General features: G+C 47.1%; 1 protein-coding gene across 2 annotated transcripts; it reads right to left on the bottom strand.

The window, feature by feature from the left end:
- Nucleotides 1-266,895: 266,895 nt before the first annotated feature.
- KEL (Kell metallo-endopeptidase (Kell blood group)) lies at nt 266,896-821,313 on the bottom strand. 2 transcript variants are annotated; one of them, XM_086929702.1, is made up of 18 exons: nt 820,776-821,313; nt 643,277-643,424; nt 571,428-571,637; nt 554,427-554,551; nt 463,668-463,814; nt 448,702-448,767; nt 446,633-446,815; nt 444,435-444,577; nt 437,699-437,825; nt 384,694-384,804; nt 373,956-374,054; nt 336,500-336,577; nt 332,021-332,121; nt 330,841-330,951; nt 319,245-319,312; nt 312,217-312,380; nt 300,616-300,711; nt 266,896-267,448 (listed from the first exon to the last, which is right to left on the bottom strand). In XM_086929702.1, the coding sequence occupies exons 1-18, from the start codon at nt 820,797-820,799 to the stop codon at nt 267,272-267,274; spliced, it is 2,178 nt and encodes a 725-aa protein (XP_086785828.1). In that variant the 5' UTR covers nt 820,800-821,313; the 3' UTR covers nt 266,896-267,271. The 2 variants fall into 2 exon arrangements, with proteins under 2 accessions (XP_086785828.1, XP_086785829.1); XM_086929703.1 differs by having other exon boundaries at nt 821,154-821,275.
- Nucleotides 821,314-1,122,336: the final 301,023 nt, after the last annotated feature.

The following is a 1,122,336-nucleotide window of genomic DNA, read 5'->3' as shown; positions in this document are numbered from 1 at the left end:
AACAGAGCCTAAGCGGCGGTCAATTAAAGTCTGTGTGCTTAAGGAGGGGGTGGCGGCGGAGGTGAGCACAATGACACGAGCTGGGGAGCCCAATCTCAACCACCCCCTGTGAGGGGCGACCTCTGGGGAGGGGGTGTGAATGTGATGGTCCATTCAGGAGGGTCCTGTTCATTTAATTATTCACAGAGACCCCGCAATTCAAATCTTAATGGCAAACTGCGCTGATAACATGATTAATTAAGATCGCCTATTGTTTATGTAGGGTTAATTTGAATCCGAGCTTTTTGCTTGAAGTGTACTGAGCCGTCTTGTTTCATATCAATTCTGTGCCTTGCATAGCGCCCAACCGCCCCAGATCATGCGATTGACTTTGAGGCTCTCCTGTGTTTTAAGGCAACAACGCTAAGCTTTCTGGGACATGTAGTTTTACTTTTGCCACCGCAAGCACTGGCCAGAAGTCCCACCATGGTTGGTGTTGAAGGCTGATAGCCAGGGCTGCTCCACAGGCGCCATGTTGAGAAGGGCCTGTCATGCTGTGCTGCTGAAATCTCGACACAGATCCAGGTATGTGGTTAGGTAACTGGCCCAGGGCAGGTGCACCCGGCCCCTTTTATTACCAGGGTAACCTGACCGCTGAAGCCTGTGATGGGTGGGTGTAAAGTGTGTAACATCCATCTCCTGAACACTAGAACGTGTCCCACCAGACACTACACCCCTCCCAAACATTAAAAGAAACAAAACCAAACAAAATATAACATATGGGAAAAACAAACAACAATACACAGTGCAATTGAATCTCTTTCAGTCCATCTCCAGGCAGTGCTGGAGCTCTGGATCACATGGCAAGGTCTTAGTTCAGACAGACCTGGTCTCGCGGTGTTGGAGTCCATTTACACAGTTCAATAGCGGTGCATCTGGAGGGGGGTGGAGTCCATTTACACAGTTCAATAGCGGTGCATCTGGAGGGGGGTGGAGTCCATTTACACAGTTCAATAGCGGTGCATCTGGAGGGGGGTGGGGTCCATTTACACAGTTCAATAGCGGTGCATCTGGAGGGGGGTGGAGTCCATTTACACAGTTCAATAGCGGCGCATCTGGAGGGGGGTGGAGTCCATTTACACAGTTCAATAGCGGTGCATCTGGAGGGGGGTGGAGTCCATTTACACAGTTCAATAGCGGTGCATCTGGAGGGGGGTGGAGTCCATTTACACAGTTCAATAGCGGTGCATCTGGAGGGGCGTGGAGTCCATTTACACAGTTCAATAGCGGTGCATCTGGAGGGGGGTGGAGTCCAATTACACAGTTCAATAGCGGCGCATCTGGAGGGGGGTGGAGTCCATTTACACAGTTCAATAGCGGTGCATCTGGAGGGGGGTGGAGTCCATTTACACAGTTCAATAGCGGTGCATCTGGAGGGGGGTGGGGTCCATTTACACAGTTCAATAGCGGTGCATCTGGAGGGGGGTGGAGTCCAATTACACAGTTCAATAGCGGCGCATCTGGAGGGGGGTGGAGTCCATTTACACAGTTCAATAGCGGTGCATCTGGAGGGGGGTGGAGTCCATTTACACAGTTCAATAGCGGTGCATCTGGAGGGGGGTGGGGTCCATTTACACAGTTCAATAGCGGTGCATCTGGAGGGGGGTGGAGTCCATTTACACAGTTCAATAGCGGTGCATCTGGAGGGGGGTGGGGTCCATTTACACAGTTCAATAGCGGTGCATCTGGAGGGGGGTGGAGTCCATTTACACAGTTCAATAGCGGTGCATCTGGAGGGGGGTGGGGTCCATTTACACAGTTCAATAGCGGTGCATCTGGAGGGGGGTGGGGTCCATTTACACAGTTCAATAGCGGTGCATCTGGAGGGGGGTGGGGTCCATTTACACAGTTCAATAGCGGTGCATCTGGAGGGGGGTGGAGTCCATTTACACAGTTCAATAGCGGTGCATCTGGAGGGGGGTGGAGTCCATTTACACAGTTCAATAGCGGTGCATCTGGAGGGGGGGAGGAGGGGCGGGTGGAGTCCACTTTAGAGATGATCTTTAAGGCGCTCAGGGTCCGGTGGATGGCAAACCTGCTGTTAGACGGGACCTGGAGGGTCGGTCGAGGACAAGGGGAGAGGTCTCCGGGGAGAGCCGTCTCCAGCGATCGTACAGAGCAGTAACTTCCCCCCCCCCCACAGATGGACACCACACAAAGGATAAAGTTTAACGTTCTTTATAAGCAATCTTAAAGTACGGTAGAATGGTACAAGGAGGTCAGGACTCCGGGGTCCCCTCGATCTAGTCTCTTGGATAGGAAAAGGGTAGCGGGACAGTCTTGTCACCAATCTGGTAGTTACGATGGTATGATGGGTAGCTCACAATCCTCGAGCTCGGTGTTCTAGGCGGACAGGCCGCGGCAGCGCCAGCAGGTCCCGGGAAGATCGTAGGTGGCAACGGTCCGCGGCAGCTCCAGCAGGTCCCGACGAAGATGGTAGTTACAACGGGCCGCGGCAGCGCCAGCCGGTCCCGACGAGGATGGTAGTTACAACGGGCCGCGGCAGCGCCAGCAGGTCCCGACGAGGATGAAGGTTGCAGAGGGCCGCGGCAGCGCCAGCGGGCAGGACGACAGTTCACAAGGCAGGGCTGCGGCAGCGCCAGCAGTCCGTCAAGGATGAGTTCTTCACGGTGTCTCTCGACTCCAGGATACAACTGCCCTCCTGCTCTGGAGCTACCCCAGTTATAGGGCTGGCGCCCTTTGATGTCCGGACCCTCGCACTTGGAGGTCGGGAGGTCCGGGATGAGGGAGTCCAGACACCCAGCAGGGGGGTGGAGCCAGCGCCCGGGAAGGCTGGGGGCAATCGGCACCTGGAGGGGGAGAGCCATCAAAACTCCTCTCTCCCATTGACCTGCCAAGTGGTCCGCTCACCTCCCGGGTGGATGGTGGTGCCGGGCTGTCGGAGGCCTGGCCATGCCCCGGGTTAGGGTCGAGTTGAGGCCATGCTGCCTCGTGGCACAGTGTCCAAGATGGCGGCTGGGCCCGGGCGATGGTGCCGGTGGAGACCCAGGCCGGTGTTACGGAGATGTTCGGGGGCAGGCGTCCCGTGAGGGATGAGTTACGGGTTATTTCTGGGGGTGGCTTCTGGAGAGTCGATGTCCTGGCTCTGTCATACGGGGAGGGAGCGAGCCCCCTTCTGGGGCCTGTCCAACACCTGCAAATACTGGGGATGACCTTGGTGGATGAGGGCCTTCCTTGGGGGCGATGATGCTGGTAGAGCAGCTTCAGACGTGCCTCTGCTGCCTGGACTCCCCTCTCACAGGAGTCTCCTGGAAGGCCTTCCTTGGGGGCGATGATGCTGGTAGAGCAGCTTCAGACTTGCCTCAGCTGCCCGGACTCCCCTCTCACAGGGGTCTCCTGGAGGGCCTTCCTTGGGGGCGATGATGCTGGTAGAGCAGCTTCAGACGTGCCTCTGCTGCCTGGACTCCCCTCTCACAGGAGTCTCCTGGAGGGCCTTCCTTGGAGGCGATGATGCTTGTAGAGTAGCTTCAGATGTGCCTCTGCTGCCTGGAGTCCCCTCTCACAGGGGTCTCCTGGAGGGCCTTCCTTGGGGCGATGATGCTGGTAGAGCAGCTTCAGACTTGCCTCTGCTGCCTGGACTCCCCTCTCACAGGGGTCTCCTGGAGGGCCTTCCTTGAGGTGATGATGCTGGTAGAGCAGCTTCAGGCTTGTCTCTGCTGCCTGGACTCCCCTCTCACGGAGTCTCCTGGAGGGCCTTCCTTGGAGGCGATGATGCTGGTAGAGTAGCTTCAGACGTGCCTCTGCTGCTTGGAGTCCCCTCTCACAGGGGTCTCCTGGAGGGCCTTCCTTGGAGGCGATGATGCTGGTAGAGCAGCTTCAGACGTGCCTCTGCTGCCTGGAGTCCCCTCTCACAGGGGTCTCCTGGAGGGCCTTCCTTGGAGGCGATGATGCTGGTAGAGCAGCTTCAGACGTGCCTCTGCTGTTGGACTCCCCTATCACAGGGGTCTCCTGGAGGGCCTTCCTTGGAGGCGATGATGCTGGTAGAGCAGCTTCAGACTTGCCTCTGCTGCCTGGACTCCCCTCTCACAGAAGTCTCCTGGAGGGCCTTCCTTGGGGCAATGATGCTGGTAGAGCAGCTTCAGACTTGCCTCTGCTGCCTGGACTCCCCTCTCACAGGGGTCTCCTGGAGGGCCTTCCTGCTGGGCTACAAACTAGAACTACCTCTTGTCAGACCTATCTTATTTGATTATTGGTCTTAGCTCTATTTTTAGTTTATCTGTATACAGCACAGAAACATGGGAAAGGAACCCAAAATAGCTTTTATATAAATTGTCTTTTATTTATCAAAAAGCATTATTTCTCTTCTTTTTTGGGACCATGTGGACAATGCAGGCCTCTGGATCCATGCCTTCCTCAGATGGTCTTTGGGTGACCAGTCTCCATCCGTGACCTCTGTGCTTCCTGGTGCCTGTTGAGGAGCTGCAGCAGACGCATCTCTTTTGTTGGGATCCCCCTCTCACCCAAATTCCCTTGAGTGCATGGGCTTTGCGGGGCCTCTCGTAAGCTACGTTGAGGGGTTGCTGTGGAACCCCCAACTGGGCCACGGCCAAGCCTCGTGCAACCCCAATGGTGGATAGTCCAATGGTTGAGTATGCTCTTCTTCGGCAGGTTTCAGGTTTACGGGGGCACACTGAAGGCTATTGGATGGCTAGCTTCCCACGGTGAAAAACAGAAAGTTGGGGAGGGTCAAGGGGACTATATTTATAGACCATCCAAACTCAATACCCCAAATCAGACTACAATGAACAAAAAGAGTTGGAGGGTCTGTTGGCTAGGGTCGCTAAGTCTAATAGGTCCTTATTCAAGTAACCCTTTTGGATTGCACTAAATCAGACCAAGTGGTCACATGACACGGGTATATAGTAGATATCCTATCAGCCCACCCATTTGGCGGAGCCTCGTCATGTAGGACGTCTGACCAGGGTGGTGAGTCTAGGCCCAGGTGAATCGGCCAGATAACACACACTACTGGTTTATATTTTTACAGTGTCCATGCCACAGAGTGGTGCTGAGAAATTGCAGTGCAAAACAGGGAGTGAGAAAGAGTGAAGCTAAAATGACGGTCGAGGCAAAGAAAAATAATTTTATTGAAGATATTCACCAGGACGTCAGGTTAAAAAGAAGTGTAAAACAGTGTTGAAAAAATCACTGTGATGCTTTGCTGTACTGTGGATTAGGCCAACATGTTTCTGCCTAAGGTGAAACTACACCGGCATTCTTCAGGGCCAGATACAAAAAGATCTTGCTACCTTAGGTGTCAGCCGAGAGGTACCGACGGAGAGAGCGGGGCCTCAATCTCCGAGCCGTTGCCGGGTGAGGTGAGGCTCGACTCCCACATATTGCTGGGATTACTTCCTCCAACAACTACTGATCAGGAGGATATGGTAGGATGGTCTACGAGACCTCTCCAGTAATCTGGACAACTCTTCAATTAATTTGGTTTGTCCGTTTCATGTTTTCACATTGCACAATAAGTTTGAGTGTATCTTTGCAGTAGCAAGATCTTTTTGTATCTGGCCCTGAAGAATGCCGGTGTAGTTTCACCTTAGGCAGAAACATGTTGGCCTAATCCACAGTACAGCAAAGCATCACAGTGATTTTTTTAACACTGTTTTACACTTCTTTTTAACCTGACGTCCTGGTGAATATCTTCAATAAAATTATTTTTCTTTGCCTCGACCGTCATTTTAGCTTCACTCTTTCTCACTCCCTGTTTTGCACTGCAATTTCTCAGCACCACTCTGTGGCATGGACACTGTAAAAATATAAACCAGTAGTGTGTGTTATCTGGCCGATTCACCTGGGCCTAGACTCACCACCCTGGTCAGACGTCCTACATGACGAGGCTCCGCCAAATGGGTGGGCTGATAGGATATCTACTATATACCCGTGTCATGTAGCGAGGTGTGGCTCACTGGTTAGAGGCGGCAGACCTGGAGGCTGAGAACGGCCCGGGACCAGGGTTCGATTCCCGACGCGGCAGGGTCGAGGGCCAGGGTCAGCGGACTGATAATTCTCGCCTCGGTGCCCACTTTGGGCAGTGATCACACTCGGTAACTCTGGGCATTAAGCTTGCCTCATCGCTACAACGGCCCCCCACAGACGCCGGGGATGCCTGGCTTCACCTTGGAGATACCCAACATGGGACCATCTCACAGGGAAAGCCAGGACGGGTTCCCCAGCGGTCATTCGCGCCTGGATACTCCGGTAGTAATTGAGCGCGCTACAAAACACCTTACATTTACATTTACATTTACATGTGACCACTTGGTCTGATTTAGTGCAATCCAAAAGGGTTACTTGAATAAGGACCTATTAGACTTAGCGACCCTAGCCAACAGACCCTCCAACTCTTTTTGTTCATTGTAGCTTCCCACGGTGCCAGGAATGTCTTGTTGGTCTCTGGATATCTCAGGCGTTTGAATCCACTCTGGTAGTGTGATGCTCCATAGGTGTTTCTGGTGATGCACCAGGGTAATGAGGACGATTACCTTCTTGCGTTTGAACGACAGGTGGTGATATCATTCCTGAGGTGATATTTTGGAGTGCGGAGGACCCGAGGGACTTCGTTGTCACTTGCGGTTGTTTTTTGGTAGGTGCACTTGCTAGTTGTAATACCATCAATGCCAAGCAGCTAGTGTCAGGTGAGTGGATGGTCGCACTGTCAAGCGTGGGGCCTGGACACTGATCGCTCTTGCTAGCGGTTTACGGTTGGTCCTCCTGCGGAGCTGTCTCCAGTGACGTCTCTGTACCCGGTGGCTGGCTTGTGTTGATGAACACCTTCTCCGGTGCTGGCACGAGTCCTCTTTCCAATCACTCTTCTCCCTTTTCTCTTGTGCACCTGTGGTGGTTGTTCAACCTGTGGCATTGTGCCACTCTCTACTCCTACTTCTGACCATGTTCCTAATTCTGATGTGGCATCATGCCGCATGTCTCATGTTCGCGCCATATATGGCCATCTCGCTGGTCATGTCCTGTTTTCAGGACTGTGCCATTTCTTTGCTGCAGACCTGTTGCAGGTCTGTCTTGTCAGTAGGACTTGCTTCTCCTGCTCGTGGACCTCTGGCAGGCCCCACCCCCTCATTTCCCCGGTGGACCGCCAAGGTTGAGGGCTGTTTTTGGCCCCTGGGGTCCGATTGTTACAGGGCCGTTTTTGCAGCATAGCTGCAATATCGGCTGCTGTAGTAAAATCGGCCGTAACCGGTTGTGGCAATCAGCTCAGTGGCACCCCCAACTTCCCAGAGTGCCAGCGGAGCACTTTGCCAGGGCCTGTTTTGGTTCCCAGTCTGGCCCTGCACCTGTCGTGGCTCAGGCGCCTCTCCACATTGGGCATTTCTTACCATGGGCCCGGTCATACCTGGAGGGTTCACTGCACATTCTCCCTCAGCACCTTTCAGATAATGCTGCCTGCCACACACCATCAGCAAGGTGTTAGAGATGGCACGTCTCCATCCTCTCCTCCAGCAGGCAAGGTCAAGGTAAGGTGGGGGGACGTGCCCACTTCACAGGCAGGCTGCTGCGACAGTACTCATGGGTCCATATCACCCATTTCTTCACAGCAGATAAGGCGCAAGGTGTTTGCATGTGGGGTCAGACTCACTCTTCGCCAATGTCGTGTTATGGGCCCTAGAGTGGACAAGGATTTTGTCAAGGCGCCAGCAAGTCGGAGGAGCCACGCCTATGTTCGTTGTGCCGTACACCAGTCTGTGGGGTTGGGGATAGGGGTCGGCAGCGGGTGATGCTGCCACCACCAGCCAGTATTGAAATCTGATTTGACCCAGGTACACGGTGAGCTGGAAGCGTTTAAGCTGTCCCAGGTCACAGTCACATTCATTCTGGACCCAGCTTATTAAAGGCTCTGTGGAGTAGTAAAGTGGTCTCTTTCCACTCAGCGCTCCACCGACAGGACACTGCGTGCCCCCTGCGGTCGGGGGACAATAACTGCATTTCTTTGTCCTTCCCACCATCCCCATAGTCAGCAGATGCTTGTGTGGCTTAATTTTTCCAGTTATGTTTTCATTAATTTTTCTCTTTCATCTAACTGTTATTTTAAGTTGAAGTTTTGTTACAGGGGTTTCACAGGCTCCCCCCTAGGGGGTGCTTGCAGCAAGTCAGCTACAGGGTGTGGGTAGTGTGGGAGTGCTCACTGCCAACAGGCCCTTTCGGCCAATCCCTGCACGGGGGCCACATGAGTGCCAATCTACCACAGGCCGTTGGAGGGATAATGTGGATGTAGGGGGTGCCTGAGGTAGGTAACCTGACGGGCAGATTGGCCCCCTGCACAAGCTTACTCCAGGGAGGGATGAAAAGGGGGTAGGCCCCTCGTTTAGGGGAGGGGCCCCTCACATGTGGACCATCTCACTCATAGGCTCGATACGCAGGGACAACGCTAGATATGCTTAGGAATTTCTATGTATTGGAGTCTATGTTTAGGTTAGCCATCAATCAAAAATTGAAAATAATATTGTGTTGATTTATGGTGTTTCTGCGTATACATTTTGTAAAGTAATATTAAGTAAATGTTAATGTGAGAGGTTTTGTTATCCTAATAAGGGTTTACAGCCCCTAACCCAAAAGTTTCAAAGTTTGGTGTGCGCTGTCCTTAGCAATGGGGGACGAAGGAGGCACAGGTGGGAGGATCCGTTGTCAATTCATGGAAAAGGCAGTGTCTCGGCAATACCTGGCCATATTGGAGAGTCAAGAAATGCAGGTGCATCTTGATTCAGAATTGGCTAAAAGATATCCTTATTTTAATATATTTTGTATTGTCTGTCAATGATGGGGAGAGTACAGACCATGTGACCCAGTGCTTAATTTGTAAAAAATGAAGTGCAGGTGCTCAAACATTTCTAGGAGGCCACCCCCACTTCCCTTGGCTCCACCCACTTCGACTAATAGTTCCACCGACTTACTCTAGTTGCTCCACTGCCAGTGCTTAATTTGTAGAAAAAATAAGTGCCCGGGCCCTTTCGGGAGATCACAACAGTTGCACCACACATTGCTCATGCTAGTGCTGCCAATGACAGTTCCAGCACAACTACATACCATTTCACTCATAAAAGTTATACAATTCAGACTATTTTCATGTATTCTGCCGTATTAAACACAGTTGTGGTGCTCTTGTGGGCAATTTTTTACAGGCATGGTTGGGATTTTAATTTTGAGGTTAATAAAAATAGAAAGGAAATCATCCAAAACCGTTGTTTTCCCTTTTGTAACATAGACTTAAAAAGAATATATATATATATATATATATATATATACAGGAATAATACAATTCAAATCTGTTTTAGACCTGTCTCATCTATCCATAAATGATTAGTAACGCAATAAATACAAAACAGACTTATTAAAAAGGTGAGACAGGGAGAGGACTGTAAACAAGTTCATATTTAACCTTCCAGAATTAGAAATTCAGATCAAGTAAAGGAATATTTATTTCACTGAGTAAGGGGCATTGCTGGCCTCAGAAATAGCAAGAGAGGGTCAGAATAGGGAGAAATAATGGGGGAGAGATGATTGGAAAAAGGACTATAAAGAATAGAGCACCTGCAAGAGCGAGAAATATGAACAGAAGTGGAGCGAGGTGCAGATAGAGGAGTAAGGGAAATTAAGCAACCTTGCCATTGGGCTGCGCCGACAGGTTCCAGAAATCCTTGAGACCCCTGTACTTAATAGTTTACAAGACAAGCATTGAGCACAATGCACTTCAATCATGTCCAGCAGCAAAACATTGCACCGACACCCAGCTCCTCTGCTAATGCACCTCAACAGTAAACTTGCTTTACTCTGGTAACAAAAGCATAGAACCCCCATAGTTAATGCAGGGCAGAATAGAATGGTAAAGAAACACAACTACGACGTCAAAACCAGCACCAACATCACCCACCCAGTATGGCAGCATTACACTTTATTAATCTAATGAAAAACATCCTGTTCCATCCCAAATTCAGTCTGCACCCGTACATGCAAGGGCATGGGGGGAGCAGTTGAGATAAGGCAACTCTACGCAAGCCTCCCATGAAATCGAAGACCAATGAATATTTGTGAGATAGGAAGAGGAGTGTAGCCAGTGTGTTGTGGGCCCTAGTGCAAAGAAGGAAATGGGCCTCTGTCTTCTCTTCGAATTTTAGAATACATCAATTCATTAAAGTGAGGTGTCCCCTCGTGCCTCTGGGCCCGCTGCACCAACGGAAGCTACGCCCCTAATATGGGAGTCTCAGGGCCCCTTTGTCACATTCTGTGAGTGAGCCAGGCTACACAACCCATCGCAATTGGCTTGCCCCTCCAATGGGGACTCTTTTTTTCATGCTGCCCTCCTAGGAGATGTTCATCAAGGTAACTATGCTTTAAACGTACTCCGCTGTGAAGCAACAGACAACAAGGTGACACCATATATGTGGGGTTAAGAACAATTTAAACCCAAGCAAATATTTATATATGTCAGCCAATCTGCTTTGAAGTGACTTCCCCTATGTGAATAGATGTCACTTTGAATTCATGTCGCCTTTGGAATTCAAAGTCTCTCAAAGTCCCAGTTTTTCACACTCTCCTGCCTCACACACACAATAACCACGGAGAAGGACTGCCTAGAACTATTAACGCGTAAACCGATTGAATTCAATCACAAACTTACAGGCTCTCAGGGCCACATTTTCAATTACTGCTCCTGCACCTGTCTTCGAGAACATTCCCTATGACCACGACTAGACCGCATTCCCATACTGCACTTCAGAAACACAACAGGCCTCTAGTCCAAACACACCACTCACGTTTTGTTGAAAGTGAAAGAAACCATGAAGGCCAGTCTCAAAGACAGACAGACCCCTGGAGCCAAAGAGAGACAGTGCTAGTTTCTCTGACTATACCAGGGTTTCTGAGTCCAAAAGCGTGTCTGCGTTTTAGAAATAAGTGGCAGAGAAGTTTTGGGAGGAGCAGGTCGAGAGCCACTGTATTATTAATTTCCAAATGTTATTACGGTATATACTGCTCCAGACCATCTAGAAAAGAAAATATCCTTTTGCCACTATTAGAGTGATGTCAGGGGCAGGAAGAGGAGAGGCGGGTGGAAGTCAAAGAGCCTCTTCTCGATTTTTTTAGTACAATAAATGATGGTCTAATGTCTGCACAAACTCCAGCCACTTCTTTTCCACATAAACAAGTGACCTTTTCGACCCCTGGGCACGATAGAGGGCAGCACAGGTCAAATAAAGCACGGTCACTATCAGCGCTTACAAACATTTTTTAAAGGAACATATGAGCTTTGGAAATGTATGCACTGTCAAAGCTCTCAATTGCGTGGTCTGTCGTTTCAAATTAAACAAACTGTAGTGCAGATTGCAGTGATCTCTTCCTCATCCCTCCAGCTAAGCCCGTCAGGGCACCGACCCCAGCGCAGCCTCGCCTGAGCAGTCAGCAGCGTTGGAGCAGGATCAGAGTCAGTCAGCGCTGCAGTGACATAATAATGCATTAAAATAATTAACTATTTCAGAATAAATTAAAATACCTGAAACTGAAGCAGAGAGCGATCCATGCTACGGGCCAGCCTCATGAGTCTCTGCAGGCACCAAGCTCTCGTCAGCAGCTGGGCCTGGTCCGGACTCGAGCGGCATTACTTTTGCACAACAGATAGAGGTGCGAGTAGCAGCGGCGGGCTCAATGAGCCACAGCACCACATGGGGCCACGTTTGCACAGCTGTGCATCATTGCCTGCAGTCTCCCCGCAGCGCCCGATGCCCCGCGATGATGCCGCGTGCCGGTCATCGATGCTGTGCCATCCCGCCGGTCCAATGCCAGTACGGTAGCATTAAGTAGGCAGCAGTGCACTCAGTCTCTCAGACTATGCTGAGAAGGATGCCACGTGGATCGAGGACAAATCCAGTCAAGTCCTCGGCACCGCGCTGCTTCTACCTCACTTCCTTCCTGTTCCACTGTCGACGTGAGGTCACATCCGATCGGATCATCCCCCTCACGGCGCCACGGCCTGAACGCAACGACTGCAGGGCAGATTGTAACATTTGTAGCAGCAGCAGCACTGAGTCTGAAAGAAGATCTTTAACTGTTAACTAACTGTCCTGCTGCTGGGCACTGCTCTGTGTGTGCGGACTGCTCTCTCCAGAGATGCGGAGTGTGCTCATAAGTCATAAGGCATGCGGCATCCAATTTCAAATATTTTACGACATTCACCAGAAAGACCCATGTGGAGGGTAGACCCGGCCCTGAGAAATAAGTGCCGGTGCTAAGCACCGGAAAGCACCGGCACAAATTAAGCACTGATGTGACCTCTGGAAAATAAATATTTGCCTCACTTTAACTACATTCTTGTGCTTTCTACTCTGTGAGCTGCTCCTTGCATTGTGGTATGTTTTTGTTGTCTACCAGCTCCAGGGTTGGCCTTGGTGTCGCCCTTCAACCATGGTGGCATCATCCGCAGTCTATTCAGAGTAGATGGGTCAATCAGCAGCTCTCGTAGAGCGCTGCTCATCACCCATGAGGGTTTCCAGGCGCTGGGTTGCAGGGCTTGGTCAAAGAGCCAGGTCGTGAGTCTCTTCCTGAAATCCGTCAGCGAGGGTGAAATTCAGCGCTGGCGGGGGAGGGTGTTCTAGGAGTCCTCTTTAGCCTCCAATAGGAGTAGGTCTGGGTGTGGGACCAACCAACTGGAGTGGGGCGTGACAACAGGATGTGATGGGAGAACACACATCAAGTAGCAAAATAAGTGTGCCAGAATAGTTGCCATTCTGGCCTCTACCAATTGCAGGCTGGAGGGGGATCACACTCCAAAGCTAGGCTGTGCTATATTTCAAAAGACTTGCTGATGTTGAAAGAATTAATGCCAAACTTTGTATTTCAATTTCTAGAAGAGATGAAAATTGAAAAAAAACGGATGGAGAGCAGTGGAACATCATAACAATTACTCACCTACAGAAAGCGTAACTTCTGATGTCCCTATGCCATCACGTGAACTGGGAATGTTGCTTTATTTTCGATCCAAATGTGTGATCTCCTTGAGAAAGGTGTATCTGCAACAAATGATGGACGGAATGCTGAATGATTCAGACATTCTCCCCCAGTCAAGAGATCTGGGTTAAATCCATTGTTCTTTAGCTCACTTCGCCACCCCAGTTTGTACCCAGCCATATGCAAATCAGTTTTGAACTTGTACCTCATTGGAACAGTCCAGCCTGAACTGCCAAGCCAGGTCATCCCTGGACCGAAAACAAGCATCCTAGGCCCGTTTCAGGGTATGTCACCCTTCATCAGCCAGGCTACCTTGAATCCAGTGGCACAGCGAGCAAGGGACCCACGTCTGGGCATACCCATCCCACTTAGGGCGACAAGTGTGATGTACAACAAATGATGGACGGAATGCTGAATGATTCAGACATTCTCCCCCATTCAAGAGATCTGGGTTAAATCCATTGTTCTTTTGCCCACTACGCCACCCCAGAGAAGGGACAGAACTAACCAGAGACAGGACCAAGATGACACAGAAAGTTGTGACCAAGAAGTAACAATTCAAGAGCAAACACACACACAGAAAACAAATAATAACACCAGTCTCACATCTGAGCTATGCATGATTGTGTGCTAGGCAGTGCCTAATTTGAGACAGTGGTTTCCGGTGCTCGGCACCCGCACTTAATTATCAACACCTGCACTTATGAGAGCTGCAAAATGGTGTCCCTGTTTGTGTAATTCAGAGATAGCCAGACCAACAGTTGTTTATTAATGAAATATACGTAGAAAATAATTACTACCTGCTCCCATCCATTCTTATAGTTTTGGGGCCTCGAACAGCCTGAACTGTCACACCTCTAGCAGTGTGATAGTTAGCAGTTGTGTATGTATTGTAATTCGCTACGCTACCGGGGACACTGGGCGGTGCAAGCTGGGGTAGCCTTTAGCCAACAGCCCTGGCACCTTTTTTATTTTTACAAATTAAGCACTGCTGGGACTTTTGCAATACATCTTTATTACACCTCAAAGGGGAATAGGTACATTTATCATTAACCATGCAAATCAGGCAACATTTCATGCACAATAAGACTGAAGCATTTTATGTTGTGCCACTGCAGGAGGGTGATGCTGGCCCTTCCCAGGAGTGCCTTTGGGCACCCATGGCTGTCTGTGACTAGAGGGATGTGCAGCTGGGAGACGGGCTGCATTCCCAGGGGATGGGACATATTATGCTCTCTAACAAGCTACGAAGTTAAGTTTTAAAAGTATTTCACATTAGCAGCATGAAGCACGTGCCGAGAGACTCATTTCTGATGTGTCTCATCACTGTAAATTAGTTTGGGTGTTCGGGGGTGTGAGTATGAGAGAAAGAAAACAGGAGAGAGCAGGAAAACACATCCACTTAGGTAGAGTGCTGGAACAAGTAGTTCCCTAAAAGTGGGCAGTGGAAGGATGCAAGTCAGGCAATCAAAAGGATGGTAGAGAGGGTATGCTCCAGTGGGGGGACAAACACACAAAGAGAAGGCAAGCCATCCTATAAGAAGCCTGAAAATGAGAAAGACAATGACGCTAACCAACAGTAAACAGTGGGCGGGCAGAAAGATCACTGTCAGGTCACAATAGGTCTTTGCAAGATGACAGCTTATGCTGTATGTCAGACCCGACCTAACATCACTTGCACCAGCTATCTCCCTACTAGCAGCAATCCCATTCATTTGCGCCGCCAACGGAGAAGATTACCCTATTTACTGTCACTTTAGTGAGAAACAAATATTTGTTTTACACCAATAGGAACTGTTGGGTCAGGTCCACAGGTCCTGCAAGAACTTGGACTTGGGGCCTGGTTCAGAGCGCTGCACCCCTCTGTTCACTAGCTAACCTGGAGTTTAGTGACGGACTAAAGTACCCCATGGAACCAAGAATTCAGAACCGGAGCTTCTCATTTCTCACCTCATGGTCTGCTGAGACAAGTAGTACGGCACTGTAGACCCAGCCCTCTCGGGGGCTGCAGAGGAACACCACAGCCCCCAGCCCTCTCAGGCGCTGTAGAGGAAACCATGAGACCCAGCCCTCTCAGGGGCTGCAGAGGAAACCATGAGACCCAGCCTTCTCAGGCGCTGTAGAGGAAACCATGAGACCCAGCCCTCTCAGGGGCTGCAGAGGAACACCACAGCCCCCAGCCCTCTCAGGCGCTGTAGAGGAAACCATGAGACCCAGCCCTCCTAGGCGCTTTATAGGAACACCACAGCCCCCAGCCCTCTCAGGCGCTGTAGAGGAAACCATGAGACCCAGCCCTCTCAGGCGCTTTATAGGAACACCACAGCCTCCAGCCCTCTCAGGGGCTGCAGAGGAAACCATGAGACCCAGCCCTCTCAGGCGCTTTATAGGAACACCACAGCCTCCAGCCCTCTCGGCGGCTGCAGAGGACACCAAGACACCCAGCCCTCTCAGGCGCTGTAGAGGAAACCATGAGACCCAGCCCTCTCAGGCGCTTTATAGGAACACCACGGCACCCAGCCCTCTCGGGCGCTGTAGAGGAAACCATGAGACCCAGCCCTCTCAGGCGCTTTATAGGAACACCACGGCACCCAGCCCTCCCAGGCGCTGTAGAGGAAACCATGAGACCCAGCCCTCTCAGGCGCTTTATAGGAACACCACGGCACCCAGCCCTCTCAGGCGCTGTAGAGGAAACCATGAGACCCAGCCCTCTCAGGCGCTTTATAGGAACACCACGGCACCCAGCCCTCTCAGGCGCTGTAAAGGAAACCATGAGACCCAGCCCTCTCAGGCGCTTTACAGGAACACCACGGCACCCAGCCCTCTCAGGCGCTGTAGAGGAAACCATGAGACCCAGCCCTCTCAGGAGCTTTATAGGAACACCACGGCACCCAGCCCTCTCAGGCGCTGTAGAGGAAACCATGAGACTCAGCCCTCTCAGGCGCGTTATAGGAACACCACGGCACCCAGCCCTCTCAGGCGCTGTAGAGGAAACCATGAGACCCAGCCCTCTCAGGAGCTTTATAGGAACACCACCGCACCCAGCCCTCTCAGGCGCTGTAGAGGAAACCATGAGACCCAGCCCTCTCGGCGGCTGCAGAGGAACACCACAGTCCCCAGCCCTCTCAGGCACTGTAGAGGAAACCATGAGACCCAGCCCTCTCAGGCGCTTTATAGGAACACCACGGCACCCAGCCCTCTCAGGCGCTGTAGAGGAAACCATGAGACCCAGCCCTCTCAGGCGCTTTATAGGAACACCACGGCACCCAGCCCTCTCAGGCGCTGTAGAGGAAACCATGAGACCCAGCCCTCTCAGGAGCTTTATAGGAACACCACGGCACCCAGCCCTCTCAGGCGCTGTAGAGGAAACCATGAGACCCAGCCCTCTCAGGCGCTTTATAGGAACACCACGGCACCCAGCCCTCTCAGGCGCTGTAGAGGAAACCATGAGACCCAGCCCTCTCAGGCGCTTTATAGGAACACCACAGCCCCCAGCCCTCTCAGGCGCTGTAGAGGAAACCATGAGACCCAGTCCTCTCAGGCGCTTTATAGGAACACCACGGCACCCAGCCCTCTCAGGCGCTGTAGAGGAAACCATGAGACCCAGCCCTCTCAGGCGCTTTATAGGAACACCACGGCACACAGCCCTCTCAGGCGCTGTAGAGGAAACCATGAGACCCAGCCCTCTCAGGCGCTTTATAGGAACACCACAGCCCCCAGCCCTCTCAGGCGCTGCAGAGGAAACCATGAGACCCAGCCCACTCAGGTGCTTTATAGGAACACCACGGCACCCAGCCCTCTCAGGCGCTGTAGAGGAAACCATGAGACCCAGCCCTCTCAGGCACTTTATAGGAACACCACGGCACCCAGCCCTCTCAGGCGCTGTAGAGCAAACCATGAGACCCAGTACTCTCAGGCGCTTTATAGGAACACCACGGCACCCAGCCCTCCCAGGCGCTGTAGAGGAAACCATGAGACCCAGCCCTCTCAGGCGCATTATAGGAACACCACGGCACCCTGCCCTCTAAGGCGCTGTAGAGGAAACCATGAGACCCAGCCCTCTCAGGCGCTTTATAGGAACACCACGGCACCCAGCCCTCTCAGGCGCTGTAGAGGAAACCATGAGACCCAGCCCTCTCAGGCGCTTTATAGGAACACCACAGCCCCCAGCCCTCTCAGGCGCTGTAGAGGAAACCATGAGACCCAGCCCTCTCAGGCGCTTTATAGGAACACCACGGCACCCAGCCCTCCCAGGCGCTGTAGAGCAAACCATGAGACCCAGTCCTCTCAGGCGCTTTATAGGAACACCACGGCACCCAGCCCTCTCAGGCGCTGTAGAGGAAACCATGAGACCCAGCCCTCTCAGGCGCTTTATAGGAACACCACGGCACCCATCCCTCTCAGGCGCTGTAGAGGAAACCATGAGACCCAGCCCTCTCAGGCGCTGTAGAGGAAACCATGAGTCCCAGCACTCTCAGGCGCTTTATAGGAACACCACAGCCCCCAGCCCTCTCAGGCGCTGTAAAGGAAACCATGAGACCCAGCCCTCTCCGCGGCTGCAGAGGACACCAAGACACCCAGCCCTCTCAGGCGCTGTAGAGGAAACCATGAGACCCAGCCCTCTCGGGCGCTTTTTAGGAACACCACGGCACCCAGCCCTCTCAGGCGCTGTAGAGGAAACCATGAGACCCAGCCCTCTCAGGCGCTTTATAGGAACACCACAGCCCCCAGCCCTCTCAGGCGCTGTAGAGGAAACCATGAGACCCAGCCCTCTCAGGTGCTTTATAGGAACACCACAGCCCCCAGCCCTCTCAGGCGCTGTAGAGGAAACCATGAGACCCAGCCCTCTCAGGGGCTGCAGAGGAACACCACGGCACCCAGCCCTCTCAGGCGCTGTAGAGCAAACCATGAGACCCAGCCCTCTCGGCGGCTGCAGAGGAACACCACAGTCCCCAGCCCTCTCAGGCGCTGTAGAGCAAACCATGAGACCCAGCCCTCTCAGGCACTTTATAGGAACACCACAGCCCCCAGCCCTCTCAGGCGCTGTAGAGGAAACCATGAGACCCAGCCCTCTCAGGCGCTTTATAGGAACACCACAGCCCCCAGCCCTCTCAGGCGCTGTAGAGGAAACCATGAGACCCAGCCCTCTCAGGCGCTATATAGGAACACCACAGCCCCCAGCCCTCTCAGGCGCTGTAGAGGAAACCATGAGACCCAGCCCTCTCAGGCGCTTTATAGGAACACCATGGCACCCAGCCCTCTCAGGCGCTGTAGAGAAAACCATGAGACCCAGCCCTCTCCGGCGCTTTATAGGAACACCACGGCACCCAGCCCTCTCAGGCGCTGTAGAGGAAACCATGAGACTCAGCCCTCTCCGGCGCTTTATAGGAACACCACAGCCCCCAGCCCTCTCAGGCGCTGTAGAGGAAACCATGAGACCCAGCCCTCTCAGGCGCTTTATAGGAACACCAAGACACCCAGCCCTCTCAGGCGCTGTAGAGGAAACCATGAGACCCAGCCCTCTCAGGCGCTTTATAGGAACACCACAGCCCCGAGCCCTCTCAGGCACTGTAGAGGAAACCATGAGACCTAGCCCTCTCGGCGGCTGCAGAGGACACCAAGACACCCAGCCCTCTCAGGCGCTGTAGAGGAAACCATGAGACCCAGCCCTCTCAGGCGCTTTATAGGAACACCACGGCACCCAGCCCTCTCAGGCGCTGTAGAGGAAACCATGAGACCCAGCCCTCTCAGGCGCTTTATAGGAACACCACAGCCCCCAGCCCTCTCAGGCGCTGTAGAGGAAACCATGAGACCCAGCCCTCTCAGGCGCTTTATAGGAACACCACAGCCCCCAGCACTCTCAGGCGCTGTAGAGGAAACCATGAGACCCAGCCCTCTCAGGGGCTGCAGAGGAACACCATGGCACCCAGCCCTCTCAGGCGCTGTAGAGCAAACCATGAGGCCCAGCCCTCTCGGCGGCTGCAGAGGAACACCACAGTCCCCAGCCCTCTCAGGCGCTGTAGAGCAAACCATGAGACCCAGCCCTCTCAGGCGCTTTATAGGAACACCACAGCCCCCAGCCCTCTCAGGCGCTGTAGAGGAAACCATGAGACCCAGCCCTCTCAGGCGCTTTATAGGAACACCACAGCCCCCAGCCCTCTCAGGCGCTGTAGAGGAAACCATGAGACCCAGCCCTCTCAGGCGCTTTATAGGAACACCACGGCCCCCAGCCCTCTCAGGCGCTGTAGAGGAAACCATGAGACCCAGCCCTCTCAGGCGCTTTATAGGAACACCACGGCCCCCAGCCCTCTCAGGCGCTGTAGAGGAAACCATGAGACCCAGCCCTCTCAGGCGCTTTATAGGAACACCACGGCCCCCAGCCCTCTCAGGCGCTGTAGAGGAAACCATGAGACCCAGCCCTCTCAGGCGCTTTATAGGAACACCACGGCACCCAGCCCTCTCAGGCGCTGTAGAGCAAACCATGAGACCCAGCCCTCTCAGGCGCTTTATAGGAACACCACGGCACCCAGCCCTCTCAGGCGCTGTAGAGGAAACCATGAGACCCAGCCCTCTCAGGCGCTTTATAGGAACACCACGGCACCCAGCCCTCTCAGGCGCTGTAGAGGAAACCATGAGACCCAGCCCTCTCAGGCGCTTTATAGGAACACCACAGCCCCCAGCCCTCTCAGGCGCTGTAGAGGAAACCATGAGACCCAGCCCTCTCAGGCGCTTTATAGGAACATCACAGCCCCCAGCCCTCTCAGGCGCTGTAGAGGAAACCATGAGACCCAGCCCTCTCAGGCGCTTTATAGGAACACCACAGCCCCCAGCCCTCTCAGTCGCTGTAGAGGAAACCATGAGACCCAGCCCTCTCAGGCGCTTTATAGGAACACCACAGCCCCCAGCCCTCTCAGGCGCTGTAGAGGAAACCATGAGACCCAGCCCTCTCAGGCGCTTTATAGGAACACCACAGCCCCCAGCCCTCTCAGGCGCTGTAGAGGAAACCATGAGACCCAGCCCTCTCAGGCACTTTATAGGAACACCACAGACCCCAGCCCTCTCAGGCGCTGTAGAGGAAACCATGAGACCCAGCCCTCTCAGGCACTTTATAGGAACACCACAGACCCCAGCCCTCTCAGGCGCTGTAGAGGAAACCATGAGACCCAGCCCTCTCAGGCGCTTTATAGGAACACCACAACACCCAGCCCTCTCAGGCAGTTCAGAGTAACACCACAACACCCACCCCTAGCAGGCACTGTAGAGGATCACTGTGACACCCAGCCATCGTGGGAGCTGTGGCTGGAGTTGGGCGGTCGCCTTTTGGAGTTGCATACACAGGAAGACTGTACTCTCTCTGAGCATCATGGTCATGTTCTAGACACTGTATCACTCCCTCTCTAGTGCTGTGTCAAGAAATAGTGACCAGGTGTAAAAAGGAGTTTTTCTAACACAAACTCTTCAATTGTAAGCCTGTGGTGTCAAAGATTTTTTGCCACAGTGCTAATGTAGTGCTCAGAAAGATCATCAAGGTTGGTCATGTCAGGGGGAGGCTGAAGTCTATTCATAGTGATGAAAGTAAGATCATTAATGTTGATGTCTCTCATGTTGCGAGACAATTGTTTACCTTTAAGAGGCTGTCCCTTTCTGGGAGGGGTCTTTTCCAGTATGTGGAAGGCAATTTGATGATGATCCGACCAGTCACAAGGTAAGATGTCATCCAGTTGGATGATATTGTCGCTAGCAAAATGAGGTTGAGGGTTGCGCCTTTGTTGTGGGTAGGTCCCTTACAAACCTGAGATAAGTTGAGATCCGAGAGGAAAGACTTAAAGGAGTTGACTAAAAGATCATTGGTGTCATTCCGATGGAGGTTGAAGTCTCTGAGGAAGATATGGTATGGTTGATCCGAACAAGAGCTGTTAACCTCCATGATTCGCTCCATGAAGAGCAAATTGTCTCCCAGTGGATGGTGAATCATGTGAACCACACAGACAACCTTGCCCTTATTCCAAATGTCTGCTACTAGTAGTTCACAGGAAGATAGCAGAACATTCTGAGATTGTTTTTTACAGTTAAGCTGGAGCGATGAATGAAAGCAATGCCCCCCGATTTTCCTCAGATGAGGCCTCGTTGAGTCAGGTTTCAGTGAGAATCCGTAAGTCCAAGTCTTGCACTAATATGAGTGCAGAGATGTCTGCAGCATGTTTCACAGCTGATCTGCAGTTGATCAGCATCAAATTGATATAGGGGGATGTCTTAATCTCTTCCTGATGAGTGGTAGTAATTTGGAGTAGGTTTTCCTTATTAACAGGTCTGGAATTGACCCTGGTTTCCCTGTCGGGGTCTGGGGAAATAGCGGGGATGTTAAAAGCGGAGTTAGAGGAGGTGCCTGGCCCTGTGCCATTGTAGGAAAGTACAAGAGCGAAGGTGTCCTCATCCGAGAGCTGAGGCTGAAACCTACGAGTTCTGGATTGATGGTTAGGAAGAGGCCTAGAATTCCAGCCGGAACTAGGTGGGAATCGTGTAAAGGATTGTTCGTCCCCATCCCCGAAGACTCCAGGAGGATTGCGTTGCACATTCCCCAGTGGCGGGAGTATATTTCATACCTTCTCCATCTTCATGGAGATATTGTAGTAGGGATTACATGATCTCTTTGACAGCCGGGAGATCTTGCTTGAGGTCAGCGAACTTCTCCTCAAGGTAAAGCCCGTTAGAGCACTGCTCAGCTACCCTAGTAACAGACGAGGCATAGGATTCCGACGTGTGGAAGGAATTGGAAGGGACAGTAGGTCCCTTACCACTGCTGCAAGAGGAGATGGAGTTTCGCTTGAGCATGGTTTTGTCGTCAAGCAAGGGTAGATTATCCACATGAGTTGGAGTCAGATGCGATGCAGGAGGGAGCCGCGCCGCACCAAAGGTGGGCTTGGTAGCAGGCAAATTGTTTTCAAAACCGGCAAAAGGAGAAGCCCAGGAGGCAGAGGAAGGTGAGAAAGGGTTACGTGGAGAAGGACTGGGGTCAGTAGCAGGGTCCAGCGCCGTTGAGGACAGAGTGCCTGCCCCTGGGGGTAGATTAACAGGGTAGTCAAGGTTAGTAGTGTGGGGGATGTGATGCACAATTCTTGTATTGTTGGAGCGGACATATCGGCCAGTGGGTAAGGCAGGTGATGGACAATTAGACGTCAAGAGGGGGAGAGGAGGAGAATTTCTGGGTACAGCCCCTGGGTGGGAGGTTATCAGTTCAGTACTACCAGGTCCAAAGGGAGGAATAACCGGTATGTCCCTCTTGTTGTCGGAGAGAGCAGAGCAGTAAGCAGGTAAATGAACAGGCTCAGAAGTGGGGGAGGAAGAGGTATAGGGTATCGAAGGTGCCACTGTAGTGGGTAGGCCCAGAGGTAGGTCTTGGGATACAGAATTGAAGGAAGTAGAGTTGTAAGGTGCAGGGTGGGAAGATATAGAAGAGGAACTGTTGTGATGGATATAAGGCAATGTCAGGTTATTAAGTGTGTTTTTGATCCCCACAAAGATATTGTCAAAGCGGTTGAGATTCCTGTCAGAGGCATGAATAAGGATGTTCCAATTATTATATAGAGAGATGGTCAAATCTGCCTTGAGGGCAGGGCAGGGTATCGTGGTCAAGCGGAAACCGTGTGGAGTTTTGGTCAATAGCTTGGTTCACAGCATAGAGGTAAGAGTTTTTCTCCACTGGGCTCTTCTGTTAGTGTAGAATAAGAGGTCATACACCACAGAGCCCTTAGAGGATATAAATGTGTCCGAGATAAGTTATGTTATGTTATGTTATTTTTATACTTCTATAGCGCACGGCCACTCCACGGAGTATCCCGGCGCTTTATCGAAGGAAACCCAACCGAAGAAGGGAGAACATAACACTGAGAGGACGTGCAGACACAGGAAGCAGCATCAAATTAAGGGAAAAGCCATGTCTTAAGGGCCTTTCGGAAGGACAGAAGGCTAGAGGTCTGTCTCAGAGAGATTGGGAGGTCATTCCAAGCATGAGGAGCTAAGTAGCGAAAAGACCGTCCTCCTGCTCTAGCACGCTTGATAATGGGAACACTCATTTTTGATAGGGACGAAGATCTGAGAGATCTGGGGGGGTTATACCAGGACAATCGTTTGGAAATATATTTGGGGCCTATGCCATGTAAGGCCTTGAAAGTCGTGGTCAAAGTTTTAAACAGAATCCTTTTAGCAATTGGAAGCCAGTGTAGTGTTGAGAGAAGATCAGTGGCTCTGGCTTTTCTTGGAAGACCAAAGATGGCTCGGGCTGCAGAATTCTGGGCGATTTGCAGACGCCTGACCAGATATTTGGGAAGTCCCAGAAACAAAACATTAGCATAATCCAGCCTAGAGCCAATCAGAGCCTGGACAATGATTTTTCTGTGCTGGATAGAAACTAGAGGGAGGAATTTACGAAGCATCCGAAGGATGCCGAAACATTTCCCAGTAAGAGATGAGATATGCGGTCCGAAAGATAGCTCGTTGTCAATCATAACTCCCAAATTTTTGGCTTTCAAAGACGAACTAGTGGGAGGAAACATATCTTGCGGCCACCAGGGTTTCCAATCAGGCTCAGAGGTACAGCCATAAGTGTTTCCGGCCATCGTTTGAGAAGATTGTGTTTGAAGGTCTTTTTTGCTTTCAACGATAGATTGGTGGGGTAGATGATCTTACAAGCATTCAACCTAGCTGAGCAAGCAGGTCAGCAGCGCTAGAGGTGCGTTGCGACATGATGGTGGTAGGGCACAGATAAGATAAACAAGAAAGTTCAAGTAGGTAGAGTTCAGGTAGAGAGGGGTTGAAGTTGTCTGAAGGTGAGCGTTTATTGGTAGAGTTTAATACTAAATGCAGAAGAGCGCACTCTGGTGTGTGTAGAGGGGCGGACTCGAGGTTCTCGAAGAATTGTCTGTGTGATAACAGTTGATTTAGACATTAGTATTTGCCCCGTAGCGTAATAATCAAAACCATGGAGGCATTACTGAAACAACCCAGGTTTTAATGATGGGTTTGAACAACTTAGGTCAGTTCTTAAAAATCTTTACTGGTATCAAAATTAGTGTTCCGTTTGGGACCAATATTTTGCAACCACATATTCCTTCATCTGGCCCTTGATGCCCACTGTGTCTTCTAACATATGATGAGCTTCTCTTGGACTAAGTATCTCAGAAAGCGATGGTGAAAGACCACACGCATGTACTAGGAACACTACTGTGCCAGCCCATGTTAACCACTGCTGTGCGGGCCGTGCTGTTTCAGACATACATAGCCTCATTCTCATGCTTGCCAGTTCAAAGCAAGGATTCACAAAGTCAGCACAGCGCCTAGAAGTTTACACTTCTTATAGGTTTTCTGAAGGTCATTGGTACCTTCTTCATGCATATGCTGCACACTTGCAGTGATCCAGTTGTTTAGATTTCTGCCCTGTGTTTTGTTGATGCCAATATGAAAACATCCATAAGGCTCAGCATTAGATGCTTACTGTAGTCAAGGGGGACCTTTAGCCAATTTATCACGTGATATCATAATATTCATATTTTTGCTTAATAAACATACTCAGACCTCAAGTAAACTTCTGAGGAGATTCTTCATTAAATTGGGTGACGTAGTAAGGAACTGCTTTTAGGGCCACATTTACATAGGTTTCATTTTGCGATTTCCTAATAGCGGATTTTTTGCAATTTGCTATTAGGAAATTGCAAACACCCATGCACTAATGTGTGTTTGACACATTTAGCGATTTCTAAAGGGGTCTCAATTGACCTAGCTCATTTATATTCATGAGGTAGGTCACAATTTGCGACCCATTGGGTATCACTAAAACACAGGGATGGTGGCCTGCCGGGGACAGCAGTCTACCATTCCCATGTTTTCTTTTAAATAAAGCAACTTTTTTTTAAATGCAGCTCATTTGCCTTAAAGGAAAATGGATGCATTTCAAGAAGTAAAAATTAAACGTTTCAGTTTCATTTTTTGAGAGCAGGCAGTGGTCCCATCTTGTAAAAAACGTTTTTGCAACCATTCCCAAAGTGGAAGGGGTCCGCATGGAACCCATTTCCGTTTGCAAATGGGTTACCACCTACTTGAAGTAGGCATTAAAATGCAAATGTTTTGCAACCACTTTTTTGTCGCAAAACATTTACACATATTACTACCAGTGGGTATTAGGAAGGGACGCCCTTTACACACCCCTTCCTAATACTTAATTACTAACCCTTTTTGTGATTCAGTAATAGTTTAGCCAATTGCAAAATGGGTTTGCTACTGATCCAGCGTCACTATAGAAATTCTGTCTCATATACGTCACCATTCACTACCTAATACTCACCAAACTAATCAATACCAAGGCCCATTCATCCAAGACAGAAAATCATGAAGCTGAATCATGTGGCCTAATTAATTACACTTTCAAACTCATATGTACATATTTACAACTGCAGTATAACATTTATATTCATACATAATCAAGAAACATTTAATTAGACCACTGAGGCCAATGAATTAAGCTAATGGTAACGACTAAATAATCAAGACCAGCTTGACGTTTTAAGTCTTTTATTTTTAAAGTTTCAAAAATCTTTATTAGCTCATTTATTAATTTCAAGCATTTTATTAAATCAGTTTTAATCATTTAATTATTGGCTCAAAAGGTCTGGCACTTCAACATTGCACAGAATAAACAAATTAAAGAAAACATCAACCCTAGACCCTATGTTCGCTTTCTGACCTGAAAAGGAAATAACATTTATTAAACAAACATGCCTTACGTGTCCAAAGGAAAACGGACAGCACTTCGCCCTCAGGAAACAGTCAGCCCCGCTCCCCTCAAGAGGCCAGGTTTTTATACCTTTCTTACTCACTAATCTAACTAAAAACGATATTTTTACGAAAAGCAGCAACCTAATTGGTTGACATCCATCAGACCACCGAGAGGCCAACGCATCAGTCTTGGTGACATCATTATGTCATTGTCCATTGACACGAAGCAACACTGACTTCCCAGAGTTGTAACATTAAACTAAATGTTCTATTTTATTTCCTCCAGGATTTTAGCCAAGCTGCCTCTACACGCTTCCTTGGCCTTGACGCTTTTGCTTTCGGAGCTTGATATACAGATCGTCCATTGTTTGAGCTTCTGTTCGTTTCCGTGGAAGTTTTTCAATGAAAACACCGTCACTGCCGTGCTCAGCTCCTTTTTGTCAGGCCAACCAACTTTCATTAAAACTAGGCCTCAAACCTTTCACTCGAGCTAGTATTTAAACAAACACAAAAAGGTGATTAATTCAAGTAAAATAAACCCTTCTGTTACCCACCCTTCATTGCTAATAATTAACCAATTAATATATGTAACCTAGAAGAAGCAAACAAATACAGCAGCACATTTAATATCTACCATTCTTCTTAAGGTCCAGCTGAAGTCTTTATATATCTGAAAGAGTAAAAAGATTGACGAACAAAACATAGATAAACAGTCACAACAAAAGACAAACACATAAGCACACATAATGAAAGCACATGCCATAAAATGATCAGCCGCATTAATAGTGACAAGGACAATAGGACGAACAAGACAATATTAATCATGTGTTACAAGACAAACTCGCAAATGCAACAAGAGCACATAATGTTAATCCCGCGTGTTTGTAAATGCAATTTTACTCTAAGTTGATTTAATAAAACAAATCATGCAACAATTCATTAATAAATTAGTTCATGTTACAGAGAATTAACTTAGCGAGTCAGAATAAAATAAATTCTGAAACTCGCGCCATCACTACATAGGAAAATGCATTTTTCCGGTTGCAAATGGCTTGATTCTGCAAATCAGGCCATATGTGACCCTAAAAATCCTACGTACATGTGTCCCCTAGTCAGCCAAGATGGGGAGAGAGATGAATAGGATTTCAGGCAACAAACCCAGACACATTGTTCGTAAAGAGATTTCCCAGTGAGATAGGCCCTGTGATCAATCTACTGATCAGGTCAGGCAGTATTAGCAGGGTTAGAATTATGAAATGTGGAGTTTGATCATATTTGTTCTCTTTTTGCATTTTTGAAGAAGCTTAGGGTCTTGTCTGGGGACGAGGGGTCAAAGCAGAATGGGGAGGTAAGGAGGAGTCCATTGAGTTAGGATTGAGAATGTAAATCATGGTATGGAGCAAGAGGGTCAAATACAATGAAAACCAACCAGGAAGCTGCAATTCGAAGCTTACGTGTCGATGGCGTGCAGGTGGGGCGTTCTGTGGAAAAGGAGTGCTGTGTGGTAAAGCTTTACTAGAACCACATGGGTAGAATCAATGGCACCAGCTACACCAAGGCATACCATTCTCTTGGCATCCTTTGTCTTTCCAGCAATGACTGTGGCAGGGTGATAAAGCGGTGCACTCTTCTGTTGATGCATCTCAGTACCTGATGCACGCGTCAAGACTGGCATGCCTGTGACATGCCTATGTTGGGAGGCGAGGCCCTCTATAAAGATCCAGTGGCCCTGAAATGCGGGGCAGCCAGGACTTTGACAGGGGGATGGATACCCTTGGAACAGGCAGCGCATGAATCAAGTTCCTGTCCCCATTCGGAAACCATGCCAAGGATCACATTGTTTGAGAAGCGGTCTTTGTCAATGACTTCTTCCCTTGACATCCCAAAGATGTTCATCCTTTGCCATTGCATGAACTTGAGCGTTAACACTCAAATAAGATTAAGGCCATGGAATCTGCTTAAATTGATGCCATAAAAAATGTGAAGAGGACTAAGTACAGAATAAAAAATGATTATGATCCAGTTGACAAGCAATTTGTCTTTATTTACATTTTTTTGTTATCCTGCTACTCCTTCATTTCAAATATTCCGAATGCCATAAGCCTCTAGTAACTGTTTAATGTCATCGAGCAATAATTAATCTCCTTTACCTGCTGTTGCAGAAATAGGGGGAAAATCACTGGTGCAATGTTTTAAAAACTCAGAAATCCTTGCCTCCACCAACCCTGTGCATATGCTGGCGACCCCATCCCAAGAAATCTAATGAAAGCGGGCGCTCAACATTTACACCCACTTATTCTGAGCATCATTCATTCCTCCCATGAGAAGGGCATGTTTCACATCACTCCCAAATCAGGTCAATTCCCACTCCACTGCCACTGACTTTCAGAACCTAAGATCAGTTTCCAGCTTCCCTCATTGAAAAATCTGTTTCTCCACAACTCCTCCATCACATTAGAAGCCACTGGTGTACGTGCGCTGTATAAATGTCTTTTTCATTCATTCATTCATTCATTACAGACACCAGACTTTCAATCCCCTTCCAATCTGGTTTATGCCCCCATCCAGCACCTGAAATGCAGTCCTACAGTTTTATGATACCCTGAATGTTCTGGAACATAGTGATATTCACCTCCTAGTGTTACTGGAACTTTCAGCAGCATTTGACACCACTGCCAATCAGACCCGTACGGGGGTCAGACTGGGAACCCAAAGCAGCCCTGGCAAATTCGACGGACCAGTCTCCCTGCTGCTTTTGTTACTGGGGCCAATATAGCATGTTATGTTATGTTATGGCCCCCATTAACAAAAACCGCCCCCATTGTTTCAAAATCAGCCCCAACCCTTCCAGCCTCCCAGGAGAATGCCCGATGCCCGCTACAACAAGTGGGCCATATTCTCCGTTCCAGAATAGGGATCGAGGGTGGTGTACTGATGCGATTCTCTTTTTTCCGTGCATCTAGGGCCAAATGTACTTAGGGAAAGGTTTGCGATTACCAAATAGCACATTTTTGCGATTCGCTATTTGGTAAAACACCAATGTACAAATGTGTCCTTGACACAGTTTGTGATTCCCAGTGGGTAAATATAGACATACCTAATTATTATTCATGAGGTAGTCGCAGTTTGAGACCCATTGGGAATCGCAAAAATGACAGTGGTAGTGTCCTGCTGGGGTCAGCAGACCACCATGTCTGTGAATGCTTTTCAATAAACAAATGTTTGTTTTTGAAATGCAGCCCGTTTCCCATAAAGGAGAATGGAATGCGTTGATTAAAAATTAAAGAAATTAAACATTTTCTTTTCATCTTTTAAGAGCAGGAAGTGGTCCGTGGGACCCCTGTCTGCTCTTAAAAAGGCTTTTACAAACATTCACAAGGTTGAAAGAGTCCCTTGGGGACCCCTTCCTATTTGCAAATGGGGTACCACCTACTTGAAGTTGGTGGTAAAACGCAGATGTTTTGCGGTCGCAAAACATTCACACATACCACTGCGATTCGGTATTAGGAAGACACACCCTAAACATGCCCCTTCCTAATACTGAAATATAAATCCAGTTTGAGATTCAGTGATAGCTTAACCAATGGCGAATAGGGCTTTATACATTACAACATGATTTTGCAGTCGCAGACAGACTAATTCTGCCAATAGGGCCATTTCTGACCTCAAAGAAGCTGTTTTCATCTGGCCCATAGATCTCAATTTGTAAAACTGGACTCCTTCACGTCTTCCTCTTTATCAACCACTGTTTATGCACAGCAAGTTGTAATCTTTTGCTCGCCTAACTCACCCTTTATCTGGATGCATTAGGATCAATGATAAAAAATAAAAAGTTTGTCCTACATGAAGACACACACATTACACAATTATGCACAGTTGTACCTAGACATCACAAACCCCTCAGATATCGAAAGTGTAAATACCCTTTTCAATAAACTCATGCACTGGGGCCAGAAGTACTAAGATTGGATTAACAAAAAGCATTTGAGAATCGTGCACTGACTTTCTATGAATCCAAGTAATTTTGTGTATTGAATTAAGTACAAACAGGCCCGTTTGCAAACCAGGGACTCACAGGAAGTTGTAGAATTACCTATCTAATCAATTTACATTAGGCAGGTCCCAATGTGTGACCCTCTGCAATTAATAACAATCACGGGAATGTTGGCCTGCAAGAGACAGCTAACCACCGGCCCTGTGTGTATTTCAAAATGGAAAACCTGTTTCTTTGCTTCAGCTCAATTATCTCGAAGGAAATCTTCGGAGAAAGTTGGACTGCACCATGAGACCTGGGAGTGGCAAAGTTCTTGGGAAGCAAACATGTACTTGCTGTGCTCCACCTTTTATGATGACAGACTTCGATGCCAAGCGTTACTAGAGAAAATAACATAATATTGAGGAGGTGTCTTGCTATATTGGTAGAAATTATTTATATATTGATTTGTTTGTATTATTCTATTTAAAAAATGTTTTCCATTTTGAAAAAAATCTTCAGTGAGAGTTGGAAAACATGCAAAGGTGGAAAGGAAATGCTCACAAGGTGGTGCAAGCAGCAGGTGAAGAGGACAACACTGGCAGGTAGGGCTAAGGAAGAAGGGACGGGAAAAGAATGCACAATGAATATTTGGGCAGGGAAATCTCTCCAGCCTTGGGGTTATACTCACAATATACTCTTGTTACTTCTATGGTATGAGCTGTGTTCTGGTACTCAGACTGATGGCAGCCAATGTGTGTGTCATCCATGTTACACATACTGCCCTACGTGTTTGTTTACATGTATGCACGTTGACAGGGCTGTAAGAATTCTCCTGACATTCTTTATAAGGTCAGTCAGCATCACAAGGACACCTTCTCATGGACCTCTTGTAGAAATTATGCCGATAGGCAGTGCTTAATTTATAAAAATGGGAGTGCCAGGGCCCTCTTCAGGAGGCCACTTTTGCTTGCACACATAACTACTAACCACCACACACCTACAAGTGTGACAATTCTGACTATTCCAGACCCCCAACACTACAAGAATGGCTTTGGTGGCAGGTATTAGTCATTTTTAAAGTGCATTGAAGTACTAACCAACTGTTGTTATGCTTGTCTCTGAATGAGACAAAGAGCACCACCATGTGGCAGATGTCATAAGTGCCAGTGTTGACAATTAAGTGCCGGTGCCGAGCACCGGAAACCACTTGCTCAAATTAAGCACTGCTGTTAGAATGCTGTAAATGGCCTGAGATAGATTCTACATGAGAGCTACAGGTACTAGGACAATCCGGACAATTAACAGCCAGCCCTGCCAGAGGCGCCACTGAGTGAGCTGTGAGTGACTTGTCTTTAGCAAACAGGATTTTAATTGCTGTATTCCATGTCTCATGATAGTAGACAAATTAGATGCAAAGTATTAGTAGAAGTGACTCGCTACAAAAGGAAATTGCACAATATACCAATATTGTGGATCTATGCCAATACATTGGTCAAAACTACATAAAGAGTCAGCATTACATTCAGCAGATTGGAATGTACTGCATATGAAGTACCATTCTATCACTTAGATACTCAAAAGCAGAAAAGGTTTTTAAAAATAATTTATACATATTCAATCATTTATGTCTTGATTTATTTGTATTATTATTAGTGGGTTTAACTTCCCATCTAAACCACCATAATAATTTACTTACAGTTTTTTCTAAAGTAATAGAATTTACACCCTTACAAATGTCATTAAACTCTACAACCTTTTTGTTGATAATTGGACTACTAGCTGAAGATTTTGAAACACTACTCCAGCTGACACCACAATTCCTGCCAAGGTGAAGTCACAACCAAGTCCAAACTAACCTGTGCTTAACCCTCTGGTAGCTTTGCACAAAGTAGTCAGGCCTAACTTAGAAGCAATGTGTAAAGTATTTATGCAACACTTCAAATAGTAATAAAGTAAAAACAGAACACAAGATAAATCCCACACCACTTTAGAAAAATAGTCATATTTAGTAAATTATTTAATTCAAAAACAACAAAAATCCAATCAGCAGAACTGAAGATCTGCAATTTCGAACTGTTTAAGCAAAAAAAGAGCCTAGAAGCAAAAAGTGCCAACGGTGGTTATCTGGTCGTAGTGGACCAGCAAAAAGTCAAAAGTTCAGGCTGATCCCAATGGAGTGCGGACCATATACAGGGTTCAAGTTAGGCCTGCTGAACAAAGTATTTTAAATACTGGTTTGCAGAGAGTTGTGAGATCCCGTGTTGAAGATGTTGTGCAGAGGTGGTTATGCTTCACGGAACGACAGCTGGACTGGCAGAGCACCTTTGGGCCCACTCCCTAGACACGAGGACTAGGATGGCAACATTTGGATAGGAAGGCTCACAGCAGAGTTCAGATGCTGGGTTCATGATGGTTGGAGCCTTTTCCTTCCCTGAGGCTCTGATCAGGAGTAGAAGGTTCAGAAGGTTTGCACCCCAAGAAATGTTTGGTGTTTCCTGCCTCCCTGCCCAGGCCCCAACTTGTCTGGGGATAAAAAAAAACTAGTGTCAAACCATTTGTGATTGTGCTCAGGCAGAACCTTTGTGATGTGCAAGTATGGTAGGTAACAGCTCTTTCCCGTCATCACATCAGAGATGGTGCATCCTGCCAACACCTACTCCCTTTGTCTCACTGTCTGGGAGTAATGCACAAAGGCCAACTGCTAGATACATCAAGTCATGTGGCCCAATTTACAGCAGCGTTCTTAAAGTGACATTTTCAGAACTGAGTTTTAAAATATGACTTTACCATTAAAGAGGGTTTTAAATTACAATTCCCTAGACACCAAACTCAATACTCCTACCTGCTCACAATTGAATGTTATCACATTAAGGGCCCGATGTAGGTGGCCAATACCGGTCGGAAACGGCCGAATTCGGCCGTTTCCGACCGGTATTTGGCCTTTTGAGATGTAGGGGACCTTTTTTTGTCCGATTCGGTATTTTACCAATTCGGTAAAATTACCGAATTTGAAAAATACCGAATCGGTAAGTTTACCGAGTTTTAAAATTCGGGATGTAGGTGGGACTACTTTCAGTCCCACAGGCCCTTCAGATTCGGTATTTTAACACCCAATCCAATTGGGTGTTAAAATACCGAATCCAGGTGTGCATGCACATGTGTGCATGCACACCTATGCCATGTGACAGACAGACATGCCCTTAGGGCATGTCTGTGTGCCACATGGCACACAAGCCAGTATTGGGGGTGCTAGAGGGTGTCAAAGTGACACCCCCTGCACCCTTGCAGAAATCGGTAATTACCGAATCGGTAAATACCGATTCGGTAATGCACATTGATTCCTATGGGCTTCAAGGCCCATAGGAATCAATGGGGGATACCGATTCGGTATTTACAGAATCGGTAAATACCGAATCTTACAGATTCGGTATTTACCGATTCTGAAATACCCACATCTCCCCCCCCTCCAATTTACCACTTCTTAAATACCGAATCGGTATGATTCGGTATTTAAGAAGTGGTAAATTGGAGTTTACCTACATCGGGCCCTAAATGTAATAAGTTAAATCAATGCTATTCTATGGAAGAGACAGGCCTTGGATCAGTGAAAAAACTAATTTTAGAGTTTTTCAGTACCAGGACATGTAAAAGTTTAAATGCACTTGTCTAATGTTTTAAATACACTGCATCCTTCCCTAATGGCAGTTTAGGGCTTACCCTATGAGTATGTATTAAAAAGGAAGGCTGAGGCTTGGCATAAGGGTTACATTGTAGGTTGAAAGAGCAGTTTAAAAATGCCCACACAGGCTTCAATGACAACCCTGAGACATGTTTAAAGGGTTACTTAAGTGAGCGGCACAATAAATGCTGCAATCCTACTAGTAGCTTTTAACTTAGAGGCCCTGGGTATTTGTAGTACCCCTTTACTAGGGACTTATAAGTACATTACATATGCCAATTGGTTATAAGTCAATTTTACCGTGTTTAGAGGGGAGAGCAGACATACTTTAGCATTGGATAGCAGTGGTAATGTGTGCAGAGTCCTAAGGCCAACAAAGACTAGATCTGCAAAAATGGAGGATTAAGGCAAAATATTTGAGGTGAAGACTACCCTAAGGCTGTCAGCAATAACATTTGACCCCCTCCACCCCCCCGGCAGAAATTGGGGAGATCAGCCCAATCTTCTGGGAGATCTCATCACCAAGGCGGAAGTACAGAGAGAGATTATTGGTGTGGTCTGACCCAGGACATTGGGCCACTGTAAAGTCTATTCCCTGTAGAGAAATGGACCACCTGAACACCTAGGGATTCTCGCCCCTCATTTTAATGAGCCATCTGAGGGGTCTGTAGTCTGTCTGAACCCAGAAGTGGGTTCCAAACAGGTATGGTCTCAGTTTCTTCAGTGCTCGGACCACAGTAAAAGACTCCCTCTCAAAGGCGCTCCACCTCGTGTTCCCAGGGAAGTATCCTCCTGCTAATGATGGCTACAAGCTGGTCTAGGTCCTCAATATGTAACCATGCTAAGAACTACGCCATTCTTTGAATCATCCGTCTGCACAATGAACTCCTTGGGGACGTCAGGAGCCTTGAGCACAGGCGCTGGACACATGGCTTCCTTGAGGAAGTCAAAGGCTTCCTGACAGGCCTCTGTCACCTTCTTGGGCTACTTTTTCAAAGTGAGCTTAGTTAGGAGGTCAGCAATGGTGCCATATCCCTTACCAAACCTCCTTTAGTATCAGGAGAGGTCAAAGAAGGCCTTCGCCTCAGTCTGTGTTTTGGGGGGTAGCCAGGCTAGGATAGTTTCAATTTTGGCCTCCAGGAGGCTCGGCTAACCTAGGGACCTGGGAGCTAAATTATCGTCTGTCACTAAACCAAGAGCCTCCTATGAATAATATTTTCTACAACTAAGATAAATAAATTTTCTTTTAACTGCACCTAGTCTACCAGACATTTATTATTACATTCTGGAAATGATTTTGGGAAAGGATTACAGAAACTACGCATTAGCACAGATTTGAAATACCATTATTATTATTATTGCCGACTTATAAAGCGCATAGCTGCCCTAGGGCTTCACAGCGCTAAGAGATAGGGTGCAGGTTGATTTAGGACAGGGATTCATGGTATTGCTTGAAACGCCGTGTTTTGATTGCTTTCCGAAACGCCAATTCTGTGTCCAGGGTCCGACATTCCCGTAGTAGAGAGTTCCAGAGTTTAGGGGCCAGGTGGGAGAAGGTTCTGCCATTCAAGACACTGGTCAGAAGAAACTTTTAAAGGAACATTTCAGGAGCCTGAAAAAAGCAACAAAAACTCGTGGCAACCCCACCAATATCCTCTACATCCGACGCCCCAGCCAGGGTTTGCATCAGTTTGTTATGTTATGGGTTTCAGGTTGTTGACACCTGCAATGCGCTGAACATTTCCAGCAACATGATTTTTTAAAAGTTTCTGTTAGCAATTGGACCGAGGAAACTGGCAGCTTTTGTTTCCTGGAACCTGACGGCGCTGACAAGTTGGACTATGCTCATGTGCACATCTGTAGGGGTGCAGTCTACATTACATGTATGTTAGGAATTGGGGGTTTAGGGATGGCATTCGAAGAATGTCCACCCCCGGGCAGCTTCCGGCATGGAATTGCCCAGAGCGAACGCGCGCACGCAGGCGAGGCGCCTGCTTTAGAGCGTGGCGGTTTCAAACGCTGCGTTCTCATTAGTGCCAGTTGGGGGTCCTAGGGCAAGGGAGGAGGCAGCGCGGCTGTTTTTGTGCCATTTTGTGGTTTTATTTACTCCGTGCTGGGCTTTATTGTAATTTAAATGAGGGCTGATGTCTCCACTAATGTTAAGGGATGCCCCGAGTGTCATTTGCTGGCTCCTGGGGTGCTGGGTCAAAAAAGGGCTTATTTGGGTGGGTTTTTTCTGCCCTAATGGGCTGGATTAATATATAGCTCCCATGAAAAACAAGCATTTACAATGCAACAGTTTCACCTTTACAAAAGTTTGAGCTTTTGGCATTGCAAATGACAAAATTTGTATTCATGTTTTGGTTTTCAAAACAGATAAATAAATGGCATTGTCATTTACAATGCCAATAGCTTAATCTCTCGCAAATCTCACGTATTTACGCAAGTTTGAGCTATTGACATTGTAATTATCGCGTTTTATTTATGTTTCAAAAACACACACACAGCCACACACACACAGAGCCACACACTCACACACACACACAGAGCCAGCCACACACACAGAGCCACACACACGCAGGTGTGCGCCAGCGCCCGCCCTGTGAGGTGTTGGACTGATTTGGTGAGAAGGGGCTTTGCCAAAAGTATTGTGAGGAGCTTGGTGGAAATTCTCGACCATGTGCAGGCCCTTCAGGTAATCTGTCCTTCATGCAGGTCAGTCAGAGGTGCATCATACGTAGCTAAGCTTGTGGTAACCAGTTCGATGCCCCTCCACTTGAAGTTCCCATAGTCCTTAGTGAGCTTCGCCTTGTGAGTTATGGACTTTTTGCTTCTGCTGGAACTTGCCAAGTCATGCGAGGGCCGTGGGCTTCGTGATGGTACAGGTGAGCTTTAGAGCCTCTTTGCGTGTTCTCACCTGGTTTTGCAAGAACAGAGACCTTAGATATAGTCGCCTTTGACCCAGCAACACAGGGCAGCAGCAAATAATGTGCCCTGCTGATTCTGTACAGTACTGACACAGGCGACATCCCTTGTTCCCAGACACACTGTGTTTCCAAAGGGTCCTGAAGTCCAGAATTGGCAGTGCGTGGAGCCTGGTTTTCAATATCTTCCGGAGGGCTGTCCTCCATAGCCCTGCTTTCAAGTAAGGTTGACTTACTGTAATTTTATGTGACTGGACGAGGCCCCTAGCGTCAGGGATATAGGCATGCCACTTTTGACCTCGATGGCATGACCTGACAGCAGACATATATGCACGCTGGACCTGCACATCAAAGCGCGGACTCCAGCAGCAGGCCCATGTTTAGAACATGCCTACATGGACTGCGGACATGCGCTCCTGACTCTAGGCACTCTGCGCATCGGTGGCATGCCCTCCATCCACAGACACCACAGCTTTACCCCTGTTGCTTCCACCCTCCCCCCAGCTGTCCTTCTACTTGGTGGTAGAACCACGTCCGAGGCTCGGTGACAGGCTACAGAGGGAATGAAAAGGATGAAACCTGCAGCATGCCACGTGCTTCCTTTGTGTGGGGTGCACGTGTGCAGCCACGGATGCAAGGGCACATACACACGAGAGCAATGCGAACCAGCCTCTCAAGGCACAAGAGCACATGAGCACAAGACTCGAGCCCCACTTACCGGGACTCAGCAGCAGGACTCCGGTCTCTTCTCCGTCACCCGGGCCCCCCTCCTGGGGCCCAGGGCTTCACCGCCATGCTGGGGGAGGCAGGGTAGGCTCCCGTCCTCCCCGCTTACCTGCAATGCTTTCTCTCCTGTCTGGTGCCATCGCGGGGCTCTCCTCTATGCATAGGAGCCCTGCAGCACAGCTCACGCCGCAGACTCTGCAGCCGGCGAGGTTCTAGGCTGCCTCCATTCCCGGGGCGCCCTCCAGCACATGGGAGCCCCGACAACCACCCGCCATGCTCCTCTTCTTTTTCCGGGACTCCCTCAGCACACGGGAGCCCCGCAACAGGCCACACTTCCTCTTCCTCTGGCCGGCGGTGGTGGGCGGGACTTCCTGCCGGATTGCAGGCCCCGCCCCCGTCCCGGCAGATGATGCCTGACTTCCGGTTTCGTGGAGGGCCAGAAGGATAGTTACAAGTATAAAGAATAAAGAACAGACAGTAATAAAAAGCATTGGCAAATAACGTGTTGCCCCCCAGCCCAGAGAATGAAGTAACTTCTGAGTAGGCCGATGTGCACATGTGGTCGGACAAACTGCAGTCAGCGCAAGAGAGCCTTCGTGGCTGAAGTGTGCTGACCCGCCGCCCCCAGGATGCAAAGGGTTAATTATCGCAGTAGAACAGACCAAAGGTGACCCCCAAAGTCCCCAATGTCTGCACATGTATGTGTTTGTAGAAGAAGAGAAAATCGTGGAGAGGGATGCAGGGGTAATGAGCAAGAGCGAAACGAGCATCTTGTATATAACCCACCCGCCCCAGCTGCATGAAAAAATGGCGGCGCAAACATAGCGACAAAAAAATAAAAATAAGACAACACCCACAATGGCCCAATGCCGCATGACGTAAACAAAGGGGCGGAGCAAGAAAAAATCCCCAGAACGCCCACGAATCTGCTTCGAGAATTACTGACAGATCTCTCTTCCAATGGCTAGCCTCCATTTATGGAGCTAGCCAATGGAAGAGAGTGGCGGGTGAAAGCCCCTTACTGAAAAACATAAAATTTCGCTTGAGCGACACTGCTTGCGCAGTAAACGCCATACGAAACCTAAAAATTCTGTTAAGATGGGGCAAAGGCATTGGTAAGGTTTTGAAGGGAGATGCTTCTCTCACATCTGGTCAGCAGCCTGCTTCCTCAAGTTTGGGTAGGGGGAAGGGCTGGGCTCAAACACGCGCAGTCAGAGGCAGAGGTATCAAGGAAGCAGACGCTCTTAAAGGGGATTGTGTTGGCACAGATGTTGGTCTTTTGGTAAAAGTGAGGTGTTGGCGCCACCTAGTGGCGACTAATTTAGGGCTATTTTGATGTTTCCCAGGGCTCTGCTGCTTAGTTCAACTTCTGAACATTATATTCATATTTGGAACAAGTTTCTTTAAAAAAAAAAACACAGTGCTTTTTTTGTTTGGTGAGAGGTCTATTTTGCCGGCGATTTCTTATGTAAGCTGTGTAGTTTTAGTCCACTGGGGACGCGTTCAGTGTTGCTGTCGATATTTAGTCTGGTTTGTAATCTGCTAGGGGCAGCCAGGTGTTGCAGTCTAAGCATAGTACAGTTTTTTGCTCCTTTCAGGTATTGTGGTTGGTAGTGTCAATAATTTTCCAGTCAGGGATATATAGTGAGCCTATATGGCAGGAACAATAGGTTTGGGTTAGCTTTGAATGTAAGGGAAATACTTCTTCATCTGAGCTAATCTTGAGTCCACCATGTATGCGAGTTCTAGCGTCTTACAGGCCAATGATAACTCAAGTCTGCAAAAGGACATCAGGTGCAGTAATACATCTTTTAACAGGTATCAAGTGTCCTATTTTCGTTTCCTCATCAGCAAAAGGAAAATCACGGAGCGGGTTTTCCTAATGCCTTCATCTATCCATAAATTCACACAGTTCAAAAAAAGTGTGAACTTGAGTCCCTTTGATGGTGGTGGGGGTGATGAGGCGCAACCATCCTGCAGCGGGGTTTGTCAGGGGTTTCATGCTAATGGTGATAGTCAATTATCTGTTTTGGAAGACGGTGAGCTTGCTAGCGGTGATGGTTTGTCTAACAGCCTTTTTTCTCTCTAAACAGGGGGGGATTATTAACAAGATTTCCTGAGCTAATATTTTGCAGATAAAAGAATCTGAAAGAAGTTGCAAGGATTTGGAGCGATATTCCATGGCATCTGAAGGCGCTAGCTAGAAAAAGCTTATACCACTGGGCAAGCCCTGTCAAGCAGGGGAGCCGCTGTTTGAATTTTCCTTATAAGAGAGTTTCTAGGAAACGTAAAGCAGATGGAGTTGTCGGCAAGGCCGCAGAGGCTAAGGTTTGTTGACGTTGGTGAGTCACCTCCAATGCTACAAAATGTAGTTTTGCATAAGTTTGATATAGTTCAAGACAAATTGGTGGTGTCTGACACAAATTCACTAGGGGAGAATGATTGTAAGGACAAAGTCATAGGTCTTAATAGGTTTCCCTATATGGGGCTGTCGATGCCCTTGGGTTCACGTCTTAACAAGCATACCTGTGGAATTTTAGTCTGAACATCGTCTGCGCCAGCCTGTCACCCACGTACAACATGCACGACAGCCATTTTAGGCATCATGGTCTCCCTGTCCTCGATCGATCGCCAGCGTGCTCCCCTGACCCTGCAAGCATCCTCCGCGCACCCTGGTCCCCTATTGCATGGAGTCATTCCTCTTCAAAGGACCCACTATTGATCAAGGCCTCCCCACCCCCTGGGATACGATCAGGCGCACACATCCTAAGAATCGGTGGAACACTTAGCTGCGTGATAGCCCCCTCCTCTTATCAGCAGGTTGAGGACCTCTATTGTGGATGTATGTGGGGGTGGGATTGACACGAGGATTACGGGGATGTCTTTCTCCTTACTTCACAATGTCTTGATTGTAATAAAGAGTGGTCACATGTCATAAACCAGGGTATAAGAGGCCAGGCCTCAGAGAGGCTGTTAGAGCACCTCGAGATGATACCTTGTTGTCTGATCTGATGTGTTCTGCTCCGTCGGAATAAAAACTCCTGTTTCCTGCCTTCCAGTCTCCAGCGCCTGTCTCTTTGTTTGGTAACCAGAGTGGTATAGAGGCGGTTAACGCCGGGCAATCTTGAAACAGGCCGTCAGCCCTACCATTTTTCTACAATTGGCGTCCCAAAGCGTGGGGCCCATCAGCGACACGTGGATCCAGTGGGAGAGGTCCCGACGACAGAGTGAACGACTGCAACGATCGGGAGAGCTCCTGTCCGATAGACCCTCGTCTGACAGCCGATCATCCGAACTTCACTAGTTCTGAACAGACCTCTCTCGAGTGATCTACGGTCCTGACTGGGAACCATCAGGAGTGCCGCGAACATCATGAAGAATAGAGGACGATCGGGCGCTGGATTCGGAAGACAGGAAACTGTCCATGCGGTCCGGGTAAGGTCGTGTAAACGCGACAAAATTACGAAATGATTGTTTGATTTGGATAATACTAGTATTACGCTTTGTTGATTCTTCTGGAGATTCACCGTCTGCAAACGGAGAAACAACAGGCTCTCTCTTTGCAAGCAGTGAAGGATAGGTAACGCAGACTTTTGTCCCCGTTGTAACCCGTCGTGCCTATCTTCCTCCCCCACTGTTTTCCCGAACTATTGTTCGCGGATTGTTGTCTGGAGATTCCCTGTCTGCAAACAGGGAAGAACAAGGTCTCTCTTTGCAGGTAGAGAAAAAGTAGGTAACGCAAACCTTTAACCCGTCGTACCTACTTATTCTCCCCACTGATTGTTTGATTGACCGTACATTAAGTGTTCGGTATTGGTTCTTTTTGAGGTATTCACCGCCTGCAAACAACGGAGAATAGAAATATTCTGTCTAGTCTTTGCACGCCGTGATAAGATAGGTAGTGCAGACCTTTGTCCCCGTTGTAACCCGTCATGCCTATCTTCTTCCCACTGATTGGTAGCCTGTTTAGCCCGGACCGCTTATTAGAGATGAACCATCCAGCTCCGCTGGAGGGCACCCCTAATAAGGACATGTTCACTAAGCATGGATTAGTCGCTATAGCTTATACTAAGTTATGGCATAAATATACAAAGAAGAACCCTGAAAGTCAATGGCCACTGATAGGTTCCTTTGATGATCATAAACTAAAAACATTAGAAATAGCGCTCCAGAAAAATAAGACTACGCCCACTATGCTCGATAGTATCGGCATGTGGCAAAAAGAAACGGAACAACGAAGAAAAAGAGAAGAAGCAAAAATAGGGAAAGAATTACGAAAGGCAGCCCACCTAGCCGCTAAGCAACTAGAAGAAGAAATAAAAGAAAGAAAGGAAGCTACGCAAAAACAAGAATCAGGGTCGACAGGTCAATGTCCTGTAAGGACCCCCTCTGCGCTCTACCCTGAATTGCCCTCCAAACAACGGGCGAACGATGAGTTACTACTAGGTCCCCCAATCATCTACATGCCCCCTCCATACGCCCCCTGCCAACAGCACCTACAAGCCCTGGGTGCGAACGAGAGTGACCTTAGCGCTAGTGCACCAGCCCTCGCGGCCTCCGCACCAGGCGCATTAGCAACAACACCAGGTGACCCCGAGGCTAGCGAGCAACCACCGGTCAGATCAAACAGACTGAGTAAAGATGAACGGGATGGGATTGACAAAATAGCAAAGACACTAGTCGAGCGGAAGGAGAGCGAAGAATACACAATGAACATGTATAATTCACATGCCGACAGCCACAGACGGCATTTCATTTTACGATTCAGCTACCACACCCTGAACGCATATGAGGATAGGTATCAGAGTAAGGGCCCCGCTAAACTGACAACACTATATAGAAAGATTGATGTTGGAGATGGGACTGAACGTGAGGCGACGGACCTCTTCATGCAAATGCTTGAGGTCTTCCGCCACCTCACGGAACAGAAACCAGAAGTCAAGGTTACAGTCCCTGAAACAACCGAGTCCTCAGTAGAAGTAGCCAACTCTATGATGCCCATCAGAGAGGCGGCCCCTTACTGGGTTCCGCCACGTGGTCAGGGAACAAACAATGATATTAACCACGAAGATGCAAAAGGGAGGGTTGTGTACAATTAGGTTTACCAACCATGGGACCGACAGGATATCTTAACCTTTAGACAAACTCTGCCCGATTTAAGAAATAACCCGACAGCATTCTATACCGAGTTAGGCACAGCCTTGGGTTCGACGATAATGACTTTAGCGGACATTGACTTGTTTTTCGGGTTATGCCTGCCAGCTGACGTGTGGAAGCAAATCCGGAAGGCTGACCACGCGGATCTGTTCGGACATACCTGGAAACAACTCAGTGACCTAGATAGACAACGAGAGCCCGGAACGAAACCAGTAAAGGACATATTAGAACTCCCAGACAAGTTAGTTCAGAAGTTAAAGACACTGATCCCAGAGAAAAAGGTAGATTGGTCGATCGTCACGGCCTGTCGTCAGAAACCCCAGGAAGATGTATCGGAATACTTCTCCCGATTCGAGACAGTGTTCTCCGACTACAGTGGCCAAGACATGACCACCGCAACCGGACAACACCTGTTTGTACAAAATTATGTAAAGGGCCTATCACAAGAGGTCTCCCAAAAGCTGCAGATGAGTGAGAGTAGTTGGGGGGCCTCCAAGCCCGCAGCTATCCTTCAGATGGCTCAGTATTACGAACACCAGAAGAATGAGAGTGATAGGGCATCCGAGAAAAAGAAGAAAGATTTGAAAGAAAGGGTGATGATAGCTCAGATACAAGGTATAGTGGTCAGACGGGAACCCCACAGGGGGAACTACCAATCGACTACCCCTAGAAATCCACCTCCCAAAGACCACACCCCAACACCCCACATTGGACGTAGAGACATTAGCGAGGACCAATGCGCCTTCTGCAAAGGATTCGGCCATTGGAAATCCCAGTGTCCGGTTCTATTAGAGATGAACAGAAATAGGGACCCCAAGGACGTAGCGGGTGGGCCGAGAAATAGGGGACAAGGACGAGGGTACACAAACGACACCACCAATGACAGACCAGGGAGATCGAACACATTTGACCGTCCCCGACAGAACCAGTATCAACTATCAGACGGTGAGAATGCCCCCGATTTTGCATAGGACTGCCAGGGGCAAGGGAGGGATCCAGTCGAGCTCTGTGTTGACCAGCAAGGTCCTTACGTCACTGCTAAGGTCCTAGGTACAGAGTCTCCATTTTTGGTAGACACTGGGGCGACACGTAGTGTGTTATCGAAACGACTGATTCCAAGGGCACCCTTGTCTGGCTCACACATTACATCGATAGGTTTCGATGGGACGCCCTCCACTAACCCCTGGTCCGTGCCTATCACCTTTGACCTAGAAAGCATTACCACTGACACAACATTTCTGCTCTCCTCCAACTCCCCTGACGCCATTATGGGCATTGACTTACTGAAGCATTTCCGAGCTACCATTAGGTGTTCCCCAGATGGAGTCCGAGTCATCCTGTACGACAACCCAGGCATGCCCAAATCCTGCCCTGCACGACACATGTGCTCCATAACTGACGCTGATCTGTCCTTGCTCGACACCCTGCCCCCGTACCTATGGGCCAAGAATGACTCTGATGTGGGACGAATGATGATTGACCCCATTCATATAACTGTAAGACAGGACGCTATGCTCCCGAAACTCCCACAGTATCGGATATCACCAGAGGGCGAGAAGGCACTGGTAGCAATCATTCAGTCTCTGGTAGATGCAGGAGTGGTCGAAGAAGTGGTTAGCAATGTCTGCAACAGCCCTATCCTACCCATTGTTAAAAAGCAAGGCGAGGGAGATGAGAAAGCGTACCGCTTCATCATCGACCTGCGAGAGATTAACAAAGTGGTTGTACCCCAATACCCCGTAGTCTCAGACATCACCACCATTCTGACGCTCATTCCGTCCACTGCCACCACCTTCACTGTTATTGACCTCAAGAATGCGTTTTTCTCTATCCCTATCCCCCACCGACAGCCGTTATCTCTTCGGCTTCACCCTAAAATCCCGCTCGTACCGATTTTGTAGAACTCCCCAGGGGTACACTGAAAGTCCCAGTATTTACAGCCAGGCCCTCAAAAAGACAGCTGGATGCCGTCCAGCTACCAGATGGAGTGGTATTGGTCCAATATGTCTATGATATCCTTTTGGCGGCTGATACCACCCCACTTGCAATCACAGCCTCTATCCAACTCCTACACTTTCTCACAGAAAATGGCCACAAAGTCTCCAAAAAGAAACTACAGTTCTGCCAGCCCCAAGTGACATACCTAGGCCATCTCCTGTCCAAAGAAGGGAGGAAACTTACGCCCGATCGAATCCAGACCATCCTAGATACCCCCATCCCAAAAACACAAAAGCAAGTCCGCTCTTTAGTTGGCCTTACCTCTTTTTGCAGACAATGGTTACCAAATTTCAGCCTCATTGTAAAACCCCTACTTGCCTTGCTGGCCAAAGATGCCCCCTTCCCGCTTCCTTGGACCCCTGAGTGTCAAGCATCCTTTAAGGAGCTACGGGATGCCCTTTGCTCGGCCCCTGTCCTGGGAACACCGGATTACTCCAAGCCCTTTTCCCTTTTCACCCACGAAAGGGAGGGATGTGCAATGTCCGTTCTAACACAGTCTATCGGTCCTAAGCAGCGCCCTTGTGCCTACTTCTCTGCCACTCTTGACCCTGTAGCCAGAGCTCTGCCTGCCTGCCTTCGAGCAGTAGCTGCCGCTGCTGTCTCTATCCGTCAGAGCGAGGGAATCGTACTTACAAACTCCCTCACTGTGTTAGTACCCCATGCGGTCGACACCCTTTTGAACCAAACCAAGACTCAACACCTGACTAGCGCACGACTGACAGGGTACGAATTGACGCTACTTGCACCCCACATCACACTAAAGAGATGCACGACTTTGAATCCTGCCACCCTGTTGCCCCTGCCTGAAAATGACCCCGACGTGCCTCCCATACACGACTGTGTAACCCTCACGGACGAACAAACTAGGAGTAGAGTTGACCTCCGAGACACTGCTTTTGCAGACCCTGATGGAGAGCTATGGGTAGACGGCTCATGCATCAAACTCCCAGATGGCACCACTTCAGCTGCCTATGCAGTAACGACAGCCCGAACAGTAGTTGAGACAGCCCGCATCACACAACGATCTGCACAGGCTGCAGAACTGATAGCCCTCACACGAGCATGCATCATAGCCACAGGAACCACCGCAAACGTATATACGGACAGCCAGTATGCCTTCGGGGTGGTTCACCATTTTGGGCTCCTATGGAGGGAAAGGGGATTCCTGACATCACACGGCACACCCATCCTTCACGGAGATCTGGTTTCTGCTTTAATTGAAGCAGTTCTCCTCCCCAAACGATTAGCAGTGATCAAATGCCAGGCACACAAGAAGGTGACAGACTTAGTCGGACAAGGGAACGCACTGGCCGACATCATTGCACGAACCACAGCTGAGAACAAGACGGTGACACGCATATATGTGACCAGGTCACAAGCAGAGAAATGGACTGACGCTAGGGAAATGATTAGAGACATCCAGTCGGCCAGCACCCCTCATGAACTGACCGAGTGGGCACGGGTGGGTTTGAAGGACGATGAGGGCTGCTGGCGGACAAAAGAAGCAAACAGATGGCTGCTGCCTGACTCATACCTGATCCCGGTACTGACTATGGCACATTCCCCCGCACACATAGGATCTGCACCCATGATCGAACTCATTTCCAAAGTCTGGTACAACGACAAAATCCCCGACTCAGCCAAACGCCTGGTCCAGCAGTGCCTTATCTGTTTGCAGCACAACCCCGGGAAGGGAACTGTGGTGCCCCGGGGAGGGTTTGGGATCCCCGATCACCCCTTTGAGGTCCTCCAGATGGATTACATCCAGCTAGAGAGATGTCAAGGCTTGAAGTATGTACTAGTCATTGTATGTGCCTTCAGCAAATGGGTAGAGGCCTATCCAACCCGTGACAACACTGCCATGACTACTGCCAAAGTACTACTGAAAGAGTTTTTCCCTCGCTATGGCCTTTGTCGAATTTTATGGAGCGACAATGGCCCCCACTTCATAGCTGAGGTTATCCAATTAATCTTAAAAGGGTTGGGGGTGAAGCAAAGGTTTCATGCGGTCTTCCACCCCCAATCCGCCGGTCTGGTGGAGCGACATAACGCCACATTGAAGTTGAAATTGTCAAAAATAGTGGCCACCACCGGACTTAAGTGGCCAGATGCCCTCCCACTGGCTTTGCTGTCGATGCGCTCCACTCCCACCAAACACCATTTGACCCCCTACGAGGTTGTATTTGGGCGACCGATGAACCTCTGGACTGCCCCCAAACCGACCTCCATTCATGACGTCCCGGAAGTCCTACTGTCTGATTATTTGTGCAAGTTGACTAAAACGTTGTCTGTAATTCATCAACAGGTGCAGCAGGCCATCCCCGATGCTTCCAGGGGCCCAGGCCACGACATCCAACCGGGGGACTTTGTGCTAGTCCGAAACTTTCAACGGGCCAAGAGTCTGGAACCCCGGTGGACGGGCCCCTGGCAAGTGTTGATCACCACCCGGACGGCGCTTCGAGTGGAGGCGAAGCGGCACTGGCTGCACGCACACCACTGCAGGAAGGTCTCCCCGACCCTGGCCACGACAGAAAACGTCAACACCCAAGAAGAGCTTCTGAACAAAGACCGGCCAGCATTGAACTGTTATCCCGACACCGAGGCACTTGAACTTGCAAAATTCCCTGATCCCACTGTGCCATCCAGAGAAGGGTATTTCCTGCGACGAAAGGAGGGAGCTTCGGCTAAGCAGGCCACGGACTAAGTTAAATCTCAGAACGGTGACCTAAACACAACCAAGGGTTACCGGGAGAGAAGCTAAACAAAGTCTGTGGTTCTGCCCGCTACCGAGCACCTTGAAGATGATGGAAGCGCCAGATAAGAAGATGATGGAAGCGCCAGATAAGAAGATGATGGAAGCAACAGGAAATACCCGCTACAGGAACCCAAAGACTGACAATCTGCACAAATCAAAGACAATCGCCTTATTTGTTGTCTTTCTCTTTTGCCTCCTCCTCATGCCCTCCTTCTGGATCCTGGAGGAAAACACACCCGCTCGTCAGGTATTGCTACCCACTGCTCAGCCAACCCCTACGAGAGAGCATCACCTAATCTCCCTGTCACCTCAGCTCCGAGAAAGGCGCAGGGAGTTCTGGAACAATTCCTTCGTGCAACTGTTGCACCAACACAACCTTGCTGCAAATGCCACGAACTGCTGGATCTGCGGGTTGCTCCCGCACGCCACTGGACACTCAATCCCTTTCATCCCTTCTCCTTTCTCAGTTCACGGCTCTTGCCTCGCCTGGCTGATCCTCATGCAAGAGAGCCACAAGGACAACGCCACTTCCGGCCAAACAGTATCACACTTCTACTCTGGGTTCTGGCTGAACAAAACCGGAAGGACCTCTGCTCCCCTGTGTCCTGTACCCTCGAGTGCCACCTTCCTTAAGAACATCCCAGCCAAAGAACGTGTTGAAGTTAAGCATGAGCGAATTTTGCGGATCTCGCGTTCGCGAATTTTGCGGATTTGCGGATTCGCAATCCGCAAAATCCGCGAATTCCCGCGAATTTGCGGATTTTTTTTTTTTTTGTGTTCGCCCGTGTTTCTGCCAGTTCGCGAGGGTTTTGTACACTTTCGCAAATTGCGAACTTACCTGTCGGGTCGCAAGTTTCGCGAACTTGTTGTTTCTACGTGTCCAGCCTGTTTGGGACACTCTTCTTCATCACTGCCACTCTCTGTCACCACTGCCACTCTCTGACTACTCATGCCACCCTCTGGCCCACCCATGCCACCCTCTGTTTCATCACCACACCCTCTGGTTGTCCAGTGTACATTATTTTCGGCAAAGCACACCTTCCCTGCCTCAAGTGACCTGAATTAATTTGGGGCTGATTCATGTGTCACAGAATATTTTTTTAGCTGGCACCTGCTTCCTTAGTGCGCCCTGATTAGTGATCTTTTGCACTTGCTAAGTGCTTTCATTGTTGCAAAATTAGTTACAACACCTGCCCTGCCCCAACTGACAATAATGAATTAGGGGCTGATTAATGGATTTTAACTTCCAGCCTGGCTCCTGCTTGTCTCCCTTAGCTGTAATTCAGGACCTTTGTGGCATATGTGTAACTATTCTGAGGTTCAGAGCAGGGTCACATACTAGTTTCAACTGGCAACTGAACTCTGGAGGGGCCCCTCAGGAAGCACTCCAGGAAATGGCTACTAATGATGAGCCTGAACTTTTGAACCTGGTAAGTAGTTACTTTCAGTTTTGCTAAAATCGTATTTCTGCAATTTTGCACTTATTCGCGGGGCGCGAACTCACGCGAACAGTGCGAGCAGTGCGAGCAAAATCCGCTGCTCGTGGATTTGCGGATTTTGCGGGAAATTCGCAAATCTCGCGGATTGCGGATTTCCCGAAAATCCGCAAAATCCGCGAGCGGAACGGATTTTCCGCCCACGCCTAGTTGAAGTGCAAGTGCTCCACAATCCGGCTAGACCCACCTTCTCTCACCTGCAAAGACAAACTGCCGCCACCCTGACTGTGGCTCTGTCTGTCGTCAATATCACAGGACTTGTGTGTCTCGAAGGCCAGGGAACGCAGCTGGTGGGTCACAGTTCTTGCCGCATCACCAGAACATTGGGCTCAGTTGATCCTCCTTCCTTTGTTGCTTCGCCAAATATGTACTTTGTTTGTGGCACCAAAGCTTACACCTGGCTCCCGAAAGGTTGGAAGGGTACCTGCTACATCGCCTTCGTTCTCCCTCCCACATATGTAGCCCCTGCTAACCATCACCGGCAGAGGCGCGCAAATGACATTGAACAAGCCGACTCCACTGGAGCCCAGTTCCTGGATGCCGCAAAGGGACTTGTTCCTCTGTGGGGCCCAATGGCGAACAGTCGCGCTATCCGACACCTGACCCAGGCAGTGGAAACAACGATCAACATCACGGCTGGCATCCTCGCTAACAACACGGCGGAGCTTCAGGCGGTCCGCCTTGTGGCCCTTCAAAACCGCCTTGTTCTAGATGTGGTTCTAGCCGATCGAGGGGGAGCATGCTGCATCATCGGATCTAGCTGTTGCACCTACGTACCAGATAACTCACCCTCAGTCTACAAAGCAATTGAACACCTCCACAGACTTTCCTCGGAGGTTCACCAAGAACAAGAAGAATGGTCGCTTGGGAGCTGGTTCTGGGGCACTTTGAAGGACTGGGGTTGGAGGTTGTTTACCTTTTTATTGATACCGATTGCGATACTATGTGTGTGTTGCTTAAGTATCCAATGCCTGCCATCCTTGTGTGCACTCGTTACTAACTGTATGTGCCCAAAGACTTTGGACTTCAGAAGCGAGCGCATGAGTCCCCTCTATGAAGTAGAAATACGTGGCCTTATGGGGATAAATCCGAACTGACAAGTTGGCGAGACGTGTTAAAAGGGAGGACTGTGGAATTTTAGTCTGAACATCGTCTGCGCCAGCCTGTCACCCACGTACAACATGCACGACAGCCATTTTAGGCATCATGGTCTCCCTGTCCGCGATCGATCGCCAGCGTGCTCCCCTGACCCTGCGAGCATCCTCCGCGCACCCTGGTCCCCCCCCCTCCCTCACATGGGCAAGTCATAAACCTTCTTCTTCTGCAAGACTCTGTCCTTGGGAGTCACGCTCGCGCCTGACCAAACACCTCCTTTCCTTTCATGAATACCCCTCTGTTGGTAAACTCTCCCTATGCGCCTGATTGTCCACGCGGCATGAATACCTCTCCCTTGATGACCCCTTCCACCGAGTCCGATTGTCCACGCAGGTCTGAGGCCACCGCCTAAGCCGGGAGATACAGTTTACTGCCCCCTATTGCATGGAGTCATTCCTCTTCAAAGGACCCACTATTGATCCAGGCCTCCCCACCCCCTGGGATACGATCAGGCGCACACATCCTAAGAATCGGCGGAACACTCAGCTGCGTGATAGCCCCCTCCTCTTATCAGCAGGTTGAGGACCTCTATTGTGGATGTATGTGGGGGTGGGATTGACACGAGGATTACGGGGATGTCTTTCTCCTTACTTCACAATGTCTTGATTGTAATAAAGAGTGGTCACATGTCATAAACCAGGGTATAAGAGGCCAGGCCTCAGAGAGGCTGTTAGAGCACCTCGAGATGATACCTTGTTGTCTGATCTGATGTGTTCTGCTCCGTCGGAATAAAAACTCCTGTTTCCTGCCTTCCAGTCTCCAGCGCCTGTCTCTTTGTTTGGTAACCAGAGTGGTATAGAGGCGGTTAACGCCGGGCAATCTTGAAACAGGCCGTCAGCCCTACCGTTTTTCTACATACCAAGGACAAAAAATGTCGGTAGGAGAGTATGTGGATGTGTTCAAGTTACTGCAGGGAGATTCTATCCAAAGAAGGCTCTAGGGAGGAGGCTTGGGAGCTAGCTAAAAGACCCAGGGCTCCCACTAATATTGACTCTTGGGCCTCAGCCTTTCTGATTTTTGCAAGTGTTTACTGTTTAAGATTTCCAGACTGTTCAGTCCCAATTTTCAAATATTTGGATTCAATTAGAAAGGCTCAATCAGAATTTCTGAAGTTTTTGCCTGACAACATTATGACGAAGAGTTTAAGCCCATCTAGTCCTCGTTCCAGAGAAGCTTTGTGGTGAGGTGGATAACCCCGAGAGACCTCCCCCTACAATGCATACTACTAGTGGGCTTGCTATTGCCCCTCTGCCCTTTAATAACAGATACACCCCGGGAGGGGTGGGCACTTGGGCACAATCTCAAACGTTCACTACAGGAGCCTGCTGGGCTTTTAACAGAGGTTTCTGCCAGGAGAATACATGCAAATATAGGCATGAATGTTCCAAATGTGGTGGCCAACAGACCATTTTTGCAATGTTTAGCTAAAAAGAATCCAGTTTCCCTACCAGTCAAGGCAGAGGGAGGGGAGCCCCTTTCCAGCCTTACTTCAAAAGCAGTTCCACCAATTGATATCCCAAGCTCTGTTTGTGGCTTCATTTTTTATCCTCATGGGGAAAAAAGCTTTGAAGTTGTAGTGGGGGTCTTTATGAAGGTTTTAAGCTCGGTTATCAGGGTCCTAGTAACTACAGGTTTGCCCATAACCTGAAATCTGCAAAACAATTCCCACAGTTCATTACTCATATATTACACTCTGAAATTGCTGAGGGTAGGCTGGCCGTCCCCTTCCTTTTTTGGCCTCTTCCCAATCTTATCATTTCTCCTTTGGGAGTGGTTCCAAAAAAGACTCGGGGAAAAATTTGCATGATACAACATTTATCCTGGTACCAGGGTTTGTCGGTGAAGGGTTTTATCGCCAAGGAAGTCACTATGCTGCAGTTTGGTTTAGTGGATGTTGGTCTTGATCTGGTGAAAAAGGCCGGCTCAGGAGCGGAGGTAGCCAAATGTGATGTTAAACCCCCTTTTAGGTACTTCCAGTCAGCTGTCGAAGACTTTAGCTCTTTTTTGCAATGGATTTACTCATTCAGATCAGGTCATTCCTAGTGTCCCATTATCTGGATGATTTTTTTTTATTGAATCAAAAGGATCACAACAGTGCGACAAGGCACTCCATTTCTTTCAATCTTTAGTGCAAGAGTTAGGCGTGCCCCTGGCGATAGGAAAGACAGGGGGGTCTGCTACATGCCTCACATTTCTGGGTATTGAGATTGTCACAGTGAAAATAGAGACCAGGTTGCCAGTTACTAAAGTGCAGGAAATTATGAATTTGTTGAAACAGGCTTAGATGTCGCCAACACTCACTCTATTTGAAATGCAGCGGTTACTAGGGCACCTAAACTTTGCTTTCAGGGTAGTAAAGATGGGGAGATCCTTCTGTCGGAGGTTGGGGTTTGTTATGGCTGTTTTTTTCCTTACCTCATCACAGGGTTAAAGTGTCTCTGTCCATGAGATTCGATTTCGAGGTTTGGATTATGTTCCTTAAAAGTTTTCAATGGTGATCCTATCAGGCCTTCGAATGAACGCTTTGTATGATCAGTAAATAAAATAAACAAATTTTGATGTGTCAGGAGTCAAGGGTACGCAGAACTATGGCCTCATAAGTGCATTAATCGGAATCGCAGTATTGAATTATTTGAATTTTTTCTCCTGATTGTAGATTTGACAATTTTGAGCAAGTTTTTGGCAACCAAATCCGTGCTCTTCATGTCGACAACAAAAATGTAGTGGATCTGGTGAATGGTCAATAGGCAAAAGAGAGAAGTCTGCCTAAATGTTTCAGAGATTTATGCTGGGTTGATACAGGTCAGTAGTAGTGCTTTAACAGACGATTGATTGATTGATAATATAACATTTAGAGTTAAGCGTATACGTGGTCCATCAAGGACTTAAAAACCATGCACAGCGCTTTGAATTGTGCACATTGTTTTACTGGAAGCCCGTGCAGGTGTCGGAGTCCATTTCTAACTGAGACGAACCTTGGTGTGCCCGTTAGCAGCCTGGCTGCCGCATTTTGTACTAACTGGAGTCTGTTCAGATGTTTCTTTTGAATGTTCAAGTACAGACTGTTGCAATAATTCAGCCATGACAAAATGAGGGCTGAGACTGCTGTCCAAAAGCTGTCCTCTGGTGGGATTTTTTTTTAATTTCCTCAAGATTCTGAGGAGGAAAAATCTCGTTGAAACAGCCCCACTGACCTGATCGCCAAAGGTAAGTTTATTCTCCATAATCACCCCCAGGTTCTTGGCTTTCACAGTGGCGGCTGGGGGCTTACCCATTTCAACAGGCCACAGGTCTGGTGTCCGGAGGTTGGGGTTATTCCCAAATATAATGACCTCTGTTTTGCCTACATTGTTTCAAGCAATTCACAGACATCCAACCAGTTATGGCTTTCAAGCATTCATGGCCTCTTCTTGCCATTTCGGCTTCTTTGCCTCGCTGTAGGGAAACCACAATTTGTGTGTCGTCCATGTAGGATGTTAATTGGAGCCCAAAAGATCTTATCAGGGCTACCAGCGGGCTGACATATATGTTAAAGAGCGTGGGGCTAAGGTAGGACCCTTGTGGCACCCAGTGGCGGCTGGTGACATTTGAAAGTGGCGTGGTGGCAAATTATTGCCGGCCCGCATGGCGGCAAGCGAGCGTAGCAAGTGAGCCCATACAACCTCCGGGGCCTCGGGGGAGAACATATTGAAACAAGCATTGGAAATGCAATAGGTCTCGCATTAGGAAAGTTTGAGCTATTGGTATTGTAAATGACACTTTTTTTATTTATGTGTTGGTTTTGAAAGTAGCAAAATTAATAATTTTGTCAGTTACAATGTCAATAGTTTTAACTTTTGCAAATGTGACACCTATAGCATTTGTAATGCAATGTGTGTTGTATTTACGTGACTTAGATGTATTGATATTACAAACAATGGCTTTTAATTTTGTAAATAATTAATACTTAAATAAAAGTTATTGTAATTCATAATGGCAATAGCTTAAACGTTTGTAAATAACTTTTGTGAAGATTATGTTCAGTGTATTTTATTGTGACGAAAATCCAAGAACATTGCATTTGCACCTAAACACACACAGAGCCACACACATATAGATGTGGTGGTGGTGGATCTGGGGGATATGGTGGTGGTGGATGTGGTGGTGGATGTGGTGGTGGTGGTGATGGTGGATGTGGTGGTGGAGGTGGTGGTGATGTTGGTGGATGTGGTGGTGGATGTGGTGAAAGTGGTGGTGGATGTGGTGGTGGTTGTGGATGTGGTGAAAGTGGTGGTGGATGTGGTGGTGGAAGTGATGGTGGTGGGTATGGTGGATGTGGTAGTGGTGGATGCGGTGGTGGATGAGGTGGTGTGGATGAGGTGGTGGATGTGGTGGTGGATGTGGTGGTGGTGGTGGATGCGGTGGAAGTGGTGGATGCGGTGGAAGTGGTGGTGGTGGATGCGGCGGAAGTGGTGGATGCGGTGGAAGTGGTGGATGCGGTGGAAGTGGTGGATGTGGATGCGGTGGTGGATGTGGTGGTGGATGCGGTGGATGTGGTGGTGGTGGATGCGGTGGATGTGGTGGTGGATGCGGTGGTGGTTGTGGTGGATGTGGTGGTGGATGTAGTGGTGGTGGTGGTGGTGGATGCGGTGGTGGTGGATGTGGCGGTGGATGTCATGGTGGATGTGGAGGTGATGGTGGATGTGGTGGTGATGGTGGATGTGGTGGTGGATGCAGTGGATGTGGTGGTGGATGCGGTGGATGGGGTGGTGGATGGGGTGGTGGTGGATGTGATGGTGGATGTGGTGGTGGTGGATGTGATGGTGATGGTGGATGTGGTGTTGTATGCGGTGGTGGTGGATGCTGTGGTGGAGGATGCAGTGGATGCGGTGGCGGATGCGGTGGTGGATGCGGTGGTGGTGGTGGATGCGGTGGTGGATGCGGTGGATGTGGTGGTGGATGTAGTGGTGGTGGTGGTGGAGGATGCGGTGGTGGGGGTGGTGGGGGATGGGGTGATGGATGTAGTGGTGGTGGTGGATGTGGCGGTGGTGGATGCGGTGGTGGTGGATGCGGTGGTGGTGGAAGTGGTGGTGGATGTGGTGGTGGTGGAAGTGGTGGTGGACGTGGTGGTGCTGGTGGATGTGGTGGTGCTGGTGGATGTGGCGGTGGTGGATGTGATGGTGGTGGATGTGGCAGTGGATGTCATGGTGGATGTGGAGGTGGATGTGGTGGTGGTGGTGGATGTGGTGGTGATGGTGGATGTGGTGGTGATGGTGGATGTGGTGGTGGATGCGGTGGATGTGGTGGTGGATGTGGTGGTGGATGCAGTGGCTGTGGTGGATGCGGTGGTGGTGGTAGTGGTGGATGGGGTGGTGGTTGTAGTGGATCAAGCCACTTGCAATCCCTCCAGGTAGCATTCCAATCCATCGTTTTTTGCCCACTATGCACCCGTGTCATATGCAAATCAGCCCTGGTCCTGCTCCGATTGGAGCCACCTGGGTCTCAATCAGATGCCTTAGGCCCTGGACCTGGTCTAACCTGACAGTGGCCCCCACTGACAGCGAGCTCTCACTTGTTTCCTCGCTGGGCCCGAGAGGGACAGCAGAAGCCAGGGAGCAGCGGTGTTTTAATAAATTGCATTAATATCGAAATATTCGATCATAACTACGCAGCACATCTGCTTGTCTTAAGGGTGCGAGGCGCTGCATTGATACCACGCAGCCCTAAATATGACGATCACCACCCATACAAGCACCCCCCCACGCACCCAACAAAAAATAATAATAATCCGCCCCTTACTGACCCCCACCAGAGAAAAACAGACGTAAGTCACTCCCCGTCGTAAAGGCGCCAATAGTCACGGTGCATCAGCAAGGCGCGGGGGTAGGTGAGGAGACAGGAAACGGCGGGCGGAGGGTAGGAGGGGAGGACGAGGTGCCCAATGAAGGGTGAGGGTGAAGTGGAATGATCTGTGGAGGAAGGGGGTGGCAGGAAATATTCACAGAGTGCGCGAAAGGAGGAAGAAGGCGCTGCGAGGGGATAAAGAGAAAAAGAGGGGAAGGGAAACAAGAAAAAGTCAAAAGGGATAGTTAAGAGGGGAGAGGGTGGGAGGAGACACACGAGTAGAAAGAGGGAATATGGAGATACACGTGAATGAGAGAATTAAAGAAGTGGGGACTGGTTGAAAGAGAGAAAGTCGTGGCAGACACGTCGAATGAGGGGTGCGGAGAGGCAGGTGAGTGCGTGTCGGGGGGAGAGAAAATGAAGAGCGGTTTATGGAAAGAGGGAAAGGGCAGAGCGCGAGGTGCTGTGAGAATGAGGGACAGAAGAAAATAAAAGGCTGCAAGAGAGATAAAAAAAAAGGGAGACACAAGAATGGGAGCGCAAAGAACGCAGTGGCAAGTATCAGGAATGGGTTTTAAGAAAGGTAGAGACGGGCCAACGTGATAAAATGGACGACATATTGTAGAAAGGATGTGGTAGAGGGAGAAAGATGGTCCTGGGAGAGAGAAAGGAAGGAGGAGAGGGAGAGATGACCAGGAGCCGGTCAGATGAGAGAAATAAAACGGACAGTGGGAATATTTAGACTAATAAAGGATCGAATGGATGGGTGGAAGAGACGACAGCGACTTCAAGAGGAGGAAAAAGTGGAAAAAGAAAGAGAGGGCTGAGGCAGGAAGAGGCGAGCAGAGGGCTAGCTTTCAGTGCACAGCTGATGCAGTGACACTCGGATTAAAGCTATTATTACTACGTCACTTGGGGCTGGGGGGCAAATAACCCACGACTACATTATGACCCATAGCACTCTGGATACGAAACAGCAGGGAAAGTGGCGATAGGTGTGGTGGGGGGGGGGGGGGAGACATGGGAACCAAGAAGGGTGGGCGAATGGGATAAGAAATGGCGTGAAGGAGAGAACGAAAAAAGCGTGCACCAGGTGGAAAGTGAGAGAGAGATAGAGAATTTAAGATGAGGGAAGCGGAGACACTGTGGGGGGAAAGAAACGAGGCCGTAAGAAGGGGCTACTGGGTCAAATGCTAGAATAAAAGAGGAAATGTACCGGGCTAAGGGGTGCGAAGGAGAGACTAGCAAAGACAGAGAAGGGGGTAGGCAGAGGCAGGAAGGGAGAGCGAGATACCCTGACATTTATAGGACTAGAAGCTCGGGCATAGAGGGGTCCAGCGGGCATAGAGGGGCCCAGCGAGGCTACCAAAGAGCAGAGGCATGCCGACAAGAATGGCATACACAGGCCGGCAGAGAGTGACTGATGAGAGCACAAGCAGTGGCCCGGAAAGTGAAGGGTGCGGGGCGTCGGAGAACCTCGAGGAGGGAAGGCAGATAAGGGGAGGGGGGAGGAGAAATGCGACACGGCGGGCAGGGGAGGGGGCGAGGGGGGAGGAGAAATGCGACGTGCGGATGAGGGAACTGGAAGGGGGGTAGGCAGAGGCAGGAAGGGAGAGCGAGAGACCCTGACATTTATAGGACTAGAAGCTCGGGCATAGAGGGGTCCAGCGGGCATAGAGGGGCCCAGCGAGGCTACCAAAGAGCAGAGGCATGCCGACAAGAATGGCATACACAGGCCGGCAGAGAGTGACTGACGAGAGCACAAGCAGTGGCCCGGAAAGTGAAGGGTGCGGGGCGTCGGAGAACCTCGAGGAGGGAAGGCAGATAAGGGGAGGGGGGAGGAGAAATGCGACACGGCGGGCAGGGGAGGGGGCGAGGGGGGAGGAGAAATGCGACGTGCAGATGAGGGAACTGATGTGCACGCGCTTTTAAGCTCAATGCGCATGCGCATTGAGCTTAAAAGTCACGGGCACTGCAAGGAATCGCCACGATTCCTTGCAAGTTAGTTAAAGAGTGGTTAAGCCCCCATAGTCTCGCAAGCTCGATGCGCATGCGCATCGACAGGCGAGACCTAAAAAGAGTGGACAAATGGTGCATTTTTATGCAAATTTGAGAAAGCAGGAAGATTAATAAAGCAATACAATTGAATTATGTCATTTAAGAAATTGCCAATTTTTATGAGCTCTAGAGGACAATCTTTGCCAGAAGCGCCAAGGAATGCCCTACACTTCTACTGTTGCCCGTGTCCAGCCTTACGTAAAAACTCCATAGGTATGAGTGAACCTACAGAAACATGATTTTACTGAAACAGACATATAACTTAGAAAACCAACAGTAATAGCTCACTGTGACCCCACAGCACAAAAATATACCATGTCAGTGTGCAAGCGCTGCAAACGTGTACAGAAACTACCAGCAGTAAAATCATGGGAGAACAGCATAAACAACGCACCGTGAATTCAAGTCACAGATTCAAATTAACACTGTGAAATAACAGCACAGCCTACCCGTAAAGACCCATCTCTCTGCACCATCTGAGAAAAGCAAACACGTGGACAGCATAAATGCACAAAAGTATATACTGTTAGCAGAGGAAATCACAAATATGTAGAACTCTTCCGTTTTTTTTGGTGCATGAAAACATGTACTTAATCATTTCATTTTTCCATCAGCCCGAATGGAATAGACCTAGACATTTCGATGAGTTTGTTAAAAAGCAAAACAGAGAGGCACACACATTTGACGGAGCAACGACGAAAAAACAACTTGTTACTTCAGAAAAACAGAGAACACAAACAAAACCGGACTTGCTGTAATACATTAGCAAAAAAAAACACATGGACATCATTATTTTCGGTCTGTAGAACACCGTTTGACACCCCGTCCATGGCAGGCATAATCTATGGAGTCCGCAGCTCAGATCAAGGAAGGCCTGTGTTTGAGGCGCCCCGTGTCAAAGTAGCAACCAGCAGTGCCACTTTATGGTACTAACAAACCCCAGCAGGCTGCAGCTCCCTGATCGCGCGCTGCCGTTCATTATGTTAACCTTATCTCACAGATTAATGCATGTCACATTTTAGAATCTCTGTAGGTATTAAATGTGGTTCGATTCGTTCACTGGTAATGATGGTTATTATCAATCAGTCCTCCTGACCCTTCATTTAACAAGTCATTTGCATTCAGTGACTTTATGTGCTTTCATGGAGCCATTTGGACCAACAGATGACACGTATGATTTATAGAACTCTCGAGACTCCTAAATTCATGCATGGGTAGGCAATCCTGTCCAAGTTGTTTTTTTGTATTTTTACACTGTAGTTCTGATGGATTATCTGGCCAACAAATTCCATAGCGCAAAATAAATATTTAAAAAACAAACACAATGGCCGACTCATCACTGACAGGTGGCCCAAGGAATGGTGAGACAGTTGATATATCTGGCCATGAGATTAGATCATAATCCTTCCGGTCAGGACACAAACGGTGTGTATTGTATATGGAATATTGTAAGCTTATGCCTCAACATTTGCCCCTCGTTGCCATCAGCCATAAAAAACATTGGGAGGCACACGCACAGAAGCATGCACACACTCGCTGTTTGCTTAGACCACTCATCACTCTGTCTGCTACTCAAATGATGTCACCCAAACTTATCTTATTATAAACATGGAAACGTACTTAGTCATTTATAAAATTATGCACGAGCGCGGAGACAGACGAAGAACATATCAGTTGCTAAATTTAAAAAAAGATCATTCGTCATTTGAAATGAAAAACATTTGCTTTTATATCACGTTAGATAGTCTATAATTCATGCTAAAACAATATCTCTTAAAAACGTTTGGCACGGGAAGCTGACAGGGTGCTGGCAGGCGGCGGACGGAATTCAAGGAGTCTTACCCTGAGTTGCCAATGCCTTTGCACTTGCTTCTAAGAATACCCGATTGTGTCCAGGAATGAGGGCCAGCAGTGCTGCAGGCGGCCGGGTGCCAACAGCTGCTTCAGGTTACACGGAACCGGGCAGCATGAGGCGTGTTGTGGTTGGGCTTACACACCGCTCACTCTGACTCGTTTAAAAGTCCTGGTTTGCCATTTAACCAGTGAGATTTATTTTCAAAGTTTAAGTCACCCAGTGATGGATTGCTTGGGGCTGCCTCTCGTAAAAAGTAACATGATCAAAGCGCTGGGATTTCACGAATTTTAGAAAATGTATGCCCGGTTTCACATAGGTTCATCGAAGGGATTCCCGTTTAAACAAGACCACGGTGATTAATCTGGGGCAAGAATTCGCTAGGTCCTGTGCATGCTGGCACACGCGGACCTCCCACCTGAACTAGTTCACGCATCATCAGTGCATCTGCGTTACCTCCAGAGTCCCGTTCCTTTTTCTCATGATAGTCAACTGGTGGGGGTGGGGGTAGGGGGCCGGCCGGGGAATTAAAATAAAGGAAGAAAACTTACCTGACCGCCGGTCAGCGCCGCATCTTCTGGGACCTTGGCGCCTTGCTTCACTGGAGCGGAAATCCCGCCCTCCGTCCTCAGCCAATCCTGGCGCTGGAGCAGCGCCAGGATTGACATAGGGCATGGTTGCTTTCTGCCCGCCTGCCCATTAGGAGAGCGAGGTTTCTCTCTTCTAATGGGCATGCGCTAACAGATAAGGCACAAGTGCGCATGAGTGGGCAAGCCTGAAAAATGTGCCCTCCGTCCCCACTCATGCGCACCTGTGCTGCTGCCTGCCCCTGACGATGCCTGTCAGTCAACATGACACAGGACCGCCCACCCACTTCAGACTTTGAAGAGGGTGGGCGGTCCTGCTGCATCATGCTGACTGACAGGCATTGTCCTGCAGCGTCTTTGAACTTGTTTACTTCAGTTCAGACTCAGAGACGTCACGCCGAGGGGAGCTACAGGTGCGGGCAGGGGGGCAACGCCCCAACGCCCCCAATGGACGCACCACCACTGGTGGCACCCAGCAAGGAAGGGAAAAAGGCTTAGACCTGTCCTTTCTCAGGTCCACCGTTTGCGTTCTATCGGTCAAAAAAGATTCGAAGAAGTTCCAGGCCTTGCCCTGAACCCCCGCCATCGATAATCGGTCCATCAGAACTTTGTAATGGACTGTGTCGAAGGCTTCTGACAGATCCAATATTATCAGGATCGCTGCTCCTCCCTGGCCCACGGCCTCTCGTACTTCCTCTGTGGCTTTGATCAGAGCAAGTTCCGTGCTGTGTCCTGCGTGGAAACCGTATTTCGCAGGATCAAGCACATTGTTGATCTGAAAGTACGTGCTGAGTTGCACATTAATCGCCTTCTCTATCATTTTTGCCAGCAATGGAAGTCATGAGATGTGTCTATAGTTATTCGGATCACTTGGATCCAGGTTTGATTTTTTTATCAGCAGGAGTATTGAGGCTGATTTCCTGGTTTTAGGGTACTGGCCTGACTCAATGATGATGTTAAACAGTGGTGTAAGGATGGAGGCAATGACATCTGGGGTTCTTTTAATCACCGACACTGGACAGGGGTCCAGGGGAGACCCAGATCGAGTCGCCATCAGATGGTTCGTTACATCTTGAGCCTCGAGTGGTGTGAAACCCTCTAATATAGGTGAAGTCAAGTCAAGTCAAGTCAGAGAATTTATATAGCGCACTACATACCCAGAGGGTCTCAAGGCGCTTAGAAAGGGGAGGAGGATTACTTGTCAAATATCCACGTTTTAAGTTGCTTTCTGAATGCTAGGTGGTTCTGGGTAAGGCGAAGGTAAGCGGGGAGTGAGTTCCATGTTTTAGCAGCCAGGTATGAGAAGGATCTGCCTCCCATGGTGGTCTTGTTGATGCGAGGTACAGTGGCGAGGGCTTGGCTGGAAGAACGTAGTTGGCGGGAGGGGGTGTAGAAGGACAGTCGTGAGTTGAGGCAATCCGGTCCGATGTCGTAGAGTGATTTGTGTGCGTGGGTTAGCAGTCGGAAAGTGATCCTCTTATTGACGGGTAGCCAGTGGAGGTCTTTAAGGTGACCAGAGATGTGTTCGTTGCGTGGGATGTCTAATATGATCCTGGCTGAGGCGTTTTGGATTCGTTGGAGTTTCTTCAGGAGTTTAGCGGTAGTGCCTGCGTAGAGGGTGTTTCCGTAGTCCAGTCGGCTCGTGACTAGAGCATGGGTGACTGTTTTCCTTGTTTCGGTGGGGATCCAGCGAAATGTTTTTCTGAGCATGCGAAGAATGTTGAAGCAGGAAGAGGATACGGCGCTGACTTGTCTGTTCATTGAGAGTGAAGAATCAAGGATGACGCCTAGATTCCGTGCGTGGTCTGTCGGGATGGGTGCTTTTCCGAGGGCTTCCGGCCACCAGGAGTCGTCCCATGCAGAGGGGGATGTACCTAAGATGAGGACTTCTGTTTTGTCTGAGTTTAGTTTCAGACGGCTTTGTTTCATCCATTCGGCAACTTCTTTCATTCCTTCGTGTAGGTTGGTTTTGGCGGTGCTGGGGTCATTGGTGAGGGAGAGGATTAGTTGAGTGTCATCCGCGTAGGAGATGATGTTGAGGTTGTGTTGGCGGGCGATGGCCGTGAGGGGGCTCATGTATACGTTGAAGAGGGTGGGGCTGAGTGAGGATCCTTGTGGTACGCCACAGATGACTTCAGAGGCCTCGGACTTGAATGGTGGGAGGCGGACTCTCTGGGTTCTTCCGGTGAGGAACGAGGTGATCCATTCAAGTGCTTTTCCTTGGATTCCGATGTTATTGAGGCGTTGTAGAAGGGTGCTGTGGCAGACTGTGTCGAATGCTGCAGAGAGGTCGAGGAGGATGAGGGCGACTGTGTCTCCATTGTCCAGTAGAGTTCGAATGTCGTCTGTTGCTGCGATGAGGGCGGTCTCAGTGCTGTGTTTTGCTCGGAAGCCAGATTGTGAGGAGTCGAGGGATTTGTTGGCTTCGAGGAAGGCGGCGAGCTGGTTGTTGACAGCTTTCTCGATGACTTTGGCCGGGAATGGAAGGAGCGAGATGGGGCGGTAATTTTTGAGTTCGGTGGGGTCTGCTGTGGGTTTTTTCAGAAGGGCGGTGAGTTCAGCGTGTTTCCAGTCTTCCGGGAAGGTGGCGGAATTGAAGGAGCAGTTGATGACGTTTCGGAGGTGCTGTGCTATGACGGAGTCTGCTTTGTTGAAGATGTGGTGAGGACATGGGTCTGTGGGGGATCCTGAGTGGATGGAATTCATCAGGCGGATAGTGTCCTCAGTGGAGATTGGGTTCCAGTCGTTAAGGGTGTTCACGGGGGGAGAAAGTTCAGCAAATGGTAGGGTGGGTTGGTTTCCGGGTTGGTTGTCGAAGCTGTTGTGGATGTCTGCAATCTTGTTGTGGAAGAATGAGGCTAGGGAGTCGCAGAGGGCTTGAGAGGGGGTGATGTCGTTGGAGTTGGCCGAGGGATTGGAAAATTCCTTGATGATGTTGAAAAGTTCCTTGCTGTTGTGGGCGTTGTTGTCAAGTCGATCCTTGAATGCTGTTTTCTTGGCCTTTCGGATTAGTTGGTGGTGAGTGCGGGTGGCGTTTTTGAAGGCGTCCTTGGTGCTAGTGGTAGGGTCTTTTTTCCAGGCCTTTTCAAGGGAGCGGCAGAGTTTCTTGGACTTCTTAAGATCATCGTTGAACCATGAGGCCTTTTTGCTGCCAGGTTTGCTTTGACGTTTCTTCAGTGGTGCTAAGGTGTCGGCGGTGTTGGATAACCATAGGGTCAGGTTGGCGGCGGCTTCGTTTGCGTTAGAAGAGTGGGCTGGGGTGTTTAGGAGGAGCGATGCGGAGATCTGGTCCGTGGTGATTTTGTTCCAGTTTCTTTGCAGAGTTGGTTGGAGGTGGTTGGTGGGTTTTGGTTTGTTGTAGGTGAAGTGAACGCAGCTGTGGTCAGTCCAGAGGAGATCCGTAGTGTGGCTGAAGGAGACATGATTGCTGGAGGTGAAGATGGGGTCGAGTGTGTGACCTGCGATGTGGGTGGGGGAGGTGACCAGTTGTTTAAGTCCGAGGTTGGCGAGATTTTGGCCTGGCTGCCACCTCACCCCTGCCTCCTTGCTGGTTGATAAAGGAGGAAAAGATAACTTCCACCTTATTCCAAAAGAAGGAGGCTAACGGTTCACAGAGTGCTGGGCTGCTGTGTGCGTTGGGTCTGGCGGGATTCGTAAGGTTAGTTATACTTGTTATGTTATGTTATGTTATGTTATGTTATGTTATGTTATGTTATGTTATTGGTTTTTATTGTGCGCACAGCTGCTCCAGCAAAGGAGCGTCCTGGCGCCACTAACAAGGTAGAACATAACACAGCAGATGGTCAAGACAGCCAAAAGGAGAGACTAAAACAAGAATGTTTTAATGGCTTTCCGAAAAAGCATGAGATCTTCCAGCAGACGAATTTCCACCGGGAGGGAGTTCCAGATGGTTGCTGCTTTAACACCGAAAGAGCGTCCACCGGCATGACAAAGCCTGAATCGAGGGACCACGGCGAGGGCCTGGCCCAAGGAACGCAGAGCACGTGTTGGAACATAGAAAGAAAGGAGTTTAGACAAAATCTGGGGGCCTATACCCTTCAAAATTTTAAAAGTCAAACAAAGAACCTTAAAATGGATTCTCTTCCTCACTGGTAACCAATGCAAGGAGCGCAGAACATTGGACACAGGACAGTATCTGGGCAGGCCGACTATCGCTCTGGCAGCGGCATTTTGTACCCGCTGTAGGCGGGTGATTTCTGCCTGATTGTAGGCATGAGCGGATTTTGCGGATTGGCAATCTGCGAATTTGCGGATTTGCGAATTTGCGGATTGCCAAAATCCGCAAAATCCGCGGATTTTTTTTTTTTATGTTCGCCCGGGTTTCTGCAAGTTCGCGAGCGTTTTGTACAATTTCGTAAATTGCGAAATTGTACAAAACGCATGCGAACTTGCAGCAACCCGTGCGAACACAATTATATGAAGAGAAAGAAGCTCCTGGTCACAGGAACAGCACGGGGATTGCGCTCATGAAAGTCAAGGATGCAAAGGCCTCTACCCAGCATCACAGCTGATTTTCCACAGTAGATTTGGGAAGAGGCACACCTGTCCAGCCTCGAAGACGCTCATGATTGTTTTTGGGCTAATGAATGAGTCACAGATTTTGAGCATCAACTAGTTCGAGCGACCATGCAAAGGCCGCCCTCTACCCAGCATCACAGCTGATTTTCCACGGTAGATTTGGGAAGAGGCACACCTGTCCAGCCTCGAAGACGCTCATGATTGTTTTTGGGCTAATGAATGAGTCACTGAATTTGAGCATCAACTAGTTCGAGTGACCATGTGTGTGTTACTATGCAATCGCCCTGAAGGGCGCAGGGGTCCCTTGAGTGACCTGTGTAAGGCTGTAACTATTTTACAATGAGGCCAGCAAGCTGCCAGCGCAGTTGTAAAATAGTTACAAAGTTAGCTTGCACAGGAAGCACCTGCTTCGTTTTATCTAGTGGTTCCTGTGCAAGCTAACTTTGTAACTATTTTACAACGGCGCTGGCAGCTTGCTGGCGCCATTGTAAAATAGTTGCATGAGTGGGGGTTCAACTTTTGAACCCGTTACGCTCGCGGATTTTTTTTTGCGGATTTTGCGGGAAATCCGCAAAATTCGCGGATTGCAGATTTCCCAAAAATCCGCAAAATCCGCGAGCGTAACGGATTTACCGCTCATGCTTACCTGATTGGCACCCACCAGGGGGGAGCTGTCGTAATCCAGGCGAGACATGACTGTGGCCTGAATCACCAGCTGCCTAGTTGGGGCATCCAAAAATTTAAGAACGGGTCTTAAACCCCGAAGAACGCCAAAACAGCAAGCTGCTGTTTTATTGGTATGGCCAACAAAGGTGAGACCAGTATCAAGCCAGACTCCTAGGTTTCTTAGTTCCGAGACCGGAGTCGGAGTCGGTCCCAGTTCTGAGGGCCACCATCTGTCACCCCAGAGCTCCACTCTCTCGCCGACAATCATAATCTCTGTCTTGGTGGCATTAAGCTGGAGACAGTTCGCCGTCAACCAGCTGGCCACCGCCTTCAGTCCATTCTGAAACCTTGGGGCTCCTTGTTCCGCATTCCCGCTGAGAGTAACCGCCAGCCAGTGCTTAATTTGTAAAAAATGAAGTGCAGGTGCTCAAACATTTCTAGGAGGCCACCCCCACTTCCCTTGGCTCCACCCACTTCGACTAATAGTTCCACCGACTTACTCTAGTTGCTCCACTGCCAGTGCTTAATTTGTAGAAAAAATAAGTGCCCGGGCCCTTTCGGGAGATCACAACAGTTGCACCACACATTGCTCATGCTAGTGCTGCCAATGACAGTTCCAGCACAACTACATACCATTTCACTCATAAAAGTTATACAATTCAGACTATTTTCATGTATTCTGCCGTATTAAACACAGTTGTGGTGCTCTTGTGGGCAATTTTTTACAGGCATGGTTGGGATTTTAATTTTGAGGTTAATAAAAATAGAAAGGAAATCATCCAAAACCGTTGTTTTCCCTTTTGTAACATAGACTTAAAAAGAATATATATATATATATATATATATATATACAGGAATAATACAATTCAAATCTGTTTTAGACCTGTCTCATCTATCCATAAATGATTAGTAACGCAATAAATACAAAACAGACTTATTAAAAAGGTGAGACAGGGAGAGGACTGTAAACAAGTTCATATTTAACCTTCCAGAATTAGAAATTCAGATCAAGTAAAGGAATATTTATTTCACTGAGTAAGGGGCATTGCTGGCCTCAGAAATAGCAAGAGAGGGTCAGAATAGGGAGAAATAATGGGGGAGAGATGATTGGAAAAAGGACTATAAAGAATAGAGCACCTGCAAGAGCGAGAAATATGAACAGAAGTGGAGCGAGGTGCAGATAGAGGAGTAAGGGAAATTAAGCAACCTTGCCATTGGGCTGCGCCGACAGGTTCCAGAAATCCTTGAGACCCCTGTACTTAATAGTTTACAAGACAAGCATTGAGCACAATGCACTTCAATCATGTCCAGCAGCAAAACATTGCACCGACACCCAGCTCCTCTGCTAATGCACCTCAACAGTAAACTTGCTTTACTCTGGTAACAAAAGCATAGAACCCCCATAGTTAATGCAGGGCAGAATAGAATGGTAAAGAAACACAACTACGACGTCAAAACCAGCACCAACATCACCCACCCAGTATGGCAGCATTACACTTTATTAATCTAATGAAAAACATCCTGTTCCATCCCAAATTCAGTCTGCACCCGTACATGCAAGGGCATGGGGGGAGCAGTTGAGATAAGGCAACTCTACGCAAGCCTCCCATGAAATCGAAGACCAATGAATATTTGTGAGATAGGAAGAGGAGTGTAGCCAGTGTGTTGTGGGCCCTAGTGCAAAGAAGGAAATGGGCCTCTGTCTTCTCTTCGAATTTTAGAATACATCAATTCATTAAAGTGAGGTGTCCCCTCGTGCCTCTGGGCCCGCTGCACCAACGGAAGCTACGCCCCTAATATGGGAGTCTCAGGGCCCCTTTGTCACATTCTGTGAGTGAGCCAGGCTACACAACCCATCGCAATTGGCTTGCCCCTCCAATGGGGACTCTTTTTTTCATGCTGCCCTCCTAGGAGATGTTCATCAAGGTAACTATGCTTTAAACGTACTCCGCTGTGAAGCAACAGACAACAAGGTGACACCATATATGTGGGGTTAAGAACAATTTAAACCCAAGCAAATATTTATATATGTCAGCCAATCTGCTTTGAAGTGACTTCCCCTATGTGAATAGATGTCACTTTGAATTCATGTCGCCTTTGGAATTCAAAGTCTCTCAAAGTCCCAGTTTTTCACACTCTCCTGCCTCACACACACAATAACCACGGAGAAGGACTGCCTAGAACTATTAACGCGTAAACCGATTGAATTCAATCACAAACTTACAGGCTCTCAGGGCCACATTTTCAATTACTGCTCCTGCACCTGTCTTCGAGAACATTCCCTATGACCACGACTAGACCGCATTCCCATACTGCACTTCAGAAACACAACAGGCCTCTAGTCCAAACACACCACTCACGTTTTGTTGAAAGTGAAAGAAACCATGAAGGCCAGTCTCAAAGACAGACAGACCCCTGGAGCCAAAGAGAGACAGTGCTAGTTTCTCTGACTATACCAGGGTTTCTGAGTCCAAAAGCGTGTCTGCGTTTTAGAAATAAGTGGCAGAGAAGTTTTGGGAGGAGCAGGTCGAGAGCCACTGTATTATTAATTTCCAAATGTTATTACGGTATATACTGCTCCAGACCATCTAGAAAAGAAAATATCCTTTTGCCACTATTAGAGTGATGTCAGGGGCAGGAAGAGGAGAGGCGGGTGGAAGTCAAAGAGCCTCTTCTCGATTTTTTTAGTACAATAAATGATGGTCTAATGTCTGCACAAACTCCAGCCACTTCTTTTCCACATAAACAAGTGACCTTTTCGACCCCTGGGCACGATAGAGGGCAGCACAGGTCAAATAAAGCACGGTCACTATCAGCGCTTACAAACATTTTTTAAAGGAACATATGAGCTTTGGAAATGTATGCACTGTCAAAGCTCTCAATTGCGTGGTCTGTCGTTTCAAATTAAACAAACTGTAGTGCAGATTGCAGTGATCTCTTCCTCATCCCTCCAGCTAAGCCCGTCAGGGCACCGACCCCAGCGCAGCCTCGCCTGAGCAGTCAGCAGCGTTGGAGCAGGATCAGAGTCAGTCAGCGCTGCAGTGACATAATAATGCATTAAAATAATTAACTATTTCAGAATAAATTAAAATACCTGAAACTGAAGCAGAGAGCGATCCATGCTACGGGCCAGCCTCATGAGTCTCTGCAGGCACCAAGCTCTCGTCAGCAGCTGGGCCTGGTCCGGACTCGAGCGGCATTACTTTTGCACAACAGATAGAGGTGCGAGTAGCAGCGGCGGGCTCAATGAGCCACAGCACCACATGGGGCCACGTTTGCACAGCTGTGCATCATTGCCTGCAGTCTCCCCGCAGCGCCCGATGCCCCGCGATGATGCCGCGTGCCGGTCATCGATGCTGTGCCATCCCGCCGGTCCAATGCCAGTACGGTAGCATTAAGTAGGCAGCAGTGCACTCAGTCTCTCAGACTATGCTGAGAAGGATGCCACGTGGATCGAGGACAAATCCAGTCAAGTCCTCGGCACCGCGCTGCTTCTACCTCACTTCCTTCCTGTTCCACTGTCGACGTGAGGTCACATCCGATCGGATCATCCCCCTCACGGCGCCACGGCCTGAACGCAACGACTGCAGGGCAGATTGTAACATTTGTAGCAGCAGCAGCACTGAGTCTGAAAGAAGATCTTTAACTGTTAACTAACTGTCCTGCTGCTGGGCACTGCTCTGTGTGTGCGGACTGCTCTCTCCAGAGATGCGGAGTGTGCTCATAAGTCATAAGGCATGCGGCATCCAATTTCAAATATTTTACGACATTCACCAGAAAGACCCATGTGGAGGGTAGACCCGGCCCTGAGAAATAAGTGCCGGTGCTAAGCACCGGAAAGCACCGGCACAAATTAAGCACTGCCGCCAGCTGAGTGTCATCGGCATATGAGACCAAAGTTAGGCCCCACTGCCTAGCGACCTCAGCCAGCGGTCTCACGTACAGATTGAATAACGTGGGGCTCAGCGAGGATCCCTGCGGAACCCCCATGGCCAGAGGCTGGAATTTGGACTTGAAGGGAGGGATAGCCACACAGAAAGAACAATTGTCGAGGAAGGAGCGGAACCATTGCAAGGCCTGTCCCCCTACGCCGATCTCCTCTAGCCGGTGCAACAGAATGCTGTGGGAAACAGTGTAAAAGGCGGCGCTGAGGTCTAATAATACCAGCGCCGCCGTCTGACCAGCATCCAACACTGCACGTAGATGCTCTACCATGGCAAGAAGGGCTGTTTCCGTGCTGTGCCCAGCACGAAAGCCGTTCTGCGTAGGGTCCAAGGCATTGGTCCGGGCAAGATGTTCTGACAAGGCCAGGTTGACATGAGCCTCAACAATTTTTGCCGGCCAGGGTAACAATGAAATGGGGCGGTAGCTTTCGGGTTTCGAGGGGTCCAGCGAAGGCTTCTTGATGATTGGAGAGACCACGGCCTGCTTCCATTTAGTTGGAACCACTCCTGAGTCCAGTGAAAGATTGACTAAGGAACACACTGCCGAGCGCCCCGGAAAGGACTGTTCTCTGAAAAGAGCGGGTCTAACTGGATCCGACGGAGAGCCAGATTTGATCTGCGATGCAAGTTTATTAAACCCCTCCAAAAGTAATGGGGGAAAAGAGTGCAGGTTAGCATCGCCTTGAACCCCATCTAGGACTCCCAAGACAGTCCCCGTACTCGGGAAGGCTCGGTAAATAGCCTGGACCTTCTCCAAGAAAAAAGAGGCCAAGGACTCACAGTGGGAAATGGACCCCACAGCCACAGAGGAGGTCCTTTTCGCCAAAAGATCTTTAACGGCCTTGAATATTGTTTTGGACGGGTTAGAGCTGTTGCGGAATTCCGAGGCATAGAATGCCGCACGAGCTCTACAAATAGCCCGATGGTAAGTCTTGACGGAAGCAACATATGCGGCTTTTAAATCAGCTCCATAAGACTTCCGCCACGCTCTTCCCGCCCTTCTACAAATACCTTTCAAGGCACGTAACGCACTATCATACCAGGGACTCGACTCTCTAGCTCTTACTTTACTTGAGACAATGGGAATCAGAGAGTCCAATGCCTTAGAAATCCAAGTGCAGAACTGGTCATAGCCCGTTTCCACACTATTCAGTGGGCCTAGCGGCTCTTCCGCTAGGCGGCGGTGCAGGTCGTCCAGCCTAAGTTTATTCCAATGCCGCCTAGCGACCCTTCTAACCGATGGAGTGGGAGGGGTCTCAGGCAAAGGGTAACGTATAGTCACCAAGAAATGATCTGTCCATTCTAGAGGAGAGATGGATGCAACCTTAGCCTCGTCCAGGTTGGTAAAGAAGGGATCAAAAATGGGTCCCCCTATATGGGTGGGCTGAGATACCTGTTGGGAGAGCTGAAGAGCCTCTAACTCAGCAAGAATACTGCTCACCGTTGGGTTGGTCTGAATATCAAAATGCAGGTTCAGATCACCCAAGATGGAAAAGTTTGCACATCCCATGGCTAGTGTACAAACAGCATCAGGAAAGGTGTTTCTGAACACTACATCGCTACCAGGAGGACGGTAGACAACCATCCCAGAGAGTGTAAACTGAGGGCTGACTAAGATCTTAAAAGAGGCGCTTTCGCAGTCAGCGATGTTAAGGCCACTCCACTTACAGGAAAAACAGGACCCAACTATGAGGGCTATGCCAACACCTCTCGTAGGTCGATTCAGAGTATACATAGAGTACTCAGGAGGACAGGCTAAGTTGATGATGGCCGCGTCCGCATCCTGAAGCCAAGTTTCTGTAATAGCGAAAACGTCGGGGGACTCGTCCTCAATTAGGTCAAAGATGGCTTGATGATGTTTAGCCACTGATCTGGCATTTAAATTTAGCACCCGCAAGATGGGCGCGGAGCCATCAGGCCGAAGGGCGGATGGAGGGCCCTGCTGCTGGATAGACCCCGGGGATCAAGCGTCCACCTATTGCAGGGGCAATGATAAGGACCGCAGAGAGGATAGACAGATGGTAACGCACATCTATGAATGGCCTGACCAATAGACTCTAGACTCTCTCTAGAGTAAGTGAGCATTGCGGATCACGTAGACAAGTCTTGCCTGATACGGACCTCCTGCCCGCAGTGACCCGCACGGCCTTAGCGCGGATGGGCGCAGACGGGCAGGACTCTGGCACAACTCAGGCTAAGCGAAGGCGCCACCGCTGCGCGTTACCGCTGCGCTAGGCGGGGAGCTTTAAATAGGTGTCCCTCAGTAGCTCCTGCGCACTAGAGCGCTCGCCAGTAGTAGCCCCTGAACACACCACCACCACACCACTCCAAGATGGCGGCCAAAACGAACCCCACCCAAGAACCGGACCCGCTCAAGTGGCGGTGAAAGACCTAATATAGTGCAGGTAAAGGGGCGAATTAAAAGCAAGGGATAAGAACCCAAAATATAAACCAAATAGCAAACAGGATTTTTTAAAATAGCATTCAGCAATAAGAGCGCGAAGCGCTTAGCAGCGTAGCGCTACCTTGTCAGGGCAAGCTCCAGGGCGACTCGCCTTAAATAGGTGTCCCTCAGTAGCTCCTGCGCACTAGAGCGCTCGCCAGTAGTAGCCCCTGAACACACCACCACCACACCACTCCAAGATGGCGGCCAAAACCAAAACGAACCCCACCCAAGAACCGGACCTGCTCAAGCGGCGGTGAAAGACCTATTATAGTGCAGGTAAAGGGGCGAATTAAAAGCAAGGGATAAGAACCCAAAATATAAAGCAAATAGCAAATAGGATTTTTTAAAATAGCATTCAGCAATAAGAGCGCGAAGCGCTTAGCAGCGTAGCGCTACCTTGTCAGGGCAAGCTCCAGGGCGACTCGCTTTAAATAGGTGTCCCTCAGTAGCTCCTGCGCACTAGAGCGCTCGCCAGTAGTAGCCCCTGAACACACCACCACCACACCACTCCAAGATGGCGGCCAAAACCAAAACGAACCCCACCCAAGAACCGGACCCGCTCAAGCGGCGGTGAAAGACCTATTATAGTGCAGGTAAAGGGGCGAATTAAAAGCAAGGAATAAGAACCCAAAATATAAAGCAAATAGCAAACAGGATTTTTTAAAATAGCATTCAGCAATAAGAGCGCGAAGCGCTTAGCAGCGTAGCGCTACCTTGTCAGGGCAAGCTCCAGGGCGACTCGCCTTAAATAGGTGTCCCTCAGTAGCTCCTGCGCACTAGAGCGCTCGCCAGTAGTAGCCCCTGAACACACCACCACCACACCACTCCAAGATGGCGGCCAAAACCAAAACGAACCCCACCCAAGAACCGGACCCGCTCAAGCGGCGGTGAAAGACCTATTATAGTGCAGGTAAAGGGGCGAATTAAAAGCAAGGAATAAGAACCCAAAATATAAAGCAAATAGCAAACAGGATTTTTTAAAATAGCATTCAGCAATAAGAGCGCGAAGCGCTTAGCAGCGTAGCGCTACCTTGTAAACAGTTCTCTAGAGGAGGATTTGGCCTCATTAATTTGCTCCGCAAAATATGCTTTTTTGGTTTCTGGGAGTAGTTTTTTGTAATTAGTGAGGCTATCTTTATAAGCTTCTTTATTTCTGATGTTATACCCTTTTCTCCACACCCGCTCCGGCCCCTTACAGTTCGTTTTGTGCTTTTGCAGGTTATCGGAGAACCAAGGGGCTGAGGGAAGGGCTCGCTTTGGGGTATACAGTTTAACTGGGGCTAATGTGTTGCATGGGGCCTCAATCCATCCAGAGGAAGCCACCGTCATGCATAACTAGAGGTGGGCAAGCCACTGAAAGCTCAAACCTGAATCCTGGCACTGGCTCAGCTTGATGCCCTGTTAGAACCCCGACCCCGTAATGAGCCAAGCTTTAATGTGGATTTCACCTTCCTCCCCCTCCGACCAGGATGTGGTGTTGCAGCCAGTGCTGACTATTTTGAACTGGGGAAGTAGATTCAAGTCTCGGCGTCAGCTCAACATCCTGTGATTCTGGCAAATCGCTTAAACTACCCCTGCCTACAAGCAATGAACGTGATTGTCGTGTCGCACTATTGGGCGCTGGACAAACACCGAACTCTGCACACAGGTTAGTTGTTCAAGGATTCTTTATTTCTGTTATCTCTGCTGCAGGTCACATACACGTCCATCCCCTCTGTCCGTCCTGGTCGATCTAATGTCCTTCCTGTCCCCTAACCGGATGTGGTGTCCGGTGACCTGGTCACCTCCCTCATGACCCACAGGGTCCGAGTGTCCTCCAGTCCTTATCTGTCAGGTCACGACATCGATCTTGTGTAATATAACTCATAGTCATCTAAAGTGCTCCTATTTGTTCTTTGGGTGGAGGTCACAAAGAGGTTAAAACAAAGCCTTCGCATAAGGAAAAACAAAGAGATACCCATTTCCTGGTTGATTTGTACAAAGTGGAACCAGAAAACCTGGATAAATAGCAGCTTCACCGCCTACATTGTGTGATCTCAAGCAGATATTTTATTTCACCTAAAATTCTTTCTCCTACATATCTTTTAATACATTTTTCTCAGTGTGGCACTGTAATGTGATGTATTCATTTCAAAGCTTCGCTTGTTAAAAACAACTTTATCATATTTTTCCGTCATTTTTTCTTGTGTGATTTGCGGTGCAAACATTTTCAGGGCTCAGCTCTTGCAAGATCTGCTCCAGGCCCTTGGCTCGGCTCTCCCTGCAAACTTACTGGCACCTCTAGTGACAACACATGGCAAGAGCACAATTGTGAACAACATGCACAATATATACAGAACCTTTATAGGTCGCATGACAAACACACTTCATCCATAGCACTCTCACAGAGCAGCAGGCTTCAGCTTCTCATAAGGAGTATTAAGCATTATAGAAAAAAACATTAAAAATGCAGTGAAATATACCTGAATCCCACAGAACTACTGAGCTATAATAATAGCAACACAGACAAGAATAATTCTCTGATTCCAGCGGTAGCGCTTATCTGCAGCGCTCGTATTTCGGCAGTATTGCGTTTTTAAAATCTCCTGCTTTTTGGTCCCATTTGTGTTGTTTAAATTGTGTCACTTAGCCCCTGATTTTACTACTAGCTTGGCCCGCATACCCCCACGCTGTCATCCTACCTGCACTGTAATTCTGGTATCTCACTGCCTTTGGCGGGTCCCTTGGCCCCTTGCACGTGGCAGCCATACTGGGTGAGTGTAGGGTATCCCGCTAGTCCTCTTTCTACTCGCTTTGCGAGGATATAACCAGGCAAATTGTAGCAGCGCTTCCATTCCAGCGGTAGCGCTTATCTGCAGCGCTCGTATTTCGGCAGTATTGCGTTTTTAAAATCTCCTGCTTTTTGGTCCCATTTGTGTTGTTTAAATTGTGTCACTTAGCCCCTGATTTTACTACTAGCTTGGCCCGCATACCCCCACGCTGTCATCCTACCTGCACTGTAATTCTGGTATCTCACTGCCTTTGGCGGGTCCCTTGGCCCCTTGCACGTGGCGGCCATACTGGGTGAGTGTAGGGTATCCCGCTAGTCCTCTTTCTACTCGCTTTGCGAGGATATAACCAGCCATGTCAACGCGCAGCGGCAACGCGCAGCGGGAACGCCGTATTGACGCCGGAGTTACGCCAGAGTTCTGTCCGCATGCCCATTTCACCCGCCCCATATCGCACCTGTATTAGGTGCGGGAGGGAGGAACTCTTGGCTTGGTGGAGGTTGCATTCCACTACTTGTACATTCTCTCATGAGGGTGCGCCCCCGTTCTTCCCCTGTAGGGCTTGTATTGCGGCCAGGGACTCGATGCCGGTGAAACCAGGGCTTTCAATGGCACTGCTGAATTGTCGGTCCCTAGCTAGTCATGCGACTGAAATTAACTCCCTTATTATGGACTACGATCTGGATATGTTATTCCTCACCGAAACCTGGATTTCTGCCAGCTCGGGCCCCGACATGGTAAGAGCACTCCCTCCTGGCTTTCTAATCTTTCATCTTGATAGACCTGTGGGGAGGGGAGGAGGAATTGCCATCCTTTATAGGGACTCGCTTGTTTGCAAGGCTCAGGATGGGGGGGTGAGCGACTGTGAGAGCTGTCAGTTTTCTGTCCGCATATCCCCTACTTCATCTCTGAAGGGACTGTTGATTTACCGTCCACCCGGCACGATGGGTAACTTTTCTAACTCCCTTTTGGAAACTATCGCACTTCTCGCTTCCTCCACAAGCAACTTTGTTGCGCTTGGCGATTTTAATATCCACCTTGAGGATCCCTCTAACATCCTGGGAACTGATCTGCTAGGCGATCTCAAAGCCTATGGGATCAATCTGGCTAACTCGGGTGCTACTCATGTGAAGGGCCACCTGTTAGACCCTATATTCTCCAACTCGGACAACTTGAAGTCGGGTCCTGCGCTGGCCCTGCCCTGGACAGACCATTTCATGGTGTCTGCACGGTGGCAGTTTGACATCTCAGCTGCGCCGGCAGTGGTGGTACCCCCTGGTTGGAAAGGAGCGGTAGTCAAGGCTCTTTTAAAGAAGCCTAATCTGGACCCAGCAGATCTCTCCAACTTTAGGCCTATATCCCTGCTCCCCGGCATCAGCAAGGTGGCGGAGAAACTGGTGAATAACCGCCTATCGGGCTTCTTGGAGGCCAATTCCCTGTTGGGCGACTCCCAGACAGGCTTTCGTCCTGGTCAGGGGACCGATACCGCCCTACTGGCAGTCGTGGAGAACGCGAGAAGCATTTTGGATTCAGGGGGATCGGTGGCAGTGATCCTCCTGGACCTTAGTGCTGCATTTGATACTGTAGACCATCAAGTGCTTCTCCAACGGCTGTCAGGGGTGGGGGTCTCTGGGCTGGCCCTTAAGTGGTTTGCTTCCTTCTTGGAAGGCCGGTCGTTTGAGGTGTGGGAAGGCCACGAGAAATCATCTTCGTTACCTCTCCAGTGTGGTGTGCCACAGGGCTCATCGTTGAGCCCTACCCTTTTCAACGTTTATATGGCCCCCCTGGAGAGTGTTGTACTGCCTTTGGGTATCAAGATAATCAGCTATGCTGATGATACCCAGTTGGTGGTAGGCCTTTCCCAGTCGGCCTTCTATCCCGACCGGCTGCACACGTGCCTGGATAAGATCTTCAAGTGGATGTGCAGCTCAGCCCTCAAGCTGAACGGCTCCAAAACGGAACTGATGCTGCTGGGGAACTCTTTGTCATCTCTTTCTCCCAGCAGCTGGCCCTTTTGTTTGGGTCCAGCACCTATCCCCAAGCAGGAGATCAAGAGCCTGGGGGTTTGGCTCGAGCAGGACCTTTCTTTTAAAACACATGCCAAGAAGACTGCTGGCGTGTGCTTTGGCCTGCTTCGATCTGCCCGGAAGATCCTACCCCTTCTTCCAGAGGTTTCCAGGAGGTTGCTCATTCAGGGGCTTATCATCTCGCGGTTGGACTTCAGCAACGCGTTGTTCTTGGGTGCTCCAGAATCTACCTTGAACAAACTGCAACAGGTGCAGAACGCGGCCGCCAGGCTCCTGATGGGCCTTCCTAAGCGTCAATCGGCTCGCCCTGCATTGAAGGCCCTACACTGGCTCCCTGTCAGAGACAGGGTGAAATTTAAGTCACTCTGTGTGGCCCACAAAATCCTGCAGGGGAAAGGTCCACCCATTTTGGGGGACATGGTTCAGCCGTATAAGGCCTCTCGTTCCCTTCGCTCAGACCATCAATGTCTGCTGCAGGTTGCGAGGGTGAAGAAGGCAAGAGCTGGGGGTAGAAGATTCTCTGTGAATGTGGCCATGCTATGGAATTCTTTGCCTTTGTACTTACGCTCGGAAACGAGTCTTCTTCACTTCCGTAAGCTTTTAAAAACCCATTTATTTACTGCCTAGTTCTTGTGTTTCAGTGGCAGTGTCTTCCTTTGGATCAGCGCGGGGATGCCCAAGGGTAACCGGGCGCTATATAAAATTCATTAATAATAATAATAATAATAATAATAATAATAACATAGCAATACTAAACACTACTTCTGTTTTGTTGGTGTGTAGCTTGAGATAGTCGACGTCATCCAGTTGTGTAGAAAGTATTTCTGTTTCTCTCGGAGTAACATCAGCTTGGTGGCTTACTGCATGGATGTAGCTCAATCATGCATTGCACATGAAAACATATCAATGTGGGGTACTAAAAACAGTATGTTATGTGTCAGGTAGTGCAGATTCATGGCAGGGCAAATAACATGTTAGAATATTGGCCACTGAGCGGTGTTCAGTCATTATCACTAGAAATAAACAAAGATTCAGGAATGAAACCTGTTACTTGCCAGTTAACCCCCTATGCTCAGTTTTGTGAGAGCTGTGCATGAGTGCAGCCTCTAACAAGCACATGTTGCAACATCCTGTTAATCAGGCAGTAAACATACCTTTGGCCAACAATCAGACAAGAGCGCCTTTCCAGACATGAAATAATAAATACTTAATGGAGCATGATATCCTGCCAGGAACTAATTGCCGGAGAATTTGTGATAATGGACAACATTTTGAAATAACTTTACAAAAACGTGATTAATGTTTCTTTGTACTGAAATCTGTTCTGCTTGTTACTACACTTCTCTCAAACTCCTCCTTCAAATGTCTTTGTAAGTAGGCTATAAACATTGTCAAATCCACCAAATTATGTTTGCTCTCTGATAGTTTTGGAATTTTCCAATATGTTTAAAATACACTGTTTCTCTCTATTTTGTTGTATTGGCTCTGAGGATAGGCCCACTCTTAATTATTTGAAGTATTAGCTCCGCGTCAATTGCTTAGTTTGTCAGACCCTCCCTCCCCCCCAAAGTTCCAGTCTAGTTGCGCCCCTGCTTCTGGGTATCGTGTGGCATGATCTATCAAGACCTGACTGAAGTTGTCGCCTAAGGTTGTCTTGGGGTCCTAGAGACGAACAATGTTGATGACCATTTTCTTAAAGAGAGTGCCAATGACAGGTGAGGGATTCAAGGGAACTTAAAGCATTATCACTGCTATCCGGCTGGCCTGGCAGGTGAGGCAAGACCTACAGAATGTATCTGAGTCTGTCTTCATTCAGTTCCAAAAGAAATGTGTGACCAGCCTTTCATATGTCTTGTCCTCCCCCAGATGTCCTGTCATGAGCCAACCCCAAGAAGAAGGCCCTTTAACACTGGGGGACCCCCAGCTCATGGGCTGCTCCATGTCCAGGAACCTTAGGCTCATTGTATAGGAGGAAATTATCTGAATATACATGGTAATCTCCAGAGATATCAACTACTGCGTAGGCCTCAGCTTGTCGCCTTAATTCCCTTTAGAGTTGGGAACTCTTTTCACACCTTGCACAATTCCTCCCTGGTGGGCCCACCCTCAGAATGTCAAGCTCAGGCAGATATCCTAGGGTGGTCCAAAAGGGGGTGGTGATGGACGTCCTTCCATCACCACCCCCTTTTGTACCGGATACTCCGTCCATCACCATCCCCTTTTGTACCGCTTTTGGCTGCCATAAGTGTGGCAGGGTATGCTCAGACGTGAGTCCCTTGCTCACTTTGCCACTGGATTCAAGCAAGCCGGGCTGAAGACGGCTGGAATGCCAGAAACCGGTCCTCGGAAGCTTGTTTCTGGTCCAGGGAAGACATGGCTTGGCAGTTTGGGCTGGACTGTTCCCATGAGGCACAGGGTCAGACTGATTTGCATATAGCCATGTCTAAACTGGGGTGGCAGATTGGGCTAAAGAACGGTGATTGATTAAACCCAGATCTTTTGACTGGGTGTGAGTGTTCGATTGATTCAGATACTCCGTCCATCACCACCCCCTTTTGTACCGAGATCTCCTAGGGTGGCATTGTCCTCTCCGGTAGGCTTAAGGGCAGCTTCCTCAGATGCCCCATCAACCTGGGCTACGGGCACTTCAGGGGCTGGTTTCCCATGGCCTTTTCTCTTCCTCTTCCTGGCAGCTGCTTTGGCCATTTTTCTGGGCTCCAGGTCTCATTGAATCCCTTCGTGGGCAGCCATGGACAGTATGGTCATATAGACCTCTTCAGGCATGCCTAACATCTCCAGGTGTAACCTGGGTGTGACCTGAGCTCCACCGTTTTTCAGACAGTGTGCTCTAGTTGCTGAACAGATAATCGACAGGCATGAGAGGGCTCACAGCTACTGCAATAGAACCAGTAGCCACCCGCTCCACTCAAAGGGAACCACAGCCATTGGGTAGTGACTCTTATGGTTATCTGCAACCATTACTGGTGGAATTTATTAGGGATGACCTGCTCTGAGGACAATAGTCATACTGGCTTCTGTGTCTCTCAGAACCTTAACCCTATGCACATTGACAGTGATTAACTGCCTATACTTAGTACTATTGGAAGGCATATGGGTTCTTGGCACCATCTCTCCATCCCCTAGGGAATACTAAGGTAACCCCTGTCCTCATCCCCAAGCTAACGTTACCATTCCCTCCCGAAGTGCTACAGATGCCAACCCAGACCTCTGCCCACTGGTGGGGCTGTGCCCGCAGTACATGGGGGAACAAACCTTCCTTTCTGTTTGTCATAAAGCCCCTTTCTTTTAGGCTCAGACTGGGACTGGTTACAACTGTTCTCTTGTTAATTATTTTGGGAGCCTTTAAAGTACTCATTTGAAAAACGTTTTTCTCCCTCCTCTTTCTTCTGGTGGAACCACAGACTACCCTGTACCCCCAGGGGACACTGGTGATGACACAGATGTCTGCCTCCTTAGAAGTTTCTCTGTTGTCAGTTAGCTTACTATCAACTAGGTGCTGGTGCAGCTCTGGTAAACAGATATTGCACATGTGCTTTTTTAGTATTAAATTAAACAACCAAGTAAAATTACCAACTTTGCTCCCACACATCCACCATTCTGTGCCTTTCTAGCGTAATCAAGAAAATCCACTTAAGACTGGTTCTGCATCTTTTGGCCATCCCTGAACCTGATGTAGTAATTCTCTGGGGTGAGTCCAAGCTTCATGATGAGGATAGTTTTCAATGGGGTGTACTTTGTGTGGTACCCTACATCCAGTGTAAGGAAGGTCTCCTTCCCCACTGTAGGCATGTGTTTCCAGAGTGCTGCCTCCCAACGCCCTGCTGGTACCCTGTACATCTTAAGGGACACTTCATAAGCAGAAAATACCACTTGTCTATGTCAACCCTTACCACATAGCTGGGCACCCTATCTTAGCTCATGGGGCAAATCTTCTCTTCTCCATGGCTAGTCTCTATTCCTCTAAGGTACTGTCAGCCCCAGCCTTTTTGTTTACCAAGGCTCTCTCAGCCTCAGCTTTCTTCTCCTCCCACTTGAGCTTTGCGATCTGCAACCTAACTTCGCCTTCTGCCTTGCTGTCTCCCAGCTCATATGGGGACAGGTCATGTGAATTTACACTGATCACCACTCTGGCAGGGAGTTACAACCAAGGAGACACATTATAACCCTCCCTTGATTGCTTCATCTCAAGGCTTTCACCCAGGCCCTGCTTCTGATCATCCGTATCACCCTCCTTATTCCCATCCTTTGCTGCTGTCATCAGCTGATCGACCTCCGTCCAGGCCCTCTGCTCATTCTGAAGCTCCAACTTCTTGGTGCCTTTCTTGGTTTGCTGTCCCCTTTCCTAACAGAACTTTTTGAGCTCAACCGCAGTGTAGCTTTTCATGTTGGTCAGTCCAAATTGCATTGCTGCAGGTATGGTTAAAGCCCTATGCGCTGTTTAGGGCCTACCCTAGAGATGGCTTATACGTATTAAAAAATAATTTATAGGCCTGTCCAAAAGTGTATTCGGACAAGACTGAAACGGAAGTAGAAAACTGCCCATACAGGCTGCAATGGAAGACCAGAGGCATGTTTAAAAGGCTACTTAAGTGGGTGGCACAATAAGTGCTTTAGACCCACTAGTAGCACTTAACTTACGGACCCTGGGTACATGTTGTATCTGTTTACTATGTTTAGAGGGGAGAGCCCACACACTTTAGCACTGGTTAGCAGTGACAAGGTGCATGGAGTCCAAAGGCCAACAAAAACGATACGAGCAAAAAATGGAGGAGTGAAAGCAAAAAATCGGGGATGACCCTCAAGAAAGGGGCAAGTCCAACATACCCCCTCCAGATAAAAAGTCAGGGTAAAGTAATCAATACCTTGATGGGTTTTCCTGCTAAGGCGATAGAACATGGACGAAGGCTGTGTTATGTAAGGACTCTTGTCAGGTCTATGCCTCCCTGAACTCAGATGGATTCCTCCGTCTATACTCTCCTGAGCCACTGAACAGACCCTTCTGATCATCTGTGTACACCATTTATGAAGAACCTAAGATTAACTTACTCACATGTGTGCATCTCAGTAGACAGACAATACCACCTTGGCCAACAGAGTGATGTGACCCATTTCACCCATTGGATCAGACTTCGGTCCCCACCCCGAGGAAAGCTTTGCCCATAAGGGCAGGAACCAACCCAGGCACTGACAGCTGTCTGTTTGTGTTAAGAGCCATGATCCAGGTCATCCAGGGTTCTCTGACCTCTGATGTTTCTCAGTATTATGGGTTGTATCCCTTGGTATTAGGACCCTTCTTCCACTCCCCTTCCCACCAGTTCTGGGGTGGTATCCTGAGACTGGCCACTCAGGCTGTACCCTGAGACTCAACAGGGGTGATTCCTCCCTCACTTTGCCACTCCATCTGGGCTCCCGTACCCTTTGCTTGGTTGTGTTACCCCCAGGCAACTGACCTGCCAGAGTACCTTGGGTAGCTGACCCTTTCAATTCTCCAGGAACGTCATTACCCAGAATGCAGTCTATGGGCATCTAGGGACTAACTATGACCCTCCTTTTGGCCACATCCCCACCCCACTCAAGGGATACCAGGGCCGCAGGGCAAAAAAAGTCCTGCACATGGGCCTGAGTCACCCTACACACCTGGCTGGTGTATTGCTCTAGGGAAACTAGCTTTTCCACTATTATTGTCTGGCTAGCCCTGGTGTACCTCAGAGCAGTGACTGGGATCCTTTTCAATTTCACCCTCAGGGATAACATTCTCACCTTCCAAGTTTATCTCCTAACTAGGGGAGATCACGGCATGGTCTATGACCTGCCCCTGGGGACTACTTACACCAAAAGTCCATATTGCCCCCCCGTAGAGGTTCCACTAGTGGGTGGTTTCCTAGGAGAGACCCGCTGCTTTTTTCTAAACTGATAATAATCAAAGCAGTGGGGTTGGAAATGGGGCAGCCGGGGCCATCATCCATCAGAACCTCCATCCCTGTTTCTCTGAAGCGGGGACCTTTCTGTGTCTCTCTTGACCTCCCCCTCACTCTGCTGGGGGCACCTGAACCACCCTTCTTGGGGTCACTCCTAGGTACTGTCTTGTGGACCCTGGTGCTTACCCACAGGTCCACCTGCTTATCAAGCTCCCTGGGGTCAGTGAGATTACTATCAATCAGGTGTTGGCTCAGATCTGGAAAAGAAAGACTTACCATATGCTCCCTTGCAACCAAATTGTACAGCCCTAGATAATCTTTGACTTCACTGCCCTTCACGCAACCATCCAGTACCTTGCAAAAGTAATCTACACAATCCATCCCGGTTGACTGAGCCAGTTTCCGACTGTCCCTAATCTTCTGCCTTTACTTTTCTGGGAGTAAGGCCATACATCCTGACAAAGGCTTCCTTCCTGAAGGAAAGCTCCTTATAAGGCAGTTCATGATCCAACTGGATTTTGCTTTCCTCCATGGCCAGTTTACTTTCCTCCATTCTCAACTGAGCCATCTGAAGCTTAAACTCTCTCCTCCCTCCTTTCAACCAGCTCTTCTGGGGACCGGCTTCGGGTAAAGATACTACTTCTTACCCTGGTAGGGGGCTTTACTCCAAGGGTCATGTCACCCCCTTCAACTGCAGGTGGTACCATAGAAAGGTTGTCACCAGGCCTCTCCATCTCCCTATCCTTCCCTGTGGCTTCAACCAGTGGCTGATGGACTTCCCACCAGTCCCTCAGTACCGTTTGGAGCCCCACCTTTCTGGTGGTGCTTTTAGTCAAAGGTCTCCTCTCCTTGCAGAATTCCTTGAGCTGGGACACAGTGTAGGTATCCATGTTGGCTATTTCAAACTCCATTCTTGCAGGTGCGGTCTCAAGCACAACAGTCAGGGAGAGGATTTATAAAATGCGAAAAGGTCAAATCAATGAGAATTTAAGATTCAAATTAGTCTCAGATATGGGATGGTAGTGTACACAAAATCACTGTATGGCACTTCACAACCACAAGTCCTAATCCTCACCTCTGATCACCAATGTGAGACATTGGGTTGTTAATTGACTGGGGTGTCAGCCCTGGTCAAGCAGCAACCACAATCCTTATGAGGGTAAGAAAAAAGCCAACTCTAAATTAACCTGCTCTCAACCCTTTGGTAGCTTGGCATAGAGCAGTCAAGCTTAACTTAGAGGCAATGTTATAGTATTTGTGCAACACTTCAAACAGTAATAAAGTGAAAAAACACCTCTCAAAAAGGATTCAACACCAGGTTAGAAAAGTAGAACTTCCTTTAATACATAAAAGAAAAACAAAATGAAAACATTCTATTTAATAGAACTGGAGGTATTCAATTTTAAAAGTTTGTTGTGAAAATAGCTCCAGAAAGCACAAAGTTCTAACTGAGGATATCTTGTTAAGCCGGAACAGGACAAAGTCACAAGTTGAGGCTAGGTATGGGCGGAAAATCTGTTTCGCTCGCGGATTTTGCGGATTTTCGGGAAATTCGCAATCCGCGAGATTCGCGAATCTCCCGCAAAATCCGCAAATCCGCGAGCAGCGGATTTTGCTCGCACTGCTCGCACTGTTCGCGTGAGTTTGCGGCTTCCCAGTACAACTTCGCGCCCCGCGAATAAGTGCTAAATTGCAGAAATACGATCTTAGCAAAACTGAAACTACTTACCAGGTTCAAAAGTTCAGGCTCATCATTAGTAGCCATTTCCTGTAGTGCTTCCTGAGGGGCCCCTCCAGAGTTCAGTTGGCAGTTGCAACTATTATGTGACCCTGCTCTGAACCTCAGAATAGTTACACATATGCCACAAAGGTCCTGAATTACAACTAAGGGAGACAAGCAGGAGCCAGGCTGGAAGTTAAAATCCATTAATCAGCCCCTAATTCATTATTGTCAGTTGGGGCAGGGCAGGTGTTGTAACTAATTTTGCAACAATGAAAGCACTTAGCAAGTGCAAAAGATCACTAATCAGGGCGCACTAAGGAAGTAGGTGCCAGCTAAAAAAATATTCTGTGACACATTAATCAGCCCCAAATTAATTCAGGTCACTTGAGGCAGGGAAGGTGTGCTTTGCTTTGCCGAAAATAATGTACACTGGACAACCAGAGGGTGTGGTGATGAAACAGAGGGTGGCATGGGTGGGCCAGAGGGTGGCATGAGTAGTCAGAGAGTGACAGTGGTGACAGAGAGTGGCAGTGATGAAGAAGAGTGTCCCAAACAGGCTGGACACGTAGAAACAACAAGTTCGCAAAACTTGCGACCCGACAGGTAAGTTCGCAAATTGCGAAATTGTAAAAACCCTCGCGAACTGGCAGAAACACGGGCGAACACAAAAAAAAAAAATCCGCAAATTCGCGGGAATTCGCGGATTTTGCGGATTGCGAGTTCGCAAATCCGCAAAATTCGCGAACGCGAGATTCGCAAAATTCGCCCATGCTTAGTTGAGGCCAACCGCGATGAAGTGTGAGCCTGATAGGCTTTGCACCTCTTACATAGTTATTTAGTGTACTCTGGGGTCAAGTAGGAGAGCACTCATGTCCAATGAGGTGCAAGGTAACACCTCAGATCATGACCACTTCCTCCAAAGTGTGGCACATTCTTCTCTGAGAAAGCATTATTCCTCCAAAATTCAAAATGGCTGAAATCTCAGTAGAGCATGAAGAGCAAAATAGACCAACTCTCAGTATGACTTATTTTCATAGCTCTCCACCTCCTAACATTTGCAGATTCCTTCCTTAAGCTTCCCATCTGGCTGGGTCAGAGGGGACGGGTGGGTAGATGGACCTGGCATTCCCTGCCGGGCCTATTCCTCCTTTGAGGCTTCATGCTTTATGACCCCTCCCCCTACTCTAGCTTTCCTGTATAGCAGAGCTCTCTCCAACAGATAGCCTCTCCTTGAGTGAGCCACTTATCACTTCATCAAAGCAGCCTGGCTAATCCTGTTAACTTTGACCAATCAGGGAAGACTGCAGGAACGGTGAATTTTGGCTTAAAGACAAGAAATTATTATAACCTATTTTCTGTATATTTTAGGATAAATTCAACAGTAGCTTGTTTTTGAATTTATCAAAACCATTCTCCTACGTCTTTGAATGATAATCTATTTAATTCCTAGCAATATTTATGCATTCATAAACTATTGCAATGTTATCCTATGTGGCTGGTGGTTTACAATGGGGAAAATGAAATGTGAACGTTCTCCAAAACCATGGCATATAAAACATTTATTATAAGGACCCTGCTTATAGTTACATGATCCCCACCCCTGAGACACCTAGGAGAGAACTTGGGAGTTTGGAATACGCAAAAATATTATAGATCATTACTTTTTAAGTGCCCCTACCGCCAAAGTCGAGCTTGCAATGAATTTACTATTAAAAGCAGTGATGAAACACAGGGCTACTTTTAAAATGATCTCCGGCTCTAAGCAGTGCACATATGCAAGTGCAGAAACGGCTGCTGGCCTCTAAACTGCCATGCCCTATTATATACTAGTACTTATAGATAGATTTATTACCCCAGCATGTGGGTATTTTCACTTGTGTTTTCTACATAGCAGTGGCCCTAGGCCTAGTTAGACGGTGCCCAGGGTAAGTCAGAGTCAGTTACCACCATTGTCAGTCATCAGAAAGTGGGGGTGCACAGGGTACACCCTGCAACAGTTCATTTGATAGCTTTGAGAAGCGAGGAAAGCACGCATTGGGGTTGATGAGTTCGTTCACTTTTGTGCCAAGTTGACGTTTTATATTTAAGGTTACTACCAAGTAATTATGATGAAATCTCTATAATGGCTCCTGATGATTTGCCAAACATTTGGATCGCGCCCAAAGTCTCATTCGAAAATCTGAAGCAAGTAGACATAGAGTGGAGAGAGTGAGAGAGAGGAAAAAGGGGAGAAGGAATAGTTAGAGTCTTACAACAGAAGAATTTGAAAAGCTACAGGGTGAGTCAGCAGAGAGAGAATAGACTTGGAATAAACAGAAGAACAAAAAGTGGGCAGGGAGGTGAAGATGTGAAAGAGAAGGGTAGTGGCAGATAGTTTGTGCTAAGCCACCTTTCAGTAATATCCAGTTCACATCAGTTTGAAAAATTTATATCCAAAAACCCAAATGCAAATGAAATGCAACATGAAAAACAGAAAAATCATGCAAAGGAATTTTACTAGTGGAAATGTCCATGCTACCGTTAGAAACATATTTTGGATTAAAAAATAAGAAAACAAACTCAAGACTCAAAATATACTTACAAAAACACTCGTGCACTGGAAATTTAACATGAGAACACAAAGCAAAGTAAAGTTCAAACTGCTAAAAATACAGCCTTTACTTTCCACGTACCTTTGAAAGTGAAAGTTATAAAGTACAAACCCTTGGGTCATCTTTAAATAATGAATCTTAACTGCAACAAGAAGTTCCCTATTGCACCACTTCGGCAACGGAAACGGAAATAGAAAAAGTATGAGCCGCTTATTACAGAAGGAAAAACAGCACGGTGATTAAAATTAAAAAAATACTTTTATTTTTCTAACTTATTTATTGTTTAAAAAGTTATTTTTGTCATACAAAATATATTAATTATTTCTAAATGTTTTTGAAACTTGAGAAATGTTTATTCAATGTACAGACACTGACGAACTTATACGTATATTTAAACTGTTCAACAAAACATTTAGGGCCTCATTTATGAGGCTGAAAATTGCAAAAAACACAGTTGATGGACAGAATGTAGAACAGTGTCATACATTCACCCCAGTACCAGGATCTGGGCCTAAATCCATCGCTGTTTTTCACTCCACACCACCCTGGGTTAGACACTGGCTATATGCAAATCAGCTCTGACCCTGTGCCTCATGGGAACAGTCCAGTCCGAACTACCAAGCCATGTCTTTCCCAGACCGGAATCAAGCATCCATGGACCAGTTTCTGGCTATCAGCCTTCATCAGCCTGGATAGCTTGACTCCAGTGGTGTGGAGAGCCTGGGACTCACGTCTGAGTATACCCAGCACACTCGGGGTGAAAATTGAAAAAAACACAGTTGATGGACAGAATGTAGAACAATGTCATACATTCACCCCAGTACAAGGATCTGGGCCTAAATCCATCACTGTTTTTCACTCCACACCACCCTGGGTTAGACTCTGGCTATATGCAAATCAGCTCTGACCCTGTGCCTCATGGGAACAGTCCAGTCCGAACTACCAAGCCATGTCTTTCCCAGACCGGAATCAGGCATCTGCGGGGAATGAGATTTTGATATCAATTTATGATTATGATAAATTTAATAAAGAATCCCATTCATCTGTTTTGGACCGCTCGTATCTGTCATTGAGGAAAGGACCACCCCCGCATTGGTTAGATAAACCCCATTAACTGACGCCACTCTGAAGAACCACTTACAACTGATAAAGTTTTAAGAGTTTTATATAAAGTTATTTTGAATGCGTTACAATCCACTCAGGATAAAATCTCAAAGAATACAAAATACAAAATCGGTTACAATATCAGCTGCTTAAGCTTCGATGTGAAGTGGTTCCTTCTGCGTCATCTGCAGTAAGATAAAAATCATCAAGTTAATCTGTCCCTACTCTATGCTATGTGACAATCCTACTTCGCAAGTTTCTTCCCTAAAAAGGTGTCAGCAGTTTGACTTCCAAAGAAGTTCAAACTCTCTTTAGCCTCTAAAGGAAATCTTAAGTTTCAGAAGCAGTACCCTATCTGCCTACCCATCCGCTCTCTAAGGGTCCTCGGCCTACTGCTCCCTTGTGCTCTGATGTCTCAGCACATCTGCTCAAGGCATCTACCCTTGTCTTCGCTCTCGCCTTAGCCTAATGCTAATTGCTCTGCCCTCCTCCCCGGGGTGCTGTCCCTAAAATACACAATCACCGTGTGGGTGGAACGCCCCTTGACGCCCACCACGGTCTTTCCCCGATGATGTCAACTTCCTGCTTCTTCCATTGGTCCACTCCTTGCGTCGTTCGTTAAGTTGACCTTTTTCTTAGATGTCATCTTCATCATCTCATCGTCGACTTTTATTGATTCTTTCAGATCAAGTATCATACGAATTTAGACAAGGCTTTAACTCTATGTCTCTTAGCTTGACCCTGCTAGGTCCTGTGAATAGTCTTGTCAAAACATAGTCCACATTCGAAGTGTCTCTCCTCACGTTCAAGCAATAAGCTCCGTCCGGCATTGTCACCTTAAATCTAACAAGTGCTAGACTTCTCGGCTCTCACGTCCACATCAAGCTATTTACGACTTTTACAAGTCCTCTAAATTACATACATTTGACTATGCTCCTGCGAACTCTTGACCAGTTAGGTTACAAACACAAATGACCTAAACTCTTCCAACATTCCTACAGAAACCCTCTACACAGTACAACCTTTGGCATACATTTATATATCCGTATTTTAGCAAAAGCCTTAGTTATACTTAAATACATTCTACATCAAATATAAGTAATACATAGAATACGACTGCATAGAATATAACTTATGCATTTTCCTTGGTTACATCTTTATGTGAGTTCTCTTATACATTTATCCACGTTTCTCCGTTTAAAGTTACACATGTTTAAAGTTACACACGTACACGAATTCTACTGTGCACGTTCGATATTTCCTAAGCATTTCTACATTACCCATCATGTATACGGGCCTTCTAAATCTAATGCATTTTAACATGTAAATACATTTACATTTCCTATACCATGTTATCACATTCGTTGGCTTTTATGCTATAATCGCCAACTTAACATTACAATGTGCGTTTCATTCCTACGTTTATGACATATACGTCTAGATATGGCTATGATATACTTTGCATTCAAATTGCGCTCTCTCAGTTCCCCCCTTTGATGACTTTTAGGAGTCATCACTAAAAGCAATTTGAATACATCTCTTATACCGAACTAGTTACATCAGTTCCTCTTTTTATCGATTCAAGTGTTCTCAGACTTTTATACTGTTGATCTTGTAGAACAGCTAGTCTCCTTTCTTGGTCTCTCATCGATCTTTGTAACTGGTTCGACCTATACCATTTATACAATTTTACTAATCCCAATAATGTAATTATACAAGTTAATACTATTAATACAGGCTTTAAAATATACCAAACTATACCTTTGCCTAGATTAGCAAACCAACTTCCAACCTTTCCCACTCCATTTCCTACTTTTTCCCAAACATTTACTTTTGATAAATCTTCAATTTCTTGATGAATCTGTGTAATGTTCTGTATGACTTTCTCAAGTGGTTTTGAATTATCAGGAATATATGTACAACATTCCTGAACCTTCAAAGCTTTACAAACTCCGCCTTCCTTTGCTAATATCACATCTAAAGCAAGCCTGTTCTGTAAAACCATCGCTCTAATCGACTGCATCTCACCTTCTACTAACATCAATGATCTTGCAGTACTGGCAGACAACCTATCCACGACTGTTGCTAACCTTCTAATCTTAACATCGTTAAGAATCAAACCTAACAATGGAAACATCGCTCCAAATACATCTCCTACTACTTCTGCATCTCCTACTTCCCTTTTCGTTCTCCTCGAAGCCTTTCCTTCTATGATCGCTAAATCCTTTGCATGATATATTTTGGGGAAGACAATTGCCAAGTAACACGAACCATACCAATTGTCAGGAAGTTTTACATAGGCATTTCTCCCACAAACAAAATACACATTCGGAATAGCTTGCATCCCTTTCATAAAATCTTTCGTGTAGTACTCTAGTTTAAAAGAGTGCTCGCAACTAACTTCACCTACAAATTCACTCTCATAATACGTTTTGCTTCGAGCTAAACATAACTTTCCTTTCTGCGTTCTATCCAATGCTATTGGACCATTGCTACCTTTCTTTTTATGTGCCTTCTCTTCTTCTGTCCAATCTGTTTTCCATTGTCCTGACATTTTTAGAATCTTCTGCCGTCTGCATCGGTCATCTACTTGTGCTATAAACCTCTTCTCTACCTCTGACACTTTGCAAGTCAGATTATTTCTACGTGCATATGATGTATCTAATGTATCCCAAGGAAGAAAGAATTTAGCCAGTCTATCTTCCTTTTTGTAGTAGTCCCACTTATTAATTTGCTTATAATTCGGAACTTCGGGCAGTACCGAATCATAATTTGAAAAGTAGTACTCAAATCCTTCTCTCCCATAAAATATACTAAGCAGTAAACTACAGGTTATCCCATAAGTCAATGGGAGATGGTGATATCTAATGCCTTCGTCTACAGAAGCCGGCAATTGCATACAAACGTAGCAATCTTTGGCCTCCATGGCATCGATATATTCGTACAATAATTTAGCATATGCATTTGACCTAAAGTTTCCCTGTGACTCGTCTATGTGTAATCTACGAGCTTCATCTGTAAGTAAAGCCTTTTCACGTATAACATTGCTCTCCTCCTTCTTTCCCACGAGAGCAGGTTTCAAAGTCGTTACAATTTTTACATTTGCTATTCTTTTATCATTCTCATGTCCTGCCATGTAAGATATCGTTACTACTATGATTATGAGAAATATCACTATTGCTATAAGTGTACCTACTATACATCTAGCTTTTCTGTTTGGGTTGCCGTTCTCCATGTTATCAAAACAGCGTACCTCGTTCTCTAGCGAAAATTCTCTTTCCAGTCTTTGGTTGCTTGTTTGCTTTCACAGTCTTTAAAGTGCTTTTTGTCAACAGGTATCTTTTTCACCACAATGTCTTTTTCTCTTCTTAGCAGCAGACAATCCTAGCCCTTCTCCGTCCTCTAAATGTAATCCCTAAGTTTATTCTTCTTTCCACTCGGCGCTAGGTTATCTTCTCCTTTATAACATACGTACAAAGTCTTTTATGCATCAACAATTATTTTCGGACCTGCAGCTTTCACAACAATTATTAACAGTTCAAAGCGAATAACTTTTTCTTCTTCCTCTGACATTTGCTGACCAACGGTTGGAAATTGTAATCTTTTTAGCACTAAATCTTGGATTTTACTCAGACGTGGGGGTATAGGAAGTGTGAAAGTCAGTAACCCCTCAGTCTCGAGTCCAGGCGCCAACATCCATATCTCCACTGCCACAAATGGATCGAGATCGATTACTTTCACGCTCTTCACTCTCCCAGATTTCTGTCCCCAATACATCTGCTAGATAAGTCCACTCTGGGGTGGCGTACCTTCTGCAGGGCACACGTACCCTTCTCGATCTTCGTGGACTCTCAGTTCCTGAATCTGTCGTCTCTTCCTCCTGATCCGATTCTTCAGCGATCGGGGCAAGAGTTCTTTCTTTTTTCCTTTCCGAACTTGGCCTTTTCCTTCTCTCCGGCCAACTGGCTTCGTTGCTTTCCGTCTTTCCGCTCCTTGTTCCAGGACCCGTCTCTTGGTCACTCCCAGTTTGCTCGATATCTGTGTCGGACTCCCAATTACTTTCTTCTCCTGAGGCGACTCCGGTCCCACTAGTGTCCTGACCTCCGTCGTCCTGTTCCAACACAGTTTCAGCTTCTTCGATCACCTCCACAGCTTGGCTTTCCCCCTCTATGGCTTCTCCGCTTCCCGCCGGATTCTCATCCGAGAGAGGAGCTGTTTCTTCTGGAGGTGTTGGCACTCTTCGGGTGTGTGAGGCATGTATCCAGTTTGGCAGACCTCCACACTTCACTGCGGTATTCGTTACAAGTATGACTTGAAACGGTCCTCGCCAACGCACGTCTAAGCAGTTCTTCCTGACATGCTTCTTCACCAGGACCCAGTCTCCTGGACTCAGGTCATGGCACAAGTCTTGTACTGATGGAACCTCTGCAGTCTGGACCTGGAGGGACACAGAATTAACGGCATCAGATAGTCCCTTGCAGTAGTCCAAGATCAAATCGTCTGTGATGTTCACTAGCGCTGCAGTCGGAACCGATGGCAATCTCATAGCTCTCCCCATTAGCACTTCATGTGGAGAGAGGCCTGTTCTTCTATCAGGTGTGCTACGTATGCTCATAAGAACTACTGGAAGTGCGTCTGGCCAACTCAGGGATGTCGATGAACAAACTTTAGCCAGTCTGGACTTGATAGTACTGTTAATTTGCTCTACGATCCCTGAAGCTTCTGGTCGATAGCTGCAGTGTAACTTCTGATCAATATTCAAAGCTGAACACAGCATCTTCACCACTTCGCTATTGAAATGAGTTCCTCTGTCCGATTCCAAAGAGGATGGCACCCCAAACCTCGGTATCAACTCTCTAAGTAACAATTTCGCTACTGTAAGTGTATCGCACCTACGTGTAGGGTAAGCCTCAACCCATCTAGAAAATATGCAGACAATCACTAACACGTATCTGAGTCTGTTGCATGGAGGCATTTCTATGAAGTCAATCTGCATCCTATTGAAAGGCCCCCCAGACCTTCCTATGTGACTCAAGGTAACTGGTGTTCTCTTTCCCACATTTAGTTGCTGACAGATCGTACATCGCTGACACACTGCTTCTGCCGCTACTCTGAACTTAGGATTGAACCACGTTTGTCTGAATACTCTCACCATAGCATCTCTCCCTATGTGTGCTGATCCATGCAATTTCCTTGCCATTGGACTAACAAGCTCATTTGGTAATACTGCCCTCCCGTCGGCAGAAACCCAGAAATTCATCTCACTTTTTTCACACCCTGCTGTTTCCCAGCTCTTTTTCTCATCATTTGGTGCATTTTCCTGTACAGCTCTCAATTCATCCCACGCATCCACCGTGTCTAACAACATGGTCAATTCAGTTCTCTCCTGGACTCCCCCCACTTTGGCATCAGTGTGAGAATATCCCTGCTCTGCGCAGTAACGCACTACTTCATCTGCGTATTTGTTTCCTAGTGATACAAAGTCCATATTTTTTGTATGTGCTACACATTTGACCACAGCTATGGCCATAGGTTTTTGCAAAGCCTCTAACAGTAGTTTCACGAATTCTCCATTCCTAATAGGAGAACCCGAGGAGGTCATGTAACCTCTTTGAGACCATAACTGCCCGTAATCATGAACTACGCCGAAACCATACTGGCTATCGGTGTATATAGTGACTCGAAGTCTGTCGCCTGCTAGACAAGCACGAGTCAAAGCCACAATTTCAGCTACCTGTGCGGAGTGTACTCCTTCCAGGCAAGCGGCTTCTATAACTCTGGTAATCGTGCATACTGCATAAGCTGCTCTCAGCTGACCGACATCGTTTCTTACGCATGAACCATCAACGAAGAAAATTTCGTCTGGGTCTGTCAATGGCTCATCTACGATATCAGGTCTCGGTTTGGTACATAGTTCAGTCACATCGAGGCAGTCATGCTCTGTACAATTTTCGTCGTCCACTTCATTCGGAAGTGGCATCAAGGTTGCAGGATTCAAGACAGAGCATCTCTTTAGGGTCACATTCTCGGCAGCCAGTATGACCTGCTCGTAGCGTGTGAGCCTGCTATTCGTCAGATGCTGAGTCTTAGTCCTGGTCATTAACAGTTCTACAGAATGTGGTACATACACTTCTAACTGATGTCCCATAACTACGCTTTCAGATCGTTCAATGCTGACACCCGTTGCAGCTACGGATTTGAGACATCCGGGCAACGCTGCGGCTACTGGATCTAATGTAGCCGAAAAGTACGCCACTGGCCTGCGCGCATCTCCATGGACCTGTGCTAATACCGCTAAAGCGCATCCCTCTCTCTCGCAGCAGTAAAGCAAAAAAGGTTTAGTGTAATCTGGCATTCCTAAAGCCGGGGCACGACATAAGTCCTCCCTCAGCTGCAAGAACGCCATCAAACAATCTTTGTCCCATGGTACCGGATCACTTACTCCCTTGTGCGTCAGTTGTAATAGCGGTTTTGCCTTCAGTGAGAAGTTGGCTATCCACTGTCGACAGTAACCGACCATGCCTAGAAACATCCTGACTTCTCTTTGTGTCGTAGGCGCGTTCATTTTCATAATCGCCTCTATTCTGTCTGGAGACACCTTCCGCTTTCCCTTTTCAATCCTGTGGCCCAAGTATTGCACCTCAGTCTTACAATATTGCAATTTACTTGGAGACACCTTGTGTCCGTTCTCGGCCAAGTGATTTAACAAGGTGATGGTGTCTTCTCTGCAAGCTTCCTCAGTTTCTGACGCAACTAGGAGGTCGTCTATGTACTGGACCAGAACTGACTTCTTGGGCAGTACTAGACTCTCAAGATTTCGTTTCAATAACTGGTTAAAGATCGACGGGCTTTCTGTGTACCCCTGAGGGATACGACACCATGTTAAAACGCGATCTTCCAGCTTGAAAGCGAAAAGATACTGGCTCTCTTCGTCTAACGGTATCGAAAAGAAAGCCTGGCACAAATCTATCACGGTAAACCATTCAGCTTGGAACGGTATCTGAAACAATATGACTGATGGATTCGGTACCACTGGACAACATGAGACAACAATGTTATTAATCTTTCGAAGATCCTGCACTATTCTGTATTTTCCACTAGGTTTCTGCAAACCCATGATCGGGGAGTTACATGGACTACCCACGATCTCCTTCAGTATTCCCTGCTTAATCATGGATTCGATCACAGGCTTGATCCCTGCAATCGTCTCTGGCGTTAGCTTATACTGTGGTGTTCTTGGATACTCAGCATGGGGTCTTACCAAGATTTTTACCGGTTCCACTCCTTTGATCAATCCTATTTCTTCCCCAGTAAAATCCCATACCTCAGCTGAGACTCTCTCTCTCAAATCTTGTGGAAGCTCCTCCACTGTTAAGGTAGGATAAAGTTCCACACACTCCTTTGAGTTTACAACTTTAAAATCAGCGTCCTCATCATTGGTCTGCACTTCTACTCCCTCAGGTGTGCAATGTATCGTGCAATTCAGTTTGCACAGCAAATCTCTCCCTAATAAGCACACAGGACTAGAATCGCAGATCACAAACTGATGTTCGTCACTGTAATTCCCTATCCTTACTGACACTGGTTCGGTCAAGGGATTTGTCATCCTTTTGTTCGCGACTCCTACCACCTGAACCGTTTCTCCTGATATTGGCAGACCCGGGACTGCCACAGATCTTAACGTGGATCGAGTGGCCCCTGTATCCACCAAAAAGGTCGTAGGACATCCCGCTATTTCCGCCTCTACGTATGGTCCTCTCTGATCTACTTCCAAAGCGGCTCCTAGAGTACAGTCTTCCTCCCTATTCGCCCGCTGCCCTGTAAGAGGATCAACGTAGTAGCATTCCTCTCCTCCTACAAACAATGGCATCTGTCTGTAGGTTTTCCCTCCGTTTGAGATGCGAGGTGGTTGAGGAAACGGGGCTCGAGGAGTCTGAGTCCCCCCTTTGACAAACTTGCCCTTCGGGACTGTGGCTCCCTTAACCACGTTGTTCTGAACCTCTTCCTCCTCCTGCTCTAATTCCCCTGACTCAACATTGTAAGGACACTCGCGTCGCCAGTGTCCCACCTCATTACACTGATGGCATCTCGTCGTCTTTTTCAGTGTCGCGATATCCATTCTCGGTCTCGGTCTTTCTTCCTCGTCTCTGCTCTGATTATTCTGTTTCTTTGCCTGCGTTCCTGTTCCCTGCTGCCGCGGTTTATCCTTTCCAGCAGCTTGCATTTGCACTAGCATTAACTTTTCTTTAAGCTTCTTTGCCTTAGAGTCTATCTCGTCACTACAGTACCTTGCATACCTCAGAATTTCATCCAAAGGCTTGTTCTGCCAACAGATCAGATGCTGCTGGATCATTAGACATATTTCTGGTCTTAATCCGAGGACAAACTTCGAAACAAACTGTCCTATGTCCTTGGGATCCATCACATCTAACCCGCTGTATTGCTTGAACGCTTTCAGTAATCTCTCATAGAACTCATGAACTGTCTCTTTCGGCTCCTGAGTAGTTCGATCTATCTTTACCCAGTCTATGTCTTGCACCGGCACTTTCTCTTTTAGCCATGTTATTACTCTCTCGTATTTTTCCATGACTCTGACTGATGGACCATTCGTCCGGGTATCTCTCGGAGGCTCGCAAGTAGGCCATTCAACACTAAGCTTGCACGCCGTCCACAAATCTCCGGGTACTACGATATCGAACAGTGTGTTCAAATCGATCCACAGTACCTTCGAGATCTTCACGAATCTTTCTACCTGCTTATACCACTCGACGGGATTATCCCTAAGCTTTGGGAAGGAATTGGTGAATGCCGCCAAATCCCCCCTACTCCAGGGCACATGAACGTAGCTTCCATTCGCGATTTCTCGCAAAGGGAAGGCTTCCATTCGCATCAAGCCTGCGTCCTGGGACTCCTCAAGCACACTCCGTCTGACAGAGCCCTTTCTGGACCATCTTTCCTCCCATCTATCTAGATCTCTCCATATTCTGATACTTACGATCAATTCCCTTATGTGTACTTTCAGCGCGATCGTTCTGCGATCATCCAAATCCTGATCCGTGCAAGTTAGCCTATGGTTACTCTGTAAAGCCTTAGTTCGTGACAGGTCTACCATGTACCTGTTTGCTAAATTAGATAAGTTCTCATGAGCTGACCTCGCCCTCCGAGTAATATCTTTGGATAGAAACAGTATCTCATCTGGTGTATACGAGGCTAATCTCTCTAATGGCACTGTACCATCAATCAATTCATCCAGATCTGCCTTCAAACTCATCACGTCAAGCCGTTTTGCTTTTATTTCAGCTTTCAGCATTTCAGTTCTATGTTCTTCTCTCATATCCCTCTCACCTCCACTATGCGCCCTACGCCTGAGCACAGGTGAGTTATGAGGAGTCTTCCTTCCATCTCTTCGTTCCCACCCTTCTAGATCCCAAGCCTTTCCATCTCCACGTGGGGTATGGTGGAATAAGGCTCCGTCCCCCAACCCTACGTTCCGATTTTTAGGCTCGGTTTCTCCAGATGTGAGATAGGATCCACCGTTCGGTTCTAACCCATTATAACTTGCTTGTTGTCTGGTGTCGCTTAATAAAATGAAAGGCCCTCGCCGGTCTTCCGTGTTCCCGTGATCTCTTTCGTGATCACCGGATGGATGGCGAGACGTTTCGCGACTTCCTATGTTCTCCTGACTCCGTCCACTATCACCGGATGCATGTCGAGACGCTTCGCGACTCTCCATGTTTCCGTGACTCCAATGTCTCACATTCTCACCTGGGGCATGGTGTGTGCACCTAAAGGTATTCTGGTACTCCTGTGTCCTACGTTCCCCTTCACTGAAGGTGACGCGAGGCACTTCGCCACACCCTGCACTTCTGTCTTCGCACATTAGCCTATTGCTGTTATCGGTGGGATAAGTATCTCTTCTGCTCTCTTGGCTTCCTCTCTCCCACTCGGGGCTGCTTTCGCCAGCTCCACAATGAGAGAGAATCCTGTTATCCTGCTCTCTCCACTCGGATCCCGTTTCTAAACTTTTATTCCGAGCCTCTTCGGCAGCGTCCCATTCTCTCAGGTATTCCCTTAATTCCTTATGGGTTTTCGGTTTAGGACCCCTCAAATCCATTGGTCCTCTTCGACCTCCCTGTTCTACCCTGGGACCCGTTGCGGAATCTAATGGGGTACTCCGACTTATTGGTGCTCGTATTTGCCTGTGGGGATTCATTGTGGCATTCCTATTCTCCTCTTCTGCTCTTTCATTGTCCCATCGTGCCTGTTCCTCCTGCTGGACCCCTTCTGGGTTATAGATTGACACAATAGGGCCTATGGTGACCGGGACCTGCAAAGCGTCCGGCATTTGGTATGACCTAGCGCATTGCGTCTCCGGCACCTTCTGGACCACAAATCTTCCCACTACTCTCTGTTCAGAACTGGTTTGGGGTATTTCCTCAGTCTTATTAGCGTCCCACTCTGTTACCGGGATCGACTTATACTCCCCCCACCTAGCTCCGTCCGTTTGCGGTAATATGGGACTCGCAAGTTCCCCGCTGTATGGAGGTGGTCTGTCTGTCAATAGCCTCTCTATCAGATCCTCCTCCGACTCGCTTTCCTCATCATCTTGTTCTAGAGGTTTCCTTTCTCCCGTAGCCTCTATCATGGTGAACAGTTTGTCCGCTTCTATCTTTTGTACCCTCCATTTCTTAGCTTCCTCGTCCCATTTAGCATCCTGCACTGCCTTTACCGATCTTCTCACTCTTTCTTGGCGCCTCTTTACGCCCCTTTCGTGTGCTGTTCTAAACCACACACCAAGAGCTTCAAATTGTGTTGGCCTCGGTAGAGGTCTCATTGAAAGCATCGTCGCCTTCAGTTGGTTCAACACTTCTAATTTAAACGTTCCAAATCTTGGAAACGCCAGTTCCTTTTGCCCTTTAGTTAGCCTGTGCCACTCGGAAATCCATAATATCGAGTGTAAGCCTACATTTACTGCCATATGATATGCTGGTGTGCCTTCTGGTGGAGCTTCTTCTCCGGCATATAAATTTCTCCTTTTCTTTTTAAAGATTTTTCCTAAACCCTTAAAACACTTCATTTCGATCACGTATGATATTTCTTGCTTATTTGCGTCTTGATAACAACCACCAATCCCTGTACGACTCTCGCTAATCAGCCTATCCCAGCACAGTTCTACACCAACCGACCAATCTCAGCGCGGCTCTACGCTGACGTCACTTCTCCCTTCTTCAGCAACTTCCCTCGTTTCTCAACTTGTCTCACGATTTCACATGCGTTTTCATTCATACATTGAAAAATGACTACTTCCGTTCAAGCGATCACTTTTCTCTGACTGTACGGCCACAGTCTAACTGTAATTGCTACCTCAACTGGCACAGCGTCTTTCCTCTTACGGTCGGACACTTGCCTCAACTGATAGGTTACTTACACACAGTAAACGTACGACCAGCGTCCGCTACTCATTCACTCACACATACGCTCCCCCTATCATCGGTCTGTCGGGAAATCAATGGTACCTCATGACCCCCTTTCAATGGTAGACAAATTACTCTGGGTGTTCGATACACCTGAACCACTTAAGTCCTCTGGACATAAGATTTCATCCGGTTGCGCGCGCTCACAACCTTCCCCCAATCACACTACAGGCATTCAACTCCGCTTGACATTACAACACAGGAACAACATAAAACACCGCAATCTTACAACGCATGACCCTTATACTCACTCTCGACCGACTCTGCTGCTTTTCTCTCGACGCACCATCAGCACCGTCTTCGACTGCAATTCTTCTTCTGGTCGACGATGACTAGGGACCTTGGGGTAAACTAACCTGGCCTAGGTCGTCTTCCTCAAGAAGATAACCATCATTACTCTGCTACCAACTGCGGGGAATGAGATTTTGATATCAATTTATGATTATGATAAATTTAATAAAGAATCCCATTCATCTGTTTTGGACCGCTCGTATCTGTCATTGAGGAAAGGACCACCCCCGCATTGGTTAGATAAACCCCATTAACTGACGCCACTCTGAAGAACCACTTACAACTGATAAAGTTTTAAGAGTTTTATATAAAGTTATTTTGAATGCGTTACAATCCACTCAGGATAAAATCTCAAAGAATACAAAATACAAAATCGGTTACAATATCAGCTGCTTAAGCTTCGATGTGAAGTGGTTCCTTCTGCGTCATCTGCAGTAAGATAAAAATCATCAAGTTAATCTGTCCCTACTCTATGCTATGTGACAATCCTACTTCGCAAGTTTCTTCCCTAAAAAGGTGTCAGCAGTTTGACTTCCAAAGAAGTTCAAACTCTCTTTAGCCTCTAAAGGAAATCTTAAGTTTCAGAAGCAGTACCCTATCTGCCTACCCATCCGCTCTCTAAGGGTCCTCGGCCTACTGCTCCCTTGTGCTCTGATGTCTCAGCACATCTGCTCAAGGCATCTACCCTTGTCTTCGCTCTCGCCTTAGCCTAATGCTAATTGCTCTGCCCTCCTCCCCGGGGTGCTGTCCCTAAAATACACAATCACCGTGTGGGTGGAACGCCCCTTGACGCCCACCACGGTCTTTCCCCGATGATGTCAACTTCCTGCTTCTTCCATTGGTCCACTCCTTGCGTCGTTCGTTAAGTTGACCTTTTTCTTAGATGTCATCTTCATCATCTCATCGTCGACTTTTATTGATTCTTTCAGATCAAGTATCATACGAATTTAGACAAGGCTTTAACTCTATGTCTCTTAGCTTGACCCTGCTAGGTCCTGTGAATAGTCTTGTCAAAACATAGTCCACATTCGAAGTGTCTCTCCTCACGTTCAAGCAATAAGCTCCGTCCGGCATTGTCACCTTAAATCTAACAAGTGCTAGACTTCTCGGCTCTCACGTCCACATCAAGCTATTTACGACTTTTACAAGTCCTCTAAATTACATACATTTGACTATGCTCCTGCGAACTCTTGACCAGTTAGGTTACAAACACAAATGACCTAAACTCTTCCAACATTCCTACAGAAACCCTCTACACAGTACAACCTTTGGCATACATTTATATATCCGTATTTTAGCAAAAGCCTTAGTTATACTTAAATACATTCTACATCAAATATAAGTAATACATAGAATACGACTGCATAGAATATAACTTATGCATTTTCCTTGGTTACATCTTTATGTGAGTTCTCTTATACATTTATCCACGTTTCTCCGTTTAAAGTTACACATGTTTAAAGTTACACACGTACACGAATTCTACTGTGCATGTTCGATATTTCCTAAGCATTTCTACATTACCCATCATGTATACGGGCCTTCTAAATCTAATGCATTTTAACATGTAAATACATTTACATTTCCTATACCATGTTATCACATTCGTTGGCTTTTATGCTATAATCGCCAACTTAACATTACAATGTGCGTTTCATTCCTACGTTTATGACATATACGTCTAGATATGGCTATGATATACTTTGCATTCAAATTGCGCTCTCTCACATCCATGGACCAGTTTCTGGCTATCAGCCTTCATCAGCCTGGATAGCTTGACTCCAGTGGTGTGGAGAGCCTGGGACTCACGTCTGAGTATACCCAGCACACTCGGGGTGAAAATTGCAAAAAACACAGTTGATGGACAGAATGTAGAACAATGTCATACATTCACCCCAGTACAAGGATCTGGGCCTAAATCCATCGTTTTTTTGCACTCCACACCACCCTGGGTTAGACACTGGCTATATGCAAATCAGCTCTGACCCTGTGCCTCATGGGAACAGTCCAGTCCGAACCACCAAGCCATGTCTTTCCCAGACGGAAATCAAGCATCCTAGGGCCGGTTTCTGGCTATCAGCCTTCATCAGCCTGGATAGCTTGACTCCAGTGGTGTGGAGAGCCTGGGACTTTTACGCCGCCGGTGGGTCACTTTTTGTGACGCACCAGTGTCGTAAAAAATGCGCCATGTTGCGCTATATTTACAAAGTGATGCATCTAGGTAGATGCATCACTTTGTAATCCCCTGCACCACATTATACCTGCGCCAGGTACGTATTGATGGAAGAAAGGGTCATGGAAGTGACGCAGTGAAATCTATGAGATTTCACTGCGTCACTTCTAGGACTCTAATGCGTCAAAATATTATGCCTCACAGCAGGCGTAAGACTGACGCAGGCCCTTTCACATGGGGCTTGCCCCATGTGAAAGGACGCACTGCTGGAGTTGTGTCACTTTTGTGACACTCTCCAGCAATGCATCACTTTTGTGCCTACAGATACGTCAGAAATACTGATGTATCTGTAACTCCCTGCGACATGATGCGTCATACTGTAAATATGGCGCATCATTGGTGTCGCAAGGAGGGCGAAATGAAAAGTGACGCATCGCTGTTTTCACGCAGCAATGCGTCACTTTTCCTAAATGAGGCCCGTAGTTCTTATGTAAGTATTTAAATAATAATATTTTAAATGTATTTAAAGGTCCCACCCACTATGGAGTTGGATGTTGTAGGCATAGCTTGACGTTTGCAGAGGATTCTGGATAAGACATCTTGATGGGGTCCACGCCACTCTGTTACCCTCTATGTCCATAGTTCTCCCAGATGTCTGTGGTTTTCCATGGCTGCTGGACAACCATAGTGCTTAGTACACCAGCCATGTACAAATTTCCACCATCGCAAAGCATTTATTTACCATGTTCCTGATTATAATTGTAGTTTTATGCAACAGGCTCAACCCACCCCATCCCCCTATACGGTTTCCCATTAAATAAAGAGAAGTGTGCAAATGCAGGATGGTAGGACGCTTGACATTTTTAGATTTGACTGTATTTTGGGATTCCTACTGCAAAACATTTTCCACAAAATACACTTTTTGAAAATGGATAATCCATAATTCAACATGGCGATTTAACACTATCCCTACACGCAGATATTTGTGTATTTTAAAAAGATGCATCACTTTGGTCCATACCCAATTTGTATTCATTTGATATTATCATTATTAAAGTTTTTGTTTTTTTACGCAAGTGCAAAATTGGATGACAAATTGTGCACGTTGGTGATTTTAATTATGCATATGGTCGTAACAGGTGAATTAATGCAAACGCACTTGAAACTATTTCATTTGGCTGGTTAGAAGAGGCTTTAATAAAGAAACCAGTTATGCCACATGCAACTTTCAACCATGCATCTAATGTTTCAATTTGAAGGATTTCCGCTGGAAGTTCTGATTTAGGTGTGCAGAAGAACATCATTCTATCAGCTATTGTTTGAGAAATGTTTCACATTATGTAGTACATCTCTGTAGTACAATTGCTGAGGAATCAAACAGAAGTTTTTCTTTTACCTTAAGAAATGGGTTAGTGCTAAGTTTGCTTTTGATTTGCCTGTGTGATCTAACTATGATAAAACCAAACTCAACCTGCAGTTTTTGCTAATTATTAAAATGTGTATAAAACCTAGGGGTGGGTGCAAAATTCTGCAGAGTTACGTAAAAACTCCATGAGATTCCACAGAGTTCCGCGAGCAGGTGGGATCGGCATGTTGTGAGGAATTTTAGCTCCGGGAGCCTATTCTGTGCTGCAGAATCAGGCCCAATGGCACCACGCAGTGTGCCAGAGGGCACAGCTTTTGAGCTGCTACCTTATTACATTTTCTTCTCGAGTGGCAGCTTTCTCACCATGAGCGGCAACTTTCTCACTGCAAACGGCTATGACTACCAGCGACCGCGCGCGTTGAGAAAATCTCACTGGTTGCTGTCCTAGCCCCAAAAAATCTTGCTAGGGGACTTCAGTTCTTGCACTCACTCACCAAATTAACATTGGTAAGGGGCGCATGAGAAAAAACTCTGCCACTCTGCAGTTGACAGAAATTCTGTGTTATAAGCTAAATGCGGAGTGGGCAAAAACTCTCTGAACTCCAGCGGCAGAGCGGAATTTATTGCCCACCCCTAATAAAAAAAACTTATTTTATAGGATCGGGGGTGACATCTTATTTTCTTCTCAAGACTGTACAATTTATTTGATATTTTTTTCCCTTTTAGAATTCTGTCAGTACTCAGCATTTGACACATAGAATCTGGAGAGATTCAACTACCTACATGGGGATTTTACTATGATTTGTGATTCTGGGTTCCATAATTGAGGCTTCTGGCAAAATATGCATTTTTCTGTGTCGTTTATATTAACAATTCTGGAATAAACCTTTTAAAACGTAATTCTGGTATAGAATTTAGTTGTGGAGAGGTCTGAATTTAACTCTGCTAATTATTGGGCTTAATGTTGGGGAGGGCAGTCTCTTGCCGATCAACGACAAATCATGGAGTAAAATTAACCGAGGTAAAAACTGGGATACTTTAAATATTGGGGTTCAGTAAATTACTGTGGTTTGGCTCCCACATTATTATCAAGTGGTGCATTATCAGTACCGCATTATATGTCATTGGAAGCCACGCCTCAGTTGTTGTCTCTGGGATTTACAGGATTTATGACAAACTACACGCAAGAAATACCTCTGCGACTGAGAAATCCTCACATACATAATACATTTATTTTGTAAATTAGCAAAAATGTGCAGATGAACACGTCGTTGCCATTCTCCCCGCTAGCGTCCACTGTTATTTAATTGGAGGGATTAGTGTATTTGGCAAAGTCCTGAACAATTGGCACAAATCCTCCTTTGCGTAACTCAGGATTAGTTTTATTAAATATCTTGGGGCATATTTACAAGGGCGTTGCACCTCCAGAACGTCACTTTTAACAACATTCCTGTGGCGTAATGCCCAGCTCCATATTTTGAAAGTGACGTTAAGCCATTTGTTTTGGCTTAATGCCACTTTGTAAATATGGTACTTTTCAAGCAGGTATCTGCGTGAAAGGAGCGTGCAATGGGTGTTGCTGTGGGCGTTCCACCGCATCACTCATTGCTTTTGACCCTGCCCCTGATTTACAAGGATGTGTAAATCTGGAGCAGGGCCAAAAACTAGCATCATGCGAGAGTCGGCACTAGAATGGTGCAATGTGGTGAAATACATTTTTGCTCCTCGTTTTTGCTTTTTCTATGTGTGCTGCATTCTGCAGCACACATAGGAAGAGCAAAACACAATTAACCCCTTCACTGCGGCGGCTATTCCGCCGCAGTGCTAAGGGGGCGGGGCGGAAATGCGGCGGGCGCATGCTGGTGACGGAACCGCTCCGTCATCAGCCTCGGTGAACTGTGCTTATGACGGAGCGGTTCCGTCATGACCCCGCCCGCTCAATAGAACGCCCAGCACAGGCGCGGAATCCGCGCCGCGCAGGCGCGTCGGGCAGGCCATGACGGAACCGCTCCGTCATCGGCACAGCGCCACCGCAGCTGATGACTGAGCGGTTCCGTCATCAGCAGGGGAGGGGTTAATGAATGTTTATGTGCAGGAAGGTGCACCTTCCTGCACATGAACAATCATTAAATAATCAGGATTTGTTACTTCTATGTGTGTTGCAGATCGAAGCACATATAGAAGTAACACATCGCCATTATGGATTGTTTACGTGCAGCAAGGGACCACTTCCTGCACATAAACAATCATTCCCTGCAACACATGCACTCTTGCAGTATGGTGCAAGCATGCCTGCACTGGTGCTAGGTGGCTAATTTTAGCGCCAGAGCTAGGGAAAACACCGGAGTGCGCCGAATAGTTGTAAATACAGCACATCTCGGGTTTTTGGAAATGTAAGAGCGTGGCACTCCTAAATTTGGCACAGCTCTTTACTCCGACATTTCCTTGTATATATGCCACCTAGTATTTAGGCGTGCTGATCTTTCTGGTACACCCATGGGTTTTACACTTGTTTCCCTCACAAATTGTTTGGAGGTAGAAAGCACAAAATAGGAATAATTGCCCACCACTAAGAAAAGAGATAAAACGGTGTCGTCTCTAACAAAACACCTCTTTGTAGAGGACTGTTTGCCATTTCTCAAAGAAAAACATAAACTTGCTTGTTTTTGCCTACCTTTCCATGTCACTCTAGGGCAGAGGTCTTCAATCTGTGGGGCGCGACCCCCAGGGGGGTCGTGGAGTCCTTGGAAGGGGGTCGCAGATTCTGTCAGAGTGCAGTTCATGGCTTGGGCTGATCGAGGGTGCTCAAGGTGGAGGCCTAATTCACACCGAGGTGTGAACAACATCAAACCCTCATTAACAAGTAAAAGGCATTTTAAAGACCTGTCAAATACTCGGTGTGGCTGTGTGTGTGTGTGTGTCCCTGAAGCCGTTTCGAGCTGGGGGAGGAGGGGAAGTCGGGGACGGGGGGGTGGGGAGGGGGGGGCGGAGGGGGGCTGGGGGAGCCGGTTGTAGTGCAGCCCTTTGAGGTCAATGGATATTGCGCGCCTGGAGCTGTGGGTCCCGTGACAGTCCCCCGCCCCCATCAGGGAGGCACAGAGATGCCCTCTCATGATCGGGAAAGAAGGAAGAAGACGCAGAGAGATACTGCCCCCCCCGCCTCCCATGAGAGAGGCACAGAAAAGGTGGGTGGATGATTGATGGGTGGATGGATGGATGTAAGGATGAAGGATGGATGGATGTGTGAAAAGGTGGGTGGATAAATGATGAATGGATGGATGAAAGGGTGGATGGATGGATGAAAGGGTGGATGGATGGAAGGATGAAAGGGTGGATGGATGAAGGATGGATGTATGGATGGATAAAAGGTTGCATGGATGAATGATGCATGGATGGATGTGTGAAAAGGTGGGGGGATGAATGATGGTTGGATGGATGGATGAAAGGGTGGATGGATGAAGGATGGATGTATGGATGGATAAAAGGTTGCATGGATGAATGATGCATGGATGGATGTGTGAAAAGGTGGGGGGATGAATGATGGGTGGGTGGATGGATGAAAGGGTGGGTGGATGGATGAAAGGGTGGATGGATGATGGATAGATGTGAGGAAATAGAAATTTTACCTGGCCGATGTGTCCCCTGTATGTACCCTATGTATGTTCATGTTGTCTCTAACAAAACACCTCTTTGTAGAGGACTGTTTGCCATTTCTCAAAGAAAAACATAAACTTGCTTGTTTTTGCCTACCTTTCCATGTCACTCTAGGGCAGAGGTCTTCAATCTGTGGGGCGTGACCCCCAGGGGTGTCGTGGAGTCCTTGGAAGGGGGTCGCAGATTCTGTCAGAGTGCAGTTCATGGCTTGGGCTGATCGAGGGTGCTCAAGGTGGAGGCCTAATTCACACCGAGGTGTGAACAACATCAAACCCTCATTAACAAGTAAAAGGTATTTTAAAGACCTGTCAAATACTCGGTGTGGCTGTGTGTGTGTGTCCCTGAAGCCGTTTCGAGCTGGGGGAGGAGGGGAAGTCGGGGACGGGGGGGTGGGGGGGGGGGGGGCGGAGGGGGGCTGGGGGAGCCGGTTGTAGTGCAGCCCTTTGAGGTCAATGGATATTGCGCACCTGGAGCTGTGGGTCCCGTGACAGTCCCCCGCCCCCATCAGGGAGGCACAGAGATGCCCTCCCATGATCGGGAAAGAAGGAAGAAGACGCAGAGAGATACTGCCCCCCCCCTCCCATGAGAGAGGCACAGAAAACGTGGGTGGATGATTGATGGGTGGATGGATGGATGTAAGGATGAAGGATGGATGGATGTGTGAAAAGGTGGGTGGATAAATGATGAATGGATGGATGAAAGGGTGGATGGATGGATGAAAGGGTGGATGGATGGAAGGATGAAAGGGTGGATGGATGAAGGATGGATGTATGGATGGATAAAAGGTTGCATGGATGAATGATGCATGGATGGATGTGTGAAAAGGTGGGGGGATAAATGATGGTTGGATGGATGGATAAAGGGTGGATGGATGAAGGATGGATGTATGGATGGATAAAAGGTTGCATGGATGAATGATGCATGGATGGATGTGTGAAAAGGTGGGGGGATGAACGATGGGTGGGTGGATGGATGAAAGGGTGGGTGGATGGATGAAAGGGTGGATGGATGATGGATAGATGTGAGGAAATAGAAATTTTACCTGGCCGATGTGTCCCCTGTATGTACCCTATGTATGTTCATGTTATCATGTACTTCCCCTCCTAGGCCTATAATAACAATGCATCTGCATTTCCGTCCAACATTAGTATGTCAGTTACCCAGCCTGCCACGTTAATTCTGCATTGAGGCCCATGTTGCCCATGATGCCAATGTATTTGCATGGTGCACGTTTAAAAGTCGAGATGAACCCGTTTTGTGGCTCAGCTGAGCCAGGACCGGAATTCAGGCTCCGTGCCTCCAGACACTCCGAAAGCTGCAGTTCAGCTATGTATCCCTGACCTCTCACATACTTCCTGCTCAGCCGAGAGGAGCCCAGTCCGGCCAGCCAAGACAGTATTTTGCTTACAAGTTATCTGCTCGGCTCTACAGAACCACATTCCTGCTTAGTGAAGAAGGTAAACAGAATCCCGTCCACAGAGATAGAGACCAGCCTTTCTGTCTCCATTCAAATGATTTACAGAACTCGCATCCATAGAAAGCCTATGGCCCCCACGCAATGCACTAAGGAATATATGCATACACTGGCTCTTAGTGATGAGCAGCCTTTACTCGAGCGACCTTTACTTCAGATAATACATCCCCGGAATAAGATATCAGATAGTACCAGGCGTGCAGGTCGCTCTGACACTCAAGGTTTCTCTACTAGCACGAAAGTCAGCTCCCCCCAGCTTCTCCCAGTTACACGTCAATTCCACGTCATGACCAAGTTACGCACACAAGTAGGGTAAAGGTTCCAGCTGATCACGCAGACCCCCTCCATGTATCCACCCACCTATGACTCTTCAAGTAAACTCCCACGTGTACGCCTTTTTCCACGCCTTTTGTGCTCTTATCTCTCTTTCTCTTGCTCCGCCTGGAGCGCTCCGCCTTCTCTATGCAAGTTAATGTATGTTTTACGTATAAATAATGTACTCTGTGAATAAAGTTCAGATGACGATCCTTCCTGAACCTTAGTGGTGATGGAACCCGATTCTCCCTTAACTCGAGTTACTGAAATAAAGCCCTTTTGAATCGGACACCACGGACTCTGCCTCTCATTATATGCATGACCCTTTGTTTAAGTATAGAAATTCCGACAGGGTAATAATTTATTTACCACATTAATCTGGCGCCCGAATAGGGACCAGTCCCCTTCCCCACGCACCGGTGATGTAGGACCAGCCGTTGCCCCCTTCTGCAGCCATGACGGACTTCAAGTGTACACGACAGCGGGACTTCCTGCCTACTCCCTCAGGCCCACGGAGGAGACGGAGACTGCGACCAGGCATCCACACCAGGCGGTGAGGATTGCGGACCATCCCAACCAGAGCCCAAGCCGTGAGAGAGCAAGGTCCGAGGTATCCAGAGCCCACCTGTTCCGAGGCGCATGCGCAGCAGTAGCAGTACCGCAGTCACGCAGTATCGAGTTTCCGAGGCCTTCAAGTTCTGCTTCCCGGTGAGTACCGCTATTGGGAACGCATAAAGACGCGCTCATTTATTTGAGCACGGTAAAGACGTGTCTGGGTACACAGGCACGGTAAAGACGGGTCCATTTCGGTGGACACGGTAAAGACGTGTCTCTTTATGAGACCGGTATGGCTGTACTGTATTTCATGTTTTTCTCCATGTATCAGTCAAACTGTATCTGTTCTCAACCTTTTAGTATGGTAGTATGAATGGTTGTTTCGTTGTTTAGGTCAGTCTATTTTTAGTGTATTGTGTTTTCATTACGTTCGTTCAAACATGCCTCTGTTTTCGAAATTACGTCAGATAGGGACCAGGAAAGGCATACTAGAAGAGGCAGTTCCCATCCCGCCTAGAGACACACCAGGTCATTTTATGTATCAGAAACACGGGCTAGATGCCATACTGTTTTTAGACTTATGGGTGGATTACACGAAGGATTTAGAAGAGAAGTATAGATGGCCTGCCACAGGAACATGGGATGCTGACTGCATTATGAGAGTAGAGGAAGCGCTATGGAAAAAGAAAGTAAGACCGTCCCAGAAAGATGCCATTGAGTTATGGCGCAAAGAGTCACATAGGAGAACAGAGAAAGAATTCCACCAAGCAGAGAGAAGTAAACAAGCAGCGGAAAAAGCCAGAGAAAAAGAACTGCGGGAGGAGGGGGAACGGGTCAAAGCAGAACAGGCCGATAGAGAAAGAAATGCCGTTATTGCAGGTATTTATCCTGTCCTCTCAGAAGAACTAGCCAAGGTAAAACCCTCTGAAAAATCCCATAGGTCGCATACGCCACCACCAGTACCCTTTAGAGTACGTAGACAGAAGCCGACAGCTTCTGAAGCTTTTATTTCCTCCTATCTAGAAGAGCCCGCACCGGACTATGTAAACGCGGATTTCCCTCCGCCCCCATCACAGGATCAGCTTCTACAGCTTCAGCTTCCGCAGGCGGCCGTGAAAAACGACGTAGGACAAGGGGCAATGGGAGGGGGTCCACCGCCAACGCCACAGACACCGCCAACGACGCGCACATTGCCAGGGCTACCACGAACGCCACAAATGACAGCAACACCATATAAGTATACTGTAACAATTCCACGTTGTATATACGATCCAGTACCAGGAGAAGGTGCAATGCTAGTGTTTTCACTAAGACTAAGACAGGCCACTGACTATTTGATCACATTACCAGGCATGAAAGAACACCTAGATAAAATATACGAGTTCATTAGAACTGGTAAGGGACCCGAGAGTATAGAAGAGGCCATGGAACACAGAAAGATGGATGTTAAGAACATAATTTTACGTTTTTTGATTAAATGTCTGATCAGGGAACGAGACCAACCAAACAGGGAGGTAAAGAAAGGTTTGACGGATTGGAGTGACAACATAGCTGCCGGTAGGCATGATAAACAGAAACAGACAGACAGTATGTATAAGAAAATACGAAAAGAAATAATAGAAATACATAGAGAAGAGCCTGACGAGAAGAGTGAGTCATCATCGGAAGATGTTGACCCAGAAACAGAAGAAAAGGACAAAATGAATTACGTAGGCAAAGCACGACAGTTTGACAGGCCCAAGTGTCTCGATTACCGTAAACAGGGACATTCTATAAAAGAAAGATATTCCCTTGAGAATCTGTTCCAAGCTACTGAAAAGGCACTGAAACGACGAATAGAGAGCGAGAGACCCCACACCCCACACGAACTAGAATTAGTCCGGTCAGCCGTCCAATGGGTGTCCAATTCTAACATATATAGCAATGATGTAGTGGCTCAGACTTTTTTGAGCCTTCCGCCGAACGAACAGCGTTTGGCTGGTATTTACATGGTTCAACATTTGATCACGTTGTATGAGAGTCAATATTCTGATCCAGGCCCATTGTATAAATTACTGGACGATATAATTCTAGAAAGATGGACAGGCCTAGGTACTGACTTAATTAATGTCATTCTGGATCAACGACATAAGTACTTGACTTCTCTGACCACATGCATGCTTCCTGCCCCACACCACAACAGAAATAATATGTACCTAGACAGACAGAACCCCCTACGAGAGGTTCATCCCGTCAAAAATGCAGCGGGTGAACTTCAACGAGTGTATGTTTACACACCCTTAACGAAACTGGAAATACTGGAAATGAAAAAGATGTTGCCCTGCCATGATAAAGATCCGGGGGGTTTCACTGTGAATTAAAAGACATCCTCCGCATAGGGGATTACACGTACTCTAACATTATAAAATTATTGAAAGTACTATTGCCTGCTGGTATTTACGAAAAGCTTAAGGAAAAAGACTGGGAGGTGGGAGAGAAAAAGATAAGTTGGACAGAATTGGAAACAGAGGAAAAAGGCCGGCACCCTGGTGTTGGTCTTGGGGACAAAGCTAAAGCACTACCTGAACTCCTGATCCAAGTATTGCTGAGACTATTGATTACTAAAAAGGAAGATTGGGATGCTATTACAGCCTGTAAACAGAAACAAGACGAGGACACAAGTGATTTCTATTCTAGATTCGAGAAATGTTTTTCTATTAATAGTGGCCTTAAGCCAAGTAGTGAATCATATCCACATCTTTTCGTGAGCAAATTAGTAGAGAATTCCTTACCCCTGATCAAGAATAGAGTATTGAAGGTTGAGAGTACCTGGCAAGCAAATAGCCCTTCCCAGATGTTGCAAATGTTACAATATCATCAGAACAGAATTAGAGAGGAACAGGATCATGAAAAGAGACGCATGAAAGATACAAAAATGAAAGTGCTGGTTGCCCAATCGGTACCAGCTAATTCGAGCAAAAAGGGCACGGCACCTGTTAAAGGAAACTGTAATTATTGTAAGCAACCAGGTCACTATGTAAATGAATGTGCTGTCCTGAAACACAATATAGCTACAGGCAAGACAAAAGAACGACCGCATCCCCCTAGACAGAATAGTACCCCACAGAACACACAACAGACAGTAGCGACTTTTCCACCCCCACCGCCACCTGCCACACAGCAAATGTACCAGTACACACAGTCGGATTATCCAGAATACCAACAGTATTCATGAAACAGCCTAGAGAGGGAAGTTGGCTTGCTCCTTATTGAGGTTCCTGTAGATCAAGAGGGTCCCTATGTACATAGTCGTGTATTGGGAAAAGACAGAAAATTGCTGATTGACACAGGGGCGAGCAGAACTACCATCAGCCATGACGAGAATCCAGGGGCACCCCTTTCAGGCTCACAGAATGTTTCCCTGGGATTTTCAGGAAAGCCTATTGTTAATGAAGTGTCAAAACCAGTTTCCCTAGGTGTCGGTCCACTGTCACGTACCACAGACTTGTTACTTACGAAGTCATGTCCAGAAAACTTGCTTGGTATAAAGACATTAAAAGAACTAGGAGCGGTTATATGTTGTTCTCCGGAAGGAGTGCGACTATTCTTACGTGATTTTAAAGGACATTATGTGTTGAAAGATTTTGACCACAGACTCCAGAATGTACAACAGCATTTATGGGCACAAGGTCCGACTGACGTAGGTTACATGCACATTACACCACACCGTGTCACTCTCAAAACAGGAGTAGTACTGCCACGTATCCGACAATACAAGTTACCACCTGATGCCGTAGTAGCCTTACTGAAAATTGTTGACGAACTCATTGCACATGGAGTGGTAGTTGAAACTGACTCGAATGTATGTAATTCGCCTGTCACCCCTATTCTTAAACGAACAGACCCTAATGCACCACCAGTCTACAGACTAGTGGTTGACCTTCAAGAACTGAACAAGTGTATAGTCCCTCAATACCCAGTGGTCCCAGACATTTCTTCATTACTGACTGCAATTGATTCTGAGGCAATGTTCTTTACTGTAATTGATCTGAAGAACGCTTTCTTCAGTGTCCCAATTCATCCAGAGAGCCAATATCTCTTCGGATTCAGTTTAAATGGACGCAGCTTTAAATTTACGAGAGCTCCTCAAGGATTCACAGAAAGTCCTAGTATTTACAGTCAAGCATTAAAGAGACAACTGGACAGTATTCACATGCCTGCCAACACTGCACTGCTCCAATATGTAGATGATATCCTGATCACAGCACGAACAGAACCAGACTGCGAAAATGCATCACTAACAGTTTTACACTTTCTGGCAGACAAGGGGCACAAAGTGTCCCCTTCGAAGTTACAATTCTGTGCCCAGCAAGTGGTGTACCTAGGACACTTGCTGTCCAAGAGGGGTAGACAGCTTACACAAGAACGTATTCAGTTAATTGCTAACCTTTCACAGCCAAAGACACAAAAGGAAGTACAGGCCTTCATTGGCCTCACTTCATACTGCAGACAGTGGATTCCCCAGTATGCCTATCTAGCCAAACCACTCATACAGTTGACAACACAGGAAGCAGCGTCTTCGACTGTCCTCCCTTGGACACAAGAACATACCTTGTCATTTGAAGAGTTAAAAAGAGCCTTATGTCAAGCACCAGTTTTAGCGACTCCTTGTTACAGCAAATCTTTTACGCTTTTCGTCACTGAACGAGATGGAACAGCATTATCTGTCCTTACACAAGATCAAGCAGGAAAACCCAAGCCCTGTGCTTATTTTTCCAGTACACTGGATCCAGTGGCCCAGGCTCTGCCTGCGTGCCTGAAATCAGTCGCAGCACCAGCACTAGCTATAAGACAGAGTGACTCCATAGTGTTAGGTCACCCCCTGACAGTACAAGTACCACATGCAGTAGAAGTCCTCTTAAACAGGACACAGACACAGCACTTGACCGTAGCAAGACTAACAGGATATGAACTGACGTTATTCCAGCCACACATAGAGATCAGACGATGCGATATTCTCAACCCTGCTACACTCTTGCCCTAAAGCACAGTAGACACTGCACCACATGACTGTGTGGAAGTAGTCAATACAGTGACGAAACCAAGACAAGACTTGACAGACATTGCATTGCCAGACCCTGACCTGACACTTTATGTGGATGGTTCATGCATGAGAACAAGCAAAGGAGAGTTAGTGGCCGCATATGCCGTGACCACTGCTACAGAAGTCATAGAGACACAAAGAATAGATACACTGTCAGCACAAGCAGCAGAGCTCATCGCTCTGACACAAGCCTGCATACGAGCCAAGAACTTGAAAGTAAACATATATACGGATTCACAGTATGCCTTCGGGGTTGTTCATGACTTCGGAGTATTATGGAAGGAGAGAGGTTTCCTGACCTCCCATGGGGCCAAAATTCAGCATGGTCCCCTTATTCAGGCTCTGTTAGAAGCAATACATTTGCCTACAGCCATAGCCATCTTGAAATGCAAAGCACACACGAATGTTACAGACACCATTTCCCAGTGTAATGACCTGGCAGACCGAACAGCTAAACTTACAGCCCAGACACCGAAAGACACGACAAAGACAGAGGTACCATTACTGACAAAAAGTATGACAGTCAGGGATCCCTCACAAGATGTACTCGACATACAGACACATGCCACTCCAGATGAAATAAAGAAATGGACTGAACAAGGAGGGGTCCAGACTGACCAAGGTTGGATGACAAAAGGCAAAGCTACATGGTTTCTCCCAGACTCTATGGTACAAGTCATCATAAACACAGCACATAGTCCAGCACACTTGGGAGAAAAGGCCATGCTAGACAGTCTAAAGAATATCTGGTTTAACAAGCACCTGCGTGCAGCAGCGAAACAGAAAGTACGCACCTGTATGATCTGTTGCCAGTTCAATCCAGGCAAAGGCATTCCGGTGGAACAAGGTGGATTTCATCCTCCTGACCACCCTTTTGAAGTCCTCCAGATGGATTATATCCAGATGGACAGATGTAGAGGTTACAAATATGTCCTAGTAGTTGTATGTGCACTATCTAGATGAACAGAAGCGTACCCAGTCCCAGATTACACTGCTGTGACCACCGCCAGGCAATTGGTGCGTGAGTTTTTCCCACGGTACGGATTGCCCCGTGTCGTGTACTCAGATAACGGTCAGCCATTCTCCTCTGAATTAATGAAACAAGTATCCCTTCTGTTAGGTTACCAATGGAAATTCCATTGTGTACGACACCCAGAGGCAGCTGGACTTGTAGAGCGTCATAACCAGACACTTAAGACGAAATTAGCAAAAGTCTGTGCAGAAAAAGGCGTGGATTGGATGGTAGCATTGCCGGTTGCCCTCTTTTACATGCGTATGTTAGCTCATTCCAGAACAGGCCTGTCCCCTTACGAAGTGGTTTTTGGTTTACCACCGAATATGTGGGGTACGCCTATGCCAAAGAAAATTACTGATGTTGACAGTAATATGCTGACAGATTACCTGGCTTCCTTGATGTCTGCACGCCTCTCTTGTCGTTCACAGGTTGCCGCCGCCTTCCCCGACAACACCCAAGTTAAAGAACATACCATTGTTCCGGGGGATGTGGTGTTGGTCCGGAATTTTGATCGTTCAAGCCCTCTCGAGCCCCGCTGGCGAACACCGAAGTTAGTGCTGGTTACCACGAGGACTGCCGTCAAGGTCGAAGGAAGAAAAGGTTGGATCCACGCCCAGCATATCAAGAAATTCCATGGACATTCCGGAACTTTGATCAAAACTAAAGACTGCCCCGAAATTAATGACTCAAAGCCCCCTTTGCTAGAAAAGACTCCGCAACAGGAGTATAGGTCTAAATTACGGTCTAGTAAGTCAGACAGCTATTAATTTGTGGTAAAATTAAATTACCTATGCTTAATTTATGCGGTAAAGTTCAAGAAGAATAACTCAGAAAAAATAAGAGGCAGAATCCGTGGCATCTGAGGTTTTAAAAGGGGTTTTATTCCATAAAATGGAATGGTATGGTTCTAACCATGGTCTACAAATTCCGTCACCTCGAAGGTTCAGGAAGGGATAGCACACATTTTATTGACAATGTACATTATTTATAGTAAAAGCAGATGAATGGTGATGAATGCAGAAGGCGTAACAGCTGAGAGAAACGAGATAAGAATACATGTACGTAACAGAAAGGCGTGCACGAGGGCGTACACGGAGGTGTGCGCTGGAAACGTCATATGAGAGTGTCACAAGTGGGTGGAAACATAGCAGAATCTTGCAATGTCAGCAGAAATCTGAAACAAGGATGCGCGCGCAGCAGCATGACGTGTGACTGACGTGAGGCTGGAGGGTGCAGGGGTCTTGACATTTAAACTAGAGGCAAGAGACAGAAGTCTGGCATGTCAGAGCGACTCGTTCCTAAATCATATCTGATATCTCGTGTTTTGGGGAACTATACTATCTAGAAGGAAAGGTCTCTTGGGCAGAGGCTACTCTATACTGACTGTTTAATGAGTGCATATGTGACTACGTGTCTACGTGTAATGCGAGGGGCCATGGGCCTACCATGGTAACAAGAGCAATGAATTACTTGCATGGAGACAGAGAGGCCGGGCCCTTTGCTCTGCAGCTGGGAAGGATGTTTACCTAAACTACTAGACAGGAATGTATTTTCGAGGAGCGGATCAGATAACATGAAGGCTGAATACAGTCTTGGCAGGCAAGCAGGCCGGGCCTGGCCCCGCTTGCCGCGCAGGGAGTAAGACAAAGGTCAGGGATACAGATGCAGGTCCGGGCTGTAGCATCCAGAGACAGGAGGCAGGAAAGACTCGATGACAGAAATCAGGGCCTAACTCGCCTGAACCAGGGGAAACGTGAAAAGTGCACCATGTAAAGACGTTGGCAAGGCACACTTAGGAACGGAATATTCGATCCATTCATGGTGGATCTGAAAGAGGACATGTTAACGTTTGACGCAAATGTGTTTGCGTTTTCATAGCAGGTCGAGGAGGGAAGTTACATGCACTTTAAGCTCGTACATGGAGACGGTGGGGTTCACGTTAGGGGACACAATTGACCATAAAAATTCATATTTCCTCATTCCCTCCTTGTCCCCTACGGACCCTTCATGATATATCAATCCTCATTAATCTATCAATCTGTTCATGTAACATCATTTGCTCTTCTTTCTTCTTACGGTGTTTTGAACGTGGACTTGAATGAGGAATACATGATGTGGCGCACAAGCCGCAAATCGCTGGCCCACATTGTATACATAAGCAACAACTGAATACTATGAGAAGGGCAATACCTAGGAAGGATAGGACTTTCCATCCCCAGGCTGATAACACGCTCCAGAACCAACCGGACCAAGTCCAGGTTCCTGGATTCTGGTGTATCTGACTTGCAATCTTATGAAGACGGGTTATGGCTCTATATACTGATGGCGCGTTTTCTGGAATGAAAACACAGCAGCTCGATCCGATGACTCTACAGGCTCCGCCCCTATCGGCCAGGATGACTTCAAGAACAAGACGATTTTGAAGGACAACAAGTCTCATAGCAGACTGTTCCTCCGTTAAGTTGCCTAGGGCGGAAGTAGTTTCATTTACCACTGCTTCAAGGGTTCTGGTCAGGTGTTGTATTGATTTACTATTGAAGACAGTTCCTAAGTAGGGGAAGAAACCTTTATTGAAATCTGTATATCGTTCCCATGCCGTTTCAGTATAGTCGACAATCGGGAGTTCTCTCTTGGGTCTATTAGGTACTAGTCGGGAGTTCTTGTGATAGTCAGCTGGAGCTAGAAAAACAGGTGGCAGAAGGAATGCAATGTAACATGTCCCATCCCAATCTAGTGGCAAACGTATATAGGCTGTGTGACCACAGATGAAATAGGAATGTCGGGTAGCTTTGAATGTTGACTTGCCATTATCTTTGAATTCGATCACAGTAGTACATTGACTATGACCTAAGGGCACTGAACCATTCTTTCTGACACATAGTTCACCTTTGACTGGTAACACGGACATAGAAGGTAAGTCTGGACCTGTATCGGATTCCACATTCAGAATCATGAGGTTAAGTGTATAATTACCTAATCCATATACTTCATTTTCTAGATCAGTTCCTGTCCTTTGTGGAAGACCCTCCTTGTCAGGATAACATACTCTATGCAAAACGGTGTTCAGATTTCCCCATACCCAGTTGCCTTTGTAGATTACTGAATTAGAGTCTAAGGAATTAATCAAACTAAACCATGCACCACAGGAACCATTGTGTGTGAATGGGTACGGGAAGAGGGGCAAAACTCCCTGATATTTCTGAAAGGGAGGTAGTCGGCCACATATCCAACAATTGGTAGCATTGCTAGACTGGTGGGAATGATGTAACATACTAATAAAAGTGTTGTTGCGCAGCGCAAGCCGATAGGACAACTCGTGCGGGGGTAGTTCACTGAAAGTATGCTCGACAGTGCCATTTGGAAAAAGATGTGCATGTATGGAGAGAGGGAAATACATATGCAATAGAACACTGACAGCAATAATCGTGAGACTCAGAAAAAACATAATTAATAATGTCACAATACAGTGACTACGAAGTGATTTACAATATTCTCGTTTCTTGAGATTGTTCTGTCTATCTCTCTCTCTATTGGGGTCTAGGGGATACATGTCAGAAACACGTCTAACCGATTCACCTAGGGGAGGACTTAAACAATTAAACTGTCTGACTTGCTAGACCTCAACTTTGATTTATACTCCTCGGACGGAGTTTTCTCGACCAGAGGAAGTTTAGAGTCAATGTCTGGAGGAGGGCCGGGCTGGGAGTCTAAACCTGGAAGCAGTCCATAACATTTTTTGATATGACTCGAGTGGAGCCAGCCCTTGCGGCCCTCTACTTTCACAGCTGTCCTTGTAGTAAGTAAAACAATTTTCGGCTCCTGCCAACGAGGCTCCAGCGGACTCCTCCTGTCGAAATTCCTCACGTATACGAAGTCGCCAGGAACGATCTGATGTGGCTTCACCTCGGAGTGGTCGGGAAAGGCTGCAGCAACCTGTGAACGACATGATTGTAGTGCAGACATCAAGGAGGCAAGGTAATCTGTCAGCATATTACTGTCAACATCGGTAATTTTTCGAGGAAGAGGCGTCCCCCACATATTTGGTGGCCTACCGAAGACCACCTCGTACGGGGATAGCCCTGTTCTGGAGTGTGCGATCATTCTCATATAAAAGAGCGCAACTGGTAGAGCTACTATCCAGTCAACGCCTGTCTCTCTACAGATTTTGGCCAGACGAATTTTCAGAGTCTGATTGTGGCGTTCCACGAGACCTGCTGCCTCGGGATGTCGGACACAATGGAACTTCCACTGATAGCCGAGCAGGAGTGTAACCTGTTTCATAAGCTCGGACGAGAATGGCTGACCATTATCTGAGTATACGATACGAGGCAAGCCATACCTAGGGAAGAATTCACGTACCAGCTGCTTGGCAGTGGTCGGAGCAGTGTAATCTGGGACTGGATATGCTTCTGTCCAACGGGAAAGTGCACATACAACTACGAGGACATATTTGAATCCTCGACAACGTTCCATCTGGATATAATCCATCTGGAGGACTTCAAAAGGGTGATCGGGAGGATGAAATCCACCTTGCTCGACTGGAATGCTTTTACCTGGGTTGAACTGACAACAAATCATGCAAGTACGCACTTTCTGTTTGGCTGCAGCTCGTAAATGTTTATTGAACCAGATGTTTTGAATACTGTCTAACATGGCTTTTTCTCCTAGATGTGCAGGACTATGTATTGTGTTAATGATAACTTGAACCATAGAGTCGGGGAGAAACCATGTAGATTTTCCCTTCGTCATCCATCCCTGATCTGTTTGGATCCCTCCTAGTTCAGTCCATTTCTTGATTTCATCTGGTGTAGCATGTGTCTGTATGTCGATTACATCAAGGGCGGGATCCCTAACTGTCATGCAGTGTGTCAGTGTCGAGACTATTGTCTTTGTCAAGTCAGTTGCGTAAGTCTGATTCTGAGCTGTCTGCTTGGCTGTTCGGTCTGCTAGGTCGTTACCCTGTGAAATGATATCAGTGACTTTCGTATGTGCCTTGCACTTCATGATGGATATGGCTGTAGGTAGATGTATTGCATCTAACAGTGCTTGAATGAGAGGACCGTGTTGGATTTTGGCACCGTGAGAAGTCAAAAAACCTCTCTCTCGCCAGAGGACACCGAAGTCGTGTACGACTCCGAATGCATAACGTGAATCTGTATATATGTTAACTCTCTTATTTCTGGCTTGAATACAGGCTTGTGTCAGAGCGATGAGCTCTGCTGCTTGAGCTGACAGGGTGTCAATGCAATTCGTTTCTATGACTCCAGTTTCTGTCGTGACTGCGTAGGCGGCCACTAACTCTCCTGTACTTGTTCTCATGCATGAACCATCCACATAAAGTGTCAGGTCTGGATCTGGTAATGGAGTGTCTGTCAAGTCTTGTCTGGGTTTCGTTGTGATAGTAATGATTTCAATACAATCATGTGCCAATGGGTCTGTTTCACTTAATGGCAGAAGTGTGGCAGGATTCAATGTATTACAGCGTCTGATTTCTATGTGTGGCTGAAACAATGTCAATTCATAACCTGTCAGTCGTGCTATAGTCAAGTGCTGAGTCTGTGTTCGGTTTAAAAGAACTTCCACGGAATGTGGAACTTGCACTGTCATTTGGTGTCCTAACACTATGGAATCACTTTGTCTGATTGCTAAAGCTGTCGCTGCTACTGATTTCAAGCACGCAGGCAGAGCCTGGGCTACTGGATCTAATGTACTAGAAAAGTAAGCACACGGTTTGTTTGAACCTGCTTGTTCCTGAGTGAGTACTGACAATGCAGTACCTTCACGTTCTGTAACAAAAAGTGTAAAAGGCCTGCTGTAACATGGTGTTGCTAAAACAGGTGCTTGGCATAAAGCTTTCTTTAAGTCTTCAAAAGCTTGTGTATGTTCCTGAGTCCAAGGGAGGACAGTCGAAGACGCTGCCTCCTGAGTTGTTAACTGTATGAGTGGCTTTGCTAGAAATGCGTACTGGGGAATCCATTGTCTGCAGTAAGAAGTGAGGCCTATGAAAGCCCGCACCTCCTTTTGTGTCTTCGGTGGTGACATGTTTACAATTAACTGGATGCGGTCAGGTGTGAGCTGTCTCCCCCCTTTGGACAGCAAGTGCCCAAGGTACACAACTTGCTGAACACAGAATTGTAGCTTTGAAGGGGACACCTTGTGCCCCTTGTCGGCCAGAAAATGTAAAACCGTCAGTGATGCTCGTTCACATTCAGGTTCGCTTCGGGCAGTGATCAGTAGATCATCAACATACTGAAGCAGAGCAGTGTTTTCAGGCATGTGAATACTGTCAAGTTGTCTTTTCAGCGCTTGGCTATAGATGCTGGGGCTTTCTGTGAATCCTTGAGGTGCGCGTGCAAATTTGAAGCTTCGTCCATTTAAACAGAATCCGAAGAGATATTGGCTTTACGGATCAATTGGGATACTAAAGAAGGCGTTCTTGAGGTCAATTACAGTAAAGAACGTTGCTTCTGAATCAATGGCAGTCAATAAAGAAGAGATATCTGGGACCACGGGATATTGTGGTACAATACATTTATTCAATTCGCGCAGATCAATAACTAATCGATAAACTGGTGGTGCATTTGGATCAGTACGTTTAAGAATCGGAATGATGGGGGAATTACAGAGATTGGAGTCGGTTTCCACAACCACTCCTTGTGCAATGAGCTCGTCAATAATTTTCAGTAAAGCCACTACAGCATCTGGGGGTAACTTGTATTGTCGCATTCGTGGTAATACTACTCCTGGCTTGAGTGTGACTCGATATGGTGTAATGTGCATACAACCAACATCAGTGGGGCCTTGTGCCCATAAATGTGCCGGAACATTCTGTAATCTGGGATCAATATCTCTCAACACATAGTGACCCTTAAAGTCACGTAGGAACAATCTTACTCCTTCCGGAGAACAGCAAATCACAGCTCCTAGAGCTTTCAGTGTCTTTATACCTAACAAGTTTTCTGGACATGATTTTGTAAGTAGTAAATCCGTAGTACGTGTTAACGGACCAACTGCAAGGGGAAGAGGTTGCGATACTTCATTAATAATAGGCTTTCCTGAAAAACCAAGGGAAACATTCTGTGAGCCTGAGAGGGGTGCCCCTGGAACCTCGTCGTGACTTATAGTTGTCCTGCTTGCCCTTGTGTCAATTAAAAACTTTCTGTCTTTCCCTAATACTTGACTATGTACATAAGGACCCTCTTGATCTACAGGAACCTCAATAAGAGGCAAGCCAACCTCCCTCTCTAGGCTGTTTCATGTGTATCGCTGATAATCGGGATAATCATTTTGTGCATACTGGTACATCTGTTGTGTCGTGTTTTGTGTTGCGGTAATGGGCTGTGACTGTGGTACTGCTACGGTCTGTACTGTCTGTTGTGCAGCATGCATAGGTTGTACATTCTGGGGTACTTGTTGTTGGGCCTGATCTTGTCTAGGTGGACGCGGTCTCTCTTTAGTTTTACCCGTAGAGATATTATGTTTCAAAACTGCACAATCGTTTATATAATGACCTGGCTGTTTACAGTAGTTACATGTCCCTTTAACAGGACCTGCTGAATTATTGGACTGTGTCGTACCCTTTTTCTGACCGTCAGCTGGAACTGACTGAGCAACTAGCATTTTCATTTTCGTGTCTTTCATACGTCTTTGTTCGTGTTCCTGTTCTTTTTTAATTCTATTCTGGTGGTACTGTAACATTTGTAACATTTGTGAAGGGGTATTAGCTTGCCAGGTGCTCTCGACTTTCAGTACTCTGTTCTTAACCTGTGGCAGGGACTAATTTGGATACAAAAAGATGTGGATATGACTCACTACTTGCTTTCAGGCCACTATTAATACCAAAAAATTTCTCAAATCGGGAATAAAAATCACTAGTGTCTTCATCGTGCTTCTGTTTGCAGGCTGAGATTGCATCCCAGTCCTCCTTTTTCGTTGCTAATAAACGTGGCAATACTTGTACTAACAATCCTGGTAATGCTTTTGTTTTGTCCCCAAGCCCTAGGCCTGGAGTTCGAGTGTTTTCTTCGTTTTCTAATGCAGCCCAATCGATCTTTTGCTCTCCCACCTCCCATTCTTTTTCTTTGAGTTTCTCGTAAATACCGGCAGGCAATAATACTTTCAATATTTTCATGATGTCGGGATAGGTATAATCACCCATGAGTAACATGTCTTTTATTTCACGGTGAAAACCTGCGGGATCTTTGTCATGGCTGGGGACTAATTTCTTCATTTCCAATAGTTCTATTTTAGTTATGGGCGTGTATACAAACATGCGTCTAAAAGTATTATCATCATTCTTGACTGGGTGCACTTCTCGTAAGGGATTCTGTCTGTCTATGTAATACGCTTTTCTTTCTAAGGGTGGAGCTGGATCAAACTGTGGACACAGGAAGGCACTATATTTGTGCCGATGTTCTAGAATTACTTTGATTAAATCGGTACCTAGGCCTCTCCATTTATTCATGAGTAGTTCTATTAATATATCAGGTAGGGGACCAGGATCAGAGTGTTGGCTTTTATACAAAATAAGTAGGTGTTGTATCATGTACATACCAGCTAGACGCTGTTCATCTGGGGAAAGATTCAAAAACGTTTGCGCTAACGCATCATCACTATATTTATCGGAACTGTCAGCCCATTGTACTGCTGACCTGGCTAATTCTTGTTTGTCCATAGAATCGAGTACATGGTACCCCATTCGCTCTTGAAGTATTTTATCGGTAGCCTGAAATAGGTGTTCAGGAGTCTTCGGATTTGACATGGCTGCTTGAAAAAGTCTCTTACTTTCTGGACGTACCGGGCGCATTGAATTATTAAAGGGTCTTCCCTTACCTACATATGCTATCATTTCTTTAGCTGGTAACTGCAATGTTCCTACTGTGGTCTCTGGTTGTTCTTCCTCCTCCGAGGATTCATTCTTGTCTGACTCTATTGCACTTTCAGGCTGTTTCCTTTCGTGTATTTGTACTACTGCTTTTCGGATCCTTCGATACATATTGTCTATACAACTCTGTTTATCATGTTTTCCGTCTGCTATATTCTGACCCCATTTGTTAAGTGCTTTCATTTCTTCCTGGTCTGCACCAGGTCTATCTTGGTTTCTTATCAAGCAGTTAATGAAGAAACGTAATATCATTCTTTGAGTGTCAACTTTCTGATGTGCCATGGCCTCGCCAATACTTTCCAGGCCTTGCCCCGTTTGGACAAAAAGGTATATTCTGTCTAGATGTTCAATCATTCCTGGTAATAACATTAAATAGTTGGCAACTCGTCGTAGATGTAGTGATGATAGCATCATTCTGTCGTCTATACCAGGTACTGGATCATATCTACAGTCTGTAATAGGCTCTTTAAATATGTCGTAACCCACTGTTCGAGGTGTACGTTGTTGTGCTAAATCCCTATAAGTCAATCGATGTGTTTGTGGTGGTGTCTGGAAACCTCCTGCCGCACCTCCTGAGGTGCCAGGTGTAAATGGATTTAGTGGATTCATGCCAGGAAGAAAAGGTGCAGGAAGGACTGGGGCTGGAGGAACGGGCGCAGGAGGAGTTCGTGGTTGCGGAAGTGGGTGCTGATCATCTTGGGGTGGGGGGCCGTCAGCAGGTGGTATATGTGGCGGCGGAATATTAACATATTCGGGGGCTACATCGTCTAAATAGGAAGAAAGGAATACGTCCTTTGCGGTCTTGTGATGTAATTTAGTCGGGAGTAATGGAGGTGGCAGATCAGTTGGTGCTTTCTGGGTGGCCTTAGGTAAACCCTCGGTCAGAAGAGGATACATACCATTCATAAGAGTGTTTCGTTGTCTGTCTACTTGTTCTGCTTTAACTCGTATACCTTCCTCTACTAATACGTTTTCTCGGGTTTTGTCTGAATCCTCTCTACTTTTCTCTGCTTTTCTGAGTGCTTTCTCTGTGCGTCTATGCGATTCTTTACGCCATAATTCAATGGCATCCTTCTGTGACTGTCTGGCTTTCTTTTTCCATAACGCTTCTTCTACTCTCATGATGCAGTCGGCATCCCATGTCCCCGTAGCGGGCCATTTCTGATTCTCTTCTAAATCTTTGGTATAGTCCACCCATAAATCGAGAAATAACACGGCATCTAGGCCGTGCTTGTGATACATAAAATATCCGGGAGTGTCCCTGGGTGGGATGGGAACAGCTTCCTCGAGTATCCCTTTTCTAGTTTTTATTTGTCTTAGTTTAGAAAATAAAGGCATCTTGAGCCCTGCTACTTGATACTTAACCGAACTTGAACACAGTAAATACAATAAACACAGTAATGAAGATCGAACAATCACTCATACCACGACAATTAAAACACACTGAAACATTTTAAAAATGAACAATAATGATTAGAATGAAACTAGCTAACTACATACTAGATATACTGCTAAACAGTACAGATACACCGCTAAATCAGTGCATACCGGGTCTGTGTACCCAAACCCGTCTTGACCGGCACAAATTAATGCGCTCGTCTAGATGCGTCCCCAGCAACGGTACTCACCGGGAAGCACAGAACGGAAGGCCTCGGAAACTGGACACTGGACTGGACCGGACTGGACTCGACTCGTGACGTAGGTACTTCGGAACTTCGGAACCTGGTGGGCCTCTGGATACCTCGGATCTTGCTCTCTCAGCTAGGCTCTGTTCGGGATCCTCCGCACTCCTCACCGCCTCGTCTGGGTGTCGATCGCAGCCTCAGTCACCTCCGTTGGCCTGAGGGAGATACAGGAAATCCTGCGGATACACGTAGTTGTCCGTCCGGCTGTGGCAGGGGACCGGGCCTGCAACGCACCGCCGGCGCGTAAGGTGGGGGAGGGGTCCCTATTCGGGCGCCAATTATGTGGTAAAATTAAATTACCTATGCTTAATTTATGCGGTAAAGTTCAAGAAGAATAACTCAGAAAAAATAAGAGGCAGAATCCGTGGCATCTGAGGTTTTAAAAGGGGTTTTATTCCATAAAATGGAATGGTATGGTTCGAACCATGGTCTACAAATTCCGTCACCTCGAAGGTTCAGGAAGGGATAGCACACATTTTATTGACAATGTACATTATTTATAGTAAAAGCAGATGAATGGTGATGAATGCAGAAGGCGTAACAGCTGAGAGAAACGAGATAAGAATACATGTACGTAACAGAAAGGCGTGCACGAGGGCGTACACGGAGGTGTGCGCTGGAAACGTCATATGAGAGTGTCACAAGTGGGTGGAAACATAGCAGAATCTTGCAATGTCAGCAGAAATCTGAAACAAGGATGCGCGCGCAGCAGCATGACGTGTGACTGACGTGAGGCTGGAGGGTGCAGGGGTCTTGACATTTAAACTAGAGGCAAGAGACAGAAGTCTGGCATGTCAGAGCGACTCGTTCCTAAATCATATCTGATATCTCGTGTTTTGGGGAACTATACTATCTAGAAGGAAAGGTCTCTTGGACAGAGGCTACTCTATACTGACTGTTTAATGAGTGCATATGTGACTACGTGTCTACGTGTAATGCGAGGGGCCATGGGCCTACCATGGTAACAAGAGCAATGAATTACTTGCATGGAGACAGAGAGACCGGGCCCTTTGCTCTGCAGCTGGGAAGGATGTTTACCTAAACTACTAGACAGGAATGTATTTTCGAGGAGCGGATCAGATAACATGAAGGCTGAATACAGTCTTGGCAGGCAAGCAGGCCGGGCCTGGCCCCGCTAGCCGCGCAGGGAGTAAGACAAAGGTCAGGGATACAGATGCAGGTCCGGGCTGTAGCATCCAGAGACAGGAGGCAGGAAAGACTCGATTACAGAAATCAGGGCCTAACTCGCCTGAACCAGGGGAAACGTGAAAAGTGCACCATGTAAAGACGTTGGCAAGGCACACTTAGGAACGGAATATTCGACCCATTCATGGTGGATCTGAAAGAGGACATGTTAACGTTTGACGCAAATGTGTTTGCGTTTTCATAGCAGGTCGAGGAGGGAAGTTACATGCACTTTAAGCTCGTACATGGAGACGGTGGGGTTCACGTTAGGGGACACAATTGACCATAAAAATTCATATTTCTTCAAATTGTTTAAGTCCACCCTGTGGTGAATCGGTTAGACAGGTTCCTGACATGTATAAGATCGTAGACCAGAATAGCAAAAAGAGAAAGATGAGAGAGAAATACTGCAAGATTTTACGCAGTAGATGTATAGTAACTCTGATTATTATGTTTCTTCTAAGTATAACGATTATATGTATCAGCTTGACACTACATGTTTTCTTTCCTCCTATTGTTTCACATATACAATCTTCCTCTAGTGGCACTGTAGAGCACACATTTAGTGATCTGCCATCCCATGAACTGTCATATCGACTAGCACTGCGCAACAATACTTTTATTCGAATGTTGCACCGTTCTCATCAGACCAGCAATACAACAGATTGCTGGGTATGTGGCCGACTCCCACCTTATCAGAAAACAAAGGGAGTTCTGCCCCTCTTTCCTTTTCCGTTCTCGCACAATGGTTCGTGCGGAGCATGGTTTGCCTTAATGACATCACTAGACAGAAAGTCCAAAGTTTCCCAGGGCGATTGGATATGGGGAAATTTGAATAAAGAAATGAATGAGGCATGTTTTCCAGACGAAGATGGTCTTCCCCAAAGGAAGGGGACCGATGTAGAAAATGAAGTGTACGAGCAAGGAAATGCTTCCCTTAACTTTATGATTCTGAATGTCCAGTCCGAGAAAAATACAGGTCCACCGTTTATATCAGTCCTACCAGTAAAAGGTGAATTATGCGTTAGAAAGAAAGGATCAGTACATTTAGGACACAGTCATTGTAATACTGTAGTTGAGTTCAATAATAAAGGAAAGTCTACTTTCAAAGCTTCCCGCCATTCCTATTTCATTTGCGGTCAGACAGCCTATGTACGTCTGCCCTTAGACTGGGGTGGAACATGCTATATATCGTTCCTGCTGCCCCCCGTATTTCTAGCCCCATCCAATTATCATCGAGATTCACGACTAGAGCATGTTAGACACAAGAGGGAGACCGATTCCCCAGTGATTGATCAGACTGAGACAGCTTGGGAGCAATATACAGATTTCAATAAGGGATTCTTTTTCTTCATAGGTCCCGTCCAAAACAGTAAACTAATACGTAGGTTAACAAGAACTCTAGAAGCAGTAGTGAATGAGACTGCATCTGCCCTGTCAAACTTGACCGGGGAGCAGTCTGCTATGAGACTTGTTGTTCTTCACAATCGTCTTGTTCTTGACGTCATCCTGGCAGATAGGGGCGGGGCTTGTAGAGTGATCGGCTCCAGTTGTTGCGTGTTTATTCCTAATAACGCGCCATCCGTGTATGCAGCAATAACACGGCTTCACAAGATAGCTCACGAAATACATCAAGACCCAGGCACATGGACTTGGTCCGGTTGGCTCTGGAGTGTAATATCAGCATGGGGATGGAAAGTATTGTCGTTCCTAGGAATGATACTGCTTATGATATTCAGTTGCTGTCTCTGTCTGCAATGTGGCCCGGCGATTTGCGGCTTGTGTGCCACTGCCTGTATTCCCCATCCACGTATACAAAAGAAGAAAGACAAACAAATGATACTGTATGATCAAATATACGGTCTCATGAATATAGATGTGTCCTGAAGGGCACAGTAGGGGACAAGGAGGGAATGAGGAAATAGAAATTTTACCTGGCCGATGTGTCCCCTGTATGTACCCTATGTATGTTCATGTTATCATGTACTTCCCCTCCTAGGCCTATAATAACAATGCATCTGCATTTCCGTCCAACATTAGTATGTCAGTTACCCAGCCTGCCACGTTAATTCTGCATTGAGGCCTATGTTGCCCATGATGCCAATGTATTTGCATGGGGCACGTTTAAAAGTTGAGATGAACCCGTTTTGTGGCTCAGCTGAGCCAGGACCCGAATTCAGGCTCGGTGCCTCCAGACACTCCGAAAGCTGCAGTTCAGCTATGTATCCCTGACCTCTCACATACTTCCTGCTCAGCCGAGAGGAGCCCAGTCCGGCCTGCCAAGACAGTATTTTGCTTACAAGTTATCTGCTCGGCTCTACAGAACCACATTCCTGCTTAGTGAAGAAGGTAAACAGAATCCCGTCCACAGAGATAGAGACCAGCCTTTCTGTCTCCATTCAAATGATTTACAGAACTCGCATCCATAGAAAGCCCATGGCCCCCACGCAATGCACTAAGGAATATATGCATACACTGGCTCTTAGTGATGAGCAGCCTTTACTCGAGCGACCTTTACTTCAGATAATACATCCCCGGAATAAGATATCAGATAGTACCAGGCGTGCAGGTCGCTCTGACACTCAAGGTTTCTCTACTAGCATGAAAGTCAGCTCTGGTATTTTAAAGACCTGTCAAATACTCGGGTGTGGCTGTGTGTGTGTGTCCCTGAAGCCGTTTCGAGCTGGGGGAGGAGGGGAAGTCAGGGGTCGGGGGGCGGAGGGGGGCTGGGGGAGCCGGTTGTAGTGTAGCCCTTTGAGGTCAATGAATATTGCGCGCCTGGAGCTGTGGGTCCCGTGACAGTCCCCCGCCCCCATCAGGGAGGAACAGAGATGCCCTCCCATGATCGGGAAAGAAGGAAGAAGACGCAGAGAGATACTGCCCCCCCCCCTCCCATGAGAGAGGCACAGAAAAGGTGGGTGGATGATTGATGGGTGGATGGATGGATGAAGGATGGATGGATGTGTGAAAAGGTGGGTGGATAAATGATGAATGGATGGATGAGAGGGTGGATGGATGGATGAAAGGGTGGATGGATGGAAGGATGAACGGGTGGATGGATGAAGGATGGATGTATGGATGTATAAAAGGTTGCATGGATGAATGATGCATGGATGGATGTGTGAAAAGGTGGGGGGATGAATGATGGTTGGATGGATGGATGAAAGGGTGGATGGATGAAGGATGGATGTATGGATGGATAAAAGGTTGCATGGATGAATGTGTGAAAAGGTGGGGGGATGAATGATGGGTCGGTGGATGGATGAAAGAGTGGGTGGATGGATGAAAGGGTGGATGGATGATGGATAGATGTATGGATGGGAGGATGAAAGGGTGGATGGATGTATGGATAGATAAAAGGTTGCATGGATGAATGATGGATGGATGTGTGAAAAGATGGGTGGATGAATGGATGGAAGGATGAAAGGGTGGATGGATGAAGGATGGATGTATGTATGTAAGGATGAAAGGGTGGATGGGTGAAGGATAGATGGATGAAGGATAGATGTAAGGATGAAAAGGTGGACGGATGGAGGATGGATGTATGGATGAAAGGGTGGATGGATGGAAGGATGAAAGGGTGGACGGATGAAGGATGGATGGATGTATGGATGGATAAAAGGTTGCATGGATGAATTATGCATGGAAGGATGTGTGAAAAGGTGGGGGGATGAATGATGGATGGATGGATGAAAGGGTGGGTGGATGGATGTATGGATGAAAGGGTGGATGGATGAAGGATTGATGTATGGATGGAGGATGGGAGGATGAAAGGGTGGATGGATGTATGGATGGATAAAAGGTTGCATAGATGAATGATGGATGGATGTGTGAAAAGGTGGGTGGATGAATGATGGGTGGATGGATGGAAGGGTGGATGGGTAAAGGATGGATTTATGGATGGAAAGATGAAAGGGTGGATGTATGAAGGATGGATGGGTGGATGGAAGGATGAAAGGATGGATGGATGTGTGAAAGTGTGGGTGGATGAAGGATGGATGGATGTGATGTCTAACAGGCGCATTTATGGTTGTCAAAAGTTGATGATGAGGAGTACCAGTTTCTAGAAACTTTTGTCGGAAGGGGGTCCTTAGCCCTAAAAAGGTTTTACAAGGGGGTCTCGGCATCAAAAAGTTTGAAGACCTCTGCTCTAGGGTAAATCCCAAAGACTGGCTACCTTTACAAATCCTTACATGTAGTAAAAAAGGATGCAAACGTTGCTGTGTATAGTGTGTGGCAAACAGCTATGAATGCATATGTGCAAACTGTTCCAGAGTTTTTTACTTTTATTTTCTTGTTTGCTTTGGAGTGATCATATTTGCATAGCGCTTTTGCCATTTCTTTGACCTTGTGGCGCGGGAGAACCAGAAAATGGGAAATAGGTTATGAGGTAGTGGAAGTGGAAAATAAATGACAGTAATGGAAAAAGGAATAAAAAAAATTAGGAAGGGACAGGGATAATGCATGACAGGAGAGAGCGTGATACCAGAGTAGGATATGTGGGTGAGAGAGCGAAAGAGGGTTTAGAGAGAAGTGTACAGAATGGGACATAGCTATCTTCTAGACTCAACATTACGAGTACAGACAAGCACCTGGATTGACTATGACTTGTGTTGAAAGGGGAAATTTGACAAAGTAACAGTGATTCTGGTGATGGCTCTGTCCTTCCGTTAAAATTGTTCTTTAAATGCTTTAGGGAATCATTAGAACTTTGATGGTTCAACTGTTCAACTGGTGTGGTGATCGAGGCCTCCACATTATGGCTTCCAGACTTAAATGGCAGCCATTGAGGTTAACATTTTTCTTCCAGAAATTGCCTTCAAACACATAGGGGGAGCAACTTGAAACAGAAAAAAAAACTCTAGCAGCAAATATGCTATGTTGCAACCATTATGTAAATTTAATACCAAAGCACAACCCAATCAGACCACGAGGACCTGGGTGTATCAATAATAATATCTCAATTGACCGGCGGCACCTGAATTAAACAGTTTATTTTTGATTGTTATGAATAAACCTGGGTGTAGTTTGTGTAGTAGCTCTACGTGTAGCTACGCGTAGCTACACGAAGTGCACTTTGCACTACGCAGGCTACGCGTAGCTATGCAAACTGCGTAGTGCGGTAGAGAAATTCTGTTCGCACTGATTGCACAGTGCCGGATGCTTGTCCGCACTTTGTAATCATTGCAAACGGCATCTTTCACAGTGCAAGCAGACGTTTTCTGTCGCTCAGGTAGATTTGTACTCGAGCGGCAGCTTTCTCAACGCCGACTGCTAGTTTCTCATTGTATGCGGTCGCAAGCATACGTGACCACTCGCAATGAGAAACCTGACCTCCCCGCTTTGAGAATCTCGCCGGGAGGTTTATTTTCCACACTTGTGATCGGTAACTTGATGTTGGAAAAAGTCTTGCCAGGATGTTGATTTTGCTCGCTCGCTATTGCCAACTTGTCTCTGAGGACCGCGAGCAAACAAAAAATGCCTGCTACGTTTTTTTTGCACTGTGCTACGTGCAAGTCGCGTAGTAGCGCAAACTACGCATGCTCCACGAGCGTAGCATAGTGCTACGCCCAGGGATAGTAATGAATACAATGTATGGGCCTTAATTATGGAACACAAATCATTTATATACATTTCAAACCTGAAGTAGGTACAGAGCCTACAATTGTCATGTAAAGTCAAAGAGTGTAGATGACGCAGTTAAAGAGAGGTGCTTAAACTGATAATGAACAAGTTTAAAAAAAGAAAGCTTAACATGATAATCTCCGCCCTCTCTATAAAAAGAAGAAACATTCAGTTCAAAATCACAGCTCTTTTTTTCAACAATCTGATGTCTCGACCAGGAGATCTTAATGTTCATATTTCCACCATGGACCTATTTGCAGGGTCGTCTCATCAGGGCAGGTCCCCTAGAAGGCATATTCCCTACAAGACCCATTCAGAAACAGAGTGCGTCTGTGCCTAGCGTGGTGCTGAATAAAATTAATATGGAATTAACTCACAGCGTCAAGATAATTGTAAAGACTCACAGTATTATTCCAGAGTACAACCATATGAAAAGAATAACATTTAGTCCATTACCGATATTATTTGGTCAAAACAATAGTAAATATCCCAGTGTGTATAAAGTGTGGCCAACTGGATCACCCCAAAAAACACAGCCTGCTGTGGAAGCATTGATGATTCATCTACTTTTTTGTACCCCAAAACACCCTTAGTTCACTGACAGGAGTCAAGCTCCGCTTGGAGTTGTCGCCACCTCGCAATGGCCAGAGTGAGGAGGAAAGAAAATCCACGAATAGGCGGACAAACACTTCCAGTACATTGTGTGCAAATGTTTCCATAAAAGAGGAAATAAAACATGAATCACAGGTGCACACATTCATAGCGGTCTGCAGGTGTGAGTGGTGGTGAAGTGGGGAACGTGCAGTTGAGGACACCAGAAGTCCCGGCCATACAGTGGTAGCAAAACCTAACTGCTGCAGGTTAAGAAATCACAACTTGTGAACTGTCCTGTGCTGTGCAAGCCCGCCATAAACGGTACTGCTCCATCCACAGTTACTTCCACACACTGACACATATGATCTGAGCTTGATTTAGAACTTCGAGCAATCTTGCATTACAAACCGAGTTTTCCTTTCTCATCTCCCAGTTGTAAGGGTTTTGTCTGGATAAACACAAAGATATTGTGAAATGGTTGTGTCTGATCAGAACACTAGCTGCTTTAAGAAGCTAGGACTTCATCTCAGCCAGAGTTCTTCAAAACAATCCAAAACAAAGGGTTCAACTGACACCTTTCTGGGTAAGATTACCATGCAAACAACCTATACCTGCAGCCTTGCTTAAGAAAGAGAGAGGGTAGAGAAAAAACTATCAGAGTGGATAGATGGAAGGAAAGAGCGAGATGGAGCGCTTCTGCAGGACTGGTTTTGGGTCCTAGCCCGTCTCTCGAGTAGTAATCATTCTGGGGAAAGGGCTCGGGTAGTTTTAGAGTTTCCAAAAAAGGAGGTTCACAGGCAAATATATGGCATGGTCTCCAACTAACTCATTTGATTATATAGTTTTAATCGAAATGGAATACAGATATAGTGATTTAAAGGAAAGTCCTTATTTTTCGAGATAAGCCGTAGTTAGTATACTAAGAAATAAACGACTTGAGTGCTCAGATACAATCAATTCAGAGACCGAAGTCTGGTAAGTGCCTGGGATGCAATAGGCAGTGTGGGGGTGATGAGGGTTTGGATTGAGTCTGGGTCGGTTTTAGGGGGGCTCGGAAATAGATGAACAGCTCTGTGTACAGTCAAGGAAATGACGTTATAGTTCAGTGACACGCTGGGGCAGAACGGGCCGAGCCGGGATGGAAGGGTCCTCTTCTTCCAGGACCCTCTCATCGTTAGACAATCGCTTCCTTCCTTCCATGGTCGATTGGGCTGCGCATTATGAAGGTGCATGAGTGGGGCTATATCATAAATGATAACTGACAACAAAAAGGTTTTACCAGTAACATAGCTGCCTTCTCACATCTCGTGCTTTTTCTGGGAACGCCCCCACGATCTGGAACTCCTTCACAACAAATATTGGGGAACCTAACCTCACTGATGTCTGACTCTCTACACTCCTAGCTCCCTGATTCTCGCCTCCTCCTCAACCCCACTCCCCGCCTCTCATTCTGCCTCTCCCCTTTTCCTCATTCCCTTCTCCCTCTGAACTTCGACACCCCCACCCCCTATTGATCTCCATTGCTCCTAAACACCCAGCACGTTCTATTACCTTATTTTATGTAACTCATGTTTTTAATGCACATTGTTTTACTTTATTGTAATTGTTTACCTATCTTGTAAAGCGCTCTGATACCCCCCGGGTCCAGTAGCGCTATATAAAACCTTGGAAATAAATACATAAATAAATGATATGTGTTTTAATTAGGGCTCCAAAGTGGGCCATGCTGAAACATGAAGCCCGGTGTGGTGTCCCTGAAGTGGGTGCAGTGCTGATCAAGAGAAAGTGCTGTTTCTGATATAAAAAAAAAATACTTCCAGGGCAGTAGCTAAAATCCTACATGAGTAAGAGCATATGTACAAGGGGCAGTCCTCATACGAGTATCCAAAGGAGAGACTACTGAGCCTATTCACCAATCAAAGCCACCATTCACAAAGGACATTAAGAGGAGCCAATTGAAAAGGTGAGCAGTGAGAACACCATGTCTCGAAGCGGCAGCGCATGCGCTGCCTAGGCGAGACATACAAAGGGGAAAGCCCTTAGCAGTCTTAGGGTTCATTCAAGACTTAAATCCTTTCTTGCAGTACACATCCTTTCATTGTCTCCTACACACTCTGTGATACACAACAATGATTTGTTCCTTAACCAGCTTCGAGCAATGCAAACTCCCAGTAGATGCTCACACGCGGATTGACGATTTGTAAATCTTACTCATCGATCACCATTCTTTCACTTTTTAGACCACAATTTGACAACCTGGGTTTTGAGGAAGATCCTCCAGCATTCTTTTTCTCATCAGTGGAACATGGCATCAAATTTTTATCCTAGGTTGGTCTGCAGAATGTGCTGAGAACAAATGCCCATCATCCCTTTTAGGTAATGTTCAGGCACTAAAGCAATCCTGCTGGCTTCTAACCCTAACATTATTGAAATAGTTTCCACAATCCAAGTCCTTTCGCCAGATCACACCTTTACACCCACTGCCATAACTATAAAACATATTTCACCCAATCCTAAACCAACAACTCAGTCGTCTCTTAAAAGGGCATTTAGGAAGTTTCAGGATATTGCTACTTTACTTGGATTTCTAAATAGTAACTCACTCCCTTATGTTGCATCTAAGGTACTGGTTCTCAACAACTTGTAAACTAAGGGAGTGGAAGAGAACACAAACCGTAAAAACCTTCACTCTGTATTTGCAATCTACATAAATGGCCCTATTCACTTGGAGAGCTCATTCTTACAAGTAGCTAGGCTGTTAGCCACTAGTCAGTGGAGGCAAGTCTTTTTACTTAGCAAACACAAGGAGATGATGGATGGAGCACTGAAACTTTTCAGACACTCACCCCCAGTCACCGATCTGGGTTGAATCCGTCATCATTCTTTAGCTCACTTCGCCACCTCAGTTCAGAACCAGCTATATGCAAATCAGTCTTGACCCTGTGCCTCATGAGAACAGGCCAGCCCAAACTGCCAAGCCAGGTCTTCCCTGAATCGGAGCCAAGCATCCTGGGACCGGTTTCTGGGTAACACCCTTCATCAGCCAGGCTGCTTGAATCCAGTGGCAAAGTGAGCATGGGCCCACGTCTGGGCATACCCTGACAAACTTTTACTTGCCTGGCAGGGGAGCTCTTTCTATTTTAACTTTCTAGATTAAAGCCTTAAATGTTCAAGGAGTCACAGTTTGTGCTATATAATGAGGAGGCACCTCACAGGACGAGTCAGTGGGCACTCATATTTGTCTTTTGATGTGCCCTGTGCTGCCTTTCATTGGTGCATTCCCTCTTTTCGAGGTGGGCCCTACCTAAATGTTGGTCATAAAGTGTGTATTCTGATTCTGGAGCGAGAGCGAGAGGTCCGTGCGGAGCCCCAACGGTCAGAGGACTCCAACCGGCAACTGCAATTGCAAAACTTTGCCGCAACTTTAAACGGTGCCGCGCCGGCAAGGATCAATCGGCCCGCTCACGGCACCACGGCACCACGGCACTACGGCCATCCAGGGCCGCCGACAGGTAGGAGATCGGCGGAGGGGAACCTATGGGAAACGACCGCACCACCCCTACTTTCGGCTGCTGGCTGCTGCTCCTCGGCCGCCTGTTTGAACTCGGACTCAGCCTCGGGCTCAGGACTTAGGGTCCAGGTTGGGGAGAGAGCGGGCGCAGCTGGGTGCGGCGTGGTGCGAGTGAGGACCTGGCTTCCCAGCCTCTAAGTCTGCCCCTAAGCCTGCCCAGCCTGCTCAGTTGGGGGGTGCGGCTGCACAATTAATTAATTAATTAATTATGTGCTTATATAGCGCAGGACTCACTCCCGAAGGGGTACCTCCGCGCTTCGACCGCTGCAAAACCCTTCCTGGCTTCCCTGAGAGATGGTCCCTTAATGGGTATCTCCAGGGTGAGACCAGGCATCCCCGGCGGTCTGGTGGGGCCGTTAGTGAAGATGAGGCAAGCTAGTGCCCAGAGTTGCCGAGTGCGATCGCTGATCAGAGTGGGCACCGAGGCGAGAGAATTATCGAGTCCGCTGACCCTGGTCTGGAAAACCTGCCGCGTCGGGAATCGAACCCTGGTCCCGGGCCGTCCTCTGCTCTCGGGTCTGCCGCCTCGGGTCTGCCGCCTCTAACCAGTGAGCCACACTACTTCACCGTGTGGCATAATTCAGCGACACCCTGTGCAGTGGTCAGGCAGGGGTCAGTAACTTGGGGGTGAGGGCCCAGGGGCAGTGCGCGCCCCAATTGCGCCCCAATTGCTGCCAAGAGGACAAGCAGATAAGTGGCCCCTCAACTGTCCAGCAGAGCATCAACAGCGGCCCATAATCGCAGGACACTTAACATCAACAACAAGCTCAACTGTGATTCCTGCAATCATCTACCTACGCACCTAGTTAACCACCGAACCATCATAGGCAACCTATCCATCTTATCTATCCTTGACCCGGAGTGTGACCCAAAGAGTGAGTGGGCCAGTGGGCCAGCGGCAAGCGACCGCAAGAAGTGTAAGAAGTGTGAGTGCTGAACGCCCACGGATGCGAAAGGATAGCGCTGTGACAACACTTCCACCTACTCCCTTACATACATTCTAACTGCTGTTTCATCAGTCGCTGTGGCTCCAGGCTGCAGGTAGTGTGAGCGCTGGTTCCAACAGGAAGCGCTGTGATAACAACACTCCTGCATGCGATCTGAACGCCGCCCCTGCTACCAAAGTCATCACCACTCTCAGTGGGGAGAGAGTACGAAAACACGAACAACAGCCCTAACCCATAAGAACAACAAAGTTATCCACCCGGGTCCACCCGTGGGGTAAAATGAGATCAGGGAGGCTGAGAGTAAATTCTCCCAGGAAAATTAGGAAGAAGACCAAGGCCAAGACAAATTTGCCTGCGCAGATCCAGCCATCCGACCAACCTCCTAGTCTAATACCTCCCATCTATTCGATCTTTGGAGCAGCGAAACCCTTGGGGAAGTTCACTTTTATGAAAGATCTGATGTCAGTAATTTACTCAACGCCGGTGAGCCTATCCGGCCTACAGAAGCCGATGACTCCGAATAACTGTAGCACAACGACGGAGACAAAGGAATAATCAGGAGATCGATTAACCCAATCACTCACATCTACAACGTCAAACGGAATTGAGATGAATTACAACTATACAGAAGAAGCTCACAATCCAACAAAACACACCATGCAATGTCAAGCCCAAGTTCATAGGGACAGCAATACGCATAAACTCCCAGTTCGAGCTGATGTAGAGGAACATCCATCAGCAACACGAGCTCTAAGCCCAGTCCCAGACATTACGCCTGAAGGCCTAACAAACAACGTACTACCAAACGCTAGCGAACCGAACTCAATTACGCCTTCAAACCAGCGATCAGGCTGTAAAAGTGACAGTCCCATTAATAACAACCAACGTGACCCATTGGACAAATCTCACCTAAATAATCACTCAACTCCTGGACCGGTTTCACGTTCAAATAAAAGCCTAGATTTGAAAACGGCCAAATCAAAAGACTCACACCTGGTTCGGAAAATGGAAACTGTCACAACAATTACCAAAAACAAGCCCATAAGATATAGGGATCGCCTATCCATTAACACAACTCAAAGTACTACGGATCAACCTAATACAAGTGACAAATTATTGCTTGCAGCGCTGGAGGACCTAGTCATAACAATCCATGACTCACAGCCTGATATCCTTCCCATTTCGCCAATCATAGGCCCATTGACCAACAGTTTGGCGAAGATCCTTGGCACAACAAAACCTGGACAAGGGAACGAACCCTTCACTCATTCAAGTAACTGTGGCAAGGTTAAGGGGAATGCAAAGGAAATGTCCATATTAGAGATCTCAAGCTCCCTGACACCTGATAAAGTAACCACCGAAAGAAATTCCAACATCAAACAAAAATCATTTCAAGAACAGATTGACAGCATATTATCCAGCGATCAGATCACACTGAAGCCGGCAACCGCTCCTAACAACAACATTGAACAAAGTACGCAACTAGACGTCGAGCCGGACATCAAAATCAACTTAGAATCAATAATCACATTACACAAAGCACTGGGAGGCATACTGGAAACATCGATAAAAACTTTAAACATGCAGTCGGACAAGCTTGACGTACAAATATACTTAATGGGATCAATGGCCGAACATATAGCCGGCATAAATAAAAAACTTGACACAATGGCTGGCTTCTTTAACATCTTAACGGAACAAATTGGCTTAAGTCTGCCGGTACACTCCTGCACCTGCCATCCAATACTGGAAAAACTCTAGGATTTGCCACTCATCTTGAAAGACATTCTGCAGGAATGTAAGCAGACCAATTCAACTGCCACTAGAATTCAACTGAACGACGATTTGATTTCCTTTGACGACAACGCAATTCAGATAAGCAACACCTGCAAATCTATGATTCTAGAGGCAGTAAACATAACCGTTCCCCACCAACAGCCGGCAGAAGGTAACGATATACACACCAACCTGAGCATTATTTTAAAATCTGATATCGCCTTGACCACTCAACAGAACAGTGCTAAACCTGTTACCACGCTCCAACCACCAGGAGCAGAGAATGGAACAAAATTAACCAAACGCCAGAAAAAAAGGGCCAGAAAAAACAGAAATCAACGCCCAAGTAGTGAACTTGAGCACAAGCAGACGTCATCACTCTTCCCTATTTTCACACAAGTCAAAGCTAAAAACAAGAGTGTCACAACGACCGACTCAACCCAGATGGCGACACCCAAAGACAGAAAAACCAAGGACCCGACGACACTCGCAAAAACAAAGGCTCGAACAGTGAGAACAGATCCATCCAATAAGCAACAGCGTAAAATCTCGTCAAATAAATCACTCCACCTACAGGAGGTCACTCCTGCAAAAGCCCTGTGCAAAGGGCCCCCGGTGGGTGCAGAACTCCGCAACCAAACGGAACCAAACATTTCCATTGATCAAGATGACTTTATTGACGGCTATTCAAACAAGCCGATAGTAATCAGTCAACCTACATTGAGAAAATTCGATCTTTCCCCTAAACAGATATTAAGCATACAGAATCAGAGCAAGCATCCCACAACAACTGGGAAAGAACTAATAAACGAAAACCATGGAAAAAAAGGACTCAACAGCCAGGTCGTGGAAATGACAATCATTAACGACACAGCACCCCCATCCTCAATCTGGCCACTGACCCCGATAGACGCTCGGCAACAGTCGCGACTAGGGAAAACCTTGACCTCATTAGAATAACCTTCCAAACTGACTATAAGGGCCCCAACCCGGAAACCAGCAGGAAAGCAGGGGGTAGTCGCCGCCCGGAGAACTCGTACGATGCAAAAGAGTCCCCGCCAGTAATGAAGCAAACAAGTAAATTACGAAAAGAGAATCTACCAATCGTACCACACAAGGGTCCCTTGCATAGCGTGCAATCTCCCCCTGGAAATCGCAACTCTAGCAACATGAAAGTTTTAGGGTCTTGGAACCAAACGCACCTTCGCCAAATCGTCAAATTTGGTGACAATTTTCCAATGGCAAAGGAGGGTGCCCCCAACACAGGGAAACTTCTTTTTGTCCCCGAATTTGAGCAACAAGGTCCGCAAGATCACCTAAACCGTGGGAACATACTCCGTCTAACCTCAGCCATCCCTAGTCTTGGTTACCTCACCTCAGCAGACCTCCTGTCGGTTGAGTTCACAACATCGGAGGATTATCCAAAAAAAGAATGTACAGTTACGACATGGAGGGAGGCTGGAATGGTAACCCACATCCTCTCTGAAATGACTAAATTTAACGAATGGGGAATCCTCTTGAAGGAAATAGTCAAGGCAGCGTACCCATCCCCTCTCCGGAAAAGGCAGACCAAGAGCGTAAACTTACCATCAAGGAGTGCACCAACGCACTCGGTCCTACAAGGAGCAAGGGGAGCTGGAGCAGCAGATCACGAGCACCCTCAGACGCAATTGCTACTTCCAAATTGAAAGCCCAGCAAGACAACTAATACTGCAAGCCACGTCATAAACATTTTGTCTTGGAATATTGCTGGTGCTAAAGACATCATGAACAAAAATGACAAAGCTGCCAACTGGGATTCCTACGCAATTATAGCCTTACAGGAAACGTGGCAAACCGACCCAATTGACATACCTGGCCGCCTGGGCTATCATGTAAGCGCGACACGCCTCCAGCGCTTTGGGCGTGCCAGTGGGGGCCTCTCTGTCTACATATCAACATCTTTAAATGTCAGAGCAACCCAATCCCCAGACTCAACTGCGGACATGCAAATCGTAAAAATAGAGAGTATAACAACGGCCATAACCAGAACCCTAATTCTAATGAACATATATGCAAACCCAAAAAAATCTTCCAAAAAATTACTATTCCAACGTATTACCCTGGTAATCACCAACATGCGTTCAGAACACCCAGACTGGGAGATAATCCTCACGGGCGACTTCAACGCAAACCTCCTACAAGCACCGGAGGACGAAGTCAACATCAATGCCGCAAATGAAGTCTGGAATGTCCTGCCGCAAGCAATTCCTCAAGTAGTGAAAAAGGACAAGGAGGGTAAACAACTCATGTGGGACCTCGAAAACCTCGGTCTCCGAGCACTAAATGGAAGAACCAATCAAGATAACCCGCCTTCAATGACCTACATCGGCCACAAATCCTGTTCGGTACTGGATTATACATTCGTTACCTTACCCCTGCTCAGCCAAATGCAAAGCTTCCACATCATCTGTTCTCTGGATAGCGATCACTCCAAACAACATCTTGAGATCGCAACGGAAATACCCGAACTCGAACTAGCTCCTGCGTTAAAAGGCAACCTTATGACGACTAACTTGAAGCGACTCAAGTGGACAAGTGAATCCCTCCCAGAAGTAGCTAATGACGCTAAAAAACTATTAGAAGACCTTCTGACTGAGAATGTCCTGAGCCCGATCATCTGGAATAACTACTTGATGCAGCTCCCCAGGGCCAACTTAAGCAACGTAACAAGATCCACTGCTAAGTTTAGGAACCAATTTAACAGATCAGCACTACCTTTAAAGAGACACCTGAAAAAACTCATACGTCAGGCACGCGAACACACAAAAAACGCTAGCGTTTGGACAGCCGTACGCAAGGTCAGGACCCAATACAAGAAACTAATATGGACCGAAAAACAAACCCTCCAAAATGAGTTCTGGTCTAAGTTATTGTATAACATCAAGAAAGCTGACTCGTGGGCCTTCTGGCTGCAAGTTAACTCTGTAAACCGGACAGCCCAACTAATAGGCATGGCCTGCATAACCGAATCCCAATGGTCCCAACATCTAACTGACACATTCTCAATTAACAACAAGAGCGCAGTTACCTTCTTGCCCCCCGAAGCAACAAACAATACAGTGCTAGTCCTTTCTCCATTTTATTGGACAGCAAGTTAGTAGTAAAATAAAAAACAATACACCATGGACTACCCAAACCAACATGGCCGCGGTAGTCCTGGTAACATAACAACCAATCAGAGTCCAACAGTTCGTATATATTGAGTCCCAGCTGTTAGTCCTTCCTCTTTCTTGGGAGCTGCCGCAGGAAAGAAGTCATCCAACCACTAGTCCGTTTTTTGATCGGAGCCTAGGGAAGAGAAACAATAATAATAATATCTTGTCCAGAACAACGTCTAAGAATTCAAGAACATTGCAATGGAGTAAACAGAACGAATTGCAAAGAGAACTTAATCAGCATTGCACAGCTTATCAATGAGAACATTAAAACACAGAAAAGAGATACTTCCCTTAGACAAAGTAAAATCATCATAATCCAGTCACGGGAGGGGAGGCTCGATAAAGCCTGGGTGGGAAAATCCTCGCCTCCGCCTCCTTAATAGAATTGAAACTTTCCTTTGTGGTAACTAGGAAATTTCTCATTCTATGTCAGGAAGCGGAGGCGAGGATTTTGCTTGTTCAAAGCCTACTCACCACCAACGAAGCAGCCTCATGGATTGGCTTAAAGTAGAACTTTTTGAAAGTCGAATCTGAGGACCAATCCGCTGCATTCATGATATCCTCCAGGCGTCACCTCTTCAGTCCATCAAGGGACCAGTATAAAGGCAAATGGTCCAATAGCTTCACGGCCTAGGCATGATGGCGAACAAAGTATCTTAAAAATATTTGGGAAAAGCAGGCAAGACAGCGCCCCAGGCCCAAATGGAGTTCCGCAAGCCATCTACAAAACTGACCCGCAGTATTGGGCTAGCAAATTCAGCTCACTGTTTCGAACAGTAATCAATACAGGCAGTATTCCTGAGAGCTGGAGGGGAGCTATTATATCCCCAATCTATAAAGGCGGTGAGCGCAAGGACCCAAATAACTATCGCCTGATTGCTCTCCTCGACGCAGAATCAAAATATTACGCGTCACGGATACCTGAGGACCTGACTGAATGGTCAGAAACGAATAGCAAAATACCATTGAACCAAACCGGCATGGGTACAACGACGAATGCTATGGCCCTATGCCTTATTGCTGAGAAAAGCCTACAGAACTCCCACGATCTCCATACCTGTTTTGTAGACTTTAAAGCGGCATTTGACCGTGTCAACAGGCAAATGCTTTGGGCGAAATTAAAGCACCAGGGCCTACCAGACTCAATTGTTTCGCCTATTGTTAACCTTTACACTGAAACCTGGATGCAGGTAAAAGTCGACAATGGACGACGTCTGACTAGGAAGATCTACACCAATGACGGACTAAAGCAAGGATGCATCTTGGCCCCACACCTATTTAATTTATTTATGAGCGATTTGGCAGAAAGTCTAGATAAGGTTGATGCACATCCTCCCAAGTTAGGCACTCTTCGCCTAACGCACTTATCGTATGCGGACGATGTGGTACTCCTGAGTCAGACAAGAATCGGCCTCCAACGTCTGTTAGACGACTTGTCTGCCTATACAAAAAGGAACCTGCTAACCATAAACATTAAGAAAACAAAGACTATGCTCATATCACGCCGACGCAAAAACCCACCAATCTTTCAAATAAACAACGACCAGCTGGAATCCGTCAACGACTATAGATACCTGGGGGTGCACCTAGACAAGCATTTAAATTTCATGGTGCACTTCAAAGCTATGGAAAGAAAGGGGGCAGCATTATTGCACGCCTTCACCATCTTGGCAGCTGAGCTAAAGGGCCCTCTTGTCTCCCCCCTGCTAATTGTAATGAAAGCCAAACTACTGCCTACAATAGCGTACGGGAGCATTTTGCACCATGGGAAAAGTGCCACCCTCTTGGAGAAAATACAAACTAAAGTTTATAAGCGGGTCTTCTTCTTACCGAACAACTCTTCCCCAGCACAAGTCAGACTTGAATTTGGTCTACAATCTCAAGTCTTACTGAAAAAGTATGAGGTCATCAAATTCTGGTACCACGTCTGGAGGAACAAGAAGAATAAAATGAATGATGCACTTTGGGGAGCGATCCAGACAAGCCCGAACTCTGAGTACTCAAAATATTTAAAGCTCTCACTAGAGGAAACTGAGCTCGGCGCATTGTGGGAAACAAAACTCCCAGCCCCTTCATTTAACCAGGTAGTCAAAAGGACTGCCAAGAAGCATTCTTTCCTCAACGACAAAATAATTTTCAGTTCCCGGTCCCACGCCTGGATGATTATTAAATCGTATACAAAGCCAGCGCCAGCCCCTTATCTAGACACTGCATTCTCGTTGAACCTTAAACGCAAATTCCTCCATTTAAGGCTGGGCATTTTACCTACACGACTAGACCAACCTAGATGGAGACCACAAGCAACAACTGTATGCGATCTCTGCGGTGCAGTTAACCAAGACTTTACACATATAGTCTGCATCTGCCCAGCTATGCACTACGGACGGCGGCACTGGCTCAAGGACAAATTCAACGAGCTAGGAGTCCGTACCTGCCGGTCCGCGATAGTCAAGGCTTTAGGCTCAGCGGACGCTCAATTGATCTGCAGACTGGTAAAATTCCTGGACAGCTTCACTGAGAAAACAAGGCACGCTGCCGCTTGCCGGACCCCCATCGAGGCTTAAGATCACTGTTGATAGATAAATCTGTCTTTTAGCAAATCCTGCTATGACTGGTCGGACTCTTTTGTATCGCAAACCTTTTACAATGTAAACCCTCCTTTTACCTCCTTCCTTTTCCTTTTCTTATTTATTTCCTTGCTAATATTTTAAGAATTCTGTTTTAAATGCTGTAGCATGTCACAAATTGTAAGGGTTTTAATTAACCGAACAATAAAGAAATTTACTTACTTACTTATTCTGATTCCCACATTGTCTATCACATTAGCTATGGATTGATAAAATGGTGCCTGTAGCCATCTCCCTAGTGCGGAATTTGTAGCAACTGAACTAACTTAAGAATGATAGTTTAGTAGTTTTGTTAACTTTGAGGGTCCTCAAAACAGCAGAGAATATGTAAGGAAACACTTTTTGACTTTATTGTTAGCATTTATTCGCATATGGTAAAAACAAAATAGATGTTTGAACCTGGGCTCAAAGTAGGATCGCCATGTTTCTCTGCTAACATTAGAGGCAGATTCTTCAGGACCTATAGATCCTAAACAGAATGCAAGGTGTCTCTTTGAGAACCATCGAATATGCAAATATTATCTGTCCCTTTAATTAAAAAAACAAAGATAACATCTGCTAAATTCTGCTTTAAATCAACAATCAATCACAGCCCATTCAGCTCTGTATATTGCTCTGACAGCTTTTAGTTAAATCCCTTTGAAATTGATGTGTGGTCTACCAGGATAGCGTGTGATGTACTACCCCAACGGGGCAAGACTGAGGTGATTCTGACCTCTAGGTTTTTCATAGTTCAGATGATGTCCCATTAAAAATGGAAATACTAAGGAATAATTAAGGAATTATTAAAATTCGTTGTGGTCTCCAGACTATAACATTTACAATATTGCCGCATAGGGCTTTCAGTATGCGCAAGCTGGTTAGGGACTGGTTCTGGTATGCATTGAAAAAGTAGGCACCCAGCACATCCTACTGCTCAGTCTTGCTCACAGCCAGTTCCGTGCGAGTTCATGGCTCTCTGGAGTAGTTATTAAAGTGGCTCCAGATGCCAAGGACTGTGGTGAGGTTGTGTGTGCCACCCTACAGTGGCATTTGGAGGTCTAAATGAGCACCTCAACCAATGGGCATCTATGACTGTGGTGTGGTTGTGTGCGTGCCACCCTATAATGATATCTGAAGGTCCTAATGAGAACCTCAATCAATAGGAAACTAGGACTGTGCATTATTGTGTTCAGAAGTAAAATGTTAAAAACTCTAACGTTGGGTGTGTCTTCTTGAAAGAGGAAATCATTTGTTACCGATGTAATAAAGTGGAGCATACAAAAAGGTGATGGGTGGAATAGTTGAATAAATCTCAGCCACTGGTAATTACTTGGGGCCGCATGCCAGTCCATCATTATTTTGAGCACCATGCCGCCTCAGTTTGGACCCAGTTATATGCAAATCAGTCTTGACCCTGCAGTGTCTGAGATTAATTCAAGCATTCCATCCATCACCTTGTTGTTTTTGCATTTGACGCTCTAAGGGCAACAAGAATGCCAAAACGTGGGTCCTGGGCTCACTGTGCCACTGGAACCAAGCTATACTTGTCTGAAGAGCCAATAACAAGGGCAAAAACAGTCCTTGGTTGCTTGTGTTCTGGTCCAGGCAGGTCAGTCTGAACTGTTACTATGAGGAGCCGGGTCAAGACTGATTTGCATATGGCTTGCTCCAACTGAGGTAGCATAGAGTCTGAAAAATGATGGATTGGATACTGTCTGAGCGATTGCTAGTGACTGAGATTCATTCAAGCATTTCATCTATCATCTTGTTGTTCTTGCTGATGGTGGGCAGTGCCTGCATGTTAAATGCGTATGCTGGATGTAAGTGGGCCTGTGAGTGTACCGTACATGGAGGATGCAGTACTGTGCAATGTGTGTATGTTGTATTCATGCACTCTGTGTTTATTGTGCCTGTGGGTGGTACAATATATGGAGGGCCAAGGGTCTATTTTGGGGGAGACCCAGGCCTGCCTTGTGAAACATGGAGTGGAGGGAGAGAGATCCCCCTAGACAGAATTATGGACTGCTGCATTCCTGTAGCTGGGTGGGACACACACTGGGGAGGAGAGGACCAGACCTCCCCTCTACACTCCAGAGGGTGCTCTTTGATTCAGTGAGAGCTCACAAGGAAGGGGCATCGGCACATCTCAGGAAGTAGATGGGTTGATACGAGAATCGTAAAAATTATGGCTGGGAGCGTAGGGCTAACCATTTAATGCACATATCGCTGTGGTTGACATTCAGGTGTGAACTCTAGTCACACCTATGGCCTGTGTTGTGGGACTATCCGCGCTTCGCAGACACTCTTGCTGTGACAGACTGCTTTTCAAGAGGAAGAAAGAACAGAGAAGTAGATATGTAAAAAGGAGCAGAAATCAAACATAAAACTTCAAATACTCAGACCCCAAATCACAGTTATGTCTGGAAATGTACTATAAGCAGTAGAGGCTGAGACAACAAAAACGGCAACCGGCAAAGCAGCCAGACGGGCTGTTTGAGGAGGGGAAACTCTGCATGACTTCTGCCTGTGACCAGGACTGGAGCTTAGGCCTGCTAGTCTCCCTGCTCGGTGAAGGAACATCAGCCAGGGAATCCAGGACCACCTTTCCTAAAGCCTGGCACACCAGAGCCTGCCTACTTGCCAAGGCCAGTCTGTCCTGTGAGGAAGACGACAGCATTTGAGGGAGCAAGGTACAAGGGGAGTGCTGAGTGGACTCCTGTGTGAGGTGTGAGAAATAGCTGCTGCCCCAATCAGGTTGTTGCCCACGTGCAGGACTAAAACAGTTACCCCGGGTGAGGCCAGGGATGGCTGCTGTGAAGATAGCTGGGGGAAAGACTTCCATGTGGTAAGGGCTTTAGCCTTGCAAGATAATGTTGCCACAACCTTGTATGCCAGAAGGGGCTGCCGTATTCAAGGCTACTGTGCTGTAAGGGCCGAAGCCTTTGTGGGAACGTTGTGGTGACCCTGTATGCTAGGAGGGGGTTGTTGTGGTAAAGACTGGTAAGGGCCTACACCTCCAAAGCCTGTGTGGCAGCTGAGCAGCAATCCAACATGCCATGAGGAGCTGCCAGGAATAATTGTGCCATGTTGATCTGGCCAGAGCCAGTAGACTGCGAGCAATGTTGACCAGTAGATCAACAGAAGTAACAAAGACTCCGACCGGTCATACCCCATTCACCTAAGTTTAGGATCTAGGACTGGAGCGTCAGATTCAACCACCCTGGCAGCAGCATAGAGACACTTACCCCACAGGAGGAGTCCAGGAAACCTCTGATCGCTGCCAGGATGTGACCGTGAGGGAGAGAGAGCCTGCCAAGTGCAACTGCCCCTTCGGAGCAGCCATCACACCTGATTGGGACCTGACCCACTGTGAGAGCCGCAGGCGGGGCACACTCTTGGACTCTGCATGCTTCACTTCCACCAGAGTGGAAAAGAAATGTTTCTGGGCTATTGGCCCCAGGGCACCTTGCTGCTGAGAACGCTGCAGCATTAGGGCCCTTTCAACTTGAATTTAGGAGCTAGAGTGGACTCCAGAGACATGTGCTGCTAGTAGAGCATTCCCTGAGTGTTGCCAACAATGAATTGGGAATAACCATGATCGCTAATGCGAGGAGTTATTGGGGAAGGCAATTGGCATTGAAACACTAGAGCCCTGACCTCAAGGGGAATTATTTTATTGTTTGTGAATGTTGTATTATTCCTTTGTGTTGGTTAATGGTAGAAGTAAACTACTTCTCTTCTTCATAGGAGTGGGTGTTGGGGTGGACATTGGCTTGTTGCTGCTACTGCTGCGCCCATTTTGAGCTGAGGGAGCCTTGGACTGCCTAACCACATTTACAACTGAGAGTCAACTGCAGAAGGGGTACTTTGGCTTGGCCTGGCTTCTCAGAAACCATTGTAGGCCAGGCCCTGGGACATTAGGATAAAAAAGAAACAACCACCACGTTGGGCCTAGCAGCCTCTACATTCTCCTTGGCCTTCTGAAACAGGTTCTGACAGTACCCTACATTCTATGTCAACTGAGTGATGCGGCTGTTCCATCAGTACTCCTTGGACTTTGGTGATTATCTGCTGTAGCCTTCTGTTTCCAAACCATCATACTGTTCGTATTTACTGTACCGAGTGTTTACTGCCTCGGTACTGTCTAAGATACTTGATGACTATTGGGGTTCAAGCTTAGGATACCACCCACTATATCTGGTAAGACGCAGCCTTATCAAAGGTTTCCCATTTTATAGCTGACCGACAGTTGCCAACAAGGAATCTTCCTCTTGTTATTCACTATTTGCACTCAAAACATAACAGGATGCACTGAAGCCATCGAAGCAGTCACTGGGTATTAAGCAATGTTGGGTGTCCTTATCCACGCAAGATTGATGACAATATGGAAAGGATCAACATTTATAATGAAATATTTAATGGAGCTATTTCTTTTCCCACTGCTATAAGGTAGATCCGAGAGTCGTACTTGTCCTGATAACCCTAGTAGTATATGCTTCGACCAGTTCCATCAGTATAATCCCCACTCTATTGCCTCTCTTATAGTTACTGTGTCTTCTTTCTGCATATCTCACAGTGTGAAACTGGAGCTGAAGTGTCCCATACAAGTATTACCTATTTCATGTTGAAATGTCTCAATTCTACCAACAAGCCATCTCCAAGGGACTGCACTTCCTTCCTTATTCTTATCAGAGTTCTAAGCATTCAACGGGATGAGATTTAATCCTACCCTCCGTTGAATTCAGACGTGCAGTCGTTAGTTTTTCCATCTATGGTCAGTAGATGTACTTATGTGCTGAAGCTCTATTTTCTACCCAGATTTTTAGACCTTCTGATGGTCACCCGAGGGACTTTTGCAGCATTTGCCAGCTTCTTGCGGAAGTCAAGAAGAAAGGAGGCTCTGATGTGTTGTGGGGGGTCGTTCCAGGCTTTAGGAGCCAGATATGAGAAGGTTCTGCTTTTGTGTATGCATGGAGTGTGTGTTAGGGAGAGTCCAATGGAGCACAGGTATCTTGGAGGCTGATGCGAATTAATGCGGCTATTCAGGTAGATTTGGCTAAGGTTGCGGACTGCTTTGTAGGTAGTTTTTCTGTTGATAATAGGAGAAAGATCAGTGGGTCCAATCCCCCAGATTCATCCATGAAAGTCAAGTGTGGAGGGCAGGTTACTGACAATGCGACCTCCTTCCATGGACATCGGTCAGCCATGCCTAGGCCTAGGAGAGTGCCACATGTGCAACCATGGTGGGCTACACTAGATACCGGGTCACCTGCTTCTTCCCCATGCTGGTAGAAATGAATACAGAGTTGTCTGCTGAAGCCAGGAAGGGCAACAATAGCTTTATATTCATTAAAATGTTATGTCATAGTTTTTAACCTGCCCTATGCTAAGAGGGAGAGGTTCAGTCTTGTAAGCCATGGCCATCTAAAGTGATTTTGTCGCCCTTGGTGAGAATGCTTTTCCCCCCTCCCGCTCTCCCCCAGTTGGTGTTCACATAGCGGCACCCTATTTGTGTGTCTTTCGCAGTGTGCCCCGGCATGAGGCACACAGCTGACCATCCACACGGCCCAAGCACAGAAGGTGCACTAAAGCCTGCTGGAACTTGTAGTTTCATTTTTCAGCTCATTCATTTTTCTTGACCTGAACTTCACCCTCAGGACAGCAGTGGACACTGGAAGTTACATTTACTAGCCTATCTCCTGTCCTAGAATATGTGGGCATAGTGACACACTTCCCAAAATTTTCCAGGAGGTGTATTTACTACTCCAACTCCAGTTCTGGAATATTTTGGGGAAAGTTATAAATTCTCCCAAGTATTTTTAGGATACGTGGCTCGAGCAGCCCCATATGTATTTAAGATAAAGTTGTGAATGTACACAGAAGCCAGATTTAGCAACAGGGATTTTCTACATCAGAGGTTGCTTCTGTGAGCTGTTTAAACTGTGTTTTACAAGGGCCTGTGCACTTCGTTTTTTGGCCAGCAGGGGGGGGTAAAGTTTTATTCAAACAGTATTGTTAGATTTCCAAGTTAGTGAGGCCCTTACCTGCTGACGTCCAAAGTGTGGATTGAGCCTGTCTATCTCCTAGGAGATTCTGAAAAGGAGAAGCAGCTTCCAACTCCCTGGTCAGCAAACCTTGTCTGAGGTCGCTGGGACCTTGTATGGTCTGCTAGTGGTTGGTACATGTCTACACTGATTGGTGGTTGTATCCGGTGTTTCTATTGTATTAGGGTTATTGTCCTCATTGGTTGGGAATTTGAGGGTTCTGATTGGTTTCTGGCTCTGTGATTCAATCATTGTAGGGTTGGGACTAGGGCTAGGGTTAGGATTTCTATTGGAAGTAGGGACTAGGGCTTCCTATGTTATTGGTTGTTGGGAGTAGGGTGAGACTAGGGCTAGGGTTAGACCTTTTAATTGGAAGTAGCGATTAGGGCTACCTGCGCAATTGGTTGCATGGACTTGTTTTGTGACTACTGGTAGGGCTAGGGCCTTTATTGGACGTAGAGATCAGGGTTTTTGAACTGATTGGATGCTTGGACTAGGGATAAGATTGGCTGTAAGGTCTTGGTCTCCTATTGGCTGTAGATTTTAGGGCTAGTGTTGCGATTGGATAGTGTTGGGGCTAGGGTTCCCATTGGCTGAAAAGGTCACCTGATTACTAGGGCTATAAAAAAGGCCAGGCTTAGGGTGTTTCAGCCCGGGCGTCGAGGCTAAGGGAAGAGAGGACAACGGCAGTTTCCTGTTTGAGCCTGGTAAGGGTAGAGAGGACATGAGCTGTTTCCTGTTTGAGCCTGTTCGAGACTGGTCGGGACTAGGGCCAGAAATACTGCCCCTTTTCTCATTTAGCAATACCCAGCCCACACCATCCACATCCACAAACAGAGCAGCACACTCACACCAAATGTACACCACACACAACACTATGCACAAATTAATGTACCAGCCTGCACTACAAACGCAACCAAACCACATCTACACACCCTACTATCCCAACTACCACACATATCCACCATCACCTACAAACAGTAAACAACTCTATCCTATACCACTAACCAATACACTCCTCACTAACACAATGCCAATCAACACCGTACATAACTACATCCCATTCAGGCACACTCTCCCTGCTGTAATCACACCTAACAAACCACCTTTTATCTCCTACTCTACCCCTCCTTGCATCATCTGACATCTCTTTTACTATACTGATCCCCTAAAACAAACCTTTCTAAACACTTTCCTCTGAGTCCTCCCCTCCAAAACTCATTTTTACTCATCCAAAAGCCTCCTCCTATTGCTAAGACCTAAAAAAAATAATAATAAAAAAAATCTTTCACTTTCTTATACCTCCACTATCCTTTTCAATCGAAATTAACGAACTAACATGTTCACTTCTCAAATTCCATATTAAACTATACTAATATACTACCCAAATAACTGAATAACATATCCACTACTCAAATTATTTCATATGTTTTTTTACTATACTAATTTTCAACAGGAATCCTTTATCGGTTTCGGAGTGGCGTGCTACTCGCCAGAAAAGCGGTTCAACACCCATCAGGGGTAACAAGTGCTATATGAATGCAAATCTTTCTTCCTTTTTTATACCTTAGAGATCCTTCTCACTCCAAGTAACAGACTAATATCCACCACTGAAATTACTTCATATTTCACCATATTAATTCACCAGTAATCCTTTGTAGGCTTCCTGAATATCGTGCGTCTAGAAGCGCTATATAAATACAAACCTTTGTCCTTCTCTGTCCTTCTGCTATCATTCCAAATCCAAATAACTGACTAACCTATCCACCACTTAAAATGTACTTGCATGTTTCACTGTACTAATTCAACACTAATCCTCTATGGGTCCCGGAGTAGCGTGCTACTCGCTGAAAAAGCGCTTCAACTCCTCGTCAGGGGTAGTAAGCGCTATATAAATGCAATTACAATACAATACAACGCTTAAACCCAAGTACCGGGGGTAAGTTCAAGTGTTCATACTGTTCCTATGAACATTAAAATGGGATTGCATAGAGGTCTCAGGGTTTACTTTTGCACTTGTGGCCTTGCAAGAGATGCAGAAAGCACTAAGGGGCTTATTTACAAGGCCTTTGCGCCACTTTTGCGTAATTTGTAACATGAGAAAAGTGACCCAAAAGTGGGGCAAGGGGTTTGTAAATATGCCCCTAAATATATAATAAACCCGATCCACTCCCATACAGCTGACTACAAAAGTAAGACTGGCTGAAAGTCACCCTTGAGACAAGGGGCAGTGGGCAGGGTGCAGTATGTGATTGTTTGACTTGTCTGAGAGTTGTTTCATAGCTGGCAAGTTTCCCAGGTCCATGTGTGAGATGCTAGTCCAGTCCAGGTTTTGCTTTGGATTCTGGGACTTGTAGTCTTGTTTATTCCATTATAAAACAGGACTAGAAGTCTCATAATTCAATGAAAAACCCTGGACTGGCGCGAGACATCACACATGGACCTTGGCCATGTGGCAGGGCTGCTGTCAGAACCACAAACAGTGGCAGTTGAGTGAACCAACACCTGGCATCTTTAAGAAACCGCCGGGTCACTTCCCGTCAGGGAAGGCATTTGGACACTTCTGAAAGGGCGTCTTGATAAGATCTGCGCGGATCTGTACGACCCAGGCCGTTTAGGAAGCAATGTTTCCTCGCTGCAGCTGCACGTCACGCTCCGTGCGTTGCACGTGGAGTTGGTTTTACCAGCCCTGGCATGGTTCCTGCATCGTGGTCCCACGCTGGGGGCGCAGCCCTCCCCAGGCCTCTTCCGGCCTCACATCCTTATCACAGGGGGCTTAGAACGGATCACGGCCTGCTGAGCAGCAGCTGGGCACATCCGGGCAGGAGCCCGCAGCAAGAAGGCGCCATTTCCTCTCTCCGTGGTTTCTCGAGCGCCTGCGGGCCTCCCTCCGAGGACCCACGCGTGGTTATCAGATCTCCATAAACCCGGCCTCTGATCTCTGGGGTGATAGTGAGACCACATCATGGCCGCGTGCTGCTTGACTGGGTCTCAGCAGTGTGCTGCTGCACACCAGGCCCGACCTGCGCCTTCATCTGATTCCCTGACACCCTTCCCCCCTTACCCCCCCCCCCCTGCTTCTAATGTAAACACACTGAGTCCGAGCACGTGAACATGTATTTTCTCAGGTGCAATTTTGCACCAGTCGTGAGCGGACATGTGCACTGACTGACTGCTACAGGACGGTTGGTTGTGCACTCGTTGGGGGCCGATGGTGCAAATGTCACTGCAAAATTGTGTGTTGGTGCAAAATTGCCCAGAAGCAGTGCAACCCTCCTGGCCTCGGTTACGTGCTATGATTTTGGAGTTACCAGAGCTCTTCTTACAGGTGAGCGGCGAGTCACAACTGACTGGTGAGACATTTCATGCCAAGGTCAGAGAAGCAAGACCACATTTCCTAAGTCTGTTGTAGTGTTGAGTAGCCGGAATTCCTATGACTGAAGCAGAGTGTGAGACACCAGTGATGTCCCCACAGAGGCCTTCATGAGGTGGGATCCTGGTCTGAGCCTACAGACTGGGCCAACATCTTGACCTCAACCTGGGTTAATATACCTCCTGCCTCAGGAATGGGTGCCTTTCCCTTCGCCGCGTCTGTGTGTCCACATCCCCTGCTCAAAGAGGTATCTAGTATCTCCTGGGAAAGGCCAGATGTTCTGCAAAGTTGTGCACTCCCGAAGAAGCCCCTACATAAGCGAAGCTTATGACTCATAAGCCAGGCCGAACCCCGGGTAGCCATCTCGATGACCACCCTCCACACGTCGTATGTTGTCTGCGAACTGTGTGGATGTAGGACAGGTGGCTAGTGTGTAGGGGTGCAGATGTTGCCACAGGCTTCCTGCAGCTGTGACTTCTCATAGGAATGTATGTCAAACACAGAAAAGTGCAGTTCACCCCTATGGAATGTATTTCGTTATCCCGCAATCTTTTTCCCTGCAGGGAATCACAACGCGGTCGTTACAACGACCGCGTTGTGATTCCGCATACCATTACTCCGCAAGTCGGAACAACGACTTGCAGAGGGGGGGCGCTGGATGTTTGAATAGTATAATTTACTATACCAACTCCAGTCTGTGCGGACACAAGGGAAGGTGTTGGATTTTAAATCGACCCCTCCACAAGTCGTTATTTCGACCTGCGGAGTAATGGTATGCGGAATCACAACGCCGTCGTTGGAAAAAGTTTTGTGGTAAACGTTGTTTACCCCTCTATGATCTCAGCCGGGAGAAGGTAATTAATCAGTTATTATAACACAGGAGGAAACAAAATATCAATACATCTTTATTTAAGAGGTGAGATAAATACCGAACGTTAAGATGTCCAGGAGAGATTAGCATCTTCACAGTAGACACCGGCTGGCCCGTAGAGCAAGCAGGAATACAGTACGAGTGGGACCCAACCAATGTGCTTCCACCGGGAACTGCGATCTCTTCTAGCTTCTGCCTGAAGAATATGCATGGATTTCTTCTGGTTATGGCTTCCTGATCACTCAGAGTCATCAGGAATGGCATGTTCCAGTCCAGTGTCCAATTTTGGAAATACTTAGCTTGTGTCCTGTGATGGGGTATATAGGATGATGGCCATTGTCCTGTGCCCATGGGTGTCAGGTACCACACGGCACGCACACCTTACAGCAGCAGCCGAGAGGAATATATAAGAGGCGGACCATCATGCATGGGGGATGGGTAAAGGTATGTAAAGTGCCTAATGGATCCTGTGATGATGGTTGAATCCATCATTGTAGGTTCTTCAACCAATTAGTCTTAGCTCCTCAATTAGAATCTTCTTACCTGCGAGCTGCAGTGCGTTGATATGTGTCTGTGTTCTCGTTCTCTGGATTACCTCCACTTAAGGATGAGGATGGGATAAGGTAAAAAAATTATGAGAACAAGAAAAAAGGAAACTGTGCTTAAAAATTCAAGAAGACATTTCTCGTACATCAATCTCAAATGATTCTGTTCTTCTCTCCAAGAGAAGATAATCAAGCTGTTCAAGCCACAGCCAACTTGGGTAAGCAGTTGTCTTTCAGACCTTGTAAACAAGCCACTCCTTCTGTGGATGCAGCCACCTTAAACCTATGAATGCCCAAGCTTCTTCCTGCTTGCACTGAACAAGTAACACGTCTTGCAAGGTTCTCGCTAGCTAGGCCCCAAGACACTTGTAAACTAGGAATTTTCCAAACCCTTTTCTCGCATTCCCCAAAAACTCTCCAGGGTATTTTATTGTATTTTTGTTAACTACCTTATCCCCAAAATGTGCCTTTCCAAGAAACAATCAAAAGCTCTCAGAATCCTCTGTTAAAGAATAAAAAAAGGTTCAAGTAGTTCTAACTTGGCCATAACTCCAAGGGGCATATTAGCAAGGGGCATATCGCTGCTTTAGCGGCACTTTTGCCGCTAAAGCGGCAATATTTTTATCACTCTATTAGCAAGCTGTCGCTAACAGCAGTTAGCGACAGCTTTTAGGCGATAGCGACCGGTTTGGGGCCCGCTTTGCATGTCAGCGATATTTATCGCTAATGACATGCAAAGTGGGCGTACCCAAACTGTTAGCGACTGAAAGCAGTCGCTAACACAGCTATCGCCTATTAGCACGGCAGGCATAGCGATTAAAACAATTGCGCTAAGCACGATTATCTCTATAATCTAACGCCTGCTAAAAACATGACTTACCTGTTTATCCAGTGGGAGGTGGATTTTCAGGTTACGTCCCCATTGGCTTTAATGCGTGAATATCGCTGGATTTCCTGCGATATTCACGCATTTCGCCACTAATGCTGGATATTTTAGCACAATGGAGAAAAAAGTTGCTAATAGCAGGTTTTCTCCGCTAACATATCCAGCGATAGGCAGCGATAAAAAAGAAATGCGCTTAGCGCATTTAGCGATAAATATCGCTATTTCTTGCTAATATGCCCCCAAGTTCCTTGCTGACCGGAGGATCCAGAACTGGTCCGCAGTGCAGCCTCCAACTCCCCGTTATCCTGAAAAATAACTGCCACATTGTTCTTCTAGAAAGGAGCGCGTCCGTTCTTTGCTGCTGCCTTTCCACTGGAAGCTGCGTGAATGAGTGGTTTAGTCTGGGCCAAACCCCAGGAAGATATGTCAAAGGTGGTAGGGTTGCCCCTGGGAACTATTTCCATATTGACCAGAGAGTTTCCCCCGCCCACAGGCAAGTGCCAGGCGTGAAAGTGGCCCTCCTGGTTAGCTTCTTCAGAACATCTTTGGACCTGTGGAAGACATAAGAAGGGCTGCACCTGCTGTGGAAACCGTGGAGAGAAACCCCAAGGGCTGGGCCTGCTCTCCACTTGGACCCAGGACTGTGGACTGGACTCCAGGGGCTCGGTGGTTAGCCTCAAAGGAACACAAAAGCAGCAAGAAGCCCAAGACTGCTGAGCTCAGCTGACCTGTTCTAACTGGATTTTCCCTAGACCCTGCTGGTGGATTCTGGGAGATTGAGTCCTAACACCCTAAATGTGCCAAAGAGGTCCTGGACCCTTAGTGGTGTTAGCGTATATTCTTTACCCCTCAGAAACTGCAAGACTTGTCAAGTAGAATCTGTTTCCAAATTTTCTACAGAAAGAACTAGATGTTACCTCTGAACCACTGCAGAGCCGCATCCTCTGACGCCAAACGGCTCATTCACTCATTTTGCTTGTGTGACGCGCAGAAAGGATCTCGACTTCCAGAAAAGTTTCCAAGTGCAAACGTAGAGGATTTCACCGGGATCAACGCCCAGCAGCACTCCTCCATTGTTGACACCTTCCTGAGCCCAAACTTCAAACTTAGATCAGTGTGAGTTTTCCAAGCATTGATGCCAAGAGCCTTGAACTGGCTAAATCCAGCTGGCACCGTAACCTGCCGACAACTCGAAAAAGACTATGCCAGAAGGTAAGCATCCACCAAGGCCGAGCCAAACCTGGTAATGGTATCCAACCAGCGCTCTATCGTGGTCCGTCTCAACTTTTGACTTTGGCCTGGTCTAGAATGACTGGGCACCTACTTTGTGCTTTTTGGTGCTATAAACACCAAAAGCCTTGAAAGATCAAATCTCCGGTTTCCTACATCAGATTTTGGATGTTTTGGTGTCTGTGTGCTTATTAATTATTATTATTGTTCTGTATTTTTATAAAGCGGAGTGGGAGTTGTGTTTTACTTATTCCTGTTTGGTAGTGATACATGCTTGACCCATTTCTCCTAATTTAATCCTTCTTGCTCTCTGATACACCTAGCAAGGGTGGAGCTCAGGTTTGATTATTTGGACCTGATTGGACCTAGTAAATAATCCTGCCAATATTACTTGAAGAGAACTTCAATCAATAATCCACTTTTTCACAGGTATGTTTGCAATAAGTCCAAGATCAGAATTAGTTTCATAACTGTTCTGAATCATGTGAAAATAATTTGTCTAGAAGCAGCGCTGTGACCTCAGCAAATACAGCGTAGTGGCGTAACACAGAATGACGCCCCCTGCTGGATGTGGTCAGAGACATCTGAGACTCCCATATGTTACAGATATTCATAGGTTTTAGGCTGAATAGGGACCCTTGAAGTGTGGGGGTGCACCATGGGGGCTGCAGGAGCCCTTATACAGGTGTCTGTGTCTCCGTGCTACGCCAATGCTTGTCTACAGTGTTTCCTCTCTCTCCCACCTCATTTCATGACTAGAAATGAACAAGTTATATGTCTCCCCAGACATCCTAGGATTACAATTGAATTGACACCCCCCAAATACAGCAGAGCTATATCTTTTTAATGTGTATATAAGACCGAGGCAGCTCTCGAAGGAAGCGCCAGTTATCCACTGGTTAGAAGAAGTTCTTGAATCTATCAAACCGAATGGAGCTGTACTTGTGGGGGGGGGGGGTACTTTAATTGCTGTTACAGACCATTGTAAGGGATTGAATCTATTTTTGAGGACGAAAAATTGGCCAGGGGGATTCCCTCTTAGCCACACATGCCAGGGTGCTGTGCTCCATTGTAACTAGTCCATTTCACCATAGATAGAGGTCTAGGAGCTTGCAATGGCCGATTCCCCATAGGTATCGAATGCACTAACACCTTTGCTAGGGGAAATTCCAAATCCAGAATACATTACCTGATGATAACCATAGCACACTGGGGTCACATACAGGACTTCAAGGAAGATAGTTGAGGAGAAAGTAACCACTTCCCAGTATGTCTATCCTTGTCCTGGAGGTGGATCATAAACCCACTTAATCCACCCAATCTACCCGGAAAACAAGTACCCGCAATTGTCAGTAAATAACAACCGGTGATCCGTTAAATGGTCAGCTATTGTCGCCCCCTTAGGGATATCCATAATGCCTTCTGCAAAGAGAATATAAACACCTCCTCGACTAAACCACAGATAGGAGACCGCAATTTAAGACCCAAGACCGATCTTCTAATCCCAAGTCTAATAGAGAATGCTCCTCAGCCAAACAACGGCTTTTATTGGCCTGTAAGGCCAAAAACATACTCCAGAGTGGGTACCAGAGAGCGGAATACAAAAAATTGCAGAAGGCAGCACTAAGGAATTAGGACAACGCCAACTGGGAAGACCTTATTACCTCTGCCAGGCTTAAGGACCAATCTGTATTCTGGAGAATAATAGCCTACTGCACTAAAATGGGCTAGACCGACACAGAGAACTTCTTGGACCATGTATTTGGCATAGACATTTTTCTGATTCATAAGCCACGTCCATTGAGCCTGGTCCTGCCACTATTGCTCTTACTGAGGGGCCTCTATGCTTTACACAAAATCCACCACTTCAGTTTAGGATTGAAGAACCTGCACCAGCCAGAGCCGCCAATAAGCTAGCAAAGGCGCCTGGTCCAGATAAAATACCAGGTAATCTTTTGAAACATGCCTCAGACGTCTGGGTGTCATGTGTGAACCTTTTAAGCAATGCAGTAGCTAGAGGGGTACAGATAGTTCCCATTTATAACAAAAGGGCAGATGGAAGGATCCAGCTAACTACAGGCCTATAAGCCTGATAGATATCCTTCAAATAGTCCACGCAAAGCAAATTGAATGACTGGATACTGGAGAACGATGTACTTACACCCTGCCAGGCTGGCTTCAGGCCAACAATTTGTACAATGAACCAAGTTTTTAGACTCTTATGTTTAGCTTGGATGTATACCAGGCTGAAACTTGGACACCTATATGTTGCTTTCATCAACTTGAAAGCAGCATTTGAACTAATTCCAAGAGATCTCTTCTGGGGAAGTTTACGCAAGCAGGGAGTACCAGAGAAAATATTTAAATCAGACAGAAAGGCTCCATGAAGATAACTTTACCAAAGTACGCTGGGGCATGGGGGGGTTACAGAGAAGATTCCTGTCAGGAGGGATGTGAGTCAGGGCTGTGCCTTGGCACAAACCCTGTTTGTACTATATGTGAGCAACCTGGACCAGCACTTGCAAAAAGCCTCCCATGATTCGCCCAAGTTTGGAGGGACCCATATTTGTGCCCTAACGTTTGCTGATGACACAATCTTACTATACCAGACCCCTAATGGGTTAAAACATTTACTTGACTACTTCAATTAATACTTCAGACTGAAGGGCTTAGAAATAAATCCCACCAAGACTAAATATAGGGTTATCAGACCTCACAAAAGTTTAAAAAATAAAATAGTCTTAAGTCAAGTGCCATTGGAGTGTGTTGCCAACTTTATTTGTCTGAGTGTCACACTTGATTCAAAATTGTCGTGGAAGCCACGATTAAATAAGGCCAGGAATATTTTACTGCAAAACCCCGTCCCTATAGAATAGAAGCAACAATCTACTGTGTCAAAGGCTATCACTCCGGCTCTGGATGTCTACAATCCCAGGGCTCAAACTGCCGCCCTCTATGGATCAGAGTTATGGGGTGGCGCAAACCTAAATTCTCTAACAATAGGGGAAAACAAAATCATGCAGATATTTAAGTCACTCCCCCTAAACACCCCACTGATTCCGTTAACATATGACGCAAAACGCTAGGGACTCCGCGCAGAACTTTAAGAACTGCATGTTAGCAGTCTCGTCGTGGAGGGTGCAAAATTATCTCATATTGAACGGCGAGAAGACGAAAGTCCTGATTTTTGGAGACAGGCCTAACATCTGGTCTAGGGAATGATGGCCTGACACCCTAGGTGCCTGTCCAACCCCGGTCTCCCATGGGAAGAATCTAGAAGTGGTGGTGGTTGTCTCCTAATCCATGAACCTGCAGGTTTCTTGGACAGTGGCCACTTGCTTCGGGCTTATCCGGATCATAAGGAAAATCTCCTTTCACTTGAAGCACGCAAAAAAGTGGTGGTTGCATTAATATTGTCCAGATTGGACTACTGCAACGCCCTTTATTTAGGCATCAACAAAGGCCAGCTGCGACGTCTGCAACTGGTGCAATATGCCGCTGCCAGGATGGTGATGGGCATTCCCAAACATCATTTGGTCTCGTCCTCCCTTAGGTCGTTGCACTGGCTCCCGGTGGACTGTAGAATTGTGTTTAAAACCCTCTGCCTCACTCATAACGCATACTATGGCCTGGGCCCTTTGGGCATAAGGACCATTTTTCAACAGTATGCGCCCTCAAGAAACCTGAGGTCAGCAAAAAATTATCTCCTTGCTGTTCCTAGGGTCAAAAAGATGAGATGGGGTGGAAGGGCCTTTTCATTTGCAGCCGCAAATGTTTGGAACTCTCTCCCGGACTCTCTTTCGGGGTAACAAGTACATTCAATCTTTCGTAAAGCCCTGAAGACACGGTTGTTCCCTGAAAGTCGGGTTTGAGTAGTAATCGGTTCTGCCTGTATGTTATCGGTGCTAGCGCCCTGATGCCCTTGAGTTAAGTCCGCGCTCTGAAAGTCTCACATTCATTCATCCATTCATACTGGCATTAAAAGATTGGAGCACCTAGCTATATGGAGGTCCCTGTCCTATTGGGTCAAAATCTGGATCACTGAAGAATTAAAAACATATAGGCACACATTGTGTGAAATATTGAAACTTGATGTCCATCTCACATTCCCCTGACTCGCCCATGTGCAAAAATGGCACCTGGAGTAGGGCTTTAGTAGGTTTTGGGTAACCTCTGACCTGTTGACGCCAAATTCAAAGAGCAAGATTAAACACATTTTTTGAATTTTATTCTGCACAGAGTCACTTTAGACTTCACATCAGGAAGACTCACCACACAATGTCTGTCTATCAAAATGGTCCCGAGTTTTGAACAATTTCTGGACGAAATCGAAACCCCAATTAGCAAAAACACTTTATCTAAAATTTCGATACGAGACGCTGCAGATAAACCCTTTCACAGCCAAGTGGGTTACGTCACAGACTGCGGTAAGGGATCCCAAATACACCCGGGGACTCATTTATGAGGCTGTGCACCACTTTTTACGCCGCCGGTGCGTCACGTTTTGCAGGGCCGGACTGGCTACCGGGCAGTTGTGTGTGCTGCCGAGCTGGGGGCTGTTTTCGTTGACAGGGACCTGCGTGTGAAAAACCAAATTCGTTTTGCTTTTTTTATTTCAATTCGCACGCAGGTCCCCATCAACGAAATAAGCCCCCACCACAGAGAAATTAGCCCCCAGGTCGGCAGCACACACAACTGCCCGGTAGCCAGTCCGGCCCTGATGTTTTGTGATGCACCAGTGGCGTAAAAAATGCGCCTTGTTGCGCCATATTTACAAAGTGATGCATCTAGGTAGATGCGTCACTTTGTAAACCCCTGCGCCACATTATACCTGCGCCAGGTATAATGTATGCAGGGGGGCGTATTGACGCAAGGAAGGGTCGTAGAAGTGACCCAGTGAAATCTATGAGATTTCACTGCGTCACTTTTAGGACGCCGTTGCGTCAAAATCTTGCACCTGCCTCAAAGCAGGCGTAAGACTGAAGCAGGCCCTTTCCCCATGTGAAAGGACGCATTGCTGGAGTTGCGCCACTTTTGTGTCACACTCCAGCAATGCGTCACTTTTGCGCTTACAGATACGTCAGAAATTACGTATCTGTAACTCCTTGCGACATGATGCGTCATACTTGAAATATGACGCATCAGGTATGTCGCAAGGAGTGCGCACTGAGAAGTGACGCATCGCTGCTTTCACGCAGCAATGCGTCATTTCTCATAAATGAGGTCCCCTATGTTTATCAGGCATGAATGAAGATATCACAGACATTTTATTCTTTTGTCCAGCATATGTAGGTCCCACAAGAAATTGAATCAAGCCTCTGTGCCACAACTTGAAGACAGGAAACACCTAGAGGCGCTGAGAATACTAAAATAAGATAGCTCACAACACATTGTATTTGGTGTTAGTAGAGACCTGGTGGCTTCTAGCTAAGGAAAAAGAGAGGGTTAGCATTTTAATGTAACCATATTATAATTACGCGTTTCCCATTGGTTCTTAACAAAGATCACGCCCCAATAAATATGCTATTCTCCCGTTTGGCACAATCTGGAACAATCTAAATGGATTTAAATTATCCAGAAGGAAATACATCAGAACTCAATAAATGAATTACTATGTATGTTATCTTTTTTAGCACAATTTTAACCAATTGTCTTGTCAGACTGTGTTAATTTAGTATGCATTTGAGCTTTTTATTTACCTCAAACCAAGATGCCTACTGCAACTACGGGCCTTTCATAAACTGAAAACTTTATTTTGTGAACTTTCTATGCATCTCATCTTCTAGCGAAATCATCTTTGTTTAGCAAAGAAAATTGCTATATGTAATTGCTATGCTTGCTTGGTATTTTCAAGGACATGTTCTTTTATGATTCTTTGAATTGAAATAAAGACTGATTGATTGATTGAAGTTTGCAAGGAGCCCCACATCTCCTAAGACATAGAAATGTTTTCTAGGAGGATCTGTGTTCAGATCAGGAGCAGGGGATGGAGGGTGGCCAGAGGGAGAACCACTTCATCAGGGTCAGGGGCCGAGGAGAATTGGGAGATTTACTCATCCTAAGAGGAAAGATGGAAGAAGACCTGAGGTGGGAATTATGAGATGAAGCCATAAGGGGAGTAGGAAGTACTCAATGTATCAACATCACAAGCATTAGGGACAGAGCCAGTCATGCTGGAGTTTGAAGGTATAAGTTGCAGATAAGCCCGGCTGGTCAGAAGTGAAGTAGAATGACTTAGGGGAAGTAAAGCAGGGAAGAGAGCTGACAGCAACAGGAAGATGTCAAAGGAAAGGCGGTGGGGAAGTAAAGGATGTATGAGGGTAGAGGGTAGAAGAAAGGTACAGAGGAAGAGATGAGAGGAAGGGAAGCAAGGAGGAGATCAGGCAGCAACAGGAAGAATTCAAAGGAAAAGCAGCAGGAGGTGAAGATGGTAGGAGGGTAGAAGGGTGGAGAATGATGGAGAGGAATGGCTAGGAGGAAGTGAGGGAGAGAGCAGAGGTGAGTGGAGAAGTGTCAAATGAAAAGGAATGAGTGACAAAAGACATATCAGGGGGAGGGGGAGGTGGTAAGCAAGCGCTGTGTTTTGGAGGAAGGGCTGACGGGAAGATGAGAGAGGGGGAAGTAAAAGTACAACGAGGGGACATGGGCAAAGGCCCTGTTTGTGAAGAAGAGAAAATATATGAATAAGCACCAGTGAAAATGCTCAGCATACAGTGAGTGTCACATTTTCCACATCCCTTGGTACAGAATGGCCGTCCAACAGAGCGCCTCGAGGCATCTGAATAATAAGGCGCCTGATCTTTGTATGGCCGGCGTCTGAAGGAACGAATATATGATATACATGAGTCTTACCATTAACATCATTTTTACAACAAACTGCCAGCTTGGATATGTAATTACGATTTGTTATATGGTCAGATTCACGTTTATTTATTATATTGAGACTACTGAAGCTACTTTATTAATCCTATATGCAGTTGGGGCCTTATTGGTTACATTATTTGGTTTTACTGCTCCTTTTTCTGAGGGATACTTCTAACCGCAGATTCCTCACTTTAGAATATTTCCCAGGCACCAGACTAGATCCAGAAATGTTCACAGCAGTGTTCCCAGGCACCACAAGGTGGCATTGTAAGTTCCACCTTGACCTCGTTCCGTGTTCCGCCTCGAACTTGTTCCAAACTAGTAGTGACAGAGTGGAGTAACATATGGGTGCCACCGTTGTGCACCAATGTTATGTTATGTTATTATAATTTAATAAAGTGCCTTATCACCCCGAGGTATCTAAGCGCTAACAGTGGACACACAACATCGGCAGGAACACCACGCCACCCACTACCATGGCCCCCATGCTTCCAGGAAGAGCACTGTCTTCAGATTCTTCCTGAAGATAAGATTAGTTTCTTTCCTCAGTTTAACTGGAAGAGAGTTCCATGCTCGGGGGACCATGCTTGAAAAAGCTCTGCCGCCCTTGGACACCAGGTTGAACCTAGGGCACATCAAGTTGCACGCCTCAGTAGACCGAAGGGTCCTGTTTGGTGTATATTTAGTCAGCCGATCCTTGATATTGTTATTGTTATTTTGGATTTATAGCGCGCCCAATCACCTGCAGGTCTCTAAGCGCTTGGAAATCGATGTTATTACAATAACTTGGCTCAACACCTCAGAGAGACACAGCTACCAGACTACATTGCGCTCAGGGCTCTACCAAACAGCAGTGTTTTCAGTGATTTCCTGAACCGTAAAAGATTCACCTCCCTGCGTAGCCCCTCAGGCAGCTTGTTCCATAACTGGGGGGCCAGAACGGAGAAGGCTCTCCCTCCCTTAGTCACTAATTTGTAGCGGGGGCAGACCAGAAGCTGGGAATCCGATGATCTAAGTGTTCTCTTTGGGTTGTATACTTCCAGACGAACTTTAATGTAGGCCGGAGCATGGCCGTAGATCGCCTTGTGAGCTATACAAAGGCTCTTAAATTCAACCCTCTCCTTAACAGGGAGCCAATGAAGATTTTGTAGTAGAGGGGAGGCCTTCGTTCTTCTGGGTAATCCAAAGGTCAGTCGTGCGGCGTCATTCATTACGACCTGGAGTCTGTTTGTCAGCATTTTTGGAAGGCCAAGGTACAGGGCATTCCCGTAATCAATCCGTGAGATGACGGTTGCTGCTACAATTGAGCGCATCATAGATTGAGAGAGGAAGGGGGCTAGCTTTCTCAGTTGTCTGATGATGTTCGTGCAGCTTCCAACAATGGAGGATATTTGGCTGCACATTGACAAATCACAGTCTAGTTTAATCCCCAAGCTCTTTACGTTGGCACTTGGCTTTGGGGCTAATCCAAGCTCTGCAGGCCAGTACAGATCACTCCATGGTGAGGTGGTAGATGGAATTACCAATACCTCGGTCTTATCCGGGTTGATCTTTAATAGGTTTTCCGTCATCCACCCTACGGTATACCTCAAGATGTTTTGAGCTTTGATTTGTTCTGTCCCTGTGTTATTGATACTCAGCACAAGCTGAGTATCGTCAGCATAATTAAAGACTCTACAGCCCATCTCGGCCAAGGATGCAATCAGAGGTTGTAGGTAAAGATTAAACAGAAGTGGGGACAGTGCGGAGCCCTGTGGTACCCCGCACTCTAAGGGCCCCACCTCGGATATCAAATCCCCCAGTTGTATCCTCTGTGTCCTTCCCAAAAGGAAGGATTGCAGCCACTTAAAGGCCAAGCCTCTGATCCCAAAGGCCTCCAGTCTTCCCAGGAGCAGGTCATGGCTGACAGTATCGAACGCCGCTGACAGATCTAATAAAATCAGGGCGCTCGGTTTTTTGCTGTCAGCCATGCCTCTTAATTCATCTAACACCGAGAGCATCACTAACTCGGTGCTATGGTGTGCTCGAAACCCCGCCTGTCGCTCATGTAATAAACCATGGGATTCGAGGTACAGACACAAGGACTTCAGCACGTGTTGCTGTAGGACCTTTGCAAGGAAAGGCAACTGGGAAATCGGCCTGTAGTTCTTCAGGACAGCCGGGTCTGCGCCCGGTTTCTTTAGCAGGGGCCTAACTTGCGCCTCCTTGAGATCACCCGGTAGATGCCCTGTTTCTAGGGACCTATTGAGGAGAGAGATGATCCGAGCTTCCAATAGCGGCCGTGCCACACGGAAAACACTCGGGTGACACGGGTCCGCTGGGGAACCAGATTTGGTTTTACCCATCAGCTGCTCTAGGCTCAGCTCATCCAACTCAGGGAACTGTACTATAGAGCAGTGAGCAGGATTATGGGCCTCAGAATGTATAATACCACTATTCACCATACTACTCTTTATTTCCAGGATGATGGTCTTTACTTTTTCTAAGAAATACCCCTGGAAGGTTTTACAGTTTATGGGAGACTCAAAATTCTCCTGTTTTTTACTCAGCTCCGACAGAATTTGGAAAGTCTCCTTCTGGGTATCCCTAGCCTTCTGTAGGCGAGACTCATAGTGCTCTGCCTTAGCTTGTGGGATAAGTTTTTTATACAGATGGAGAGAGTCTTTATAGTGGTTCCTTGCTGTATCCTGCTTAGTTTTCCTCCAAGTTCTCTCCCGAGCTCGGAGTTTTCTTTTTTGTTCCCTTAATAATGGGGTGAACCATGGAGCCTCTTTACCAGGTCCTTTTATTAACTGAGTTCTTTCTGGCGCTATCTGATCAATAGCTTCGCTCAGGCTCTGGGTTAGGTCCGCATATTCTAAATCCAGGCTTTTATCTGTATTTGACAGACAAGCTACTTTCGGGAGCACCAAGGTCAGGGTTTTTAAGTCAACCTCGATCCATTTGCGGGTCCTTCTAGTACCTCGGGGTAGGTGCTTTAAGTGGTCATTAACATTTACCTCACAAGTCACCAAATAATGGTCAGTCCAGACACAGGGAACCACATCCCTAAGATTGACATTTGGGTCTGTGGTCCATACTAAGTCAAGCGTATGACCCTTGATGTGTGTGGGTACTTCCACGAGTTGACTAAAACTCAAAGCGGACATGGTAGTGTCCAATTGGCGTGTTGGCAAGTCCCTTTGGGGGCTATCCCAATGCAAATTAAAATCTCCTAGTATCACGATTTTCTTGTATCTTGTACAGAGGTCTGATATGATGGGAGCAAATAAGTCATTAAAAAATGGGGATGAGTTGGGCGGGCGGTAAATCAACAGAATCACCCAGCAGGAGTTATTCAGGGAAACCTTTACTCCTACTAGATCAGTTGATCCACTGTTCCTGATAGTAGTTTCTCCACAGATAAAGTTTTTTTGAATAGAATCGCTACTCCACCCCCCCTGTGCCGACCCAGCGCGGTTCTGCCATATTGCGTCATAGCCATTAGGAAGGGCAGCAATAATGACCGGCATGGAGTTTTCACCCATCCAGGTTTCTGAGAGTGTCAGGACGTCAAGGTCCCTATCCTGAAGTAGTGTGTAGATCTCCACATGATGGCTGTGAAGGGACCTAGTGTTCAGACTGGCTATCTTTAATACAGGGTATTGGGCTCTTGAAATTCTGTTATAGGCTCGCAGTATGGCATGCTTTTTTAGCCTAGCAACAACACCTTGATCGAGTAACGACTGACCGTTATCTAAGCAACGAAGCTCCTCCGACGTATAAGTATACCGGTGGTCAGGAGTCCGAGCCCCCGAGCCTGCCCCGGCGATCCTGCTGCGCGTGAATGCTGCGCGTGAGCATGGTCGGCTTAAGTACCGGTCTAGCGTCCTTGTGACGACTAGACCGTGCAGAGCCTCAGCCCCCACCCAAGATGTCCGCCGCTATGGCAGTAGATCGGGTAAATCGAGTGAAGTGAAGCTGCTAGCTTCTCAAGTGGCAGGAGGAGCCGCCCCAACGCGGTGTTTATTAATTTTCAGTGTGCAAGTAAGTGGCATTAAAATCAGGGTAAAAAAAACAATTCATTCACATAACACAAATACAAAAAACGGGAATCTTAAAATTCAGGCTGTAAAGGCTCCTAGTGAGCGCACTGCGCTCTATGCTGTCTCTGACTTCTAAGTTGCCAAATGCGTGTTTCCAAGTGGCAGGCCGCCTAATTTGCTCGGCTTAAGTACCGGTCTAGCGTCCTTGTGACGACTAGACCTTGCAGAGCCTCAGCCCCCACCCAAGATGTCCGCCGCTATGGTAGTAGATCGGGTAAATCGAGTGAAGTGAAGCTGCTAGCTTCTCAAGTGGCAGGAGGAGCCGCCCCAACGCGGTGTTTATTCATTTTTAGTGTGCAAGTAAGTGGCATTAAAATCAGGGTAAAAAAAACAATTCATTCACATAACACAAATACAAAAAACGGGAATCTTAAAATTCAGGCTGTAAAGGCTCCTAGTGAGCGCACTGCGCTCTATGCTGTCTCTGACTTCTAAGTTGCCAAATGCGTGTTTCCAATATAGGTAGGGGCTGAGCCAATGACAGCATTATGTGCAATACAAAGGCTCTTGAATTTAGCTCTTTGAGCAATTGGCAGCCAGTGTAGGTCCTGAAGTAAAGGCGTTGCCCTAGTACGCCTAGGTTTATTAAAAATAAGCCTGGCCGCATCATTCATTACTACCTGGAGTCTGGCTAGAAGGTTATTTGGTAGACCCAAATATAAGGAGTTACCATAGTCCAGCCGCGCCAGAATCAGAGCGGAGACAGCCAGCCTAAGGATGGAGGTGGACAGCAGTAGGGAAAGTTTCCGGAGCTGGCGTAGTAGACTGACACAGGTGCCTACCACCGCCGACACCTGCTGTGTCATGGATAACAGGGCATCAATTTTGATTCCTAGGCTTTTTACAGCTACCGCTGGTTCTGGACATGGCCCTAATTCAGCTGGCCAGAACAGATCATTCCATGGGTTGGCTGCTGAGGTAACTGCCAGGACTTCTGTTTTGTCCGGGTTGATTTTCAAAAAATTGTCCGACATCCAGTTAATCGTAAATTTGAGAATGTCTTGCATTCTCAAATAGGCCGCAGGTGATTGTTCGATCTGGATCAAAATTTGCGTGTCGTCGGCATAATTATAGACCCTGCAGTCCAACTTGTTCAGGGCTGTAATCAATGACTGAAGATATATATTAAAAAGCAAGGGCGAAAGGGCTGAACCCTGGGGCACTCCACATGTCAACTTAGCTGGATTTGACATGAGGTCAGACAGTTGGACTCGCTGTGAGCGATCCTTCAGAAAGCAGGTCAACCAGGCCAGGGCTGTACCCCAAATCCCTAAGTTCTCAACCCGCGACAGAAGTTGACAGTGATTCACAGTATCAAATGCCGCGGATAAGTCCAGAAGGGTCAGGGCACATGGATTTCTTTTGTCAGCCTTCAGTCTCAGGTCATCCAGCACGGAGAGCATCATCAATTCCGTGCTGTGATGAGCTCTGAAACCTGCCTGATTAGACTCAAGAAGATGGTTGCTTTCTACGAAGTGTGTAAGAGAGTGCAAAACATGTTGCTCCAGGATTTTAACGAGAAAGGGTAGCTGGAGATTGGCCTAAAGTTCTTTACGTTTTTAGGGTCGGCACCAGGTTTCTTTAGGAGGGGGACCACCCGTGCTTCCTTGAAGATGGAGGGGACAAGTCCCTCTTCTAAGGAGCGATTCAACAGGGTGAGAACTTTGTCCTCCATACCAGACCAACCCAGCTTGAAGATCTTGGGCGGACAGGGGTCTGCTGGGAATCCTGATTTCATCCGGTTCATTATAGTGAATAGCGACTCCTTTGTGAGGGCTGGCAGCCCCGTCAGGGAGCCCGATGTTGGTCTCTGGGAGATAAGGGGTGGCTCAATAGAGCAAAGGAAGTGCGGGGTCTGCCTGATCTCTACCATCAGGTCCTTTATTTTATTTTAAAAAAAACAACCTTCTTGCTTGACTTTCTGTGTCCTCAGAAGCAGCAGGGGCGTAATGGAGGCCCCCATAGCCTCCGCAATGTGGGGGGCAGGGTTCCTTGTTTTGGATGGGCACCCTCACCTCCCATAGCAATACTGTTGCAGGCCTTGCAGAGTGTGTGCAATTGCATGAATTAATAAATAAGTAAATACTCAGGAGCTCTGCCTACCAGAGTGAGCCAACTGCAGCATAGGGGGCCCAACCCTTCAGTGGGACCCCTTGAGCCCAAGACCAATTAATATCTGTTCAATCTGGGAGATAACAGGGTCCCTCATCACATTCTGCAGGGGGGGGGGGCATAACTTTGTGTTGCACCACTGAGAAGCAAAGCACAAAACAATTGGATGCACCAGTGTGCAGAACTCTACAGAATGGGGCGGTGTGAGGGTAGTGAGGAATCTGTGGTTACCAAAGCAGTACATCCCAAGGTGGAGGGCCTTTGGAGTGGGCACAGAACCTAAAATCCTGCAGGACCGACCAGGCGAAGTGCCCTTCCCACGAGACCTGGCTGAGAAGTCTTTGTTACCTTGTACACTGATGTCCAAGTTGCAGCATGGCAGATGTCAGACTTGGCTTTGGTGGAATGGCCCGCAGTCCTTCCATAGGCTGCTTCTTGTCCGGTGTACAGCAGATCTTAATGCAGAGGACGTTGCACCTCAACAGAGTCCTTCTCTCCACCGCCTTCCTTTCTTGGTCGAAGAGAGCGCCACAAAAAGCTGATCATTCTCCCGATAGTCTTTGGGTCCACTCCATGGAGTGTCTCAGTCTCCTCCTCTTTTGAGGGATGGGGAAGGGCAAAGAATGTTGGGAGGGTGATGTATTGCGCAACGTGAAAAGGTGTCAATGCTTTCGACTAAAAGTCTGCCCTGGTCCTCAACACCAGTTTGTCTGGGAAAGAGGTGGGGTCTGGCATCTTTACAGAGAAAGCCTGGAACTCACTCACATGACCTATGTACATTAGGAAGCGCGTGGCCTTTTACAGGACTGGCCGCTCGCTCCGCTCCTCCTCTCTTCGCCTACTAGCGGCCAATCGTGGTCAGTAAAGGGGGCCATTCTATGGAACAGCCTTCCCGGCCTTTTGCGATATACCCAGGACCTCCGTATTTTTAAGAAACTTCTCAAAACTCATCTTTTCAAACCCTCTATTTAAGTTTATTTTTGCTCTCTCGGCTTCAGTCCATCCACACCAGGATACTCCTGAGTAGTTGTGCGCGCTACAAATCATATATAACATAACATAACATGACATAACATGACGAGCTGAAGTGATTGCAATGTAAGGATGGTTTTGAGGGTCAGCGGATGCAACGAGCAGCATAGGCTCAAATCAGGTCCACAGAAGGGACAAATTAATATCTCTTCACTGCCTCACAAACTGTTTGGGAGAGAACATGTGTGTCAAACCTATAATAAGCTGCATGACAAGTGATTTACACAAGGATGGAAAGAGGGAACAAATTATCTTTAATGGTGGGCCAACGATAAAACAAGCAACAAACATCCAGCGGTTTCTTTTGTGGCAGGTCTGTGCGGCCGGCTCCACACCAGGCCACAATGAGTGTTAAGAAAGTATGTAAGTTTGTCGTCACCTCTCATGACGTTGCTTCCTGTAATGCAATTAAATGTAAAGGTTATGTTGCATCCAGTGGTTAATTTGTAAAAAATATAAGTGCCAGTGCCCTTGTCAGAAGGCCACGGCAGCTTGCACTACCAATTGCCCCCACTAGTGCTGTCGATGACAGTTCACACTTAAATATACACAACAAATGACTAACACATGCCACCAAAGCTATTCCTATGGCTTTGGGTGGCAGGTATTAGTGGTTTTAATGTATAATTAATTATTAAATAACTGTTGTTGTGCTCCCCACAAAACCAGATGAACAGCGCCACCATGTGTCAGGTGTTGACAATAAAGCGCCATTGCTGAGTACTGGAAACCACTGGCTTAAATTAAGCACTGGTTGCATCACTTCCTGTAGCATCGTGTGGTCAAGGGTAACTGCTATTATGTCCCATGATATCACGAATAATGATAACTTGTTTTTCCTGCCAGTGACTGGGACACTGTGGGGTGTTACCACCTATGCAAGGCTTGGGGCACCTTGGAGCCTCTCGCCAGGCTGGAGATTATGGGGCAGATTTATGTCGGACTTGCTGCACTTTTGGCCACCTTTGCGTCGCTTCTGTGACGCAGCGGCGGCGTAAACCCTGCGCCATGTTGCAACATACTGACATCGTGACGCATCTATGGAGATGCATCACGGTTTAAGGCCCTGCGTCACATGAAACCTGCGTTAGGTTTCATGTGGGCATTTCAACGCAGGGGGGGGGGGGGCCTTCCGTCGCAGAAACGCCCCTGAAAAGTGACTCAGTGAAATCTACAAGATTTCACTGAGTCACTTTCCCAACACTGATGCGTCAAAACCCTGCGCCTGCTTGAAGCAGGCGTAAGGTTTGACGCACCACGTTAGAGATAGGGCAAGTTGGAATAGTGCTGGAGTTGCGTGCCGCACGCAACACAACTTCAGCACTGCGCCAACTTTACGCCCCAGATGCGACACGCATCTGTTAATTCCTGCGCCATGGTGCGCCGCATTGTAAATGCGGCGCATCATGGGTGGCGCAAGGATAAACTTGCGTGCCGTATCTTTCCTAGCGCATCTCTGCCGATTTGCAGAGATGCGTCAGGCAATATAAATCTGCCACCAAGTAGGTAAAATCCCGAGAGAAGTGTGGGGGGCGGACGCATGCCCTGCCCTGGCATACCACTGGCAATGGGCAGTGGGCTTCAACTTTACCATTAAAGTATTGCAAGAAGTCGCTCAAATTAACATCTGCATTTTCACACCCATTCCTGCTCCCCCCAGGGGTAACAGGGCGGCCCTGCAGACTTCTTGTGGCCACTGTCCCGCTGTCTCACTGCACAAACACTTTGAATAATGAACAAACACATAAATAGCTTTGGTGACTACGAGGTGCCATTTTATTTCTAAAAATGTGTTATTATTCTCTTTGATTTGACATTGCTGCTCAAGTCCTCTTTCACTTGACTGACTGCGCCCCCGCCCCTTTTGCCTTTTCCTGCTAACTCGTGTTTTATCACGCTCGCCCTGTTACCGTTCATCAGAACTTTAATACTGACAAATGGTTCCTTGGAAGGTGCTGCAGGGAGCCAGCTGGCAGCGCCTTCCAGACTTGTGGTCTCTGGCACTGGGCCTGCTGGGCACCGGGAAGGAGGGGGGCGGGGGGGGGGGGGGGATGCTGGGCACCTGGGCCAACTCTCCAGGAAGGCAAAGGAGGGCCCATTCTACGGGAACTGCCCTTGCCCCATAGCCAATCCTGAGAGGAAAAACACATGGTTCATGCACTCGCTCACCTGACGTGAAACAGGTTACTGGGGTCTGGAGAAAAAGTAGGGGATTTTGGAAGATGAGGATAAATAAATCTGGCATTTCCCATACTGGCGTGAACCATAGGTCCTTGAAGCGTTAACCAAGCACTTATGTGCCATCTGGTTCTTGCATAGGCTGAACAGATTTATTTTTTGAGCCAAATGCCGGGACATTTCACAAAAATAGAAGTAGGACTTACAGAGCAGGAGCAGTGGCAGCAGGAAAGTGATGACGGACATTAAGCTGCCACAGCCGCTTCCAGAAAGCCAGGGCCATGTGGGCGATTACGGACGAAAGGATGAGGCAATCGGACGGTGGCGGCAGACATTGAAGCCCTCACACCTGCAGTGCACGCGTTGCAGCTACAGCCCGCCAGTCACACCGCGGATTTCCGTGATCATGCTCCTTCCGAGGTTCAAGTTGGTGAGGCGCGTACCTAGTCCCCTCACCTCCTCGGCATGATGTTGGAGTAGCCCCAAGGCTTGGTTCAGGCTGGTAGATGGCCATCATTGGCGCATTGGACGGGCCGGTCGGGGACGGCATGATGATCGCTGAGAGACACACTGCAGGCAGCACATGTGAAGTCGCCTCCATGTCCCTGCCCGCCGCTTCTGACTCGAGTCTCACTTACTGCTTCCTGTGTGTAACTGGACTTGACATGGGCTCCAGGCCGCGCCGCTACACAAACCAGGCAAGAAAAATGCACGACCACTTGAGGGCAGGCCGGCCGCCCCGCCGCTGGGTCTTATTGGGCAGGTGGTGAGTCAGTTGAGTAGGATAACGTCGTCAGTGCGTCGCGGGCACCAGGAAATCATTCAGCCAGCAGCCTGCTGCCTGCCCGGCACCCGCAGCCCATTAATTTTGCAACATTGTAAGTTTGTAGCAGCACAGTCAGAGATAATGGCTGAGAGCAGCAACATTGTCAATTACGGAGCTGAGCAGCTGCCGCAATGCCTCAGTGGTCAGAGGCACCACTAGGCAGCACGCGTCGCGCACTACCTACACCCTGGGCATTATGTTTTTTTGCGTTTCTGCCCTGTCAGTAGAGTTTTCAAAAACGCGTGACAATGCATTTCAGTGAGGTGATGCGGATCACGAAACTGAAATGCGTGAGCGTACAGCTGTTGCGTGATACTTGGCAGGACTGCAGTTTCGCATCGCAGAGGGGGGCATAATCACTTAAAAGAACGCTCACAAACTAGCAAACATAGACTCCTAGGGGGCAGATTTACAAGCCCCTTGCACCGCCTGTGCATTGCGCTGCGTGACGTGCCAGTGGCACAGCCTGCTAAGTGATATTTACAAGAACAGTTAAAGTCACCCTGCGTGACTTAACCTGTGCTTGTAAATACCGCCCCTGTTCATGCAACACTTTTCGTGTTAGCGGCGTGACATGGGTGTTGCTGTGGGTGTTCCCACGCAACACTCATGTCTACTGATGCATTTCCAAAGTTACGAGAAATCGTAAATCTGGAAATGCGACAGAATGCTACGCTACCCAAGGGGTGGCATAGCGAAGTGCAACGAGTTATAATTTCTCCTCGTCTTTTTCCTCTTTGAATGCGTGCTGCATACTACAGCACACATTAGAAGAGGAAATCACTGCATGATTGTTTTTGAGCAGGAAAGTGCCCCTTCCTGCACAAAAACAATCTCCCCATGATCCAGGCATCCTTGCACCATGGTGCAAGGGTGCCTGTGACGACGCGTGGCTGCAGTTTATGCGCCAGTACAGCGGGAAGCACAGATATGCAACATATTCTTGTAAATATGTTGCATTCCTGTGCTTCGAAATAAACGCAGCAAAGCAAAATGACTTGCCGCACCGCACTGCGTTAGTTTCTTGTAGATCTGCCCCCAAGACATTAAGGGGCATATATTAAATACAGCTATAACACTGATTATAATAAATTAAGCTAATTAAATTGGTTTCTGAAAAGACTGGTACCTATTTCTGCACTGGAAATCATAAAAACTTGTTCAGTAGAGCGTCTCTAAATACCTGAGATAAGTCCAAAATTTACTGAAGAAAACAATTTCAGAGATACTCAACGACACATATGGCTTATCTCTATAAAAAAGATATTTATTTGTAATAATTCCTCGTCATATACAACTAATTGATAAATAAAATGCACCAACGCAAGCGTCCAATGCGTCCATTGTTGGTTAAGAGTTATACCCAAGGAACTTCCATGGTCCCACTGAACCATTGAATAGTGGATATCTATGTATTTGATTGATTCTCGTTGGGAGAACCATTTTGATAATAATTCACATGTTATTTGTCTTTCAAATTTTTTAATATATTGTTTGTCTCTCTGGTATCAAATTGTGTTAACACGCTTGTGATGCTGCATTTTATTTATCAATGAGTTGTATATGACGAGGAATTATTACAAATAAATATAATTTTTAAAGAGAGAAGCCATATGTGTTGTTGAGTATCTCTGCAATCGTTTTTTTAGCTCATACATGTGTGTGATCATTGTGAAGGATTGATATGTCTGTATGAATTAATTTTGAGTAAAATGTTCTTTTACAACTTGTTCCAAGAGAAATTTCGCTAAGCATTACTTTTGGTACCCAGTCTCTTGGATAGTGGGGTCACCCCCTTTTGTTTTTTACTTAATATAATAGGTACATCTGTGAAATGGATACTGCTATATAGAAGTTGTGTGACACAAATGGCTGCTTTATTCACTGTTCTACACCCCAGAGCCAAAATGGCGGGTGCCAGCCGCCCGACTTTAAAATAGAAGGTATTGTGTCCTGCATCTAAGGAAGAGGGTGAAAAGAAAAGGTGGAAATCCAAGAACCTCCCCGAATCGAGATAGGACAGGAAAGGAAAAACATGCAAGATTTCGCGAGAAGGGACTACAGGTAAATCACAGGCCTGTAGGGATTACACAAACAGGGCAAAAGGTATCTTTTAGAAAAATAATGAAAATGCATACTGAAACAATATCAAATAAGGCATGGAAAGGACGTAATAAGATCATGGCTGACAACATCTTTCGTTAAATATCAGATTGAAAAAAAGTTCCAGAAAGAAAACAGGCATTTGCACAGCCAACAGGTCAGACTTTAAAATAAATATATATAAAAGAGCCCCTTCAATTACTGGCAAGTTCCAGGGTGTGCACATGTATGAAGAGGTGAAGATACTCTGGGACATAAAACGTAGGAACTCAAGATTAAATATTAAATATTACCACCCATAATAAAGTATACTACATATTAAAAAGCAGAGACGTGAATGGTATGAAGAAATCATCAAAATGAAGGTTTTGTTATATGAGGCATCTTAGAGTTGGGGATAGCTTTGGGTAAGGACTCCCCTTTCACAAGTTCCCCCTTTCTGACTCATGCAACCTAGCTTGGTTTCTTTGTACAGTACTAGTAAAGAGAGAATGGTAGGCCAAGGGACCTCTCCTGCTCTCCACTATCCAGTGTGACATCACGTCTATGTCATAATTCCAATTAGTGACATCACTGGACTCTGTGCAGAGAAAGCTGCTGAGTCCAGCAGACACATCTTCCTCTCGGAGACAGCCATAGAGGGGGGCTCTAAGTTGGAAGGGTGGCCGGTCTCGGGGGGATCTTGGGGAGGGGGGCTGCAATCTGAGTCAACTATCAGGGTGATCTGAGAGAAGGCCATGGGCTCTCAAGCACCTCTGAAATTGTTCCTCTTTCTCTCCCTGATCCTGGCATTCTCCTCTGCTGTTTTACCTGGGAAAGGAAAGTCCACTGAGTTGTTCGGTGCTCGGAACAAGAGGGCCGCAGAGGAGGCGCACGTTGCCGACACTGAGGAGAAAGAAGGTGAGTCTCTGCGGGACATATTTACAAACCCCTTGTGCTGTCAGACCCTCACTTTTTCAGCCGCTCTGGCAGAGCAAACTACAAAATCATATTTGTGAGGTCAGGAATAGCCACTTTGCATGGCTGTGAATGGCCTTAAAGATAAGGTGTAAGGCAACGCAGCCCAAATTGCTGCGTTTCCTCACTCCGCACTAGGGAGGCATTCCATGGGCATTGCAGTGGGTGTTTCCACACAATGCCCAATTCACAAGCCACAATTTTAGAGCAGAGCATTGCTCCCCTGGACCATTGAGCCAGCGAGCCGCCGCTCTTTTGTATTTTTAATAAGGTGGATGACCACTCCATTAAAATTCTCTTTTGGAGTATCCAACCTTTTTTAGAATCACTCGCTCGCATCTACACTTACCCCTAGGGCCCTCACACCCATGGCACCATATGGCAGGAACAGAAGATCTCCGCTAAAGAGCCCCTTTATAGATGCCTGTCAGGTATAGCACCGGCGACTCGACGAGGAGCGAGTCCATATGATGAAGCATGACACCAGGCTTGCTGGGTGTGTGAGGACTCTAGCTCAGTTCAGGAGGATTCCCCACCTTTGGCCTCCACTCTCGTTGTTCCATCCCTCTTGGGGAACCGCGTACCCTTCTTTGTTTTCTGTTTCCACACAACACCCATGGATTTTGACCCTTCACAGATTTACAAAACCGTGTAAACCTGTGGATGCGCGAAAACCTTACGCCTCCCATGGGGAGGCACAGCAAGGATAAATATCTTTATTCCTCGTTTTTGTCTTTCTATGTGTGCTGCATAGCCTCCCAGAATTGTTTTTGTGCAGGAAGGCGCTGACAACACAGGCACCCATGCACCAATGTGCAAAGGTGCCTGCGTTGGCGCTAGGCTGTCAAAAGGACGCCAGCGCAGGGAAAGGGACAGGAATGTGCTGTATTGGATGAATACGGTGCATTCCTGCCCTTTCACTTTGACATAGTGCAGCACGGTGACTTGCGCTGCCCTACACCAAAGCTTTATACATGAGGCCCTAGGTGGCTACTCTGACTGCTAGCGAGGCCCGTCTGATTGCAGGGTTGACTCCCATGGATAACAAAGAGGGCTGCTGGCCAGAATAATTGAATGCAAGATTTGCAACTTGAGAGGAAGTATGCTCATATTTAAGGGAGTGTGGAACTGACTACTCCATGTGGCTAAGTCCAGACAGTCCATATTTCTACTTGTTTACCTGTGTTGTATGACTTGTTTTTTTTTTGTAAACAAACTTTATTCAGTTTTTCTTTTACCATGTACATGACATTCTTCATTTCTTGCGCATATTGCTTTCAAGTATACAGCATCGTGCCATTTTAAGGATATAGTATGTCATATTCACCTTCCGGGCTAGGCCGTCCATATCTTCATCTCCGGTTTCATCAGCATTACTGTCCACTAAGTACATTAATCGTATCTGTTCCAACCGTTGACTCTATCCCATAGGGCAGTATCACGCTGCCCTAGGGTTGTGGATACTCGAACTCCGCCCCTCCCCTTGTAAGGCCAATTAAAAACAACAACAACTCCCCCATTCCTTGGTCCCCCCTTCTGTCCCTTCTTCCCCCCTCCCCTCAGACATGTCGCTCTCCCTTATGTCTCTCTTGTGGCCCAGTATACATTCCTACCACCCTATTGAAATCCTTGTGTCAAAAATCAGGGTCCCATCCAGGGGGATGCTCTCACATCAATCGCCCCACCCACCATCCATCCCACCCATGCACCAGAGGCAATGTTCAAGTACTGGAGGGTGAGTCCCCCATCCGCAGAGGATCAGTCATTGTCATCAGCCGGGCTCTTAAGGAATCCACCATCGCCACCCAGGCCCTCGCCGTTTCCAGTAATCTATCATCGTCAGTTCTCCGGGCCATCTGTAGTCGGAAACTCCCGAAACAATCCCCCACTTTATAAATTCCCGCAACTATTGCACTGAATTAGGGGCAGTTACCGCTTTCCAATGACTAGTAATCTCCCTTTTAGCTAGGACTAATCCTAAATCTAGGAATTTACTGGTGATCTTGTTACGGGCAGTGTGGGGAAACCAGTGTAACAGGCAAACACCTGGAGTCAGCTGCAGCTCCCTGTCTGTCACCTCCTTTAGTCTGGTCAGGACCTCCCCCCAAAACCTATGTAGCAGTGGACAGTCCCAGAGCATGTACACAAACGCAGCATTTTCCATCTTGCACCGCGGGCAGGCTGTGTGGGATCCGAAAAACGAGTTGATTTTGAGAGGAGTGAGGCACGCCCGATGGAACACGTAAAATTGTATTCGCTGTAATCTCGCATTCTGGGAGCATTTCCATGCCCGCTCCATCAACATCTCCCACGGCTTTTCCTCTATAGGTGTCCCCAGATCCGCCTCCCACTTAATGCGCACCCCTCTAAGGGAGTCCTAGACCCCTGTGTGACTCTCTTATACAGGAAGGTAACTGCCTTAATCTTCCCCACTGAGGTGACCACATACTGACAAGGGAGGAAGGTCTGTGGCTCCTCCATTACTTTCTTCCAGTGTTTACGCATGACTGCCGTGAATGCTGCATGCAAAAGAAAGTCCTGGGCGGGAAGTTCACATCTTTCCGTGAGGTCTTCAAATGGTATGAGGACACCATCTTCATAGAAATCCCCAATAGTGGAGATCCCCAGTTCCTCCCAGTCCTGCAACCTCTGCCAATCTCCTCCGTGCGGTAACGCCTCACAGAGCCATACTGGAATCTCAGGCGCGTACGTGGGACCCATCTTACCTCTTCTAATGGCTCTATTGCATCATTGTCGCACTACCCACAAATCCCTCGGCACCTCTCTTTCGCATACCGGCAGCTGGAGTAGAATCCGAGCGAGTTGGCGAAGTCCCAGGTCCATACCTTTCTGGTCCATCTATAACCTCATCCTCTCCGCCATCCACTGCGTGAACCATTGAAATTGAGCCGCGTGGTAATATGCCTCAAAATCAGGTGCTGCAAACCCTCCCTCCTGTTTAGGGCGCATCATAGTATTCAGCGCCGCTCTGCACCACCCTGAGGCCCACAGAAAACTCGTAACCATAGAGTTTAGTTGGACAAAATATTTTCCAGGCACCCAAAGTGGTAGCACCCCAAAATAGTAAAGTAGACGGGGCAGGGTTATCATTTTTAGCAATGCCACTCTCCCCGCTACCGATAAAGGCAGAGTCCCCCAGAAATCAAAATTTCTCCTGGTAGTTCTCAATGCACGCCCTATATTGCCCTCAAATAAGTCAGCAGGCTCATGATAAATTCTGACTCCTAAATAAGGCATTGCAAAGAACACAGTTGATGGACAGAAAGCAGAACAATGTCTTACATTCACCACAGTACAAAGATCTGGGCCTAAATCCATCGTTTTTTTGCACTCCACACCACCCTAGGTCAGACAATGGCTATATGCAAATCAGCCTTGACCCTGTGCCTCATGGGAACAGTCCAGCCGGAACTACCAAGCCATGTCTTTCCTAGACCGGAATCAAGCATCCAAGGACCGGTTTCTGGCTATCAGCCTTCTTCAGCCTGGATAGCTTGACTCTAAGCATGGGCGAATTTTGCGAATCTGGCGTTCGCAAATTTGCGTATTTGCGAACTCGCAATCCGCAAAATCCACGAATTCTCGCGAATTTGCGGATTTTTTTGTGTTCGCAAGGGTTTCTGCCAGTTCGCGAGGGTTTTGTACCAGTTCGCAATTGCAAACTTACTTGTCGGCTCGCAACAGTCGCGACTTTGTTGTTTCTACGTCTGGTTCATCATCACAGGTTCACAGCACCCTCTGTTTCACCACTGCCACCCTCTGGTTGACCCATGCCACCCTCTGGTACATCACTGCCACCCTCTGATTCATCACTGTAGATTATGGGGGGGGAAAGCAAGCACACCTGCCCTGCTTCAACTGACATGAATTAATTTCTGGTTCATCACTGTAGATTATGGGGGGGGGAAGCAAGCACACATGCCCTGCTTCAACTGACATGAAATAATTTGGGGTTGATTAATGTGTCACTGAAGTTAAACTTCCAGTCTGGCACCTGCTTCCTTATCTGTAATTTGCTTTCTGTTGCAGTGCAATTTTTTTTCCCAGGACCTTTGTGGCCTACTTGTAGCTATTCTATGAGCCTGCTGTGAGGGTCAGAGCAGGGTCATAGAATAGTTGCAAGTAGGCAACTGAACTCTGGAGGGGCCCCTCAGGAAGCACTACAGGGAATGGTTACTAATGATGAGTTTGAACTTTTGCACCTGCTGAGTGGTTTCAGTTTTGCAAGACTCGTTTTTCTGCAGAACAGTAACTGTAATGCCCCAAACAAACATAGGCAACTGAACTCTAGAGGGACCCCTCAGGAAACACTACAGGGAATGGTTACTAATGATGAGTGAACTTTTGCACCTGCTGAGTGCTTTCAGTTTTGCAAAACTCGTTTTTCTGCAGAACAGCAACTGTAATGCCCCAAACAAACTTACTTGTGAAAGTTGATTTCTAATCCAAAAGTGATCCAAAGAAAGTCAAAAAGGCCTCAAATCCAAAAAAGTGCAGGCAAATGTCAACCTGAGGAGTTTTTCTGATAAAAATCATCATTTTCAGAAGGTCTATGCTGCTTGCTAGTGGATTTCTTGTGCAGAATTGCAAATTTTGTAATTTCGCGAGTGCGAGATTGTTGCTGCCCGCCGCATCTACATGTTCGCAATTGCGAACTCTCGCGATGCGTCGCAAAACTCCCGCGGGATCCCGCAGCAAGATCCAAAATGGCGCAGCACTCGCAAAATATCGAGAAAAACAACTCGGCAAACGCTGAATGACGGTAAGTGAACGCCGCACGCCGCAATATTTTATCACCAAGCAAAAAAATCCGCTGCGTGCGAATTTGCGGATTTTCGGTAAATTTGCGAGAGTTCGCGGATTGCGAATTTACCGAAAATCCACAAAATCCGCGAGCGGAACGGATTTTCCGCCCATGCTTACTTGACTCCAGTGATGTGGAAAGCCTGGGACTCACGTCTGAGCAAACCCAGCCCACTCGGGGTGAAAATTGCAAAGAACACAGTTGATGGACAGAATGCAGAACAATGTCTTACATTCACCCCAGTACAAAGATCTGGGCCTAAATCAATCGTTTTTTTGCACTCCACACCATCCTAGGTCAGACAATGGCTATATGCAAATCAGCCTTGACCCTGTGCCTCATGGGAACATTCCAGCCCGAACTACCAAGCCATGTCTTTCCTAGACCGGAATCAAGCATCCAAGGACCGGTTTCTGGCTATCAGCCTTCTTCAGCCCGGATAGCTTGCTTCCAGTGATGTGGAAAGCCTGGGACTCACGTCTGAGCAAACCCAGCCCACTCGGGGTGAAAATTGCAAAGAACACAGTTGATTGACAGAATGCAGAACAATGTCTTACATTCACCACAGTACAAAGATCTGGGCCTAAATCCATCGTTTTTTTTGCACTCCACACCACCCTAGGTCAGACAATGGCTATATGCAAATCAGCCTTGACCCTGTTCCTCATGGGAACAGTCCAGCCCGAACTACCAAGCCATGTCTTTCCTAGACCGGAATCAAGCATCCAAGGACCGGTTTCTGGCTATCAGCCTTCTTCAGCCTGGATAGCTTGACTCCAGTGATGTGGAAAGCCTGGGACTCACGTCTGAGCAAACCCAGCCCACTCGGGGTGAAAATTGCAAAGAACACAGTTGATGGACAGAATGCAGAACAATGTCTTACATTCACCCCAGTACAAAGATCTGGGCCTAAATCCATCGTTTTTTTGCACTCCACATCACCCTAGGTCAGACAATGGCTATATGCAAATCAGCCTTGACCCTGTGCCTCATGGGAACAGTCCAGCCCGAACTACCAAGCCATGTCTTTCCTAGACCGAAATCAAGCATCCAAGGACCGGTTTCTGGCTATCAGCCTTCTTCAGCCTGGATAGCTTGACTCCAGTGATGAGGAAAGCCTGGGACTCACGTCTGAGCAAAACCAGCCCACTCGGGGTGAAAATTGCAAAGAACACAGTTGATGGACAGAATGCAGAACAATGTCTTACATTCACCCCAGTACAAAGATCTGGGCCTAAATCCATCGTTTTTTTGCACTCCACACCACCCTAGATCAGACAATGGCTATATGCAAATCAGCCTTGACCCTGTGCCTCATGGGAACAGTCCAGCCCGAACTCCCAAGCCATGTCTTTCCTAGACCGGAATCAAGCATCCAAGGACCGCTTTCTGGCTATCAGCCTTCTTCAGCCTGGATAGCTTGACTCTAAGCATGGGCGAATTTTGCGAATCTGGCGTTCATGAATTTGCGTATTTGTGAACTCGCAATCCGGAAAATCCGCGAATTCTCGCGAATTTGCGGGTTTTTTTTGTGTTCGCAAGGGTTTCTGCCAGTTCGCGGGGGTTTTGTACCAGTTCGCAATTGCGAACTTACTTGTCGGCTCGCAACAGTCGCGACTTTGTTGTTTCTACGTCTGGTTCATCATCACAGGTTCACAGCACCCTCTGTTTCACCACTGCCACCCTCTGGTTGACCCATGCCACCCTCTGGTACATCACTGCCACCCTCTGATTCATCACTGTAGATTATGGGGGGGAAAAGCAAGCACACCTGCCCTGCTTCAACTGACATGAATTAATTTCTGGTTCATCACTGTAGATTATGGGGGGGAAAGCAAGCACACATGCCCTGCTTCAACTGACATGAATTAATTTGGGGTTGATTAATGTGTCACTGAATTTAAACTTCCTGTCTGGCACCTGCTTCCTTATCTGTAATTTACTTTCTGTTGCAGTGCAATTTTTGTTTCCCAGGACCTTTGTGGCCTACTTGTAGCTATTCTATGAGCCTGCTGTGAGGGTCAGAGCAGGGTCATAGAATAGTTGCAAGTAGGCAACTGAACTCTGGAGGGGCCCCTCAGGATGCACTACAGGGAATGGTTACTAATGATGAGTTTGAACTTTTGCACCTGCTGAGTGCTTTCAGTTTTGCAAAACTTGTTTTTCTGCAGAACAGCAACTGTAATGCCCCAAACAAACATAGGCAACTGAACTCTAGAGGGACCCCTCAGGAAGCACTACAGGGAATGGTTATTAATGATGAGTGAACTTTTGCACCTGCTGAGTGCTTTCAGTTTTGCAAAACTCGTTTTTCTGCAGAACAGCAACTGTAATGCCCCAAACAAACTTACTTGTGAAAGTTGATTTCTAATCCAAAAGTGATCCAAATAAAGTCAAAAAGGCCTCAAATCCAAAAAAGTGCAGGCAAATGTCAACCTGAGGAGTTATTCTGATAAAAATCATCATTTTCAGAAGGTTTATGCTGCTTGCTAGTGGATTTCTTGTGCAGAATTGCAAATTTTGTAATTTCGCGAGTGCGAGATTGTTGCTGCCCGCCGCATCTACATGTTCGCAATTCCGAACTCTCGCGATGCGTCGCCAAACTCCTGCGGGATCCTGCAGCAAGATCCAAAATGGCGCAGCACTCGCAAAATATCGAGAAAAACAACTCGGCAAACGCTGAATGACGGTAAGTGCACGCCGCAATATTGTATCACCAAGCAAAAAAATCCGCTGCGTGCGAATTTGCGGATTTTCTGTAAATTCGCGAGAGTTCGCGGATTGCGAATTTACCGAAAATCCGCGAGCGGAACAGATTTTCCGCCCATGCTTACTTGACTCCAGTGATGTGGAAAGCCTGGGACTCACGTCTGAGCAAACCCAGCCCACTCGGGGTGAAAATTGCAAAGAACACAGTTGATGGACAGAATGCAGAACAATGTCTTACATTCACCCCAGTACAAAGATCTGGGCCTAAATCAATCGTTTTTTTGCACTCCACACCATCCTAGGTCAGACAATGGCTATATGCAAATCAGCCTTGACCCTGTGCCTCATGGGAACATTCCAGCCCGAACTACCAAGCCATGTCTTTCCTAGACCGGAATCAAGCATCCAAGGACCGGTTTCTGGCTATCAGCCTTCTTCAGCCCGGATAGCTTGCTTCCAGTGATGTGGAAAGCCTGGGACTCACGTCTGAGCAAACCCAGCCCACTCGGGGTGAAAATTGCAAAGAACACAGTTGATTGACAGAATGCAGAACAATGTCTTACATTCACCACAGTACAAAGATCTGGGCCTAAATCCATCGTTTTTTTTGCACTCCACACCACCCTAGGTCAGACAATGGCTATATGCAAATCAGCCTTGACCCTGTTCCTCATGGGAACAGTCCAGCCCGAACTACCAAGCCATGTCTTTCCTAGACCGGAATCAAGCATCCAAGGACCGGTTTCTGGCTATCAGCCTTCTTCAGCCTGGATAGCTTGACTCCAGTGATGTGGAAAGCCTGGGACTCACGTCTGAGCAAACCCAGCCCACTCGGGGTGAAAATTGCAAAGAACACAGTTGATGGACAGAATGCAGAACAATGTCTTACATTCACCCCAGTACAAAGATCTGGGCCTAAATCCATCGTTTTTTTGCACTCCACATCACCCTAGGTCAGACAATGGCTATATGCAAATCAGCCTTGACCCTGTGCCTCATGGGAACAGTCCAGCCCGAACTACCAAGCCATGTCTTTCCTAGACCGAAATCAAGCATCCAAGGACCGGTTTCTGGCTATCAGCCTTCTTCAGCCTGGATAGCTTGACTCCAGTGATGAGGAAAGCCTGGGACTCACGTCTGAGCAAACCCAGCCCACTCGGGGTGAAAATTGCAAAGAACACAGTTGATGGACAGAATGCAGAACAATGTCTTACATTCACCCCAGTACAAAGATCTGGGCCTAAATCCATCGTTTTTTTGCACTCCACACCACCCTAGATCAGACAATGGCTATATGCAAATCAGCCTTGACCCTGTGCCTCATGGGAACAGTCCAGCCCGAACTCCCAAGCCATGTCTTTCCTAGACCGGAATCAAGCATCCAAGGACCGCTTTCTGGCTATCAGCCTTCTTCAGCCTGGATAGCTTGACTCTAAGCATGGGCGAATTTTGCGAATCTGGCGTTCATGAATTTGCGTATTTGTGAACTCGCAATCCGGAAAATCCGCGAATTCTCGCGAATTTGCGGGTTTTTTTTGTGTTCGCAAGGGTTTCTGCCAGTTCGCGGGGGTTTTGTACCAGTTCGCAATTGCGAACTTACTTGTCGGCTCGCAACAGTCGCGACTTTGTTGTTTCTACGTCTGGTTCATCATCACAGGTTCACAGCACCCTCTGTTTCACCACTGCCACCCTCTGGTTGACCCATGCCACCCTCTGGTACATCACTGCCACCCTCTGATTCATCACTGTAGATTATGGGGGGGAAAAGCAAGCACACCTGCCCTGCTTCAACTGACATGAATTAATTTCTGGTTCATCACTGTAGATTATGGGGGGGAAAGCAAGCACACATGCCCTGCTTCAACTGACATGAATTAATTTGGGGTTGATTAATGTGTCACTGAATTTAAACTTCCTGTCTGGCACCTGCTTCCTTATCTGTAATTTACTTTCTGTTGCAGTGCAATTTTTGTTTCCCAGGACCTTTGTGGCCTACTTGTAGCTATTCTATGAGCCTGCTGTGAGGGTCAGAGCAGGGTCATAGAATAGTTGCAAGTAGGCAACTGAACTCTGGAGGGGCCCCTCAGGATGCACTACAGGGAATGGTTACTAATGATGAGTTTGAACTTTTGCACCTGCTGAGTGCTTTCAGTTTTGCAAAACTTGTTTTTCTGCAGAACAGCAACTGTAATGCCCCAAACAAACATAGGCAACTGAACTCTAGAGGGACCCCTCAGGAAGCACTACAGGGAATGGTTATTAATGATGAGTGAACTTTTGCACCTGCTGAGTGCTTTCAGTTTTGCAAAACTCGTTTTTCTGCAGAACAGCAACTGTAATGCCCCAAACAAACTTACTTGTGAAAGTTGATTTCTAATCCAAAAGTGATCCAAATAAAGTCAAAAAGGCCTCAAATCCAAAAAAGTGCAGGCAAATGTCAACCTGAGGAGTTATTCTGATAAAAATCATCATTTTCAGAAGGTTTATGCTGCTTGCTAGTGGATTTCTTGTGCAGAATTGCAAATTTTGTAATTTCGCGAGTGCGAGATTGTTGCTGCCCGCCGCATCTACATGTTCGCAATTCCGAACTCTCGCGATGCGTCGCCAAACTCCTGCGGGATCCTGCAGCAAGATCCAAAATGGCGCAGCACTCGCAAAATATCGAGAAAAACAACTCGGCAAACGCTGAATGACGGTAAGTGCACGCCGCAATATTGTATCACCAAGCAAAAAAATCCGCTGCGTGCGAATTTGCGGATTTTCTGTAAATTCGCGAGAGTTCGCGGATTGCGAATTTACCGAAAATCCGCGAGCGGAACAGATTTTCCGCCCATGCTTACTTGACTCCAGTGATGTGGAAAGCCTGGGACTCACGTCTGAGCAAACCCAGCCCACTCGGGGTGAAAATTGCAAAGAACACAGTTGATGGACAGAATGCAGAACAATGTCTTACATTCACCCCAGTACAAAGATCTGGGCCTAAATCCATCGTTTTTTTTGCACTCCACACCCACCCTAGGTCAGACAATGGCTATATGCAAATCAGCCTTGACCCTGTGCCTCATGGGAACAGTCCAGCCCGAACTACCAAGCCATGTCTTTCTTAGACCGGAATCAAGCACCCAAGGACCGGTTTCTGGCTATCAGCCTTCTTCAGCCTGGATAGCTTGACTCCAGTGATGTGGAAAGCCTGGGACTCACGTCTGAGCAAACCCAGCCCACTCGGGGTGAAAATTGCAAAGAACACAGTTTATGGACAGAATGAAGAACAATGTCTTACATTCACCCCAGTACAAGGATCTGGGCCTAAATCCATCGTTTTTTTGCAATCCACACCACCCTAGGTCAGACAATGGCTATATGCAAATCAGCCTTGACCCTGTGCCTCATGGGAACAGTCCAGCCCGAACTACCAAGCCATGTCTTTCCTAGACCGGAATCAAGCATCCAAGGACCGGTTTCTGGCTATCAGCCTTCTTCAGCCTGGATAGCTTGACTCCAGTGATGAGGAAAGCCTGGGACTCACGTCTGAGCAAACCCAGCCCACTCGGGGTGAAAATTGCAAAGAACACAGTTGATGGACAGAATGCAGAACAATGTCTTACATTCACCCCAGTACAAAGATCTGGGCCTAAATCCATCGTTTTTTTGCACTCCACACCACCCCACGTCAGACAATGGCTATATGCAAATCAGCCTTGACCCTGTGCCTCATGAGAACAGTCCAGCCCGAACTACCAAGCCATGTCTTTCCTAGACCGGAATCAAGTATCCAAGGACCGGTTTCTGGCTATCAGCCTTCTTCAGCCTGGATAGCTTGACTCCAGTGATGTGGAAAGCCTGGGACTCAAGTCTGAGCAAACCCAGCCCACTCGGGGTGAAAATTGCAAAGAACACAGTTGATGGACAGAATGCAGAACAATGTCTTACATTCACCCCAGTACAAAGATCTGGGCCTAAATCCATCGTTTTTTTGCACTCCACACCACCCTAGGTCAGACAATGGCTATATGCAAATCAGCCTTGACCCTGTGCCTCATGGGAACAGTCCAGCCCGAACTACCAAGCCATGTCTTTCCTAGACCGGAATCAAGCATCCAAGGACCGGTTTCTGGCTATTAGCCTTCTTCAGCCTGGATAGCGTGACTCCAGTGATGTGGAGAGCAAAGAAACGATGGATGTAGGCCCAGATCCTTGTACTGGGGTGAATGTAAGGCATTGTTCTGCATTCTGTCCATCAACTATGTTTTTTGCAATTTCCTAAATAAGGCAAGCAGCTGCTTTCCCAACGCACATCTAGCCCCTCAGGTGGTTCTGCTCTACCCCCTCGTACCGGAAATAGACACATCTTATTCCAGTTGACTTTGAGCCCCGCCACTTGCCCCAGCCTCACCAGCAAGTCTCGAGCACCCTGCAGCTCCTTAGCAGCATTGACGAGGAACATTAACAAATCGTCTGCATATAGAGCAATGTAGTGCACCTGACCCATCCCAACTAAGCCCCTGTAGTGCCTCCCCGACCGTGCATGGACCGCTAAAGGTTCTATTGCCAGGGCGAATAGGAGGGGAGACAATGGGCAGCCCTGCCTCGTCCCCCTACCCACACTGCAGGCTTCGGAAATCGCTCCCCCGTTCTAGCCCTGGCCATCAAGCGATTATACAGAATCTTCATCCAGGCCACAAATCCCTCGCTCAGGCCGAACGCCCTCAAGACCCTGAACAGATATGGCTACTCTAAACTATCTAAGGCCTTTTCAATGTCAATCGATACCACGCATGCCTCCCCCCCTCGTCCCCGTCCCATGTTTCAATTGGCACAGCCTCCATATGTTCATGGCCGTATTCCGGGAAGGAATAAAACCAGCCTGGTCCCTATGCACCAGAGTTGTCATATGTACCATTAGTTGGCTGGCCAAAACACTGCTCAAGATCTTATAGTCAAGATTAAGCATCGCAAGAGGGCGATAGGCTGTGCGGTCCCACGCTGGTTTGACTGGCTTACGGAGGGGTATAAATACTGCTTCCCTTGTTGAGCTAGGTAGATAGCCATCTTGCTTCAATCGATTAGATAGGGTTACCAGTTGGGGGGCCAGCAGGTCACATACGTGGCATAAAACTCAGATGGTAGCCCATCAGTGCCCGGTGTTTTGTTCTTAGCCATACGTTTTATGGCTCCCCTGATCTCACCCAGCTCCACTGGCCGACCTAAGCTCTCTGCGTCCTCTGCCTCAATCTACGGCAGGTCTATGTCCAGAAAATCCCCCTCCTCCAGAACCCTGGGGCCTAGCCGACTGTCGTATAGAGTAGTGTAGTATTCTAGAAATTGCCTGTTAATAACCTGCTGTCCATAGTTTACTGCCCCCCCTCATCGCGTAGTTCTAAGATCGGTATGTAGGTTAGTGGATGTGTTGGTGTTGTGTTGAAAGTATTCCTCAATAGCATTACCTATGGTGGTTCAGAAGACCTGGTCTTCCAGTGTTTCCATTCGGAGACCCCAACTAGGGATCGCCGTTCTAAGGCGAACCCAATTTAAGGACACCAGTAGCGGGTTGTGATGAGAGGTCGTCCTAGCTAAGTACTCACTCAATGTGACAATTATATGCACATCAGGGGAGCAAAGTATAGCGTCCAACCGGACGTGCAGCTCATGTATAGCTGAGAAATAAGAGTAGTCCCGTTCCCCAGGGTGATGAGCCCGCCAAGTGTCTGTCAGTCCCCCGTGCTGTTGCCAGTCCCATCTGGCTTCTGCAATCCTACAAGAGGGGGCGACAGGAAGAGGAGGATGGGAGCGGTCCAGGTCTATGTCAGTAATGCAATTGAAATCTCCCCCCAGAAGTATAGGGCCCGTCAACTCCCTCGCCAGTTTCTGTGATAGCTGTGAAAAAAAGGCAGGTTGCTCAACATTAGAGGCAAATATGCTTTGTAACGTAATGTCCCGACTATCAAGCCGCCCTGTTACTACCGTGAATCGGCCTTCTGTATCAACCATCTGCCTAACACATTGGAATGGTACTCCTGCTCGCACCCATATTAAGGTTCCTCTAGCATAGGCCGAATATGTGGTATGAAATACCTGCCCTCTCCAACGACGCTGCAGCGCCGCCCCTTTTGACTTCGTCAAGTGAGTTTCTTGCAGCAGTGCAATTTGCACCCCTCTCCGCACTAGGTAGGCGTGTATTTTGTGTTGCCGACCCATAGTATGCATCCCCTTACATTCCAAGACATAACTTTGATTCCTACGGAGGTACCCATGGCTCCGGTTCTAGTTCCTGCCCCCTTAGAAACCTCCTAGCGACATGTCTGACCCTCCCCCATCCCTCCCCAACTTCAAACTTTACCCAACTCCCACACCCCTGGAAGGGTACACAAGAACAGGCCCCCATCCAAACCAAGGTATTCATACAAAGAACCATGAAAAAGAAGGTGGCGTTTGACTCACACTTGATGCCCCCGGAACCCATCCCGCCCGCCCAATGAGAACTAATACATCCATCCGGGCCCCTGGAATTCTTGTAGAGTCTCATCTCAGCCCGCCACCATGTAGCAGATGGGTCTCTAGGCTCAGTGGTCACAGCAGTCATCTTACCATCTTTTCTGCATACCTTCTGCAGCCCCATCACCTAAACTTCCCATCTGCTGTCTGCGGAGTAATGACCGGACGTTCAGTATCTGAAAGCCCCTGGGCACTACTCGATCTCCGGCTCTCCGCTCCACTTTTCTCGTTATCCGTGTTGTTGCTAGCCAGACTACCTGCGCCCTGGCTAATGGCTGCCACCGCTAAGACTGCTCTGTCTCGTTCCTGGTGCCGATCCATTGGCGAGATGGGCCTCTGTACTGACAAAGTGGTGGACAACCATCCTCGGGGTGAAGTTGCCTGCGGTGTGCGTGCACCAGTGCTGCATCGGGTTTCCAACCAGTCCCAAGCGGCCTGCGGCTTGAGAAAGAAGTTTGTTTCCACGTCTGCAGTCACCCTCAAGCGGGCTGGGCACAGCATAGCGTAGTGGAGACGAAGCTGGCGCAGCTTTCGTTTAACAGCTAGGAAGGAGGTTCTTTGGCGCTGTACCTCCCTAGTATAGTCTGGAAATATCATCACCTTGCTGTTCCCAATCTGTAAATTCTGTTGCTCCCGGGCTCTCTGCAGTATAAAGTCGCAGTCTCAGTAATGTAGCAGTCTCACCACCATTGGACGGGGTGGAGCCCCAGGTTTAGGTGGGCAAGCTGGGACCCTGAGTGCGCGTTCCAGTGCATAAAATGGGGATAGGCCCTCTGGCACCACCTCCGTTTTCAGCCATGTTTCCAAGAACTGGACCGCATCTGCCCCCTCTTCATTCTCCGGAACTCCTACTATGCGGAGGTTGTTGCGCCTCAAGCACCCCTCACTGTCCTCCGATCAGCCGATCCCCCCTCGCAGGGTCTCTGAGTAGTCCCTTCCAATTTCCCAAGTCTGCTCAAATCTGACCCTCCAAATGTCACCACCCGACCAGAAGCGCGGGCCAGCAGCCTCCCCCTGTTGGTGCAATTCGCTCCATACAGTTCCCCTGCTCAGGTGACACCTTATTTGGACGTTGTCATAGGGGGATGTGCCTCGTGTGCCCCTTAGCAATTCTCAGTGATCCAGAGTGCGCGCCAATCTTGTATTCAGCCGCACCTCACTCCAAGTTGGTCTGCACCGGCAGCTCTCACTTCACTCTCTCACGTAGTTCTGCGGTGAGGCGCGGGTCTGGGAAGGGCTGCACAATGCCCACCAATATCCCCTGTTGTGGGTTCACTTCCGTAGTCCGCCTAGTGCTGGGCAGCTGAGCACCCCTGGGCGTCTCTGGCTATCTGCCTCTCCCACCTCTACGTAATTGCACCACCTCTATGTGCCTGCAACTATAGTTTCTCCTTGTGATGTCACGCTATCCCTGCAAGTCCAAGCTAGCCTCACTGCTCTCTCAGTCTGCAGCGCTCTCCTCACTCCGCTGGCACCACAGCTCCCCCTAGTGCAGCCAGTCTCTCGTAGCTCTAGGCACCAGGACCATTCACCTCCCCACAGTGTAAAGTCCTCGGGTGCCTTCAAACTGACCCAGGCACTCTGGCAGAGCTCTGCTTCCCCCCAGTTTGTGATCCGCGTGGAAGGCGCAGCCAGAAGCTACACAGCCTCACCACAACGTGGGTGAATGTCCTTGGTCCACCATCTTGGGGTCAGGCAGCAGCACTCGTGCCACCCGGGGTGTCTTAAATGCTCATACCCCTCCTTATCTTCTTGAACAGTGGGGCCACCTGTACCTCGCAGCCGCCGCCCCAACAACTACGGCCCTTCCATCAAGCACGCCAGGGGTCTCACCATCCGCATCGGCAGTCTTCATCGCCACCGGTCAGGGCCGCCATTTTAGGACTCGTTCTGGTGGGCTGCGACGGGGGAGGAAAAACCCAAATTCCTCCGTTTCTCAGCAGCGTTGAGCCCTGAGATATCTTCTCAGTGGGCTCCGGGTGTTTTCCGCAGCCGTATACTATGTCATGGGCCCTTATAGTATAGCAGGATCACTGAAAACAGAGGGCGGCCGCGGAGGAGCTCCGAGACCCGCTGGCGCTCAAGCCACCGTGTTGTATGACTTGTTGTACTAAATTGCAGTCATATACCTGACAAAAGTCACCAGCTGCCGTTGGGCTGGATATTGGTTTTAGGATGAAGCCTGTACGGGGTGGAACCTGACGCTAAATTCTGCGCTTGCGGCACAAGCAGCAAACGCATGTAAGAGTGGGGGGGTTGGGGGGTGGAGTCGCCCCCAAAACTCATGCCACCAGGGGCAGACCACCCCCCCCTTCCCTTGCTATGCTTCTGCCCCCAAATCAGTGACACTACAGTAATGTGTGCTAAAGTGTCACAGCTCAACCAGAGACAGACTGCATGACTGCACAGTTCCTAGAGCCCAGGGGCACGGAAGGCAGCTCAGAATGAAGCCAATTTTATCATTTATAGTCAATTTTATAGCAGCTGAGTACAACTAGATACCAGGCAGGTATGGGATGTGAGAAAGCCAACCGTTCGGAAATAAGCATAAAGGCGTGCAGTGAGAAAACAGCTAGTGCTGCAACTCCTGCTAATGCTCCTTCTGAGGGCGCTATGGGAAGATGACCAGTCACATGATGGTAATTCAGTAAAATTAAAATCCCCAGTGGCAATGTGTGTTATTGTACTCGACTTTCCAGGCACGGGAAGTATGGAGACCATCTGTGCTGAAGTGCACGAAGATAGCAAACACAAGATGATGTACGCAGTGCTGAAACTTTTCAACCACTCACCCCATTCAGAGATGTGGGTTTAATTAATTCTTCTTTCGCTCACTGCGCCACCCCAGTTTGGACCCATCCAATGTATAGTGAATTGGGGCGAATGTATGATTTATTCAGCATTCCGTCTATCATTTGTTTGTGTAGCACTTTACACCCTAAGAGGGATGGTTATGCCCAGACGTGAAACCCTTGCTCACTGTGCCACCGGATTCAATCTAGCCTGGCTAATGAAGGTTAATGCCCAAATACTGGTCCCAGGATGCTTGTTTCCTGTCCAGGGAGGACCTGGCTTGACAAATCGGGCTGGACTGTTCCCATGAGGTGCAGGGTCAAGACTGATGTGTATATGTCTATGTCTAAACTGGGGTGGCATAGTAAGCAAAAGAATGATGTCTTGACTGGGGGTGAATGTATGATTTATTCATCATTCCATCCATCTTTTATTTGTGTAGCACTTTTTGCCCCAAGTGAGATGAGTATGCCCAGACGTGGGTCTCTTGCTCACTGTGGCACTGGATTCCAGCTAACCTGGCTGATGAGGGGTGAAACCCTGACACCGGTCCCAGGATGCTTGTTTCCAGTCCTGGGAGGACCTGGCCTGGCAGTTTGGGCTGGCCTGTTCCCATGAGGAGCAAGGTAAATATAGATTTGCATATGGCTGGGTCTAAACTGGGGTGACATGGTAAGTAAGTAAGTAAAACATTTCTAAAAAGCACAACGTATGCTGAGGCAACTTGGCGCTGAACAGCAATTCTTCATCTGGGCTTGGAGAAATATAACTTAGGCTTGGCGGAGAAGAGCCAGGTTTTGAGCAGCTTCCTAAAAGAGCATCTGTTAGGTTGAGATCTAAAGGGGGGGGCAGTGCATTCAAAAGGTTAGCCTCCCAGTATGATAGGCTCCTACAATCCCACATAGCCTTTCTGATGCATGAGCAGGGCCCCTTTGCAGCCTTTGGAATCTATTATCCAGAGTTGTTCTGTGATGCAGCCAAACCATATACTCTTGAGTGCATTATAACCTCGCTGTAAATGCTAACTTTGGAGTGGCTGCAAGGAAACATGTTGTGTTTGGTGTCAAACAGCTTGGAATCATACCTCCCCACCTTGGAATCATACCTCCCCACCAGTCCTGGCGGGGGAGGTAATATTCCACCCTCTTAGAGGGAGAACTATGACTACACCGGTACTCCCGGTACCCGCTTAACAGAACCCTGGCATCACAAAATGGATGCTGCAGCCACAGACATGAGTCTGGCCTCCTTCTGCTGGACGAAACTCTGGCAGGGGAGACTGGACAATTGGTTTCCTGTCACAGGGAGGTGTAACCACCTCCCAGGCAGGCTTTAGTGTAATGGGACAGGGTGGGTGCACTCCAAGAGTGCGTTGATGTCTGCACTGAGGCACATTTGGTGTTCCTGTGCATAGTCCAGCTCAAACCGGTTGCAGGGGCTATCAGCCCCTGCTCTGGTGTGAAACTGGACAAAGGATATGGGTGTAACCACCCCTCTATCCTGACCCTCCTGTAGGTGGGTCCCAAGAGTTTGGCCCACCCTTTTCCTTGGGTATGAAGTAGGAACCCCTGACTACAGGACTTTAGATTGACCTGGACGAAACTCTGCTACAGAATCCCAGAACTTCAACTATCTACACTTGATTACATTACCGAAGAATCTCCTTTGGAGTAAAGGAGTTGCTCCCCTGCAAGGCAGGCACCGAAAAAGTATCTGTTCGGTTTGCAATTACGCAGCTCTGAAGGACTCCGAAGACTTTGCAACACAAGAGGTGGGCTTCCAAGTTTCCCCAAGGCCGATCCATGCTCTCAGCAAACCTGAGATCCAAAGCCCTCGTGGGGACCATGCAACCCGAACCCCTGGACACTGTGACCATTTGCAGCTGCATATGCTTCTTAGCAATCCCTGAGGCTGTGCATTGGGCTACTTGTGGTCCAGATCCTAAGCAGTGATTCCACTGAAGATTACTGGTCTACACTCCACGAATGACCCGTGGGCTGGTACTTAGTGATTCCTCTTGAGGTCCCTTTTCCATCAACTTGTGGGTCCCTGAGAAGGGTACTGTAACTCTAAATGGACTTACCTGGTCACTTGCTCAGGGCAAATGGGGAAGTAGATTAGGAGAGAGGTTGCACTCCCAGTGGCACTCGGGTGGCTGGGTGCAGGGTGCTTTTGAGCCTTCGGGCGCCCAATGTTATTCAATGGGAAAGCTGGAATTTGAACTAAGGCTGCAGGCTTGGGGATGGAGATTCTTCAGGTGCGGCCACCACTTCTAGAGGTAAGTTGGGATCTTGGAGGATAGGTAGACAACCAGGAGTTGGGCACAAGGGGCCATGGGGAACCGGGTGCAGGGGTGTCTTTTGATGTTGGGAAATCTTACCTTCAGCTGGTTGCTGTTGGAGGGGCCCCTTGTTGTGAGGCTGCAGGCGTAGTCAGGAGCACCGAGGAGGGTCCTTGGGCACTGGATTCGGAGTCACAATCACCGGAGTGATGTCCTCGTGGTCTTTGTCCACTCAGGCACAGGACGGGCTCGGCGGGTGCAGGGTGTGCTGCATTCGCGGTTCCTGGCTGGCACAAGGGGTGTTGCTTGTTTGAGCAGAACCACTGCTCGAGAGGTCCCAGTCTTGGTAGAGTCACAAGGCAGTCAGGTCCCCCGGGGTTTTTGAGGTTTCTGACCACTAAAGGCGCCGGGGTTCATCACCACCCCCTTTTCTGAATCGTTTTTGGCCACTATAGGTGTGGCAGGGTATACTCAGACATGAGTCCCTTGCTCACTGCACCATCAGGATTCAAGCAAGCCGGGCCGACGACGGCTGAAATGCCAGAAACCGGTCCCCGGAAGCTTGTCTCCTTTCTGGTGAAGAATTGGCTTGGTAGTTTAGTCAGCCCTGTTCCCATGATACACTGGGCCAGGGACAGACTGATTTGCATATAGCCAGGTTCTGAGCTGGGATGGTGTAGTGAGCTAAATAACGGTGATGGATCAAGCCCTGATCTTTGGACTGGGCAAGAGTGGTCTGCTTAATTCAGACACTCTGTTCATCACCACCCCCTATTCTGAATCGTTTTTGGCCACTATAGGTGTGGCAGGGTATACTCAGACATGAGTCCCTTGCTCACTGCACCATCAGGATTCAAGCAAGCCGGGCCGACGACAGCTGAAATGCCAGAAACCGGTCCCCGGAAGCTTGTCTCCTTTCTGGTGAAGAATTGGCTTGGTAGTTTAGTCTGCCCTGTTCCCATGATACACTGGGCCAGGGACAGACTGATTTGCATATAGCCAGGTTCTGAGCTGGGATGGTGTAGTGAGCTAAATAACAGTGATGGATCAAGCCCTGATCTTTGGACTGGGTAAGAGTGGTCTGCTTAATTCAGACACTCTGTTCATCACCACCCCCTTTTCTGAATCGTTTTTGGCCACTATAGGTGTGGCAGGGTATACTCAGACATGAGTCCCTTGCTCACTGCACCATCAGGATTCAAGCAAGCCGGGCCGACGACGGCTGAAATGCCAGAAACCGGTCCCCGGAAGCTTGTCTCCTTTCTGGAGAAGAATTGGCTTGGTAGTTTAGTCTGCCCTGTTCCCATGATGCACTGGGCCAGGGACAGACTGATTTGCATATAGCCAGGTTCTGAGCTGGGATGGTGTAGTGAGCTAAATAACGGTGATGGATCAAGCCCTGATCTTTGGACTGGGTAAGAGTGGTCTGCTTAATTCAGACACTCTGTTCATCACCACCCCCTTTTCTGAGGGGTTTAGCAGGAGCAGGTTTGAGGGTCGACAGACCTGTAGGGCTGGGGCCAAGTCAGTTGGTGTCATCCTCTTCTTAGCAGCTGCACAGCAGATGTTCTTGTTTCTTGATCTTCTTGCTTGTTTCGGTATCGGTATCTGAGGAAGGAAGGTTCTGGGTTCCCCTAAATACTAAATTTAGGGGCGTTAGAGGTAGGGTAAGGGCAGGGACCAATGGGTCCTTGTCCTGGGGTGAATACACCCCCTATCCTGCTCCTCTCTTGTGGGAGGGGGGCAGTAGCCTATCTCTGATTGGGCAGGGTTCCCCATCCTCAAGATGGCAGGAGCACAGAGTTGTGCTTCGCCTTGCCTCTCCTACCTGAGGGGTGGGGTTGGCAGAGACTGGCACACCCCCTTTCCTCACTAACGGTTTCCCGTCTGTTTTCCCGCCAGAGTGGAGGTCAGAACCGGTGGGGACCAGTTGCTGAGTACAGAAATTGGCCTGGGGAAGCTCACAAAAGGTGGCATGCCTTTAAAGCTTCCCCTGCCCATCCTGGGGCAGGAGGCTTGGCACCTCGTCCCAGGATGTGCATTGTTTCAGGCCCCGAGAGCGGCAAGCTCTCGACCCAGGGGTCCAGAAACATGTCTGGTGGTGGCAGCCTCTGTAGCCACACTGTCAGGACACTGGGAGTTGGTTAGGTTTCAGGGGGCATCTGTAAGATGCCCTCTGTAGTGCATTTTACATTAAATCCCACACTGGCATCAGTGTGGGTTTAATGTGCTGAGAAGTTTGATACCAAACTTCTCAGTCTTCAGTGTAGCCATTATGGTGCTGTGGAGTTCGTAATGACAACCTCCTAGCACCCTATACTCTTAATCGCATCACTGCACTTACAGTGCCCAGGAATGGCCCTGGGTACTGCAGGGGCACAGGGCTCATGCACCTGTGCCCACACCATTGGCATAGTGCACCCAGCTTGGATGGGTGACTGAGGTATGCCAGGGCAGTGTGTTTTGTGGGCATGGCACAGATGTGTGCCATGTCGACTCTCTGTTTAGTTCTGCACCAAGACACTCAGCCTGCATAGGCAGTGTGTGGGTGTACAGGACCCCTAAGGGTGGCACAATACTTGCTGTAGCCCTTAGGGGTCTTCTCTGGTCACAGTGTCCTGGGTACCTAGAATACCATTTACCAGGGGCTGACCTGATGGCCAGAGATGCTATTTGGGTTTAGGTTTCAATACAGTTTTAGGGAAGGAACAGAAGCCCTGGGTACCTGATTGGCAGGAGCCCAGGGCACACTCAGTCAAAGTACATCAGCAATTCAGCAAAAGTGGGGGCATACCATGCAAGAATGATGGCACTTTCTCACATGGGCTTTTTGAAAGGTTCAACCGGACCCTCAAGGGCATGACTTGGGGTTTGGAAGCACCCATGAGGCGTAAGTGGGACATCCTCTAACCATGCCTTCTCTTTGCGTACCGTGAGGTGCCACAGAAGTCTCTAGGGTTCAGCCCCTTTGAGCTTCTCTATGGTCACCCAGTGAGAGGACCTCTGAGTTTGGTCAAGGAAGGCTGGGAACAATCTCCCAGGAAACCACCCCAGGATGTATATAGCTACTTGGAGGCTTTCAGGTACTAGACTAGGCGATTCAGACAACTCACTGAGATGAATCTGGAAGCCAGCCAGGAGGAGATGAAGCGGTGGAACGACCAGAATGCCACTTTGGTTGAGCTTCTGCCTGGTCAGAAAGTGTGCGTCATGGCCCCAGTGGAGTCTTGCGCGCTCCAGGATAAGTAGACCTGACCCTTTGAGGTGGGAGAGCCCAAAAGTCCTGTTACCTACTTGGTGGACTTGCAGTCTCCAAGGAACCCCTTACAGGTCCTGCATATCAACCGCCTGAAGCCCCACTTGGAGAGGTCCAAAGTGGGCATGCTCTTAGCAACAGATGCTGGAATGGAGGAGGAGACTGAGCCTCTTCCTGACATCCTGTCTGCTACAGAGCGAGATGGGTCAGTGGATGGTGTTATCATGATTCGCTCCCTGTTCTCTCATACCCACCACCAGGGGGCCACATAGTAGAACTTTCCAGTCTTCTAATAGGCTTCCAGACCCTCCCCTGCATGCATTTCATGACTTCCAGCCATTTGGACACTTATTGGAAACTGACATCCTTTCCCAATCCCGGGTTTTGTGAAAGCCAGCCTGCTTATACTTGAAGCCAGCCTACTCATGTCTGAAACTCCATTACCCAGAATTCCTTGCTCAATGCTTTGTCTCTACCCCTGCGGGACAAGGATGAGTGGAGGAATTCAGCTCACCTGTGGCTGGATGCTGCTAGCCTGCTCACACCTGCTGCTTGTGATTACTGTGAGCACTGATAAGCCCCAGCCCCCTTCTGGCCAAGGTTGGTCATTGTAGGTGTTTACCGGTGAGACCGATCCTTGTTTCCAGTGCTCCCTGAGCTTTAGTTATGCCTTGTTCCTGAGCTGCTGCTGTTTACCTTGTTCCTGAATCAGCACTGCAGGCAGTGCTACCTTGACCCCTGAGCCTTAGTATTCCTTGTTCCTGAACTGCAGCAGTTTCCCTTCTACTCAATTGCTACCTTGTTTCCTGAGTTGCTGAGCTATAGCTATTCCTGTACCTGAATTAGGACTACCTGCAGTGCTCTTGTTTCTCGAGCTCCTGAGCTATAGTTATTCTTTGTTCCTGTTCCTGGGCTTCAGCTATTTCTTCTTCCTGATTTTCATTGCTTGCAGTGCTCTCTTGACTCCTTGTTTCCTGAGCTGTAGCTAAATCCCTGTTCCTGAACTAGCACTGCCTGTGGTGCTCCCTTGATTCCTGAGCTGTAATAATTTCCTGTTCCTGTACTAGCACTCGCTGCAGTGTTGACTCCTAAAGCTTTAGTAATTCTCTATTCCTGTACGAGTACTACCTGCAGTGCTACCTAGACTCATGAGCCTCAGCTTAATTCTTGTTCCTGACCCAGCACTGCCTTCTATGCTACTTTGTTTTCTTGATTCCTTACCCTGCAGTATTCTTGTATACCCTTGCAGCCTCCCCTTCTGTATATCTTTTTCCAGTCCCTGCCTTTCTTCCAATTTCCTTGGTTGCAGTTCTAGTTTGCTGTCTTTCTATTCTGCTGTCTTGCTTCTGTTACCTTGTACGTTTGTTACCTGCTTTCTGCCAAGTGCGCCCTGTGATTTCCTTCCTTTCCTGTTAAGCACTCCTCCTTGCTAGAATCTTGTCTATTGTGCTTGTGTTTAGTTCTACCCTCTTGCTGTTACTGCCTTGCCTGTTCCTTTTTGATCACCAGGATCCGTGGGCTCAGCTGACTACCTAGGTGGTGTTTCTTGTTCACTGTGAGTATTGTCTTTGAGTTACATTTATAGCATCACTATAGGTATAAGCGCCACAGACCCTGCCTTTGTATGTATATCCAACATGTGGGTATTTGCAGTCAGTATCTGTAACAGCAATTGTGGGTGAGGAACTTGCTGAGCTCCAGTCTTACTGTGTGGAGATCCTGAGTGCTTTACCCCACACTACCATTTATTGTTAATGTTGTATTATATGTATGTCTTGCACCTCTGTCCTGGGTGTAGTTAGTCTGAATGCTAAATTGCCTCGTGAGTGCCCTTCCTTTCTGAGTCTTACCCATCTTGTTCACTTCAACAGGTTTCCCCCTTGGATCCCTTTTCCCCCCTGCTCCCTGTATGATCCTGGGCAGCGTTGTACTCCTCTTTCTGTGTACATTTTTTCTACCCAGTTCCCAGTCTTTGCCCAAGTTCCCGACTGTGTTCCCCACATAGTCCCGTACAGTCCCTGACAGAATGACCAACCCACATTTCCAGGGTCACTTGTTAGGTTTCTTTGCATTCAGTTAGCTACCATTTTTCTGTTACATTTGTGTGTGAAAATATTGAAGGTGTCATAATGAGGGGTTTAAGAAAGAAACACACCAGTGCATCATTTAAGTTTATGCAGGGCAGTTCACCAGTGCCTAACAATGAGAGGCATTTAGTGTCCACTTTACAATTTTAGGATGTAACCCAAGTCCTGAAACTGAATCCTCTTATGAGAAATGGACATTTACGTTCTGAATATTTTACTCATTGGCTCTCAAACACATATTTGCCAGATCCTGATCTAGTCTTCTGTTCTGATCCAGATTCAATGTCTGTGTCAGCATTGCAAAATAAAAATAATACCATACTAAGTTTGCTGAACAAGACTTCTGATTCTCCCATGTCTGCTGTAAGTGGTTGTAAAATACAATGTTCAACCACACAACAGACAAAGAAAGAGCAGATGCATTATATAACCTCTGTTTTCCATACAAACTATAAACCTCAGTCTTGTGACCCAGTGAAGATCACAGTCCCTGATACTAAAGAGACAATGGGGCATATTATCAACAACTAGCGATATTTATCGCTAAAGGAGCTTAGCGTATTTTTTTTATCGCTGCGCACCGCCGGATTTTATCGCAGAGATAACGTGCTATTAGCAACGTTTATCTCCAATGCGATAAAATGTCAGGCGATAACGGCGAAATGCATGAATATCGCAGGGAGTCCAGCGATATTCAGGCATTAATGCCAATAGGGTCTTAACCTGAATATCCAGCTCCCATTGGATATACAGGTTAAGAAGTGGTCTGAGCAGGCGTTAGTTTTCAGCGATATTTGCGCTTAGTGCCAATTTTTTAATCGCTACGCCTGCGTTGATAATAGGCGATAGCGATGTTAGCGACTGCTTTCAGCCGCTAACAGGTTGGGTACGCCCACTTTGCATGTCATAAGTGATAAATATCGCTGACATGCAAAGCGGGCCCCAAACCGCTCGCTATGACCTAAAAGCTGTCGCTAACTGATGTTAGCAACAGCTTGCTAATAGGCGATGAAATTATCGCCGATTTGCAGCCGAAAACGGCCGCAAAAGCGCGGATAATTTTATTTCGCCTGCCTTGGTAATATGCCCCACTGTTTTATGCTACATTCAAAGTAAACAATCAGTTTAACAAAAGAGAGAACAGACCTACTAGAACACAGGCAGCTAATAGACAGTTTGAACAAAATCCAAGGTGTATCTCTGCTACCTGTTGTGAAATTGCCAAGTCTACAATGGTCCTTGAAGAGAAAGATTTGCAGTCTTCACTGGTATAACTACATCTAAGATTCTTGAACTACAGCGAGAGAATAACATGTTTCAGACTCTGTTAAAAAAATTATAACCCAGAGTTCAAGTGGGAATCTAAAACCCCTGTACAAGACAACTTTTCCACCTCTATGATAGCCTCCTTAGAAATGGAGAATGAAGCCTTGCACTCTCTTTTGCGTTCCCCTAAGAGCTGGTCCAGCAATTGTGTGAATAGTTCTGTGGCTGATCACTCAGATACCATTCAGAAAAACCATAGTACTTTGTCTCACAGTCCAGTTAATAAATGTATTTGTTTGAATTCTGAAATTTCTACATCCTCTGATGCGTTGTCTTCTAGTGCTAAACTGTGTATAACACTACATATGAGATGTGTCCCTCCACTTCTACGGAACCTCAGATGCCAGGAAAGACACTAAAAACTTGTTTGCTTTCTCTTACTGGTAGTGAAGTTAGTTCCACCCCGGGGGTATCACGTACACTGACCATTGACATACAGACAAAACCTGAACCAGTGCCCAACATAATCCCTCATGTGACAACACCCTCTGATTCAGTCTATGCTCTTGGTCTAACTTCTGTGACTGAAGCCAACCTCCTCACTGAGAAGGAACAACATCCTGACCCCTTGTTTGCTCTCTTGCCTTCAAATATACCACATATTGAGAAGTCAGGAAATATTACTCTGTGCTCTGATGCATGTGTAACACCTTGTGATATAGAGGAAATTGGAAACATTTCCAAAGACCAAGTAATGTCCGACCTGTTTCCTTGGACTAAGACATGTGGACTGCCAAATGGTAAATGGAGTCTGGTCATCAGAGGCTCTAAGATAAGCAGTATTCTTAGCCATCCCAAAGAAAGTGTTTCAGTGTGTTTTAATGAGCCAAGGAACTGTGAAGATTTCAATATTGACAACAGGGAATCTACTGTTCACGGGCTATCTCCGTTTCCAGAATGTAAAGTTTGTCATCCATGTGCCTCTCTGCCATCAGCTTGTCTTCTTGCAGAGTCTCCAGAGTTCTCAGCCAGCCTGCTGCCACCTGGGTGCGAGCCTGCAGCCTGCCTGCCATTAGTAACAGAGCCTCCAGACTGCCTGCATTCAGAGCCCAAGCCCTACGCTCACCTGCCGTGTAAGTCCGAGCTTTTAGCCTGTGTGCCTCCAGAACCAGAGTTTCCTGCCTGTCTGCCTCCAGAACCAGAGCTTCCTGCCTGTGTGCCTCCAGAACCAGAGCTTCCTGCCTGTCTGCCTCCGGAACCAGAGCTTCCTACCTGTCTGCCTCCGGAACCAGAGCTTCCTGCCTATCTGCCTCCAGAACCAGAGCTTCCTGCCTGTCTGCCTCCAGAACCAGAGCTTCCTGCCTGTCTGCCTCCAGAACCAGACATTCCTGCCTGTCTGCCTCCAGAACCAGACCTTCCTGCCTGTATGCCTCCAGAACCAGACCTTCCTGCCTGTCTGCTTCCAGAACCAGACCTTCCTGCCTGTCTGCCTCCAGAACCAGAGCTTCCTGCTTGTCTATCTCCAGAACCTGCAGGCTGCCTGCCTTTAGCACCAGAACCTGCAGGCTGCCTGCCTTCAGCACCAGAACCTGCAGGCTGCCTGCCTTTAGCACCAGAACCTGCAGGCTGCCTGCCTTCAGCACCAGAGTTTCAATGCTCCCTGCCTTCTGGCCTTGAGCCTCTATCTTGCCAACTTTTTGACCCTATGCTTCCAGTTTGCCAGACTTTAGAGATCTCAGTGCCTATACCTTCAGAGACTGAATCTCCAGCATCAGAGACAAAACTCTCAACATGTAAGCCTCCAGGGCCTGGGTCTCCTGCATACCTGCTTCCAAATACTCCTGCATGTAAGTCTTTTGAATGTTTTACTCCAGGGCCAGAACCTCAGGTCTGCTTCCTGTCACCTCCTTCTTTTTCAATCAGTTTGCCTTTGACCTCTAAGCCTCCTGGCAATCCATGATCTGCTTTTGACCCTACAGCCAATCTGTCTTTGTTTTCAGTTTGCTACTCAAGCCTGCCATCATCAGGACTTCAAACACTTTTAATTCAGGCTTCTAAGCCCCTGTAACTAGTTTTGGACTCTTCAAGTTGTACCTTCAACACTGCTGTTAATTTACAGAGTATTATCCAACCCTCCAGAACATTCCAATTTACCTTCAGTCCACTGATAGCGTGCACTGCATCTATCATGGAAATTGACTTAATTCTTAGAAACAAAGGCTTTGGATCCAGTTCCAGACTCCGGGAGACGGTCTTTGGAGGGGGAGTACTGTCATGATTCACTCCCTGTTCTCTCATACCCACCACCAGGGGGCCACATAGTGGGACTTACCAGTCTTCTAAAAAGCTTCCAGACCCTCCGCTGCATGCATTTCCTGACTTCCAGCCATTTGGACACTTATTGGAAACTGACATCCATTCCCAATCCATGCCGGGGTTTGTGAAAGCCAGCCTGCTTACTCTTTATTTATTTATTTATTTATTTATTTATTTAATTTATATGGCGCGTTATAACCACACGGGTCTCTAAGCGCTCTTGAAGCCAGCCTACTCATGCCTCAAACTCCATTACCCAGAATTCCCTGCTCAATGCTTTGGCTCTGCCCCTGCAGGCCAAGGATGGGTGGAAGAATTCAGCTTGACTGTGGCTGGATGCTGCTAGCCTGCTCACACCTGCTGCATGTGATTACTGTGAGCACTTATAAGCCCCAGCTCCCTTCAGGCCAAGGTTGGTCATTGTAGCTGTTTACCGGTGAGACCGATCCTTTTTTCCAGTGCTATCTTGACCCCTGAGCCTAAGTATTCCTTGTTCCTGAACTGCAGCAGTTTCCCTTCTCCTGAATTAGCACTGCTTGCAATGCTACCTTGTTTCTTTAGTTCCTGAGCTATATCTATTCCTTGTACCTTAATTAGCACTGCCTGCAATGCTCTTGTTTCCCGAGTTCCTGAGCTTCCTGTTCCTGGGCTTCAGCTATTTCTTGTTCCTAATTTGCATTGCTTGCAGTGCTCTCTTGACTCCTTGTTTCCTGAGCTGGAGCTAATTCCCTGATCCTGAACTAGCACTCCCTGCAGTGCTACCCTGACTCCTAAAGCTTTAGTGATTCCCTATTCCTGTACTAGAACTGCCTGCAGTGCTACCTAGACTCCTGAGCCTTAGCTTAATTCTTGTTCCTGCCCCAGCACTGCCTTCTCAGCTACTTTGTTTTCTTGATTCCTTAACCTGCAGTATTCTTGTATACCCTTGTAGCCTCCCCTTCTGTATATCCTTTTCCAGCCCCTGCCTTTCTTCCCATTTCCTTGGTTCCAGTTCTAGTTTGCTGTCTTTCTATTCTGCTGTCTTGCTTCTGTTACCTTCTATGTTTGTTACCTGCTTTCTGCCAAGTGCACCCTGTGATTCTCATCCTTTCCTGTTAAGCACTCCTCCCTGCTAGCTCCTTGTCTATTGTGCTTGTGTTTAGTTCTACCCCCTCTTGCTATTACTGCCTTGCGTGTTCCTGTTTGATCACCAGGATCCATGGGGACAGCTGACTACCTAGGTGGTGTTTCTTGTTCACTGTGAGTATTGTCTTTGAGTTGCATTTATAACATCACCATAGGTATAAGCTCCACAGACCCTGCCTTTGCATGCAAATCCTACATGTGGATATTTGCAGCCAGTATCTGTAACAGCAATTGTGCGTGAGAAACTTACTGAGCTTCAGACTTACCGTGTGGAGTACTTTACCCCACATTCCTCTTTAATCTTAATGTTGTATTACATATATGTCTTGCACCTCTGTCCTGGGATTATTAGTCTGAATGCTAAATTGCCTCGTGAATGCCCTCTTACCCATCTTGTTCACTTCTACAGGTTTCCCCTTTAGATCCCTTTTTCTCCTCTGGCTCCCTGTATGATCCTGGGCAGCACTGTAATCCTCTTTCTGTGTATGTTTTCGACCCAGTTCCCAGCCCTTGCCCAAGTCCCTGACTGTGTTCCCCACATAGTCCCATACAGTCCCTGACAGGTGTGAACCTCTCTTCCACCCTGACCCCTGAGCAACAGAATGACTGCTGTGAGTTCCTGGGACGGTTTTCTGGTGTGTTTTCCCTGATTCCCAGTGTCACAGATTGTTACATCCATGATGTAGACACTTGAGATTGACAGCCCGCCTGTGAAGCACAAAACTTGCAGCGTGACTGACAGGGTGAGAGCTTGCATCAAGGAGTAGGTCTCCAAGAAGCTTGCGTTAGGGGTGATTGAGTCCTCTAACAGTCCTTGGGCAAGCCCAGTGGTCTTGGTCCCAAAGGCTGCCGCACCGGGTGCCACACTAAAACTCTGGTTCTGTGAGGACCAGTGGCGGTTGGTGACATTTGAAAGTGGTGTGGTGTAAAAGTTCTAGAGTAGTGCCCGGTGGCGAGCGTAGCGAGCGAGCCAGACCCTCATGGGGGGAGGGGGGAACTGGGCACCTCGAAGTTCACGGGCCACTCATAATAAGAACTTTGTTATTTGAGGAAAGAGAAAGAATTCACAACTTTTCCTACCCAATGTTTGCAAACATATGGATGCTAGTATTGCTCTGGAAATTAAGATAACAATTAAATTAGGATAACCACCGTAATCTGATGGACTGCAGGGCAAGTTTCCACATAAACTGAAGTCCCTCATCAGCAGAACAGCTTGAGTAGTTTGAGGCCCAATGAAAAGCACATGTTTTATTTCATAATAAGAGAAGAGTAAGGAAGGGCAGTAGCCAAGCAGTCAAAATACAGAAGCATTGTTCCCAAGACATTTCTCAGAGAGTGCGCTGCATCCTCTCACATTCTTTGCAGCATTGAGGTGTGGATTTTGCAGATTGCATGCGCATCACGCTGGAGAGTAGTTACATACATCTATAGTGACAAGACACCCAAAAGTATGTTTAATTTCCACTCCTGACAGCACAAAAAAAGCAACATGAAAAGCTAAACTTTCCAACCCCATACCTCTCTTTACTGAACCAGCAAAACTGTGAAAAAAAAGTTTTTGGTTTTAGAATACAGCCCAGGTGCAAAGTAAAAGTAGCCTAATTAATAATACCAGTGATTCTTTCCAAAAGAAAAATAATGCCATTTGGACACATGCAATAAAGCACCGGAATCAAGAACAAGTCTACTCCATGGGTACAGCTGATGCGCAGGTTAGTTTGTTACTTTGGAGAGGTGGAGAAAATCCCTGTGATTGGGACCCTTGTGCACTCGACTTCATTTCATTTTTAAACCGAATGGGGGCTATTTTCATATGTATTTTTCTGTATGACGCCTGCATTTGCAGTCGAGTGGGTGCAACTTCTATCCTCGAGTTATTGCTGATAAAAGTGTTGTGAAAATACTGGTTTACTGGTATTCCACTGTGATTTTAGCTGTAACAATGGTGTGCCCAGCGTGGCCATTGTGCACCTACCACGTCTTGTAATCTTCAGAGGCTGCACCTTAGGGGGTCTGTGAGGCTGGTCTTCTCCGTCCCCCTGGGTGTCTCCTCTCCTCGGCTGCCGAACACTAGCAGAGGACGATGAAGCAAAGGGCATCACCATTTGTCGGTGCTAAAGTGCCTTGGGCTTGGTCTCTACCTTTTCATGTCCCACTCATCTACACCCTCTCCATTCGCACCATTCTCTGGCTGCTAACTTTACTGATCTACCTCCTTTATGTAAGAATAGATATTTTTACACGCCACATGTGCACTGCGGCTCTATGACGTCCTTTCACCAGTAGTATTTTCCTCCTATCTAGTCAACCATGTCCATCTGATACTAGGGGGCCCGATTGAGAGAACTAACTCAGAGACAAAATCCTAAACTTACTACCATTTTGGTATTCACAGAAGGCACTACTCATTTGGGTATTCACAAAAGGCACTTACTCATTTCGGTATTCACAGAAGTTAGGAGTCCTAACTGTAGGGCTCCTAAATGCCTTCTGTGAATACAGAAAGTCTTAAAGTTAGGATGTTTCTCAGTTTAGGAGTAGTAAAGTTAGGACTCCTAACTTTAGGACTCCTGAATGCCTTCTGTGAATACCGAAGGTTTGAAAGTTAGTATTTTTCTCAGTTTAGGAGAAAAAGTTACAAAGTTTTAGTTTGCCTTTAGCTTTGTGTTACTTAGACTTCTTCTTGTTTCATTCAAGTCCTGTAAAACAGTCAAACGATCTTTGATATCAAAGCGTTTTGTTTCACCACTGAAGTCTGACTATTGAGATCTTCGATTATCATTCTTGTACCAAACAAAAGTTCATACGGAGTGATTCCACCCAGAGAATTTCTTGGCAGATTATTAAGACTACGTTGTGATATGTCATACGGAGTGGTTCCACCCAGAGAATTTCTTGGCAGATTATTAAGACTACGTTGGACACTTATTAGATGTTTGACCCACCCATCACCCGAACCTAATACCCTTGCTGTTATAGATTGCTTTATGTCACGGTTTTTTCTCTCCACTACCGCATTTCCCTCAGGATGGAATGGACTAGAGTACCGCAATGCAATGCCCATGCTGGCCATGGCCTCCTTGTAAGCTTGAGAGCTAAACGCAGGACCCTGGTCAGAATGTAGCATGCCAATTACGTATGTGCCGATAAAGACTAGCAAATCTTTTATAACAGTTCTGGCGTCAGCCGAGCGCTGGGGCCACATCCAAATGAATCTCGTGCAGGAATCCACTGCGACCATGATATATTTATAGTTTCCATCCCTTTGTAAGGGACCACAGTGGACCAGGTAAACACATGCTAATGGTTTGTCTGAGATTAGAAGGGGCGTCTGTTTTTTCATGCTTGGCCACCAGTATCTCTGTTTTAATAAGGATACTGTGGCGGAAACACCTGTATGTGCAGAGGCGAGCCCTTCGTGTGCCGCTAAGATTAGTCCTAACCTATGTTCCATGTTTGGAATTGCCCTATCCCCCAGTCCAGGTATTACAGCAAAAGAAACGTTGTTTGCATCAGTTTTGTATGAGTATTTTACTGGAAAGCCTTTCGGGAGTGTCTTACCACTGTCTTTTACTGAAGCACTGACAGCTAGCAGTATATCGCTGTCTAATTTTGTTTTTGACCGGGTGATTGCAGCTATGGAAGTCGTTTGCACAGCTGCCTTCGCGGCCTCATCAGCCAATGAATTCCCTGCAACATGAACGCCATCACGCTGATGACTCAGTGTATGTATCACATGAGTCTTTTGTAGTTCTTTCTGCAAAAGAACTACGTGTTCCCAAAGCATTTTATGTTTGATTGTGCCACCTTTTGCATCTTTGAAACCATTTCGAACTCAGTTCTGCAAGTATTCATTGTAGGACTGGACGCAGTAATATGAATCGCACACAATTAGTGTGGGGAATTCGCGATCAGCATTTTCAAGCGCAATTTTAAAAGCCTGTAGTTCAGCTCGCTGAGATGTACAATCTCCTAGTGATTGAGTTTTAGTGACCAATGGTCTAAATTTTCCTTCGTGCCATCGACCTTTAACAATAGCGCACGCAGCACTATATGCTTGTTTACCCCCACCTGCGGGCTGTGCTGAACCGTCTGTATATATTATACAGCCGTAATGTTCCAGAGGCAGAATCTCGATTGGCAGAGGCCATTCGTATTCATATTGGAGAAATTCTTGCGTTTTTAAGTTAGGATCAAATTCGTAAACCACGTCTGGTGCAGCAAGAGAATTAACCCATTGTATCCTTCTCGGATGTAACGCTTTAGCATTTGGAATGCTTGCTCTTGTTACCGCTTTTAAAGCAGGTACAGCTGTAACGATTATTATACGTTTACCTTGTGCGAGGGCTCTTTCGTTTGCTACAGCAGTTTGTACCGCAGTTAGAATTTTTTCAGTAGAACTGAATTTTGTTTCAGCTTGTGTGTACAAGTGTGATTTGTAAGCTATTGGTACCGTTTCTCCCTCATTAGAGGTCAGGTATGTAAATCCGCATCTTCCTGGGATGACTCGGATTACAAGGTTGCGTTCGTTTGCACGTGTTTGCAGTTTTGTTTTAGTTAACATGTCTGTTTGCAATGATCGTAACATTTCTGTGTGTTTCTGAGTCCAATTAGTTTGTTTGAAATCAGGTTTTATTAATTTGTAGAGTGGTTTAACCCTCTCTGCATAATTTAGAATGTAAGTTCTTCCAAAGTTCAGGAAACCTAGAATTGATTGTAAGTTTTTCAGCGTTTTTGGAGCTTGGAGTACTGCACACTTTTCTAAGAAGTTGTCAGCTAGGCTTTTGCCTTCACTTGATGATTCATATCTTAAAAATAGGATAGTCTGATGGGCAATTCGTGACTTTTTAAAGTTAAATTTGTACCCTTCAGATGTGAACCCAAGTATGATGGTGTTCACTCTTTTCAAGTGTGTCTCCAGGTCATTGTCTGTAAGATAGATGTCATCGACATAGGATAATGCCTTATCATCATATATTTTTAGTAACTCTGTTACCCTGGCTGAAAAGAATCCTGGGCTATTCTTGCATCACTGTGGGTGATGACAAAATTGCTTTTGGGCCCCCATGCTGGAGAAAGCGGTCAAATACCTGCTTTCTGGTGCACTGTTTTGACAGAAGAAACCATTTGAAATATCTATGTTGTTTTATATTTTTTGCGCACAATATTATTCATTAGGGCTGCACTATGTGAGTTTTGTACTGCAAATGTTTTGCAACAAGTGTTTTAGTGTCTGTAGTCCAATACCAGACGATATTAATTGTCCGGTTTGGAGACAGAAAACAAAGGATTGTTCATTTGTGAGGTGCATGTTTCAATCACCCCCTGGTACTCTAATCTAAGATCTCCCTGACTTGTTTTTTAGCTACTTGATTAACAGGATACTGCCTCTGTGCAGTAGGTTGATTTTTTAACTGGATTTTATGGTGAGGAGAATCCTCATCCCATCCTACATGATTTTTATATAATGCAGGAGCTTGGGCCACTGCCCATTTTCTAGCATATGTGTATTTTTTATGAATTGGAATTTGATTTGAGAAGGCACGCATCATCATTTCTTCGCCATGTGGGCACGCCCTAACAAACTCTGGTGGCCAGTTTTTCTCTGCTAGCAGGATATCATAGCCTTTTGATAGCTTCTCCCAGAAGAGACCTCTTATTTTCCTAGTTTTGTCCCCCTCTATACGTAATGTTATTTCATATAGTTTATGAGGCATGCTAACTCTGGAATCTGCAGTTTCCACCTGAATGTATTCATTCGTGTCCACTGTATCCAGAAGATTCATCAGGATCTTGCGAGCTATTGTCACTTCTGCTGCGCTGTCTAGCATTGTTTGGGCCCACTCTCTGTTCTTGAGTTGTGTCCTCAGGATCCTCGGCATGTTTTAATTTAATACTGGCTACCTTCTTTTTGGGAAATTGTAATTTTTTACTTTGATGAGCAGGTTCTTTGCCTTTGAACTTGACGCACTCTTCTTTATGTTCTGACCGTCCTCTTCTTTCCTCTTTCTGTGAGGAAGTCTGAAAAGATCGAGAGGGACGAGTATCAATATCTTGATATCTGTCAGGTTTTCTCAGATTAACTCAATCTCTAAGGTTATATCTTTTTTCAGAGGCCTCCGGTTGTGGAGACTTGCCCCCCCCCCCCCCCCCCCCACCCTTCTGGAGATCTATCTCTCCGTTGGGGCGACTTTCCTCTGTACTGGAAATGTTTTTCCATGGGAGTGGTTTGCTTATTACCCTCCCACTTCTTTTTTGGAGTAATTAAATTATTTTTAATGAAAGTCTTTTCAGGATTTTCAGTTAGTTGTGGTTTTAGTGGTTTCCCACCCAAACTATCTCTACTTAATTCTTCATAGGATTTTTCTATTATTCTGGCCAGTTCAAAAGGTTGGTCTGTTATATCTGTTTCTTTCAATTTTTGGCGGATTGCCACAGATGCTGCTTCTCCTTTTATGTTGGCTAGTAGTATAGCCGAGACTTGCTTAAAATCTTTCAGTAGTTTCATACCTAGATTTAAAGCAGGCTCTGGACCGTATTCATTTTGAATCTGTCTTAGTACATCTGGTATAATCGCCATAGATGGAACACCGTGTGTTTTTGTGTAGATTGAAGCAAAGACTGTTCCCCAAGTGTCACAGTCTTCAACATGTGGTGCAATCCCCATTGGTAGGCAGATGGTCAGAATTCTGTGTTTTTTGTGAGGGGTAGTATCAGGAAATACTGCCTCTATTTGAGTAATTTTTTGAGCTAACCAGAACAGAATTTGTTCCCTTTTTGCATGTACTTTACCAATGACTGATTGTATGGTCTGTGGTGTAATTTTATTAGTGTTTCCCTGGTGAGGGGTGTGTTGTGGAATTTTTACAGCAGGTTGGACTGTTAAAGTCCGCATGACATATTGTACCAATTGTCTATGTATTTTAATTAATTGTTTTAGTTGAACTAAAATTTCTCTGTCTGACATTTCTTCAATGTCAGGATGTGATGTATAGCTGGCTAGAACGGGCCATGTGGCTCCTGGTCTACCTAGTGGACCGAGCCTGGTAATGTGATTTTGATGTTTTAGGGCGCCATTGAACCAGAGCTCATGCTCTTGGTAAGTTAGTGGAATTTCAACTGCCTCGAAAGGAGTGTATTCTGCTGGAGGTTCCCCTACTTTGTAGTAGTGGAACTCATGTGTTACAGCATTTGCTGCTGGAAAGGTTGTCCATGAATAGAATACCTCTGTCTGCCGATATTCATGTGCCTCGACAACAAATATGACTGTACCACCTCTTGATGATACTCTATTTTCTATAAGTTTTATAGTTAAGATATTCCTTACATTTACCGAGAAAAGTATTGCATCCGGTTGATCTTGTTGGAGACTTGTGTCGTCCACTAAAAGTTGAGCTGCTAGTCTAGGTCTCTCCCTTTCGTCGTCACATTCTGACATTTTGCTGACAGAAAGTTTGCAGATCAAGTTTCAAGGAAACAAAGATTAGGTGCACAATATTTTGGAACACTGTATCCTTCAACGTTGAATAAACCAAAAACTAATACATAGGAATCTATTCCTACTAAGTTTTTGCGGATATTAGCCTTTTACTCACTCCAGACGTCTATTGGAGTTTTTACGGATAAAGGGGCCTGTGTGAAAAGCACGACTGAGTTACTCTAGCATCTAGCGTTAAATTATCGCCTTACCAAATGTTGGGCGCCATGTAATGTAGTTCCTATATTCCCAATAGGCTCTGCGCATTGGAATAACATAAACGATAGCTTAGACATAGGACTGAGGTCAACTAGGTCTCTATTGAATATGTTAGACTTAATTGTGTGTGCCAGCTAGCTCAGAGGTCACTAGAAACTTTCTCGAGTAAACAAGAAGGTGTTTAGCTTTCCTGAATAGACAAGAAGGGATTAGCTTCTGACAACCATATCACATGACAACTTTGTTCCCCCTGCAATAAGGAATATATCTCTAGAGTCGCGGAAACAATAGAAAGCTATTTTGCTCAGTCAATCACGCATGCTTCATTTCACCAGAAATGCAGAGAAATAGAGAGACGGGCATTTTCAATAAAAGGGTTATTTTTTTGAGCAGTCTTCTTTCTCATGCAAGAGAAATGAATTCCCACAATTGCAATACTTGTCATAAAGTAAAGTGCGTACAGTAAAAGGAGTATTATGAAATAATACTGTAAAAGCATTTATATGGTTTCTAAGCCATAAGATACTTAAAATGGATAAAATACATACAATGATAAAATAATGACTAAACGTACTCGACTGGTGTTTCAAAGATACGCCTACCCCGGTGTACCTAACCTAAGCCTAGTACAGGGAAGGAGTAGATGAGTTACAGCTTTGCCAAGAATCTGAATCAATAATTCTCTATGGGTCTAATCAGCTCCGTACCTTAGGTATAGAATGAAGGAGGTCTTGTATCTCTCTCTCAGGACTCGATCTCCCAGAAACCCGCAAGGGTGACCGGAAAACACTGGAGCTGGAGTTCTCGGCAGGAGAAAAGACAGCGTCTCTCTCAGTGCGTCAGCAGGGAGGGTCGGCTTCCTTCGGCACTCGTATCAGCAGGGCGTCGGGCAAGTAGATAGCCGATCTGCTCCAAACCAGTGTGTGTTGCTTAAGGCAGATGCTGGTATATTTATACCTGGAAGGTGCTGAGTTTGACGTAAGGTTGGACATAAGACGTCACTTAGAACTGGCAGTTCTTTCAGGACTCTCAAGAGTTCTATGACAAATCAAAACACAAGCAGGGGGAATTCCCAGGCTGCTGGAGGCTTGGTTTGTTTAAGAACGCATTGTGCTTTCTAGGCATCTATGGGAGTAGCCTTGCCGTATCTGGACTGCATTGGCTATGACTTAATATGGATATGATTCTTATGCCTTTATAAGGATATGGTTTGTTATAACCACATAAGGGCATAAATCGGGAATGTCTTAATTAGGGTCCTCGATACATTCACAACAGTGCATGGCATTGGCTGTCCACATCAGGGGGAGAATGCAACTGTGCCCAGCCCGGTGCTCGCCACCACAGAGGGCAGCGGAGGTGAAAGTGATAGAGCGCGCAGGTCACCCGACTAACTAATGCACACTTGGGCCCATGAAAAACACTTCCGATTATTTATTTATACTTATTTAATCGGGTAACCTTACACTCCACTACCAGTAATTCAGTTTCACTCCTGTTTGTTTCCGTGTACCTGACTTACCAATCCTCGGAACAGGTACCTATGATCACAATGGATCAGGGAGCTAGCTGTAAAAAATAAGTAGACAATACATATACCATATACAATTGAATATCGTTGTACTCTTTATAATAACCACAGACTCAGGAAGTTTTCAAGACCTTTATCTAATCATCGTCATCATCTAGTGTCATGAGCCAAAGGTTTACACAGATCAAACTATCTATCACAAGAATCAAGAATATTGTATAACTATGTATGAGAGTAAGAACCATTTAGGAATCGACACTTTAAAGGGAGGGGAAAAATAAGGGACAAACTATTTTAGATCAACAGATTTTCATTACGTTACTAAAGGCGGGTAAATAAAGGGAACATACTAATCAAAGTAGACTTTCGAAATTCACTAACGGTTCAGGGAAATGAAACTTAGGCAATCTGATTTGTTCAGATGTACTTATCATCTATAGGATGGGTAAGAATGGAACAAACTATATATGCAAAACGATTTAGCATTTGACTAAAGGTAGGTAGAAAAGTGGAACATGCTAATAGACAAAAAATCTCATTTAGGGAGAGAAAGAGAAAAATGATATTTAAATATATGCTTTATTCAAGACGATAGGAAAGAGTTTAGAATGACGGACACCCACATAGAGTATATTTACCTAGGACAGATTGAAGAACTAACCCTGGCCACGGGTCAGTTGGGAAAGGCGGGAAAGGACCCTCAAGGACTTAGGTTGCCAGTAGGCGAGCAGGTACAGCTCTTGGACAGTCAGGACAGGATAACCCCAGGATTTGGATCCGGACCGGGTTCGTCAAGGGTACGACCAACACCTGCAGCTTCGGTTGCAACACCTGCACTACTCCCTCTCTGCAAGGAATCTGCCAATAACCCGATTGGGTTTTCGAATCTCCCAGCAAAGTGCTTCGCCAGCACTTAAGGTTTCCCAAACCCTGACTGAGTCTGTGGTAATTACGGACAGAGTGCTCCGCAGCTCTCTGTATCAATCACCTATAGAGTTCATTGGGTCAGTGACAGGTCAGCTATTCGGACAAGTCGGACAAATTCTTTAGCTAAACCTAGGCTAGTTATACTGTTTTTCGGGTCAGTGTACCACCCACAAATGTTGCAAGTGAAAGGTTTCCTAAATTCTAATTGGTCAAAGGAGGAAGTTAGGTCATCACATCACCTAAATTTTAGACTTTCTCAGGCTTAATATTCAGCTCTCGTACCCACGCCTTAAGTTCTAGCTTCCCATGACACCAGGTTTACAGCGAACAATAGAGTATACATAGGTAAATACAATTGTATCAAAATTAGGTACAAGTCAGCTTCGTCTTGCTGGGTTGAAGGTCGGTTCTCATGAACATCTTGACTTTGGCTGCCAGCTGGCTGAGTTCCACTGAAGCATGGGGTTCTTTCCCTCATCACGTGACGAGTACCAGAGGGGCTTTTCAAGATGGGGTAGCAAGCGCCTCCCCAGGCCCAAAGGATTCGATACATGAAAAGTAAGTGAAAACAATTTAGAAATACAGAAAAAATGATTACACTGTACACCATGAATGGCTGTACTACACCCCTTACTTTATAATAACTATACTTGTAAAGAGTATGAGGTCCGAGCGCACTGCCGTTCCTTTAGTGGTTTATATTTTCGATATGCCACATTCATCAGTTTCAGAGCGTGCTAAACAGAGTGGCGCCTCTTATCGTAGGCGTCTTAACTGAAAATAACAATGTAGTGCTTCCCATCAAGGCGTGAGAGCATCCCCTGGTGCACAGCTCGTAGATACTTCTGGCTATCCCAGAGTTCCTCCAAAATTCACTCCAAAAACAATGTTAGACTTATTTTGAATTTATTTCATTCATGAGTTTTTTCAAAAGTTCATATTTCATTTTCAATTGTTTTCTTAAGGATTGTAATCACTTTAAATCCATTAGTCCAATGCATTTCGGTCATTGTCGACCTTCATCAGGGACAATCAGCTGAAACAAGGTATAGTAATACACGTATCAATCGTCAATCAAATCTCAATAAACATAATCATTATATAGTTTTTAAAAACCTTATAAGCCTACATTGTGTTCAAACTCGTGTTCATGTGTGATTCCCCCAGTGCATAGGTGTTACGTAACGTGAATATCACAAAAATAATAATGCCAACTAGGCACTCACATGTGCTCATGTTCAAAAGTTCTTCAATAATGCACCACTGTAAAATAAGATGAGAGCAAACGGCGCACTTTACATGAAACTCTTTTTTCAGTATTAGTTATAGAATGTAAGAAAACGATATGCTCACAGTAATATTGACTTACATATCAGACGAAAAAGCGCCTTTCGCAATCTTCATTTCCCCATTCCAAATGTTGCCGGCATTAGCAAAAGCGTCTACCCGATAGCATTGCTTTTCTTAACATCAGTGTCAACTCGAATAAGATGATAGACTCTGATTGGCTCATTTCCCGGTCACATGATCGGAAAACTGGCCAATGAGAGGGCAGCTATACTCACTCTGATCAATGAAACACATGTTCTGTGTACAATAAAGTTTTCTGCGTTTCAAGTTATAGAATAGAGATTATCACGCTGGCTTATAGATTAATTATACGAAAAGATAAATGAAAATAAACAAACAAAACGATCTGAACGATAAATTGCATATTGAACCAGAAAGATGTCCAAACATCCATTCATGTAGGCAAGGCTGATGCACCTGGGTGCTTTATCATGTTCCAAAAAGAATGTCTGTACAGTTCAGCAATTGACATGTGTCTTTACAGATAGCATGTAAATTCAGTGCGATCATTAAGCCTGAATGGCTTATGGGAGTTCAGTAGGTACATCCAATTATTTTCCCTTTGGAGGAGAAAACAATTATCACGTCCTTCTATCTTATCAATTATTTCCAGAATCAAAAATTGCAGTTGCGACACATTGTGTTTCTCTTCTTTAAAGTGCATAGCCACTGTCGATTTAACATTACCGGTCCTAATGTTAGACTTGTGTTCATTGAGTCTTATTTTTATCTTACGTGTGGTCTTCCCCACATATACTTTCCCGCAAGGACATTTTAGCATATATATGGCATTCGCTGTGTCACAGGTGGCATTTACGTGCAATTTAATCGTGTGTCCTTTCATCGGATGCGTCACTCTATTACCCCTCATTATGTTATTGCAGTGTCCACATTGTAGGCAAGGTCTAGTTCCTCGAAAGCACGTCTCTTTTGACCTCTTTTGCTTCAAAAGTTACCCTAAATTTGTTCAAAGTCAGGTTCCGCTCGTAGAATATTCCAATGATTTCGAATGATCTTTTTGAATTTGTAACTTGTCGTGGAGTACTTGGACACAATTGTCATCCTTTCTTCTTTCTTTTTAGGTCGTGTTTTCAATAGGTCTCTTCTAGGAATGCGACTCACTTTTTCTATAGATTGTTTTATTAAATTATCAGGATATCCTCTGTTTCGGAATCTTTCACCTATGGTTTTCAATGTACTTTCTACCTTGTCCTTGTTTGAAGTGATTCTTTTGGCTCTCATCATTTGAGATGTGGGTAGATGTAATTTTAATGGCTCCTGATGAAAACTACGAAAATGCAGGGTATTGTTCCTGTCTGTCTCTTTGCGATACATTTCTGTTTCTAAATTGTCTGTCCATGTGGGGTTACTTAGTATTAGTTGTTCTTCATTTGAAGATGATAGTACGCTACATCGATGATATTTTCATCCTTTGCAAAAACACCGAAGAAACTCTACAGAAAGCAATGTTGGAATTAAATACAAAAAATGAGAGAATACAACTTACTTGGGAGATATCAAAAACTTCCATCACGTTCTTGGATGTCCGAGTCAACTGGCATCAAGGGAAAATAGAAACAGAAATGTATCGCAAAGAGACAGACAGGAACAAAAGAAAACATCATTCGAAATCATTGGAATATTCTACAAGCGGAACCTGACTTTGAACATGCTTTTGAACAACAACCTATTTTTGCCTTTACCAGGGGCAAAAAATTAGGGGAACTTTTGAAGCAAAAGAGGTAAAAAGAGACGTGCTTTCGAGGAACTAGACCTTGCCTACAATGTGGACACTGCTATAACATAATGAGGGGCTAATACAGTGACGCATCCGATGAAAGGACACACGATTAAATTGCACGTAAATGCCACCTGTGACACAGCGAATGCTATATATATGCTAAAATGTCCTTGCGGGAAAGTAAATGTGGGGAAGACCACACGTAAGATAAAAATAAGACTCAATGAACACAAGTCTAACATTAGGACCGGTAATGTTAAATCGACAGTGGCTATGCACTTTAAAGAAGAGAAACACAACGTGTCGCAACTGCAATTTTTGATTCTGGAAATAATTGATAAGATAGAAGGACGTGATAATAATCGTTTTCTCCTCCAAAGGGAAAAAAATTGGATGTACCTACTGAACTCCCATAAGCCATTTGGGCTTAATGATCGCACTGAATTTACATGCTATCTTTAAAGACACATGTCAATTGCTGAACTGTACAGACATTCTTTTTGGAACATGATAAAGCACCCAGGTGCTTCAGCCTTGCCTACATGAACGGATGTTTGGGCATCTTTCTGGTTCAATATGCAATTTATCGTTCAGATCGTTTTGTTTGTTTATTTTCATTTATCTTTTCATATAATTAATCTATAAGCCAGCATGATAATCTCTATTCTATGATTTGAAACACAGAAAACTTTATTGTACACAGAACAAGTGTTTCATTGATCAGCGTGAGTATAGCTGCCCCCTCATTGGCCAGTTTTCCGATCATGTGACCGGGAAACGAGCCAATCAGAGTCTATCATCTTATTCGAGTTGACACTGATGTTAAGAAAAGCAATGCTATTGGGTAGACGCTTTTGCTAATGCCGGCAACATTTGGAATGGGGAAATGAAGATTGCGAAAGGCGTTTTTTTGTCTGATATGTAAGTCATATTACTGTGAGCATATCGTTTTCTTACAATCTATAACTAATACTGAAAAAAGAGTTTCATGTAAAGTGCGCCGTTTGCTCTCATCTTATTTTACAGTGGTGCATTATTGAAGAACTTTTGAACATGAGCACATGTGAGTGCCTAGTTGGCATTATTATTTTTGTGATATTCACGTTACGTAACACCTATGCACTGGGGGAATCACACATGAACACGAGTTTGAACACAATGTAGGCTTATAAGGTTTTTAAAAACTATATAATGATTATGTTTATTGAGATTTGATTGACGATTGATACGTGTATTACTATACATTGTTTCAGCTGATTGTCCCTGATGAAGGTCGACAATGACCGAAATGCATTGGACTAATGGATTTAAAGTGATTACAATCCTAAAGAAAACAATTGCAAATGAAATATGAACTTTGGAAAAAACTCATGAATGAAATAAATTCGAAATAAGTCTAACATTGTTTTTGGAGTGAAATTTGGAGGAACTCTGGGATAGCCAGAAGTATCTACGAGCTGTGCACCAGGGGATGCTCTCACGCCCTGATGGGAAGCACTACATTGTTATTTATAATAACTATAGCATTAGGATAAGTGCAGAACAAAACAGCTTTGCAAAAGCGGCATTGCAAGCAAGGAGCATATATGAGAAAACAAAGCGGCCATTTTAGCTGAATTGCGCATGAGCAACAGGTTCCCACCAGAACTGCGAGTGCGTCACATCACATGGGTATGACCGATGCATGCGCAGACTAAATTCCCGCAAAGCAGCGGGCATTTTAGAGGCAAGCGTATTACTGTTAGTAAACACATAAGAAAGCTTCACTGGGACACCCCGTGTAGTGTAAAAATTTGCAATATTAGTAAGACAGATTGATTGATTATGAAGTTAAAGTTATTCGAGGTTCTTGATACAAGCAAGTCGCGTATCGTGCGAATACTTGCTCCATCAAAAGCACCCAAGCCCTGGACTGGTACAGAAACCCACACAAAGCTGCCACACATGCGGCAAACTCCTGACTGCCGGGAGCTTCACTGAGGTTGGTGGCCTAACCTTCGAATGGTTGAAGGAACTGTGTGATGTCATGGAATTGGCTGGAGAAGCTTCACATAGTTGCTTAACACTAGACTGCCAACTGTGGCAGCCATTTTGTATGTACACAGACTACCCAGATCTATGGATGCTAGATATGATATGGCGAGCATGCCAGTAAAATACCCTCTGCCTGCTGTAGACAGAGTTTTTTCCAAACTCCATGCTCCATTTGGAGTGCGGAGTGACAAACCCTGTGAAATCTGCCAGCGGAGCAGAGTTTGCCGTCCACCCCATGTAAATTCTTATATAAAAACACACGCACATTCATACACATACAAAATATATATTTTGAATTAGTACTAGAATGAAGTTTGTTTTAGCCATTTCCTATGAGAAGCATCACCTTGATAAAACATGGAATTTCCCTTTTAGGTGGCTTCTCTGGCTTTCGTTGAGGTGCCTCAAGCACTACCCTTGTTAACCCTTGTCTCAAAAGGTAAATATGGCAGTTCAGCAGTCAGCATTGCCTGTTATCCAGCTAGTGCCTTGGCTGGGCAGGAGGCTGTCAAGTCGCTACGTTTGGAACAAGCAATCATCCTTTGGATGTTTAAAGGGGTAAAAGAGTGTGTGATATAACCTACATTTCCATTGGCATTTTGGTGAATGATTTTCCATGGGAAATGGAAATAAAGAACTAGGTTCTAGTCTCAGCGTCGGCTCAACATCCTGTGATTATGGGAAAATCAGTTCATCTAACTGTGTAATGAGCTTGTGTAATGTAACTAGTGCTCATGTAAAGTGCTCCAATACCTTCGGGCCAAGTTTGCATGATAAAAAGACTGCAATAAATAAATAAAAAATAGAATGTTATGTTCTGTTATGTTATTTTAATCTTATAAGATGCAAAGCTACCCAAGGGTTTTTCCGACTCCGCCTGTCAGGAACTGAAGAATACAAGAAAGAATTCTACATATTAAACAACCAGGTTTTTAAACACGAAAATACTCATTTATAGTTTTGGTGAGAATGAGGGCAGGTGGATACAATGGCCATAAAAATGTATATTCGAAAAAAAAGACCATGGACACAGAGAATGAAAGACAAAATGACAACACCTGATTGCTCTGATCTTTGTATTTTTCTTAGGTGTGAAGAAGATGGTGGAAGTCTTCCAAGCAGACTCCTCCGGAATGGACACTGTGGCTGTTGACATGGCGAAGAAGGAGAAAGGGACATACACCAACACCGCGTCCAAGGAACACCTCTTTGACATGGCCCTCTGCATCAACCTCAGCAGCCTCCTGTTTTTTTTATGCGAGACCTTTTCTTGGACATGATTGGCTGGTTCCTGGAGGAGGAGCTTGATGGCTACCTGCCCTTCCTCATCGCCTACTAGGAAGCTGCCATCTTTGAGGGCCCGAGATCCTTTCCTCTTGGTCCCTAATCTTGCAGAACTAACATCAGGAATAAACTACCCGACTAAGCTAATGACTTAAGATAGAGTATTTGCTTTTTTTATATGCTTCAATTATTTTTCAAATAAAAATCTTGGGTTAAAATCTAACGTGATCCATCAAGTTCACCTTAGTGCCAGGAAATGTGCCTAGATGCTCAGGGCGAGTGGAGAGAGAGGATGGTTATGTTGCCTTTAGAGATCGGGATCCAATATTTACTCCTGAATATAGAGAGTACATTGAGTTTAGAGTGCGAGTTATGGTAGAGTATAAACACAGCAGACAGAGACACTCAGGGGCATATTATCTAGGAAGTGGCGGTGAGAGCCTCCTGGGCTTAACGCTTCTCATCTCCACTTCGGAAACGCCAGGCCTGCACCATATTATCAAGGATATGGGGCAGCCTGGCGTTTTCCCCTGCGATGGCGCTAAGTCCCCATCTCCTGGTCTGCCTGCCTCAGTCAGGGCCATAAGAATTCTCCTGATGGGGTCTAGAATTTTAAATGATGTCCTTGGGAGGCTGAAAAAGCCAGTTCTATCCTGTGGTTTCCTAGACATGAATCCTGGTCATGAATCGCACGGATGTTTTATTAAATGAATCACATGGAGTCATTGTTGGATGAATGGCATGAATGTGTTGTTGAATAAATCCCAGGGATTTGTTATTGATGCATCGCATGGATGTGTTCTTGATGGATCACATGGATGTGTCCTTGAATGATTCCCATGGATGTGTTATTGATGCATTGCGCGGATGTGTTGTTAAATGAATCCCATGGATGTGTTCTTGAATGATTTGCATGGATGTGTTGTTGAATGAATCCGGTGGATGAGTTATTGCTGCATCGCATGGATGTGTTGTTGAATGATTTGCATGGGTGTGTTCTTGAACGAATCCCATGAATGTGTTATTGATGCATCATGTGGATGTGTTGTTGAATGAATCCCATGGATGTGTTATTGATGCATCATGCGGTTGTGTTGTTGAATGAATCCCATGGATGTGTTATTGATGCATCATGTGGATGTGTTGTTGAATGAATACCGTGGATGTGTTATTGATGCATCATGTGGATGTGTTGTTGAATGAATCCCGTGGATGTGTTATTGATGCATCTCATGGATGTGTTGTTGAATGAATCCCAAGGATGTGCTATTGATGCATCATGTGGATGTGTTGTTGAATGAATACCGTGGATGTGTTATTGATGCATCATGTGGATGTGTTGTTGAATAAATTCCGTGGATGAGTTATTGCTGCATCGCATGGATGTGTTGTTGAATGATTTGCATGGGTGTGTTCTTGAACGAATCCCATGAATGTGTTATTGATGCATCTCATGGATGTGTTGTTGAATGAATCCCAAGGATGTGTTATTGATGCATCGCATGGATGTGTTGTTGAATGAATCCCGTGGATGTGTTATTGATGCATCATGTGGAGGTGTTGTTGAATAAATTCCGTGGATGTGTTATTGATGCATCGCATGGATGTGTTGTTGAATGATTTGCATGGGTGTTTTATTGAATGAATCCCATGGATGTGTTATTGATGCAACACTTTAGCTCTGATTACCGCTACCTGTTTGTGGCTTGCTATGCGCTTTGTTTCTTTTAAAATGTGTTCTTGCTGAAATGAAATGCCACTTTTTAAAATTATTTCTGGACAGCAAATTGTCAGTGACCTGTATGTTTTTGGGTGATTACGACTCAATCCATACCTTAGCTGCCTACAAAACCAGCTCCCTCGCGCTCTCCTAACATACCCCTAGGCTGCATCCAATCTCACCGCACGGGGGAGGAGGCTCAGGTGGGGAACGGCTAGAAAAGCCAAAGGCAGCGCGGGAGCGGGCACTTTAGCTCTGATTACTGATACCTGTTTACTGCTTGCTATGCGCTTTGTTTCTTTTAAAATGTGTTCTTGCTAAAATGAAATGCCACTTTTTAAAAATTATTTCGGGACAGCAAATTGTCAGTGACCTGTATGTTTTTGAGTGATTATAACTCAAACCATACCTTACCTGCCTACGAAACCGGCTCCCTCGCGCTCTCCTAACACACCCCTAGGCTGCATCCAATCACGCCGCACGGGGGAGGAGGCTCAGGCGGGGAACGGCTAGAAATGCAATAGGCAGCGTGGGATTGCAGCTGATGCGCGCAGCGGGTGCGCCGGTAGGCAAGCGCGTCTGCGCCCATCCGCGCCAGTACGGGCCCAGGGCCCAGACCCCCTGTACAAATTTCCACCTATTCCTCTGTGGAATTAAGAGCCCTTCATCAGGCGAACCTTACGATCTGCCTAGCCACCCATGCACGTCTTAAACATACAGGTATCCTTCAAATACGAAACACTCCTCATGAACTCCCGCACATTATCTGCCGCGAAGGATAGGCATCGCTCCCCATTGCCGCCAAAAATACTGTACTTCGGATACTCTATCTTAACACCCGCTCCCTCGTCAAGCACCAGTTAGACATTTTCCTACTCTTGCTGTCGGACAAACCAGACATTCTCTTTATCACGGAGACCTGGTTAAATACTGATTCTACACCCGATATATTGGCAGCCCTTCGACAACACTACTAAATCCTACATGTCAATCGGCCAGTAGGGAATGTGGGTGGTGGAGTAGCGGCTTTTATTATCCACAAGGACCACACATTTACCTCTATGTCACCTCTAAATCTACCTGCAGCAGATAACATGATTGTCAAGCTTGACTCCAGCGGAGGGCCATTGATTTGCGTCCTGATATACAGACCCCCACAACACATGTCATCATTCCCTCTCTCACTGAGCGGGCAGTTGGCCATGTTGGCCACAGAATATGCAAAAATACTATTAATAGGTGATCTTAACTACTGGCATAATGATGCACTTTAGGGACCTCAGTCCACTGAGCTGACAGAATTACTTTCCAATCTCAATTACACCCACCATATTTCTTCAGCTACTCATATCAAAGGTCATACCTTGGACCAGGTATGGACAACTAATCTTCAGGTTTTTACACCCATAATACCACCATGTATCTGGTCCGACCACCATTTAATAAAATTCGTAGTCTCACTTCCCATGAGCACTAAGGGCCAGATGTAGGAGCCCTAATACCGGTCGGAAACGGCTGATTTCGGCCGTTTCCGACCGGTATTAGGGTTTTCAGATGTAGGGGGCTGAAAAATACAGAATCGGTATATTTACCGATTTGGTAAAATTACTGATTCGGTAAATTACCGAATCGGTAAATATACCGATTCTGTAATTGCAAATGTAGGTGGCACAGTTTACAGTGCCACAGGCCCTTAAGAGTCAGTATTTTACCACACAATCCTATTGTGTGGTAAAATATCGAATTCAGGTGTGCATGCACATCTGTGTATGCACACCTGTGCAATGTGACACACAGACATGCCCTTAGGGCATGTACGTGTGCCACATTGCACACAAGCCTGTACTTGGGGAGCTAGAGGGTGTCAAAGTGACACCCCCTGCACCCTTGCAGGATTCGGTATTTACCGATTCTGTAAATACAGAATCGGTATTTCCCATTGATTCCTATGGGCTTCAAAGCCCATAGGAATCAATGGGAAATACCGATTCTGTATTTACAGAATCGGTAATTAACGGATTTTACAAATTCGGTAATTCAGATTTTAAAATTACCTAAATCTGCCCCCTTCCCATTTACAGACTCTTAAATACCGAATCGGTAAAATTCAGTATTTAAGAGTCTGTAAATGGGAATTACCTACATCTAGCCCTTAGACCCCAGCAGCCACGGGGGGCCTGATCAGGAAATGGAGCACCATTAATACACAAGATTTCCTGGACAGCCTTATGAGCTCTATACCCCCGCACTTAACCCTGATGTGGATCTTGCTGAAACTAACATCTCAGAATGGCTGTTAGCAGCCAGCAACAAACATGCCCCCCTCAAAAAACGTAACTCGCCCGTCGATCTGAAGCCCAGAAATGGTTTTCCCCCGACCTTAGAGCTCAAAAAAGAGATCTACATCAAAAAGAGAGGAAATGGAGACTCACATATTCTCCGGAAGGGAAATTTAGCTACCTAGCCGCCCGCAAAGACTACGAAAAAGCCATTATTTCAGCCAAATCCTCCAATTTCTCAGCTAGAATCACTAACTCCAATAATAAATCGAAGGATATCTTCACAATAGTGAATGAGTTATCCAATGCAGAAAGAATTCTACCTAAGCCCGTTGCGACTCAAGACCTATGTAACTTCCTGAATAACTATTTCCTGGATAAAATTGCATGGATTTGTTGTTGAATAAATTCAGTGGATGTGTTATTGATGCATTGCGTGGATGTGTTCTTGAATGAATCCCATGGATGTGTTATTGATGAATCGCCTGGATGTATTGTTGAATGATTTGCATGGGTGTTTTATTGAATGAATCCCATGGATGTGTTATTGATGAATCGCATGGATGTGTTGTTGAATGATTTGCATAGGTGTTTTATTGAATGAATCCTATGGATGTGTTATTGATGCATCGCGTGGATGTGTTTGTTAAATAAATCCTGTAGATGTGTTATTGATGCATCGCATGGATGTGTTGTTGAATGAATCCTGTGGATCAGTTATTGATGCATCACATGGATGTGTTATTATTATTATTATTATATCTGATTTTGTAGAGCGCACAGCTACCCGTGGGTTTCCCGGCGGTAGGAAAACAGAAGTAATAGAAGGCAGACGGAAATGTAGAGAACAGGTTATCGGGTAAACAGCCAGGTTTTCACTCCTTTGCGGAACTTAAGATAACATGTTTCAGACCGCAAAGGGATGGGAAGCGAGTTCCAAAGTGTGGGTGCCAGGTAAGAAAAAGAGCGCCCTCCAACTCTAGCACGCTTGAAACGGGGGACAGAGAATCTGCAGTGAGTGGAGGATCTAAGGGTGCGCGAGGGACAATATTGTTGAACTAAAGTGGATAAACTAATGTGTTGTTGAATGAATCCCGTTGATGTGTTATTGATGCATCGCATGGATGTGTTGTTGAATGAGTCCCATGGATGTGTTATTGATGCATCGCATGGATGTGTTGTTGAATGAATACCATGGATAAGTTATTGATACATCACATGGATGTGTTCTTGAATGATTTGCAAAGATGTGTTGTTAAATGCATCAAGTGGATTTGTTGTTCGATTAATCGCATTAATATGTTGTTGAATGAATCCCATGGATGGGTTGTTGGATGAATCACATCGCTGTTGGATGCTACACATGGATGCATTCTTTTTTTCTCATATCAATATCAGCAATATCAGGTTATTGCACAAATACACAGAGGTTGTGACATTTCTATTTCCGTTTCCCACCTTTGACAGACTACACACATCAGAAACTCTCTACCCCATCTTCTTCTCCATCTGCACTTCCACCCAATGCAAGCATTGCAGGCTCAGTACAGAGCCTGTGTTAGACCTGTCAGCCCTACGGTGGTCTTTCCCTGTGATTTTTTGCCCTTACCTCATTTTTCCCACCTCCTTTTTGTTGGCCCATAGGTCTTCGGGCACCCTTTTCATGGCTAAACTGTGTTAGGGTGCAGGTGCTCTCTACTCCAAACATGGCTGCCACTGGCCCCTGCTACTGCTGCGTGGTCTTTTTAGTGTAGCACCCTAGTTGCCAGGAGCAGGCTGGATCCCCATACAATGTTGCAATGCCAGCCACTCATCCCCTGTCCATAGGTAGAGTGGGAAAGCTCCTGGAACCTTCCAGAAGGAAGGCGGACCTGTTTTTTGCCGCCTTAGAGAGTGGTCACCTGACCTGGGCATATATAAGCGAGGAAGGGAACTTTTTCTAGTCAGTTGGGGCATCACTGACCTGGGGAACCCACGCAGGAGTTTTAGGCGGGAGGGCCTAGTTAGGAACCTATGCTACTTGGAGTGACAGGATTTAGGTGCTGTCTCTTAAGCTGGGTGAGGTGTCCTAGACTAGCCCCCTGATCTGGCCCAGTGTAGGGAACCCCAGGGTCCATCTGCAGTGACTGAGGAAAATTCATCAGGCCTCTAACTCACCCCCCGCCCTTCAACTTCAAGAAACCAGCAACCAAGGGCGCAAAACCATCCAAGCGCCAAGAAGTTTACTTTCCTTTGACCAGAGACTGCTGGGGGATCGACCAGGTACTGGACTGTGCTGCCCTGCGCACCCCCCTGCCTGCAGTGGGCCCCTCTTGCCCCACTTGTCTTCTCTCCTGACTGAACTGCTCTGCTGTCCCTGCTGAATTGTGGGAGAAACGCTATATTCTGCTCCCCCCTGACCAGCGCTGAACATCATCCTGCCTGCCCCGAGCTAACTGGGCTCCCCTGGTTCAAGCGCTGTGATCCTGAGGCGCTTTTCTCCTCAGAACTTATCCTGTCTGCAGTTGGCCCCAAGCGCTCTCCTGAGCTGATCGATTCAACCCCCCATGTGGCACTGCGGCGCCTGGTTATCACCTCCACGAGGTGCTAGTGACATCCCCTCCACTCACCGCCGCATAGCCGGAGCTGGGTGACACCCCCTGAGGCACCTGAGGAGGCCTGGTGGGCATCGCAGCGTTCGCGCCGCCCACGCGACACCCCCTGAGGCGCGGCTGTCCTGCTGTCGTGTGGCGACCTGCGCCAGCTCCAATTGCCCCTCGGCGGCCCCTGTATATGAGGAGAGGGCCGCCGCGTCTCGCACATCAGGCCGCGGTAGGCCCGAAGCCAAGCTGTCCCTGACCACGTGACCGGGGAGCTCCTCCGCCCCGCCCCCGGGTGCCGCGCTGCCATTGGTCCCGGCAGGCGCGCCCTCGAGGCGGGTGACGCGGTTTGCTGGAGCCGTCCCGGGCCCCGATCTGGACCGGCCCCGACCGGAGCTCTGCCTGTGGGCCTTGAGGCGCCCGCAACCATCGCGGAGGGGGCCGTGGAGCCTCAGTGCCCCCTCCTTTCAGCCCTGCACGTCGGCCTTGCCCCGGCCCTGGCGCTGGTGCCTAGAAGTTGCCCCTGCACCGCGCCGGGCCAAGTGAGGCCCCGGAAGGGTCGCGGACCCCTTCCCGGCACAGAGTCTTCGCAAGGGCCCCGGAGGGCCGAAGAGCATAAGGTAACCCCCGGCGAGGAGGGCGGTAGGCCGTGTGAGGCCCGAGGTTGCCCCTCCCCCGGGGTGAACGGAGACTGGGCCCCGTTGCCCCCCCCCCCCCCTTTAATGTGCCTCAATAATTTGGAGGCTTGAAGACAGACAATACAACACGGCATTGAACTGCCATGTTGCCAGATTCCGGCCTGTAGTGCTTATGTTTATGCCCTATTTACAAGCCTGCTAATGGAATGGTGATCTTTTTCACGGTACTGAATTTCTTGCAGTGGCGGGCATCTACAGTTCCTGATGGGGCTTGGTTGTGTTACTTATTGATTCATCCTGATATTACTCTGATGATCTGATTTTGGTCGTAAGACTGTTGATATTTACAAGGGGAAATGCTTATGAATTCTTCCTACAGGTCAACCTATGGTTTATGAGACTACCTTCTAGCCTGCTGAATGGTCTAACGTGACCAACTGTGTTATTTGGAGTTTTCCGCTTGACTGAAAGTGTTTAATGAAATGATTTGCCATTCTTACCTGAAATGTATTTGGAAAGGCGTTCATGAAACGTTTTAAGGAGAGTCTTTAATGAAATACTAATGATTTGCTAATGCATTATCTGCCTTGATCTAAAGCCTACATAAAAGCACTTGATTTTCAAACACAACTACTGGAGTGGTCTCCTTCATTGCACCCACTTGTGTCTCAGTGGATGAGTGTGTTGAGTAGCTGCTTTACACGCAAGCCCCTGGCTGCCTTCCTGCTCGAGCCATGCTACCCCCCGGAGAACTGGTGGTCCCAGTTCTTACAGCCTGCATCCATATTCATTCCAATTTGTCCGTATCTTTCTCCACTTCCGTGGACAACCATGGCCTCCATAAATAACTTTTTCCGCAATCATGCATCAGTTTCCAATCTTTAAGTTGTGGGGATCTCTGGGCTCCCCACATTCTCACAATATTCCTCTTAGCCACCATCAACCCCAGTGTGAACCATAAATGCTCCGTTTCTGCTAGATCTGAGGATTCCCACACATTCAGAAAACATCTTCACTCTGTGAGGGGTACACTTCCTCTCACCACATTATTTATACAGGCTAGCATTAAAGTCCAATCATTCTGTATCACAGGACACTCCCAGATTATATGGTGGAAGGTACCATCTCATCCACATCTCCTAAGGCAAGCAGAGTTGGGCCTCCTACCCATCTTTGCTAGTGTGTTACACAAATTATAAGCCCCATGTAAGATTTTGAGCTGAATTAGTCAAAACCGTACCCTGATCACCTGTTCCCTAGGTAAGGATAATGCTTCTCTCCAGTCTTCCTCCTCTATGTCCCCTATATCTGCCTCCCAAAGCTGACGGAGCCTGTGTAATGTGTCCGACGTATTATAAGTCAGTTTCTTATATGTCAATGAGATCGCTTTGTGCGTCATATAGTTGTCAAGTAGCCTAGCTTCCAACGGGGACGCCTCTGGGAGGACCTCTCTCTCTTTGGGATTACTGTCATTATGGCATGTCAAATTTGGAAATATATAGATGTCTCTGTTGCAGCCAGACCATATTCACCTGCTGGTCGGGAAATGGTATGACTTTACGTAAATCTTCCACCCTGGAGATGCCGATCATGTCCCACTTATTGAACCCAGGCTTGAGTCCCAAAGAGCCCAATTTATGGGAATCCCACAGGGGGGTACATTGCATGATTCTTCCTTCCCATCCTAGTGTTTTTAGAGTCCTATTCCATATTTGGACTGTGAGTGATTTTGTTCCCATAAGGGTTCCACTTTTGAGGTGGGTGTAAAGCGCTCAATTGTAACTATGTGGTTGCAGCAGTTGAAAATCCTTGGCATATCCTGGATCTTCCGGGGAACAGTGCATCCATTGGTTAACAGGGGCAAGCTGTGCCGCTAGTTAATAGTTATGGATATCTGGCAATGCTCTTCCTCCATCATGCCAATCACGGGTCAGCTTTGGAAGCTCTATGTGAGGAGCCTCCCCATCCCACAACAGGGTTCTCAATTCCGATTGAATAGCCCGAAAATATACCTCCGGGACTGGGAATGGCGTGTTTTACAACACATATAGAAATCTGGGGAATGCCATCATCTTAAATAATGCCGCTTTACCCAGTAGGGAAAGAGGCAGTTTCCTCCAGTGACAGACATCTTCTTTAAGCCACGTCAGGGGGCCCTGGAGATTATGGTCGACAAAGGCCTCTAAGTTTTCTGTAACATAAATCCCTAGATACCGGAATCCGTCCCTAGTCACCTGTACTTCAGTACACTGGGGGGCATATTCAGAAGGAGTTAACTCCGCTTTATCTCCACCTTAACGCAGCAAAAGTGGAGATCGATTTAACACCTCATTCACAAGCTGGTGCAAACTGCAGACAACACCGTATTCCCGTGCTAACTGCAACCAGATGTATCTCCACGGTGGACACCACCAACTAACACTAATGAGATGAAGAGTAGGCGTTCCCGTGCAAAAACACACGAAAAAACCACAACACCACATTCACAACGAACTGACAAATCTGCGAAGCGAAGCAAAAATGGGGGATAACCCGCGGTAGCACCAGTGATTTTACACCTGCCTTTTGCTGGTGCTAAGCAGGACGACTACCCACAGCATGAAAGGGAGCCCAGCCCAGAGCCACACCTGAAGACCCACAGATGCCATGGAGGCAATGATCATACAGTTCCGATACCCATGACGGTGACAACACCCACCACCACCACCCCCAGCACCCCCCCCCACCATATTTGCCTTCTGTTGTCAACCAAATTCACAACGCCAGCCAGGACAGACCCAGAAGGAGTAAACAAACCATGCCGTGCTCGTTGCTGTCTAACTAGGCCATGTTTCAGAAACAGCTGCTTTAGGTGTTTGTTGCCGAAAAGTGAAATATTAATCTTTTTCTAATAACCTGCCAACCCCTCAGCATTCACCAGTGAATGCATTTTTATCCATCACTTGTAGGTGCTGGCTGGCAGGGTCTTTCAATAGAGCGGGGGTACAGAGGTCGGGGAAAGGGCCTCTGTTGATACAGCAATGCAATAACGCCTGGGTTGAGATGGGAGTTTTCCAGCGCTGATGTGCTGATCCACAGGTATCGCCTGCTAATGCAGGAATGACTATCGCCATTGTGATGTTGTTGTCGCCTGTTTTCTCCGCGGTTCACAGTTATTATCATCATGTAGCGCAGGCTTGAGAATACCCCGCTATCACGGCAATAATAATCGGGGTTAGACAGTGCTAACTTATCTGCCGATAAATTACTTTGGCGATAGTTATCGCCCGTTATTGTGATAATGACCCTGGGTTTGCTGCGGGGCCTCTCCCCTGAGGTCAAACAACATTCATTTAGACCAATTAATGGTTTACTCCAAGTGTCTCACAAATGAAGTGAATATATCCCATTTTCTACTCAGAGAAGCGCACGGAGATGCCACGTCCAGTATGATTTTGTCCGCATAAAGGCATATTCTGTCCTCCCACTCCTCTGCTCAGCCTAAGCCTCGTATAAAGGGGTCTGCCCGGACCCAAATCTCCAGTAGTTCCGGGACTAGGGTAAACAAAAAGGGTGAGAGGGTGCAGCCCTGCATTATCCCCGGTTCCAATGAAAATTCTCTAGAAATCTTTCCGTTGACTACACATCTTGCCAATGGTGACGTGTATAGTGGGCATACGAAGGACAAAAAGTTAGGGCTGAAGTCCATGCGATCAAGCACTGCAAAAAGTGGCCATTCAACTGTGCCAAATGCCATGCGGGTGTCCAGTGACAGGATCACCGTATCTTCTCGAACGAACTGAGCTACTCCCATTACCCCCTGGAGATGCAGCAAATTTAAAAGCTGTACTCCTGCCAGGCATTCACCCGGATTTATCCAGATGGACCAATTTGTTAATAATTTGAGTCAGCCGCAGGGCTAGAAGTTTCACCAGTATTTTAACTTCGGTATTGAGTAGGGAAATAGGCCTGTAGAAGGAACAGTTCTCAGGCTGTCTCCCTTTGTGTATGACAACAATAGATGCCAGTCTTTGATCTCTGGGCCGGTCTCCCCTTTCACAGCTCTATATGTACATGGTTAGTAAGCGGGGTGTTACGAATGGCATGTTGTATTTTTATAGCTTTATTGGGTGTCCTGCCGGCCCCATTGCTTTACCTGATGAGGTCTTTTGGTTCGCCTGAGCTATTTCTTCTATGGTTGGGTCAGCTTCCATAATGTCACTATCTTCCGTTGTGAAAGTGGGGAGATGCAGATCTTGAAGGAGATCTAATGTATTGTCCACAGTCCCCGTGCCCGTTGGGGTATTCAATTTTTTGTAGTAATCTGCAAAAGTGTCTGCTATATCTTATGGGTCTGTAAGGGATCCCCCCCTCCTCCTTTGCGATTTCAGTGACCCACCTGCTTGCCTTTTCTCTCTTATCAAGCCATAGTATCAGTTTCCCAGCTTTATCTCCAGACTCATATATATGGTGTTGGGTTGCACGGTAGCCAAGTCTTGCTGCTTCAGTGGTCAGGTCCCTATATGCCTGTTTCTTAAGCGCCAGTTTGTGCTTAACATCAGTGGTGGGGTCCATGACTCGCTTGCCTCTAATGCTAGGATTTCTTGTTCAATGTTTCAGACCTCTGGCCTGGATTGCTTTGTATGTCCAACTGTCAATGACAATGCTTCACCTTTAATTACTCTTTTGTAGGCTTCCCAGAGGATTCGGGCAGATCCCACAAAGCCTTTGTTTTCTTTAAAGAAGCACCTTGAGACCTAATGGTGATATGTTGCGCTATACAAGACTTTTTGACTTTGACTTTGACACACCTCACTAAATCTCGGTAGTCGGTAACGCAGGGTCAATAGCAGGTCAGTCCTGGAAAGTCTCCTGTGTGCTCCCGAATGGAATGTGATTTGCTGAGTTGCTGGGCTTTGGACGTGCCATATGTCTATTAATCTCATTGCCATTGAGAAATCTGTCAAGTGTGTGGTAGAAGGTGTAGTTGTTCATTCGGGGGAAAGGTCAAGCGAATTGCATATTGTCATGTTGAAATCTCCTCCCATGAGGAGTTCACCGGGTGGGAGTTCCAACAAGAGCCTACCAAGGTCTGGCAGTGGGGTCTTATGAAAAGTCGGGGGAACGTAGAGCGACAGTATATTTATCATCTCCCCTTCCCATGTCCCTGAGAGGGGAACATATCGGCCAAGAGGGTCGATCCAGGATTGGTGAATTGTCAACAGTAATTGTCCCTTTAGTAGTATGCCTACGCGTCTGAGCTAGTCATAAAGCCTGTGTGTGCCGCCATTTTTTACCCCCATCTTTCAGGGGCCTAACAAGTGTTGCCCATTTGATGTGTATTTTGGAGAAGTACCGCTGTGGGCAAATGTCGTTAAATAAATTGTAGCCCAACTCCTCGATTTATCTTGTCGTCCAACCCATTTACGTTCCAGGAAAAAAGAATAATTTCTTGTTTTGTCTGTATTCCCATTTTCTCTTTGTATTGTTTCCACTAAGCACGTGGTAACAAACTTGCCTATGCCCACACTGAGATACGTGCAATGTGTACCTCAAGTTTGTGCATTTCTCAGCCACCATACTGCATAACAAAACATTCAACTCCCCCCTCCCCCACTCCTCGATACATCCCCCACTAAACTGAACCACCCCCTACCCTGCCACCCTGCACGGCGAGCTCAAAACTGCTCACCCCCCAAACTACGTAGAGTGCCATTGGCCCCCCCCCCACATGGATGCATTGTTAAATGCATTGCCTGGATGTGTTGTTGAATGAATTGCATTAGATGTGTTGTTGAATGCATCACATGGATTCGTTGTTGGATGAACTGAATGGTTGTGTTATTGATGCATTGCATGATTTGTTGTTATATGAAATGCATGGATGTGTTGTAGAACGAATCTCATGGATGTGTTATTGATTCATCGCATCGATGTGTCTTTGAATGAATCCCATTGATGTGTTATTGTTGCATCAAATAGATATGTTGTTGAATGAATTGCATGGAACAGTTGTTGGATTAACCCAATGGATGTTTTGTTGACTGGATCACATGGATGTGTTGTTGGATGAATCCAATGGATGTGCTGTTAAATGAATCCAATGGTTGAGCTGTTATATTAATCGCATGGATATGTTGGTTGGATTGCATGGATGTGTTGTTGACTGGATTGCATGGATGTGTTGTTGGATGAATCCCATGGGTGTTTTGTTGGATGGATCGCATAGATGTGTTGGTGGAATTCATTTCCCAGCACTGCTATGAGAACCAAAAGATGTTTGCCCTCCATCTATTTGTAATAAGACTGATTTGCACAGAAATTCACTCAATCCTGATGAAAATGTCTTTTGGCGAGATATTTTCTTCTCAAACCAGTCAGCCATGTTAAAAAATAATACAAAATCAGCCGTGGCCAGCCATATGTGTGAATGGGCAAGCCCCCTCTCCTTTTTCTGGAGAAGAAGAGTGTCTGTCAGGCTGCGCAAAGGCCAGCCTGCCAGACACACTACTTGTTCAGGTCAGGCAGCGAGGAGCTAGACATGCGCTAAATGCACCTGGCTACCTGAGCTGAACTTTGCCAGGTTGAGAAATTCACAGCCCTGTGGGCGTGACCTGCTCACCTAGCAAAAGTGCCTTGAGACCTTCCCCCTAGTAAAGAGGGGGAGCGTCACTAATTGACTCAGACCTGGGAGCCTCAATTTCAAGCCCTGAATTGCCCAGGGCCGATTGTCAATCATAGACATCTCTTCCTCAGAGTGGGGTGAGGTCAGAAGTCTCACTGATACCTTTCCACCCTGTAAGGAGGTTCGGACTGCTGCCTTCCCTCATGGGATGACCGAGGATTTCCTACCATGGAGTTGCAGGGTAAGTTAGATTTATGTTTTTGAATGTTTGATGCTTGTGTGTATCTCTAAATGTATGAATGTGTTGTGCGTGAGTGCTATGAATGGGTGTGTGTGTGAGCATGTGTATGAATGCAAGGGTCCGAGTGAGTGAGTATGTATCTGTGTGTCTGTGTTTGCACATGTATGAATGCATGGTTGTAAGTGAGTGTACATTGGTCTGTGTGTGTGTGCACGTGTATGAATGCATGGGTGTGAGTGAGTGTATATCTGTGTGTGTGAGTGCACCTGTATGAATGCATTGGTGTGAGTGAGTGAGTGTATATCTGTGTGTGTGTTTGTGTGTGTGCATGTGCATGAATGCATGGGTGTGAGTGAGTGCATATCTGTCTGTATGTGTGTGCACATGTGTGCGAGCATGGGTGTCAATGTCAATGTCAATGTCAAAAACTCTTGTATAGCGCACTTATAACCGAAACGGTCTCAAGGCGCTTTGCAGGAGAAAGGCATTGACCCCCCGGAGCAAGATAAGTATAGGGGGACTTTATTTAGGAAAAAGCCACGTTTTTAAAACCCTTCGAAACTCCAGATGGTTAACAAGGGATAGGATATGGGTGGGTAGTTTATTCCAAAGTTGGGGGGCCACATATGAAAAAGAGCGGCACCCATTCCTAGCTGAACGAGCTCGAGGCTGGGTAAACATGAACCTAGAGCTAGAGCGAAGGGCTCTAGATGGGGTATACCAGGCCAATTTCTTTATTAAATAGGACGGGCCAATCCCATGTAAAAGTTTATGAGTTAAACTTAGGATTTTGAAATTACATCTTTGGCGCACGGGGAGCCAGTGCAACTGTTTAAGGGAGGATTTAGAACCAGACCTGGGAGGCAGGCCCTGCACCAGCCTTGCCGCCGCATTCTGTATAGTTTGCAATTTGGTCAGCAAGCTCGCATTAATGGAAGCAAACAAGGCATTTCCGTAATCGAGCCTACTGACAATCAGTCCCTGAACCAGAGGCTTTCTGGCTTCAACTGGGAGCCATTTACATTTTTTTTGCAGTAATCGGAGAATGCCAAAACAAATTCCAGCCACATGATTAACGTGAGTCTTCATGGAGAGATCCCCGTCAAGCATAATCCCTAAATCTCTTACAGCTTCTTTAGGCTCAGGGCAAGGCCCTAAATCCGAGGGCTACCAGTCCTGAGACCAGAAGGTCTTGGCCTTGCCAAATAATAAAATTCCGGTCTTACTGCAGTTGAGTTGGAGGTTGTTTTCACTCATCCAGTTTTTATTGTGAGTCATACATTGTTTAAAACTGGAGCAGGTCTCCTGAAGGTTAGATTTACAGGTAATAAGTACCTCCGTATCGTCTGCGTAAGACACAGTAGAGAAGCCATAAGATTTTATAATAAGGGCCAAAAGGCGAAGATAGAGATTAAATAATAAAGGGCTGAGGATAGATCCCTGTGGGACCCCAATCGAGAGTGGAGTGGTATCGTCTGAGAAAGAATTCATCCTGATGTAGGAATGACGGTCCTTGAGATAGTCCGCGAACCAGGCCAAGGCACTGCCTCCGACACCAACCTCCCACAGCCGATGTTTCAGGATGCTGTGGGAGATGGTTAAAAGGCAGCGGAAAGATCCAATAGTACCAAAAAAGCTGATTCGCCCCTATCCAAGGAGAGTCGGATGTTATCCACTATTTCTAGGATTGCAGTTTCCGTGCCGTGTGCGGCACGGAAGCCAGATTGTGACGGGTCCAGAAGTGAATGAATTTCAACATAAGAAGATAAACGTTTATTAACCAGGTATTCCAGGACCTTGCCAAAATAAGGTAACAAGGAAATCGGTCTGTAGTTGGAAAAAATAGAGGGGTCACTGTTAGGCTTTTTAAGGATTGGTCTGACTTGCGCCAATTTCCAGCTACTCGGAAAAGAGGCACTCTCAAAAGAGGTGTTAAAAATACTAGTCAACCCATCAGCCAGCAATGGAAATAGTTCACTGCATTTACGAGGGAGCAAGGAATCATTGGGAGATCCTGACTTAACTTCCTTAAGAGCCAATAACACTTCAGCTGGAGAAGTAGGCTCCAATTCTGTCAGGGAAGGGAGATCTATGATTCCGGGGAAATGCTCAAAGTTAGAATGAGCCACCTCACTTGCGACCACCCTTTGAGGTGAAAGAGGAAATGAGGAATATATTAGCTGGATCTTACCTAATAGAAGGAGGCTATTTTATTTATTTTGCAACTTATACCGCGCAAACTAAAACCCGAAGGTGTCAAGGCTAGTGAGCTCACCCATTCTTGCGAGGGGGCAAAATCAGATTGCTCAACCTGCGGGGTGGTAAACTCCTTAACTATCTTATATAGTTCTTTGCTAGATTGGGAAGCCTTGTTTATTCGTTGCGTAATGTAGAGACTTGGCTGCCTTTATATGTTTCATATATGCATGATGGATTAATTTATACTTCAAATGGTCTTCCGGCGTTTTGGACTTGCGCCATAGTCTCTCTTCCGACCTACAGACAGTTTTTTCTTCTTTCAAGGTATCGGTGAACCAAGGCAAAGCAATTCTTTTTAAGTTTACCTCCCGTTCCAGGATAATTTTATCAAGCGAATTTCTGATAGACATTTCCAGTGACATGGCCATTGAACCTACATCATTGAGATAATTGTCCGGATACTTAAAGAACCTCATAAACGCCTCAGGTGTCATTTTATGCCAAGGTGGAATAAGCCTAGATTCTTTGTGAATGGCGGTCTGGGTCTGAGAAGGTATGGGAATTTTAAAATTTATTAAGAAATGATCCGTCCAGATCATCTGCAATGGGGGGTCATAGTACAGATCAGTCATATTAGAAAATACCAGGTCCAATGAGTGACCAGCTAAATGTGTAGGGCCCTGAACCTGTTGGATTAGTCCTATAGTTTCTAAGGTAGAAATTAGGTTACAGGAATCCACATCGTGTGATAGCTCGGTGTGAGTGAGTATATCTGTATGTGTGTGTGTGCACGTGTATGAATGCATGGGTGTGAGTGAGTGAATGAGTGTATATCAGTGTGTGTTTGTGTGTTGAAGTGTATGAATGCAAGGGTCTGAGTGAGTAAGTGTATATCTGTGTTTGTGTGGGCATGTGTATGAATGCAAGGGTCTGAGTGAGTAAGTGTATATCTGTGTGTGTGTGTGCACATGCATGAATGCATGGGTGTGAGTGAGTGTATAACTGTGGGTGTGTGCACATGTATGAATGCATGGGTGTGAGTGAGTGTATATCTGTGCGTGTGTAATGTAATAATATGTAATATGCTGTTTTGTAACGCGCTCAATTACTACCGGAGTATCCTGGCGCGGAAGACCGCTGGGGAACCCGTCCTGGCTTTCCCTGTGAGATGGTCCCTTGCTGGGTATCTCCAAGGTGAAACCAGGCATCCCCGGCGTCTGTGGGGGGGCCGTTGTAGAGATGAGGCAAGCTTAATGCCCAGAGTTACCGAGTGTGATCCCTGCCTAGAGAAGGCACCGAGGCGAGAATTATCGGTCCGCTGACCCTGGTCCACGACCCTGCCGCGTCGGGAATTGAACCCTGGTCCCGGGCCGTTCTCTGCCTCCGGGTCTGCCGCCCCTAACCAGTGAGCCACACCTCTCTACAGAGAGTGTGTGTGTGCGCATATATATGAATGCCTGGGTCTGAGTGAGTGAGTGTACATCTGTGTGTGTATGTGTGTTTGGGCATGTGTATGAATTCATGTGTGTGAGTGTATATCTGTGTGTGTGTGCGCACGTGTATGACTGCATGTGTGTGTGTGAGTGAGTGAATGAGTTTATATCTGTGTGTGTGTGTGTGTGTGTGTGTGTGTGTGTGTGTGTGTGCACACGTGTATGGGTGCATGGGTGTGAGTGAGTGTATAACTGTGTGTGGGTGTGTGTGTGCACATGTATGTGTGCATGGGTGTGAGTGAGTGTAAATCTGTGCGTGTGTGTGTGCGCAGATGTATGAATGCATGGGTCTGAGTGAGTGAGTGTATATCTGTGTGTGCATGTGTATGAATGCATGGGTGTGAGTGAGAGTATAGTTGTGTGTGGGTGGCCCGCTCCCCTCCCTATCAAAATTACCAGTTGCCACTGTCCAAAATATTGTTTTATGCAAATGGCGAAAACATTGCACATTTTGAAAACAGTAAAATTCAGGAATTATCTGAGGTTATGTGAAAGTCACAATTATTTTGCACAAACTTAATCACAAATACACAAACAATTACTTGTGTTATGTTGTGAATTTGCTGTGTGGTCTTAATGCATTTTAGGCTAAACTTCCAACTGACCATAAATCAGATATATTATTTTTTATCAGTTATGATTTTAGAGTTTACAAAAAAAACCATTAATCAATTATTTGTCTAAAGTCCTTCAGTGTTTTACATGCAGTGATTTTTCATCTCTTTACACCTACTGACAAGTATGTCTTTCTGCTTTTAATGGACAACAGTCCTGTTATGTCTAATGACATTCTGATGTGCTAAATAATCTCTAATCCTCATGAAGGCTCTAGAAATTTTTACAAATAATTGAAACACAAGTAGACCCATATAGAGTTGACTGCACTTGTGAAGAAGATATTGCAAAACTCAACTAGATGCTGTATTTTGGCCTGGGTACATTTTAAATAATTTTACAACTGCATTTACTTCATTCTCCTTGTTGGATTTTTCTATTACATTGGGTTGCAACATTCCTTTTTATTTCTCCTTTTATTTCTCTCTTGGTGAATACCAATCTTTTTGTGTTTTATCTAAAATATATATTGTTTTTATGACCAATACACTCTTTTAGTGGTATACTTATAATATTTCATTTGCTTCTCTAGCCATTTGGAGTGTTGTCATGTTATGCTGTAACGTTCCCTTTCACCTTGTCCTTAGCTGCTCAGCCAGTGTGAGTGTTCCGTGTAGAATGTTGGCGTGATTGACATGTGTGGAATGCTTGTGTGCCTGGTGTGAGTGTTGTCAGTTGGAAGATGGGCTGAGCAGCTAGCAGGCTTCTCCTGGTGTGGCTCGCTGTAAATACTTCTTAAGGACTTAATAAACTACATGAAATACATCTTGGCTACGTCCGCTATGTCTTCTCAGCAAGTGGGTCAAGCCCACTACACCATTATTATACAATGGGTTTGGACACATCATATTTTTTTTTTAATTATTTCAAACTAGCTTACCCGTCGCGCGTTGCTGCGATCTCAGAAAAAAGGAAATCCAAGGAAACTCGTTATGATAACATTAAATTTACATTGTGTCATTGTTATTGAAACGTATTCATTTTATTTTTGGAAACATTTCTAAGTGTGGCTTGAGCAGTGCGTCCCCGATTGGCTTCCAATCTTGATTCTGGTTGCTTGTTCGTTTGAGAAGAACGGGCTTGAGCAGTGCGTACTCGATCGGCTTCCAATCTTGATTCTCGTTGCTCGTTCGTTTGAGAATTACGGACTTGAGCAGTTTGTATTCAAACAGATTCTAATCTTGTTTCCCGTGATTCGTCTGTTTCTAAAGGTCGTAATGCCTTTTTCTTTCGTGCTTCTGATGTAGATTGACCAATCGATTTCCGTTTGGGGGTCATAACTGTCGACGATGCTCGCATATTCGCTGTCTATTTCAGTATTCAAAAGATTATGAGGGCCCTGGGGGGGCGATTTTTTAAATATTTTTTTTTTAACAAAACCTTTGTGGGAGTGTACTCAACAACTTCCCAAAGTTTCATGGCGATCAGATGAATCCAAAGACCATTCTCCTGAGGCAGAAAGCCAGGAGCACGTTCATTTATTGATTTTAAAACTGAGTGTGTTTTTAAAAAAACCTACCTGATCTCCTCCCTGTACCTCGTTCGGGGCCCTCCCACGGTCCTGTCTTGCACCGTGCAGCGGATTTAGCGCTGCCACTGGATTACTATTAAAAACAAACACCCCGCCGTCATCACCTGCGAACCCGCAGGCCACGCCCCTCTTCGAGGCCACGCCCCCGCCCATACTATTTAGACGACGCTGACTACTAGCGCCGTCAAAGTCCATTCTCCTGAGGCGGAAAGCCGGGAACACGTTCATTTATTGATTTTAAAACTGAGTGTGTTGTTTTTTAAAAAAAAACTACCTGATCTCCTCCCTGTACCTCGTTCGGGGCCCTCCCACGCTCCTGTCTTGCACCGTGCAGCAGATTTAGCGCTGCCACAGGATTACTATTGGAAGCAAACACCCCGCCGCCATCACCGGCGAACCCGCAGGCCACGCCCCTCTTCGAGGCCACTTCCCCCCGCCCATACTATTTAGACGATGCTGACTACTAGCGCCGTCAAAGACCATTCTCCTGAGGCGGAAAGCCGGGAGCATGTTCGTTTATTGATTTTAAAACTGAGTGTGTTGTTTTTAAAAAAAACCTACCTGATCTCCTCCCTGTACCTCGTTCGGGGCCCTACCACGCTCCTGTCTTGCACCATGCAGCGGATTTAGCGCTGCCACGGGATTACTATTGAAAGCAAACACCCCGCTGCCATCACCAGCGAACCCGCAGGCCACGCCCCTCTTCGAGGCCACGCCCCCCCTGCCGCCCTCCCTCACATATAAAAATGTGTATCTTCAGGACGCGCAGCGGACAAGCGCAGCGGGAACTACGTTTGCGCGCCGATGGCGCGCCTAAGGCAAGCCCGTCTGCGCCCGTCCGCAACGGGCCGGGACCAGGGGCCATGCCCCCTGATATTTCATATCTTTATTCCTCTATTACATACTCTAGAGATGTTCTCCTTAGCCTCAGACCAGCACACTGTTTACACAGTTTGCCCCTGAATTGTCATCTGGCCCCCATCACCTGCTATAAATGCAACCTTTCCCTTTCCTCCCTCCCCTCTTTAACATATATAGCGACCTGTAATTTCCCTCCCTCCCAACTTCGGCCTACACACACAAAGCCCCCACAAGTGTTTTCGTTTATTAGCCTAAACTGTAGGTCTCTAGTAAAACACAAGAGAGACATCTTTGATCTTCTCATCTCTCTGCAACCAGCGGCTTTATTTCTTACTGAAACATGGCTTAAAGATTACTCTGGCCCAGACATTGCATCAGCCCTCCCCGATAACTACACGTATACAGGAAAAAACAGAGTGGGGAAAGAAGGTGGCGGCATCGCCATAATCTTCAACAGACTATATTCCTGTAAATGGGAGGACTTTGACATACCGAACAGTGAAGCAGGATACTTTAAACATCTGCTATCCCCAAATTTTACCTTTTCTGGAATGCTCATCTATAGCTCGTGGGCCACTGCCCTTCCTGAGCTTATTGCCCCTCTACTTCAGGACTCCACGTATTTCACGATCATTAGTGACCTAAATTTGGATTTTAGTGACCCATCCTGCTCGATTCCCTCCAATCTTCTTCAGGACCTAGCAGCTCTTAATATTATTTTACACAATTCTTACCCCACCCATAAAGCTGGGAACCTCCTTGATCCCATCCTCTCCAACCTTGAATCCATTGTGTGCAGCCCATCTCTACCCATTCTATGGTCAGACCACTATTTGGTGACCTTTTCTGTCACTATTAGCTGTCTGTCCAACTTTCCCTCGACCCCCACTGAACTTAGACCTTTCAGAAAATGGAATAATCTGGACCCTATAAAACTTAACTCTTATCTCGAGAATACCATGCCCCTCACTGAAGTCACCAACATTAAAGCGGAGGCTTCAGTTAACAGCTGGCTAACTGAAGCTGTTAACGTATGTCTACCCCAGCAAAAGAAAAAGCATAACCAGCATCACCCCCGCGCCCTGGTTCACAGACGTATTGAAAAAAGAAAAAACCTTATGCAAAAACCTTGAGCGCAAGTGGCGCATACACTACGACACAGGCTCTAAGCAAATATACAAGCCCGCCTTAAATAACTACCATATACTCTGCAAAACTGCCAAAAGAGAATATGTCAATACTACCATACTCGAGGCACAAAATCGCCCCAAGGCACTCTTTAAGGTTGTACAAGAATTATCGGGAGCAGCATGTCAGCCCAAAGCGCCCTGTCTAGACGCCTCTCAATGCAACTCCCTGGCTGAATTTTTTATCTCCAAAAGTGACGCCATCTATGCTGATCTTGATAAGCCTTCTTTCCCCTCCTCTTCCCCAAAACTACCTGATCCGGCTACCCTATGTGTCCATGAGGCCCCTGCGGACAAGCTCTCTACATTTCTGCAACAGAATAGCCCTCCTAACATTCTGTGATCTCTCCTGAACCCAAAAACTCAGAGGAAATCCATACTTCACCCACTCAGCAAATTAGTACCTGGGACTCTCTCAACAGCTCTACACTCATCAACATCATCAATAACATCAAATCTGGCTCTCCACTGGATCCACTACCCCCTCAAATGTTAAAAATTCTGGACACCCCCTCTCTTAATCTTATTCTGGATCTACTTAATTCCTCCCTCAGAGAAGCCAAGGTTCCCTCTGCTTGGAAACACGCCATGATCAAGCCATTATTAAAAAAAGGCTAATGCTGACCCCAATAACCCATCCAATTTCCGCCCCATTTCTCTCCTCCCTATCTTCTCAAAAATACTAGAAAAACATGTTATCACACAACTTACCCGGCATGTTGAATCTAATAAGATCCTCCATCCATCTCAGTCTGGCTTCAGATCCGGTTTCTCAACAGAATCCACCCTGTTTGGGGTCTCAGAAACAATTTGTTGCCGAGTGGATGAGGGGGAGACCGTGGCCCTCAGTTTACTCGACTTGAGTGCCGCTTTTGACACGGTCTCCCACCCCATCCTCATCAATGCCCTAAGATCATCAGGCATCACCGGCCCAGCCCTCAACTGGCTCATTAGTTTTCTTTCAGACCGTACTTTCCAAGTCTTCTTCCCGTCCTCTGTTTCTCAAACCTATAAATCGGCGCATGGTGTTCCACAGGGCTGTATCCTAAGCCCCTTACTTTTCAATCTGTATGTCAGCTCTCTGGCCAACATTGCGGAACAAGCGGGGCTAACCATCTACTCAAACGCCGATGATACACAGATCATTTACTCTCTCTCAACCGGTTCCCATTCCACCCCTTCTTCCCTCTGTGTTGGCCTCAGTAACATCGCCACGTGGATGCACGAAAACAAACTTAAGCTGAACGGGGGAAAAACAGAGCTCCTCTTATTTGGTAAGAACACTACTCAGTGGGGGCCCCATCATTGGCCCACACAAATGGGTGCGCCCCCCGTTCCATCTAAAACATCTCGTAATCTGGGCATTACTTTTAATGATCAACTTTCCATGAAACATCATGTGGTAAAAATCTCCTCCACCTGCATTACCATCATCAAGTGGCTCCGTAAGATCATTTGGATGCTCCCTCAGGAGACCCAGAAAACCGTAGTCCAGGCCTTAATCACTTCTAGACTGGACTACGGCAATATTCTTCTCCTGGGGGCATGCAAAGAGGTAACCCGTAAACTACAGACAGTCCAAAACATGGCGGCTCGGCTGCTCTGTAAACTACCCAACATATCCCCCACTTCCAACTCACTTCGTAAATTGCACTGGTTACGCATCGAAAGCCGCACGAAATTTAAGGCCCTCTGCTACATGCACAGGATAAACACAGGCCAGGCCCCATCCTATCTTAGGACTTTAGTGCATCGATACAACCCTGTCCGCACCCTTCGATCTTCTAATCAGCACAGGTTTCAAGTTCCTAGAGTTAGGAGAGCCAGAATGGGTGGTCGCTCTTTCTCCATCCTGGCCCCCTCCTTCTGGAACTCTCTTCCTTTATCTCTCCACACGGAACCCTGTTATCTTAAATTTTGTAAAGAAGTCAAGACTTGGTTATTTAACCAATAACGCCGCTTCAGCTTTCAATCTGCTCTCCCCCTCACTTCTGGTTCTTAGCGCCGGAAAACCTCCGGGTAGCTGTGCGCTTTATAAGCTTAAATATAATAATAATGAATGGTGTAGTCATGCATAAAGGACAAACAGACAGACAGACATACATTTGTTTTTATATATATAGATGAGGAATCTGTGGGGCTCCCTCTCTTGATTTCTTTTTAGGTTTTGCTACTGTGACTTGTAAGGAAAGAGGACACCAGCACACACCCATTTATATTGTCCTCTGTGCATGTTTGAATGTGACAAGGAACTCCTCTCTGAGTTATCAAACTTGGCAAAAGTTCAGGGAATAGCAACCATTGGTCTAGTTACCATTATAAACTAAACAGTTGTAAAATGCTTCATTCTGATTGGCTTCTAGCCAGTCAATATCCACTCAGGAGAGTCACAGCCAGAAACTTAGACAAGCCGCATTTCAGTCACAGGCAACATATCACTACACGTTTTATAACAGAAGCCTACGCACATCATGAATGTCTTATAAAGAACTAGGGGAAATATTTCACTTTTTATGACATTCCTGTGGCGTCTTTAATCCATTTAATGTGGCTTAATGATGCCTTGTAATTAAGGCCCCCTTTCACGATATACTTAGTGTGAAAGGGAAGGGCAAGGGGTGTTGTGATGGGCGTTCCGCCGCAACACCCATTGTTTTTGATGCTGGCCCATATTTACAAGGGTGGCGTAAAAACCTGGTCTTTACATTACAAAACGAGGAGAAATGCTTTATTTCTACTTGTTTTTGCTGTTTCTGTGTGTGCTGCGTTGTGAAGCACATAGAAACAGCAAAGCGCCATGCATGATTGTTTATGTGCAGGATAGTGTTCCTTTTGGCACATAAGCAATAATTTAAAAAAAATGATGAGTTGCAACTTCTATTTGTGCTGCTTAAAGCAACACACATAAATGTTCGAAATCGGCATTTAAGATTGTTTATGTGCAGGAAGGGACACCTTCCTTCACATAAACAATCTTCCCCCCAATGCAGGCACCCCTGCACTATGTTGCAAGGGTGCTTACGGTGGAGCTAGGCCGCTGTAATTAGCGCCAGCGCAAAGGAAAATGCAGGGCTGCACCGTATTGTTGTAAATATGGTGCAGCCCTGTGTTTCCAAAGTGGCGAACGTGGCTTTAAGGCAAGAAGGCTAATGCCACGCTCCGTCACTTCTTTGTAAATATACCCCAAGATGTCCTAGCTCACATGTACCGGCACACTGAGGCCTGTTCCTGGACAAGACAATATTAGATCCTTTTCCCTTCCTCAGCAGCAGGCTTCACTTTTAGAGGCTGGGTCCTCGTCTCTGCTGTTTCTGGTCGTAACAAAATAATTATCATCTTCTATTTTTTCATCGATTTTTCTCATACATTTTAAAAATGTGCAGTCTATTAAAATTGGTTTAAACTGTGCATTTCAATCCATAATGATTGCTGCTATGTTTTAAAATAGCTGCGTTATTGTTCATCTCAACACATATCGAAAGAAGGAATTAATTTAATTATTTAGCACTATTTCCCTTGGCTTGTCTAAATTGTTCTAAAAATTGTGGAAGTGTTTATACCGGAAACAACATTAATATTTAACAACAAGAGAACGCACAATATGTATTGTTTATGTGGATGCACATGGACTCAGAGGCAACTTTCTAAAAGAAGGCAGAAAATCTGGTTATTTTCTGAATTAAAGAATTTTCTGAGCTGTTAACCCCTTCCATGCGGCCGCGATTCCCCTGGTGTGCTGTAAACAACACGAACAGGGGCGGGCCGTGACGAACCCCAGCCGTCATCAGCACACGAGCACCGTAGTGCATGACGGCTGGGGTTCGTCATCAGCATGGAAGGGGTTAATGTCATCTTATCAGTTCTTCTCCACGGCTAGTGACATGAAACCTTCTTATATGTACTACACAGAAGAAATAATTTGTCTCTCTATTGCTCTCTCTTACACATGCACCTACTCATGAAATGATGAAAGAATGGAAAGGGTGGAACCTCTCACCACCATACTCAAACAAGCAAACGTCCCATACCACCGTTATGCACACGATACGCAGCCCTATCTAGATGTATCCTCTCTGGAGGACTTGCGTCGGTTAAACTCGTCTCTCATTAAAGTCCAAAACTGTCTCTCCCTCAACCACCTAAAACTCAACCAAGACAAGACGGAAATCTTTCTCCTGTCCAACAAGAGACAACCCACCCAGGTCCGAGAGTGCCTAAATACCGTTGATGCTTTTAACGGCAAACTGACTCTTTCTGCATCCGTCAAATCTTTGGTAATCAGCCTGGACGCAAGTCTCAGCATGAACCAACTCCTAAAAAATAGAGCGAAGAGTGCTTTCCACTACCTAAAACTCCTACACAAACGCTAGCCCCTTCTCCCTCTGAATGATCTAAAAACTGCCACACAAGCAATGGTGCTGTCTAGACGGGACTACGGGAACGCCACCCTCATGGGCGCCGCAAATTTGCACTGAGACCCATAAGAGCCAAACTAAATGCAGCAGCAAGGATGGTCACAGGAGTTAAAGGAAACAATCATACCTCCCCGTTACTAAAAAATCCAGGGGCATATTACCAAGGGCCTTTTCGCCGGTTTAGCGAGACTTTTTCCCGCTAAAGCGGCGAAAAATGTCATCGCCCAATTACCAAGCTCTCGCTAACACCAGTTAGCGACAGCTTGTAGGCGAAAGCGAGCAGTTTGGGGCCCGCTTTGCATGTCAGCGATAATTATCGCTAATGACATGCATAGTGGGCGCGCTAAAATGTTAGCGACTGAAAACAGTCGCTAACATCGCTATCGCCTATTACCTACAAAGGCGAAGCGATGGAAATATTCGCGCTAAGCGCGCATATCTCCAAAAGCTAACCCCTGCTAATACCAGTTCTTAGCCATGTTATCCAATGGGAGGTGGATAACATGGCTAAGAGCTGTTTCACGCTAATGCGTGAATATCGCTGTATTGTCAGCGATATTCATGCATTTCGCCTGATTTTTATCGCTTTTGAGATAAATCTTGCTAATAGCAAGTTATCTAAGCGATAAAAATCGGTGAAGCGCGGCGAGAATAATTTTTCCGCTAACCCTACTTAGCGATAAATATCGCTGTTTGTAGGTAATATGCCCCCTAAAGTTGCTCCAGATCGAACCCGTTGTCGGTTCAAAACTTCCTGTCTCACTCACAAAGCCCTTCACACTGGGAGACCAGCCTACCTTCCATCCTAACTCACCATATCAGGCCAGATGAGAAATTTAAGAAGCATCAGCACTCTTCTTCTCATCCTACCCCAAAAAAAGAAACAAAAAGCCCTTGCACGCGTCTTCTCGGGTAATGCCCCCCAAATCTGAAACTCCCTCCCAGTGCACATCAAGATGAATCGTTCCTTATTGAGCTTCAAAAGACAATTGATCTTCTCCTGAATCAGTACCTCAAAGCTTCGGATTCTAAACCTGGCACACAACTGGAATCTTCTCCTCAAACTGTTTTGTTTCATCCCTAAGAATTGCTCCTATTCGACTATCAATGAGTTTTTCACTTTACAATCAATATCTTCTTGCATTGCCTTGACTATATTGGTAAAGCGGTCTGATACGCTCGGGTCTTGCCAGCGCTATATAAAACACTTTAAATAAATAACAAATAAATGAAGAACCTTGTATCCCTTATTTTGTATAAAATCAATCATTTTTTATGAAATGTTACCATCACAAATCAAAATGTAATTGATTTCTTGGGTGACAATATGGCCCTGTTCTTTTATTTTCTTAATTCAGATCAAAATACACAGATGTTGGTCGATTTACTTCAAACAATAATGAATGCAACAAGTTCTATTACTTGAGGAATGCAGTTTTTTCATACAAAATACACCTGTAACTGCCAGAGAGACAGGTCTGATGAAGTAAGTCTTTCTGTGGAAACAGAATTATCCCACATAACTTCACAGTTCAAAAAGTGCTGCATATACTTTTGAAAGGCATCGATATATCAAAAGATATGTTTCCTCCAAGTGCGATGCTTGGAATGCTAATTGAAATTCCTCTCTATTCTGATTCGCCTTTTTTCGTCCCAGTCTATCCATCTTTTACAAGAACTTGCATCTAGAGATGGGCAGAATTACAGTAGAATTTCACAATATTCCACAGAATTCCGTGAAGGGGCGGAATGGGCACTGCAATGTATACACTCCAGAACATGCCACTCAGCACCTTTACATACTTGTGTAAGGGCACCGAGGGGTATACGCTCCAGAACATACCACTCAGCACCTTTACATACTTGTGTAAGGGCACCGAGGGGTATACGCTGCAGTGCACACCCCTAAGTGCCCTTACACCGACGGGTATACACTCCAGAACATGCCACTCAGCACCTTTACATACATGTGTAAGGGCACCGAGGGGTATACGCTCCAGAACATACCACTCAGCACCTTTACATACTTGTGTAAGGGCACCGAGGGGTATACACTGCAGTGCACACCCCTAAGTGCCCTTACACCGAAGGGTATACACTCCAGAACATACCACTCAGCACCTTTACATACTTGTGTAAGGGCACCAAGGGGTATACACTCCAGAACATGCCACTCAGCACCTTTACATACATGTGTAAGGGCACCGAGGGGTATACGCTCCAGAACATACCACTCAGCACCTTTACATACTTGTGTAAGGGCACCGAGGGGTATACACTGCAGTGCACACCCCTAAGTGCCCTTACACCGAAGGGTATACACTCCAGAACATACCACTCAGCACCTTTACATACTTGTGTAAGGCACCGAGGGGTATGCGCTCCAGAACATACCACTCAGCACCTTTACATACTTGTGTAAGGCACCGAGGGGTATACGCTCCAGAACATACCACTCAGCACCTTTACATACTTGTGTAAGGACACCGAGGGGTATACGCTGCAGTGCACACCCCTAAGTGCCCTTACACCGACGGGTATACACTCCAGAACATACCACTCAGCACCTTTACATACTTGTGTAAGGGCACCGAGGGGTATACACTCCAGAACATGCCACTCAGCACCTTTACATACATGTGTAAGGGCACCGAGGGGTATACGCTCCAGAACATACCACTCAGCACCTTTACATACTTGTGTAAGGGCACCGAGGGGTATACACTGCAGTGCACACCCCTAAGTGCCCTTACACCGAAGGGTATACACTCCAGAACAAACCACTCAGCACCTTTACATACTTGTGTAAGGCACCGAGGGGTATACGCTCCAGAACATACCACTCAGCACCTTTACATACTTGTGTAAGGCACCGAGGGGTATACGCTCCAGAACATACCACTCAGCACCTTTACATACTTGTGTAAGGGCACCGAGGGGTATACGCTGCAGTGCACACCCCTAAGTGCCCTTACACCGACGGGTATACACTCCAGAACATACCACTCAGCACCTTTACATACTTGTGTAAGGGCACCAAGGGGTATACACTCCAGAACATGCCACTCACCGCCTTTACATACATGTGTAAGGGCACCGAGGGGTATACGCTCCAGAACATACCACTCAGCACCTTTACATACATGTGTAAGGGCACCGAGGGGTATACGCTCCAGAACATACCACTCAGCACCTTTACATACTTGTGTAAGGCACCGAGGGGTATACGCTCCAGAACATACCACTCAGCACCTTTACATACTTGTGTAAGGGCACCGAGGGGTATACGCTGCAGTGCACACCCCTAAGTGCCCTTACACCGACGGGTATACACTCCAGAACATACCACTCAGCACCTTTACATACATGTGTAAGGGCACCGAGGGGTATACACTCCAGGACATGCCACTCAGCACCTTTACATACTTGTGTAAGGGCACCGAGGGGTATACACTCCAGAACATACCACTCAGCACCTTTACATACTTGTGTAAGGGCACCGAGGGGTATACACTCCAGAACATACCACTCAGCACCTTTACATACTTGTGTAAGGGCACCGAGGGGTATACACTGCAGTGCACACCCCTAAGTGCCCTTACACCGAAGGGTATACACTCCAGAACATACCACTCAGCACCTTTACATACTTGTGTAAGGGCACCGAGGGGTATACGCTCCAGAACATACCACTCAGCACCTTTACATACTTGTGTAAGGGCACCGAGGGGTATGCACTGCAGTGCACACCCCTAAGTGCCCATACACCGACGGGTATACACTCCAGAACATACCACTCAGCACCTTCACATACTTGTGTAAGGCACCGAGGGGTATACGCTCCAGAACATACCACTCAGCACCTTTACATACTTGTGTAAGGCACCGAGGGGTATACGCTGCAGTGCATATCTCTCAGCACCTTTACATACTTGTGTAAGGGCACCGAGGGGTATACGCTGCAGGGCATATCCCTCGGTGCCCTTAAATTCTTATATAAGGGCACGGAGGAGTGTGCACTACTGTGTATACCACTCAGCATCCTTAGGTAATTATGTAGGAATGTATGCAGTGCAGTGCATACCCCTCTGTGCCTTTACATACTTATGTAAGGATACAGAAGGGTATGCATTGGAGTGTGTACAGTGCAGTCATACCCCTCAGTGCCCTTACAGAAGTATGTAAGGGCACCCAGGATTATTCACTCCAGTGCGCTGCAATGCATACCCCTTGGTGCCCATAGATAAGTATGTAAGGGAGCTGAGGGGTATGCCCTGCTGTGCAGTGGTTTCAACAGGGCTGAAAGAAGGAGTAGTCCCTCTTTGTTTACAAAACACTGCTGATTAAACTTTACCTGCAGTGTTTTTTAAACACAGAGGGACGGCTCCCTCTTGCATCCTTGTTAAATTAAAAACCACTGCAGATTAATTCCGCTGGTGGAGTGGCAGACTTTTATCAGCAATTCCGCAGAACAAGCGTAACACAGACTTTCCAAATACCTCCAATTCCGCCCACCCCTACTTGCATCCCAAAATGGATGCTCCATTGATGAATCCGAGAACTCGCCACTGTTAGAACAGAGTGGGTTGGCCCGCTAGTGGAGTTGGTAAGTCATGGGAAAAGCAACTAGTACTTAAGAAACCAACAATGCCACCACTAGCCATACATGACTCACGTCACCCAGGTTGAGTACTCTTAATATACCGTTACTAAGTAACTCTGACAAGACTGATGATCTGGTTGTGGGGGGCTCCCCACCTTCCTGGTCTCAGGACTGGTGGCCTAGTTTCAATGGACCCTGTCCAACTGCTATGTCAACGGTGCAGTCTGCAGTTTATCTTTGATGACAATCGAGGCTGTTCAGTGAAATGCAAAGCTCATTCTTCCAGTTTTTATGATCTGAGGCTTCTCAATACATTGCCATTCCTGCCTTCCTTTTCCCTCCTTGTGGTCATCCGTGCAATAGTCTGCTCACAGCTGGATTATTGTAACAGATTGGTCAGCAGGCTCTCCCCAAGTCTTAGCTTCAGAAACTCCGATTTACCCAAACATTGGCTACCAGGCTTGGCACTTTGCTACCAGGCTTGGCACTTTGCTACCAGGCTTGGCACTTTGCTACCAAGCTTGGCACTTTGCTACCAGGCTTGGTACTTTGCTACCAGGCTTGGCACTTTGTTACCAGGCTTGGCTCTTTGCTACCAGGCTTGGCTCTTTGCTACCAGGCTTGGCACTTTGCTACCAGGCTTGGCACTTTGCTACCAGGCTTGGCTCTTTGCTACCAGGCTTGGAACTTTGCTACCAGGCTTGGCACTTTGCTACCAGGCTTGGCACTTTGCTACCAGGCTTGGTACTTTGCTACCAGGCTTGGCACTTTGCTACCAGGCTTGGCACTTTGCTACCAGGCTTGGTACTTTGCTACCAGGCTTGGCACTTTGTTACCAGGCTTGGCTCTTTGCTACCAGGCTTGGCACTTTGCTACCAGGCTTGGCACTTTGCTACCAGGCTTGGCTCTTTGCTACCGGGCTTAGCACTTTGCTACCAGGCTTGGCACTTTGCTACCAGGCTTGGCACTTTGCTACCAGGCTTGGCTCTTTGCTACCAAGCTTGGCACTTTGCTACCAGGCTTGGTACTTTGCTACCAGGCTTGGCACTTTGTTACCAGGCTTGGCTCTTTGCTACCAGGCTTGGCTCTTTGCTACCAGGCTTGGCACTTTGCTACCAGGCTTGGCACTTTGCTACCAGGCTTCATGTATGTAAATGTATGTATTGGCATTTATATAGCGCACTACTTACCCGTAGGGTCCCAAGGCGCTTCGACCGCTGCGAAACCCTTCCTGGCTTCCCTGAGAGATGGTCCCTTAATGGGTATCTCCAGGGTGAGACCAGGCATCCCCAGCGGTCTGGTGGGGCCGTTAGTGAAGATGAGGCAAGCTAATGCCCAGAGTTGCCGAGTGTGATCGCTGATCAGAGTGGGCACCGAGGCGAGAGAATTATCGAGTCCGCTGACCCTGGTCCAGAAACCTGCCGCGCCGGGAATCGAACCCTGGTCCCGGGCCGTCCTCTGCTCTCGGGTCTGCCGCCTCTAACCAGTGAGCCACACTACTTCATCAGGGCTTCCACATTGTGCATCTATTTCACAACATCTAAATCTCCGCCACTTCCTTCTAATAACCCAGAGGCCTACATTTAAGACCTCATGCAAGAGTCCTGCCTTTGTGCAAACCCTTTTTATCCTCCCCAGTTTATACTCTGCTCTTCTTCTGTTTGTTTTCTTGTTTTGCTGAAAGTTAGCAGGCTTGCGGCTGGAAGCTGAAAAGCCCAGAATTCTTGGCATTTTTTTTCTCAACTGCAATCATCATGCCTTTAGAAAACCACTAAATATTTTGCTCCTCACAGACGGACTGCTATCTCTCTTTTTTTATGGTATTCCTTGACAGCACGCAGTCGGCTGACAGTTATGTGAGCGTCATTACAGAAGGACTTTGGTTCCGCTCACGTGTTGAGAGCCAGGAGTACATGCTTTGATTGGGTAGAAGTTATGTGCTTTCTCAAAAAAGGTGCTTGCCTTCACACAGTTGTGATCATTTTGTTAATTTATCCAGCTGCCTAAGCTTGAACTTTCAGGGCCACACACATGACATTGGAATGGTATCAAACTGTCTTAGTTAACTAGGTCATTTGTGTTGTTTTGGGTTTTTTTTTCTACCAGCAGCACAAATGGGAGGAGGGCAGTCATTAACCTACATGGATTTGTAGGCCTGGCTTGTCAGTACAACTGTCACCTGACCTTTTATTCTGCACCAATATTATTCAACAGTTCTTTGCTTTGACACAAAGACATAATTCCCATGCTATTTACTTGTAATGCTTCACATTACTTTACAACATTCCTATAAAGCCAGACCTATTGGCATTGCCAATGCTTGTATTACCATTTAGCGCTGACCTAGTGCCATGATGAGCAAAATAATAATTGTAAACTCTATCAAACATAACATAAACCAGCACAACAAAACATAACACAAACATAACCTAACATAAAATGACATATACTAACATAACACAACATAACCTTATATAACACAACAAAACTTAACATAACACAGCATTATGTAACATAACACAAATTTTCCTAACAAAACCTGACATACCCTAACACAACAAAATCTAAGACAACACGGCATAACCTAACACAATACAGTATAACAAAATTGTCATAACATAATATGACATAACATGACATGACAAAAGCAACCTAACATAACAATACCTAACCTAACATAACATTACCTGACCTAACAAATGCCTCTTCTCAGCAGGCCTGTAATAAGTGCAATAGACAAACTATCAACATTCAGCCTAGCCTCTATAACTAATTGGGACAGCACCAGCACTTTTCAGTGGAGAACTTATCCTCTTACTCTGACACCATTTTAACTGGTCACTGGAGAAGTGTCCTTCTAGTGGGTCAGCACTTGCACACAGTAGGAATGTTATTCTTCTAGTAGGGCAGCACTTTGCAATGCTCATCATGGAAGTTATCCTCTTAAGTGGGCAGCATTTGCAGTGCTCACTGGGGATGCTATCCTTCTACTGGAGCAGCATTTGCAGTGCTCACTGGGGAATGTATCCTCTAGTGAGGCAGCACTTGCACTGTTCAGTAGGGATATTATCCTTCTAGTGGGAGAGCACTTTGCAGGTTCATTGGGGAAGTTATTCTTCTACTGGGGCAGCACTTGCAATGCTCACTGGGAAAGTACTCTTCTACTGGAGCAGCACTTTGCAGATCTAATTGGAAAGTTATGGTTCTAGTGGGGCAGCACTTGCAGCGCTCACAGGGGAAGTACCATTTTACCGGAGCAGCACTTTACAGTATTCACTGGAGAAGTTATGGTTCTAGTGGGGCAGCAATTGTACTGTTTGGTAGGGAAAGTATCCTTCTAGTACAGCAGCAGTTTGTAGCGCTCACTGGGTAAGTTATCCTTCTAGAGGGGTAGCACTTGCAGTGCTCACTGGGGAAGTATCCTTCTAACGGAGCAACACTTGCAGTGCTCACTGGGGATGTATTCTTCTAACGGAGCAGCACTTGCAGTGCTCCCTGGGGAAGTATCCTTCTAACGGAGCAGCACTTTGCAGTGCTCACTGGGGTAGTTTGTTATCCTTCACTGGAGTAGTACTTGCAGTGCTCACTGGGGAAGTTATCCTTCTGCTGGATCAGCACTTGCAGTGCTCATTGGAGAAGCTATCCTTCTAGTGGAGCAGCACTTGCAGGGCTCACTGGGGAATCAATCCTTCTAGTGGGGCAGAACTTGCAGTGCTCACTGGGGATGCTATCCTTCTAGTGGGGCAGCACTTGTAGTGCTCACTGGGAAAGTTACCTTTCTAGTGGGGCAGCACTTTCAGTGCTCTCTGGGGATGCTATCCTTTTAGTAGGGCAGCACTTTCATTGCTCACTGGGGAAGCTATCCTTCTAGTGGAGCAGCACTTGCAGTGCTCACTGGGGTTGCTATCCTTCTATTGGGGAAGCACTTGCACTGCTCACTGGGGAAGCTATCCTTCTAGTGGAGCAGCACTTGCAGTGCTCACTGGGGATGCTATCCTTCTAGTGGGGCAGCACTTTCATTGCTCACTGGGGATGCTATCCTTCTAGTGGAGCAGCACTTGCAGTGCTCACTGGGGTTGCTATCCTTCTATTGGGGAAGCACTTGCACTGCTCACTGGGGAAGCTATCCTTCTAGTGGAGCAGCACTTGCAGTGCTCACTGGGGATGCTATCCTTCTAGTGGGGAAGCACTTCCAGTGCTCACTGGGGATGCTATCCTTCTATTGGGGCAGCACTTGCAGTGCTCACTGGGGATGCTATCCTTCTATTGGGGAAGCACTTGCACTGCTCACTGGGGAAGCTATCCTTCTAGTGGAGCAGCACTTGCAGTGCTCACTGGGGATGCTATCCTTCTAGTGGGGCAGCACTTCCTGTGCTCACTGGGGAAGCTGTCCTTCTAGTGGATCAGCACTTACAGGGCTCACTGGAGATGCTATCCTTCTAGTGGGCTAGCACTTGCAGTGCTCACTGGGGATGCTATGCTATCCTTCTAGTGGGGCAGCACTTGCAGTGCTCACTGGGGAAGCTATCCTTCTAGTGGGGCAGCACTTGCAGGGCTCACTGGGCAAGCTATCCTTCTAGTGGGGCAGCACTATCATTGCTCACTGGGGATGCTATCTTTCTAGTGGGGCATCACTATCATTGCTCACTGGGGATGCTATCCTTCCAGTGGGGCAGCACTTGCAGGGCTCACTGGGGAAGCTATCCTTCTAGTGGGGCAGCACTTCCAGTGCTCACTGGGGAAGCTATCCTTCTAGTGGGGCAGCACTTGCAATGCTCACTGGGGAGGCTATCCTTCTAGTGGGGCAGCACTTGCAGTGCTCACTGGGGAAGCTATCCTTCTAGTGGGGCAGCACGTGCAGTGCTCATTGGGGAAGCTATCCTTCTAGTGGAGCAGCACTTGCAGTGCTCACTGGGGATGCTATCCTTCTAGTGGGGCAGCACTTGCAGTGCTCACTGGGGAAGCTATCCTTCTATTGGGGAAGCACTTGCACTGCTCACTGGAGAAGCTATCCTTCTAGTGGAGCAGCACTTGCAGTGCTCACTGGGGATGCTATCCTTCTACTGGAGCAGCACTTACAGTGCTCACTGGGGAAGCTAGCCTTCTAGTGGGGCAGCACTTGCAATGCTCACTGGGGAAGCTATCCTTCTAGTGGGGCAGCACTTGCAGTGCTCACTGGGGAAGCTATCCTTCTAGTGGGGTGCACTTGCAGGGCTCACTGGAGATGCTATCATTCTAGTGGGGTAGCACTTGCTGTGCTCACTGGGGATGCTATCCTTCTAGTGGGGTAGCACTTTCTGTGCTCACTGGGGATGCTATGCTATCCTTCTAGTGGGGCAGCACTTGCAGTGCTCACTGGGGAAGCTATCCTTCTAGTGGGGCAGCAGTTGCAATGCTCACTGGGGAAGCAATCCTTCTAGTGGGGCAGCGCTATCATTGCTCACTGGGGATGCTATCCTTCTAGTGGGGCAGCACTATCATTGCTCACTGGGGATGCTATCCTTCTAGTGGGGCAGCACTTGCAGGGCTCAGTGGGGAAGCTATCCTTCTAGCGGGGCAGCACTTGCAATGCTCACTGGGGGAGCTATCCTTCTAGTGGGGCAGCACTTGCAATGCTCACTGGGGAGGCTATCCTTCTAGTGGGGCAGCACTTGCAATGCTCACTGGGGAGGCTATCCTTCTAGTGGGGCAGCACTTGCAGTGCTCACTGGGGATGCTATCCTTCTATTGGGAAGGCACTTGCACTGCTCACTGGGGAGGCTATCCTTCTAGTGGGGCAGCACTTGCAGTGCTCACTGGGGTTGCTATCCTTCTACTGGAGCAGCACTGTCAGTGCTCACTGGGGAAGCTATCCTTCTAGTGGGGCAGTACTTGCAGTGCTCACTGGGGATGCTATCCTTCTATTGGGGAAGCACTTGCAGTGCTCACTGTGGATGCTATCCTTCTACTGGAGCAGCACTTTCAGTGCTCACTGGGGAAGCTAGCCTTCTAGGGGGGCAGCACTTGCAATGCTCACTGGGGAAGCTATCCTTCTAGTGGGGCAGCACTTGCAGTGCTCACAGGGGATGCTATCCTCTAGTGGAGCAGCGCTTGCAGTGCTCACTGGGGATGCTATCCTTCTAGTGGGGCAGCACTTGCAGTGCTCACTGGGGATGCTATCCTCTAGTGGAGCAGCACTTGCAGTGCTCCCTGTGGATGCTATCCTTCTAGTGGGGCAGCACTTTTAGTGCTCACTGGGGAAGCTATCCTTCTAGTGGGGCAGCACTTGCAATGCTCACTGGGGATGCTATCCTTCTAGTGGGGCAGCACTTGCAGTGCTCACTGGGGAAGATATCCTTTTAGTGGGGCAGCACTTGCAATGCTCACTGGGGATGCTATCCTTCTAGTGGGGCAGCACTTGCAGTGCTCACTGGGGAAGCTATCCTTCTAGTGGGGCAGCACTTGCAGTGCTCACTGGGGATGCTATCCTTTTAGTGGGGCAGCAGCACTTGCAGTCCTTACTGGGGAAGCTATCCTTCTAGTGGGGCAGCACTTGTAGTGCTCACTGGGGAAGCTATCCTTTTAGTGGGGCAGCTGCACTTGCAGTCCTTACTGGGGAAGCTATCCTTCTAGTGGGGCAGCACTTGTAGTGCTCACTGGGCAAGCTATCCTTCTAGTGGGGCAGCACTTGCAGTGCTCGCTGGGGATGCTACCCTTCTAGCGGGGCAGCACTTGCAGTGCTCACTGGGGAAGCTATCCTTCTAGTGGGGCAGCGCTTGCAGTGCTCACGGGGGAAGCTCCTTCTAGTGGGGCAGCACTTGCAGTGCTCACTGGGGAAGCTATCCTTCTAGTGGAGCAGCACTTGCAGTGCTCACTGGGGCAGCACTTGCAGTGCTCACTGGGGAAGCTATACTTCTAGTGGAGCAGCACTTGCAATGCTCACCGGGGGAGCTATCCTTCTAGTGGGGCAGCACTTGCAATGCTCACTGGGGAGGCTATCCTTCTAGTGGGGCAGCACTTGCACTGCTCACTGGAGAAGCTATCCTTCTAGTGGAGCAGCACTTGCAGTGCTCACTGGGGTTGCTATCCTTCTACTGGAGCAGCACTGTCAGTGCTCACTGGGGAAGCTATCCTTCTAGTGGGGCAGTACTTGCAGTGCTCACTGGGGATGCTATCCTTCTATTGGGGAAGCACTTGCACTGCTCACCGGGGGAGCTATCCTTCTAGTGGGGCAGCACTTGCAGTGCTCACTGGGGAAGCTATCCTTCTAGTGGGGCAGCACTTGCAGTGCTCGCTGGGGAAGCTATCCTTCTAGTGGGGCAGCACTTGCAGTGCTCACTGGGGATGCTATCCTTCTAGTGGTTCAGAAAAGGGGGTGGTGATGGACAGAGTATCTGAATTAAGCAGAATACTACTACCCAGTCAGCAGATCAGGGCTTAATCCATCACCGTTTTTTAGCTCACTGCACCCTCCCAGTTCAGAACCTGGCTACATGCAAATTAGTCTGTCCCTGGCCAAGTGCATCATGGGGACAGGGCAGACCAAACTTCCAAGCCAATTCTTTAACTGGAAAGGAAACAAGCTTCCGGGGACCGGTTTCTGGCATTACAGCGGTCTTCGGCCCGGCTTGCTTGAATCCTGATGGTGCAGTGAGCAAGGGACTCACATCTGAGCATACCCTTCCACGCTTATGGTGAACAAAACGATTCAGAAAAGGGGGTGGTGATGGACAGAGTATCTGATTTAAGCAGAATACTACTACCCAGTCAGCAGATCAGGGCTTAATCCATCACTGTTTTTTAGCTCACTGCACCATCCCAGTTCAGAACCTGGCTACATTCAAATTAGTCTGTCCCTGGCCCAGTGCATCATGGGGACAGGGCAGACCAAACTACCAAGCCAATTCTTTAACTGGAAAGGAAACAAGCTTCCGGGGACCGGTTTCTGGCATTACAGCCGTCTTCGGCCCGGCTTGCTTGAATCCTGATGGTGCAGTGAGCAAGGGACTCACATCTGAGCATACCCTTCCACGCTTATGGTGGACAAAATGATTCAGAAAAGGGGGTGGTGATGGACAGAGTATCTGAATTAAGCAGAATACTACTACCCAGTCAGCAGATCAGGGCTTAATCCATCACCGTTTTTTAGCTCACTGCACCATCCAAGCTCAGAACCTGGCTACATGCAAATTAGTCTGTCCCTGGCCCAGTGCATCATGGGGACAGGGCAGACCAAACTACCAAGCCAATTCTTTAACTTGAAAGGAAACAAGCTTCCGGGGACCGGTTTCTGGCATTACAGCCGTCTTCGGCCCAGCTTGCTTGAGTTCTGATGGTGCAGTGAGCAAGGGACTCACATCTGAGCATACCCTTCCACGCTTATGGTGGACAAAACGATTCAGAAAAGGGGGTGGTGATGGACAGAGTATCTGAATTAAGCAGAATACTACTACCCAGTCAGCAGATCAGGGCTTAATCCATCACCGTTTTTTAGCTCACTGCACCATCCAAGCTCAGAACCTGGATACATGCAAATTAGTCTGTCCCTGGCCCAGTGCATCATGGGGACAGGGCAGACCAAACTACCAAGCCAATTCTTTAACTGGAAAGGAAACAAGCTTCCGGGGACCGGTTTCTGGCATTACAGCTGTCTTCGGCCCGGCTTGCTTGAATCCTGATGGTGCAGTGAGCAAGGGACTCACATCTGAGCATACCCTTCCACGCTTATGGTGGACAAAACGATTCAGAAAAGGGGGTGGTGATGGACAGAGTATCTGAATTAAGCAGAATACTACTACCCAGTCAGCAGATCAGGGCTTAATCCATCACCGTTTTTTAGCTCACTGCACCATCCCAGCTCAGAACCTGGCTACATGCAAATTAGTCTGTCCCTGGCCCAGTGCATCATGGGGACAGGGCAGACCAAACTACCAAGCCAATTCTTTAACTGGAAAGGAAACAAGCTTCCGGGGACCGGTTTCTGGCATTACAGCCGTCTTCGGCCCAGCTTGCTTGAATCCTGATGGTGCAGTGAGCAAGGGACTCACATCTGAGCATACCCTTCCACGCTTATGGTGGACAAAACGATTCAGAAAAGGGGGTGGTGATGGACAGAGTATCTGAATTAAGCAGAATACTACTACCCAGTCAGCAGATCAGGGCTTAATCCATCACCGTTTTTTAGCTCACTGCACCATCCAAGCTCAGAACCTGGATACATGCAAATTAGTCTGTCCCTGGCCCAGTGCATCATGGGGACAGGGCAGACCAAACTACCAAGCCAATTCTTTAACTGGAAAGGAAACAAGCTTCCGGGGACCGGTTTCTGGCATTACAGCTGTCTTCGGCCCAGCTTGCTTGAATCCTGATGGTGCAGTGAGCAAGGGACTCACATCTGAGCATACCCTTCCACACTTATGGTGGACAAAACGATTCAGAAAAGGGGGTGGTGATGGACAGAGTATCTGAATTAAGCAGAATACTACTACCCAGTCAGCAGATCAGGGCTTAATCCATCACCGTTTTTTAGCTCACTGCACCATCCCAGCTCAGAACCTGGCTACATGCAAATTAGTCTGTCCCTGGCCCAGTGCATCATGGGGACAGGGCAGACCAAACTACCAAGCCAATTATTTAACTGGAAAGGAAACAAGCTTCTGGGGACTGGTTTCTGGTGGGGCAGCACTTGCAGTGCTCACTGGGGTTGCTATCCTTCTCCTGGAGCAGCACTTTCAGTGCTCACTGGGGAAGCTATCCTTCTAGTGGGGCAGTACTTGCAGTGCTCACTGGGGATGCTATCCTTCTAGTGGGGCAGCACTTGCAGTGCTCACTGGGGAAGCTATCCTTCTAGTGGGGCAGCACTTGCAGTGCTCACTGGAGAAGTTATGGTTCTAGTGAGGCAGCACTATGCAGTGCTCACAGGGGAAGCTATCCTTCTAGTGGGGCAGCACTTGCAGGGATCACTGGGGAAGCTATCCTTCTAGTGGGGAAGCACTTGCAAAGCTCACTGGGGATGCTATCCTTCTAGTGGGGCAGCACTTGCAGGGATCACTGGGGAAGCTATCCTTCTAGTGGGGCAGCACTTGCAGGGCTCACTGGGGATGCTATCCTTCTAGTGGGGCAGCACGTGCAGTGCTCACTGGGGAAGCTATCCTTCTAGCGGGGCAGCACTTGCAGTGCTCACTGGGGAAGCTATCCTTCCCCTATCCTTCTAGTGGAGCAGCACTTGCAATGCTCACTGGGGAAGCTATCCTTCTAGCGGGGCAGCACTTGCATTGCTCACTGGGGAAGCTATCCTTCTAGTGGGGCAGCACTTGCAGGGCTCACTGGGGAGGCTTTCCTTCTAGTGGGGCTGCGCGTGCAGTGCTCACTGGGGAAGCTATCCTTCTAGTGGAGCAGCACTTGCAGTGCTCACTGGGGAAGCTATCCTTATAGTGGGGCAGCACTTGCAGTGCTCACTGGGGAAGCTAGCCTTCTAGTGGGGCAGCACTTGCAGGGCTCACTGGGGATGCTTTCCTTCTAGTGGGGCTGCGCGTGCAGTGCTCACTGGGGAAGCTATCCTTCTAGTGGAGCAGCACTTGCAGTGCTCACTGGGGAAGCTATCCTTATAGTGGGGCAGCACTTGCAGTGCTCACTGGGGAAGCTATCCTTATAGTGGGGCAGCAAGTGCAGTGCTCACTGGGGAAGCTATCCTTCTAGTGGGGCAGCACTTGCAGTGCTCACTGGGGATGCTATCCTTCTAGTGGGGCAGCACTTGCAATGCTCACTGGGGAAGCTAGCCTTCTAGTGGGGCAGCACTTGCAATGCTCACTGGGGAAGCTAGCCTTCTAGTGGGGCAGCACTTGCAGTGCTCACTGGGGAAGCTATCCTTCTAGTGGAGCAGCAATGATTCTTCTTAACAGCCAGCCACACAAGTAAGCAGCTTTACTAGTAGTGTAAAGTACCGGGTTGTCTATAGTGGCAGCCCTGCCCCTGTAGGACTGACGTTCTTGAAATGGACAGTGGCAGCCGTTCTCGCCAGGAAGCAGGCCATGAGTTACTAATCGGAATAGTCCCAATGCTGGCACTTTAAGCGATGTAACATTTGCAAATATTTCAATCCTTGTAAATCAAATGGATACATTCAAAGCAGGAGAGAAGAATGCAAGTTTTGTAAAGAGAGTCCTCATTTGATATTTCTACCATAAGCATGAACCCTGAGCACAGCCCCTCCCTTTATCACACACTCCAGATACCTGGAATTGACTACTTTAAAAAGAACAGTCCGTTAATGCCAATGTGTTCCAAGGCCTGCCTGTGTACCAGGGCGGTTCACCTTCAGAGCCCTTCGAGTGAGGGACACAATGACACATATTTGTGGCAACAACCTGGCAACAACTGAGGCAACTGGGCCTTCTGCAGGACAAAGGCTGTGGTGTTGAGAAGTCCCAGGAGTTCCCAGTGCATGAAAACAGAGCAGTATAAATGAAGCTGTGTCCACAGGGGCACCGTTGCAGATGGCACAGAGCTGGCAGTCTGCGTTCCTCCAGCCTCCCCTCCTGACAGGGCTCTAATGAAGCCATATCGCGACATTGTCAGGACTCTCAAGGGAGCTCTGAACTTCTTCAAGGACTTACGACTGCAGGGGCGTTCCTTGGTCAGTAAGATTGGGGGGTGTGAGCGTCAGTTTTTCTAAACATCACGCTGGCACATAATGTTAAAACACATTATACACCAAGCAGAGTGCACAAGAGGGCCTTAAGAGGCAGTGGAAAGGGAGAGGAGTGCGGGTACAAAGTGAGAGAAAACACAATAGCTTGTAAAATAGCCAACATTCTTTAGGACTTTCAAAACAGAGAAAGGGAGATTGGGTGTGATCTTTTTTTGCCTGTTTGAAAAAAATCCTGACGAATCTGACAGACAGCGCACCACACCCGACTGAAAGCACCTGCACCCAACTAATTATCAAAAATTGTATTTATTGGGGTGGGGGGGAGGGGGGCATCGCCTAACACCCCCTGAAGCTAAGCCCTGGACGATTATTTCCAGTTCCACGCTTCCGCCAGGCTACTGCTACCACCATATACATACACTTCCAAGAATTGTTCCCATCTTTACGCACTGCTGAGAACCAGGGCCTTTGTGAAGAGTTTTGGCCCTGTGAGCCACACAGCTTCCCAGGAGCTGGGCCTGCAATCTGGGAGGTTGGTGACTGGATGGCTTTGCACGTGTCGTTGTAAGCGAAACGTCTGTGCATGTGTGTGCTTCGAAAGAGCAGCCCTATCCGGCTAGGACCGCCTAGGCTGCTCATCTGCCTTGATCCAGTTCTGCTGACATCACCACATCTGGCACTTCTGCTCTGGGTTCATGGGCGAGCCCTGGGGGCACTGGAAGGAGATGTGGAAGTTGTCACTGTTGCTGATGGCTCCGCGCACGCGCAGTGGGCTTGGGCTGTGCCGGTCCCTGCTCAGAAAGCTGCGAAGTTTCTCCCGGCTCTGCTTGCCACACATGGACTGAAAAGAAACAGAAAAGCACAGCTCGGTCAGCAGTTCCAAAACTGGCCACACGATGTCCTCGTTGGACCATGTAATCGACATAAGCTAAACACGGAAATGTGCCCCTGCAGAACGTCAAACACATGAAAATGATGGTGACTTGCAAAGTTTGAGCACGCGCACGGTCAGTCAAGATACTCAAATCTCATTTTCATCAGTTGGTGCACATTCTATTTAGTTATTTCTAACTGAAAATATGTTAAAAAAATAAATAACATCTGTTTCCATTTAACTGTATTCCCAGCTGGGACCTGTTTCATTAAATGTGAACAGATGACACATTGTCGCACGCACATCTGTCCTGATCACAAAAGGACTGGTGGTCAGGCGCACGAATCACAGAAATGAGGGTGCACCTGTGCAGCAGAAGTGCACAGACAGTGGGGCATATTAACTAGGAAAGTGGTGAGGCGTGTCATTAATCCAAGAAGTCTAACAACACGCTCTCACTTTAGAAACACAGGGCTGCACCATATTTACAAGAATAGAGTGCAGCCTTGCGTTTCCCCCTGCGCTGCCGCTAAATTTAGCCACCTAGTGTCAACGCTGGCACACTTGTACCATAGTGCAAGGGTTCCTTTGTTGCAGGAGAAGATTGTTTATGTGCAGGAAGGTGCCCCTTCCTGCACATAAACAATCTTTAAATGGTGTTTTGTAGCTTCTTTGTGTAATGCTCAATGCGGCACTCACAGAAGTTGCAAAACATAATTTTTTTTAAATGATTGTTTAAGTGCAGGAAGGGTCACCTTCCTGCACATGAACAATCAATGGCATTGCTGTTTCTGTGTGTGCTGCACATCGCAGCACACGTGGAAACAGCAGAAACGAGGAGAAATTAATCATTTCTCTTTGTTGCATCCTGTTAAGACAAGGTTTTCCCTGGTCCTAATTTTGGTGCAGTTTCCTATTTACGTTACCCTTGTAAATATGGGGCAGCGTCAAAATCAATGGGTGTTGTGGTGGAACACCCAGAGCAACACCCATTGCCCTCCCCTTTCACGTAAACTATAGTGTGAACGGGGGCTTTATTTACAAGGCAGCGTTAAGCCTAAGTGGCTTAAAGCTGCCTTGTAAATAAAAGAAGGTCCCTATCGCCACTACACCGTTCTGAGAAATGGCGTTGTGGTGGCGACAGGGGCTTGTAAATATGCCCCAATGTTTGCACAGACATACATTATTTATGGAATGACATATTTACACTATCATTTTTAAATTGCAAAAAACATAACTGATAACACATTTGCATGAGATTATTTGAATACTCATTGCTGAGTATGGACCCAAATCACCAACTGTGCATCAAAGTATAAATTAGGTGCACCAAAAATGCTATTAATATTTCTTAGTTTCACAATTTCATTCCCAGAATCAGGATTATTGGACCTTTTTTTTTTTTTTTTTTGTATCCTCATCTGCCTGACACTTGTTCCATAGATGCAAAGAAAACACACCAACCACCTCTCTGCCTTCGGGAGCAAGGCCCTGATGATTGAGCCGCTTCGCAAACTAGGCAGAACTTATTACGGATTGGCGGGAGATATGGTGCACCTTGTTGACACTCCTCTAGGCAACTACATGCCTGTTAGGCCAGTAAATAAATATCGGAGTCGGGGCAAACCACTAGACTGAGCCATGGAGTAGATGGGCATAATCATCCGACCTTTAGGGGGAATACCCCCCCCCCCCCCAAAAAAAAAACCCAACGAGCCGAAAAAAAGGTTCACTTCCAATCTATCAAGAGTTTCCAAAAGGTGAGGCATTGGGTACTACAGGATCTAGCCAAATCTATCTTGGATGTTTCATAGAGAGACGTTAGCCAGGCGGAGTGTGCGGGAGGGATGGTATCTACCCAGTGTATACAAATCAGCCGTCTTGCCAGAAGGATAGCAAAGAATAAGAAAGACCGCAAAACCCCGATGATGTTCTGATCAAAGCCAAAAATGACTAATGATAGCGTAAGAGGAATGTTGGTCTTGAGAATTGAATCCAGGGTGACTTTAACCTCTTTCCAAAAAGCAATTATGTGGGGGCATTCCCAAAACATGTGGGTACCTGAGGCTGCTGGAAGTTGACATTTGTTACAGCATTTCCCTTCCTGATATTTAGATAGACGTAAGGGGGAGAGGTATGCCCGATGTAAAGTGAACAAGTGGTTTCGTCTCAGCCAAGCGGGTTTGACAAGTCTATACAAAAGAGAAAAGGATTTTATCCACAGATCCTCGTCCAATAACAGGATTTCACTTCCCCATAGCTCCATTGGGAGGTTGAAGTCTCCATCTATCTCCTCCAGGATGGACCAATACCAAAAAGCAACCTCCTTACCTCCTGTCTGTTTTTCAACTAAGTGCTGTTCAAGGGGGCTGGGTCTCCCAATATTAGAGTTTTTCCTAGTTAGTTCTCTGGCCCAACTGCTGATTTGGATGTACTTAAATCTTGACAAGGTTGGCCCTACTTTCTCCTTAAGCTCCTCCCACTCTATCAAGACACCTCCAAATACCAGCTCACCCCATATTGAAAGCCCCGCTTTAATTAGGGGGGCTGCCAGGCAGTCTTGCAAACAGTCCCATATCTGAGCATAGTTGGAGAAATATGCCAGCCCCACTCTAAATTTAATTTGCACCCAGGACTTCAATATTGTTAAAAGAGTCCTAAGCCTCACCTTTTTAAAAAACTTTCGGTCCCCGAACTTAAATAGAAAGCCATCTAAAGGAAGGTTTGCCCCCACCAGCATTGCCTTAAACAATCTCCCATTTGAAGAATAATCTGGTGACTCCAAGAGCATTCTTGTGTGGGAAAGCTGGAATGCCCACGCATAATACTGCAAGTCTGGCAGAGCAAGCCCTCCTTTTTCCCTCCTCCTCCTTAATTTTTTCCAGGCCAACCTTGTAGACTTATTGCCCCAAATAAAGGAATTAATTTCCTGCTGACATTTATGAAGTTGCTTAGAATCAAAAGCCAAAGGGATGGAATTAAAAATAAAAGTCAGTTTCGGGAGGATAGACATTTTCACTATATTGAGTTTCCCAAAAATTGACAGTCGAAGACCCGTCCAGGATTTCAATAAGGCCCTACATTCTTGGAAGACCAGATCTAGGTTAGCCTTAGCCAAGGTGTCTATATCTTGCGTGACTTTAACTCCGAGGTAACGAATTGAGGGTGTCACCACAACGCTTAGATTAGTAATGTTCCATGTCATGAGCTCAGTCTTCTCAGCGTTAATATCGTAGCCCGATATATGTCCAAAATCTTTGGCCATTTCGACTACTATGGGAAAGGCAGTTGTTGGATCACTAGTGTAAATTACTATGTCGTCGGCGTAGAGCCCTACCTTTTTTCCCACCCTCCATATTCAAATGAGGAGATTCTTGGATCGTCCCTCAGAGATTGTGCAAAAGGTTCAATATAGATATTAAAAAGTAGGGGGATAGGGGGCAACCCTGTCTCGTTCCCCTACTAATCTGAAAGGGCTGAGTACATGTACCGTTCACCAAAATACTCGCACTGGGATTAGCATACAAAAGACCTATAGCCCTACGGAAATTAGGTCCAATTGCAAATTTCCTCATGACATCAACTAAATATGACCAGTTTACTCTATCGAACGCTTTTGTTGCGTCGAGGGTCATAATGGCCAAAGGAAGGGAGAAAGTTGAGGCGATGTCCACTGCCCCGATTAAATCATAAGTGAGGTCTGAGAGCTATCTACCTCGAATGAAGCCCTTCTGGTCAGTGTGGATAATTGAGCTAACTTCGCGTCCCAGCCGAGTCGCCAACACCGCTGCAAAGAGCTTATAATCACTATTCAGAAGTGAAATTGGCCTATAAGAGCCACATTTGGCCGGATTTTTCCCGGGTTTGGGGATCAGAACGATTGTTGCCTCCCCCCATGATTTAGGTGGGGTGGCTCCCTTTACTAAGATATCATTAAAGAGTCTAGTAAGTACTGAAACAATTTCGGGTGCCAAAACCCGAAGTAGCTCACCGGGGAGACCGTCGGGGCCAGCCGCCTTACCCCGCTTCACCTTTTTGATAGCCTCGCTCACCTCTATCTCCGAGATTGGTCTGTCAAGCCGGTCACTTTGTTCTGGGGTGAGAGTGGGGAGAACTATCTTCTCTAACCATCTGAGCCTAGTCAGCGGGTCGTCCGAGATCTCCTCTTTATATATTTGTTGAAAAAAGTCAAGAAAAGCTTCCCCGATGTCTATGGTGGAAGTTCTTTCATTAGTCTCCCCCTCTACACTAATAAGTTTGATGTGTTTTTTGGCCTGGTCAGATTTGATTTTCCAGGCTAGGACCTTGCCCGAGGATTCTCCGTATTCAAAGTTTGAAAGTTTGCTTGCTGCCCATCTCTTTGCGACCCTCTCTTGGAGGATACTTTCTAGCTTTCCCTTTAATTCCTTCCGTTGTTTCTGATCTTCATTAGTACCAGTTCCGGAACCGATACGTTGGTCAAAAAGAGCAATTTCCTGTTCTATGTTGGCGATCTTTGCCCTGTACACTTTCCCTCGATGAGAGGCCCTGTTGGTGATGTGACCTCGTAAATTTGCTTTATAAGCCTCCCACACAATGTCCAACTGAGCTGAGTTTATGTTAGTGTCCATAAAAAACTTGGTTTCTTGAATAAGGAGGTCAGTTTCCTCTTCCTCTAAAAGAATAGTACGGTCAAATGACCAAGACGTGTGAGGGATTTGCTGACCTGATTTAAAGGAAAAAAAGATGGCCGAATGATCTGATAGATGCGAGGGCAAGTAAACTAGTTCCTCCAGGGGATCTCTTAATGAGTAGCTAAATAGGGCATAATCGATTCTACACTTATGGTTATATTTGAAGTTATGATAAGATATACCAAGTGCGTTACCCGCTCTCTCCCTCCACGGGTCTGCTAATCCAAGCGTTGACATGATCCCCCTAAGCGTTTGCCTGGATTTCTCATGAGTTAATGCCGTAGAGTTGGGGGATTTGTCCAATTTAGGATTTAGTACTAAATTAAAATCTCCCATCCAAATTATTGGATCATGAGTTGTTAAAAGGTGGCTCTGGATTTTATGCAGGTATGAGGCGTCGTCCTGATTAGGGCCATAATAACCCACCAAGTTGTACGGTCTGCCCTCTAAACTTACTTTAGCATATAGCCACCTACCGCTAAGATCTTCTTCATGATCTATAATCTGCGCTCTGACTTGCCTTTTAAAGATGATAAGGATGCCCCGAATATTAGCATTGTGGTTAGTACAGATAAAACTATCAACCCATCTAACATTCCTCAACATATCCTTCACTTCTTGCTGAAGAAGATGTGTTTCCTGGATGACAATGACCTGCGCTGGGGAGTCCCTCAAATACTGTAATATTCTATGCCTCCTCCCCCTTACACGCAGGCCATTGACATTCCAGGACAAAAATTTTATCCCCAGCATCTAATGTCGTTCCCCCTCAACCAACTCATCAGATCAATAAAGAGTACACTACTCCCAAGGCAGATTAAACGAGACTGAATTGCATTTAGTGAAAATAGTAAATTTAGAACGATGTCTGACAAATGAAGATTTTTTGCGATTTTACCCCTGCTCCCCCCCCCCGCCCCCCCCTCCCTCGAAAACCCTCCCTTACTTAACCTGGCCGGTGATGCCAGATTTGTCTCTCTGAGGAGCCCCCGCCACCCGGCCCTGTTACGTGTAATTAATATGAAAGGTGTAATCCGACAGAGCCAAGGTTAATACATTTGGAGGAATCTCAGAGGAAAAATATCCTGTATGAAGAAGTGCAGAAAGTGGTGAAAGTAGAAGTAAAAATAGAAGTAAATAAACCTCTGAGAATTCTTCCCATTTTTAAAGCTTCACCTATAAGTCCCCCCCCCCCAATTCCCGACCCGTGTCATTGCTTTTTTTTAACTTTATTTCTTTTTTTTTTTTAAACACCCTCCCGTGATTTTTTTTTTTTAATTTTACTTTTTTACTTTTTTTTTGGTTATGCTCCTATTATACAATGTCAAATGGAGTTATCAAATGGAGTTATCAAAATTGAGTTCACTAATCCAATACGATGATACTGTCATCGACACGAACAAGCAGCAACTATAAAGTACTAAGGGGAAGGATGTTATAGGGAACTTAATCTCTTGATCTCTTAGTCTCTTAGTCTCTTAGTCACTGTCGGGCTCCCTGCTCATGATCGCTAATAGAGGCTAGGGGTTCATCCGCCTCCAGAGGGCAACGGATGTTATGCATTTTATTATTATACATGACCCTCAGGAAGGCGGGAAACCTCATCTGAACAGTGGCCCCCAGACCCCTGAATTTCTCCATTCTCTGGCCTAGCTCCCACTGTCTGTCGAGGGTTGTTTTAGACAGATCGGACCTAACAACAAAGGAGAAATCTGGGGCTTTTAAAGATGTAGCTTTAAGCGCCAAGTTTAATATTTTCTCCTTGGTGGAGTAGGTTAGAAAGTTCACAAGGATCTTTCTGGGTTTTGATCTCCCCGGGTTTAAGCGAAATGGGTCTCTGTGGGCTCGCTAAATATCCCTCTCCAACTCTTCAACAGATTCCTCCAAATTCAGGGTCTCTTTGAGCAAAGAGGCAATGATTTTTTTCATTTCTCCCCCCTCCTTTCCTTCCGGGACCTTCAGGAGTCTAATATTGTTTCTCTGTGAGTAATTTTCCAAAGACTCCACCCTTTCCTTTGTTACGTTTCCATCGCGTCTTAGAGATTGTATCTTTTCCACAGCGAATTCCAATTTAGCTTTTAATTCGCCAACGGTACTTTCTAGAGTATCTGTCCTCTCGGCAAGCAGTTCTACTCTCTTGTCAAGTGCGTCGAACGCCGCTTTGATCTCGTGCTGGTTGCGTTTAGATTCAGCAAATCCACTCTTGATTTCATGTAGGAGTATCTCCAGAGATATCCCTTCCCGAGTTTCACAATCTGAGGGTACTGGCTCGTCGCTATTCCCTCTAGCAAGTAAATTTAGAGACCCTAGCTCCTCTGAAATATTATCAGCAGATTCCGAGACCACCAGGATTGGGGACGCGGTCCCTTGGGTATTATCTAGGCCACTCATGCCTTTATCTTGAGGGCTATTCTCCCCCGCTCTACACTTGACTTCTAGGACCTGTGGCAATACCTTAAAGAATGTCCTAAGCGAGGGGGTAAGTCGCACAGCGCTACTGTAAGTATTTCTGAGGTTTTTTTTGGCCCCAAGCTTAGGGTCAGAAGCCCGGGGAGTAATGGCAGTGTGTTTGCCGGTAAAGACAAAAATGGAAGACCCTGGAGTACCCTCCTTAGTAATACCTTCTACTTCATTCACTGCGCTGGAACCCGGCACTTGATCAATAAGAGTCTATAACGGTGTCTGCAGTGTCTATAACCCTTGTTTCGCCGAGCCCGCCCTTAATAGTACCTTTGGCACCCCCACGCACGGTCACCTTAATTGAAAGTTGGTCACGATCGTGATCACAGCTGATGTCCACTGCACGTTCTGCTCCTTCCTCCGTTGCAGACCTTACCTCAGGTTTAAGTTTAAGGCGACGTGCCCGTGACTTTGGTTTGTCTGTGCGAGGGGGCTCAATCCCCGGTCGCGTTACCTTTAGTGGATCAAGGCAGCCTCCCTTCAACACAACCGAGCCCTTCTGGGCTAAATGAAAGCTGCCGCTGCCTCCGAGGATTCCACGAGCTGCCGCCCTGCGGCTCCGTCGCAGCTCCACGGCTGCCTCGGCCCACCGCGGAAGAGAAGTGGGAGGTAGGACCCCGAAGCCGCACATCCGCCGGGCAGGTGTTCCGAGCCCAAGGCTGAGTTCGAGGTGGGTGCCGCTGTGAATGCCGCCGCGAATGCCACCGCACAACACTGTGAGCTACGTCCGAAAGGGACGAAAGGACGCCCAAAAGAATCCAAAAAAATCCAAGCGGCATAAGCAGCAAGACAGTCCTGGGCGGGCGCCACCACACAACACCGTGTGCCGCATTCGATAGCCGGAGAGGCTCAAGCAAAGCAAGGGTGCTCGGACGGAAGAGGAGAAAGACCGAAAGGACACCTAAGAAGGTCAAAGCGGTAAGAGATTCAAGTTCTGCCGAATTTCCGCTACGTTTTCCACCGGGGTACGGGAGCTCCGCTGGAGAGACGCGACCTGCCCTAGCCGGCGGCCGCCATGTTTTCCCTCAAAAATAAAGATCAGGATTATTGGAACTTTGTAAATAAAAAGTGCATTTACGATAAAAAAAATCTGGCAGATTCAATTTAGGGTCGGGCGGTAATGGGGCATTAGGTGGGCGGAGTAATGCAAAATGCAGTGATAACCTACAGGCTCATTAGTACTGACTGACATTTTACATCCAGTTTTACATCCTTTAAACGCACAATTCTCCTGTGATAGGCAGGTCTCAGTGTTTTTCAAGCACACAAAGGGAAAAAGCCACACCTCCTCATTTCATGGAAAAAGGGCCCTCCAGAAGAAGAAATATTTCACAGGGATAAAACAAAACATTTAGGGTGAAACTAAAATATCTGCACAATTTATGCATGCAGATTTTCCACTTAGTGCAACATCCACACAATTAGATATGTTGGACATGAGGGGCTGTATTATACATTGTGCCCTGGGGTTGCAACACTTGTGTGTGCCTATTTTGTGCACCCCTGGGGCACACTGGTAATACAGAAGGAGCCGCAGATGCTTCTGCGTCCCCTTCTATAATACTCATAGCAGCGGTGCACATGTAGCGACAGCGGTATCATGTGAGGGTGTGGCCCCATGCAAATGAGAGAATTACTTAGCCTCTGTGCCAACGCCATATTAATGATGTGAGGGTGCCAGAGGCATTAAAGGCCCCCCTCCCATAGCCATTAATTGCCCCGGAGACCCATCACCCAGGGCCGACTAAGTAGCTATGCTCTTGGGATCCCACCCCCGGGACATAGCGGCAATGCTTAATTAAAGCCTGTGGTTTCCGGTTCTCGATACTGGCCTTTAATTGTCAATATCAGTGCTTGTGTCATTCTGCCACAAGGGGGCGCTGTCTGGCTTATTTAGAGATGACCACAACAACAGTCAATTCTGAATTCAATATACATTAAAATGACTTACCTGACGCCCAAGCCATTCTTATAGCTTTGGGGGAGTGGAATAGTCTAAATCGCCACACTTGGAGGAGTGTTATATTTAGTAGCTGGTGTTGTAACTATCATTGGCAGCATGGCAGGGGCAATGTATGATGAAAGGTGCAGTGATCTCCTGACGAGAGCCCTAGCACTTATTTTTTTACCAAATAAGAACTGCATAGCTCTTTCTCTGCCCGCAGCAGCGCAGGCGGGGAACCTGTGTTTGCTCTCACTTGGCAGGAGCATTTTTTAATTTCCTACCAACCGGGGGCAAACACCAAGTACTTTCCCAGTGGACGGGAGCTTTGAAAACGCTTCCATGCACTGGTAGTGGACTTTTGGTCTGTGTTCTTGCCTGCACTGATGCAGGCAGGGAAACAGATCAAAACAGATCTAAATATTGTTCCTGCCTGGAGGGAGCAGCGTTAGTAGTTACTCAATGCCCGCTCCAGCTGCATGTGGGGAGCTGGGTGGTGCCACGGAGGCCTTGGGGCTTCCCCAGGAGTCCTCAATGAGAATATGGTGAATACCCTTGTTGGGTGGGTACCAGGACACCCACCGTTTAAAAAACTGTGGACCCCAGGCATAGAAGCTTGGGCAGGAGGCCAGGTAACCCCCTTCACTTTGTAAGTAATCTAGCCCCAGGGAAGCGCTCCCTAGAGCCATTAGAGGCTTAGGGAGGGGGGCTGTGCGGCCCCCTTCACATTTTTTTAAATTTTGGTCCCAGGGGTGGAATCCCCAGGACCTATCGAGGCTTGGGGAGTGGGGTGCATGAGGGCCCCTCCCCACATAATGTAAATCATGAGGGTCCCAGAGGATGGTGTCACAGGGCTGATAATGGCTCGGGGAGGGAGCCCAAGCCCCTCAGTACCAGTCTACTCTCCAACAGCCTTTCTCCGGGTGCCAGACAATGTGGCTCTACAATGCACAATTGCAGTTTTATACACTGTTGGATGGGGGGAGGTCTATGGGGGAGAGAGGTAACTACTCCTGACGACCCCGGGACCCCTCTCCTCCAGGAACGTTACCGAGCACTAGAGTCAAGCACTTGTGTTCATGTACACGGAGTCACCACCACACTACCACGGGGACACCACACCAATGGATTATAGGTAAAACAAGTTCTTTATATCTGCTTGCTCAACAGATCAGGGATTAGATACACTTGGGTGAGGGTTCAGGTTCGCTTCTTGAATGGCCGTGACATCTGTAGGGGATAGGGGGGGAGACTTTGGGGGCAATCTCTAGGTACTCACAGTCTCTAGTCCTGTCGGCTCGGGAGGGCTGTGGGGTTCAGCTCTCCTGGCACGGGTATTGGGGGCCACGTATCCGGCGTACGGCTTTCAATCCTTGAGCCGCGGGATACAGAGGGCCGCAGTGTAGAGGTATCAGGCTTACAACTCACAATCCTCGAGTCGCGTGATACCGGTGGGGTTCAGAGCGGCAAGTTTGGGTGCAAGCCGCACCTTCGAGCGCTGTGGGGTCGTGGCGTACCCTGGGTCCGCGGATGCACGGCGCGGTTCGTACTTCTGAGCGCGACTAGTCCTCCAGCCCTCCCCAGTACGGGGCGTACTGCTCCTGGTGCGCGGCGTACCTGTGAGCGCGGCTGATTCACAAGCGCTCCACAGTACTGGGTGTACTCCTCTTGGTGTGTGGCATACCTGTGAACGCGGATGGTTCCCAAGCGCTCCACAGTACGGGGGGTACTCCTCTTGGTGTGCGGCATACCTGTGAGCGCGGCTGGTTCCCAAGCGCTCCACAGTACGGGGCGTACTCCTCTTGGTGCACGGCGTACCTGTGAGCGCGGCTGGTTCCCAAGCGCTCCACAGTACGGGGCGTACTCCTCTTGGAGCACGGCGTACCTGTGAGCGCGGCTGGTTCCCAAGCGCTCCACAGTACGGGCGTACTCCTCTTTGTGCACGGCGTACCTGTGAGTGTGGCTGGTTCCCAAGCGCTCCACAGTACGGGGCAGTGAGACTCGAGCCGCGACCACGTCAGCTGGGCTCCAGGAGTCCGAGTCGGACAGTAGGTTTCCTTCACTCCCGGGATGAGCCGCAACCAGGTCTGCAGGGCTCCGGGAGACCGGGGGGAATGTGGATTTCGTCTGCTCCACAGAATGAGCTGCGACCAGGTCTGCAGGGCTCCAAAAGACAGGGACGGGAAACCAATGTCGTTCTTTCCACAGGATGAGCCGCGACCAGGTCTGCAGGGCTCTCGTCGTCCAGTATTCAACTAACTCCACTCCTCTGGCGGGTGCCGTTATATCTTCCTTCTCCCTTTCAAGTTTTAGCCCTCCCAGATGGTGCCTTGGGGCCAGGGGCAGATTGTCGGCGCGTCCAGACATCTGGCACTCGTCCTCTTTGAAGTCTAGAGGTGGGGCCTTTCCGCTGCCCGGCAGGGAGCGGGGCCGTTCCTGGCAGGAGGTGCGAGTGAAACTTCTCTGCCCCATTCTGCTGGGGGGAAGGATCGCTACCCACAGCTGGACAGGGGGCGGTGGGGATTCAGGTTTCTCGGAGGTTGGGGCCCTGTGGGGAGGGTGCTGGTGGACCTCTGTTTCTATTGTGGGGCCTCAGTGCTAGGCTTCCTGCTACTGGGGGGGAATTGGGGGTGCCCTACTGATATGGCTACTATTCTTCTGAGATCAGGGGGGTTGTAGGGAGGACGGAGGATGGGGTTACACGGGTGGTGGCCTCGCCCAGGTGACGGTTTGGGGTTCTGGAATTAAGGAGGCCCACGCCAAGGTGGACGGGTTTAACACACGTCCCCCCCAGCTGAAAGGCAGGGAGAACTACTCATCCCCTTGGGAATTCTCCTCACTGAGGCGTAAAAACCTGGATAGACCATCCGCATTGGCGTGGTCAGTACCCGGGCGGTGTTCGACGGTGAAGTCAATCCCCTGGAGGGAAATGGACCACCGCAACAGCTTGGGATTCTCTCCCCTCATCTGCATTAGCCACCTGAGGGGCCGGTGGTCGTTTTGGACCCGGAAGTGAGTTCCCAACAGGTAGGGCCTCAGTTTCTTCAGGGCCCAAACGACCGCAAAGGCCTCCCGCTTGATGGTCCTCCATCTTTGCTCCCTGGGTAGTAATCTTCTACTGAGGTAGGCGGCTGGTTGGTCTTGGCCCTCCCTATTTAGCTGGGATAGAACTGCCCCTATGCCATGTTCGGAGGCGTCGGTCTGGACAACAAACTCCCGAGAGTAGTCGGGGGCCTGGAGTACTGGCGCGGTGCACATGGCTGTCTTCAAGGTGTCAAACGCCTTCTGACAGGTGGGGGTCCAGTGTACCTTCTTAGGCTGTTTCTTAGAGGTCAAATCTGTCAGGGGCCCCACTATTCTGCCATACCCCTTGATGAATCTCCGGTAGTAGTCGGTGAGGCCGAGGAAGGCCCTCACCCCGGTCTGGGTCGTAGGGGGTTCCCAAGCCAGGATGGTATCGATTTACGGTTGGAGGGGCGCCACCTGGCCGCTCCCTACCTGGTGCGAGAGGTAGACCACTGACCCTTGCCCAATCTGGCACTTACTGGCCTTGATGGTGAGTCTGGCCCGGCGTAGGGCCAGTAACACCTCCCAGGGGTGTCGCAAGTGTTCTCCCCAGTCGGTGCTGAACACTGCAATATCTTCCAGGTATGCAGCGCTGAATTCTTCCAGCCCTGCCAGTACCCGGTTGACCAGTCTCTGGAAAGTGGCCGGGGCGTTCTTCATCCCGAAGGGCATCACCCGAAATTGGTAGTGCCCATCGGGGTGGAGAAGGCGGATCTCTCTTTTGCTTCTTCGGTAAGGGCAATTTGCCAGTATCCTGAGGTCAGGTCGAAAGTACTGAGGTAATGGGCCGCCCCTAGTGGTCAATGAGTTTGTCTGCCCGGGGAATTGGGTGGGCATCCGTTCGCGTGACGGCATTGAGTCCACGGTAATCCACGCAGAACCTTAGTTTGGGCGTGGTCCCTGGGGCGGCCGCTTTCGGGACTAGGACCACTGGGTTGGCCCATGGAATCCACTACCCCCAGGGCAAGCATTTTGGAGACCTCCTCCTTAATGCAGGACCGGACTCGGTCTGGGACACGGTAGGCTTTGTGCCGCACAGGGGTGCTGTCCCCAGTGTCCACATCGTGGACACACCAATCGGTGACATGGGGGACCAGGGAAAATAAGTCAGAGAACTGTCCCAATAGCTGGCGACGGTCTTCGTGCTGTTCAGGGGTTAGGGAGGGGGAGAGAATCACTCCCTCCACTAAGCCATCCTTCTCCTTAGCACACAGGAGATCGGGTAGGGGCTTGGTCTCCTCCTCCGCCCCGTCATTGGTGGCTAGGAGCATGCTCACCTCAGACAGCTCGAAGTGGGGTTTGAGGCGGTTCACGTGGAGGACCCTCAAAGGGTTCCTTGGGGACTGTACATCTACCAGGTAGGTGACCTGGCTCTTGCGCTCCACTACCTTGAAGGGACCGGTCCATTTGTCCTGGAGGGCGCCAAGTTCCACCGGGGCCATCACCCACACCTGCTGACCAGGCTGAAACTCTGCCAGAGTGGCATTCTGGCCATACCAGCACTTCATTTCTTCCTGGCTAGCCTCGAGGTTGGCCTCCGCGAGTTCCCTGAATTTCCGAGTCTGATTCCTTTGGGCCAGGATGTAGCGGAATACATCCTGGGGAGGGTTTTGGGGGGCCGTCTCCCAGCCCTTTTTGACTAGGCTTAGTGGTCCTTGGACGGGGTGACCATAGAGTAGTTCAGGGTCTGAACCCCAGGGACTTCTAGGGGACTTCCAGGTACGCGAACAAGAGGCAGGGTACGAGGATGTCCCACTGATGCCTCAGGGGCTCCTCCAGGCCCATGATCATTCCCTTGAATGTCCGGTTGAATCTCTCAACCAGGCCATTGCCTTGGGGGTGGTACGGGGTGGTGAATTTGTACTTCACCCCACACCTCCTGCCACAGGGACTTCATGTATTTTGAAATGAAGTTGGTCCCCCTGTCGCTCACCACCTCCCTGGGGAATCCCACCCGGGAGAATATTCCCATCAGGGCCCGCCCCACCATGGGGGCCGTCACTGTTCGGAGGGGGATGGCCTCAGGATATCTGGTGTCATGGTCCACCAGGACGAGGATTAATCTGTGGCTCTTGGCGGTCCAGGGGTCCAGAGGTCCCACGATATCGATTCCCACCCGCTCAAAGGGGGTACGAACCAACGGAAAGGGCTGGAGAGGGGCCTTGCGCCATCCCCCACTCTTCCCACTGGCCTGGCAGGTCTGGCAGGACTGGCAGTGGGTCGCTACGTTGTGGCGCATTCTGGGCCAATAGAAATGGGTGACCAGCCGGTGGTAGGTCTTATCTTGACCCAAGCGTCCGGCTAGAGGCACGTCATGAACCAGGCCCAGTAGGAAGTCTCTGAAACATAGGGGTACCCCGAGCACCCGGGCTGACCCTAGCTCAGCAGACTTAGGCTTGCTGTAGAGGAGACCATTCTCCCAGTAGATCCAGTGGGACCCGGACTGGTCACCAGCCAACTAGATGGCGGCCTGCTGCCGCACGCCCAGGAGGGTGGGGCAGGTGGTCTGCTCCTGGCAGAACTCTTCCCGGGAAGATCCACCCTCTTGTCGCCACTGGGCCAATCTAGGGAGGTCCCCCAGCTGTGCGATCTGCTCGCCGGTAGGGCCCCGGGCATCTTTTTCAGGGTTGGTTCCCATAGGGGGTCTGGACTGGGGGGGCCGGGTCTGTCCACCCTCCCTTTCTCCTCCCTCTAAGGTGGAGCCCTAGGCCCCCCTTTCTGGTCCCACTTCCTCTGGAGCAATAATTCGGGCGGCCATGGCCAGAGTGGAGGCGCACACCCACTCGGGTAGACCCATCATTCTCAGGTGAGTCCTTCGTTCCTCCTGTGTCCACGGCGAAGTCTCCAGGTCTTTGTCTAGTAAACGATCGACTTGTATGGAGGGCCAGACCGCTACCTGCAGGGTGCCGGATACTCCCCCCTCTCAAAGGGTATTTGGGCCTGTTAGACCTGGCACCTTGGCGTGAGTTTCCCTTCCACTTTTTGCTGTTGTGCCTCAGATGTTTTGCTGGTTTCCGCTACTCAGGGCACTGCGCCACGGCCAACCCGTGCCGCAGTGCAAGTGCTCCCTACTGAAAATTGTACATGTGATTGATGTCCATGATTGGTTCATTGGATTTACTGTTAGTCCCTAGTAAAGTGCACCAGGAGTGCCAGGGCTTGTAACTGCCAATACTGCTAGTGGGCCTGCAGCGCTGGTTGCGCCACCCACAGAAGCAGCCTTAAAATGTGTTTAGGGTCTGCCATTGCAGAACCTGCGTGCAGTCTGGTACTGTCATGCTGGCTGGGCAAGTGCACCCACTTGCCAGCCTCTAAACCTTCCCTTAACTTCATATTAGTCACCCCTATGGTAGGCCTGAGGGCAGGGTGCATTGTAAGTGTAAGGTAGGACAAGCCCTGATGTGTGTGGCATGTCCTAGTAGTGAATTACAACCAAATTCGTTTTTCACTATTGTAAGGCTACCTGCTCCCCTTAGGCCAGAATGGGCTGCTGGAATTATTACACTCTATAATCCCAGCAGGCTCAGGGAACATGGTAGAGAGTCATGTTTAGTATGCCTGAACTCAGAATAATAAAATACTTCTTTTAGTAAAGTTTATTTTAATATCCTGGGTTTGCAAATGCTACTTTTAGAAAGTTAGCATTTGCTTGTCTAACCATTTCAGCCCGCCTCTGCTCTTGTGTGGATCTGACTGTCTGAGTGTGTGAGTGACAGGGCTGGGAGTTGACAGGTTGTGAATAGCAGGATGACACCTTAGTGGGTGGTGGGAGTTTCCCCTGAATGATGCATCAGGCTGTGCTCTACCTCCACAATGCTGGCTCCGCCCTCCTGGGGAGCGACTGATGACTCAGCCTGCACCTGGCCCAGGAAGGACCGAAGCTTGTCAACAAAGTGCTCAGGCTGCCCCTGTCTTCACAATGCCGGCTCCGCCCCCCTGGGGAGCGGCTGATGTGCCTGCCCTCACACTGAATGCAGAAGTAGAAGTACCCACCACAAGTGCTCCGGAGCTGAGAGCAGTTATGCAAAGGCCCCCCTGGCCTGTAAGAACAAAAGAAACTGGGTATAAAAGAAGGAGCCCTGCTCCTTGTAAATTAGATCCTGTTTGTGCTACAGAAGAAACTCTGCCCGAAGAGAAGGACCTGGAAGGACAAGGAGGAGTGCTGTCTCTGGCCTGTGTCTGGTGCCTTGCTGCAGAAGGAGAGGAAAGAAAAGACTACCAAGAGACTTTTGTTTTTATTGAACTTTGTGCCAAACTCTGCTGAAAGATCTCCAAGGGCTTGCCTGTGAACTTGCCCCCTGACCAGTGCCCCAGGAACAGTGGGCGCTACCCCTCTGAAGGAAGCTGCTGCTGGCGTGTGCTGTGTGTCTCTACAGTGCCAGGTGAAGGAGACTTGAGAGCGCTCTGCCCGCCGCCACGCTCTCTGACAATTCGTGCAGCCGTGTCCCTCCCCCGACCACCGTGACTGTGGCCTGATCGTGTGCCAGCTGCAAAGTGAAGACTGGCCCCACGCTGGTCCGAGCGCCGTGACTGTCCGCACCGTGCCGCGCTAACAAAGGAAAGGGAGGACCTGCCCGGTCCAAGCATCGCCGCCTGTGTGACCCCCGAGGTACAGGCTGCCCCGCAAAGACCGGCACTGCCAAGATTGTGCCCCTCGTAACTTGGGCGCTGAGACCCCCTGGCCCCCGCAGCAAGGGAAGTGACTCGCTGCCGGGCCTCGCCTGATCAGGGCCCCGCGCTTCGTGAAGTGCACCCCCCTCAGCCCCGCCTGCTGCGGCCTCTCCCCTTCGGAGAAAGAAGTGACCCTTTTCGGAAGAGCCCGTGACCCCATCGAGCACCGCCGCCCGCCCGGGAAGCAACGCGACGTGGGACAGCTCCCCTTGAAGCCGTCCGCTTCAGAAGTCGAAGGTACTGTGCTTTTTGTCCTCACGGTGCGAGCGTCCTGCAACCTGAGCTCGCACCGCGCTGTCTGCTTCACAGCACGAGCCGCCTCTGAAACCGAGGCTCGCACTGCTCCTGGTCCTCGAGGCCCACGCGGGAAGCGTGAGCTTTGGCCGGCTGGGCCCGATCTCCTCTCTGAAGCGAGCGGAGACAGCGGAAAGCGCATTGAGGCGCTACAAAACACTGAACCTTGCTGAACCTGGGCAAAAGACCCAAAAGATTGCTTATTGCTGAGAAAGAACTGTGGCAACCTAACCTAAAGTAAACTGGAACCGCTATTGAAAGTTTTAACCAAGACTGTATTTACAAACCTGCTTGAAATTATATAAAGAATATATATTTTTACAAATACAGTTTGGTGTCATTGTGTGGTGGGTTGGTTGTGAAGGTGTAATATTGCAAATGTTTAACCCTATGTGCCCCAAAGATTAGCCTAAGACTGCTTAAGCCACACTACCTAGAGGGTAAGCAGAGGTTGTCTTGAAGGTAACCCTCAGCCCTGACGAGGAAGAGAGAGTCCCTGCTTGTCGCTAGTGCTGCACTGCGCCAACTAGAGACTCCCCCTTCCTACATTGGACGCAGCGGTGAGGATCGCGAATTTACATTTGCAGTGTTTTACCTTAGCTACTGACCATTGCACAGTGATTACATTCCAGTAACTTAGCCACAGACTTTGTTTTTAATTTAGCCAAGAGAAGATCCCTAGTGTTAAAATCATGCCTGGCACAAACAGCATTGATGGAGGAGAATCCATAGCCTCCGGTGCGTCGGAGCTTGAATGGGATGCATCAAAGCTGGACGACTACACAAAGAATGAACTGAAGTTTTTCTGCAAGAAACTCAAGGTTCCACACGCAGGGTGCAGGAACAAACCAGAGTTCTACAAGGCCCTGAAAGCCTGGACGGAATCCAGGAAGGCACCTGAGGATCAGAATGCACCTGTGGATCTGGTGAATCTTGAAAAACCAGACAGCGTGCATAGCTTTGGCAGAGGCCTGTCGCCAGAGGAGCTGGCAGACAGGAAGGAAACCAGGGATCATGAAATGAAGCTGGCAGAATTAAAATTAAAGAGCCAACTGGAGCTTGAGAGCAAAAGGATGGCTCTGGAAGAGCGAAAACACCAAATGGATTATGAAGTGAAAATGAGGGAGATGAATCTAAAAGAGAGAACCTTGGATCATCCTCCCTCTGGTGGTAGCGCAACGCCGGTGCAGGTAGAGTCTAGAGTGTACATCCCCAAAGATGTAGTAAAGGAGTTCTTTAAGGGGGATGACATAGGACAGTGGTTTAGGGCATATGAGGTAGCCATGTCCTCCCACCGGGTCCCTGACAAGGATTGGGGAGCGGGGTTGTGGGGAAGGTTCCTTAGCGAAGGGCGGGACACCCTGCTAGATTTGCCCACTGAAAACCAGAGATCCTATCCCCATATGAAAGAAGCTTTAATGACCAGGTATGGGCTTACCCCTGAAATGTATAGACAGAAGTTTAGGGGGTGTACTAAGCGGCCTGGGAATACGTATGTGGAGTATGTGACTTTTTTTTGCAGAGCACTGGATGGTTGGGTGAAGGGTAACAAAGTGAATGATTTTCAAGGTCTCTTTGATTTAAATGCATGGGAGCACTTGTCTGATCACTGTTTTCCTGAGTTACGCCAGCACCTGATTGATAGCAAGCTGTCCAACCCGAGGAAGCTTGCTGAGGAGGCGGACCGCTGGCTCAGCACCAGGGTCCACAAGGGTCCAGTGGGAGACTCCGCCAAGGGTGGGCAGGGTCCCCAGCAGAAGAGTGGGGGGGACAAGGGAAAACAGAAAGGGTTCCAAAAAGGCCCCTAAAGTAATCCCCAAGGGGACCAGCAGAAAGGTTCTCAGCCTCCCCCACCCCCAAAGCAGAATGGGGCCCCGACAGGTAGACCTGTTCCAAAGGGGCCCTTCAATTGTTTCAAATGTGGTGACCCGGGGCACATATCCAGTGACCCCAAGTGTCGCCTGTTTGGAAAACCAGCACCCACTGGTGCTCCGCCCCGACAAGTGATCAGTGTTCACTTAGGAGAAGAAGTGATGGCCCCGGGGGGTGGAGATCCTGTTCAGATGACCCTGGTCTCACTAGGAGACAGTGAGATGGTCCCTACAAACTACCTGCCCTCTAACACTAAAAAATATGGGCAGGTGGTTACCATCAATGGTAAGAAAGCTGAGGCTCTTAGAGACACAGGAGCCAGTGTGACTGCAGTGAGGCATCACCTGGTGTCTCAAGAGCAGGTTGTACCCCATGCCTACTGTAGGGTTGTCAATGCTGACAATTCAGAGAGTCAATGTCCAATGGCTCAAGTTCCCTTCGAGTGGGGGGGGGTCTCTGGTACTCTGCAGGTCTGTGTGAGAGAAGCCATGCCTGTAGACTGTTTGCTAGGGAATGACTTGGAGCACTCCCCTTGGGAAAAGGTGGAGAAGACGACTCACCTAAGGATGGTGGGTCTGCCTGACTGGGCGTGCGTGACCACCCGGTCAATGGCAGCCAGTAGGGGTGATCAAGAGGTCCTGGGGCCTGAAGGAGAGGCCCAGGAACCGGCCTTAGGGAGAAGGCGCAGGGGGCGCGGGAAACCGGCCCCTGAAGTTCCCACGGTCCAGGAGGAAGCAGACCTTGAGGGGGATGCCCTGGAGCCTACTGGGGAACAGATTGCTGAACTGGGGGACCTGCCTGAGCTGACCCATTGGCAGCAAGAAGGAGGACCCTCCAGGGAGGAATTCTGCAGGGAGCAGAAAGAATGCCCTTCTCTCGTGGGTATGCCGCAGCAGGCTGCAGACCAGGCCAATGGTGTTCAGGCCACAACACATTATGTGTACTGGGAGAATGACCTCCTGTATTCCGAGCCTAAGGCTGCTGAACCTGGGTCAGCCCGTGTGCTGGTGGTACCCCAGAAGTCCAGAGCCTTCCTACTGGGATTGGCTCACGATGTGCCTTTAGCAGGACATTTGGGGATGGACAAGACCTATGACAGGCTTGTCACCCACTTTTACTGGCCCAGAATACACAAGAGCTCAGATGCTCATTGTAGGACCTGTCCAACTTGCCAGGCAAGTGGGAAGAGCGGAGGGAAGAACAAGGCTCCCCTCCAACCCTTCCCTGTGGTCAATACTCCATTCCAACGAGTGGATATTGACATTGTTGGGCCTCTGGACCCCAAGACAGCCATGGGCAACAGGTTCATCCTGGTCTTGGTGGATCATGCCACCCGGTACCCTGAAGCCATCCCTCTGAGGACAGTGACGGCCCCCATGGTGGGGCGTGCACTGATGGGAATTTTCTCACGAGTAGGATTCCCTCTAGAGGTGGTGAGCGACAGGGGGACCAACTTCATATCCAAGTATATGAAGTCCCTTTGGCAAGAGTGTGGTGTAACCTACAAGCTCACCACACCTTACCATCCCCAAGGAAACGGGTTGGTTGAGAGATTCAACCGAACCCTGAAGGGCATGATCATGGGCCTGGAAGGTCCAATGAGGCGTAAGTGGGACGTCCTCTTACCATGCCTGCTCTTTGCATACCGCGAGGTGCCACAGAAGTCCCTAGGGTTCAGCCCCTTTGAACTGCTGTATGGTCACCCCGTGAGAGGACCACTGAGTTTGGTAAAGGAAGGCTGGGAGCAATCTCCCAGGAAACCTCCCCAGAATGTATATAGCTACATGCTGGCCTTCAGAAACCAAACCAGGCGCTTCAGACAACTTGCTGAGGCAAATCTGGAAGGCAGCCAGGAGGAGATGAAGCGGTGGTACGACCAGAATGCCACTCTGGTAGAGCTTCAGCCTGGACAAGAGGTGTATGTCTTGGCCCCAGTGGAACCCTGTGCACTTCAGGATAAGTGGACAGGTCCATTTGAGGTTGTGGAGCGCAAGAGCCCAGTGACATACTTGGTGGACATGAAGATGCCCAGGAACCCTTTACGGGTCCTACATGTCAACCGCCTCAAGCCCCACTTGAGAAGGTCCGAAGTGGGCATGTTGTTGGCCACTGATGATGGAATGGAAGAGGAGTCTGAGCCTCTTCCTGACCTCTTGGTGGCCTGTGAGAAAGATGGGTCAGTGGATGGAGTTAACCTCTCACCCACCCTGACCCCTGAGCAACAGGAAGACTGCCGCCAATTGATGGGGCAGTTTCCAGATCTGTTCTCCCTGGTTCCTAGTGTCACAGATTGGTGCGTCCATGATGTGGACACAGGAGACAGCTTACCTGTGAAGCATAAAGCTTACAGAGTGACTGACAGGGTCAGGGCCTGCATCAAGGAGGAGGTCTCCAAGATGCTTGCTCTTGGGGTGGTTGAGTCTTCCAGCAGTCCTTGGTCCAGCCCCGTGGTCTTGGTCCCAAAGGCTGCTGCGCCGGGAGCCACACCTGAACTCCGGTTCTGTGTGGACTACAGAGGACTCAATTCAGTCACCAAGACTGACGCGCACCCTATCCCCAGAGCTGATGAGCTCCTTGATCGGCTAGGGGCTGCCCGGTTCCTCAGCACGTTTGATTTAACGTCTGGGTACTGGCAGATCGCCTTGACCGATGGGGCAAAGGAGAGGTCAGCATTCTCTAAACCAGATGGGCATTTCCAGTTCCGGGTAATGCCATTTGGAATGAAGAATGCCCCTGCCACCTTTCAGAGATTGGTCAACCAGGTGTTGGCTGGGCTGGATGAGTTCAGTGCCGCCTACCTGGATGTCATCGCGGTGTTCAGTGGTACCTGGCCAGAACACCTGCGACACCTCTGGGAAGTGTTGATGGCCCTGCGCAGAGCAGGCCTCACAATCAAGGCAAGCAAGTGCCAGATTGGGCAGGGTTCAGTGGTGTACTTGGGACACCAAGTGGGGAGTGGCAAGGTGGCACCCTTGCAACCCAAAATTGAGACCATCCTGGCTTGGGAACCCCCCAAGACCCAGACTGCAGTAAGAGCCTTCCTGGGGCTCACTGGGTATTACAGGAGGTTTGTTAAGGGCTATGGCACGATTGTGACCCCCTTGACAGAGCTGACTTCGAAGAAGCAGCCCAAGAATGTGATTTGGACTGACACCTGTCAGAAGGCTTTTGACACCCTGAAGACTGCCATGTGCACAGCGCCCGTGCTCCTGGCTCCTGATTTCTCCAAGGAATTCATAGTGCAAACAGACGCTTCAGAGCATGGTGTAGGGCTGTTCTCTCACAGATGACTGAGGAGGGCTGGGACAAACCCGTAGCCTTCATCAGTAGGAGGTTACTTCCACGGGAAAGTAGGTGGAGTGCAATAGAGCGAGAAGCATTTGCTGTGGTCTGGGCGCTGAAGAAGCTAAGACCCTACTTGTTTGGGTCTCACTTCCGAGTTCAGACGGACCACAGGCCCCTCAGATGGTTGATGCAAATGAGGGGTGAGAACCCAAAACTGTTGAGGTGGTCCATCTCCCTACAGGGTATGGACTTTACGGTGGAACACCGCCCTGGCACAGATCACGCCAATGCTGATGGTCTGTCCAGATTTGTCCGCCTTAGTGATGTGGAACTCCCTGGGGAAGGGTAGTTCCCCCCACATTTCAGCTGGAGGGGACACGTGTTAGACCTGGCACCTTGGCGTGAGTTTCCCTTCCACTTTTTGCTGTTGTGCCTCAGATGTTTTGCTGGTTTCCGCTACTCAGGGCACTGCGCCACGGCCAACCCGTGCCGCAGTGCAAGTGCTCCCTACTGAAAATTGTACATGTGATTGATGTCCATGATTGGTTCATTGGATTTACTGTTAGTCCCTAGTAAAGTGCACCAGGAGTGCCAGGGCTTGTAACTGCCAATACTGCCAGTGGGCCTGCAGCGCTGGTTGCGCCACCCACAGAAGCAGCCTTAAAATGTGTCTAGGGTCTGCCATTGCAGGACCTGCGTGCAGTCTGGTACTGTCATGCTGGCTGGGAAAGTGCACCCACTTGCCAGCCTCTAAACCTTCCCTTAACTTCATATTAGTCACCCCTATGGTAGGCCTGAGGGCAGGGTGCATTGTAAGTGTAAGGTAGGACAAGCCCTGATGTGTGTGGCATGTCCTAGTAGTGAATTACAACCAAATTCGTTTTTCACTATTGTAAGGCTACCTGCTCCCCTTAGGCCAGAATGGGCTGCTGGAATTATTACACTCTATAATCCCAGCAGGCTCAGGGAACATGGTAGAGAGTCATGTTTAGTATGCCTGAACTCAGAATAATAAAATACTTCTTTTAGTAAAGTTTATTTTAATATCCTGGGTTTGCAAATGCTACTTTTAGAAAGTTAGCATTTGCTTGTCTAACCATTTCAGCCCGCCTCTGCTCTTGTGTGGATCTGACTGTCTGAGTGTGTGAGTGACAGGGCTGGGAGTTGACAGGTTGTGAATAGCAGGATGACACCTTAGTGGGTGGTGGGAGTTTCCCCTGAATGATGCATCAGGCTGTGCTCTACCTCCACAATGCTGGCTCCGCCCTCCTGGGGAGCGACTGATGACTCAGCCTGCACCTGGCCCAGGAAGGACCGAAGCTTGTCAACAAAGTGCTCAGGCTGCCCCTGTCTTCACAATGCCGGCTCCGCCCCCCTGGGGAGCGGCTGATGTGCCTGCCCTCACACTGAATGCAGAAGCAGAAGTACCCACCACAAGTGCTCCGGAGCTGAGAGCAGTTATGCAAAGGCCCCCCTGGCCTGTAAGAACAAAAGAAACTGGGTATAAAAGAAGGAGCCCTGCTCCTTGTAAATTAGATCCTGTTTGTGCTACAGAAGAAACTCTGCCCGAAGAGAAGGACCTGGAAGGACAAGGAGGAGTGCTGTCTCTGGCCTGTGTCTGGTGCCTTGCTGCAGAAGGAGAGGAAAGAAAAGACTACCAAGAGACTTTTGCTTTTATTGAACTTTGTGCCAAACTCTGCTGAAATATCTCCAAGGGCTTGCCTGTGAACTTGCCCCCTGACCAGCGCCCCAGGAACAGTGGGCGCTACCCCTCTGAAGGAAACTGCTGCTGGCGTGTGCTGTGTGTCTCTACAGTGCCGAGTGAAGGAGACTTGAGAGCGCTCTGCCCGCCGCCACGCTCTCTGACAATTCGTGCAGCCGTGTCCCTCCCCCGACCACCGTGACTGTGGCCTGATCGTGTGCCAGCTGCAAAGTGAAGACCGGCCCCACGCTGGTCTGAGCGCAGTGACTGTCCGCGCCGTGCCGCGCTAACAAAGGAAAGGGAGGAACTGCCCGGTCCAAGCATCGCCGCCTGTGTGACCCCCGAGGTACAGGCTGCCCCGCAAAGACCGGCACTGCCAAGATTGCGCCCCTCGTAACTTGTGCGCTGAGACCCCCTGGCCCCCGCAGCTGGGAAGTGACTCGCTGCCGGGCCTCGCCTGATCTGGGCCCCGCGCTTCGTGAAGTGCACCCCCCTCAGTCCCGCCTGCTGCGGCCTCTCCCCTTCGGAGAAAGAAGTGACCCTTTTCGGAAGAGCCGGTGACCCCATCGAGCACCGCCGCCCGCCCGGGAAGCAACGCGACGTGGGACAGCTCCCCTTGAAGCCGTCCGCTTCAGAAGTCAAAGGTACTGTGCTTTTTGTCCTCACGGTGCGAGCGTCCTGCAACCTGAGCTCGCACCTCGCTGTCTGCTTCACAGCACGAGCCGCATCTGAAACCGAGGCTCGCACTGCTCCTGGTCCTCGAGGCCCATGCGGGAAGCGTGAGCTTTGGCCGGCCGGGCCCGATCTCCTCTCTGAAGCGAGCGGAGACAGCGGAAAGCGCATTGAGGCGCTACAAAACACTGAACCTTGCTGAACCTGGGCAAAAGGCCCAAAAGATTGCTTATTGCTGAGAAAGAACTGTGGCAACCTAACCTAAAGTAAACTGGAACCGCTATTGAAAGTTTTAACCAAGACTGTATTTACAAACCTGCTTGAAATTATATAAAGAATATATATTTTTACAAATACAGTTTGGTGTCATTGTGTGGTGGGTTGGTTGTGATGGTGTAATATTGCAAATGTTTAACCCTATGTGCCCCAAAGATTAGCCTAAGACTGCTTAAGCCACACTACCTAGAGGGTAAGCAGAGGTTGTCTTGAAGGTAACCCTCAGCCCTGACGAGGAAGAGAGAGTCCCTGCTTGTCGCTAGTGCTGCACTGCGCCAACTAGAGACTCCCCCTTCCTACAGGGCCATTTTGGAGAGGCTCTCAGAATTGTCGGCCGAAATGATGGGACAGAGGACGTGAGGGACAATCTGGTCCTTTGATACTAAGTGACAGCGGACAGCCGTGACACTGGCACCGGTGTCGCAGAGGGCCTCTACCCGGTGTCCGCTGATGGTCACCCACTGCGCGTACTTCTTAGTGTTGGGTGGTAGTGGGGTTCCGGGGATCATTTCTCCATCCCCGAGGGAAACCAGGGACATCGCTACTGGTTGCCACTCCTCGGGAGCTTCTAACACCTCCTCAAGGGCGACTGCCGTCAGGTGACGGGGGGGGGGGGGTTGCCTGAGATGGTGGGCTTTTTGTAGAGGGGACACTGGGGGTCACTGGCATAGTGGCCCGGTTGTTGGCATTTGTAACAAGCCGTGGCGTACCTTAGCCCTGGCCTGCCTGGGGGGGGGGGCCCTGGCTCATTATGGGGGGAGGCAGTGATAGTGGCAGCTGGTTTCCTGGGGGGCTATGTTGGGGCCCTTGCGGGAACTCCCGTGGCCTACCTTGGCCTGCCCCTCCTCTCTGTCGGGGGCCCTTCTCATTTCTAGCATAGTCACCCACTGGGCCCCTGGGGACACGGGTGTTCACCGAGCGGTCTGCCTCCACACCGAGCCTTCTAGGGTTAGTAAGCTTGCTGTCGAGGAAGTGCTGACGCAGTTCTACGAAGCAATTTAAGGATAGGTGCTCCCAGGCTATCAAATCAAATAATTCTTCGAAGGTGGTGACCTTGCTGCCCTTGATCCACCATTCTAAGGCTCTACTGTAAAAGTTGACCTATTCTACCCAGGTGGTACCAGGGAGTTTTTTGCAATCCCGGAATCGCTGCCTGTGCATCTCGGGGGTGTGCTTATGCCTAGCTAACAGGGCCTCCTTCATATGGCTGTAGGAATTCAGTACCGTGGAGGGTAGCTCTAGCAAGGTATCCCTCCCGTCGCTTAGGAACCGCCCTCAAAACCCGCCCCCCCCAATCCTTCTCAGGGACCCGGTAGGAGGTCATAGCCACCTCATAGGCTTTGAAAAATTGTTGAATGTCATCGTTCCTATAGTATTCTTTTACTACGTCTTTGGGGATATGGACCTTGGTTTCTACAGGGGGAGGGGTCCCTCGGCTCCCCGGGGACCCATCTTCCTCACTCCTTGCTTTGAGCTCGAGCTCCTTCAAGCACCGTTCATGTTCTAACTGGAGTTTCCTGCCCTCATGCTCTCTCTTCTAACTCCCCTTGCAACCTCAACTCTTCTATAGCCAACTTCCTTTCTGTTAATTTTAGCTTCCCTTCAATTTTTAGTTTAGCTAGCTCTAACTCGTGGGCTCTGCTCTTCTCTCGATCTGCCAGTTCCTCTGGGGACAGGCCTCTCTCTATCATGCCGCTACGTGCAGGGGAAACTGCGCTCTCCCTCTCAGGGGCCCCGGGTTCGTCCTGCTATCCATCCCCAGCGCTGTTCCCTTCTACCTGGGGAGGGGGAGCCCTGGCCTCTACCCCGTCCTTCAGGGCCTCCTGGAAATCTTCCTTGGTGTTTAGGCCAGTGGTAGGGATTTGAAAGTCCTTACATAATTGTTTCAGTTCCTTATGGGTGTACTTCTCTAATTGGTCTTTTTGAAAGGCAGGGTTCTCGCTGGGTCCGGTAAGACTCATGGCGCTAGGTAGTGTGTCAGCTACTCCCCTATACAATGACCACAAATGCTGATTCGGATCCTTCCCGCTGCTTCCAGTGTTGGAGGGGGGAGGTCTCTAGGGGACGGAGGTAAGTACTCCTGACCACCCCGGGACCCCTCTCCTCCAGGAACGTTCCCGAGCACTAGAGTCAAGCACTTGTGTTCACGTACACGAAGTCACCACCACACTACAAAAGGGACACCACACCAATGGGTTATAGGTAAAACAAGTTCTTTATATATGGCTGCTCAACAGGTCAGGGATTAGATACACTTGGGTGAGGGTTCAGGTTCGCTTCTTGAATGGCTGTGACGTCTGTAGGGGATAGGCGGGAGACTTTGGGGGCAATCTCTAGGTACTCACAGTCTCTAGTCCTGTCGGCTCGGGAGGGCTGTGGGGTTCAGCGCTCCTGGCATGGGTGTTGGGGGGGCCACGTATCCAGAGTACGGCTCTCAATCCTCGAGCCGCTGGATACGGAGGGCCGCAGTGTAGAGGTATCAGGCGTACGACTCAGAATCCTCGAGTCGCGTGATACCGTGGGGTTCAGAGCGGCAAGTTCGGGTACAACCCGCACCTTCGAGCGCTGTGGGGTCGTGGCATACCACAGGGTCGGCGGATGCATGGCGCGGTTCGTACTTCTGAGCGTGACTAGTCCTCCAGCCCTCCCCAATACGGGGTCTCCTCCTGGTGCACGGCGTACCTGTGAGCGCGGCTGGTTCACAAGCGCTCCACAATACGGGCGTACTCCTCTTGGAGTGCGGCGTACCTGTGAGCGCGGCTGGTTCCCAAGCGCTCCACAGTACGGGGCATACTCCTCTTGGTGTGCGGCGTACCTGTGAGCGCGGCTGGTTCCCAAGTGCTCCACAGTACGGGGCAGTGAGACTCGAGCCGCGACCACGTCAGCTGGGCTCCAGGAGTCCGAGTCGGACAGTAAATTTCCTTCACTCCCGGGATGAGCCGCGACCAGGTCTGCAGGGCTCCGGGAGACCGAGTGGAGCGTGGATTTCGTCTGCTCCACAGAATGAGCCGCGACCAGGTCTGCAGGGCTCCAAAAGATAGGGAGGGGGACACCGATGTCGTTCTTTCCACAGGATGAGCCGCGACCAGGTCTGCAGGGCTCTCGTCGTCCAGTATTCAACTAACTCCACTCCTCCGGCGGGTGCCGTTATATCTTCCTTCTCCCTTTCAAGTTTTAGCCCTCCCAGATGGCGCCTTGGGGCCTGGGGCTGATTGTCGGCACGTCCGGCCATCTGGTACTCGTCCTCTTTGAAGTCTAGAGGTGGGGCCTTTCCGCTGCCCGGCAGGGAGCGGGGCCGTTCCTGGCATGAGGTGCGAGTGAAACTTCTCCGCCCCATTCTGCTTTGGGGAAGGATCGCTACCCACAGCTGGACAGGGGGCGATGGGGATTCTGGTTTCTCTGAGGTTGGGGCCCTGTGGGGATGGGCGCTGGCGGACCTCTGTTTCTATCGTGGGGCCTCAGTGCTAGGCTTCCTGCTACTGGGGGGGAATTGGGGGTGCCCTGCTGATGTGGCTACTATTCTTCTGGGATCAGGGGGGTTGTAGGGAGGATGGGGGACGGGGTTACACGGGTTGCGGCCTCGCCCAGGTGACGGTTTGGGGTTCTGGATGTAAGGAGGCCCACGCCAAGGAGGATGGGTCTAACACACACCTGTAGTGTACACAGCGTGAAAGACAAAGTGATGAACATTGGGTCGGAGTACAATAAGCCTCAAAGCTGTGGCCATAGTGAGCCAGACAAGCAGATGGAAATCCTTGTCTAGGCACTTGGGAAATAAGACCCTTACACATTTTTACGTCATTCAAGTCACACTAAACATTTCTAACTCTTCTGTTGTAGATTAAGGGCAGGGCCTTCATACAAGTGTCCGGAGCCACTCGGGGAGGATGTAAGGACCAGCTGTACAAAGCAACAGCCTGATTCGCAGAACAGGGCCGTTTGTGACCAAAAAAATCCTTTTTGAAATGTACAAAATGCGAAATGTGATTCAGTAACTTGTTACCGAATCACATTTTGCATTTGTGATTCGGCATTTTCAAGGGGTGTTTTTTTTAGGTATCCCTTCAAAAACTATATTGGTGTATGTATTACTGTTTTGCAACCGCATTCGTGTCGCAAAACAGTAATATTTTACTACCATTTTAAAGGTGGTGGTAACCGATACACAAGTGATAATTGTTGGACTTGGCCCTTTTTGCAGGGTCATCCCTGAACTTTTTGACTTCCTCCTATATTTTGTCTGACATGTTTTTGCTGGTTTTAGATGCTTTTGGGCACTGTGCCACTGCTATTATGTGCCACAGTGCAAGTGCTCCCTATGGTAAATTGATGTATGGATTAGTGACTCCATGATTGGCTTGTTTGGTTTACTTGTCAGACCCTAGTACAGTGCACTGTGTGTGCCCAGGGCTTGTAAATAAAATGCTGCTGGTGGGCTTGCAGCACTGGTTGTGCCACCCACCAGAGCAGCTTGTAAAGTGTGTCTCGGGTCTGCCATTGCAGAGCCTGTGTGCAGTCTGGTACTGCCATGTTTCCTGGGCAAGTGCACCCACTTGCCAGTCTCTAAACCTTCTTTTTATACATATTAGTCACCCCTAAGGTTGGCCCAAGGGCAGGGTGCGTTGTAGGTAAAAGGAAGGACATGCCCTGATGTGTGTGGCATGTCCTGATAGTGAATTACAGCCATTTTCATTTTTCCCTATTGCAAGGCTACCTGTTCCCTATAGGCCAGAATGGGCAGTTTGATTATAACATCTTATAATCCTAACTGACTCAGGGAACTAGGTAGAAACTCGAGTTTAGTATGCCTGAACTCAGAGTGATAAAATACATATTTTAGTGAAGTTGGTTTTAACATTCTGTGTTTGAAAATACCACTTTTAGAAAGTAGGTATTTTCTTACCTAATCTATCCAAGCCGGCATCTGCTAGCTTGTGTATTCCTTGTCTGTTTTTTGAGTGACAGGGGCTGGGGGACTCCAGGAGACAGGGTGAGTCAGCACAGGGCTGAATAGACCTATCTGCATGTAGAGTGGTGGGAGGAGTTGCTCCTGGGCCTGAACAGGGCTGTGCCTGCTTTCCACAATGCTGGCTTCACCTCCTGTGGTGTGTCTGATGAGCCTGGCCCACACTGTCGAAGGAAAGAAGGAGTCATGTAAACAAAGTGCTCCAGGACTGCACAAACCAGTTTGGACTAGATACAGACACTCTCTGCCTTCAGAGTCAAAGGATTTTGGTATATATAAAGGGGGCAGACAACACCCGTGAGAACACCGTGCATGCTGGTTTATGCAGGCCAAGTCAAGGCTCAAGAGCATATGGAGAAAATAGTTCCCATCAGAAGCCACACTGTACCGCCCTCTTTCTCATCATTTGGGTTCTCCTTACCCAGGAGACAAAACGGCCGGTCTGATGTTACCGTGACCGATAAATGTGACAAGTGGGTGGTATGTATTGTGCAAAGAAATTAAGGTGGCTACTGAAAAAAGCAGTGTATAGTGGTAGGAGTGAGAAGGTGAGGGGTTTTAATAAAATTAGGTGAATCGGGTAGAAAAACAAATTTTATTAGTATCTCCCAATCCCTAAGATTAAAAAGCAAGTGCAAGTGGTCTGACCACCATCAAGTACGGTTATTATTTCAAACCCGCACTTGCACTTGCTTTTTAATCTTAGGGATTGGGAGATACTAATAAAATTTGTTTTTCTACCCGATTCACCTAATTTTATTAAAACCCCTCACCTTCTCACTCCTACCACTATACACTGCTTTTTTCAGTAGCCACCTTAATTTCTTTGCACAATACATACCACCCACTTGTCACATTTATCGGTCACGGTAACATCAGACCGGCCGTTTTGTCTCCTGGGTAAGGAGAACCCAAATGATGAGAAAGAGGGCGGTACAGTGTGGCTTCTGATGGGAACTATTTTCTCCATATGCTCTTGAGCCTTGACTTGGCCTGCATAAACCAGCATGCACGGTGTTCTCACGGGTGTTGTCTGCGTAGTATTGGTTTTGTGATCCATTTGATTGACTGACACTGTATGACTCCCAGGTACAAATTGTTGTTATAATATTGTGTTTGGGGCATGTACCTGGTCGGTCGTTAAACTTGCCCTCAGACCCTCCTCTCATTGCTTGTTGTGTATATATAAAAAGGGGGACCCAGACCCCTGAACTTTAGATCACTTCTGTGAATCAAGACGAACCTTTGCTGAGGAGAAGAACCAGGAAACTGAAGGAGGAGACTACCCCAATGCTGCGTGTTGTTGGGGTTGGCCTGCAGTGGTTGCTTCATTGCCAAAGAAAAGAGAAAAAGGACTGAGTGTGCTTTCATCGTCTTGAAGAAGATCTCCAAGGGCTTGAACTTGAGCTTGCCTCCTGCCTGAAGTCTTAGGGATACCAGACTTCACCACTTCTGCTTGCCTGCATCCAGAACTGCCGTTTTAGCTGCTGTAGAAGGAAATTGCAACACCGACGCCTGCGAGTGATGCCGTCTGCTGCACCGAATCCGTGAGCGCTGCTCCAACTTGCAACATAGACCGCCGTGCCACATCGACGCCAGCGGACGACGCTGTATTCTGCCCGAAGACGTGAGCGCTGCTCTGACTTGTGCCGTGGTCCCGACGCCGGCTGTTGGGCCGCATCAACTCCAAAGCTGACATTGACATCACGGAGCCAATCCTCGACATGGGTGGCCGAAAATCCATCGACAACATGACATCGTAAGTAACCGTGGTTTCGGCGCCATCATGATGTCACCTCCCCGACGCAGTGAGGAACCAGTGTCTCACCTCCCCTGCGCTGCAGTAAGGAACCGAGTCTACACCTCCCCAGGGGTCCTAAGGAACCGATGCCACGCAGCGCCAACAAAGCCGCACCTCGCCAATGCCGTGAGCTGTCTTTGTTTTTCATTAATTTTCCAAGGTACTGTACTTTGGGGGTTTGTTTGACTTCTGGACCGACGCCGCGCACCTCGCGGTCGGCACCGTACTTTGGGATTTCTCCTGTCACGACGTTGTGATAACTCACGTTGGAGTTATCTGTTGCTAGAGACTGATTTTAAGTGAACAGCCTATTTTTAAGCATATCTGGAGTACAGTATTGTGGATTTTTGTCATTTGGTCTGTGTTAAGTCTATTTAAAAATACTTATTTTTATAATATGACCTGTATGGTGTCCATCTGTAGTGTTTTCACTGTATTACTGTGAATATTCACAAATGCTTTACACACTGCCTCTGAGATAAGCCTGCCGGCTCGTGCCAAGCTACCAAGGGGGTGAGCAGGGGTTATTTTAGGATTGTAGCCCCTTACTCTGACTAGACGCAAGGGTCTCTATTTAGTCAAAGGTTCCTACCTCTGCCAACTAGAGACCCCTAAATCTAACAATAATGTTGAAAAACTATCTTTTAAGAGAGCCAAGCTGTGGACTCACAGAACACTGCCAGCTCGTAAAAAATGAAACTTCAAAGTAAATTTATATTCTTTTTAAACACATTTGCATTTTTAAAAACAAAATTGCTTTATTAAAAGGCAATCAGAGACATGATGATCTATTGATCTCAGCAACCCACCAGCCTTGTGATGCCGTTGATTCCTAAGGGGTCGCAAATTTAGACCCACCTCATTATTAATATTCATTAGGTAGGTCGATTTGTGACCCACTAGGATTCGCTATTTGGGAATAAAATATTTCATTCATTTGGAATACCAATTCCCGAAATATATTTCAGAGATAATCACAATTAGGAGGTCAGTATTTCTAACGTTAGTCTATCCGGCCCTTAGTTCTAAATATCTGTTGAGCCCTTAGGTTACAGCAACAGCAGGTAAGTCCTGACAGAGCCTCACCCTTCCTGCTGAAGTCCCTACCTCCCACTCCAGTCCACACACCAACATTCTATTCCATCATTCCCTCTCAACATTCCAGACACACAGGAAATGGCAACACTCAGGACACTACAAACTCTGTGTGTAACAAGTAACCACACAACTCTGAACCCTGATGCAACTTATCGTCATGACAACGCACACCCCTCAAGCGGGTCGAGAAGGCCTCATTGACTAAAGGGAAGTTAATGATCTTCAAACCGGACCTCATGGCCCTTGTCAAGGATGCTACCTCTAGTAAGGTACAGATATTGCCTAAAGATTACAACAAGTAAAACATACCAAGGTAAAAGAAGGCAGACACAGCAGATGGAGCAGCTGTTGGTTACCTGAGCGAAGCTGGCGTAAAACAGCTGACTGTGAGAGAAACCAATCCGAGGTAAGTCTGTTTCCTGCTTCTGTTTCCTCAGCCAGTTCTCATAGGCCTGCAGGGGAGTAAAGGGGTGGGGGGAAGATGAAACATGTTCAGCAGATGAAGTGGAAGAAAGTAAGGCAATAGTACGGTCATTGAATCAAGGACATGTGGTATAAATTAACATGAATCAGACTAGTCATTCCTGGAAGATTTCCAGGATATCCACATAATAATCAAGCACTGGTAAAGCCAATAGTTCCTGTTGTTTCATAAGTGAAAAGTGTGTGTATGACATGTGCGGTAGGCCAGGTTTGTGAGGAGGGGACAGGTCAGGCTTGTAAGGAGGGGACAGGTCAGGATTGTAAGGATGGGACAGGTCAGGCTTGTAGGGAGGGGCTGGTCAGGCTTGTAAGGAGGGGGTAGGCCAGCTGTATAAGGAGGGGGCAGGCCAGGCTTGTAAGGAGGGGACCGGCCAGGCTTGTAAGGAAGGGACAGGTCAGGCTTGTAAGGAGGGGCATGTCAGGCTTGTAAGGAGGGGACAGGCCAGGCTTGTGAGGAGGGGACAGGTCAGGCTTGTAAGGAGGGGGCAGGCCAGGCTTGTGAGGAGGGGACAGGTCAGGCTTGTAAGGAGGGGGCAGGCCAGGCTTGTGAGGAGGGGACAGGTCAGGATTGTGAGGAGGGGACAGGTCAGGCTTGTAAGGAGGGGACAGGCCAGGCTTGTGAGGAGGGGACAGGCCAGGCTTGTGAGGAGGGGACAGGTCGGGCTTGTAAGGAGGGGGCAGGCCAGGCTTGTAAGGAGGGGCAGGTCAGGCTTGTAAGGAGGGGCAGGTCAGGCTTGTAAGGAGGGCAGGCCAGGCGTATAAGGAGGGGCAGGTCAGGCTTGTAAGGAGGGGCCACTCAGCTCTGTCTTGTGTGGGCAGGCGATCACTCAGCTCTCACCATTGTGTGAAGCTAGTGGGAAGAGATTTGGAATGATTTTGGAATTTGGTCAACCTCTGGAATACAACATTAGTGAACAGAAGCTAGAGCCTGGATGCTGGAACAGATCATACTGGGGAGCTTCGGCATCAAAGACGGACGCACGGTGTACAGGGGTGCTGCCAAGTCAAGGTTGATTTAAAGTGTGTGATTATTCTGTTTTGAAAAACTACATCTCAATACGGAACATCAATGTTCCGCAACTTCCTGGTCAAATTGGCAAGTGACCCATCATAAAAGAACTGATGTAATAAGGCTGCTTGCCTTCACCCCTGTTTTTGTTTTTACTTGACAGTGTCCATTGTCACACCCAGGTCCTTGTTTTGATCTACAGGCTTTTTGGGGGGTTTAAGAAGAAGGCTCACAAACACTCAGAGACATAGGTATCACTGAAGAGTGGGTTGTCTCGCTTCATCGTCCGTTTATAATTTTGGACAACATTTAAGCATTAATAAATATTAGCCGGCTTAATGATGTGCTGTGTTGCATTTTGAAAACACAGACGTTTCCATTGGAAATACATTGGGGCTGATTCACAGAACTAACTTAAGACAAAATCCTAAACTTACTACTTTGGTTATTCACAGAAGTTAGTATTTTGTCTTCAGACAGACTTAAGACAGAATCCCAACTTCTGTGAATACCAAAAGTAGTAAGTTTAGGATGCTGTCTTAAGTTAGTTCTGTGAATTGGGCCCAAAGTAATTTGCCTATGGATTGGGTAGGATCAGAATACATACCAGGAAACTAGAAATGTCTTTGTATGATTTGGATTTGAGTTCACTTTTGGTCTATGTTTGGGAATATTTTTACAGAGTTGAAGAAGGAGGAACAGTGGACCTTTAGTGATATTTCACAGGATAATACTCACAATGAGATAAACATTTCTAGAGAGTACATTTGATGATTTCTAATATTGTTTAAGTGGATAAAGTTCAGATATTTTCACCACAAATATTCCAAGAGACATATGACAGTGGGAACTGGCCTCAGAAAGGAAATTTACTCAAAGCATCAACGGCTACATCAAGATTGTTTTATTGCAAACTTTATAATTATCGCTGACTTGGTGGAAAATGTACTGTTTTGCTCCATGTTTTTCTCTGTAATACCATTGTGGGGTTTGTATATTGAATTTCACTGAATACCCAATACACAGTTGATTTGAAAGGACTGTCTTATTATTATTGGTTGTCACTGCATTGGTATCATGTTCTAAGATAATGGTGTTACAAACTTTTGCCATCCTTTCAGGGAATTGTTTTGGAATAGATCCCCAAGCTGACTGTACATTGGGTATTTCAGTGAGTTAAAAGGCCATGTTATGCTTTACAACCTTCACTACAATGTGATATAAGAAGTAAACAAGTTCACTTCCAAAGAGAGCATGTCCAAGGTGCAAGCTTACAAGCTAGAGTCTATAGCGCTTTGAAGCGAGAGGTGAATGAGCTTGTGGTGTTGCACATTAGTAATTCCAAAATAAATAAATACAAGTAAAAACCTCTTTCAGTATCAGGGCAAGGGACATGGCCAGTTCGACGAATACTGAGACATTTAGAAAGAAATTCAAAGTGAGGGGGTTAAAAGAGAAATCCCACTGCTGGCTGCTTAGACCAGCATGTGGAGTAGGTGGTGAGAGATGAACTGCGGTGGATTCCAGGTGATATGGGAAGGGTTTTCATGTGTTGGGTTATTTTCTTAGTTATTTTTATTTGTGAGTACTTGTATAGCTAAAGATTCTAAGCACTACACTAAAAAGCACAGTACACCTAAACACAGCATCTAATTAAATACAGCGGGGAACTGGACGGAGAACTTACACGTTAAAAATTCTAAGTGTAAGGTGTTATATAGGTGAAGTCCAAGCTAACTAAATTCTGGTAAAGTTCTTCACACCTAGCCTGGACATTGGTCGGTCCATCTTCATTAATGTTAGTTTTAATGTTCCTTACAGGTAAGAGAGTGAACCCTCATTGTGAAATAGAGAATCCCCTTGACCCTCTTGGATCATTGGGTATTCCACATTATTAAATCTAAACTTCTTGAGGGAAAAGATAACCAATGAACAATCGATTAATGTGTGTTCAGGCTCTCTTCTGATTTTAGCTCCCTTTGGACTAGAGGACTTCTATGAGTGAATGTAGTATGTCTTGTGGCCGAGTTCAAGATTTAATCTGAAACTCTTGGAGATAATGTCCTGATGGGGATCTGTGTTGGTAGGAATGGGGTTTGGGTGCGGTCTCCATGATCTGCAGTCAATGCGTGGCGTCTCCGGGATTTAAAAACAGTGTGCACATGACTGAATTTAATTTTAATTCAGTCTCTATAGCCCCCGTAGTCGCCAAGATCCTGTTAAAGAAAGTACCATGCTGGTGTTTGTATATGATTCAACGGTAGTCCATATAGTCTCCCTGGAATGTTGGGAATCTGCTGTTCTAGGAGGCATCAATTTCTACAGAAGACTCTATGATCTCCAAGGAATGCTGGGAAGCTGCTGCTCTAGGAGGCATCCATTTCTATTGTCTCCATGGAATGCTGGGAAGCTGCTGTTCTAGGAGGCATCCATTTCTATGGTCTCCATGGAATGCTGGGAAGCTGCTGATCTAGAAGACATCCATTTCTATGGTCTCCAAGTAATGCTGGGACGCTGCTGCTCTAGGAGGCATCCATTTCTACAGAAGACTCTATGGTCTCCATGGAATGCCGGGAAGCTGCTGTTCTAGGAGGCATCCATTTCTACAGAAGACTCTATGGTCTCCAGGTAATGCTGGGACGCTGCTGCTCTAGGAGGCATCCATTTCTACAGAAGACTCTATGGTCTCCATGGAATGCTGGGAAGCTGCTGTTCTAGGAGGCATCCATTTCTACAGAAGACTCTATGGTCTCCATGGAATGCTGGGAAGCTGCTGTTCTAGGAGGCATCCATTTCTACAGAAGACTCTATGGTCTCCATGGAATGCTGGGAAGCTGCTGTTATAGGAGGCATCCCATACTACAGAAGACTCTTTGGTCTCCATGGAATGCTGGGAAGCTGCTGTTCTTGGAGGCATCTATGTCTACAGAAGACTCTATGGTCTCCATGGAATGCCGGGAAGCTGCTGTTCTAGGAGGCATCCATTTCTACAGAAGACTCAATGGTCTCCATGGAATGCTGGGAATCTGTTGTTCTAGGAAGCATCAATTTCTATCGTCCCCATGGAATGCGGTGAAGCTACTGTTCTAGGAGGCATCCATTTCTATGGTCCCCATGGAATGCTGGGAAGCTGCTGCTCTAGGAGGCATCCATTTCTACAGAAGACTCTACGGTCTCCATGGAATGCTGGGAATCTGCTGTTCTAGGAGGCATCCATTTCTATGGACTCCATGGAATGCCGGGAAGCTGCTGTTCTAGGAGGCATCTATTTCTATGGTCTCCATGGAATCCTGGGAAGTTGCTGCTCTAGGAGGCATCCATTTCAGGAGAAGACTCTATGGTCTCCATGGAATGCTGGGAAGCTGCTGTTCTAGAAGGCATCAATTTCTATGGTCTCCATGGAATGCTGGGAAGCTGCTGTTCTAGGAGGCATCTATTTCTATGGTCTCCATGGAATCCTGGGAAACTGTTGTTGTAGGAGGCATCTATTTCTATGGTCTCCATGGAATGCTGGGAAGCTGCTGTTCTAAGAGGCATCCATTTCTATGGTCTCCATGGAATGGTAGGAAGCTGCTGTTCTAGGAATCATCCATTTCAACAGAAGACTCTATGGTCTTCATGGAATGCCGTGAAGCTGCTGTTCTAGGAGGCATCCATTTCTATGGACTCCATGGAATGCCGGGAAGCTGCTGTTCTAGGAGGCATCTATTTCTATGGTCTCCATGGAATCCTGGGAAGTTGCTGCTCTAGGAGGCATCAATTTCAGCAGAAGACTCTATGGTCTCCATTGAATGATGGGAAGCTGCTGTTCTAGGAGGCATCCATTTCCACAGAACACTCTACGGTATCCATGGAATGCCGGGAAGCTGCTGTTCTAGGAGGCATCCATTTCTATGGTCTCCATGGAATGCTGGGAAACTGTTGTTGTAGGAGGCATCCATTTCTATGGTCTCCATGGAATGCTGGGAAGCTAATGTTCAAGGAGGCATCTATTTCTATGGTCTCCATGGAATGCCGGGAAGCTGCTGTTCTAGGAGGCATGCATTTCTATGGTCTTCATGGAATGCCGTGAAGCTGCTGTTCTAGGAGGCATCCATTTCTATGGTCTCCTTGAAAATGCTGGGAAGCTGTTGATGAAGGAGACATCCATTTCTATGATCTCCATGGAATGCTGGGAAGCTACAGTTCCAGGAGGCATCCGTTTCTGCGGTCTCCATGGAATGCTGGGAATCTGCTGTTCTAGGAGGCATCCATTTCTATGGGCTCCATGGAATGCCGTGAAGCTGCTGTTCTAGGAGGCATCCATTTCTATGGTCTCCATGAAATGCTGGGAAGCTGTTGATGAAGGAGACATCCATTTTATGATCTCCATGGAATGCTGGGAAGCTACAGTTCTAGGAGGCATCCGTTTCTACGGTCTCCATGGAATGCTGGGAATCTGCTGTTCTAGGAGGCATCCATTTCTATGGTCTCCATGGAATGCTGGGAAGCTGCTGTTCTAGGAGGATCCATTTCTATGGTATCCATGGAATGCTGGGAAGCTGCTGTTCTAGGAGGCATCCATTTCTATGGTCTCCATGGAATGCTGGGAAGCTGCTGTTCTAGGAGGCATCTATTTATATGGTCTCCATGGAATGCCGGGAAGCTACTGTTCTAGGAGACATCCATTTCTATAAACTCCATGGAATGCTGGGAAGCTGCTGTTCTAGGAGGCATCCATTTCTACAGAAGACTCTATGGTCTCCATGGAATGCTGGGAATCTGCTGTTCTAGGAGGCATCCATTTCCACAGAACACTCTATGGTATCCATGGAATGCCGGGAAGCTGCTGTTCTAGGAGGCATCCATTTCTATGGACTCCATGGAATGCCGGGAAGGTGCTGTTCTAGGAGGCATCTATTTCTATGGTCTCCATGGAATCCTGGGAAGTTGCTGCTCTAGGAGGCATCCATTTCAGCAGAAGACTCTATGGTCTCCATTGAATGATGGGAAGCTGCTGTTCTAGGAGGCATCCATTTCCACAGAACACTCTACGGTATCCATGGAATGCCGGGAAGCTGCTGTTCTAGGAGGCATCCATTTCTATGGTCTCCATGGAATGCTGGGAAATTGTTGTTGTAGGAGGCATCCATTTCTATGGTCTCCATGGAATGCTGGGAAGCTACTGTTCAAGGAGGCATCTATTTCTATGGTCTCCATGGAATGCCGGGAAGCTGCTGTTCTAGGAGGCATGCATTTCTATGGTCTTCATGGAATGCCGTGAAGCTGCTGTTCTAGGAGGCATCCATTTCTATGGTCTCCTTGAAAATGCTGGGAAGCTGTTGATGAAGGAGACATCCATTTCTATGATCTCCATGGAATGCTGGGAAGCTACAGTTCCAGGAGGCATCCGTTTCTGCGGTCTCCATGGAATGCTGGGAATCTGCTGTTCTAGGAGGCATCCATTTCTATGGTCTCCATGGAATGCCGTGAAGCTGCTGTTCTAGGAGGCATCCATTTCTATGGTCTCCATGAAATGCTGGGAAGCTGTTGATGAAGGAGACATCCATTTTATGATCTCCATGGAATGCTGGGAAGCTACAGTTCTAGGAGGCATCCGTTTCTACGGTCTCCATGGAATGCTGGGAATCTGCTGTTCTAGGAGGCATCCATTTCTATGGTCTCCATGGAATGCTGGGAAGCTGCTGTTCTAGGAGGATCCATTTCTATGGTATCCATGGAATGCTGGGAAGCTGCTGTTCTAGGAGGCATCCATTTCTATGGTCTCCATGGAATGCTGGGAAGCTGCTGTTCTAGGAGGCATCTATTTATATGGTCTCCATGGAATGCCGGGAAGCTACTGTTCTAGGAGACATCCATTTCTATAAACTCCATGGAATGCTGGGAAGCTGCTGTTCTAGGAGGCATCCATTTCTACAGAAGACTCTATGGTCTCCATGGAATGCTGGGAATCTGCTGTTCTAGGAGGCATCCATTTCCACAGAACACTCTATGGTATCCATGGAATGCCGGGAAGCTGCTGTTCTAGGAGGCATCCATTTCTATGGACTCCATGGAATGCCGGGAAGGTGCTGTTCTAGGAGGCATCTATTTCTATGGTCTCCATGGAATCCTGGGAAGTTGCTGCTCTAGGAGGCATCCATTTCAGCAGAAGACTCTATGGTCTCCATTGAATGATGGGAAGCTGCTGTTCTAGGAGGCATCCATTTCCACAGAACACTCTACGGTATCCATGGAATGCCGGGAAGCTGCTGTTCTAGGAGGCATCCATTTCTATGGTCTCCATGGAATGCTGGGAAACTGTTGTTGTGGGAGGCATCCATTTCTATGGTCTCCATGGAATGCTGGGAAGCTACTGTTCAAGGAGGCATCTATTTCTATGGTCTCCATGGAATGCCGGGAAGCTGCTGTTCTAGGAGGCATGCATTTCTATGGTCTTCATGGAATGCCGTGAAGCTGCTGTTCTAGGAGGCATCCATTTCTATGGTCTCCTTGAAAATGCTGGGAAGCTGTTGATGAAGGAGACATCCATTTCTATGATCTCCATGGAATGCTGGGAAGCTACAGTTCCAGGAGGCATCTGTTTCTGCGGTCTCCATGGAATGCTGGGAATCTGCTGTTCTAGGAGGCATCCATTTCTATGGTCTCCATGGAATGCCGTGAAGCTGCTGTTCTAGGAGGCATCCATTTCTATGGTCTCCATGAAATGCTGGGAAGCTGTTGATGAAGGAGACATCCATTTTATGACCTCCATGGAATGCTGGGAAGCTACAGTTCTAGGAGGCATCCGTTTCTACGGTCTCCATGGAATGCTGGGAATCTGCTGTTCTAGGAGGCATCCATTTCTATGGTCTCCATGGAATGCTGGGAAGCTGCTGTTCTAGGAGGATCCATTTCTATGGTATCCATGGAATGCTGGGAAGCTGCTGTTCTAGGAGGCATCCATTTCTATGGTCTCCATGGAATGCTGGGAAGCTGCTGTTCTAGGAGGCATCTATTTATATGGTCTCCATGGAATGCCGGGAAGCTACTGTTCTAGGAGACATCCATTTCTATAAACTCCATGGAATGCTGGGAAGCTGCTGTTCTAGGAGGCATCCATTTCTACAGAAGACTCTATGGTCTCCATGGAATGCTGGGAATCTGCTGTTCTAGGAGGCATCCATTTCCACAGAACACTCTATGGTATCCATGGAATGCCGGGAAGCTGCTGTTCTAGGAGGCATCCATTTCTATGGTCTCCATGGAATGCTGGGACGCTACTGCTCTAGGAGGCATCCATTTCTACAGAAGGCTCTATGGTCTCCATGGAATGCCGGGAAGCTGCTGTTCTAGGAGGCATCCATTTCTATGGTCTCCATGGAATGCTGGGAAGCTGCTGTTATAGGAAGCATCCATTTCCACAGACGACTCTATGGTCTCCATGGAATGCTCGGAATCTGCTGTTCTAGGAGCCATCCATTTCCACAGAAGACTCTATTGTCTCAATGGAATGCTTTGAAGCTCCTGTTCCAGAAAGTCTCTTCTTCATGCATTTCTATGGTCTTCATGGAATGCCGTGAAGCTGCTGTTCTAGGAGGCATCCATTTCTATGGTCTCCTTGAAAATGCTGGGAAGCTGTTGATGAAGGAGACATCCATTTCTATGATCTCCATGGAATGCTGGGAAGCTACAGTTCCAGGAGGCATCCGTTTCTGCGGTCTCCATGGAATGCTGGGAATCTGCTGTTCTAGGAGGCATCCATTTCTATGGTCTCCATGGAATGCCATGAAGCTGCTGTTCTAGGAGGCATCCATTTCTATGGTCTCCATGGAATGCTGGGAAGCTGCTGTTCTAGGAGGCATCTATTTATATGGTCTCCATGGAATGCCGGGAAGCTACTGTTCTAGGAGACATCCATTTCTATTAACTCCATGGAATGCTGGGAAGCTGCTGTTCTAGGAGGCATCCATTTCTACAGAAGACTCTATGGTCTCCATGGAATGCTGGGAATCTGCTGTTCTAGGAGGCATCCATTTCCACAGAACACTCTATGGTATCCATGGAATGCCGGGAAGCTGCTGTTCTAGGAGGCATCCATTTCTATGGTGTCCATGGAATGCTGGGACGCTACTGCTCTAGGAGGCATCCATTTCTACAGAAGGCTCTATGGTCTCCATGGAATGCCGGGAAGCTGCTGTTCTAGGAGGCATCCATTTCTATGGTCTCCATGGAATGCTGGGAAGCTGCTGTTATAGGAAGCATCCATTTCCACAGACGACTCTATGGTCTCCATGGAATGCTCGGAATCTGCTGTTCTAGGAGCCATCCATTTCCACAGAAGACTCTATGGTCTCAATGGAATGCTTTGAAGCTCCTGTTCCAGAAAGTCTCTTCTTCATGCATTTCTATGGTCTTCATGGAATGCCGTGAAGCTGCTGTTCTAGGAGGCATCCATTTCTATGGTCTCCTTGAAAATGCTGGGAAGCTGTTGATGAAGGAGACATCCATTTCTATGATCTCCATGGAATGCTGGGAAGCTACAGTTCCAGGAGGAATCCGTTTCTGCGGTCTCCATGGAATGCTGGGAATCTGCTGTTCTAGGAGGCATCCATTTCTATGGTCTCCATGGAATGCCGTGAAGCTGCTGTTCTAGGAGGCATCCATTTCTATGGTCTACATGGAATGCTGGGAAGCTGCTGTTCTAGGAGGCATCTATTTATATGGTCTCCATGGAATGCCGGGAAGCTACTGTTCTAGGAGACATCCATTTCTATAAACTCCATGGAATGCTGGGAAGCTGCTGTTCTAGGAGGCATCCATTTCTACAGAAGACTCTATGGTCTCCATGGAATGCTGGGAATCTGCTGTTCTAGGAGGCATCCATTTCCACAGAACACTCTATGGTATCCATGGAATGCCGGGAAGCTGCTGTTCTAGGAGGCATCCATTTCTATGGTCTCCATGGAATGCTGGGACGCTACTGCTCTAGGAGGCATCCATTTCTACAGAAGGCTCTATGGTCTCCATGGAATGCCGGGAAGCTGCTGTTCTAGGAGGCATCCATTTCTATGGTCTCCATGGAATGCTGGGAAGCTGCTGTTATAGGAAGCATCCATTTCCACAGACGACTCTATGGTCTCCATGGAATGCTCGGAATCTGCTGTTCTAGGAGCCATCCATTTCCACAGAAGACTCAATGGTCTCAATGGAATGCTTTGAAGCTCCTGTTCCAGAAAGTCTCTTCTTCTAATGTAGTAGACACTATGGGCCATATGCACAATGAAGTGGCGGAGAGAGGCGTTAGCCTTCCTGGCTTTTTGCCTCTCCTCGCCAATTCTGAAATGCAAGGCTGCACCATATTTACAAGAATGTGGTGCAACCTTTTGTTTACCCCCTGCGACGGCACTAAGTTTAGCAATGCCTACGCAGGCACCCTTGCACATTTGTGTAAGGGTGTCTATATGCAGGGGAGAACTGTTTATGTGTAGGAAGGTGCCCCTTCCTGCACATAACCAATCCTAAAATGCCATTCTGTCACTTTCATGTGTGCTGCTTCATGCAAAATGGCATTTTTTTTAAAGATTGTTTATGTACAAGAAGGGAGACCTTCCTGCACGTAAATCAACTATGGCAATTTGCTTTTTCCATGTGTGCAGCACACAAGGAAAAAGCAACAAAAACGTGGACAAATAATGCATTTCTGCTTGTTTCGTCAACTTAAGGCCAGGATTTACCTGGTTTTAATTTTGGCGTTGCCTCCTATGTACGCCACCCTTATACATACGGGGCAGCATCAAAATGAATGGGTGTTGCTGTGGAACACCCACCGCAACACCCACTGCCCACCCCTTTCACGCTAACGTAGCATGAAAGGGGGCCTTATTTACTAGTCGCCGTTAAGACACCTTAAGTGGCTTAGCACTGCCTTGTAAATAAGGCGCAGCCCCTATCACCACCACAACGTCAGTAAAAGTGACTTTGTGGTGGTGATAGGGGCTTGTACATATGCCCCTATAACTCTCATCCCATGTTGATATTCTACTAGTGTACAGAGTAACATGCAGCAATAGTTTTAATGCAGTTTCACTTCTCTGTGGATTGTGACTATCGATATTTATGGCGGGGAAGGGAGTGCTATAGAAGGTACGCACAAAAGATGGAGGGTCAAGCAACATTTACTGCTGGTCCTAGATCATAGTGCTAAAAATAAGAAAAGTAGGAAAATACGAAAAAATTGTTCTTGTGTTTTAGACCCTCAGGGAAGTCATTTTAAGCAAGACATGACAGGAAGAAGCATTACCATATGTTTTAAATTCTATACTGCGGGAAAACATTGAATACCAGCACTGTGTATTGACAGTGGGAGAAGACGTATAACTTGCAATTAGAATTTTTTTCTATAATCAAGTTGATCAGAGAATTTTTTTTAAAAATATCAGAATCTTTACTTTCCTGCTGGTAAAATGCAAGTGGGTACAGGTACCTGTTGAGCGATGACCAGCCCACCGCAGTCCGCCATGTTCTCTATGAGTGTGACGGTGCCGTTAACGGTCAGGTTCTGCAGGGTGAAACTGTTATATTGCTCTTCCATGCACAACAGCCTCTCTGCCAACACATTTCCATCTCCACCCATAGAGGCATGAGGCACTGTAACAGTCAGAAAAAGAAAAACAAACAAATGGGGAACAGTTATGAGAGGATACAGAGGTGCAGCACACCCCATTCCTTGCCATCACTCATAATTATATTTCGTAGTGGCTAAATTGTAAACTATTTCCAAAATTATAATTTTCATTTTGCAAACATTTTCAATTTGTGCTTTAGAGCTCTGAGGGTTTCAACAAACACATTAAAACTTTTCAATATCAGCCAAGAGATATATCATTGGTGAGCATTTTTGTGTAACCCCGGGCGTAGTGGGCGTAGTGGGCTCGGCAGAGGTCCACACAGTTGCGTACAAACTCCGTGGAACTCCACTCCGGTACGCTACGCCACCCGCCTCCACCCCCCCCCCCCTCATATTAAGAACTACCCAGACAGTGAGTAGGAAGAGGAGGGCAGCCCTGGGACGCCGCTTGCCAGGTAAGTGGTTTTATTTTATTTTAAGTAAAGTAGAATTAATTGGGGGGGTGTAGAGTCGGGGGCTGGGCAACTCCGCTCCAATGCAGAGTGTGCAGAGATTTGACTTCTCCGCGCTCTCCATGGAACGCGGAGGAGGCAAATCTCCTCACACTCCGCGGGCGGAGCAGAGTTCTCTGCCCAGGGTTATTTTTGTGTCAACTTAAGTCTATTTTATTTTACTTTTTGTCTAAATTTCGAACAAAATCAACGCATGTGAGCAGCATACAGTTTAGAAAGTACTTATTGTGGAAAAAAAACTATGTATGTATGCATGAATGTAAGCATGTAGTATTTTGATAGTGGTACACTCGCCAAAAAGCTGCAGAGCCTTGAACAGAGCCAATGACAAGCTTAAAACAGAGAAGTGATGAGAGAGGTAGGTGGTTCGTGGTCTCTTACTGCATTGTGATGTGGGTTTCCTAAATTGGAGCAGTGTTTGGAGCGGTCCCGATGGATACAGGGATTTTGTTCCAGATTCTGGATGGATATATGGGAAACAGATGACAAAAAGTGTCATCTGTTTAAAATGTAACAATTGAAGCAAAGAATTATAACTCTTCAAAGAGGATCCCACTGTTTTAGTAAATGAATTCTTTGCAGTTCGCATTGTATGTAAATTTGTCTTCCGTAAACATCTTGGATGTCTGGCGTGGATTGGTCCTGCAGGAGATACATTGGACACCCTTGGACCTGCCCCTTCCTGTGGAATATTCTCAAAATTATTTGTGTTTCCTACTGTGTGGTGTTGGAAATGTAATGTTGTATATGAATTTAGGACCCTAGTGTAATTTTCCAGATCCATGCCCATATATAGGTATAAATCACCCTGTCCTTATATAGGCATAGAAATCATAACCATATTTAGACTTAGCCCATGCAGTCCAAATACGGCATGGCTACTTCCACTAGTTCCGAAAATCCACAACGATATCTTGGAAAAACCCGCCTTCAGCAGTCAGGGTTTTCCCCTTGCTTGAATATTGATTTATCCAAGAACTCATGGAGTTTTCAAAGAACTGAGTCTTTGATGACGTTATTATGTCCAACCTTACGTCAATCTCGGCACCTTTAAGGTAATAATATGCCCACACTTGCCCAGGCAAACACACAGTGGTTTGGAGCAGTTCGACTATCTACCTACACGACACAGCTCGCCGCAGCAAGTGCCGAAGGAAGCCAACCCTCCAGCAGAGGCACTGAGAGATGCTGTCTTTTCTCCTGCCGAGAAATCCAGCTCCAGTGTTTCCAGGCTACCCTTGAGGGTTGCTGGGAAATCGAGTCCTGAGAGAGAGAGATACAAGACCTCCTTCATTCTAAACCAAGGTACGGAACTGATTAGACCCTTAGAGAATTCTTGGATAGATTCTTGGCAAAGAATACTAAACTTAAGCTACACCTCACTTACTTCTTCCCTTGTACTAGACCTAGGTTAAGTACACCGGGGTAGGCGTATTTTAGAAGCACCAGTTGAGTACTTTTAGTCTTCATTTATTAATGTATGTATTTTATGTTATTTTATATGGCTTAGAAACCATACCATGCTTTTACAGTATTATTTTATAATACTCCTCGTACTGTACGCATTGTACTTTGCAACCAGTATTACGATTGTAGCAGTTCATTTTCTCTGCATTAGAAAGAAGACTGTTCAATAAATACTTTTATTGAAAACGCCCATCTCTCTATTTCTCTGCACCTCTGGTGAAACAAAGCATTCACGTTTGACTAGGTGAAATAACAATCTATTGTTTCCACGACTCTGGAGATACATTTTTATCTCAGGAAACAAAGTTGTCATGTTTATGCGGTTGTCAGAAACTAAGCCCTTCTTGTGAATTCAAGAAAGTTTCTAGTGACCTCTGAGCTAGCTGCCACTCACAATTAAGTCTAATATATTCGATAGAGATCTAGTCGACCTCAGTCCTACATCTAACCTATAGGATATAATATTCCAATGCGCAGAGCCTATTGGGAATATAGGAACTACACTACAGTAAGACCTTTAAGAGTGGCTGTTGGGTCTTCGCAAAGCGGCTTGCCAGTTGCCGCAGTGTGAGCTCTTACTAACACAATACTTACCTCCCTGTTGTTCCACATTGACATCTGCAGGGAGTCAATAAACAGTAATAATATTGCATATGATGTGCATTCTTTCGGGCAAGGGAAGGCTAGCTCTGCTTCGTGGTTATCACTTTAAGTGGCAGCAGAAGGGTACATGGGTAAAGACCTCCAACAGAATCAACGTTTTAAAAAGAGCGGAGCTTGTGGTAACATGGGCTGTCCTAGAGAGCTCTCATCACCCTGTGACATTGACTCTAAGAGGCAAAGTCGGACCTTGCTCAGATAGCACCCAAACCAATAATACATTGGTCACCTTCGCTCCTGCTGGTGAATGAAATGAGGCGGCAGGGGACCACTCTGGGTTCACGGATCTGTCGGTTCACCGGTCAGTTCCTGGCTATTTACATCAGAACAATGACTGGCCTCTGAACTCAAACATTGCATCTGCCGCAACTCACCTGACCGGTTACAGCTAAGCTCTGAAACACTGGTGCAAAAGTTGTTTGTTGGGGTGGGATGCGGGGTTGTTGGTGTGTGTAGTTCTCCGCAGCAGGGAGTGAGATGGTGATGGTAGGGTAAAGAAGGTGCCTGGTGTGTTAAAACAGTGCATGTCATATGTTAATTAAATATTAGAGGGTTGCAGCTGTTTGCATGACCTTACGGCAGACATCTCTGTTCAACCCTCTGAAGACTGGCGCCCTAGGCCAAGGCCCAGCCTACCTATGCCAACAGCTCTTCTGACAGGAGATTTTTCCAAGCAGACACAGGCACTCCTGAAACAGTTTGATGTTATCATGAAGCTGCTGCCTCTCTTTAGTGCTTTATTTGTAAACTTTATATTTGTGTCTCTAAAATATAGTCCGTGACAAAGAAACTGACCAGAAACTTTTAGAAATTATAAATGCATCTAATAAACTGGGATTGTTTGATTAAATATGGCACAAGTTATTTTCAATGCCCCATTTACCTACTTTATTTGTGAATGGTCTTTTGGTCTTTTCTCTATGATGCTCTCACATTTTGGGGGCCTTGTAGTAAGTCCAGTCGCTTGTCCCGCACATAAGGCATCCGTCCAGGCCTCCTATACACACGAGTGATAGCTGTTCAAAGACCTGTCCTCTAACGTGAAGTGATCAGTCTAAGGCAGGAGACAGGCACATGTGAACTATCTGTTAATTATTGAAGCTCCTCCTACCCAAAGGCTGTTTATGCACATGGATGTGCATGATATGTCCAGGACATTTATGATTTGATTTTATATGCCAATTTCCTAGGAAGCACCAATGTGGACCATTGAGATCCATTGGGGATGCGCTTGTGGTTTGCCTGCTTGACAGAAATGTTAACATTTGTTGCAGAGCTTGGCTAGATGATTTTGTTGCATAGAGACCCTTTTTTGGGAGGTCCCTCGCAGTTTTTAAAATTTTCAGGGAATCATGCTATCGAGACACTCCGTGTTGCTGCAGTAACACGCCAGTTTGGCTTTCTATACAGGGACTCATGTTTGTGGATATCATTTAACAGGTGTTGATATTCCAATTTCTGATGAGTTGGGGCCATTATTTGTCTGAAAATGAGACAGGGAACTAACAAATTAAAGAAATGCCATTTACAACATTACAAATAATGAGAATTGATCGAATTTGAAGTGTTTTCTCTAGCCCTGAAGAAGTCCCTTCTGTTTTCTGGGATGAAACACATTGGCTGTACCTTTCGTCTTGTTAATAAAAAAAATAAAGGATATTTTTTAGAAACATACTTAATGCTTTTGGACCTGTGTTGTTGAATATGTAGGTATGGACTCTATTTTGTATTACTCATTTTGTGGTGTGTCCTTTACATCTGTTTCCTTTGATGTATCTCATTTATTTTCTCAATTAATGGTACGGTTAACCCGGAAAAGTAGAGCACCTCCTTTTGTGGAACGGCACAGTGTGTAGTGATACATTACATAACCGTCCTGAATAATAGTTTTATGGCTCCAGTCCTCCCCTTTGAAGCCGACAGCAGCAGCTTCAGCCTGGCTGCACACCCTGGCAAAATCACCTTTTTTACAAGTCGGAAAACATGATTTCAAATATTAAATATGAAACGAATAGGCACACCCCATTGCCCGCAAGGTAGGGTGCATAATATTTAAGAGAGGAACATGTGTGACATTAGAAGTGGCATATTCCCTCAGTGACTAGGCACAACATGACATTGCCACTGGTCAGGCTGTAGCTGGCACATAGGAAAAGTCAAAGTATAGATTATACACTTTAACCTTTGACCTGTACCATTTACAGACTCAATTCAATGACTTATTTATATATTTAACAAAAACCCAAACTAATGGTGAAGTCGAATTTCTATTAAAATGTAACTTTTAGAAGCTTACTTTTCCCCAGCCTGAATCTGTTGGAGGCTCATTTGCATTACCTCTCCAGCAACCACCCAGCCTCTAAATGGCCTGAATTAGCTGTGGAAAATGTTTAAAAACTGCTCCCAGAGCCGAGGCAATGGCCTGGGAGTGGGTAGATGTGTTCTTCCCCTAGCAGGAAGACTGATGGGATGGGACCAGGAACTTAATTTACTTCAAAGGGGCCTTCCCTTTCACAAGTAAATGTTAGGTGACCCATGGAAAGACCCAGCTTTTGCCCAAATAGTCAGACTGGTACCAACCCCAGGGGGAGGGAAGCTACCCCCAGAACCAATTGTAAGGAACCACAGAAGATTAGACTGCTCATTGCCCCGGCTATACCCCTGGATCGGGACACAGGCTCTGCACAATGGGAAAAGGGTTTCTCTATCTTGGACTTTGAGAGTGAGGGGCACTGTAGGATTGTTTTCAGATGGGCAAACAGGAACTGTGGAAAGGTGGGTAGAGTTTCCCCCGGGAACCTTTACCCAATTGTTCAGGGTGTGCCGGTAGTCACCCCCACCAACTAGCTGGTGCCAGGCCAAAATGTGGCATCCCCAGGAACCCTCCTCAGAACACTTTCTGGATCTGCTGTTAGTAACCTGAGAGGAGCTCTGAAGGACTGGATATCCTCCATCTTGTGCCCAGGGCAAAGATGTAGACACCAATGGCCAGGTGGCTGACCTCCTTTGTGGCTACCAGGACACAACAAACTTCAGGAGGCCTTTGCCTAGAAGTACACGATTGACCAGGGCACACCAGTAGTTGGACTGGTCTTTGTTGTTGGACTACCCTTGATACCCTAGGAGTCTCTGACTGCCCTACTCTGATGTTTTGGGGGCCGTAAAAGGGGATTCCTGTTGTTGTTTGGGCACTAGAAAAAAGTTTGGAAACTTCCAAAAACTTTACCTACAGAGCTTCAGGGGAACCTTTGGCAAAAAATATCCGACCAGCCGTTCCAAAATGTTGGACTTAATTCCAGCTTTGTCCCACTCAAAGATCTCAACACCATTCCCCCCCCTCACCCCCCCACAAACGATATCCCATTATGATTCAAAAGCACCAGAGCTGGAGCTGGACCTACCACTATAGCTTCTGCAGCTACCTGACCTTCAGCTCCACAGCGGTGGCTACAAATTCAGTAGCGGCTCACTCAAGGGGCCCAATTCACAGAACTAACTCAAGACTTAAAACTTACTACCATTTTGGTATTCACAAAAGGCACTTACTTACTCATTTTGAGTAACTTACTCATTTTGAGTATCTTACTCATTTTGGTATTCACAGAAGATTGATGAGTAAGTGCCTCATGTTTATACCAACATGAGTAAGTTCCTCAAAATGAGTAAGTTACTCAAAATGAGTAAGTACGTGCTTCTGTGAATACCAAAATTAGTAAGTGCCTTCTGTGAATACCAAAATGGTGGTAAGTTTAGGATTTTGTCTTAAGTTAGTTCTGTGAATCGGGCCCAAGGTCTATGTGCAAACTTTTTTAATACTTTACACATTGCCTTTGGTCTGCCTTTGATTCAAGCCAGACTGCTTTGTTTCACGCTACAAGGGATTGAGCACAGGTTTATTTTATTTAATTTGTGTGGCATCTAGCAGATGGTGGCTTTATCCACTGAAGTGTTGAGGTGGACACTTGTCAAGCCCCAAATAATAACCCACTTTCCTACAGTAAAGCAAGTATATTAACAAGGAGAAATTGTCCCTAAGAAGCATATGGTAGACATGAAAGCAAGGCGCACTTCAAAGGAACATTGTTAGTGTGTCTGCTCTCGAGCCGCCCAACTTCATCAACGTTTTCCCCCTACTCGCGTAGTGCCAAGAACCCCTTACACATGATGCACTGATGCAATGTATGACGGAGACTCACAGACCAATCACATCATTGGAAAGATCACAGGACGGCCTAATGTACCCACCATATTCATTGAAGGCGTGTAGTAATTCATGGGCCATAAACACTCCAATGGCTCCAAAGTTGACAGCGCTGAGAAGCAAAAGAAAACATTTTAATGGAATGTGATGACCTGCGAGGAAGGTTGTAAACAAGTAAGATGAGACACAGGGTACCAGGGTACCAGGTAGGACCACGCTGATGTCAAGGGTTTGGGGTGGCGACAGAAAATCACTGTGGAGCCTACATGAGAGGAGGATAACCAAGGTCCTGCAGATCTTACTTTGCAGACAAATATGCATGGATGCAGGCAGGATGCTTCGTTTGCAGGAAGGGACGTCTTTCTGCACAAAAACAATCCTGAGAGGCATATTCATCTTTCTATATGTGCTGCAGAATACAGGCCAGAGAAGCACAGCAATGTGTGCTGTGTTGCATTACTCCATATTTATGAAGCCACTCACGGCCAAGCAAAGAGGCCTTGAGCGGCTTCATGAGGCTCATTCTTTAGTTGTGTCATACATGCACCATGTTGCGTGGAGCAAGTGTGACGCAACCGGCCTCATAAATATGGTCCAAGTGTTTGAGAGTTTAGGAAAAGTAATCCATGCGTGGAACCCGTGGAAAAGCCGCGGAGGAGCCCTCTGCTTTTAAGGCATGGCACCACAATGTACTGTAATAAATGAGAGTTGTGAATAGGCACGCGGGTGCTCCTTTCGTGCAATGAGAAGGGGTGAAAACTAAGCCCTGCTTTCTTCTGTGTGTTTATTTAGCAAAGTGTTCATAAATTAAATGGCTCCAGATAAGACTCCCTTCCACTACAGTTCGCTAATACCATGATTAGCCTCTGATAAGTATCCATACACTTAAGATAACAGATGGAATATTCTGGAACTTGTCCTAAAACCACAGATATCAGTTTGTAAACAAGACATCTTGCCAGCAAGCAATATCTCCAGAGGAATGTGTCCAAGACCAATAATTGCTTTAAAATTAAAAACCTGTCCAAAATAATTGGCAATCTAAAAAAAAAACTGCCATAGGTTTCAGACAGTTTGGCTTACCTGTTGTGTAATTTTTTTAAGACAACTTTAAATATGACTCTTCTAAGACAACATGTGTGTGATGGGTGTGCAAATGTTAAAGCTTCATTACTGATATTCTGTGCAGAACACTCAGGAACATGCACAAATCAAAGAACTGGTGGCTCTGAAACATCTTTGCAAAGTTCATGGACTCGTGAAATATACATGGCCAGTCTTTGATATTGCAGTCAGTAAATATAACCTGGGCAAACATGAGGAAATGTGGCACAGTGAGAAGAAAAGAGTCTCCCAAAATGATACAATTGGGTCAAATGGAAGAAGCCAGCCTTAGTCTGGTCTCCTTGAGAGCTGGTGTGATCTGGGTTTGGTTTACAGCAGCACTCGGTGCAATCCACGGAATAAGAAAAGGCGTCCCTTCTGCCCGAGCAATTCACAAGCCCCTTCCCCAGAAACTAAGGTAAACTATTGAGGGCACCAACGATTCATTAGAACCGCGGCATATCCAACACTCTGTTAAAATCTGAAATATGGTATTGTGGAAATGCTGCGATAAGGAGCTTCATAAAACATTAGCAAACAAAGGGAGATATTTACAAGCCCTGTTGCGTCTCTCTTGCACCACGCAGCAAGGCCCAAGAGCGACGCAGCTCAAACATGAGATTCATAAGCCGCGCTAGGCCACCTTGCGTGGCCCAAGGTGGCAGAATAAATCTCGAGGAAAGCAACGCATCGCACAACACTGAATTGCCTTACTCTGCACCAAGGAGGCGTTCCTTGGGCGTTGCTTCGGTGTTCCCTTACAACGCCCATGCTTTTTGACACATTCCCAGATTCAACAGAACCGCTAGACCAGGATATGCGCCAAAGAGGTATGTATCCCCAGGTGAGGAGTATTGAGATGAAATATCTTTATTTCTCGCCATTACTTCCTCTTTCTAAGTGTCCGGCATTCTTCGGCACACACAGAGAGATGGATTTGCCTCTCAGGATTGTTTTTTGTGCAGGAAGCTGCATGCAATACGAGCACCTTTGCACCATGCTGCAAGGGTGCCTGGGTTGGTACTAGGAGCCAAAACAGCACCAGCACAGAGGGAAAGGCAAAAATGCATTGTATTGTTTTAAAAACGGTACATTCCTGCCCTTCCTCTGTCACACAACACAGCAATGTGACTAACTTAGAAATATGCCTCAAAGTCTACCGTAAAATGGCCCCTACAGAACCATCACATCCATAGCGCCCTTTAATTGTCAGAGTCTGGTGTAATGAGTCAGATGGCATAATATGTTTTTTTTCTATAATTCAACCCTGGCATAATGTAAGTCTATTCTCAATTACATAATAGGATCTGGCATTATCAGAGATCTGATGTACTGAGAACGCTGCCAAAGAATGTCACCACACAACATGACACCAAGAATTATAGAAAGTGTTTGTTTTACAGTATGGCTTAGTTTCTGAAGCATCGCATCCCCTGGTAGATTTTTATAATGTCTGCTGATGGATCCTAATCACTTAGGAGAAACATGACTCGTTCCTGCCTGTGTTCTTCAGTGTCTTGATGCCTCTCTGTCTGTTTGAGAGAAAACATCAACCTTGTTTTGATTGGACCTCTGAATTCTACTGTGAGACTAGGTCTGCGGAAGAGTCATTTGCCCTAACGCTCTGTTCAACCGTCTCACTTTGGCTCCTCCCACGGTGAACACAAGGAGATGATGGACGGAGCGCTGAAACCTTTCAGACTCTCACCCCGAGTCACAGATCTGGGTTGAATGCATCATCCATCGTTCTTTAGCCCACTCCGGCACCCCAGTTCAGACATGGCCATATGCAAATCAGTCTTGACCCTGTGCCTCATGGGAACAGTCCAGACCGATCTGTCAAGCCAGGTCTTCCCTGGAACGGAAACAAGCATCCAAGGACCTGTTTCTGGGTAACACCCTTCATCAGTGAGGCTAGCTTGAATCCAGTGGCAAAGTGAGCAAGGGACCCACGTCTGGGCATACCCTGCCAACTTAGGGCGAACAAAGCAAACACAAGGTGAGCCTGGCTTGGCATGCTCAGAACACTAGTCTGTCTCGGAGACCAATTAATATCTCAATGACACTCTTGGTGTTAGCCAGGAGGACTCAATTGTATAGGACGTCTTGAAGTCATTTAGGAAATGTGTGATGTATCATAAATGGTTTCTTTGTTTCATTCACTGTGCTTTCTGCCCACAGATTGATGCCTCTAAAGTTCGACCTTATCTTCTGTAACTAAAAGCATGACACAAGGGAGAGAGGGAGACAACTCAAGCCCTTGCATTGAGTGATGTATGAAAAAGAAGAAAGTAGCTCCCTGTGCCCCAAGGGAAGTATAAACACAAGAAGAAAGAAAGCCAATGGATTTAGAGCAAATAAATGACACTGCCATGAGTCAACCAATGGAAGGCGCTGGCTGACCCAAAGCCCCCTCCAACGATTGGAACTGTGCGCAATAGCTTCCTATGGGCGCTGCCCAACCGTATGCATCAATGTAAGCGAATGAATGAGGAATAAGCCAGGGAGCTGGTCTTGTTCAAGATTTCTGACATGGTAAGCACTGTGTGGCTGAACAGTTGATACCTCTAGCCAGATTACTTGCCTCTTTACACACTGAGGTAAACTCATTTTCAGACTTGTGACAATAACCTACCAATTGGGCTACTCAATAACATGAAGCCACTAAGTTTTCGTTTTTTTAATTTTTTCCAAAGCTTAGTATGTGGTGCCCCTTGCGTCCTGGCGTCCGTCTCCCCTTCATCAACGCGGGCGCCCAGAGGTGTCATGGGTCGAAACGACGCCAGGCAGTCCAAGATACCTTTTGAATCCAAAAAGACTCCCAAATCGATTCCGGAGCCTGAAGGGGGTCCGACCTCCCAGGAGCCTCCGGATGAAGACTGGAAGACGCTGTTGCTGGGTCTGAAGCAGAGCCTCTCCACGATCGATGCCAAGATTGACAACATCAACACTCGCATGGACAGCGTCGTATCTAAGCTTGAGCAGCATGATACCCGTATCAAGGAAACGGAGGATAGAATTTCCGTCCTGGAGGATGGCGCAACAGGTCACCCAAATGGACAGGCTGCTCAAACTCATCGCTGACAAGAACGAGGACTTGGAGGCGCGGTCTCGGCGCAATAATGCCCGTATCCTGGGCCTTGCCGAAACCACCAACACAGGTAAAATGGAGACCTTCGTGGACAACATGCTCGTTGAACTCTTCGGTGGGGAATCCTTCTCGTCACATTTCATTGTTGAGCGGGCCCACAGATCCCTGGCAGCTCGCCCGCCTCCTGGAGCAACTCCGCGCCCCATCATTGTGCGCTTCCTGAATTATAGGGACAGAGACTCTGTGTTGCGACGAGCGAGGGAGGTGGGAACTGTAAACTACTGCAACACCACCCTGTCCTTCTTCCCGGACTTCACCTCCACTGTTCAGGAAGCAAGACGTAAATACGCAACGGTTAAAAAGAAGCTCCAGGTGCAGGAGATTCCCTATGCTATGCTCTACCCCGCCAGATTGAAAGTGACTTTCCGAGGTAAAGCTCATCTCTTTCAGAATCCCCATCAGGTAGAGGACTTCTTTAAGGGCTGCAGGGCAGAGCGGAATGATGATGGTGCTGCACTGTGAAGATCTAGGTCGCGATCGCCGCTGTCGCAACAGGACTGAGAGACTCTGAGATGGTATGGTCCTCCTTTTCTGTCATGACATGAGCGTGCTATATTGATCTGGACACACTAGATTTAGTGTACTTTGCCATGTTGTTAGCTCCGCTCGGGGCAGAACTGATTGAGACTCCCATATGCGCTCGGTCACCCACCTCCGCCCCACGCTAGACGACAGGTTCCTGTGGTTAGTGGGTGTAAGTAAGGAGGTGGTTCGGTACGTCTGGGGCCCCTAGTTCCGGTCCCCCCTATGGGCGAACCCCTGAGACCCTCCTCCCTCCTGGGAGGTGGTATTTGTGTTCTACTCTGTTTAGGGAGTACTGGGTGTGAGTTTTGGGGAACCGAGTGGGGGTTGAATTCCCGGCCAGTTGGGGTTGCCGGTGTGGGTGGGTTTGGGTTTTGCTCCACTACTAATGACCTAGTCATTTTAGATTTGTTGTCCCTGGGTGGCCCGAGGGGGTGTAGTCTGCGTGAAATGTGTGCTATGTTCGAAGTCGAAATTGCTTTGGTCCTTAACTGTGTGATTTTATGCTACAAGATGATACATCTGTATGGATGGGTGACGTAGGGTCTGCTTCAATTCCAGCTGGTGTCATGGAATGTTAGGGGACTGAATAACCCCAGAAAGAAGAGACAAATCTTGGGATATCTGGACAGACAGGGGGTCTCAATTGCTATGCTCCAAGAAACACACCTGTTGTCTGATAACACCTCTCACTTTGCATCTCGTTGGGCTTTCTGCAGGGTTTTTCCTCCTACTCTACCTACGCCAGGGGTGTTACGATCTTGGTCAGGCGGGGTTTGAGGTTTGTTCCTGCGGGGATGGAGTCGGACGCCGGGGGAGGTACTGCATGGTTTGGGGGACTCAGCACTCCCATTCGGTCCTTTTTGCCTGCTACTATGGCCCCAACGTTGATGACACCTCATCGCTGCTCACATTATGGGGTAAAATTCAGACTCTAGGTATAGGTCATGTGATACTAGGCGGCGACTTTAATGCCGTCGTCAGGCCATGCATGAACCGCTCTCACCCACAAGCGGCGCACTACTCTCGTACCCAGCGCGCCCTCTCTTCCTTGCTTACCGATCACTCCCTCATAGATTCTTGGCGACACCTGCACCCTTCCTTCAAGCAAGGCACTCACCACTCGGCGATACACTCCACATAGACTATGTGTTCTTGTCATCGGGCCTTTCCCCCTGGCTGATCAAGGCCATACACCTCTCCAGGACATTCTCCGACCATTCCCCGGTCCTCATTTCACTGCGCATTCCCCTTGAGACCTCCCCGTATCTCAGCTGGCGCCTTAACCCCTCACATCTTACGGATTCTGCTTTCAGGGCTGACCTTGAACAAGATATTCAAGATTTTTTCGACCGGAATGTAGGGTCGGTGTCTGACCTCACTGTGGTGTGGGAGGCCTTCAAGGTCACAGTCCGTGGGTGGTGTATCTCTAAAGGGGGTGGTGTACTCAAATCCTTACGGGGGGAACTTCGCAAACTCGAATCCGAATTGCGGGAGCTTGAGCGCACCAGTGCGAGCGAGTCCTCTAATGCTCTCCTTCGTGAAAAACTGAACGAATATACCGAGGCGCCGGATAGGGAGTACAGATTCCTCGGCAAACAACATACGGCGCGGGTCTTTGGGGAGGGAGACAGGCCTGGTAGGGCACTTGCCTCTGTTGTACGCCCCCCTAGGTACAATGGCTATGTCACCACTCTTTTGGATGAGCACCGAACTCCGCAACGAGACCTGCCTGAGCAACTACGCATTCTTACCAAACGTTATTCCTCTCTCTACACCTCTCATAGGTCGGTTCCTATTGACCTGAGTCCCTACCTAGATGATACTGCTATAGCCTGGCTTGGCCCTTCCCAACAAAAATTCCTACACCACATACTGGAAGTGGATGAAATTAAGGACACCATCATGTCCATGAAATCGGGCAAATCGCCGGGTTCTGATGGCCTGCCGGTCGATTTCTACAAAGCATATATTCATATCCTTGCCCCTATACTCCAGCAGGTTTATTATGCCTCACTTGAGGGTGGCCTTTTGCCCTCGTCCATGCGTGAAGCACTCATCACTTCCCTATTGAAGCCAGGCAAACCTCCGGAACACTGCGACTCCTATAGACCCCTCTCGCTACTCAATACGGATGTCAAAATCCTTGCGAAGGTACTATCATCCCGCCTCAACCTGCTAATGGAGCGTCTGGTCCTTCCTGACCAGGCGGGTTTTGTTCCCAATAGGGCGACCTCGCATAACTTACGCACCCTTCAGGCCGTCCTACAAGACATTAACCCCAGATGCGAGGCTGCGGCGGTATTTCTCGACGCCACCAAGGCGTTTGACTCCCTTGAGTGGGATTACCCATTTGCCCTCCTTGAACGCATGGGGATCCCTTACAGCTTCCTCGACTGGATTAAGTTGCTTTATGGCGAGCCGCGTGCTTCTGTCCTCCTCAATGGAGCACGATCTGCCTCCTTTCCCATCCATAGAGGCACCAGACAAGGTTGCCCCCTCTCCCCCGTCCTATTTGCGATAGCCATTGAGCCGCTTGCTGCCAAACTCCGACAGCATCATAACCACCGCTCTCTGATATACCCGGAACGGCAGCTCCTAGGTGCACTATATGCAGATGACATCACCCTCTATATTGACAAGCCACGTGACAACCTTAACCCCCTGCTACGGGAAATAACTAAGTTCGGTGCTATCTCGGGAGTTCAGATTAACTGGTCGAAGTCTGCCCTCTTCCCTTTAACGGATAAGACCACACAATTCCCTCTGGACTATCCTCTGATATGGGAATCCGAGGAACTCAAGTACCTCGTTGTGGTGGTCTCCCGTAATCGCGAGGCCCTCATTAGGGCTAACTATGGCACTGCCCTGGACAAAATCACTGACAACATTACTAAATGGATCCATCTCCCACTCTCGATGGCAGGACGCATTTCCCTCATAAAAATGGTTGTCCTTCCTAAGTTGCTCTACCTATTCATCAACATACCCTATAGCCCAGGCTCCCACTTCTTTCGTGCCCTTGATTCCCAACTATCGAGACTGATATGGGGGGGCAAACTGGCTAGGATCAGTTTAAAGACGCTGAAGTTGCCCTATTACCAAGGCGGGTTTGATGTTCCTGACTTTCGGAGGTACTATGACTGTGCCCAGGCTCACTTCGTGGCATACTGGCTACATCCCTCTCCCTTTATGGCCCATCTAGTGGTGGAGGATGGTTATATGCGTCCCGTTCAACCATCAGGTTACCTTTATACTGACTCGAGTGCGACGGACCGTGACCCTACTACTGTGGACTGTACTGTCCAGGCCTGGCGCCGTATTGCGGCCCATATGGAAGTTCCCTTTCTATACTCACCATGCATGCCCCTAGCTCACGACCCCAGACTGAGCATAGCCGGGGAGGAGATAGGGCGCAAGTTCCTCAAACGGCTAGCGATTCACACCTGGGGGGATCTCTTCCTCCAAGGGCAGTTCCGCTCCTCGGCGCAGTTTTTTGGGGAAACCCACCCCACGGTTATGGACACATTCCTTTATGTCCCTTTAAGGCAGAATGTCAAAGCAGTCCTCCCGAACTTTCCTGAAGAGCCGGAAACCCTCCCCCCCTTACATTCGCTTTTACAAACCGAAACCCCTAAGCACGTGGTATCCATGCTTTATAAACATGCTCAGCCTGCCCCATCGCCTCCCCCGCTCAAGGCCCGCAGCGAGTGGGACGGGGACCTAGAAGCACCGCTTTCCGACGACCAGTGGGAGGAAAGCTGCACACACACCACTGCAGTGACCGGTAATACCCGCTTGCGCTTAATCCACTTTAAATTCTTGCACCGAACTTATTTCACTCCTTCCAAGCTTTTCCGTCTTGGCCTCCGAAATAACGATCGTTGCCTCCGTTGCGGTGCGGAAGAGGCTGACTTCTTCCACCTGGCGTAGACATGCCCTGAAGTGGCGGTATAGTGGCGTGCCATTTTCAGAGCGTTATCTGATATGGTCGGGATCGGTATGGAGCCCTGTCCAAAAACTGCCCTGCTGGGGCACGCGGTCCCGGCACTGAAGGCACACAAAACATTTTTTGCACTAGGACTTCTGTTGGCTAAACGACAGGTTGCCTGTAGATGGGGAAGAGGACGAGCTCCCAAATTTAAGGTCTGGCTCCACACGATGTCTACCTGGCAAGACCATCTGCACAACTATTCTGAACTCTTACCGCACACATCGCGCCCCAAGGACATATGGGGGCCTCTCACTGCCTATCTGCTCCGACACCAGAGCGAAGACCAACCAGATACTTGAAGTGCTCTTCCCCTTTCCCCTGTCCCTGGCCTGCTCCTTGCCCCTACTGTACTCCTCCTGCACCGCCCTCTCCCCTGCTCTCCACCCTCGTGGGAGTGCGCTCCGGAGTCCGAGCCTGTCTGTTCTCTGCGCCTTGTCCCGTTTCCTCCCCCCCCCTCCTCCTTGTCCCACGGCACTCCTATGCCTCCTCTTCAAAGATAGTCCTCCTGTACTCAATGCCCAGCTCCGCAGCATGCCTCCACCAATGCGGCGCCCTGATACTCGCGACACCACCATGTTACACGTAGCGTTACACACATGACCTTAGCAATCTACTGAAATCGCAGACTTAGAGATGTTATGTCCCCCCCCTCACCTACCCCCTTCCCTCCCCCCTCCCCCCTCCTCCTCTCTTCCCCTCCTACCCCGTGTTAGCCAATAGCATTCCCAGGGAGAGGACCACACTTATTCTGGCAGAGACAACCTCTGTATTCTTTTTCTGCATTCTGTGGTGCCCCACTCCTACATCCTCTGATCCACATACAAGGTATGGTGGTACATAACGGATGGGATTGTTCCTAGTTCTATGTTTTTGGGGGAAAAATGACAAAAGAAGCCTCATTTGCACTCTCCTTGTATACGTTTTACCCTCTCCTACTGCTATGTTTTATGCTCTACCGGACTGTGCTTCATTTCTAACGCGGCCGGCCCTGAAGGGTTGTAGGGGACATGCTGTGTCTAACCATTCTGCCATGTTGTGTTCAGTATGTGCCTACCTTTACCCTCCATCCCCCTATCTTTACGAGGCTGCAGGCCTGCAAGCTCAGGTTGTAGGCGAAGGCTGTGTGTAGTGTATATTGCTTTAACATCTAATAAAGGCTTCAAAAAAAAAAAAAAAGAAAGAAGGAGTGCTGAGCACTCACCAACAAGTGCACACCTCATCGCTGCAGCAGGCGTTCAGCCTACTGAGTTGCTTTGCAGATATTTCCTGAAAAATATGTAGTTGTCGACTTCAAAGGGCTTACGATGAATGGTTTTTCAACTTTTCCACTATGACATAAACCATAACATTTGTTTTGACCTCATACCAGAGTAAACACAATAGATGCAAAAATGATATTTTAAAATGGTTTCCTGGTGCAGAAAGAGAGCAGGCCTTAAGCTTCATGGTGCAACATTTTTCCATAAGGCAATAACTTTTTCATTCTATGCTAACTAGTAGCTTTGTCTGCAGGCCAGACATAATGTTTCTAATACATTTGGAGTGAGCTCTGGGCCAGCGCCTTCCTCATAAATAAACAGCTTTTTGTTTGTCTCCTCTTGATTTCATTGCTTTCTTCCCCCATTGTCATGTTTGTCCAACCAAGGGTCGTTTCAGTCGCATTGTTCTGATTGGATGACTTGTATTCTTCCACTCCTGCCATTGGCTGTATTTAGAGAACTGTGGGCCAGATGTAGGAAAGCTATTACGGATCGGTAACGGCCGAAATTCGTTAATTTCCGACCATTAATAGGCTTTTCTGATGTAGGGGCCGAAATGAAGGATTCGGTAATGTACCGAATTGGTAATTTAAGGAATCGGTAAATTACAGATTCCTTAAAATACCGAGTCGGTAAATTACCGAATTCCTAATGTAGGGAGCACTTAAATGAGTGCTTATACCATGTTAGGATTCATTATTTACCACCAACTACAAGTTGGTGGTAAATAACGAGAAAAAAAAATAAAAAGCTATTTTATGCAAATTGTTTCAGTGCCATGTTGCAGACATACATGCCCTTAGGGCATGTATGTCTGCAACATGTGCACCCATACACAATTGAGGGGTGCAACAGGGTGTCAAAGTAACACCATGCCACCCTTCAATGTTTTCCCCCTTTTACCGAATCGGTATTTACCGATTCGGTAATTGCCAGTCATTGCTATGGGCCTCCAGGCCCATAGAAATGAATGGCAATTACCGAATCAGTAAAAACCGATTTGGTAAATACCTATTTTTACAGATTCGGTAACATTTACCGAAAAATTACCTACATACTATTTACCTATTCTTAAATATCGAATCGGTAAAATTCGGTATTTAAGAATAGGTAAATAGTATTTACCTACATCTGGCTCTAAGCTTTTCTTTGAGCACTCCATGGAAGTGCATGGATTTAACTGCTCTCTCCCCAAGTGCATGCACTTTGTTTTCAGTTTTTCTCATTTTAATTCGCCACACTAGAAGATATCTCCACCATGTTTGAACTGTATATTAAATGTGATTGCCACATGTGTCATGGCCCATGCACAAGCACGCGACATGACTTTCATGCGTGTATGCATCCCAATGTATTCGTGCACATCGGCGGCCATCTTAGAATGGGTTTACTCTTATCGAAAGCCCGTTTCAATCTTGACATCCATGCGTTGGCATGCTTATTGTGTTTACTTGCTTGATTTAGAATCTCAATAAGATTTGTTGCACATAGATCAAGCATGCAGGATGTGTGCTTGAAGATCTACACATACATCAGAGCTCGTGCAGGGAGGCATGCCAGCGGGACATTGCTCAACAATTGAAAATAAGGCAAAGAGAGAGATGCCATACCTTGGGAAGTCCACATGGAAGAAAGGGCTCCGAAACATGCCGGCGGGGAAGACCACAGCGTTCTGACTGATTGAGTAGTAGGAATGGACGGATGACGGGTCCACCTCCCAGCTGGTGTGAGGGAATGAGAAAAGAAGACAAGAACATGTCAAAGAAAGAGACAAACTCCTCGAGGCATCTTTGCAGGGAGCATCAATTGCAATCTAGATAAATCTGACTTTGCCCACACCATCTATGGAACAGAGGAACCATGGAACGGATATAAATGCTGTTCGACTGAGTCGATGACAAGCAAATATCGCCAGGAGCTGGGGTGGCAGCAAAGAACAAGATAGGACATTCATGGTGGATCTTGGGATGTTCTGAAGTCCCTGAAGTAAACATAAAATGGAATTGCAATGACATGGTAAGTCAAGGTAGACTTCTAACATGTTGATGACTACACTAAGTACCCTGAAATAAAGTCTATAGCCAGATGTGCTGACCTCAAGACATTGATTTGCAGAACTGGGAACTTGATCTCAGAAGGGGCAGGCACATGGATGAGCTGAAGTCATATTTCCTCTCAGGTTTCACTTATCAGGATACAAAGCAGTGAGGTCTACCAGTCAATCCGCCCTTCCACCACTCGCCCTGGGCAGCGAGAAGAGAGAGCTACCTTTATCCATCCTCTGTGGGGGAGGTAGAGGCCCTCAGTGGTCTGCACGGTGGAGTTCACCCAGTGCCCAGATTCACTGGGCTCTTTGATCCCCAGGACAACAGAAAACTTGTCACAAGGATTGGCAAGTTTCCCGAAAGATCCGGCCCCAACACCTCTGCTATATATGAAGATTTACTCAAAAGTACTCTACAAACCTGTAGCTCTGCTACAACACTTTAACTCTGGTCTCTCAGAGCAAGGCTCCCTCTGCCCAAACTCCCCAGAGGCATGCATTAATGTACAATTCACACGTCCTAGAAGCAGGCATTAATGTACAAGTCACACGGCCTAGAAGCAGGCATTAATGTAGAATCCACAACATGGACTAATATAACAACCTAGAAGTAAAGTGCATACTATGACGTAACATACATTTGGATATTGAGAAATGTAAATATTTATTCGTATGCACATGAAGATTATTCCTAAATTTTCTAGCGGTCTCTGGAGCTCTGGAAGGATTGTCCAATAAACACATACTTGTCTTGTCCATGATGATTCAAGGATCCAAAGTGAAAGCTTTCCTTCGGGGTGTTCAGCTTCACCACATTCTGGAAGAAGGTGTCCTCGCCAAGATCAAGCTTAAGACAAGAGAAAAACAAGTAAACAAGAGTGGAGCGCGACTGAAGGATCCCGGGAGCAAGACAGAACGAGCAAGTCAGGTGGAAAGAAGCACAAACTCAAGCATTCGTTGTTTACAAGGCAGAGGCTCTTATAATGCAGTCTCTTTTCTTTCTGTTCATTGCAGAAGGACCAATAACCTATGTAGTGTCCTCCTCTCTAGGTGGGAATGTAGTAAGGAGAATAAACTACACCTCTACTCCAACAAACTCAGAGGTGGGAAAAGGAAACACCTTTTTTATACAACCCTCCCCCACTAGTAGTGTTATGCTTCATCAACGGGTTCACCCTGACTCCTAAAGGTCAGGGTATGGTCAACCATATACCAGGGAGATCTTAGAAGTTTGTTTTTCTGGGGGTTATATACTGTTAGATACAAGATCCTCATCAGCCCAAGGTATCCCTTTAAATGTGTGTGTGGGGGGGGGATAAAACAGTAAATATACAGGGCAAGCAGGATATTGTGATCCTTTGACCCTAATGTTAAAAATGCAGGACTACATGTATCCACATGACGTCATGATGCATTTCGGGTTAAAGCAGGAAATAACAAAATACAACCAATACCAAGCTAGGAATAGGGCCCAATCCCTGCTGGCTTTGACGCTTTTCTGGTTGCTTTGAAAAGTTAGGCGGAAGCCCATGAGACTATGACAAAGGCTTATGATGCAGAGTTTGTAGTTTGTTGATTCGTTGCTTGAGCAGCTAATGCCTTGGTGTCATTGATTAACTCTGTACTATGCGCTGAGTCTGTAACACTCTGTAGCATGTTAGGAGGGGTACGCCCTGCTTTTCCAGCCTTTACAATTATCTAAAGAGGTCTCGCCCAAATTTGCCAACAGCGAGCTAAAGTCGTAGTAGTTACACCATTGTGGCCGACTCAACCTTGATATCCAAGTTATAAAAGAATTACCCAATCCTACACCTAATCTTACAAGAAATTCTGAAAAACCCACTGGGACAGAATTACGTTTTGGTCATACAGAACATATCGCAACAAATGGCATTAAATCTATCAGGGAAATCTCAGATAAGCCAGGACTTTTGGAAACTACTTCAGGATACATCATGGCATCCTGGACCCCAGGTAATCCTCAAGGATACAGCTCCGCTTGGGGAACGTGGTGTCGCTGCTGTGCGGGAAGGGGCGAGGATCGCTTTTCAGTGGCTGGACCCAGATTTCTAAATCTTCGAGCCTCTTTGGCAGCAGACCAGAAGTGGGTCAGGACTATTGACAGATACAGATCAGCCATTGTGGCAGGGCATGGCAAGGCAGAGTGCCAACCAGTCGGCGAGCATCCTTTGTGTGTAGATTAATGCAAGGAGTGAGTTTATTGATCCCTCCAAAGCTCAGGTGTACGGCTATTAGGGATGTTACAAAGGTACTAAATTTGTTTCAATCAAAGGGGGATAAATATTATCTTTCAGATATTACCTGCTAAACTGGAAATGTTATTGGGTCTGGTGTCTTTCCTGCTGGTGTCAAGTATGAAGGCCCTGCTTATTACAAGACTGAGTTTCTCTCTAGATGGTGTTTATTTACATATAACAAGACATACAACATGCTCATCTACTTATATAAAGTTTCAGAGTTTCCATTCACATTCGAATTTGTGCGGTAAGGTGTCTTGGAAGGTATGTAGAAGTGACTAAGAATTTAAAGACAGAAGCCCTTGACTTACTAACAGCTTTATGTAGACCATGTATTTCTTTGCTTCCACCAAAGTTGGTGGACTACTTTGGTGCCCATTTGGCTAGAGTGGCTCTGGCTTCTAAGGCCTGCTTGGGTGAGAGCCAGACTGGAGGATATGCTTTGAGCAGTAGACGGGTAAAGAGTTTCAATGTTAAGACCTTTTATTGTAGGGCGGTAGGTCAGGCAGTTGTGAACATGCTTTCAACATGCATAATATGAGCCTATGCCTTATAATAAACCTGCAGATTCTCCAGCCAGCAATGGAGGAAAGTCTTTAGTTTGCTAAAGGCAAAGAGAGGATTATTAGTCCAGCTCTGCATTGTCACTCACAATAAACCAGGGATCTTCAAACTGGTGGGTGGTCGGGGGCAGGCTGTGGCGGAAAGAAGCTTTATGCTGATATGCTGATAACAGGGATGTGTTTTAAGCTGAAAGAATGAGCAGCAGTGATCTGCTCTGCAGTGGGCCCTCACTAACATCTTCAGGATTTATTTCCTGCCCCGGAGAAAGTGTCGAAAGAGGAGGGACTCCAAATATCATTTAAAACTCCCCACCCGCGTTTCTAATAATCACACTGTTGATAATTTTACATGTTAGTAAGGCCTGTCTGACCAGAATAGTATGTTGGCAATCATGTGTTTGATTGCATTTTTAAAACAGTGACATAACTTAACTGCAATGTTTACATAATTCTAGACAGATTTAAACATTGCCAATTTTAATATAATTGTGAGAAATTCTGAGGGGGCAGATGATTTTATTTCACTGATGGGGCGCGGCAATAAAAGGTTTGAAGACCACTGCCTTGAACCATATATGTTCAGGCCCGGATTCACTAAGGGCTTGCGTCGCTGTTGCATCACGCGAGGCGACGCAAGCACTTGAGTCAGATTTACTAAAGCCACGCAAACCCACCTTGCGAGCTTAGTACAGTGTGACTCAGTGGTTAGAAGAGGCAGATCATGAAGCAGAGGTCAGCCCTGGACCAGGGTTCAATTCCCGGGTCAGCGGGGTCTTGAGCCCAAAATGTCCACGGACTTGATAACTCTCGCTTCGGTGCCTGCTTGAATCACGGGTTCACACTCTGCAACTCTGGGCATTAGCTTGCTTAATCTCCACTATGGCCCCCTGCGGCAGGATGCCTGGCTTTCACCTTGGGGGTGCCCAGTACGGGTTATCTCACAGGGAAAAACCAGGACGGGTTCCCAAAGCAAGCGCTTAGAGACCGTTGGTGATAATGCGCTATATAAATGTAAATTACAATTACAATTACAATTACAATCTAGAGTAAGACAAGATGCCGCCAATTGCTGCCGTGGGTTACTTTGCATTGTAAGGGCATTCCATGGGTGGAGCATCAGTGTTTCCACGCTTCCACTCATGGTTTTTAACGCACTCCCAGACTTGCTAAGACTGGTAAACCTGGGTTGCGTCAAAATGCTGCGCCTTCCCAGGTGAGGTGGAACGAGGAGAAATGTGTTTATTTCTCCTAGTTATTTCCTCTTTCAATGTGTGCTGCAGAATTCATTTGAGTGCCAGTGACAAAGTGGGCATCTGCACGAAAAGCCAAAACACGGCCGGGCGCTGTTACATGGACCATAAATGGACACATGAAACTGACTCTGGACAAGGCTAGGAAGATTTTTATCATTTGTTTTTTCTTGGACTTTTCTTATTATTTTTGTTCCTAAGAATCAGCCATGGACTTTAATTCACGAACCAAGAAAAGAGGTGGTGTCAGCAGTTACTGGGCCCTATAACTCTAGGCCGCCTGCCATGAGGCAGGCATAAGATATTGATGCATTTGCATTCTAAAAGTGGCGCAGTGAAATCTTATAGATTTCACTGCGTCACTTCTACGACCCTTCCTTGCGTCAATACGACCCCCTTGCATATATTATACCTGGCACAGGTATAATGTGGTGCAGGGGTTTACAAAGTGACGCATCTAGGTGGATACATCACTTTGTAAATATGGTGCAACAAGGCACATTTTTTACGCCACTGGTGCGTCACAGAAAGTGACGCACCGGTGGCGCAAAAGTGACGCATGGGCTGATGAATAAGCTCCTTAGTTTTCATGTAATCCAGCCCAACATGAGGAAGCTGTGGATCAGTGGGTACCAGTTTCAGAGCTGTATCTGATGGCTTAAGTCTCTCTACGAGTAACGCTTGTCACTCACTGATTTGCTGGGTAGATCCAAGTGTAATTAGAAAGCACTGTAACCAAATGCATGCTGTAAAATGCATGAACGACGCAAACAGCGTAGGAAGCGAAGAATGAAAACCCAATAATCAAGAATTAAAAAGGGCAGCTGGGTGAACAAGCAAAGCCAATGACAGGGCAATGTTGACACAAATGTTAATATACATACAAGCTTATGATATTTTCTGTAACATATCAAAAGGCTGACTGTCGACAGATTCGGATTAGGTGTAAAAGAGTCATCTCTGAAGCTGGTCAGTGCCACTGGGCAGCCCCTCTCAGTGGGTGTATCCTCTATCCAGGGGCAGTGTTTCTCCAGATAGAACTCTCAGCCTTAACTGAGCTGATGAGCAGGTGGTATTAAGAGTGGCAGGAGGCCCCTGGTGCCTGGTGCCTGAGGTCTGGGCGTTGGGGATCACGCCCCCTCATTCGTACTCACCTGGTGGTACTCACGCTCCAGTAACGCGTCATCCATGATCCACGAAGGGTAGCCAATCTTCACTGCAATAGACTGGAGCTTGGAAAGGAGAGGAGTGACCGCAATTATTTTAAGTGAAAAATAGAGTCAAAGCCAACCATATCTTTAAACAAGCATTGGTAAAACCAATCAGTCTGTCGGTGGTCGCCAGCCTTTTGGCAATTCATGTTTTGTCATGGTTTTTACAAAGCTTTATTGCTCCGGAAGCTGTCAGGCCCTCAATAAATCTAAAAAATAAACATTGGCTGAAGCGAAAATTGGTTTTTTGGTCTCCCAAAAGTACAAATTACCATAGCAATCCCTGGAACTGAAGTGAACTACTTTGTGTCTAGATCCGCTCCTTGTGAAAGTGCGGGGAATGAGATTTTAATATCAATTTATGATCAATTTAATAACTTATCTCATTCGTAAATTTTGGATCGATTTTTATCTGTCATTGAGTAAAAGACAAACCCCGCATAGGTTAGATAAACCCCATAAACTGACGCCACTCTGAAGAACCACTTACAACTTGATAAAGTTTAAAAGGTTTAATATAAAATTAAGAAAAGTTGCATATACAATCCTCTCAGGATCAAATTCAACAAATATTCAGGAACTAGAAGGAACATATATTCCCTAAAAGAACCTCAGTCTACAAACGAATACAATTAAAGTCAGTTCAAGAATCAGCAAATTAAAAGCATCGGTATGAAGTGGTTCCTTTGCGTCATCTACAGAAAGAGAAAAATTAATCAAGTTAAATCTGTCCCTACTCTATACTAAGTGACATCCCTACTTCGCAAGTTCCTAACCTAAAAAGGTGTCAGCAGTTTGACTCCCAAAGAAGTTCAAACTCTCTTAGCCTCTAAAGGTAACTTAAGTTTGAGAAGCAGTACCCTCGCTGCCTACCCATCCGCTCTCTAAGGGTCCTCGGCCTACTGCTCTCTTGCGCTCTGATCTCTCTCAGCGCATCTGCTCAAGTCATCTACTCTTCGCCCTTCTCTCTGTTCTCGCTCTGAGCAATTCGCTTCGCCTTCGCTGTTCCCCTTCGCTAATCGCTATCTTCTCCCCGGGGTGCTGTCCCTAAAATACACAATCACCGTGTGGGTGGAACGCCCCTTTGACGCCCACCACAGACTTTCCCCGTGAGATCATCTTCTAGCTTTTTCCTTGCTTCGTCTCTTTCGCGTCGTTCATTAAGTTGACCTTTCTTCTTTAGACGCCATCTTCGTCTTCTCGTTGGTGACTTCATTTGACACTTTCAGATCAAAGTTTATAACCTCAGCAGAACTTTAATCTTTATGACTATGTATATAACCTTTCTTGGTCCTGTGAATGGTCATTTCAAAACAAGACTCAAATTCCAAACGTCTCCTCTCACGTTTAGGCCATAAACTTTGTCCAGCATTGTCACCTTAAATCTAACAAGAACTAGACTCCTTGGCTCTCACGTTCACAGCAAGGCTATTCACGACTCCTGTGAGCCCACTAAATTACAAACAGCGGACTACACTCCTGCGAACCCTTGGTCAGCCAGGTTAAAATCACAAATGACCTAAACCCTTCTAACATTCTTACAAGAAGCCTTCTACACAGTATAACCTTTAACACACATTTATATACAATCGTATTTAGCAAATCCTTTACGTATAAGTGAATACATTGTACATAGAATATAAATTACACAGAGTATAACTTTATATTCTCATTTGTTACATCGCCGTGTATGCTCTCTGCACATTTCTCCATGTTACATTTCACGCCGTTTCTCCATTTAAAGTTACACACGTACATGAATTCTACTTTGCACGTTCTACATTTCGTAAGCATTTCTACACATTTCGACATTTGCCCACTACGTATTCAGGCCTTCTAAATCTAATACATGTTCTAAAGTGAATACAGTTACATTTCCTATATTACTTTTGATTACATCGGTTAACTTTATGCTATAAGTGTCAACTTCACGTTACGATATACATTTCATTCCTACGTTATACAATGTGCTTGTAAATATGGCTCGCATATATGTTTTATTCAAATTGCGCTCTCTCAGATCTCCCTTTGATGACTTCTGGGAGTCATCACTAAATGCAATTTGAATAGCACCCTTACACAGAACTAGTTACAATATTCCCTCTTTTCATCGTTTCGAGAGCTCTTAAGCTTTTGTACTGTTGATCTTGTAACGCAGCTAATCTCCTTTCTTGTTCTCTCATTGATCGTTGTAACCGGTTCGACCTATACCATTTATATAGTTTCACTAATCCTAATATTGTGATTATGCAAATTAATACTATCAACACAGGTTTTAATATATACCATACTATGCTTTTACCAAGGTTGGCAAACCAACTCCCAACCTTTCCTACTCCATGACCTACTTTTTCCCAAACATTTATTTTTGACAAATCTTCGATTTCTTGATGAATCTGTGTAATGTTTTGTATGACTTTCTCAAGTGGTTTTGAATTATCAGGAATATAAGTACAACATTCCTGAACCTTCAAAGCCTTGCAAACTCCGCCCTCTTTTGCTAGCAGTACATCTAAAGCAAGTCGGTTCTGAAGAACCATTGCTCTAATCGACTGCATCTCGCCTTCTACTAGCATTAATGACCTTGCAGTACTTGCAGATAATCTATCTACAACTGTAGCCAGTCTCCTGATCTTAACATCGTTAAGTATTAAACCTAACAAAGGAAACATCGCTCCAAATACGTCTCCTACTACTTCTGCATCTCCTACTTCCCTTTTCGCTCTCGTCGAAGCCTTTCCTTCTATGATCGCTAAATCCTTTGCATGATATATTTTGGGGAAGACAATTGCCAAGTAACACGAACCATACCAATTGTCAGGTAGTTTTACATAGGCATTTCTTCCACATACAAAATACACATTCGGAATAGCTTGCATCCCTTTCATGAAATCTTTCGTATAGTACTCTAATCTAAAAGCATGTTCGCAATTTACTTCACCTACAAATACATTCTCATAATACGTCTTGCTTCGAGTTAAACATAACTTTCCTTTCTGCGTTCTATCCAAAGCTATTGGACCATTGCTACCTTTCTTTTTATGTGCCTTTTCTTCTTCGGTCCAATCAGTTTTCCACTGTCCTGACATTTTTAGAATCTTCTGCCTTCTGTATCTGTCGTCTACTTGTCCTATGAACCTTTTCTCAACCTCTGACACTTTGCAAGTTAGATTATTTCTGCGTGCGTATGAAGTATCTAGTGTATCCCAAGGAAGAAAGAATTTAGCTAGTCTATCCTCCTTTTTATAATAGTCCCACTTATTCATTTGTTTATAATTCGGAACTTCAGGCAGTACCGAATCATAATTTGAAAAGTAGTACTCAAATCCTTCCCTACCATAAAATATACTAAGCAGTAAACTACATGTTATCCCATAAGTCAGTGGGAGATGATGATATTGGATGCCTTCGTCTACAGAAGCCGGCAATTGCATACAAACATAGCAATCTTTGGCCTCCATGGCATCGATATACTCATACAATAGTTTAGCATATGCGTTTGACCTAAAGTTTCCCTGTGACTCGTCTACGTGTAATCTACGAGCTTCATCTGCCAGTAACGCCTTTTCACGTATCACATTGGTCTCCTCTTCCTTCCCCACAAGAGCAGGTCTCAAAGTCGTTACAGGCTTTACATCTGCTGTTTCTTTATCGCTTTCATGTCCTATTATGTATGATATTGTCACTACTGTAATTATGAGAAAAATTACTACCGTTATTAGTGTACCTACTATACATTTAGCTTTTCGGTTTGGGTTGCCGTTCTCCATGTTATCAAACAGCGTAGCTCCTTCTTTTGCAAAAAAGTTTTTCTTTTCCAGTCTTTGTTCGCTTTATTTGCTTTCTCAGTCTGTAAAGTGCTCTTTATCAACAAAAGTCTCTTTTTCGCAACCAATGTCTTTTTCTCTTTAGCACAGACAACCCTAACCCTTCTCCGTCCTCTAAATGTAATCCCTAATTTTATTCTTCTTTCCACTCGGCGCTAGGTTATCTTCTTCTTTATAGCTTATATACAAAAGTCTTTTATGCATCAACAATTATTCTCGTACCTGCAGCTTTCACAACAATTTCCAATAATTCCAAACAAATGACTTTTTCTTCTTCCTCTGGAATTTGATGACCAAAAGTCGGAAACTGTAATCTATTTAGCACTAGATCTTGAATTTGACTCAAATATGGGGGTATGGGAAGTGTGAAAGTCAATAACCCCTCAGTCTCGAGTCCAGGCGTCAACATCCATATCTCCACTGCCACAAATGGATCGTGATCGATTACTTTCACTTTCTTCACTCTCCCAGATTTCTGTCCCCAAGACATCTGCTAGATAAGTCCACTCTGGGGTGGCGTACCTTCTGCAGGGCACACGTACCCTTCTCGATCTTCTTGGACTTTCAGTTCCTGAGTCTGTAGTTTCCTCTTCCTGATCCGATTCTTCAGCAATCGGGACAAGAGCTCTTTCTTGATCTGCTTTTAAGCTTGGCCTTCTCCTTCTCTCCGGCCAACTAGCTTCGTCACTCCTTGTCCTCCCGCTCCTTGTTCTTGGACTTGTCTCTTGGTCACTCTCTGCTTGTTCAGTATCTGATTCGATCTCCCAATTACTCTCTTCTCCTGAGGCGACTTCGGTCTCACTGGTGTCCTGACCTTCGTTGACCTGTTCCGTCTCAGTCTCAGCCTCTTCGATCACCTCCACAGCTTGGCTTTCCCCCTCTATGGCTTCTCCGCTTTCCGCTGGATTCTCATCCGAGAGAGGAGCTGTTTCTTCTAGAGGTGTTGGCACTCTTCGGGTGTGTGAGGCATGTATCCAGTTTGGCAGGCCTCCACACTTTACTGCAGTATTCGTCACAAGTATGACTTGAAACGGTCCTCTCCAGCGCATGTCTAAGCAGTTCTTCCTGACGTGTTTTTTCACCAAAACCCAGTCCCCCGGACTCAGGTCATGGCACAAATCTTGTGCTGATGGAACCTCCGCAGCCTGGACCTGGAGGGACACAGAATTAACGGCATCAGAAAGTCCCTTACAGTAGTCCAAGATCAAATCGTCAGTGATGTTCACTAGGGCTGCAGTCGGAACCGATGGCAATCTCATGGCTCTCCCCATTAACACTTCATGAGGAGAGAGACCTGTTTTTCTATCTGGTGTGCTATGTATGCTCATAAGAACCACTGGAAGTGCGTCTGGCCAACTCAGGGATGTTGATGAACAAACTTTGGCAAGTCTGGACTTGATTGTACTGTTGACTTGCTCTACAATCCCTGAAGCTTCTGGTCGATAGCTGCAATGTAGTTTCTGATCGATACCCAAAGCTGAACATAGCATCTTCACTATTTCGCTGTTAAAATGAGTTCCTCTGTCCGATTCCAAAGAGGATGGCACCCCAAACCTCGGTATTAACTCTCTAAGTAACAATTTTGCTACTGTAAGTGTATCGCACCTACGTGTAGGGTAAGCCTCAACCCATCTAGAAAATATGCAAACAATCACTAAAACGTATCTGAGTCTATTGCATTTAGGCATTTCTATGAAGTCAAGCTGCATTCTATTGAAAGGCCCCCCAGACCTCCCAATGTGACTCAACGTGACTGGCGTTCTCTTTCCCACGTTTAGCTGCTGACAGATCGCACATCGCTGACACACTGCTTCTGCCGCTACTCTGAACTTCGGGTTGAACCACGTTTGTCTGAATACTCTCACCATAGCATCTCTACCTATGTGTGCTGATCCATGCAATTTCCTTGCCATTGGACTAACAAGTTCATTTGGTAAAACTGCTCTCCCATCTGCAGAGATCCAAAAGTTCATCTCACTTCTAGTACAACCTGCTGTTTCCCAACTCTTTTTCTCATCATCTGGTGCATTTTCCTGAACACTCCTTAGCTCATCCCACGTATCTACAGTATCTAACAACATTGTCAATTCAGTTCTTTCTTGGATTCCCCCCACTTTTACATCAGAGTGAGAATATCCCTGTTCCGCGCAGTAACGCGCTACTTCATCCGCATAGCGGTTACCTTGTGACACAAAATCTACATTTTTCGTATGCGCAGCACATTTGACAACTGCAATGGCTGACGGGCCTTGCAATGCCTCTAACAAGAGTCTCACGAATTCTCCATTCCTAATGGGAGAACCCGAGGAGGTCATGTAACCTCTTTGAGACCAAAACTGCCCATAATCATGAACTACCCCGAAACCGTACTGGCTATCGGTGTATATGGTGACTCGAAGTTTGTCGCCTGCTAAACAAGCACGCGTCAAAGCAACAATTTCAGCTACCTGAGCGGAGTGTACTCCTTCCAGGCAAGCGGCTTCTATTACTCTCGTAATTGTGCAAACTGCATAAGCTGCTCTCAGCTGACCAATATCGTCTCTTACACATGAACCATCAACAAAGAATATTTCATCGGGGTCAGTCAATGGCTCATCTACGATATCGGGTCTCGGTTTGGTGCATAGTTCAGTCACATCAAGGCAATCATGATCTGTACAAATTTCATCATCGATCTCATTTGGAAGTGGCATCAAAGTTGCAGGATTCAAGACGGAGCATCTTTTTAGGGTCACATTCTCGGCAGCCAGTATGACCTGCTCGTAGCGTGTGAGCCTGCTATTTGTCAGATGCTGAGTCTTAGTCCTGGTCATTAACAATTCCACAGAATGCGGTACGTACACCACTAACTGATGTCCCATTACCACGCTTTCAGAACGTTCAATGCTGACACCCGTTGCAGCTACGGATTTGAGACATCCGGGCAACGCTGCGGCTACTGGATCTAATGTAGCCGAAAAATACGCAACAGGCCTACGCGCATCTCCATGTATCTGGGCCAAAACTGCTAAAGCGCATCCCTCTCTTTCGCAGCAGTAAAGCAAAAATGGTTTTGTGTAATCAGGCATTCCTAAAGCTGGGGCGCGACATAAGTCTTCCCTCAGCTGCAAAAACGCCATCAAACAATCCTTGTCCCATGGTACCGGATCACTTACTCCTTTGTGCGTCAGTTGTAATAACGGTTTTGCCTTTAGTGAAAAGTTGGCTATCCACTGCCGGCAATAACCGACCATGCCTAGAAACATCCTGACTTCTCTTTGTGTTGTAGGCGCGTTCATTTTCATGATTGCCCCTATTCTGTCTGGAGACACCTTCCGCTTTCCCTTTTCAATCCTATGGCCCAAGTATTGCACCTCAGTCTTACAATACTGCAATTTACTTGGAGACACCTTGTGTCCGTTCTCGGCCAAGTGATTTAGCAAGGTGATGGTGTCTACTCTGCAAGCTTCCTCAGTTTCTGACGCAACTAGGAGGTCGTCTATGTACTGGACTAGAACCGAATTCTTGGGCAGTACTAGACTTTCAAGATTTCTCTTCAGTAGCTGGTTAAAGATCAATGGGCTTTCTGTATACCCCTGAGGGATACGACACCATGTTAAAACGCGATCTTCCAGCTTAAAAGCGAAAAGATACTGACTCTCTTCATCTAAAGGAATCGAAAAGAAAGCCTGGCACATATCTATCACGGTAAACCATTCAGCTTGGAACGGTATCTGAAATAATATCACTGATGGATTCGGTACCACTGGACAACATGAGACAACAATATTGTTAATCTTTCGAAGATCCTGCACTATTCTGTATTTTCCACTAGGCTTCTGCAAACCCATAATCGGGGAGTTACATGGACTACCCACGATCTCCTTCAGTATTCCCTGTTTAATCATGGATTCGATCACAGGCTTTATTCCTGCAATCGTCTCTGGTGTCAACTTGTATTGTGGTGTTCTTGGATATTCGGCATTGAGTCTTAGCAGGATCTTTACTGGTTCTACTCCTTTAATCAATCCTATTTCCTCTCCAGTAAAATCCCACACCTCAGCTGACACTTTCTCCCTCAAGTCCGGTGGAAGCTCTTCCACTGTTAAGGTAGGATATAGTTCCACGCACTCCTGCGAGTTTACAACCTTAAAATCGGCATCCTCATCATTGGTCTGCACTTCTACTCCTTCAGGTGTGCAATGTATTGTGCAATTCAGTTTACACAACAGATCTCTTCCTAGCAAACACACAGGGCTAGAATCACAGATCACAAACTGATGTTCGTCACTGTAATTCCCTATCTTTACTGACACTGGTTCGGTCAGAGGATTCGTCATCCTCTTGTTTGCGACTCCTACCACCTGAATCGTCTCTCCCGATATTGGCAGACCTGGGACTACCGCTGATCTCAACGTAGATCGAGTGGCCCCCGTATCCACCAAAAAGGTCGTAGGACATCCAGCTACATCAGCCTCTACGTATGGTCCTCTCTGATCTACTTCCAGGGCTGCACCTAGAGTACAGTCTTCTTCTCTATTCACTCGTTGCCCTGTAAGAGGATCAACGTAGTAGCATTCTTCTCCTCCTACAAACAATGGCATTTGTCTATAGGTTTTCCCTCCGTTTGTAATGCGAGGCGGTTGAGGAAACGGGGCTCGAGGAGTCTGAGTCCCCCCTTTGATAAACTTTCCCTTCGGGACTGCGGCTCCCTTAACCACGTTGTTCTGTACCTCTTCCTCCTCTTGTTCTAATTCCCCTGTCTCTACATTGTAAGGACACTCGCGTCGCCAATGTCCCACCTCATTACACTGATGGCACCTCGTTATCTTTTTCAGTGTCGCAATATCCATTCTCGGTCTCGGTCTTTCCTCCTCATCTCTGCTCTGATTATTCTGTTTCTTTGCTTGCGTTCCTGTTCCCTGTTGCCGCTGTCCACCCTTTCCAGCTGCTTGCATTTGTACCAGCATTAGCTTTTCCTTGAGTTTCTTTGCTTTTGAGTCTATTTCGTCGCTACAGTACCTTGCATACCTCAGAATCTCATCTAAAGGTTTGTTCTGCCAACAGATCAAATGCTGTTGTATCATCAGGCTTATGTCTGGTCTCAATCCTAAAACAAACTTCGACACAAACTGTCCTATGTCCTTAGGATCCATTACGTCTAACCCACTGTATTGTTTAAATGCTTTCAGTAGCCTCTCATAGAACTCGTGAACCGTTTCTTTAGGCTCCTGAGTTGTTCGATCTATCTTAACCCAGTCTATGTCTTGCACTGGCACTTTCTCTTTTAGCCATGTTATTACCCTCTCGTATTTTTCCATGACTCTATCTGATGGACCATTTGTCTGGGTATCTCTCGGAGGCTCACAAGTGGGCCATTCAATACTAAGTTTGCATGCCGTCCACAAATCTCCGGGTACTACGATATCGAACAATGTGTTCAAATCGATCCACAGCACCTTAGAGATCTTCACGAACCTCTCTACCTGCTTGTACCACTCTACGGGGTTTTCTCTTAACTTGGGGAAAGAGTTAGTGAATGCCGCTAAATCCCCCCTACTCCAAGGTACATGAACGTAGTTTCCGTTCGCGATTTCTCGCAAAGGGAAAGCTTCCATTCGCATTAGGTCTGTATCCTGGGACTTCACAATTGTACTTCTTCTGACAGATCCCCTCTTAGACCATTTTTCCTCCCATCTATCCAGATCTCTCCATATTCTAATACACATGACTAGTTCCCTTATGTGTACTCTTAGTCCAATCGTTCTACGTTCATCTAAATCTTGATCTGTGCAATTTAGCCTATGATTGGGCTGTAAAGCTTTAGTTCGTGACATGTCTATCATATACTTTTCTGCTAATTCGGATAGTTTTTCATGAGCTGCCCTTGCTTTCCGAGTAACATCCTTGGATAAGAACAATATTTCATCTGGTGCGTACAGCTCTAGCCTCTCTATTGCCACTGTGCCGTCTATTATTTCGTCCAGGTCTGATTTTAAACTCATTACATCAATCCGTCTTGCTTTTATTTCAGCTCTCAGTATGTCAGTCCTAGGTGGTTCGCTCATACCCCTCTCACCTCCACTATGCGCCCTACGCCTAAACACGGGTGAGTTATGAGGAGTTTTCCTTCCATCTCTTTGTTCCCACCTCTCTAGATCCCAAGCCTTTCCATCTTCCCGTGGGGTGTGGTGGAACAATGCTCCATCCCCCATCCCTACATTCCGTCTTTTCGGCTCGGTTTCTCCAGATACGAGATAGGATCCACCGTTCTGTTCAAAACCACTGTAACTCGCTTGCTGTCTGGTGTCGCTCAATAAACGATAAGGTCCTTCATGGCCCTCCATGCTCCCGTGATCTCGATCCTGATCACCAGAAGTATGGCGAGACGTTTCGCGACTCCCTATATTCTCATGACGTCGCTCGCGATCACCGGATGCATGGCGAGACCCTTCGCGACTCTCCATGTTCCCGTGATTCCAATGTTGCACTGTTTCACCCGGGGTATGGTGAATGCATCTGAAAGTATTTCGGTACTCCTGCGTCCTTCGTTCCCCCTCACTAAAGGTGACGCGAGGCACTTCGCCACACCCTGCACTCCTGTCGTCACACATTTGCCTATTGCCGCTGATAGTAGGACAATTATTTCCTCTGCTTTCCTGGCTCCCTCTCTCCCACTCCGGGCTGCTTTCGCCAGCTCCACAATGAGAGAGGATCCTGTTATCCTGGTCTCTCCACTCTGCTCCTGTTTCTAAACTTTTATTCCGAATCTCTTCGGCAGTATCCCATTCTTTCAGGTATTCCCTTAATTCCTTATAGGATTTCGGTTTTGGTCCCCTTAAGTCCATTGGCCCTCTTTGACCCCCCTGTTCTACCCAGGGACCTGTTGCGGCATCTAATGGGGTACTCCGACTCATCGGTGCTAGTATCTGCCTCTGAGGATTTATCATGGCATTCCTATTCTCCATCTCTGCCCTTTCCCTGTCCCATCGTGCCTGTTCCTCTTGCTGGACCCCTTCTGGGTTGTAGATTGACACAATAGGGCCTATGGTAACAGGTACCTGTAAAGCGTCTGGCATTTGGTACGACCTTGCATGTTGTGTTTCTGGCACCTTCTGGACCACAAATCTTCCCACTACTCTCTGTTCGGAACTAGATTGAGGTATTTCCTCATTGTTCTTGGTATCCCACTCTGTTACTGGGATCGATTTATATTCCCCCCATCTAGCTCCGTCCCCTTGTTGTAATATGGGACTTGCGGCCCCTCCGCTGTACGGAGGTGGTCTATCTGTTAATAGCCTCTCTATCAGATTCTCTTCTGTCTCGCTTTCCTCATCTTCCTCTAGAGGTTTCTTTTCTCCCGTAACTTCTAGCATCGGGTACAGTTTGTCTGCTTCTATCTTTTGTACCCTCCACTTCTTAGCTTCCTCGTCCCATTTAGCATCCTGTACTGCCTTTACTGATCGTCTCACTCTTTCTTGACGCCCTTTTACGCTCTTTTCGTGTGCTGCTCTAAACCATGCACTAAGGGCTTCAAACTGTGTTGGCCTCGGTAGAGGTCTCGTTGCAAGCATTACCGCTTTCAGTTCGTTCAACACGTCTAGCTTAAACGTTCCGAATCTTGGAAACGTCAGTTCCTTATTCCCTTCAGTTAGCTTATTCCACTCGGAGATCCATAGTATCGAGTGTAAGCCTACATTTACTGCCATATGATAAGCTGGTGTGCCTTCTGGTGGAGCTTCTTCTCCGGCATATAAGTTTCTTCTATTCCTCCTAAAGATTGCTCTTAAACTCTTAAAACACTTCATTTTCGATACTCTACTATTTTCCTCTTTCTCTTCCTTTGTGATAGGTTACTTGCACACAGTAAACGTACGACCAGCGTCCGTTACTCATACACTCACTCTTACGCTCCCCCTATCATCGGTCTGTCGGGCGATCAATGGTACCTCATGACCCCCTTTCAATGGTAGACAAATTACTCTGGGTGTTCGATACACCCGAACCACTTAAGTCCTTCCCTGGAGCTTAAGATTTCATCCGGTTGCGCGCGCTCACAACCTTCCCTCAATCACACTACAGGCATTCAACTCCGCTTGACATTACAACACAAGTACAACATAAAATACCACAATCTTACAACGCATGACCCTTATACTCACTCTCGACCGACTCTGCTGCTTTTCTCTCGACACACCGTCCGCACCGTCTTCGGCTGGGATTCTTCTTCTGGTCGTCGATGACTAGGGACCTTGGGGTAAACTAAACCTGACCTAGGTTGTCTTCCTCAAGAAGAAAACCATCCTCTGCTACCAACTGCGGGGAATGAGATTTTAATATCAATTTATGATCAATTTAATAACTTATCTCATTCGTAAATTTTGGATCGATTTTTATCTGTCATTGAGTAAAAGACAAACCCCGCATAGGTTAGATAAACCCCATAAACTGACGCCACTCTGAAGAACCACTTACAACTTGATAAAGTTTAAAAGGTTTAATATAAAATTAAGAAAAGTTGCATATACAATCCTCTCAGGATCAAATTCAACAAATATTCAGGAACTAGAAGGAACATATATTCCCTAAAAGAACCTCAGTCTACAAACGAATACAATTAAAGTCAGTTCAAGAATCAGCAAATTAAAAGCATCGGTATGAAGTGGTTCCTTTGCGTCATCTACAGAAAGAGAAAAATTAATCAAGTTAAATCTGTCCCTACTCTATACTAAGTGACATCCCTACTTCGCAAGTTCCTAACCTAAAAAGGTGTCAGCAGTTTGACTCCCAAAGAAGTTCAAACTCTCTTAGCCTCTAAAGGTAACTTAAGTTTGAGAAGCAGTACCCTCGCTGCCTACCCATCCGCTCTCTAAGGGTCCTCGGCCTACTGCTCTCTTGCGCTCTGATCTCTCTCAGCGCATCTGCTCAAGTCATCTACTCTTCGCCCTTCTCTCTGTTCTCGCTCTGAGCAATTCGCTTCGCCTTCGCTGTTCCCCTTCGCTAATCGCTATCTTCTCCCCGGGGTGCTGTCCCTAAAATACACAATCACCGTGTGGGTGGAACGCCCCTTTGACGCCCACCACGGACTTTCCCCGTGAGATCATCTTCTAGCTTTTTCCTTGCTTCGTCTCTTTCGCGTCGTTCATTAAGTTGACCTTTCTTCTTTAGACGCCATCTTCGTCTTCTCGTTGGTGACTTCATTTGACACTTTCAGATCAAAGTTTATAACCTCAGCAGAACTTTAATCTTTATGACTATGTATATAACCTTTCTTGGTCCTGTGAATGGTCATTTCAAAACAAGACTCAAATTCCAAACGTCTCCTCTCACGTTTAGGCCATAAACTTTGTCCAGCATTGTCACCTTAAATCTAACAAGAACTAGACTCCTTGGCTCTCACGTTCACAGCAAGGCTATTCACGACTCCTGTGAGCCCACTAAATTACAAACAGCGGACTACACTCCTGCGAACCCTTGGTCAGCCAGGTTAAAATCACAAATGACCTAAACCCTTCTAACATTCTTACAAGAAGCCTTCTACACAGTATAACCTTTAACACACATTTATATACAATCGTATTTAGCAAATCCTTTACGTATAAGTGAATACATTGTACATAGAATATAAATTACACAGAGTATAACTTTATATTCTCATTTGTTACATCGCCGTGTATGCTCTCTGCACATTTCTCCATGTTACATTTCACGCCGTTTCTCCATTTAAAGTTACACACGTACATGAATTCTACTTTGCACGTTCTACATTTCGTAAGCATTTCTACACATTTCAACATTTGCCCACTACGTATTCAGGCCTTCTAAATCTAATACATGTTCTAAAGTGAATACAGTTACATTTCCTATATTACTTTTGATTACATCGGTTAACTTTATGCTATAAGTGTCAACTTCACGTTACGATATACATTTCATTCCTACGTTATACAATGTGCTTGTAAATATGGCTCGCATATATGTTTTATTCAAATTGCGCTCTCTCAAAAGTGAAGCATGCCATAAGTCTGACAAAGTCAACCAATGGCTGAAGTGGGTTTACACACAGCTCCTTGAAGCATGCTGGAGTGGGTGAAAGAAAAATGTGAATAAAGCAACCTCACACTAATGGATAAAGTCTGATTGAAAATCCCTATAAGTAACTAAGCTATACATACTTCAGAACAATCAAAAGGTCTTGGTTACCCCAGAACTAATAAAAAAAACGACGGTCTGGTATTGGCTGCAAGTCTCTTCTTTTTACGAAAGAAGGGGAGAAAGGAAAAAGGCCAGCATGGAAGGGAGGGAGGGAGGAAGGAAGGAAGGAAGGAAGGAAGGAGGAAAGAAAGTTAGATGTTAAGAAAGAATGGATGAATGTGAAAAGGAAAGAAACAAGGAAAGAGGGCAAAAAAAGAAAAAGGGAAGATGTCAAAAATGAAAGAAAGAAGGAAGAAAGGATAAAAAGAAATGTATCAAAAAAGAAAGAATGGAAAGAAGGCAAAAAAAGAAAGAAGCTATGAAAGGCAAAGGAAGGCAAACACAAAAGAAGAAGGAAAGAAAGAGGAACAAAGAAAAAAAGACAAAATGAATGAAAGAATGAAAAAGGGAAGAAAGAAGGGAAAAAGGCAAACACAAAGAAAGAAGAATAAAAGCAGAAAAAGGTAGAAAGAAGGAAACAAGAAGGAAAGAAAGCAAGAACAAAAGAGAGGACAAATGGAAGAATGAATGAAAAGGAAAAAGTCAAAAAGGAAAGAAAGAAGGCAAAAAAAACAAAAGGGAAGAAAATGGAAAGAAGGCAACAAAAAATTAAAGAAAGAAGGCAAATAAAGAAAGAAGGAAAGGAGGCAAAAAAGTAAGATGGCAGAAAAGAAAGAAGGAAAGAAAGAAAAGAGGGCAGAAGGCAAAAAAGAAATGAACGCAGGAAGGGGAGAAGGCAAGAATGAAAGAACGAAACAAAGCACATATATAAGAAAGAATGAAAGATAGAAGACAAAAAGGAATGAAAAAGTAAAAAGGCAGAAAAGAAGGAAAGTAAGAAAAAACGAAAGAAAAAAAGAACGAGCGAGAAGGAAAAGAAAGAAAGAAAGAAGACTCACAGTATAAAGTATTGGATACTAAAACCCAAATTACAGCACAGGTGTGTTTAAATAAAAGTGTGACAAGTGTGCTGCAAATAAAGCGTTATAAAGTTTGGTCTTTTCCCAAGACAAAGTTTAATAAAGAACCATTGAGGAATCTGAGTCCAGGACCACAATCTGTTATGCTGTGAGTAGCAGCAATTAAATAAATAAACAAATGCTAGTTTCAAAGGAATTTACACCAGCATTGGCAGAAAACAGGAAATGATTAGGCGGAAATGTACGCTGTGCTTTCATGAAGAGTTGGAAGAAAGCATCCTTCTATCAGAAAGGCACCACTAAAGTAATCATAAAGTAAAACTAAAAACTCTGTCACTGAAGGGAGCTACCTTGTAAGTAAATGAGCTCATTGTGAAAGAGCAAAATGCAGCCACTCAAAGCGCAATAAGCCAGTGGCTTAAGCAGGCTGACCCATTGCCCATGTTGGGCGCTGTACTGGGCGGAAGTAAAATGTGAGTGACACAAGAACACACCAATGGATGATGAGAGGTGGCTGAAAGCCCCTTTAAGTAAGTATATTATACACTTCATAAAATTAAAAGGTTTTAGCTAACTATAGACCATAAAATCATGTGTAGAAAGTAGGCACTTTAGAACATGTGTATCTAAAACCTAGAACTAGGCTCCTTTAGGTGTGAGCAGGAGAGAAACCATGCTATCTAACTCAAGTTGAAAACCTGTCTGTTCCCACTGTTATCTTACAGCAGTGGCCAATGGGTTTGTTTATCTGTAGTCTTCAGTGCCAGGGAGCCACTTTGACGTAAATAAATAATTTACTCTCTTAATTTCTATGCAGGTAAGTACTTAATCAATAATAACTCAATCGGAATGAAAAAAGACAGAGTCCGTGGTGTTAGAGTTCTTAGGGGTTTTATTCCTTAAAAAGGAATGGTCAAGACCAGGATATCATGTTCTGATCACCACAGGGGTGTCAGAAGGGATAGAGCAGCACTTTATTGACATTACATAGCTTATATACTTGATTAATACCATAAGAAGTAGTGCAGTAGGCGTAACAGCTGAGAGAAGACAAGATAACAGTATTCACGTGTTACAACTACGTAATCAAGAGGCGTGAACTAGGCGTGAACTGGAGGTGTGTGCTAGAAACGTCACAGATAGGTGACACAGGTGGGTGGTACTAAGCAGAAATGTGGCAATGTCAGCAGAAATTGGAAACTTGGATGCGCGCGCAGCTGCATGACGTGTGAATGACGTGAAGCTGGAGGGTGCAGGGGATTTGACATTCAAACTGACGGAAAGAGACAGAAGTCTGGCATGTCAGATCAACTTGTACTTTTATCATATCTGATATCTGGTGTTGCAGGAACTAAGCTATCTGGGCGGAAAGGTTTCTGGGGCAGAAGTCGTTCTATACTGACTGAGAGTGCGTGTATAAGCGCCTGAGTGTCTGCATGAGAAGCGTGGGGGCATGGGCCTTCCATGGGAGCATGGTAACAGAGGCTATGAATTACTTGAATTAATTGCACAGAGACAGGCCGGCCCTTTGGCTCTGCAGCTGGGAGGATGTTTACTTAAACTAGTAGGCAGGAATGCATTTTCGAGGAGCAGATCAGATAATTCGAAGGTTGAAATCAGTCTTGGCAGAAAACAGGCTGAGCTGAGCGCGAGGGGCCGCGCTGGAAGTAAGTCAGAGTTCACGGGTACAGAGGCAGCCTGGGCTGAAGCCCTCGGAGTCAGAAGCCAAAAAGAGGCTCGGTGGCAGAAATTCAGGGCCTACTTAGCTAGAGCTGGAAAACGTAGAAGTACACCACAAAAAGACGTTGGCATGGCATACTTAGGAACGGACTATTCAATCCATTCAGGGTGGATCTGAAAGAGGACATGTTAACGTTGGACGCAAATGTATTTGCGTCTTCATAGCTGGCACAGGAGGGAAGTTACATGTACTTTAAGCTTGATACATGGAGTCGGTGGGGTACACAATAGGGAACATAACATGACCAAAAATTTATATTTCCTCATTCCCTCCTTGTTCCCTACGGACCCTTCATGAAATCTCGATCCTCATGAATCTATCAGTTTGTTCTTGCAGCATCATTTGCTCATCTTTCTTTCTTTGACGGTTTGAGAGGAGACTAGAATGTTCAATGCAGGATGTGGCACACAGTCCACAAATCGCTGGCCCACACTGTAGGCACAGGCAGCAACTGAATACTATGACTAGGCCAATGCCTAGGAAGGATAGGATCTTCCATCCCCAAGCAGTTAACGTTGTCCAGAACCAACCGGACCAAGTCCAGGTGCCTGGATTCTGATGTATCAGATTTGCAATTTTATGGAGACGGGTAATAGCTTTGTATACAGATGGCGCGTTTTCTGGGATGAAAACACAGCAACTTGACCCGATGACCTTACAAGCTCCACCTCGATCTGCCAAGATGACGTCAATCACGAGACGATTTTGAAGGACAACAATCCGCATAGCAGACTGTTCCTCTGTTACGTTACCTAAAGCGGAAGCGGTTTCATGTACTACTGCTTCTAGTGTTCTAGTTAATTTACGTATTAATTTACTATTCTGAACGGGGCCTACAAAGAAAAAGAATCCTTTATTAAAATCTGTGTATTGCTCCCATGCCGTTTCAGTATAGTCGACAAGCGGGAGGTCTCTTCGGACTCTATTGTTTACTAGATTTGGATTACGATGGTAATCAGGGGGAGCTAAGAAAACAGGGGGCAGAAGGAAAGCAAGATAACAGGTACCATCCCAATCTGGTGGTAGACTTATGTATGCGGTATGACCACAAACAAAATATGTATGTCGTCTGGCTCGAAATGAGGACCTACCCTCATCAGTGAATTCGACTACAGTAGTACATTTACTATGACCTAAGTGTATTGAACCCTTCTTTCTAACACAGAGGTGACCGGTAACTGGTAATACTGACATGGCAGGAAGGACGGGTGCAGCTTCGGATTCAACAACAAGAATCATAAGATTTTCTGTGTAATTGCCTAACCCATATACTTCATTTTCTAGATCAGTTCCTACAGAAACAGATTGACCTTTACTATCAGGGTAACAGGCGTAGAATAGGACTGAGTTCAGGTTTCCCCAAATCCATTCCCCTTCGGGGGTAGCGGCAATCTCGGGATCTAAAGAATTAATTATATTAAACCATGCACCGCAGGAGCCATTGTGAGTGAACGGGTACGGAAAAAGAGGCAGAGCTCCCTGGTACTTCTGGTGGGGAGGGAGTCGGCCACATACCCAGCAATTGGTAGCATTGCTGGTCTGGTGAGAGTGGTGTAACATACTAATGAATGTATTGTTGCGCAGCGCAAGTCTGTAAGAAAGCTCGTGTGGAGGCAATTCACTAAAAGAATGTTCAGCAGATACATTGTAAACAGATTGTTCACGCCTGAAAATAGGCCAGTAGATGGGTAGCAAAATGCTAGCAATAATAATTAAGATACTCAGAATAAACATGATTATTAGTGTCACTATACAGTGACTACGGAGTGATTTACAATATGCACGTTTCTTATATTCTCTCTCTCTATCTCGATCTAGGGGATACATGTCAGAAACTATTTAACCGATTCACCTAGGGGAGGACTTAAACAATTAAACTGTCTGACTTGCTAGATCGGAGTTTCATACGATACTCTTCTTGGGGAGTTTTTTCTCGTTCAGATTCTGTAAAGTCTTTTGGCTCAACACAGTCTTTGATGGGGGTGGACGAGTCTCGGTCTGGCTTTAGATCATAGAATTTTTTCACATGACTCGTATGCACCCACCCCTTTCTCCCTTCTATTTTTACTGCAGTCCTTGTGGTGAGAAGAACGTTCTTCGGGGATTTCCAGCGGGGCTCCAGCGGACTCTTCCTGTCGAAATTGCGTACCAGGACTAAATCACCAGGACGGACATCGTGTGGCTTTACATCAGTGTTGTCAGGGAAGGCTGCGGCAACCTGTGAACGACATGATTGGAGTGCAGACATCAAGGAGGCAAGGTAATCTGTCAACATGTTACAATCAACATCAGTGATCTTTTTCGGAATAGGCGTCCCCCACATATTCGGTGGTCTACCAAAAACCACTTCGTACGGAGATAGCCCTGATCTCGAATGGGCAACCATTCTCATATAGAATAGTGCCACTGGCAGGGCGACTATCCAGTCGACCCCTTTCTCCTGACATATTTTTGCAAGGCGTATCTTTAATGTCTGATTATGCCTTTCTACAAGGCCTGCGGCTTCTGGATGTCGGACACAATGGAATTTCCACTGGTATCCTAGCAGTAAAGAAACTTGCTTCATTAACTCGGACGAGAATGGTTGTCCGTTATCTGAGTAGACGACACGAGGCAAACCGTATCGTGGGAAGAATTCACGAACCAGCTGCTTGGCAGTGGTCGGGGCAGTGTAATCTGGGACTGGGTATGCTTCGGTCCAGCGGGACAGAGCACAAACAACTACAAGGACATACTTGAATCCTCTACAACGGTCCATCTGGATATAATCCATCTGGAGAACTTCAAAAGGGTGATCGGGAGGATGAAATCCACCTTGCTCTACAGGGACGCTTTTACCTGGGTTGAACTGACAACAGATCATGCAAGTACGCACTTTCTGTTTTGCGGCTGCTCGTAAGTGTTTATTGTTCCAGAGATTTTGTAAACTGTCTAACATCGCTTTCTCTCCTAGATGTGCTGGGCTATGTGCTGTATTTATCATGACTTGAACCATAGAGTCAGGGAGAAACCATGTAGATTTTCCCTTTGTCATCCAACCTTGATCTGTCTGGATCCCTCCTAGTTCAGTCCATTTCTTTATTTCTTCTGGGGTAGCATGTGCCTGAATATCGATTACATCTATTGTGGGATCCCTGACTGTCATACACTTGGTCGGTACTATTGTCTTTGTCACATCAGTTGTCTGGGTGTGAGTCAGTGCTGTATGTTTTGCTGTCTGGTCTGCCAGGTCGTTACCCTGGGAAACAGAATCTGTGACTTTAGTATGTGCTTTACACTTCATGACGGATATTCCTGAAGGCAGATGTATTGCTTCTAACAGTGCTTGAATGAGGGGACCGTGTTGGATCTTGGCACCATGAGAAGTCAGGAAACCTCGTTCTTGCCATAACATGCCGAAGTCGTGTACAACTCCGAACGCATAACGGGAATCAGTGTATATGTTGACATTTCTGTTCTTAGCTAGAATACAGGCTCGGGTCAGAGCGATGAGCTCTGCCGCTTGAGCAGACAGTGTATCAATGCGCTGTGTTTCTTTAACTTCGGTTTCAGTGGTCACGGCATACGCGGCCACTAATTCTCCTGTACTTGTTCTCATACATGAACCGTCCACATAGAGTGTCAGGTCTGGATTTGTCAATGGAACATCTGTTAAGTCTCGTCGGGGCTTTGTTACTGCATTAATGATCTCTATGCAATCATGCGGGGCTGGATCTGTCATACTTGTAGGTAACAGTGTTGCTGGGTTCAGGATACTGCAGCGTCTGATTTCTATGTGTGGCTGGAATAGTGTTAATTCGTAACCTGTCAGTCGTGCTATGGTCAAGTGTTGAGTCTGGGTTCTGTTTAACAGAACCTCTACAGAGTGTGGAACTTGTACTGTCAACTGATGTCCTAAAACAATTGAATCACTTTGTCTTATTGCTAACGCTGTTGCAGCTACTGACTTTAAGCATGCAGGGAGTGCCTGTGCTACTGAGTCCAATGTACTTGAAAAATAAGCGCAAGGCTTATGTGAACCTGCTTGATCTTGAGTGAGGACAGACAATGCTGTACCATCACGTTCTGTGACAAAAAGTGTAAACGGTTTGCTGTAACATGGTGTCGCTAAAACTGGTGCTTGGCATAATGCTTTCTTTAATTCCTCAAAGGCTTGTGTGTGTTCCTGAGTCCAAGGGAGGGCAGTCGAAGTTGCTGCCTCCTGCGTCGTTAACTGGATGAGTGGTTTAGCTAGAAATGCATATTGAGGAATCCATTGTCTGCAGTATGAGGTGAGGCCTATGAAGGCCCGCACTTCCTTTTGTGTCTGGGGTCGTGGCATATTTACAATTAACTGGATGCGATCGGGAGTGAGCTGTCTCCCCACTTTGGACAGCAAGTGACCCAAGTACACAACTTGCTGAACACAGAATTGTAGCTTCGAAGGAGACACCTTGTGTCCCTTGTCAGCCAGAAAATGTAAAACTGTCAATGAGGCTTGTTCACATTCGGGCTCACTTCGTGCGGTGATCAGCAGATCATCGACGTATTGCAATAAGGCGGTGTTAACTGGCATTTGAATACAATCTAGTTGTCTTTTCAGTGCTTGACTATAGATGCTGGGGCTTTCTGTGAATCCTTGAGGTGCGCGGGAAAATTTGAAACTTCGTCCATTTAAACTGAATCCGAAGAGATATTGGCTCTCCGGATCAATAGGTACACTGAAGAAAGCGTTCTTGAGATCAATTACAGTAAAGAACGTTGCTTCTGAATCAATGGCAGTCAATAAGGAAGAGATATCAGGGACCACAGGGTACTGTGGTACAATGCATTTGTTCAGTTCTCGAAGATCAATCACCAGCCGATATACTGGCGGTGCATTGGGATCAGTACGTTTAAGAATTGGAATGATGGGTGAATTACAGATATTGGAGTCGGTCTCTACGACCACTCCCTGGGCAATGAGCTCTTCAATGATTTTCAGTAAAGCCACTACAGCATCGGGAGGTAACTTGTATTGCCTGATTCTGGGTAGAACAACACCTGTCTTGAGTGTAACACGGTATGGAGTGATATGCATGCAACCTACGTCAGCTGGGCCTTTTGCCCATAGGTGATCTGGTACATTTCTCAATCTGACATCAAATTCTCTCAAAACATAATGACCCTTGAAATCCCGTAGAAAGAGTCTAACTCCCTCCGGGGAACAGCAGATTATAGCTCCTAGAGCCTTCAGTGTTTTAATTCCTAACAGATTTTCTGGGCATGAGTTCGTAAGTAACAAATCTGTAACTCGTGATAATGGACCCACAGCCAATGGTACTGGTTCCGATACTTCATTTACAATGGGCTGTCCTGAAAAACCAAGGGAAACATTCTGTGAGCCTGAGAGGGGTGCCCCTGGGACTTCATTATGACTGATTGTGGTGCGGCTTGCCCCTGTGTCAATTAAAAACTTTCTGTCTTTTCCGAATACTTGACTGTGTACATAAGGACCTTCTTGATCTACAGGAATTTCAATAAGAGGCAAGCCAAATTCCCTCTCTAGGCTGTTTCATGTATATCGGGGGTAATCTGGATATGCAGATTGGGCATACTGGTACATCTGTTGCGATACTTGCTGAGTCGCGGCAATGGGCTGTGGCTGTGGTACTGCTACTGTCTGCGCTGTGTGGGATGGAGCATGCATAGACTGTGTGTTCTGCATTGGCTGTTCGCTTTGTGAGGTCTGTTGATGCCCATGTTCATGTCTAGGTGGATGCGGTCTTTCTTTAGTTTTCCCTGTTGCTATGTTATGTTTCAGAACTGGACATTCATGTACGTAGTGACCTGGCTGCTTGCAGTAATTGCACGTTCCCTTAACGGGAGCTGTAGTGTGACTTGTCTGGGCCCCACCCTTCCTTTGACCGTCGGCTGGGACCGTCTGAGCTACTAACATTTTCATCTTGGTGTCTTTCATGCGTTTCTGTTCCTGATCTTGTTCCTCTCTAATTCTGTTCTGATGGTATTGTAACATTTGTAACATCTGGGATGGCGTATTTGCTTGCCAAGTACTTTCAACTTTGTACACTCTGTTTTTAACTAATGGTAGGGAGTTCTCGACTAGTTTGGATACAAAAAGATGCGGGTATGATTCGCTACTTGGTTGCAGGCCACTATTAATAATAAAACATTTCTCGAATCTTGAATAGAAGTCACTAGTATCTTCATCATGTTTCTGTTTACAGGACGAGATGGCGTCCCAATCTTCCTTTCTAGTTGCCAATAATCGTGGCAGAACCTGTACTATTAAACCGGGTAATGCTTTAGTCTTGTCCCCAAGGCCTACCCCTGGGATCCGTTTACTTTCTTCGTCTTCTATTTCTGACCATGCAATCTTTGTGTCCCCTACCTCCCATTCTTTTTCCCTTAATTTCTCGTAAATGCCCGTGGGCAGCAGTACCTTTAACATTTTCATAATATCATCATACGTGTAATCCCCCATCAGTAACATGTCTTTAAGCTCTCTGTGAAAACCTGCAGGGTCTTTATCATGACACGGAACTAGTTTCTTCATTTCTAACAGTTCTAACTTAGTCAGTGGCGTGTGTACATATACACGTTTCAAAGCGTGATCTGCACCCATAACTGGGTGTACTTCTCGTAAGGGGTTCTGACTTTCAATGCCACTACCGCATTGCATGTGGTACGTTTTCCTTTCTAGAGGTGGGGCCGGAACATATTCAGAGCTTATGAAGGTGTTATATTTATGTCGTTGTTCTAGAATTATTTGTATTAACTTGGTACTGAAACCTCTCCATCTATCCATGAGTAGTGCTTCTAATGTTTCGTGTAAGGGACCTGGATCCGAATGATGGTTTCTGTACTTGATGAGGAGGTGCTGAATCATGTATACACCTGCTAATTTCTGCTCGTCTGGGGAAAGGTTCAGAAACGTCTGTGCTAACGTGTCATCATTATATATATCTGGATTTTCGGCCCATAATACAGCTGACCGGGCTAGTTCTTGTTCATCCATTGAATTGAGTACATGGTACCCCATTCTTTCTCGTAGTCTTTTATCAGTCTCCTGGAACTGGTGTTCAGAAGAATTCGGATTTGTTAAAGCAGAGAGAAAAACTCTCTTGTTTTCCGGACGGATGCCTTTCCTAAGGTAAGTTCCCTTACCTACATATGCTATAGTATCTGTAGCTCGTTCTGGTTCTTCAGTTTCTTCTTCCTCCTCGGAGGAAGCTTTTTCTTTCTGGTGTACTGCTATCACTGCTTTTCTAATTTTCTTGTACATACTGGCTATGCAAGTCCCCCTGTCATGCTTTCCATCGGCTATATTTTGACCCCACTTGTTTAGTGCATCTACCTCACTCTGATCTGTCTCAGGCCTATCTCGTTCTCTTATTAGACAATTTATGAAAAATCGTAATATCTGTGCTTGAATGTCAACTTTCTGTTTCTCCATGGCATCCTTGATACTGTCAGGGTCTTTTCCTGTCTGAACAAACTCATATATTCTATCTAGACGCTCCTTCATTCCTACATAGCATAGCAAGATATCAGTGGCAGATCTTAACCGTAGTGATGCCAATATCATAAGATCGTCTTTTCCGGGTACTGGATCATATCTGCAAACGGACATGTTTTCCTTGAATGCATCAAAACGGGGTGACCTGAACGTGAGAGGACTCTGCATGTCCCTGGTATTGAATCTGGGCGTTAATGGCGGGGTCCGAAGACCCGCAGTCGCACCTCCTGAAGCGGATGCTTGGGCATTATCTCCTTGCGGAGTCTGTATCTGGACTTGAATTTTTCGTTTAGTAGGATCAGGTAGACGGGGTTTCGGTAGGTCAATTTTGGGTGCGGGAAGTGGCGGAGCTGGCGGAGCGGGGGAGGTCTGTCGCGGTACCGGCGGAACATGATCTGGGGGCGGAGTGCCACCCCCATCCCTGTCAGGAGGCAGGGCACGAACAGGCAAATTGGTGTAAGCTGGTGCTACGTCTTCTAGATAAGAATTTAGGAATATGTCTTTAGTAGTTTTGTGCATTACTTTAGTTGGAACTAATGGTGGCGGTAAGTTTTTCGGTATTTCTGATAGGGCCTCAGATGTGCCCTCGGCTGCAAGATACATACCGTTTACGAGATTGTTTCGGGCACGGTCTATCTGTTCTGTTTTTACTCGAATCCCTTCAGTAACTAATTCGTTTTCTTGGGCTTTTTCTGATTCTTTAAGTCTGTCTTCTCTACGGAGTGCTTTCTCAGCACGCTTATGTGATTCCTTACGCCAAAATTCTATGGCGTCTTTCTGAGATTGTCTAGCTTTCTTTTTCCATAATGCTTCTTCTACCTTCATGATGCACTCGGCATCCCATGTTCCGGTAGTGGGCCATCTGTGTCTTTCGTCTAGATGCTTGGTGTAATCGGCCCATAAGTCTAGATACAATATGGCATCTATGCCATGTTTATGGTACATAAAGTTACCTGGAGTGTCTCTAGGGGGAATAGGAATTTCTTCCTCCAGTATCCCTTTCCTAGTTCCTATCTGTTTTAACTTGTTGAAAAACGGCATCTTATTTACTTTATTACTGAATACTCAATCCTTACTCCTTAATACTGGTTACAGCTAGTTTATACGAGAAACACAATAATGCACATTTAAACAATCACATTCATACCACGACATTAATCACATAAAAAACATTTGAGACATAGATGACTACCCCCTATACTGGATGTACTGCTCAACAGTACAGATACACTGCCTAAAAACAGTGCAGACCGGACTTGTGTACCCAAACCCGTCTAGATACGACCCAGCAATGGTACTCACCGGGAAGCACGGAAACAGAAGGCCTCGGAAAACTCGACTGGACTGGACTCGACTCGGAACTTTGGAAAACTTCGGAAAACTTCGGAAAGCTGGTGGGCCTCTTGACACCTCGGACCTTGCTTCTTTCGGCTAGGCTCTGGTCGGGATCCTCCGCACTCCTCACCGCCTCGTCTGGGCACTGATCGCAGTCTTCGTCACCTCCGTGGGTCAGAGGGAGATGCAGGAAATCCTGCCAGTACGCGTAGGTTCCTTCTAACTGATGGCAGGGGACAGAGCTTGCAACGCACCAACCGGCGCGTGAGGTGGGGGAGCGGTCCCTATTCGGGCGCCAAAATGACGTAAATAAATAATTTACTCTCTTAATTTCTATGCAGGTAAGTACTTAATCAATAATAACTCAATCGGAATGAAAAAAGACAGAGTCCGTGGTGTTAGAGTTCTTAGGGGTTTTATTCCTTAAAAAGGAATGGTCAAGACCAGGATATCATGTTCTGATCACCACAGGGGTGTCAGAAGGGATAGAGCAGCACTTTATTGACATTACATAGCTTATATACTTGATTAATACCATAAGAAGTAGTGCAGTAGGCGTAACAGCTGAGAGAAGACAAGATAACAGTATTCACGTGTTACAAGTACGTAATCAAGAGGCGTGAACTAGGCGTGAACTGGAGGTGTGTGCTAGAAACGTCACAGATAGGTGACACAGGTGGGTGGTACTAAGCAGAAATGTGGCAATGTCAGCAGAAATTGGAAACTTGGATGCGCGCGCAGCTGCATGACGTGTGAATGACGTGAAGCTGGAGGGTGCAGGGGATTTGACATTCAAACTGACGGAAAGAGACAGAAGTCTGGCATGTCAGATCAACTTGTACTTTTATCATATCTGATATCTGGTGTTGCAGGAACTAAGCTATCTGGGCGGAAAGGTTTCTGGGGCAGAAGTCGTTCTATACTGACTGAGAGTGCGTGTATAAGCGCCTGAGTGTCTGCATGAGAAGCGTGGGGGCATGGGCCTTCCATGGGAGCATGGTAACAGAGGCTATGAATTACTTGAATTAATTGCACAGAGACAGGCCGGCCCTTTGGCTCTGCAGCTGGGAGGATGTTTACTTAAACTAGTAGGCAGGAATGCATTTTCGAGGAGCAGATCAGATAATTCGAAGGTTGAAATCAGTCTTGGCAGAAAACAGGCTGAGCTGAGCGCGAGGGGCCGCGCTGGAAGTAAGTCAGAGTTCACGGGTACAGAGGCAGCCTGGGCTGAAGCCCTCGGAGTCAGAAGCCAAAAAGAGGCTCGGTGGCAGAAATTCAGGGCCTACTTAGCTAGAGCTGGAAAACGTAGAAGTACACCACAAAAAGACGTTGGCATGGCATACTTAGGAACGGACTATTCAATCCATTCAGGGTGGATCTGAAAGAGGACATGTTAACGTTGGACGCAAATGTATTTGCGTCTTCATAGCTGGCACAGGAGGGAAGTTACATGTACTTTAAGCTTGATACATGGAGTCGGTGGGGTACACAATAGGGAACATAACATGACCAAAAATTTATATTTCCTCAACTTGTGCAGTTAGAGCGTTTTAGACCTGACATCCTTGGATGGTTTCCCCTGACTTTTTGCCTTCCAATGTACTGGTTTGCTGGATTTTGGTTTTTGTTGCTGGCTTTAGATTTTGAGCACTTTACCACTGCTAACCAGTGCTAAAGTGCATATACTCTGTAGTGAAAATATGGTAAAATTGTCTTATCCACAATTGGCAAATTTAATTTACTTACATATCCCTAGTAAAGTGTGCTATATCTGCCCAGGGCCTGTTAATTAAATTATACTGGTGGGCCAGTAGCAATGAATGTGCTGCCCACTTCAGCAGCCCTTTTAAAATGTCTAAGGCCTGCCACTGCAGAGCCCGTGTGTGCAGTTTTAAACTTCCATTTTTCAAAAAGAGGGAGAAGGAAGTGATTGTGATCCATTTAGCTTCCATGGTACATAATTCAAAAAATCAGAGGGGGAACGGATCACTTGTCCTGGGTCACCAGGGTTTTTTGCTTTTCGTTTCACGGTACTGATAAAAACCCTCAATCACGTGCCAAGGTTTGGATGGTGTCCTGAAAGGTAATAGTCAACAGACAATTATTCATAGCATGCACATAGCATTACTTGGGTGGACAAGAAGGAGATAACTCATAATTTTGGACAAAAGGTACTAATTGAGCTTTATGTGGTAACATTCATTTCAAGGTCGGATATACACAGTTAGAAGACAGCACTGCATAGAATGTATTGACAACCACATGGGACTTGGTGCAACAAACGTGAATAAATAGTGCAGGTGGCGACGCAAGTGAAAGAAAACAGCGTAGTCGGCGCACTGTGTATAAGGTGCAAACTATTTACAGTGGGTGGCTGGAACGGCGCATGTGACATTGTGATATCACAGTGGGCACAGTTAATTTTAGTTCAGGTCTAAAGCCACTAAGGACAAGTGTGCCTATTAGTCAGGCTGTTGATTCGACGGCGTTTCGATCCAGAGAAATTAGGATCAGCATCAGGACTGGTTGTCTGAATTAGGAAGTGCTGTGGAGAAAGGGAGCATATGTTAGGGGGGGCGGGGAAATTAGGGAAAGGGGTGTGTTCAAATTAAGGAACTGGAGCACTGTTTACCTTCAAAGGATCCCAGAGATTATGAGTCCTTAAGATCTGGTAGAGTAGGATGGTTAGAGGTAGCTTTGGTATATGGCAGCTTGGTGAGACACCAGTAAATTGGTGTCATCGCTACTGGGCCATGAGGTAATTTGTATCTTTGGCTGGTGGGCCGTGCTGAGAATAAAACGAGGGGAAACAATGAATGGGAAGTCGGGGTAAAGGAAAAACGCTTAGTTGGAGTATTAAATAGGGTCCAATAGGGTGAGGACATTTACATAATTCGCTGCTGCAGAAGCAGTGTTTTGGCCCTGTGGGTTGGCCTTGCTCCGGTAAATGACTGGAGGCAGGATCAGCGTTGCAGCCGGCCGAATTAATTGACCGTGCTGTGGGTCGGCGCTGAGGGATGAAAGGGGACAAGGTGAGTAACCAATAGCCCGAGTCTTGGTATTGGAGGTAGAGTGAAGGGGATTACGTGGGGTAGAGACCCAAAGTTACCTTAATCAATCAGTGCGACCGTCCGTGTGCCAGTAGAGACAGGTTTTGGACGAGCGCTGCACGGCGTGTAAGATACTTCCGTGTTGGGCGGGGATTGAATCAGGGAAGGGGGGCGGGGAGATGGCGGTATCAATGATGTGGTCATCAGCGATTGGCTGTGGAGGTGGGGCGGGGGTGACGACGTTTGAAGTCCTATGGAAACGCGTCCTGTCACGGGAGAGTGGGAGTGTTGACCAAACTCGATAGCGATTGGTGGAACGAGTTTGTGCAGGCATGTAAACATTAAGCAGTCTGAATCAAGCAGTCATACAGTTGAAACACACGTATTATTGTGAACCTAATCAGAATAAAGGACGTATGTTCATGATTATGGCGATCTATGACAAGTAAAATGGATGTGGAGGTGGGGCGGGGATGATGGCGTTTCAAGTACTATGGAAACGCGTCCTGTCACGGGGGAGTGGGCGTATGAGCAAACTCGATGACCGACAGTGGAACGAGTTTGTGCCAGCATGTAAACATTGGGTAGTCTGAATCAAGCAACCGTAAAATTGAAACACAAGTATATTTATGAACATAATCAGAATTAAAGGTCGTCCGTTCATGATTCACGGCAATCTATGACAATTAAATTGAACTGGCAAAGCATACAGAAAAAACTTCATGCAAGGGAACAGTTGATTGCTATATCTCGTAAGGAGGAACATATCCAAGTGAAAACACAGTATTTTCCCATACGATGAGAGGGGGGGGGAAGGGGGGAAAGGAAGGGAAAGGGGGGAAAGGGGAAGTGCAACAGGGTGTGCTGGACTGAGGTGGAAGATATAAGGCAATGAATGGGTAGGTCTGTGTTGTTGGGTAATGGAATCAGTAGAGGGGAAAGGAATGAATGGAAGGCGCAGCATAAGGAAGTTCAGGACACAAGGATAGACAGATTTAAGTGGTGACTGTACTATTCCATTCGTCAATGGTGTTTAGTCCTTTGTTGATGGAATCACGAATCGTCATCCATTTGCACTGAGCCTTGTTGAGGAGAATTCTGATATCTCCCCCTCGAATGGGCAATGTAGGTTTTTCGATTACTTGCCACTGCATGTCTGTATCGAGATGGTCATGTTGTAGGTAATGTGATACCAGTGGGGCTGACATGGTTTTACAGTTGATGCAGCTCTTGTGCTGGATGATGCGTTGTTTGATCATTTGTGTTGTCTGTCCGATGTAGATCATGTTGCATGGACATTTTATGGCATAGATCACATTAGAGCAGCCATTGGTGAAAAATTATTTTGTGTTGATGGTGAGCACGCATACGCTGCAGTTCTGGCATCTGTAGAGTCCTACTATAGGGTCAAGGCCCCAAGAGGCTGTTATGGTGTTCTTGTCCTGTTTGGTTTGAGGCCAGATAATGGCGTGTACCAGATGGTTAGTAGGATTATTGCCGCGTTGGTAAGAAAAAAGAGGTTCTTCCTTGAATTGTTCATTTGAACGCAAAAGGGGCCAATTTTTCCAGATGATTTTATTTATTTTGTTACTGTGCGGACTGAATTTTGAAACAAAGGGGATCCTTGACATGGGTTTTTTGGGTTGAATGGTGAGGAGGTGTTCCCTGTGGCAATACCACGCTATCTTCTTTGCTCTAGTGACCAGCCGTTTAGGGTATCCGCGATGTATGAGTTTCTTGGTGAGTACATCTGCTTCCCTGAAGTAATCCTTTTTCCACTTGCAATTACGTCGTACAGAGGATGCAACACCTACGGGCATCCTGATGGTCAGAGTAGCGATGTGATATCACATCGCTACTCTGACCATCAGGACGCGAGGTCCCGTATTGTGTGGCTAGCCTCTGCGTCTACACTCCTTGTAATTCTACCGCAACTCGGCAAATCCCATATCAATGAACAAGAGTGGGGGCAAGGCATAACTACATTCAGATTCAGGTCTCCCGTAGGTGTTGCATCCTCTGTACGAATATTGCACAATTATCAGAATGCGAACCTGGTGAAGAGAAGAAAGTAGAAACGGAATTTTGAACCCGTATACCTATCAGAAATTACCCACATTTGTTGCCTCAAATCAAAATGAGAAGATATATCAACTATTTACCTTTTACAGAATAAAGTAATCGAGTGGCTTTTCCTGAAGAAGGCTCTGGTCGCCGAAACGCGCGTCGATTTTTTATTATTGTGCCACATATATTTCTCTTTTATACCCTGTTAGGTTTTCCCCTTTTTCCTTTGTATATTTATTGTTTTTTATGTTGATATTTGATGTATAGTTCTTTGAACTATTTTTAACGCTTGGTTTATTAAATCAATGATTTTATTTGTCTGTCGATAACTCACTGATGTGGTGACAATAAAAACTGTAATTTCATCTTCGGGAATGGTCTTTTGCCCTTAAATTACTGTCTAAGACAAGCAGTTCCGATTGCCTAGGTTGATGTTTTCATATATACAATAGCCATTCTCCACTCCCTTTCTCAGTGTAGTTCCAAACTACCACTGATCCTTCAACCTAGGGTCCGCACCCTCAGGCTGACCAGAGGTCACGGGTAAGAATGCCCCACCATACCTCTAATTCTGGGGTTGCGCATTCTCCCAGGAGAAGCACCCTCCAGAACACAACTCTCTCACCAGTTCGGGACGTTACTCCCATAGCAGCAGTGACGGCGGTCAGACCTTGCCAAAGAAGGTGTAGCGAGGTGTTGCACATCGCGGTGCCCTGCCCGGCGTGGCACAGGCCCTGGCTCGCGAACAGCGTCAAGACGGGAGTCGGGGCGAGCTGCAGAGGCTGCGCAACTCGAGGCGGACGTTGCTCAGTGCGGTGCCTACAGGACACCAGGGTGGTCATGACGGCGAGGTCACAGCTCCCTGAACTGGTCTACCACCTGGGATCCAAATTCACTGGATGCACAGGGGTCAGACTCCCTCTGACCCCCTTCCAGAGTTCTGCACCGTCCCAACTGGAGTGGTACCCCTAGAAGACAAACCGGCCAGGACACTGGCTACAGTCGCCCTGCCATCCAGGACAGGCAAACACCTGAACCTGGCTCCCCAACCTAGGGACGCTACCCTTTGATTAGATGCCTGGTGCACCAGGATTTCTACAAGTTGAAAACAAAAATATAAGACTTTCTCCTTTCCTTCAGCATCAAGGCAACCACTGTAGGCCAGTACAGTACTCCTCCACACAGCTTACCAGGTTCCTTCTCTTCAGGCAAAAGTTTCTTCTTGTAACTTCAGGACACTACTTACAGTTTCCCTTACGTCCAGATCCGGAAACACAGGTAACTGGCTCCCCAACCGAGGGACGTACCCTTTGGTCAGATGCCTGGCGGACCAGGACTTCCTTGAGGGTGACACATAACTAATGTGTCGTGTAGCAAGTCTGCCTGTCACTCAGGACAAAAGTGGCATCCCCATGGTCACTCCCCGGCGACACAGCCCTTCCGGCTGGCCCATGACCCACTGATTCTTCCACTGGGGGTCTCCCCCTCGTACCCCTCCATCTGGACTTCTGCACCCTCCCAACTGGAGCGGTACTGCCAGACAACAGAACTACTAGAGCCCTGCTTACAGGCGCTCCACGTTCTCTCCACCCTGGGAGATCCTCCTTAAAAGGCCTATTAGTACAGCCTAGGCCCCCGACCTGATGTTCCCTTAAAAAACAATCCAGGCCCTGAGACTGGGTTTCGGGCACCTGGAGACACGCAGTCCCACCCACTCCTTCTCCTCAGAGACAGGACGTGGGCCCCTACACCGGGAACTAGCTGGGCTACTCTGAACCTCTTCCACCACGCTGGGCTGGAAAACACCTCAGCCACTCCTTTTGGAATCACTCCACCTCTATGTCTCCCTCTTCACAGAAACTTACCAACTCTAACCTACTGTATCTTAACAGACCACAAAAATCAAAAGAAGGCTCCACTTCTGCAGATGTTCTCGAGAAATGTTTAACACAAGGAACCTAGGTGTCTGAGCTAAAACAGTAGTACAAACCAAAGAATTCAGCAAGCTCCCCATCGCAGAGAACTCACACCCAATTATTCAGCAAGCTCCTTATTTCAGAGAACTCACGCCCATCATCCACACACACCCCCCCTCGGACTGGTAAGACAGTTTCTACCGCCCCCGATTTCTCAACCTGACCACCACGTGACACAGGTACCATTACTCCGGGAACGGGGAATTGGACGTTCACATTCATCCAGCGCATCACACATTCATCCCCAAACCCCTCTCAAGACTGGTAAGACAGTATCTACCGCCCCTGATTTCTCAACCTGACCACCACGTGACACAGGTACCATTATTCCGGGAACGGGACAGGGAACACATGCACTGGACACACTTATCGCTGCTACCACTGGATCCCACCCTACTGGTGAATCCAAAAACTCATACTGCAATTAGGGGATGATCTACCCTCCCGAGCTATGGACACCTAGCTCACAGTGCACAAGAAACACATTTCCAAAGAAATTACATTTTAGAACAAACTTAGAAACAATAATTCCTTTCCATGTGACTATCTAAAAGGCAGAGTTTTGTAGTGGAGCCAGTTGTCGCTGTGGTACTGCGCAAACACAAATCCCTATCCTTCCGATTGCCTTCCAGTATTAGAAATGGAATTTCTGGTTGGCTGAGGCTTGCGCCAAAGCCAGGCAGAAACCACCACTCTAGTCAGGGCAAGGAAGTTACACTCCAAAGATAACCCCTGCTCACCCCCTTGGCAACGTGACACGAGCAGTAAGGCCGATCCCGGAGGCAATGTAAGTTAAGTATTTGCGCACGCACCCACCAGCAACAACATCCCAGGCCCCCCACAAAAGGAACTCCACACAAGGTATTAGTAAAAATAGCCTTTGTATTACAAAACACATTAGATAGTAAACACACACCTGACAATGTTCCAGAGGTACAGGCAGAATTTACAGGGGAATATGTACATGGGACAGGGCCACATGGACCACTGTCAGGAATAAGCACTTTTAGAACTAGCACTTGGTAGAAATAGCACTTTGTAGACATAGCACTTAGAACATAGCAATTGTAGCACCAAATATCAAATGTAGCACACAACCAGTAACCACTGGTAAAAAGTAAGTACCACCTACACAACCCTAATCACCTTAGGAAAATATCACGTAGGGAACCATGAACTCACTAGCATAACTATACTAGGAAAAATAACCACCTAAGTATAAAAATACATTTAGGGGTATAGGCTAGAAGCTTTACACATGATGCATAAAAACACATTCAGAGGTGTCAGAACACAGGGTGCGCAAAACATACTACACACAGTACATTTCCTAACACCCAAAAAGTAATAGCACAAGAATCCTAATTAGCACATAATTCACATCAAGGTCCAGGTTGCGCCACTGCGCCAAAACCTAAACGTAGCAACTGCCCACTACTTGCTGGGCAGCTGAGGGACAAGAACAAGGCCTAAAAGCTGCAGCTGGCACTAAGTGATGCGCAGCTGGGGAAGGCCAAGGTAGGGATGAAGGAGTGCGTCTCATTCCAAAGTCCAGAGACATGTCCCTAGGTAGGAAAACCTAAACGGAGCAGCTGCCCACTACTTGCTGGGCAGCTGAGAAACAAATCTGCGACAGGGGCCCTCACTGGCCCCTCAGGACAAGACTGCGCCAAACAGAGACATCTGGCTCTGGAAATCCACATTGCGCATTTTATGAGCCCTCTAGGCTCTGGGAGAGCCTGTGCACCGCGTTGGAGCCCTCTGGCTCTGAAATAAGCTCTTGCCCATCATTGGAGCCCTCTAGGCTCTTGAATAAAGGTGCCCCCAAAAGGTTGGAACGCACTGGCTGTAAACATGCCCCCGAGGGGCAACAGGAAGAAAGGGGTAGGCCAGGCCTGAGCCCTCGCGGTTCTTAAACAAATATTGTGCCACTCGTGGAGCACGCTGGCCCCTAATATCATTATGCCCGCCGGTGGGCCCACTCGAGGCTCTGTGACCGAAGGTGCCCCCATTTGGAGCCCTGCAGGCTCAGTAACAACGTTGGGGCGGCCAACTGCCATCCGGGGTCGCCCTAAATGCACCACAGTCCCAGGGCCGGACTCCGGCAAAACTCACGAGCCCCCACTCACCGGTCTTGTGCGGGCGGGGACTTCTCCTCATAGCATCGCCGAGGCAGGCACAGGGGCATCTTCACCCGGTCCCCCATCTCCAGGTCAGGACTCAGTGTGGAGCGCAAGGCTCCGGGTCAACTCCTTTTTCGGAGCTCCCTGGTAATGGGAGCCCCGCTGCATTCGGCGGTTGTCTCTTGGTGGCCCCGGGGCTCTCCCCAGTTCACGAGGACCCCAGGCGGCCATCACTCCGCTTGCTTTTCTTTCCCCCTCTCGGCGGCGGCCCCGGGCAGCCAATACTAGCGCGGCAGCAGGCGGGACTTCCTGGAAGCAAGCGGAAGTCCCGCCCCGCTCCAGGCGCCTGGCCGCCTGACTTCCGGTTTCCGCGGCACCGGCATCTCTTTCGGGGGGAAATAATGAGGGGTAGGCACCCTCGAAATATAAAATAAACGTAGAAACGGGGTGGGCACCCCTTAAGGCGCATCTGAAAAGGGGTGGCACCCTTAAATAAAAATATAACTGCGGCCATAATTGGGGTAGGCACCCAGGAAAGGCAGAGGAGCCCCTGCACAAAGTCCATCAGCAATCCAAGGGTTGGGCAGGGCCCAGGGAGGCAAGCCTTACCCTGGGCCCCAGCAGCAGCACGCCCCTGGTAGATTCAAGTCAGGAAAACAAGAACATTGAACATGAGGTCACAGCCTCATTTTATACACAAAATCCCATTGTCTCTAGGGTGCAGGGTGAGGGAAAACCAGACGCAGCTGGTTCTGGAGCACTTTGTTTTGCTCAGCCCCTCTCCCTATTCACAGGACAGTCTAGGGTCATCAGTTGGACCACAGGGGGCAGAGCCGGCATTGTGGAGGGAAAGCCCAGCCCTATTCAGGTCCCAGGTGCAGCCCCTCCCTGCCATCAACATGCAGATCTCCCCATTCACCACCGGGGCAGACCCATACTGACTTCTGGAGCCAGACACACCAGCAGGCTCCAGCCAATCACAAGCCAGACAGTCACTGCACAGACAGGCCAACTTCTAGAAGTGGCACTTCCACACTAGACACATGAACGCCGCACACATCATCACGCAGCAATCAATCTCACGAGTTTGCACATACCAAACTCAACCTTGCACTCCCCAAGCACCAGGAATTACCATGGACACACATATCCCCCATGCATTCCTATGGGAGGGCAGGCCAATCTCACACAAGCACTCAGAGAGCGCACGCACTTTACACTGCGCCACAGTGCTAAAGTGCGCAAAGACCAGAAATCATTTTTATTCTGTAACACTAAAAGGCAAAAGTTCAGGGGTGAACCTGCCAGAAGGGCCAACTCCAACAGCAGTGGTATGCCACTTTGCTTGGCTTAGCGGCCTTCTAAGTACCGTTCCATTTGACACATTTCTCTGGGTTAAACGGGCTTGCATTAGATGTTGCTGTCCGTGATCCCAAACACACCATTTGCTTTTTGACACCCCAAGATTTACAAGGAATATTAAATCTGAGGCAGCACCAAAAACATACGCCTCGCCAGGGGCGAGGCATAAGGGTGGTGCAACAAGGAGAAATACTTTTAATTTCTCCTTATTTTTTGCTCGTTCTAAGTGTGCTGCATTCTGCAACACAAGTAGAAGGAACAAAAAGACATTAATGATTGTTTTTGTGCAGGAATGGGTGTCTTCCTACACAACAAAAATCATCCCTGGAACATCGCAGCTCATCGCAGCCCATTGTGCGCAGCACAAGGCGGGGGGGAGGACAGGGATCCCATAGATATGGCACATTCCTGCCCTTTTCTTTTGACCCACTGTAGGGCAAAAAGATTCCTTGCGACGTTACCCTGCACCAAAACATAAAAAATGAGGCCTTCAAGATTTAAAACGTAACACATTGGTTGGAGTTGGCTTTACTAACGAGCGTTTATTTCTACCAAAACCAACTCTTTTTAGCAACCTTGGGATGACTAAAGACTGGGGTGAAAACAAAAGGTTCTACACCTTTGCCTTGAAATGTGCACGAAGTGAAGTGATGCCAGTTCTTAGCTCACTGTACTATAAAATAATGATTGTAATTTATAAACTGCAAGTAACAAAAAGATATCTGAAACAAAAGCAGTAACCCACTGAGCTAGATACTGTCAAATACAATTCTGTTCAGTGGATGTGACACGTGCTACAGCACATCAACCCTCTGAGCTGCTGTCTGATGAGTGAAAACTGTCAGTAGACATACCTCTAATCTCCCTCAGACACGTTAATCACCAGCTTTATCTTGACATTTGTATTGCTGCCTGGAAATTACTGGGCACACAAGGAACTCTGCAGAGGTGCTTTTAAGCCCATGAGATATTTAGAAATGCTGCCCTCCCCCTCCCACTCCCGCGAGGTTGGCGGCTGGTGCAGAGGGGCGCTCGTTCCAACCTAAAGCCTGTCCTTCACATTTAACGTTCATGTTTACAGAGGCACACGTCTAGGGCACAAGTGGAGTTTATAGTTATCGAGCTCCCGGTAAAATAAGTGGGGGTACGCCGTCCACCCATGTGGTACCCCGACTCGAGCCCTGCGCACAACTATCTGTAAGGCTGTGGTGCTTTACAGGTCCTGTCAAGTTTAACATTCATGTTTATTGTGGCCATTAACAGTTTGTGATTTCTTTCTGCTTCTGGGTGTATCTTGCGTTTGCGTGCATTTTAGGGGGTCACTCACTTTTTGTTTTGCATTTCTGTGGCTTTCTTCATCCATCCACTTCAGCTGGTTCAGTCTGGTGCCCAAAGCAGCCCTGACCTCGGCAAACATAGCTTCCGCCTGTAGATTCATAGACAAATTGAAAACCTTTTCATACAGGTGTTTTATAATCTTGTGATGATCTATGCAGACGGGAGAGAAAGAGACACTTCAAATATTTAAAAAGAAAAAAATATTCAGCCAAATGTAACCGTTGCTGAACAGCACGGCTGCCAAGTTTTTATCCCACCTCTTACAATGTGCTTTAAATGGGTCGGTATTGACCGGTACTGAAAACCAGCACTTTTCTATTTTGAGAGGGAGAGTACCTGCACTTCTCAAGAGAAACCTGATACTTTAAATTGGAGAGTTCCGGCACTTCTCAGAAACAAGCAGGTATTCTGCTTTTCCATTTCAAGCACTTCTCTTACCTCGATCTTACAGCACCCTACACTTTCCGTCTCTTATCCCACTCATGTAGGTTTTTTCCTACACTTCCTGTCTCTTATCTGTCTCTTATCCAATTCTTGCAGGATTTTTCCTACACTTCCTGTTTCTTATCCCACTCTTGTAGGTTCTTTTCATACACTTCCTGTCTCCTATCCCACTCTTGTAGGTTTTTCCTACACTCCCTGTCTCTTATCCCACTCTTATAGGTTTTTTTCCTACACTTCCTGTCCCTTATCCCACTCTTGTAGGTTTTTTTCTACACTTCCTGTCTCTTATCCCACTCTTATAGGTTTTTCCTACACTCCATGTCTCTTATCCGTCTCTGATCCCATTCCTGTAGTTTTTTTCCTACACTTCCAGTCTCTTATCCCACTCTTGTAGGTTTTTTTCCTACACTTCCCGTCTCTTATCCCACTCTTGTAGGTCTTTCCTACACTTCCTGTCTCCTATCCAACTCTTGTAGGTTTTTCTTACACTTATTGTCTCTAATCCCACTCTTGTAGGTTGTTTCCTACACTTCCTGTCTCTTATCCCACTATTGTAGGTTTTTCCTACACTCCCTGTCTCTTATCCCACTCTTATAGGTTTTTTTCCTACACTTCCTGTCCCTTATCCCACTCTTGTAGGTTTTTTTCTACACTTCCTGTCTCTTATCCCACTCTTGTAGGTTTTTCCTACACTCCATGTCTCTTATCCGTCTCTGATCCCACTCCTGTAGGTTTTTTCCTACACTTCCTGTTTCTTGTCCCACTCTTGTAGGTTTCTTCCTACACTTCCTGTCTCTTAACCCACTCTTGTAGGTTTTTCCTACACTTTCCATCTCTTATCCCACTCATGTATTTTTTTTCCCTACACTTCCTGTCTCTAATCTGTTTCTTACCCACTCTGGTAGGTTTTTTTCCTACACTTCCTGTCTCTTATCCCACTCTGGTAGGTTTTTCCTACACTTCCTGTCTCTTATCCCACTTGTGTAGGTTTTTTCCCTACACCTCCTGTCTCTTATCTCACTCTTGTAGGTTTTTTCCTACACTTCCGGTCTCTTATGCCACTTGTGTAGGTTTTTTCCCGACACTTCCTGTCTCTTCTCTGTCTCTGATCCCACTTCTGTAGGTTGTTTCCTTCACTTCCTGTCTCTTATCCCAGTCTCTTATCCAACTCTTGTAGATTTTTTTCCTACACTTCCTGTCTCTTATCCCACTATTGTAGGTTTTTCCTACACTTCCTGTCTCTTATCCCACTCTTGTAGGTTTTTTCCTACACTTCCTGTCTCTTATCCCACTCTTGTAAGTTTTGTCCTACACTTCCGGTCTTCTATCCCACTTGTGTAGGTTTTTTCCCTACACTTTCTGTCTATTATCTGTCTCTGATCTCACTCCTGTAGGTTTTTCCCTCCACTTCCTGTCTCTTATCCCACTCTTGTAGGTTTTTTTCCTACACTTCCTGTCGCTTATCCCACTATTGTAGGTTTTTCCTACACTTCCTGTCTCTTATCCCACTCTTGTAGGTTTTTTCCTACACTTCCTGTCTCTTATCCCACTCTTGTAGGTTTTGTCCTACACTTCCGGTCTCTTATCCCACTCTTGAAGGTTTTTTTCCCTACATTCCCTGTCTCTTATCTGTTTCTTATCCCACTATTGTAGATTTATTTCTACACTTCCTGTCTCTTATCCCACTCTTGTAGGTTTTTCCTATACTTCCTATCTCTGATCCCACTCCTGTAGGTTTTTCCTACACTTTCCATCTCTCATCCCACTCGTGTAGGTTTTTTTCCCTACACTCCCTGTTTCTTGTCTGTTTCTTATCCCACTTTTGTAGGTTTTTTCCTACACTTCATGTCTCATATCCCACTCTTGTAGGTTTTTCCTACACTTCCTGTCTCTTATCCCACTCTTGTAGGTTTTTTTCTACACTTCCTATCTCTTATCCCACTCTTGTAGGTTTTTCCTACACTTCCTGTCTCTTATCCCACTTGTGTAGGTTTTTCTCTACACTTCCTGTCTCTTATCTGTCTCTGATCGCACTCCTGTAGGGGTTTTCCTCCACTTCCAGTCTCTTATCCCACTCTTGTAGGTTTTTTTCCTACACTTCCCGTCTCTTATCCCACTCTTGTAGGTCTTTCCTACACTTCCTGTCTCCTATCCAACTCTTGTAGGTTTTTCTTACACTTATTGTCTCTAATCCCACTCTTGTAGGTTGTTTCCTACACTTCCTGTCTCTTATCCCACTATTGTAGGTTTTTCCTACACTCCCTGTCTCTTATCCCACTCTTATAGGTTTTTTTCCTACACTTCCTGTCCCTTATCCCACTCTTGTAGGTTTTTTTCTACACTTCCTGTCTCTTATCCCACTCTTGTAGGTTTTTCCTACACTCCATGTCTCTTATCCGTCTCTGATCCCACTCCTGTAGGTTTTTTCCTACACTTCCTGTTTCTTGTCCCACTCTTGTAGGTTTCTTCCTACACTTCCTGTCTCTTAACCCACTCTTGTAGGTTTTTCCTACACTTTCCGTCTCTTATCCCACTCATGTAGTTTTTTTCCCTACACTTCCTGTCTCTAATCTGTTTCTTACCCACTCTGGTAGGTTTTTTTCCTACACTTCCTGTCTCTTATCCCACTCTTGTAGGTTTTTCCTACACTTCCTGTCTCTTATCCCACTTGTGTAGGTTTTTTCCCTACACCTCCTGTCTCTTATCTCACTCTTGTAGGTTTTTTCCTACACTTCCGGTCTCTTATGCCACTTGTGAAGGTTTTTTCCCGACACTTCCTGTCTCTTCTCTGTCTCTGATCCCACTTCTGTAGGTTGTTTCCTTCACTTCCTGTCTCTTATCCCAGTCTCTTATCCAACTCTTGTAGATTTTTTTCCTACACTTCCTGTCTCTTATCCCACTATTGTAGGTTTTTCCTACACTTCCTGTCTCTTATCCCACTCTTGTAGGTTTTTTCCTACACTTCCTGTCTCTTATCCCACTCTTGTAAGTTTTGTCCTACACTTCCGGTCTTCTATCCCACTTGTGTAGGTTTTTTCCCTACACTTTCTGTCTATTATCTGTCTCTGATCTCACTCCTGTAGGTTTTTCCCTCCACTTCCTGTCTCTTATCCCACTCTTGTAGGTTTTTTTCCTACACTTCCTGTCTCTTATCCCACTATTGTAGGTTTTTCCTACACTTCCTGTCTCTTATCCCACTCTTGTAGGTTTTTTCCTACACTTCCTGTCTCTTATCCCACTCTTGTAGGTTTTGTCCTACACTTCCGGTCTCTTATCCCACTCTTGAAGGTTTTTTTCCCTACACTCCCTGTCTCTTATCTGTTTCTTATCCCACTATTGTAGATTTATTTCTACACTTCCTGTCTCTTATCCCACTCTTGTAGGTTTTTCCTATACTTCCTATCTCTGATCCCACTCCTGTAGGTTTTTCCTACAATTTCCATCTCTCATCCCACTCGTGTAGGTTTTTTTCCCTACACTCCCTGTTTCTTGTCTGTTCCTTATCCCACTTTTGTAGGTTTTTTCCTACACTTCATGTCTCATATCCCACTCTTGTAGGTTTTTCCTACACTTCCTGTCTCTTATCCCACTCTTGTAGGTTTTTTCCCTACACTCCCTGTCTCTTATCTGTCTCTGATCTCACTCCTGTAGGTTTTTTCCTCCACTTCCTGTCTCTTATCCCACTCTTGTAGGTTTTTCCTATACTTCCTATCTCTGATCCCACTCCTTTAGGTTTTTCCTACACTTCCTGTCTCTTATCCCACTCTTGTAGGTTTTTCCTACACTTCCCGTCTCTTATCCCACTCATGTAGGTGTTTTTCCCTACACTTCCTGTCTCTAATCTGTTTCTTATCCCACTCTTGTAGGTTTTTTCCTACACTTCCTCTCTCTTATCCCACTCTTGTAGGTTTTTTTCTACACTTCCTATCTCTTATCCCACTCTTGTAGGTTTTTCCTACACTTCCTGTCTCTTATCCCACTTGTGTAGGTTTTTCCCTACACTTCCTGTCTCTTATCTGTCTCTGATCCCACTCCTGTAGGGGTTTTCCTCCACTTCCAGTCTCTTATCCCACTCTTGTAGGTTTTTTTCCTACACTTCCCGTCTCTTATCCCACTCTTGTAGGTCTTTCCTACACTTCCTGTCTCCTATCCAACTCTTGTAGGTTTTTCTTACACTTATTGTCTCTAATCCCACTCTTGTAGGTTGTTTCCTACACTTCCTGTCTCTTATCCCACTATTGTAGGTTTTTCCTACACTCCCTGTCTCTTATCCCACTCTTATAGGTTTTTTTCCTACACTTCCTGTCCCTTATCCCACTCTTGTAGGTTTTTTTCTACACTTCCTGTCTCTTATCCCACTCTTGTAGGTTTTTCCTACACTCCATGTCTCTTATCCGTCTCTGATCCCACTCCTGTAGGTTTTTTCCTACACTTCCTGTTTCTTGTCCCACTCTTGTAGGTTTCTTCCTACACTTCCTGTCTCTTAACCCACTCTTGTAGGTTTTTCCTACACTTTCCGTCTCTTATCCCACTCATGTAGTTTTTTTCCCTACACTTCCTGTCTCTAATCTGTTTCTTACCCACTCTGGTAGGTTTTTTTCCTACACTTCCTGTCTCTTATCCCACTCTTGTAGGTTTTTCCTACACTTCCTGTCTCTTATCCCACTTGTGTAGGTTTTTTCCCTACACCTCCTGTCTCTTATCTCACTCTTGTAGGTTTTTTCCTACACTTCCGGTCTCTTATGCCACTTGTGTAGGTTTTTTCCCGACACTTCCTGTCTCTTCTCTGTCTCTGATCCCACTTCTGTAGGTTGTTTCCTTCACTTCCTGTCTCTTATCCCAGTCTCTTATCCAACTCTTGTAGATTTTTTTCCTACACTTCCTGTCTCTTATCCCACTATTGTAGGTTTTTCCTACACTTCCTGTCTCTTATCCCACTCTTGTAGGTTTTTTCCTACACTTCCTGTCTCTTATCCCACTCTTGTAAGTTTTGTCCTACACTTCCGGTCTTCTATCCCACTTGTGTAGGTTTTTTCCCTACACTTTCTGTCTATTATCTGTCTCTGATCTCACTCCTGTAGGTTTTTCCCTCCACTTCCTGTCTCTTATCCCACTCTTGTAGGTTTTTTTCCTACACTTCCTGTCTCTTATCCCACTATTGTAGGTTTTTCCTACACTTCCTGTCTCTTATCCCACTCTTGTAGGTTTTTTCCTACACTTCCTGTCTCTTATCCCACTCTTGTAGGTTTTGTCCTACACTTCCGGTCTCTTATCCCACTCTTGAAGGTTTTTTTCCCTACACTCCCTGTCTCTTATCTGTTTCTTATCCCACTATTGTAGATTTATTTCTACACTTCCTGTCTCTTATCCCACTCTTGTAGGTTTTTCCTATACTTCCTATCTCTGATCCCACTCCTGTAGGTTTTTCCTACACTTTCCATCTCTCATCCCACTCGTGTAGGTTTTTTTCCCTACACTCCCTGTTTCTTGTCTGTTTCTTATCCCACTTTTGTAAGTTTTTTCCTACACTTCATGTCTCTTATCCCACTCTTGTAGGTTTTTCCTACACTTCCTGTCTCTTATCCCACTCTTGTAGGTTTTTCCTACACTTCCTGTCTCTTATCCCACTCATGTAGGTGTTTTTCCCTACACTTCCAGTCTCTAATCTGTTTCTTATCCCACTCTTGTAGGTTTTTTCCTACACTTCCTGTCTCTTATCCCACTCTTGTAGGTTTTTTTCTACACTTCCTATCTCTTATCCCACTCTTGTAGGTGTTTCCTACACTTCCTGTCTCTTATCCCACTTGTGTATGTTTTTCCCTACACTTCCTGTCTCTTATCTGTCTCTGATCCCACTCCTGTAGGGGTTTTCCTCCACTTCCTGTCCCTTATCCCACTCTTGTAGGTTTTTTTCCTACACTTACTGTCTGTTATCCCACTCTTGTAGGTTTTTCCTACACTTTCCATCTCTCATCCCACTCGAGTAGGTTTTTTTTCCCTACACTCCCTGTTTCTTGTCTGTTTCTTATCCCACTTTTGTAGGTTTTTTCCTACACTTCCTGTCTCTTATCCCACTCTTGTAGGTTTTTCCTACACTTCCTGTCTCTTATCCCACTTGTGTAGGTTTTTTCCCTACACTTCTTGTCTCTTATCTGTCTCTGATCCCACTCCTGTAGGTTTTTTCCTACACTTCCTGTCTCTTATCCCACTCTTGTAGGTTGTTCCTCCACTTCCTGTCCCTTATCCCACTCTTGTAGGTTTTTTCCTACACTTCTTGTCTCTTATCCCACTCTTGTAGGTTTTTTCCTACACTTCCTGTCTCCTATCCCACTCTTGCAGGTTTTTTTCCTATACTTCCTGTCTCTTTTCCCACTCTTGTAGGTTTTTTCCTACACTTCCTGTCTCCTATCCCACACTTGCAGGTTTTTTTCCTAAACTTCCTGTCTCTTATCCCACTCTTGTAGGTGTTTTCCTACACTTCCTGTCTCTTTTCCCACTCTGGTAGTTTTTTCCCTACACTTCCTGTCTCTTATCTGTCTCTGATCCCACTCCTGTAGGGTTTTTCCTCCACTTTCTGTCTCTTATCCCACTCTTGTAGGTTTTTTTCCTACACTTCCTGTCTCTTATCCCACTCTTGTAGGTTTTTCCTACACTTTCCGTCTCTCATCCCACTCGTGTAGGTTTTTTCCCTACACTCACTGTCTCTTATCTGTTTCTTATCCCACTTTTGTAGGTTTTTTCTACACTTCCTGTCTCTTATCTCACTCTTGTAGGTTTTTCCTACACTTACTGTCTCTTATCCCACTTGTGTAGGTTTTTTTCCTACACTTCCTGTCTCTTATCCCACTCTTGTAGGTTTTTCCTCCGCTTCCTGTCTCTTATCCCACTCTTGTAGGTTTTTTTCCTACACTTCCTGTCTCTTATCCCACTCTTGTAAGTTTTTCCTACACTTCCTGTCTCCTATCCCACTCTTGCAGGTTTTTTTTCCTATACTTCCTGTCCCTTTTCCCACTCTTGTAGGTTTTTTCCTACACTTCCTATCTCTTATCCCACTCTTGTAGATTTTTTCCCTACACTTCCTGTCTCTTTTCCTACTTTGGTAGGCTCTTTCCCTACCATTCCTGTCTCTTATCCGACTCTTTCAGGTGTTTTCCTACACTTTATGTCTCTTTTCCCACTCTGGTAGGTTTTTTTCCTACACTTCCTGTCTCTTATCCCACTCCTGTAGGTGTTTCCTACACGCTCTGTCTCTTATCCCACTTGTGTAGGTTTTTCCCCTACACTTCCTTTCTATCTGTCTCTTATCCCACTCTTGTAGGTTTTTTCTTATACTTCCCGTCTCTTATCCCACTCTTGTAGGTGTTTTCCATCAATGGTTTCCCCATTGTTGCTGTTTTCCTCTTTGTCGATTCCTCCTTTTTTTCTCTTTTTCTGCATTATCCTCTCTTGATCTGAGTCAAATTATGACAAAGAAATATTAGTGTTGGTCTCGAGAAATGATCGCCAGTGCTTCCGAGGTGCAAGCGCTGCACATACAAATTAAGCACTGGACTTGACATCCCTCCTCACCAGGATATCTTTGGCACAGACGCCGAAATAGATGAACAGTCTTCATTTGTGGCTGTCTCCTGCCCTCTGCTGTTTTCATTTAAGGTTGCTGTCTCAAATGAACTTGCACTGAGGACTTTCTTTAAAACATCTTGAAAAACATTTAAAACACCCAGGGCCTCATTTATGAAGCTGTGTGTCACTTTCATGCCGCCAGTGCGTCAATGTTTGTGACGCACCAGTGGCGTAAAAAATGCGCCTTGTTGCGCCATATTTACAAAGTGACGCATCTAAGTAGATGCGTCACTTTGTAAACCCTTGCGCCACATTATACCTGCGCCAGGTATAATGTATGCAAGGGGGGCGTATTGACGCAAGAAAGGGTAGTAGAAATGACGCAGTGAAATCTGAGATTTCACTGTGCCACTTCTAGGACACAAATGCGTCAATTTCTTACGCCTGCCTCACAGCAGGCGTAAGACTGATGTAGGCCCTTTCACATGGGGCTTGCCCCATGTGAAAGGACACATTGCTTGAGTTGTGTCACTTTTGTGACACACTCCAGCAATGCGTGACTTTTGCGCCATACAGATATGTCAGAAATACTGACGTATCTGTAACTCCTTGCGACATGATGCGTCATACTGTAAATATGACGCATCATTGGTGTCGCAAGGAGGACGCAGTGAAAAGTGACGCATCGCTTTTTTCACGCAGCGATGCGTCACTTTACATAAATGAGGCCCCTAGAGTTAAAGAAAGTGGGAGTGGTGACCTTTAAAAATGGTAGCTCAGACTCCAGTGAGTGATCCTGACTTCTTCTCGGGGGATTAGGTTAGTTCTCTCTCACCCTACTGCACTCAATTTTACTCACTCTGATTCACTCAGCCTCACTCATTCTCACTCAGTCCCACTCAGTCTCACTCATCTTGAATAAAATCCTTCTGACTTACACTCACTCCGTTTTTTCCTAACTGATTCTGACTCATCCCGTCTCACTCACTCTGACTCTGACTCTGTCTAATTCAGTTCCACAAGTCCCTTTGACTCACTTAGTGTCACTCTGTCATATTCAATCTGACTCAGCCTCACTCTGACTCATTAAGACTCATTCAGTCTCACTCAATCAGTTTCACTCAATGTCATTCATTCTTACTGAGTCCCACTCATTCTCACTCAGTCAATGCCACTCTGACTCACCCAGACTCCCTCATTCTCCTTCATGCCCATTCATTCTGACCCATTCTGAATCACTCATTCTCCCTAAGTCTTACTCAGTCCCGTTCACGTTTACTCACTCCATCTCACTCTCACTCACCTAGCCTCACTCAGGCTCACTTATTGTCAAGCTCAGTCTCAATTGTTGTCACTTAGTCCTACACATTCTCCGACCGACTCAGTCACTCCCATCGATTGTCCCCATCACTCAGTATCAATCCTTCTCTGACTCACTCAGACTCTCAGTCAGACTCATTCGGACTCACTCAGTCTCACACACAGTAACTCAGTTACGCCCACTGCCATTCTCCCTCACTCATTCCCTCTCATTCATTGTCTCTCATACTCACTCTTCCTATCATTCTCACTCACTCTGACTCACTCTTTCGCCGATTTTCTAAATTGTATTCACACACACACACTCAGAGGCAGGCTTGATCACACATACACACACTCTCTCTCACAGACACTCAGTCTCACCCATATGCTCAGAATATTCAAAATCTTTTTATTCTCACCTTGCTGCCTGCTCGGGATCCATCTGTACTTCTATTGCTCCATTTACCACCAGGGCTGCCACACAGCGCCTCCCCACTTCACCAGGCACTGGAGAATGAAACCTCAAACTTGCAGAGTTGCAGATGCCAGGTTTCATGGATGTGGTGACAGCCTGAGTAGCGAGGAGCCCTGGACGGGGCAGGGCGTAAGCCTGCATTGCCCATGGCTACCTTTAGCAGTGACGCTTTAGCAAGTCACAAATAGGGGAGGCACTGAGGCGCGCCAGGGCTGCCCTGGGTAATCTCCCTGATGGCTGGTGCAGGTGCCTTCAGCGCCTATACCAGCCTTCAGTCAGCGTCACTAGCTGCCTCAGGCCCGAAGGAGGTTGCTATTTTTTATTATACCAACAGGGAATAATGCATTATTAGAACATTGGAATGTTGGGAGCTCCATTGTAGCCAATGGTGTGCTCCCTGGTTCTACGGGCCGGAAAAGGCCCGCAGCGGAACATTCCAATGTTTTACAAGGCCTCTCGGAGCTCGAGGGGATTTAAATCTCTCGAGCTTCGAGAGGCCTTTGTTTTATTTGTTAGAACATTCTGCCCTCTAGTGCATAATGCATTATTATTCCCTGTTGTTACAACAAACATGGGCCAGAAAACAAGGATGGTGTAGCCCTCGACCTTGGGATGTGCACATCAGGTGGTTGGCAGGAGGGCCAGGCATCTGGCGAGACCCTGCAACCCGCCTGCGGGTGCCTTCAGCAGTGCACAGCCATGGGTTGGCCGCAGTGCCTGGCTGGCAGACTAGCCAACCCTCAGGGGTGGTCAAGCTTGGCCTGAGCACAGCCAACGGCCAACAGCAGCCCACACTCAGTTGCCCCGGTTCATTCAATGACAGTTACCCTCTTGCTGGGGCACCTCTGCTCTCCTCACTGCCTCTCCACTACTTGTTACCCAAGAGGACACACATGGTCTGTTTCACAGTGCATTTCTGAGCCAAGCACAGATGGGGCCTTACCACTCTCTTCGTTTCTGGCGAGAAGGCCTCCTTGATAAACATGGCCCCCAAGACCGGCTCAAAAAACCTGCTGGTGTCACTGAGGCACTTCTTCCAGCGAGGAGACTCTTCCTGCAAAAATACAAGCACACTTTGATTAAGAAGGAGCAGCAAAGACGCATCAAAGGCTCATGAATAATAAAGCTCTGTTTACATGGGTTCAACTATTCTTTTCTCTTCATTCATGATGGACATGTGCCTTGTGCATGATAGCATGGAGTGCTGTAACACAACATTGCTCGCCTGACCAGCCGAAACATGTCTGTTTCATCACGAAGGAGTCTCAATGCTTTCTTAGTGGGGAATGTCCAGATAGAGGTTTCCGCCTACAGGCTCTGCTTAGTACAGAGATGCTACAGGAACGATTTCCCTTTTTATAGAAATACACAAAACAGACAGAGCAGTAGTGGGCCGTGTGTGATCGCACAAATGTTAATCCCTTCGCTGCGAGGTGTTTTCCCCCCGCTGTGCTGGGGGAGGGGGGCCGCTTTGCTTGTGACGAGCTGAGCTCGTCACGGCCACACCCGTTTTCGAATGTTCAGCACAGCAGGGAAATTATCCCCGCGTGCTAACGTTCCAACGGCCGTGTCGAGCTCAGCTCGTCATGAGTGCAGCTGCACTGTGCCTCATGACGAGCTCAGCTCGTCAGAAGCATGGAAGAGGTTAATGTTCTGATTTTACTCTGCAATGCTACACCTCAAAAAACTCCCCAACGCTCACAAACCTCGCAATATACAAAAAAGAACAGAATAGGAAGTGCTCCCCAAAATAGCATTGGTGTATTGGAATAATATCACTTTTAAGAAGAAAAAGAAAATGTCATCATATCAAAGTCCTTCCCGATGGGTACAGAGATTCTTCCATTTCAAACTTTACTCTTCACATATTGAACAACCAGGCTGGGCTGGATGTTCAATATCTCAAGAATAAAGTTTTTAAAGATTAAATACACATTTTTTTGTATATATTGCTTATTTAGAGAGTGTGGGGGTGGGCAAACACCATGTGTATAGAGATAGATAGGAACTTTTAACATTATTTAGAACTGCAAGTGTTGAAATTCCATAAATTCAAAAAGTAATGCAGTTTATTAATTTTGCCAGGTAATTGCTCCACAAAATTAATTAACAGAATCTAGCCTAGATTTTTACCTAGTAATACTTAACAGCACTTCCCAGGAACACCTCCGTTGACATCGCGCATGCCAGAGATTATGCCAGATCTATCTATATCTATACTAATATAATAAAGCGCCAGTGCCAGCAAAGTAGTCTCTTGTGGGCGTGTCTGCGTTGTGCTGTGGGCGTGTGCTGGGGGGTGACAAACGCTGGGGGCGTGTGGTACGTTCCACCCTTCATGCCATGTCTCATATCGTGTGCTGGGGGCGTGGGTGTGTGCGGGGCACGGGATTACGGAAAAAAAAAGCAAGCGTTGTGCCCAATATTTCATTGTTTTTTCTTCCAAGGTTTTGTACATTCCAGCTCCAGGTGTGCTTGCCCCGCGCTCCAAGTGACGTGCACCTGCTTTACTGTATGGAGGTCAGGCATGGCGCTATTCCCAAGGCCTGGAAGGAGCGCAAACAGGGGCCATTGTGCAGGAAATTTAATCTCGGCTTAACTTCCGGTGACGCCTGAAGCGCACACTGGAGATTTTCCACTTCTGTTGTGCACAGGCCTCGCGCCATGCACATCCGTACAAAAGGCCCGCCTCCACGGAAACAGCAATAAAGGGACTATCCCTCCCCCGGGAATATGTGATGATATTCCGCAAACCAACATCCCGCATACCATCACTCCGCAATTTTTATAATCCAAGACTATTACTCCGCAAAGACATCATTTCTAAAACTTTTACACGCAAATGACTTTATCACGCCGCTTGCCATTATAACGCAAATGCATGTGTGGTAAAGTCATATACATTGTAAAAGTACATTATTAAAACATCAAATATATGTTTGTATATATGTGTATTTATATATATATATATATATATATATATATATATATATATATATATATATATATATATATATATATATATATATATATATATATATATATATATCAAGGAGCGAGGCTTACCCTTTGAAGAAGTTCCAGGCGGAACGAAACATGTCAGGACTCAGCCTCAAGTCGCTTGTTTTTCCAATCAATAAAGCAGCTTAAAAGGAGTTTTTCAAGGTGTGACCAACTTTCTTCCCTCGGGAAAAAACAGTTTGAATACATATCGGCTTGGTTCTGCCGAAGGTCAAGCACCGCCACAAGAGCGCCGTGAATCTCCCGCCCTGAACCATCTTGTTGAACGGGAAGCCGAATAGGGAGATTGGTGCCACCGAGGACTGAATCTCGGCATTGGTGAGGATGTCAGTTTCAAGCGCAAACTGACCCACAAAAACTCGCTGCTACAACGGAGGAGCAATTCCAAAGACAAGCGCCTACATTTAACAAAGCGGCAAAGCGCTCTACCCACTGCAGGGTTTAAAAATAAAACAGCCCGTTTGAATTACAGTTCCGGATGGGTGTCAAAAAATCAGCAACATCTTGTAAAACAACACCGAGTAGGACACGCAATTTATGAGAGGAGACCTTAAAATAAATCGGACTGCACATTCAAAAGGTCTGGAACCGATGCGCAACCACAAGTCCCACAACACATTTCGAAACGGAAGTGATTTCTCAAATAAAGGCCACTGGAGGCAAACAAAATGAATGCTATAACATCGGACTGTGGAGTCTTGTGAAATTGGTCAAGGAGCGAGGCTTACCCTTTGAAGAAGTTCCAGGCGGAACGAAACATGTCAGGACTCAGCCTCAAGTCGCTTGTTTTTCCAATCAATAAAGCAGCTTAAAAGGAGTTTTTCAAGGTGTGACCAACTTTCTTCCCTCGGGAAAAAACTGTTTGAATATATATATATATATATATACACACATTTTTTAAATTTAATTAAAACATTTAGGGCCCGATGTAGGTGGCAAATTCCGGTCGGAAACGGCCGAAATCGGCCGTTTCCGACCGGTATTTGGCACTTTGAGATGTAGGGGGCCAGTATTTACCTATTCGGTATATTTACCGAATCGGTAAATTTACAGAATCTGTAAAATACCGAATCGGTATTTTTACCGATTCGGTATCTTCCAGATGTAGGTGGGACTCTTCTGAGTCCCACAGGCCTTTCAGATTCGGTATTTTAACACCCAATCCAATTGGGTGTTAAAATACCGAATCCAGGTGTGCATGCACATGTGTGCAAGCACACCTATGCCATGTGACAGACAGACATGCCCTTAGGGCATGTCTGTGTGCCACATGGCACACAAGCCAGTATTGGGGGTGCTAGAGGGTGTCAAAGTGACACCCCCTGCACCCTTGATGGAATCGGTATTTAACGATTCGGTAAATACCGAATCGGTAATGCCCATTGATTCCTATGGGCTTCAAGGCCCATAGGAATCAATGGGGGATACCGAATCGGTATTTACAGAATCGGTAAATACCGAATCTTACAGATTCGGTATTTACCGATTCTGAAATACCTACATCTCCCCCCCTCTAATTTACCACTTCATAAATACCGAATCGGTATGATTCGGTATTTATGAAGTGGTAAATATAGATTTACCTACATCGGGCCCTAATTCTTTTAAATTGCATTAATTATATTATTTTTATTTATTATTTTATTTTATTACCCTTCGCACCCTAAAAACTAATCCCACCCTGCTCCCTTTAAATACCCCTGCACCCCATAATCATAACCCACCCTCACTCCTTAAACTACCCCCAACACCCTTAAACACTAACCCATCTTAACCCTATAAATATACCCCTGTACCTCAAAACTGAACCCTACCCCTGAACCCTAAAAATACCCCTGTACCCCAAAACCCAAACCTAGCCCTGAACCCTAAAAATACCCCTGTACCCTAAAACCCAAACCTACCCTGAACCCTAAAATACCCCTGTACCCCTGTACCCAAACCTAGCCCTGAACCCTTAAAATACCCCTGTACCCCAAAACTCAAACCTACCCCTGAACCCTAAAAATACCCCTGTACCCCAAAACCCAAACCTAGCCCTGAACCCTAAAAATAACCCTGTACCCCCAAAACCCAAACCTACCTCTGAACCCTAAAATACCCTGTACCCCAAAACCGCAAAACAAAGGCCTGAACCCTAAAAATACCCCTGTACCCCAAACCCAAACCTAGCCCTGAACCCTTAAAATACCCCTGTACCCCAAAACCCAAACCTACCCCTGAACCCTAAAAATACCCTTCTACCCCAAAACTCAAACCTAGCCCTGAACCCTAAAAATACCCCTGTACCCCAAAACCAATTCCTATCCCTAAACCCTAAAACTACCCCTGTACCCCATAACCCAAAACGATATCTGAACCCTTGAAATACCCAAACACCCCAAAACATATACCTCAGTTCCCTAAAACATATACCCCTATACCCATACTTACCTTATCCAAACATAAAAAAAAAACATGCTTTTACCATTCATGCATTTACAACGAATTTCATTGTAAATGTATGTGTGGTAAAAGCATATAATATGTAATGCCATGCGTTATAATGGCATTGCGGGGCCATGGTACTTTCGTAATGAAAGTATGCGGAGTGATGGTATGCAGAAAGAAAGTTGCCGAATAATGGGTGTTTAACCTCCCCCGTTAAGTACATTGGTGGCACGGCGGCCCACATCTCCAGCAACATACTCATATTTTTTCACCACCCATTTGAAAAATGCACAGGTCTCTTTCATTGATGGCCAGCACTTACATACACTTTTAGACACACATCCCGCCACAAGTTCTATAATTGCGAACTTTAGAGCTGGGGAGCTACGTTTGAATCTCGGCATCAGCTCAACATCCTGTGATTCCAGGCAAATTGCTTTGTCTCACCACAAATGAATGTGTTCTTCTGTAATGTAAATTGTGCTCATACCATGTTGTCGAGTTTGCGCTATATAATATTGCAAGGAAAAATAAAGTAGGGAAACTCGAGTTCACACACTACTGAACGCGCACTCTTAAGTGCATCAGCAGTGCACTGCGAATCGGAGGGTTTCACAGGCCTGTCACAGATACGAAATGCTATCAAAGCGAAATCCTACAAAACAATATACTACTGGCCGGCAGCAATTCATACCCGGACAACGTCGGGACGGGCTGCTAGTAGTATATAAAAAGACTCACCTGATTAATTTAAATTAAACTCACTTTACATGCGGCAGCAGTGCTTCCATGAGAACAGAGGAGTGTTGCCCCTTCGCTGTAGAGCAGGAAACGTGAAAAATAAAATGGTAATAAAGCAGATTTATCACAATTTTATTTTTAATGTTGGCAGCTGCCAAGACTGGGGGCGGGGCAGCAGCGGAGAGGAATACTGTGCATTTCATTTTAAAGTGACACTTTGGCCAGCTGTCTTGCAACAGCAAGCCTGACATACACACTTTCAACACTCATAACCAAGCTGTCTTAGACAGTTGGGTGCAGAGCAAGCACAGAACCCCACTACTTGAAGGAGAATCACACCAGTGCACTGCAGCCAATCCTGGTGCTTCTCTCATGCTGCCTGAGCAGCATGAGAGAAGCAATGGGATTGGTAGAGGGGAGTTGCTGGCCAGAGCTCTGGGAGCCTGTGCTGCGGAGAAGAAGAGGAGCATCAAGGGCAAGGCAGTAGGTTAGTCAGTCTTCATATTTTTTAGGTCGAGCCTCTGCAAGACGTCTTGTATCCTCTTCTGCGGGCTCTGGCACTCCTACCGATTGCCATTGGTTGTAACAGGTGGCATTTAGAAATGCTGGCTTGTTCGTGGAGAAGTGTGGCTCACTGGTTGGAGCGGCAGACTCTGAAGCAGAGATCTGGCCCGGGACCAGAATACAAGTCCCGAAGCGGCAGGGTCTTGGGCTCAATGTCCGCGGACTCGATAATTCTCGCCTCAGCGCCTACTCTAATCTTGGTTCACACGCTGCAACTCTGGGCAATAGCTTGCTTAATCTCCACAACAGCCCCAAGAACACTGGGATGCCTGGCTTCATCTTGGGGGTGCGCAGCAGGGGCATCTCACAGGGAGAGCCAGGAAGGGTTCCACAGCGTTATACAGCGTTATACAGTGCCGGGATGCCTCGTTGCTGGGGCAGCTGTGCACTTTACAAGTATACTACATTTACATTTACATATATTGGTGCATTTCTGTAAATGTCTCTCCTTTCTCTGCACAGCTGTCTTTCTGGCGATTTCACTCATAGAACATTTTGGTTGGCCATGAGGCAGTATAGCATATGATGGCCCCTCGTCACTCCTACTCGCTCAGGCACGCCCAAGCACAGCTCTTGAAGACCGCGCCGTGAGGGGAACGGCTGAATACTCCTGTGCACCTACCCACCGCCGTGAGGGAAACGGCCGAAAAACACCGCAGCTATTCCTGCATCGCCGTGAGGGCAACGGCTAAGGACTACCCTTCCCAGGTGCCCCGGGGATCACCGGCGCACCGGTGACATCACTGCCTGCGCCCGGGGGGCGCTACTAAACATAGGAGCGCCGAGCGCTCTGTGGGGGGCAAGGCACGCCCAAGCACAGCTCTTGAAGATCGCGCCGTGAGGGGAACGGCTGAATACTCCTGTGCACCTACCCACCGCCGTGAGGGAAATGGCCGAAAAACACCGCAGCTATTCCTGCATCGCCGTGAGGGCAACGGCTAAGGACTACCCTTCCCAGGTGCCCCGGGGATCACCGGCGCACCGGTGACATCACTGCCTGCGCCCGGGGGGCGCTACTAAACATCGGAACGCCTCTCGTCCCACGAGGGCGCGCGCGGGACGAGCCGGGCTGAGCCCGGGCAGAGGGCGAGCCGTCTGTGGCCGTCCGGGGGCGACCAGGGATGGGACGGGCCACCCCCCTTGGCTGTAATTGTGAGTACCAGTCCATTTCTCTTTGGGCTGATAGCTGTTTTTTAAGCATCTAGCAAAGATTGTGAGGTTCCTGCTTTTCTGATCCCATGTGTGCTGCTTTATAACTGTTTGCAGCTTTTGACTTACTCCCAACCATGTCTATTCAAACTACCCTAACGGACAACTACCTGCTGAAAGTTGTCACCAGAATTAATAGCGATAGAAGGAAATCGCTAGGGAAAGGTAATTTACCTGACTTCCCATCGGACCTACCACTGGATCCCACTAATGAGGGCAGTAACAACACTAATGTGGCAGCCGAGATTGATAACATCAGTTTTAATGTTGAATCCATTGCTGCTGAGGCCCCAGTTGATCCTACTGTAGTGGAAGACCTACCAGACCTATCTGAGACTCCCGACGGCACCCCGCAACAATCCACTAGGGCCACACAATTTATGAGAGCATGTAGGAAACCTGCTCCTAAATGGGGAAGCCATTCGGCCAGGAAAAAAAAGGACACCACTCATAAGGAGAACATTGGTGATAAAGGGGCTCCTACCAAGGACAATTGTGTCACCATTAATATTAACCAATTTGACCTGTTAGTGAGTTGTATCGATGACAAACTGAAGTCGGTTGTGGAGCCTTTATTAGTTAAAATTGATGCATTGTCGGCTGAAGTATTGAGATTGGGGGCTGTGGTGGATCAGCATGTAGCCAAATTGGATAAATCCATACTACCAATGTTATTTTATGTTATGTTAAAATTTGGTAGAGCGCAAAACAGCTGCCCCAGCAAAGGGGCGTCCCGGCGCTAAAGAACCACAGAATCTTCACAAAAAACAGAAACCCAGGAGTCAGAAACCTAAAGGGGAGGAAATAGATGGGTTTTGACAGCTCTCCGGAAAGCAGACAGATTTTCCATTGAGCGGATGTTCACCGGCAGATTGTTCCAAAGTTTGGCTCCTAGTACTCTAAAGGAGCGCCCACCTGTGCGAGCTAACTTTGTGAGGGGAACTGTCAGTAAATGTTGGCCAAGAGAGCGCAGATTGCGCTGTGGCACGTAAGGTATAAGGAGAGGGCGGAGAAGTTTTGGGCGTCCAGTTTTGAGAATTTTAAAGATCATAACGAGAGCTTTAAACTGGATACAGGACTCAATCGGCAGCCAATGCAGCTTTCGTATTGTGGCTCTAGCCGAGCACCTACGGGGAAGTCCGACCAAGGTTCTTGCTGCGGTGTTCTGTACGCGCTGCAGACGCACAATCTCAGCTTTGTTGGCGCCCAGGAGTAAGACGTTAGCGTAGTCTAGGCGGGACAGAATTGTGGCTTGTATAATCGTTTGGCGAACCTTGGAATCAAAGAAGCCGAGTATGGGATTAAGGCTCCTCATCAGGCCCACACAAGTGGCCGCTACTCTTTTTGTGTGGGTCTGGAAATTGAGTGATGAGTCCATCCAAACGCCCAGGTTTTTGACCAGGGATTTGTGGGGAGGAATGGTGCCTAGCGACAGAGGCCACCAGTGTTGATTCCAGTAGCTGGTATTCTTTCCAAGAAGCAGTACCTCCGTCTTGCCTGCGTTGAGCTGCAGGCCATTATCCGTCATCCATTGGGCTACGGCAGCCAGCCCATCCCTGAACCTCGCTGCAGAGATAGAGGGATCCTCAGTAAGAGTGATTGCTAGCTGCGTGTCATCAGTGTATGACACCAGCGAGAGGTCCCATTCTCTAGCTACAGCCGCAAGCGGCTGTACATATAGGTTAAAAAGGGATGGGTGCGGAGCCCTGAGGTACTCCCTGTCCGATGGGGTGGGACTGGGAGAGGAATGGAGGGGCTGACACCCGAAAAGACCTGTCCTCCAAAAAGGAGCAGAACCAGTCCAATGCACGGTCCGAGATACCTGCCATGTTCAGACGATACAGTAGAATGTTATGTGATACCGTGTCAAAGGCCGCGCTGAGATCTAATAGAATCAGCGCAGCACTTTGGCCGGCATCAAGTATCGTCCGAAGATGTTCTGACGTGGCTAGGAGGGCAGACTCAGTGCTATGGCCTAGCCTAAACCCATAACTACCAATAAGAGATGCTACATGTCCTCAACCTGCACCTAAACAAGATAAGGGAAGGCCTCGCCACGTCAATATTGCCCCCCCTGGCACTAACGTAGGAAAACAACCACCACAGGCGACACCTGTTTTGACTTGCTCGAAACCTCCACCAGCACGTAACACGGGTCGACCTGTGCAGGTACCGGTGGTTGCACCAGCAGCCACAGGGCCTGCAGGTGCAAACTCCGGTGCAAGAACATCACCAGCACCAAATAGAGCCAGGACTATGCCGTCGCCAGCTGTGTCAGCTGCTATAGTGGGTTCCGATGGGGTGCCTGTGAGCATAAGTAATGGCCCAGTAGACCTCCCCCCAGAGTGTGTACCCTATGTTGTGGTTCTAACTAATGTCCCGTCTTTAGTCCAGGCCCCACATCCTCAGGAGTCCGGAGATTCTTTAAAAAATAAAACAGTCTCATGGTTAAACCGCCACTGCGGTTATCCAGTTAGCTACTCTGATCAAATTATATCTATCAGAAGGGTTAACTGGATCGGTAATACCCAGAAGACCTGCGGGGGTGACTGTGTGATTATTAATTTTAAACACCCCAAACATGTTGCGACGGTCTTACTTAGAGCAGCTGCCTTAACGCAGTCTGAGACTGATGTCGCCGCAAGACCTTTGGGCTATTTTTATAATCATCTTGACAGGTTGCCTTCTGTTAACTGTAGAGAGGGGGCTTTCAATTCTAACTTTTTATCTAATGGAAATAGATCTTTGTTGCCCACTTTCAACCCTGGACTTACTGGTGGCAGACCCATCTTGCCTACGCCCATGTTGAACCCTGTTCCTAGTGGGAATAGATTTGTAACACACACTCCTAATTTTGCACCCACCTGCGATAACATTTTCTCGCCTGTTAATGGGATGGTCTATCAAGTTCCGGTCCAGAACAGGTACCAGTCCTTGAGTTTCTTGGACCAAAACGATTGACATCAGATGGGGCCTGGGACTGGGAGGGACGTTATCTCAAGTACCAACAAGAATAACACAAGTGAGGCGAGAGAGGACCTACCCTCTGCCATTATGGGCAATCCTGAAAGTGGGTCAGTAGTTCACTGTGCAAATGAGATTGCTGAGGATACTGTGAATGCTACAGGGAATGCCATAGGTACTTGCATAGGCCGGCCGGTGTCTGAACAAAGTAATAGGGGTAATTGTTCCAATAACACTGTCGATATCGCCAATAACTGTCACTCTATGGGGATTTATATGGCAAGTTGGAACATTGCCGGATGGGCATCTAAGGCATTCAAATTAGAATGGGAGGACATTGTAAGGTCCTATGATATTTTATGCCTGCAAGAGACGTGGTGTGTTGATAAACCTAGCCTTGAAGGGTATACATACTACAGTATAGATGCCTCTGAATCTAGCCATGGCAGGGCAAAGGGAGGTCTTCTTATTCTTATTTCAGTAGATGTAAAGTTGACTATCATTAAACATTTGCAAGTTGAACCACACTCACAAATCCTGTGGGTACGTTTACCGGATGACACTGATGTGCTTCTAATTAATTTTCATAATAATATTTTTACCAATTCCTGGCACAAAGCGATAGATGAGTTATCCTGTGCCCTAATGAAGCACTTTTATTTTCGTTTGGGTGGGGGATTTTAATTTACAAGTATGTAGTTTATCCTCCTCTAGGGTCTGCGGGATCCTAACGAACAATGGGGAGAATATGTCCCACTTTCCACATAATACCTATGGAGAGGCAATCAATAGCACTATGGTCTCATATGATCTAGAGCTACTGAGTACTGTCCAGGAGGGAAGTGAGGGTTCAATTCCCACCTTTACTGGAAGGAATGTGAGCTCCATCATTGATCATATTATGGTCTTATCTAACTTGGTACCCCATTGCATAATTAAAGTGAGGGATACATCCTCCTTGAGCGACCATAACTGTGTTAGCTTGCAAATAACTACATGGATGATTAGAACTGATTCACCCACTAGAGTATTGGCAAATATAGAGCCACATAGGCCTAATGGGGTTAGGCTGAGATGGAAAGGTGAAAATTCAGCCACAGTGGAACCTTTAATCATAAATAAATGCATGACGGACATTGACATTATTTTATCCTTAGGATGTCCGTCTCATCAGGTTATGACTCATTTTCTTAATATTAATACAGTCATTAATAACATCTTCACAGGGAAAAAAGTAGGCAAAGGAGGGAAAGGGATTGGATGGTTTGACCATGCCTGTACGTCCCTGCTCTCCCAACTTAAACAAGCTTTGGCCGTTACCCCAAGGGATAAGGATAGAGTCAAACTTTTAAGATTTGATTATAAACAGGCGCTATCTAAAAGAAAGAGGGAATTACAGCAGGAGGCCTGGGAGCATCTCACTCAGGCAGCAGAAACTGCGGATAGCCGCCTGTTTTGGTCCACTGTTAACTCCCCATTCCTCCAAGATGACAAAATCCCGCATCTCTCATCTAATGTTGGGAGCGAGGACTGGGTGAACCGTTTCTCCATGATTTTCCAAGATAATACTATGACGCCCACTGAAAATAGGACATGGACTGTAGCGCCTTTAGATATTTCATTGGGAGAGGTGGAGAATGGAATCAAAAATAGTAAGGGGGTAAGGCCCAGGGGCCAGATGGAGTCCCGATAGATGTTTACAGGGCTCAACCGCAGCTTTGGGGTCCAATACTCACATTGGTACTCAACGCTGCCGTAACTACCATGATTCCACCAACTCCATTATAGTCTCAATCTATAAAAAGGGGGACAAAGCCCTGGCAAGTAATTACCGTCCCATCAGCCTGCTCGACTCGTCTGTTAAAATTATGAGCAGAGTTCTGCTTCTCAGACTAGAGGAGTGGGCTGATGAGAATGGAATCCTTGCAAATTCACAATATGGATTCAGTAAGGGAAGAGGGACCTTAGATCAGTGCCTGAATCTAGAGTTGGTGATAGGCAAGTTCACCAGAGCCAAACCCGGTAACATCTATCTCTGTTTTGCTGACCTTAGCAGTGCTTTTGATTTAGTTAATCACTCACTTCTTTGGTCAGTTTTGCTTGACATGGGTGCCCCGAAAGAAATTATCTTTTTTCTCGCCAGACTATACAGCAAGCTGAAAACCTTTGTTCGGTATGGTGTTAGCGGTGAATGCCCTAGAAATTTTAATGTGAAACGGGGAATTAGGCGGGGTTGCGTCCTTGCGCCCCTTTTATTTACCCTTTTTGTTAATGGGGTTGAAGTCGCCTTGAAAGGTGTCAAGGCCGATGCTCCACAGGTTGCAGGGGATAGTGTCCCAGTTCTGCTATATGCAGACGACGCGGTGCTCCTGTCACGGACACCCCCTGGCCTGCAACGTCTGATGGACAAGTTCACTGAATTTATCGGGAGCAGGAGACTGTTGATCAACAAGAATAAAACTCATACGATGACTTGTGGGACTAAGGCGGGCAGAAACCACTCCTTCTTTATAGAAGGGGTTAAAGTGCAGAATGTGAATAGTTTTTGCTACCTGTGGGTAACTTTTACTAGTGATGGTAGGTGGGGGCATGAATTAACGAATGTTCGAACTAAAATGAGCAAAAGCTCTTATGGCATTTTTAAATTTGTGTCTAAGCTGGGGGACAGGCGTATAAAGGATATGCTAGAAATGAAAATGTATCCATTGCCCTCTACGGGGCGGGGCTTTGGGGTTACTGCAAAACTGATTGTCTACAGAGTGAAGAAAATAATTTTCTTAAGAAATTACTGTGCCTCCCTAAATCCACTCCAACAGAGTTGATCCATAGAGAGGCGGGATTTTTTCACCTGACCGAGCTCGCCTCCCTTAGGCCTCTATTGCTTTACCGAGCAATTTGGCTTAAGGAAGAGACCGAGTTCAATCAACTTATAATCAGGGACTGCCTTGGATTAGACAACTGTATGCAGATACCGTGGCTCAAATATGTTGTAGATTGTTATAAAAGTATCTTTGATATTAATTTGTTGTTAAAAAACTGTCCCCCTAGAGGTCTTGCGAAACAGGAATTTAAAAACATCTTTATGTTACATAAAGCTCATAAACGTTCAGTAACTCCCTCGCTACTGTCAAAATTTACAATAAATATATTGCTGTTGAGGGATTTCAGTGTTATCTGAATGTAGTAACCAGGCCAAAGCATAGGTTTGTATTGACCAGATTAAGAGTTGGCATTGCTCATGTATTAGTGGCCTTCCCACACCCTAAAAAGCCCCCTGTGGATCCGTGTCCCTGTGACGGACATTCCAAGCAAAGCACAATGCACTTTATGCTCATCTGCTCCCTATTTCAGAACGTTAGGATCTCCTTTTTAAAACCAATATTTCTTAAGTATGGAGTTTTAAATGTGGAGGATGCTATGTGTTTGTTGTATAATTTGGACCACCCCGACGTATGGTTTTATACTGCCAGTTTTATATGTAAATCTATGGCTTTTAGAAAAAGTATGAGTTTTTAATCATGTTTGCACTTTTTTTAATTCTGTTGCCTGTTTGCTGTGCTTTTGTGGTCATTTTTACTATGTACCGAATAAAGCTTCATGAACTGAACTGCTATCAAAACGAAATCCTACAAAACAATATACTACTGGCCGGCAGCAATTCATACCCGGACAACGTCGGGACGGGCTGCTAGTAGTATATAAAAAGACTCACCTGATTAATTTAAATTAAACTCACTTTACATGCGGCAGCAGTGCTTCCATGAGAACGGAGGAGTGTTGCCCCTTCGCTGTAGAGCAGGAAACGTGAAAAATAAAATGGTAATAAAGCAGATTTATCACAATTTTATTTTTAATGTTGGCAGCTGCCAAGACTGGGGGCGGGGCAGCAGCGGAGAGAAATACTGTGCACTTTATTTTGAAGTGACACTTTGGCCAGCTGTCTTGCAACAGCAAGCCTGACATACACACATTCAACACTCAAAACCAAGCTGTCTTAGACAGTTGGGTGCAGAGCAAGGACAGAACCCCACTACTTGAAGGAGAATCACACCAGTGCACTGCAGCCAATCCTGGTGCTTCTCTCATGCTGCCTGAGCAGCATGAGAGAAGCAATGGGATTGGTAGAGGGGAGTTGCTGGCCAGAGCTCTGGGAGCCTGTGCTGCGGAGAAGAAGAGGAGCATCAAGGGCAAGGCAGTAGGTTAGTCAGTCTTCATATTTTTTAGGTCGAGCCTCTGCAAGACATCTTGTATCCTCTTCTGTGGGCTCTGGCACTCCTACCGATTGCCATTGGTTGTAACAGGTGGCATTTAGAAATGCTGGCTTGTTCGTGGAGAAGTGTGGCTCACTGGTTGGAGCGGCAGACTCTGAAGCAGAGATCTGGCCCGGGACCAGAATACAAGTCCCGAAGCGGCAGGGTCTTGGGCTCAATGTCCGCGGACTCGATAATTCTCGCCTCAGCGCCTACTCTAATCTTGGTTCACACGCTGCAACTCTGGGCAATAGCTTGCTTAATCTCCACAACAGCCCCAAGAACACTGGGATGCCTGGCTTCATCTTGGGGGTGCGCAGCAGGGGCATCTCACAGGGAGAGCCAGGAAGGGTTCCACAGCGTTATACAGCGTTATACAGTGCCGGGATGCCTCGTTGCTGGGGCAGCTGTGCACTTTACAAGTATACTACATTTACATTTACATATATTGGTGCATTTCTGTAAATGTTTCTCCTTTCTCTGCACAGCTGTCTTTCTGGCGATTTCACTCATAGAACATTTTGGTTGGCCATGAGACAGTATAGCATATGATGGCCCCTCGTCCCTCCTACTCGCTCAGGCACACCCAAGCACAGCTCTTGAAGACCGCGCCGTGAGGGGAACGGCTGAATACTCCTGTGCACCTACCCACCGCCGTGAGGGAAACGGCCGAAAAACACCGCAGCTATTCCTGCATCGCCGTGAGGGCAACGGCTAAGGACTACCCTTCCCAGGTGCCCCGGGGATCACCGGCGCACCGGTGACATCACTGCCTGCGCCCGGGGGGCGCTACTAAACATCGGAACGCCTCTCGTCCCGCGAGGGCGCGCGCGGGACGAGCCGGGCTGAGCCCGGGCAGAGGGCGAGCCATCTGTGGCCGTCCGGGGGCGACCAGGGATGGGACGGGCCACCCCCCTTGGCTGTAATTGTGAGTACCAGTCCATTTCTCTTTGGGCTGATAGCTGTTTTTTAAGCATCTAGCAAAGATTGTGAGGTTCCTGCTTTTCTGATCCCATGTGTGCTGCTTTATAACTGTTTGCAGCTTTTGACTTACTCCCAACCATGTCTATTCAAACTACCCTAACGGACAACTACCTGCTGAAAGTTGTCACCAGAATTAATAGCGATAGAAGGAAATCGCTAGGGAAAGGTAATTTACCTGACTTCCCATCGGACCTACCACTGTATCCCACTAATGAGGGCAGTAACGACACTAATGTGGCAGCCGAGATTGATAACATCAGTTTTAATGTTGAATCCATTGCTGCTGAGGCCCCAGTTGATCCTACTGTAGTGGAAGACCTACCAGACCTATCTGAGACTCCCGACGGCACCCCGCAACAATCCACTAGGGCCACACAATTTATGAGAGCATGTAGGAAACCTGCTCCTAAATGGGGAAGCCATTCGGCCAGGAAAAAAAAGGACACCACTCATAAGGAGAACATTGGTGATAAAGGGGCTCCTACCAAGGACAATTGTGTCACCATTAATATTAACCAATTTGACCTGTTAGTGAGTTGTATCGATGACAAACTGAAGTCGGTTGTGGAGCCTTTATTAGTTAAAATTGATGCATTGTCGGCTGAAGTATTGAGATTGGGGGCTGTGGTGGATCAGCATGTAGCCAAATTGGATAAATCCATACTACCAATGTTATTTTATGTTATGTTAAAATTTGGTAGAGCGCAAAACAGCTGCCCCAGCAAAGGGGCGTCCCGGCGCTAAAGAACCACAGAATCTTCACAAAAAACAGAAACCCAGGAGTCAGAAACCTAAAGGGGAGGAAATAGATGGGTTTTGACAGCTCTCCGGAAAGCAGACAGATTTTCCATTGAGCGGACGTTCACCGGCAGATTGTTCCAAAGTTTGGCTCCTAGTACTCTAAAGGAGCGCCCACCTGTGCGAGCTAACTTTGTGAGGGGAACTGTCAGTAAATGTTGGCCAAGAGAGCGCAGATTGCGCTGTGGCACGTAAGGTATAAGGAGAGGGCAGAGAAGTTTTGGGCGTCCAGTTTTGAGAATTTTAAAGATCATAACGAGAGCTTTAAACTGGATACAGAACTCAATCGGCAGCCAATGCAGCTTTCGTATTGTGGCTCTAGCCGAGCACCTACGGGGAAGTCCGACCAAGGTTCTTGCTGCGGTGTTCTGTACGCGCTGCAGACGCACAATCTCAGCTTTGTTGGCGCCCAGGAGTAAGACGTTAGCGTAGTCTAGGCGGGACAGAATTGTGGCTTGTATAATCGTTTGGCGAACCTTGGAATCAAAGAAGCCGAGTATGGGATTAAGGCTCCTCATCAAGCCCACACAAGTGGCCGCTACTCTTTTTGTGTGGGTCTGGAAATTGAGTGATGAGTCCATCCAAACGCCCAGGTTTTTGACCAGGGATTTGTGGGGAGGAATGGTGCCTAGCGACAGAGGCCACCAGTGTTGATTCCAGTAGCTGGTATTCTTTCCAAGAAGCAGTACCTCCGTCTTGCCTGCGTTGAGCTGCAGGCCATTATCCGTCATCCATTGGGCTACGGCAGCCAGCCCATCCCTGAACCTCGCTGCAGAGATAGAGGGATCCTCAGTAAGAGTGATTGCTAGCTGCGTGTCATCAGTGTATGACACCAGCGAGAGGTCCCATTCTCTAGCTACAGCCGCAAGCGGCTGTACATATAGGTTAAAAAGGGATGGGTGCGGAGCCCTGAGGTACTCCCTGTCCGATGGGGTGGGACTGGGAGAGGAATGGAGGGGCTGACACCCGAAAAGACCTGTCCTCCAAAAAGGAGCAGAACCAGTCCAATGCACGGTCCGAGATACCTGCCATGTTCAGACGATACAGTAGAATGTTATGTGATACCGTGTCAAAGGCCGCGCTGAGATCTAATAGAATCAGCGCAGCACTTTGGCCGGCATCAAGTATCGTCCGAAGATGTTCTGACGTGGCTAGGAGGGCAGACTCAGTGCTATGGCCTAGCCTAAACCCATAACTACCAATAAGAGATGCTACATGTCCTCAACCTGCACCTAAACAAGATAAGGGAAGGCCTCGCCACGTCAATATTGCCCCCCCTGGCACTAACGTAGGAAAACAACCACCACAGGCGACACCTGTTTTGACTTGCTCGAAACCTCCACCAGCACGTAACACGGGTCGACCTGTGCAGGTACCGGTGGTTGCACCAGCAGCCACAGGGCCTGCAGGTGCAAACTCCGGTGCAAGAACATCACCAGCACCAAATAGAGCCAGGACTATGCCGTCGCCAGCTGTGTCAGCTGCTATAGTGGGTTCCGATGGGGTGCCTGTGAGCATAAGTAATGGCCCAGTAGACCTCCCCCCAGAGTGTGTACCCTATGTTGTGGTTCTAACTAATGTCCCGTCTTTAGTCCAGGCCCCACATCCTCAGGAGTCCGGAGATTCTTTAAAAAATAAAACAGTCTCATGGTTAAACCGCCACTGCGGTTATCCAGTTAGCTACTCTGATCAAATTCTATCTATCAGAAGGGTTAACTGGATCGGTAATACCCAGAAGACCTGCGGGGGTGACTGTGTGATTATTAATTTTAAACACCCCAAACATGTTGCGACGGTCTTACTTAGAGCAGCTGCCTTAACGCAGTCTGAGACTGATGTCGCCGCAAGACCTTTGGGCTATTTTTATAATCATCTTGACAGGTTGCCTTCTGTTAACTGTAGAGAGGGGGCTTTCAATTCTAACTTTTTATCTAATGGAAATAGATCTTTGTTGCCCACTTTCAACCCTGGACTTACTGGTGGCAGACCCATCTTGCCTACGCCCATGTTGAACCCTGTTCCTAGTGGGAATAGATTTGTAACACACACTCCTAATTTTGCACCCACCTGCGATAACATTTTCTCGCCTGTTAATGGGATGGTCTATCAAGTTCCGGTCCAGAACAGGTACCAGTCCTTGAGTTTCTTGGACCAAAACGATTGACATCAGATGGGGCCTGGGACTGGGAGGGACGTTATCTCAAGTACCAACAAGAATAACACAAGTGAGGCGAGAGAGGACCTACCCTCTGCCATTATGGGCAATCCTGAAAGTGGGTCAGTAGTTCACTGTGCAAATGAGATTGCTGAGGATACTGTGAATGCTACAGGGAATGCCATAGGTACTTGCATAGGCCGGCCGGTGTCTGAACAAAGTAATAGGGGTAATTGTTCCAATAACAATGTCGATATCGCCAATAACTGTCACTCTATGGGGATTTATATGGCAAGTTGGAACATTGCCGGATGGGCATCTAAGGCATTCAAATTAGAATGGGAGGACATTGTAAGGTCCTATGATATTTTATGCCTGCAAGAGACGTGGTGTGTTGATAAACCTAGCCTTGAAGGGTATACATACTACAGTATAGATGCCTCTGAATCTAGCCATGGCAGGGCAAAGGGAGGTCTTCTTATTCTTATTTCAGTAGATGTAAAGTTGACTATCATTAAACATTTGCAAGTTGAACCACACTCACAAATCCTGTGGGTACGTTTACCGGATGACACTGATGTGCTTCTAATTAATTTTTATAATAATATTTTTACCAATTCCCGGCACAAAGCGATAGATGAGTTATCCTGTGCCCTAATGAAGCACTTTTATTTTCGTTTGGGTGGGGGATTTTAATTTACAAGTATGTAGTTTATCCTCCTCTAGGGTCTGCGGGATCCTAACGAACAATGGGGAGAATATGTCCCACTTTCCACATAATGCCTATGGAGAGGCAATCAATAGCACTATGGTCTCATATGATCTAGAGCTACTGAGTACTGTCCAGGAGGGAAGTGAGGGTTCAATTCCCACCTTTACTGGAAGGAATGTGAGCTCCATCATTGATCATATTATGGTCTTATCTAACTTGGTACCCCATTGCATAATTAAAGTGAGGGATACATCCTCCTTGAGCGACCATAACTGTGTTAGCTTGCAAATAACTACATGGATGATTAGAACTGATTCACCCACTAGAGTATTGGCAAACATAGAGCCACATAGGCCTAATGGGGTTAGGCTGAGATGGAAAGGTGAAAATTCAGCCACAGTGGAACCTTTAATCATAAATAAATGCATGACGGACATTGACATTATTTTATCCTTAGGATGTCCGTCTCATCAGGTTATGACTCATTTTCTTAATATTAATACAGTCATTAATAACATCTTCACAGGGAAAAAAGTAGGCAAAGGAGGGAAAGGGATTGGATGGTTTGACCATGCCTGTACGTCCCTGCTCTCCCAACTTAAACAAGCTTTGGCCGTTACCCCAAGGGATAAGGATAGAGTCAAACTTTTAAGATTTGATTATAAACAGGCGCTATCTAAAAGAAAGAGGGAATTACAGCAGGAGGCCTGGGAGCATCTCACTCAGGCAGCAGAAACTGCGGATAGCCGCCTGTTTTGGTCCACTGTTAACTCCCCATTCCTCCAAGATGACAAAATCCCGCATCTCTCATCTAATGTTGGGAGCGAGGACTGGGTGAACCGTTTCTCCATGATTTTCCAAGATAATACTATGACGCCCAACGAAAATAGGACATGGCCTGTAGTGCCTTTAGATATTTCGTTGGGAGAGGTGGAGAATGGTATCAAAAATAGTAAGGGGGGTAAGGCCCAGGGGCCAGATGGAGTCCCGATAGATGTTTACAGGGCCCAGCCGCAGCTTTGGGGACCAATACTTACCTTGGTACTCAACGCTGCCGTAACTACCATGATTCCACCAACATGGGGTGACTCCATTATAGTCTCAATCTATAAAAAGGGGGACAAAGCCCTGGCAAGTAATTACCGTCCTATCAGCCTGCTCGACTCGTCTGTTAAAATTATGAGCAGAGTCCTGCTTCTCAGACTAGAGGAGTGGGCTGATGAGAATGGAATTCTTGCAAATTCACAATATGGATTCAGGAAGGGAAGAGGGACCCTAGATCAGTGCCTGAATCTAGAGTTGTTGATAGGCAAGTACACCAGAGCCAAACCCGGTAACATCTATCTCTGCTTTGCTGACCTTAGCAGTGCTTTTGATTTAGTTAATCACTCACTTCTTTGGTCAGTTTTGCTTGACATGGGTGCCCCGAAAGAAATTATCTTTTTTCTCGCCAGACTATACAGCAAGCTGAAAACCTTTGTTCGTATGGTGTTAGCGGTGAATGCCCTAGAAATTTTAATGTGAAACGGGGAATTAGGCGGGGTTGCGTCCTTGCGCCCCTTTTATTTACCCTTTTTGTTAATGGGGTTGAAGTCGCCTTGAAAGGTGTCAAGGCCGATGCTCCACAGGTTGCAGGGGATAGTGTCCCAGTTCTGCTATATGCAGACGACGCGGTGCTCCTGTCACGGACACCCCCTGGCCTGCAGCGTCTGATGGACAAGTTCACTGAATTTATCGGGAGCAGGAGACTGTTGATCAACAAGAATAAACCTCATACGATGACTTGTGGGACTAAGGCGGGCAGAAACCACTCCTTCTTTATAGAAGGGGTTAAAGTGCAGAATGTGAATAGTTTTTGCTACCTGTGGGTAACTTTTACTAGTGATGGTAGGTGGGGGCATGAATTAACGAATGTTCGAACTAAAATGAGCAAAAGCTCTTATGGCATTTTTAAATTTGTGTCTAAGCTGGGGGACAGGCGTATAAAGGATATGCTAGAAATGAAAATGTATCCATTGCCCTCTACGGGGCGGGGCTTTGGGGTTACTGCAAAACTGATTGTCTACAGAGTGAAGAAAATAATTTTCTTAAGAAATTACTGTGCCTCCCTAAATCCACTCCAACAGAGTTGATCCATAGAGAGGCGGGGGTTTTTCACCTGACCGAGCTCGCCTCACTTAGGCCTCTATTGCTTTACCGAGCAATTTGGCTTAAGGAAGAGACCGAGTTCAATCAACTTATAATCAGGGACTGCCTTGGATTAGACAACTGTATGCAGATACCGTGGCTCAAATATGTTGTAGATTGTTATAAAAGTATCTTTGATATTAATTTGTTGTTAGAAAACTGTCCCCCTAGAGGTCTTGCGAAACAGGAATTTAAAAACATCTTTATGTTACATAAAGCTCATAAACGTTCAGTAACTCCCTCGCTACTGTCAAAATTTACAATAAATATATTGCTGTTGAGGGATTTCAGTGTTATCTGAATGTAGTAACCAGGCCAAAGCATAGGTTTGTATTGACCAGATTAAGAGTTGGCATTGCTCATGTATTAGTGGCCTTCCCACACCCTAAAAAGCCCCCTGTGGATCCGTGTCCCTGTGACGGACATTCCAAGCAAAGCACAATGCACTTTATGCTCATCTGCTCCCTATTTCAGAACGTTAGGATCTCCTTTTTAAAACCAATATTTCTTAAGTATGGAGTTTTAAATGTGGAGGATGCTATGTGTTTGTTGTATAATTTGGACCACCCCGACGTATGGTTTTATACTGCCAGTTTTATATGTAAATCTATGGCTTTTAGAAAAAGTATGAGTTTTTAATCATGTTTGCACTTTTTTTTAATTCTGTTGCCTGTTTGCTGTGCTTTTGTGGTCATTTTTACTATGTACCGAATAAAGCTTCATGAACTGAACTGCTATCAAAACGAAATCCTACAAAACAATATACTACTGGCCGGCAGCAATTCATACCCGGACAACGTCGGGACGGGCTGCTAGTAGTATATAAAAAGACTCACCTGATTATTTTAAATTAAACTCACTTTACATGCGGCAGCAGTGCTTCCATGAGAACGAAGGAGTGTTGCCCCTTCGCTGTAGAGCAGGAAATGTGAAAAATAAAATGGTAATAAAGCAGATTTATCACAATTTTATTTTTAATGTTGGCAGCTGCCAAGACTGGGGGCGGGGCAGCAGCGGAGAGAAATACTGTGCACTTTATTTTGAAGTGACACTTTGGCCAGCTGTCTTGCAACAGCAAGCCTGACATACACACATTCAACACTCAAAACCAAGCTGTCTTAGACAGTTGGGTGCAGAGCAAGGACAGAACCCCACTACTTGAAGGAGAATCACACCAGTGCACTGCAGCTAATCCTGGTGCTTCTCTCATGCTGCCTGAGCAGCATGAGAGAAGCAATGGGATTGGTAGAGGGGAGTTTCTGGCCAGAGCTCTGGGAGCCTGTGCTGCGGAGAAGAAGAGGAGCATCAAGGGCAAGGCAGTAGGTTAGTCAGTCTTCATATTTTTTAGGTCGAGCCTCTGCAAGACATCTTGTATCCTCTTCTGTGGGCTCTGGCACTCCTACCGATTGCCATTGGTTGTAACAGGTGGCATTTAGAAATGCTGGCTTGTTCGTGGAGAAGTGTGGCTCACTGGTTGGAGCGGCAGACTCTGAAGCAGAGATCTGGCCCGGGACCAGAATACAAGTCCCGAAGCGGCAGGGTCTTGGGCTCAATGTCCGCGGACTCGATAATTCTCGCCTCAGCGCCTACTCTAATCTTGGTTCACACGCTGCAACTCTGGGCAATAGCTTGCTTAATCTCCACAACAGCCCCAAGAACACTGGGATGCCTGGCTTCATCTTGGGGGTGCGCAGCAGGGGCATCTCACAGGGAGAGCCAGGAAGGGTTCCACAGCGTTATACAGCGTTATACAGTGCCGGGATGCCTCGTTGCTGGGGCAGCTGTGCACTTTACAAGTATACTACATTTACATTTACATATATTGGTGCATTTCTGTAAATGTCTCTCCTTTCTCTGCACAGCTGTCTTTCAGGCGATTTCACTCATAGAACATTTTGGTTGGCCATGAGACAGTATAGCATGTGATGGCCCCTCGTCCCTCCTACTCGCTCACCCATTGGGCATCCTTCCCGTAACATGACATTGTCAGCGATGGTGTTCGTCGATGGGAACTTCCACCCCATGTTCATGTTGTTTATGTTACATTGAGTACTGTTACAGTATGTTGTTTCCCCCCCCCCCCCCCCCCCAACTGTTTCTTTCCATTAGAAGTAGTTATTAGACGAGAATTGTTGGGTTTGCAGTGCTTGCTGTAATTTCAAAATGTTGGAGTGTATGTGGTTGCTGCCTCGTACCTTCCAACAAGCAATGGCAGCAGAGAGGCCTGACCGAGCCGAGACCTGTTTTAACCGCCCGGTTTAAGTTTACTGCCCGGCTGACAACACACTGAGCTAAAGCCATCCGCAAACAAAGAACACTGCTCTCCGATGTGTTTATCGCTACCATACTGTGAAAGACAGCTAATACTTTACGATTGGCAGGGTTGCCGCATTACGGGCTCCCCTAACCCCCACAGATGATTTAAGGAATTTGTTCAGCTATGGGATTGTTAGGCAGCATTTAGGGACAGTCCGTGTAATTAACCTGTTCTGTGCTCCCTTCGGCCAGCCCCTGGTGCTGCGAACAAACATTGGCTGTCGCAGCCCCGCCCACCCTTTAGCAGTGGAATTCTATTTCAGGACAGGAGGCTCGGATTATGCTATTCTCATTTCTTTAATAGAAATGCCCAGCAGCCAATAAAAACAAGTAAAAAACACAATACCCATGAACACTTGGGTAACAACCATAGAGTCTTCCATATATAAGGCCATGTAAACAATACCACTTCCTCTTTCTTTGCTGCTCCGCAGCCAGTTAAGTGCATTTTCTCTTACCTTATGTCTTTTTGCTCTGTATTTGCTAATATTTGATGTGCGCTGTGCTCGCACTTTGTGCCGCGTTGCTGTATGTGTGTGCCGCTTTCTAAAACCGTTCTTTTTCGGTTCCGGCGAGGCGTGGCTGGGAGCTTGTGTCACCTCCCTTAGTGGCCGGACGCTTGTGTGCCCGTGTCCCTCATTTGAGGAGTGGGAGTCTGGGGTGCTGGTGTCCTCGCGCTTGCAGCGCGAGCTCTCCTCATTGTTCCTAGGCAGCCGGTGTCCGCGTATGCGCGGTAGCTATTTCCAGTGCTCCGAGTTCTTCTTACTGAACCGGAGCTTGAGAGGGACGTCCTTTGCGATTGTTGCCGCCCACAGCCTAGGAATTAACCCCTGCTGACGCCGGTTGCTAGTAAAGGCTGCCGGCTGTATAATATTGCATAGGCTTTGCCTAGAGTCCCTTTTTCTGTACGGCAAGCCCTCCCTCCACTCTCTAATTGATTCTGTGGCAGTTTACTGCGTTTTTCCTTGGCTTGCTGTGGGGGTTTGGTCACTCCCCCTGAATTTGCCTTTGGCAAGTGTACAATGAGTGATTATTACTACGAAGATGATTATGATTATGATGAGGAGGCCCCTGAGTCTCTTGAGCAGGACTTGGTGGAAGCCCTTGATAGGGGTGTACAACAGTCTATGAATAAAGCGCTTGTTCGAGCTATTACTCCTCTGAAGAGACACTTGGCGCAGTATGCTCAACAGCAGAGTTGGGTTCCTACATCACAAAAATCCACGTCTTCCCCGGGTAATCCTCATGCCTCGGATTTTGAGAGGTTGGCTAAGTCCCTTTCTGCTACCAAATCCAAGCCTGCAGCGGCTAACGCTGACGATAATGACCAACTTTCTTCGTCGTCCTCTGAACATGTGTCACCTCCTCCTCCGAAGAAGAAATGCAAGAAGCATTTTGTGGATGCCCCCACCCATCCGCCCCTTCTCACCTTTGAGCCCTCTGACATTGTCCATCCCAATTGGACCGCTTGGCTCCCCTCACCAGCGGTGGCTGCGTATGTACAAGAGCACATCCGTCAACCCTTTGAGAAGGAGGTCCGTGCTCGCCTTCCGTTCTGAGTGCCCTAGACCGGATCTGACGGACAATCTAGCTGACACACCAGAGGTGGATCCAACCATGGTGACCTACCTCCGTAAATTTGCTAAGGATCCGAAAAAAGGTCTTGACCGTTCCTGGCGTTCTTGCCAGGATAAGGTTCTGGATCTGCTGGGCCCGCTCACCAAGATTTTAGATCTTGGCTTAATGGCCAAACAATCTTCTGCAATGGTAGACCCTGATGAGCTTATCGAATTGGCTCAGAGGGCGATTTGCCAACTTGGCAATGCCAACTGCGCCCTTTCCAGTGAGAGGCGTCGATCAATCCTTCTCAAGCTCGATCCCAAACTGGCAGAGCTTTCCACTTCTGAATCCGGCCCTGCGGCTCAGGGCCTACTTTTTGGTCAACCATTTTTAAAAGAGCTGACTCAGTTTGTCAGTACCTTCAGTGGCCTGTACAAGGCTCAGGCCTCGCTTCGCCGGTCTTTCCGACCGGTTTTTAACAGGGCCGGACGAAGTAGGGGACGTTCGTCCGGCCGAGGCTCCCAACAACCCAATCAAAGGGGGTATCAGTCCCATAGAGGAGGGAATCAAGTTTCAAACTATTCTCAAAAGTCCAATTTCTACCCCTCCAAGAAAGGTCAAGGACAGTACCAGAAAGGATGTTCCGGTGGATACTCTGGCGGATATCAGGATTACGCAACTTCAGGTGAGCATAATTCCTGCTTGCAGTGTGGTTCTGGGGGGCAGGATACGTTTTTTCCTGAACAATTGGCAATTGATCTCCAACGATGCTTGGGTTCTGGAAACGGTCCAAGGGTACAAAATAGAGTTTTACCAACCTCAAAGTCCGTCTCGCCCTCCCTCTCCTCTTTGTTTCTCCCAAAGGGATCAAGAGTTCATTTCCGAGGAGCTAAAGTCACTCGAAAGGGGCGATTGTTCCGACCGTGCGTCATCCGCAGGGGTTCGTCAGCACAGTTTTCCTAGTGGAGAAGAAGGGAGGGGGCTCCATGTTAGTTCTCAACCTCAAGGAGTTCCACGGGGGAGTGGTCTACCGCCACTTCAAGATGGAGGGGATCCATCTGTTGAGGGATCTTTTGCGCGAGAGGGATTGGATGGTCCATCTGGACCTCAAGGACGCTTACTTGTCCATTCCAATCTATCGTCCACATCGCCGATTCCTCCATTTCCACTGGCAAGGGACTTGGTATGAGTATCAGGTTCTCCCGTTCGGCCTTTCGTCGGCACCTTGGTGCTTCACGAAGCTGTTGAGGCCGGTCGTGGAATCTCTTCGCAGTCGGGGTGTTCGTCTGATTATTTACTTGGACGACATCCTCATTCTAGCGGACTGTCCGCTCCACCTGATGTCTCATCTGGAATGGTCCATAGACCTCTTGCAATCCCTGGGCTTTCTGGTAAACGTTCAGAAATCTGTGTTGAGCTCGACTCAGGTGATAGATTTTCTGGGTTTCCATGTCAACTCTCTTACGTGTCAACTTCTTTTGCCCAATCAGAAGATTCGGTATATAAAGAGAGAATTGACTTCAGTTATTGCGAGACCGACTGTGTCGTTGAGGTTGTTAGCACGAGTTGTTGTTCTGTTGGCTTCTTCCCTTCAGGCGATCTTCCCGGCCCCTTTGCAGTACAGGGCCTTACAGCGCCTAAAATGTCGCCATCTCCAAAACGGCCTCCGTTATTCGGATCAAATTACTCCTTCGGAGGAGGCGAGGTCGGAGCTGCGTTGGTGGCTGGATCATATGGAAGCCTGGAACGGTCGAGCCCTTTTCGGGTCCTCGCCGGAGGTTGTGATCGAATCGGATGCCAGCCAGTGGGGCTGGTGGGCCCGGTGCAGTCCGGTCTCGACGGGGGTTCGGTGGTCTCCCAAGGAACTCTCCCTCCACATCAACTTCCAGGAGCTTCTAGCGGGCTCCTTTGCGATTCGTTGCCTCTTTCCACTTCAATCCAACTGCTGTATCCTTCTCCGCATGGATAACGTTTCAGCAGTCCGTAATATCAACAAGCTGGGGGGCACTCGGTCGAGGTTACTGGCGGAGATTGCCAAGGAGTTTTGACACTATTGTCTGCAAACAAAAGATCACTGTTATTGCAGAATATCTCCCCGGCCGCCACAATCTTGTTGCGGATTGGAACTCGAGACACCTACGAGACTTCAGTGACTGGAGGCTCCATCCCCGGGTGTTCCATCGTCTTCTCCTGACTTGGGGTCAGTGTCATCTGGACCTCTTTGCTTCCCGTCTGAACACCCAGCTCCCGCTGTTCTTCAGTTGGAGGCCGGATCCAGAGGCCCTAGCCACGGATGCCTTTCTCCAGCCATGGCCAATGACTCTGTGTTATGCCTTTCCCCCGTTCATGATGATCCCCAGGGTTCTGGCTTACACGAAACGCTACAAAGCGGAGCTGATCTTGATTGCTCCTCTGTGGAGAGCCCAAGCGTGGTTCCCGGTTCTCCTGGAGATGGCTTGTGCGGTGCCGATCCTTCTTCCCCAGAAGTGGAATCTCCTGCTGGATCCTCTTCTGAATCCGCATCCCCTGATTCTGTCCGGCTCTCTCCTTCTCCTAGCATGGCGGATTTCGGGGAACGCTGGTCGGTCCCAGGCCTTTCTGCGGACGCTTCCAGATTCATCAGTGACGCCTGGTCCCCTGGTACCCACAAACGCTACAAGGGCTCTTGGAAGCGTTGGTGTGACTGGTGTGTTCAACAGAAAATTGATCCAACATCAGCAGATGTTTCTGTGATGGTCAATTTTTTGGCCTCGCTTGCTTCCTCTGGTTTGGCATACCGCACAGTGAACAATTTCCGTTCTGCTATCTCTGCGGGCCACCTCCATGTGGATGGTAAACCGGCGGGCGAACATCCTTTGGTTGCTAAATTGCTCAAGGGTATCCACCTAGCGAATCCTCCGCGTCCCAAGTACGTTTCTCTCTGGGACGTGTCGGTTGTGTTGCGTTTTCTTGAGGCCTGGCCGGTCAATACTTTGCTATCCCGTAAACAACTGTCAGCTAAACTCACTATGTTGTTGTGTCTGATTTCCTGCAAGCGGGTGTCCGATGTCCGTGCTTTGGATCTGGCCGGGCGCAGTGTTACTCCTGATAGAGTCACGTTTCACCTCTCTCGGCGTACCAAGACTAATACTATGTCCATTTCTTACCCGTCTTTCCCCGCTCATCCCAACCTTTGTGTGGTTCGCTGTCTCAAGGATTACGAAGTAAGTACTTCCTCTCTTCGTTCTGATTTGCAAGGTCAGTTGTTGATTGCTTTGCAGAAGCCCTTTTGCCCCGTTACCCCGGCTACTTTGGCTCTGTGGATACGTTGGCTCATGGCGGAACCTGGCATTGATGTGTCTGTGTTTGGAGCACACTCTGCTAGAGGGGCGATGGCTTCTAAAGCTTTCTCGATGGGTGTCACTTTGTGTGATATTATGAAGGCCGTGGATTGGTCTTCTGATTCTGTTTTTAAGACTTTTTACTTTAAGCCTATTGATCATGTTGCCTCTGTTGTGGTGGATCAGCTTTAAACAAGCATAATCGGAGCCTCCTGTCCTGAAATAGAATTCAACATTTTCAAACATACGTGACAAGAATTTTCAATTCTATTAAGGACAAGGAGGCGAGGATTATCTCACCCATAATTATGTACATTATTGTTTCTGTACTCATATTCAATAATGCTTTGATGCTGTAAGGATGCAATTGCCTTGTTTTTTCTGCCCACCCTTCTTCTTTATGATCAGATTTGCACGGAATGTGTATTATGGCTCTATGTCTCTTTTCCGGATCTGATCCCAAGTGACGACTCTTCGTTCCGGCCTGGATTTTCCTGCCTACTCCTCTGAGGATTGTGCTTCCTGTCTGCTTCTGTCGTTGGTGTTATGGACTTTCTTTGGCCGTCCTGGTTTGGAGATGGTGTTTTCCTTAATTGACTTTCCATGATGTTTCCAGTTTCTTGACCAATATTTTCTCACCAAAGAAAGAGGAAGTGGTATTGTCTACATGGCCTTATATATGGCAGAATCTATGGTTGTTACCCAAGTGTTCATGGGTATTGTGGTTTTTACTTGTTTTTATTGGCTGCTGGGCATTTCTATTAAAGAAATGAGAATAGCATAATCCTCGCCTCCTTGTCCTTAATAGAATTGAAAATTCTTGTCACGTATGTTTGCAAATTTTGAATTGCCGCTGCGGTTAAGGCGGTAATGGACAATTGGTCATATTATATGGCGAAACTGCGCAAATTCCCAACGGAGGTAATTATGCGAACCAATGCATAAAACTGTTTTATTCTCCTTAGGGAAATAGTAGTAGGAACAGTTCATTTGCATATTGTTTAATAGAGGGCCGGTGTCTGAACAAGGCATCGGGCTCTGCCCGCTTTGCGTTCATAGCCCCTCCAAGGATGACCATTGCGAAAGTTCAAAAACAAACTCTTTAATCTGTCTTTACAAAAAAATGTGCACACTGCACACACATCTTTCTTGGGGCAGGGGCTGTTTGTTTTTGCTGTGATTAACTCATGACACGCTGCCAACAAGCGACGCCGATGCATGCCTTTTCCTAATCCTCCTGCCTGTGGGTGGGCCCCACCGGTGTCTGCGTTGCACTGCACTGGCCGCCAGGAGCTGAGAATCAGTGACAGTCATGATGGTTCCTTAATGCAGCTCCCAACCCTGTGAGTGCACCACGGCACCAAGCACCCGGTAAGCAAAAAAAAGCTTGATAAGTATCCAGGCACTGGCAGGCTGAATTCACTGTAACTCTGTAAAGCAAGCAGCACACCTCAAAAGTCACAGGAACGCTGACTCTGTTGAACAAACCAGAGCCATACTGCAGGACATAATTGCTTGCTGCGTGAAGTGTTTGTTTCTTTTAATGATCTCTAAAGGCAGGGCTTTAAGTGGGATGAGGGGCGTGGCCAATGTAATTAAGGGCATGGCTTAAAAATACAAGCTAAAACTCTGTGCTCAGCATAGTGTGCCGCCTGGCTTGTATTTTGCTGTTTCATTCATTTCATCCAGATATATGATACAACAAGTAACATCATACCTACAACAAGTCAGGACTATTGGCTTTATCAAACAATGGTTGTTAGTTGCATGAGATAAATAAGCAGCAACTATGGATCATTGTATATAATATTGAAAACGCTTCCACTTAAAGCCCTGGTGACACCACAACACTGTAGCTGCTCCTGAATTTCAAAAAGAGAAGGGAAATCCAGAGAGAAAATGACTCTCATTAAAGGATTTCCCTTCCACTGCAGCGCTCCCCTGGCGTGATGTCATGCTGTAACTTCTCCACTAGTGAGAAGTGAGCAGTGTGAGCAGGGCACATGATGTGCCCGCTATCACTGCAGTCCGGAAAAAAAACAGGCCGCTTGTGCCAGGACACAAAACAGAGCCCCATAGAGACCTGTTTCGAAGCCCCCTTAAAAAACTACCGGTGCTCAGACCCGGTGAGACCCGACCCACTTAAAGCCCTGTCTAAAGGATGTGAACTCTTGACCTGCAGGTGCAAATCCATCTGCCCGCTGGACTCTCAGTAAAAGACAAGACAGTGGAGCAGGTGGGGGGGCTCGAGGGGGCAGGCTGGCAGAAGGGAAGCCCGCACTGAGACAACACTGGCCGCAATCCGCTCACAGGCGCCTGTCTGCAGCCCCTGCCACAGCATTGTCGTGACCTGATGGGATGGGCGACCGACAGTAGGACACTAGGACCCTGTGGGTCATGACGAGGTGACCAGGTCACCGGACACCACATCCGGCCAGGGGACAGGAAGAGGACAGATTGACCAGGACGAGCAACAGGACGGACGTACATGTAACCAGCTCATGTAATATCAAATAAAGTAAGCGTACTAGAACCAACCTGTGTCCTAATTATATTGTGCTGTGTGGCGCCCGCTGCGGAGAATACGACAAGCATCTCCCAGTGAATGACTGTGAACAGTTCTGGTACTGAAGAAAGTGCCATCTTTACAACAGGCAATTTGCATAACGGCATTTTCCAATAGGAGACCGTCTGAGAACGCGCCCTGATAGTAGAGCACGAGTCACAGATTCATGTTTCTGTAAAAATGGTTATAAAAATCCTCTCTCTTAAACTACGCTAATGTCGTAGCTTATTAGCCTCGGTGCAAATCCGAGCTTTTTCTTTCAGGCAGTGAATGTCTATGCTGTTACACATGGCCATTGAGACTTTATCACGTCTGTCAGCTGTAAAACATAAATGGAAGCTGGAACATCCGTGCTGGCACCAAATGTTGCCAAACGTTATAGCTCTGTTCACGTGCTTCAGAGCGCTTCTGTTTGCATTCAGCAACTTTTCAGTTTTCTTTCAATGCATTTAGCAACGGAACTGAAACGTTATCAATTGTTGATTGATATATGCAACTGTCTGGGATCAAACTATTTACATATTATTTTATGCAGCAGTGGCGAGCATGGGGGAGGCGTGCGGGTTGGTTGGGGGTTCGCGCGTGTTACAATGAAAAAACCTTCCCTTTCCCCGGGACACCGACGCCGCCTCAGCTCCTGCTGCTCCTGGCCGGGTCTGCGTTCTTTCTCCACAGGCATTCCCCTCCCCTCCCCTAAGCCATTCACAACTCTGCAATGCAGTGTTGTGATTGGTGCGGACGGCGCCCAGTCGGCGCCTGTAGGAGACCATTTTCTCTATGTAGGCTGCATGCAGCCTACCTAGAGAAAAGGGAGAGTGCACATGACTGCTTTGGTCAGCCCCAGATTGCCAACCAAAGCAGTCAAGTCCCACAACAGTGGGCTAGCCACGCATCCTCTGTTTTACAGGTCAGCCACTGGTAAATGGTACCACAGGTACCCAGGGCACTGTGACCAGAGAAGGCCTCTATGTGCTGCAGCACTTATTGTGCCACCCTTAGAGATCCGGTACCCTTACACTCACACACTGCCTTTGCAGGCTGTGTGTCTTGGTGCAGAACAAAGTGAAGAGTCGACATGGCACACATCCCTGTGTGTCATGCCTACAACCCACTGCCCTGGCATAGATCACTCAACCCTCTAGCTGGGTGCACTATACCAGTGGTGAGGGTAGAGGTGGATGAGCCCTGTACCCCTACAGTGTATAAGTCCATTCTTAGACATTGTAAGTGCAGTGCTGCCATTAAGAGTATATGGTGCTGGGAGTTTGTCATTACGAACTCCACAACATCATAATGGCTACACTGAAAACTGAGAAGTTTGGTATCAAAGTTCTCAGCACATTAAACCCACACTGATGCCAGTGTGGTATTCAATTACAAATACACACAGAGGGCATTTTAGAGATGCCCCCTGAAAACGATCCCACCACTAGTGTCCAGGCTGAGTGGCTGCTTTCAGCTGCCATCATCAGACATGTTTATTGACCCATGGGTCGAGAGCCTTCTGCTCTCTGGGGCTTGAAATAATGCAAAGTAGTGCAAGTGGTGCCAAGCCTTCTCCCCCAGGTTGGGCAGGGTTCAGGAAGGGGAAGCGTCAAAGGCTTGCCACCTTTGTGAGCTTACCCTGGACTCTTGCTGCTCTTAGCAACTGTTCCCCACCGGGTCTGACCCCCACTTTGGGTGGGAGAACCGGCAGGAAAAACAAGTGAGAAAGAGAGGTGTGCCTACCTCTGCCAACTCCATCCCTCAGGTGGAGGAGGCAAGGTAAAGCACAACATTCAGTCCACGCCGTCTTGAAGATGGGGTGACTCAGCCAACCAGGGACAGGTTAATGCCCCCCTCCCACTGAAGGGTGCATGATAGGGGGTTTACCAACCCCAGAGAAGGGATCCATTGGCCCCTGCCTCTTACCTACCTGTAATGCCCCTAAATCTAGTGTTTATGGGCACCCCTGAACCTTGCTTCCTCAGACAAGAACCTTCAAGAAGAAGAAGAAGGACCGAACAGCCATACAGCAGCTAACAAGAGGAAGACGCCCACTGACTTGGCCCCTGACCTACCGCCTATCTCCCTCTCGAACCTGCTCCTGCAAAATCTTGGTGTGTCCTGAAGCCAGTAACCTCAAAAACCCTGGAGGACCTGCGTGCCTTCAAGCACAAAGATGTTATCTCCCGTGAACACCGGTTTTGTTCATCTGCAACCTCTGGCCGGACACAGCGGATTCGCCCCACTCTGCACCCGCCGTCCACGGGCCGAGCTCGATTGGGCAAACACCACAAGGAGGTCACCCTGTGTGGTGATCTTGGTTTACTTCATTACACCCTGTTGATCCTGACCCGAGATCCGGTGACCCCTGGCCTGCCTCAAGCCTCCAGCCGACGCCTGCTCCCTAAATCCAGAAAGCCACCCTAACTGCGACCAGGAGCTGGTAAGATGATCCCGCCGCACCCCTGCACCCCACACCCCACAGCCTTGTGTACCCAAACCGACAGTGCCTAACCAACCCCTAACTTCCTAACTTACCTCTCGAAGTGGTGGTTGCACCCAGAATACCATCGTCCCCAAGCCTGTAGTGTCTTTCCAAACCGGAGGTTCTCCATTGAAAACAACAGGGCGTCCGACGTCGAAACAGCACTCTGCACCCGGCTGCCCTAGTGCCGCTGAGGGTGCTACTTTGTTTCCCCATTTGCCCTGCACTAAAGTCCAGGAGCTTTGCTCCCACAACCAAGTGGCCAAGCCACCAACCAGAGGCCCCCTATCCCACGTTGGATAACATTGGGCCTCAGTATTCTGCAACCGGCCACCCTAGTGCCGCTGAGGGTGTAACTAGAGTGCATCCTTGACCCCGGGGGACCCCTGAGTCTACTCACAGAATCTCAACTCCCACTACCAAATACTTACCTCAAAACCGATAACACTATTTTCTCAATAGGATAACATTGACTGATTTTCTGTCAAAAGTTTCTAAGTGTGGAGGTTGAGAAACTAAAGAATTTCTTTAAAATTGCCTAATCTAACAAAAACGATTTTACTTTCCTGTTTTCAGGAAATGACCCAGATTAGAATCTAGGTATCCTACCCTGTGTAAGCCTAGTAATCGCAAAAGTAAGATACCTGCTATTTTACTAAAAAGCCCATTCAAGTCTATGTACTGCATTTACTAAGTATTGCATTTCTCGGCATCCATACTGTAAATGAAACCAAAGTGCATATACAAGTATCACTCAAACTGTATTTCCGTTGCATTACAACTGTAAAGTATTTATTGCTTACCTGTGCCAGGCTTTCTTGGTTCTAGAAAATAAAATACCTAAAAGAATATTTTTATCAATTGGTCTGAAGTTCAGTCTTTGAGTGTGTGAATTAATTTGCTGCCTGAGTGTGTGCAACAAATGCTTAACACTGTCCTCTGATACAGCCTTACTGCTCGACCACACTACCACAAATAGAGAGTGAGGTTCTATCTAACTTTACCTCTGCCTACCTTTGGGGTTCCACTGGACTCTGTGCACACTATACCTCACTTTTGTATAGTACATACAGAGCCTGCTTCCTACAGCTTCCTGTTCCTTTAAGCTCCACCATTGCTGAACACAATTAAAGGGACTTGTCTTCAACCCGGCAGGTGGGGGCTTAGAATGCTGCCAGGAGCGAACCAAGGCCCCATCTCCAAGGAGCGAAAACATGAGGTTCAGTGTGAGGCTGAGGAGGCAGCTACTAAAATCTTCTCCAGTCCCGTACATCAAGGAGCTACTTGAGACGCCAGAGGTGACAACCATGGAGACAGACCTTAAACGAACGGCAGAGGTAGACTCTTCACAGTGTTGCTCAGCTCGTCACTGAGAGGGGACGATTTTATCCCATCTACGGAAACAACTTGAGGAAGATGAAAAAAAGAGCAACTTACCGGGGTTTGAGGCAGCTTTGGCCAATGGAGAGGGAACCTGCCATGCCAGCCCAATTATGGTCAGGGGCCTGGAGGGAGTGACAACGCCTCCTACGGAAACTGGCCAGAATCGATGCAAACAACTTCAGAAATAGCAGTAAACTAACAACCCAACCGAAAGAAGACTCCCAAGATCTCACATCTCCCATATCCCCACTACAAGGAATGGGAAAATATGCTGGCCATGTACGGCAACGAAGTGCCAACAATTCCAAGCTCCATTACAAACGGCAGCAAGGAACCCCGAGGGCCCCAAGAGCAGCTTTGGTCAACCATGCTTGAAATCCGGCAGAACTCAGTGGAGACACTGAACTTCCAGGCAAATAAAATGGACATATAGATCAGCCTCCTGAACACTTTAGCAATGTACGTCGCAGGAATTTATGAAAAGATCGCAAATCTAAACAACTCGATAAAAGGAATTCAGTTCGATGCACTGGGGCCAGGATGTGGGTGCAACTGTTCCCCTGTCCTGGATAAGTTATCCACACTAATATAACATAACGTGTATTTGTAAAGCACATGTTCACCCGTAGACATTTTGGCACTGAATAACAGATGTTTATTGTTACCCAACTCAATGGTACTCATTTTATCGACCTCAGATGGATGAAAGGCTGAGTGGACCTACCAGGATTTGAACCTGTGAGTATGAGGTCAAACACAGTTCCCTGCAGTGGATGCCTTAGTCCACTGAGCCACCAGACCCACTTTCAGCGAAAACGTTGAAATTGTTGGCCAACATCATGGACGTGGGTAACGAGTGGCCCTATAAAGGCACAGGACGACCGCAGAAAGAAGCAGCAGCTACTCATGACAACAAGGGGATGTACAGTGGTGTTCCAAATGATGTAACTATACTGGAGGCTGAGGAACTGCAGCATGGAAGCCCCATGGGTAGTAGTAGCGAAGCTTCGAATCTCAGTGTTGTTCCAGCTGGAATGGGTCCTGGGGAGACGCCAGTTCCACTCACCAGCATACATCCGACTGGCAGGGATCTTCAAACAATGAATGGGGAGCCAAAATGCAAGAGAGCAAAACAAAAAGAAGGGCCATAATAAGAATCTTTTTCATGCTCACAACTTGGCAGCCTAGCCCATCTTTAACACAAGAAAAAGATCATCCTCTTCAGCCCCTGACCAAGAACAAAAAAACACTCTAGCCTTGGAGGAGGCCCTTGAGGACATGGGCTCGAAACAGGAATCTGTCAATGAGTCTCAGGCACCTGGCAATGCAGAAACTGAAATGAAATGAAATGAAAAAGAGATTTATAAAGCACTCTTAACCTGAAGGTATCAAAGCGCTGTATCAACGAATTACAAAACTCTATCAGAGAGAATGAGATGAGAAAAGACAAGGCGATACAGAACCCACAAAACTAAGAAAAGAAAGAAAGAAAGAAATGCAAATAGTCTATTAAATCCATGGGAATAGAGGCCTAGGATGCAAAGAGAAAGGTTTATAAATGTTGTAGAAAGATGACAAAAGACTCTGTCTCAACAATGTAGCTTGACAGAGTATTCCCTACCTTGACAGCTGCCACAGAGAAGGAGTGTGCCCCATTTGCTTTAAATATTTTAGAACTATAGCTTTCATTCGGCAAACTGATCTTAAGTGCCTGGTCGACACTAAAAGGAAAGCCTGATGGCCAATGATCCTTTGCCATGAAGAGCAAAGTATGCTATGGGGCAGATTTACAAGCCCCTTATGACAACTTTACGCCGCCATTAAGGTCTCTTAACAAGTGTGTCATTGCAGATACCTTTCCTCTTCCTAACATTGGAGAGCTGATTTCTACTCTGAATGGTGCTAAATTCTTCACTAAACTTGATTTAAAGAGTGAGTACCACCAGATTCGTCTCCATGATGAGTCGAAATCTCTCACTGCTTTCATTACCTCTGAAGGTACTTTTCAATTTACACGGCTTCCGTTTGGTCTGACATCGGCTGCCAGTGTTTTTCAGCGCATGGTTACGGAGTTATTCAAAGGTGTGGAGAGGGCTGTTTATTTTCAAGATGATATCTTGATTTTTGGCAAAACTGTTGAAGACCATAATTCTTCTCTCAAGGAGGTTTTGCTTAGAATTCAAAAGGCTGGTTTGACATTGCGTAAGGAAAAGTGTTCTTTCTTGGTACAGCAGCTTGAATATTTGGGCTATGAAATTTCTGCCCATGGTATCAAACCTAAAAAAAAAATTATTGGAAGCTATACGTTTGGCACCTTGCCCAGTTGATAAAGATCAGCTTAGATCTTTTATGGGTCTGATCGAATTTTATTCAAAATTTGTGCAGAAGTTTTCTGATAAGTAAGGTTGCTTTTTAAAAAAGGTGTAAAATTCGTATGGGGTGAGTCCCATACTGAATGTTTTAATGCTATCAAACAAGAGTTGTGTGAAGCTAAAGTGTTGGCACCTTTTGATGTAAGACGTCTTTCCACTCTTATGGCTGATGCCAGTTCCACAGGTTTGGGTGCTGTGCTTTTGCAGAAATGTGAGGAAGGTGAAAGAACTGTTGCATTTGCCTCACGCACTTTGTCTGTTTCGGGGAAGAATTATTCGGTGATTGAGAAAGAGGCCTTAGCATCTGATTGGGCCGTGCAGTATTTCAGGACCTGTTTGTGGGGTACTCGTTTTAAACTTGTGACAGATCATAAACCCCTTGTAAGTATTCTTTCTCCAGGTAGTTCCGGTAAGGGTTCTCTGAGACTAGCTAGGCTTGCTTCTAGATTGCAAGAATACCAATACGATATTTCTTTTATTCAAGGCTGGCGTAACATACAAGCAGATTGTTTATCTAGACTTTCTATCCAGGGTGAGCTTGACAATGAGATTGCACTGCATAAACAGGACGATGTTGCCATAGCTTTTGTGAAAGATGTTTTAGCTTTGGGTTTGGGTACCTTTAATCAAACAGAGTGGTCTTCTGCTATGTCTAAGGATAGTGTTTTGAAGACTGTAATGAATATGGTCAAATTGGGTGTTCTACGCGAGAGTTGTGTCCATGCGTCTGTTCGTCCTTATATTAAAATCATTGATGAATTGTCTCTTTCTGGTGACGACTTCCTTATGCGAGGAGACAAATGTATTCCTCCTGATTCTATTAGATCTAAGTTGATTGCGTTAGCACATGAGGGGCATCTTGGACAGACTTTTACACAGCGTAGGGTTAAAGCGGATTTCTGGTGGCCAGCCCTAGATGCTCAAGTTTCTTCTTGGGTTCAGAATTGTTCTTTGTGTAAGAATAGCGAAAAGAGGCTTAAATTAGCAGCTAATCACACTAGCAATAGTATATTTGTTCCACAACAACCGTGGCATAGTATTTCTCTTGATTTTATAGGGCCTATGTCTGAGTTACCTTTTGATCAGCATTTTGCTATTGTGGTAATTGATTTGTTTTCTAAGTGGCTTACTGTAAAATTTGTTAGAGACATAACAACTGAATCTACAATTAAGTTTCAGTCTGACATACTTCAAGAGGAGGGTTGTCCTTTTATTTTGATTACCGATAATGGGACTCAACTCACGTCACATGACATGCGTGACTTTTTGTGTAATTGTGGTATCACACACCACCAAACCACTTTGTATAATCCCCAAGCCAACGGCGTTTGTGAGAGAGTCAACAGAGTTGTTAAGAGAATCATTCAAATGTCGTTGGCATCAGGTGATTTTTCTGATATTTTGGTTCGTGACATGGTATGGGCTTATCGTACCACCCCACATGACTCCAATGGCAAATCTCCTTTTGAATTGATGAGGGGTAGGCGTCCAGGTACTAAGTTGAATCCCTCTTGGTTGAAGAATAAAATTGTTGATTGTTCTGATGCTGATCAGCTGAGTAATTCTGAGTGTACTATTTCTCCTGGTGATTTGGTAAAGGTTAAACTAGGAAGAGTAGCAAAAGGTCTTAACAAGTTTAAAGGTCCTTACAAAGTAAAACTTTATTTTCCAAATTATGTTGTTTTAGAGAATGGAGAAAAATGGAATCTTCGTAGTGTAGCTTTGTTTCAGAAAATAGGGCTTCCTTCTTGTTCTAATAAGTCTGAACATGCTTCTTTTCCTTGTGTGAGTGAGCCTGAGTTATCTTCAACTTCTGGTTACATGTTGTCTACGTCTGAGGAATCAGTGTCTTGTCCTGCCACTGTTCGCAGGGAGGAAGGTGGTGGTGATGCTTTTGATGAGAGTCAGCGTACTCATTCTTCACCAGTTCAGGTATCTCCTGTCGTTAGGATTTCTAGAACTCGTAGACCTCCTATTTATTTAAATGATTATTTGTGTTAACCATATCATTTGTGGTTACCTTCTTCTTTATGTATTTATCTATTTTTTGCTATTGTTAATTTTGTTTTATTGCAATGTTAAAGGGGTAAGATGTGTTGTAAATGTATTTTATTCCTCTTCCTTTATAGCCCTTCCTTTGTGTCCTTTTCCCATACTGTTCTAGACTCCCATGTTGTTCTAAGTTCTTGGTTGACCCGTGTAAATTCTATCTCTTGTCAGTTACGAGTTGGGTCAGCTGGGAGGTGGATTGCTTTCTACTTACTTCTTCAATAAACTACCTAAATGGTCGTTTCAACTTTATCTGGTATTCTGCCTATTTGATTTACAACAGTGATCTTAGCCATGTAATCCACCTCCCATTGGATTACATGTCAGGTTACAAGCAGGCATTAGGAAAGTAGCTTTAACTGTGGTTAGCGCTACTTTTCTTAACGCTCTGCTTGTTTGCGTGCAGTTTGATAATTGGAGAAATGTCGGTTAGACACATTTCTCCAGTTATTTTGGCACAGAACGCCCACTTTGCATCTCATTAGAGATGCAAAGCTGGGCGTTGTTGTAAGGGGTGCTAAATCAGCAAAACACTCGATAGCGTGTCTTTGCTGATAAGGTGGGAAAATCATTGCTGCTTTCCTGCCGAAAACGGCCGCAAAAGTGGCATTAATTTTATAGCGCTGCCTTGGTAATATGCCCCCCAGTGACAAGCTAGAAAAAGGTTGACTACAAAATGTGCAAATCAGCTTGCAAAGCCAGTCCTTGCTAAAAAAAAAAAGCATGAAGTGCACAACGTCGTTTCCCTCCAAGAACGGGGGAATGGCATCTCAACTTGAAGAACCGAAGGGTGGTCAAACCTGCTCTGGAGAGATCTCAAAAGGTCACCAATGGATTCTGTAATACTGCACACTCTTGGGGAGGCAAGAAAACTGTTACAAAGGAACAACAGGGTGAACCTAAGGGAGCTGCTGTACGACATCGAGACAAACAACTCCGCAAACGTCTGGCGGACGATGAATGGAGTCAGCAGGCCTCTCCCACGCGTGGCATTCTTTGACACAGCAGAGGCAACCTGGCACCAGCTCTTGTTTGACCACTTCAATCCTGATACTCAACTGGAACAAACCAGTGCCCAAGCAGATGTTTCAGAGCCTGCAAAAATACTGCCAAATCTGCATACGGAGAGCGACCGTCACCACATGTACATTTCAGAAGCAAATAGCAATGGGCCGCAGAGAAGGGGCCCCGGGTCCGAACCTAATCCCACCAGCCAAATACAAAGACGACCCATCCTTCTTGACTCCTCAACCAACTCCACTTTTTTTCCACCATTATGCAGATTAACGGCACCCCTTCCTCGCAGGGTTCGATCCTCTCACCAATTTTTAAGGGAGGAGACAAAGGGGACCCTAGGATCTACCGCCTGCCGGCTCTAATAGACAATTACAGCAAATACTTTGCAGGAGTATTATTTCAGGAGCTACAGCACTGGGCAGAGGTTCATACCATCATACCATTTCATTATACTATTTGGGGAAAGTGACTATGTATCACTTCCGTTTACATTGGATCAAAACAGTTGACATCCCCCAGCATTGTCATCACACATAATGTAAATACCCCTACAAGCACTAATCTACAAGTCTATAAAATTATTAAGCAAGCCTTTCGCCATTGGCAATGTCTGCACCCCTGGGTGTACGTCTCGGTCAGCATAAACATCCTAAATAGGAATTTATTTATTTTATTTTTATTTATTTAAGCTTATATTGCGCACAGCTACCCACAATGGGTTTCCCGGCGCCAGGGATAGACTATAGAAGAAAGGAGAGTATATCACCTGACTTGAAGCCACAACCGACTATTGGCCACGCTGAGTAAAAAGCAAAGTCTTCAGAGCCTTACGGAAGCGGAGTAGGTTGGTCTCTGATTTTAATGCCAGTGGGAGGGAGTTCCAATATTTGGGGCCCAGAGTAGAAAAGGAACGGCCTCCCATTTAAGGTCAACTTCCATTTTGGCACTGCGAAGTTACCCGTGTCCGATGACCTTAGTGAGCGCAGGGGTCTGTAGGGTGTTATCAGCCCTTGGATATAGGCTGGGGCGCTGCCCTGCTTGACCTTGAACATGTAACAGAGTGCCTTGAATTTAACACGTTCAGGGATGCTCAGCCAGTGAAGGTCACGCAAGGCGGCATTGGCTGAAGTGCGTATAGGGATGTTTTTTAGCAGGCGCGCAGCCGCATTTTGCACAACCTGCAGCACATGTAAGGTGGCTTTATCTGCGCCCAAGTAGAGAATGTTGCCATAGTCCAGGTGCGATGTTACAAGCGCCTGGACTACGGTTCTGCAGGAGGAGAGAGGGAGCATCCACAGAATCTTATGAAGCCACCGCAGCATGGAAAAGCAAATGACCGCAACCTTATTGGCCTGTTGTCTCATAGTTAACCTGTCGTCAATAATGACACCCAGGTTACAAACTGCAGTAGAAGGTGTTGGCGCATTACCCAGTTCGATGGGCCAATGGCGGGGACCCCAGAGATGTTTATTCCAACCCAAGATGACCACCTCGGTCTTCTCCCCATTCAGTTTGAGACAGTTTCTCCGCATCCAGTCGGCCACAAGAGTGAGGCCCGACTTGAGTGCGGAGATATTGTTCTCGTCTCTCCCTGATAGGGAGAAGACAATCTGGGTGTCATCTGCGTAGGAAAACAGGGTTAGCCCAGCCTGTTAAACTATGGTTGCCAAGGGTTTAACATAAATGTTAAATAATAAAGGGCTAAGGATTGAGCTCCTCCTGACATTTTATATATCTTTCAGAACGTAGCCGTCCCCTGCAAAATTCATATATAGATGCCTGCACAATATGTAATGAAGGACACTATTTGCTTTTCTAAGAATAAAGCTCATAGCAAGGTTGATAAATTATAAATCCCATTTATAAATGGAGTCTTTGGGATGCTTCCAATAGGCCCTGGCTAAGTGCCACGCATCGTGGGTTAGTCTAACGCATACTAGTGTTCCATCCCTCATCCCCGCACCTTTACGAAATGTCACACATGAATCCTTCGCTCTGATATTTCTCCGAGGTGCTCTGCTCGGTCACTCTGCCCCAGCGCATCTCGAAGTCTGCAGCAGGCACACGCTCCAGGCAGTCAGAGAGCCTCAGGTCGAGCAGGGGTGATGGTTGTCATGGATACAGTGGAGAAGTGTGGCTCAATGGTTAGAGCGGCAGACCCTGATGAAGAGGTCTAGCCCGGGACCAGGGTTCAATTCCCCGCCTCGGCGGGTCTTGGGCTCAAAATTCCACGGACCTGATCATTCTCGCCTCGGTGCCTATTCCAATCATGGAGTCCCACTCTGCAACTCTGGGCAATAGCTTGCTAAATCTCCACAACAGCCCCCACAACGCTAAGGATGCCTGGACTCCACTTTGGGGGTGCCCAGGAGTGGATGCCTCACAGGGAAAACCAGGATGGGTTCCACAGCGGTATTCGTACAAGCGCCTTGAGAACCTTGCGGGTGAGCAGTGCACTATACAAGTATCAATTTACATTTACATTTACATATACAACATCACAGCCTGCCCTTGGCCCAGCTTGTTTCCATAGGTGTGAAGGCTGCGGGAGCAGCTTCGGAGGTGTGATGTACCACTGCCCAGGGCACCACAGGGGACTGAGCACCCCAGGGTGTAAAAAGGTGAGCCCATATTACTATCGATGCCCGGGCTGCTGGCGCAAGTCGCCTCTTAGTTCCCATTCTGAATAGTTACCAAATAAAGAGACGGGCGCTGGAGGCAGGAATCACAAGAACAAAGTTTTATTTCTCATGAGGAGAGCCTGTCATTTCGGACACGAAACACAGTGTCTTTCGGGAGGTGCTCTAACAAGTTCTCTGAGACATCGCCTTTTATACATTACGAACAGTCCTTATTACAATAACGACATTGTGAAACAAGGAACAGACATCCCCGTAATCCTCGTGTCAATACCACCCCCACATACATCCACAATAGAGGTCCTCAACCTGCTGATAAGAGGAGGGGGCTATCACGCAGCAGAGTGTTCCGCCGATTCTTTAGGATGTGTGCGCCTGATCGTATCCCAGGGGGTGGGGAGGCCAGGATCAATAGTGGGCCCTTTGAAGAGGAGCGACTCCATACAATAGGGGCAGTAAACTGTATCTCCCGGCTTAGGCGATGGCCTCGGACCTGTGTGGACAATCGGACTCGGTGGAAGGGGTCATCAAAGGAGAGGTATTCATGCCGCGTGGACAATCAGGCGCAGAGGGAGAGTTTACCAACAGAGGGGTATTCATAAAAGGAAAGGAGGTGTTGGTCAGGCGCGAGCGTGACTCCCAAGGACAGAGTCGCACAGAGAGAGAGGTCTTATGACCCGTGCATGAGAGAGCGGGGGCAGTCAGGTACAGCTGGGGGGGGTTATGTCAGCTGAGGCGAAGGATGCTTCTTCAAGAGGAGATGGGGGGTGCGTGGGTCAAGCAGGAGGGTTACTTCTCAGAGCAGGGTCGCGCAGAGGGAGAGGGTTATTCGAGAATGGGTGGGGGTGTTCAAATGCGTGCAGGAGGGAAGCCGGGGATTCCAAATGAGCGGGCAAAGAGGCCATGGTGCCTAAAATGGCTGTCAGGTACATACGGGCATGGGCCTTTGCTGGCAGAATGATGCGGTCAACGTCTCATGACATTCATGGTGCGCACAGGGAGGGGAATGGGAAAAGACAAATGAACGCCGCTTATGTACATCAATTTCGTGAATTTCCACAGTCGCCGCTTTTTACATAACCAAGTTCATTTCCTAATTGATGGGTGTACATATAAACATGTGTGGTTGATGAAATAGCATTTGTCAATACTAACATATTGCATATAATCATGAACAGTTGAGGTGATTGGCAGAATGCAGCACGTAGGAAATTGCGTTTGCAAACATACTACATAGCATAGATGCTTCTGACTTTCTCAAAAAGGGTGACCAATGAACATTTTGACCAAGTAGTTGAGGGAGGAATTCAGTCCAATAAGATCTCTTCGTCACAGTGTCTTTTTAGCAGTGAGCCATCACTGGTAGGCTCTAGTCCGTGTCCTTTCGTTGGCGCTGTTGAGCACCGGCGGTGGAGCTATAGGTCCAGCTCGGATCCATCCTTACGCGTTGCAGGGTGCGGTCAGTCCTCTGCTGTTAGACCACAGCCCTGTTCCCTAACCAATCCTTTTAGTGGCGCCTTATGCTTGGCACCTATATTTCCGTGGCATAACCCCATTTCCACCTAAATGCTGTTCTCTCTTTCGGCAAAAAGTCACGTGGAAAAGAGGGTATGTTGTTCAATAGTCGATGGGAGTGAGGGCGGAGTGGGGGTCAGATTTCCTGGGACACACCAAAGGGACCAAGGGAGCAAAAGATAACAAGCAAGCAGGCCCATCAATCGGGCTTGAAAAGGGGGACGGAGGCTTCAGGCACACGTGGGGTAGTGGACAGAGAGCTTCAGGACAGCCCTTCATCCTTTCGTTCACCGCGTTTGAGAGTGCTGCCTCGTCCCGTATCTTGTTGCGCTGCGGCTCCACCTTTGGTCGAGGTCGCATGTGTCTCATGATCTGCAGCCAGGCTGTGCGCCACGTCCGACCCTTCTCCTCCGATGATCGTATATCTTTGAATGGGTAAAAACAAGTTTTAGAGAACTGGCAGGAGAAGAGATTTTTTACATTTGAATTCCACTCGCAATCCTAGCACCTGGTGGTTATGCTCATTGGTCATAGTCAGAAGTCTATTACCATGAAGTAAGTATGTGGGTATTTCTACTGTGTTTGCACCAAGTCTAATCGGCGTTCATTCATGACACATATGGACAGAGGTCAGACTCCTATTACTTGAGCATTTCATCAAAGACTCCAAAATTGGCAACATTCAGGGGAGACTCGTCCTTCCAACCCGAGCCTTAACAGTCTTACATTTCCCTTTAGAGCTGGCTAACTCTTTCAAGCAGAGCGGGGGTGCAATCATCGAAGGACAGTGTTAAACAGGTTTTTCTCGAGGGGCGACAGTTGGTCATGGTCATTAGTTATGCATCGGGGACAGCAGCTGGGGTCAATCAGGTGGGGCGGGGACGCTTCGGGCATTCGCGCTTGAGTGAAAAAGGGGTGGGGCAATCTGGGCATTGGGGGTCAATCTGGACATTGGCGCTTGTCTCTAACGAACTGAAAAATAGGGTGCCATTGACATATAGTTCCCCTATAAAAGGCCAGATTAGGGGACCTTAGTCGTCTTACCTGTCCTTTCTTTCTTAGCCAATTCGAGTTCATTCATTTTGCGGAAAGGAGAGGTAGTAATATGGCAAGTTACAATCGTTTTGGTTTCTGTCAATTTTGCTGAACACCTTTGCGTTCAAAAAAGTATCCAATCAGACTGGTGCCAGCGGGGCACAATTTTACCACAAAAAGGAAGATGGAACAGGGGGACTCTCATAGAGAGTGAGAGTCGTCCGCAACCTAAACGAGCCATTCGGTACACGTATGACATGTAGGGAGAGAGAGAGAGAGAGAGAGAGAGAGAGAGAGATAGGGAGATAGGGAGATAGAGAGGGAGAGAGAGAGACAGAGAGACGTGTACAACAATGGGTCTTTTAGTGCACTCACAACACAGAACAGCAGGGGTCAGGTATCGCAGAGACGCGAACAGAGGGGAGACATAAACCCATACATTACATACACACAAACTCATTCAAAGAAAGACAGTACATGTATCTCATACAAAAAAGGTTCATGACAAAACATAAAACAGTTATTGGCCAAAAAGATCTTTCTGCATGCTGCGCATCTTTAGTATCCTATTTATCTACGTGCTGAGCTCTTTTTACCTTTCCTCCTTTTCCTCTCGTTTGCTATCTCTGTGAATGTTCTCGGTTGCCAATACTTACACCTCGGTCAGTTGGTCAGGAATTAACCTGGTTGGGCTACTACTCACGGTGGGATCTTTGAGTCATTTTTCCTTTTCTCCCTTTGGCGGAAAGGTTCTCCAGGCTGAGGCGACGGAGGGCATTAATTGGGAGAACAGTCGGACAGCTTAGCTATATCTATAAAAGTGCGAGAAGGAGGTGGTACATTTTTGAACATCAACATCATTCCTACTTTTCCAGACGGGTGGTGCCTAGGTAAACCTTACCCCGGAACTTTTCCTTGTCCTTTCCCTATCTAGTAAAACGTCATAGTTGCACTATCTGGCGTGCTGGTTCGAGTCAAATTTTGTCATACAGTACTAACCCGTCAAGTTTCTTATGTCAGTCCATCCTCCCAGTCGTTACGTTCTAAGGAGGAACCGTCATATCTAAGTCTACGTCTTTCAAAACTCGTTAGCGTAAGTACTATGCTCAGATCCCCTTTTTCTCCTTCTGTCGGTCGTTCGACCATCGCTCTTCCATACTTCAACCGATGTTCCGACGTGACCTGCAGAAGGGAGGAGAAAGAAGGGGGTGGGGGCAGCATTCAAAACACATCAGCGCGCATAAATCCGAAAATGTTTTTACCTACCACATACTCGACCTATCTCCACGGGGTGCATTCTCTACCATCTCGGCGTTTAAGCCCAGAGGGACCAGTAGTGTTAGATAGATAATCATCGATGGTCTGCATATCTACATGAATCACTTGGTCGTGGCCTTTTAGGTCATGTGCAAGGGTGGTGGTCAAGTGGCATTTCTTTGGTATCGTTTAGGGGCGTCTAGAACACTTTTCCGGCTGCCTGTGACACATAATGTAGCTGCTAAGTATCGGGCCTTTTTAACCTTCAACCTTAATCATACTGCATGTATTTTACTTATGTCGGTGACAGTAGCCATACATTTCAATAACATTCATAAATACAAACGCTACGATAATATTTGCGTGTTCAAAGATTTTAATGAAAAGGTTGGCGCACAAATACGGGCCTACAACCCAGTGGGCCGGCTACGGAGCAGACTGGAACTGTGCATAAGAGGAACGAAGTCGGTGGCCATTTATTTCACAAAGTGCAGCAGTGCAATGAAAATCGTATCGAACCTTCTTAAGGGGCAAGTATAATGCGTGTCAAGCTTTCAATAATATCATCTCGTTATCCTACTATTTACTCAAGACCTAACGTATATCAATTCATTGTCCAAATGCTCAATCAGTGCCTATTTCATAACAGTTCATTGCTTCCAACACATAATTAGTACCCACTCTAAATCAGTTCACCGTCCCAGCACATAATCAATATCCATCTTATCTACTTTCATTGTCCAAAAACTGCGTACATATCTTGGAGCATCAAAGCTGAGCAATCAGGGTGCAACAAGGATTTTTTAAAAGTCTCATTTTGTATCGGCGCCATTTTGGGCGAGGTCAGGCAAGTCCCAGTATAGTCAGATTGCCTCCACTGACTCGTAGTAGGACCAGAACCTTCCGTTGGTAGTTCAAAAGTTTTTTCATAATAGGGCAACAGACTGGCGATATGAGCCATCAGTCAAAAAAGTGGGGAGGGAAGCAACGATTTTTCCTACCGGGTCATACTGGGGTCCCACCGGAACTGAACAAGTCTGTATCTTTGCAGGATTTTAGTCATTTCAAAATTGAGGTCGGCGATGGCAGGAGTGCGCCGATGTCGCGGTTCCCAGCGAGGGGGACGGGGGCGCCCATGCGGAGGGGTCGGGGCCCCCCGGCTCTCATAGAATCTTCAAAGTTGAGGAGAGAAAGCACAGGACGTGTGCCCGTCCCGGGCAAAGAACCGCTTTTTGATATGGACCCTCTTTAAGCAGGAGCGTTGGGGTGTCGCTGGAAGCCTCCACCTGGAGGGAGGTGGGGGAGGCTCGTTCGCGCCGCCTCCCCCTTCCAGCGACCCCGCGCCATTCTTCGGCTCCAGTGCTTCGATATTGGCCGTGCCAGGCGATGAAGATGGGGGGGGGGTCGGAGGCAGCAAGACATCCCCCCCCCTTTTTGTGGCGGGACTACCTGCAACTGTCAAGGGTTGCGGCTGTGGTGGGACTACCTGCAACTCTCAAGGGTTGCCGCTGTGGCGGGACTACCTGCAACTTTCCAGAGTTGTCCAAGACATAATTGAAAAGAAAGAAGTGTTGTCGCAGCCATTATAGTGGAAAGAAGCGCTGCCGACCTCGCCTTGGCTTCGGTCTTCGATGATGGCCGGATCAGGCAAGAGAGGGGGGGGGGGGGGTCGGTGGCTGGAGCAAGACATCCCCCCCCCGTGGCCTGCAGGGCAGCAGAAGAGGGGAAAAGGGGAGACCATTACGATTTTCGGGCCGTCTGCCCTACAGCCTCCCCTTCCGATGGCGGCCAGCCAGGCCCTGCTCTGCACGCGCTGAGGCCTCGCCTTCCGGATGGGCGTAACCGCGGACCTGTTGCATTTCGGGAGCTTCCGGAATGGGGGTAGGTATCTGCTGATTTGTATCTATTTCATGTTACCGTTATTTGGGCGTGGTGGGATAGACATGTTTGGAGCAGTGAGGGGCGGTGAAGCCTAATCTACCTCGTGTCTGCCTTGGTGTCAAGCTTGTCTTCCTTCGCCATTTTTATGTTTCTTATTGCGGATTATTTCTAACGTTTCTTATTTTATTTTTAGCGAAGTTGATAATTCATCAGTGGCCTACTGATTTCGCTCGACTCTTTTTCTTATATTTTTATGCCATAACCTATTATAAGCTATAGCGACTAGTCCACACTTAATGAACATGTCCTTATTAGGTGTGCCCTCCAGTGGAGCTGGATGGTTCATCTCTAATAAGCGGTCCGGGCTAAACAGGCTACCAATCAGTGGGGAGAAGATAGGCATGACGGATTACAACGGGGACAAAAGTCTGCACTACCTATCTTATCACGGCGGGCAAAGACTAGACAGAATATTTCTATTCTCCGTTGTTTGCAGGCGGTGAATACCTCAAAAGAACCAATCTTGAACAATCAATGTTCGGTCAATCAAACAATGAGTGGGGAGAATAAGTAGGTACGACGTGTTAAAGGTTTGCGTTACCTACCTTTTCGCTACCTGCAAAGAGAGACCTTGTTCTTCCCTGTTTGCAGACAGAGAATCTCCAGACAATAATCCACGAACAACAGTTCGGGAAACAGTGGGGGAGGAAGATAGGCACGACGGATTACAACGGGGACAAAAGTCTGCGTTACCTATCCTTCACTGCTTGCAAAGGGAGAGCCTGTTATTTCTCCGTTTGCAGACGGTGAATCTCCAGAGGAACCAACAAAAGAGTAATACTAGTATTATCCAAATCAAACAATCATTTCACAATTTGTCGCATTTACGCGACCTTACCCGGACCGGACCGTGTGGGCAGTTCTTCGCCTTCCTCCTTCCAGCGCCCGATCGTTCTCTTACTCCATGATTTTACCGCAGCAGTCCTGTGGGGTCCCAGTCAGGACAGTGGGTCACTCGAGAGAGGTCCGTTCGGAATCGGTGAAGTTCATTCAATCAGCAGCCGGACGAGGGTCCTCTCAAGGCAGGTATACTCCGATCATTTAGATGTTCACCCCATCGTCTGGACCTCTCTTACCGGACCCTATGTCGCTGATGGGCCCCACGTTGGGCGCCAATTGTAAAAAGGTGAGCCCATATTACTATCGATGCCCGGGCTGCTGGCGCAAGTCGCCTCTTAGTTCCCATTCTGAATAGTTACCAAATAAAGAGACGGGCGCTGGAGGCAGGAATCACAAGAACAAAGTTTTATTTCTCATGAGGAGAGCCTGTCATTTCGGACACGAAACACAGTGTCTTTCGGGAGGTGCTCTAACAAGTTCTCTGAGACATCGCCTTTTATACATTACGAACAGTCCTTATTACAATAACGACATTGTGAAACAAGGAACAGACATCCCCGTAATCCTCGTGTCAATCCCACCCCCACATACATCCACAATAGAGGTCCTCAACCTGCTGATAAGAGGAGGGGGCTATCACGCAGCTGAGTGTTCCGCCGATTCTTTAGGATGTGTGCGCCTGATCGTATCCCAGGGGGTGGGGAGGCCAGGATCAATAGTGGGCCCTTTGAAGAGGAGCGACTCCATACAATAGGGGCAGTAAACTGTATCTCCCGGCTTAGGCGATGGCCTCGGACCTGTGTGGACAATCGGACTCGGTGGAAGGGGTCATCAAAGGAGAGGTATTCATGCCGCGTGGACAATCAGGCGCAGAGGGAGAGTTTACCAACAGAGGGGTATTCATAAAAGGAAAGGAGGTGTTGGTCAGGCGCGAGCGTGACTCCCAAGGACAGAGTCGCACAGAGAGAGAGGTCTTATGACCCGTGCATGAGAGAGCGGGGGCAGTCAGGTACAGCTGGGGGGGGTTATGTCAGCTGAGGCGAAGGATGCTTCTTCAAGAGGAGATGGGGGGTGCGTGGGTCAAGCAGGAGGGTTACTTCTCAGAGCAGGGTCGCGCAGAGGGAGAGGGTTATTCGAGAATGGGTGGGGGTGTTCAAATGCGTGCAGGAGGGAAGCCGGGGATTCCAAATGAGCGGGCAAAGAGGCCATGGTGCCTAAAATGGCTGTCAGGTACATACAGGCATGGGCCTTTGCTGGCAGAATGATGCGGTCAACGTCTCATGACATTCATGGTGCGCACAGGGAGGGGAATGGGAAAAGACAAATGAACGCCGCTTATGTACATCAATTTCGTGAATTTCCACAAGGGGACTGAGCGCCCCAACGCCCTCATGCTTCAGCATCATGTGGCTGAAGCACGAGGGCTTCAAGGAACCCTTAGAGGTATGAGAGTATATGACTACAGCATGCGGTGTCGCCGGAGTGTATGTGCCTTTCTTTCTTACATTCGCTGAACATCAGGCAGTGTATGTCCTAAAAGCCTGCTTTTCAACTCCCCCCCACCTGCCACACACACCCGCGCACATACCGAAACACACCACGCGCATTAGTGCACACACACGAGGGCACACATGTATGCACGGGAGTGCACGCACACACATACACAAACACACACGCACACGAGCGCGCGCCAGACCTGGGAATAGTGTTTCTTCCCACTCATTTCACATGCACGTCACCTCTCCCTCTGACTTTCTGTGCCACGAGCCCTCTTTTGTTGTGAGCAGGCGCTGTACGCCACATGCGGTAAGGAATGCACCCCCCCTCTGTGATGTTGTACAAGCATCTTCGGCTCTAAACCACAGCACTGCATCTGCTCCGGGACACTGAACAACACTCCCTTAGCAGCAATCCACCCCTCCACCTCTCTCTCTCTCCCTCCCTCTCTCTGTCTGCCTCTCTCTCTCTGTCCATTCCTCTCTCTCTCTATCTCTCTATGTGCCTCTCTCTCTCTCTCTCTCTCTCCCTCTCCCCGTTCTCTCTCGCTCTCTCTCTCTCCCTCTCTCTCTGTCTCTCTCTCCCTCTCTCTCTCTCCCTCTCTCTCTGTCTCTCTCTCCCTCTCTCTCTATGTGCCTCTCCCTCTGCCTTTAAGTGCCACAAGTTTACAGAAAAAGAGTAGACCCGGAATCACTGGGACCTGGGTATTGAACAGTATATAAAAGGGTGATCCCAGTATTTATAACATCAAAAAGTGGTAGTGATCAAGACAAATGTGTGAAACAAAAACTCGAGGCGAATCAAAGTAAATTTCAAAACTGAGTGTTACTTGATCACACTGAGATTGGTCACAGGTTATTTCAAACCGAAAGGAACTTAATAACAATTAAATACACAATTGGCGACATTGCAGTGCCCAGGGAATAAAGGTGGGGATGGTTGTGATTGAGGTGAGGTGGTGGGAAGTAAGAGAGTGCAAATCACAAAAATTACAGTCACAAGTTAATAGTAAGCCAGAGGACATGAATCAAATACAGCATAAGAGTAAAAGTACATAATGTCTGTACTGGTATGCCATGTAACATTTAAACACTCAGCAATTCAAGTACTGTAGGTAAGACTGGCATTTGAACAGTTATCGAAGTTTCGACCCCCTTGAAGGCGTAGGCAGGATTAGAAGCCTTACAAATGGGGTCTTCCTCAGGACAGTGTGTGGGTGAAGTGAGGTAACGGGGCACCTAAGAAAAAGATAGAGGGGAGTCACATCACTTGTTACAAAAAAAGACTAGAGATCATCCCTGGCGGAGGGCGTGTATTTTATATTTACCATGAGTGGGGAAGTCAAGTATCTCACACATCAATGTTGGAGATAAGTATGGCACGGTTTGCTGATGACCTTGCATAAGGGATTTTTTTGGTCACAGACAAAGATTGTTATAACCACACCATTGCATCTCACAATATTTTAAATGTCATATTGCATAAGGGTTTTTTTTGGTCGACGACGTTTCGATGCCTTAAGTTAAATGAGGGGCATCATCATCAGGACAAGATTATAGTCATTGTTGCCTTTAAATATTACACTGCCTTTTAACGTAATTGCGTATTTCAACAGGCAATGCATCGGATCAGCGGATACCGCTAACAATGGAGGAATCGGTACTGCCTTGTCCAGCGAGGAGAGTCGTCTGGATCGGGAGCGTAATAGCTCGATATGCAGAAGTTAACGGCGCTGTGGCAGATAGTGGGGTTCTGGTGTGAAATGCAATGGTGTGGTTATAACAATCTTTGTCTGTGACCAAAAAAACCCCTTATGCAATATGACATTTAAAATATTGTGAAATGCAATGGTGTGGTTATAACAATCTTTGTCTGTAACACTGACTACAAGTACACAGACATATTTTTGCTTTGCTCCTTTTGCCATTCTGTTTGTTGTTTTGTCTGAATGTTGTGGGCCACGGCTGTGCCCACTTGTTAGTAATGTACTCATTCTGTTTTATTAAGAGAATTGTTAAATAAATTCCTTGTCCGGCTGGACAAAAGACATAACACTCATCAGGTGTGTGATTATCAGTTTAGTACACAGAGTGATACAACATTGCATGACAAATACCTGAGCGCAGGTCATTGAATTAATACAAGAAATAACTAACCATGGTGTCAGCCTCTGATTTCTGAATGCCAACGTTGAGCTCGCGACGGGCACCCTGGAACCTCTTGTCCAGAGCTGGGGTCAAGGTCTGCACCAAGCAGAGAACCATGTAAGCCTGCAAGTAGCTGCTGCAGAAAGGAGGCAAAACACAACTCTTCAGTGACTTCAAGAACCCACACAAACAGCTCCAGGGCTTTATGAGCATCAGCAGTTGCTTCAAAAAATTGTTGACATGATTGAGCCAACCAAATACCAGATCATCATACAGTTGGGAAGGGAGGAGAAATCTAATAAACAGAGCAAAGATGAAAAGTTGCAGTTAACGATATCCCTAAAGAGTTTTACTGGGTCGCATTTAAGTGACTCTCTTGACAGCCTTCCATGGTCAGTAAAGGGATTCTACATGTCCATGACAGAGCTCTGAAAAAGCTATAAAGGGAACAATGCAGACCACCTCCAGGAAACAACCAGGTGAGAAGTGATGCTTGAATCTGTTTACAATTCTGTTGTTTCAGTCACCACTATCAAAACGCGAGGCTTCGGCGGGAGCTTTGTACCCCACACTGTTGTAGGTCATTGCTCCTCATGGTACATCTTCAAGGGCACCTCGTGTGTTCCTGGAGGGGTTGGTGGTGAGCACTAGACACAGTGAAGACCCCTCCTCACCGACCACTGTTCAAAACTCACAAAGTTATCACTCACCACTCATCTGTGGCATAGTTCATTCACTGGATCTGCCATCCGACACATGTGACCATGCTATGGCAGATGCCAAAACATTCACACAACACACTTTGTGTCTCTCATTTCAATGTGGGCGGCAAGCATGTGCTCTTGACTCGTTACTTTACACCATGGTCTGTGGGGCCTCACACAGAGGTTCTGTGGCCACACCTTGTGCTCATCTAAGTAGAGAAGGGCACGCTGGCAATATGCTGGTGAGGATGGAGGTTCATGGGTCCTCATACCTGCGAAAGAGACCACATATGGTACTCAGGGTACCACCTACAAAACAAGCACCGTCCAGGGCCATCGGTAAGATGTCCAACTATCATGCAGGAGTAATATGAACCGCTTGGAATTTACAAAGTGACCGGAGTGTTTAAGGCATTTAGGATTGCATCTTTTTTATAATAGCATAAAACAAGAGTTTTAGGAACGTAAGTGACTGACTGATGACCCCAGAGTTGCTATGGACAGCACTGCATACCAGCACCCTCACAAACATTACAGTATATAATCATCACATAAAGCAAACACCCCAAATCTCCCCAAAAGGTCCAAAGGAGAGGAAAGAACAGTATAGAGAAAACAACGAAAGTAACAGAAAGTAATGTAAGTACCAGCCCTCCCAAGCTCCACACTATCTCTCCTCCGGAAAGTAGTTCCCTCCTCCAATCCCTGAATCCGGCATCCCCTAATTCTTCACAACCCCACCTCCCAACAACAAAAAAGCTAAAATGAGACCTGAAATACCCAACGTCCAAGTTTAAATCCTCTACAAGGTTCTGGATGGAAGAGTGCACCTCACAAAGGCACATCTTTTATGTTGGTGTTTCACTGTAGATGGAGTGAAAACCCCAATGGGGCTATAAGTACATCTCCACAAGGCTACAACCTTTCTGACCTTCAGCTCCAGGACACTAACACTGAGAACAGGAATGAAAAGAAGTCTGGAGTCCCCTGCCACTGTTGTCCTTTTCTGCACTGCCATGTAAAGGAAATTATCCCTCCAGTATTCAGTCTGAGCCACCATTAACACACTGGTCAGGTCAGGAAGTCCTCTGTCCCTTGCAGGCATCCTGTACACTCCTTCGACCCTTAGTGCATCATCATTGCAATTCTTGCCAGCCAAGTCACATTATCCATTAGCCAGTCTTGTACGTCTGCTGACAACGTCTAGTCTGGGACGCCCAGCACCACCATAATAATTCTTCTTCTTGGATCTCAAGGGTTTCAGTCTTCACATCTAAATCCTACATGGCTTCCGTAGCAGTGTTTAAGGAAAGAGAACACCAATATTTTGGGTGTTTCTACAGTTATCATAGCCTTCAGAGTACGAACATCTTTACCGCCTCTGCTCCCACACCCATGTCTCGGCCGTCAAGGAGCTCCAGGTTCTTCTCCATCTTCTGGGCCACCACTCTAAAAATACTTGTATTCTTGGCATTTCCAACCTCAAAGTTGAGATAGATCACAATAACAACTGTTCACCTCTGAAAAGGCTGTCTTCAGCTTCAGAGGGTCCCATGCTATAGAGAAGACAGGACAGGAACCAGCCACATCTCCACAAAAACTCTTTACTGCTCTCAGTGGACCTTTTAAGGACTTAGCTGTTTGAGGTCACCAAAGATACACTAATGGGAGGAGTCCACCACTGGCCCACTAGCTGGGATTAGGGCCAAGGGCATCTCACAATGCCTTAATACCCAGTAGGTCCAAGCTGCAAATGGGTGGGGGAAGTATAATTCTGGCCTGTCTTCTCCTCTAGGTGGTCCGCTTTCCAAGACATGTCCTGGCTGACCGTGGTTCTCTCCTAGGCCTATATGTCTACTTACCCCTTGTACAAACAAGGTCCCATTACACCCCTGGTTATTTGCAGCTCCTTACCTCTTGGAAGGGGTGAGAGCACTTTGCTATCACTGATGCCATCTAACATCCTGCAGCCCTTCATTCAGGCCCAGGGAGTGTTTCACATGTCACATGGTGTCTGACACCTGCGTTGCAGCCCTGCGGCTCACTCTTGAAAGCACGCCTCCATCACCGCCATGTGTACTGAGTCAGGGACCTCAGGTGTGATAAGGGGGACCTCCAAGAAAGAAAAATCCAGAGCCAGATGGAAGTTCCAAGACACCTTGGGGCTACCTTCCCTGTGAGCAGCATGTAGGATGGGACCCCCTCAAACACGTTAATGTGTGGCCACGGAACAGAGGGGAAGAGGAAAACAGCACTATGTACGACTTGTTCCAACAATGGCCATAATCTTTAAATAATGGTATGCATCCTTTTAATTTAAACTAGGCGACAGAAATATTCTAAACATGTTTTATTTTATCACTTATTTTATTTTTATTTTATGTAATTCCTTAATATTAAATTTATAAAAAACATTTCATCATAAATACACTTTTTATGAATATTTTTTCTCAAAGTACATGATTTTTGACAAATACACACAAATATCACAAAATAATTATAAATATATACAAGGTAATATAGCACAAGATATTTAAGAAAACACCACCTGATATCGTGCACACAAACTCAAGGTACTCACACCCTCACACCCATACTTCATTCAAACCACACCAACAAAGGAAAAAGGAAGAACTGAGTCTAAGTTGGCAAGATCTAAGCGCCAATTCTTGGGTCTCAAGCTCCAATTTGAGACCCCTGCACCAGGTCGACGCGCGTTTCGGCGGCTCTAGGCCACCTTCCTCAGGACCTTTTTCTTACAGTTTACTTCAAGATATCAGGGGACGGTAAAAACAAATATTTCTTATTTCTTGAATCCTATTTTCATCTAGGATGACCGATTTGGAGAGACAGGATATATATAGGGTACTAATTCTTGGCACAACACGTGATTCGGTTTTAAAGGTAGATCAATTTTCTATAGTAGTACACGTGAGATCTTCTATAAATCTGGCTGGCTTCTAGACAGCTGGTAGCTTCCGCACTTCTTAGTTTGAAATAATATGGTAGGACGGTTTATTACAACAAAGGGAATTGCTTAACTCATGCAATATACGTATCAATTCCGAAATGTAGTTCCATGGAAAGTAAATGGAATGATTTGAAAAAACGCTGACTCTGCCCGACCTCAGGTTCTCACGGTAAACCATTAATTACCGTGAGAACCTGAGGCAGAGGAGAGTGAACTGCGCATACGAAAGACGCCCAGATGGTCGGGCAGAGTCAGCGATTTTTCAAATCATTCCATTTACTCTCCATGGAACTACATTTCGGAATTTTATAATTATTTTGTGATATTTGTGTGTATTTGTCAAAAATCATGTACGGTACTTTGAGAAAAAATATTCATAAAAAGTGTATTTGTGATGAAATGTTTTTTATACATTTAATAATAAGGAATTACATAAAATGAAAATAAAATAAGTGATAAAATAAAACATGTTTAGAATATTTATGTCGCCTAGTTTAAATTAAAATGATGCATACCATTATTTAAAGATTATGGCCATTGTTGGAACAAGTCGTACATAGTGCTACCTTCCCTGTGTGCATGTAATGAGGCCCTTGGACATGAAAATGTGGTTCACAGTTTGTTGAACTGCATTTTACTGTCTCAACAGAAATGGCACAACTATTCATTTTGTTAGCTAATGAGTAAGGGCTGGTTTAGTCCTCCAGTTATTGGTAAATTGAAAACGATGGTTTTATCGGGCTCCGTATGCCACCCTGTTCTGCTGTAGGCGTCTTCCATGGTGCTCCATTCGTGATTCCACAGTCTCTGTGCTTCCCAAACCAGCCTGGTAGCTGCTTCATTTCTACTGTGCCTCACGCAGCACACAAGTAACTATAATTATTACTCTAGAAATATTTTTAGACACAGCCAGTCAGGAATACCACAGGGCAGTGTCTGGCTCCACTCCAAACTGAGTTTTCAAGATTTCATTCTTGTTGAGGGTCCTTCAGCCTCAAACAGATATCCTCCACAGCCACACTTTCCCCATTTCTACTAGGTATTCATTATATAGAGTAGACCCCGGATCACCGGATCCAGCCTGTAGAACCTCGGCGACACAATCTGACTGTGTCCTTTCTTTCCTTGTGAGCCTGGAGCATGCCGAGGGATCCATTGAGTCTCCTGGAGAAAGGTGATGCCAACCTGTTGAGGGTGGAGGAGCTGAGCAATCTGCGGTCACTTCATTTGCATGAGTCCTGGGGAGTCGTTTCTATGGGGAGTGGGTAGAGACACTTGACACTCCTAACCTCCTGCTCAAAATGAACTCTATCGGCCAACCATGCTTGGGATGAGAGAAGGAGATTTGTGTCACAACTGTGGGAGGAAAGGCTGTAAAAAACAACTCCCTTGCACAGACCATCACTACCTAAGCTCTCCTTGCCATCACTTGCCTGAAGTCCTCCACTTACTCCCGGTGTCTAACACCGGGAGTAAGTGGAGGACTTACTCCCGGTGTTAGACCAGCATCTTTTTAGATCATTCTATGACCAGCTCAACTAAGAATGCCCTGGGATTGAGTTCAGTTCATTTCAAAGTACTTTATTTGGCTCTAGGAAGCCATAAAAGGTAGCATCAAAAGTTTATGTAATGCACAGTCAAAATTGAAGCAGTACAGGTTAAAAAAGGAAACAAACATTAAAAACCATAGGTAAAAAGGAACAGCAGTAAGATTAGCACTTTCTATCAATCTTAAAAAATACTTAACATATTGTTCAACACAGCATGTAAGACTTCTGGGCTTCCTAAGTCATAGAAGGATGTATGCCGTTACAACGCATACTTTTACAATGCATACCTTTACAATGCATTTTTTACAACGCAACATCCATTACAACGCATTCCATCACAACGCATGCCATTACAACACATTTTTAAAAACTACCTTTACAACGCATTCCATTAAAACGCATACTACCTTTATAACGCATACCATTACAACGCATACCATTACATTGCATTTATGGTAAGTATTGGATAGTGTAGGGGTAAAAATTACTATTCTAACTCTAGGGGGGCACAACAGTAGGGTAAGTGTTGGATAGTGTAGGGGTAAAAATTACTATTCTAACTCCAGGGGGTGCAACAGTAGGGTAAGTGTTGGATAGTGTAGGGGTTAAAATGACTATTCTAACTCCCGGGGGTGCAACAGTAGGGTAAGTGTTGGACAGTGTAAGGGTACTATGCGTTGTAATGGTATGCATTGTAATGGTATGCGTTGTAATGACTGCGTTGTAATGACATGCGTGGTAGTGGTATGTGTTGTAGTGTCATGCGTTGTAAAGGTTGCATTGTAATGGCATGCGTTGTAATGGATGTTGCGTTGTAAAAGTTTCGTTGTAATGGTAGTGCGTTGCAAAAGTTGCGTTGTAAAGGTTGCTTCCCGTCATATAAGTAGCCCAAAGCCTGTTCATGAGAACTAGTCGCTAGTGCTTGTAAAAGGGGATGAAGAAACTGACTTCTCTGTGTCGTATAAAAAAGTACAACATAAATTAAAGTGCTTAGTGCATTCTTGAGCTAACCCATCGCAGGGGCAGGGGGAGAGGGACGAAAACCATGTGCCCTGCTCAGGGTAGGTTGCCAAAAAAGGTAAATTCTGGAGGCGAAACCTGGTCAGCAAAAATGTAAACCTTTCGTTTGGAATAATCTGTAACTAAAGTGCTGGCTGAGCAGGGTAAAATCAAAGAGACTCCCTAAACTTTGTAGTACTGTTCACCACGCGTGTCTGCTTAACGTGACTATAGAAGATTTCTTTAACTGGATCAGATGAGACCCATTCAAGACATCTAGGGTTAGAAAAATATGCTGGGACACCAAATTTAATAAAACTAGATTTAATAACCTTTAACCAAGGGATATCTAAGGAATTACCCAGGGCCAGGAAACCACCTTTGAGTCTGAGTAACAGGGTCTGTCATTTTAAATGGCCTTCAAAATACCACAATCCAACTTCTTCATCCTCGAAAGACAAAGAGACAATGATGACAGATGATTCTAGCAGTTGCTGCAAGTCCACCATGTGACATTGTACCTTTTGTTCCACAGGTCCACCAGTCGTGACATCCCCATCATGTAATCCATGTCATGAACAAAGATGGTCTCTGAGCTGTTGAGTTGTCGGGGATGGAAGGCCGCCTGGAGGCAGGAGAGCCAATCAATGGCTGGAGCCAGATCCTGGAAGGAATGAAACATTAGTGGACTTTAGATCATGGAACATCATGACAGAAGAGTTAATCTGTTACTGAACCTACCATATCCATGAGAATACCTTCAGTATACCATGGGAAGGCCACCAAAAGCAAGGAGTGCAAGCAAATAAAAGTTCAAAAATTCACTAGTGGAAAAAAACATTGGTGACCAGCAGCATGTCGGTTTGGAATCAACTGAAAAGAAAAGTATTTAATATGTTTTGACTCATTGATGAAGTTAGGACAGCACCAACCCAGTCAAATATTACCCCTTCTCACCCTATGTGCTACACTCAATTGAAATGATAAATGTGGGTTATTCTGCGAACTCAGCTTCCATCCTCATTTAGATCCCAAAAACTGCAAACCTGGTGTCCTCTGGAATTATTTGGTAGTGGCCTTTTTACAAACTCCGTGTCTCCATGTACTACTTGTGATAATTGTAACACATTTCTTCTGCATCGCCTGTTTCAGACTCAGTTATTTACTGCAAGGACCAGTGAGCCTGCCCTCTTACGAGTCTGTATTGATCCTTGCAATTCTGATAGATGATATGACATTTATATGCACTGTGAAAACCATTGTTTTCAAATCCACTGAATCATACGCTGCCCTGGAGAAGACCCTGTTAATTCACTGTGGTTGGTTGAAACGTTGACAACGTCTTTTCTCAAGTTACAATATTTGTATTTTCTGATAATACCACAACTGTTGGGCCTTGCATGAAAAAGGAATCTCACTCTTACGTTCTAATAATCGCGCTCTGCACCTATAGATCGAACATTGTGTCGTCTACTGCCTGCAAATACGTTCAGCCACTATTATGTTTATTATTTGTATGATTACATCAAGTCTTGCATGAAAACCTATGATTGCATCAAACATAGAGCTAGATAAATTAACATGTTTTTAGTTCCCTATAGCCATGCTTTCTCATTCCTGACAGAAATCTTCTTTTTGGGGGTTGGACCATATCTTGCTGAGCATGAATCCAAACAAATCTTAGGATTTTGCAAATATGCAACCGTCAAATAAGTTCTGAATTAACATTGATTGTTGCTTTGTGTGGATACACAAGTTCCATCATGGAATGCAGGCTAGACCGATCACATTCATAATAATACAATATTTAATATGTTAGCCATAGGCACGTTCTCTGAATTGCCTTAGCTCTCCAAATTCAGCCTTCCCCTACAGTGAGATACAGTCTTTGCTAAAGTTTGTCCTTGGTCCTGAAGAAGCATTTGCATTATTATTATTTGAACTTATTTTCTGAGCCTGTAGGTGTAAAGTCGCTGCCATTGCCCCATTCCTTGCCAAACTTTGCCATCATTCTTCCATGTTACCACTTTGCCGCATTTGTCCTCATATATCGCCAGGCGCCAACATACTGTGTACAGAGGGGCAGACTTATGTTTCCTGGCGCATCCCTGCAAAACAGCAGGGATGCGCCAGGAAAGATGCGTGACGCAAGTTTACCCTTGCGCCACCACAGATGACCCGCATTTACAATGTGGCGCATCACAGCGCAAGGATAAACAGATGAGTGTTGCATCTGCCGGCGTAAGGTTGGCGCAGTGCTAGAGTTGTGTCGTGGGCGCGACGCAACTCCAGCACTGTTCCAACCTGGCCTATCCACAACATGGTGCGTCACTCCTTACGCCTGCTTCAAGCAGGCGCAAGGTTTTGACGCAGCGGCGTCGAAAAAGTGACTCAGTGAAATGTTCAGGCACTTTTCCGAGGCTTTCCTGCGCCCGAATGCCCCACCTGCGCCGGAACGCCCACATGAAACCTGATGCAGGTTTCATGTGGCACAGTAGCGCAGGGTTTTACAACGTGACGCATCTCCCTAGATGCGTCATGTTGTAAATATAGCGCAACGTGGTTCTTGTTTTACGCCGCCACTTCGTCACAAAAGTGAAGCAATGGCAGCGCAAATGTGGCGCACGGGGCTCGTAAATCTGCCCGAGAGTTTCTAGCCGAAACGTTGTGTTCCCAATAAATCCAAATAGACATTTTGATATCATAGCCTTGCAGGTACCTGAAGCTCCGCGATGGTGGTGGGCGTGAACAGCATGCGCCGCTCCTGCCTTTCTGGTAGAGGGGTCACCTCACTGAGAAGCTTGGATGTAAAGGTGAACACGGATGGGATAACCATGGTATTTATTTCCCCGCCCAGGAACCCTGTCAAGTTCTGCAGGTACGACAGGTAAACACGCAGCACCTGAAAGACAAAGCAAAGTACATCTGCACCAGAGCCTGATGCAAAAACTGATTCAAGGACTTATATCCCTCATTAAAACCAGGCACTATAATTCCTGATACAGAGTTGAACTTACTAGCAAACTAGCCCAAAACGAGTTTTTTCTGCAAACGACTTCCCTAAAAAAAGTGAGCACTGTTCTCAGTGTATGAAAAACACCTGGGGCCTCATTTATGAGGCTGTGCGTCACTTTTACGCCGCCGGTGCGTCACTTTTTGTGACGCACCAGTGGCATAAAAAATGCGCCTTGTTGCGCCATATTTACAAAGTGATGCATCTAGGTAGATGCGTCACTTTGTAAACCCCTGCGCCACATTATACCTGTGCCAGGTATAATGTATGCAAGGGGGGGCGTATTGACGCAAGGAAGGGTCGTAGAAGTGACGCAGTGAAATCTATGAGATTTCACTGCGTCACTGCATAAGACTGACGCATGCCCTATCACATGGGGCTTGCCCCATGTGAAAGGACGCATTGCTGGAGTTGCGTCACTTTTGTGACACACTCCAGCAATGCGTCACTTTTGCGCTTACAGATACGTCAGAAATACTGATGTATCTGTAACTCCTTGCGACATGATGCGTCATACATTAAATATGACGCATCAGGAATGTCGCAAGGAGTGCGCACTGAGAAGTGACGCATCGCTGCTTTCACGCAGCGTTGCTTCATTTCTCATAAATGAGGCCCCTGCAATTCTTAACTGTGGTAAGTTTGTATGGCTGCTAATGCTTTCTGGAACTAGACTCGGTGAAATTTAAATTACATATCTTTAATTTGAAAACATTTTGGGGAATTTCGCATTACGCTGGTTACGCATAATGCCTTAATTACACCATTATGTCATGTCATATAAATATGCTGCCTTTAAATCACAATTAGAGCTCAAGATCAACGTGAACAACCAGATTGTGACAGGCTATTTTCATGGCATTTGTTTTTTCCGTGCTTTGTTTTTAGCGTAAAATGGGTCCTTGCGCCACAAATTGACACATGGAAAATTATGGCTTAAACATAGCACTAAATGTTGAATTTGAATTTTACAAAATGATGCATGATTTTGTATGGCTTGCCTGCAATTTCACGTAATCACATGAAGGCAAATTTCGCACATCCCTACCCGGAACCGTATCTCAAGTTGCACCAACTGGATACTGTTCAACTGAACTATGACCCATAAATGATGCTCGAATAAAATGACACAGTCATGACCTGGTCCACAGAGAGCAGAAGGACAGATATTGCATCTCACATTTCCATGTACCCCCTTCTACTGATGTTCAAACACCCGCAATGTCCCACTACCCTAAACCAGTGGTGGACCAGCAATGAAATCCAGTGGCATTCACAAACTTTTCATAGGAAGGGTCAAACAGTGGTAATGATTGGTATTTATTCCAGTTAAGGGCAGTCGTAAGGATATAGGAGAAAACACTCCCAGAATGAGTGAGGGTGAACTGGAAGGGGTTCTTCACAGATGAACACGATTTCCCATGGGGATTCTTTTTTATATTGCATCAATGTATACACATAGGTGTTAACCTGGAAAGTTGCAAGAACCAGAGTTTCCTGGAGAACTCTTGGAATTCCTTGTCAATTTAAGGAAATTTGGAAATTTGCTTGAAAGATAGGAGTAAAGCTATGGGAGGAAATATCCAATTTCTTACTCAATCAGAACCATTAATGTTGTTTTCATGGTTTCAGTCTTAAAGTTCTTGTGCATATTCCTTGGTGTGCAGTTACTTTAACCCTTTACATCATGTTTATGGCTTGGTTTGTATTTTAATCCTCTTTAACTCCAAGCTTACATGCATCGTGCTGTACCCTCTAGGTGATGCTGACTGTACCTTCGTGTATTCGCTCTCCTTCTCAAATTGGCTCTTCGACGGCATCTCAAAGTTCGGGTGGTCAATCTGTCGGGAGAAGACAAATCCTAGCATTAGGAAATGACGTGAGAGGTCTTTACTCTGACCTGGAGAAGTGATACAGAGAAGAACCACAGGTGATGCAGAAGATGGAGGATAAGACCACTGAGAACCTGGGGGCATATTATCAAGGGGGTTTATCTCTGCTTTTTTGGCTTTAAAAGCCAAGATAGCGGAGATAAAATTATCTCCCTATTACCTAGCTGTTGCTAACACCAGTTAGCGACAGCTAGTAGGAGATAGCAACCATCTTGGGCCCCACTTTGCATGTCAGTGATATTTATCACTAATGACATGCAAAGTGGGTGTGCCAAGATGTTAGCGACTGAAAACAGTCGCTAACATCGCTATCTCCTATTACCAACTTTTGGAGATTTTCGCGCTAAGCAGGAATATCTCCAAAAGCTAACACCTGCCCCTGAGCAGTTCTTAGCCATGTTATCCAATGGTAGGTGGATAACATGGCTAAGAGCATGAGCTCGGTAATGCATGAATATCGCTGACTTTTCAGCGATATTCATGCATTTCGGCCGATTTTTATTGCTTAGGAGATATACCTTGATAATAGCAAGGTTCCTAAGCGATAAAAATCGCCGCAGCTCGGCGATAAAAATATCGCCGCTAAACCAACATAGCGATAATTATCGCTAGTTGTTGGTAATATGCCCCCTGGTGCTGTGGGTGGTGACGTCTACACCGATTTTAGCTCCTCGTATATTTAGACTTGGAAGCTGATTCCACACGATTAAAATGGAGAACATGTGGTAACAAAGGGCCTGATTTAGATCTTGCCGGATGAGTTACTTTGTTACAGCTGGGACGGATATTCTGTTAACTCCAATATAAATCCCATAGGATATAATGGTTTTATATTTTGGCGAATGGGATATCCATCACTGTTGTGACGAAGTAACCCACCTGCCGAGATCTAAATCAGGCCCAAAGTGTGCAAAAGAGAGCTCAAAACTCTTTGTACTTGTTACTTGCCAATTTGTCCAAATCAGACTCAAGTATGCTGAGAACATTAATTGCTCCAGGACTTTTTGAGTCCCTTTTGAGCACTAAGGGGCTGATTCCGACACGTTCAGGAAGGGCTCCGACCGATGGTCGGAACCCTCTTGCCCGCATCGTAATGTGCAATTTGGATTCCTTTCCGACCTTGCCGTTCTGATGGGCTCGGTCGGAAAGGAATCCAACTTGGTTTTCCGGTTGGCTTGCAACGGGCTCGGAGAGCCCGTCCACCATCTGGAAACCCTTCAGTACACCCACCCGGCCGGCTCTTTCTAGCCGAGGGAGTATGATGGCAGTTTCCCACTGCCTTTTTGTGCTGGTCTTTCCAGCACGAAAAGGCAGTGGGAAACTGTGTTTGGGGGCCCCCAGCAGGGTCCCCATGGGTGCGAGGCTGCCAAATAGCGGCCGAGGGGGCACCTAAGGTGTCCCCTTGTTGATCCCTGCACCTGGCGGCTGCCACAGGTGCAGGGATGAACAGCACCCCTGCTCTTTCAATGACAGCATGCATTCCACTCTGAATGCATGCTCTCATTGAAAGGTATACGCATGCGCCTGAACAGGGTTCGGTCGCATCCTACTTGCTGGCCTGTAACCGACGACAGGCAGTCGTTCGGTTACAGTTCCTGGCCAATATCATACGGACTCCGGTCTGTCCAACATCGGAATCTGGCCCCAAGTAGTAAATGAGCGCTACACCACAAACACAAAGGTTCAAGAAAGATGCTACATATCGTGGTGGGCATGACACATGATTACCAGGAGCCAAACTCACAACACAAAGTTGAGAAGTAAATAGGACAAAAACATGGATGATGCATGAAGGTCATGCACATACATTGATTACAGTAAACACATGCATGATTGGAGGGTGGATTTCTATGTCATGGTATAGTGTGACATGTTTAAAATATGTCGGGGAAGAACCCTTTGTTGGGAGATTACATGGTAATGCCGATTTGTTTGTGATTGAGAACTATTGAAGCCTGACCCATGTGACAATGACTTGGGGAATGGTAAAATAATTTGTGTTGTGAACGTGTCCAAAGCACATATATGTACAGATGGCTTGAAGTGTACATGCCTTTGCACTTTCCAGTGAGCTGACACTTTTCTGAATCGTTTTTGGCCACTATAGGTGTGGCAGGGTATACTCAGACATGAGTCCCTTTCTCACTGCACCATCAGGATTCAAGCAAGCCGGGCCGAAGACGGCTGAAATGCCAGAAACCGGTCCCCGGTAGCTTGTCTCCTTTCTGGTGAAGAATTGGCTTGGTAGTTTAGTCTGCCCTGTTCCCATGATGCACTGGGCCAGGGACAGACTGATTTGCATATAGCCAGGTTCTGAGCTGGGATGGTGCAGTGAGATAAATAACGGTGATGGATCAAGCCCTGATCTTTGGACTGGGTAAGAGTGGTCTGCTTAAGCCAGACACTCTGTTCCTCACCACCCCCTTTTCTGAATCGTTTTTGGCCACTATAGATGTGGCAGGGTATACTCAGACAGGAGTTCCTTTCTCACTGCACCATCAGGATTCAAGCAAGCCGGGCCGAAGACGGCTGAAATGCCAGAAACCGGTCCCCGGTAGCTTGTCTCCTTTCTGGTGAAGAATTGGCTTGGTAGTTTAGTCTGCCCTGTTCCCATGATGCACTGGGCCAGGGACAGACTGATTTGCATATAGCCAGGTTCTGAGCTGGGATGGTGCAGTGAGATAAATAACGGTGATGGATCAAGCCCTGATCTTTGGACTGGGTAAGAGTGGTCTGCTTAAGTCAGACACTCTGTTCATCACCACCCCCTTTTCTGAATCGTTTTTGGCCACTATAGGTGTGGCAGGGTATACTCAGACATGAGTCCCTTTCTCACTGCACCATCAGGATTCAAGCAAGCCGGGCCGAAGACGGCTGAAATGCCAGAAACCGGTCCCCGGTAGCTTGTCTCCTTTCTGGTGAAGAATTGGCTTGGTAGTTTAGTCTGCCCTGTTCCCATGATGCACTGGGCCAGGGACAGACTGATTTGCATATAGCCAGGTTCTGAGCTGGGATGGTGCAGTGAGATAAATAACGGTGATGGATCAAGCCCTGATCTTTGGACTGGGTAAGAGTGGTCTGCTTAAGTCAGACACTCTGTTCATCACCACCCCCTTTTCTGAATCGTTTTTGGCCACTATAGGTGTGGCAGGGTATACTCAGACATGAGTCCCTTTCTCACTGCACCATCAGGATTCAAGCAAGCCGGGCCGAAGACGGCTGAAATGCCAGAAACCGGTCCCCGGTAGCTTGTCTCCTTTCTGGTGAAGAATTGGCTTGGTAGTTTAGTCTGCCCTGTTCCCATGATGCACTGGGCCAGGGACAGACTGATTTGCATATAGCCAGGTTCTGAGCTGGGATGGTGCAGTGAGATAAATAACGGTGATGGATCAAGCCCTGATCTTTGAACTGGGTAAGAGTGGTCTGCTTAAGTCAGACACTCTGTTCATCACCACCCCCTTTTCTGAATCGTTTTTGGCCACTATAGGTGTGGCAGGGTATACTCAGACATGAGTCCCTTTCTCACTGCACCATCAGGATTCAAGCAAGCCGGGCCGAAGACGGCTGAAATGCCAGAAACCGGTCCCCGGTAGCTTGTCTCCTTTCTGGTGAAGAATTGGCTTGGTAGTTTAGTCTGCCCTGTTCCCATGATGCACTGGGCCAGGGACAGACTGATTTGCATATAGCCAGGTTCTGAGCTGGGATGGTGCAGTGAGATAAATAACGGTGATGGATCAAGCCCTGATCTTTGGACTGGGTAAGAGTGGTCTGCTTAATTCAGACACTCTGTTCATCACCACCCCCTTTTCTGTATCATTAATGCAGGGCTGCAGGGAGCACAGCTCACATCAAACCGGCGTTAATATATGGTACTGGTTTCAGTTGCCTTTCAATGCTTGTTTGCTCACCCTCCAGTCAGGGTCCTAGATCACCCCAAACCTCATGGGGCAGCCGAAGACCAACCATTCAAATAACAAATGGACACAGACTGAGAGGCGGCTTCATTTCAAAGGCTTGAGACCCTGTACTGCGCAAATGGGGTGTCCGCGATAAGGCCAGTAGCGGACGTGCACTTGTGCTTTTTGTCATCTCTCCCTTTTACACTCTGTCCCCATTTTGCACTTTCAAAATTATTTCACAGTGCCAAAAAAAACCCTCAGCACATGAAACTTCGGAAGTCTGACTTGTTTCTTCCGCCCTAGTAGTCCATGTGATTTAGAAATGCTTATTGACTTACAGTGCTGTTTAGAGTACAAAGTAAGCATCTGCCAAATTATATAAAAAGTTTACTCAACATCACAGTGGGTTCTCATTTTGGAAGATCTTCTATCATTTTAACAACAAAAAATATTTTGACTTATTTATTGGTAATTTACTTTGGTCACTTTTTGCTTTACTGTACACTTACATGTACTTATCTTACATTGGAAATTAACCTCTCTATCAGTATGTATTTAGCCCAATGCCCACCCTCTCTCAACATTACACCTTGTTGGAGATATTTAAGGCCAATAAAGACCCCTAAATCAAAGCTAAACTTTGAGCAAAAAGCAACCCTACAAAATGTTCCAATCATATGTAGCGCTCACCGAGCAAGCAGTAGGCCTGGGCAGTGAGCTCCGCTCCGTTCGCGTATATTGCAGAGTTTTCAGAATTCCGCGCTCTGGGGAGCATGTGGAGTTCTGAAAAATTCTGCTCAGCGAAGAGGAGTTTTTTCTTCACTCATGCCCACCATCGTAAACTTGGCGAGCACTAGCAAGGAAAATCCATCTCCTGGTGAGATTTCCCAAAGCGGGCAGTCAGATTTCTCAATGCTTGTGGTTGCGGAAGGACGCGACCATTCACGTTGATAAAACCTTCATTCGCGTTGAGAAAACTGTTGCTCAGGTAGAAAATCTACTTAAGCGGCAAGATAAAAAGCAGCGCCCTCTTGCTCTGCGCATGGTGCCATCCGTGCTGATTTCACAGCTTTGTACAAACACTCGATGCTGAAAATCAACGCGAACGGCATGACCAAATGCACTTTGTCGCTTGTGGAAATCTGATTAGCGCCACAGAGTTTTTTGGTTACTCGCGGAACTTTGCGAACTTCACCCAGACGTAGCAAGCACTTTGAGCCATTTCAGAGCAAACTTGGGTCCTTTCTACCCCCAAAAAATTCTTTGAAAATGAGGGTTAATAAATAATCTTACGGCTTATTTTTTCTATGCCTGGTTATAATTGTAATTATGCTTTAGTAATCAGAATAATTTTGGTAAATCTGTGTTACTCCTTGATGTCCTACAGTGGTAGCTTGGGTAAAAGGCAGGGAATAGGGGAATGTCAGCAAACTAATTAACATATCCAATAGGCATTTTTACTGACACAGGGATGGCCCTCAGGCCCCCATTACAAGTTCAGGGCTGATTTTGTAACCCCATTGCCTATTGTGTGATGATGTCACACACTCGCAGATTTGGTTTGATCGCTTCCAGCAGGTCACACTTAAGGAAATGTATCAGGCGGAAAAAGACAAACAATGCAGAATCTAATGTATTAAATATTGATTTTGCATGTTATGGCTTGCTTTCATGTTGAAAGCTCGGTTAGAAGGTATTGGACAGGGGGCGTGGTTTTGGTGCAACTTAAGATGGCGGTGCGTCTCTGAGCTCCAGCAACCACGAGGAGCTTGTAGCCCCTTGAGGTCACTCTAACACTTACTTATCAGAGGAGACAGGAATGTTTCTCCTCCAGAATTCTTGGTGAGTCGTCGAGCCTCTCCATGGTGAATTGTATTACATTTCTGTTCACCACTGGCCTGGGGGGAATTTGCCTCACAACGCGAGGTCACACCTGCTATTTGAAGAGGAGGTGTGTGCTTTCCTTCATTCCAATGCTGCATTCTGAAGCTACTACACTCCTTTCTTCATCGCTTAATTTTTCACACCGCTCATGCTGGCCTCATAATTAACTCCTCTATGGGCGCTTCATTTTTATCAAGGATACACATGTTGCAAGTGCCAACATAAGTGCCAAATGAAGGTCACTTCACAGAATAACAGCGACTCATTAACCATTCTGGAACACCTGGCTTTATTGCTTTTCTGCTGGTTTATATTTGCCCTATTAAAACAGTTTATGAGGAGATTTTAATGTGCCTATTTATTGCATTGCTGGATTTGTCTGTACTACAACTACCTACCTTCATACAAGTGTACATTATCATCTGCAGCTTTCTTTGAGGGATGTCCCGCTGTTTTGAGAGGTGGTGAGCGCTTTCCTTTTCCACCGCTGCTTGTTTGGGGCTGATTGCTCTTTTTACTGCAGGTCTACCAAGGACTGGCCTGACTCATAATCTTTCATGGACATTGTATTTACAATTGGGAATAAAAAGTGACCACTTTTGCAGACATGTTTTTTCAGTTCGCTAAAATGTTTTTTTTCCTCTTAATTCCACCTCCTTATCTGGTCCATGGAACCTCTTCAGAACTCACAATTCTTAATATGTGTCACTTTTGAATGTTCCTGTACTCCTATATATCTTTGAGCTTCTCTTCCAGCCTCTTAAACTTTTGAATTAATGACTTAGCCATTTTACACTGTCACAGTGCTTACATTTTTACTATATTACTTGTGCATCCAGTGTACTTCACCTAATTTCTTGCCTTGCGTACTTAATCATCTGCTGGAATTTCCCTCCTTTTTTCTCTGTTATGGGGAAAATAAGAAACCTAAAACTTTCTGGCACTTTTAATACCACTATATTTGTGATTTATTCTCAATTATATGGATAACTCTTCCTCACAAAAACCTGAACTTCATACAGGTACTAGCCCCAAAAATTCTTCATTAAGTTAGGTGCCGATGGGTGCAAATTAGAGGCCAAAAAAGAATCCCCGTTCTCTAGTGAAAACATTGTCGGCTTCCATGGAGGTGATTCTTGAGGAAATTCATGCATTGAAAACTTTTATGGAAGAGACTACCAAAACACTACAGCACTTAGATGATAAATGGATTTTATCTCCTTTCGTGCTCATGACGAGCTCATATCGTCAAGAGACAAGGTGCTCGTGTGCTCATGACGAGCTGAGCTCGTCATGAGCCTTGGAACGCTCACACGCGGGATAATTCCCCTGCTGTGCTGAAGGTTCCACGAAAACGGGTGTGGCCGTGTCGAGCTCAGCTCGTAATCAGTACATGAGCACCGGGGGGCTGTGCGCGCCCCCCGCCCCCCAGCACAGCAGGGGATTTACCCCCACTGCGAAGGGGTTATTGGAGGCATGAGTTTAGCTAGTAGAGCAAAAATGGACAGTCTTCAACTTGCAACTACATAGATTGGTCATCCAGAATTGGAGATCTCACTTCTTAAAAAGCTCACTGAGGATCTTGAAAACCCAAACTGCAGGAATAACCTTCAGATATATGGACTTCCTGAGAATATGAAGGGCTGTGATCGATTCTTTATTTCCAATCTTTTGTCCCAAAACCTTTGGATATGCCCACTACTACTCCTCTCAACATACAGAAGTCCAACAAGCTGGGTCCCAGGGTCCCAGAGTCTCCATCAAGCCACAAGGAATTATCTTGCTCTTCCTGCAATAGACAGATCTTCTACAATTAATGTCTGCTATCCAAGCTAAAGAGCAAATTATCTGGCCAGGCCACAGACTATTTTTCTCTCAAGATGTGGATAGCGTTACAGCAGATTGCAGAAAGCACTTATTGGATATGCATCCTTAGTTGAGAGCCATAAATGTGAGATTTGGCTTAAGTCATCCCTGTCTGTTCAAAGTGACATATAATGACAAGACAATCACTTATGAAGAGCCTGTCACACTTAAGAAATGTTGCCAGCAGCAAGGAAGAGAGGATATAGACACTTCATAAACTACTTGAATTAATTTGTCTTTTATACCTGTTTTCTTTCTATGCTTAGCTAGTTATGAATTTTCTTTGGTTTATTGTTATAGTATAGCTTAATTTTCATAAAATCTCTTTCTCTATTATACAGGTATTTTTCTTCATGTCTCATTTCCTTAAATGTCTCAATGTTATGTGATATTTTGATCCAAGTCAATGCTTCCCAACCATGATACAGGGTTTAGATGTCGCCGATGTCTTCCAGTTGACACCCTCCCTCTGGTTCTGTGTTTCATAGGTATGTTTCTCATTTGTCTTTTGTATGGCTTGTACTGACACATTTCTTCTTTCATTAAGCTCTTTCTCATATATCTTTTTATGGTTCTACTGTGCCCTCTCTGTTTCTTTGCATCCCTCTCCAATTTCCTTTCCTTTCTTCTTTCTCTCACTAAATGTACCTCATATGTTTTCCAATATTCCTTTCGTTTTTCTATTAAGTTCATACTGTAGACATGTTATTTGTGCACCTTACTGCTCTAACACTTCCTTCCGGGTTACCTCATGGAATGTTAACGGTTTAGGTAATCCTATTAAGAGACAGAGGGTATTAGCTCATCTAGCCAAACTCAAAACAGATGTTGCATTGCTTGAAGAGTCACACCTTTCTGAGTTAGAGGCTGACAAGCTAAAAAGATGTTGGGTTGGCAATGTGTTTGCTTCTCCTGCTCTGGGGAAGAAGAATGGAGTTTTAATTCTATGTCATAAAATATTACAGATTACAGTTGTTAGCCAAGAATCAAATTTTGATGTTTGATGGATTATTGTTAAACTCCTTTTTGATAACATACCTCTGATTAATATTAATGTATATGGCCCAGTCTTTGTTGACAAAACCTTTTGGACTATAATCTCCAATAAATTTGCTCAATATAACCAAGATACTATTGCAGTTGATGTGGACTGAAATCAAATATGTGATCTTATACTGAATAGGAACTCCACAGTCAAGTTTGTGCGCACTAAGATGCAGTCACAATTTAAATCCACCATCCAACGTAAATTATTATTATTATGTTACCCAGATCTCCAGGAATATAATTTAACTTAACACCTCACCGTTCCCAATCCCAAATAGATTTTTCTTAGCAGATCCCTGGCCCAACATGTCCTTCATTCAGATACAGGATGCATTTTGGTTATCAGATCATGCAGCAGTGTGCATAGATTTATTGATCTCATACCCTTCTCTACACACGCAGGCAGATGGCATTTCGATTATTCATTACTACTCTTTTCGAGGCTAAAGATATTTTTAATGAATTTGTTACCTTTTATACCAATTTATATTCACCAGATTCACATCCACCACAATTGGCTCTCACCAATTACTTTCAATCTATCTCTTCTCCTCCTTCGCAACATATTGACTTTGATTCACTAGGAGCAGTTATCTCGCTCTCCAAAATCACACATGCTGTCTCTGTACTGTACAGAGGGAAAGCTCCTCGGCCTGACGGTTTCACTATTCAATTTTGTAATTGTTTTACAAAACATCTCCTCCCAACCTTTTACTTTTGTTCAACTCATTTATTACTAATGGTACATTTCAAGGCACCTTTCAGGATGCAATGATTTGCTTAATCCCAAAGCACAATAATGATCTTTCATAATGCAAGAACCATCACCCCATTACGTTAGTCAGTATGGACTATAAAATATTTGCAGAAATGTTGGCTCTACACATTTACCCTATTTTGCCTGACCTTATTTATACTGAACAATCTAGTTTTGTTAGAGGCAGATTGGCTTCTGACAATGCTCAAGTCTTTTCCAATATCCTAATAAGGCCTGTACACTAGACCATCCTATTGCTGCTGTTGCATTAGATGCACAAAAAGCTATTGATAGGATTAGGGGGATGTTTTGTTTCAGACACTAAAATGGCTTGGCTTTCCTCCTAAATTGATTGCTCTCATTTCTCTGTTATATACAGGTCTTAAGGTGGCAATTTTTGTTAGGGGTATACTTTCTAATTATTTCCCCTTGTACAGAGAGGTACGCCAAGGATGCCCACTATCGCCTATTTTGTTTGTTATTATTCTGGAACCATTTGTAACCAAAATCAGACAAGACATGCATATATCTGGCTTTCAAAGTCAATCAATACAATTTAAGAAGTCTGTTTATGCTGATGACATACTCCTTTATTGATCTGACCCTCCCTCCTTCCTCCGGCAAGCCACCAGTATTTCCCAGTTATCCGGATATCGCCTCAATACAGATAATTGTGAGGTATTACCCTTAAATGTCTTGTGTAATAAGCAGATTTTTGAGCTTTCAGGTTTCAATTAGCAACCTACTAAAATAAATTTTTGGGAAATGTATTTCTCACAGACCATCAAGGATACTTTAAAATTAAACTTTGATTACATTTTCAAATAATTAAATGATAATATTACTTGTTGGCATCCACCTATTCTTTCACTGGGGTAGGATAGACTCTATCAAGATGATGCTCATACCTGCAATATAATACGCTATTGCCACGATCTCAGTTCACATTTCTGATCATTATTTTGAGAAAATAGATTCTCTTTTATCAAAACTTCTTTGGAAAGGCAAATATCCCTCTATAGCCTTGTCCTCATTAAAAAAGGAGATAACTAATGGGGGCCTTAAATTTCCAGATTAAAAAATATATCATCATGCCTTTTCTTTGAAACAAGCTTCTCGATGGCCTTCTCCAGACTGCTTGCCACATCCTCTCCTATGGCTGAAGCTCGAGAAATCTCTTATTTCACCGTTTCATTTTACAGAAATTCTTGCTTCCACAACAAAAATCCCACAATCAAGCACTTTGGTTATTTCCCGTTGATGCAAAACCCTGGCACACTCTCTACCTTCCACATATCCTCAATTACTACTTTTCAACAACAACCTATTTGGCATAACAGATTATTACGCGTTAGGAACCGTTCTATATACTGGAAAACATGGTGAATCAAAGGGTTGTGTTAGTTGTCACAACCCTTTACTGGTGATCAACTCCTATCCTAGTCTGATCTCCAAGCTAAATTTTCTGTTCCGTCTACAACCCACTCACAATATGATCTTTTAAGTGCATCTATCAACTAATATATATCTCCGTTACCTACTACATCAACCTCTCCCCCTAATGCTGTTACTCTTCTGCTATTATTAAACACTAATAGCTCAGCTATTTATGTCATTGTGTACTATCTCAGATCGGGTCAAATCAAAAACAGAGTTGGCCTGGGAAAAAGATTTAATTTAATGGAATGTTTGTCTGTTGCGCTACAGAACAAATTGTGGCTTAAACTTCAAAAAACTGCACAAGCTGCCAACCAGCGACGGCCCGTGGAGGGAGTTACGGTGGGGCAGGAGGGCGGGGAGGGGGAGGGGCAGGGTGGAGGTTGCTAAAAACCGGCATATGGATAATTGCAGGTAAGTAAACAATTTAATTAATAAAACGAATTTCGTAGCTCGCACTGCATTGCATTTTGCGATGCAAGGCGCACTACGAAATTCGTTTTATTAATTAAATTGTTTACTTACCTGCAATTATCCATATGCCGGTTTTTAGCAACCTCCACCCTGCCCCTCCCCCTCCCCGCCCTCCTGCCCCACCGTAACTCCCTCCACGGGCCGTCGCTGCTGCCAACCCTACACAAACCCTTTAGTTTGTTTAGCATTCTTTGTTATTTACCCTTATGACTCCAAAATCCATTACATCATCTGCAAATTAATCTCGCTGGTCCTGCTCAAACTCAACTGCTGAATCAAACCATTTGTTATTTGATTGCCCTTCTATTCTTTAATTCTGGAAACTGGTTTGATGCCAAATCAACAAAATATTTACAACTGCTATCCCTTTCTCCTTTGCTAATGTTTTTCTGGGTAGTTTGGCTCCTCAGTGGCTTTGCTTATCCTCTAGATATTAGATTTGTTAGCCAATGCTTTTGTTTTAATAACGTCTAATTGGAAACAAGCGCACAATGTTACTTTTAGATCCCGGTGGGATGCCATATGCTTTCATCATGGATTAGATACAAACCATGTATCTCTTAGCCGTGAAGAGAGATCTTTATGGTTTCAAATAACTACATATTTATCATCCTAATGTCTTAATACAATAATTACTGTGTCTGATGAAGTCAGAAAACCGCCTTAAATTAACCCAGTTGCCTTGGTATATTTTATTTTATAGTATTAGATGATTAACATATTGTTATCTTTATACCTATATTTTGCTTTACCTTCTTTTTATAATGTCTACAGTTTTCTTTATAATATTTATTTCGAACTTTCATAACAGAAGTATGTATGCCTTCCCTCTCTTTACCCCCCGCCCCCATATGCCCTTAACATTTTGCCAGTTGTTTAGAGCTTAGAATGCGTAATTCTATTCCATAACAATTTTGGCTATTAGGTATTGTATTTAATGATTATCACCCTAGTTCTATTTATTGCTTTCATAATTTTTGTAATTTATTCATCTGCAGCTTCTTGTTCTTATCAATAAACTCACACTTAAAAACAGACGGTATTGAGCACTCCTGGTTCATACCCCAACATTGGTAAGTTGTTGTTATTGGGTGTGGTAAGTGCTGTATCCTGTCCCGCCCTTTGCTGTCGACGTTTGGTCATACAGGAGCTGGTGGAGCGCAACAAAGGTGAACCAGAGCTCGACACCAGAATGGAGACCCTGGCTGGAAAGACCCAGGGGCTAATTTATGAGAGGCTTGCACTGCTGGGGCATCACTTTTATTTGATGCTCAGACAGCGCAAGTCTCACAATCACATCTATGAAATGTATGTATGTATGTATGTATGTATGTATGTATGTATTTGCATACTTATATAGCGCTACACTGTCACCCAGAGGGTGTCCTGGCGCTTTGACTCAGCATAGCCGAAACCACCGATGCAGAAATCACACTGCTCTTGGAAACAGGTGGGTCTTCAAACCTCTCTTAAAGGTTAGAAATTCACCCTGACTCCTCAGCAATATCGGGAGAGAATTCTAAAGTCTAGCTCCCGCAAAACTAAACGACCAACCTCCCATCCTTACCCTCTGGACTCTGGGAACCGTCACCAGACACTCAGAGGAAGAGCGTAGGCTCCGAGAGGTAGAGTACCATGAAAATAAGTTCTGCAGCAATACTGGACCCTGTCCATGCAAGGCTCTAAAAACCAGACAGGATGCTTTAAAAAGGATCCGTTGATGAACAGGCAGCCAGTGTAGATCCAGTAGTGCCGTGATGGAAGAGGCAGTGCGCGGGCGAGAAAGTGCCAGCTTGGCTGCCATATTTTGTACCCGCTGCAACTTGCCCACCAGCGCTCTAGGCGCCTCCAGAAGCAGTGCGTTGCAATAATCCAATCTGTTTAGGATGATACCCCGGGTATGCATAGCTGCTCTGCGTGGATTTGGATGGCCTCAAAGCAACTCAAGTCACTGCGTTGTCTCACCCTGTGTCAAGGAGGCGATCCAGTGGCTTTGCGGTGGGTTTTCCAGTGCAGCTCCCTTGGATTTTGACTTTGCCCTAGATTTACTTAATCACGTGAACCTGGGGCCGCGCCAAAATATTACACCCTCCCAAAGCAGAAGTATAATGGAGAACTATTTTTATTTCTCATAATTATTTCCTCTTTCCATGTGTGTGGCACTCTACAGGACACATGGAAAGAAGAAAACGCCTCCCAGGATTGTTTTCATGCATGAAGGTGCCCTTTACTGCACAAAAACAATCTTGCCTATGATAGAGGCACCCTTTCAACATGGTGCAAGGGTGCCTACATTGGTGCAGGGCAACCAAAAGGGTGCTAGCACAGGGGAAAGGACAGGACTGCACTGTATTTCAAGAATTTCTGACCTTTCACATTGGTGTAGGGCAGCTCAGCCAGAAGACATGCGACGCTGTCTTATGCCAATTCCTCATAAATGAGGCCCTTGATTCATACCTTCTGGAACAAACTCCTCACCTGGGCTCTACCCGAAAGGAGTGTTGTGGAGTTCCTAATTAGGTCCCAATAACAACTCGAGTTGATGCCTTCAACGTAAATGTCCTCATTCTCCTATGAATTACCTCAAGCAACATCATTGAATCAGATGAGCCCTAAAGGTGACCTTTGGTCTCTGACCAACCACGATGGTGGAGGGAGCATTGGAAGGTTTGCATTCCTTTGAGTTGTAGACTTGTGAGGTGCCTTAGCTGAGTAGAGTGAACTGTGGTGTGCTGACGTTTGCGTGGTGCCAGCTGCGTTGCTCTGTGATAGTGGTTAACGTGCAGGCCACTGACTGTGACGCCAAGAAGGTTTTACGGATTCAGGGATTCAGGGATGCTCTCACATGAATGACCTGAGATAGCACTGGAAACATGGGGCCTCATTTATGAGAAATGACGCATCGCTGCCTAAAAGCAGCGATGTGTCACTTCTCAGTGCGCACTCCTTGCAACATTCCTGATGCGTCATATTTAATGTATGACACATCATGTCGCAAGGAGTTACAGATACGTCAGTAAGCGCAAAAGTGTTGCATTGCTGGAGTGTGTCACAAAAGTGACGCAACTCCAGCAATGCGTCCTTTCACACATGTGAAAGGGCCGGTGTCAGTCTTACGCCTGCTGTGAGGCAGGCGTAAGATTTTGAAGCAACAGCGTCCTAAAAGTGACGCAGGGAAATCTCATAGATTGCACTGCGTCATTTCTACGACCCTTCCTTGCGTCAATACGCCCCCTTGCATACATTATACCTGGAGGAGGTATAATGTGGCGCAGGAGTTTACAAAGTGACGCATCTACCTAGATGCGTCACTTTGTAAATATGGCGCAACAAGGCGCATTTTTTACGCCACTGGTGTGTCACAAGAAAGAAGAAAGAAGAAAGAAGACCAGGAGGCCCATGGTCTTCTTTCTAACAATAGGTTGAACTTTATAAAGTAAGTTACATATGTCACGAAGCAGGTATCCGTGTCACCGTGATCCTACCTGAATGACGTGAAAAGTTGGGTTCAAGGGGCTTGAATGCAAGTAGGCTCTGAAGAAGGGAAATACGTTGTATTCTCCAATCAGGATCCGCAGGGTCTCGTTGAAGTCTGTCCTCTTCCAAGCTCCCGTCACACTCCAGCCGCCAACCTGGAGAAACCAACAGAAGCAAAGACATTGCAGTCATCACCTGCCAAATTTGCTAGAAAGTGTAAGTAAGAATTGAATATCAGGTAGAAGCATATGATATGATCTAGTATCAAAGGCACTCTTATTTCTTTTTTTAATTCAAATGTTATGGGACCCGATTTACGAAGGTAAAGTCAGACCAAAATCAAAGTTTAGGCCCGAAGTCTAAGATTAGATTTTTACTACTTGTAAAGTTGGACTTTTGGTCGAATATAGGTTTGAACTTAGACTTTTAGCCCAAGTATACCTTTGGGAATCGGGCCCTTTGCTTTTACAAAAAAGTAGAACCTGGGCATTTGTGACATTAGTAAAAAAAGATTAAGAGAAGAAGCTGATAACTATGTAGACTAATTTAGACCTTTAAGATACTACAAGTGCACACAGCAACCACAATACAAAGAGAATATATGCACGAATACAAAATACAGAGATGTGGAAGAACTAACATAAACATTACGACTCTTTAAAACTATTCAGCATCTCATCATAAGTAACTCCATGATGGCTGTCTGGAAAAAAGACTTTGGAGATAGAGCAGCGTCATATCCGGTATTCAGTCATCAGTATTAGCTGGTAATACTCTCTTCCCTTCCCCAGTTTATTGGCTCCCTCTGAGGCTCGACAGAGCTGTCTCATGTGTTCTGGGTTGAGACCAGATTTTCTTCAAACCTCTGTAGCATCTGTCCTGCTGAGTCATAAAGTGAAATGTAAATCACATGCATACCAGGGTGTGCTTGGAGACAGAATTTTGCCTCAGAGAAGTTTTTGTGCCCATAAAAGATGCAGAACTCTGGGATAGATTTGCTAAACAAATATAGTGCAAGGCCGGCCAGCACCCACAGCTGGGAAAAAGATGGATGCAGAGCCATGTTTACTCAAGATGGCCTGCTCGTGCTTTCTTCTACTGACATGCCAAGCAGTCAGGCTGCGGAGCACCACACAAACAAAAGTGCAAAGTTGTGTACATGATATCTTGCACACGTGTTGTACTGGAAGGGTGCCCTTACAGTAGAAATTGTGTGCTTAGACTAGTTTATTAGCCTTTCACACAATGGAAGTGTGCGGTACATTGCAGCACACATCCAATGATTGGAATGCCTGCAGGAATGTAAACATTTCTCCTTCTTAACGCCTACGTCAAAGAGGAGTTATTTTTTGATCCAGAGCAAGGACGGAGAATATTTGTAGATCTGGCCTTGCACCGTAAACCATGGTGGTATCACGGAATGCACACGCATTACATGTACCATGGTGGTATCGTGGCATGCACACGCATCTCTTGTACCATGGTGGTATCGTGGAATGCACACGCATCTCTTGTACCATGGTGGTATCGAGAATGCACCCGCATCTCATAAACCATGGTGGTATCACGGAATGCACACGCATCTCTTGTACCATGGTGGTATAACGGAATGCACATGCATCTCTTGTACCATGGTGGTATCGAGAATGCACCCGCATCTCATAAACCATGGTGGTATCATGGAATGCACACGCATCTCTTGTACCATGGTGGTATCACGGAATGCACTCTCATCTCTTGTACCATGGTGGTATCACGGAATGCACACGCATTACATGTACCATGGTGGTATCGTGGCATGCACACGCATCTCTTGTACCATGGTGGTATCGAGAATGCACCCGCATCTCATAAACCATGGTGGTATCGTGGAATGCACACGCATCTCTTGTACCATGGTGGTATCACGGAATGCACTCTCATCTCTTGTACCATGGTGGTATCGTGGAATGCACACCCATCTCTTGTACCATGGTAATATCGTGGAATGCACACGCATCTCTTGTACCATGGTGGTATCACGGAATGCACCCGCCTCTCATAAACCATGGTGGTATCGTGAAATGCACACGCATCTCTTGTACCATGGTGGTATCACGGAATGCACACGCATCTCTTGTGCCATGGTAGTATCGTGGAATGCACACGCATCTATTGTACCATGGTGGTATCACGGAATGCACCCGCATCTCATAAACCATGGTGGTATTGTGGAATGCACACGCATCTCTTGTACCACAGTGGTATCGTGGAATGCACACGCATCTCTTGTACCATGGTGGTATCGTGGAATGCACACGCATCTCTTGTACCATGGTGGTATCAGGGAATGCACCTGCATCTCATAAACCATGGTGGTATCGTGGAATGCACACGCATCTCTTGTACCATGGTGGTATCACGGAATTCACACGCATCTCATAAACAATGGTGGTATCATGGAATGCACATGCATCTCTTGTACCATGGTGGTATCACGGAATGCACACGCATCTCATAAACAATAGTGGTATCGTGGGATGCACACGCATCTCATAAACCATGGTGGTATCGTGGAATGCACACGCATCTCTTGTACCATGGTGGTATCACGGAATGCACACGCTTCTCATAAACAATGGTGGTATCGTGGAATGCACACGCATCTCTTGTACCATGGTGGTATCGTGGAATGCACACGCATCTCTTGTTCCATGGTGGTATCGTGGAATGCACACGCATCTCTTGTACCATGGTGGTATCACGGAATGCACACGCATCTCATAAACAATGGTGGTATTGTGGAATGCACACGCATCTCTTGTAACATGGTGGTATCGTGGAATGCACACGCATCTCTTGTACCATGGTGGTATCGTGGAATGCACACGCATCTCTTGTACCATGGTGGTATCATGGAATGCACACGCATCTCATAAACAATGGTGGTATCGTGGAATGCACACGCATCTCTTGTACCATGGTGGTATCGTGGTATCGTGGAATGCACACGCATCTCTTGTACCATGAGGTATCATGGAATGCACACACATCTCTTGTACCATGGTGGTATCGTGGAATGCACACGCATCTCTTGTACCATGGTGGTATCTTGGAATGCACACGCATCTCTTGTACCATGGTGGTATCGTGGAATGCACATGCATCTCTTGTACCATGGTGGTATCACGGAATGCACACGCATTACATGTACCATGGTGGTATCAGGGAATGCACCCGCATCTCTTAAACCATGGTGGTATTGTGGAATGCACACGCATCTCTTGTACCATGGTGGTATCGTGGAATGCACACGCATCTCTTGTACCATGGTGGTATCATGGAATGCACACGCATCTCATGTACCATGGTGGTATCGTGGAATGCACACGCATCACTTACCATGGTGGTATCACAGAATGCACACGCATCTCATGAACAATGGTGGTATCGTGGAATGCACATGCATCTCTTGTACCATGGTGGTATCGTGAAATGCACATGCATCTCTTGTACCATGGTGGTATCCTGGAATACACACGCATCTCTTGTACCATGGCGGTATCGTGGAATGCACACACATCTCTTGTACCATGGTGGTATCAGGGAATGCACCCGCATCTCATAAACCATGGTGGTATCGTGAAAAACTGAGAGTTGACTCCTGAGGCGGAAAGCCGGGAGTAAGGCAGCATCTTTTAAAAACTTTGTGTCACTCTTCGCTCCTGCCCTGAGTGGTCGCTCCCTTGTCTCTCCACTGAGACTCGGTATTGTAAAACTGCGCTGCTTACTTTTCACTGTGCCTGTATTCTTTATTGGCTCGTAATTGTATTTCACTTTGTAGTACTTGTACCATATCTGTTCAGATTTAGAATTACTAGCGCGATATCCCTCGGCGCCTTGCTCTACTCCCCCCCCCTCCATTTTGTCCCTGTTGTTGTTGTGCTCCGTGTGCGCTGACCTGAGCCCGCCCCGCCTCCCAGCTGAGACGCCCTCCCACTAACTAGATACAGCGCTCCCAGTCCCAGAAACGCTGTGATCTCTCTTCGCTCCTGCCCTGAGTGGTCGCTCCCTTGTCTCTCCACCGAGACTTGGTATTGTAAAACTGCGCTGCTTACTTTTCACTGTGCCTGTATTCTTTATTGGCTCGTAATTGTATTTCACTTTGTAGTACTTGTACCATATCTGTTCAGATTTAGAATTACTAGCGCGATATCCCTCGGCGCCTTGCTCTACTCCCCCCCCCTCCATTTTGTCCCTGTTGTTGTTGTGCTCCGTGTGCGCTGACCTGAGCCCGCCCCGCCTCCCAGCTGAGACGCCCTCCCACTAACTAGATACAGCGCTCCCAGTCCCAGAAACGCTGTGATCTCTCTTCGCTCCTGCCCTGAGTGGTCGCTCCCTTGTCTCTCCACCGAGACTCGGTATTGTAAAACTGCGCTGCTTACTTTTCACTGTGCCTGTATTCTTTATTGGCTCGTAATTGTATTTCACTTTGTAGTACTTGTACCATATCTGTTCAGATTTAGAATTACTAGCGCGATATCCCTCGGTGCCTTGCTCTACTCCCCCCCCCTCCATTTTGTCCCTGTTGTTGTTGTGCTCCGTGTGCGCTGACCTGAGCCCGCCCCGCCTCCCAGCTGAGACGCCCTCGCCCCTCCCCCTCCACTATCCATATATGACAGTTCTTCCCGCGCGCAGCGTCCACGCGCAGCGACCGCGCCCAACCCGCGCCGAAGGTGCGCCAAAGGTAAGCCTGTCTACGCCCGTCCGCGCCTGGACCGCGCCCAGCGCCAGACCCCCTGCCCCTCGCGCTGCCCAGCCCTCCCGCATTACCTACGATGCCGTCACCCTCCTAGCCCTTAACCCCGGTCGCGCCCCCAACTGCGTCCAAGCCGCTCCCGGACACACCCATGGACCTTTCTCTTGCTACTCCTGCAAATTCATCGGCACCGACAACACCTCCGCTACGACCACACCACAGATCCACGACCCCAATCACCTACAATGCATCCTTCTCAACACCCGATCGGTCCACAGGCACGCCATCGACCTATGGAATCTACTAGACACCATCTCCCCAGACGTCGCCTTCCTAACGGAAACTTGGATGAACGCTTCCTCCGCCCCAGACATCACCATCGCCATCCCTGAAGATTATAAGATCACACGCAAGGACCGTACTGGCCACACAGGAGGAGGAATCGCTATCGTCCATAAAAAATCAATCCGCATCTCAACCAGCTCTGACGCCAACCTCGCCAACTCCGAACACCTACACTTCCAAATCCACATCGACCCCAAGACCACTCTCAGAGGCACCCTCCTCTACAGACCACCAGGACCCCGCGCAAAATTCAGTGAAGACATCACGGACTTCATCACTCCACACGCGCTCCCCTCCAAAGAATACATCCTTCTGGGAGACCTCAACTTTCACCTTGAAAAGATCAACGACCGCAACACCACCACCCTCTTGGACAACCTCGCCAACCTCGGACTTAAACAACTGGTCACCTCCCCCACCCATATCGCAGGTCACACACTCGACCCCATCTTCACCTCCAGCAATCATGTCTCCTTCAGCCACACTACGGATCTCCTCTGGACTGACCACAGCTGCGTTCACTTCACCTACAACAAGCCAAAACCCACCAACCACCTCCAACCAACTCTGCAAAGAAACTGCAACAACCAGATCTCCTCATCGCTTCTTCTAAACACCCCAGCCCACTCCTCTAACCCAAACCAAGCCGCCGCCAACTTCACCCTATGGTTATCCAACACCGCCGACACCTTAGCACCACTGAAAAGACGTCAAAACAAACTTGGCAACAAAAAGGCCTCATGGTTCAACGATGATCTTAAGAAGTCCAAGAAACTCTGCCGCTCCCTTGAAAAGGCCTGGAAAAGAGACCCAACCACCAGCACCAAGGACGCCTTCAAAAACGCCACCCACACTCACCACCAACTAATCCGAAAGGCCAAGAAAACAGCATTCAAAGATCGACTTGACAACAACGCCCACAACAGCAAGGAACTTTTCAACATCGTCAAGGAATTCTCCAATCCCTCGGCCAACTCCAACGACATCACCCCCTCTCAAGCCCTCTGCGACTCCCTATCCTCATTCTTCCACAACAAGATTGCAGACATCCACAACAGCTTCGACAACCAACCCGGAGACCAACCCACCCAACCATATGTTGAACATTCTCCCCCCTTGAACACCCTTAACGACTGGAACCCAATCTCCACTGAGGACACCATCCGCCTGATGAACTCCATCCACTCAGGATCCCCCACAGACCCATGTCCTCACCACATCTTCAACAAAGCAGACTCCGTCATAGCACCGCACCTCCGAGACGTCATCAACTGCTCCCTCAACTCCGCCACCTTCCCGGAAAACTGGAAACACGCTGAACTCACCGCCCTTCTGAAAAAACACACAGCGGACCCCACCGAACTCAAAAATTACCGCCCCATTTCGCTCCTTCCATTCCCGGCCAAAGTAATCGAGAAAGCTGTCAACAACCAGCTCGCCGCTTTCCTCGAAGACAACAAATCCCTCGACTCCTCACAATCTGGCTTCCGAGCAAAACACAGCACTGAGACCGCCCTCATCGCAGCAACAGACGACATTCGAACTCTACTGGACAATGGAGACACAGTCGCCCTCATCCTCCTCGACCTCTCTGCAGCATTCGACACAGTCTGCCACAGCACCCTTTTACAACGCCTCAGTAACATCGGAATACAAGGAAAAGCACTTGAATGGATCACCTCGTTCCTCACCGGAAGAACCCAGAGAGTCCGCCTTCCACCATTCAAGTCCGAGGCCACTGAAGTCATCTGTGGCGTACCACAAGGATCCTCACTCAGCCCCACCCTCTTCAACGTATACATGAGCCCCCTCGCGGCTATCGCCCGCCAACACAACCTCAACATCATCTCTTACGCGGATGACACTCAACTAATCCTTTCTCTCACCAAGGACCCCAGCACCGCCAAAACTAACCTACACGAAGGCATGAAAGAAGTTGCCGAATGGATGAAACACAGCCGTCTGAAACTGAACTCAGATAAAACAGAAGTCCTCATCCTAGGTACATCCCCATCTGCATGGGATGACTCTTGGTGGCCGGAAGCCCTTGGAAAAGCACCCATCCCGACAGACCACGCACGGAAGCTAGGCGTTATCCTGGATTCTTCACTTTCAATGAACAGACAAGTCAGCGCCGTATCCTCATCCTGCTTCAACATTCTTCGCATGCTCAAAAAAACATTTAGCTGGATCCCCACCGAAACCAGGAAAACAGTCACCCATGCTCTAGTCACGAGCCGACTGGACTACGGAAACACCCTCTACGCAGGTACTACCGCTAAACTCCAGAAGAAACTCCAACGAATCCAAAACGCCTCTGCCAGGATCATATTAGACATCCCGCGCAACGAACACATCTCTGGTCACCTGAAAGACCTCCACTGGCTACCCGTCAATAAGAGAATCACTTTCCGACTGCTAACCCACGCACACAAATCACTCTACGACATCGGACCAGAATGCCTCAACTCACGACTGTCCTTCTACACCCCCTCCCGCCAACTACGTTCTTCCAACCAAGCCCTCGCCACTGTACCCCGCATCAACAAAACCACCATGGGAGGCAGATCCTTCTCATACCTGGCTGCTAAAACTTGGAACTCACTCCCCACTTACCTCCGCCTTACCCAGAACCACATAGCATTCAGAAAGCAATTTAAAACGTGGATATTTGACAAGTAATCCTCCTCCCCTTCCTAAGCGCCTTGAGACCCTCTGGGTATGTAGTGCGCTATATAAATTCTCTGACTTGACTTGACTTGACTTGTATTTTAGAAATTAATTGTCACAGATTGCTTGTGTTTTAATTTCACTCACCTGATAGAACAGTCGTGCACACAGCGGAGCCAGCGCTGACGCTACACGCATTCTCCCCCTCGCGCCCTCCTGCCACCAGCGGAGGCCACGCCCCTTTCAGGCCACGCCCCCAGACACTCCCGTATAAAAGGCGCCGTGTCAGGGCACCCAGCAAAACTGAGAGTTGACTCCTGAGGCGGAAAGCCGGGAGTAAGGCAGCATCTTTTAAAAACTTTGTGTCACAGATTACTTGTATTTTAGAAATTAATTGTCACAGATTGCTTGTGTTTTAATTTCACTCACCTGATAGAACAGTTGTGCACGCAGCGGAGCCAGCGCTGACGCTACACGCATTCTCCCCCTCGCGCCCTCCCGCCACCAGCGGAGGCCACGACCCTTTCAGGCCACGCCCCCTCGATCCACAACCCCAGAGCAACATAAATTATGTGTAATCCTCGGTCGCGCAGCGGGCGCGACGTTTGCGCGCCGAAGGCGCGCCTAAGGCAAGCCCGTCTGCGCCCGTGCGCGACCGACCGGTACTAGGGGCTGCACCCCCTACAGGCCCCAACTCATCCCTGTCTATACCCATCTGTTATACACGCAGCAAACTACTAACCCTCAACAAAGCTACCACGGGTGTTAGACCTCACCTATGTATCCAAACCAGCCCCAGCCTATCCTATGGACCTATCACTTGTCTCGCCTGTCGCTGGTCAAGTATGGGCCAATCCCCAACTGACCACCACACAATTTCCGCTAACAACCAGCTGGCATTGAAATGCCTATACCTTAATGCCAGATCCCTACCTAAACATGCCCTGGACATCTGGGACATGCTGACATCCAGGACCCCGGACCTGATTTTTATCACCGAAACCTGGCTATCTGACACTAGCGCCCCAGACCACGCTAATGCCCTTCCCCCTGAATACAAAATAATTACACAAAATAGACAAGGCAAAAAAAAAGGAGGTGGAGTCGCCGTGATCTTTAGAGATCACCTAACATGCCTTGCGGAAACGACAACTGTTTACCCCGAACATGAGATATTACCATTCAAAATTCTCTTCGAGGGCCTCACCATATTAGCCGGTGCAGTTGTCTACAAACCCCCAGGGCAACAAGCCAGTGTAGGCGCTAAACTACTGAACCAACTGCTACCATTCTGCTTAAAACATAAAAATTACATGGTCGTCGGCGACTTCAACGTCCATTACGAAAAAACAGACGCCCCCGGATCTTCCCAGTTGAAATATGACATGGAAATTCTACAACTCAAACAGTGGGTTGAGGGCCCCACGCACTCAGCCGGGCACACCCTGGATCTTCTTTTCACCAATATTGAATCGACTACCATAAAAGAAATCCTCCCCCTGTCTTGGTCCGACCACTCCATGTTATCCTTTTCTTTTTTTTTTTTTTTAATTTTTGAAAACCTTTATTGTGCATGAATAAAAGAACAAATACGGGCCCACAACCGTCAGGCCGGCCACGATACTTTTGATGCACATGTGCAAGCATTAAGGTTCCTCAGCGGCAGCAGGTGAAATAGCAACAATCAATGTACGTTACACTGAGTATAATCACGTCGTCGAGGAGAAGGAGAATTTAAGGTTAATTTTTAAAGTTTTTCGATATAATATAAATCAGTGAAGAATAAGAATTAAGGAGAACTGAGTCCATACAGTTACTTCACAACATGGGCAGGCGGCACAATCATTGGAAACAATAATGGAAATTAACACCTCGGGCAGTATGGCGGTACAAAGTAAAACAACAAGATCATCAGCCAGCATTTACGCACCACATACAGCGCCACCCCCTCCCTACTAACCCCTATCGCGGACCCAGAACAGAAACAGGTGAAGAAAGCGCAGAGAAGTAGAAAAATAAGGCCCATAGAAACTAAATGAAGAAAACTAAATCCCTCCCCCCACCCTACACCAATGCGGAGGCTACGGCCTACCCCCCCCCCCCCCCCCCCCCGGCAGAGTGTCTGTCGCCCATTAAAGAACCCGAAATATAGACCAAGAAAAGAAGGAAAGGAGAAGGAAAAGTGGAAAGAAAAGGATAAAGAACCTTAAGACTTGAAATATAGGGAGTGAGAAAAGAATAAACTAATCTACGATTCCCAAAAAATGAATGAAGGTGGGGAGGAGCCCATTCAATATCAGATCTCCCGAACTCACCCAGCCATGTGCAACTTCCACACCGTGTATAGCAATAAATTCGGAAGACATAGAGCCAAAAGAGAGTCAGAATCAGCCACATTTAGATCCCCAGGCCAGCACATAATCCGCCACCCCATCAGCAAGAATAAAGAACAGGACATAGTAATTACAAACTGAAGTGGGGAAAAAGCAGCACATTCAACGCAATCAGCCTAGCAAAATACGGTTCAGTCCGGGTCTCCGCCATCCGATCGAGCAAAACCAACGAGAAAACACCTTCAGCCCTGGCCTGAACGACAAAATCCCTCCAGGCATGGCCATCGCTGCGAGCACTCCTCAGATAGAACAAAGGAGCAAGATGGCCGCTCTAGACAAGGAAGAAGCAGAGGAGGAGGAAATGAGCGTCCCCAGTCACCAACAAGTCCAGTATCCAAACTGATGAACTCCCCTTCCATTGCCGGATGACACACACTCCACCATTGCAGGAAAGAGGCTCCGGAGGCAAAGACAACGAGGTGGGTCAGCCGCTGGAAGATCGATAAGCGGAGCAACTGCGAAGGCAGAGTCACAGTTCTCAAAGTGGGGGGAAACTTTGTAACGAAAGCCTCATCGAGAAGTAACCTCCCAACATTTTTGCCAGGGACACTGCGCTCCTCCGTCCTCTCATGTTGCAACTTTATATCCGTTCCAGAAGTAGTTAAAGGTAGCAAGGGGTCAGCCAGCCCCGGTCGCGTTATGCCAGATGAAGCTCCCTCAATCTTCTCCGTCAGTTCTTGGATGTTTCGCCGCCATGTTGTCCCTAGGTCTGCTAGGGCAACCAGGATGTCTCCATATGTCAGGTCGCTCTGTGATAGCAGCCGATCCGCACTGCGCGGCGGTGCCCCCGGAGCCGCCTCTAACTCGGGGACAGTCAGGGCAGCACATATTAGGGATAGGGGAGCAGCCATTTCTCCGTCGCGAAAGGCAGGCGCCATTACCACCCCTTCAGTGAGTCCACAATAGAGGGAGGGGGGCGGCTTCAGTATCCGGAAAAACAAGCGTCCGAGCCAGCGTTAGAAACGCAGCCCACAGCCAGGGGGTCGCGCAGAACGAAAGTCTCCTCGTCTTTTGTTAATGCGGGTGGTCCACAGGCGAGAGGCGCCCCAAAATGGAGACTGTCCAGTTTGCGAGTAGCGTAGCGGAGGGAAGCGCCGTGTGAAGGGCTCTAGTCGCACAAATACACACTCCTTAGCCAAGGGGAGTCCCACTGCATTAGGAAAGGTCTAATCAGTCCACTTCCGAAATTGCCACGCTCCCTCAGCCAACGGCACCTCCTCAGCTCGCCCTACCGGCTCCGTCTCGTGGTGTCCAGCGGTGACGATCAGCACAGGTTTCATGGGCAGCTCCGGAGGTCGGCAAACTCCGCGAGTCCTGCACCAAAACGGCCGGCGGAGGTCTCAAAAGAACACAATCGGCATCAGCGCGTTCATATCTCCGTCTCAGCACGGTGTAAGCGAGGGTTAATGTCAGGATAGTAATGCAAAGGCAGATGGCTTGCGGAGCCGGGAGCTCACACGTCCGTCCCGTCCGCCATCTTGGCTCCTCCCCCCATGTTATCCTTTTCATTTAAACTCCCTGGTAAACCCTTGAAGCTCAGATCCACCCCTCTTATCACCAATAGAGCTTGGAGACTAATTAACGACTCTAACTTTCAAAACGACTTTCTCGAGACAGATGTCACTTTGCTGGATGACTCTTCCATCTGCAGCAATGTCACTCTTTTAGATACTGGAATTCGCCAAACGCTAGACAAACTAGCCCCTATGCGGGAATCAAGGAAAAAACAACTACCACGGAGAAATGGTATACCCCTCTCCTTAAGAGCCTCAAAAAGGAATGCCAAAAAAACGAACATCGATGGAGACAAACAAAAGACACGGAAACTAGAGCAAACTATGTCACCAAATGAAAACAGTATATCCTAGCCATCAGAGACGCAAAAAAGGCGTACTTCACTCAACGGATTCATGAAAACCACAATTCCGCTAAAGAATTGTTCAAAATAGTGAAGGAGTTCAGTAACCCATCCAGCACCTCACAAACCCTCACCCCCTCAACCGAGGCCTGTGAACGCATCAGCACCTTCTTTGCAGATAAAATCAACAAAATTTACTCTACCTTCGCCCCCTCAAACACTTCTACCTTGCCTGACAATTCTGACAAGCATTCTCCAACATCAGACAAATGCAATGACCAACCAGACTCAGGCAACCCACCGCCTCTAACTAGTTTTCAACCATTCTCTGAAGACGAGGTATTAGCGGTACTGAAGACAGTTAAATCCGGCTCTCCCACGGACCCTTGTCCCCACTTCGTGTTCTCCAAAATTGCACCAACGCTCTGCCCTCTTATCACCAAACTTTTTAATAAATCACTCACCACCGCGTCTTTTCCGGAAGCCTGGAAACACGCATCCGTGACCCCCCTTCTGAAGAAAGCTGGATCCGACATCTCCAATCCGGAGAACTACAGGCCAATTTCCCAGCTCCCTTACCTCTCCAAAGCCTTGGAGAAACTGGTCAACACACAACTGTCCCGGTATCTGGAAAATAACTCACTTCTGGACCCCTCCCAGACCGGCTTCAGAGCCAATAATAGCACCGAGGCAACGTTGCTGGCAGTGTCGGACAGTATCAGATGCACCACAGATCAAGGGGGATCTGTGGCTCTGATACTGCTTGACCTGTCAGCAGCGTTTGACACGGTATCACACGATTGCCTACTAAACACCCTCCTGAGTAAAGGAGTGCAATCTACAGCATTAAACTGGATCAAATCTTTCCTCAGCAATCGTACCCAGGCAGTGCACATAGGCCAGTTCTACTCAAAACCCAATCCCATCGGCTGTGGAGTCCCACAGGGGGCCTCGCTGAGCCCCACTCTCTTCAATGTCTATGTTTCATCTCTGGCTGACATTGGAAGAAAGTGGGGCATCGGCATATGTTCCTATGCCAACGACACACAGCTGATGGTGACAATGGATGAAGGGTCGGAGACAACAAAGAAAAAGCTACACAGCTGTCTCTCTGAAATGGCCCAATGGATGCGCAACCACTGCTTAAAACTAAATGCCGGCAAATCGGAGATACTACTGTTCGGAGGAGAAAAACTTACATGGAACGCCACATGGTGGCCACCCTCACTGGGATCAGCCCCCAACCCAAAACAGCACGCCAGAAATCTAGGCATCATCATGGACGACGCCCTGTCCATGAAGGACCACATACGATCACTCTGGGGCAAAGGCTTCGCAATACTCAAACTTCTGGCAAAAATCTTTCCTTGGCTACCTCTGGACTGTCGACGCACAGTCACTCAAGCCCTACTGGTCAGCCGCCTAGACTATGGCAACGCACTATTCGAAGGGATGAACGAACAACTGTTCTCCCGCCTACAGGTCCTACAAAATCAGGCGGCCAAACTGGTCTGTAATAAAGGCAAGCGAGACTCAACATCCGCATGCCTCAGGAAACTTCACTGGTTACCGATGAGCCAGAGGGCTACTTTCAAAACACTCTGCCATGCGCACAGAGCTCTTCATAAAACTGGCCCCACAATTCTCCAAGGAAAAATTGAATTCTACGTCCCCAACAGGAACCTAAGATCGAATCACTCAGCTCTGGCCAAGCCTAAGCGCATCCACAAGGCAAGAACAGGCGGACGCGCCTTCTCATATCTGGCAGCCAAAAGGTGGAATGAGCTACCTGTAGACCTCAGACACACCATAAACTACCTTCAGTTCCGCCAAAAATTAAAAACTCACCTTTTCCCCCAAAACTAATCCCCCAGCATAGCCCTCAGCAGTCTCCCTCATTTTTAGCGCCGTGATATCCCATGGGATGATTGTCGCGCTTTACAAATACTGGAAATAAAAAATAAAAATAAATGAACACGCATCTCTTGTACCATGGTGGTATCACGGAATACACACGCATTACATATACCATGGTGGTATCAGGGAATGCACCCTCATCTCATAAACCATGGTGGTATCGTGGAATGCACACGCATCTCTTGTACCATGGTGGTATCACGGAATGCCCACGCATCTCATAAACAATGGTGGTATCGTGGAATGCACATGCATCTCTTGTACCATGGTGGTATCATGGAATACACACACATCTCATAAACCATGGTGGTATCACGGAATGCACACACATCTCATAAACCATGGTGGTATCATGGAATGCACACGCATCTCATAAACAATGGTGGTATCGTGGAATGCACATGCATCTCTTGTACCATGGTGGTATTGTGGTATCGTGGAATGCACATGCATCTCTTGTACCATGAGGTATCGTGGAATGCACACGCATCTCTTGTACCATGGTGGTATCGTGGAATGCACACGCATCTCTTGTACCATGGTGGTATCTTGGAATGCACACGCATCTCTTGTACCATGGTGGTATCGTGGAATGCACATGCATCTCTTGTACCATGGTGGTATCACGGAATGCACACGCATTACATGTACCATGGTGGTATCAGGGAATGCACCCGCATCTCCTAAACCATGGTGGTATCGTGGAATGCACCTGCATCTCTTGTACCATGGTGGTATTGTTGAATGCACACGCATCTCTTGTACCATGGTGGTATCATGGAATGCACACGCATCTCATGTACCATGGTGGTATCGTGGAATGCACACGCATCTCTTACCATGGTGGTATCACGGAATGCGCACGCATCTCAAAAGCAATGGTGGTATCGTGGAATACACACGCATCTCTTGTACCATGGTGGTATCGTGGAATGTACACGCATCTCTTGTACCATGGTGGTATCGTGGAATGCACACGCATCTCTTGTACCATGGTGGTATCGTGGAATGCGCACTCATCTCTTGTACCATGGTGGTATCAGGGAATGCACCCGCATCTCATAAACCATGGTGGTATCGTGGAATGCACACGCATCTCTTGTACCATAGTGGTATCACGGAAAGCACACGCATTACATGTACCATGGTGGTATCAGGGAATGCACCCGCATCTCATAAACCATGGTGGTATCGTGGAATGCACAAGCATCTCTTGTACCATGGTGGTATCACGGAATGCCCACGCATCTCGTAAACAATGGTGGTATCGTGGAATGCACACGCATCTCTTGTACCATGGTGGTATCATGGAATGCACACACATCTCATAAACCATGGTGGTATCACAGAATGCACACACATCTCATAAACACTGGTGGTATCACGGAATGCACAAGCATCTCATGTACCATGGTGGTATTGTGGAATGCACACGCATCTCTTGTACCATGGTGGTATCGTGGAATGCACACGCATCTCTTGTACCATGGTAGTATCGTGGAATGCACACGCATCTCTTGTACCATGGTGGTATCAGGGAATGCACCCGCATCTCATAAACCATGGTGGTATCGTGGAATGCACACGCATCTCTTGTACCATTGTGGTATCACGGAATTCACACGCATCTCATAAACAATGGTGGTATCATGGAATGCACACGCATTTCTTGTACCATGGTGGTATCACGGAATGCACATGCATCTCATAAACAATTGTGGTATCGTGAAATGCACACGCATCCCATAAACCATGGTGGTATCGTGGAATGCACACGCATCTCTTGTACCATGGTGGTATCACGGAATGCACACGCTTCTCATAAACAAATGTGGTATCGTGGAATGCACATGCATCTCTTGTACCATGGTGGTATCATGGAATGCACATGCATCTCTTGTACCATGGTGGTATCGTGGAATGCACACGCATCTCTTGTACCATGGTGGTATCAGGGAATGCATCCGCATCTCATAAACCATTGTGGTATCGTGGAATGCACACGCATCTCTTGTACCGTGGTGGTATCACGGAATGCACACGCATCTCATAAACAATCGTGATATTGTGGAATGCACACGCATCTCTTGTACCATGGTGGTATCGTGGTATCGTGGAATGCACACGCATCTCTTGTACCATGAGGTATCGTGGAATGCACACAAATCTCTTGTATCATGGTGGTATCGTGGAATGCACACGCATCTCTTGTACCATGGTGGTATCTTTGAATGCACACCCATCTCTTGTACCATGGTGGTATCATGGAATGCACATGCATCTCTTGTCCCATGGTGGTATCATGGAATGCACACACATTACATGTACCATGGTGGTATCAGGGAATGCACCCGCATCTCATAAACCATGGTGGTATCGTGTAATGCACACGCATCTCTTGTACCATGGTGGTATCGTGGAATGCACACGCATCTCTTGTACCATGGTGGTATCACGGAATGCACACGCATCTCATAAACAATGGTGGTATCGTGGAATGCACATGCACCTCTTGTACCATGGCGGTATCGTGGAATGAACACGCATCTCTTGTACCATGGTGGTATCATGGAATGCACACGCATCTCTTGTACCATGGTGGTATCGTGGAATGCACACGCATTTCTTGTACCATTGTGCTATCAGGGAATGCACCGCATCTCATAAACCATGGTGGTATCGTGGAATGCACACGCATCTCTTACCATGGTGGTATCACGGAATGCACACGCATCTCATAAACAATGGTGGTATTGTGGAATGCACACGCATCTCTTGTACCATGGTGGTATCGTGGAATGCACACGCATCTCTAGTACCATGGTGGTATTGTGGAATGCACACGCATCTCTTGTACCATGGTGGTATCGTGAAATGCACACGCATCTCTTGTACCATGGTGGTATCAGGGAATGCACCCGCATCTCATAAACCATGGTGGTATCGTGGAATGCACACGCATCTCTTGTACCATGGTGGTATCACAGAATGCCCACGCATTTCAAAAACAAAGGGTGGTATCGTGGAATGCACACGCATCTCTTGTACCATGGTGGTATCATGGAATGCACACACATCTCATAAACCATGGTGGTATCACGGAATGCACACACATCTCATAAACCATGGTGGTATCACGGAATGCACAAGCATCTCATGTACCATGGTGGTATTGTGGAATGCACACGCATCTCTTGTATCATGGTGGTATCGTGGAATGCACACACATCTCTTGTACCATGGTAGTATCGTGGAATGCACACGCATCTCTTGTACCACGGTGGTATCAGGGAATGCACCCGCATGTCATAAACCATGGTGGTATCGTGGAATGCACACGCATCTCTTGTACCATGGTGGTATCACGGAATTCACACGCATCTCATAAACAATGGTGGTATCATGGAATGCACACGCATCTCTTGTACCATGATGGTATCACGTAATGCACACGCATCTCATAAACAATGGTGGTATCGTGGAATGCACACGCATCTCTTGTACCATGGTGGTATCATGGAATGCACACACATCTCATAAACCATGGTGGTATCACAGAATGCACACACATCTCATAAACACTGGTGGTATCACGGAATGCACAAGCATCTCATGTACCATGGTGGTATTGTGGAATGCACACGCATCTCTTGTACCATGGTGGTATCGTGGAATGCACACGCATCTCTTGTACCATGGTAGTATCGTGGAATGCACACGCATCTCTTGTACCATGGTGGTATCAGGGAATGCACCCGCATCTCATAAACCATGGTGGTATCGTGGAATGCACACGCATCTCTTGTACCATTGTGGTATCACGGAATTCACACGCATCTCATAAACAATGGTGGTATCATGGAATGCACACGCATCTCTTGTACCATGGTGGTATCACGGAATGCACATGCATCTCATAAACAATTGTGGTATCGTGAAATGCACACGCATCCCATAAACCATGGTGGTATCGTGGAATGCACACGCATCTCTTGTACCATGGTGGTATCACGGAATGCACACGCTTCTCATAAACAAATGTGGTATCGTGGAATGCACATGCATCTCTTGTACCATGGTGGTATCATGGAATGCACATGCATCTCTTGTACCATGGTGGTATCGTGGAATGCACACGCATCTCTTGTACCATGGTGGTATCAGGGAATGCATCCGCATCTCATAAACCATTGTGGTATCGTGGAATGCACACGCATCTCTTGTACCGTGGTGGTATCACGGAATGCACACGCATCTCATAAACAATCGTGATATTGTGGAATGCACACGCATCTCTTGTACCATGGTGGTATCGTGGTATCGTGGAATGCACACGCATCTCTTGTACCATGAGGTATCGTGGAATGCACACAAATCTCTTGTATCATGGTGGTATCGTGGAATGCACACGCATCTCTTGTACCATGGTGGTATCTTTGAATGCACACCCATCTCTTGTACCATGGTGGTATCATGGAATGCACATGCATCTCTTGTCCCATGGTGGTATCATGGAATGCACACACATTACATGTACCATGGTGGTATCAGGGAATGCACCCGCATCTCATAAACCATGGTGGTATCGTGTAATGCACACGCATCTCTTGTACCATGGTGGTATCGTGGAATGCACACGCATCTCTTGTACCATGGTGGTATCACGGAATGCACACGCATCTCATAAACAATGGTGGTATCGTGGAATGCACATGCACCTCTTGTACCATGGCGGTATCGTGGAATGAACACGCATCTCTTGTACCATGGTGGTATCATGGAATGCACACGCATCTCTTGTACCATGGTGGTATCGTGGAATGCACACGCATTTCTTGTACCATTGTGCTATCAGGGAATGCACCGCATCTCATAAACCATGGTGGTATCGTGGAATGCACACGCATCTCTTACCATGGTGGTATCACGGAATGCACACGCATCTCATAAACAATGGTGGTATCGTGGAATGCACACGCATCTCTTACCATGGTGGTAACACGGAATGCACACGCATCTCATAAACAATGGTGGTATTGTGGAATGCACACGCATCTCTTGTACCATGGTGGTATCGTGGAATGCACACGCATCTCTAGTACCATGGTGGTATTGTGGAATGCACACGCATCTCTTGTACCATGGTGGTATCGTGAAATGCACACGCATCTCTTGTACCATGGTGGTATCAGGGAATGCACCCGCATCTCATAAACCATGGTGGTATCGTGGAATGCACACGCATCTCTTGTACCATGGTGGTATCACAGAATGCCCACGCATTTCAAAAACAAAGGGTGGTATCGTGGAATGCACACGCATCTCTTGTACCATGGTGGTATCATGGAATGCACACACATCTCATAAACCATGGTGGTATCACGGAATGCACACACATCTCATAAACCATGGTGGTATCACGGAATGCACAAGCATCTCATGTACCATGGTGGTATTGTGGAATGCACACGCATCTCTTGTATCATGGTGGTATCGTGGAATGCACACACATCTCTTGTACCATGGTAGTATCGTGGAATGCACACGCATCTCTTGTACCACGGTGGTATCAGGGAATGCACCCGCATGTCATAAACCATGGTGGTATCGTGGAATGCACACGCATCTCTTGTACCATGGTGGTATCACGGAATTCACACGCATCTCATAAACAATGGTGGTATCATGGAATGCACACGCATCTCTTGTACCATGATGGTATCACGTAATGCACACGCATCTCATAAACAATGGTGGTATTGTGCAATGCTCACGCATCTCATAAACCATGGTGGTATCGTGGAATGCACACGCATCTCTTGTACCATGGTGGTATCACGGAATGCACCCGCTTCTCATAAACAATGGTGGTATCATGGAATGCACATGCATCTCTTGTACCATGGTGGTATCACGGAATTCACACGCATCTCATAAACAATGGTGGTATCATGGAATGCACACGCATCTCTTGTACCATGATGGTATCACGTAATGCACACGCATCTCATAAACAATGGTGGTATTGTGCAATGCTCACGCATCTCATAAACCATGGTGGTATCGTGGAATGCACACGCATCTCTTGTACCATGGTGGTATCACGGAATGCACCCGCTTCTCATAAACAATGGTGGTATCATGGAATGCACATGCATCTCTTGTACCATGGTGGTATCGTGGAATGCACACGCATCTCTTGTACCATGGTGGTATCAGGGAATGCATCCACATCTCATAAACCATTGTGGTATCGTGGAATGCACACGCATCTCTTGTACCATGGTGGTATCACGGAATGCACACGCATCTCATAAACAATGGTGGTATTGTGGAATGCACACGCATCTCTTGTACCATGGTGGTTTCGTGGAATGCACACGCATCTCTTGTACCATGGTGGTATCGTGGAATGCACACGCATCTATTGTACCATGGTGGTATCGTGGAATGCACAAGCATCTCATAAACAATGGTATTATCGTGGAATGCACACGCATCTCTTGTACCATGGTGGTATTGTGGTATCGTGGAATGCACACGCATCTCTTGTACCATGAGGTATCGTGGAATGCACACGCATCTCTTGTACCATGGTGGTATCGTGGAATGCACATGCCTCTCTTGTACAATGGTGGTATCTTGGAATGCACACGCACCTCTTGTACCATGGTGGTATCGTGGAATGCACACGCATCTCTTGTGCAATGGTGGTATCTTGGAATGCACACGCATCTCTTGTACCATGGTGGTATCGTGGAATGCACACGCATCTCTTGTACCATGGTGGTATCACGGAATGCACACGCTTCTCATAAACAATGGTGGTATCGTGGAATGCACATGCATCTCTTGTACCATGGTGGTATCATGGAATGCACATGCATCTCTTGTACCATGGTGGTATCGTGGAATGCACATGCATCTCTTGTACCATGGTGGTATCAGGGAATGCATCCACATCTCATAAACCATTGTGGTATTGTGGAATGCACACACATCTCTTGTACCATGGTGGTATCACGGAATGCACACGCATCTCATAAACAATGGTGGTATCGTGGAAGGCACACGCATCTCTTGTACCATGGTGGTATCGTGGAATGCACACGCATCTCTTGTACCATGGTGGTATCGTGGAATGCACACGCATCTATTGTACAATGGTGGTATCATGGAATGCACACGCATCTCATAAACAATGGTATTATCGTGGAATGCACACGCATCTCTTGTACCATGGTGGTATCGTGGTATCGTGGAATGCACACGCATCTCTTGTACCATGAGGTATCGTGGAATGCACACGCATCTCTTGTACCATGGTAGTATCGTGGAATGCACACGCATCTCTTGTACAATGGTGGTATCTTGGAATGCACACGCATCTCTTGTACCATGGTGGTATCGTGGAATGCACATGCATCTCTTGTACCATGGTGGTATCACGGAATGCACACGCATTACATGTACCATGGTGGTATCAAGGAATGCACCCGCATCTCATAAACCATGGTGGTATCGTGGAATGCACATGCATCTCTTGTACCATGGTGGTATCGTGGAATGCACACGCATCTCTTGTACCATGGAGGTATCATGGAATGCACACGCATCTCATGTACCATGGTGGTATCGTGGAATGCACACGCATCTCTTACCATGGTGGTATCACAGAATGCACACGCATCTCATAAACAATGGTGGTATCGTGGAATTCACATGCATCTCTTGTACCATGGTGGTATCGTGGAATGCACACGCATCTCTTGTACCATGGTGGTTTCGTGGAATGCACACGCATCTCTTGTACCATGGTGGTATCGTGGAATGCACACGCATCTCTTGTACCATGGTGGTATCAGGGAAGGCACCCGCATCTCATAAACCATGGTGGTATCGTGGAATGCACACGCATCTCTTGTACCATGGTGGTATCAGGGAATGCACACGCATCTCATAAACAATGGTGGTATTGTGGAATGCACACGCATCTCTTGTACCATTGTGGTATCGTGGAATGCACACACATCTCATAAACCATGGTGGTATCACGGAATGCACACACATCTCATAAACCATGGTGGTATCACGGAATGCACAAGCATCTCAAACCCCAAGGTGGTATCGTGGAATGCACACGCATCTCATGTACCATGGTGGTATCGTGGAATGCACTTGTATCTCATGAACCATGGTGGAATCGTGGAATGCACACGCATCTCATAAACCATGTAGGTATTGTGGAATGCACACGCATCTAATAAACCATGGTGGTATCGTGGAATGCACACCATCTCATAAACCATGTGGGTATCGTGGAATGCACACGCATCTCATATACCATGGTGGTATCACGGAATTCAGAAGCATCTCAAACACCAAGGTGGTATCGTGGAATGCACACGCATCTCAGAAACTATGTAGGTATCGTCGAATGCACAAGCATCTCATAAACCATGGTGGTATCATGAAATGCACACGCATCTCATAAACCATGGTGGAATCGTGGAATGCACACGCAACTCATAAACCATGGTGGTATCGTGGAATGCACATGCATCTCATAAACCATGTAGGTATCGTTGAATGTACAAGCATCTCATAAACCATGGTGGTATTGTGGAATGCACATTTGTTAGACTCGGGGGTCTCTGGTTGGTACAGGTATGCACTTGTGACAAACAGGGACCCTCTCCTCTAGTCAGGGTAAGAGAACTACTCCTTTAGAAATAACCCTTGCTCACCCTCTAGGTAGTGTGGCGCGAGCAGACAAGGTTAATCTTCAGGGCGATAGTTAGTTAAGAATTTATGTTCACATACAGGAAACCCACTGACCCACCACAAACGGACACCAGTCGTAGGATTGTATCAAAAATACGTAGACTTCATGTAAAAATATATGCAGAATTATCACAAGACCATATAACGTTTAGCGAATGAAGTCCACCAGATTTAAATAGGCAATTGTTCTTAAGTGTTCTTGGTCAGCAAGGTACAATGACAGGGAAAACAAATGTTCCGGACCCTGGATCTGATGCAAACTCAGGATAGAGTTCCAATGTACCTTGCGATGAGTGTCCGAGGCGTTTCAGGTGTGGCTACTGGTGAGGGCGGACCCTGGACAAGGCCAACGGTTCTCCTAAAGGATCTATCAGGCTCGGAGCCCCCTCGAGGTGCGAGGTGGGTGAGCGGGACGGTGTGGAGGATTGTGGCGATCCGGGATCTGATGCAGCTCACGGGGCGAGGCGCCGTTCAGGCCTGCGGGCGTACTACTTCCTAGCACACCAGTTCGTACCTGTCGATCTGTGTGGGGCGTCGCGTTCTCGGGCAGACGGGTGCAGCACCGGGCCTTCAGTACCACAGTACGGAAGACCTTCTTGAGGTGCGGCACAAGCTTGGTATGCAGGAGGGCAAAGCGAGACAGTCGGGTACGTTATGACGTACGGACCGTCCGAGGTTATCAGATGCGCTCCGTGCAGATTCTGGTGAGAGATGATGAGAGGTGCACAGCGTGCTCCGTAGCAGACGAGGTGACAGGAGAGCGGGCGGCCCGGCACTGAAGCGGAGAGCGACTCAAGCTTGAGCGGGGCTCTCTGCGGCGGGGCGACCAGGCTCCGAGCTGTCACGACCTTGGAGGGCGAAGGCACCCGAGTCACAACTCTGGCGAGGGAATAAGAACTAAAGGCCCAACAGCAAACGGGCACAGGCAGAATAGAACCCAATGGTCCTGGGGTTCCGTTCAGGGGGCAAGCTCGTAATCAAGCCCTTGGAGATTTTCAGGCACAAGTCTTCAAAGTCCTTTCTGGTCTTTTCCTCTCTGTTCTCAGCAAGGCACCACTACAGGATTCCTTCTCCTCAGCTTCTCTTGGTCCTTCTAGTCGGGCAGAGGTTCGTTGTGGTCAAAACTGGATCTAATTTCTTAGGAGCAGGGATCCTACCTTTATACTCGATTTCTTTTGTCTTGGCAGGCCAGGGGGCCTGAGCCTGGTTCAACCCGGTTTTGGAGTACTCTGTTTACAGGACGCTGCCGTCTTCTTTAAGGGTGCAAAGCAGGGACATCAGACGCTCTGCAGGAGGTGGAGCCAGCATTGTGGTGGTAGAGCACAACCCTATTCAGAGTCAAGGACTACTCCGCCCACCCATCCTGGTGTAAGCACTCTATTTACCACCTAGTCACCCCAACTGTCCCCGGGAATTCCCCAGCCCTGTAACTCACACAAACCCAGACAGCAGATACACATCCTGGCAGAGGCAAGCTGAAATAGTCAGGCGAGCAAATGCTAACTTTCTAAAAGAAGCAGTTGCAAACACAGGATATTAAAATAAACCTTGCTAAAGGAAATATTTTATTATTCTGAGTTCAGGCATACCAAACTCACCATGCCACCGTGTTCCCTGAGATGGCCGAGACTATAGCGTGTAATAGTTCCAGCCGCTCACCTTGGCCTAAGAGAACAGGCAGCCCTTCAATAGTGAAGAACGAAAAAGGGCGGTAATTCACTACTAGGACATGCCACACGCATCAGGGCTTGTCCTACCTTACGCTTACAATGCACCCTGCCCGTGGGCCTACCATAGGGGTGACTGATATGAAGGTTAGGGAAGGTTTAGGGACTGGCAAGTGTGGGCACTTGCACAGTCAGCGTGACAGTACCCGACTGTACGCACGGTCTGCAATGGCGGACCCGAGACATCTTTTACTAGGCCGCTTTGGTGGGTGGCTCAACCAGCGCTGCAGACCCACTAGCGGCATTTGTATCTACAAGCCCCGGCACTCCTGGTGCACGTTACTGGGGTCTGACAGTCAACCAAATAAGCTAATCATGGAAATCAATTACGGATACACTTTATATAGGGAACATTTGCACTGCGGCACGGATTGGCCGTGGCGCAGTGCCCTGAGCATCGAACACCAGCAAAAACATCTGAGGCACATCAGCAAAAAGTGGAAGGGAAACTCACGCCAAGGTGCCAACACGCATCTCATAAACCATGTTGGTATCGTGGAATGCACATGCATCTCATAAACTATGGTGGTATTGTGGAATGCACAAGCATCTCATAAACCATGGTGGTATTGTGGTATGCACACGCATCTCAAACCATGGTGGAATCATGGAATGCACAAGCATCTCATAAACCATGGTGGTATTGTGGTAAGCATATGCATCTCAAACCATGGTGAAATCGTGGAATGCACAAGCATCTCATAAACCATGGTGGTATTGTGGAATGCACACGCATCTCAAACCATGGTGGTATTGTGGAATGCACACGCATCTCATAAACTATGGTGGAATCGTGGAATGCACATGCATCTCATAAACCATGGTGGTATTGTGGTAAGCATATGCATCTCAAACCATGGTGGAATCGTGGAATGCACAAGCATCTCATAAACCATGGTGGTATTGTGGAATGCACAAGCATCTCATAAACCATGGTGGTATTGTGGTATGCACACGCATCTCAAACCATGGTGGAATCATGGAATGCACAAGCATCTCATAAACCATGGTGGTATTGTGGTAAGCATACGCATCTCAAACCATGGTGGAATCGTGGAATGCACAAGCATCTCATAAACCATGGTGGTATTGTGGAATGCACAAGCATCTCATAAACCATGGTGGTATTGTGGAATGCACACGCATCTCAAACCATGGTGGAATCGTGGAATGCACATGCATCTCATAAACCATGGGGGTAACGTGGAATGCACGCGCACCTCAACAAACAAGAGGATGGATTTTGTTTTATTCATCCTATCTAAGCCCTAGTATCAATTGGTGAATTCTGCTTTTCGGAATAAGGGAGTCTCACCCCCAGTATGTGGCCTGCTTCCTCATGGGCTACCTCACCTCACCCTAGTATGATGGTCCTACTAGGGTTTGACTCGAACTCAAAAAGTAATTTATGGTTGGTTAAAGCAGACATCTATAGAATAGTAAAAATACCTTAGGGTAAACCTACAGTATTTCCCTTTAATAATAGAAACCCTACATACAGATAAAAAAAATATCCTGGATGATCTAGGTACAATACCCTTTACATCCAGAACCTGCTAACACGTTTCTGCTCATTCATGCCGAAACAGGTGAGGGGCATTCATCAGGGCTATCCATAGATACCTGTTTAGTTATAAATTAAACACATCCATACCAGGTGAGAGAGGCATTCCTTATCTTCACCAATGGTACAAGTCAACCTAGGGGAAAAAAATTAATGATGCTTGTTTGCATAGTAATGAGAATAAACATTCAGCACACGTGATTCTGTCATTTTGTGAGAAAACCATGCATTCATTCAGCCATTCACCTTACTCTACTATGGGCAGTTATTGGCTTTGTGCTCTGGCTCGAGGGTGCCAACTCCAGTATCACACAAAGCAGATTAACATTATTGCATTTCATTATGGATTAAGATGATTTATGCCTACCTCCAAAGATCAAGGACAATTAAAATGCACTGTCCCCAGTGAGCAAAGCTGACACAAAACTCTGTATAACACCTAGAAATATTTGTGTCAGTGGAGGAATATGAGTCCTGAAAAACTAGAGAGGTGATGCCAAGTACCCGCAAACTAGTGCAAAGCACTTTTTGTGCTACTTCAAGGACAATGTTTTCAACACAATAGAAGTTTGCGCTACAAAGTAAATACTTATCCTTTTCTGTTGAAAACGCTGCCCCACAGACTGAGTGGCTAGGTCGGATCTATCAGAATAAAAAGGCCTAACTCGTTAGTGGGTTTAAACCATGGGCGGTATTTCAGAGAGTGCCCTGGGGCACAACAGGCGTTGCACCCACTTTGCACAACCTGGGCCTCTTTTGCATTAAAGGAAGAGCCACAGGCGCTTGTGCATCCCCTTCTGTAATCCCAATAGCGCCGGCGCACATAAAGCATCATCGCTGTCTGCAGAGGGCGTTCCTCATTTGCATGGGGGTGTGTCCCATGCAAATGAGGGAATCCCTTTGCCTCTGTGCCCGCGCCATGTTACAGACGCGGGCGCAGAAGAAAAGAAGCTGTCAAGGGGGTGCACTTAGGTGGTGCACTGTCACAATGCACCCCCTGAGAGCAGCCCTCTGCAAGGGGTAAAGGGAGTCCTATGGTCCCCCAGACATCCCATGCAGGCAGGTAGAGTCACAGACTGCACCCACCTGCAAGGGCATCTCTAATCCCCCTTCAATGGGCAGGCGGTCTGCCACCTGCACTGTGAAATCACGAGCCGCTTTAAAGCAGCTGCTCTGTTAATTTGCTGCCCTGGGGGAAGCATGAGTTTGCAGGTGCCCTGGGGGCAGCGCATTCGCTGTGACAGGGGATACTTCATTCTTTGTGCGCTAAACTCAAACAATGAAAATGCGCCTTTACTGTAACACGACCCCATGTACCCTCGGAAGAGTAACATACCCCGAACGTCAGCAACTGGAGGATTGCTCTAGATTTTGATGTTGTCAAAAAGAGAAGAACCTTCAGAGAAGCAGGGCAGTCATTAAATAGCCTACACCACTCTCTTCTAGCTTCTGCTCTTCTTGGAACACTAGAGCCTCGGGCATGTGTGGGAATCATTGTGACTGACTTTCTATTGTACATCATAAAACTGAAGATGCTTTATGGTATATGAGGCGCTGCTGAGGACCAGCTGCAGAAGGCATTGCTCTTGCTTTGATCTTTAATCACCATTTCATACTGTTTGTAGATAAAATAAAAAAATAAATGTCACATGAAAAGAATTCTTCTAAATCCCAAACATCTTCACTTGTACTATGTAATATTATTTGGCATTATTACTGAGTGCCCGGGATGTCGTTTGCCGGTGCTTCCGCTGCTCTGTAACACATAGCCAGGATGGTCAGGGCTCGTGGTACCAGTGGGTTCAAGGCACATTCAGACATCGGTTTCAGGGACCATTCCAGGACTGCACCCGCAAGGAGTAGTGTAGCCTACTTCTAAGCACGCACTAATAGAAGGCCTTGAACCATTCACGAGTCAGCAGCTCATAGTACATTCTCCTGCAGCTTGAGCAGTCTTTTGCATTTTATTTTAGAGAGTGTAGAGACACATCCCTCACAGGCTGCTGAGTGCAGCAGGTGTAGTGAAGGGTGGGGGTGAGCCTGTGCAGTTGCAGTGAAGGGTGGAAAAGAGTACACCAGTTGAAGTGAAGTGTGGAGCTGAGTACTGTGGTTGCAGTTATAGGTGTACCTGAGTGCAGTGGTTGTAGTCAAGGGCGTAGAAAAGTGCAGTGGTTGTAACACAGGGTGTGTAGTGTCCTGCCTGGCATATAATGACACAGACACTCGTTATATATAGGAGCTTCTTTATTCTCTTCCTTCTGAGTCCTCGTGCATCAGCTAACGGACGTTCCTGGTCCCTGTCCCCTCCCTTTCCGCCCACTCTCATCCTCCCTCGAGCAGGTCCTAGTGCCCCATGTGTGTGTACATCATTACATCTCCCCCCTCTGTAAACAAAACAAAAATATAAACAAAACACAGCAATCTGTTTACACCCCTTGCTTTCATGTCCCTGATGATCGTCGCTTAAAGTTCTACAATGAGGCGAGACAGTTTTCTAATGGTCCGTCTGGGGCGCGACTGAGGATCAGGGATGTCCCGCTCGTGCTCATCAGTTATTTCCATCAGTACCTGACTGCGGCTGGGCGGTGTCTCTGGTTCCCTTTTCTCAACTCGCTGTTCAGTCAATAGTTCTTTGACATTAGGGCTGCACTTCTTAAAGTGCGTCACATTCCTGGTAACTCGTCTTCCATCGGTTTCCGCGGTGATCATGGTTCCTTTCTGTTGCACCACTTTCAGTGGAGTCTCATGATAGTTGCAGTCAGTCTTTCGGTGTTGCTCTTGCTGTGCTAACACCCAGTCTCCTTCCCGGATTTCAGCTGGAGAGGCATGTCGACGTTCATCCGCATAGTCCTTCATTTTTAGGTCTCGCGACCTATCAATGCGCATGCGCATTGAGCGGAGCGAGAATTCAAGTGCTCAAAATGTTCGTGAAACCAAGGGTTTTTTCGTGCGGTTTTCTTTGAATTCACGTGAATCACGTGACCAAACACGCACGCGCATCAGCCTCCCTCCTAATTGCATTTTTTCACGGCCGCACAGCACATCAAAGGGCTTCTCCCAGCGTGTGCTGTGCAACTTCTCCTCCCCTAATTATTCATGGCTGGCCGGTGGCCGGCCGTACTTTCAGTTTCCCGGCCGCTCTTGTTCCTAATGTCTTCCCCTTCATTGACTTCAGTCTAATTGGAAACATATGTGCTTTCACTTTAACCTCGGCGGGCGCTCACGCACGCTCCACTTTTAAAGCCCGGCTTTTTGTCTAAAACACACTGTTTATCTGTGTGCAAAGTCAGATCCACCATTTTTTCTGTTCAGAGGAATATTTATCTTCCAAGAAAATAAGCAGAATACAAAGAGCTGTAACCACATTGGTGCACATATCGACCATTGTCCTCTGCCAACATTTGACATGACCCACTTATAAACGTATTGGAGATTCATGACGTCATCCCTCACTCTCAGATAAACATCTCAAACTGGATGCGCTGCTCCTGGTTACTCAAGACTTAATGCCCTGCTCATTAATCTGCTGGCCCGTCTACAAACCTTTCCATCTCCCCAATGCCCCTTGCCGCACACAGCTCCTAGAGGCGAGCACGCTACATAAAGTAGGAACAGGCGAAGGAGCTCCGTGTTCGATGTTCCAAGAACTCTAGTTGCCTTGTTTTGTGTTAGCAGCGCGCTATGAGCGTTTTCACTTTCACAATGCATATGTTGCTACGGTGACACTGCTGCTATTGCGGGGGAAGCTCACTCAGCCATCCTCTCTGGTATGGCGCCGTCCTCCTCTGCCACAGTGGACGACTTCTGGGCTAAAGCCTTCAAGGCCTACAATGACCTTGCGGGTATGTATACAACCTATCTGCAATGCAGTAACTTCACTTTCACCAACCGGTGACTGGAACTTATTGTGTCTAGGAAAGCTTTCATGTGAAAATCTACGCACGAACGGTCGTGTCCTGCTGCACCGTGTGCGTCTCTTCAGTCTTCCGTGCCTGAGCCCCAACATGAGGGAGTGTTATGACATCAGCAGGGTGGAGTTAGTCTCTGGTCTCTCTGCTCCACCAACCAGGCAAACACATAGCCCGTCTCACGGTACAAATGATTCCTTGCGGTCTGTGGCCTTGGCAAGGGTAGGCCAAGGTGTTTCAGACTGTTAGTGGGCAATGTTGTGAATTAAGGTCTGTGGATCGGGCTGTGCCCCAAGCAATGCAAGCTCAAACTGCTGCCGTGCGGAAATGCAATGTATGAAGTTTCGTGCAGTCTGAACGATGCTCAAGGCTATTCAAGAGTAGGCAAATTCTGTGGGGTTTTTTTCACCGGCTGCATGATTAACGCTTTGATGAGTTCCTTCACCTAACATGTTGCATTAGTTGTTGACTAGTGTCTCGTTTATGCTCACCGGCAGGGTTGGATTGGGACTAAAAATGGGCCTGGCACCCAAAACAAAGTGGCATATTGTTCCTTTTCACAAAACACTGCTTCGGTGTTTTAAGTATTATGAAAAGAAGAAGGTTGGGGTTATAAAAAAAGACAAGTTTTTTTAACTTCTCAGGGATAAACAAAATAATGCAAAAGGACTCTTGTGCACGATTAGTTCATAATGGTGAGCCACAGCTGAATACAAGTGAGGCCACTTCTGCTCAGGCCCGCTGCTCAATCTGCATACGTTAATCGGCCAGCCCCAGTGAGAGAGCGGGAATGACACCTTCACCCATTTGGTAAAACGGAGGTAACAAGAGGTCCATCTGGCTCCGGAAAGGCCTCTGGCAACATGCCTCGATTTTGAAAATAAAGAATGCCCTACGCGTGGGAGCAGAAGAACGGACAACCCCATCCCTTTGTGCGATTGTAGTTTTAAATCACCTTTCTACTAGTAATATTTATAGTCCTTGCGCTAAAAAACAAAGTTTAGTTTTCCTTTAATTATTTGAGCACATTTTATATATATATATATATATATATATACTTTTTTTTAAAGGAATCCTTTGATATGCAGCACATGTAATTTTCATGTAGAACCTCCACACACATTCAGATCTGTAGCTAGGCTCGGAGCTGCATGCGTATGTAGTATTTTTAGGCAACAAATTTAATTTTGTACTCTTGTGACAGCATCTCTGCAGCAGTTTGGAAAAAAACAATTACATTTCTTTTAAGTCTGCCCCTGCGGCTTTGGCTTCGCTCAGCCATCTAGCTATCTTGTGCTTTTAATTACAGTTCAATTATATTTCTGCAAAGAATGACTGTGGTCAACACATTCAACATTTAGATACAGTGTGTTCTTTAGTGGGGTAGAGCAAAATATCTGTTTAACTATTAATTATTTTAAAAAATTAAAAGCCATTGTAATTTGTAATATCAATAAATCTAAGTCACGTAAATACAAAACATGTTGCATTACAAATGATATAGGTGTCACATTTGCGAAAGTTATAGCTATTGGCATTGTAAATGACAAAGCTATTAATTTAGCTATTTTCAAAACCAACACATAAATACAAAAAATTGTCATTTATAAGACCAATAGCTCAAACTTTCCTAATGCGAGACCTATTGGCAACGCCAGTGCTTGTTTTTTCTTCAGCTTGTCCATGGCCACATCTCCACATGGTCAGAGTCAAGACACTGTTTACTCGCTGGGATACTCATCATTGGTAATCTAGTGCGTACTGATCGGCCTAGCATGAGGGTGGCCGGACACTTGCCCATGGTGGAGTGGGGTGTGTTTCAGTAGGCCCATAGTACCTCGTTTAGTGCGGTCTGGGTGCGCTTTCGAGTGAGTTCCGCCTGCTGAATGGCTTTCTTGATCGTGGTCATGAAGCGTTCAATCATTCTGTTCGCCTGAGGCCATAGTGGTGTGATCTTCCGGTGTTTGAAGTTGAGGTGTTGAGCAAACTCGGCGAAGTCGTGGCTGTTGAATGGGGGCCTATTGTCAGATTTCACCACTTGAGGAATGCCCCACGCAGCCAAGACTTCCTCTAGGATTGGTATGGCGCTGAAGGCTTTCGTAGATGTGCACAGTTGGGCAATGGGGAATCTTGAATATTCGTCCATGATGACCAGGAAATATGGCCTGACTTGAATGGCCCAAAGAAATCAAGGGCAACATTTTGCCAGACACCCTCCGGTAGGTGAGGGAGACATTTGTAGCGGTGCAGGGTGATCTGGACGGCTCACCAGTTGACATTGTGGGTAATCCTTCAGTGTTGTTTCCACCATTAGGTCCAGTGTTGGAAACCAGACTCTCTTGCAGAGTGCTCTTTTCATGGCTACTCTGCCCCGGTGTCCTTCATGTGCTAGATTTATGACCCCTTGTCTTAGTTGTCGTGGGATCACAATTCGAGTGTCTCTTAGGATTAGATCGTTTCTCGCTTCTCCCGGCTTCCAACTTCTTCGCATGTTCGTCGGCTTGATCATCGACTCTTGTCATTTCCTCAATCTCCTCTAGCGGGTAACTTTTCTTGAGCAGTTTGCATCTCAGAGGCTCTGAAAGACAGCCTTCTATACAGCCTTCTATAATCTTCAGTCGGAGGGCATCTTCGGTGGAGAAATTATCAAAGTCACAATATCTTGCCAAGCGTCTCAGACGAATACCCCCATTTTGTTCACCTTTCTCTTGTGAAGCCAGGTTGAATGTATATCGCTCATAATCAACATTCTTTTTGTGCAGGAATTTGCGGTTTAGTGCTTCACAGACTTTATCATATGAACCAGCGGACCCAGTAGGCAACTCTTTTATGATAAGTCCAACTTCTTTGCCTACAAGATTCTTGAGAGCAATCAATTTCTGTTCAACATCAGTTACCTGAGACCCTTTCATGAAGTCCGTTAAATCTTCTAGCCATTCTTGCCACTGCAGGCCCATGCCCCCGCCAGATTCAACAGTGAGGGGCTCTGGAGGGCGCAGGAACGAGACTCCCAACACACCCATGGGAACGGGGTCAGCCATCCCGTGATCCCGTTATCTCAAGATGTGCTGACAAAATCCTTTCCGTCAAGTCTTTGATTGTATTTGCTATTCGTTGCACTCGCCCGTGCTTGTTTACTTCGCTTCTTGCACTCGCCAGTGCTTGTTTGCTATGTTTGTTGCATTCGCCAATGCTTGTTTACTATGTTCGTTGCACTCGCCAATGCTTGTTTGCTATGTTTGTTGCACCCGCCAGTGCTTGTTTACTATGTTTGTTGCACTCGCCAGTGCTTGTTTGCTATGTTCGTTGCACTCGTCCGTGCTTGTTCACTATGTTCCTTGCACTCGCCAGAGCTTGTTTGCTATGTTTGTTGCACTCACCAGTGCTTGTTTACTCTGTTTGTTGCACTCACCAGTGCTTGTTTATTTTGCTTCGTGCACTCGCCTGTGCTTGTTTACTATATTTGTTGCACTCGACAGTGCTTGTTTGCTATGTTCGTTGCACTCGCCAGTGCTTGTTTAGCTTACAGGTTCTCTGCCTGACATCAAGATGGCAGCCGAAGATCCCTGACAGGGGATTGGACAACACTGCCTGGCTTCAAAATGGCTGCCGCGAGAATCTTGTGTGCAACGAGATTTGGCCTTTTTTTTTCACCGCAGACATGAATGCATTAATTCACGCTCTATCTCACTCACCGCTTGTCGGTTTCGTCCAGCGCTCTCTTCAGCAAAGCACCAGGTGAGGCAGCTCTTTCTTCTTCTTCCTTATTTTTTTTTTTGATTTCACCTCCGGGGTGGGCTCCCGGCGAGCAGGCAGGCAGCAGGCTCCAGCCCCCAGGACGTGCCACACGCACACGCGGTGCGGCGGGGCGAGCAGGTCAAGTACACCGCTGGATGGCTGGGGTGGGCTCCCAGCGCGCGAGGACGGTTGCGCCGTTGCTCGGTCACCACGCGGTCACCGGCCACACGCTGCTAGGTGCCTCCCCACTCCAGGGACGTGCACCGAGTTAGCCGTCCTTCACACTGACACACGTGCAGGTTCTTGACACCCTCGTCGCCAGATGTAGTGTCCTGCCTGGCATATAATGACACGGACACTCGTTATATATAGGAGCTTCTTTATTCTCTTCCTTCTGCGTCCTCGTGCATCGGCTAACCGCCGTTGCTGGTCCCTGTCCCCTCCCTTTCCGCCCGCCCTCGTCCTCCCTCGGGCAGGTCCTAGTGCCCCATATGTGTGTACATCATTAAAGGGTGGAATTGAGTACAGCAGTTGTAAGACAGGGCAGAGATTGTACAGCAGTTGTTGTGAGGGGCGGAGTTCCAGCCTTTCTGCCTCCAATCGGAACATTGCATGGACTGACAAAAGGAGCCTGATTGGTCAGCGTGATACTAATATCCTTTCTAGGCCAATCGTCCTCTTGGGGCTGAAAGGCGTCTCTTGACCTCTCATTGCTGCTCCTGTGCAGTGGGAAAGACCGAGGCATTTATTGAGGTGTGAGGCATTATGAGTCCCTCTCTGTTCTCCCAGGGTGGGACTGTGGAGTCAGCTGTGTTCTTCATATTAAATGGATTTATGTTAAGAGGGTAAACCCAACTCTTCTCTTGGGTATGTCATGGTTGGCACTCTCCTCCCCAAGGGTGCAGATGCTTGTCCGGTACAGCTCCTGCCTCAGCTGGATGACACCCTCCGGGGTGAGACATGTGTTACACAAACACACATCACCAACATGCTGGAGAGTGGCTGGTGGTTGAGTTAGCTCCACAGGCACTTACATAAAGCACTTCCACAGCCCTGTCCATGTTCCTGGGCTACTCTCTGTACGCTGCTGCCCTGATAAAGTGCTCTACTTCCCATTTGCCTATATTGCAATAAACCTATTTATGGCATAGCAGAATAGACATTAGTGTCTTGAATAGGAGGACCTTTGCCCCATTGTAGCACTACTGATAATTCATGAGTACCCATAATACTTTCCATGGCTTGTAAGATCAAATGTATTCCTGGCTAGGACAGGCCCTCCACTTCCAGACACTGGGAGCATCCATCCATATTTGCAAGACGTGTGTGTCCTCATGGCAGACTGCAGTATGTTGAAGTCCTCAGCATGGAGTCCAGGATGTGGGAGTGGCATGAATCAGTCTTCCAGCGATGCCAGGTGCCTGGCACTTCACAAACCACCCAAGTGCCTTTGGATCATGTTGTGGATGCTGTGGTGACAAGAGCTTTTCTCTCATTCGAGCTGTTGTTTTCACAGCACACTTGTGCCCTTCATGTACCATGGTAACATCTACTTTGAGGCAGATAAGTCTGGTGCCCACAGTTGGAGGGTGTATGTAGTGAACATGAGCTCTGTCTGATGGTTGGCAGGCCCATCATTAAGCAGTCACTTGTATGAAGAGCTATCTGAATACTGGCCCATTCATCTCTCCAAGTGTCCAGCTCTGTGTCCATAGATGCCAGTTGTGGACAGGTGTTATTCACAATAATCCTTCTTACTTCTTCAAAGGGCATCAGGAAACATCTTTACCAAATTTGATTTTGAGGATCTTGAGCCCTTTCAACTACTGCTGAGGGAGGCAGATGAGGAGGTGATTCAGATTGGCATCTCTTGGTTTGTAGACAACTAAGTACCACTGTAACTGAAGCACATCAACCCCTGCTCTTGCTGATGGATGAGTAGCTGAACCAGTGAGAACAGGGACCAGGGGAGTGTGGCCTGATATAACTTCGGATGGCCATCATACGCCTAAAGGCTAGCGCGCTGACAGCCCGACAAGAAGCCCATAGCCTCCCACTCGATCGGGGAACACTGCTGGGTACTCTGTGTGCATCAGGACCCAACTGACATGAGCCACAGAGTCAGATAACCTATATTTTAATTTGTGCACAGAGACAGCCCAACCCCACAAGCTGGTTTGAAAGATGGCATTCGTGCTGAGCTTGGTGTCTTTCCCTTGATCAAAAATAACACTGAACCTTTTCATCCATGAATGAATCTCTCACTCTGTGGCAAGGTGATGGGGCACTCTGCTGGCTCCTACCAAGTCTGTGATGTCAACAACCTTTTTAGCAGCTGGGTAAAGGTGACCAGATCTCCAATGATGCACCCACTGGTGCTCAGCATGCACAGGAACTCCCAGAGCTCTGAAAGGTTTGTGGAAGAGGAAGCCCCTTAATTCTGAGAGGAACTACATGAACATGTGAAGCTCTGAACATGGTTCAATAAAAGTCCTAGGGGGATCAGAACCTCACAAACAAACCTGTGTAATGTAAGACCATCCAGCCCTTAGCTATTCATGAACACCTCCCTAGGGCATGTGATGTTCATCTTTCACATCCACCTGTTAATTATAGGAAGTCGTTTGCTTTTTTTACTTTATTCGTTGTAAAGGACCCAACGAATCTCACCCCAGTAGTCCAAGATGAGGGATATTCTTGTGCCAGGTGTGTAAAGCCGGCCTTAATAAGATGCTATCTCTTGCACTACCAGGCAATGAGGGGTCCATGTGTTGTATTGTATTGTAATTGCATTTATATAGCACTTACTACCCCTGATGAGGCATCGAAGCGCTTTTTCGGCGAGTAGCACGTGATGCAGCTTTGTGGTGTGACATCGTCCTGGTGTGCAAACTGAAAGTGGTTGAGTTTGTGTTTGTAGTCCAGGGAGAGTTGTTTAGTATAGGTGTGTCCATTGGACCACTATACCTCAGTTGAAGGCCACCAAAGGCCAGTCTTCCATCTTTGAAGAGGGTCCTGCGCTCCAGATGGATTGTAAACAAAAAGATGCACATATTGAAGGCCAAGTGACTTTTGAGTTCAGAGTCCATGAACACGTTGGTGACCTTTGGTTCTCACAAAGCTTGAGGGAACTCATCAATTTTTTGGGGGGGAGGGGGTTCGCAACTGAAAATAATAACTACATTGTCAAAGGTGAGACAGGGACATGTTGCCGAAGTTGGCTTAAAATCCCACCAATGTAAAGATCAAGCAAGAACAGCTCGACACTGCCTGAAAGCCTTCTATTGACAAAGGTATCCCAAAGTGCATCATTCTCTAGATCTCTCGCCGGGTGTATGAGTCTGAGTCTGTGGAGGGCATAATGCTGGTCTCCCTCATGTCTCATGTATACACAGATGCAGAGAGTATCCAGTTGCTTTGCCTTGGTTCCATCAGTCAAAACTGAGGGAGAGGTGTGGCGCCACGGCCAGGGTGACTGACTCCGGAATTTGGGGATCACGGTTCGTGACTCTGGGCAATAGCTTGCTTAATCTTCCCGACGGCCCCCAGCGCCTAGAGACCCTAACAGGTTCGCGCTTTACAAATGTGGGCTATTATTATAACACCATCAATCCCACCTAGATACTGAGGGAGGATAGCATTATAGACACGACATGCAGCTTGAAATGTTAGATCATTGGGTTTCCTGAACCCTAAAATATGTCATCAAAGCCAAATATAATAGTACAAATTGTTTTCAATTGATGTGTTCTCCCGAACATGATCATGGCAGTTCCACCAGTCGAAATATATGACGTGTTGGATATTTATTTTAAATATATTGAAAACAGGAACAGTATTGCGATTTGACAGTAATCTTTAGACAAAAAAGCATATTTGGAAATTTCCGCTAATCAAATAAACGTACTACTGTTTATGGTGGCCATCTTGAAAGAACCGTGATGACAACACTTAAACACTGACAAAGATTAGGCCAGAATTATCAGAGCGGACTGGTGTTTAGTAATGTCATACCCACTCCTTGTAAATATAGTAATGGTGGCACAAGTACCAGGCATATTCAATGCACGATTAAAAAAGCCTAGGCAAAACCAATTGGTCTGGCTTTAAGAAGTGTGCAAGGCTTTTTTACCTTTATTGTTTTTTCAGTCATATGCCAAATATCAAAAAAATGTAAACAAATATAAATAAAGCAGTGTTCCAGCAGTTAGATCACAAAAATACTGGCACTGAAGTCCACTTCTTTTCAAGAGGCTGTTAACCTGTGTTCAAGCAAGATGCCGCCACTCACATTGAAGAGAGTCAATAGCTGAGGGGGGCTGACCTGATGCCCCTGCTGTGTGCTGTAATGAACAGAAGCCGACTATAAACGACAAACCAATGGATGAATAGGGCTGACAAAAAGCCCCTGTATATGTGTGTAAATATTTTTATTGTGAATTTTTGGCCAGTATAAAGGTGGTACGATAGCTGAATCTGTGTTGATGCCAGGCCAAAACAAGCCACAGCAGGAGACGCATAAAAAGGTGATTCATGTTTATATATTAATAAACCTGTGTTTGCCAATCATTGTGCTATTACAAGGATTGCAACTTAAGAACTGGAAGTAACACGATGACCTCAGTGTCAAAAGCAGTAACCCACTTACTTAGCTACATAAAATACAATCCTGTGATTTACATGTTACACAATGTGCTTTGCAGCAGGTACATGAACGCTCTATTCTACTTTATTAGTCACAAATGTGACAACAAAATATAGAACTCTGCCAAAAGGGCATTAAACACTAGGGTTATCTTGCCACTATTATAATCCCCTTCATATTTCTGGGCACACAAAAGTTCTCAGCAACAGGCGTCCTAACCCTGTAAGAGATTTTAAAATTCAGCCTTTTTGTGGCCATTTAGCCCCTTGTGTGCTCCCTAGTGCTGAGCCCCGCCCACCCTTTAGAACGCCCGCACCACAGCGGAAAAACCGCCGCGGTTAAGGCGTTAAGTCAACTAGAACAGATTTACTGTCACATATGTCCTTGTTGCTAATTTATTTGCAGCAAATTTATTTTCAAATAAATATATAAATTGTTTGTCAGATTCTAATTTTCAATCCCCTCCCCTTGTGACTTCACCTCTTTTCTTCTGCCACATCTTGACCCCCAGTTTATGGGTTCCTGGAGTAAATTGTTTCTAATTGCAGGACTGGAAAGAGGAACATTATTTTGTGTTTAAGACATGAATATAGGGCTTTAAGGAACCATGCTGACCAAAATATCCAATAATAAAAATGCACATCTCTAATTGTGAAATAACATCCATTTCTGTTGCCAGTGGACAAAACAAATGGCTTCACAGTAAAATGGTCCAAGATAAACCCCCACGATGTTACCAAGAAGATTATCCCAAAAACTCTTCCCCTAATAAACATCTGTCTAGCGGAGACCTCATCTCCTCACATGATCCTTTCTAGCTTCGCTAATATACTAAAAGTTATCCAGCAGGAGCTCACTCGCCAACATAAGGCCCATGACAAGGATTCACGGGGGTGGTTCGATGCCCATTGCCGCAAAGCCCTCTCAGCGCTAAAAAGCGCACTCCATAGCCAAGACAGGGACGTGGCTTTAATAGCCACACTAAGAAGGAAGTACAAATTGACCCAACAAACCCGGAAACGGGAAATAAAAAATAATCTTTGGGCCAAACTACACGAGAATACAAGGAGTAAGGATAGCTCGCTATTTTGGCGAACAGTTAAGTCTCCCTTCTTAGCAGATCCTTCAGCTGTCCGTCACCTAGATGTGGCGGTTCCTGCTGAAAAATGGGTGGCGCATTACTCACAGATTTTCGGTGACCCCTCCGCCGCAGCCTTAATTTCCCGGACCGTAGAGGAAGTTTTTACTACGGATAATATTTATCCGATTGACCTCCACTTCGATCTTGTGGAGGTCACAGCTGCACTGACTTCCTCGAAGACCGGGAAAGCTCCTGGCCCCGACGGAGTCCCTCTCGATATTTTTGTGAGTAACCTAGATTTATGGTCCCCAATTGTCACGCAAGTTATGTCCGCAGTTTCCCAGGCCGGCCTAATTGAATCTTGGTCTTCATCAGTGCTTTTACCCATTTTTAAAAAGGGTGAACGCGATAACCCAGCCTGCTACAGACCCATTTCCCTCTTGGACTCACTGGGAAAGGTTGCCGGGAGATTAATTCTGGAGCGTCTCCAGAATTGGGCCAAAGAGAAGAAGATCTTAACTGACCTCCAGTTTGGGTTTCAAGAGGGATTGGGCACTGTAGAACAGGCCCTTAATCTGACACTCCTAATGGGCAAATATGCTAGGGCAAAAGGCGGAAACCTCTACTTAGTGTATGTCGACCTAAGTTCCGCATTCGATTGCGTAATACACTCCAAGCTGTGGGAGATTCTGAGTAATCTGGGGGTAGATCCTCCACTTCTTAAATTCCTCGAAGAACTCTACACTGATGCCAAAGCATGTGTGAGGTATGGCATCAATGGGGAACTATCGGACCTATTCAGCGTAGCAAAAGGCGTCAGACAGGGGTGCGTCCTCGCCCCGTTTTTATTCAATATCTATACAAACGGGCTGGAGCAAGCGATGCTGGAAGGCAGCCAGGATCTCCCCTGCATAAACGCCAGGCCCATTCCAGCCCTATTATACGCTGACGACTCTGTCATATTGGCGAGAACCCTAAATCAGCTTCAACTCCAACTGGACAAGTACTGCCAATTCATGCTTTCCTTGGGTTTAAAAGTAAATAAGACCAAGACTTTTGTGATGCACATAGGCAAGAAAGTTAAGAAACAGAAACCTCTTTTTATAGAAAAGGTCAGACTGGAAAATGCTAGGGAATACCCTTACCTAGGCATTCTCATAGATGATCAAACAACCTGGAAACCTGCCACCACTAGTAAAAAAATGCAATTCCAGCGTACAACCGCGGCGCTGATCTCTTTCTCCAGGAAGTTGGGCAAGCCCGCTCCCGATGAGTTGCTCAAAATCTATCAAGCTAAATGTCTCAGTGTGGCAACTTATGGAGCGGGCGTATGGGGCTATGCTCCTGCCAGAGAGCTCCAAACAACCGAAAATGGCTTCTTGAAATATGTACTAGCCCTCCCTCGAAGCGCTCCAAATTACGGCAGTCACATTGAGCTCGGTTTGGATTATCTAACTGACACCATTAGATACCAACCGATCCTCCTCTGGCACCGAATATGGACCAAAGAGCAATGTCATCTTACTCGGTCACTGATAACCGATTGCCTATCCCTGACTCACTGGAAAAAGATCCCATGGCTACTTTATGTGTTTAATTTTCTGAACAATTTGAACTGTTTAACATTTTTTATTGACCCTCCCTCACTTGTGGACATATCCAGGAAGGCTCGGAAGAATTTGTGTGTTAACCACCTAAGAGATCTTCGCATGTGTTCAGAAACTGGTAAACATACAAACAGTCATTTAATGACGATTCAAACCACACCCGGCATGCAGCCGTATCTGTCAAACTACGATAGATATGTTTTAACTAGATTTCGTTTTGATTCCTTTTATCGCCTTGTTTCATTCCCCGGGGTTTCAGACTGGTCACGTGAATTAATTAGATGCCCCTGTGATGGTAATGCACCTCAGTCTACCCTGCATGTAATTCTATTTTGTAGCTTTTATGAGACCCCGCGTAAACGCTGGCTAGTTCCTCTTCTCCGCCAAATGGGCTTGAGAAGATGCAGACCTGCTCTCTTGGCACTACAGTTTTTAGACACACAATTTGCTGCTAAGTGTATAGCCTGTTTTTTAAAAGCATGTCTGAAAACCCGTTTACAACTGACTGACCCTACTTTGTGACTCTTACATGCAATTTACATCCAATTGACAACCCGTGTCACATTGCATAGGCGACACTCTTTTTAAAGACTAAACTTATTGTTTTGTCGTTATTTCAGTTAATATTGCTCATGTGATAACTTTTTTACAATTTTGATGTAACTGTTTTTTACTATGCACTTTTTATGATTGTATAATTTAATCGAAATAAAGTTTCTTTGAACTGAAAATTGAACTGTTGCCAGTGTCTACTAAATATGTACATGGGGCTTGTGGACGCAAAGTGCCCACATTCCATCCGCGCAATCGGTGGAATTTGGCGACTCCGTGTTACTCTTGCAATGCAGAGTACTGGCTAAATTCCACCAACCATCGTGTGGCTGAATTGTTTTGCTGCCAGGCTTCAGAAAGGAGATCTGGCAGGTGCAAGTGAGGTTTGGCATTCCCTATTACGATTGGTAAGAACGGTCAGAAGGCTGTTTCTCGAGTAGATTTGCTGTCACTCGAAGAGATTTTCTACTTGAGTGGCAGCAAAATCAACTGCAATGGCCACGTGTTCTAGGGCACAGCATGGTGCCGTTCAGTTTGATTATTCTGCACTGCTCGCACTACTGGTGCTAAATTGTAGCGCGAGCACTGCGACGTGCATTATTTTCCGCCCACTGGCAGACTGCCACGGAATCTCACCGAGTTTTTATGTAAATCCTTGGAATTGCGCAGAGTGAAACTCACGAGTTCTGCTCTGACCTAGTAATGTGCTAATTCTAAATGCACACCATCACTCTATGTTAGCCTTAGGGATATATTTGCAACAGTGTGCTCCAAAATGCACCACTGAACACATACGGTTCCCTTACCATGCCGCTGCTGGGTGAGCATGGGTAATTTCCGACACTTGTTCTTTGTGTGAAGCTTGGCTTTTTCACAATCCCTATGACTTAAGTGATGTAACACTGATGGCGTTACAGCAAACAAATGATGAATGGAATGCTGACAATGCAAACATTCTCCCCAGTCAAAAGATCTGGGTTAAATCCATTGTTCTTTTGCCCACTACCCCACCCCAGTTTGGACCCAGCCACATGCAAATCATTCTTAACCCTGTGCCCCAGGAGAACAGTCCGGACCGTACTGCCAGGCCAGGTCCTCCCTGGACCAGAAACAAGCATCCTGGGACCGGTTTTAGGTTATGTCACCCTTCTTCAGCCAGGCTAGTTTGAATAGAGTGAAACAGTGAGCCAGGGACCCATATCTGGGCATACCCATCCCACTGAGGGCGAAAAGTGTTACAGCAAACACATGATGGACGAAATGCTGACAATGCAAACATTCTCACACAGTCAAAAGTTCTGGGTTAAATCCATCCACAAGGAACAGGGTGAAGAATGATTTGCATATGGCTGGGTCCAAACTGGGGTGGCATGGTGAGCAAAAGAATGATGGATTCAACCCAGATCCTTGTGACTGGTGATGAATGTCTGCATTGTCCAGAATTCCATCCATCAATTGTTTCTTTCGCATGTAACAATGATGGTATCCCCCCCAAGGCTCAATTTGAGCCTGTGGTCCATGGTGCTCGGCACCGGCATTTAATTGTGAACACCGCCACATGGTGGCGCTGTTTGTGTAATATTGAGATGAGCAAACAGCAGTTAATCAAATAGACATTAAAACAGCTAATACCTGTGTTAAAAGATGAATACTGAGTCATCTGATAAAGAATAGCCTTTATTCTTCTCTGCTCCGCTCTCCAGCAATGACCAACACTTCACATGAACATTCTAAGGTGAGCTCCACATGGAAGCTACCAAGTACACTAAGAACATGGGGGTGTATGGAATATACCAAGGTGTACACATATGCTAGATGTACAGAAGTATACCACATAAGATTGTAACAACCTGCCTCCCAAGCAATCTAAATCGTCATACTTGTAGCAGTGTGATGTTTACTGGTTGTGTTGGTACTGTCAGTGGCTAGGGTGACCAACTGGCATTGGTGCAAATTCAGGACGGTGAGTGTAAACATTCAGGACAAAGGGTCAAAATTCAGGACACAAATTCAGGACAGGAGGTCAAAATTCAGGACAAAACTTCAGGACAATTGGATAAGTTTTACAGACACATCAGAGGTCGCGCAATTGTATATAAGTAAGCCCAGCCATATCTAGACATATTCAACCATTTGCAAACCTATCCATCATGTATCCTTCCATCTTATATTTCACTCATCCATCCCTTCATCCATCCTTTAACTCATCCATCCATTATCCATTCATCCGCCCTTTCACCCTATCCCTCTGTACACTCATCCATTCACTCTTCTAACCATCCATCCATTCACTCATCCATCCAGCGATTTACCATTCAGCCATCCTTTCACTTACTCATCCATCCACCCAGTCACTGATCCTTCCACCCATCCACCCTTTCAGTCATCCATCAACCTCCCTTTCTCTCTCCATCGACTCTTTCACTTAGCAATCCTTCCTTCCATCCATCCATCCATCCACCCACCCTCCTTCCATCCATCCATCCTCCCATCCATCCATCTACTCATCCACTCATGAATCCATCCATTGACCCTATCACTCTTTCATCCATTTATCCTTTCACTCCTTCACTCATCTATTCATCCTTTAGTCCATCTACCCTCCCTTTCACTCACTCACTCATCCATCCTTACATCCACCCTTTCACTCATCTGTCCATCCATTCACCCTTGCACTTATCAATTCATCAATCCATCCATCATTTCACTCATCCAACCCTCCACCCACTCACTCATCATCCACCTTTTCACTCATCCATCCTTTCACTCATCCATCCACCCTTTTACCCATCCAGCTACCCTTCCACCCATACATCCAGCTATTTCCGTTTTCTCTCTTCCATCCTTCCACTCACTCATCAATCCATCCATCCCCTCCCATTATCCATCTATTCAATCTTTCATTCATCCATTCACCCTTTCACTAATTCATCCCGCCATCCCTTCACTTACTCACTCGCCCACCTTTTCATATTAATTTTGAGCTGAGCCTTTTTGAGAAGAGGCCCATCAAGAACTTCACCCTCGTTGCAGGAGCCATTCCAGGACTGGGACAGAAGCCACCCAGGGCAGAGACAGGATCCACTACAGGAGGGGACAGGAGCCATCACAGGTGGGGGGGGGGGTGGGGGGCGACAGGAGCCACCACAGGGGGGGACAAGAGCCATCACTGGAAGGGGAACAGGATCCACCGGGGTGGACACAGGGGTGGGTATGCAGTATTCTAGTATCATCTTGGTCTCTTCCAGGGTGGCCGAGGGCTCCTCACCCCTTCCTGGACAAGACAATGAGAAGACAGGCTCTGTTTCCAAAATGTTAGTTTTGCCCCCCACACTGATGTACAGTACTGAAAGGAGATACTCCAAGAGAACTGATTTAACTGATTGTCCTCCATACTTTGTTAATCAGTGTGGGTGCGATTGTGCCATTTATCTATTTTATTACAATATAGACTGCATGTTTGAAGAATCGAGGTTTGTTTACAATTTAGTGACAGTAATTAAGCTCTGTGAAGTGAACCACGTGCTGCCTCGGTGTAATCAAGGCCGGTTCTAGGATGTTTGGAACCCTGGGCAGAAAGGGAATGTCTCACACAAGTGCTTCCTTGTTCAATGAACGTAGTGCATGAGCTTGGTCAGCTTGGCTGTAAAGTTCAATCACATGCAGCTTCATAGCCTGGTAAGAGGAGGCAGTAGCTACATGGAGTGTAGATATTAACACACTTTGAATGACCCTTCTAAATCATGGAACACTTTGACTGGATATGCAGCATGCTGAGTCTACTGAACAAGTGGCTTTTCCAACCCATGCTATTGACTACTTCTGTTTTATCTACATCTGCACAATAAAAATGATTGCAGTAAAATGCTTAATTACTTAAACTATAGAGTTTATTGAAATTGAATGAAGCTTGCCCTGACACATGGCGATTGGGAAGAATGACTAACCAACAACTAAAAATACAGAGTTCCCCGGGCAAAGTCAACTAAATGACTAACGTTAACCTCTCTCTCATTGGGTTCAGCAGAAAAAGTGAATGTTGTGAACCCTTTACAGAATTTAGGGATACCTCACACAGGTCATCGGTTGGATGACTATTGTCATCCCATCCGGTGATCGTCCAGCGTCATCATCGGTATCCTACCCCTGCGACAGACTGGCGGTGCAATGCCTGTCGGGCAACAACGGATGCTGCACTTTGGCGGGGATCTTTTATTCCATAGCCAAAGGGTGTGTGGGTGTGAGGGGCCTAAAAAAGTGCAATAGTGAGCGTGAGTGTAGTCTAAAAAAAGTCAGTAGAGTCCATAGGGTAAAATTTTAATGGCATGGCTCACTGCTTTATTAAAAGGAACGATAAGGGGTATTGAGGCGGGACAGTTAAAGTAATCGAGCCTCATTCAACCCTTAGTGAACGTATGGTCAACATGTTTCTTGCTGCTAAGGCAATTCGTCAGGACCAAAACAGTGCTCATATAATTGCTGAAGATCCCTCAGTGATCAGAGGAATCGAGTATACGACCTGGTGTGTGTCGTAGGACAATCCTTCGTCCAGTCCCTCCCCAGAACTAGGCAGGAAAGAGAAGAAGAAGAGTATAGTCAAAAAATGTCTGTGTACCCCAGCCATCTTTACATGCAAAAATTACATGCTGGTGCTGCATTGCGGGGTGTTGATGGGTATGCGAGGACCCCATCATGAAGAGACATTCGAGTGAGAGAGACGGTTAGAGAATAATGTGAACGAGGAATTACCGCGTTCTATATGTGTCAATAGTGCTCATTGAGCTGGCATGCGACATGTGTGCCCTGGAAATGGCATGCACAGTGGTTTATACCTGTATCGTTTGCCGTAACATGCCCTGCGTTTGTATCTTTGTAATACAAACAACTGTGAGTGTGCACATTTGCACACGTGAAATTAAAATTACTTCGAGACAACATTAAGGAGAGAAACTTATTATTGACAGGCACATAAATAAAAGGCAACCACAGACTGGCGCCAGTGTAGTGGAATGGAAATGCCTTATCGTGAAACACCCAACACGATGAGAAAACGGTAACAGTGCAAGCCTTACCCGTAGTCCCAGGGTTGGAAATCCCTCACGCTGACCTGGTGGGGCCAGAACTGGGTGTAAGGCACCTAGAACGAGTAAACAGCGCCGCCGAGTCAGAGAGTTGTTTAGCGGCGCGGCTTACCGTCTACTGTGGTCCCACATGGGTCCTCGCCACGGCGATCAAGAGGAAACGCTCGCGGAGGTCCCCGCGTGAATCAGTGCGCCTTACCTGTTTGTTGCTGGCAGAGGGCGTCTAGTCACCTACCCCTCCCACTTCGGTATTACCGCAGGACAGCCGGTGGAGCCGCGAAGTGCCGCAGCCTCATTTGAGACCGGGAAGCGCGAGCACCGTGGGGGCGTGTCCAAGGCGCGTTGCTAAGCAACGTGACGCCGAGGTAAAGAGCGATGATTACCCCAGTTAGTATAATGGGTAAACGGTGGGTGCCATCTTGGAACGGGGAGATAGTATACTTGATGGCAGCAATTAGTGCTAGGGAAGGGGCAATGAGTTCGTATACAGAACCCTCTAGTGCCGTCTCAAGAACGGGAGGATAGTCTATTGACTCGTATTGGAGGTAACTTGGATACGTACAATAAGTCCAAGTACTGAGCTATCTGGCTAGCATTGTCCAGGGCACCGCATCATTGAGACCGATTTCGTCGGTGTGCAGACGGTGCACCCATCTCTGCTCCAATCTGAAGAGGGCTTGTTGGTTCATTCCAGGTTGGCATTCGAGGACAGTCCACCGTATGTTCTCAGTGGAGTGGTTGTGTTCTTTACAATGATCATATAGCCTTGTATGTGTTTTTGCACAACGAATATTACTATTGTGCTCCATGATGCGCTGTTTCACAGGGCGCATCGTCATCCCAATATACAGCATCTTACAGGGGCACACCAGGACATATATACACCTCGAGCTGTTACAGTTGGTATGTTTATTTATGGTCCAAGTGAAGTCCCCTTGCAGTTCAATAGTTTTTCCTTGGATAGTTTGGGGGCATACTACACAAGAGCCACATCTGTAATGTCCAGTGACTGGGGGAAGATCCCATAAGGTCTTGACCGGTCGAGTACTCGATTTTTTCGGGCGGGTGTGGATCAGCGTATCTTTCAGGTTCGCTGTTCGCTTGAACGCAAAACGTGGTCGCGACAGTTCCATCCCTGAGGAATTTAGGATCCCCCAGTGTGAGGTGACAGCCTTTTTTATGAACGATGAGTGCCTGGTGTAAGATGTAACACAAGTAATAGTGTCATCTTGTTCTTTGGGTGAACCTCGAGTAGGGCATCTCTATTGTTATTCAAGGCTCTTTTGAACGATTTCTTCAACAATCGTGTTGGGTATCCCCTGTCCTGGAGCTTGTGTTGCAGAATCTGAGCCTCCTGTTTGAAGTTTTGGACAGAGCTACAGTTTCTCCGTATGCGGAGGAATTGCCCAAAGGGCAAATTATCCCTCAGGGCTTTTGTATGGTGGCTTTGATAGAGGAGTAAACTGTTTCTGTCAGTATCCTTTTTGAAGAGGGAAGTGCTGATTTTTTCTGGTTCTAAACTGATGGTTAGATCAAGAAAAGGTATCGATGTTTCGGAGATGGTGCCCGTAAACTTCAAGAATGGGTCTTGTTGATTAATCCACTCGCAAAAGGCTTCGCAGCTGAGTCGGTCCCCTTTCCAGAAGATCAAAATGTCGTCGATATAACGACGCCAGAGAGTGAGGTTCTCTCGGTATGGGTTGTGCTCTGGAGGGTAGATATGATTCTTTTCGAACGAGGCCATGTAAATACATGCCAGGCTCGGCGCAAATGTAGAACCCATAGAGGTCCCACGGACCTGATGGTACAACTGAGATTCATATCTGAAAAAATTTTCAGTTAGGGCAATATGGGCAAGTTCCATAATGAAGGCTATCGGTGTTGGGGAGAGCCATTCTTCTTCTCGCATCACCGAGTCGACTGCTTCTAGGGTAGCTTGTTGCGGAATATTCGTATACAACGCCTCCACTTCGAGGGTGAGAAGCAGGTCAATGTCTTCTCTTCCATCGATATCAGCGATAAGGCGGAGGACGTCTCTGGTATCTTGTAAGTAAGATGGAATTTGTTTCACAAAAAGTTGAAAAAAGGCGTCGCAGAATTGAGATAGAGGCTCTAACAATGACCCAATGCCAGAGACAATAGGTCTCCCGGGGACTGGAGAGATACCCTTGTGTATTTTGGGGAGGGTATAAAAATATGGTGTAACAGGGTCCGGTGTCACCAAGAAATCTGCTTCCTTCTTACTTATCCACTCATTCGTCTCGGCCTCAATGTCAAGGCCCATGATGGTAGTGGAGAGTCGTTTGGTGGGGTCCTCCATGAGTGGTCTGTAATGTGTCGTGTTTGCCAGTTGTCTCCTGCATTCGCGATCATAGTCCTTGTAGTTTTGTATGACTGTAGCTCCCCCTTTGTCTGCCTGCTTGATGATGATGAACTCATCCCTGCCCAGATCGTTGGATGCTAGTCTTTCTGCAGTCGATAGGTTATGGAAGGGTTTGGTGGTTGGTTTGTTCCGCATGCTCCTCAACACCGCCCGCTCAAAGGTTAAGACTTCCCGGCGGTACCATCCCATCAGTGGGGGTGAAGGTGGAAGGCTTTTTTAGACCTGTGTCTTGACTCTGGAGTTCAGGTTGGTTCTCGAAGAAGGCACGAAGGCGTATCTTCCTGAAGAATTGTTTGAGCTCAATCATCTCTTGGAAGGTATCAGGGGTTGGTGTGGGGACAAATCCAAGTCCCTTCTCCAAGACTTTTTTCTCTGTTGGTGAGAGAGTTCTGTTCGATAAATTAACGATCAAACTCGTCTCCCTCTGGATGTCGTGCTCCTGGTCTCCATTGCCGTCGGTACTGGTGTTTGATCCTGCCACCGTACTCCTTTCTGTCCGCCTCGCTTTCGCCCTCTTCCTCTGCCCCAACCTCTGCCTTGAAAAGGTGGCGGATTAAGGGGGTAGAATTGCGGGGGGCCCTGTGGGTAGAAGGGGTATTGCCATGGGGGTGCCATGTGTGGTGGTCCGTGGAAGACTGGGCCTTGATGGTAGCCTTGTTGCCATGTACGAGGTGGTCGAGGATTCTTAGAAGGATAGCCACCACTGGAATCACTACTTGTCGATCCGCGTCTGTTATCACTCCCTGAGTTCTCATCAGATGAATAGGTATTCTTTTTTCCTCTGAAGTCATCCTTCAGGTAGGGACATACTTTTTCTTTCGCAAATTTGGCAATATCCTTTTCGAGTTTGGTTGTCTTTTGTTTGAGTAAAAACTCATGGTGGTCAGCCATTTCTTGGTTGATCTCCGATAATTTGGTCGTGAATGCTGTCTTGTTGTTCTTAGATATTGCGTTTTTCATGGTGGCTTCCAGGGCTGAGATTTTCTCTTGTAGTGCATCCGACAGGCGTTTCGCTGTTTGGCTAATCAGAAAAAGTAGGTCCTTGGTGCACTTCCAAGATACTTGGCACCAATCTACTTTGAACCGTTTATCATCCAGAAAAAGTCTTGGAATTATATTGACAATTAGGCCTTGCGGTGCTATGTTACTCCTCAAATATTCTGTCATCATGATCCCATGAATGGTGATTCTGATAAGTTCCTTCTTCATCTCCGTCAGTGTGGTCCATTCATCGGAGGATGCACCAGATGTCGAGATCGGCGGATTGGTAAGGATTGATGGCGTTGTTCTCAATGCCTCGGCTATAGTGTCCTCATTGAAGCTAAGGCCCGGGATATCCTCCATGTTAGTGAAGAGGTCAAGATACGGTGCTAGGGACGTATGCAGGCCAGAGTAAAGTATGGTCAATATTAATCTCTCACAATAAATGTTGTCTAGGGGTGGTCCAATAAGGTGAATAGTTGTTCGCCAAATGGTAACCTAAAAAGCAGTTCCCGTGCAAGAAGCACGCTAGGAATTGTATCAACAAGGGGGAAGCAAGAAGCTAGGACAAATTGGGAAGAATGAGCAGGCAAGAGAAGAGTACAGGCCTGGGCAGAGAGGGGGTCCAGTAAATGAACAAACAAGCAGCAAAAAGGCTAGCGCACCATGATGTACTGAGAAGATGGGAACAATTAATTTCAAAGCTTTTGCCTCCATGCAAGTGCCATAACCTTTTTTTTAATGAAAGCTGTTATATACTATCTCTAGTGGCCCTGTTGCTTGGCTACTCTTCCTCATGACTTGCTTCTTCCTGGGGACATACGCCATGGGGCAAGGTTAAAATGATTGGCTATCTCGATCTGTGTTCCATTTAATGCCCCCCTCCTATCCCCTCCCCCTCCACCAAACTTCAAATCTTCTGTCCTTGTGACTCCTGGGAGGCGGGTTCAAAAGAGGAGACCAGGGTGCAGTTTCTGGAAATCCCTCTTACAATGGGGCTCAGTAGGGGGTGCTCATTCCTGCCAGCATGGCTGCTTAGATAATTGTTGCTGTAATTAGTTGATCATCAGAAATCTTGAATATATGAGGAAAACATGCTAGAAATTTGCTGCACAATAAATAACATGGCAACATAACGTAAATTGTAAAGTGGCTGTTTGACTTTCAGGTCTGCAGAGTTAAAATCTTCCAGGTCAGATCTCAAACAGGCGAGCATGCTGTCCGGTCAGGCATGGGGCTCAGAGGAAGGGCACAAACATGGACTTAAGACATTCTTGAAAAGCACTGCGCTTGGAAAGCAAATTTCGTCCTCAGTGCTTCACATTGTTCCACACCCACATCACCTTATGTTTAGAATGCTCCTGGAGGATGTGTGAAGGAAGCACAGGCTTTAATATTAAATCACAATGTTACATAAGAGCAAGTCAGTGACCATTGTTGAAGGGAGGCAGATATTTGGTAATAGTACAAGTATGGTCACCTGGTAAACATAACATTGGCAAAACCAGTATGTCTGGCTTACAAGAGTGCCTCTTCATTGATTGTGGAATTTAGTTACTGTGTCACTCATCATACATATATGGACCTGTGCATTAATTCATCCACTTTTTGACTCATTCTATAATTGAGTCATCCATCTACAATACTCTACCCGCACTCGCACACCATCAACGAAGGGCCACATTAATTTACAAGCCAGACCTTCTTACTTTGCCAATACATATTGACAGACAATGTTTGTAACGGCACAAATCTAGCTATAAAGGCAGCTGAGCGCTGTACAAACTAGTATTTACTAAGTACATCATTATTGCATGAGGAATCTCTTGTCGCAGTCATATTAAAGCGAACCCGACTGCAGCCATCTGGACCACACTAGCACAATTTTGTAAACAGTGATGGTTTTAATTTCTTGCACAGTTTATTCACCAAAATTTAACCATTGCAGTGTTGATTGCACTGTCACTTAATCATTAAAAGTCAGAAGTAACATTGCCTTAGCAGAATCTGTACAGAGCATGTTTTGTAAAATGTACTGCTTAAAAACTTGGGGCCACTTCCATTGCATGCCTGACGCACCAGGCGGACAGTTTTAAATTGCACGCTCTGTCTAACCAGCAGTATAATCTACTCAAGTGGGGTAAGAATGATATATTCCAAGAAATGGTTGTATACAAGACGAATTCAGTGCTGTTTGCATGTGAATGGATGCCCCTGCTCCGAAGCTGCCGCCCCTCCCTCTGTCACCTTCAGCACCTCTTAACAGCTCATCAAGGGCTGAAGGTGTGAGGGTTGCCATCCCGCTGTGCCTCGCCAGCTGATGGGTATCTGAGCTTTTGTACTGCCTCCGAGTCTGTTACACCCGACCTCAGCAGCATCGCAGTCAAGAAGGGAGGTGGGGGCCAGCTGCGCCGGTTGTGCGACCAGTTAAAATTACGGACAAATGGCGTCCGTCAAAGAATCCTTAACGGAAAACGGACAGACGGCCGAAATTACGGACTGTCCGTGAAATTTACGGACGGTTGGTCACCCTATCAGTGGCAGCGCTGGTAGGGGCAATGCGTGGTGCAGGCTGCAGTGGCCTCCTGAGGGGAGGCCAGCTGTATTTTTATTTTTTATTTTACAAAGTAAGCACTGATTCACCCCACTCTGAAAGGGATTCCAGCTGCACTTGTGACAACTCGCCAGGGTGACACCAATCTTCACAATGTAGAATCTCAAATAACACAAGAAAGACTACTGTATGGATAAAGGAATTGTCTGCGCCTAAAACCCGAACCTACAAAGATTGATTTCGAGAGGAGACGCATCGCTGTCTTCGTTGACCACATTTCGAGTCTCTCTAAAAAAAATGATTTTATGGAAGGTCATAAAAGCCTCTTGCATACAATGGAACATTCCGTGGACCCTTCATGGCGCCCGAGGACAGCGCCTCCTGAATAGAACCGTTTGTCCGAGCCCTCGGAATTAAGGCGCGAAAGACTTCCTCATGGCTTATATTACCATTAAAAAGTGCTGGAGACGTGCTAAAATAAATTGTGCGGATTTTGCCAAATGCAGAGGATGCCAGGAAGCTTGCCTGATACCGCTCGCTATCCTCCCTGTCACGTGACCCAGGATGGGTCCAGAAAGGGCCTGTCTTCTTTTGACTGGTCCACGGCCAATTACCCTTCAGGCTGCTCCCTGCAATCTCTCAATAAGTTCACCTCCATGGACAAAACATCCTTACCACTTGTGTGCCGCGGCCTGTTTTATGGTTTTCTTTTATCGAACATACTTTGACCCTAAATACGTCGAGGCTACTAAATCTGGTCTGGCCCATAAAGGGAGTTATTTACAGGCCTCATCGGTATTAAAACCCTGCTCGCAGCTGCAGAGACGTTCTTGTTTTTTTAAACCTAGAGTATATTGGGTTTCATACTGATGTGTTTGTTTATTCTGGGATAGCACCAAAATGTCCCTACCCAGGGGATATTTTTCTGCTGTATTATTATTTTTTTCGAAAATACAATAACAGAGACGGAGAAGAAACCCTTTGAATATGTGTTAATATGTAATTATAGAGGAAAACGGAAAAGTGAAGAAGGAAGAAATAAACAGCGAGAAACTGAAGTGGAGGCGAGTCCCCAAACAAAGATGGCCGCTGGCACCCTCCCCTCATCATTGCTCCTGGAATGCTGACTCATGCTTTTCCAGAATGGGACCTAGCCTACAAGATCCCCCTTCACATATACTTGTAACCACCTCTCAATAGATTGAGGTGTCTGCCCACCACTGAAATGGTGACCAACATGAAATTGGGTCTTCAGTAGCCACATGCACTTACGCTAACCAATTAGCTGAGCCTAAGTCCTCAACTTCAGATTTAAGCCTGCTTTTTCAGGAAGCCGCCCATCCGTGTCAGCTTGTCGTGAACTCCCAAACCAGACTCCATTTTAAAAGGTTAAGTTAGCATCTCTTCCTTCGGTCCACAGCTAGGAGGTCAGTATCTTTTGCAGAACTTGTGAAAGTGTCATTTTCATCTAAACACTGGTTTGTTATTACATCAGGAGACACAAGTCTGACACAAACTCCTCAATATCTACATATCCAGGTCTAACAGTAAAGATGGAAGGTAAACATGTACTCCGAGTTGACGTATTTTCATCCTGATGGTTTACACCAGTTGCATCTCAGACTTTGGAGAAAGATCACTTACTTTGCAATGCAAGCTAAAAGCCAGTGCCCAATATCCTATGTAAAATTCCATTGAGAAGGTACTTAATTAATCAATGAATACATTCTAAAAGTATATTTTGAGGCAGGAGCGTGGGCCCCGGGGCTTGGCCCCTCTCACACCCTACTGCAACAGCCCACTGTGGTCCTCAATCACCTATGTCAGCAACCACAGGCAGCTCAGATTCCCCATCAATCAATGAATCATAGCATTTGTATAGCGCACTACTCACCCGGAGGGTCTCAAGGCGCTTGGGAGAGGGGGGGGGGGTCCGCTACTGCTCGAACAGCCAGGTCTTGAGCTGCTTCCTGAAGGCGAGGTGGTTTTGGGTCAGGCGGAGGTGAGTCGGGAGGGAGTTCCAGGTCTTGGAGGCCAGGTAGGAGAAGGATCTTCCTCCTGTAGTGGCTCTTCGGATGCGGGGGACGGCGGCGAGGGCGTGGCTGGTCGATCGGAGCTGGCATGTGGGAGCGTAGAAGTTGAGGCGGCTGTTGAGGTATCTCGGGCCTTGGTCGTGTAGGGCTTTGTGTGCGTGGGTGAGGAGCCGGAAGGTGATTCTCTTGTTGACCGGGAGCCAGTGCAGGTCTCTCAGGTGTCCGGAGATGTGGCTGTGTCGGGGGATGTCGAGGATGAGTCTCGCTGAGGCGTTCTGGATTCGCTGGAGTCTCTTCTGGAGCTTGGCGGTGGTTCCGGCGTAGAGGGCGTTGCCGTAGTCCAGTCGGCTTGTGACGAGGGCCTGGGTGACCGTCTTCCTGGTCTCGGTGGGGATCCACCGGAAGATCTTACGTAGCATGCGCAGGATATTGAAGAAGGACGAGGAGACGGCGTTGACTTGTCTGGTCATGGAGAGGGAGGTGTCCAGGATGAAGCCCAGGTTGCGTGCGTGGTCTGTCGGTTTGGGTGCGGTGCCCAGGGCGGGGGGCCACCAGGAGTCATCCCAGGTGGAGGGCGAGGAGCCCAGGATGAGGACTTCTGTCTTGTCTGAGTTCAGTTTCAGGCGGCTGGTCATCATCTACTCGGCTACGTCTTTCATCCCTTCGTGTAGGTTGGCTCTGGCGGTGGCGGGGTCGGGGTCGTTGGTGAGGGAGAGGATCAGCTGGGTGTCGTCGGCGTAGGAGATGATGTTGAGGTTGTGTTGGCGTGCGATGGCCGCAAGGGGGCTCATGTAGACATTGAAGAGAGTGGGGCTGAGAGAGGAGCCCTGAGGAACGCCGCAGATGACTTCGGTGGCCTCTGATCTGAACGGAGGTAGGCGGACTCTCTGTGTTCTTCCAGCGAGGAAGGAGATGATCCACTCCAGTGCCTTCTCCTGGATTCCGACGTTGCTGAGGTGCTGCACTAGGGTGCGGTGGCAGAGAGTGTTGAATGCCGCGGAGAGGTCTAGGAGGATGAGGGCCGCTGTTTCTCCGTTGCCGAGCAGGGCTCGGATGTCATCGGTGGCTGCAATGAGGGCGGTCTCAGTGCTGTGGTTGGCCCGGAAGCCAGACTGTGAGAGGTCGAGGGATCCATTTGTCTCAAGGAAGGCGGCTTGTTGACGGTCTTCTCAATGACTTTGGCTGGGAACGGGAGGAGCGAGATGGGTCGGTAGTTTTTGCGCTCGGTGGGGTCCGCTGTTGGTTTCTTCAGTAGAGCGCTGAGTTCGGCGTGCTTCCAGCTCTCCGGGAAGGTGGCGGTGTCGAAGGAGGTGTTGATGATGTCCCGCAGGTGGGGTGCGATGACAGCGTCGGCCTTGTTGAAGACGTCGTGAGGGCAGGGGTCGGTAGGAGATCCGGAGTGGATGGAGTTCATCGTGCGGATGAGGTCTTCGGTGCTGATTGGGGTCCAGGCGCGGAGGGTGGTGGTTGGGGCCGTTGGTGCGGTCGTGGGGAGCGTTGGTTGAGTGCTGAAGCTGTTGTGTATGTCAGCGATCTTGTTGTGGAAGTAGGAGGCGTGGGAGTTGCAGAGGTCTTGAGATGGAGTGATGTCGTTGATCTCTTTCTTAATGGTATTGCACTCTATTGGTATTTATACATGTTTGTCCTGTCCCTTGTTCTTCGTACCATACACAAAAGCATGATGGACGGAGCGCTGAAACTTTTCAACCACTTACCCCCCAGTCAAAAGATCGGGGTTGAATCCATTGTTCTTTTGCTTACTTCGCCACTCCAGTCATATGGAAATCAATCTTGACCCTTCTCCTCATGGGCAAGGTCCAGCCCGAACTGCAAAGCCAGGTCCTCCCTAGACCGGAAACAAGCATCCAGGGACCAGTTTCGGGTTAACAGCGCTCACCAGCCAGGAAAGCTTGAATCCAGTGGCAAAGTGAGCAAGGGACCCATATCTGGGCATACCGTGCCAACTTAGGGCAAGCCAAGCAAACACAAGGAGATGATGGATGGAGCACCAAAACTTTTCAGACTTTCACCCCCAGTCAAGAGATCTGGGTTGAATCCATTGTTATTTTGCTCACCATGCCACCACGGTCATGTGGAAATCAGTCTTCACCCTTGTTGGACTTGGCCCTTCTGGCAGGTTCACTCCTGAACTTTTTGCTTTTAATTGTGACCTGGTGTTAGTTATTTATGGCTTCTGCGCACTTTCACTGTGTAAAAGTGCGTGCGCTCTCTGTGTATGTGGTGAGACTGGCCTGCCCTCCCATAGGAATGCATGGGGAATGTATGTGTCCCTGGTAGTTCCTGATTTGTGGGGAGTGCAGTGTCGAGTTTGGTATGTGCGGACTCGTGTGATTAAATGCTGCGAATGATGTGTGAGGCGTTAATGTGTCTGGTGTGGAAGTGCCACTTCTTGAAGTTGGCATGTCTGTGCAATAAAGGTGCAGTGACTGTCTGGCTTGTGATTGGCTGGAGCTGGCTGGTGAGCCTGGCTCCAGGAGTCAGATGGGTCTGCCCCGGTGGTGAATCCTGAGGCGGAAGCCGGGAGCTGGCGGTACTCGCATTTTAAAATTTGCATTATTGTTGTTATTTCCTTCGTGTGGTGTCACTTCTTTGTGCTTTTAAAGAATCACTCACTTTCAAAACATCCTCTGCAGTAGCGCACAGCTGATCACAATAGCTGTCGCGCTCTTTCTCGCTCGCTTTCAGCAGCCGCCATCAGACCAGGCGTGCGCGCTGACTCCGCCCCCTCTTAGGCCACGCCCCCTTGCCTAGCTAGATATGTGCTTGCATAGGACGCGCACGGACGAGCGCAGCGGGAGCGCCGTTTGCGCGCCGAAGGCGCGCCTAAAGCAAGCCCGTCTGCGCCCGTCCGCGCCAAGACCGCGCCAGGCGCAGGAAACTCTGCCCAATCTCGCACTTACTTCAGGTACCTACCTAGCGAACTGTACCAATTGCGAGGCAACCACCACTGCCCCTGTCAACTCGACATCGCAAATGTCTTCGGCCCAACAAGTTGCAAGCACTGCCGCTGGTCCCTCACAAACACCCCACCCCTCCCCTCCTCCCCACCTCCCCCAACCAAGGACTCTAATCCGCCCTTTAAAGGTGGTTTGATAAATGCCCGATCTATGTGCAAACATAGTCAGGATATACACAATCTTATTCTCAAGTCCGATCTGGACTGTCTTCTGATTACTGAAACTTGGTTAACAGAAGACAGCAACCCAGACATTGCCATCTCCCTCCCGCTCGGCTACTCCTTTTTCAGACAAGATAGACTGAAAGGCAGAGGTGGAGGCGTCGCAATTATTCTGAAAAATACCTTTACCTGTCACACGTTTGGCCTACACCCCCTAACTGACACGTAAGGTATAGGTTTTTCCATCAAACTTAGCCAGTCATTCTCCTTCACTGGAGGTTTGATCTATCGTCCGCCCGGAAACGCCTCCAAATTTCTAGCCTCCCTGAGCGACGCTCTGGGACACTTTCTACTCCGTTACCCTCATTTCACTCTTCTTGGAGATTTCAATCTACACCTCGAGTCCTCATCTGACCCACATACTAATAGTTTTCTACAGACACTTGAAATTTTCAATCTCCAACAAAGTGTCATCTTGCCCACCCCTTCCCTTGGTCCCACCCTCGATGGTGTTTGCACCAATCTTTCATCTCTCATCACCCTACCCCCCTGGCACCAAATATGGACTGATCATAATTTGATCCCTTTCCATATCACCTTTTCACACCCTACTGTTAACAAATCCACTTCCCACTGTGACCACTCAGTCAACTGGAAAACTGTCCAAGAAAACCTCATACTTAACCCCATCCTTCAATCACACACGCCCGCTCTTTCCGGTAACATCGAAGCAGACGCAGATCTCTTCTATAACTGGCTATCCCTCGAGATCAACAATCGGAACCCTACTAAGCGATCCCGCAAAAACCCTATGAATACCAAAAACAACGCCCCTTGGTATACACCCACATTAGCGACCGCTGACCTAAATTGCAGAAAAGCCGAACGAAAATGGCGCAGAACTTACGATCACGGTGACCGTCTCCTCTATATTAAACAAAGGAAAAACTACCTTTCTAGTATCAAGTCTGCTAAGAAAACCTTCTATGTCAACGCCATTACAGAAGCCAGACAGAAACAAAAAACCTTATTTTCTATAGTAAAATCATTTACCCAGCCCAAAGCCCTCCAACCCAAAATCCCCCCATCCCAAGACCTCTGCAATAAAATCTCAGATTATTTTGAGGAAAAAATCACCTCCATTCAAATGACCTCTCCCCCCCCCCCCCCGCTAACTCACCCAGGGCCCTCTACCCCTGACAAGTCCGAACTCCCAGGTGGCAGTCTCAAACTTTTCACCCGGTCACTCTAGCTCAAACCAGAGAAGTTATTTTATCATGTAAATCAGGCTCCCCCTCTGACCCATGCCCTCCAAAAATTCTTCACCAACTCATTGACGTTGTTAACCCCGTCATCAATGACATAGTCAACTCTTCACTCAGCTCTGGCTCGGTCCCCCTCCTATGGAAAAGGGGCATTGTTAAACCACTTATGAAAAAGGTCAACAAATCTCCAACGGACTTGACCAATCTACGCCCGATCACCCTTCTCCCCGCCTTGGGCAAAATAACAGAACAATTGGTCTACAAAGAACTTAAGATCTACTTAGAAACCCACAACATACTCCACCCTCAACAGTCTGGTTTCCGCCCCAGACATTCTACTGAGAACGCTCCGATCGAATTATCAGATACCATAAAAACCCTGCAAGATCAGAAGAAGAAGGCCATTCTCATATTGCTGGACCTCACTGCGGCGTTCGACACCATCTCCCACTCTATCCTCATCAACCGATTGAGGGACATAGGAATCTCAGACACGGCGCTCCTATGGATAAAATCTTTCCTCAACGATAGAGTCCAAACGGTCGCCCCTGGACCCTGCCAATCCAAAGAAAAAAAGGTCACCTCCGGTGTCCCCCAGGGATCCATCCTTAGCCCCCTCCTTTTTAATATTTATCTCATCCCCCTCCTTTTCCTAATTGAGTCATACGGCATACCAGTCACCTCGTATGCCGATGACACGCAGTTAATTGTACCCCTCGAAGATAACTCTACTAAAGCTGAGCACAATCTTAAAATTGTCTAACCGCGGTCTTCCACTGGATGGACATCAACCACCTCAGATGTAACTCCAGCAAAACAGAGATTCTCCCCATCGGTAAGAACACCTCCTTTAGCCCTGCCCTCTGGTGGCCCGACAACTCCGTTGCTCCACCGCAGACCGTAACAACTGCGAGAAATCTCTGGGTCACTTTCGACTCGGACCTATCATTCGACCAACACGCAAAGAATGTTGCCGGCAGATGCTTTGGCATAATCAGATCACTCAGAAAGTTTTTTGATTTCCTCCCTCTAGAGGCCAGAAAAACAGTTACAGTGGCCCTTATCATCTCTCGCCTCGATTACTGTAACGGCCTTCTGGCTGGGACTAAAAAATCTACACAAACCAAACTCCAAAGCATCCTTCACACGGCCGACCGACTGGTACTGAAATTACCACGCAAATCCTCTGCCTCTGCAGCCCTAAAGACACTGCACTGGCTTCCCCTACACAAAAGGATTCTTTTTAAAATTCTTACCATTGCCTTTCGAGCGTTCAATAAAACCGGCCCTCAATATCTTACCAGACGCTTCCCTCACTACGTACCCAGTCGACCCCTCCGTTCTGCACAAGAAAAACTCATGTCTCCCATCAGCTACAACCTGAAGACTAAAGGTGGAAAAACCCTAAATACCCTGGCCATCAAAGCCTGGAACAGCTTGCCCATTCATTTGAGACAACAGGTCCTGGAGAAACCCTTCAGAAAACTCCTTAAAACTTGGATCTTCAACCTCCCCGATGACTGGTCCAAAGCTGCCATCTAACCCGCCCTCTGCCACCCGGACTTGGCCATCTGGTTGTTTCAGCGCCATGATGCTCCCTCCGGAGCGACCGTTTGCGCTCTATAAATACCCTTTCAAATTTCAAATTTCAAAATTCAAATAGGGAGATTGACAGCCAGATGGGTGGGAGGAGTGCAGCACCTGGAACCTGAATAGGGCTGGGCTTTCCCCACACAATGCTGGCTCCGCCTCCTGTGGTGCGACTGATGACCCTAGCCTGGCCAGTGAATGGTGAGAGGGGCTGAGCACAACAGAGTGCTCCAAAACCAGCTGCGACTGGTTTTCCCCCCACCCTACAGACACAGACATAGGGTTTCTGTGTATAAAAATGGGCTGTGACCCCATAAAAAAATGTTCTTTCCTGGATCCTATCTTGGAGGGGGCCTGCTGCTGCTGGGCGCCAGGAGGACCGCCACTGGGGACAGCCTCCCTGTCTGGAGGGCTTTTTTTAGACTTTCCGTTGACTTCATTTGCGCACCCCAAGCGCCTGGAAGCGCTTGGCCTTTACAGCGCTTTGTTCTCCTCCAGGGGAGCGCTTCTACTTGTTACTGCAGCACGCAGCTGCGATCATTCCTTCCTTGAGGGATTCCCCGGCGTGGGGATCCCCACCTTGTCTTTCTTTTCGGCGTGGGTGCCACCCCGCGCCTTTGTCCTGTATTTGTGACCCCTGACGGGTGCCCACCATGCCAGAGACCGAGTTCTTAAAACGGGTGCCTACCCTGTTCTTTGTCAAAGAATCGCCGCGCCGCCAATCGCCAGCGCGCCCCGGAGCCTAGAGGCTCGTCCGCAGGGCCGCGCTGCCATTGGCTGCCCCAAGGAAGAATCGCCGTGCTGCCATTGGCCAGTGTGCCCCGGAGCCTAGAGGCTTATCGCAGGGCCGCGCTGCCATTGGCTGCCCCTAGAAGCAAGGCAGGAAGGAGGACGGGAGCCCACCCCGCCTCCATACGACGCATCCACAAGAGCGGCGGCCCGGAGTAAGAGAGCCGACCGGCGAGGCATCCAGACCGGTGAGTGAGGGCTCCATGCTCTGGGTACCCCGCAAGACCCAAGACCATTCACTCTTCTCGAGCAGCCCCCGCCTGAAAGGGGGCTCGCTCCAACATCGGGGGCACTTCTTTTATTAGAGAGTGGCCCTGGGAAGCAGCGGGCCGCTCCCCCCTTTACTCTCGCTCCCAGGGGCATTTCTGTTTTAAAGCCCACAAGGCTCCACCTGCACGGGGGGCATTGTGGTATTTCGAGTCCCCCGAGTGGGACTCCAACGAAGGGCATTGTTGTTCGAGCCGGAGAGGCCCCACCAGTTTGGGGGCATTTCTGAGGGTAGAGCAACCCCGGTTGGCAGCGGGCCGCTCCCCCAGTGAGCAGCATTTTCGTCGAGCCCACGAGGCTCCAAGAGGGCCATATCTGTTTCTCGAGGTTCAAAAGGGGCATTTGGTTTATAGACCCACAAGGCTCCCACGTTGTTTTTGGGCACTACTGCTTATTTTGAGAGCCCCAGAATAGAGCCAGAAGGCAGGCTGGTGCCAGGCTCAGGTTCTACAGCTGCCCAGCACTTAGTGGGCAGTTGCTTCGTTTAGACCCTTGCGAATCCTCTTTGGCTGCCTGCGCAGCCAGCCCAGACATTCTGTACATTGGGCCTGTGAGCCCCTGAGAGGCCAGGTTGGCCTGGGGTCAGTTCTGTGATATTTTGGCGCAATTGTGATTACCTGCGTAAAGTGATTTCTGCATCATGTGTAATGCCTTTTTGCCTATACCTCTGAATATATTGTTAGGCTTAGGAGGTTGTTTTTCCAAGTATAGGTTATGCTAGTGAGTTCATGGTTCCCTGCGTGATGTTTGCCTGAGGTGGTTAGGGTCGCGTAGTGTGTTCTTACCTTCTGCCAGTAGTTGCTGGCTGTGTGCTACATTTGCTATTTTGTGCTACAATTGTTCTATGTTCTAAACGCTATTCCTACAAGTATTCTATGTTCTAAAAAGTGCTATTTCTACCAAGTGCTAATTCCTGACAGTGGTCCATGTGGCCCTGTCCTGTGTATATAATCCCCTGTATATTCTGACCGTGCCTGGGGCACATTGTAAAGTGTGTGTTTATTATCTAATGTGTTTGGTATAATACAAAGGCTATTTTTATATATAACCTTGTGTGGAGTTTCCTTTGTGGTGGGTGTTGGGTGTTGTTGCTAGGTGCACGCGCAAACGATTTACACATCGCCTCCGGGATAAGCCTGACTGCTCGTGCCAAGCTAGAAAGAGGGTGAGCAGGGGTTATCTTTGGCGGGTGACTTTCTTGCCCTGACGTAGAATGGTGGTATCTGCCTGGCTTTGGCGCAAGCCTTAGCCAACCGGAAATCGCCATTTCTAACAACCCTGCTCCTCACCAGTGGTTGCTAAGTTTTGAGCTACTTTTCCTAATTATGTGGCTTTGATGCTATTGTACGTGCCTGTGGATGTAGTAAGGTCACCCTAACTTTTTCATAGTGGATATGTTGATTAAAGACTGCCTATCATTTGTCAGTGTAACTTCAAAGGATGAATGACTGAGAGAGAACCCTCTCAGACATCTGTGTGACTTTGAGCTGTATTGTGCATATGATGCTGTTGGAAATTGTCTAATGTGCAGTGTTGTAGTAGGGTGATGTGTTAGTGTGGGGTGAGCTGGATGCAGTACTGATCTAGCAAACACTGAACCTCTCAATGGCTTGTAGCCAATTGATTGCCCAGTAATCAGCCCGCATCCACTGGCAGTGGCAGGACACAACAGTGGGATGACCCGGAGGGAGACAATGAGAGAAAGTGAAGGTGCCCCAGACTGAGGCCGGGAGACGAGTCCAGATCATCAACCCCCTAAGCACCCTTGTGCAGAAGATGTCGAGGGCCTTTAAGAAGATAGACAAGGAAGGCAGCAAGTCGAAGGGGGGTTTCAAAAGGTTTCCCCCGCTAACGCTTCTTAATTAGACTACACATGTGAGCTCCAGCCTTACATGCAATGCTCGGGTGCAGGTACTCAAACCGTCCAAGCCATTCTAGGAGGACTGAAACTTTCACCCTTGGTTTGCTCGGCACTTTCATGTCATGTCAGATCAAATAAATCCTGAAAACCTTCCCAATCCAGGATTTCCACCTCTGAAATATAATATAAAGCAGCAACTACAAGGCGAAAACATGCCAAAAGTATTCTAGAGCTGTCTGGACTATTCCTAACTATGTTTTAATGAATAAAGAAGCAGAATTACCATGTTACAGAAAAAGAATGCATAAAGTTTTACCAAACCCGCTATTTAAGTACAATGTCCTGTCCCATCTCTAAGCGCAGAATGCACAGAAATATTATGTATTTGTGGTGACCCTTCCTGCAGGGCCAGAGGAAAGACTGGACGTCTGCTGGATGCCCACCCACATCGAAGTGCACCCCGAGGTGCCGAAAGACAGGAACAGAGTGGGCGTGACCAGGAAATATGAAACATTGGAGAGCAAGCTTCCCCCCTCGGAGAATACATACAGTGCAGCATCAGCAGTGCCAGCGTCACCAACAGAACAGGCACAGATGGGCATTAGAAGTGCAAGCTTCACTCCCTCAGAGAATAGGTACAGCTCAGCATCAACACTGCCAGCATCAGTCACAGAACACGCACAGATGGGCATTAGAGGAGCAATCTTCACTCCCTCGGAGAATAGCTGCACTGTACGTATTCCAGAGGGAGGGAATCTTGCTCTTCTAATGCCCATCTGTGCCTGTTCTGACGCTGGCACTGCTGATGCTGCGCTGTACCTATTCTCCGACGGAGTGAAGCTTGCTCTTCTAATGCGCTATCTGTGCCTGTGCTGTGACTGGGCTGGCACTGCTGATGCAGCACTGTACCCATTCCCAGAGGAGGGAAGCTTCCAGTTCTAATGCCCATCTGTGCCTTGGCTGAGACTGGGCTGGCACTGCTGATGCAGCGCTGTACCTATTCTCCGAGGGAGTGAAGCTTGCACTTCTAATGCCCATCTGTGTCTGGGCTGTGACTGACGCTGGCACTGCTGACGCCGCGCTGTACCTATTCTCCGAGGGAGTGAAGCTTGCACTTCTAATGCCCATCTGTGCCTGTTCTGTGACTGGGCTGGCACTGCTGACGCCGCGCTGTACCTATTCTCCGAGGGAGGGAAGCTTGCACTTCTAATGCCTCTCTGTGCCTGTTCTGTGACTGACGCTGGCACTGCTGACGCCGCGCTGTACCTATTCTCCGAGGGAGTGAAGCTTGCACTTCTAATGCCCATCTGTGCCTGGGCTGTGACTGGGCTGGCACTGCTGATGCCGCGCTGTACCTATTCTCCGAGGGAGGGAAGCTTGCACTTCTAATGCCCATCTGTGCCTGGGCTGTGACTGAGCTGGCACTGCTGATGCAGCGCTGTACCTATTCCCGTGCTCTTCTAAAGCCTATCTGTATCTGTACTGTGAATGACGCTGGCACTGCCGATGCTGCGATGTAAGAGTTCAAAGGTGTAGGATATCCACCCGAACAAACCGCAGTCCCTTCTTTAACTAGAGGTCAAATTAGTTGACACAAAAGCTCTCAAAGGATGAGGAAACTACCCATCAGTCACCATACGGATTCGCCCTTCATCATCTGGGTATTGTCCGGACCACCCGTCTGAGAAAATCAGTGTATCAATCAAAGGGTGACCTGGTGGTTAAGAGGTCCCCTCTGTTAAGCAAAGTACAGTGTGGTCAACCACTCGATATTGAGGAGTGGAGAAGAACTATGGGACCGAGGTGTGCAGTGCGAATAACTGTGAGTGAGGAAAAGAACAGAAAAGTGTGTTAAAATTGGTTATCAAAGCACAAAACAATCTTTATTCTGTGTATGCTTGCAATACCAAGATTAAAAATACATAACCTTAGGCAGTCAAGTTAGGTAGACCGTCTGAGGTAGGTCGACATGTTTCAGCAAACATGGACTATTGCGTCCTTGCTTTCATCAGGACCAGAAATATAGGCTAAGTACTACTGCACAAAGTGAGAAAATAATAATGTGACAACGAAAAAAATGTGAAACAAGTGCAAGGAGTCACCTGTATAATCCAAATGTCATTACAGTTAGTGTTGTTCACTCAATCTATAAGGTAGAATCGCCTCACCCCCACCTGGCAGTGGCTCAGGGGAATATGAAGCACCGCTCTGTCCGTCGGTACTCCTGGCCGGCGTCCTAGCCGACTGGGGTGGTGTCACATTATTATTTTCTTTTATTCTATTATTTTATTTTTAACGCACTTTTCTGTTCTTTTCCTCACTCACAGTTATTCGCACTGCACACCTCGGTCCCATAGTTCTTCTCCACTCCTCAATATCGAGTGGTTGACCACACTGTACTTTGCTTAACAGAGGGGACCTCTTAACCACCAGGTCACCCTTTGATTGATACACTGATTTTCTCAGACGGGTGGTCCGGACAATACCCAGATGATGAAGGGCGAATCCGTATGGTGACTGATGGGTAGTTTCCTCATCCTTTGAGAGCTTTTGTGTCAACTAATTTGACCTCTAGTTAAAGAAGGGACTGCGGTTTGTTCGGTGGATATCCTACACCTTTGAACTCTTTCTTTTCAGACCCTCTGGTACCTTTTGTTATTTATAGATTTATTGGGGATTGTACTCAGAGCTAGGTCTATAAACTTCCCCTTAGGTCCTCCTCCATCGTATTGTTTTTTGATGCTGCGATGTAGCCATTCCCTGAGGGAGTGAAGCTTGCTCTTCTAATGCCCATCTGTGCCTGTGTTGTGACTGACACCAGCACTGCTGCTGCTGCGCTGTACCTATTCTCAGAAGGAGGGAAGCTTGCACTTATAATGCCCATCTGTGCCTGGGCTGTGACTGAAACCAGCACTGCTGATGCTGTGCTGTACCTATTCTCTGAGGGAGTGAAGCTTGCTCTACTAATGCCCATCTGTGCCTGTGCTGTGACTGACGTTGCCACTGCTGATGCAGCGCTGTACCTATTCGCTAAGGGAGGGAAGCTTGCTCTTCTAATGCCCATATGTGCCTGTTCTGTGAGTGATGCTGGCAGTGCTGATGCTGCGCTGTACCTATTAGCCGAGGGATGGAAGCTTGTTTTTCTAATTTCCATCTGTGCCTGTGCTGTGACTGACGTTGGCACTGCTGATGCTGCGATGTACCTATTCGCTGAGGGCGGGAAGCTTGCTCTTCTAATGCCCATCTGCGCCTGTTCTGTGAGTGATGCTGGCAGTGCTGATGCTGCGCTGTACCTAAAATCCGAAGGATGGAAGCTTGTTTTTCAAATTTCCATCTGTGCCTGTGCTGTGACTGACATTGGCACTGCTGATGCTGCGCTGTACCTATCTCCGAGGGAGTGAAGCTTGCACTTCTAATGCCCATCTGTGCGTGTTCTGTGACTGACGCTGGCACTGCTGATGCTGTGCTGTACCTATTCTCCGAGGGAGTGAAGCTTGCTCCTCTAATGCCCCTTTGTGCCTGTGCTGTGACTGATGCTGGCACTGCTGATGCTGCACTGTACCTATTCAGCAGTGCCAGCGTCAGTCACAGAACAGGCACAGATGGGCATTAGAAGAGCACAGGAATAAGTAAAGCACAGCAGCAGCAGTGCCGGTGTCAGTCACAGCACAGGCACAGATGGGCATTAGGAGAGCAAGCATCCCTCCTCGGGGAATAGGTACAGCGCTGCATCAGCAGTGCCAGCCCCAGTCACAGCCCAGGCACAGATGGGCATTAGAAGAGCAAGCTTCCCTTCCTCGGAGAATAGGTACAGCACAGCATCAGCAGTTCCAGCCCCAGTCACAGCCCAGGCACAGATGGGCATTAGAAGTGCAAGCTTCCCTTCCTCAGAGAATAGGTACAGTTCAGCATCAGCAGTGCCAGCGTCAGTCACAACACAGGCACAGATGGGCATTTGAAGAGCAAGCTTCACTCCCTCGGAGAATAGGTACAGCACAGCAGCAGCAGTGCCAGCGTAACCAACAGAACAGGCACAGATGGGCATTATAAGTGCAATCTTCACTCCCTCTGAGAATAGGTACAGCGCAGCATCGGCAGTGCCAGTGTCAGTCACAGCACAGGCACAGATGGGCATTAGAAGAGCAAGCTTCACTCCCTCAGAGAATAGGTACAGCGCAGCATCAGCTGTGCCGGTGTCAGTCACAGCACAGGCACAGATGGGCATTAGAAGAGCAAGCTTCCCTCCCTCGGAGAATAGATACAGCGTGGCATCAGCAGTGCCAGCGTCAGTCACAGCACAGGCACAGATGGGCATTAGAAGAGCAAGCTTCCCTCCCTCGGAGAATAGATACAGCGCTGCATCAGCAGTGCCAGAGTCAGACACAGAACAGGCACAGATGGGCCTTAGAAGAGCAAGCTTCACTCCCTCAGAGAATAGGTACAGCGCAGCATCAGCAGTGCCGGTGTCAGTCACAGTACATATACAGATAGCGCATTAGAAGAGCAAGCTTCCCTCCCTCGGAGAATAGATACAGCGCTGCATCAGCAGGGCCAGAGTCTGACTCAGAACAGGCACAGATGGGCATTAGAAGAGCAAGCTTCACTCCCTCAGAGAATAGGTACAGGGCAGCGTCAGCAGTGCCAGCCCAGTCACAGCACAGGCACAGATAGCGCATTAGAAGAGCAAGCTTCACTCCGTCGGAGAATAGGTACAGTGCAGCATCGGCAGTGCCAGCGTCAGTCACAGAACAGGCACAGATGGGCATTAGAAGAGCACAGGAATAAGTAAAGCACAGCAGCAGCAGTGCCGGTTTCAGTCACAGCACAGGCACAGATGGGCATTAGGAGAGCAAGCTTCCCTCCTCGGGGAATAGGTACAGCGCTGCATCAGCAGTGCCAGCCCCAGTCACAGCCCAGGCACAGATGGGCATTAGAAGTGCAAGTTTCCCTTCCTCGGAGAATAGGTACAGTTCAGCATCAGCAGTGCCAGCGTCAGTCACAGCACAGGCACAGATGGGCATTAGAAGTGCAATCTTCACTCCCTCTGAGAACAGGTACAGCGCAGCATCGGCAGTGCCAGCGTCAGTCACAACACAGGCACAGATGGGCATTAGAAGTGCAAGCTTCCCTTCCTCAGAGAATAGGTACAGTTCAGCATCAGCAGTGCCAGCGTCAGTCACAACACAGGCACAGATAGCGCATTAGAAGAGCAAGCTTCACTCCCTCGGAGAATAGGTACAGCACAGCAGCAGCAGTGCCAGCCTAACCAACAGAACAGGCACAGATGGGCATTATAAGTGCAATCTTCACTCCCTCTGAGAACAGGTACAGCGCAGCATCGGCAGTGCCAGCGTCACCAACAGAACAGGCACAGATGGGCCTTAGAAGAGCAAGCTTCACTCCGTCGGAGAAAAGGTACAGCGCTGCATCAGCAGTGCCGGTGTCAGTCACAGCGCAGGCACAGATTGGGCATTAGAAGTGCAAGCTTCACTCCGTCGGAGAATAGGTACAGCACAGCAGCAGCAGTGCCGGCGTCAGTCACAACACAGGCGCAGATAGGCATTAGAAGAGCAAGCTTCACTCCCTCAGAGAATAGGTACAGCGCAGCATCAGCTGTGCCGGTGTCAGTCACAGCACAGGCACAGATGGGCCTTAGAAGAGCAAGCTTCCCTCCCTTGGAGAATAGATACAGCGCTGCATCAGCAGTGCCAGAGTCAGACACAGAACAGGCGCAGATGGGCCTTAGAAGAGCAAGCTTCACTCCCTCAGAGAATAGGTACAGCGCAGCATCAGCAGTGCCGGTTTCAGTCACAGTACATATACAGATAGCGCATTAGAAGAGCAAGCTTCCCTCCCTCGGAGAATAGATACTGCTCTGCATCAGCAGGGCCAGAGTCAGACACAGAACAGGCGCAGATGGGCCTTAGAAGAGCAAGCTTCACTCCCTCAGAGAATAGGTACAGCGCAGCATCAGCTGTGCCGGTGTCAGTCACAGCACAGGCACAGATGGGCCTTAGAAGAGCAAGCTTCCCTCCCTTGGACAATAGATACAGCGCTGCATCAGCAGTGCCAGAGTCAGACACAGAACAGGCGCAGATGGGCCTTAGAAGAGCAAGCTTCACTCCCTCAGAGAATAGGTACAGCGCAGCATCAGCAGTGCCGGTGTCAGTCACAGTACATATACAGATAGCGCATTAGAAGAGCAAGCTTCCCTCCCTCGGAGAATAGATACAGCTCTGCATCAGCAGGGCCAGAGTCAGACTCAGAACAGGCACAGATGGGTATTAGAAGAGCAAGCTTCACTCCCTCAGAGAATAGGTACAGGGCAGCGTCAGCAGTGCCAGCCCAGTCACTGCACAGGCACAGATAGCGCATTAGAAGAGCAAGCTTCACTCCGTCGGAGAATAGGTACAGCGCAGCATCAGCAGTGCCAGCATCAGTCACAGCACAGGCACAGATGGGCATTAGAAGAGCAAGCTTCCCTCCCTCGGAGAATAGATACAGCGTGGCATCAGCAGTGCCAGCGTCAGTCACAGCACAGGCACAGATGGGCCTTAGAAGAGCAAGCTTCCCTCCCTTGGAGAATAGATACAGCGCTGCATCAGCAGTGCCAGAGTCAGACACAGAACAGGCGCAGATGGGCCTTAGAAGAGCAAGCTTCACTCCCTCAGAGAATAGGTACAGCGCAGCATCAGCAGTGCCGGTGTCAGTCACAGTACATATACAGATAGCGCATTAGAAGAGCAAGCTTCCCTCCCTCGGAGAATAGATACAGCTCTGCATCAGCAGGGCCAGAGTCAGACTCAGAACAGGCACAGATGGGTATTAGAAGAGCAAGCTTCACTCCCTCAGAGAATAGGTACAGGGCAGCGTCATCAGTGCCAGCCCAGTCACAGCACAGGCACAGATAGCGCATTAGAAGAGCAAGCTTCACTCCGTCGGAGAATAGGTACAGCACAGCAGCAGCAGTGCCGGCGTCAGTCACAACATAGGCACAGATGGGCATTAGAAGAGCAAGCTTCACTCCCTCAGAGAATAGGTACAGGGCAGCGTCAGCAGTGCCAGCGTCAGTCACAGCACAGGCACAGATGGGCCTTAGAAGAGCAAGCTTCACTCCCTCAGAGAATAGGTACAGGGCAGCGTCAGCAGTGCCAGCGTCAGTCACAGAACACGCACAGATGGGCATTAGAAGAGCAAGCTTCACTCCCTCAGAGAATAGGTACAGGGCAGCGTCAGCAGTGCCAGCGTCAGTCCCAGCACAGGCACAGATGGGCCTTAGAAGAGCAAGCTTCACTCCCTCAGAGAATAGTTACAGGGCAGCGTCAGCAGTGCCAGCCCAGTCACAGCACAGGCACAGATAGCGCATTAGAAGAACAAGCTTCCCTCCGTCGGAGAATAGGTACAGGGCAGCGTCAGCAGTGCCAGCGTCAGTCACAGCACAGGCACAGATGGGCCTTAGAAGAGCAAGCTTCACTCCCTCAGGGAATAGGTACAGGGCAGCGTCAGCAGTGCCAGCCCAGTCACAGCACAGGCACAGATAGCGCATTAGAAGAGCAAGCTTCACTCCGTCGGAGAATAGGTACAGGGCAGCGTCAGCAGTGCCAGCGTCAGTCACAGAACAGGCACAGATGGGCATTAGAACTGGAAGCTTCCCTCCTCGGGGAATGGGTACAGTGCTGCATCAGCAGTGCCAGCCCAGTCACAGCACAGGCACAGATAGCGCATTAGAAGAGCAAGCTTCACTCCGTCGGAGAATAGGTACAGCGCAGCGTCAGCAGTGCCAGCGTCAGTCACAGCGCAGTCACCGATGAGCATTAGAAGTGCAATGTTCACTCCCTCTGAGAACAGGTACAGCGCAGCGTCAGCAGTGCCAGCGTCAGTCACAGAACACGCACAGATGGGCATTAGAAGAGCAAGCTTCACTCCGTCGGAGAATAGGTACAGCGCAGAGTCAGCAGTGCCAGCGTCAGTCACAGCGCAGTCACCGATGAGCATTAGAAGTGCAATGTTCACTCCCTCTGAGAACAGGTACAGCGCAGCGTCAGCAGTGCCAGCGTCAGTCACAGAACACGCACAGATGGGCATTAGAAGAGCAAGCTTCACTCCGTCGGAGAATAGGTACAGCGCAGCGTCAGCAGTGCCAGCGTCAGTCACAGCGCAGTCACCGATGAGCATTAGAAGTGCAATGTTCACTCCCTCTGAGAACAGGTACAGCGCAGCGTCAGCAGTGCCAGCGTCAGTCACAGAACACGCACAGATGGGCATTAGAAGAGCAAGCTTCCCCCCTCGGAGAATAGGTACAGCGCGGCGTCAGCAGTGCCAGCGTCAGTCACAGCCCAGACACAGATGGGCATTAGAACTGGAAGCTTCCCTCCTCGGAGAATAGGTACAGCGCGGCATCAGCAGTGCCAGCCCAGTCACAGCCCAGGCACAGATGGGCATTAGAAGTGCAAGCTTCCCTCCCTCGGAGAATAGGTACAGCGCGGCATCAGCAGTGCCAGCCCAGTCACAGCCCAGGCACAGATGGGCATTAGAAGTGCAAGCTTCACTCCCTCGGAGAATAGGTACAGCGCGGCGTCAGCAGTGCCAGCGTCAGTCACAGCCCAGACACAGATGGGCATTAGAAGTGCAAGCTTCACTCCCTCGGAGAATAGGTACAGCGCGGCGTCAGCAGTGCCAGCCCAGTCACAGCACAGGCACAGATGGGCATTAGAAGAGCAAGCTTCCCTCCCTCGGAGAATAGATACAGCGCTGCATCAGCAGTGCCAGAGTCAGACACAGAACAGGCACAGATGGGCCTTAGAAGAGCAAGCTTCACTCCCTCAGAGAATAGGTACAGCGCTGCATCAGCAGTGCCGGTGTCAGTCACAGCGCAGGCACAGATGGGCATTAGAAGAGCAAGCTTCCCGCCCTCAGCGAATAGGTACAGCACGGCGTCAGCAGTGCCAGTATCAGTCACAGCACAGGCACAGATAGCGCATTAGAAGAGCAAGCTTCCCTCCCTCACAGAACAATTATCCTCGTGCATCATTTGACTCGCTTCCCGTCTTCACAGAAGTGCTCCACAGAATCCCTCATGCTACGCAGCACAAGCAGAGGAGCCTCCATTCCTCGTGCACCAAGCACGGCCGGGGCAGAAGTGCAAGCTTTCTTCCTTCAGGAACGGGTTCAGCACGGCAACAGTGGTGGACGCTTCTCCCTCTGGCTGTAGTCGAAGCTTCCTACTGTCACCGAACAGGTAAAGCACAGGAAGTATCACCAAAGCCGCCTCTCTCAAATACCAGGCGCAGCGCAGTCTGCAGCGCTGCAAACACCCGTGCCTGTCTGATGCCTGGTTCTGTACCGCTGCATGAAGAGGTAAGCGCATCGAGAGTTGAGCAAGTCAAATGGGAAATTCTAGATGGTTATGTTATGTTATGGTGACTTATAAAGCGCATGTCTGCCCAGTGAAGGGGCGTCGTGGCGCTGAAACTGAAAACGACACAGCTTGTAGTAACTAAAGCTCACAGCGGAGGGAAGAGGAATGTTTCACAGCTTCACGGTTGAGTCTGACCATCTGTTATTTCAGCACCAAGATGTCCCAAGGGGTGACTGTGTGCTTATAAATACACGTCACGTCATGTTCGGTATGTTGTTGACATGTACGTTCCACTTCTAATCTCACACATGCACGTGCAACTATAGTAATTGCGTCAACCATGTTTTCGATTTGTCAGAACATTTGTTGGTTACAGAGCTTCGGAGTGACACAACACGAAGCCCCACAAGAGCTCTTTGCTGTGATGCCAGTGGGCTGTCAGTGAAGTGGACGGGTCTGCACTGCTCTTCTCACAGTAGGTTTGCAACCACCACAAACACTGGCCCTTGACCCACTGTCCACTGCGGAGACAGACGGGTAACAGACCAATCAGAGCCCCAGGGAAGGGTGAGGCGCAGTGTTTGGAAGACCCGACTTGAACCTAGTGAACGTGAACACAACTTGATTCTGATAGTAGCTGACAGTGAAAGATACAATCACTGCCTGCAGACCCTACGTCTGATACTTGGGATTACGATAGAAGAAAACCGACGCTGCAGCGGGAAACACAGAACTTTAGAGCTGACTGCATAATTTTAGAGCTGGCTGCATAATTTTAGAGCTGACATAATTTTAGAGCGGACTGCATAATTTTAGAGCTGACTGCATCATTTTAGACCTGACTGCATCATTTTAGAGCTGACATAACTTTAGAGCACACTGCATAACTTTAGAGCTGACTGCATAATTTTAGAGCTGACTGCATCATTTTAGAGTTAACTGCATAATTTTAGAGCTGACATAATTTCAGAACTGACTGCATAATTTTAGAGCTGACTGCATCATTTTAGAGTTGGCTGCATAATTTTAGAGCTGACTGCATAATTTTAGAGTGCATAATTTTAGAGCTGACTGCATCATTTTAGAGCTGGCTGCATAATTTTGGAGCTGGCAGCATAATTTTAGAGCGGACTGCATAATTTTAAGAGTTGACTGCATCATTTTAGAGCTGACTGCATAACTTTAGAGCTGACTGCATGATTTTAGAGCTGACTGCATCATTTTAGAGCTGACATAATTTTAGAAGGGACTGCATAATTTTAAGAGTTGACTGCATCATTTTAGAGTTGACTGCATAATTTTAGAGCTGACTGCATAATTTTAGAGTGCATAATTTTAGAGCTGACTGCATAATTTTAGAGCTGGCTGCATAATTTTGGAGCTGGCTGCATAATTTTAGAGCTGGCTTCCATAATTATAGAGATAACTGCATAATTTTAGAGATGACTGCATAATTTTAGACTGCATAATGTTAGAGTTAACTACATAATTTTAGAGCTGACTGCATAATTTTAGAGCTGACATAATTTTATAGCTGACTGCATACTTTTAGAGTTGACTCCATCATTTTAGAGCTGACTGCATAATTTTAGAGTTGACTGCATAATTTCAGAGCCGACTTAATTTTAGAGCTGACTGCATAATTTTAGAGCTGACATAATTTTAGAGCTGACTGCATAATTTATTTTAGTGTTGACTGCATAACTTTAAAGCTGACTGCATAATTTTAGAGCTGACTGTATAATTTTAGAGTGCATCATTTTAGAGCTGACTGCATAATTTTAGAGTGCATAATTTTAGAGTGCATAATTTTAGAGCTGACTGCATAATTTTAGAGTGCATAATTTTAGAGCTGCAATGGCTGAAGCACTCTGTCCAAGTCCAGTTGTCCAAGCAACACACACAAGGCCTGAGAGGGGAGTGAAGCTCCAATGATGTGCACTGATTGGTTCACTGTGGTCACCATACCAGGTGGCCACCGCTTTTGATGGGTTGAAAAAGGTAGGGACCTATCAGCAAAGAGGTGTAACTAGGAACCCTTTCTAAGAATTTTGACCTAGGTAATTAGTTGTCTGGCCTAAATCATGAAATCGAAAATCCTGTATGCTGTAAGGCATGTCACCGAGCCAGTATCTGTGTGCCTTTTTGTGAGTTGTATGTTTTTTGCATCCAGACATATCACACAACAAGAGACGTGTGCCTAAAACACAAGCCAGACCTAATGGCTTTGCTAATGATTGTTAGCAGCATCAAATAAATGAGTAACAACAGTAAATTTCTTGTGCATAGTAAAAATTGAATATGGTTAAATTCTGAAAATGTGATACTGAATGAAACATTGCCAAGATCTAGAGGAAGGGAGGGGGTCTTGAGCGTGTCTCAGTCACTTCTGTCCCCCATCATGCCACTTTCTTCTGCTGTCTCTCAATCTCTCAGGCATGTAGGGCTTGATGTATATCTTGGTGGTCCACCAAATTTATAAGCGGGGGAACTTAGGTTTAATCATGGCAGAGACTACTCACTCTGTGCTGTCATTATACCCCTCCCACGGCCCGACCGACTATCATTTTGCATAAACTATCACTTTTAAGAAATGCCTCACAATGCAGTTATAGAATTTGAAGATCCGAATTTAGATGGGTGGAATTAGAGGTCACTTTTCACTGTCCATCACCGCCAGGAAAACTGTGGCGGTAATGGGAAGTGAAAACCGCTAGCGGCTTATTTTGCTATGGGAGATTACTCCCATGGCGGGTGGAGCATTTTATTTTTTATTTTCAAAACTAAAATCTTGCTTCGGTCTTTTCTTTTTGAAAATAAATAAGAAAACAGTTTGGTGCTTGGCTCTTTCACATTGACGAAGCAGTGCACGAAGCTTTAAAAAGCAATGACAGGACCTCTTAGCCTTCAGGTTTTGCCGAGGCTTTAAGAAATGACCACCTGTTTGGGTTTGATTGCTCAGTTTGGTGGGCGGCAATCCGTCATGTGTACAGTGTGATTTACTCCATCTCCCTGGCTGAGAAACAGGCTGCCTGCCTACCTATAAATCTGAACCTTAAAGGTCCCCTTTTCTTCCCAAATATTTCTGAAATCCTCCTTCTGCATATCTAACACATAATTTTCCTTCTCAAACCATCTTGCCACTCTGTAGGTCTCGGCTAGCGTAGGCTGCGCACATGCCCAGTCTCGCCAGCGAGACTTAATGACTCTGAGTAGCAAGGGTAAATCCTGCCCCTCTTCTCCATTGGCTGGCCTCCTTAACGGCGGACAGCCATTGGAGAAGAGGTCTCAGTGTCGTCATTCTCTAAGCCCTTTCTTTTTCGGATTGGGGGGCGTGTTTTTTCGTTTTGTTCTACTAGTGACGTTGTCAGTCAAAAACACGCCCCCACATCGCAAAAGGGAAGAATTTAGATCAAAAGAAGAACCATTTGTCTGTAAGCCCCATCCTTTTCAGACTGGGGGCCGTGTTTTTGATTGTTGTTTACATCCAAGAAAACACGGGCCCCAATCTGAAAAGGAAGGGGCTTATAGACAAATGGCGAGTGCTTGAGCGCTTGTTGTAAGGGTGACTGTGAATTAGCAAAGAGAGAGAGAGCGCGAGAGAGTGAATGAGTGTGTGTGTGTGTTTTCTAATGTTTCAAGAAGTCTGCAGGTACGCTGTCAGTAAACCATGACAGTCACAAAAGAACGTCCGGCTTCCGTCCATAATTTGATGCTGTTCCCGGACGCTTTGTGGGGAGGGGTGGGTGGTGCCCAGGGTGGGTAAGCCTAGTCCAGCCCATGGCTCTAGCTACTTCCTTCTATTTTTCTGTCATTGCAGCTAGTGTGGGGTGAGATGATGTGAAACGGTTAAGCCTGCTCGCCCCCTCCGGCAGTGTGTAACGTGATCCCTGCCTCCCACAACAGGTTAGTTCGGTTTCCTGAGTCTGCTGTGCACACAGCACACCTTTGCAGCGCCCCGCCCTCTCGCCGCACACCTGGGGATGCGCAGACATGGCTCCGGCCGCTCTCGGACGCTGCCGGATGGCTCTCCTGTTTGCGGTTCTGATGGACCTGGTGGGGGTGTCCTCTCTCCTGGTGGGCATCTACGCCCATCTGCAGATCAACGGGAGGTACTTTGGCGACTTGCTGATCTACACCGGCACCATTCTGGTGTTCCTGAGCCTCATTGGCTGGATCTTCTGGTCACAGGCATTATCTGTAGGAGCTGGAGCGAGACTATGTCGTCAAAGGGGGCACGCTCGCCCACCTGGCCCGCAAGATCTCCCACCGCCTCTCTCGCCGCAGTGGCAAGCCAGAGCGAGGTGGAAGGATGAAGGGAGGGCCTCACAGGGGTATCGGAGGTGCGGCCGCGGCAGGGGAGGACAGCATGCAGCTGCCCCGCATCAAGGAGCCGCCCTCAGAAGAAGAGGCGTCCCGTAAACAAACAGCTGGCCGCCTTCCTCGAGACGAATGGATCCCTCGACCCCTCACAGTCTGGCTTCCGAGCCAACCACAGCACCGAGACCGCCCTCATCGCTGCCACCGACGACATCCGAGCCCTGATGGACAACGGAGAAACAGCGGCCCTCATCCTCCTAGACCTCTCCGCGGCATTCAACACTGTCTGCCACCGCACCCTAGTGCAGCGCCTCAGCAACGTCGGAATCCAGGAGAAGGCACTGGAATGGATCATCTCCTTCCTCGACGGAAGAACACAGAGAGTCCGCCTACCACCGTACAAGTCAGAGGCCACCGAAGTCATCTGCGGCGTCCCTCAAGGATCCTCGCTGAGCCCCACTCTCTTCAACGTCTACATGAGCCCCCTCGCGGCCATCGCACGCCAACACAACCTCAACATAATCTCCTACGCTGACGACACCCAGCGGATCCTCTCCCTGACCAACGACCCCGCCGCCGCCAGAGCCAACCTGCACGAAGGGATGAAAGATGTAGCCGAGTGGATGACGACCAGCCGCCTGAAACTGAACTCAGACAAGACGGAGGTCCTCATCCTGGGCTCCTCGCCCTCCGCCTGGGACGACTCCTGGTGGCCCCCCGCCCTGGGCACCGCACCCAAACCGACGGACCACGCACGCAACCTGGGCTTCATCCTGGACTCCTCCCTCTCCATGACCAGACAAGTCAACGCCGTCTCCTCGTCGTGCTTCAACATCCTGCGCATGCTACGGAAGATCTTCTGGTGGATCCCCACCGAGACCAGGAAGACTGTCACCCAGGCCCTCGTCACCAGCCGACTGGACTACGGCAACGCCCTCTACGCCGGAACCACCGCCAAGCTCCAAAAGAGACTCCAGCGGATCCAGAACGCCTCAGCCAGACTCATCCTCGACATCCCACGAAACAGCCACATCTCCGGACATCTGAGAGACCTGCATTGGCTCCCCGTCAACAAAAGAATCACCTTCCGTCTCCTCACCCACACACACAAAGCCCTACACGATCAAGGCCCGAGCTACCTCAACAACTGAATCAACTTCTACGCTCCCAAACGCCACCTCCGATCAGCCAGCCACGCCCTCGCCGCCGTCCCCCGCATCCGAAGAGCGACAACAGGAGGAAGGTCCTTCTCCTACCTGGCCGCCAAGACCTGGAACTCCCTCCCGACCGACCTGCGCCTGACCCAAGACCACCTCTCCTTCAGGAAGAAGCTCAAGACATGGCTGTTCGAGCAGTAACGGCACCCCCCCCCCCCCCCAAGCGCCTTGAGACCCTACGGGTAAGTAGTGCGCTCTATAAATGTCTTTGATTGATTGATTGATTGAGGGGGTTCCCGGCCTGACCTTTTGGGGTAAGTCGAAGGCTTCGCCCCACTGCTGGCAACAACAGAGTTAATTTTGATGGGTTGAAGTCAGTCCGATCGATAGCCACGGTAGGTGGATTAAGGACAGACTATTACCCCTTGCAATAACTCCTGACGGGTAGGATGATAATGTTAAAATGTAGTGAGTTTGTACGATTTGGGCCCTCACTTACCCATCTTATTTATGCTCTAAATGCATACAAGCCCTGTGTGGTGTCAGACTGTATTTACCCTTCCACGCCCAATTATGTAGTCCGACTGTTTCAAGTCACAATAATCAAGACTAGAACTCCCAGAATGCATTGGGGTGTAAATAAAAAGATAAATGGGTGGGAAAGATGGGGGGTGCTTCCTCTGACCTGGAGTCCTGTTTAACCACTCACAAGACTAGGGTGAGTCCCACCGTCTGTAGAGTTAGAATCGAAAGTCGCTGGTGTTTACTCATTCGGCCACTGCATGCGTGCAATGCCCTGGGGGGAACCTCCCTGACTCCTTACTGTGGAGATTGCAATAGGCTGGGATCACAAGTGGTGAGATCACACCTCGGCTCAACCGCCGATGCCTGGTGTGATTCTAGCAGTGTCAAATGCTTGTATACCAGATAAGCATCTTCAATAGGAAGAAATGGGAGCAACATGGAATCCACACACTGACAGAGTTGCTCAAAAATATCCTTAAACTGCGGGCATAACCGACGCTGTCAACTGCTTTATCTAGTGGGCTTTATTGTTGGTATTTTTTTTGCTCTGTTCGGATTTTCTGTTTAATTTTCAGTAAAACATCGATTTTGACTTTGAATAGACTTTAAAAATAGACATTTCTATCTCGTGGAACTTTTCAACTAAAACGTAACAGGCAAACAAGCGCCGTCTGCACCCACTCCCTATTCAAGGAGTACTAGAAATAAAACAACGTTGTATTTTCCCAAAAATTAACATACAGAACGGTTATTCTGAAGTTTTGCCACAATTATGGGTGATACGGTACAGAAGGGAGTGGTGATGGACGGAGCACCTGATTCAATCCTCGAACTGCCAAGCCATGTCTTCCCTGGACAGGAAACAAGCTTCCGAGGACCGGTTTCTGGCATTCCAGCCGTCTTCAGCCCGGCTTGCTTGAATCCAGTGGCAGACTCACGTCTGAGCATATCCTGCCACACTTATGGCGGCCAAAAGCGGTATGCTCAGACGTGAGTCCCATGCAAATTAGACTGATTTGCATATAGCCATATAGCGATGTCTGAACTGGGGTGGCAGAATGGGCTAAAGAACGGTGATGAATTAAACACAGATCTTTAAACTGGGTGTGAGTGTTTGATTGATTCAGATGCTCCGTCCATAACCAACCCCTTTTGTACCGCTTTTGGCCACCATAAGTGTGGCAGGGTATGCTCAGACATACATACATTGCTCACTTTGCCACTGGATTCAAGCAAGCCGGGCTGAAGACAGCTGGAATACCAGAAACCGGTCCTCGGAAGCTTGTTTCCGGTCCAGGGAAGACATGGCTTGGCAGTTCGGGCTGGACTGTTCCAATGAGGCACAGGATCAGACTGATTTGCATATAGCCATGTCTGAACTGGGGTGGCAGAGTGAGCTAAAGAACGGTGATGGATTAAACTCAGATCTTTTGACTGGGTGTGAGTGTTTGATTGATTCAGATGCTCCTTCCATCACCACCCCTTTTTGTACCACAATTATGGGTGAAGGAGTATCTATATCTGGTTCGCGCGGGCCCTAGGGCGTGGACGGGGTGCTGGGGCAAGTAGGCCCTAGCACTCAGTGATCAGCTCTGGAAGATTCATCTTCCGTGCCAGTCAGGTTTCTTGGAGTCTCCACTCCCCATATTGAGTGCACGGAGTATAAATTCAAAACAGCAGTGGTAAATATTGTCCCTCGCAGTGTCAGGGCCAGCACACACAGGGCCACGATTCTAGTGGCCCCTCACCTTGGCAGCAGGACCAAAGGGCAGCTCATCTCCATAGTTGAGTGCTGCCTGGGGGCCCTCCTCTGGCTGCCCTGCTCTGGTCATCCATCGGGGCTCCAAGCCTCCAGCTCCCTTCTCTTCCAGGAGACCCGGCACACAGCATCTATGCCACACACAGGCCTGCAGTGGGTAAAGGGGCACTCTGCAACATCCGTGAGCAGCTGGCTCCGATCAACTCAGGCATGAGCTCACCTTCTCACAGCCACACTAGGCCTCCACAGTTCAATCAGACTTGTTCTCGCTTATTTAGAATAAACTTTGGCCACACGTCAGAGACACAAGGACATCTCTGGATGACCTTATAAGAGGATGTAAGCCTGAGTATGGGCAACACATTAGTCACACTGTAGGCCATGTCCCAAAATGATATTGATCATCTGTCTAAAGTGTGGGATGAGAGCACAAACCTAGTGGGAGCTCAAGAATGCCTGGTCTTACAGGCAAAAATTAGACCCTGAATAAAAACAAATGGCGTCGCATTGCAGTCATGAGACTATCTATTGCAATTTAATACCCTAAACGCCTGCTACACCCTGAAGGTGCTGCAGTAGCAGCAGCCCCCCTTGGTTTACTAGTACCAAAAGAAGTGCAAAGGCCCAACAGAATGAAATCCAAGATAGTGCCTATGGCTTTGACTATAAATATATCATAGACCTCAACACATTCTATAAAAACAAGCCTTTCCAATCACCTCTCTAGCTGGACAAAGAGCACTGTCTTAATAATTTACATACAAAAGACACACTGGCGATGTGACTGTAGGGAGTACATCAGCCTCATGGCCCACTTTCGGTTTCATTATGGCTCTGTGTGTGTGTGTGTGTGTCTCTGTGTGTATGTGTGTGGCTCTGTGTGTGTGGCTCTGTGTGTGTGTGGAGGGTCCGTGTGTGTGTGTGTGTGGCTCTGAGTTTGTGTGTGGGTCTGTGTGTGTGTGTGTGTGTGTGTGTGAGTGGCTATGTGTGTGTGTGTGTAGGGGGGGTCTGTGTGTGTGTGGGGTGTAGGTCTGTGTGTGTGTGGCTCTGTGTGTGTGTGTGGCTCTGTGTGTGTGGGGGGGTCTGTGTGTGTGGGGGGGGTCTGTGTGTGTGTGTGTGTCTGTGTGTGTGTGTGGCTTGCTCTGTGTGTGTGTGGCTCTGTGTGTGTGGCTCAGTGTGTGTGTATGGCTCGCTCTGTGTGTATGTGTGTGGGTCTGTGTGTGTGTGTGTGGCTGTGTGTGTGAGTGTGTGACTCTGTGTGTGTGTGTGTGAGTCTGTGTGTGTGTCTGTGTGTGTGGGGGGGTCTGTGTGTGTGGGGGGTCTGTGTGTGTGGCTCACTCTGTGTGTGTGGGGGGTTTGTGTGTGTTGTGTGTGGCTCTGTGTGTGTGTGTGGGTCTGTGTGTGGGGGGTCTGTGTGTGTGTGCCTCTGTCTGTGTGTGTGTCTCGCTCTGTGTGTGTGTCTGTGTGTGTGTGGGTCTGTGTGTGTGTGTGGGTCTGTGTGTGTGGGGGGTTTGTGTGTGTGTGTGTGTGTGTGTGTGTGTGCCTCTGTATGTGTGTGTGGGTCTGTGTGTGTGGGGGCCTGTGTGTGTCTGTGCCTCTGTGTATGTGTGTGTGTGCCTCTATGTGTCTGGCTCGCTCTGTGGGCTTGTGGGGCTCTGTGTGTGGCTCTGAGTGTGTGTGTGGGTCTGTATGTGTATGTGGCTCTGTGTGTCTGTGTGGCTCTGTGTGTGTGTGTGTGGCTGTGTGTGGGGGGGGGGGGTCTGTGTGTGTGTGGGTGGCTCTGTGTGTGTGTGGGGGGGGGGGGGTGTTTGTGTGTGTGGCTGTGTGTGTGTGTGTGTGTGTGTGGTTCTGTGTGTGTGGGGGGGTCTGTATGTGTGTGTGTTTGCCTCTGTGTGTGTGTGGGTCTGTGTTTGTGGGGAAGGGGGTCTGTGTTTGTGTGTGTGGGTCTGTGTGTGTGGCTCTGTGTGTGGGGTGTGTGTGTGTGGATTTGTATGTGTGTGTGTGGCTCTGTGTGTGTGGGGGGGGGGTCTGTATGTGTGTGTGTTTGCCTCTGTATGTGTTGGGTCTGTGTTTGTGGGGAAGGGGGTCTGTGTGTGTGTGTGTGGGTCTGTGTATGTGGCTCTGTGTGTGGGGTGTGTGTGTGTGTGTGTGTGTGTGGATTTGTGTGTGTGTGTGTGTGTGGCTCTGTGTGTGTGTGTGTGGCTCTGTGTGTGTGTCTGTGTGGGTCTGTGTGTGCGTGTGGGGGTCTGTGTGTGTGTGTGTGCATCTGTGAGTGTGTGTGGCTCTGTGTGTGTGTGTGGCTCTGTGTGTATGTAGGTCTGTGTGTGGCTCTGTGTGTGTGTGGCTCTGTGTGTATGTGGGTCTGTGTGTGGGTCTGTGTGTGTGGCTTGCTCTGTGTGTGGCTCTGAGTGTGTGTGTGGGTCTGTGTGTGTGTGTGTGTGGGTCTGTGTGTGTGGGTCGGTGTGTGTGTGTGTGGCTCTGTGTGTGTGGGGGGGGTCTGAGTGTGTGTGTGGGTCTGTGTGTTTGTGTGTGGCATTTGCGAGAGATTATGCTATTGCCATTGTAAATGACAATGCCATTTATTTATCTGTTTTCAATGCCAATAGCTCTAACGTTTGCAAAGGCGAGACCGTTGCATTGTAAATGCTTGTTTTCTGTACCTACTGCTGTAGAGTTTATCTATTTACTTCACTATCCCCCAACACACACACTAACTCAGCTTTAAGCAGTGTATTTTTTTTCTTTTGGCAATGGCAATATTTTAACAGCTGAGAACTTCCGTCACACAATTTGCCATGCCATCACAATCACAGTTGGCCCGTACGTGCACATCGCTCTGTTCGCTCAGCAGAGTGGCCAAGAATTGCATGTTCATAAAGCCGGAGCACGTTCTTGGCACACTGCCATGAACTAAGAGAGCATTCCACATTCTTCGGACTCATCTCCAGCGCTCTCACTCACGCCCATCATGAACATTTAACCGCAGCGGGAAATCATGCGGAGTGCAGAGGTGACTTGTTTCACATAAAAAGCTCATGTACTGAATGAAAAAACTACAGAAACACGACTTGTGGAAAAAAAAACTCCTTGGCATTGCAAGATGAAGTTAAAATATAATGTAAACAACGAATGCATCGCTTTCATTGATTGCCTCGAGGCTTTATACAGTCGTTGGGAATTCATTCACTCTTGTTGCCTGAGAAGGAAATGAAATTATGACCCAATAGGGACCCATTTTAAAGACAGCTTCGAGTTACTGCCACACCTGAGACCTGGCAGGACCTGGCCTACTTAAAGCCCTTTGGGCATACATTGGTGTGGAGTGAGTGATGGGGAATCAACCAACAAGGTCCTACCTGCCCATCAACACAAATCTTCATAAACCACTGACCCATGCCAGGCGAGGTCTTAGTGGTGGAGGACGAGCCTCTGAAAGCTCAATCCATGTCCCTGCCTCTGGCTACTGTCAAGGTACTTCAGGGAGCTCTTAAATCCTCAAGCCCAAAACAAGCTGAGCTTTCTGCCTGCCCACACACTCGAACCTCAAGCGCCAAGAATTAACAACAAAGCAGAGATAGTTGATGTAAAACAGGCCAGAGGAAGAAATACCCATCGGGAAGTTAAATTGCACAATATGAATCCAGAAAATCTAGGATCAATCCCAGATCCCCACTTGAACAAATGGTGTGATCCTAGGCAAATATTTTATTCCACTGAGCCTCAATTTATTTAATTATCACATTTGTGACTACCTTCAAATGAGTGAGTTCAGAAATGTTGGCTCTTTGATTGAACACACTATTATGTTATTTCATCTATAATGAGAATCTAGTTTCATTGTCGTCATGGTGGCCGGAGGCATGAATATTTCTAAGCTTTATTTTTTAATATAAGCCTTTCAATGTAGTGATGTAAATGAAGGGCTTCCCCATGTTAAAGAAATGGACTTTTTGGAATTTTTAAGCTACTTTATCATATTTTGGCATGATGTTTGCTGCATGATTTCCATGCCAATTTTTTGGTTTTGTAGGCGCACTCCTAGAGACAAGCCAGACCCTTGGCTCGGTTCTCCCTGTTAATATGTTGACTCGGCCACCTCTGCCCCGCATGCAGCAACAGTGACTTAATATCACTTTGCTGCAGTCAGCCGGTCGGACTGTCACTTCAGGCCAAGACCCAACTGGGAATGTATACACTCCCCTTAAAGCTACATCCCTAAGCTTAATATTTCTCGGATCAATGCCAAAACAAATGATAAATTACGTAATATTGCACTGGCTTTCAACATTAATTAGTGTTTGGAAAGCAAGCACATAAAATATGTACAGTATGTCTTCCCTCTGGCACAACTCCTTCCAGCTACATTCGATGAACCCTGGAATAATGAACTAATGTTCCCTCAAACAATTCCCCACCACACACATACATCTCTCAGATGCTTTTCAGTGTCAAAATGGGTGAGCCAATTCAGTAGGGTTTTGCTGTGACGCACTCTCCTAGTACTCCTAAATTCCTGTGATAAGCCAAGAAACATCTGGTTGATACACCTGCCTTCTGTCCTGGCTCACTCTTGACCCTGATGAGTGGGCCAGATGTAATCCAAAATTAAGTCCCCCCTTACTCACACACCAACATTTGTGAATCCAGCCCGTTGACTACAATTTAGACAAAATGGAGACCTACCATAAGTATCTCCTCACACAAAAATGTTTGAGTCTAGAAGTGGCTGATACTTAGACTGACATGGTGGCCTGAAGAAGGCATGGTATGTTGGGGAAGAGGCAGTGAGGGTGTCTTAGCCTATGATCATTCACTATCTGTCAAAATGATCTTGGTCTCCAAGGTGGTCACCGGCCGCACCTCCTTCTTTGTATGCACTATAATGTACCATTCTCACAAGAAAAGCAGGGCCTCCTTCCACCCTGATCTACTGAGTCTCACCTAGAACATTATCATGCTCTCGTCCCGTGTTCTCATCCTAGGAGATTTGAACATTTTGGCTGACAACTCTTTAGATGCTTATAGCCAGCATGCCATTGAAGACATTGATTCACTAAGCTTTCCCCAGTTGATTAATAAACCATCCCCCCGGTCTAATATTGTCACTGTTACTTCAACTCCAATCCCAAAGCATCCCCCAGCTACCTTGGTCTGTTTACCTATTATTGAAGTTTTATATGGTGAGAGAGCTTGACCAGCAATCAAAGTCTATGTCAGATGTTAACCAACCAACTCTATCAGAAAGCTTAGAAACAAATCCGCCTGAGGTTTTCATTGACCTCCGGCTCACAGTTCCTGATTCTAACATGAGTCCCCTTTGTTGACATTTAATACCATTTTAGATGCAAACTGGACAATCTTGCACCACTTTCCTCTTGCAAACTAAGCCCACTGAAAGTGAATAACTGGTATACAGACACAATTTTCCAATTGAAATAGGCAGAAAGCAATTCTGACATGAATCACAGTTGGAGCACTCATCATTTTGAGCTCATATCAGAGGCTACACAACTGTCTTAGCCAGATCAAAGAGTAGGTTCAAGCATTTATTGATGACTTTGCAAACTTGACTAAAGAACTCTTCCACATGTATACAGCACCCCCTATCGCTCAGCTCTCATTCCCAAATTTTCAGTCCGTTCACCATCCTCTGTGACAAACTCATCTCCTTTACTGACAAAATTAACAATCATGGGGCCTGCATACTCACTACAGGTCCCCCGGTCTTGGACCCATTACCCAGCTCTGGTGTTCCAGCAGGCGTTACCCCTTGAGCGACTTAGAGATGTCTGATTCAGACACGAGCACTTTCCTTTCCTCCTTCAACAATTCTGAACCTTCCTGGGACATTTTTAATGCAAAAACCATCAACTTGGGCATTGTTGTCCTAACGCCTAACTTAACCAGCCTAATCAATGCCTTGATCGACATGAGAATCATACCACAGTCCCTTAAACATGACATCACTACTCCAATTAGACATTCTGGATAAACAATGTTGCAAAGAAATGGAAACAATGGTTTTCAGAATTATCTTCCCAAACAGAAAGGCTAGTAAAGGCGCACTTGTATACAGACCACCTCCTCCTTGTCCGAATTTTTCTACATCTCTTTTAGAGATGTTAGGCCCCCATATACGGGCCAATGAGGATTTTCTCCTCCTTGGAGATTTTAATATTCATACTGACCAACCTGATTCCATAGGCGCTAAAAGTCTGACTACCGATATGAACACCATCGGTCTGACACAAAAAAATCAGGATCCCACTCATGAAGGTGGACACTGCATTGACCTGATATATACCAACTTTGACAACATACTGTGTCATAAACCCATCCAACTCAACTGGTCAGATCATTTTCTTCTACAATTCACTATTTTTAAAGCCAATGTAGGTCCCCATAAGAAACCCCTACCCCCCACCATACGCAGACAGTGGCACAAACTCACACTGGAGACGTTACAAAAGGTGTGGGAAAAACCCGAGATTAGAGACACCGAAGATGCAGAACACAAGTTAACTATGTTCCAGCAATCTCTTACAACAGCCATTGATAAAATTGCCCCCCTGAAAACATTCAAACAGCTTCCTGTAGCTAAGCAGGAGAAATGGTATACCGAGGCCCTTAGGAAAGAGAAGCAAGAATGCAGGAGGATAGAAAAAAGGTGGAGGAAATTACATTCTGAGGAGAACGAAAAGGCACACCGTGCAGCGCAAAACAACTATTATAAACATATTAAAGCTGCCCGCAAAAACACTATTGCTCAACAGCTCATAGAAGCAGGTAATTCCCCTAAAGAACTGTATAGGATTCTGGAAACTTTCACTAAACCCATGGCCTGTACAAGTCCAGATGACTTCTCACAAAGTCTATGTGAAGAGGTCTCATCATACTTCGAAAATAAAATAGAAGCCATCTATGAAAAAATTCTGGCATCCCAAGCAAATAGCGATACCCTGAATGTATCCTCCCCCAATAATAATACCAACTTCACATTAACCACATTCCCTCCTGTTAATACCGAAGAGCTTTACACAATAATGACCCAAGTAAAATCTGGATCACCGAATGACCTTATTCCTGCTAAAACCCTGACCTCCCTCCGCACCTTGCTAGCCCCCCACATTCAGGATGTAATAAATCAGTCTTTGAAAGAGGGAAAAGTACCAGCTGAGTGGAAAAATGCAGTGGTGAACCCCATCCGCAAGAATGCGGCACTCCCGTGGACAGAGCTCTCTAACCTCAGTCCCATCTCCCTTCTGCCTTATTACAGCAAGATGGCCGAGAAACATATCAATGCACACCTGTCCAGTTACATCGAGGCAGCGGGCGGCCTAGACCACTCGCAATCTGGTTTCAGGCCTAACCATAGCACCGAATCAGCCCTCCTCTCAGTGACAGATAACATCAGAATGTCACTTGACAGGGGGAGCTCAGTGATTCTGGGGCTATTGGATTTGTCCGCTGCCTTCGACACGGTGTCGCATGAAATTCTCCTCGACCGTCTGAAGGCAGTGGGAGTAAAAGGGACCGCCCTTGCATGGCTTGAAAGCTTTCTTGAAGACAGACAACAAGGGGTCAAACTAGGCTCCCATAAATCTGTCTGCAGGAAGCTTACCAAGGGTGTGCCACAGGGCTCATGTCTGAGCCCCACGTTATTTAACGTATATGTGGCCCCTTTGGCAGAGATTATAAGATCTTACGGGTTCTCTCCAATCTCTTACGCTGACGACACTCAGCTGTTGTTTCCCTTTCAGACCATCACTCCTGCAGTCATGAAATCCTTCCAAGACGGCATGAGAGCAGTGGCGGGTTGGATGGCCCAGAACTTCCTCCAGTGCAATGTGTCCAAAACGGAGGTCATGCTGTTTGGAGGGGCCACTCTGCTCTGGTCGCTGGATTGGTGGCCACTTGAGCTAGGACCTGTCCCAGCGCCCAAACTGACCATCAAAAATCTGGGAGTGCGCCTAGACCAAGCTCTGATTATGAAAGATCACGTCAGTCAGGTTACGGGAACGTGTTTCCGTACAATTGGTCTTCTACGGCGTATCTTCCCCTTCCTACCTAACATCTATAGGAAAACGCTGGTACAGGCACTAGTCCTTGGACGAGTGGACTATTGTAATAGTCTACTCATTTCCGCCAACCAGGAACAACTACGCAGACTGCAGGTGGTGCAGAATACTGCGGCAAGACTCATCCTGAATGCCCCTCCCCGTACCCCTTCCCGCCCTCTTCTCTCCCACCTTCATTGGCTCCCAGTGCAACAACGAATAAACTTCAAAATCTGCTGCATTATGCACAAGTGCATATATGGATCTGGCCCCAAATATCTAAAAGAGATTTTTCTTCCCTATTCTCCTGGACGTGCTCTGCGTTCCAGCAACACCATGCTGCTGCATGTTCCTAAAATCTCCAGAGCGAGACAGGGGGGGCGAGCACCCTCCCTTAAAGGCCCCTTGTTGTGGAATTCTCTTCCACCTCAGCTGAGGCAAATTTCTAACCTCTTTTCCTTTAGAAAAAAATTAAAAACTCACCTGTTCTCACACGAATAATCTGGCCACTCTCTCTGTCACCCCCCTCACTACAGTTTGCCCAAATCATGCAAAGCTACGCGCGGAGATACCCCTTCGGGGCTGATTCAGGCGCGATACAAGACCATAAATAAATAAAAAATAAATTAAAGAAAAATAGCCATGGTGAACGAAGAAACTCTCTTGGTCCAACTGTGCACCGCTAAGGCACTCAAAACAGTCTTCAATCACCAATTGTCTTTACAACTGGAAATGAACAACCCCCTAAGTGGTGTGGCGCCGCGTCCAGGGCGACTGACATTGGAATCTGGGGATCACGGTTCGATCCCCAGCACTGGCGGCAGATTAGCCCAGCACCATGTGACACTGGGCAATAGCTTGCTTAATCTTCCAGACGGCCCCCAGCGCCTAGAGACCCTTACGGGTGATTGTGCGCTTTACAAATGTGGATTATTATTATTATACTAAGTGATATCAAAGAGGTTTTAGACGCTGTTGAGGAACGGAGACCACAGATCATAACATTAGAGAAGACATTTTTGAGACATGTGACCATGGTTTCTCTTGCACTCTGATCCTCTTGGACCGCTCAGCTGCCTTTGACACCATTCATCACCATATCTCATTTGAGGGAATGGCCACCCTGGCCCATGTAACTGGTTTTATTCCTTCCTGATAAACCATCCTGAGAACATTCCTCTCGAAATCCACTAATATCTGCAATGAAGCCCCCCAGGGTTCTGCTCCGTCACCTCAGTGTCTTGTTTGGACTATTGTAACAGCACTTACACTGGCCTCCTTAAATCGTTCATTTCAAGCTTCAAAGACTTTGTTACTACGCCGCCCACCTCCTGTTCAGCCTGAATAGAGAATAACATACCCCACCTGCCCTAAAATCCCTCCACTGGTACCCAATAAAAGAGAGATCAAGCTTCAAGACCTTCTGCGTAGTGTACAGGGCCCTTTGAGGCCATTCATCGAACTACACCCCAAAGCGGTTCACCCCATACCTTCCACCCAAAAAGTTAAGATCTTCTAATGAAGGAATCCTGTCAATAAACAGGAGCAGATGTTTACAGGTTCAAGGCAATACCTTGTGGAACTCTTCACCATTGGCTCTATGACTTGAGGGTGGCTACATTAGGTTCTGAAAGGCCCCCATTTTCCAAAGCTCATAGCCATGTTGGTCAGGCTGGCCAACCAATGATCTGACCTGTACCATTACCTCAAAGATGTTACAGTCTTCTGACTCTTACCTTGGCGGCATCCCATCGGCGTCTAGGCTCCTGTCTAAAACCTGCCCACCGGTCTCCCTTTACCACACAGGAAATCAAAGTGCTCTGTGGCCACCATTGGGTGGTTAGCAGCGCTCTACCAAAGCCTCAAAATTTATCATTTGATTTCCTAATCCATTCAAATTCCCCTTCCACATTTATTATGACTCAGTTAATTTACTATGTTCCCTCCATTTCTATCAAATAATGAAATGAGTGATAGTGAGGTTAAGTGTTGGTTAACATTTTGTTAGGTAATATTTTCTAATGTCAAGATTTTGGTAGTCTATAGATAGGAAACCAGGTTTTTAAATATTCTGTGACTTTCAAAATTCACACACTAACTTCTAATCCTTCTCCCACTGACCTTGTTGATCAGATCCACCATCGGCTGGGCACCCAAACTTTCAATCTTCTCTGTGTTCATGCAGGATTTGTAAAATGTCAGAGCTTTCTCCTCTGCAGAGCTCCGGTTCACATGCTCCTTTCTTTCTAGAACGAAAATAGAGAAAGAGTAATTTAAAGCTGGGAATGGTAGATAAATGTAACCTTTGTGCACATCTAAGGAAAACAAGTGTTTCAAACATATATACTTTGAGCCACAGAGTTTCCTGTTATAAAAGTGTAACAATGTGTATTGTTGTAGGACAGACAAGGGACTTTGTAAGGACAGACAAGAGTAAATATCTCTTGTGCTGGGAGGAGACTAGAGACAGCTCGCTGGTGGAACTTCTTGTTGCCACATGAAAGAAAGTGAATATTGGATGTACACAATACATACATTTTAAACCACAATGTGACTGACAACAGGATGATGAGCTATTGTTTTGCAGATAATAGTGACATGTAAAATATTCTCAAGGCTCACAATGGAGACTATCTAAAGTAAGAAGAAGTAATTGTTGTCCACATTTATCAGGGTTTGGCGTCGATCTTACGCCAGGCACGAGTGAGGCAAAACCTAAGTGAGATTTACCAATCCACGCAAGACCACCTTGCGTGCCCCTGCGTGTCTTGAAAAATCTGGTGCAACTCAAGGCAGTGCACATCGCGGCGTTGCATACTCCGCCCCAGTGAGGCGTTCCGTTGGTGGAGCGTGGGTGTTCCGACGCATGCATCCATGGATTTTGGGGCATTCCCAGGTTTCCCATTACTGGCAGACCTGGGAATACATCATCTAAATAGGGGAGGTCTAACAAAGAGACATATCTGTATTTTTCCTTGTTTTTTCCTCTCTCTATGAGCGCTGCATTCTGCAGCACGCATCGAAAGAGGAAAACGCCTCTCATGATTGTTTTAGTGCAGGAAGGAGGTCCTTCCTGCACAATAACAATCCTGCCTACAACGCAGGCACCCTGGCAGCATGACACAAAAGGGGCTGCATTGGCTCTATGCAGCCACAAGCGTACCAGTGCGAGGAAAGAACAGGACGGCGCTGTATTATGGTAAGTACAAATCTTAAGTGAGGACAAACAAACAAGATGGCGGAGGCTGCCTGGTCAGCTGCTACTCAAACCAATACCGCAAGGATGTCCTGCTGCCGTGCCTACGATAGACAGAACTTGCACAATTGAGTTGACTCCGGACTGACCCTGATGTGGCTTCCGATGTTTAGGAATCGCATAATCATTCCGAGGCAAAGAATCTCTTGCCAGTGAAATAAACATTCCTGCGCTACGTTTGAATTACTACTGTAGTATCCCTTTTAGATGACATCACATTGCTTTACTAGAATTGTTATGCTTCATATCTGTGTTCTACATTCCTTATGTGGGAGTTGCTTAGATCCTCTCGCATCTCTTCACTTGTGGTTGTTTAAGCTGTTACCTCCTGGAAATAAACTCTTTCTTCAACCTGCTTCAAGAGAGTGTCTCATCAATCTACCACATAAATTGGCGACGAGGATGGGATCTTGAAGAACCAACTCTTAGAAGCAAGTATTTTTAAAAAAAAAAAAAAAAAGAAGAAGAAACATTTGAGGAACATCGTTCACACGTCTCAAAGGTATTTCTTTTACCACTATTTCATGTGTAAATGATCGCACCAGCGGCAGTAATTAATCTCGTGCCTTGATTGCACCTGTGGCAGTGTTTGTTATCGGATTTTATTATTGACTTTACACGTTTAATTTTATGGATTTGACATACCGAACTCGCCTTACAAATTTGACGCGATTTTTGTTCAACTGTTTTGTTTAAACGCATCAAATTCATGTTAACCAGCTCTCCTAATACAAAAGACTTTAATCTTTCATACCTGCATTTTTCAAACGTGGTTAGTGGTTCCTCGATCCCGAGCGAGCTTCAGAACTCTTGTTGTTGCTTGAGCTGCCCGCGCGTCAACGCTCTCTATGACGTTTGATGAAAGCGTCCTAGCGTTGCTAAGGCACGACGTTTGATAGCGTCCTAGCGTTGCTAAGGTCAAAGAATCACACGCTTTGACGTGACGCGGCGGCCATTTTCCTGACGCATTGTTGTTTATTTTGGCCGATAAACGCTACACTATTAATTTTGACCTTGCACAATTTATTTTACCAGTATTTCTCCACATAACGAACATCCGAATTCGACGGACTTCAGCAAACAGCTCCTGATTGTCAACTCCTTCAGTATTTCTTTCATAGAAACGAAGTCGACAACGGTGACTACATTTATTTTATTAATTCTTTATTTTCCTCTTTCACAGAAATGAGATTGACCACGGTGACTACATTTATTTTGTTAATTTATTATTTTCTTAAATTGTACAATTTCTCTTGTTGAATTGTGTATTGTATTTACCTGAAATGTCAAACAACATTATTTCTCCTTTACACTTTTTACCTGTTGCTGGGGATCCCAAAGTAGAGTGGGATCTATGGTATCCCACATTTTTAGCATATGTGGATGTAATGGAGGAAGATGTTTGCTCTCCTAAAAGGAAGCTGGCACTGTTAAAAAATTGTCTAGGAGGTGCTGGCCTTAAAGAATTAGAAAATTTACCTCCTATTGATGGTGCAGGTGATTTTAATATTTTTGAGGTGGTAATAAAACAATTAACTTCTAGGTTTGGAAGAAAAATTAATACTGTTATGGAGAGATTTAAGTTTTATTCTAGGGCACAGAAAGATGATGAGTCTATTGAAAACTATGTAGCTGCATTACAAACTTTAGCAGGTTCTTGTGCCTTTGAAACAATCAATTTTGAACAGGTATTAAGAGACCAAATAATGATGAAGACCAAAAGCAAAAAGATCCAAGAATGTCTATGGATGGGAACCGAGTCTTCTCTTAATGCTGTATTGAACATTGCCAAAGGCATTGAACAATCTGAACTCTTTGTAAGTCAGATTAGAGGTCAGGATGTTAAGAATAAAGTAATAATTTTTGAGGTTGCCTTAGTTAAGGAAGCCCATAATCAAAAGAAGTTCCCTTTTACTCAAAATAAAAAAGAGTATTTCACAAGAGACAACAAATTTCCTGGCAAGAAGAACCAAGTAATTTGTTATAGGTGTGGAGCCAACGATCATGTTGGCAATTACAGAGGTTGTCCAGCATGGAATAAAATTTGCATAAAATGTAAAAAATCTGGACATTTTAGCAAAATGTGTAGATCCCCACAAAAAGTAAATTTGTTAACTGATTCAGAGTATGAAAATTCAGAGGAAATCCAGGAAATTAACACGTTATTATGTGTTGGTGACACCAAATGTAAAGGTTTTCCCAAGGACATAATATTGATAAATGGTGTAGAAATTTCTATGCTCATAGATTCTTGTGCTTGGTACAGTATAATTGGTAGTGACATTTTTAACAAGCACTGGAAGTCTTCTAGTTTACTTCCATCTGATGTTCGTCCTGGTGGATATACTGGCCAGAAAATTGACTTGTTGGGTTTTATGTGGGCTGACATCAAATTTAAACATAAGAATATCAAAGGTAAAATTTATGTTGCATCTAAAGGAGCTTCTATCCTAAATTGGCCACATCAACATGAGTTAGGAATCAAACTAGATCCCAATGCTTCTCCACCAGTTTACCCAGTACCTTCTGTTGATGATGAATTCACTCTCAAGATTAAGAGCAAATTTCCAGATATTTTTTCTGACACTTTAGGCGAATTTGTAAATTTTAAACACAAAATTATTTTAAAGGAAAGTGCTACGCCTGTCCGACACAGAGTTAGAAATGTACCTCTAGCCTACCGAGACAAATTGAAAAATATTTTGTTAGACTTGGTGTCTCGGGGTATTATTGAACCAACTGAATCCTCTCCCTGGGTTTCTCCAGTAGTTTTATCAATTAAAAGCAATGGCGAACTTCGTCTATGTGTCGACCTCCGCAGTTTGAACAGTGAAATTGGGATCGATAGACATCCATTACCCAATATTCATGAACTAATCTCCACTCTTTCTGGTGCTTGTGTTTTTTCAACCTTGGATTTAGCTAGCGCTTATCACCAGGTCCTACTCCATGAAGATTCTAAATTCCTTACTACTTTCATAACGCCAGAGGGTATGTTCCAATTCCGTCGTATGCCATTTGGTTTGGCCAGTGCGGCGTCAGTATTCCAAAGGCTTATGAAAGATGTTTTGGAAGGTTGTAATAACGCCATAGCGTTCCAAGGCGATATCTTAATTTATGGGAAAAATTTTGAGGACCACGATAGGAATTTAGATAAAGTGCTAAGCGCTGTTCAGGAAAAAGGGTTGACCTTGAAATTTTCAAAGTGCAAATTTAGACAAAGTACTGTAGAATACTTGGGACATGAAATTTCTGCTCAAGGCATTAAACCCAAGCATAATCACATTCAAAGCATTACTAAAGCTTCTGCCCCTAGCAATAAGGAACAGTTGGTATCAGTTTTAGGTCTTACGGAATTTTATAGTAAATTCGTACAAGATTATTCATCTAAGGTTCATTCTTTAAGACTGTTGGTAAAAAAAGATGCAACATTTATTTGGAATAATGAACAACAAATTGCCTTTGAATCACTCAAAGAAGAAATTGTCAACGCCCCTAGAGAATGCATTGTGTGCGTGGACGCAAGTAATGTTGGTCTTGGTTCTGTGCTCATGCAAAAGAATATGGGTGAGGAGTATGTTGTTTCTTATGCTTCTCGTACGCTTCGTGGTGCTGAATTCAATTACTCCACTATTGAGAAGGAACTTTTAGCTTGTACGTGGGCAGTTGAACATTTCAGGCAGTTTCTTTGGGGCACAAGATTCCGTTTGCGAACTGACCATAAACCTGTAATAAACATGTTAGCTGCTGGAGGTGGTCGTACTTTGACAGCACGTTTGGCACGTTTAGCAGCCAAATTACAAGAAATTCAATGCACAGTGGGATATGTCCCTGGTCGTTTAAATGTTCATGCAGATTGCATGTCTAGATTGCCATGTGTATCTTCGGAGATATTAGATGAGTCCCCTAGTGATATTGACATGGTGTTAACCATTGATGACATCAATGATCCGAAGTGTAATACTACATCCAGTGTTATTTCTGAAACTGTTTGGAGGAATGCCATGTGTAAGGATGTTTCTTTGTCCAATGTAGTGGATTTTTTAAAACACGGTTGGCCTGAAGAAAGGAAACTTTCTGGTGATGTTTTGTCTTTCAGTAAAATAGGAGAAGAACTCATGTTTGATCAGGGTTTTGTAACCAGAGGAGATAAGATAGTCCCTCCAAGTGATTTGCGAGAAAAGATAATTTGTATGGCACATGAGGGACATATGGGTATGTCCAATACAAAAAGGAGAATCCGGGAGTTTTACTGGTGGCCCGGTATTGATAGAATGGTAGATAAGTGGGTCAGTTCATGTTCTCCCTGTGCCAGCAGTGATAAGTCAGTTAAACCTCTGGCTGCCAAAACGGAGATTTCTCCTGTTGAATATACTATGTGCCCTTGGAAGAAACTTGGTATCGATATTGTTGGCCCTCTTGATTTAATGGATAATAAATCTGTTATCATTCTAGTTTTGATCGATTACTTCTCAAAATGGCCAGATATAAAGGTGGTTGACAGAATTGGTTCTTCCCAAGGTGTTGATTTTCTTGATGAAATATTTTGCAGAGAAGGAATCCCAGCTGAATTGGTATCGGATAATGGTCCACAATTCATCAGTAGTGAATTGTCTTCTTTTCTTGTTAGGTGTGGTGTTGTACACAAAAGGGTGTCTAATTACAATCCACAGGCCAATGGTCAAACGGAGCGCTTCAATAGAGTCATCAAGGAATCTATTCAACTAGCTGTTAAAAGCAAATTGGATTGGAGGAAAACTCTTCGTGCATCTTTCTCCATTTGAATTGTTAAAAGGTAGAAAACCTGGTTCTAAATTGTTGCCTTGGTGGTTGAAGTTGAAAGTTCCTAATGAGCCTAGTGTGAATCCATCCAAGGTTAGAGACAAGGTTTTGAAATACCAAGAAAAGATGAAGCGTTCTTCTATTTCTGCTGGTTCTAGACCAGGGATTAGGATTGGTGATCTGGTGCGTGTGAAATTTGGTAAGTCTTCCGGTTCTAGGTGGAACAAGTGGTCTGATCCTTGTAAAGTTACAGAAGTTTTCAGTAAAGCTGTCAGAGTTGTGGGTGGTAAAGTGTGGAACTTTCGTAGAGTTTCTTTGTGTAGAACTCCCAACTTGAAAATGTGTTCTCTGCCCTTTTCTTCTGAGTCTGATGATAATCCTTACCCTGCTCTATTAGACACTTTCTGTGGAGATTCGGGAAATCCTTCAAAGAATAATGATAATGCTTTGCTTTCTGATGCTTTAGTTTCCCCAGAACAAGTGTCCTTTGAAACTAGCGCTTTAGGTGACACTGCCATTCAACAATGTGTTTCTCATACTAATGCTCCCAATCATGTTGTTGATAAGTCTAATGCACAATTTACTGATGTTCCCCTAAGGAAAAGTTCTCGTGTCAAATTTACCTCTGTTAAGTTACATGATTTTGTTCATTAGTTTTTTTTTTCTTTTTGTGTTTTTTTTTGTTGTTTTTTTTAAAAGGGGGGAGGTGTGTAGTATCCCTTTTAGATGACATCACATTGCTTTACTAGAATTGTTATGCTTCATATCTGTGTTCTACATTCCTTATGTGGGAGTTGCTTAGATCCTCTGGCATCTCTTCACTTGTGGTTGTTTAAGCTGTTACCTCCTGGAAATAAACTCTTTCTTCAACCTGCTTCAAGAGAGTGTCTCATCAATCTACCACAACTACCCCCGCCGGTTCACGTGCGGATGAGGTTTTCAAACCAAGTGTTTGTTGTCTCCGTAACCCCCACATTCCTGTCCTGATGAAGACTTGCAGTCCAAGGCCCAACTACCCTATGTGCCGAAAGCAGAGTCGAAACATCGACGAATATATAATCATACACCTGGACCCGTCCACCCCTTCACTATTACGTGCCTCACATAAATACAATCTGTGATTGTAAGGAATTGATGTAAATAGACCATTAAAAATACAGTCAGGCCAGGTTTTTAAGATTGATACTTTGAATCAATCGCACACAGAAACTTTCCATTTTTTTTCTTTCATCTCCACTTTGGGATTATCTTCCCACTCACTCACCTAACTTCGAGCACTTCCTCTCTTTTGCACGTTGCCCCAACCTCATCATAATAACGTTCTTTGCTGAAATTTATGAATTGTAATAAATTTACCTTGTTTTCATAACAAATACAGTGGCTGCACATTCCCTGTATTCTAATTGTGTGGAAGTATTGTTCTCCCCAGGAGCGTGGAATTTATTGAAGCTCATAATACAAAACGAAAATGTAAATTGATTTTACTTTAATGGTTTATTGGTTTGAGGACCATTGTTATCCTATATCATATTGTACCCAGGTCCACAGACTTACATTGGGTTAACCCCTACCTATAATGACACATGGTACTCAGGCACCTGCCGGATTGAGATGGTGCAGGGTTGTTGGTTTAGTATTAGGGAATCAGTTTAGCCAAATACCCCTAAAATCTACTCCTAAGTGTGGATGTTCTACTAGCCAGGAGTATTATGATGAGAATAACTCTTAATCTGGAGCAGTATGGCATGGGGTTCAGCAAGGATCCCCATATTGGCCATCGACCACTGTTGGCTCACGTCCACGCTGCTTGCATCGAGGGCCCTTTGGCAAAAGAAAAGAATAATTGGGCATCACCATTCTTACTATGACACGCAACACATGCAGTTTATTCATCCTCAACCTTCTGGAAAGTTACGTGTGTAACCCTCAGTATATTTGTTAAGGTTTCGTTTGATTTTAGGAGCCTTTATATTGACTCATTTGTGCAGTCATCTCTTTCTCCACTCTGGCATCTGATTACATTTCTCTCCTGATGACTGTGCCTCGTGTGAATGTTCACTGCTTGCACTGCACCATGCTTATTCCCATTTGATGCAAGGGGGTGTGCATGTCACTGAGTAGGTTTTGGAATTTGCTGCATTTCAGATTCTTATTTGGCCACCTTTGATTTTCACTTGTTTAGTGTTGTTTTCTCTCTTTTCATCCTTTACAGTGAACCTCACTGTACACTGTGCTGTTTTTAATGGTGTGAGATTGTGGTAAGTGATGATGTGTTGACATGCAGGCAAATACCTTGAGGGCCTGTTAGCATACTAATTAACATTTTCACAGCACAGATCACAAACTGTTGAAAGGGTTATGTTTACCCATCTCAATCACTGTCAAAGATTCAGTATGGAATGAAAGGATGAGTCAGCCATGCCTGGAGCCCTTACACTGTCTTCTCTCAGGTATGTTGATGCTATCCTAACACAAGATCTGCGAAAACGCGCTTACGCAAGATCGGAGATGGAGTTAACCTCAAAACATATGAGGCAATGTGTCAACAGATTAACAACAAGTAAATCAGCCTAGTCAATTACATAAAAATTTTAATCGAGAAGGTACTTGAGCCTTCCAAAATCTGGAAAATAATTAAAGTAAGCGTGGGCGGTGGGCAGGTCAATCATTAGGTTTAACAACAGCTCATTTGCCGCAGAAGCCTCAGATGGCCGTCAGGGTTTGGTCCAACACCATCACCCATTAACCACGCACGAAACCTTGAAATCATCGTACATGATAATCTCAACATGGCTTCACAGGTGAACAGAGTCAGCTCCTCCTGCTTCCACATTCTACGCTTCCTCAGAAAAATCTTCAAATTGATCCCCAAGAGCACCAGGCATACAGTCACTCAGGCCCTATTCACCACTAGAATAGACTACGGCAACACACTCTATGGCCGCATACTCAACCACCTCCTCCACCAAAAACCGACCATACAGAATCCTGCAGCTAGACCCATCCTGGACCTCCCACTGTGCACACACAACACCTTAGAAAACTCAAATGGCTGACGATAAACAGGCGAAGCCAATTTAAGCTCCTCACACTTGCATGGAAGGTAATGAACAACATTGGTCCAACTTACCTTAACTGCCGTATCCCCTTCCACCATCCCACCAGACTCCTATGCTCTGCCTCCCTCTCCTTTGCACACACACCTCGCATACACAAAGGCAGAACAGGAGGCCTAGCCTTCTTCAACCTTGCACCCAAAACTTGGAACAAACTCCCTCTACACATGAGGGCCTCCTCCTTGCTTCTGGATTTCCACAAGAAGCTGAAGACCACCTGGCTCTTCAACTGATACCCAGTAGACGACCTACTCCTGTCCCAGTGCCTGGATATCCTGCGGATGATGAGCAGTGCTTTACAGATCTAAATAACATAACAGGAGAGGGAAGAGGGGGATTTGAAGAAGTCAAATCAACTGCAAGCAGCCTACTCTCCTGCAGCATGTGATGGATCTATAAAGACAATAATTCTCTGCAGGTTCTGGATCAGCATAAACAGGACCTGAGCTGTTCTTTGTGTTGGCTGGGTGCTCAGGTACATTTGCATTTTCATTTTCAAGGTTCCATTCAGAGACCCAATTCTCTCTTAAATTTCCATGCATGTTAAGTGCTATTTACCTGAGGTAGTGTATCTGATCAAATGTGAACTTATACTAGGTATGTGGCAATCACGAAAAACACTACGAGGGCGATTTGTTATGATTTTATGCCATGTTTGCATCACAAAAGTGACAAAAATTGGCACAAAATCTTTTTTTCCAATTTACTTTTGAGCGCTAAACTTGTTTACCACTAGAAATATTGTGAAAGTAACGTGATACTTCGCATCAAGGGGGAGCGCCTTGGGTGGTGCTTTGTCGTTCCCATGCAACCACCCAAGGTTTCTGACGCTAAACCCAATTTAATCAATCAATCAATCAATCAGTGACACTTATAAAGCGCGCTACATACCCGTAGGGTCTCAAGGCGCTGGGGGGGGGGGGTGGCGCTACTGCTCGAACAGCCAGGTCTTCAGCTTCTTCCTGAAGGAGAGGTGGTCTTGGGTCAGGCGCAGGTCGGTCGGGAGGGAGTTCCAGGTCTTGGCGGCCAGGTAGGAGAAGGACCTTCCTCCTGTAGTCGCTCTTCGGATGCGGGGGATGGCGGCGAGGGCGTGGTTGGCTGATTGGAGGTGGCGTTTGGGAGCGTAGAAGTTGACTCGGCTGTTGAGGTAGCTCGGGCCTTGGTCGTGTAGGGCTTTGTGTGCGTGGGTGAGGAGGCGGAAGGTGATTCTTTTGTTGACGGGGAGCCAGTGAAGGTCTCTCAGATGTCCGGAGATGTGGCTGGTTCGTGGGATGTCGAGGATGAGTCTGGCTGAGGCGTTCTGGATCCGCTGGAGTCTCTTCTGGAGCTTGGCGGTGGTACCGGCGTAGAGGGCGTTGCCGTAGTCCAGTCGGCTGGTGACGAGGGCCTGGGTGACGGTCTTCCTGGTCTCGGTGGGGATCCACCAGAAGATCTTCCGTAGCATGCGTAGGATGTTGAAGCACGCCGAGGAGACATTGTTGACTTGCCTGGTCATGGAGAGGGAGGAGTCCAGGATGAAGCCCAGGTTGCGTGCATGGTCTGTCGGTTTGGGTGCGGTGCCCAGGGCGGGAGGCCACCAGGAGTCGTCCCAGGCGGAGGGTGAGGAGCCCAGGATGAGGACCTCCGTCTTGTCCGAGTTCAGTTTCAGGCGGCTGGTCGTCATCCACTCGGCTACCTCTTTCATCCCTTCGTGCAGGTTGGCTCTGGCGGCTGCGGGGTCGTTGGTCAGGGAGAGGATCAGCTGGGTGTCGTCGGCGTAGGAGATTATGCTGAGGTTGTGTTTGCGTACGATGGCCGCGAGGGGGCTCATGTAGACGTTGAAGAGGGTGGGGCTCAGAGATGATCCTTGAGGGACGCCGCAGATGACTTCGGAGGCCTCTGACTTGTACGGTGGTAGGCGGACTCTCTGTGTTCTTCCGTCGAGGAAGGAGATGATCCATTCCAGCGCCTTGTCCTGGATTCCGATGTTGCTGAGGCGCTGTACTAGGGTGCGGTGGCAGACCGTGTCGAATGCCGCGGAGAGGTCTAGGAGGATGAGGGCCGCTGTTTCTCCATTGTCCATCAGGGCTCGGATGTCATCGGTGGCGGCGATGAGGGCGGTCTCGGTGCTGTGATTGGCTCGGAAGCCGGACTGTGAGGGGTCGAGGGATCCGTTCGTCTCGAGGAAGGCGGCCATCTGCTTGTTGACGGTCTTCTCGATGACTTTGGCTGGAAACGGGAGGAGCGAGATGGGGCGGTAGTTCTTGAGGTCGGTGGGGTCCGCTGTTGGTTTCTTGAGTAGAGCGCTGAGTTCGGTGGTTTTCCAGCTCTCAGGGAAGATGGTGGTGTCGAAGGATGTGTTGATGATGTCTCGCAGGTGGGGTGCGATGACAGCGTCGGCCTTGTTGAAGACGTGGTGAGGGCAGGGGTCGGTCGGTGATCCGGAGTGGATGGAGTTCATCGTGCGGATGGTGTCTTCGGTGCTGATCGGAGTCCAGGCGTGGAGGGTGGTGGTGGGGGGTGGTTGTTCGGTCATGGTGTGCGTTGGTTGGTTGTTGAAGCTGTTGTGTATGTCCGCGATCTTGTTGTGGAAGTATGAAGCGAGGGAGTTGCAGAGGTCTTGCGATGGGGTGATGTCGTTGTTTCCTGCGCTGGGGTTGGAAAGCTCTTTCACGATGTTGAAGAGTTCCTTGCAGTTGTGTGCGTTGTTGTCCAACCGGTCCTTGAATGCTGTTTTCTTGGCGGCGCGGATCAGCTGGTGGTGTTTCCGGGTGGCAAGTTTGAAGGCGGTCCTGTTGTCCGGTGTCGGTTCCCTTCTCCAGACTTTCTCGAGGGCTCGGCAGTTCTTCTTGGAGCTCTTGAGTTCGTCGGTGAACCATGGGGCCTTCTTGCTGCCGGGTCTGCTAGGCGGGGTCCTCAGTGGGGCGAGTTCGTCCGCGCAGTTGCTGATCCACTTCGTGAGGTTGTCGGCGGCCTGGCTGGGGTTCGCTGAGCTGGCAGGAGGGTGCTGGCTCAGGGAGGTGGCGAGCTGGTCTGCTGTGATCTTGTTCCAGCTTCTGCGGGCGGCCTGTTGCTGGTGTTGGTGGGTCGTCGTTCTCTTGAAGGTGAAGTGGACGCAGCTGTGGTCCGTCCATTGAAGCTCTGTGGCGTGGCTGAAGTTGATGTCTGTGCTGGAAGAGAAGACTGCGTCGAGTGTGTGTCCGGCGAGGTGGGTGGGGGTGGACACCAGTTGCTTGAGTCCAAGGTTGGCGAGGTTGTCGAGCAGGGTGCTGGTGTTGCGGTCGTTGTTGTTCTCCAGATGGAAGTTGAGGTCTCCCAGGAGGATGTAGTCAGCGGAGGGGAGGGCATGCGGGCTGACGAAGTCGGCGATGTCCTCGCTGAATTGTGTGCGTGGTCCAGGGGGTCGGTAGATCAGGGTGCCTCTGAGGGTGGTGTTCGGGTTGGTGTGGATCTGGAAATGCAGGTGTTCGGCGCTGGTCAGGGTGTTGTCGGTGCTGGTCGTGAGACGGATGGTGTTCCTGTGGATGATGGCGATGCCTCCTCCCATCTGGTTGGCGTTTCGGTCCCTCCGGACGATCTTGTAGCCCTCTGGGATAGCGATGGCGATGTCGGGAGTTGAAGAGGCGTTCATCCAGGTCTCCGTGAGGAAGGCAACGTCAGGGGCTGTGGCGTCTAGAAGGTTCCAGAGTTCGATGGCGTGTCTGTGGACGGAGCGGGTGTTGAGCAGGATGCACTTGAGGTGGGTGCTGCTGGTGTTCGACTTGGCGGGTGCTGGTGCGAGGCTGGTCCGGATGCAGGTGAACTTGCAGGCGTGGCAGCTGAAAGGTCCGTGGGTACGTCGTGGAGTGGCTTGATGGCATTCTGGGAGTCGGCCGGTGTTGAGAGCGGTGAGGGTGGCTGCGGAGTACGTCAGGCGGGTCGGTCGGGGTCCTCGTGGGCCAGGGGTCCTGGCACTGGGAATTTACTGAACAAAGTAGACTGGGTTTAGTGTCTGAAAACTGTGCCCTTCTAAAGTAGGTGCAAGGAAGGATAAATGCTTTCATTTCTCCTTCCTGTTCCAACTTTGTAAGCGTGCTGCACTGTGCAGCTCACATACTAAGTCAGAAATGGGTTGCAGTCAGTCTATGCATGGTATTCTGTACTGGAAGGGTAACCTTCCATTAAAAAACCTATGCTGGACTCACGGATACATCCTTGCACCTTGGCACAAAGGTGTCTCTGTGGTGCACGGCAGCTAAATTCAGTGCCAGCCCTAGAGAGAGGGGAGGAGGGTGCCATATTTCAATAAATGTGCCGCTTTCCTGCTCTCTCTTTCTCACACAGTGCAGCATTTACGGCTGCTGAACTGGGCTGCATGAGAACTTAGTAAATCTGGCCCTACAAGTGTTAAGTATTTGTGGCTATCAGACACTCGGCCACAACCCCTTCTGCCTCGCAAGGCTGAAAGAAAAGAGCTGTTTTAGAGACTGTGTGAACCTTTGCTATCTAGTTTCCAAGTTAAAGAATGGGCGTGGGACTTTGATTGCTCTTGAGGTCATCACTGCACAATTAGCGCCAAAGGAAAGCGTCCGTCCCTTTCTAGGAACCTGGGGGCATATTATCAACAAATAGAGATATTTATCGCTAAGTAGGGTTAGCGGCAATGTTTTTTATCGCCACGCATCACAGGATTTTATCGCTGAGATAACGTGCTATTAGCAACGTTTATCTCAAAAGCGATAAAATTCCCGGCGATAGCGGCAAAATCCGTGAATATCGCTGAGAATACAACGATATTCACGCATTATCGCTAACCAGGTCTTAGCCATTGTATCCACCTCCCATTGGATATAATGGCTAAGAACTGGTCTGAGCAGGCGTTAGTTTTTTGGAGATATTCACACTTAGCGCAAATATTTCCATCGCTACACCTGTGTTGGTAATAGGCGATAGCTATCAGTCGCTAACAGGTTGGGTACGCCCACTTTGCATGTCATTAGCGATAAATCGCTGACATGCAAAGCGGGCCCCAAACCGCTCGCTATTGCCTAAAAGCTGTCGCTAACTGCTGTTAACAGCTTGCTAATAGGGCGATAGTATTATCGCCGCTTAGTGGCCAAAAACGGACGCTAAAGCGGCGACAATTGTCTATCGGCCCCCTTGATAATATGCCCCCTGGAGATTTATCAACAACCTAGAAATAAGTGTGAAGGTTTTCAAGACCTACACACTGTTGATGAAGAAGCAGAGATAGGTGCAGTGGTCAGGACTGAAAAGTGAGTTTAGAGAGTGGGGGATGAAGGTACTGAGGGGGTCTTGACCCTTACTCTGTTTGCTCTGAGGATGCACTTGCTCCTCAGAGCCTGTATCGCCTCAATAAGAGTCTTAAAGTGTCAGGGGGGCTTCCTGAACTTGGCACATCTTCTATCAAAAGGCTTTTAACATGGAGGCTGGTGCTGACTTTCCCTAACTGCGAAGAGAAATGTCATTTTGTTCCTAACACACAAAAATACAATGCAAATACCTTTATATGAACTGGGCAATTGTTTCAAAATATATCAGCAGTTCGGAAAGCACTTATAAAGCACAATTGTGTTTGTTCTTCTGAAGTGTGATAAAACACAGATTTTAACAGGATCAAACTAAATCACGCCTTACTCATTTCCTGAAACCCAATTTCAACACGCTTTCTTTGCGCTTTTTATTGGTAAAACTGCATGTCTGAGCAAATTTAGTGGCCATTTCGATGGAAAGTATCATGCAATTTAAGGTTGATGGGGTAATGGGGATGAGATGACGGAAGTGGTCAAAAGCAAAGAAAATTACTTAGGAAGGAAATGCAGAGGGGGTGGAGGATTGGGAGAGAGACAGGAGGGGGCAAATGACATAGAATGGGAAAGATAAAAGGTTGTGTGTCAGGAGAGCAAAGTTAATGACAACAACATAAGGGGATGATGAAGGGGATGTATTTAGACAGTGGAGCATCTTTTAGGGTCCTTCCCAGGATGCTTTGTGGCGCCAGCCAGGATAAGTTCTACCATATTTCCTGGGCCTTGATTATAAGTTTAGGGCTATATTCACAGCATATACTGCAAGCAGGAATTTTTACAGGATCTGAATTGCGACCTGTGGGTTATTGCCACAAAGCCCCCGTTCCCCCTGGCGGATTCCGGCGGCCAAACCTGCAGAAATGTGTCACCCAAATAGCACAGAAGCACGCAGAGCACGCGGAGTCTGGGCACTTTAAACACCAGTTCGGCACAATGGTCTTAATTTCCAAGTTTAAAATTCAGAAAAGGAGACATAATGCCAGGGTAATGAGTAGATACCTCAGTTATTACCAGCCAACTTGTAATATGAAGCCTTAATGTGTTTTGCTTTGGATTTTCGGGTTACCGCATGTGGTTTATTCTTGTTTTTGATATATTTTGACTTTTTATTGAAAGAAATAATTGTGGTTCTGCAAGGAATGCCGGACTCTGAGCCTTCCAGAGAAGGACAGCTGCTTGTATTCGTTTTCTAAGCGTATTTTGGAGCAATTTAGGTTTTGCAATAACAGTAGCTTTAAAGGAGAGCTCTGTTTGCACTTACCGTGAGGTTAGTTTGCATTCCTTGCAAGTCCAACCTTAGCTCCACCGTGGTTGTGCTCGGTGAGGCCCGGGTGCTTCCGGCCTCAGGGCAGCGCCATCTTTGAGAGGCAGCTGCAGGTGCAGGAATGCCTGACTGACCGAGGCCTTCCCTGCCTTGGAGACAGGCCGAGCTAAGGCGCTTCCGGCTGATTGGCTGAGAGCTGGGGGGACTGCACCGGGCTCAGGACAGGGTTCAGAGCATCGTTTAATGGTAATATTGACACCAGCATTTCGCAAAAATAGAAGAAGGACTACCATTTTACATCAGCCGAGGGGCACAGAATGACAGCACTGATTAACACAGACAAGGAGGTATAAGGAAATAAAATGCAGTTTCTAAGTCCAGTAAATAGCCCCTGTGGAACTTCAGATAACATTGTAAAATCAGAAATAAAACAAATTAAAAGAGCGGCCTCTGTGTTATGTGTGACGGGCACACACTCCGAGCAAGTCCACTTTCTTGTGGGCAGGCAACCCTCCTCCCACCAAAAAATGGGACTATGCTTCACAAAACCAATGGGATGCCAGACGTGTCTATGGGTGGTGCAGGCTGCTCTGACCTCCAGAGAAGGGCCCGGGCACTAGTATTTTTTAGGGCGAACAAAGCAAACACAAGGAGACGATGGACGGATCGCTGAAACTTTTCAGACACTCACGCCCAGTCACAGATCTGGGTTGAATCCATCATCGTTCTTTAGCTCACTCCGCCACCCCAGTTCAGATACAGCCAAATGCAAATCAGTCTTGACCCTGTGCATCATGGGAACAGTCCAGCCCGAACTGCCAAGCCATGTCTCTACTGTAACAGAAAGAAGCATCATGGGACCGGTTTCTGGCTAACACCATTCATCAGCCAGGCTAGCTTGAATCAGTGGCAAAGTGAGCAAGGGACCCACGTCTGGGCATACCCTGCCAACTTAGGGTGAACAAAGCAAACACAAGGAGATGATGAACGGAGCTCTGAAACTTTTCAGACACTCACCACAGTCACAGATCTGGGTTGAATTCATCATCATTCTTTAGCTCACTTCGCCACCCCAGTTCAGACACAGCCAAAAGAAAATCAGTCTTGACCCTGTGCCTCATGGGAACAGTCCAGCCCAAACTGCCAATCCATGTATCTACTGGAATGAAAACAAGCATCCTGGGACCGGTTTCTGGCTAACAGCCATCATCAGCCAGGCTAGCTTGAATCCAGTGACAAAGTGAGCAAGAGACCCGCGTCTGGGAAGAATGATGATGGATTAAACCCAGATCAGTTGACTGGGGGTGAGTGCTTGCAATGTTCAACACAGCTAAATGACTTTGTACATCTGGCCTCAAGTTGAGCATCACTACTGAACTGGTAAGTATTCGTAGATAATTATTTTTCATACTTTACCTAGCAATGCTTTCAGCAGGAGCTGGTTTTCTTCCCATAGCACATCAAACGTGTTGGCTGACCCTGTTTCTAAACCAAAGGTGTCGTTTCTATCCCAGTTTCCACAGACATGGCCGAAAAAGTCCTGGCAAGGGTCAATAGACAGATCTCGAGAACTGAGAAATCTTTCTGTGAGCATCTTACATGCCTTGGTTTCACACGGCTTGAACCCTGCAAGAGAAAAAAGAGAACAGCTTGTGAGAGGGCTACTAGGTCTACTCACGGTCATTAGAAGCGGAAATCTGGACCTACAATAATGTCACAAGGCATCTGTCTAGCGATGGTGAGCCATGGTGTGCAAGCATTTAAAAAACAGGCATTTAACAAGAATGACAAAGGCATCACCGATAAACATTTGTGATAATAGTGTGTCAGTATGGGGCCGATTCATAGAACTAACTTAAGACAAAATCCTAAACTTACTACTTTTGGTATTCACAGAAGTAAGGATTTTGTCTTAAGTTTGACTTAAGACAAACTTAAGACAAACTTAAGACAGAATTAAGAGAGACTTAAGACAAAATCCTAACTTAAGTCTGTCTTAAGTCTGTCTTAAGTCTGTCTCAAGTCTGTCTCAAGTCTGTCTTAAGTCTGTCTTAAGTCTGTCTTAAGCCTGTCTTAAGTCTGTCTTAAGTCTGTCTTAAGCCTGTCTTAAGTCTGTCTTAAGTCTGTCTTAAGTTTGTTTTAAGACAAACTTGAGACAATATCCTAACTTCTGTTGAATACCAAAAGTAGTAAGTTTAGCATTTTGTCTTAGGTTAGTTCTGTGATTCGGGCCCTGTGTGTCTGTGCACAGCTTGTGCTGAAGTCCTCCTCAAGATCCAGGTGGGATCACCTTAGGCAGGTTATGGATAAGATTGTTTTTTAGCTGATGTGAACTTACAAGTGTTTGCATAGGATTGTGTAGCTGACGGGCACTTCTAAGAGCCACCAGATATCTGAAAGTTGCTTTGACTAGGTCCTCACGTCCTCTCTGAGGATTTGTAAGAATGATTTCCACTGTTAAATGAATGAATGAATGAATTAATGAATTAATTAATGGGACAATTATAAGGTGTGCTTCCACTGCAAGGAGTGTCCCAGCCTTAAAGGAGGAAATCCAATGGTACTCATCCCCAAGCCAAGACCTTATCACCCCACAGAGAAGAGCCAAGCTTTGAGCTTAGGAATGTGGCCTCATGGGGATCTCATCTGACATAATTCACTGTTCATATGTATTGCAGATTGTGTATGATCCGTCAAGAGACAAATTGATTCCGCTATGCCTTTGTGTCTCTGAACTGTACTACATAAAAGTTCCATTGGATCAATCTGAGGTCAATTAAACAGATATAATTAGGTGAGGAAAGATAACACGCAACCGCAGCCCTTACAGATGCATCTTACAAGGTGCTGTGTAAGTTTGGGTATTGGTACTCCTTTCGCCAAACTTTCTCATTTATTGAAATGCTGATCCATGTGTGCGCCTCTTATGAAGCATCATCCTAGTCAGGAAACCATTGACCCGACAGTGATCCACCAGAGGTCTGAAAGAGGTCTTTTTGTCTCGTTCAACTCGGCACACATTCGCTTTGGACATAGCCGAACCCCTCCATCCATTTCCTTTTTGTTCACCATGGAATTTGAAATTTGAATTATCCATTTTGGGTATAATTGAAATATAGCAACAATTTCATTGAGCGGTAAATCAATTTTTAATGCCATGTCTTGTTTCCTCATTACATTCATATTTATAAAAGTTATGAACACATATTGAGACCTGTCCCATTCTTGGTACTTTAATCAGTTTTATTGAAGCCATTCCTGGTCCCTTTGTACTTGGGCAGGCCCTGATTGGGGATCACAAGTAAGAAATCAGGAATGGTAGATACATGGTCCTGTTTTCTTAGCTCCAGGATCAGTGCTTAATTTGACCTGGTGGTTTTCAGGTGCTCAGCACCAGCACCTATTTATCAGTAACTGGGCTTTTGACAGTCTGCCACATGGTGGTGCTGTCTGCCTATTTTAGTTATAAGCACAACAGCAGCTGTTTATTATTTCAATACCCATTAAGATTGCTAATGCCTGCCACCCACGCCATTCTTATAGCGTTGGGTGCTTAGAATACTATGAATTGTCACTCTTGCTAGAGGATGATGTTTAGTAGTTGTGTTGGTACTGTCATTGGCAGCGCTGGCAGGGGCAATTGGTGGTGCAAGCTGCAGAGGCCTCCTGACAAGGGCCGTGGTACTTATATATTCACAAATTAAGCACTGCCTAGAATGGATACTCAGAATGTCTGTAACAAGGTTGGCCTTTTCTACAGAACACCTTTGCAGGACACGAGCTCTCATAAAATGAGGTATGTCAAAAGTAATCAGTTGGGTGACTGCGGCAGAGCACAGAAGCTCACTTTAGGTTGGGGTTTTCCCGCCACAGTCTGTCCATTGCAGGAGTCTAGCCCACAAATTGTAGTATCTGTCGAATAACCCTTATTCATGAATAAAATAGCATTGGTTACCAAGGGTTCATCTGCCTCAAACACAATATATGTTTTCTGCTCGTTATTAAGGAATCCAAATAAAAGCATCATTGAAAATAAGAATGCAAACTTGGCAACATTCGTATACCCAGCCTTCAATAAGCTGATGATTTCGTTCTCCTAGCTCAAACACTGGTTGGTTTGCAAAGACTAATCACCAAACTAGGAGCATATACCACCTCGGTTCAATTAATCATCAATCATTAAAAAACGAAGGTGATGCGCTTTGTCAAACATCTTAAAGCAGTGAAAGACCGAAAACCTACTTGGACGTTGGACAAGCGACCTCTGACTGAGGTGGACTCGTATAAATATCTAGGCTTTTAAATTGACCGCAACCTCAACTTGAAGACACACCTGGACCAAGGTCGCATAAAATCTAAACAGCTGCTATTCGCCTTTAAAATCTTAAAAAAGAAGCTCACAGGCTGCTCTACCGGCCATCTACTAAAGGTTATTGCAGCAAAATTCCTTCCCTCCATCTCATATGGTACAGAAATCTTGAATGGCAAAGATGCCACAGGGCTGAACATAGCACAGTCAATCCTTTTCAAGAAATTGTTTTGCAATCCCTCGTTACATCCCGCAAGCTCAAATTTGGCTAGAATACGGCCTAAGAAACCAGATCTCAGACAGACAAGGCGCACTAGTTAAGTACTATTGGAGGATGAGGGACGCAGAGGACAACACACTTGCTCACTATTGTTGGATAGAGATCGAAAATCAAGTCAGGCTTAATATTTAAATCTTCAAAGTTCTGAAGGCTTCGCTCTCGGCTTTGCAGCTAGAAGAGCCTTGGCTTACTGCTCCTATCCACCTCGGTTTTAAATCTGCGGTCAACAAAGCGATAGAACCGTACTCATTGTTATTAGACAACACAGCTCTACCTAAAAATCCCATGCCCGGACCGTGATACAGACATACAAAAGGCTGCAACCCCAACCCTATTTGCAAGATCATTTTCCTCACCAGAAAAAGCACTTCTTCTTGTTAGTACGGCTTGGGTCATATCCATCGAAGGACCTAACCCCGAAATGGAAACACTCATGGCAAACAAAGGAATGCGGCCTATGTGGGGTCGGGGATGAGTCTTGACTGCATCTAATATGCATCTGCCCTGCCCTAGCAGAAACCCGCAAAACGGTCCATCGGGAGGTGTTCAGGAAGGAACACTTAAGATCTTGTAAAGCCGCAGTGAATCATTGCTTCGGAGGATCATCAATCTCACTGTCCTGCAGTGCCATAAACTTCTTGAAAAACGCGGCAAAAGAACTGGACATAATAGAATCTGCCGATCAACTTAAGTAGTTTCAGATCATTCAGCCCGAACCCCCTCTATTGCACTGCTTGCACGGGTTAAAATACTTTTTTAACCATTGCTCTTTGCTTTTTGGCACATTTTTCAATGTCTTTTCCCGATTCTTCAAATTCAAAAATGTATATTTTATGCATGTTTTATCTATGGTGTTTTCTCCACCCTTTTGTGATTTTTTAATGAAATCAAATAAAAGAATATTTGACTTGACTTGAAGAATGCAAACAGGATGTATCAAAAAAAGGAATTGAAGACAGGATGGATCAGGGGACATGTATTGGAGTCATATCTAATCCACGCCAAAAGGATGCAAAGGACGTCCAGATGGTACAGTCGTCAGAGACAAGAGAAGCAATAAAAGAGAAATCGCACCAGTACCAAAGGGCCTATGAATAAGGTGTGGTTTGTTTCATTTATTTAAGTATTTATTTATTTATTTAAGTAGCTTATACAGCGCGCAGCTACTCCCGGAGGGGTGTCCAGGCGCTAAAACAGAAACTCAGGAATGAAGGAGAGAATCAGGCCGATTGTAGGACTAGAATCATAATCTGGAGAACAGCCATGTTTTTAATTTACTACGGAAGATGGACTCAGACGGGCAGAACCTGAGGTCGAGTGGGAGGCAGTTCCATAGTTTAGCAGTCATTACGCTGAACCCTCTGCCGCCCATTCTGGATCGTCGAAAGCGAGGTGCAATCAAGAGGCGTAAATTGTTAGATCTCAATGATCTGACAGATTGAGATATTACCACTCGCTTTTTCAGGTATCATTCAAACAAGAGCAAATAATGTCTTCTCAAAAGCCCATCATTATTGTGCATTCCAGTAAGTCTCGGTTCTTTATTGTCAGCATTTCAAGTCTTAGAGCCCTGTGAGTATCTGGGAGTCTCTGCAGGACACTATGTTGCCACTTTTTCCGGCACTACATTGAAAATGAAAGGAGGGTCTCCATTAGTCCAGTGTCTACTTGGTGTATAATCTAAAATGCACAAGTATTTGAATCCTCACATGTGCTGATGACAAGTGAAATCAAGAGAAAAAGGGCCAAAGGTCTGTGTAAACAGATCAAACCTGGAACCCCCAAAATGTACACTATACTCAAACGAGAATCTAAAAGTCAGTCAAATATCCATGAAAAAGGGGGGATTACTGAAAGAAAAAGGATCCACGCTTCTCTCCAGAATGAGAACACTAAAGGCTGTAAACACTACAAAAACGTGGATTGCGTTATATATGGATAAAAAGGCCAGTCCATGGTGGATTAGCAAAGGGTAAGGACGGGTAGTCAAACTGGGAGGAAGACGTTTTGACAGACGAGGCAGCAGGGCTCAGTAGAGCAGGGCGCGAGTCCATGAACGCGCCACGCAAACAGAAGGCGCAAAGACCTCCATATGGAACATGTGCAAACCGTGAAGCCGGAAAACCAGCAAAAAACTGTGGTGCTGACCAGACTTACAACCATCTCGGAAAGAATCCTCGGAGGAACTAATTTGAGGGTAGTCCATGTGTGGGGCTTATGCCCAGGAAGAGGGCAGAACGTGAACGTACGCTTGTGCACCTCTGTGTTGAAGGCAACGCGGGTGCAGACCGAGGACAACAAGCCTTGGCATTGTTTAACCCTGACAGCTTCTTCGCTCCTCTTACTTGGCTGATGAAGTTAGGTTATGAAGGGTCAACCTCTATATGAGACATGTGAGGTCATAGAGGGGAGAGTGTTCTCTGGGTCAGCCATCTTAGGTTGGGCTGGCCAGCCGTAGCAGTCTCTGCACACTGTATGACTCAAGGGTCCTCCCTGCAGTGCATGGCTCAGCTGGCCTGGAGCCCTTGGCCTGAAACAAGGCATAGCCTCAGCAGACCAATCACTGTCTTACTAAGTCCTTCGGCATATTCCCTACTCCTCCAGGGGAGTATCCTACCTCTCGTCAGTCTTAGCGCGTGTGCTGAGCTCACTCAACTGAGAAGGTGAAGTGTGACCTGTCTCACAGGGACAGCAAATATTCAGAAACTGTGATGGTCAGCTTAACTCAGCTAGCCACTCAAAATCCAACCTGTCCTCAAACTTGTAAAGGAGGCCCCTCAGAACAAAGGGCAGCTTTCCGGGAGGGGTTTCAGAGTTCCTTAAAAAACAGTTACCAAAAGGGACGCCATCACTCTTGTTTTCTTGGCAATGGAGGACATCCCATAATGTCCAATGAGCACTTGAGAAGAACAAGGCTCAGGATGAATCAGAATGTCTTGCAGCTCCTCTGCTTCAGGAGGGTGCCCTGCACTGCCCATTCCTTGGCTGTAGGCCTCTGTCTGGTGTCTCTTCTCTCAAAGGCTGCCCTGATGGAACTGGCTGTTTCCAATGCATATAGACAGAAACAAACCTTCCTACTCCATTGAAGGAGCTGTGAATGCAAAGCAGACAGAAGCACTGGGCTCACAGTGGCTTCAGCAGCAAAGGGGGAGCAGCACAAGGAAACTGGAGACAGCTGACTCCCAGCTACTGCTAAACTCATGACACTCCCTTCAACCTGGGGGCTAGACACATAAAAGGGACACCCCTACTCACTTCCACCTCCTGGAGAGCTACGCGTGAGGATGCGGGACAGGCGCGTGAGCTGCACGCTCTCCTCCAGCCATTGAAATAGGGAATCACGGGCATCTATTGCCCCGTCTCATGTTTTCAGATAAAGAAAGCTAGCTTATCAAAATCATGGGGGTTTCAATGCCCATGCCCCCCTCAAAGTCCTCCTCGAGCCAACCGGTGAAAAGAGGTGGCTGGAAGCACTACACTGATTTGATTTTGCAATTTATAAAGCGCAAACAAATGTCCGAAGGCTTCAAGCCGCTACAGAGTAATGATAGAGCTCGCCCATGCTGCCCCTCGTCACCTGGAGAATCCTTTGCTAGCTGCAAAATTCCTCATTTTTCAAATAGGACCATATAGGAGCATCACTCTTTTCTCAGTACGCATTTTGTTTTACCAGAGAGCAAATTGTCACACAGTACCATATAGATAACGGGGAAGCAGACAACATTTACAGGATTAACCCCCCTCCTCAAGATAATTCTTTAGGGTACATTATTTACACCCTGGTTATTTTGGGAGGGCTCTAAAAAGGGGATTTCGGTTTTTGATACCACCTGAAATTGAGTATATATTTGCCATTTTGGTTTTAATATTTAGCTGTACTTTTGTTTTGTGTTTTTTAAAACATTGGTTGGGCAATGATTGATTAAGTGTTACTGTTGTGTGTTGCTCAGTTCTGCATCTGGAGGCCACACGTCCTGGCTGCCACAAGCCTTCGCTGCTCTGCTTCGTTACCACAAGGGTCCGCTTTCATACTGTGCACTCTTGGATAAATGCAGCAAGAAGGGGTCTTACATTGTGAACTCTGTGGCAGCTCCAAAGGGAAGAACTTGCCTTTGTGCGTTCCTTGGTGAAGGGAGAGGCCATACCATGTTTAACACTAAGGCATCTTCTGACACAGATCTCTACACGGGTGGTGTACAGAGCTCTCGGTCTTTGTGAGTAGTTGTAAATGCATGTTTAGTTAAGTTTCAATTAAAGACTTTTTCTTTCTAAAGGTACTGGGCATTGGTGTATTAATTATTATTGTGCGCCTTGCAGAGTTCTTAAACCCCTTTAGTTGTTTCAATATATGTGTTTGACTTTACTTTTTAAACTAGGTTCATGTTATTCATTTCCAGATACAAATAAATGGAAAAAAACTCTGACTTTCCCCTTAAACTTGGGGCATGTTGGATGACAATAACCTTTTGAAGTTCAATGCAGACAAAATGAAGGTGTTGTTGGCACTGGGGAATCATCTTTAGACCTGAATATCCCTTGGGTATTGACTGGCTCTTGGCCTGCCCCTTACCCTGCAGTCGTGACCAATAAATGTTGGTGTCACTGTCAGCGCTGATCTTACCTTCTGCCAGCACGTTCACACAAGATCTCTGGCACTTGTTTCTCTCTTAGGAGACTTCGTAAAATTCTTCATTTTTTGTGGTTGCAGTTTTTATATAGCACGATCTCTACCCTAAGATATTAGAGCGCTTTACATGAGCACCAGTTACATTACACAAGAACATAATCAGTATTGCTAGACACTGGGAGGTAAAGTGATTTGCCCAGGATCACAGGCTGTTGAACCGACGCTGAGACTCAAACCAGGTTCCCCACTTCCATAGTCGGCAGCTCTGGCCATTACACCACATCCTCTCCCATATCCTCATTGACTCTGAGAGAAGGCTGGTGATCTTGGCCTCTGTCTCATCCTGTTTGGATTATAGTAATGCAGTCTTGCTTGTCTTACCTACATATTGCATCTGTTTCATTTAGAATGTGCAAACTTCAGCAGCCTCATGAGTATTTAACTTACTCCCGCTAAGTCCGAGCTGGGCCTCCTTCAAAGGCGTGCAGTGGATCAGCTGTTGTTGTTTGGGACACTTTGCCTGGTGCACAAGGCACTTGCTGGCACTTGTCCTGAATGTATCAGCTCTCGCCTTCAGCCCTAAGTGCCTTTGTGCCTCTTGTCCTTCACTCTTGTAGTGCCCATGCCCCACTGCACCAGAGCAAGCAGGTGCTCTCTCTCTTGGATCTGCGTGTCTATTTCCAGTGGCCCTGTTACTATGACTGCAGGGTGACAAGGGTGCCTGTGAGAGTGCTGCATATAGCACATTAGATCCAGACCTATTTGCATTGCCAGTGTTTGTTTGCTTCTGCATCAGAGGACCTGGGTGCAATTATAGACATCCCTGACCGTGAATTTTTAGGTGTGGCTGACAGCGCAGTGGTTACTAGACTTTATGGGATCAACAGAAAAAGATCTTTAAGAAGCACTACTTGGGGGTCATTGGTTCTGGGCAAATGTTGAACACCCGGAGTACACACTTTGATTGGGAAGAAGCAGTGTGCTTTCACTGAAAAAAGTGCCTGTGTTGTGCTTTTTGTCTTGTGAAAAGGCTTATGCTAAGCACAGAAGGACTGTTCTGGTTACAGTGACAAGCCATTGACCAAGGCCATAGGTTTGAACGGTTCGTCATGAAAAGTTATGACAAAGGCAATAGACATGGCTTACTGTGAAAAACCATTCCAGTCAATAAACCTTTGTGGGCGGATTGTCATTACAGTGTCTTAAAGACCGCAGACAGGTACTTTGTTAAAGGGAATCTCACAGATTACCATACACTGTGACAAACCCACCGGGTAGATTTCCTCTTTGAACTTCCTTTCTTTGCCATTCTAGGAAGGGTTGTAACAGTGGTTTTGTGCACATTTGTAGTTTTATAATTGTGTCATGATAGTTGCCTCGTGGGAATGCTTTGGGTCATACAGTAGGCTTGAGTCACCAAGATCATTAAAAAAGCTTATGTCAGAGGCTACAGGCCCAATCTGCTTATTATGGGAAGTAGCAATAAAGGACGCAGGCCTGACTTACTGTTTGTGAAAATCCTATGTTAAATCCAATAGTTCTTTAGGGGTAGATTTAAATATGCTGTCCTAATGCCTGTAAATAGGGCTATTGTTAACTGAATTTCACAGCTTGATGGAGTAAAGAAGGATTTTGGTCTCAGTTGTTTCTTGGCAAACCCTGGAGGAGGAAGATTTTCACCACGATAATCTTTGGTAGACTCTGTCAGGAGAGCCTTGCAGGTTTAGTTACCTGTCGGGCCCTTTTAATGGGTTCTGCTGCTCTGTTAGTAACGGCAATTTGCATACTCACATGTGCATATCGACTTGAAAATGAATGCATTCCTGTGTCTGCGCCCCGGCAAGTCATTTGAATTTAAAAAAAAATCCCAGACAAGAACTACCGGCTGCTTATTTCATCTGCAGTGCACTGCCTCCTGCGCTGCCACTGGTTCTAATCGAAGTGCTCATTTTGGAATGGTATTGTCCATAGTGAAGTGCTCATCTTGGAATGGTATTGTCCGTAGCGTATCACTGTTCCTAATCGAAGAGCTCATCTTGGAATGGTATTGTCCATAGTGAAGTGCTCATCTTGAAATGGTATTGTCGGTAGCGGACCACTGTTTCTATTCGAAGTGCTCATCTTGGAATGGTATTGTCCATAGTGAAGTGCTCATCTTGAAATGGTATTGTCGGTAGCGGACCACTGTTTCTATTCGAAGTGATCATCTTGGAATGGTGTTGTCCGTAGCGTATCACTGTTCCTAATCAAAGAGCTCATCTTGGAATGGTATTGTCCATAGTGAAGTGCTCAGCTTGGAATAGTATTGACGGTAGCGGACCACTGTTTCTATTCGAAGTGCTGATCTTGAAATGGTATTGTCGGTAGCGGACCACTGTTTCTATTCGAAGTGCTCATCTTGGAATGGTATTGTCCGTAGCGTATCACTGTTCCTAATCGGAGAGCTCATCTTGGAATGGTATTGTCCGTAGCGTATCACTGTTCCTAATCGAAGAGCTCATCTTGGAATGGTATTGTCCGTAGCGTATCACTGTTCCTAATCGAAGAGCTCATCTTGGAATGGTATTGTCCGTAGCGTATCACTGTTCCTAATCGAAGAGCTCATCTTGGAATGGTATTGTCCATAGCGTATCACTGTTCCTAATCAAAGAGCTCATCTTGGAATGGTATTGTCCATAGTGAAGTGCTCATCTTGAAATGGTATTGTCGGTAGCGGACCACTGTTTCTATTCGAAGTGCTCATCTTGAAATGGTATTGTCGGTAGCGGACCACTGTTTCTATTCGAAGTGCTCATCTTGAAATGGTATTGTCGGTAGCGGACCACTGTTTCTATTCAAAGTGCTCATCTTGGAATGGTATTGTCCATAGTGAAGTGCTCATCTTGGAATGGTATTGTCCGTAGCGTATCACTGTTCCTAATCGAAGAGCTCATCTTGGAATGGTATTGTCCATAGTGAAGTGCTCATCTTGAAATGGTATTGTCGGTAGCGGGCCACTGTTTCTATTCGAAGTACTCATCTTGGAATGGTATGGTCCATAGTGAAGTGCTCATCTTGAAATGGTATTGTCGGTAGCGGACCACTGTTTCTATTCGAAGTGCTCATCTGGGAATGATATTGTCCATAGTGAAGTGCTCATCTTGAAATGGTATTGTCGGTAGCGGACCACTGTTTCTATTCGAAGTGCTCATCTTGGAATGGTATTGTCCGTAGCGTATCACTGTTCCTAATTAAAGAGCTCATCTTGGAACGGTATTGTCCATAGTGAAGTGCTCATCTTGAAATGGTATTGTCGGTAGCGGACCACTGTTTCTATTCGAAGTGCTCATCTTGAAATGGTATTGTCGGTAGCAAACCACTGTTTCTATTCGAAGTGCTCATCTTGAAATGGTATTGTCGGTAGCGGACCACTGTTTCTATTCGAAGTGCTCATCTTGGAATGGTATTGTTGATAGCGTACCACTGTTTCTAATCGAAGTGCTCATCTTGGAATGGTATTGTCCATAGCGTACCACTGTTTCTAATCGAAGTGCTCATCTTGGAATGGTATTGTCCGTAGCGTATCACTGTTCCTAATCGAAGAGCTCATCTTGGAATGGTATTGTCCGTAGCGTATCACTGTTCCTAATCGAAGAGCTCATCTTGGAATGGTATTGTCCGTAGCGTATCACTGTTCCTAATCGAAGAGCTCATCTTGGAATGGTATTGTCCATAGTGTTATTACTTGTTGGTGTTAGGACGGATAACACCACCCTTGAGTGCACCCAGAACCCATCCCAAACGTTTTTCATAACGTCATTCAACTCAGCTGTGCACCCCCCATTTCTCTTCTATTGTCCATAGTGTATCACTGTTCCTAATCAAAGAGCTCATCTTGGAATGGTATTGTCCATAGTGAAGTGCTCATCTTGAAATGGTATTGTCGGTAGCGGACCACTGTTTCTATTCGAAGTGCTCATCTTGAAATGGTATTGTCGGTAGCGGACCACTGTTTCTATTCGAAGTGCTCATCTTGAAATGGTATTGTTGGTAGCGGACCACTGTTTCTTTTCAAAGTGCTCATCTTGGAATGGTATTGTCCATAGTGAAGTGCTCATCTTGGAATGGTATTGTCCGTAGCGTATCACTGTTCCTAATCGAAGAGCTCATCTTGGAATGGTATTGTCCATAGTGAAGTGCTCATCTTTAAATGGTATTGTCGGTAGCGGACCACTGTTTCTATTCGAAGTGCTCATCTTGAAATGGTATTGTCGGTAGCGGACCACTGTTTCTATTGGAAGTGCTCATCTTGGAATGATATTGTCCATAGTGAAGTGCTCATCTTGAAATGGTATTGTCGGTAGCGGACCACTGTTTCTATTCGAAGTGCTCATCTTGGAATGGTATTGTCCGTAGCGTATCACTGTTCCTAATCAAAGAGCTCATCTTGGAATGGTATTGTCCATAGTGAAGTGCTCATCTTGAAATGGCATTGTCGGTAGCGGACCACTGTTTCTATTCGAAGTGCTCTTCTTGAAATGGTATTGTCGGTAGCGGACCACTGTTTCTATTCGAAATGCTCATCTTGAAATGGTATTGTCGGTAGCGGACCACTGTTTCTATTCGAAGTGCTCATCTTGGAATGGTATTGTTGATAGCGTACCACTGTTTCTAATCGAAGTGCTCATCTTGGAATGGTATTGTCCATAGCGTACCACTGTTTCTAATCAAAGTGCTCATCTTGGAATGGTATTGTCCAAAGCGTGCCACTGTTTCTAATCGAAGTGCTCATCTTGGAATGGTATTGTCCGTAGCGTGCCACTGTTTCTAATCAAAGTTCTCATCTTGGAATGGTATTGTCCATAGCGTGCCACTGTTTCTAATCAAAGTGCTCATCTTGGAATGGTATTGTCCGTAGCGTGCCACTGTTTCTAATCGAAGTGCTCATCTTGGAATGGTATTGTCCGTAGCGTGCCACTGTTTCTAATCGAAGTGCTCATCTTGGAATGGTATTGTCCAAAGCATGCCACTGTTTATAATCGAAGTGCTCATCTTGGGATGGTATTGTCCATGGTGTGAGGTTTTATCCTCCCAAGATGCACACAATGTTTCAAGCATTGTATACTTGGTAATGGATCACACACAAGTCATTTCTTTAGAAAGGACAAAGGTCCATAAACAGACCTAGAGTTGCAGTGATTCTCGTTTATTGATGGTAGCTGAGTTCCACCAGCATCAGCTGCATAAAGGAACAGCCAACAAGCATTTTCCCAGCACTTTGTCAGGCTGTGAATAAACCAAAATCTGGCATTGTATAGACAAAGAAACAAATGTGTGCATTCAAAATGCCTCATTCTATCTCTTGTTACCATAGCCATTTAGGGTGAATGTTAGAGGCTGATCTAATTTGCTACCATTGCAATATTTGTTATATTTATAGCAACATATTGGCCATCTTGGAACAGTAGAAATGTGAACTCTTTACTCTTTAGCATTCTAAAATGGCCGTCCGGTGCAGTGTTTTTTTAAATGGCCATCTTGGAATGGTATTGTGCATAATGTTTTTTACCGATCCAAAAAGACCAGCACATTCCTTCATAAACGTAGCAGTTATGGTGGAACTTTAAAACAGCAATACATTGTATACAATACTATTGCAAGATGGGTGCCTGCTGCCATATTTTATTTAATTTTTGTAATGCAAACATATGCATGCAAATGTAGGTGGTGGCATGTGCACTTTTTTCCATGTTTCTTCTTTTAATGTATCTTGCATAAACGTGTTGAGTTTGCGCGTCTGCTTTTTGCATATGGGTAAGTGGATGAATGCAAGAATGAGTCAGTTTGATGAAGAATGGATGTTTTGTTGCATGGATGAGGATGAGTGACAGGGTGCATGTGTGATGACTTGAAGAGTGCCTAAAAGTGTGAGTGACAGAAAAGCACTTACAGTTATAAACCATACTTATTGACATTGCCAGTGCTTGTTAAAGGATCTGCAATTTCTTTGCAACGTAGCTGAAGCAGTGTCTACCAGTACAGTTTTAAGTTTTTATATTCAGAGGGCTTGACTGCTACTTCAGATGGTGTTGTCTGTGACCTCAATTCGTTTTGTAAATATAAAATTGAATATATTAATTTGTATTTGTAGAGAACTGGTCTTTTGTACCAAATTGCAACACAGATTTAATTTGCAAAATGAAGTCTACCAGTATAAGGATAGTATGCAATGGAAAACTTGAAAACTATTCTACCACAGAGGGCGCTGTGCTCCTCAACGGAAGGGCCTTCCGCACCCTGCTGCTTGGCCAATGACTATGAAGTTATACTCGTTCCCAAAACTCATGGGCCATCTGCGGGCATGACAACAACACCTTTCTACTCGAAATGTACTTCTAGTATGTTATGCTCTTTTATCTAATGCTATGCCATGCTACCCTAGGCAATCTTATGTTATCTTCTGATGCTTTGCCACCCAAGCCTACGTCATGTCATGTTACGTTATGTCATGATATGTTAGTGTTGGACTTGGCCCTTTTGGCAGGTCACCCCTGAACTTTTTGCCTTAAGCTCTGACATGGTGGTAGTGATTTTGGATCTCTGGGCAATTTAGCACTGTGGCCCAGTGTAAAGTGCGTGCGCTTTCTGAGTGCTTGTAGTGAGATTGGCCTGCCCTCTATTAGTAATGCATGGGGGATATGTGTGTCCCTGGTAATTCCTGGTATGGGAGGAGTGCGGGGGAGTTTAGTATGTATGAACTCGTGAGAATAAATTTGGCGTAATGGTGTGTGCATATTTATGGTGACTGGTCGAGAAAAGCCACTTTTAGAAGTTGGCATGGCTGTGTACTGTGTGTCTGCCTGCCTGATGTGAATTGCATGTCTGGCTTGTGAGTGACATGGGCTGGGAGGTGTGAATGGCTCCAGGAGCCAGGGGGAGTCTGCCCAGTGGTGAATAGAGAGATCTGCATGCAGATGGGAGGGAGGAGTTGCACCTGGGACCTGAATAGGGCTGTGCCTTCCCTCCACAATGCTGGCTCCCCCCCGTGTGGCGCGTCTGATGTCTGAGCCCCCACCTGACAAAGGAGAGAAGCTGAGCAAAACAAAGTGCTTTAAAGCTCCCCAAAAACAGTTCTGACTGGTATCCCCAAGCCCTGTGCTGTGACACAAAGGGAAAAGTGGTATAAATGTAGGGGCTGTGACCCCATGAAAATGTTCAGTGTTCCTGTTCTGTTCCTGTCCTGATGGAGGGGGCTAGCTGCTGCTGGGTCCCACGAGGAACTGCCACAGGGGCTGCCTCCCTCCTGGAGGGCCCTGTGTGCTGGTCCCTGGGCCCTGCATTGCCCCCCTCGACCTGGAAGACCATTTTTGCTTGGACCCTTGGACTTCCCTCTGTGCCCTGTGAGCTATTTTGCTTTTATCTTAAAGAGCGCTTCAATTTTATTCAGAAAGGAGCGTGTGGGCTCCGCAGCACGCAGAGGTGATTTCCTTCGAGGGAATCCCGACGTGGGGATTCCCCCACCAGGATGCTAAAAGGAGCGGGAGCCCACCCCGCATTCTAATTCAAGAACACCACTGCTGCTGCCTGGGCGAAGACCAGAAGCCAGGCACATGAGAGAGCGCAAACTGAACAAAATGTATGAGTACACCAAAGTTACAAGTAGTACGCTCAAATTATAAGAGAAATGCTATGAGTGCTGAAAATATATTCACCTATATTTCGAATGTGTAGTTAAATCTAGAGATTTCATACAGGAGTGGAACTAATGCAGAAATGCGTGAAAATGTATAACCTTATTAGATGTGATTAATCATGATCCATGTTATGTAGCTGCTAATAGAAGAATGTCATGTTGCAAGGCATAGAAGGGAACGGGCCTTATGGCTAGGCCAGAAGGGTTTAGAAACGTATACACCTTTGCATTGACATGGATTGCACTAATACTATAATGATTTGGTTTATTCGTTGGATTTATATTCCATAGATGTGTTTTTATTAATTAACAATAAGATGCTAACATGTTATTTTAGTTTGACCTTTGCGAGAATTGTTGTAGGCCTGAAGTGATGAAAGGGTTTCTGATTTGCACGTACTGGTACAGGCCGAGCTGTGTCAGGAAATAAGTTGCAACTTCTGTTAGAAGTCTATGGGAATGGGGATTCAGCTACGGATGTCTGTCTGCATATGTGAGGGGGATCCAATTAATAATTGGATGAATAGAGTTCTGTTCAAGAGACTGGTGCAGACATGGAGGAGGGTTCAGGAATGTTTTAGGGGGTATCGGCGGGCCGGAGAAGAGTCTGAGAAGCAAGGTCAACGCTAACGCACGAGGCCCAGAGGAAGATCATCATGGAAAAAGCCAGAATCGACACCACGTGAGGGGCGTCTCACGAGGGGCGTCTCAAATGTTGTTGTGTTTTGTATTAGGGTCAGCACCCCGGGGTGGAGTTAGAGCAGATGCCTGAGGACCCTTCAGAGAGCGGATGGGTAGGCAGAGAGGGGTCATGACTGGAGATCATAGGTTTTCACTTAGAGACTAAATGTGGGTGATCTTCTTAGGAAGTCATTCACAGCTGACACCTTTTGATAGGTTGGGACTCTGTTAAGTAGGGATACCATCTAGAGCAGGGTAGGGACAGCCTAACCTGAAACCTTCCCTCCTCTTGTAAATGACGGAGAGATCACAATTTGTGTCTATGCTTGCAGCCCTGTTAATTTTGGAACTAGTCCTAGTTGTGTTCTTTGCTCACCTGAGGGCCTTTCGAGAGCACATGTTTGTAGTGGTGCCCATATATCTTTTAAATCTCATTTTGAGATGTCTGTACTTGCAGTTATCCTTGACTCTGTAATAAATCTTTAAAAGCTAGAAGTAGTTTGTGGTTTTTCTGAGTCGAGTCCATCATTAGCAAAGTTAACCTGGTATTGGATGCACTTTCTTTCCTTAATGACAGGCAATAAAGGTTCAGTCGACCAGAACGGGGTTTAGATCTAGAGTGATAAGATAGAGATCTAAAATCTCGCCCTTGCAGTTGGTAGCTATAGAGGATGGTTGCCTTCTTGAGGAAGGTGATCTAGGCCAGGTTAGATTACCCCAAGGCCCCTAGAGATCGATGACCGGAAGAACCGCCCGCCGAAGAAGGTCCGGATGACGTGAGACAGAAAAGCAGCAGTATCGGTCGAGAGTGAGTATAAAGGGTCATGCGTGTTAGATTGCAGTGTTTTTGTGTTGTATCTATGTTGTAATGTCTGGCGGAGTTGAATGCCTGTAGAGTGACTGCGGAACAGGTTGTGAGCGCGCGCAACCGGTGCAAATCTTAAGTTCAAGGAGAGCTTAAGTGGTTCGGGTGTATCGGACATCCAGAGTAATTGTCAACCAGTGTGAAGGGGGTCATGAGGTACCATTGATCGCCCGCAGGACCGAGATAGGGGGAACGTAAGAGTGAGTGCGTGAGTAACGGACGCTGGTCGGAAGTTACTGTGTGTAAGCAACCTATCAGAGGGACGGAAGACATTTCGTCAGTTGTGGTGACAATTACAGATAGACTGTGGACGTACAGTCAAGAGAAGTGACGGCTTGGTCGGAAGTAGTCATTTTTCGGTGTATGAATGGGACGCATGTGTGACCGGGAGACGAGCTGAGAAAGGAGGGGTGCTGCTGCGAAGCGGAGACGAGTGACGTCAGAAAGTGCCGCGCTGGGATTGGCCGGCCGGAGCAAGACCGCGCTGTGATAGGCCAGCTAGCAAAGCCGCGCTAGGATTGGTGGATTGTCATCAGGAAGTAAACAGAATAGCGAGGCTAGAAATTGTACGTTAATCATGAAATGTTTTAAATAGCTAAGAGCAGCGTTTAAAAGAGAGAGGCGGAGATCTTATGATGGGGAAGAAGCCCCGCCGGAGGGTACGCCGGCTTATTATATGGCGACAAATGTTGGGTTACACACTATATTGTGGATTTCAGAGTGGAGTAAGATTACAGAAGGAAATGAGGAACTGACGTTTCCAAAGTACAGGACGTTCAGATTAGAGGTGCTACACCGATTAAAAGCAGTCATGACCTCAATGAGACCTATGCCCAGACCGACCCAGTTTGAAGCTCTCAATGCATGGATTAGGGCTGCGCACGAGAGGAATCTGAATAGACGACAAGAAAGGGTGAAACGATCGGTAAGAGCAGTGCAGGATGCCAAATGGGATGCGGATGCCAAAAGATGGAGAGTGCATAACCTTGAAGTAAACAAACTGTACCCAGTATTAGAGGTGACAGGAAATAAGAGCCCATTCGAGGAGGACGATGAGAGCGAGACAGAAGACAGCCTGATAAATAGGTTACTAACAGATAGGCCGCCCCCGTACAATAAAGAGACAGGAAATGTCGAGCCATGCAGAGAAGGGGGACCTGGGATAGGGGAGTATGGACCGCTTCCCACAACAGATTGGGATCCCACGGCAAGTAAAGAGTTGTCTCAACCTAGTCCGGTGCAGAAGGTAGTCGGAAGGTTTGTGGTACAAAGGGTGCCAGGGACGGAGTGTGCCACTTCTTACGCACTGCCAGATGCCCTGCAAGTACCTGTTACTATAGGTCCGATAGTATCGATTTATGATCCAGAAAGAGCCAGAGGGGAGGAACAGGTACGACTGGACAGGGAGAGAGCAGAAATGACAAGGAGGAATGATACAATCAATTCCCCAAGTCAGTTGACAAGACCGAGAGATAGGAGCACCCCAGTACATACAGCAGTAGATCCACCAGGAGATCCGGGGGGCCCAAGATGGCCGAAGGATCTGAGGCGATCGGAGCCGAAATCCTTTCAGGAACTAAGTGAGTACATGAAGAAATGGGATGAGGCAGTAGAGATTCACAAGAGCATCATAGCAGCAGAAGCTGGAAGGGAAAGCCAGGACAGCAGGACCCGGACTCACTGTGGGGCTGACGAAAGCAGTCCGGAGTGGGACGGGAAGGGTCAGGACGGTAGCGGAGACACTCGTCATACCAGGAGGGGAAGTAGACCAGACCTGGAAAACAGGAACCCTGAGTGGGGGGGGGGGGTGTGTCCCGACCAATTCACAGCGAAGGGGATAGGAGAACGCAGGAGTACAGGAACAGTTTTAAGTGCGCCCACTATGCGTCTGGCAATAGTGGACAGAACGAGAGTTGCGAGAGGCCTCGCCATAACCCCTGTGACTACGGACATGAACGCAGTCCTGGGGAGATGGGGAGCCGAGAAGGATCTTACCAGATACTGAGTGACACTAGGCAACGAGAGAAAAGCGACAGGGTGGAGAATGTCAGAGAATCCGGCCATGGAGCAAGGGAGGCCAGAGAGAATGGACAGACTGGAATTGGGGGAAACAGGCCCGTGTTTCACCACCTTCCAAGGCAGGATGGCCGAGCATGGGACTTAGAAAGATGGGAACAAGGGAGGACTCTCCTTAACTCCCCCGAGCCTAAGCGTAGGACTCGGAGCTGGGACGGAAGGGAGACCAATGAGCACCCTAAGAAAGACATATTGAGAGCCGAGATAAAAGCCAAGAGACTTGATGTTGCCAGCTTAAAATCAGACCTAGATGACATGGTAGATGGTACCTTGCCCTTAGAGAGAATGGACATGTATGAGCAGGATGAGATACTGTTCATGGCAAAGGACATCACTCGGAAAGCGAGAGCGGCACATGAGAAATTAGTCGAACTGGCAGGAAAATATATGGTAGACCTGTCAAGGACCAAAGCATTACAGGGTAACCATAGGCTACATTATTCAGATCAGGACCTAGATGAGAGAAGAACAATAGGATTAAAAACACACATAAGGGAACTGATCACGGGAATAAGGACATGGAGAGCGCTGGATAAATGGGAAGAAAGGTGGTCCAAGAAAGGGACCGTTAGGAGAAGCATGCTTGGGATGACCCCAGAGGGAGGACTGCAGAGAGTAGAGGCATACCCTTTGCGTGAGGTTGCAAACGGGAACTATGTGCATGTGCCATGGAGTAGGGGGGACTTAGCAGCCTTTACCAACTCCTTCCCTAAATTGAGGGAGAATCCAGTTGAATGGTACAAACAGGTGGAGAGGTTCGTAAAGATCTCCAAAGTACTATGGATAGATCTGAATACACTGTTCGACATTGTAGTACCAGGAGACTTGTGGACAGCATGTAAGGTTAGTGCTGAGTGGCCCACAGCAGAACCAGAGAGAGATGCACGGACCAATGGACCGTCCGAGACAGTAATGGTAAAATACGAGAGAGTGATGACTTGGCTGAAAGAAAAAGTGCCAATGCAGGACATAGATTGGGTCAAAATAGATCGAACTAGGCAGGAACCCAAAGAGACAGTTCATGAATATTATGAGAGACTGCTATGGCGTTTAAACAATATAGCGGGTTGGATGTAATGGACCCGAAAGACATAGGGCAGTTTGTGTCTAAGTTTGTCTTGGGTTTGAGACCGGATATTAGTTTAATGATTCAGCAACACTTGATTTGTTGGCAAAATAAACCTTTGGATGAAATTCTGAGATATGTTAGGTACTGCTGTGATGAGATAGACTCAAAGGCAAAGAAGCTAAAAGAAAAACTGATGGTGGTGCAGATGCAGTCAGCTGGTAAGGGTGGACAACAGCAACAGCAACAGGGAACAGGGACTGGGGGCAAGAAACAGTATAGTCAGAACAAGAGCAATGAGGAGAACTCCACCTTTAGACCTAGGGTAGACATTGCAGCATTGAAAAAGACGACCCGGTGCCACCAGTGTAACGAGGTGGGGCATTGGAAACGCGAGTGTCCCTACAACGTTGAAATTGGGGAGCAAGAAGTAGAGGAGGAAGAGGTTCAAAGCACTCCAGGAAGAGGGGTAACGCCGTACCAAGGAAAGGTGGTCAAAGGGGGGACTCCAGCTCCGCGAGCCCAGTTCCCGCAACCACCCAGAATAGGGACAACGGGAAAGACCTATAGACAGATGCCTCTTTTCGTAGGAGGAGAGGAGTGCTATTACGTTGATCCTTTAACAGGACAGAGAGTAGAGAGAGAAGACTGTACCCTCGGGGCAGCCTTAGATGTGGACCAAAGGGGACCCTACGTTGAGGCCGAAGTAGCAGGGTGCCCCACAACATTCTTAGTAGACACAGGAGCCACCCGATCCACGATAAGATCAGCCGCAGTTCCAGGCCTGCCTATGTCTGGAGAGACAATCCAAGTGGTGGGGGTCGCGAACAGGAGAATAACAAGCCCATTGACAGAACCAGTACAGGTGAAAATAGGGAAATACAGCGATGAGCATCAGTTTGTGGTTTGCGATTCTAGTCCTGTATGTTTATTGGGAAGAGACCTTTTGTGTAAATTAAATTGTACAATATACTGCACCCTGCAGGGAGTGGAGGTATTAACTAATGACGATGATGCTGACTTCAAAGTCGCAAACTCAAGAATATGTGTGGAACTGTATCCCACTTTGACAGTGGATGAGCTCCCATGGGATCTAAGGGAGACCGTGGCACCAGAAGTGTGGGACTTCACTGGGGAAGAGATTGGACTGGTCAAAGGAGTGGACCCAGTGAAAATCATAGTAAAACCGCATGCTGAGTTTCCGAGAACACCACAATATAAACTGACTCCAGAAACGATTGCAGGTATAAAACCCGTGATCGAGTCCATGATTAAGCAGGGAATACTGAAAGAAATCGTGGGTAGTCCGTGTAACTCCCCGATTATGGGTTTGCAGAAACCTAATGGGAAATTCAGGATAGTGCAGGATCTTCGAAAGATTAATAACATAGTTGTCTCATGTTGTCCAGTGGTACCGAATCCATCAGTGATATTGTTTCAGATACCATTCCAAGCCGAATGGTTCGCTGTGATAGATCTTTGCCAGGCTTTCTTTTCGATCCCTCTGGACAAGGAGAGCCATTTTCTTTTCGCATTTAAGCTGGAAGGTCGCGTACTAACATGGTGTCGTATCCCCCAGGGGTATACAGAGAGCCCATCGATCTTTAAGCAGCTGTTGAAGAAAAATCTTGAAAGTCTAGTGCTGCCCCAGAAGTCAGTTCTGGTCCAGTACATAGACGACCTTCTGGTGGCGTCAGAAACTGAAGAAGCTTGCAGGGAGGACTCCATTGCTTTGCTAAACCACTTAGCTGCAAATGGGCACAAGGTGTCCCCGGGAAAATTACAGTACTGCCTGACAGAAGTGCAGTACTTGGGGCACAGAATAGAGAAGGGGAAACGGAAGGTGTCCCCAGACAGAATAGAGGCAATCATGAAGATGAATGCGCCTAAAACACAGAGAGAGGTTAGGATGTTCCTAGGGATGGTGGGGTATTGCCGACAGTGGATAGCGAACTTCTCACTGAAAGCAAAACCCTTGCAAAAACTGACGCACAAGGAGGTGAGTGATCCGGTACCATGGGACAAGGACTGTTTGATGGCGTTCCTGCAGCTGAGAGAGGACCTGTGTCGTGCTCCTGCTCTGGGAATGCCTGATTACGATAAAATATTCTTGCTTTACTGTTGTGAAAGAGAGGGTTGTGCTTTGTCTGTCCTGGTCCAAATCCATGGGAATGCCCGTAGACCAGTTGCCTACTTCTCAGCTACCTTAGACCCAGTAGCCGCAGCGTTGCCCGGATGTCTCAAATCCGTTGCTGCAACAGGTGTCAGTATCGAACGTTGCGAAAACATAGTCATGGGGCACCAGTTAGAGGTGTATGTGCCGCACTCTGTTGAACTGTTAATGACCAGGACCAAAACACAGCATCTGACCAATAGCAGGCTCACGTGCTATGAGCAAGTCATTCTTGCTGCAGAGAACGTGACCCTCAAGAGATGCTCTGTTTTGAACCCTGCCACCTTGATGCCACTCCCAGGTGACGTTGATGATGATGTATGTACAGACCATGATTGCCTTGATGTGACTGAACTATGCACCAAACCGAGACCCGACATCGTGGATGAGCCACTGACTGACCCCGATGAAGTTTTCTTTGTCGATGGCTCATGTGTAAGAGACGAAGTTGGGCAGTTGAGAGCAGCTTATGCTGTTTGTACAATTACAGGAGTAGTGGAAGCCGGATGCCTGGAAGGAGTACACTCCGCTCAGGTAGCTGAAATTATTGCATTGACGCGTGCCTGCCTGGCAAGCAACCAAATTCGAGTCACCATATACACCGACAGCCAATATGGTTACGGGGTAGTTCATGATTACGGGCAATTATGGTCTCAAAGAGGTTACATGACTTCTTCAGGTTCACCCATTCGTAATGGAGAGTTCGTACGTTTGCTGTTAGAAGCTTTGCAATGTCCAGCAGGTATTGCAGTTGTAAAATGTACTGCCCACACTAGGAATATGGACTTCGTGTCGAAGTCGCGAGGTATTGTGCAGAACAAGGATACTCTTTCATGGAGGTGGAAGTGGGCGGAATAAATGTAAGAACTGAATTAGCCATGATATTGGAAACTGTAGACACTTGGGATGAGTTAAAATGTATGCAAGAAAATGCACCCGATTTTGAAAAGCAAACTTGGGAAACTGCAGGATATGTGATAGGTGAGGCGCATTTCTGGGTTTCAGCAGATGGAAGAGCAGTGTTGCCCAATGAGATGGTGAGCCCAATGGCCAGACAGATACACGGTCCAGTACATCTAGGGAGAGATGCCATGCTGAGAGTATTTAGACAAACCTGGTACAACCCTAAGTTCAGAGTAGCAGCAGAAGCAGTGTGCCAGCGTTGCGTGACCTGTCAGCAGTTGAACATAGGAAAAAGAACACCAGTTGCATTGAGTCACATAGGGAGGTCTGGAGGTCCGTTCAATAGGATGCAAATCGACTTTATTGAAAACGCAGAGAGGGAAGTTATGTCTTCACAGAAGCAAAACGTACTACGAAAATGTATTCGTAGGGGAAGTCAGTTGTGAACATGCTTTCAAATTAGAATATTACACAAAGGATTTTTTGAAAGGAATGCAAGTGATTCCAAATGTATATTTTGTATGTGGAAGAAATGCTTACGTGAGACTACCTGACAATTGGTATGGATCATGTTACTTGGCGATTGTCTTTCCCAAAATATACCATGCTCAAGACTTAGAGATCATCGAGGGCAAGGCCTCGACAAGAGGGAGAAGAGACCTAGGAGATGCAGAATTAGTTGGAGATGTATTTGGAGCTGCATTTCCTCTCTTAGGACTGATCCTCAATGATGTTAAAATCAGGCGACTGGCAACAGTCGTAGACAGGTTGTCTGCCAGCACTGCTAGATCCTTAATGCTGGTGGAAGGAGAGATGCAATCGATAAGGGCCATGGTGCTTCAGAACCGTCTTGCATTAGACGTTCTACTAGCCAAAGAAGGTGGAGTCTGTAAGGCTTTGAAGGTCCAGGAATGTTGCACTTACATTCCAGACAATTCAAAACCTCTTGAGAAGGTCATTATGAATATAACTAATATTCACAAAGAGATCGAAGACCTAACTAAAGTAAATGTTTGGGAAAAAGTGGGTCATGGAATGGGGGAAGTTGGAGGTTGGTTCGCCAACCTAGGGAAGAGTTTTGTATGGTATGTACTGAAACCTATCATCATAATAGTGATCTGTGTGATCATGTTGTGGGGATTGGTGAGGTCGTATCAATGGTACAGTTCGAATAGGTTGGAGAGATCTAGGAGAGAGCAGTTACAGAGATTGGCTGCAATGCAAGACAATCAGTACCGGAATCTGAGGGCTCTAGAAACGCAGAAACGAGGGGCATTAGCAATTAGTTCAGTTTAAATGTTGGTGATGACCCCTAGAGGTCATCAAAGGGGGGAACTGAGAGAGCGCAAACTGAACAAAATGTATGAGTACACCAAAGTTACAAGTAGTACGCTCAAATTATAAGAGAAATGCTATGAGTGCTGAAAATATATTCACCTATATTTCGAATGTGTAGTTAAATCTAGAGATTTCATACAGGAGTGGAACTAATGCAGAAATGTGTGAAAATGTATAACCTTATTAGATGTGATTAATCATGATCCATGTTATGTAGCTGCTAATAGAAGAATGTCATGTTGCAAGGCATAGAAGGGAACGGGCCTTATGGCTAGGCCAGAAGGGTTTAGAAACGTATACACCTTTGCATTGACATGGATTGCACTAATACTATAATGATTTGGTTTATTCGTTGGATTTATATTCCATAGATGTGTTTTTATTAATTAACAATAAGATGCTAACATGTTATTTTAGTTTGACCTTTGCGAGAATTGTTGTAGGCCTGAAGTGATGAAAGGGTTTCTGATTTGCACGTACTGGTACAGGCCGAGCTGTGTCAGGAAATAAGTTGCAACTTCTGTTAGAAGTCTATGGGAATGGGGATTCAGCTACGGATGTCTGTCTGCATATGTGAGGGGGATCCAATTAATAATTGGATGAATAGAGTTCTGTTCAAGAGACTGGTGCAGACATGGAGGAGGGTTCAGGAATGTTTTAGGGGGTATCGGCGGGCTGGAGAAGAGTCTGAGAAGCAAGGTCAACGCTAACGCACGAGGCCCAGAGGAAGATCATCATGGAAAAAGCCAGAATCGACACCACGTGAGGGGCGTCTCACGAGGGGCGTCTCAAATGTTGTTGTGTTTTGTATTAGGGTCAGCACCCCGGGGTGGAGTTAGAGCAGATGCCTGAGGACCCTTCAGAGAGCGGATGGGTAGGCAGAGAGGGGTCATGACTGGAGATCATAGGTTTTCACTTAGAGACTAAATGTGGGTGATCTTCTTAGGAAGTCATTCACAGCTGACACCTTTTAATAGGTTGGGACTCTGTTAAGTAGGGATACCATCTAGAGCAGGGTAGGGACAGCCTAACCTGAAACCTTCCCTCCTCTTGTAAATGACGGAGAGATCACAATTTGTGTCTATGCTTGCAGCCCTGTTAATTTTAGAACTAGTCCTAGTTGTGTTCTTTGCTCGCCTGAGGGCCTTTCGAGAGCACATGTTTGTAGTGGTGCCCATATATCTTTTGAATCTCATTTTGAGATGTCTGTACTTGCAGTTATCCTTGACTCTGTAATAAATCTTTAAAAGCTAGAAGTAGTTTGTGGTTTTTCTGAGTCGAGTCCATCATTAGCAAAGTTAACCTGGTATTGGATGCACTTTCTTTCCTTAATGACAGGCAATAAAGGTTCAGTCGACCAGAACGGGGTTGAGATCTAGAGTGATAAGATAGAGATCTAAAATCTCGCCCTTGCACACATCTGCCTGGGACAGGGGCGTGGCTCGCAACGTCATTTTCACCTTCCCCCTGACCGGGAGAAGGCGACGCGGAAGACTGTGCATGCCTCGCGGGGCTCCCGTGAGCTGAGAAAGCCCTGCCTATGTCCAGAGTGTCCCGGGTCCCAGGAGGGGCCAGGTGAAGAGAAGAGGTTGCCGATGCCAGACGGGGCTCTCGTGGTGAAGAGGGAGCCCGCGTGCAGCCACCATGTAGCCGGGCAGAGCAGAGACTGTAGGGAGCCATGCGGTGTCAGGAGAAGTGCTGTTGGTCCCAGTAAAGCTAAGTGGAGACCGGAGCAGCACGGCGGGAAGAGTCCGAAGTCCTGAGTCCCAGGAGGGGGCCCAGGTGAAGTCCAAAGAGGCCCGGAGCAGCGCCAGTGAGCCGGTGAGTAGGGGCTCCTCCATTTCGGATGCCGATCGTGGCACCAGCCAGAGGGTTAGTTCCTGAACGGCCCCACTTGGTAGAGGGCCGCTCCACCGTTGGCCATGTGTGTTTTTCGAGCCCATGGGGCTCCAATGTGAGGGCACAGAGGATGCCCAGGCTCCATAGCCGCATTTCTCCCAGCTGCCCCCCTCGCCGAGGGCAGTTGCACCTTGAGGGCATGCTTGTTCAGGAGAACCTGTGTGCTCCAACGTGGGGGCTAATATTCTTTAATAGCCCCTGTAAGGTCCCAAAGGCCCAGAGTTGCCAGGGCCCCGTGCTCCTTTCCCAGCTACCCTGCGGGAGCGCAGGCAGCTGCAACGTTCTGCGCAAAAGTAGTCTATAGTCCCTGAGAGGGACAGAAGAGGCGCAGTGAGTGCGGGCCTTTTATTGTTCACAGCTGCCCAGCAAGTAGTGGGCAGCTGCATCTTTTAGGCTTCAGTGCTTTGGGTGGCATGTCTTTTTGAAGTTTGGAGTGAGATCACTCTTGTGCCCCATTCCTTCACAGCTGTGTAGCACTTCGTGCCAGCTGCACCGTTTAGGTGTGCGCAGTGGCGCACCCTTGACTTTCAATGCATAGGCAGCAGCCCTGACTCTTTGGGACATAGGGCATCTAAGCCCCTGAGAGATGGCCAGTTGGCCAGGGGGACTGTTAGGATTGTAGAGCCAGGCCCTAAAGTGCTTATGTGGTGCTAGGAAATGTAATGTATGTACTACATTTTATGCACCCTATGTTATACCTCTAAAGGTGTTTTTTTATGTTTTGCATATTATGGTTTCTGCTAGTGATATTATGTTCCGCTGTGAGATTTATGCCCCTATTGTTGAGTTATGCATAGGAGGTTAGGGTCTAATGTGTTTAGATTTATGAGAAGATTGCATAATGTGTTTATGCTGGTGAGGTTGGTGCAGAATGTATTTTGCACCTAATGCGATACTGTGCATAATGTAGTTTATATTACAGGCTGATACTGAGTACAGTGGTTACCAGTGATTACTGGTTGTACGTTTATGATTTGTTTTACTTTTACTAAAGTTCACTTTGTGATGGTTCTGACAGTGGTCCAGTTGGCCCTGTCAGGTGTATATAATCCCTTGTAGATATGACCCAGTGCCAGGTGGCACCGTGTATATTATGTGTTCAATATTCTAATGTGTTATGAGAATACAAAGGCTCTTTTTATATAACCTTGTGTGGAGTTCCTTTTGTAGTGTGCCTTGGATGTTGTTGCTGTGTGCATGCACAAATGCTTTACACATGGCCTCCGGAATAAGCCTGACTGCTCATGCCAAGCTACCAGGGGGGTGAGCAGGAGTTATCTTGGTGTGTAACTCCCTTGCCCTAACTAGAGTAGTGGTCTCTGCCTGGCTTTGGCGCAAGCCTTAGCCAACCAGAGATCCCATTTATAACAGTTATATTAAATCATGTTACATCATGTTTATTGGCAAAGACCCCCTCCCACTGCCAGGAGTACTACGGCTGCTTGGGTGTGTCATTCGGTCGCATTGATCATCTCCCAAGCAGTATACTTGCGCCTTCCGTTGGAATCAGTAGGAATCACATACAAGTCTCTTTCACCCTGAAATATCCAGCTGATGGAGCTTCTGCATGCAGATGCATTAAAAGCTTCTGGAAACCCACTGAATTCCCCTGTGCCTGCATGTGCTGTGATTGCCTTGACGCACTCACCACCAGTACCCTCCATCATTGGTAGATGGAAGTCTTCCTCCACCCATGGTCTAATGTGCTGCCCTGTTAACGTGTGTAGTGTCACTGGTAGGAAGGCGTTCTTTACTCAGTGGTCTTCCTCTGGAGAGGCGCCCCTTGAATCGTCACATCCTCTCTAGCTGGAGCATGTGGCCTGTGTATGGGGGAGGAAGAGCTGTAATGGGGTGTTGGCATTTAAATGAAGCAAATGTGGACGGTATGTTATGTTAGAAATATTTATACAGCGCACAGACACCAAACGGTTTCATGGCGCTAAGACCAACGGGAAGAGGGTGGGCGCATAATTACGCGTAGGCCTGCCGGAACAGATGAGTTTTGAGTAAGCTCCTGAAGGAAGCATAGCTAGGAGTTAGTCTGAGTTCACTCGGAAGTGAGTTCCATAGCCTGGAGGCCAAAAGTGAGAAACAGAGGCCACTGTGCTTTTTCCGCTTAAATGCTGGAATGATAAGCAGGTTATGGTAAGAGGAACGCAGAACACGAGAAGGTGCATACCGATGGATCCTAGAAGCTATAAAGGCAGGACCTTGGTCATGAAATGCCTTGAAAATGGTGCAGCCAAGTTTGAAAATACAACGCTTGGCGACCGGAAGCCAATGAAGGTTCTTCAATAACGGGGAAACGTGTTGATGTATTGGCTGACGAAAGACTAGCCTAGATGCTTGGTTTTGCACAAGTTGCAAACGATGGAGCTGGTAAGCAGGGATGCTAAGATAAAGAACGTTGGCGTAGTCGATACGAGAGGTGATCAGGGCCATGATGACAAGTGTGAGAGCCTCCATGGACAGAAACCTACAGATTTTGCGAATCCTGCGAAGGTGAAAAAAACAGGCCGAGATGACTGCATTGATCTGTGGTTTCATTGAAAGGTATTTGCAGATAATGACACCCAGACTCTTAACGGAGTCAGCAGGGTGGGGTGGGGTGCCCAAAGAGGATGGCCAAAAGCTAGCATTCCAAGGGTTGGCAAGTCCCCCAGTTAGAACAAGCTCCGTTTTATCGGAATGTAACTTCAGCTGGCTATGGTACATCCATTCGCTGATGGAAAGCATGGTGAATTGAAAATTAGTGCTGGATGCGATGGTGGAATCAAGATTGAAGACCAGCTGAAGGTCATTGGCATAGTTAAAGATGATAAACGGGCTATTGCGGAGGGAAACAATCAAAGGTTGCATATAGAGGTTAAACAAAAGGGGCGATAGAGCAGAGCCCTGAGGGACTCCACAAGTCAAACTGGAGTGTGGTGCCGCAAAAGTGGATAGGTGGACCGCCTGGGTGCGCTGATGTAAAAAAGATCTAGTCCACTCAAGTGCCCTACCCTGAAAGCTAGCGTTGTTGACACTGTCGATCAGCAATTCGTGATCGACCGTGTCAAAGGCAACCGATAAGTCCAACAGCACAAGTGCCTGGAAGGTGTTGTTATCGGCTCCCTTCCTGAGCTCGTCCATCACCGCCAGGATGACTGATTCGGTGGAATGGGCTGGCCTAAAGCCCGCCTGCTGAGAGTCAAGAAACTGGGAATTCTCAATAAATAGACTGATACAATTGGTGACATGTGTCTTTAAGATCTTACCAAGGTAAGGAAGCAGGGAGATGGGACGGAAATTGCTTAAGACCAGAGGGTCCTGAATGTGCTCAAACAACCCAAACACCTTGTGTAAGGTTCGACTACAGAGAGCTTCAGTTGTCTGGTAAGAGCTTATGTCATTACATCACACTGTCCGTGATCACAAAAACACACAACACACACATTCAGAAAGGAGCTGTCGGACAGCCTCTTGAAGCCATTCGCTACTCTGGATCCACTAGCGTTAGGCATTGGCTGACAAGGTTGTCTATTATTGGTGTAAGTTGAGGCTGTTTTGTGGATGTGAACATTCCTCCACATTTTGATTTGATGACCAGCCTAACAAGCATTTGCAATGCAATAGGTCTCGCATTACTGAATGTTTGAGCTATTGGTGTTGCATTATTATTAGCAATGCCAATAGCTCAAAGTTTAATAATGCGTGACCTATTGCATTGCAAATGCTTGGGTTTTTTTTTGTTTTATTTCCCCAAGACGAGTAACTCGCTCCTCGAAACCTCATAAAAAGTCAGGTTCACTTCAGTCACAAGCTGGAATTCGGGGCACATATTACACCCCCGTTTCAGAGATCACCAGCATCTTACTTTTGAACAGGAGTGACAGGGAGAAGGGAGAGCAGTGTAGAAAGGAGCAAAGGCCTTGAAAGACATTACTCTGCCTAAAATGGGTAAGTCTGGGCGTGTCTGTTTGACTCCTGAATCTTGCACTGCTGTTCAGCATCAATCGCATCACCTGCCTCAATCTGACGTTGTCTGAGGGGTCTTGCTTTTTGGGGAAGGTCGCGCTGAAACTGCTCAGCAGGTTTTAATTAAAAATATTGAAGATCCCATTAATCTTGCAATAAGGTTGATGCTCTACTACATTAGGCTTTTTAAGATATATTTGTATGAGTATATCGCCCGGAGGCGTCCCTAGCGCTTGGACGCCTCCGGGCAGCAATCGCGCTCTACTAGTCTACAGGTTTACAGGTTTACAGTATGCTTTTATAGTGTTTGCCTTGTTGTCACCGAATAAAGCTGTTTTGATTTGATTTGACTACAGTAGGCGGGCGCGCATCGAATGTGTCATCTGGGCTCCACAAACCTTTCTGACGGCGTTAACACAGAAAACACTGAGAGATTCGCATCTGAAGGGGATAAACGCTGTGGTTACGGAAAGTTAAAAACTGTCAAAGGCACCCATGTGAAAAATGTGATCAGATATACGTAGATAATAGCTTAGCAAGAGGGCAATGGGCCCAAATGCAAGTAAGCATGTCGGGCCCACTTCTGTTCAATAAAAGACCCTAATTGGTGTGACGTCGGACTCTGTCCCGGTGCCACTGCACCTGCTACACCACTGAGAGCGCCTCTCTTCCCGCACCCCACCCCTCACCTTTCCTCCCCGGTAGAACCGATGTTGCCCAGACAGAGATCTGTGACAGCCGACAATATATAAACATCTAGTTCATGTTTAATGTTGTACTGAAGTTTTGAATTTAAATATTTCCGAAAAAATGAAATCATTGAAACGAAATACTGATGACAGGGTTTAACTGACTGAGTGACTGTGTATTATTATAGAGAGGTCTATTGATAAACATGTACAATTTGAACACGCATTCCAAAAAGATGTATTTAAATGTATGCTATCAATCTACTATGTGCACATTTATATTCACATATTGACACGTGCACGCACTTATACATACAGAAACAGATATAACCAGTGGTGGACGCTCACCACAGAGGAGCAGGGCCGGGAATGGAAACTAGTGGTGCACGCGCACAACAGAGGAACGGGGGGAGGGAGCGCGGCAGCGAGGCGAACGCACGCTACTGCGCTTGCTAGCCACCGTCGGGAATGGGTGTTACAAAGGCGGGATATGTGCCCGCCATTGCCAAATCGCGTGACTTTTTATTTAAAAAACACGCAAAAGCCAATGCCTGACGCGAAAGCCTGATCACCCGCATGAGCGTGTGCTCATCTTTCAAAACCCCATACAAAAGGGCTTTCGCTGCGAGAGCAGTGATGCGCGCTGCAACACAGGCGCGAGCCCCAAAAACGGAGTGGCTCGGACAATCAAATGCTGTGCAATGTAAACTCTTTAGTGCATGGCAGGCACGTCCATCAGCTGTCTTACTGCTGCTGACAGCCGGCAGCTCTTGGTGTCTCCCCAGGCGCTTCTTCCAGGCTGCATCTTCAACAGACAGGGCACTCAAGGATTCTCTTGACGTGTCCATGGGTACTCATGAATTCCAGAGCACTGACATTTCCATGGTACTGCAGAGCATTACAAGCCTCGTCGCCATCTTCTGAGCACCACGCTGTGGTCTGCTCCCCTCCCTCAGCACCCTTGTTCTAGCAGCTGTACACCGTACTCCTACTCTGTCATCAGCAAGCACACATGGCTCATCTGAGCACCGAAGGGGTTAAAGAGGCTTTCAGCCAGCCCTCATTATCCATTGGTTTGTTACTGTATCAGTGACGTTTTTCTTCTATCCACTTGAGTGTACAACATGGAGAGAGGGGTCAGCCCACTTCAGCCATTGGCTACCTTCACTGTGAGTGACAGCATCCCGCTCCTTCACAAGCGGCATATCCAGACACAAAGAAGGTCAGTTCATTTCACACACAAAGAAGTTGCATTCATTCCCAGGGATTACAAAGGTAATGTGTGCTTTTTGCAGCATAAAAAAACATTTGTGCTTGCAGCCTTTTTTTTTTATTGATGAGGGTCTGGCAGCATACCCAACAGTAAAGCTATGCAAAAGTATGACATAACAAAACAAATATTGACAAAGTCCTCAAGCGGGCAGCTAATCTATTGGATGTGCCAATGATTATTGTCAGATTGTGGTTAGAATGGTGTATTTGAATTGTTTTATTTACTTATTTTTTATTGTGTTTGGGTTGGAGTTAGGTTACTACATGCTACTACATGCTACTTAATTTTGTTGTTTTCAAGTTGTATTGAGAATACTTATTTAAAAGATATCTTTGTGAACTTTAAATTTAAAACAAGTTGTATTTGTAAAATTATTTTATTTCTTTTAATCATGATTATATTGTTTAAATATTTTTCGTTTTTATTGTTTTTAGTGTTTTAAAAATATTAATTTATGTTACATATTTCAAAAATTATTTATAATTGTTTAATATACTTAAAATATAGTTTTATATTTTAAATTAAGAATTACTTTTAGTTATACTCTTAGTTATTTCATGAAGCTATTATTGTATTTCTATTCATTAATAATTGTGAGAATAATTTTAAATTTAGGTTTAGATGTTAATTATTAAATTAAACGAATTAATTTCTACAAAATGAATTCAACATGTTTAATACAATAATGGTTATTACAATTTAATGTGCATACTTGCCAATATAATGTCGATATTTCAGACTGTTATATTTGATGGCTGATGTTTCTGCAGTTTATATTATATCTATGTGAATTTTGATCTTTTTGTGTCGGTATTTTGAAACGATATTTAGGCACCGCATTATTCTTGTTGTAGGTATTTTGGAATACGACCGAACAAAGGATGATCTCCTTTGAATATGCGCATCTGTGGCCCCTTGATGGTATTGTCAAGTACAAACACGTGACTGTTTAGAGCCCCGCTGTACCATAAACCCCGCAGCCAGCCCCAATGCCAGGGGTCTGCAGTTGGCTTCCCGTTATGTGTTCCAGAACATCTGCTTAAAGCAGCCCTGATGAATGACGTGGGAGCAGGTTGTATACCAGCGCTGACGTCAGCCCAGGGAGCATTCTAGGACCTCTGTTGTCGGTGACGAAGGGCTGGGTAAAGCGGGCGTTTCTGTGTGGCCCTTCAGTACCTCAGAGGCGGCCCAGCTGTCCTATGCGCTGCACTGCCAATGCCTGTTTCCCTGTACCGGGGGCCCTATTGGTTCCCAGACTATGCTGCAGCGGCTGGGACCACAGATGTGCACAGAGGGGCGCGTCCCTCGGCGGGGGGTGAGAGTCCTCTGTTTACTCAGACCCCCCCCCAATACCCCGCACCCCTCCGGAAAAGCGCTCAGGGCTCTGTGTACTCAGACTTCTTTCAAGAGTGTTTAGTCTCATGATGAAGCATCCAGCGCCCCCTGAGGGTTCTTGAACCCAGAGCCTTTGGCAGGATGCACCCACCAATCACAGTGAAGCATGGCTGCAGCACGCCCTCTGACCTCCATTCCATGTATGACGCGTCCCCGGAGGTGTCCTTGCAGGTGCTAGTTTAAGCTTTACAATGTTTGTCTTACCACTGCCTGTGGATAGGTTTGTGCACTCACTGGGAAGGTACGCGGCAGCTAGGCCAACCTTTATGATGTTGTCATGTGGCCTGTGTGTTGTACTGTGTATCACAACACCAGGGTCGGATTGGGATCACAATTTGGCCCGGGCACTGACGAAAAAGTGGCCCACATTAAGGGGGCGTGGCCTACATTTAAGGGGCGTGGTCTACATTTAAGGGGCGTGGCCTACATTTAAGGGGCGTGGCCCACATTCGAGGGGCATGCCCTTTCATGAAACACCATTTGGTTACTCTTTGAGGTCTAATTTGTAGACAAATATTTAGTAAATTAAGCCTTTTAAAGCTTACAGAGCAAGTAACATTGGTAAAGACTAGGAGCACTGCAGTTCAGATAACTGAATACTTACTTGCAGTCTTAACGCCCTGCACAATGTCGTTGGATACTCTTTCCTAACCAGCTATGTCCTAGACTCTAATCATCACATAAACCAGAAATCTAGTACAAAGTCAAGGAGAAAGGGTAAGACTGGAATCTCTGGTAATAGAACATGTAATAACAAAAGTAAGAATTCACAAACGAGGAAAAGGCAGTCTGGGGTGTAAAGAATGCTGAAAAAATGTATCTGTACAATCTAGTCATACATTTATTTCACAGTCAGCAGGTGATGTCTATATACAAAAAACACAGTTTTATTCATATCTGTTGCTGCCTTAAAGTCTGGGCCATGGGGAGTGAAATAAAACAATTGCCTAGGATCACATGATCTGATTAAGATACGAAACCAGGAGCTGGGGAGGGAAAGGAAGGCCATAAACATCAGCCAACAAGATCCCCCATTGAGGAGGGAGTCACTGGAAATTATGAATACTATGAAATGTTATCTTAGGGCAAGCTTAGACTCTCCCAGAATAACAAAAAGAACATAGAAGTAGAATGGTGCACTCAGCAAGAGGTGCCGAATGACTTAGGGGTCAGAGCGCAGCCTCCACAGCATAAGACAACCAGACAGTGAAGCACTAAGGGGAATGAAATGGAAATTTTGTATCGGAAAAGCTGTGTTAAAAATATGGACATGTTTTTATAAAGTGTCCTCTTTAATTATCATGGTCCCTTTGCAGAATCATAAAGCATGAACAAATGGTTATTTTTTATAATTTTCTTACCATTTGACAGTTTTATGTAGTGTAAATTCAGCCCAAGACAAAGGCTATTTGAGTTCTATTCATGAGTAAAAATTACAGTACACATGATCTGATTTTTTATTTAACGGCCTGGGCGAGGAAGTGATCTGCCCAGAATCACAGGCTGTTGAGCAGACCCTGGGATTCAAACTTGAATCCCCATCTCTGCAACTCTGGCGTTAGGCCACCTATGCCTATGCAAAGATAAGGAATGAAAGTGGGAGGATACTGTTCTTGCGCAGGACACAGGCCCAAGGTGACAATGGCCTACATGCTGAGCAACTAAAAAAACAGCAAGGCCCCTTTCTGTCACAAAATTATTCAAGAACTTCAGTGCAGGAGCACCTGAAAAGAAGGGAAGCCCCTGCTATTACTAACCTACTTAGCTCAAGAGCACATGAACAGCAGTATGGCCCCTGCAATTAGTAAATTATTCAACCCTCCCCAGCCCTCCAGGCCCCAGGGCAATGTCTTGGCAGGGGAGCACAATGGTAGACAGGGGAAGGCTGAGGTGAAGATGGTGGGAGTTCAAAACATCACCTAGCCCCCACAGCCAGACCCATTCTTCCTCGCCCACTGTGCCCTGAATCTGAGGGGCTGTGGGCGAGGTGTTAAGATTAACACCGTTTCTCGGCTGCGTGGGCCCCAGGGGGGCCGAGGTGGAAATGGCTCAAGGCCTGAGCAACACCTGGCCCCCAGGGAGGCCGATTTTCGCAGACAATCACCGCTCCCCAGCCCACCCTTGGCGTGATTGCTTTTCAGGGGCAGGGGGTGAAGTGAGGCCACAGCTAATAATCACTGCATGGCACACAGTGAAGCGCTTTCATTTCTGTCTCTGTTTCCGTGCGCTCTGTGGGCCGTTTTTTTTTCTCCCCTTCCCAAGTTCACAGAGAGCAGATAGCAGAGAGCGCACTCTGTGAACTGAAAAAGGGGAGAAAAAAACCGGCCCACAGAGGGCACTGAGACAACGGCCCTTCGGCCGTTTCCCGAATGCCCGCCTTGCCAATCCGACCCTGCACAACACTCAAAAAACATCATCACACTCACGCCATCACAAATACACCAACTCACTCACAGTAGCACACACCATCACAAATACACCAATTTACAGTAGCACACACCATCACAAATACACCGACTCACTCACAGTAGCACACACCATCACAAATACACCGACTCACTCACAGTAGCACACACCATCACAAATACACTGACTCACTCACAGTAGCACACACCATCACAAATACACCGACTCACTCACAGTAGCACACACCATCACAAATACACCGACTCATTAACAGTAGCACACACGATCACAAACACACCAACTCACTCACAGTAGCACGCACCACACAAATACACCAACTCACTCACAGTAGCGCGCACCACACAAATACACCAACTCACTCACAGTAGCGCGCACCACACAAATACACCAACTCACTCACAGTAGCACGCACCATCACCACTCACTCACAGTAGCAGGCACCATCTCAAATACACCAACTCTCTCACAGTAGCACGCACCATTACAAATACACCGACCCACTCACAGTAGCACACACCATCACAAATACACCGACTCACTCACAGTAGCACACACCAACACAAATACACAACTAACTCACAGTAGCACACACCATAACACATACACCAACTCACTCACAGTAGCACACACCATCACACATACACCAACTCACTCACAGTAGCACACACCATCACACATACACCAACTCACTCAGAATAGCACACACCATCACACATACACCAACTCACTCACAGTAGCCCACACCATCACAAATACACCAACTCACTCACAGTAGCACACACCATCACAAACACACCAACTCACTCACGCTACCACACACCGTCACAAACACACCAACTCACTCACAGTAGCACACACCATCAAACATACACCAACTCACTCACAGTAGCACGCACCATCACAAATACACCAACTCACTCACAGTAGCACGCACCATCACCACTCACTCACAGTAGCAGGCACCATCTCAAATACACCAACTCTCTCACAGTAGCACGCACCATTACAAATACACCGACCCACTCACAGTAGCACACACCATCACAAATACACCGACTCACTCACAGTAGCACACACCAACACAAATACACAACTAACTCACAGTAGCACACACCATAACACATACACCAACTCACTCACAGTAGCACACACCATCACACATACACCAACTCACTCACAGTAGCACACACCATCACACATACACCAACTCACTCAGAATAGCACACACCATCACACATACACCAACTCACTCACAGTAGCCCACACCATCACAAATACACCAACTCACTCACAGTAGCACACACCATCACAAACACACCAACTCACTCATGCTACCACACACCGTCACAAACACACCAACTCACTCACAGTAGCACACACCATCAAACATACACCAACTCACTCACAGTAGCACACACCATCACACATACACAAACTCACTCACAGTAGCACACACCGTCACAAATACACCAATACACTCACAGTACAACACACCATCACAAATACACCAACTCACTCACAGTATCACACAACATCACACATACACCAACTCACTCACAGTAGCACACACTGTCACAAATACACCAACTCAATCACAGTAGCACACACCATCACACATACACCAACTCACTCACAGTAGCACACACCGACACAAATACACCAATTCACTCACAGTATCACACACCATCACAAATACACAATGCACTCACAGTAGCACATACCATCACACAAACACCAACTCACTCAAAGTAGCACATACCGTCACAAATACACCAACTCACTCACAGTAGCACACACCATCACTCATACACCAACTCACTCACATTAGCACACACCGTCAAAAATACACCAACTCACTCACAGTATCACACACCATCACAAATACACAACGCACTCACAGTAGCACACACCATCACAAATACACCGACTCACTTACAGTAGCACACACCGACACAAATACACAACTAACTCACAGTAGCGAGCACCATCGCAAATACACAACTCACTCACAGTAGCACACACCATCACAAATACACAACTCACAGTAGCACACACCATCACAAATACACAACTCACAGTAGCACACACCATCACAAATACAACAACTCACTCACAGTAGCACGCACCATCACAAATACACCGACTCACTCACAGTAGCACGCACCATCACAAATACACCGACTCACTCACAGTAGCACACACTATCACAAATACACCGACTCACTCACAGTAGCACACACCATCACAAATACACCGACCCACTCACAGTAGCACACACTATCACAAATACACCGACTCACTCACAGTAGCACACACCATCACAAATACACCGACCCACTCATAGTAGCACACACCATCACAAATACACTGACTCACTCACAGTAGCACACACCGACACAAATACACAACTAACTCACAGTAGCGCGCACCATCACAAATACACAACTCACTCACAGTAGCACACACCATCACAAATACACAACTCACAGTAGCACACACCATCACAAAAACAACAACTCACTCACAGTAGCACGCACCATCACAAATACACCGACTCACTCACAGTAGCACGCACCATCACAAATACATCGACTCACTCACAGTAGCACACACCATCACAAATACACCGACTCACTCACAGTAGCAAACACCGACACAAATACACAACTCACTCACAGTAGCACTCACCATCACAAATACACAACTCACTCACAGTAGCACACACCGACACAAATACACCAACTCACTCACAGTAGCACACATCATCACAAATACACCAACTCACCCACAGTAACACATAACATCACAAATACACAAAGTCACTCACAGTAGCACACACCATCACACATACACCAACTCACTCACAGTAGCACACACCATCACAAATACAGAAACTCACTCACAGTAGCACACACCATCACAAATAAACAAACTCACTCACAGTAGCACGCACCATCACAAATACACCAACTCACTCACAGTAGCACACACCATCACAAATACACCAACTCACACACAGTAGCACACACTCTCCCAAATATCCCAACTCACTCACAGTAGCATGCACCATCACAAATACACCAACTCACGCAAAGTAGCACACACCATCACAAACACACCAACTCACTCACAGTAGCACACACCATCACACATACACCAACTCCCTCACAGTAGCACACACACATAGACCAACTCACTCACAGTAGCAGACACCCTCACACATACACCAACTCTCTCACAGTAGCACGCACCATCACAAATACACCAACTCACTCACAGTAGCACGCACCATCACAAATACACCAACTCACTCACAGTAGCACGCACCATCACCACTCACTCACAGTAGCAGGCACCATCTCAAATACACCAACTCTCTCACAGTAGCACGCACCATCACAAATACACCGACCCACTCACAGTAGCACACACCATCACAAATACACTGACTCACTCACAGTAGCATACACCGACACAAATACACAACTAACTCACAGTAGCACACACCATAACACATACACCAACTCACTCACAGTAGCACACACCATCACACATACACCAACTCACTTACAGTAGCACACACCATCACACATACACCAACTCACTCAGAATAGCACACACCATCACACATACACCAACTCACTCACAGTAGCCAACACCATCACAAATACACCAACTCACTCACAGTAGCACACACCATCACAAACACACCAACTCACTCACAGTAGCACACACCATCACACATACACAAACTCACTCACAGTAGCACACACCGTCACAAATACACCAATATACTCACAGTAGCACACACCATCACACATACACCAACTCACTCACAGTAGCACACACCGTCACAAATACACCAACTCAATCACAGCAGCACACACCATCACACATACACCAACTCACTCACAGTAGCACACACCGACACAAATACACCAACTCACTCACAGTATCACACACCATCACAAATACACAACGCACTCACAGTAGCACACACCATCACACATACACCAACTCCCTCACAGTAGCACACACCGTCACAAATACACCAACTCACTCACAGTAGCACACACCATCACACATACACCAACTCACTCACATTAGCACACACCATCAGAAATACACCAACTCACTCACAGTATCACACACCATCACAAATACACAACGCACTCACAGTAGCACACACCGTCCCAAATACACCAACTCACTCACAGTAGCACACACTGTCACAAATACACCAACTCACTCACAGTATCACACACCATCACAAATGCACAACGCACTCACAGTAGCACAAACCGGCACAAATACACCAAAGTAGCACACAGCATCACAAATACACCAACTCACTCACAGTAGCGCACACCATCACAAATACACAACTCACTGACAGTAGCACACACCATCACACACACATCATCTCACTCACAGTATCACACACCATCACACATACATCAACTCACTCACAGTAGCGCACACCATCACAAATACACCAATTCACTCACAGTAGCACACACCATCCACACATACACCAACTCACTCACAGAAGCACACACCGTCACAAACACACCGACTCACTCACAGTAGCACACATCACAAAAATACCAACTCACTCACAGTAGCACACACACCAGCGCAATCAGACATACAATCAGATGTTTTGCAGCATCACACCAGCATGTGCAGCTCCTCACACAACCATGCAGGCCTTCCATTGCACAAACCAACACATCCACAGTCACACCAACACTTGCATCCTGTCACACACACAAGACTATGCCATTGTTTATAGCTTCATCCATCTTCCAATCAACTCACATCCCATCCCATCACAGATACACAACACAAACTGACACCGTTTCAATATCCTTCACCATCCACAGTCACAAACACACACAAACACACACACTGTCACACACACTGCATCATACCAGCTCACAATCCTCCAGCCTGCTGAAGCAAAAAGTTGCACCTTACTCTAAGAACCTCTACTGCAAGTGTAAGGAACTGCAACCTAAGTGGGTAAGTGCTGATCGCAGCAGACAGCTGGGCCTATTGCCTTTAACAATCCTTATTTGCGTTCTATCTTTCTCTCCCGAACTTAATGTTGAGATATCCAGTTCATCAAATGCATGCATGCACTTTTCACTCACACAGGTGCCACAGAAGCAAAGCCTCTTCTATGTACCTTCTTCAGGACTCACCTAAAGACAGTTTTAAGCTGTCTAGTTGTCAAAGATCTCTTGTGCACAATACCAAAACCTCAGAGTGAGCTTAGTGCCCACCGGCTGCTTACCATTGCTTGGTTTTATGGTTATTCTCATTTGCTTACTTCTTATTTTTATGTCTTGCCTACACAACACATGTGCCATGCTGCAAGACGTGTGGTTTATATGTCCTCTCAGGAGCATAGACCAAGTACATGTTTTCTTTCTCCTCTTTGTTCTTTCTCCTCCTTTTGTAATCCACAATTTTTCTTATTTTATTAGATTTTTTTATTATTCCTGAAAGTGCAATGTGTTTTTTTACTTTTAACACAGGAATCTGGCTTCTTATTTATGTTGCTTTCACCCTGACTGCCGTCCCTATTGACACTTTAGTTACTTAAACCCACCCAGTGCTACTCCACTGTACTCCATTCTATGCCACCCTACTCTATGCCAAACTCTATGCCTCTACTCTGCCAGACTCAGCTGTAGATCACACCAATCCACTCTGTGCCGTTCTACTCTATACCACTCTACTCTGTAGGACTCCACTCTATGCCACTCCACTCCACACTATGCCACTCTACTCCACTCCACTCAATACCACTCCACGGCACTCTATGCCACTCCCCTCTATGCCACTCTACTCAACTCCACTCCACACAATACCACTCCATAGTACTCTAGGCCACTCCACTCTATGCCACTCTATTCTACGACACTCTACTGTATGCCACTCTTTAGCACTCTACTCTCTGTCCCTCCACTGTACGCCACTCCACTCTACACCACTCTACTCGATGCCACTCCACTCTATACCACTCTACTATATGCCACTCTACTCTGCAGGACTCCACTCAAGCTCACTCCACTCAATGTCACTTTTCTCTAATTCCACTCTACTGTATGCCACTCTACACCGCACTACTTTCTGTCACTCTACCCTACACCACTCAACTTTAAGCTGCTCTACTCTACACCACTCTACCCTATGCCACTTCATGCTACACCACACTACTCAACGCCACTCTTCTCTACTCCAGTCCATCCAATGCCACTCTAAGGCACACAATGCCACTCCCCTCTAGGCCACTCTACTCTATGCCACTCTACTCAATGCCACTTTGCTCTATGCCACTTTGCTCCATGCCACACTACTCTATGCCACACTACTCTATGCCACTCTATCTGCTACTCCACTCTACACCACTTCACTCTATTCAAAGACACTCACTCCATTCTACTCCATGCCACTATACTCAATGCCACTTTACCCCCTCAACATCACTTTATGCCACTCTACTCTGCACCAATCTGTGCCACTCTTCATCACTCTACTCTATGCCACTTCTCTCTTTACCACTCTACACCACTCCATTCTCTGCCACTCGACCCTATGTTACTCTACTCTACTGTATGACACTCAACTCTACCCCACTCTATGACACTACACTCTACTCTGTGTACTCTACTCTGTGACACTCCACACCACTTTACTTCCCACTAATCCATGTTACTCCACTCTATGCCACTGTACTCTACGGCACTCAACTCTACTCCACTCCACACGATGCCACTGTACAGCACTCTATGCCATTCTACTCTATGCCATTGTATTGTATGCCACTCTACTGTACGCCACACAGCCACACCAATTCCACTCCACTCTACACCACTCAACTCTACTCCACTCCATTCCATTCCACTCCACACAATACCACTGTACAGCACTCTATGGCATGCTACTCTATTTAATTGTACTGTATGCCACACTATGCCACTCTACTGTACGCCACACAGCCCCACACCATTCCACTCCACTCTATGCCACTGTACTCTACACCTCTCTACCCTATGCCACTCTACTGAAGTCACTCTACTCTACACAACTCTAGGCCATGCCACTCTTCTCTAGGCACTCTACTCTACACTACTCTACCCTGTGCTGCCCTACTCTACTCAGTCTACTCTACACCACTCGATTGTATACCACTCCACTCTACACCATTCTACTTGACACCACTCCACTCTACTCCACTCCAAACAATGCCACTCTACTGCACTCTATACAACTGCATTCTACTCCACAACACTTTACTCAACTCCACCCAACTCTATGCAGCTCTACTCTGTGCCACTCTACACCACTCCACTCAATGTCACTTTATTGTAGCCCACACTAGTGAATGCCACTCCACTCTACGCCACTCTATGTCACTCCACTTTCCTCTTCGCCACACTATCTTAAACCAGTCCACTCTACGCCACTCCACTCTCTGCCACTCTATTCTTGATTTGCTGAATTATATCATTCCATTACTCACGTTTAGGGAACTACTTTGTTCTTTTTTTAGTAAGCACTCTTTGAGAGAGCATGTGTTTTCTTACGGTGGGCAAAGAACTCCACTCCGCCCGCGGAGTGTGCAGAGTTTTCCCTACTCCGTATTCCGTGGAGTAGGCAAAACGCAGCAGCTCCGCAGCAGAGCAGAGTTGGCCCGCCACCCGTCTCCACCTCCCTATTATTAATATAGCTTAAAAGTATATTAAAAAGACTTACCTTTCAACTGCGGCGTCCCTGGGCTGCCCTTCTCGTCTTTTTTGGCGCTAGAAATATGGATAAGAAAACTGCGCATGCGTATTGCGTACGAGAAATGCACATGCGCAGTTTTATTATCATTATTTTTAACATGGAAGAATACGAGAAGGGCACCCCAGAGACTCCATGGTTTACAGGTAAGTCTTTTTAATATACTCTTTAGTTATATTAATAAAAGGGGGGTGGAGGCAGGCGGCGTAGCGGAGCTATGCGGAGTGCCACAGAGTTTGTTGCCAACTCCATGGCACTCCGCGTAGCCCTACTCCGCTGACTCCGCCCACCCTTGGCTCTCTCTCAAGTGCTGCTCACTCCCCCCTCAAGCACCTGCCCTCCTAATGCTTTCCCTTCACCCACTCCTCTGTTGCTCCCCAACCACTTGCGGACCTTGAAATATATGTTTTAATTTACATTTACTTTACCATTTGCTGCTGCCACCTCAGCATTCAAAACATTTTTTTCAGCCTTTGCTGATCCCTTGCCTCTCACCCACTCTGCATTGCTCCCCCCCTCGACCTGCCTCCCACCCACTCCTCCATTGCTCCCCCCTCGACCTGCCTCCCACCCACTCCTCCATTGCTCCCCCCTCGACCTGCCTCCCACCCACTCCTCCATTGCTCCCCCCCTCGACCTGCCTCCCACCCACTCCTCCATTGCTCCCCACTCGACCTGCCTCCCACCCACTCCTCCATTGCTCCCCCCCTCGACCTGCCTCCCACCCACTCCTCCATTGCTCCCCACTCGACCTGCCTCCCACCCACTCCTACATTGCTCCCCCCCTCGACCTGCCTCCCACCCACTCCTCCATTGCTCCCCCCCTCGACCTGCCTCCCACCCACTCCTCCATTGCTCCCCACTCGACCTGCCTCCCACCCACTCCTCCATTGCTCCCCCCTCGACCTGCCTCCCACCCACTCCTCCATTGCTCCCCCCTCGACCTGCCTCCCACCCACTCCTCCATTGCTCCCCCCTCGACCTGCCTCCCACCCACTCCTCCATTGCTCCCCCCCTCGACCTGCCTCCCACCCACTCCTCCATTCCTCCATTGCTCCCCCCCTCGACCTGCCTCCCACCCACTCCTCCATTGCTCCCCCCCTCGACCTGCCTCCCACCCACTCCTCCATTGCTCCCCCCTCGACCTGCCTCCCACCCACTCCTCCATTGCTCCCCCCCTCGACCTGCCTCCCACCCACTCCTCCATTGCTCCCCCCTCGACCTGCCTCCCACCCACTCCTCCATTGCTCCCCCCTCGACCTGCCTCCCACCCACTCCTCCATTGCTCCCCCCTCGACCTGCCTCCCACCCACTCCTCCATTGCTCCCCCCTCGACCTGCCTCCCACCCACTCCTACATTGCTCCCCCCTCGACCTGCCTCCCACCCACTCCTCCATTGCTCCCCCCCTCGACCTGCCTCCCACCCACTCCTCCCTCCATTGCTCCCCCGCCCTCACTGTCATTTCAATAGTTTTGTCTTTTCATTTGTTTGCAGGGCTCAGCAGCTGTCATTTGCGCTCATATAATATTATCTTTCATTTACTCATCGAAGTGGGGTCTGCCATCTTAGATAAGTAGTGGTCTGTGGTGACGCATGCATTTGCATTTGTCACCACACAGGCACGCGCCTGCAGAATGATGCGGCCAGCAGCAGCTGTGGCATAACGCCTTTTTTTCCTTTTTTTTGTCAATGCTGCACTATATCGGCAACATACTTTCAGCTGAAAAGAATTTTGCTTTTTTGCTGATGTTGCATATCTTCGGCAGAAACTATTGTCAAAGCCAACAGATCAACAAGGCGAGGCCTGCTGGCTATGCCAATGCTTGTTTAATAGATGCCTTCTGCATTCTGTGCCCTGACCCTCTCCTGAGGCGAGGCATGCGGATACAATGCAGCTTGGTAAGAAGTAGAACAACACTTAAATGTGGAAAGTCAAATCCCATAAGCTGCTTTTTGCTGACTTTATGAAGTTTTAATTAAAAACTGGCTGCTTCACTTAGGTTAAAGTTCTGCAAAATAACAGGCGAACAATCATGCACAAAGCATGCTTTGCGTGAGAAAGAACCTTCAATCTAGGTCCAGCCTGCCCGCTTTTTTTACGATTTCCCTGGCCGGTTTCCGAAGGCTGGGGACCACTCCTGACGCCTCCGACACTTTCTCCATCTCCCCAGGTAATTGCAGTAGGCAGAGCTGGTGCTCGGACGAGGAAGGGGAAGAAGAGAGACGAGAGGAGGGGGGGCAGTGCTTAATTTGAGCAGATTTCCAAACTACAGCCAGCAGTTGGGCTTCTGAACGGCACTGGTCAAATATCCCAATCTTATAGTTCTCTTATGCCCACTCCTGGGGTCTGACAGCCCACAAAACTCAATCCTTGGTAAATGTTTTTCCAATATTAGGAGGCCAGCCTAATTCCCTTGTTCACATTGAATTTTCCAATTCGAATTACATGTATCTGTAATCACTCCTTTCTTTTCAATATCTTTCCATATCTCGTTTTTCAATTTATTTCCAGACATTGGTGTTCGATCGATTGGATAGGACTAGGACACACACGCCGGAAGACTGCTCGAAAGGAGCCCAGACATTTAAATGGGGAATGAATGGAAAAGAAGAATTTTGAGAAGGAGGAAAAATCAAATTGCCCTGATGAAGTCAATAACGGGATGAAATGTGTTTGGCTGGGTCTGTTTTAAATGCGATGGAATTGTTTATTTAATAAAAAAGAACTTTATGGAAAAAGTCACCAAGGTCTGGAAATCAATTGAAAAACGAGATATGGAAAGTAATTGAAAACCAAAGAGTGATTACAGGTACATGCAATTCGAATTGGAAAGTTCAATGTGAACAAGGAAATTAGGTTGCCCTCCTAATATTGTGGAAACACTTAATTTGAACCCGTGGTTTCCAGTGCTCGGCACTAGCACTTAATTATCAACATCGGCACATTTGACAGTCGGCCACATGGTGGCACGTTCTGTAATGTTGAAATGAGCACAACAGCAGTTGTCTTACAATTCCATATACAATAAAAATGCCTAATACCTGCCGCTGAAGCCATATATATAGCTTTGGGTGGCCAGGATTAATCTGAATTGTAACATTTGGAGGAGTGTGATGGTTATCCCTTGTGTTGGTACTGAATTTGAATTGAATTTAAAAGTATTTATTAAGCGCACGACTACCACGCGGTTTCTTGGCGCTGATGATACCAACCCTGGGCAGAGGAAGTGCTGAAGCCAAGACGAGAAGGCTTGTGTAAAAATAAAAGTTTTGAGTGCCCTACGAAACTCTATGTAGGAGGCGGCCAATCTTATAGGTGGAGGGAGGGTGTTCCAAAAAATAGGAGCCAGGGTGGAGAATTTAGTGCCTCCTGATTTTTTCTTCCTAAACCGAGGCACAGAGAGAAGTGACTGGGAGGAAGAGCGCAGCTCCCCACTGGGAATAAAAACTTTGATTGCAGAGTTGATAAAGGCGGGAGCAGTCCCGGCTCATGCCTGAAAGGGCATGCAGCCCAGCTTAAAGAGGGCCCGTTCTTTAATGGGGAGCCAATGCAAGGCCTTGAGTAGGGGAGTGACGTGGTGAGATTTGGGGAGACCATAAATGAGGCAGGCAGCTTGATTTTGGACCAATTGAAGGTGTTGGAGGGCTTAAGCAGGGACGCCATTATAGAAGATGTTGCCATAATCTAAGCGTGATAGAACCGTTGCCATGAGAATAAGTTTCAGGGCCGGGAAGAAAAAAAAACGGGAAATCTTCCGAATGGTGCGAAGAGTGAAAAAACAAGATGAAACAACTGAGCTAATCTGGGAGTGCATCGTGAGGTGGTGATTCAGCGTTATCCCTAATGTTTTAACTGAGGAAGAAGGTGACGGAGGGGGGCCAAGACGAAGGGGCCAGAACATGGGGGTCCAGGGACTGTGACTGCCTCCGGTGAGAACTAGCTCAGTTTTGTCCGGGTTAAGTTTAAGGTGATTGCAGTTCATCCAGTCCCTGATGAAGATCATGACTGATTGGAAATTATGGATAGAACCTGGGGAGTGGGAGAGATTAAAAATAAGTTGGAGGTCGTCCGCATAATTGAAAACAATGACCTCCATCTTCTGTAAAGCAAAAATGAGGGGGAAGATGTATAAGGTTAAACAAAAGGGGGGAAAGGGAAGAGCCTTGAGGGACACCACACTGCACCTTGTGTGGAGGAGAGGAGAAATCGGCGAGATGGACGGCCTGGGTGCGGTCTCTCAAAAAAGAGTTTAGCCAGGCCAAAGCAGGCCCCCTAATGCCCGCCGCCTCAACACGGGTGAGAAGGATGGAGTGATCAACCGTGTAGAAAGCGGCGGACAGGTCGAGGAGGACCAGGGCCTGGGGAGAATTAGCATCCATCATTTCTCTAAGTTTGTCCATGACGGAGATAACAACCTTCTCAGTGGGATGTAGCGGACGGAAGCCCGCCTGGCATGATGCCAAACAGCCACTATTTTCCACAAAGGTACTGAGAGCTTGGGTGACATGGCTCTCCAGGACTTTACCCAAAAAGGGGAGAAGGGAAATGGGTCGATAGCTGAACAGGGAGGAAGGATCAGCGCCAGGCTTTTTTAAGATGGGAATTATTGTTGCCGACTTGTGAAGTTTAGGAACAACACCATGTTTAAGGGAGTCATTTAAAAAAACAAGAGGGGGCTGAGGACAGGCTAAAAAGATCTCTCTCAGAACATGGGTAGGACAAATATCCGAGGGGGAACCTGACTTAACTCGGACCGACAAAGGAAGGAGGGTTTCCCTGGTCAGGAGAGGTATCTGGTCCAAGTAAGAAGTATTAGACGTGGCTGAGGGTTGAGGAAAGTGGGGGGTGGTGGTGATATGTTGGCCTTGATGATCGCAATTTTATCGATAAAGAAATCTTTAAGAAAGTCGCAGAGGGATTGGGAAGGGGAGGGTTTGAGGGTAACTCTATCAGAGGAGGCCAACTCATGGACCGTGGCAAAAATTTCCCTGGGTTGGTTTGAGGCTAAGAGCATTTTTCCTGATAAATAGTCTGTTTTAGCAGCAAGGATGGATTTTTTATATTGGTTGAGAATGGAAATATACTGAGATTTTAACGTTGGACTATAGGCACGTCTCCAGGTGCGCTCGGCCCGTCGTACTTCAAGTTTTTTTGCTTTTAAAATCGGCATTAAACCATCTATTAGCGTCATGGGCGCGTCTGGTAGTGACGCGCTTCAGGGGGGCCATTTGGTCACATGCTCTAGAGAGCCAACTATTGATGGTGGATGCTTGGGATGGCGTAGTCAGGTCCTCTAAGACAGGGCAGGAAGCTGAGAGGGAGGAGCAAAGAGTGGACATATCCACTTTATTCCAGTTGCGAGCCCAAGTGTTTTTGGGGAAAGAGGGTCTTTTAGCGAGACTTAAATCAAGGAAAAATGATATCAAAAAGTGATCGGACCAAGTGCAGTGCGTAACAATGGGAGTAGTGACAGGAACGTTAAGTGACCAAATCTGATCGAGGGTGTGGCCTCGGATATGAGTGGGAGTGTGGACATGTGACACAAAGTTGAGACTGAGGAGAAGTTCAGTGAATTCTTTTGAGGTGGCATCTTCCGCGGGGTCAGAAGGCCAAAAGTTGAAGTCCCCCAATACGAGGACAGAAGAATTATTAACTGCCAGCATAGCTAGCAGCTCCTGAATATCAGAAATGAAGTCAGGCCTTTCCTGGGGAGGCCGGTAAATTAGTGCGCAAGTCATAGGAACTTGGAAGGAGGCAGAGCGCACCACCAAGCAGTCGACCGCCTTGATGGGAGGAAATGACAGCAACTGAATGTGGGGTCCAACACGGACAATCAAGGCAACGCCACCTCCCACCTTCCCCTCGGGCTGGTCTGCACGCAGGGCAGAGTAAGAGGAGGGAAGGGCCGCTAGCACATTGGGCAGTGAATCAGAGCAGAACCAAGTTTCAGTCAAAAACAGGAGGTCGGGTTTGTAAGAGTCTAAAAATACAAACAGTTCTAGATGGTGCTTGACTGCCGACCTGGTGTTTAAGAGAAAGGCTGAAATAGTGGGTGCAGGGGGGGACACAGGGAGGGGTCCTGATATGGCAGGGGGGGGAGGGGTAGTGATGGCAAGGAAGCTGGGAGAGAAGGCGTGGGATTAACTCGGGCAAGGCCAAGTGTATCATTGTGGGCAAGAGTGGCTGAGCAGGAGGGCCAGGGACCCTGGAATGAGCACAGCTGTTCAGAGGAATAAGTGATAAAACGGGCATAGCGGGGTGCCCCTTGCCCCGGCCGGCCGCGGACGGGCGCAGACGGGCGCAGACGTGCTTGCCTTTTGCACATGAGGCTGTGCTTAAGTGGGGTTGGAAGCGCGATGCCTGCAGCGCTAACCCGTGTGGCCTCGACTGCCTTTCCCAAGACTGGACGACATGTACTGCCTGATAATCACGTGAGTGGAGCCCACAATCACCGTTGTAAAATAGCGCCAACCAGTTCTATCAGAGAATAAATAGAAACTATATCACTGTTTTTATTACAGAACACAGTGAGTCCACCAAGAGCTCAGAGAGACGATTCATTCAACTGAATTGTAATTCCAACACTAAGGTAACAATAACGTAGACACGTACCAATATCAGAGACACTATAGGTGAAGGTCCAAAACTAAAGTATGCCCTTCGCTTACATTTACACAGGTACCCAGCCCGAAGCCCTGAAGAAGAGCCTGACAAGTAAAAGACAGGCTCGGAAACGCGTCGGCTAATTATTCATTCGTGGCTAATTATTCATTCGTCTTAAATCCGAATGTTTTCTATTCGCGCATAAGGCTCTTTTCAAATGATTGAATTGAATAGAATGTTAATGTATTGTATGCCTTTGCGCTATTAGGCCAGACATTTAGCAAAAGTTGCATCCTAGTGGCCTTACAGAAGTGGTGGACAGGGTACTATCACGAAGATAAACAATGAATTTTGTTTGATGAATGTTATTTGATAAAAATGTCATAAGTGTTTATTTTTTGTTTTTCACTGTAATAATTGTTTTCAGCACTTGTAAATGTAATTGTCTGTGTGCAAGACAGCAAGTAAACCTTGGACTGTCAAAAGAACATAAAAATTGTTTTACAGTTTCACAACAATAAAAATAAAAAACACCTAAGGATTAAATACCTTAAGGTGAAATTCTGCTCTAAATAATAAAGTCAGCAGAACAAAAACAGTGACCGGGTCCCTTCCTTTTTTGAACCTATAAGTGTCCTACCCGGCCACAGTGTAGGACAAAACCCCACTTGTAGCAAAACTTCCCAAGATGGTGGCAACCAGCCGCCCCGCCAGCCCTCCGGAACAATCCGCACTCAGCCGTGCCGGACCGGGACTAGGGGAGCTGGAAGCTGAACAGGGAGGACAGCAGCGAAGGTAAGCCATGAAAATTAAAGAAGTAAAATAAAAGCAAACAGTTTTCAAATCCCCGTTTGTTACTGTCACTGGCAGTGCTGGCAGAGGCAATATGCGGTGCAAGCAGCAATGGCCTCCTGAGAATGGCCCTGGCACATACTTTTTTTTACAAACTAAACACCAGAGAAGGGTGGTTTGAACATGTTTACCAGGGTTGCTTTCGGTTCACAGTTCAGCCCTGATCACATCCTGCATTTTAGAGGAAGAACATTCCCTTTTACTGCTGTTTACCATCTCCCGGCACCTTTGAGGATTTTATGTAGTGTTTTAGGTCCCAGGCCAGAGAGGTTGTCAGGCACATTATTATTGTGCATGTAATATTAAGAGATTTTATTTATTCAGCCATTTCCAAGGAGGAGAAGGAACATTTTGTTCAAACAATCCACAATGCATCAATTGTGTCCCATCCCTCAGTCGGCTGAGAAATGTTGCTCTTGGAATATGGTGAGTGGGGTGAAGGTCAAGTGGAAGGGCGTGGGGAAGCCAGCACTCTGGAGTGATGCTGCAGTTTCTCTCTCCAATGTTCATCTTAGACACCCAGACAACCACTCATTCTTTCTGTCACTCAAGTACTGAGGCTTTATGATCAGGCCATACATCTCCAAAACATCCGCCTTTTCTATAGGCACAGATTCACTCACTCACTTCCTCCCTCACTCACTCATTATTCACTCCCTCATTCACTTAGTCAATAATTCACTCACTATCACAGTCACACTTGCTCATTTAATCTCATTGACTCATTTATTCACTTATTCATTTGTACTCACTCAGTAATGTTTACTTATTCGCTCATTCCCTCACTCACTTACTCATACACTCCCATCCTCATTCGCCTGTTCACTCACTTATTCACTCACTCACAATCTCTTACTCAGAACAGCCATCAAGCATATGTCTGATCTTAACCCAAGTGTCATGTATACATCAATAATTGTGCTCAGTAAACCTGTAGGAAGGCCCGAGGCCAATCATTTTTGCCATAGTGTTCCCCGATCTTTGCAGGCGAAAGCTTACTTAACCCGTTGCGTGCGCGCACCGGCCTACGGCCGTCGCAAGCCTACCTCGGTAGTGCTACGCATGTCCGTTGGCCGACACGGCCCCGCCCACTTAATAGAACTCCCGCACCGCGGCAGAATTTGCGCCACGGTTAAGGACTTAAAGTCTACAAAGGCTGCATGTAAGAGACTGCCCGTATTGTTGGTATTTTGATGTATGACCATTGATAATACCTTGAAGTTGTCAGTGGCAGCTGGTGGGTGTTATAAGTGGTGAGGCAGTAATCTTTGACCAGAGTGTAATTTGCGAGCAAGCAGGACGAGCATGCCTGAAATAAAAACAAGCATTGGCAGCGCCAATAGGTTTCGCCTCTGCGAGAGCTACTGGTTTAGTCTATTTTAGCTGTGTTGTAAAGCACTGTGGTTGTATAGTTTGTTTAAACAATGTATATTAAACTGCTATGAAACAGCCATTATTGTTATTTACTAAGCAGTGAGTGATGGTGTTAGTTAAGAATAAAAATTTGAAGAGTACAGTAGACTAGAGTGGCGTACAGTGGAGTTGTGTGGACTGGAGTGCTGCGGTGGTGTAGACTGCAGTGGCATAAAGTATACTGGTTTAGAGTAGAACTGTGCAGAGTGTAGTGACGTAGAGGAGAGTGGCATAGAGTACATGTTGTAGAGTGCAGTGGTGCAAAGTACAATGTCATTAAGCGCACTGACATAGATTCCAGTGGTGCAGAGTGGATTATAGTGGTCTAGAGTGCATTGGCTTAGAGTATAGTGGCAGAAAGTGTAGTGGTGTGCAATGGTGAAGAGTAAAGTGTTGCAGACTAGTGTAGAATTTAATGAAGTAGAGTGCTGTGGCGTAGAGTGGTGTGGTGTAGAGTAGAGTAGCATTGAGCCGGGTAGAGTGTTGTAGACTCCAGAGGCATGGAGAGCACAGGTGTTGAGAGAAGTGGCATAGAATACAGAGGTATAGAGTGAAGTTGCATAGAGAAGAGTGCAGTGGAATTGAGTGCAGTGTTGTAGAGTGCAGTGTTGCAGATTACAGTAAAGTGGTGAAGACTGCGGTGGTATAAAGTGCAGGTCCTAAAGAGATTCAGTCAAAGGCCTATGTTAGAGCCTCAGTCTAAGTAATATTTCTTTTTTGGTTTAACATAAATTGGTGTGTTGTTACAAATATGTATTAGTGATAACTGTTATCTAAAGCGCAGAAATATGTAGAAAATGGCATGGTGTGGAATTAGATGGCATGGTGTTGAATTGTGTGGCATGGAGTGGAATTATGTGGCATGGAATGGAATTGTGTCGCATTGGGTGGGATTGTGTAGCATGGATTCGAAATGAGGGACATGGAATTGTGTGCCGAGGAGTGCAATTGTGTGGCATGGAGTGGAATTGTGTGTAGTTGAATTATGTGATGTGATGTGGTTTTAAGTAGCATGATTTGGAATTAGGTAGTGCGGCATGGAATTTGGTGGTATGGATTGGATTTATGGGCTGTGGAGTGTAATTATGTATCTTGGAATTATGTGGTGTTTTGTGGAATTGTGTGGTGTGGCATGGAATGTTGTGCCACTGAGTGGATTGCAATTATTATAAGGTGCAGAGTGGAATTATGTGGAATTGAGTAAATGTATGTGTAGTGGCAAGAAGTTATGTAACATGAAGTGGAATTATGTGACGTGGAATTACATGCTGTGCAGTGAAAATATGTGGCGTGGTGTAGAACTGTTTGGTGTGGGATCGTGTGGCGTGGCGTGGAACTGTGTGGCTTGGCATTGAGTGACATGGAGTGGAATTGCCAGACATGCAATTGCATGGCGTGTAGTGGAATTGTGTGGGTTGGAGTGGAATTGTGTTGCATGGGGCTGAATTGTGTGGCATGGGGTGTAATTGTGTGATGTAAAGTGCAAATGTGTGACATGGTATGTAGTGGAATTATATGGTGCAGAGTGGAATCATGTGGCATGTAACAGAATTATGTTGCATATAATTGTGTGGCACGGCGTGCAATTGTGTGTGGTGGAACTGTGTTGCATTGAATTGTTTTGCATGGATTGGAGTAGAATTAAGTGGCGTTGTTTTGAGTGGAATTATGTGGGGTGGAATTATGTTGCATGGACTGTAGCTGAATTATGTGGCATGGAGTTGAATTATTTGGAGTGGTTTTATGGAGAGTGGAATTCTGTGACGTGAGGTGAAATTATGTGGTGTGGAGTGGAATTAGGTGCTGTATACTGGAAGTGTGTGGGGTGGCATGCAATTGTGAGACATGGAATTGTGAGATGTGGAATTGTACAGCGTTGAATTCTGTTGGGCTGAGTGAAGTGAAACTATGTGACATGTAGTAAAATGATGTGTTGTGGAATGAAATCCTTTGGGGTGGAGTGGAATTGTGTAGTACAGAGATAAATTGGGTGGCACGGAGTGGGATGGTGTGATGTGGAGTAGAATTGGGTGGTGCAAAGTGAAGTTATGTGGTACGTAGTAGAATTATGTGTTGTGGAATGAAATCATGTGATGTTGAGTGGAATTGTGTGGTACGGACATAAATTGGGTGGCACAGAGTGGGATGGTGTGATGTGGAGTGGAATTGTGCGGTGCAAAAGTTATGTGGAGTGGATTTATGTCAGTGCAATGGAATTAGGTGACATGGAGTTGAGTGGCATTATGTTGCATGGAATTACATGCTGTGTAGTGGAATTTTGCTGTGCGGGGTGAAATTAGTTGGGATGGAATTGTGTGGAGTGGTGTGGAATTATGTGGCATGGAGTTGCATGGAGGGCAATTGTGTAGCATAGAGAGCAATTTTGTGGTGTGGAGTGCAATTGTGTGAAGTGAAATTTTCTGACATGTTAAGGAATTATGTGGGGTTCCATGGCATTATGTGATATGTTGTGGAATGGAACTATGTAGCATGAAATCAAATTATGTGTCGTTGAATTGTGTGGCATGGCGTGGCTTTCTTTTGGGTGGAATTATGTAGTGTGGATTGAGTGGAATGTGGAGTGGAGTGGAATTATGTGGACTGGAATGGAGTGGAATTATGTGGCTTGGTAGATTGTACTTATGTGGAGTGGAATTATGTAGCTTGGAGTGGAATTATGTGGCTTGGAGTTAGGTGGATTGGAATTATATGAAGTTGAATTATGTAGCAAGGAGTGGAATGTTGTGGTTGATTGTGTACTAGTTTAGCTTTATGTGGAAATTGAAGAATTGCTGTATGGCGCACTAGATATAAATTATTTAGTGTCTCAATATCAAGAACGCAATAAAATGTGAACGCTTTGTGGGTTACTAAAAGTGTCAAGAAATGTTTATACAATACTAGTGGCTGAGGGGTGGGAACTGTATACATCATTATTTGTTGTTGTTAGTCGTAGAAGCCTCGTTAAAATGTTTCTTTTGATTGCTCCTAATTCCCTGCAAATAAACAAGGAACACAGAAATGTGCCCAGGATCACACAGGGTGGTCTAGTATGAAATGCCTGGAAGTTAGCTTCCAAATTTTCAAAACTGAACCAACTGAGCACTTATTAACATCCATTTGCAAAATCACAAACAAGCTGTGCACATATTGACTAGGCATACACAGGAACTGGAAGCCCAATTACCAATTACAAAGCAGTGTTGAACCAATGAAATGGGTCTGGTTTGAATTGGCACCAGATGAAAGTTAGAACTGATTTGCAGACAGTGAAACTGAATGGCCTGTATTGAAAACACCAGCGTGACTGAAGCGAGGGTGAAAAGGCTGCCATTTATCAAGTAGCTGCAGTTTACACGTCCTGGATCACGTGGTGGACCTGCAATGGGCGCGGAGGGGTGGAGCTGAGGGTTGAAGCGGAGCCTTGAGTGACACCAAGGACCTGATTATGAGTCTAACAGACTCGCAGTGGCTCGGCGGTGGGGGTCTCGTGACCGCCACATTACAACCCTTGTGGTCTGCCGCCCTGGGACCGCTGACTCCGGCGGGGAACTGCCGCTACCTGGCGGTTGTGCGGCACTCAAGAGGCATCCATATGCCAAACATTTTACAACTTTCATCTCCGCCACTGATTTCATGGAGGTGTTTCCTCCAATAAAACATTGGCGGCAAGGAAAGAAAGGGGATCCTTCAGGGCCCTCGTGGGCCTCAAGTCTTGTGGCTGCACACAGTTGTGTACAACATGTGCTCCCCTGCGTGCATGCACAGAAGTTCCACTTTGGCATAGCCTTTCGAGTCAATTGAGTGATGCAACTTCCTTTGACGTTCCCTTGGCGGAGCCTGTTTCATAGGGACCGACTGGCAACGGCAAAGGAAATGCCTGCCAATGACAAAAAAAGACGGTCAAACTCATAATCGGGCCCTAAGTATTGTGGTTACCTGGAGCACACTTCCTTGCAAAGTGCTCACACCCCTTGTGCATGTGTTATGCGTGTTCCAGACTGGAGTCTGCGCTGCTGTGAGGGGTATCACAGGTCACAGGTTGTGTATGGTAGGCAGCCTGGCTTTCCTTATCAACAAGAAATTGAACTTTAAAGACTACAAAGTTCAAAAGGAAGCAAGCCACAAAGATAGTTATCCCTGTAAAAACTGTACATTTGTGTGCTCCCCCTGTCAGTTGGCTGAACAGGCGTCCCGGATTTGCCAGGACGTTCCCCGTTTTTCCCTAGCTGTCCGTGCAGATTTCGAGAAATTTAGCTCATGTCACAGTTTTTTGAGAGGGTCGAATTGTTACCTCTCCCTTCCTTGTGATTGCACTGAATTCCCTTTTTTAAAATTTTTATAGCTGTTATATAATTTTGATGTAATTTCTTGTGTGCTTTTATGATTGTTTATGATTGTTTTTTAAATGATCGAATAAAGCTTTTGAATTGAACTGAGAGGGTCGACTAAAACGGGGGGAGGTGTTTTTTATGTTTTACAAAGCGGGGATATTTAGCAGTTGTTCTAAGAAAGGAATGTAATTCACAGGCAAGCTAGTGGGTTAAAAATAGCCTCGTATGTATGTTCTTATTGCCCTGTCATTCTGTGCGCTCGCTTGAAGTAAAATGATAGTCCTTCTTCTATTTTTATGAAATGTCCTAGTTTTTTTGCTTTAATATTCTTTTCACCCTTTAAGTGATATGACTTCTCAAGGCGTCTATGCAGCCTTTGTTTGTATGTTTTTTTAAGTATCTTTAACCGTGTCCGTTTGGGTGATGGAATAACTTTTTATTATTTTCGAAGTATAGTACGTTCAGAAATGTGATATAACACACTATATAAAAATTAATTAATGCAGCAAGGGAGGCCGGCCGTCAACATAAATGTTAAATTATGTTGTCAGAGTTCATTTTATGCTGATAATTCATAGTGTCGTAATCGCGAACTGTGAAAATGATAGTTACAATTTACTGAAAGTTTGAATTTACTTTAGTACTAGTTTAGGAATGTCAAAAGCAATCTTACCCTTTCCCTTTAGGGAAGGCACACAAGTTTAAAACAAAATATTCCTTACAAAAGAAAACACAAATTCAGAAGAGTTGCAAAACAGCCACATCAACTAGCAGAGGCGACTCTGTTGCCTTTGTAATGAGAAATACAATCCATCTCTTTCCCTGCAGCGAAGGAAAGCTACTGTTCAACAAAACATTCTTCAGAACAAACTCCCTTTGTGCTCCCACTATGACACAACCCGTCCTGGTAACGAGGCGCCTATGATGCGTTTGTTTCTCGTAATGAAATAAATAAAGGTAGAAACATAACTGAGGAGCAGCAGAAATCTCTAAAAAGGTAAACAAATACAGTGCAGGATGTTTCCAAGCTTTAGTAAAGATACAAAAGCCTGCCAAAAGGACGGTGGCTGAGCTCCATTCACAAACGGATGCAGAAACAAAAGGAAACCAGAGAAACAAGCAGAGACAAAGCAAGCATAACCGATTCCCAAGCGCCGCGGCTGGAAGAAAGCGCGCATGCGCACTGGGACATCTTGATACTGCCGGTGGCAGATCCTTCTCCTACCTCGCCGCCAAGACCTGGAACACTCTCCCTACCGGCCTGCGACAGACCCAAGACCTGCTGGCCTTCAGAAGACTCCTCAAGACCTGGCTCTTCGATCAGTAGCAGCGCCCCCCCCTCTTCTCCCTCCCCCCACCCCCAGTGCCTTGAGACCCTCACCGGTATGTAGCGCGCTTTACAAATGGACTGATTGATTGATTGATTGATTGACTGGATTTGGGGTTCTATAGAGCGCTCATATGCCCTGGAACATTTGGCGCTAGCCTGTGGTCAAGAATGGTGAACATGTACTTGCTTTACAGCCATATTTTTAATTTTTTCTGAAGATCAGAAGAGTTTTATATGAAGGTGCAAATCATTCCTTTGAAGTGCAGTGTTTCTAACAAACCTTCTGCCTGCCAAGGAGGCCAGCTTATGTCGAGCACAACTAGCTTTCCTCAAAGCTAGATCAAAGGGATCTTCTGAACGTATTTTTCAGGTGTTCCGGGCCTGTTCCAGCTGAGGCTTTGAAAGCAGCGTGCCGAGCTTTGAAGGTGACTCGCTTCTTTACAGGGAGCCTATGAGGCTTATTCAGGGCTTGGGATGCAGAATGGAGTTTGGGTCGTTTTAGGAGCATTCTGGCTGCAGAGAGTTGCACAGTTTGTAGCTTTAGCGTCAGCTTTACTTGTGGATTGAGATGCCGTCCATTGCAGTAAATGCGAGAGACAACCAGTGCAGTGACTACTATTTTTAATAGGTCAAATGGAATTAGGTGACTGATTTTCTTAAGCCTTTAGTACAAAAAAGGAAGAGGAAATGACTACATTGACCTGGTTTCTGTAGATTAGTCTGTTATCCAGAATTACTCCCAGATATGTTACTTTATTCTTTGGTGCTGGAAGAGTTCCCAAGTCTTGCGGCCACCAAGAAGGAGTCCAGGAGGATGCACTTTGCACAGACAGCATCACCTCTGTTTTGGCTGACTTTAATTTAAGTCCATTGTTGCCCATCAAATCACTAACTGCAGACATGCAGCTTTGAAAAGGTTCATCGATGCCATGATTGGTGGTGGAGAGGGACACCACAATCTGGGTATCATCAGTGTAGGACACTAATGAAAACCTGAATGATCTGACGAGTGCGGCCAGAGGGGTGACATACATGTTAAACAGGGATGGGCGTCATGATGCACCCTGGGGAACACAGCATAGAAAGGTGTGAGGTTCTGAAGTATAGTCAACCTAGCTTACTGATTGAACTCTATCGGTTAGAAAGGACTTGAGCAGGACTAACACACCGCCTTTAACCCCCAGCTTGCTCAATCGGTCGACCAAACATATGTGGTCGACCGTGTCAAAAACTGCAGATAAGTCCAATAGGACCAGGGCTGTTCTGCCACCCAGGGACGGCCTTTGGCATGTGCAAGCTGTGCACCTGCACAGGGCCACCAAACCCCAGTGGCCACCATGCCAACATATATCCTTAATATAATAATCCTCTGAGGATAGATACATATTTGCATGGCTGTCCCTGGCAGGGATTTGGCAGCCTCCGGCTCCGTTTCACTTCCAAACACCCTGAACCCCCTTTCTTCACTGGCTTCCGTGCTCCGCCTCACCCGGACCCCCTCTTCCGGGGCCCCCTACCTACGCTCCCTGCCCAGGACCGCCATGAGCCTAAAGCCGCCCCTGTGCCACCCTTATCCAAGGTGGAAGGGATTTCCTCTGTGGTGGAACTAAGGGCTGTCTCTGTGCCATGCCCACCACGGAACCCAGATTGGGTTACATCCAAGTACCTATTCTGCTCAAGGAAGGATGCTAGCTGTAAGTTCATAGCCTTTTCCACCGATTTGGCTGGAAAGGGCAGCTTTGCGATAGGGCGTTAACTGGTAGTGTCCAGGGGATTAAGAATGGATTTGTTTATTAGAGGTAGAGCTGATACCTTTTTCTAATCCTTCGGAAATGTGCCTGTAAAAAAGATTGTATCAAAGATTTTTGTTAAATGTCCAGGAATGATATTAGGGACCATCTGGATAGTGGTGGGAGGTCAAGGTTCAAGCGAAGGTCCCGGATTTAGTAACGATGATCAGCTGTCAGACTTGCACCGCTGATAATTTGGTAAATTCTCTAAAGGACCTAAGCTCGTCGTTTACTGAGGGGTCTGTAGTGATGGGCAGCTTGCTAGTTTGGTTGTTAGCAGCAAAGTTATCGAAAATGTCCTGAACCTTCTTTTTTTAAGGGCTTTCGGGCCCTGGCCCATACGTATTTTGGGGGCCGGATGTTCTCACTCTCTCTGCCTCTCTCTCTCTCACTCTCTCTTGCTCTTCTCTCTCTCTCTGCTTCTGCTCCCTCTCCTCAAAGTCTGGATGGTTGGTCACGGAATGCCTGACCTGCATACAGAGGGCTTTGTTCTTGGATGGGGCTGGGACTCTCGGTATGGAATGTCCATCATCATCTGTCTGCAGGGGGTAAACTACTGGGAATGTAAAAGAACAAAAGCAAAGACCGGTGTAGACCGAAAGAAAAGAGTTTAGCAAACAGGGGGGTAGTGTTGAGCTAAGCTCACTGCAGGAACAGAACAGGGCCCCCAGCTGCGAATATTGACAAGAGCGGGGGCCGTCACTGCTTTGTATTGTTCATAGTGTTGCCCCAAGAGAACAGGTGTGCCCAGATGTGGGTCCCATGCTCACTGTGCCACTGGAACTAAGCTGTACCTGGCTGAAGAGACCCAACTAGGCCCAAACCTGTCTCAGGTCACTTGTGTTCGGCGCAGACAGAACCTGGCTTTGCTGTTCGGGCTGGACTGTTCCCAACGGAGCCGGATCAAGGCTGATTTTCAGATGGCTGGGTCGAATCTAAGGTGGTACGGTGTGCAAAATAACGATGGGTTGGGATACGCCCTGAGTAATTACCAGTGGCTAAAATTATTTAAAGTATATCATCCATCCATCCTTTTTTTTACTTTTTAGCTAGGTAATGGGCATGCCTACCATTCTAGAAGACGTACAAGACATTTGCTACAGCCATCTACTTTCACCCAACAAACACCATAAACCTTCACCCACAGCTCACTGTAGTCAATAGATTCAGAATAGTATCGTACTTAACAAACTTTATCAAGGTCCGGTCCTCAATGAACGCCTCGGAACTAGTGCTTAATTTGAGCCAGTGGCTTCTGGTGCTCAGCACTAGCAAATAATTCTGAACACCGTCACTTACGAAACTTCACCACTTGGTGGCATTGTCCGTTTAATCTTAAGAGGAGGACACCAACAAGATGTCAAGATGGCTCAGTGAGCTAAATAGTTACTGTTGACATCTGAAGGATCTGCAGGCAATAATGTACAATTTAGCTGATACTAGTTAAAAGCAAACAGTCTGCAAGTAGTTTCAAGGGGACATTTAAAAATATGCTGTTTTTTTCCCTTGCACATTACTTAACCCAGCTTTGCAAATTTCAGTTCTTTTTATAGCGCCTGAGTAGGTTTCTAGCACACTTAAGTGGTTCCAGCTTCACAACAGAGAATGACAACAGCAGCAGCAGTCTGCCACATGACAAGATCATCCCAGGGGAGCAGTGCAGAAATGGGCCGTGAATTCTTCTTCGTGTAGCTGTTCAGCATAAGTAATGGCACATTAAGCCATTATTTATGCCAGTAAGCCATAGATGCAGCTCCTGGGTAGACGGAACACAAGTGAGGAGCCTAAAAGGAGACTTGTCCATGTCAGAATATTATATAGGGAAGCACCCAAACAAGCTTCTTTTACAAAGGGGAAGACGAACACATTCCTTTAAGATTCAGATATAATTAATACTTTTCTGCTAACTTTAGTCATTTGCATCTGAAAGGAAAATAAAAGACAGCAAGCAACCCAGGAAGTTCTTCATTCAAACCTTCAACGATAAAATATTGCACAAAGTTATTGTCTTGGTGATCAAAGTGCAGCAATTGTCCAACAACAGGATGGGTTTAAAAAGGTACTGGAAGCAGCACACGCAGGGTTCGGGTGCCTTATGCACAGTGGGGAGGCACAAGTGGTCACATTAGCCGATTGAATTCGAAGTGGGCATTGACCCCTGCTCAAATTAGTATGTCGGTGTTCACAAAGTCTACAACGTTTAACAATTTTCCTTCACCCTCGTACATTCGTCCTACCTTCGAAACCGAACTACTGTCACCCATACCCCACCTTTCTCATCCACACCATACTCCACAAAAGCAGGGGTCCCTCAAGGTTCTATCATCTCGCCCATGCTTTTCAACATCTACATGAAGTCATTACCAGTACTGATCAATCAATTTCACCTCACGTGCTATAACTATGTAGATGACTGTTAGACCTGGCATCTTTGGCGTGATTACCCCCATCTTTTTGCCTCTGCCTCCTGTATTTTTGATGCTGTGCTGGATTTCGTTTTTGCTGGTTTAGATGCTTTGGACACTCTGCCACTGCTGACCAGTGCCAGAGTGTAAGTGCTCCCTATGTAAATTGTTATTCTGATTGGATATACATGTTTGGCATATTTGTATTACCATGAAGTCCCTAGTAAAGTGCACTGGGTGTGCCAGGGCTGGTGATGACAAATGCTACTAGTGGGCCTGCAGCACTGATTGTGCCACCCACAGGAGTAGCTCTAAAATGGTGTCTCAGGCCTGCCACTGCAGCGCCTATGGGCAGTTTAGAACTGCCATGTCCTCCTGGTCAGTGTCCCCACTGACCAGGCCTAACCCTTCCCTTTTCGTGCACATCAGTCACCCCTATGGAAGGCCCAAGGTACCCCCCTGGGCAGGGTGCAGTGTATGTGAAAGGTAGAGCATGTACTAGTGCAGGTACCATGCTCTGGTAGTGAATTACAGCCATTTTCGTTTTTCACTATTGTAAGGCTATCTTGCTCCATAGGTTAACATGGGGGATGCTGGCTACAGTGGTTAACAGCATTTCTTCCCATAGGAACAAGATAGGACATAAGTATCTAGTATCCCTGAACTCAGAATTTAATAATACATCTTTTAGGAAAGGTGGTTTTTAAATCCTGTGTTTGAGAACAGCACTTTTAGAAAGTTGCTGTTCTCTTGTCTGACCCTTCTGTGTGCCTGGGCCTGTTTGTGTATTGACTGTCTGGTTTGTGAGTGACAGGGGCTGGGGAATTCCCCCAGAGGCTGGATGAGTCAGCACTAGGCTGAATGAAGCAATTGCAACCTGAGTGGTGGGAGGAGTTAGCACCTGGGCTGAATAGGGCTGTGCCTGCCTGCCACAATGCTGGCTCCACCTCCTGCTGGGCGGCTGAGGACCCTGCCCCTCACTCTGAAAGGAAAGATGCAGCCAGCAAAACAAAGTGCTCAGGATCCACCCAGAACTGGTTCAGACCGGGCTCAGGGCCCACATGCACAGAGAAAACAAAGACTTTAGGGGTATAAGTACAGGACCCCTGACAAGAGAAAATTAGATCATCCTGGAAATCAAGAAGGAACCTCTGCCAAGGAGAAAGCTGACTCTGAAGAAGGAAGACTGTCCTGCTGTTGCTCTGCTGGACTGACCTGTTGTTGCTTTGCTGCCAAGGAGAGGGGAAGGACTTTGCTGTGAGCTGTGTCCCCTGTCTTGAAGGAATCTCCAAGGGCCTGAGAAGAGCTGGCTCCCTGTTTTGAAGTCCCAGGAACAAAAGGACTTCACCCCCAGTCTCCCTGAACTCTGCTGAGAGAGTTCTGTCCTTCCTAGAGTGCTTGATCCAGTTGTGGGGCCTCTGGAAGTTGGACCTGAGCTGGGAAGCTTGAAACTAAGCTTGAGAGACTTTTGAAGCTGAAAAGTGTCGCATCGCTCGCTTGCGGAGCGCATCCCCGACAGTGCGAGAAGTTTCCCGCCGCTACGAAGGTCGAGATCGGCGCAGCGCCTGACGCCGCTGCCGGAGCCGTCGCATCCTTCGTTTGCGGAACGCACCCGACCGGTGCGGGAGAATCGAACATCGCTGCGAGTGTCGTCGCAGAGCCTGTCGTCGCTGGGTGAGATCGCCGCACCGCTTGCTGCGGACCGCATCACGTCGCTGCGAGCACCGTCGCAGAACCATCGCATCGAGGAGCTGCGAGAGAGAGGATCACCGCTGGACCGCGCATCGTCGCCCCGGAGATCGTCGCAGCCCCTACGAGATCATCGCATCGTGCCTTTGCGAGAACAGACTTCCCACGGAACCTACGCACCGGAATCTACGCAAGCTGCCTTCCTCCCCATACAGACCGGATTCGTCGCGACACGCCCGCTGCTGCAGCGGGGCTGTCGCATCGCCTCCCCAGGGTCTCAGGAGTGACGCATCGCTTGTTTCCACCGCACCAGCTTCCTGCTTGTGGAACTTTGTTGCATCTAAAAGGTACTGTGAGTAAACGTGACGCATCTGTGAACTTTTCACGCATCTGTGGATTATTTTAACGCAACTTAAAGAACTTTGATTACAACCTGAAGAACTCTTTTGAAACCGTAACCTTGAACTGTGTATGTTGGATTTTTGCCGTTTTGGTCTTGTGTAGTTTAGAATAAATATCTTTATTTTCCTAAACTGTTGTGGAATCAGTTTGTGGTGTTTTCACTGTGTTACTGTGAGTGTTGGTACAAATACTTAACGCATTGCCTCTGGTTAGCCTAGACTGCTCAGGCCAAGCTACCTTGAGGGCGAGCAGGGGTTATCTGAGAGGGTTATCTCCTTGTCCTGACTAGAAGCAAGGGTCCCTATTTGGACAGTGGTACCTACCTCTGCCAACTAGAGACCCCCAGTTCTAACAATGACACACAAATACTCCTTCAGCTGGAATGCCCCAAAGACATTGGAACCTCACCAATTTTCAGTTGTCTCAGAGCCGTAGATCAGTGGATAACTTGGAGCCATCTCAAATTGAATGCTTCTAAAACGGAAATACTCACGTCTGGTGATTGGAAACATTATACCCACTCGCCGCCTGATAAACTGGGATCACCGCCTAAAGTATCGAAGGAAGTCAGAAACCTTGGAATAACCATGGACTCCAAGCTATCGATGAATGTCCAAGTGGACAAACTAGCAATATTGAGCTTTGTCACTATAAAAACGCTGCGACGAATCTTCCCCCATTTGGGAGTTCCACACAAGGTCCAAGCTACCATCTTCCTTCTTCTATCCATACTCGATTACTCCAATAGCCTGTACCACGGATCATCTTTAACAACCATGAAAAGACTACAACGGCTTCATAACTCGGCTGCCAGACTACTCTTGCATATCAAACCTTGAGACCCCCTCTCACCTGCCTTGAAAGCCCTGCATTGGTTACCGGTTGCCAGAAGATCCACGTTCAAGCCGCTTTGTATCACCCGCAAAGCAATACATGGAATGGGCCCGCTCTTCATCAGGAATAAAATCGCCAAACACATTCACCAAAGAAACCTCCGCTCCAAAGTGGCACCTCGCCTCAAAATCCCAAGATACAAAAAGAAAACATGGGTGGCACATCCTTCTCTGTTTCAGCAGACAAACTATGAAACTCTTCATCCCCCAACATAAGATCCACGGACAACCACCTTATCTTTAGAAAACAACCCAAGTATTGGCTCTTCCCCCATACGCACCATACACATAAATATACAGCATATCCCTCTGTATATAAACATTTATGTGTTCTATAGATATGTACCTAACTTTGTGTATTGCTTTGTATAAACATGTGGATTAATCATGTTGTTAAATAAAAAAGTTTAAATACAACAACACTTGAAAACCAGAGTTTATCTAATGCATCTTTAATTTACATATACTTACTTCCTTTATCCATCTCTATATCTTCCATGTACTTGGATCTATATATTTATTACTTTTCTCCTAAAAAAGCATATTCAATGCACTATCCTATTTCTCATCCTATACCTCTATCAATATCTTTAATCTACATATACCGACCTCTTTTATGCATCTAGTGGAGAGGTGTGGCTCACTTGTTAGAGGCGGCAGACCCGTAAGCAGAGAACGGCCCGGGACCAGGGTTCAATTCCCGACGCGGCAGGGTCATGGACCAGGGTCAAAACGGACTTGATAATTCTCGCCTCGGTGCCTACTCTAACCAGGGAACACACTCGGCAACTCTGGGCATTAAGCTTGCCTCATCTCTACAACGGCCCCCCACAGACGCCAGGGATGCCTGGTTTCACCTTGGAGATACCCAGAAAGGGACCATCTCACAGGGAAAACCAGGACGGGTTCCCCAGTGGTCTTCAGCACCAGGATACTCCATGGAGTCGCAGTGCGCTTTACAAGTGCACCCACATTTACATCCACATCCCTGTTTACCCTTCCCAAGCCTCTTCCTACTGCTATGAGCTCCAAAAGAAAAAGTCTAAACCCTTCACTCTTCTATCCCCCCTCTATCCATTTCAATCAAAATAACAGACTAACTTGTCCACTTCTCAAATTTCATATTTCACTAAACAAATTCACCACTAATACTTTATGGGTTATCCTTTACGTTTTATCCTTTATGCATTGCCAAAGAAGCGCTTCGACTCCTCATCAGCAGTAGAAAGCACTATATAAATGCAATCCTTTTTCCCTCTTCTATCCCTCTGCTTCACTTCTCTATCCAAATAACTGAATAACATATCCACTACTCAAATTACTTTCATATTTCACTATACTAATTTTCAAAACTAATCCTTAATGGGTTCCGGAGTAGCATACTACTCTCTAAAAAAAGTGCTTCAACACCCCGTCAGGGGTAACATGCGCTATACAAACGCAAACCTTTTTCCCTCTTCTATCCCTCCCCTACGCTTCTCAATTCAAATAACTGACTAACATATCCACTACTCAAATTACTTTAGTATTTCACCATACTAATTTTCAACACTAATCCTTTATGGGTCCCGGAGTAGCGTGCTACTCGCCAAAAAAGCACTTTGACGCCTCGTCAGGGGTAGTAAGTGCTATATAAATGCAATTACAATACAATATAATTTTTTTCTCACATTAAGGCCTCAGGGGGTTATTTATGAGAGCCTTGTGTCACTTTTCCACCAAGTTAAGGGTTACATGCATGATGCAGGTCTCACATTTCGATTTATGAAGCCACGCACCACCCTGCGAGCCTTTGAGTAGCCTCATAAATCATGATCATAAATCATGAGTGATTTGCTCTGCGCCGCCTTACTCTGCACCCCAGAGGCGTTCCATGGACGTTATGGTACGTGTTCTCATACAACACTCATGGAATGTGATGCTGTCCCAGATTTGCAAAGTGATGTAAACCTAGGGAAGTGCCAAATCCGTACACATCCCGAGGTCAGGCGTAATTAGGAGACATTTATTTAACTACCCTTGTTAATTCCTCTATGTGAGCTGCATTCTGCAGCAAACATAGAAAGAGGAAAACACGTTTTAGGACTGTTTTGTGCAGGAAGATGCCCCTTCCTGAACACAAACCATCCTGCATGCAGTGGAGGCGCCGTTACACCGTGGTGCAAGGGTGCCTACATTGGCGCTAGGCGGCCGAAACAGCACCAGCACGGGGGTAAGTAAATTGTTGTAATGCTTTGCTTCGCCTGGCACCACACAAGCACCCACATAAAACTTTCATAAATAAACCTCTCATTCAGAGATGATTTTCATGGCAAACATTTCCCGGCAGCCTCAGCATGAACCGTGGAATGAGCCTTCTGCTATGTGCACACCTGCTTCATCATTACATGAAGAAAAATACACACACCATTTTTTCTCTGCCACTTTACCTTCTGCAGAGCTTATCTAGGCTCGATGCTGTTGCTCCAAACAAGAACAAAAATTGTTTTGTGCAGCAAATATTTTCTGCGGAACCATTTTGAAAGCATAGATAGGGATGCAAGCATCATAAATTGTGGCAAATGTCACAATGTCACACTGATACCTAGAGGTGAAAAGCCTTTGTAAACTACACAAAGTTGCGAAGTTTTCCATAGACATTCACAAATGTTCTGAACAATAAATACACTTTTTATGGATGATTTCAACCTACAGGACAGCTGGTCAAACAAATGGAGGCAATGTTATCTGATGTTATCCCTAGCGGTAGGGAGTTCCAGTCTCCTTGATGGGGAGAGTCCTCTGACAAGAAAAGCAGATAGAATATTGACATGCAGCGTGTTTAACAAAGCAGTGCCCAGGGCCCGCTTTGACCCGCGTTAACGGAAAAGTCATGCAACACAGCATTATGTGAGAGGGAATGAGCAGAAATGTGTTATATCTACTAGGAAATGTCACTGTTTTCCCCTCTCTCTGCACAGCTATCCGTCCTACTTGCGCTGACGCACTTTAGCCTGCCATGTGACCACATACACACCCTTGCGCCATAGTGCATTCAGTAAGAAATAGTTTTGGTGCTCGAAGGTCGCCATTCCAGTACAAACCCTATGCTTTAATGCTTTTCCTTCTTTGTATGTCTGCTGTGCAATGCAGCACTCTCCTCCTTACCCTAGACCCCAATAGGCCTAAAAGTTGGGTGCCAATCCCTGTCTATGAATAGTTGCAGATAGGACCTTGCATGAAAACCCATGGGTGTTTGCATGGGAATAACCACAGACCACCCATGGAACAGAGGGGGTCGCCCAGGCACCTGCAGCCCTTCTGTACTATAGAACTGCCCTGGGACTGTACACATCTACTGAACCCTGGGGCACTATGGCGGTCAGCCCGTGGCCATGGTTTGTCACTGGTGGGTCTGTGGAGATTACTGCTTTGAGGTGATGAACTGTTAAGGTATTAGGTTTGCTCCGCCCTGTGCAATCTGACTGAGCGGTTGATGGACAACATGGTGTGATTTTCAGGTCTGAATACAGACCGTTTTAGCTCAGGACGACCTCATTTCATCAATTCCAGAAACAAATATAATGCGAAGCACAGAAAGAGGGTGGGCTTTGCGTCAGCCCATTCAGACATTAAGAGGGTGGGCTTTGGGTCATCCCATTCAAACATTAAGAGAGTGGACTTTGGGTCATCCCATTCATACATTAAGAGGGTGGGCTTTGGGTCATCCCATTCATACATTAAGAGGGTGGGCTTTGGGTCATCCCATTCATACATTAAGAGGTTGGGCTTTGGGTCAGCCCATTCAGATGTTAAAAGAGTGGACTTTTAGGTCAGCCCAATCAAAAAATAAGAGGGTGGGCTGTTGGTTAACCCATTCAGACATTAAGAGGGTGGGCTTTGGGTCATCCCATTCAAACATTAAGAAAGTGGACTTTGGGTCATCCATTTCATACATTAAGAGGGTGGGCTTTGGGTCATCCCATTCATACATTAAGAGGGTGGGCTTTGGGTCAGCCCATTCATACATTAAGAGGTTGGGCTTTGGGTCAGCCCATTCAGATGTTAAAAGAGTGGGCTTTTGGGTCAGCCCAATCAAACATTAAGAGGGTGGGTTTTGGGTCAGCCCATTCAGCTATTAAGAGAGTAAGCTTTGGGTCAGCCCATTCAGCTATTAAGAGGGTGGGCCTTGGGTCAGCCCATTCAGACATTAAGAGGGTGGGCTTTGGGTCAGCCCATTCAGCTATTAAGAGAGTGGGCTTTGGGTCAGCCCATTCATACATTAAGAGGGTGGGCTTTGGGTCAGTTCATTCAGCCATTAAGAGGGTGGGCTTTGGGTCAGCCCATTCATATATTAAGAGGGTGGGCTTTGGGTCAGCCCATTCGGATGTTAAAAGAGTGGGCTTTTGGGTCAGCCCAATCAAACATTAAGAGGGTGGGCTTTGGGTCAGCCCATTCAGCTATTAGGAGCGTGGGCTTTGGGTCAGCCCATTCAGCTATTAGGAGAGTGGGCTTTGGGTCAGCCCATTCAGCCATTAAGAGGGTGGGCTTTGGGTCAGTCCATTCAGCCATTAAGAGGGTGGGTTTTGGGTCAGCCCATTCAGACTTTACGAGTGTGGGCTTTGGGTCAGCCCATTCAGACATTACGAGGCTGTACTTTGGGTCTGCCCATTCAGACATTAAGAGGGTGGGCTTTGGGTCAGCCCACTTAGACATTAAGAGGGTGGGCTTTGGGTAAGCCCATTTAGACATTAAGAGGGTGGGCTTTGGGTCAGCCCATTCATACATTAAGAGGGTGGGCGTTGGGTCTGCCCATTCAGACATTAAGAGGGTGGGTTTTGGGTCAGCCCATTCAGACATTAAGAGGGTGGGCTTTGGGTCAGCCCATTCATACATTAAGAGGGTGGGCTTTGGGTCTGCCCATTCAGACATTAAGAGGGTGGGTTTTGGGTCAGCCCATTCAGACATTAAGAGGGTGGTCTTTGGGTCAGCCCATTCATACATTAAGAGGGTGGTCTTTGGGTCAGCCCATTAATACATTAAGAGGGTGGGCTTAAGGTCTGCCCATTCAGACATTAAGAGGGTGGGTTTTGGGTCAGCCCATTCAGACATTAAGAGGGTGGGCTTTGGGTCTGCCCATTCAGACATTAGGTTCCAAGCCTTTTTCACGGTTTGCTGAAGCTTCAACAAGTTGTCCAATCAGGTCGTGGCATTTCATATATCCTTACAACGGCCCATTTGTGTTCACATTAAGATTTGGTGACAGAAATCAAGTAGTTATAGCAGAGCCAGTGTCTGCTCTTGAATGTATTCTTTCCTGACACATCAACGTTGTAATCAGTGGCTCTTTTGTTTAGGGAGTGTGTACTGTTTGATCTCTTAGTCTGTTATAAGGATACAGAGCTGTTTAGCAGCCCCGGGTGCAGGTTCATTTGTTTTAGTTTGCTATTATGATAAAATGATGTCGAATTCACAGAATGTTTGTTCAGGTGTGTTCGAGGGAGCTTTCCTAAAGATGTGGCAGAAATGCTGGCTTTTGTCAACACTATGTATACTGCAACATTTAGCTGTATGTGCCTTTTAACCTCACCAATAACAACATCAACGTCATCGTCTGACTTTCGCATCACTAGTCTTTGAGCGAATGGGTAAACTCTGCTGAAGACATCAGTTCAGATATAAAGGTTCTGGTTTCAACTTCTATAGAGTTGTAGCCTGAGGTTTTGTTTAATTAAAGTAGTTTTGTTATAGAACAGCTGTGGGTGGAAAAATAAAAATAGTCATTCAACTACTACCAAACAATCTCACTAAAAGTGACAGACACAGATTCATAAAGGTAAACTGAGATGAAAGTCTAACTTTACGACTTTCGGTATTCACAAAGGGCATTTATGAGTAGTAAAGTTAGGATTTGTCTCAGTTGTGGTCTCCGTTAAACTAAAGACCAAAACTTAAGTTTAACTGAGACAAAATTCTAACTTTACAACTCGTAAATGCCCTTTGTGAATACCAAAAGTCGTAAAGTTAGACTTTCGTCTCAGGTTACCTTTATGAATCAGGCCTAGTAACTTTACCAGTGCTTGTTTACAGAAAAGATGTCAGGATGAACACTCTCATGCTTTTAGAATGTTTTGCAGCCACATTACCAGTGCTGCAGGAGAGGATAGTGAAGTTTAGGATGAGCAGGAGGACGATAACAGCGACGAACAGGAGAATGCCAAGTGGCAGAATCCGCTTGAGCCATTTCTTTCTTTTGGAAGCCATCTCCGGGAGCTTGTTGTCTTTGAGGAAGGCCTGTGAGTGGAAGAGAAATGGGAACATTCGATGTATGCTGGCCATTAAAGATTGTGAAGGTAATACAGTTGCATTCTGGGATGACACCTACTAACACGACAGTCTGGTAACATGGACACACCCACCAGATCCATCCAGCCATGGATTTATTGAGAGATGTCTGTCCCAGCATCAGGACCAGTTTGACATCCTTACTTGAGCCTGGGACACAGAATCCCTATTGGATATGTAAGATGTACTCATTCATGACTTAAACCCCTCCAGAACCCACTTTAGAGCCTCTCTTGAACCGGATGCGAAGTCACTTTTTACTTGACCCGGTGAAATTTCATTATGCTGGCGTTATGTTATGTTATGGTATGTTAAGTTATGTTATCAATGCCTCTAAATCGTGTGAATACCCGGAGGTGTCTTGGCGCCATCTCTGCTAGACATGTTGAATGAGAGCCTACTGATTATCAAGCAGCCAGGATTATAATCTGCATAATTTACAGCATTTCACTTTACAGTTGTTATGCGAAATACCCCAAATCACACCATTACGCCAGGTCCTGTAATTAGGCTGCTGTTCAGGGAAACATTCTAATGCAGGTGCACGAGAGCAGTGCGATCGAGCACAACATGCGTGGCTGCTGTGTGCGTTAGGTGTGATTTAGCGATATTCTTTTAGTGCCAAATCCATCCTTGCGTCCAGAATAGACGCATGGACTTTTTTTGCAGAACATTATAGCACAAAACGCTGGATTTCACCTCTTGTAAAATCTATGTAATTTTCAAGACATTACACGTAATTGCGCAAGTGCAAAATACTAGAATTTTTCGCACCACTGTTACATGCTTATTTATTCATATTCATTAATTTGTCATGCGAAGCCCAATCTTAATTTAAAAGGAATATTGCGGACAGAATTCACAGTGAAGTTGTCGCCATTGTCTATTAGCAATCTTTCTTACAATATCTACGTATGTTTTGCTAAGGTCTTTCTCATACTCTGCGTGTAACATTAGAATCGGTTCACACATGATAGGGTAGCACATGCCTCGAGTCCCACTGCATCTGTTTATTTCTGTAAAATATCTTGAGGTCATCTCTAACAACGGGTCAGTGGGTACCAATGTGGTCACCGCATGCATCCATCTGTCCCTGGGCTTGCCAGGGATGCAAGCAGAGGGGTGAATGTCTGGCAAGCTTAGGGTCCGATTCACAAAGGTAAACTTACACCAAAAGTTTAGACGTAAAATGTCGAACTTTACTGGTAGTACAGTTAGACTGTAAAGTTAGACTGTAAACTTAGACTTTTGGTCTAAACTTAACACCTTCCCTGCGGGCTAATTCCCCCTTAAAGCGGGGGGGGGGGGGGTCCGCTTGCGGCGCCGCAGTGCTTGTGACGAGTTCGGCTCGTCATGCAGCACGGTGGCGCAGTGCTCATGACGAGCTCGTCATGACCACACCCGTTTAATGGAACGCCCCGCACAGCAGGGGAATTATCCCTGCATGGGAGTTCCACAGCCGTTATGACGAGCTCAGCTCGTCATGAGTACAGCCCCACTGTGCCTCATGACGAGCGCCCAAGGGGTTAAACCAAATGTCTAACTTTCCTACTAGTAGAGTTAAACTTTAGGTCTAAACTTAGACTTCAGATCTAAACTTAGTCTAGTTGATCTTAGTTTACCTTTGAGAATTAGGCTCCTTAGTCTGCAGACGTCATTTCCTTTAGGAAACACATAACGGTCCTCTGCTGCCATTCGGTGTTGCTGGTGAACTCAGGAGGCAAAAAAGAGGTCTGCAGAAGTTCACTGAAGCGGTCTTCTTGAGTCAGAGCTCGGACCAGCTCGTTGCATTGGATGCACACATCCATGGGGACGCCCGGATGCACACATCCTCACAAATGGATCCTGTGCACACTTTGGGGCATATTTATGAGAGCTTCGTGCATTGCTTGCACCACAAAACATCGAACATGCAGGACACAAAGCTCAATTTCCTATTAATGAGGTCACGCAAATCCACGGTGCGGGCTTTGAATGGCTTTAAAATATGGAGTGATGCAACGCAGTGCAAACCGCTGCGTTCCATTCCTCTGCACAGCGCAGGCCTTCCATGGGCTTTGCAGCTGGCGTTCCCACGCAAATCCCATGGTTTTTGACGCATTCCCAGATTGACCAAACCTAGAACACCTGGAAATGCACCAGAAAGATGCACTCGCAGGTGAACAACAAATGGGAGAAATATCTTTATTTCTTAAACAATATATTTTTCTATGTGTGCCACATTTTGCAGCACACATAGAATGAGGAACACACCTCTATGGGCTATTTTTATGCAGGAAGGTGGTCCTTCCTGCACAAAAACAATCCTGCTTACAACACAGGCTCCTTTGCACCAGCGTTGGCGCCACGCTGCTAAACTGGCTCCAGAACAAGGGGAACGGAAAGGACTGTGCCGTATTGGATTAATACAGCACATTCCTGCCCTTTCCCTGGGACGCAGGGCAGTGGCCCTGGCCACAATTATCGTAAATATGCCCCTTTCTGTGCAATCAAAGTTATCCTCAAGTTGTGGCTGGTACGAGGAATGACTGGGCAATGACAACATTAACCCATTTACAGCAGCGGTAATTCCGCCGCGGTGCGGGCTTTTGAAAGCGCGGGAGGGGCCGCGTCAGCCAACTGACAGGCGCAGCACTACCGAGGTAGTCCTCGCGACGGCTAATTGGCCAACGAACACACACAAGGGGTTAATATAGCAATTTCTCCATTGTTTAGGAAGGTGAGACTTCAGGGGTCATCTTGTCTCACCGAGACCCGTAAGATATGATGATATGATGCTCTCACGTGCTTCAAACTCTGTTCCGGATTTATAAATAAGCTATGCAACGCACCACAGCAAGTGAAGTTGCTGATCTGCGCTGCGTGAACCGGACAGAGCTGATATGCTCCTTATCTACTAAGATGTGGCGCTGTTCTGCTCTCGCCTTGCGCTAGCGGACTTCTGGCAGCAATGCGACAATGCCGGCACCTTTGTGCTATACTGCAAGGGTGCCTGCGTTATGGTCAGTATAGTTTTTGTGCAGCAAGGGTTACCTTCCTGCACAAAAACTATCCTTTAAGACTGTTCCCTTTTTGTAGTGAGCTGTAGAATGCAGCAGACACGAAAAGAGGGAAACAAAATGAGGAGAAATGTTTTTATTTCTCCTCGTTTTGTTTTCTTCCTCGTTTTGTTTTCTTCTTTGCATGTGTGCTGCATTATACAGCTCACTATAAAAATGAATTACCATTAAAAGATCATTTTTTGTGCAGGTTACTCCTGAACCTTGCTGGTGCAGAATTTTTGAACACGCCCCTGTCAGCAACTTTTGTAGATAGGAATTTGTGCCAAACCCTATGGGTAATATACACATTCAAGATTATTTCTGTCAGTAACATGGGCATTCAAGATTCGTTTTCTGTCAGTTACATGCACATTTAAGGTTATTTCTGTCAGTTGCATAAATATTCAAGATTATCTCTGTCAACAACATAAGCATTTAAGATTATATCTGTTGGGAACATATGCATTCATGATTATTTCTGTCAGAAATCTAAACATTCTTGTGTATTTCTTTCAATAAAATACTTCTTTCTGTCAGTAATATACATATTCTAGAGTGTTTTCGTCTAGATTGATTCCTTCGAGTAACCCACATATCCAGGAATATTCCTATAAGTGACACGCGTCTGTATCAGCACATACATATCCAAGATTGTTCCTATCATTAATATATGTATCAAAATTGATTGGAATTAGTGGCATAGGTGTCTGAGATTATTTGTTTCAGTAGCATGCACAACCGATATCATTCCCATCGTCAACATATGCATTTAAGATTATTTCCGTCAGAAATCTGGGTATCCAAAGGATTCCTATCATTTTCATATGTATCCAAGATTATTCCTGCAGTAACATTTGTAACCAGTATCTTTCCTTTTAGTAACAAATATGAACCATGTGGGGTTACAATATAGCCAGGCAGCCATTGTTGTAAATTAAAAGCGGGTATGATCATTCTCTTTGTATGTTGATGAGTCATCTTAGTGCTTCTTCTGGGAAATTAAGTCCCACCAACCACAAGTGGAGAAGAGAGCTCCCTTCAGGGGGTTTACTTGAGGACTTCACCACTTGGCCGTGAGAACCAGAGATTCGCGGACACATTTCTTTCCAAATACTGTGCTGAGCTTTAAGGGAGAAAGATACTCAGTCTTGCACTGATTATGCCCAGGCCTAACTGCAAATATTGCTGTTTGTGAGTTATCAGAGCAGGGGGGCAATGGGCAGCTCGGCCATCTGGCAGTAGTAACACCACAAAGCCATGTGCCCAGGTGGCAGTGCCAAGCAAATAACACAAGATCTTACAATCAGTTTTAGAGTGAGGCTGCACACCGCCAAGAGGATGAGAAGGGACCAGGTGATGAAACATTCCATGGAGTGGTCCAACTTGTGAAGTATCTTTCTTTCTAAGCAATCTTGTTGTGTCCAAGTGACTCTGGTGCACACCACAAACCAGCCAGTGTTACTTGTATACCATGGAACACTACGGGCACTGACAACTCCTGGAACTTCACAAGGCACTTGTTCAAGGATTACTTACTTGAGAACCATGAAGAAATAAACCTATGCGAACAATATACATCTTCTGTGGCACATCTGTGCCAGATGCTCACCCGGTCAGATTTTCACAATGTACTAAGTCAGAGAACTTCTTGGTCCAGGCTCTGCTTGAAGCAAACTGAAAGCAGATGGAAGTTCCGCCCCCTTAGCTAATGCTGAGAGGCTGCTGAAGGCCATCTCAATGGTGCAATGCCTCAATGTAAGGCTGCCTTTGGAAGGTAAGATGCAGAGCCAGGCCCGGCAGCTAACCCCCTACTCTGCTAGGCCAAAGGTGGTGTGCAGCAGGTGATTGGCTGCCTGACTGGAGGTTGGACACAGGGCCTGGCCACAAGCCAGGCCTTGCAGCTACCCCGCCGCCAACCCATATCAAAGTCCATGCACATCGTGGCTCTCTGTGGTGTATGGGGTTACATAATATTACTTTATGTTTAAAATAACCCTATAAATTCACTAAAAACATGTGCCCTGAGGCAACTATAACTCATGCATTCTGCATGTACGGCTGATTATGTCACATATTACATCACTCATAACATCTTCTATCACCCGTCACCCAGGCCCTCGTCACCAGCAGACTCGACTATGGGAACGCCCTCTACTCAAGAACAACAACCAAGCTCCTGAGATGACTACAACGAATCCAGAACGCCTCGGCATGACTGATCCTCAACGTCCCTTACCGTAGCCACATCACACCCCACCTGAGCCACCTGCACTGGCTCCCTGTCAACAAGAGGATCACCTTCAAGCTCCTCATCCACACACACAAGGCACTACACAACACCGGACCTACTTACCTCAACAACCGACTCAGCTTCCACACCCCCACCCAAAGCCTCCGCTCGGCCAGCCTCGCCCTCGCCTCAGTTCTTCGTATCCGAAAAACCACCGCCGGCGGCAGATCCTTCTCCTACCTCGCCGCCAAGACCTGGAACACCCTCCCCACCAGCCTACGACAGACGCAGGACCTGCTGGCCTTCAGAAGACTTCTCAAGACCTGGCGCTTCGATCAGTAGCAGCCCCCCTCCCCAGCGCCTTGACACCCTCACGGGTATGTAGAAATGCAGTGATTGATTGATTGATCTATGACATCATCAATAATTTCAGTGCAACATTTACAAGTAAATTATTGATAAGAAAACTGTGAGTGTCAGGGGAATGAGTTATAGTTACCTTAGGGCACGAGTTATCGTTACCTTAGGGCATGAGTGATAGTTACCAGACCTAACTGTAACTGCTGGTTATGTTAATTTAAAATGTTATGTAGCCACTGAAATTTTCAGTGAATATATTTATATGTATATATATTAGCTAGTGGCGATCGCCACTGAGTAGCTATAAATTGGTTAGCATTTCCATAGGAAATGCCTTTGTTGTATTGCTAACAACTTTTTTACATTTGACGAATATTTATGAAACAATCCTAAAAAGTGCTACTTGTTGCCGAGTTTGTGCATAGACAGTTTCTGGGTGGTAAGCCAGCATCCAGGGGCTGACAAAAAGGGGGGGTTCCAAAACGCAAAATCTCCATCCATTTTCCATAGACTTTTTGTTAATAGCGCTACTGCAAAAACTTGAAACGACTACACACAATTTGGCAGGAAGTTAGATCGTGGTCAAGAAAGCCTGGTTTTTACAAATCCATTCAGTTGTTTTTGAGATATTTGTATATCTATGATGATGAGTTTGAAGGACTCTCGTGAGAATCCCTCAAATCCAATTTTTTAAAATAGAGCATTCTGATTCGCCCAGGGGCCTTTTTTTCTCTTGAGCCAATTCACTCCCACGAGAGACATGTTACTATGGGAGCGATCACACTCATAGACTGCTAGCAACGTGAAGAAAGATGTGGCTGGCAGCCATTACAGGCCTCTGGTACTGCATTTTTAATTAAAACAAGCTTTTGGCTGCAGGGTAGGGGTACCCTGTCTCCCTGGCCCTTGTGGGGGGGGGACTCCCTAGCCTGCCCCTGGAGCCCTGGATTCAAAAATAAAAATAGTGGTGATTTTTGCTGCAAACTTATCTTATCTTATCTTATGCTGTATTTATAAAGCACGCTGACACCCGAGGTTTCCTGGCGCTGTGATTAAGATTGAGGGTGAGGGCCATAGCTTAAATGAGGTTCAAGAAGAGCCAAGTTTTTAGGCACTTTCGGAAGCTTAGCAGGGTGTCAGAGGTTTTAATCAGAAGGGGGAGGGAGTTCCACAGTTTGGGTGCTAGATAGCTGAATCTGCAGCCGCCCAGTTTCTTTAGTTTAACCACCGGAGTGGTGAGGAGGTGGAGATGGGCAGAACGGAGGTTACGAGCCGGACAGTGGGAGTTGATTAGAGATTTCAGGAAAGCCGGGCCCTTGGTCTGCCGGGCCTTATATACCAGGCAGCCTATTTTAAAAGCAGCTCTTTGTTCAATGGGCAGCCAGTGCAGCTTGGCCAAGAGGGGTCTAGCAGATTGCCATTTGGGGGCTTTGCAAATAAGCCTAGCTGCCTGGTCGCAGGTCTTCAGCAGAATCACTGCCAAACAGCGAGCTGCGAGCTGAAGCTCAACGCTGGTTCTCCCAAGACCTAAAAGCTAAGAAACTGTCCTTGCGCCAACTTGAGCGACAGTGACGCCGCTGCTATTCCCCCGACTTAAAATCTGAGTGTATCACGGCCAGGAAGGAGTACATGAAGGCGATTCTTGTCACTAAAACTGCTTATTATTCCTCCCGTATTCTTAATTCAGCAGACAGACCCAAGGATATTTTCTCAATTCTAAATGAGCTGACTGACTTAGACAGCGTCCGCCCTAGGGTGGCTCCAACCTAGACCTTCTGTGATGCCCTCAACACTTACTTCATTGACAAAATCATGGACATCAAGGAGGAGAGCATTCCTACTTCCCCTGGCGATGCTCCTTTGCTACCCATTCCACCACCAACAAAGTCACATTAAATAGGTTTCCTACTATTACCTCAGAGCAATTCTTAGAGTTACTGGCAAGAGTTAAGTCAGGAGCACCCTCTGACAAATGCCCCCCTTACATCCTTAAAGAGTGTCTGTCCTCCGTCCCGACTCCGGCCTATACTCTGATGAATGACTCTTACATCTGGTTTAGTACCCCTTGCATTTAAGGAAGCAACAGTCATCCCACTCCTGAAGAAACCTGGGGTGGACCCCACTTGCATGGCAAACTACCGGCCAATCTCTTTGCTCCCTTTCTTGGCCAAAGTTATGGAAGCCCATGTCGCGAAACACCTGTCTAACTTTTTGGAGGGCTCAAACTATCTTGATCCCCACCAGGCAGGCTTTCGCCCTGCCCATTCAATAGAGGCAGTGGTAGTTGCGGTCTTAGACTCACTCCGTGACTTCACTGACAGACATTCTCCTCAGGCCCTGGTGCTGTTGGATTTGTCGGCCGCATTTGACACGGTCGACCATGGCATATTGATCGACCGAGTCAACCAGGCCGGCATCAGGGGCCTAGCGGCCTGTTGGCTGAGGTCTTTCTTGGAGAATCGTTCCCAGTCGGTCCGCCTTGTTACCCTGGTCGGCCCTAAACGGTCCATCACCTGTGGAGTCCCTCAGGGCTCATCGTTGTCACCCCATCTGTTTAACATCTACATTCTCCCTCTAATCCAGGCCTTAAGAGACAAGCATGTGTCAGTTTTTAATTACGCGGACGACCTGCAACTGCTCTTCACTGTTGACAACTCCACCCTCTCCATTTCTCATTTTCAGTCTACCATGAGGTTCATCCAAACTTGGATGAACCAAAACCACCTAAAACTAAACCCTGGAAAAACCGAGCTGGTGCTCACAGGTGATAGTGCTAAATATTGGGGCACACACTACTGGCCCTCAGACATGGGTCAAGCCCCTACTCCTACTTCCTCTGCAAAGACACTTGGAGTGACCCTGAACAGTGACCTCTCTCTAAAAACTCAAGTGGGTCTAGTGGTCTCCAAGTGTTTTTTCCAGCTCAGAAAAATCCGGAAGGTGTGACGCTTCTTTACTCCAGAGGCCATCACGCAGGTGGTGATCACCACGGTACTGTCCCACCTGGACTATGCAAACTCCATATATCTAGGACTACCTTTATATCTACTGAAGCGCCTCCAGATGGTCCAGAACTATGCAGCCTGACTTATGACTGCTCAACCCAGATGACATTCAGCATCTCCTCTGCTCAGGGACCTTCACTGGCTCCCTCTGGCCCAACGCTGTTCCTTCAAAACTGGCTGCATGATTTTTAAATCTCTCCACTGCAAAAATCCCAAATTCATAAATAATCTCATCATCAGGCACACCCCCTCCCGTAACCTGCGCTCTGCCCACCTAGCCCTCCTCCAGACACCCGCTTTCAAACGCAAACGGTGGCTGCAGATTTGCTGTTCTTGCATCTCGTCTATGGAACACCTTCTCCTTCGAGATCAGGTCCTGGTCGGACCTCATGTCATTCAGGAATGCTTTAAAAACATGGCTCTTTAGACAAGCGTATGACTAATTCCATTGTGCTCACGTCCCCAGGTTCCGTTCTCTGTCTATCTTAGCGCCAGGAAACCAATCGGTGGCAGTGCCCAAAATAAATACTTTTTAACATAACATAACATAACAAACAAAATAAGAAAATGGCCTTGCCAATTTTTGAAATTTTTTTTTTGAGAGGGCCCCAGGGACGCCATACCATGAGGCTTTTAAAAAAGGGCAGGAGGTGCATGGTCACACTCTCTGACCCTCCAGCGGCCCCTGGGACTTCATCCCTTGGGGCCAAACACTTTGGGGCTTTTTAACAAGCCCTGTGCACTGCCTGTGTGTCACTTTTAATATGGAGGAATTGCCTTGTAAATAAGCCCCCTCATAAAGTATGCGGCCCCCCTTCTCCCTGAACCCGGAGGCCACATCCCTTAGGGTCATATGCTTTATTTTTAGGAGAGAGGACCCGCGGCCTCGCAATGCACAGCTTACTACCTCCCATATTGCATCACTCATGGCATGTTCTATGACATCATTGCGAACATCACTGCAACATTTGAAATGACATAATTGAAGGCAAAACTGTGTGTAAAGTTACCTTAAGGCAGGAGGTACTGTTGCTAGTGATAACTATTCCTATTTAGGGTAAAACATTACGTTGGTAAGGAAATGTGTACCTAGATATAACGTTGTTTTATACACACACACACACACACGCACACATACACATACACACACACACACGCTGTGCCCTATGGGCAGTCTTGGCATACTGCAGCCTGAGGCCAGGAGGAATGCTACAATCCTTTCACTCAGTCAACCATATGCACTCACTCATTATATTCCACCATCAGAAAATTGTGTAAATGTAATTACATGATTAGTAAAGCCAAAAGAGCTTACTATTCACAAAAGATTATTTACTGCCTGCATATTCAAAAAACTTTCTGTTGCATCAGCTGATAAACATTTCTCACTTTCGAAACAAGAATGTGTGACCACTGGGTACAGATTTGCCAACAGCAAGCTCGTGGATACAAAATAGCAAAACCTGATAAATGAAGCAGTAGATTCTTTATATTCTAATTCTTAAATTAACTCTTTAACTCAGAACCTAATCTCTTTAAACCTGGGAAACAATTAGAAACCTGCTGGTTTCCCAATAGGTCATTACTAGCGGGGGAAAAAGGATACCCTTGCACCTAGAAACTCTGCACTATGAGTGATAATGCGCTACACAAGAAACCACAATTTATAATAATAATAATCTATGATAGTCAATCATTCATCCATGCAAAAAACACGTATTCGTCCAGCCATATGTTCACTTACTAAGTAACGTTCCAGTTGCACACTCTTACATGTATCTGTGCACTTGCTCACTCATCCAACTGTTGACTCATTCTCCCATTCACCCAACTATGCCCACAAAGGGCATCCCCATACCTGTCCCATCCAAAGATGGATGAATAGTGCCAACGGGCCATAGCACGTTCCCAAACCAATCCCAGCCAAAGATGAATGAAGAGTGCCACTGGGCTATAGTGCGTTCCCATACCTGTCCCAGCCAAAGATGAATGAATAGTGGCAAAGGGCCGTAGCGCGTTCCCAAACCAATCCCAGGCAAAGATGGATGAAGAGTGCCTCCGGGCTATAGTGCATTCTCATACCTGTCCCAGCCAAAGATGGATGAAGAGTGACACAAGCCATACAGCATTCTCATACCTGTCCCAGCCAAAGATGGATGAAGAGTGCCTCCGGGCTATAGTGCATTCTCATACCTGTCCCAGCCAAAGATGGATGAAGAGAGCCTACGGGCTATAGTGCATTCCCATACATGTACCAGTCAAAGATGGATGACGAGTGCCACTGGGCCATAGCACGTGCCCAAACCAATCCCAGCCAAAGACGGATGAAGAGTGCCACAAGCCATACAGCGTTCTCATACCTGTCCCAGCCAAAGATGGATGAAGAGTGCCACTGGGCCTTAGCTCGTTCACATGCTTGTCCCAACCAAAGATGGGTGAAGACTGCCACCGGGCCATAGAGTATTCACATACCACTCCCAGCCAAAGATGGATAAGGAGTGCCACCGGGCCATAGAGTGTTCACATACCCCTCCCAGCCAAAGATGGATGAAGAGTGCCACCGGGCCATAGATTGTTCACATACCACTCCCAGCCAAAGATGGATGAAGAGTGCCACCGGGCCATAGATTGTTCACATACCACTCCCAGCCAAAGATGGATAAGGAGTGCCACCGGGCCATAGAGGGTTCACATACCACTCCCAGCCAAAGATGGATGAAGAGTGCCTACGGGCTATAGTGCATTCCCATAGCTGTCCCAGCCAAAGATGGATGAAGAGTGCCTCCAGGCTATAGTGCATTCCCATAGCTGTCCCAGCCAAAGATGGAAGAAGAGTGCCTCCGGGCTATAGTGCATTCCCATAGCTGTCCCAGTCAAAGATGGATGAAGAGTGCCACAGGGCCCTAGCTCATTCACATACCTGTCCCAACCAAAGATGGATGAAGAGTACCTCCAGGCCATAGTGCATTCCCATAAATGTACTAGCCAAAGATGGATGAAGAGTGCCACCGGGCAATAGCACGTTCCCAAGCCAATCCCAGCCAAAGATGGATGAAGAGTGCCACTGGGCCTTAGTTCGTTCATATACGTGTACCAACCAAAGATGAATGAAGAGTGCCACTGGGACATAGAGCGTTCCTATACCTGTCCCAGCCAAAGATGGATGAAGAGTGCCACAGGGCCATAGGGAGTTCCCATACCTGTCCCAACGAAAGATGAATGAAGAGTTCCACTTGACCCTAGTGCATTCACATACCTGTCCTAACCAACGATGGATGAAGCGTGCCACCGGGCCATAGCCTGTTCATATACCACTCCCAGCCAAAGATGGATGAAGAGTGCCACCGGGCAATAGCATGTTCACATACCACTCCCAGCCAAAGATGGATGAAGAGTGCCACAGGGCCATATTGAGTTCCCATACCTGTCCCAACCAAAGATGAATGAAGAGTGCCACTGGGCCCTAGCGCATTCACATACCTGTCCCAACCAACGATGGATGAAACATGCCACCGGCCATAGCGTGTTCATATACCACTCCCAGCCAAAGATGGAAGAAGAGTGCCACTGGGCCATAGTGTGTTCACATACCTGTCCCAACCAAAGATGGGTCTAGAGTGCAACCGGCCATAGTGCGTTCCCATATCCCACGTGTATTATCTTTGCTAAGTTCACAAATTTTGTGAAGTCCAAAAATATAGCTAAAGAAAGACCCTGCACAAGAAGGTTTGGCAAGAGCAAAAACTGCTTTTGTTTGTAGTGAATTTTCATGCAAAAATCGGAAAATGTTTGGTCTGCAGAACCTTTGTATGCAGATCAAATATACAAAAGTGTCAATTTTTTCATCTCTTAAACTTCCAAAGTTTGTCTACTTATCCAATCTTTGCCAGTTGGGTTATAAACTTTGCTTTCTCTGATTAAGAAGATGATGCAATAATTACATTGGAGGGAGCAGAGAATATTCCTTTTCATAAATAAGTTTAATTATTGCTTAGAACAAAAAGTGGCTTGAAACCTACCCAACCACAGATAGATGAAGAGGGCCTGCAGGAGGATATTGTGGCCAGACACATAGCAGAGCAAAAACTATCGAACAGAAGGATTTTTGTTCAATTAGAAATGTAATGATAAGTCTCAGACTTCTTGTCTGAAGAATCTAAGTGACAGCGTCAGTGGCTTCATGCCGAACGTGGAAACGTTCATTAAAGTGCACCCCAGTGGCAGGAGCTGAGACTGCATTTCGAGGGATTAAACTGAATAAAAGCTGGGAATGGGTGTGATCATCTGCTGTCCATATTTGAATAATTGTTATTGGCCCTTGCTCAGGGCGTTAATTTAATTTCGCAATGCACAAATATGGGCTCGAGATAAACAAGTTTAGAATTAAAGAGGAAGGGAAAATAACAGCTGTTAATATATGACAAACAACACAGGGTTTGGCTTATGCGCAGGAAGGCCACGCCTAATAACAGTAAACAAAACACAATGCCAATACTGCACTATTCTTTAGTCAATTAGTTAGTGCTTCCTATTTAGAGTAGTTCCATGAAAAATTTCGAAAATATTGAAAAAAGTGTTGAAATAAATATCAATAAAGTTTTTTTTTGCCCTCGAAAAAACACTTTTTACGTTTGAGGTGAATCAAAAAAACGTCATTGATATTTATTTCAACACCTTTTTCAGTGTTTTCGAAATTTTTCATGAACTACTTTAAATTGGAAGCACCAATGGTCAGTTGGTAATAATCAATAAAGTTTTCTTGATTAAACTCAAACGGAAAAAGTGTTTTTTTCGAGGGCAGCTGTTTGATTCATTGCCCGTCTAACTAATTGATTAAAGAATAGTGCAGTATTGCATTGTGTTTTGTTTACTGGTAATATGTGACAGCGTGAGGGAAATGTGACATTTAGCATCCACCCCCTTCCCAGCCAGCAGGGCTGACACACAGGCCAGTGTCCCTCTTGACTTCTTGGTGCTGATTCCTGCTCTCACTTACGCTCTTGTCGTGTCTTGCGAGTTAACAATGACGGATCCCTTTTGGCTCCTGATGAACTCCGTAGAGCTTTGACGTAATGAATAGGATGTATTGCAGTGAAGGCTGCTTTAGAATGTTGAGTTCGCAGTTACACGCAGACGAATAAAGACATGTGATACCAAGCTCCATGTGTGGCATAGCCATTTAGGGTACCCCATCTGGAAAGGCGCTACATTTATAATCAACAAAAACAACTGTTGTTTATTCTTGCATTCAAAGCATTCTGATTGTAGAGATCATTTTAGGATTACATACATGGTGCTAATGCAATTATCCAAAATTCCCTTCCTTCTTGAGATGTTACCAACACCGTTACCTAGGTTTCTATCAGATGTCTTGCTGCCTCAAGTAATAAACAGTTGGAAACTTCCAATATTTTGACGACTACAAGAAACACCTGTGGTTGTTTACGTACTGCTTCACTTAATTTTATGGACACACAGGATGGTTGCTGACACTCCTACCAGGTGTGTGCACTTTGTAATCCCCTCCCTCAAAATCTGCAACATATTCCCTCTCGTCTGTGCTACAGAAATCCTCAGAAGGCTTGCCTGTTCTCCCTGCTATGTGTCCCTCACAGCAAACTACAATATAAACAAATGGTTTCATTTAGAGTCATTGTGGCTCTTTCTGCAAACAATGCTCATAGCATTACTTGCAAAAACAACAAGGTGGCTCAAGAATGGCTTTAATTATTCTCAGCTACTGGCAATCTCTCGACTATTGTTTTTAGCTCACTGTGCCATTCTAGACATAGACCAGCCTTATGCAAATCAGTTTTGGTCTTGCTCCAGTAAGAACATTTCTTCCAAAATTGCCAGACTGATGGGAACAAAAACAACTTCAGACTGGTTGCGACCTACTTAAGTCTCGTCAGTGAGGTATAGCTTGAGTCTTGTAACACAGTGAGTATGAGACCCTGTCACACAGGGCATCTACTCCAAAACAACAAGGTGATGGAAGGAATGCGTGAATTAATCTCAGCCACTGGTGATTGCTTGGGCCACCTTCCAGAACGTTGTTTCCATCACCTTTTCATTTGTGCAGTATATAACAGGGGTAACAAGGTAGCAAGGTCATGAGGTTGTGCAAAATCGTCTGTGCCTAGTTATCTGGAAAAACACAAATCAAAAAGGTGATCCAAGGAGAAGAACTGGCCACCATACATTCCTAAAGGGAGACAATCCTTCCGAAAGTAATTACACAGTCCCTTAGAGCACCAGGAAGTTAAGTAATTCAATGTCCGAAAGTCCAGGGTAAACAGTGATGCTTTATTTTGTTCCATCAGTCTTGACAAATCTTGTAGTCAACACGTGTTTCGTCTCTATGTTATGTCCACCACCGACTTCATCAGGGCTAAAAGTAATAACGTTTTTCAATACAGACAGCTTGAGCCTATGGTACATCATATGTTCAATCAATTATATATCTAGTGTGAATTCTGTGGCTGTATAAATGTGTAGGAAAGTGCCCCTTTTGACATACCCCCACTTTTTGAATGGTTTCTGATGCAACTTTGACTGAAAGTGTGCTGGGCTCTTGCTAACCAGGTACCCAGCATCAGTGTTCTTTCCCTAAAAATGGTACCTTGGCTCCAATTGGCACCACTTTAGACTCCATGTAAATCCTTAGTAAATAGTTAGTACCACTGGTACCTATGGCATTGGGTGTAAAGAGGGTTCCTAAATGCTGCAGCATGAATTGTGCTACCCTAAGGGACCCCACACCAACCTCTACAAACTGCCATTGCAGCCTGCGTGTGTTTGTGCAGAGAAAAGTGAAGAGTTGACATGACATGCGGCAAAGCACTCTATGATGTATAGGTAAGTCACCCCTACTGCAGGCCTTACCGCTCTAAGGCAGGGTTCAATATACCCCATGTGAGGGCATATCTGCATGAGTGGACATGTCCCTTTGGTATCTAAGCAAAACATTAGATACCCCAAGTGCACAGTGAAGCCATAATGAGTACCTGAGGCGGGTGCTCATGAATACATGTTCCACAGCTCCATGATGCCTGCACTGTACCCACAGATGTTTAGTACCAAACATCTCATCTTAATAAACCCGGACTGATGTCAGTGTTGGCTTTATTAATAAATGCACCCAGAGGGCCCCTTACAGGAGCCCCCTGCAAACCTACTGACTGCTTGTGTGTTGACGGACTGTTTTCGACCAACCAGCCACCACAGACACATTTCTCACCTCCAGAGGTGACAGTCTTCACTCTCAGAGGCCAGGAACAAAGACTGCACTGGGCGGAGGTGCACACCTCCTCTATCCAGGATGTACATTTCAGAGCAGGAAGTTTCCAAAGCCCTGCTACCTTTGATATGCGACCCAGGCCACCCCGGATAGTGGAGATGCCAACCCACCTGTCCTTGACCCCACTGTTTGGCAGCAAGACAGGTTGGAAAATGTGTAAGAATAGCAGGTGGGCCCACACCACCCCAGCACCACTCCTAAAGTAGACTTGATAATGTGGACTCCACTTTTCAGATTCCTCCATATTGTTTTGGGCATAATTAGCAATATAGGGTCATGGCTGGGCCCACTTCCCACTGGAAATGGTCATGTAGAGGGTGCAGACACCCTAAAGCTATGCAACCCATTGGCTACTGTCTGTCACTCCCCTAACCCTAAATTGAGAATTTAGGTGGCGCCCCTGAGCCCAAGAACTCAGATTGAACGGATCAAGAGAAGAAGGATGAGGCAGAGTCACTGTTTGACGAGCACTGCAGAAGAACTGAGGACTTTTGACATGAAACCCTGCCTGCTGGCAGCTCTTTTGACAGTTGTGGCAGAGTGGCTTGTCCTGCAAACTGGAGGTCTACCAAGGCCTTCGGTAGCCTGCGAGCTCTCCATGGAGTAGCAGAGCTACTCCCATGCAGCCCCCAGACACCAACAAGCAGAGGTCGGTGCACCTCCTTGCAGCTCCGCCACCCAACCGACGCTGCAGATGACCAGGTGAAGGTACTCTTGCTGTGGGAGGTCAGATCTGTCTCCCCTATGAGTGTGAAGACACCCGGACCAACCGGAGCTGTGCAGCACCAATACCCGGGATCCCACAGGCCCTGCACCAAAGACCCCTTACCACCTAAGCCCCTGTTTGTAGGCTCTCTGACTGGTCCCCAATCCCCTCTGCAGTCTTTTTCCAGGTGGCCCCCCTTCACCATAGCATGCCCAGCTACAACCTCACCAGCACCCTACTCCCGGTGAAACTCAGACAGATCCTGAAGAACTGAAGGTAGTAGTTTGGACCTTGGCCCACCACAACTCTATACCCAGAAAGTGAACCTCAGAAACTGACTGAACCCACCTTTATGCATTTATAACTTTTCCTTTCATAGGATTCCATTGGGCATAAAAGCGCACAGGTTTCAAAGATGTACTTAGCTGTAAAAATTGCTAACAAAAACAGTGCTTACTTTGGAATAGAGTTCTTGGGTTCACAAGACATATAAAAAGTAAGCCTTATTTTTCTAATTTGGTCTCAGATTTTTGCGTGTCTCATTTATTGCCTTCATGAGTACAATAAATACTTTGCACTACCCTCTGATAAGCCCAACTGCTCGCCCACACTACCACAAAAGAAAGCGCTAGTATTATCTACTTTAGCCTCTGTAAGCCAATTGGGAACCCACTGGACTCTCTATACAGTGCATTTCTTTTTAGTGCAATGTATAGAGATCCAGCTTCTTACAACTTGTATATAAGTAAATTTCACAAAAATGTAGGCATTTCCGTGAAGTGGCGCAACGCTGCAACGGAGAGTACTCCGACAAGCATGTGTTTACCGCTGTATACCACAATGACGAACCACGTGTTTGCTCCAAGATTTGTTACTTCCTGGTGCTCATGGGACTGTATAAGCAATGTTTGTACAGTACAAACCCAATAAACGTCCAAGGCTCTGGATGACGGATATTCTGGTTGGGACTGCGCCCAGCCACAGGTTTGAGGTCCAGAAAGGTAATGGGGTCGAAAGAATGCATCATTCACCCAGCAACCGGCTCGAAATACAACTTCCTTGAGGCAGCAGCCAACTGATTAAGAGTCAATGAACAAATGAATCTGCAACTCGACTGCAAAGGTGACACCAACAACGGCAGCGTCAATAGGCTTGGCATTTAGTGACAGATGTACGACAGTTTTTTACGATTGCTAACAGGGAATCAGACCGCTAGCAACCGATAAAATGCAATTTGGTATGTACTAACCCTATTTTGCGAGTCAGTTACCTATTACTGACTCGCAAAATTTATTTATTTATTTATTTAAAACACTTATAAAGCGCAGCTGTCACCTGGCAGGTATCCTGGCGCTGAGAGCTTACTCCTGAGTTAGAAGCAATGGGAAACTGTTTTAGGGGGATAGACGTGGCGGGGGAAAACTAGGGGAAGAGCCACGTTTTTATTCGTTTCCTGAAAGACAGGAGCTGTGGAGTTTGACGAATGTCGGCGGGCAGACTGTTCCAAAGCTTAGCAGCAGCTACTCTGAAAGATCTTCCCCCGGTCCTGACCTTCTTAAATCTGGGTACCGTCACAAGGCAGGCTGTAGCGGATCGTAGAGTTCTGGTAGGGATATACCAAGAAAACATTTGTTGTAGGGGTCTTGGGCCCGATCCGTGTAATGCCTTGAAGACCAAGCAGAGAGCCTTGAAGGCTATTCGTTGCTTCAAGGGAAGCCAGTGTAGCTCGGCTAAAGCAGCTGTGGCCGAGGATCTCCTGGTCCAACCAAGGGCCAATTTGGCTGCTGCCGACTGGACTCGTTGGAGTCTGTCCAATAGTACCGCAGGAGACTCGAGCAGGAGAGCGTTGCAATAGTCAAGGCGACTAAGAATAGTACACCTGACTATCAATGCTCGGGCCTGGGCGGGGAGTAGTGGCAGGATTTTACGCAGTGAGCGCATAAGGGCCGAGCAGGTAGCGACTGTTTTGGTTACCTGCGTTTCCATGCTAAGGTTGTTATTTAGCATGACACCCAGATTGCGGACACTGGTGACTGGTTGAGGTTTATCTGGGTTTTCCGGGGGCCAGAATTCCACAGGCAAAAGGCGAGGGATTCGGCTACCGGGACAAAACAAAACCTCGGTTTTAGAGGAATTGAATTGGAGGGAATTACGGTGCAACCAGCCTGCAGTGTCTCTTAGGCAGTCGTGAAAAGCTTCCATGGGGATTGAGTTTTCCCCCTCCCATGAGAGGATGAGCTGGGTGTCATCCGCATAGTTTACTGTTTTCATTTTGTGGGTTTTAATTAGAGTAACCAATGGTTTTAAGTAAACATTGAAAAGGATCGGATTGATAGAAGAACCCTGGGGTACACCGTGAGGGACTGGGGAGAAGGCAGATTGGAAAGGAGGGAGGGATACAGCCTGTTTCCTATCTCTGAGGTACGAATGGAACCAGAGCAGGGCAGTGCCGTCAACCCCAGCCTCTCTCAACCTCTTCAGCAGAATCACGTGGTTAACAGTATCATGGTTTTTGTTAAATATGGTTTTTGAGTTGGTATTAGGAAGGGCTGTGCCAAGAGCGTCCCTCCCTAATAGTGAGTCGCAAGTGATGTATGAATGTTTTGCGACCGGAAAGTGGTTGCAAAACCTTCATTGCTTAACGACTCCGTGAATGAGGTGGTAACCCATTCACAAACGGGAAGCCATGCCCAAAGGACCCCTACTCCTTTGTGAATGTGGGCGCCAACATTTGTGCGAGCATGCAGTGAGCCCACTGCCTGCTCTTAAAAAATGAAAAGACAGCTTTTCACTGTTTTATTCAAAATACATCCCGTTTTGTTTCAAGGAGACAGGGCTACGTGCATTTTAATTAAAAAAATGTTTTACTTAAACAGCAATAACAGGCCATTCCCAATGGGCCGCTGACTGCGACCTGCCTCTTGAATATTGATGAGGTAAGTAACTTCCGACCTCATTGTGAAGAATCGCTAAATCTGAATGAGATATATTAGTACATCATATTTTGCGAGTCGCAAAAAATCACAATTAGAAACTTGCAACAACATCAAAAATGGTTGCCAATCTGACTTTTAACGTGCTAGCGCATGCAAACACAAAGATACACACTTGCAAGCAGGCTAGTTGAGTTGTGTCTCTGTGCACCCTGCCTCTTTTTGAGGTTGCTATGTCTGCAGTTTTTTTTATTCTTCAGTCATGGCAGACTCTAAAAGCACCTGCTGCCCCATTCCTGGCCTCCAGCAATATTCAGGCACCAATACAAATGTCAAGATAACTTCAGTGATTAATGTTCTTCCTGGAGAGAGACCTGAGTGTTGTCTAATGGAAGTTTTGGCTCAATTGAGGGTAGCGCAGAGGGTTAATGTGCCTGCTGAAAAGAACATGCTATCATGCAGATCACAAAATGCATAACATATACATAGGTCAGTGGGTTCCTACTTTTTTCAGAGAGAGCCTTTTGTTACTTGCAGTTTATCTGTAGCAATGGAGGCGACGCATAGGAGAGAAACAGCCAAGAAATTACGCGCATGTCATTCGATAAGACCTGCGAGCATGACATCAGAGGGGCTTCTCCTGGCAACGTATTTCTGTGTTGCCGTGAAAATCTATGTTGACCTGATACTACTGTGTTCCTGATTTACATTAAAAAAAACATGTTAAAAAAAAAAAAAAATGAACACTGACCTATTAACTGTCATCAAAGAGCTGCATGCACACTGCAAGGTATAAATTAGAGATATAGGTTTTTTGCCCAGCCTTTCATTATCATAATCTGCCAAAACAGTTTCATTTGGGTAGAAATCCATTCTTATGATTAAAGAGAACCCCTAACAATGGTGTTACGTTTTAAATTCTGATTGTGTGCTTTTCCAAACAAAGCACTGAACCTATCCTGCCTACCAGTATGGGTGACATGTGACTCCTACACCTTGTAGTACTCTGTCTTTGTGTAACATTTCCTATAAATTGATTTACACACCTATGATTGATTGTCTCTGTGCAGTGTGGGTGATGTAAAGTGCTCTGACACCTTAAAGTGGTAGGAGTGGCGCTAGAAAACTAAATGAATCTGTCCCCCCCAAACCCTTTCTGATTCTAGCACATATTTTCTGGCCTGGTTTTCCAGCCAGTGGAATCAGGCCGAATGTTTCAGAACCTGGGAGATCTGGGTGCAGCAGCACCGGGACCTCTGAGATCAGAGGGGCGCGAGCTCACCTTGGATACCCCTCACATTACCCCTCACACTATCACCGCCCCCTCCCTCCCATCCCCCACCATATGTACACAGCAGGGCGTCTGAAGCCAGTCGTGGCGCTCCCAGGGAGAGTTCAGAGGTCACGCAACACCCAATCCCCTGCGCCTCAGGAATGCTGACGCACGAATCAACACTTTATTTTCATGTCTAGGAAAGTTCAGCCAGATCTGAGCATCGCCAAAAATGCTTCATTCACACCTCAGAGCAGGCTCAAGAAGTCAAAATAAAGAGAAGGGGGAGGAGACTGGGACAGGGAGGACCAGCCAGAGAGGGCAGAGTGGGAGAGGGAGGGCCAGCCAGAGAGGGCAGAGTAGGACAGGGAGGGCCAGCCAGAGAGGGCAGGATGGGACAGGGAGGGCCAGCCAGAGAGGGCAGAGTGGGGCAGGGAGGGCCAGCCAGAGGGGGCAGGATGGGACAGGGAGGGCCAGCCAGAGAGGGCAGAGTGGGACAGGGAGGGCCAGCCAGAGAGGCCACAGTGGGACAGGGAGGGCCAGCCAGAGAGGGCAGGATGGGACAGGGAGGGCCAGCCAGAGAGGGCAGAGTGGGACAGGGAGGGCCAGCCAGAGAGGGCAGGATGGGACAGGGAGCGCCAGCCAGAGAGGGCAGAGTGGGACAGGGAGGGCCAGCCAGAGAGGGCAGGATGGGACAGGGAGGGCCAGCCAGAGAGGGCAGAGTGGGACAGGGAGGGCCTGCCAGAGGGGGCAGGATGGGACAGGGAGGGCCAGCCAGAGAGGGCAGGATGGGACAGGGAAGGCCATCCAGAGAGGGCAGGATGGGACAGGGAAGGCCAGCCAGAGAGGGCAGAGTGGGACAGGGAGGGCCAGCCAGAGAGGGCAGGATGGGACAGGGAGGGTCAGCCAGAGAGGGCAGAGTGGGACAGGGAGGGCCAGCCGGAGAAGGCAGGATGGGACAGGGAGGGCCAGCCAGAGAGGGCAGAGTGGGACAGGGAGGACCAGCCAGAGAGGGCAGGATGGGACAGGGAAGGCCAGCCAGAGAGGGCAGAGTGGGACAGGGAGGGCCAGCCAGAGAGGGCAGAGTGGGACAGGGAGGACCAGCCAGAGAGGGCAGGATGGGACAGGGAGCGCCAGCCAGAGAGGGCAGAGTGGGACAGGGAGGGCCAGCCAGAGAGGGCAGGATGGGACAGGGAGGGCCAGCCAGAGAGGGCAGAGTGGGACAGGGAGGGCCTGCCAGAGGGGGCAGGATGGGACAGGGAGGGCCAGCCAGACAGGGCAGGATGGGACAGGGAAGGCCATCCAGAGAGGGCAGGATGGGACAGGGAAGGCCAGCCAGAGAGGGCAGAGTGGGACAGGGAGGGCCAGCCAGAGAGGGCAGGATGGGACAGGGAGGGTCAGCCAGAGAGGGCAGAGTGGGACAGGGAGGGCCAGCCGGAGAAGGCAGGATGGGACAGGGAGGGCCAGCCAGAGAGGGCAGAGTGGGACAGGGAGGACCAGCCAGAGAGGGCAGGATGGGACAGGGAAGGCCAGCCAGAGAGGGCAGAGTGGGACAGGGAGGGCCAGCCAGAGAGGGCAGAGTGGCACAGGGAGAGCAGGGTGGAAGAGGGAGGGCAGGGTGGGACAGGGGGGACCAGTGAGAGAGGGCAGGATGGGACAGGGAAGGCCAGCCAGACAGGGCAGCATGGGACAGGGAGGGCCAGCCAGAGAGGGCAGAGTGGGACGGGAGGGCCAGCCAGAGAGGGCAGAGTGGCACAGGGAGAGCAGGGTGAAAGAGGGAGGGCAGGGTGGGACAGGGGGGACCAGTGAGAGAGAGCAGAGTGGGACAGGGAGGGCCAGCCAGAGAGGGCAGGATGGGACAGGGAGGGTCAGCCAGAGAGGGCAGAGTGGGACAGGGAGGGCCAGTCAGAGAGGGCAGGATGGGACAGGGAAGGCCAGCCAGAGAGGGCAGAGTGGGACAGGGATGGCCAGCCAGAGAGGGCAGAGTGGGATATGGAAGGCCAGCCAGAGAGGGCAGAGTGGGACAGGGAGGGCCAGCCAGAGGGGGCAGGATGGGACAGGGAAGGCCAGCCAGAGAGGGCAGAGTGGGACAGGGAGGGCCAGCCAGAGAGGGCAGAGTGCGACAGGGAGGGCCAGCCAGAGAGGGCAGGATGGGACAGGGAAGGCCAGCCAGAGAGGGCAGAGTGGTACAGGGAGGGCCAGCCAGAGAGGGAAGAGTGGGACAGGGAGGGCCAGCCAGAGAGGGCAGGATGGGACAGGGAAGGCCAACCAGAGAGGGCAGGATGGGACAGGGAAGGCCAGCGAGAGAGGGCAGGGTGGGACAGGGAGGGCCAGCCAGAGAGGGCAGGATGGGACAGGGAAGGCCAGCCAGAGAGGGCAGAGTGGGACAGGAAGGGCCAGCCAGAGAGGGCAGAGTGGGATATGGAAGGGCAGCCAGAGAGGGCAGAGTGGGACAGGGAGGGCCAGCCAGAGAGGGCAAGCCAGAGAGGGCAGAGTGGGACAGGGAGGGCCAGCCAGAGAGGGCAGAGTGGGACAGGGAGGGCCAGCCAGAGAGGGCAGGATGGGACAGGGAATGCCAGCCAGAGAGGGCAGAGTGGGACAGGGAGGGCCAGCCAGAGAGGGCAGAGTAGGACAGGGAGGGCCAGCCAGAGAGGGCAGGATGTACAAAGTAAAGTCAATATCGCTGACTTCTTTTAAGAACAGTGGGCGTGGCTCGGGCTGCAGATATTATTTTAAAGATAATTTACTGATGAAGCATACGCTGTTCCCATTACAGAGAAGGCGGTGCAGGGTAACCTTCTGCCTGCAGAGAACACGGAGCACCCCACACACCTCCCTGCGTCCCCCCGGGCTTCGATGAGCTATACATTCCAATGTATTACAATAATCCCTCCTTGGACAGAGCCAAGGTGCAATCCGTCCTGGAGTGAGTGAAGGCACCCCGCCCACAGCTAGAAACCTGAACTATCAGTCCAGAGAGAAACACGGGAAGCGCTGGGGCGCCCAAAAGGTATTCAAGGCAAGTGAAAGCCTTCCAGGCGCTAGATTCCCAACATCTGCCCTGCCTGCAGAAAGCGCACACGACGTGAAGGGACAGGAATGCTACAAGCCAGCACCGCACACACCAGTTCACTGCATAAATACAAGGGCCACCTGTTCCCAGGAGAGCGCTGCAACATCCGGGCTCTTTATTCAGCTTGAGAGAGACTTATCTTTGTTCTTGTCCCTTAAAGTAGCTGATGCATCACGTTTATATAAATAATAATAGTAGTCGGATATTATCAGAATAAACATTAGCTTAATTTAACGAGCGCTCACCCGCCGCCGTGATAGGTGTTACAGTTTACAGCGCTGAATAAAGAATCAGGGGGCATATTACCAAGCCCGCGATAAATGCGTTAGCGACTTTTTATGTCACTATTCCCAATACGTCTCTAACCTGAGTTAGAGACGTATTCTTGACGTCATCTATCGCCCCGCGCTGGGGGCGATAGATAACGCTAATGGGATGCAGGGTGGGCATTTCCACGTCCAACCACATGTAAAATGTGGTTGGAGGTGTTAACACCCTATTATCAAGGCAGGCGTTGGGAGAAGGAGACCTGCGGTAAACTCATTTATCGCAGGTCTCTCAACGCCTGCTTTGACCAGGTGTTAAGGCATTGATAACATGGGGGTGTGGATCATAAAGCTGAATCCACCCCCCATATTAGCAAGGCACACATTAGCGCGTGAAAACAACGCTTGTTTTCATGCGCTAATGTTCCCTATTGCCGACTATCGCTGGATTTAATTTCACCTACGTATTGCGCGTTGATAATTACGCGCTATCAAGGCGATTAAATCCGGCGATAGCCAGCGATATGGAAATGTGCGATGTGCTTTTATTATCGCACATCTTGTTAATATGCCCCCTGGTGTCAATCAAGGCGCTTAAGATCGTCAGGCCCGCCCTCAGCGTCACAGCCACCTGGGTACGCAGCCAGGAATGACGTGTTGAGATACTTAAGAAACCCTTAACATAATATTATAAAATGCTGTACAGATGACGGTACCTTTCGTTAAGCTTTTCTTCATTGCAGTCCTTAAATGCATTTTTTTCTCTTGTACAATGTTTCTACTGTTTTGTATTTCTCTGCTATATTATGTCTTATTATACTTCTTTCCAGATTTTAGACCTGTATGGTAAGATGTACCGTTTTGATGTATTTCAATAAAGCTTTCTTAAACTCCAAAAAACAGAGTTAAGAAAGTGAAAGTGCTGCATCCCCCGCAGCAGTGCCTACACCCTCCCTCCCCCCACCCCCGCTAATCTCCCCCCCCAAGCAGGCCTGCTGCTCTAGACGCCCCCTTCACACCTGCAAGGAAGCCTTTTACTAGCGCACTTTACACAGTGTGTTTGCAGGTTACTTTTTAGGTCGAGCCGAGGCAGCAAATGCACTGCTCAGTGAGACATGCTGTATTCAGGTGGGGACTTGAAACTCCGCTCACTGGTTGCCCATATTTTTCATTGGCTTGTGTCATTATCCACTGTAAACTGTAGCTGTTCATTGGTCAATAGGCTTAGTAATCCCTCCTTCTACTGCCTTGTCTCATTTTGTAACCTCCCATTGCAACACCCCCTGTTACGTGTGCTGTTACTTGGTAGGTTTTAAGTACAGCCTCCGAGCACTATTTTTCAAATAGTTTTGTTCTGTCTGCTGTTGCAGGAAAGACACAATCTCTCCTAACTCTTTAAAAAAAATATCATACCTCAAATGCATTTGCAATGCAATAAGTCTAGCATTTGAAAGAGTTTAAGCTATTGGCATTGTAAATGACAATGCCTTTTATTTATCAGTTTTAATACCATCACAAAAATAAAAGGCATTGTCATCTACAATGCCATTAGCTCAAACTCTCTTAAATGTGGTAACTATTGCATTGCAAATGCTTTTTAAAGATGTTAGCCTTGGCAGAATGCGGTGAGTGGACACCATCGCTGATGGACAAACCTGTTAGCCAATGCCTAAAGCCAGCTGACCTCCAGCAGCAAATGGCAGCAAGGGGCTGTCCAAAAGCTAAAAGAACAAAATGTTCTGTAAGTAACTGCAGGTAACGGTATAAAATATAATGCACACACCTTAAATAAAAAATAACTTCACTCCATCTGTGGGAAAGGCCTTCTTCTGGTAGGAAAGTTTGTTTGCTAAGCGATCCCTTCAAATATCCGCGTGAACCCGCAGGGTCACAGATTTGAATTCTGGTCAGAGCTCTGGGGAGATATTGAGGAGTGTTTATAGCGCTAAGAGTTGCAAGGCTTGACAGAAAGCACAGTCAGCCAAGTAAGTCATTAGCTAGTTTAGAACATGTGTTACACAGCACAACATAGGTTACACATAGGCAAAAAGTGGAGAACGATTTTGTTTGAATGTGACAGAGCTTTCAAAAGTTATGTTTTTAGCAATGCGCTGATTGTGGCTAGAGCAAACCTCTTTTACAGGCACCTTTAAAAGGTCAAATTCAAGATAGAATCAGTGAATCAATACCTAGACTGGTGCCCAAGCAGCCTTCAGATTTAGCAAATACCCAGTGGCAGACATGTACATTGCTTCCACCTAGGGCCAAGGCTTGTTTCTTCAATAGATGCCTTTCCTTTCACATCGCCGTATAGGACACCCCACTCTTCTCTCCTTTCATCCCACGGCTGCGTACCGCCGCTTCCAACTAACAAGCATTGGCATAGCCATTAGCTCTCGCCTTTGGTACCTTATAGGTTTAGCCATACAGCAGGTTATCCCCTATTAGCATGCCGACACACTCAACATTTCGAACAATCCTGCTGTGATCAGAGGCCAAACATTCACATAATAAATAGCCTGGATTAGCACACAGACAGAATGAACCCCTTTCTAGTGAGCGTTTTCAAGGTTATTGTGCTGTAAAAATATTCAATGTCAAAGTGAGATGTCACTCATTAAAACAAAAGAAACACTTAAGTTTTCTTTTAAGGACGAAAGAAGCCAAGGGACTTAAGCTGAGAGTAAGAGAACAAAACATACTGAGTCTTTGCCGCCAGTAGCATGCTCCACTTAAAGCGGCTTGCTTCCACATCGTAATAATACAGGTTGAAGGCAGTGCACCCGCAAGCTTCTGTAAGACGGCCTATAAATCTAGGCTGTACTGGCAAAAGGGCAACAACTGGGTACATTTTGAGCATTTTTTATTATTAAAAAGGCCAAATCCAAATCTTAAGAATTCGACAACGGTTCTTCTTGCAGACCAGGGTCCCCTTCAATGAAGACATCAATGTTACACAAACCTTTCATGCCCACAAAATGGGCACCTGTGGGTGCGGGCAAAAATGGACGGCCCGATAGGGACCGGTCTCAGCACCTCCTTTTTATAACAGCTGGTGCTGACCACCGGCAGGACCCGGCCCACTTAAAGCCCTGGCCCGCAGATATAGATGTAATACAACGCATACAGTTGTATACAGGAGGTAAGGAACGGATAAGTACACTTTAAAAGGCTTGCCACTTTTACTTTCTTGGCATTGTATGTGAAAATAATCAATTTTGCGCTAGGGATACATGAAAAGGGCTTGTGATATTTCTGAATGATGATCATGTAATGTTTTTATAAGCGTTCTGAAGCAGCATCCACACTGCTTTAGCGCTATATAAAAGGAATACATTAATAGGAAGAATCACACACATAAATTCAGAAATTGCATTTGAATGTCAATAGTGCAACCAGCAGGGGGTGTGGGGGGGTCGGAGGGAGACACTTGGGAAGCGTGGCATGTTAGAAGACTGCTGGGAGGACGCTTTAAGTTGGTGGAATACGTAGGATTGAGTTGTATTGCAACTTTTCTTGCTTAAAAGACTGGTGAACGCACTGCATCAATGCCAGATACATACAATAAAGAGCCTTCCATATGCAGTGGGCACTATACTGGGGCACTGTCTACCACTGCACTAATTCCGTCCACCACATTCAGCTGCCTCCAAGGTGTTGTTTTGTGTTAGGTGGATGGTGGAGGCTGAGGTGGAGGCATGCAATCTGCAGCCGAATGACTCCGTATACAAAGGGTGAAATGTAAATGTAAATGTAATTGAGCTTATATAGCGCACAGCTACCCGCAGTGGGTGTCCCGGCGCTTGCTTAGGGAACCCGTCCTGATATTCCCCTGTGAGATAGCAGGGTATCCACAAGGTGAAAGTCAGGCATCCCGCCGCGAGGGGCCATTGTGGAGATTAAGCAAGCTACTGCCCAGAGTCGCAGAGTGTGAACCCGTGAGTCGAGAAGGCACCGGGGCGAGAATTATCGAGTCCGTGGAATTTTAGCCCAAGACCCGCCGAGGCGGGGAATTGAACCCTGGTCCAGGACCGATCTCAGCTTCCGGGTCTGCCGCCTCTAACCCCTGAGCTACACTTCTCCACAGCAGAGGAGCTGCAGTGTGACAGCCCCGCTGATACACTACATTAGTTTGATCTTGTGCAGCCTGCTCTACCAAAAGAAGTTGAGAGATGTTGAGGAGGGGTCGGGAGCTGGCAGCGCTACTTAATCAAGAGCGTTAGAGAAGATTAATAGGCAGACACACATTGCTGCTCTGCTCACTAAAATTACTCAAACTATTCTTTCTTTAGATGAACCATACTCTAGAAAAACAGACTAAAATAGGTGGGGACTCTTGATGCATGCACATTAAAAGAATCTCCGAACTGCACGGGCTCTTGCGGAAACCATGTTCTTTATTCCAGTAAGAATATACTGCGGTCCTCTTGTTTCCACTTTGGGAGAGATATGGCAGAGAGGGCAGATGAAAATAATATCTAAAATCTTTCTCACAAGCTAAAGCATTCATTTAAAAAAAAATGCCAGACCATACGTGCTCATCGCGGCAGCATGCTGTCCTGTCGGTAAGGAACGTACTGGAAAGTGTTAATACAATTTCTTGTAATTTGAGCAGTCCTAGTTCAGTAAAGCCTCCATGACTGAGGGGACAGTTCAGCGAAGCAATAACAGCCTTCACGTGCATGCATTCTCTATGTCCAAATTACGTTGTAAAATCAAGAGTGGACAACTGGGTTACAGATCAACAAGGGGGCGGGGCACATATAGCGTGAGTTCGGGCTGTTGAGGGGCATGAATTTGTAGTAAAAAACAAGCGCGGCCACCTCGCGCTGAAAGGAGGCAGTAGAGGGAGGGGAGAGAGGAGGGGGCCGGCGCCTGTTTCTCTTGCGGGAGCGAGCAGGAACCATCTGTTAATTATTAACAGATGGTTTTGAAAGCTCGCGCCCGCAAGGGAATACCCAAACGTTCACGCGTTGCCATTGAAAGCAATGTACGCGTGCACGTTTTTGCCTGCAAAAATGAAGCAATGGCTAAAGGTATTTTTCCTATGCAGCGCATGCGCGCTGTGGAGGCGAGACGTAAAAAGTACAGGAGCCGTTTTGATAGAATTAATGAAGTTTGGGAACCTCATTCCCCCATTCATTGCCCGCTTTGAACTCTGTATGTGTGCGTGCGTGTGCATACATGTGTGTGTGTGTGCATTTGTACAGGAATTTATATAGCGCAAAATCACCAAGCGGTTTCTAAGCGCTTGCTTAGGGAACCCGTCCTGGTATTCCCCTGTGAGATAACCCCGGCAGGGTATCCGCAAGGTGAAAGCCAGGCATCCCACCACGAGGGGCCATTGTGGAGATTAATTAATTAATTAATTAATTAATTGTGTGCTTATATAGCGCAGGAATCACTCCCGAAGGGGTACCTCCGCGCTTCGACCGCTGCGAAACCCTTCCTGGCTTCCCTGAGAGATGGTCCCTTAGTGGGTATCTCCAGGGTGAGACCAGGCATCCCCGGCGGTCTGGTGGGGCCGTTAGTGAAGATGAGGCAAGCTAATGCCCAGAGTTGCCGAGTGTGATCACTGATCAGAGTGGGCACCGAGGCAAGAGAATTATCGAGTCCGCTGACCCTGGTCCAGAAACCTGCCGTGTCGGGAATCGAACCCTGGTCCCGGGCCGTCCTCTGCTCTCAGGTCTGCCGCCTCTAACCAGTGAGCCACACTACTTCACACCAGTGAGCCACACTACTTCACTACTACTTTAGATTAAGCAAGCTATTGCCCAGAGACGCAGAGTGTGAACCCGTGAATCGAGTAGGCACCGGAGCGAGAATTGTCGAGTCCATGGAAATTTTAGGACTCAAGACCCCGCCGAGCCGGGAATTGAACCCTGGTCCCGGGCTGACCTCTGCTTCCAGGTCTGCCTCCTCTAACCAGTGAACCACACTTCTCCACATTTGTGTGTGTGTACATGAGTGTGTGTATGTGTGTGTGAATGCCTGCATGTGTGTGTGAGCATGTGCATGCATATGTATGTGTGGGTGTGTGTGTGGGTATGTGCATGCATGTGTGCATGCATGTGTGTGCGCATGAGCATGCACGTGTTCGCGTGTTTGTGTTCATGTTTGGGTGTGTCAGTATCTGCATGCATTTAGTTGTGTCCACGTGCGAGATTGACTACTAACCTCATCACGCTAACGGGCGTACTAGTAATGCTTTTATGACGTGTGTTTGAACATCGTTTTTAATACTTTTACATTGCAATTTTAAATAATTGAATCCTGTAAAATTGTTTGAGCACTTTATTTAGAATCACTGAATCACCGTAATTGCTTGCGCTACTCCCCGGTCCACCGCAGCGATTTTAAGCTGTTTGAGTGGAGGGAGGAAAGCGCTAGGGCTGCCGGATCGCTCCTTGGTGGGTGGACATTTCACCAAAGGCGACGGTCTAGTCTCCCCGCACCTCCCTGACTATAAAAGGGCGGGATTCCTTATCGCTCGAGAGATTGACTACTAACCTCATCACGCTAACGGGCGTACTAGTAATGCTTTTATGACTTGTGTTTGAACATCGTTTTTAATACTTTTACATTGCAATTTTAAATAATTGAATCCTGTAAAATTGTTTGAGCACTTTATTTAGAATCACTGAATCACCGTAATTGCTTGCGCTACTCCCCGGTCCACCGCAGCGATTTTAAGCTGTTTGAGTGGAGGGAGGAAAGCGCTAGGGCTGCCGGATCGCTCCTTGGTGGGTGGACATTTCACCAAAGGCGACGGTCTAGTCTCCCCGCACCTCCCTGACTATAAAAGGGCGGGATTCCTTATCGCTCGAGAGATTGACTACTAACCTCATCACGCTAACGGGCGTACTAGTAATGCTTTTATGACTTGTGTTTGAACATCGTTTTTAATACTTTTACATTGCAATTTTAAATAATTGAATCCTGTAAAATTGTTTGAGCACTTTATTTAGAATCACTGAATCACCGTAATTGCTTGCGCTACTCCCCGGTCCACCGCAGCGATTTTAAGCTGTTTGAGTGGAGGGAGGAAAGCACTAGGGCTGCCGGATCGCTCCTTGGTGGGTGGACATTTCACCAAAGGCGACGGTCTAGTCTCCCCGCACCTCCCTGACTATAAAAGGGCGGGATTCCTTATCGCTCGAGAGATTGACTACTAACCTCATCACGCTAACGGGCGTACTAGTAATGCTTTTATGACTTGTGTTTGAACATCGTTTTTAATACTTTTACATTGCAATTTTAAATAATTGAATCCTGTAAAATTGTTTGAGCACTTTATTTAGAATCACTGAATCACCGTAATTGCTTGCGCTACTCCCCGGTCCACCGCAGCGATTTTAAGCTGTTTGAGTGGATGGAGGAAAGCGCTAGGGCTGCCGGATCGCTCCTTGGTGGGTGGACATTTCACCAAAGGCGACGGTCTAGTCTCCCCGCACCTCCCTGACTATAAAAGGGCGGGATTCCTTATCGCTCGAGAGATTGACTACTAACCTCATCACGCTAACGGGCGTACTAGTAATGCTTTTATGACTTGTGTTTGAACATCGTTTTTAATACTTTTACATTGCAATTTTAAATAATTGAATCCTGTAAAATTGTTTGAGCACTTTATTTAGAATCACTGAATCACCGTAATTGCTTGCGCTACTCCCCGGTCCACCGCAGCGATTTTAAGCTGTTTGAGTGGAGGGAGGAAAGCGCTAGGGCTGCCGGATCGCTCCTTGGTGGGTGGACATTTCACCAAAGGCGACGGTCTAGTCTCCCCACACCTCCTAATCTTTATAAGTCCTAATCCCTAGCGCAGCGGTGACGCGCAGCGGGAGCGCCTCTGACGCACCGAAGAGGCGCCAAAGAGAAGCCAGTCTGCGCCAGTCCGCGTTCAGACGCTTCGGGCTCTGTGGCCAGGCACTATGGTAGGTTCGCGCATTTCCTACAGTGCTTCTGTATTGCACGCTCTACGTCCCACTTTTAATCATTGTTGCTTGCTCTCATTCCCTCCTTATCCCACTATTGAACGCTGCGCATTCTGTAATTGGAGCTTACTCTCTCCCAGCATAGGGACACAAGCTAGCAATCACCAGTCTTCACATAATATAAAAATGCTGCTCCTCAATTGTCGCTCTCTCCCTAAACATCATATTGAACTGGCACTACTGATCGAGGAGTACAACCCAGATGCTCTTTTCTTAACTGAGACTTGGCTGCAGCTCCAAAACGATACTACTGCAGTTTGGGCCATTCCCCAAGGCTATACCATTAAACGCCATGATCGCCAGTCAGGTAGGGGTGGAGGACTGGCTATCATTTACAAGGATATCTACAGTTGTCGTGTTACCTCCTCCAACTCTTTAACAAGCAATACAAATACGCTGAAAACAAGCCGTTTGTCATTATTTTGTGTGTATCCTCTGAGGCGGAAGCCGGAGGACTGTGACCACCAATTTTGACTTTTAAAACTTGTAATTGTGCTATTGTTTGTAATTTTAAACCTGGGAGCTCACCTGTTGGAAGCGCTCACCCCACGCTCTGACACAGCCCTCCTCGACCTTCCCTGAGACAGCGGTCCGCGCTGAGACAGGGAACGCCCAAGGCGGCAGCCACGCCCACTGCGAGGCCACGCCCACCCTCAAGCACTACAAATGTGCCGGCCATACCAGCGCAGCGGACGAGCGCAGCGGACGAGTGCAGCGGGAGCGCCGTTTGTGCGCCGAAGGCGCGCCTAAGGCAAGCCCGTCTGCGCCCGTCCGCGCACGACCGGGCCTAGGGCCAGACTCCATGCCTAACCCCACCGCCACAAAGGTAAGCTACTCTAGCAGAGAGCTCCTCAGCCTCAGACCCTCTAAAATCAGCACTTGTCACGTAATGCACGATCCTAATGGTCCTTTTACCAGCTGCAACACTTGCAAACCAGGAAAGCTACTCCTTCCTAAACCCTCAGCTCCACCCCCTGTCCTCAAAATTTCGACACTGAATTGCAGATCGCTTCCTAAGCATGCCCTGCTCATTAATCACCTCATTGTCGATCTTAATCTGGACATACTTTTCCTTACTGAAACGTGGATCACTGAGCATTCTAATTTGGACATAGTATTGGCTTTACCCCCAGGCTTCCTTATCATGTCTCAACCACGCCCCTTAGGTAGAGGAGGTGGATTAGCCATTATCCACCGGGATCACTTCGCTTGTCGAACCAACGGGATTCAGACCCAGGAGTCAGAGAGCTGCCTCTTCACGATCCAGTTATCCTCGACTAGCTCTCTGTCAGGCCTCTTGGTGTATCGGCCTCCCGGCCACTTCGGCCCCTTCTCGGCCGCCCTTTTGGAAACCGTCTCTTCCTCGGCCCACCTGACATCTAACTTCCTAATAACAGGAGACCTTAACATACACTTCGATGACCCACTAGACACAGGTGCATCCGAGCTAATTTGTGACCTAGCAGCCTATGGCCTTCTCCTTGCCAATACCGGTGCAACGCATACGAAAGGGCACCTACTTGATCCGGTGTTTTCTAACATCCCCTCTCTCCAATTCATAAATTCCCAACCTCTCCCGTGGACGGACCATTTTCTGGTCACAACCCACCTACCAGGGGCATTCAAGAAACCCCAAAAACCCACTACCTTCACCAGAGACAGATCGTGGGCCAAACTCTCGGTGGAGGACTGGTCCAAAGCCCTGGACTCCTCGACCCCTAGTCTCTTGGAGGACCCTTTCACCGCTGATACCCAATTCAGAGAATGGATCTCCTCCTCCCTCGACAGTATCATCCCCATAAAAAATCGTGAGAACAAAAATAGGATAAAGGGCCATGCCTCATGGTACAACTCTGAACTCAGAGCTCTCCGCAAAGAGTGCAAAAAGGCGGAGAGACTGTGGAGAAAGGACTGGCTCCATAGTAATAAGGACATGTACTACTGCTCGGTAAGATGTTACAAATCTGCCCTTAAGCTAGCCAAGGCCGCATTCTATGACAATAGAATAAAAAATGCCACCAACTCCTCTAAAGAATCTTACCTCATAGTCAAAGAACTTCTTAATATTCCTATGGCACCCCCTGCTTGCCCCCCTCCCCCAGATAGAAGTAAGGACCTGGCCACCTATTTCGATTCCAAAATATCGCGTATACTGGACTCCCTCCCTACCATCAGCCCTCATAACCACACGGATATAGAGGCCTGCACCAACAGCCCGCAGCTGCACTCTTTCAGAGCAGTTTCCCTTACTGAGGTCACCTCCACGCTGGCCAAAATGAAAAGCGGATCCCCCCTTGACCCAGCCCCGGCTAGATTTTTAAAAACCGTGTCTCCCAGCATAGCCCCCACTATCAGGGATCTCATTAACACCTCTCTTTCCCAAGGCACAGTGCCTCCCAATTGGAAGAATGCTGTTGTCAAGGCTTTATTGAAAAAGCCCCAACTGAACCCGGACGACATGGCCAACTACAGACCCATATCGCTCCTTCCTTGTATCAGCAAGATGGCTGAGAAATTAGTGAATGTGCAGCTATCCCAATTCCTTGAGACAAACAATCTCCTTCGTCAATCCCAAACAGGATTCCGGCCCGGCCATGGCACGGACACTGCCCTCCTCTCCGTCATCGAGGAGGCAAGGTGCATCCTGGATTCAGGAGGATCAGTGGCAGTGATCCTCCTGGATCTCAGTGCCGCCTTTGATACGGTGGACCACCGTGTCCTTCTCCATCGCCTGGCCAGGGCAGGAATTGTGGGAACTGCACATACATGGATTAACTCCTTCTTATCCGGTCGCTCATTTCAGGTGTGGGACGGCAACTCACGTTCAGACCCACTCCCACTCACAAGTGGTGTCCCTCAGGGGTCTTCGCTCAGTCCCACCCTGTTTAATGTCTACATGGCCCCCCTTGAAGATGTCGTGACCCCTTACGGGATAAAAATAGTACACTATGCAGACGACACTCAACTTGTCGTCTCCCTGTCCCACCTGGATAAACACCCAGACAGCCTGCTGAACTGTCTCCAGGATATTCACACCTGGATGTGCGAATCTTCCTTGAAGCTGAACAGTGCAAAAACCGAAATCATGCTCTTGGGCAACAAATGGACCTCCATCCCACCATCAGTTTGGCCGGACGCCTTTGGTGAAATCCCCACACCAAAAAAAGAAATTAAAACACTAGGAGTATGGCTGGAACCTGACCTCACCATGAAGACCCAGGCAACCAAAACTGCTGGAACATGCTTTGGCCTCCTGCGGTCAATTCGCAAGATTTTCCCTCTCCTTCCTCCCCTATCCAGGAAACTATTGGTTCAAGGGCTCATCTTAGCCCGGCTTGACTATAGTAACGCCGTCTACCTCGGCGCACCTGAATTTACCCTGGCCAAACTCCAACGGACCCAAAACGCGGCGGCGAGGCTCATTATGAACCTTCCTCCCAGAGCCTCTGCCAAGCCTGCTCTTAAGGCTCTGCACTGGCTTCCTGTCCGCCAGCGTGTAGAGTTCAAAGCCCTGTGCACCACCCATAAACTTATCAACTGTGTTGGTCCAGCCGCCCTGAAAGACATGGTCATCCCCTACAAGGCTCCCAGACTCCTTCGCTCTGATGGCGAACATCTGGCCACAGTCCCTAGGTTCAAGAAGGCTTGCACCGGTGGCCGACGCTTCTCTGTCAAAGCCTCTGCAGGATGGAACTCACTTCCTCGCAATTTGCGTCTGGAACCCTGTCACGCCCTCTTTCGAAAAAAATTAAAAACCTTCCTGTTTCCCAAATAGTTCCCTCGGTCGCCCTCTCTTGGTTCTCACAAATTTATAGCGCGGGGATGCCTACGGGTCACCAGGCGCTTTATAAATCGCAAAATAAATATAAATAAATAAATAATAACATGTGAAAGCCTATATTTTTCTTTATATCTTTCCTCCACAAGTACCTTCTCTGGAATTCTGGTCTATCGACCACCGGGCTCTCCCGGCAATTTCATTTCCGACATAACAGACTTAGTCGCTAATTCTGTACTCTCCTCAGCCAACTTCACTTTGTTAGGTGACCTAAATTTGCATTTAGATGACCCTTGTGATGCCGCTGCCAACAATCTTCGCTCTAACCTTCAGGCTATTGACCTGACTCAAAAGGGGTTTCAGGCGACACACAACAGGGGTCATCTTTTGGACCACATTTTTAGCAACTTAGATAAGCTGTTAGTGGAAACACCGGTGCCACTGCCTTGGTCGGACCATCTTTTAGTCCCCCTCACATGGTCTATTAACATTCCTATCACTGGTCAAACTCACGTCAGACATTGGGGTAGGAAATGGAATGTTCTCTCGATTCCCACATGGGAACAGGCCCTCTCCGAACAGCCGCCCCGGAAAACGACGAATCCTGATCTAGCAGTTCTCAATTTCCACAATTGGATTTCCAGCACACTTGATTCAGTCCTCCCGAAGTGTTCTTTACAAACAATAAAAAGACCTAAAGTCGCTCCATGGTACTCTCCTGCCCTCATTCTGTTGAAACAAGCCTGTCGGAAAGCAGAGAGAGCATGGAGGAAAGATCGCTCTCAACTTAAGAGTTCAGAGTACAGATCAGCTATAAGGCACTATAAGAGCCAGATAAAACTCGCCCAGGCTGACTTTTATGAAACCAAAATTAGCTTGGCAGCCAACTCCCCGAGGGAAATTTTTAAAATCGCAAAATCTTTGATATCCCCTCCACCTGAAAGACCACCTTCAGAGGGTTCACAGGCTCGCCGTGAGGATCTCGCCACCTTCTTCTCTCAGAAGATTCAGGCAATTTACTCCCAACTTGCGACAAATGGCAATGGCATATTCTCCCCCTCCATCTCGGACCCAGACGCGCATGTACCATGCTCTCTGGTCATGTTTCCGCTCCTGGATTCTAATGCCTTAGATACTCTGGTCCAGAAAGTCACCTCAGGCTCACCTCATGACCCAGCCCCACCCCAGACCCTAGTGAAAGCAATGGACGTCATTCGCTCATCCATGTTGGAGGTTCTGAATACCTCCATTACCTCCAACTCTGTCCCTTCTACGTGGAAATGTGCGCTGGTTAGGGCTTTGCTGAAAAAGCCGAACTTGGATTCCAGCAATCTATCCAACTTCCGCCCTATCTCGCTACTCCCGTGGATGAGTAAGTTGTTGGAGAAGGATATCAATAAAACATTAGGGGACTATCTGGAGTCCAATAAACTTCTACAGGTCTCCCAAACAGGGTTTCGTCCTCAGCATGGCACTGAGACCGCACTCCTGGCGGTCACAGAGGCTGCCAGAACAATAATGGACCAAGGTGGAAAAACTGCCATCATACTGCTGGACCTGAGTGCCGCGTTCGACACCGTTAACCATGCCACATTACTACACCGTTTGAAGGGCATGGGGGTGTCGGGCGCAGCCCTGAAGTGGCTGACTTCTTTTTTAGAGGAACGCTTTTTTCAAGTATTTGAAGGCGAGGTGGTTTCATCTAAGCATCCGCTCAGCTGTGGGGTTCCTCAGGGCTCCTCCCTGAGCCCCACACTATTTAATGTTTATATGCAGCCTCTAGAGAAGATAGTCCTCCCTTTCGGTGTGCGGATTGTCACCTACGCTGACGACACCCAACTTGTGGTCTCTTTAGACCACAAGGAGGGCTCGTCCAACACCATGGGTCCGTGTCTAGAGGCTGTTGCTGAGTGGATGCAACTCTCCCATCTCAAACTTAATGGGGAGAAGACCGAGATCATGTTACTACGCAATCCCTCTCCTACTTCCTTGCCGCTGAATTGGCCTTCATGTCTCGGTGCTCCTCCTCCTCCAAAAGACCAGATAAAGAGCTTAGGAATCTGGCTGGATAGAGCACTGGATTTCTCGGTCCAAGCCACAAAAACAGCCTCTGTTTGCGTGGGGTTGATGAAAATGCTCAGGAAAGTGCTCCCCCTACTTCCATTCCAGGCGAGAAGGGTCATGGTTCAGGCCCTGATACTCTCTCGCCTGGATTATGGAAATGTTTTATATCTAGGTGCTCCGTCAACAGTGACAAAAAAACTCCAAGTCACTCAAAACTGTGCCGCGCGCTTACTGTTTAACATCCCTCGTTGGCAGTTAGCGAGAACTGCCCTAAAAGAGCTCCATTGGCTCCCAGTGGCTGCCAGAACACTGTTTAAGGCCATGTGTATTCTGCACAAATCTTTTAATCAAACTGGCCCGGCATTGCTGCACCCCTTAGTATCGCCCTATGTGCCACATAGAACTCTTCGCTCGGCCTCTTTGCACCTGGCAACTACGGCAATAATCAAGAAAGCCCGTTGGGGTGGACGTTCATTCACCAGTTTAGCGGCAAAGGCATGAAATTCACTGCCTCTACCCCTTAGACAGAAAGACAAACTGATGTCATTTAGGAAAGACTTAAAAACGTACCTTTTCTCAAAAGCGCACTAACTCTGCCCGCAGCCTTATACAGTAATCAATCATAAGCGCTGCGAGGCCTCCGGGTAGTTATGCGCTATATAAGTGGAATTTTTCATTTCATTTCATTTCAGTGTGCATGTGCGTATGCACATGTGCACGTGTGCATTTGTATGTGTCTGTGCGTTGGTTTGTGTGCATGTGTGTATTGTGTGCGATGCTGCAAGCTCTCTCCTAACCACACTTCATTCCTTTGTAGGCGAGGCCAGGAATGATCCATCACACACTGTTTTATCTGTTGCTCAGGAATGTGTAATCATAAAAAATCACAAGGGCGACGATCCCTTAAATCATTAAAAAGTACTCAGCTTGAGATAACAAGGCAATAAAGCACACTCAATATTAAAAACAGAAAGTGAGATATCTAATGAGCAGATTCTAAGTCTGGCTACACTCCCACATGTAAATGTTTTTGTTCCGCAGCCTTATGGGAATGAGTGGGTTCAGGCGCTGCTCTCCCGGCTCCAGCATCTGTCATCATCTGGGGTCAGAAGAAAGAATGAAGGGCCTGCGACTGACACGGGTGACGTCATCGCTTTCTTTAAGGACCCGTAATGAGCGCAAGGAACTTCAGTCAATCTTGAAGTCTATATTTATTACAAGTCGTTTAGAGCAGCCAGACTCCATCCAGATGCCCTGTATGCCTGCTTTCAATCCTTTCTGTGTTTAACACACAACCCATCAGCACTTTCTTTTATCAAACATGTGCCTGTATTTCTCTCAATACTCAGCAGTGTGCAGGAAAAGCGAAACATATACCTCGAAAGCGAGTTGAAACCAAATAACATTCACTGTATATTCACATTCATATTGTGTAAGTAAAACACACTATTCAAAAGAGTCTGACCAATAGAGAGCGGCCTGCCCCCCACGTGCTCTCCCATTGGATGCATCTCTGTCGCCCTTTGACAGTCAAGGTAGAGTGGTCCTGGGGAACTTCCAGCAGGCAGAGGACATATTCTGTGTTGCGCCTGGAGTCTTGACCTTGGCTCTCACCGAAATAAATTAATATCCTCTCAATTTGTAGCTCTATTTTATTTTTTTATTGCATGGACAGCTCTCAGGGGCATCTGAGCTCTTCAAGGAAGAAGAAGAAACAGGTAATGAGTCCTTGGCACATAGAGCATCTGTGTGGCTGTTGTCTGGTAATGATTGGACTCAAGACAATGCAATTAAACTGTTTGTGAATGATTGTTAATAGCTTATAACGTTGTAAAGCGCTCTGATACTGAAGAACCGGGTTTTTAGAACCCAGCGGCGCCAGGGACATGCCCAAAGTCTTCGGGTTCTCCTGTTTTGGCAAACAGAGACACGGAATACTTCTAGGTGGCGTCAGAGATCAAATTAATTAGCTGCAGCTAGTAGCAGTAATCCCAGCAACACAACACGGTGTACAACTCAAGAAACTGCTCAATTTTGTAGAGCAAGACATCAGTATTTATACACAATATTCACATTACAAATGGACACCCACTGCAGCAAATTCTGACCAATAGAAAGACATTTCTATACATTATCACATTCCAAAAAGGCTCACTTTACATTGTACCAACCCCACAAGTTAATTATTAGGATGTCCCAAATTCAATTACCAAAAGCCGGACAAACCCATAATTGAAAGCACAATGCATATAACGAAGGAACAGAAAAAGGAAACAATGATAGATAACGAGCAAGATAAGGCATGTGTAGAAAAGCTAAAAACTAACGATGTCCTGAACTTTGACTTGCAATCTCAGACAAGGATCAACTAAGGAAATTGGCCTCACAAAGGGTCAGTTTCAGATAAAGAGGTCAGTTCCTTACAATGCACCTTAGAGTCAAGAAAAGGCTTAGTTAATTAGTGAATGAACAACGAAGCCCATGCAACTTCGTTCGTCTAGTTACCCCAATGGGCCTACGTGATGGCAACACCAAAATGGAGGCACAAACAAAATGGAACCCATATTCGAGACAAAGTCTCTGAATACGTAATTAACTCGCTAGTTAACATGACGAATTCACTCCATATTAGCCGTACTTGCTAAATACGGTACAACATCACCAAAATCGTGATGGAACCATAATATAACAGGACAAGGCAGATTTTACCGAACCTCAATACCCTCGGGTCTTGCCAGCGCTATATAAAACTCTTTACATAAATAAGTAAGTAAATAAATAAATAAATATAATAAGGAACAAAGGAACAAGAGCATAATAATGCAAAAGAGTGAGTAGGAATATTAACAGTCAGGAGCACAGTCCTGGAAATGTGTCTGGAGCAGTGTTCTACCAGGCTGCAGCCATTTATCATATGGATTATTAAGCAGGGGACGTGCCATATTTATTACACATGACAAATCGGACTGCGCCGAGAGGAACTGTATCAGGTGCGGTCAACGCCACAAAATCACAGGTTTGTAAGGAATAACACGGGGATGTTGGTACTCACGCCGCAAAACCCCAAAACCTGCATTGTTCTGGTAAATGCTGGCCTTTTTCTCCTGATAAGTATCTGCAGATTTGACCTGATAATATTTATCACAAAGCTCATAATTTCAATATTTGTGGTAACTGGAGTAACCGCCCATTCTGTCAATTCATAATAAACGACTTGTCATAAGGGCAACAGAAACAAGAAGAAAGGGTATAAATGCAAGTGGTGCAAAGCACGCTAACAGCAGGATGGAGCGGACACATCGGCCCTGCCATGAGAATAGCATCTCTGTGCAAACCACCTCCTGGTCAAAACAAGCATTGGCAATGCAATGGGTCTCGCAATGACATTATTTTGAGCTATTGGCATTGTAAATGACATTGTTTATTTACATTTTATTTCCCTTCATGAAACATTAGGCAAATGCTGTAATGCAAAATGGCAATAGCTAACTTTTTTATAACTGCGAAATCTATTGCATTGCATTTGTACTGGTGTAAGTTATCGGTATTAAATGGTTACTGGCTTTTCTTAGTGTGATTTTTTTTTACAACATAAATATAATGCCTTTAAAATGTTAATACTCACCCATTTTGGAATAAGGACTCTGAGTGGATATTACATATACCTATGTATTGTATTGGCCGCCTGCAAAATCCTCGGGGCTCTGAAATCTGGTTCCCGCACGACCCTTGCGCGGCTCGGTTGCTGGCAGATCTAGCTGACTCAATTAACCCGGAAGTTAATAATCTGATTAATCAGTCACTTCGCGAGGCACATGTCCCGCTTGCTTGGAAGCAGGCCCTGTTATTGCCTTTACTCAAGAAGCCCACTCTCGTCCCCTCGCTTCCTGGTAATTACAGACCTATTTCTCTTTTGCCTAGTTTGGCCAAGGTCTGCGAAAAGGTGGTCACTTCGCAGCTAACCAACTATGTGGCGAAGTCGGGCAATCGGGGTTTCGGGTTGCCCACAGCACAGAGTCGGCTTTGTTGGAGGTGGCAGAGGCTATTAGGGACTGTTTGGATGCCGGCAGGAGAGCAGCCTTGGTGATGCTGGATCTCTCAGCGGCTTTCGACACGGTTCCTCACTCTCTCCTTCTTAACCGACTGACCAATATCGGCATTACGGGTACGACGTGGAGTTGGTTGCAATCCTTTTTGGAGGACAGGTCACAGCAAGTCTGGCTGCCTCCGTTTTCCTCGTCATCCTCCCCTCTCTCCACTGGTGTCCCGCAGGGCTCTTCCCTTAGCCCCCTTTTGTTTAACATCTTTATGACTCCCCTGGTTTACCTCGCGGAGTCACTGGGGGCTCCGGTGATGGCATATGCGGATGACACGCAGTTATTGTTCACCTGGAGAAGGGGTGAGGATTCGGTCATCATGGTTCAGCGTTGTCTTTCTGCAGTGTTTCGCTGGCTGGCCAACGCACAACTTAAGTGCAACGAGGAGAAGTCGGAGGTGCTCCTGTTTGGGGCATTTCCTGCTGGCTTTAGAACTAGACTATGGCCTCCGGACTTTCCGCCCACTCAATCAGCCTTGCAAAAAACTTGGGGGTGTGGTTTGAGGAAAATCTGAATTTTGCAACGCATGTCAAAAAACTCACAGGGACTTGTTTTGGTATACTTAAAACCCTGCGAAAATTCCTCCCCCTTCTGCCTATGGAGGCCAAAGAAACAGTAGTCCAGGCTTTGATCCTTTCACGGTTGGATTATTCCAACGCGCTCTTAGTTGGTTGTCCAGGCTATTTGATAAAACAGTTACAGGTAGTCCAAAACGCGGCTGCTCGGCTCCTACTGGGCTTCTCTTCCAGGCAGAGCGTGCGGGTCCATCTCCGCCACCTTCATTGGCTCCCAGTTGAGGCCCGTTTGAAATTTAAAATGTTGGTCATTGTCCAACGGGCCTTGTATGGATTGGGCCCACTCTATCTGCAGAAGCGTTTTACTTTTTATTCCCCTACTAGGACTCTGCGGTCTTCGGACCAACTCCTTACCCAGACTCCGCGTTTTTTGCGCCATAGGTTAGGTGGCTGCTCTTTCACCCGTAAAGCTGGCCTCGCCTGGAATGAGCTTCCTCTTGCTCTCAGGAAGGTTGCTGATCCGGCTGTCTTTAAAAAGAGCCTAAAAACACTATTGTTCTGAGCCCATTCTTTTAGAGGCTTGACCCGCTGTGTTGGGGGGCGGGGGTTCAGGGTAGCAGCGCCGAGATACTCTGAGTAACTGTGCGCTTTAGAAATGCAGGATAACATAACATACCATAAGTACCTTGAGTGGATTTTACATATACTCACCCATTCTGTAAGAAGAACTCTGGATATTAGATTTATGTTACTGTAGATATTTCTGTAAGATCACTATCACTGCAGATATAGGTAAGAGATCACTATTACTGCACATATAGGTGTGAGATCGCTATTACTGCACATATAGGTGTGAGATCGCTATTACTGCACATATAGGTGTGAGATCGCTATTACTGCACATATAGGTGTGAGATCACTATTACTGCGCATATAGGTGTGAGATCCCTTTTACTGCACATATAGGTGTGAGATCACTATAACTGCAGATATAGGTATGAGATCCCTATTACTGCACATATAGGTGTGAGATCGCTATTACTGCACATATAGGTGTGAGATCGCTATTACTGCACATATAGGTGTGAGATCGCTATTACTGCACATATAGGTGTGAGATCACTATTACTGCACATATAGGTGTGAGATCCCTTTTACTGCACATATAGGTGTGAGATCACTATTACTGCACATATAGGTGTGAGATCACTATCACTGCACATATAGGTAAGAGATCACTATTACTGCACATATAGGTGTGAGATCGCTATTACTGCACATATAGGTGTGAGATCGCTATTACTGCACATATAGGTGTGAGATCGCTATTACTGCACATATAGGTGTGAGATCACTATTACTGCACATATAGGTGTGAGATCCCTTTTACTGCACATATAGGTGTGAGATCACTATAACTGCAGATATAGGTGTGAGATCACTATTACTGCACATATAGGTGTGAGATCACTATCACTGCAGATATAGGTAAGAGATCACTATTACTGCACATATAGGTGTGAGATTGTTATTACTGCACATATAGGTGTGAGATTGCTATTACTGCACATATAGGTGTGAGATCACTATTACTGCACATATAGGTGTGAGATCCCTATCACTACAGATATAGGTATGAGATCCCTATTACTGCACATATAGGTGTGAGATCACTATAACTGCAGGTATAGGTGTGAGATCACTGTTGCAGCACATATAGGCGTGAGATCACTATTATTGCACATATAGGGTGAGATCACTATTACTGCAGGTATAGGTATGAGGTCACCATTATTTCAGATAGGTATGAGATCACTATTACTGCAGTTACAAGTGTGAGATCACCATCACTGCAGTTATAGGTGTGATATCACTATCACTGCATATATAGGTGTGAGATCACTATTACTGCAGGTATAGGTAAGACATCACTATTACTGCACATACAGGTGAGAAATCACTATTACTGCAGATATAGATGTGAGATCACCATTACTTCAGATAGGTGTGAGATTACTATGACTGCAGTTAGAGGTGTGAGATCACCATCACTGCAGATATAGGTGTGATATCACTATCACTGCAGATAAAACTGAAAAACAAGATACTCTCTGGGTATCAATTGTTGCTTCTAACATGGACACCAAGATCAGACAAAGATGAGAGGGTTGCAGTGCATTCGCGTTTCAGTTGCTGTCAGAGGTAGTAGGGCTCCTCAAAGGGGTCTCTTGATCACATACATTTCTCCGATGTGAGGCACTTTTCCTGAGCTTTTTTGCACTAGTGACAGTACATTTTGCATTAGTCTTCAACTGATACGTGCTCTTATTGTCAATTGGAAAAAAAATTTGTGTACACTGCAGTTGTTGTAAATATTCTTTTCTGGATTTTCATGAGTCACAAAAAGTCAATGGAAAGTTGTCCAGAACCAACGCAAATCTCGCAGTGCTAACATCATTTATGGCTGGTAGCTCACAGCACGAATGCACCATGATTGGATGGACCAGGGTTTGATCCTATGTGGCAGCTTTACATTTCGGCTGGCCCACTCAGCATTTCATCCTTGTGAGGTCGATTTCATGTATGCATTGAACTGAGTCACAATATACTTCTGCTATTCAGTACCAAGATACCTTTCTGTTTGAACGTGCACTTTAAAACACTTGTGTTATTTTATGGTAATATGACCCAAGGTGTATCCATAGGGGAGCTTTCATGCGTCATAAGGCAGAGCTGTTCTGGTATAATTCATTTAAATGCATGATCGCCTACAAACTTGCCCAATTCATGCCAGTCACCCAGTTTAAGGAGCACTTTAAGCATGAATCCCAAACCTTTCATAATCACGGAAAGAATGTGACTCCCTGAGAAGGAAAGCCCTCCCTTTTTCGTCCCCGCTCACTTCATTTTCACAGCAACAGTGATGCAAAGTGCTTTTTAAATCTATATTAGGCGAGGAAAGAATGCGAGAGGATAAGGCAACCAAGCCGGCGGGCACATGCGGATTTCTTAGCGCTGCTCCTGGGGTGCAAGCTGTTCTCTCAGCAAAACCACGTCAATAGTACCAATAAGATAAAATAATGTTTTATACAGAACACCACCAATCAACCCAATTACATCTAGTGCACTTCAAAACCAAAGAGGATGATGGATGGAGTGTTGAACATTGCAAGCACTCACCCCCAGTCAACTGATCTGGGTTTAATCCTTCACCGTTCTTTAGCTCACTCCACCACCCCAGTTCAGACATGGCTATATGCAAATCAGTCTGACCCTGTGCCTCATGGGAACAGTCCAGCCCGAACTGCCAAGCCATGCCTTCCCTGGACCGGAAACAAGCGTCCGAGGACCGGTTTCTGGCTAATCAGCTGTCATCAGCCAGGATAGTTTGACTCCAGTGGTGTGGCGAGCACGGGACTCACGTCTGGGCATACCCTGCCAACTTAGGGCGAACTAAGCAAAACCAAAGGGGATGATGGACATTGGTCGATTTGGAGCACGGCACAAGATCTGCAGCCAAAGGGCACGGCAAGGGTTATCGACTTTGCTGACAATGCCTTGAATTACTTTCACGCAGCTACATGGAATAAAGTGTTCAATAAAGTAATTTTAATGTGTTCTGTTTGCTTTGTTTATATTTTTTAAAGTGATGGAGTTTGGACTGACTGACGCTTGGGAAGAACAATTCAGAGAGAGTCACTCACAGAAGATGCGATCGTTGTCGCATGCCTTGTCTATGATAAAAAAAAATAAAAACATCATAGCACCCAGGACCACTGTTTTCTTAACGGGGCAGAGGGCTGGAGACGCAGTCTGCTGTACATTGAGCTGCGCAATTCAGGGAGATGGCGCTTATGTCTGTGACGTCACAGCGGAGACGCTCTACCCACCACACACAAATGCACTTTACTGACTTTCACTTCGTTATCAATAAGTGCAAGAGGCGGGAGAGAGGGATGCAGCCAGCGGCAGACATACAAGGATAGCCCAGGCAAAGGGGAGGAGGGGCCTAAGAACCCGACAGATTAGCTCGAATGCAGGCCGACCGACACGTCCCCGCAGGTGACACAAGTAAGAGGGCGGCCACCGTAGTGCCACAAGATGGCACACGGGGCAGCCCAGCTCTTTAGCTCTTTGGGACCCTGGAGGGTCCTCCCGCGCGTCACTTCCTTCTGGGGGGTGGGCGGGGGAGAGTATATATTCCTCCCCCCCATTTAGTTGTTGTTCAGGTAAGACAGTCTGGATTCCTTTGGCAGGGTTCACTTACCAGGGAGTAAGAGGAGGAAGTTTTAGTTGGATGTTGCCTGAGCGTATCTCTCACTGGCCTCGTACTCTTGATGGAGAAGCTCGCGACCAGCGGTGGGCTGCCCAACTAATGTATTATGTTATGGAGGGCAGGCATGCACAAAGAGAGGATCCTCAAGATCTGCCAAGTCAGTTATGTTGACTCGATGGTGTTCCCACTGCCGAAGATGGATCAAGTTTCTTTCGGGTAGTTCCCCCTCCTACCGGGATAGTACCCTGGAACACCCGTGCTCATGTCACACTTCCCATGGCACGTTAGTTACTTCTAGGTAGGAACAACCAGTTACAAGCCTTGACAGGACAGGACCAGACACTCACATTTTCTGGTCACTTTCAAGTAAATGCTGGTCACACACACTGACTGGGGGTGCAGGGCCCGATGCCATCAACCAAAGCTGCGTGGGGGCATCAGGCTGTCAGATGTCCGTGTGGGACGGAGATGGGCATTAGGGGCCTAATGCATGACGCAGTATTTGCAGGGACACATATGAGTCCTAGCGGAACCCCCAAAGGGATTTCAGCGTAACAGGTGGCACAGAACCTGGTAGCCCGACACTGTTCTGGTGAAAGTATCTAGGCTCACACGGGTGGTTAACAGGGACCGGGATTCTGTGTCCGGTCGTAGGGTCAGCAAGCAGGGTAGACTGCACTAGTGGGCCCTTGATGGAGGTTTTCAGTACCTATCCACAGGCAACACACTCTCTTTCCCACCACCTTGTTGTGACTCCGTGCTGTGCACACTTTCGCAGACTGGTTCCCGCGGATACTCCTACCCACAAATGGGGAACCATGTGACACTCTATCTTTATTCGACTCCACCCCGCTGTATATAAAAGGGTCTCAAGTGGTTAGCAGTGTCCAGGTTCCTGTGACCAGGCGCTTGTTCAGAAGCAGCATAGGTTGACCCGTTACAAAGCCTTGCAGTGTATCATGATCAGGACTCTACGCGCTCCATCCCCCTTATGCTGGCAGTGACACCTTGTGCGTGCACCGTGCACCTGGTCCTTTACTAGGGATTGAGCTGGTCACTGCAGGGTTCTATGGCACTTGATTGAACGACCACAACGATATTCAGTGGGTCTCGCCACCAGTGGAGGACGGGCAATGTCCAGCGGTCACATGTCTCCATCTCTATAGGCAAGGCGCTAGTCAGGGGAGGCGCTGTAGCCAATGCGCAGGAGGTCCTGTCCTGTGTGTAATTAAAGGGGCAGAGACACAAAACTTGGTAGCCCGACACCGTTCCGGTGGAAGTATCAAGGCTCACACAGGTGGTTAGCAGGGAGCGGGATTCTGGGTCCGGTCTTAGGGTCAGCAAGCAGGGTAGACCGCACCATTTGGCCCTTCATGGAGGTTTATTTGGAGCACAGTTTTGGCCTTTTACATGTGTGCTACAAGCCAAACTCCCTTGGTGTTGCTGGACTCTTGGGTCAACGGTCCACGTTGGCATGGACCTGTTTTTTCCGAATAAGGAGGAGACCCTAGTTATAACAAGTAAGGAACAGCTAGGAGGAATGCCGGCCTTGGTGGGGGGCCCTGGCTGCGACGGTCGCCACACCCTGGCTGTGGCGGAGTTACAGGGTGATCCAGAGGCGGAAAGGTACCCGGGAGTACCCTCTTCAGGAGCACAAAGGATGCTGAGGCCTATTATCCCCAGGAAGTCTGTGCGGTGGACCCTGGGGGTACGACGGCGCCCCGCTATCCTACGGGCGGTTGGAAACCTGTACAACCGGGGGTTGCTTGAACGCTCCGCCCCTCGTAGGGGGGGGGGCGTGAGCAAGTGGGTGGACCAATGGTTCACCGGAATTGGGAGGGGCTATCTCCTCCCATTACCGCTAAGCAACGATTGGCTAAGGCCATGTTGCAAATTGGCCCATCAAGTGGTAGGTCGCGAGGGGCAGCTTGCCTTTTGGATCGCCTGTAAGATAACCCACCATGTTGGCATGTGTATATGCTAATAAACCTGCAGCTACTTTTCTCCAACAAAAAAAAGTTGTCTTGTCTGGTTATTTCTGCGACATGCATGTTACGGGGAGCGGGCTGGTGAGTGGGCCGATATTGGCACTATGCAGGCCGACCGACACGTCCCCGCAGGGGACACAAGTAAGAGGGCGGCCACCGTAGTGCCACAAGATGGCACACGGGGCAGCCCAGCTCTTTAGCTCTTTGGGACCCTGGAGGGTCCTCCCGCACGTCACTTCCTTCTGGGGGGTGGGCGGGGGAGAGTATATATTCCTCCCCCGCCCACCGAGCGGCCTCTTTGTCCGCTGTCCCCTCACCCTGACGCCGTTTCCCTCCCTTCCGCATACCCGGCGTTTTCAGGGTGGTGGGGGGGTAATGTTTTTAATCTTTTCTTATTTGTGTTGCAGGCGGAGTTACAGGGCGATCCAGAGGCGGAAAGGTACCCGGGAGTACCCTCTTCAGGAGCACAAAGGATGCTGAGGCCTATTATCCCCAGGAAGTCTGTGCGGTGGACCCTGGGGGTACGACGGCGCCCCGCTATCCTACGGGCGGTTGGAAACCTGTACAACCGGGGGTTGCTTGAATGCTCCGCCCCTCGTAGGGGGGGGGGGCGTGAGCAAGAGGGTGGACCAATGGTTCACCGGAATTGGGAGGGGCTATCTCCTCCCATTACCGCTAAGCAACGATTGGCTAAGGCCATGTTGCAAATTGGCCCATCAGGTGGTAGGTCGCGAGGGGCGGCTTGCCTTTTGGATCGCCTGTAAGATAACCCACCATGTTGGCATGTGTATATGCTAATAAACCTGCAGCTACTTTTCTCCAACAAAAAAAAGTTGTCTTGTCTGGTTATTTCTGCGACATGCATGTTACGGGGAGCGGGCTGGTGAGTGGGCCGATATTGGCACTATGATCTCTGACAAAGTGAGAGAAATCCTGTCACCGGGGAGCGGATATCAGCAAACTCCCCCGAGGTCTGCGAGAATGGATCAGTCCGCATGTGTGTCTGTGTATGTTCCTAGTACGTATGAGTTGAATATGAAACAAAACTCCTCCGCTGACCAATGACAGCCGCTGGCCTTCAGTTCAGTAACACAATGCAACACTTAGCTGCAGAATAAAACAAGCATTTACAATGCAACGGTCTCGCCTTTGCAAAGGTTAGAGCTATTGGCATTGTAAATGACAAACTTTTTATTTATGTGTTGGTTTTGAAAACAGATAAATAAATGGCATTGTCATTTACAATGCCAATAGCTTAATCTCTCGCAAATGCGAGACCTATTGCATTTGCAATTCAATAGGTCGCGTATTTACACGAGTTTGAGCTATGCGCTTGCCCGAGGCCACGCAGTGGCCATAGAGAGGGCGGGCTCCTAGTCTCAGAGGGCTTTCCCGCCCCCAGTAGGATGTCCAGCTTTCTCCTCCTCCCTGGTTGGAGGAGGCGGCTGGCGGTGTTTCACGTCCGGGGCGGCGGGGAGAGGCCTCCAGAGGTACTTAAGTTCCTGGACCCTGTTGGAGGGCCTCTTTGCCGCTCCGGACGTCATCGCGGGCTAATCGGGACACTCTTTTCCCACCCTTCCTCGAACCCAGAGTGTCAGTATGAGGGGGTTGTTGGGGGAATTTAATGTGTTCCTTTCTAGTTGCAGGCGGAGTTACTCTGGGCGATCCGGAAGAAGAGAGGTGCAAACGATGTACTTCAGCGGGCACATAGGGGTGCCAGAGCCTAACCTGTAACCTCATGGGAGGTGCAGGAATTTGTGTCGGCGCCCCAGTAGTCCTTCGGGCGGTTGTGGGCCTGTGCAACCGGGGGTTTGCCTAGTCACGCCCCGCAATGGGCGTGTCAGTATATATATTTTAATTGTGCAGCAGTTGGGTGGTTCGCCACTCTGCTGTTTGGCTCAACAGGCGGGCAGGTGGCGAGAATGCGGCCGGCCCGGCCGCTGTGGAGGTGGGGACGTCCCGGTTTCACTGGGTCTCCTGGGGGGGTCTGGGTCGTGTGCAGCCTGTTTTTTCCTCGGGCCCCGGCCGGGCTTGGGCCACGTGCGGCCTTTTCCCCGTCCCCCCAGCCGGCATGGGAAAATTCGGATGGCCAGGGGGTGAGGTGCTTTTCGGTACCTATTGGGCAGGTTGCACCTTTCCCTCCATCCACCGGTCCCGGGGCGCTCTTTGTTCAGGTGGGCCCAGTGCCGGCGTTCGCTTCTCCTCGGATTGGGTTTACGTGGTTCCCGGGTATCAGCGGACGAACCCCACGCCCACCCCCGCCCTGCCTTCTCCGCATCTTCGGGGCCACCATCTTGGGTCTGTGTTGCACGGCGAGCATTGTTGAGGTTTATTAAGTGTTTTGCTCGACAGGTCGGGGTGCGGGAGAGAGTTTGCAATGGCGATTTCGATGCTCATGTTATGTTTTATGCGCTTTTGGAAATGTTCAGTGTGCGGGGCGGGTATGATCGATTGTGGAAAAAAGATACATGGCGGCGAGGTCGGTGTTCGGTCCACATGGGCTCGGGACCCGACTAGCAGTTCATGCAGGGCTTCATTTGAGTTATGCTGTTTATACCAAATTTGTGCTGTTTGTTATACTGCTTTGCCATGATATTTGAATTGTACTTAATTTTCTTTGTGGTTGCTGTGCAGCGAGGGTTGGTTTCTGGCAAAAAGGGGTTTAGGTCTGGCCTGCAGTGGTTTTGCACGAGGGTACACGCCTTGTTTCTTTTGCACGGCTTCGGGGGGAGGTTCGATCGGATTGCAGTGTGCGGGCAAAATTCAATCAGCACTGTTGGCAGGTGGGACGCGCTTAGGTGCGGGGGTGGTGCACTGATATTAATCGAAAGGGTGTGCTAGCCGGGCGCTAGAAGAGCGGGCCAGGTGGTGAGCTGAGTGCTTACAATGTATGGATATCATCGCTGGCTATACTCAAAAGTTTCTCCCTGCCCCCGCCCGTGCTTTCCGCGTCCCGCTTCCCGCCTGTCCCAGCGTGTTGGCTGCGAGGCGGTGTGCTGGGGATACGGCTCCCCGGGTTTTGCGCTTTGGCCCGCTTCCGAGACACGTGGCGCGTGTCCTTGCGGGGGGGGGCTACCAGGCGGGGCCCAGTGTCCGCTGTGCCTGGTGTGTCCGTGGCGCCTACGCTTTGCTGGCTTCCTGAGTTGTTAACGTGGAGGTTTCGCTCTGGGCCCGTGTCTTGTCTGGTGCCTGTAGGTTTCCCTCCCGGGACGTGTGCAGTTCTGGGAATACGATCCGCTCACCCGCTTCAGTGTGTGCACAGGTGTTTTTTGCCATATTTTAATGTTATCGCGTTTTTGTCTTGCAGACACAGGTTCCGTCTTGCGACCGCTTGGCGCCTCCTCGGCCCTGTTTGGAGCTTCCGCCCCCTCCCCCCCCCCCTCCCTCCTTCCAGGACTAGTGCAAGGTATGTACGAACGGGAGTGGTGGGGCGCGGTTTTGCTTTTCACTATGCTGTTATCTTTCCGCCTACTGCTCATTGCAGGGGTACGGGCATGTGTGGGGGGGGGGGGGATTCTGCTCAGCGGGACCCGGTATTGTGTGGTCGTTTTGTTTCCGGTTCCGGCCGGTAGCCTGATCCTTTCTTGGAGGCTAATCTTTCTTTGTCTTACACAGCGTTCGCTCGTCCGCATCAGCAGCCTCATATGCCCGGCTTCCGTTAGCATTCAAAGACATATTAGTAGAGGTATGTACAGCAAAAGTGTTGGGACTGTGGGTCTGTACTGGGGGGGGTGCTGGACGCTGCCTGGCAACCACTCCCCCCCCCCCCTTTTTCTCATGAAAGGATCGGTTCTTTCCCTTCTTTTACAGGTCCAGCGCTAGATTCGTCCCCCTTTCCCATCATTCAGTGGCAAGAAAGTACTCGGGGGGAGGTGTGCGCCGGTCATTGGGGGGGTGGCTTTCTTTCTTTCGCAAAAATTTTGTGGTCATATTGGCTCATGGTTATCTTTCTTTCAGTTTATGATCAAAAGGCACCATGGAGAGTCAGGGGTCCCCTTCGCTATTTACGCAGACGTCTCAGGTCGACGATTCGGGTATAGGACCTTCCCAGGACCCACAGATGAAAGCTTTGTTGGATTTGATCAAATCAAACGGGGTTGCTTGGGCCAGTGAACTTTTGTTGGCCAACCCCCCAAAGCCCCCGGGGCTGCCCCCGCCCCCCTGGTAACTGAAATAGACATAGCGGAGGACCCGGCCACTGTGAGGCCTAAGCGCACTAGGACCCCCCTAAGACCAGGGCAGCTGACCCGGTCAGGAACGTCATCGTGCACGCCCCGGCGTCCCCACCGGTGGTGATTCGTGTTTGCCCCCCCTCACCCCCACGCCCGGCAGTGCCCAGTTCTGAATTTGCTACCCCGGAAGATCTGGGTAAGATTACGGACTCGCTGGCTTTATTCATGTCAGAGATCAGAGCTGGCTTGCGCGCTGCCCCGTTGCAGTCTCCTAGTTCAGTGCATTCCCAGTTAGTGGTGCCGGCAGCCGTGGCGCCACTTCCTGCCACCGGGGAGGTGGACGTGGCTCGAGTATGGGGCGGGCCTTCTGTTCTAGGGGGGGATATTGCCAGCCCCCTGGTGGGTGTGGTTGCCCTGCCTGTCAGCACGGCTCTAAGTGTTGTTTCTCCTCCGCTTCCTGCCCCAGGGTCGCCTCTGGCTCCAAGTGTGCTCCAGGATGCCCCGACACCCGCAGCTGCCCTGGCTCAGCCCCAGGCTGTGGTCTCTGCGGCTCCTACTCCCTTGGCGCCCCTTGCCTCTGCGGGAGCCGCCCCCCCCCGGCTTCAGGGGTGGCCACTTCTGCACCCACAGTATTGATGACCATGGCGCCTCTCCTGTCAGGCAAATGCTCCCTAGCCTGGCAGGTTCCGCAGGCAGCGAAAGAGGGCATCTGGCGTAGAGAATTTATAGACATTTTCTCCCTCCTGATTTTGGGTGCGGATGGGGTGGATGTGAGAAAAATGGGTTCCAAGGATGAGGAGAAGAAAGCGCGTTTTCAGTCTTGGCCAGAAAAGACAATTAAAAACTGGCGTCAGGCATTTGCCATTTTGGCAGCTGTAATCACAGAGCGCTTCCCAGATCAGGCGCAAGGTTTATTCCAGTATAACAGTGTCATAATTAAAGAAGCAGAAGCATCATCCGGGATGGGGTGGTACTTATATGATTGTGAGTTCCGCAAGAAAATGTCTGTCTGTCCAGAACTAGATTGGGACCAGGTGGAAGTTAGACTGTGGATGGTACATATGGGTAAAGGAAAGGCTGAGAGCGGTGCTATCATGAATGTTCAGGTTAAGAAGGCTGAAAATGACAAAGTGTTCACTCAGAAGAAAAGTAATTTCAGGCAGGCCTTTCGCGGGGGCGCGGTGGGGGAGTTTCAACAGACAGTACGCAAAGAAGAATGTCTCCGCCACTTGCAGGTTGTACAATGCAGGTAATTGTACCTGGGGGAAGGCGTGTAGATTCTCCCACGCTTGTACCAAATGGGGTGGTTCCCATCCAGAGTCATCCTGCGAGAAACGGACTTCCTCTGCCAGCGCAGCCAGTAAGGATAAATAGTACCCCCTCGATCCCATCCCCGCCCTTTGTCCCCCCGGCTGCGTCCCTCCCTTCCGCTTTGCTCTCTGCCTCTCCTGCCCTAGAGGAGGGTCCTTTCTCGGTGCTGCCCAGTAGGGACCCCCACCCCCTCAGTTCAAAAGGCCCGTCCCCAGTCATCATCCCCAGCCTGCTGGCCCTCCTACGTGCTTATCCCAATGAAAAGGATAGGGATGTCCTGACCTTAGGTTTCCTGGAAGGTTTCAAGATCCCATATCAGGGTCCTAAAGTCAGCAGGGATGCAGAGAATCAAAAATCTGTAAGGAAACTCCCTGAGGTGGTGGACAAGAAGATTAGCAAGGAGGTGGTCTTGGGGAGGGTGGCAGGCCCCTTTCCGTCCCCCCCCTCCCTGACTTTGTGGTGTCCCCTTTGGGTGTAGTCCCCAAAAAAGAACCTGGGGCTTTTAGGCTGATTCATAACCTTTCATTGCCAGAGGGGAACTCCGTCAACTCCTGGTTACCAGAAGCGGCCTGTTCTGTCTCTTACTGTTCCCTTGACATGGCCATCGACTTAGTGAGGAGAGCTGGGGAGGGGGCCTGGCTTGCTAAGGCGGACATCGAGGCAGCCTTCCGCTTGTTACCTGTACACCCGGACAGCCAGCACTTGCTGGGTTTCAAGTGGAATGGGGGGTACTATTTTGATAAATGCATGCCAATGGGTTGCGCTGTCTCTTGCGCCTTCTTTGAGGCTTTCAGCACCTTCTTACAATGGGCCCTCACAGCAGAGTACAGAGTGTCTGCGGTGTCACATTACTTGGACGACTTCCTCTTTATTGGAAGGGAGGGCACGCAGGAGTGTCAGGAGGGCCTGGACTGTTTCATTGACCTGGCTAGTCGCTTAGGTGTGCCGCTGGCGCCAGGCAAGACTGAGGGCCCTGCTCAAGTGCTGACCTTCCTGGGTATTGAGCTCGACACGCTTCAGGGGGTGTCGCGTCTCCCGGCAGAAAAGGTAGTTGGTTTAAAGAAGGACATTCATGCCTTGCTAGGTAGGGATAAGGCACCTCTGGGAGTCATTCAGAGTCTTCTAGGCAAACTAAACTTCGCTGCCAGGGTCATTCCGGTGGGGAGAGTTTTTGCGAGGCGTCTAGCCAGGGCTACTGCCAAGGTCCACAAGCATTATCACTTTGTTAGATTAACCTCTGGACTCAAGAAAGATTTGCAAATGAGGGATGATTTCCTATCTGATTTTAATGGTACAGTGATATGGAGGTCCCCGTGGGTGGAGAGCCCAGAGTTGAATATCTTCACTGACGCCTCAGGTCGGGAGGGCTTTGGGGCTATTTTGGGAGAGCTGTGGTGCGCGCAGGAATGGCCCAATGCTTGGCGCAAGCGAGGTATTACTGCTAACATAACCGTCCTGGAACTCTTTCCCATTGTGATTTCTCTACATCTTTGGCCTGATACACTGTCCAACAGGAAGGTTTTGTTTTGGTCAGACAATATGGCAGTGGTGCAGGCAATCAATGGTCTAACTGCTAGCTGCCCGCTAGTGCTGTCCCTACTCCGTGAATTGGCTAGCAGGTGCCTGCGTTGCATTGTGGAATTTAGAGCTAGGCACATTGCGGGGGTCACTAATGTCGCAGCTGACGCTCTTTCTCGTTTGCAGTGGGACCGTTTCCGGGCGGCTTGCCCTCAGGCGAGAGAGGAGATGACCCCCTTTGCACCAGGGCTTTGGCACATCTTGGAGTGGAGCAGCAATTGAGAGAATTAGGAGAGAAAACTTTAGCGCTGGGTACAAGGAAAAGCTATGCGAGTCACCGTTCTACTTTCCTTAAAGCCATCACTGACTTAGGTTTACAAGCCTTGCCTCTGGAGGGTAGAGTTCAGGCATTTGTTGTGTGGGCTAAGAAACAGAAAAAATCCCACTCCTGGGTTTGCGGCCACCTAGCGGCCATTAGCCATGAGGCTAGGTTGTGTGGGGGGAGTGACCCAGCCAAGTCCTTTGTGATTAGGGCCGCTTTGAAGGGTTGGGCTCGGGAGGAACCCAGGGTCCCGGATGACAGGTCCCCCATTGATTTTCCCTCGCTACAGGCTATGTTGCTAGTGGTGCGGGCGGTTGTGCATTCGCAGTATGAAGCGGCCCTATTTTCTGCAGCCTTCATTCTAGCATTCTTTGGGGCCTTCCGGAGTAGCGAACTGGTGGCCCGCTCTAAGACAGATGCCTCTGGGGATGCATTAGGAGTGGAGGATATCGCTTTTGTGGAGGTTTTGTCCATCACGCTTAGGCGGTCCAAGACTGATCAAGCTGGCAAAGGGTCTGTCATCAGGCTCTCCCCCCTTGGGGATCCCCGCTTCTGCCCGGTGTCGGTCTTACGGGCCTTCCTGGCTATGCGGCCTGCTGGGCTGGGTTACCTTTTTGTTCATGCTGACCTCAGCCCCTTGACTAAATACCAGATGGACAAAATCATGCTGGCCTGCCTGGACAGGGCTGGTCTGGTAACGCAGGGGAAGAAGTTTTCTAGTCATTCCTTCCGCATAGGGGCGGCCACATCGGCTTTCCGTGCTGGTATGCAGCCAGATCAGGTTCAGTCAGTAGGGCGCTGGAAATCGTCTTGCTATAAACGTTACATTAGGCCCTGATTCCTTCTTATTTTGTATTTGTGTGCTTTGTTTGCTGTGTTTTGATGTGGCGATATTGTTTTTCTTGTGATTTACTCAATAAACACCCTTGAACATATTGCGTCTTTCTTTGACAGGTTCAAGAGTATGGGTCGTGGGGCACTCCATGGTCGACAGATTGGCCCGGTGGGCAGCGATCAGGCAGTGGACTAGTGGCTTCACAAGTATAGACTGTGTGTGGTGGGGTTTCCCGGGCATGCGCTGGCATAGCTTACTTTATCGGCTTCGGGAGGCCCTTGCTTTGGTGGACCCCCTCCCCACCACTTGATAATTCACCTGGGTGGCAATGACATTACGAACTTGGGGAAATCCACTATGCTGCTTAAAATGAAGACCGACTTGGGGATCATCAGTGGGCTTTTTCGGGAAAAGGTTCACCCAGCGCAGAGGTCTAGGCTTTATCAAGCATGACATGATTCAGGACAAAGTAAAGGGTTATTTTGAGGCGGATGGGGTTCTCCTCACGCCTGTTGGCTTAGACCTCTTTCTGCTGGATTTGAAAGAAGCGCTCATGAACAAGGGTTGCAGGTAGCGAAGGTAGCAATGGTGGGGGGGGCCGTGCGGCAGCAGGTACCACGGCACGGGCTGTGGCAGAGTTACTGGGCGATCCGGAAGAAGAGAGGTGCAAACGATGTACTTCAGCGGGCACATAGGGGTGCCAGAGCCTAACCTGTAACCTCATGGGAGGTGCAGGAATTCGTGTCTGCGCCCCAGTAGTCCTTCGGGCGGTTGTGGGCCTGTGCAACCGGGGGTTTGCCTAGTCACGCCCCGCAATGGGCATGTCAGTATATATATTTTAATTGTGCAGCAGTTGGGTGCTTCGCCACTGTGCTGTTTGGCTCAACAGGCGGGCAGGTGGTGAGAATGGGGCCAGCCCTGGATCGCCCGTAAGTTAACCCACCATCATTACATATGTTGTATGTAATAAACCTGCAGCAATTTTTTCCCAAACCTAACTCTGTGTTTGTGTATTATTTGCGGGTTTGGGCATTGGGGGGCGGGGGACATCTGGTGGCCCTGATGTGACTATGCGCTTGCCCGAGGCCACGCAGTGGCCATAGAGAGGGCGGGCTCCTAGTCTCAGAGGGCTGTCCCGCCCCCAGTAGGATGTCCAGCTTTCTCCTCCTCCCTGGTTGGAGGAGGCGGCTGGCGGTGTTTCATGTCCGGGGCGGCGGGGAGGGGCCTCCAGGGGTACTTAAGTTCCTGGACCCTGTTGGAGGGCCTCTTTGCCGCTCTGGACGCCATCGCGGGCTAATCGGGACACTCTTTTCCCACCCTTCCTCGAACCCAGAGTGTCAGTATGAGGGGGTTGTTGGGGGAATTTAATGTGTTCCTTTCTCGTTGCAGGCGGAGTTACTGGGCGATCCGGAAGAAGAGAGGTGCAAACGATGTACTTCAGCGGGCACATAGGGGTGCCAGAGCCTAACCTGTAACCTCATCGGAGGTGCAGGAATTCGTGTTGGCGCCCCAGTAGTCCTTCGGGCGGTTGTGGGCCTGTGCAACCGGGGGTTTGCCTAGTCACGCCCCGCAATGGGCATGTCAGTATATATATTTTAATTGTGCAGCAGTTGGGTGGTTCGCCACTGTGCTGTTTGGCTCAACAGGCGGGCAGGTGGCGAGAATGCGGCCTGCCCTGGATCGCCCGTAAGTTAACCCACCATCATTACATATGTTGTATGTAATAAACCTGCAGCAATTTTTTCCCAAACCTAACTCTGTGTTTGTGTATTATTTGCGGGTTTGGGCATTTGGGGGCGGGGGACATCTGGTGGCCCTGATGTGACTATTGACATTGCAAATAACAATGCCAAAACCAAAACATAATAAAAGGTCTCTCACACTGCTGTCTCTCTCACACTGCTGCCTCTCTCACACTGCTGGTTCTCTCACACTGCTGTCTCTTCCTACAACACACACACTACTGTCTCTCACACTGCTGTCTCTCACACACACTGCTGTCTCTCTCACACTGCTGTCTCTCACACTGCTGTCTCTCCCTAGAACATACACACTGATGTCTCTTACACTGCTGTCTCTCTCACACACACTGCTGTTTCTCAAACACACACTGCTGTCTTTCTTACACACAATGCTGTCTCTCACACTACAGGCACAGCAAGCTACATCCAGACACACCGAACTACGAGAGACTTGCACCGGCATGTCACAGACTTACCCACCTATCACACACCCCTCTAGACACACCGACCTACCACAGACTCATCCAGACACACTGCTGTGCCACAAAGTCACCGAAGCACACCGACCTACCACAGACCCCTCCAGACACACCGACCTACCACAGACCCATATACACACACTGCTGTGCCACAGACTCACCCAGACACACCGACCCACAGACACATACAGACGTCACCCCTACAATCACTACATGCAGTCAGTCACCCAGGCACACCGTAGCGGAATCTACTCGCATAGTTCACAAACCTGCACTAACAATAACACAAACACACACACCTCTTCTGAGTGCACTGCTCCATGGATGGACAGAGTCACAGACCTGTGTGTGTGACCCTAGCTTGAGCTCACCAGCGTGCGCGCCCACTGGCTGCCCTCATGCACACACTAATAGGAGCACAGTGTCCTCACTGCACAGTCGCACACACCACGGGAGCACACTGTCCTCGTACACAACTACACACACTATTGTCATGTTTGTGTGCTTGTCAGTCGTGCACTGGTCCTTACCAGTCAATATTGTTCATATAAACTAAAAATATGTGACCTACTGGCCAATATTTCACAAAATGTATTTGCAAAGGTGTAGTACTGGGCAGTAATAATTGTGTTATTTATATCAGCAGAGATCTGGGGGTTACTGGCTATTATTGTTAAAAATAAATGATAGAAAGTGAGGCCTTGTCGGTAATGTTCAAAGGAACACAGAGCAGATACAGCACAGGCCAGGAGTAACGTGAGTCATGTGGGCAACTAATCAGTTATGTAAAGGCCAGGTCTAGTTGTTAGTCATATGTTCTGCTTTACTGTAAAGCGCTCTGATGCCTCCGGCCCATGTTAGCGCTGCATGAAATCACAAAAGTAAATGAAATGTTCACACTAAAAACATAAAGAGCAAACAGTCCTGGCCAGCATCGATCGTAGTAACGCGAAGAATTAAATGCACTGTACCGTATTGTTCTAGTTAGTGCTGTTGATATTGGTGGGGAGCAGTCATAGGGGACGCTGGGTGTTGTTGTGGGGCGGGCTGTGGATGGGACAGGGGAGGGCCGCTGTCCCTGGGGAGGGAGAGGCTGCAGGAGGACGGAGTGGGAGGGAGTGACGGAGGAGGCTGGCTGAGGATATGGGAAGAGAGCGCATTCCTCGCCTGGACTGGGGAACAGCCGGGGTCTGCTGAGGCCCAGAGACACACAGCACAGCAGGCTGGCACACACACACCACACGTTGCACACATGCTGACTCGTGCTTATACACACACTGACACTCACACACAACTTGAACACACACTGACACACATGCACACACTCATACTTCCACATACACACAACTTGCACACACACTGACACACACATCATAACTTTTGCACACACTGACTTGTGCTTACACGCACGCGACACACACAACTTGTGGACACACTCACAACTTGCACACAGGCGACACTCACACCCACCACTTAATCACACGCTGACACTAGTGCACACACCCCTACTTGCACACCGGCACGCTCATGCAACTTCACACACACAGACACACCTACATTTTGCACACACACGGACTCATGGTTGTACACACACATATATACACACACACAGACACACCTACAGCTTGGCACACCTACAGCTTGGCACAGCCAGGGGTCTCACATGCTGGCGCCGCTCGTTGCTCTCCCTAAAGAGCCCAGGGGGACCCGATAGGCAGAGATCATCGTTTAAACCTCGCTGTAGGGTGCAGTGCTCTCGTGTCAGATCTTGCTGTACCCCCTCTTCTATAATGCTGTGTGATATTTGCTAAACTTCAAGTGCAGCAGAGAGTTGCCGTTCATGTGTGTAGCGGATCTTGCAGTCATTTCTTATGTTATGTTTTACAACTTATCATAAAAACGCAACAGATCTACAAATGTCAGAATGGCAAAAAGTGGCCTGTAGCAGGTGTCCACTCAGGGACCCAGTGTGACCTATTCTCTCTGTCATTGCATACACTAAGGTTGTGCACTTTCAGAAAATTGTAAAAGGTGTGATAGGGTAAACTGGGTTCCCACACTTAAATCCAGGACATTATATAGCGATCATTCTGAGAAGAGGTGGTCACCTTAGCCGCCACTTCCCCTCTATTTAAATCCTGGATATCTCCTTAACATACCGGAGAGCCCCCTCAGAGGCAGGTGCCTCTTGTAGTCGATGGAGCCGTACCCCGGGGGTGGCATGTCCTGCTTCACCTTCGCAGCAATAGCCGCCATCTTGGCTCTGCCAGACAGCCGGTGTGTGACGTCACGCGGCACCCACTTCCAGTTGGCTGGTATACGGAATGGACATAGAAGAAAGACATGCAAGAGGGCTGGTGCGTGCAATGTGAGATAGATGCCATACGTCGGAAGTGGCCATTTTGGACTAGTGCGCCCCCAACATAACCACAACTAGTAATAGTCGTGACTAATGCAGATCTACGATCTGTTATTAATACGTGAAGAAAGTTCATTTGTTTCAAACGAACATGAATAAACGAGTTAGTTTGTGATATATTACATGTTTTCTTACTAGTCTGGACTTTGCAACGTAAACGTACCGATTTTTGCTTCGAAGAACAACACGAGTTAGTTTGTGATATATTACATGTTTTCTTACTAGTCTGGGCTTTGCAACATAAACATACCGATTTTTGCTTCGAAGAACAACATGAGTTAGTTTGTGATATAATACATGTTTTCTTACTAGTCTGGACTTTGCAAAGTAAACGTACTGATTTTTGCTTTGAAGAACAACAAGCGCTCGCCATTTGTCCATAAGCCCCGTCCTTTTCAGATTGGGGGGCGTGTTTTTGACTTTCTTTCTAGGATGTAAACAGCAGTCATAAACACGCCCCCCAGTCTGAAAAGGACCGGCCTTACAGACAAATGGTTCTTCTTTCTAACGCCACTAGGTAGAAAGAATGTCAAAAACACGCCCCTCAGTTCGAAAAGGATGGGGCATAGATCGAAAGAATGTCATCATTGGGACCTCTTCTCCAATGGCTGGCTGCCGTTTAGGAGGCCAGTCAATGGAGAAGAGGGGCGGGGCTTAACTTCGCTACTCAGAGACATTAAATCTCGCCAGCGAGAATGCGCATGTGCGCAGCCTACGCTAGCCGAGACCTAAAAAATAGAGATTGCATCTTTCTTCCGTCACTTCGGCACATTCACAAAACACTTCTGTCATGAGGAGCATCCTCCGTCGTACCCTAGTAGGGGTTAATCGTGAAACAAGATTTGCAAGACATCTTGTTTGATAATCTGACAGGCCCTACCGTGGGAAGCAGCAGCTCCATCTGTGCTCCGTGGTCCTTGAGCTCCATGTTTTCGGGATGAATCACTCTCTTCTCTGGAGTTGGCTGTACTTTTCGCTACGTGTCCCTTCTCCACAGTGGCTTCAGCGCGGCACAGTTGAGCTGCGGTGTTTAGCCTGCAAATGAAGAATCCCTGAAGCAGGGGGCAGTCCCACTCTCAGACTCATCCCAGTCACATGGCCAACACTCACTGCCGAGCTGGGACATGCAAAACAAGTGCTTGCCATTGCGGAAAGGCAGCCGCTTGTTTATTTTTGCATTGAGCTTTCACTTTAAGTGAAAGCGTGATGCAAAAATAAAGACACAGCTGAGTGAAACAGATGTGTTCACACCTCCATACCCCCTTTAGATAAGAAATACTTTCACAACAGCCGTGAAGCTAACAACCCAGTCCGGATGGGCCATCCAAGAGGGAGACAGGGCGGTAACGAAGAAGCATCCTTTACAATGGAAAGACAGTGTTTAGCATAAACGCTGACGTGACCCAAAGAAAGTGATGAGTGGGGCTTCAAGTCCCCTTCTGAAATCTCCTCCCCCGCAATATGTCTCACAGAGCATGCAGTGCATTCTCGCTGCAATGCTAGGCGAGACCTAAAAATGCCTTGAGCTCGCCTTGGGATGTGTCTAGAGAAGGTGCTTCCCTGAGAATGAGGAGCGGCATGTTCCATGACATCTGGGCCATTTCCTGTTCCAGGGCCCTGTGCTTCAGATATTTGGAGATTTTGTGTAGGTTACTTTACCACTTGGAGGTGGACTTATTTCTAAGAGATGCAAGTGAGTTTGCAAGAGTGTGCCACTTCAATCACGAGGCATTCAAGGCGCTACAGAACTCGGGCCCCACCGACTTCAACAGTTGTCTCTCCTTCCACCAGATGCCTCACAAACCTCCTCTCCGCAGGTCTCCTACTTGCACACTGTCCAAGCATTCACAAAACCAGATCAGGAGGATGGGTGTTCTCTTATATCACTCCTAAAGTGTGGAACAACCTCCCACTCCACATCAAAGCCTCCTTCTCTCGTCTTTAATTCGGTAGGAAGCCTTATGACTTGGCTATCAATGAACCAACCCTTACATAGCCAGGGCTAGGCACACACATCCGCTCAGTGGAATGAGACCCTAATGGGTGATAGTGCACTTTACATATGCATATAACATAACATAACATTGGAGGTCTTGAGCACTGGGGTGATGTGACCCATGCACCTGGTGTCTGCCACAAGGCATGCTTTGCTGCATTTATGGGAAAGCCTGGATTCAGGACGGCCACTAAAGGCGGCAGCATTGCGTTAGTCAATTTTTGAAAGATCATGACTTGTGCAATGTGTTTTAGGTCTTTGTCGAGAGGACAAATTTGTCATTTTCGTAACCATAGAATGCAATCGGCACAGCCTAATCTTTGTCTACTAATATAGATGCTCGTATTGCTGATCCCTCCTCCCAAAATGCCTTGTGTGGCTCGAACCTTCCCTTATTACCTCTTACTAGGGTGTCCATGAGCCTGATCCCCAATATGCATGATATGGGCATTCCACAGGTGTGACTCCACCATCACAGTATGTGCCCTCCCTAGTTCTTCCTGAAGTTCAGTTCAAGACCCCTGCATTGGTTTTCCGTCAGCACTAAAAGCTGTTGCATGACCCCCCCCCCCCCCCCCCCGCCCCCCGGAGTTTTTCCATAAGCTCCTGTTAGTGCTATTAAACATCAGCCCAGCCTCGCCCTGGCTGCCTTTTTCTGTTTAATGAGGAGAGTGTTTCCTGTTGGCACGTTGCTTGTTTTATCAGAAAGCCATAAAGAACAAATCTGCATAGAGTCAACATTGACAGAGCTCCTGGGCAAGAACAAGCCAATGTTATTTGGAAGCACAAAGCTGACAATCAGGTTTATGGGTCCTGGTTGTATGTGTGCACCGTGAATCAAAGTTATTTACAAATCAAACGGTACCTTCTAAAACTCGATGTGAAAGTACTCTGCAGACAACGGCATAGGAAGCCGCAGACAATAGCAGTCACTGTGCCGGCAACTGCACAGGAAGCCGCATACAATGGCAGTCACTGTGCAGACAATAGCACAAGAAGCCACAGACAATGCCAGTCACTGTGCAAGCAACGACTCAGGAAGCCGCAGATGATAGCAGTCACTGTGCACACAACAGCACGGGAAGCCTGGCAGTCACTGTGCAGACAACGGCACAAGAAGCCGTTTGACAATGGCAGTCGCTGTGCAGGCAACTGGACAGGAAGCCGCAGACAATAGCTGTCACTGTGCAGACAACGGCACAAGAAGCCGCTTGACAATCGCAGTCGCTCTGCAGGCAACTGCACAGGAAACCTGGCAGGCACTGTACAGACAACGGCATAGGAAGCCGCTATACAATGGCAGTCACTGTGCAGACAACAGCACAAGAAGCCACAGACAATGCCAGTCACTGTGCAGGCAACGACTCAGGAAGCCGCAGATGATAGCAGTCACTGTGCACACAACAGCACGGGAAGCCTGGCAGTCACTGTGCAGACAACGGCACAAGAAGCCGTTTGACAATGGCAGTCGCTGTGCAGGCAACTGGACAGGAAGCCGCAGACAATAGCTGTCACTGTGCAGACAACGGCACAAGAAGCCGCTTGACAATCGCAGTCGCTCTGCAGGCAACTGCACAGGAAACCTGGCAGGCACTGTACAGACAACGACATAGGAAGCCGCTATACAATGGCAGTCACTGTGCAGACAACAGCACAAGAAGCCACAGACAATGCCAGTCACTGTGCAGGCAACAACTCAGGAAGCCGCAGATGATAGCAGTCACTGTGCACACAACAGCACGGGAAGCCTGGCAGTCACTGTGCAGACAACGGCACAAGAAGCCGTTTGACAATGGCAGTCGCTGTGCAGGCAACTGCACAGGAAGCCGCATACAATGGCAGTCACCGTGCAGACAACAGCACAAGAAGCCACAGACAATGGCAGTCGCTGTGCAGGCAACTGCACAGGAAGCCGCAAACAATTGTAGTCACTGTGCAGACAACAGCACAGGAAGCCTGGCAGGCACTGTGCAGACAACGGCACAAGAAGCCGCTATACAATGGCAGTCACTGTGCAGACAACAGCACAAGAAGCCGCAGACAATGCCAGTCACTGTACAGGCAACGGCTCAGGAAGCCGCAGACAATAGCAGTCACTGTGCAGACAACAGCACAGGAAGCCGAAGCAATGGTAGTGACTGTGCAGGCAACGGCAGAGGAAGTCGCAGACAATTGCAGTCACTGTGCAGACAACAGCACAGGAAGCCGAAGCAATGGTAGTGACTGTGCAGGCAGCGGCAGAGAATTTCAGACAATTTCAGTCACTGTGCAGACAACGGCACAAGAAGCCGCTATACAATTGTAGAAAAAGGTAGGGCTAGGACCTTTCTCAAGATTTGCCCGGCGCTAACCGCCCTTGTACCATTCAAATTTACCAAGCAATGAGGCAGGCGCCGGAGACCAGAAGGCAGGAAACAGAAGTTTATTCCGACGGAGCAGAACACATCAGATCAGACAACAAGGTATCGTCTCGAGGTGCTCTAACAGCCACTCAGAGGCCTGGCCTCTTATACACTGGTTTATGGCATGTGACCTTCCTTTATTACAATCACAACTTTGTAAGGCAAGGAAAAAAAAAGACATCCCCGTAATCCTCGTGTTAATCCCACCCCCATATACCTTCACAATGGAGGTCCTCAACCTGCTGATAAGAGAGAGGGTCATCACGCAGCTGAGTGTTTCGTCGAGTCTTAGGATGTGTGCGCCTGATCATGTCACAGGGGGTGGGGAGGCCTGGATCAATAGAGGGTCCTTTGAAGGAGAGCGACCTCATACAATAAGGGCAGTAAATGGTATCTCTCGGCTTAGGCAATGGCCTCGGACCTGTGTGGACAGTCGGACACGGGGTGAGGGGCCATCAATGGAGTGGTATTCATGCTGCGTGGACAATCCAGTGCAGAGGGGAGGTTTATCAACAGAGGGGCATTCATGGGAAGAGAGGAGGTGTTGGTCAGGCGCTGGCGTGACTCCCAAGGACAGGGTCATGCAGATGGGTCATGCTCATAAGGAGGAGGGAGGGGGGAGCCAGGGTGCGCGGAGGATGCTTGCTGGGTCAGAGGGGCGCGCTGGCGATCGGTCGTGGACAGGGAGACCATGATATCTAAAATGGCTGCCGTGCACGTAATACATAGGTGACCTAGAATGGCTGCCGTGCGCGTAGTGCATAGGTGACAAGCTGGCGCAGATGATGTTCAGATCGCAAACTAAAATTCCACAGTCCTCCCTTTTAACATGTCTCGCCAACTTGTCAGTTCGGATTTATCCCCATAAGGCCACGTATTTCTACTTCATAGAGGGGGCTCATGTGCTCATTTCGGAAGTCCAAAGTCTTTGGGCACATACAGCTAGAAGCAAGGCCGAGCAAAGGTGGCAGACATTGGATACCTAAGCAACACCCACATAATAACACAACAGGTACCAGTATGAAGGAAAACAACTTCCAACCCCAATTTTTCAACGTGTCCCAAAACCAGCTCCCAAGCGACCATCCTTCCTGCTCTTGGTGAACCTCTGAGGACAGTCTGTGGAGGTGTTCAATGGCTTTGTAGACTGAAGGCGAGTTGTCAGGCACGTAGGTGCAGCAGCTGGATCCGATGATGCGGCATGCTCCTCCTCGGTCGGCTAGGACCGCGTCTAGGACGAGTCGATTTTGAAGGGTCACAAGGCGGACCGCCTGAAGTTCCGCAGTGTTGTTGGCGAGGATGCCAGCCGTGATGTTGATCGTTGTTTCTACGGCCTGGGTCAGGTGTCGGATAGCACGGCTGTTTGCCATTGGACCCCACAGAGGAACAAGTCCCTTTGCTGCATCCAGGAACTGTGCTCCGGTGGAGTCGGCTTGTCCAAGGTCGTCTGCACGCCTCTGCCGGTGGTGGTTGGCAGGGGCTACATATGTGGGTGGAAGAACGAAGGCAATGTAACAGGTGCCCTTCCAACCTCTCGGGAGCCAGGTGTAAGCTTTGGTGCCACACACAAAGTACATGTTTGGAGAAGCAACAAAAGAAGGGGGTTCAGCTGAGTCCAATGTTCTGGTGATTCGGCAGGCGCTGTAACCCACCAGCTGCGTCCCCTGGCCTTCGAGACACACGAGACCTGTGACATTGATGACAGACAGGGCCACAGTTAGGGTGGCGGTAGTTTGTTTTTGCAGATGAGTGAAGGTGGTCCTGGCTGGATTGTGGAGCACCTGTACTTCGACTCGTTCTTTGGCTGGAATGTCTTTGATGAAGGTGGCGCCTGCGAGCGCAGGACACAGGGCAGCTGGGGTCTTTCCTGTTTTGTTCAGCCAGAACCCAGAGTAGAAGTGTGACACTGTCCGGCTGGAGGTGGCGTTGTCCCTGTGGCTTTCTTGCATGAGGATCAACCAGGCGAGGCAAGAGCCGTGAACTGAGAAGGGTGAAGGGATGAAGGGGATGGAGTGTCCAGTGGCATGCGGGAGCAACCCGCAGATCCAACAGTTCGTAGCATTTGCAGCAAGGTGGTGTTGGTGCAGCAGTTGCACGAAGGAATTGTTCCAGAATTCCCTGCGCCTTTCTCGGAGCTGAGGCGACAGAGAGATTAGGTGATGCTCTTTCAGGGGTGTTGGCTGTGCAGTAGGTAGCAATGTCTCATGAGCCGGTGTGCTCTCCTCCAGGATCCAGAAGGAGGTCATGAGGAGGAGGCAGAAGAGGAAGGCAATGAAGAGTGCAATTGTCTTTGATTTGTGCAGGCTGTCAGTCTTTGAATTTCTATACTGGGTATTTCCCGTTGCTTCCATCATCTTCTTATCTGGCGCTTCCATCATCTTCTTATTTGGCGCTTCCATCACCTTCAAGGGGCTCGGTAGTGGGCAGAACCACAGACCTCGTTTAGCTTCTCTCCCGGCAACCCTTGATTGTGTGTAGGTCACCGTTCTGAGATTTTAACTTAGTCCGTGGCCTACTTAGCCGAGACTCCCTCCTTTCGACGCAGGAAATACCCTTCTCTGGATGGCACAGTAGGATCAGAGAATTTTGCAAGTTCGAGTGCCTCAGTATCTGGATAACAGTCCAATATCGGTCGGTCTTTGCTCAGGAGCTCTTCTTGGGTGTTGATGTTTTCTGTCGTGGCCAGGTTTGCAGAGACCTTCCGGCAATGATGCGCGTGCAGCCAGTGCCTCTTCCCCTCCACTCGGAGTGCCGTTCGGGTGGTGATCAGCACTTGCCAGGGGCCCGTCCACCGAGGCTCCAGACTCTTGGTTCGCTGGAAGTTTCGTATCAATACGAAATCTCCCGGTTGGATGTCGTGACCGGGGCCCCTGGAAGCATCGGGGATGGCCTGCTGCACCTGTTGATGAATGACAGACAACGTTTTAGTTAACTTGCACAAATAATCAGATAGTAGGACGTCTGGGACGTCATGAATGGAGGTCGGTTTGGGAGCAGTCCAGAGATTCATTGGCCGCCCGAACACGACCTCGTAGGGGGTCAAATGGTGCTTGGTGGGAGTGGAGCGCATCGATAACAAAGCCAGTGGGAGGGCATCCGGCCAGTTAAGTCCAGTGGTGGCCACTATTTTTGCCAGTTTCAGCTTTAGTGTGGCATTGTGGCGTTCCACTAGACCAGCGGATTGGGGGTGGAAGACCGCATGGAATCGTTGCTTCACCCCCAACCCTTTCAGGATTAGCTGGATAACCTCAGCTATGAAGTGGGGGCCATTGTCGCTCCATAAAATTCGGCAAAGGCCATAGCGAGGGAAGAATTCCTTCAGTAGTACTTTGGCAGTAGTCATGGCAGTGTTGTCACGGGTTGGATAGGCTTCTACCCATTTGCTGAAGGCACATACGATGACTAGTACATACTTCAGGTTTTGGCATCTCTCTAGTTGGATGTAATCCATCTGAAGGACCTCAAAGGGGTGATTGGGGGTCCCAAACCCTCCCCGGGGCACTACAGTCCCTTTCCCGGGGTTGTGTTGCAGACAGATAAGGCACTGCTGAACTAGGCGTCTGGCTGAGTCAGGGATTTTGTCGTTATGCCAGACTTTGGAAATGAGTTCGATCATGGGTGCAGATCCTATGTGTGCGGGGGAGTGGGCCATGGTCAGTATGGGAATCAGATATGAGTCGGGCAGCATCCATTTGCTTGCATCCTTCGTTCGCCAACAGCCTTCCTCATCCTTGAAACCCACCCCTGCCCATTTAGTCAGCTTGTGAGGGGTGCTGGCCGATTGTATGTCTCTGATCATTATCCTTGTGTCACTCCATGTTTCTGCTTGTGACCTGGTCACGTACATGCGTGTCACCGTCCTATTCTCGGCTGTGGTTCGTGCAGTGATGTCGGCCAATGCATTCCCTTGTCCAACTAAGTCTGTCACCTTTTTGTGTGCCTGACATTTGATCACCGCTAATCGTTTGGGGAGGAGAACTGCTTCAATCAGAGCGGAGACTAGATCTCCGTTGAGGATCGGGGTGCCGTGGGACGTCAGGAATCCCCTCTCTCTCCACAGGAGCCCAAAATGGTGGACCACTCCGAAGGCATACTGGCTGTCCGTATATACGTTCGTGGTGGTCCCTGCGGCTATGATGCATGCTCGGGTGAGGGCTATCAGCTCTGCTGCTTGGGCAGATCGTTGTGTGATGCAAGCTGTCTCAACTACTGTTCGGGCTGTCGTTACTGCATAGGCAGCTGAGGTGGTGCCATCTGGGAGTTTGATGCAAGAGCCGTCTACCCATAGCTCTCCATCGGGGTCGGGGAATGCAGTGTCTCGGAGGTCAACCCTACTCCTAGTTTGTTCGTCCGTGAGGGTCACACAGTCGTGGATGGGAGGAATGTCGGGGTCATTTTCAGGCAGGGGTAACAATGTGGCAGGATTCAAAGTCGTGCATCTCTTTAGTGTGATGTGGGGTGCAAGCAGAGTCAACTCGTACCCTGTCAGTCGTGCGCTAGTCAGGTGTTGGGTCTTGGTCTGGTTCAAGAGGGTGTCGACCGCATGGGGTACTAGCACTGTGAGGGAGTTGGAAAGTACAATTCCCTCGCTCTGACGGATAGAGACAGCAGCGGCGGCTACTGCTCGAAGGCAGGCAGGCAAAGCTCTGGCTACAGGATCAAGAGTGGCGGAGAAGTAGGCACAAGGGCGCTGCTTAGGACCAATTGATTGAGTTAGGACAGACAATGCGCATCCCTCCCTTTCGTGGGTGAAGAGGGAGAAGGGTTTGGAGTAATCCGGCGTTCCGAGGACGGGCGCTGAGCAGAGTGCATCCCGTAATTCCTTAAAGGAGGCTTGACACTCAGTGGTCCAAGGAAGCGGGGAGGGGACATCTTTGGTCAACAAGGCAAGTAATGGTTTCACAATGAGACTGTAGTTAGGCAACCACTGTCTGCAAAAAGAGGTTAGGCCAACCAAAGAGCGGACCTGCTTTTGTGTTTTCGGGATGGGGGTATCTAGGATGGTTTGGATTCGGTCGGGTGTGAGTTTCCTCCCTTCTTTGGACAGAAGATGGCCTAGGTAAGTCACCTGTGGCTGACAGAACTGTAACTTCTTTTTGGAGACTTTATGGCCATTCTCTGCAAGAAAGTGTAGGAGTTGGACGGTGGCTGTCGTTGCAAGCGGGGTGGTGTCGGCCGCCAAAAGGATATCATCAACATATTGGATCAACACCACTCCCTCTGGTAGCTGGAAGGCATCCAGCTGTCTTTTGAGGGCCTGGCTGTAAATGCTGGGACTTTCAGTGTACCCCTGGGGAGCTCTACAAAATCGGTACGAACGGGATTTTAAGGTGAAGCCGAAGAGATAACGGCTGTCTGGATGAATGGGGATAGAGAAAAACGCGTTTTTAAGGTCGATAACAGAGAAGGTGGTGGCAGTGGACGGGATGAGGGTCAGAATGGTGGTGATATCAGAGACCACAGGATATTGGGGTACAACCACTTTGTTAATCTCTCGCAAGTCGATGATGAAGCGGTACGCTTTCTCATCTCCTTCACCTTGCTTCTTAACAATAGGTAGGATTGGGCTGTTGCAGACGTTGCTAACCACCTCTTCAACCACTCCTGCGTCTACCAGAGACTGAATGATCGCTACCAGTGCCTTCTCACCCTCTGGTGATATCCGATATTGCGGGAGTTTCGGGAGCATAGCGTCCTGTCGTACAGTTATGTGAATAGGGTCAATCATCATTCGTCCCACATCAGAGTCATTCTTGGCCCACAGGTACGGAGGCAGGGTGTCAAGCAAGGACATGTCAGCGTCAGTTATGGAGCACATGTGTCGTGGGGGACGGGGTCTGGGCATGTCTGGGTTGTCGTACAGGATGACTCGTATTCCATCTGGGGAACACCTAATGGTAGCTCGAAAATGTTTCAGTAAGTCAATACCCATAATGGCGTCAGGGGAGTTGGAGGAGAGTAGAAATGTCGCGTCAGTAGTGTTGTTTTCTAGGTCAAAGGTAACAGGTACGGACAGGGGGTTAGTGGAGGGCGTCCCATCGAAACCTATCGACGTTATGTGTGAGCCAGACAAGGGTGCCCTTGGAATCAGTCGTTTTGATAACACACTACGTGTCGCCCCAGTGTCTACCAAGAATGGAGACTCTGTACCCAAGACCTTAGCGGTGACATAAGGACCTTGCTGGTCAACACAGAGCTCGACTGGATCCCTCCCTTGCCCCTGGCAGTCCTATGCAAAGTCGGGGGCATGTTCACCTTCAGATAGCTGATATTGGTTCTGTCGGGGACGGTCAAATGTGTTCAGTCTTCCTGATCTGTCATTATTGGTGTCGTTGGGGCTCCCTCGTCCCTGTACTCTATTAATCGGACCACCCGCCACATCCCTGGAATCCCTATTTCTATTCATTTCTAGCAGAACTGGACACTGGAATTTCCAATGACCGAGCCCTTTGCAGAAGGCGCATTGGTCATTGCTAACGTCTCTACGTCCAGTGTGGGGTGCTGGGGTGTGATCTTTAGGAGGTAGATCTCTGGGGGTGGTTGATTGGTAGTTCCCCCTTTGGTGTTCCCGTCCTAGTGCTATACCCTGTATCTGGGCTATCATTACCCTTTCCTTCAAATCTTTCTTCTTTTTCTCGGACGCCCTATCATTCTCATTCTTTTGGTGCTCGTAATACTGAGCCATCTGAAGGATAGCTGCGGGTTTGGAGGCCCCCCAACTACTCTCACTCGTCTGCAGTTTTTGGGAGACTTCCTGTGTTAGTCCCTTTACGTAATTTTGCACAAACAGGTGCTGTCCGGTTGCGGTGGTCATGTCTTGGCCACTGTAGTCGGAGAACACGGTCTCGAATCGGGAGAAGTATTCTGACACATCCTCCTGGGGTTTCTGTCGACAGGCCGTGACTATCGACCAGTCTACTTTTCTTTCCGGGACCAGGGTTTTTAACTTCTGGACCAGTTTGTCTGGGAGTTCCAGTATGTCCTTCACTGGTTTACTCCCCGGCTCTCGCTGCCTATCTAGTTTACCGAGTTGGTCCCAGGTATGTCCAAACAGATCCGTGTGGTCAACCTTCCGGATTTGCTTCCACACATCAGCTGGCAGGCATAACCCAAAGAACAAGTCAATATCTGCTAAAGTCATTATTGTCGAACCCAAGGCTGTGCCTAATTCGGTATAAAATGCCGTCGGGTTCTTCCTTAAGTCGGGCAGGGTTTGCTTAAAGGTTAGGATGTCTTGTCGGTCCCATGGTTGGTAAACCCAATTGTACACAACCCTCCCCTTTGCATTTTCACTATTAACATCATCGCTCGTTCCCTGGCCCCGTGGCGGGATCCAGTAAGGAGCCGCTTCTCTGATAGGCATCATAGTATTGGCTACTTCTACTGAGGTCGTTTCAGGGACCGTAACCTTGGCTTCGGGTTTCTGTTCCGCGAGGTGGCGGAAGACCTCAAGTATTTGCATGAAGAGTTCCGTCGCCTCACGTTCAGTCCCATCTCCAACATCAATCTTCCTATACAGTGTGGTTAGTTTAGCTGGACCCTTACTCTGATACCTATCTTCATACGCGTTCAGGGTGTGGTAGCTGAATCGTAAAATGAAATGCCGTCTATGACTGTCGGCATGTGAATTATATACGCTCATTGTGTATTCTTCGCTCTCCCTTCGTTCTACCAATGTCTTTGCTATTTTGTCGATCCCATCCCGCTCATCTTTGCTTAACCTATTTAACCTGGCTGATGATTGTTTGCTAGCCTCGGGGTCGCCTGACGAAGTTGTTAATGTGGCTGGTGCGGAGGCCGTAAGGGCCGGTGCACTAGCACTAGGGTCACTTTCACTCACACTCGGGGCTTGCAGGTTTTGTTGGCTGGGAGCATATGGAGGGGGCATGTAGATGATTGGGGGACCTAGCAGTAACTCATCGTTTGCCCGTTGTTTGGAGGGTAGTTCAGGGTAGAGCGCAGAGGGGGTCCTAACAGGACATTGGCCTGTTGACCCTGATTCTTGGTTTTGTGTAGCTTCTTTTCTTTCTTTTATTTCTTCTTCTAGTTGTTTTGCGGCCAGGTGAGCTGCCTTTCGTAATTCTTTCCCTATTTTTGCTTCTTCTCTTTTCTTTCGTTGTTCCGTTTCTTTGCGCCACATGCCGATACTGTCGAGCATAGTGGGCGTGGTCTTATTCTTCTGGAGCGCTATTTCTAATGTTTTTATTTTATTTTCATTAAAGGAACCTATCAGTGGCCACTGACTTTCAGGGTTCTTTTTCGTATATTTATGCCATAGTCTAGTGTAGGCTATAGCGACTAGTCCATACTTAGTGAACATGTCCTTATTAGCGGTGCCCTCCAGTGGAGCTGGATGGTTCATCTCTAATAAGCGGTCCGGGCTAAACAGGCTACCAACCAGTGGGGAGAAGATAGGCATGACGGTTTACACCGGGGACAAAAGTCTGCACTACCTATCTTATCACGGCGGGCAAAGACTAGACAGAATATTTCTATTCTCCGTTGTTTGCCGGCGGTGAATACCTCAAACGAACCAATACCGAATAATCGGCCAATCAAACAATTCAGTGGGGAGAATAAGTGGGCACGAAAAGTTATCGTTACCCACTCTTTCTCTACCTGCAAAGAGAGACCTTGTTCTTCCCTGTTTGCAGAAAAAGAATCTCCAGACAATAATCCACGAACGACAGTTCGGGAAACAGTGGGGGAGGAAGATAGGCACGACGGATTGCAATAGGGAAAAAAGTTTGCGTTACCTATCCTTCACTGTTTGCAAAGAGAGAGCCTGTTTGTTTTTCCCCGTTTGCAGACAGCGAATCTCCAGAGGTTTCAACAAAGCGTAATACTAGTATTATCCAAATAAACAATTTTCCTCAATTCGTCGTGTTTACACGACCTTACCCGGACCGCATGGACGGTTTCCTGTCCTCTGGATCCAGCGCCCGATCGTCCTCTCTCCTTCGTGATGTTCGCGGCACTCCTGATGGTTCCCAGTCAGGACCGTAGATCACTCGAGAGAGGTCTGTTCAGAACTAGTGAAGGTCGGATGATCGGCTGTCAGACGAGGGTCTATCGGACATGAGCTCTTCCCGATCGTTGCAGTCGTTCACTCTGTCATCGGGACCTCTCCCACTGGATCCACGTGTCGCTGATGGGCCCCACGCTTTGGGACGCCAATTGTAGAAAAAGGTAGGGCTAGGACCTTTCTCAAGATTTGCCCGGCGCTAACCGCCCTTGTACCATTCAAATTTACCAAGCAATGAGGCAGGCGCCGGAGACCAGAAGGCAGGAAACAGAAGTTTATTCCGACGGAGCAGAACACATCAGATCAGACAACAAGGTATCGTCTCGAGGTGCTCTAACAGCCACTCAGAGGCCTGGCCTCTTATACACTGGTTTATGGCATGTGACCTTCCTTTATTACAATCACAACTTTGTAAGGCAAGGAAAAAAAAAGACATCCCCGTAATCCTCGTGTTAATCCCACCCCCATATACCTTCACAATGGAGGTCCTCAACCTGCTGATAAGAGAGAGGGTCATCACGCAGCTGAGTGTTTCGTCGAGTCTTAGGATGTGTGCGCCTGATCATGTCACAGGGGGTGGGGAGGCCTGGATCAATAGAGGGTCCTTTGAAGGAGAGCGACCTCATACAATAAGGGCAGTAAATGGTATCTCTCGGCTTAGGCAATGGCCTCGGACCTGTGTGGACAGTCGGACACGGGGTGAGGGGCCATCAATGGAGTGGTATTCATGCTGCGTGGACAATCCAGTGCAGAGGGGAGGTTTATCAACAGAGGGGCATTCATGGGAAGAGAGGAGGTGTTGGTCAGGCGCTGGCGTGACTCCCAAGGACAGGGTCATGCAGATGGGTCATGCTCATAAGGAGGAGGGAGGGGGGAGCCAGGGTGCGCGGAGGATGCTTGCTGGGTCAGAGGGGAGCGCTGGCGATCGGTCGTGGACAGGGAGACCATGATATCTAAAATGGCTGCCGTGCACGTAATACATAGGTGACCTAGAATGGCTGCCGTGCGCGTAGTGCATAGGTGACAAGCTGGCGCAGATGATGTTCAGATCGCAAACTAAAATTCCACACAATGGCAGTCACTCTGCAGACAACAGTACAGGAAGCCACAGACAATGCCAGTCACTGTACAGGCAACGGCACAGGAAGCCGCAGACAATAGCAGTCACTGTGCAGACAACAGCACAGGAAGCCGAAGCAATGGTAGTGACTGTGCAGGCAACGGCAGAGGAAGTCGCAGACAATTGTAGTCATTGTGCAGACGATGGCAGTCACTGTGCAGACAATGGCAGTCACTGTGCAGACAACAGCGCAGGAACCCACAGACAATGGCTGTCACTGTGCAGATGGTACAGAATGAAAGAGCACAGTGATTAGGTGAGGCACCTCAAGTCACAGGACCTCATTACTGCCACAGACACTTGTACAAAAATGCAGAAATGTTAATTGCTCTTTGTACTTTGCACAAATAAAATATTGCAAAAAAAGAAAATTGCGAACAACAATCGCTTGTATTCTGTTGTTCCTGTGCGTTCATGGTACATTTGTGACAGAAATGCATGAATAGGGTTCATTAGTCAGGTATAGCCTGGTTCTAGTCACAAAAAACGATGGACTGGGTGGGATGCGGCCAGATTAATTACCAGTGGCTGAACATTTCATCCATCTCTTTTGTGGATACTTTAGTGTGTTGCGCTAAGTGGATAGGTGTATCTAGGCGTAGATTCCTTTCACACTGTCAATAAAAAGCAATTTCATGTTTATGCTACAGAGCAGACAGGCATATATCTTTTCTAAGTTTCACAACTATTTGCAGTACTTAGATTGGGAGCTTCATGACATTCTAAACCAGCCTTCAATGCATTCGACTCTAACACTTAGGTCACAGTTCTACGGAGTCCCTCGGGAGCCAAAAGGGTTCCATCATTTCTAACCTGCAAGACACTACAGGGTCCATCTGAGTTTCAGGCATGGTAGAACGGGTTGCTATAGGGCCCTATATCATTGTCCTTTTAGAGTGACTGGTAAAAACACCAATTGATTTCTGAACAATTAATGTAAAAAACTTTAAGGTAATCCATGCGAGCGATTAAGTTCCCCTTTCTTTTTTACGTGCTTTACGTAATCATGCAATCTCTAAAACTGAGAGCTATTTCCAAGATCATGTTTGTTTGTATTTTTTCCATTTAGCATATCACTCTTGTATGGCGCTTTATCTTAAAAAGCTGACGATCATTAAGAAACCCAATAGTCCTGGCTGGTTTGAGGTGTATTTCAGTTGTTGTGTCATATATCTGGATACAATAACAGAAGCACAAAGAGACACCAACATGTAGGTTTCACAGAAATTTAGTTCATGTGTTTGAGCCTCGGCCATGGACGTCATTTGGGAATAGTCAGGGGTCGCAGCTGTGACCTCTAGCTTGCTCCCTTCTACTCCTGGCACTTCCTGTGCGGCCCCTGCCCTCAGAGGAGGCACAGTTGTGCCCCATCTGAGGCCAGTGGTCGCTAAGGAAGTGCCAGGAGTAGCAGAGAGCAAACCAGCGGTCACAGCTGCGACCCCTGACTACTCCCAAATGACGTCCTTGGCCTTGCCCAAAATTACTTAGACCATACCCCTTTCAGAGACCCGCTATACACACTTTGTTCATCCCACTTAAAGGTCTGGGACGTCGCTTTACAGAAAGGAAATTAGCTTTAATGCGTCACACAAGGTGTGTAGCGTTTGGACCAGTAATGCTGTACAAAAAAAAAATCTGCAGTAGATAAGGCAGTCCAGAAGTTAACATAAACCAAGGTGTGGGTTTATGTGAGTCTGTGAGTATGAGGTAAGTGAGTACGAGCAGGGGCTGTAGCATGCCAGTGGGAAACAAAGACACTCAACCCTACATAGTGTTTACACAAGGATCTGTACATGTGCACACTGGGTAAATGCATAGTGGCATGCTGGTCGCTCCTCACTTTTGGGCCACAGGCTGGATTCTTCTGCTGAGGTTCATGAGTGAAGGGCCAGCTCTGACGTCAGGGGGAGGAGAGCGGTGAAGTCCTAGGCAGTCTAAGGAGCAGAGGAGGGGTGCTGGGACAATTCTCAGACTGGAGGCGCTTCCATCAATTTTGCATCTCTGAACTCACTGAACTCACAGGGATTCTGATAAGTCCAAGTTTCACGCAAAGAACAAGTGTCAGTACTATGATGTCCGCCGCTCAAATGAACACACATGTCCCTCTACTAACCCACCACTAATCTTGTTGGGTTCTGGAGTAGCATGCTACTCACCACAAAGTGCTTTGATGCCTCGCCAGGGGTAGTAGGTGCTATATAAATACAATTACAACAACCAATGAGCTATGTCCACTCAGGAGGAGAGTGGTAAGGGTGTAGTATGTGTTGGTAATATTTTACTAAAGCATTACGTGGTGGAGCACTGTCATTTATAGACGGCACTCTTTCCATTGAAATGACCACTACATTTGCACACTGAAAGCACTATACAGCCCAAAAACGATGAGTGGATATTTTGTTTCAGTGGATATTTGTCATTTGCGCATCACCAAATAAACCGCCTTCATTTATTTTGATGCTATTAAAAATCTTTGTTTCCATCACACTTCAGATTTATACTAAAAGGTCTTTATTTGTGTTTTCCTGTTTATTTATTTTGAAATACATGTACAGTTAATTTATAGATATTTTACACCAGATTTCGTGTTAAAATCAATTTGTCAGAAGGCTAGACTGACATTTGACCTCTGTCTTTGAATGCACAGCAAATGTGACAAGATAAAAAACAATAATAAAGGTATCTTTCTTGCTCACTTACATTCTGAGCTCTACCATGATTATTTTGGGGGTGCTCCAGCACCCCCATGTGAGAAGTTGGCCTGATATGCAGTGCTCACTATTCTAGTGATCACTATGCATCAGTCCAAACGACCCTTATGGTGATTGGTTGTAAGTCAACCTTAGACCAGCTATCCTAGTAGCGTGGATACGAGCAGTCTTCGGGCTAAACTCTAGAGGGCGTGTTAAGCCAGCTGTTATACCATCACATATACCCCTTGAACACCAAGTGAAAGGACACCACACAAGTGTTATGAAAATAAACAGTGTATTTATTAGAATCACAACAGCCCTGTACTCTTTATGAGGACAGGGTACTAAGCACACAACAAAACTCTTAGGAAAATACTTCAAGTGCACAATCTACACAAATGCCCGAGGGCACGGAAAGTTTAGTGTTCTCGGGCGAACCCGATAAGGTAAGTCGGAAGCGAAAGTGACTCTGGACCCTTAAATAATGAGGCTATGCGGGCACCGAAATGCCGAAGTTACTTAGCCCAGGAGCTGCGGCTGCATAAGTCTTTACAGACGTCGGGAATCCTCGCTGACGAACCAGGAGCCGGAAGGAAGGAGTTGCTGGCCGGCGACCAGTGGAGATAGTTCGTAGAGATCCAAGCCTGGATCAGAGATGGATGACACCTGAAAGCAGAGGGGACCAAGTTCGTAACTACTAGCCAGTAGTCAGAGGGTACCAGGAGGGTACCGGATGATCGTCACCTCGACTAGGTGAGTGGGCGACGCTAGGCTCTGCAGTCTCACGGACCAGGAGGCGTTGTCGGCGACCAGGATGGAGGTGCGAGCTGGCCCACGAAGATTGATGTTGCCGGCGTCGCTGGGCCCAGGATTGGGGCAACAAGCCTTGGCAAATTCAGGGCCACGTGGTGGACCTAAAATGGCGTCTTGAGTGGACCAGGAGGGTCCGGGGTGCTCCTCTTTCAGAAGAGAGCAAAGGCCAGTCTGGAGCAACCAGACCAGCAGCGTTGTTGTCGGGCGTCGTCGAGAAGGCCACAAGCCAGCGGGCTAGTAGCCAGACAACGTGATGAGCAGCAAAGAGCAGAAGGGCCCCACGCAGATCGTGGAGATGCAGGGAGGCTGAACTTCGATGCTGGAGCTGCTCAGGGTCGGGGCTTCTCGGACCCCAAAGCACTCACCAGAGGATCCCTCGGCGGTCATGCTGGTTTAGAGGTCGTGCAGGTTCTGAAGATGGCCGGTCCCTCGAGGTCTCGTCGCACCCACGGATCTCAGCTGAGCTGACGATGTGGGTAGAGGTCAGAGGTGCCAGGGAAGCCGGTTCTCATTGAGCTGGGCAGTCGGATTCCTGAGGAAGGACGTGCAGCAAACCGCAGAGTTCTTAGATGGTGCCTGCGGATGCTGGGTGACTACTCCTTAGCCACAAAGGAGAAATCTTGAGAAGAGTCGAGACTTCCTTTCGTAGTTTCTTGATTCAAAGATGATCTAATTTGGAAGGGTCCCCGCTCCTGTCTTTATCCTAAAGAAAGGGGTGGGTACGCGATTAGGTCCTGCCCTAGGGGTGGGACCAGGAAGGGGGGTGGTTACACCCCTCTCCCATGCCGGACTTTCCCCAGGTCAGGGGCTGGGGTGCCCCTGGAACTGGTTCTAGCCGGCAGATGCGTAGTGAGCACCAGGGTGCCACTCCGCAGTCACCTTCCTGTAAAGCCCTGCCTACCCAGGATACACAAAACCCTGTCTGGGATGGTGCGAGCACCGCCCCGGACAGGAAACCCTTTGTCCAAGCTCTCCTCGCTGGAAGGACTCCCAGCAGCAGGAGGACGACTCGTGTCTGTGGTGGCAGCATCCATTTTGTGGAGCTGAGGCTTCAGTTAACTTTAACCGGGGTTCACAGTTACGTTCATGTCGTGTCCCTCTAGAAGGGTGGAATGATAACCCCGTCGCCAGCATTGGTGAGGGGTCAGCATCCCGATTCGTATGACACCTTACTCGACATGTCTTGATAACGCGATACCGAAGTTAGCGATATATGGCACGCGTTATCATGGAACAGCCATTGGGTCTTGGTTCCGCAAGCTGCAACCGGGGTCGGCTCATGCCAGAGCGCCAATTCACACGATTCCACGCACTCTGCCTTCAGGATTGTCAAGGCCTGCCATAGGAGTGACTGATAGGAATTCGGATGTCCATTTTAGGGTTAGATATATGTATACTATTTCTAAAGCAAAGGGCGAGTACACCACCTTGCCCCAGCTGTCGTGCAGCCAGTTGTGTCAGATTTAGATGGCCATCCAGGGGTGGCATAATACATGCTGCAGCCCCTGGTAGGCCCTGGGTACACCGATGCCCTGAGTTACAGGGTCTGATAAGGTGGCCCAGTCCCAATTGGAAATGTACCTAAGGTACATGGAATCCATTTTAGAGAGAGAGCAGTAGGCGTGGGGTCCTGATTGGCAGGGCCCCAGGTCAACTAAGTCGGAAAACCAGCAAAACACCAGGCAAAAAGTCGGGGGTAACCATAGTCAGGTATCTACCTTCCTACACAACCCCCCCCCCCCAAATGAAAGGAGATAAGGCTATCCTTGTCCAGGTAAGCCTATATTGCCTGAGTGGCCATATGAGGTGGTACTTGCACTGGCATGGTTACCCCCTGTATCATGGTCCACTAAGCAACCCCTCACCCTAAGGGTATCTGAGGGTCTCCACCATAGGGAACCACTACCTGTGGTGTGCTTGGGCAAAGTAACAGGCTGGTGTGGGAATGGAGTACTGAAGTGAGACCCCAGATTCACTTCTAAACAAATCACTGCAGTGGCTAGGCAATAATATCCAAGCAACTCCTTGGGGTAGAGAAAAATTGACCGAGGATTTGTTATCAGCTCGAAGAGTAAAGTGGATAGGGTCTAAACCCAAGAAATTTGCCGGGGACTGTGTGGTTTTAAATCTGAAGGGTCCGGATGTATTGCCAGACATCCTACAAAACATTCTTCCACCCCAAAGAAGAACGGCAGAAATAGTCCCGCTAACGTTAGACTTCTTCTATAGTAGAAGAGGTCTATTAGCAAAACCAACTATCCTTAGAACGAAGTGGTCAGTGGTTGGCCCTAGAAGGGATAGGGGCGGTACTAACGGTGACTGGGGGCTAAATTTGGAAAACTGCTTCTCGGCTCTATCGGATCTAAATGAATGCGATTGACTCGAAAGCTACGACCCAGCCCCTCATATTGGGCCGTTGCAACAAAATCATACAAGAGAAGGAAACATAATTAGCACTAATCTGGGTTACCCGATCACAGAGAAAATAAAACCATTGTATTTGATATGTAATAAACCCGCTCTAAAAGGGCCAAATATAGCAACTGAAGCTTATATACGTGCTACTGGGATTAGTGAGACCGACATCAGCCCAAGGGATGGACAAACATCTTTATTAGAAGTGCCAACCAATGCAAGAGATCAGAAAGAAGATCACCTTCCCGATCAATGCAAATCTAATATATTATCCCTAGTATCATGGAATATTGCAGGCATAGCAAGCAAGATTAACACACTGGAATGGGCTGAATATATTAATCAGCAAGATATTATCATGCTGCAAGAAACATGGTCACTTACTCCAACATTTAAAGTGGGATATTTAAATTATCACATCCCGGCAATTAGAAACCGCCTCGGACGCCCCTCAGGAGGCTTGTTAATTTGGGTACGACAATCTCTAAATGCCGTGATAACACAATTATCAATACCATCAAATGACATTATGGCCCTTACTGTCAGATGGGATAATGGCCAAGAGCTTAGTATATTTAACGTCTACGCTAGGGGAGTGTCTAGGGGACAATCTTCCAACACTCTAGTAGTTTTAGAGCAGAACATAGACTTACTACCACCACAAAACCAACTAATAATAGGTGGTGACTTTAATGTAACTTATGAGCCCCTGGGTGAAGAGGACCGGATTCTGTCCGAGGAGGAGGATGCCAAGTGGGGTATTCCCCAGTTGGATCTGCCTGCTATCAAAAAATGGAGTAATGTAGCAATCCAGTTAAAAAGCCTCTGCCTAGCCAGAGGTTTGAGAGCGGCAAATGGGCGCACGCCCTCCGACTTGCTAGGTAAAAGTACGTTTGACAATGGGCGCTCATCTAGTAGGATCGACTATATATTAATAGATGTAAAACTTTGGAGCAAAATGCAAGATATGGTCGTAGAATCTAGAATAGAAAGCGATCATAATCCCCTGAAACTAACCTTTCTCTTCCACGGTAAGCCCTCATCGCACCCTAATGACAACGGAATGGTGACGCAGGATGTAGTATGTTCCAACAACCAGCGCCACCTCAAATGGGGAATGATGATAAAAGATAATATAAAATTAGAGGCACTTAAAGTGTTAGTGGTAAACAAAGTAAACATCATTAAGTCTAAACAAGGGATCCCAAGTTTCCAGGATTACATGATGGAGGCCCACGAAAAACTTTTTTCTGAATTAAAAAGCTTTTTTCTCAAAAAAGTAGACTCTAGTAAAGTGGCTAAAATCCAACAGAGACAAGGCTGGTACGATAAAAGTTGCAGATTGGCACGACTTAATTTGAGCTTAGAACTAAAAGCCGGCAATGCAATAGAAATTAGAAGAGCAAGAGATGCATACAGACAAGCCCAAAAAAAGGCAAAGAAACGCTGGGATGAAGAAGGGTGGCAGGAATTGAAGGAAGCTTGTGCTGCCAAGGACTCCAAGCGCTTTTGGGCAATTGTAAAATGGGAGAGGGGAGGAATAGCTGCCCAGCCACAAAATAATGTCCCTATTAACAAATGGACTGAGTTTTTTAGACCACAGTATGCCCGCAATTCGGTCCATGCTTCTGCCCAACCTCCGCCTTCTGTTTTTTTCAGAAATCAAATATTTGACGAGAATGATGTAATTAAAGCATTGGACGGCATAGCAGGAGGGTAAGCACCAGGCATGGATGGCATCCCGGCCGACGTGTTTCTGTCGGACCGGAATGCGTGGTGCTCATATTTTGAAATGCTGGCCAATGCTGTGGCAATGGGTGGGGAAGTCCCCCACTCATGGAAGGGAGCAGAAATAATCCCCATTTTCAAAAAAGGAGACAAAACGCTAGCCCAAAACTACAGACCAATAAGTCTCATAGACACAGCGCAAAAAGTAATGGGACGCCTAGTCCAGAACAAGCTACAACAATGGATTGACGATAAAAATATACTATCCCCCTATCAGGCAGGGTTTCGCCCACTGACCAGCAGTGTTGACCAAGTTCTCTATTTTTTAACAATTTACTGGAGAAACGTCACACTGAAAAAGGGATCGTTGTATGCTGTCTTTGTAGACCTAAAAGCGGCCTTTGACTTAGTCCCCAGAGAAAAATTGTGGCAGACCCTGGCAGATGTAGGTCTAAGCCAGGAATTCATTACCCTCCTTGTCCGCCTTCATGATAATAATTTTGCCAAAATTAGATGGGGCAAGCAAGGTGAAACCACAGATTCCTTCCCAGTAGAACGAGGAGTCAGACAAGGCTGCGTGTTAGCCCCAACACTATTTTCAATTTATATTAATGGAATTGTTGACCACCTAATGAAATCCCCAAGTGATGCCCCAATTATAGCAGGTCGCCACGTCCCAGTTCTAATGTTCGCGGACGATACGCTCCTACTTTCACGCACTCCGAGCGGTCTCCAGAAAGTGGTTGATGCCTTTGGGGAATTTTGTGATAGTAAAGGACTTGAATTGAATACTAACAAAACTAAATTCATGTGCCTAAACTATCAATCCTCATTTAAAGGAGTAATTAAATATAAAGGCACTCCCCTAGAAAAAGTAGACGCCTTTACTTATCTAGGCATCACCATGCAAGGAAACATGAAGTGGCAATCGCATATTGATAATACTCTATTAAAGTTTAACCAGCTTGCTGGTGCAGTAGCACTGAAACATCGTAAATCACTAACAAAGCCGGTTAATTCTGCACTAGAGATATACAATATGAAAGTGTTAGGTGCCTGCTTGTATGGGTCTGAACTGTGGGGGTTTTCTAATCTAAAAGAATTGAGCTGTGCAGAAAACAGGTTTTTGCGAGGGCTAGTCATGGTCCCACAAAGCACACCCATGCTCACTCTGAAATTGGACCTTGGCAAGAAAAATATAGAGGACATAGCTAGGCTACGGCCACTCCTATATTGGAGGCGCTTGATGGTGACCCCAGAGCTGTGTCATTATGCTGAAGCTCTGAAGGATGTCATTGAGTGTGACCGATTCCACTGTATCAAATGGTTAAAAGAACTCAAGGGGCTTCTTGCATTACTAAAATTGGACCATCTATGGGGTAATTACGATGTGGCTAGCTTCCCATCGAAAGCAAAATTAAAAGAACTGTATTGGGAAATGGTGTATACAGTAATGTTCTGTAAAGGTTCCAATTCAGCATTGACAACCCGTTTCTGGGACATCAAAATGTATCCGTCATGTGAAATATATTGGGACATCATAGAACGCCCATACGATAGGAAATTGTATTTCCAATTCCGTATTGGGACCTTGCCAGTAAATGCTTTTAAAAAACATTGGTCCCCAATGTGGGATGATCATTGTTATTTTTGCAAGGACCAAATTGAACACATTTCCCACCTGTTGTTTTGCTGTCCACAATATGCTACCCCTAGACGCAAATGGCTGAAGCCAGTTTGCCAAAATATTGGCACACGTAGTCAATCAACAGCCTTGAGAATACTTGAAACGGACTGCTCCACACTTTTTGTAGTCGCCGTAGCTAAATTTCTTGCCTGGGCTTGGTCAATACGCACACGCACTTTAAAGACAAATCCCAATATATCATGATCTAGTGTTGTTTAAAAATTATTCTATTGCATTGTATGAATTGTTCTTTTTTAGAAATTACTTGAATTTTAACCGCACAGCATTCATTTGGTAATATTCGGCTGTCAAACTGTTTAATATGTGTTTTAAAATTATTTTTAGACTTAGTATTTATTGTATATGGATAGGAAAGATGCTTTTATGACAAATGTCGAATAAAGCTTTATAAATTGAATTGAGACTCCACTACTGTTAGGCTCAACTTCCTCCAATCACTATACACCATATGTGCCTTTCTTTCCAGTACTGAGTTGCTATGAGCTCTCAGGGTCAACCTCTGGCTACCTAAAGCTGGAGGCTGAGTCCCTCTGTTTGGCTTACTGGAGGGACAGGTCAGGTTTGGGGTTTTTAGGCCCCAGGTTTGGCTGTGCCCAACATTGTCCAGCTGTGGGAGTTCCCTAACTAAGTTTAAGGGGGATCCCTCAGGAGTTTGTTTTATTTTCACTTGGCTAGGACTACTAGCTTCAGTGATCCTAATCTGCTGATTGGGAAGTTATTTTGGACAGGGGGCCCTTTGGGGTCCACCACTGGCCTCCCTGACCTCTACAGCCCTGGGCTCACTGAGGCAGGGTAGAGAGGTGCAGGCTACCTGCTCCAGACTGGGTCCCACCTGGGAAGGGTCCAAGGGTCCACTGCCATCAGGGGCTCTGCCAGGCTAGGCCTGGCTACCTCTGGGGCAGCTCCTTCACCAGGGGTAGAGTCAGTTCCCTGAGGAGGCTGGCTCTCACCTAGTGTCTGGGAGGGGGAAGACTTTTCTTCCTCCTCAATGCTCTCCGTTTGAGTGGAGTGATCCATTGTTTCAGGCTTCACAACACTATTATCTGTCTGAGTTTGAGCTGTGGCCATCACAACTCCACCAACCTTTTCAGGAAGGGACTCAGTTTGGGTTTGGGCTGTGACCATCACAGCCTTGCCAACCTGTTCAGGAAGGGCATCTTTCTGGGATAGGGCTGTGACTGGCACAGCCCTCCTGACCTGTTCAGGGAGGACATCTTGGACTGGGGCTGTGGCTATCACTGCCCCACTAACCTTACAATGTAGGTTTACCATTTTAAAATGGGTTTCTTGCTCTACCTCAGCCCAGGCTGAGGTCTCTAAATCATTCCCCAGTAGGCAATCTACAGGTAAGTTTGGTGACACTGCCACTCTCTTGTGACCAGTGACACCTCCCCAGCTGAGATTTACCACTGCTATGGGATGATCTCTCTGCACTCCATCAATGTTCACTACCTGGTATGTGGCACCAGGCATAAGTTGCCTTGAGGGGACTAGGCTCTCAGCCACCATGGTGATGCTAGCCCCTGTGTCTCTGTAGGCCTCAACTTTTGAACCATTGAAGAGGGGCTCCTGTCTGTACCTGCCCAAAGTGTTGGGACAGGCTGTGAAGTTGGCAAACCCCATGCCAGTCTCACAGACAAGAGTATCTAAGTCAGGGGACCTGGTTAGGCCAGAGTCCCCAGGCACTCCCAAAGAAAATGCACCCAGATTCTTGGGGGCACTCCCACCACCTGGCGGATTACTACTAGTTGTAACAGGAGGCTGGGAAGCTTTATTTGGGGGTATGTTCTCCTTATTGTTGTTGCCCTTGGGACAACTGCTGTCAGTTTTGTAATGGCCTACCTGTTTGCAGGTATGACAATAAGGTTTCTTTTGGGTTTTGGGAGAAGTTTGGGACCAACCCTTTTCAGAGGAATTTTGGGGCCCTGTGGTTTGATCAGAAGATTTATTCCCACCCTTCTCTTGAGGCGTGGTCGATTCCTTCTTTTGGTCACCACCCTGGTTCTTAGGCCTGACCCTGGTTCTGACCCATTTGTCTGCCCTCTTACCCAATTCTTGTGGAAAGGTCAGATCAGAGTCTACCAGGTGTTGGTGTAATAACTGGTTCTGACAATTACTTAAGATTTGCTCTCTCATAATTAGATTGTATAATCCTTTAAAATCAGTAACCTTACTTTCCAGGAGCCAGCCTTCAAAAGCCTTAGTGGCACAATCGACAAAATCAGACCAGTCCTGAGACTGAGTTTTCTGGCTATCCCTGAACAGCAACCTGTACTGTTCAATAGTTAGGCCGAACCCATCAATCAGTGTGTTCTTCAGGACCTGGTAATCGTTAGCGTCCTCAGCTCTAGTAGTGAGGAGCTTATCTCTACCTTTACCTTCAAAGGAGAGCCACAAGATAGCTGCCCACTGACTCTGGGGGACACACTGTACAGTGCAGGCCCTCTCCAAAGCAGTAATCCATTTGTGGATATCATCCCCTTGCTTAAAGGGGGGCACTATATTACTCAGGTGTCTAGTGTCTAAACTCCTGTTTTCCCTTGGGGGAATGCTGCCACCAGTGGGGTTTTTCCCACTCAATTCTTGCTCTCTAGCAAAGGCGAGTCTCTCTTTGGCCCGTTCCCCCCCCCCCCCCCCTGCTGGAGCCCACAGCGGCCCCCCCTCCTGTGGTGCCTGAGAGAAGCCTCTAATTAATCCAATCCCTCTGGAGGCCTCTCTTGAAAGGAGAGCACAGTTTCATTTCTGCTTTGCACAATGACTTTTAATTTGTCCCAAAAACAGAGACATTTATTGAAAATTAGGGAAAGCGTTGGGGCGCAGGGACAGTCCTTTGAAAACCGGGGTTGTCCAGGGAAATCCGGGACGTCTGGTCACCCTATAAACGGAACACTGGAGCCCATAACACATTGTGGCTGCTCTTTGGCGCTTGTTAAAGTTATTTGCTGCGCCTCGTGCTTTTCAGCACTTCTTGCCACAGGCACGTGAGCCCGCAGCCCCGTCCCACGGTGCCTCACACATGGTTCCCTTCAAACATCACACAAGCCCCGCTGCTTCCCACCACTCCAAGAAGACACGTGCGAAACAGACTCCACGTCCTTCTGAGAGCGCCTTGAAGCGGAGAAGTGCCAGAGAGCTCCCAGCTGAGTCCTAATGACATGACAAGCCAGGCCAGGCTGGGATGACACTTCGGGGCATATTTACAAAGAATGAACGCAGCGCAGCCTGTAAAGTGGCACGCAGAAAGGAGAGAGAGCAGAACTGGACCATTTCTACTTATAAGTTCTGATGCCCTTGTGGCTTTCATGCGCCAACGCAGGCCCCCTCATGCCGCGGTTTAAGGCTGTCTGCGTTTTACTCAGCATAGGTTCTGGGCAGGCAGGGCCCCCTTCCTGTGCAAAAAACGATGCCTTCAGGTATTTTCCTCTTTGCATGTGCGCAGCAGAATCCAATGAAAATATTTCTCCTTGTTGTGCCCGCCTCAGGGGGTGCAGGGCTCACGCTCAAATCCCTTTCTCACGCCTGTCAAGTTGAAATAAAATATGCAGTGTGTGAAGGGGGCGCAGCATTCGAAGGGGCCTGAAAAGGTCATTCTATCCCCCACCCCATCCACCTCACTCAGAAAACACACAAAAAAGATTGCTGAAGCTGCTGCCAATGTCCTGGGGTGTTTCCATATCCCTTAATGCACCTCAGCTGCGTTCAACCTCCAAACTCTCTGCTCCGTGGAATCCAACAACCTTCACCTGCACTGCTCTCTGCCCCACAGCATTCTATCCACCTTCACCTGCACTGTTCTCTGTCCCACAGCATTCTATCCACCTTCACCTGCCCTGCTCTCTGCCCCACAGCATTCTATCCGCCTTCACCTGCACTGCTCTCTGCCCCACTGCCTTCTATCCACCTTCACCTGCACTGCTCTCTGCCCCACAGCATTCTATCCACCTTCACCTGCACTGCTCTCTGCCCCACAGCATTCTATCCACCTTCACCTGCACTGCTCTCTGCCCCACAGCATTCTATCCACCTTCACCTGCACTGCTCTCTGCCCCACAGCATTCTATCCACCTTCACCTGCACTGCTCTCTGCCCCACTGCATTCTATCCACCTTCATCTGCACTGCTCTCTGCCCACAGCATTCTATCCACCTTCACCTGCACTGCTCAGTGTCCCACAGCATTCTATCCACCTTCACCTGCACTGCTCTCTGCCCCACAGCATTCTATGCTCATTCACCTGCACTGCTCTCTGCCCCACAGCATTCTATGCACCATCACCTGCACTGCTCTCTGCCCCACAGCATTCTATGCACCTTCACTTGCACTGCTCTCTGCCCCACAGCATTCTATCCGCCTTCACCTGCACTGCTCTCTGTCCCACAGCATTCTATCCACCTTCACCTGCACTGGTCTCTGCCCACAGCATTCTATCCACCTTCACCTGCACTGCTCTCTGCCCCACTGCATTCTATCTACCTTCACCTGCACTGCTCACTGTCCCACAGCATTCTATCCACCTTCACCTGCACTGCTCTCTGCCCCACAGCATTCTATCCACCTTCACCTGCACTGCTCAGTGTCCCACAGCATTCTATCCACCTTCACCTGCACTGCTCTCTGCCCCACAGCATTCTATGCACCTTCACCTGCACTGTTCTCTGCCCCACAGCATTCTATGCACCATCACCTGCACTGCTCTCTGCCCCACAGCATTCTATGCACCTTCACTTGCACTGCTCTCTGCCCCACAGCATTCTATGCACCTTCACCTGCACTGCTCTCTGTCCCACAGCATTCTATCCACCTTCACCTGCACTGCTCTCTGCCCACAGCATTCTATCCGCCTTCACCTGCACTGCTCTCTGTCCCACAGCATTCTATCCACCTTCACCTGCACTGGTCTCTGTCCACAGCATTCTATCCACCTTCACCTGCACTGCTCTCTGCCCCACTGCATTCTATCTACCTTCACCTGCACTGCTCACTGTCCCACAGCATTCTATCCACCTTCACCTGCACTGCTCTCTGCCCCACAGCACTCTATCCACCTTCACCTGCACTGCTCTCTGCCCCACAGCATTCTATGCACCTTCACTTGCACTGCTCTCTGCCCCACAGCATTCTATGCACCTTCACCTGCACTGCTCTCTGTCCCACAGCATTCTATCCACCTTCACCTGCACTGCTCTCTGCCCACAGCATTCTATCCACCTTCACCTGCACTGCTCTCTGCCCCACTGCATTCTATCCACCTTCACCTGTGAGTAAATCTACTTCGACTTTTATTACTCACATTGAGACTGGCCTCAAATACCTTAGCGACACTATAAAGCTATCACCGTGTTTGCTTTGGCACAAAATCTGGACCACTATGGAATGCCAATTTAACAGAGAACTCATCACGGACTGTATGAACTTGGATGGTGCACCCAAAATCAAATGGTTACGATACGTCCAGCTGATGTTCTCTAAAATTGGACATCCCGAATATTATGATGACCCAGAGTCTCTAGAAAATTTGTCTAGGCCAGCTCTCAAAAAACTTTTAATAACACACCTGGAAAGCGTTAGATGGAACACTGAGAAACTCAAAAGTACTACCCTGAGTTACCAAAAAATTACCCCTATTGAAGGTTCACAATTGTATCTCAGGATTGAAACTGCACCTTACCCTCGTATGCTTCTTACTAGGTTGCGTTTAGGCACCTTCTTCCGTATGGTCACCCTCCCAAAACAGAATGATTGGACTTCGCCGAATCTAATTTGCCCATGCGATGATCATTCATCACAAAGTAACATTCATATTATGTTCTTCTGTAATCTGTACTCTGCCCCGAGGAAACTGTTCCTCTTACCTCTTCTTAAACGCTGGGGCATAAGAACATGTAAAACTGCTTATCTGAAGTTACTCTTGTTAGATGAGGTATATGTTATCTTCGTTGTTTCTCGCTTTTTAATGTCAGTGATGAAATACAGAAATTCTATGATGTAAGCCTTACATGTTTAAATTCACTAGACGCTTTAACATGAGGCCTTTCGGTCATATGTTTATCACTGACTTTTTATATATGGAAAAATGTTTTATAGATTCTTTACAAATTTTCTCGATGTGGAAATCTTTTTAAATTTATTGTATAAAATGTACTTGTACGCTTTTATGATTTTTCATATAAATCGAATAAAGCTAAATTTGAATTTGAATTTGAATTTGAAGGTGATCCTCTTGTCTACGGGGAGCCAGTGTAGGTCTCTCAGGTGGGGGATGATGTGGCTGCGGTGAGGGACGTTGGCGATCAGTCAGGCGGAGGCGTTTTGGATGCATTGTAGTCATCGTAGGTGCTTGGCTGGGATTCCTGCGTAGAGTGCATTGCCGTAGTCCAGTCTGCTGCTGACGAGGGCCTGTGTTACCGTTCTTCTTGTTTCGGTCGGGATCTACTTGTAGATCCTGCGGAGCATGCGGAGGGTGTTGTAGCAGGAGGAGGAGACAGCGCTGACCTGCTTTTCCATGGAGAGGGAGGAGTCGAGGATGAATCCTAGGTTGCGTGCATGGTCGGTAGGTGTTGGTGCTGTTCCCAGTGTGGTCGGCCACCAGGAGTCATCCCAGGCTGAGGGGGTGGGTCTGAGGATGAGTACCTCTGTCTTGTCCGAGTTCAGTTTCAGACGGCTGCTCCTCATCCAGTCGGTGATGGCCTTCATTCCCTCGTGGAGGTTGGTTTTGGCGGTGTGAGGGTCCTTGGTGAGGGAGATGATGAGCTGGGTGTCGTCTGTGTAGGAGATGATGTTGAGGTCGTGCTGGCGGACCACTTGTGCGAGAGGGGCCATGTAGATGTTGAACAGTGTCGGGCTGAGGGATGAGCCCTGGGGACGCCGCAGATGATGTTGGTGGCTTCGGATCAGAAGGGTGGGAGGCGGACGCTCTGTGTTCTGCCGGAGAGGAAGGACGTGGTCCAGTCAAGGGCCTTCTCTTGAATTCCAGCTTCAAGGAGGCGTGTCTTTAGAGTGCAATGGCAGACCGCGTCGAAGGCAGCCGACAGGTCCAGGAGGATGAGGGCTGATGTTTCGCCATTGTCTTGTTGGAGCCTGATGTCGTCTGTGGCGACGATGAGGGCTGTCTCAGTGGTGTGGTTTCATCTGAATCCAGACTGGGACGGTTCCAAGATGTTGTTGTCTTCCAGGTGGCGGAACAATTACATGTTGACTATTTTCTCAATGACCTTTGCCGGGAGCGGGAGCAGGGAGATGGGCCTGAAGTTCTTGAGGTCCTTGGGGTCAGCCTTGGGCTTCTTGAGGAGGGCGTTGATTTCGGCTTGCTTCCAGTTTTCCGGGAATGTCGCTGTTTCGAAGGAGATGTTGATGATCTTCTGTAGTTGAGGTGCGATGGCTGGGTCTGCTTTGTAAAAAGAGGGTTGATTCTTAAAGTTCCTGATTAGCGTATTGATCACAGTGGGCTATGTTGTTTAATAACTTCTAAAATGCCTGCAAACATTTCACAAATCTCCCTACCAAAGTTGGATACTCTGCAGTAAGAAAGCCGGTTATAGCGCATCTGTAGGAACATATGCCTGTGCCTCAAATTGGGTTTTAAAAGTGCCCACCTTTCTTTCATGAAAACCCGGCAGATGCAGGCTCCTAGAAATGGGACTCTAGTTGGCACAGAGCAATCAGGCTTAACTTAGGAGGCAATGTGTAAAGTATTTGTGTAACACAAAAACTACAGTAACTCAATGAAAACACCACAAAAAGACTCCACACAGGTGAGAGAGCGCAATTTGAATGAAAAGTATGTCCGCATCATATTTACAAGCCTGTAGCGTAAAGTTAGCACATGTAACTTAATAAGTAAGAATATGTATCTGTAATTGCTCTAGAGTGTGCATTAGAATTAGAAAGGCCCGTATATAGATTGGGCTAATATAGAAATGTGTGAAAATGCTTAAGAACAGTAGAACTTGCTAAACAGAATTCATGTATGCAATTATTAAACGGAGAAAGAGATGAAATGCAAATTGAAGAAACGTGCAGACCACATAGTACTGTGTAAGAACGAGAGTATAACATTGCATCTTTCATGTGTCATGGATTCGATTATAATCAATGATTTGCTTATTCTATATACATATATATGTGTGTTAAAAGCCATACCGTATAGAAGAGTTTTGTAGAATTATAGAGTGGTGTGTTCATATGTTATTTTAACCTAACGAAATAAGGGTTCGCAAGAGTGCAGTCCACTGCATATAATTTAGTGGGCTCACAGAGATAGGGGGATAGCTTTGATCTGCACGTGCGAGCTAAGAGTCAAAAGTCTCGTTAAATTAAATTGCCAATGCTGGTCGAAGTTTTACGGCCTAGTGAGATAAGGGACGCTTGGAATTTGGGGCCCTGTTTCGAAGTGTCTGTTTCCAGGTGCGAGGGGGGTACCAATCCCAACGTAATGAATAGAGCTTTGTTTGAGGAGATAGGCTCTGGTCTGGAGGAGTCAACCGGAATGTCATGGGGGTACCAGCACGACGGAGACGGCGCCTGGGAAGCAAGGTCAACTTAACAGACGATTCAAAGAAGCGAAACTATGGAAAAAACCAGAAGCAAGACCACGTGAAATGTGTACGTGGTGGGCGTCTCAAAGGGGCGTTCCACCCATACTGTGATTTTTGTATTAGGGACAGCACCCCGGGGAGAAGGCAGAGCAGATGGCCTGAAGACTCTTAGAGAGCGGATGGGTAGGCAGAGAGGATACTGCTACGCGACATAGGTTTCCATCAGAGACTAAGAGAGTTTGAACTTCTTCGGAAGTCAAACGGCTGACACCTTTTTAGGTAAAGATTCGCTGAGTAGGGATGACATCTAGCATAGAGTAGGGACAGTTTAACCTGTTTCATTTTCTGTAAATGACGCATCATATCCACTTTGTGTCTATGCTATTCAACTTGATGATTTTCGAATTAGTTTTGATTGTTTTCTTCTGTAGACTGAGATTTCTTAGGGAATTCATGTTCCTTCTAGTACCTGTATACCTGTTGAACATTATATTGAGATGCTTGTATTTGCAATTGACTTTGGTTTTATAATAAACCTTTAAACTTTACCAGTCGTAAGTGGTTCTTCAGAGTTGCGTCAGTCTATGGGGTTGATTTAACTTATGTGGGTTTGTCTTTTACTCAATGACAGTCAATAATCGATCCGAAAAGGGATTAAATGAGATAGGTATCTAGGTGATCAGATAAGAGATCAAAATCTCATTTCCCGCAGTTGGTAGCAGAGAAAGATGGTTGGCTTCTTGAGGAAGGCAACCTAGGTTAGGTCTAGATTACCCCAAGGCCCCTAGTCATCGACGACCAGAAGAAGAGCCACCTGCCGAAGAAGGTGCTGATGGTGCGAGAGAGAAAAAGCAGCAGAGTCGGTCGAGAGTGAGTATAAGGGTCATGCGTTGCCAGATTGCAGTGTTTTGTGTTGTACCTGTGTTGTAATGTCAAGCGGAGTTGAATGCCTGTAGTGTGATTGTGAGACGGTTGTGAGCGCGCGCAACCGGGGAAAATCTTAAGTCTATAGAGGGGCTTAAATGGTTCGGGTGTATCGGACATCCAGAGTAATTGTCTACCATTGTGAAGGGGGTCATGAGGTACCATTGATCGCCCGTAGGACCGTGATAGGGGGAATGTCAGAGTGAGTGTATGAGTAACGGACGCTGGTCGGACGTTTACTGTGTGTAAGTAACCTATCAGTTAAGGCGAGCGTCTGAACGTAAGTGAAAGACGTCTCGCCAGTAGAGGTGACAATTACAGTTAGACTGTGGACGTACAGTCAAGAAAAGTGATCGCTTGGTCGGAAGTAGTCATTTTTCGGTGTATGAATGAGACGCATGCGAGACCGGGAGACGAGCTGAGAAAGGAGGGGAACTGCTGCAGAGGGGACAAGTGACGTCAGAGCAAGCCGCGCTGGGATTGGCTGGTCAGCGTAGAGCCGCGCTGGGATAGGCTGGTTGGTGTAGAGCCGCGCTGGGATAGGCTGGTCAGCGAGAGCCGCGCAGGGATTGGTGGTTCGCCATCGGGAAGTAAATAAGGAAGGAAATTAAGGAAATCGTAGAGTCTTGAAAATGAAGTGTTTTAAATGTCTAAGGGCGATCTTTAAGAGAGATAGAGGGAACTCGTATGCGGGGGAAGAGGCCCCACCGGAAGGCACACCAGCTTATTACATGGCTGTGAATGTTGGGTTACACTCAATACTATGGATCTCCGAGTGGAGCATGCTAACAGAGGGAAATGAGGAACTGACGTTCCCGAGATACGGGACGTTTAGCTTAGAAGCATTGAATCAGCTGAAAGCGGTAATGCTCGCAACGAGACCTCTACCCAGACCAACACAGTTCGAAGCCCTCAATGCATGGTTCAGGGCGGCACACGACAGGAGCCTGAATAGGCGCCAAGAAAGAGTGAGACGATCGGTGCAAGCTGCAGAGGTTCCATCAGCTCAGGACCTGTGCCATGACCTGTGTCCGGGGGACTGGGTCCTGGTGAAGAAACACGTCAGGAAGAACTGTCTAGACGTGCGCTGGCGTGGACCATTCCAAGTCATACTGGTTACGAACACTGCAGTAAAGTGTGGAGGCTTGCCCAACTGGATTCACGCCTCACACACCCGAAGAGTTCCAGCACCTCTGGAAGAAACAGCTCCTCTCTCGGATGAAAATCCAGCTGAAAGCGGAGAAGCCACAGAGAGGGAAAGTCAAGCTGTAGAGGTGATTGAAGAGGCTGAGGCCGTGTCTGACCAGGCCGAGGACGGTCAATACACCAGTGAAACTGAAGCTGCCTCAGAAGGAGAAAGTAGCTGGGAATTCGAGTCAGACACCGACCAAGCTGTAAGTGGTCAAGAGACGAGTCCAAGAACAAGGAGCAGGAGGACAAGGAGTGGAGAAGCTAGCTGGCCGGAAAGAAGAAGAAGGTCAAGCTTGAGAGCAAATCCAGAGAGAATCCTTGTCCCGATCTCTGAAGATTCAGATCTAGACGAAGGAGCTACGGACTCAGGCTCTGAGAGTCCGAGGAGATCAAGGAGGGTACGTGTGCCCTGCAGAAGATACGCCACCCCTGAGTGGACCTATCTAGCAGCAGATGTCTTGGGGACAGAGGTCCGGGAGGGTGAGAGAGGTGCAGGTGACCAATCTCGATCCAATTGTGACGGTGGAAGTACGGATGTTGACACCTGGAATCGAAACTGAGGGGTTACTGACATTCACACTCCCCGTTCCCCTTTACCTAAGTCGGATCAAGGACCTGGTGCTGAATCGATTAGAATTTCCAACTTTGGGTCATCCAATACCAGCACATGAAGAAAAAGTCCTTCGTTTAGAACTGTTGGAATAGAGGAGAGCAATGTGATACTTGAAAAGGCGTTACTGGCAGATGAAGCCCGTAGGTTACACATAGATGAGTCACAGGGAAATTTCAGGACAAACGCATATGCCAAGTTATTGTACGAGTATTGTACGAGTATATTGATGCCATGGAGGCCAAAGATTGTTATGTTTGCATGCAATTGCCGGCTTCCGTGGATGAAGGCATCAGATATCATCACCTTCCCTTGACATATGGGATAACATGTAGTTTATTGCTCAGTATATTTTATGGTCGAGAAGGGTTTGAGTACTACTTTTCAAATTATGATTCGGTACTGCCTGAAGTCCCGAATTATAAACAAATGAATAAGTGGGACTACTATAAAAAGGAAGATAGATTAGCAAAATTCTTTCTTCCTTGGGATACATTAGATACCTCATATGCACGCCGAAATAATCTGACTTGCAAAGTGTCAGAGATTGAGAAGAAGTTCATTGGACAAGTTGATGACCGTTACAGGAGGCAAAAGATTCTGAAAATGTCAGGACAATGGAAAACAGATTGGACCGAAGAGGAAAAGGCACACAAAAAGAAGGGTAGTAATGGTCCAATAGCATTAGATAGGACACAGAAAGGAAAGCTATGTTTGACTCGAAGCAAGACATATTATGAGAGTGTATTTGTAGGTGAAGTTAGTTGTGAACATGCTTTTCGGTTAGAATATTACACGAAAGATTTCATGAAAGGGATGCAAGTGATTCCTAATGTGTATTTTGTATGTGGAAGAAATGCCTATGTAAAATTGCCTGACAATTGGTATGGTTCATGTTATTTGGCAATTGTCTTCCCCAAAATATACCATGCAAAGGATTTAGAGATCATAGAGGGAAAGGCTTTGGCAAGAGGGAAAAGGGATGTAGGAGATGTTGAGGTAGTTGGAGATGTATTTGGAGCCATGTTTCCTCTTTTAGGTTTGATCCTTAATGATGTTAGGATCAGGAGATTAGCTACAGTTGTAGATAGGTTGTCTGCCAATACTGCAAGGTCATTGATGCTAGTAGAAGGAGAGATGCAATCGATTAGGGCGATGGTTCTTCAGAACCGTCTTGCCTTAGATGTTCTGCTAGCAAAAGAGGGCGGAGTCTGCAAGGCTTTGAAGGTCCAGGAATGTTGCACTTACATTCCAGACAATTCAAAACCACTCGAGAAGGTTATAAAAAATATTACAAAAATACATCAAGAAATCGAAGATTTGACAAAGATAAATGCTTGGGAAAAAGTAGGTCATGGAATGGGTAAAGTTGGAGGTTGGTTTGCCAATCTCGATAAAAGTGTTGTTTGGTACATCTTGAAACCTATCTTCATAATCTTGAGTTGTATAATCATATTGTGGGGTTTAGTGAGGATGTACAAATGGTATAGATCAAACCGGTTGCAAAGGTCCATGAGAGAGCGAGAAAGGAGATTAGCTGCTTTGCAAGATCATCAATATAGAAGTCTGAGAGCTCTAGAAACGATAAAAAGGGGGAACCTTGCAACCAGTTCAGTGTGACATTCAAATTGAAGTATTAGTGATGACCCCTAGAGGTCATCAAAGGGGGGAACTGAGAGAGCGCAATTTGAATGAAAAGTATGTCCGCATCATATTTACAAGCCTGTAGCGTAAAGTTAGCACATGTAACTTAATAAGTAAGAATATGTATCTGTAATTGCTCTAGAGTGTGCATTAGAATTAGAAAGGCCCGTATATAGATTGGGCTAATATAGAAATGTGTGAAAATGCTTAAGAACAGTAGAACTTGCTAAACAGAATTCATGTATGCAATTATTAAACGGAGAAAGAGATGAAATGCAAATTGAAGAAACGTGCAGACCACATAGCACTGTGTAAGAACGAGAGTATAACATTGCATCTTTCATGTGTCGTGGATTCGATTATAATCAATGATTTGCTTATTCTATATACATATATATGTGTGTTAAAAGCCATACCGTATAGAAGAGTTTTGTAGAATTATAGAGTGGTGTGTTCATATGTTATTTTAACCTAACGAAATAAGGGTTCGCAAGAGTGCAGTCCACTGCATATAATTTAGTGGGCTCACAGAGATAGGGGGATAGCTTTGATCTGCACGTGCGAGCTAAGAGTCAAAAGTCTCGTTAAATTAAATTGCCAATGCTGGTCGAAGTTTTACGGCCTAGTGAGATAAGGGACGCTTGGAATTTGGGGCCCTGTTTCGAAGTGTCTGTTTCCAGGTGCGAGGGGGGTACCAATCCCAACGTAATGAATAGAGCTTTGTTTGAGGAGATAGGCTCTGGTCTGGAGGAGTCAACCGGAATGTCATGGGGGTACCAGCACGACGGAGACGGCGCCTGGGAAGCAAGGTCAACTTAACAGACGATTCAAAGAAGCGAAACTATGGAAAAAAACAGAAGCAAGACCACGTGAAATGTGTACGTGGTGGGCGTCTCAAAGGGGCGTTCCACCCATACTGTGATTTTTGTATTAGGGACAGCACCCCGGGGAGAAGGCAGAGCAGATGGCCTGAAGACTCTTAGAGAGCGGATGGGTAGGCAGAGAGGATACTGCTACGCGACATAGGTTTCCATCAGAGACTAAGAGAGTTTGAACTTCTTCGGAAGTCAAACGGCTGACACCTTTTTAGGTAAAGATTCGCTGAGTAGGGATGACATCTAGCATAGAGTAGGGACAGTTTAACCTGTTTCATTTTCTGTAAATGACGCATCATATCCACTTTGTGTCTATGCTATTCAACTTGATGATTTTCGAATTAGTTTTGATTGTTTTCTTCTGTAGACTGAGATTTCTTAGGGAATTCATGTTCCTTCTAGTACCTGTATACCTGTTGAACATTATATTGAGATGCTTGTATTTGCAATTGACTTTGGTTTTATAATAAACCTTTAAACTTTACCAGTCGTAAGTGGTTCTTCAGAGTTGCGTCAGTCTATGGGGTTGATTTAACTTATGTGGGTTTGTCTTTTACTCAATGACAGTCAATAATCGATCCGAAAAGGGATTAAATGAGATAGGTATCTAGGTGATCAGATAAGAGATCAAAATCTCATTTCCCGCACAGGTTTAGAAAAATACAGAATATGTGTCTGAGTAAAACAAGACAAAAATGACAAACATCTGATAAGTAGAAGTCGAGATATGAATTTTTAAAGAATAAACCAAAAAATAGTGCTTACAAGTCACTAGCTTTCAAAAGGTTACGTGAGGTCGTGAGGGACCGATGTACAGTCTAAGTTCAGCTGACCGAAATCAACGGCAAGCTGACTACAGGACGCAAACAAGTGCTGCTGAAGAAATACCTTGAATGGAGCTTTTCTCGAGCTCAAGAGTCTACTGCATCATCGTCGAGCCGTGCAGTAAGCGTCCTGCACTGTCGTCGAGTTCAGTCGAAGTGAGCGCAATGCTTTGTCTTTGAGTAAGCAGAGAGCTTCATCTTTGAGCTGTGCAGGCTGTGGATTGCTCATCATTAAGCAGCCTCTGTGTTGAAGAGCTTTGATGTGGAAATTCTAACATAGTTGAGGCAATGCGTTGGTTTTTACAAAAATCATCTGCAGAAACGACTTCTTTGGCCCAGGACTGGAGGGGGCACCTCAGGTCTACAAAAAAGTCAGAGTCCAAGAACATCAGCAGGATTGCAGGAAGTCATTTGTGTCCCTGAAGAAGACAGGATGCTAGCCAGAAAGCCATTGGAGTCACTCTGGTTTCAAGTGAGAGGGTCCAGTCATTGTCCTCAGCAGGAGGGCACAGATCAGCAAGCAGCAGGGTAGCTCAGCAAAGCAGAGACACAGTTCCTCAGAACAGGCAGTCACAGAAAGTGGCAATCCTTTCTACAGCAGAGTTTACTCCAGCGGAGTTCATCCCAGGCCCAGTAGTGTACTGATTTGATGTGGCCAGAGCCCTGGTACTTACATCCAAAAGTGCCTTTGATGTAGGGGTGACTTCAAAGTACCCACAGCCCAGTATGTGGGTTGTGAACAGTCCTTATTGTGAGAACAGGACACAGCCTATTCAGATGTAAATATGAGCTACCTTTCCCTCTACCACACCAGGAAGGCTATCAGAATGCAGATGAAAGCAGATGAGTCCTCTATCAAGCCAAGTCAAGTCAAGTCAAGTTAAAATTTGTACAGCGCACTACTCACCCAGAGGGTCTCAAGGCGCTTGAGGGAGGGAGTTCGCTATTTATCGAACAGCCATGTTTCGAGTTGTTTTCTGTGTAAGGTGGAGGTGGGTGGGAAGAGAATTCCAGGTATTGGCTGCTAAGTAGGAGAATGATCTTCCTCCCATGGTGGCTCTTCGGATGCGTGGGATCGCGGCGAGGGCTTGATTGGACGATCGTAGATGGCGGGTGGGGGTGTAGAAGGTCAGGCGCGTGTTGAGGTAGCTGGGTCCTAGGTCGTAGAGGGCCTTGTGTGCGTGGGTGAGGAGACGGAACTTGATTCTCTAGTTGACGGGGAGCCAGTGAAGGTCTCTCAGGTGACCGGAAATGTGGTTGTGGCGTGGTATGTCTAGGATGAGTCGGGCGGAGGCGTTCTGAATGCGTTGGAGTTTTTTCTGTCATTTGGCTGTGGTTCTGGCGTAGAGGGTGTTTCCGTAGTCCAGTCGGCTTGTGACAAGTGCTTGGGTGACCGTCTTTCTTGTTTCGGTGGGGATCCATCGGAAGATCTTTCGGAGCATGCGTAAGATGTTAAAGCAAGATGACGAGACGGCTTGGACTTGTCTGGTCATTGAGAGGGAGGAGTTTAGTATGAATCCTCGGTTGCGAGCATGGTCCGTAGGTTTGGGCGCACAGCCTAGGGCCGGAGGCCACCATGAGTCATCCCATGCGGAGGGGGATGATCCAAGGATGAGGACTTCAGTCTTGTCTGAATTCAGTTTTAGGCGGCTGTTCTTCATCCACTTGGCTACGTCTTTCATCCCTTCGTGTAGGTTGGTTTTGGCGATGTTTGGGTCTTTGGTGAGGGAGAAGATCAGCTGTGTGTCGTCAGCGTAGGAGAAGATGTTAAGGTTGTGCTGGCGTGCAATGGATGCGAGGGGGCTCATGTAGACGTTGAAGAGGGTGGGGCTGAGGGATGATCCTTGTGGTACTCCACAGATGACTTCGGAGGCCTCTGACCTGAAGGGCGGGAGGCGGACTCTCTGGATTCTTCCGGCGAGGAACGAGAGGATCCAGTCCAATGCTTTTTCTTGTATCCCGACGTTGCTGAGGCGTTGTACGAGGGTGCTATGGCAGACCGTGTCAAATGCTGCTGAGAGGTCCAGGAGGATGAGGGCAGCTGTTTCCCCGTTGTCGAGTAGTGTTCGGATGTCGTCTGTGGCTGCGATGATGGTGGTCTCTGTGCTGTGTTTGGCTCGGAAGCCGGATTGTGAGGGGTCAGGGAGCCATTAGACTCGAGGAAGGCGGCGAGCTGGTTGTTGACAGTCTTCTCTATGACTTTGGCAGGGAATGGGAGGAGCGAGATTGGGCGGTAGTTCTTAAGTTCGGTGGGGTCTGCTGTAGGTTTCTTCAGGAGGGCACTGAGTTCGGCATGTTTCCAGCTTTCCGGGAAGGTAGCGGTGTTGAAGGAGCAGTTGATGATGTCCCGTAGTTGGGGTGCGATGACGGAGACGGCCTTGTTGAAAATGTGGTGGGGGCATGGATCGGTTGGTGATCCAGAGTGGATGGAATTCACCAAGCGGATGGTGTCTTTGGTGCTGATTGGGGTCCAGGCGCAAAGGGTGGTGGTGGGGGGCTTCAGTTCGGTGGTGAGGGGAGTGGATTGTTCGCCGAAGCTGTTATGTATGTCAGCGATCTTGCTGTGGAAGAACGAGGCTAGAGAGTCGCAGAGTTCTTGAGAGGGGGTGATGTCGTTGGTGCCGGCGCTGGGGTTGGTAAGCTCTTTGACGATGCTGAAGAGTTCCTTGCTGTTGTGGGCATTGTTGTCGAGTCGATCCTTGAATGCTGATTTCTTTGTGGATCGGATCAACTGGTGGTGTTTGCGGGTGGCGTCCTTGAGGGCGGTCATGTTGTCTGTGGTTGGGTTTTTTCGCCAGGCTTTCTCGAGGGTGCGGCAGTTTTTTTGGGAGTTTTTGAGGTCGTCATTGAACCAGGTGGCTTTTTTGTTTCCTGGCTTGTTGTGGTGGTTTTTCACGGGTGCTAATTCGTCAGCGCAGCGGGTGATCCATTGTGCGAGATTGATGGCTGCATGGTTTGGGTCTGATGATCTGGTGGGAGGGGTTTGCTTTAGCGCTGTGGTGAGCTGGTCGGTGGTAATTTTGTTCCAGTTTCTGCGGGGGACTTGTTGTGGGTGGTGGTGTGTCGTGGTTTTTCTGAAGTTGAAGTGGACGCAACTGTGGTCCGTCCAGTGGAGTCCTGAGGCGTGATTGAAAGAGATGTGCTTGCTGGAGGAGAAGATTGCGTCGAGCGTGTGTCCGGCGTAATGGGTGGAGGTGTTTACCAGTTGTTTGATTCCGAGATTGGCGAGGTTGTCCAGAAGGGTGGTGGTGTTGCTATCGTTGTTCTTTTCCATGTGGAAGTTGAGGTCCCCTAGGAGAAAGTAGTCCTCGGAGGAGAGGGCGTGTGGGCTGGTAAAGTCAGTGATGTCTTCGCTGAATTGTGTGCGGGGTCCTGGGGGTCTGTAGATGAGGGTGCCTCTAAGTGTAGTCTTGGGGTCGGTGTGAATCTGGAAGTGGAGATGTTCGGCGGCTGTGAGGGTGTCGTCAGCACTGGTGGTGATGCGGATGGAGTTCTTGTGGACGATGGCGATGCCTCCTCCTGTTTGGTTGATGCGGTCCCATCGGATGATCTTGTAACCGTCCGGGATGGCTATGGCGATTTCGGGCGATGATGAGGCGTTCATCCAGGTTTCCATGAGAAAGGCGACGTCCGGAGTCATGGTGTCAAGTAGGTTCCATAATTCAATGGCGTGTCTGTGGACCGAGCGGGTGTTGAGCAGGATGCACTTCAGGTGGTTGTGTTTGCGCTCTGTTTGGCGTTATTGGTTGTAGTATGGGACCTGATGCAGCTGAACTTGCAGGATTGGCAGGTGAAGTGTCCATGGGCGCGTCCTGGGGCGGCTTGGTGGCAGTCTGGGAGTCGGCCGGTGTTGAATGCAGTGAGGGTTGCGGCGTCGTACGTAAGGCGGGTGGAGTGGTTTTTGCGGGGCCTGGGGGTGTGGCTCTGGGTGCGGGCCAGGCGCGGACGGGCATAGACGGGCTTACCTTTGGCACGCCTTCGGCGCGCATGAGGTGCGTCCGCTGCGCGTGGATGCTGCGCGTAAGTGACCCTGTCATAAGTGGAGAGTGGAGGGGGGCGGAGCGAGGGAGGTGCAGCTGGGAGGCAGGAGTGGGGTGGCGAGAGGGGAGGGGATCTGTTCTGGATGCTGTATGGAGCGGGGGTGGGGCCACGGGAGAGCAGCGGCAGGGAGCAGGGAGGGGAGACGGGCTGGGACAACAACAACAATGGCACCAAACTACAACAGAGCAATGCGGGGCAAGATCGGCCTGGCACAGTTATTATTTCACAGTCTGGCAGTTATAAGTTAAAGGCAGCAAAGAAACTAATTCCAGCAGCAGATACGATACCACGACCAAGCAGGGCGAGATACGATCTGTCTCCGGATGCAGGCGAGATCAGGGGCAAATCTGGCACAACGAGTAGAAGCGATCCAGGACGGCCAAGGAGCGGGTGGAGCGACCGTCTCTGACCAGGTCAGGGCGGTCACAGCTCTTCACCGCTCCGGACTATCTCTATGGTCCAGTGGGAGGGAGGTGCAGCTGGGAGGCGGGAGCGGGGTGGCGAGTGGGGAGGGGATCTGTTCTGGATGCTGTATGGAGCGGGGGTGGGGCCGCGGGGGAGCAGCGGCAGGGAGGGGAGACGGGCTGGGACAACAACAACAATGGCACCAAACTACAGCAGAGCAATGCGGGGCAAGATCGGCCTGGCACAGTTATTATTTCACAGTCTGGCACAGTTATAAGTTAAAGGCAGCAAATAAACTAATTCCAGCAGCAGATACAATACCACGACCAAGCAGGGCGAGATACGATCTGTCTCCGGATGCAGGCGAGATCAGCCCTTCCTGTGTTTGTAGTTGTAGAGAGGGAATGCACAAGGTGTAGCTGTCATCCAACCCAGACCTGTATTGGAGACAGGCTTCAGTCACACTGAGTTATGAGCACAGAGAAATGCCCACTTTCTAAAAGTGACATTTCAAAAACAGTAATGTAAAATCCAACTTCACCAGTAAGGAGGATTTATTATTGCCATTTTAAAGATATAAACATGACCAAACTGTGCCTTTGTGATCAGCAATTACCTCTTAAAAGTGTACAAGAGAATTACTAATGCCAATTTATGAGAGGAGTATACCTCACAGCAGTGAAAAACGACTTTATCTGTATGTTACTGCCAGAACATATAAAACTTAAAAATACATGTCCTGCCTCTGCTTCCATTTTGTCTGGAGCTCTGACGAGCCAGAAACCCGGTCCCGCCATGACGCCTATAGAACATTTGTGACACCAGTGACTCGCTACCGTTCTGTTGTCCCCAGACATGACTACACTGATATCAATTACTCCTCATACCTTGGACAGGAGACGCCTTTGGCACATATCTGCCATTAGTGATATTTAGTTGACACTCTATATCAATTCCTCAAGGGTAGCCTCAGTTTTAGAAGTCCTATGAACTGGAGAAGGTCCCCTTTCTTGAGCTTGTGCCAGCCCAGTTTTCCCAGGTGTTTGCTGCCTTTGCATCATTACGCTTTAGCGCCCTGATGAAGGTGGACCCGCACACTGGGTCTTCCATTGAAACGCGCATCGGTGCAGGACCCCAGCTGATCAGCACAACCTCCTTATTATAATCATTATTACATGCTTACATTGTGTCTGTACAAAAGATATATAAAAATATGCATTAACTACCATTTGGATAGAAGTTGTTAAATTGTCTTTAATCAAGCAACAGTAATGGTTCTTGAATGAATTTATTTGTATTATATTTTGGACCATCTCTTGGTGAGGTTTTGGGTCTGATGGAGTGGGGTGTCATTTTTCAGTGTGATGAGTGAGTGAACAAATGCGGTCTTGAATGGATTGCATGGTTAGTTGGTTGCATGGTGTATTCAACCTGTGTGTGCTTGCGCCTGGGGATCATGAATATGTGCAATTGTTTACCAATTTTCTGTCATTGCATTTATTGTAATATTTATTAATGTAATTTTGATATTCTGGTATATTTTAATTTGTACAATAAATTCTGGGTATGTCCCAAAACAATTGTTACATGGTTTAGTTATAAATATTTTTTTCTCTCTTCTGCACACTGTGTTATCCCATGTGGGGACGGGGTGATTTATTGTCCCCTCTTTTGATCCTTGATGCTAAGCTTATTGATAAAATGACTTTCAGGCAGTGGGGTTGTGTTTGATTAATACTGCCTTTTAGTTACACTGCACCCTGCCCATGAAACTACTAGGACCTACCTCAGGGGTGACTTATATATAACATAAGGGAACATTTAAGGCTTGGCAAGTAGATTTAAATCAAACACAAGGAGATGATGGACGGAGTACTGAAACTTTTCAGACACTCACCCCCAGTCACAGATCTGGGTTGAATCCATCATTGTTCTTTAGCTCACTCCGCCACCTCAGTTCAGACCCAGCTTTATGCAAATCAGTCTGACCATGTGCCTCATGGGAACAGTCCAGACCGAACTGTCAAGCCAGGTCTTCCCTGAACCGGAAACAAGCATCCTGGGACCGGTTTCTGCGTATTACCCTTCATCAGCCAGGCCAGCTCGAATCCAGTGGCTCAGTGAAAAAGGTACCCACGTTTGAGCATACCCATCCCACTTAGGGTGAAAAGTGCTACGCAAACCAACGATGGACGGAATACTGAATAAATCATACATTCACCCCCAGTCAAGAGATCTGGGTTAAATCCATCATTGTTCCTTAGATCACTTCGCCACCTCAGTTCGGATCCAGCTATATGCAAATCACTCTTGACCCAGTGATGCAGCCTGGGTAGAGAACATGCAAAGTGTGCATGAATGTTTGGCCGGCCCGAGATGCTGGCCAAACATTCATGCTCACTTGGAGTGGGCAAACCACTCCTCCCCTGCTCCTGTGTGAGCAACCTAGCCCCGCCCTGACTGCAAACCTGTTGTAGCAGAAAAACATAAAATAATAATAACATTGAGTTATTATCGTCTTATGTTTGCTTTATTTCACTGCTGCAAAGCAGTGGGGCGACACTTCTCTGCCTTAGCGGAGAAGCCACCACTGGAGTTAATTTAGAAAAGTGACCAATCTGAGAGAACAGGAGAAAACACGTAACAGGCTATGTACAGAGTAGTAGTGATCACTGAATAACTAGAATTATTACACAAACACATGTCCTATCTTCGCCACTGATCACCGATGTTAGAAATGGAGGGGCAGATTTACAAGCCCCTTGCGCCGCTTTTATGCCGACGTTGCGTCACAAAATATGCGCCATGGTGCAGGGTATTTACAACATGACGCATTTCCCAGATGCGTCACGTTGTGAAGACCTGCGCCAGAAGAGGCGTACCTTCGCAGGGGGAGGCGTTCCGGCGCAGGAACGCCTCCCAATAGTGGCTAAGTGAAATCTACAAGATTTCACTCAGTCACTTTTGGGCCCATGCTGCGTCAAAACCCTGCGCCTGCTTGAAGCAGGCGTAAGGATTGACGCAGCATTGTGCACATAGGGCCCCCCTGATCATTGCTAGAGCTGTGTCGCGCTTGCGACGCAACTCCAGCAATGCGCCGCTTTTACGGCACAGATGCGTGACGCATCTGTGCCGTTTTTGCCCCAAGGTGCGCCGCATTGTAAATGCGGCGCAACAAGGGTGGCGGAGCTGCGGCGCACAATTACTGGTGCATCCCTGACGATATGCAGGGATGCGCCAGTAATTGAAAATCTGCCCCGGCCGGAGTCTCTAGATTGCAGAGGTTTGCACCCTGTCCAAAAAGGGACCACCACTCTGGTCAAGGTAAGTCAGCAAAACACATTAAAGTAACCTGTTCTCACCCTCTAGTAGATTGGCACAAAGCAGTCAGGCTTAACTTAATAGGCAATGTGTAAAGTATTTGTGTAACAATTAAGTTACAGTAATTCAGTGAAAACACTACAAAAAGACTCCACGCCGGTTTAGAAAAATAGAAAATATTTATCTGAGTTAAACAAGACGAACACAACAAAAATGCAACTATTATAAGTTAAGTTAAGAGTTTTTTTAAACAAACCAAAAATAGTGCCTAGAATTCACTAGCGGTCAAAAGGTATGAGGGACAAATGCAAAGTCAAAGTTCGGGCCAACCCCGGTCGTCGGCAGGCCGGCTGCAGGACCCAAACAGCTCCTGCTGAAGAAATGCCTTGGATGGCGCTCTTTCGACATCGAGAGTCTACTGCTTTGTCGTCGAGCCGCTGAGAGAGAGCCCTGCCTTGTCGTTGAGCTCTGCTGAAGTGCATGCAGGTTATCTTTGAACAGTTGTTGTGGTAGGCCATTTGGCCCTGGGGTCCCATCTCATCTTCCCCTGTTGATGACATCAATAATCTCTGTACTGGAGTAACCTACGAATGTCATATTTGCGGATACACAGGATTCTGTGCTGTGCAGATTTAAATGTTTTATATCCGCTGCAGTTTGGACAGTGGGAATCCTGCTGCTGTAGGTTTTTGGTAGGCCATTACATGGGTACATTGAACCATGATAATGCGGTCTTCCCATTAGTGCACTGACATGCTTGCGGAGTTAGGCACGGGATATTTTTGGGAACTTTAATTTGCAATCTCCCAGAACTTTTTACATTTCTCGATTTTCCAGCACAGTAGAGTGTCGCCCAGTAGTTGTCATTGGCTGTGCATCTGGGTGCCCATATTTCCTTCTTATATGTCTTACGAGTGGCTGCGATTCTTTGCCTTAATCCCACCTCAGATGGGTTACTTTTACAGGCTCTAAGAGCCACATGCATCAAAGTAAGGAATTGAGATTCCTAAATTGTGATTTTTAAGGAACCGCAATTTAGTAATCGCAATTCCGTATGCATGAGGCAATCACATAAAAAATTGCGATTCTTACACATGGCTTCCCATTCATTCCTATGGGCCGCGAGGCCCATAGGAATGAATGGGATTGCATGTGCAATTTGCAAGTACCAAATAGATACTCACAAATTATGAATGCAATATGAAGGGTACAAGGGGGCCAAAAGGCCACCCTGATGCACCCCCAAAAAAGGGTAGGTATGCACTTGTGGTGCACACACATGCCCTAAGAGCATGTGTGTGTGCACGCCAATGCACTTTGAAAAATGCATTTATTTGCATTTTTCAAAGGAATTGCAAATTAACATCAACTTGAAATTGATGTTAATTTGGGATTCAAAATTACGAAAACGCACTTTGCGATTGCACAATGCATTGCATTGCAATTTGCGATTCCCTAACTGCATTCGCAATTGAGGGAATCGCAAAAAATTGCGTTTTCCTTAATTGCGAATTGCTAAAAAGGTGCATGCATCTCAAAAAGCCATTTTGCAATCGCAAACGGACGAATTTTGCAATTCGCAGTATTTGCTATCGCAAAATGGTTTGATGCATGTGCCCCTAAGTTGTTTGTGCAGTTTCTTTTTGAAGGACCTTAGGTGTGGAGGGAGTCTGTGACAGAATCCTCTGTTTTATGCAAGAACATGTGCTCCGCATGAAAGTGAAGGGAACTGATCCATCATGCGCTTGACTTCCGGTTCCCAGCCTTCCTCGGGCTCGGATTGTTCATAGCGGGTCTTCCATGATCAGATGGCAGCGCTCTTCAAAGTCCTTTGGTGTGGCTCCTTTCCACTTTAATCTCTTTAGGCTATTGGTGGATGATGCTAAATCATGCTCTAGGCTTTTTGCCAGCCGCGGGCTATTGTTGCATAGTTGTAGAATTTGTGGGTTATGATCGCTTTCCGAGCGAACATCTGTCTTAAAAGACTCCAAGTGTCCAAATATGAAAGGCTCATAAGGGTCTAATTTATAATTGAGCTTGATTTCTCTGATGTCTGACCTCTTCTGGCCTTCTCTAGCCCAACACGATACACAAACAGAAGGACTTAAGAGCACCTCCAGCCAATGGGGGCTGATCCTCGGCAGAAGGGTGGGGTCTGGAAGAGGGCGAAGGGGGCACTGAGGTGGGAGTCCAATAGAGGTGGGTGAAGGGGGCACTGAGGTGGGAGTCCAATAGAGGTAGGTGAAGGGGGCACTGAGGTGAAATGAAATGAAATGAAAAGGACACTTGTATAGTGCATGGCTACCCGGAGGCCTCCCAGCGCTGAGCATGACTAGTGATCAGATACAGAGAGATTCGGGGAAACCGAAGTGTTATCAGTTGTTTTCGGAAAACGAGGTGGATGGGTTCCCTGCGGAGGTGTAGCTGTAGTGCGTTCCAGAGTTTGGCTGCGTTGAGGGAAAAAAGTCGGCCACCATTTCTGGCCCTCTTAATTCTTGTGCCTTCAACTAAGAGGTAGGAGTTCATTGGAGAATAGTGAAGGGGCGCTGATCACCAGCAGGAAGGAATATAGCAACAATCTATGTCAGAATCTCCAAACTCCTACACAAACTCCAGAACACAACTGCAAGACTCATACTCAGTCTCCCACAAGGCACCCCTATCACACCTCACCTCAGGAAGCTTCTCTGGCTTCCCATTCACAGCTAATTTAAACTTCTCACATGCACACACAAAGCCCCGCACAAGACAGGACCAGAATACCTGAACAGCTGCATACACTTTCACAGACCTACCAGGCACCTATGCTCTGCCTCACTCTCACACACGCTGGCTTCCACAAAAGCAAAACTGGAGGTCGCAGATTCTCCTACATCACATCTAAGACAAGGAGCGACCTCCCTCAACACGTCAGAGCCTCCTCTTCACTCCTTGAGTTTCACACGAAGCTGAAGATCAAACACCTTCGGGACCACAAACCTCTACACCTGCCCAAGTGCCTTGATACACTCGTGGGTGATTAGTGCACTATACAAATCAATAAAACTTACATTACACTGAGGCAGGGGTCCATTGGGGGATGGTGAAGGGGCAGTGAGGAAGGAGTCCATTGGAAGAGGGTGATGAGGGCACAGAAGCATGAGCCACTGGAGGACTATAGATGTTCCCCAATGCCCTCACACGAGGATGCCAGGTCTGAGCAGGAGAACCAAAAGCATCCCTGGCAAAAAAAAGATCAAACCAGCCCGCTCCCTTCATCTCCACACAATGATTCTCTGTTCCCATCCATCCATCCTATCTCTCATTCTCTCATTCTCTCTTCTCCTTTCAGAGCACTTTCTCTTTAGATTCCCAGTTCCATCCTCTCTATTTCTCTCTTCCTTGAAGCCTACCTCTGCCTTGAGAAGCGGCCCTGATTTAATGAACGGCCAGCCCGTGTCGGTGATTGCGCACAGCTCCTGCATACAAGGGCATGGACAATAAAGGAGCTGGAATTCTTGAGCTGATAACTCAGCAACTGCTGCATGGATTTTAATGTGGTTTGAGGGCTTCATGTAAGCTTAGTCTCACCTAACTCCCACACCAGTATTACTTCATGGCAGCAGGGAGGACCTAGGTGACATCGACGCCCAGGAGCACACAGAGTCCATGGAGAAAGGGGGCTCATCGCAGTTACTTGTAGATGCTGAACTGCTGACCTGAGGTCATACATAGTTAATGCAACACAAAATGATGATGGACGGGATGCTGAACATTGTTAAACATTCACCCAAAGTCACAGATCTGGGTTTAATCCATCGTTCATTTTGTTTGCCAAGCCACTCCAGTTTGGACCCAGCCATATGCAAATCAACCTTGACCCTGTTCCCTATGGGACCAGTCCAGCCCGAACTGCCAGGCCAGGTCCAAACTGGAATGGCGTGGCAAGCAAAATAATGATGGATTAAACCCAGATCTGTGACTTGGGGTGAATGTTTGGCAATGTTCATCATTCTGTCCATCGTCTTTGTGTGTTGCATTTTAACCCAGACGTGGGTCCAGTATTCGCTACACCATAGGTTTGAAGCTAGCCTGGCTGATGACGGGTGATGCCCCGAAACAGGTCCCAGGATGCTTGTTTTCCGGTCCAGGGAGGACCTGGCTTGGCAGTTCGGGCTGGAGTGTTCCCATGGGAAACAGGGTCATGGTTGATTTGCATATGGCTGGGTCCAAACTGGAATGGCGTGGCATGCAAAATAACGATTGATTAAACCCGGATCTGTGACTGGGGGTGAGTGTTTGAAAAGTTTTGGCGCTCCCATGAGGCACAGGGTCAAGACTGATTTGCATATGGCTGGGTCTGACCAGAGGTGGCGAAGTGAGCTAAAGAATAATGATGGATTCAACCAAGATCTGTGACTGGGGGTGAGTGTCTGAAAAGTTTCAGTGCTCCGTCCATCATCTCTCTGTTTGCTTCATGCATTGCAAGTTAGATCATGCGTTTCCTATACAGCTCCATCACTACAGGCCACTGGGCTGTGTTCCCCTCTTCTTGGCACACTCCAGTAACCTCCACCCCCAGCAGGTAAGGTGTCTTCCCTCAAGGGAGTTTCAGACAGCAGTCCCAACAGGATTCAGTATCCAAGTTCAGGACCCAACTTGGCAGGAAAACTAGCAATCAGCGATTGTATCCCTGGAGCGCAGCAGTCGTCGCCATCACTCTAATGTATGTATAATCAATCTTAGTACCTTGATAAGTTATAACGCTCAGCCTTGAACTACCAACAGTTAGCTGTTTTCTCACCTCCAATTAATGGCATAAAAGCTCATTGCAAACAACTGTCATACTCATTCATGCAATGTTACCAAATAATACTCAAATATGCTTTTCCATTTAAACATGTGACAGCATGGGCCTATTTATTACTTTTTTAACGCAGTACAGCAACCACCGGGCAGATTTACTAATAAGTCATGCAAATCAGCACAGCAAGACTTTGTGATGAGCAGCGTTGCGCGATCATGAGAGGGCGGAAATGCTCCAACTCTGGTAAGATATGGCACATCCCTGCCCTCTCCCTGCACTGGCGCACAGAGAGCAGCCTAGCGCCAACACAGGCACGCTTGCGCCACGGTGCAAGAGTCCCTGCATTGCAGGAAGGATTGTTTTTGTGCTGGAAAGAACACCTTTCTGCACAAAACAATCCTCTGATTCGTTTTCGTCTTTCTATGTGTCAAGCGTGCTGGGGAGGCATGTTTTGGGAGGCAAAAAACCCTTTCATAGTTACTCACTACACCACCAAGTGGGAACCATTTCAGAACATGATCTCTGATTCATTGGCTAAAGTGGGCAGCAGTTTAGCACAGATCACTGTCATAAAAGGGCTCGAGGGAGGGTCCAGAGAGATTTTTGGGGAGATTTAAAAACTCATAAAGTAGTTTGCCTACTTTTCACTTTATTGCTTCCTTATGAGGGAAGGAGGTCCCACGGTTGCCCATGGTCACACCCAAGTACTTGTAAACCGCAGAGATTTCAACACAAAGACCTGTTTTGTTTTCTTTCTTGCCACAATCAATATCCTTGGTGTCACTGGATTGATTTTTAGCCCCGTGGTGCTTTGTGTAGATACAGTTCATCCAGAAGCCGCGGTAGCTCCATTCTGGTCCTGTTTGTTACTAGGGCGTCCTCTGCATAAAGGAGGCAGTAGACTGATTTGCCTCCCAGTTTTGGGGCATGTGCATCCACTTTTCCTAGGGCTATCGAGAAGTCTGCCAGAAATGTATTGAAAAGCAGGGGGGCAAGGACACAGCCTTGCTTGAGCCCTGTTGATGTCTGTCAGAGATGACCCATCGCCCAGTCCAACTTGAGCCAGATATCTGAGTGCAAGGGGACGATGCTTTTCAGTAGGTTCGCTGGTGTTCCTTCCTGTCAGCTTCTGCCATGGGATGTTCCTTGGAACTGAGTCAAAAGCCGCTTTAAAGTCCACGAAGCATAAATATAACAGGATTCCGATTGTATTGCTTTATCAGTGAGCATTGGCAGGGCCAGAAGATTTCCAAGGGTCCCAAACCCCTTCCCAGACCCCGTTTGATGGGGGTTAATACGATTACTCTCTGCCCATGACACAATTCTCCTAGTAGACGACATGCATAGTACTTGACCTCATTGTCCAGCAGGGAAATTTGACAATGGTTCCCCGGGTCTGAGGTTTTTCCTTCTTTATATATCGGGTGAATGATCGCCCCTCTTCAGGACTCCAGTGTTTGTTTAGTGGAGATACAGTGGTTAAATAAGGGTGTTAATAGCGACGCCCAATATTCCGGGTTATTTTTAAACATTTTTTGTGGCAGGTCATTTGACCCTTTGGCCCCATCCCCCCTGCTGATTACATCAATAACCTCTCTGCTGGCGTAACATGTGAATTCCATAGGAGAGGAGACACTGGGTTCTGTACTTTGAAGATTGCAAAGTTCCATATCCGTGGCAGTGTGGACCGCAGGGATCCCGGCTTGGTCGGCCATTGAATGGGTACATTGGACCATGATAATGCGGTGCACTGATATGCTTCGGAGTAAGCCACAGGAATATTCTTGGTAACTTTTATGTACGATCTCCCAGAACTTTTCTACATGTTTCCATTTGCAAGCAGAGTGGAGTGTCGCCCAGCAGATATCATTGGCAGTGCGTCTGAGTGCCCACATTTCCTTTTTTTATTTATATGACTTCCGAGTGGCTGTGATTCTTTGCCTTAAACCCGCCTCTTTTGGGTTCCTTTTAAAGGCTCTAAGTTGTTTGAGCAGTTCCTTTTTGAAGGATCGAATGCATATAGGGAGCCTGCGGCAGGGTCCTCTGTTTCATGCAAGAGCATGTGCTCTGCGTGAAGGTGAAGGTGAAGGGAATGGATCATTCAGACTCTTGACTTCAGGTTCCCGGGCCTTCCTCTGGCTCAGATCGTTCCTAGTAGGGTTTCCATGATTCCCCCTCCATCTGGGGTTCTGTACCATCCTTTTAGGAGTGGTACCCCTGGAAAACTGAACTGTCAGGGTGCCTGTGGCAGTCGCTCTGCCAAGTTCTCCCACCAGTTCAAGAGAGGTATCCTGCAAGCGGCCTTTCAACCCAGGGTCTGTACCCTTAGGTTGAGTAGGAGTTAGGGGTGAGTCCTTCCTACCTCTCCACCTGGGCTTCTGCACCCTCCTATGAGGAGTGGTACTGCCAGAAACTTGAACTGGTTGGAAGCTTGGGTCAGCAGCCCCCTAAGTTCTCTGGACACTGTGGGGCCCCTCTCAGTGGAACAGCCTAGACTCCCCTGCTGATGCTCCCTCTGCGGCCTATCCAAGCTCCAGGGCGGAGTATAGGGCACTCTGGATCTCTGCCCACCCCCACCGCTCCTTCTAATCTGAGAAAAACATGGGACTCTTTACCCCCCACTATACTGGTATGTGTCTGGGACCTGTCCGGGTTACTGTGAACCTCCCCCGCTCTTGGTTGGGGGAACGCGAGCCATTCCCTTTAGGATCGCTCACAAATTCCTTTCCAGACAATCTGGAACTCACCCAGAGGTCTGCCTCCTTTGCAAGTTCTCTGGGGTCAGAGAATTTACACTCACCCAGGTGTTGGCGAAGCCCTGAAAACAATAATTAAACGTGTGCTCCGGCAATCAAATTGTACAGCCCTTCAATGGTGTTTACCATGCAACCCTTCACCCAACCACGCAGTGCCATGCAAAAGAACCCCACAAACTCCGCCCAAGACTGCTGAGACAGTTTCTGACTGCCCCTGAATCTCAACCTACACTCTTCTGGGGTGAATTCATACTTCTTAACCCGGGCCTCCTTCATGGGGTTTACCTCAACATATCCCGCTCTTCCAAGGCCATTAGGGCATCTCTCCCATCACCAGGAATATGACTCCACTTGCCAACTCCCCAATCCTCCTCAGGGGTCCTGGGCACCTCCAGAGCTACCCCCTTATGGCTGAAACCACTGGTGTATGTCACCCCCTCCTTGAAGCTAGGCACCAATTCTCTTGGTAGTGTACTGCATCTTCAGCACTGGGAATAGTATTTTAGCCATCACTGGGTGGAATCCAGTTGCTTTGCTTGGAAGTCCAGTTCCTTCAAACTTAGCTCACGGGCCAAGTTCTTCTCTCCAAAGAGCTCCAAGCACAGAGAATACATTCCAAGTGATTGATCGATTGATTGATTGATTGATTGATAGATTGATTGATTGATTGAGCGCAGTGGCCAGATGGGTGGTGGAAGGGAACGCCCCAGGAGACATTGACTGCCATCCTCGTGGTGTACGGGCTCTGCAGGTAACTGTGCCCCACCAATACCTGCCCGGCAATCTCGCAATGCATTGTGGGCCGTGAGTGCGGGTCCCTCCCAGCTGCTGTCGGTGTCTGCCAGTGAATGCAGGTGTTTGTGGTGATGGAGGTTGTTGTGTTGTATTGCACGAGTTAGCGCGAGTACATGCTTGGTGCGAGGCTTCGCTCGTGTATTTCTCCACATGGACTCGCGCCGACTCGTGCTATTGTTTTTATTCAATCTGGTCTCGAGTGTTATTATTATTCAATTGTGCATCACTCGAGACACCCTCAGTTTGTTGTTGATGTACTGTTGGCTCTAACTGTGATAAGGGTCAGTTACCCGCTATCTTCCTGGAGACTGGAGTGTATGCAGGGGGTGCTTCATTTATACCAATAAACTTGTTTCAACATCATTTACTTGTTGATATTTACTCAACAATTTGGCGACGAGGGACGGAGCATTGAACCTTTCCAGAAGGAAGCACTTCCTGTCCGAATTTATACCAATTTACGTATATTTTTCGGAACTTTAAAAACATCTAAAACGTCTTCACTGATACTTGTACCTTCATTTAAGCGATCAACAGCTATCTGAAGAGCTGAATTCTCCGATGAACAGCCACCTGAAGAGCTGAATTTTCATCCGAAGAGCGAAGAATTCGTTTTATCTGCGCGTGGATGTGCGCGTCTTTATTTCTTGATCGCGCTAGTGAATCCTTTCTCCACACGCATTGGCTGATGATAAAGCGGAAGCAATTGCTGCATTTCGCATGAAAGTTTGAGACACCGCTTTTCATTGGATTCCTTGTTTTGGATGAAACTAACAAGGTGACTTCGTTTTTTTTCTTCGTTTGAAAAAACAAGGAGATTTATTCAAAATAAACGGAGTGAAAGCTTGAAAGGCTACAAAAACGGATGGTGATTTGAAGTACAAGAAAACTTTTGATAATCTTCAATTGAACACAGGAAAATTGTTCTGATTTTCCAGGATTCGTTTGACTATTTTTTTTCTTCAACATTCAAGTACTTTATTTGTTTTTTTTTCTTTGTTTTACTTGCTAATGATATTCAGTGTAAAGTAACCTATCTATTTGCTTATTTCTATCACTATGTGTGCTCAAGGCTATACTCTTTCTCCTCCACAAAGTTATTGGTCAGCTGGTAGTTCTCCTTGTATGCCTTGGATTGAATGGAAAGCTTACTTCTTAAATTATATTGAGACTTTAGATGCAAATGGTAAAATGAAAGCCCCAGAAAAAAAAGGTATTTTTTTACACTGTTTGGGACCTGAAGGATTAAAAGCCTTCAATCAACTGCCTACTTCACAAGCAAGTGGTGACATGAATGTATTTGATAAAGCTGTATATGACTTTGATAAGTATTGTTCTCCCAAGGTATGCATAGGAATTTCTAGGTTTAAGTTTGTTCAAAGAAAACAGTTAAGTGAGGAAACTGTAGATAACTTTGTCTCATCTCTGAAAACATTAGCCCTAGATTGTAAATTTGGAAATTTACAAGAAGACCTTATAAGAGATCAAGTAGTCATGCACTCTAAAAATGAGACCATACAGGAAAGACTTTGGATTAATGGTGATGAGAACTTAGACTTTGTATTGTCCATTGTTAGAAAAGCTGAACTTTCCTGTAGAAGTGCATTGCAAGTTAAAGGGAAGGATGCTTCAGTCAGTAAAAATGTTGTTGCCAAAATTAATCCAAAATATGATGGTAAAAATAGGGATGCCTTCAAAAAGAAACAAATATTTTCTTCCAAAGCAAATTCTGAAGCTTCAAAGGGTAATCTTAAATGTTTTAGATGCAACAGCAAATCAAATTTAGCAAATGACAAAACTTGCCCTGGCTTGAAGCAGAAATGTTCCAATTGTGGCTTAAAAGGACATTTCACTTCTGCAAGCAGAAGGGGTAATGTCAACCAAAAAGTCAAGTGCATTGAATTAAGTGAGAATAGTGATGAGGAAGATTTCACAGATGATTCCAATGACTGTTCTTTTGTTTTGAACATAAAAGATTCTGTAGTTTTAAATGTAAATGACCATTCCATTAAGAAGAAGCCATTGTGTGATATGATTATTGGAGGGGTAAAGATCAACATGTACGCAGATTCTGGATCACCTTATTCTATAGTGTGTGAATCTGTCTGGAAGAAATTGTTTGTACCTAGACTTGGCAGTCATTTGGAAGAAAGTGATATTAATCCTGAGGGATATTCTGGTGGAAGGATAGATATTTTAGGATTCAGAACTTTAGTTTTCAGATTTAAAAACAGAAAGTGTATTGCGAAATTGTATGTCTCAAAGAAGGGTCCTTCAGTTCTTAGCTGGTTTGACTTTGGTAAACTTGACATTGTACTGGATCCTAATAGTCCTAATCCAGTGATGTTGATTGATGAGCAAAATGGCATTTCTTCATTGATGCTAAGAAAATTTCCAAATGTTTTTTCTAAAGGCATTGGAAAGTTAACTAACTTTAAACATGAAATTCGTTTAAAGGATAATGCTTGTCCCAAAATACATAAGGCTCGAAATATCCCCTTTGCTGTCAGAGAGGAGGTCAAGAATGAATTAAATGCTTTGGTAGAAGGAGGTATAATAGATAGAATAGAGTCCTCTGAATGGGTTTCGCCCATAGTGGTTGCTAGACGAGCTAATGGCAAGGTGAGATTATGCATTGACCTTCGTCATCTTAACAATAATATTGTTGTAGACCAATTTCCTCTTCCTCGCATCTCCGAAATGTTGTCTGTGGTTGGGGGGTCAAACATTTTTTCTACAATCGACTTATCTGCTGCTTATCACCAGATAGAGTTAAGTGAGAAGAGTAAGGACTTGACGGCATTTATTACACCCTTTGGGTGCTTCAGATTCAACAGGATGCCTTTTGGTTTGGCGTCCGCAGCAGCAATTTTTCAGAGGGTCATGCAAGATATTTTAAAAGATTGTAAAAATGCCATTTGTTTTCAGGATGACATATTGGTTTTCAATGATGACAAAGACAAGCATATTATTGCTTTAGAAGAAGTTTTGAATGCACTTAATGTACATGGCCTTACCATTAAGCATGAGAAATGCAAATTTGGTGTCCATTCTGTAAATTACTTAGGCCATGAATTATGTGCAGAGGGTGTCAAACCTAAACCTTCACTTTTAGAAGCAATTAAATCGGCTCCTCATCCTTTATCTAAAGACGATGTAAGGTCCTTTTTAGGGTTAGTTGAGTTCTACGCTAGGTATGTACCTGACTTCTCGTGCAGAACATATAATATCAGGCAGTTAATTAAGAATAGAGTTGTTTTTGAATGGACTAGTGAATGTGAGAAGGAGTTCTGTGATGTGAAGAATGCTATCTGCTCAGCAAGTGCGCTATCTTGCTTTGACCCTTCTCTGGAAAACATTATTACTACCGATGCTAGCGCAAAAGGACTGGGTGCTGTGTTTACCCAAAAGAATAAGGAGGGAAAAGAAGTTATTATTGCGCATGCTTCAAGGGCCCTTACTCCTGCCGAGGAAAAGTATTCCACAATAGAAAGGGAGACTTTAGCGTGCATTTGGGCTTTGGAACATTTCAGAGTGTTTGTCTGGGGTAAAGAATGTATTCTAAGGAGTGATCATAAACCGTTAGTACGGCTGCTCACTACAGAAGGCATGTTAAGAGCTTCAGCCCGTATTGCACGCATGTCCATGCGTTTGCAGGATTTTATTTATAATATACAATACTTACCGGGGAGAGAAAATGTTTCTGCTGATTTTTTATCTAGGATGCCTTTACCTATTCAGGAGGATTTACATAATGAATGGGACAATTTCCAGATTGCAATGATTCATGATGAGGGTCCTATTTCCATTGATCAGACCTTGTGGAAAGAGAAATTTGAGGATGATGAAATTTTAAAGAATGTTGCCAGTTATATCATTGGTACTTGGCCTGAAATGAAGTCTTTGAGTTCAGAATTGAAAAGCTTCTGGGAAGTAAGGTCAGAACTTTCATGTTGTGAGAACATCATCAAAAGAGGTGAACGCATTGTGCCACCAGTGGGTGTGAGGAAAATTATAGTTCTGCAGGGTCATGAAGGTCATAGTGGCATGGTTAGAACCAAGCAACAAGTTAAACATTTATTTTGGTGGCCAGGGATGGACATGTTTATCGAATGATTGGTTAGAAATTGCGTGGTATGTGCCAACTCCGATAAGTCTTTAGTTACTTTGAAACCCAATATGGGTGCACATACTATTCCAAACAATCCCTGGGAAACCATTGCCATAGACATCATGGGCCCTATTGGCTGCGAGTCCAAGTATGTTATAGCAGCCATTGATATTTTCTCCAAATGGCCAATTATTAAAATTGTCCAAAAGATAGATACCGATTCGGTTCTATGTTTCCTAGATAAAGTTTTTATTGAAGAAGGTTTACCAGTAAGGATTATATCCGACAATGGTGTACAATTTATTTCCAAGAAAGCCAATGACTATTTTTCAAGGCTTGGGATTGCCCACTCCACTACTTCTTTATATAATCCTAGTGGAAATGGGGTAATAGAGAGATTCAATAGGGTTCTGAAAGGAGCCATACAGATTACTAGTAATGATGATAAAAAATGGGAAGTAGAAATTTTTAAGAAGGTGTGGATGTACAGGACTACCACGAATTCAATGACTGGGTATTCCCCTTTTGAGATCATGAGAGGGAGAATTCCTAGGACAAAGGTGAATCCCTCGTGGTTGGTGAAACCCACTCCTTCTGATGTGGATCTGAGTATAGTCAAGGAAAACCTTATTCGCACTCATTGCTCAAACAAAAAGTACTTTGATGAGAAATGTGGTTCGAAAAGGGATCCCAAAGTGGAAGTTGGCATGATGGTAAAGGTCAAGAAACCATGGAAGGTCAAGAAAGGTGAGAGTTCATTTATGGGTCCTTTTGAAGTTTTAGAGGTTTTAAAAAACTCTGTGAGATTATCCAACAATAAGGTTTGGAATCTGAGTAGAATTGCTATCCTCAAAGCTGACAAGGATGTTTACTGTAAAGAACCTGTTCCTGAACATCCTGATTTTTCCTTTTTGGATGAGGATTCCCGTGTTACTGATGTTTTACCTTGCTGCTCAAGTAGTTGTTATACCAATCAGGATTCCACTCCTACTGTAACTCCTTGTTCAGATAACAGTACCACCAGTCAAGATGTTACTGTTCCCTGACCAAAAAGAGTCACTAAGAAACCAAAGTGGTTGTCTGATTTTGTTGCTTTCATTACCGGAAAAATGTAATGTACAGTGTTTTTTTTGTTTTTTTTTATAAGGGGGGAAGGTGTGTTGTGTTGTATTGCACGAGTTAGCGCGAGTACATGCTTGATGCGAGGCTTCGCTCGTGTATTTCTCCACATGGACTCGCGCCGACTCGTGCTATTGTTTTTATTCAATCTGGTCTCGAGTGTTATTATTATTCAACTGTGCATCACTCGAGACACCCTCAGTTTGTTGTTGATGTACTGTTGGCTCTAACTGTGATAAGGGTCAGTTACCCGCTATCTTCCTGGAGACTGGAGTGTATGCAGGGGGTGCTTCATTTATACCAATAAACTTGTTTCAACATCATTTACTTGTTGATATTTACTCAACAGAGGTGTGGGGTACTCGGAGCGCCCCTCAAACCAACCCTGCAGGCCAGCAGTGACCACCCCATCCTGGACAACAGCAGCCATGAGCGGCGAGCGCCACACTGTGCGTAAGGCTCTGGAGGAAACAGCAACAGGGTCAAACATTAATAAAACCAATGCACTCAACTTTGCAAAGTATGTGAGGTATGACGACAGCAGAATCCTTCCTTGTTGGAAGGCACATCGAGCGCTGCCAACGCCAGCTGCCGCCTCACCCCTACTCTGGGCGCGAGCAGGCCTCCCCCGAGCGGTGCCAGCGCCCGGAGAAGGACGGCGAGAGGGCGGGGAGTGGGGCGCCCCCAGGCCGCTGACATGCGTCCGGAGCGCCGCGGATCTCATCAGTGCCTTCCCCTGGATCTGATGCCCCCCCCCCCTCTGCAGGCCCCGACACGCAGAACACCGGGAAGGCAGGGTCTCCATAGCAACCGATCCATCATCGCTTATGTTCAATAAAGGCAAAGCGCCCAGAGGCGATTCACCTCACAGTGGGCGCTGTCGGGACAGCAGGTTCTTCTATGGCACTTGCGTCCCTTCCATCTCCACATGGCGGCAGCACCAACAGTTTGTGACGGTTTATCACAATAAACACAAATCCCAACACAAATAAACCTGTCTGCTGCCACCTCTCGGGGGATATTAAGTTCTAGCGCCAGGAGAACCTGCTGGAGGGGGAGTTCAGAAGACATCAAGAACACGGTATAAATAAACTAGTCCGGGAGAAACTATTAATTATGCCCGAGTAATCAGAGCAATTCCGGCCATTTCCTGTTACTCTTCTGCCACACTATTACTGAAAATAATGCAATTATTCGCCCCAAAACAAGTCACAGGAAGAACGCATTTGCACGGGTGAGCGGCCGCTTCGGTTCGACTTCTATTTTCTCAGCCCGTAGTTCATTCTTCGGTCCGTTTTGGGTGCAAGGGGGTATTTTGTGATAAGAACATAGTGCTAAATGCTTGATGACGCATAATATCGCATAACTGTGCTGTAATTTCACCTACTGACGCTACAGCAAATTGTCGAAGTTGAACCCAGCCCTAAAATCCGCGTGTTATGCCCCCGTGTGTCTGTAATTTAAGAACCTCGAGACACACCGGCCTCACTCTGCTGCGAAACACAGCGGACAGCGCACAGCTCCATTAATGTAGCGTCTCTGCTGCTTCAAGGGGCCTCATTTATGAGAAATGACGCATTGCTGCGTGAAAGCATCGATGCGTCACTTCTCAGTGCGCACTCCTTGCGACATTCCTGATGCGTCATATTTAATGTATGACGCACCATGTCGCAAGGAGTTACAGATACGTCAGTATTTCTGACGTATCTGTAAGCGCAAAAGTGACGCATTGCTGGAGTGTGTCACAAAAGTGACGCAACTCCAGCAATGCGTCCTTTCACATGGGGCAAGCCCCATGTGAAAGGGCTTGCGTCACTAGGTGCAAGATTTTGACGCAACAGCGTCCTCGAAGTGACGCAGTGAAATCTCATAGATTTCACTGCGTCACTTCTAAGAGGCTTTTTGCGGGTGAACGCCCCCCCTGCATACATTATATTTGACGCAGGTATAATGTAGCGCGGGGTTTGCAAAGTGACGCATTTGCTTAGATGCGTCACTTTGTAAATAGTGCGCAACAGGAGGCATGTTTTACGCCGCCGATGTGTCACAAAAATTGACGCATCGGAAGCGCAAAACTGACGCAAGGCCTCATAAATGAGGCCCCAGGTTTCCAGGCACAGTTGGTGGATGCGCTATGTGCTTCACAGCAGGCACACGGACCTCACAGCAGGCACACAGGCCTCACAGCAGGCACACAGGCCTCACAGCAGGCACATGGGCCTCACTGCAGGCACACGGGCCTCAAAGCAGGCACACAGGCCTCACAGCAGGCACATGGGCCTCACTGCAGGCACATGGGCCTCACTGCAGGCACACGGGCCTCAAAGCAGGCACAGGGACCTCACAGCAGGCACAGGGGCCTCACAGCAGACAGACATGCCTCACAGCAGTGACAGGGGCCTCACAGCAGACACAGGGGCCTCACAGCAGACAGACATGCCTCACAGCAGTGACAGGGGCCTCACAGCAGACACAGGGGCCTCACAGCAGACAGACAGGTCTCACAGCAGTGACAGGGGCCTCACAACAGACACAGGGACCTCATAGCAGGCACTAGGGCCTCACAGCAGACAGACAGGTCTCACAGCAGTGACAGGGGCCTCACAGCAGTGACAGGGGCCTCACAGCGGGCACATGGGCCTCACAGCGGGCGCAGGGGCCTCACAGCAGGCAGACAGGCCTCACAGCAGTGACAGGGGCCTCACAGCAGACACACAGGCCTCACAGCAGGCACATGGGCCGCACAGCGGGCACAGGGGCCTCACAGCAGGCACACGGGCCTCACAGCAGGCACAGGGGCCTCACAGCGGGCACAGGGGCCTCACAGGCAGCAGGCACACGGGCCTCAGACGTTGAACTGCCCCGAAGAGGGTGTTGAACCCGGGCCAAGGATGAAGTTATCTCTGTGTCCTGGTGTGACGGGAGCTTGTGTGACAGCGTGAGATAGCGCACAGAGGTCGGGCCGGAAGTGCTCATGGCAGCAGTGAGGCAGCCTTGGGGGCCCTTCAGAGGGGCAAGGAGTGTGCAGAGGGCACGTCCAACGTGACGACAAACAAACGTTAGATTGCCCAGAAGGGGCAGTAGGTTCAGATCCACGCTTTAGTTTAGGGCCAGGGCCAGCTTTAGCCCCGGTGGCCACCAGTGCAGCAATGTTTATTGGCGCCCCTCCCCCAGTGACCTCTTTAGCCATGGATTCCCTCTCCACCACCCTTTAACAGCGCCCCTCAAATCTCCATGACCCCTCTCTCTTCGATGCTTTTAATTAGATTTATAGCGCCTATCATATCAGTGTAGGGTGTTGGAGCACTTTACATCACACACTACACAGAGACAATCAATAATAGGTGAGTAAATCAATGTATGGGAACTGTTATGTAAGACAGAGGACTACAAGGTGTAGGAGTCACATGTCATCTATGCTGGTAGGCCGGATCGCTTAATGGTGCTTGGTCTAGAAAAGCACAAACTCAGAATTTAAAAGGTAATCGCATGGTTGGGGGTTCCCTTTAATAATCAGAATTGATTTCTATCCAAATGAACCCTTTTTGCAACATTAGGATAATGAAAGACTGGAGAAAAAGAATCATAACGCTCTAATCAATACCTTGCAGTTTGCACGAAGCACTTAAAAGCTCACTGTTCTATGTTAGGATTTTAACTGAAGTAACAAGAGGCCCTCTCAAACTAAAGCAGTAACCCACGGACCTATTTACATTCCACGCGCTTTGTGATCTGCAAGGTTCACGTTCCTTGCAGCAGGCATGTTGACCCACTGCGCGATCTCACCATGAGTCAAAACATTCACTAGACAAACCTCTAATCTCTCTCTAGGAAGATCATTAAGCGTTATCTTGACATTTTTATTAATGCCTGAAAATTGCTGGAGCCCAGGAAAGCGACAGCAGGTGCTTTTCAAAACATAGTATAGCTGCAAGCACGACGCCCCACCCAAAGTCAGCGCCCAGGGTGGGGGTCCGGTGGTGTCAGGTGGGATCCTGCGCTGTGACTTAGGTGGAGTTCCTGTGCTATTAAGTAGGTGGGGGTCCTGAGGTATAAGTTACGTGATGTACCTACGCCCAGGAGTTAGCTGCCGTTCTACGCCATGAAAACTTGTTTTGCGTGTGAAAGTAGCCGTAATGTAATGCAAAGCGGCGTTATTTGGTCATTCGCACGGCTTTGCCTCATGGAGCTGCACCATACGTCATTCATGCACATTCCTGTGAACCCCCCCTGGGTTGCGCTACACATCTCTATCTGTTAACAACTCTAGACAGGGATTGGCATAAGAATTTCCCCTCCTTTAGGAAGACATATAATTGGAGAAACACTTTGGGGCAGATTTACAATAACTGGCGCAGCCCCAGGGATGTGCCAGTTATTGTGCGCCGCAGCTCCGCCACCCATGGTGCGCCGCATTTACAATGCGGTGCACAATGGGTAAAAAACGGCACAGATGCGCCACGCATCTGTGCCGTAAAGGTGGCGCATTGCTGTAGTTGCGTCGCAAGCGCAACGCAGCTCCAGCTATGCTCTCGGGGGCCCTATCTGTCCAATGCTGCGTCAAACCTTACGCCTGCTTCAAGCAGGCGCAGGGTTTTGACGCAGCATTGGCCTAAAAGTGATTTCACCACTCAGCCACTTTTAGGAGGTGTTCCTGTGCAGGAACGCCTCCCCCCTATGCGCCGGAACGCCTCCCTATGGTGCAGGGCTTTACAACGTGACGCATCTCTCAGCATTGCTGGACGCAGCTCCAGCTATGCTCTCGGGGGCCCTATCTGTCCAATGCTGCGTCAAACCTTACGCCTGCTTCAAGCAGGCACAGGGTTTTGACGCAGCAGTGGCCTAAAAGTGACAGAGTGAAATCTTGTAGATTTCACTCAACCACTTTTAGGAGGTGTTCCTGTGCAGGAATGCCCCCCCCCCGCGCCAGAACGCCTCCTTATGGCGCAGGGCTTTACAAAGTGACGTTGTAAATACACCATAGCGCATCTTTTGCGTCGCCGCTGCGTCACAAAAGTGACGCAACGGCAGCGTAAAAGAGGCGCAAGGGGCTTGTAATTCTGCCCCATTATTTTTACAGACTTTTGCAACTTTCCAAGTTTGTGAGTCGTGCAGCACACATGCAAACTCGAAAAAGTTTAAAAGTATGTATAAGGACAGTATTGCACACTGGAAGGGTTTCCTTCTAGTATAAAAACCTATACGAGACTCTCTTGTTGACGCAATTCTGTTTGTAAATGGTTCCTGTGGAGTCCAAGGCAGAGGGTCATTTTACCCCCTCCTCCAAGGCTATGCCCTTTGCAAGTCAGCCCCATTGTGCTGCTTCAATGACCCCACCCGCTCTTATGGGTTAAAAATCTTCCTTTGCCCTCATCCCACGTGCAGCACTTCCATCTCAGCATTATCAACAGGAATTACCATAAACTGCAGCAGTAGGTATAACAACCAAAACTGGCAATATCTGAAATAAGGACCATATGATAAACACACCCCCTGTTCACGCCTTCTCTCTCTTTGAGTCTTTTAACAGATGCTCACAACCACAGCTTTAAATAGGAGTAAAGTGCAGGTACTCACCAAATTAGGCTGCAGGGTTAGGGGTCGATGCAGGGGGGGCATGGCTAGGGGCGTGGTCGAGCAGCATGGTTAGTGGTGGGTTTGGGCCAGGGGCATGCCAGTGGGCATGGTTAAGGGTGCGGCTACTGAAAAACATGTAAAGGTGTCCACATTTTCTTGCTGAGCATGATACTAGAGACAGTTCAGCAGACTGTAGATTATTCTTGTTGCACTGGTATGCAGAAAAGAATACTTGTAATATTCTAGATATAAGCGGATAGCACAAAACAAAACATTTGAATGTTGACACTAAATGTTAAATGTGGTACGCTTGTAAAGCGCACAGCTGCCCCAGCAAAGGGGCATCCCGGCGCTGTATACCGCTGGGGAACCCATCCTGGCTTTCCCTGTGAGATGGTGTCTCCTGGGCATCTCCAAGGTGAAGACAAGCATCCCCGGCACTGATGGGGCCGTTAGTAGAGATTAAGCAAGCTATTGCCCAGAGTTACTGAGTGGGACCCATGGTTGGAGTAAGCACCGAGGCGAGAATTATCGAGTCCGCTGACCAAGGCCCAAGACCCTATACACCATTATGACAACTGTGGGCAGTTTGAAGGAGCAGCCTGGTTAATGATGTACCATAGCAGATTGTTAAATTCCTTGAGGCCTCATCTATTCACCACCTGTGAGATTCCCCTTTTCATTTCAAGTACAATATGTAATTCCCTCGAACTCTTAACTCAGTCCAATAAGAGCCATTGCATGCTACTTTTGAAGGCAAATTAAGAAATCACAATCACATATATCATTTAAACATGAACAAAAGCTGTTGGACCTGACATCCGTGGTGTGGTTTTCCACCAACTTTTTCCCTTCCATCCTCCTGCTTTTGCTGACAGGTTTTGCTGGCTTTAGGACTCTGAACACTTTACCACTGCTAACCAGTGCCAAGTTCTCTCTCCTTTAAACATGGAAGCATTTACTTATACCCCATTGGCACATTCACTCTACTGGTAAGTCCCTAGTAAAGTGTTAATACCTGTACCCAGCGCATGTATATTAAATGCTACTAGTGGGTTTGTGTCCCTTTATGTGCCACCACTTAAGTAGCCCTTTAAACATGACCCAGGCCTGCCATTGAAGCCTGTGTGTAGTTTTAAACTGCCATTTCAACCTGGCAAAATAAACCCTTTTCCAGGCCCAAACCTTCCTTTTTAATACATATGTCACACCTACGGTAGGCACTAGAGAGCCCAGAGGGCAGGGTGCAGTGTATATAAAACATTTGGCATGTACATACATGTTTTACATGCTGTGGTAGAGAAAAACTCTTTAATTTGTTTTTCACAGCTGCAAAGTCTACATCTCCAATAAGATAACTTTGTGTAACCTTATTGCATTTAGTAGGTGGTCATTTTCAATTGGGAGGAGGTGGGAATATCGATGTTGATATGTAAACAATTGTAGTTTAAAACTCTTAATGATAAAGTTGGGTTTTAATCATAATTCTAAAAATGTTGCCCTTAGAAAGTTGGCATTGTTTCGTCCCAAGCAGTCGGTGCCTCTGGACTGTATCCTGGGTCACACCACTACGTGTAGCTGGCAGTAGGTGTTTTTTATATTGCTCCCAGACAGTAAGGGAAAGGGGGAATAGGTGTTAGCAGGATGGGCCATCTCTGACTTGATGAGGTGGATGAGCTGCCACCTACCACATTGCACATTACAAAGCCTCTGCCTGCACACTCACAAAGTGTTTGACACTAGTCTTTTCTGGCCCCAGCCAAGATAGGACCAGGGCAGGAAGGCAAGAAATTCCATCACCTCTGGGGTGGAAAGTAGAGGTGGACGGAGTTCGTGGAGTTTTACCACATGGAATTCCATAGGGTTGCATAAAAACGCTGTGGAATTCCGTGGAGTTCCATTCTGTCCTACAGTCCTGGCCCCCTTTGGCTTTCATTTCACTTTTTGAAAACAGTGACTCTCGGGGACTCCTTTTCTGGAGGTTTGACTGCTCTTCCTCCAAAGCATTTCATACGGTGTGACAGTAAAACAAAATTTAGAAATGCACAGTTACACAGAAACGTCCAGGACTATTTAATCATGTGTGTGCACATACACATCAGCTTCTAGAAAATTCCTCTTGTCCTATGTCTACTTGCAGGCCCATCTGTGAAACTTTCATACATACTGATGGCTAAGTTTACACCTCATACCTTACCACTGCAAAGAGCACACTTACGTGTCACAGAACGCACCTACCAGCTAAAGCAAAACTAACCGACACCCTCAGGCAATTTGCCTGATGAAATGACCAGATTAACAAGGGACAGTTCAAAGATAAAAGCAAATTAATAGCAGATTCATTAGTTAACAACAACATAGGCACTTACTGAGCTAAAAAAGCGCTTGGAAACCGTACAACAGCGCCATGCTTCTAGGTCTGTCTAGACTCTATCAACTATGAAACTAATTATTCTGATTATGTCACATTATAGTAAAACACACTTTCAAACATAATGCGTCATTCAGAACAATACCAAAAATGTCATGACGGAAGTAAAATAACCTATACATCTTTATTCTTTTACTTGGGAATCACTGTACTGTAGAGAATTGAGGGCCTTGTGCGTGCTTTCACTGCAAATGCTTCTGAGAAGAAAAAAGCGCCCGTTTCTTTCAGATTCTCTTGGAGGAGAGCTCACCTGAACAGTCTCTCTGTCAGAAGGATTGTAGGTGCCAATCAAAGCTCTCACCTGTCTGTGTGATAGTGCAGAGCACAACCCGCTCAGTGGGTGTCCCTCACACAAGGCGGAAGAGCACATGCCGCACCCCGAATAATCCATCAGATGGTAATACAAATGTTTACCCCCCGCCTAGGTTTAACCCGTTCCATGCGTTGGATGGCCCCGGCCGTCCGACATCACAGTGGGCATGAACAGAGGATGGCCAACCCCGCCCACTCATTAATTCGCCCGCACCGCAGCGGAATTCGCACCGCGGTCAACGGGTTAACTGCTCCAATTGTTGTGCTTGCGTTCCAAACTAGTGTCTCTGTTGTTCTCATTGGCAGGCAACCATCCGCCAATCACAACAGTGAAGCTCAAAGAGCCAGCAAAGGGAGGAGAAGAGAAAGGAAAGTGACGCAGCCAATAAGCTCCTGTGCTACTTACAAGTAAGGCAAGCTATTGGTTGAGAGGCCTTCAAGCACTCCTCGGCAGGTCTTCTCTTGAAAGGCATAAGCAAACAGCGGTCGGCCTAGGGGTGGTCCGCACTGATAAACTCCACTACGTGGTGGTGGGAGACAGAGTTTTTGCCGAACTCTGAGGGGCGAAAACTACGCAAGCTCCACCAGCGGAGTTCACCGCCCACCTCTAGTGGAAACTTCCAGAACCTTCTCCTTTTTCAACGCTTGCACCAGGTATAAATATTGGGCCCTCAGACCTGAATCATTTGGAGACCCTGGACTGCTGTGCTTCCTTATAAGAAGGGATGCTACTCTTTTGCTTTGCTGCCCAGCTGCCCTGCTGCCCTGCTTCCCGAGTGAAAAGGACTGGACCTGGATCTTGAACCCTTGACCACCAGAGTGACTCTTAGGGCTAGTTGGCTGGCCTCCCGATCTGATCCTCAGGTACAGAAGAGGCTCCAACCCCCTTGAACCCTGCACCTGGACTCTGTTTGCTGCGAGTCCTATCCCCAAGTGGTGCCACCCCAGTCTGGAGCCTTGGAAGTGGGCCTGAAAGTGCTCTGCCAGCCCAGCTGTGGTCTTCTGAGCAGAACCGATGCAGGACGACACATCTCCTCTCAGCCACATCAAAATCCCCTCGTCGACGGTGTCCTCAATGATGACGCAGAACTTTGGATTGCATGGCTTAAACTCAAATGGATTGCAGCATTGCATTCCCTGTACTCACTACATCTCATGACACTTCTCTCCATAACATTTACTCTCAAGATTTGGCACAGTTGCCTCTCATCCTTGTCACAATACTGAACAGCCATGCCATCTTGTGCCAAGGTTTCTGGACAAATTGGCTTTATGTGTTGTGTAAACAATTTCATGTTGCCTCCTTGGGGAGTGCCTACCGCTTAAGTGCTGACATGGGAACATTTTGTGGTGGAAAATCGTGTTTTTAAGTTTTCCTACAGGACCCTGGGAATTGAGCTTCATTTATTGTTGGGAATGTGTTCTTTTTATGCTTGTCTACACCCATAAAAGATCTGCTTTGGCAGGCGTCCATGGTCGCCTCGGTTTATAGGTCCAGGGTGTTATCCGAGGACTCAAATACCCTGTCTGCCCTTGTCAGCAATTTATCAGCATCGGGAAAAGTTGTATCATGACGCTGACGCTGGCAAGAATCCTACTAGTGCATTCAAAATAACACTAACATTCCTTAGGAGTGAGCCAGAGGTGAGAATACTGTCAGGGACGGTGCATTTTGCTCGGTCTCTGGAATCACGTTTCTGGTCTGCAACAGCTGCTAAAAATGCTGGTTTAGTGAGGACAGGGTCTGCCAAGCGGCCTCTGCACCCCTCTCACTGGAAGCAACCCAGAGAATGGAAAGTATACGTCCGGTCACTAGAAAACACTGCTCTATTTCTTTAGCACACGGCTCAGTCCTCTCTGGATTTTAGCAGAGGCTTGTTACCGAGAGTACAGCTTGTTAAAGAAAATCTGAAAGTGATTTAGCACTGACATTTCTCTCATTACATCTCCCATGGTCTGCTGCAAGTGATGACTGCTTCAGTCAGTGCTTGATTTGTGAATGAAAGAGTGCCGGTGCCCAAGCTCTGCTCAGAAGCCGGTGAGTGGTGCAATTAACCGCCGGCATGCCGAATACCAGGGCCTGCAGTCTTTAATCCATTACCAGGCACTCCCGGACCCTTTTTTTCGCTCTGGTATATTCTTGCTATCTGTTAGTGACAATTTGCCTGCCATCTTTTTCTTCCTCTGTCTTTCCGGTCTGCGTGCTTTTCCGCTTGTTCTACTTTCTTTTATACAAAAATAAGTGCCGGTCCCCAATACTAAGTGCCGGTGCCCCCTACGGGCACCCACTGGCTCAAATTAAGCACTGGCTGCAGTGCCACACAAATAAACCTGGTTACAATTTGGAACCCGCGGTGAAACTCCAGCTTGCTTCCAAAGCAGAACAGATGAGCCATCACAGGCCAGGACAGTCAAACACTCTCATAAAATGTCCTCACTGGAAGCCATGTTTATGTAGACAAACGATCACAGCCTTGATGATGTCAGCGGCTGTGGTGCTATCAAGCTCAACTAAGTAAACAAAAAAGTATTCACACTAGAATCAATTACAACAGCAGCATGCAAGCAAAGGACATGCAGTGGATTTTCCATTAAATGTGGTTGATTCATCAATTAAAAGGCATATTTTATGTTTATTTTCCAATATGTCCTTTCTAAGGGTCTTATTGTAAGTTTGGCAGTGTGGGAGCAGGACCTCCCGGCACCACCAGACCCATGTTTCACCCGCACGCTAGATTTTTCTGGCATTCCTATGAAATAGACACCACAATGGGAATGTCAAAATTAGTCCCTGCACGGCCTGGACTGCTGCTGTCTATGCCGTGTAGGTACAGGTGGGCATGCACACACTGCTGCTGTCTATGCCGTGCAGGTACAGGTGTGAAAATTGCAAAAAACACAGTTGATGGACAGAATGTAGAACAATGTCATACATTCACCCCAGTACAAGGATCTGGGCCTAAATCCATCGTTTTTTTGCACTCCACACCACCCTGGGTTAGACACTGGCTATATGCAAATCAGCTCTGACCCTGTGCCTCATGGGAACAGTCCAGTCCGAACTACCAAGCCATGTCTTTCCCAGACCGGAATCAAGCATCCAAGGACCGGTTTCTGGCTATCAGCCTTCATCAGCCTGGATAGCTTGACTCCAGTGGTGTGGAGAGCCTGGGACTCACGTCTGAGCATCCCCAGCACACTCGGGTTGAAAATTGCAAAAAACACAGTTGATGGACAGAATGTAGAACAATGTCATACATTCACCCCAGTACAAGGATCTGGGCCTAAATCCATCGTTTTTTGCACTCCACACCACCCTGGGTTAGACACTGGCTATATGCAAATCAGCTCTGACCCTGTGCCTCATGGGAACAGTCCAGTCCGAACTACCAAGCCATGTCTTTCCCAGACCGGAATCAAGCATCCAAGGACCGGTTTCTGGCTATCAGCCTTCATCAGCCTGGATAGCTTGACTCCAGTGGTGTGGAGAGCCTGGGACTCACGTCTGAGCATCCCCAGCACACTCGGGTTGAAAATTGCAAAAAACACAGTTGATGGACAGAATGTAGAACAATGTCATACATTCACCCCAGTACAAGGATCTGGGCCTAAATCCATCGTTTTTTTGCACTCCACACCACCCTGGGTTAGACACTGGCTATATGCAAATCAGCTCTGACCCTGTGCCTCATGGGAACAGTCCAGTCCGAACTACCAAGCCATGTCTTTCCCAGACCGGAATCAAGCATCCAAGGACCGGTTTCTGGCTATCAGCCTTCATCAGCCTGGATAGCTTGACTCCAGTGGTGTGGAGAGCCTGGGACTCACGTCTGAGCATCCCCAGCACACTCGGGTTGAAAATTGCAAAAAACACAGTTGATGGACAGAATGTAGAACAATGTCATACATTCACCCCAGTACAAGGATCTGGGCCTAAATCCATCGTTTTTTTGCACTCCACACCACCCTGGGTTAGACACTGGCTATATGCAAATCAGCTCTGACCCTGTGCCTCATGGGAACAGTCCAATCCGAACTACCAAGCCATGTCTTTCCCAGACCGGAATCAAGCATCCAAGGACCGGTTTCTGGCTATCAGCCTTCATCAGCCTGGATAGCTTGACTCCAGTGGTGTGGAGAGCCTGGGAATCACGTCTGAGCATCCCCAGCACACTCGGGTTGAAAATTGCAAAAAACACAGTTGATGGACAGAATGTAGAACAATGTCATACATTCACCCAGTACATGGATCTGGGCCTAAATCCATCTTTTTTTGCACTCCACACCACCCTGGGTTAGACACTGGCTATATGCAAATCAGCTCTGACCCTGTGCCTCATGGGAACAGTCCAGTCCGAACTACCAAGCCATGTCTTTCCCAGACCGGAATCAAGCATCCAAGGACCGGTTTCTGGCTATCAGCCTTCATCAGCCTGGATAGCTTGACTCCAGTGGTGTGGAGAGCCTGGGACTCACGTCTGAGCATCCCCAGCACACTCGGGTTGAAAATTGCAAAAAACACAGTTGATGGACAGAATGTAGAACAATGTCATACATTCACCCCAGTACAAGGATCTGGGCCTAAATCCATCGTTTTTTTGCACTCCACACCACCCTGGGTTAGACACTGGCTATATGCAAATCAGCTCTGACCCTGTGCCTCATGGGAACAGTCCAGTCCGAACTACCAAGCCATGTCTTTCCCAGACCGGAATCAAGCATCCAAGGACCGGTTTCTGGCTATCAGCCTTCATCAGCCTGGATAGCTTGACTCCAGTGGTGTGGAGAGCCTGGGACTCACGTCTGAGCATCCCCAGCACACTCGGGTTGAAAATTGCAAAAAACACAGTTGATGGACAGAAAGTAGAACAATGTCATACATTCACCCCAGTACAAGGATCTGGGCCTAAATCCATCGTTTTTTTGCACTCCACACCACCCTGGGTTAGACACTGGCTATATGCAAATCAGCTCTGACCCTGTGCCTCATGGGAACAGTCCAGTCCGAACTACCAAGCCATGTCTTTCCCAGACCGGAATCAAGCATCCAAGGACCGGTTTCTGGCTATCAGCCTTCATCAGCCTGGATAGCTTGACTCCAGTGATGTGGAGAGCCTGGGACTCACGTCTGAGCATCCCCAGCACACTCGGGTTGAAAATTGCAAAAAACACAGTTGATGGACAGAATGTAGAACAATGTCATACATTCACCCCAGTACAAGGATCTGGGCCTAAATCCATCGTTTTTTTGCACTCCACACCACCCTGGGTTAGACACTGGCTATATGCAAATCAGCTCTGACCCTGTGCCTCATGGGAACAGTCCAGTCCGAACTACCAAGCCATGTCTTTCCCAGACCGGAATCAAGCATCCAAGGACCGGTTTCTGGCTATCAGCCTTCATCAGCCTGGATAGCTTGACTCCAGTGGTGTGGAGAGCCTGGGACTCACGTCTGAGCATCCCCAGCACACTCGGGTTGAAAATTGCAAAAAACACAGTTGATGGACAGAATGTAGAACAATGTCATACATTCACCCCAGTACAAGGATCTGGGCCTAAATCCATCGTTTTTTTGCACTCCACACCACCCTGGGTTAGACACTGGCTATATGCAAATCAGCTCTGACCCTGTGCCTCATGGGAACAGTCCAGTTTGAACTACCAAGCCATGTCTTTCCCAGACCGGAATCAAGCATCCAAGGACCGGTTTCTGGCTATCAGCCTTCATCAGCCTGGATAGCTTGACTCCAGTGGTGTGGAGAGCCTGGGACTCACGTCTGAGCATCCCCAGCACACTCGGGTTGAAAATTGCAAAAAACACAGTTGATGGACAGAATGTAGAACAATGTCATACATTCACCCCAGTACAAGGATCTGGGCCTAAATCCATCGTTTTTTTGCACTCCACACCACCCTGGGTTAGACACTGGCTATATGCAAATCAGCTCTGACCCTGTGCCTCATGGGAACAGTCCAGTCCGAACTCCCAAGCCATGTCTTTCCCAGACCGGAATCAAGCATCCAAGGGCCGGTTTCTGGCTATCAGCCTTCATCAGCCTGGATAGCTTGACTCCAGTGGTGTGGAGAGCCTGGGACTCACGTCTGAGCATCCCCAGCACACTCGGGTTGAAAATTGCAAAAAACACAGTTGATGGACAGAATGTAGAACAGTGTCATACATTCACCCCAGTACAAGGATCTGGGCCTAAATCCATCGTTTTTTGCACTCCACACCACCCTGGGTTAGACACTGGCTATATGCAAATCAGCTCTGACCCTGTGCCTCATGGGAACAGTCCAGTCCGAACTACCAAGCCATGTCTTTCCCAGACCGGAATCAAGCATCCAAGGACCGGTTTCTGGCTATCAGCCTTCATCAGCCTGGATAGCTTGACTCCAGTGGTGTGGAGAGCCTGGGACTCACGTCTGAGCATCCCCAGCACACTCGGGTTGAAAATTGCAAAAAACACAGTTGATGGACAGAATGTAGAACAATGTCATACATTCACCCCAGTACAAGGATCTGGGCCTAAATCCATCGTTTTTTTGCACTCCACACCACCCTGGGTTAGACACTGGCTATATGCAAATCAGCTCTGACCCTGTGCCTCATGGGAACAGTCCAGTCCGAACTACCAAGCCATGTCTTTCCCAGACCGGAATCAAGCATCCAAGGACCGGTTTCTGGCTATCAGCCTTCATCAGCCTGGATAGCTTGACTCCAGTGGTGTGGAGAGCCTGGGACTCACGTCTGAGCATCCCCAGCACACTCGGGTTTAAAATTGCAAAAAACACAGTTGATGGACAGAATGTAGAACAATGTCATACATTCACCCCAGTACAAGGATCTGGGCCTAAATCCATCGTTGTTTTGCACTCCACACCACCCTGGGTTAGACACTGGCTATATGCAAATCAGCTCTGACCCTGTGCCTCATGGGAACAGTCCAATCCGAACTACCAAGCCATGTCTTTCCCAGACCGGAATCAAGCATCCAAGGACCGGTTTCTGGCTATCAGCCTTCATCAGCCTGGATAGCTTGACTCCAGTGGTGTGGAGAGCCTGGGAATCACGTCTGAGCATCCCCAGCACACTCGGGTTGAAAATTGCAAAAAACACAGTTGATGGACAGAATGTAGAACAATGTCATACATTCACCCCAGTACATGGATCTGGGCCTAAATCCATCGTTTTTTTGCACTCCACACCACCCTGGGTTAGACACTGGCTATATGCAAATCAGCTCTGACCCTGTGCCTCATGGGAACAGTCCAGTCCGAACTACCAAGCCATGTCTTTCCCAGACCGGAATCAAGCATCCAAGGACCGGTTTCTGGCTATCAGCCTTCATCAGCCTGGATAGCTTGACTCCAGTGGTGTGGAGAGCCTGGGACTCACGTCTGAGCATCCCCAGCACACTCGGGTTGAAAATTGCAAAAAACACAGTTGATGGACAGAATGTAGAACAATGTCATACATTCACCCCAGTACAAGGATCTGGGCCTAAATCCATCGTTTTTTTGCACTCCACACCACCCTGGGTTAGACACTGGCTATATGCAAATCAGCTCTGACCCTGTGCCTCATGGGAACAGTCCAGTCCGAACTACCAAGCCATGTCTTTCCCAGACCGGAATCAAGCATCCAAGGACCGGTTTCTGGCTATCAGCCTTCATCAGCCTGGATAGCTTGACTCCAGTGGTGTGGAGAGCCTGGGACTCACGTCTGAGCATCCCCAGCACACTCGGGTTGAAAATTGCAAAAAACACAGTTGATGGACAGAATGTAGAACAATGTCATACATTCACCCCAGTACAAGGATCTGGGCCTAAATCCATCCTTTTTTTGCACTCCACACCACCCTGGGTTAGACACTGGCTATATGCAAATCAGCTCTGACCCTGTGCCTCATGGGAACAGTCCAATCCGAACTACCAAGCCATGTCTTTCCCAGACCGGAATCAAGCATCCAAGGACCGGTTTCTGGCTATCAGCCTTCATCAGCCTGGATAGCTTGACTCCAGTGGTGTGGAGAGCCTGGGAATCACGTCTGAGCATCCCCAGCACACTCGGGTTGAAAATTGCAAAAAACACAGTTGATGGACAGAATGTAGAACAATGTCATACATTCACCCCAGTACAAGGATCTGGGCCTAAATCCATCATTTTTTTGCACTCCACACCACCCTGGGTTAGACACTGGCTATATGCAAATCAGCTCTGACCCTGTGCCTCATGGGAACAGTCCAGTCCAAACTACCAAGCCATGTCTTTCCCAGACCGGAATCAAGCATCCAAGGACCGGTTTCTGGCTATCAGCCTTCATCAGCCTGGATAGCTTGACTCCAGTGGTGTGGAGAGCCTGGGACTCACGTCTGAGCATCCCCAGCACACTCGGGTTGAAAATTGCAAAAAACACAGTTGATGGACAGAATGTAGAACAATGTCATACATTCACCCCAGTACAAGGATCTGGGCCTAAATCCATCGTTTTTTTGCACTCCACACCACCCTGGGTTAGACACTGGCTATATGCAAATCAGCTCTGACCCTGTGCCTCATGGGAACAGTCCAGTTCGAACTACCAAGCCATGTCTTTCCCAGACCGGAATCAAGCATCCAAGGACCGGTTTCTGGCTATCAGCCTTCATCAGCCTGGATAGCTTGACTCCAGTGGTGTGGAGAGCCTGGGACTCACGTCTGAGCATCCCCAGCACACTCGGGTTGAAAATTGCAAAAAACACAGTTGATGGACAGAATGTAGAACAATGTCATACATTCACCCCAGTACAAGGATCTGGGCCTAAATCCATCGTTTTTTTGCACTCCACACCACCCTGGGTTAGACACTGGCTATATGCAAATCAGCTCTGACCCTGTGCCTCATGGGAACAGTCCAGTCCGAACTCCCAAGCCATGTCTTTCCCAGACCGGAATCAAGCATCCAAGGGCCGGTTTCTGGCTATCAGCCTTCATCAGCCTGGATAGCTTGACTCCAGTGGTGTGGAGAGCCTGGGACTCACGTCTGAGCATCCCCAGCACACTCGGGTTGAAAATTGCAAAAAACACAGTTGATGGACAGAATGTAGAACAATGTCATACATTCACCCCAGTACAAGGATCTGGGCCTAAATCCATCGTTTGTTTGCACTCCACACCACCCTGGGTTAGACACTGGCTATATGCAAATCAGCTCTGACCCTGTGCCTCATGGGAACAGTCCAGTCCGAACTACCAAGCCATGTCTTTCCCAGACCGGAATCAAGCATCCAAGGACCGGTTTCTGGCTATCAGCCTTCATCAGCCTGGAGGGTTGAAAATTGCAAAAAACACAGTTGATGGACAGAATGTAGAACAATGTCATACATTCACCCCAGTACAAGGATCTGGGCCTAAATCCATTGTTTTTTTGCACTCCACACCACCCTGGGTTAGACACTGGCTATATGCAAATCAGCTCTGACCCTGTGCCTCATGGGAACAGTCCAGTCCGAACTACCAAGCCATGTCTTTCCCAGACCGGAATCAAGCATCCAAGGACCGGTTTCTGGCTATCAGCCTTCATCAGCCTGGATAGCTTGACTCCAGTGGTGTGGAGAGCCTGGGGCTCACGTCTGAGCATCCCCAGCACACTCGGGTTGAAAATTGCAAAAAACACAGTTGATGGACAGAATGTAGAACAATGTCATACATTCACCCCAGTACAAGGATCTGGGCCTAAATCCATAGTTTTTTTGCACTCCACACCACCCTGGGTTAGACACTGGCTATATGCAAATCAGCTCTGACCCTGTGCCTCATGGGAACAGTCCAGTCCGAACTACCAAGCCATGTCTTTCCCAGACCGGAATCAAGCATCCAAGGACCGGTTTCTGGCTATCAGCCTTCATCAGCCTGGATAGCTTGACTCCAGTGGTGTTGAGAGCCTGGGACTCACGTCTGAGCATCCCCAGCACACTCGGGTTGAAAATTGCAAAAAACACAGTTGATAGACAGAATGTTGAACAATGTCATACATTCACCCCAGTACAAGGATCTGGGCCTAAATCCATCGTTGTTTTGCACTCCACACCACCCTGGGTTAGACACTGGCTATATGCAAATCAGCTCTGACCCTGTGCCTCCTGGGAACAGTCCAGTCCGAACTAACAAGCCATGTCTTTCCCAGACAAAAAAACGATGGATTTGGGCCCAGATCTTTGGACTGGGGTGAATGTGTGACATTGATCCACATTCTGTCCATCACCTGTTTTGTTTGCAATTGCCGCCATAAGTGCGCTGGGGATGCTCAGACGTGGGTCCCAGGCACTCCACACCACTGGAGTCAAGCTAGCCTTGCTGATGAGAGGTGCTACCTCGAAACCGGTCCGGTCCTCGGATGCTTGATTCCGTTCTGGGAAGGACATGGCTTTTGTAGTTCTGACTGGACTGTTCCCATGGGGCACAGGGTCAGAGCTGATTTGCATATCGCCATTGTCTAACCCAGGGTGGTGTGGAATGCAAAAAAACGATGGATTTGGGCCAAGTTCTTTGGACTGGGGTGAATGTGTGACATTGATCCACATTCTGTCCATCACCTGTTTTGTTTGCAATTGCCGCCATAGGTGCGCTGGGGATGCTCAGACGTGGGTCCCAGGCACTCCACACCACTGGAGTCAAGCTAGCCGGGCTGATGAGAGGTGTTACCTCGAAACCGGTCCGGTCCTCGGATGCTTGATTCCGTTCTGGGAAGGACATGGCTTTTGTAGTTCGGACTGGACTGTTCCCATGGGGCACAGGGTCAGAGCTGATTTGCATATCGCCATTGTCTAACCCAGGGTGGTGTGGAGTGCAAAAAAACGATGGATTTGGGCCCAGATCTTTGGACTGGGGTGAATGTGTGACATTGATCCACATTCTGTCCATCACCTGTTTTGTTTGCAATTGCCGCCATAAGTGCGCTGGGGATGCTCAGACGTGGGTCCCAGGCACTCCACACCACTGGAGTCAAGCTAGCCGGGCTGATGAGAGGTGCTACCTCGAAACCGGTCCGGTCCTCGGATGCTTGATTCCGTTCTGGGAAGGACATGGCTTTTGTAGTTCGGACTGGACTGTTCCCATGGGGCACAGGGTCAGAGCTGATTTGCATATCGCCATTGTCTAACCCAGGGTGGTGTGGAATGCAAAAAAACGATGGATTTGGGCCCAGATCTTTGGACTGGGGTGAATGTGTGACATTGATCCACATTCTGTCCATCACCTGTTTTGTTTGCAATTGCCGCCATAGGTGCGCTGGGGATGCTCAGACGTGGGTCCCAGGCACTCCACACCACTGGAGTCAAGCTAGCCGGGCTGATGAGAGGTGTTACCTCGAAACCGGTCCGGTCCTCGGATGCTTGATTCCGTTCTGGGAAGGACATGGCTTTTGTAGTTCGGACTGGACTGTTCCCATGGGGCACAATGTCAGAGCTGATTTGCATATCACCATTGTCTAACCCAGGGTGGTGTGGAGTGCAAAAAAACGATGGATTTGGGTCCAGATCTTTGGACTGGGGTGAATGTGTGACATTGATCCACATTCTGTCCATCACCTGTTTTGTTTGCAAGTGCAGGTCCAGGTGGGCATACACACACTGCTGCGGTCTATGCCGTGCAGGAACTGGTGTACATGCACACACTGCTGCTATCTATGCCGTGCAGGTACAGCTGGGCATGCACACACTGCTGCTGTCTATGCCGTGCAGGTACAGGTGGGCATGCACACACTGCTGCTGTTTATGCCGTGCAGGTACAGGTGAGCATGTACACATTGCTGCTATCTATGCCGTGCAGGTACAGGTGGGCATGCACACACTGCTGCTGTCTATGCCGTGCAGGTACAGGTGGGCATGCACACACTGCTGCTGTCTATGCCATGCAGGTGCAGGTGGGCATGCACACACTGCTGCTGTCTATGCCGTGCAGGTACATGTGGGCATGCACACACTGCTGCTGTCTATGCCATGCAGGTACTGGTGTGCATGGACACACTGCTGCTGTCTATGCTGTGCAGGTACTGGTGTGCATGCACACACTGCTGCTTTGTATGCCGTGCAGGCACAGGTGGGCATCCACATACTGCTGCTGTCTATGCCGTGCAGGTACAGATGGCATGCACACACTGCTGGTGTCTATGCCGTGCAGGAACTGGTGTGCATGCACACACTGCTGCTGTCTATGCTGTGCAGGTGGTCATGCTCATAGGGGGGCTTGTTGCCCCCCCCCTATGTGCATCGACATGACGCGTGGCACCAGACAGCCCTGTAGGGCACCCTTTGTTTCCTCACCGCCACACTTTTCAGGGGTCTCAGCGCCATGCCCAGTGTGATGGTTAGATAACTCATAATATGTTTGGCGGGGCTGCAGCGGTCCCACCAATCATATTGCGGCCCCAAGACCACTGCACCACCACCAGGAATCTCTGATGCCTGGAAGTTGTGGTGGTCCCAGGGTGGCTTGGCCGCCCTGGCCATAATAGGGCGGTCAGAGGACTGCCACTGCGGCGCCCCCAGAGTCTGGCGGTCCATGGACCGCCAGGCTCGTAATATGGCCCTTCATTTTTTCCTTATGCCCAAAGCTATGTGGTCTACAAAATCAGCACATGAATTGGTACAGTGAAGATCACGTATATATTCAATTCATTGAGCTGTTGCACATATACAACAACTGGCTGCCCAGATTTTCCTGTTTATACCCTGTACGAAACATGTGGCATGGAACTCCCTGTCCGGCGACAAACACCAGATGCCATTGACTTTCCGTGCTTTGTTTCAAGGACTCTTGTGCAATTCTCTTTGAAGTATCATAAGCAGTTGAAAATGTGTGAGCTCTGTTTTTGTTGTAGAGACGTTTTATGTGTCTTTTCTGTAATGAGTAACATTACAGTCTGACCATTCGAGTGCAAGTCTTAAGACTCGGGGCTTCATTCCAGTAACCTACACGCTGAGCCCTCTGGTTTTGGGTAGAGGAGTTGGCCTCAAGGCTAGGTCGGTCGACTTCGAATCTGGGGAACCGGGTTCGAGTCTCGGCAATGACCTGAACATCCTGTGATTCTGGGCAAATCACATAGGGCTAGATGTAGGTAAACTACATTTACCGATTCTAAAATACTGAATTTTACCGATTCGGTATTTTAGAATCGGTAAATGCTATGTAGGTAATTACTCTGTAAGTATTACCGAATCGGTACGATTCGGTATATACCGAATCGATAAATACTGATTCAGTAATTCCCATTCATTCCTATGGGCCAATAGGAATGAATGGGAGTGAGGGATGCGGAATGAGGAGTGAGGGATGCGGAACGAGGAGTGAGGGATGCGGAATGAGGAGTGAGGGATGTGGAATGAGGAGTGAGGGATGCGGAATGAGGAGTGAGGGATGCAGAACAAGGAGTGAGGGATGCGGAACGAGGAGTGAAGGATGCGGAATGAGGAACAAGGAGTGAGGGATGCGGAACTAGGAGTGGGGGATGCGGAATGAGGAACTAGGAGTGAGGGATGCGGAACGAGGAGTGAGGGATGCGGAATGAGGAACTAGGAGTGAGGGATGTGCAACAAGGAGTAAGGGATGCAAAATGAGGAACGAGGAGTGAGGGATGCAGAACGAGGAGTGAGAGATGCAGAACGAGGAGTGAGGAATGTGGAATGAGGAACTAGGAGTGAGGGATGCTGAACAAGGAGTGAGGGATGCGGAATGAGGAACTAGGAGTGAGGGATGCGGAACGAGGAGTGAGGGATGCAGAATGAGGAACAAGGAGTGAGGGATGCGGAACGAGGAGTGAGGGATGCGGAATGAGGAACAAGGAGTGAGGGATGCGAAAGGAGTGGGGGATGCGGAACAAAGAGTGAGGGAAGCAGAATGAGGAACCATGAGTGAGGGATGCGGAAGGAGTGAGTGATATGAAATGAGATACTAAGAGTGAGGGATGTGGAATTAGGACCGAGGAGTGAGGGATGCAGAATGAGGACCTAGGAGTGAGGCATGCAGAATGAGGAACCAAGAGTGAGGGAAGCGGGATGAGGACCGAGGAGTGAGGGATGCAGAATGAGTCAGGGATACAAAATGAGGTGCTAGGAGTGAGGGAAGCAGAATGTGGAACCATGAGTGAGGGATGCAGAAGGAGTGAGGGATATGAAATGAGGTACTAGGAGTGAGGGATGGGAAATGAGGAATGAGGAGTGAGGGATAAAAAATGAGGTACTAGAGTGAGGGATACAAAATGAGGTTCTAGGAGTGAGGAAAGCAGAATGAGGAACTAGGAGTGAGGGATGCAGAATGAGGAACCAGGAAAGAGGGAAGTCAAATGAGAACCGAAGCATGAAGGATGCAGAATGAGGAAAAATGTGTGAGTGATGCGGAAGGAGTGAGGGATGTGAAATGAGGAATGAGGAGTGAGGGATAGGAAATGAGGTACTAGGAGTGAGGGATGCAGAATGAGGAACTAGGAGTGAGGGATGCGGAATGAGGAACGAAGAGTGAGGCATGCAGAAGGATTGAGGGATGCGAAATGAGGACCGAGGAGTGAGGGATGCGGAATGAGGACTGAGAAGTGAGGGATGCGGAAGGAGGACCGAGGAGTGAGAGATGCGGAATGAAGACTGAGGCGTGAGGGATGCAGAATGAGGACCTAGGAGTGAGACATGCAGAATGAGGAACCAAGAGTGAGGGAAGCGGGATGAGGACCGAGGAGTGAGGGATGCAGAATGAGTCAGGGATACAAAATGAGGTGCTAGGAGTGAGGGGAGCAGAATGTGGAACCATGAGTGAGGGATGCGGAAGGAGTGAGGGATAGGGAATGAGGTACTAGGAGTGAGGGATGCGGAATGAGGAACAAGGAGTGAGGCATGCAGAAGGAGTGAGGGATGGGAAATGAGGAATGAGGACTGAGGGATACAAAATGAGGTACTAGGAGTGAGGGATACAAAATGAGGTACTAGGAGTGAGGGAAGCAGAATGAGGAACCAGGAGTGAGGAATGCAGAATGAGGAACCAGAAAAGAGGGATGTCGAATGAGGACCGAAGCGTGAAGGATGCAGAATGAGGAAAAATGTGTGAGTGATGCGGAAGGAGTGAGGGATGCGAAATGAGGAATGAGGAGTGAGGGATAGGAAATGAGGTACTAGGAGTGAGGGATGCAGAATGAGGAACTAGGAGTGTGGGATGCGGAAGGAGTGAGGGATAAAGAATGAGGAACAAGGAGTGAGGGAAGTGGAATGAGGAACGAAGAGTGAGGCATGCAGAAGGATTGAGGGATGTGAAATGAGGAATGAGTAGTGAGGGATACAAAATGAGGTACTAGGAGGAAGGGATGCAGAATGAGGAACAAGGACTGAGGGATGTGTAATGAGGAATGATGAGTGAGGGATACAAAATGAGTTACTAGGTGTTATGGATGCAGAATGAGGAACCAGGAGTGAGGCATGCGGAATGAGGAGAGAGGGATACGAAATGAGGAACCAGGAGTTAGGGAAGCGGAATGAGGAACCAGGAGTGCGGGGTGCGGAATGAGGAACCAGGAATGAGTGATGTAGAATGAGGAACCAGGAGTGAGGGATGCAGAATGAAGGACTGAGGGATGCTGAAGGAGTGAGGAATGCAAAATGAGGAGTGAGGGATATGAAATGAGGTACTAGGAGTGAGGGATGCAGAATGAGGAACAAGGAATGAGTGATGTAGAAGGAGTGAGGGATGCAGAATGAGGAACCAGGAGTGAGGGATGCAGAATGAGGACCGCGGAGTGAGGGAAGCAGGATGAGGAACCAGGAGTGAGGGATGCAGAATGGAGAACCAGGAGTGAGGGATGCGGAAGGAGTGAGGGATATGAAATTAGGTACTAGGAGTGAGGGATGTGGCATCAGGACCGAGGAGTGAGGGATGAGGAATGAAAATCGAGTAGTGAGGGACACAGAATGGGGACCGAGGAGTGAGGGATGCGGAATGAGGACCGAAGAGTGAGGGATGCGGAATGCGGACCGAGGCGTGAGGGATGCAGAATGAGGACGTAGGAGTGAGGGATGCAGAATGAGGTACCTGGAGTGAGGGAAGCAGAATGAGGATCGAGGAGTGAGGGATGCAGAATGAGGACCGAGGAGTGAGGGATGCAGAATGAGGAGTTAGGGATACAAAATGATGTGCTAGGAGTGAGGGAAGAAGAATGAGGAACCATGAGTGAGGGATGCGGAAGGAGTGAGGGATATGGAATTAGGTACTAGGAGTGAGGGATGTGGCATCAGGACCGAGGAGTGAGGGATGCGGAATGAGGACTGAGGAGTGAGGAATGCGGAATGAGGACCGAGAAGTGAGGGATGCGGAATGAGGACCGAGGCGTGAGGGATGCAGAATGAGGACCTAGGAGTGAGGCATGCAGAATGAGGAACCAAGAGTGAGGGAAGCGGGATGAGGACCCAGGAGTGAGGGATGCAGAATGAGTCAGGGATACAAAATGAGGTGCTAGGAGTGAGGGAAGCAGAATGTGGAACCATGAGTGAGGGATGCAGAAGGAGTGAGGGATATGAAATGAGGTACTAGGAGTGAGGGATGGGAAATGAGGAATGAGGAGTGAGGGATACAAAATGAGGTACTAGAGTGAGGGATACAAAATGAGGTACTAGAGTGAGGGATACAAAATGAGGTACTAGGAGTGAGGAAAGCAGAATGAGGAACTAGGAGTGAGTGATGCAGAATGAGGAACCAGGAAAGAGGGAAGTCAAATGAGGACCGAAGCGTGAAGGATGCAGAATGAGGAAAAATGTGTTAGTGTTGCGGAAGGAGTGAGGGATGTGAAATGAGGAATGAGGAGTGAGGGATAGGAAATGAGGTACTAGGAGTGAGGGATGCAGAATGAGGAACTAGGAGTGAGGGATGTGGAAGGAGTGAGGGATGAAGAATGAGGAACGAAGAGTGAGGCATGCAGAAGGATTGAGGGAAGCGAAATGAGGACCAAGGAGTGAGGGATGCGGAATGAGGACCGAGGAGTGAGGGATGCGGAAGGAGGACCGAGGAGTGAGGGATGCGGAAGGAGGACCGAGGAGTGAGGGATGCGGAATGAAGACTGAGGCGTGAGACAAGCAGAATGAGGAACCAAGAGTGAGGGAAGCGGGATGAGGACCGAGGAGTGAGGGATGCAGAATGAGTCAGGGATACAAAATGAGGTGCTAGGAGTGAGGGGAGCAGAATGTGGAACCATGAGTGAGGAATGCAGAATGAGGAACCAGAAAAGAGGGAAGTTGAATGAGGACCGAAGCGTGAAGGATGCAGAATGAGGAAAAATGTGTGAGTGATGCGGAAGGAGTGAGGGATGCGAAATGAGGAATGAGGAGTGAGGGATAGGAAATGAGGTACTAGGAGTGAGGGATGCAGAATGAGGAACTAGGAGTGAGGAATGCAGAATGAGGAACCAGAAAAGAGGGAAGTCGAATGAGGACCGAAGCGTGAAGGATGCAGAATGAGGAAAAATGTGTGAGTGATGCGGAAGGAGTGAGGGATGCGAAATGAGGAATGAGGAGTGAGGGATAGGAAATGAGGTACTAGGAGTGAGGGATGCAGAATGAGGAACTAGGAGTGAGGGATGCGGAAGGAGTGAGGGATGAAGAATGAGGAATGAGGAGTGAGGGATAGGAAATGAGGTACTAGGAGTGAGGGATGCAGAATGAGGAACCAGGAGTGAGGAATGCAGAATGAGGAACCAGAAAAGAGGGAAGTCGAATGAGGACCGAAGCGTGAAGGATGCAGAATGAGGAAAAATGTGTGAGTGATGCAGCAGGAGTGAGGGATGCGAAATGAGGAATGAGGAGTGAGGGATAGGAAATGAGGTACTAGGAGTGAGGGATGCAGAATGAGGAACTAGGAGTGAGGGATGCGGAAGGAGTGAGGGATGAAGAATGAGGAACAAGGAGTGAGGGAAGTGGAATGAGGAACGAAGAGTGAGGCATGCAGAAGGATTGAGGGATGCGAAATGAGGAATGAGGAGTGAGGGATACAAAATGAGGTACTAGGAGCAAGGGATGCAGAATGAGGAACAAGGACTGAGGTATGTGTAATGAGGACTGATGAGTGAGGGATACAAAATGAGTTACTAGGTGTTATGGATGCAGAATGAGGAACCAGGAGTGAGGCATGCAGAATGAGGAGAGATGGATACGAAATGAGGAACCTGGAGTTAGGGAAGCGGAATGAGGAAACAGGAGTGCGGGGTGCGGAATGAGGAACCAGGAGTGAGCGATGCGGAATGAGGAACCAGGAGTGAGGGATGCAGAATGAAGGACTGAGGGATGATGAAGGAGTGAGGAATGCAAAATGAGGAGTGAGGGATATGAAATGAGGTACTAGGAGTGAGGGATGCAGAATGAGGAACAAGGAATGAGTGATATAGAAGGAGTGAGGGATGCAGAATGAGGAACCAGGAGTGAGGGATGCAGAATGAGGACCGCGGAGTGAGGGAAGCAGGATGAGGAACCAGAAGTGAGGGATGCAGAATGAAGAAACCGGAGTGAGGGATGCGGAAGGAGAGAGGGATATGAAATTAGGTACTAGGAGTGAGGGATGTGGCATCAGGACCGAGGAGTGAGGGATGAGGACTGAAAATCGAGTAGTGAGGGACACAGAATGAGGACCGAGGAGTGAGGGACGCGGAATGAGGACTGGAGAGTGAGGGATGCGGAATGCGGACCGAGGCGAGAGGGATGCAGAATGAGTACGTAGGAGTGAGGGATGCAGAATGAGGTACCTGGAGTGAGGGAAGCAGAATGAGGATCAAGGAGTGAGGGATGCAGAATGAGGGCCGAGGAATGAGGGATGCAGAATGAGGAGTTAGGGATACAAAATGAGGTGCTAGGAGTGAGGGAAGAAGAATGAGGAACCATGAGTGAGGGATGCGGAAGGAGTGAGGGATATGGAATTAGGTACTAGGAGTGAGGGATGTGGCATCTGGACCGAGGAGTGAGGGATGCGGAATGAGGACCGAGGAGTGAGGAATGCGGAATGAGGACCGAGGAGTGAGGGATGTGGAATGAGGACCAAGGCGTGAGGGATGCAGAATGAGGAACCAAGAGTGAGGGAAGCGGGATGAGGACCGAGGAGTGAGGGATGCAGAATGAGTCAGGGATACAAAATTAGGTGCTAGGAGTAAGGGAAGCAGAATGTGGAACCATGAGTGAGGGATGCAGAAGGAGTGAGGGATATGAAATGAGGTACTAGGAGTGAGGGATGGGAAATAAGGAATGAGGAGTGAGGGATACAAAATGAGGTACTAGAGTGAGGGATACAAAATGAGGTACTAGGAGTGAGGAAAGCAGAATGAGGTACTAGGAGTGAGGGATGCAGAATGAGGAACAAGGAATGAGTGATGTAGAAGGAGTGAGGGATGCAGAATGAGGAACCAGGAGTGAGGGATGCAGAATGAGGACCGCGGAGTGAGGGAAGCAGGATGAGGAACCAGGAGTGAGGGATGCAGAATGGAGAACCAGGAGTGAGGGATGCGGAAGGAGTGAGGGATATGAAATTAGGTACTAGGAGTGAGGGATGTGGCATCAGGACCGAGGAGTGAGGGATGAGGAATGAAAATCGAGTAGTGAGGGACACAGAATGGGGACCGAGGAGTGAGGGATGCGGAATGAGGACCGAAGAGTGAGGGATGCGGAATGCGGACCGAGGCGTGAGGGATGCAGAATGAGGACGTAGGAGTGAGGGATGCAGAATGAGGTACCTGGAGTGAGGGAAGCAGAATGAGGATCGAGGAGTGAGGGATGCAGAATGAGGACCGAGGAGTGAGGGATGCAGAATGAGGAGTTAGGGATACAAAATGATGTGCTAGGAGTGAGGGAAGAAGAATGAGGAACCATGAGTGAGGGATGCGGAAGGAGTGAGGGATATGGAATTAGGTACTAGGAGTGAGGGATGTGGCATCAGGACCGAGGAGTGAGGGATGCGGAATGAGGACTGAGGAGTGAGGAATGCGGAATGAGGACCGAGAAGTGAGGGATGCGGAATGAGGACCGAGGCGTGAGGGATGCAGAATGAGGACCTAGGAGTGAGGCATGCAGAATGAGGAACCAAGAGTGAGGGAAGCGGGATGAGGACCCAGGAGTGAGGGATGCAGAATGAGTCAGGGATACAAAATGAGGTGCTAGGAGTGAGGGAAGCAGAATGTGGAACCATGAGTGAGGGATGCAGAAGGAGTGAGGGATATGAAATGAGGTACTAGGAGTGAGGGATGGGAAATGAGGAATGAGGAGTGAGGGATACAAAATGAGGTACTAGAGTGAGGGATACAAAATGAGGTACTAGAGTGAGGGATACAAAATGAGGTACTAGGAGTGAGGAAAGCAGAATGAGGAACTAGGAGTGAGGGATGCAGAATGAGGAACCAGGAAAGAGGGAAGTCAAATGAGTACCGAAGCGTGAAGGATGCAGAATGAGGAAAAATGTGTTAGTGTTGCGGAAGGAGTGAGGGATGTGAAATGAGGAATGAGGAGTGAGGGATAGGAAATGAGGTACTAGGAGTGAGGGATGCAGAATGAGGAACTAGGAGTGAGGGATGTGGAAGGAGTGAGGGATGAAGAATGAGGAACGAAGAGTGAGGCATGCAGAAGGATTGAGGGAAGCGAAATGAGGACCAAGGAGTGAGGGATGCGGAATGAGGACCGAGGAGTGAGGGATGCGGAAGGAGGACCGAGGAGTGAGGGATGCGGAAGGAGGACCGAGGAGTGAGGGATGCGGAATGAAGACTGAGGCGTGAGACAAGCAGAATGAGGACCGAGGAGTGAGGGATGCAGAATGAGTCAGGGATACAAAATGAGGTGCTAGGAGTGAGGGGAGCAGAATGTGGAACCATGAGTGAGGAATGCAGAATGAGGAACCAGAAAAGAGGGAAGTTGAATGAGGACCGAAGCGTGAAGGATGCAGAATGAGGAAAAATGTGTGAGTGATGCGGAAGGAGTGAGGGATGCGAAATGAGGAATGAGGAGTGAGGGATAGGAAATGAGGTACTAGGAGTGAGGGATGCAGAATGAGGAACTAGGAGTGAGGAATGCAGAATGAGGAACCAGAAAAGAGGGAAGTCGAATGAGGACCGAAGCGTGAAGGATGCAGAATGAGGAAAAATGTGTGAGTGATGCGGAAGGAGTGAGGGATGCGAAATGAGGAATGAGGAGTGAGGGATAGGAAATGAGGTACTAGGAGTGAGGGATGCAGAATGAGGAACTAGGAGTGAGGGATGCGGAAGGAGTGAGGGATGAAGAATGAGGAATGAGGAGTGAGGGATAGGAAATGAGGTACTAGGAGTGAGGGATGCAGAATGAGGAACCAGGAGTGAGGAATGCAGAATGAGGAACCAGAAAAGAGGGAAGTCGAATGAGGACCGAAGCGTGAAGGATGCAGAATGAGGAACAATGTGTGAGTGATGCAGCAGGAGTGAGGGATGCGAAATGAGGAATGAGGAGTGAGGGATAGGAAATGAGGTACTAGGAGTGAGGGATGCAGAATGAGGAACTAGGAGTGAGGGATGCGGAAGGAGTGAGGGATGAAGAATGAGGAACAAGGAGTGAGGGAAGTGGAATGAGGAACGAAGAGTGAGGCATGCAGAAGGATTGAGGGATGCGAAATGAGGAATGAGGAGTGAGGGATACAAAATGAGGTACTAGGAGCAAGGGATGCAGAATGAGGAACAAGGACTGAGGTATGTGTAATGAGGACTGATGAGTGAGGGATACAAAATGAGTTACTAGGTGTTATGGATGCAGAATGAGGAACCAGGAGTGAGGCATGCAGAATGAGGAGAGATGGATACGAAATGAGGAACCTGGAGTTAGGGAAGCGGAATGAGGAACCAGGAGTGCGGGGTGCGGAATGAGGAACCAGGAGTGAGCGATGCGGAATGAGGAACCAGGAGTGAGGGATGCAGAATGAAGGACTGAGGGATGATGAAGGAGTGAGGAATGCAAAATGAGGAGTGAGGGATATGAAATGAGGTACTAGGAGTGAGGGATGCAGAATGAGGAACAAGGAATGAGTGATATAGAAGGAGTGAGGGATGCAGAATGAGGAACCAGGAGTGAGGGATGCAGAATGAGGACCGCGGAGTGAGGGAAGCAGGATGAGGAACCAGAAGTGAGGGATGCAGAATGAAGAAACCGGAGTGAGGGATGCGGAAGGAGAGAGGGATATGAAATTAGGTACTAGGAGTGAGGGATGTGGCATCAGGACCGAGGAGTGAGGGATGAGGACTGAAAATCGAGTAGTGAGGGACACAGAATGAGGACCGAGGAGTGAGGGACGCGGAATGAGGACTGAAGAGTGAGGGATGCGGAATGCGGACCGAGGCGAGAGGGATGCAGAATGAGTACGTAGGAGTGAGGGATGCAGAATGAGGTACCTGGAGTGAGGGAAGCAGAATGAGGATCAAGGAGTGAGGGATGCAGAATGAGGGCCGAGGAATGAGGGATGCAGAATGAGGAGTTAGGGATACAAAATGAGGTGCTAGGAGTGAGGGAAGAAGAATGAGGAACCATGAGTGAGGGATGCGGAAGGAGTGAGGGATATGGAATTAGGTACTAGGAGTGAGGGATGTGGCATCTGGACCGAGGAGTGAGGGATGCGGAATGAGGACCGAGGAGTGAGGAATGCGGAATGAGGACCGAGGAGTGAGGGATGTGGAATGAGGACCAAGGCGTGAGGGATGCAGAATGAGGAACCAAGAGTGAGGGAAGCGGGATGAGGACCGAGGAGTGAGGGATGCAGAATGAGTCAGGGATACAAAATTAGGTGCTAGGAGTAAGGGAAGCAGAATGTGGAACCATGAGTGAGGGATGCAGAAGGAGTGAGGGATATGAAATGAGGTACTAGGAGTGAGGGATGGGAAATAAGGAATGAGGAGTGAGGGATACAAAATGAGGTACTAGAGTGAGGGATACAAAATGAGGTACTAGGAGTGAGGAAAGCAGAATGAGGAACTAGGAGTGAGGGATGCAGAATGAGGAACCAGGAAAGAGGGAAGTCAAATGAGGACCGAAGCGTGAAGGATGCAGAATGAGGAAAAATGTGTGAGTGTTGCGGAAGGAGTGAGGGATGTGAAATGAGGAATGAGGAGTGAGGGATAGGAAATGAGGTACTAGGAGTGAGGGATGCAGAATGAGGAACTAGGAGTGAGGGATGCGGAAGGACTGAGGGATGAAGAATGAGGAACAAGGAGTGAGGGAAGTGGAATGAGGAACCAGGAGTGAGGGATGCGGAATGAGGAATGAAGAGTGAGGCATGCCGAAGGATTGAGGGATGCGAAATGAGGGCCAAGGAGTGAGGGATGCGGAATGAGGACCGAGGAGTGAGGGATGCGGAAGGAGGACCGAGGAGTGAGGGATGCGGAATGAAGACTGAGGCGTGAGGGATGCAAAATGAGGACCTAGGAGTGAGACATGCAGAATGAGGAACCAAGAGTGAGGGAAGCGGGATGAGGACCGAGGAGTGAGGGATGCAGAATGAGTCAGGGATACAAAATGAGGTGCTAGGAGTGAGGGGAGCAGAATGTGGAACCATGAGTGAAGAATGCAGAATGAGGAACCAGAAAGGAGGGAAGTCGAATGAGGACCGAAGCGTGAAGGATGCAGAATGAGGAAAAATGTGTGAGTGATGCGGAAGGAGTGAGGGATGCGAAATGAGGAATGAGGAGTGCGGGATAGGAAATGAGGTACTAGGAGTGAGGGATGCCGAAAGAGGAACTAGGAGTGAGGGATGCCGAAGGAGTGAGGGATGAAGAATGAGGAACAAGGAGTGAGGAAAGTGGAATGAGGAACGAAGAGTGAGGCATGCAGAAGGATTGAGGGATGCGAAATGAGGAATGAGGAGTGAGGGATACAAAATGAGGTACTAGGAGGAAGGGATGCAGAATGAGGAACAAGGACTGAGGGATGTGTAATGAGGAATGATGAGTGAGGGATACAAAATGAGTTACTAGGTGTTATGGATGCAGAATGAGGAACCAGGAGTGAGGCATGCGGAATGAGGAGAGAGGGATACGAAATGAGGAACCAGGAGTTAGGGAAGCGGAATGAGGAACCAGGAGTGCAGGGTGCGGAATGAGGAACCAGGAGTGAGGGATGCGGAATGAGGAACCAGGAGTGAGGGATGTAGAATGAAGGACTGAGGGATGCTGAAGGAGTGAGGAATGCAAAATGAGGAGTGAGGGATATGAAATGAGGTACTAGGAGTGAGGGATGCGGAATGAGGAACAAGGAATGAGTGATGTAGAAGGAGTGAGGGATGCAAAATGAGGTACAAGGAGTGAGGGATGCGGAAGGAGTGAGGGAAATAAGATACTAGGAGTGAGGGAAGCAGAATGAGGAGTGAGGGAAGTGGAATGAGGAACTAGGTGTGAGGGATGTATTATGAGGACCGAGAAGTGAGGGATACAAAATGAGGAACGAAGAGTGAGGCATGCAGAAGGATTGAGGGATGCGAAATGAAGACTGAGGAGTGGGGTATACAAAATGAGGTACTAGCAGTGAGGGATGCAGAAGGAGGAACCAGGACTGAGGGATGCGGAAAGAGGAACCAGGAGTGAGGGAAGTTAAATGAGAAACCAGGAGTGAGGGAAGTTAAATGAGGAACCAGGAGTGAGGGATGCAGAATGAGGAACAAGGACTGAGGGATGCGAAATGAGGAGCTAGGAGTGAGGGATGCGGAATGAGGACCGAGGAGTGAGGGATGCGGAAGGAGGACCGAGGAGTGAGGGATGCGGAATGAAGACTGAGGCGTGAGGGATGCAGAATGAGGACCTAGGAGTGAGGGATGCGGAAGGAGGACCGAGGAGTGAGGGATGCGGAATGAAGACTGAGGCGTGAGGGATGCAGAATGAGGACCTAGGAGTGAGGGATGCGGAAGGAGGACCGAGGAGTGAGGGATGCGGAATGAAGACTGAGGCGTGAGGGATGCAGAATGAGGAACCAAGAGTGAGGGAAGCGGGATGAGGACCGAGGAGTGAGGGATGCAGAATGAGTCAGGGATACAAAATCAGGTGCTAGGAGTGAGGGGAGCAGAATGTGGAACCATGAGTGAGGAATGCAGAATGAGGAACCAGAAAAGAGGGAAGTCGAATGAGGACCGAAGCGTGAAGGATGCAGAATGAGGAAAAATGTGTGAGTGATGCGGAAGGAGTGAGGGATGCGAAATGAGGAATGAGGAGTGAGGGATAGGAAATGAGGTACTAGGAGTGAGGGATGCAGAATGAGGAACTAGGAGTGAGGGATGCGGAAGGAGTGAGGGATGAAGAATGAGGAACAAGGAGTGAGGAAAGTGGAATGAGGAACGAAGAGTGAGGCATGCAGAAGGATTGAGGGATGCGAAATGAGGAATGAGGAGTGAGGGATATAAAATGAGGTACTAGGAGGAAGGGATGCAGAATGAGGAACAAGGACTGAGGGATGTGTAATGAGGAATGATGAGTGAGGGATACAAAATGAGTTACTAGGTGTTATGGATGCAGAATGAGGAACCAGGAGTGAGGCATGCGTAATGAGGAGAGAGGGATACGAAATGAGGAACCAGGAGTTAGGGAAGCGGAATGAGGAACCAGGAGTGCGGGGTGCAGAATGAGGAACCAGGAGTGAGGGATGCGGAATGAGGAACCAGGAGTGAGGGATGCAGAATGAAGGACTGAGGGATGCTGAAGGAGTGAGGAATGCAAAATGAGGAGTGAGGGATATGAAATGAGGTACTAGGAGTGAGGGATGCGGAATGAGGAACAAGGAATGAGTGATGTAGAAGGAGTGAGGGATGCAAAATGAGGTACAAGGAGTGAGGGATGCGGAAGGAGTGAGGGAAATGAGATGCTAGGAGTGAGGTAAGCAGAATGAGGAGTGAGGGAAGTGGAATGAGGAACTAGGAGTGAGGGATGTATTATGAGGACCGAGGAGTGAGGGATACAAAATGAGGAACGAAGAGTGAGGCATGCAGAAGGATTGAGGGATGCGAAATGAAGACTGAGGAGTGGGGTATACAAAATGAGGTACTAGCAGTGAGGGATGCAGAAGGAGGAACCAAGACCGAGGGATGCAGAAAGAGGAACGAGGAGTGAGGGAAGTTAAATGAGAAACCAGGAGTGAGGGAAGTTAAATGAGGAACCAGGAGTGAGGGATGCAGAATGAGGAACAAGGACTGAGGGATGCGAAATGAGGTGCTAGGAGTGAGGGATGCAGAATGAGGAACAAGGAGTGAGGGAACCAGTAGGAGGAACCAGGACTGAGGATGCAGAAAGAGGAACCGGTAGTGAGGGAAGTTGAATGAGGAACCAGGAGTGAGGGAAGTTAAATAAGGAACCAGGAGTGAGGGATGCAGAATGAGGAACCAGGAGTGAGGGAAGCAGAATGAGGAACCAGGAGTGAGGCATGCAGAACGAGGAGTGAGGGATGCGGAACAAGGAGTAAGGGATGCGGAACGAGGAGTGTGGGATGGGGAATGAGGAACGAGGAGTGAGGGATGCTGAACGAGGAGTGAGGGATGCGAAACAAGGAGTGAGGGATGCGAAACAAGGAGTGAGGGATGAGGAGTGAGGGATACAGAACGAGGAGTGAGGGATGCGGGACAAGGAGTGAGGGATGCGGAATGTGGAACTAGGAGTGAGGGATGCGGAACAAGGAGTGAGGGAAGTGGAATGAGGAACCAGGAGTGAGGGATGTATTATGAGGACCGAGGAGCAACGGATACAGAATGAGGAACGAAGAGTGAGGCATGCAGAAGGATTGAGGGATGCGAAATGAAGAATGAGAAGTTAGAGATACGAAATAAGGTACTAGGAGTGAGGGATGCAGAAGGAGGAACCAGGACTGAGGGATGCGGAAAGAGGAACCAGGAGTGAGCGAAGTGGAATGAGGACATAAGCGTGAAGGATGCAGAATGAGGAAAAAGGAGAGAGTGATCCGGAAGGGGTGAGGGATGCAAAATGAGGTACTAGGAGTAAGGGATGTGGAATGAGGAAACAGGACGAAGGGAAGCGGAATGATGAGCCAGGAGTGAGCGAAGCGGAATGAGGAACCAGGAGTGAGGCATGCAGAATGAGGGACAAGGAGTGAGGAATGCGGAATGAAGACCGAGGGGGGAGGGATGCAGAAGGAGGAATCAGGAGTGAGGGATGAGATTAGAGAATACCATAAGATGCTTATGATGTGTGACTCTCACCAAAACAGGGTTTTTATTTTTACCAATAGTATCTTACTTGTAAAATCGCGTAGACCATACATGTAGAGGTAAGGACAGAAATTCAAGTCCCAGCATGCATAAGTCCTGCATGGGGTTGTATTCAACATGGTGACACATGACAACATCATTGATGTGAGCGAAATACGTTATTTTTAAAAGATAGTTTTGCGTCCTGCCTTTTACTGGCAAAAAAAAAAAACGAATGTCTGAAAATAGGTGCTTCAATAATCCTATTTTGTCGTGAGGTAAAATTGAAAAAATGCACCAGCAAACTTATGTCTCGAATTTACCTTCCAGCCAATCCGTGCATATCTAAAATGTTAAAATTAACTTTTGCTGCTGACATCTACTTTTATCTGAGGACAACGAGTTGAATTTCCACAAAACTATCTTTTTAAGGTGAGTTAATTCCCTTCCATTAAATGTAGTGATATTTCTTGGGGCAATGACCGAGCAGGAAGCAGCGGAAAGCAGTGTCATTCATAGGCAGAGATTTAAGTGGTCCGGGTCTCACTGGGTCTGACCTCCAGCAGTTTTTTAAAGGTGGCCTCGAAACGGGTCTCTATCAGGCTCTGGTTTGTGCCCTGGCACAGGCGGCCCGTTTTTTTCCGGACAGTCGTGACAGCGGGCATATCGATGTGCGCGTGCTCACTCTGCTCACTTCTCACTAGTGGAGAAGTTACGAAATGACGTCATGCCAGAGGAGCGTTGTAGTGGAAGGGAAATCCTTTAAAGAGAGTCATTTTCTCTCTGGATTTCTCTTCTCTTTTTGAATCTCAGGAGCAGCAACATTGTCCTGTTGTCACCAGGGCTTTAAGTCGAAGCTTTTTCAATATTATATACAAGCCATAGTTGCTGCTTATTTATCTTATGCAACTAACAACCATTGCCAAAGCCAATAGTCCTGACTTATTGTAGGTATGATGTTACTTGTATCATATCTGAATGTAATTACGGAAACAGTAATATACACGTCGGGGGCGGCACACTATGCTAGGCACAGATTTTTAGCTTAGGTGTTTTTAAGCCGCGCCCTTAATTACATTGGCCATGCCCCTTCGAGAGACCCCCCCAGTTTTTCCATCCCACTTAAAGCCCTGCTCATAGAGACCAAGATGCGCACTCGGTGTGTATATACGGTAATCTGATTACACCGGGGGAGAGGACAAGGGCAGTTGGCTGGTTGAGCTTGTTCGAGACAGGTCGGGACTAGAGCCAGAAGGGCTTTCCATTTTCCCATACCTCAACACACACCCCACCCCATCCATGAACAGAGTAACACACTAACACCAAATGTACTCCACACATGTCATTTACTACTAACAAACCCTATGAACAAATCAATGTACCAGCACACACTACAAAACCACACAAAACAACGTCTATATACCCTTCTATCCCAGACACCCACATTTGTACAATCACCAACAAATATTAAACAATCCATACCATACTAAGCTACACCCCATCCAGACACACACTCCCCACTCTAATTACTCCTAGCAGACCCCCTTTTATCACTAACAAACCTATACTCAGCCTTCCATCATTTGTCCGACCAAAACACTCTTCTTTTTACCACAGTAACACAACAACACAACACTTACACCCCACAGCAAAACACATTTTAACTCTTGGAGCAATCAAGTGTAAGACAAACACTCTCAACTCTACTTCAACCCCTCCTACACACAACATACACTCTAGTCACCAACACATCACCATCCCCTTTACCTTACAACTTCATCTCACAAACAAAACTATAAAAACAACTCTATCTCATGAAACAAATACATCTGCACCTATTTTCACTACTCCTCAAAACAAAACATATCATGCACAGCAGCACAACAAAATCTCTTAAGCGCAACACCTCATAATACTTACAGTCACAAAATACAACCATACACCCACTTTTCAAACTACACAAATAAACAGACTACAATGCCAAGCTTTCTCTCTTCCACCATACCTAACACAAATGCAGCAACTGAGCAGCTCTCTTCTAACCGCCTCTCATCCATTGGACAATTTAGAACCTTACTACATGACCCACATGCTGCACCACCATCCCTAACTCATACACCTTCCGCCCTAAACAAACACAAACAATTTAAGCAACATGCCACACATCACAACTCTGCTTCTCCGTGTCTACTACACAACAAGGTCACACCACAAAAACAACACAGCGCACCAACTCACTCTCAAACTTCGTCTCCACCACCTATGCAGGCAGACCCATCAAAATGCCTTCTAAGCCAGCTTGAAGAGAACCACATTACAGAACAGCTACACGATTCCTATCCTAATACAGCTAACAGCAGCACTAAAAACACACCTGCTACAAACCCACAAAATACTGATTACTCTTCTACAAAACAAAGTCTCACTGTCACCAAAACACATTCCCTTAACTGTCTACTAAAAATGCTCTATCACTGTCTAAAAACAAACATCACATCTACAACCTCCTCACCGATGCAAAACCAGACATACTATTCATAACTGGATCGTGGCTGGGAGATGAAATGGCTCCAGTCCTGCATGGAGCAATTTCTCAAGGTTATCAAACGAGCACCCGAAATCATATAGGCAAAGAAGGAGGTGGCCTAGCTGTTGTGTTCAGGTAAACATTGCATATCACTAAAGTTGACGACATCTCCATAAAGAATTGTGAGGTTCTTCTCACCAGATGCAATCCTACACCGCCTTCCTCCTGTAATTTCCTGCTCCTTTAAAGACCTCCACCTAGCAAGGCGGCATTCCCAGATGCACTTCTAGACACAGTTTCAAACCTGATATCAATACACTCCAACCTATGCGTCTGGGTGACCATAACATTTGTTTTGACAAACCCAATATGCGCCATCCGAAAACAATAATTGCTGGCCTAGACGCACTAAACCTGCATCAGATCGTCCAGAAACCCACACACATCGCTGGACACATCCTAGATTTCATTTTTGCTAATACCAAACTAGTTACCTTTCAAACGATAACTCCAGTCACATGGTCAGACCACCACTTGCTTGCTTTCCAACATAAATTAATACTAAGCAACTCACCTAAAAGCACCTTACATGTATCCACCTATCGACCGTGGAACAAACTCAATTTGGAACACTGAGAAACACAACTAACATCCAGTACAGATCTGGAAACAATAAATTCTGTTCAAAAACTGTACGAGTGGCTAGAGGAAGCTTTTGATATCCTGACACTGCTCAAAACCACACAACAGAACAAAAGAAAACAAGCACCATGGAGAAAAAAAAACTGAGATAAAAGACATAAAATAACAAATTGGAAAACTGCAACTTGTCTGGCTCAAAACAAATGCCAAACAAGACAAACTTCACCTACAGAAATTTAACAGATTATACAAGTCAGCTATCAAAAAAGAAAAGACAATGTGCCATTCAGACAGAATTCAAAATGCTAAATGTGCAAATCAAGAATTCTGTAAAATACTCAATGAATTTCTTAAACCAAATTGCTTAGAAGGAACTCATCCCGTTCCTCAAGATTTCACAGACAAACTGGGAAATCATTACACAGACAAAGCAGACATGTTGGACTCAGACTTAAAACAGAGACAAAGCACCAGCACTAACCGTTTTAAAAAGTAACAATCCAAGAATACTCTAACCCAGTCTCTACGTTCTTTCCAACACATTTCACACAATTAATATATGGACCTGGTCAAAGCATGCAGACCTGCCGGCAACTCTTCTGACCAGTGTCCATCGTAATCTTTCAAGACAATTCTTCTAACAACCTCTGCTGCCACTCCAGTAAGAGGGGAAAACAGAACAAGGTGGCTGGACAGGATAATTCACACAACAATTCTCAAATCACACAGTCAAAATGTACTGTGTAACCACTGGTTTGTATTCCAAACAAATTTATTTTCTTTTTCACATAATTTCAAAATCTTTTTAAGGAACAGGCACAAACAGAAATACTGTCAGATCAAAAGGTTCATATATACAGTATCTACAAACATACACATTTACAAATGTACAAATGTATCACATTTGCAACAACGAGTCAAGCAAAGCAAATATTGACACACCAGAAAACAATTGTTGAGATCCGGGCTGGCCAGATGTAGGATCCAATACCTTCACTGTTTCACACTCCAGTAAGAATCATCAACGATTCCTTTACTACTGGAATATTTTCAGAAGTACTCAAAAAGTCATGCATACGCCCATTACTGAAGAAAACAAAATTGGACCAGCTGAACCCTGACAACTACAGACCTATTACAAATGGACCTTTCCTGGGTAAACTGATAGAAAGAGCAGCTTTCGCCCGGATGTCACAATTCATTGAAGAGAATGCCATACTTTCAGACTTCCAAACAGGATTCCGTCCAAGAAAAGGCACAGAATCTGCCCTCCTTGCCATCTGGGATGACCTGATAGCCCAGTTGACTGCAACTGGGTTATAGTGCTACTCCTTTTGGACCTCTCGGCTTCCTTTGACACGGTTGACCATGACACTCTGGTACAAAGACTCTACAAAGCCGGCATAGAGGGGACTGCTCTTTAACAACCATGAAAAGACTACAACGGATTCAGAACTCAGCTGCCAGACTACAGTTGCATATCAAACTGCAAGACCACATCTCACCAGCCTTGAAAGCCCTGCATTGTTTACCGGTTGCCAGAAAATCCACGTTCAAGCTGCTTTGTATCACCCACCAAGTGACACATGGAATAGGACTGCTCTTCATCAGGAATAAAATCACAAAACACATTCAACAAAGGAACCTCCACTCTAAAGTGGCACCACGCCTCAAAATCTCTAGATACAAGAAGAAAAACATGGTGGCACATCCTTCTCTGTTCAAGCAGCCAAACTATGGAACTCTTTACTCTCAACATAAGATCTACGGACAACCATCTTATCTTCAGAAAACTACTCAAGAATTGGCTCTTACCCCCCATAAGCACCATATGCAAACAGAAATATACAGCATATCACTCTGTACATAAGCGTTTATTTGTATTATAGATATGCTACGTTAAATGGGTATTTATAAATGCACACCTACTCCGTAGAATGTCCCGGCGCTGAGGCGTGAGATTGAACAGATTAACTATGCAGTGTGACAACCCGGTTCGGTATTAATGCTAGAATAGCCAGGTTTTCAGTGATTTCCTAAATGCTAGGAGATCTTGTGTCAATCTTAATTCCCCGGGAAGATTATTCCACAGTTGCTTCACCTGAACCTGGAAGGAGCGCCCCTCTATCCGTGCTTGGTGGTATTTGGGGGCACATGCCAACTGAAGTGTTCAAGACCTCAGTGTACGGTGAGGGCAATAGAACTGGACTCTCTTCCTGATGTACCCGTCACCTATGCCGTGAAGAGCCTTGAAAGCCAGAACCATGGTCTTAAAATGGATCCTCTTGCCGATTGGGAGCCAATGCAGGGATTCCAAACATGTGGACATCTGTGCTCTTGGGCCCAGTATGAGTTTTGCTCTGGCTGCCGCATTCTGTGCCACCTGCAGCCTTAACAGTAAATACTCCTGCAACCCTAGATACAGTATGTTCACCTAGTCCAGCCTAGAGACTATCATAGCTTGGACTGCCATTTTTACGTCTCGGCCTGCGTAGGCTGCGCTTGCGCAGTCTCGCCGGCGAGATCTTATGTTTTTTCAGTGGGGGCTTGAACCCGCCCCTCTTCTCCATTGGCTGGCTTCCTACACAGAAGTCAGCCATTGGAGAAGAGGGGCGTCTGTCCATTTAAGCCTCGTGTTTTTGGGATTGAAAGGCGTGTTTTTTTAGGTTCTTTCTCTCCTCTCCCCATTGGCTGGAATTTTACATTCCAGCCAATCGGAAGAGGAGAGAATGAAAAACACACCCCCCAGTCCGAAAATGTCAGGCCATTTCTGCTGGACCGCCTCCGGAATAAGAAGAGAACCTGCCGAGTCCTCCGCCCCAGCCGGTGAGTGCTCGCTTTTCTGGTCTCTGTTCCCTGATTGTGCCCGTTTTCTTGCCTCTTCTTGCCTCTGTTCCCTCGTTGTGCTTGCTTTTCTGCCCCCTCCTGTTCCCTCATTGTGCTTGCTTTTCTGCCCCCCCTTTTCCCTCATTGTGCTTGCTTTTCTGCCCCCCCGTTCCCTCGTTGTGCCTGTTTTCTTGCCTCTTCTTGCCTCTGTTCCCTCGTTGTGCTTGCTTTTCTGCCCCCGTCCCCTCGTTGTGCTTGCTTTTCTGCTCCCCCAGTTCCCTCATTGTGCTTGCTTTTCTGCCCCCCTGTTCCCTCGTTGTGCTTGCTTTTCTGCCCCCCTCTTACCTTGTTGTGTTTTCTTTGCTGCCCCTTCCTGTTCCCTCGTTGTGCTTCCTTTTTTGCCCCTCCTGTTCCCTCGTTGTGCTTGTTTTTCTGCCCCCCCCGTTCCCTCGTTGTGCTTGCTTTTCTGCCCCTGTTCCCTCATTGTGCTTGCTTTTCTGCCACCCCCTGTTCCCTTGTTGTGCTTGCTTTTCTGCCCTTCCACTCTGTTCCCTCGTTGTGATAGTTTTTTCTGGCCTCTGTTCCCTGTGTGTGGCTCTGTGTGTGTGTGTGGTGGGGGGGGTCTGTGTGTGTGTGTGGGGGGGGCTCTCTGTGTGTGTGGGGGGATCTGCGTGTGTGTGGCTCTGTGTGTGTGTGGGGGGGGCTCTCTGTGTGTGTGTGTGTGTGCCTCTGTGTGTGTGAGTGTGTGTGGCTCTGTGTGTGTGTGTGTGGGGCTTTGTGTGTGTGTGGCTTTGTGTGTGGCTCTGTGTGTGTGTGTGTGTGGCTCTGTGTGTGTGTGTGGCTCTGTGTGTGTGTGTGTGTGTGGCTCTGTGTGTGTGTGTGTGTGTGTGTGGCTCTGTGTGTGTGTGTGTGTGGCTCTGTGTGTGTGTGTGGCTCTGTGTGTGCATGTGTGTGGTTCTCTGTGTGTGGATGTGTGGCTCTGTGTGTGTGTGTGTGTGGCTCTCTGTGTGTGTGGGGGGCTCTCATGTGTGTGTGTGGCTCTCTCTGTGTGTGTGGCTCTGTGTGTGTGGGGGGCTCTGTGTGTGTGGAAGGCTCTGTGTGTGTGTGTGTGGCTCTGTGTGTGTGTGGCTATGTGTGTGTGGCTCTGTGTGTGTGTGTCTCTTTGTGTGTCGCTCTCTCTGTGTGTGTGTGTCTCTGTGTCTGTGGCTCTGTGTGTGTGGCTCTGTGTGTGTGTGTGTGTGTGTGTGTTTGGCTCTGTGTGTGTGTGTGGCTCTGTGTGTGTGTGTGTGGCTCTGTGTGTGTGGCTCTGTGTGTGTGTGTGTGGCTCTGTGTGTGTGGCACTGTGGTGTGTGTGTGTGGCTCTGAGTGTGTGGCTCTGTGTATGTGTGTGGCTCTATGTGTGTGTGTGTGTGTGTGGCTCTGTGTGTGTGTATGTGTGTTGCTCTGTGTGTGGCTGTGTGTGTGTGTGTGTGGCTCTGTGTGTGTGTGTGGCTCTGGGTGTGTGTGTGGCTCTGTGTGTGTGGCTCTGTGTGTGTGTGGCTCTGTGTGTGTGTGTGTGTCTCTGTGTGTGTGTGTGTGGCTCAATGTGTATGTGTGTGGCCCTCTGTGTGTGTGTCTGTGTGTGTGTGTGACTCTGTGTGTGTGGCTCTGTGTGTGTGTATGTGGTTCTCTGTGTGTGTGTCTGTGTGTGTGTGTGTGTGGCTCTGTGTGTGTGTGTGGCTCTGTGTGTGTGTGGCTCTGTGTGTGTGTGTGGCTGTGTGTGTGTGTGGCTCTGTGTGTGTGTGTGTGTGTGTGTATGTGTGTGTGTGTGTGGCTCTGTGAGTGTGTGGCTCTGTGTGTGTGTGTGTGTGTGTGTGGGTGCAAATGCAATAGGTCTCGCATTTGCGAGAGATTAAGCTATTGACATTGTAAATGACAATGCCATTTATTTTTCTGTTTTCAAAACCAACACATAAATAAAAAATGTTGTGATTAACAATGCCAACAGCTCTAACTTTGGCAAAGGCGAGACAGTTGCATTGTAAATGCTTATTCTTTGAGTGATAGGTAGGAAGGCAGGAACTGCTTTAGCATCTTCAGCCTGCCAAAGCAAGAGCCGACCACTGCCTGAATCTGAGCTTGCATAGAAAGGTTCTCGTCCAACTTCACCCCTAAGTTTTTTACTGTTTTGACAGAAGTGGAAGGGGGAGACATATCAGCTGGCCACCAATTACGCCATACACTGCTGGGGGGTGGCCAAAGAAAATAATCTCCGACTTTTCAGGATTACATTTAAGCTGATTAGCCTGTAGACAGGAAAACACTTCAGTCAGACAGGAATTCATCTTGTCTCCTTTAACAACATGACTGCTGAGCTGATTCATGTCCAGTGCTGGAAATTGTTAAATCCCATGGTTCATGACGAGCTCAGCTCGTCATGAGCACACGACCAGTGTACTGCATGACGAGCTGAGCTCGTCATGAGCAGCGAAGGGGTTAAAGTCTGAGTCTTTTTTGCAACTGAAGAGAAGTTGCATGTCGTCTGCATCCAGCACAATTTTAGCTCCATGAGCCTCGGCCAAAGACGCTAGTGGTCCTATATATATATATATATATATATAAATATATATATATATATATATATATATATATATATATATATATATATATATATATATATTTATATATATATATATATATATTACGAGCTCAAAACCTCGACAATCCATTCGAAGAGGAGACGACAACAGCGTGGTGAAAAACCTTCTTTTTATTCTTCAGTCGCTATCAACGCGTTTCGCCTGACCCAGCAGGCTTGGTCACGATTAAAGTTCAAAAAACACATACAAACATTTAAAGTGCATAAACGTCACGTGATGCATCACGTGACAGGTAAAATCATAGAACTGAAAGAAAGAATCACATCGATTTCTCTGGTTCGTATTTCCGTGAAAAAAAGGTTTGTATATACATAATATTCATTACGGGGTTAATTTGCTAAACACAAATTACACAAATGTCATTGAAAAAACCCAAAAATAAGTAGTAATCATTATTAAAGGGGTATTTATAACTAGGGCTCCCGGTTTTATGGTATTTATTTTTTTGCCATTTCCGTCTGTATTTATCTGTATTTATTTTTTGGGCATTTTTTCTGTATTTATCCACATTTATTTTTGCCACACGCAAAAGACGACGCTACAGCTAGTATTTTTCCACATTTATTTAAATTGAAAACACAGCGAACATAAAATGCCTTTCTACGCTTGAAGTTGAAGGCATTGGTACTTAGTGTTGCACTACTTCTACAATATACAAGAAATTCATTGCATGCCCCTCTCTTGCACTGGATTTGAAGAAGTCCAGGCCCCCCTCCTGTGTAAACAGCTCCTGGCACCCCCCCCCCCTCGCACCAGGGCCTGGTGGCAGCAGGCTAAATGGGCCGGTGTCAGCTTTCTCAAGGCCTGTGCTTTGTTCAGTGTTTATTGTATTGTATTGTAATTGCATTTATATAGCGCTTACTACCCCTGACTAGGCGTCAAAGCGCTTTTTTGGCGAGTAGCACGCTACTTCGGCACCCATAGAGGATTAGTGTTGAATTTGTATAGTGAAACATGCAAGTACATTTTAAGTGGTGGACAGGTTAGTCAGTTATTTAGAATGATAGCAGAAGGGTAGAGGAGGAAAAAAGTTTGTATTTATATAGCGCTTGTTACCCCTGTGACTGTTTTTCCTGTGTTGCCAGCATTAACCTCAGGAGGAAGGTAAAAATGTCTGTGTCCCTTTGATTCAGGTTATGGTTTCCCTGGACCCACTGAGTTTCTGCTTAATTCTACATGCCCACATTCCCTTTTAAAGACACCTGAAGAGATTCCTGAACATCGTACTCTATTCGCTTGAATGTCTCCTTACGATTCTGAATACACTGTGTCTACTCTACCCAAATTCACACTGTTGCTAGCATATCCACGCTGGATCAGTTTGAAGCTGCCCTGCTTGTCCTTGCCGTTTTGATTCATGTGAACAATTCTCTGATTCTACTTTACAATACGGCTTACAGTTTGCATGCGTCTCCTTTTCAATTAAAATATGTCTATGTGCTCTCACTCCCTCCTTGCGTGTGTTCTTCCTTGCTTGGATGCCAGTGTGTGAAACGCTTCCCCATACATACACCGAAATGTATTCACTAGTTAACACTGGCCTGCATATCAGACCCAAAACATCGCACAGAAAACCACATAAAAAATTGCCACCGCCTATAGAAAGCATATATTGCTTCCCATCTCACAACCTCTGCACATAACACCTACACTATTAATGTCACCAAGAGCATCAAACACACTGCACGTACTCCTACCAAACGCCTCGAAAACCACCCACACAGTACTGCCCACAGTTCTCAGTAGTTAGGCTGTTCGTCAAAGAAACCCCACACACCTCCTTCCCTACACTGTAACCTATCATTTCAACTCATTAAAAAAACACTGCATACTTAAACCCTTAGGACCAACACCGACAAAGCGCCCAGTCTTTTACAACAACTCTACACGACATCCGGGTTATCCCAACGCAATCTGTTACTTTATTTTATTTATAAAGTTTTATATAGCGTGAACATGACCCAAGAGGGTATCAGAGCGCTTTACAAGAGGTCACTGGTAACAAAATCTAGAGAGAAATAGGATGGGTGGGACCCAAAATGAGGGAGGAGGCCATCACCGAGTCCATGCCACCCACTGAATATACATATACATGATCACAGAAGTCCAATACTTTACGTAGGTATTTGTTGAACATACTCTCCATCTACATTCTTTCAAGTTTTGGGTGCTGCTGCATCTCTTGCACCAATATCTCCAGCGACACTGGTCACATCATCACGCCTGCTGAGAAGGAGGACTAGAAGCTTAACTAAATGTCACTCGATTCAGAGCTCTTCTTTGCCATGAACAGCTTCTGGGAAGCACCCCCTTGTAGAAGAAGGACTACAGACTGCTTAAGATGGTGGGAGGAGACTCTCTCTTCACCTCTGAGTGCTGCTTCATACACATTTAGTGAGTGTGCAGGTGTTCGTTTTACATGTAATATGCCTTTTTAATTCCCCTGATATCACTTCTGGTCTGTCATTTATTCCGATGTTTGTGAGACACGTGAAAGGCACACACCAGTTGGTTCTTGGCACTTTCAGTATGCATCATTAATCGACTCATTTCCTAAATCGGAAAAGGGTGATACACTGAGTCAACCAGGCCGTGTTTTGCACGTTACACGCAGTTCTGGGCAGCAAGGACTCAACCCACTGAGCTGCCTTTGCCCCAGTGCAGGCAGCTGAGATCCAGTGTAACTTAGAGCGCTCGAAGGCCGAGGGGTCTTTCCCAGTCCATCGGGTTATACCCTTGCCTCTCTCCCAACCGTTCGTGTGACGTCATCTCACATACTAATTAATTCTCACTCCTAAAAAGGTTGGTAACTTGCGCACTTTGCCATTGAAGGACATTTGTCTGTGTTGAGCCGAATGTATTTTGTTCACGTTTTCAAGCAATTCACCTTTTCACTTCACCAGCTCCCTTCAACTCCGACACCCGCCCCCACCCACCACCCCCCACCATCCCCCACACAAAAAACGTGAAGTTAGCTCAATGTAAACTCTTGTGTTCTGGCGAAGGCTGCCCAAGGCGTCACACAAGGCGCTACAGGTGGCAAAGTGCTGTGTAATGAGGGATTAGAGGGGAATGAATGGGGAAGGCTGCTCCTCACGACGGCCTCCCCTCCTCCTGTCCCACTGAAATCTGAAGTGTTGATACAAAAAGCATGTCATGTACATCTGCAAACCCAATCCCACACAGCCCCTCTCAGCACACCACCTTCGTATGGAGCTCGGTGGCGCTATTAGAACGTTAATGAGAGGAGAAATTGTTAGTTGAGAAACAGTTTTATATAGCGCGAACTCAACCTGAAAGTGTTGAAGTGCTTAGTTACCCTCGCACAGGCTGTGGACAGCCCATTGTCATTCTGACTGCAGATGATTATCACATTTAGAATGACAATGGGCCATCTGCATTTAACATATTGTGCACTCCAAGTGTGCAAGTGTGTGTCTTTGAGGCGATTGACTCACTTGGCGCCAGTAGATTGTAGCAGAGGAGCTTAACGAGCGCCGCCCGAGGTGTGCTTCCTCACTGCTGATTAGCACATGCCAGAAGGTGACCTCATCCATGCACAGTTTTACTCGTATTTTTCCGTTTCTAAATATAAATACAGACAATGGAAAAATAGTTTTCCATCTGTATTTATGTGTATATATCCGTAAAAACGGAAAACCGGGAGCCCTATTTATAACAAAGAAGCGCTAAATGTTCGCGCTCATTGTTAAGATCCTAACGATTCAGAGAATACTCCGAGATTTAGCATGCAGCCCCAGTGGGCTAACCTCCTTTAACAAAACTACAATTAGTGGTTTGTATTCAATCAATTTCATTCGTATCAGAGAACCCCCAAAGTTTTTAACGGATACACTTAAGAAACCAAAACCAAAAGGTTTTCGAATATAGCCCAAGTGGGCAAATTTCATCAGTTCCATCATTCAAGTGTCAAAACAAAAATTATACTAACAAACAGTAACACAACATTTTGTAAACTCTAAACCCGAAAAAATGACTTATGCTAACCAAGAAGCTGAATATACCACAGTACAATCATCCATATTACAGTTTAGTCAAAGTTCATAGGTGTGTGTACAGATCCTCTTCAATATTTAATCCGTACGGGCTTCTTGTATTCAGTTCCACTATGTACCATGATTCTAGTTTGCGCAGCTTTTTAACCCTATCCCCCCCTCTTTCATTCAAGGGTACAGAATCAATAACAAAGTAGGACAGACTGCTTGGATTCTTTCCATGAAACTTTTCGAAATGTCGGGCGACTGGATAGGATCTATCTGCATTCTTTATCGCCCTTAAATGTTGTAACACCCATTGATGAACGGGCTTGATCGTACTACCTACATACATACAACCTACATGTATATATATATATATATATATATATATATATATATATATATATATATATATATATATATTCTGAAAGTCGTCTCACCCACAGGAATACAATCTCCACAGAGACTACGCGAACCCAAAGTCGTGCTGCAGTATTTTTTATTTTTCACCCAGCACCTCCGCCATGACGCGTTTCGGTCTTCCTCGGACCTTGATCACATGACAAGTCACATGGGGAAGCTCATACAATTTAAAGTGTTAGTGCAAACATAAGTGCAATAGAAATGGACAACAGACTGAGTGTCAACCACTGCATAATTATATCTGTAAAATACAGTAAACTGAGTGTGCAAATATCTGCAAATGTGCAAAGTGCATGAAATAAATATTTATAATAAATATTTAAAATCATTTTAAATGAAATTATAAAAGCCATATGATTGGAAAATGAATTAATTAAACACGATTAATTAAAATCTGTGCAAAGAATTCCCAGTCGCCAAAAAATCTAAATATGTTAATAAAGCACAAGAATCTGCGCACATTTGAGAATAGCAGCATCAAATACATCAGTGGCAATGACACATAATCAATTAATCCCAAGTGGGCAATGCAAGGATATGTCCAAGTAAAGTGCAAGTGTTTATAATGTGTATACCCAACCTAAAATTGTAAAAAATGATTGTGAATAAAAGCTATATTTTTTATGTATATTTACAGCAAACGGCAAATTTTGAATTCATTGATGAAAAACACTCAAAGATATTTACATTTAAAAACAGAATCATTTCTTAAAAATTTTTAAAAAAATCTTCGGTGGAATTCAATCCATTTGGACTTTTGGTGTCCATCTTCAGTATATACTTTGTCTCTAACTTTCTCAGTTTAGCGTTTCTATCTCCTCCTCGTCTCAACGGGGGAATGCAATCCACCACATAGTATCTTAGGTCATCTGGGTTCTTGGCATGCATAGCCTCAAAATGCCTTGCAACCGGGTACGTGTCATCACCATTATTGATTGCTCGTAAGTGCTGGAGTATCCTTTTGTGGCATTTGGGTTTTGTGCTCCCCACATATTTTAAACCACACGGACACTCCAGCACGTATACAGCATACTCAGTGCGGCATGTCAATTTTTGTATCTATTTTGGTAGGTTTATTTTTGAAGGGGCTATGGTATTCGGTTTTGTTGACCCCTTGTTTGCATGCCTTGCATGTTGCACACTTTATGAACCCTTTACTCCCCAAGATCCATAGATCATTTGTTTTTATTTCTGGACTACTAGTGACTAGTGTGTTGCTCATAGCACTAGCTCTTCTAAATGTCAGATTGGGAGAGCGTGTAAGTTTCTCCCCTAAAATGGGATCATTTCTAATCAGAGGCCAATTCTTTTTGATAATTTTTCTGATTGCTAGATGTTGATTGCTATACGTTAGTATAAGCCTTAACGGTTGATCCTCACTTAAGTTAGTTCTGACTACACTTCTAGTCACAAATGCCTGAGATCTATCTTGTGTGTTTGCTCTTTTTGTTGCTTTGTCGATCATATGAGAACCATATCCTCTCTCGATGAATCTTGACCGACATTCCCTCTGTGCTTTAAAGCAGTCAGCATCCAGGCTGCAGATTCTCCTAATCCGCAGCATCTCCCAATAGGGGATGCAGCGGATCAGGTGGGCAGGATGATTACTCTCCGCATGAAGCAATGAGTAGCCTGCCGAAGTGAAGAGAAGTTGCATGTCGTCCGCATGCAACACAATTTTAGCTCCATGAGCCTCCGCCAAAGACGCTAGTGGTCCCATATATATATATATATATTTATATATAAAAGAGGGTGGGGCTCAAAATTGAGCCCTGTGGAACTCCCACCACGAAAGGGGGGAAGGGGGCCGCTAAAGGCGGGGGCCAATCTATTTGCTGGCGGTCCTTTAGAAAGGAAGCAAACCAGTTGAGTACCGTACCCCCAAGCCGCATTCCTGAAGTCTCGCCAGGAGTCGGTCATGGGGGACGGTATCAAAGGACGCAGATAAGTCAAGTAATATCAATGCAGCTTTTTGCCGCCCTTATCTAACACACCCTTTATGGCTTCCGACACTTCCAGCAGCGCCGTCTCAGTACTGAAGTTCGCCCTGAAACCCGACTGACTCTGGTGGAGTATTGAATTTGTTTCAACAAATGAAGTAGTGACCTGGTGTACAACTTTTTCCAAGGCTTTAGAAAAAAAAGGAAGCAGAGATATTGGCCTGTAGTTAGAGGCCAGTTCTGGGTCTAAAGTTGTTTTTTTTTTAATAAGGGGAGAATGTTTGCCCTTTTCCACCTATCGGGGACCAGGCCCATCTGCAACGACAGGTTAAGGATCCGATTAACAACAGGATTGATAATCTCCGCTATTGATACTATAATCCTGGCCGGACATGGGTCGTAAGGAGAGCCGGATTTAAGGGCTTTCATAATTTCTAATGATTTCTCCAAGGGAACCAATGGAAACTGATTCAGGGATGCTTCTCTCACATGAGTTAGGGATAAGTCTGCCTCACCACTATCGATCAACACCGGGAACATTCTCGGGAAGGTCTCCTGAATATTTTTAATCTTGTGAAGGAAATGAGGCCAAGCGGTTCGTCCATGCCTCCGTAGGGATGAATGACTTAGCCGCCGCTCTAGGAGAGGAGAACTCACTGACTATTCTGAAAATTTCCTTATTTTTGTTCTTTGCTAGTTCAATTTTAGCAGAGAAAACACGTTTTTTTCTCCTCAAGGACTTGTTTATAGTGGGTCTTCAACGCCTGTTTAAAAATAATTTTATCATTAGGATTGAAGTCCTTCCTCCAGGTCCTTTCAAAGTGTTTACAAGTCCTCTTGCTTTCTGTAAGGGCAGTTGTAAACCAAGGGGAAGAGGACCTTACAGTTTTCACTGGACACAAAACAAGGGATGCAAGTTCCCCAGCCCGGAGCTGAAGCCAGTTGTCCAGACCCTCCGCATCTGCCTCTAAATCTCCACTGAACGATATAGGAAGCTTATTAATAGCAGTACTCATTGCATCGGATGTAATTAAATGGAAAGGTCTAAAGTTACTAAGCTGCGACTTCCCTATGGCCTTTTTAAATGTAAAATCCAAAAGGAAGTGATCAGACCACACAAGGGGAAGTGGGAAAACCCTATAGATATTCTTAGCCAAAAATCACCGACCAGGGCCCCTATGAGAACAAACGCAAAGTGTCTATACATGTTAAATTTCATTTGTTGTAAATGTGAAAATACCAATAAAAAGTATTATAATTTTTTTTTAAAAGAAGCATTGCGTAAAGTTGAGTGTAAGTCTGAGATTGGTTAGTACGCCGGTTACGTAAGTGATATCTGACCGGCTCCCCAGACAGCTAACCAGTTTCTTTGATAAAGGCGTCCCAGCCACATATTGAGCAGCCCGTTAACATTGGTTGCGCAAATAAGGATAAGGGAAGAGGGGAGCGCCCACTCATATTCTTTCCCATTTCTAGCAGCCTATGTTTATTGTAGCATATGCGATGCGCAGAAATGGACTTACCGCCAGAGTGGCCGACGCTGACCGCCTTCGGAGACGCTGACGGGCGCAGATGGGCTTGCCTTTGGCGCGCCCGCTGCGATCGCCCACTGCGCAGCCGAGTCATTGCAATGTTTTAAAGGGCAGGAAGGAAACTAGAGCGCTGACCAAAGTAGGCGGACCCGCTCGTACAGACTGGTACCGCGGTCGCGCTAGAGTGTTCAAAAGGATTAAAACAAGTTCATACCAATTGTATTCTAAGAAGGATTAAAACAAGTACATACAGATTAAAACCATTAAAATGTGAGGCAAATCAGATTTAGCAGCAGTAGAAGCCCGAAAATGAGCACACAGCGCACAGCATTGTTCAGACGCTGTACCTATATATGTGTATTGCTTTGTATAAACACATAGAATAATTATGTTTTTATAAAACAGTATAACACTTGAAAAACAGAGTTTATTTAATACATATATATACCTTCCATGTACTTGGATCTATATATTTATTACTTTTCTCCTAAAAAAGCATCCAATGCAATACCCTATTTCTCACCCTGTATCCCCCTATATATATCATCTACTTCAACTCGGACTCATCTCAAACCTCTTTTTTCTACTCTTTCCAATGCACTACCCTATTTCTCACCCTCTACCTCTATCAATATATCCTCTACATCCACTCTCTCATTCACCCAAAACCCCATACCACTACTATGTTCCCCAAAATAGCCCTTTCTAGACTCTTCCCTAATCTACCCCTCCTTGCATCATCTGACACCTCTTTTACCATACTGATCCCCCAAAACAAGGCTTTCTAAACTCTTCCCTCTGACTCTGTCCCTTCAAAACCCTTTTTACTCACCCCAAGCCTCCTCCTGCTGCTATGACCTCCAAAAGATAAACAACGAAATCTTTCCCTCTTGTATCCCTCCACTATCCTTTCAATCAAAACAACAGAGTAACATGTCCACTGCTCAAATTTCATATTTCACTGTACAAATTCAACATTAATCCTCTATGGGTCCGAGAGTAGCGTGCTACTCGCCGAGAAAGCACTTCAGCACCCCATCAGGGCTAGTAAGCGCTATATAAATGCAATTGCAATACAATACCTTGTAGACAGCACAAATTCTCCTGACCTGGGGAAGTCTCCCCTAGGGTCAACAATACCACTGTACCTCATTCAGTGTCCACAGAGTACAATTATTATAATAAAAATATCTGCCCTGGTGCTTTTTAGGCAGAACCCAACGTTTTTTGTGAGATGCCCCAGTGTTGCCGTCAAATGTAAAATATAAAGCGCTCCGATACCTACGGGTTAAGCTAGCGCTATATAAAACTTTTAAAATAATTAAAACTACACCGCTGCAAATGAACCCGTGCCTGGCACTCCAGAGAGGCCCAGGGGTGGAATAAGAGTGTCAGCGGGGGGTGAAGTGCCCCCTGGTTCACACTTATTGTAAAAACACACACGGGTTACAACTTCAATCTCACTTTTACAGGCACCCTGCGCCTGACCTATGACCCCGACCACAAAAACTACGGAAGCGAAAAACAAACGAGGAACTTAAGACGAGCAACAACTTTAATAACCTGTTATTAAAGCAATATATTTCAAATCCAATGTGTAGTGCACAGCTTCTGCCGTGAAGGATCCGCACCAGACTGCAGGTGTCTAGGGTGCAAGACTTCCGCACAAGGTCACACGCAGAGCAGCCTTCGGAAAAGCAGCGCCGCACAGAACTGCGCACAAAATATTATGGGGCATATTTACATGTTCTGGCGCATCTCTGCAAATCAGCAGGGATGCGCCAGAACAGATGCGTCATGCAATCCCCTTCTTCCGCCACCACAGATGCGCCGCATTTACAATGCGGTGCACCATGGTGCAAGGAAGGGAAGATGCGTGACGCATCTTGTGGCGTTTGGGCGGCGCATTGCTGGAGTCGCATCACAAGCGCGACGCAACTCCTGCAATGCACAGGGGCCACCCATACTCAACGTGGTGCGTAAGGATTTGACGCAGCAGCGTTGTAAAACTGACTCCGTGAAATCTTGCAGATTTCACTGTGTCAGTTTTACGGGGCTTTCCTGTGAGGGAACTTCCACCCTGCGATAGAACGCCCACATGAAGCCTGACACAAGTTTCATGTGGCGCGGGGCTTTACAACATGACGTATCTGCCTATGCGTCACGTTGTAAATAAGTCGCAACGTGGCGCATTGTTTACGCCGCTGTTGCGTCATAAAAGTGTCGCAATGGGCTTGTAAATCTGCCCCATAATATGTGCAAACAAAATCCACCCTCGTCTTTCAAATGCACAAGACTAGCGCAGAGGTGACATGGAGCAGGCAGACAGGAGGCCCCTGAAAAACACAGCTTCGAAGCAGCTGCACGCGAGTGTGACTAGTGATAAAAGGTGCAATACAGGGTTTGAAGAAGTGCAAGCCAATCCCGGTTCCCCTTTCATCAACCTGCGTGAACAACGACATTTGATTCATATTCCTCCGTTTGCCACTTTGCTGAACTGGAAAATGGCGCGCATACACACAGCACGCGATATGTTAAATCTTACACCAATCCCTGCATTATTGCACAAAAACACTTTGAAGGAAACACCGAAAACAATAATAATCAAAATGCATCATAAAGAGTCAGAGGCGGCATAACAATACAAACGCACATCTGTGTGTGAGAATTCACAGACACTCACGCACACCCGTGCCCGAGGCCCCTGAGTGTGCAATATGAAGATATATGGCATGGAGTGAACCTCAGGGGGGGGGGGGAGCATGCAGCCGTCAATGGTCAGCTTGGCACACGCCGACAGATACCTGCCCCGAGCACACCTTGGTGCGCTCGCACTACAGTGCGTGCACACGCAGGAGCGGGAATGGGACATGACGCGCCCCTGACCACACGAGGCGCCAAAGAGCGCCCAGAAGGCGCTGCACCCGAGGCCAAGCACCTGGACGCGGCGGGAGAGCTGCAGACAGGGCACTCTGTGGGATCCGAGAGGCGGGTGTGTAATTCATCGTCCCTGACTGGAGATAGCCAGGGGGGGTCACATGTCACTGATGAAAAACAAGCACAGACACACCCAGGAGTGACACCACACACCTGCAGCAGCGGTGCGGCGCCCTGCCCCCTCAGAGCCCTTCAGAGACACATACCTCTGCCCCCCCCCCCCCCCCCTCACCGACCTTACCAGGGGGTGGGAGAGCGCTCCTTGCCCTCTGGCCCCAATCTCTCCTCCTTACCTGTGGGTTGCAAACGCCCCACAAGGCCAGCGCCCTCACCTGTCCTTCTTGAAATGGTGTTTGTCTGACCAACTCCTGCCCTGTGCCCCCCCCCCCTCACTCCCCGCGTAGGGGCGCTGGGAGCTCTCTTGCCCGGTGCCCTCTTCCTCTGAAGTTGCCCCTGCACCTCATGCCCGGTGCACCTCCTTGCCTTGAAGTTGCACTTGTGTGCGTCAGTCACGCCCCCTTACTTTAGTGTTGCCCATTTCCTGTGCCCCCCTTACCCTGGAGTTGCCCTGGCTTGCGCGTCATGCCCGGTGCCCCCCTTACTCTGGAGTTGCTGCGCGTCATGCCCCAGTGCCCCCTTTACCTTGGAGTTGCACTTACGTCATGCCTGGTGGCCCCTTACCCTGGAATTGCCCTGGCTTACGCGTCATGCCCGGTGCCCCCCTTACCTCGGAGTTTCCCTTGCGCGTCATGCCCCAGTGCTCCCCTTACCTTGGAGTTGCCCTTGCGCGTCATGCCCCAGTGCCCCCCTTACCTCGGAGTTGCCCTTGTGCGTCATGCCCGGTACCCTGCGCTCCTGCAGGTTTATCCTCCGCGGACATCTGCTCACAAGTCGCGGCGCTGCCTGCTGTGCAGAGGCTGAGAGGGAGGGCCCCGGGTGTGAGGGAGGAGCCTGCCCCCGTGTGAGGCTGGCGGGGCCGGAGAGGTACCCCCAGCTCCGCGCCTCCAGCCCGTGGGCTCAGAGGAGCAGGAGCTGCAGCCTCGGAGGGGGCGGGAGGGGCTCTGACAGCAGATACCCCAGCCCGGGGCGCGCACCAGGCACTCACAGCGTAGGGTTTCTTGGCACAGAACCAGTGACCTCATTTCACCCTGCTCCCGATTTCACCATGGATAGCAGTCTGGCGTTACTTACAAGCCCCCCGGGCGGTGCCTCACATTTTGTTGGAGTCGTCCTCCGCGGAGACCCCGCTCAGGTGGAGCAATGCGACCTCCGGCTCCATGTCGAGGCCATGTCGCGACTGCTGGGAGCCCCGGCTGAGCGCTGGTTGTTGGATACAGGCGGCTCTAGAAACAGAAAAAGTACTCTGAGATTTCATAAATTGGGATTCTTCGGGGGGTGGCAGCAGAGCGGGCACTGGAGCGGGGGCATGAAGAGAAGCGCCTGACAGGCCACTTACACGTGCAGCTTGTAAACTCTGCCCTCCGGCGTGGGCAGCAGGGGCACGTGTGGTCGTGAATCAAATTCAAATTCAAAAAGAACTTTATTCGGTTTTCATGATGAAAGCCATACAAGTACAAATATACACAATAAAAAATAAGAAAAGTTATTAATAACATTAGGTTCAAAAAATATAAAAGATTAATCTCTCACAGAGAGCACTATACTGTCTCTAAAGTCCGTATTTAATGCAGCTATATGATTTTCATAAGTTCGTGCGATGCCTGAGGCACAGTTTTAAATAGTGTACAACAGATTTCGTTGCTAAGGTGTTTTCCAAAAACTGCAGCGCCAGGTACGCTGGGCGGCATCTGCGGATCTTCATGACTTTTAAAATTGGTATAATCCACCTTTTGCGAAGTGGCGTGTAAAATCTGCAAAAGAAGAGAACATGTATCGTGGACTGAGATGAAATAGAGTCACAGGGGCACGGTGTCGTATTGGGTGTCCATATGTTCTGTGACGGAAATGAGACCATAATATGAAAGAGATTAAACCTGAAGCGGGTGAGAAGAAATTTTTCAAATTGCGTCAGGTCATACTGCAGATACGGTTGAATAGATGGAATCAATTGTATCAGAAGGCAGTGTTGGACTGAGGGCTTTCCTATTTCGGACATCAGTCGCAGTTGAGTTAGATGGGACAGGCATAACTTTTTTAGGTCTTTCTTTGGTAAGTCTGTTACTGACAGAGGTTCTTCGAAGAACCTCGAGAGACCGATATCCCAAGGAAGGATTTTACATACCTTAGCCATTTAATCTTGTTCGTACAATCTAGCTTCATACAGTCCTTGATAATTGCTCTTGTCAAGTGGCATTCATCTGTTGCCCATATTCTGCGCCATAGCATGATGGGTTGGATCTTAATGAGGTCTGAAATATGATCCAATCCAAGTTCCAAGTGGCAACCGAAAGTAGTTGTGGATTTGGGGACTGCTAGTAAGAATTTTAAAAAGAGGTTTTCAATTTTCTGTATTTGTTCAGCGTTAGCTGTTCCCCAGACTCCTGCCCCAAAAATGGCAGTACTGATGCATTTTACGGTATAAATTTTTAGCATCTCTGTTATAGGTCTTTTTCCCAGACGGAGGGAGAACGCTTTTAACGCTCCAATTGTTCTTGAGAGAGACAGCTTACGTGAGATGATTGCTTGCTTCCAGTTAAACTCTTCGTCAATAGTGATGCCGAGGTATGAGTACGTTTTAGTTCTTTCGAGAGGGATTTTATCCACAAATATTGACTTTACTTTTTTCCTTTTGGTACCTGCGTGCATCACGAAGGTTTTTTTTATGTTGACTTTTAGATTGAGGCTTGCCATGAATGTACAGTAGTTGTTTAGTGCTTTTTGTAACTGGATCGGGGTTCGTGCCAGGATCACCGCATCGTCGGCGTATAACAATGCTGGGATTGGTCGCCGACCCACTTCTGGCAGATCTTTTACGCCCTGTAGCATGGCAGCTTCTAGTCCGTTTGTGTATAGCGTAAATAGGAAGGGGGCCAGTACGCACCCTTGCCTGACCCCCTTCTGTACTGGAAAGCTGTCGGTGAGTTGGCCCTCCAGTCCGTATCGAACCTTTCCCGTGGCTCCAGAGTATAACTCACGCAGGAAGTCTATGATTGCAGGCTCGATCCCCATTTGCAGCATTATTGCCCAAAGTTTTGAATGTTCTACACAGTCAAACGCTGCCATAAGGTCAACGTAGACCATGTGTAGAGTTGATTTTTTTGCTGAGGTGTATTTTCCAGCCAGTAGTGTTAAATTCAAAACTTGGTCCACAGTGCTCAGGCCTGACCTGAACCCATATTGAAGATCTGATAGTGCCCCTTGTTCTGTTGACCACTCCTGGAGACGATCTAGAAGTATCCTCCCTGCCATCTTCCCGATCGAATCCAGGAGGGAGATGGGACGGTAACAGGTGGGAGAGTCTCTATTGCCTTTCTTAAATATGGGGACCAGGATTGATGTAGACCAGGACTTCGGGAGGCTGATTTCCTTGGCTGCGTTCAAAACCCTGGTTAGAAGAGGGGACCAGAGATCAGGGAGTGATTTGTAAAGGTCCATTGGGACTGAGTCCGTTCCTGGGGCTTTACCATTTTTTGCAGTCTTTATCGCTTTTGATACCTCATTCATAGTGAATCGAATTTTTATCGGGTAGTTCACCGGAGGGAGGAGCTGGGGGGTAGGGACCGGGTCTCCAGATTTATCCATACCGAAGACCTCCGCGAAGTGCCTCACCCAGTCCTCGGCGTTTATTGCAACGTCCAGCGAAGGACCGTCGTTTTTTCCATTTAAGAATGGTGATTTGACGATTTTCCAGAATGCTACATTGTCCTTTTGTGTGCTGCTGCTTAGGAGTTGGGTCCAGAGATTTCTTTGTATCTCTTTTTTTCTCTGCCTGAGTGAGAGCTTGTATGATTTCCTTAATTGCCCAATCTCTTCTCTGTTTCGATCTTTCTTAGCTAAGGCTTTCTTTAATGCTGTGTAGGTTTTTGTGCACTGAGTGTCAAACCAACCTTTTATTGGTTTATTGTTTTGTTTCCTGGGTTTGGTTAGTTCTTTACCGATAACTTTCACTATCTCATTATAATTGATCAGAGTTTCCATTGGAGTGGCCAGGGGATTTAGACAAGTATCAATATGAGTCATGCATTTTTTGATTATACTTGTGCAGATTGAGTCTTGGTCGAGGTTACCCCATTTGAGGGTGAAGCCATTCAGTCTGTTCAATGTGAGGTTCTCTTGGTGTAAAGGGCCGGTATAATCCTTTACTTGCGTTTTGTGATGACCAGGCTCTAAGTAGATTAGAGTAAGTGGATGATGGTCACTAAGTACGTTGTTATCCACTGCGAAGTGCTTTATGCTTGTGGCGCTATTAATGGAGATTAGGATGTAATCAATTAATGTTTGGGCGCCTCTCCCGTGGAACGTTGATTTAAATTGGATAGTTGGCGTCGTTAGCAAGTTTGCAAACCCTATGTCTAACTCAGACATGATGGCCTGTATGATGTTTCCTTCTTCTGTATGGGAAAAATGAATAACAGGGTAGTCTTGTTCATCTGTAATCCCACATGTTGGGGCGTTGCTTTTGCTGCAGATATTAAGATTGAAATCTCCTCCCCAAATTATGGTGTGGGTGACTTTAGCAAGTTTGTTTTTTAGTTCATTTGTTGCGTCACTGATTTCGCTTAGAGCTTTGGTGAATTCCGGCAAGGTCATATTATTATAGAAGTTTATGATGGTATAAGTAAGTTGAGGTGATACCTTTATATCGATGATTTGATAATTCTGGAGGAGTGCAATTGGCGTTATGTTCTGACAGGGCCAAAGGTTGGAAATATATGTAATTAGGCCCCCTTTACTTCTCCCAAAGGATTATTTTGTTGCTTGAGAGAAGTAGGTTCTAAATCCCACCAGATGTATTGGGTCGTTCAGCCATGTCTCCTGGAGGCAAACTAAGTCATTTATGTGAACCAGATCTAAAAAGGCTTTTTCAGAGTACTTGGTAGCCAGTCCCGCCACGTTCCAGAATATCAATTTTCTCTCATTTTCTGCGATGAGGTTGGCAGATTGAGACGGCGGAACCGGTTGTGCCGCATCTAGAGTCGGAATTGGATGGTCTACCTTCAAAGTTACCTCGTCTACTCGTTACATTCATTTTGAATTGTCATTTCTAGGATAAGATCGACTTTTCTGTTTATTTGTGAACTATGGACCTTGTCAAACGGCTTGTTCTTCAATTTGTTTGGTGAGGGTAAGAATTTACATCTAAGAGTGTGCGAGAAAGTAGATGTGACAAGGTGTGATAGTGGTCAGTCAACCATGTCTAAACAACTGTAATGATTGAAAGTTGGGATTCCGGTCCAGGGTTCTCTGTACTGATGTTGATGCGTCCTCCTACCGTAGTTGTTCCAATCACTTCGTTCTCTGTGGTCATAACCCCATTCTCCCTGCGGCTGGAACCTTTGATGGTTGCCCTGCCCTCTATCACCCTGATTCCAGTTTCTTGGACCTTGGTCAGGTTGACTCCATGACCAGTTTGATGGCCAACTGGGGTCCTCAAAGCGGTTGGTTTGTCGAGGATAGAAGAACGATAATCGTTTGACATTTATCCCATCGTTCTCTTCTGGTATGTCCCAAGAACAGATGTAGTCCACTGCTCGTGGATTTTCAAAGTTAACTATGATACAATCACCGTGAATAGATTTTGGCTGATGACCTATCCAGGACACCCTTCTCACTGTGGTGATTCTGGTGATGGTGTTTGGGTGATTGGGCCTGTTGATGTTTAGCCAATACCGTGCTTTGTTTAGTAGAGACCAGGTAGGTTCATCTGTGTCTTTACTTAGTTCTGGGACTCCGGTTAGTATAGCAACGAAGGGTGCTGCTTCCGGCGGGAGATTTACTACTTTGGGCCATCTTTTATTTATTCGTTCTGGTTTGGTATTTGTTCTCTGCGTTGGATCTTGTCTGGGAGTATTTGGTACAGGTGGGTTAGTAAGGGTAGTTGCTGGTAATATTTTTTTCGAAATCTGGTTTGGAGATGGTTGGTTTTGTGGGTCTGTGATGGATTTTACTTTATCCTGATTAGGCTTGGGTTTCGAGGGGACAGTTGGTTTGGTTAATGTTCCTTGTCGTCCGCTTGTATTTATGTTTATGTGATTTGTGGACTTTGTAGTAACAGGATTGTTCACTCCCTGTTTCTGATTGTTGGTGACGTTCATTTTACCAGAGTTAATGGTGAGATCTGATGACATTGGTAAGTCTTTTTTCTTTGGGTTGGTAGTTGTATTTACTGTGGCAATCAATGTGGCCATTTGTTTTTCTATTATTTCAAGACTTTTTTGAATTGAGTCAAGCTGATGTTTTACAATTTCTGAAATTTCTTTTAATAAAAAGGAATCTACCTTTAGATTACTTTTGATTTTTGTTGAGTTTTGAGCCAACTTGTCTTGTCGAGATTGTTTTGAGTTAAGTCTGTTCGAGTGATCTTCAATTATAAGTACGTCAGACCTGGTATTGTTAGAATGAACTGTGTTGAGAGTATTCTGTAGGTTTGAGGCCGTTGAAGATAATTCCGAATCAGGGATTGTAAGAGTTGTACGAATTGGGCTCGTGGGGCATTTTCCAGGTAGGGTCTGAGTTTTAGGAATGGCTCCTTCCCTGATACCTCTGGTGTCAGATTGTGTTAGCTCAATTTGTGTTGATCCAGTTTGTGTTGGTTGTGTTATAGAAAAGATATCGGGGGTCTGTTCGAGATCCTGAGAAGATTGTGAATTGGACAATTGCGAGGCTACTGAAAGATCAACTGTATTTGGTAAAGCGTGTATTTCAGCGTTTATCTCGGAAGTTGTCTTGTTCTGAAAGGCAGCGTTTGGAGTTTGAGCCTGTGCCAAGAGACCCATGGATGAACGTCGTGCTTGATCGAGTTCATATGAGACACGGCGATCAATCATCATTACTGTTTGGTCAATGGTTTCATTTACTTTGTGAAGAAACTGATCGATGGGGCCAACTGTGGTCTCCATATTTTTCTTTAAGGTTTTACTTCTTGAACCTCTTGTTGACATAGTGTGTTTCTAGGCCAAATGGGATAGAAGTTATGGCTTTCCTGTGCGTTATGTTTCGTATTTTAATATTATGCACTCAGTTGGTGTATTTATAACTGTTGCACTCGTAATTACCTTAGCTTGAATGTTAGGGGGGTGCGCCCGGTCCGGTCTCCTCCGGTCTGTGACGGGCTAGGACGGGCCCACCCTTGGCCCAGGCTTCGCCCAGCGTCCCGCTCGCGTCCCGCGAGAGGGAACGGTGACGCCCTTTATGCGCCTCCTGGCGCGTCGTGAAGGGGGTGTGTCTGGAGACCTCGAGGGCTGCCGGGACTTGTAGGCAGCCCCTCGCCTCGCTCCACTCGGCGGCCCCGCTGTCAGGTGGAAACAGACTGCAGGACGGCAGGAGGGAGGCGGTGGGGGGTCTTGACAGCACAGGGACCCGGTGAGCTGGCAAAAACTTCCTCTCTCGTGGCGTTTGCGCAGGTCAGAGCTTACTGCGGGGCAGATGTGGCTTAACAGCGTGACACCAATCCCGGCTCATTGAATTGGTTACACATTGACCGCATGTTAATGTGTCTTAAGGATTCTGAGACATAGTCTTCTAGAATGCAACATTCAAATTTGACAATATCTGTGACTGATTACTTAGTCAAATTTTATTTCATTTCATGTTTACCGTGTGCGTAAGCACCCCACATACGCTTATTTTTTTTGTAAGAAGGCCCCCGAGTCACATCATCATTTTGGAAAGTTCTATTATCGCGGCCCCCCCCCTGGAAGGCAGGTACATGGCCTCGCCCTTGAGTAAGGGCAAGGGCGCTCTTTAATGTTATTACGTCCAAAAGACCTACATAGTAAGTCGTTAAAGTTGCCCATAAGAATACTCCATCACACGTGCTTTAAATCTTAGCGTCCCAAAGTAAGTTAAAACACGTCAGCGGGCGCTTGGAGTGAGCTAGGGCTCGCGTCAGTAGCTATGCTCTCTGCCCTTTGGTAACTCATAGCATAGAGGGCTCATGTGCCTGCCGTAAAGCACTAGCTGTAACATGCAGGTCACAGATGTGTATTTCATGTATGTACACAATCGAAATGCACTAGGAGGCTCCATTTGAGGGTACATGAACCCTATTCCAGCAGCACAATTCCCTCCAGAGAGGAAAAAGGTACAAGCAGATCCCCCTCGCTCGCTCTTCGTGTATGTTTGTATGTAATTGGTTTTGTATAGCGCATAAATCACCTATAGGTCTCATAGCGCTGCAGAGAGATCAAATAGAGTGGAAGAAGAGAGGTGTGGACCATCTTGGTCAGAATAGCCAAGTTTTCAGGTTTTTCCTAAAGGATTTATGATTCGGATCACAACTGATGGATAGAGGAAGTGTGTTCCAGGTGGCGGGACCGATTTTAGAGAAACTTCTGTCTCCATTTCTGACTGTACGGACCTTAGGGATTTTTAAAAGGTGTTTATTGGATGATCTAAGAGTTCTTCCTGGACAATAACCTCGGAGCTTTTGCATCAGGTACTGTGGACCCTGTCCATGCAAAGATTTGTGGACCAAGCAGCAGACTTTAAATTTAATACGTTTTCTGATTGGCAGCCAATGTCGTTTTTTCAGGCATGGGGCTGAAGGGGTGCGGGGTGGAAGATCAAGGGTCAGCCTGGCCGCCGCATTCTGAAGAGTCTGAAGCTTGGTTAAGGAGCTTTCATTAACATTGGCCAATAATGAATTACCATAATCCAAGCGACTGATTATGAGCCCCTGGACAAGGGGTTTGCGTGATGCCAGCGGTATCCATTTGAAGACCTTTCTAAGGCTGCGCATCAGTCCAATGCTTGTGTGCACGGTTTTATTTATGTGGCAGGCCATGGACAGTTTATCGTCGATGGTTATACCTAGGTTTCTAATGGTGTTTTTTGGTGCCGGGCAAGAGCCTAGAGACGTGGGCCACCATTCATCTGTCCAGACTTTGTTTGCCATACAAAATAAGATGATTTCATTTTTTCCGGCATTTAGCATGAGGTAGTTATTTGTCATCCATTCTTTAACTGACATCACGCACTGTTGAAATCTGTGTTTAGTGTCTATGGGATTAGGGCCGAGAGTGATTAGGATCTGGGTATCGTTGGCATATGATACCGTGTCGAACCCATGATCTTTAATTATCTTGGCCAGTGGAGACAGGTAGATATTGAATAATGTTGGGATTAATATAGAGCCCTGCGAGACGCCTTTGTCATTTTCGACATGGTCAGATGAAAAAAGGCCTATTTTCACCCTAGATTTTCTTCCCGAGAGGTAGCTCTGGATCCACCTGTGGGCTAGACCCTCGACACCAAACTCACCCAGCCCTTCCAAAAGAATGCTGTGTGAGATAGTGTCGAAGGCCGCCGACAGGTCCAGCAAGATCAAAATGGCTGATTGCTTTGCATCCAGTGCCATGCGGATGTTGTCTACTACCTCCAGGACGGCAGTCTCCGTACTATGGAAGGCTCTAAAGCCTGACTGTGATGGATCTAATAGTTTATTATCTTCCAAATGTTTTGTTAATTGTTTATTAATGAGTGACTTCATGATTTTACCAAAAAGAGGCAGGAGGGAGATAGGACGGTAATTAACAGGTTGTTTGGGATCAGCGTTATTTTTTTTCAGAATGGGTCTTACTGTGGCTTCTTTCCAAATTGCTGGAAAAATAGCTTGTACTAGTGATAGATTAAAAATAGCACTTAATTCAGTGATTAAGGCTGGGGCTATTTCAGCCAGGATTTGTGCTGATGCTGGATTGCTAGGGGAGCCTGACTTAGTTTTCCTCATTATATCTCCAATCTCTTCATCCAATATAATGTTAAATTCTTTTAGAGTCTTGTGTAGGGATATTTGACCTGTGTGTGCAGAATTGTCAAAGTTTGGGGCCCTGGAAGGAATGTTTGATATAGGAAGAGATTTGTGTATGTCATTAATTTTGTCTCTAAAGTAAGAAGAGATTGTGTCTGCCTATTCTTGGGACTCCGTAATTGGGGGTTGACAGGCCGAGGGGTTCGTGAATTCCTTTACTATTGAATACAGTTCTTTGTGGGAATTTCCAGCTAGAGTGATTTTCGTTCCCAGATGGGCTTTCTTTGCTAGTGCTATCTGGGCCATGTACTCTTTATAGGGTCTTATATTGTAATTTATCTTCTTCCTCCTTTGTTTTGCTCCATTTGCGCTCGGCGGTCCTAGCAGCTAATTTAACTGGTTTTAGTTCTGGAGAAAACCAAGGGGATCGTTTGTTTGGGCACTTAGTTCTCTGTTTTGGAGCTATGAGGTCTAATGTCGCAGTAAGTGCTATCTAGAGGTCAGTTGCCCTTTATGTAGATCTGAGCTTTCATTCACAAGGGGGGGCGAAAAGGAGCGCAGGAAGGAGTCTATATTTATTTTATTCCAAGCACGGCTCATTTTTACCTCTTTTTGATCAGCAGATTTGGTTGACTTGATATTAATAGTAAATTTAATTATTGAATGGTCAGACCATAGGACTGGATGTAGTTCAGAGAAATGGACTTTGTGAGAGTTAGTGCATAGCAGGTCTAGGGTGTGTCCAGCACTGTGGGTGGCATCTGTGTCTAATAACATCAGGTCTACTGCATGGATACGGTTGATCAGTTCGATAGCGTTGGGGTCATTACGTAGGTCAGCATGGAAATTGAAATCTCCTATTAACATAAAATTTTTACAAGCTAATACATGTGGGGCCAGAACATCCAGAAGCTGCGAGGCGAAATTCGTTTTGCTTCCTGGTGGTCTGTAAACAAGCGTTCCTTTCCAGGAATCCTTGTTGTTAAGGTCAAGGGAAAAAGTTAAAAGTTCTCCTCAGTTGGCAATGTGTGTGTCCGCTATACAGATTTTTATATGGGATTTGTAGGCTATGGCCGTGCCCCCACCTCTCTTTACAGTCCTGTCTAACCTTAAGATGTTGTAGCCAGTAGGCAGGGCTATGGCTATGTCAGAGGAGGATGTTTCTTGGAGCCATATCTCCGTGATGAAAAAAAAGGTCTGGAGAATTTTGATCTAATAAATCCCATATTTCAAGAGAGTGCTTCGGTAGAGAGTGGACATTGCCATACAGGCAAGAGAGATAGGTGGGGTATGGTACAGCTGACTGATATATCAGTTTCTGGCCATTTTCGAGGGGGAGTGTATTGAGTGCTAGAAGTTCTCGCCTTGAGTATCTAAGAGTTACCATGACACAGATCGAACAACAGAAAACGAGCAGGGGAGGCGCTAACTTGGCGCGGATGGGCGCAGACGGGCAGGGCTTGACACTGGCGTGACTCCGGTGCGTCGTCCGCGCGACGCTGCGCGTATCTGCACGGCGCACTCACTTTTATCTCTTGAGTGGGCGGGACACCTGGCAGCAGTGAGAGTGGAGCGCTGACCGGTATTGAGACCCGGAAATGAGGCTCGTTGGTGATAGGACCTCTCCGCTCAATCGGCACACGCCGTGACGGAACAGGGGAAACACCAAAAGACAGGTAGGCAAAATGTGCACTTTAAAATAAATTGCAGTTCACAATCAAGTACAATTCAAATAAAAGGTGGCGGTTTAAAAAATTAGTTGCAATTCAATATTAGCTACAATTCAGCATAAAATAGCGGTGCAGTGAGCTATCAACAAAGTGTTCCAAGAGATCCTTTCTATGTCACACTCTCTACCAGGCTGTAACTCTAATCTATCTGCCTTGCGTATTTACTGGGGCCACCTCACCAGCACCCCCATGGTGCCCATTTGACTCTTACACATTAGGATCTGAGGGAGGGGGGCAGGGGTCCTTTTCTCATACCCAGATGCTAAAGAGGGCCTCCCACTGTAGGGAAGGACAACCAAAGGAATACCACCCCCGATCTATTCTCACATACAAAAGGGTATTCCACCTAGAGTATCGTTTATAGTGTGCTGCGATCCTAAATGGGGGGAAGTTAAGATTTCCTTTTCTTTACCTAACCCTCACACATTCTAGTAGTGTCATGCTTCATCATCAGGTCACCCTGACGCCTAAAGGCCAGGTGGGGCTCAACCATCTTCCAGGGGGCTCTTATAAGAAAAGACCAGGGGGCGTAATGTACAGATTAAAATTCCCTCGACTACTCCAAGGTATCCGTTTATTGGTGGAGTGGTCGGGGATGTTAAAGCTAAAAATATGTGGGGTGTCAGGGTATGGTGGTCCTAGGACCCTTTACCAACATGTTTCAGCCCTACTCTATGTCCTAGATAGGTCCGGGGCTTTCGTCAGGGCGATGCTGGTCACCTCCCTAGTGTATTCAGGTTATTAAGCTATTTTATATTTATGAATGTGGTGCATGCAAATTTGTGCATGCATGGGCAATAAATATACCTGCCAGTTTCTTCTTTTCGAATCCAACCTGTAATTAAAAATGGTCACATTACTTCCAGTCTTCTAAATACTGCTTGTTATTACAATGATTAAATCTTCTAGAATCACCCCATGAAATTTATACTTGTGGTATGCATCACCCAGTCCATGCTATCCAGTGGTCCCACGCTTCATTTCATTTAGGCCCCTGGATGGGCCAAGTCTCGGGGACAATAAAAAACAAAAATGCATCGCCCTGCACTTCCCTGGGGCTAATTGTTTTAAATGTGGGGGGCCAGGTGGCCCCCGCAGGCTCGGGGACCGCCACCTTTCGGGGCTATTTTTAGTTATAATGCATAGGGGGCTTCAGCCCCACCCGACGGAGCCCCGGGGATCACCACCACATCCCCGGGACTAATTGTGCGAAATGCGGAGGGGCTCTGGCCCCCCCACACAGCCCTTTGGACCGCCACCTTCCCAGGGCTACTATGCTTAAATGCGGGGTCATGCCCCCGCTACCGTGGGGCCACCACGTCCCCCGGGCTATTTTCAAGATAAGAGGCAAGCTGTGCTTCCCCCCTCCTGGAGCCATAGATGGACCTAGGGACCTCCACCCCCCAAGGCCGACTCCAGCAATGTCCCAGGGGACCCCCCAGGGACAATGCAGTGTACTATGGGTTGGCGGGAGCACTGCTCCTGCCATCCCATTGCAAATAAGCATGCTCCACTTAGTCCAAGCGAGAGCATTTTGCTCTCGCTTTTTCAAAGAACAGCACTCTTTGCTTTTTAAGCCCAGGGAGCTGCAAGTTAGCAGCTCCCTCGATGTAAAAAGCAATCCCGGCTCCTGCAGGAGGCGGCCAGGACCTTCACGCTCCTCATGCGGTCCCCAACGAGATGGCCAAGCACCGCAGATTGGGATCCCCAGGGCCAAAACTGGCCGAGGAGGGGGCCCCCCTCCCTTGAAAGAAAAAAAATAAAGAAATGTCTGGGCTTTGGGGGATGGAGTCCCCATGACCAAAATCGGCCTGGGGCAGCACGGCCCCCCTCCCCTTTAAATAAATATATAGAAATAAAGGCATAGATCAGTAGACCCAGGGGATGGGTGCCTGCGGCCGAAATCGGCATCGGTGGGGGAGCCGCATGGCCCCCCTATTGTTTTATTTAATGAAAAGATAAAAAAATGACTCAAGCTCCGGGGGATGGGGGTCCACAGGGCCCAAAAGGGCCAAGGAAAGGCATGCCACACAGCTCCCCTTCCTAAAATTAAGAAAAAAAATCAGTAGCTGGCAACTCACAGGAGGCCCTACCCCCTTTCTCCATTACTCTGCAAGCACACCTCCTGGTGTGCTCTTGGTTGGGGGATTAAGTCCCCTTCAATGCTGAGGGTCTTTAGGGGCCAACTAGCCCACCTGGTACCACAGGAAAGCCCCACATAGTGGGATCGCTGAGAGGTAGCCGCAGGCCACACCCCTTTCTCCACCACCTAAATCCACTGTGTGGGACTTGCTGGAAGTAACAGGAGGAATAGTTGGCCCCCAGTGACCCTGAAGAGGCAAGGGGATTACATCCCCTTACTAGTAGTGCATCAGGAGGTGCGTTTGCAGAGTGGTGGTGAAGTGGGGCATGGCCTCCTATCAGATCTTGGCAATCCTGCTGTATGGGACTTACTGCAGGGAATGAGAGTCAAGTCAAGTCAAGTCAAAAGATTTATATAGCGCGCTACATACCCAGAGGGTCTCAAGGCGCTTGAAGAAGGGTGGGGAGTTACTTGTCGAATATCCACGTTTTGAGTTGCTTTCTGAATGCTAGGTGGTTCTGAGTAAGGCGAAGGTGAGTGGGAAGTGAGTTCCAAGTTTTAGCTGCTAGGAAGGAGAAGGATCTACCTCCCATGGTGGTTTTGTTGATGCGAGGTACAGTGGCAAGGGCTTGGTTGGAGGATCGTAGCTGGCGGGAGGGGGTGTAGAAGGATAGTCGTGTGTTGAGGCATTCGGGACCGATTTCGTAGAGTGCTTTGTGTGCGTGGGTTAGGAGCCGGAAAGTGATCCTCTTATTGACGGGGAGCCAGTGGAGGTTTTTCAGGTGATCAGAGATGTGTTCTTTACGCGGGATGTCTAATATGAGCCTGGCTGAGGCGTTCTGGATGCGTTGTAGTTTTTTCTGGAGTTTTGCGGTGGTGCCGGCGTAGAGGGTTTTTCCGTAGTCCAGTCGGCTCGTGACCAGAGCGTGGGTGACTGTTTTTCTAGTTTCGGTAGGGATCCAGCGAAATGTTTTTTTGAGCATGCGAAGAATGTTGAAGCAAGATGAAGAAACGGCGTTGACTTGTCTGTTCATCGAGAGTGAGGAATCCAGGATGACGCCCAGGTTCCGTGCGTGGTCCGTCGGGATGGGTGCTTTTCCAAGGGCCTCTGGCCACCAAGAGTCGTCCCAGGCGGAGGGGGAGGTACCTAAGATGAGGACTTCTGTTTTGTCGGAGTTCAGTTTCAGACGGCTGTGCTTCATCCATTCGGCTACTTCTTTCATTCCTTCGTGTAGGTTGGTTTTGGCCGTGTTAGGGTCTCTGGTGAGTGATAGGATCAGTTGAGTGTCGTCGGCGTAGGAGATGATGTTGAGGTTATGTTGGCGTGCGATGGCCGCGAGGGGGCTCATGTAAACGTTGAAGAGGGTGGGACTGAGTGAGGACCCTTGAGGTACGCCGCAGATGACTTCAGTGGCCTCTGACTTGAAAGGTGGAAGGCGGACTCTCTGGGTTCTTCCGGAGAGGAACGAGGTGATCCATTCCAGTGCTTTTCCTTGGATTCCGATGTTTTTGAGGCGCTGTAGAAGGGTGCTATGGCAGACTGTGTCGAAGGCTGCGGAGAGGTCGAGGAGGATGAGGGCGACTGTGTCTCCATTGTCCAGTAGAGTTCGAATGTCGTCTGTTGCTGCGATGAGGGCGGTTTCGGTGCTGTGCTTGGCTCGGAAGCCGGATTGTGAGGAGTCGAGGGATTTGTTGGTTTCGAGGAATGCGGCGAGCTGGTTGTTGACAGCTTTCTCGATGACTTTGGCCGGGAATGGAAGGAGTGAGATAGGGCGATAGTTTTTGAGTTCGGTGGGGTCAGCTGTGGGTTTCTTCAGGAGGGCGCTGAGTTCGGCATGTTTCCAGCTTTCCGGGAAGGTTGCGGAGTTGAGGGAGCAGTTGATGACGTCTCGGAGGTGCGGTGCAATAATGGAGTCTGCTTTGTTAAAGATGTGGTGAGGGCAAGGGTCTGTGGGGGATCCTGAGTGGATAGAGTTCATCAGACGGATGGTGTCCTCAGTGGAGATTGGCTTCCAGTCATTGAGGATGTTCAGGGGGGGTGGGGGTCCTGCAGGGGATTGGGTGGGTTGGTCTCCGGGTTGGTTGTCGAAGCTGTTGTGGATGTCTGCAATTTTGTTGTGGAAGAATGAGGCTAGGGAGTCGCAGAGGGCTTGAGAGGGGGTGATGTCGTTGGAGTTGGCTGAGGGGTTGGTAAATTCCTTGACGATGTTGAATAATTCCTTGCTGTTGTGGGCGTTGTTATCTAGACGGTCCTTGAAGGCTGCTTTCTTGGCATTTCGGATTAGTTGGTGGTGTATGCGGGTGGCGTTTTTGAAGGCGTCCTTGGTGCTGGTGGTTGGGTCTTTTTTCCAGGCCTTCTCGAGGGAGCGACAGAGTTTCTTGGATTTCTTAAGGTCATCGTTGAACCAGGAGGCCTTCTTGCTGCCTAGTTTGATTTGTCGTTTTTTCAGTGGTGCTAGGATGTTGGCGCTGTTGGATAACCATTGGGTGAGGTTGGTGGCTGCTTGGTCTGGGTTTGAGGAGTGGGCGGGGGGCTTTTGAAGAAGCGATGAGGAGATCTGGTCGATGGTGATTTTGTTCCAGTTTCTTTGCAGAGTGGGTTGGGGCTGGTTGTTGGATGTGGGCTTGTTGTAGGTGAAGTGAATGCAGCTGTGGTCAGTCCAAAGGAGAGCTGTGGTGTGGCTGAAGGAAACATGTTTGCTGGAGGTGAAGATAGGGTCGAGTGTGTGACCTGCGACGTGGGTGGGGGTAGTGACAAGTTGTTTAAGTCCGAGGTTTGCGAGGTTGTCCAAAAGGGTGGTGGTGTTGCGGTCGTTGTTCTTTTCAAGGTGAAAGTTGAGGTCTCCCAAAAGGATGTCGTCCTCGGAGGGGAGCGCGTGTGGAGTGATGAAGTCCGTGATGTCTTCACTAAATTGTGCGCGGGGTCCTGGTGGCCTGTAAAGGAGGGTGCCTCTGAGTGTGGTCTTGGGGTCGATGTGGATCTGGAAGTGAAGGTGTTCAGAGTTGGCGAGATTGACGTCTGAGCTGGTTGAGATGCGGATGGATTTCTTATGGACGATAGCGATGCCTCCTCCTGTGTGGCCGGTACGGTCCTTGCGAATGATCTTATAGCCTTCCGGGATGGCAATGGTGATGTCTGGGGCTGAAGAGGCATTCATCCATGTTTCTGTTAGGAAGGCGACGTCCGGAGAGATGGTGTCGAGTAGATTCCAGAGGTCAATGGCGTGTCTGTGGACCGAGCGGGTGTTGAGCAGGATGCATTGTAGGTGGTTGGGATCGGGAATCTGTTGTGTGTTCGTAGATGAGGAGTTGTTCTTGGTGCCGTCGAACTTGCAGGAGTAGCAGGAAAAGGGTCCATGGGTGTGTCCAGGGGCGGCTTGGACGCAGATGGGGGAGCGGCCAGGGTTAAGGGCTAGGAGGGTGGTGGCATCGTAGGTAATGTGGGAGGGGTGGGCATTACGAGGACCAGGGGCTCTGGCGCTGGGCGCGGTCCAGGCGCGGACGGGCGTAGACGGGCTTACCTTTGGCGCACCTTTGGCGTGGCCGAAGCGCGTGGACGCTGCGCGTTGGAACATCTGGCATTTAAAGGATAGTGGAGGGGGCGGAGCGTGGGCGGGTCAGCTGGGAGGCGGTAGCGGGGAGGCGGGGCAGGGGAAAGCACAACAACAAAATGGTGGGAGGGATAGGAATCGAAACCAACACAGTACAATGCCAGCTATGAAGGAATGCACTGTAAGCAGTGAAAGCGCAAAGGACTGAATACTGCTACAAATATGTAAAAAGCGCTACCAAATGCAGCTACGTTAAAGCGCTACCCAAATGAGCAAAGCACACAACACTATGAAATAAACACGAAGGCTGATTGAAGGTGCCTCAGCTGTGGGCTAAAGCATTAACTTTTAAAGCGCTACCCAAATGAACAAAGCACACAGCACTGTGAAATAAACACGAAGGCTGATTGAAGGTGCCTCAGCTGTGGGCTAAAGCATTAACTTTTAAAGCGCTACCCAAATGAACAAAGCACACAGCACTGTGAAATAAACACGAAGGCTGATTGAAGGTGCCTCAGCTGTGGGCTAAAGCATTAACTTTTAAAGCGCTACCCAAATGAACAAAGCACACAGCACTGTGAAATAAACACGAAGGCTGATTGAAGGTGCCTCAGCTGTGGGCAAAAGCATTAACTTTTAAAGCGCCACCACAATGAGCAAAGCACAGAGCGCTAAGAGCTACGATACCACACACGAGGATTGCAGGCAGGAGCCAGGGAGCGTGGGACAACTATCTATCCTGTTACCCCCTGTAAGTCTCACACAGCAGGATTGCTGAGAAGTTGCAAGAGGCCCAGCCCCCTTTCTCCACCACTCTGCAAATGTGACTGCTAGTTAAAAAACCTTAGAATGTCACTGAAAAAAACCAAAAGCTACATCGATGTTATAGTTAATGTTAGATGGACCGGGAGGGTCGGCCGAGGACAAGGGGAGAGGTCTCCGGGGAGAGCCGTCTCCAGCGATCGTACAGACGAGTAACTTCCCCCCCACAGATGTACACCACACAAGGATAAGGTTTAACGTTCTTTATAAGCAATCTTTAAGTACGGTAGAATGGTACAAGGAGGTCTGGACTCAGGGGTCCCCTCGGTTCTAGTCTCTTGGATGGGAAGGGGGTAGCGGGACAGTCTTGTTACCAATCTGGTAGAGGCGATGATAAGATGGATAGCTCACAATCCTCGAGCTCGGCGTTCTAGATGGACGGGCCGCGGTGGAGCCGGCAGGTCCCGAGATGATCGAAGGTGACGACGGTCCGCGGCGGCGCCAGCAGGTCCCGGTGAAGGTGGTAGTTGCAACGGTCCGCGGCAGTGCCAGCAGGTCCCGATGAGGATGAAGGATTCAGAAGGTTGCGGCAGCGCCAGCAGTCAAGACGATAGTTCGCAAGGCAGGGCTACGGCAGCGCCAGTAGTCCGTCAAGGATGAGTTCTTCACGGTGTCTCTCGACTCCAGGATACAACTACCTTCCTGCTCTGGAGCTGCCCCAGTTATAGGTCTGGCGCCCTTTGATGTCCGGACCCTCGCACTTGGAGGTCGGGAGGTCCGGGATGAGGGAGTCCAGACACCCAGCAGGGGGGTGGAGCCAGCGCCTGGGGGAGCTGGGGGCGATCGGCACCTGGCGGGGGAGAGCCATCGACACTTCTTTCTCCCATTAATCTGCCAAGTAGTCCGTTCACCTCCTGGGTGGATGGTGGTGCCGGGATGTCGGGGCCTGGCCAGGCCCAGGGTTAGGGTTGATCTGAGGCCACGCGGCCTCGTGGTGCAGTGTCCAAGATGGCGGCCGGGTCGGGCAAGGGAGTTGACAGTGGCCTTGCCCAATGATGCAGAGATGTCCGGGGGCAGGAGTCCCGTAGGGGACGGGGTGCGGGTCGCTTCTGTGGGTAACACCTGGAGGGCCGGTGCTCGGGCCCTGTCATGCGGGGAGGGAGCAAGCCCTTCACGTGGCCTGTCCAACATGCGTCCCCCCCAGCTGAAGGCGGCGAGAGTCACCCATCCTCTTGGGGACTCTCCTCGTCGAGGCGGAAAAAGCGTGACAGGCCATCTGCGTTGGCGTGGTCTTGCCCAGGGCGATGTTCCACAGTGAAGTCCATCCCCTGCAGGGAGATGGACCAACGCAATAGTTTTGGGTTTTCTCCCCGCATCTGCATTAGCCACTGCAGGGGGCGATGATCTGTTTGCACCCGGAAGTGGGTACCGAAGAGATAAGGCCTGAGCTTTTTGAGGGCCCACACCACTGCGAAGGCCTCCCTCTCGATGGTGCTCCAGCGTTGTTCTCGGGCCAGGAGACGTCTGCTGATGAAGGCCACTGGTTGGTCAAGTCCATCGGGGTTCAGCTGGGAGAGGACTGCCACAATGCCATGGTCGGAGGCATCCGTTTGGACGATGAATTCCCGACTGTAGTCGGGGGCCTGGAGCACAGGGGCAGTGCACATGGCGGCCTTCAGCTTCTCGAAGGCCGCTTGACAGTCGGGGGTCCAGTTGACCTTCTTTGGTTGGTTTTTGGATGTGAGTTCCGTGAGGGGCCCCACAATGCTGCCATAGTCCCTCACGAACCGCCGGTAGTAGCCTGTGAGCCCCGAGAAGGCGCGGACCTCGGTCTGCGTGATGGGAGGCTGCCAGGACTGGATGGCAGCGATCTTGAGTTGAAGAGGGGCCACCAGACCGCTTCCCACCTGGTGTCCGAGATAGGTCACGGACCCCTGACCAATTTGGCATTTGCTGGCCTTGATCGTGAGGCCGGCCCGTTGGAGGGCCTGCAGGACCTCTCGGAGGTGGTGGAGGTGGTCGGACCAGTGGCGGCTGTATCCAGCGATATCGTCCAGGTAGGCGGCGCTGAATTCCTCGAGTCCCGCCAAGACCTGGTTCACCAGTCGCTGAAAAGTAGCTGGAGCATTCTTCATGCCGAATGGCATGACCTTGAAGTGGTAGTGGCCATCAGGGGTGGAAAAGGCGGATCGTTCTTGAGCCCGGGGTGTGAGACCGATCTGCCAGTAGCCCGCTGTCAGGTCGAAGATGCTGAGGTAGCGGGCAGCCCCCATGCGGTCGATCAATTCATCCGCTCGGGGGATGGGATGAGCGCCGGTTCTGGTGACAGCGTTCAAGCCCCGGAAGTCGACGCAGAATCGGAGCTCAGGAGTGGTGCCAGGGGCGGCAGCTTTGGGGACCAGTACCACTGGGCTGGCCCAGGGGCTGTCCGAGGGCTCGATGACCCCGAGCGTGAGCATCTTTGACACCTCCTCTTGGATGCAGGCCCGTACCCGATCTGGTACGCGGTACGCCCGATGTCTGATAGGGGGACTGTCCCCAGTGTCTACGTCGTGCAAGCACCAGGGGGTGACCCCTGGGGTGAGGGAAAACAGGGTCGCAAACTGCAGCAGGAGGTCCCGGCAGCCTTGGCGCTGTTCCGGGGTGAGGGCCTCTGAGAGTCGGACCCCGTCCACGGAACCATCTTTCTCCCGGGTCTTTAGGAAATCAGGGAGGGACTCGGAGTCTTCTTCTGCTCCGCTGTCTGTAGCCATCAGGAGGCTGAGCTCCGAGCGCACAAAGTGGGGTTTGAGTCTATTGGCGTGGAGGACCCGGAGGGGGTTCCGTGAAGATTCCATATCGATGAGATAGGTGACGGGGCTCTTGCGCTCGACCACTTTGAAGGGCCCGGTCCACTTGTCCTGCAAGGCACATGGTTCGGTGAGGGACATCACCCACACTTGTTGGCCAGGTTCGAATTCGATGGAGGAGGCATTTTGATCGTACCATTTCTTCATGTCCTCCTGACTGGCCTCAAGGTTCGCTTTCGCCATTTCTCTGAATCGCCTGGTCTGATTGCGTAGGGTCAGCAGGTACTTGAAGACATCTGGAGGGGTGTTTAGGGGGGGCATCTCCCAACCTTCTTTGACTAGGCTGAGGGGCCCTCGCACAGGGTGTCCGTATAAGAGTTCGAACGGGCTGAAGCCGAGGGACTTCTGGGGGACTTCTCGATATGCGAAGAGGAGGCACGGCAGTAGCACATCCCACTGGCGACGGAGGGGCTCTTCCAACCCCCCAATCATCCCTTTGAGCGTGCGGTTGAACCGCTCGACTAGTCCGTTTCCTTGAGGATGATAGGGGGTCGTGAATCGGTAGGTGACCCCGCACTGTTGCCAGAGGGATTTCATATATTTTGAAATAAAGTTTGTGCCTCGGTCGCTGACGACTTCTCGGGGAAAGCCCACCCGGGAGAAGATCCCCATTAAGGCCCGGCCGACCACCGGGGCTGTCGCAGTTCGCAGGGGAACAGCCTCGGGGTAGCGGGTGGCGTGGTCCACCAGTACCAGGATGAACCGATGTCCTTGTGCTGTACGGGGGTCCAGGGGCCCCACAATGTCTATTCCCACCCTCTCGAACGGGGTGGTGACAACTGGGAAGGGTTGCAGAGGTGCTTTAAGCTTGCGGCCGCTCTTCCCGCTGGCCTGGCAAGTGGGGCAGGACCGGCAGTGATTGAGGACGTCGTTTCTCATCTTGGGCCAGAAAAAGTGGGTCACCAGGCGACTGTAGGTTTTGTCTTGACCCAGGTGTCCAGCCAGGGGGACATCGTGGGCCAAGTTTAGCAAGAAGTCTCTAAAGCGGAGGGGCACCACCAGCACTCGACTGGCCCCTAACTCCGCGATTCTCTGTTCACTGTACAACAGGTCGTTGTCCCAATAGATCCAATGGGCTCCGGAGGTGTCCCCTGCGCTCTGGGCGAGGGCTTGCTGGCGGAGTCCCTCGAGGGAGGGACAGGTCTTCTGCTCTTGACGAAACTGTTCCTGGGTGGGCCCCCCTTCCTGATGCCACTGAGCCAGGCTGGGAAGGTCCTGGGGCTGAGCGAGCCCTTCGGGAGTTTGCTCTGGGGGGTCGGCATGGTCGGTGTCTTCTACTGGAGCAACCGGGGGAGGAGGTGCTGGCCATTCAGGTTCTTCTGGTCGGGGGATGGTGCGGGCGGCCATGGACCGGGTGGTTACGCACGCCCAGTCCGGGAGGCCCAACATCCCCAGGTGCTCTCTTCTCTCTACGGCGGCCCACAGGGAACTCTCAAGATCATTCCCCAGGAGACAGTCCACGGGGGCATCATCTCGGACCGTCACCTTCAACATGCCGGAGACTCCTCCCCATTCGAAGGGGACGCAGGCCATCCGACATAGACTCTCCGAATTATCAGCTGAACGGACGGGGCAGAGAATGTTCGGCAGGATCTGTTCTGGGGTCACCAGGTGACAGCGGACGGCCGTCACACTGGCCCCCGTGTCACGTAGAGCTTCGGCCCTGCGGCCATTAGTGTTCACCCACTGACTATATTTTCTGGTGTTGGCGGGTAGGGAAGCCCGCGGGATCATGTCTCTTCCTCCTAGGCACGCTAGGACCATGGCGGCCGGTTCCCACTCTTGTTGTTCTTGCTCGCATTCCTCCTGTTCTTCAGAGATTTGTTCTCGCCCCAGGGCGGAGGCAGCTACCTGGCGGGGTCTCGGAGTCTGGTTCTGTGGACAGTTCGGGTCATTTGCGTAGTGGCCGACTCGCTGGCATCGGTGACACGTGACATTGGCTCTGTACCCCGGGCGCACCGGGGGGTTGCCCCGGTTGGCCGGGGGCGGGGTGCTGGCAGCGGGAGCGGCCAGGGCGGTGTCTCTTCCTCGTCCCTGGCCTCCTCCTCCTCCTCGGGGACGGTGCTGACCTTGGTTGTTCCGGTTCTTTTCGTGCGGCCCACTCCGGCCTACTCGGGTGATCTCCCACTGGTCAGCCTCGGCGGCGAGCTGCCGTGGGTCAGTCAATTTACTGTCGAGGAGGTGCTGCCTGAGCTCGACGAAGCAGTTGTTAGAGAGGTGCTCCCATACCATGAGATTAAAAAGTTGCTCGTAGGTCGTTACATGGCTTCCCTTGATCCAACCCTCGAAGGATCGGCTGAAATAGTTTACATATTCCACACAAGTTGTACCCAGGATCCGGGTGCAGTCTCGGAACCTCTGGCGGTACATTTCGGGTGTGAGCCCATATCGGGTGAGGAGGGCAGCCTTCATGTGGTCATAGGAGGTCATCAGATGGTCTGGGAGCTGTAACAGGGCATCGCGGCCTTCATTGACGAACCTCCCCCATAGACTGGCTCCCCAGTCACTTCGATCGATCCGGTGGGAGGTCATGGCGATCTCGTAGGCCTTGAACCACTGTTGTATGTCGTCATCTCGGAAATACTCTCGAACGACATCCTTGGGGATGTGTACTTTCTTTTCTGTCGCTCCTGGGGTGCGCGGTTGCTCGGGCACCCCCAGTTCTTTGTTCTGTTTTCGTAAGTCTATTTCTGCTAGCTTGCGCTCGTGTTCATACGCTAGTCTCTTTTCTTCGAGTTCTCTTTGTCTCTGTTTTTCTTCCCGTTCTTCTCGGAGCCGCAGATGTTCTAGGTTCAGTTTTTGTTCGGCTAATTTGAGTTCCCCGTCCATTTTGAGCCGGGCCATTTCTAACTCATGTAGTCTGTTTTTTTCTCTCTCTTGGATCTCTTCCTGCGAGAGACCCATTCTTCGCTCCTCGGGAGCCGTGGTGTTCTTCTCTGATGCTGCAACATTTTGGTCCGGGGGTCTGACGGCCCCGGTTTCTGCCCACGACTCAATGGCGTGCTTGAAATCGTCTTTAGTACTCAGACCGGTGGTAGCAATGCCTAGTTCAATGCAGAATTGTTTCAACTCACGATGGCTGTATTCTTCCAATTTCTCCATCTGGAATTTCTCGGTGGATCCGCTTTCTTTGGTTGTCATTGTGGTTTCGTCGTGGGGTGAGCTACTCTCTGTACGATTACGCGTTGATTCGGATCCCACCGCTGCCACCAATGTTAGACGGACCGAGAGGGTCGGCCGAGGACAAGGGGAGAGGTCTCCGGGGAGAGCCGTCTCCAGCGATCGTACAGACGAGTAACTTCCCCCCCACAGATGTACACCACACAAGGATAAGGTTTAACGTTCTTTATAAGCAATCTTTAAGTACGGTAGAATGGTACAAGGAGGTCTGGACTCAGGGGTCCCCTCGGTTCTAGTCTCTTGGATGGGAAGGGGGTAGCGGGACAGTCTTGTTACCAATCTGGTAGAGGCGATGATAAGATGGATAGCTCACAATCCTCGAGCTCGGCGTTCTAGATGGACGGGCCGCGGTGGAGCCGGCAGGTCCCGAGATGATCGAAGGTGACGACGGACCGCGGCGGCGCCAGCAGGTCCCGGTGAAGGTGGTAGTTGCAACGGTCCGCGGCAGCGCCAGCAGGTCCCGACGAGGATGAAGGATTCAGAAGGTTGCGGCAGCGCCAGCAGTCAAGACGATAGTTCGCAAGGCAGGGCTACGGCAGCGCCAGTAGTCCGTCAAGGATGAGTTCTTCACGGTGTCTCTCGACTCCAGGATACAACTGCCTTCCTGCTCTGGAGCTGCCCCAATTATAGGTCTGGCGCCCCTTGATGTCCGGACCCGCGCACTTGGAGGTCGGGAGGTCCGGGATGAGGGAGTCCAGACACCCAGCAGGGGGGTGGAGCCAGCGCCTGGGGGAGCTGGGGGCGATCGGCACCTGGCGGGGGAGAGACATCGACACTTCTTTCTCCCATTGATCTGCCAAGTAGTCCGTTCACCTCCTGGGTGGATGGTGGTGCCGGGATGTCAGGGCCTGCCCAGGCCCAGGGTTAGGGTTGATCTGAGGCCACGCGGCCTCGTGGTGCAGTGTCCAAGATGGCAGGGGGCAGAGATGTCCGGGGGCAGGAGTCCCGTAGGGGACGGGGTGCGGGTTGCTTCTGTGGGTAACACCTGGAGGGCCGGTGCTCGGGCCCTGTCATGCGGGGAGGGAGCAAGCCCTTCACGTGGCCTGTCCAACAGTTAGGAATTAGCATTTTAAAAACCTTAGACATTCACTGAAAAAAGCAAAGGTTACAAGGACTACATAGTTAGCAAATAGAACTTAAAAAAAACTTAGAAATTCACTAAAAAGACTAAAGGTTACAGGTATGTTAGAGTTAGGGTCAGGTTTTACTCATACCGACCCAGAGAAACTCGGGCGTTATAGTTACCGGAGTTAACTACAACTTGCACCCTTGCAATGCCCTGCTTATGACCCCACATATTAAGCACTCATGACATGGTCAGTGACATCACTCATGACATCTCAAATGATGGCATCAATGATTACATCATCCACAGCATTACTGACGCACCCAATCACACTACTATAGAAACTTTTATACACCCACTGCCACTGCCACTTTCACATAACCATTCACAAACCCATTCACAGAAGCATATCAGTACTTACACACCCATTTACTGATTCAAAGATCTGCACACACATCCACTCGCTCACCCATACAGCTACTCATACAGCCATTCACTTACTAATACAGCCATTGACATATCCACACATACACCTATAACAATACTCACACACTGAGCGAGTTACCCATAGAACTACTCACACACCTAGACACTTACCCATACAGTCAATCCCACAGCCACTTACTCACCCAAACAGTTACACACACACACACACTTACTCATACAAATAGTAACATATAGTCACTCACCTATACAGTCACTGACAGAAGCATGCACTTATTCACATAGCTACTCTCACATTCACTCACTCACACATACAGTCACTTATATAGCGAGTCACTCACCTATACCGCCTTTCACATACCCATTACTCACCCATACTGACACAAGCACTCACGCTCGGATACAACCATACATACATTCATTCACCTATAGAGCTTCTCACACATGCACTCACTACCCATACAACCACTGACTCACACACTAACTCATCCATATAGGCAGTCACAAACCTCCTCACCCACACACACAGACAACCTTAGAGGTAGTCAGACAACCAATCAATCACCCATATGTCCAGTCACGTATCTACTAACACACTCATACACCCATTTAGACATCAGTAGACAGTGAGCCACACACATTCACACAACTAGTCACTAACCTATTCATTCACCGAGACACCTAATCACTCACTCATACAGTCAATCATGCACCCACTCAATCATCCATACAGTCACTCATACACCCACTGAATACATCTCGGTATATATATTTAACACTCATGAATGTTTTAATAGTTTTATTAACACTTAGTCACTGGATGATGATGTTATCAGTTATGTCATCAGTGATGCTATTTGAGATATCATCAGTGATGTCACTGGCCATGTCATCAGTGATGTAATATGTGAGGTCATAAGCAGTGCATTGTGGGGGCGCAAGTTATAGGTAACTCAGGTGACTATAACGGTTGAATTTCTCTGGTTTTGTACAAGTGAAATGTCAGACTAACTATAACGACACTCTAACCTTTGTTTTTTTTGTAAAAATAATAATAATATATATATATATATATATATATATATATACAAACATCCCTAAAAAAGATACCTTTAGGATGATTACACAATATTCCACGGGGGCAGATAAACTTAGAACATTGATGCGAAAAAACTGGCACATCTTGTTAACTGATGAAGTGTTGAGAGAAGATCTTCCACCACATCCATTAGTGACCTTTAGTAAGGCGAGGTCGCTGGGGGACATGTTGGTACACAGCCACTTGGAAGCACCTTTTGCCCAAATTAACACCCTGAGGGCCATGAGCGGTTTCTTCCTTTGTGGCAAATGCAAAGCGTGTGCCAACAGCCGTAGGGTACTCTACTATGATATCCCAGATGCAGGCAAGACCAATAAAATTCAAAAATGTACCACGTGCAGTACCACCTATGCCGTGTACTGCCTCACATGCCCGTGCGGCTTACGCTATATCGGGAGCACTATCAATCAATTAAAACTGAGAGTGCTGGAGCACCTAAGGGCAATTGATAAGGTTGATCCCTCGTACCCAGTGGCCCGACATTTCGCGGAACACCATAGCAAAGACCGAAATAAACTGCAATTCTTTGGGATAGATCATGTTCCGCACAACCCACGGGGTGGAGACAGACTTAGAAGGCTTCGACGCCTTGAATCTAGGTACATCATTGATTTGTCCACCAGGTACCCGAAAGGTATGAACAGCGGGGACGAAATGGCAGTACACTTGGGAAAATAATGATCACTAACTATAACATCTCCAGTGTACTGAACTAGGCAAGTTGATTGCTCTGCCTTTACCCCGTTATACTAGATAGTAAGCCTAACATGTAATCAATGCTAATTTAGACCTTTGCCTTTTTACCAAGATGTGATCGTATGATAAGCACTATTCACTGTTAAATGAATGGATCGTCCCTTATTGAGTATCATTATAGTCTATCTGATGAATTCATGTATCAATTGTGTTTATGAATAACTATATATTCCTCTCTCTAGTTCCACTGATGAAATCTAATTGTGAACATTAATGCGTTTATATATACTTTTGTCCCCCAGTACTTGTGTTTCTCTTTTTGCAATGTCGGTGGTATGATAGCCCTCGTTTCGAGATGGATATTTCATAATTTGTAATCATCTGCAATTTAATAATTTAAGAAAAATGAATTTGGATAATCATGTCATGAAATGTGCTGAACACCTATGTGCAGTTCCATATGCCATATCAGTTGTGTTCTCTAGTAGGTATTCATCTTTGAAAGGGACACAAGCAGATCCACGGCTCTATCATTTTGAGACCCTTCTGTCTTGAGAATACTCTGATTTTCGGAGGTATGTAACCCATTCCAAGATGGCAGCCCATGTGGTGTCAGGAAGGGACAGTCCCTTGTCGCTGTTTACCAACGCTAGCAAACTTGCATTTAATCTCGAACTGCATGGTACCGGTAAGAAACACCGAGGAAGGCTATCGCCGAAACGTTTGTTTGCTGAATAAAGCTGTGTCCTGTTAACTGCCGGAGTGCTGTCTTTCTTATCGAAGCGGATAAGGATTTGTGAGCGTTTTATATATATATATATATATATATATATATATATATATATATATATATATATATATATATATATATATATATATATATATACACCACCAAGCCTCCCCACAATATGAAAGGACTGGGCATTCGAAGATGAGAGATAATTCCTTTTTATTTTTCCAAGAAACACCGGACACAGGAGCGTGGCGCATTTCGTCTATGAACAGCCTTCATCAAAACTCCAAAGCACCAGAAAATACTGTCTTAGTTCTCTTATCAAATATAAATGAAAATCAAATCAGTGTTGAAAGCTCAAAACAAATGAATTAATAAATGAATGAATGAAGCATTTAAATAGCGCACGGCTACTCCGAGTGTGTCCCAGCACTTTTAGGTAAACCGAATAATGTAAAAAGATTTGTATGATAAGAGGTAAAAAGTAACAAACAGCGTAATGCACCATTTACACATCTTGGGGCATATTACCAACAACTAGCGATAATTATCGCTATGTTGGTTTAGCAGCGATATTTTTATTGCCGAGCTGCGGCGATTTTTATCGCTTAGGAACCTTGCTATTATCAAGGTTTATCTCCTAAGCGATAAAAATCGGCCGAAATGCATGAATATCGCTGAAAAGTTATGCATTACCGAGCTAATGATCTTAGCCATGTTACCCACCTACCATTGGATAACATGGCTAAGAACTGCTCAGGGCAGGTGTTAGCTTTGGAGATATTCGCGCTTAGCGCAAATATCTCCAAAAGTTGGTAATAGGAGATAGCGATGTTAGCGACTGTTTCCAGTCGCTAACATCTTGGCACGCCCACTTTGCATGTCATTAGTGATAAATTTCACTGACATGCAAAGTGGGGCCCAAGATGGTCGCTGTCTCCTACTAGCTGTCGCTAACTGGCGTTAGCGACAGCTAGGTAATAGGGAGATAATTTTATCTCCGCTTTCTTGGCTTTTAAAGCCAAAAAAGCGGAGATAAACCCCCTTCTTGTTTTTCAGGATGTCCAGAAACTCATTATCAGCAATCTGTAACATAATAACAATTGACGGCAATTCACATTCTTGTTCAACACAACATCCCTCATGTTTAACAAACTCAACATCGATTCTAGAAGTTTGTTTGGTATCATCCGTAATTAACATTTCTACTCCAAGTACCAACATGCATCCTGCCCCCATATGTGCATTTCTGTGTTTGAACTCCTAGGAAGAACACTTGCACTCCATGACACAAAAAGTCTGTTGTGTCTTTCAGGTATGATTTTAAGTTCTCCACGTAGGGTCTTAAAAAGAAATCAATGAAATCGCCCATTGGTTCCATTAATGAACCATTCGCCGACACTATCGGTCTTCCCGGTGGTCTAGTGGAGTTTTTGTGGATCTTTGGTAAAAAGTACATGGTAGCCATTCGAGGGAAATCGACTGTTAAATATTTCCTTTCTTCATAGTCGATTAGGTTTCTGTTTTCCCATGTTACAAGTTTCTGGTCTAACTCTCTTTTTAATTGATCCATTGGGTTTTTCATTAGTTGTTCATAATACTCGGGGTTCGATAATTGGTTCATCGCTTCCTCCGTGTGTACAATATCTGATTTGGTTTGGCAAGATAACTACCTTCTGATATCCATGGATGTTATCGGACTATACACAAACATTGACAATGACTTGGGTTTGATGGCCTGTAAGCACTTTCTTGAAAAACGCAACATACATTACAAGGAACATAATGATATGTTGTATGAAATGATCACTCTGCTACTTACAAACAACATTTTTTTCTTTGGAGAACAACTCTATCGGCAGCGCAATGGCGCTGCGATGGGCTTCTCATTCAGCCCAAGCTATGCTTGCATAGCAATGGGTTGGTGGGAGGAAGAGATAGCCTGGAATCAACAAAATACGAAATTCACCCAACAAATTATACAATGGAAGAGATTCATTGACGATTTATTCATAGTGTGGGATGGAAGTGAAAGTGAATTCGGAGAATACTTTGAACTGCTGAATAATAGCACAAAAGGATTGAAATTCACGTATACAACAAGCAGGCAATCCATATCTTTCTTAGACACAGAAGTATATGTCAGAAACAACAAAGTGGAGACAACTCTACACAGGAAGAAAACAGCCACAAACTCAACTTTGGAAGCCACGCGCTTTCATCAACCTGCCCTAATCTCAAGCATACCATATGGTGAATTTCTCCGTGTGAAACGAATCTGTAGTGAAAAAACAGAATGGGAAAAGCATAGTGCAATAACAATGGAGAGATTCCGCAAGAGAAAATATGGAAAAAATCTAACCAAAAAATGTTGGGAAAGAGCTAATGAGAAACCGAGGGCGGATTGTCTCAAACCACAAGTCAAAGAAAATGAAACAGAAGAACCAATAAGACTTATATTGGATTACAGCAAAGAATCAAAACAAGTTGTGCAGATCCTTAAAAAAAACTGGAAATTGTTAAAACTGGACACAACAATTGGCCAAAAGATGGGTGATCACCCGGTGGTCACATACCGAAGAACAACAAACTTGAAAGACCAATTGATCCATAGCCATTTCATGAACCGAAAGAAAACTTCTTGGCTTAAAACGGTGGGGTTTAATAAATGTTATAACTGCAAGGTTTGCGAGATAGCCAAACCCATGAAACAAATCAAAATGGCTAATGGAAAAACCTGAAAGATAAAAGACTTGATCACTTGCAAAAGCCAATATACAGTTTATTTGATTGAATGTCCGTGTAAGCTACGCTATATAGGAAGCACGATATGCGAGCTGAAAAAGCATATCTTGGAACATACAAGGGCCACGACTAACAAGGATAGAGGAAATTCAGTGGCCAAACACATGGAGACGGATCATAAGGAAAATTGGCGACTTCTAAAATTTCTGGGATTGGAAACATTGCCCCCATCAGAAAGGGGAGGACACCGAGAAAAATTGTTGCGCCAAAAGGAATCATGCCATATCTTGAACTTTCGAACAATGACCCCTTACGGACTGAACCAGTCTGAAGAACTTTATGTACATATTTAAAAACATTTAGAAAGCTTCTCCTGATGTACTCCATAATAACTTCTTTTCCCTCCATAAAACCACGGCACAGCAGTGAAACAAGCCAAGATCTGGGCCAAGATCAAAAGTACAACAACTCATAAGGACTGTTTTCTAATAATTGCATTTCACCCTCAGTAATGTCAGCCCACTAGAGGGCATTGATTAGGTTTGATGGAATAAGACCTGGATAAAAAAACCCTGCTTATGATTGTGAAACTCAGGTTTATAAGTCTTTTTTAAAACTTAAATGCTGAAAACAACAACCCCCCTTCACTCTTTTTTTCAGGGTAAAAACAATATGAATTAAAACAAAATGTGGCATATTCAGAAGGGACGGGTTAATAGAAATATGGAACCACATGACTGAGTCAGCCCACTAGAGGGCATTTAATATGTTTGTAGTAACTAGATCGAAGCAAGCTACCCGACCTTTATTTCAAATGTCTGACAATGATAAATGATCTAGATTCATTATTGTTTTTTCTGGCTCATAATGAAACCTTAAGAGACAATATCGTTTTTGAAAAATTATATCATTTTGAAAATTATTTAACAGCAGGAAGAGGGTATCCGAGCTGATTTCTTTTGTATTAATGTGAAATGACATCATGCAATTTTGAAACTACAAGTCCCAGAAGGCCATTGTGATAAAAAACGTATGGTTGTAATCATATGACCGAGGTGGGAGGGACTCCCTTTTTAAATTATTTTCAGCAAACAGTGTTTGTAACAACCGTGATCAAGTGAGTAGGGAGCTCACGAAACGCGTTGGTTTTCGCTGTGATATATGCTGTAGAGGATCGAATAATAAATCTACTTGCTTCTTAAAACTGGATTGACTGGAGTGGCGGCTTCTTTTGGTTTGGAACCGGGTGACACTCGGGGCAAACACAGTTCTGATATATATATATATATATATATATATATATATATATATATATATATATATATATATATATATATATATATATATATATATATATATATATATTCCGTTTCGTCTCCCTCCTTTTGAGAGCACACCCAATGACAAGGAAGGACCCGACCACTCTAGGAAGAGTCCTTTATTAAAGCAAAACAAACACGCATCATGGAATATTTCTTCTTGCCTTCCCAACGCGTTTCGCAGCTCTCTGCCGCTTGTTCACGGGACAGCGTGCATGCGTGCAGATGCGAAGGTAACTGGTCCGATATTTAGCCGTTTCCTCGCCGTCAGCTGGGCTTGATTTATCACCAGGGCATTCTGGGACCAGTAGTGCCTTCGCTACCATATGACCCAAGGCTGGGTTCTGCCTCGCATACAGTCTTATAAAACTCAAAACGAGCCTCCCACAGTGCGGTTGGTTGCATGCCGCCTTGTCATTCCGTTAGACTCCATCGCTTTTTGAAATCCACAGCCCACATTTGTTGCTTTAATAAAGGACTCTTCCTAGAGTGGTCGGGTCCTTCCTTGTCATTGGGTGTGCTCTCAAAAGGAGGGAGACGAAACGGAACATATTCACCGGCCTGCCCAGGTCGGGAGAGTTGCACCACCACGTTAACAAATGTGGGCTGTGGATTTCAAAAAGCGATGGAGTCTAACGGAATGACAAGGCGGCATGCAAATATGACTAACCGCACTGTGGGAGGCTCGTTTTGAGTTTTATAAGACTGTATGCGAGGCAGAACCCAGCCTTGGGTCATATGGTAGCGAAGGCACTACTGGTCCCAGAATGCCCTGGTGATAAATCAAGCCCAGCTGACGGCGAGGAAACGGCTAAATATCGGACCAGTTACCTTCGCATCTGCACGCATGCACGCTGTCCCGTGAACAAGCGGCAGAGAGCTGCGAAACGCGTTGGGAAGGCAAGAAGAAATATTCCATGATGCGTGTTTGTTTTGCTTTAATAAAGGACTCTTCCTAGAGTGGTCGGGTCCTTCCTTGTCATTGGGTGTGCTCTCAAAAGGAGGGAGACGAAACGGAATATATATATATATATATATATGAGAACACAGAATTCCCTCACTTCGGATCTGCGAATGCGGTCAAAGCCTCCACGCCAACCACAGGAAGGAAAAACTAAGCCTGGGCGTAGTTCGCGTAGCCGCACTCCGCGAAGCTACGCGAAGATGCACTTGCACTCCGCGAACCACGCATAGCTCCGCGAGCATGCGTAGTAGCTTGCTTGACCCGTTCGCGAGCCATTTTTCGTCTTCGGGAGCGCCGTGGAACTCTGGAACCTGATCGACACCACATCTCCAGACGTCGCCTTCCTCACGGAAAAATGGATGAACGCCTCCTCAGCGCCCGACATCGCCGTTGCCATCCCGGACGGATACAAGATCACCCGGAGAGACCGCGTCAACGAGACAGGAGGAGGCATCGCCATCGTCCACAAGAACACCATCCGCATCACGACCAACTCAGACGACACCCTCACAGCCGCTTAACATCTTCACTTCCAGATACACACCAACCCCAAGACCACACTCAGAGGCACCCTAATCTACAGACCCCCAGGACCTCGCACACAATTCAGCGAAGACATCGCAGACTTCATCAGCCCGCACGCTCTCGCCTCCGCTGACTACATCCTCCTAGGGGACCTCAACTTCCACCTGGAGAACAACAACGACAACACCACCACCACCCTGCTGGACAACCTCGCCAACCTCTCATGCAACTGGTGAACACCCCCACCCACTACGCCGGACACACGCTTGACCCAGTCTTCTCCTCCAGCAAGTACATCTCCTTCAGCCACTCCACCGGACTCCACTGGACAGACCACAGCTGCGTCCACTTCAGCTTCAGAAAGACGACGACTCACCACCACCCGCAACAGGTTCCCCGCAGGAACTGGAACAAGATCACCACCGACCAGCTCACCACTTCACTGAGCCAGAACCCTCCCGCCAGCTCAACGGACCCCAACCAAGCAGCCAACAACCTCACACAGTGGATCACCAATTGCGCTCGCCCAACCAGCCTCGACCACTCGCAGTCCGGCTTCCGCGCCAACCACAGCACCGAGACCGCCCTCATCGCAGCCACTGACGATATCCGAGCCCTGCTCGACAACTGGGAAACAGCGGCCCTCATCCTCCTGGACCTCTCCGCAGCATTCGATACGGTCTGCCACCGCACCCTAGTGCAGCGCCTCAGCAACATCGGAATCCAAGAGAAGGCACTGGAGTGGATCATCTCGTTCCTCACCGGAAGAACCCAGAGAGTCCGCCTCCCCCCGTACAGATCCAAGGCCACCGAAGTCATATGCGGCGTACCACAAGGATCATCACTCAGCCCCACCCTCTTCAACGTCTACATGAGCCCCCTCGCAGCCATCGTACACCAACACAACCTCAACATCTTCTCCTACGTCGACGACACCCAGCTGATCCTCTCCTTCACCAATGACCCAGGAACCGCCAGAACCAACCTACATGAAGGGATGAAAGACGTAGTCGAGTGGATGAGGAACAGCCGCCTGAAACTGAACTCAGACAAGACGGAAGTCCTCATCCTTGGATCATCACCCTCTGCCTGGGACGACTCCTGGTGGCCCCCTGCCCTGGGCAGCGCACCCAAACCAACGGACCACGCACGCAGCCTGGGCTTCATCCTGGACTCCTCCCTCTCGAGGACCAGACAAGTCAACGCCGTCTCATCATCATGCTTCAACATCCTACGCATGCTCCGAAAGATCTTCCGATGGCTCGCCACCGAAACCAGGAAGACGGTCACACAGGCACTCGTCACCAGCCGACTGGACTACGGAAACACCCTCTATACCGGAACCACAGCCAAACTCCAGAAAAGACTCAAACACATCCAGAACGCCTCCGCACGACTCATCTTGGACATCCCCCGACACAGCCACATCTCCGGACACCTGAGAGACCTTCACTGGCTCCCCATCAGCAAGAGAATCGTGTTCCAACTCCTCACCCACGCACACAAGGCCCTCCACGACCTGGGCCCCAGGTACCTCAACAACCGCCTGACCTTCTACACTCCCACCCGCCAGCTACGATCGACCAGCCACGCCCTCGCCACCGTGCCACGCATCCAAAGATCCACCATGGGAGGAAGATCCTTCTCCTACCTGGCAGCCAAGACTTGGAACTCGCTCCCCATCCACCTCCGCCTGACCCAAGACCACCTCTGCTTCAGGAAGCAACTCAAGACATGGCTGTTCGAGCAGTAGCGGACCCCCCTCCCCCAAGCGCCTTGAGACCCTCTGGGTGAGTAGCGCGCTATACAAATATCTTGATTGATTGATTGATTGATTGCCTGCATGCTCGCGATGTGTAGTGCGCGAAGTTACCCATGAGGTTTGTCCCGCCCGCTCGCGTCCCCTTATTTCCAGTCACTACTAACGTGTTCGCGAGTTATTCTGTGCCAGATTGCAGTTTCTGAGTGTTCGGCAACTCGATCTTACCGACAAGCATCCTCGCGCACGCGAAAATGCTATTGAGCGCGCGAGAACTACGCTACGCAGCAGTTTGCGGAGTATTCGACAACTTCGCGTTCTCCGTGGAGCGTGGAGTTGCCGAAACTCCGCAAACTCCGCGAACGGAGCGTAGTTCGTCGCCCAGGGTTAGGAAAAACGGACCACCAGTTCAGCAAGCATATTTTCTTTATTTCATTTCACAAGCCATATTTAGCTACGCTTTTCGAGCACGAGTGCCCTTGTTCACGCTGCAGTGAAAGAATAAAGCAATCACAAGCTATTTTTAAATGCAGTGCACCTGTGTGTGTTACCACCCCCTGGTGGTGAAATGCCATATCACATGAGTGTTAGTAGTGAATAAAGTGAAAAAAGACTATCACTGCAGCGTCAATATGTTATGAGCACACTGAGAAAAACTAATCGCAGGTTAAATCCAGAATTGCTTAATAGGATTATTTAAAATAAACAGTGACTGGTTAAATCCATGTGTTTACACGATCCTACTCTATCGTGAATAGAAAAACAATGAATTGTATATACATTGATATTGTTCGTATAGTGGTAGGAATCTAAAATTTACATAAACCAGTAGACTATAGCAAAGTGTGCAAAATTCAGCAGTATAGTAATAGCAGCAGATAGGTCTAAATAAAGTGCATGTGTGAAAAAGGTGCAAAAATAGTGATTGCGACAAAATAATACACAATTACGTATGGAAGTGCATAATGAGCCGCATTACCACAGAACAAGAGAAGCCAAATTAGCAATTATTACATAATTCAGAGCCCTGAATTAAAAAAGATAATAAATATGCATAGGCTATCAATAACATCAATGGTAAAAATTCATATCAAAAGTGTAAAAAAGGGTTAAAAAACGGGTGTGAATGCATACAAAAGTTGCTAAAACTATTAGTATTTACAGACCAAAAGGACAGATCACATTGTCATTGATACATAGATATTTAGCGCACATCTGCAAGATGCAAGTTCAAGAAGTGCGAATAAAGTGCAGAAGAGTCAAAAAGTTGTCATGTATATACACAGGAATAAATATTTACATATTTACAACACGACTAAAATGAAAAAAGGTGTTAATTTTAAAGTACACATATAGGGAACCTAACTTGTGTAAAGTGGATAGTCTGGTCGATAAGCAAGCTATATAATGAAATATGGGCACATACATTAAAATATCACAAATAGGGAACCTAACTTGTGATATTGGTACTCCTGCAGCAGTCATAAGCAGTGCATTGTGGGGGCGCAAGTTATAGGTAACTCAGGTGACTATAACGGTTGAATTTCTCTGGTTTTGTACAAGTGAAATGTCAGACTAACTATAACGGCACTCCAACCTTTGTTTTGTGTAAAAAATAAATATATATATATATATATATATATATATATATTCCATATATAGTTATAAGCGCTAACTATATATCGCGCACCCGCAATCCACTGCTGATGATGTCACATATTACATCATTCATGAGATGGTTAGTGACATCACTGATGACATCACTGATGACATCTCAAATGACATCATCCAGTGACTGTATGTTTCTGTAAAGTTAAAATATCTCTTACATATTGAAGAATGAGTGGATATATAAGTGTCTGGATGAAGGATTTAGTAGGTGCATGACTGACTATATGAGTGAGTGATTAAATGTGTCTCACTGAGTGCATGGGTTAATGACTAAACTGTCTTAATTTGTGCATCATTATGTCTGTTGTTCTGTAAACTGTTCCATGTGTTGATAAGTAGCTATATGAGTAACTATATGGGTTATTGATTGGTTGCCCAAGTATTTGTATGGGATACTGAGTGTGTGTGTGGGTAGCTGGGAGGTGTGTGACTCTGTGCATAGATGTGTGAGCAGTTGATTCACTAGATGGGTGGGTTCAAAAGTGCATGTGGAAACAGCTGTATGGGCGGTTGACTGTGTGCATGAGTGTATTGGTGAGTGAATGGATATCTCAGTGCTACATGTCAAAGTAAGTACATATGTAAAACACAGTACATGTGAGAGTTGACATATATAAATAACTGTGCATAAGAGCCAGTGAATGTGTGAGTGGCTGTATGGATCATTGTGAACTTGTATCAGGGATTGTATAAGAGAGTAAATATGTGTTAGTATATGTTTGAATAAGTAAAGTTTGTATAACTGTATATTTGAGGAAATGGAGGTGTGATTGATTCTTTGCATGACTGACTAGGTGTGTGAGTAACTCCATGGATGAGTGACAGTCTGTGAGTGTCTGTTTACACTGATTGTATCTAAGGTTATATTAGAGTCTGAAGAGGTTCATCGTATTATCACATGAATGATATCATCAGTGATGTTATCAGTCATGTCAAATGAGATGTTTTCAGTGATGTCATCAGTGATGTCATTTGAGATGTCATCAGTGATGTCATCAGTGATGTCACTAACCATGTCATGAATGATGTAATATGTGACATCATCAGCAGTGGATTGCGGGTGCGCGATATATAGTTAGCGCTTATAACTATATATGGAATTTCAATGGTTTTATGCGAGTAAAATAAGGTTTTGTAAATGCAAATCCCTAACTATATATGGCCTAAAACCAATGGTTTTTTCATTGAATTTTCAAGGTTTTGTAAATGCAAATTCCTAACTATATATCCACTATAACCTATGGTTTTTTCTGTGAATTTCATTGGTTTTTTAATAGCAAATATGAAAAGCTTTAAAATGTCAAGTACGTGATAAATAAAAACATTTTCGTATTTATGCACGCTGATGTGCTTTGAACGCTGCACCCCCCCACCCTCCCCTCTTTTGTCTTAGTAGTACTCTCTCTTTGCAGATACTGAAGGGTAGTTAACGCAGGCCTTTACCCCCGTTGTAATCCGTCGTGGCTGCTTGTCTCTCCATTTGATTGATTGTTGTCCAAGCATTTACTGTTTTAGAATTGGTTCTCTTTGGATCATTCTCTATTTACAAACACGCACAAAGTCGCAATACTCTGTTTAGTCTTTGCAGATAGTGAAAAATCGTGTAAAAAAAATAAAAGTAATCGAGCAAAATCAGTAGGCCACTAATTGGATCTCTTTTTGACCTCGCTAAAATAGAAATATTAGGAACAACCCTTCATGAGAAATACGAAAATAGTGAGATGAACTGAGCTCCACACCATGAGGGCTGCAAGACAGCTCGGCTCCATCACCCATCCCGCACAAAATAACGACAAACCGTATGCAAATATTAAAAATATAGACAACACACCAGCAAAGAAACAGGGTAAAACATTTTATTAAAAAACTATTTACATAACGTTGGTTTATAAGATGATGTCAGTAGTGGACCGATGTGTGAATAGATCGAAAGCAGCACAAGGCTCCAAGATCCGGATGGCAAGCTCCTGGATGTTGGGTGCCATAGTTTAGAGTTCTGAATTTGAGCCTTTTTGAATGTCTGTGCTTTGTTGAATCAAATTTGCGGCTTGACACAAAGCTGACTCAAGCGTTGCTACTGATGCTATGCAGACCAAAACTGGTTTTCAGTTTGTACATTTTTCTAGATTTTTAATCCAAGTTTGGTTGACTTTGTAGAACGATGGCTTCAAATTTTCAACATACGGTGTGGTGGCGCTGACTGGGAGGGGGCGCTTCGCTCCTGCCCCCTCCCCAAGTAAGATTTTCATACGTGAAAGTACGTTAATGGTTTTGGTCCCTGAGATGCTTCGATGTCACTGCCATTCTCAAATAGCATAAGTTCTGGATGTTGGGTGCCATAGTTAAGAGTTCTGAGCAGCGCTTGTAACACTGTCTGAAGCTTATTTCCACCTACTGCAGCTTCACTATTCTCAAAGTAAGTGAGTGTCGTTTGTGGACCTGACTGCATTAGAAAACAATGTGATATATTACCTTCCTAAACAGCTTGACGGAGGCCCCTGAGGGGCGGTGTGATGGCCATGGACTCGGAGAAGACGCTTGGCTCCGACACCCTCCCCAAGTCTTATAGCACTGGTGTAGCCTGAGATTGCCCCCGACATAGGCGGCCGGCTCCCGGGATCCGGCGGAACTTTTTGCCTTTTGATGACTCTTCAATTCTGAACCTTGTCCCATCCAGCTGAGTTGCGCCCACTCTTGCGGCTACAGCGTCTTGCCCACCATCCAGCTGAATTGCGCCCACTCTTGCGGTGCAGCGATAGGCGGCTGCCACAGGACTCTCAAAATGGCGGCCGGCTCTTCGGTTTTGGGCCTGGTCCACTAAAATGGCCCTGGGACACCTTTGAACTCGGACGCTTCCCTGATAGGGCTTGGGTCCCATTCTCGAAAAGCGTCCCCTCAGCCGTGAAGATTCTACAAAAGTCTTGGGGGCCTCCGACTCCCGCAGGCTTCTGGTGGGGAGCGGCTGCCATGATTGCTCGTGGAATGGCCACGACGGAGCTACGAGATGGTAGTGGTCTCATGCTGACGCCAGCTTTAGTCTGAAACATCCAGAAACACTGTAGACTACCAATTCGATCAGTTCCGGTAGCGCCCCAACATGACCCGGAAGAGAAGAACTTGCCCTCCCCTCTTTGACTGATGGTTCTTGTTGCCTGTCCCCTCTGTTGTCATTTAACAGAACTTTTTGGACTGCTGAAAGGAGTTGTGTTCCGAACGCTGGTTGGTGGAGACATTTTGACTATATTCTTGACCTACGTTGTCGCGTAATGCGTTATATGACACGCCGCGTTACCGCACCCGGAAGTGATCCGAGGCGCGGCGCGCAGCGCGTAACGTAAGCATAACAGGACATGTGACTTGTTAATAAAACTTTTCATTGGTTCATTTTACTTTTGTTAATTTAATGATGAAAAGCTTGGTCATATGACCTAAAAATTACGCTTTTTATTGTTTTCGAACAATATTTTTTTTTCAAACATATGTTATAATATTCCAGGCTAATGTACTTTCCCGGAAAATTTACAACTGTCTTGTAAGTAAAATATATTCCTTTTTCGAGAAAAAGGGCGTTTCTTCCTTCCATAACGGAGCCGTTGAGTAAAAGAGATTCGGCCTGCTATCTTAGTCGCCGATACGCCTGATTATCAGATTCTTATCGATCACTTTATATTGCAGACATGAAAAACACAACTGCCCTTAAGCATTTATCTTTACTGCGTTCCTACATATTATACCTTTTATCCGTCATGTAATTGGACTGCTTTATTTCACTTGCCTTTACTGATTCGAAAACAGTGACTAAAAGTAAAAACTTTACCAATGTAAATACTACTACCGTGTTTTGTTTTAAAAACCTTTATTGTGAAAATGTCAGTATACAAATACGGGCCTATAACCACGTGGGCCGGCCACGGAGCAAACTGAAATCGTATATGATGAGGAGACATTTACACTGTAGAAGAACGTAACGAGCGGGCCATTAGGTTGCAAGAACAAAGGTGTCTAACAGTTGCGGAATCGGTGGACGTACATTTTGTAATTAAAATACGACACGGCCACTTACAATAACCTTTTCTAGATATACATTTGCGGGCAAGGAGTTACGAGTCCCATTTATACCGGCGCCATTTCGGGCGAGGCCGGGCAGGTCCAAGATATAGTCAAAATGTCTCCACCAACCATCGGCCAGACCAGAACCCCTTTCGGCCCTTTATGCTACAAGATGGTGTCTTCCATTCAGAAAATAGTGTTGGCAGCATTTTGAAAGGAAACAGAAACAGCCATTCTCCTAGTGAGTTTCACATTGTTACATTTAGGAAGAATGTTGAAGAGTAGTATGTGGAAAATCTGAAGCCATTTTTCTACAAACTCTCAATCAGACTTGGATGGAAAAAAAAAACCTGAAGAATGTACAAACTGAAAACCAATTTTTGTCTGTATAGCATCAACAGTAACGCTTGAGTCAGCTTTGTGTCAAGCCGCCATTTTCATTCAATCAATAGCGTCCCGCTGCACACATTCAGGGACCTGGTCGTGTCTTCAGATGAAACGGATTGTAGGAAAAGAAGCAGAAAGGAAAAGGAAAAAAGTTCCGCCGCACCTCGGGAGCCGGCCGCCTATGTCATGTGCCACCTTTGGCCACACCAGGGCAATAGTGAAGCTGCAGTAGGTGCAAATAAGCTTCAGACAGTCTTACAAGCACTGCTCAGAACTTTCAACTGAGGCACTCAACATCCAGGACTTGCCATTCGGATCTTGGCGCCTTGTGCTGGTTCCGACCTATTCACACATCAGTCCACTACTGACATCACCTCATAAGCCAACGGGGCACCCCACGCCGACTTTCGGCGCAGCATTGTAGGATGGCCACACCAGTGCGGCAACTTGCTGGACACAACATCGGGGCCATCCAGATCTCGGCGCGTTCGACTCACTGTACCGCAAGAGTGACCGCAACTCAGCTGGACACGCCATCTTTCGGCGCAGCATTGTAGGATGGCCACACCAGTGCGGCAATTTGCTGGACACCACCTCGGTGCCATCCGGATCTCGGCGCGTTCGAGTCACTGTACCGCAACAGTGACCGCAACTCAGCTGGACACGCCGTCTTTCGGCGCAGCATTGTAGGATGGCCACACCAGTGCGGCAATTTGCTGGACACCACCTCGGTGCCATCCGGATCTCGGCGCGTTCGAGTCACTGTACCGCAACAGTGACCGCAACTCAGCTGGACACGCCGTCTTTCGGCGCAGCATTGTAGGATGGCCACACCAGTGCGGCAATTTGCTGGACACCACCTCGGTGCCATCCGAATCTCGGCGCGTTGTGCTGCCTTCGGCCTATTCGCACATCGGTCCGCTACTGACGCCGCCTCACGTGCCAACGGATTTTCTACGCTTTTTGTAGCCCTATGCCGCATAACAGGTCATGTGACTTGTTTATAAAACTTTTCATTGGTTCATTTTACTTTTGGTTTCCTAAAGATGGAAGGCTTGGTCATATGACCTAAAAATAACACTTTTCATTGGTTTAGAACATTTTTTTTTCCCAAACGATGAAAGCCCCACCTTGTTTCTGAATCATTCAGACTGAAGCTGGCGTCAGCATGAGAGCACCACCATCTCGTGGCTCCGTCGTGGTCATTCCGCGAGCAATCATGGCAGCCGCTCCCCACCGGAAGCCTGCGGGAGTCGGGGGCCCCCAAGACTTTTGTAGAATCTTCACGGCTGAGGGGACGCTTTTCGAGAATGGAGCCCAAGCCCTAGCAGGCAAGCGTCCGAGTTCCAAGGTGTCCCAGGGCCATTTCAGTGGACCAGGCCCAAAACCGAGGAGCCGTCCGCCATTTTAAGAGCCATGTGGCAGCCGCCTATCGCTGCACTGCAAGAGTGGGAGCAACTCAACAACATGGTGAGCGAGACGCTGTAGCCGCAAGAGCGGGCGCAACTCAGCTAGATGGCCGCCACCTGGGGAGGCCCGTTCACGCCGCCTCCCCCACCCCCGGGCCGCCGCACGCCAATTCTCGGAGCAGCATTGTAGGATACCAAAACCAGTGCGGCAGTTTACTGGACATCACCTGGGTGCCTGTCGTACATGTTGTGTCAGCCATGTGACACTGGACACAGTCCCATCAACATCTCAACGCGTTCTGCTGCCTTGGGACTATTCGCACAACAGACCGCTACTGACGAGGCCTCCCCCCGCACCACCCGGGACGCCCCACGCTGTTTTTCTGTGCTGCATTGTAGGATCCCAAAACCAGTGCGGCACCCAGGCGACATCACCTGGGTGCCGTCCAGAACTCTGCACGTTGTGCTGCCTTGGGACTATTCGCACAAAAGACAGCTTCTAACCATTGTTGCTTTTTGTGTTGAAAAATGTTTAAATGTTTTTAGTTTTTGTTCCGTTCGTTATAGTTAATAGTTAATAAAGTTTTATAATCTTACTTTGTTGGAGTGTTATCTATTTTTTTAAAAACGGGTGAATGGGGCCTTGAATCGGGTTATTGTCATGTGTGGGCTTTGGAAGTGTGCTGCTGCAGGATCGGACATTTCAAACTCAAATGCACGTTCTTTTTCTTACCTTTCCAAAGCATGGAGCGCAATAGCAGGCAGAGAAAGGGTGATGCACGTGTTGAACACTACCTGACCTGGCAAGTTGCTGGCAGTGCCCCCCCGCCCGCTCCTAAAAGAGGGCACACACACACCGCCGCCCCGAGTACTTCACAAATCTTTAAAAGACCATTCGCTTGTTCATGAGGCTTAAATGGTTTATCACCTCTTCTAGAACCCCTGCATCGACCCTCTGACGTTTCCTGGAAAAATTACCATGTAACACAATACCAAGCCCTGTCAGCTGAAACCCCCAAGGAATCGTGGGGCATATTATCAAGGGGGTTTATCTCCGCTTTTTTGGCTTTAAAAGCCATGAAAGCGGAGATAAAATTATCTCCCTATTACCAAGCTGTCGCTAACACCAGTTAGTGACAGCTAAAAGGAGATAGCGACCATCTTGGGCCCCGCTTTGCATGTCAGTGATACTTATCACTAATGACATGCAAAGTGGCGTACCAAGATGTTAGCGACTGGAAACAGTCCCTAACATCGCTATCTTCTATTACCAACTTTTGGAGATATTCGCGCTAAGCGCGAATATCTCCAAAATCTAACACCTGCCCTGAGCAGTTCTTAGCCATGTTATCCAATGGGAGGTGGATAACATGGCTAAGAGCATTTGCTCGATAATACATGAATATCGCTGACTTTTCTGCGATAATAGCAAGGTTTATCTGCGATAAAAATCGCCGATGTGCGGCGATAATTTTTGTCTCTAAACAAGTTAGTGACAAAAATTATCGCTAGTTGTTCGTAATATGCCCCCGGGTTTTTGCTTGCAGAAATCGGGAGGCGGGAGACTAGCACTGAAATCAGTAGTCACACGCCTGAATCAGGAGGGTTGGCATGTCTGAATTCTCTACAGCTGGGGCCATAAACTACATCCGCAGGGGTAGGTGATAGCCTGGGACCAGCCTGGCATCTAAAATGGCTGCCGTGCACGACAAAATTGTGGCATTGGAAAAAAGGCAAGATGGCGCAGCCGCTGGAAGAGATGTATCAACATATATCAGCCTCCTCAGCCACCCTCAGGAAACATAGGGGATTAGGATACGTCTCCCGCACCCCCTTATACCTAGTAATTTAATTAACGAAGCACAAAATGGCGAATTCCCGTTTCGCTACCAGTTTGCGGCCCAGTTCGCGGCCCGTGAAGCGCTTCTACCGTGAAAAATCATTTTTTTTTCTTTTCCCCACGGGACCCTTTAATAACCCCAACAACATTCCTAGGGGGTCAAGAGGGGGATACCTTGCCCCCTTTCATTAAATTCCCCCTTAGTTTTTCACCTCTTCTTCTCTCTCGATCCTACCGAGAGACAAGATGGCGGCCGCTCCGGACTGTCACGCAGCAAAATAAAAAAAAGCTCACGCACAGCCGCTGGAAGAGATGTATCAACATATATCAGCCTCCTCAGCCACCCTCAGGAAACATAGGGGATTAGGATACGTCTCCCGCACCCCCTTATACCTAGTAATTTAATTAACGAAGCACAAAATGGCGAATTCCCGTTTCGCTACCAGTTTGCGGCCCAGTTCGCGGCCCGTGAAGCGCTTCTACCGTGAAAAATCATTTTTTTTTCCTTTTCCCCACGGGACCCTTTAATAACCCCAACAACATTCCTAGGGGGTCAAGAGGGGGATACCTTGCCCCCTTTCATTAAATTCCCCTTTCGTTTTTCACCTCTTCTTCTCTCTCGATCCTACCGAGAGACAAGATGGCGGCCGCTCCGGACTGTTTAGAATGTTGACAGACACCGGAGAGCCAATCAGCTTTCTGCGCGCAAAGTTCCGAAACGCGAAAAGTAAGCGGACCGGATCGCTGCCCGGAGCGCTGTTACAGATATATATCTTGATTTAAACGTTAATTTCTCAAAATCCACTGAAGCACATATATTGAGACCTAGCAAAGGCACATCGGGCTACCAGTCCCTACAATTTTGCCAAGTTTCGTGCAAATCCATTCAGCCGTTCGAGCTAAAAGTGAGGCCAACCGCCCTATGGAAAACTCAATGTAAAAAACGCGTTTTGGGACCCCCCTTTTTTCTCAGCCCCCCCTTGACGAAACCCCACCAAATTTTCAGGGGCTGCTCAGAAACAAAATGTGCAATTTTCCTGAAAATTTCAGCCGATTCCGTCCACAAACGTAGAATAGAATTTTCAGAAATCCCATAGGGAATTAATCCTAACTATATATACCTACTGGCGACCGCCAGTAGGTAATATATATATATATATATATATATACACACCACCAAGCCTCCCCACAATAAGAAAGGACTGGGCATTCGAAGATGAGAGATAATTCCTTTTTATTTTTCCAAGAAACACCGGACACAGGAGCGTGGCGCATTTCGTCTATGAACAGCCTTCATCAAAACTCCAAAGCACCAGAAAATACTGTCTTAGTTCTCTTTTCAAATATAAATGAAAATCAAATCAGTGTTGAAAGCCCAAAACAAATGAATTAATAAATGAATGAATGAAGCATTTAAATAGCGCACAGCTACTCCGAGTGTGTCCCAGCACTTTTAGGTAAGCCGAATAATGTAAAAAGATTTGTATGATAAGAGGTAAAAAGTAACAAACCGCGTAATGCACCATTTACACATCTTAGGGCATATTACCAACAACTAGCGAAAATTATCGCGATGTTGGTTTAGCGGCGATATTTTTATCGCCGAGCTGCTGCGATTTTTATCGCTTAGGAACCTTGCTATTATCAAGGTTTATCTCCTAAGCGTTAAAAATCAACCGAAATGCATGAATATCGCTGAAAGTCAGCGATATTCATGCATTACCGAGCTAATGCTCTTAGCCATGTTATCCACCTACCATTAGATAACATGGCTAAGAATTGCTCAGGGGCAGGTGTTAGCTTTTGGAGATATTCGCGCTTAGCTATCTATCTATATATATATATATAGATATATAGATATATATATATATATATATATATATATATATATGTATATATATATATATATATATATATATATATATATATATATATATATATATATATATATATATATATATATATATATATATATATATATATATATATATATATATATATATATATATATGTAGATATATCTAGATATAGATATATATACAAACAATCCTTGGAGCTTGGGCTACACTGCACAACTCTCTAATTAGCAAGGAGTTGTGCATTTGCTGTCAGGGTGCCATTTAAACCTTTTGCCCTGTCTCACTTTGCTTGTCCCTCCCATAAAAAAAATAGTTAACAAAGCCACTTAACTTTGGCATATGCAGTAGCTTTTTGGTTTCATCAATGTTTCATTTACCCATGTAGTAAAGTGTGCAAGTTGGCTGAAAGTAAAGAACAAAAACGCTATGATGCTGCCAGCATTTACCATATCATAGTGTTTTTTTTTACTTTCAAGCATGCTGTGCAACATGGCTTGAAAACAAACATTGGCAAAGACAATAGATCTTCACATAGAGAAAACCTATTGGCTTTGCCAATTCTTGTTATAGGGTGTGACCTAACACAAGTCACTGTACCCCATCCTGCCAAACAGGATTCCATTCTGTGACTCTGAGCACCGACACATTTATCTGCAGTGATCACATTAACCATTTGAGATTTCATAGTGTAAAATACTGCATTTCCAATGTATTAGTTTAATACACATTTATTTTTGCATTAAATGTTTTTTTATATGCATTTATCTGAAGGTGAAGAAACAACAAGACACACTGTTTGGTACATGTCTGAGCCTGCCACTAGGGCACAGATTAAAGTTCCCACACTCATTTAAGCACTGCAAACTCTGCATGAAATGAAGACGACCTGGAAAGGAGCCAGATGAACAGTGGCGCCCTTCCAGCCCGCTTCATTTACACCTACTTGAAGGCGCGCTTGCGCCTGGGAACGCAGCCACGGACCACCGGGGGGATGCCCTCACAGTTTGGACACCTCCTTTTTAGAGTCAGGCAGCTGTCACCCTAATGACTCCAAATGAATGTTAGTTATATCCTTTTCATAGTAAGACATCTTGATGTAATGTGGGTACAGCATATTTACCCCCTACTGAGTGACTCGATAGTAGGATATGGGACGTCTACTTCATAAGCTGTGCCTCAATCATATTTATATTCTAAGAATTACTTGTTCATTTGTAGAGTCAAATGGCCATTATTACGCCTATGAACCTATAGTCTGCTTATTCTGTCATTTTCAGAGCTAGAGGCAGCGGACATCCTGCTATGTTGAGGCTATATGACGTCTACCTTATGATTAGAGTTAAGCGTCCTTTCCTTTAATATGCTGGTTTAGCAATGGTTCTAGAGTCATACTCTGATCTTTAGCTCAATTTCTAATAATGATGGACTGTATGCAAATCAATAGATTTTTATCATGATATAGTGCAGATCTGAAGCCTTATAGCCCGCTGTAGAGAGCTATACCGGCTATTAAAGGCCCTCTCCAGTGTTAAAGGCCCGAGCCGAAGGGAGAGGGACATTAATAGCCTGTATAGCCCAGCTACGAAGGGCAATAAGGCTATTAGAACATTCTGCCACTAGAATGCAGAATGTTCTAACAAAAAAAAAAGCGTTATGGGACAGGAATCCTCTCAGGCTCCCTGAAGCATTTGTTCACAGCCAGAGTTGTGAACAAAGAAACATTGGAAAGTTGGAACTCCAGGCTTATACCAGCCATTTTAAGCCCAGAGCTACTCCATTATTTTCGATGGAGCTCCCAACATTCCAATGTTCTAATTATAAATAGGACTGCGGCAGCAATAAATATATATGTAATATTATACACAAAACAAACTGCTGGCTTAAGCTGTAGGCTTCACACATCAGATACATGGTCCAAGTAAGAGAAAATGAAGTAGAGCAGCTGAGGACGTCACATGCTGATGTGCAAACACACAGCCGCCCTCTCCTCTAGTCGATAACTGTATTGAGTCCCTATTGGACAGGGGGCTGAGTAACATGCAGAGCTCAGAGCACCAATACACAACCACACATACACACAACCACACACAACCACACACACAACTACAAACACAGCGCACACAACCACACACACACAAACACACATACACAACCACACACACAACTCACAACCACACACACAACCACACAAACAACCACACACACACAACCACACACACACACCACACACACACACAACTATTCACACACAAGCACACACACACAACCACACACACAACCAGAAACACAGAACCACACAACCACACCCAACCACACACACAACCAGAAACACAACACACATTTTCACCAGCCACAGACACCATCAGTCGTCAGTGCATGCTTTCACCGTGCACAAACACCACCAGCCGTCAGTACACGCTTCCACCAGGCACACACCACCAGCCGTCAGTACACGCTTCCACCAGGCACACACACCACCAGCCATCAGTGCACAATTTCTACAGGCACACACACCACCAGCCATCAGTGCACACATCAATTGTTAACGCATCCACAATTAACTATTGTAGCAATCGCAGTATGGAGCACTTTACTTTTAAACATATTCATCTAAAGTGCAGCATGCCACCATTGCTACAAAAATAAATAAAACTTTTTTTGGCCTACAATTTATATACTTTTCTTGCAATTGATGTTGCAATATTTAGCAATGCCAATAGCTCAAACTTAATTAATGCGAGACCGATCGCATTGCAAATGCTTGTTAAATTATTTTCCAGGATATTTCTTCAGCTAAGTGCAACTGTTCCTTGAAATTTTTTACCAACTTTGTTGTTAGCAGACCTTTCATTTTGGTTACTTTATGTCCTAAAATTCAATTGTTTATTTTCCTGGCAGTCATGCCCACATACTGTAGTCCATAAGAGCATTTCAACAGATAAATCATTTGGTCACAATTGCATTTCGTAAATAATCTTTACTCTTTGTTCCTATAGCAACTTCCATATGGATGGTGTGCTTTTATCAGTGGGTGTCCCTATAACGTTTATTTTTCATTCTTGTTGCTCGTTAGTGGGCAAATGTGAATGACTCTATCTCGGATATTTGTACGTGAATGGGGCAGTTTCTAACTCTTATTCCAAAGGAGTCAGAATCCTCCAGTGTTTCAAAATCTATGGTTTGAGCTGATTAGACAGAGTGGAGAAGGAGTTCATGCATGTCATTCAATCAGGTTGTGTTTTCTCAAATGAATCAAGGAGATTGTCCATGTTATAGTTGTGTACTCTTTTCCTTACTCTTTTTATAATCTTTAGTGGGTATTTATTCATTTATGGTTTCACATTCAATGATTCTACTTGCTTTTCATATGGCACAACATCTGAGCTATATCTTCTTATCCTCAGGAATTATCCAATCAGTATCAACAACACTAAGCCAATAAGCCAATAAGTTCAGAAAATTAGGTTGGTTACTGTGAACAAATTATTCCATCTTCAATTTATTCTTTAAATAAATGTCAAAAATGGTTATCCAATTCATTTCAACCCAGGGAGCCCCGAGTCCAATTGACATTCATTCTTCTTTGTCGAGTGTCACAGATTGCATCCTCAGCAGAATACTTCAAGATAAGACATTCAAACATCTTCTTTAATCCTAGTAACAATGTTAATAAGAGTCGAAGCAAGCACGCATGCATCATCATTAGTTATTAAAGAGTTGTCCAGACCAATGCAGATCTAGTAAGACAAAACAAGCAGGCACTTGCTTTAAGTCAATCTTTACTAAAATGTTCAGAGAGGAAGGAAAAATACACCATAAAAGAATCTAAAAATTCTCTTAACTTAGCTAGATCCTCAAAAAAAGGGGCTCTTGGGTGAATTACTGGGACCATCAAACCAGGGCCTGCTATAGCACTGAATTCTCAAGGTGGACTTGCTGTACCTTTTCTGCTGCTCCTGGAAAGGGTCCAAGTGTTACCAAACATAAGGATTCACTGGTTTCGCAATTTGCCAAAGACTAGAAACTGAGACTATCTGTTGAGTCCCCTTCATGATTTCCCAAGGAAGAGCAACTCCCGCCGGAAGCTACAATTCAACCCGGCACAGAATAGTAAATGTGAAAGGTTTCAAGCATCTCCATAAGAGACTCCTGATTAGGAGAAAAATCAAAAAGAATAAAACATCTCATTTGCAATCTTGTAGGTCATGATTGGAAATAAGGTTTAACACTGAAGTGATTAAGAAAGTACCACACACCCTTGTCATCAGGGAAACAAGAATGCCAGGAAAAATATCCATAAGTAGAATTCCCTAGAAGTTCCATCTGCTAGGAGCAAATACCAGGGGAAAAAATTGTTTCAATGGGGCGAAGAATGAAATAAAAAAATGAGTGAAGGAATGCTTTGCGATGCAGCTTCATTTTATGATTGCCGCCTTTCTATATGATTCAAACAGGGACTGACATCACAGAAAAAAGCTTTACTTCAACTTAAATTAGGAACTTTGGTTGGACCACCTATGTGGAAAGGGTTGTTTATAAGGTTTTTCCGCACCCCTCTTCTGTAATTCATTAAATTTGTTCTGGAAATCAAGGAACATCTCACGTTTGACATCTTTCATATAGCACCAAGTTCTGCACTTACTCTGTCACACTTTAATCTTATGCTCCACATGGCTTGTGGAACAACCAACCTGAGTGACTACAAGCATGAGATACCAAAAAAAACACAGTCATTTAGGTCACCCAGCGTATGCTACGTGCAGGGCGTGGAGCTCTCCTTCCTCAAATGAATGATGCATGACGTCTCTGGTAAGCACTTAATGCTGTTCCTGGAATGGTTCTCCGCCTAGTTCACAGTACAGATGCAAGAGCATCTATCAATCAATCAATCAATACATTTGTATAGCGCGCTACTCACCGGTAGGGGTCTCAAGGCGCTGGGGGAGGGGTGGGGGGAGTGCCGCTACTGCTCAAAGTGCCAGGGGCCTCATTTATGAAAAGTGACGCATCGCTGCGTGAAAACAGCGATGCGCCACTTTTCACTGCGCACTCCTTGCGACACCAATGATGTGCCATATTTAATGTATGACGCATCATGTTGCAAGGACTTACAGATACGTCAGCATTTCTGATGTATCTGTAAGCGCAAAAGTGACGCATTGCTGGAGTGTGTCACAAAAGTGACGCAACTCCAGCAATGCGTCCTTTCACATGGGGAAAGCCCCATGTGAAAGGGCTTGCGTCAGTCTGATGCCTGCTGTGAGGCAGGCGCAAGATTTTGACACAACAGCATCCTAAAAGTGACGCAGTGAAATCTCATAGATTTCACTGCGTCACTATTACGAGGCTTTTTGCGGGGGAACGCCCCCTCTGCATACATTATACCTGATGCAGGTATAATGTGGCGCAGGGGTTTAAAAAGTGACGCATCTACCTAGATGCGTCACTTTTTAAATAGGGTGCAACAAGGCGCATTTTTTACGCAGCTGGTGCGTCACAAAAAGTGACGCACCGGCGGTGCAAAACTGACGCAAGGCCTCATAAATAAGGGCCCAGGTCTTGAGGTGATTCCTGAATGTGAGGTGGTCCTGGGTCAGTTGTAGGTGGGCACGGAGGGCGTTCCTTGTTTTGGCTGCCAGGTAGGAGAACGATCTTCCTCCGGCGGTGGTTCTGTGGATCTGTGGGATGGTTGCGAGGGTGAGGATGGCGGAGCGGAATTTGAATGTTGGAGTGTAGAACGTGAAGCCGGGGTTGAGGTAGTCTTGAAGTGATCCTTTTATTGATGTGGGCCAGTGCAGGTCTCTCAGGTGGGCTGATATGTGGCTGTGGCGGGGGATGTCGAGGATGAATCGTGCGGATGCATTCTGTATGCGTTGGAGTCTTTTTTGGAGTTTGACTGAGGTTCCTGCGTTTCCGTAGTCTAGTCAGCTGGTGACCATCTTTCTAGTTCCGGTAGGGATCCACCGGAAGATCTTGAGGAGCATGCGCAGGGTGTTGAAGCATGGAGATAAACTGTACCAATATGGGACGTTAGTTATCATATAAATACACTGTGAGAGAGGAAAGGCATACTTGAAATTGAGTAGCACCCTACAAACAGTTAAGAGCTACACAGGATCTGAGTGGCTGATTGCTGTGGTAACAACTGTCAGTAATAAGCAGCCCTGTGCTTCGAGCCAGAAAAACAGGTCATCCATGGAGTTTGACAATTCTCTGTTCAGCCTAGAGTAAAGGATTAGTGCAGAGGCCGGATTCTGACATTGGAGGAGGATGCTATGTTATGTTATAAAAGATTTTATAAGGCGCTCTTTAACTAAACTAGTATCCTGGCGCGGATGATACATGTAATTAGAAACACATTTGCTTAAACTAATTATACACTCCTCCAATTAATAACAAGCATTGGCAATGACAATAGGTTTGGCTTTAAAGGAACGTTTCATGGTGACGTGAAGCAATACAAATAAATACCATGGAAATGAATATGTATTTGTGTGGAAGCAAATAACTGTAGGATAATATTGGTGTAGGTTAAAAGGTCAGTTGATAGTTGCACTGTCAACTCAGCCCTAGGCATCCAGGTAGGAAATGACTGCGCTCTTATCACCTGTCCTGCAGCCAGGGAAACATAAAAACCAGAATGTATCTAGTTATCTTAAGACACTCTCATAGCATCACCAAACCATCTGCCCCTGGCTGCTGGATAAATGAACAAAATGGCCCCCGCTGCGAGGCGGGCAGGCAGTGCTTTGTGGAAGCACAGAGCTCCTGACCAACTGAAACATGTACTCCGTACTCCCAGCCTGTGGGCGGAGAAAAAGCCCCTCCATAGTGAGGCTCATATAATTCCAATTGTCTGGCCATACCATAAAAAAGCAGACAACAAAGATATATTACCATAATCTTTCATAGATGATCCAGAAAAGTTAAAAGGCATCCTTGAAAAAATAATCTCTCTCCATATGTTTCATGGAACACACAGAAAGGGATAAAATAACAGTTGATACCCTAAGCTCTAAAGGCAAGTTTTATGTATCTCTGAAATGAAATCAACTCACTACTCCACACTGATTAATTAGGAAGCAATAGGTTTGGAAAATGAACAATTACTAATTAAGTCAGTGATCCAATTTTACAAGTGAATCAAAACTTTGAAGCAAGAATATGAAGGAAAATCAAACTTGCTTTGGAAATGTCAGGTTACAAAACTTTTTGAAACACAGTAGATTTATTTATGGGAAAAGTTGACCCCAAAACGTAAGCTGTGACCTCGGCACCAGCGTGGGCATGGTATACCCCTTATTTATAGTTTGGTCAGTTTTGTGATTTCAATATATTAAATTACTCTACTTCTATATCTCAATGCGACCCTTCTACTGAAGATCTACAAAAATTGAATAAAAACATGGGGAAAACACAGGGACACGGGCTGGAAGGTCTATTTATGGCAGTGTCGAAACCAATCAAAGAAAATGGGTGGGGTTTTTTTATATCAATTTTTTTTCTTGTGTAAGATTGGACATAATCCCGGAACCCTGGAAGCAGAGCCCAGTTACAATTGTTTTTGAGAAAGACGGTGTTTTGATTCTCACAGCCAGGACATGATCCCATTGATGGGCTCCACTGGGATGTTATTTGGGAAGTAAGTGATGGAGCATGATTATTTGAGAATGATTTTGCTTGGTCAAATATGCTCTTCAAGTGTGAACTAATATTAATTTAATAAACCTAACTAACAGTGAGATTCTTTAAAAGCACATGAAAGCTTAAGACTGCATCGTAAAAGCATGTAGGAGAGACACACCACGTGAAAGATTTAAAACTGCATCGTAAAAGTTTGAAGAAAGATTGACAACCGGTGAAATAGTCAGTAAAGACATGAGAGAGAAATTTACATAATGTACTGAAAGATATTAGTGTGAAAAGTAGAAACGCAACTCATATTATAAAAATAAGATTATGAAAATGTTTAAAGTGAAATGATTATACCTTGTAGGTTTATGCTTATAAGAATAATGAGATGATGCTTAATTATAACGTTTCTTATGTTTTCTTAAACATCTTTTTAATAATAATGTTATTATTTTTTAGAAAATGATGAAGCCTGCTAGTGTATTTTTTAAATGTAGGCCTCAGAATATATCATGTCCTTCATTATTTCTAAAATGCTGATCATAACTGTGTTAGTTATGAGTGTTTATCATTAGAATTTCCTTCCTACGGTTAGAGTTTTCTTTCTATGAATAATTGTGTCAACTCTTGAGGAAATAGAAATTTTATATGGCCAATGTGTCCCCTGCATGTACCCCACGTTTAGTGTATGTACCCACGTTCACTCATGCACTTTCCCTCTCATGCCTGTAATAATAATGCCTCTGCATTTCCGTCCAACATTAGAATGTAAGTTACCAAACCTTCCATGAAAGAAACGTTAATTCTGTACTGAGGCCTATGTTGCCAATGTATTTGCATGGTGCACGTTTAAAAGTCGAGATGAACCCGTTTTTGTGGCTCAGCCGAGCCAGGACCCGAATTCAGGCTCCATGCCTCCCAGACACTCTGAAAGCTGCAGTTTAGCTTAGCTATGTATCCCTGACCTCTCGCATACTTCCTGCTCAGCCGAGAGGTGCCCAGCCCAGCCTGCCAAGACAGTATTTTGCACACAGTTATCTACTTGCTCCACAGAATCACATTCCTGCTTAGTGAAGAAGGTAAACAGAACCCCGTCTGCAGAGATAGAGCCCAGCCTTTCTGTCTCCGTTTAAGTGATTTGCAGAGCTCGCATCCATAGAAAGCCCATGGCCCCCACGCAATGCACGAAGAAATATATGCACACACTGGCTCTTAGTGATGAGCAACCTTTGCTCGAGCGACCTTTACTTCAGATAATACATCCTCCAAACTCAAGATATCAGATAATACCAGTCGTGCAGGTCGTCCTGACACTCAAGGCTTCCCTACTAGTATGAAAGTCAGCTCCCCCCAGCTTTCCCCAGTTCCACGTCAATTGCACGTCATGACCAAGTTGCGCACACAAGTAGGGTAAAGGTTCCAGCTGCCCATGCAGACCCCCTCCATGTATCCACCCACCTATGATACACCTATGACTCCTCAAGTGAACGCCCACATGTACGCCTTCTTACACGCCCTTTTGCACGCCCGTGTGCTCTTATCTCTCTCCTTCGCTTGCTCCGCCTTCTCTATGCAATGTAATGTATGTTTAAATGTATAAATAATGTACTTTGTGAATAAAGTTCAGATGACGATCCTTCCTGAACCTTAGTGGTGATGGAACCCGATTCTCCCTTAACTTGAGTTACTGAAATAAAGCCCTATTGAATCGGACACCACGGACTCTGCCTCTCATTATATGCATGACCCATTGTTTAAGTATAGAAATTCCGACAGGGTAATATTTTATTTACCACATAATCTGGCGCCCGAATAGGGACTAGTCCCCTTCCCCACGCGCCAGTGATGTAGGTCCAGCCCTTGCCCCCTTTTACAGCCGTGACGGACTTCAAAGTGTACACGCCAGCGGGTCTTCCTGCTTACTCCCTCAGGCCCACGAGGAGGACGGACTGCGACCAGGCATCCACACGAGGCGGTGAGGATTGCGGATCATCCCAACCAGAGCCCAAGCCATGAGAGAGCAAGGTCCGAGGTTTCTGGAGGCCCACCTGTTCCAAGGCGCATGCGCAGCACCGCAGTCACGCAGTATCGAGTTTCGGAGGCCTTCAAGTTCTGCTTCCCGGTGAGTACCGTTATTGGGAACGCATATAGTTCAAGACGGGTTCATTTATTTGAGCTCGGTAAAGACGTGTCTGGTCACACAGGCACGGTAAAGACGGGTCCATTTCGGTGGACACGGTAAAGACGTGTCTCTTTATGAGACCGGTATGGTTGTACTGTCTTACAGTGCATAAAGTTACCAGTTTTCAAGTTCATGTTTTTTTCCCCATGTACTAGTTAGAATGTATCTGTTTTCAATGTTTTAGTGTTGTAGTGTGAATGGTTGTTTTCAGTCTATTTTTGTGTATATTGCATTTTCGTTAAGTTCGTTCCAACATGCCACTGTTTTCAATATTACGTCAGATAGGGACCAGGAAAGGGATACTCGAAGAGTCAGTTCCAGTCCCGCCTAGAGACACACCTGGACATTTCATGTACAACAAGCATGGGCTAGATGCCATATTGTTTTTAGACTTATGGGTAGATTACACGAAGGATTTAGAGGAAAAGTACAGATGGCCTGCTTCAGGAACATGGGATTCTGAATGCATTATGAAAGTAGAGGAATCGCTGTAGAAAAGGAAAGTAAGACCGTCCCAGAAAGATGTCATTGAGTTAAGGCGTAAAGAGTCACATAGGAGAGCAGAGAAAGAATTCCACCAAGCAGAGAGAAGTAAACACGCAGCGGAAAAAGCCAAAGAAAAAGAACTGCGGGAGGAGGGGGAACCGGTCAAGGCAGAACAGGCTGAAAGAGAAAGAAATGCCCTCGTTGCTGGTATTTATCCCGTCCTCTCAGAAGAACTAGCTAAAGCGACCCCCTCAGAAGTACCCAGTAAGTTGCCACCACCACCAGTACCCTTTAGAGTACGTAGAGCGAAGCCGACAGCAGCTGAGGCTTTTATTTCCTCCTATCTAGAGGAGCCCGCACCAGACTATGTGAACGCAGAGTTCCCTCCGCCCCCACCAGCGGCTCAGCTCCAACAGTTCCCGCTCCAACAGATCGTGAAAGAGGACGTAGGGCCCGGGGCAGTGGGAGGGGGGTCACCGTCAAGGTCACGAACACCGATGGGACCACCGCAAACGCCACGAACTCCGCCAGCGACACGAACACCGTTAGGGCTAGGGCCACCACGTACGCCACAACTGACATCAACACCATTTAAGTATGTAGGTGTAACGATCCCACGTTGCATATACGATCCAGTACCAGGAGAAGGTGCAATGCTCGTGTATTCACTAAGATTAAGACACGCCACCGACTATTTGATCACATTACCAGGCATGAAGGAACACCTAGATAAAATATACCATTTCGTTAGAACGGGGGAGGGACCCGAGAGTGTAGAAGAGGCCATGGAACACAGAAAGGTGGAGGTTAAGAACTTCATTTTACGTTTTTTGATTAACTGTCTGATCAGGGAACAAGACCAACCTGGCAAGGAGGTAAAGAAAGGACTGATGGAGTGGAGTGATAACATAACTGCCGGTCGGCATGATAAACAGGGACAGACAGAAAATATGTACAGGAAAATACGAAAGGCAATCGTAGAAATACACAGGGAAGAGTCTGACGGGCAGTATGAGTCATCATCAGAAGATGTTGACCCAGAAAGCGAGGAAAAGGACAAAATAAATTACGTAGGCAAAGCACGACAGTTTGACAGGCCCAAGTGTCTCGACTACCGTAAACAGGGACATGCGATAAAAGAAAGATTTTCCCTTGAAAATCTATTCCAAGCTTCCGAAAAAGCTCTGAAACGACGGGTAGAGAGTGAGAGACCCCACACTCCACACGAACAGGAATTGGTCCGGTCAGCCGTCCAATGGGTGTCCAATTCTAACATATATAACAGTGATATAGTGGCCCAGACTTTCTTGAGCCTTCCACCGAACGAACAGCGTTTGGCTGGTATTTACATGGTTCAACATTTGATTACGTTATACGAGAATCGGTATTCTGATCCCGGTCCATTGTACAAATTACTGGACGATATCCTTCTAGACAGATGGACCGGCCTAGGTACTGATTTAATTAATGTCATTCTGGACCAACGACATAAGTACTTGACATCCCTGACCACATGCCTGCTTCCCGCCCCACACCACGACAGAAAGAACCTGTACATAGACAGACAGAATCCCCTACGAGAAGTGCATCCCGACAAAAATGAAGCGGGTGAGCTTCAACGAGTGTATGTTTACACACCCTTGACAAAAATAGAAATACTGGAAATGAAAAAGATGTTGCCCTGCCATGATAAAGACCCAGGGGGGTTTCACCGAGAATTAAAAGACAACCTCCGCATCGGAGATTACACGTACGCTGATATTATAAAGTTATTGAAAGTACTGTTGCCTGCTGGTATTTACGAAAAACTTAAGGAAAAAGACTGGGAGGTGGGAGAGAAAAAGATCAGTTGGGCAGTATTGGAAACAGAGGATAAAGGCCGGCACCCGGGTGTTGGTCTTGGGGAAAAAGCTAGAGAACTACCTGAACTCCTGATACAGGTTTTGCCGAGACTATTGATTACTAAAAATGAAGATTGGGATGCTATTTCAGCCTGTAAACAGAAACAAGACGAGGACACGAGTGATTTCTATTCTAGATTCGAGAAATGTTTTTCTATTAATAGTGGCCTTAAGCCCAGTAGCGAGTCATATCCACATCTTTTCGTGAGCAAATTAGTAGAGAATTCCTTACCCCAGATCAAGAATAGAGTACTGAAGGTTGAGAGTACTTGGCAAGCAAATAGTCCTTCGCAAATGTTGCAAATGTTACAATATCACCAGAACAGATTTAGAGAGGAACAGAATCATGAAAAGAGACGCATGAAAGATACGAAAATGAAAGTGCTGGTTGCACAATCGGTACCAGCCAATGCGAACAAAAAAGGCACGACACTTGTTACTGGGAACTGTAATTATTGCAAACAGCCAGGTCACTTTGTAAAAGATTGTGCTGTCCTGAAACACAATATAGCTACATGCAAGACAAAAGAACGACCACATGTTCCAAGGCAGAATAGCACCCCACAGAACACAAACCAGACAGTAGCGACCTTACCACCCCCACCGCCACCTGCTACTGCCCGACATAAATGTACCAGTACACGCAGTCAGACTATCCAGAATACCAACAGTTCTCATGAAACAGCCTAGAGAGCGAAGTTGGCTTGCCCCTTATTGAGGTGCCTGTAGATCAAGAGGGTCCCTATGTACATAGTCGTGTATTGGGAAAGGACAGAAAATTTCTGATTGACACAGGGGCAAGCAGAACTACCATCAGTCATGACGAGGTTCCAGGGGCACCCCTTTCAGGCTCACAGAATGTTTCCCTGGGATTTTCCGGAAAGCCTATTGTTAATGAAGTATCGAAACCAGTTTCCCTAGGGGTCGGTCCATTGTCACGTACAACAGACTTGCTACTTACTAAGTCATGTCCAGAAAACTTGCTTGGTATAAAGACATTGAAAGAACTAGGAGCAGTTATATGTTGTTCTCCGGAAGGAGTACGACTATTCTTGCGTGATTTTAAAGGACATTATGTGTTGAAAGATTTTGACCACAGACTCCAGAATGTACCACAGCACTTATGGGCACAAGGTCCGACTGACGTAGGTTACCTGCACATTATACCACACCGTGTCACTCTCAAGACAGGAGTAGTATTACCACGTATCCGACAATACAAGTTACCACCTGATGCCTTAGTAGCCTTACTGAAAATTGTTGACGAGCTCATTGCACAAGGAGTGGTAGTAGAGACTGACTCGAATGTATGTAATTCACCTGTCATCCCTATTCTTAAACGAACAGATCCTAATGCACCACCTGTTTACAGACTAGTTATTGACCTTCGAGAATTGAACAAAGGTATAGTCCCTCAATACCCAGTGGTCCCAGACATTTCGTCATTACTGACTGCAATTGATTCTGAGGCGACGTTCTTTACTGTAATTGACCTGAAGAACGCCTTTTTCAGTGTCCCAATTCATCCAGATAGCCAATACCTCTTCGGATTCAGTTTAAATAGATGCAGCTTTAAATTTATGAGAGCTCCTCAAGGTTTTACAGAGAGTCCTAACATTTACAGCCAAGCATTAAAAAGACAGCTGGACAGTATTCACATGCCTGCTAACACTGCACTGCTCCAATATGTAGACGACATCCTAATCACAGCTCGATCAGAACCAGACTGCGAGCATGCATCACTGACAGTTTTACACTTCCTGGCAGAAAAGGGGCACAAAGTGTCCCCTTCGAAGTTGCAATTCTGTGCACAGCAAGTGGTGTACCTTGGACACTTGCTGTCCAAGAGGGGTAGACAGCTGACACAAGAACGTATACAGTTAATTGCTAAACTTTCACAGCCCAAGACACAAAAGGAAGTACGGGCCTTCATTGGCCTCACTTCATACTGCAGACAATGGATTCCCCAGTATGCCTATCTAGCTAAGCCACTCATACAGTTGACAACAGGAGGCAGCGTCTTCGACTGTCCTCCCTTGGACACAGGAACATACATTGGCATTTGAAGAATTAAAAAGAGCCTTATGTCAAGCACCAGTTTTAGCGACTCCTTGTTACAGCAAATCTTTTAAGCTTTTTGTCACTGAACGAGATGGAACAGCATTATCTGTTCTTACACAAGATCAAGCAGGAAAACACAAGCCTTGTGCTTATTTTTCTAGTACAATGGGTCCAGTGGCCCAGGCTCTGCCTGCGTGCCTGAAATCAGTTGCAGCAACAGCCCTAGCTATAAGACAGAGTGACTACATAGTGTTAGGACACCCCCTGACAGTCCAGGTACCACATGCAGTGGAGATTCTCTTAAATAGGACACAGACACACCACTTGACTGTAGCGAGACTGACAGGATACGAACTGACGTTATTTCAGCCACACATAGAGATTAGACGATGCAATATTCTCAACCCTGCTACACTCTTGCCCTCAAGCACAGTAGACACTGCACCACATGACTGTGTGGAAGTAATAAATACAGTGACGAAACCAAGACAAGATCTGACAGACATTGCCCTGTCCGATCCTGACCTGACACTCTATGTAGATGGTTCATGCATGAGAACAAGCACAGGAGAGTTAGTGGCCGCATATGCCGTGACCACTGATACTGAAGTCATAGAGACACAGAGAATAGACACACTGTCAGCACAAGCAGCATAGCTCATCGCTCTGACACAAGCCTGCATACGAGCCAAGAACTTGAAAGTGAACATATATACAGATTCACAGTATGCCTTTGGGGTTGTTCATGACTTCGGAGTGTTATGGAGGGAGAGAGGTTTCCTGACCTCTCCTGGGGCTAAAATTCAGCACGGTCCCCTTATTAAGGCTCTGTTAGAAGCAATACATCTGCCTGCAGCCATAGCTATCATGAAATGCAAAGCACACACAAAAGTTACAGACACCATTTCCCAGGGTAACGACCTGGCAGACCGAACAGCTAAACTTACAGCCCAGACACCAACAGACACGACAAAGACAGAGGGACCATTATTGACAAACAGCATGACAGTCAGGGATCCTTCACAAGATGTACTCGACATACAGACACATGCCACTCCAGACGAAATAAAGAAATGGACTGAACAAGGAGGGGTCCAGACTGACCAGGGTTGGATGACGAAAGGCAAAGCTACATGGTTTCTCCCAGACTCTATGGTACAAGTCATCATAAACACAGCACATAGTCCAGCACACTTAGGAGAAAAGGCAATGCTAGACAGCTTACAGAATATCTGGTTCAACAAGCACCTACGTGCAGCAGCGAAACAGAAAGTACGTACCTGTATGATCTGTTGCCAGTTCAATCCAGGCAAAGGCATCCCGGTGGAACAAGGCGGATTTCATCCTCCTGACCATCCTTTTGAAGTCCTCCAGATGGAATATATCCAGATGGACAGATGTAGAGGTTACAAGTACGTCCTAGTAGTTGTATGTGCACTATCCAGATGGACAGAAGCGTATCCAGTCCCAGATTATACTGCTGTGACCACCGCCAGGCAATTGGTACGAGAGTTTTTCCCACGGTACGGATTGCCCCGTGTCGTGTACTCAGACAACGGTCAGCCATTTTCCTCTGAGTTAATGAAACAAGTGTCCCTTCTGTTAGGTTATCAGTGGAAATTTCATTGTGTACAACACCAAGAAGCAGCTGGACTTGTCGAGCGCCACAATCAGACACTTAAGACGAAATTAGCGAAAGTCTGTGCAGAAAAAGGTGTGGATTGGATGGTAGCCCTGCCGGTTGCCCTCTTCTACATGCGTATGGTAGCTCATTCCAGAACAGGCCTATCTCCGTACGAAGTGGTTTTTGGTAGACCACCGAATATGTGGGGTACGCCTATACCTAAGAAAATAACTGATGTTGACAGTAATATGCTGACAGATTACCTGGCTTCCTTGATGTCTGCACTACTCTCTTGTCGTTCACAGGTTGCCGCCGCTTTCCCCGACAACACCCAAGTCAAAGAGCATACCATTGTCCCTGGTGACCTAGTCTACATTCGGAACTTTGATCGATCGAGCCCTCTTGAGCCACGCTGGAAAACACCGAAGCTAGTTCTGCTTACCACTAGGACTGCCGTCAAGGTCGAGGGACGCAAAGGTTGGCTTCACGCCCAGCACTGTAAAAAATTCTTCGGAAATTCCGGAACTTTGATCAAAACTAAAGACTGCCCCGATAGTACGGACTATAAGCCCCCTTTTCTAGAAAAGACCCCGCAACAGGACTATAGGTCCAAATTACGATCTAGTAAGTCAGACAGCGTTTAATTGTTTAAGTCCACTAGGTGGTGAATCGGTTAGACAGGTTCCTGACATGTATAAGATTGTAGACCAGAATAGTAAAAAGAGCAAGATGAGAGAGAAATACTGCAAGATTTTACCCAGTAGATGTATAGTAACTCTGATTATTATGTTTCTTCTAAGTATAACGATTATATGTATCAGCTTGGCACTACATGTTTTCTTTCCTCCTATTGCCTCACATATACACTCTTCCTTTAATGACACCACAGAGCACACATTCATTGATCTGCCACCCCATGAACTGTTATATCGACTAGCCCTGCGCAACAATACTTTTATTCAGATGTTGCACCATTCTCATCAAACCAGCAATGTAACAAATTGCTGGGTATGTGGCCGACTCCCACCTTATCAGAAAACGAAGGGAGTTCTGCCCCTTTTTCCTTTTCCGTTCTCGCACAATGGTTCGTGCGGAGCATGGTTTGCTTTAATGTCATCACTAGACAGAAAGTCCACAGTTTCCCAGGGCGATTGGATATGGGGAGATTTGAATAAAGTAATGAATGAGGCATGTTTTCCAGACGAAGATGGTCTTCCTCAAAAGAACGGGACCGATCTAGAAAATGAAGTGTACGCACAAGGAAATGCTTCCCTTGACTTTATGATTCTGAATGTTCAGCCCGAGCAAAATACAGGTCCACCGTTCATATCAGTCCTACCAGTAAAAGGAGAATTGTGCGTTAGAAAGAAAGGGTCAGTAGTGCATTTAGGACACAGTGATTGTAATACTGTAGTCGAGTTCAATGACAAAGGAAAGTCTACTTTCAAAGCTTCCCGCCATTCCTATTTCATTTGCGGTCAGACAGCCTATGTACGTCTGCCCTTAGACTGGGGTGGGACATGGTATATAGCGTTCCTGCTGCCACCTGTCTTTCTAGCCCCATCCCATTATCATCGAGATTCACGACTAGTGCATGTTAGAAACAGGAGGGAGACCGATTCCCCAGTGATTGATCAGACTGAGACAGCTTGGTAGCAATATACAGATTTCAATAAAGGATTCTTTTTCTTCATAGGTCCCATCCAAAACAGTAAACTAATACGCAGGTTAACGAGAACTCTCGAAGCAGTAGTGAATGAGACTGCATCTTCTCTAGCGAACTTGACCGAGGAGCAGTCTGCCATGCGACTTGTTGTTCTTCAGAATCGTCTTGTTCTTGACGTCATCCTGGCAGATAGGGGCGGGGCTTGTAGAGTGATCGGCTCCAGTTGTTGCGTGTTTATTCCTAATAACGCGCCATCCGTGTATGCACCAATAACAAGACTCCACAAGATAGCTCACGAGATACATCAAAACCCAGGCACATGGACTTGGTCCAGTTGGCTCTGGAGTGTAATATCAGCATGGGGATGGAAAGTGTTGTCTTTCCTAGGAATGATACTGCTTATGATATTCAGCTGCTGTCTCTGTCTGCAATGTGGCCGGGCGATTTGCGGCTTGTGTGCCACTGCCTGTATTCCCCATCCAAGCATACAAAAGAAAAAAGACGAACAAATGATGCTGTATGATCAGATATACGGTCTCATGAATATAGATGTGTCCTGAAGGGCACAGTAGGGGACAAGGAGGGAATGAGGAAATAGAAATTTTATATGGCCAATGTGTCCCCTGCATGTACCCCACGTTTAGTGTATGTACCCACTTTTACTCATGCACTTTCCCTCTCATGCCTGTAATAATAATGCCTCTGCATTTCCGTCCAACATTAGAATGTAAGTTACCAAACCTTCCATGAAAGAAACGTTAATTCTGTACTGAGGCCTATGTTGCCAATGTATTTGCATGGTGCACGTTTAAAAGTCGAGATGAACCCGTTTTTGTGGCTCAGCCGAGCCAGGACCCGAATTCAGGCTCCATGCCTCCCAGACACTCTGAAAGCTGCAGTTTAGCTTAGTTATGTATCCCTGACCTCTCGCATACTTCCTGCTCAGCCGAGAGGTGCCCAGCCCGGCCTGCCAAGACAGTATTTTGCACACAGTTATCTACTTGCTCCACAGAATCACATTCCTGCTTAGTGAAGAAGGTAAACAGAACCCCGTCTGCAGAGATAGAGCCCAGCCTTTCTGTCTCCGTTTAAGTGATTTGCAGAGCTCGCATCCATAGAAAGCCCATGGCCCCCACGCAATGCACGAAGAAATATATGCACACACTGGCTCTTAGTGATGAGCAACCTTTGCTCGAGCGACCTTTACTTCAGATAATACATCCTCCAAACTCAAGATATCAGATAATACTAGTCGTGCAGGTCGTCCTGACACTCAAGGCTTCCCTACTAGTATGAAAGTCAGCTCCCCCCAGCTTCCCCCAGTTCCACGTCAATTGCACGTCATGACCAAGCTGCGCACATGAGTAGGATAAAGGTTCCAGCTGCCCATGCAGACCCCCTCCATGTATCCACCCACCTATGACACACCTATGACTCCTCAAGTGAACGCCCACGTGTACGCCTTCTTACACGCCCTTTTGCACGCCCATGTGCTCTTATCTCTCTCCTTCGCTTGCTCTGCCTTCTCTATGCAATGTAATGTATGTTTAAATGTATAAATAATGTACTCTGTGAATAAAGTTCAGATGACGATCCTTCCTGAACCTTAGTGGTGATGGAACCCGATTCTCCCTTAACTCGAGTTACTGAAATAAAGCCCTATTGAATCGGACTCCACAGACTCTGCCTCTCATTATATGCATGACCCATTGTTTAAGTATAGAAATTCCGACAGGGTAATATTTTATTTACCACACTCTGTTGCAAGCTAACGCAGAAGCGAGTGCGTGGATATGTAATGTTGCAAGTGCACATACCGTTTCCGAGGTGACTAGATATTGTGCATTCTTAGAGAAATATGAAAAGTAAACTAAAGTATTTTGTTAATGTTCCGGATGACTTTGTACTGGAGAATGATCATACCATGATCACACCATGGATCTCAACCAATAGAATCAAGTAAAACTGAGAAGAAGTTATATTTGGGGGCTGGAGTAGTGAACATTTTGAGGTATAACTACCCCATGGGAAAAGGACAAGTGCTGGCTATTTTCCTTTGCAAATCCTTGGCCGTGACATGCTGTCGGTCTGAACTCTAATTTCCTTTCCCCTGAACCAAACTTTTCCTGAAATTATTTCTGCATTTTATCGGCTGGTGAAATTGCATATGCTAATACCTTTCAGCTGTAGGGTTAGCTAATTTCTGACTATTCCATGCTGTGATTTAACTTATTGAATCTAGCTTTGTATAAATCACAAAATGCATACTGAAATTCTAATGTGTATATTTTCCTCTCTCTCTCTCTCCTCGCACCAGTTATTGATTTATGGTGTATTATGCATTGTACTGTGATTTATTGTGATTGTGCCTGCATTCATTTAAAATAACCGAAGCATTGATATTTCTAATGTGTTTTGGTGCATTGGCCATTCATCTTGAAGTTTAGATAAAGGAAACTTGATAAATATAGTGAATTTGTTTTTCCTTTATTGAAGAATTGATTGACATGCTATGGCTTGACTATTGTTGTAGACAGGTATTTCTTCATTACAGGTCCCCATGGAGGAATGGCTTGCGTCTCTCATTATCTGAGAGCCTATTAGGTCTTACAAACATCTATCACAGGACCTCATGCTTTGTAAGTGATTATAAAGTTTCTATGGGCCCAAGCTTGTGTCTATAGTAAATGATGTATGTTCATGGTATATTGCATGATTTGTGAAGGATTACAAAAATGTTGCACCACTTCCGCTGGATCATAACAGTACTTGGTGTAGTGTCCTTCCCAGCCTGGGTACACAGTAATGACTACGCCACACCTGGAGCTTAGTATAACACGTCCTTAGTCATCTGCTTGTAACCGCAAACTCCACATTCTAAACCTGCATTCACTTCGCTCTGAAGGTTACGTCAAAGATCTACGGAGTCCACAAGAGTTCAGTCATTGCTAAAGTACATGACACTACAATTGGGACAGAGAAAGGTCATCTGTATGGCTCTGGAGAGCATTTGCCACTTCCTCAAGTTCATTTACACATACGCTGTAGAATTTTGATTTCTGTAACAACACACATAGCAATCACATGTGTACACTGAGGTCATTTCTGTGACATAGATTCACACCCAGAGCATGGATCTATGGTCAAAGGGCCACACCATGTGAACACTAATTACCGAGCATTAGTGCTATCAACCACTGGGCTGCAAAGGACCGGCAATAGTGGCATCGATAATGAAGGGGGCATAATACCTGTCACCCCTCTAAATCGGTTTCAAAATGGTCTGCCAGTCTTAAAACAGGTTCTTTGCCCATCCGTGTAGGACATGGAGTGCAGGGTGTGGGTGAAGCATAAGTGATACATGTGGCGTTATACGATTCCTACGCATTTAGTAGGACTCTGTATTAGGACAGCAAAACTTCACACTATAGAGGCTGAGTCTACTAATATCATCAGTAAATGTTGGTTTTTGCCTATGTTGTGGTACCACATCTAAACCCCTAACCTTTCAGAGTTATAGATGTTACTGATAACCCTGAACATATCCCACCGATTCGTAAGGAATTTGTGGAAACAGATCTAACCTTTTCATATTTCACTTTTGCATTCCCAAGGTGTTACAAAGAGATGAAACAATAATGCATTTTCGGTAGAGCTGAATTTATCCACCCATTTCTGTTTTTTAAGTATCTCTACTGCCTCTGATTTAAGAAGGTGTGACTCTTGAATTGCAATAATTTGCGCCGGGGAGTCCCTCAGATACTTCATTATATGCTCCCTCCTACTTCTCCCTCGTAAGCCATTGACATTCCAAGACAAATAGTGGAGAGCTGTCATTTTATCACCGCTACCCCCCTCGTATCAACCTTTCTCAGTAGCTCTTGCGGGAACCTTAATTTTTGCCATTTTTGATGTTGGACAGATGTCAGAAATAACCTTTCCGCAAAATAGTAGGCAGACTTATGAGGATTTTTTACTTTATTCCCCTTCCCCCCCTGCACCCACCCTCCCCAGGAAAACCCTCCCCTACTTACTCTGGCCTGGTGGATGGCCAGTTTTACACCCACTACGACTCTCCAACCTCACCTCTACCCTTTTGGAATAGTCTGTAGACATATTCAAAACAAATACGCTATTAAGAAAAGACTTTTGTATTGTGATGTCAGGGGACACTTACAAGGTGAAAGGAACGCTGTGAGAGGGCCACACTCGAATACACACAAACCTTATTAGATTTTAATTTAACTTGTGTTTCCCCTACACTCACTCTTATCATGGGGTAGGTTAGGAGAAAGATAGAGAAGGAATTTGTTATTATATCATTACTAGTATCAGGTGCAGTTATGTGTTTTTTTTTTTTTGCATTTATTTATTTATTATAACTCATTCCTACTCACCCCCCTTTACTGTTTCCCTTCCCCCTTTTTTTTTTTTTTTTTTTTTTTTTTAAGGTTCTTTTTAATTAATTAATATATATATATATTTTTTTTCCCATTCATTTTTCTTCCTACCATGCTTATTACCTATTGTGATACAGGGCTATTTAGACTTTAACATAACTGGTATAGACCAGACGTAACTTGTAATGTCGGTTCACCTATATCAGACCCAGATAACCACTATCCCATATACTGAGCCTGAGCCTGGGCATGGTCTCTAATAGATTCTAATAGCTCATCTGCTTCTGATGGTAACCGGACATTATGCATTTTATTGTTGTACATAATACGCAAAAATGCTGGGAACCTCATCTGGACAGTGGCGCCCAGAGCTCTAAATTTTTCCATGCGCTGCCCCAACTCCCATTGCCTGTCAAGCGTGGTTTTAGATAGGTCTGATCGCACCTCAAAAGAGAAGTCCGGGCCCTGTAGTGATCTAGCTTTCAGTGCGAGGTTCAAGATCTTGTCTTTAAGTGAGAACGTTAGGAAGTTAATCAAGACCTTTCTAGGTTTGTCTCTCCCTGGCTTTAGGCGAAATGGGTCACGGTGCACTCGCTGGATATCGTTGTCGAGCATCTCAGCCGACTCCTCCAAGTTAAGAGAGTCTTTTAGGGTCTTGATCACAAAACTTTTAAGATTAGTGCCCTCTTTTCCTTCCGGGATCTTTAAAAGTCGCAGGTTATTTCTCCGGGAATAATTCTCCAAACTCTCGACTCGCTCTCGCATATTTTCGCCATCCTTCTGCAGCACTTGAATTTTGGATCTAGCTATCTCGAGTTTAGATGTCAATAATCCCACCGAACCTTCCAAAACCTCTGTCCTTGTGCATAATCCGTCCACTTTTTGATCCAGCATGTCGCAGGATGCTCTAATCTCATTCTGATTCACTTTAGAAACTGCGAAATCAGCGCGAATTTCCTCCCTCATTGCTGCTATTGATTTTACTAAGGCCTCCAGTGTGTTTCCAACCCCTGGGCCTTCCAAATCGCCATCACCTCCACCTTCGTCTGTTGTTGCTACGTTGTTAGAGGCAACCCCCTTTTGGGGCCCTTGGTGTCCTTCATGGGATTGCTGGCTACTTACTGCTGTAACCTCCGTTTCATTAATAGGTGTGCGGGGCTCCGCCAACCCATTTGCTGTATTAGGGACATTGATGGCTATTGGGAGTGTTAGTACTACAGGCGCTGTTACTGTAGTTGAAACTGTCTGTACCTCTGACCCCCCTGCCCCGGTAGCCGCCATCTCTGATGTAATGTCCAGTACTTGGGGTAGTGCTTTAAAAAACGTGCGTAGCGAAGGGGTTATGCCACTGAGTTTCTTTAGGGGTTGACTCTTTCCCCTTTTCTGCTTGGGGTTTTTAACCAATTCACTAGTGGCACTTGCAGAACCCCCCTGAGGTTGTCTTTTTTTTTTTAGACCCCTGCGCCCTTTCTCTAAACACTTGTCCCCACTCCTAGCGTTCTTTGGCACTACGGGCTTATCTCCCCCTTCAGAGTCAGATTCCCTGCTGGAGTCTCTGACTGCCTTACAGTCCGTTACAGAAAAGTCTGGCGTGCCTACCTTGTCTTTGCCCTGCAAACACGCTGATGTATCCCTGCTCACCTTCGAGCCTGCATCCGGATTTACAGCAGCAGCGTGAGTCTCGGCTTGGCCCCCTCTCCTCCTCCGCTCCGCCACCACGGCTCCTCGGAGCACCCGGGCAGCCGCCGTGCGGCCGCGCCGAAGCTCCACGGCTGCTTGTCTCCAGCGAGGCAGGAACGCGGGCGGAAGAGGGCGGGACGCCGCCGGCAGGCACATCAATCGAGACCGGGGGTCAGTGAAAGCTTTGCAGCCACCCGGCTTCTACGTTACTTTTGTTCGTTGTGTATCCTAGCGCTTATTGCCCCCTGCCCTACAGAGCGTGTCCTCCAAATCGCACTAGATCAGTTTCTGCCTAAAGACGTCCCACAGCATGGTCCCGAATTGACAGGGCAGGGTGAGGTTCCGAAGAGCCGACTCTGGGTGTGCGAGCCGCATTAGGGGAGTTATATTTATTTTTAAAAGAGCCGCGAAAGCCCAAATCTTGGAGTGTATAGAGGATCATACAGGGAGATGGCTGATATTGAGAGTTCAGTTGGTGGGTCAACGGTACACCCTGGTGGGCTATTATGGACCAAATTCAGATGATCCGTCGCATTTGGATGCCGTCAGAAACCATTTGCTACTTTTTCAGGACCCGGTGATTTGGATGGGCGATTTTAATATTGTGCTGAACCCTAAATTAGACAAATCAGCAAATTCGCGGGCCTGTAGTTCACCAAAGTCTAGGCGAACTCTATTAGCTATTATGGTCCAGCTAGGCCTGGCGGACCCTTGGCGGGAAAGAGCAGGCAGTAAATTGGGGATCTCATATCGGAATAGTCGTTTTAAGCACTCATCCAGAATTGATTATGCTCTGTTTACTTATAATTTGAAAGACGCTTTAATAGCGATTGATTATCTTCCATCTCACCTGTCAGACCATTCAGCCCTTGTTTTTTCAATTAGATCAGACAGTAGGAGGCAACATCCTTCTTGGTCTTTTGACCGGACACTCCTACTTGAAGAAGATGAAGTGAAATTCCTGGCCACAGAGACAAATGCTTACTTTGAAATTAATATGGAGTCCTCCTCTCCAGAGGTGGTTTGGGAGGCCTTTAAGGCCTTTTTGAGAGGCTGCATCACTAATAGGTCCTCATATCGGAGTAAAAAATACAAAGATATAGTAAATAGTTTGGAACAAGAAATGAAGGGCATAGAATCCAATTTTGGTCAGTCTCTAGGATCTCCTGAGGAGCAGTTAAAATTGGCCGAGCTAAAGCACCAACTAGAAAATACACTACAAGAGAGGGTTAACAAAAGATGGAAGGCAAGTAAGATCTCTCATTTTGAGTTTGGTGAGGCCGCGGGTAGAGTACTGGCGTGGAAAACTAAATCGGACCAAGCTCAGAAATATATTAGAGAAATCAAGGTGGAAGGGGAGGCGCTACCTAGGACAGCTAGTCACGAGATAGGTAAAGCCTTTTATGAATTCTTTGAGACTATCTATACGGAAGAACTGCCTGATGATCAGATGGCACGAAACACGTGGCTGAATGGAATAGTGCTCCCAACCTTATCAACAACACAGAGCAACAGTTTAGAGATTGCAATAACAGAGGTAGAGGTAAAGGAAGCTATAAGACAGGTAAAAAAAGGGAAAGCTTCTGGTCCAGACGGTCTCCCTGGGGAGATCTATAAAGTATTGGGGGAGAACATCGTCCAAGTAATGACAACCCTTTTTAATGTTATCCTCAGGGAAGGAAAGCCACCACCAAAATCTTGGGGCGAGGCCACTATTGTTCTTATACCCAAACCTGGGAAGGACGTATCAGAATGTGGGTCCTATAGACCAATATCTTTACTGAATAGCGATTATAAGATCTTTGCCGCAATACTATCAGCAAGAATGGGTAAGGTAATGGGCACCATTATTCATCACGATCAGAAAGGCTTTATTAAAGGGCGACATCTTTCAGATCTTACACATGATTTGGTAGGGGCTATAGATATAGCCTCTGCTTTTTCCCTTCCACTGGCCACCTTAACCCTCGACGCAGCTAAGGCCTTCGATAGGGTCAATTGGCCCTACCTAAACGAAGTGTTAAAAAGGTTTAACTTTGGGGAGGGCTTTCGCAGAACTATTGCCTTACTCTATCGATCCCCTTCGGCTAGGCTGCTGATTAACGAAATATTGACAGACCCCTTTAAGATCACTAGAGGTACGAGGCAAGGTTGTCCGCTTTCTCCCCTCCTTTTTAATTTGTACATTGAGCCGTTTGCCCAGGCTTTGCGAGCAGACGAAAATATACCATCATTCAAGTTTAAGGATTGGGAGAGGCGGACGGCATTATATGCCGATGATATCTTAATCTTTACCTCGGACCCGGTGTTGTCCTTCCCTGCCGTGATTCAGAAGGCGGAAGAGTTCGGTAAGATCTCGGGCTACAATATCAACTCAAGTAAGACCGAGGTTATGGTCTGGAATATCCCGGACCCACGGTTAGGCATTAATATCACCACTTCTATGCGTTATCTCGGGATCCGAATCACCCAAGACATTGGGACCATTGCCCAAACTAACCTAGATCGAGTTTCCAGGGAATGTAAGGGCCTATTGAAATCTTGGACACACTTGCCACTTTCCATAATGGGGAGGGTCAACTTAATAAAAATGTCTATCCTTCCTAAGTTTATATTTATATTTGGTGCCATTCCATTGGGGTTTGATGTGAAGATGTTGGACAGATGTCAGCGAGAGCTTAACTCCTTTATCTGGAATTACAAGGCAACTAGAATTGCGTGGAAGAAGTTGAGGAGGAGAAGGGAGAAGGGGGGCCTAGCCCTACCGGATCTAGTATACTACGCTTGGGCCTTTCAGTTGTCCTACTCCAGGATGTTACTAAAAACACCATCGAGTCTTCTGGAGGTGGCAATGTATAAAGCCATGTTAACCGGAGCAAATTTACCAGCTGACGGATTTTTATTTAAATTTGGGAGTCAGAAATACTTCAAGAAAATAAGACTGAAAATTATACAGTCTTGGGCTAGGGGTTGGCTAGCCATTAGAAGTAGATTGGGGCTGTCCTACTATTCCAACTTCGCTCCCATATGGGACTCTCCGGGTTTACCGGAGTGTCTCAGGGACAGCTTATCTTCCTCACTAGAGGAAGCAGGAATTACTAGATGGGGAGAGTTATTGGTGGATGGATCGATACTTCCCTGGGATGTATTGCATGAGCGTATAGGTCCAGCTTTCTCTAGATTTAAATTCATTCAGCTGGAAAGCTGGGGGAGAGCCCAGCGGCGCAAAGATGCATTATTCGGGAAATCAAGCTCCCTGGAGCAGCTGCTACTAGAAAGACCTAGGGGTGGTAAGGAGGTGGCCTTCTGGTATTGGCAGCTTCTGGAGGAAACCGATGGGGATTTCACCCTTCCAGGTGAATTGTGGAGCGAGACAATGGGCTTACAATGTGAGGAGATATGGTTAAGATCTTTTGCGCTCCTCTATAAAGTGGTGAAACCATCATGGCTGAGGCGTAACCATTTGTTCACAGCACACCGGGCTTATATGACACCGCAGAGACTTTCCAAATTTCTCCCAGACAAGAAGTGTAACAAATGTAATTTACCAGGAGCTTCAGATATTCACATGTTCTTGGAATGTCCCAACATCGGTCAGTTCTGGGAGGAAGTGCTGTCTACCTTAAATTGCATTATGAACACATCATTAGTAATTTCATTGCCACTAATCATCTTTGGAATCGAGGACAGTATTTCTGGCGAAGCAAGATCTTTTCTGTTTTATGCTATTCTGTTGGCTAGGAGACAGATCTGCATAAGGTGGGTGGAAAAATCTGCTCCAATATATTCGGATTGGCTCACGTCACTATACGAAACATCATAGGTGGACATGGCTAGAGCTTGCAATAACCGTAATCTGGCTTTTTGGGATCTGTTGACACAGTGGAGATAGTGTTCCGGGGTTTATTTATTTATTTATTTTTTTTCCCTGGGTCCTATGATTATGCCAACACTACTCCTTGGACCGGGTCTGGCCCCGATACGGTGTTTTGGTCCTGCAGGTTGAGACATACCTAGATGGAGTCAGCTTAAGAATTTACATTTCCCTTCTCCTTGGGACTTCTCTGCCACCAGTAAAATATCTCGGAGTCCAGTTCCAGAGATGGGTTTCATCTTCTTGGTTCCCTCTCTTGGTCGGGGACACGCAAGGTGGTTGGCATTTCCTAAGCAGTGGGTAAGGCAAATGAGGACAAAAAAAAAATAAAAAAAATAATGCATTTTCAAATGTTTATTAACAAGCTCTAATCCTTGTAGATAAAATGTGAACTGTGATGATTAGAAAGATGAAGCACATTATTGTTATAAGCATTATTAGAATGATGGAAAGCACAAACAATTCAAACATGTTAATAGTTCCAAATGTTACTCATATCTATCACTAACAAATCTTCACTAGAGTAGTAGGTGGTAGCTCTTTCTAGGCCTTCTGCAAAAACCAGGTGGCCGTAGAGCTGCACATAACAAAAAAAAAGTTAAAATAGTCAAAAAACATATGGGACTGAGAGATGGGAAAAGAGTAACACTAGAGTGGGGTGACTGAGGAATACGGTATGGCAGGAGCAGCCTGAGTGAAGACTGTGACACTCTAGATCAGAATAGCTTCTTGTGTTTGTCACATCATGCACCATCTCCTGCATCTTTCATAGAAAACCGTGTTTTCCTTATTTTGACATTAGGCTCCATCAATAGATTTTGTGAAATTTTGTTTAATTGCGCCTTATATAAATTGACAGTAGAAAATGTACACGATTTTCACCAGAGGTTAGGTTAAAAGCGAAATTGAGGCAGATTACAAAAATTGCAAACAAGCAGAGTCCTATATTTGAGAAATATCATTATCTAGATAGGTTTCGGTTATGCTAACTTGCAGACCTGGCAGAGTTAGGTCTAATGTAGAACTATCTACATAATATACATGATCAAAAAATGTAATGGTCTAATTTTAAGTTTAAAACAGAACTGATACATCTAGAGATGGATAAATATCTATTATGTTCCCGAAAGAAGAGCGGATATGCACCGTATGTGGCATAGGAGTCCAAAATACTGCACACAACCTTTGTTTGAGATAAACATACCGTACCTTCTTTACATCAACAATATAAATGCCCAATATTTTTAATGAATGCTAGATATATTGTTAGTGATTCTTTAAAATTTTAGTACCAGGAGCCCTCGTAAAAGTAGTTATAGGTTGCATATATTTTTTGCCTTTCTGTTATTTAAAGTTGGTGCTACTCTTTAGAAGAGCTATTTTACGTAATAAAAAGTGTAAATCTGAAATATATATTTTCATTAAAATGCTTTGCCTGCATGTCAGCTCCCTGTAGCCCCACACTGCAATCCCAATATACACAACGCAGGTCCTCACTAGGGCACACTACAGTAAGGGCCTGATGTACTAAGGGTCTTTGCGGTTATAATCCCTGTGGTTTGCAAAAATCCAGAGTTTGCAACTTTAATCATCCTATTTCTAATGCATTAACACCTTGGTTGCTGAAGATATTCCCCTGCTGTGCTAGGCCATAATGTTAATGGGTGTGGTCATGATGAGCTGAGCTCGTCATGAGCACCGAAGGGGTTAAATCCATTTTGAAATTTGAAAAAGTGTTTCCGACTAGCAAAATAGTGTTTTCGTCACCTACTTAAACTCAATTTAGGAGGTGCATGTTGAGGACTTCCCTTCCATGTTGTGACTATGCATCAAAAGTTTGTGACCACAGTTGAGGTCACAAATCATTGATATATTAAAGACTACTAAATTGCAGTGGTAACAGATTTGGAAAGTCCTGTTAGGACCACTCCCCCTTTGGGAATTAGGGGGGCAACTTTAGGGGGAGTAGGCAGTGGCCCAGGTGACTGTAGCCAACTTTCACAGAAGTTGTTTGAAATGGATTAAACAAAAAGCAGTGGCATTTTCTTTAAGGACATCTGGCTGCTTTTTTAAAGTTATCTATTTAGAAATGCAGTTACAGGCATTCTTGTCTGCTGTCTCCTGCAGGATATTATCCCTGTAAACGTAGCCAATCACAGAGCATCGCATATTGCGATCTGCATAATGAATAATAAATAGTCAGGTAATTCTGCAACCCCTATGATTCCCGTATTTATGAACTGACCTGTTAGCACTAAGGACAAATAATGAATCTGATTGAATTTGCAAAATATTGGCTCCCAATTTGTGACTGCTTTTTATGAATACAATCTTAGCACATCTGACCCTACGTGCCCCATGGGTACACTGAGCTTGTGCACCCACTTTCTGCACCCCCACATCACTTTAGTATTAGAGAAAGTTCTGCAGACTCTTGTGCATTGCCAGTGGGCGTTCCCTCGTCTGCTTGGAGGTATGCAAATGAAGAAACACTTTGCCCCTACAAAAGTGCTGAATTACAGACATGGGTGCAAAGGCAAAGAAGCTGCCAGGCGGCCCACTGACAGTGACCATTTACAGGTGGTGCAAACGTAGTAACCCCCCAACCTCGCTGAGGGTGCCTCATGAAAGAAAGCAAAAGGAGACCTACGGATCCCACAGATTACCCTTGCAGGCAGGTGCAGGTACTTACCGTACCCACCTACAGTGAGATCTTTGCACACCTTTCAAATGGAGGCTACGTTGCCACCTGCACAGTGAAAAGTGGACCGCTGGCTTCAAAAGGCTGGTGTGTATTTCTCTAATGCACTGTTCCTAGTGCAGGTATGGGATTGTTTCAATATGGTATGATACACTGCTCCACTCTGTGACCAGCACACAGACTTAAGTATCCACTGCAGCGCACAGTAAGGCAGTGTGCCGCATCCCTAATACGCAGCAGTAGTTTTTCTGTTAGGGCTTTCACTAAAGGTAGTGCATGAAAAGAGGAGAGAGATGCAATTTGTCTGACTCTGGTTAAGAGTGTTGACCAGCTGTTTATCGACTGTGCTCACAATGACAGAACTGTCCCAGGTAAGACTTTCGGTACGGCTCCAGCCTGGGAACACAAAACAACTAGTGACGATTTCAAAAGGGAGAGGGTACGGTTCGGTCCTTCTTTTTTAGGTCGAGCCTGGGCAGCACATGGGCTGCTCTGTGAGGCATGCTGTATTCAAGGATGGACTTGAAGCTCCACCCACTCTCCACCCATATTTTTCATTGGCTTTTTTCATTGTCAACTCTAAACTATGGCTTTTCATTGGTCAATAGGCCTAATAGTCCCTTCTTAGTACCGCCTTGTCGTATTTCGTAACCTCCCATTAGGACACCCCCTGTTACGTGTGTTGTTACTCTGTAGGCTTTAATTACAGCATCCAAGCACTATTTTCTCAAATAGCTTTGTCCTGCCTGCTGTTGCAGGCAAGACACAATCTCTCCTATCTCTTCGAATGTTTAAAAAAAAATCTTTATGGCACAGGCTCAAAACGCAATTGCAATACGATAGGTCTCGCATTTGCAAGAGTTTAAGCTATTGGCATTGTAAATTAGCGTGCCTTTTATTTATCTGTTTTAAAAACAACACATAAATAAAAGCCATTGTTATTTACAATGCCAATTGCACAAAAACTCTCATGAATGCTTGTTCTCTGTATCCCACAGATTTCCCACTCTAATGAAAGCTGCCGACAGATGACTCGAAATCATACCCATTTTTTTATTTTTAAGCGATAAATGAAGTAGCTCCAATAATTCACATATATGCCAAGCTTGAACTCAGTATAAGGTGTATATCTTGTTTTCCTGCTGTGCTGCGTGGTATGCGAAGACAACGTTTTATCTGTGCAGCATGTGTTCTGTACTTCTGCAGTTCAATTCTCTTGTTGGTATGCTATCCCAAAGTCGCACCACTTACAATAAAAAAAGTAGACATACATAAAATGTCAATACAGGGCTCCACAAAGATTATCTCTGTTTGCATTCTTATGCATGCCAAAATATTAAACCTAACCTGACGCATAAGACAATATTAGTGGGTTGGAAAAAGAGGGGCATATTTACAAGCCCCTTTGTGTCACTCTTGCACCACGCAACATGATGCATGAGCGACGCAAATTAAAATGGAAGTTTATGAAGCCACGCAAAAGCACCTTATGTGGCCCTTAGAGGCTACATAAAACTCCAGTAAGCAATACAACGCAAATCGCGGTTTTGCATTACTTTGCCCCAGGAAGGTATTTCCCTGGGCATTGCGTGAGTGTGCCCACGCAACATCCACGGATGTTAACACTTTCCCAGATTTACCAGAAGTGGTAAACCTGCAATGCACCAAAAACCAACGGATCACCAGTTGAGGCGTATTGAGGAGAAATATGTTTATTTCTCCCAGTTTCTTCCCTCTTTCTATGTGTGCTGCATTCGACAGCACACATAGGAAGAGGAAAGAGCATCATGTGACCCTTCCTGCACAAAACAAGCCTCCTATCCGCGCAGGCACCCTGGCGCCATGGTACAAGGGTGCCTTTGTTGCTCCTAGGCAGCCAAATAGGCACCAGTGCAGGAGAAAAGGCAGGGGTGCGCTGTATGGCCTTAAATATGGTGCATTCCTGCCCTTTCCCTGTCACGCAGCAAGGTGACGCTGCACTGCGTGACTTGGCCATAAGTAAGGCCCAGAATGTTTAGGTTGGTTAGTGCCTGTCATAGTTAGTAAAAGCAGTCTGCCAGTCACACGTTAAATATACTAGATTCCTGTTAGGAACAGAAGCCAGGAGGTGTATGCTTTCATGAATAAATGCTGCCGCAAGTAAAACAGTATATCGGCATACTCACAGTGTGATTGGCAGGACATGGGTGTCATGTTCTTTCCTTTAGAATGTTTTTCTTCTAAACCTTCTGTTTCCAAGAGCTCTCTGTTACAAATCGCTAGATCCTTGTGTGAGCTCTGGGAAGACAGTTGCTGAGGAAGAATACCTGTGCAGGCTGCGTCCTGCTTTGCTCCTATGTTTCAACTATTAAACAACATATTTACTTGATTCCTGCGTGAAGTCTGTAGGGGCCTGCTATCGCTGAGGGGTAATAGTAATGAGGGACACTGACACAAGTACTAGGACGGTTGGACAGGAAGTCCCGAGCGACTTCCTCCCATTTATTTATAGCCTTCAGGCCACGCCTGGCCTGAAGGTGTTACAATGTGTGCAAGTGGTTCCGGGGCTCAGCCGAGACCCTCGGACCACTAGAACGCGACATCCCTTCCCAAGTTAGTTCTTTTTTTGCTGTGTTCATACATTGTTCACGAGTAGCACATATATTCTGCTAGTCTCTGACTGGGCTTAGGGTTAGGCCGGAGATGGTACATCTGTCTTCCCCTCGCTGGTGTTGCTGTTCGCACAGGCGATTGCACTGGTGTTAGTGGTGCCGGTGGAGTCGGTTCCCCTTCATGTGGTGTTTCCCTGGGTTGTTCTTCACGTCGACCCGCTGGTTGTTCAACATTGTGGTTTTCAAAGCTTTCATCAGCTTCTGTTATTCCCGCTGGGATGCATTTAAACCAGGATACATTGCGGGTCACCTCCTCTCCATCTCTGTGTGCAGTGACTGCCGTGCCTTTGGTGTCTTTGATGACCCATGGTTCAGGCTCATATGGTGTCTTCAACTTGCCTCCTGGTCTTCGTGTCCGAAGTAGCACCGTATCTCCCGGTGCCAGTTCTCTACTCTGTACTCTCCTCTTTTTGTTGATCCGTTCATTGTTCATTCTTCTCCTCTGCTGGGTCTCACTGGACATGTAAGGTTCTGGTGTCCAGCCTTCTGTCATCGGGAGACTGTCTTGCCGATTCCCTGCGAACATTAACGACCACGGTGTCCTCTGTGTTGTGCTGTGTGGCGTTCTTCGATATTCTCCCAGGAACTGTTGTAGTGCTGATTCGGGCTCGATTTCCTCAATACTTGCTATCCTTAATGCCTTGTTGATGGTTCGCATAAATCTTTCGGCTTCACCGTTGGCTTGCGGCCACTGTGGTGTTATGCGGTGATGTTTGATCCCTAGTGTACTCATAAAATCGCGGAACTCACTCCCCTGGAAAGGAGGCCCATTGTCCGTCTTGATGATCTGGGGGCGACCAAACATGGCGAATATTTTGCTCAATATCGGCTGAATATTTCTAAAACTGGTGGATTCAGCTAACTCCACGATGGGATATTTGGAAAATGAGTCTATTAGAACAACCGTTGTTCTCCCATCTGGGAAACTCCCAAAGTCCATGCTTACCCAAGACCAGGGTGTAGGGGCATGTTCCTCTGTGATGACAGGCGCTGGGTTTTCAGGAGTGCTGGTGAGTTGGCACAGTCTGCAATTCTTTACTAGGGTGTCGATGCTGCTCTCCATCTCTGGGAACCACACCTTTTCTCTCATTCGGCTCTTCATCCACCGCGTTCCTTGGTGTCCTGCATGCGCCAACATGGTGGCTTGTTCTTGCAAGCTGAGGGGTAGTACTATGCGACGTCCCCTGAGGATCAGTCCGTTCTCTGCCATGCTTAGTTCGTTGTGAACTTTCCATATTTGGCCTATCCTAGAGCGCTCATTCTCTGACCAGTCATTGTTGTCCTTTAGGAATCCATTCCATGTTCCTGTTCGGATGGTGTTTGCCACCTTTTGTAACACTTTGTCTTGTAGGTAATGTTCGATTATCGCTTGAATGGACATAGCCTGCGGGCATGCGCTCTGAGCCAGAAGATTGATTTCTTCTTCAAATAGGGTTTCTTGTTCTTCAGGTACCATTCCATCTGTGGCCGGATGACGGGACAGAAAATCAGCTGGGTTCTTTTCACCAGGTCTATAAATTAGGTCCATTTGATACTATTGTATTTGAATTGCCCACCTCTCTATCCTAGGGGGTGGATGTGGAGCGGTTCCTTTGAACAGTGGTATCAGTGGCTGGTGGTCAGTGGCCATTCGAAACGGGCATCCCGCTACATATAAGTGAAAATGGTTGCAGGCCCATTTTACTGCCAGTGCTTCTCTTTCAACGTGTGAGTACCGGGACTCTGTGGCTGTTAGCGCTTTGCTGGCAAACGCCAATGGGGTCCATACACCTGGCTCTGCTTCCTGCGTTAATAATGCTCCTAGCCCCACCGGGCTAGCGTCGACTAGGATCTCCGTTTTCCTGGAGGTGTCAAAATATGCAAGCGTTGTCGTGTCTAGCAGAGCTGCCTTAATTTTTGTAAATGCTTTCTCCTCTTCCGTACTCCATTCCCACGGTGCATCTTTCTTCGTCAGGTTGCGAAGCGGCTCAGCTATGGTAGATAGGCCCGGGATGAATCGCGCACAATACTGCGCCATACCTAGAAAACTCCTCACCTCCGATGCTGTGGAAGGGGCTGGTGCATTTTTTATGGCGTGTGACTTGCGGGGATCCACCTTTACTCCATTGTTGTCGAATATGTATCCAAAGAATTCCACTGATTTCTGGAAAAACTTGCACTTTTCTTGATGGAGTGTGACTCCATGCTCCGATAGTCGTTTGAGTGTTGCACGTAGTCGCTGGTGGTGTTCCTCACTTGTTTTCGAGTGGATGAGGATATCATCGCTTACGTTCAGTACGCCTTGCAAACCTGATAAGATCTCTTTAACAGTGTTTTGGAAGATCTCGGCAGCTGACGAGATGCCGAAATTCAGGCAATTGTAACGCCGCAGACCCAGGTGCGTGGAAAATGTTGTGATATAGCGGCTTTCCTCCGCTAGCCGGAGTTGATGATATCCAGCATTGAGATCGAGCTTAGAAAACCATTTTGCTCCGTTGAGGTCAGCTAGAATGTCATCGACTGTCGGTGTAATATGTCTCTCTCGTTTGATTGCTTTGTTTGGCATGCGCATATCTATGCAGATGCGTATCTTTCCAGGCTGACTGGGTTTTTCGGTGATCACCATTGGTGAAACCCATGGGGTTGGGCCAGTGACTTTTTCTATTACATCTTGTTTTTCCAAGGTTTTCTAGCTCCTTTTCTACTGCTGCTCTGAGATGGAAAGGTATTCTTCTGTGTCTGAGAGCGATGGGTTGTATTGTTTTGTCAATATGTAACTTAATTGGCGGTCTTTTGATCATGCCCAATCCTTTGAACAGCGATGGAAATTGCTGCAGTAACTCATCCACTTGGATGCTTTTGACGGCATTTGCGAATGCAATTAGGTGTAGGTCTTCAGCCGTGTGGCTTCCAACAAGAAGGTCGGCTTCTTTATCCACCACGTGGAAAGTTGCAGTGACTTCATGCTCTTCCGCTTTTACTTGTACTACCATCTTGCCTCGCAACGGGAGTGGCTCTTTCCCGCCGTATGTGAATATTCGAACTTTGGATAGAATTAGTTTTGGTTTAGGATCTAAAGCCTTATAATGCTGGATGCCCATGACATTCACTGTGGCGCCTGTGTCGATCACCCCGGTTGTCGGGGACCCATCTATTAGTATGTTGCACTTGGGTTGCGGTCGTCGTCTTTGTTTCAGCTCATTGGTGAACGAGACAAAGTAGCACTCACCATCTTCATCTTCCGAGGAGTCGTCGAGCCTGTCATACCTCTGGTATGTTGATTTCACACTTCGTGGTGATTGTTCTCCTTCAATTTCTAGCTGGCGGATCGCTCCAGATAGTGATTTCTTCCTGAACGATCCCCTTCCTCTGCCTCTTCCTCGGCATACGCTGGAGAAGTGATTCGGGATATCGCAGTTCGAGCAGGTCTTCCCGCGTGCTGGGCAGCTCCCTGCCTCATGTGCTTCACGCCCACAATAGCCACATTGTGGTTGTATCGGTGTTCTGGTTGGCCATCTGCCTCTTCCACCTCGGCAGGACTTGCTGATTGCATCAACCCTCTCTGTTTTAATTGTCGCTCCGTTGTTCGCGTTAGCGTTCAAGACTGCTTCCATTGCTGAGGAGCGTACATCCGACAACTCATACGATCTTGCCAGTAGGAGGATTTCTTCTAAAGTAATTTTTAGTTGGCGGAGGATCAGCGTCCTTAGGGGTTTGTTTCTGCACCCTTGTATGAGCTGGGCTGTGACTTCTTTATTTGAATCATCCTCTGTGCACGTGCTGACGAGTTCACGCAGGCGTGCGTGGAATGCATCCATGCTTTCACCTTCCCTTTGCCTTGACTGCCTAAATTTGAATCTCTCATAGTGTGGGTTAAGTTGAGGATCAAAGTGCGCATTGAGTGCTTGCACTGCGGCATCGTAGTTGTTCGATTCTCCTGTGTTCGGGAGGTGTGCGAATACTTTATATATCTCTTCACCACCAAAGTGAAGTAGTAGTGAACATTTTACTTCTTCATCTTTTTCCCTGGTGGCTATAAAATAGTTGTTTAGCCTTCCTAGCCATGTAGCCCACCTAGGTGCCGCCGTCGATGGGTCTGCCAGTCCACTGAATGGTGGTAATGCTTGCACCTGCGCGTGTGATGAATGTTGGATTGGTGTCGGCGCTGGTACAGGTTGTTGTGGTGGAGGCTGCACTGCTGCATTTTGTGGAAGCACAGCACTTCCTGCATTACCTGAAGGGCCTCCTCCCACGTTTTCCTCTGGTAGGTCAGACATTGTGGGAGCTGATGGTCCTTTTAGGTGATTGGCGAGGCTTTGCCAAATGCTTGTTGGTTTGTTCGTTGGTTTTGCCAGTGCTTGTTGGCACTAAAATGTCCTTGTGGTGTCTCTCTGTTGTGTTATCTTGTCAAGATATGGCTGCCAACTTTGACTGTCTGTTTTTTTTTCTGTGTTGCTTTTGCCAATGCTTTATTATTATTATTTGTTCGTTTTATTTTCCTTCCTGTTGTGTGCCTTGGGCAGCTGGGCCTTCTTCGCACTTAAAAGCGGCTTCGCCGATGCCTTTCCCCACTTGCTGTTGAAAGCGCTGCTCTGCGCTCGTGTTCCTGTCAGTTTCAGCGTGTGAGGCCTAATCGGGCGTCGGACCCCGCTTCTGCGCATGCGCGTGTTCTGCGCGGCTCCTGAAGTGCTTCTAGGCCTCGATCTCGCTTTCTTCCTCCGCCCGGTGCCTGACGCAGCCCTCGCTCACGCTGCTTACCGGGGTGTCTTTTCCGTGTGTCTTCTTCCTTTCGTGGGCTGAGGAGCGCCACACAGCCTCGAGTGGGGAACAGCTTCGACGCCCTCAGGGACAGCTTCACTGGCCACGCGTCACTCCGGATCCGGACTCGCCGCAGACAGACACCGCCTGCAGGTAGGGATATGTACGATCCCACCCTCGTCGGCCAAAATGTAGGGGCCTGCTATCGCTGAGGGGTAATAGTAATGAGGGACACTGACACAAGTACTAGGACGGTTGGACAGGAAGTCCCGAGCGACTTCCTCCCGTTTATTTATAGCCTTCAGACCACGCCTGGCCTGAAGGTGTTACAATGTGTGCAAGTGGTTCCGGGGCTCAGCCGAGACCCTCGGACCACTAGAACGCTACAAAGTCGTACTTTACAATTGGCGACCATCCTGTTGAAACACTAGGAAGAAGACTAACCCACATTTTCAATACTTCAGATTTAACCTTCGTTGGAACATTCTTATTCTTGGACTCATTAGCGTTCTCCTTTTAAAAAAAGGAGGAAAAACTTCTACAAGGTACTGTTTATGAGATTCTTATATTTATTTTTATTTTTGCTGTTACCTAGTGCTGCGGTATTCAGTTACAATTACCAGCGATGTACAGCTAGGATTGGGTTAGCGCTATAATTTTAAGTGCTTTTTCTTTTCCCTTGTGCTTCATATTGAACTTTCTGCTGTTGTGAGCCTTCGCTTTGCATTTTCGTTGCTTTGCTACTTTATGCTTCGTTTTTGCAAGTAATTCAAGAGTCCTTGTTATATTTAAAAAAAATGCTTCTTACCGTTTGCAAGAAGGAATGCTGAGCAAAGATTCTTCTACCGCTCCATTCCTCTTGGGGTTCGCGGTGGAACAACATCATCTCATTAAGCGTAAGTCACGTTTTGAGTACGCTTTGAGTACGTGCCGCCATTTTGAATGCTCCAGTGCTCTTTGCTTTAAGTCTACAACGCGTATTTCTCATACGCGCAACGTTATATCTACATTTCAGTCATATACGTGAAGCTGTGTTATCATATATTCTGCGCTCTAGTTTATTTCCTCAATGAGCCCGTTTTGTTTTTGTTTCTTCAAGTCTACAAAGCGTATTTACAATACGCACAACGTTATATCTGCATTTCAGTCATATGTGTGAAGCTGTGCTAACATTTATTCTATGCTCTAGATTATTTGCTCAATGAGCTCAACTGTTTTTTCTGGATTTGCTGTGTGGATGTCTTCGATTCACAATTTGTGAGTACTGTTTCCACAATACCTTTATTTTCACTTATCGTTTTTGTGTTTTCATCCTCAGGATCTCAGACTTCTTGTTTATACTACTTCTGAAATTTTAATACTTCAAATAATTACTTTTAAAATGGCTACACAACATTTTTCTTTTCAACCTCCACAAGCCTTGTGGCTAACAGGAAGTAAACCTTGCATGAAGTGGTTACAATGGAAAGCCTATTTCTTGAACTTTATTGAAACTATTGATGAGGATGGTAAAATTAAACCAGAAAGAAAGAAAAAACTGTTTTTACAATCCATTAGTGCTGGTGGTCTAAAAATGTATGATGAAATGACAAAATCATCTGGAGGGGGTGAATCTAATGTATTTTTAGATGTTTTAACATATTTTGATAATCACTTTTCTCCTAAAGTGTGTATTAGTATAACAAGATATAATTTCTTTCACAGGAAACAAGAACCAGGTGAGACTGTAGATATATATGTTTCTGCTCTTTAAAAGATTGCTGAAGATTGCAAATTTGATCACCTTCAAGAGCAATTTATTGGGGACAAGGTTGTAATGCATACTCTTGATTCAGCAATTCAGGATTGACTCTGGATTAAGGGAGATGCTGATCTTAAAGATGTTTTAGCCATAGTTAGGAAGGCTGAACTTTCAAGTAGAAGTGCTAAAGCTCTTAAGAATGATGATAAATCTGTGCATGAATATGTAGTGTCTAAAGATCAAAGCAAATCTAATTTTAAACAAAAACTTCAACCTCAAACAAAAACTTTTGAAGTTAAAAAAGGATGATTTCAAATGTTACCAATGTGGTAGTAATACTCATTTAGCCAATAGCAAACTATGACCAGCTATCAAAGAAAAATGTTCAAATTGTAGTTTAATAGGTCACTATTCTAAAGCTAGTAGAAAAATGAAAAGTCAAAAAGTTAAAGTTATTTATGAGTGCTTCGAGTGATGAGGAATCTGTCATTAAAAAAAGTATGCATTGTTCTGTTAAGGATAATTCGAGTGATACACGAAAAGATGAACACTTCGGGGCAGATTTATGTTAACTGGCGCATCCCCAGGGATGCGCCAGTTAACGTGCGCCACAGCTCCGCCACCCATGGTGCGCCGCATTTATAATGCGACGCACCATGGTGCAAAAACGGCACAGATGCGTGACACATCTGTGCCGGAAATGTGGCGCATTGCTGGAGTTGCGACGCAGCTCCAGCAAGGCTCGGGGGTACACCATGTGCACAATGCTGCGTCAAGACCTACGCCTGCTTCAAGCAGGCGCAGGGTTTTAACGCAGCATTGCCCTGAAATTGACTGAGTGAAATCTCATAGATTTCACTCAGCCACTTTCAGGAGGCGTTCCTGCGCAGGAACGCCCCCCCTGCGCAGGAACGCCTCCTTATGGCGCAGTGCTTTACAACGTGACGCATCTCCTAGATGCATCACGTTGTAAATGGGCGAATTGTTTGCGCCGCAGTTGCGTCAAATAGAGTGACGCAATTGCGGCGCAAAGAGGCGCAACGGCCTCATAAATCTGCCCCATTATTCTTAATATAAAGAGAACCACAACTAATGATGTTAAAAAAACAATTTGTAATATGTTGATTGGGGGTGTTCCGATTGAAATCTACGCTGATTCAGGTTCACCTTACACGTTAGTTAGTGAAGATGTTTGGAATACAACGTTTTTACATCATTTAGTAAGCAAATTGTACACCCCTGATATTTCCCCTGAAGGATATTCGGGAGAAAAGATTGACTTGATTGGTTTTAGACCTCTCAATTTCATGTGTAACCCATTCCATGCTGTCGTAGGCCATTGGCCGACGGCAGCACTATCTGCCCATTGCTGCCGTCGGCCAATGGCCGATGCGTCCCCGCCCGCTTCGCGGAAGTGCTGCACTTCTGCAAAATCGCAGGGGCATGAAACGGGTTAAACGGAGAGAAGCTTTAGGAAAATTATATGTTGCTAAACGTGGACCATCTGTGTTTGGGTGGAAGGATCAAGACTCAGTTCTTACTTTTAGAGGGTTTTACTTATGTGCTGAACAGTGACCTTCTAATTCTTCATTTTCAGTATATGAGTTGTTTCTGGCTATGGACTAAGACATTCCTCTTAATATCTCTACGTAATTCCTTCTTTTTGATTCATATGGTGAGCGATTTTCATATATACGTTGCCCTTGTCTATTCTTTTGGCCTATATACAATCTTATCACTACTAGGTGAGTGACAATGGTTCTGGTTTTGTTATCTACGCACTATTATTTTTGTTCGGTGTCATCACTTATGGTTTGGGTGATTGGTTGTCGTGTATTTACTTTTACGACTATACACTACTTTGCCCATGTCCTTTTTACACTCTCACTTTATATCACTATGGTCATTGGACTATAGCACTATCTCTTCTTCTGGTTTCTCCGCATTTCCCTCTACCCCATTTCTTTTATTCTTGGTTTACCTAATTTTTAAAGGATTTGTGATAATAATTTCAATGTATATAATAACAAAGTAGCGAATACAGTTGTAATTTTTCTGTAAATTGACGTAATATGTGTGTTAACTTAGGAGGGTCAATTTTGCAGGGCCCTCTCGTTTAAAGTCACCACAGCTAGCAATGTTTTGACTGGAATTTTTGAAGCCACTTTGTTTTATTAAGGATTGTTATTAACATGCTTTTGATGTGATATAATCTGAGTGGAATAGAATTGTGATCATATTTATTGTAACACTTACAGCCCTGATGAAGTCTTTGGTCTTTACTACCTAGACGAAACACGTGTTGGCAGCGGTTATTAAATTCTTTATTGGTGAATGTTGGACCCGGCCCATTAGGCAGGTTCACCCCTAGACTTTTTGCGTTTTCCTAGCCTATTTATGGAACCTGGTGTTGGTGATTTTAGGCCTCTGCGCACTTTTTTCACTGTGGTACAGTGTAAAGTGCTTGAGCTCTCTGTGAATGAATGGTGAGTGACCTGCCCTCCCATAGGAATGAATGGGGAGTATGTATGCCCATGGTAGTTTCTGATGTGTGGGGAGTGCAGGGGCGAGTTTGGTATGTATCAACTCGTGAGAGTGAATGCTGCAAAATGATGTATGCGACATGGCTGTGTCTAGTCTAGAAGTCCTACTTTTGGAAGTTGGCATATTTGTGTAAGTTGGTGCTAGCGTGTGATTGGCTGGTGAGCCTGGCCCAGAGTGCATGGGCCTGCTTGTGGATTGACTGTCTGGTTTGAGGATGACAGGGGCTGGAGAGCCCAGGAGGTTGTCTGAAGTCAGCCCATGGATGAAAGGCAGCATCTGCTGCCAGGGAAGTGGGAGGAGATGGCACCTGATAGTGAAGGGCTGTTCCTGTGTAACTACAAAGCTGGCTCCACCTCCCGCTGGGCGACTGACACCTCTGTCCCTGATACTGAAGGGGACTTCCCTCTAAACCAGTCCAGCTGGTTCTCACACTGCCTGCTTCAAAGGACTTCAAAGAACTTCAAAGGTTTTGCACTGTATAAAAAGGGGTTGTATCCCCTTCCAAAATGTTCTTGTTTTCAACTTGAATCTGCCAGGGGCATGCTGCTGCTGGGGCTCAGGGGAACCCCTGGGCTCTGCCCAGCTCCTGGACATCTGATGGACTGCTGGGGGACTCTTCCTGGCTGTCCCCCTGTCTGGCTGCATCTTTAAGGACTTCTTGAGCATTCTGTGGACCCTTCTTGCTGTAGGGGTCTGCTCTGGGGACCTTTGGCGCCTGGGAGCGCTGTGCCGTGATCCTGGCGCTTGAGAGCGCTCCTGGCTGCATTACGAGCGTTTCGTTGCACGCATTTTGCGTGAGGATTGGCGGGTGCCACCCCGCTTATTTGATTATTTGCTTCGCGAGTGCCCACCTCGCTTATGGCCGTAATTTTTATTTACTCGAGGTAGCCCACTCCTCGGTAAACTCAGCCCCCGCCTGCCTGCCTAAGAAGGGCCGCTGCGCTGCCCGCAGCGACCCGGAAGTACCTGGCCGGCCGGCCAATCACAGCGCGGCCGGCCGGAAGTCCCGCCCCCGCAGCCCGGGTGCCGTGAAGTGATCACCGCCGGGCCCGGGGAGAAGAGCAGCATGGCGGCCGTTACGGGGCTCCCGTGACCTGAGGGAGCCCCGGAGAAGGACGAGTGATGGCGGCTGGTCTGCAGGGCTCCCGTGAGCGGAGGGAGCCCTGCAGCGAGAGGAGCGGCCGAGAGCGTCTGAGCGGGCCGGCGGGGCTCCGTGGTGGAAGAGGAGCCCCGCGCTGGCCAGAAGAAGGAGCCGCCGCCCGGATGAGCCCCGCAGAGGAGAGCCCGGTGAGTCTGGGCTGGGGCTGGGCCGAATGGAGCAGGGGAGGGGCGCCGGGACACATTGCCGGTGTCCGCCCCCCCCCCACAGTAGCGCGGGTTCGCGCTGTTTGTTGTCTGAAGCCATGAGGGCTTCAAGGGCGGCCCCAATTGGCAGTGGGTCGCCCCAACGTGTTTTGAGGGCCCCGTGGGGTCCAGTGTTGGTGGTGCAGTCAGGGCGGCCCCGGATGGCAGTGGGTCGCCCCAACGCTGAGTCGTGCCCTGAGAGGCGCTGGGGGCATTCTATGAAGTGAATGGAGAGTCAGGGCGGCCCCGGATGGCAGTGGGTCGCCCCAACGCTGAGAGAGCCTGTGTGGCTCAGAGGGGCCATATGTGTTTTTAAGAGCCTGTGTGGCTCCAACGTTTGACCAGTGTTGGCCAGAGCCTGTGTGGCTCCAACGTGCACAGTGTATGTGTTTTAGAGCCTGTGTGGCTCCAGCCTGGGCGCAGTTTGCTCCTAAGGGCCAGTGAGGGCCCTGGCGCAGTTCTTTTGTTCTCCAGGTGCCCAGCACTTAGTGGGCACCTGCCACGTTTAGGCTTTTTGAACTTTAAGACTGGCGCTGCATGGCAGCGCAACCCTGACACTGAGACTCAGGGCGTCTGAGCCCCAACAAGGCCCTTGGCCTAGGGACTGCCACAGGTAGTGGCTTATGTAGTGTTGGCGCAATGTGATTTCTATGCTTTTTAATAGTTATTGCTTGTGTGAGTTTTGCGCTATTGACTTATTAGGCACCTCTGAATGTTTATGCATTATGTGTCTTCCTTTCCATGCGCTGCACCTCTGAATGTTTAGTCATCATGTGTCTTCTTGCGCTGCACCCCTGAATGTATTTTATTGCATCATGTGCCCTATTCTTAACACCTCTGAATTTGTTACCGCATCATGTGTCTTCCTTTCCATGCGCTGCACCTCTGAATGTTTAGTCATCATGTGTCTTCTTGCGCTGCACCCCTGAATGTATTTTATTGCATCATGTGCTCTATTCTTAACACCTCTGAATGTTTAGTCATCATGTGTGTCTCCTTACTACTCCTCTGAATGTGTTCATGCATCATGGGTAAGGTGTTCTGGTTTATGCCCCTAAATGTGGTTATTCTTAGGTGGTTGTCTTTTCTACTCCTCTGAATGTAGGTTTATTGCATCATGAGTAATGTATTCTTTCTTAGACCCCTAATGCTGTGTGATACTTAGGTGGTTCTTCTTTCTTAGTACAGGTGGTCCTAGTAAGGTCCTGGTTCCTGTTACCAGTGGTTACTGGTTGTTATCTTTGTGATTACCATTTTATGTTTTATTATTTCTTATTCTAGAAGTGCTATATCTGACTATGACAGTGGCCCTTGTGGCCCTGTCTTGTGTACATAATCCCTGTGAATATTGCCCGTGCCAGTTGGCACTATGTATATGTGTGATTTTATCTGATGTGTTTTTACAATACAAAAGTTATTTTTATAATAACCTTGTGTGGAGTCCCTTCTGTGGTGTGCCTAGTATGTTGTTGCTGTTGTGCGCTGGCGCAAATGCTTTACACATTGCCTCCGAGTTTAGCCTTACTGCTTGTGCCAAGCTACCAAGGGGGTGAGCAGAGGTTATCTTGGCGTGTGACTTCCTTGCCCTGACTAGAATGGTGGTTTCTGCCTGGCTTTGGCGTCAGCCTTAGCCTACCAGAAATAGCCAGTTCTAACATTGTTGGTCAGCGGTGCGGATTTTGGACATGTGTTTGCGCAGTGCCATAGCGACAACTGGCTACATTACAAAACTCTACAATAGTTTTTTCAGATAGTCACATGTTTGGGATTATTGTTTTTGATTTTTTTCCTCAAGAGTGTCATTTTCAAATGTGTTTCTGCGCTTTATGTTTAGTGGCAGATGAGAGAAAGTGACAGGGCGGGACGCCATTAGAGAGGGGGAGGTTCCCATAGATTAGGAATCCCTCGCTGGGTCCCGTGTCCAATCCCAAATCCTGTCCCTGTGTGGGTAGATGGAAGAGAGGGAGTGCGAGGAGAAATGACTAGCTCAGGAGGGTGGTTGTTCCCTGAGTGTAGTGTGTGTGTCTGGATTCCCCAGTGTGGTAGGATCCAGTGGTGGCAGCTTTAATGTGTCCAGTGTGTTAATTCCCATTCCCCGCTCCCAGAGTTTGGTACCTGTGTCACGTGTGGTCAGGTTGAGTGATCAGGGGTGGTGGAAACTGCCTTACCAGTCCGAGGGGGGGGAGTGTGCGAATGAATGATGTGCTGAACTGGAGGAGTTGGTGTGAGTTTTCTTTTTGTTAAAGAGCTTGCATGAGAGGTGTACCTCTGGTGGTGTGCACTGGACAAGAAGGTGGATGTCTGGCGGTGTGCTAGATGTCTTGCAGAGGCATTAGGGAGTGGTTCCAAAAGGAGTGGCTTGTGTATCTGATGATCCTGTAAAGGGGAAGAGGTTCATGTGTAACCCAGCTTGGTCCCAGTAGTATGGTAGGGGTGTAGGGGCTCACGCCTGTCTCAGTGGAGGCGGAGTGAGTGTGGGACGGTGTGTCCCACGTTGGCCTGAAACCCTATCTCAGGGCCTGGAGGGTTCCTTAAGGGAGCGCCAGGTCAGGGGCCTAAGCTGTACATAGTTCATTTGAGGAGGATCTTCCTGTGTCTAGAGGACGGGGAGTGTCTGTAACCAGAACTCCGGCGGTCCTAGTGTTGGGCAGTACCGCTCCTAAGTGGAGGGTGCAGAAGTCCTGGCTCGCTGAGCATTTGACCGTCTAGAGTGCTTGACCATTTGTGGGGCCTCTGGAGGTCGTTCCCCGAGGAGGGGGGAAAGCCGGGTTGGGGTGTGGCCTGACCTGATAGGGAGTACTGGAGGAGAGTGTGTCGCTGATACGCCGCTGGCGTGTGCTCTGTCTAGCCTGAGACATACTGGAACTGGAAGGGGGTGCAGAGGGACGGTGTCCTTACTTCTGACCCCGGTGTAACCTGAGGGTTTAGATCTTAGGTTGGGAGATTAGGAAACTTCTAGGTCAAGAGGAATCTCTACCAAAGTGGATCAGCTGAAGAGACTGAGGGGGCTGCCCTTGCTGTGTGTTCTGGGGCTCACCTGCAGTTTGTTGTTTTCACTAAGGTAGAGGAAAGGGGGCTTTGCTGTGTGCTGTGTCCCCCCACCTGCTTGAAGAGGGACTGTGCTGTGTGCTTTGTACCTCAGAAGTGGAATAGTTTCCAGGTGGTAAACCAGTGATGGAGTGAGGTCCTGATCTGGTAGGAGAATTGTGTTCTGGTGAAGTGCTTTTCTGTGAGGGTGCGGAAACCCAGAAGTAGAGGTAGGGTGGGGCATTCTTGCCCGTGACCTCTGGTCAGCCTGAGGGTATGGTCCCTAGGTTGTTGGATCAGTGGTAGTTGTAGCTACACTGAGAGAGAGAGTGGAGAATGGCTATTGTATGCCAGGGGTTACTACCCCCCACTCTGTGGATTAGTTAGGACCTGTGATTTGGATGGCCTATGGCCTGGTCTTGGCTGTGGATGACTAGTGTGTACCAGTGGGGTACCCTAGTTGAGTCAGAGAGTTATTATTTAGAGGAAACCATGTAGGTTCAGAGTGGCGAAAAACTGGACGGTGTCCCTGCTGTGCGAGGCCGTGTCCGTGGTTTTGTCGCCCAAAGCAGTGAAGCCCATCAGTGGTGTGATTGGTCTACCCTGCGTTTTGGCTGGAAGGGGGTTGTGTTGGACCCGGCCCATTAGGCAGGTTCACCCCTAGACTTTTTGCGTTTTCCTAGCCTATTTATGGAACCTGGTGTTGGTGATTTTAGGCCTCTGCGCACTTTTTTCACTGTGGTACAGTGTAAAGTGCTTGAGCTCTCTGTGAATGAATGGTGAGTGACCTGCCCTCCCATAGGAATGAATGGGGAGTATGTATGCCCATGGTAGTTCCTGATGTGTGGGGAGTGCAGGGGCGAGTTTGGTATGTATCAACTCGTGAGAGTGAATGCTGCAAAATGATGTATGCGACATGGCTGTGTCTAGTCTAGAAGTCCTACTTTTGGAAGTTGGCATATTTGTGTAAGTTGGTGCTAGCGTGTGATTGGCTGGTGAGCCTGGCCCAGAGTGCATGGGCCTGCTTGTGGATTGACTGTCTGGTTTGAGGATGACAGGGGCTGGAGAGCCCAGGAGGTTGTCTGAAGTCAGCCCATGGATGAAAGGCAGCATCTGCTGCCAGGGAAGTGGGAGGAGATGGCACCTGATAGTGAAGGGCTGTTCCTGTGTAACTACAAAGCTGGCTCCACCTCCCGCTGGGCGACTGACACCTCTGTCCCTGATACTGAAGGGGACTTCCCTCTAAACCAGTCCAGCTGGTTCTCACACTGCCTGCTTCAAAGGACTTCAAAGAACTTCAAAGGTTTTGCACTGTATAAAAAGGGGTTGTATCCCCTTCCAAAATGTTCTTGTTTTCAACTTGAATCTGCCAGGGGCATGCTGCTGCTGGGGCTCAGGGGAACCCCTGGGCTCTGCCCAGCTCCTGGACATCTGATGGACTGCTGGGGGACTCTTCCTGGCTGTCCCCCTGTCTGGCTGCATCTTTAAGGACTTCTTGAGCATTCTGTGGACCCTTCTTGCTGTAGGGGTCTGCTCTGGGGACCTTTGGCGCCTGGGAGCGCTGTGCCGTGATCCTGGCGCTTGAGAGCGCTCCTGGCTGCATTACGAGCGTTTCGTTGCACGCATTTTGCGTGAGGATTGGCGGGTGCCACCCCGCTTATTTGATTATTTGCTTCGCGAGTGCCCACCTCGCTTATGGCCGTAATTTTTATTTACTCGAGGTAGCCCACTCCTCGGTAAACTCAGCCCCCGCCTGCCTGCCTAAGAAGGGCCGCTGCGCTGCCCGCAGTGACCCGGAAGTACCTGGCCGGCCGGCCAATCACAGCGCGGCCGGCCGGAAGTCCCGCCCCCGCAGCCCGGGTGCCGTGAAGTGATCACCGCCGGGCCCGGGGAGAAGAGCAGCATGGCGGCCGTTACGGGGCTCCCGTGACCTGAGGGAGCCCCGGAGAAGGACGAGTGATGGCGGCTGGTCTGCAGGGCTCCCGTGAGCGGAGGGAGCCCTGCAGCGAGAGGAGCGGCCGAGAGCGTCTGAGCGGGCCGGCGGGGCTCCGTGGTGGAAGAGGAGCCCCGCGCTGGCCAGAAGAAGGAGCCGCCGCCCGGATGAGCCCCGCAGAGGAGAGCCCGGTGAGTCTGGGCTGGGGCTGGGCCGAATGGAGCAGGGGAGGGGCGCCGGGACACATTGCCGGTGTCCGCCCCCCCCCCACAGTAGCGCGGGTTTGCGCTGTTTGTTGTCTGAAGCCATGAGGGCTTCAAGGGCGGCCCCAATTGGCAGTGGGTCGCCCCAACGTGTTTTGAGGGCCCCGTGGGGTCCAGTGTTGGTGGTGCAGTCAGGGCGGCCCCGGATGGCAGTGGGTCGCCCCAACGCTGAGTCGTGCCCTGAGAGGCGCTGGGGGCATTCTATGAAGTGAATGGAGAGTCAGGGCGGCCCCGGATGGCAGTGGGTCGCCCCAACGCTGAGAGAGCCTGTGTGGCTCAGAGGGGCCATATGTGTTTTTAAGAGCCTGTGTGGCTCCAACGTTTGACCAGTGTTGGCCAGAGCCTGTGTGGCTCCAACGTGCACAGTGTATGTGTTTTAGAGCCTGTGTGGCTCCAGCCTGGGCGCAGTTTGCTCCTAAGGGCCAGTGAGGGCCCTGGCGCAGTTCTTTTGTTCTCCAGGTGCCCAGCACTTAGTGGGCACCTGCCACGTTTAGGCTTTTTGAACTTTAAGACTGGCGCTGCATGGCAGCGCAACCCTGACACTGAGACTCAGGGCGTCTGAGCCCCAACAAGGCCCTTGGCCTAGGGACTGCCACAGGTAGTGGCTTATGTAGTGTTGGCGCAATGTGATTTCTATGCTTTTTAATAGTTATTGCTTGTGTGAGTTTTGCGCTATTGACTTATTAGGCACCTCTGAATGTTTATGCATTATGTGTCTTCCTTTCCATGCGCTGCACCTCTGAATGTTTAGTCATCATGTGTCTTCTTGCGCTGCACCCCTGAATGTATTTTATTGCATCATGTGCCCTATTCTTAACACCTCTGAATGTGTTACCGCATCATGTGTCTTCCTTTCCATGCGCTGCACCTCTGAATGTTTAGTCATCATGTGTCTTCTTGCGCTGCACCCCTGAATGTATTTTATTGCATCATGTGCTCTATTCTTAACACCTCTGAATGTTTAGTCATCATGTGTTTCTCCTTACTACTCCTCTGAATGTGTTCATGCATCATGGGTAAGGTGTTCTGGTTTATGCCCCTAAATGTGGTTATTCTTAGGTGGTTGTCTTTTCTACTCCTCTGAATGTAGGTTTATTGCATCATGAGTAATGTATTCTTTCTTAGACCCCTAATGCTGTGTGATACTTAGGTGGTTCTTCTTTCTTAGTACAGGTGGTCCTAGTAAGGTCCTGGTTCCTGTTACCAGTGGTTACTGGTTGTTATCTTTGTGATTACCATTTTATGTTTTATTATTTCTTATTCTAGAAGTGCTATATCTGACTATGACAGTGGCCCTTGTGGCCCTGTCTTGTGTACATAATCCCTGTGAATATTGCCCGTGCCAGTTGGCACTATGTATATGTGTGATTTTATCTGATGTGTTTTTACAATACAAAAGTTATTTTTATAATAACCTTGTGTGGAGTCCCTTCTGTGGTGTGCCTAGTATGTTGTTGCTGTTGTGCGCTGGCGCAAATGCTTTACACATTGCCTCCGAGTTTAGCCTTACTGCTTGTGCCAAGCTACCAAGGGGGTGAGCAGAGGTTATCTTGGCGTGTGACTTCCTTGCCCTGACTAGAATGGTGGTTTCTGCCTGGCTTTGGCGTCAGCCTTAGCCTACCAGAAATAGCCAGTTCTAACAGTGAAGATTGGATTCTATTGAAAATGAAAATAAATAAAGAACAATGAAGATATTTTGAAGCCTTGGACTCGACATTTGTTTTTTGATATTTAGGAACTTTTAGCTCAGGATTTACTGTTTATCTTATAATCTTAATATTATTCTTGATCCAAATAGTTCCGATCCTGTACTAGTTGTAGATGATAGTGGAGCGATTGGGAATGTTATGTTATCTACATTTTCAAAAGTTTTCAGTGCAAAAATAGGTAGTTTCAAGGGGTTTGAACACCCTATAATTCTTAAAGACAATGCCAATCCCTAAGTCCACCAAGCCTGAGACATCCCTATTCTGATACGTAGTGAAGTGGAAAAGGAATTAGATAAACTTGTTAATGAGGACATCATAGAGCCAATAGAGTCTTCAGAGTGGATTTCCCCAATTGTTGTGGCCAGACGGTCCAATGGAAACATTTGCCTATGTATTCATCTATGCCATCCTAATAACAATATAGTTGTTGATAAATTTCCTTTACCAAAAATTTCAGAAATGTTGTCTTTAGTTAATGGTGCAATGTTCTTCTCTACTATAGATTTATAAGTAGCTTATCACCAAATCATGCTAGACAAAGATGTTAAACATCTTACTGCATTTATTACACCTATGAGATGCTTCTAATATAAAAGAATGCCTTTTGGATGGCTTCTGCCGCTGTAATTTTTCAACAGCTTATATATCATCTTTTTGGCAAGCATCCCAAGGTGAGATAATTCCAAGATAATATCCTCATTTTTGGAAAGGATAAAGTTGAACACAATGCTGTGCTTGAGGAAGTATTGGGTACTTAAGAAAACAAGGGATTGACTGTTGAACATTCAAAATGTAAATGTTGTGTGAAATCTGTGACTTACCATGGTCACGTTTTATGCGCTGAAGGTGTTGCCACTAAACCTAAGTTAGTGGATGCAATCAAGTATGCTCCACCACCGTTTAATGTGGATGAAGTGAGATGTTTCTCCAGTAAAGTTTACAACATTAGACAGTTACTTAAAAGCAATATTAAATTTGAACGGTCAGATTTATGCAAGAAAGAATTTGAAGATATCAAAAATTCCATTATTCATGCGCCTGTACTATATCCTTTTGATGTAACCTCCAAGGGCCTCATTTATGAGAAATGACGCATCGCGGCATGAAAGCAGCGATGCGTCAATTCTCAGTGCGCACTCCTTGCGACACTCCTGATGCGTCATATTCAATGTATGACGCATCATGTCGTAAGGAGTTACAGATACGTCAGTATTTCTGACGTATCTGTAAGCGCAAAGTGACGCATTGCTGGAGTGTGTCACAAAAGTGACGCGACTCCAGCAATGCGTCCTTTCACATGGGGCAAGCCCCATGTGAAAGGGCCTGCGTCACTCTTACGCCTGCTGTGAGGCAGGCGCAAGATTTTGATGCAACGGCGTCCTTAAAGTGACTCAGTGAAATCTCGTAGATTTCACTGCGTCACTTCTATGACCCTTCCTTGCATCAATACGCCCCCCTTGCATACATTATACCTGCCGCAGGTATAATGTGGCGCAGAGGTTTACAAAGTGACCTAGATGCATCACTTTGTAAATATGGCGCAACAAGGGGCATTTTTTACGCCACTGGTGCTTCACAAAAACTGATGCACGGGCAGCGTAAAAGTGCCACACAGCCTCATAAATGAGGCCCCAAGTGTATTGTCACAGTGGATGTAACTGTTATGTTATGTTATGTTATAACAGATTTCTTAAGCGCTCTGTCACCAGAGGTTTCCTGGCGCTGATTGGATTGGGAAAGAACGGGAGGAAGCAGGGGAACAAAGGAATTTAGTGGGGGAAGAGTGTTGTTTTTAGGGATTTCCTGAAAGAGAGGAGGGAACAAGATGACTTAAGTGCAAGAGGGAGGGAGTTCCACAGCCTAGGAGCTAAACAAGAAAAGCTGCGGCCACCTGATCTTGAGAGTTTGAAACGGGGGACAGCAAGGAGAGAGAGGTGAGTAGACCTCAGGGTGCGAGGGGGGCGATAAGGAGTGATAAGGGCCTTGAGGAAAGCAGGGGCGGGACCAGTGAGAGCTTTAAAGATCAGACAGTGAACCTTGAAAGTGATTCTTTCGTTCACTGGTAACCAATGAAGATGGCGTAGTAAAGGTTGGGCCGACTGCCATTTGGGGGTTTTAAAGATCAGCCGGGCGGCCTGGTTTTGGACGATCTGCAGCCTCGATAACAAAGATTTAGGGAGACCGTAGTAGATTGAGTTCGAGAAGTCCAGCCGGGACATCACCAGGGCTATTAGGACTTGCAACAAGGCTTCAGGTGAAAGGAGGTGAGCGACTTTCCGAATCCTGTAAAGTTGGAACATGCAGGAAGATGTTACTGCGCTCACCTGTGCCTTGAGGGTGAGCCCGGAGTCAATCAAGACTCCGAGGCTCTTGACACATCCAGCAGGAGAAGGTGGTGTTCCGAGCTCAATCGGCCAGTACTGAGGGCCCCAAAAATGGGCACTTCTCCCCGGAAGGAGGAGCTCAGTCTTGCCCGGATTGAGCTTGAGTTGGTTTTGGTTCATCCAAAGCTGGATATGTGTCATGGCAGTCTGGAAATTAGTGACAGCATCGGGGGAAGTGAGGGGAAAAATAATTTGTAAATCATCCGCGTAATTAAACACGGTGATATCCCATTTACCCAGGGAGTGAAGAAGGGGTTGAAGGTACAAATTAAAAAGAAGGGGAGACAAAGATGATCCTTGAGGAACTCCGCAGGACGAGGGAACACTGGTGGCGCAGAAGGGATCCATGCTTACTGCCTGGGACCTCTCCTCGAGGAAGGATTTAATCCAAGACAGAGCAGCCCCCCCGATTCCGGCGGATTCGACACGGTGGATTAAGATGTTATGGTCCACCGTGTCGAAAGCCGACGATAGATCGAGTAAAACTAATGCTTGGGGTTGTCCTCTATCCTCGCTGCGTCTGAGATTATCCAGCACAGCGAGGATCACGGCCTCAGTGGAGTGAGCTGGTCTGAACCCGGCCTGGTTAGGTGCCAGGTAGTTGGATTCCTCGATAAAGTGCGAGAGGCAGGTCGTGACATGAGCCTCAAGGATTTTGGAGAGGAAAGGTAGAAGGGAGATGGGGCGATAATTGGCCAGGGCTGCTGGATCGGCGCCGGGCTTTTTTAAAAGGGGCACCAGTGTGGCCTCTTTGAATGAGCTGGGAACTGTGCCTGAATTGAGAGAAGAGTTGAGCAAGGGGAGGATACAGTGGGGAAAGGTATGGCAAATGTCACGGAGCACGAAAGGAGGGCAGCAGTCCTTGGGGGATCCAGATTTCACACGAGTGGACAGTCTAGCAATTGATTCCGGGTCGAGCGCAGGAAACTGAGAGAAGGTGGGTGTGTTGGCAGGGAAAGGGACTGATGTAGCAGGAGGGAGTGAATGGGGAATGGAATTTTTAATGGCAGTGATTTTATCGGTAAAAAAAGAGTTTAAAGCAGTGCAGGATTCCAAGGAAGGAGGTGGATTCGGGAGTGTCCTGGCGTCCGATGTCAGTTCACCAAGGACTTTGAATATCTCCTTAGATCTATTGGAAGCTGTTAAGATCCTGTTGGAGATGAAGGAGGTTTTGGTGGTGATGATTGCAACTTTGTAGGCTTTGCGCGCAGACACATAGGCTTCCCTGTCGGGGCCGAGGTAATGGCGCCGCCATCTGCGCTCCAATCGGCGCAGCTCCAGGTGTTGTTGCTTTAAGATGGAATTATACCATTTATGGGATTTATTAGGATGAGTGCGGGAGAAACAGGTGAGGGGAGCAAAAGTGTCGCTGGCCGTCGTTAACCAGTGTGAAATGTTGGCATCCATAGTATTGATGTCCAGGGACTCGGGGAGTAGAGGCTGGGTTTTAGCAAGTAGGGAAAGAAAGGCAGGCGAGTCGAGAGTTTTCCAGTTCCGAGCGGACCCTCCAAGCCGGGAGGGAGGCCTGACCAGGCCCTTTATGAGAATGGATGACTCGATCAGTGAATGGTCTGACCAGACACAGGGGGAGATAATCGGGCCGAGAAGTGATATACCTTGAGTCCAAATGTGATCTAAGATGTTGCCCCCAGTGTGGGTGGAGGAGGTGACATGCTGCGTCAGGTTAAGACTAGAGAGTGCCTCAAACAGTTTGGTGGCATGGGGACCAGCATCAGCATGGTTGAACCAGTAGTTAAAGTCGCCATATATGGCAACACGAGCTGAGGAAGTCATAAGGGCAGCAAGCTGCTCACAGAGGGTGACGGTAAACGATGGCATCGGGGTGGGGGGGCGGTATAAGACGATAAGGGTCAAAGCCCCCGCTTCAGTAGGCAGGCTGATTACCAAATTTTCAACATCAGGGAGGCATAAAGAAAAGGACTTAATGAGAGATAGGTCTTTGCGAATAATTGCTGCAACCCCTCCGCCACGACTAACAAGGGTTTGAGTGTGTTCTCTCCCAAATGGATGAAAAAGGAAAAGAGTCCATTGTGGCATATGCGTCCAGGTCACTCTCTCCTTCTGAAAGTACGTTTTCTGTTATTGAAAAGGAAACTTTGGTGTATATGGTCTTTGGAAAGTTTTCGTAGTTTCGTTTGGGGCAGAGAGTGTATTGTCAGATCAGATCATAAACCTTTGGTTAAATTCCTTACTACTGAAGGTTTGTTCAAAGCATCAGCTATGATAGCCAGGATGTCAATGCATTTTCAAGACTTTATTTACAAAGTAGAATATGTTCCTGGTAAGAGCAATGTTCTAGCAGATTTTCTTTCGCACATGCCATTAGAAATACATGAATGTAAAGTGAATGAGTGGGATTCATTACATGTTGCCCTAATTCATGATGAATTTATGAGAGGCCGCACTGCTAGAACCCAATGCAATCCACATTGGTTACTCAAAAGTTCTAATCTTGATATTTGCATGAATTCCATCAAGAATAATATTTTGGAAAAACATTTACAATATAAACACATTTTGATGATAAATATGGTTCAGGTTTGGTTGACATTAAAATGGAATGTGAGTCAAGGTTAAAAAACCTTGGAAAGTTTGTAAAGGAGAATCTCAATTTTCTGAACTTAATTGGTCAAGAAAGATTTACGGAATACTGTACTTTTGAGTGACGGCAAAGTTTGGAATATCAGAAGTATTGCCATTTACAGAGGCAAGGAGGGTCAAAAAATGTCAAAACCTCCGTTGTCTTTTGGAACTTTTGATGACATTGATAGTCAAGCCTCCACTTCAAACCTGTTGAATTCCAATCTAGATCACATTGTGGAAAACAATGTTGTTGGGGAGGAACGAGGTGGAGCTATTGGAACTTTGGAAAATGTTGAATCTGTACTTGTTGAACCTGCTGAACTAGTTGCAGATGAAATTACTGAACCTGTTGAACCAGTATTAGATGACATTTTGTAAAGAAAAGAGTATGTTTCAAACCCAAGTGGATGAAAGATTTTGTATGTTACATATGTGATTAATATTATTTTATGATATTGTTTTTCAGTATTTCCTTAAGGGGGAAAATGTGTCATGTTCTTTCCTTTAGAATTGTTTTCTTATAAAACTTCTGCTTCTATGAGCTCTGTGTTACAAAGCTATAGTTCTTTGTGTGAGCTCTGGGAAGACAGTTGCTGAAGAAGAATACCTGTGCAGGCTGTGTCCTGCCTTGCTCCTGTGTTTTAACTATTAATCAACATATATACTTGATTCCTACGTGAAGTCGTAATTTACAATGGGTAAGTCTGGCCCTGTGCTGTCACTCACGCTGCATGGGTGACTCTAGGAGTTGCAAGCAGGAAGGGAGTGTGCTGGGAGTGTCCAGGGAACATTGGTAGCTCAGGGGAAGGAGCTGAGCCCAGACTGGTTCAGGCAGCACAAGGCTGCCTATAAACCTTTAAAACAGCACCTAGGGTTGGCTGCCTGATCTCTGAGCGAGTCTAAGGACGGCTGCAGCCTGCTCTGAAATCCACTGCAGGCATATCTAAGTGGAGCCACCAACTGAGTGAACGTTGAAAACGCAAACCAAGATGGTTGAACAGGTCAACCTTTTCTAACAGTACCACATCTGTCTTAGAAACTCTTTTTACTTGCAAACTTGCTTTCCGCATCGTGACCTTGGTTTTCTCCATGTTTGTAGACTGGCATTTTGCTCTAGGGAATCCATGAAACTTGCATGCCTGGAATTTTCCATCAAAGATATCAGGACAGCATCATCCGCATATAGCAAAACAGGGACCTTGATGCCAGGCAGCCTGGGGTATCTATGGCATGTCCTTCAGGCAGGGAGCAGCATCAATAATGAAGCTAGGAGAAGGGCCATGACACAGTCCTGCCGGACCCCTGAGGGGTAGGGAAGGGGTGCTACAGTCTCCATGCCCTCTGAGTGTTGCACGAATAAAGACCTTCAATGAATGCCAGCAGAGGCCGGTGCACACCCAGCAGCTGAAGAGCTGGACTAAAATACCTCCCTGCTCCTCAGGTCCTTGTTACCTCTCCACAGCCGAACATGTGAGAGATGGAAGAAGTAACTTACAGAGTACTCGAGTATCAGCTAACTCAACCGTGGAAACAGCTTCACACAGGAGTCATGGGCACTCCAGCGGGAACATATATGATCATAATATATACGTAAGATTATAAATCATTAACAAGGATAGAAGGGTATGAGATCAAAGTGGCACGTTACCCGCAGGTGTTCTATGAATGTTGGGGAAACAACCTTTACAAGGCAACTTTTACAACGCACTACCATTACAAGGAAACTTTTACACGCAACATTCATTACATCGCTTGCCTTTACAACGCAACCATTACAACGCATGACACTACATTGCATACCACTACAACGGATGTCATTACAACGCAGTCATTACAACGCATACCATTACAACGCATACCATCACAACGCATAGTGCCCTTACACTATCGAACGCTTACCCTACTGTTGCACCCCCTGGAGTTAGAATAGTAATTTTTACCCCTACACTATCCAACACTTACCCTACTGTTGCACCCCCTAGAGTTAGAATATTAATTTTTACCCTTACACCATCCAACACTTACCCTACTGTTGCACCCCCTGGAGTTAGAATAGTAATTTTTACCCCTACACTATCCAATACTTACCATACATGCAATGTACTGGTATGCGTTGTAATGGTATGCATTGTAAAGGTAGTATGCGTTGTAATGGAATGCGTTGTAAAGGTAGTTTTTAAAAATGTGTTGTAATGGCATGCGCTGTAATGGAATGCGTTGTAATGGATGTTGCGTTGTAAAAAATGCATTGTACAGGTATGCGTTGTAAAAGTATGTGTTGTAATGTCATACATCCGAATGTTGCATTCATTCATTTAATCATTCCTTCATTCTTTAAGGATATAAGAATCAGAACTGGGGCATAAGTCACTCATAGCATATTAGAAAGGGTTTCTGATTCTTGACAGCTCTGTGTTGATTGCGAGGGGATTTTTCCAGCTGATTCCATTTGTGGAATTTTCTGTGGATTGACAAAAAGGTTTAGAAACCATTTAAATGTTTGCAAATTATGTGTAGAATAAGGAATTGAACACGTTACCTAGATTCACCATATGGCAATCTCTGCACAAGTGCTTACTTCTATTCACAGCTAAGGATGGTGCCTGCCAAGGACAGCCACTAAGAACTCACCTACTCTGGTCTTAGAAATCATTAGCGTGGGTTGGAGTCTACCTATGACTGGAGCTGGCCCATGTCATGACTCTCTGCACATTAACAGCGGCGGAAGCTTGTTCCTTTGAAGCTTACATGGTTGGCATGTGTTCCTTATATTGGTATCAACGTTTTCCATGTAATACCCTGACGTGGCACAATATTATGTTCAGGGATTCAATCTCATGATAGATAGATAGGTAGGTAGATAGATAGATAGATAGATAGATAGATAGATAGATAGATAGATAGATAGATAGATAGATAGATAGATAGATAGATAGATAGATAGATTGATTCCCGCTTGGTCTCATTTTACTTAGGAAGGCCGCTCAAGCTCCATGAGCCTTCACGGATGCCTCATGTCTCAAGAGTGTCTGGGCCAGGATGCATTAGAAGTACCCCTGCCTGAACAGATCCAAACAGTAACACAAGGGTACATACTCACAAGTACCATGCGCAGGGTAGTAGGGTAAGATGCCACCTGAATTACCCAATGTTCTTTCTCTCATCCCTAGTAAACCATCTGTTCTAGGGCCTGGTCACAGCTCGCCAGTGAGGGGAATGTGGAAAATCCTCATTGGCAAGGTGCCAGATGTCTGGGAGTCAATGACATGGGTCTCACTCTCCTGTTCTCCATCCAGAGGACCGACATAAGGAATGGACTAAGTATGATGTTGACTTGAAGGACACCTCGACTGATGCCTGGCTGCTTCCAGGACAGGGGACAACCCCCCACCACAGAAAAATGTCTGACCCTCGTCCCTTCCCTCTCTCATGTTCTCATGACAAGAAGGTCTTACCCACTCAGAGGTGTCCACCTCAGGGGCCAGCATCACCTGCCACATTCTGACCTATTTCAACCTTCAGAAAAGGCGAAAGGTAATACACTATCGGTAAAGATCTACCAGCAGTGCCACAAGCAGGATTAGTGCCCACCTGGCATACGTTGGGATGGGTAAGATGTGTCATGAGTGAAGCTTGGAGAGAAACCTCTATATTTGGGCCCCATTCTTCAGGAGGAGGGATGGCCTCTCAAGCTTTTGTGTCCTCAGGTCATCTTGAGGACATTATGAAAGCAGCGGACTGGCATCAGGAATCTACATTTGAGTTGCTTTATTTTAAACCAACTAAACAAGTTTCTTGCTACATTGTTGCTAAGCTTTAAACATGTCATAGTTGACCCTCTGGTCCTGTAATAGAATGTAAAATGTCCCTCACTATCATGCCAGGGGGTTTGGATTCCATTAAAGACATGGAGCGAAGATAATCCCCCCTACCTTGCCCTGGATTCACTGCAAAGTGCTCATCTCTTTTGAAAAAACTCAAAAACACCCAGATGGATCCTCTCTGAATGCAGTTTTGTCTTGTTCGCCGTCATGGATGATTTCTTCACCTGACGTTTTGCGCCATTTGCTTATATGATTTATACATGGGATATTATAGTTTTCTTGCTGAGATTGTCTCGAGAATGGATCGCAAGGTCATAGTCAAAGAGGAGGAAGAACTCCATCGAACAGACATATTAATACAGCTCTATAATGTCACCAACATGAAGATATGAAATGTGTTCTACATGTATAGAATGTTAACCTTGTTGTCTTGTACCATGGCCATTGCATGCCTCTGTGTTATCATTTACCATGGTGTAATGGCTGCCTTTTTGCTGGCTCTTTGGAGAAGGAGAATGATGGAGAGTGACTCCAGCCTATCACCCCCATAGCATAGGGATTAGGACTATAGACAGGGACTCTGTCTTACATATATTAGGGCATTTTCGTGCCATTTTCCTTAAAGTAGGGCTTATGAATTTAAGGTAGGGGATAGATATATAAGTATTAGTTATGATTTGCTCATTTGCTAACATGCTGGGCTATTTTCCATGGAGCTATGCATATTGTGGGCTCCGTAGGCCTTAAACGAGACAGACTCCATTTTGCTTTCTGCCCGGTAGCTGAGAAGGCCTTCTAGGTCAAGTGTGATATTATAGTTTTAAGCTGTTGTTCGCTTGGAGAGAACCGGTTCAGGCTGGCCCTTATCGAAGGAATGTATTTTTCTCCACTCCGAAGACACAACTTCAGGCCGGCCGGCTGGGAAAGTGTCCTTGGTACGGGGAGGTACAAGAATTTGGTGGGCGGCAGGTTACTGGCCGTGAATTTCCATGAAGGAACGGGCTTTGATATTAGCGAAGGTGTTAGTCAGTTTGTCAGTTAGTCCGTAGGCGGCATCTAGCCGTTAGCATCTCTGCCATTATTCATCTTATGGTGGACAAGTCGCCATCTTTGAAGTCTGAGAAAGATTTAAGACCGAAACTCTCTGAGAAAGACTGAACGAGAAGCAGCGCGGAGCGCACTGATACAGAGAGAGAGAGAGACGGTAGCTAATAATCAGCAGGGTTCCGGTGTCCTGAAGAGAAGCAGACGAGGTTGAGCCTAGCGGTGCAGACGTGTACTTGTGACGGCTGGGGGTGACTGCAAGGCGAGCCAGGATACAGAGACGAGAAGGGAACCTAGATGACTGCCGAGTCCAGACTTCCTATTAATAAGGTGACGTCCGCCCAACTCTAATAGAATGTGCACTCTAATCTTTACCTTTTCTTTGCAGAAGTTATGTTGCATAGTAATGTGATTCGTGTCTATTGTTAATAAATACCCTAATTCTTATAGAATTATTGTGTACCTGGTGTTCATGTTCAATCTTGGTAAATTCAACTCCTAGTTGGGAATTGTTTATGTGAACGGATGGGAAATCCCGATCAGGTAAATGGTGATCAAATAAAGAGGGAGTGAGTGGACCTTTGATGCCAAGAGCAGGGAGTACACTATATAATTTGGAACTATATTCAAAGTTATTATTGTAGTTTTATCCCGAGCAGATAACTGAGATATTATCCCGATAACTGTTCATAGGAATGTGGTCGTCGTTGATATGCGGCGTTAATGAGAGCACTGAGTAGGAGATCGGTGTGTATACCCACTGGATTGTGGCTTGAATAAATGAGAGCACTAGGAGGTCGAACTAGTGTGTAGTTTTGCAGGATTGCAAACACTTTGGAAAAGGGAGCATTGGGTTCTGCAGGCCCGTGTGTAGACGCACCGGATTGTGTGTCATATCTGCCCTAGGGTAGAACGGTCTGGGTCGGGGTGGCCGCGAGACCAACTGATGTGAATAAGATATTGTAGAAAATCCATACATGTATATTGTCATTCCCCATCCTTAGGTGCGATTTGTATATATCTGTATATCTATCCATTATGAATATGATCTGAGGAGGGAAGGTGAGTACGTTTTGGCTGGGTCATAGGGGCCCCTGGGGGCTGATCCCATCTAAACAGAAAATCCGGCCATTACATCTGGCGTCACGAACTGTTTACGAAGCCTGTGTGCATTGTGTTGATTTTATCTTGTTGGTTTGCGCTCGGCTTATAAGTTTTGAATTTTGTTTATAATTTGTGTATATAAATTTTTGGTGTTAATATGTTTGCGAAAAAATCATCGTCGGTTTTTAAACTGCCGATTCAGATTCCCGGCTGGGAGTCTACGCCTTATGAGGCTTTGGCCCGTGAGTGGGCTGATTCTACTGGTTTGAGTGAAAATTGGTCTTCATGCTTGGAGCAGGCGGAGCCTGCCGATGTGGTATCGTGCTTGCAGAAAGCGCCAGTAGTGAAGGGTGATGAGCTTCCTATTTTAGGACGCAGAGGGTGGATTGTTCTTAATGCATACAGAATATTGCATGAGAGGTTTGTTCAGCTACAGAAACAGTTTAAAGATACGGAAGGACAGTGTGTTGAGTTGCAAAATGCGCATACTTTGTTGCGTTGTCAAAATAAATTGCTTGCCGACAAACTTGAAACATATCAGACCATTGCCGAAAGGGCTGCGGTCCGTATTGCACGATATAAGTATAAACATCGTCGTGGACGTGTGTCTTCACGCAAAGTGCGTATGGTTGTAGCAAAAGCTGGAATGGATTGGAACCCCGATGAGTGGGACGGTAATATCTGGGATTCTCATACTTCTGACTCCTCGGCAGAGGAGGGTGACAAACGCGAGTCTTCTCGCTCCGGACGTGATTGTAAATCTGCTTCATGTATCGATTTAAGTCCTGATTGTGACCGTGCTCGTTCTTCCCGTGTGGATGACGTAGCTTGCCCTGATTGTGCTGCTAAATCTAAGATGCGGGCTTCCTCGGAAGCTCTTCCTGCAGTTTCTGCTCACCCGATTTTTCGACGAAAATTACAACAGGCCCCTGGTAATCCGGGTGGTATAGCTCTTGATTGTATTGAAGACTTTACTCAGCAGGAGGTTAGTGATATTTTACAACGATTTCGACAACGGCCTGGTGAGGCCTTGCTTACCTGGATGGTGCGTCTTTATGAACTTGGCGCTGCCGGTATTATGCTCGATGCTGTTGATTGCTTACGATTTTGCTCTTTGAGTTCTGATTCTACGATTCAGGATCATTTTCGGAATTATAATGGTGCTGGTCAAATTTCTTTGCTCCAGCTTGCGTCTGACGGTTGTAATCATAAATACCCTACCCTACTGTTGCACCCCCTGGAGTTAGAATAGTAATTTTTACCCCTACACTATCCAACACTTACCCTACTGTTGCACCCCCTAGAGTTAGAATATTAATTTTTACCCTTACACCATCCAACACTTACCCTACTGTTGCACCCCCTGGAGTTAGAATAGTAATTTTTACCCCTACACTATCCAATACTTACCATACATGCAATGTACTGGTATGCGTTGTAATGGTATGCATTGTAAAGGTAGTATGCGTTGTAATGGAATGCGTTGTAAAGGTAGTTTTTAAAAATGTGTTGTAATGGCATGCGCTGTAATGGAATGCGTTGTAATGGATGTTGCGTTGTAAAAAATGCATTGTACAGGTATGCGTTGTAAAAGTATGTGTTGTAATGTCATACATCCGAATGTTGCATTCATTCATTTAATCATTCCTTCATTCTTTAAGGATATAAGAATCAGAACTGGGGCATAAGTCACTCATAGCATATTAGAAAGGGTTTCTGATTCTTGACAGCTCTGTGTTGATTGCGAGGGGATTTTTCCAGCTGATTCCATTTGTGGAATTTTCTGTGGATTGACAAAAAGGTTTAGAAACCATTTAAATGTTTGCAAATTATGTGTAGAATAAGGAATTGAACACGTTACCTAGATTCACCATATGGCAATCTCTGCACAAGTGCTTACTTCTATTCACAGCTAAGGATGGTGCCTGCCAAGGACAGCCACTAAGAACTCACCTACTCTGGTCTTAGAAATCATTAGCGTGGGTTGGAGTCTACCTATGACTGGAGCTGGCCCATGTCATGACTCTCTGCACATTAACAGCGGCGGAAGCTTGTTCCTTTGAAGCTTACATGGTTGGCATGTGTTCCTTATATTGGTATCAACGTTTTCCATGTAATACCCTGACGTGGCACAATATTATGTTCAGGGATTCAATCTCATGATAGATAGATAGGTAGGTAGATAGATAGATAGATAGATAGATAGATAGATAGATAGATAGATAGATAGATAGATAGATAGATAGATAGATAGATAGATAGATAGAGAGATAGATAGATAGATAGATAGATAGATAGATAGATAGATAGATAGATAGATAGATAGATAGATAGATAGATAGATAGATAGATAGATAGATAGATAGATAGATAGATAGATTGATTCCCGCTTGGTCTCATTTTACTTAGGAAGGCCGCTCAAGCTCCATGAGCCTTCACGGATGCCTCATGTCTCAAGAGTGTCTGGGCCAGGATGCATTAGAAGTACCCCTGCCTGAACAGATCCAAACAGTAACACAAGGGTACATACTCACAAGTACCATGCGCAGGGTAGTAGGGTAAGATGCCACCTGAATTACCCAATGTTCTTTCTCTCATCCCTAGTAAACCATCTGTTCTAGGGCCTGGTCACAGCTCGCCAGTGAGGGGAATGTGGAAAATCCTCATTGGCAAGGTGCCAGATGTCTGGGAGTCAATGACATGGGTCTCACTCTCCTGTTCTCCATCCAGAGGACCGACATAAGGAATGGACTAAGTATGATGTTGACTTGAAGGACACCTCGACTGATGCCTGGCTGCTTCCAGGACAGGGGACAACCCCCCACCACAGAAAAATGTCTGACCCTCGTCCCTTCCCTCTCTCATGTTCTCATGACAAGAAGGTCTTACCCACTCAGAGGTGTCCACCTCAGGGGCCAGCATCACCTGCCACATTCTGACCTATTTCAACCTTCAGAAAAGGCGAAAGGTAATACACTATCGGTAAAGATCTACCAGCAGTGCCACAAGCAGGATTAGTGCCCACCTGGCATACGTTGGGATGGGTAAGATGTGTCATGAGTGAAGCTTGGAGAGAAACCTCTATATTTGGGCCCCATTCTTCAGGAGGAGGGATGGCCTCTCAAGCTTTTGTGTCCTCAGGTCATCTTGAGGACATTATGAAAGCAGCGGACTGGCATCAGGAATCTACATTTGAGTTGCTTTATTTTAAACCAACTAAACAAGTTTCTTGCTACATTGTTGCTAAGCTTTAAACATGTCATAGTTGACCCTCTGGTCCTGTAATAGAATGTAAAATGTCCCTCACTATCATGCCAGGGGGTTTGGATTCCATTAAAGACATGGAGCGAAGATAATCCCCCCTACCTTGCCCTGGATTCACTGCAAAGTGCTCATCTCTTTTGAAAAAACTCAAAAACACCCAGATGGATCCTCTCTGAATGCAGTTTTGTCTTGTTCGCCGTCATGGATGATTTCTTCACCTGACGTTTTGCGCCATTTGCTTATATGATTTATACATGGGATATTATAGTTTTCTTGCTGAGATTGTCTCGAGAATGGATCGCAAGGTCATAGTCAAAGAGGAGGAAGAACTCCATCGAACAGACATATTAATACAGCTCTATAATGTCACCAACATGAAGATATGAAATGTGTTCTACATGTATAGAATGTTAACCTTGTTGTCTTGTACCATGGCCATTGCATGCCTCTGTGTTATCATTTACCATGGTGTAATGGCTGCCTTTTTGCTGGCTCTTTGGAGAAGGAGAATGATGGAGAGTGACTCCAGCCTATCACCCCCATAGCATAGGGATTAGGACTATAGACAGGGACTCTGTCTTACATATATTAGGGCATTTTCGTGCCATTTTCCTTAAAGTAGGGCTTATGAATTTAAGGTAGGGGATAGATATATAAGTATTAGTTATGATTTGCTCATTTGCTAACATGCTGGGCTATTTTCCATGGAGCTATGCATATTGTGGGCTCCGTAGGCCTTAAACGAGACAGACTCCATTTTGCTTTCTGCCCGGTAGCTGAGAAGGCCTTCTAGGTCAAGTGTGATATTATAGTTTTAAGCTGTTGTTCGCTTGGAGAGAACCGGTTCAGGCTGGCCCTTATCGAAGGAATGTATTTTTCTCCACTCCGAAGACACAACTTCAGGCCGGCCGGCTGGGAAAGTGTCCTTGGTACGGGGAGGTACAAGAATTTGGTGGGCGGCAGGTTACTGGCCGTGAATTTCCATGAAGGAACGGGCTTTGATATTAGCGAAGGTGTTAGTCAGTTTGTCAGTTAGTCCGTAGGCGGCATCTAGCCGTTAGCATCTCTGCCATTATTCATCTTATGGTGGACAAGTCGCCATCTTTGAAGTCTGAGAAAGATTTAAGACCGAAACTCTCTGAGAAAGACTGAACGAGAAGCAGCGCGGAGCGCACTGATACAGAGAGAGAGAGAGACGGTAGCTAATAATCAGCAGGGTTCCGGTGTCCTGAAGAGAAGCAGACGAGGTTGAGCCTAGCGGTGCAGACGTGTACTTGTGACGGCTGGGGGTGACTGCAAGGCGAGCCAGGATACAGAGACGAGAAGGGAACCTAGATGACTGCCGAGTCCAGACTTCCTATTAATAAGGTGACGTCCGCCCAACTCTAATAGAATGTGCACTCTAATCTTTACCTTTTCTTTGCAGAAGTTATGTTGCATAGTAATGTGATTCGTGTCTATTGTTAATAAATACCCTAATTCTTATAGAATGATTGTGTACCTGGTGTTCAATCTTGGTAAATTCAACTCCTAGTTGGGAATTGTTTATGTGAACGGATGGGAAATCCCGATCAGGTAAATGGTGATCAAATAAAGAGGGAGTGAGTGGACCTTTGATGCCAAGAGCAGGGAGTACACTATATAATTTGGAACTATATTCAAAGTTATTATTGTAGTTTTATCCCGAGCAGATAACTGAGATATTATCCCGATAACTGTTCATAGGAATGTGGTCGTCGTTGATATGCGGCGTTAATGAGAGCACTGAGTAGGAGATCGGTGTGTATACCCACTGGATTGTGGCTTGAATAAATGAGAGCACTAGGAGGTCGAACTAGTGTGTAGTTTTGCAGGATTGCAAACACTTTGGAAAAGGGAGCATTGGGTTCTGCAGGCCCGTGTGTAGACGCACCGGATTGTGTGTCATATCTGCCCTAGGGTAGAACGGTCTGGGTCGGGGTGGCCGCGAGACCAACTGATGTGAATAAGATATTGTAGAAAATCCATACATGTATATTGTCATTCCCCATCCTTAGGTGCGATTTGTATATATCTGTATATCTATCCATTATGAATATGATCTGAGGAGGGAAGGTGAGTACGTTTTGGCTGGGTCATAGGGGCCCCTGGGGGCTGATCCCATCTAAACAGAAAATCCGGCCATTACATCTGGCGTCACGAACTGTTTACGAAGCCTGTGTGCATTGTGTTGATTTTATCTTGTTGGTTTGCGCTCGGCTTATAAGTTTTGAATTTTGTTTATAATTTGTGTATATAAATTTTTGGTGTTAATATGTTTGCGAAAAAATCATCGTCGGTTTTTAAACTGCCGATTCAGATTCCCGGCTGGGAGTCTACGCCTTATGAGGCTTTGGCCCGTGAGTGGGCTGATTCTACTGGTTTGAGTGAAAATTGGTCTTCATGCTTGGAGCAGGCAGAGCCTGCCGATGTGGTATCGTGCTTGCAGAAAGCGCCAGTAGTGAAGGGTGATGAGCTTCCTATTTTAGGACGCAGAGGGTGGATTGTTCTTAATGCATACAGAATATTGCATGAGAGGTTTGTTCAGCTACAGAAACAGTTTAAAGATACGGAAGGACAGTGTGTTGAGTTGCAAAATGCGCATACTTTGTTGCGTTGTCAAAATAAATTGCTTGCCGACAAACTTGAAACATATCAGACCATTGCCGAAAGGGCTGCGGTCCGTATTGCACGATATAAGTATAAACATCGTCGTGGACGTGTGTCTTCACGCAAAGTGCGTATGGTTGTAGCAAAAGCTGGAATGGATTGGAACCCCGATGAGTGGGACGGTAATATCTGGGATTCTCATACTTCTGACTCCTCGGCAGAGGAGGGTGACAAACGCGAGTCTTCTCGCTCCGGACGTGATTGTAAATCTGCTTCATGTATCGATTTAAGTCCTGATTGTGACCGTGCTCGTTCTTCCCGTGTGGATGACGTAGCTTGCCCTGATTGTGCTGCTAAATCTAAGATGCGGGCTTCCTCGGAAGCTCTTCCTGCAGTTTCTGCTCACCCGATTTTTCGACGAAAATTACAACAGGCCCCTGGTAATCCGGGTGGTATAGCTCTTGATTGTATTGAAGACTTTACTCAGCAGGAGGTTAGTGATATTTTACAACGATTTCGACAACGGCCTGGTGAGGCCTTGCTTACCTGGATGGTGCGTCTTTATGAACTTGGCGCTGCCGGTATTATGCTCGATGCTGTTGATTGCTTACGATTTTGCTCTTTGAGTTCTGATTCTACGATTCAGGATCATTTTCGGAATTATAATGGTGCTGGTCAAATTTCTTTGCTCCAGCTTGCGTCTGACGGTTGTAATCATAAATATCCAACTGAATCTGATTGGCCTATTGATGAGAAACCATGGTACACTTTGCGCGATGCGTCGCAACGTTTAAAAGAGGAAGTCATGAAAACAGCTATCTTCCTTAGTACTGCTGACAAGTTATTGGATGGTCTTTTAACATCTTCTGTGCGCAATCGCATTATCCATTCTTCTCCTGTTGCTTACAAGCAGGTCATGATGACATTATTGATTAACCAAACTGGCAATCTGTTAGACGGACCGGGAGGGTCGGCCGAGACTATGGGGAGAGGTCTCCGGGGAGAGCCGTCTCCAACGACTGTACAGACAAGTAACTTCCCCCCCACAGACGGACACCACACAAGATTGAAGGTTAACGAGACTTTATAGGCAATTCTTAGGTTACGATGATATGATACAAGGAGGTCTGGACTCAGGGGTCCCCTCGGTTCTAGTCTCTGGCTTAGGAAAGGGGTAGCGGGACAGTCTTTGTTACCAATGAGTGGAAAATAGCTCTCAATCCTCGAGCTCGGCGTTCTAGATGATCGGGCCGCGGCGGAGCCAGGCAGGTCCCGAGATGGACGAAGGAAGACGACGGTCCGCGGCGGAGCCTGCAGGTCCCGGTGAAGATGACGGTTACAACGGTCCGCGGCCACGCCAGCAGGTCCCGACGACGATGAAGGATATGAAGGTTGCGAAGGCTGTGGCAGCGCCAACAGGCAGGACGATGGTGCACAAGACAGAGCTACGGCAGCGCCAGTAGTCCGTCAAGGATGAGTTCCTCTTTACGTCTCTCGACTCCAAGATACAACTGCCTTCCTGCTCTGGAGCTGCCCCAGTTATAGGGCTGGCGGGCTTTGATGTCCGGACCCTCGCACTTGGAGGTCGGGAGGTCCGGGATGAGGGAGTCCAGACACCCAGCAGGGGGGTGGAGCCAGCGCCCGGGGAGGCGATGGGCGAGCGGCACTTGGCGGGGGAGAGCCATCGGCACCTCTTTCTCTCATTGACTTGCCAAGTAGCCCGCTCACCTCCTGGGTGGAGGGTGGTGCCGGAATGTCTGAGGCCGGGCCAGGCCCAGGGTTGAGGTCGATCGGGGGCCAGGCGGCCTCGTGGTGGAGTGTCCAAGATGGCGCCCCAGGCTGGGCGCGTGGGCCGGCAGTGGATCGGACCCACGAGGTCAATATGCTCGAGGGCAGGGGTCCCTGAGGGGACGGAGGGCGTGCAATGGTGGTGTGTGGTACTTGCGTGACTGGACTCAGGCCTGGTTGGGCCGGGGGAGAGCGGCCCTTCATGTGGCCTGTCCAACATGCGTCCCCCCCAGCTGAAGGCGGGGAGAGTTACCCATCCTCTTGGGGACTCTCCTCGTCGAGGCGGAAAAACCGGGACAGGCCATCCGCGTTGGCGTGATCTGGCCCAGGCCGGTGTTCGACTGTGAAGTCCATACCTTGCAAGGAGATGGACCAGCGTAGCAACTTTGGGTTTTCCCCCCGCATATGCATCAGCCACTGCAGGGGTCGGTGGTCGGTCTGCACCCGAAAGTGGGTGCCAAAAAGGTAGGGCCGGAGCTTCTTGAGGGCCCATACCACAGCGAAGGCTTCCCTCTCTATGGTGCTCCAGCGTTGCTCCCGTGGCAGGAGTCTCCGGCTGATGAAGGCCACCGGTTGATCAAGGCCTTCGGTGTTCACTTGAGACAGGACTGCCCCAATGCCCTGGTCGGAGGCGTCCGTCTGGACGACGAACTCCCGGCTGTAGTCTGGGGCCTGGAGCACCGGGGCGGAACACATGGCGGCCTTCAATTGTTCAAATGCAGTTTGACACTCGGGGGTCCAGTTGACTTTCTTGGGCTGATTCTTTGACGTGAGTTCTGTGAGGGGCCCCACTATGGTACCATAGTCTTTCACGAACCTTCGGTAATAGCCCGTGAGGCCCAGGAAGGCTCGTACCTCGGTTTGGGTGATGGGGGGCTGCCAGGCCTGGATGGCGGCAATTTTCAGCTGCAGAGGGGCCACTAGGCCGCTTCCCACCTGGTGTCCGAGGTAGGTTACAGACCCTTGCCCAATTTGGCACTTGCTGGCCTTGATCGTGAGGCCAGCTCGCTGAAGGGCTTGCAGCACTGCTCGGAGGTGGTGGAGGTGCTCGGTCCAATGGTGGCTGTATACAGCGATGTCGTCTAGGTAGGCGGCGCTGAATCCTTCGAGCCCCGCCAGGACCTGATTGACGAGTCGTTGGAATGTTGCTGGGGCATTCTTCATGCCGAAGGGCATGACCGTGAAGTGGTAATGGCCATCGGGGGTGGAGAAGGCAGAACGTTCTTGCGCTCGGGGTGTGAGGCCGATCTGCCAATAGCCTGCTGTCAGGTCGAAGATGCTGAGGTAGCGGGCAGCTCCCATTCGGTCGACTAGTTCATCTGCCCGGGGGATGGGATGTGCGTCTGTTCTGGTGACCGCATTCAAGCCCCGGTAGTCGACGCAGAACCGGAGTTCTGGTGTGGTGCCGGGGGCAGCTGCTTTGGGGACCAGTACGACAGGGCTGGCCCAGGGACTGTCTGAGGGCTCGATGACCCCGAGCGTGAGCATCTTGGCTACTTCCTCCTGGATGCAGGCCCGTACCCGATCTGGCACGCGGTAGGCCCGGTGGCGGATAGGGGGGCTGTCCCCGGTGTCCACATCGTGCACACACCAGGAAGTGACCCCTGGGGTGAGGGAGAACAGGCTGGCGAACTGTGACAGGAGGGCTTGACACTCTTGGCGTTGTTCTCTGGTGAGGGCCTCCGAGAGCCGGACCCCATCCACGGAGCCGTCTTGCTCCTGAGTCCGTAGGAGGTCAGGGAGAGGCTCGGAGTCTTCTTCAACCCCATTGTCTGTGGCCATCAGGAGGCTAAGCTCCGTTCGCACAAAGTGGGGTTTTAGTCTGTTAGCGTGGAGGACCCGGAGGGGGTTCCGGGAGGATTCCATGTCGATGAGATAGGTGGCAGGACCCTTGCGCTCGATTACTTTGAAGGGCCCCGTCCATTTGTCTTGTAGGGCGCATGGCTCAGTGGGGGACATCACCCATACCTGTTGGCCAGGTTCGAATTCAATGGATGAGGCATTCTGGTCATACCATTTTTTCATGTCCTCTTGACTGGCCTCTAGGTTGGCTTTCGCTAGTTCTCTGAACCGCCGGGTCTGGTTGCGGAGGGTGAGGAGGTACCGGAAGACATCTGGAGGGTTCTTTAACGGAGGCATCTCCCAGCCCTCTTTGACTAGGCTGAGCGGCCCCCGCACTGGGTGTCCATATAGCAGTTCAAATGGGCTGAAGCCTAGGGATTTCTGAGGGACCTCTCGGTAGGCGAAGAGGAGGCACGGCAGCAGCACATCCCACTGGCGATGGAGGGGCTCTTCCAACCCCCCGATCATCCCCTTTAGCGTGCGGTTGAACCGCTCAACAAGTCCGTTCCCTTGGGGGTGATAGGGGGTCGTGAATCGGTAGGTGACCCCGCACTGTTGCCAGAGGGATTTCATGTATTTAGAGATAAAGTTCGTGCCTCTGTCGCTGACGACTTCTCGGGGGAAGCCCACACGGGAGAAGATCCCCATCAGAGCCCGGCCGACTACCGGGGCTGTCACAGTTCGCAGAGGAACAGCCTCAGGGTAGCGGGTGGCGTGGTCCACTAGCACCAAGATGAATCGATGGCCTTGTTTTGTGCGCGGGTCCAGGGGCCCCACAATGTCTATTCCGACCCTCTCAAATGGGGAAGTGACCACAGGGAAAGGTTGCAGGGGGGCCTTTAGTTTGCGGCCGCTCTTTCCACTGGCTTGGCACGTGGGGCAAGATCGGCAATGCTGGTGCACATCGTTCCTCATTTTGGGCCAGAAGAAGTGGGTCACTAGGCGACTGTAGGTTTTATCCTGTCCCAGGTGCCCTGCCAGGGGGACATCGTGGGCCAGGTTTAGCAGAAAGTCTCTAAAACGGAGGGGCACCACTAATACTCTGTTGGCCCCCAGCTCGGCGATTCTTTGCTCGCTGTACAGCAGATCATTGTCCCAGTAGACCCAATGAGTTCCGGCGGTATCCCCTACGCTTTGGGCGAGCGCTTGCTGGCGGAGTCCCTCGAGGGAGGGACAGGTCTTCTGTTCTTGGCGAAATTGTTCTTGCGTGGGCCCTCCCTCTTGAGGCCACTGGTCGAGGTTAGCGAGGTCGGAGGGTTGAGCTGGTTCGGGGGGGATGTCATGGTCGGTGGTTTCGGCTGGGGCGACCGGAGGCGGTGGCGCCGGCCATTCGGGTTCTTCTGGGCGGTGGTTGGCACGGGCGGCCATGGACCGGGTGGTGACGCACGCCCAGTCTGGGACGCCTAACATCCCCAGGTGTTCTCTTCGCTCCACGGCTGCCCACGGAGAGCTTTCAAGGTCATTTCCAAGGAGGCAGTCTACGGGGGCGTCGTCTCGGACTGTTACTTTCAACATGCCGGAGACCCCTCCCCATTCGAAAGGGACGCAGGCCATCCGACACAAACTTTCCGAGTTATCGGCTGATCGTACAGGGCAGAGAATGTTCGGTAGATACTGTTCTGGGGTCACCAGGTGACAGCGGACGGCTGTTACACTGGCCCCGGTGTCACGAAGGGCTTCGGCCCGGCGTCCATTGATGCTCACCCATTGGCTGTACTTCTGGGTGTTAGCGGGTAGGAGGACCCGCGGGACCATGTCTTTTCCCCCTAAGCATGCTAGAGCCATGGCGGCTGGCTCCCACTCCTGATGCTCTTGTTCGTATTCTTCCTGCTCCTCGGAGATCTGTTCTTCTCCTAGGGCCGCGGCGGCCACTTGGCGGGGTCTTGGGCTCTGATACTGCGGGCAGTTTGGGTCGTTTGCGTAGTGGCCGACTCGTTGGCATCGGTGACACGTGACATTGGCTCTGTACCCCGGTCGCGCCGGGGTGCTGCCCCGGTTGGCCGGGGGGGTGGTGCTGGTTGCGGGGGCGGTCGGAGCGTTGTCTTTTCCTCGTCCTTGGCCCCCTCCTCCTCCTCTGGGTCGGTGCTGACCATTGTTGTTCCGGTTCTGTTCGTAGAACCCATTCCGGCCTACTCTGGTGATCTCCCACCGGTCAGCTTCTGCTGCGAGCTGCCGGGGATCTGTTAACTTGCTGTCGAGGAGGTGCTGGCGGAGTTCAATGAAGCAATTGTTCGACAGATGCTCCCATACCATCAGATTGAACAGTTGTTCGTAGGTCGTGACGTTGCTTCCTCTGATCCAGCCCTCGAAGGCTCGGCTGAAGTAGGTTACATAGTCCACCCAAGTTGATGATCTGTCCGCGGAGGATAGAAAACATGTGTGGTTTACGGATGGTTCTGCGAAATTCATTGGTGACAAAAGACATTGGAAAGCTGTTTCATATAACCCGATTACACAGAAATTGTTGAGCACAACTGGAGATGGTAAGAGTAGCCAATATGCTGAACTCTATGCAGTTTACCAAGTTTTGAAACAGGAACTACCTGGTACATGTCATATTTTCACTGATTCCTGGTCCACTGTGAATGGACTAGCGGTATGGTTACCGACATGGCATTCTCATAATTGGGAATTGCATTCAAAGGAACTGTGGGGCAGAGAACTGTGGCAAGAAATTTGGGAATTGCTCCCGCAGAGTACTGTAACAATCTTTCACGTGGATGCTCATACTCCAATTGACTCCCTTGACAAATTTTTCCATAATATTGCAGATGAACAGTCTAAAATTTCTGAGGCAGTGGTGGACATGCAGGATTCTGATTTGGCGGGATTGGCGAAGTGGGCCCATCAGAAAGCAGGACATTTTGGAGAGAAAGCCACTAGCAGGTGGGCTGCCGATAGAGGAATTCATATTCCCTTTTCTTTAATAAAAGATGTCATTCTACATTGTCCCATTTGTCAGCATTCTAGGAAAAAAGAGGTGCCTCAGATTGTTCGAGGTCACTTACATCGAGGTAAATTGCCCGCCCAAATTTGGCAGATTGATTATATTGGTCCGCTCCCTATGAGCAGAAATTGTCAATATATTTGTACAGCAGTTGATACTTATAGTGGCCTTTTGGTCGCTTTCCCTTGCAAGAACGCTACCCAACTGAATACAATTAAAACCCTGGAGCTAATTATTCTGTACTATGGTGTCCCATTCCAAATTCAGTCAGATAACGCATCCCACTTTCGTGGAAGATTGGTGCAGGAATTCTGTACGAAAAATAATATTGATTGGGTGTTTCATATTCCATATTACCCACAGGCTTCAGGACTGATTGAGAGAATGAATGGCTTGTTGAAAGAACAGTTGCGTAAGTTGACTGATGACCGTTACAGCCAGTGGAGAGATGTCCTACTTCAAGCTTTATTGATTTTAAATAATCGCCCTTTGTTACATGCTGAATCTCCTTAATGCGTTTGTTTCCTCCAAATGTTGATGCGAAACCCAATTCTGTATCGAACACTGTCATGTATTGGGAAATTACCCCCGGTGCTTTGGCTCCATGTAGAGCAACCCCAGGTTCCGCAGGCCTCGACCTGCATGCTTTAAATGATGCTAAATTTCCAGGAAAGGATCGAATCATTTTTGAAACTGGCATTGGTGTCTGTATACCTGCCGGTAGCTTTGGATTAATTGCCCCTAGATCTGGCCTGGCCCTGAAAGGTGTACAAGTGCTCGGAGGAGTAATTGACAGTGATTATCAGGGAGAGATTAAGGTTCTCCTGCTTAATAGCAGTGAGACGGATTTGTTCATCAAAAAGTCTGACCGTGTTGCTCAGTTACTGATTATGCCTGTCTTCAGTGGTGAGATCAAAAAAGGCTCTGCCCCAACGTTGCTAACTGTGCGAGGACAAAAAGGCTTCGGATCGTCTGATCTTCCTGGAGCTAAGATATGGGTGCAATCGCCTAAAAATCCTCCTGAACAGGCTGATATTATTGCGACCGGTCATGACAGCACCGTTTTGGTGATGAAGCCAGGGAAAGATGGCTGGGAAGCTGTCCCAGCTGATAAATGTTACTTACGAGAATGATTAAGGTCTGTGTTTGTATTCTTTCAGATCATTCTTTGGATTGCTGCTGCAGGATGTGTCGGCGCTGGACTCCTTTTGGCCTGCTACGCCGGGAGAGGAGAGGATCCACCGACGCCGGTTGATGGGATAATTCGAGCCCCGCGGTCTGCGTGGGCAACTTCGACCAATTTCTGGATTACACTCGCAAAGCGGGTGACGAACTCTCCACATTTCTGTCTTACGCCCATGAAATCAGTCACTGACATTTTAGCGACCTGTTTGGTTGCTGTCCCTGCATCCACTGAGACTTTACGTCATATTTTTAATATATCTAATGCCCGACCTAATGTTATTCTGGGTGATTTTGCGGCCCACGAATTTTGTCCCTCATGTACTGCTCTTCCAGACCTTGATGTCCCTATTCATTCCCGCATTACTACTTTTAATATTACCCCTGGAGACCTATGTTTCATCATGACTTGTGACCCTAAAGCTATTACTGAGTGCTTGAAGCTGAAGCTCCAAGCCGCTACCTCCTTTTCAGCTCATCAACGTTTGTTATGTTCAAAGAGACTTCCGAATTCATGTCTTTCAGTTAAAAATAATATGACCTGTAAACGTTTATTAGTAGCCACTAGCCATTATCGTTCAATGCTATTGCCAGCTGGATGGCTCTTTTCCTGTGGGAATTCATCTTGGCCCTATATTCCTGCGAATATTTCTGGTGGCCCATGTGCCATCACTAGATTGAGTTTGCTAATGTTTTCCTCACATCCTACTTCACATTCCCGTATTGTACGTGATTCTATGTCATTGCATGAAGATTGTGATTCCTCTGTTCATCTCTATTCCAAATCAGAATATCTTGGTTTAGCTTTTTCTATTATTGGAGTGCCTGCATTGGCCGTTTATAATGCCAAAACAATCGGCAAAATGGCCTGCTGGATGGTTAAGTCCATTAACCAAACATCTACTGTTTTATCTGATCTCTTATTAGACGCCCAAGGTGAACGTAGAGCTATTTTGCAAAACAGGGCCGCCATTGATTATCTTTTGTTGAAACATGGACATGAATGTTCTGATTTTGAAGGTCTGTGCTGTTTTAATTTGTCTGACCATTCTAAAGCTATCCAATCCCATATTGACAAACTCCACGACTTGACTGCAGAAATTAGACAACATATAGATCAGGGTTTCTTTGACTGGCTTTTTAATTGGCTGCCTGACTTGCATTCCTTACGACAGATTTTAGGGGGGGTTATTGTCGCTATTTGTGTCCTGATAGCTATTTGTTGCTTTATTCAATGCATCCCTTCCCTGCTCCAATTTTTTAGACTTAGTAAGGATCGTAGATCAGTTAGTTTTGTTTCATATTATTCTTCTACTGATGTTAGCTCCATTTAGTTTGTGGTTAATAGACTGGAGTCAAGGGGTGTAATGTAATGGCTGCCTTTTTGCTGGCTCTTTGGAGAAGGAGAATGATGGAGAGTGACTCCAGCCTATCACCCCCATAGCATAGGGATTAGGACTATAGACAGGGACTCTGTCTTACATATATTAGGGCATTTTCGTGCCATTTTCCTTAAAGTAGGGCTTATGAATTTAAGGTAGGGGATAGATATATAAGTATTAGTTATGATTTGCTCATTTGCTAACATGCTGGGCTATTTTCCATGGAGCTATGCATATTGTGGGCTCCGTAGGCCTTAAACGAGACAGACTCCATTTTGCTTTCTGCCCGGTAGCTGAGAAGGCCTTCTAGGTCAAGTGTGATATTATAGTTTTAAGCTGTTGTTCGCTTGGAGAGAACCGGTTCAGGCTGGCCCTTATCGAAGGAATGTATTTTTCTCCACTCCGAAGACACAACTTCAGGCCGGCCGGCTGGGAAAGTGTCCTTGGTACGGGGAGGTACAAGAATTTGGTGGGCGGCAGGTTACTGGCCGTGAATTTCCATGAAGGAACGGGCTTTGATATTAGCGAAGGTGTTAGTCAGTTTGTCAGTTAGTCCGTAGGCGGCATCTAGCCGTTAGCATCTCTGCCATTATTTATCTTATGGTGGACAAGTCGCCATCTTTGAAGTCTGAGAAAGATTTAAGACCGAAACTCTCTAAGAAAGACTGAACGAGAAGCAGCGCGGAGCGCACTGATACAGAGAGAGAGAGAGACGGTAGCTAATAATCAGCAGGGTTCCGGTGTCCTGAAGAGAAGCAGACGAGGTTGAGCCTAGCGGTGCAGACGTGTACTTGTGACGGCTGGGGGTGACTGCAAGGCGAGCCAGGATACAGAGACGAGAAGGGAACCTAGATGACTGCCGAGTCCAGACTTCCTATTAATAAGGTGACGTCCGCCCAACTCTAATAGAATGTGCACTCTAATCTTTACCTTTTCTTTGCAGAAGTTATGTTGCATAGTAATGTGATTTGTGTCTATTGTTAATAAATACCCTAATTCTTATAGAATTATTGTGTACCTGGTGTTCATGTTCAATCTTGGTAAATTCAACTCCTAGTTGGGAATTGTTTATGTGAACGGATGGGAAATCCCGATCAGGTAAATGGTGATCAAATAAAGAGGGAGTGAGTGGACCTTTGATGCCAAGAGCAGGGAGTACACTATATAATTTGGAACTATATTCAAGGTTATTATTGTAGTTTTATCCCGAGCAGATAACTGAGATATTATCCCGATAACTGTTCATAGGAATGTGGTCGTCGTTGATATGCGGCGTTAATGAGAGCACTGAGTAGGAGATCGGTGTGTATACCCACTGGATTGTGGCTTGAATAAATGAGAGCACTAGGAGGTCGAACTAGTGTGTAGTTTTGCAGGATTGCAAACACTTTGGAAAAGGGAGCATTGGGTTCTGCAGGCCCGTGTGTAGACGCACCGGATTGTGTGTCATATCTGCCCTAGGGTAGAACGGTCTGGGTCGGGGTGGCCGCGAGACCAACTGATGTGAATAAGATATTGTAGAAAATCCATACATGTATATTGTCATTCCCCATCCTTAGGTGCGATTTGTATATATCTGTATATCTATCCATTATGAATACGATCTGAGGAGGGAAGGTGAGTACGTTTTGGCTGGGTCATAGGGGCCCCTGGGGGCTGATCCCATCTAAACAGAAAATCCGGCCATTACACATGGCCATCACATGCCTCTGTGATGGCCATCGCATGCCTCAGTGTTGTCTTTTACCATGGCCATCACATGCCTCCGTGATTGCCATCGCATGCCTGCGTGTTGTCTTTTACCATGGCCTTCATATGCCTCTGTGTTGTCTTTTACCATGGCCATTGCATGCGTCCGTGTTGTCTTTACCATGGCCTTCGTATGCCTCCGTGTTGTCTTTTACCATGGCCATTGCATGCCTCTGTGTTGTCTTTTACCATGGCCATCGCATGCCTCCGTGTTGTCTTTTACCATGGACATTGCATGCCTCAGTGTTGTCTTTGACCATGGCCAACGCATGCCTCCGTGTTGTCTTTTACCATGTTGTGTTTTACCATGGACATCGCACGCCTCCATGTTGTCTTTTACCATGGCTATTGCATGCCTCCGTGTTGTCTTTTACCATGTCTGAAAATGACAAAGGGAGTGGCCCAACTCTCCAAGGGTCAGGGTACCAACACTACCAGTGTAATATCAAAATTGTCACATTCAATCTCACTCATAGACACCCTTCTTGCCATATATTCAGCTCAATGCCAAAATTACGTCCCTCTACCAGCTGTGGAGACAAGCACAAAAGAAGAAGCTCCCAAATGTAAGAAAATATACAAATTTATTTTTGTAATTTGATATCAAAGATATACAAAAACATAATCATAAACATAAATCACATCAACAATCCCCCCAAAATTGATAAAACCATTAAAATCACAAAAGAGACAATAGTTGGTGATTGAATGCGAAATCATCCTAGACTATTAATTCATTAGGATCATAACATCAATCCCCAACAAATATAGTCCCTTAAATTTAATGCAACAGAAGCGTCGACGCGTTTCGGTGTATTGCTTACTACGCACCACCTTTATCAAGACCAAAGTAGTTGAGTGCTATGATTACATTCGGTAATCCCCATTACTCTTAGTCCTACTCGTCCTCGACCCAGTCATCACTCATGAGGTATTCCACAGACAGGAAACAAAACAGGAAACGCTTTTAGGCTCCACCCCCCCTCCTGCCAGGTGCTATATCAGACCCAACCACCAGAAGCACATCCTGACACACCAAGCAACAAAGGCCTGGACAGGGAGGGAGGGCGGGAAGTATGACTGGGTCGAGGACGAGTAGGACTAAGAGTAATGGGGATTACCGAATGTAATCATAGCATTACCTCTACGTCCCTCGTCCTCGACCCAGTCATCACTCATGAGGCATACCAAAGCAACGCCCAAACAGGCCTTTGGCAACCCAAACACAGCAAAACACAGACCAGACACAAAGGAGTGCAGCAAGCGAAAACCTTTAATACAAAAACAGAACTCAGAGCGGAGGGGGAACCCCCACAGCTTGCAACACCCCACGACCAAAATTGGTCCGGTCAGACAGGGCACAATTCAACCTGTAGTGACGCACAAACGTGGACTCGGAGGCCCAGGTCCCAGCACGACAAATCTCATCAAGAGACACACCATGAAAAGCAGCCCAGGAGGCAGACACGCCCCGAGTGGAACGCGCCTGAACCCCCGCAGGACAAGGCAAACCAGCACCACTATAGGCAAGAGTGATGACAGCCTTAATCCAGCGACCCAAGGTGAGCTTGGAAGCAGCCTTACCCTTACCAGCCAACCCAAAGGTGACAAAGAGAGAGTCCGAAGAGCGAAACACCCCAGACCGAGCCACATAAATGGACAAGGCACGCCTCAGGTCCAAAGAATGAAGCAACAGCTCAGAAGGAGAAGAAGGAGAAGGACACAAAGAAGGAAGAACCAGCTCCTGAGAGGAATGGAAACGGGAGCGGACCTTGGGGACAAAACCAGGATCCAAGGAGAGCACAACAGCGTCATCCAGAAAACGTAAAAACGGGGGGGAACAACGCAAGGCCGTAAGCTCCCCCAACCGTCTTGCAGAAGTAATGGCCACCAGAAAAACCACCTTGTAGGACAGAAACTTAAGGTCCACAGACTCCAAAGGCTCAAAGGGGGAAGATTGCAAAACACCCAACACCAAGGAGAGATCCCAAGGGGGCACCAGAGAACGAACAGAAGGGGAGGAAAGAGAAAAACTACGAAACAGACGAGAAACCAACAGGCCATCCGAAGAAAGAAAAGAATCCGGGTCCCGGAAGGCCCGGATAGCAGCCCACTGGCCCCTCAAGGTAGAAACAGCAAAGCGTTTCTGAAAGCCATCCAGAAAAAACTGAAGGATAGAAGACACAGGGCAAGAGGTAGGAGACAAACCAGAAGAGGAACACCACCCTGAGAAGGAAGCCCAGTGTTTCGAGTAGGAAGACAAAGTAGACGGCCTACGAGAGGCCTGCATCACAGAGATGATGTGGTCGGGCAGACCACGGACCCCAAGAGACAACCAATCAACCTCCAGACCGCCAAGGAGAGGGGAACCAGAAGAGGAGACTGGGACCTCAGAGGAGACGGGTAGCGGGGCAGAAGCCAAGGAGGGCCCACCGCGAGGCCCAGCAGCAGAGGAAACCAGGACCTCCTCGGCCAGTGCGGAAGAACAGCCACCACCTGAGCCCCCTCCCGCTGAACCTTCAACAAGAAGGCAGGAATCAGAGGAAAGGGAGGAAAGGCATAAAGAAGCCAAGGAGGCCACCGGAGAGACAAGGCATCCACTCCCCAGGCGCCCACCTCCGGAGACCTGGAGCAGAACAGGGGAACCAGGGCATTGGACCGGGAGGCGAACAAGTCCAGAACAGGAGTCCCGAACCTCAGGCAAAGCAAGCGAAAAGTACGGGGATCCAAGCACAGGGACAGAGACGAAGGGAACCTCCGGCTCAATGAATCCGCCACCACGTTGTCCACACCCCGAATGAGCTGAGCAGACAGGGCCAGAAGATTCTCCTCCACCCAGACCGATATGGAGCAGGCCACCAGATTCAGGGAAGAACTGCGGGTCCCCCCCTGGGGATTGAGATAGGCCACAGACACGGTGTTGTCCGACCTCACCAGGACATGGCAACCCCTCAGATGAAGATGGAAAAAGCGAAGCGCCCTCTCCACTGCAGACAACTCCCTCCAGTTGGACGACCTGCGAGACTCCACCGGGAGCCAACGAGCCTGCACAGCCCAATGGTCCAGAGTCGCCCCCCAGCCGGAAGCGCTGGCATCCGTCGTCACAACCAGAGGAGGAGGCAGACGGAACAACATCCCCACGGAAAGGTGGAGAGGATCCAGCCACCATTGAAGAGCAGACACAATATCCAGAGACACGGGCACAGGTACCGCATAATGCAGGACAGGAAAGGGGACCCACCGCTGCACATGCCACAGCAGAGGGCGCAGATGAACCCTGGCCCAAGGCACGGTGAAGACAGAAGCAGCCATGTGGCCCTGAACCTCCAGCCACTGAAGAAGGGGAGCAGAGGGCAGCGACAACAATCTCCTCAGCAAAGACTGGAGGCGGCGAATCCGGGCCTCCGGCAGGAACACTTTGCCCAACACGGAATCGAACACAGCACCGATGAAGGTCCTCCGAGTGGCAGGCTCCAGGTGGCACTTCGGTAAGTTTATCAAGAAACCGTGGTCCCTGAGCGTAGCCATGGTCAAGAGAAGCTGGCGAGACATGACCTCCAGGGACGGAGCCTGAACCATCCAGTCGTCTAGATACGGGAACACCGACACCCCCAGGAGATGGAGATGGGCCACAAAGGGAGCCACCACCTTGGTGAACACCCGGGGGGCGGATCGAAGACCAAAGGGAAGGACGCAGAACTGCCAGTGCTGGCCCTCCAGGCAGAAGCGCAGGAAACGCTGATCCCCCACAGCCACCGGGACGTGAAGGTAAGCATCCTGGAGGTCCAGAGTGGAGAACACCCAACCGGACTGAATCAGCGGAATAATCTTCTGGAGAGTCTCCATTTTGAACGGGATCTTCCTCACGAACAAGTTCAGACCCCGAAGGTTGATGACCACCCGGAAGCCCCCAGTGATCTTCGGCACCACAAAGACAATGGAGTAGACGCCCAACCCCCTCTCCGCCACCGGAACAGGTACAACTGCAAGCTTGCTGACCAAGGAACGAACCCCGTCCGACAAGGCCAGACGGCGGGAGGCATCCCGCGGAGAAGGGGTCACCACCACCCCTGAGGGGGGAGAGGGAGACAGGAACTCGATCCGGTAGCCCCTCGACAAGACATCCAGCACCCATCTGTCGGTCGTCGTTAGGCGCCAAGCAGGAAGGAACAAGCGAAGTCTCCCACCAACCAGAGGCGGACCACCAGCGAGAACGTCCCCCAGGCTGGCATAGTCAGGAACGCTGCGGACCAGACCCGGCACCCCTCTGAGACTTCTTCTGAAACTTCCTGGGAAAAGACCGGCCAGGGCCTCGCTGACTTCGAAAGGAGGACTGCAGAAACCTGGAAGGCTGGCGGAAAGACCTGGCACCAGAGAATGACGAACCCCCACGGGGCGGAACGTCACGAAAAGACAAAGAATGCTTGCGTTCCTTGAAGACCTTGTGCAGTTTTTCTTCCAGCAAGTCACCAAACAGACGAGCACCAGTGAAAGGTAGCCTCAAAGCCATGGAACGCTGGGCTGCGTCCGTCTTCCAATCCCGCAGAAACAGGTTACGGCGGGCAGCAATAGAGGAACCACAGGACATAGCAGAAGCTCTCACAGTATCAAAAGCGATGTCCGACAGGAATTCTGCCTGGCGCTCCATAGACTCCAGCAACTCAGGACAACCCGCACCCACCTGCATGGATGCAAACAGGGATTTGAAATCGGTCAGCAAAGACTGGGCAACGTACGCCCCATAAACGCCAGAACGAATAGCCAGATGAGAAGCGGCATAGGACTTCTTCAGGGCAGAATCCACCTTCTTGTCCACCCCGTCCTTCAAAATGTTATCATCAGCCATGGAAGGGCGACCCACAAGACTGGCCACCACAGAGTCCACAGGAACTGAATCAGGCAAAGAGTCCGCCATATCCTGTAACGGATAAAGTTTAGACATAAACCTAGGCATGGCAATATGATCTGGGTCCTTCCACTCCTTCAGCAGAACATCAGACACAAAGGGATGCACCGGCAAGGAAGAGGCAACAGGTTTCCGAAACTGCGGCAAGAGCGAATCCTGAGAGGTACTAGGCGTAGCGTCATCAGGAAACCCCATGTTAACACGAACATCGGAAAGGACGTCAGGCAGGAATTCCCTGGAAATGTACTTTCCCTGCAGATCAACAGCAGCCAATGAAGAGTCATCAGAATCAGCAGAGGAGGAAATATCGGAATAAAGGGCGGCAGAACCAGAAAGACCAACAGCATCCTTCCTGGTCGCCTTGATATCAGAAAGAGTCTCCAGGATAAGGCGCTTAATCCGCTCATCATCAGCCTTCCTGGCTCGCTTCACAGGAGGAGAGGAGCCCCCACTAGAACCCGGGGAAGACGGAGGCACAGGGGAGGAATGCTTCCTCTTGCGATGATGTTTACCCATAACGTACACACCACGCACAAAGCAGGAACAAATGAATGCACACCACAAAAGCACACAAACACCCCCACAGAGGACGACTATATATACAGGGAGGACCGTAATAGGCCAAAAAACGGCCAAAACAACCAAGAACGCCTCACAAAACAACGAGGGAGGCAAGCCCACGACCCCCAAGCCAACCAACAAGCTAGGCCGGAAAGAGGGAGGGGCAGGCAAAGCAAAAAGAGAGAAGCAAACAGCCCCCGCGGCTAAAGCAGCCGAAACGAAGAAGCGACTCACCCAGGTACCGTCAGCGCCAACACCACTACCAGAAACTGGACGCAGGGTCGCCTGGTCAGGAGGAGGCGGCACACATCCAAAAATGGCCCTCAAGGACAGGAGCGCCCGGAGCCCACCCGGGCGTCCGTCAAAACAGCCTACCGGGAAGAAAGCCCACCGCGCATGCGCGGAAACAACCAGGCATCGCGAGAGTAGGCGGAAGCCCGGCCGAAGGTCCATATTTCTGGCCGACAGAGCTTGGCTCTCCTCCCACCCCGGTAACCTCGGTGAAAAGCCTCGGGGTCACTATTGACGCTGGGCTCTCTCTGGGGCCACAGGTGGGGACAGTGGTTTCCTCCTGCATGTTCCAACTGCGCAGGATCAGGAAGGTGGCCTACCTTCTTACTCCCGATGCCTTGCTTCAAGTCATCATGGCCCTTGTTCTCTCCCGCCTGGATTTTTCAAATTCCATCTATTACGGCTTGCCCAAATGCTCCATCAATAGGTTGCAAGTCATCCAAAACCAGGCGGCGAGACTGGCCCTCGGGATTCCGAAGTGGCAGTCCGCCAAACCCCTCCTTATCAAGCTACACTGGCTCCCGGTTAGCCTAAGGGCTGCCTTCAAGGTTGGCTGTCTTATTTTCAAATCTCTCTCTGGTTCCTGTCCCGCCTTTCTGAAATCCCTGATCTGCCCCTACTGTCCCTCACGTAACCTTAGATCACTTCACTTACATCTTCTGGTGGTCCCTCCCTTCAAACTCTGTAGATCTGGGGGTCGAAGATTTGCCTTTCTCGGCCCCAAACTTTGGAACTCTCTCCCCCTCTCAGTTAGGACTTCCGGGACTCTGATTCAATTTCGCAAATCATTAAAAACCTGGCTTTTCCCACAATCCCGCTAAAATCCCTCTGTTTCCTCAGCACCCTTTCAGCGCCATGATACCTCCGGTGACAGTGCGCTATACAAAATTCCCTTAACATAACATAACATAACATAACAGAGCAGTGGCGCCGGCCAACCCTCGCCGTGACCAGCAGCGCCACCACACCGGGCCCCCACAACCCCAGAGGGGCCCGGGGGAGAAAGGGCAATGACACGGGGAGGAGCGACGCATCCCAGCGCTCCCCCCACGGCCCCAAGGCAACGAAGCCCACACGCAACAAACCCCCGGGTCCCCTTAACCATAGAGAGGCCGGGGGGGGGCGAGGAAGAACAAAGGGAGGAACGCGCAGACAAAAAACAGCACGCCCAACCCTTACCTGCCTTGCATCCATCCAGGCACAGCAACAGCGAACAGGGCAGGAAGCAGAGGAAGACCAGAGAAGCCCAGCAGCCCCGGTCAACCAAGCCCTGGAGGAGACAGGGAAGCCCAGCAGCCCCACTCCGAAAAGAATCCCACGAAGGTCCATGGGAGCCCCCCAGAGCCCAGCAGAGGAGGATCCACAGGACAAAGATGGAGGTAAGTGCCCGGCACCCACCCCAGCGTCTCCCATCAAGTAATTCACCGACAGGAAACAAAACAGGATGTGCTTCTGGTGGTTGGGTCTGATATAGCACCTGGCAGGAGGGGGGGTGGAGCCTAAAAGCGTTTCCTGTTTTGTTTCCTGTCTGTGGAATACCTCATGAGTGATGACTGGGTCGAGGACGAGGGACGTAGAGGTAATGTCTCTTTCCTTTTAGAACATTAAAAAAGATTTTTTCAATCATCGTTAAAATATCTCTTATCCGGTGTAGTACAGCATTTACTTCTTAAGCTTAATTTGCAGAAATCTTATATAGCTGTGTTTGTTAAACGATATATAGCCCCGATTCTTTAAATTCCATACTCCGCTGGTGCGGGTCTTTATTTTTCGAGCTACGGGCGATTGCTTCCGCATTCCACACCTCCGCTGTTCTAATGCAGCTCTCCTTCTTAATATAGATCTGCAATCTTTTGCATAACTGTAACGTGTCTTGCATCCGTATGAAACCGGAGGCTCAATGCTGTATGTCGCTATTAGTTTCCCCCGTGATATGTTTGACGGGTTTATTCAGTCTCGCGGTTTCCAGATACGGTAAACCTTTTGGAAATCGACGAAAGTAACGCGTCCAGCCCCGGGTTGTGTCGACATGTTGATGTATTTTGAAATTCACATAGCTGCAAGAGATTTAACAGTAAAGAATGTTCATGGGTTTGCAGGACACCAGCCCCTCTAGAGATATCCTCTCAATCCAGCCTGCAACCTCTACTACCTGTCTGTTTGGCCAACCACTCTTCCACACCAGGCAAATTCATAGTGGTCCCGCAGCCTGGCAAGGGTAACAAGCATTTACAATGCAATGGTCTTTGCATTATTAAAGGTAGAGCTATTGGCATTGCTCATGACATTTTTTTTAAACCATAAATAAATCTCAATGTCATATACATTGCAATAGCTTAATCGTTAAATAAATGGCAGTCATTTACAATGCCAATAGCTTAATAGCTTGCAAATGCATGACCTATTGCATTTACACCCACACAGAGCCATTCACACAAAGCCACCCACACACATACAGAGCCACCCACACAGAGTCACAAACACACACACACAAAGCCACGCACACAGCCTCCCACACACACACACAGCCCCACACACAGAGCCCCCCGCCCCACACACACACATAGAGCACCACACACACAGAGCCCCCACACACAGAGCCCCCCCCACACACAGAGCCCCACACACACACAGAGCCCCACACACACCCAGAGCCACACACACACCCAGAGCCACACACACACCCAGAGCCACACACACCCAGAGCCACACACACCCACCCACACACACAGAGCCACACACACAGAGCCACACACACAGAGCCACACGCACCCACCCACACACACACACACAGAGCCACAGCCACACACACATACACAGCCACACACACACACAGAGCCACACACACCCACCCACACAGAGCCACACACACCCACAGAGCCACACACACAGAGCCACACACACAGAGCCACACGAACCCACCCACACACAGAGCCACACACACAGCCACAAACACACACAGCCACACACACAGCCACACACACACTCAGTGCAGGTAGGGCGATAGGAGGATTGTTAAGAAAGTGCACAGGTGTGGATGTTAGCAGCACACATCTGTATTCTTGCTCACAATTTGTTCATCATCGTGAGGGGATAATTCATGTCTTTCTTTAACCATCACAACATGACGGAAGTACCAATAAAATATTTAAATATTAGTTTGTGCTATATAGAAACACTTCTCACAAAACACACCAATGCAGGGCTTCTTACCCACTTAAAAATGTGTTTAAGAACATTCAATTGTATTCAATTTAGCAGCAAAATCCCCAAACAGGCTTAGCGATTCAAGGACAGCCAAACTCACCACAATTCCCTTTCAGTACCTAGTAATGGCATGATTGTACTGCAATTACCAATATACCGGATAAAGAATCCTCCTGATCAGTTAGGGAGCACAGCAACGCTCCATACACAAGATGGAGTCGCTCCGTGTCCTGACCAAGCGCCCCTCCCGGAATCCCTCCCTCGCCACTGTATATCAGTAATGCACAATCAGTCCAAAAATGTTGGACAGGCTGAGCTACCACTTGAAGTCTGAGTGGATAGCGCAAATATAAACATACAGAAAAGAAAACAATTAAAAAATACGTTGAAAAAAATTGCTGCGAGGCGCTGACTCACGAGCCTGGAATCAACACGAGGGCCGGGGAGCACTGCTTCCCTCGCACATCCCGGGGCCTGTAATCTCTCTGCGATGTCAGCCTCTTCCGGCGGCTCCCGCTGAAGGGCCTAGAAGACTGTTTCCCACAGGAAGCGCCCGAGCCTGGAATCAATCCGAGGGCCGGGGAGCGCTGCTTCCCTCGCACACCCCGGGGCCTGTAATCTCTCTGCCGTGTCAGCCTCTTCCGCCAGCTCCCTCTGAAGGATCTAGAGGACCGTATCCCACAGGAAGCGCCCGAGCCTGGAATCAACCCGAGGGCCGGTAAGCGCTGCTTCCCTCGCACACCCCGGGGCCTGTAATCTCTCTGCTGTGTTAGCCTCTTCCGACAGCTCCCACTGAATTGCCTAGAAGACCATTTCCCACAGGAAGCGCCTGAGCCTGGAATCAACCTGAGGGCCGGGGAGCGCTGCTTCCCTCGCACACCCCGGGGCCTGTAATCTCTCTGCTGTGTTAGCCTCTTCCGACAGCTCCCACTGAATTGCCTAGAAGACCATTTCCCACAGGAAGCGCCTGAGCCTGGAATCAACCCGAGGGCCGGTGAGCGCTGCTTCCCTCGCACACCTCGGGCCTGTAATCTCTCTGCGGTGTCAGCCTCTTCCGGCGGCTCCCACTGAAGGGCCAAGATGACTGCATCCCACAGGAAGTGCCCAAGCCCTCAGTGCACAGGCCCCGGGGCCACCGGCAAAGGAGCTGTTCTGAAAACGCAGGAAGGTGCGGGCAGTGTTTTTTTAATTAACTGGGTTCAGGCAGCAAGAGCAAGCATGAGCTCTTCTGGTTCAAGAGCCATCACGAGCCCGCCCCCCCCATAAAATAAATGTGACTACTTTCAAAAGGTCAAGGGGAGAAAGAAGACAGAAGTATTCCCCTCCCCAAGGTATATAGTAGGATAATGCAGTTTCAGACCGCCGCCAGCACAAAGTTCGATGGCAGGGCAGAACAAGAGAGAAAGAACCACCATGTTTCTCCGAAGCGAGGCAGAAAAGCCTCGGAGAAAGCAGGGTCATTTTTCAGATTGAGGGATGTGTTTACGTTCTCTCCTCTTCCCATTGGCTGGAAGGTAAAATTCAAGCCAATGGGAAGAGGAGAGAAAGTAAATAGAAAGAAACGAAAAAAATACACCCCTCAATCCGAAAAAGACGGGGCTTGAAACGAGTGATGCCCCTCTACTCCAATGGCTCGCCTCTGTTTAGGAAGCCAGCCAATGTAGAAGAGGGGCGGGTTTCAACCCCCTCTAAGAAACATAACATTTTCAGCTCCGCCCACTGTTACGCAGTGCGACGGTCCTCGACCTTAAAAGGAAGTATGCCATTGCCATTGCTTATGACTGCAACCTTCAAGTACATTCTGCTTTTTTTTTTTTTTTTTTCTTCTTGGCGTTTCGGTTTTACATGTGTATTCTCATTCGGGTGACCACCTCCCTCCATCAACACTGTTTCCAGTCCTGTACTTTTGTGTGATAACCTAATGCATTATGTGCCTTGTAGTCTTGTTTTTGCTTCCATTGAACTAATTAAACTAACACACATGAAATTAATGGTTTGTTGATGAAAAGTTCAGGAACGGAGATAGTGTCCCTAATGGCCTGGAGTGAGGCGGTCGCCTTAGTTCTCATCATTGGTCTTGAGTTGACACGTTTTGTCCAGTTCTCTGTATTAGGTCATACACCGTGACATGGCTGCTACAAAGTCTTGGCCAGAGGGTCCGGGATGCCACAGATGCAGCTCAGATTTTCTCCTGTGCATACATTAGGCAATCAGTTTCAAGAGTGACATTGAGGTACTTCTCCCCTGCTCTGGGCACATGTAGGGTACAGTATATTGCCACTGCAATGGCTTCAACAGTGCCTACTTTACTGACACCATTTGGACGCTGCACGGATTTAGCCATGCCCCGTCCACTTATGGTCAGCAGAATGCCACAATGCACAGTGACCTCCTGCACAATGTCACTGCATACTGCACGTACCTGCTTGGAGGCTAAGAAGGGCAGGATCCTCAGCAGACAATCAAATGCACTCACAGCCAAGGCAGTGAGCCAAACCCAGGAGGTGCACAGGCCTTCTGTATCCCTTATAATACATTTAGAGCTATAGAACGAGTATGGGTGCAATGCACAGTGTGTGGAGAAGCAGGAGAAATCATGATTTACTGTGTCTGAGAGGGGTTGACTGTATGTGGTGTGTGACGTAAGTGTGAGTGGGTGAGTGTGGTTTCCTGTATGGGAGTGTGTTTGTGTGTGTTTGTGCACACGTGTGTGGGACTCAGTGCTTAATATGTAAAATAAATAAGTGGCGGGCCCATAGTTTTCCTCAACACACATCGAATTTTGGAGTGCCGAATACCAAGGCTATGTACTCTTGATTCCACCTCATGCCTCTTTCATCCACCTTCAGGCCGCACTCCAAGCCCCTTACATTCACTATTGCAGGTTCTTTTTCGTCCCCGCTTTCTCCCTTTGACACTGTTTTTCCGTCTTTTTCTTCCCCCTCCTTTTCTTTCTTCGTTGTTTCTCTCTCACTTGCTGTCGGTCAAAGTCTTAAGTGGAAATATTAGTGACAGTCTCCGAAAGTGAGTGCTTGTGGGACCTACCTGCAACCATCAACTCAAATTAATAAGTGGTGGGGCTTAGCGTGTGTTGTGTGGGTATCTGTGTGTAGCTGAGGCTTGAGAGATGGAGGGAGAGAGAAAGAGAGAAAGGGAGAAAGAGAGGGACCAGTGGAGGGAGAGAGAGAAAGAGACAGAGCAAGAGAGGGAGAGAGAACGAGAGAAAAAAAGAGAAAGAGAGAGAGAAAGGGAGAAAGAGGGAGGGACAGAAAGAGACAGAGTAAGAGAGGGAGGGAGAAAGGGAGAGACAGAGGGAGGGAGAAAGGGAGAGACAGAGGGAGGGAAGGAGGGAGAGAGAAAGAGAGAGAGAGGGGAAGGAAAGGGGGAGAGAAAGAGAGGGAGGGAGGAGAGAGAAGAGAGAGAAAGAGAGGGAGGGAGAAAGAGAGAGATAGACAGTGAGAGGGAGGAAGAGAAAGAGAGAGAGAGAAAGAGAGAGAGAGGGAGGGGAGAGAGAGAAAGAGACAGAGCAAGAGAGGGAGAGAGAACGAGAGGGAGGGAGAGAGAGAGAAAGAGTGAGATGAGGGAGGGAGAGAGAGAGAAAGAGAGAGAGAGAAAGAGAGAGGAAGATAGAGAGATAGAAAGAGAAAGAGAGAGAGAGAAAGGGACAGAGAAAGAAAGAGAGAGAAAGGACAGAGGAAGTGAGCGAAAAATTGATGAGAGGGAGTGAGAGAGCAGATGAGTAAGTAAAATAAATAGAATGCTGTCACGAAGGAACAGATTAGAGAGTGCCTTTCAAAGTTCATTTTTACGGTTTAATCTCCTGGCGTGCAGCGAGCTCTCTCAAATCTTTGGTATGTCCGTCCGTCCCTTCTTCTTCCGTAGTTCTTGTATTCCCATCTGTTTTCTTACGACGCTGTAACATATCAAACAACCTACAAGGAAACAAGTGTTTCACATCGTCGAACCATTCTCACGAAATTGCAAAGAGCTGGACCCCAGATTGGAAATAAAAAAGCGCTATCTTGTTGTGAGAGGGAAGGCGCGTGTTTTGCTTTCCCTCCTCGGGCCCGCCCGGGGGGTCATCTGCAGGGGCCCGTGGACACGGTGCATTGTCCTCCTTCTATCTATCATGGTGGGAGCGGGGGTTTGAGGCAGCGCAGGCCTCGGACGTGCCGCAGGGAGGAGCTGGAAAGAGCCTTTATCGGCCCGAGCTGCGACAGCGGCTGCACGCGAGGGCGCAGGGCTCCGGGCCACCCCTTCTTCATCTGGCCGCTTATCACCGAGCCTCAGCTGCCTCGGATTGCCATTATCTGCGCCGGGTGGACGTGTTTCCCTTCCCAAGCCCCTCTGGGCTCTGTCAACATCCCACTCCTTTCAAGGAGCAACAGTGCTCGAGTAACCCCTGCAGGGCTATCAGTGGGATGAAAACACGGGGGTCTCTCAAGGGGGGCGTGGCTTAAAAGGTAAGCTGAAAATCTGTGATTAGCATAGTGTGGCATTTTGCTGCTCCTGTCATTACATCCAACGAGTCACATTACACCTATAGGAAGCCAGGACTGTTGGCTTTGCCAATGGTTGTTAGTTGCATAAACAACAACTATGGCTTCCTTATTGAATACTGGAAATGCTTCAGTTCTGGAATGATGAGGATGTGAAATAACTATAACTAGTCTCTTTGAAGTGACGTAAAAGGCAGTGAAGGCGGGCACTGCTGCAGAATTAACATTTTTTTTTGTCCATTCTTAGGGTGAGGTTGAAAAGCTGGGGGATCTCTGAAAGGGGCGTGGCTTAAGAAGTAAGTTAAACATCTGTGCTGGGCATAGTGTGCCGCCCGACTGGTATTTTGCCTCTTCTGTCATTTATTTTTATTTATTTATATTTTTTTATGCATCCAGGTATATAATCCAACATGTAACATTACACCTACCACATGCCAGGACTATTACATTTGCCAACGGTTGTTAGATGCATAAGATAAATAAGGAACAACTATGGTTTCATTGTTTAGAATATTGAAAATGCTTCAGTGTATGAAATGATGAGACCATGGAAAAACTATAAGAAGTGTTTTTTCCCATTCTGAGGGCTAAAACGAAGAGCTCGATAGAGACCCGTCTCAGCACCTGCAGGACCCGGCCCACTTAAAGCCCTGCCTCCCGGGCACAGAACTTCAGAGAGGGCATAGTTTGGAAACACATCAAGTCCACCTTGTGCCTAGAGCTAGAGTCCTCGCTGCCGAGGTCTCTCAGCCAGTACTCGGAATGGGAATCCGAGACAACAAGTCCCAAGATGCAAAGTGCCTTTGGCTACAGAGCTAGCAGAGGTTAAAGGTGAGGCACAGGAATGAAGTCACGTGCTAACCGTAGGCTCAGCGTCATTAATTGTATCAAGGCATATCACAGCTGCAGCTGAAACCAATATGGATGACCCAAGGACAACTGAAGCTCAGTCAAATGAAACTAGAATTTATCATATCAGCTTCAATGCTAAAACAAGCACTGGCAAAGTCAATTTGGTCTGACTTTAATGAGCCAACAATGTAAATATAGACATTTACAAATGCTGTTTTGATGCACAAATGCAGATTATCACAATAAAGTCTGCTCCATTGGATTGGATATTTTCAAGAAAAAAGTAACTACATTTAGTACTTTCTGTATAGAATGCATGTATGAGATAAATAAATGAATCTGGCAATTTACGTGATGATTGAACAAACTTTTTAAAGGTAAAACAGTATCGAATGCATTACAATGACATCACTTCCTGCATGGTGGAATGATACGTCAAACAGCCAACAGCATTAGGTGAGAAATTAATATTCCTCCGATTGAAGCCAAAGTACACCACTAGGTATATTCAAAATATTGCATCGACGCAAGTATTCAGAACTCACCAGGATTCGTGGTTCCCTGCAATGGTACCCTCTGTCGGGTCACATGACTTGATGTCGGTGCTTGTTGATAAAATGAATACGGGATTGGCTGTCGAGGGGAAGGTAGTAATAGTGTTAGCTGAACAGATGTTAATGGGGACAATTTTGGTATCTGACTGAGTGTAGGGCAAGGATGGAGGTAGGTCAGGTCAGCTGATAGGTTAGTATTCGTTTCTGGAAATCAGCAAAGAGGCATCACATATGCTTCATAATTGCAGAAGAGTAGCCCGTGAGTGGCCCGTGAGTCATTTCTACATGGCACAATTGATGGTGTTGGATTGAAGGTTGTTGAGTGAGCCGCACTGATATGGCCTTTAAAAGCAAGGTAGGAAAATAGAGTTTAGTATGCCTGAACTCAGAATGTTAAAATGCATCTTTTAGTGAGGGTGATTTTTACATTCTGTGTTTGAAAATACCACTTTTAGAAAGTAGGTATTTTCTTGCTTAGCCACCCAGTGTGCCTCTGCTAGGATGTGTATTGACTGTTTGGCTTTGGTGTGACAGGGGCTGGGGAGGAGCAGTGGCTCCAGAGAGTCAGGATGGGTCCGGGCTGGGCTGAATAAACCTGGGGTGCATTTAGAGTAGGGGGAGGAGATTTCCTTTCACCTGAATGGGCCTGGTGGGCCTCTGGCAATGCTGTCAGGAAGCTGCACCAGGGAGGGCAGAACTGGTTCTGGCTGGGCAAAGACACTCTCTGCCTCCAGAGAACAAATTATTTTGTGGTATAAATATTGGGGCCCAGACCCCAGAACTTTAGAACTCTTTGGAACCAAGAAGACTGCCAAGAAGAAGAGCTGGAGAAGCTGTGAGGAGAGACTACTACTTTGCTGAGTGCTTTGCAGTGTTGGCTGAGATTGGCTGCTTCTGTCTTGGGCAGTGAAAGGACTGGACTGAACTTTCTGCAACTTTTTTATTGAACATTTCCAAGGGCCTGAAATAGAGCTTGTCTCCTGGTCTGAAGTCTCATGGACTGCAAAGACTTCACCAACCTCTGGGTAATGCCTATGGAACCGCTGTTTCAGCTGCCACTGAGAAGGCAAACACAACAGACTCCGTCACCGACGCCGTTGCTGGCTCTGTGTCCTGACCGCACTGCAGACGGCACTGTCCACATCTCGCACCGCAACTCTGGTCTCACCAACAATGACGACCGCTGCCGCACCACCGAGCCGCTGCTTGCACCATGACCTGTGGGCACGGGGAACAACCTTTATAACGCAACTTTTAGCACGCAGTGCTATTACAACGCAGACTTTAAAACGAAAACCATTACAACACATTACACCGGGGGCGCTCTAGGATAGGGAACAGTTTTAATTTACTATCCAACACCTTCCCTAGTGTCCACGGGGACTGGTGTTGGAATAGTAAATTAAAATATTCACTATCCAGCACCCCCAGTGTAATGCGTTGTAATGGAATGCGTTTTAAAACTTGCGTTGTTACGGCATGCATGGTAAAAGCATGCGTTGTAACAACGTACATACACAACCACTGCATTCCTTTACTTCACCATCCTGGTCTCACTGATGTCGTCGTTGCTGCCAACTTCGACAACTGTGACTGCATCATGGTTGGAGGCACCGCTTGTAAGTTCACGATGGTATACAACCGTTACAACGAATCTTTTACCAGGCACTACCATTACAACGCAGTCATTACAACGCAAACCATTACAACGCATTGCGCTGGGGGGCGCTCTAGGATAGGGAATAAGTTTAATTTACTATCCAACACCTTCCCTATTGTCCACGGGGACTGGAGTAGGAATAGTAAATTAAACTATTCACTATCCAGCACTCCAAAGCGCTATGCGTTGTAATGGTATGCGTTGTAAAAAACGCATTGGAAAGGTATGCGTGGTAAAAGTATGCGTTGTAACGTCATACATCCGTTCCCGATGCACTGCTTCGTCCCATGGATCTTTCTGGGTCGACTGACGCCAGCTCCCACTAACCGCAACCTGCCAGCACCGCATCGAGCACCGTCTCACCCTGCACCGAAAGCTTTGGTCTCACCAACGCCGTCTGGATGATCGTCACCGAGGCGCTGCCTTCACTGCATCGAGAGGACATCGCACCCTGCACATCTTCCATTTTCCAATGGAACCGCGATGGTTGCCATGACCGGCTCACACCAACGTGTCAGCCGCAATGAGAAAGGTACTGTTACCAAGTCTGTTCGTGCTTTCGCTGGCCTGTACCGACGCGGTCGGCTTGAACTGTTAGGCTCTGTTGTTTTCTGCATCAAAGTAGCCCCGGGCGGAGCTACCGACTCATACAAGCTATGTTTTTTACGTTTTCTTGCAAAGTATACCATTTTAAGTACTGTATAGTGGATTTTTATCATTTTGGTCTTGTTTAAGTATATCAAATATTGGATATTTTTCTAAAACTGGTCTGGTGTCCTTTTGTAGTGTTTTCACTGTATTATTAGCTAGTAAATGAGTTCTCCTACCGCATAAAGTATCCCCTAGAGTAAATGTAAACATGATGCTGGAATTCTGCTTTCGGCATCCAACCAGTTTCCACATAGGTAAACTACCAGTCAATAAATCAATCAATCATTTACAAAGCGCAACAAATCACCTGTGAGGGTCTCAAAGTGCTGGAGTTGCTAGCTGCTGGGTGGTGATCTGTTCATTCGAAAACCCAGGTATCGAGCCCGTTCCTGAATTGCTCAAGCGACGAGGCAGTCCTAAAGTGCAGGGGAAGGTTGTTCCAAGCTTTGTTCCGCAGGTGTGACAAAGAGCGTACTCTGCTGTTGGCTCGACGGATCCGGAACGGTAGGGGGCTTGCGAGGAAGCGTTAGGAAGATCATAGGTGTCTGGTCAGTTGGTGGAAGATCATGAACTTGTTGATGTATGCTGCTCCTTCGTTGTGCAGGGCTTTGTATGCGTGGATGAACAGGCTTCACGCAGTTACTCATTGTTTCCAACTATACATTACCTGTACTTCTTTAACTGTAACTGTAACTGTAATTGTGTTTATGTAGTGGTTACTACCTCTGACGAGGCTCTGAAGTGTTTTACACTAGGCAGCACACTGCTCCCAAACCCAAGGTTTACATTTTTTTTTAAAGAGTTTTATATAGTTCGAACTAGACCCGAGGCATCAGGTATCAGAGCGATTTACATGAGCACCAGTTTCGCTACAGATGTACACAATCATTTTTGTTAGGCACAGGGAGATTACGTGATTTGCCCAGAATCACAGGATGTTGAGCTGATGTTGAGCTGACATTGCAGAGACTCGAACCTGGTTCCCCTGGTCTGAGGTACATCCTCTTCCCAAGGTTAAGGGTAGTCTATTGTTATTGATTAGTCTGTGTTGATAGAATTAATGTTCTGCTCTCAAGCACATCATTTCATGCTTTTACTTAAGTATCTTTGTGGGAGGTGGAGTTCATACATCTTAGCTGGAATCATTAGTAGGAGATGTGTGAATTTCTGCAGATGGTTGGTTGGATTAATAAGTGAGCCAGATGGGATTAAGGGGCATTGTTTACAGAATAGTTTGTTACGATCTTCGAAAGGAGGTGTGGGCAACTTGCAAAAATACAATAAGAGATTAAGGCAAACGCGTGTGAGTAGCTCGTATTCGATGAAAGAAGGTGGGGAAGTATGGAAAATAGGAACGTGCTATTGAAGGATAAAAGAGAAGCTACAATCAGTAGTTTTGAGAGAAGGTCTGTTTTCATGCAAGGTTTCTGGAATGTAAAGAACACTTTTTCAGATCGCATGCAATCTGAGGACGCAACACTCTAGAACCATTCTCCAGAAAAGATGTATGCCAAGTCGTTGGAAAACCATCAATTACAAGAGAGTGGAGCGAGTGGCTTCAGAGAGGTCAAGGAGAACCGACACTCCTATCAGCCTCTGTCAACTGTTCTTCCCAGATGGTCATGGGCAGACACGGCCACCAATGTGGTGATATGACCAGGACAAAAGCCACCTTGATGTCCTGCCAATATGGGAAATGTCACTTACCCTGTAAGCATCTGTGTGTGGCATGTAGTGTTTTAGACCCACATACATCCAGTGTGTCTCTAACTTGCCAACATATATTTTTGCCTCTCACATGGCAATGCTCTAAATAACATTAATGACATCATATTATAAACCACACTCGTTAAATAAAGCTCATTTGTATTGCGTATTGCTTTCAAACTTGGCTGTGGTGCCCTCGGCTCACAGCATTCTGTCTTGCTGCAGTGTGCAGAGCCGTTCATATTCTTTTCCCAGTGCTAAGGTAGCAGGCAGCCTCTGGGGGTAGCCAGGTAACAAATACAAGCTACTGTGGTGCCCCAACAAGAAAACACTCAGCTCAGCACAAGCCACATGTGTCTCTAATCTAGATGTATTTACACTCCAGAAATATCCCGCAAGGGAAGTGCTTTGCCTTATTTGCTGCTGACATGTCAATCAGGAACCTTAAACATTTTTATTTAGCATTTAAACTACAATTGCAGTGTACAGTTGGAATGTTTGTAATTGTCCACCTTTCCGTGCTTAACCTGTGATCAAATATGGGAGATTGAGTAAAGCTGGAAAACATATTGCCAAAGATGAAAGAAAGTGTAATTTTGATTTACAGATAATTTCCAAGCATGTCATGTGCTCCCATCCAGTGCCAGCTGCCTGATATGCCACAGCCAGACAAGAGAAAATGGGAGGATGCAAAGGGATTTCCTAGAAAAAAAAAGTGTGCAGCCAAATGATGTATTATGTAGGGGTGGGCGGGGCTCGCAGAGTTGCACTACGTGGAATTCTGCTGGGTTGCATAAAAACTCTGTGAAATTCCGTGGAGTTCCACAAGCGGGCGGAGTTGCACCACTCGCCCACTTCTAGTTCCTTTGGGCATTGTAAACTAGGATTCCTTGCCAGTAAATCACTGTGATTACCAATTCCTGATTGATCTGATATTAGTACTTTGCAAGTCCAAAATGGCAGGCTCAAGTTCATAATGAAAGGAGGAATTTTTTAAGTGTCCATTGCAATCCCTAATGCCCTGCAAGATGGCGTTCTCCAGTTTGTTGTTGGTTGCATCTCTAGCCTTCGACGGGTGCTTACAGAGTGTGGAGCCATGCTCAGGATCACTGAAAGAGGAGCTGAACGTTGGTTCTGACCATGCCTAGGTGCCAGCACATGCTGTCTTCTGATTCCTGCCTGCAGACATAGAGCCCAGGCAAGTTTCTGCAACCCTGCCCTCCTAATCATTCTAAAAACAATATTAACACAAAAGAGGTAGGGTATTGGGCAATAGTGACTGCAGCTATCATGCAATTGGGTCATACTTAGTCTTGTTCTCAGGGTGCAATGGATCTGAGGCTCAATACCCCTAAGCCTCCTAGGAAACAATATCCTACAATTCTTAACAATACAATATGAACCAGCACTCCAATCTATGTCCATCAAGTTCAATATTAGATGTAACAAAATTTCAGATCCATTCAGCAGGTCATGTTTCAGGTCTCTTTATTCAAAATCTTCTTAAAAAACGACCGTAGTCCACACGTTTCGTCCCTAAGGACTTCTTCAGGGCAAGTATAATGTGATGAGTCTTTCTTTATATTCATCAAGATAGTGCACGAGATGAGTCATTCCCTCCCAGAGCAACCTCCTTAAATATTTCCAGAGATATGTATTCTTAATATCTATGTCCCTATAGGTTGGGGATCCAATTTACGTCATCTGTCTCTGAGAGGATATAGGTGTTAGCCTATCGCTATTTGTGATCAGTATCAATGTGCTCCCATCGTGTGGTCTTTTCGTTGTGCCTAAAAAACAATTAAAGACCCAGCAGGCAAAAGAGGAGCTTTATGAAAAGCTGCAGATCAACAACCCCACTCACGCCACTCCCCCCACGCTGCTCCTCTATTTAGGAGTGAGCTTCACGTTTCCCCAGCGATTGCGAGCAGCTCGGTGGCAGTGGGCTCGCTTGCAGGAGCTGAGGGCTGAGATAGTGTACTCTGTGCTTTTAGCGCGCTGTCACGCAGATTTAAATGGTGACGCGCATTTATTTTTAAAATCGTATTTTTTTCTAACTCACCTGTACTGAAAATCCACAGGTACTTTTAACCTTCACTTTGCTTCCTAGGGGCCCGGTCGGGGCTGGCTGGCAGCTGATTCCACGCTAGGCTCCCAGCGCTAGTGGCCGCCATCTTGGGTTGGGCTGGTTCGCCCAACCCCACTCACGCCACTCCCCTCACGCTGCTCCTCTATTTAAGAGTGAGCTTCACGTTTCCCCAGCGATTGCGAGCAGCCCGGTGGCAGTGGGCTCGCTTGCAGGAGCTGAGATCGTGTACTCTGTGCTTTTAGCGCGCTGTCACGCAGATTTAAATGGTGACGCGCATTTATTTTTAAAATCGTATTTTTTTCTAACTCACCTGTACTGAAAATCCACAGGTACTTTTAACCTTCACTTTGCTTCCTAGGGGCCCGGTCGGGGCTGGCTGGCAGCTGATTCCACGCTAGGCTCCCAGCGCTAGTGGCCGCCATCTTGGGTTGGGCTGGTTCGCCCAACCCCACTCACGCCACTCCCCCCACGCTGCTCCTCTATTTAGGAGTGAGCTTCACGTTTCCCCAGCGATTGCGAGCAGCCCGGTGGCAGTGGGCTCGCTTGCAGGAGCTGAGGGCTGAGATCGTGTACTCTGTGCTTTTAGCGCGCTGTCACGCAGATTTAAATGGTGACGCGCATTTATTTTTAAAATCGTATTTTTTTCTAACTCACCTGTACTGAAAATCCACAGGTACTTTTAACCTTCACTTTGCTTCCTAGGGGCCCGGTCGGGGCTGGCTGGCAGCTGATTCCACGCTAGGCTCCCAGCGCTAGTGGCCGCCATCTTGGGTTGGGCTGGTTCGCCCAACCCCACTCACGCCACTCCCCCCACGCTGCTCCTCTATTTAAACGCCCCCCATGTGTCAGCGCAGCGGACGAGCGCAGCGGGCGCGCCACAGGCGCGCCGGAGTCACGCCAGAGTCCAGCCCGTCTGCGCCCGTCCGCGGCAGGACGGGGCAAGGGGCACTCCCCTATGTCCATTCGCTGACATACTCTTCCTCCGACCTCCTGTCCCTTTGGACGCCGCTTGGCACCATCAGCCCATTTACATCCAGCTTGCTGCAACACTTGAGCCTTTTTTCTACCCCTCCATCTACCGCCCCCACTGCTATATCACGTTTCACCAATTTGTCCCGCGCCACTTCCTCTGCTCTTTCCCCACATCCCGTCCCTCACAAACCTACCTTCAACATTACTGCTGCGCTCCTCAACACCAGATCAGCTGTCAGCCATCAGTATGAGCTCTATGATTACCTTGACACCCACAATCCTGATCTTCTGTTTATAACAGAGACTTGGCTTAAGGCCGACTCCTTACCCAACGTCTTAGCAGCACTCCCTCCCTCATATTCCATCGTTCGTGCAGATCGACCGGACGGTAGAAGAGCCGGTGGAGTGGCCCTTATTGCTCATACCGACCTTCACTTCCAGATTCTCCCCTGTCCCCCTATCCCTGAAGTTGACTGCCTGATTATTCGCTCTACTTCCCATGTCACTCCCCTAACTGCTGTTCTTATCTATCGCCCCCCTAACCCTACCCCCACCTTTGTTTCTTGCCTCCAGGACATCCTCGCAACCCTGGTCATTAATAACTCATCTGTACTGGTCCTGGGTGACCTTAACTTTTGGCCTAACGATCCGGCCGAAAGCTCTCAATCTAAGGAGTTCACCGAACTAATGACCAGCCTTAACTTTACTACCCATGTTCACAGTCCTACCCATGTGCATGGCCACTCTCTCGACCAGGTTTGGACCCTGAACATCCCCACCTCCTCCCCTGTTATATCCCCCTGTCCGTGGTCAGACCATTTTTTAATTTCCTTTTCCCTTGCCTTAGCCCCAGTGGCTAAACCTTCCCTTCCCAAGAACACCTGGGTTAGGAAATGGGGCAAGGCAGACATGCCATCCTTCCATTCATCCCTAGTCAACGCCTGCCCCGATCTTTCCGGCCTCGCCGCCCGTGCTGGCGAAGACTTCGCCCCCTTGAGGCGGATCACGGTTAAGCGAGCTCACGCCGCTAACCGTTGGTTCACCCCTGACCTTAAGGCTATGAAACTGGCCGCTCGCAGAGCAGAGCGTGTATGGAGAAGAGAATACTGCCCTCTAAAAAAAAACATCTACCTCTCCGTGCTTAAGACATACAAGCAGGGTATCCTGGATGCTAAGACCCTGTTCTATTCCAACAGGATACTGGCAGCGGAATCTCAAACCAAGGAGATTTTTGCCACAGTTCACGAACTCGCTTCGTCTAATAGAGCTGTGGCTTCCATTCCCCCCTCCCAACCGCTTTGCGACTCACTCAACGATTTCTTCGTTGACAAGGTCGCAAAGATTAAAGCCAACATTCCTCCCCCTTCCTCCACTTTTACCAACCCTTCCCCGCCCGTCATCACCTCTAAACTCACCTCCATTCCCCCCTTAACGAAGGCCACGCTCTTCCCCCTGCTTCACAAGGTAAAGTCAGGCTCCCCCCTTGACTTTGCCCCTGCTTACATCTTAAGAGAAATCTTCCTAAACTGCCCCACCCCCCCCTCACACTCTTGAACGACTCGCTCAGCAACGGAGCGGTCCCCACTGCTCACAAATTCGCGGCCATCATCCCCATTCTAAAAAAACCTGGTGCAGACCCCTCCTCCCCTTCCAACTATCGCCCCATCTCCCTCCTGCCTTACTTGGGTAAAGTTTTAGAAGCCCACGTGACCAGCACCCTGAGCGCCTATGTGGAAGCCAACCACTGCCTCTCTACCAGGCAGGCGGGCTTCCGCCCCCTCCACTCCACCGAGAGGGTGGTGACCTCAGTGATGGACAGCCTACGCGAGGGCATCGACACTAACCGTCAGCAGGCCCTCATCCTTTTAGATCTGTCCGCCGCTTTTGACACGGTGGACCATTCCACCCTTCTCACCCGTGTCAAGGCGGCGGGCATCGAGGGCCTGGCCCTCGCCTGGCTTGAATCCTTCCTGAGCGACAGGGCTCAGGCGGTTCACCTAGCTGGCTTCACCGCTGCTCCTCGCAGGGTTGCTTGTGGAGTCCCCCAAGGTTCCTCACTTTCCCCTCTTTTGTTTAATCTATACATCTACCCTCTAATTTTTATGTTACAGCAGCTCGAGGTCACGGTGTTCAATTACGCCGATGACCTCCAGCTAATTTTCAACCTTTCCCATTCCCCTTCCTCCTCCCAGAACGTCCAGTCCGTCATGTTGCTCATCCAGGACTGGATGAACTGCAACCACCTCAAACTCAATCCAGACAAGACGGAGTTAGTCTTGACTGGAGGTGGTTGCAGTCCCTGGTCCCCCTCCCACTGGCCTTCCTCACTTGGTGTCCCCCCGCTTCCTGTTCCCAAGGTCAAAACCCTTGGCATTTTCCTCAACTCTTCACTTTCCGTTCACTCACAGGTTTCCTCAGTTGTTTCTTCTTGTTTCTTCTCCCTTAGAACTATTAGGAAGATCTCTCGCTTTTTCTCTCTGCCTGCGTTAAAAATCATAGTGATGGCCATGGTGCTCTCGCGCCTTGATTATGGTAATATCATCTACAATGGCGCCCCAGCCTACGCCATTCGCCGACTGCAGCTTGTGCAGAACCAGGCGGCTCGCCTGCTCCACGGCCTGCCTAAATTCCATCGGGCTACCCCCCTAATGCAGGCACTGCACTGGCTGCCGGTGAAAGAGCGCGCCCTGTTCAAACTCGGCTGCACCACCTTCCAGGCCAAAATGGGCACCGCTCCGGAGTTTATCTGCTCCGCCATCAAACCCTACTCACCTAGCAGAGAGCTCCGCTCCTCCCATCAGGCCCTGCTAACCATCCCCCGTTTTCGCAAGAAAAAGGCCGGAGGAACAAAATTTGCAGTTCTCGCTCCTGCGTTCTGGAACTCCCTCCCGACAGAACTCCGATTGACTTCCTCCTACATAGAGTTCCGGAAGGGTCTTAAAACTCTGCTTTTTTCCCAAGCCTACAAGGTCTGATCCCCCTCCGCTCCTGCCATCCCCCTCGCAATCCTAAAGCGCCAAGAAACCGCATGGTAGCAGAGCGCTATATAAATGTTTTTAAATTCAAATTCAAATTCCCAGCCATCTGCATGGGCTAGGGGCGGAGCAGTGCTGCTCAGAGAGCAGTGCAGAGCTGAGGATGGAAAGATAGACCTGCAGTGCTGGGGTTCAAGTTCAAGTTCAAGTTCAAGTTCAGGGATTTGTATAGCGCACTACTCACCCAGAGGGTCTCAAGGCGCTTGGGGAAGGGGGGTTCAATTATTTTTCGAATAGCCAGGTTTTCAGTTCTTTTCTGAAGGAGATGTGGTTTTGAGTAAGGCAGAGGTGAGTGGGGAGTGAGTTCCAGGTCTTGGCAGCCAGGAAGGAGAAGGATCTGCCACCAATGGTGGACTTTCGGATGCGCGGGACTGAGGCGAGGGCTTGGTTGGACGATCTAAGTTGGCGGGCGGGTGTGTAGAAGGACAGTTGAGTGTTGAGGCATTCGGGTCCTAGTTTGTAGAGGGCCTTGTGTGCGTGGGTGAGAAGACGGAATGTAGTTCTCTTGTTGACGTGAAGCCAGTGGAGGTCTTTTAGGTGTCCGGTGTTGTGATCTTGGCGAGGGATGCCCAATATGAGTCTCGCTGATGCGTTTTGGCTGCGTTGGAGTTTTTTCTGTAATTTTGCTGTGATTCTGGCGTATAGTGTGTTACCATAATCCAGTCGACTCGTGACCAGTGCGAGGGTGACAGTCTTTCTTGTTTCGAGGGGGATCTAGCGGAAGATCTTTTTGAGAATACGAAGCACGTTGAAGCAGGAGGATGAGACTGCGTTGACTTGTCTTGACATCGAGAGAGAGGAGTCTAGAATGAAGCCCAGGTTGCGTGCGTGGTCTGTGGGTGTGGGTGCTGTGCCCAGAGAGGAAGGCCACCAAGAGTCGTCCCAGGCAGAGGGGGAGGATCCTAGGATGAGCACCTCCGTTTTGTCTGAGTTGAGTTTTAGGCGGCTATGTTTCATCCATTCTGCTACGTCTTTCATGCCTTCATGAGGATTGGTTTTGGCGGTATTAGGGTCTTTGGTGAGGGAAAGGATTAACTGGGTGTCGTCGGCGTAAGAGATGATGTTAAGGTTGTGTTGGCGCGTGATGGAGGCGAGTGGGCTCATGTAAACGTTGAAGAGGGTGGGACTGAGTGAAGATCCTTGTGGTACACCACAGATGACTTCGATGGCCTCTGATTTGAATGGGGGAAGTCGGACTCTTTGAGTTCTCCTGGCGAGGAATGAGATGATCCAGTCCAAGGCTTTTCCTTGAATGCCGATGTTGCTGAGGCATTGTGTAAGGGTGCTGTGGCAGACTCTGTCGAAGGCGGCGGAGAGGTCGAGTAGGATGAGGGCCACTGTTTCTCCATTGTCCGGTAGCGTTCGGATGTCGTCTGTAGCTGCGATGAGGGCGGTTTCAGTGCTGTGTTTGGCTCGGAAGCCGGACTGTGAGGGGTCGAGGGAATTGTTGGATTCAAGGAAGGCGGCGAGCTGGCTGTTGACGGCTTTCTCAATGACTTTGGCGGGTAAGGGGAGGAGGGATATGGGTCGGTAGTTTTTAAGTTCAGAGGGGTCTGCTGTGGGTTTCTTCAGGGAGGCGCTGAGTTTGGCGTGTTTCCAGCTTTCTGGGAAGGTGGCAGAGTTGAACGAGCAGTTGATGACATCACGGAGATGGGGTGCGATGATGGAGTCAGCTTTGTTGAAGATGTGGTGGGGGCAGGGGTCGGTTGGCGAGCCAGAGTGGATTGAGTTCATTAGGCGGATGGTGTCTTCAGTGGTGATTGGGTTCCAGGTGCTGAGGTTGTTAGTTGGCGGTGTAGGATCTGAGGGGGGTGGGGAGGGTTATTCGCCGGGAGTGTTCTCGAAGCTGTTGTGAATGTCGGCAATTTTGTTGTAGAAGAAGGAGGATAGCGCATTGCAGAGGTCTTGGGAGGGAGTGATGTCGTTAGATGCTGCGGCGGGTTTGGTGAATTCTTTGACGATGTTGAAAAGTTCCTTGCTGTTGAGGGCGTTGTTGTCGAGGCGCTCCTTGAGAGCTGATTTCTTGGTTGATCGAATCAGTTGGCGGTGTTTGCGGGTGGCCGCCTTGAGGGTGGCCATGTTGTCGGTGGTAGGGTTTTTTCTCCATGTTTTCAGTGCAGAGCTGAGGATGGGTAGATATACCTGCACTGCTGGGGAAAGAACAGTGTAGAGCTGAGGAGAGATAGATAGATGTGTGCAGTGCAGGGGAGAGTGCAGAACTGAGAGGGATAGTGAGGTGCGTGCAGAGCTGGGGAGAGTGCAGAGCTAAGTAAGGAAAAAGAGATATGTGCAGTGCAGGGGAGAGTGCAGAGCTGAGAGGGATAGTGAGGTGTGTGCAGTGCAGGGGAGAGTGCAGAGCTGAGGAGGGATAGAGAGATGTGTGCAGTGCAGGGGAGAGAACAGTGCAGAGCTGAGGAGGGATAAAGAGACATGTGCAGTGCTGGGGAGAAAACAGTGCAGAGCCGAGGAGGGATAGAGAGACATGTGCAGTGTTGGGGGGAGAACAGTGGAGAGCTGAGGAGAGATAGAGGGATGGGTGAATTTGCCTCCAAAGGAGTTTGTTTTAAAAATTGTATTTAGTTAGTTATGCAAATAAATTAAATTCAGGTAGCTTAATAATCCTGAGTGAGATTAATTTCAATGAATCAGATAAACAAACATATAATTAAGACTAGAAAAACATGACAATACTTAACATTAAAACAATAACCAATGGACATGTGTAGAGGCAAAATAGTAGATTTTATCAAAATTGAATCATAGAGGGAAAAATACAATACAGGTAAATATATGTACAAAACAGGAATACAGGAAAAATATCTGAAAACAAATCAAATTCTCTGTAAAGCCTGTAAACCGCCTATCCAAAATACAGATGTATAAATTCTCCTTTGGATAAAGCTGAAAGTCGACGTTTCGGTCTTTATGGGCAACTCTTTAAGACCATCATCAGGACAGAAGAAAATTAATATTGTAACTCCCCAAAGAGAAGATCACTGAGGTATCGTATGCCTTGAACTCTGTTAGCATCAGTAGTATTACTTCATAGCGGATCTTAATTCAACAACCACCAATTGATACGATGAAAGAGGAGACGATTTGTAAAAGAACTTGCAGAGTGACGGCTGGCACACCCAGCTATTCGAACTCTCAGGATTCCTACAGATCGTTCATTTTGACGACTCCAAAGCACATTGTGATCTCTTTGACCAGTGTGTGAGGCGCGACTAACCAGGTGGAGAGCTTTAATTGCCTACCTTTTCGCTATTCTCAAGATTAACCTCTGTCCACCGCCTGAGTCCTTTTACAAATCGTCTCCTCTTTCATCGTATCAATTGGTGGTTGTTGAATTAAGATCCGCTATGAAGTAATACTACTGATGCTAACAGAGTTCAAGGCATACGATACCTCAGTGATCTTCTCTTTGGGGAGTTACAATATTAATTTTCTTCTGTCCTGATGATGGTCTTAAAGAGTTGCCCATAAAGACCGAAACGTCGACTTTCAGCTTTATCCAAAGGAGAATTTATACATCTGTATTTTGGATAGGCGGTTTACAGGCTTTACAGAGAATTTGATTTGTTTTCAGATATTTTTCCTGTATTCCTGTTTTGTACATATATTTACCTGTATTGTATTTTTCCCTCTATGATTCAATTTTGATGAAATCTACTATTTTGCCTATACACATGTCTATTGGATATTGTTTTAATGTTAAGTATTGTCATGTTTTTCTAGTCTTAATTATATGTTTGTTTATCTGATTCATTGAAATTAATCTCACTCAGGATTATTAAGCTACCTGAATTTAATTTATTTGCATAACTAACTAAATACAATTTTTAAAACAAACTCCTTTGGAGGCAAATTCACCCATCCCACTACATTTTACCCAAGCCCCCAAAGGTATATTGGGTCGCTCACTATATTTAATATGAGGAGAGATAGAGACATTTGATTGAGATATGTGTGCAGTGCTGGGGAGAGTGCAGAGCGGAGGAGGGATAGAGAGATGTGTGCAGTGCTTGGGAGAGAACAGTGCAGAGCTGAGCAGGGATAGAGAGACATGTGCAGTGCAGGGGAGAAAACAGTGCAGAGCCGAGGTGAGATAGAGACATTTGATTGAGAGATGTAAGCAGTGCTGGGGAGAGAGCAGTGTAGGGCTGAGGAGGGATAGAGAGACTTGAATGAGAGACGTAAGCAGTGCGGGGGAGAGTGCTGAGCTGAGAGTGATAGGGAGACATGGTTTCCGATGTGCCCCCGGGGTGGGTCAAGTCCTGAGGGCTGCCCCATGAAGAAGCTGAAGTCAGGGAGTGCCGCCGCACCTCGACGAAGATGCCCCTGGGCCCAGAACCCCATCCCCGGGTCCGACAGAGATGAAGTTGGGTAGCGCCGTTGCACTTCCCACCAAGCTGGCCGGAAGCCCAGGACCTCATCCCTTGGCCCTGAAGAAAAGACTGGTGCTCTTTTGTGCCACTGCATGAGCCACAGGACCCAGGACCCCATCCTTTGGCCCGAGGGAGAAGAAGGCAAGACGAGGAGTGGTGTTATGCCCCGTGAACCTGGATGGGGGCCCAGGACCCCATCCCTGGGTCTGATGGTTCGGAGAGAGGAGTGCCATTGCACTACCCTGTGCCACCCAGAAGGTCAGCCGCGGCATCCGCATCTGCCCACAGGAGCGGGCAGAACTAAATGAAGGGCTAGCTCCCACAGCAGCACGTCAGGGTGCTGGGCATGAGGGGTGCCATTGAGAGCAGGCAGGGGTGGACTCCCCGAGCTGCTCTGCAACGATGCACAAGGATGCGGGTGCCTGAGTGGGACCGGGCACCCCAAGAATAAGTAAAGCAAGAGGCAAGGCCACTTACCTTCAGGAGAAACCAGCATGGCTCTCCCCAGTGCAGCGTGCATGTTCATGGAGAAGCGCCTCATAATGCCCTGCAGGGCCTGCCAGCATTCTTTATTTTAAGCACTGCTTGCTTTTGGCTTGTGGTGAACCGAAGAAGATGTGGTCACCACCAACTTAAAGCAACTGTGCAGGGGGAGCTGCAGGAGCAGCTCATTCTCCCCCAGAAACAGTTGGAAAAGCCCTAGTCTAAGTCTCTGGTGACTTTAAAAAGATACCCTTCAAGGGTTTTTGAATGTTTTCCAGTCTTCGTAATGATATAACTGTTGTTCTTCAGCCCGGGGGGCTGCACCTTCTTAGGACAAAGGGTATGGCTGCATCCCATTGTGGCCTGAAGATGCCTAACAGGAGTTTTCATATTGTGAGTGTTAGACCTGGCACAATTGGCGTGGGTCTCTCTTCCATTTTTCGCTGTTGTCTCCTCTGTTTTTGCTGGTATTAGATGTGCCACTTGCAGCTGCTACTGTTGGTTACGTATTCGGACTCATCCTCCTCGTGGTGTGGAGTGCATCGGAGCCCTGCAGAGGGGGTTTGATTGTTGCTTGGACATTGTCTTCCTCGGATTGCCTTCAGCAGTCGGGACTGCGAGTACCAGGGTGCCTTGCGCTCGACCAACACAGCGCACCTGGTGACTCTTCCCGCCCCTACTCCTCCTATTTAGGCACGCCCTTACACGCACAGCGGGACGCGTGTGCGGGACGCCGGACTAAGCCCGGACAAAGGGCGGGCCCTCTGAGGCCCTCAGAGGCTGAAGAAGGCTGGAGCTGGGCTCATCCACTAACTTGATTTATTCCCAGTTCCCTACCATTGTATAGGATTTGGTAATAGTTGCATTTGGGCTGCACTGTATTTTATAGCATCTAGGTTATCGTATCAGGATGACCGCCAAAAAGTTAAGGTCTGGGAGAGTTCTGGTGGGTAGAGCATGCTCTAAAACTAAATCCAACCCACTTAGAAATAAGGACGGTCCTATTACACAGTTAAAGGGAAATTGTCAATTGTTTAGTCTCTGGGAACGGGGTTCGAATAAAACTTCAATGGCGTCACCCAAACCCAAAGATAAGGTAGACATTAGTAAAGGTATGCCAGCCCTATTCGCTCCAAAGGATGTTCTTTCCCCTGAGAAATTACTGGGGGAAAATAAAAAAGAAGAGGTTATTAGGCGGATTAAGGTCGCAACAGTGAGCGATTCTCTTCCCTCAAATCTCAATTACATCCGAGAGATTAATTCTAAAAGTGAGAAGGTGTTAATCCATAATTCACTCCCCAATTCCATTGAGCATCCTTTAAAAGATCGCTCAAGAAGGTCTATCCGTAAATCCTCCTTAAGCGCCCCTTCTCTTGAAAGAGAGGTCAGTAATAAATCAATATCATTCGAAATAGATATGGAGCTTTGTGAGCGGTATGTAGCTGACGAGTCCTGTAGAAATTCAAATCTGGTAAAAACCCCGGCGGCTTTTGTCCCTTCTGGACTCCAATTGTATAGCAGCACGCCCTCTAATAAATCTAATCCCAATAGTGTATCATTGAGCCCCGATCTTAACATAACAGACCCAGATGTCTTGATCCTTGCTAACTCTGTTAAACCAGTTTCCGAGTCTCTGATTTCATTGGAACGCCTACTTTCTTCTATACTGTCTTTACTTGAAAAGTTTGTCGGGGGTCGGATTGTGTTTTAGAAACGGTAACGAAAATCCTAAAAGTATTGTTGGACAATCGTGTAGTGAAGGTTTCTCCCCCCAATACAGTAATAAGCTCTACGGAGGGGGGAGGGTTGAATGATAAAGTTCTATCTGAGTGTATAGATGCTGTTACCGATGTTCACCCAGTTCCTATAGCTGTGGAAAAGATGACCTCCCCCATAACTAATTTTACTTCCAATTGTGTGGTGGAGCTTGATATTCCTATAGTTGTACTGTCCCCAGATATGAATGTGAGACCAGTGAAAGAGTGCTTCGCGATTTTCAATCAACAGAGTGGTAAGGAAGATAAGGCGGTCCTGGAAGTAGCTGCTAGAGCAAAAAAAGGAAAATTTGGGAAATTAAATAAGAAGGGAAGAAATAAAAGGAATTTAATCCGCAGGATTGAGAAAAACAGGCGGAGGAAATTCCTTTTTGAATCCCAACAAGAAACATCGTGTAGAGAAGAGGTCCATGCGGAGCCTTCAATCTGCCCCACAAATACGCCAAGGGATATAAAAGTAGCTAATGTTCCCTCCCTACTTCCCCCTCTGGTCTCAATGTCTATACCATCTATATTAGACTCTTCTTTACCAGTATCCAAGTCAGCTTCTGTTGTTCGTAATGGCATAAAGGGGGAATTCCAAGCTGAAAAGGGGGAATGTAAGTCGAGACATCTGGGGGTATTGTTTAATAATCCTCCGGTCACAAGTTTGTCTGTCCTTAACCCTTTGGCAAAATCCTTTTCTGGTATGACGGTAGGCATAGAGGATACAAATAATTTTACTGATCCTAGAAAAGAGGAAAATATAAATACATTTGTACTCAATTTCTTTCCACTATTTGAAGTGGATTGTATCTTGAATAGAACCACCCTTCTTAAATGTTTTCAGGAGTCCGGCAAATTGGAATTAATTCAATCATCGGACATAGATCTAATTTATATTTTGAAAACAGAGGGAGGTTTCTTAACGAGGGCAAAGTTCCACTCTAAACTCATTGTTAATTTAATCCTACAGCATTCCGAGATTTTTCAGAGTAGGAGTATCGATGTTACACCATTTTGGGGGAATTTTCTGTCGGATAGACCATCTAAATCCCCTAAGGGGGCACGCTTTTCTGCCCCGCTTTTTCCTTTAGCCCTGGGTAGGAAAGAACGATTTGATGTCTACAATGACCTAAAAAAAAAATTCTCCAAAAATATACGTTGCGTATCTGAAATTACTTCCCTTCCTCCCATAACACGGAGCAAGAATGATGATGAGAGCTCCCGTTTGAATTGGCTTCCCGGTGTCCTTACGAGGAAACACACAGTTAGTCAGGAAATGCAACCTGACGTTTAGCAGCAACTTTAAAATTCTGTCTTGGAACGCTGCAGGACTAAAGAATAATTCTGAAAAAACTGCGTTCCTCTTGTCCTCTGACGCTGCTGTGATTTGTCTACAAGAGACGTGGAGCACCGAGAATCTTGTTGTGGGTAGTGATTGCATTATCTTGGAGGGTAAAGCTTCTTCCTCTCCTAGAGGACACGCAAGAGGGGGCATTGCTTGTTGTCTCTTAAACCGGATCAAATGGTCCTTTTCTCATTTTCTGGATCCTTGCAATTTATTTCAGGCTGTAACATTATTCAGCCTGGGCGATATGGAATTTCCCAGCCCGATTGTTTTGATTAATGTGTATATTCCTCCCGATGTATGTTTTAATCCTATCCTAAAGAAAGTTTTTTCCTACGCTAAGAAAGTCAGAGAGGAAATGCCATCTTCACATATATTCCTGGTAGGAGATTTTAATTGCAAAATTTCCAACTTAAGCTTGTCCCTATTTAGGAATAAATTTAGGGAAGAATCTCTGCACATCCCCCAAGCCGTGTTCCCTGCGATACATTCAAACCAACAAAAGAGGGAAAATACTTCTGGAAGAGTTATTTGAGATGGATGGAATCGTGGCGAATGGAAGACTTTCTTCCGATTCGCCGGCGAAATATACACACGAATCATATCAGGGAGAATCTATTTTGGATTATGTATTGGTGGATAATTCCGCCTATATGTTACTAAATGATCTTGTGATCTCGAAAACGCCTTTAAGCGACCATTCTTCTCTGGCTATTTCAATAAAGATTTGTCCTCCTATGTCTGACCGTTGGTCGCTAAACAGTGATTTGGTAAGCTTTGGTGGTTCATCTGGGAGATGCTATTGGGATAAAAAGACTCTTAGTGGGCTGGACAATATCCTTGATGCTACAATAGCTGATTTGCCGAATTGGGATGGTACTGAAATTGATTGTTTTTTAGATTTATTGCTGAATGTGACCTCTGCAGCAAGACACCCCAAAAGAATCAGGCTTCCAGCCCCACCTCCCAGTTCCATTCGTTTATTAAATAAAGATATAAATAAATTGGTAAGGGACCAATATTTGAAAATCCTACCCGAAAGATCTCGCATGATAACCTTATTAAAAAGGAGAAGGAAAAGGCTAAAGCTTAGACTGTGTAAGGAGAGGGAAGACCAAATCTGGATGCAATTGAGAGAGGCAGCTTTTCATGGCCGAGTAAGAACATTTTGGTCTTTAATTGGTAAGGGTTGTGGTGTAAGGTTGAGCCCCTCCCCAATTCCTATTGAGGAACGAATCTGGGTTGAGCATATTAAAAATCTATATGCAAGCAATGGGGAACACTTACTTCGGGGAAGTTACAATGTGGTGCATTTGGCTCATGAGGAACCCCCATCGGAAAAGTCCATTGAGTTGGCCATCCGTGAAATGCGTACATCAGGGGCCATGGGTCCAGATGAGTTGCCTATCTCTGTCTTAAAGCAGAGTAGCACAAAATGGAGTAAAATTCTATTTCCTGTATTTGCTCGCTGCTTTTTGAATAGGGCTGTTCTCCCATCTTGGAAGGGGAGTATTTTGGTTCCCCTTTTCAAGAAGGGCGATCGACTTTCGCCTCAAAATTACCGCCAGATTGCCCTTCTGGATGCCGTTGGCAAGGTCTTTGCCAAATGCCTTTTGAAACTGTTATCTGAATGGGTAGATCAGAACAATATTCTCCCCTTTGAACAAACTGGTTTCCGTAAAGGACATGGCACTATGGATAATCTAACAGCTTTACAAGTGATTATGGACAAATACATCAGAGTCCGGGGTGGAAAGGTATATGCTGCCTTCATAGATTTTTCCACAGCATTTGATAAAGTTGACCGCCACCTGCTGTGGAGGAAACTATTGTCTTTAGGCATCCCACCTTTACTGTTAGATTTAATTCGGGATCTCCACACGGATACCTGGTGCAGAATATTGTTGGGAGGAGAAAGAGGCCTGTCAGAATCCATTCCCTCTGCCAATGGATTCAAACAGGGCTGTTTGCTGGCTCCTTTATTGTTCTCCCTTTACGTTCATGATCTCCCTCAAGTTCTATCTTTGAACAGTGGAATTGCTCCTGTATTGGGGGATAAAGCTATTGTGTGTTTAATGTATGCCGATGACATATTGTTGTTAGATGTGACACCGAAAGGGTTGAACAAGCGCCTACAGGCATTACATGTTTTCGCAGAGTCGCACTTTCTACAGATAAACATCTCTAAAAGTAAAGTTATGTGCATGTTGGGGAAGAAAAAATCTGTGCTCATGGGAGTTTCGTATGGACATTAGGTGGCCATAAGTTAGAAATCGTAAATTCATACGTATTTTTGGGGAAAATAATTTGTGGTAATATGAGTGACAAGGCCCATATTGAGAATAATATGCGCAAGGCTCTGATGCAGGGCAAGGGTCTAAACGCTCTATACAAAGCCACAGGAAAACGTAATTTCCCCTACTTGTTAGAAGCTTTCCGAGCAAAAATCCTCTTTGCTGCGATTGGAAGAATCCTCTTTGTTTTCACTTTCTTCCTATCAATTAAAGGCATTACTAAAATCAGCAACGTGGAGGTTAAGCTTTATGTTGGATAGAGATTCTATTGTATCAAAGAAAAGCAGTCTGCCGGTGATTAATTCCTATGTTTTTAAATCCATGCAATACTATGTATCTTGGAATCTTCCACATGGCATTCGGCGTTTTTGGTTCTTGCTAAGACAAGACGTGTTACCCTTGAATAATCTCCTATCCAAATGGTATGGTTCTTCCAACATATGTACTTTGTGTAACCATTCGATCCAAGACCTCTCCCATGTTCTGTTTATTTGCCCAGCTTTGTCAAATTTGCGGCGTAAGTGGATAAGACCAATTTGTTTGAAATTAGGTATTCTATCTGCCAATGCATTTTCTGAAGCGATCATAAGCCCCCCTAATGAAATGTTTTGTTCTAGAATATTTAACTTTTTTTAATGCTTTTTGAATTTATATTAATCAGGTCGGTCATCTTTACTTTGTAACAACTGAATGATTTTATATATATTTGTACTGTTTTGCTGTTGCACTTTTTATGTGGACCTCTCACGAGTTCCAAATCATAAAATAATAAACTTGAACTTGAACTATCAAACTTGGTATTAGATGCTCTGGGCGCTGTGACACTGCCATTCAGTGGCACAGCACAAATGCTCCCTGTGTAAATATGACTGTGAATTGGTATATCCCTGATTGGCTTATTTGGTTTACCTGTTAGTCCCTAGTAATGTGGCCTGTGGGTGCCCAGGGCTGGTAACCCAAATGCTGCTGGTGGGACTGCAGCGCTGGATTGCGCCACCCACAGAAGTAGCTTGTAAATTGTACCTCACACTTGCCACTGCAGTGTCTGCGTGCAGTCCAGAACTGCCATCCTGGCTGTGAAGTGCCAACACTTCCCAGCCCCTGACCCTTCCCTTAGCATCATGTCAGTCACCCCTATGGTAGGTGCATTGTGTGTGTAAGGTAGGGATCTATGACAGAATTTCGACAGACAGAATTTCGACCTACACAAATATCGGCGTAATTATATTGATTGCAAGAATATCGACGCCCTATGTACAACCTGGTAAGTACCAAAATATCGAAAAAATAATATCGATGTTAAAAATATTGTTGTCAAATATATCGTTTTTTTGGGGGGTTTAAAATTACATGAAAAATACAGTAAATAATACTTATCAATTACTTAAACATATTTAAATATATTTAATAATGGTAAAAAAAAATAATAATACATATTTAATAAAAAAAATTATATTAACAAATCATATATAATATATACTTACTTAACAATATTTACTATTCCCACTCCAGAGGGTGCAACAGTAGGGAAAGTGTTGGATAGCGTAGGGGTTAAAATTACTATTCCCACTCCAGTGGGTGCAACAGTAGGGAAAACTGACCCTGAACCCAAAAAATATCCCTTTACCCAAGAACTGAAAACTGACCCTGAACCCTAAAAATACCCCTTTACCCAAAAACCCAAAACTGACCCTGAACCCTAAAAATACCGCTATACCCAAAAACTGAAAACTGACCCTGAACCCAAAAAATACCACTTTACCCAAGAACTGAAAACTGACCCTGAACCCTAAAAATACCCCTTTACCCAAAAACTGAAAACTGACCCTGAACCCTAAAAATACCCCTTTACCCAAAAACTGAAAACTGACCCTGAACCCTAAAAATACCCCTTTACCCAAAAACTGAAAACTGACCCTGAACCCTAAAAATACCCCTTTACCCAAAAACTGAAAACTAATCCTGAACCCTAAAAATACCCCTTTACCCAAAAACTGAAAACTGACCCTGAACCCTAAAAATACTCCTTTACCCAAAATTAATTAATATTACAATTAAATTACTTCCCACCCTTTTCCCCTATAAACCCACAACCCACTCCAGTAGTAAAACATATAATTTAGTTAACAATATACATAAATTATCAATTAATTAATCAATTAATCAATTAAAATAATTCATTGCCAATTAATATTTAATTGCAAAATAAATTAATCATTAAAAAATAATTATTTAATTACAAATAAATTACTTCCCACCCTATTCCCCTATAAACCCACAACCCGCTCCAGTAGTAAAACATATAATTTACTTAAAAATATACATAAATTATCAATTAATTAATCAATTAATCAATTAAAATAATTCATTGCCAATTTATATTTAATTGCAAAATAAATTAATCATTACAAAATAATTATTTAATTACAAATAAATTACTTCCCACCCTATTCCCCTAAAAACCCACAACCCGCTCTGGTAGTAAAACATATAATTTACTTTTATATATTTTTTATTTATAAAAACATATTAAACACATATTATAACAATTAATTTAAATACTTAACTAAAATTTCTAACACATATTAGTAAATCGAAATTACTTACATCGATTTAAATGCTATCGATATAAGTAATGTCGATATTACTTACATCAATATATATGCTATCGATATAAGTAATTTCGATATTACTTACCTTAGGGTCGATATTCTGGCCATCGATATTCTGGACATCGATATTCTGTCCCTTCGATATTAGCAACTCGATATAAGTGTAAGTCGAAATTAAAGATTCGATATTTTGACTGTGTACCGTAAGGTAGGACATGACTTGATATGTGTAGCATGTCCTGGTAGTGAATCATCCTCCATTTTGTTTTCACTGCTGCAAGGCTACCTGTTCTCCAGAGCTAGAATGGGCAGACTGGCTATTACATCTTATAGTCCTATTTGACTCAGGGAACATGGTAGAAATTCAAGTTTAGTATGCCTGAGCTCTGAATAATAAAATGCATCTTTTAATGAAGTTGGTTTTAATATTCAGTGTTTGAAAATACCACTTTTATAAAGTAGGTATTTTCTTGCCTAAGCCTCCAGTGTGCTTTGCTGTTGTGTGTATTGACTGTCTGGGATTAGAGGGGCAAGGCAGGCTGAGTCAGACCTGGGTTGAATAGAGAAATCTGCATTGAGCACTGGGGAGGGGATGCTCCTTGTCCTGAATAGGGTTGTGCCTGGCATGGTGAAAGCTGGCTACACCTCCTACTGTGCGTCTGATGGCAGGCCCCCTCTTCTGAAAGGAACGATGCAGCCTGGTAAACAAAGTGCTCCAAGCCTGAGCAGAACTGGTTCTGGCTGGGTTCAGGGACCAGTGACTCTTTAGAACAAAGACTTTAGGGGTATAATAAGCTGTGCCCAAACACCTACAATTGGTATTGCTCCTGGATGTCAAGAGAAACCTCTGTCCGTGTTACTGAAGTAATCAGCAGGAGGAGACTGTCCTTGTGCTTGTCTGTTGTTTCTTGGACTGGCCTGCAGTAATTCCCCTTGTACTTGGAAGGAGAGAGAAAAGGACTTTTGAAATACTTTTATATTTGCTAAGCAATCACCCAAGGGCTAGAAGAGAGCTAGCCTCCTGCTGGAGTCACAGGCACATCTGACTCCTCCACCAGCCTCCTGATTCCTCCCAGAGAGGATTTCTACCTGGAAGTGAGGCCCCTGTGAGTTCCAGGGCCTCTAGTTTTACTACAGAGAAGAGAGAGCTGAAAATCATCGCTAATGCTGTTTGCGAGCCGCCGCACCTGAAGAGCGTAAGAAAAATCCACGGGCCGCTGCCGCCGAGCGCAAACCAAAGTTCATCGCATCGTACGCTTGCGGGCCCCAAAGTGCTTGCTAAACCCAGAGATCATCGCATTGCAAGTTTGCGGGCTTTTTCGAAGGCTCGCTGACCCAGGATCATCGCATCGAGACCATCGCAGCGCGGACGAAGTGCGTCTGCCATTTTCCCCGCTTCGCACCCGGATCGTCACTCCCTCGCGGAGCGCCATTTTCTTTCATCGCCACAAGATCGCACACGCAACAGGATCAGCGCATCATCCTCCCTTGCGGCAAGGATTCAACGCATCGCTGGCCTAGCGTGAAGACATCTGTCGCTTTGTCCTGCACGATCCCGCAGCCCGGTGCATCATCCTCCCTTGCGGCAATTATTCAACTCATCGCCGGCCTAGCATGGGGAAAATCATCGCTACAGCTCCTTTGCGACATTTTGTTGGTTTTGCTACGAAATCTAGGTACTTTGTAAGTAAAAAAGTTGCAGAGACCACTGCTTTGAACTGAACCCCTATTTGTTAATACTCCTTTTACTGTACGCACTTTACTTTATGACAAGTATTGCAATTGTGACAATTCACTTCTCTTGCATGAGAAAGAAGACTGCTCAATAAATAACACCTTTTATTGAAAACGCCCGTCTCTCTATTTCTCTGCAATCTGGTGAAACTAAGTATGCACGGTTGACTGAGTGAAATAGATATCTTTTGATTTCACACGACTCTGGAGATATACTCCTTATTCTCGGGGAGCAAAGTTGTCATGTTTATGAGGTTGTCAGAAGCTAATCCTTTCTTGTCTAATCAGGGAAGGTAACTCCTCCCTGGTCATTCGAGAAAGTTTCTAGTGACCTCTGAGCTAGCTGGCATACCTAATTAAGTCTAACATATTCAGTAGAGACCTAGTCGAACTCAGTCCTACGTCTAAACTGCCGTTTATGTTATTCCAATGCGCAGAGCCTATTGGGAATATAGGAACTACACTACATGGCGCCTGTAGTGTCTGAGCATTAGACACGTTCTAGTGTTTGCAGCCTGTAAGCACACATTACACACACCCAGCACCTACGTCACTGGGTCAGGTGACAAGGCCAATAAATGGGGCCGGGCGCACATGCTCGTGGCCATTCCCACTACCCCCATCTGGTGTCTGCGTGTCCATCATTGCTGCTCTCCTAACATGCGGGCCTAGGGCCCTTCACCACTTTACACTGGCGACGAGGCCGGTAGTGCAGCCCATGCGTGCCACTACCCACAGCAAAAGAAAAAGGGGAAGAGAGCTGCCCGCCTGCAGGGCACCCCCTGTAGCAGGGCGCCAAGCACCGGAAAGCCGGTGGGCACGTCTGAGCCCCACAGCCTGCAGCAACCGGGAGGCCCACCGCACCAGCCTTGAAGGACAAGCCGACCGGAGCCCACCCGCGTCGGCCGCCACCATCCAGCACCACGAGGGAGGAGCGGACCGCCCAGTGCCCACCTGCGACGGCCGCGAGGCAGAGACCCCCACCGGAGAGGTGCACCGGCTGGGCGGAGCCCACCCGCCGCAACCGCAGCCCAGGACCTGGCCCGTCGGCCGAAGGTGAGCCGGGAGCGGGAGGTGACTCCCCCGGAAGACTGTGCACCAAAGCGGAGCCCACCCGCTATAGACATCAACTTTAATGCCCAGACATAAGCAGGACCAGCAGAGCTCACCCGCGGCCTGCCTGAGTCATCCCCTGCCCCCGCCGCGTGTATGAGTGGAAGCGGTGGGGCGTGGAGACCATGAATGGCATGGGGAGCATGCTGCCGGACCCGTAGTCAACCAACCAATGAGGGGGAGGGGGCGGAGTAGCTAACCGCCTCCCACCCCCCTCGCAACGTGGTCTGGAACTTCAACAGGCCAGCGGAGCCCACCCGCGGCAGCACCCCAACAAAGAAAGACCAAGCAGAGCCAGCGGAGCCCACCCGCAGCCTGCCGGCGGCACCCCAGCAAAGGACAGACACTGCAGAGCCAGCGGAGCCCACCCGCCCCCGCCCCGGGAGGAGTGACGGGAGCGACGCGCTCCCCCGCCTGAGCAAAGCTTCAATACCTCCCCCCCCCCGAGGCTGCCGCGGGCTGGGAGGGGAAAGCAGGAGAGGAGGAAGCGCCTGCATGCGGCCAGCGCCGCCAAAAGTTCAAATGAGCCCCACCGGGACACTAAGTAAAAGAAAAAGTGCACCCGGCAAGAAGCCAAACAGTTGCCCGTGAGCAATCAGAGAAGTGCCCTACACATGACTATGCCTCCTGCCCCCACCAGTAAATAAATAAAGGGAACAGACTTACCAGGAAGGCAGTGCGAGACCAGGTGCCCAGCAGCAGCTCCAGCCCCCTGTGCACCCAAGGACAGAGACTCACCAGTTCACTGCAGCAGATCCAGCCCCCTGTGCACTGAGAGGGGAAGACAGTCGTGAGCAAGGAGGAAACAGGCATCACTGCCACCCAGTGGCCAAAAAGAAAAGTGCATCTGCCAGCAAGAAAAGAAAGAAAACAAGCATTGCACAAGTGCACAACAGAAGATAAGTCAGCAGCAGCAAGGGGCAACAGACTGAGTAGCGCCCCCAAGGAGAATCTACTACCAAGCAGCAAGTAAGTGCGCAACCACGTAGGAAACACCCACACGCACCAGCAAGGAGTCGGCAGTCGCCACTTCCAACGCAACATGGGAAAAGGCACGAACGCCTCAGCGAGAACTCAAGCACTGACAGAACGTCTAGAAGGAAACGACTGCCAAGCACTGGAAGAACGTCCAGGGAAAAGACTGCCGCGATCAGAAGACGGAGAGAGCAGCGACTCCTAGTGGGAAAAGACTGCCGCGATCAGAGGACGGAGAGAGCAGCGACTCCTAGTGGCCACAGGTGTTCACCGCAGTATCAACTACTCCCGCCAACGGTCCAATGCAGCAAGTACCCGACGACAGCCAAAGCAGCAAGTACCCAACGACACGCAACAGGCATCCACGAGCCCTGAACAGTAAGTGTGCAGATAACGCGCCACGTGGCAACGCACAGCCACCGCAAGGAGAAAGAAGAGCGCAGGCAGCGCCATCGCGCAGAACAGTTATCGCAAACGACCACACGACGTGGCGCCTCCAAGGAGCCGATCAGCAGAATGATCGCCGATCAAGTGCTGACCCACGACGGGTCCCCAAGAACTGTTATAGTGCAAAAGGACGACCACACGACGTGGCGCCTCCCAGAAGCCGATCCGCAGAATGATCGCCCATCAAGTGCTGACCCACGACAGGTCCCCAAACAAAAAAATTGTTAAAGCGCAAAGTTCGACAGGACGACCGAAGATAACCTGCCAGACAGAAATGGACTGCCAAACGGTCCAGGACGTTTAACCAAGACAAGGTCTACGGACGTGGACCCACGAATGTCACCAACAAGAATCAAGAGAAGAGGGTTCGCGACACCAACTCTGGCTGCTGAGGAAGAAGGAGAAAGTGTCCCCGACGGGGACAAGACCAGGGGTACACATGCAGCGGGCACGCCCTGCATGGAGGAGCCAGGTCAGGAGAGAAGACACAAGATCAGACCAAGTGATGTCGCGAAGCAGGAAGGAAGAAAAGGAGAGATCTGAGTGGCACGTCTGCCACCGTGAAAAGGAAGGAAGAAAAGGAGAGATCTGAGTGGCACGTCTGCTACCGCGAAAAGGAAGGAAGAAAAGGAGAGATCGGAGTGGCACGTCTGCCACCGCGAAAAGGAAGGAAGAAAAGGAGAGATCAGAGTGGCACGTCTGCCACTGCCAGAGTGGAAGGAAGTATATCCACGTGGCCTGTTGCCACAGTTAAGAGTGGAAGGAGCAGTCAGTTCGAAGCAACGTCCCCACAGTGAACCAACCAAGGAAAGAGAGAGGAGTGCAGGAAGACCTCTCACACTCCTGAAGAGAAGGAAGGCGGCAAGTGCCAGGACAAGGGTGCGAGGAGCACGAGGCCGGAAGTACACCAGTGGCAAAGAAGACCAGGCCGGAAGAACACCAGTGGCAAAGAAGACCATCTGATCGACGATGTTTTCGCACACCCAGGATCTGCGGAGAGGAGCAAGCGAGACCGTTTGTGAGATCCACCTGTGGGGTCACACGGACACTGGACAAATGCCAGCCGTGGTGGCCCAGGGGCAGAGGCCTCCGGGACGACAGTCCCCGCAACGAGAGATGGTCATCCAACGCCCATCCGAAAGGTCAGGGGAGGGCGAAGACATCGCTGGCAAAGACAGAAACCAACAGCTACTTTTGGGACGAGGGTGCGGAATCTGAGGTGAGACACATCGTCTCCTCCATACCCCCACTGACGGCGGAGCAGGAGTAAACTGATGTGGCACATCCAGCCCAGCGCAAGTCTTAGAAAAGAGGACCTCAAGGATATCCCGTGGCAGGGGAACACCAACGAGAGAAGTCATCCTGGTGAGAGGGATGCCTTTCAACAGATCTGACTTTGCAAAGTAAGACAAAGACCACAAGTGAAACCAAGGCCGAGACCGGTATGTGAACATCATTCCACGGCGAATAACTGCACCCGTTGCCACGGAAGTCAACAAAAGAAAGACTGTGAGGACAATTTGGTTGCCGAGTCGTCAACAGACTGTTTCCATCGAGCACCACAAACCGGTGCCACTGTGAAATGATGTTCCCCGCAGCAGATTGAACATCATCTGTGATTCCAAGCAGCGGCGGATAGAAAGACACTGCGGAAGCTGAACACTTTACTGCATCCTGATACATATTATTTTTCCCACAGGTTGATTTCTGAATGTGGGTCTTTGCAATTAAAAAATGGGAGGGATGTAGTGTCTGAGCATTAGACACGTTCTAGTGTTTGCAGCCTGTAAGCACACATTACACACACCCAGCACCTATGTCACCGGGTCAGGTGACGAGGCAAATAAATGGGGCCAGGCGCACGTGCTCGTGGCCATTCCCACTACCCCCATCTGGTGTCTGCGTGTCCATCATTGCTGCTCTCCTAACATGCGGGCCTAGTGCCCTTCACCACTTTACAGCGCCCAACGTTTGGTAATGCGATAATCTAATGCAAGATACTAAAGTAACTCAGTCGTGCTTTTTCATACAGACCTCTTTTCCCGTAAAAACTCCAATAGACGTCTGGAATGGGTGAAAAGGTTAATATCCGCCGAAACTTAGAAGGAAGAGATTCCTATGTATTCGTTTTCCGTATAGTCAACGTTGAAGGATACAGTGTTCCAAAATATTGTGCACCTAATCTTTGTTTCCTCAAAACTTGCTCTGCAAGAAACTTTCATTAAACAATGTCAAATCACGGCGACAACAACAAAACCGGTGGACCCGCAGTAGATGCGAATCAACCGGCTGCAGACCTTACAGGGTTTAATGAAGATAACGACCCAGATGCAATAATCCTCCCGGTCAATATAAGAAAAACCATAACTATAAAACTTATAGAAAATGGAGTAACATCAAGAGGTGGTACAGTTGTATTTGTGGTAGAGGCACATGAATTTCGGCAAACAGAGGTATTCTATTCCTGGATAAATTTTCCAGCAGCACATGCTGTCACACATGAGTTCCACTACTACAAAATAGCGGAAGCTCCAGGGGAATACTCTCCTTTCGAGGAAGTTGAAATTCCACTAACATACCAAGAGCACCTGCTCTGGTTTAATGGTGCCCTAAAACATCAAAATCACATTACCAGGCTCGGTCCACTAGGTAGACCAGGAGCCACCTGGCCGTTTCTAGCCAGCTACACACCACACCCCGACATTGAAAAAATGTCAAGTGAAGAACTCTTAGTTAAAATAAAAGAATTAACAAAAGCATATAGAGACTTAGTTCAATTAACAGTTGACGGTACAACCTACTGACTAAAAACACTAACTGAAAATCCTGAAAAACATTTCATTAAAAATAATCTCAATTCTCAAAAGAAGAAGTCTGAGGGTAATAAACAAACCTCTCCCAGAGAAAAACAGTTTCACTCCAGAGGAAGGTCTCCCCAACGAAGAAATAGATCTCCAGAAGGGGGGGCAAGTCTCCACAGCGGGAGCCCTCTGAAAAAAGATACAACCTTAGAAATAGGGACAATTTGAAAAAACGTTACAGATATCAAGATATTGATACAAGTCCCTCTCGATCTTTTCAGACTTCCTCTAAGAAATCGGAAAGAAGAGGGCGGTCAGAACATAAAGAAGAGCACGTCAAGTCCAAAGACAAGGAACCTGCTCATCAAAGTAAAAAATTACAATATCCCAGAAAGAAGGTAGCCAGTATTAAAATAAAACATGCCGAGAATCCTGAGGACACAACTGAAAAACGTAGAGTGGGTCCAGACAATGCTAGAAAGCACAATGGAAGTGACCATAGCTCGCAAGATCCTGATGAATCTTCTGGAGACAGTGGACACTAATTAATACATTCAAGTGAAAACTGCAGACACCCGAGTGAGCGTGCCCCATAAACTATACGAAATAACATTACGTATAGAGTGAGATAAAACTAGGAAAATGGTCTCTTTTGGGAGAATCTATCTAAAGAATATGATATCCTTCTAGCAGAAAGGGACTGGCCACCAGAGTTTGTCAGGGAGTGCCCACATGGCGAAGAAATGATTATGCCTGCCTTTTCAAATCACATTCCAATTCATAAAAAATACACACTTGCTATAAAATGGGCAGTGGCCAAAGCCCCTGCATTATATAAAAATCATGTAGGATGGGATGAGGATTCTCCTCACCATAAAATACAGTTAAAAAATCAACCTACTGCACAGAGGCAGTATCCTGTTAAGCAAGAAGCTAAACAACAAGTAAAAGAAATTTTAGATCAACTTGAATATCAGGGGGTGATTGAAACATGCACCTCACAAATGAACAATACTTTGTTTCCTGTCTCCAAGCCAGATGACTCATATCGTCTAGTTTTGGACTACAGACACTTAAACTACTGCTGTAAAACTTTTGCAGTATAAAACTCACACAGTGCAGCACTAATGATTAACATCGTGCACAAGAAATATAAAATGACATTAGATATTTCAAATGGTTTCTTCTGTCAGAACATAGCACCTGAAAGCAGATATTTGACCGCTTTTTCCAGCATGGGGAACCAAAAACAATGTTGTCGTCTCCCACAGGGATTCAAGAATAGCCCAGGACTAATTTTCAGCCAGGGTAACAGAGTTACTACAAATTTATGATGATGAGGCATTATCCTATGTCGATGACATCTATCTTACAGACGATGACCTGGAGACTCGAAAAGAGTGAACACCATAATACTTGGGTTTGTATCTGAAGGGTACAAATTTAACTTTAAAAAATCACAAATTGCCCATCTAACTGTCTTATTTTTAGGATATGAATTATCAAGTAAAGGCAAAAGCCTAGCAGACAACTTCTTAGAGTAGTGTGCAGTACTCCAAGATCCAAAAACGCTGACAAACTAACAATCAATACTAGGTTTCCTGAATTTTGGAAGAACATACATTCTAAATTATGCAGAGAGGGTTAAACCTCTCTACGAATTAATAAAACCTGATTTTAAACCAATTAATTGGACTCAGGAACACACTGAAATTTTAAGATCATTACAGACAGACATGTTAACTAAAACAAAACTGTAAACACGCGCAAACGAACGCAACCTTGTAATCCGAGTCATCCCAGGAAGATGCGGATTCTTATACCTGACCTCTAATGAGGGAGAAACGGTACCAATAGCTTATAAATCACACTTGTACACACAAGCTGAAATGAAATTCAGTTCTACTGAAAAAATTCTAACTGCGTTTCAAACTGCTGAAGCAAATGAAGGAGCCCTAGCCCAAGGGAATAGCAGTATCAGCCCTTGAGGCAGTAACAAGACCAGGCATTCCAAATGCTATAGCTCTAGATCCAAAATGGATACAATGGGAAAATTCTCTTGCTACATAAGACGTGAAACATGCTTTTGATCCAAAAATGAAAGAACTAGAAGATCTGGAATACGAACATGAATGCCCTCTGTCAATTGAAATTCTGCCTCTCGAACAGTACACCTGTGTAATCTACACAGACAGTTTTGCACAACACTATGTTGTGGAAAAGCAAATTTACAATGCTGCGTGCGTGATTGTTAAAGGTCGCTAGCGCTTAGGTAAATTCAGACCGATGGTCACTAAAACTGAATCACTCAGAAACTGTACAGCTCATCGAGCTGAAATAAGATCTCTAAAGATGGAGCTTGAAAATGCTGATCGCGAATTCCCAACACTAATAGTGTGCGATTCGCATTTCTGCGTCCGGTCCTACAATAATTCCATGCAGACCTGGATAAAAAACAGTTACAAAGATGAGACAGGTGCCACAATAAAGCATAAAAAACTTTGGGAACAAGTAGTTCTTTTGCAGAAAGAACTACAAAAGACTCACGTGGTACATACGCAGAGTCTTCAACGTGATGGCGTTCACGTTGCAGGGAATTCATTGGTTGACAGAGCCATAGCGGCAGCCTACCACTCGGCTTCTGTAGCTACAAAAAAGCGTACGAAAAAACAAATAGATGGCGAAACGCTGCTTGCAGTAAAAGCCTCAATGGAAGGCAATTATGCGGTGTTACCTCTAAACTATCCACTCGGCAATACATACATAATTGATGAGAACTCCGTTCCGTTTTCTCAAATCCCTGGAGTGGGGGATAGAGTAATTCCAAACACGAACCGGAGAGTCTTCTTGATACAAGAAGAACACATGGGATTGGGTCTGAGGCATCAAGAGATCCTGAAATCGCTAATAGAATTACAATCACAATACTGGTGGCCGGGGATGAGCGTGCAAGTTTATGACTTTGCAATGAATTGTCAGGACTGCAACAGAGATCGCAGTTGTGAACCGGACCAGACACCTGCACAGACACTACTATTAGACAGCATCAGGCTATCTATGCGCAGACATCCAGACGGAAAAATGCGATCCCATAATTATTAAGACGGGGTTCATTTAGATGAGACCCCCAGCGCTCGGCTGACGGCAGAACTGTTATAAAAGATTTGCGAGTCTTTATCGGGACATTCGCAAATTGGCATGCTACATTCTGTCCAGGGTCCTGCGTTTAGCTCTCGGGCTTACAAGGAGACCATGGCCAGCATGGGAATTGCATTGCGGTATTCTAGTCCATTCCATCCCGAGGGAAATGCTGTAGTGGAGAGAAAAAAACGTGACATAAAGCAATCTATAACAGTGAGGGTATTAGGTTCGGGTGATGGGTGGGTCAAACATCTAATAAGTGTCCAACGTAGTCTTAATAACATGCCAAGAAATTCTCTAGGACAGTGTTTCCCAAACTGTGGTCCGTGGACCCCCAGGGGTCCGTGACACATTCCCATGGGGTCCGTAGGCAACAGTTTTAAAAGCACAGAAAAGTTTCTTGTATAATTAGCAGCTTTCCAGCAACAATAAAAGTGTCAAGAGAATGCCAGTGATTAATGTACCTGCTGGAGAGTGAGGTGAGTTCTGTTCAGTGGCAGCATTGATTTAACTAATGTAGCACAGAGGGTTAATGTGCCTACTGCAAAGAACGTGTAACATGCATCTTAAAAAGCAGTATTTTATGTGCCTAGGTTCGTGGTTACTGCTTTTGTCACAGAGTTTCTTTTGTCACTGTGCACTTCATAAGTGACAATCGTAATCTAGCAGAGGGACCTATAAACTGCGATCAAAGAGCTGCTTGCAAACTGCATGGTACCAGTTAGTAACTTATATTTTGTCCCAGTTATTCATTATCCTGATGCTGCTAAAAAAGATGTATTTGGGTGGAAATACATTTTTAATGTTAAAGTCAATGCTAGCCACTGTGTTATGTTCTGAATCCTGAGTTTGTGCTTTTCCAGACCATGCACTCTTTAAAAATGTTATATACACACTGAATTACATGTATGATTCAATGTCTCTATATGTGTGTGATGTAAAGTGCTCTGACATCCTACAATGGTATGAGAGATGCTATAAAACAAATTAAATACATGTGACAGAGGGGCTATTACTTCAATATAAAATACTAAGGGCCAAATGTATGATCTGTTTTTATAGGTGCGAATGGGTTCTCGAACCCGTTTGCGCATGCAAAAACCTATTGGGCCATGTACATAGCCTATTTAGCGAGTCGCAATTTGTTTGCGACTCTCTAAATAGGTTTTGCAACTTGCTATTTGGAAGGGGCATTACCTTCCAAATAGCGAGTCTCAAAACCATGTACAAATGTTTTGCGGTCGCAAAACAGTCACAATTACCACCTACTTCAAGTAGATGGTAATGCATTGTAGATGGTAATGCATTCGCAAATGGGAAGGGGTCCCCAGGGGACCCATACCCCTTTGCAAATGCATGCTAAATTATTTTTTAAGTGCAGGCAGTGGTCCCAGGGACCTTTGCCTGCCCTTAGAAAATGAAACGAAAACGTTTCATTTTCTTTTTTTTTTAATGCATGGTAAACAGGCTGCATTTTTTTTAAACTGCTTTATTTAAAAACAGTCCGAGACATGGTGGCCTGCAGAGCCCAGCAGACCACCATCGCTGGGTGGGCTGGCATTCCCAATGGGTCCGCAAATTGCGAGAGGCTTATCAATATTAATGAACCTCGCAATTTGCGACCCCATTGGGAATCCCAAACAGTGTTAAACACACTGTTGTACATTTCATTTAGCGACTCACAATTTGGCTCTCGCAATGTGTCGCCAATTGCGAGGCGCTAAATGAAATGGTCGTCCATCTGGCCCCAAAATCCTTAGTACTTTGAGTATTTGTTCTATGTGCACACATGTGTATTGTTTTAGAATTACCGTTTTAATGTTTGAAATTTAACTCATGCAAATTGCTTGGGGGTCCCCTGCTTCCAGTGGTGACTCAATGGGGGTCCTCAGGAGTCAAAAGTTTGGGAACCACTGCTCTAGGAGGTATCAGTCCGTACGGACTTTTATTTGGTACTAGAATGATCATTCAGGACTTGGATTGTCAGACTTCAGTGGTGAAACAAAAAACCTTTGATATCAAAGATCATTTGGCTGTTTTACAGGACTTAAATGAAACAAGAAAAAGTCTGAGTAACGAAAAGCTAAAGCCAACAACCACTGAAGAAAAAACACCTGTCCCAGCAAGACCTGTCTGGATTCCAAAGTTTGGGGATCTGGTCAGAGAAAAGATCGCGGTGAAGAAGTAATTTGGGCCTTCTTACAGAAAAGCAGTACCTGTCTTAGCTGTCAGCGGAACAAGATCAGTTGTACTACCGCCCATTGCTGGTAAAAAGGAGAACCAAGTTGTATCAATCAACCTGGTGAAACCACAACCATGTGGCCGATAATAAGTAGTAGGCCCAGTGGACTCCCAAGAAATAGCAGAAGACCAAATCTTGCTATAATCCAAGAGGTTCAAACTGGGAGACTAATCACATTTGATAAACCTGCAGTGATTAAAAAAGAACTATGCAACAAAGAATTGGAACTTGTGCCTCTTGAAACCCAAATTGCAACAGTTCATCAAGAAACACCAGTCTACAACAATGTAGCCTTGGACTATACAAATATAACAAAAGAAAATCCAAAGATCAATGGAAATCCGGAAGCAATCCCACCAATTGACAGAACTGCATTTGGCTACTTTATCAACTTTGATGACTTTTCCGATGATCCAAGTGAACATGGAGACAAGCCAGCAACAAAAACTTTTAAAAAGAAAATCACAGAGCTCTTTCATCGTCTGAGAGAAACATATCTAACTTCACCATGGATTAAATTGTGGATTGTGTTAGGTGTACTTTTTCTCCTTCTGTGGCTCATCTTGCTTTTAAGTTTGGGTAGATTTACTGATGGAAAATATAGTATAATGGACGCAGCAAGTCAGAACATCAACTTAGTCCTGCAACCACACAGATCCTCTCACATCGAAAAAAGAGAACTATCATCAGTGAACATCACAGCCATCCCTATACCTGGTGGTATATGATGGGACAGAACTGACTATGAAATCTATGGCCCGGTTGACCTCTTGAAATATCCACACCAATTTAAGATTTCCTTAAGTGACTTTGTATCACCTAGTACCTTCTCTTAGGATTGGGACTTTGAAAATATTAATAATATGATGTCAGATTTAGAAATGTCAGCAAAATTTGCAGAACATGAATATTTACAGGGTTCGTCGAATTATGAGGAAATGTTTTCAGTTATAATCAATGGGAACATTGTCCAACTCCGCCAAAGGGCAGTTAGAAAATATTTTATGAGAAATTTCCATACTTCTCAGGGTTTAATTACACTAATCCAGAAATGTTTTATTTTAAAATGTTAAATAAGACAGGAGTGAAAAATATGTTGACAAATACTAACCTGATTTATTCGGGAACATTTTATGAAAAAATGTCTACATTTGGTTTTTAATTTTGGAAAAACAACATTGAGACAAAAACCATCTGGGGTACAAAAGAATGTCAGGTAAAGGGTCCAGAATCATTGTTTAGCGCCTGTATGATCCCAGAACAAATATTGTTCCTGAATGACACAACTCAACAAACAACCTGTCTTGGTTTAGCCAAGATAAAATATTTAAACAACCCGTCTATACCAAATCCTATGCCTGATAGAAACACCACTACAGATGAGGGGTTAGACTTGTCCTATATTTTAAAACAAAACAGAAAACTTCCTGATTGGAACAAATGGTTGATCTGGTCCACAGACACTAATAACTGTCAAGATAGATTCCTGAATAAAATACAGGGGTTTAAACAGAATAGGTCAGACCCAAGATATTCCCAGAGACAACATCCAGGGATAGTTACAACATACAGTGTAGGAAAACTATGCCTCGACTGGCTACAGAAATCCACACTTCCCGAAATTAAGCAACACTTAACTTTACTTAAAGAAGGTGCTGACTTGCGAGATTTCTTACTGGGACCTCGCAAACAGCGTCAAAAATGTTTCATATACGCCGGTATATACGCAGCTTACAATGAAGCTTGGAAGGTAACACGAATTCAAACTGCAGAAAAAATACGAGAAATTGATCGTATTCATTTGGAAAAATCCCTTTCTGTAGTGGACAATGGGTTAACGACTCTGTCCTCCAGAATTCATTCACTGGACAGCATTGTATCATCTGCTATTGATATAATAGAACAGGATATGCTAATGTTACAACATGGTCAATCCCAATTGTCTTCTATTGTACAGCTAGGCTGGACGTTACAAAACCTCCGTTCAGGCCACGTGCCATGGCGTCTAATCAACATAACGTCATTATTTTCTATCTTTAACCTTACTGATAGACAAATCTCGTTGGCACAAAAAGGAGCAGGCTATACGGTGCTGAGCATTGAAAAACTAGAAAGATTACCATTGACAATGTCAGAAAGACCTGTCATTGAATGGATAATACATGGCACCATTACAATCCCGATAACAACTTTTCATTTTCAATACTACCAAAAATATATACCAGCAGGCCTGTATGAAAGGTTGGGTAAAGGATACATCAATTCAAACTGGAATTTACCTTTTACATATAAATGTTATAGTGAAGGGAAAAAAGAGGCATTTCTTAGTGGTAACAATTGTAAAAAATCACTCAGCGGTACACTTCTGTGTCAAGGTATAAACTTGCATGGAGCCTGCGAAGGTTCATCAAACAACCTTTCATGTCATCTGCATGGCACCCCTGCTACACAGATAGAGCCCTTTTTCAGACAACTTTCCAACGGTAGGTACGTTATATTAAATGACCACAGCTGTTGTGGCATGATGCCAGGAAAAGCCTATCTCTTGAGCGTTACTTCCAGGGTTATTTGTTGTATGCAAGTATTGTATCTAAACAGCAATCAAGACATGGAGGCAGCAATATGGCCTTCTGTGAATATCTCTTCTATTCGAATTGATACTTTAAGCAGAATGAAGTCTATTCTTTTACAAACAACTGTGCCTTTAACCCCGTCTAAAGAAATGTATGACCTGCAAGTTGCAAGGACAGCGGCAGAGATACATACCATATTATCGACAAATTGCCCCGTGCATTTCGTAGAAATGTTAAGCTAAATCTTAAACATGTTAGATACCAGTGGCATCGCACATGTATTTAAGACAATTTTTTTGGGACTGTTAGCACCATTTGAAACAGTTCTGGGCATCTTCCCGAATTTTGTGCATTCTCTTTTCGGTGGCCTGCCTCTTATTTTGGGACTTGTAGCAGGTATTTTATTTTTGTTCCTTCTGCTCCGATATGGCAAGCCAAGTCACAGACAAAACTCAGGCTACGATGGAAGAAACAATCCTAGCAATACGATACCAAGACCGTATCACTAAGGTCCTCGGATTGGCTCGGCTAAGAGATCTGAATACTACCTAGTTTCTTTCATTCAGACCAATCTGTCAAAATTGCATCTTACCTGTGCTTCGATGTCTGCTATGCTGAGAAGAATGCATGTTGGACGTCTGTCTTACACTACCATCAGCAGTGCCAATGGATATCGACGCTTTGCTTTGTCCGGTAACGACTCATGCAACGTGTTGTCCCCAGCGGCTACCGATTCTGATGACGGCATTCGTTGAGACTTCACCATTACGATTAGGTGGCGGTGAAGTACGAGATGAAAGCGGCACCACACAGGTACAACCTTCTGTGAACATTGCTGATCTGAACACCGATGATGGCAATGCATTGCATATATGCACTATTTCTGATTTTTCAGCGTTGGCCCAACTTTCACCTACTGTTGTAGACAAATTTTTTGCCGGTCTAGCTTAGGTAATGTTCTCTCCTAACAATGAGAATAATATTTGAAATAGCGAGCACACAGCGTTCCCTGAACTCTGAATTTGGCCTTCAGTTTTTATAAACAGCACTGCTGAAAACATTTGGAACTATTTTTTCCCATGAAAGCAAAAGTATTTTTTTCCAATTTCCAAAATATTTACCTTTTTTTTGGCACCTGATACTCTACCTAAAGTAGAACTATTCTTAGAGAACAGAACTTCTATTCTTAGAGACTCTAGAGACAATATTTTTTAAATTAGCCTCTAGCACATGTACGATCTTGTATGAATATGTGATGAAATGGTCTCGACCTTTTTTTCTGTATTAAGAGTCATTTCATGAATGTAAATTTCGTGATTCATTCAGTCAACATTCTAAATGTACAAAATTTTATCTGAATGATACCACTGCTTAAAGCGTACAGTATAATACTCATTTTCGTGTATCTATACAATTTCAAATGCATTTGATGTATTTTGGGGTGGGCTGGAAAACACATGCATACTTATATGTTTATATATTGCTTAGTATTTAGTAATGATGGACATTATACATGGAGTGGGTGTTGTGAACGTATCTAGGACCCTAATTAAAATATTCCCGATTTATGCCCTTATGTGGTTATAACAAATCATATCCTTATAAAGGCATAAGAATCATATCCATATTTAGTAATAGCCAATGCAGTCCAAATACGGCAAGGCTGCTTCCTTAGACTCCTAGAAAGTACAACGAGTTCTTTAAACAAACCAAACCTCCAGCAACCTGGGAATTGGAAATGGAATGGAAATGGAAATGGATGTATATTTGTAGAGCACGAATTGCTGCCCGGGGGCGTCCAAGCGCTAGAAGATAATAAAGGCAACCTCATAGAGTGGCTGACTGGGAATTAGAAGGGAAGATTGAAAAGGAATGTTTTTAACTGCTTGCGGAATGAGGAAAGGTTGGAGTTGGCCCTGAGGTGCAGGGGAAGAGCATTCCAGGTCTTTGATGCATTATAGGCGAACGTCCTGCCGCCCGACCTGGTCTTTTTTATTCTGGGGGGTGTAGCCATGAAGGTCTGGCTAGAGCGGAGGCTTCTACTGGGTATGTAGTGGGTGACTAAATCCCGGGTGATCATAGGACCCGTATCCCAGAAGGCCTGATGAGCAATGCACATGGCTTTGAAAAGGATTCTTTGACGTACTGGCAGACAATGAAGGTTGACCAGACCGGCCCCCAGTGATTGTCTGCGAGGAAGCTCGAGCAGTAAGCGGGCCATGCTTTTGATTTGATTTGTCCTAGAACTCCTGCGAGTCCTGAAAGAACTGCCAGTTCTTAGTGACATCTTTTATTGACGTCTTATGTCCAACCTTACGTCAAACACGGCACCTTCCAGGTATAAATATACCAGTGTTTGCCTTAAGCAACACACGGTGGTTTGGAGCAGAGCGGCTATCTACTTATCCAAAGCCCAGCTGATGTGAGTGCCAAAGGAAGCCGTCCCTCCCATTTGACGCACTGAGAAAGACGCTGTCTTTTTCTCCTGCCGAGAAAATCCAGCTCCAGTGTTTCCAGACACCCTTGCGGGTTACTGGGAGATCGAGTCCTGAGAACAAGATACAAGACCTCCTTCATTCTAAAACCAAGGTACGGAGCTGATTAGACCCGTAGAGAATTCTTGATTCAGATTCTTGGCAAAACAAACTTAACTTAAACTGCAACTCTCTTACTCCTTCCCACGTACTAGGCTTAGGTTAGGTTCACCGGGGTAGGTGTATTTAGAAGCACCAGTTGAGTACGTTTAGTCAACTTTTATCATTGTATGTAATTGTATATATCTTATCCGTTTTAAGTATCATATGGCTCAGAAACCATATAAATGCTTTTACAGTATTATTTCATAATACTCCTTTTACTGTACGCACTTTACTTTATGACAAGTATTGCAATATGCAATTGTGCTTCTCTTGCATGAGAAAGAAGACTGCTCAATAAAAACAGCTTTTATTGAAAACGCCCGTCTCTCTATTTCTCTGCACTCTGGTGAAACTATGCATGCACGATTGACTGAGTAAAATAGATATCTATTGTTTTCACACAACTCTGGAGATATACTCCTTATTCTGGGGGAGCAAAGGTGTCATGTTTATGCGGTTATCAGAAGCTAATCCCTTCTTGTCTAATCAGGGAAGTTAACTCCTTCCTGTTCATTCTAGAAAGTTTCTAGTGACCTCTGAGCTAGCTGGCATACCTAATTAAGTCTAACATGTTCAGTAGAGACCCTGTCGACCTCAGCCCTACGTCTAAACTGCCGTTTTTGTTATTCCAATGCGCAGAGCCTATTGGGAATATAGGAACTATACTACAAGGTCAAGGAGAACGAACACTCCTATCTAGCCTCTGTCAACTGTTCTTACCAGTTGATCATGGGCAGACATGGCCACCATTGTGTGATATGACCAGGACAAAAGCCATCTTGATGTCCTGCCAATATGGGAAATGTCACTTACCCTGTAAGCATCTGTTTGAGGCATGCAGTGTTTTAGACCCACATGCTGTGCACACTCCTGCCATCCAGCGTGTCTCTAACTTGCCAACATATATTTTTGCCTCTCACATGGCAATGCTCTAAATAACATTAATTACATCATATTATAAACCACACTCGTTAAATAAAGCTCATTTGTATTGCGTATTGCTTTCAAACTTGGCTGTGGTGCCCTCGGCTCACAGCATTCTGTCTTGCTGCAGTGTGCAGAGCCGTTCATATTCTTTTCCCAGTGCTAAGGTAGCAGGCAGCCTCTGGGGGTAGCCAGGTAACAAATACAAGCTACTGTGGTGCCCCAACAAGAAAACACTCAGCTCAGCACAAGCCACATGTGTCTCTAATCTAGATGTATTTACACTCCAGAAATATCCCGCAAGGGAAGTGCTTTGCCTTATTTGCTGCTGACATGTCAATCAGGAACCTTAAACATTTTTATTTAGCATTTAAACTACAATTGCAGTGTACAGTTGGAATGTTTGTAATTGTCCACCTTTCCGTGCTTAACCTGTGATCAAATATGGGAGATTGAGTAAAGCTGGAAAACATATTGCCAAAGATGAAAGAAAGTGTAATTTTGATTTACAGATAATTTCCAAGCATGTCATGTGCTCCCATCCAGTGCCAGCTGCCTGATATGCCACAGCCAGACAAGAGAAAATGGGAGGATGCAAAGGGATTTCCTAGAAAAAAAAAGTGTGCAGCCAAATGATGTATTATGTAGGGGTGGGCGGGTCTCGCAGAGTTGCACTACGTGGAATTCTGCTGGGTTGCATAAAAACTCTGTGAAATTCTGTGGAGTTCCACAAGCGGGCGGAGTTGCACCACTCGCCCACTTCTAGTTCCTTTGGGCATTGTAAACTAGGATTCCTTGCCAGTAAATCACTGCAATTACCAATTCCTGATTGATCTGACATTAGTACTTTGCAAGTCCAAAATGGCAGGCTCATGTTCATAATGAAAGGAGGAATTTTTTAAGTGTCCATTGCAATCCCTAATGCCCTGCAAGATGGCGTTCTCCAGTTTGTTGATGGTTGCATCTCTAGCCTTCAACGGGTGCTTACAGAGTGTGGAGCCATGCTCAGGTTCACTGAACTTTGTTTCTGACCATGCCTAGGTGCCAGCACATGCTGTCTTCTGGTTCCTGCCTGGAGACATAGAGCCCAGGCATGGAGCCCAGGCAAGTTTATGCAACCCTGCCCTCCTAATCATTCTAAAAAGAGAAACAACATTTCCAACTCAACTTTTACAACGCACTTCCATTACAACAAAACTTTTACAACGCTACATCAATTACAACGCAACCATTACAACGCATGACACTGCAACGCACACCACTACAATGCATGCCATTACAATGCAGTCATTACAACGCATACTATTGCAACGCATAGCATTACAACACAGAGTACCCTTACCTTATCCAACACTTACCCTACTGTTGCACCCCCTGGAGTTAGAATAGTAATTTTTACCCCTACACTATCCAAGACTTACCCTACTGTTGCACCCCCTGGAGTTAGAATAGTAATTTTAACCCCTACACTATCCAACACTTACCCTACTGTTGCAGCCCCTGGAGTTAGAATAGTAATTTTTACCCCTACACTATCCAATACTTACCTTACATGCAATGTAATGCTATGCGTTGTAATGGTATGCGTTGTAAATGTAGTATGCGTTGTAGTGGAATGCGTTGTACAGGTAGTTTCAAAGAATTCGTTGTAGTGGCATGCGTTGTAATGGTAAGCGTTGTAATGGATGTTGCGGTGTAAAAAATGTGTTGTAAAGGTAGGCGTTGTAAAAGTATGTGTTGTAACATCATACATCCTTCTAAAAACAATATTAACACAAAAGAGGTAGGGTATGGGGCAATAGTGACTGCAGCTATCATGCAATTGGGTTATAGTTAGTCTTGTTCTCAGAGTGCCAATGATCTGAGGCTCAATACCCCTAAGCCTACTAGGAAACAGTATCCTACAATTCTTAACAATACAATATTAACCAGCACTCCAATCTATGTCCATCAAGTTCAATATTAGATGTAAAAACAATTCAGATCCATTCAGCAGGTCATGTTTCAGGTCTCTTCATTCAAAATCTTCTTTAAAAAAGACCGTAGTCCACACGTTTCGTCCCTAAGGACTTCTTCAGGGCAAGTATAATGTGATGAGTCTTTCTTTATATTCATCAAGATAGTGCATGAGATGAGTCATTCCCTCCCAGAGCAACCTCCTTAAATATTTCCAAAGATATGTATTCTTAATATCGATGTCCCTATAGGTTGGGGATCCAATTTACGTCATCTGTCTCTGAGAGGATATAGGTGTTAGCCTATCGCAATTTGTGATCAGTATCAATGTGCTCCCGTCGTTTGGTCCTTTCGTTGTGCCTAAAAAACAATTAAAGACCCAGCAGGCAAAAGAGGAGCTTTATGAAAAGCTGCAGATCAACAACCCAGCCATCTGCATGGGCTAGGGGCGGAGCAGTGCTGCTCAGAGAGCAGTGCAGAGCTGAGGATGGAAAGATAGACCTGCAGTGCTGGGGAAAGAGCAGTGCAGAGCTGAGGAGGGATAGATAGATGTGTGAAGTGCAGGGGAGAGTGCAGAACTGAGAGGGATAGTGAGGTGCGTGCAGAGCTGGGGAGAGTGCAAAGCTAATTAAGGAAAAAGAGATATGTGCAGTGCAGGGGAGAGTGCAGAGTTGAGGAGGGATAGAGAGATGTGTGCAGTGCAGGGGAGAGAACAGTGCAGAGCTGAAGAGGGACAAAGAGACATGTGCAGTGCTGAGGAGAGTGCAGAGCCGAGGAGGGATAGAGAGACATGTGCAGTGTTGGGGAGAGAACAGTGGAGAGCTGAGGAGGAACAGAGATATGTGTGCAGTGCTGGGGAGAGTGCAGAGCTGAGGAGGGATAGAGAGATGTGTGCAGTGCTGGGGAGAGAACAGTGCAGAGCTGAGCAGGGATAGAGAGACATGTGCAGTGCAGGGGAGAAAACAGTGCAGAGCCGAGGAGAGATAGAGAGACTTGAATGAGAGACGTAAGCAGTGCTGGGGAGAGAGCAGTGTAGGGCTGAGGAGGGATAGAGAGGCTTGAATGAGAGACGTAAGCAGTGCGGGGGAGAGTGCTGAGCAGAGATTGATAGGGAGACATGGTTTCCGATGTGCCCCTAGGGTGGGTCATGTCCTGAGGGCTGCCCCATGAAGAAGCTGAAGTCGGGGAGTGCCGCGGCACCTCCACGAAGATGCCCCTGGGCCCAGAACCCCATCCCCCGGTCCGACAGAGATGAAGTTGGGTAGCGCCGTTGCACTTCCCACCAAGCTGGCCGGAAGCCCAGGACCTCATCCCTGGGCCCTGATGAAAAAACTGGTGCTCTTGTGTGCCACTGCATGAGCCACAGGACCCAGGACCCCATCCTTTGGCCCCAGGGAGAAGAAGGCAAGACAAGGAGTGGTGTTATGCCCCGTGAACCTGGATGGGGGCCCAGGACCCCATCCCTGGGTCTGATGGTTCGGAGAGAGGAGTGCCATTGCACTACCATGTGTCACCCAGAAGGCCAGCCGCAGCACCTGCATCTGCCCGCAGAAGCGGGCAGACCAGAATGAAGGGCTAGCTTCCACAGCAGCACGTCAGGGTGCTGGGCATGAGGGGTGCCATTGAGAGCTGGCAGGGGTGGACTCCCCGAACTGCTCTGCAATGATGCACAAGGATGCGGGTGCCTGAGTGGGACCGGGCACCCCAACAATAAGTAAAGCAAGAGGCAAGGCCACTTACCTTCAGGAGAAACCAGCATGGCTCTCCCCAGTGCAGCGTGCATGTTCATGGAGAAGCGCCTCATAATGCCCTGCAGGGCCAGCCAGCATTCTTTATTTTAAACACTGCTTGCTTTTGGCTTTGTGGTGAACCCAGGAAGATGTGGTCACCACCAACTTAAAGCAACTGTTCAGGGGGAGCTGCAGGAGCAGCTCATACTCCCCCAGAAAGAGCTGTGAAAGCCCTAGTCTAAGTCTCAGGTGACTTTAAGAAGATACCCCTCAAGGGTTTTTGAATGTTTTCCAGTCTTCCTAATGCTATAACTGTTGTCCTACAGCTCGGGGGGCTGCACCTTCTTAGGACAAAGGGTATGGCTGCATCCCATTGTGGCCTGAAGATGGCTAACAGAAGTTTTCATATTGTGAGTCGAGTGCTCGCAAACCAAAGATCATCGCATCGCGAGCTTGCGGGCCCCAAAGTGCTTGCTAACCCCAGAGATCATCGCATCGCACGTTTGCGGGCTTTTTCGAAGGCTCGCTGACCCCGGATCATCGCATCGAGATCATCGCAGCGCGGACGCCGTGCGTCTGCCATTTTCCTCTCATCGCACCCGGATCGTCACTCCCTCGCGGAGCGCCATTTTCTTTCATCGCCACAAGATCGCACACGGAACAGGATCAGCGCATCATCCTCCCTCACAGAAAGGATTCAACGCATCGCTGACCTAGCGTGAAGAAATCTGTTGCTTTGTCCCGCACGCACCTGCAGCCCGGCGCATCATCCTCCCTTGCGTCAAGGATTCAATGCATCGCCGGCCTAGCGTGGGGAAAATCATCGCTACAGCTCCTTTGCGACATTTTGTTGGTTTTGCTACAAAATCCAGGTACTTTGTAAGTAAAAGGGTTGCAGAGACCACTGCTTTAAACTGAACCCCTATTTGAAAACTTTGAACTCTCTTTCCAGCTTTTCAAGAGTACCCCCCATTTTTAGGTCTCGCCTGTCAATGCGCATGCGCATTGAGCTTGCGAGACTATGGGGGCTTAAACAGACTTTAACCAACTTGCGATTCCATGGCGATTCCTTGCAGTGCCCGTGAAAAGCTCACTCAATGCGCATGCGCATTGACATACAAAGCGCGTGCACATCAAAGCCAGCCATCTGCCGCCAGCAGCTTCACTTGAAAGGTATCCACCACTCCGCCCCCTCCCCTGCCTGCCGTGTCGCATTTCTCCTCCAACCCTCCCGACAGCAATGCACTCCGTCTTGGCTCGCTAAACTACTCGCTGCCTCCTCCCGCTCTCCTTAATCCGCTATCCCTCCTCCCACACCCCCGCTCCGCCCCCTCCCCTGCGTGCCGTGTCGCATTTCTTCTGTCTGTTTCAGGTTTCGATCTCCCACCCCACCCCTCACCCAACCTTCTCTTTCACAGTATAATCAGTACGACGGCCGCCCCAGCCTAATCTCCAAGTATTGCGTATGCACGCATTTCTTCTGTCTGTGTCAGGTTTCGATCGACCACCCCACCCCCCCACCCCACCTTCTCTTTCACCATTGCAGCATGCGAGTACTGTAAAGGACAGCATTCGCAGAAAGCTTAAGCAGACCAAGGAAACCGCGGTCAGAAAAATAATATGAACATTAATTAACGGACTTTAGGCAACAGAGTTATAAAAAATACAGAAATAAACCTTCACTGGGATTGTTTTTTTCTCCATCAGATGAGTTGTTAATGCTAGCAGTTCGTAATTGTTCCAATGTGCTCATTTTGCGCCGGCTGGTATGTAAGAATGACATTATTTTCTGTTAAGCTATGCGGTCGGAACCAGAGCTCCGATGGCGCGTGGCAGTGTGTCTCTTGGACAGACTTACAATCATTGTAAACCAGAGGCTTCGGTGATCGCCCTCCCTGGCATGGAACACACATTCTGTAAAAAGAACATGTACTCCGCCATATCATCATTTTTAAATGCTTTCGTACTCTGAATATAAGCAATGTTTGAAGTAGCTGCCGTGGGTTAAGGAGTGGGCGGAAAGTGAGCAGCAAACTTCAACATGTCTTTGTAGCAGTGTGTTTGAGTGTTACACAGTTAATGCAAAGAACACTGACAATGTAGTAGAGATCTCATCCGATAGCGTGAGTTATGTATATGCAAAATTAAAAGGCAGACTAGTCCGTGTACGTATTTCCCAGCCTTAATTAATTACACCATGAACATGGATGTATACATCTTTGGTAGATCGCGCAACAGTAAGCCAGTTTACTGTAGCCTAAAATCTTCACCTGCTGAATTTAAATACGTAATTAAGGATAATGTTAATTCTGGTGGCTTTTGTAAAATGTACTACAATCCATTGATGAGAAGCAAGACTACAAGTACCAGCATGCATTGCTTTAGAATAAAAGGACAAGAGTACTGCGTTTTTACTGATGCAAAGTAATTGCTAACCTGGCTGAAGTATAGGTACGAGACATATCTCATAGTTTAGTTAGCAGTTCGGCCTCACGTTAACTTTAAAATGGTTCCCATACACCTATTATTAGCAGTATTATTAGCAGTTCGGTGGCTTCTAACATAGCCACGCTCCACCGCCACTTCATGTGAGGCAGGCTGCACACCCCCTCACTCTCCATATGCTGGCTCTCGCGCCTTTCCTTTGATCTTCCCCCCCCCACCCCGCATCGGACTTGAAAGGAATGCGCTCCCACACCCCTGCCACAGCAATGCCGAGAGCTTCTTGGTGATGTATTGCTCCACTGCAGGAATCGTTCATACCTTTCATTCAGTGATGCTGTGCATTTTTTGAAAAATATATATTTATTTTAAATCTTCGTACGATGCAATGTCAAACAGGCTGTGAAACTACAAGTCTCTGACCGTTTTATTTGGTCATGTTAACCTCTGACAAGTCTTCTTTCAGGCCTTTTGTAGCCAGTTGGTTCCTAGTCACCCACCAGGGGTTGCTTGAGTTTTTCCTCCGCAGTGATGTGTTGGCCAGCTGTGACAACAGGGAACCTTTCTACTCCCTTAGTCAGTTTCTCTTAGTACCCAGGGTGGACGCTTTGGCAGCAAGTCCTTGAACCGCTGTAACTGTGGCCATGTCTGCATACTCCACCCTCCACCAAAAAACTCCACCCTCCAACTCAAGCTCCACCCTTCAACTCCATTCTCCAACTCCACCCTCCACCATCCACCCGCCACCCTCCAACTCCACCCTCCCCCCTACAACTCCATCCTCCAACTCCACCAGCCATCACTCGGGGACACCACCACATCACTCGGGGACATCACCACATCACTCGGGGACACCACCACATCACTCGGGGACACCACCACATCACTCTAGGACACCACCACATCACTCGGGGGCACCACCACATCACTCGGGGGCACCACCACATCACTCGGGGACACAACCACATCACTCAGGAACACCACCACATCACTCTAGGACACCACCACATCACTCGGGAACACCACTACATCACTCGGGGGCACCACCACATCACTCGGGGACACAACCACATCACTCTGGGACACCACCACATCACTCAGCCCAACCACATCATCACTCAGCACCACAACAACACTGTCCTTGCTTGCTACCAACAAGCATTGCCATAGCCAAATGTGTTATTTATATAGTGTTATACAAGATTATTTGTTTATTTGTTGTTTTGGAGTGTTACATAGCGCGAACTCGACCCAAAAGTATCAGAGCACTTACCTTGAACAGCAGTGCATTTTGGTTTTACTATACATGTGTCACCCAGCATTTTTATTGACAGTGGCCTATATGTGCCTGCAGACAAATGAATACTGGCATTTGTTAGTAGTATGAGAATGGACAAAAACAAAGGCATTTCCAATGCTTGTTCAGTATTGTGGCTTTTTACCGTTATTGGTCTTGTGTTAAATCTATATATAAAGATACTTATTTTTATAACTACTTGTGTGGTGTCCCTTTGTAGTGTTACTGTGTATGATCATAAATTCTTTACACACTGCCTCGCAGATAAGCCTAGCTGCTCATGCTACATTACCCCTGGGTTGAGCAGCGGTTATCAATGGGTGTAGCCCCCTTACTCTGACTTAGGAAGAAGGGTCCCTACTTGGACTGTGGCCAGCCACTGCCAACTAGAGACCCCCATTTCTAACATTGGTGGTCAGTGGTGAGGATCTGGACTTGCATTTGTGATCGCATACAGTAATTAGAGTGTACACTACTAGTGAGTGCAGACCATAACGCAACCACATACATTTTTGAGATATTTGATTTGATTTTTGATTGATATCGCTAGTTATTTCTACAATGGGCAAGCCCAGATCCAATGCCTCAGAGGATCTCTCCTGGGAAGAAGAGAGAATAGATACTTACAATGCCAAGCAGCTCAAGTTCTTTTGCAAAAAGTTCACCGTCCCTATCACAGGCCTCACTAAGAGGGAGGAGTTTTACAAAGCACTAAAGGCCTGGCTAGAAGCCAGGGATGCCCCTAAGAATGTGGGAGAGCCGGGGTAGGAGGGAGAGAATACAGGAGAACAGCAGGTGGAAGCAGTAGATATGGTAGGTAGTAAAGTGCTTTCCAGCCCGGGCACTAGTGTATCCGCAAGGGGTCTGTCTCCAGAAGAGTTGAAGGACAGGGAGAGCGATAGGCGGCATAATATGGAGATGGCTAAGCTCAAGATGGAGGGTTAGAGGGACCTAGAGAAAAAGAAGTTAGAGTTTGAGATAATGAAGATGAAATTTGAACATGAAAGAGTATTGAGGGAGTTGGAGATCAAGGCCAAGAGTATAGAGATCTCCCCCTCTGGTGGCAGCATACCGGTAGAGCATACTGAGAGTAGAGTGGATATACCCAAAGAAGGTATTAAGGATTTCCACAAAAGTGAAGATATTGGACAGTGGTTTGCAGCATACAAATTAGCCATGGTGTCCCACTGGGTCCCTGAGAAGGATTGGGGAGCTGGGTTGTAGGGCGCTTCGTTAGTGAGGGGAGGGATACCTTGTTGGACCTGCCCCAGGAAAGTAGAATGGTTTATGCCCACATGAAGGAAGCCTTGGTGACCCGCTATGGTTTAACGCCTGAGATCTATAGACAGAGGTTTAGGACCTGCAAGAAGTTAGAGGGTACCACGTGGGTTGAATATGTGTCTTTTTTTTGCAGAGCAATGGAGCGCTGGATAAAAGGTAGCAAAGTAGAAACTTTTGAGCAACTGTATGATTTATTGCATGGGAGCATTTATCTAGTAACTGTTTTCCTGCGCTATGCCAGCACCTGATTGATTGCAAGCTAACTAGCCCTTGGAAGCTTGCTGAGGAGGCGGACCGCTGGGTGAGCACCAGGGTTCGCAAGGGTCCGATGGGAGACTTCACCAGAGGTGGGCAGGGTTCCCAGCAGAGAAGTGGGGGGACAGGGGTAAACCAAGGGAGTTTCCAAGTGGGTCCCAAAGTAATTCCCAAGGGAACCAAGCAGTGGTATCCCAGCCTCCCCAAGAGCAGAGGTCAGTGCATCAACAGGTAGGCCTGTTCAGAGGGGGCCCCTTTCTTGTTATAAATGTGGCCAAGCGGGCCACTGGTACTTTGATCCCCAGTGTCCCTAAGAGATCACCCTGCACCGAAACGTGCACCACCCCACCAGCTTGCTAGTGTAGCCCTGGGAGAGGAAGAGATGGGTGCCCCAGAAGGGTGGGGCCCCGTGGAATTGACACTTGTTTCCTTAGGAGACTTTGAGATGGTCCCTAAACCTGCACTGCCTAAAAACACTAAGAAGTACAGGCAGTGGGTGACCATCAATTGCCATAGAGTGGAGGCTCTAAGGGACACAGGGGCCAGTGCAACTGCTGTCAGCTTCCGGTTGGTGTCCAAAGAGCAGGTTGTCCCTCATGCATTCTACCCTGTAGTGTCAGCAGACAACTCAGAGAGCCAATGTGAGGTGGCTCAGGTTCCCTTTGAGTGGGGGGGGGGGTCTCAGAAACTCTTCAGTTGGCTGTGAGGCCCGCCATGCCTGTAGACTGTCTGTTGGGCTATGATTTAGAGATCTCCCCGTGGGCTACAGTGGAGAGGAGAGCTCACTTGCAAATATTGGGTCTGCCTGAGTGGGCGTGTGCGACCACTAGGTCCATGGCAGCCAAGGAGGGTGTTGAGGGTGTTGAGAAGGATCTGGGACCTGAGAGTATGGCCCAGATCCCTGCCTTAGAGAGAAGGGGCAGGGGGCACGGGAAGCCGCTCCCCTTGGTTCCCACGGCCCAGGAGGGAGCAGACCCTGAGGGGGATGCCCTGGAGCCCACCAGGAAGCAGAGTGCCAACCTGGGGGACCTACCTGAACTGACCCATTGGCAGCAGGAATGAGGGCCCACCAGGGAGGAGTTTTGTGAGCAGCAAATAGTTTGCCCTTCTCTTGAAGGTATGTGGCAACAGGCCGCGGCCCAGGCAGCAGGTGACCAGTCTGGTTCACATCTGATTTATTGGGAGAAAGGTCTCCTGTATAGCGAGCCTAAGGCTGCTGAGCTGGCGTCAGCCCGTATGCTGGTGGCACCCGCATGCTTCAGAGCCTTCCTACTGGGGTTGGCTCAGGACATTCCATTGGCAGGACTTCTGGGGCAGACCAAGACCTTTGAAAGGCTGGTCACCCACTTTTATTGGCCCCATATGCGCAAGAGTTCAGACACTCGTTGCAGGAAATGTGAGACTTGCCAGGCAACTGGGAAGAGTGGGGGGAAGATCAAGGCCCCACTCCAGCCCTTTCTAGTCGTTAGTACCCCATTCGAGCCAGTGGGCATTGACATTGTGGGGCTCCTGGATCCCCGGACAGCCATGGGCAACAGGTGTATCCTGGTCCTGGTGGGCCATGCCACCCGGTACCCTGAAGCCATTCCACTCAGGATGGTGACGCCCCCGTGGTGGGGCGTGCACTGATGGGGATTCTCTCCCAAGTGGGGTTCCCCAGAGAGGTGGTGTCTGACAAGGAGATCAATTTCATCTCCCAGTACATGAAGTCTCTGTGGAGGGAGTGTGGGGTAACCTATAAGTTCACCACTCCTTACCACCCCCAAGGAAATGGTCTGGTTGAAAGGTTCAACCGGACCTTGAAGGGCATGATTATGGGCCTGGAGGAGCCCCTGAGGCGAAAGTGGGACGTCCTCTTACCATGCTTGTTGTTTGCCTACCTTGAGGAGCCACAGAAGTCCTTAAGGTTCAGTCCCTTTGAACTGCTCTATAGCCATCCGATAAGAGGACCTCTGAGTCTGGTCAAGGAAGGCTGGGATAAATCTCCCAGGAAACCTCCCCAAGACATATTTAACTACATCTTGGCCTTCAGGAACCAGACTCGGCGTTTCAGAAAGATTGCTGAGGCAAATCTGGAAGCCAGCCAGGAGGAAATGAAACGCTGGCACGACCAGAACACCACTATGGTTGAGTTTCAACCTGGTCAGAAGGTTTGGGTACTGGCCCCAGTGGAGCCTGGTGCGCTCCAAGATAAGTGGACCCGTATCTTTGAGGTGGTGGAGCGCAAAAGTCCAGTTACCTACTTGGTGGACTTTCAGTCTCCCAGGAACCCCTTGCGAGTCCTGCATGTGAACCGCCTGAAGACCCATTTTGCGAGGTCTGAAGTGGGCATGCTTCTTGCCACAGATGATGGAACGGAGGAGGAGAATGAGCTTCTTCCTGTGTGCACGAGAGAAGGATGGGTCAGTGGAGGGTGTGGTCCTTTCCACCACACTGACCCCTGAGCAGCAGAGAGATTGCCACCATCTGTTGGGGCAATTTTCTGATTTGTTTTCCCTGGTGACTGGTGTCACTGAGTGGTGCATCCATGATGTGGACACCGGAGACAGTCCTCCTGTCAAGCACAAGGCGTACTGAGTGACTGACCGGGTCAGGGCCTACATAAAGGAGGAGGTCTCTAAAATGTTTGCCCTAGGAGTAATTGAGTCCTCTAGCAGCCCATGGTCCAGCCCCGTGGTCCTGGTACCAAAAGCTGCCGTTCCTGTTGCCACCCCTGAATTCAGATTCTGTGTGGACTACCGAGGTCTCAATTCGGTCACGAAGATTGACGCGCACCCCATCCCCAGAGCTGATGAGCTCATAGATCGGCTGGGGGCTGCACGGTACCTTAGTACGTTTGATCTAACGTCTGGGTACAGGCAAATGGCCTTAACTGATGGGGCCAAGGAGAGGTCAGCATTCTCCACACCAGATGGGCACTACCAGTTCAGTGTGATGCCCTTTGGAATAAAGAATGCCCCTGCCACCTTTCAGAGGTTGGTCAACCAGGTGTTGGCTGGGCTGGAGGATTTCAGTGCCGCCTACCTGGACGACATCGCAGTGTTTAGTTCCTCCTGGGAGGACCACTTGCGCCACCTTTGGGAAGTGTTGATGGCACTGCGCAGAGCAGGCCTCACAATCAAGGCCAGTAAGTGCCTGTTAGGGCAGGGTTCTGTGGTGTATTTGGACACCAGGTGGGGAGTGGCCAGGTGGCACCCCTACAGATTAGATTGAAACCATCCTGGCATGGGAGCCCCCCAGGACCCAGACCCAGGTGAGGGCCTTCCTAGGTCTCACAGGTTACTGCAGGAGGTTTGTCAAGGGGTTCAGGGGGTATGGCAACATTGTTGCCCCCTTGACTGAGCTTACTTCCAAGAAGCAGCCAAAGATTGTGATTTGGACTGACACCTGTCAGAAAGCTTTTGATGCCATCAAGACTGCCATGTGTACAGAACTCGTCCTCCAGGCACCCAATTTTGCTTAGGAATTTATTGTCCAGACAGACGCTTCAGATCATGGGGTGGGGGCCTGTCACAGATTAATGAGGAGGGACGACACCAACCTGTAGCCTTCATCAGTAGGAGGTTACTTCCCCAGGAACAGAGGTGGAGTGCATTTGAGCATGATGCATTTGCTGTGGTCTGGGCACTGAAGAAGCTGAGACCATACCTGTTTGGGACTCACTTCCGGGTTCAGACAGACCACAGGCCCCTCAGATGGCTGATGCAGATGAGGAGTGAGAATCCCAAGTTGTTGAGGTGGTCCATTTCCCTACAGGGTATGGATTTCATGGTGGAACAACGCCCTGGCACAGAACACGCCAATGCTGATGGTCTGTCCAGATTTTTCCGCCTTAGTGAAGAGAACCCACAAGGAGATGGGTAGTTCTCCCCACATTTCAGCTGGGGGGACACGTGTTAGACCTGGCACCATTGGCGTGGGTCTCCCTTCCATTTTTAGCTGTTATCTCCTCTGTTTTTGCTGGTATTAGATGCTCAGGGCACTGTGCCACTGCCATTCAGTGCCACAGCACAAATGCTCCCTGTGGAAATATGACTGTGAATTGGTATATCCCTGATTGGCTTATTTGGTTTACCTGTTAGTCCCTAGTAATGTGGCCTGTGTGTGCCCAGGGCTGCCCAGGGCTGGTAACCCAAATGCTGCTGCTGGGCCTGCAGCGCTGGATTGCCCCACACACAGAAGTAGCTTGTAAAGTGTACCTCACAACTGCTACAGCAGTGTCTGCATGCAGTCCAGAACTGCCATCCTGGCTGTGAAGTGTCCACACTTCCCAGCCCCTGACCCTTCCCTTAGCCCCATGTCAGTCACCCCTATGGTAGGTGCATTGTGTGTGTAAGGTAGGACATGGCTTGATATGTGTAGCATGTCCTGGTAGTGAATCAACCTCCATTTTGTTTTCACTGCTGCAAGGCTACCTGTTCTCCAGAGCTAGAATGGGCAGACTGGCTATTACATCTTATAGTCCTATTTGACTCAGGGAACATGGTAGAAATTCGAGTTTAGTATGGCTGAGCTCAGAATAATAAAATGCATCTTTTAATGAAGTTGGTTTTAATATTCTGTGTTTGAAAATACCACTTTTAGAAAGTAGGTATTTTCTTGCCTAAGCCTCCAGTGTGCTCTGCTGTTATGTGTATTGACTGTCTGGGTTTAGAGGGGCAAGGCAGGCTGAGTCAGAACTGGGTTGAATAGAGAAATCTGCATTGAGCACTGGAGATGGGATGCTCCTTGTCCTGAATAGGGCTGGGCCTGGCAAGGTGAATGCTGGCTCCACCTCCTACTGTGCGTCTGATGGCAGACCCCCTCTTTCTGAAAGGAAGGATGCAGCCTGGTAAACAAAGTGCTCCAAGCCTGAGCAGAACTGGTTCTGGCTGGGTTCAGGGACCAGTGACTCTTTAGAACAAAGACTTTAGGGGTATAAATATCTGTGCCCAAACCCCTACAATTGGTATTGCTCCTGGATGTCAAGAGGAACCTCTGTCCGTGTTACTGAAGGAATCAGCAGGAGGAGACTGTCCTTGTGCTTGTGTGTTGTTTCTTGGACTGGCCAGCAGTAATTCACCTTGGACTTGGAAGAAGAGGGAAAAGGACATTTGAGAGACTTTTATTTATGCTAAGCAATCACCCAAAGGCTAGAAGAGGGCTAGCCTCCTGCTGGAGTCTCAGGCACAGCTGACTCCACCACCAGCCTCCTGATTCCTCCCAGCGAGGATTCTATCTGCAGGTGAGGCCCCTGTGAGTTCCAGGGCCTCTAGTTCTACTACAGAGAACAGAGAGCTGAAAATCGTCGCTAACGCCATTTGCGAGCTGCCGCCGCTGAAGAGCGTAAGAAACATTCACGCGCCGCTGCCGCCGAGCGCTCGCCAACCAAAGATCATCGGATTGCGCGCTTGTGGGCCCCAAAGTGCTCGCTAACCCCACAGATCATCGCATCGCATGTTTGCGGGCTTTTTCTAAGGCTCGCTGATCCCGGATCATCGCATCAAGATCATCGCAGCGCGGACGCGGTGCGTCAGCCATTTTCCTCGCATCACACCCGGATTGTCGCTCCCTCGCGGAACGCCATTTTCTTTCATCACCACAAGATTGCACACGCAACAGGATCAGCGCATCAACCTCCCTCGTGGCAAGGATTAAATGCATCGCTGGCCTAGCATGACGAAATCTGTCGCTTTTTCCTGCACGCACCCGCAGCCCGGCACATCATCCTCCCTTGCGTCAAGGATACAACGCATCACCGGGCTAGCGTTGGGAAAATCATTGCTACAGCTCCTTTGCAACATTTTGTTGGTTTTGCTACGAAATCCAGGTACTTTGTAAGTAAAAGGTCGCAGAGACCACTGCTTTGAACTGAACCCCTATTTGAACACTTTGAACTCTTTTTCCAGCTTTTCAAGAGTACCCCCAATTTTTCAGTATTGTGGCTTTTTACCGTTATTGGTCTTGTGTTTAGTCTATATATAAAGATACTTATTTTTTATAACTACTTGTGAGGTGTCCCTTTGTAGTGTCCTTCACTGTGTTACTGTGTATGATCATAAATGCTTTACACACTGCCTCTGAGATAAGCCTAGCAGCTCGTGCTACGTTACTCCAGGGTTGAGCAGGGGCTATCAAAGAGTGTAGCCCCCTTACTCTGACTTAGGAAGAAGGATCCCTACTTGGACTGTGGCCAGCCACTGCCAACTAGAGACCCCCATTTCTAGCAGCGAGGCACCCTCTAGGGGTGAAAGGTGGTAATTGCACAGGTGTGCATTTACAAAAGTGATTCACATGCAGGATGCTATGTCAAACGTGATCTCTCAGGTTATGTTGCAGGCATTCTTTATGGGTAGGATTATAATTGCATAGAGTTGTAATTGAAAATGTGATGCCCTTTAGGGGGTGTGATTGAATTGCATGATTCATACTAACAGTTATGATGCATTACGCAGCACTCCAAGTCATGCCTAGACATTTATTCTTGCTAATGCTTTAATTGAATAATGAGACTGCCAGCCACTTGTGATTAAAGTTTGCATGCTTTACTGCCAGTGGTATGTTCTCTCAGTCATGGTTATATGTACTTACTGCATTTATTCCTATGGTTAAATGCTTGTTGACTTAAAGAGGTGGAGGTGCCAGTATCAAGTGTTCTTACTCCAAGCCTCAAAATCGTATCCTACGCAGACGACACCCAGCTCATCCTCTCCCTCACCAAAGACCCCACCACTGCAAAACTCAACTTCCAGAGAGGAATGCAAGAAGTGGCAGTCTGGATGACCAACAGCTGCCTAAAACTCAATGCAGCGTAAACAGAAGTCCTCGTCCTTGGAACTACCCCTTCAGCATGGGACAACACCTGGTAGCCCACCACCCTCAGAAGCCCACCTACCCCCTCAGACCACGCCAAGAACCTCGGCATTATACTCAACTCATCACTCACCATGAACCGACAGGTCAACAACGTCACCTCCAGGTGGTTCAACACCCTCCGCATCCTTTGAAAGACCTTCAAATGGATCCCCCCAAATCAAGGAAAGCAGTAACCTACGCACTCATCACCAGCAAGCTAGACTATGGCAACACACTCTACACTGGCATCAACAAGTCCCTACACCGCAAACTGCAAATAATACAGAACACCACAGCTAGACTCGTCCTCAGCATCCCCCGGCGCTAACACATAAGCCAACACCTGCGGCGACTCCATTGGCTTCCCGTGAAGAAGAGAGTCCCCTTCAAAATTCTCACTCATGCCTACAAATGCCTGCATAGCAATGGACCCAAATACCTCAACGACAGAGTAAACTTCCACATACCCAATAGAAACCTGCGATCATCCAACCTCGCACTGGCGGAAACCCAGCAGATCCACAGAGCCCGATCAGGCGAAAGATCTTTATCCCAAGTCACAGCCAAGACCTGGAACGAGCTACTGGCAGACATCAGACGCGCCCCCTCCCTGAACTCCTTCAGGAAGACCCTCAAAACCTGGCTCTTCGGCTGAACGGAGGAGTATACCACCCGCACCTTGAGAACCTCACAGGTGATTTGCGCGCTTACAATTCCCTGCTTGATTGATTAATTGCCATTATGATCAACCCATGGCATTTAGGAACAAGATAATGTATAAACATGTGAGTTGTGGTACTAGACGCCCTGCCTTCAGAAGGAGTAAGACTGATTACGCAATGTCATCCTAAAGTAATTCCATCAACTTGTGTATATTTCTGAATTGCTGAGTAGCTATGAGCAGAAGGTGTGTAATAAATTTACTTTTCTAAAGAAAAGTGCAGACTGGACAATCATTTATTGAGTGTTATTATTGTGTATCTGTAATGGTGATTACTAGCCCTCACCACCTCCCTTGAGTAGGCCTTGGGCTGTTCTGCAACTATACCCTATGAGAGTCAGGAGCTGCAATGGGGTATTTGGTTCCCAGTGGAGAACAAATGTAGACCCATTACTTGTGCTGGCCACACAACTAAAGCCTCATTTTCCAACAGTCTCATTGTGGAAAAAGATGTTTTAAAAAAAACTTTAAACACTTCTAACTACCCAAAGCTTAGATCTCTTAAGTTCTTCAGATCTACAAATTAAGTACTGATTACAATTTGAGTATCTTTAAAGAACACAGAGACTTGGAGAAACAACTAAAAGAAAGTGAAGGAGAACCCCCACTTAGAAATCTTTTAGGTAACAAGGATACTAAAGCAAACATCATTTCAAAATGTTCAAAAAGGAATAAGTGGATTGGTTTTAAATGTTTCTTCAGCCAAAGTAATGTTCCTGTATTCTTACAATAAAATTATATTTAAGTCAAAGTGTTTCACAAACTGAGCTCACTTCATCAGGTCACTCTGAAACCCATTACTTCATCATTGATTCTTCACGTTCTTTCTATTCCTTGTTTTGAAAACATACATTTCTCATGTTTTCAGATATCCAATACATTCCCTTTTCTTGTATTTAAATTTCCATTGCCAGGGCATTATGAATATGTGTGTACACGTATCAACCATGACCTAAGGCAGAAAATTTCAATCTTCATAAAACAGGGGAAAAGAGCTCAAATTTGTCAAAATAGTCTTTAATTATAGACATTACAGTCCACAGAGTGATTATAACTCATATGCTCCTGTGCGTATGTGACCATGTCAAAATGTACCATCCTGGACTCTGCATCCAATGGGCATGATAGAATTTTTCATACAACTCTTCATTATGTCTGCACTAAGAGAGGGGGTATCGACACTGGATATTGCCATTCTAAATCGTCTCATGGCACTGATGTCCTCTCTCATGCTTAATTTGAGCCAGTGGTTTCTGGTGCTGGGCATCGGCACTTAATTGTCAACACCGGCAGTTATAAAGGTTTGTCACAGGGTGGCGCTGTTTGCCTAATTTAGAGATCAGCACAACAGCAGTCATTTATTATTTCAATATATATACTTCATTCAATTTAATAACTATTCTGCAACATGCCATTAAAGTACATAATCAATACAGATAAACCAATTATATAATCATAAAAAGGGATAAATAAAATTGGACCTAAATACATCATTAAAATCTATAATCAAAGTATATAAAATAGTAAAACGTGTGGTGCGGACTGCTATTGATCTAATTAATGAAACCACAAGTAACACTGGGCAATGGATGTTTTCATATAGGATTGCCTGGTTCTCCACATAGCCAATAGAAACCGTGAAACTGCAAACACTACTCACTGTTCAGAGTCACACTTCAGGATTCTCAGGCCTGCTCTACCCTTCCTGTACCCAAGGTTGTGACACAATGGTCAGATGCACAGATTCCTAGGGCCTTGATACGCTAAATAGAATAATAAAACATACATCTATTGATGTAATGCAACTGGTACTATGTAAAGCGCTCTGATACCAGATACCTTTGAGTCAAGTTTGTGCTATATAAAACTCAGTAAAAAAAAAAATAAAGAACAGATAGCACACTGTTGGTAAGAAGGTCTCAATTCAACCCCCCCCACCTTGCTGTATATGAAGGGAGGGTTTAAGGACCCATACCTAAACTGAAAATAGAGTTTCCTTGCAACTGCCGGCTTGATGTCATCCAGAAAGTGCTCCAACCCAAAACTATCTTTCCATTGGAGGAAAGCCGAAATTAGGGTTCCTACTTGTGACTCAATGTGAGGGGGGACATTCTTTCTCGGGGGCTTACCTATGGCTGACTGCATCTCGCCCTCCCCGACCGCCCAAGTTGCTGCCTGTTTGTCTCCCTCCCGCCGCCGCAGCCTCAATCCTTAGCGGCCACTGTGGGGAGGGGTACGTGGACTGGAGAACTGCAATCCCCAGACTCACCTGCAGCAGAAGACGCCGCCGCCCGCATTCCTCGCGCCAGGAGGCGCATAAGTAGCATCACAACGCCGGTGGAGCGGGGGACATTCTTTCTCGGGGGCTTACCTGTGGCTGACTGCATCTCGCCCTCCCCGACTGCCCAAGTTGCTGCCTGTTTGTCTCCCTCCCGCCGCAGCAGCCTCAATCCTTAGCGGCCGCTGTGTGGAGGGGGACGTGGACTGGAGAACTGCAATCCCCAGACTCCCCTGCGGCGGAAGACGCTGCCGCCCGCATTCCTCACGCCAGGAGGTGCATAAGTAGCATCACAACGCCGGTGGAGCGGGGGACATTCTTTCTTGGGGGCTTACCTGTGTAGTGCAGTTCCTATATTCCAAATAGGCTCTGCGCATTGGAATAATATACTCAGCAGTGTAGACGTAGGACTGATGTCGCTTAGGTCTCTACTGACTATATTAGACTTAAGTTTCGCCAGCTAGCTCAGAGGTCACTAGAAACTTTCTCGAATAAACGAGGAAGAGTTTAACCTCCCGGGATAGACAAGAAGGGATTAGCTTCTGACAACCATATAACATGACAACTTTGCTCCCTCAGAATAAGAGTATATCTCTAGAGTCGTGTGAAAACAATAGACAGCTATTTCACTCAGTCACTTGTGCATACTTAGTTTCACCAGAGTGCAGAGAAGAGAGAGACGGGCGTTTTCAATAAAAAGGTATAATTTATTGAGCAGTCTTTCTTCTCATGCAAGAGAAATGAATTGCCACAATTGCAATACTTTATGTAAAGTAAAATGCGTACAGTAAAAGGAGTATTATCAAATAATACTGTAAAAGCATTGATATGGTTTCTTAGCCATAAGATACTTAAAATGAATAAAATCTATACATACATATTTACATTGACTAACGTACTCAACTGGTGCTTCTAACTACGCCTACCCCGGTGTACCTGACCTAAGCCTAAGCCTAATACGTGGGAAGGAGTAAGGAAGTAGCAGTTTAAGTTAAGTTTGTTTTGCCAAGAATCTAAATCAAGAATTCTCTTTAAGGGTTTAGTCAGCTCTGTACCTTGGTATTTAGAAAGCAGGAGGTGTGGTATCTCTTTGTCAGGACTCGATATCCCAGCAACCCGCGAGGGTAGATAATCAAATAAAAGAAGAAGTTAATGAAAAAACATCAGATTCTTCACGATGAATTTAGGATCTTCCTTCCCCCAGGTTGTATGGGAAACATATAAAGCCTATTTGAGGGGAGTTTTAAGCTCCCTAATGAGTTATAAGAGAAAGAGCATAAAAATAAAAAGAAGGGAAGATTTGGCAGTAATAACAAGAAAGGATCAAGAATTACAAAATGCAATTTTAGAGAACTCCAGCAGAGCACACTTGATAGAGAAGGAACTCATCGATTTACAGCTTCAATTAAAAGTATCGGATGAGAGAATTCTTAAAGAAAAATGGGAGTCTAGCAGATTAAAAAATTTTGAGTACGGAGAAAAATGTGGAGCCCTCTTAGCTTGGAAAGCCAGAGAAGAGAGAACTAGAAATAACGTCAAAGCCCTATTAAAAAGACAGACAGGAGAATTGTTGGAGACAGACATAGAAATCAGAGAAGAAGCAAGGTCTTTTATGAGAAGTCTCTACACTGAGGATAAAGATCCTAAGGGGGAGGATTTAGAATCCTGGCTGATAACAAAACATCTGCCGCAAATACCCGAAGCGGATAAGGTATACCTGGAAAGTGAGATAACAGAAGGGGAAATCCTGGGTCAATTGAAGAAAGTGAAAAGAGGGAAAGCGGCAGGCTCAGATGGGTTGCCAGTGGAGATCTATTTGGATAACAAAGATCAATTATTATCTCCATTAAAGGAACTTTTCAACCTTTTACCGAATCAAGGTTTCTCAACACCTCCCTCATGGGGGGAAGCCATTATAACGCTTATACCAAAACCAAATAAAGATGTTAAAAGAATAGAGTCTTATAGACCCATTTCTTTGCTGAACACAGACTTGAAGATTTACTCTGGTATCTTAGCCACTAGACTATCGAAGGTTATTAAATCTATAATCCATCCTGATCAGAAAGGCTTTATCCCAGGAAGACAGTTAAATGAATTAACATTTCAAGCAATAGGAGCTATAGACTACGCTAACGTTAAAAATCTTCCACTGGCCCTGGTCGCCATAGATGCAGCTAAGGCCTTTGATCAGGTCAATTGGAAGTACCTATGGGCCTCAATGGCGGCATTTGGTTTCCCTCAAATCTTCATAAAGGCGGTTAGATCTTTATACTACAACCCAAAGGCAAAGGTTTTAGTCAATGGAATTCTATCTGAGTGGTTCGATATATCCCGAGGTACTAGACAGGCTTGTCCCTTATCCCCTCTTTTGTTTGATGTTTATATGGAGCCTTTTGTTTGTGGGATTAGAGAGGACAATATTATTCAACCTTTTTTGCTCGGAAATCTGCCCCTGAAGGTGGCGTTGTATGCAGATGATCTTCTTTTATATACTTCTGACCACTCAGTAGCAATACCGAGGTTATTTTACTTATCGGAAGAATTTGGGAAACTGTCAGGTTACCAGATAAATAAGGAGAAAACGGAGATCATGGGATGGAATAACAACACACTTATATCAGGCGCAAAACAGAAAATGAGGTACCTAGGAATCTATTTAACCCAATCATTAAAAGATATTACATCACTCAGTTGGAATATGGTGGTTAAAGATATTAACAAAACACTAATAAGATGGGGAAACCTGCCCCTGAATATATACAGTCGAGTCAACCTCATTAAAATGACTATCCTTCCAAAATTGACTTTCCTTTTCAACTGTATCCCCTTATCATTCTCACTGAAAGACATTAATATTTTACAGGGTAAAATTGGATCATTTATATGGGCCTGTAAATCTACAAGAATTGCATGGAAGAAACTGAGGAGGGGTTTAAGTATAGGAGGGCTAGCCCTCCCAGATCTCCTGTCATATTGTCATGCATTTCATTTCAGAAATTTTAGGCTTCTTGCAAATAAGTTAAATGCATCATCACAGGGCTGCTTGTTTCAAGCCTTATTATTTGACTTACCTTATGACCATGATTATTTTCTGTTTAAATTCGGAGACCAGAAATTATTTTTAAAAAGTCGCCTTAAAATCTTATTGACCGCATTAAAAAATTGGGGGTTCATCAGGAAGATATTTGATATCCCATATTACCATACACACACCCCAATATGGGACTCTCCTGGTACACCTTTATGCCTCCAAGATCAACTGTCACAACCTTTGAGAACTGCGGGATTAAAAACATGGGGAGATCTCTGGGGGGATTTGGGCCTGGTGAACTGGAACTCTTTAGCACAACTTACTGATGGGCAGTTGACTAGGTTCAAATATTATCAACTGTCCGCCTGGTGGTCCAGCCAAAATATGCAAAAAGAGAAAGACACAGATATACTTGACTCTATTGGAAGGAGGGGGAAATGGGTAAAATAACTTTCATTTTGGTACAAACTGTTGATCAAAGAAGAGGAGAGCAAAACAAATTCAGAGGTTATAAATTTATGGGGACATTGTATATCTGACATCCCTGATGAAGTTAATAATGTATGGCTAGATTCCTTTTTTTTGTCACTGAGGTTAATTAAACCAGCAAATTTAAGACGAAACCATCTATTTACGGCTTATAGAGTATATTGGACTCTGGCCAAACTGCATAAGATCACACGAAACAACTATTATTGTCCCCGATGTAAACATAATGCAGCTGACGATATTCATATCTTTTTAGAATGTCCAGTCATTCAAGACTACTGGAAAGCGGTAATGGATTTTTTAGGTGATGTACTCTCAACAACTATTATTTGTTCCCGTAGACTTGTTTTTTTTGGTTTATCGAAAGATTATGATATCAATAGTCTGGACTCACAGTTTATTTTTTATATAATAATTATTGCTAGGAGACAAATTTGTATGGAGTGGAAGTCAGTGTCTCCTAGTTTTGCAGAATGCCTGAAGTATATAATGGAAATCTGTAAAATGGATTTGGCTGGTCGAAAAGAGAACACTGAGAACGTTTGGTCTAAATTGGTGGTCTGGATAAATAGGTGAACGGTCCTGTGATTATGCCAGAGGTTGTGTCGGTCCTGTCCTCCACCAGGCCTAGGGTGCCTAATATAGGCCTGGAGGAGTAGGATAAGGAAAGCAGCCTACCTCTGGGACATCTCTGTATGCTATGATACTGTCTCCATGGCGGACTCGAAAAACAACAGTATAAGAGGCAACAGCGAGACCCATCTAGAGCAAATATATTCTGGTGGCAAATATGAGGACAAAAAAAAAAAAAAAAGCAGTTTAAGTTACGTTTGTTTTCCCAAGAATCTGAATCAAGAATTCTCTTTAAGGGTTTAGTCAGCTCCGTACCTTGGTATTTAGAAAGCAGGAGGTCTGGTATCTCTTTGTCAGGACTCGATATCCCAGCAACCCGCGAGGGTAGGCTGGAAACGCCAGAGCTGGATTTTCTTGGCTGCAGAAAAAGACAGCGTCTTTCTTAGCGCGTCAAAGAGGAGGGGCAGCGTCTGCGGGCTCTCGCATCAGCTGGGCTCTCGGGCAAGTAGATAACTGTTCTGCTCCAAAACCACCACCGTGTGTTTGCTTAAGGCAACGTTGGTATATTTATACCTGAAACGTGCCGGGTTTGACATAAGGGTGGACGTAAGACGTCAATAAAGATGTCACCAAGAACTGGCCGTTCTTACAGTGCTCGCAGGAGTTCTATCACAAATCAAAACAAAAGCAAACAGGGATTTCCCAGGTTGCTGGAGGTTTGGTATGTTTAGAGAACTTGTTGTGCTTTCTAGGAGTCCGGGGAAGTAGCCTTGCTTAATATGACTGCACGGGCTACTGCTAGATATGGATATAATTCTTATGCCGTTATAGGGACACTATTGATTATAACCGGATAAAGGCATAAAATAGGAATATCGATATAGGTTCCTAGATAAACACACAATACCCACTCCACGATCTAATGTCCATCATTACTAAAAACTAAGCAATAGTAAACATTTTAAAGGTGCATGTGTATTCCAACCCACCCCAAAATAAATGTTTTGCATTCGAAAGGGTGTATGTGAAATACACGAAATAGACTATAGGTACTGTACGCATATTAAGCAGGGTAATCATTCAGTAAAAAAAATGCATATATATTTACTGAACGATTTGCGAAAATTACACATGAAATGGCTCTTTAATACAGAAAAAAGGTCGAGACCATTCCATCACATACAATACAGTTGATGTAAATGTGCTAGAGGCTGAGGTAATGTATTGTCTCTAGAGTCACTAAAAATTAGAAGCTCTGTTCTTTAAGAATAGTTCTACTTTAAGCAGATTATATGTGCCAGAAAAAGGTAAATACTTTGCAAGTTGAATGTTTACAGGGGAAAAAATAGTTCCAAACGTGTTCAGTAGCTTTTGTTATCAAGGTTGAAGGCCAAATTCAGAGTTCAGAGGCACGCTGTGTGCTCGTCGTTTAAAAAGTTATTCTCTCTGTTCAGGGGAGATCATCATTTCAGACAGATGTGCAAAAAACAGTCTACATCTTCAGGTAAAAGTTCGACTAAGTTTGAAAATGCCGAAACAGTGTAGTTTTCGGCATGATTGCTATCATCGATGTTTGGATCAGCAATGCTCACAGAAGGTCGTACCTGGGTGATGTTGCTCTCATCTCGTACTTCACTCCCACCTAATCGTAGTGATGAAGTCTCAACGAATGCCTTCATCAGGATTGGTAACCGCTGGGGACAACACGATGCATGAGCCGTTACAGGACTTAGCAAAGTATCGATATCCATTGGTACTGCTGATTGTAGTGTAAGACAGGTGTCCAACATGCATTCTTCTCCGCATAGCATACATCGAAGCACAGGTAAAATGCAATTTTGCCAGATTGGTCTGAATGAAAGAAACCAGGTCATATTCAGATCTCTTAGCTGGGCTAATCCAAGGACTCTAGTTATGCGGTCCCGATAGCGTATGGCTAGGATTGTTTCTTCCATCGTTACTGGAGTCTTGTCTGCAACTTGGCTTGCCATATCAGAGCAGAAGTATTAAAAATAGAGATCCTGGTACGAGTCCCAAAAGTAGAGGTAGACCGCCAAAGACAGAATTGACAAAATTGGAAAAGATGCCCAGGACTGCTTCGAAGGGTGACAACAGTCCCGAAAAAATTGTCTTAAATACATGTGCAATCCCACTGGTATCTGACATGTTTAGGATTTGGCTTAGCATTTCTATGAAATGCACGGGGCAATTTGTTGATAAAAGGGTATGTATCTCTGCTGTTGTCCTTGCAACTTGCAGATCATACGTTTCTTTTGATGATGTAAAAGGCACTGTTGTCTGTAAAAGAACAGACTTCATTCTGCTTAAAGTATCAATTCGTATAGAAGAGATATTCAAAGAAGGCCAAATCATCATCTCCGTATCAGGAGAGGCGTTTGGATACAATACTTGCATACAGCAAGTGACCATGGAACTAACACTTACGAGATAGGCTTTCCCTGGCACCATGCCACAACAGCTGTGGTCCGTTATTAGAACGTAACTCCTGTTAGAAAGTTGTCTAAATAATGGCTTTATTTGTGTTGCCGGTGTGCCGTGTTGGTGGCATGAAAGGTTATTTGAAGTCCCCTCACAGGCCCCATGCAAGTTAATACCTTGGCACAGAAGTATACAGCTCAGTAATCGTTTACAATTGTTACCACTAAGAAATACATTCTGTTTTTTGTCACTATAACATGTGTGCGTGTAAGGTAATTTCCATGATGACTTAATGTACCCTTTACCCAACCTTTCATACTGGCCTGCTGGTATATACTCTTGGCAATTTTTACATTTGAAAGTTGTTATCGAAATTGTGATTATTCCGTGTATTATCCATTCAATGACAGGTCTTTCTGACATTGTCAATGTTAATCTCTCAAGTTTTTCAATGCTCAGAATTGTATAGTCTGCTCCTTTCTGTGCCAAGCTGATTTGTTCATCTGTAAGGTTAAAGATAGAGAACAATGATGTTGTGTTGATTAAACGCCAAGGCACATAGCTGAACGCAGATTTTGCAACGTCCAGCTAAGCTGTACAATAGAACGTAATTGGGACTGACCGTGTTGTAACATTAGTAAGTCCTGATCTATTATATCGATAGTAGATGATACAATACTGTCCAGTGAATATATTCTGGAGGACAGAGTCATTAACCCATTGTCCACCACAGAAAGTGATTTTTCCAAATTCATACGATCAATTTCTCGTATTTTCTCTGCCGTTTCAATTTGCATTACTTTCCAAGCTTCATTGTATGCAGCGTATATACTGGCCGCTATGAAAGGTTTTTGACGCTGTTTGCGTGGTCCCATTAAGAAATCACGCAAGTCAGCACCGTCTTTAAGTAAAGTCAAGTGTTGCTTAATTTCAGCCAGTGTGGAATTCTCTAGCCACTCAAGGCATAGTTTCCCTACACTGTATGTTGTAACTATCCCTGGATGTTGTCTCTGGGAGTATCTAGGGTCTGGCCTGGTCGTTTTGAATCCCTCTTGTTCGGTCAGGAATCTATCTTGACAGTTATTAGTGTCTGTGGGCCAGATCAACCTTTTTTTCCAATCAGGATGTGTTCTGTTTTGGTGTAAAATATGGGTACGTCTATCTCAATGTCTGTAGTGCTATTATAGTCTGTTACTGGCTTAGGAATAGACGGTTTGTTTAAGTCTTTAATTTTGGCTAGGCCAAGACAGGTTGTTTGTTGAATGGTGTTATTCAGGAATATAATTTGTTCAGGGATCATGCAGGCTCTAAATAATGCTTCTAAAACTTGTACCTGCCAATCTTTTGAACCCCAGATGGTTTTCGTTTCAATGTTGTTTTTCCAAAAATCAAAACCAAATGTAATCATTTTTTCATAAAATGTTTCTGAATATATCAATTTAGTATTTGTCAACATTGTTTTTAAACCTGTTTTTTCTGACAGTTTAAAATAAAACGTTTCTGCATCACTTGTGTTAAACTCTGAGAAGTATGGGAATTTCTCATAAAATGTTTTCGAACTGCTTTTTGGTGGAGTTGCACAGTGTTCCCATTGATTAAAGCTTAAAACATTTCTAGGTTGTGCAGATTTATGCAAGTAGTGATGTGCGTAGTGATTGTAGCAATACATCTGTTCATCATTTGATGATCCTTGTAAGTAATCATGTTCTGTAAATTTTGCTGACATTACTAAATCAGACATCATATTATTTATACTTTCAAAGTCCCAATCATCAGAGAATGTACTTGGTTTTACAAAGTCACTTATTGAAACCTTGAACTGATGTGGCTACTTTAAGAGTTCAACCGGGTCATAGATTTCGTAATCAGTTTTGTCCCAAGCTACCCCGCCGGGTATTGGAATGGCTGTGACATTTACTGATGAAAGTTCACGTTTCTCGATGTGAGATGATTTGTGTGGTTTCAGGACCAAGTTGATGTTCTGGCTTGCTGTGTCCATTGTACTGTAATAAATTTTCCCAAAATTAGAACTAAGATTAGACAAAGAAGTAGTGTGAGTACGCCTACTACAATCCAAAAGTCAATCAAAGGTGCATCCAGATAAGATTCTTTGAGTTGTTCAAAGAGTTCAGTTACTTTGTCTTTAAAACTTTTTGTTACTGGCATTTCTTCATGTTCGCTTGGATCTTCCGAAAAGTTATCAAAGTTGATGAAGTAGCCAGATGCAGTTCTGTCAATTGTTGGAATTGCTTCCGAATTTTCATTTGCTTTATCATCTTTTCTTCCATTAGCATAGTCTGAGGCTACATCGTTGTAGAAAGGTGTTTCATGATGAACTGTTGTGATTTGGGTTTCAAGAGGCACAAGTTCCATGGCATTGTTGCTTAGTCCTTTCTTGTTCACTGCAGGTTTATCAAATGTGATTAGTCTCTCAGTTTAAACCTCTTGGATTGTAGCAAATTTTGGTATTCTGCTACTTCTTGGGAGACCACTGGGCCTGCTACTTATTATTGGCCACATGATTGTGGTTTTACCAGGTCGATGGATACAACTCGGTCCTCCTTTTTACCAGCAAGGGGCGGTAGTACGACAGATATTGTTCCGTTGACAGCTAAGACAGGTACTGCTTTTCTGTAAGCAGGCCCAAATTCCTTCTTTACCACGATTTTTTCTCAGACCAGATCCCCAATCTTTGGAATCCAGACAGGCCTTGCTGGGACAGGTGGTGTTTCTTCAGTGGTTGTCTGCTGTTGTTTTAACTTTATGTTGCTCAGGGCTTTTCTTGTTTCATTTAAGTCCTGCAAAACAGCCAAACGATCTTTGACATCAAAGCATTTCTTTTCTACCACTGAGATCTGACTATCTAAGTCCTGAATATGCATTCTAACACCGAACAATAGTTCGTACGGACTGAAACCTTTTAGAGAATTTCTTGGCAGATTGTTAAGACTACGTTGGACACTTGTTAAATGCTTGACCCACCCATCACCCGAACCTAATACCTTTGCCGTTATAGATTGCTTTATGTCTCAGTTTTTTCTTTCCACAATCCCATTTCCCTCAGGATGGAAGGGACAATAGTACCGCAATGCGATGCCCATGCTGGTCATGGCCTCCTTATAAGCTCGAGAACTAAAAGCAGGACCTTGGTCAGAATGTAGCATGCCAATTGAGTATATGCCGATAAAGGCTCGCAAATCTTTTATAACAGTTCTGGCGTCAGCCGAGCGCTGGGGCCACATCCAAATGAATCTCGTACAGGAATCTACTGCGACCATGATATATTTATAGTTACCGTCCCTTTGTAAGGGACCACAGTGGTCCAGGTAAACCCATGCTAATGGTTTATCCGAGATTAGAAGGGGCGTCTGTTCTGGTCGTTTCACTGTTGATACCTTCATTCTTTGGCATATATCGCATTCTAGAACATATTTCTTAGTTTGTATTCTCATGCGCGGCCACCAATATCTCTGCTTTAATAACGATATTGTGGCGGAAACACCAGCATGTGTAGAAGTGAGCCCTTAGTGTGCCGCTGTAATCAGTCCTAACCTGTGTTCCGTGTTTGGAATTGCCCTATCCCCCACTCCAGGGATTCGAGCAAAAGGAACATTATTCGCATCAGTTGTGTATGAGTACTTTACTGGAAAGCCTTTCGGGAGTGTTTTTCTGCCATCTTTTACTGACGCACTGACAGCTTGTAGTATGTCGCTGTCTATTTTTGTTTTTGACCGGGTGATAGCAGCTACGGAAGCCGTTTGCACAGCAGCCTTCGCTGCTTCATCAGCCAATGAATTGCCTGCAACGTGAACGCCATCACGTTGATGACTCAGTGTATGTATCACGTGAGTCTTTTGTAGTTCTTTCTGTAAAAGAACTACTTGTTCCCAATGCGTTTTATGCTTGATTGTGGCACCTTTTGCATCTTTGAAACCGTTTTGAACCCAGTTCTGCAAGTATTCATTATAAGACTGAACGCAGTAATATGAATCGCACACTATTAGTGTGGGGAATTCGCGATCTGTATTTTCAAGCGCCATCTCAAATGCTAGTAGTTCAGCTCGCTGAGCTGTACAATCTCCTAGAGATTGCGTTTTAGTGACCAGTGGTCTAAATTTACCTTTGTGCCAACGACCTTCAACAATCGCGCACGCAGCACTGTAAGCTTGTTTACCCCCAACTGCGGGTTGTGCTGATCCGTCAGTATATATTATACAGCCGTAGTGTTCTAGAGGCAGGATTTCGGCTGGCAGAGGACATTCATATTCATATTGTAGAAATTCTTGCGTTTTTAAATTAGCATCAAATTCGTATACTATGTCTGTTGCAGCAAGAGAATTAACCCATTGGATCCATCTTGGATGTAGTGCTTTAGCATTTGGGATGCTTGCTTTTGTTACCGCCTCTAAGGCTGGTACTGGTGTAACGATTATTATTTGTTTACCTTGTGCTAAGGCTCTTGCTTTTGCTACAGCAGTCTGAACCACAGTTAGAATTTTTTTCAGTTGAACTGAATTTCATTTCAGCTTTTGTGTACAAAGGTGATTGATTACACATGTTTGATTACTTTAATACTGGCTACCTTTTTTCTTGTAAATTGTAATTTTTTACTTTGAGCAGGTTCCTTGTCTTTGGACTTGACGTGCTCTTCCCTGTGTTCTGACCGTCCTCTTCTTTCCGATTTCTGCAAGGAAGTCTGAAAAGATCGAGAAGGACGTGTATCAATATCTTGATGTATCAATATCTTGATATCTATCAGGCTTCTTCAAATTGTTCCTATTTCTAAGGTTGTATCTTTTTTCAGAGGGTTCCCTTTGGGGATACTTGTCTTCTTGGCCTAGAGATCTCTCTCTGCGCTGAGGAGACCTTCCTCTGGACTGAAATTTTTTCCTTTAGGAGTGGATTGTTTGTTTCCATCCCAGCTCTTTTTTGGAGTGTTTTGATTATTTTTTATAAATATCTTTTCTGGATTTTCAGTTAGTTGGGGTTTTACTGGTTTTCCACCCAAACTATCTCTACCCAATTCTTCATAGCATTTTTCTATGATTCTGGCAAGTTCAATTGGTTGGTCTGTTATATCTGTTTCTTTCAATTTCTGGCGGATCGCCACTGTTGCTGCTTCTCCTTTTATGTTGGCTAATAATATAGCCAAGACCTGTTTGAAGTCTTTCAGTAATTTCATACCCAGAGTTAAAGCAGGTTCCGGACCGTATTCATTTTGAATCTGTCTTAGTACGTCTGGTATTACCGCTATAGACGGAACACCATGTGTTTTTGTGTAAATGGAAGCAAAGACTGTGCCCCAAGTGTCACAGTCCTCCACATGTGATGCGATCCCCATTGGAAGACAGATAGTCAGAATTCTGTGTTTCTCAGTTGGAGTAGTATTGGGGAATACTGCCTCTACTTGACTTATTTTTTGTGCTAACCAGAATGGGATTTGTTCCCGTTTTATCGGTACTTTACCAAGACATGATTGTATGTTCTGTGGTGTTATTTTGTTTGTGTTCCCCTGGTGAGGGGTTGGCTGTGGAATGTTAATAGCTGGTTGGACTGTTGAAGTCCGCGTTACATATTGGACTAATTGTCTATGTATTTTAATTAGTACTTTCAGCTGGGCTAAAAGTTCCCGGTCTGACATTTTTACGATGTCCGGATGTGGTGTGTAGCTGGCTAGAACCGGCCACATAGCTCCTGGGATCCCTAGTGGACCGAGGCTGGTGATGTGATTATTATGTTGTAGGGCGCCTTTAAACCAGAGCAGGTGCTCTTGGTAATTTAATGGGATTTCAACATCCTCGAAAGGAGTGTATTCGTCCGGAGGTTCCTCTATTTTGTAATAGTGGAAGTCGTGTGTGACAGCGTTTGCTGCTGGAAAGTTTATCCATGTGTAGTATACCTCTGTCTGCCGATATTCATGGGCCTCTACCACAAATATGACTGTACCACCTCGTGGTGTCAGTCCGTTTTCTATAAGTTTTATAGTTATAGCTCTTCTTATATTTTCCGGGATGATAATTGCACCCGGTTCGTTTTCATTAAACACTGTAGTATCGAAATCCCGTTGATTTGCATCTACTGCAGCTCCACCGGTTTCGTTGCTGTCGCCGTTGGTTGGCATTGTTTTAATGAAAGTTTGCAGAGCAGGTTTCCAAGGAAACAAAGATTAGGTGCACAATATTTTGGAACACTGTATCCTTCAACGTTGAATAAACCAAAAACTATACATAGGAATCTCTTCCTACTAAGTTCCGGCGGATTTTAACCTTTCACCCACTCCAGACGTCTATTGGAGTATTTACGGGAAAAAAGGGTCTGTGTGAAAAGCACAACTGAGTTACTCTAACGTCTTGCGTTAGTTTTATCGCCTTACCAAACGTTGGGCGCCATGTAGTGTAGTTCCTATATTCCCAATAGGCTCTGCGCATTGGAATAATATACTCAGCAGTGTAGACGTAGGACTGAGGTTGACTAGGTCTCTACTGACTATATTAGACTTAAGTTTCGCCAGCTAGCTCAGAGGTCACTAGAAACTTTTTTGAATAAACGAGGAGTTTAACCTCCCAGGATAGACAAGAAGGGATTAGCTTCTGACAACCATATAATATGACAACTTTGCTCCCTCAGAATAAGAGTATATTTCTAGAGTTGTGTGAAAACAATAGACAGCTATTTCACTCAGTCACTTGTGCATACTTAGTTTCACCAGAGTGCAGAGAAGAGAGAGACGGGCGTATTCAATAAAAGGTATAATTTATTGAGCAGTCTTTCTTCTCATGCAAGAGAAATGAATTGCCACAATTGCAATACTTAATGTAAAGTAGAGTGCGTACAGTAAAAGGAGTATTATAAAATAATACTGTAAAAGCATTGATATGGTTTCTTTGCCATAAGATACTTAAAATGGATAAAATCTATGAATACATATTTACATTGACTAACGTACTCAACTGGTGCTTCTAACTATGCCTACCCCGGTGTACCTGACCTAAGCCTAATACGTGGGAAGGAGTAAGGAAGTAGCAGTTTAAGTTAAGTTTGTTTTGCCAAGAATCTAAATCAAGAATTCTCTTTAAGGGTTTAGTCAGCTCTGTACCTTGGTATTTAGAAAGCAGGAGGTCTGGTATCTCTTTGTCAGGACTCGATATCCCAGCAACCCGCGAGGGTAGGCTGGAAACGCCAGAGCTGGATTTTCTTGGCTGGAAAAAAAGACAGCTTCTTTCTCAGCGCTTCAAAGAGGAGGGGCAGCGTCCGTGGGCTCTCGCATCAGCTGGGCTCTCGGGCAAGTAGATAACTGCTCTGCTCCAAAACCACCACCGTGTGTTTGCTTAAGGCAACGTTGGTATATTTATACCTGAAAGGTGCCCGGTTTGACGTAAGGGTGGACATAAGACGTCAATAAAGATGTCACCAAGAACTGGCCGTTTTTACAGTGCTTGCAGGAGTTCTATTACAGATCAAAACAAAAGCAAACGGGGATTTCCCAGGTTTCTGGAGGTTTGGTGTGTTTGGAGAACTCGTGATTTCTAGGAGTCCGGGGCAGTGGCCTTGCTTAATATGACTGCACAGGCTACTGCTAGATATGGATATAATTCTTATGCCGTTATAGGGACACTATTGATTATAACCGGATAAAGGCATAAAATAGGAATATCAATATAGGTTCCTAGATAAAAACACAATACCTGTGGCTGACTGCATCTCGCCTTCCCCGACCGCCCAAGTTGCTGCCTGTTTGTCTCCCTCCCGCCGCCGCAGCCTCAATCCTTAGCGGCCGCTGTGTGGAAGGGGACGTGGACTGGAGAACTGCAATCCCCAGACTCCCCTGCGGCGGAAGACGCCGCCGCCCGCATTCCTCGCGCCAGGAGGCGCATAAGTTTTATCACAACGCTGGTGGAGCGGGGGACATTCTTTCTCGGGGGCTTACCTGTTGCTGACTGCATCTCGCCTTCCCCGACCGCCCAAGTTGCTGCCTGTTTGTCTCCCTCCCGCCACCGCAGCCTCAATCCTTAGCGGCCGCTGTGTGGAAGGGGACGTGGACTGGAGAACTGCAATCCCCAGACTCCCCTCCGGCAGAAGACGCCGCCGCCCACATTCCTCGCACCAGTAGGCGCATAAGTAGCATCGCAAACGCCCGCATCAAGGGATCGCACGCGGGTTGCGCCAGGAGAAGCCCGGGACAAGGGCGGGACCGTCTGCGGCTGTCCGGGGCTGGATGAGGCCGGGCCGGGCCCCCCCTTTGGTTCCTAAAAAAGTATATCTCTTGCTCCCAGCAGTACCCAGACTGTATGAGTTGGTCGATGTTAGACACTGGACTATAGCGGTTGATTACTGTTTAGTAAATCGTATGTGAAGGAACAAAGGGGTGCCTACTTGGAAATTTCTTCTTAATTGTGGGAGGAGGTATCTCCTAATTTTGGGTGAACTTTAAGGATAAAAATTGGGAGAGTGAGGCCCACTAGTTGTTCCTTTTAATATGGCTGGTAAAGTGATAGCTCGCTCCACTAAGGGTAAAGCTCATATTCCCCTACACCCGCCATAACAGTGCTTAAGCCTAATGTTTCACTTCCCCAAAAAGCTCATCCTACTGTAATCGATCTTATGCTCAGGCAAGTTATTGGCGCAGTCTCCGGGGAGATTGAACGTACCGAGAGACGTTTATCTTTAACGCCAACAACTATTTTATCTACTCCCCCACAGGCCGCTGATAAGGAAATATCTCTTGTCTCCTCCCCGTTCACTTTGGAAATTTCTGCTGACGATGTTCCCTGTGCCCAGCCGGTAGTAGTCATGGAGAGGGAAATAGCTGCGGTTGGCAATAAAATCCCGAGCAATAGAATTAGAAGAGTGGGGCTAAAGAAGTCTTACCTTAGGAGAGCAAAACCAAGTGCCTTCATGCCCAGAACAAAAGACATTGAGGATGAAGTCACTGAAGTAGAAGTGACACATCAGCCAGCCCCACCAAGTTGGATGGCCCAACTAGTTACAGACCTTCAAAAACACCTGGAACTTTTCATTGCTAGTCAGATTAAACCATTAATTAGTGGACTAGATAAAATCACCAATGAGTTAAATAAGCAAGGAAGGTTAAAGGGCACCACTATAAATAGCAACTCACTTGCTAAATCTGCCCCAGTAAATACCATCCCAGACCGACAGACACCTATTAATAACAATTGTGTCAACAATGAACAAAGCGCGATCGTGCAAGTTCATGCCCCTCCAAATTTCCCAATACAGGTGGAGATAGGGAATAAGCAGGAAGCAGTGAATAGGAGCGCAGATAAGGGTCAAAACCAAACAACCACTTTGCAAACTCAAATTAGGAACTTCGTCCCCCAGTTTGCCAGAGACTCATATCACACGTAGAGAGACAAATGGAAGAGTTACTAATTCCTTACCAACTATAAACTTACCCCCTGAAGCGTGCCCCTACGTTGTGGTTCTAGTGGGGGTACCAGAGCTTAAGCCAGAGCAGAAAGAGTCACACATAGAATTAAACAATAAGATAATTAATTGGCTAAATACGAATAGGCCTTTGCCCGGCAAGGAAAGTGGGGAGATTCTCCATGTCAGAAGGGTAAATTGGATAGGTAGTAGGAATAAAGACACGGTGGGCAATTGCATTATAGTGAATTTCAGGAACACTAGCCTAGTGGAATATATATTGGAAAATGGTAATATGAATCAGAATAGCACTATACGACCAATGTCACTAGGTTACTTTTACCCAAAACAATGTGCCCCATATGATCCAAGGTACACTTTTGGCAGAATGGGAAGGGCCCCAGACGTGACCAGGGCAAGGAACTACTTTCTGGAAGGTCTGGTTTCAAAAGAGCGGGGTTTGCCAGATTGGACAAATAGATTCAGCCCCCTAATGTCCCTTGAAGAAAACGACTGACTAACTAGGCCAGGAGATCCCCAAGATCATACAGCCGAGGAGGAGGATGCTGAACCCACTCTTCAGGGAGCATTAGGGGAATTTCAGCAAGGGGGGTCTGATGAACCGCACTTTCCGCAAGGTCAGGGGACACAACAGGGACTGATATCAATAAGGGAGGGTCCTACCTTAGATAACATGGGAGCATAGGTGATGCAACAGTCTGAGGGAGGGTTAAAAATAATGTCATGGAACGTAGCTGGCTTAGCTGGGAAATTTGATAGCAAAGACTGGCGGAATCAATTAAGTGGGTTCCAAATAATACGTTTCCAGAAGACCTGGGCGGTTGACAGTAGCCTCTTCCAAATCCCGGGCTATAAATGTTTCTTTGTACCAGCACAAGAAGCTAGATCTGGAAGGGCAATTGGGGGGTTAGCACAATACATAGATTTAAATCTAGAACGAGACTGGACGCTCCCATCCTGGACATCCTACACACTTCAGGCAGCAAAATTCTCAGGGAATGGTTTAAGGCTGCTGTTATTTAACATTTATAATACAGGGCCGATAAAAGGAACTAATGCTGTTTTGCAGGAATTAGAGTATAGACTCAGCCAGGAGCTGGATTCTTGTAAAGGGGCGGCAGACCCAATTGTAATAGTGATAGGCGATTTAAATTGTCATCTATGCCCAAATCTGCTCCCAGTAGTCACTGATTGGTCTTCTTGCCCAGTTGAGTCGGGCCCCCACTTTGAACATAACTCTGAGGGGTTAGCACTCAGAAAATCACTAGACACTTATGCTCTAGCACATACTATTGACCTGGTTTTCCCGGGGAAAGAGGGATCCCTTACCCCAACTTTTAAAGGAAGAGGATGTTCCTCCTTTATAGACTATATTGTAGTATCCAGTTTTGCAAAAAACTGGATAACCGGTGTTAGGATCGACTGGAGTATCTTCAGTGACCATAACCCTTTAGTCTTGGAACTCATGTACAGAGGTAGTCCCAAGAGGAGTATCCAAGTAGATACTGTCCTGAGGGCAACTGATCAGGGGAGACGGCTTAGGTGGTCAAAAATCGATGCTCAGGCATTCTACAAATCACTAATAACTAAGGGGAAAACTCAGTTCGAAGAATGCCTAGATCCACTGATAGAGGGGTGTTCCCTGGTCACAGCATTTGGGTCCATAACTAGTTTGGTTACAGAGTTACTGAAGGCGAAAGGCCCTAGTAAACATACTACCCAACCAAGATGGTTTAATGCTAACTGCTCCCGAGCACTAAGAGATCTAAAATCGAGTCTGAAAGCCAATCCCAGGGACAAATCAGAAGTGGCCCTCTTCAGACAGACCTACAAATCTGCTTTAAAACAAAAAAAGGCTGCCCTGCAAGCGGAAGTGTGGGCCGACTTGAGGGAGGCTGGGGAGAAAAGGGACATGACGGAATTCTGGAGGATAATTAATAGGCCATGCTTCCAGGACAGTAGCGCCCCGGTGATTGGAACTAATATACTCCCTGAACAATGGGTTACACACTTTGAGGGACTTTACAATCACACTCTTGAAATACTCTCAGAAGGGGGTTGGGATGGCACACGGAGTTCGGAAGTAGAATTCTCCCTCGCAGAATTATCCAAGGCAATCCAAGGTCTCTCCCACAATAAAGCCCCAGGTCCGGACGGCACCCCACCAGACTTGTATCTGAGCAATGTGGCCCTATGGGCCCCAATTTTGACAAGGGTCCTAAATGCAGCTGTTAAAACTGTGCTGCCCCGCTCTTGGTCTACAGCCACAATTGTCCCTATATTTAAGAAGGGAAGTAGGAATAATCCTCAATGCTACAGACCGATATCGTTGATCAATGTCTCTGCCAAAATACTGGGCCGGGTAATACTAGACCGACTTCTGGTTTGTACAGAAGAGCACCACACGATAGTAGACACCCAGTACGGCTTTAGAGCAGGAAAATCAACTAGCGACCAGTGCCTTAATCTTTACCTGCTGGTCGCCAAATACACAAAAGCCAGTAGCGAAACTATTTATCTGGTGTTTATGGATTTGGCCGCGGCATTTGACAATGTAAATAGGAACAAGCTATGGCTATGATGAGCAACTTGGGAATTGACCCTGGACTGATCAACATTCTAAGAGAACTACACTGGAACACCAGTGCCAGGGTCCGCTTTAGCACGGAGGGGGGGAGTACCGAACCCTTTCCGTGCACTATTGGAGTGAGGCAAGGTTGTATCCTTGCTCCTTTTTTGTTCTCTCTTTATATTAATAATCTCGAGAGAGCTCTTATTGCCCTGAACACAGACTGTTCAAAAGCCGGAACGCGTCACATCCCGGTACTTCTGTACGCGGATGACGCGGTCCTGCTTGCCCGTACCCCGCGGAGCCTACAGTGCTTGATCGACGGATTTGTAAAATTCATGGACAGTCTAGATCTGTCGGTGAACTTACCCAAGTCCTTTGTGATGCTGGCAGGTAAAAAGCCTTGCAGGAACTTTGCATACAAAATAGGGAACCACACTCTAGAAACAGTGAAGACTTTCTCCGATCTGGGTCTTTTATTTGATGGGGCGCTAAAATTCAGGACACTGATAGAGGAACGCTGTTCAAAATTGGTTTCCTCAAATGGTGCTATACTAAGTTTTGCCCGAAGGCTGGGCCGTTGGTGCCCAGAACAGGTGATGAATTTATATGGCTCCATAAGTACTGCAAAAGCTCTCTATGGAGCAGATGTGTGGGGCTTTGGGGATGCAAAACAATTACAGCTGGAGAAAGACAAATTCCTTCGCAGGATTCTTAAAATCCTGCAGAGCACCCCAGCGGCAATGGCACACAACGAATTGGGAAGCCCGTACATCATAGATCGGGTAAAGCTGAGTCCCGTTCTAGCATGGCTAAGAATTTGGGAAAACCCAGAGGCAGAACAAAGTAGGATAATTGTTGCAGATTGATTACAAAGGGACAAGGGGTTGCTAGTTATGTCAAGGTCACGCTGGAGGATATAGGCCGGAAGGACTTTTTCACTAACCCGAATATAGTTTCTACCTCTTGTAAATTACAGATTAAAAAATTGTTGCTAGAACAGTTTGCCTTTCGCAGAACAGGTACTGATTTGTCAAAGAGATCAGTTACTGCTCATTGTCTTGTGAGTAATAAGGAGGGCATGGAGCCCTATCTATTTCTAATGTATAACTCACAGGACAGGTTTTTAATGTGTCGTTTTAGGCTCAATATGTTACCTAATATACTGTCCTTTCCATCTGGTTTTACTTTAACAATTGAGCAGAAGGGTGCCTGCGGCTGCGACACCCTTCATTTTGTACTTTTGTGTCCTTTTTATCAGATGCCTCGACGTAAATTTCTGGTGGCTATATTGAAGGAGGCAAAGTTCCGACATGCCAAGACTGCCTTACTCTTTTTACAAAGAGCAAACGATATGCGAACATTATGCTCTATTATGAATTTTTTTTAAAGTGGCAGCAAGACTAAGAAGTACAAGAGGTTAATGTCAATGTTAATATCAAGGAATGATTGAATATTGTGTTTTAGAAGAATGTATATTGTGTTTTATAGCTGTGTATTTTATAGTTTAGATAAAGTTCAGACATGCAATTTAATTAATTTGTAACCGTATATATTATGATGATTTCTAATCATCGAAATAAAGATTAACTGAACTGACTCAATGTGCTGCTGATTTAGCTTCTATTGCCAATAGACAATCCTTATTTGGGCCTTAGAAATTTCACCAGACTCAAGAGAGGACATCCCACAAGGGCCAGAGACAATGTTTTTTAGGGTAACCCTATCATACTTTATCCAGGGGATTGCAGATGCACCCATATTGCATAGAATCTCCTGCAAGCCTGCCTGATAGGATTCCAGCTCCAGAGTAGACCAGAACCTCTTCCAATATGATATGGATTTTAGGCCGACCACGTCTGTTAGGTTTTGTTGCCCCATTTCTAGCAACAGGGTACAGATGGGAGTCCTATGAATTTTTACAAGACACGGTTTCCAACAAGCCCAAGGGAAGACACATCCCTGTGCCCAGAGCTTTGACCCGTAAAGAGCTGAACCGAGTGCTCGGTGGCTGATCACTTGCAATGCCGCGGAAATAGGTCGGAAGGGGGGACCCTTTTGCATTTTTTCAATACCCCCGAGGTTTGCTCCAGCCTTAACCTGCCGCTAGTTATGTGTGATTGCCAATTGAAGTGCACATTGAGGGTTATTCCCAAATACTCAAAGTCACGAACACTCTCCAGGTGAGACCCTCTAAGGACAGGGTGAGACTGTGTCGTACTACAAGGATTGAGTACCATACATTTAGTTTTTGTAATATTTATATCTAGGCCTCTAAGTGTACAAAAAATATCAAATCTGTCCAAGATCTTCTCTTGGCCCAAGGCCTAGAGAAGATGACCGTGCCTGGCATGAGGGCCAGCTTGCCAGAATCTAAAACTACAAGTCTTCAAAATAAGCAACGTATCACCTGCAACATCAGGGCTGGTATCCTGGTGTTCTCAAAAGACGGAGCATCGGAACCACCACAGTCCACTAAACATGCTGGATCATTGATACAGATTGAGAAGAGGGTTGGGGCAAGGCCGCATCCCTGCCACCCCCTTTAGATAAGAAAAGGCTCAGTCAGTTCACCCAACTGACCAACCTCACTTGGGCAAAGTTATGTTCGTGTAGGCTCTTTATTGTGTGCACCAGATATTGCGGTGCCCTCAGTTCATCCAGCACCTGCCACAACTTGAGGCGGGGAACCAAATTGAAAGCTGATTTAAGATCAACAAATGTGATATAAAGCCGTCCCTGTCCCAATAGAACACATTTCCAGTACAGAAGCTGAAACCAGAGCACCTGGTCCAATGTGCTGATCCGTTCTCTAAACCCTGACTGCAAAGGTGTAAGTATCTGAGACACAGTCATCGCCTCTAAAAGCCCATTCAGCACAACACTTGATTTTGTGTGCAGTCAATTAGGCTACTAGGCCTATAATCGGCGGGCTATCCCGAGCGCCTTTTTTGAAGATGGAATGATCTCGGCCTCAGGCCAACTCCGAGGGATAGAGGGTACTCTCATTATGGCACTAAAACCAAGGACAAATAGACCCCCTACACATCAGGTCTACCAAGAAAAAGGTCAACAGGAACTTTGTCTAATCCTAGAGCTTTCTGGAGAACTATTTTGTTAATTGCCATAATAACATCTTTATCTGTGGCAAATAATCAAAGGAGTCACCTATGGTCCAAGTCAGCACTAATCATTTGGATGGCACTACTACAAGAAGTAGAGGCTACATCAACAAGGGAAAATGGCCACTACAACACGGCCGTTTCCACGCAAACCTTTACCACGCATGCATTACAGCGCATGCGTTCTTGCCACGAAGAGCCTTTACCACGCATACATTTACTACGAGATACGTAGTAAAGGCATGTGTGTTCAAGGCTAGAATTAGAAAAAAGGAGCTTGGGGGTCTCCCCACATTAATAAAAAAATAAATGTGTGCGGAAAAAAGGGGGCTTGGGAGGGTCTCCCCGCAAAAAAAACAGCACCTGTTGTAACGCCAGGAAGTGGAGGCAATCAGCGTCGTTTTAGAGGAAACGGAATGACACTTCTTCCTCCTCTTTACGACGTACGACGTCACCAAGGAAGATCAAGGAGAGGAGACGATGTGAAGAGGTAAGGGGAATTTTAGTTTAAAAAATAAATATATATATGGATTGAGGATTCCGGGCAGGGGTAATTATAAGAAGGATTGGGGCTGGGGGTCACGTAAGGGTACAGGGAAGGGGTATAACCTTTACCAAGAGTATGCCCTGACCATGCATGAATTTACAATGAATATCGTTGTAAAGGTATGCGTGGTAAAGGAATATTGTGTGGAAATAGCAATCCCTTGTAATGAATGCGTGGTAAAGGCATGCGTTGCAATGGAATGTGTTGTAACGTCATACAACCATCAACAAGTTGTAAGCTAGGATCTTGGGGAGAATACAAGCTAGAGAAGTGTGCAGCCCAAGTAGCCATAGGCATGTGATTTTCAATCAGGAGCTTGCCACCACAGTTCCGGTGGCAATTAAGCACCAAAAAGAGCTTGAGTCTCCCCTTCTTTCCTCAGCCAGCAGCTTTACTCACTACATCTTTTCCCAATCTCTCCTGGCCTCAATAATGCAACCTTTATAGACCGCTCTAGCCTGCTTTATCTTAGAACAGTCTCGTAGTTTGTTAAACAATTGCAAATGTATTTCTGTAAGGCTTGCCCAGTTTGCAGCTCTGGCTGGGTCTGATCTATCATAACAAGAGGTCATCAATTCCCCCAGTAACACATCTATAGATGTCGCCAATGGCCTCTTCAGATGATACAATGACACCCCAACGCACCCTATGCCTGCTAGAGGACAGGACCAACCTTCTATCCAGTATTAGTAGATGCTGATGGCATCATCATCCTCAGCTCTAGTGGTAAGGGGCTGTGATTACCATCAATTTGGGCGGTCATATTCATATCTATTAGAACAGCCCACAGCCTAAGGTCCAATAGAATGTAATCAACAAAGGCTCGACCCCTGCAGGTGCTTAAAGGTATGGTTTCCCTCCCTGTCTGAGATGGGAGACATTATTTACAACAAATGCACTACAACGCATTCCATTACCACGTGGTTGTTACAACAACTGCGTTGTTACAATGCGAATAATTACATCACAAGTCATTACAACAACTTGCTGTAGGGGGCAGATTGAGTCGGATTTACAATCCAACACCTTCCCTGCTTTAGCACAAAGTGGAGTAGGAATATTAAATTATACTATTCCTAAATCCAGTGCGCCTCCCACAGTAAGTCGTTGTAACAACTTGCGATGCAATGATTTGTGTTGTAACAACGAGGTCGTTGTAATGACCACGTAATAATGGAACACGTTTGTTGTATTTCATATGTACATATTATTGTGTATCACTTTAAGTAGACTCTGTCATTAGTTGATTTACAAATCTTGTACTGCAATCTGTTGCTATGGATTGCATGTTCTACATTCTATAGTGTATTTCTACTGGACCTGTCCTGCTGAGCAGATGCTGTACTGTGTTCCTCTGCTACAATAAATCTACTTTCTTCATAAATACTGGAGTGGATTACTACAACGTTGTCAACAAATGCGATGTAAAGAATTATATTCATCTGAGATAGAATGAGGCTCGGGATTAGAGCAAATGTGGTCAATTGAACTGTCAATGGAGACCATTTGATTACTGGTAAGATTGTCAATACAAGGGTAAACCAAACCTGTTCTTCATCAAGGGAATGAAGTCTAAAATGATCTAAGGGCTCAAACTTGCAGTTAAAATCACCCATACAATTTTCATAATCTTAGTAGGAAGTGAAGCTAAATGTGCAGCTAGCAAGGTAATCACACCGACTCAGGTTTGCCACCCCTCGGCCTACAATATATATTATAGATATGGCAAGGGATAAAGCCAGACGATCCAAGAATAATACCAAGGATGTGCGGTTAACCCAATTTTACCTCTTAAATAACAGCACACAGAGCACACTTAACCCAGATTGTGACTCCCCGTGAGGACCTACCTCTCCCTGAAGAGATTGCCAACTCATTATAAGAAGCAAACCCTCGGTGGTAAAGTGGGATGGTAAACCAAGTCTCCTGGAACAAACATATATCAAGCAGATCAATAAAATTATACCACTTCGGATTAGCAAATTTGGAAGATAATCCTGCCATGTTCCAGGAGACGAATTTAAGGGATGGGACCGAAGACGCCTTTGCAGCAACAGTGGCAGCAGCAATGGTGGACACTCAATGGTCTTCTTCCTGACCACCAAGTCAATCAACCTCTGCCAAAGCTTGAAACCGATTATAGACCGGGACAGTCAAAAATGGTGGCGAGGATGGCAATAGGGTGGAACAGCAGCTGGATCATTAATGGGCTTAAATATGGGCAATCTTGGTTTATAGAAATAGGCCAAAAGGAGTATTACCATGTTACCACCATCAGATTGACTCTCTTCTTGCCCAAAAAGCAACTGCTTAACCAGGGGAGGTGATCTAAAATGTATTATTACACGGTCACCTTATTGATCTGCAGGCCCAGAGCCTAGCCAGCCCACCCTTCTTGTCTGCAAAATGTTGCTTTTCAGCATGAGGGAATTCTTCCTATACCAAGTAAGCCACTGTAGAGATGTATTCAGATGATAGTTATGTGACTCTTGCTGGTCCTTACACAGTATGGGGACTCCAGTTAGAACCAGGAGATAAGGGCAGGAGGCCAGGGGTGAGTTAATCACTGGTTGCTTGAAGGTTTGGGCTAAACCCCCGCTAGATCTACTCCTTGTCTATCACAAGACTCCAGCGCATCCATTTTTTTAAAATAGAAAAATCATACTTACGCATTACACTGTGTATGTTAGCATTTGCGGCGCCATTTTCTTTAGCTGGCGCCATTTTGTGTTATAATCGAAACTTATGCCCGGCTATTTCCAAGAAAAGGCCCCCTTTAGGTTTTGTTTCTCCAAGGCTAGGTTTTGCTTCACTAATGAATAGACTGTTCTTATTTACGCATACCTTTCCCTTTAGATAGAGGCCTTCTCCCACTTGTCTAGCAGCGGGCACGGGCACAATGACCTTGACTGATAGCTAGTGTGTGCCAGGCCGTAGACTCAAAACTTATTTTTTGTATTTCACTGTTTTGCTGCATTTGCTTGGAAAATTCCATTGTGGGCGTGCCTTCGTTAGTCCTGAAATGTACATAATGTTTCTCTATGCTTGCTGATGTCAGTCCCTCTGCGGCACTCCTAACAGACTGGGCGCCACTCTGAGTGTATCTCAATAAATAGATATTGGTTTGTATTCTTTACAATCTGACCGACTCTTCATTTAGTGTGGAAGGCTGAGAGGTGGTCATGAGTGACCCGGGTGACCCTAATCGGGTCATTTCCTTCAATTTGGAGGTGTCTACCTTGATTTTGGGGTAGGATCATCACCCATTGATGGAGGAATCACTGGGATGTGACTTGAGGAATGAGACCTTACAGACCTTACAGTAGAACCAGCCTGTGCTGTAACAGATGAACTATGGGAGCTGCTGGCTCGCCTTCGGCCCGCAGCTATGTCGGGCATTGGCAATCTTATAGCAGTGGGGTTTGGGCAAGCTCTGGCCCTCAAGTGATTAAAAGCCTGGAGTAGACTTCCATAGCATCAAGCCGTGCAATAATCGGCGAGATACTACCTGCAGTATATCTTTAACCACATCACTGCAGCGTGAATTCCGCCGCAGTGCTGAACATTCCGATCGCGGGAGTGGTCATGGTGGCTCCCGACCGTCATCAGCACACGCCCACCGTGACTCATGACGGCCGGGAGCCGCCATGAGCATCGAAGAGGTTAAATCTCACAAAGCAATCCTCCAATATTTGTACCCCCTCCAAAGGCTTAAGGACGGCAATGGGATGAATATCTTCTTCTACCAAAGGATTAAGCTGGTCACAAGTAGGAGCTGCATTCGGGGCAGGGTTTGGTGTTAAATCTTCCATCTGCTTAGATATTCCCCTTTTATTCAACCGTTTTGAGCGTTTAGTGACTGGCGTAGGACTGGGACTGGAAACGGTCCTTTTCTTGGCCAGGGAGGACAACTAGGCCGAGGAGTCCCGCGACCCTACGTCAACAGGGAAAGCCTGGTCTGCAGCAGCAGAAGGTTGGACAAGGGATAGGGTCAAGTTTGTCAAATCAAGGGAGAGTCTTCTCTCAGTAAGATCTATTTCATTGCTAAAGACACTCACAGCCCTCTGTAACATTCTATCGATTGATGTTGAAGTGGAGGGGGGTGTGGCCAGATGTAACGAGCCTCCAAACTTCTTCTTCCCAATAATATTAAATTGTACGTCCAGCAAGTGGAATCAATGGTAACTGGGGATTGTAAAAAGACTACAAATAAGAACAAAAACCAGATGTACTTAAAAAAGAAAGACCAAGACGGGTGGTCCAGCCTCCTCTGGGCTCTGACGAGAGCAGACGGGCCCGCTCTTGTCCCACTCTTCACCCGAGCCACATCTGGGTGCGACGCATGCATGTCCCATGGAGCGGGATGCCTCTGGCTTGTTTGATGGTGCTTCAGTGCCTTCATAGGACGTTGCGGCTTCCTTCCGGGCTGAGGATGCTGGGTAGTGTGGTTTCTCCTGGGTGTGAGCAGCTGGTACAGGCACCCCAGTAAAAAGTGGATAATACCTGCTGCCCAGGACATTCTTATACTTTTGGGGGCCTTGAATAGTCTAAAATGTTACACTCATAGATGTATGATGGTCAGTAGTTTATATATTTTTATGTATTTATTTGCAAAGTTTTATATAGCGCTGGCTAGACCCGGAGGTATCAAAGCGCTTTACATGAAGATCAGCGAGCTACAGGTTACATAGTTATATCAGCTGGATCAGCGAGTTACTGGTTACAAAGTTACAACAGTTTGAATCAAAGAAACAGAGGGAGGAGGTGGGAGAGGGAAGGAAACACAAACGGGCAGATGAGGAAGACAATGCCAGATGACCGGCTGGGTAGGTGGCGGCCAAGGGGCCAGACTCCTCTATTGCTGCATAGGACAGCTCCAATGGGCATCGGCCAAGGTTGTTCAGGCTCCGCTCTAGGTATCCACATCAGTTAAAACAGGGAGTTACAGGATACATAGTTACAGCAGTTAGCATCAAGAGAATCAGAGAGGAGGGGGAGGGAAGGAGACCAAACGGGGAGACGAGGAAGACAATGCCAGATGACCGGCTGGGTAGGTGGCGGCCAAGGGGCCAGACTCCTCTATAGCTGCATAGGACAGCTCCACCGGGCATCGGCCAAGGTTGCTCAGGCTCCGCTGTACGTATCTACATCAGTTGAATCAGTGAGTTACAGGATACATAGTTACAGCAGTTAGCATCAAGACAATCAGAGAGGAGGGGGAGGGAAGGAGACCAAACGGGGAGACAAGGAAGACAATGCCAGATGACTGGCTGGGTAGGTGACGGCCGAGGGGCCAGACTCCTCTATAGCTGCATAGGACAGCTCCATCAGGCATCCGATGGAGCTGTGGCAATGGTGGCAATGGTTGGTGCAAGCTGCAGTGGCCTCCTGGCACGGGCCCTGGCACTTAATTATTTACAAATTAAGCCCGGGTCTACTGTGCTGGGAGCTAACGTGCTCTGCTGTGTCAGAGCTGATATCGAGCAACAAGAGTAAGACCTTTAATACCTTTTCACTGTGCAGAATCATCTAAACTAGCTGTCACAAATGATGTAACTTCATAATATCTCTATGCCTCAGGCTCTCTGTGACATTGGCAGAATCGTGACATTCCTGGAAATGAAATCTAAATACCATGCATGTAAGTGATATTAACCATATTTAGACATAACTTGATTTCCTTCTATGACAAAGATAACTATTATATTTGTGTAAGTGCCTGCTCTTTAGGTCTAACTGTATTGTAAATAAAGATTCAAAAGAGTTAGGGCACTGATGGAGGTATAGGCAGGCCTATGCGACTGCACAACGGCAAGGGACACATCCTTTACATCGCGGTGATTACACCACGATGCATTTAGAACGCTGCCATTACAACGCAAGCATTACATCGACTTGCATTGGAGGGCTCTATAACCTAAGGAATAGTAAGGTTTACTATTCCAACACCTTCCCTACTGCACGTAGACTGGTGTTGGAATAGTAAACCTTACTACTCCTAAGTCCAGCGCCCTCCAGCGCAAGTCGTTGTAACGACTTGCGTTGTAAAAGCTGCGATGTTACATACCGCGATCATTTTGATCGCGCTGTAACTCCACATATTCCAATGGCAAGGTACATGGAAATATTGCGATGCGTTGGGCCAACTATAGTGTTGCACCACATGCCAGCTGAGGATCTCCACACAAGCCTTCAGTGCATCTGTGCTGTCTCTCTTCCCAGAGGAAGGAGGCCTCACTGGCAGTCATGGTCTTTTATAAAATACAGTCATTGTATGCAGGTTGATATAACTCAATGTCTGTATACTGTGAAGTCTACAAAAGTACATAGTATTCTACAAATGCATTTAACTCATTATTTCTGAGTGCTTTGTCTGGCATGCACATTTTATTCAATGTATAGTGCAACATTTATATAGCACTTACTACTCCTATGTTGGGCACTCAAGCCCTTGCCCGCTTGTGTGGTTCAAGTATATTGCCTTTTTTTGATCTTACGTGGTAAGTGTTGCTATGCTGTGTGTGATGACCGTAGAGGTGTCATTATCTGGCTATGGAATACAGCGCTTAGAGTATGATGGATGTAGAAGTGCACAATTTACGGTTTTCAGTAAGATAGCGGCTGTGAGCGGCTCTGTAGGTCTCTTTGCGGCATTTATTGCGAACAGTGTATTGAACCGGTTACTGCACTTGGGTGTCTGTTCTGAGATATTGGGTTTAAAGTGTATGGTCCTGAGCAGGGTTTGGTTGGAGGGAGAACTGGTGGTGAGTTCTGCTGGCATTATTAATAGGGGTACGTGAAACATTCCGTTCTGGTGGCGGAATTGGTGGTGTTTTGGCAACTCCGTGATACTCTTGTAACACGGAGTTGTGGCAAATTCTGCCAATCGCCGCATGGATGACTTTTTTTCTCATGCACAGCTTCGGAATGGCGAGTTGGCGAGCGAGATTTGGAGTGAACTAGCGTGATTTCCTGTCACTATGAAAACAACCGGAGAGATTGTTCTAACAGGCACACTGACCGTTCGCTTTGAGAATGTTGACACTGGAGTAGAAAATCTCCTCGAGCTGAAGCAAAATCATCTCAGGTCGCTGCACCCTCTGTCGCACTGCATGGTGCCATTCCCACCAATCTTTTTGTGCTAAATCACAGTGCAAGAAGAGTGATGTTTCTATTTCTGCCCATTGGCGGAACACCATGGAACCAATGGAGTGTTTATGGTAATCAAATTCTGCAAGTTCCGCCCATCCCTAATTGTCATTGTGATCATTAAGAGATAGTCTTGGATGCATACTTACTAAGCTTTCACACAATGCCCACAGCAAGGAAAGTTGGGCTGCGGTGCATAAAAGGGAGAGAGCTGAACTGCACAATATTTACAAAAATATGGTACCATTCAGCTCTCTCGTAGCGCTATCCCATTTGTGGGTGCGTAGCGCTCTTGCAGGTTTTCTTGAACCATTGCACAAGGTTATCTGTGTTATGGGCAGGATTGTTTGGGACACATGGAAAGAGGACCCAACAAGAAGAAATGAAGATATTTCTCTACGTTACACCTCCCTCAGCAGACACACCATTTTGGCGCAAAACCAGGTTTACTACGTTTAGCAAATTAGGGTTTTCATGAAAGTCCATGGATGGAGGCATGGGAATGCCCATGCTCGACCCATCACACCCCTCTCTGAGACAAAGTAACGCATGGCTGCCCTGTGCGTGGCTTAGTAAATCCAGAAATAAATTTTGCGTCGGGCTGCATCTAAAAAGTGATGCAACCATGATTTAAAATGTTAGTACATCTGGGTCATAGGATCAAGCATTTTTGGGGCCTGCGGATGTGGACTAGATTAGAGTCCACTGATTGGCCAGCAGTATCATGGAAGATTTTTCCCATTATGCAATGTCTCTTTTGTTGCTGATGGGTAGTTTATTGATGCGGACTAGTTCAGCACAGGGTTATGGACCACAATAGTAGCAGTTTATCCATATGTAAGTATGAGGGTAAAGCAGTAACACTGAGAGGACTTAGATGCACCCTAAGACCTTAGCAGTTCTTAACTGGTTCCATGAGAATACTTTAATTTACATCATTTACTCACAAATTATGCATAAATCAAGGCCATTTTTTAGTTTATTGTGAATTGGTTCCTTATACATTATAGACTTTCAGTACAATGGATATTGTGCTGTTGGTGTAAATTCCTGAAACTCTCATACATTATAGACATTCAGTACAATGGATATTGTGCTGTTGGTGTAAATTCCTGAAACTCTCATATTTAAAAACCATGCAATTTATGTTCACATAGACAGATTTTGCCACCTAGTGGTAAATTGGGAGAATGCACAACATGCATTTCGAATATCTATTATTTTCCTAACATCTCACATCACAAGTTGCACAGTCTGATAGCTAATGCATTTCAATAAGTCCTTCTACCCCAATATGGTATTACAGGAGCGGTATCCAGCTGGAAGGCTGCAGAAAAAATAAACAATAGATACTTAAAAAGTGTTACATTCTAGACCACCTTGTATCCTCTGGTAGAAAATCAGACATTTGAGGTGAGCAGATTTGGAGCGACAGTGATATTGCAGAGTGTTCCTTGAGAAGGAGCTGCTCTCTAATAAAACCTGGGACCTACCCAGAGTTCCCTGCTCTACTTTGCATAATTTATGCAGCACTCTAAGGCTCAAAGGGCATTGTTTTGCCTTATACTACTGGTTAGGCCTTTGTGTATAGACAGAACTATACCTCTATAATAATTTCTAATAAGAGCGAAACATGTCATGAGTTACTTTTATTCATTATAGGTTGGTTTGAATGGTATTTTATCAATCTAAAGCTGTAATTGCGTGCCTGGAATGTGGATGGCACTTGCTTATCCTATGCTTCAAGACTTTGCTGTAAAAGTGATATAAGGCTTTGTCACTTTCTAGCTCGGCAAGGATGGCACTGCGCTAATCCTAGGATAAATCATTTTGCTAGAAAAAGAGGCATTTTAGTTGAGCAGATCCAGAGTGTTGCTGGTGTTGAAGAATGATTCATTTAAAGGAGCTAATCTCCGCATAAAACTTGGGAACTACCCAGAGTTTCCTGCTTATACACACAGACACACATGCACACACAAACAGATACACATAAAGATGCACACAGAAGCACACACACAAACACAGACACATATATGCAAACACACACAGATACACCAACACAGACACACACACACTTCAATGCCTCATCAAAAAACGGTGATGGATCAAGCCCTGATCTTTGGACTGGGTAAGAGTGGTCTGCTTAATTCAGACACTCTGTTCATCACCACCCCCTTTTCTGAATCAATTTTGTCCACCATAAGCGTGGAAGGGTATACTCAGATGTGAGTCCCTTGCTCATTGCACCATCAGGATTCAAGCAAGCCGGGCCGAAGACGGCTGAAATGCCAGAAACCGGTCCCCGGTAGCTTGTTTCCTTCCCAGTATAAGAATTGGCTTGGTAGTTTGGTCTGCCCTGTTCCCATGATGCACTGGGCCAGGGTCAGACTAATTTGCATATAGCCAAGTTCTGAGCTGGGATGGTGCAGTGAGCTAAAAAACGGTGATGGATCAAGCCCTGATCTTTGGACTGGGTAAGAGTGGTCTGCTTAATTCAGACACTCTGTTCATCACCACCCCCTTTTCTGAATCAATTTTGTCCAACATAAGCGTGGAAGGGTATACTCAGATGTGAGTCCATTGCTCATTGTACCATCAGGATTCAAGCAAGCCGGGCCGAAGATGGCTGAAATGCCAGAAACCGGTCCCCGGTAGCTTGTTTCATTCCCAGTATAAGAATTGGCTTGGTAGTTTGGTCTGCCCTGTTCCCATGATGCACTGTGCCAGGGTCAGACTAATTTGCATATAGCCAAGTTCTGAGCTGGGATGGTGCAGTGAGCTAAAAAACGGTGATGGATCAAGCCCTGATCTTTGGACTGGGTAAGAGTGGTCTGCTTAATTCAGACACTCTGTTCATCACCACCCCCTTTTCTGAATCAATTTTGTCCACCATAAGCGTGGAAGGGTATACTCAGATGTGAGTCCCTTGCTCATTGTACCATCAGGATTCAAGCAAGCCGGGCCGAAGACGGCTGAAATGCCAGAAACCGGTCCCCGGTAGCTTGTTTCCTTCCCAGTATAAGAATTGGCTTGGTAGTTTGGTCTGCCCTGTTCCCATGATGCACTGGGCCAGGGTCAGACTAATTTGCATATAGCCAAGTTCTGAGCTGGGATGGTGCAGTGAGCTAAAAAACGGTGATGGATCAAGCCATGATCTTTGGACTGGGTAAGAGTGGTCTGCTTAATTCAGACACTCTGTTCATCACCACCCCCTTTTCTGAATCAATTTTGTCCACCATAAGCGTGGAAGGGTATACTCAGATGTGAGTCCCTTGCTCATTGTACCATCAGGATTCAAGCAAGCCGGGCCGAAGACGGCTGAAATGCCAGAAACCGGTCCCCGGTAGCTTGTTTACTTCCCAGTATAAGAATTGGCTTGGTAGTTTGGTCTGCCCTGTTCCCATGATGCACTGGGCCAGGGTCAGACTAATTTGCATATAGCCAAGTTCTGAGCTGGGATGGTGCAGTGAGCTAAAAAACGGTGATGGATCAAGCCCTGATCTTTGGACTGGGTAAGAGTGGTCTGCTTAATTCAGACACTCTGTTCATCACCACCCCCTTTTCTGAATCATCAGGATTATAGGTTGTAGGAGCCATATAAATGCAATTGCAATTAACATGCTTTTCACACCTAAGGAGCATTTTGATCTGCCTTTATTTTGATTGGATGAGTTCTGTCCTTCTGTTGCTGCTGTCAGGACCTTGCATTGCAGTGCACATGGGTCGGCTTTGTCTTCCGCTCGCTATCTCTCCCCACTCCCCCCTCTTTTCCCACCTCCATCATCTTTAATAAATCATTGCCTGCATGCCCACCAAGCCTCCTCACTGTGCCCACCAAACACCTTTGTATCAGCAGATGGCCATCTTAGTATGGTTTTTCTTTTAAAAGAAAACAATTCCAAGATTCCAGTATGAATTTACATCTACCAATGCCCTGAAATCATGAGTGTCTTAGTGATTTTGCCAATGCTTGTTTATGCATGTGTATGAGCATTTTTGTTCTTACGAAAAAAATGGCTGTGTTTAATGTAGCTATGTGTGAGGCTTAGGTGATTCTGCCTGCTTTGCATTTTTAAAATGTGTGAAATCAATTGAATTATTGATTTCTGTTGTGTTTAGTAGAGTGCTGACACATTGCCTCCTGCCACGTTTGAACAGTTGAGAAGCTAGACCATGCCAGCAGGTTGAGTTTGGTTCTCCCCAGTCAACTGGAGAAGGAAGTGATGTTAGGTTATATCATTGCATGTTATTTTATAGGTTTTATCTTCCAGCACAGGTAGTTCCCGCATATGGCTTCTCTGCGCTTCTGCATTTAGGAGCTGACAGTCAAACAACATTTGACAACCGATGCTGGATTTAAATAGGAATTCCTGCAACAAGGTTGTACAGTGAAGAAAAGTCTTAAATACACAGAAGTCGGGGTACCACCATATCCTCTTCAAGACAGTAGAAGGCCAGTTGCTGCTGAGCTTCCAGTCTCCCAGCACAGCGGTTTGAGTGAAATCCTTTAGTGGGGATTAGTGTCCCTCTTGGGCAACTAATCCGACTTACTCAGATGCAAATTTTGGCTGTTGAGGATCTGTCTCTTGGGGGGCCAGTGGTAGCTAGCAGTGAATCTTCTCCAGTGGCTAGTAATTTGCCGGTTTGAGGTTCTTCAGCTTTAATGTCCCTTGTACTGTGGAGAAGTGTGGCTCAGGGGTTAGAGGCGGCAGACCTGGAGCTGGAGTTCGGCCCGGGACCAGGGTTCAATTCCCCGCCTCGGCAGGTCTTGGGCTCAAAATTCCACGGACTCGTTAATTCTCGCTCCGGTGCCTTCTCGACTCACGGGTTCACACTCTGCGACTCTGGGCAATAGCTTGCTTAATCTCCACAACGGCCCCTCGTGGTGGGATGCCTGGCTTTCACCTTGTGGATACCCTGCCAGGGTTATCTCACAGGGGAATACCAGGAAGGGTTCCCTAAGCAAGCGCTGAGATGCCCCAGGGTAAGTCGTGCGCTATATAAGTTTCATTCATTTCATTTCATTTCATTTCACTGTTCCAGGGGGCCAGCCAGCTGACACTTATAGTTATGCTTTGGTCTGGGGTTGGGAAATTACTTTTCCCTGAGCCAGGAACAACAGGCACAGTCTCAAATTTGCTAGCCCAAAAGGGCAGACGGTGCAGTCCAACAGATGGTGCAGCTCTTGTGCAGCCCAGGGGCACCTGGGCGGCCCCTCATTGGTCCTCTTTCCAAACACTGTGTGACCTAAGGTTCAAGGCACCAGGGGCACCATATTCGTCCCTGGAAATTTCCCCAAGGAGACAACACAGTCAGAAGCCAATGGACTATCAGGTCCCCTCCTGCTTGGTGATGAATTCCCGGTGATGTGTGGCATATGGCAATCCCAGAGTGCACTAATCCAGCCACTCTCAAAATTACTGAACCCTCCCTTGACTGTGAGGTGCTTGGCAGCCCACCCCATGGGAAAAGCTATTGTGGCTGCCTAAGGGCTGCAGGAAAGCCTCTTTGGAGACAAGTTTTCACTCTCTGGCCCAGTCTCCAGCTAGTCTACAGGAACAAAACGCAGCCGCTCTGGAATGTTATCACCGTTTGCCCATCAAAGGCAGCTTCCCCTTTGAAGCTTGCCTTTTGGCTAACACCCCAAGTGGCTTCCTTCAAGGGGGAGGTGACACTTCTACCTGCAGCGGACTGCTATTGTCTCAATCACAACTACTTTCCAGTTGGTGAGAAAGCTGTCTGTGGGCTAGTGTCCGTGTGAGGCCACTGGACCAGTTAGTACTCACATTGGCAACTTTCTAACAGTTGTTTAACTTTAATGGTGACATTAAATTCCATCTGGGCATCAGGCCGGGTTTAATGCCACAAAAATGATATGATATCGTACAGTACCCAGTTAGGTAGTCCCATTCAGAAGTTAGCCAGGCTAGAGTTCCAGTCTGTAACCTTCTGTTAGCCAATGGGGCTATTGACTTTTCCACAGCAAAATTACAACTTATGGGGATTTTCTGCTAAGACACATATAAACTACATGTTCTACTTAATAATATGCAGCTTCCTGCCTTAGGGCTCTATAGGGGTTCCTTATCAGATACTTACATATATAATTAAGGGAAGTGAGGGCTTTGCCATTTATGGTAAATGGCAAAGTCGAACTGACAGTGTGACAACCTTCCTACCAGTCTGCAGTGGCAGGCGGGAAGACATTGTGTACCTTGTCACACACAAGGTGGCACAAACAGTGCTGCAGCCCTGGGTGGACCCTTTGCCTTACATACCCTGGGTGCCATATAGTAGGGACTTATAAGTAAGGCAGTTCTTGCCAATGGGGAATAGACAATACAACGTGTACTTTGCATTGGGTAAGAACACTTGCACTGAAGTCGGGTTATCATGCCTCAGTGCAGTGTAAGAGTCATAAACCCACCAGCTAGTAGTCCAAATGGGGGCAGAAAGTGGGGGAAAGACTGCAAAAAAGCCGGTTTCCCTACAATCTCCATTCAGGACCAAAACCTCATTTGTACCTCCTAGTTTGCTGTCTTCTAAGAGTCTAATCTTAGGCTTGCTTGTGGTTGAGAAAGGAGCGTTGTCGGGATAGGTCTGCCTCCTTTCATGACCAGACCCCGACTGTTTGGGGAGCTTTCTTTTGAACCCAATACTCCTCAGAGTCTCCTTCCACATCCGTCTTCAAGATAGGGTGAGAAACAGTCTAAAATATGTTGCACCAATTCTCAATGCAAGACCCTCGATGTGCAGATGAGGGACCCACCTCTTAAATGAAGCCTTTGGTGTGAATCTTGCCCCTTTCCATCTTGTCAATGTGTCCTTCCCTTCTCTGTCCCCCCTGTTTCTCTTGCGTGAACTTGCCCTCATATATGTTCATTGGCATCAAAAGACAGAGTTGTCGGCTGCACAACAGTGTTAAGGGCTGGCCATCTATAAACAATATTCTAACAAAATACTGAAATTGAGTCATGGCGGCACAGCCAGGGAGGTGGAACTTTGGGTGGTGAACATTTTTGGGTAGGGTAACTCATTTCATATCCTTGTACTACACACTCAATGGCTGTTGTGAAATCAGCTTCACATTTACAGGGCTGGCTCGTCTATAGTTGGTGAAATACTATTTTTTTTGTGTTGAAATTTTTTATTAGAAATTTGAAGATACTATTTTTAAATGATATTATGATCTTTTCCTTAAACAGAGATACATGCCTATATGGTCTGTCTGAACCAGTCTTTTTTGTATGACTATTGCCTCTTTTAAAGCGACTGGGACCATTCCTGGTTGGCGAGAAGCACCATGATACTTGGTACCTCTGGGCTAAGTGTAGGAATGTTGTCTTGTTTTGCGTTGGCTGCACAGGTCTCAACAACTATGTTCATGGAATGCAATTTCTCAGATATTGGGTTTTATGACTGTGGAAGAAGATAATGAAGATACAATTTAGTTTTTTTTCAGTTGAGTTTGAGGTAGTACCCCTGACTTCTCTAACATGTCCATTGAGATCTTGGGGAGCTAGTTCTTAAAAATTGGCATCACGTTGTGAAGTGTTGATCTGAAATGAGGATCCTTATTTACCACCCAATAATTGTCAGAACATAATAAATAGTTATCCAACTTGGTTGGTTTCCCGAATAAGTTTGTTTTCAAAAAGGTCTTTGTTGAACAAGGCCTTCTTAAGGGAAACTACTCCGAAACATTTCACTTTTTCCTCCTAGTCTTTGCCAACTCTCTCACTTACAGCTCAGCCAACCCACAGTGGGTCGTCCCATACCATGAGGGCACCCCTCAGGGAAGCTCAGACAGGCACCAGGGGGGGTGGTATGCTGTAGGGGGGGGTGGCTCCATATGGATGTTTCCTGCCCAGGTAGAGAGGATAACCCTCAATGGGGCTTACCTTGGAATTCAGCTCTTCTCATGGGATACTCCTGCGGTGTTGTTGATTCTCTTGTGTGGCCTCTGGGCCCTAAGCACATCCTCACTGTCGTGACAGTGTGGAAGTGTGTGCACCTCCCTACACAGATTAGGAAGAAGAGCTGATACAATGTTCTGAAACCCGGGTTGTTCTGCTAACTCAGACTGGGGTGTATGCACCAGCCCTGGTGTAGTTGTAAATAATTGTCCCTCCTGCCGTTGCAGGCTGATGGTTGCGCCCTGACACCTATGGCGTTTTGGATAGGTGCACTGCCTGCCATCACAGGCTGGTGGGTGTATACCTGCATCCTCTGTGTTCTAACCTTCAGGTCGGGTCTGCAGGGGCACGCCTGTGTTTGCGTGCTTACATTCAAGGTGCTAGGTCCTGGATGAGACATGTGCCCGGTCTGTCCTTGCCTGGTGAAATGCACATGCCTTCCTATCCGTGTTAAGAATCAGCTCTAAATGTTCTTGAATGTAGGCTGATCTATCATTGCAGACCAGTGGGTGCACACTGGCATCTATTGTGAGTAAACTCATGAGCAGCTTGCCATTGTAGGCCACTGTTACTGCACACCCGCACATTATGGTGCCCGTGATTGCATGAGCCACCTGCCAACGCAGGCTTGTGCGTGCGCGCAGACACCCATGCTAGTTAAACCAATGTCCAGTCTGCTGTGCAGACTCGGGCGGGCATACTTGCACCCCTGGTCCTGAGAACTATGTCCCACCTATCATTGCAGGTCGGTGTGTGCACTAGCGGGTGTGTGCTCGGGTAGTGCTGAATACCTTTGCGTCACTACCTATGAGGCCTGCTCTTCCCGTAGGTTAGGGGGAAGTGTTTGAAAATTACTTTGTACTGCAATAGTGGATTGCAGTGGAGCAGCCTCATAAGGTTTCATATCAATGGATTTGTAGTTCCAAAACCTTTTTTTTGGTAAAGGTGGTTTTGGCATAACTCACTTAAAAATGTCACCTATAGAATATGTACATTTTTATGCTCCAAGAGTCCTGGTGACCATGGTACCTGGCTCCTGCGCACCCCAGAGGTCGGGATGAGCAAACTGTTTTTTTTCCCACGCGACTGCCATAAACCATGGGCATCCCATTAAAGGATTTGAGGTTCGCATGGGATAGATTGATGATTGAGGTTTTGATACTTAGCCTCTAAGGGCTGGATCTTGGCCTCACTAGAGATTAAGATCTGCATTTCCCGGCCCCATGGCAGACAGACCTACAATTTAGGGAAGACATCTGTGGTAAGAAAAGAACCCTAAACCACCCTGAACTTCAAAGATACGCAATAGTCTAATTACAGGCGTCATCCTTCAGCAAAGGGTGAGATACGCGTGTGGGGACGTGGTACCAGAGAACCCGGACTGCGTGGTGCACGTTCTCAGAGGACACAGTTGTGCACATACTGAAGTGCCTGATGCGACTCATACCAACACGCATCAGGTGACCTGCCCGGATTGCCTGGGCATGACCCGATTCATATTGTACCAATCGGGGCGCCTCAGTCCTATCAAGAGGCGCACCTGCGTTATTATCCATTCATCTGTTGTTCCCCTGTTGACCCTCATTGCGGTGGACCAACTGCCCTCGCCTCACCTGGCCCCCTCCTGAAGACATCTTGAAACCAGGAAGTAGTGAGAGTGACTGACTGTGGTGAAGGAACGTTGCTGAAACAGTTTTGAGGTGGGTCAAGAGACTGCGTGACTCCTTTGTGTTTTGAGACCCGTGGCTGCTAACCTTCCCTGCTTACGTCTACCTCCTAATTAAAACTGCTACATATTCTCACCTGCTTCCCGATGACCCAGACTAAGTGTGACTTTGGCCGCATGCAGCAGTGTCTGGGAGGAGCGTTTGGTTATCCTCCATCCACGGGTAAAGGATGATTGGGGTGAAGTAGAGGGTTGAGGGAGTCTTGGGTCGCGGAGTCTGCAGAGTATGAACCATTGACCAGCTGGGTACCATTGGCACCGCATTGCAGTGCTGAGTGGTAGTGATCATGGGTGGACCACCTGCGATACACAACACTGGCAGGTGGTGCCGCTTCATAAGTTGATTTTATGCCAAAAGAGCAATACATTTCACATTGGGGTTTTACCGTGTGGCTCCGGCCTGTGGTGCTGCTAAAGTGTTCTACTTTTGTGTATGTACGTATGGTTGATATTGTGCACTGAATAAGGGTGCTCTCTCGCTCAGTTGGGGTGGGTTAGGTTAGGAATTGTCCCCAGTGGTTGTACTATTCATATCATAACATTACGAGTGGGCCGAGTACTGCCAGTAGTATTTCCGAATGTGTTTTATGCCCCAAAGTATATGATGTTAATGTTATAATGATTGAATATGTGTGTTGAATATAAATGTCTTTGACATACATCCTGTGTGGTCTTTTTTGTGGCACTCAGTGTATTTATCGCGCACGGATGCTGTGCCTTTGCTTTACACATTGCCTCTGATATAAGCCTGAGTGCTCAGTGCCAAGCTACCCAACAGTGAACACAGATTATAGAGCGAGTGTAATCACCTGCCCTTGACAGGAGAGGTAGGTTCTGCCTGGCTGCGGCACCCCTTCAGCCAACCAGGAACTGACTCTTCCGACAGTCTTATCTTTCCTTCTTGATTACTCTATGATATTCTTGCACATGAGATTAAAAAATTCAAGGACAGACATCTCTTCCTTCCACTATTCTATCCTTAGTACTGAGTTAAACCACTTGGTTGCTGCCTTCTCATCTGATTTTGATTTATTTAAGTTGCTGGGGAGCTACTACGTCAAGAAGTATATATATTTTTTGCAAGAGGTTTAAAACAGAACTTCTGACATCCTTAAATCTCTCTATGAGCAGGATCTTTTGGGGGAGAGTTTGGGGCGAATGGACCAGTTCTGAGAAATCCTAGATGCACATGGGGCTGTATCTTGTTTCATGTTATATCATAAAGTGAAGGAATGAGGAGTTGGGACATCAAGAGTTGCCTACAATCATCTGTTTGAATGATTTGTAATATGAGCCAAGGACCTATGTATGTTTTTTTCTTGTGATGTAAGAGTCAGTCGCCTCTTCTACGTACATGTCCCTTCTTCCTTAGAATTTTAAGATCTGTTGCTTGGTTATCACATAATATGATGGTTTTTTCCTACCCACCCAGCTATAAAAGAGGCCCATAAACCTGGTCACCTTTTTGGACCATTCAGAAAGTGAAGTGCATAAAAAAATGGAAGCAATCTTGGTGGTGTAGGTGTGTGGCATAGTGAAATACATAAGCTGCGAAAGGGAACTAGTTCACAGAGCGGCTGACAGGAAACCATATGCGAGTATGGTAGTTGAGCAATTACTCACTTTCATTCAAGTAACTTTATTTGGTCTTCACCATAAAGTGCTGTCATGCAGACAAAAATATACAAAATAATATATAACTTTGCAAACAATCGAATATACATATGTACAAATTCTGTTTTCTAATATAAATTAAGGCACAGCATAGTGTGTGCTGGTGTACATTATTTAAGCAATATTCTTACAAGAAATTAGTTTTGAATGTGAAAGCAAATGGGGAGGGTAGAGTACATGTATTTTAAAAGCCTGTAGATGAAGAGCTCGAAACAGTAAATCGATACCTCCCTGTATGCATGTACATTTCAAAATTTTGTCCCTCGATATTCCGTCCTCTATATTCTTGTACCACAATACTGTTGGTGTTGATATTCAGTAGTACCCTCTATACAGTGACATTCACGTAGTTCCACCCTGTTGATTTGTAAGCTAATGGTCACATTTCCTGGAATGTAACGGTTGTAAGTCAAGGACATTTGTATTTTGCACAAATCACATCCGAAGAGTCTCATGGCGCTTGCAGACGGCTCTGACAGGAGGATCGGGGTGGTTTAATTTCCAAAAAGCCAGGTCTTCAGCTTCTTGCGAAAGCGGCTGTGTTCAGGGATAATGTGAAGATGAAAAGGCATTTTATTCCATGTGGCGGGAGCAAGAAAGGAAAAAAGTTTGACCACCATTTCTGGAGGTTTGTATTCTAAGAGGGGTCAGCAAGGACTCGTTACTAGATATGAGTTTTCTACAAGGCTGATACGATCTTAGATTTTGAAGCCAAGCACAGACCTCTGTCAAACATGTACAAAAAACAGTCGAGATTCACACACCTCGTGGTCTTTTTGCATGTGATGCTGTTCATATGTTTTTAGATTTGTGAAGCTCAAAGGGTGGATATTGAACTTACATGGAGTAACCACCTTGAATGCGGAAGCAGGTGACTGCAAAGGCTTGTGTTCTTTCTGTCCTTAAAATTGGGTACCTTTGCCCACTAATATTGCCTTATTTATTTTTTGCTTGGCTGCCCATCACTAGGTTTCTGAATCCTCCTGCACATTCTCTGGTGGTCAGCTAATCGTGGACTCGTGTCACAGTGAGTTCTCTTTAAAGGCTTCTATGCATCTGCATTCTGAACTGCTTGTGGTCCAACACACTTGCTACAGTGAGTCTTTAGAGGCTTGTGGTAGTCTCTGAAGTGTACCGTGAGGCTAAAAGGCAACAATCTGAAGTCCCAAACAGATGAGCCTTGCAAGTGCTGTGACCTCTCCCTGAGCTGCAAATAGCTTGAATCTCAACGCTGGTCTAGGATGGGGTGAACAGAATGCGCTAGACTTTTTATGGCGCTACAATGCATCCTAAGGTGTACAAAAAAGTGATATATGGAATGCTTGAATTAATCTCAACCACTGGTAATTACTCGGTCTCCATCCCAGTCCATCGTTATTTTGCACAACAAGCACGTTTAGAGTTACTGGAGCAGATGAAGCTCAGAAGTTACTCCTAAAACTTAGAACCGTGATAATCATCTCCCCAAACGAAATCCAATCCTTCTGCTGAAATATCACGATTGTGCATCCTCTGAGGTGTCCACTGTGGACCTCTTTACAGGAGAGGATTGTTGGCCATACATGTGAATTCTTGGTTACAAGTTGAGATGGAGACTCAAAAAGTGAAACTTTGGTTAGCGATCCTAGATTCTGCTTCCAATTTTTGAATTATATTTGTCAAGTAATAGGTGTTCAAGTAGAGTAAAGCTCCTAAGTGTACAAATGTTACTTTATCGTTGTGGCGCTATAAAGTATTTTGTTTGTGCTCCTTCAATCTTTAGTGAAGCAGGCATGGTATAAGAACATGCTTAGAGGGATTAAATATCACATTGTGGAGATGCCAACAAGGTATAAGTGATGAAGAATGGATCATGGGAATAGTTGCTCCATGTCAGGATGGAAGAGGAGTTCTCTCTTCGAGGTGATCCAGCCCATCTTCAAAGACAAATTGTTCCTTCTTAAAGTTGATACCAATAGGACTCGTCCATCATGTTGTCAAATTCAAATCAAGGGGGCTGACTGCAGGGTAGGATTTGTGAACCAGAAGCAAGTTTGTGCCGTCTCTGGATCCGCTGATGAAGACAGAGCGAGGGTCCTGGAGCAGAAATTTGGGCAGTGGTTGGCCCAAGATATGTGGCTGTTGATTCCACTGAAGACGCGGGACGCCGCGGGCCACCAACCGTTGATATGGTGCATGCTGCCAAGGAAACAGATATCATGAATTAAACAGTGCATGAGATTTGTTGGGTCAACACAGTATGTCATGTTTGGATTTGAAAAGATTTCCACTTTAGAATATGAAAAAGAATTCAAATAAAATGTCTGTACAGCATGTGGTGAAAGGTAGCTCCTTCCAATGCACTTAAAGCAGATAAACAATACACAGAAGGATAACTTGTATAATGTATAATGAACATAGAAGTTAAAATACATACCTGAACCATGAAGCCATGCGCTGAAACATTTGCCCGGCTGTCATTCTCCCTTTTTTCTTGTAGTATTTTTTCTTGAAGCCAGTTGGTTACCTGTCCATAGAAAAGTGCAGTTTTCATGGTTAAAGGCATGCTGAGATCTGCTCCTACCAGCGTGGCATGATATGTCAGGTCTGGCTATCTTAACAAAAGAAGACGTAGGAGATATTTTCTCATGAATAGAAATAGTACGTCTGGATGAACTTGAACGCTAGCCACGGTCATCCAGTGGGAAGTACTTTTGTATTTTTTGGATGCACAAAATGCTGTTACACTTCAAACGTAGCATGCTGTCATTTTTTTTCTCCCTGCACTCAATAGGATTTCTTTCCATGCAACAACATTATCCAAGAATGCACCAATGTGCAGCTGGTGGTGTAAGAAACCATGACGTAACATTCAATAAATGGAATAATTACTACCTTTATCTTGCATCCCGGATCTTTTCTCTACGTGAGCCTCGCTCAACTGTTCTAAGAAGCTCTGGGACGGAGGATCATGGATTTGGATTGCAGAAGTCCCTCAGAAATGCCCTTATATCACTGTTGTGAAAACAGCCATCAGCAGACCAGAAGGATCAGGTGCACTGTTTGCCTGTATCTACCCTACCTTTTCCTTGCTAGATGGTGGCGGGAGAGGTCTTTGGCCTTCACTAGGAAGGTGATGAAGTTAGATCTTCATTCTTCCCTCTTGTACCAAGCTAATGGAGGGCCCTACCCGTCGCTAACTAGATGACGTACAATACCGCTCTCATCTACCCTTCCTTAGCAAGATGACAAAGAGAGGTCTTTAACATACAGTTTCCTAGCAAGGTCTCCTACTCACCCTTCACTATCTATATTGGAGAGAGACGGTTCTCCTCATCTTTTCCCTGGCAAGAAGATGATGGGAGTGGCCTCTACTCTTTCCTTACCTAGTGTGGCTCGTGAACAAAGAAGTCCTACCCTTCACTAGAATGATCACAGAGGGAGAAGGTCCTCCCTTCGTCTTTCCTAGCAAGATGATCTACTCGGTTGTGTCTGTTCTTCTCTCTCCTAGTTTAGTTCATGAAGGTAGAGATCTCTACGCTCACTAGCAACTTCTTATGATTGAAAACAATCCTCACCAGAAACAGAACAGAAAGGGGCGTGCCTAAGTGTAAAGAAGTTGGTTCATATCACGCAAATGAGTGAAAAGAAAAACAGGATAAAGACCATCAAAGTGAGGGTCTCCATCTTTGAGCCACACTTTAGAGATGAGCCCATCTAACAGGAATTAAAGTCCTAAAGGCAAAGGTCTTGAGTTAGTAGGGCAGTGGAACTGGGTTAAACACGGGGAATTGTCTGTGTACCCCTTCCACTGTTGAATTACAGTATAGATATTGTCTCCACTGAAGATTGAGACACGCCTCTGTCCACTGCCTTGAGACTACCAGTGTCTGCTTCTAACTTCAAGGATGGTGGTAGAACACCCCAATTCAGGATGAATGATCTGCAAGCTTCAGAGGGAACTCTGTGAAAGACTGCCATGGAAGTTTCGGGTGAGGTTCAACCAAGACATGCTTGGTGCCACTAACATGCTATGACCCTGTACACAGGTGTCAGTGTGATCAGATAAGTTAGCGCTGACCACCCCCACACTTTGGGAGTACCTTTGCAGGAACAGCATAATTTTAGCCAGGGTGTGTCCCTACAGCAGAATCTCTGACAGTGAGATGTCTTTAGCAACACAAAAAGATGATGGATGGAATGCTGAACATTGTCAAACATTCACCCCAGCCACAGATCTGGGTTAATTCCATTGTTTTTTGCTCAATTCACCATCCCAGTTAAGACATAGCCATAGGCAAGTCAGTCTTGATCCTGCTCCTCGTGGGAATAGTCTAACCTGAACTGCCTGGACAGGTCCTCCCTAGACCGAAAAACAGGCATCCTGGGACCGGTTTTGGGGTATCACCACTCAGCCAGGCTAGGCTGAATCCAGTGGCAAATTGTGCATGAGGCCAGCGTCTTGGCAACCCATTCCCAGTTAGGGCGACCACAGCAATACAAAAACATGATGGACCGAATACTGAACACTGTCAAACATCCACCCCCGAGATCGGGTAAAATTCATTGTTTTTTTTTACTCACCATGCCACCCCATTTTGGACCCAGCCATATGCAAATCGGTTGTGAATCTGCTCCCCTGGGAACAGTCCAGCCCAAACTGGCAGGCCAGGTGTTCCTGGATTGAAAAAAAGCATCCTGAGACTGGGTTCGTGGTATCACCCCATCAGCCAGGCGAGCTTGAATCCAGCGGCACAGCGAGCACAGTACCCACGTCTAGGCACACCCTTCTCATTTGGGGTGACTATAACAACACAAAAAGATGATGGACCGAGCAGGGTCCATGCCGATTTGCATATGGCTGGGACCAAACCGGAATGGCATGGGAAGCAAAATAACAATGGATTAAACCCGATCTGTGACGGGGTGAATGTTTGACAATGTTCAGCACTCCGTCCATCATCTTTTTGAGCTGCAGTGAAGTGTCTTACCAGCTGTAGCAACAGATTCTAAATGTGGCAGAATTTCCCCTGCCAGTGCGATGGGACAAGGACTGGGAGGTGGAAACCCTACCCAACAACCCTCTGAGGAGGCCTAAAGCTCTCCGAGGCCTAAGACACCTGCACAGTAACTTCCAGGATTGCCTTTCACAGCCTTGTTTACCGGCTGGTGCCGCTGCTACGTTTTATACCCGAGACCAACAGGGCCAGTGCCCGGGGCATCAAAGGCAAAGCCATGGGTATCCACGCCAACCTCTAATCCATGGCTACATGAACAGGTAATATGTAGGAAGACAAGACAGACAATTTTTGCAACAGGTGTGCAGACAGTGCCCGCTAGAGGGCAGGATACTGGCATTCTTTGCATCATAAACTCTCGACACACTGATACGCATGGGTGTGTTTTTAAATGACGCACACACTCCTGCCCCGGACTCTGTGGCACCCACCTGCCCGGGCAGCGCCCGTGCCTCCTCCTGCTTGAAGTAGTGTTGCTGGTCGGGGTGCCCCTTCAGGGGCTGGGGCGGCACTGGTGGGCGGTGGCACAGTCCTGCGCTGCTGCTCAGTCTCGGGGTGGGCGGGTTCTGTAAACACTCCATGTAAGGGCGAAACACGGGCTGTGGTGTCAGGCCTGCGCGCGGACGTGCAGGAGAGGGTCTTTCAGCCACCCCAGGGTCTGCAGAAGAGGGGAACAAAATACACATTAGTCAGAGACCCAATTGCATTAACATGTCCATGTGAGGCAATATTAGGGTGCATGCACTTCACGTAATAAAAAATATCTCCTGAAAGGTGTTTGCTGTGAACCCTGATAATTATTTATAAAATTGCACTGAAGCACAGAAACATAGGGGCCTATTTACAAGGCCCTTGCGCCACGTTTGTGTCATTTTTAACATGGGAAAAGGGACGCGAAAAGGGCCTTGTAAATCTGCCCTATGGGATTTTAGGGTCTGAGGGGACCACAGAATATTAACTTTGTATGGCAGAGGGAGGGAATCAGCGTCTTATTTGATACCCCCCCCCCTCCCCCCTCACCCCTCCATTCTCCCTGTGGTGTTTGTTTCATGCCAGACATCTGCTCCCCTCCATACCATCTAAAAGGTGAAATGCACATTTAAGAGTCCCGGACCAAACACACACCCAATATGGAGCTCCTATGTTTTATCATATCTTTTTTATAGGAGCACCAATGCCAAAGATGGCCGTTCTCCTTCCCAGAATGCCCTTCATCTATCCTCGCTGTTTGCTGATGATCACTCAGCCCTTTCATGGCCGTGTTTACCTTCCCGCCTCCATCCTCAAGTGTGTTGCACTATCTCGAGTCTTCTCTCTTGAAATGTTGGACTTTCTACTGAAGTCCAGCCAGATAACCCCTGTTAATCTATTTACTGAGTGCCCAAACAAAAGATCTAAATTCGATTTTCCTGCTAGGCTTTCTCCTGATTGGGCCAGGCTTCTGTGTATCTTGTACTCCACTCATTCTGAGGAATTCAGCAAATCTTTACGCAAATCCTTTACTTTCCCCGCCACTGATGTAGAGCTGACATCTGGTGACAAGCAAAGCCGACATTTCAAACCCTCATGATGCCAGCCCATGATGTACCAAGGAGGTTTCCAAATCAGCCTTAGAGGAGCAACTATCATGCAAAGTGATCAATAAAAATGCAATCAATTGCACAGTTCGGCTGCAAGGCAGTAGTGAGAGCGAAGCTTGACACTGCATGCAGGTGGGTGAAACATTTCTATTAAGGCTGAGGAGTTTAGTTTCTACTTTGGTGTTTGTAAAGGAGAGTACATATGATCTCAGGCAACCAGCTCTGTGGGGGGCTCTGAGGATGCATGTGAAAAAGCCTAAAACCTACCACGAAACATAAAATAAAAGTTTCAGACCATTACGAAAGCTACTCAGCAGAATGGTCACATTGAAAGAGGTTTCTGCACCATTCACATTACACTGCCTCACACTACAAATAAGTATTTGCACATTTTAAATTCGACCACAAATTCTGTTGAGTTCAAAATAAACAATTCCGAAACGTTAACAATATTGTATTCAAAGTTTTGAAAAAATACAATTTGTGGGAGAAGAAACGTAACACCCAGTGTTAGTGGACCGCCAAAATACAATTCAGCTCAAGTGATGGCTGAAGCTTTGTTACCAAGGTGCCCAGGAATGTACCGACCTCCTTGCATCATTGGTGCCAACACAAATCACGTCATTTTACTTTCCAATACCCTCAATCAATCAATCAGCATTTGTAAAGTGCAACAGTGTCACGCCTAGGGGTTTCTGGGCGCCATGTCTCAGACAAACAGCAAGGTCTTGAGTGTTTTTCTGAAATCTGCCAGCAAGGGGGCTGAAAGGAGCTGGAGGGGAAGATCATTCCAGGTCTTGGTAGCGATGTAGGAGAAGGAGACGGGCTTCCGTTGCGGCTGCGATGGATGCAGGGGTGTCTGCCAGGGTGAGAGAGTAGGGCGAAGGTATCTAGAAAGGGGGTGGAAGTTCAGTCGATGGTTGATGTAGGTGTTGGTTCAGATCCACCTGAAGATTCTACGGCGCATGTGAAGTGTTTGGAAGCAGGAAGAAGGGACTGTGTTGACTTGTCATTTCATGGTCAGTTGGCTGTTAAGGATGATATAGAGGTTGCGTGTATGGTCAGTCGGTCTGGATGTGGGACCAAGTTCCACTGGCCACCAACTGCAGTCCAATGCAGAGGCGTTCTTCCGGAAGAGCAGTACTTCAATTTTGACCGAGTCGAGTTGGAGGCAGTTCTCTCTCATCCATTTGGTTACGTTAGCCTTAGCATTGCAGAAGTTGGTTTTGGCGTTGGTGGGGGGGGAGGTGTCCTCAGTGAGCAAGAGTATCAGTTTCCATGTGTACAGGAAGATTGCTGTGGAGATGGAGCAGTTGAGGATGCTGGAGAGTTGTGTGCTGATTGGTTTCATTGCGAGGTTGTATCGGTCAGGGGCAGCTGTCGAGGGGAGTCCCAGAGTAGATGGAAGACAAGTTGATGAGGTGATCAGGGTGGTGAGCAGAGACCACCGAGTGGTAATGGTTCCCTGCTGTTAACGTAAAAAAGTTCCTCTCCATTCAGTTTGGAGAGATGCGCTAACAAACCCCATTGTTCTTTCAGTTGTGCGAGAAGCTCGCAGATGATACCACTATCTTTGCTGTGCTGATTCAAGGTCTAGGGAAGTCCATTGTGTTGATGTGAACTCTTATAGACAGCTGTTCTGTGTATTTTGAGATGCAGTGACATGTACTTCTATTTGGAAGAGTGTGGGTCAGATTGGCCATGGTATGGCCGAAAGAGAACAAATGGAAAGGACAAGAAATGCCTATTTTGTTTAGGTTGAGCTTACCTGCAGATTGTGTGTCTGAGTCTGTTGTGTTCTGGATGGCTGTTGCGTGTGTAATTTCTGCACTCCAGTGGGCAGCAGTATTACTCTTAAAACCATAAAGTTCTCCTGGGGTGTCATCAAGAAGGGCATCATTGTTGGTTTCTGTCAATCAGGAGAAAAAAGAGTGAAAGTGAATGAAGAGTTATGGGCACGTGCAGCTGTAGCCCTCCCTAGAGCCATGTCCGGAAATGGGATCTCGGCCCCTGGGGAGTTTGGGCGAGTCTAGTCTTAACCCCCCTTCCCACACACATACAAATAGCCCACTGACTCCCGCCCCCTCACCTACCCCAGCTGATCCGTTTTCCTCCACTAAAGGCAAGCGTTGACACAGTCTGGGGTGTGGAAGTGTGCTAAAAGCTCATTGACATGACAACACAAACACAGAGACCTTGGGGAGGGGTGGGGGGCGATGGTGCTGCAAGCGGGAGTCCTACAGCAGCTGCTCTCCGGTAGGGTCGGCCACGTGCCAATCTGATGGACACTGTGTTAAAGTGTGGGTGAATCGTGACTCGCCAGCTGTTGTATGTACTTCCTAAACATCTGCAACCTCAATGTTTTCCAAACACATCCACGTGTGACGTGCCGGGTTGCTACACACGAGGCCTCGATTAATAAAATCAGGGGGGGGGGCTAACTTGTGAACAAACAAACATGGCACCAGCCGCGCGCCTTGAAAGAATAGATGAGGGGGTTGTTTGCAGCACTATGTCATCATTGTACAAGATCACCAAGCCGTGGGGCGCCAGGGTGGCTGTGCGAGGCCCCCACCCCCCCTCCCGTGTGTCGTGCTACTGGCCGTCGGAATAAACCCCCTGTAGGGCCGCCGCGCCGATACTACAGTGGCGACCCAGCAACAACTGAAGGCGGTGAGTGGCTTATCCCCGGGGGAGGGGCGCAGCAGGAGCCATGAAGTGCAGCGCCTTTAATACGTGGATGCATTGTGCGTCACTGTGCACTGCGGTTGTAGTGTAGATGTAGGCAAGCACCGACACACAATCTGGCGGCACAGGGCCTGTTAAAATGTACTCGATGAATAGATGTAGCGTTTTTGTGTTTGGTTTTATGTGGCTTTCTATGCAACTCGCAACTTCTATGTGGGCGTGTAATATTGAGGGCCACGCAGCTGTTCTTACCCCACTTATGTTGATTATAAGCCCTGCATACTAGAAATCTTATTGTAAAAAAAAGGCCTCTGTATGTGTGCACAGTCATGAGGAAAGGAGGGTGCTACTTTATCTGGCGTCTCTAGAGGGGAACCCGATGGGGACCGTGCCCTCCTGGCCCACCTTGTGTCCCACAGCTGCTGAATGTGCCAAGGCCCGAAACAGGAAACAACCAGTGGTAAAGCCAAATGGGTATCGCCTATGAGAATTATTGGCTTTGTCAATGCGTTTTTAGACATGCTGTACTGCAGAGCGGCTGCTGCAGCATGGCTGTAAAAAAAAAGACACCCCGATGCTGCCAGTGAATGCAGCGCCATAGTGTTTCTTACTTTATTGCTGAGGGGCGGGCATTGGGCCTGGGGGCGGCAGGAAGGGAAGGCGAGGGGCGCCGAGGGTGTGGGCGAAGGAAGAGTCCCCGAGGCAGCTAGCATGTTCATGTTTATTGCGAGAGAGGGGCCGGGGGCGGCAAGGAGCAAAGGGGCGGGACACACAACAGAGGACGGTGCTGAGGGTAAGCTCACGACCATGGGGAGTGGAGGGAGGGGCTGGGGCAGGCAGACGGGCTTTCAATGTGTATACATCTATATATGCAAATAAACATGCAAAGTCCGATTTCAACATTTCAAGCAACCAGGGAGACATAATGTAAAGTCCAGACACTACATATGACATTGAGAAAAGAGCGGAGCCGCGACTTTACCCGAGGGGGGCATCTCTCTCTCGATGATGCCGAGCAGGTCCTCCAGGCGGTGCCACTCGTCGCCGGGGGCCCCCCGGACCGGGCTGCGGGGGCTGGCACTGCGGGGGCTACCGTCGGGGCTAGCAGCTGGGCTCCGCGGATCCGGGCTGGTGGCAGGACTTCCGGGGTGGTACAAGCCCGCAGCTCCCTGTCCGCTTCCTTCTGCTGTGGAGGGGGTGTTAGAAAATACATTACACTCGGAAATTCCACACAGAGGCATCACTCAGGACAGAGTGACTGACGTCACCCTTTAATGTTACCTAAAACACCAGCAGTGAGACGGTTAATTCCTTATGTCAGGCCGCTCCAAGCTCTCTGCCAAGTTCAAGGGGTGTACATTAAACCACATCCTAGGGACAGAAAATGCGCGCGGGACTTATACTCGATACATATAGCCTGTAGCGCCAACCGGCAGGATAACTTGTTACTCGGCACTTCTCTGAATAAAAGTGACTTTTAGTGATTGCCCCACCTGTCCCCTCCTCGACAAGACACAATTCTGTGTAAGATATGTTAAAACATGAGAAACCTACACCCGGCCCTATAGAATTCCTGTAAGACCGCCCACCCCCCAAACACAGACACCAGCCGACCTCGGTGAAAGATGCCCGAAGGCCTGTAAGACAACCCTTCGCCACATATATGTTTTACATGCCAGTAAGGCTGTAAAACAGGCTCCTCGGCCCAGCATGACGCACGGTGAGTGTAAGAGAAACCCCCTCCCACACCTGTGCTCGGTGTAAGATGCCTGTAAAAGAGCCCCCCTGTCCGAGCCCGGGTGGGGATGCCCGTAGACATGTGAGGGAGCCCCCCTGCCCGAGCTCGGTAGGGGATGCCCGTAGACATGTGAGGGAGCCCCCCTGCCCGAGCTCGGTAGGGGATGCCCGTAGACATGTGAGGGAGCACCCCTGTCCGAGCCCGGTAGGAGAGGCCTGTAAGCCGATGAGAGCCTATAAAGCCGGTAGGGCCGCGCCACCTACCCGAGGCCATCTCGTCGTCGCGAAGGATGTCCAGGAGGTCCTGCAGCAGCTCCCCCGGCCCCACCGGCACCACCCAGACCGGCCGCAGCTCCTCGTGCTGCAGGAAGTCCTTGATGAGCTGCAGGTGCGCCTGGTGCAGTCCGGCGGGGGGCGTCGCGGCGCTAGACATGTCCGGGCACGGGGGTCCTGGAGGGACCGGAGTCACCTGCGGTGGGATTCACCCTGGGGTGGGGGTCCTGGTTCCTCTGGGGAGGCCGGAGTCACCTGGGGTGGTATTCTCCCTGGGGTGGGGGTCCTGGTTCCTCTGGGGCGACTGGAGTCGCCTGGGGTGGGATTCTCCCTGGGGTGGGGGTCCTGGTTCCTCTGGGGCGACTGGAGTCACCTGGGGTGGGATTCACCCTGGGGTGGGGGCCCTTCAGTCACCAAAGCCTCCCTGTCACCGTCCTGTGGGGTCAGGGTTCACCTGTGGGTCTATCAGCTGCCGAGCCCTCCTGACGCTCTTCTCACTGGGGGCGGGGCTTCTTCACCTGGCTGACCTCCGGGGGGCTCAACTTCATGGGAATGGGGCTGGGGCTTTATACTACCTGGCTGAGCCCCCTGGGGGAGGGGCTCAGGTTGTCGTTGGGGTGTGGCCCCTGATTCGTGCCGCAGTCCCAGCCTGGGCCGAGGGATTATCTTGAGACCCCGCAATTGGCTACGGCTGTTGTTGGGAGTGACGCACTATGTTAATGCTATGAACTAAGAAACAGGTAACATGACGTGGCACGCCCCTTTCAACCCAGGTACTGCTCCATTTTTAAAGTGTTCACCTTTGAGGCCGACGTAGATAATTTTTTTTTAAAAAAAGTTTGTTTTCCTGCAGTGTCTGCCTCGTTTTACCAGTAACAAAAATAATTTACATAAACTGAGATGACGCAGCACATTTTAATTTGAGCGTCACGCGTCACCCACGGGTCGGGCTGAAGTTGCCCTCTTTATGCGTGACACCTTCACCCAGGCCAAGGCTTGTGGTCAGCAGGACTCCTTGCGGGATTTTTGAGCTAATGCAGGCCGCCCGACACGGAGCCGCAGGTGACCCTCATAAGAGGGCGGGCACCTTAGTGCCACAGGAGAGCCGGCGCACCAGCCCTCTGGGGTCCAGTGGCCGGAGGCCGCTGCCCGGGCCATGACGTCATCGGTATTTATTGGGGGGCGTGGGGGGACAAGGTATTTAGGTCTCCTACACGCCCCTGAGCAGTCTCTTTTGTCTTCACTGCCCTCGATGTTGGCAGGTACCCCAGGCCGCTAAAGAGGCCATCTGGAGACGGGAGTTCATCGACATTTTCACCCTTCTAATGTTAGGGCAGGAAGGCTTGGACGCTAGAAAGTTTGGGTTGAAGGAAGAGGAGAAGAAGGTCAAGTACCAGCCATGGCCTGAGAAGAACATCGGTAATTGGCTAGAAGCGTTTTCTATCCTAGCGTCCGTTACTATGGAACGTTTCCCTGAGCAGGGCCCAGGCCTGGTTCAATACTCCAGGATCATCCATAACGAGGCCTTGAAATGGGGTGGTAATGGGTGGATCAATTATGATAGGGAGTTTCGTAGGAAAATGTCACAGTGCCCGGAGCTAAACTGGGACCAGAAGGAGGTACAACTCTGGATGGAGCACATGGGAGCACGTGGCCAGCTTCCTGCGGGTCCAGCTAGCAGCAGTACCAGTGGTCAGGCTTATTCAGGGGGAGCTTCCTTTTTTCGGGGCAAGGGTAAGCATTCCTTTCGGTGGGGGCGCAGGGGAGGCGGTGCCAGAGGTGGCTTCAAGCGTTCTCCCCCCGGCACCTGCCGTCTGTTCAATAATGGGTCTTGTTCCTGGGGAAAGACATGTAAGTTTGTCCACGCCTGTAACACCTGCGGGGGGCCCCACCCCGCAACCTCAGCCACTTGCCAATCTAAGCAGACCTCCCAGCCAGCGAGCAAGGGTAGTCAGTAAGTTTGAGTCAGGTCCCAGGCCCCTGGGGTTGATTTCTCCACTCACGCTCTCTTCTTCCCCCTCGTTGCCTTTCAGTGAGCCTTTCGGGCGCCCTCTTGCCACAACATCTGCCTCTCCCCCTACAAGTATGCACCGGACGGTGCCCCTGGGAGGGTCCCCGGTGAGCATTGACAACATTACCCCTTTACTGAGGCGGTACCCCTTAGAGGCAGACAGACGCTTGTTGTTAGCCGGTTTCCACGAGGGCTTTAGGATCCCTTACTCCGGTCCCCTGGGGAACAGGGATGCTGAGAACTTAAAATCTGCAAGGGACCAGCCGGAAGTGGTTAGGGCAAAGGTTGAGAAAGAGAGCGCACTGGGCAGGGTGGGAGGTCCGTTTCTGCACCCACCTTTAGAGAACTTTGTTGTATCCCCCTTGGGGGTCGTGCCTAAAAAAGAACCAGGGGCCTTTAGACTGATTCACCACCTCTCTTACCCTAAAGGGGCTTCGGTCAACGATGGGTTGGATGAGGATACATGCTCGGTGTCTTATGCCACGCTAGATGTAGCATTGGACCTGGTCAGGAGAGCGGGCAGAGGGGCCTGGTTGGCTAAGGCTGACATCGAATCAGCTTTCAGGTTACTACCAGTCCACCCGAGCAGCTATCACCTGCTAGGTTTTAAGCTGGACGGATTGTTCTACTTTGACAAATGTATGCCCATGGGTTGTGCTGTGTCCTGTGCGTACTTCGAAGCATTCAGTTGTTTCTTGCAATGGGCACTCCAAGACACATTCGGTGTAGAAGGGGTGACTCATTACTTGGATGACTTTTTGTTCATCGGGAGCGAGGGGACACAGCGTTGCTCACAGGGCCTGGCAGATTTTGTCCGCCTTACAGACCACCTGGGTGTCCCCCTGGCCCCTGGTAAGACAGTGGGGCCAGCGCAAATTCTTACCTTTCTGGGTATAGAGATTGACACCGTGGCAGGCGAATGCAGATTACCTGAGGAGAAGGTGCGTGACCTGTCTAGTAAGATTCAGGCGTTGGTAGGAATTGACAAAGCTTCCCTGGGCTGCATCCAGGGCATCCTAGGCCTGCTCAATTTTGCAGCTAGAATCATTCCAGCGGGCAGGGTCTTTGCCAGAAGACTTGCCAGGGCCACTGCAAACATGGCCAGCAAACACCACATGGTGAAGCTTAGCAAGGGAATACAGCATGATCTGGCCATGTGGGCGGAGTTCCTGCGCAATTTCAATGGGGCAGTGATTTGGAGGGCTCCCTGGGCCGGCAGCCCTGATCTTTCTCTGTTCACGGACGCTTCGGGCAGGTGTGGTTTTGGGGCCATTTTAGACAGGGAGTGGTGCGCGGAGAAGTGGCCCAACGCATGGGTCAAGAAGAAGGTGACGGCTAAGATCACAGTACTGGAGCTCTTCCCCATTGTGGTGGCTTTCCACCTCTGGCCCACCATCTTGTCCGCCAAAAGGGTCCTGCTGTGGTCGGATAATCTAGCAGTCGTACAGGCCATCAACTCACACTCGGCCTCTTGCCCCCTGGTTCTCTGTTTGCTGCGCGAACTGGTGCGTACTTGCTTGTATAACAATGTTGAATGCAGGGCGCGCCACATTCAGGGCACCAAGAACATCGCCGCTGACGCTCTCTCTCGTTTTCAGTGGCAACGGTTCCGAGAAGCCTGGCCGAGAGCGAGAGAGGAAGGCACCCCTTTCCCCGCGCACCTCTGGTACCTGCTGAAGTGGTGAAAAGGATGAGGGCTCTGGGGGAGATGTCTCTGGCACAGAACACTGTCAAGCGATACAAGGCCTGTGTAAAAAAGTTTTGTGATATTGTTGGACAGTGGGAGGCTGATGGTGATGCGGCAGAATTGAAAGTCCAGGCATTCATTTTGTGGGCCAAAGACAGTAAGAAGAGCCACTCCTGGATTTCGGGGCACATAGCGGCTATTAGTCATAAAGCCAAGCTATTAGGCCAGGAGGACCCGACCAGGGCGTTTGTGACCAGGGCAGCATTGAAAGGGTGGGCCAGGAGGGAACACAAGGTGCCGGATAGCAGATCGCCTATTGATTTTGCCACTCTGCAAAAGATGATCCTGTGCTTGCCTCAGGTCACTTCGTCCACTTACGAGGCTGCGTTGTTCGCATCTGCTTTTAGCCTTGCCTTCTTCGGCGCGTTCAGGATCTCTGAACTGGTCGCCAAATCTAAATATGACGCTTCAGGGGTAGCATTGGCTAGGTCGGATGTGCGGGTTTTGGGGGACACACTCATTGTTACTCTGCGCCAATCCAAGACTGATCAGAGGGGCAGGGGGATAGAACTGTGGCTTCAAAGCCTTGGCGCGCCAAAATTTTGCCCCGTAAGCCTCCTCTCGGATTACCTGGCCATGCGGCCTCATGGGGTGGGGTACCTCCTCTTACACACTGATAGTACCCCCCTGACCAAATTTCAGGTAGAACAGGTAATGCACGCATGCTTAGCTGCAGCAGGTGTCTCGAAGGTGGGCAAAAAGTACAGTTCTCATTCATTCCGCATAGGCGCAGCCACAACTGCAGCCGCAGAAGGGGTACAGGTCGAAGGCATCAAGCAATTGGGGAGATGGTCCTCTGATTGTTACAAGAGATACATAAGACCAGAGAGTAACTGATGATGGGCTGGAGCACATGTGAGGGTGGATATGTGGTCATTGGGTCTTGAAACAAAGTTGTATAAGGAGGCACCCGGTGCCATGCACCTGTAATCTTGTTTTACTGTTGATTAAAGTGTGGTAATATGTACAGTGTGATTTAGTGTGCTAATAAATAGTTACATGCAAAACTTCTCTTCATTTACCAGGAACAACGGTCTGGGTGATGGGACACGAGGGGGTTTCCAGGTTGGCCCAGTGGGCGGAGAAGAGAAAGTGGAAGCATGGGTTTAGCAGAACTCGTTTTGTTTGGCATGGAGTCACTGGATTACGATGGAGCGGGGTGCTTGGTTTGCTGACACGTGAATTAAAAGGGAACGCTCAGCCCCCAGACGTGCTCATCCTGCACGTGGGTGGGAACGACCTACCTTGCCTAGGGAAGAGATTTCTCTTAAGGGACATGAAAGTAAACATCATCAAAATCAGCAACTTATTGGGTCCTTGTGATCTTTGGTGGTCGGAAATCACACCACGTCGGTGTTGGGCAGGTGCTCGCTCTGGGCAAGCAGTGGAAGGGGCGCGAAGAAAAGTAAACTGCGCTATGCGTAAATTCGCTGAGCTGATGGGCTTTGGTTTTATCCGACATGGGGAACTCCATGCCAAAGCCCCGGGTTGCCTGGACGAGGAAGGCGTCCACTTGTCCAACGTAGGCATGGATTTATTTCTGCTGGACATTCAGGAGGCACTAAGCTCTTCGGGCTGCATATAGGAGGTAGATATGGTGGGGGGCCCTGCCTGCGACGGTCGCCACATACAGGGCTGTGGAGGAATTACATGATGATCCAGAGGCGAAAGGTACTTAGGAGTACCCTATGCAGAAGCACAAAGGGTGCTGAGGCCTATTATCCCTGGGAGATCCGTGCGGTGGACCCTGGGGGTGCGACGGCGCCCCGTTATCCTACGGGCGGTTGGTTACCTGGACAACCGGGGGTTGCTTGAACGCTCCGCCCCTCGTAGGGGGGGGGCGTGGGCTAGAGGGTGGACCAATGGTTCACCGGACAGGTGAGGGGCTACCCTCTCACCATCAACCGCCAAGCACCGCAAGGCAAGGCCGCGGGCTATTTGGCCTATCAGGTGGCAAGCTGCGAGGGGCGGCTTGCCGTGGATCATCTGTAAGTTAACCCACCATGTTTTAGCAATGATATGCTAATAAACCTGCGACTACTTTTCCCCAACAACAAGTTGTCTTGTCCAATTATTTTTATGGGGGTTCGTGTATTTGGAGGGATGGTGGGCGCGCCGATATTGGCACTATGCAGGCCGCCCGACACGGAGCCGCAGGTGACCCTCATAAGAGGGCGGGCACCTTAGTGCCACAGGAGAGCCGGCGCACCAGCCCTCTGGGGTCCAGTGGCCGGAGGCCGCTGCCCGGGCCATGACGTCATCGGTATTTATTGGGGGGCGTGGGGGGACAAGGTATTTAGGTCTCCTACACGCCCCTGAGCAGTCTCTTTTGTCTTCACTGCCCTCGATGTTGCCCTCCCTGCCGCTTACCCTACATCTCGGGTGGCAAGGGGGGTTTAGGAGTTAATGAATTGTTATTTGTGTTGCAGGAGGAGTTACATGATGATCCAGAGGCGAAAGGTACTTAGGAGTACCCTATGCAGAAGCACAAAGGGTGCTGAGGCCTATTATCCCTGGGAGATCCGTGCGGTGGACCCTGGGGGTGCGACGGCGCCCCGTTATCCTACGGGCGGTTGGTTACCTGGACAACCGGGGGTTGCTTGAACGCTCCGCCCCTCGTAGGGGGGGGGCGTGGGCTAGAGGGTGGACCAATGGTTCACCGGACAGGTGAGGGGCTACCCTCTCACCATCAACCGCCAAGCACCGCAAGGCAAGGCCGCGGGCTATTTGGCCTATCAGGTGGCAAGCTGCGAGGGGCGGCTTGCCGTGGATCATCTGTAAGTTAACCCACCATGTTTTAGCAATGATATGCTAATAAACCTGCGACTACTTTTCCCCAACAACAAGTTGTCTTGTCCAATTATTTTTATGGGGGTTCGTGTATTTGGAGGGATGGTGGGCGCGCCGATATTGGCACTATACTCCTGGTTAAAAACAGGCCTGAAGTGCCTTGATGCAACGCAGTGTTTGTGAAAGCGCTAGGACTGGCACATACCTAAGCATAGTTGCGGGGCCAACCAGCAGCTGCGCGCCTAGATTTCCAGTATAGACCGAGAACCCGAAGTCTAGGGGTACGAGCTGCCAGCGTGGGACTGGGGAACCAAGTCCAGTCCCTGTGTCCCCTCAGCATGGTGTGATTCTGGGAAAATCCCTTCATCTCGTGCCACAAAAAACAGATGGACCTGAGCTTGTGTAAAGTGCCCTGGGGTTCATGCTAAGCACTCTAGTGACCTTGGGCCCCCCAAAAAAAATATATACAGAAAGTCTGGGCATAACTCTGGTCTCCCATTGCCTTTTCTGTCGTTGCTGTACCACCCTAAGTGCCCACGGGGATGCCCAGATGTGGGTCGCGGAATCAAAGTGCCACTGGAACCCAGCACTGCCCGACTGAAGAGCCCCGCCCCCACTCAAGGCGGGGTTGCGTTCCGGTCCGGGGAGGGCCTAGCCTGGCAGTTTCGACTGGCCTGCGCTGTTTGAGCTGGGGTCACGGCTGATTTGCATATGGCTGGCTCCAATCTGAGGGGGCATGGTGGGCAAATGAAATGTTGGAACGCTTCCCCAGAGCTTGTCAGTGATAATACTTTTGCTGACACCCTCCCATCACCTGTTGTGTGTTTGATGCCTCACCGTGTGACCCTGGCCAAAATGTCCAAGTGCCTCTAGTTAAACAGTCCTTCTGAAATGTAAGTGGAATTCAGTGACCACGGGGCAGTCAGTGCGACCTGGGCCCTAGTGCAAGGAAGGACATCGGCCCTCGACGTTTTATTAAATGGCCAACTCCCTCAATGATCAGGTTTCAGTAGGTCCCTCAGCCTCTGGGCCCGGTGCCACTGTACCTGGTGCACCAATGAAGCTACACCCTTGTCCGTGAAATAAGATTTGCTGCGCAGGTGAGGATGGCAGCACTTGAAAAACATCGAATCCCTACTCAGAACATACAAAGCGACTGCCGGTTATTCCCCACGTGCTCATGTAAAGGGTTTAGAAGCAGTTTGGCATGCATGCAGCACATTGTAACATTACCCCTAGTACCTCGCTGTGACGCTGTCTGTGTTTTCTTTACCGATGAGCGCGGTCAGCTGGGTCCTTCCCTGCCCCTCAATCGATGCAAACAAACACTTGAAGGGTCTTGTCTCTGCTTCTCTGTGACCCCTGATTCAAAGGGACACAGCCGAGCCCAGATTTCATAATGCTTTGCGCTGGAGTTGCTTTGACGCAAAGTGTTGGGGTGAGATTTACTACGCACGGCAAACCAGGAGTTCTCCAAAGTAATGCAAAGTTGCACGATGCGCTGCCTGCCTTTGCCTCAAGGGGGCGTTCCCGTGCACACACCCCTGGGTTTTCACAGAGATCCCGATCTACTAACATTGCTGCCTCGAGGCAGGTGCAACAAGGAGAAATGTTTTCATCTCTTCTTATTTCTGCCTTGTACATCACACATGCAAAGTGGGGAGAGTCTTAAAGTGCAAAGTGGGGAGAGCCTTAAAGTGCAAAGTGGGGAGAGTCTTAAAGTGCAAAGTGGGGAGAGTCCTAAAGTGCAAAGTGGGGAGAGCCTTAAAGTGCAAAGTGGGGAGAGTCTTAAAGTGCAAAGTGGGGAGAGTCTTAAAGAATAATATTTGTCCTGGAACGGTTCACTTTGGGATCAAAGCCTGTGCTTCAGAGAGCGCACACACCCTTGCACAAGGCTCTACGGTGTGTGCGATGGCGCACAGCAGCCTAAGTGCGTCTGTGCACCAAGAGAGACATACATGCACCGTGTGTTAGTCGTAGATTTGGGTCTTATTTGTGAGAGGCCTTCGCTGATGGAGCATCACTTTTTTTGACGTGCCGGTGATGCAAGCTTCTCAATCATATCTATGAGGCGACGCAAGGCCATCCTGCGTGACTGTGCGTGGCCTCCTAGACATGGAGAAAGACGATGCAGCACAGGCCGCTGCCTGGCCTTTGCAGCAAGGGGGCTCTCCACGGGTGGTGTGGTGGATGTTCCCATGCAACACCCGTGGATTCTGACGCTGACCCAGATTTACTTTGTCATGTTCCCTGGGGCAGCGCCAAATCCTTACGCCCTCACAGGGCAGGCGTAACGAGGAGAAATATTTGTTTTTCTTCTTCTTTTTTCCCACTTTCCATGTGAGTTGATTTCTGCAGCAAATGTAGAAAGAGGAAAACGCCTCTCTGGATTGGTTTCTTGTGCAGGAGGGGGCCCCTTACTGAAGAAAAATAATCTGCCTACAACAGAGGCACCCCTGCACCACAGTTGAAGGGTGCCTACGGTGGCGCTAGTTAGTCAATTGCAGTGGCGGCTCGCCAAGGGAGGGCTGCGGGGTGGGGCAAGGTGGGGGGTAATGGAGTCCGACATACGACGGACAGGAGTAAGTTAAGTAATTAAATAAATAAAACTATGTACCTTGCGCTTGCTGCATCGCCAACTCGGCAGACAGGAATGTACCCTATTTCTTAAACATGCTGCACCCCTGCCCTTTTACATTGGCACTGCACCAGTGCTTTAAATGGGCCGGTACTATCCGGTACGGAGTACTAGCACTTTTTAGGTCTCGCTAGAGCCAGCACATGCGCTGGTCTGGCAAGACATTTAGTGAGTGGCTTTTAAAAGTACCACCAGAGGCTTTTGCCGTCCACCAGCTTGCGGTTACGCGTGCGAGCTCGCCCACAGCCACCAGCTTTCAGCGCCTGATCGTGATCTCAATCAGTTTCACTTTCACGCGCACACAACTCCCGCTTCTCCCCCACCACAGATTGCCTCTCGCGGCCCCTCACGTGCACGCGGTCAATGCTTGTTATTTAACTGCAACCATGTCAAATTATAATTTTCGTGTTGGCATTCTACCATTTCATTACTTAAAAGCGCGTTTACGGTTCACCATGACCTGCCTGAAATAATTTAAAAGTCGACTCTATCCTTGTGCCATTAATGTTTACCCTCTCCATGCACTTTAAATGATTTCTATACTCTGCACTCCATCATAAAAACCCTAACCATGTTGGTTGTAGGCAAAGGGAACAGCAGCATCCTCTGTGCAAGGGGAATTCCTTTGTCAAAAGCCGGTCTAGTGTTCAGAATGGCTCTTTGACAGAAAGTTTACGACATCAAATCGTCATCTCGTAGCCCAGCCTACACGTCGTGAAGACTGCCGGTGGATCTTTCACGTCCCTTGTCACGCATGGTTTAGAAGCTGAATCCTAGCTTCGCTTGTTTACCAAGCGGTGTGGCCCTTGGCTAGCTGCGCGGCCTCCCTCTGGCTGCGTTGCCTAATCTGATAAAAATAACACTGATCAGAACCAGGCTCACCACAATGTTCACGCATGCTTCCGTGATCATCCGTGCATCTATCATATGTGTCCCCAATAGCAAATAAAGGCCTTACAATATGGTGTCACTATGTCTCTGGAGTATTTCCATTGTTATACTTTCATACCATGCACCTCGGTATTTTGTAACTTTTTCTGCATTCTCAGTTTTTACTGAGGCATATTTTGCATTATACATTTTAAGCATTTTATTCATTTTTGGAAAATTGTGATTTTCAATGGAGAGGCGCAGAAGTGACATCTTGTTAGTTTTTTAGGCCGAGCTGGAGAAAGCAATGCGAAGCATTGCATCCAGCTCGACAACTAATGTTGCCCGCCTCCTGGGAATCTGAGACAGAGGTCGGGCACGCACGGCAATTGTTGTCTGTGGACGCGCACACCCAGGCCGGCGCCGTGCACATCTCCTGCCTCAGATTCCCTGAAGTGCGGAAACACACACACACAGCCACACTCACACATGCATATGTACACACACACACGCACACACACAGACACGCGCGCACACACACACACACACACACACACACACACACACACACACACACACACACACATACCTTCTGCAACTGTCACACGTTTCTTAATTTCCCCCAAAGTCTTCGCTTTTGTTACCTCTCTCTGCTCTACCTCCCCTCGTGGGCATTGCCCCTCCCCCCCATACCCCATCAGGGGTAATCCCCCATCCCCCTACTCACCGGTACCCGCTCTTTCTCCGTCCATTGCCTCTTGTACGCCATCAGCAAGCAGAGAAACGGCCAAGAACACTCTGCACCTGCGCGGAAGTACGTGCGCCCGCCTGACGTCACTCAGCGGCTGAACCTTACCGTAGGCAGGCGCGGGCCACAGGGTCCCTCTGACCAGATTCAGATCAGCTTTTACCGCCGCTCCTGTCCTAGAGATCCCAAACCCTCCCAGCCCTGGCAGCAGCCGGCGTGGTTTGCCCCCGACAGCCCGCCGCACCTGCAGCATCTGGCAGTACTAATGGGCTTTTTACGAGAAGTCAAACACGAGAACCAACAACCGGAAGCGCTTTTTGGTAGCTGAGGACGGCTCGACGAGCGTGAGGACGAAACGTACCATTCATCGAACTGTACCATGAGCAATAGCACAGCTGTTTTGGGTATGCAGGCTTACTCTCTGGCAGGGCAGTTGCTGAAAGGGCATTACGGCTTGAACAGAGCCCGTCACACCAGTCTGGCCTTGCATATGACTCACAGCCATTTTGTAGGCCGTACTACTCTCCACTGAGACAGACGTGACTGACACTGCCCCAGCCCTAACAGCTGCGCAGTAGTTCTGGCCACCAAACAGCTTCTGACGCATGTCACGGACTATCTCAGCCACTCACATCTTGCTGCGATAGTGGCCTGAGAGGAAATGTTCTAATTTCATGTCAGAGAGGACTTCTCTTTACGTCTGACGCGATTTCTAAGGTGCTTTTTTTTATTCCCATGCTCTGCCCTGCCTTAAACCATGGCCCCTACAATGTGACAGCCAGGGAGTGATGTGTTTAATTCACACAGCCAATTAAAATGAGCCGGGCATCCAATAAAGGCAGACATCAGGATTACCTCTGGCTTGCATCTCGCGCCAAGTGAGTTAAAAGAGGCGCCACGGACCCATCAGTCATATGATGTCATAGAAACGGCATTCACCCTATCTGAGGGTCAGCGCTCGGCCGTGGCCTGGCAGCTGCTTTTAGGGGCACGCTTCCTGCCTCGAGCTCTGTCGCCTCACACCCTCTTCTCGAGTCTTATTCCTGCTAATTGACATATTCACGTTTCTTACTTTTTACTGCACGTCAGCCTTGCCCAGAGAGGCACGGGAGCGGAAAATGTATTGAGCCACATTGCTTGAAAGTTACTTTTTTCAAAGCACAGTCATTTAGTTTACTTCCTTTGTCAATTGAGATTTTTTTTGCAATTGTTCTGCCTTTAAAAGGTTTGAGAAAGTTCATAAAGGACTTAAGAGAAGCATTGCTTGGGGCATAGCCAAATGGATGCAGAGCGACTGGCCAGTTGGCAAACAGGTCAATTGGGTAAATGTTGGGACATGGGCGCAAGACACGAGGTGCAATCTATATTTCCTCATGACATGCCTATGGCAAGGCACTGGTTATGTCTTGTAATACTATCTTCCCAATTTGGTGTTTGTGTTTGGGAGTTGTGTAGTGAAGAGTAAGGATGTTGGAAACATATCCAGCAGACAGGAGAATGCCCAGACGTGGAAACATTTCCTCTCAGCATCTGTGTAGGAATCTGAAAGGAGAGGCTTCCAGGCCCAATAATCTTGTGTTCTAGTGCACCAGTGCAGAGTGCAGTGCTCCACTGAGATTCAGGGTCACATACAGTGTGCTGTGCTCCACAATACTCCAGAAATGATGCTGAGTGTTGCAGCCATTTTGAGCCATGGGCAAGTGTCCAGGGCCCCGTCTTTCAAGGGGTGTCCTGGTACATTGATTGGGACAGTCAAAAATACTGTAGCAGTAACAGTCCATACACATTCTTGTTCAATCTGAGAGCTGCACCTATCTCAGTATACCACTCTATGACCTCGGTCTTCGCCTCTCTCTCCACCACTCTGAACCTGCCACTACGTTCTCTACCTCAACTCTCTGACTACCTCAACCCCTCTCTCTGAACCTCACTGCTCTGTTTCCATCTCAACCCTGTACCTCGGATCAATCACTCTCAGCCTTCTCTCTCTAAATATTACAGATCTGTACCTTTCCACTATCCCACTCTCTCGTTCTAAGTTCTACCACTGTTCTCTCTGCTTCATCTCATTTACTATCTTATCTCTTTCTCTACAGCTACATTCTGTGCTGTAACTACTGTTACCTTTCCCCTTCATCTCAGCGCCTCGTCTCTACCTCACCTTTCTCTGCCTCACCTTTCTCTACCTCATCTCTCTGCCGCTTTCTCTTTAAAATTCTCCATACCTCAGCTTTTTTAACTCTCTACCTCACAACTCTCTCTACCAAGGTAAATGCCCTTGCATTTCTGGTGCTTGCTTACAGCAGTTCTAATATCTTAGAGTTTCTTGTTGCTCAAATGGGTGTAATTTCTATTATTTATATATGTTTCTGTTGTCTATAGTGCTTGATTTTGCTCGCAAGATAGTGTCACTCATAATCTTTCATGCGTGCCCATTTAAAGTTGGTGTTATATAAAAATGCACACATTCTACTTACCACAGCTGTAGGGGCAGTGGTTGTGTACAATGGGACAGTGCACTTCAGCTGTGTCCACGCATGTAAATTACAGGGCATTTAAAGGAGCACGTGTTTAGTGACCTGCCTAATCCAGTGAGATATGTCACTGAGCAGTTCGAAGCCGCAGCCGACGTCACAAAATACTTCTCTATGTCTGACGTTGGTGGTTGTTAGAAGTTGCGGACTGGGGAAACAGGGCTGTGTGTTTTTCTCTGCACCTGAAGCCCCTTTATATCTAGTGCTTCACAGACCGTGCATTTATGTGTGCATTAATTGCTTATCCTATAAAATACTATTTATGTATGGACAACATATTTTCAAAAGGGACATTTTTGCATTACATTTGTTTAAGATGTCTAAGGTGTTTCAAATACAACATATGTTTTTTAATTTGAAAAGCAGAAGCATCAATTGCTGTTCAGAGATCGAGTATTTTTGGTATTTGCGAGTTTGAGCTATTGGTATTGTAAATGCAAATGCGTTTTATTTATGTTTCTTTTTTTTAAAAATGGATAAAAGGCATTGTCATTTACAATGCCAGAGTTTAAGCTATTGGCATTGTAAATGATAAAGCCATTTATTTATCTGTTTTCAAAACCAACACATGGATGAAGGGTTTGTCAGTTACAATGGCAATGGCTCAAACTTTTGCAAATGCGAGACCTATTGCATTGCAAATGCTTGTTCTTACTTGATGCAGTGTATGAGTAAGTACATCAAATGCTTAAATGCCCAAGATGCGTTCTTTCGGGTCTTAAACCCACACGGAGCCTATTCTTTATTTGCCGGTGTTCGGGACTTTCTGGGCAGATGCGAGTTTCTATCTTCAGTATATAGCGCCTCTCCCTATATTGTGTCTCCGGAGCTTGTTAGGATGGTTCAGTCTCTCGCTTGTTTCCCTGCGTGTCTACAGCACGCGTGCACCTGGATTCACGCGGTTGCAATGTCGGGGCCCCCTGCAGGGTAACCACTGCCACCAGACTGAGCAGTGAGCTTGACCCACTGAGCCCCTCCAAGTGCTCATACCCCCCAACAGCACCTGCACAGGCCTTTGGGCGACCCCAAAATGTAACTAGTTCCTCATTTCCTCAAATTGGGATTGGTGGTTCGAACAAAAAGGCAGTTCAGAAGGCAAACTAGCCTGGAAGGTAGACTAGGAAATAACACATTGTTTTATGGCCATGAAGACTTTTTACTTTATTTTTAAAAATGTTGTTATACGTGCTGCTATGAACAGCATGCTCGTAAGAGAGCGCCTCCACACACGAGACCTACTTCCACACATACCCCGGCTCTGTTGCAGAAGGGGGGGGGGGGGGGGGGGAGGGGGGGGGGGGGAATGCAGCCATGCCATGAAGGCCCTTAACGAGAAGGAAGTGGTTGCTCTCTGTCCCAATGCATAGCTGCCAGATGGTGTGATGTCACGAGCAGTTGCACAACTTTGGCACGCGTGCATTGAGACTTTTTCCCTTAATAAATCGGTACCACGGGGTGACATCACGGCCAGCCCTGCCCACTTTGCAACAGGAGAAGCGGTACCAGGCTCAAGTCTCCGCCCCCCCTGACCATCTGGTGTTTCTGGACAAATCATTTAATCTCGCCATGCCAAGCTGCAGCTTGTGTCATATGGAGCTCTCCAGTTCTTTTTGGGGCGCTAGATAAAACTGCAAAAAAAAGCTTGAAGCAATGAACTTAGGGTAAAACGGTGTCTGTGACCGCACTGCATTGAACCATCATCTTCTGGTTTTAACTCAGTGGCTCTCCCCAGCAGCCTGAGTTACGCTGCTTCCTTGTTGACAAAAGATTTTAATTCGTCTCTCGTTCTGGGGCAGAGTGACTGACGTGGCTGAGTTTATCTTCTAGGTAAACATTTTTAGGGCTGGTACTGACACTTCTTGGGCTTTCTCACCAGCCTCATGTTTTACACAAACATTCGTAATATAAATGCGTATATTTATTTATACAGGAACTGTCTACGTAAGACTGCGAGTGGGGGCATATTGCCTCATTAAATGTACACAAATGCCGAAGGAAAAGTGCACTTAAGTGCCGGGGTTGTTGAACCACGCCTCTGTGTTTTGTCTTTTCCTAAATGTATATATATATTTATATATATATATCTATCTATCTATCTATATATATATATATATATATATATATATATATATACATATATATATATATATATATATATATATGTATATATATGTATATGTAGAGAGAGAAAGAGAGAGAGATCCTATTTTACATATTGAATGTGTGAGCAAGTAAAAATAAACTACACATTTGCCTAAGCCTGGTAACTTTGCCAATGCTTGTTTTGTAGGCAGAGCGTTTGTAAAATTTGGCTTACACGCATCTAGGTCCATAGGGATCCAGTGCAAACACCTTGGTGTACACATTTAAAGGTGCCAAAAGACCACCCGGTTTCCTTTATCTGGACGGTTTGTATTGCGCCTGGTTGGGATTTAATACCCTGGTTCCACATGGATAAGGACTACAGGATGGGCAGTTATTCAGAGTTTGGAATTTACCACTTGAAATGGGGAAACCGACGTTTTTTTCTGTAGAGCTTTTTTTTTTTTGATTTCAAAGTATTTTATTGCAAAATCATTTTTTACAAGTATGATACATTACAGTACATTACTCATCTTGTCCGTGGAAGAAAGGAAGAAAGAGAAAGGAAAGAAAAGGAGAGAAGAGAGGGGGGGGGGGTGTTGTTTACTATCTCTCCTTTGGCGGTGTGGTTCGCTGAGTGGTTTGCTGAGGAACGTTACCCAGTTGAACCACCTTTTGAATGTCGCTTTGCCAGTGTTTTTCCAGTTGTTTTGACCGCCGCTGTTAGCAGGAGATCGACTAGGTCCCTATCGCCTTTGGATTGTAGCCCTGGGGCCATGAAGGCTGTGGCTATTCCCGCTAGTCCACGCTCTATGTTGCCCCCTATGAAAGTGTCAATGAAGTCAAACACCTTGCGCCAGAACAGCTTGACCTTGGGGCATTCGTATATGATGTGGGCCAGGTCCCCTTTCTCTTTGTGGCAATTCCAGCACGTGTCCATTACTGTGGCACCTACTACCGCAAGTTTGGCTGGTGTCCAGAATAGTCTGTGTCGTAGCCAAAACGTAGTTTGCGCTAGCTGTGGGGATACTTTGTTGCTGGATGCTGAGGTCCATAGCCTAGGCTTCTCTTCTTCGCTGACCGGCCTATGCCGCACCTCTTCCCAAAATGTCAGGGTCTTGGTGTTCAGTGTGGTAGTGCGCGGGGTGATGAGTTTGTATATGTGTGCTGTGTGATGGCCTATCTTGTTCAGGTTTTGCGTGTATTGTAGAATGGAGGGATTGAGTTTGGAGAGGTTGGCTTTGGTGATGGCTGACTTAATCTTGAGGAATTCGTAGAATTCCGGTTTGGGTAGGGTGTATGTGTGTTGCAGCGTTTCAAATGTGAGCGGGGCTCCCCCTTTCTGGGCAGGTGTTGTGATGCCTTTCCCATACCGCTCTTTGTTTGCTAGTACCTTGCCCTCATATGTTATTTTTGAGTTGTGCCAGATTGACTCCCATTTCGATCCTTTGATACTGCACTCCAACTCTCTGTCTACTCTGAGTAGCGCTGTTCTGGTATTCCTGAGAACTGCATTGCTGGCCTCTGGGTGTTTGTTTGCCGTGAGTGCTGCTAGTGGGTCAGCTCCTTCCAGGATGTCTCTTTCCAGATCAAGCCAGACTGGCATGTAGTCTGGTGTTGGGGAGAGCCAGTGTATTCCTTGTTTTGCTAAGCACGCTGTTTGGAAGGCCTTGTAGTTAGTCATGTTTAGCCCCCCCAGCTCTTTCCGCAGTCTCAGTTTTGAGAGGCTGATTCTAGCTTTTTTTCCGCTCTATAGGAATGTGTTGATTGTTTTATCTAGTTTTTTTGTGGAATTCTTCGGTTAGGGTTAGTGGTAGCATGCTGAGCAAATAGTTAAGCATGGGTGTGATCATCATCTTGATGGTTTCAACTCTCCCCACCAGCTGATGAATTTCGGGCTCCAGGACTCTAGTTTGTTCCTGATTTTCTTAAGAATTGCCTCTTCGTTGTGGTCTAAGGTTGACCTTAGGTCTCTCCCGAAAAGGAGTTCCAGGTATTTTAGGCGTTTCGTTTGCCAGGCTAGCCCCGAAGTGCCCAGGACCGTCCTTGTTGTGTGGCAGTTCATGGGTTTGCATTCTGATTTGTCTCTGTTTAATCTGTAGCCTGAGCCCTGTGCGTATTCCTCGATTGTTTGCATCAGTGCAGCAATTGAGGTGTCTGGGTCGTTTATCGTGATTAAGATGTCATCGGCGTACGCTGCCAGTTTGAACGTGTTGTCTCTGACCCGCATGCCTGTTATCAGTGAGTTGCTCCTGATCATGCATAGAAGCGGTTCCAGCGCAAGTAGGAACAGGCCAGGGGACAGTGGGCAACCCTGTCTGGTTCCTCTCTCCAGGGTGAACACCGCAGATGTGGTTCCATTGACAACTACCCGTGCTCTGGGGTTGTTGTAGGGTGACATTATCATGTAGCGATATTTGGTGCCTAGTCCGAATTTGCTCATGCATAGGTCAAGGACCAGAACGAGAGGCACATCGCAAGGGCACCGAAGAGTATACATCAGACACATACGCTCAGAAGAATCACCAGGAGATTAGAAAAGAGTCGCACCTAGGAGTCGACATTAAGAGTAAACAGTAAAATACTCTGAACACTTGTTTCAGGTCACAAGCGACAGCCATCAAGGGTACACACTACCTAAATTAAAACATCGTGGTTTACCGGCAAGCGCAACGGAGCATATTGATAATCTGCAGGAAAAAGCATCTTTATCGGCTACAGTGGCCTGGATCTAAAAGTATCAGACGTTACATCTGGGGATAAAGACAGACAGGCTTTTAATCACTGTCAAAGATACCCTTCATCTAAGGTACTAACATCCAGTTCCTCGATAATCCGGACAAAAGTACAGAGATACACCCATTATAGTTACGGCGCTCCAATACAGACTAAAACAGCTACGGGTATCATAACAGCAAACAAGGCAGATTTCCTGAGGAAGGCAACGGGCCGAAACGCGTTGAAGGAATTAACTCTGCTGTGATATTAAATAGTGATGATGATGTTTTAAAAAAATGTTTTAATGTGAAATTATCTGATATGTTTTGTATGTATAGCATGTTTTTTGTAATGAGATAAGTAAGAGTAGATATAAAGAAAAAGGAAAAAAAAGAACAAAAAAAAGAAAGGAGGAAAAAAAATGATTATAAGTAATAACGGCTAAAATATCAAATACACACAAAAAATAAACAAGCTTGATCAGATTTCTATGAGTTGAGAATGATTTGTTATTATAATTATCTTGTCTAAGTTACTCATGAACTATCAGTACACATAACCCGGTGTGCAGACTTTTCCAAATAATACTTTACCTTGCTAGGGTTTATCCAATTAGGCAGGGGCCCCTATTTTTCCAGAAAATAGGTCAAGGAAGGGCCAGGAAACTCTATCGAAGGCCTTTTCCGCGTCTAGCGCGATCATCACCGACTTGTCCTGGCTATTGGCCATTCGGTGTATGAGGTGGCATAATAGTCTTGTGTTGTCTTGAGAGAGTCTGTTTTTGAGATAGTCTACTTGTGATTTGTGTATGAGGTGGGGCAGGTAGGTGTTTAGTCTCGCTGCCAATACTTTGGAGTAGATTTTAAAATCCACATTAATTAGTGAGATTGGGCGATAGTTCTGTGGGAACTGTGGGTCCTTCCCTTCTTTGGGGATGACAATGATGTTCGCCTACGCCATCGAGTCAGTCATACTGCCCCTCTGAGCGCATAGTCTGAAGACCTTGACCATGGTCCCCTTAAGTAGGATCTGGAATTGTTTGTAAAAGGCGGCTGTGTACCAGTCTGGGCCCGGCGCCTTGTTTGGTTTTAGGGAGTTGATCACCATTCCTACTTCTGCTTCGGTTATAGTCTCTTCTAGTGAGTCTCTTTGTTCACCAGTGAGTTTAGGGAGGTCAATTTTGTCCAGCAGGCTCGCGCCTCCGTCTGTAGCTAGTGTTTTGTCGGATGTGTAGAGCTCCTTATAGAAGTCCTTGAAGACCTCCAGTATTTGTTTGTTGGCTGTGTGCGTCCTATTTGCCCTGTCCGTTAATGCTGCAATGGAATGTTGCCTTTGCTTTGCTTTCAGGTACCCTGCTAGTGCTTTCCCTGCCTTGTTTGCTGAGCACAGGTTTATGGACTTGTACTTATTGATCCATGCACCTGCTCTTTCGCTCAAGGTTTTGTTGAGCTCGTACTTCTTTTTTGTGAGTTCAGTGAGTGTGTTCCTGTCTACGAGATTCTCGCAGTGGCTCTTTTCCATTATCATTATCTGGCTCTCTAACTCTGTTATTTTTTTTGTTCCTGTTTTTGTTCATTCTGGCTTTCATGCTTAGGAACTTCCCTCTTATTGTGGCCATCTGCGCCTCCCATAGGGTTGCTTTGTCTGTCTCTGCTGTGTCATTGAAGGATAGGTATTCTCTGATTGCCTCTTCCACCTCCGCTATGTTGGCTGGGCTCTCTAGGATGTCACTGTTGAGTCGCCAGCTGCGACTCGGCTTCTCATTGTGTCTCCCGCTGATCAAGAGGGTTATGAGTGCATGGTCTGAGATAGTTATCGGGCCGATCTCTGTCAGATCAATGAGGTGTGTGTGAGTGGAGGACATGAAGATGTAGTTGATTCTGCTGTATGAGTTGTGTGAATGTGAATAGAAGGTGTACTCTCTGGCGTTCGGGTGTTGTAGTCTCCATGGGTCGGACATTCCTAATTTGGCACATATGTTTTTGAGTATGTTCTGTTCTTGTGGTGCATGGCTCATCCTGTGTGGGTGTCTATCTATGGCATTGTCGATGGTCTGGTGCATGTCTCCCGCTAGGATCAGTAGTTCTCCCTGAGGGACATTGGCGAGTTTGTTCTCCACTCCCTCCCAGAATTCCCTGTCCAGTGAGTTCGGGCCGTATATGTTGGCTACGTGGATTACCTCCTCCCCTCTTTTCAGGCATGTGATCAGCATTCTTCCTTTTGTGTCGGCTTGGTGTTCTTGTATTGTGAGTTTGGCTTTTTTGCTGATGATGGTTATAACCCCCCCTTTCTTATTCACCGCGGGTGAGCAGGCTATCTCGCCTATCCACCTTGCCTTGAGGCGTTTTGCATCCTCCTCAGAGACCCTAGTTTCCTAGAGGAGGTATATGTCTCCTTTGAGTTTGGCTAAGTAGTCAAGTGTTTTCCGGCGCTTTATGGGGTGGTTGAGACCCTTGACATTGAGGGATACTATCTTAATGTCTGAGGCCGTTTGGATGCGATTAGGCGCGGTCATGGTGGCTTGTGTCTCTCGCTAACTCTTGCGCTAACCCATGTGGCGTGCTCTGCATCTTGCCCCCTCCTCCAGCGTGGTTCTTGGTGTGGTCCCTTGTTGGTCCCTCCCCCTTGGGGTGTAGATAGGAAGTGGGATAGAGTATAGGTAGAAAGAAAAAAGTGTGTCCACAAGATCGCCCCTGTTCGTACTGCCCGGCTTCCCGCCCCTTCGGCCCCCCCCTCCCTCCCCATCTACCCTGTCATCGTACTGTAGACGTGCGACAGCAACAGTCCTCCCTCCCTCCGTCTCCCTGAGTCATTTTTCCCTGCCCTTCCATGTGTATCTGGTATCTCTTTAGCAAAGGTTATACGATTTTATCAACGTTGGTTACGTTTCCCCTGAGAGTCTGTAAGTCTCTTGTTCTTTAGTTGCGCCATGTTGAGGTAGAGGTTATTGAGGTAGGTTCATTGTCTTGAGGTAGTCTATGTTCCTATCGGTCAATGTCCTCCTTCTGCACCACCTTTCGAGCCATCTGATGACGCTCTTCTTTCGCTGCTCCTGGGCTTTGTGCTTCCATTTCTTCCGGGTCTGGTCCTTGCAGGTATCTCCGAAGTTCTGCTGGCTCCTCAAAGATCCTCGTGCCTCTCCTGTCAGTAATACACATTTTTGCAGGCCCCGCGAAGCTGAAGGTTATGTTTGCTTTTTTGAGTCTTTCTCTGAGCACTAGGAAGCCTTTCCTTGTCTCTACCGTTGTTTTACAGAAGTCCTGTGTTATTATTATCTTGTGTCCCTTCCACTTCACTGTCTGGCCTTTCCTCGCGAAGGTAAAAATAGCATCTGTGTGATACGCTCTCATTGGCTTGCAGATAATTGGTCTCGGCACATTTCTTTGCGATTGTTTCATTGCTGGAACTCTGTACGCCTTTTCTATCTCGAAAGTCCTGCCAAATTTCAGGCCTGTCAGCTTGGGGATTAGGTCTTCGAGTAGTACAGCGCATGAGCCTGTGGTTGCCTTCTCGTCCTCTGGCACTCCCAGGAGCCTGATGTTGCCCTTCCTGTTTCTATTCTCCTGCTCTACTAGCATTCTTTGTAGGTCACTGGTCACTTTAGCAACATCTTGCATGTCCCTGTATGTCCTGGTTGTGCTGTCTTCTATGTCGCTTATTCTTTTCTCCGCTTCGTCGACTCTACTGGACATTTTGTTCTGGTCGGCTCGTATGGCTGTGAGTTCTCATTGCACATTGTCAATGGAGTTTTTGTGGCTTTCGCTAGGTCATTAGCCTCAGTTATCTTCTTTAGGAGTATGTCCATTGCTGCCTCGTTGGTGGTTTTATTCTTCAGCTTTGTTGGTGACTCTTCCATTTCCTTCCTGAATTTTTTGTTGTCACTGGATATTTTGTCGTCTCTGCCTGCCATTTTATCAAAGCCTCTTCTCGCTAGGTATTTGCGTGTTCTACTGCTACACGGGTCCGCAGTGACCTTGCGCTCTGGGGTGTTCTCAAGTCTGAACCTGCTCGGCCACCTTATTGTCCTTTTCCTAGTCTTGCTGGACGCCAGGGCGTTGTTGTGAGTTTGTGTTTGTTTGGCGTTTATGTTCGTGTTCGCTGCAGTGGCCTGCACGTTTTACACTTCACACTTCAATGAGGGGTGCGGTGGTGGCTGTCTGTCTGGTACGGTTTGCCCGCTTACTGCCTGCCGCCCCTGCTCGTTCTTCCTATGCGCCTGCTCTGCCTCTGGTTGTGACTTATGGCGCTTGTAACTAGTTTGCTGGTTTGCACTTCTCAGGCGATCCTCCTTGGCCTGTACCTGGCCGAGTTCCACTGCGTGTGGTCTGAACCCCTTTGCCTTGCTTCCCCTCGCTATGCTTGCGTTATGCGCTGCCAGCGTTGGCTCCTTATTGTCTGTGCTAGCTGTTGCACTCACTTGCTTGGCTTACTTTTTTTGGCAGCTTTCCGGTGCTTGTGGCGAGTTTGCGCTTCCCGGGTGGTCCTCCTTGATTAGTGCTTGTTCATGTTGGCTGTATTCGAGCAGGGTCTACTACGTCTTGCTTGCCCTGCTACCGTTGCATTGTGCGCTCCCCCACACGCTTGTTTGGCCTCGTTCGATCTTGTTCTTGGTTATGGCTTCCTCACCTTGCGCTTGTTAGTGGCGCCCGAATCATCTTGCGCTCCAGCGCTTGCCGCCGCTTCCACCTTGCCCCTTTGCGTTGTGCGTTCCCCCCGCTTACTTCCTCTTGTCTGTGCTCGCCCTCGGCCTCGCCTCTTAGTGTCCTTGTTGTAGGGTGTGGCACACACTCGCCTCCCCTTCCTAAGATGGCCGCCTCCGGGGTGTTATTGTGCCCGAGGATTCTGTCTCTGATCTGTTGGGCCTGGTCTCCTTACTTCTTCTTGTGTTGGAGCTTCTGTTTGGGACTTGTTACTTCGTTACAGGGCCAGATCTTAGAGTGTCCTCACTCCTTTGAGCAATCGCTTTCTTCGTGAGCTCGTGGGTGTGCGAGTGCACAGCGTTCTCCCAACTTAACATGGCCGCCTACTTGATCGTTTTGGTTTCGTTTCACTTCCTCTTCGTGTTGGAGTTTAGCGGAGGAGCTGCAGTTTAGCGGTTAAAGTGGGCACATCGTCCTTGGTACGCGCAGCTTATTGCTTACCGCTGCGCTAGCTGTTCCGCCCTTCACCGTGTTAGTCTACGACCTGCTCGCTTCTCATTCGGGGGTTCGGCGGCTTATTTGCTGCTCGGTCCTGTGCCGCCCACCATCTTGGAAGCTTCGGTCTTCCTCGCTGCTCCCTGCAGCTTTTCCTCTATTCCTCCTGTCTTTCTGGTTTTGGTGGCCCCTCTTTTGTCTCCTTTCGTGCCTCAAAGGTTCCCACGACTCTCAATTCGTTTGTAGCTGTTGTTCGGGCAATTTCGCTGGTTGTTTCGCCGCTTTTTCGTTCAGGGTGACGGAGCTCTCGGACTTAGTCGTCTGCCTGCATTGCTGTCCAAGCCACACCCACTTTTGTAGAGCTTTTGAAAGGACTGCTCATCAGGAGTACGAGTAGGTTGCCTTAGAGGAAAAAGTTGGCCTTCATATAGTTTTGTAATATCTTACCCAAGGGACTGAACTTTGGAGCAATAATATGCTAGCCCCAGGGGTGTAGTGGGTTATGCTTTTGTGGCAACCTTGGGGCAGATTTCCAAGCCCCTTGCGCCACTTTTGAGTCACTTTTCCCATGTTAAAAGTGATGCAAAAGCGGCGCAAGGGGCTTGTAAATCTGCCCCTTTGGCTTTTTTACCCCTCAGATTCATTTTTCCTTTTAAAATGGTTCAATGTTAACCAAGCAAAGCCTCGGACTGAACAGCCTTAGTACACAACTAACCAACTCCTGTTTCGTGTTACTTGCCATCAGACTCCATAGGATTCTTCAGGGTGTGTGCTCCAAAGTAAACAAACCTTGGCATAGCCAATAGGCCTCGCCTTTGGGAGCTTATAAGTGTTTAACCATGCTACAGTTAATGTTGTTGCACCAAGGATATTGTGCTGCATAACTAAATACTTAAAAGGTCCCAAAAGCGAGACCTATTGGCTATGCCAATGCTTGTTTTATTCGATCTCGCCGATGCAGCTCGCATGCGCGGCATAGTAGACCTTTAGCCGTCGTTCAGCTCTTTTGAAGCACATACGAGTGCTTGTGGCGGCATACACCTTGCGGGAGCACGTAGGGGCGCGCCACAAGCACAAGTATGTGCTTCCAAAAAGAGCAGACTGCTCTCTCAAGCGCACCTCTCTCCTCGCCCACACATTTTTGCTAGCGCTTCTTGTCTTACTTTCGCTGTAAAACCCAACCACACACACTCTCTTGTGTCCGACTTCATTTTGTTGTCAAGAATATGAAAAGAAGGCAACTGGCTGCTTGAAAAGGTTTACTTTTATGTGAAAATGTTCAGACTTGTGGTTCTGCAAAGCTTTTAATCGAACTATTTGTTTTCGATCAGTCTTGGTAAAGTATGCTCAAAATCACCAAAACTGAAGCGCAAGAGCAATTGTCGGTTATAGTTTGTGCCCCGTAGGCCTTTATTTTGGGACATGTAAAAATATCTGAGAGGACGCTCTTGAATAACCGATCATAGCAGATTGTTTTCCAAACTTTTGGCTTGTGCAAAAGTCATATTTTATATAGTACTACATATGGGCCTGGAAGTTTCTTGAGAGCAGTTATGCACAATGGGTAAACATAATTGGGATGCTGTAGAGGAAAATGCTGTTTTTTTGTTTGTGTTTTAGAGTACTTTTGTTATTTTCAGGGCGTCGTGCACGCTTTCACTTTCAAAGTGCCGGCTGCACACACCACTCGCAGGACTCTGTCCTTGAGCCATAATGGTGGCCGCTTCTTGTTGTAAATTGTTAACCGCTCTTCACACACATGTCTGTGTTTTCAGTGGCTTTGTGCATGCCTATATCTAGTTTAGTTTGTCCCCATCCACCCAAATCCTGTTTCATCTCTTCCCCATTTGTTCTCTTCCTCCCTCATGCACTTGTCTTTTTATTCGCACATTCCTAACTGAAGTGTGTGCCGCTTCATAGCAGGTGATTTTAAAAAAAAATTCGATATATATATTTTTATATTAACTGACTGGCTGTGCTGAGGTGACGGTGGAAGACTGCAGCAGCAACCCCTGCAGAGTGGCACAGGAGAAAATCCTGCAGGAACGGCTCAGTGGAAGCGGGGCAGGGATACATATTGTTGAAGAGGTTGCAGATATGTGGCGAGCCATCACTCTTGCCCTATGTGCTCCCAAACAGGCTTTGCTGACACGCTGGAGTACAAGTTCAACCAAAATCCCCACTCATTTAGACTAGCTTTATAAAATTTGTAATCTCCGTGGCGTGGAAAAGTTGATGGCTTCTGTAGGGCAAAAGATGCCCCAACTCGACAAGACATGGGGACAATGCCTACGGTTGCTCTCAAAGGAATTCATGGAATTAACATGCCCTACCTAGTTTCGCATACTTCATCTCACAGACGGACCCCCACAACCTGCCCCTGGACAGAGCAGAAACAGCTTATGTTTCCAATCTATGAATCAGGCAACACCATTTACCCACATATTGAAGGCCACAACCACGATCAAAAAGTTTGCCTACTTCACCACCCCCTCTTCCCCCCCTTTCTATCTGCTGATATTACTCTGTCTTCTTTCTCTCACCAGCTTCTGTTCTTCACCCACTGGTGGATGTAGGTGACATGTTTTGTATTGTTCTTCTTAATTTCTAAAATTAACAAGCATTGGCATAGCCAATAGGTCTCCCCTTTGGGACTTTATAAGTGCTTAGCTATGCAACAGTTAATGTTGTTGCACCAAGGATATTGTGGTGCACAACTAAGGTCCCAAAAGCGAGACCTATTGGCTATGCCAATGCTTGTTTATTTTGAGAGGGAGAGTTCCAGCACTTCTCAAGACAGACTATGGGGCAGATTTACAATTTCTGGTGCATCTCTGCTAATCAGCAGTAATGCGCCAGAACAGTTGCGACACGCCAAACCACCCGTGCCCCACCACTGATGCACCGCATTTACAATGCGGCGCACCGTGGCGCACGGATGGGCAAATGCGTGTCGCGTCCCTCGGCGGAAAGGCGTCGCATTGCTGGAGTCGCGTTGCAAGCGCGACGCAGCTCCAGTAAGGCTCGGGGTGCCCCTATGCCTAATCTGCTGCGTCAATCCTTATGCCTGCTTCAAGCAAGTGCAGGGTTTACACGCAGCATGGCCGTAAAAGTGACTGAGTGAAATTCACTCAGCCACTTTTTCGAGGCGTTCCTGCGACGGAATGCCCCCCCTCCTGTGCCAGAACACCCACATGTGGCGCAGGGCTTTACAACATGACGCATCTCCCTAGTTGCGTCACGTTGTAAATACCTTGCAGCATGGCGCTGACTTTGTGCTACCGCTGCGTCACAAAAGTGGCGTACGAGGCATGTAAATCTGCCCCATAATGCTTTTAATTGGAGAGGACTGGCAGTTCTCAGTAACAAGCAGGTACTCTGGCTGAGAGTACCTCCACTTGTATTTTTCCATTTCAAGCACTGCAGTGGACAGCGCCTTAAGACGACTTTGTGCCAGATCCTTATAAATGGTTCATATTTTCTCTCTGCATTATTATGATGTCAACACAACGCATCATCTGCGGTTGCTGTGCTGCCTTGTGTCAACCAAAGCGCCTGGTCCCGGTGCCCAGCCCTGGTTTACTGTCTCTCTTTGGAGTCAGTCTGTCTCGTTACCCCTCCCCGGGGTGAACTTCGAGGGGAGGGGGCTGTGTGTGAGCAGGGCAGCTTCCAGGCAGCCTCTGGTGGTTGATGCTTTCTCATGCTCGCCCCGGAGGGTACCCGCAACACAAGGGAAGGCGGATGCTTTCGGGCATTACCGCGAGGGGGCGCCACACTACAAGAAAAGGACACGAATCAGGCTGCTTATTGGGGTTGCCGGTGGTTCTCCGAGGGCAACACGCTAATTTGCCATCCTTGTTTAAAACAATTATTGCCCCGTGCTTAGGCATCGGTGTTATTGACCTCCTCGGAGAGAGGGGCTCGAGATAGCGCAGCGCCGCCCAGTATGTAATATGGGGTTAGTACGACCCACGCGGGCTTTCAGCCGTGAGAGGAGCTGCGTAAAAGCGCGTGCTCGCGATGCTTGTTATATATAGTGCTTAGAAGCGGCGCGTTTATGACATTAAGCACTGTATGAAAACATCTAAGTATTAGTAACTTTCTGAAACAGCAAAAAAAGTGCAAGTGATGACAGAACGGAAATACCACCCCCGCCCCCACCTGGCGGTGAGGTCACTCGGCTTCAAGAGTAGTACATAAGCCGGACCCTGCGGCCCATAGACCAGTTGTGGCTCTTGCCCAGCTGGCAGCCCCGGCCCCTCGAGCCTGCTGCCAAACCCCGAGTCATGCAGCGCCTGGGGCCCACTGGCTGCAGACGGCCTCTAGCCGCTGAGATGAGGAACACGTTCTCTTTTTGCCGCGTCTGCGCCTCTCTTCGACATTTCCGCCTTCTTGACCATCGCCACGACTTCTTTCAGGGTTGTTTCATTCATCGCCCATAGCTTGTCTTGGACTGCTCTGCTGGTGGTGTGCATCACAATTTGGTCTTTGATGTATTCATCCTGCAGGTTCCCATACCTACACGTGATTGCTAGCCGGCGGAGAGCTGCCACATAGTCATCAATGAATTCTCCTGCCTCTTGTTTTCTCTGTTGGAAGTTATAGCGGTCTATCGAGACGCAAACTGCTGGGCGGTAATGGCTGTCCAGGTCGTCCAGTGCGTTCACAAAGACGTCCGTCTCCGCCGCACCCCTCTCTTTGGGCACCAGGTTCTTAAACACCCTGACCCCTTCTGGGCCTAAGTTGTGGAGCAACAGCCTCTTTTTTCTTTCCGGCTTGTATTCCCCTTCGCTCTCATCTTCCAGGGCTTCAATGTAATTGAGGAAATATTCCTTCCAGTCTTCCCATTTTAGTTGGGGTTCACCTGGCCTGGTTAGGAACGGGACTGGTGCCATTAGGGCTGACGCCTGATTCGCCATTCTGGCTTCGCCTCTAGGTCCTCCTTCCTGGGCCCTTTGGGTAGGCTCACCGGACGCTCCTGCGCTCTCTGCCGTGTCACCTTGACCCCTTGGGCTACCTGGGGTATTGTCCCTCGTAGTGTGCGCTGTCTGCGCTGTCCTCCCCCCTTCCTCTGGCTTGGGGGTGTCTCCCTTGGTTGCCAGGTTGCTGCCTGGGGGCTCCTGGGGTCTTGGGCCACACTAACCTGGCTTGTGAGGTTGGTGTTTTGTTCCTGGCCGTGCTGCTGCGCTGCTGCCACGCCCTTGCTCTTCCTTGCAGGTCCTGTGCCTTCACTGGCTCGTGGGTGTGGGCTGTGGGGGGTTTTAATTTCCTTGCCGTCGTCCCTGCACCAGGTGGTGTCCGGATCCCATCCTCGTCGCCACTGTAATGTTTGTATTCTCCCCCACAGGACACTCAGACACAAGGAGGTGTGTAGAACTCCGTTTATTCTCCTTTACATGCAGGATACAAGCTAAGGGCGCCGAGCGTCTAACTGTGTTAAGCTCCGGTCGCCAACTGCCGTTTCCTAACGTTCGCGCCTTTACTTTTGCTCTTCTGCGCATGCGCGCCTATCCCGCTCTAGCCTACGGCGTAACGCGTCATCACGTGTACGCCGGTAGACTAGAGCGCACACCACAGTGCGGTTTCCTGAAATAACCCACTATAAAAACAAAGACACGTGTTGTGAAAGTCGAGGTGCGCCGCGTGTTTCCTGCGGTTGTTAAGAGACTCGGGACAAACATTGGCAAAAAGCGCCGCGAGGGGGGGGGACAGGCGCTCCGGACGCGCGCTTCACCCAAAGCACCTAAATATGTTTAGCTGAAGGCCAGGGCTGTCTGTGACCTCACGTGCGTGTTTGTGGGGAGTGTCTGCTCTATGAACAGCCTCCAGGACTACTACTGTTGAATCCTTAATCTTGCCCCCACACCCCTTCCACTGGGGCTCGCACTGCCCCGGGGCACTGCCTTGGCAGCACTTCACACCCCCGCCCCCAGGTGGCGACAACTGGCCGTGAACCGTTCACACCCAGAGACAGCTGGAGGAGGGCGGGTCACCGGGAGACAGCGACCGCCGAGGGGGCGGGGGGGAGGAAGCAATCCTGGGGGAGGGGTGAGGCAGGGAGAGTGTGGGTACTGGGAGTGGATGAGAGAGAGTAAAGGACAGATACGGATAGAGTGTTACTAAAGGACTGGGTAATGGATAGAGTGGGAAACACTGTGAGTGGGTGGGTGAGTGCGAGTAAAGGACAGGGAGTGGAAAAGATAGAATTGAGAGCCCTGGAAGTGGGTGAGTGGGAGTAAAGGACATATAAAGGTAGAGTGTAGTTGTGTGGGAGCCCGCACTTTTTAAAAATTTTGCAGCAAATGTGTGAATAGCATGATTTTGCTGCAATTTTTAATTCCTAGAGCCGTTAATGGCCCTGGAGAGCGCCACCCCTCAGGGGCTAGCTTCAGCAATGTCCTGGGGTGCCCACCCCCCACACATTGCAGTTTGCCGGGGGTTGCCTGGAACGCTCAGCCAACTTTCTAGGGGCGTGAGTAATGGGGTGGGCTGGCGGTCCACCGGTGACAGGGGTTATCCCCTCCCCCAAATCTGGCAAACACCGTTTGGCTAGGGCCATGGTGTCATTTGGCTCATCAGGTGGGCAGGCAGCGAGGGGCTGCCTGCCCTGGGATCGCCCGTAAATTAACCCACCATGTTGGCATATTTGTTATGCAAATAAACCTGCAACAATTTTCTCCACTAAGAAGGTGTCTGGTCTGTTTCTTTCTCCAGGTTATTGCTGTGGGAGGGATGGGGAGTGTTGCCGATTTTGGCTCTATGTATGTTTGCAGCTCCCCCTGGCCAAAAGCGGTGCCAGCACCCAGAGGATGCGGGGAGCCGGCACGGACTGCGGACTGCGGGGCCTTTGGAATCCCCCTGCAGTCCCTAAGGATGTGGCCTTCCCTGGAGGATGGTGTCCCCTGGCCCATAAATGGCCCTGGTAGGGAGGGGGGCCACAGAGGCCCCCTACCCATTTTAATTTTTTTTATTTTAACACCTTGCGTGCTTATGATGGAACCACTCCATCACTAGCCACGGGTGCCGTGTGCTCATGACGGAGTTGTTCCGTCATGCCGTAAATCCTGTTACACACCACCACTCATCCATTGAGTTACTCACATACATAGTCACACATGCAAACAAAAGTACCAAACATCCATTTACTTGCATATACAGTTATACACACACCACCACACTTACTTCTACAGAAACTTACACATACTTACTCTCTTAAACCATCTCTTATAAAAACACATACTTATTTATACAGTGTGAGAAAGAGGCTCTATATATACTGGACCAAAGTAAGGTACAGTGTGTATAGAGTCCACAATCTCCAGATGTATAACAGATGTTAAAGTCAGGTCTGACCTTACTCTCTAAAGTGGTAGCTTGGTCGAGCAGTAAGGCAGTACCAGAGGACAGTGTAAAACATTTGTTGTACACACTCAGTCAGCAAAAGGTTTTACACACTCAAGAACTGAACTCTAGGCCAATTATTTTTATATAAAAAGATATAGTTGTTTTATTTTTAGAGCCAACAGGTATCAAAATATACTTTTCTCAATATGAGTACTCTCAGGTAATTACTTTGCGAAGAGGCAACAAACTTTGTAAACACAATAGGTACAATGGTTGCAATATTATTATTATTATTATTATTATTATTTAATGATTTATAGAGCGCCTGGTGACCCGGAGGCATCCCCGCGCTGTAAGAGCTTGCAATGACCAAGAATGGAAAGGTGGTCCTATTTGGGGAAAAGGAGGGTTTTTAGCTGTTTGCGGAAACGTAGGTAGCAGGGTTCCAGCCTCAGGTGGCGTGGGAGCGAGTTCCAGCCTGAGGACGCTTTTACTGAAAAGCGTCGACCACCAGTGCGAGCCCTCCTAAATCTTGGGACATTAGCCAGTCGCTCGTAGTCCGAGCGCAGGAATCTTGGTGCTTTATACAGGGTGACCATGTCTCTCAGGATCGAGGGGCCTAAACCGTTGATGAGTTTATGGGCCGTACACATGGCCTTAAACTGTATCCTCTCTCGCACTGGGAGCCAGTGAAGAGCCTTGAGCGCTGGTCTGGCCGAGGCTCTGGAGGGAAGGTTCATCAGCATTCGAGCGGCCGCATTCTGGGTGCGTTGAAGCTTTGCCAGAGTAGTTTCGGGGGCTCCTAGGTAGACGGTGTTACTGTAGTCCAATCGTGCAAGGATCAGGCCTTGGACCAAGAGTTTCCTAGATGGAGGAGGGAGCAGCGGAAGAGTCCGAAGCAGGTTCCCGCTGTCTTGGATGCCTGGGTTTTCATGGACAGGTCTGGTTCGAGCCAAACCCCTAGAGTTTTGATTTCCTTCTTCGGGGCGGGCACCTCACCGAAAGCATCGGGCCAGACAGCTGGTGGAATAGCTGACCATTTCTTGCCCATCAGCATGACTTCAGTTTTAGATCCGTTGAGCTTGAGTGATGACTCCCACATCCAGAGGTGGATTTCCTGGAGGCAGTTCAACAGATTATCGGGGCAGTGGTCAAGATGTGAGAGCGAGACGACCAGTTGCGTGTCGTCCGCATAACTCACAATCTTGATACCGAATGGGACAACTACGTCCTCCAGAGGGGCCATATAGGCGTTGAACAAGGTGGGACTTAGCGAGGACCCCTGGGGGACCCCGCTAGACAGAGGCAAGGAGGCTGAGCGGGAGTTGCCGTCCCAGACCTGGAATGAACGGCCCGACAGAAATGACTCTATCCAGGCCAATGCGGTGCCCCCGAGTCCCGCCCTGGCCAGCCGGTGGAGCAAGACACAGTGATTCACCGTGTCAAAGGCTGCACTAAGGTCCAGGAGGATCTCTGCCACTGACCCCCCTGAATCCAAAATGCACCTTGCCTCCTCAACGACTGCGAGGAGGGCAGTGTCCGTGCCGTGGCCAGGGCGAAAGCAGAAAGAAGTAGGTTGTTGGATTCGAGGAACTGGGACAGTTGGACATTGACAAGTTTTTCGGCCATTTTACTGATGCCAGGTAGGAGCGAGATAGGCCTGTAGTTGGCCAGATCGGCGGGGTCTAGTTGTTTTTTTTTTAGAAGGGCTTTAACTACTGCCCCCTTCCAGCTCGGGGGGACAGAGCCCTTGGACAGCGAGGTGTTGATCAGCTCCTTGATAGGGGGCACGATAGCAGGGGCGACTGCTTTCAAGAATCTCATGGGGGCAGGGTCACAAGGGGAGCCGCTTTTCATCTTGGCCAGAGTCTTTCCCACTTCGTCCAGAGAAACCGCCCTAAAAGCGGTCAGCTGTGGGCGAGGGGTGTTTCCTGGGCAGGTGTCAGGCGCATCAATGTCCCTGTGGTTTTGCTGGCTGGGTTGCGGGAGTGAGGCCAAGATGTGGGAGATTTTGGAGTCAAAGAAGGTTGCCAGTTCGTCGCTCCTACCCGGAAGGGACCTGTTGGAGGAGGGGGGTAGTGGTATTTTCAGCAGCTCTTTGGCAATGAGGTAAGACTCTCTCGCCGAGTTGGTGGCATTTTTTATTCTCGCATCGTAATATGAAGCTTTAGTGAGTTTCAGGGCAGATTTATAGGTTCTCACCGACCTTCGGTAGGCATCCTTACTGGAGTGGAGCCAGTCCTTTCTCCACAGTCGCTCTGCTTTTTTGCATTCCTTGCGGAGGGTTCTGAGTTCCGGGCTGAACCATGGGGCTGATCCTGTCTTTCCATTTTTATCTTCGCGGGTTTTTATGGGGAGGATAGAATCAAGAGAGTTGGAGATCCACTTCCTAAAGTTGTTGTCTGCTGTGACAGGATCCTCTGAGGGGGCAGGGGTCGTAGAATCCAAGGCTCTAGCCCAGTCCTCCGTAGAGAGTCTGGACCATGCCCTGTCCCGGGTGTAAGTGACGGGGTTGTGAGGCTTCCTGAATTCTCCTGGCCAAAAGAAGGGGACCAAAAAATGGTCCGTCCAAGGAAGGGGGAGGGACGCTTTGGCCTGGAGGGAGTGGACATTAGTAAAGACTGGGTCTAGCAGGTGCCCCTTGATATGGGTGGCTCCAGAGTTGGCCAGTTGGAGACCATAGGCAGCCAGCTCAAGGATCAAGTCGGCGGCCCCTGTGTCTAGGGGGTCATCAAAATGAATATTAAGGTCCCCTAGTACGATGAAGTTAGACGTTGAAAGGGCCAGCAATGATATTGATTCTAGAAGGGAGCTGGCGAAGGGGCCAAAGTGGCCGGGGGGGCGATATACGAGAAGGCCTGCCAGCGATGTGGTCGGGGCCAGCTGGATGGAAAAATGGCAACTTTCAGAGTCCGAGATGTAGGCATCGCTAATTCTGCAAGAGAAATTATCCCGGTGCAGGATGGCTATACCGCCTCCTCTGCCAGAGGGGCGTAGTTGGAACTGGATGAGGAAGCCCGGGGGCAAGGCTAACACCACACCCAAATCTGAGTGGGTGGTGAGCCACGTTTCCGTAAGGAACAAGATGTCAAGGTCGTGGTCCACAAGCAGGTGATTGATAAGCATAGTTACACATTGTGTTAGTGGAGGGTCTGAGACTTAGGAGGGCCCGGCGCGAGTAACTTACCCTCTTGGGAGCAATAGGCAAGACCATTCTAAGCACAATTTAACTGAGCTCCATGAATTTTTCTACATAAATGCAGCTGATTACTTTATAGATTACTTTTGTAATTCCATGACTGGATCCTAGATTCAGTCTAGGGGTCTAAGCTGAAAACAGGTTAGTAAAAACGTTTTTGTTATTGCAAGGATCTTTAAAGAATATAAAGGTATTTTAAAAGTTGACCCTGTAAATTCTCAGTGAAAAACTAGCAATGTTATCTTATCGCAGGAAATTCAAGTCACAGGTAAAGTAGGTTCTCGTTACTTTTGTAATCCAGGACTGGACTCCTAGGTTCAGTACTGGGGTCTCTCCCTAAGACAGGTAAGTAATTACGTTTTAGTAGTTGGTACGATTTTTAAGGAATATTTGTAATTTTCAAAAGTAGACACTTAAAAGAAATTTCACAGAAAAAAAGTCAATGGTTTCTTATGGAAGAAATTTAGATTACCAGTAAACACGGTTATGATTACTTTTGCGGTTCAGTACTTGGCTAAAAGGTACAGTACTGGCCTCTCTCCTGATCACAGGTGAGTACTTTGGAATTCGTTATTCAGCTGGTTTTAGATGAATATTTTAAAGTTTCAAAACTTCACACTTAGAAGATTTGTCGAGTCAAACCAGCCAATGTTATCCTATGGCAGGAAAGTGAGTCATCGGTTTTCAGGTAAGTACTCGACTGGTGAAGTTAAGGTTCCGGGCGTAGACTCAGGGGTCCCCCAGGGTCAGGTAAGTACAGTTGGTATACCCTCAGCGGCACAGGGCAGCCGGGTGCAGAGGTAGTTAGGCCCAATGTTATCCAATGAGAGGCAGGGGTCTTCGGTTGGTGGCTGCAGGCTAGCAAACCACGCGGCTGTGGGAGCTGGGCTCCTGTTCACTTGCTCAGGGCAAATGAGGAAGTAATTTTGGGCACAGGCTGCACTGCCAGGGGCACTCGGGCATCTAGGTGCCGGGTACTTTTGAGCTGTCGGGCGCTCAATGTTATTCAATGGAGATCTTGAAAAGAGAACAAAGGCTGCAGGCTCGGGGACGGAGGATCTTCTGGAGTGACCAACACTTCGAGGGGTAAGTTGGGATCTTGGAGGATAGGTAAGCACCCAGGAGTTGGGCACGGGGCCGTGGGGTGCCGGGTATGGGGGTGTCTTGTGAGGTCGGGAAATCTTACCCCCTGCTGGTCGCGGTCAAAGGGGTCCTTTGTCTTGAGGCTGCAGGTATCGTCGGGGTGGTCGAGGAAGGTTCTTGGGCACTGGATTCCAGGCTAGAATCACCGGGGGGATGTCCTCAGGGTCTTGATTCACTCCAGCACCGGCCAGGCTTGGCGGGTGCAGAGTGTGCAGGGTTCGCTGTTCCGGGCTGATGCCAGGGCTTGTTACATGCTTTGAGCAGTACCACTGCTCGTGGGAGACCCAGGTAGTCAGAGTCACAAGTAGGCAGGTCCTCCCGGGTTTTTGAGGTTGCTGACCACCGGAGACGCTGGGGTTTAGCAGGAGCAGGTTCGAGGGTCGACAGGCCGGTAAGGCTGGGGCCAAATCAGTTGATGTCTTCCCCTATTTAGCAGCTGCACGGCAAGTCTTCTTGTTCCTTGTTCTTCTTTCTTGTTTCGGAATCTGGATCTGTGTAAAAAGGTTCAGGGTGCCCCTAAATACTAAATTTAGGTGCGTTACAGGTAGGGAAATGGGTCCCTGTCCTGGGGTGGGTACACCCCCTAGCCTGCTCCTCTCCTGTGGGAGGGGGGCAGGAGCCTAGCTGTAATTGGGCAGGGCTCCCCATCTTCAAGATGGCCGGAGCCGGGGGTCGTGATCACCTTGCCTCTCCCACCCGAGGGGTGGAGTTGGCACAGGCTGGCACCCCCCATTTCCAACGTAGGGTTTCCCGCCAGTCTTCCCGCCAGAGTGGGGGTCAGAATTGGTGGGGGCCAGTTGCTGAGTACAGCAAGTGGTCTGGAGAAGCTCCCAAAGGCGGAATGCCTTTGAAGCTTCCCCTGCCCATCCTGGGGGAGGAGGCTTGGCACCTCGTCCCAGGATGTGCCTTGTTTCAGGCCCCGAGAGCGGCCAGCTCTCGACCCAGGGGTCCAGAAACATGTCTGTTGTGTGGCAGCCTAGGCAGCCTCTCAGACAAGACATGGATTGTAGGTTAGGTTTCTGGGGGCATCTCTTAGATGTTCTCTGTAGTGCATTTTAGATTAAATCCCACAGTGGCATCCGTGTGGGTTTAATGAGCTGAGAAGTTTGACATCAAACTTCTCAGTGTTCAGTGTAGCCATTATGGTGCTGTGGAGTTGGTAATGACAACCTCCCAGCACCATATACTCTTAATGGAATGGCCCTGGGTACTGTCGGGGCACAGGGCTCCTGCACCTGTGCCCACAGCACTGGCATTGGGCACCCAGCTAGAGGGGTGGCTGATGTATGCCAGGGCAGTGGGTTTGTGGGCGTGGCACACAGGGATCTGTGCCATGGTGACTCTTTGTTTAGTTCTGCACCAGGACAGTCAGCCTGCAAAGGCAGTGTGTGTGTGTCAAGGTAGAGGGTCCTTAAGGGTGGTACAATAAGTGCTGAAGCCCTTAGGGGTCTTCTCTGGTCACAATGCCCTGGGTACCTAGGGTACCATTTACCAGGGACTGACATGTGGCCAGAGATGCCAATTGGGTTTAGGCTTTTGTATAGTTTTTAGGGAAGGAACACAGGCCCTGGGTACCTGATTGGCAGGGACCCAGGGCACACCAAGGAAAAGTGCATCAGGTATCAGGCCAAAAGTGTGGGAGGGTACTGCAACTGAAACTCACTTTCTCGCATACAGGAACTCTTCCAATCTCTCACTCTCACATATAATCACTTATATACACCAGAGGATGGGGTCCAAAATGGTCCAGGGAAAGGGAGCCACGTGTCCCCCCACCTAAAAAATAAAATAAAAAATCATGAAAAGACAGCAACTCGCCAGAGGCCCCAGCCCCTTTCTCCACCACTCTGAAAAAAGTGCCTCGTGGTGTGCTGCTAGTTGGGGGATAACGTTCCTCTTTGGCTATCTGCTTTGTTCAGAATACATCATACAAGTGAGTGATCACAAGAAACCCGAACCAATGACATTTGTTCATAAACAAGCAGCTAAATCGAAAAACAAAATTCAGGCCAACAACAGAAGTAAGCACCTCCAAAAACAATGCTTTTATTTTAAGGGTCTATTTCTGCTATTTACAAAGATAAACTTTGTGTGCATCCTGCGCTTGCCAGTTTTCATGAGGGAGGCATGGTGTCTTGTAATGGTAAATCAACAGCTTAACAGCCATTAGTCAACAAAGGTGGATTTTAACCCATTCCAAGCTGCTGAGGGTCATTAGGGGCCAACAAGACCTCCTTTTACCACCAGTAAGTGCCACACAGTGTGATTGCTGAGAGGTGGTCAGAAGCCACCCCCGTTCTCCACCACTTTAAAAATGTTATTCGCGGCACATTGCTGGTGGGGGGATGAGGTCCCCTTGCCTCCTGAGGGCCTCAGGACTAAAGTGGACTTCTTCCCCCAACGAGAAGTGTGCCAGGAGGTGTTTTTGCAGAGTGGTGGCGAAAGGGGTTCATGGCCTCTGATGGCCTCTCAGCAGTCTACCTGTAATGGTCTTACTGGAGGTAGCAGGATAGATAGTCGGCTCATGAGCCAAAGGGACCTCCTCCCCCAACCAGTAGTGCACCGGGAGGCACGTTTGCAGAATGTTGGAGAAAGGGGCCAGGGGATCCAATGAAGTCTCAGCAATCCCATTGTGGGAGACCTACTTGTGGCAACAGTAGGGGTTCTTGGCCCCCAATGTTCCTCAGCAGCTAAGGGGAATTCATGCCCCAACCAGTAGTGTGCCAGGAGGCCCATTTGCTGAGTGCTTGAGAAAGGGAGAGGGGCTTCTGACGAGGTCTCAGAAACCCCGCTGTGGGGGACGTACTTGTGGAAACAATAGGGGTTTTTGGCCACCAACGACACTCGGCTGCCAAGGAGAGTTCACCCCCAAAGAGTAGTGTGCCAGGAGGCATGTTTGCCGAGTGACTGAGAAAAGGGGGCAGGCCCCCAATGAGCTCTCAGTAGTCCCGCTGTGTGGGACTTATTGGTGACAACAATAGGGGTTCTTGGCCCCCAATGACCCGGAGCAACCAGGGGCATGCCATCTCCAAGCCAGTAATGCACCAGGAGGGGCCTTTGCAAAGTGGCTGAGAATTGAGGGCGGGGCCTCCAATGATGTCTCGGCAATCCCACTGTGGGAAAAACTCCATGGAATTTGGCAAAGTTTTTCAGTAACTCAGAATTCCACAGACTGAAACTCTGTGAGTTTTGCCCAGGCCTACAGAAAACACGCAGAATACGAGCAGAAACTACTCAGGCACTAATACACCCACTCACAGAACAACTCAGATACTCTCACAGACCCATTCACTCATGTACCCACTCACAGAGGAACTCAGACATGTATACCTACTCACAGACACAGTCAGCCACTTATGCACCCACTTACAGAATCACTCATGCTCTCTCTCACCCACTTACAGACCTACTCAGAGACTCATGCTCCGACTCAGAGACCCTTTCAGAGACTCACACACCTATTCACAAACCAACTCAGACACTCATATACCAAATTACAGCCCCACTTATAATCTCTCACATCTACTTAGAAACCTAGTCAGATACTCATACATCCATTGAGACATTCATGCACTCGCTCACACACTCAGTGTCAAAGGTTAGTTGTCACAGTTAGGAAATAGAATTTTAAAAAACATTACAAATTCAGAATTTAGAACCTATAAAAATTCACTGGAAAAAAACACAGGTTACAGGGAAATTATATTTAGGAAATAGACTTAAAAAACCTTAAAACAACCTTGAAATTCACTGAAAAGAACAAAGGTTACAGGGACGTCATAGTTAGGCTCAGATTTCACTAGTACAAAACCAGTGAGGTAACTGTAACTTATGCCCCCACAATGCACTGCTTATAACCTCACATATTACATCACTCATGACATGTTCCATATTACATCACTGATGACATGATCAATGCACTGCTTATGACCTCACATATTACATCACTCGTGACATGTTCCATGACATCATTTATGACATCACTGAAGACATCTCAAATAATCTCATTGATGACATCACTAATGACTTCACTGATGACATCATTCTATGAGTGTGTTAGTTCATTTTCTAGCTTACATATTAGAGGGTAACTACCATAATACTTTTCTACCTAATTTTGTACAGCCTGTGTCCAGCTAAATAGCATAAGTGTTTGCAAAACATGTGGGCTGCTAATGCACCGTAGGTGCATAGAGGTATTGAGCACGTTATAAATATTTGTATTGAAGAGTAACTCTGTGTACAGGTGACTGTTGACAACTTGTGCTCATTATGTTCCACACAAGTTTTTTGATACTGCAGAAAAAGTTTCCAGCAGGACAAAATTCTACACACTACATACTTACGGCCCAATGATACTGATGCAGTTAGGAATGGCTCTGACCCTTGGTCAGAGCCATCCTAACTGCATCGGACCTGCCCGTTTGTATGCCTTTCCGACTGAGCCATTCCGATTCCAGGTCAGTTTTCCGTATTGCTTCCGATGGGCTCAGAGAGCCTGTTCGCCGTCCAGAATCCCTCCAGTACTTCCCCCGCCGGCTCCTTCCAGCCGAGGGAGTACGATGCCTTTCTGTGCTGGCATTTCCAAGACAGAAAGACAGTGGGAAAGTGTATTTGGGGGCGCCCTAGCGTGGCATAGGTGTGAGGCTGCTGAATGCGGCCTAAGGGGCACTGATGGTGCCCTCCTGTTGATCCCTTCACCCGATGGCAGGCACCTTGGGGTACCTGCCATGGGGTGCAGGGATGAACTGCAACTCTGCACTTCACAATGCGTACATGCATTTTGTGCAGAAGGCATACTCCCATAGTTAAGTATAGGACTGAGACCGAACGGGGTTCGGTCGCATCGTACTTGCAGGCCTGGAAACGGTGACAAGAGGTCGTTCGGTTCCAGTTCCTGACCGGGCATCAGAATCGACCCCTAAGTATTATAAGTAGCCATAACTTATTAGACAAAATCATCTTAGCATGACAATTTCTGCTTAACATTAAAGAATGTGTGCAGCAGGTACTAACCTACGTACATGTGCTTGTTTTGCTTCAGATGATGGGCTGTAACATTTTCACCACAGCATGGTGGCTGCAGGTAGTAGAATCTTTAGCACCTTCAGATCTTGGTTACTTTAAGTAAATAGCCGCTCGTTGGACAAGTTTTGGATAGAGTGTACTCTATGCTTAGTAGATACTTTCCTATACTCTGTGGTATTTCTCATGAGAGTTTCACTGTCTGCAAACAGTGTGGTACATAGTAACCTCTCCATAGAGTAAACACTAATAATAGTACCCAGTTATCTACCTATAACCACTTCTTTTCTGGGTTCAGTGACTGTCATGGGATTGATACAGGTAAAGAATGTCCGTAGTAGAGCATTAGTTATGTAATGGGGCCAATGTATCTGGAGGAATTTGGATTACCCTGAACTGTTGTATACAGATTGAACACAATGTACAGGATAGGTTACCCTTTTACCTGTCGTTCATAGTCAACATGAACTCAGCTACCCATGAAGTGTATGGTATAGGGTCAATGTTACACGTAACATGATCTTCCTTTACCTATGGGGGTTGTTTATATCATAGCAGTAATTATGCGTCATATTATTCGGAGCTATTTTGCACTCACTTTCATAGCTCTAATGCTATAACCATTTATAGTGCAATGCTCATGAAAGAAGCTTAGATGACGTACTCAGTGATGTCATCAGTGATGTCATAAATAGTGATTTTGAGATGTCATAAATGATATCATAGATCTATGGATGAGTGGTGGTGTGTAACAGTATGTATCGGTGTATGAGTACATATGATGAGTGAGTACAGGTATGAGTGACTGTATAGGACTGTTTGGCGAATGAGTGGATGTGTGTGTGTAGATCTTGGAATTACTGAATAGGTGTGTTGTAAGTGGTATTGGTATGTCCATTGTCTTGAAAATGTTAGTTTCTATTTTTCAGTGTGTGTATCAAAGGTTATATTAGGGTAAGAGGAGGTCTGCCACTCTAGCATAAGGATGATGTCATCAGTGATATCATTTGAGATGTCATCAGTGATGTCATGAGTTATGTCACTGACCATGCCATGAGTGATGTAATGTGTGAGGTAATAAGCAGTGCATGGCAGCTATGCTAATTATAGCTGGTCAATTTCTGTGATTTTGTTTTTGTTCAGAACGTTTATGTTTTCCCTGACATTTCACCCAAGTTTAAAGTTACTTTAACCTTTGTTTTTTCAGTGAATTTCAAAGGTTTTACTATTTGTTTCAAACAAAAACAGATCTTTTTATCACACCTAACTATAGCATTACTTTAACCTTTGTTTAATTTCAGTGAAATTCAAGTGTATTATTAATTAAAGGCAGGGGGTTTTCACAAGGCCTTATGTTTTTTTAAATGCGAGGTGTCCAGCCTTATTAGGCTCTGGGGACCAAATCCCTCAGGTCTATTTTTTTAAAGCTGAGGTAGCCAAGTGGTTAAATTTCCAGAGCCCTATTTGGCCCTGGGTACCCCATTCCTAATTGCCTTTTTTTAGGAAACAGGAGATGCCGCTTAGCCCCGCTCCTCAAGCCTTATTAAGCCCTTGGGACCACACCCCAGGACATTTTTTAAATGAAAGGGTAGAGGGCACATGGTCCCTTCCCCATTTCCTATTAGGCCTTGGGGACCCCATCCACCAGGGCCCATTTTTATTAAACTGGAGGTGCCATGTGGCCAGCCCCCCCAAGCTAATTAGGTCCTGGAGGACCCTAGGGTCATGTTTTTCAATTAAAAGTGAGGGGGTTGCATGGTCCCTTCCACGAGCTGTATTAGGCCCAGGGGGCCCCATACTCCAGGGCCTCTTTTTTTTTTAAAGAGGAGAGTGGGCCAGGGCCTTTTTAAATGAAAGGGAGGGGGTTGGGCCATGAGGCCCGTCTCCCTGAGCTTTGTAAGACTCTGGGGATTACATCCCCCATGGCCACTACTTATAATAAAGGTGAGGGGGCCATTCGGCCCCTGTCCCAGTGCCTTGTAGACTCTGCAGAGGGCAACAGCGTTTACAACTCAACTTTTACCACGCAGTACCTTTACCACGCAACTTTTACAACGCAAGTGGTTACAACGACTTGCGCTGGGGGGCGCTGTAGGATAGGGAATAGTTTAATTTACTATCCAAAACCTTCCCTACTATCCATTGGGACTGGAGTTGGAATAGTAAATTAAACTATTCACTATCCAGCGCCCCCAACGCAAGTCATTGTAACAACTTGCATTGTAAAACCTGCATGATAAAGGCATGCGTTGTAAAAGCATGCGTAGTAACATTATACATCCCTCTGGAGACCTCATCTCCCAGGGCCTGTTTTTAAAATTAAAGGGGTGGGGGTGCCATGGCCCCTCCTCCCCAGGCCTCTAAAGGCCCCAGAGAGCCCACCCTCTGGGCTGAAAATATTCAAAGTGGGGGGGGGGGCTGTGGCCCCCACCCCTGCTGCTTTTTAGGCTCTCAAAAATCAATGGAGGGGGAAAAAGAAGTTGTAGTTCATTCAGTTCCCTTAGGCAAGAGCAGCAAAAAGCCAAGTAGGGGGGGAATGAACCACTTGTCCTGTGTTCTTTTTAGGTCCCATGGACACCATCCCCTAGGGCCCACACAGACAAAGGTGGGTGCCCTGGTGCCCACCCAGGTCACCCACCAAGTACTCACTGGGGGCTGCGGGGGAAGTCCCAAGGCCCCCAAGACCACAGCTATCTCCCTGAATTGAGTGGGAGCCAGCAGAGGTCCCTCCTGGAGGGTGCAGTTTCTAATGCTGCTCCCTCCGGGATAGAGCAATATTTTGATCTGTTTCCCTGCCCGTATCAGTGCAGGCAGGGAAACAGACCAAAAGTTTTCTCTCATGCAGCAGGAGCATTTACATAGCTCCCGGTGGCTGGGAGCACACTTTGTTTTTGCTCCTGCTTGGCGAGAGAGTCAAAAATGCTCCAGCCAAAGAAACCACTATCTCTGGTGGTTCGGCTCCCAGGGATATAGCATATGAGCCATCCCCCGAGGATGTGGCCTCAGGGCCATCAGTCGCTCAGGGAGGGCAACCGCGTGCCCCCTCCCTATTTTGAATAATTTTGGCTCCTGGGGTGGGCTCCCAGGGCTTTGAGAGGCTTAGGGAGAGGGGCCAGGTGCCCCCTCCCATTTCCTAAATTTTCGACCTAGGGTTGGGATCCCCTGGGTTTGTCATGGTTCGAGGAAGGGGGATGTGTTGCCCCCTCTCCATTTTTAGAAATTTCAGCCAAAGGGTAAGCTTCCCAGGTCCTCTAATGGTTTGGGGAGTGGGGCCCCACAGCCCCCTCTCCATATACTTTAATTTTGGTCCCCCGAGTCATCTAGAGGCTTAGTGAGAGGTGCTATATGGCCCCCCTCTCCTTATATGGGAGAGTGGGAGGGTGGGCCCCCTATGCTCTTTAATGGCTCGGGATGGGGGACCACACAACCCCCCTCTCCTTATTGAATACGGCCCTGGGGGTTAGCTCCCGGGGGCATAAACTTAATGAATGCGGCTAGGCAGACATTTTGTTTTTTTGTTCAATCCAGTGGGAGTCCCATGGCATTACGGCTATTTTTACTAATTTTTTTGTCATGTGGAACTCTTCACCCCCTCCCCCCCCATGGGCCCTAGGGGTTCAGGTTATCCGTACCATAACCCCTTATATGTCAGAGAACTAAGGGGCATATAACCAAGGGTGGCGATATTGAATTATCGCCGCTTTAGCGGCCGTTTTCGACGGCTAAGTGACGATAATTCCATCGGCCTATTACCAAGCTATCGCTAACACCAGTTAGCGACACCTTGTAGGCGATAGCGAGTGGTTTGGGGCCCGGTTTGCATGTCAGCGATATTTATCGTTAATGACATGCAAAGTGGGCGTACCCAACCCGTTAGCGACTGACAGCAGTCGCTAACATCGCTATCGCCTATTACCAAGATAGGCGAAGCGATGGAAATATTCGCACTAAGCGCTACTATCGCCAAACCCTAACGCCTGCAAATACCAGTTCTTAGCCATGTTATCCAATGGGAGGTGGATAACATGGCTAACAGCATTTGCAGGCTAATGCGTGAACACCACGGGTTTTCCAGCGATATTCACGCTAACGCCTGCAATATTATTGCTTTTGAGATAAACATTGGTAATAGGACGTTATCTCAGCGATAATATTGGGTGAAGCGTGCGTTAAAAAAACTAACGCTAAGCTCAGTTAGCGATAAATATCGCTAACTGTTGGTAATATGCCCCTAAGTTCCCAAGTCCTGTAATGGCTGCCAGGAACATGCCAGCTAATCACAGTGCTAGCTGGCGCCTCTCTTGGACCCAACCGTCCCGATATACAATTATATTTGTACCTTATTTTGTAGAAGAACTCCACTCCTGAGGTGGAAGCCGGGAGTTAGCACGCACTTTTAAAATTGTATAACTTGATTTTAAAACTTGCTAATTTCCACCTGGTTCGATGCACACTCGCAGCAGACCGCTCAGCCGATCCAGGGCTGACACGGCATACTGTTGCCAGGGCAACGCCACCTCCCAGCAGCAGACACGCCCACTCGCGCTGACCACACCCACTTCCTATGCCATCCTCGTAACTATAAACATGTGCTGCAATCGGAAGCGCAGCGGACGAGCGCAGCGGGCGCGACGATTGCGCGCCGAAGGCGCGCATTAGGCAAGCTCGTCTGCGCTCGTCCGCGCCGAGGACGGGCCAACGGCCACCCCCCCTGCAACTCCAGCACCACGACCTTCTGCTGATACGGTGAGATTAACCTACTTTACCGATGAACTACTAAAACTGAGGCATCTGGCGGTCCATCCACATACACCCCCGCATCTAAGCTACTCCAATCACATCCTAGGCCCTTTCTTATGTCCTACTTGCAACAAATGTACCGGGAAACCTTCAACTAATAACCCACCATTAATTGAATGCTGATTTATCGCCCTCCAGGGTCAAGAGCTAAGTTTCTAGCAAACATAGGCAGTATAATTGAAGCAGTCGCCGACGCCCCTCATTTTACGCTACTAGGTGACTTCAATTCTCCCCTTGAGACTTCGAATAACCATGATACTACGCAGCTTCTTGCAGACCTCTCAGCTGCAGGCCTAATGCAACTCATTAACTCCCCTACTCATCAGGCCGGCCACACATTAGACGGTATATTAGACGGTATATTTACTAACAGTCCTCTCGTAAATATCACACAAATAATTCCACTAATCTGGACAGACCACTCAGCTATCTGTTTCACAGTACAAACAAACCCCACTAAACCGAGCTTTACTACACCAGCTCGTTCAACCTACAGAGACTGGAAAAACATTAACATAACCCAACTAGCAGAGATGATGCAGGATAATCATATCCCCAATGAGCATGACCCTACTAAAGCATCCTCTAACTACCTGACAAACCTACGTATGGCCTGTAACAAGCTAGCCCCATTTAAATCATTACACCGGAACAGGAAAATACCTTCAGCCCCATGGTTCACTGAGGCCCTACGCATGCAGAAACAATACTGCAGGAACCTCGAAAGACAATGGCGTCGCAACTACAGCCCTGCAGACAAATCAAACTATAAAAATGCCCTCTCCATCTACAAAAGAGTGATAACTACTGAGAAAAGCCATTATTTTATCACTCAAATCAATCAGGCAAAGAACTCGACAGGAGAACTATTCAGGGTAGTTACCACTCTATCCAACCCCCCTACGCCGCCCTTAGAAGGCTCTCAATCATTGGCAGATGCCTTGGCCAGCTTCTTCGAGGAAAAAGTCAGCTCCATCTTTCAGACTTTCTCTCACTCTGCCCCCCTACCATCTTCGAGTCCACTCCTTACGGGCACTCAGCCAACCTTATTATCTTTCAACTCCGTGGACCAGGATCACTTCCAACGTCTGGTAGCCAGCACTAAATCCGGCTCCCCCCTCGACCCATGTCCCCCTTCCATTCTGAACCGCATCCCGGAAGCAATCTCCCCTCCGTTGTCTACCATATGCAATGCTATGTTCGCAACAGGTGTATATCCCTCAGTCTGGAAAGAGGCGATCATAAAGCCATTGCTGAAAAAAAACCAACGCTAGACCCTCTCATCCCAGCAAGCTATAGACCCATCGACTGTCTCCCATTTCCAGCAAAAAATTTCGAAAAGTCCATGAACATTCAGCTATCAAAATTCATCAACGACAACAATTTGCTCGATGACACACAGTTCGGCTTTAGGCAGGGACACGGGACAGAGACAGCACTATTGAAAGCCGCAGACGAAATCAGAACAACCATGGACAAGGGAGGGACGGCCGTCTTGATACTCCTAGATCTCTCCGCTGCATTTGACACGGTCGATCATGTCACCCTGATCGACCGTGTCGCAGCTCTGGGAATAGGAGGAACAGCTAAAGATCTGATTGCCTCATTCCTCGCCAAACGTCCACAGACTGTCAAAATGGGTAATTTCACCTCCCAGACCTTCTCACTCCCCTGCGGAGTTCCACAGGGCTCCTCGCTAAGTCCAACGCTTTTTAATATCTATGTATCAGACTTAGCGAGGGTGATAAAATCCCATGGTATTGCCCTTACCACGTACGCCGATGACACGCAATTAGTAATATCGGTGTACAATAACGGAGCAAGCGTGGCAGCCAACTTTCAGGAGGGAATGAAGGCGATAAGCTCCTGGATGTCATCAAACTGCCTCAAACTTAACTCCGATAAAACGGAGGTGATGACATTCGGGAGCTTGAGACCAACATGGTCCCCACAATGGTGGCCACCGGAATTGGGATCCCCCCCCCAACCGGTGGTTAAGGTCCGCAACCTGGGAGTCACCTTTGATAACAAACTGACTTTCCACCATCATGCCAATGCCGTCGTATCATCTGCCTTCTACACCCTCAAAAAAATCAAGAAACTCCTTCCTTACCTACCACAGTCAGCCGGCAAAACACTCATCAGCACTTTAGTGTTTTCAAGAACGGATTATTGCAACTCTTTACTTTTAAATGCTCAGGAAGGAGTTCTCAACAAACTCCAGACCGTGCAAAACGCGGCGGCCAGAACCTTACTTTCTATTTCCAAATTCTCATCTGTCTCCCATCACATCAAAGAGCTCCATTGGCTCCCAATCAGGAGCCGAATACAATTTAAGGCTCTTTGTATAGCCTATAAGACCCTTAATAACTCAGGGCCTAAGTTCTTAAAAGAAGCTCTTCGACCATTGGAGCAACGCAGGACCCTTCGATCCTCCACAGCCTTCATGCTGTACGTCCCTCGGACAAAAAGGGCCACTTGGGGAGACAGGTGCTTCACTACAGCCACTGCTAAGTTGTGGAACACCCTCCCACTCCACATCAAAACCGCTCCTACGCTCCTGAAATTCCGAAAAAGCCTCAAGACATGGCTTTTCTCTTCTTCCTAACCCCCCGTCATATTGTAGGGAGTTCTGTGATCACCAGCGCCGAGACACCTGTATATGTATTTGCGCGCTTTAAAAATAGCAAAAATAAATAAATAAATAAATAAAGACCTGCTACACGGATTTACCCCAGATCATCAATCTGTGGACCAAGAACTAGCTTCCTGCCAAATGTGGTGTAATTACATTCAGTAGTTTTGCAGTAGGCCGTCTTAAAGAAGTCTATATTTGCGTTAATTGCTTGGACTCTGGTTATGTTTTTAATTTTGTTAAGGGCTTACACCCTCAAGCATATGTCCTATTGGTTAATATAATTTTTTTTGTAATGCAATGTGCATGGATGTTCTCTCAAATATTTTTCATCTTTTTACTCTCACTGCACCTTTTCATGCGTAGGAATTGTCATCCTATTCATGAAATGTTATGGCTATTTAAATTAAAGAATCCTTAATATCATTTGTTCTCATAGCAGGTTTTGGTTGTGTTAATCCAAGCCAATGTATTGAATTTTCTTTTTTTGTAATTTCCAATATAAGCAGCACATTGCTGGTTATGTCTCCTTCTTGTCTAGCTCCTACATCCTCTCACATCATATGCTTCCCTCACATTCCCAACAAGGTCAACGCCTCACAACCTACTCTTTTTTCTCTGTTCAAACATAGTGAACCCCTCACATCCTACCCACCTTTCTGTGTCCCAAAATGGTGAACCCCTCACATCCTACTCTCTTTTCTCTGTTACAGCATGCTCAACCACTCACATCCTACCCTCCTCTCACATTCTCAGTATGATGAAACACTCACTCCCTACTCAGTGATAATGATGAGTGTCTGCCTTCAGGTGCATTCATTAATAAATAGGTTGACTGGCTCTATTTTTCTCACCTGAAGTAAGGTAGATATATAAAAAAATTGAAGACATGGATGAACAGCATCAGCGATTTGGTGACAGTTACTCTGGCCTGGAAATAAATGTCTTTATGAATTAGATGAAGCTAAACAATGAGGTACAGAATGATGGTCCCATGCTGGATCTGTAAGGGGAGAAGTGGAGATGGGTTTGTCTGTTGAGCAGGTCCACTGTAAGGATGCATTGCAGGCCTTCTTGAAATTCTGATAAAAAGTAACCTCATGGAGTCTCTGTGCTGTGCCCGGCGGTGGAGATTCCGACCCGAAAGTGAAGATTCTGGCCCGAAGGTGGAGATTCCGGCCGGAGGGGAAGATTATGGTCGGTGGCGGAGATTCCGAAATTTCCGCCACCAGGCCGGAATCTCCACCACCGGGCTGTAATCTCCAGCACCGGGCCGGTACCACTGGGCTGGAATCTCTGGCCAGAGTGCGGACATAAAGTTAGTATGTGTAAGTGCATTCTGTGAATACCAAAATGAGTAACTGCCTTAAAATGATAGTAAGTATAGGATTTTGTAGTAAGTTTGTTCTGTGTTTCGGGCCCTGTGACTATAACAGAGCTGCATTATACCGAAACTGAGAGGGAGGACTGCGCAGCATCATAGGGGGATATTGTAGGGCATATGATTGGGGATGTCAGATTATTCATCACACTGATCATAAACCTCTTATGAAAATGTTGTCTCCAGGTGGAGCTGGGAAAGGATCTACAAGACTTGTCAGATTGGTGTCTCGATTACAAGAATACAATTACACTATAGACTGCGTATCAGGGTGGAGGAATGTTCAGGCTGATTGTCTTGCTACTGGATTGGGAATGTGCAGATAAGGATGCTGTGGTTCATTGTGAGAGGTAAGGAGCTGTGGCAAGTGCGAATGATGTGGTTCAGTGGAGTCATGGAGCTATGAGTTCCATGGAGTGGAAGTTTGCAATGGGTAATGATGAGTTGTTCAAAGCAGTTTTGCAGATGAGTCAAAAAGGTGAGCAAAGAGAGAGTTGCCCAATGCATTGAGGCCAAATGGGAAAGTGTAGGATGAGTTGTCTGTAGTGGGCGGAAAAGTGATAATGTGAGGTGATAAAATTGTGCCGCCCAATGATGCGCAGAAAAGACTCTTCGAAATAGCACACGAGGGACATTCCAGTTAAAAGGTCCCCCAGAAGAGATTGAGAATAGAGTTTTGATGGCCCGGGATGAACAGTGACGTGGTATCTTGGGTGGAACATTGTGTTGAGTGCAAATAGTGTGAAAAGAGACTCAAAGTTGGCTTTCAGGTGGATTTGGGCAGGCTCAATGATCCTAGGCAGGTGTAGCAAAGTGTGTGTGTTGATTTTATTGGCCCCATGTTATGTCTTAAAATAGGAAGTAGATTTGCATTAGCAATGGTGAATGTGGATTTGTGATGGTTAGTTGCAAGGTTTTTGTCAGAAATGTGTATGAGAACTACCATTACTGCATTGGGGGGGCTTTTTTAGGAGGAGGGTTTGCCAGTTTCCCTTAAAACTGATAACAGTACCCAGGTAACATTGCAGGATCTTCCTGTGGCATTAAACATTCACACACAGTTTTGTACAATACTCAGACAAATAGTATTGTTGATAGGGCAAATCACATGGTCAAGGGTGCTATACAGTTAGTTCTGATCAACAGAGAGGATGTTGAATAGGTTTTCTCTGATCTGGTTTGGACCTATCACACTAAAGAGAATTCCTTCACAAGACGTGTTTTTTTTCCTGCTATGACTGTAAGGAAACCCAGTACCAAGTTCATTCCTTCTTGGGTGATGAGTTTGGTCTAAACAAGGAGTTTATCTGCTGTTAAAATGAAATAAAACATTTCTCATGGTGGTTTCTTCACAAGTAGAGATGAAATGATGGAGAAGTGGATTTGGAACTAATACTTACCATCACAGTGTTGGTCCAGGTGATAATAATTTGAGAGTGAGAGTCTATGTGGAACATCGAAATGGTAATAGTGTTACCACCAGACGGGAGAGGGCACCTAGAATAATGAGACGTCTAAGTTATTTGCAGGCATTTGTGAGTCGAAAAGTTTCTTGTCTTTCATTTCTTGTGGTCAAGATAATTATTACATCTATTTTTCATTATGCTATTGCCGATGTTATTAAAAAATAATTTATATACCTTTTAGGGCCAGAGGTGTGACTGAGTCGCAAATTGAAATGTACTAATATGTCTCAGTCACATTTAGCGATTCCCTATGAGGTTGCAAATTACCTGCACCTTACTCAGTGCCCAGGAGGCGTTCCATGGGCTTTGCGGTCAGTTTTCCCACGCAACACCCATGGAATTTGATGCTGTCTGAGATTTAAAAATCATGTAAACCAAAGGAATTGCTAAATCCATACACCTCCTGAAGTGAGGCGCAAAGAGGAGAAATATGTTTATTTCTCCTTGC

The sequence above is a fragment of the Lissotriton vulgaris genome, chromosome 7, assembly GCF_964263255.1.
Source record: "Lissotriton vulgaris chromosome 7, aLisVul1.2, whole genome shotgun sequence".
Lineage (NCBI taxonomy): Eukaryota > Metazoa > Chordata > Amphibia > Caudata > Salamandridae > Lissotriton > Lissotriton vulgaris.
This window is presented reverse-complemented; position numbering and strand designations above follow the sequence as displayed.

Excerpts from the sequence above, each read along its gene's own strand:
- KEL (XM_086929702.1), bottom strand. The coding sequence starts at position 820,799 with ATGACGCACAAGGGCAACTCCGAG. Across the intron at positions 336,578-373,955 it reads ACAGAAATGCAAAACAAAAA|CTCCAGTCTATTGCAGTGAA; the intron begins GTGAGTGACCCC and ends CTCCTTTCCAAG. Across the intron at positions 330,952-332,020 it reads AATCATCATGGACAAGACAA|CTGGGAGGTGGACCCGTCAT; the intron begins GTATGTGTTTAT and ends CCCTCACACCAG.